Source organism: Geotrypetes seraphini, chromosome 1, assembly GCF_902459505.1.
Source record: "Geotrypetes seraphini chromosome 1, aGeoSer1.1, whole genome shotgun sequence".
Lineage (NCBI taxonomy): Eukaryota > Metazoa > Chordata > Amphibia > Gymnophiona > Dermophiidae > Geotrypetes > Geotrypetes seraphini.
Genome location: NC_047084.1, coordinates 169,060,642 through 170,214,074, shown reverse-complemented (window position 1 = coordinate 170,214,074; position 1,153,433 = coordinate 169,060,642). Strand labels below are relative to the sequence as shown.

Below are 1,153,433 nucleotides of genomic sequence, written 5' to 3'. Positions count from 1 at the left end.
GTCCATTATAGTCTATGGACGCATTGGCATGCGTTAGCATTTAGCATACGCTAATTTTTAGCGTGCGCTAAGACGCACTAGCGCGCCTTAGTAGAAGAACCCTAAGATGGGTCCTGGGGCAAATAGCCTGTATTAATCTTTAGTTAAAGACCCCCTTAAATTGTGAATCACTTTGTTCCTGTACTAGGTAAAGTGGTATATTATGGTTTATGGATTATCAAGCTTATTTTATTTTGATTTACCGCCTATTACAAAATCTATTGCCTTTTGGAAAGCTATCGCGGCAGTTTACAATAAAATCATTAAAAGTATTAGAAAAGAATTACAAAATCCGACAGGAAAGGGATCGCACAGAATGATGATAGAGAAATAATCAAAGCAAGGGGACATTAGATAGGAATGGTCAAGTAAGGTTAAAATTAAGGTTCGAATGCTGATAAAAATAGATGAGGTTTTAGATGAGTTTTGAATTTAGGAAAATATAACTCAAAACAAAGGTGCTTCGGGAGTGTATTCCAAAGTGATGGGGGCTAAATAAATGCATAAGTGCTTAAGGCCCGTGGAGGGGCATAATCAAAAGAAACATCTAAGTCCCCTTTTGGCCTAAGGCCTTAAACGTTGAAAGTAGAAGCAGGGAACGTCCAAAAGGAGGTTTTTTTTATATAATGGCCTGCCTCTACGTTCAGCTGTTTAAATGCCCAGACCACTACTATGTCTAAACTTATAGCATATAATCAACCTAAAAAAAGCCTAAGCCCCAAACGTCCAAAACAAGGCCTTTTAGGCGAAAGAGGAGCCAGTCCTTCGCCTAAAAACTGGATTCTGTAACCGGTGTCTGTCAAAAACAATTCCGGTTACAGAATCCACCCCAAACCCTCTTTCCCCGCTAGACGCAACCCTCCCCGACAACATCGGGGCAAGACGGAGCCCAAGCCCTCTTGCCCCGCCAGCCACGACCTTCCCTGACAACATCGGAGCAAGAGGGCTTCTCTCCTGCAGTGATAGGCAGGTTGCTGGTGCCGCTAAGCTGCAGCGATCAGCTCAGCAGATCCTTTTTCGGCACTTATACCTGTTTTGATTTGGTCTAAGTCAAAACATAGAAGTGCCGAGTAGGAAACCTGTCAAATGTTTTGGTTATATGTGTTGTATGCCTAGGTGTAAGTCGGCCCACCTCCCACCCACTGCCCGTCCTATCTCCTCCTCTAAAAACGCCTCTTTATGAGCCCCATATTCTATAAAGGGCATCTTAAGTTAGGAGCCTGTAGGCACCCTATCAACGCCTAACTTAAGTATCAAAATTAAAAATTAGTTTAAAAAAATAGTTTAAAAACAAAAATGTAGGAGCCTAGAGGTGCCTACAAAACCATTTACCGGGGTGCCTTAGAGCACCAAAGGTTGAAGCAGGCATGGCTAATGCTGGAAACGACCTTAGGCGTCCTTAGGAGCCTCCATAGATGTGATTCACATCATACATAGACTTTGGAAATGTAGGCCTCGAAAACCCTGGCCTACCTTTCCGCTGCCTATGTTTAAGGTAGCTGTGATTCTACACATAGCGTCAGTGCGTGATTGACACATGATCAGAGGCCATTTTTAGGTGGACACCGAATCTGGCCATAAATGCATAAAGGGAAGTAGAAGCTGTCCAAAACTTTTTAATTAAATTTTTAATAAATATAAGTGTTTAGGTCATTTTATGATTTGCATTTGCAAAAGATTTATATCCATGAGGAGCTTCTCTCATTTTGTACCACTGACAAAGAGAAATGCATAGCAAATGCAGCCATCTGGTTTGCATGCCAATATGTTCAGCCAAAATATTTTACGGGTTTGAGACCAATTGAAGAAGCATTTACAAATTGGTATTTTGCACTGACTACTGAATCCAACTTCATTACGTGCTGACTGTTATTACTTGGATGTGGAAGTTGAATAAATTCCTAATAAAAAGTAATTTTATGACATTCTATTGGGAACTATAGAGAATGCTGGGAATTATTCAATGAACAGCAATGAACACCTTGCCATAAAAAGATTAATGATAAGAAATAGCAGTCAATACTCCATTAGCAAATTCATTTTAACCTTGAAATAGGAACATGCTTTACCTAAGGGAGTTAACACAATTGCAAGTGAATTTTAACTACATCGGCTAATATATGGGTACTAAAACTAAATTAATCTCACCATCCAATTGTAAAATAAATTAGTAAATCATTATCAATCCTTCATACCTGTAGAATAGGACTGCACGTTGGAGAGATACAAAACAGGTAAAATTGAATTGATTCCACAGAGTGATTTTGGGAAAGAATTAATAGTTGAAGATTTCCCAGATCATAAATAACAATGGATTATTTAATGACTTAAAATATTATAGAATCAATTGTACAAAACTGTCAGAAATCTCTTTAGTTTAGTTTCTTACCAAAAATGGCTGTATGAGTATAACATTTAACTTTTTGATACATTAAGGGGCCTTTTCACTGAATCACATCAAGCCTTTACAGGGGAATTCTGAATAGGGTCACCCAAAGTTAGGGGTGAATTACAGATCTGCATGTAAACTAATTGGTTAATTAGGTGATAACAATCAATCATTAGGTTAACAAGCTAGTGGATCTGCCTTATACCCTTAGAGCGGGGGTGTCAAAGTCCCTCCTCGAGGGCCGAAATCCAGTCAGGTTTTCAGGATTTCCCCAAATGAATATGCATGAGATCTATTAGCATACATTGAAAGCAGTGCATGCAAATAGATCTCATGTATATTCATTGGGCAAATCCTGAAAACCAGACTGGATTGCGGCCCTCGAGGAGGGACTTTGACACCCCTGCCTTAAAGGTTGATTCTATAAATGGCGCCTAAATCATCCGGCGCCTAGAAAAATGGTACTTGCCGAATGTCAATCACACTTAGGCACCATTTCCAGAATCGTGGCTCACAGCGCCTATGTAAAAACTTAAGCGCTTGAAATGTAGGCCAGGGTTTTAAAGGCCTATATTTCAGATGCCTACGTTTTTGGAAAATTGTGCTTAGCAGCACTTAACCCCCTGTTTTACTAAGGTGCACTAACTGATTAGCGCATGCTAAACACTAATGCACGCGTTAGCGTTTAGCATTCACTAAATTGATTAGCGCACACTAATCGGTTAGCGCACCTTAGTAAAACAGGGCCTAAGTCTCTAATCTAATCTAGTCTTCAGTTTATATACCGGGTCATCTCTCGTCAGAGCTCGACTCAGTTTACAAGAAGTCAAGAGACTAGAATATACATAAAATAAGGAGAAATAAAAGATAATAAAAATTAGTTTAGTCTATCATAGAAGGAAATCTTGCAATGTTAACAATTAGTAGGTTCTGCAGGTAAGAATAGCAGGGTTTTTAAGGTTTTCTGAAATAATTGTAATTGGTATGTCATTCTAATAACACCAGGGAGTCCATTCCAAATCTCTACCAACTTGAAAACATAGGACTGACAAAGTTTCCCAGCTGATTTAATTCCTTTGAAAGTGGGAAATTATAATTTGTACTTCTGTTCCTAAGTCATACTCTGCCCACAGAAATGCCCACTTAGGCATCAGGCACAGGGGAGAGTGTGGTGCAGTGGTTAAAGCTACCCTGAGGTTGTGGATTCAAACTCACGCTGCTCCTTGTGACCCTGGGCAAGTCACTTATTCCCCTCATTGCCCCAGGTACATTAGATAGATTGTGAGCCCATTGGACAGAAAGGGAAAAATGCTTGAGTACCAGAATAAATTCATGTAAACCATTCTGAGCTCCCATGGGAGAACAATATAGAGAATTGAATGAATGAATAAATAAATAGGCATCTATCTTTTATAATATTGGATAGGCACTTATGACCAAATTATTTTATTTTTATTTTTTTACCATTTATTGAGACTACTGCTACACAAGAGTTTAGAAAGTGAATACATTACATATGATTGCTTGAAAAACCTAGGAGAGTGATCTTCATTGCAAGATCCATGAGCCAAGGACCTCCACAGATCCTTTGCAGAATATCATCCTCCCCTCCACAATCAGGATCCAGCACTTTATAACTTATTGTTTTCAACGCTGCACTCTTTGAGCCACAGGCAGCGTGAGTGAAGTAAAAATGCTGGCTTCCGTCAGCCTCAGAAGCTTTCCCATTGCTGCAGCTCCCTGTCCCCTCGGTAGAAACCTGTAGCAAAGGGAAATCTTCTAGGACCACCAAAGGTAATATGTTTACTTCACTCACACTACCCTTGGCAGTGCTGGAAACAAAAAGGAGAAAACGTGGGTAAAAAGGAGAAAAAAAAAACCCAGATTCTGCTGAGGGAAAGGAAAGGGTTGTACAGAAATGTTGGACTGTACAGATGGGGAGGAAATGGTAAGAAGATGCCAGAACTTCATGGAAAGAAAGAAGGGAAGAGAAAGGGAAGTGGAGGACAGTGATGCCAGATCACAGGAGGGAGAAGGGAGGGGAAGAAGAGAGAGATGCAGGGAAGGCAGTGGCGTACCAAGGGGGGGGCATGGGGGGCGGTGCGCCCCAGGTGCCAGCCCTAAGGGGGTGCTCCCGGCCTTGCCGTTCAGTCCCCCCCACCCCCGAAGGACCGCTCGCCCCACTGACCTTCCTGCACCACCTGTGAAGCAGCCCGCAGCAGGATCGCGAAGTCAGCGTCAGCGATCCCTGCGCTGCTTAGGCGCTGCTTCCTGCGCCGCAATCCCGCCCCTCCTCTGACATCAGAGGAGGGGCGGGACCGTGGCGCAGGAAGCAGCGCAGGGATCGCTGACGCTGACTTCGCGATCCTGCTGCGGTTGCTTCATAGGTGGTGCGGGGAGGCCAGGGAGGCGAGCGGTCCTTCGGGGTGGGGCGGGGCATCAGGCCTTCAGGGTGGGGCGGGCGGGCAGGCAGGCAGGCTTTCAAGGGGGAGGGGGTGACAGGCAGGCAGGCAGGCCTTCAAGGGGGGACAGGCCTTCGGGGGGGGTGCAGACCTTCGAGGGGGCAGGCCTTCAAGGGGGGCAGGCAGGCCTTCAGGGGGGGTGCAGGCCTTCGGGGGGGGTGTAGGCCTTTGGGGGGGTGCAGACCTTCAAGGGGGTGCACGCCTTCAAGGGGGTGCACGCCTTCAAGGGGGGTAAGGCAGGCAGGCCTTTAAGGGGGGGACAGGCCTACAAGGGGGGGACAGGCCTACAAGGGGGTGGGACAGGCCTTCAAGGGGTGGACAGGCCTTCGGGGGGGTGCAGACCTTCAAGGGAGTGCAGGCCTTCAAAGGGGGGTGCAGGCCTTCAAGGGGTAGACAGGCCTTCAAGGGGGAGAAAGGCAGGCAGGCAGGCCTTCAAGGGGGGACAGGCCTACAAGGGGGGGACAGGCCTTCAAGGGGGGGAGGCCTTCGGTGGGGTGCAGACCTTCAAGGGAGTGCAGGCCTTCGGGGGGGTGCAGGCCTTCAAGGGGGTGCAGGCCTTCAAAGGGGGACAGGCCTTCAAAGGGGGAAAGGCAGGCAGGCAGGTCTTCAAGGGGGGACAGGCCTACAAGGGGGGGAGAAGCTACAAGGGGGTGGGACAGGCCTTCAAGTGGGGGACAGGCCTTCGGGGGGGTGCAGGCCTTTGGGGGGTGCAGACCTTCAAGGGGGGACAGGCAGGCAGGCCTTCAAGGGAGGGACAGGCCTACAAAGGGATGGGACAGGCCTTCAAGGGGGGTGCAGGCCTTCAAGGGGGGACAGGCAGACCTTTAAGGGGGGACCATGATTTAGAAGTACACGGAGGGAAGGGGGTGTTCAAAGAGACGTGCATATGCCAAACTTTGGGGGGGGAAGAAATAATGGGTCTGAAAATAGAGGAGAAGGAGGGAGATGATGGACCATGGGATTTAGGGAGGGAAGGAACAGAAAGGGAGAGAAATTGGACACAAGGGATGGTGTGGAGGAGGGATAGAGATACTGGATAGGAGGGTAATTAGGAAAAGAAAGGGAGAGATGGTGGACTCTGGGGTGGTGGGGAAGGAGGGGGAGATGCCGGATGAAAGGGTATTTAAGAAAAGGTGGATCTGTGGAGGGAGATGAAAAAAAGGAAAGATACCAGACTTCCTGGGAAGGGAAGGGAAATGGAAAGGGAGGACAGAGTTGGCAGATGGATGGTTAGCATGCAGAAAGAAGGAGACCCTGGCAAGCAAGTTATCAGAAGAAAACAAGAGCCTTGGACCAACAAGATTTGAAATATAACCAGACAACAAAAAGTAGAAAAATTAATTTTATTTTCTGTTTTGTGATTATAATATGTCAGATTTGAAATGTGTATCCTGCCAGAGCTGGTGTTGGACTGCAAACGTGAGCTAGGATTTAACAGAGAGAGGAAAAGTCCTTTTTGTTTCTTTATTTTATTTACACCACAGCGCCAGTGTTGTTAGGAGAAGCCAAAGGGGGTGAAAAAGCTATAAAACCCACCAGGAGTTTTGAAAAAAATCACCCAACTGGGCAGGAAAATCGAATTGAAAAACCAATTCAATAGGGCTGAATCGAATCAAAAATTTTTTTCCTGTATCTGGCAGCATTAGTTTGCGCTACTGTCTTAGACTTTAGGACCTGGGATTGGGGAGAGATGGCATCCTCAATACTTTATAATGCAAGTGAAACGAGGATTTGGTCAGACTTTTGAAGGGTCTGCAGAAAAAAATATTGTATAGGCCGGGGACATGAGACAGCAGGAAATGGGAACTTTTCTTCCTTCTATTTTTGTGAATGGAAAGGCTGAGGATGTCAGAGAGTTCAGTTAAAATATGTGCTTTATAAGAAAATATAATAATGTGTTTTATAAAGTTTATAGCATAGCTGGCCTACCCAGTGAGGTGTTCCTAGTGGTGATGGTGGCAGCGTGTCAATGTGTTGAGAGGAAGAGGTGGTCTGGGAAATTCTGCTGAGCAAACTCCGGGCCCATTTCCACCCCCCAGTTAGTCCAATCCACTCAACTGGTTCACACATTGAGTGGGTCTTTGGGTGTTGTTTTGGGATCTCTTCCAGTGGTTTATCTCCTTCTGGTCCAAGGAAGGAAACTTTGTTATCCTTAGCATTGACCTACAGAATATGTTTGTAACAGCGCTGCTTGTGTGGCATTAGGCTATGTAGTGATCAAAAGAAAAAAACAGACCTTTGCACATTTTTGCACTATATGGTGGGTGTATGAGGAGATTCACATTTCCTGCACAGCTAAGTCCATGTGAAGTTACCTTGTGCTGTATTTGACATCTAGCAAGGTCTCTGTTTGAAAGGAAAGATCTAAACTTAAAAATGAAGTGGCCAGAAGTTATGGTAAAAGCAGATAGTGTAGCTGGTTTTAAGAAAGATTTGGACAAATTCCTGGAGGAAAAGTCCATAATCTGTTATTAAGACATGGGGGAAGTGTCTGCTTGCCCTGGATCGGTAGCATGGAATGTTGCTACTCTTTGGGTTTTGACCAGGTATTAGTGTCCTGGATTGGCTACCATGAGAATGGGCTACTGGGCATGATGGACCATTGGTCTGACCCAGTTAGGCTATTCTTATGTTATGTTCTCATCTGTAGGGGCCTTTGTTTTCACTTCTTATTTTAATGTATTTTTTTTCTGGGAACTTATCAGTGTTTTTTATAATGGGAACAAAAATGGAAGAGAATTAATGTGTGTGGGATGAGGGGGTAACTAATTTCTTCAGCTAAATAATTCAATCCACTTCAAACAGACATAGGAGAACTCACGCACCATTCACACACCCTCCAACCAAAAATGTCAAAAGAAAAAAACTGTTCGACAACCTCCTAGCCATTCGAGCTGCAACACTCGACCCCCAACTCTACAACCAATTGACATCGACCACAGACTGCAAAACCTTCAAAAAGAAATAAAAACCCTTCTATTCAAAAAACACATAAAACCGAACTAACACAATCAGAACTGTCCCAAGCATCACCTGCAACTACTCCATATGTACTTCTGATGTCATGACAATTCAGACATAATTTATGTTATGTTTGGAATATAAGAAAATTTTCACTGCCTGTTTCTATTCTGACCATTTATTCTGTTTCATGGTCATTACAAAAAATATTTTTTTACATAGGGGGGGTGTAAAAAAATGATGGGCCCCGGGTGCCACATACCCTTGTTACGCCACTGAGGGAAGGGAAGATATGCTAGATTGCCAGGAAAGGAGAGAGAAAGTAGACCATGGGAAGGGGTGAAGGGAAAGAGGGAGATGGGGAGAAGGAGAGGGAAGGAAGGAGCAAGAGAGATGGCAGGGACAGGATGAAGACAGAGTAAAAGACAAATAGATGGAAGAAAGCATGCTACAGAAGGGTAGTGTGCAATCAGACACTATAAGTGCAGGGAGACTGATACAAACAACTGAGTCGTTGCTAGCAGGAAATATTCTCAGAAGTTCTGAATTTCTATCATAATTTTTCAGCTCATCAGACCTGGTGTTCCAAAAGATGGTTTCCCTGGTACCAGGGGAGCATGGGACAATTGGTACCTGGAGAACTGGAAGAAACATGCTTATCAAGTACATCTGGAGGGTGGCGCTCTAGACAGATATCTGGTCAATCAGGAGTGGGGTAAGGAAGTCAGCAAGGCAATGAGTGAAAAGCAGTGTGAGAGAAGTAGGATTAGTGTTGGGCTATAGAGCAGGTTGAATGACAAGAGGCAGAGCGGGGTAGGGAAAATGACAGAGAAAGGAAAATATAGCTTTTATTTTAGAAGCTCCCTTTGTGTTTTAGATATCAAACCAGCATTTAGAAATCCATATGGCATGGACATCCAAATCCTCATTCTACATCCATATAGCAAGGAAGTGGGGTTTGTGGGTAAAGATTAGGCATGGGCAGAACTAAGTGCCATATTTTATAAATGATACCTTAAGTTAGGTTCTGGTAGGTGTCCTACTGGTGCCTAACTTAATTGGTAAAGCCATTTAAAAACATTTTAAAAATCATTTTTTTTTAATGTAGGCACCTAGAAGAATGGCACCTTCATCGCGTCTACAAAGGCACCTTAGAATGCCTAAGGTCAAAGTAGGCGTGGTCAACACCGAAAATAACTTTAGGCATTCAAAAGCGCCTCTGTAGACATGATTCTTTTTTTTTCTTTGTTCAATTTATAAATATACAATTACAGTATATATATAAAAGGAAAAAAGAGAGATTACATACAATTAAGCAAAAAACGTGATTCTGTAAACAGTGCCGAAGTGTATTTGACACGTGTTCAGTGGCCATTTTTTAGGCAGCTGCCAATAACAGTGCCATTTGCAGAATCTGGCCGTAATTGATTAGCGCAGCTATATCACCATGCGCTAACAAATTAGCGCATAGCGCAGGAGTGCTTGCTCTCTAGAAAATAGGTGTCAGTAAGGGTTCCTATGTTAATTGCCACATCTTAATTGGGAATTTAGCAAGTGACCATTAATTGTGGAAATATAAAATGTGTTCATTTTATAGCTACACTAAACATGGCCTCAGTGTACAGTAAACTCATGCACTAGTCATAGCGCAGGCCCTTTAATTTTTCTGCCCTTACTTCAACTCCATAGCTGACTAATTTATAGACCCCTAAACGTATATTGCCAGTTGGGACTAAATTTAGGTGCTCAACCTGACAGTACAGTATTCAAAGGAGCCAATTTAAGTACCTAAACCAAGATGGGCATAGAAACTCTTTAAAATGGCATTCTTCTTTAAGGCCCTCTTTTAGGAAGCTGCGTTAGGCTTTTTTATTGTCGGCTGTGGCGTTATTAACTCTGACACTCAGGAAGTTAATGAGTGCCGGAGCTTTTATTGTCATGGCCAGCGATAAAAAAAGACTAATGTGGCTTCATAAAAGGGGGGTAGTTTAGGTATTAAAATCCCTGCCTGAGCTGTTTGACCTATAAAAAAATGTTTTTCTTGTACCTGAGAGGAAATAAAAAGAGGATTAAAATTTTGTATTTGTTCTGGCAGGTTTTTTTCATTTATAAAAATTACATTTAAAGCTAGGTCTGTTTAAAATCCAATGGCTTAATAATATAAGATAATCTGATTGCTAGTCAGAATACCAGGTGTTCAACATAGAAACAGAGAAAAATGAAAGCTGGTAAAAACAAATGGCCTATCTCTTCCTCTCCCTCAGAAATCTAATGTACTTGTCCACAGTGGCTGAGAAGTCCCAGGTCACAGTATCAATTCCAATTTTTCTCCATTTCTGTTTGATTTCCTGTGTGTAAATAGTTCTAGAGACTTCTCTAACACCATTGGCACTGCAGCTGTTTCCCCATGACTGGAAGCAGAGATCCATTCTCCATAGTTGCAACAGCTTCCTCAGGACAAGTGTGAAGACTTCATTCCTTGAGGTTAAGAGAAGCATCCTTCACCTCTGTGGCTTTGGCAGCACCACCATGCAAGGTTGTATTCACACATGGAAGAAATCCATTGATCATGAGAATCATTTATTGAGCATCAGACTTCCAAGAATCTATAAAAATAACAAGATTCTTCATTCTACTTGGAAGACTTTAAGATGTTCTATTGCCAACTCCTATTAAGAAAACAAAATGTCAATCCTTATGGCTGAATTCTAAAATTATGGTGGGTAAATCAAAAATTTTATGGAAAGAGTGGTTACAGGCTAGAATTAGAACTCTAGAAGATGTATGTTTTCAAGATAAACTGGCATCTTTTCTCCAGCTACAGCAATCATTTGCATTATCAAGTACACATTGCTTCAAATGGTTGCAATTAAAACAAGCTATCCAAAAAGGAATTTCTGATTGACGTTCTCTATTAGGTCAAGTCTGCCATTCTTATGTTTTCAAGTGGACATCTGAGGTCAACAAGCCTCTATATGATACAAATTAATATGTGAATATTTATCTAAAAATTCCAAAATGGGCCTACGTGATATTTGGAGTTCAGAGATACAATACAATATCTCTGCAACTCAATGGGGCCGACTTTGGAATCGTAGAGTGCGATGTACAGCTTCAGCCTACATGAAACAAACTTTATTTTTTTTTACTATACAGAATATTCTGGACAAAGATTGGATAGTGCACGTTCTAATAAATGCTGGCATTGCCAAATGGAAGTGGGAACATTAGACCATCTCTGTTTTACTCCCCTTTAATATTAGCCTCCTGGAGATCTATATGGAGCAAAATAACTTTTATTCTTGAGGTTCCTATACCACTATCTTACGGAACAATTTTGTTTGGTACTTCACTTATGCCCAGAAGTCTACTTAAAGATCATAAGGATAGATTCCTTCTCATCATGACTGGAGTTACTCTGCAAATGATTACAAGGAATTGGAAGAAATGGGACTGTTTAAATCTTCCATTTTGGTGGGAAACTCTTTGTATGTACTATCAGTTTGAGAAAATGTTAGCAGAGCAATTGGGTGATTCCCGAAAGTTCAAAGAAATTTGGGGTCCATTAGACTCTTATGTCAAACACTTTTGAAATTTACTTATATGTTTTATGAGACCTACCGGATTTCAGATATTTTAATTACTTTTCATACACATCCAGGATAAGGGGGGAGGGAGGGATGGGTTGAAAGGGAGGGTTTTTTCATGTCTCACGCATAGTATGTAGGTTCTTGTCAATTGTATTAATGTTTATGTACATTGTTGCACTTTGTATAAGTTGTTTTTACAAAATCAATAAACAGTTATAAAAATGAAAAAAAGAGAAGTATTTATTTATGTTTCTATACCATTCTCCCAGGGGAGCTCAGAATGGTTTACATGAATTTATTCTGGTACTCAGGCATTGTCCCCTATCTGTCCCCAATGGCTCACAATCTATTTAATGTACCTGGGACAATGAGGGGATTAAGTGACTTGCCCAGGGTCTCAAGGATCAGCATAGGTTTGAACCCACAACCTCAGGGTGCTAAGGCTTTAGCTTTAACCACTGAGCAACACTCTCCCCTCAGCCTATGGGACTGAAATGCATGCCAGAGGAATGATACATATCTTCTCATTTTTCTTCACCATAACATAAGTTGGCAAAATATCATGTGGTGAGGAAAAGTAACCCAGATTGGAGCTCACACAGTGTGCTACCAGAGGCCATCAGCTCTCCTTGATTCCCAGCATCATTCCATTTCCATTATATTTTTTTTATTAAACTGTCAAGCAGTGAAAATCAATACCCTTAAAAGGGAGAAAAATACCTCAGAAGAGTAAGATTGCAGCTCTAATAATCAAATAATCAGAGATTTAGCAGTTAATTTTCAATCATAAATCTCAAAAAGTTCCAAAACTTGTTGAGTGATATTTTGGAGGCTTTTATGACCTACGGTTAAAAATTGATTGCTAAGCCTTTGATTATTGGGCTGCAATTTTATTTTTCAGAGGACTTTTACGCCTTTTTCTATGGATATTGTTTTTCATAGTGACAGTATAATAAAAGATATAATGGAAAAGTATATTCAGATGGTTGTTTTGGGGATTGTTGTTGGGTAGTAGTTTTTACTTGCCTCAGTTTAGTGCAATCCTAATATATAGCATATCACAACTCAGAGATTCTAATTTTCTCTAAGATGGATAGGACTACTACAACTATGGATGGATCATGCCACTAAGTTGGCCACATACACAGTGAAGTTTTCCAGCAGGGTATAGGAGTGGTTTGTCATTGCCTTCTCCTGTATAGTGTATGGCTTCACTATGTTGCTGCTACCCAACATAGGGCCCCTCAGCCTACAGCACCTGCTATTCCCAAGTGGTCTCTCATCCAAGTACTTGCGAGGCCTGACCCTGCTTGGCTTCCAATGGTAAGAGTGGGACTACTCAAGGAAGCCAGGCTGTAGGCTACTAAAGCTATACTCTCCAATTAAACACTAATTTCTAATGAGGAGATAATGGTTACTGCAGATGGGCAGACTGGATGAGCCTTTTGGCCTTTATCTGCCATCTTGTTTCTATATTTCTATGTATTCCCATTTAGGTCTGTTGAAAGCAACTGGTAGCAACCTATTCTATAACAGAGTCTAGATATTGTCATCAGCACTCACTGGGCAAAAGGTCCAGGACTACTGAGACAAGATTTGTAAACTTGCGAGCCGCAGGAGGCTGCACAAGCAGAAGGAAGCACTGATTTAGAAAGAGGATTTTGCCATAAGTTAGGTAAGTTTTATAGAAAATCCGGACTGGATTTTATTGGTTGCATGGAATTAAACACAAAAACAAAAATAACCTTCTTGTCAGGATACCAATTTCAAATGCAATCTTCAAATCAAACTTAGTTTCAGTAACATATACTTTAAAGTCCAAAAGTCTCTCAGAAAAATAAAGGAGGGCTCTGTAATGCTGAGCCACAGTAATAAGTTCCTTTCAGGAGAAATGCAAACAAGCAGACAAACAGTGTCTTTTCCTCCTTATAGGAGTCTATCCCAAGAGTCAATAACACTACGCTGTTCTTCTTCAGCAGGATGAAAAACTGCTGACCAGGTGGTGTGCTCCACGTGCTGACATTTGCTACACAATGAGCCCACAATCCCACCTCAAAAAAACGTGGGGCTAAATCCCCCACCACTCTGGCAAAAGAAAAAAAAAACAAAACAGTTCAGTGTTCCCAAAGACAAAACAAATTGAAGTACCTTTTCCTTAGGCAGCCTTGGTCTTTGCCTGGGAGACACATACCTCCATCGGTTGAACTTCAGAGCCAGGTTCACTTTCATATTCCATGGCTTGTGGAATTTCAATCATTGCAGGAGATAAACCTGAATCAGCTTCCTCAATTTCCATTCCTTCAGGGCTTGGAAGTTCCTGCAGAGCTCCTAGTCCTGAGCTAGACTGCAAGAGCTGTTCAGATGTCCGGTCTCCTGCTCTCCAGTTTTCCCTCTGACTCCCCAACTGATCAGTCCTACAGTTTAAGAGCTTCCAGCCCCGCCCAACCTTCCCAGGTGTAGAACATTTCAGAAGACCAGCCTTGGGAAGGTGTGGGTGAGGGGAACCCTGTAACTCTGCTCCTAAGCTCCCTCTGCTGGATTTAGAAGGAAAGTCGAGTAAGCAGGGAAAATGTTCTTTACATTGAACAGAATGAGAGTTACTTGCTCTAGGCATGGGCATAGTAGTAGGGCCAAACCTAGCAGGCTTCTCTCGCATACCACAATATGTAAGTTCCAGTATATGAAAATATCAGCATAACCCAGTATCATCTCTCTTAGGACCAGATTCTATAAATGGTGCCATAATTGGGGCTGCCTAGCAATGCCTAACTAAAATCCCCGCCTAGCCTAAATTACTTCAATCAGCTAAAATGGCATGGTAATTGCAAAGGTTTTGCAGGTGCTTATGAATTCTGTAGCTAGGGTGATTAGTGGGGTAACGAGGGCAGCACCTATAACCCCCACATTGAAAAGCTTGCATTGGGTGCCGATTCAGCAAAGAATTCAGTTTAAAATGCTATCCCTGTTACGTCAAATACTATATCAAACCGTGCCACTTTGGTTTCAATCTTTATGGGAGATTTATAAACCTCCAAGGGCACTACGATCTGAGGGGAAAATGAAATTGGTAGCTGATAATGAGATATGTGGTACTCAACTCCAAATGTTTTCCATTGCCGGAATATCATATTGGAACAGTCTTACTGGGCAATTAAGATTATGCGCAGATCGTTAAAGCTTTAAGAAGATATTGAAAACCAAACTGTTTGTAGACGCATATTTCTGATCTGTCTTTCCTACAGTGTTGGCCATTTCATGTATTCTTTTAATATGTTGTTGAAGGATTTGCAAATTTGATTTTTATACATATTGATGATGTTTTCAAGAATGTTTTTGTACTGTTTTGTTTTTATTGCTTTGTGTATGTTTAATTTGAAACCGCTGTGACTCCAGGCGGTATATTAAGGCCTTTTACTAAGGTGCATTAACCAATTTAGTGCACGCTAAATGCTAATGTGTACACATTAGTCTATGGACATGCTAGCATTTAGCGCACGCTAAATCGATTAGCGGGCACTAATTGGTTAGCGCACCTTAGTAAATGAGGGGGTAAGTTATTAAATAAATAAATAATTGACTGAACCTTTGAAAATGATTAAATAATTCATTAAAAAAAATAAAATTAAAAAGTTAGGCGTGGAATTCCACTTGGCGCCTAGCATAACACCTTCCAATACATAACAATGCATACCTGAAGAATAGGTGCGGTTAGGGGAACAGAATAGGCGTGTTTGACTTAGGGCTCCTTTTACTAAGGTGCGCTAGCGGTTATAGCGCACGCACAAAATTACCGCGCGCTATAGCGTGTGCTAGCAAAATTATTACTGCCTGCTTAAAAGGAGGCGGTAGCGGCTAGTGCACGTGGCAATTTAGCGCGTGCTATTCTGCGCGTTAAGGCCCTAGCACACCTTTGTAAAAGGAGCCCTTAGGCATCACTAGGCATCCAAGTTGGATGCCGGTAAATTAGGCCTGGTCAAACCTGGCCTAAAATACCTGAGCCTATCTCCAGGGCACCAATCAACATCTGAGCACACCTAGGCACTGCTGCGCCTAGCGGTTGATTGACAACCATGCCGAGTAGTACCTACAATGTAGGCACCATTTATAAAATCCGGCCCTTAATATTTAGGTGCCTACAGTTACACTAGTCATAGAGCTGGTGCGAGTACAGCTACTTAACCCCTTCTTTTACAAAGCCCAATATGGAATATTGCTACTCCTTGGGCTTTGGCCATGTACTAATGACCTGGATTGGCCACCGTGAGAACAGGCTATTGGGCTTGATGATGGACCATTGGTCTGACCTAGTAAGGCTATTCTTATGTTCTTATGTTCAATAGCACAGTCCACTGCATTAACTGCCTCAAAGCCCATATCGATTTAAAGGGCTTCAGGGCTTTTACCATGAAGCAGCCACTAGTGCAGCTTTGTAAAAGGGGGAGGATGGTAAATGAGGAAGGGATACATATAACTCACAGTATTCTAATGGATTTAGTGTGTGGTAATGATTAGCGAATGCTAAATTCTGAGAAGCCAATAGGAATAATATGGCTTCTTCAAATTCATTAGCTCACCTTAGTAAAAGGAACACTAAGTTACCTGCAGAAATGGGAGTCTGCTCTTCTTCCACTCATGTTCTTCCCCTGTCTATGCCCTCCTTGCAAATGTACGCTATATAAATTAAGCAAAATCATCAAATCATTCACAAATGTGTTGCAAAGATCCTTTCCAACAATTTCTCTAGTGGTGCATCCTGAGCCGTCAGAAGCGGTACCCCAAATACATCAAGTATTGGTTCAAGGGGCTAGTTTGCCGCTAGTACTTCCTCATAGGCTCATGTACCACTATAATACATTTTATAATTTTATGATTTTTATAACCTGTAGTTTATCTATTCATAAAAGTGGTCACAGGGATGAAGCAGGAAACTATAGGCCGGTGAGCCTCACTTCAGTTGTTGGAAAAATAATGTAAGTGTTGCTGAAAGAAAGGATAGTGTACTTCCTTGAATCTAATGGGTTACAGGATCCGAGGCAACATGGCTTTACAAAAGGTAAATCGTGCCAAACGAACCTGATTGAATTTTTTGATTGGGTGACCAGAGAGCTGGATCGAGGACATATGCTAGATGTAATTTACTTGGATTTCAGCAAAGCCTTTGATACAGTTCCTCATAGGAGGCTGTTGAACAAACTTGAAGTGCTGAAGTTAGGACCCAAATTGGTGAACTGGGTCAGAAACTGGCTGTCGGACAGACGCCAGAGGGTGGTGGTTAATGGAAGTCGCTCGAAGGAAGGAAAGATGAGTAGTGGAGTCCCTCAGGCCAATCCTGTTCAATATGTTTGTGAGTGACATTGCTGAAGGGTTAGAAGGAAAAGTGTGCCTTTTTGCAGATGATACCAAGATTTGTAACAGAGTAGACACCGAAGAGGGAGTGGAAAATATGAAAAAGGATCTGCAAAAGTTAGAGGAATGGTCTAATGCCTGGCAACTAAAATTCAATGCAAAGAAATGCAGAGTAATGCATTTGGGGATTAATAATAGGAAGGAACCTTATATGCTGGGAGGAGAGAAGCTGATATGCACGGACGGGGAGAAGGACCTTGGGGTTATAGTGTCCGAAGATCTAAAGGCGAAAAATCAGTGTGACAAGGCAGTGGCTGCTGCCAGAAGGATGCTGGGCTGTATAAAGAGAGGTGTAGTCAGTAGAAGGAAGAAGGTGTTGATGCCCCTGTACAGGTCATTGGTGAGGCCCCACTTGGAGTATTGTGTTCAGTTTTGGAGACCGTATCTGGCGAAAGACGTAAGAAGATTTGAGGCGGTCCAGAGGAGGGCGACGAAAATGATAGGAGGCTTGCACCAGAAGACGTATGAAGAGAAACTGGAAGCCCTGAATATGTATACCCTAGAGCAGGGGTGTCAAAGTCCCTCCTCGAGGGCCGTAATCCAGTCGGGTTTTCAGGATTTCCCCAATGAATATGCATTGAAAGCAGTGCATGCACATAGATCTCATGCATATTCATTGGGGAAATCCTGAAAACCCGACTGGATTCCGGCCCTCGAGGACCGACTTTGACACCTGTGCCCTAGAGGAAAGGAGAGACAGGGGAGATATGATTCAGACGTTCAAATACTTGAAGGGTATTAACGTAGAACAAAATCTTTTCCAGAAAAAGGAAAATGGTAAAATCAGAGGACATAATTTGAGGTTGAGGGGTGGTAGATTCAGGGGCAATGTTAGAAAATTCTACTTTACGGAGAGGGTAATGTATGCCTGGAATGCACTCCCGAGAGAGGTGGTGGAGAGTAAAACTGTGACTGAGTTCAAAGAAGCATGGGATGAACACAGAAGATTTAGAATCAGAAAATAATATTAAATATTGAACTAGGCCAGTTACTGGGCAGACTTGCACGGTCTGTGTCTGTGTATGGCCGTTTGGTGGAGGATGGGCAGGGGAGGGCTTCAATGACTGGGAGGGTGTAGATGGGCTGGAGTAAGTCTTAACAGAGATTTCGGCAGTTGGAACCCAAGCACAGCACCGGGTAAAGCTTTGGATTCTTGCCCAGAAATAGCTAAGAAGAAAAAATAAAAAAATTTAAATTGAATCAGGTTGGGCAGACTGGATGGACCATTCGGGTCTTTATCTGCCGTCATCTACTATGTTACTATGTTATCTCTATACTTAACTCATCATTAGCACTTTATTAAATACTTGAAAATTGGATTGAACTTATCTTATTTACAGTCCTGGTTCAAGAAAAGATAACACCAGGGGTAACAAGCTGCCAAATTAAGCAGGCATTTCCAGAATTCATTTATTTTAGCAATTTATATTCTTTCTAAAATCTAAATACCGGTAGATTACAATAAAACATGCATAAATACACATCACAACATAAAACCACACATCATAAACCATATACATCTAATCATGGAAGCAGTTAGGTGACCTGATAGCACTCACGTGGATATGCACAGCTGTACTCAGTTAAGTGCTATGTAGGAAATATTTACATGCTTGATAGACTCACCTTTTAAACATTACTTGATACAGAATTATGTGTACTGTTGTAAAATACTGAAAATGATCTTTAAAATGTTTAAATTAAGGCCACACCTCAATATTGGCCATTTTTACAGATATCTAATTTTGACTGTCTATCTCTTGCTAGACTCATTCAAACTGAAATTATGTTTACACATTTAGGGACACTTTCACAAAACCATGCTAAAATGTGGCTTGTGTTATGATTAGTATGTGGGTTTTCTGCGTGTTGAGGACACTTTTAGCGTAGCTGCATTAACCAACTAGCGCTGAGTATGCCTACTCTCTGCCCTTACACATGCCCCAGCACTTATAAAAAAATATATATATATATATATCTAATATAATAAAAGACTAAGCTGCGCATGCGCACTCCCATCGCGTGTTCTGTTTTCCGTGTGCTGTAGGGCACCTCAGATAGGAGTGCGCATGCACGCGAAACACTCTCTCTCCTCCCCAGAGGCGGATATTGGACGCGGCGACTGTCGGCCGTGCTGTTCTTCGGTCTGCCCTGCTTCTGCGAAGAGCCGCCGCCGCCGCGTCTTTCAACTTAAAAATATACTAAGGTAAGGATCAGGGCAGACCGATCCAGGGGAGCTTTTAAAATCTTCAGGCGCGAGCAGCGGCTTGCCGCACGCGCCCCAATGCCAAGCGCCTTTTTAAAATCTTCAGACGCGAGCGGCGGCTTGCCGCACGCACCCTGACCTCCAAACCCCCCTGCCACCATCTATTTTTCCCCCTCCTCCCTCTCGCCTACTCACAGCGTTTAACTGAAAAGCGCTGCGCTGTGCTGCCACTGGCCTCACTATCTTCTCTCCACTGTGGCCCGGCCTCTCACAACTTCCTGTTTCCGCTAGGGTTGGCTGCAGTGTAGAGAAGACACCGAGGCCAGCAACAGCGCGGTGCAGCGCTTTTCATTGAGGCAAGTAGAGCGTATGTACAGGGGGAGCAGGAAATGAATGCTGATGGACGGGGGAAGGGAACAGGGGGAGCAGGCAAGGGATGGGTGCACAGGGAAGGGGGGAATGCTGCTGCTACACAGGGAAAGGGGGGAATGTTGCTGCTCAGGGAAGGAGAGAATGCTGCTTCTGTACAGGGAAGTGTGGGGGAATGCTGCTGTACGGGGAAGGGGGAATCTGCTGCACAGGGAAGAGGGGGAATGCTGTTGCTGCTACACAGAGAAGGAGGGGAATGCTGCTGTTGCTGCACAGGGAAGTGGGGGAGGGGGGAAGGGAAAGGGGGCCAGGGAGCAATCTTGGTTTGCTTTGGGGGGGGGGGAGACAAAAGAGGACCAAGCAGGCAGCGCACGAGAATGAAAGACAGCAGGCAGGGAGAGAGACAGAAAGAAATAAACACAGACAGACAAAGGGGGCCAGAGAGAGAGACAGAAAGAAAGAAAGACAGACAGACAGTGGGAGGGAGAGAGACAAAGAAAGGAAGAAAGAGACAGGGGCAGAGAGAGACATAGAAAGAAAGAAAGACAGATAGACATATTCTAGCACCCGTTAATGTAACGGGCTTAATAACTAGTATATATATATATATATTAGTGCATGGGAGGCATGCACAGAGAGATGGCAATACTACCGTGGGACACTTGAGTGGGCCCCACAGTAGTGGAGTTTAACCTGAAGTAAGCATGCATTAGTGCTTATTGCAGCTTAGTAAAAGGACCCCTTAATCTGTTTCTTTTGCCATTCTCCTAATGTAGATGTCTGTCACCCAGACCTCTGTAAAATTACAGCTATTTGTTAGTATTTACTCATATAATACGTCAATAAGCATCTCAGAAAATTATTTTGTTAATTAAAGCATCAGAGACTCAAATGGTTTATCACAGAAGCCACTAATTAGAAAGAGAAGCAAATGATGCCATTAAATAGATAAGAAATTGCACATTTCTAGCAAAAGGATTACTTGAAACTGAACTAGGATAGATGTTGGAATCACTGTATTAATACTGCTGAAGTTAAAGCTCAGTGCACAATTGTTTCATAGCACTTACACTTTCTCATTAAGAAAGGAAATGAACCAAAATATTTCAAAACTATCTTAGTTAAATTATTCATTCCTTCTATGGTGCTGAAAAATAAAATTGTTCATATGTGATATGAAAATAAACCAAGTGGTTGGATGCAGTTCAAAGATTTTTGTAAAATGTTTCTTTTGATTAATTCAAAGAATATGTAATGCGATGAAAAACAGAGAAGATGAGTAGAACTGTTAGATTATTGGTTTCACCAATGGTTGGTGAAAATGAGACTATAATATCATAGAAGTTCTACTGACAGACCCCCCCCTCCCTTTTACAAAACTGCATGGCCCTTTAAATCCCTTTGGGCTTCGGGATAGTTACCGCAGCAGCTCGCGTTAAATGGCTTCATAAAAGAGGCACAGTTTGATTTGATTGTACATAAAAGAAACATCATATTGTTACTCAGCAGTTTCAAACTCTGGAACTTGTGATGAAATATGTCAGTGTGTATGTCTTGGGATGCACTGGGAGGAGCCTAATGCCCTGATTGACTTATGGCTTTAAGCCCCTCCCAGAGCCTTAGGCTCCTCCCAGTGCATCCCAGGTCCTTAGGCCCATTCCAAGATGAACTGGGAGGGGAAAGGGCCGCCATCTTGAAAATGTAGCCTTAATGGGAATCTCTCCTGTCAATTGTTCATCCAGAGGTACAGGGGGGAGGGGGGATGTTAGGAGTGTATGAAGGGGTGTCGGGCTCGGTGGGAGGGGGCTCTTTTGGAGGGGCTGGAGGGTCAGTGGGTAGGAGAGAGGAATTGGGGATCTCTCTGCTGGTTCAGGTGATGACGGTAGGAGAATCCCCAATCAGCTGAGCCCACAGGACTCCCCAAAACCATGGCTTCAGGGAGTCCTGAGGGCACAGCTGATCAGAGATTCCCCTACCATTATCAGATGATGGCAAGGCATGGACTATTTAGATTTTTAATTTTAACATTTCTGACAAGGTAGGACAATTGCTAGATGTAGGACAATTGGGTACGACAATTGATAGGATGATAATTGGTAGGAAGATCCTACCAATTATTGCCCTATCAATTGTCATTCTACAAACTGTCATAACTCCTTTGCTGGAGGCAAGATTCTCTAACCAGCACTGTCGCGTGATTAAGTTGGCTACCGACATCAGCGTCAGTTAGAGAATCCGGGTCAATATATCTCAGTTAAAAGGACTTACAGTATATTACTTCATTCTCTATATTTATAAGGTTGAGTTGGATATTGAGTGTGTCTTAGCTCCACATTTTTGAATTTTTAGAATCATGCACTAATGTTGCCATTAGTGCATGACCATATTTTAAAATAACCACTTGAGCTCTTGCCGCCATTTATTTTGTAGGTGGGAAGGGCTCCAACGGTATCCATGCGCTATCAATATCGGGTTAATACAGGAATGCCCACTCTCTGCCTCTAAAAATGTTAGAAACATTATTTAGCACATGGTTAGCATGAGCAGATTTCAAAGTTAACACAGCATTCCTGAGCATGTCCCATCAGACAAGCATTAGCATCTTAAACAGTTTAGTAAAAAGAAAAACTATGATATTAGAGTGTGTCAGGATTTTAAAACTTCCATTGAGATTCCAGTAAAAGTGAATCAGTAGAGGTAATTTGTGAAAATGGGTTCTAGCAAAATCCTGTTCCAAAAGGTACAGAGACTGAAATAAATCATTTTTAAAATAATTAATCTATAAGAAAAGCAAACACATTGAAACCCTATGAATTCAATCACAAATTTCCTTTAGGATAGAGTAGACAGAGCACACTGAAGCAAAATTGCTTTTGTATTTCTGAAGGAACTCCAGCTATGAGACAGGCATTCATTGGGTGTATGAAATAGGTCATGCAGTGGTTCAGTAGAGACTTCATTTTCCTGGAGCAGAAGGGCATCTGACCATTCCGAGCTCCCCCCTTGCTGACTAGTTGCCACACCCCACTAAATAAGTTTTTACTCAACTTGCATGAAGATTAAAAATGTTAAGCATAATTAATCATGGGGTCCTTGTATTATGTGTGCTAATCGATTTAGTGCGCGTTTATTTCAAAATATTGTAAGTTCTGTTCAATAACTTAGGGGTCCCTTTACTAAGGCGCGCTAACCAATTTAGCGCGCGCTAACTGATTTAGTGTGCGTTAATCGATTTAGCGCATGCTAACGATTAGCATGCACTAAATGCTAACATGTCCATAGAATATAATGGGCACATTAGCATTTAGCGCACGCTAAACATTAGTGCGCGCTAAAATTGATTAGCGCATGCTAAATTGGCTAGCATGCCTTAGTAAAAGAGGGGGTTAGCCCTAATTACCAGCCATTAGTCAAATATAGCTTCCTCATTTGTGCATCTCCTGCATTGTTGCCTACTTATACTGAGAGGCTAGGTGTTTCCTCCCTTCTTCCTCAACCACTGCATTAAAGCATACCTTTGCTAGCGGGTGTGGTAGACCCTATCAGCCAAAGAGGTCTCCTGCACAAATCTCAGCCCCATTCCCTTATACAGCCAGACCAGCTGCTAATGCTGGCATTCCCACACATGCTCAGTTCAGTTGCTGAACTCAGTGCATGCAAGAATGCTGGCTTCAGCGGCTGAATTAAGTACTGCACAGTCAGCACAGGTAGGACTCCGGCAGGAGATCTCTTTGACTAGCAGGACTTAGCATCCCTGCCAGTCATTAAAGCAGAGGGCGCCCGCCGTTCCCCGTGGCTATACAGGAGAAGAAGTGCCCAGTGCAGGAGCAGGGGACCAGATAATCACAATTCAAACTTTTGGTGCAAATTAAAATTTCATTGCATTAATATCACTAATATCACAATAAATCTGCAGCCCTACTTTTTATAAATTGACATTTTATTCTTAGTGAGATCAAAGATTGATTTTCATGCATATTAAAGACTGTTCTTTAACGGAGGAAGAACTATATTTGTAATTCAATAACCAAGAAATCAACACAGCAGCATGCAGTGCGGTGTACAAAGCATGACAATTTATTAAAAATGTCTTGGTCATCCACAGCAAATGATGAAGCTTCAATCCTTAATGATTCTTTGAGCCACTGGAATCAGACTTCTGTGATTGAGAGGGTTATGATGCTCCTGGCTTTATCAGCGAAAAAATTTCCTACATGGGATTCATGTGTATTCTATTCTCATCTAGGGCCTGACTATAACTTGTGACACACCCAGGAAGGCTTTACAAAGTTTGCACAAATTGCGTTAGTCAAGAAGTTTTATACAAATCTTGAATACACTGTATTTTTGGGCAGGGCCGGATTAATGCAAAATGATGCCCTAAGCACAGCTCAGCAATGGTGTCCCTCGCCTCTTCCATTGCTTAACTGACAAGACATTAAGACTCATCAAGTGCTGGGAAATATCATTACTGTATGATCATATACAGTACTGTATATTTAGAATAATTAGAAAAACACTGATATTCTTACTGGATAATGGGTATGGCAGATGGCAATAAAAGAGTTAAGGGCATGATAGCTGAGGGGGGGGGAACTCTGTACTGCCCCCTTCCCTTGGTGCCCTAAGCATGTTCTTATTTTTCTTAAAGGCTAATACACAGCTGTTTTGGATATACCACTGACAAACTTGGAAAGTACATTCTTAAAATACTATAAATTAAGATGGAACAGATATCAATGTGGGCTACTGTTAAGAACTGTGTTAAAACAGCATGCATTATATAAGAACTTAAGAGCATAAGAATAGCCACTGGGTCAGACTTATGGTCCATCAAGCCCAGTAGCCCATTCTCATGGTGGCCAATCCAGGTCATTAGTACTTGGCCAAAACCCAAGGTGTAGCAATATTCCATGCTACCGATCCAGGTCAAGTAGTAGCTTCCCCCATGTCTTGCTCAATAACAGACTATGGACTTTTCCTCCAGGAACTTCTCCAAACCTTTCTTAAAACCTGCTACACTATCCGCTCTTACCACATCATCTGGCAACGCATTCCAGAGCTTAACTATTCTCTGAGTGAAAAAAAAATTTCCTTCTAGTGATAGAAATAACTAGTCTCAATGGTAGCACGCCTCGATAACTTCCCCCATAAATGTCAGTTGGTTGGAACTGGGGGAAGGGAGGAATTGGTTTTTATATATACTGCTTCAATAGTTTAGTAGTTAGTTTGATTTGAGGCAGTTGGTAGGAATTGAGGGGAGTTGATTTTTATGTGCACCACATAGACAGTATTAACTAGTTACTGGTATACCTAAATATTTTTTGAACACTTTACAAGTAATCTACAGTGGTTACTTATCTGACGCATTCAAAATTTTGAACAGAGTGAAGCAATCATAATGTTACTTTTGTTCTTTGCCTTTTCCCCCTAAATATACTGCAAAGGATTTGGATCAGTGGATAAATGTCTTCAGTTTCCACCAACAATCCAGCTGCTAGAGAGATTTATTGCTGCAGTGCTACAACACACCTTGTTAATGATTGTATGTTGATTGCACGTAGACAGAATTAATATTTGTCATCACTGACAGATCTTTCAAAGTATCACGGGTCTTTGGTCTTGCTATAGCAGAGGTCTTATTTAACCGGTACTTCATTTCAGTTGACCAGTGGCACCTATTTGCATCAAAAGCACTGAATAGAAAAGAAAGGTTTGGACAAGTTCCTGGAGAAAAAGTTCATAGTCTGTTATTGAGAAAGACACGGGGAAAGCCACTGCTTGCCCTGGATCGGTAGAATGGAATGTTGCTACTATTTGGGTTTTGGCCAGGTACTAGTGACCTGGATTGGCCACCGTGAGAACGGGATACTGGGCTTGATGGACCATTGGTCTGATCCAGTAAGGCTATTCTTATGTAGAAAATGGGATTTAATTCAAGTATCCAGGTAGCATTAGCTCCAGTGATCGTTCTTTTAGGCCCTTTTTAACTAAGCTGCTGTAGAGGTTTCTACCACAGCCCAGAGTGCTAAATGCTCCAGCACTGCTCCGATGCTCATAGGAACTAGAATTTAGCACTCCGGGCCACGGTAGAAATCTCTACCTCGGCTTAGTAAAAGGGGGGGGGGAGGAGGGGTTTAATAAGGAAACTACCTTTAGAATCAATAAAGCTGGTTAGATTTGACCAACTCCATAAAAATATCTTCAACCTAAGCAATACACAGTTTTCTATTAAAAAGAAAACTAATACTACTGTGGTTATACAATCTCTCCTTTATGCTTCTGAGATTTGAATTCTTTATTCATTACACATCAAACAGCCTGAATATTTCCATACATACTTTCTGTGCTCATTGATTGCATTTACTGTTGAAATAAAGTAAACAATAATTAAGTCTTTGAGAGATTGAACAGAACTGGCAGTCAGGAAATGCTTTTTAGAGCACCATTCAGGCAAAGAAGATGTTCCATTCAAATTATGTTAAAGGCAGACATTAGTCCTATTCATCTAGAGCAGAAAAAGGCCCTACTGTGTGTCTTTGACAAGATCATCTCCCAACTACCTCAAGTAAGACTAACACAGTCTTCAAGCTATGAAACCAAATGCCACAGAGTTGGATCAGTAAACATCAGGTGGGATCTCTTAGAGATAGAGGAGGATGTGGATGAGCAGAATGGACAGGTCATATGGCCTTTTATTATGCTTATAGATTGCCTTTGCCCATCATAATCATAGATCGCCAGTTGACCTTGGATGATCATACGGACCTAATGACCAATAAATGTTTCTCAATTCTTTAGATCTTTACATCCTTTAATTTATTAGTACAATCTTCCATCCTGTCTGTTCTTGACTATAACAATATATTTGGGATCTCATAAAAAGCTCCTTAAAAGATTAAAAATCATTCAAAACACGGCGGTTCATTTGATTTTTGGTGTGAAAAAATACGACCATGTTAGTCCATTTTATCAACAGTTACACTGGTTGCCATTTGAGGCAAGAATATTATTTAAGTTTGGTTGTATTTGTTTCAAAGCTTTATTTGATCTGGCTCCAACTTACCTGTCCTCACATTTTGAACGATATAAACCGAACAAAATCATTCAAAGAAATCATCTGTTTGCTTATCCAACTATAAAATCTTGTCGGTATAAGAGATTTCTTGATAAATTATTTGCTTTTCAGGCAGGCAACATGAATTCCTGGTTGTATAAAATTAATTTTCAGGCTTATTCTTATTCGTCTTTTAGGAAGTTGTTGAAAACTTATTTATTTGGTAAATTTGTAAATTGGTATTTTACCTTAATGTATGTCACAATTTTTACTTTTACTGAATGTACTTTCATGTTAATTGTATTTTTTCACTGATTATACAGTCCTCTTTGATGAACCATCTAGAACTATGTAGTAGGGCGGTATATAAAAATAAAGTTATTATTATTAATTGTTTAGGTACTTATTTTAGAAATATTCACATGCCCAAATGGCAGTATTTAAGTATCTGGAAAGGGCCAGATGTTCCAATGCCATTTCAAAACAAGGCTCATTCAGATGAATGGAAACTCATCTACATCCAAATGGCAAGAGAGGGTAGGGAAAACAGGGAGAGGGAATGTTTGAGGCGGGCAATACAGACACATCTGAAGTAGGAAACAGATATCAGAAATTAGTCCCTGGGCACAACTAATAGGGTTGCCACATTTGTGAAGGCAAAATAGAGGGCATATGACCCTGCCCCTGGCCCTACCCATGCACCATCCATACCCTACCCCTGACCTGACTCAAGACCAATGTCCCTGTAGAGCAGAGGGGCAGCCTGATGGTCAGGGCAGTGGACAGTAAAAACAGGACCAAGGTAGAAAATCCCATCTTAAGTCCTCCAGTAACAAAAACCTACTTACCTAAAGTTACATCACTATATTAGTCATCATGCTTACAGGTGTCTTCTAAATTCAGGTACAGTAGGTATTTATGTGTTCTAGATTGGTTTATGTTTGTTCAGAAATAAGAGTTAAAGTGGAAGTTACATCTGGGTCCTGTTGTTGAATGTGAACTGTACTGACCACTAGGCTACCCCTTGCACTTGCTTGTTGCTCTTTTCGAAATGGCCGTAATACCTGATGTTGTCAAAGAGCCTGGTATTAGAGAATGACACAGTGGAGGTTACTCGCGGCTAGCTACGAGTAGCCGCAGGTAACCTGCCAAAATGGTGGAGAGGGGAAAGGTGCTCATTGCAGGTGCGGGGCCAAGGCCATCCACTGCCCCCCATGGATCAGTGAATGACCTTGTCCCCGCAGTTAAGGGAGGGAACATGTGCGGCCCCCTCCCTCCTTCCTACCTACCCAAATCTATCTATCTCTCTCCCTCTCCCATACCTTCGCGGCGTGTTTTAAGGTTTCAGACTTGTTGAAAGCTGCCGGAGCGTACGTGCGTCAGAGGAGAAGCTTACGCCCACACACACACGCGACAGCACAAACACTCTGGCAACTTTTAACAAGTCTGAAACCTTAAAACACGCCAAGAAGGTAAGGGGGAGGGCGGGAGATGCACGGACTGCGCGAGGGGTGCCGAAGGGCAGTAAGGGGGTGAGAGAGAAGGGTGGATGCTGCAGGGACGGTGAAGGGGATGGCGGGGATGGGGACGGGGCGGTGAAGGGGAAAGTTGGGATGGGGCGGTGAAGGGGACGGTGCAGTGAAGGGGAGGGTGGTCCAGTAACGAGGCAGTGACGGGGACAGATTTTTTTCCCCGTGTCATTCTCTACCTGGAATCTGCTCTCACTTTTACTTCTTAGGGGGTATGAAGCAATGCTCCTTCTAAGAATTGGCCGGGTGCGTGCACATTTTTTTCTTAAGTGAGCGGCACGTTCCAAAAAAAATATTTTTCATATGAGCAGCAAGTTCTAAAACCCACTAATTTTCCAGATTTGCAAGTATTTTTGTGAGCGCCCATGAAAAATCTGTGAGTGGCACTACTAGAATTAAGAGTGATTGTTCACGTGCTCAGCTTAAAAGGAACATAGGTGGGAGGGTATCAGTAACCATTGGGAGATTAAGAGGAATCATGCCCTATCCCTTCCATCAGCTGCTCAATCAGGGCACCTTTTTGCACCCTGGACGTGATTGAACCAAATCTAAATAAATGTATTCTTCCTTTTTTTTTTTGTTTCTCTCTTGGATGCTTCTTCCTGTTCCATTATTGCTGAAAGACATCCTAATTGTGGATCTGCCCTAGTCCCGCTCAAAACATGGCTCCAAAATGCCTCCTTGCTTTTTGGATGAACTGAACTGTAAAATGTCCAAATTCTGCCTTTCATTAATTACCAGTTGGATATTTTCAACAGATGGATGTTTTTTTTAAGAGGGGGTGGGGGAGACAATTTTGAGATATCCATCTGCTTCATAAATGACCCCATAGGTATATTTTGAAAATCCAATATATACAAATCTGTCTTGTGCACATTCATAGTGGCAGTCCTGAGAACCCAACTGGAGAGGAATATAGCTCTAGGAGAAGATTGGGAAGCACTATAACAAAGTATTTGTGTAGATCTCCAATTCATGCGCATTTATCATATGCATGTTTAGTTTGGATATCCTGAAAAATCCATCTTTCTATGGGGTCTCCGAGACAGATTTGGAGCAGGGGAATAGCTAGCCCTCAGATTTGGGGGGCCCAGAAATAAACCGGGGGGGGGGGGCTACTCATTCCCCTCTTACCTTAACCCCATCCTGGTATGCCAAAAATAATACCTTTCCTGAGGGGAATGCAGAAGACTCACCAGCCAAACCTTGTTCTTGCACTGCTGCAGCAGTGCAAGAACAAGGACACATCAACGGCACATCAACGGCATGCCTCCAGTTGATGACACTGGGACTCCATAAACTGAGCATGAGCAAAGATTTCTGGCATTGGTGGCTAGAGGCACGCTGCCGACTTCTGTAATGCAGCAGCACGAGGAGGAGGGGAGCAGTTCGGCAGTAAATATTTTTGGCTGGCAGGGCTTCCGTATCCCTGCCAGCTATTTAACAGGAGCTGCACGCTTGGAGGGGACCTGAGCCCAAAGTGGGGGACACAGGTCCCCAAGGCCCCTCCCCCTTGACTGTGTCACTGTGCTACATATTGCAGAAAACATTAAAGGTCCCTCTTGATTTGATCCTAGAGACAATATAAATGCAGGGGCAGAAAAAAAAATCTGGTGATTTTGCAAATTATTGATGTAAAAAACTCTGAATCTCTAATTACCTGGGATTCAACCTCCATAACCAATCTGATACTTTCCTGTCCATGCAGTGCAGATCTAATGAAATTTCATCATCTGAAATTATGAAATTACTAAACACTTGGCATTAAACCTTTCGAGATAATAAAATAATCAATGTGAGAATATGGCTGGTATGGTATGGGTCTAACACCAGACTGTGCTAGACCCATGTCACACGAGCCATAGGACTCCTTTTACAAAGGTAAAGTAGCGTTTTTAGCGCACACACCGGATTAGCGCACGCTATAGCGCATGCTACCGAAAAACTATCGTCTGCTCAAGAGGAGGCGGTAGCGGCTATTCAGCGTGTTAAGGCCCTAACGGACCTTTGTAAAAGGAGCCCATAGTCTCACATTGATTATTTTATTATCTCAAAAGGCCTGCATCTTTTCTCTCTCTCTCTCTCTCTCCTTCCCTCTCTCTCTCTCTCTCTTTCTCTCTCTCTCTCCTTCCCTCTCTCTCACAGCGGTTCACTGGTGCTCCTAACCTACCTCAATTACTGCCGGCAGAGACACCGTAGCAATTGAAAGGAGCTGCCCCGGGACCTCAATCTTCCCCGTGATCAATGTTGCCAGATACTTTTTTATAATCCTGTCCAATTACCTTGAAAAAGCAACCCAAAAACAGCCCATAAGCAAGTTTTTGCAGTATTTTTCATGAAATCAAACATTTACAGGAAATATTATTTCAAAAATATCCATTCCTTCCACACACAAACTCCAGATCAGACCTAGAAACTCACTCAGCAGCCTTACCAATTCTTAGTACTGCCTTAATCTCTCTGCTCTCCTATAGCTCACAATAATGGTTCTAGGATTCTTAATGATAGAGTTGCTATCATGTGCAAAACTTCCTGCTGCAGACTTTCTGTTACTCATCTCTACGTACAATCTCTCTGCAGATCTCAGGCTCTGTACATAGCATCATTTCCCAAGCAGCCCTCAGCACTTCCACACAAGTTTCTCCACTTTAAATTTATTATTTTCTTCTTCCTGTTACACCTCCAAAACTACTCCATGTAAACTTCTTCTATCTCCAAAACTACCCCTACAACTGTCTTTCAACCACAACCTAACCCATAACCAAAACTATCTGTATAACTGCCCCACTCTCAGTACAGTGCCTCCATGCCTATTCCTCAAAACTATCCCCTGAAGCTGCCCCATTGCTTTGCTTGCAACTGACCATACTCCAAAAACACTACCTCTTGCAACTGTCACACAACCTGCTAAATAGTCCCACTCCAAAAACACCCCCTGGAAAATGCACCGCCACCACCCTGCAAATTGCTCTTCGTCTTCAACTTTCTTCCCAGAATCTTCCTCAATACCCTCAACTATCCTCACAGACACAACATGTGCAGGACACATGCAGAGCACTCAACAGAAATACATACACGTGTTTGGAAAAAATTTCATGAGCCATGATCAGCATGCTTTTCCCACTGGATAAAACTCTGCAGTACTGCATGGGTCCTAGCTTTAAGGTCTCTGTTCTATGTTGATATTAACTTCTCACTGTCAGTTCATTATTCAAAAAGTGGATCTATACATTGCATTGTTGAAATGATTTGATGCATAGCTAAAGCTTAATCCAATATTTTGTGGCCAACAAGTATTAATTTCCCATTCCTCATTGTCATTTTCACACAAATTATTTTAGGATCTGGATTCATCAATTTGTTTTGTGCTGTTTCCTACCTTTTTATATCTACCTCCCCCCTCCTCCCCCCCTCCCCCCGGTCAAATAAAGCATGTGGAGAATAAGAGAATGCATTTCAATACGTTACCAGATTATGAAAATCTCCTGTAACCATAGGAACTTCTAAACTTCACAAGTGTACTTACCTACTCCAACTAATAATTCAAGGCTCTGCAAACCCAGGGGAACTCATTATTCTTGACTGAAAAGGTTTTGTTTAATTTATACATGTAATGAACTTTTAGCAGTGGTGTTATTTCTCTCAGGTTTCTCAATTGTGCTAATTCAGTCATCTCTTTGTAAGTTACCATGTGTTCAGTATATGCCATGTAGTTTTCTATATAAAAGGTTTCCTGAAAATATATAATTTTTACACCCACTTTTACACTTATCTCAAAACTGTTTCTGCAAATATTATTTTGGAAGCAATACCTAAAGAAATAAAAGTTGCTATTTATATAGAAACCACTATGGCGGTGAATAGCTATGGCAGGAAAATGTTCCAGGCTAACTGGAGTTATTTTTCTTTTTTTTGATTGAAAGATCAAAGAAACCAAAGAATTGTTCTCTATAATGAATTGGTTCTTCAGGAAGAATAATTGTTAGGATGAGGGTGATCTGCCTACAAGAGGAAGAGATGTTGAATTTCTTTGTGGATCATTTATGGGGTTAGGCAGGAATGTTTAGAAATGGGTGGGGAGGAGAAAAGGGATGTGTTGAGGGTGTGAGAAGAGAGAAGGTATGGATTTTTAGCTCCTCAATTGGCAACATTAAGGGACTTAAACCTGCTTTCTGTCAACTTGACCACTGTTATGCAGGATTATTAAAAGTTTTAACAGAGGAGATGCTTTAGCCAATTGTGAAAATGGTGGTCAGATCTGTAAAGGAGATGCCAAAAAAGCATGCCAGTCTATCAAGTCATCCCTTTTCAGGAAACCAGGGCTAGATCCCCAAGACTGTAGACGTTAATACCTGTAATGAATTTTCCACTTTCAACTAAGGTTTCAGATGTCCTAAGCTGTTGTCCTATGCTTTGATTGAATTTATGGAGGAGAGAGGTGGTTAAGCAGAAATAAAGATGAATTTTGCTATGGTCGTAGCATAGAGACTGTGCCACTAGTTGTGCAGGTAAAGTGTTACATCATAACAATGAGATCAAGTGTTTTTAATTCGGTAAGATCTGGCATCTGCATTAGATTTGGTAAAGAATAAGTTGCTCTGAGAGAATGCAAAGAGTGGAGACAGCTCTGGGTTGGATCGAATATTTTATCCAAGAGCAGACTGCTTAGCTGGCAACGACCAATCAATTTTATGCTCCTATTAGGTTTTCTAGTGGTGTACCACAATGTCATATTTGTCACACTTGCTGTTTTGATTTTTTTTTTTTTTTTTTCTACCTTTAGGAGAATTGATAGAGAAGTTAGGCTGTAAGGGATTTCTGTATGTGAATGATGTTCAGTTGCGTCCTCCACTGGGGAATGACCAGGTCCATACATTAGCCAGCAAGAATGAAAAAGTGGCATCTATTGCAGACTGGCTCCTAGTGGACAAGTTGGTTTGAAATGTTACAAAAAACTGAAACGCTGTTTGAGGGAGGTGGAGGGAGTCCCACTGTATTTGGTTATGACTCAATTAGCCTACAGTAGGGGACATTTTTTTGGGGGGGGAGGAATAGGAGATGAAAAGGAGTAGGGCAGGAGGCACATGCTGTGAAATCAGTTTATGAAGTTGAAGCCGTGTCCTTTGTTGGAACAGGAAATGCCCCGTTTAATAGATCAAATTTCAGTGCTTTTAGTATTAGATTATTGTATCTACAGTAGATGTAATATATGAAGGTTAACTGGGGCACTTGCTCTGCATTGTGCAGCACATACAGTCAGACCTAAAATAGGCAATACTATATAAGCAATATAGCATCTTAATAAAATAATATTAAACAATAGTAATTATATTCAACTATAAAGAATAAGTACTCACAAAAATCCTTTCCATAAAGCCTATATTATGTCAGCCAGGATAGATCTCGGTATCCTGTTTGTTAAGAGAGCTACACTAGCTGCCAATAGAAGCTATGATTCTTTGTACAAGAGGCAGCTTAAAAGGTCTCGGCCCAACCAAGAAGAGAATGATACAGAGCCATGAAACTTACAAGTTATTCCACACTTTTCTAGACACTGCATTTTATATTAGAAGAATGAAGTTGGGAAAAGAATCAGTTGGGCCGCTAGATGACTAAGGGATAAAAGGGGCACTCAGGGAAGAAAGGTCATAGTGGAGAGGTTATATTAATTTTTTGCTTCAATATTCACCAAGGAAGAAGTAGGGGCGATTTCAGTGCCAGAATAGTATTCAAAGCTGGAAAATATAATGGGGCAATTTGACAAATTTAAGAGTAGCAAATTGCCTGGACCAGATGGTATATATCCCAGAGTACTTATAGAATTGAATAATGAACTTTCAGAGCTATTGTTCGTAATTTTAAATTTATCTTTAAATCCAGTATGGTACTAGAAGGCTGGAGAGTGACCAACATGATGCCAATTTTTAAAAAGTTTCCACAGTTGATTTGAGAAATTATAAACCATAGAGTCTGACATTGGTGCCATGCAAAATGGCAGAAACTATTATAAAGATCAAAGTTACAGAGCATATACATAAGCATGAATTAATGAGACAGGGATTTAGTTAAGGGAAATCTTGTCTCACCAATCTACTACATTTCTTTAAAGGAGTGAATAAGTATTTGAATAAAGGTGAGCTGGTCAATATTGTGTATCTGAATTTTTCTTAAGGCATTTGACAAAATACCTCATGAAAGACTTCTGAGGAAATTAGGAAGTCATGGTATGGATTAAAAACTAATTAAAAGACAGAAAACAGAGAGTATTATTAAATGGTCAGTATTCTTGATGGAGAAGGATAAATAGGGGTCTGTGCTGGGACCACTGCTTTTAACCATATTTATCAATGATCTAGAGATGCGAATAACTAATGAGTTAATTAAATTTAGTGATGACACAAAGTTGTTCAAAGTTGTTAAATCACAAGATGATTGCTAAAAATGGTGAGATTGGGCTCAGAACGGGGGTGGCATGGGGGCCATATCCTGGTATTACTACATTACCGAAGGCCTCTTCCATGGTACTACCACAGGAATGGGAACTGGTACTGTGGTGATACCGCAGTAATGGGCCCTCCCAGACCTACCTTAAAGCTCCTATAGTCTAGTGGCCTCCTCGTGGGCAGGAAAGATCCCCAGTCTTTCCTGTTTGCTGCTGCTGCTAGATTCACTGATAATACAGTAGCTGTGATGGGGTGGGAAAATTTTGTTGTTGAAGTAATGTATTAACCTCATTGTTATATAGTGTGTTGTCAAAAAAAAACTGCGGCTATTGTCCTGCCAATAATCTGAAGTTAGTAGTTTATTTAAGAAAAGTGCTGCTTAATGTTGTGAAGTGGTTGTGGAGTTGACTGATATTAATTTACAGTTATGTGTGTTACTGTATTTAGTTGTAATTTTGTTACCATGGTGCTTTTATAATCCTGCTAGGGGGTGTGGACAGGAGAGGGGCATAGGCAGGATGGAGCACCTAACCCGAACACCTAGTGATGCCTAAGTCAACCACAACTATACTCCACCCCTAACCATGCCTACTTTTCAGGTAGACATATTTAATCATCAGAAGGCGCATCGACTTAAAAGCATTGCTAGGCTTTTAAGTCGCACACAACCTATATTGCTCATTAAATTAATGTTGTTGGGTGTTTGAAAAATCTTTTTTTTTAATAGCATAGTCAATTACCATGCCATGTAGACCAACTAAAAACAATTAAGTTGCTTGTGGAACTAAGTTAGGCATTCCTAGGCACCATTTATAGAATCAGCCTGATACAGCCTAACGCTATAAAAAGTGGCTAAAAATTGCACGCTTAAAAGTGGGCTTGTGCCCAATTTGCACGTGCAATTTAATAAGCAAATGAGCCATGGGATCTTAAGCACGACCATGGGAGAGTCATGGGTGGTCGGGGTATATGCATCCACCCGCATATCTCCTTCCCCATTAATCCATGTACAGACGTCTTCCAAACCCATCTGCTAGCAGCTTTCAATGTCAGCCCCCTTTTGCCATCCTCAGCCTTGTATCACTCCCCACTCCCTAGCCCACCCCAATTCCCTTAGCCTTTGGTCCTTCTCCCACTCAGCCTCTTTGTTTTTGGTCATTAAGATTACAGAATGGCAAGGGGGACACATTTTCCCTGTCCCCAAGAGTTCTTTCCCTGTCCCTGCCCTCACCTGCAAGCTCCGCCCTCACCTGCACAAGCCTCAAACACTTTAAAATCATAAGCGTTCGAGGCTTGTGCGGTTAAGGTAGAGCTTACAGGAATGGGGCAGGAACAGTGACCAAACTCACAGGGAAGAGGAAATTGAGCTCCTGCGAGGACGGAGACAAGTTTGTCCCTGTGTCATTCTCTAGTTAGGGTCCTATCCAGGTCCGATCCTACTTAGCTTTTGATATCTAATAGGTTCAGATTCTCCCAGGTCAGTGTTCCTAGTCTAGCTAGATAGCACGCCTATGTTGGAATACAATATGATAGTTTATCATCAATGTTTAGCAACTATCGTACTTACCTATTACCAATAAATCTACCTCTTTCATTAAACAGAGGGGCATCACTGAATAAATTACTCAAACATAAATCTGTAGATAAAAGAGGCCAATGGTTAGCCTCAGTTTAATGTGTCTAGGAAAAGCACTGTGCTTGCCTCCACATTAGATACTTGTTTCAGCTGACTTAATGTATTTGTTTGTAATAAATCCTCTTTTGATTTTAACTTAGCACTGTGTAGCTGGTTATTGAACAATTCAGGTTCATGTCCTCTCTGCAGAAATCTGTTATACATTCTGACATTTACTCTTGGCACTTCCATTTATCACTAACTGTCCTTCTCCCCCCTTGAAGATTGTGAGTAAAGCAGTCCAATCGTTAAGTCTAAAGCATGATGACTTTTGAAATGCAGCAACCTCTTTCCCATCTTGTAAATAGTGTCATAGTCAGCGTACCTTTCTGATTAAAAATAATCATATCTAAAAAAAAAAGTATATATATATTTTTTTAATAATCCTTTGGGTTTTTGTGTATTTGGTGGGCTTTTGGTGGGGACTTTTCTATCTGGTATATGGCATTCTTTTCCAAAATCTGATTTTATTTAAAATTGTAAACCGCTTGGATTGCATTATAAATTTGCAGTATATCACATTGAATAAATCTGTAATCTGTAACTACATTCAAAAAGGGCAGTTTTCAAAGCCATTTTTTTTAAAAAAATAAATAATACTACATTAACTATTGAAATGGATTTTTATGAAACGGTCCATCCAACATGTGAGTAAAAGCATGCACAAATATGGATGTGAAAAGGGGGGGGAAATGTGGCATATTTTCAGAAAATTAGCCTCCCCCCACCTTTTTACTACGCCAAAGCGCTAAATGTTCTGACATGATTCCAATGCTCATAGAATTCCTATGAGCATCGGAGCATTTAACACTCCAGGCTGTGGTCGAAACCTCTACCGTGGTTTTTTAAAAGGAAGGGAGGGGAAGCCTTTTCCTCCTCAATTTTTAATGATGCTTTTGATTTGTTTCAAGCAGCAAACACAAGCGAAAAATCCAACAGAACTGCAGTGACATATCGAGTCGAGAAACAAAAAAAACCTGGTGTACAAGACAAGATGCCAAGCCTTTAATGAACAAACATAGATATAATCATAAACGTAATCATAAAACAGTTTGTATCCATAAAGGTTGGTGAACCAGGACCTAACACTGTCCGTGTTTTGAAGAAACACTCCTTCCTCAGGGGTCCGGGAGTGTATCATATACAGGGAAACCTTATGGATAACAACTGGAAATAACGATATGGGTGAACAGGTTGGCAAACTGTGTGAGCTCCTATGGGGTACAGGAAACTCATTCATGTTAAAAAAAATACATTGCAATCCTTGTTAGAATTTTTTAATATGCATAATCGACTGTATGCACAATGGTTGCACATGATAATCTGCAATAAATCAATTTTGCATAAAATGATGCTTTAAGTCATCTTAATGGACTGAATATGCACTAATGAACACACATTCAAAACATGTAAAGGGCAATTCTGTAAAGTTTTAATAGTTACACACAATAGTTATGTCTGATATTGTCCCATAAAACATTAGAACTCTGCCATTTGAGAACAGAACCCTTGTATATTAGATTTAGAAGATTACTGAAGTCCCATTTGTTTAGGATATACTTTATGAGCTCAAAATGCGTAGGATGCATTTGACTAAAGCAGTGGTTCCCAAACCTGTCCTGGGGGACCCCCAGCCAGTCAGGTTTTCAAGATATCCCTAATGAATATGCATGAGAGAGATTTGCATATAATGGAAGTGGCAGGTATGCAAATCTCTCTCATGCATATTCATTAGGGATATCTTGAAAACCTGACTGGCTGGGGGTCCCCCAGAACAGGGTTGAGAACCACTGGACTAAAGCATAATAGGCTAATCCTTTTTCTGTAATTTGGCATAATCTCTACTAAGCTTAAATTGTAATCAGAAATGATGTTTTCCTTTTCCTATTTTTGGAATCCACACTAAGCCCATTGGGCAATGTGGCAAAATAGAAGTCCCCATATTGTATTGTTCTATCATGAACATGTGGGCACATATAAGCACACATCAGACACAGACCTACCTACTGTTCTCAGTAAATGGAACCCAGAATCAGGTGCAGGAATGATTTGCACTAAACTTGTATTCTGTAAAGAGCGCTCTATGTGGAGCATCTTTTAAAGAATACTAGCTTAGTTTGCATTTGGTACATACGGTAACTTTGGGTGCAAGCGTATCCACCTGTCAAAGACTGGTATAAATGCTGGTGCACAACTGATGGCAGTTAAGCATGCAAATGCAGGTATTCTATAACATTACACCTAGTTTCTGTGAATGCTCCAATCCATCTATGCCCCTAACGTCTCTATAAACTATGCACTAATTTTGGCTGTGCAGTTACACACTATGGGACGATTCTGTATAGGATATCTGCATTGGGTGCTGCTAGGCGCCCTAATCAAGGACACCTAGCAATGCTTAACTTTGGAATCCAAGCTCAACTTTTTTAAAATTGGCTTAATTGGCATGATAATTGACCATATAACACCAAATGAGTGTACAAGCCTACAGAACTGGGACTAAATATTAAACACATTTATCATACATTTAAAATTATAAAACACATATACAAATGTTTTAATACATGTTTTATAATTTAAAATGTATGTTAAATTGTGATTTACAATTTTAAAAGTATGGGTTCATACAATGTTCTTAATAAAAAAAATTTCAAACTACATTTTTCAATTTTTTTTTCAGTTTATACAAGTTTTAAATTTATATTTATTTGAGTATTACTGTAGACCCCTGATGCAGGCCTTTGGTCGAAACACTGGCAGTGTTAGGTCTCACAAATAAAGAATATTTAGTCCCAGTTCTGTAGGCTTGTACACTCATTTGGTGTTATTTGCTTACGTTTGTGTATCTGTTGATCCCTTTCTCTGTGTTGTCAATGATAATTGACCACGCTAGTTTTCAGCCAATCAAAAAAAATAAAATAAAATTACCAATTAAGAATTCTGCACTGAACTCTTACGATGCATAGTGACGCCTAAGTCGAGGCATCCTCTGATGCCTAATGATGCCTACATGAAAAGTAGGCCTGGTTAAAAGCAGAGAATAGGCATGGTTGACTTAGGCGTTGCTAGGCATCCGAGTTAGATGTCAGTAAATAAGGCCAAGTAAACCGTTCTGAGCTCCCCTTGGAGAATGGTATAAAAAATTGAATAAATAAATAAAGCCTGGCCTAATGTACCAACACCTACCTTTAGGACCCCTAAAGCACACCTAAGCGATGTAGGTATGATTCTATAAAGGATGTCTAGCAGTTGATTGACAGCTGTGTGGAGTGATGCCTATATGTGCCTATATGTTTTTAATAAAATGAGGAGAGGTTCTCAGTTTAATTAGATAGTTTTGCACTCACTGGAGCATTAGCTAATCAGTGATTGCCAGGTCACAACGGTCTAACTCACTTGCTCAGGCTCCTAACTGCCATTTAATTTATATCCTCAAACTTCTCCTGGTAATATTAGATATCATGTGAAACCTGCACTTGACAAGAGCAATGTGCTGTTTGGTGATCTGGTAGACAACTAAACAAACTTAATTATAGTCCCATATAAGCATAACATGGTGAGACTTAACTTTGTGACCAGCCTTCACTGCAGGTCTGACATATAAGATGTTTGAGAGCCCCCTACCATGGCCACACCTCCTATGGATTTATATGCTATCCCACAATATTCAAAGCTATTTAATCATTCAGAAACAGCCACTGAGCAGTTAAATGGTGTTTAACCGGCTAATTTTTAGTGTGAGATAACCGGTTATTCTCCCCTGAATGTTTGCAGTTAGTGGTCAAATGTTAACTGGCTATATCACATAACCAGTAATATTCACTACTGACCAGCTAAGCTTAGTGAAACATAGGAACATGAAGGCAGCTAAAGATTAAATGACCCATCCAGTCTGCCCATCCACAGCATCCACTATCTCCTCCTTGTCCTCAGAGATCCAACGTGTCTGTCCCATGCTTTCTTAAACTCAGACACAGTCTTTGGGGCAAATTCTATAAACAGCATCCAATTGTAGGCAGCAGTAGGCGTCCTACTGCTGTCTAACCAGCCAATCGAGATGTATGTTTTCTTAAAAAAAAAAACTTGAAGCAGGCCACCTACACTGTCTGTTGCGGGTGGAGGGAGGTGCCTAGGGACCCCTTAAGCTTGCCCAAGGCTGGGTGTGGGTGTGGTTTCGCCCGTATGTAGCCTTAGATGAGCTTAAACGGCCCTAGGCATCTCTCTAAGGCTGTGATTGGCACCTGAAATGTAGGCCAGAAAAATGCTGTCTAGCAGGGAAAGGTCAGACTACGGTCTACAGTCACATAGTAGAAGCTGCAAAAAGTGTCCTCTCCTGATGAAGCGTGTAGTAGGCAAAACTGAAGTCAGGGGGTCATCTTGATATGAGCAGCTTCAGGCGTTACTTTCACAACAATATTCACAAGGGTTTGCCAATGATGTAGTATCACTACTATGGATATTGAGATAAGTTCGACTTTTCAGTAACGTTATTTTTCAGTAACGTGCAATAGTCATCAGCTGGCAGTTGGGACGGTGAATGCCGTGATGGTCCTATCAGCAATCTTTGCTTTGTTCACTAAACACCACGCACACAGGTTGTGGGTCTGAGCACTTCACATCATGATTTTAAGATTTAATAGGTGTTTGTTATGATCTGTGATTAAATTATGAAGGCATATGAATCACAGACTTTATTGATTTAACTCCCAGTTAATTGAAAGTTTCCCACTAGAATTTAGGCACAAATGTTATAGAATAGGGTATATGGGTGTAACACCTAATTACTGCCAATTAAGTGCTTAATTCTAATAATTGATTACTAGTGCCTAATTAGTTTATGCATGAATCTGGAATCCATACCCAAATTTCTGTGCTTAAATCTGGACGACCTATATAGAATATGGGGATAAATAACTTACAGTATATCTGTCATCACATGTATTTTACAGGTGGGCATGCATATGGGTGGATTCTGGCCAGACTATTGGCAGGGCACACATTTACCTCCATACCCCAAGATTTTATATATGGCACCCAGATTTGTGGAGTCCAAGATATATACACAAATTAATTGAGTAAAGAGCCTTTAAATATCAATAACTGGGATAACCAACAATTGAAGTTATTTGGCACACATTAAAATCATGTAGCGTGGCCGTCCCTTAGGGCACGGCAGGGAATTGGCACACGACCACAATATAGCCCCGGCGTGCTTCCCCAATAGGGAGGAAGTCCCTGTTGTGGAGAGCTCACTCCGTGTGTATGTGTCAGGTTAATACAACACAGGTAAGTATTCAAAAGAATGAAATCAAATTTATTTATCATTCAGCCTTGGTACAGAATGCAAAGGAAAAAAGAGTCCAAAAGTATCAGCAACAATTGTAACAAAAAACAAACAAACAATGCTGCACTCACCAGCCTGGTCTGGTCAACTCCCATGTATCTGGTTCATGTCCCAGGTATGTCCTGTTACTTTGTCAATGGCAACAATAGTATACAACACAAGATCAGTACTATTCAGTCCTTGTAGCACAACAAAACAAAAATATATCATCACTACTGAGGATCTTCACTCCTTCTCATGTGCTAAGGAGCACCAGGTTGGTGGATTCACCAAAGCAGCACCTTACCAATGCAAAAGTACAAAAGTAACCCACAAAACCCTACACAAAAATGACGGGCAAATCCTGCCCCCAACCTTCAGGTCTTTAAGCTCCAGAAAAGGACAAAACCAACTGTTCAGTTAATCACCAGCTCAGCTCTGCTCATCTGCAGCCAAGCCTCTGTTTGCAGTGGCAGCCATCTTGGAACAAAAAAAACTTCCCCCCCAACCCTCCCCCTCAATTAACTAGCAGTTTTTCTTTCCAGCAACCACCTCAATACACCACCTAGAAAGTGGCACTTTCAGCCCAAAACATTTCTAGAGGCAAGTAGTTCACCCAGCAGTAAGGCAGCAAAACAAATCAGAAAAAAAAAACTTTTGCAAAGCAAGCACACAGCCACCTCAGCTTACTTCCATTGCCTCTTGTGTCCCATCGGACGCTAGGTCTGCCGAGGTCCCGGTGAGAGCAGGAAAGAAGGGGGGTAGAAAGCCCAGGGGAGGTACACCCAAAGCCCGTCCTGGACACTATATTGATTCCCCGGAACCTACTAGTCCTCCAGAATTAGAGACTGTGAAGTCCTGCTATCCACTAGGGGGATCCGGTAGGCCCAAGAACTTGCCAGGTGGCAGATATTCAGGTCACCACCGGGGGAGCCCAAGAGCTGTGAAAGCACCTGCTGACTCAGCTAGATCAGGGCGGGGCCCTGCTCTAGAAAAGGCAGCAGTTTGGGAGAAGCAGTTAGGCAGGCTAGGGAGAAGGATAAGGTTCCTCTCCCAAGATGATCCCCCTGGTCCAGCCAGAGGTGAGAGCTGTGCACCCATGGAGGTTACTGAGGCTGGTGAAGCACTGAATCTGCAACTACTGGACGAAGAAACTCCGATGGAATTGCAAGGGAGTTTGTCTGAAGAATTTGCTGAATATCCTGAACCGATGGAGGTTGGTTTAACTACCAGGTGCCAAGAATGACCTGCTTCACTGTGAGTTTTTGTTTGGGACTCTTTTTGGAACTCTGCATTTTTGATTATGAATATTTGAAGCTGTGAGTGTGTCTCTTGGGTGAGGTTTGCTAACACCCAGGGAGGGAATTGTGATAGCTGTGTGAAAAGCTGTTTTATAAGGCAAACCTAAGACACTCTTAATTTCCCAGCAGTGCTTCAAAAGGCTGCTGGAGGCTTCCGTTTGGGAACTGTGTACATTAAACATACCAGAGCAGAGAACTCTATTGTTTGTATTGTCACCTGCTGAGGAGCAGGCTGAGAACTACCTGAGAAAATAAGCTCTGTTGAAAGCAGGATCTCATGAGGATTTGGATCCATTGTTTCAAGGAAAGAAACCTGAACTGTTTTGACTTATGTTGCTTTTTGTGTTTTGTTTTACTTTAGGATTCTTTTGCAAGAAGCCCTATTCATTTTGCTGATGCCATTCTGACCTTTATTTTGGACAGTAAATTTATGTTTGATGTGTGGGGGTATTTTTGCTGAGTTCCTCTTATCAGTCCGATTCTGCAGGGTGACTCCAGGCTGGGTAACACGTCAGTGTACTTTTCATGTTTAGCCATTAGTAGTGCTATTGAATCCCGATCTCGGGCAGCAGAGTGGTTACACTCTGGAAGAGCAAGTTCAGGAAGAGCATTCCAGTCCATGACCTCTGGTTCCTTGTTCCTCTGGGACTCCTCCTCTGCCTCTGGGCTTTGCAATTCCATGTCCTCTGGTGCTTGGGATGGTGGAGGTTCCTTCAACATGGGAGCTTCCCTGGGCTGCCTCCTCCTCTGTGACAACCAACTCTCTAAATGCTGGAGAGCTGTGCCACGCCCAATCCTGCATGCGGGAAGGGCTTTGGTCAGCTCGGTTGCCTTTCAGCCTGTTTAGTCAGCAATTTCAACCTGGGAGTTCTTAAAGGGGCCAAACCTGGTTTTCCTAGGCTATGACTAGAGTTCTGTTGGGGCTCAGCCTGATCTTCATATTCCTGGTCCTGGCCTGCAGGGACATACTGATCAGCCCTAACCAGCTACACCGGGTGGTTTCTGTGGTTCTTAACTGGCACAAGGCTGATACGGGAGTCGGGCTCGTGACAATCTGTATGCGCATCTGACTCAACACTATTCCACATTGCATGATGTCTATAAACTAGCATACAGCTCAAAAGAGGGCATGACCAGGGGCATATCGGGGGCATTTCAAAAAGTTGTTCAGACAGTTATAGAATACAACTTTGGTGCACCTAACTTTGGTACCAGCATTTACGAGTGGTTTCAGCAAATATAAGTCTGGCGCCTAAAGTTAGTTGAGGGAATCAACACTATGTTTAGTGCTGAAGTTCATGATATGATTTTAAATTTAAAAGTGTTCAAAGAAAACATTCTAAACATAAGAACATAAGCATTGCCTCTGCCGGGTCAGACCAGGGGTCCATCGTGCCCAGCAGTCAGTTCCCGCGGCGGCCCTCCAGGTCCATGACCTGAAAGTGTTCCCTACCTAACCTAAAATGTCCATACCCTATTCGTTCAATGTCCTGTAAAGTAATCCTCTATCTGTACCCTGTTATCCCCTTTGCTTCCAGGAAGTCATCCAGTCCCTTTTTGAACCCCAGAATTGTACTCTGTCTTATCACCTCTCCGGGAAGCGCGTTCCAGGTGTCTACCACCCGCTGAGTGAAGAAGAACTTCCTTGCATTCGTTATGAATCTGTCTCCTCTCAGTTTTTCTGAATGACCTCTTGTTTTAGTTGTCCCTGTTAATATTGACACCATTACAAAAAAAGTCCAACTTGTATCTGACTTACAGACAGTTTTGATCAAGAAAAGCATAAATCTACAAAGGAAAGTTGAGGACCTGGAAAATATATCTAGGCGTTCTAATTTGACTATTATTAATTTTTCCTACGTCTTCTGCTATATCATCTTGAGAAATGTTCAGGAAATACATAATGAAAATTATTAAAATACAGTAGCTTCAATTCCTCCTATTGTTTATCTGGCTACAAGGAGGAGGAGAGTGTGGCATAGTGCTTAGAACTACAGCCTAAACATCCCACGATTGTGGGTTCAAACCCTGTGCTGCTCCTTGTGACCCTGGGAAGTCACTTAAGGGCAAATTCTATAAGAAGCGCCCAAAAGTTAGGCACCTAATTAGGCACTGTTCAGCGCGATTCAAGTAAAATTGGGTGCTGTTTAATGAATCATGCTGAGTGGAACCTATTTTGGAGGTGCCCAAGAAATAGGCCAGCTCTAGGCACAACTAGGCGCCTAGCTGAGCGCATAAGCACGCTTAAGAGCAATGATTCTGCAACAAGACGCCTAACATGTAGCCACGCCATGCCTAACATGCAAAGCGCCTATATTTTTGAAGGCCGCCTAAATTTTTAGAGGCGCCTTGTTACAGAATCACGCTTTCTTGATAGGCGCCTATGTTTCAATCAGTGCTGATTAAAAAGCTTAATTGAGCTTGTTCTTCAATTTAGATAAGCGCCTATCTAGTTGGGCGCCTCCGAAATAGGTGTCTAACTTTAGGCGCTGGTTACAGAATTTGGGCCTTAATCTTCCACTGCTCCAGGTACATTGGACAGATTGTGTGGTTTCAAAACTACAAAAAGGCAGTATACAAGTCCCAATCCCTTTATTTATTAGGATTTGTGTTCAACCATTTTAAAGAAATTTGCCTAAACAGCAAGTATAATCTGGTGATAGGGAATACAGTACTGCAATAAAAATATTCAAATAACAGTATATATTGCTGGCAATTCTTAAATGTTTGGCACCATTCACACATTCAATATCAATTGAAGGCCATTCAAAAGCCAGGAGCATGCTCAGAAGTGTTCTGTAATGACAAAAGTGGCATACTCATATGTAGCATGTAATACCCTGAAAGGGAAACACAAGCAAAGAATCAAACAGAACTTCAGTGGTATATCGAATCGAAGACCAAAAGAAAAAACTGCAGGAATGGTGTACAAGACGTCAAGTCTTTAATAAATGAACATAAATATAAGCATTAAACAGTTTGTATCCAAAAGGGTTGCTGAACCCGGACCCGACACGGTCCATGTTTCAAAGAAACACTCCTTGCTCAGGGGTCCAAAAATGTATCAATTACTAGGGAACCTTGTGGATAACAACTGAAGATTAGCGCGCGCCAACCCTGTGCTAAACGCAAGCTCTATGAAGGCATTAGCGTCTAGCGCGTGCTAAAACCGCTTGTGCACCTTAGTAAAAAGAGCTCTTAGTTTCGGGGTCAAGGGTCCAAACTGAGCAAAACACCTGACAAATTATTTATTTATTTATTTAAAAATTTTTTATACCACATACAACTATGCGGTTTCCATATCACATGCATAAAATCTTGTTTCCCTACGATTATCACATATAACATAGACATGTCTAAACAACATCATTAATCGTCCCTGTTGTAAACAGGGATAGAGCGCAAATTCAATCAATTCAGAAATACAAGCAACCTTTAAATCATACATTGCTGTCAAAAAAATTCTAAAAGGCAATTATCAACTGAAATATACCTTTGCATAAGAAGGCATTGACAAATAATTGAGTTTTCAGCATTTTCTTAAAATTCATCCTCCCCATACAATACCGCAGGATACCAGGCAAGACATTCCATAGTTCATACTTTTATGGTACCATTATAATCTTCAACCTATGTATAACTACTGTATATATTATTTGTGCATCAAAAACAGAAAAACCTGATATACCTGTACAGCACAGGCATTCAATAAAAGGTCATAATAATGTTAAGCAATACTTTAGCAATATCTTAATCTCTTATATCAATTCAAACTTTATCCATCTAAGTAGTGCACAATTAATTCACACTGTATATTCTTATACTATCAGATCACTGTAGGCTCGAGTTCCAAGCCCTATAATTAATTTCCCTGAGTCCCTCCTCTTGGCCACAGCTAGAAAAGCTTGATAGCCATCCAGGGTACTTAGAATCAATCATATGTTGGTAACCTTTAAATTTAGGCCACATCTGATAGAAAGTGCAAAAGTATTGCAAGAGACAGTAAGAAAGGAAGATAAACAGCATCATTCCAATAAAGGGGAAAAGAATAAGGTGTGCAGCCAAGAAAGGTCAGAGAAAATCTAGTAAGCTGAGAAAGCCAAGAATCCCCACAAGACTGATGTAAGAAGACAAGGCTCGGAAATCAGCAAGATGCTATTCAATTGAAGAGCTCTGCTCACTCTTGTTATCCAATTCAGCTGCATGAGCCAATGGTACTCATTTTCAAAGCAGATGGATGCCTCAAATGCCTAAATTAATGTCCAGATCCCAATTTTAGAAAGGCAGAATTTGGACATTTTGCATTGCAGCTCGTCCAAATTGCAAGAAGGTATGCTGTGGGCAGGTTTGGGTGGGACTAGGGAGGACCCAAAAGTAGGACTTGCAATAGTGATTTTTGAACAGGAATAAATATATGCGTCTAAAAAAAGAAGAATGTTTTTATCTAAACCTCTGTCAGTCACATCCAAGATATAAAACGTTGCTCTAATTGGAGAGTGTGGCATAGTGGTTAGAGCAACAGCCTCAGCACTCTGAGGCTGTAGGTTCAAATCCTTGTGACACTGGGCAAGACACTTAGGACTCCTTTTATTAAGCTGCGTTAGCGTTTTTAGCTTGCGCTGCAGATTAGCGCGTGCTAACCCCTGTGTTACGCATAAAAACTAATGCCAGCTCAATGGAGGTGTTAGTATCTAGCGTGCGCTAAGCGTGCACTAAAACCGCTAGCGCAGCTTAGTAAAAGGAGCCCTTAATCCTCCACTGGGACAAATAGGGAAATGCTTGAAGTACCTCTATGTAAACTGCTTTGAATGTGGTTGTAAAACTAGAAAAAGGCAGTATACTGAATCAGTGGCGTACCTAGGGTATGTGGCACCCGGGGCCCATCATTTTTTGACCCCCCCCCCCCATGTAAAATTTTTTTTTTTTTTTTTGCAATAACCATGAAATGGAATAAATGGTCAGAATAGAAACAGGCAGTGAAAATTTTCTTTTATTGAACCTCATATATGTATGGAGCGCTGGTCTAGGACATGGCAACTCAACTTCAATGCCAAAAAATGCAAAATTATGCACCTGGGCAGCCAAAATCCATGCAAGTCTTATACCCTTAATGGCGAGATCCTAGCAAAAACGGTAGCAGAACGAGACTTGGGGGTAATCGTCAGTGAGGACATGAAGTCTGCCAATCAAGTGGAGCAGGCTTCATCCAAGGCAAGACAAATAATGGGTTGCATACGAAGGGGTTTCGTCAGCCGTAAGGAGGAAGTCATTATGCCATTGTATAGATCCATGGTGAGGCCCCACCTGGAATACTGTGTGCAATTTTGGAGGCCACATTATCGCAAGGATGTGCTGAGACTGGAGTCGGTGCAGAGAATGGCCACCCGGATGGTCTCGGGACTCAAGGATCTTCCATATGAAGAACGGCTTGACAAATTACAGCTATACTCGCTCGAGGAGCGCAGAGAGAGGGGAGACATGATCGAGACGTTCAAGTATCTTACGGGCCGCATCAAGGCGGAGGAAGATATCTTCTTTTTCAAGGGTCCCACGACAACAAGAGGGCATCCGTGGAAAATCAGGGGCGGGAAACTGCGAGGTGACACCAGGAAATTCTTTTTCACTGAAAGAGTGGTTGATCGCTGGAATAGTCTTCCACTACAGGTGATTGAGGCCAGCAGTGTGCCTGATTTTAAGGCCAAATGGGATAGACACGTGGGATCTATTCACAGAGAAAGGTAGGGGAGGGTCATTAGGGTGGGCAGACTAGATGGGCCGTGGCCCTTATCTGCCGTCTATTTCTATGTTTCTAACTATTATTCCAAACATAACATAACATAAATTATGTCTGAATTGTCATGACATCAGAAGTACATATGGAGTAGTTGCAGGTGATGCTTGGGACAGTTCTGATTATGTTAGTTCGGTTTTATGTGTTTTTTGAATAGAAGGGTTTTTATTTCTTTTTTGAAGGTTTTGTAGTTTGTGGTCGAGGTCAATAGGTTGTAGAGTTGGGGGTCAAGTGTTGCAGCTCGAATGGCTAGGAGGTTGTCAAACAGTTTTTTTCTTTTGACGTTTTTGGTTGGAGGGTGTGTGAATGGTGCATGAGTTCTCCTATGTCTGTTTGAAGTGGATTGAATTATTTAGCTGAAGAAATTAGTTACCCCCCCATTCCACACACAATAATTCTCTTCCATTTTTGTTCCCATTATAAAAAAACACTGATAAGTTCCCAGGGAAAAAATACATTAAAATAAGAAGTGAAAATAAAGGCCCCTACAGATGAGAACATAACATAAGAATAGCCTAACTGGGTCACACCAATGGTCCATCATGCCCAGTAGCCCATTCTCATGGTAGCCAATAGTGCTGCCCGATTCAGAGAAAAATATTTCATTCGATTCGATTCACCCTGTTGAATCGATTTTTCGATTCGATTCACTGTTAATGACACAGCTTTTTAAGTTTAAACAAAGTACAACAATAAATTTCACAACAACAATAAATTTCACAAAGTACTTAAAAAAAAAAATCACATTTTTCCTCTAAAGCAGTTCTGGAGACATTTGCTTGAACAGTCTTTTTTCTCAGTCCATAAGCAAGCAATATGAAAAAGATTTCCTTAATTATCTACTCAAACATTTTTGCTATTTACTTTCATTGTACCTAGACTATTATTCAGTAGAAAAAATTTAGTTTGTTCAATCAAGCAGAACATTCACTCATAGAAGTCCAATGTCCACACAGGATTTGATTGAACAAACCAAATTTTTCTACTGAATAATAGTTTAGGTATACTGAATAGCAAAAATGTTAAAGCAGTAAAAGCAGAAAAGCAGTAAAAGTCAATAGGTTCTCCAAGTGGGAACAACCTGATGTCTCAACATTTGAGGAAAAGACCACGTAATAATGTTTATAAGATAAATCATATAAATGATTATACTGAAGCAGGGTGTCCTCAGCGTGAGAGGTAAGCGAGAGGAGAGAATTCTCCAGCGCTTTACACAATAAGGCACAGGTTAATCACCCTCTGCCTGCAGTGCACACCATCATAGGACACCTCAGGTATGCTCAAATTAATCAATGTGATAAATTAAACAGTGATAAACAATTGGTCAATCACAAGAGTGCAAGATCAAACAGGTTGTTCCCACTCAGAGAACCTATTGACTTTACTGCTTTTCTGTGTGAGTAGATAATTAAGCAAATTTCTGATAGCCTACAGAACTGATTCTCACCTTCCATCCCCAGCCCCCAAGACTTACCAGACCCCCCCTGCCGATGTATTTACTTACTGCCTGAACTGGATATTAAATCGTGGGGAAGAGAGGAGAAATGCGGGGAAAGAGCCAGCCAAAACTAGTATTTGTTGCTGCTGAGTGCACCAATCCAGGGCAAGCAGACGCTTCCCCCATGTCTTAATAACAGACAATGGACTTTTCCTCCAGGAATTTGTCCAAACCTTTCTTAAAACCAGCTACGCTATCTACTTTTAACATAACTTCTGGCCACTTCATTTTTAAGCTTAGATCTTTCCTTCCAAACAGAGACCTTGCTAGATGTCAAATACAGCACAAGGTAACTTCACATGGACTTAACTGTGCAGGAAATGAATCTCCTCATACACCCACCATATAGTGCAAAAATGTGCAAAGGTCTGTTTTTTTCTTTCGATCACTACATAGCCTAATGCCACACAAGCAGCGCTGTTACAAACATATTCTGAAGGTCAATGCTAAGGTTGACAAAGTTTCCTTCCTTGGACTAGAAGGAGATACTGACAAACCACTGGAAGAGATTCTAAAACAACTACCCAGAAATAACACCCAAAGACCCACTCAGTGTGTGAACCAGTTGAGTGGAGTGGACTAACTGGGGGTGGAAATGGGCCCAGAGTTTGCTCAGCAGAATTTCCCAGACTACCTCTTCCTCTCAACACACTGACATGCTACCACCACCACCAACACTAGGAACACCTCACCGAGTATGCCAGCAATGCTTATAAACTTTATAAAACACATTATTATATTTTCTTATAAAGCATATATTTTAACTGAACTCAGCCTTGCCATTCACAAAAATAGAAAAGTTCCCATTTCAAGCTGTCTCATGTACACTTTTCAAATCTAACATATTGTAATCACAAAACAGAAAATAAAATTATTTTTTCTACCTTTTGTTCTCTGGTTAATATTCAAATCTTGTTGGTCCCAGGCTCTTGTCTTTCTTGCCAGGGTCTCCTTTCTCCGTGCTAACCATCCGTCTGCCATCTCTGTCCTCCCCTTCCGTTTCCCTTCCCTCTCCCGGAGATCTGGCATCTTTCCTTTTTTTTGTCTCCATCCACAGATTCACCTTTTCTCAACTCCCCACCACCCCAGGATCCACCATCTCTCCCTTTCTGTTCCCAACTATCCTTCTATCCAGTATCTCTATCCCCCCTCCACACCATCCCCTGTTTCCAAGTTCTCTCCCTTTCTGTTCTTTCCCTCCCTAAATCCCATTATGCACCATCTCTCTCCCACTCCTCTGTTTTTAGACCCATTATTTCTAACCCCCAAAGTCTGGCATATGCACGTATCTTTGAACCCCCTCTTCCCTCTCTCCCTCTGTGTACTTTTACACCAGGACCCCCCTCCCCCGAAGGTCTGTCCCCCCTCCGAAGGGCTACACCCCACCCCTGAAGGCCTGCACCCCCCCGAAGGACTTTACCTCCCACCCGAAGGTCTGTCACCCTCTGAAGGCCTAAACCCCACCCCTAAAGGCCTGCACCCTCCCCGAAGGATTGTACCCCCCACCCGAAGGTCTGTCCCCCCCTGAAGGCCTGCACCCATCCCGAAGGCCTGCACCCACCACGAATGCCTGCACCCCCCTGAAGGCCTGCACCCCCCCTGAAGGCCTGCACCCCCCTGAAGGCCTGCACCCCCCTGAAGGCCTGCACCCCCCCGAAGGTCTGTACCTCCTGAAGGCCTGTACCTCCTGAAGGCCTGCACCCCCCTGAAGGCCTGCACCCCCCCGAAGGTCTGTACCTCCTGAAGGCCTGTACCTCCTGAAGGCCTGCACCCCCCCTGAAGGCCTGCACCCCCCCTGAAGGCCTGCACCCCCCTGAAGGCCTGCACCCCCCCTGAAGGCCTGCACCCCCCTGAAGGCCTGTTCCCCCCCTTGAAGGCCTGCACCCCCTTGAAGGTCTGCACCCCCCCAAAGGCCTACACCCCCCCCGAAGGCCTGCACCCCCCTGAAGGCCTGCCTGCCCCCCTTGAAGGCCTGCACCCCTTGAAGGTCTGCACCCCCCCGAAGGCCTGTCCCCCCTTGAAGGCCTGCCTGCCTGCCTGTCACCCCCCTCCCCCTTGAAAGCCTGCTTGCCTGCCCGCCCGCCCCACCCTGAAGGCCTGATGCCCCGACCCACCCCGAAGGACCGCTCGCCCCCCTGGCCTCCCCGCACCACCTATGAAGCAGCCGCAGCAGGATCGCGAAGTCAGCGTCAGCGATCCCTGCGCTGCTTCCTGCGCCACGGTCCCGCCCCTCCTCTGACATCAGAGGAGGGGCGGGATCGCGGCGCAGGAAGCAGCGCAGGGATGCTGATGCTGACTTCGCGATCCTGCTGCGGGCTGCTTCACAGGTGGTGCAGGAAGGTCAGTGGGGCGAGCGGTCCTTCGGGGGTGGCGGGGGACTGAACGGCAAGGCCGGGAACACCCCCTTAGGGCTGGCACCCGGGGCGGCCCGCCCTCCCCCGCCCCCCCCTAGGTACGCCACTGTACTGAATACAGTAAGTTCCTTTCCCTAATTGAGCAGCTGGAAGGATTAAGGCATGACTTCCTCCTTAATACCCCAGTGATTGCTGTCTCCTTCCCTCTCCCCTGCAAAGGACAAATCAGGCAGTATGTCAGCTGCAGGTAAGATGGGGTTTTTTTTGTTTTTTTTAAATCTTTATTAATTTTTCAAACCTAATACTAAGTGCCAGGAATTATACATATATGATGGGCATTCTAAAAAAAAGCAGTAAGGGAGTGAGAGGACTTCGGAACTTGAGCTCTCTCCAAGTTTTCCGCAAACATCTGAAAACCTGGCTTTTCTCAAAAAATATGTCTCCCTCCAACTTAGGAATCAAGGAAACTCTTATATCTTGGCATCCCAAGTCCTCTAAATTTTCTTCACACTTCTACCTCTAACCCTCTGTTGTAGTTCCTTCCTATTTCTCCTACTGTAAACCGCGTCGAGCTCTACAAACATGGAGATGATGCGGTATACAAACCTAAGGATTAGATTAGATTAGGAGTATCCTGGATATTAGTGAAGTGACTAGTATACAAAATGACAGCAGTTCAAATCCCACTGTGAGTATAACTTTTTTTCCTGGGGCTCCCTCTGGACACAGAAAAATGTTTACTGTACCTAAAGATATAAGATACCTGAGAGCCTGAAGGTTATTGATGTGGTGTACATTCAGGTACAATAGGCATTCTTCAATTCCTGGAGTGATCACATTTGTAAAAAAAAAAAAAAAAAGAAAGAAAAATGACTGTAGGATTTGAACCCATTGCTCTTGGTTTACAGTTCACTGCACTAACCAGTAAAGAGGCCTGTGCAATCATTTTCACAAGAATGCTGCCTTGGAGCCATCCTTGTGTTTTGTTTTGTCCCCATTTATAATTCTACATTTGTAAAATGGTTGTCCAGGATGGACATCTCAGGTATTTTCAAAAAGGAAATATGGATGTCTTTCCTCTTTGAAAATTGCAGTGAGGTGGACTTTTTTTTTTAGGGGGGGATGTTATGAGTAGGACATCCCAATTCTGACATTTCTTTTGAAAATGTCCCTCCGCAGATTTAGAAAAAAAATGGCATCAGACATAACTCAGTGGCCTACTTCAATGAAATTCTTATCTTTGTTCAAGTCTTTTTTTGAATTTCAGTCCCATTTTTGGCCTTGCTGTTTCCACCAGATTTGTCCATGCACCTGTCTTTTCTGTGACAAAATGCTAATCCTGGATTATTCCCTCTTTTGTATTATATCACACCCCCTTGTCCGAGAATGTCTTTTCTATTGAAAATCTTGTATATGCCTTGTGCTTATCTCAACAAGATTAGATGAAAGCAGCCCAAAGATTTTAAACTCTTCTCTGGTGCTGATTCAATTCACCTTTTTTAATAGTCATTTAAAGGGACCTAGGGCGAAATTGTTATCCTAGATTCCAAGGTAAACTATCTGAAACGTAATCGCAGTGTAAGTGACCGATAATGCTCAGGTTTCTGTCTGTTAACCACTATTCAAAGGCAACAAAACCTGTTCACTAGATCCAACAGAGGCACTCCAGATGGTTTTCTGGTTACAATTCTAATGTTTAGGTTAATGAATTGCCAACAAAAAGACAACTATTCATTCATTTTCATGGGCACATGCTAAAGACTATGAATTAGACAATGGCATACAATTTGTAGACAGAATGCACCGTGTGCCGTACCTTTTAAATCTTAAGGTTCCAGTTAAGTGGAGTATTAAAGGAAGAAGCTAATTGCCAATGAAAGACTTGCTGTTGTGACTGATATGCTGCTATTAGTCAGAAGTAGCATGATTTAAAATAGAGTTGAAGATTTGCATGTTAGAATAATTCTCTTGTCAGGATTTAGAAGTGGTAGGGTGTTTATTGTAATTACCCTGTTATCCACATAGTTTCTCATTTATGGAAAAACCCTGATACATTTATCTTCTCAAATTAGTTGGGGTGGGGGGAATCTATACCAGAGAGGACTTGTGAAAAGAAAATCTAAAAATCATGAGAATAATATTCTGCAGTGCCTGGAATGTTGCTTGAGGTTCCACAGCCCCATCTAGTGGCTGGTCTGCGCTTAAAAAGTATATATATGTGCAGACCAGCATTATCTCAATAGATGTGGAGATTTCTTACCAAATGTACCTAGAAAAGCTGGTATATTATGGTGTCCAGCACTACCTTTTCACTCAGCGCCAGATAAAACTAGGTTAAGCATACATTTGAGTAGTGTAAGCTAAGATACAGGCACCTGCTATGCTTACTTTTACAGTTTTGAATTTTGTGCATGGAGATTCATAGCTTACTGACACAAAACTCATTTGCGAAAGACATTATTGATTTTATTTTGCAGCTGACTTTGCCTCAGAAGAATAATTTGTAGAAGTGAATGTTACCTCATAATAGTATTTTATAACATGTTCAGTAATAGTGGTATCATAAACAATGTTTCTATGGCTATAAGTGTTAATAATGTTAACTTTCCTAAAGCATTAAAATCAAAAAAGCATTTTCCTGATCTAAAGATGCTACTTTCACTCTAGTCAATATTAATTGTAGTTTTAAGGCAAGACACTGTGGCCTTTTTTAAGGTTTCCTTCTCCTATTATTAACTTGATCTACAAATGCTACATGTTGCCTTGAGGAAGTATTTCATACATTTAGGAGTTATTTGCCCATGTTTTTCTCAGATTAATTTCATTGAATTTGATTGGGCACACTATTTTCAACATAATTATAAAAAAAGTGAGTAATGATTATGCTACAGGAGTTTATGAACTTTTTAAACATATACCGTGTTTCTCCAAAAATAAGACAGTGTCATATTAATTTTGGGTCCAAAAAACACACTAGGGCTTATTTTCGGAGATGTCTTTTTGTGTGTGTGTGTGTACAATGATCAACTCTCCTTGTGCAGCATCTTTCTATTCTTCCTTTCCATCCACCCGTGCAGCAAAACCCCGAAAGCAATTTCATTGTGTTGCGTTAGATTTAATCTATGCATTGTTCTTGTAAGTCGCATCTTCCCTATATAATAGAGCTTTAAATGGTTAACAAATAAACAAATCCTTAAACAAACTGAATTTCAGATGTCATAACATTTTTGAAATATAAAGTCTTGAATCTTTGTGGAACAGGTAATATGAAGTCATTCCCCCCCCCCCCCTCCATGCAGCAGAACCCCGACGACCCCACCAACCCATCCCCCTGCGCAGCATCTTTCCATCTTTCCCTCCCATCCCCCTGTGCAGCAGAACCCCAACGACCCTCCCACTGCGAGGCCGACATACCTCCGTTCCAAACAGCAGTGGTGGTGGCACTGAACAGGCTGCTTTGTGGTCTTCCCCGCCTAGGCTTTCCTTGTGCTGCATCATTGTCTGCTGTGTTTTGGAGTAGCTGCAAGTCGTTGAGTTCCCTCTCTGCAACGCTGTAGTTCAGGAAGTTGTAATAGCTCAGTCTATCCTACTACCATATCTAGACTAATAGTCTAAAGCTATCCTGGGTCAGAGTTCATCTGATTACAAGTTGAAGAAATATTTTCTGTGGTTTGTTTTAAATCTACTACTTAGTAGCTTTATTGCATAGCCCCCTATTTCTAGTATTTTTGGAAAAAATAAACAAGCAATTCACATCTACCCAATCCATTCCACTCAGTATTTTACAGATCTCTATCATATCTCCCCTGATCCATCTCTACTCCAGGCTGAAGAGCCCTAGCCACTTTAGCCTTTCCTCATAGGGAAATCGTCCCATCCCTTTTATCATTTTTGTCATCCTTCTCTGTACTTTTTCTCATTCCGCTATATTTTTTTACAGGTGCAGTAACTAGAATTGCACACAGTATTTGAGGTATGGCCATACCATGGAGCTACCGTGTTTCCCTGAAAATAAGCCCTAATGTGTTTTTTTGAGCAAAAATTAATATAAGACCCAGTCTTATTTTCCTGGGATGTCTTTTTTTTTTTTTGTACAACAATCATCTCTCCCTTCCTGTCCTCTACCCCAATTCTTCATCTTTCCTTTCTTACCTCCCCCCTCCCCCATGTACAGCAACTTTTCTCCCCTCTCACTCATCCCCTTGTGTGACATCTTTCTATCCCTCCCACCCATCCCCCTGTGCAGCAGAACCCCACCCACCCTCCCACCATGAGACTGATATACTGAACCTCTGATGCCTCCAAAAACAGCAATGGCGGCAAAGTTCCGAACAGACTGTTTCATGGCCTTCCCCGCCGGGGCCTTCTCTCTGCTGCATCACTGATGATGTCATCAGTGATGCGGCAGAGAAAAGGCCTAGGCGGGAAAGGCCGCAAAGCAGCCTGTTCAGAACGCTACTGCTGCTTTAGGAAGCTTCAGAGCGGAGGTATGTCATGTCTCACAGGGGTGGGGGTTGCTGAATTGACGAGTCAGATTTTTGGGGGGTGAATCGGTAGCACTAGTATCAGGGATGGAGTGTCAGGGACATGGGGGGGAGGCTTTGGGGTTGATTTTAACTAGGGCTTATTTCTGGAGTGGGGCTTATATTAAGAGCATCTTTAAATATCATGCTAGGGCTTATTTTCAGAATAGGTCTTATTTTTGGGGAAACACGGTATATAAGGGCATTATATCAGGGCATTATATCATTCTCATCTTTGTTTCCCTTTCGTTTCTTGATAGTTCCTAACATTCTATTTGCTTTCTTACCCACTGCACACTGAGTGAGGGTTTCTATGTATCCTCAACGGTGACACCTAGATCCTTTCCTGGGCAAACTTCATTGTATATTTAATTGACTGACTAAAGCTATATATTTGAACTGTTCTGTGAGAAACAAAGGATGATTAAAAGCTTCAAAATGAAGCTTAAAGTTATATAGAGCTAATCTATTAGTAGAAAGTGACTGTGCTATTATCCAATTTTGAACATCTTTACTTCCTCACCCTGATTATCAAAGTACGGGGAAAATAAATACCATTGAAGGTGAATATATCCCTGTGGATTTCTCTGGTTTACCAGAGAGTGAAATCCTTTTCTGGCTGCTGGTCACACCTCATCTGTTACAATATATACAAGTGAGCAATCATTTGTAAAATATATAAACCAGTACTACCTGGCTATTGATTCTCTCATTTTTATTTTTTTTTTCAGAGATCAAAACACAGGCCTGAGACTGAACTAAACACATTTATTAATGTTTGCTGAATAGCTTATACTCAAAGTAGATGGTGTTGGTTTTCTTAGTCAGCCTTTCTGTGGATGAACTTTTGGCCTCTGACTGCTTGGAAACCAGGTGAAAAAAAAAGTTACAATTATTTTTCGTTTCTCAAAATATTTTATTGAAATTTTAAAGAAAAAATGCATATATTTAAAAATATTTGGAAACCTCTCATAAAATATATGCATTTTTTAAAATTAATTAAACAATCCCATACTTTTCTAAAACTTTTTCATACTACTACACTTTATTGCATACATTTTTTCCTACTTACTATGCAAGCATAACATGTTCCACCACATATTATATTCCAATTTAGAAAAATCTTTCCAATTAGATAAAATTGTTTTTAATATGTTCATAGGAAGGAGGGGGAGGGGGGATGGATGAGTCTGTGGGGTAATATGTTATGTGTTGTTTTCTTCATTTGTGCAGTATGAATAGTCCTAACCCATGTGGGGTGTTTGTGATGGGCTTTGTATAGTGGATTGGACCTTGTAGTTTGTTTTTTGTATGATGGTCCTGTATATACTGCTTTGTTGTTGGTTTTTATTTCAATAAAAATTTATTGATACCAAAAAAAAATTGTTTTTAATGTTATCATTAATAAGTTCTTTACTAATTGTGATTTATAAGAATTTAATGTAGATTTTAATCATAAATCCACTATTATAATTATGTGGTAAGTTAATGGTTCTGATATAGAAAGCAATGTTCAAATTGGTGGCCAAACTTTACTCCAATAAGAAGCTACCTAAGAAAGTTCAAAAAGCATATGTTTCATTGTACCAATTGCAACCTTACAAGACCAACAGAATTTTCCCTTAGAGATATCTATTTTTCATAACTTAATCGGGGTCCATAGTGCCTTATGCATTAAGAAGAATGAAGATTGTGTTAAACCTGCTGAGTGCAATGAAGTGCTAACTGATTTCCATATTAAGTTCTATTGAGACTCATCCAGTTGTTTATTTAAATCAGAGGGTTGTGTTACTGAGGAGGTAGCTAAATTAAAGGTAGGCAAAGCGATGGGGCCAGATGGTGTACATCCGAGAGTCCTGAAGGAACTTAGTAAAGTTCTGGTGGCTTCATTGACTGATATTTTCAATGCTTCTCTAGAGGACTTGAGAAAGGCAGATGTGGTCCGTCTACACAAAAGTGGAAATAAGGAAGAAGTAGGAAATTATAGGTCTGAAAGTCTGACTTCTGTGGTAAGCAAATTAATGGAAACGCTTTTAAAACAGAGAATGGTCAAGTTTATAGAATCTGGTGGATTACAGGACCAAAGGCAACATGGATTCACTAGAGGTAGGTCTTATCAAACAAATCTGATCAATTTCTTTGACTGGGTGACCAGAGAATTGGATAGAAAGAGTGCACTAGATGTGGTATGTTTAGATTTTAGCAAAGACATTGACAGCGTTCCACACAGATGTCTAATAAATAAACTGAGTGCCCTTGGTATGGGCCCCAAAGTGACGGGCTGGGTCAGAAACTGGTTGAGTGGAAGGTTACAGAGGGTAGTGGTCAATGGAGATCACTCTGAGGAAAGGGATGTTACCAGTGGTGTGCCTCAAAGTTCTGTTCTTGTGCCTGTTCTTTTTAACATTTTTATAAGTGATATTGCTGAAGGCCTGATTGATAAGATTTGCCTCTCTGCGGATGATACCAAAAGCTGCAATAGAGTAGACATCCTGGATGGTGTGAATGACATGAATGAAAGACCTGATAAAGCTTGAAGAATGGTCTAAAATTTGGCAGCTAAAATTTAATGCTAAGAAATGCAAGGTCCTAAATTTGGGCTGCAAAAAACTGAGGAAACAGTACCGTTTAGGGGGTGAAGAACTTTTTGTGCATGAAAGAGGAGCGGGACTTTGGTGTGATTATATGTGATGATCTTAAGGTGGCCAAATAGGTTGAAAAGATGACAGCAAAAGCTAGAAGGATGCTAGGGTGTACAGGAAGAAATATGGCCAATAGGAAAAAGGAATTATTGTCGCCCCTGTATAAGACTCTGGTGAGACCTCATTTAGGACATTGTGTACAATTCTGGAGACCACACCTTCAAAAAGATATAAAAAGGATAGAGTCTGTCCAGAGGAAGACTACTAAAATGGTGCATGGTCTTCATCATAATGCATATGGGGACAGACTTAAAGATTTCAATATGTATACTTTGGAGGAAAGGTGGGAAAGGGGAGATATGATAGTGACATTTAAATACCTATGTGATGTAAATGTGCACGAGTTGAGTCATTCATTTGAAAGAAGCTCTGAAATGAGAGGGTATAGGATGAAGTTAAGAGGAGTAATCTAAGGAAATACTTTTCTACAGAAAGGGTGGTAGATGCTTGGAACAGTCTCCCATGGGATCTGTTAGAGAGAGGAAGAGATAATGGTTACTGTGGATGAGCAGACTGGATGGGTCATTTGGCTTTTATATGCCATCATGTTTCTATTCTCTTATTTTGAACCTTATCCATTTCAAATATTAGTGCAATTTCTTTTATTAAGTATTCTAGATTATTGCAATAAAATATACTTAGAGGGTTCCTATAAAAATTTCCAAAAATTACAAATTATTCAAAATTCCGCAGTTTATCTGATATTTAATCTGAAGATATTTGGTAATTTTCTGTTTTTTTACCAGAAACTACATTGGCTCCCAATATAGGCCAGGGTATGATTCAGATAGGGATGTGTTTGTTATAAGATCATGTTTGGTTTAGTTCCTTCTTACTTATATGCTCATCTTTCATTTTCTTTACCAAAACAATCTCTGCAAAATATTACTTATTTCATTTTTCTGTCAGTAAAGAAATGCAAGTATAAAAGATATGTAACCAATCCTTATCAAGTGGCCAAATGGAAGTCTATAATTCAACCGTTAATTTCACTGTCATTCTCTTACATGCATTTTAGAAGATTAATGCATTTGTTTAGTAAATTCAGAAAATGATTACTGCATGATTTTAATTGATTGTAAATTCATTAGTTAGGCCCCCTTTTATCTAGCCGCGTTAGGAGATTTTTTTTTATCACCGGCCAATGTGGTAAAGCTCCAACATTCATAGAACGGCAATAAAAAAAACCCTAATGCAGCTTGATAAAAGAGGGACCTTAATGTGCTGATTTTATCCTTTGTAAATTGCATAGGACTACAGACATCTTTTCGGTTACTTCCCCTTCCCCCCCAGTATGGACTCATTTACCAGCCCATTTCAGAGAAGAAAAAACATTAGAAAGATTAAAGGCTCTCTGAAGAGTTTTCTTTTCAGAGATGCGTTAGAGAACTGATATCTTTAGATACGACTCCCAATCTTCATGCCACACAAATCACAATATTGCAACTCATAACTCAGACTTCAATCTGGCAGCTTTTAACCCCATGCCCTATTGTTTTAACCCTTCTTGTTCCTCTTTCCTATAATATGTAGTTCTACCCCTCCTTCCCTGAACCTCAAGTAAGTAAAAGTCGATGTCTGTTTTTATATGTTCTTTTCTCCCCCATTTTTTATTATGGAAATTGCTTAGAAATGTTATGTGTTGTATCAAATTTTTAATAAAACTTGAAACTTGATTCATAAATAAAATTTTATGTTATGTAATATTACACAAGCAGAACTTGAATCATTAAAAGAAACAAATAAATCTTGTTCAGGACTATTATGATATGTAGCTCAAAGATGTTAAAGTCATCAGTCAGGACAGCCTGATCTGTAAATTTTAGGGTTTATATTCAGTATGGGGTAAATATTCAGCTGGCATGGATCCAAGATGGTGTTTACCTGTGTGGACATGTTCAGCTGAGCTCTGGATTCCTCTGAGCAGATTTTTTCCTCTGTCTTTTTACCTTTTGTTCTTTCAATTTGATATGCCTCTGATGAGGAAAGGCAAGGTACAGAGCTTTCCCTCTGAGCCTCCATCCAAGACTGAATTGAAGTAGAAGCTGATATCGGCTTTCACATTGAACTCACCAGTTTCAGAGCTAGCAGTGACTTCTGGGCTGCTGCAGGAGGATTTGGCCCAACAACTGGTTTTAAAAGTATTTCCCTGTAACTTCATCGACTGACCCCCTAGTCTTTGTAATTTTTGATGGAGTGAAAAATTGATCCACTTGTACCCATTCTATTCCACTCAGGATTTTGTAGACTTCAATCATATCTCCCCTCAGCTGTCTTTTTTCCAAGCTGAAGAGTCTTTCCTCATATGAGAGGAGTTCCATCCCTTTTACCATCTTGGTCACTCTTCTTTGAACCTTTTCTAGCGCCACTATATTTTTCTTGAGATAAGGAGACCAGAATTGAACGCAATACTCCAGATGAGGTTGCACCATGGAGCGATATAGGGGCATTATAACATTCTTAGTCTTGTTAACCATCCCTTTTTTAATAATTCCTAGCATCCTATTTGCTTTTTGGGCTGCCACCACACATTGGGCAGAAGATTTCAGCATATTGTCTACGATGACACCCAGATCCTTTTCTTGGACGTTGACCCCCATGATGGACCCTAGCATCCAGTAACTATGATTCAGGTTATTCTTCCCAATGTGCATCACTTTGCATTTGTCCACATTAAATTTCATCTGCCATTTGGACACCCAGTCTTCCAATTTCCTAAGATCCGCCTGCAATTTTTTACAATCCACATGCGTTTTAACAACTTTGAACAGTTTAGTGTCGTCTGCAAATTTAATCACCTCACTCATCGTTCCAATTTCCAGATCATTTATAAATAAGTTAAATAGCACTGGTCCCAGTAAAGACCCCTGCGGCACTCCACTGTTTACTCTCCTCCATTGAGAAAAATTACCATTTAACCCTACCCTCTGTTTTCTATCAGATTTAAATGTTTCTCAGCAGGAAGAACAGCGTGTAGAACAACAGGTCAATTTGGCAACTTCTGTGGTTCAAGATCAGCTGATGTCTCATCGGAGAATAGAAACTATTGAAAATAGGATCAGGATTTTGAACTTAATATTTGTGAATTTTCCTAGGATGCCTTATGAAAATTCTAGAGATATTTTAAAGAAATATTTTACAAGTATTTTGAAGATCTCTTTAGAAGCATTACCACCTAAACGAAATTAAATAAAGTTTGAATTTATAGACCGTGTCATCTTTATAAGAATAATGCTCGACTTGGTTTACAGTATGACATGTTAGGGAAGAGACAGTAAAAAGGAAAAACTTACAGTTTGGTGAATAACCAAGTTTTTAAATGTTTACGGAAGATTTGAAGAGAGCCTAATTCTCTGAGATACAAAGGGATATTATTCCATAGTTGAGTTAGTTTAAAGAAAAGAGACTTCCCCAATTTACCAGTAGAAACTATCCCCCTCTTCTACAAAGCCGTTCTAGTGGCTGCCGCGTGGTAACGGTCCCAAAGTCCATAGAGATATAAAGGGCTTCGGGGTTGTTGCAATGTGGCAGCCGCTTGCGCGGCTTTGTAGAAGAGGGGTATTGCCTTTCAGATATGGAAAAGATAATTTAAATTTTTGCATTGTTCTAACCAGTCCATATTTTGGGGAGCTCCAAGACAGAGGAATTAATAGAGGACAGATGCCGAATAAGATTTTAAAGGTGAGACAAGCACATTTAAAATATATTCTGGGGAGTATTGGAAGCCAGTGTAGTTTAGCGAGGAGAGGCGACACATGCTCAAATTTACCTTTGCTAAAAATCAGCATAGCTGCAGTATTTTGGATCAGTTGAAGTCTATGCAAACTGTTCTTGGTTAGGCTAAGGTAGATAGAATTACAGTAGTCTAGACGAGAGAGAATAATCGATTGAACGAGGACAGAAAAATGCTGCTGTTGAAAGCAGGACCTGACTTTTCTAAGCATGTGGAGGCTAAAAAAGCACTTTTAGTTTTTTTTAACTAGGGAATTAATATGCTCTCTAAATGAGAGTGATGAGTCAATAATAACCCCTAAGATTCTAGAGGAGAATTCAATTTGTAAGGATGTTCCTGATAGCAGAGAAACAAAAGAAGGAAGATGATTTAGCTTAGGCCCTATAACTAAATGTTATTATTTGATGGGGGAGGCACAGCAAGGAACAGAAGATCAATTGGTAGAAACCCTGGAAGTCTGGGTTGGACGTCACTACTATTTTAGAGATATCAATTGAGGAAGTAACTGATAGAGCTACCCTGCTAGTTTCATTTGTGTTTGAACAGGATAAAGACAGAATTCTTAAATTGTTTTTCAGAAGTCATATGACTTTATATTGGGGGACAGAAAATATGAATTTTTCTTGATTTATGTAAATCTACTCAAGATAGCTTTTGGGAAAGTGCAAGAAACTTTTTCCTTCTAAATCCCTCAGTATGCAAGTTATGATTATATTTCCTTGTAAATGTGAGGTAATTTATCAATCCCCAAAATATGTCTTTTTTGAACCACTGACATATAAAACCATGGAAATTCAATTTAAAAAGTGCAATGATAAAAAATACTGTGATAAAAATCCAACCGGACCCTACACGGTCCGTGTTTCGGTGGACACGCCTTCCTCAGGGGGTCCAATGGTTTGCAACCTCACATATAAAGAATTGGACTGAAAACAGTCTATTGTCTTTAAACATGTGAGCAAAGAACACCACAGACAAGCTGAAGTAGCAAAAAAATTGATTTTTATCACAGTATTTTTTATCATTGTACTTTTTTAATTGAATTTTCATGGTTTTTATATGTCAGTGTTTAATAAATTATCTCCAGAACATCTGTATCCACATTTTTTGTTTTCATTGGTGGATTGTTTTCACTGTGGATCATTGGTTCTTCCCATTTTTCTATTTTGAACCATTACAATTTTCTAGGGGGATCCTTTAATTAAGGTGTGCTAACCAATTTAGCACATGCTAAATATTAGCTAGGGCATTCATTACATCCTATGAGCATCTTAGCATTTAGCTTGCGCTAATCTTTAGCGCACACTAAATCGGTTAGCGCTCCTTAATAAATGGACCCCTAGATTTCTTCAAATTAAAAAGTCATCCCAATGCATTGGAGAATCTCAGGATTTATCTTTGAATCCAACTGAACCATATGAAAATGTTTAATAGAATTTGAAGTTATGACAGTTATAATGGAAAGTGTTGAATTTAGAAGGGGGAAATTCAGGTATAATTTCCTATATAGTTTTTTTTTTTCTCTTTCCTTATTATTATCCTCCATTTTTCTCCTTTTATTGTTTAGTTCTATTAGGATTATATTGATATTGATTTGGATTTTTTTCCCTTTATAGGGTAGTAAATTTTTTTCAATTGGATTATAATGTTTCCTGAATATAATCCTGTTGCTATTCAAATGTTTATTTGATGTAATATGAAATAACAATAAAAAATAAATGGAAAAAAAAATCAGCTGGCAGCAGTGAACATTTTGCTGATCGCTGCTGCTGATGTTATTCCCAGATATCAGTGATGGGTATGCCTGGGCTTCAGCACTGAATATCCCGTTTAAGTGGCACTGGCTGGCACATAACCAGTTAACTGGATGTTCAGAACTAAACTGGCTGTGAGTTGATGCATAAAAATAGGATTGTGTTTTATGTAATTCCATTTATGTAGTTACCCTAGTCCAGGGGTGGGGAACTCCGGTCCTCGAGAGCCGTATTCCAGTTGGGTTTTCAGGATTTCCCCAATGAATATGCATTGAAAGCAGTGCATGCAAATAGATCTCATGCATATTCATTGGGGAAATCCTGAAAACTCGACTGGAATATGGCTCTCGAGGACCGGAGTTCCCTATCCCTGCCCTAGTCAGTCAAGTGCTAAGTACCCTCACTTAGGACTAGATTCACTAAGGGCATAGATCGGATCCAATCCGTGAGGGATCCAATCCGATCCGTGTTCACGGGGCTGATTCACGAATCACCCTCAAACAAATGAGGGCAACCTGAATCACGCCCCCAATCGAGCGCCCGGATCACTCTGTAGCGATCCCGACACATGTGCAATCCGTAGATGGTCTGTGCATGCACTGAAGAGCAGCAACCTTTTTTTAAACTTATGTCCAGCGAGCCCATGGTTTTAACCCGCTTTAAACCCGCGGGTTAAAATCACAGGCTTGCACTGCAGGGGAAGGCCAGTGCAGCACTTGGGACAGAGGGCAGGAGAGTCGGAGGCAGAGAGCTGGAAAGTCAGGGTAGACAGCAGGCAGAGAGCAGGAGATAGCAGTCGGAAAGTAATGAACGACTGGTCCCCAGCAGTCGCTTTTTTGTGATCGGCCAGCCCAGTCGGTGTTGCAGGTTTTTTGTTAGTGAATCGCTGCCTGCCTACATTTCAACACCGTTCCCCTGCATTTGCATGCATGGATCAGAGGATGATCAGGACAGAGGTTAGTGAATCGAGTCGGAGGGAAATGGGGTCACAAAGGGGTCGCAAACCAATCGGTACATGATCAGTTTGCTTAGTGAATCTAGTCCTTAGTAACTGACCAAGTACTGACTCTACCCTGGAATGCCCCTAAAATAGCCAGCTTTCAGTTAGGTGATAACCACAAATTTTCAGCAGTGCTAACTAGTTAACGACTGCTGATAATTGGTAGATACTGCAGTTGAGAACCACTGCTGTAGAGACAGGAAGGGTATCAGAGACTCACCTGTCCTGATGTTTGAAATTAGAGGGGGGGTAAAAAAAAATAGAGAGAACATATTGATGGTGGGGACCTTTAAATCTGTGGATGCTTTCATAAGAACATATAATAGTTGTCTAGATTTTACACTATCATATCAAAGGCTAACTATTCAATGTCTCATTTATTTTCTACTTTATCATCATTATTAATTACTTTTGTCCTTTGCAAATGATTTTTGTATGGACCTTCAGGCAGCAATCAGGCAAACAAAGCCAGTTGCTTAAACTCTGCATCAGTCCAATCTTTATTAATGTTTTATTTTTATGTATAACTTATTTTTCTTTTTAATGTAAAATAAAAGGAACTTCACTTAACTTATAGTAAATTGATCCTGTACTCTCCTCTCCCTAACATGCATGTTTCAGAATGAAACCTTTCTTCAGGATTGAGGGATATGTATGCGGGGCTGAAGGTCCATACAAAAATCATTTGCAAAGAACAAAAGGAATTAATAATGAAGATAAAGTAGAAAATAAATGAGACATTGAATAGTTAGCCTTTGGTTTGATAGTGTAAAATCTAGACAACTATTATATGATTTAATTGCTAATATAACAGCAGTGACATTTTTTTGGCAATTTGTGTTCATAAGAACATAAGCAGTGCCTCTGTTGGGTCAGACCAGAGGTCCATCGCACCCAGCAGTCCACTCACGCGGTGGCCCAAGAGATCCAAGACCTGTGCAGTAATCCTCTATCTATACCCCTCTATCCCTTTTTCCAACAGAAAATTGTCCAATCCCTTCTTGAACCCCAATACTGTACTCTGTCCTATCACGCCCTCTGGAAGCGCATTCCAGGTGGCCACCACACGTTGGGTGAAGAAAAACTTCCTAGCATTTGTTTTGAAGCTGTCCCCTTTCAACTTTTCTGAATGCCCTCTCGTCCTTCAGTTTTTCAAAAGTTTGAAGAATCTGTCCCTCTCCACTTTCTCTATGCCCTTCATGATCTTGTAGATCTCTATCATATCCCCTCTAAGTCTCTTCTTTTCCAGGGAAAAGAGCCCGAGATCCTCTAATCTCTCAGCGTATGAAAGATTTTTCATATCTTTTATCAGACGTGTCGCTCTCCTTTGCACCCTCTCGAGTATCGCCATATCCTTCTTAATATTGTACGCAGTACTCCAGATGTGGACGCACCATCTCCTGATACAACAGCAGTATAACTTCTTTCGTTCTGGTTGTAATACCCTTCTTGATTATATCTAGCATTCTATTTGCTTTCTTAGCGGCCGCTGCGCACTGTGCCACAGGCTTCATTGACCTGTCCACCATTACCCCCATGTCCCTTTCTTGGGTACTCTCATTCAATAACATCCCTCCCATCCTATAGCTGTACCTTGGGTTTCTGCTTCCTACATGTAATACTTTACATTTCTCCACGTTGAACTTCATCTGCCATCTCATTGCCCGTTCCTCTAGTTTGTTCAAGTCCCTTTGCAATTCTTCACAGTCCTCTTTAGTTCGAGCACCACTAAATAGTTTGGTGTCGTCTGCGAATTTTATTATTTCGCACTTCGTCCCTGTTTCTAGGTCATTTATAAATATATTAAATAGCAGCGGTCCAAGCACTGACCCCTGCGGAACACCACTCGAGACCTTCCTCCAGTCCGAGTAGTGGCCCTTCACAACTACCCTCTGTTTCACATAAATATGAAAAACTATATGAAAAAGACACAGATGTCCGACCTAGACTGAATACTTTAATGCTACAATTTTTTGGAATGAATGCTTTGATTGTCCTTTGTGTCTATTTCAAAATCAAGAGAATATCTAAAAGTAAAGCATCATTAGAGAGAAAAGACAATTTTATTGGCCAGTAAAGAAAACTCATCCTGTTCATTTAGCACAGCAGACCCTCAAGATGATGCTGTAAAAAGAACATTTTAGAAAGTTTTATTCATAGGCTGAGAAACAAAAAGCACAAACACTGAGGGGGTCCTTTTATCAAGGCGCAGAATATCGCGCGTTAAACTGCCTGCCGCGCTAGTCGCTAATGCCTACGTTGACCAGGCGTTAGTTTTTTTGCTTGCCGCGGGGGTTAGCGCATGATGAAATGTCCGACGCGCTAACCCCACTAGCACGTCTTGATAAAAGGACCCCTGAGTTGATCTTAGAAATATTACATTTGGGGCTCCTTTTACTAAGCTGCAGTAGCGTTTTTAGTGCGCGCTGCAGATTAGCACGTGCTAATCCCCACGCTATGCGGATAAACTAACACCAGCTCAATGGAGGCATTAGCGTCTAGAGCGCATGCTAAAACCCCTAGCACAGCTTAGTAAAAGGAGCCCTTTAAGATATGCAACCCAAATGACATTTCAGTAGCACTTTTGCTTTGTGACGTTTTCAGTCGTTCATTTTCAGTGCCTTTCTTGTGACCAAAAATGATAAGGTCTGGTTTACTATTGCCATATCAGCAAACAAAGACTATGGGCTCCTTTTACAAAGGTACGTTAAGGCCTTAACGTGCGGAATAGCGCACGCTAAAATGCCGCGTGCACTAGCCGCTACTCATCTCCTCTCGAGCAGGTAGTTTTTCGGCTAGCGCACACTAATCCGGTGCGTGCACTAAAAACGCTAGCGCACCTTTGTAAAAGGAGCCTATTGAACTCCACTAATTTCAATCAAGGTTTTTCATGCCCTGATCCAGGGATAGGCAATTCCGGTCCTCAAGAGCCAGAGCCAGGCCAGGTTTTCAGGATATTCATAATGAATATGTATGAGATGGATTCTTTGCATACACTGTCTCCTTGAGATGCAAATCTATCTCATGCATATTTATTGTGGATATCCTGAAAACCTGACCTCCGGCTCTCGAGGACTGGAATTACCTACCCCTGCCCTGATCAAATGTTTCTGTAATGCAATCAGCTTTAGAACAGGGTGACATTTTCAGCACTATGGCACTCATGAACCATGGAATTAGTGCATGAACATGTTCCATTTGGTAAATGATAACTGTTGGTACATTTACTCAATTGCTGGGGAAGGGATTCCAATTATAGAACTTTAGTATTGAATGACTGACTTCTCTTAAACAAACATTTGTCTCTCTCTCTCTCGGCAAGCATTGATCTTGAACTCCAGATCAGCAGACTGCTGCAGTTTATGTACTCTCTACTTTAGATGTCTTCAACCACATAAGACATTCTTGTAATTGCAATCCTAATAAATATACCTTCAATAAGTCAACACAAATATTAAAACCTTCGTTTTATTTTAAGTTCATTAAAAAAATTTTCCAAAATTGCATTTGCATTTAGGCCTGGATTCTGTAAAAGGTGCCATTGTCGGTCGACCGTGTGCCAATCATGTGATGGCGCTGTTTAGAGAATCGCGCCTTTGGGAAAGGTAAGTGCTGGAAATGTAGGCCAGAGTTTTCAAATCCTACATTTTTGGTGCCTACCTTTGACTTGAATCGTCACAACCTCGGGGTGCTGAGGCAGCAGTTCTAATCACAAAATTTATTGTGTGGCGGTCGCAGCTTTGGGCAGGGTGGAAAATGGGGTATTGGCCCAGCTCGAGCTGGGCCACCAGCAGTTAATAAATAAATAAATGTAACACTCATAGGTGACACTGCTGCGAGAGGAAGCATGGCCTGTCGTTACCGTGGGTCATGTTTTGGGGGATGTTATAGAGAGTTTAAAGACTTAACAGGAGCTAATTTCAACACCGAATAGCTCCCCGGGGGGGGGGGGGGGTGAATTATGTATTGGGGGTTTGTGGTTTTGGACAAAGATTGGATTGTAACTGGAGATAATGGTGTTTGATAGATAATAAAGCTGCTGCCAAATAATTATTCCAATAAAATTGAGTTGTGTGATTATTAATAAATGCTATGAAGCTCTTTCAGTTGCAGGTGACAGAGTGGGAATGCTAATGTTAAGGTTTCTACAATGGCCCGGAGCACTAAGGGCTCCTTTTACAAAGGTGCATTAGGGCCTTAACGCGTGGAATAGCGCGCACTAAATTGTCACGCGCATTAGACCTTAACGCCAGCATTGAGTTGGCGTTATTCTAGAAGTGTACCGCGTGGTTTAGCGCACGGTAATTTTGTGCGTGCGCTAAAAATGCTAGTGCACCTTAGTAAAAGGAGCCCCAAATGCTCCAACGCTCATAGAATTCCTATGAGCGTCCGAGCAGTGTGGGAGCATTTAGCACTCCAGGCCGCGGTAGAAACCTCTACTGTGGCTTAGTAAAAGAAGGCCAAAATTATTTATTGATTCAATTGCTCATGATTATAACTATGACTGTCTATTTAATTAAATTAATTAATTTATTAGGTTTTTTTATATCCCGTCCTCCCTAACGAGCTCAGAACGGGTTACAGATTGACATACATAATGCTTAGACATACAGGTTATAATTTTATATGTGTACAGTAAAGTTAGATCATCTTAGGTTGGTATTATCGAGAGTCAGGTATAGCTTACAATCAGATCATCTAGAGTTTACAACCGGATTACAATTTAAGTTAATATACATGGAGGGACATCATCAAAATATATGTCTAAGTCCGATTGGAAGTATGGCGCTATACACCCAAAGTTGGCAGTAGGAAAATACCCATTTTTGAAAAATATGTCTAAAATATATTTTTTCAAAAATATTGTTTATTTGGACGTCCAGGCCATTGGGTCGCCCAGACTACAGGACGTCTATCTTTATGACACATTTTCAACCACAATTTCATCCAAGTCCCAAATAACCAAAACAAGACCATTTGGATGTGGGAGGGGCCAATATTGTAATGGACTGGCCACCCAGACATGGCAACAGAGCAGTGGGGCACCTTACAGGGCACTGCTGTGAACCTCACATAAAGGGTGACACATAAACATCTCACCAGAACTCCCTTATAGGTTATGGTGAGCCCCCCCAAAAAAAAAAAAACCCACTGTACTCATCTTTCTACAACCCCAATAGCCCTTATGCCTACTTGTGGCACCTATTTGGCAGTAGAGTAGGGTTTTTTCCTTGGGGGGGTAGGTGGGCTCATATTTTCCACCATAAATGTAGTGGTTAGAGTGGCTTATGGGACTTGCTACCCCTCTCTATGATTTACTAGCCCACCCACCAGGCTATTTAAGACACCTGTGTGCAGCTCTACTAGGCTTTCCTATACTAGGTGCTGTTGTTCTAGAGACAGGTATGTACTTTTTTATTCTGATCTTTGTGGTGTGTGAGGGGGGTCAGTGAACACTGGGGGAGTGTGTGGGAGGGTCTTTACTTTGTCTCTGCAGTGGTTATCTGGTCACTTTGGATACCTTTTTGGCACATATACCTGTTTTCACATTGTCTGAATTATAGCATCTAAGTTTTGTCCTGGATGTCTAGTAAAACATTTGGTTATCACTGCATGACGTTTAAGTCAGCTCACATCCCACCCAAATACTGCCCTGACCACTCCTCCAGATTCACCCCTTTTGGCTCTGGGTATACAATGGCATTTAGAGGCAAAAGTCATCTCACTACATGTTCAGAAAGTCAGTTTGATTATCGGCACTTGGGTGTCCTGTCTATTAGGACGTCAACGTGCTGATGTAGGATGCTTTTTAGACATTTTAAAGTTTTGATTATGAGCCCCATAGAGTTTGCATACATAGATTGGATCTGTTGGTTCATCACAATAGCTAAAGGGTGGGGTAAGGAATAATACTGGGGATGAACTGGTGGGATTTATGGAAGAGGTAAGTCTTTATTGCTCTTCTGAAGCTTAGAAGTCCATCAAGGGATCTGATGTGAGGAAGTAGTTGGTTCCAGTAGCAGGCAGGTAATGGGAGTAGGAATGACGCCTGGCACTCTGGTATTGGAGGGAATGGCCAGGGGATATTTGAAGACGTGTCTCTTCCTGAGAGCAGAGTGGCCTGTTTGGGCGCTATGTTGTGTAAGGATTTGTATGCTATTACCAGGTCCTTAAAGATGCAACGCTTGGCAATGGGTAGCCGGTGAGCTAATGATAGTGCTTGAGAGACAGGGTCATGAGCGTGGAGGTATTTTAGTATGTTTACCTGTATGATTTTTTTTAAATGTTATTGCCATTAGCCCTGATGCAGCCCGTTGGCGAAACATGGCCACATCGGATCATTGATACCAATAAATCAGAATTCTTGATATTTGGACTGATCAACTTCTTTTATTCAGACTGATCTGCTTGTTGGTTTTGGATTTGATTTGTGGCAGATCCTTGCCTCTTATTTGTATCGCTGCCTTCTTGGTATGCAATTCTGTCTCATGCATATTTATTGTGGGTGTCCTGAAAACCTGTCTGGGTGTCTCCTGAGGACTGGGTTGAGAAACACTCTGTCCTTTTATTAAGGTTTTACAACTAACTTCTAGATTCAAGTGCAGAATAGACTTTGAGGAAATTGCCTTTCTCACTGTTTATTTCTGTTTGTATTGTCTTTTAAGCAATGTTAGGAAATTCTTCTTCACGGAGAGGGTGGTGGAGAGGAAAATGGTGATGGAATTCAAAAAAGCGTGGAATAAAAATAGAGGATCTCTAATTTGAAAATGAAGGATGTAAAGTAAAGAACTGAGGCCGATATTGGACAGACCTGCCTGGTCTGTGTTCCATATATGGTGATTCGGTATAGGATGGGCTGGGATGGACATCAATATGAACTCCACTAATATGGAACAGAAGGATGTTACTGGCTAAACTTTACGGTAGATGTCCTGCAAACAACGAGATGGTTGGATAGGCTGGAGTGAGCTTGGACGGCAACTTCAGCATTTGGAACCTAAGTCAATACAAGACTTTACAGTCTATGGCCCAGAAACATCAAAGAGACAAGTTTATCTAATCATGTATTTTTTTAATGAGTATAACTTATGGGCAGACTGGATGGACCGTTCTGGTCTTTATCTGCCATCATTTACTATGTTACTAAGTAGTTACTAATGTACATTTCCATGCTACTGTACTAAGGTCCTCTTTTATGAAAATGTGCAAGCAGTGGCTTAGGAAGGGGAGGCAAGGGGGCAGACCACCCATGCGCCATCTTAGTGGGGGACACCGGGACCTCTCCATCCCCTAAGCTATGCTCGTGCCTTCCGTGCCCCGCCTCCCCTGTACATCTTTAAAATTTTCACCAGCATGAGCAACTACTCTAGCCTGCTGCTCGCACCGACTTGGCTCCCTCTGAAATCACTTTTGGGGCGTGGGGCCAGGAAGTGACATCAGAGGGAAAACCAGCACGAGCAGCAGGTTGGAGAAGCTGCTCGTGCTGGCAAAAATTTAAAGAGATACTGGAGGGTGCGAGTATGGCATGGGGCATGGAAGGAGGGGTGTTGGCGCAGAAGGAGCGGGGCAGAGAGGGAGGGTGCGGGGAGGCACCACTGTCCCAGGCACCTCCTACTCTCACTACGCAACTGTGTACTAGTGAGTGCCACACAACGAATGCACCAAAGCTCTTTAAATCTCTATGGGCTTCAGTAGATTTACCGTGCCAGCCCATGCTATGGGGTTTGATAAAAGAGACCCTAATGTTGTTAACGCACATTATTAGTAAATGGCTCCCATTGGATAAAATGGAGCCTGCTGCACATTAATGGTTCTGGGACACAGTAACACAGTAGCACGTATTAACTGCAGCTAAAAGTGTTTTATTTCACCTCTCTCTTTCTCCAGCTTTAGAACATCTCTTCAGAGGCCTCAGAGTGCATTCATCAGGATCAGCAAAGTGTTTTTCCATCAGATAACTAGAATAAAACTATTTAAGAAAGAACTATATACTCTTTTCTAAAAGTTTTCTTTTCTATTTGTGTTTCTTTTTTCAGTTTCTCTTCCCCCCCCCCCCCACACACACAAAATAGTTCTTTAACCCCAAGTGAACAAGAAGAAATGAATCAGGGAAAGGGATTTGTCTACCGCCTCAACCACACTCAAAGCAGTTTACATATAGGTACTTCAAGCATTTTCCCCATCTGTCCCAGTGGGCTCACAATCAATTTAATGTACCTGGGGCAGTGATGGTTCACCAAGTGTATAATCCTTACATTGATTTTTTTTGTAATGCAAATGTTCTATGTGAGCTGAACATCGAAAGGATAACTTTATGAAGCATTTTCCACATGTAAAGTATGGTTTACACACAAAGAAGGTCGCTTATAACATTTCTTAAAAACACACATGTAAAAAAAAAAAAAAAATAGGCACACAAAAAGATCAGCAACTTTTACATGATGGCATTTAGGTATTCCTGAAGGCATTGGTATCAGAATTATTATTATTAGGATTTTATATACCGCCTATCAAGGTTATCTAAGCGGTTTTACAATCAGGTACTCAAGCATTTTCCCTATCTGTCCCGGTGGACTCACAATCTATCTAACGTACCTGGGGCTGTGGAGGATCAAGTGACTTGCCCAGGGTCACAAGGAGCAGCGCGGGGTTTGAACCCACAACCCCAGGATACTGAGGCTGTAGCTTCAACCACCGTGCCACCCCCATATCTCTTCGTTCCCTTCCAAAATAGCTAATTCTGCCACAACACAGCTCTCTGGCAGCCTGAATCACACAGGAGCCTATGCATCTTTATGTTACCCTAACAATGTCCATCTTGTGAGATGAGTGCAGCGAATATAGATCATATGTCTACTCTGCTCTCATGAGATTGAGACTGCAAGGCCAGAGCACTCAGCCTAACTACAGTACCTGGGGGTAACAGAGGACTAATAAGTGACTTGTCCAGGGTCACAAGGAGCAGCATAGGGCTCAAGCCCGCAACCTCAGGGTGCTGAGGCAGCAGTTCTAACCACTAAACCAAACGGGGGTTTTGCCATATCCATAGCACAGAGACCACTATAACAGCTTTGAAAAGTGAACTGCATGCTTCATTAGATGTTGAAAATGACATTCTTTTGGTCTCCGTAGACCTTTCGGCGGCTTTTGATTTGGTTGACCATGAACTTCTTATCAAACAAGTTCAATCATCGGAATAACAGGTTTGGTATTAAAATGGTTAGACTCATTTTTGGAAGATAGGTTTTTTACTTCATCTACAACTGCAACTTCATTTACTTCATCTACAATTACAGTAGGTTTTTACTTCATCTACAACTTCAATCAATCAGAAAAACAGGTTTGGTATTAAAATAGTTTGACTCATTTTTGGAAGATAGGTTTTTACTTCATCTACAACTTCATCTACAACTACAACTTCATTTACTTCATCTACAATTACAGTAGGTTTTTACTTCATCTACAACTTCAATCAATCAGAAAAACAGGTTTGGTATTAAAATAGTTTGACTCATTTTTGGAAGATAGGTTTTTACTTCATCTACAACTTCATCTACAACTACAACTTCATTTACTTCATCTACAATTACAGTAGGTTTTTACTTCATCTACAACTTCAATCAATCAGAAAAACAGGTTTGGTATTAAAATAGTTTGACTCATTTTTGGAAGATAGGTTTTTACTTCATCTACGTCTATTTCATTACCATTTAAGTTGACCTGTGGAGTTCCTCAAGGCTCTGCTTTGCCTCCATTATTATTTTATATCTTTTAAAGTCCACTACTGACTGTAATCCAAGAAAAGAATATTAAGGCATTTGTATATGCAGATGACATCCTATTGATCTTTCTGGTTGCCCCGCATAATATAGATTAAGTTATAAAATTTGCGGATGACACTAAACTCTGTAGAAGGGTTAGAACTACGGAAGAGTGTGAGGACCTACAAAGGGACCTAAACAAACTGGAGGAGTGGGCGAATAAATGGCAGATGAACTTCAATGTAGGGAAATGCAAGGTCATGCATATAGGGAGAAAGAACCCGATGTTCAGCTACCAAATGGGGGGATTAGTATTAGAGGGAAGTAACCTTGAAAGGGATTTGGGTGTACTGGTGGATACAACAATGAAGTCAACGGCACAATGTGCAGCAGCCGCGAAGAAGGCAAACAGAATGTTGGGTATTATTAAGAAGGGTATTACGACCAGAACAAAAGAAGTCATACTGCCGTTGTATCGGGCAATGGTGCGCCCGCACCTGGAGTACTGTGTTCAGTATTGGTCACCGTACCTTAAGAAGGATATGGCAATACTTGAGAGGGTCCAGAGGAGAGCGACACGAATGATTAAGGGCATGGAAAACCTTTCATACACTGAAAGATTGGAGAGGCTGGGGCTCTTCTCCCTGGAAAAGAGGAGATTCAGAGGAGACATGATAGAGACCTACAAGATCATGAAGGGCATAGAGAAAGTAGAGAGGGATAGATTCTTCAAACTTTCTAAACATAGAAGAACAAGAGGGCATTTGGAAAAATTGGAAGGGGATAGATTCAAAACAAATGCTAGGAAGTTTTTCTTTACCCAGTGTGTGGTGGACACCTGGAATGCACTTCCAGAGGATGTAATAGGACAGAGTACGGTACTGGAGTTCAAGAAAGGATTGGACAATTTCCTGCTGTAGAAAGGGATAGAGGGGTATAGATAGGGGGCTACTGCGCAGGTCCTGGACCTGTTGGGCCGCCGCGTGAGCGGACTGCTGGGCACGATGGACCTCGGGTCTGACCCAGTGGAGGCATTGCTTATGTTCTTATGTTGTGTGTCTATTATTGCAGATTAATAACTAGACCATGAGATGACAACCAATCTGAACCCCACCCCCACTACTTGTTAGATTAGTAGAATGCTTTCTACACTGACAACCTATTAAATTATTAGATGTTGATTTGATTCCAATAAAGACATTTTATTATTTAGCAATCCTTTTTGATAGTAATCTTTCCTTCGAACAGCAGGTTGGCCAGGCATTAAAAAAAAATGGTTATTACTGGCTTAGACATTCATTCAGTCAGTACGACCTTACACTTTGACTCTATTCACACATTAATTCATGGCTTTGTAATATCAAGGCTAGATTATTGTAATTCAATATATTGTGGAATCAATGCAGCATTTTTAAGTAGGTTACAGACATTACAAAATTCAGCTTCTAGGCTTTTATTCAAGGCTAAAGAATATGATCATATCACTCCTCTGTTGATAAGTTTACATCACAGATCTAAATTTAAAATTCTTTGTCTGACTTTTAAAGCTTTACTTTATTCAGTTTCACTATACTTGGTTCCTGTAACCATTCCATATGCTCCAGCACATACTTTATGATTGGTTGACTCTCAGAGAATGCTACCGAATTTTCACGTAGATAATGCGCACCTGTGTAAAACGCGCATACGGGTATAGCACGCGGGAAACCGAAATATATGTTTAAAAAATTTTGTATACCGCGTACACCCGTATACCGCGCATGCTGCCCCGACTCTCCCGTCACCGCCCGACTCTCCTTTCGCCCGCCCCGACTCTCCTCTGGCCACCCCCACTCTCCTTTCGCCCGCCCTGACTCTCCTCTCCCCCTTGAAGTCCTGTCCCCACCCTGAAAGCCTGATGCCCCCCCGACGTCCGATTCACCCCCCCGCAGGACCGCTCGCACCCCCACCCCGAAGGACCGCTCGCATGCACCCGCACCCCCACCCCGAAGGACCGCTCGCACACACCCGCACCCCCACCCCGAAGGACCGCTCGCACGCACTCCCACCCGCACCCGCACCCCCACCCTGAAGGACCACTCGCACCCCGACAGCCTCCCGATCCTCCCCCCATCATGTAGACGCTCCTACCGGTGTCCTGCTGCTTCCTTTTGGCGGTCCCGGCCCTTCTGTGAGCCCTGCGCCTGCGCTGCTTCCTCTTCCGGCGGTCCCGCCCTTTCAGAAAGGTCCTTCGGGGTGGGGGTGCGAGCGGTCCTGCGGGGGGGGGGGGTGAATCGGACGTTGGGGGGGGGAACTATGTAAAAAAAAAAAATTTGTGCAACGCGCTCACGCGTATAACGCGCAAGGTTATGCACGGTTTGTAAAATCGTGTATAACGCGCGCATTATATGCATGAAAATACGGTACTTCCTTCACTGAAAATGGCTCATTATGAATCAACTCGCAATTCTGCTTTATTCTTTTTATCTCCATCTCTATGGAATGACCTCCCACAAGTTATTTGAAATGAACTTTCATATCCAAAATGTACGTCTATGTTGAAAACCTTTCTTTTTTTTTTTAATTTGGCATTTAATTTAATGCAATTTTTAAATTGTTAGTGGGCACGGGAAGACTGCATTCAGGAAACCACATCAAAAGAGGTATATTTTCCTTCTTATTTTAATATTTAGTTTAGTTCTTGCCTATTGATAATGGCATTCTTTTCTTGTTTTAATTGATTTTATTCTGTTTTGTAAGTCGCATTTTTCTTTTATAATTTATATTCCGCATATCCTACAATTCTATGCGGAATACAAATTATTCAGATACTCAAGTATTTTTCCCTAATTGTCCCGGCAGGCTCTCACTCTAACTAAATTGCATTGATCTGTTGTAAATTGTGGGATATAAAATTTTAATAAACATAAACTTTAGATGCTAGCACAAGGAAATGTCAGCCTGATCACATCATCCCAACACAAAATGTCCAACACAAGACATTTTGCTACTGGATATCACTTTCTCACTGCCCACAGGAAACTATGGAGCTCATTTTCAAAAAAGATAAACATCCAAAAAGTGGCATAAAGGCACCAAACTCTTCCAATTTGTTATTATCATAACCTATTTTTCTAGAAGGAGTTCTATGCCGTTCATCTGCAGTTTGTCTAAATCCCAAGGGGACAGTTAGAGATAAGTTGTGGGTGGAATAGGGCGAGCCACGTACGTGGACATTTTTCTGCCATAATCAAACATTTAAGAATGCATCCAATTTGGACATCTGGAGCTTGACCTGTTTTAACAATGAATGTGTAAAAAAGATGCCCAAACTAACCAGATAATCACTGGAGGGACTTAAGCGTGACCCCCCATACATACTCCCCCTCCCAACCCCTAAAGATGTGAATGAAGCAGCTTCAGATGTTATGGCCAGTCCTAGTAGAGCAGCAAGCAGGTTCCTGGAGTAGCCTGGTGGGTGGTGTAGTGAACCATAGGGATGGGGACTCAGGCCCATACTGTACTCTAACCACAAACACCTATGGTGGAATTTGTGAGCCTTCCAAACCCCATCCTAATCCTACCTATAGGTGTCACCTGCAGGCATAAGGCCTATTGGTGTGTTCTACAATTGGGTCTAGAAGGTTTGGGATGAATTTTGGAGGGCTCCCAATACAGGTCAGAATGCTGCTTGAAAATTATCCCAGGTAGGGTAGGAGTGAATAACAGGACTTGCTATTATATGTGCAGCCGGTGTCACTCCCTGTGTGTGTGCGACTAGTAAGTTACTTCCCCTTTTACAAAACTAAGCTAGTGGCTGCTGCACAGCAAAACCCCGAAGCCCTTTAAATCCCTATGGGCTTCGGGGCAGTTACTACAGTGGCCCGCTCTACAGGGTTTTGTAAAAGAGGGGGTTAGTTACTTCTTCCATTAAAGGCCTGGTTGAAGAGCCAAGCCATGTTGAACCTAAAGTTAAATGCCAATAATGCACACAGATATATAGAGAATAGCAGCACTTAGGAAGATATTGTATATATGACGCCGAATCTTCTCTACACACACCCCCCCTCGACGTAACTTCCGGTTTTGGAGGGAAGCTGGGTTCGAGTCGCTTGCTGGGGGGGTTTTTTGTTTAAAGTCCGGCGGGTTTTTCGGCGGCTCTTCAGGCTGTGTATTAAGCAGTGGCGGCAGCAGGATTCGGCAGATGACAGCCGGGCGAGCATCTAAATTTGCTGGGCGTTGCGCCCGGCTGAAAAACGCTGGGGAGAATACTGGGGAGCCCGGGCCCCATGTCAGCTCCGGGTCCCTGAATGCAGGACTGGTAGTACTGCCCTGATGGCGGCCCTACCCTCAGGGATCAGTGCTGGGGCCAATCCTGTTCAATATGTTTGTGAGTGACATTGCTGAAGATTTAGAAGGAAAAGTGTGCCTTTTTGCAGATGATACCAAGATTTGTAACAGAGTAGACACCGAAGAGGGAGTGGAAAATATGAAAAAGGATCTGCAAAAGTTAGAGGAATGGTCTAATGCCTGGCAACTAAAATTCAATGCAAAGAAATGCAGAATAATGCATTTGGGGATTAATAATAGGAATGAACCGTATATGCTGGGAGGAGAGAAGCTGATATGCACGGACAGGGAGAGGGACCTTGGGGTGATAGTGTCCGAAGATCTAAAGGTGAAAAAACAGTGTGACAAGGCAGTGGCTGCTGCCAGAAGGATGCTGGGCTGTATAAAGAGAGGCGTAGTCAGTAGAAGGAAGAAGGTGTTGATGCCCCTGTATAGGTCATTGGTAAGGCCCCACTTGGAGTATTGTGTTCAATTTTGGAGACCGTATCTGGCGAAGGACGTAAGAAGACTTGAGGCGGTCCAGAGGAGGGCGACGAAAATGATAGGAGGCTTGCGCCAGAAGACGTATGAGGAGAGACTGGAAGCCCTGAATATGTATACCCTAGAGCAGGGGTGTCCAATGTCGGTCCTCGAGGGCCGCAATCCAGTCGGGTTTTCAGGATTTCCCCAATGAATATGCATGAGATCTATTTGCATGCACTGCTTTCATTGTATGCTAATAGATCTCATACATATTCATTGGGAAAATCCTGAAAACCCGACTGGATTGCGGCCCTCGAGGACCGACATTGGACACCCCTGCCCTAGAGGAAGGGAGAGACAGGGGAGATATGATTCAGACGTTCAAATACTTAAGAACATAAGAACATAAGCATTGCCCCTGCCGGGTTAGACCAGAGGTCTATTGTGCCCGGAAGTCCGCTCCCACGGCGGCCCTCCAGGTCCATGGCCTGTAAGTGCTCCTTACCTAAAACGTTCATACCCTATTCGTTTAATATCCTTTAAAGTAACCCTCTATCTGTACCCTGCAATCCCCTTCTCTTCCAGGAAGTCATCCAGTCCCTTTTTGAACCCCAGTATTGTACTCTGTCCTATCACCTCTCTTGGAAGCGCGTTCCAGGTGTCCAACATCCTCTGAGTGAAGAAGAATTTCCTTGCATTCGTTTTGAATCTGTCTCCTCTCAGTTTTTCTGAATGGCCTCTTGTTTTTGTTGTCCCTGCTAGACTGAAGAATCTGTCCCTCTCCACCTTCTCTATGCCTTTCATGATTTTATAAGTCTCTATCATGTCCCCTCTAAGTCTCTGCTTTTCCAGGATGAAGAGCCCCAGCTTGTCCAACCTTTCAGCATATGAAAGGTTCTCCATGCCCTTTATCATCCTTGTTGCTCTCCTCTGGACCCTCTCGAGTATCACCGTATCCTTCTTAAGGTACAGCGACCAGTATTGGACGCAGTATTCCAGATATGGGTGCACCATTGTTCGATACAGTGGCACGATAACTTCCTTCGTTCTGGTAGTGATACCTTTTTTGATAATGCCCAACATTCTGTTTGCTTTCTTTGAAGCCGCTGCACATTGTGCCACCAGCTTCGTTGTTTTATCCACCAATACCCCCAGGTCTTTTCCTAGGTTGCCTTCCCCCAGTACCCTCCCTCCCATCGTATAGCTGTACATGGGGTTCCCTTTCCCTATGTGCAAGACCTTACATTTCTCCACATTGAAGGGTATTAACGTAGAACAAAATATTTTCCAGAGAAAGAAAAATGGTAAAACCAGAGGACATAATTTGAGGTTGAGGGGTGGTAGATTCAAAGGTAATGTTAGGAAATTCTACTTTACGGAAAGGGTGGTGGATGTCTGGAATGCGCTCCCGAGAGAGGTGGTGGAGAGTAAAACTGTGACTGAGTTCAAAGAAGCGTGGGATGAACACAGAGGATCTAGAATCAGAAAATAATATTAAAAATTGAACTACGGTCTGTGTCTGTATATGGCTGTTTGGTGGAGGATGGGCTGGGGAGGGCTTCAATGGCTGGGAGAGTGTAGATGGGCTGGAGTAGGTTTCAATGGACATTTCGGCAGTTGGAACCCAAGCACAGTACTGGGTAGAGCTTTGGATTCTTACTTAGAAATAGCTAAGAAGAAAAAAAAATTAAATTGAATCAGGTTGGGTAGACTGGATGGACCATTCGGGTCTTTATCTGCCGTCATCTACTATGTGAAGGCATGCTCTGATAAGGCTGAATTTTTACCATAGTTTAATGGACCACCCAAATACATTCTTTGCATGCAAACATTTACACCTCTCCCAAGCATAAACCGATGTCCTTAGCTTATACTAAGCACATGCTCTGCTGCTTTGCCTCTATTATTTTCTACACATATAGTCATCAATGTGTCTTTATAACATAGGCTTGAAATGAGTGTCTAGGCATTCACATGTAGGCAATCTGTTATAGTATTACCTCTATATGTGTAAATAGTACCTAAGGTTTCGAAAATTTACTCTACAATGAGGTATGTATTACTAAGAATAAGAATTATGAGAGGGAGCTAATTAGAAGATAGTAAGGGTGTAGAGACGACAAGAAGAGATAGGGGTTGTTTTAGGTATACAGTATTCTACTGATATAATAAATGCAGTTCAATATTTTTGCATAGTGGAGAATTTTAGTTCTGCATTTTAATTTCTGGTTATTCTACCTTAGCCTTAACATCTGCAGTAAATAAAGAATAATTTTACCTACCTAGCCGATAACCTACATGGTTAACGTAATCATGATCTGCCTATTGTATGTTTCTCACTCTCAATTTAGTGCTGTAACAATTAATTGAATTATGTCTAGTGTTGAAGTGTTTAACCAAATGCAATTAATTTGTTAATGCGTGAACAAACCAAGGACAAGATTTAATTAGATTTGCAGAAACAATGGGATGAATCAAGCAAAGGCTGTTTTTTTTTGGGGGGGGTTAGCAAGTGCGTATTAGGCATGGTTCAAAAATTTGTTAAAGGCAAAAGCATCCTGTGGTGTGCTGAGCCCTTTCTGCCATATTAGTCCTGCAGAAAAATAAGATTAGGTGGTAAAGAGAAGACTCATGTTCAACCTTATGGGCTAATTATTATTAAACTGATTCATTCCTGAGTTTAGGTCTCCCCTAGGCAAATTATGCATAAGGATAAGTTTGTTTTATTTTTTTAATAAATATCTGCTATTAAAAAGGGGGAATATTCTGCCATTATCCCACATATTACGCATAGGTCTCCCATATTTGGACATGGCTCACAGATCCATGAATAAAGTGATTAGTTAAGTGCTAAAAATGATTGACATTAACAAGTATTTCATTGGCAGTAATTAGGAGTTATGTACAGATCTGTCCTATGCCCTATCCTATAATATGGACACTTACATTTCATAGCGTGGAAATCAAAATTGGCCATGACCATGGGAGGAGCATGGGTGAGTCATAAGAATTCCAAGAAATTAGAAACATAAAAACATGATGGCAGATAAAGGCCAAATGGCTCATCTAGCCTGCCCATCTGCAGAAACCATTTTCTCTCTCTCCAAGAGATCCCACATGGATCAAAGGCTGAGAACAGTCCTGCTCGAGAGCTCTGCGCATTAGAGTGCATTACTCAATCGCGCAGAGTCTCGAGCAGGAGTGTTCTCAGCCTTTGATCCACGCTCTTTGACTTAGGACTCTTAGGAACCCCTGAAGAAGACAGGGTCGTCGAAACACGGACTGTTTTGGGTCCACAGTTCCCATCTTATGGGTCCTAGACATTTTATTATGTGGATTTTATGACTGTATCTTTAAAAAAGCCTGCATCTTGGACATCTTCTCCACAGTGTTTTTGGTTTTGGTTGCTCTTTGATTCTGTGGAATACCAGGGTCAATTTCTGTTTGGTTGTAAAATCTAAATACACCACATCTAGCGCACATCCTCTATCCAATTCTCTGGTCACCCAGTCAAAGAAATTGATCAGATTAGTCTGACAAGACCTACCTCTAGTGAATTCATGTTGCTTCCAGTCCTGTAATCCACAGGATTCCAGAAACTTGACTATTCTCTGTTTTAAAAGTGTTTCCATTAATTTGCTTACCACAGAAGTCAGAATTGTGAACTGAAAAAAATAATTTATCCTAGCACTGTAAAAGCAGACAGGTAGTTCCACATATTCACAGGAAGCTAATTTTAAACATTTGAATAGAGGGCATTAATTGTTTATGACCAGGACAACTTTTTAACAAAACACAGTGACAGGAGATATGGTTAGAAACATAGAAATATGATGGCAGATAAAGGCCAAATGGCCAAATCTAGAAAACCATTAAGCACAACCAGAAGCAAAATATAGTAGGAAACACCAGTCAAATAATTATGGGATATAACTTTAACAGCTCTTTATTATAGAGATAAGTATGTGCATACAGTATATACACAGAGATATATTTCTTAAACTACAGAAGTCCATCCATGGTAGCTGCAAACTCTCCATGGTAATTGTTGGGGGAGAGAGAATTCTCATGAATTTCGAGAAGGCTGCTGAGCTTATAACTCAGGGCAGGTGTCACTACTATGTATTAATAGCGTTGCTGTTAACACAGAATGCAGATAATTAACCTCTAGAGGTATAGTTAACCATTCTATATTATCTGTTATGTTAGCAGTTGACACATGATAATGACATCCATTTTAAATGCAAGGTATACCATTTCTCAACCCGTCTTGTATTCTCTAATGTGAAATTTTCCATTTGGTCAATTTATATGTTGTTAATGTAATGTGTTAATGCATCCAGACCAAACACCTAAATTGATGTGAATAAGACAACAGCATATCTGAGGGCAATTACATAACAAGGCGTTTGGTAAAAGTCTACTCTAAACTGGAATCTAGGTGCCTTCATAGAATATAGCCTAACCAGGTAAAAGCACAGGTAACATTTAGGCAAGAGTATTATACCAGTCATAGAGCTGGTATAAGTGGTCAGACCTAAATGCTAGAGGTACACACGTAAATTATAGTATTCTAAAAAATTAATCATGTTTAAGTGTAAAGCCTCATCCATGCTTCACCTAAGAACATAAGAATAGCCTTATTGGATCAGCATCCGTCTTCACGGTTGCCAATCCAGGTCATATGTGTCTGGCAAAAACCCAAATAGTAGCAATATTCCATGCTACCGATCCAGGGCACGCAGTGGCTTCCCCCATGTCTGTTTTAATAGCAGACTATGGACTTTTCCTCCAGGAACTTGTCCAAACATTTTTTTTTTAACAGCAATGTTAACAGCTCTTACCACAACCTCTGGCAATGCGTTCCAGAGCATAACTATTCTCCGAGTGAAAAAATATTTCCTCCTATTGGTTTTCAAAGTATCTCCGTATAATTTCATTGAGTGTCCCCCTAGTCTTTGTAATTTTTGACGGAGTAAAAAAAAAACCCAAAATGATCCATTTGTACCCTTTCTACACCACTCAGGATTATGTAGACTTTAATCATATCTCTCCTCAGCCACCTCTTTTCCAATTTTACAAATATGTGCTATGCAAGTGGATATTTGAAGAATAGCATGTTAAGTATGTATGTATAAGCACATATGTGCGTACATGACCTCATTCTGAAGACTACAAAAGGTGTTGATCTGCAAGCATGCACAAGCAGCAAAATATGAAGCAGACCAAACATGGAAAAATGCAGTTTATTAAATCCGAGCACCCGACATAGCCATGTTCCGCCCCAGGGGTCAAGGCTAAAAGATGACTCCAACAATCTTTCTCCTACAAGTGGATTTCTCAGACAGACATTTTCACAGCAATTCCACAGAGAGGCAGCATTTCCTCTCAACATTCATGTTTGTGTGTGTCAGTAACTTAGCCAGGCAGCTGATTTAGGATGGGCCCAAGAGCAAAGTGGATAGGCTAAAAACTTAATCTCCACCCCCCAACTAAAGAAGCTCAAATTTAATTTTTATCCCATGCCCCACCCAAGGGTAAGTAGCATACCCAGTTTCCCCGAAAATAAGACTTATCCTGAAAATAAGCCCTAGCATGATTTTAAAAGATGCTCCTAATATAAGTCCTACCCTAAAAATAAGCCCTAGTTAGCGTTGAAGTCCCTTAGAGTTGGATCCGCTCCAGGTGGGGATGGTTTCACTGTAGAGTTTTATAAATCATTCCAAATTACCCTATTACCTCATTTATTAAATTTATATCAGGCTCAACTAACTAAAGGTTGTATTGCTGGTACTATGGCAGAATCTTTAACAATTGTTTTGCCAAAGCCAAATAAAGATCCTACATTGGTTTCAAATTACAGGCCTATTTCTTTGATTAATGTAGATGGAGAACTTCTGGCTAAGTTATTGGCTCTATGCTTGGCCAAGGCTCTCCCTTATATTATTGGTATGCACCAAACGGGGTTCGTTGTTCATACACATTCTTCAAACACCAGACTGGCTTTCCACATGTTAAATTTAACAAAAGCCATGGAAGATCCAGCCTTCTCTGTATCCTTGGATGCAGAGAAAGCCTTTAATCGTGTAGAGTGGACCTTCATGTATCAAGCAATGGATTGGTTTGATTTTGGTTCTGGATTCATACAAATGATTCAAACCTTGTACAGTTCCCCTTCTGCCAGATTAAGCATGTTCGAACGTTTCTGTCTGGAGAGGGGAGTTAGACAAGGGTGTCTGTTATCTCCATTGTTTTTTGACATTGTATTGGAACCCTTGTTATTGGCTATTCAACAAGCAGAGGAGATACAGGGTATTCCTTATGCAGGTCGGGAATATAAGGTCTCTGTGTATGCAGATGATATTTTGCTTCATTTGAGGAATCCTGAATTTACCATTCCACATTTACTAGATTTGATTGAAAGATTTGGAAAATTTTCAGGGTATAAAATAAATTGGAGTAAATCAGAAGTTCTTCCTCTAAATGTACATTGTCCAAAAGGATTGTTTGATTCATTCCCTTTTCTTTGGAAGGAAGAGGGTATAAAATATTTAGGTATTTGGATACAAAAACATTGGAAGAGACGATGAAAGTAAATGAAAAATCCTTATTGCTAAAGGTCTCAGAAATGTGTGAGCAATGGAACCCCTTACCTCTGTCTTGGTGGGGGAGAGTTCAAACAATTAAGATGATGATATTGCCTGTGGTTTGTTACCAAATGGGTATATTGCCAGTGTTTATTCAGGGGTCCTTTTACAAAAAAAATAAATAATATATTTACCAAATGTATTTGGCTGGGTAAAGCAGCTCGAATTGCTTTAGTATTTTTACAAAAACCAATTATGGAGGGAGGGATAAATTTTCCCAATTTTTATAGGTATCATCAGGCCTATATACTCCCTGAGCTTATGGAAAATCTTCTGGATTGGCTGTATATGGAGTGACAAATTAGGTCCCCATTACGATTGTTTCATGTGTTGAGTATCAAGTTACCTAGATATGTTAAGGACAATAATATTTTATCTGATACTTGGAAAACTTTGAAATTTATTAATAAATTAACAGATATTCCAATAGAGAAATCTACTTATCAATCCCTATGACTAAACTGCAAGATTCAAATAGGTGGGTCTGGAATCTTCTGGAGGCATTGGATGCAGGCAGGCATTTTACATTAGCTGTTGTTATATCTAATGAGAAACTGCTTGATTTTTTTATGACTGCAACATATATTCGGTATTTCAAATTGTCAAAATTATAGGTGGTTGAGAAATACCTACACTGAACTTGTAGTATGCTTTTTTGCTTTATTATAAACTCAATAAAACGTTTGAACTGAAAAAATTATAGGTGGTAGCAGTTGAAGCTACCACCATTCAGAGTGGGTTCCCTGATTGGCAGAATCTCAAAAATCATTATAGCTTGCAGGTCCCATGCTTCCAGACAGATTTGCTGGAGCATCAGGCCCAGTGGTATAAATTAATTTCTGAATTCTTGAATAAGAAACTAAAAAATTATCTTAGAGACATTTGGAGTATTGAGATAAAGCAGAATATTTCTGCATCTCGATGGCCACGAATTTGGACTTGGAGGATGAAATGTACAGCGTCAGCATCTATGAGACAAACATGTTGGTTTTTTTCTGTTACATAGATCTTTTTGGACCCCTGTTTGGTTACACAAGTTAGACAGTTCTAAATCTATTAGATGCTGGCACTGTCATTTAGATATTGGGACACTGGATCATCTGTTGCTCTATTGTCCTTTGATACTCAACTTCTGGAAGTCAATATGGGGGACAGATTAACCTCTTACTGTAATCAACCATCCCTTTGACGTATGAGGCAATTATATATGTGGAACATTGCTGCATATCAAGCCTCCCATGGATCGCTACAAATGCAAGCTTTTTGCAGTTATGACAGGGATAGCTATGCAAATGATAATGAGCAATTGGAAAAATTGTGATCGCCTCAACTTTCCTTTTTGGTGGGCCAGTTTATGTTTAGGTTATAAATATGAAAAGATGAATGCTGATATAGCATAGCAATTTTTTAAATTTGGTTTGGGACCCGTTACTTCAACATAGTTGTCTTTTATTTTGTTTATTTCTCTACATATCCAGGATGGGGCGGGTGGGGTGGGGGGAATCTATTTAGTTTATTTCTTGATTAAATTGTTGGATGGGAGGGGAGGGATATTTTCTTCTGCATTATTATTGATGGAATTTAAGTGCTTATGTTGATTATTAATTATTATTAAGTGCTTATGTTGATTATTAATGTCTTTATAATTCCTGGCACTTTGTATTAGTTTTGAAAATTAATAAAGATTTAAAAAAATAAAAATAAGCCCTAGTTAAGATCAACCCCTAAAGCGACACCCCCCCCCCCCCCCCCCGAATGTCACCAATACTCCATCCCTGACACTAGTACTGCACGATTCGCTGAAAAAAAATCAGACTTGTTAATTCAGCAATCCCCACCCCGGTGAGACCTGACATACCTCCACTCAGTCCTCCAAAAATAGCTGCCGTCACTGCTGTTTTTGGAGGCCTTGGAGTGGAAGTATGTCAGTCTCATGGTGGGAAGGTCAGTGGAGTTTTGCTGCACAAAGGGATGGGAGGGATAGAAAGATGCTGCACAAGGGGATGGGTGACTGGGGAGGAAAGATGATGCACATGGGGGGGGGAGAAAGGAAAGAGGAAGAATTGAGGTGGAGGAAAGGAAGGGAGAGATGATTGTTGTACATGGAAAAAAAAAGACATCCCCCCAAAATAAGCCCTAATGCATTTTTGGGACCCAAAATTAATATAAGACACTGTCTTATTTTTGGGGAAACACGGTATTTGTGCTGGCTGTGTTTCCTGAACCCCATCAGCCAAAGACCTCCTCCTTGCCAAAGAGTTTGCATGTTGGATGGCTGACAGCACTGCCCTAGAGCTCATACCACCAGTCACTAGCCTCCTTGCAAATATTTATGCTAATTTTCATGCAAGCATGAAAACAACATGTACGAGAGAGGGAGCGGGCTGCAGCTAGGATCAGTTGCAGCTCCAGGACAGTATCAATAGCCGCCCAACATGTAAATTTTTTCAGCAGGAAGGAGGTCTTCAGCTGGCACGGATCAGGAGTCCCCCACCAGCCACATTATAGGAGATGAAACTTTGGCCAGGCCTGAGCACAAACTGAGTGGGCCCCACGGCTACACCACAGATGCATGTTGAGAGGAAATGCAGCCGTGGTCACATAGGATGCTTGATTTAATAAACTGAATTTTTCCATGTCATTTGGTCTGCTTCATGTTATAATAATCGTTCTTTAAAAAAAAAACCACTTTAAGTTAAGATAAAGATCTACACGTTTAGCATTCGCATAAATATTAGCACCTGTGTTATAGAATTTCCCTCATTATGCTTTGTGCCTTACAAAACTGCTAATGGGAATATTTGTTTTTATTACGTGTTTGAAATTTAGGGGTCCTTTTATCAAGCCGCGCTAGTGGGGTTAGCGCGTCGGACATTTCATCACGCACTAACCCCCGCGGCTGGCTAAAAAACTAATGCCTGCTCAATGCAGGCGCTAGCGGCTAGTGCAGCAGGCGGCTTAACGTGCTGTATTACTCGCGTTAAACCCCTACCGCAGCTTGATAAAAGGACCCCTTAGTATTTGTTTCCAACTGAATCCTAAGGGACTGGGATGAATAAATGTATCTAAAGATAAATTAGGCAGTATCAGCGCTGAGATGTGAACAGATGCTTTTGACTTCTTACTCTTGGTTTATGTTTGACGTACCAGCCTTTCCATGCTCTCTGTGGTTTTCCTACCACTTTGTATAGGAGACCTTTGTCGTCAAAGCAACTTTTATTCCCTGATAAGGAACAATTAGACTCATATACTAGAAGATGCGGCAGCTAATGCATTCCATGACTCATAGCCGTGGCAAGCAAAAATGTTTCATTATGCACTCATCACCCTATTTACTACAGTTTAACCTCTTGCACAGTTTTTGCTCCAGGTTTGAAGTGGAATTATTCGTGGGGTGTTTTTTAAACCAGTTTTCCTAAATAATCATTTGCCAAGACCCCTCTTTCTGGTCCAAAATTGGATAAAACTAAGTCCTAAGTTTGTTTAAAAAAAAAAAAATTGTCACAGCTTGCAAATATAATAATTGCTAAAAGATTTATACTCCATCTCAAAGAAATGTTCAGCTCTGTAATAACTTAATTTTACATATGCAATAGCCTTATGATCACTGAAGTCCCAAGCATTGTGAATTATTGTATTATCTCAAATATAATAAACACTCATGTATAATCTGCACCCAGAGTTTTGCATTTTAATGCAAAATCAAATTGTTGTTGTTAGGTGCCATTGACTTGTGTTCAAGTCCTAGCGACAGAGTACAGAAGTAGATTGCCAGGCCTTTCTTCTGCGTAGTATGAATTTGATGTTGTTGCCATTGTCAGATCAAAGGTTCCAACACTGCCCGTATGCTGCCACCCAGAGGGGTGGTATATCGTTAGTCTGACATCTCCACAGAAACCTCTCTGCCTTCAGAGGCCATGCTAGTAGTGAAACTACTGACGGCATAGCTTTCAGCTTCACAGATGCACCCAAGCCCCAGTAGCACGATAAGCCCATGTACTATGTCTGGATTACCTATTTATAATACACAGGTGCAATTCAGGATGTCCATGAAATGCAAGTATGAGGTCGGAAGCACTAAGGCCCTGATTCTCTATATTGTGATCAAAGTTGTGCACATCTCTGCACATTGCTGATTTGCACATGCAACTTAATTTTTTAGCAAGCTACTCAGTGCCGATAATTGGCAATTAACAAGTAATAATTGGCTCTAATTAGAATTTGTGTGCAAAACTTTCTAAGCCTATTGTATAAAGTGGTGCATGCAAATTCAAGGCGTAAATCTCAAAAGGGGGCATGGCCAGGATAAGAGCATGGGCGAGTAATGAGCATTCCTAAAAGTTAGTCACACTGTTACAGACTACGACCAAACCACGCACAACTTAGGTGCTGGTATTTAGGCCTTGTTTTCATTGACCTAAATGGGTCTGCCTAAATGTTAATCATGAGTACAAGTGCTAAGCATTATTCTATAAACTGTGCATAATTTCAGAAGTATTTTATAGAATTGCGCTAAGCACCATCCCCCAATCAAAGGCATACAATGTAAGAAAATGTATGACGGCCCGTTAGCCACCCAAGCAGCATAACTAGACCACCACATCTCCAATCTGCTGATCACAACGTCCAAGTATAAAACCTTCAGGAGAGAATTAAAAACCAAGTTATTCAGGAAATTTGTCAAGTCTAACTAACCTTCTCAATATATCCCCGGACCCTAATGCTTCTTCTAATTATCTATCTTGTAATCTCACTGAGTATGCCCAGACCAATTCTTTTGTAATCCACCTAGAACTGAAAGGTATTTGCAGAATAGAAGACACCAATATAATGTAATATAGAATACGACCCTAAGGCCTAGATTCTCAAAAAAAGGCATTAAAAAATGATGGGCTGCTATCGATTTTTAAAAAGCGAGTCATTCTCCAAAAAACGCTCATGCAAATGAGGTTGGCGGAGAGTAGTGAAGACTCACCAAATTTACATGTGCCCATCACTGATGATAGCAATGGGCACATGCGCAGAATAAATGCAAAAATTAAAAAACAAAACCAAAAACATAACAGCAGGAGAGATGTCCACTCTCTTCCGCTGCCAACTAACACCCCGCCCCCCTAGCAGCCCTAGCAGCGGGAGAGATGCCCACTCTCCCACTGCCAAGCGACTTCCCATCAGCAGTGGAAGAGATGCCCATTCTTCCCACTCCCCCATGACTCCATTGACCAGCACCTTCTCCCCCCCTTACCTTGATTTAGATGACTGACCAGAGAGATGCCTATTCCCTCCAGCCAGCTGGCCCGCCTCTTCAAAATGGGCCTTCAACTCCCTGGTGTATCCTGGGATGCACTGGGGAGAAGCCTGATGCTCTGATTGGTCCAGGTTGTATAAGGCCCCTCCTATGGGTGGGGCCTTAGGCATCTGGGCCAATCAGAGCTGTAGGTCCCTCCTGCGATGCATCGGCAAGGAGCCTAAGGATATGATTGGCCCAGACACATAAGACCCCTCCCATAGGAGGGGCCTTAAACAACCTGGGCCAATCAGAGCCTTAGGCCCCTTCCTGGTGCATCTGGAAAAGGGCTTGAGGCTCTGATTGGCCCAGGTTATATAAGACCCCCGTCCCATAGGAGAGGGTCTTAAACAGCCTGGGCCAATCAGAGCCTCAGGCCTCTTCCTGGTGCATACCAGGATGCACCTGGGAGGGGAAGGCCCATTTTGAAGAAGAGGTATGCTAGCTGACCGGAGGTAGTAGATATCACTCTGGTCAGCCATCTAAATCAAGTTAAGAGGGAGAGAGTGCTGGTCATTGGAGGCACAAGGACTGTTGTATGGGAGCAAGAGAATGGGCATCTCTCCTGCTGCTGGGGGGCAGGTGTCGCTTGGCGGTAGGAGAGAGTGGGTATTTCTCCCACTGCAGGGGGTTGTTGTTTGCAGTGGGAGAGAATGGGCATCTTTTCCACTGCTGGGGGGGGCACTTGGTAGCGAGAGATCTTGGGCATCTCTCCCACTGCCGGGGGGGAGGGGTGTTTGTGGCAGGAGAGAATGGTCCTTTCTCCAGCTGCAGGGGTGGGGGTGGGGGGGGATTGTTTGTGGCGGGAGAAAATGGACATCTCTCCCGCTGCCAGGGTTTTAAACAGTGCTGTCACTGTAACAGCACTTCTGGACCAGTCACTGAATTTTGTCACCAAAAGCTGACGCCGCTCTTGGAGAATGGCTCGGCAATTTTTAAAAATCCACCGGAGTGCTCATTTCAATACTGAAAAGCCCATTTGCATGGCAGTATCAGAAACTGCTAGAAAGCTTGCTAAATTCCAAGATAAGCCATTTTGATAATCCGCCACTAAAATGCATTCAGGCTAAACAGTTGGAAACCAGTTTAGTGGCCACATTAAACTTTTGAAAATCTGGCCCATGCTTTTCTCGAAGTGATGCCAGAGAAAAAGCACCCAATGCACACAGGCTTTGATCTGCAGGGTCAAAGAGTAGGCATGACAATAAGAATCAGCACAGCCACTTTACTGCATACTAACTCATCAGCGTAGGATTAGCGTGTGAGGCCTTACTGCCTGAAAAATAGATGTGATAAGGACTCACTTGGTAATGGTCACACTCTGATGGCAACATTAGGACATGGAAGTCCCAAAATAGGCATCACCTCTTCCTTGCCACATGTGGAACACAGACTATGCAAGTCTTTTTGGCATCGGGCTTTGCTTCCCCATGCTGGATTTGGTCACTCTTCTTTGTCTCTCACCCCATGTGGAACGCAGACCGTACAAGTCTTTCCAACAATTGGCCTCTGTTCCCCAATGCTGTAGTTGGCCACTCTTCTTTGTCTCTCACCCCATGTGGGACACAGACCTTACAAGTCTTTCGAAAAATTGGCCTCCATTCCCCCATACTGGATTTGGCCACTCTTCTTTATTTCTCACTATGGGGGTCTTTTACTAAGGCGCGCTAAACATGACCAGAAGATGTAATCTTGGGATTACAAACTTTCAAAAATTACCACTTACTCCAGCGTAAGATATGTTTAAGAAATATTTGAATGAAGTCTTGAAAGTTCCCGAAACCTCTTATCCACCTCTCACTAAAATATACTATTTACCAACTAGACCACCTGCTCAGAAATCAAACCAGCAGAACCTTTCTGATGATAGTTTGGATTTGACAAATTTCCTTGAGAGGTCCGATAATGAGATACCGGCAACTGCTATGCTGCTTGTACAATTTGCTATTGACTCTGACAGAGAATGGATGCTTAAGTTGTTCTTTAAGTTTAAGGATATACCATTAATGACTAAACTAGTGAGAATATATCCTGATGTGTCACAAATAACCCAAAAGAGAAGAAAACAATTTCTTATTTTGAGACCAAGGGTCTTGCAGTTAGGTGCGACATTTGTACTCAGATACCCCTGTAAATGTGTGATGATCTATAAAGGTTTTTTTAACCTCAGCAGCTGAAAAAGTTTATTTCTGCTAAAGAGCAAACTTAGTATTCTTGAGAGAATTTCTGTTCCAAGTTAGCTCAGTTTAGTAAGATTCTTGTTCCCACTCAGCTACCATCTTTTATTTTCCTAGTACTGTTTGATTAGAAAATTCAGCGAATCCATAGCTTTCTTCCCTCTTAATTGAGGTTGAGGTCTAATTTTACAATCCAGTATATATATACTTGAGTTTCATTTTCATCTTTATGATGAGATAAAGAAGTTTGTTCTGTTTCTTCTTATATAAATTTTTTATTATAGACTATTGTATTATTTCAATGTTGGAACTGGTATTGTATAATTTCTGTGATTTGACCAATAATTATATCAAAAGTATAAAATGAAAATAAAGATTAAAAAAAATACAAAATACAGCAGCTAAACTTATTTTCGGGAAAAAAGTATGATCATGTTTCTCCTCCATTGAGAAAGCTTTACTGGCTCCCAGTCCGCTTTAGGATCCAATTTAAGTGTGCATGCATAATCTTCAAGCTTCTCTATGGAATATTTGACCCTTTAGTCCTCTTATATTGGAATACCTTTACATATTGTCATTCGAGGAATATACAGAGGATATAAGCTATCTTTCCCCTCCTTTAAGGGAATTAAATCTGCTGGGAAGCTTAGTCAAGCTCTTGTCTTCAAACTGGAAGAGATTTGGAATGGACGTTGGATATGATTTATTTTCAGATTGACAAACTAAAAAGTGACAAATCCCCTGGACCGGATGGAATTCACCCAAGAGTATTAAAGGAACTTAAGGAGGAAATTGGCGAACTACTACAAACCGTAGCTAACATGTCAATTAAAACTGGGCAAATACCAGAAGACTGGAGGATAGCAAATGTCATCCCAATTTTCAAAAAAGGATCAAGAGGGGAGCCAGGAAACTACTGACCTGTGAGCCTCACATCGGTTCCAGGGAAGATAATTGAAACACTAATTAAGGAGAACATTGTACAACACTTGGAGGACCACAATCTAATAAGGGCTAGTCAGCACGGCTTCAGGAAAGGGAAATCATGTCTGACAAATTTACTACAATTCTTTGAGATAGTGAACAAAAAAATGGATAGTGGAGAACATGTGGATATAATTTACTTGGACTTTCAGAAAGCGTTTGACAAAGTCCCTCATGCAAGGCTTATGAAGAAACTACTAAGCCATGGAATAGGAGGAAAAGTACACAGATGGATCGGCAAATGGTTTGAAAACAGAAGGCAAAGGGTTAGCATAAATGGGAAATTCTCGGACTGGGAGAAAGTGACCAGCGGTGTGCCCCAGGGCTCGGTTCTTGGGCCTATCTTGTTCAATATTTTTATTAACGACCTGGAAGAGGAAACGACATGCAATATAATAAAGTTTGCTGATGATACAAAACTATGTCGGGCGGTTGGCTCTCAAAGGGACTGCGAGGACCTCCAGAAAGATCTGAACCAGCTAGAAACGTGGGCGATAAAGTGGCAGATGAACTTTAACATAAACAAATGCAAGGTGATGCATCTAGGAAAGAAAAACAAGGAACATGAGTATAAGATGTTGGGGGTCAAGTTAGCAAAATGCGAACAGGAAAGGGATTTGGGGGTACTGATTGACAGTACCCTAAAGCCATCGGCACAGTGTGTGGCGGCGGCGAAGAAAGCAAATAGGATGTTGGGCATAATTAAGAAGGGGATTACGAGTAGATCGGAAGATGTTATAATGCCACTTTATAGATCAATGGTCAGACCGCACTTAGAATACTGTGTCCAACACTGGTCTCCATACCTTAAAAAGGATATAACTCTGCTGGAGAAAGTGCAGAGGCGAGCCACGAAACTTATTAAAGGAATGGAACATATGAGCTACAAAGATCGACTCAGGAAACTGGGACTGTTTACCCTTGAGAAGAGAAGACTGAGAGGGGATTTGATTGAGACTTTCAAAATATTAAAATGATTTGATAAAATAGACCAAGAAGCAGCATTACTGACATTTTCACATTGACACGGACAAGAGGTCATAGCCTGAAACTGAGTGGCAGCAGGTTCAGGACAAATGTCAGGAAGTTTTCTTTTACACAGCGCGTGGTGGATGCTTGGAATGCACTCCCGGAGGAGGTTGTGGAGGAGACTACTGTACTGGAATTCAAGCGCAAGTTGGATGCATACCTTCTTGCATATCATATTGAGGGATACGGTAAATCTGGGCCTCCATAAAGGAGTACCTAAATGGGCCACCATGTGTGCGGATTGCCAGACTAGATGGACCTCGGTGTGATCCGGTGAAGGCGTTTCTTATGTTCTTATGTTCTTATGACTTCCTAACTCTATTAGACTGATAGGCCAGCTACAACAATTTCGTAAAGCTCTGAAACTCTGCTGTTCACACAATATTTAAATGGCTTAACTATAGCATCAACAAAATGATAATAATACAGCTCTTACTTCTCTCATGCTCTTCTTTTCATGTACTCTAGTCTTAATTACATGTGAACCGAGTCAAGATCCACTGGGAGATGACCCGGTATATAAATCGAAGACTAGATTAGAATAGAAATGATAAGCTTTTTTTCACAATTATATATGTCAAATGACTGCTCCTGACGTGTATACCAGGAAATATACAAGCATCCCTCTACATCCTTATAAGTATTTCGATAGGCAGCAAAGGTGAAAATGAGCATGTGCTAAACTGAAATTCAAGTTTTAACATTTTATGGAGAATGCTGGATAGCACATGGCAATGTCCTTTAAATAAAGTAATCGTGTTTTCAGACATTCTTCAGGAAGGACAAGGTTAATACAGCTTTCTATAGTTGTTTGCCCTTGCTTTGTTATCAACACAGACCTCGGAAGACAAAAGGTGCAGCTCTGATCAATACCTGAGTGAAACATCTGTACTGCATGCTAAAAACTGGTAAACTCGATTATGTACAAAACCTAAAGCTTATTTTAATGACCCTGCCAAATCTCTTAAAATAATGCACAGTGCAGTGCCAGTTTCAGATTACTACTTGCAAAAGCCCAGCAAGCCCTCGGCAGTAGACAGCACAATTTTAATGGCTCAAGGTGTTATTTTTCAAGGAGATGAAAGAACTCTCCTATCTGGTCTTCATGGTATGATTGGCTCTCTATCCAGCTGCAGAATGCGGGTGGCAGGTTAATCCTGGAGTCCTACGCAAAATTCAATAGAGATGATATATTCTCCTCTAACACCCCATCAGAATTCAAAAGCAATACAAGAAATATACTGATCCTACATTTTAACCTCAAAGCCTTTACAAAAATCAAACAAATGTTAAGTGCAAGCCATATCCTAGGGTTCTTGTTTTCTTTAAACCTTTGCTGATGAAGGAATGAAAATTAAGGGATCTGGAATAAAACATCAGGTACCTCTATATAGCTTGCATATCCACAATTCTTTATTCAGTAAGAATGCTACTACTATTAATATGAATTATTTCTATAGCACTGTACACAGGGACGGTTTTAGACATTCTGGGACCCAGGGCAGAAATTAAGGAGGGGGCCCCTGATCCCCTCTCCTCTTGGCACCCCCCCCCCCCCAACATCCCTACCTCTCATTACTACCACACATAAAATAACTTTAAATGACTAACAGCGGAAGCTGGAAAGGCCCGCTTTCTTGTTAACATCATTCTACCCATCAAACCCTTAAACACATCCCCAAAGAAGACACGTAAACTTGCGTGGAGAAAACCTGGCCGCAGCCCTGTTTATTGTAAATTAACATATTTAAATAACATTTAAATATAAATAACATTACAAAACAACTTTAAATAACCATTTTTTATTAACCTTCACAATGGTATCACCATTGCGACCCAGATCCCGAGCTACTGCACAGATGTAAATGGCCCCCGACCCTGCCATCTAAGCAAGGGTCCGAGGGGTGGCATGTCCCCACATGCCCCATTGTCCAAGATCATCAGACCAACCAGGCACGGCTCCCAACCGGCCCACCGCTCATCTCCATGATGAGACCAGCCGCCAGTAGCTCGGGATACCGCTAACCAAAGTAAACTCCCACCCCAGAAACTAACGGGCGGGAGGGCGGGAAAGTTGTCTCGGAGGACCGGAAACCGTTAAGGTCCTCCGAGACCCTCTTAAACAACCCTCCACCCCCCGCCCCCACCGACGGCCGCGACAACAACCAATCCCAATTTCCCCCGTCGGGACAGCCTCTACCCATACCCTTCTTCTTTACCTAACCCCCCCCCCCTTTTTCCTAAAGCCTGCCCGACGGACGGCCCCGCGGGCCTTCCAGCTCCGCGTTAGAGCCGTCCATCGAGACAGGCTCTCGGACTTTTTATAACAGCGGAAGCTGGAAAGGCCCGCTTTCTTGTTAACATCATTCTACCCATCAAACCCTTAAACACATCCCCAAAGAAGACACGTAAACTTGCGTGGAGAAAACCTGGCCGCAGCCCTGTTTATTGTAAATTAACATATTTAAATAACATTTAAATATAAATAACATTACAAAACAACTTTAAATAACCATTTTTTATTAACCTTCACAATGGTATCACCATTGCGACCCAGATCCCGAGCTACTGCACAGATGTAAATGGCCCCCGACCCTGCCATCTAAGCAAGGGTCCGAGGGGTGGCATGTCCCCACATGCCCCATTGTCCAAGATCATCAGACCAACCAGGCACGGCTCCCAACCGGCCCACCGCTCATCTCCATGATGAGACCAGCCGCCAGTAGCTCGGGATACCGCCACAAGCCTGTAACCCGTTACAGGCTCCCCCAATAAACAGAGCTGCAATCAAGAGTCCAACACACGCTCACAGCAGGTAGCAAAGTCATCGAGTAAGAGGTCCCACCCAATATCCGAAAGATGTACCTGATCCCGGAAGAACAAACCTGAACAACTAACATCCACCCAGGAGTGTCTAATCTGAACCCCGCCCCGAGCTTCCACCCAACGACCAATTTGCCTGTTCACTTTAGTAAGTCCCCGAGTCCACCGTCTAGACACCAACCGCTTCGGCCGCGGAATAATGTCTGACCAGACAAGCCGTGCACTCGGGAACCAACCCTGAACCACCCCCAGATCACCTATTACCATATCTATCAAATGCTTCCCACTAAGCGCGTCCACATCGTTGCCTCCGAGATGGAAAAGCAACAGATCGGGACACCGAGCACGATGCCGCAGATCCTCCAGTAGGGGGAGCAGCTGGTGCCAACGCATCCCGCGCTGACCCCACCAGGAGACGTAGACTCCACGATGATGGAGCCCCAGGTGCTGCCCGCCGGGCCGAATCACGGTGCGCTCCCCGGCCCAATAGACAAAGGAGTGCCCAACGATCCACACCGATAGGACACGTCGCGCCGCACCTGAAAAGCAAAACTCAACAGTCAAGTCCACGTCCTAAGACTTAAAAGGTCAGTAACAAGAAGTCAAGCAGAGCACCCGCCCACACATCACGAAGCAAACATCTATACCTAGAACTCTATCCCCCGCCCAAGAACTAAACCCCCTGCCAACCAACCAAGCCCAGGAGAGCCCGTTAACCTGAACTATCGGACTGAACATTCACTTGCGGGGCAGCAATCGGGCGGATGTATCCACGATAAGCCCCTGAAGCCCATCTGCCCAATCGTTGAATGGCCCCATCGGGAACACCTGCCTCAAAAGCACTAGTGGCAGCTCCGATTCGAAAAGAGTGGGTGCCGAAGCGCGCCGGTTCAACACCACACCGTCCCAGTACCCGACGCAAAACCGTCAGAAACTGGTATCGAGTGAGACGGGCACCGTCCGCGTGCAGTAACAAAGCCAAGTTGGAGCTAGGTCGAATCGCCATGTAGGCTTCTAGCGACTGGACCGGGCATGAAGCACAGCCCACCACTCGGCGCAGGACCAGAGTGCGCCCCCTGCCCAGCTGATCCGACTTAGACCGGGCAATAAACAAACTCACTGCATCTCCAGACAAGCGAACCTGACTAAACAAGAGACCTCGCAATCCAAGGACGTCCGCCGGGTGTACCAGCAACTCGCCCACCCGCAGCGCCCCAAAGAAAGCCAAGGAGAAGGCCACCCGAAACAGACAAGCCTCAAAACTAGAACTTGCTACCACCGGCAATACTGCTATGATACGGGACAATAAGGCGTGTGTGATGGGTAGCCGGGTATCCGGCATCCGCGGAGCCACGCGATCCCAGGCCGCCAACATCCTACGGGGCAAAAACCCGGCAGATGGGCAGGACCACCCAAAGGCCCTGCAAAAGTATGCAAAGCCCGCCAGGTGACCCGCTGCCGCACTCCGGGAGCAACCTTCCCGTTGAGATCCCGCTAAGAAGTCCACTAGCAGGACCTCCGAAACAGGACCAGGGACCCAACCCCGCGTACGTAGAAATCGACAAACAGTCACAAAACCCCGGTTGTATCGAATCCAAGTGGCTGGCGCTACCGATCGCTGCAACAAGCTCCAGATCCGTTCACCAACAAGCCCCATAAATGCTCCGGCATCGGCGACCCCTCCTCCTTCGCTGAAGGCGCCAACTGGCGAAACTGCAAAAATTGAAAGCGAGAAAGTGTATCAGCAAGTCTGTTCTGAACCCCGGGCACATGGCGAGCCCGGACAAATAGATTAAGGCGCAAACAACGCAAGACCAGCTCCCGCATTACTCTATTCACCTGTAAGCATTTTGCAGCCTGCCTATTCACTACTTCGACCACCCCCATGTTGTCACACCAGAACACCACTCTCCGATTCCGCAACTTCTCCGGCCACAACTCACAGGCGACTAACAAGGGGAACAGCTCTAACAGGGTCACATTACGAGTTAAACCAGCCTTCCGCCAACTATCAGGCCAAGCAGCCGCGCACCAGTCCCCCTGACAGTAGAGTCCGAAGCCTACACCCCCCGCCGCATCCGACTGCAGCTCCAGATCCACGCTGGAGATATCCGGGAACTGAATGGGAAGCGATCCATTAAAACGAGCCAAGAAGAGAGACCACATATGCAGATCCGCCCGAATCCCCGCTGAAATCCTAACAAAGTGTCTACGATCCCGAACACCTGACGTCGCCGCCGCTAAACGACGGGAAAAAGCCCTACCCATAGGCAGTACCCGACAGGCAAAGTTAAGGGACCCCAACAAAGACTGCACGACTCGCAGAGTAGATTTTTGGGTACCCCGCACCAAAGAAATCAAGGTTAACAACTGTTGCACCTTACCGTGGGGCAGCCTAGTCACCATTGCAACCGTATCAATCTCGATCCCCAAGAAGGTAAGGCAAGTAGTGGGCCCTTCCGACTTTTCGGCAGACAACGGCACTCCGAATTCGGCGGCCATCGACTCGAAGGTTAATTTCAAAAGACCGCAATCACCTGAGCTCGCTTCCCCAACGAACAGAAAATCATCTAGATAATGAACCACCGAGTCTCTCCCCGCGCGTCGAACTGTAACCCAGTGTAGAAAGGAGCTGAACAACTCAAAAAACGCGCAGGAGATGGAACAACCCATCGGCAGGCAGCGGTCAAAATAAAAGGCACCCTCAAACCTAAAGCCCAGCAACGGATAGGAGGATGGATGAACCGGCAATAACCGAAAGGCCGACTCAATGTCCACCTTCGCCAGCAAAGCTCCGCTGCCCGCGATGCTCACCAAACGCAAAGCACTGTCGAAGGATGCGTAGCGAACCGAACAGCGATCACGAGGAATACCGTCATTCACCGAACGGCCCACGGGCCTGGACAAGTTGTGTATCAGGCGAAATTTCCCAGGTTCTTTCTTAGGAATAATTGCCAAAGGGGACAACACCATCACAGGGAATGGACGGACCTGAAAGGGACCCGCAACCCGCGCAAGAGCAAGTTCCTCACACAACTTACGCTGAACCTCCCCCCGCAACATAGAAATCGACGAAGCATTGGAAGCCTGCACGTTAGACAAGGGAAGAGAACAGGGAATAACGAAACCGTCGCTAAATCCCCCCGCCAACACCTCAGCCGCCTGTTTATCCCCGTAAAGGTCCAACCAAGGTCTCATGGCTCCCACCCGGACCGGAGTGGGCAGCCCCTGCACCCTGACCTCACTTGGGTGGAGCAAGGGGGGGCCCAGCTCCTTTTTTGGGGCACTTAAGAGCCGAGTGTCCCTGGCCACATACGGAGCAGGCATGCCGGAAGCGACAGTCTGTAAAGGAACAGGAGGATTTGTTGAACTGCCAGCAGAGACCCGGACCCCCCCCGGCCCCCGGGCCTCCCGTGGGACGAAAGGAACGACCACCCCCAGCTACCGGAAACCCCGCCTTGCCCGCGGCACTCAAGCCAGGCCCACCAGGTTTAGCCATATGGGTGAGCCAAAGATTAATGTCCTGAGTACCCCAGGACATGTGTTTGTTTTCTTCCATCTTGTCGCGGAATGCTTCATCATAATTTAGCCAGGCCCAACCCCCGAACCTCTGATAACCATCAAGAATGGAATCCGCGTAAGCTAACAACAGGCCGTAGTCCTGAGGACGCTCGCGGCCCCAAACGCTGGCTAACCGAAGAAACGCGCGCGACCAATTCACAATATTACGGGACACAACACTCCCTTTAGGCTTCCCCCCCTCCTTCTTACTCTTTTTCTTCCGACCTCGTACCCGGCCTTCCAAAAGCCGGAAAACGTCCACACACGAACGCTTCTTAATCTTGCGGCGAAGAGACCGCGGAACCTTCTCCCACAGCTCCGACAACGCCACAAGGGCCGGGGCCCCCCGATCAGCACCCTCCCGTACTGAGCTCGCACCCGTCCCCCTCCGAGGTGAATCAGACGAGGAAGAGGACGTCGAAGAAGAAGAGGATGATACAGTAGACGAAGATGAAGAAGAAGAATCCTTACCCTTACGACCTTTCCTACCCTTGCCCTTGCCCTTCTTTCGCCTACCCTTACCAAGAACCCCAGCCGCTAAGGCCATGTTACCCGTGTTCTGTTCTCCAGCCGGTCTTCCTTCACCACCTGCCGCTCCAGGAGTGGCGCCCTCCGCAGCTACCACCATAGCAGGACTCCGACGTGTCGCCCGATCTGGCTCCACGATACCAGGTCGTCGTGCAGCATCCGATTCTTCGGCAGGCACTCCTGACGCAGAAGTCCCAGCGACGCACTCCCGATCAGCAGCAGAAGCCTGGGGGAAAAAATCAAGACAGGGGCCAGCAACCTGCACAGCAGAAGAAGAAGTTAGCCCAGAGGGCCAGACCCCCACCCGCTGATCCCTCAACCCGTCACCCCCGGGAGGGGTACTCCCAGCGGGAAGACCCAAGCTCCAAGGAGGAGGCGGGACAGCCCCGTGGTAAGGAGGAGGAACCATGGCCCAGGGATTAGGACCCCAGGGAGACCCCCAAGGACCAGGTGGCCACGACGACCACCAGCTCGCCGTGCTTCCCGGCATCCCGTGACCCAATCCCGACGTAGGGGGCAAGGCACCGGCCCCCGATGGACCGCCCTCTAGGACTCCACCCCCTTCCAAGGCAGGAGCCACGTTGTCCCGGCTACCACACCCCGACCCCTCACCCACATTCGCCACCCCCGCCTGAGGCAAACCAACTAAAAGGCCCCCCGCTGCCGACTCCCTCACTGTCCTAGCAGCAGCACCAGAGAAGAGCCCAGACAGCCCATCAGCAGCCTGCAGAGCACTGCGGCTCCTCCCCCTTCCTCCCTGCAGCCTCCCACGGCCCCTGCGGGCCGACCCCGCGCCACCTCGCCTAATCAATGTCTCTCCTCTGACCTCCAGCGCTATCGCAGTTCGGGCAGCCGAACGCGAGCGTCTGGGAGGCAAGGATCGACACTCCCCTGCAGAGGCACTCACCGGGTCCCGCTCATCCTCATCAAATGAGTCGCCGGCGACCAGGGACAACTCAGCCGGATCCGCCGCAACTGAGGTGGGCACACGCGCCATCGGAAGTTCGTTTAATATTTTTTTTTTTTTTTTTTGATGTATTAGAGGTGTAGCTACCCCCGCCACGCGCCGCCGATCCGAAACCACGACCGCGTACCCCGAGGGACCGACACGAACCGCCGCCACGTGGCAGCCCGAGAAGCCGCGATGCACCGTGCAAAAGTTGTCTCGGAGGACCGGAAACCGTTAAGGTCCTCCGAGACCCTCTTAAACAACCCTCCACCCCCCGCCCCCACCGACGGCCGCGACAACAACCAATCCCAATTTCCCCCGTCGGGACAGCCTCTACCCATACCCTTCTTCTTTACCTAACCCCCCCCCCCCTTTTTCCTAAAGCCTGCCCGACGGACGGCCCCGCGGGCCTTCCAGCTCCGCGTTAGAGCCGTCCATCGAGACAGGCTCTCGGACTTTTTATTCTTCACACACAAAACACAGAACAATCACAAATAGAAATTGAACTGGGAACCCCAAGAAATTAAACTCAGCAAGTATTGCAACACTGGAGAAATAAAACCAGATATGCACTTCTTTTTGTATTAAAAAGAATCCCAGGGATTCCAGGTCTAGGTCCACCCCAAATTAGCCGCCTCCCTTGCTATGGGAGGTGGATAAGTTTTGGTAGACCTGGACCTGGGATGGTGGAAATCCCCAAACCCTGCTCGTTGAAAACCACCTCCTCTGGTCTGGCAGCCAGAAATCTCCAAGCTCTGCAGCTAGCAACAGTGTCTCTGAAAGTTAGTCAAAAATGCATTAAAATTAGTTCAATAAAAAGATCACCTTCTTTCCATTTTCTGTTTACAAACGTTTATCAGAAAACAAGGAAATAAACCCTATGAAAGACAATAGCAAGACTTGTACGTTTTGCTATAAACGTTTATCAACACAGCTACAATAGTACTTTATCCTAAAGCACTATCCACTGGCCTCTCCTGCCCAGTTAGACCCTTTTGAATATCAAGCCCATAGTGCATTAAAACCTTATCTACTTTGTATAAAAATGCCATAACCAATTGACTACTACTGCTTAACCACTGAAAATATTCCCAGAAGCCTAGGAAGCAGGATGCTGTTCTTCAGGCAGTTCCTGGAGCTATTTTAGTGTTTGTTTGTTTTTGGGGTTTTTTGGAGGGAGGGGTGTTGTCTTTCAATCTTCTCAGTTGAATGTCTTTCATTTTTATAGAACTGGCCAGGTAAACAATTCACTCCTTCTGAGGCACTCATTTAAAATGAAATTATCAAGAGCAAATCATTTTCCCAACTCCCTTCATATCGCTGCAAAGTAAAGGTAGGTCAATAGCAGATATTTTAACTGACCATAAGTTGGATTTTTTTTTTAATGTCTCAGAGATGGCTCTTAAAGGTTGAGCTTGCTTGCTTGATGTACTGTTGTCTGTTGGGCTTTGATCCAATCTCATGATCTCAGCAGAACAAGAATCTAATCTAATCTTCTATTTGTGCGTTGCTCGTACCTATACAGGCTCATGGCGACTGTAAAGAGAGGTAAGAAGGGAGAGAAAGAGGAGGGAGAGAGAGGAGGTGGATAGGTAAGAGGGAGAGGAAGGGGAGAGTAAAAGAGGCGAGAGAGGAGGAAGGGAAAGGGAGAGAAGAGAGGGTAAAGGAGATTAATGGGTCCTTTTACAAAGGCGCGGTAGCGGTTTAACGTGCGGAATACCGCGCGTTAAACCACCTGCCGTGCTAGTACCCAACGCCTCCATTGACGAGGTGTTAGGAATTTAGGCTGCCGCGGGGGTTAGCGCGTGATGAAATGTCCGACGCGCTAACCCCCTTAGCGCGCCTTGATAAAAGGAGCCCTAAGTATCAAACAAGAAGGGAGGATGGTGACCATTCTTCATTTCTGATGATTTATTGCTAGGGAACTTTTGCCCACAAATACACCTCTCTTCTTTCATTTTGATACTAACAGATTTCTACCTGTTGGTAGTTTATCGAAAAGCATACTGCCTTTTTGTAGTTTTACAACCACACTCACACGCAAAGTGCTTTACGTACAGGTACTTCAAGCATCTTCCCTATCTGATGGGACCCCCCCCCCCCCCCGTCCCTGTGCATGTTTCACTTTGAATGATTGAACTCGGCTTATCTTTTATTACTTTTTTATGATGTGTAGCATCTTAGATTTCTACATCACACCTATATGAATTAGGGTTTTCTTCACTAACATTTAAATGCAAAAAAAAAGAGAAAGACTTCAACACATCGAAGATGAAATGAGGGTATGTTTGTCTCATATAAGGCCCGCCATTGAAAAAGTTGCCAAAAAGCCATCAATCTCATGTTTCCCACAACCACGCGTAATTTATTAAAACACGGTTATTAATAACTTTCTGAAGTTTGATATTTTTATTCATGTTAATATTTTTTTAATTTTGTGCTGGAAAGTTTTTCACATGTTTTACAGCGTGCAGCAAACCCCCCAAAAAGTATGAGAACCACTGATCTACACTGAATTCACCTAGGGCTCCTTTTACGAATGTGCGCTAGCGTTTTTAACATGCGCTACAATTCCCCACGCGCTAGATGCTAACACCTCCATAGAGCTGGCGTTAGTATTTTTCTGCGTAGCGTGGGACATTAGCACGCGTGGCAGTGTAGCGCGGGGTTAGCACGCACGGCAGTGTAGCGCAAGCTAAAAATGGTAGCGCACCTTCATAAAAGGAGCCCCTAGTCTCTCTCATTCTATACTCCCCTTTACCACACCGTGCAAGAGGTTTTTAGCGCTGGCTGGTGCTCTGAATGCTCTGCGCTGCTCCGACGCTCATAGAACTCTATGCCTGTTGAAGCACTGCAGAGCATTCAGTGCGCTGACCAGCGCTAAAAAAAAAACCTCTTGTGCGGTTCTGTATTTAATTAACCAAAATAAAATTTTTAAGTGATTTGATTTGATTTATTGACTTACTATACCACTTAGCAGAGCCAAAGTTTTTAAAGTATACAATAAAATAAGCAAAACAATACAAATGATAATTCAAAACAATACAAGGGGCCGCTGAAAAGTTCTCAGCTCAACCAACAAAGTTGGTTGATTTTCCACTTTTTTCATTCTGTCTGAAAATATGGAATGAAAAAAGTAGAAAAATCGCTGGACTAAATATAGCCTTCTAAGGAGACTGCCCCAACTTTTCAGCGGCCCCTCATAATTGAAGCTATAACATTGACATAAAAATAGTGGAATCACTATGGGCTCATTTTACTAAGGGCTCCTTTTATCAAGGCGCGCTACGGGGGTTAGCACGTTGAACATTTCATCATGCGCTAACCCCCGCAGCAAGCCAGAAAACTAATGCCTCATCAATGGAGGCATTAGCGACTAGCACGGCAGGTGGTTTAACGTGTGGTATTCCACGCGTTAAACCCCTACCGTGCCTTGATAAAAGGACCCCTAAGGTGCGCTAGCGGGATTATCGCGCACAAACCATGCGCTAAATCAAAAATACTAATGCAAGCTCTATGGAGGCGTTAATGTTTAGTGCGTGCACTTCTTAATAAAAGGAGCCCTATGCTAATATTTCCTTTGCATTTTCTCTCCTATTCATGCATTCACTCTTCATGTAACTAAGTCAAATCTTACAAAAATTGGCCTCTAGGGCCACGCTTTGGCATAAATACTTTCAGAATGCTGATAATCAGTTTTGATACTTCTCTTGCTTACTCTTGGAATGCTTGTCTAGGAGGGGGGTCACTGAAAAGTTCTCAGCCCATTCAGGAAGAGAATGATGCGGAGCCATGAAACTTGCAAGTTATTCCACATTTCTCTTAACACTTTTCATTTCAATGAAGCAAATGCAACTACATCAAAACATCGAAAAGAAATCAAAACATTCCTATTCAAAAAACACATCCTTACTTACTAATCTCTCCCCAATCACACATGATCTCCCCCCCATGAATAACTCTTTAATCAACTCCTCGAACCACACCTACCAAAATGATTCAGATCCCTACATAAACATCTACCACTTGTATCCAATACCTCTACTCCTTCAATGTTAGATAACTTTCCTTTTTTACCCAAATATACTGTTATTCCCCTCTGTATCCTGTAACTACCTTCAATGTTAGGTAACTCTCTTCGGTTACCCGAATATATTATTTCCCACTGTATCCTGTAATTACCTGAATCTTGCTATGTAATTCTATCGGATAAATTTCTGATATCTTTAAATTTGTAACATTCTACTATAACATGTAACTTACTTGAATCATTGTTTATGTAATTCTCTCGGTAATGTCCAGATCTCTTCTAATTGTAATCCGCTTAGAACCGCAAGGCACAAGCGGAATAGAAATCACTAATGTAATGTAATGTAACTAGTAAATGGGCACAAGTATAGGGAAACCAAACCACTGTGACATCACCAATGAGGTTGGCTCTTAGGCATTGGTGGAATGAGGCATTATGACATCACAATACAAAGGCTCGCTGAAAAGTTCTCAGCCCATCCAAGAAGAGAATGATGCGGAGCCATGAAACTTGCAAGTTATTCCACACTTTTCTTGACACTTTTCGTTTCATTTCATATCATTGAAATGAAAAGTGACAAGAAAAGTGTGGAATAACTTGCAAGTTTCATGGCTCCACATCATTCTCTTCTTGGCTGAGCCGAGAACCCCTCGTCTAAATGTTCTTTCCATCTGTAGAAGGGCTTTGATGTCCATGAGGATAATCTGCTTCCTCCTTTGTTCTTATGTATTTGAATGTACATTCATTTTCCTATGACAAATTCTTCTGTGACTAGGCTATCAGGCAATTGTTGAGCATTATCTCTTGGCATATCCCCTGCTAGTCATTTACCGTACTGCTTCTGTCAGGTAGTGGCTTTGAATCTTCATAAAAGTTATATTCCATTTGTTGTCATGTTTTTGAACTGAAAGACATTATTAGTGGATTCTTAGCAGGGTGCTTGTATTATATATGTAATCAATTGTCTTTTTGCTAAGAGTGTTTATTCTCAATGGCTGTGATGCTTCCATTATTCCTACTAAAATTATGTTACATCGACTGCCTGCAGAGTTTAGTTGAAGAGTACTACACAATTGTGGCATGACATGAGCCAACTATAAGAATTCCAAAGATAAGAGGCGAATGTAATGTAATTGTTATTTCTCACAAAGCAAGAGCAAGCAATAGACAGGTAGGCAGTACAAAAGCTACCTCAGATCACATATAGTCTGGGATATACAGTAGTTGCATCTTAAAATCAGGAATCAATCAGGAGCTGCGTGTCAAAGCAGCTCCTGATTGGATAAGGCCCGACTTAGTGCAGGAAGAGGCGGTCGGAGCGTGCCGCAAGTGATTTCCTGCATTTGCGACGCTCCGGCTGCTCTCTCCTGCCTCTCCCGCTGCCCTCTCCTTGTCGGCGGTTCGCAGTCGGAAAATACCGAAAATGACTGGGACCGCAAACCACCGACCGCGAACGACCTTAGTAAAAGGACTCCTTAATTTGGAACAGCGAGGTTTAGAAAGCCAAACCGCCGAAGAAAGCAACAAAGCTAAGTAGAGAATAACAGCTTGAGACAGAAGTTACAATGTTATAAATGTTACAAGGTGTTTAAGAGACTCGTGAAAAATTAAAGTATCATTGTTACGAAGGTGGTTACGGGCACTGTGAAAGTGCAGTGATGATCCCAATGACAACCTAGGCTTGCTTTTATAAGTTTTGAACACAGTAGTTGGTGGTCTCAGCACTTTTTAATAATACACATATTTTGTTTGATTAATGGCTAGGAAGCTTTGCAAAAGTAATAAGAACTTAATTTGGAGGCCATGAATTTCCCCTTACTGCACACTCTTTCATAAGAACAGCCTTACTGGGTCAGACCAATAGTCCATCAAGCCCAGTAGCCCGTTATCACGATGGCCAATCCAGGTCACTAGTGCCTGGCCAAAACCCAAGGAGTAGCAATATTCCATGCCACCGATCCAAGTTAAGCAGTGGCTTGCCCCATGTCTTTCTCAGAAGAGCATACACTCAACAACTTTGCTCCCATGATGAAAAAGGCCAAATGAAAGCAAATTGAAAGAAGATTCCTGAAAGCAACATGGGAAATGACACAAAGCAAAACTTTTCTAGCTCCCCGTCTAGTAAATTAGAGAGCTGAGCAGACTGGATGAATCAATTGGTCTTTATCTGTATCATCTACTATTTCACAGTGCCTGAAAGTATCTTTTAAAAACCTTGTTCTGTATGCAGAACGCTTCTCTCTCTGGCAGTGCATTTTCTAGATGACATATCCAATGAAGTCCTCTGGGAAATATTATCATATTAATGTACATTCTATTTCATTCAACATTTATAGTCCACTCTAATCTCCAATCAGATTCTAGGCGGATAACAATATGTACATAAGATATATCTAGGCAGATAGCAATATTTAAAAATAAACATCAAAGTTCCCAGCAAATTTAAAATAAATCAATTAAAATAATGAGCTTTTAAAAATTTTTGAAAGATATAATATGAAGAAACGTTCCTTAATTCAGTAGAAAGTTCATTCCAAAGTTTGGTGCCTACATATTCAAAAGATTTACTCAAAGACTTCAAACAAATATATTTACTTTTTGAATAACTGAGCTTCAAAGAATGCTAGGAATGAGAAGCAATCCTACTTACTGGAAAGGATAAATATCTTACCCCCTCCTTTACAAGGCCACACTAGCATTTTTAGAACCGGCTGCAGTGGTAAGAACTCCGACACTCATAGAATTCCTATTAACATTGTCGTCTTTACCACAGTGACCGGTGCTAAAAACGCTAGTGTGGCTTTGTAAAGTAGTGGGGTAATAAACTTTCAGGTCCCTTACCATATAACATTTTGGGGTTCTTTTATTAAGGTGCGTGCTAACTGATTTAGTGTACGCTAAAAATTAGTGCACACTAAATGCAAAGGCATCCATTATATTCCTGTGGGTATCTTAGCATTTAGCGTGAGCTAATCTCTAGCACACACAAAAATAAGTTAGCACGCACCTTAATAAAAGGGCACCTTTATATATCAATGTGACTTCTTTAAAATGTATTCTTTTCTCAACCGTCAACCAATGCAATTGATTTAAAAATGGAGTCACCCTATCATATTTCTTAGCTTTGAATATCAGACGTGCCCCTGTGTTCTGAAGCATATTTTAACTTCGGTGTAATATCACAGTACAATGAATTACAATGATCTAATAGGTAAAATAATTGCCCTAACTATTGTTTGAAAATATAGAACGTATTACACGTAATTGAAGTAATAAATAAAAACCCTCTTAATTAATAAACTTGGTTCTCAAAAATCAAACCACAATCCAGTATAATACCACAAACCCTAGATTTCTTCTCAACTAGCATCTTGCCAGTGGACAATGCTATTGTTTTTACCCATAAACCTTCTGGATTGCCAAAACAAACCAACTTGGTCTTCTGTTTATTCAATCTTAAAAATTTTAATAGATATCCAATTATCCACTAATGTTATTGTATTGTGAATAAATCTAAAAGCCTCCTCAGAGTTTTCTAAAATTGGACTCAAAATAAAAAGCTGGTGTTGCTTAAATATGAAAGACAAGGAATTGAATTTCTATTTGTGATGAAGGCTCTGAAAATTGTTAATTATGGTCCCTAGATTAGAAAAATCTTTGACATATGATCAATGCATTAAGGATATATGCCTGTTTTATAGACTGTAGGCTTCGGTAACCCATAATATACCCATAATCCTCAGAACATATATTAAGATACATATACACAATGTACTAGTATGACAGATTATTTCTTTTTCTTGTATTTTCTCAATTGTTTGTCAGAGGCATTCCTAGTTGACTACTTGTTTTGTTGCAAAATTTTAATTGCACTTATACTTTAAACAGAAAGCTTGCTTTTTATGGAGGAGAAAGGAACTGACCCATCAGTTTCTTCTTGCTTCCTGCTTTGGGCTTTCAACTTAATTGCAATAGTAAGCATTCATCTGCAACTACCTAGGGATGCTTCACTGATTTTATTTCCCTCCTGACTCGCTTAGCATTAATTATTGCAATAACACTCCTTGGGGGGAAGCTGGACATGCACTTTGTAGAGCCCTGAAATTGTGAATCAAAAGTCTGGGATGTGATATGCAATGGCTGGGACTCCATCCCCCACAGGAACTGATGACATGGCTTCAGCAGGACTGGAAGACCAAGAAACATGACCTTGTAACAAAATCCAGGTTTTCTAGATAGCAGTGCATAATGTTACCACTGAGTCACCAAGCAGGACTCAAAGGGGCTGATTCTATAAATGGGTTTCCCGATTGTAGGCAGTGGTAGGCTTCCTACCGCTGCCCAGCAGCCAATTGGGATGCACATTTTTAAAAAGAAACATCCCCGAGGCAGGCCATCTACACTGGAGGCATTTGTAGTGGTCATGTGAAACCTGTCGGGACACTTAAGCTCACCCAAGCTGGGCGTGGGCATGGCTTTTCCCAGAAGTGGCCTTGAGTGAGCTTAAGAAGCCCTAGGCATTGCCCTGGGGCCGCAACAGATGTCTGAAATGTAGGTCAGCAAATTTGGCCTACATTTCGAAAACTAAAACTAGACGTGGCCAGCTGAACTGATCGGGGCAAGGGAATCCCCAATCAGATGAGCCGGCAGAGTCCTGCTGGCTCAGCAGATCGGGGGTGGGGGGGAGGGAATACCCCTGCCATGCCATGATCAGCTGTGGCAGAGTACATCCCAACATCAGCAGAAGGGATATCCACTCCCTCCTGCTGGAACCTCTGAAACCTCCCGTGAAGTCCCTCAGCATGAGGGACACCCATTCTCTCCTGCCAGAACCCACAACCCCCCCCCTCCAGTAAATCCCCCAACAGGGGGATGCCCACTCCCACCTGCTAGAATCCCCTGATACTTCCCCCAAGACTCTAGACTCCTAAGACCACACCCCAAAGCCCCACCTTAATACCCCCCACATCTTTCTAGGTGAAAGTCCGGCCAGAGTGATGCTTACTCCCTCTCGTCAACAGAAACGCTTCTTCAAAATGGCGGGCCTTTCCCTTCCCGGTGCATCCTAGGAAGCAATGGGTATGACCTAAGACTCAGATTGGCTCATAGGAGGGGCCTTAGGCATCTGGGCCAATCAGGGCCCTAGGCCTCCTTCCTGATGCATCCTGGAATGCAATGGGTATGACTTTAGATTTCGATTGGGAGGGAAATGCTGCTGCTGCACAGGGAAGTATGGGGGAGGGAAATGCTGCTGCTGCACAGGGAAAGGTGGGAGGGAAATTTTGCTGCTGCATAGGGAAGTGGGGGGGAGAGAGGGAAAGGAGGCCAGGGAGCAAACTTGCTTTGCTTTGAAGGGAGGGGGTGTGCAGGGGGGCAAGGAGCAATCTTGGTTTACTTTGTGGGGGCAAGACAGAAGGGGGCCACAAAGAGAGACAGAAAGAAAGGCAGGCAGGCAGAGGGCCACGGAGAGAGACAAAGACAGGCAGGCAGAGCACGAGAACAAAAGACAGAAAGCCAGACAGCCAGCCAGACAAAGGGGGCCAGAGAGAGAGACAAAGGGGGCCAGGGAGAGAGACAGAGGGAGGAGGAGAGACAGAAAGAAAGGAAGAAAGAGACAGGGGCAGGGAGAGAGAAAGAAAGAAAGATAGACTGACATATATTCTAGCACCTGTTAATGTAACGGGCTTAAACGGGCTTGGAATAATAGGATGTAACGGGCTTAAACGAGCTTAAACGGGCTTGGAATAATAGGATGTAGCCCTCTGGAATCCCTACATTTGTCACACATGTATAAACTTACACACACACAAAATATATCTAATATAATAAAACGCTAGGCCGCACATGCGCACTCCCATCACGTGCATCCGTTTTCTGTGAGATGTACAGCATCTCAGATAGGAGTGCGCATGCGCCCGAAACACTCTCTCTCCTCCCCCGAGACGGATGTCGGACATGGTGGCTGTCGGCCCGTGCTGTTTTTTGATCTGCCCTGCTCCTTGTCTGAAGTCCTCTCTCCTCCCCCGAGGCGGATGTCTGACGTGGCGGCTGTCAGCCGTGCTGTTCTTCGCTCTGCCCTGCTCCTTGCCTTACTATATTTTTAAGTTGAAAGACGAGGCAGCAGCTCCTCTCAGGATCCCCACCTGTGTCGGAAGTCCAATGCAGTTGGGGATCTTGAGAGGAGCCGCCACCACCGTGTTTTTCAACTTAAAAATATACTAAGGCAAGGAGCAGGGCAGAACGATCTTCAAAATGGCGGCAACTCGATCTCCGTTCCTCCGGGGGGGGGGGGGGTCTGGGAGGAGAGGGATCGCGGCCACTCAGCGCCCCCACCGAGGAGCCCAGCAACTTTCCGCTGCCCAGGACCCGAGTCATTTGCAGCCCCCCCTCTTTCCTTACCGCGGGCCCAACTGGCGATTTAAGCAGCGTGTGCAGCACTCTTCACACGCTGCTTCGGGCCCTTCTACTGCCCTGATTTGCTCCAGACGTGCCAGAGTAAATCAGGGCAGTAGAAGGACCCGAAGCAGCATGTGAAGACTGCTGCACACGCTGCTTGAATCGCCATGTGTAGTCGGGCCCGCGGGAAGGGAAGGGGGGGGCAGCAAAGGACTTGGGCCCGCGGTTGTAGTCGCGACTGTGGGAAGGGAAAGGGGGTAGAGGAAACGCTAATGCTGCTGCACAGGGAACTGGTGTGGGGGGAGGGAAATGGAAGGGGGAGCGAATGCTGTTTTGCACAGACAGACAGAGGGAGGAAGGGAGACAGAAAGACAAGAAGAAAGACACAGGGACAGGTGCACAGGGAACTGGTGTGGGGGAGGGAAATGGAGGGGGAGGGAATGCTGCTTTGGACAGACAGACAGAGGGAGGAAGGGAGACAGAAAGACAAGAAGAAAGACACAGGGGCAGGTGCACAGAGAACTGGTGTAGGGGGAGAGAAATGGAGGGGGAGGGAATGCTGCTTCGGACAGACAGAGGGAGGAAGGGAGACAGAAAGAAAAGAATAAAGACACAGGGGCAGGGAGATATACAGAAAGACAAACAGACAAAGGGGGCCAGGGACAGAGACAGACAGAAAGAAAGACAGCGGGAGTCGCGTCAGGAGGGATGCGGGATGCCGCAGAGGGAACTTTTCCAATGGGTGCAACTGGGCGGCTGTCGGGAGCCTCTGATCAGGGGCAGAGCAAGGTAAGTGTATCATAGGGATAAGAAGGAGGAGGGGGGGAGAAAAAGGAAGGGACGCCTACTGCTGGACAGGGGGAGAAGGAAATAGGTGCTGATGGACAGGGGGGGTGAAGAAAAAGGAACGGAGGCCTAATGTTGGACAGAGGGAGAAGGAAGGTGCTGCTGGACAGGGGGAGGTAAAACAAAGGGAGAAGGGCTGCTGCTGCATAAGGAGACCTGTGAAGGGGTGGTGGTGGACACAGGGGAGGTAAAAGGAAGGGAGAATGGACAGGGGGAGCAGGCAAGGGGTAGTGATGGACAGCCAAGGAAAAAGAAAGAAAGCGGCTAAGGAGAGAGAGAGAGAGAGAAAGAAATAAAGAGAGACACACACACATATATTCTAGCACCCGTTAATGTAACAGGCTATAAGACTAGTATATACATATACACACACACACACACACACACACACACAGTTGTACTGCTAAATAATAAAATTGCTCCATCAGTTCTGTTTTTTTTTTATTATATACTCCTGTCAGTAAAGGAACTGCCAAAGGACACTTGCTGTGCACATCTAATACCAAGAAAATCATCATTTCAGCAGTAGCCCATGCAATTACTATAATTATCAGTAGTGGATAAAGAAATGACTGACTGTGTGGGATGAATAGGGATTTATTTGTAATGAATTTAGAGCTTGATCCCACTGGTATCTATATGCAGAGGTCAAAAAAATAGAGAAAATGGACTATTAGGTTACCAGGGACACAAATTACTATATTAATCTTGCTGATAATTTTAGCACATACAAAGCAATTGTGTATTCGTTATTGGCATATTACAGTATTACAGAACTTCAGATTGGATCTGCTAGGTGGAAATAGATGCTCCTAGGTTTCAAAATTACTGTGGAATCACTGTGACTAACGTAGTCCTGTGAATACTTGTTTCCATAACCAAGATGACACAATAGATGGAAGAATTTTTTAAAAAATTCTCTCTTTACAGGGAGAAAGTTGTCTCAGTGTGATTACAAAGTGGAAATACTGAAGTTATTGGTATATCCTTATGGAAATACCGGTAGTTCCAAGTTCCAAGCTAACAGACAACAATCCTGGCTGGGAAACTGCATAAATAAAACCAGACAGACCTACAACGCATTCCGAAAATCTATCAAAACCACTCTGTTTGACAAATACATCACCTAAACAGACCTATGCTTTGTCCCCCTACAACCCAAAGCAATCTTCAGGCAATTCCTACCCCTCTCACTTTCCCTCAGACTTTCTACCCCTCTCACTTTTCCCTCCACTACCCCCCACCCACCCCACCCCTTCTTCTGTAACTTTCCCCTCATGCATCTATAATTCGCTGAATGTCCAGCCTCCTTTCGATGTTGAACAGCCTAGAAGTCGTCTGACTATGGCGGTATAGAAAAATAAAGTTATTATTATTATTAACTCTACTTGCAGTATTGGTGGATTAAATAATACAATCAGTACAAACACGTTCTCCCAAATGGCAGAGATCTTAAATATTTCAAAAACATTAAAAAAAAAAAGTGGACCTCTGAACTTACATAACCAAAATTGATATCTAGAAAATCTCAAATCAATAAATAATGCAAGGTTAAGTTAAATGCAATAACAAGTCTTCCCCAAAAAGCATTGTATATTTACTAGAGCAGTTAATGAAATACAGTTAGTAAAATGTAATAATTACTAAGCTGCTAATGCTATTAATAGTCCAGTCCAATGAACATACTGATCTTTACTTTTGACAAGTATTCCACAAAATAGTTATCTTACAAAGAGTCTGAAGACACAGTCCCAACGAAAGCCCTTGTTTCATACTGGCTGCTTCACGAGATTTGCATTTACACACGGCTGCACCGTTGCTTCAGAAACTGGGTGCATACCATAAATTATATTATGGCCTAGAATTGCAGCTGCTGAGTCAGACCAGTGCCCAGCAGTCTGCTCATGCAGTGGCCCTTAGGTCAAAGACTAGTACCCTGAGACTAGCCTTACCTGCGTACGTTCTGGTTCAGCAGGAACTTGTCTAACTTTGTCTTGAATCCCTGGAGGATGTTTTCCGCTATTACAGCCTACGGAAGAGCGTTCCAGTTTTCTACCACTTTCTGGGTGAAGAAGAACTTCCTTACGTTTTTACGGAATCTATCCACTTTTAACTTTAGAGAGTGCCCTCTCGTTCTCTCTACCTTGGAGAGGGTGAACAACCTGTCTTTATCTACTAAGTCTATTCCCTTCATTATCTTCAATGTTTCGATCATGTCCCCTCTCAGTCTCCTCTTTTCAAGGGAGAAGAGGCCCAGTTTCTCTAATCTCTCACTGTATGGCAACTCCTCCAGCTCCTTAACCATTTTAGTCGCTCTTCTCTGGACCCTTTCGAGTAGTACTGTGTCCTTCTTCACGTATGGCGACTAGTGCTGGACGCAGTATTCCAGGTGAGGGCATACCATGGCCCAGTACAGAGGCATGATAATCTTCTCCGATCTGTTTGTGATCCCCTTCTTAATCATTCCTAGCATTCTGTTCACCCTTTTCACCACAGACGGCTTCATTGACTTGTCGACCAGTACGCCCAAGTCTCTTTCCTGGGGGAGTCTCTCCAAGTACTTCACTGAACATCCTGTATTCGTGTATAAGATTTTTGTTACCGACATGCATCACCTTACACTTATCCATGTTAAACCTCATTTGCCATTTGTGGCCCATTTGTCGAGCGTGTTTATGTCACGTTGCAAGTCTTCGCAATCTTCCTGCATCTTCATTATGAATAACTTCGTATCATCTGCAAATTTAATCACCTCACTCGTCGTACTAATTTACAGGTTGTTTATAAATATATTGAAGAGCACGGGTCCAAGTACCGAACCCTGCGGCACTCCACTCAAGACACTTTTCCAGTCCGAGTATTGTCAGTGTACCCCCACTCTCTGTTTCCTATCCGCCGACCAGTTTTTAATCTACGTGAGTATTTCACCCTCGACTCCATGGCTCACAATTTTTTGAAGTAGTCGTTCATGTGGAACCTTGTTGAATGCCTTCTGAAAATCTAGATATACCAGTCACCCTTGTCTATCTGCCTGTTTACTCCCTCGAAGAAGTGCAGCAGTTCATCAAGCAAGATCTTCCTTTGCTGAAGCCATGTTGGCTGGTCCTCATCAGATTGTGTCCATCAAGGTGATCAATAATGTGGTCCTTTATCAGCACCTCTACCATCTTTCCCGGTACTGAGGTCAGATTCACTGGTCTGTAGTTTCCCGGATCTCCCCTTGAACCTTTCTTGAAGATTGGCGTAACATTCACCACTTTCCAATCTTCTGGAATCCTTCCTGATTTGATCAACAGATTGGCTATTAGTTGAAGCAGTTCAGCTACAGCCCCTTTCAGTTCCTTGATTACCCTCGGATGGATGCCATCCAGTCCCAGGGATTTATTGTTTTAAGCCTATCAATCTGCCTGCATACCTCTTCTAGACTGACCGTCAACCCTGTCAGTTTCCCGTCTGTTTCCTGCGTATAGCCTGTCGGCTTCCGGTATGTTGTGGATATCCTCTTCTGTATATATAGACGCAGAAAAATGTGTTCAGTTAGTCGGCAATGGCTTTGTCCTCCTTTAGCACTCCCTTTAATCCATGGTCATCCCACGGCCCCACCACTTCCTTCGCGGGTCATTTCCCTTTAATATATCGAAAGAATGGCTTGAAGTTTTTTGCCTCCTTGGCTATTTTTTCCTCATAGTCTCTTTTGGCCCCACTTACCGCCTTATGGCACCTGCTTTGATGTTGTTTGTGTTTTTTCCAGTTTTTGTCTATTTTTGACCTTTTCCATTCCTTAAACGAAGTCTTCTTGTCTCTTATCACTTCCTTCACGGCTACAATGAGCCATGCTGGTTCCTTGTTCTTTTTCCTCTTGGATCCCTTGTTGATATGCAGTATATATAGATTTTGCACCTCGGTGACTGTATCTTTAAAAAGGGACCATGCTTGCTCTAGCGTTTTTAAAGTGCTTATCCTCTTCTTAATCTTCTTCCCCACCATGATTCTCATTCCTTCGTTATTCCCTTTTCGGAAGTTCAATGCCATGGCAGTCGTTCTGGATCAATGTTTTGCCCCTGTGTCCAGGTTGAAGCGGAACATATTGTGATCACTGCTTCCCAGCATCCCTTCTACTTCTGCACCTTGCTCCGGTCCTCGTAGTCCATTTAGAATTAAGTCCAGAATTGCATTTCCTCTCGTATTTTCCTTGACAAGTTGTTCCAGGAAGCAATCACCTACAACATCCAGAAACTTGGTCTTTCTACTGCAGCCGGAGGTGCCTAGGTTCCAGTCTATAATTGAAGTCACCCATGATAACTGTGTTGCCTCCCTTTACTACCCAGGAGCATTGAATGGCCAAACCACAGTCTGATGCTCCCAGCCATGACCTCCAGAGTCCTCCCTCCAAAAAAGTATAGCCACTGTGAGATACAGCCCTCTCCAGAGCAGAGGCCCCTTTGAAGTAGACTTCACTGTTCAAGAACCTCCCAAATGAACTCCACCCTTATGGCAGTACCTTAATTCACTGGTAGTCTAAGGAGTCCTCAGGCAGGCACTATCCTTAGTTGCTTCTGCCTTTTCAGCAACATCCATCAAAATGGCACCAGTAAACATAGTCTTTCATGATTACTGCTAGTGGTCATCTTTTCTTATACAGAAATATGACCCCTAGTGATAGTTGCACAATTTTGATGGATGGCATTAGGACAGGAACAACTGGGGACAATCCAGCCTGGGGACTCCCCTAGACCACAAGGGAATTAAAGTATGAATATGGGGGTAGGGGTTTGATTGGGAGATCAATTTCAAAGGGGCCTTTACTTGTTGGAGCCATTTTTTTTTTTGGGGGGGGGTAGATTAGAGTTATTCGACTTTGGGGGTGGATCCTGGATGTCTTGCAAGCAGCATTATTTGACACAGTAGTCAGCAACCTTCAGAATTGTTATTCTGCAGGTTGATGACTTCCTTGGTAAATCAAAGTACAGTAAAAGCTTGCTTTTTAATATACCTTGATGGCTTCCTCCTTAATAAACACAACCCGTCTAAAGGGAGGGTTTGCTCATAAATTGGGGCGATAGAAGATATTTTGTCACAGTGAGTTTTAAAAGCAGATTTTCTCTGATTGCGCTGAGAATGAGAGAGGTTTCTGTCATTTTGGCTGAGCAGTATTCCCTGCAGTAGACATGTAGCAATTTCATAAATGTTATTTGGATGATCTAAGCAGAGAGGGAGGTGGGCAGTACCTTATGTTAATTATTCACTGTTTTGCCTAGCTGTACCTTCCACAACAGACTAGCACAAAAATAGTCTGACTCACTGATTTATATTGTTAAACAGGATCACACATACATTAGCTTCTTTTAAGAATGAGTATACTATTTATTTACAAAGAAAATAAATAGTACTTCACCATGGGTAACTGCTGCATCCTTATGACTCTCCCAAACCGGTAAGTCCTCAACAGTCAGGCAAGGAGCTATTCCATGGCAGGGGATCTCTAGGCAACATGTCTGCCCCACAGATGAGCTTCAAGAACAACATGGGGGCTTCCTTTATAAAATTTGCTTGCAATGTTTATCTTCTAAACACACTCAGGATGGTAGTTTGTAGTTATAGAAGCAAGTTTTCACAGGACTGTTAGTCACAGTGATTCCACAGTAATTTTGAAACCTAGGAGCTTCTATTTCCACCTAGCAGATCTGATTTGTAATACTGTAATATGCCAATAACAAATACATGTTCCCAAAATATGAGGTTACATCTAGGTTATATAGAATGAATAAAAACAAGATATTTATATGTGAAAGTTCAAATTTCAGTCAGTCCCAGTCATTCAGACCAAATGTTCTGTCTGAATAACTAGCTTTGAGAGCTTCACTGATAAGAAACTCAGCTTCTAACAGGTGCTAACTATTCCCAGCAGGCAATAATCGAGTCTTGACAAAACCATAGCCTGAACTACAGTACGGAAATCATATGGCGCTAACATTGGTTTTAATCGGTGTAACAGATGCATTTGTGCAAAACATACTTGTACGGTCTTGGTTACTTGCAACTTCATTGTTAGGCAAGAATCAAGCCTTACACCTAAGATGGTCATAGACTCATGTACCGAAAGAACATCATCAATAACTTTCACTTCTGTAGACCACTGATGATCTGGCTTTCCTACCATTATTTCAGTTTTATCTACATTTAATTTCAAACTTTGTTCTCTCATCCACTCCTCAATTTTACACATAATCTACTCAATGATTTTTCAAAATTCTTATCCCATCCACCTACTGGGAAGAAAAAAATAATATAGTCTGCATATATTCGATATTCAACTCTTAAAGCAGAAAAATGGAAGAAAATTGAAAGTTAATGCCAAAGATGGATGTAGATAATAAATGAGAAACTGACTATAGTAATAAATACCAGTGGTAAGAGAGCAAATGCCGTCTGAAAAATGCTCAGAAAAAGTGAAACTCTGAAGGGGGGTGAATACCTCCCCTTAGTAAAAGAGTTTACCATCCAATCATTGCATTTACTTTATGAAACATCACTCTCTAACCGTTGGTAAAAACTTCAATTGTTTGAAAAAATTGGCAACATTTGACATTTTGGAAACGTTATATAGATGATATTTTTGGCATATGGACAGGCACAGCAGAAGAATTGGATCAATTTTTAGGATGGTTGAATAGCTGTGACGTTAATCTGCAGTTCACCTTACATAAAGATTGTCATCAAGTACCTTTTTTGGACATTAACATTCAGTTGAGTAACGGGAGTTTTCAAACAAGTACTTACCGAAAACCTACCGACCGTAACAATCTTCTTCAATATGATAGTTTCCATCCGAAACATTTAAGGGACAATATCCCAGCGGGTCAATTCTTGAGGCTCCGAAGACTGTGTACCTCTACACAGGATTACATTGTTAAGGCAGAAGCTATGAAAGCCAGGTTTGAAGAAAAGGGTTACCCCGTCTCTGTTATCAAGAAAGCATATAAGAGGGGTTTGTATGCCAACCGCCCTTTATTATTAGAAACACAATCCAAAAGTGATGATCAATCTCTAGTATGTGTTTTACCTTATTCGCAACTGGCATTTCATATTAAACGTACCATTAAACAGCATTGGTACGTTATGCAATACCATCCAGAGTTTCAGGAACCCCCCCGATTTGCATTCTCCAGAAATCAAAATTTAAAGCAAAAGCTGGTTCATTCCCAGTTTAAACACCCTCTTCAGGACATTTCCATTGACATGAGTGGGCATCATCCATGTGGGCACTGCAGAATGTGCCAGTACAGTGTTCCCTTACAGCACATGAATTTGATTACCAAAAGAAAATTTAGCCACACAGCCTCAGATTGTAACACAAAACAAGTCGTGTATATAATACAATGTCCCTGTGGATTAAGATATGTGGGCTGTACAGTACGCAGTGTTAAGACCAGGATAGGTGAGCACATTAGCAGGATAAACTCTGGCATACAAGAAGCTCCCCTTGTACAACATTGGATGCAACAGCGACATGATATTTCCAGTTTGAGATTCTCAGTACTTGATACAGTTATTACTACCAGAGGGGGTGATATACCCAAACTTCTCTGGCGTAAGGAACAGAAGTGGATCTTCGAGCTAAATACGCTCCACCCCAGTGGATTAAATAATGAGATTGAGTGGGTGGCGTTCCTGTGAATTGGAGTGTTTTTTTCCTTTGTTTCGTTTTTTCAACAGCTCTTTATTTATAATGACAGTGTTCCATTTCAGACATTAACCTTTTGACGTCATCATTTTTCTGACGTCATCACGTTCCGTCGGAGGTCACCCCTCCTCCTCACTGTAGTATAAAATTGGTGAGGAGGTGAGCGGTCTCCGTCGTTTGAAATCTTCAAGTTTTGACAAACGGTACGTGAGTTTTTTCAGTGCTTCTTCCTTGCTCCTAGACTGCCAAGAAGTAGTATAGATTGTTCTCAGCGCATCATATAAAAGTGTTTTGCGCTGTGTTTGATATAATATTTGTTGTTATTTCCAGATCATCTCTTGGGAAGATACATTTATACCAGTGTGCAGTATTGTATTGGGTCTCCTGAAGCAGTTTACCGAAACGGGGCCACGTTGAGACCCCAGAGCCCTTACATCTACAGTCTTTAAAGTCTGCACAGATAAGTGCATGGTTCTCTGTTATTGAGCAAGAGATTTTCTAGCAAGAGATTTTCTTATGTATGACAACTTTGAACATTTTTTGTCGACTAAGCAATTTTTTCAAACAATTGAAGTTTTTACCAACGGTTAGAGAGTGATGTTTCATAAAGTAAATGCAATGATTGGATGGTAAACTCTTTTACCAAGGGGAGGTATTCACCCCCCTTCAGAGTTTCACTTTTTCTGAGCATTTTTCAGACGGCATTTGCTCTCTTACCACTGGTATTTATTACTATAGTCAGTTTCTCATTTATTATCATAGTTACTTCACTGACTAGTGTATATATATGTCCCTGTAAGCCTTTTTTGACAAAGATGGATGTAGGGCAGAAAGTGAAGAAGGAGAGAAAAACAGCACATGAATAAGACCTACTGATAAGAGCTTCTCTTTTCTCTGTTTGCAAGTCTGCTAACACAATGGTCAACAATGACTACTTATGAAAACTAGGCCTAGAGCCACACATTTGAAAACTATGCAATGCTAATACTGCTAGAACAAGGCCTAGGCTGTTAGGTGAGGTTCTACACTGATATGAGCTTTATTACACATTTTGAGGGAATTAATTCAAGGAAGGGAATAAATGTTGTGCATACACTAAATGGAGAGAGCTGGATCAGAATAAGAGAATTAGAAAATGTTCCATCATGAGTTTAGAGGAAAGGTAGTTGGGTAGGTTTCCCAAAGAACAGGCTTTTAATTCTAAGTTTGCTATGGGTGAACAATATGCTTCTTATTCAGCCAATATTGTTGATTCTGGCAGAAATGGGAAATAGCCCTCTACTGGGGAAACCCTGTTAATGGTGGCTGCAGAGCTCTCCTGAAGATAAGAGGAATAGTAGCCCTTGGAAACATTGCTCAAGGCACAAAGATCATTAGGAGTGGCCCAGGGCTGAACAAATTGCCCTATGGGGGGGCACTGTTGGTGCCTAGGCCTGAGAAAAGCAAAGGTAGCCCTCTAGTAAAGAACCCTGTCACTGGAGGTTTCAGAGCACTTTTAGGACTGGTAATCCTGAACACCAGTAGGAAAATACCTAAGAGGCTCCTCTTGAAGATCCTGTGAGGGAGAAGGTCTCCAGGGTGTGATTAGTACTAATGGCCCCACAAGGAAGAAGGCCTCTAGGGTGCTATTAGTATTAGTGTTCCAACAAGAGAGAAGATCCCCTTAGTCTGACAAATGGAGGATACTTCTTGGGAGGACAGTAGTATTCTGTTCTCATATGAACAAGTAGTCATCAGAGCCTAGAGAAGGGGTGTCAAAGTCCCTCCTCGAGGGCCGCAATCCAGTCAGGTTTTCAGGATTTTCCCAATGAATATGCATTGGAAGCAGTGCATGCAAATTAGATCTCGTGTATATTAATTGGGGAAATCTTGAAAACCCGACTGGATTGCGGCCCTCGAGGAGGGACTTTGATACCCCTGGCCTAGGGAGAACTTCCAAGTAACTGTAGCAGGTATCAATCTAGCCATTCTAGAAGTCCAGCAACCACCTGTCCAAGAGAATTCCAGTGAAGAGGTAAGATCTGGGGACTGAGTGAGGAACAGCATGGAGAAGGAACAGCAAAGAACAGGAGATCCTAGCAGTAGCATACCAAGGGTGGGGGGGGCGGTCCGCCCCGGGTGCAAGCTCTGAGGGGATGTTCCCAGTCCGGATCCCCCCCCGCGCCGGGTGTCGAGTCTGGAAACAGCCTGCAGCAAGATCGCGATGCCAGCGATCTTTGCCTGCTTCGGCTGTTTCCTCCGCCGCAGTCCCGCCCCTCCTTTGATGTCAGAGGAGGGGCGGGACCGCGGCAGAGGAAACAGCCGAAGCAGGCAAAGATCGCTGGCATCGCGATCTTGCTGCAGGCTGTTTCCCCAGGAAAATGGTGCGGGGAGGCCTGGGGGATGAGCAGTGCTTTGTGGTGGTGGTGGGGGGGGGCGAGCGGACCTTCGAGGTAGTGGGGGGGCATCAGGCCTTCAGGGTGGGGCGGGCAGACAGGCCTTGTGGAGGGGGGAGACAGGCCTTCAAGGGGAACAGGCAGGCAAGCCTTCAAGGGGGGGGACAAGCCTTGGGGGGGGGTGCAGGCCTTTGGGGGGACAGGCCTTCAAGGGGGACAGGCAGGCAGACCTTCAAGGGGGGGACAGGCCTTCAAGGGGGACAAGCCTGCAGGCCTTCAAGGGGGGGGCACAGGCCTTCAAGGGGAACAGGCAGGCAGGACTTCGGGGGGTGCAGGCCTTCGGGGGGTGCAGGCCTTTAAGGGAGGGACAGGTCTTCAGGGGTGGGATGCAGACATTTAAGGGGGGACAGGCCTTCAGGGGAGGGGGGCCTTGGTGTAGAAGTACACGGGGGGAAGGGGGAGGGGTTCAAAGAGATGTGCATATGCCGGACTTTGGGTGGGAAGAAATAATGGGTCTGAAAATAGAGGAGAGAGAGAGAGAGATGATGGACCATGGGTTTTAGGGAGGGAAGGAACAGAAAGGAAGAGAAGTTGGACACAAGGGATGATGTGGAGGGGGGGATAGAGATACTGGTTAGGAGGGTAGTTGGGAAAAGAAAAGGAGAGATGGGGTGGTGGGGAAGGAGGGAGAGCTGCTGGATGAAAGGGTAGTTAAGAAAAGGTGGATCTGTGGAGGGAGACGAAAAAAAGGAAAGATGCCAGACATCCAGGGGAGGGAAGGGGAGGACAGAGATGGCAGATGGATGGTTAGCACGGAGAAAGAAGAAAGAAGGAGACCCTGGCAAGCAAGTTATCAGAAGACAACCAGAGCCTTGGACCAACAAGATTTGAAAAATAACCAGACAACAAAAGGTAGAAAAACTAATTTTATTTTCTGTTTTGTGATTACAATATGTCAGATTTGAAATGTGTATCCTGCCAGAGTTGGTGTTAGACCGCAAACGTGAGCTAGGATTTAACAGAGAGAGGAAAAGTCCTTTTTGTTTCTTTATTTTATTTACACCACAGCACCAGTGTGGTTAGGAGAAGCCAAAGGGGGGGTGAAAGAGCTATAAAATAAACCCACTAGGATGTTTGAAAAAAACACCCAATTGGGCAGGAAAATCGAATCGATAAACCAATTCAATAGGCTGAATCGAATCAAAATTTTTTTTCCTGAATCTGGCAGCACTAGTTTGCGCTACTGTCTTAGACTTTAGGACCTGGGATTGGGGAGAGATGGCATCCTCAGTACTTTATAATGCAAGTGAAACGAGGATTTGGTCAGACTTTTGAAGGGTCTGCAGAAGAAAAATATTGTATAGGCCAGGGACATGAGACAGCAGGAAATGGGAACTTTTCTTCCTTTTATTTTTGTGAATGGAAAGGCTGAGGATGTCAGAGAGTTCAGTTAAAATATGTGCTTTATAAGAAAATATAATAATGTGTTTTATAAAGTTTATAAGCATTGCTGGCCTACCCGGTGAGGTGTTCCTAGTGGTGGTGGTGGCAGCGTGTCAATGTGTTGAGAGGAAGAGGTGGTCTGGCAAATTCTGCTGAGCAAGCTCCGGGCCCATTTCCACCCCCCCCTCCCCCCCAGTTAGTCCACTCCACTCAACTGGTTCACACACTGAGTGGGTCTTTGGGTGTTGTTCCTGGGTAGTTGTTTTGGGATCTCTTCCAGTGGTTTGTCAGTATCTCCTTCTGGTCCAAGGAAGGAAACTTTGTTAACCTTAGCACTGACCTACAGAATATGTTTGTAACAGCGCTACTTGTGTGGCATTAGGCTATGTAGTGATCGAAAGAAAAAACCAGACCTTTGCACATTTTTGCACTATATGGTGGGTGTATGAGGAGATTCACATTTCCTGCACAGCTAAGTCCGTGTGAAGTTACCTTGTGCAGTATTTGACATCAAGGAAGGTCTCTGTTTGGAAGGAAAGATCTAAACTTTAAAATTAAGTGGCCAGAAGTTATGGTAAAAGCAGATAGTGTAGCTGGTTTTAAGAAAGATTTGGACAAATTCCTGGAGGAAAAGTCCATAGTCTTATTAAGACATGGGGCTGCTCTGTACTTATGATATGTATAATTTTTCTTATGTTAAAATCAGCTATCCCTGATTATTGTTTGTTTCTCTCTCCCATAGTAGTGGACTGTTAACATGGTAATATATATGTATACTTAATATTTTATTTCCAATTGGGAATTATTATGTTTCTTTATCAAAGAATTTCTTTTGATATAAAATAAAGCTGAATAAAAAAAAAAAAAAAAAAAAAAAAAAAGACATGGGGGATGTGTCTGTTTGCCCTGGATCGGTAGCATGGAATGTTGCTACTCTTTGGGTTTTGACCAGGTATTAGAGACCTGGATTGGCTACCATGAGAAAGGGCTACTGGGCATGATGGACCATTGGTCTGACCCAGTTAGGCTATTCTTATGTTATGTTCTCATCTGTAGGGGCCTTTGTTTTCACTTCTTATTTTAATGTATTTTTTTTCTGGGAACTTATCAGTGTTTTTTTATAATGGGAACAAAAATGGAAGAAAATTAATGTGTGTGGAATGGGGGGGTGGTAACTAATTTCTTCAGCTAAATAATTCAATCCACCTCACCAGACATAGGAGAACTCACGCACCATTCACACACCCTCCAACCAAAAACGTCAAAAGAAAAAAACTGTTCGACAACCTCCTAGCCATTCAAGCTGCAACACTCGACCCCCAACTCTACAACCTATTGACCTCGACCACAGACTACAAAACCTTCAAAAAAGAAATAAAAACCCTTCTATTCAAAAAACACATAAAACCGAACTAACACAATCAGAACTGTCCCAAGCATCACCTGCAACTACTCCATACGTATTTCTGATGTCATGACAATTCAGACATAATTTATGTTATGTTATGTTTGGAATAATGGTTACATATATGAGGTTCAATAAAAGAAAATTTTCACTGCCTGTTTCTATTCTGACTATTTATTCCATTTCATGGTCATTACAAAAAATATTTTTTTACATGGGGGGGTGTCAAAAAATGATGGGCCCCAGATGCCACATACCCTAGGTACGCCACTGGATCCTAGGCATATAGCCATACCTACAAACTGACTTAGCTATGAAGCTGGGAGAAACTTATTACTACTGCCTTAGAAATCAGAACTGAAATAGCTTGAGAAGTGTAAAATCTAGATTACAAATTGATATTACGTACACAGTGTTTGGTTAAAGAGGTTAAGTACAAATACTGCTGGAAATTGTTTATGGAAACCGAGTTAATGTGACAAGAGGTTCTAAATCTTTAGGTATATGAAAAAGTCTATGTACATAGTTCAATAAAGCCTGTTTAATTTATTAGCCTGTCTTGTTCAGAGCAGTCTTTAATGGATATTTCCGGGGGGGGGGGGGGTCCATCCTACCCGTTAACACCTCTTTTCTCAAGCAGACATTCTGATTGCCAAACGAGTAAGGGACCAATAACGACTACATTCAGGGGACTCCAGCCAAGTTTGGTTCCAGACCTGGAAGAGATACAAGAGGTGCTATATAAGTTTAAATTGAAAATAAATATATAAATAAGATCCCCTGAGTAATTAAATGTTTTGCCTAGTTTATGCCACTTTACACATGTGAAGGGCAATTCTATAATGAGGTGCCAGATTTATGCACCATTTCAGTACATTTTTGTGAGTAAATGTACACTTAGATATGTAAGTGGCAGCAAAATACTTAAGTGCTATTTTTAAAAGTGCACATTTTATTAAGATTTATTTACTGCCTTTTTTGAAGGAATTCAACCAAGGCAGTATACAGCAAGAATAAGTCAAACAAAAGCAATAGACTATTACAGCAGTAATAATATTCAAATTATTGTACAATACAAAGTACAATAGAAAGTATGGCATAGTATGCTATGTTGCAAGAAACAACAATGAAGGTGACCAATTGATGCTCCATCTTTTTTATTTTGCAATAGACTCAACATGGGCCCAAATGGGCTTCCTCAGGAGTCTTGTTATCTAATAATGATTGATATGATGTGCAGATTCACATACCCATGTTTCTCACTGAATTGACATTAAAACGTGAAATACATTGTCTAAAAAAGCTTAGAGCAAAATCAAGTTGAAGTACAACAGTTCATAGACGGCAAAATTTTGCTTAAGTCCAATGCTCAAGATTACAGTGAGTGCTGCTAACCGCACTTTCACTTTATTGCGGCAGCAGCACACACTGTTATCTTGAATGTTAGGCTTCACCGAAATTCTGCCATTTATGAACTGTTTTACTTCAACTTGATTTCACTCTAAGACTATGTTTTTCACGTTTTAATATCAATTCAGTGAGAAACATGGGTATGTGAATCTGCACATCATATCTATCATTATTAGATAACAAGATTCCTGAGGCAGGCTCATTTGGGCCGAAACACGATCGTGTCGATTCTATTGCAAAATAATATAATAATAATAATAATAATAACTTTATTCTTATATACCGCCATAATCTTGCGACTTCTAGGCGGTTCACAATGAAGAAAAGCTGTACAGACAGCGAATTACAGAGTATAGCATTGAACAAGGAGAGTTACAGGGTCAGTGAATTACACGGTTTCACAATGAGTAGCATTATAAAATCGGCGGAAATTGAGAGCATAAGTCAGAAAAGAAAAAGGAGATTGCGTGGTCCATGAGTTACAAGGTGCAAGACTGAATAGATGATAAAGATAACATAAGAGTGTTGATGAGAAATAAATTGTTATCTTGGTACATTAACGAAGGACGGGCACCAGTGGGAAAACTGGTAACAATTAAAAGTAGAATTTTGGCAGCTGAGGATGGACGGGATCCTTTGGATGGGAGGAGGCTCTGATTTTAGGGGGAAGTCTGGTTAGGTTATGAATTTCTTGAACAAGGTGGTTTTTAGTTCTTTCCTAAAGACACTATATGATACTATATGATTCTTTGGCGGCATCGGTGAAGTAGCCTAGCCAAGTGTGCAGTCTACCTGCTTGGAATTTGAATGTTCTGTCAAAGAAGGTACGATATCTACAGCCTGTGATATTTGGGTAGGTAAAGAGGTTACGGTTTCTGGTAGGCCTGGTAGAGGAGTGGAATTCAAAGTGAGGTAGTAGGTAACTGGGGGCCAATCCCCAGATTAGTTTGTAGTAGAGGCAGGAGAATTTGAATAGGATTCGTGCTTCAATTGGTAACCAATGGAGTTTGTAGAATGGACTAACATGATCGCTTTTTTTAGTCCGAATATTAAACGGATGGCCATATTTTGGACTATTCTCAGTTTTCTCACATTGCGCACCAATTGGTCACCTTTGTTGTTGATTCTTGCTTCTCACTTTTGTGAAGGCAGGTTCTCCTGTTTGTTCTCATAGTATGCTACATTACAATGTCAACACAATATTCAATAAACATTGTAATAGACAGCCCAGGGTGTAAGCAAAGATTGAATATATAGATAAAATAGAGTAACAGAAGATAAAAAAATATGGGGAATAATTTGATAAAAGTTGCACATGAAGTCAGAATGGTGCTTGAAATTCTCTCATTGGAGGCTACTCCAGAGAAGGCTCACTGGTGGATATCGTATTGTGTGATGTCCTTCAGAGAGGGTATGATTAGGGATTATCAGAGCCTCTGTTTGATCTTCTACTAAAGCATATCTTTGAAGTTTAAACCTGTGGTTGTACTAAGACTGAGTTCTATTAATGAGATTCCAAATCCTTATTCCAAAATTCATGTAATAATTGATAACAAATTAAATACAGTAATCGATTAAATCACTGGATCATGATTCTGTCCATTCAGAATGAGTCTGCTTGAGTAATTTAATTTTCTCCCAGAGAGAGTTGTCAATGGCTTCTAAAGCTGTACTCACACACCAGTTCCAAAGACAGAAGTTAAATCAGTGGGCATAATAGATCTTAAAGTTCAATTATTAGTCTCCAACACACTCAGGTAAAAACACTATAGCTTTCTATGTTTAACAGGGAAATAAAGCTGCCTCAATGTGGAGTGATTATTTTTGGCACTCAGACACATTGAAAGCTAATGGTCAGCACTGTCAGTTGTTATATCTTTCTTTTTTTTTCCTCAGAGCAGGCAGAGGAAGGAGGGGGGAATTCTACTCCTCCCAGCATACCTAAAGGTAGGCATCACAGCAAGCCTCAGGCACTGAAACAGCACAGATGCCTATACAGGCTGATCACTGAAGAGCACAGAAATATATGATCTCAGCTCATTCAAATATCCAAACATTAAACATATATGCAACAAACACTGTCCCCATGTAGTGGGGCCAGTACAGGGATACTCCTTAAGAGGATCTTAGTGACCTTGAAGGTGTGTAGAGGAAGATCCTTTTCTTCAAGTACTTTGGACTATCTCCTTTGAGTGCCTTGAAGATCAGACATAGTTTTAAATTTAGCCCTGTATTGTACTGGTAGCCAGTGAAGGTTTTATTTCCAACACTTACTTAGATTTCAGGAGACATTTGAAAACATATCTGTTCACCAAGTGTAAAACGCATAGATCTTCATGGTCCTGCGGTACATAAGTGGAATGCTATGTTATGTTATGTTACTTCACTTACAACCTTCGATTGGTCTTAAAAACATAATAATATAAGAATATCCTTCCTGGGTCAGACCAATGGTCCATCAAGCCCAATAACCCTTTCTCATGGTGGCCAATCCAGGTCACTAGTTCCTGGCCAAAACCCAAAGAGTAGCAACATTCCAGCATCTGAAAGAATAGCAAATTTCCGGAACCCCAATGAGAGCAACATTCCAGAGCTGAGATTGTGATGTCATAATGCCTCAGAGCCAATCTCATCAGTGATGTTATAATGGCTTAATTGTCCTATACTTGGGTCAGACCAATGGTCCATCAAGCCCAGTAGCCAGTCCTCATTGTGGCCAATCCAGGTCCCTAGTACCTGGCCAAAACCCAAAGAGCAGCAACATTCCATGCTACTGATTCAGGGCAAGCAGTGGCTTCACCCATATTTCTCTCAACAGCAGACTATGGACTTTTCATCCAGAAAATTGTCCAAACCTTTCTTAAAACCAGCTACACTATCTGCTCTTACTACAACCTTTGGCAACGCGTTCCAGAGCTTAACTATTCTCTGAGTGAAAACATATTTCTTCCTATTGGTTTTAAAAGTATTTCCCTGTAACTTCATCGAGTGTCCCCTAGTCTTTGTTAATTTTGACGGAGTGAAAAATTAATCCACTTGTACCCATTCTACTCCACTCAGCATTTTGTAGACTTCAATCATATCTCCCCTCAGCCTTCTCTTTTCCAAGCTGAAGAGCCCTAACCTTTTTAGTCTTTCTACATATGAGAGAAGTTCCATCCCCTTTATCATCTTGGGTCACTCTTCTTTGAAACTTTTCTAGTGCCACTATATCTTTCTTGAGATATAGCGACATTCTGAATAAACTGGAGCTAGTGCAGACCCTTTGTAGTCAGATCTAGTCTTGATGTTAGCATGACCTGCATTCACAGTGGTCTAGTGAGTAAATGCAAGTGGGATATTCACATGAGCATAGCATGGGAGAGTCATGGATGGGACTTCCACTTACATTGTACTGTAAGTTAAAAGCTCCCTTGACACGTTCATGTGCCCACAGTTACATAAGGTCCTTGAATGGTATAACTGTGAATATCTAAATGTAAGGCCCAGATGATGTTATAGGATAGGCTGGTACTCTGCAGCATCAGGGCACCTAAATGGGAGTGTCCAGTTACACAACTGCCTCCTAAATCTGGGTCATTACTTTTCTTTGAAAGAAGAATACAGAGAAATGCAATTTGCAAACTTCTTTTCTATTTATTCTGTTGAGGACATTGTGATAGTCTACAAGGTGAAAAATACAATGCACATTGTAAAAAATTGAGTAGCAAATTTGTGAACCAGCCACAAACTACAGGCATGAATACACTAGGATGCCTTTAATCCACCATGTCTATTCATTCTGACATTCTTTGACAAACCATCTGCACCAAGTAATTCAAATAGCTTGTGGAATTGGACAAGAGGTAATTAATTGCTTTGCCTACGGGCACTGAGGAAATGAGATGCTTCAGTCTCGCAGCAATAGAAGATAATTTTAATTTTCAGCAACCAGGCTTGAGCCAGGGGTAAACGAAACCAGGGCTTTCCTTTCTGTCTTTCACTTTATTTGCATTCTGTAACTCTCACCTGTAAGATACCATCCACCATATTTGCATTCTGTAATACCCACTTGTTGGCCACCATTGCATCTGAAATATTTCAGTAAAGGTTTTGAACAGAGTACAATAGTGTGTTGGGGCCGTGATCATGCAAGCATTATGAGTGCCATCAAGATGCTGGACACGGTCACTGGGCTCACCAGTCAGACTGTAATGCTAGTTAAATGTACTGTCTGCTATGGTGCTGCACACAGAGTAATGACAGCACATGGATCATCTTCAGAAAATTAACTGCACCAAAAAAAAAAGTCTAGGCAAAGATTTTGTCACTGTGCATTTCTGCCTGCTATCACAGCAAAAGTTTAATTTGCTGTAAGATAGTTTTTAGATTTTTAGTTTAGTTAGGTGCCATCGACTCATGTTCGAGTCCTAGCGACTTGATTAATTACAGATCTAAAAAAGAAATCTGTTTTGTCCTAGACCGGTAAGGCCCTCCAGTGTCATCCCCATGGTTGTTTTCAATATGTCCAGCCATCTGATTGCAGGTTGTCCTCTTCGCTTGGTTCCTTCAATCTTCCCAAACAATGTCCTTCTCCAATGACCTTTATTTTCTGGCAGTGTTACCACAGTCATAACTTCATCATTTGTGCTGTAAGATAACCGTTGCTAAATAGGGAAAGTTCTTATTTTATGACATGTTTGAATGTTACATTAAACTTTAATATGGTGAAGTGGGTAATTATATAATTCAAATTCAAAAAAGCACCACTTTTGAAGGGCTGTCACTGGCTGATGAAAGACAAAGCCTTAGGTCTCTTGGTTGAACTGCTTACACTCTATTACCTCTGCCCACATCATCAGAAAAAATACTTTAGGCGGTAGTGACTTAATGTCACATTGGTTATGTTATTGGGACTTTAGATTCTTAGCAACTTTAACTGAGACTGTGTTAATATGGGTCCTTGATTTTGATCCCTCCTGCCGATGAAGAGTGCTTCAGGGGAGGTGTCCGGTAGGAGGGACTGGGCATCACTGCTGGTGAAGAGTGCTTCAGTGGGGAGGGACTGGGTTTCCCTCCTGCCGGTAAAGAGCATATTGGATTGGGGGTTTTGGCATGAGAGATTGGGCATCTCTCCTGCCACAATGTGTCGGGGAGGGTCACAGCAGGTGAAGGGGCAGAAGCACTGGTGGTGCCTCCCAGCGATTGGTGCCCACGGTTCCTACTGTTGAGGACATTTTCAGACACCTGCAAATGGAGCAAACTTCATCGGGGAATCGCCCGTTGAGAGCGCTGGCAGAGAGGAGTGCTTCGGCAGAAACCCATGGGCTAGATGTCACTCTGAGCCCCGACGTCAGGACGCCTCCCCTCCATCACTGCCGCTGGGAGCCAGCTCACCGCGAGAGGAGAGTGCGTCTGAAGAGGCAGTATTCTCCCCTCAAGAGGCCAGTGAAGCGGAGGGCTTGCTGCAGGAAACAGCTCAAAAGGACTTGCTTCTTTTGGAGAAACCAACGACCTGATCACCTTTAGCCCACCTTTAGCCATGGAGGAACAAGGCACTGGGGAGGTAAACCAACCATCTGAGCTTGCTTATTCTACACCAATAGTTCCTTTTGCTCCAGTTAAATCCCCAGAAGTTACACTAGATTCGCTTTGGGAATTAGTTTTGGCATTGGGGAACTCCCTGAATCCTCAAATTAAAAATTTAGATAAAGAATTGAAAGACCAGAAAAAAGGAAGAGGAAATTTCATTATTGAAATCAGATATGCAAGAAGAAAAGAAGGGCATAAAAATGATTGGAAGCCATCATGATTTACTTGTAAAAGATAATTTGATTATAAGGAGAAAATTGGAAGTACTTGAAAACAATAGTCGTATTAATAACTTATGCTTAATTAACTTTCCAAGGGTTCCGTCAATTTCCCCAAGAGAAATGATAAAGCGTTACTTTCTGGAAGTACTTAAAATTCCTGAGAACTCTTTACCACCTTTGTCAAGAGTGTATTATTTACCTACAAAGACTCAGGATTCTCAGAAGAAAGAAGGTTTTGGAAAACCTCAGGAAAGTTCTCTGGACATTTCCACTTTACTGGAACAATCAGATAGAGAAATGGCTATCTCAGCCACTCTCTTATTGTCTGTGGCTTTGGCTCCAGACAAAGATTGGATCCTTAAACTTTTCTTTAAAAATAGATCTAGAGACTTCCTGGGTTTCCATATTCAAATTTTTCCTGATGTCTCTAGGGAGACTCAAAAGAGAAGAAGGGAATTTCTAATATTGAAACCAGGTGTGACTCGAATCGGGGGTTTATTTTTCCTTAGATACCCTTGCAAATGTGTAGTGAGGTATCGTACTTTAAAATATGTGTTCTTTGAACCGGCTCATTTGACGACTTTCCTCTCCACAAAGCGCCTTGAAATGGAATAATATCTATGTCTAAGTAATAATTTAGCTCTATTCAGCATCAGATAATGTGTTTTCTTGTTCATTATTATATAGTTCATTTACTCCTATTTTTTAATCATGGATCCTAATTTTGAGGACTAGTGTGTGATTAAGTAGATAAATAATTTCCTATTATAATTTGATTTATTTTTTGGATGGAAAGTAATTTTAATATTATGTTATCTTAATTTACACTTTCTGTACAAGATGATATGCTTGTTAAATAATGTGAAAATTTATAAATAAATAAAAAAGATCGTGGGCAGATCATTTTCTAATATACATAATTTTCTATGAAGAACAACTTGACTGCTGAGGAGTTCCAGGAGGCCTTACCCTATCCCTATGTGGATAAAAATATAACTACAGTGTTCAAAAACAGATTGTTCCAAGAAAGCTTGGGACCACTGTATAGGATCTCTCAGAGAAAAGAAAAGATAGTAGATGGCATGGATGGGCAGACTAGATAAGCCATATGGTCTTTATTTGCCTCCATTTTTTAATGGACATGTAGAATGCACACTTTGTGATGGCCTTAGAATAAAAAGTCCCATAAAAGGTCCAAGTTTAATTAAAATTTTATATATCACCCTCAAGGTAATTTATAACAGACATTAAAAATTAGTTAAATAGTCAAAAGGAAGAAAAAAGGAAATTCATTTCTAGATAGGTCAGGGGCAGAGGCAAAAATTAGATGCCATAAAGCAGGCCTATTTTCTGTACACAAATTCTCCCCCTGGTTCTCCCCAGAACTATGAGTCCTTAAGTCCTTAAGTCTCAAGCATAGAAACCTAAGACATAACTTTAAGAAACACATGGCAATAAACCACCAGGCAGGGGCATAGTTACAACTGGAAAAAAAAAAACCACAGCAAAATGCCTGGGATTGCCCACTATTAGGGACACCTAACCTAAGGCCTACTAAGTCATTAATCTCCTCCTCCCTTGTGGGCTGACATCTTTCTCTCCACTCCACTCCCCCTTTGTATGCTAACTAGTATTTCTCCTTCTCTTTCATATACCTCTCCCCTACCAACATGCACCTTTAAATTTGCCTGCTAAAGGTCACCAGTAGTGGCAGAGCTTCACGTCCACTTTCTGCAGTCTACCCTAGATTCCTCCTTCTGATGCAATTTCCTGTTTCCACGTGGGTAGGTCACATCAGATGGAAGACTACAGGGTAGGCTGCAGGTAGTGGGTGTAAAGCCCTACTACTGCCAGCAACCTGTAGCAGACAAATTTGGAGGTAGATGCAGGTAAGGGGGGTGAGAGAAAAAGAGAGATGATGGCTAGCAGGCAGATGGAAAGGAGTGGAGAGAATGGTGCTGCATGGGCATGAGGAAGGGAAGAAGAAATTCCAAACCTTGGGAGGAAGGGGAGAGAGGGAGGGAAAATGCTGGACCAGAGGAATAAATAGAGAGGAGACAATGGGGATAGGGGGCTATGCAAGAGGAAAGAGAGAGGAAGAGATGCAGGATCACTGAGAGGGAGGGAGAAATAGGGGTGAGGGAGAGGGAAGTTGCAAAATTGTTACCCTCTATTTCAGAGGTCTCCAAACCATTGTTCTAGAGCTGATGTTAGAACTTGGGGCTGACATGGGGGCTGGGTATGAGAGAAGGGAGAGGGGATTGACATGAGGTTGGGGATGGATGGTAGAAGGGGAAATCTATCTTTTCAAGCTGGTAAGTGGAGCAAAACGCTATTGGTTTGATTGTGGCTTCTAACTTCTATCAAATTTTTAGGAAAAATATTAAAACTTATTTATGATAAATTTGTTTCATGTTTTTATGAATTTTAATGCTACTGCTTTATTAGCACTGATTTTGTTCATCTTGTCATTATTGTTAACCGTATAGAACTGTTGACATTGCTTTGTCTTTTCATTTTGTGTTTTTGAAAAATTTTCAATAAGTTTTCATGGAAAAAAAAAGAACTGAGAGGTACTGTGGTATACAAATAAAATGTATTATTTATTATGCTGAGGTGGTAGAAAGGATGATGTTGGCAGATGGTGGGGTGGTAGAATGAGAATCATACTAGAACTAGGAAAAAAGGACTGATGTTAGAGCTCGGAGAAGGGAGCTTGGAGTTAACAGAGGTCGGTGATGGAAGAACAAGCAAATATTAAGTAAGGTTCTAGTATTGGGTATGGGAGAAGAGGACTGACACAGGTTGGGGCTCACAGAGAGGCAGGTGAGAGAAGGGGTTGAGGGTTAGATATGAGTCTGATACTGGGGCTGTGAAGAGAAGTCTAGAGTCTGATGCAGAGACTGGGAATATGCAATGGAAAAAGGCAGATGAGAAGGGGTTCAGAGTGCAGGCAGGGAGGGAAAAGACAGAGAGTGGAGTAGACCAGAAAGAAGAGATTACAATGGAATACAAGAATAGAAGGAAGTAGTAATAACAAAAAAAAAAAAGGATCAGAAGAGGAAGTGGGGTAAGAAGGAAAGTATGAAGGGAGGTAGGTGAGAAGACTAAAGAGAGGAAGAGGGTAAGAATGGGGAAAGCATAAACGAGCTGAAGAAAGTAGAAAAGAGTTGGGAGTCACTGCAATGGAACAGAATGAAAGGGACAGATCTGAGAAGGGAATGAGGAAATTGGATATCAGGTAAGAGAAAGAAGATGGCAGGTAATTGCAACCAGACCCTTGCTGGAAGAGGTACCTACTGAGTCTTATTAATTGTAGTTGGGTAACCAAGTTCTTCTCAATGGGAACCTTTCCAGAAAAGGATCTGGCACACATAAAAATTAGTTTCACCCATACAATTAAGGGGACTGATGAAATAGAGCTAGCTTTAAGTTAAAATATTCAGATACAGACTGGGTGTAAAGGCCTGGAATGACCTACCAGTCCTAATCAGAAAACAAACCAACCACATGTCATTACTTATTTATTTATTCAATTTTCTATGCTATTCTCCCAGGGGAGCTCAGAACGGTTCACATGAATTTATTCAGATAATTGAGCATTTTTCCCTGTCTGTCCTGTTGAAGATTCCTTCCCCCCCACCCCCCTCACAGAACCAGAGTACACTTCTCGCTCCGTATTCACTGTGATAGGGGATTAACAGACCCCTGAATACAGAAAAACCATGAATAACTTTTTCATATGTTATTCACGTTTTTCTATTAAAAACCATCGTGAATATGGTAAAACCGCAAATAACAAAAGAGACCACATTCACGATTTTAGTTGAAAACATTTACAGTATTTATTGCAGTTTTTGAATAACAGTGTTGTAAATTAAACATGGGTGATACAGTATAGAGTACAGTACTTATCTCTTACTCAGTTGGTGAGTCAGTCGGTGTCTTCCTCCTCATCGTCCAGTACATGTACTGCATGTATTGCAGGAGGAGAAAAAGAGGATAAGTGAGCACCAGGTGCCTCCTCAGGCAGTGGAAGTGGATCTTCAGTATGTAGTACAGGTGTAGGAGGGAGATGAAGGGGATGATTCCTCATGGGTCGAAGAGATGGATGGAGAGGCAGTGACTCTAGGTATCTTTTGGAAATACATTGTGATTTCCATCTGGCTCTTTTGCTTCTTCATTTCTCTATATATATTTGTGTATGTAAAAATTACTGCTTCTGCTAACTCCTTCACCTTTAACGCACATACCATGGATGGGTCGATGTCATAGAAAAAGTTCATCACACAATTGAACCTGCGTATGCCTTCTGCAATATTATCCATTGTAAACTTGTCTTCTAGCACTTCTTCTTCTACTCCTTCCTCCATCTGGTATTGCCTTTCTTAAAGGAGCAGTCAGGTCAATTAGGTTATCTTCCGTTAGTTCTTGTGCTCTGGTGTCTATTAAGTCTTGAATATCCTCCATATCCATATCTTCAAAGCCTTCCCCACCCACCTGCTTTGCTGCTTTCCTTTTACTCTCACATTACGTAGGCCTGTGATGGAATTTATCAAACCACCCTTTACTGGCCAGAAAGTCAATGGATTGCGACATTCATCTTCCCTGCTCTTCAAGTTATCATACAAAGACTTTGCCTTTCCTCATATTATCACAGAGTATAAAGGAAATCTCTTCTTGTAGCAATCCTGCACCCACAGAAATGTTGAAGCTTACATACGAGAGAGATTGGCATCTCGCACAACATGTAATGTCTTCATATCTGTAGGAGAAGCTGCTGCAACAGCTTCACGGATTGCTTTTTCATTCTTCTTTATGTACCTAACGGTAGACTCATTAATGCCATAATGCCAAGCAACAGCATAAGATGACTTTAATCTCTGAAGCATATCCAATAATTCAACCTTTTCTTGTAAGGTTTTCACTTTTTTTCCCCTCTTGGGAGCACTTCCGGTAGCACTTGAAGTCTTGCGCTTTATAGCCATGGTGGGAGAGCTGGCCTGTTCCTGAAGCTGTGCAAGCTGGGAATCAGCAATAGAGAATGACACGGGGAAAAAATCTGTCCCCGTCACTGCACCGTCCCCGGCCCACCATCACCGCCGTTCCCTTCACCGCCCCGTCACCGTCACCGCCATCCCTTTCACCGCCCCATCACCGCCACTGCCATCCCATTCACCGCCCCGTCACCGTCCCCGCAGCATCCATATAAGCCTTAGTACTGCAATATTTAGCTTATTCCTTTCTTATAAATCAAAGTTCTGGCTGCTGAACTAGAGAAAGAGATGTTCATCTGGCAAGGCTTTGTTTATAAATTTTTATCAACACAACTAATATACTACTTTATCCTAAAGCAAAAAATAAATAAATAAATAGAATTTTTTTTTCTACCTTTGTTGTCTGGTTTCTGCTTTCCACATCTTCTCATTCAATTCCTTCCATCCACTGTGTGTCTTCTCTCTGCGTCTTCCATTTGCTGTTACTGTGCCTCTCCCTTCACCCCCTCCCACAATTGGTCTAGCACCCATCTTCTTTCCTCCGCTCCCCCATAGTCTGGCATCTGTCTTCTTCCCTTCCGGCGTCTTCTCCCCACTCTGCCTTCCACATTTCCCTTCAGGGTCTGTTCCTCTCTACCCTCTTTCAATGTCTGTTCTATTCCTTTCCACCACCACCCTTCCCTCCCTCCTTTACCATCTGTTCCTTTCTACCACCCTTCTTTCATATCTTTTATCAGTCCCCCCACCATCACTAGCAATCTCTCTTCTCCCTTACCATGAGCAAATAGAACTTCTGAAAATTGTATTGCTGAGGCATTATTTCTAATGCCTCAGCATTAGACATCAATTTTATAATTCTTATTGTCTGCTCTGATTTCATTCACAATTTGGTTTGTGTTGTGACTGAGGATTCCATGAGGCATTTAACCTTTTCCTGTCTCTTGAACTGTGATTTCAAGTTGATTCCTTCAATAATGGAGTCTCACGGCAGTAGCAGTTTTTTCTTTTGGGCTCTTTTGACATTGTTTAAGGGATTTCTTGTACATTTGGTGCTGGTCTTCTTTGATGAGGTCACTTCAGAATCTATTTCCAAGGAAGAGAAACTTTTTCCCTTTCACTCCCTCCTTCCTTGTGTGAGCCGGGAACACGCGGTCCTCGCAGCCCCCACCCGCACGCCGGCTCAATAGTTTAACCAGCTTCCTCTCTCCACCTCACCTTAGTTTGCCGGCTTTCTTTTTCGGCGACCGGCACGCTTTCAAAGAGCCGCACAGGCGCGGCTGCTCAAAGTTCAATCTTCTGCTCTGCTGCAACTTCCTGTTTCCGGTTGGGTTAGAGCAGAAGATTGAATACTCAGCAGCCGCGCATGCGCAGCTCTTTGAAAGCGTGCCGGCCGCCGAAAAAGAAAGCTGGCAAACTAAGGTGAGGTGGAGAGAGGAAGCTGGTTAAACGATCGAGCCGGCGTGCGGGTGGGGGCTGCGGGGACCGCGCGATCCTTGATGCCTCACTGCGGTGACAAGACCATTCACCGCTCCATGGGGCGGTGAATGGCCTTGTCCCCGTCCCCGCAGAGGCTGCTATTTTTCATTCCCCGTTTTGGTGGGTTACCCGCGGCTAAATGGGGTAGCCGCGGGTAAACCGCCACCGTGTCATTCTCTAATCAGCAATTTTCTCTGTTCAGTACTGTTACCCTGGGAATCAGCGATTTCTCACACTGTGCAAGCTGGGAATCAGCGATTTTCTCTGTGCACATTGGGAATCAGTACTTGGAAAAACACGCCAAAATTTTTTCTGCACTCGTGGATAATGTAATTTGGGGGAGGAGCCAGAAAGCCAAAAACCATGAATAATCGAAATTGCGAGTGCAGAAACCGCGAATACGGAGGGAGAATTGTATCAACCTTTCATATAACACTTCATCTATCAGATAAGTAAGCTTTCTTTCAATAATCCTAACACAATATAAACCAGAAAATTATATAAGGATTTTATTCTTTCTGCAATACTTTTGTCTTACAGGTGTTCTTTAGAAGGATCCAGGACTACACTTTAGCCAGTAAGTATGTAGCATTCTTCTTTCTTTGTCTTTCTTGGGTTGGGTACCTGCGTATTTGTTTGTAGCTCTCAGGAACTGACACCTACTAGCCTATCTTAAACCCAACTCAATATTATGGCATTTATGACAATTATAAAGTGTGTGACGTTTATAACAATTATGAAATTTAATTTGTTTTAATTTCACAGTAGCAAAATTTGTATTGAACAATGGTGACTAGCGACCCAACAAAAAAAAAAAAAAGATAGTTCAGGGAACCCTAAGCTAATTCCCATAAAATCCCCACAACATAGACACCCCTAGATCCAAACATACGTTTCCTAAACTAAAATTAAACCAACCAATAATATTTAGGTTAACTTTTTAAAACTAGCACACCAAGTCTCCAATAGCCTCTCCAAACCATAAAATTGTAATATTACAGAACATAAGAACATAAGGATTGCCACTGTTGGGTCAGACCAGTGGTACATCGTGCCCAGCAGTCTGCTCACGTGGCGGTCCTTAGGTCAAAGACCAGTGCCCTATCCAGCCTTACCTGTGTATGTTCTGGTCCAGCAGGAACTTATCTAACCTTTTCTTGAATCCCTGAATGGTGCTTTCCCTTATAACAGCCTCTGGAAGAGCGTTCCAGATATCTACCACTCTGGGTGAAGAACTTCCTTACGTTTTGATCATATCCCCTCTCAGACTTCTCTTTTCAAAGGAAGAAGAGGCCGAGTCTCTAGCCTATCATTGTAAGGCAACTCCTCCAGTCCCTTAACCATTTTTGTCGCTCTACTCTGCACCCTTTCTAGTAGTACTATGTCCTTTTTCATGTATGGCAACCAGTGTTGGACGCAGTATTCCAGGTAGGGGCGTACCATGGCCTGGTACAGCGGCATGATAACCTTCTCAGATCAGTTTGTGATAACCTTCTCAATCATTCGTAGCATTCTGTTTGTTCTTTTCGCCGCCACGCATTGACTTGTATTTCCAAGTCTCTTTCGTACGGGTTCTCTCCGAGTATAGCACCGGACATCCTGTATTCCTGCATATGATTTTTATTACTGACATCCATCACCTTGCACTTATCCACGTTGAACCTCATTTGCCATTTTGCGGCCCATTCCTTGAGTGTGTTTATGTCTTGTTGTGTGTTTATGTCCTTCCGTGTCCTCACTAATCTGAATAACTTTGTATTGTCCGTAAATTTAATCACCTCACTTGTTGTGCCAATTTCTAGGTTGTTTATAAATATGTTGAAGAACACAGGCCCAAGAACTGAACCCTGCCACACTCCACTTGTGACGCTTTTCCAGTCCGAGTATTGTCCATTTACCCCCACTCTGTTTCCTATCCATCAACCAGTTTTTAATACACGTGAGTATATTTCCCTCGATTCCGTGGCTTGCAATTTTTCAAAGTAGACGTTCATGCGGTACCTTGAAAGCCTTCTAAAAATCTACACATACAATGTCGACTGGGTCACCCTTGTCTGCTTATTTACTCCCTTGAAGAAGCGCAATAAGTTTGTCAAGCAAGATCTTCCTTTGCTGAAGCCATGCTGGCTGATCCTAATCAATTTGTGTCCATCAAGGTGATCGATGATGCGGTCCTTTATCAGCGCCTCTACCATCTTTCCTGGTACCGAAATCAGATTCACTGGTCTATAGTTTCCCAGATCTCCCCTCGAACCTTTCTTGAAGATCGGTGTAACACTTACCACTTTCCAGTCTTTCAGAATCTTTCCTGATTTGATCGACAGATTGGCTACTAGTTGAAGCAGTTCAGCTATAATCCCTTTCAGTTCCTTGATTACCCTCGGGTGGATGCTGTCCGGTCCCAGGGATTTATCATTTTTAAGCCTTTCAATCTATCTGCATACCTCTTCTAGACTGATTGTCGACCCTGTCAGTTTCCCGTATTGATTTCCTGTGTATAGTCTGTTGGCTTCTGGTATTTTGGATATATCTTCTTCAGTAAATACAGACGCAAAAATGTGTTCAGTTTGTCGGTGATGGCTATGTCCTCCTTTAGTACTCCCTTTATTCCATGGTCATCTAATGGCCCCACTGCTTCGCAGGTCGTTTCCCCTTAATATATTGAAAGAACGGCTTAAAATTTTTTTTCCTCCTTGGCTATTTTTTTCTCGTAGTCTTTTTGCCCCTCTTACCGCATTATGGCACCTGCTTTGATGTTGTTTGTGCTTTTTCCAGTTTTCGTCCGTTTTTGTCCTTTTCCATTCCTTAAACGGTCTTCTTGTCTCTGATCGCTTCCTTCACTGTTAGTGAGCTACGCCAGTTCCTTGTTCTTTTTCCTCTTGGAACCCTTGTTGATACACGGTATATATAGATTTTGTGCCTCAGTGACTGTCCTTAAAAAGGGACCATGCTTGCTCTAGCATATTTACACTGCTAATCCTTTTCCTAATTTTCTTCCTCACCATGACTTTCATCCCTTTGTAGTTCCCTTTTCGGAAATTAAGTGCCGTGGCAGTCGTTCTGGATCGATATTTTGTTCCTGTGTCTAGGTTGAAGTGGATCACACTAGAAAATCACACCGATCTCACTGTCAAGAAAAGTCTCTCGGTGCTATGGAAACTTCGCACCATAAAAAAATACTTTGATGACACCGCTTTCCGCCTACTAGTACAATCCTCTATTCTTAGCATTCTGGATTATTGCAATATCATTTACCTGAGCGCCACAAAGAAAACCACCAGAAGACTAAAATTGATTCAAAACACAGCCGTCCGTTTTATTTTCGGCCTGAACAAATGGGAACACATCACCCCTTTCTACCACCAATTACATTGGCTACCGTTTGAATCCAGAGTCCTTTTCAAGTTCGCCTGCTTCTGTTACAAAACAGTATTTGGATTATCACCAAAATACCTCTCTCCCCACTTAGCTATGATTTGCACCAATAAGAAATCCCGCAGAATTCAGCTGTTCGCCTTCCCCTCCATAAAACTATGTCAGCTCAAAAGATTCCTCGACAAAACCTTCGCCTTCCAGGCTGCTAAGCTGAACCCTTGGTTAGCCCAATTGATTCTCGAGGCCTCGACCTACCTCGACTTTAGAAAACTCCTCAAAACATATCTTTTCCGCGAACAGGACCCTTAACCCTCACTCCCCTGCAATAAGCCAACTCCCGCCCTCCCCCCCCCCACTCTCCTCCCCCCCTGTGCTTCTCTCTCCCTCCCTCTTCCCGGCCAATCCAACCTGTCGCTGCCTGTAACTCGGATAAATTTCTGCTAAAATGTACCAACATTTCCTTCCTCGTTGCTTGTAACTCCGACAAAATGTTGTAAATCCGTGTGCAGATCAGATCCTAAATAATTGATGTGAACCGCCTAGAACTCACTGGGTATGGCGGTATACAAGAACATAATAATAATAATAATAATAATGTTGTGATCACTGTTTCCCAGAGTCCCTTCTATTTCTATACATTGTGCTGGTCCTCGTAGTCCATTTAGAATTAAGTCCAGAACTGCATTTCCTCTTGTATTTTGCTTGACAAGTTGTTCCAGGAAGCAATCGCCTACAGCATCTAGGAACTTGGTCTCCCTACTGCAGCTGGAGTTGCCTAGGTTCTAATCTATCCCCAGTTGCTACTCTACAGATTTCATTGGAGTAGCCAGCCCAAGACTCCTTCCAGGAAGCAGCAACACTTCTAATCAAATGTGCTGTAGTAGAGAGATGGCAGTTTTCCGCAGTGGTCTGATAACTATTTCCATTCTCTCCAGAAAGCTGACGCGAGGTGTGGCAATCGACCTGGTATCATTGTTGCTTTTTGGTGGTTGAGGCACCGCACAACCCAGAGGGCTGTTGGCATCTGTAGTTGTCAAATCTGTTTGGATCCTTGAAAAAGTCTCAGATGAGGAACCATAGAAGAACTGGCAGGATCTTCAAGAGGAATGAAACTTGCTTCTGCCTCCTCCGGTGGAATGCCAAATCCTGCTGCCTGGTAGAGATTTGGGATTTTGCCAAAAATCACCAGTTCCTTAAAGGGCAATCTGCTTAGAGTAGACTTGGGGGCTGAATCACCCACCCACTGCCTAATCCAGAGCACCCAGTGGGCAGAAACAGCACAAGCTGACACCCAGCTCATGATTCTGGGTGTCAGCTTGTACAGGCTTGTAAAGTACAGTAGTACAGTAGTGACATAACTCTCCCCCCCCCCCCCTTTTACTAAACCACAATAGCGGTTATTAGCGCAGGGAGCCATGCTGAATGCTCCTTGCTGCTCCCAACACTTATAGAGTTCCTATGAGTGATGGGAGCAGCACGGAGCATTCAGCACGGCTCCCTGTGCTAATAACCACTATTGCGGTTTAGTAAAAAGGGGGGTTTGTCAGCTATACACCATCAATGAAAACATACAATTCAACAACTGCAGTTGAGCAGAGTTAAGAATATTTGCCAAATGCTCTAACAGACAGAACCTTAATTTAAAAAAATCAAGAGTAATACCAGATAAATGGTTTTAGAATTTCCCTTAGGGGTTTTCAAAATAGCACCTAGCACGCTTCACTCAGAATAAATTGAGTTTACTTTAACGTAAATCACAATAAGGTTTAACATTTCCCATCTTTAATAAGGAAATGTATACTAGAGAATGACACGGTGACGGTTTACCCGCGGCCACCGCATTTAAGCCGCGGGTCACCGCCGAAAACGGGGAAGAAAACTAGCAGTCGCTGCGGTGACGGGGACAAGGCCATTCACCGACCGCGGAAACGGTGAACAGGTTTGTCCCCGCGGGCCAATGTACCCCCTTCTAGGAACCGCTATTTACCTGTGTTTCACCGCTCCTCGCTCGTCTGGCCAGCAGGCCTGCCTCCGTCCAAATGAGGCGGGCCCACCCCTACCCTCCCCTGCCTAACCCACAGGATCCTAGGGCCTGATTGGCCCAAGCACCTAAGGCCCCTCCTATAGCGGGAGTGGCTTTAGGTGCCTAGACCAATCAGGCCCTAGGATCCTGTGTGTTGGGCAGGGTAGGGGCGGGCCCGCCTCATTTGGACGGAGGCAAGCCTGCTGGCCATACGTGTGAGGAGCCGTCCGGTCCAACTTGGAAAGTAAGACTAAGGGGGTTCCGGGGTGGGAGGGTTCGTTGGGGGGGGGGGTCCAGCAGGAGGGGTTGGGTACCCTCCTGCCGGCGATCTTAGGGGAGGCCATTGGGAGGACCGGCAGGAGGGGTTGGGTACCCTTCTGCTGCGATTGTCGGGAGGGCCGTTGGGGGGGTCTACAGGAGGGGTTGGGTGCCCTCCTGCCGTGATCGCTGGGGGGAGGGGAGACTTGCAGCCGTAGCCGCGGTCACTATGCTAATCACGGCAGCATTTAAAGTACATGTCGTGTTTGTTTTTGCATTGCTAGCCCCAGGGGTGGTGGAAGATTAGTGATTGAAAAACTGTATGAAAAATAACTATTTTAAATTTAGTGATCAAAATGTGTCAGTTTTGAGAATTTATATTAATTAATTTTTTCTCTGCGTGTTTTGTTTTTGTATAGTTATTAACTAATATTTAACTAAGTTTTAAAGTTTTAAAGTTTTAAAGAATGTTTCCTTTATACGTAAATAAAGAAAAGTGAATGGGATTGCAGTGGCGGTGACGGGGCGGTGAATGGGGTGGCAGTGGCGGTGACGGGGCGGTGAAGAGGATGGTGAGACGGGGACGGGGCGGTGACGGGGATGGTGAGACGGGGACGGGGCGGTGACGGGGATGGTGAGACGGGGACGGGGCGGTGACGGGGACCAATTTTTTCACCGTGTCATTCTCTAATGTATACCAACACTCCTGAGAGCCAATATTTGATAGTTAACCTTGGCTCAAAATACTATGTAAAATCAAATAAATTTCATCTCTGCCAAAGGTGAATACTGTTCCACAAGGTGTTGTTTAAACACCTTCTGCCCAACACTGCACCACATTATACATTCACTAAGGGCCAGTAAAAACTGCAGACCCTCTATATTAACTAAACCACTCTCTACCACAGAATTACCTTTTCTACAGTTTAAATACAGAAAGCTACTAAGCTGTCCTGTTCCAACATTTCCTCCCAACTGACTCAAAAGGCAGTTTTGGAATGTTAGAAGCAATTGCTGAGCTCTGCCCCGAGGCTTCACATGACCAGGACAGAAAACAACAAGTTTCCAATACCCCAAAGACATGCACACACTCATGCACAAGTCCCCATCTAATATAAATTGCAAATTCATCTTTTTCCTGCCTTTGGAGCTCCTTTCATTATGAATTTTCCAGTTTTTCTTGTTTGTCCTCATGGCAACGGACCCTCCACATGTCCGCTGCACAGCTCTGGTATTGTGGCAATTCTGATGCCATCAGCATGCAACCTCATCCTTTCACTGTGCATGACCCAATCAAAAATGATCCCCGATGAGGCCCAACATCTTCAGGGAACTTTCCGGAGCTCCCTACAACAAGCCCATATTCTTCACGGCTTTTTGTTGCTTCCTAGTGTCAACAATAGACTTTGATTTGGGCCCAAGAAGGTCCCATTGGCAACTGGCAGGTCCACGTATGCGAGGTTTTATGACATCATCGCACATGTGCGGGCTGATGATATCACCATGCATACATAATGATGCCATCACACATGTACAGACACCGACACCCTTCCCCGATGCCTTTGTAGCTCACAGCTATCCATAGCTCCCCGCCTCCTGGCCCTCTACAACCCGGACCAGCACACCAGGTCTGCCCAACCCCTCCTTTGCAGCCTCATACACAATGAAATGGTCTCCCTCTTGGTGGCAGCATACAATTTGTTTCTTCTTGTGATATTTTCATGTTGGAGGTGATTATTCCACATTCTAAACATGAAGGAATAGTTCGAGCTGACCCCCCCTGCAGCTCGAATGTCTACTCCTTTACAACGCTCTATGCTGGAGTTCAGAGTTGGTTCCCCTACCATCGGAGGAGTGTCTGGGGGTTCCCCGGCTGGAAGAGAGGCTGGATCTTTGTACTAGGAGGTTTCACTCTCCCCCCTGATGTCAGTTCCACCACCGCACCCGGTGCCCACTGCGGCTGAGCTGGAGGAGTCTTGCGTTATGTTATCCTCAAGGGAGACCCTCGCTGCAGGGGCTTTAGCCACGAGAGTACAACCGGAGGCAGGAGAAATCATGGAGACTTCTCATTTAGAAAAATCGGCAGCAGTGTCCTTAGAGAGCATATGGGAAGCTCTCATGAAGGTCAACACTAGTTTCCAACTCTTCAAAAGAAATTGTGACGCTTGTAAGTACCTTGGGTGAAATACCTAGGGTGAAATACTCCAAGGTACTACAGAACATTTCAATATGGAACTTAATCAGGTGAAGACTTAATGTGGTGGATTTACAAACTCTATCTTCAGAGCTGGTTAAAGATAAAGTTAACCTAAATAGAAAAATAGTGCAATTGGAAAACTGCAACAGAAGATTAAATGTGTGTATTCTCAATTTTCCAAAATCAAGCGGAATGCCACTTATAGAAATGCTAAAAAAAATACCTTATTGAAATTTTGAAATATTCTCCCGATTTAATTCCTCCATTTAATCGAATATATTATATACCTTCAAAAAAGGAGATTGGTGTCATTCCTGATGAAGCAGCATGAGTTGTGGATCCATTAAATCTTACAAAAATACTTGAATCTTCCGTCATAGATACCACAGAGCAAACTACTTTACTAATTTCCTTTGTATTTGAGCAGGACGCTAATGCACTTTTGAGATTATATTTTCGAAATTCCCAATTGCCATTTCTGGGGAAATAAGTTTGGATTTACCCAGATGTTGCAAGGCAGACAGACGGAAGAGCGGCAGAAACTTTTTTGGGCAATGAGAACCAAGACAGTGACACTGGGTGCAACCTTTTTACTAGCCTATCCCTGTAAATGTTTAGTAAAATACTTTAGTGTTAAATATATTTTTTGTACCTGAACACTTGCGAGCATTTCTTGATATGAAGAAGTTGTCTACTCTTATGCCCTCTTTTACAAAGGCATGCTAAGCGTTTTAGCGCACGCTAACCGCTAACGCATCCATAGGATAACATGCACGTGTTAGCGTTTAGCGCATGTTTAGTGTGCGCTCAAAAGCTTAGCGCACCTTTGCAAAAGAGGGGGGGTTAGTGTTTAAGAACATTTGTTTGTTAGCGGGAACTTTCTGCTACGCCTATTCCTCTTCACCATAATTGTTATTATTGTTTCTCTTCACAATTTTCAGGATCTTTCCAAAGATTAGATGGTGGCCTAAGAAAGTTTAAAAGTTTACCTTTGAGATTTGAATTATTGCTGTTATTTTTTCCTCTTTTTTCCTTAATAATTCTTTGATTTTCCAAACTTCAATAGTGCAATACACAAAAATATCACATATAATAAGTCAATAAAGCACATTCAACTTATAAATATACATAACCAACCATTTCCTTCCACCCACCCAATGATTATTCAATAAAACACAGAAGCATAAGTTTTCCCAATAGCCATACCATATTTGAATTAGTAATATCCTCCCACCCGCCCCACCCCAAATGTAAATATTCAAAGGACAAATTAGAAAAGAAATAGCCCCCCCCCTTTCCTGGATGAATACAAAAATAAACAAAAACTGACTCACAATCAAAGACCTACTATAGTGAAGTAATATAAGATGTCAACGGGCCCCAAACCAATTTAAATAAATTACTGTGCTTCAAACTATCGGCATTCATTTTTTTCACATCTATAGCTGGAACACAGATTTGCCCACCAGAAAGGGAAATTTAGATGATCAGAATTCTTCCAGAGCCTATGAGAGCCAAAAAAAACATCCTTTAAAGAATGGAAAAAAGATCCGAATGAAGAAAATAAGAAGAAGCACAGACACTGGCAAGTTAGATGCAAAGCATTGATAAAGACAACCAAGAAAGAATATGAAGAGAAACTTTCAAAAGAGGCAAAAACTCATAGCAATTTTTTTAGGTACATCAGAAGCAGAAAACCTCTGAGGTAATCTGTGGGACCATTGGATGATCAAGGAGCGAAAGGGGCGCTCAGAGAGGATAAGGCCATAGCGGAAAGACTGAATTAATTCTTTGCTTTGGTCTTTATGGAAGAAGATGTAAGAGATCTTGAAATAGTTTAAGGGTGATGATGCAGAGGAATTGAAAGAAATCTCAGTGAATCTGGAAGATGTACTAAGCCAAATCGACAAGTTAAAAAGTGATAAATCAGAGGGAGGGACACCAACGGCGCACCGCCAGAGAGCAGAGGAGAGAGCCCGATCCTGCGGGAGAGCATGAGCCAGTCCGCCCCTCCCCCGTAACCATGACAGATGCCTGAAATGTAGGTCAGAAAAATGCTGGTCTACTTTTCAAAAGCTTAAACTAGACGCAGCCTACTGAACTTATCACAGCAAGGGAATCCCTGCTCAGTCCTGCTGGCTCAATTGATTGGGAAAAGTATCCCTGCCGCAATCAGCTGAGCAGCTTTGTGGACCCCCCCCCCCTCCCCACAAAGTCCCCCCTGCAAAGTCCCCTAACATACTAACATAGTAAATGACAGCAGATAAAGACCTGAATGGTCCATTCAGTTTGCACATTAGTGATACTCATTTTAAAAATACATGATTTGATTAACTTGTCTCTTCTTTGATACTTCTTGGCCTTAGACTGTAAAGTCTGGTATTGTCCAAATGTTGAAGTTGCCGTCCAAGCTCACATCAGCCTATCCAACCATCCCGTTGTTTGCAGGATATCTACTGTAAAGTCTGGCCAGCAACATCCTCATGTTCCATATTAGTGGAATTCACATTGATGTCCACCCCAACCCACCTCAGCCCATCCTACATTGAATCACCATATATGGGACACAGACCATACAGGTCTGTCCAATACCAGCCTTAGCTCTTTAATTTACATCATTCATTTTCTAATTAGAGATCCTCTATTTTTATCCCACGCATTTTTGAATTCCATCACCGTTTTCCTCTCTACCACTTCCCTCCCGAGAGCATTCCAGGCATCTACCACCCTATCCGTGAAGAAGAATTTCCTAACATTGCTCCTAAGTCTTCCTTCCCATAACCTCAAATTATGCTCTCTAGTTTTACCTTTTTTTTTTCCTCTGGAAAAGATTTAGTTCTATATTAATACCTTTCAAGCATTTGAACGTCTATATCATATCTTCCCTGTCCCTCCTCTCCTCTTCCATTCTCTTCTCATACTTCTTTTGGCTCAAACCTCTTATCATTTTCATTGCCTTGCTCTGGACCACTTCAAGCCTTTTTATATCCTTTGCTAGATATGGCCTCCAAAACTGAACACAATACTCCAAGTGCAGCCTCACCAATGACCTATACAGGGGCATCAACACCTCCTTTCTTCTGCTGGTTACTCCTCTGTCTATACAGCCTAGCAACAGCCATCGCCTTATCACACTGTTTAAATGCCTTTAGATCCTCAGACACAATCACCCCAAGGTCCTTCTCTCCATCTGTCCTTATCAGCCTCTCACCTCCCAGCACATACGGTTCCTTTGGATTTCTACCCCCCTACCCCCATACCCCCCACACACACATTCTAAACTTCTTCACATTGAATTTTAGTTGTCAGGCGCTAAACCATGCTTCTTACCTTTGCAGATCCTTTGTCATGTTTTCCACTCCCTCCGGGGTGTCTACTCTGTTACAAATCTTGGTATCATCCACAAAAGGCTAACCTTTCCTGCTAACCTTTCAGCAATGTCGCTCACAAAAATATTGAACAGAATCGATCCCAGCACCAATCTTTGAGGCACTCCAGTACTCACCTGACCCTCCTATGAGCGAATTCCATTTACCACTACCCTCTGGTGTCTGTCCGTCAACCAGTTTCTAATCCAGTTCACCACTTTGGGTCCAAACATCAGCCCACGGAGTTTGTTTAAGAGCCACCTATGAGGAACCGTGTCAAAGGCTTTGCTTAAATCTAAGTAAATTACATCTGTCACACGTCTTTGATCCAATTCTCTGGTCACCCAGTGAAAGAATTCAATCAGATTTGTTTGGCACGATTTGCCTTTAGTAAACCCATGTTGCCTCGGATCTTGCAATCCATTAGATTCCAAGAATTTCATTATCCTTTCTTTCAGCAACTTTTCCATTATTTTTCCAATAACTGAAGTGAGGCTTACCGGCCTGTAGTTTCCCGCTTCATCTCTGCAACCACTTTTGTGAAGAGGGACCACATCCACTCTTCTCCAGTCCCGTGGAACCTCTCCTGTCTCTCAAAATTTATTGAACAAATCTTTAAAAGGACCCACCAGAACCTCTTGCAGCTCCCTCAATATACTGGAATAGATCTGGTCCTGTCCCATAGCTTTGTCCACCTTCAATTTTTCAAGTTGTTCATAAACACTTTCTTCCATGAATGGTGCAGTGTGCATTCTATTCTCAGGTGTATCTTTGCTGACCTATTGCGGTCCTTCTCCCTAGCAGAAGGAAAGCCCAATCCCTCCTGCTGGACCCCTTCAACCAGTGACACCCTCTCCAGACCACCACCCCCAACACTCTCCTGAAGCCTCTAGACCCCTCCTGAAGCCCAAAGCTCCTTCAATATTCCTCCACCCCGTACCTTTTTGGTTAAATTTTGCGTAGGAATCTGTACAATTCATGGCAAGCCAAAAAGGGATCATATTTCACAGTAGGGACAAATCTTAATCCTAATTCCAATATAGCCTCTTGATCAGTAGTTAAGATGGTATTCGATATATTAATTACCTAAGAGGCATTTATTGTTGGTATTGTGATCTGGTGTTGGGGCATGTTGTTTCCTGAGGTTGTCCTTGAAACCCTACGCGGTTCATTCCTCTCTGTTTGTACCTTCCTCTTGATCGTTGACTTAAAAAAATAGCTGGAGATCTATTTCTGCCTCACATTCCACCATCACTTCCTGAATCAGTAGTAGATGTATCATCTTGGAATGGCTTCTTCTTCTGACCAAGATCTGGGTCAGCCCTTTTAAATTTCCAAGTATAGATTTTGTTTTGGCTTTAATCTTGCTCATTCGGATTTTACAATAGCAAAATCTGGTAAGCCTAGCAAAGAGCCCATGAGGCATGGTAAGCATCTGTTCAATTTGGTAATTGCAAGACAGATGCTGACATACCCACCCACCCCTTCCTTATTTTATGTAATGGCTCTGACATAGGAATTCTATGAGTGTCAGAGCATGAAGCATTCTGGCCACAGTAGAAACCTCTACTGCAGCTCAGTAAAAGGGGGGTATTATGTTTTGTGTTTAATGTGCTGTAACTGCAAAACCTGCCACAGTTTAATAGGGCATCTAAATGATTTTCACAAGCTCAAAATCATCATTTTGCAGGAAGAGGTTCCCTTCCAGGTCATTCTGGGCATGTTTGTGAGTGGGTGAAATAAATGCCTATAAAACATACTTACCATTAAACGATAAACATTATTACTTTACATTACATTAGTGATTTCTATTCCGCCATTACCTTGTGGTTCACAGCGGATTGCATATGAGTTGTCAGGACATTTAGGAGTACATTAGGAGTTGTCTGAGCATTTTCGTAGGTGCTAAAGGGTGAAGTGGATTGCAAATGGGGCTTGACATGGATCTTGCTGTGTTAGTTTGTCTTTATGGAGTTTTTGAATAGCAGAGTTTTTATTTCTTTTCTAAAGGTTTTGTAGTCTGTGGTCAAGATCAGTAAGTTGGAGAGTTGGTGGTCTAGTTTTGCTGCTTGGGTAGCTAGGAGGGCATCATACATTATTTTTTGTTTGACGTTTTTGATTGGAGGGTGCGTGAATGGTGCGTGGGTTCTCGTATGTCTGGTTGTGGTGGTTTGAATTAGTCAGTTGTTCCAGTAGGCTGGGCTGTCTCCGTTTATGGCTTTGAATAGTAGGCAGTAGAATTTGAAATGTATTCTTGCTTGGATTGGGAGCCAGTGTGAGTCAAGGTATGCCGCTGTGATGTGGTCGTTTTTCCTCAGTGAGTAGATGGTGTAGAAAATATGAACTTCGCTTTGTCACTAGAAAACTAAGGTCATTGAAGCTTCAATCCACTGGGCAACAAATTACACAGAATTATTATTTCACATACCTGCACAAGGACTTCAGAACAAAGCTCTAGTACTGACAGATCAATAAAGAATATGTCCATTTAAACCTTTGCTCTCGTAACATCATTCAGTTTTGGTACAGTTTAGCAAAAAGTGAATATTACAGTAAGCTGGTTCTTATTGCTTTCGATTATAAATTTAGAATCTACCAGGCAATATAGCACTTTTGCCGTACAGCCAATGATACAAGGGGGCGGTGCAGTCAGAAAAATATAGAATGAAAAAAGTGGAAAATCGCCGGACTAAGTGTATAATAATAATAATAATAATAACTTTATTCTTATATACCGCCATACCCTTTGAGTTCTAGGCGGTTCACAACAATTACATTAGGATCCGCATTGACATGCCGATTTACAACAATTTATTAGATTATCAACACATTTAGCCAAACTTGGCTGATGCAGAAGGGAGAGGGTAGAAGAGAGGGAAGAAAGCGTTTAGGAAGGGGGGAGAGGGCCGCACGTGGTGCCCGGTAATGCCGGAAGGGGGGCGGTTACGGGTCTTGTTTGTTGAATAGGTAAGTTTTGAGTGTTTATCTGAAGCTGAGGTAAGTGGGGGCCTTGACTATCATTTGGGCGAGCCATGGGTTCATCTTGGCTGCTAGGAAGGCAAAGGTTTTGTCTAGGAATCTTTTGAGATGACAAAGCTTTAGCGAGGGGTAGGCGAACAGTTGAATTCTGCGGGATTTTTTGTTGGTGCAGTAAAGGTTAAAGAGGGGGTTGATGTATCTTGGGGAGAAGCCATTTACCGATTTGTAGCAGAAGCATGCGAATTTGAAAAGTACTCTGGATTTGAAAGGCAGCCAGTGAAGTTGGTGATAGAAAGGGGATATATGTTCCCATTTCTTTAGGCCATAAATGAGACGAACGGCGGTGTTTTGGATCAGTTTTAGTCTCCTAGTAGTTTTCTTTGTGGAGTTCAGGTAGATAATATTACAGTAGTCTAGAATGCTGAGAATGGCAGATTGCACTAGTAGGCTGAAAGCGGTGTTGTTGAAGTATTTTTTTATGGTGCGTAGTTTCCAGAGTACCGAGAAACATTTCCTGACGATGAGGTCGGTATGAGTTTCTAAGGATACATTTTTATCCAGCCCTTGATGGGGACTGCCCCCAACTTTGTTGGTTGGGTTGAGAACTTTTCAGCGGCCCCTCGTACTGAAGTTCACAAAATGGCATAGCCAATGACAGCTACTGAATAAAAATATTACGCTATCCTGTCTACTGCTTTGAAAATAAAAAAGCATATTTTATTTTCTAACAGTTACAGTTCCCTTGCAAGCTGACTCTTTCATCAGACTAGTGCTTTAACACTGTTAAAATCCCTTGACTTCAGATCAGGAAGAAGCCATTTTCAAACCAGGTAGTTATCCAGCCATAGATGACTTCAGCAGAAATAGAACGTTGCATTTAAACTCTGTTAACTCCCTTCAGGCACTTGTTGAAGGAAATAAGGGGGCAGTGCTGTCTGGGGAAACCTCGCTGTTGGTAATAGCTGTTATGCACTATCAATTACTAATAATTGGTAGACAGTCGTGAGAATGGCCATCAATCATCACGAACAAAAGGGCTGCCTGCTGTTTATCCCTGGGCAGACCTCACATTCCACGCAAGCTTTCAAAAGTCAGCGCTGCAATTTTCAGGCACAAAAGAAGCTGCAGCCATAGATTTACTGTTTCTATAAAAGCAATTAAGAATTCGGTCTAGCATTATACAGTAAATAAAAGGCCAGAAGAAGAAAAAAACACAACACGGAGGAGGAGGCATAAGTAAAAAGGAAGTGGAAATGAAAGAGAAGGAAGGGGAAAAGGAATTGATTTGAGAAACTAGTGTATGATTTTTCATCATTGAGGCCTGAATCTTACTTTTTGGGTTACTTTACTATGTAAGCTGTATTAATGTGGTACAATGTGCTTTAAATTCTTTTGAATTTATTTATTTATTTACACAGCAGAATGTAAAAAAAAAAACAACAACAAACCAGGGGTGTTAAGACTTTTGCAAGACCTTGTCTTTGGTTTTAATCTGCTTTTGTATAAAATATGCCCTCTGCTTGGATTAGACTTTAACATAATTTAAATTTCTTTCAGATCTCCCTGAAACAGATGTAATACTCACCAAGAACACCCTGTATATGTGGGGCCCAATATTCAAAAAGATTTAACCCAGGAATCTCAAAGTCCCTCCTTGAGGGCCGCAATCCAGTCGGGTTTTCAGGATTTCCCCAGTGAATATGCATTGACAGCAATGCATGCACAGAGATCTCATGCATATTCATTGGGGAAATCCTGAAAACCCATATGGATTGCAGCCCTCAAGGAGGGACTTTGAGACCCCTGATTTAACCAATTTAATCTGCCCTGACTCACACTGATTAGCTCAGTCACTAATAATCAGTGGCACTTACCTGGATAATGCTGCTGAATATTAGTAATGACTCCCACAGCACTGTTTTGTTAATGATGAGGCAGCCTGGAGACAAAGTTGGGACAGGCCTGGAAGTTATCTAAGTGCCACAGATATTCAGTGAGTGGATAGCAAACTAGGCATGTTACAAAGGGCCGCTGAAAAGTTCTCAGCTCAACCAAGAAGAGAATGATGTGGAGCCATGAAACTTACAAATTATTCCATACTTTACTTGACACTTTTCGTTTCAGTGCAAGTTTCATGGTTCCAAATCAGTCTCTTCTTGGTTAGGCCGAAAACTTTTCAGCAGCCCCTCGTAATTAAGCCCAGTTAGCTTTCTGGGCAAGCACTGAATGTCAACCATGCCCAGTTAAATTCCATGCATAACCAAAACCTGGGTATTATTATCAATACCTGGTTAGGTGCTGGTACTGAATATATGGGCCTAATTCTGCTTATGGAAGTCAGCACTGTCAAAAACACTAACCAATGTGGGCTGAATCAGGGTCGGATTAATGGATAGGCCCAGGAGGCATGTGCCTTGGGCCCGAAATTGTGAGGGGGGCCCACTTATCGTCACCTTTCCAATTTTTTTTTTAATGGCCATAACATGACAGCAAGATCGGCCCCTCTCTGATGACAGCAAGATCAGGCCTCCCCCCCTGATGACAGCAAGATCGGGCCTCCCCCTCCGATGACAGCAAGATCGGGCCCCCCCTCCCCCATGACAGCAATATCGGGCCTCCCCCCCCCATGACAGAAAAATTGAGCCCCCCACCCCCACCCTGATGACAGCAAGATTAGGCCCTACCACGGCATCAACGGCAAGATCAGCCACAGCACCTGCAAGCGGTGCTCAGCCCAAAGCTTCCCCTCTAACGCAGCTTCCTGTTTCCACATGGGCAGTTCACGTCAGAGGGAAGCTTTGGGCTGAGCACCGCTTGCAGGTGCTGTGGCTGATCTTGCTACCCACTGGCTGTACGAGCTTTCTTCACCGCGTCTATGGGATGGAAGTGGGTACCTCCGCAGCAGGTGAGCGCCGTGGGATGGGCGTCTCCGGGATGCGTGAAGAGGGAGTTCTGGGGGGGGAGGTGTTTGCTGTAGGTGTTGGGCGCAGTGGGGAAGGAGGCAGAGTAGTAGCTAGGGGCGCGAAGGATGCCACAAACTGCAGCCCCTCCGATAAGTCCGTAGAGGGGGTGCAGGGCCTGGATGCAGTAGGGAAGAAGGAGCTGGAGAGGAGTGTGGGCTGTAAGCATCCCGAGGAGCTGAGATGGAGAAGTGGAGGAGCAGAGGTCGGAAACCCTCGGAGGAACAGGAAAAGATGGTGGTGGAGAGGGTTACAGGCTGCAAACCTTCTAAAGAATAATGAATAATGTAAGTGGTGACACGCACGAAGGTGAGGGGAAGGGAGGGAGATGGGCCTTGTGTGGAGGCTCGGAGTGGGAGAGAAAGAGAGAGAGAAAGGGGCAATTGGGCAGATGATGGAAGTAGGGAGAAGGAAGAGAGAGAAGAGGGCAGACAGATGTCAGTTGAGAGGGGAGAGCAGATGCTGAATGGAAGTGGAGAAAGAGAACACATACTGGATGGAAGGAAGGGAGAAAGAAAAAGGCATATGCTGAATGGGGGGGAAGAAGAGAGTTAGTGAGATAGTGGAGGGGTGAAGGAAAGGGGTGGCAATCTGTGGGTAGGCACAGTGAAAAGAGGGAAACTGAGGACTGAATAGTAAGAGAGAATTCAATTTTAGACAGAAGAAAAAAATCAAGAAGAGAAAGATGCCAGAGCATGGGGGGAAAGAGGGAAAGAAATAGAAATATCAGATCTGAGTGGAGGAAATGAGAAGAGAGAGGGAAATAGAAGGAGAGAGATGCAGACCATGAGGGGAACAGAGGGAAGAAGATGGATGCCAGATCAATGGGGCAGGGGGAGAAATGGAAAGATGGAAGGGGTTGGCAGACAGTTTCTGGAAGGGGCAGACAGTGGATGGAAGGAAGAAAATGACAAGATAAGGAAAGCAGAAATTGGGAGACAAAGGTTGTTAGGTGCCATCAACTCATGTTCGAGTCCTAGTCCAATGTTAGATGAATATTGGAGAAGAGCAAAGAACACCAAAACCCTCTATACCTTTGCTCCATCAACTACAGCAAAGGTATTGACTGTGTGGATTACAATAAACTATGGAGAACCCTAGTGCAAATGGGAATACCCAAACACATAATTCAGCTGATAGAGTGCCTATATAAAAATCAAGACGACAAAGGTTGAAAAAAATTATATTTTTTTTATTTTTTTGTTATAGGATAAAGTAGTATTGTAGCTGTGTTGATAAATATTTATAAATAGAAAATGGAAATATGATGATCGTTTTATTGGACTAATTTTAATACATTTTTGACTAACTTTTAGAGGCCAAATTCTCCTTCCTCAGGTCAGGATAGGATATTGTAACAGCAGTATACTTTGCTGACCTATGGAAAGAGGGTTTGACCTCTGAAACCTAATTTTAAGATGTATTAGTCCAATAAAATGATATCTTATTTGTAAAGTGATTTGAATCTCCTTATTATCTGCTGATCTTCTTTTGTTCCACGTTGGATTCTTTGGTGGACCGCTTGCCTTGTTGTTTTGTTACAAATTAGCATACATGGAATGGAATGTACCAGATAAGTTACAGATTTGGTTGTTTATACATATGGATTAAAGTTGGATGACAGAGTGAGGCAGTTGAGACAAGTTGCAAACTTGGTTATTAATATAGACATGTTTTGGATAGCATTACTGCTTTACAATGCATTTGAACACTTTTATATACGTATGGAAGGGTTCAGAGTTAAAATCCTGGGCAAGTTGGTGGGAAGGGAAAGAAGGGGGAATTTGTTCAGAGATGTTTGGGGCTTGCATAGAAAGTGTAGTTACTTACCTGTAACGTAGGTTCTCCGTGGACAGCAGGATAGTCAGACACATATGGGTGTTGTCCCAACAGCTCCCAATTTGCGGATAAGCTCTCCAATAGCTCGCTGCTGCATTCCGATGAGGATGGCTGCTGGAGGAAGATTCTTGGGCCTCACTTCTCTTCATGAAGTCTCTCAGTGCCCTCTTCCTTAGCTTGCGTGCACGTGGTGACATGTGCGCACAATGCAAGCAACACGGAAACCTCGAGCGCCGGACCCAATCAGTGGGCACACAATTCATGAGGATCCAGTGTGTTCATCCTTCTCCTGCATCCCAGTCGTTTCTTTAGATGATTCAGGCATCTTCAAGGTGATGAGTAGAAAAGTTGTAATGGAGAGCTGTAGAAAATCCGACCGATGGGAACGGGCGAAAACAAAAGACTGGGGATTAGGGGGAAGCAGGGGGAAATGGGTAGGGCTCGGGCATGCCCAGTGGGGCCCGGGCACTGCACGTGCTCAGAGAGAGAAAAAAAAAATCTCTCTGAGCTATTGGAGAGCTTATCCGCAAATTGGGAGCTGTTGGGACAACACCCATATGTGGCTGACTCATCCTGCTTGTCCTAGGAGAACTAAAATTGTACACTGGCACTGGTATGGTAATCTTTGTTGTTTGTTTTGAATTTTATAAAAATTTTAGAAAAACTCCGATCCCCTCTATCCCCCATACTCTTCAACTTCTACACTGCCTCCCTCGGTGCCCACCTGGACAAACTAAACCTAACTTCCTACAGCTATGCAGAAGACATTACCATTCTCATATCTTTTGATCAACCAAAGCCCTCTATGACAGACACTACACCGAACACTAGAAACAGCAGTGACTTGGATGAAAGATCACATACTGAAACTTAACCCAGACAAAACAAAATTCATACTCCTCGAAAACAAGAAATACCCAAACATAACCAATTTAGAAATTAACGCAATTAATTACCCCATACAACCCACCCTAAAACTCCTAGGAGTAACAATAGACAGATGCTGCACCATACAACCGCAAATCAATAAAATAATACAGAAATCATTTGCAGCCATGAGAAACTTAAGACAAGTTCGAAAATTCTTTGAGAAAACACAATTCCAGCTCATAGTACAATCCCTAATACTAGGTCTACTAGACTATTGCAACATCCCTTGCCCTGCAACAATAACAAAACAATTACAAACAATTCAGAACACAGCACAGACTCATCTACTCATTGAGGAAACACGACCTTATTACAGAGGTATACATCAACTCGCACTGGCTTCCAATTCCAGCAAGAATACTATTCAGATTCTACTGTTTACTATTTAAATCGATAAACGGAAACAGCCCAGCCTACCTGAACAATCGCCTCATCCAAACCACCTCAACCAGGCATAGGAAAACTCATACTCCATTCACACTCCCCCCAATCAAAGCAGTTAAACGGAAAAAAGTATATGATGGCCTCCTAGCCACTCAAGCAGCAAAACTAGACAACCAAATCTCCAATCTGCTGATAACAACCCCAGACTACAAAACATTCAGAAAAGAAATAAAAACTATACTTTTCAAGAAATCCCTGAAAAAGTCTTAACACCACAAGTCTCCCTCTGTCCTCCCACAATCATCTTGACCCCCCCCCCTGAAACAGCTTGCTTTACTCTTATCTTCTCTGGAAATGACCAGATACCTTTCCTATCTCCCCTGAAAATTGAACAAATATCCTTTGGGAATTTCCCTTTCTATTTTTCATTAACGCATTTGTAATCCACCTTGATCCAGATATCGTTTTGTAATCCAACTTGTATAACTCTTTTGTAATCTGCCTTGAACCGCAAGGTAATGGCGGAATAGAAATCCCTAATGTAATATAATGTAATGTAATAATAAAAGAAAAAAAATAAATACAAGTGAAAATAAAGAAGTAAATAATAAAACAGGTAAATAAATGTAGGCGGGATGTGGGCAGGGCAGGAGGTGGGGTGTAGGCAGGGTAGAGCTAGGGGGCCCAGTGTACTTGTGTGCCTAGGGGCCCTCAAAGAATTAATCCTGCCCTGGGCTGAATATCAGCCAGGTTATCCCTACTTACAGTTACAGTGTATATAGCGGCACTAGAAAAGGTTCAAAGAAGAGCGACTGAGATGATAAAGGGGATGGAACTCCTCTCGTATGAAAAAAGACAAAAAATGTTAGGGCTCTTCTGCTTGGAAAAGACACCGCTGAGGGGAGATATGATTGAAGTCTACAAAATCCTGAGTGGAGTAGAACGGGTACAAGTGGATTGATTTTTCACGCCATAAAAAATTACAAAGACTAGGGGACACTCGATGAAACTGCAGGGAAATACTTGTAAAACCAATAGGAGGAAATATTTTTTTCACTCAGAGAATAGTTAAGATCTGGAACGCTTTGCCAGAGGTTGTGGTAAAAGCAGATAGCGTAGCTGGTTTTAAGAAAGTTTTGGACAAATTCCTGGAGGAAAAGTCCATAGTCTGTTATTTAGACATGGGGGAAGCCTCTGCTTGTCCTGGATATGTACCATGGAATATTGCTACTCCTTGGGTTTTTGGCCAGGTACTAGTGACCTGGATTGGCCACCGTGAGAACGGGCTACTGGGCTTGATGGACCATTGGTCTGACCCAGTAAGGCTATTCTTATAGTCTTATGTTCTTTATTTGATATACCACAATTATTAACAAGATTGTTAAACTAAAGCGTTTTACAATGAAAAGGGTTAAAAATTATAAAATCAATAAGAACAGACAGGGTAAATCAACCTTGACAAAACAAACACAACCTGGCTACAAAAGGAAGGAAAGATTTACAATATATTATAGGGAAGAAGAAAAAGGAAGACAACAAAAGGAAAAGGGAAATAGCAAGAAAGAAAATTCTAAAAGAGTAGTGTCAAATGCCATTTTAAAGTAACGAGCCTTTAATTGAGACTTAAAATTTTTCAAAGATAGTGGAAGGGAATTCCACAGAATAGGAGCCGTTACTGAAAAGCTGTAAATATCCCAAAACATCTTCCTGAAAGATGGCACAGTCAGCAAGTGTTGATGAAAGGAACAAAGGCTCATTTGAGGTGAGTAGGGGATCCAATGGCTAGCCAGGAATAAGGGAAAACCTGAAGACTGAATCTGGAAACTTGAAAGGAATTCTATAAGCAATTGGAAGCATATGTTCTGCTTTGAGCAAAGGGGTAATATGTTTTAAAGAACATTGTAAAACAGCATCCAGTTGATTTGCTTAAATACTTTTTTTCCGTTAATTTAGCTGAAGTTTCAGTTATGAGTTTCACATTTTACTTATTCTACTTTTATGTTGAATTAATTACTTGTGTTTTTCCGAGGGTTCTTCAAAAAGTTTCCGTGGGAAATAGTTGGGGCGGGAAAAATGGCAACAGGACATGTTATTAGGATGCTGGGGGGAAAATGTATTGCAAAACAAGGTGATTTTTGTGGAAAAGTGATGTAATTTGCTTTTGAGATATTTAATAAACAGTGTTTATAAAAATTAATGTGCAGAAACATTTTGAAGATCCCGCGTATGTTACATTTTGCAAGTCTCCTGGGGAATTAATGTTTACATCAAGTGACACAAAAGTGTGAATTAATGAAGGAAGGTATATAAAGAAAAATATTAAAGCAGAGGGAAGATGGGAAGAATATGAACGAGACATTTTAAAAGTATTAATGCAAATAAGTAAACTTTTTGTGATGGAAGGTCACGGAACTACCGTAGATGTCTAAGCACTTTACTGGACAGGCTTGATGGGGTCATTTTTGTCTTTATCTGTCATCATCCACAGTACTTTATTATTCATAAATAGCTTCAGGAAAACATTTTTCAGAAAAAAGGCTGACGGGTGCCTGGAATGCCCATCTGGGAGAGGGTAGAGAAAACAGATAGCAGTGTTTTAAAAAAAGGATAGGTTAAACATAGAGAATGCATAATAGCAAGAGGATAGAAATAAAGCACATTGGAGAAACCTGCACTAAGCAACATTTATAACACTAAACTGCATATTGCATCAGGGCTCCCAGAAGCATAGAGGTGACTAAATGCAGTTTTCCTGGTCTTTCGTATATTTGTCTTGATTAGACTGTAAGCCATGCAGAGAAGGTACTGTTTCTTCTGGTGGCTCTATAGAGTGCTTTAGAAATGATAAATAATAAGGTGAGAGCAGGAGAGAAGAGAAGGATACCGAATGAAACTTCACTGTACTGACCTGTAATACAAGAGCAGCAGGAACAGACACACCTGAGCACCAATGGCATAGAGCCGAAGATACATTTGCAGACATTCAAACCCAATCAATAAATGAATATCCCAATTTTAGAATGCACTATAGGCAATTACAACATCCCTTTTGCAAATAATGTACCTAGAGATCCCTGGCTGAAAAGCAGCTCATGAGAACTTAGTTTTATGCTCTTTCTTTATGAATAATTCCAAACAACATCTGCTTTTTTGGCTACTCCATACACCGAGTTGAGGATTTTAACATATTGTCAACAATAATTCCAGAGCCCTTTTACCAAATATTCAGAACACAAAAGCCCTACAAATTGGATGAAGGGTAATGAAGGATTTCTATATAGAAACAGGATATGTCAGTAATGAAGAAAAACGATGAATGAGAAATTAAAATGCAATAGAGCATGTAGCCATAGCTCCTTCTACTGGCAGTTTTATATACGTTTTTGAGATATTTCCATAAGAGGAAGCGTACTTTGCTTGGCCCCAGGAGAAAGTCCTTGATAAGCATGAAATAACTAAGGCACGATCTGTAAGTGTCAAAAAAAAAAAACCCAGTCATGCTACTGTGTAGAGGGAGATCTTAAAAGGGCAAGGAAAGTTTTTTAATATTTATGTTGAAGGTAAATGCTTGGAATTGTCTCAGAATCCCTGAGTCCTCCTGAAAAATTAATAAACAACAGAAAGTAGGGGTGTGCAGCCAGAAATTTTTGTTTCTGGGAATAAACATTTTCTTAGTTGTTGGTTGTTTGTTTGTTTGTTTTTTCTTTCCTCCTATGTTGTCCACAGAAATAGTGTTGTTAATAGTACATGCTCTTTTGAAAGAATATGCAGTCCACTCCTTCCGTGCCCCCACACCACACTGACACCCTCCCTTCCCATCACATACCTCTTTAAATCTTTGCCAGCACAAGCAGCTTCTCTGGCCTCCTGCTCGTGCCAGTGTTGGTTTTCCGTCTGACATCACTTCCTGGCCACGTGACCTGGAAGTTATTTCAGAGGGAGCCAGGCCGGCACGAGCAGCAAGCCAGATTAGTTGCGCCCGCTGGTGAAGATTTAAAGAGGTATGAGGGACGGAGAAGGGAGGGTGGAGAGGTGCCAGCGTCCCACCAAGATGGCTCCTGGGATGGTCTGCCTCCGCCCCCCCCCTTACTATGTCACTGTATATACACTTTCAAAAGAATACACATTGTCTCTGGATTCTATGGGAAGCAATTGTAAAACAAAAAAATACCATCCAAAAAGAGCATAAAGGGGCAGATGGACATTTTTCTCACCAAACCCTTCCAATTTGCTATTTTCAAAACCTATTTTCTAGATAGATATCTAGGCTGTTCATCTGCAGTTTGTCTAAAAGTCAAGAGGGATGTTAGAGGTGTGATGTGGGCACAATTTGGATGTCCGGGGCAAGACCGGTTTTAACAACAAATAAGTAAAGTGCCAAAAAGTTGCCCAAACTGACCAGGTGACCACTGGAAGGCTCCCTCCTGCCCAATCTTGTAGGGGGTGGGGTCACGTGGCCAGGAGGGCTTGTGCTCCCTCCTGGCCCGATCGAGTCGGGGGTGCCGCCAGGGCAAGAGGGCTCGGGCTCCCTCTTGCCCCGATCAAGTCGAGGGTGCCGCCGGGGCAAGAGGGCTTGGGCTCCCTCTTGCCCCGATCATTGTCGGCGGGGCCAGGAGGGCTTGGGCATGAAGAAGGACACGGTACTACTCGAAAGGGTCCAGAGAAGAGCAACTAAGAGGGTTAAGGGGCTGGAGGAGCTGGCGTACAGCAAAAGATTAGAGAAACTAGGCCTCTTCTCCCTCGAACAGAGGAGATTGAGAGGGGACATGATCGAAACATTCAAAGTACTGAAGGGGATAGACTTAGTAGATAAGGACAGGTTGTTCACCCTCTCCAAGGTAGGGAGAACGAGAGTGCACTCTCTAAAGTTGAAAGGGGATAGATTCCGTACAAACATAAGGAAGTTCTTCTTCACCCAGAGAGTGGTAGAAAGCTGGAACGCTCTTCCAGAGGCTGTTATAAGGGAAAACACCCTGCAAGGATTCAAGACAAAGTTAGACAAGTTCCTGTTGAACAAGAACGTGTGCTGGTAGCGCTAGTCTCAGTTAGGGTGCTGGTCTTTGACCAGAGGGCCGCCGCGTGAGCTGACTGCTGGGCATGATGGACCACTGGTCTGACCCAGCAGTGGCAATTCTTATGTTCTTATGTTCCTGGCCCGATCTTTGGGGGGGGTGGATTCTGTAACCGGTGTTGTTTTTTACAGACACCAGTTACAGAATCCAGCTTTTAAGCGAAGGACTGGCTCCTCCTTCGGCTAAAAGCCCTTGTTTTGGGCATTTGGGACTTAGGCTTTTTGGGGGTTGATTATATGGTGTAAGTTTAGATATAGTGGTGGTCTGGGCGTTTAAACAGCTGAGCGTAGAAGCAGATCATTATTTTAAAAAACCTCCTTTTGGACGTTTTTTTCATAATGGACATTTTCGCTGCTTCTACTTTCAACGTTTAAGGCCTTAGGCCAAAAGGGGACAGACGTTTTTTTTTATTATGCCCCTCTATGCTTATGCTGGAATTTGTAGCCTTCCAAACCCCATCCTAATCCCACTGTACCCACAAATAGGTGTCATCTGCATACATAAGAACATAAGAATAGCCTTACTGGGTCAGACCAATGGTTCATCAAGCCCAGTAGCCTGTTCTCATGGTGGCCAATCCAGGTCATCAGTACCTGGCAAAAAAGAATAGCAACATTCCAGGACAAGCAGTGGCTTCCCCCATGTCTGTCTCAATAACAGACTATGGATTTTTCCTCCAGGAAATTGTCCAAACCTTTCTTAAAACCAGCTACGCTATCCACTCTTACCACAACCTCTGGCTATGCATTCCAGAGCTTAACTATTCTCTAAGTTAAAAAAATATTTCCTCCTATCGGTTTTAAAAATATTTCCCTGTAACTTCATTGCTCAAGCCGCACCTCCACCTCTGCACTCCTCTCAGACCCTGCGGGACTCTTCAGCATCCGTCGGCGGGGGAACACCTTCCACTGCCGCCCATGCACTCGTGGCAGAAATGCTATGGAAAAAAAAAAATCCTGCTTTGCTTAGGTAGTGCTGGTAAATGTGAGGTCAGTGCTTAATGGGGCAGCTCGTTAAGTTTCTCCGTACTAGCGTGGAGTCCAGGTCAGCTCTCACACTAGTCAGCCATCTTGAGAATCTACCTCAGTTTAGTCTCAGAGACCCTCTGAAAAATCCAGTCTCTGTCTTTGTGGCAGAGGCATTTTTCAGGCCTGGGGGAAGGGGGTGTTGCACTAATATGTAAGCACTTTGATTGTAGCCACCGAAAGGCAGTATATCAAGTCTCATTCTCCTCATCCTGTACAGTTATCATCAACAAATGTTCTGCTTTTTCTTCATTTTTGCAAAGGAATAAACTCTGTTTGGACTTGTTTTCTTTTTAATCATTCTTTTATGTGAGGTCAAGCTTGGTGCATAACCACAGTGTAGCTTGCAGGGGGGACATTAATACAGTGTTCTGACGTGTTGGGGGTTTTTTCTCTCAGTTTCTTTCTTTACTTCTTTCTTCATTTATATTGAAAGACCAAAGTAACCACATTTATTATTATTTTTTTATATACAGTGGAACCTTGGTTTACGAGCATAATTTGTTCCAGAAGAATGCTTGTAAACCAATTTACTCATATATCAAAACGAGTTTCCCCATAGAAAGTAAGGGAAACTCACTTGATTTGTTCCACCTCTCATCCCATCCCCCGACCACCGGCACTGCTCCACCCATCCACACCCCATCCCACTGGTGCGCTTCTACATCTACCCCCCCACTCGAACCGGCATCGCCCACCCTCGCAAACGCCCCCCCTCCCTGTGAACTGGCATACCCCGCCCGCCCAAACTGCAAGCTTACCCCCCAATGTGGCACCAGCACGCAGGACCAAGCCACAGGAGGTGCCAGTGCCCGAAGATCGTGCCTCTCCTCCGACTGGGCCTTGAGCATCTGCACATGCTCAAGGCCTTCTGGCTCCCTCTCTGAGATTCTCGGAGAGAACGAGAGCCAGAAGGCCTTGAGCATGCACAGATGCTCAAGGCCCAGTCAGAGGAGAGGCACGATCTTCAGGCACTGGCACCACAGCTGAGTACAGGAGTGGTTTGCCATTGCCTTTCCTGTGTAGTGTATGGCTCCTCCACTATGTGGCGGCTGGTATTACCAGGTGGTCTCCCATCCAGGAACTAACCAGACCTAATCTTGCTTAGCAGGCCTAATCAGGACAGCCAGGCGATAGATAGATAAATAGATCTAAAATAAAACAACAAAATCAATATACTTTGCATGCCCACTTCTAGTAACTTAGTACAGTAATTTGCCTGAGAAAAACTATCTGAGACACTTTAAGCATCTTCAATAGTAAAGAAAATCAAAGTGAATGCCGCCCATACAGTAAATCACTAGCTTAGAAAAATCTGTCTAGTACAGTTACACTGGCTCATATTCTCCCTAGTGAGAATGGGGCTATTAATTTTCAGGTCTCTTAGACTTAGAGCAACAGTGGACAATTGAGGTCACAAGCACCTGACAGGATCCCTTAGAGCAGATAGCTTCCATGCTTCTTAAGCTCAGGGATGCGCAGTGACTGCCCGGTTAACAGTTTTTTTTAATTTTTTTTTGTCCAGGAACTTCCCCAAATCTTTTTTTTTTTTTTAATGCAGAAACACTAATTGATTTTACCACATCTTCTGGTAAAAAAATGTAACTGTTACTGAGTAAAAAACTATTTTCTCTCATTTATTTTGTCTAACACTTAAGGGGAATTCAATAAAGCTTTAGTGCACTAGCCCCCCCCCCCCCCACCTTTAACAAAACTGGAGCATGGATTATAGTGCTGGCCAAGGCAGTAACAGCTCCGACATTCATAGAATCCCTATCAGCATCAGAGCTGTTACCATTACAAGCAGCGCTAAAAACCGTGTTACAGTTTTGTAAAAGGGGGGGGGGGGGAGATAAATGTTAAGATACCCATCTTCAACTAGCTGTCCAAAACGGAAATTATAACAAATTTCAAGACGTGTGGAGGCCATTAATAGAATATTGTAAAGATTAAAAATATTCTTCCCTGTATAAAAATTTTAAGATATTAAGGGGGGAGAGGGTGGGGATTTTTGATTATAATTGAAACAAATCATTTTCATAAATAATTAAGGGAGGGGGTAATATTTTATATTATGATGATCAATTATAGGATTTCAAGTATATTTGAAAGCTCAATTGATAAATGTCAATATTGTACTTGATTTAAGATTTGAAATGAATAAAGATTAAAAAAAAAAAAAGATACCCATCATCTATGGGTTTCTTAACATTTAGCATGAGATAAAACTTTGATGACTTCCCCCTTAGCACCTTCATGGAGTATTCCTTAGTCTGCATTTTTTCAGAGTAAAGAGCCCATTCCACTCCACTCATATTTTTAAAGACCTCTATCATACCAACCCCATTTCTTCTGCAAGCTGAAGAGTCCCAGACTTTTTAATTTTCCTCACAGGGGAGAGGAAAAGGGGACTGGGACTTGTATACCACCTTTTTATAATTTTACAACCACATTCCTCAAGTTTCAAGTTTAATAAGATTTTGATTAAAACGCATTATCATATATTCAGTGCGAGGTACAAAATATAAAATAGGGTATGACAAACATAGTATTTGGGGAAAAATACTAAAATGTAGACTAGTACAATAACAGAGACAAAAGGAAGGAGGGTGGAAATACAATTCTTGAGGAAAAGAAAACTTATAGGGGAAATAACACTAGGTGAGAGCACTTATAACTTCTTGACCTTGTAGCTTAACTGTTCTAATGCATCTTTAAAAAGCGTACCCACTTCTATTATTCCAATAAATGGAGAAAAAAAGACCTCAGTACTCCCAGAGATATAGAATTTACTAATATCTTTAAGGCACTCCTACTTCAGCCACAAAGCCGACATCCTTGGTCATAAAAACTCCATTATCAAAATATTCTATGCTCTCTCCCCACCCCTCCCCACTCCTTTCCTTCCATCTCTTCCTTCCCCTCCCTCTCCATGCTCTAACCTCTGGCATTTCTCCCCTCTCCTTTCCTTCCCTCCCTCTCTCCCCTTTCCCCATGGCCTGGTATCTCTTTCTTTTCCCTTCCCTTTTGTCTGACCCCAGCCCCTGATTTGGAAGCTTTCTATATTACCCCTCCCTCCCCCAATTGGGTGCAGCATTTCTTTCTTCCTCCCACCCATGAGTACCTCTCTCTTTTAGCATGTTGCAGATAAAAAGCTCTGGCTTGACTCCCACAATCCTGCATCTCTCTTCAAACTGAATGGATCCTCACTAACAGCAGCAATTCCTACATGCTGCCTGCTACTGACCTGGAAACTTTCCATTCTGCCAGAAAAAAGGAAGTTCACAGCAGAGAGGAAGCTTCCAGGTTAGCAGCAGTCAGGGTGTGGGAATCTCTGCTACCACTGGGGACGCATTCATCTTGAAGAGAGATGTAGAACCACGGGGTTGGAGCTGGTAGGCATGGGGACTCAGAGAGGGCTTCCTGATTACCGCAGGAATGTCACGATAATGGTTTCCATTCCCACAGCACCGATTCACCGTTACCATGGTATTCCATGGGGATTTTTCAAAATGTTATCCATTATTGTAGCAATTACCACGGTAACAATGGTATTACCATGATAACCATTCCTGTGTCACTCTTTAGTCAGTGGTTCATAGAATCTCTTAAAAAGAATATACAACCCAATGTAAAGAAATTCAAATCAGTGCTACTGCTGTGTATTATATTACTAGTGTTTAAGCCCATTACATTAATGGGTGCTAGAGTAGATGTCTGTCTGTCTCGGGGTTTTTTCTTTGTCTCTCTCTCCTTGGATGCTGTCTGTCTATCATTCTTTCTGTCTGTGTCTCTCCTTGGCCCCCTGTCTGTTTGTCTTTCTTTCTGTCTGTCATTCTTTCTTTCTCTCTCTCTCTCCTTGGCCACTGTTCGTCTGTTTTTGTTTTCTTTCTATCTCTCTCCTTGGATGCTGGCTGTCTATCTGTCTGTCTGGCTGTCTCTCTGGCCCCCTGTTTTTCTGTCATTCTTTTCTCTCTCTCTCTCTCTCTCCTTGGCTACTGTCTGTCTTTAGGTATTTCTTTCTGTCTGTCTGTCTGTCATTCTTTCTTTCTCTTTCCTTGGCCGCTGTCTGTCTGGGTTTTTTTTTTCTTTTTCTCTCTCTCCTTGAACGCTGGCTGTCTGTATGTTTGTTTGTTTTTTTGCCTCTCTCTTCCTTGGCTGCTGTCTGTCTGTCTTTCTTTCTGTCTGTCTGTCTCTCTCCCTGGCTCCCTGTCTTTTTTTCTGTGTGTCTCTGTCTCTCTCTCTCTCTTTCTGGCCCCCCGCCTGCCTATATTTTTCAGTTGTGCCATCCCTGACTGTCTCTCTGTGGCCCCCTTCTGTCTTCCTCCCCCCCCCAGAGCAAAGCTGTCTGCCCCCAGCACACACCCCCAAAGCAGCCCCCTTTCACTCTCCCTGACTGTCTCTTCATGGCCCCCTTCTGTCTCCCCCCTCCAGAGCAAAGTTGACTGCCCCCAGAACACCTTTCCCCCCCCCAAAGCAGCCCCCTTTCCCTCTCCCTGACTGTCTCTCTGTGGCCTCCTTCTGTCTTTCCCCCCAGAGCAAAGCTGTCTGCCTCCCCAGCACACCCCTCCCCCCTAAGCAGCCCCCTTTCCCTCTCCCTTACTGTATCTCTGTGGCCCCTTCTGTCTTTCTCCCCCCCCCCACCACAGCAAAGCTGTCTGCCTCCCAGCACACCCCTCCCCCAAAGCAGGCCCCTTTCACCTGCAGTACCGACGCGACACCCTCCAGCCGTTCAAATTCCTCCAGTGCCAAAAGCCGTCCAAGCCAGCACACGCTGCCACCTAGTAAGCCGCCCCGCGCGCCTCATCAAGCCACCCCGTGCACCTCATCAAGCTGCCTAATACGGCCATGGAAGGACACAGCACAAATCAGGTAGCACAGCCTCCTAAGTGCGCCTGCGTGCTTAGAGGATTATTATAGAGGATATACAGGGTAGGAAAAAGCCTCAGAAATGGGGGTCTTAAAACTTCTTCAGACTCTCCCATTTTCAGTCATTAGCTTAAAATATCTCCCTTAGTCCATTTATATTCTTTTTTTCTTTTACTTCTTTTACCCTTCATTCATACACTACAACAAACAAAATGCTGTTTTTAATAGCTGCAAAATATGTTAGTTTGAAAAAAAAAAAAAAAAAATCACTTATCTTTAGGATCCATATAATAGCACACAGGTGTAAGGCCTTAATAACAATCCTCTACATTCCAGATGATTTTTCTGGTACCAAAAAGCAGCACAAACAATCCGGCGTTGCCAGTGTTTCGCAGTATCACAGCCACTATGTCAGGTCAGTTTCATATTCAGCTGCTTTAACACAGCGCAACATTCTTCTTACTGTGGGTGTACATACTTTTAAGATGAAAAAATATCCAATGAACCTAAAAACAATGTGATAACTATCAGCTTATCTGAAACAAGCAACCAATGTCAAAATAATCTGAGCAAATGACTCCCCATTCAGGTATGTGTCCTGATTGGATCCACTTTTTCTTCCACTCTGGCAGTGTTCAAGGCCCAGTTAAAAGCTCACCTCTTCAAGAGTGCTTTCAACTCCTAACTCCTCTCACCTTGGGTTCTGCATCCCCAAACCTATGGGCTCCTTTTACTAAGATGCGCTACGCTAAGGCTTTAACGCGCGGAATGGCGCACGCTACATTGCCGCACGTGCTAGACCTTAACGCCAGCACTGAGCTGGTGTTAGTTCTAGAAGCGTAGCGCATGGTGTAGTGCGCGGTAATTTCTTGCGTGCGCTAAAAACACTAGTGCACCTTAGTAAAAGGAGCCATATATGTCATGTCTGTCTGTCCAAGTTAGACTGTAAGCTCTTCAGAGCAGGGACCGTCTATAAATGTCAGCCCACCTTTTTGTTTTTGTTTTTTTAATTCTTTATTTATAAGTTTCAATATTTGACAACCTTTACAAGTCAAAAAACAAAAAAATACAATGTAAAATGAAAATGAAACTCCAAATTATTTAAAAGGTATTGGGGACATAGCTGAAGATAAACTGAATTTAGACACAGGAAATATATCAAGAACTAAAGAGGGGGCCTGACTGCCCATGAACATTTCTTGTCTGAGCTCTCTTGAAAACAGCAAGACTCATATAGGAGGTACTGATTGCTCTCCAGCTGAAATAAACTTTAGACAACTGCTGCGGTTCAAAGAAAACATATCTATTATCTCTATATGTCAAAACGTACTTGCAGGGATATCTTAGAACAAAAATTGCCCCTAACTGAACTGCCTGGGGTCTCAAAATGAGAAATTATTTTCTTCTCTTCTGGATGGAACAAGAGACATCTGGATACATTCTTATAATATTATTCAAAAAGTGAACATCCTTATATTTGAAAAAAAACATCTTAAGCATCCATTCCCTATCAGAATCAATAGCAAACTGTACAATTAATGTAGCTGAAACTCAAACCTCAGTATCCCACCTCTCCAAGAATTTAGTCAAATCCAAACTATCCGCAGAAACATTCTGCTGATTGGGATTTTGAGATTTAACTCTCGTTGGAAGGTAATATATTTTTGAGAGAGGTGGGATTCTGGGACTTTCAAAATTTCACTCAAATACCTTTTAAACATTGCCAAGGCAGTTATAGGATGAACTTTCAGAAAATTAATAATCCGAAGGTTGCATCTCCTTATAGAGTTTTCCATCATTTGTTGTTTAAAATGCAAACTAGCACTGTCCTTGGCCCAAGTAAGAGCTTGTGCTTCCAAAGTTTTTATCTTAGTCTCAAAGTCACTCAATTTATACTCCAAACTCGTTACCTTGGTTTTAAGTTCCAAATTCTCTGAAAGCACAGTAGTACACTGGGTAGAAAGTTGCTGAATTTGATATAGCATCTCATATCGATTCCATTGAGAAGACCTTGGGCCTCTATAAGGGGACAATCGCTGTTCCAGAGCTCCCTGCAGCACCCAGTGTGCCTGAACCCGCTTCAGTTGTAAAGGAATCTTTATGAGCTTGCTGTAATCTCGCCGTCAACTGCACAGATGTTAATGGCTACTCCGGCCCTCTTCTAGAGTCAGTCTTCCCACTCTGTAAGGCCAGCAAGAGGGTTCCCTGGGCTGGCACATCCAAAAACGACTCCTCCGTTGCACCAGAACAGCTGAGCAGACTTCACTCTTCGGAGGACAGAGTGACACCCTTGAAGGAGAGATCACGCGCCTCAATTGCATTCTTGAGCTGCGGTCTACAAAGGCGTGCATCGAGCCAGTTTGCAAAGCAGATTCATCCAGGAAACCCCGAACTTTTGACTTTCATTATACCATCCGGTAAACAGGAAAAAAAAATCTCATCAAAGGCACGGCGGCGTCTCCGCGGGAGCATCAGGCTGCCATTTTGGGTAAGCTCCACCCCCCTAGTCCCCAGCCCACCTTTTTGAGAGTGCTTTCGACTCCTAACTGCTCTCACCTTGGATTCTGCATCCCCAACCCTATGGGTCATGTCTGTCTGTCCAAGTTAGATTGTAAGCTCTTCCGAACAGGGACTCTCAATAAATGTAAAAATGTACAGCACTGTGTACACCTTTCAGCGCTATATAAGTGATAAGTAGTAGTAGTAGCAGTAACACTCTACACCTGGCTGTTTATTATCTTATGAATCTTTTTGAATACTGATGTCTGTCTAATATATTTCACATTACAGTGTTGTTCTCACTTTTTAAAACAGCTCTGATTACACTTGAACACATGATGTCATCATGTGCTCAAACTGTTGCTTCATCCTATCATGTTATAGTATCACTATTCCACTATACAGTTTCTAGAATGTACCATATGTTTGGTTGTTTATTGCATGCTGTATAATCACAGTCTGTTTTATTTGTTTGCAATCATATTTTATATTGCTTCAATTATTTTATTTTGCATGTATAATTATTTATTGTTATGATTTTAATTATTATATATGTTTGGTTTAACAGCCTTTACCCCTAACACAGCTTTTTTAGGTGAAACGTGGCCAGGTTGGGTCATTGTTATAATAAATTCTGTGCTTTTATATCTACTGGCCTGCTCTGTGTTGCTTGCTGATGTTATCCCTATTCCTGAGATTTCATTAACCTTTCTTTTTCACTTAAAACATCATGAAATGATTTATTTCCTCATAGAAAGAAATGGCCACAAAATTCCAGTGTCCAACACACAGCATCATGTGTCATGTAATAACTAATGTGTTTTTTGTTTTATTATGGTGCTAGAAACTTAAAATCTATCTGGAGGGCAAGGGAATAAAATCGCTTGATCTGCCATTCAATCTCTGCTGTACTAATGGCAAACTAAGGTAACGAAAAGTTATCCAACAGCAAACATTAATCTTTTGGTTGAACTGAGTAACATTTCAAGACCTGGCAATGTGTTTGTGTGCTGCACAGAGTTACGTTAAATTCCTAGGGGCAATCTAGTTAACATTTTAGAGCAGATGTGAAATGCTGAAACAGTGCCAAGGAGAGAAAGAGAGTGAGAGGAAAAAAAAACAAACCCAGAAAGGTATTAAGAAAATATTGATCAAAATGCTACCTAGCCTGGAAGCTTCTTTTTAACATCACCCAGCATCCTGGTAGAAGCTGATCTGAGAATGAAATAAGAGAGGACACTTGGAATCATTAGTCTGCAGCCCTGCAGGAAGGCATAACTAGAAGAAAGAGAACCAATGTAGACTTTTAAAATAATCATTACTAAGACCTTTATGTAAGGAAATGCAGGACCAGGCACTGAGGTTCACCTGTTATAGCTATAAGCTACATGATACATTCTCATTATTTACGTTTCATTCAGCTGTATCTATTACCAGGGATTCATCTGTCAAGAGGTTGTTATCTTTTTAAGAGAAATACAATTTAATTAAAGCAAAGTTTTTGGTTTTTTTTTTTTTAAAGGTTAGTTAGAGATGGACTACCTTTTTGTACATGTCTGGATTGATGACAGCATGACTGCACCTGTTGCAGACATCTCTACTGGAGATCAAAGAAGATTCTGAGTATTATATCAAACAAAAGCAATTTTGTACAGCATGACATGAGTTGTATCTGAATTGCTTCATTCAATGTCCAGAAGCAGCTCAATGATAAAGACAAATATGAGAGTTGCTAATGTTATAAATACACACTGTGAAACCAATGTTTATGACAGATAGTTCCATATGTGCTAAGAAAAAAAAATCAACAATTTCACATCAGCACAAGGTATCATACTGATTAAACTAAGAAGAAAGTAAAAGACCTCAGATTAAGAACATAAGAACCTAAGAGTTGCCATAATAGGTCAGACCGGAGGTCCATCAAGCCCAGTATCCTGTTTCCAACAGTAGCCAATCCAGGTAGGGTTACCAGAGGTCTGGATTTTCCCGGATAGGTCCTCCTTAGACCTTCCAGCACCCCCTCCCTTGCCCTTGTTTGATCCTGGGCCCGCTCCCTCTCCCATGGTCTGTCCTTGCCTCTCCAGAGGCAGAGCAGGAGTCCCCTCCCCTGATCCTAGGGTCCTCCATACCAAACTGGGGAGGGGAGGGCTACTGTCACCCAGCTGACACAGCTTCTTCTTACAGGCCTGCCTGTGCTCTGGCTCCTAACTACTGAGTGGAATCTTGCCACAACTAGGCACTCCTGATGTCCTGTGCCTAACAGGCCACTGAGGTAGGCCAGTACATATCTGAAATTCGACCACGTGACACCCTACTATCGGCAGCTGCACTGGCTACCAACGGAAGCCCGAGTAAGGTTTAAATTTGCCTGCCTCTGCTTCAAAGTACTATACGGCCTGACCCCCAAGTACATAACGGACCTTTTCGCATTTTCTAATAACAAACTCAAGAGAAACACACACCCAAAACTCATTTCCCCTCCAGTTAGAGGCTGCAAAATGAAAAAACACAACAAATACCTTCTCTCTCACCAAGCAGTCCTATGGGGCAAAGACCTAGACCAACTGCTTTCGTCCACTACATATGGGGAATTCAGGAAACGCCTAAAAACATACCTGTTCCAGAAATACCTAAACAATTGACCCGCTCTCCCTCTCCTTCCCCCCTCCCTATTCCATCTGAACTTACAGCACTGTTATAAATATAATCTGTTATCTTCATCTTATCGTAACTTTACGTTGATATTTATCCCCAACAGGTCCTGTCGGACATTACCTACTAAAATGTACATATTACATTTTCGCTCAGCAAATTGTATTTCTATACTATTGCCTCCTGAGGTCTCTGATCTCTGTATTTCCTCTGAATATCTACTTATTGTATTTCGCTGGATGTCCAGCACTCTTGATTGTAAACCGCCTAGAAGTCGCAAGATTGTGGCGGTATAGAAGAATAAAGTTATTATTATTAATAATATCTATAGTTTTCCCTGCCCTCTCTTGTTTCTCTAGGCTATTTGTCTCCACCCCCCCCCTCCCACTCCATTTCCCCCTTCAGCTGCACATTTGTCACTATTCAGAGATCTATCGTTGCATACCCTATTACCCTTGAGCTTAAATTGCATTGCTTAAGTAAAAGCAGTATCTGTTCGCATTATCTTTAAAATGTGATGTGATTTCACAGTAGTCACAGCTGTCTGTATTCTTGGAAACAGTTGTATATCTCCTGACAATTGTCATCTTGATGTGACATATGTACCATCTCGCTTCTTTTGACAACTTGTTTTTCACAACAAGACCTTGTCATGCTTGGATTAATAAAAATTCTTAGGGTTGCCTGATATACGGATTTTCCCAGACATGTCCTCCTTTTTGAGGACTTGTCCGGGGGTCTGGAAGGCTTTTCAAAGCCTAGCACGTTATCTGGGTTTTGAAAAGCTTCCTGTAAAAAGCAGGTCAGTAGAGGCTTTTTTTTTGTTGTGGTTGGGGTCTGAACAGGAGGTAGATCTATTTTTTGAGTGGCTAAATGACAGGCACCCCACCATATATTTTAGCATGGAGAAAAACACCACCACACTGGCCTTTCTGGACTTAGAGATCACCAAAACTGAGACATCTTTTGAAACCGTGGTACATCACAAATCAACTGATCGGAACACATTATTGTTTTACACCAGCTGCCACCCCAAATTCCTGAAAGACAGTCTCCCTGTTTCACAGTTCGTATGCTATAGAAGGAACTGTTCTACGATATTAAAATATAAACAACAAGCTAAACAGAAGCTGTTAAACAGGGGTTATCCAGCAGGTATCATCCATGCAGCCTATAAACGAGCTAGATACGTTAATCGAGACCTACTTTTTGAGCAAAGACCCAAGGAATCTGATGAACTGAACCTCACTTGTGTGCTCACTTTTGGTGGAGGTTTAGGCGTGGTAGCGGGGATTTTATGTAAACATTGGTCCATTATACAATTGCACCACACATTCACAAATAAGACCTTAAGGATTGCCTACAGCCGTCAACAAAATTTAAATGAGATCCTATGTCCCTCAGATACCACCAGGAGGATAGTAAATTTGAGGGCTGGGGGGAGTCATGTCAAATGTGGGAAGTGCAAGACTTGTGAGATCATTCTGGAGCTGCGTGGTAATTTTCAACATCCGCAAACTCAAATACTATACTGGCTTCGTCACCAAATGTCCTGTGACACTGCTTTTGTCATTTACGGAATCATATGTCCCTGTCCAAAATTGTACATTGGACAAACATCGAGATCTTTTAGACTAAGGATGAGTGAACATTGCAGCAATCTATCATGTCAGAGGACTGAGGAACCGTGAGTTGAACATTTTGACGCGGCAGACCACAGCTCCAGAGAATTTAAATGCTTTATCCTGGACCATGTGCCACCGATACCGAGAGGAGGAGACAGGAGATTGCTATTACTGAAGAAAGAACAAGAATGGATTTTCCATCTTCGTTTGGAAGAACTGGAAGGATTAAACCAGAAGATCGAGTGACACTTGTTTTTTAAACTATCATGGGAAACTGGAACATATAGAACCTTTACTTGGGATTTTGTTTTTGACATTGTTTTGAGATGTTCACTTCACTTGTCCAGGTTTGGGAGCATTTCATGATGACAGATTCAAATTTGGCACCCAATATCAGATCGAGGCTCTTGACTCGTCAATTCGCTGGAAACGTGCTGAACGTAAGTGATGTCAGAAATCACTTAAGCGGGAGCTGTTTCACTTAAGAACATAAGAACATAAGAAATGCCTCCGCTGGGTCAGACCTGAGGTCCATCGCGCCCAGCAGTCCGCTCACGCGGCAGCCCAACAGGTCCAGGACCTGTGCAGTAAATTTTTATCTATATCCCTCTATCCCCTTTTCCAGCAGGAATTTGTCCAATCCTTTCTTAAACCCCAGTACAATACTCTGCCCTATAACGTCCTCTGGAATTGCATTCCAGGTGTCCACCACACGCTGTGTAAAGAAGAACTTCCTAGCATTTGTTTTGAATTTGTCCCCTTTCAACTTTTCCGAATGCCCTCTTGTATTTTTATTTTCTGAAACTTTGAAGAATCTGTCCCTCTCTACTCTCTCTATGCCCTTCATGATCTTGTAAGTCTCTATCATATCCCCTCTTAATCTTCTCTTTTCCAGGGAAAAGAGTCCAAGTTTTTCCAATCTCTCAGCGTATGAAAGGCTTTCCATCCCCTTAACCAGTCGTGTCGCTCTCCTCTGAACTCTCTCGAGTAACGCCATATCCTTCTTAAGGTACGGTGACCAATACTGGACGCAGTACTCAAGATGTGGATGCACCATTGCCCGATACAGAGGCAGGATAACTTCTTTCGTTCTGGTTGTAATACCCTTCTTGATTATACCTAGCATTCTATTCGCTCTCTTAGCGGCAGCTGCGCACTGTGCCGTCGGCTTCATTGTCATGTCCACCATCACCCCCAAGTCCCTTTCTTGGGTACTCTCAGTCAATAACATCCCTCCCATCGTATAATTATACCTCGGGTTTTTGCTTCCCACATGCAATACTTTACACTTATCAACATTGAATTTCATCTGCCATCTCTCTGCCCATTCCCCTAGTTTGTCCAGGTCTCTTTGCAATTCTTCGCAGTCCTCCTTTGTCTGAGCTCCACTAAATAGTTTGGTGTCGTCTGCAAATTTTATTATCTCACACTTCGTCCCTGTTTCTAGATCATTTATGAATATGTTAAAGAGCAGTGGCCCGAGCACCGAGCCCTGCGGAACACCACTCGTGACCTTTCTCCAGTCAGAGTAGTGGCCCTTCACCCCTACCCTCTGTTTCCTATCTTCTAACCAGTTTCTGATCCATCTATGCACGTCTCCGTCCACCCCATGGTTCCTCAGTTTCCGGAGTAGACGTTCATGAGGCACCTTGTCAAAGGCTATCTGGAAATCTAGTTATATGATGTCTATGGGGTCTCCTCTGTCCATCTGTTTGTTAATTCCTTCGAAGAAGTGCAATAAGTTAGTCAGGCACGATCTCCCCCTGCAGAAACCATGTTGGCTGTCTCTGCCATAGTGAGCAAGTAAAATAGTAAGCCGCAGTAAGTTACAGGATTATTGGAATGTCTTTCTGCCTAAAGTTATATTCCCTGTCATTTTTCTATTTTTATTTTTTACAGATATTGGTCCAGAGCCCTGACGCAGCTTGAGGGTGAAACAGCAGCTAGCTGGATGTTGGTGAGGACTGGTGGGGAAGCAGTGACATTCTTGAATCATTAATGAACCCTGCCCTGCAGCTAAGTAGCTTGATTTTCAGTAATGTTTTGAAATTATTAAGTTCCCAAAATTTTTTTGAAGATGGATGGTGAGCACAGAGAAGAAGAAATGTCAAATGAGCAGGAGACCCTGGCAAGTAAGTTAAGAGATAATAGAAGGAAACAGAAACCAGAGCCTGGGACCAACATTGTTTGTAAAATAAAATGACCAAACAACAAAAGATAGAAAAATAATTTTATTTTCTATTTTGTGATTAGAATATATGAGAACTAAAATGTTTATCCTGATGGGGTCTTTGAAAATGTTTGCAGCTCTAGCACTGACTTCCAAAAAAATGGCATCGGTCAGTGCTAGAGCTGCAAACATTTTCTAAGACCCCCGAGGAAACCATTATTCTTTGGCAAAACGGGACCCATCAGGCTAAACTATATTGCACATGGCACGATTGCACTTTACAATGAAATTTTAAGATAAGTGCTTTTTCATATTTATTATTAATGTTATTTAAAATGAAAATTTAACAAAAAAAGATTTATAAGCCAGAGAGAGGTTTTATGATCGATGTGTGAAAGAAAACCTGACCTGCACTAGCTATTCATATGATCATTCATTGAAAACGCAGGAGTTCTGAGACCTTTTCCTCTCATTATTTACATTTATGAAAACCCTTGAGTTGTGTTATAGGAACCTGTTTTTCAACTGTGTGTTCACTTCAAGAGGCTTAGACAAATAGCAACAGGCTGCTTGCAGGGAGAGTTGGGGAAGGTGCTTGTTGGGGCTGGCATTATTAGAGCCCCTCATATTATGAAGCTATAGGTGTTATGTGGGCCCCCTGACAGCTCTTGAGGCCCTATTAGTTGCACAAGTATGTAGTTCCTTTCTTAGGACAGGAGCAGTTAGATTTGTAGAGTCCAGGCTGCTTAGATAGTGGAGGTTGCTTCTAATGCTCCCTAGGAGACTGAGGCTCTCAGGAAGAATAGTTAGGTTCTCGCCTTTCGGCCATTCTCCAAATACCCTCTCTTATTCTCTTTCTCTCTCACACACTCTGTCTCTCTCTCTCACACACATACACTCTCTCTCTGTCTCTCTCACACACTCTGTCTGACTTTCTCTCTCTCTCTAGCTCTCACTCTCACTTTCACACACTCTGTCTCTCACTCACTCTCTCACACACACACACTCTCTGTCTCTCTCACACACTGTCTGTCTTTCTCTCTCTCTCTAGCTCTCACTCTTACTTTCACACACTCTGTCTTTCACTCTCTCTCTAGCTCTGTCACATTCTAGCACTCTCTCTCTTGCTCTCACTTTCACACTAGCTATCTCTCTCATTCTCTCACTCTCTCTAGCTCTTTCTCTCTCTCGTTCTCTCTATCTATCTCTTTTTTGCTTTTTCACTATAACCATTTCTCTCTCTCTCTCTCTCTCCAACTCCAAACTCCTCACTACCCACAAAGAGATGTTGCATATGCAGGGCTACGTATAGATGTGCAGCACGTTGGGAACATCCTGCTACTACCATGGTGTTTTGATATCATTAAGGATGTTTTCTGGGACAACTAGTGAGGAAGTCTACTCTAGACGTTTTGTGGACCATATAATCAAAATACTTGGACGTCTACTAGGACCGGCCTTAGATGGACATTTTTCAGATGCTTAGCTATTTGATTTTGAAAATGTCTTCTTCTTGGATGTCTTTTTGATTATTGTAACTCATTTTTGGATGTCCATCTCTGGACGTCTGAGGTCGGACTTAGACATCCTATCAAAAAGGTCCCTTCATGCATTTAAAATGGCTTCAACGCTGCCACATTAATAATGGCCTTAGCCCCATGGGAAAGTCCCATGTTAGCATGCACTAATCTTAGATTTTTTTTTTTGCAGCTTAGTAAAAGAGCCTTTAATTGTTTTAAAATACTTCTTGATTAACATATTATAAAGCACAGCAGTGAAAAATAGCATGTATTTCAAGTGGGAGCATCCTAACATTCTCATTTCTCCATTTTGTCTATTATTTTTTAATATTTAGAATTTTGCAAGCCATGTAGAAGTCTGAATGGTGCTTATTTCCCAGTTAATGTACTTAATCTAGCAAAAACACAGATGTAAATTTTAATAAGATATGGTATGCAAGTTATGAATGAATTACAATTTATAAACAGGCATCTTTGGAAAAAGTAATGAGTCAAACAAAAGCAGCTTATCAGCTAAGTACTGAAGACTAATGTATGCCAGTCTTAAATCTTACCATTTACATCTAAAACAGAAAATAACAGCCAGGCTAGGCATTCAGATTTCCAATGAATAAGTGTTTCATATCACGTACAGCCTGCAATTTACAGTAGATGAAGATGACAAGAGTGGTAAATAGGGTCAACGGTAAACCAGTCTTTGCTCATCTGCTATTATGTGAAGCAATTATGCTATTCTTATCTTACCATGCAAAGGAAAATAATTGCACTGCCTATAATACTGTAGAAAGGAAAAGCTTGAGTTCTTAGGAAATATGTCTTCTGTAACCCATTTTTCCTAGTGATGCTGCCAACTCAAAATACTTAGAGGTCCTTTTACTAAGCTGCTCTAAATATGGGTTTATTGTGCCCTTACGCCACTCTTTTCCACATGCTAAACTCATTTCTTTTTTTTTTTTTTGGGGGGGGGGGTGCTATGCACTAGTGTTAGTATTGGCTTATGGTCATTAAAAAATAAATTAACCTTAGAGCCCTATCATCCCTTGTTCAATAGTGCATCTATCCCCTCTCTGCCCCTGACACACGTTCTCTTCCCCCCCCCCCCCCAATAATAAATACTGTGCAGTTCGGTGCACCTGGTCGATCTAGGCACCTAACTTATGCTGGCTTTTACAAAGCTGTGGTAGAGGTTTCTACTGCAGGCCAGCAAGGTAAATGCTCCAAAACTCATAGAATTCCTCTACCGTAGCTCAGCTGAACTTGAATCCTTTGTATCTCCGCTGTACTTCCTGGTCATTCCTACAACCTGTGCCTTGATGGGTCTGCAAAGGTATGACCTCTCTCTGCTACCTGTTGCCTAGCTCTGTCTCTATTGGTCTCTATTCCCTTCACCCTCACCCCAACCCCTACCCCCCCCCACCACCACAACCTTATGGGTGTTCCCTATGGATTATTGTTTCTGGGTCAGTCACACCTTACTTTCCATCTCAAACACATGTGGCTGTATTCCCTAAAGACCAGCCTTTTTTCCATGAAGCTATCCGACCACATGCATGAATAATTCAGCATATAACCTCTGGAACTTGGAATATTTTACTGTCTATTTTCTCACCTTTGTCACAAAGCTTCTGTTCATCAAGCCTTCAGCTTCAGCTTCAGCTTCAGCTGCAATATTCAGCTGACTGTGAGTACATCTATTATATTTACTCAATAAATACTGCAGGGTACTAGACAAGGATGCCCTCTCTCTCTCCTCTTTTATTTTTCATTACTTTGGAACCTTTACTTTGTACTCTGTGCTTGTTTGATGAGGTGAATGGTTTATGTGTGGGAGCCCTGGCTGTTAAAACATTGGCCTTTGCTCATGACTTGTTTTTAATTCTCACCCGGCCTGAGACTTCTTATTTTGGAATATGTTTTCTACTCTGGTCTTTCTCATAATTTTGACAAGTCGGTGGCGATGCCTTCACTTCCGACGGTTCGTACCAGCTGAAATGTGCATTTTCCTTTACAGTGGACTGATGTCTCCTTAAAATACTTGGGTGTTTTTATTCCTAGTGATTTAACTAGACTCTACGCACTCAATATAGAGCCTTTATTTCAGACCACGACTAATCGGCTGCGTCTCTAGCAGGGCCTCCCTCTTTCTCACATGGGAAGGGTTAGTTGTATAACATGCTTATTATATCCTGCTGGTTATATATCTTTCAAGTACTTCCTCTTTACCTGACTCGAAAAGATGAAAACAATCTTATCTGTCTTGTTCAATGATTTCTTTGGGCGGGTAAATGAGCTAGACTTCCTTATCATATTGTGGTTACTCCATGGTATAAAGCGGGCTTAGGCTTGTTGAATATTAGACATTTGACTGTTGGTAATGGAATGCAACATATTAATGACCTCTTTCGGGGAACTTCTACTTTTGCTAATACCTCCTTGGAACTCACTTGTTTTCGTTCTGTCCACTTTAGTGCCTATCTCCATTCTGTTCCTTCTCTTCACTTTGAACTTTTGCCTACTAAGGTTTTATATTGCCTGCTACGACGGGCTTGGCAGTGGGTCTATAAATTTCATGGTATAGCTGCAAGGGAATTACCTTTTTTGCCCATACGTTTCAATAGTAATTTCCCTCCTGTGGTGGATAGCTTAGTATTTGTCCGCTGGGAAGCAAAGGGGATTCACTACCTGTTCAATTTGGTTTCTGCGGATGGGAGGGTTAACACTTTTTCCCAGCTTCAACAGGATTATGGTATCCCTCCCTCAGATGGCTTTGCATATATGCAGATTAGCCATTATCTTAATTCTGTAGAGTCACTTAACCTAGATGCCAATCACCTGGAATTACTATCTACTTCTTTCACAATAGGCTCTCAGTTAGATGTTTCTCTTAAATTTCACCATTGTCACCTGAAATATGAGTCCCCTTTGCTTGACCATTCTAGATTGCGAGAGGCTTGGGAGCGTGACTTACAGATGGCCTTACTGGATGACGTGGTGTTGCAAGTTGTAAAGAAGTTACCCACATTCCGAAAGTACATCTGTTATTGGGAATAACATTATAAACTGGTTTTGAGACTGTATATTTCTCCAAAGAAAGCATATCTCTCCCAATTTCAGGAGACGGCAGAGGTCCTAAATGTAGCTTAAGTCCTAAATGTAGAGACCAGTTTGGACCACATGTTGTGATCCTGCCCACGTATTCAGTTTTTTGGGGACACTACTTTCACTTTTGTGGAGTGCATCTGGACAATTACAATTCACCTTTGCTCTTGTTTGGGGTTCTCCATCCTCGCAAATGTGGAACGAACACTTTCCTTAAATGGACTATGGTCATAGCATTGAAGTGTATTTTTGTCAAGTGCCTGGAGGAGGATGCGCCTGACCTTTCCCTTTGGAGGACTCGCTTGATCACACTGCTGATGTGTGAATGCCGAGACATTGAGGACTTTGCGTCGATTCATGGGCAGTTCTTTCAACTAGTGTGGGAGCCTTTTTGGCTCACCATGACTCCTTTAGCTCAGAGTCATCTCTTAAATTGTTAGCCTCAATTGTTTGTACTTATTTCATTGTCTTGATTTGGACTCTGTGTTATCATTTTTTGCTGCTGGAGTGAGGACTGGGTGAGAAGGAGGGAAGGGAGGCTGGATGGTGGGTTAGGGAGGTGCTCTGTTCGGGAGGGATATGTGGGTGTTTTTGAAAAATTGAGCTTCATTTATCGCTGTGTATGCTTCTGTATCTTCGCTGTGTTAAGCTCAATAAAAATTATTTGATCATATTTACTCAAAGTATATTTCAGAAAATTATAAGGACTTCCTGTGTGTGCATTGGTGTGCTAAGGTTTAACTCTTTGGAAACTATAGCCTGTGTCAGCTTAGAGAGTCCAGGACAAGGACAGCACAATATATGAGTCCAGAATAACCATGCTGGTAATTCAAATGTTGACCAATAATATTTGTTAACAGAAAGAAAGAACAGCTGGTAGGACTAATTCATTAAGCTGTGCAAAGTCCTAAATCAACTTATTTTCTTTTTAACAGAGGCAAACCTCAATATTGTTATGACAGGTAAGTAATTCAATGATATCTATGAAAAAGAACCCGTTGTTCAACTACAAATTGGGGGGGGTATTGTTGGGAGACAGCAGACTTGAGAGAGACTTGGGTGTGCTGGTGGATGCATCACTGAAGCCATCTGCACAGTGCGCAGCAGCCTCGAAAAAAGCCAACAGGATGCTTGGCATCATAAAGAAGGGCATAACAACCAGAACACGGGAAGTCATCATGCCATTGTATCGAGCGATGGTGCGTCCACATCTGGAATACTGCGTTCAGTATTGGTCGCCGCACCTCAAGAAGGACATGGCGGTACTTGAGAGAGTCCAAAGGAGAGCAACGAAAATGGTAAAAGGGCTGGAACACTGCCCATACGCCGAGAGGTTGGATAGGCTGGGGCTCTTCTCTCTGGAAAAGAGGAGGCTCAGGGGAGATATGATAGAAACCTTCAAGATCATGAGGGGCATAGAGAGGGTGGATAGGGACAGATTCTTCAGACTGAAGGGGACAACAGGTACGAGGGGGCATTCGGAGAAACTGAAGGGAGATAGGTTCAAAACAAACGCAAGGAAGTTTTTTTTTCACCCAAAGGGTCGTGGACACTTGGAATGCGCTACCGGAGGAAGTGATCAGGCAGAGTACGGTACAGGGATTCAAACAGGGATTGGACGGATTCCTGAAGGATAAAGGGATCATGGGATACTGAGGGAGGAGCTGGGATGTAACACAAGTATAGAAAGCTAATCAGGTAATGAGTATAGAAACCAAACCAGGTCGTGCATGTGCAAGACCGGAGGGTTAGGACTTCGATAGGAAAACAGGACTTAAATGAGAAACCAAGGTGGCAAGGGAGCCCCTTCTGGTGATACAGACAGGTCATGACCTGTTTGGGCCACCGCGGGAGCGGACTGCTGGGCAGGATGGACCTGTGGTCTGACCCGGCAGAGGCACTGCTTATGTTCTTATGTTCTTAATAAGATACAGCATTACAAGATTATAATCTGTTTGTGAAGATTAGAAATGGTAGAAAAGAGAGTGAAGCCACTCTCTCTATAAAAAAAATAATACCAAGGAAATTTCGATGCAAGAACAGTTTATGTGTTTATTGTTTATGTTTATTTCATATTTACTACAGCTGTACCAAATAGCATATTTTACAAATAATGAAAAATATTATTCAGCCAAATATGAATACTGAATACAAATAATGGACTTTGCTTCTTTTATTATTTATTATGTTAAAGCTCAAAGTGAAATCAGAGATCAGGTGTTTATTTCAGTAGGATTAGCACAGTAGAACCACAGATCATTCACATTCATTTTTATAAATTTATTTAAAAACTTGTACCCCACTTAAACCTATGGAGTTCACATAATACTTACATAAACAAATGACAATACAGCAATAAATAACTTACATTCATCTAAAAACTCTTCAAGATCAAAATCATAAACCCCACCCAAAAAAAAAAAATTCAAGAAAAGCCTTTATAAATAAAGTTGTCTTTAAAACATTCTTAAATTTCTGAATGTCAGAAAGCAATCTAAGTGGTCCAGTCAAATTATTCCATAAAAGCACTCCTGCCACTGAAATAATTGAGCTTCTCATTTTTTCATAGCAAACATTAACCAGCCCTTCACTAACCAACCTGAACGTCCCCTCCAACCTTAAGGGTCTACATGGTTGATACACTCAACAACTGAGTCAGATACCAAGGTATCTCATAAAGTAGTACTTTAAAAATCAACACAAGTACTTTGTACACAATCTGATATTTAAATCACTATTAATCTTTATGTTTATTAATATTTATAGACTGCACTTTGCTATAACATCAATGAGGTTTACAAAAATATATATAAAAAGGAAAGAATGCCATTCTAAAAAGTAAAAGTTAATAGTTAAAAGTAAAACAATAAAATCAGTAAGATGGTCAAATACTGTATTTTTTTGCACTATTAGATGCACCTGACCATAAGACACACCTAGGTTTAGAGGAGGAAAACAAGAAAGAAAACATTCTGAACCAAATTGTGTACTAATATATTTAATAAAATATACCAAGCTCTGCACCCAACCCCCCTTACTCCCTGCCAGGCTCTACACTCAACCCCACACTCCTTGCCAGGGTCTGCACCTTATCCCACCTCCCTCCCTCCCAGGCTCTGCACCTAGCCCCCTTGCCTCCTTGCCCTACCAGGCTCTGCACTAGAGAGTTGCGCGGGGACAGAAATCCCACCCGTCCCCACCCGTCCCCGCCAAAATCCCACCCATCCCCACCCGTCCCCGTGAGGAATCCCTCCGTCCCCACCCGTCCCCGTGAGGAATCCCTCCGTCCCCACCCGTCCCCGCGAGGAATCCCCTCCGTCCCCACCCGTCCCCGCGAGGAATCCCCTCCGTCCCCACCCGTCCCCGCGAGGAATCCCCTCCGTCACCATCCTTCCCTATAAACTTCAGAAATAGTTATTTTATTTAATTATGCTACTGAATTAAAGGCTCTGGTAGAGACCCATTTACAAATAAGCAAAGAGACTATTAATTTGGAAATATTAATTGGGAAGAATACATACTTTGTAAATGGGTTTCTACCAGAACCTCTAATGTAAATATAAAATATAAATACTCAGCTGATGAGAACCCACAAACTGTCAGCTGAGGACTTCCTTTGCAGTTGGCCTGGGGTCCCTTTTGCCAAGCTTGGCAGGCAGCAGTAGCGTCCCTGAGTCACAGATGCTGGCACCTCAGTGGCTCATGGATGCTGCCAGCGACTGCTGCGCTTGGTGGAGGGGAGTTCTGACCATCTCTAGAGGAGGTCCTCTGCTGGCGGTGCTTGGGGATCCCCACCAGTCACAGCAAGGGCCAACAAGTACTTCAACACTGTAGAAATAAAACCAGAAATGCATTTCCTTTTCTTTTGAACACAAAACAAAGATATCTGCCATATACATTTCCCAAGGCAGATGACTCTATGCAATGTCACCTCGGTAACAAAATACAAAAATAGACAAATACACCCCCTCCCTTTTTACTAAACCACAATAGTAGGTTTTAGCACAGGGAGTTACGCTGAATGCCTCGCGCTGCTCTCAATGCTCATAGGCTCCCTGCGCTAAAAAACAATATTGCGGTTTAGTAAAAGGGAGCCATAGTGCAAAATATAGACAGCAGATATAAATTCTCAAAACAGACACATTTTGATCACTAAATTGAAAATAAAATCATTTTTCCTATCTTTGCTGTTTGGTGATTTCATGAGTCTCTGGTTGCACTTTCTTCTTCTGACTGTGCATCCAATCTTTCTTCCTTTCTTTCAGCCTCCTGTATGTTTCCTCTCCTCCAGACCTCATTCTCTCCCCCAACTTTTTCTTTCTGTCTCCCTGTTCCCCCTTCTTTCTGTCTCTCTGTCTGCCCCCTTTCTTTCTTTCTCCGTGCCCTCCCCCAAGCCACTCGGTTTGCTGCCACCGCCATCGGGGAATAGTCCCCAAGCCACCGCTGTCCCAAGCTTTCCCTGCAGAAGCGTCGCGCTGACCAGCATTCCGCTCCCTGACGTCAATTCTGACGTAGGAGAGGAAGTTCCGGGCCAACAAGGCATTTCTCCTCATTCCATCCAGCCTGAGCCCCATCTCTCCTTGATCCAGCATTTCCCTTCTGTGTCTGTCAGAATTACCATTCCACCTATTTTCCAGCATCACCCTTCTTTGTGTCCATCTCACCTATATCCCTATCTCACCACTTTTTCAGAATCTTCATTTGTCTCTGTCCTTGTCTTTACCCCATGTTCACCATTTGCCCTTTCAATGTCTTTATCTCCCCCCCACACACTTTTTCAGCATTACTTATATGTCTCTATTTCACCTCCTCTTCATGTCCCCTCTGTATCTCTATCCTTATTCAGTAGGTCCTGCTTACTTTCTCTTCTTTGTGTCACTATCTTCATTTTCAGCTTTCCCCCCTTTTCCTTTGTTACTGCACCCGGTAGCCAGAATCTTTCCACCTTCCCTCCACTCCGGCCCAGCCCAGTATGAAATATTTCCTTTTGTTTCCCTCCCCTCTCTCTTTCTCTCTCTCTTCTCCTCCCTCACCCACGAGTCCTGCATCTGGCCCTCTCCCTTCTACCTGCACCTGGCAACACCCCCCTGCTCCGCGGCTCTCTTAAGCAACTCGTCAGCAGCGGTGATCAAGACAAGCTGCCGACATCGAGGCCTTCCCTCTACGAGTCCCGCCTTTGTGGAAAAAGGAAGTTGAAACAAGCGGGACTCGCAGAGGGTAGGCCCCGACGCCAGAAGCTTGTGTCGATCACTGCTGCTGAGATGCCGAAGAGAGCCGCAGGTAGAAGGGAGAGGGAGATAGGAAGGCTGTAGAAGCTCCGGAGCATGACACCGAACCCGGCCAGGATGATTTCTTTTTCAGGCTGCTGCTGCCGCTGCCATCCCCCACCCGAAATGACAAAAAACAGCCTAATGCCCGCGTCGGGAAATAGCCATGTTGAGCAGTGAGCTCAGCACGTACACAGATGAAAGCCTTGCTTGCTGATTGGTCCGGCGGCACGGTGGGGCGGGGCCGCCGGACCAATCAGCAAGCAAGGCTTTCATCTGTGTACGTGCTGAGCTCACTGCTCAACATGGCTATTTCCCGACGCGACGCCAGACTTGCATCGCCAGAATTTAGGTAGGTTGTTTTCATCCCCGTGGGAGTCCCGTGGGCAAGGGGGCGTCCCCGTGGGAGTCCCGTGGGTCAGGGGGGCATCCCCGTGGGAGTCCCGTGGGCCAGGGGGCGTCCCCGTGGGAGTCCCGTGGGCCAGGGGGGGAACCCGCGGGATCCCCGCGGGACCCGCGGGATCCCCGCGATCCCCGTTCCCGTGCAGACCTCTACTCTGCACCAAGCCCTACCAGGCTATGCAGCCATCTCCTCTCCATCCAGGCTCTACACCCAACACCACACTCTTTGCCAGGCTCTGCACCATGTCCCCCGCTCCCTGCCAAGCTCTGCAGGCTGCCTGAACCCAGTCCCCTTCTCTACCAGGCTCTGCAGCCAGCCCCCTTCTCTGCTAGGCTCTGCACCCAGTCCTATAAGGTGAAAACTGATGGCAGGCATTCAGGGAGCAGCACAGGGCCAGGCTGGAGCGCGAAAATCACGCTCCTGCCTTGTGCGCCACTAGCCGCAAGATATGAAGAGGCAGTTGTTCAGCGAGGGAGGGGCAGGAGTTTGGAAAGCTCGCTCCTGCCGATACACTGCTGGACCACCAGAATTTAAAGGTACCGGGGAGGGGAATGTAAAAAAATTGTTATATTCACTCCATAAGACGTACAAACATTTCCACCCACTTTTCGGGGGAGGGGGAAAGTGCATCTTATGGAGCAGACTCCCCCATAAACTAGGTAATCAATGGAAAAGCTAAACCACAAAGATAGGTCTTCAAAACAGACCTAAAGTTTGGATAAGTAAGTTCACAACATATCTCATTTGGAAGAGAATTTGAGAGAATAGGAACAGAAATAAAGAAAGCAGACCTGTGAATTCATGATAGCCTGACTAACCCCCTCCTTTATAAAATCGTGCTAGGGTTTTTAGTGCCGGCCAGGGTGATAATAGCACTGATGCTCATAGAATTCATATGAGCATTGGAGCCGCAACTAGCCCTAAAATCACTAGCGCTTTGGTAAAGGAGGGGGGTAAATGAACCAATGGTAAAGAAAATTGATGAGTAAATACAGAACGCATATTATGTGTTGGCTTATATGGAACTAATAATTTCACCAAATAATCTGGATGACACTTTTCATTTCATTTCATATCATTCCTTTGAAATGAAAAGTGGTCATGAAAAGTGTGGAATAACTTGTAAGTTTCATGGCTCCACATCATTCTCTCCTTGGTCAGGCTGAGAACTTTTCAACGGCCCTTCATATGGCAAATATAGTGATGCGTTCCAATGGGACCATTTAGGGGCCCTTTTTCCAAGCTGCAGTAAGCACTGTTTGTTTACTGCAGCTTAAACAGCTTAAAATGGTATACTGCAGGGCGCAGCGAAGTATTCTGTGGTAACATGCAGCGCTACATTTTTTTTTTTTTTTTAATTAGAGGGTTTTTTTTCGGATACTAATGTTCTGCAACTAGTTACCTTGTTAGTCAACTTGAAAATGTAAAAATGAGTGTCAACATAAATTGGAAATTATACTTTTTTATTAGACTAATACAACAGTGACTAACTTTTATGCTTCCTTCCTCAGGTTGGTCACGGATATGTTAAGTTAGTCTTTGTTTTGTTTACAAGACCCATCCTTGTTCAGAATAAATTGTACATTAAATATTGATCCTTGGACTGAATCTATACAGCGACAGAGAGAATCACGTCTGGCTTTGTACTTTCAGCCTACTATGCTGAGTTGAAGGACATCAGATACTGCCTCGGTCTCATTCTTGTCATCTTTTTCTATGCTCAAGTGACTGACCTTTCTGCTGAAGGCTCAATATGCCATAAACAATTGAGAAGCTGACTGGAACTTGCACTCAAGACTATTTTGCAGCAAGGAAACACCTAACCTGAGAAGGACCCTGCATTTCTAAACAGAGCTGCAAGAAAGACAGAGAAAATTCACAGGCAGGAACCCTCTCTCTGAAACAGACACACAGGCAGCTCACACTTCCACCTCCTAGGGAAAGGATCCCAGGAGCCCTGCAAACTAAGCCATAAACCACAGCAGGCTGTAAATAATCCTTCCTCAGCAGAACAGAGACAGGCTCTTTCTCCCCAACTGGAGCATATAATTATCACAGTAAATTGCAAAACCCCACAGGGTCCCACTTCAGACAACATAAACTTCATCTTCTTGAAATAGTTTCTTTGCATAACAAACACTCCAGCTTGGTCTCTGCTTCTTTGCTCTCTGAGATGAGCATTAGAATCCGCCAATCAGGACACGTACGCATTCTGTGGGCAAGTTGCCTGCAAATGGCTAGTGTTTTCAACCTGTATTGTAGGAAAGATTTACACTAGCAGATTCCCTCCATATCATACTTTGGTTGGAAAAAAAAAACCTTTCAGTATTGCAACTCCTGAAATCTGGTCCTAGGGCCAGATTCACTAAACACACCGATCGTATCCCAACCAGTTTGCTATCGTTCCCCGACCCGATTCACTAACCTTGTGGCCGATCAATCTCCCACCCGATCCGATCCTCCCATGCAAATGAGGGAAAATTGCATGCATAAGTAGGAAGGCAGTGATTCACTAAATGGAAGAAGGAACACCGATTGGGCTTCCGATCCAAAATTAAGCAACTGCTGAGGACCAGTCACAACTGTCCTTGCCAACTCTCCTGCTTTCTGCCGCCCTGAAATCCTGCTCTCTGCTGCCAAATTACTCCCCATATTTCTGCAAAAAGCGCAGTGCAGTGCAAGCCCGTGGTTTTAACCCGTGGGTTAAAAGCGTGTTCTGTTCCATAAATAATCAGGCTGCACAAGGTGTGTTCTGTCTGAAGAACTGGGGAATATTTCTAAAATATGTACATCTTGATTCCTTTGGGACAGCGAGTACTGTAACCACCCCTCCCCCTTTGTTTTGACCTAGGATGGTCTGCGCATGCATTGCGATCGCTCAAAAGCGATCCATGGAGCGTACATCCGATCAGATAATTTTCATGAGGACTCAGTAATGAATCAGTCGCCCGGCAAGACTCGGCCACGGATCACCCACGGATCGCCCAGATCAGTGAGTTTAGTGAATCTAGGCCCTAGTCTCTGTTTTCCATATACCCTGAAGTCCTCTTTAAAAAAATAAATTCTGGCATTCTGGATTGCTGGGGCAGTTGCTATTTTTGGTTGTGGGTCAGTTTGTGAAGTGATAGGGCAGTGTGGAATGCTTTGAGGGTAGTGAGACCTTGCAGGAATATATTTTGGGGGGAAGGGTAGAGAATTAGAAAGGGGTTGATAATGTAGATGGGTAGGGAACTAAGGCACAGATTCACTAAAGATAGCGACTCAATCACTGTTGGCCAATTACTGGCCGATTTTAAAACAGTGATTGATTCACTATCTTTTTTGCACGCTCAAGTAGCTTAGATAAGAAGGGGAAAAGGGAGACAGGGCCAGGTAAGATAGGGTTAGAGGAGCAGGTAAGGTTCCGTGGGGGTTGTTTTTTTTTTTAGGAGAGGTATAACTATGGGAATGGTACAATTTAAGGGGCGATGGGACAGTTGCAAGGGAGCATTTTTTTGGATATAGGGCAGTTTGTGGGGAGTTGAGACAGGTGTGAGGAGCATCTTTGAGTGTGCAGTAGTTGGGCTGAGTGGATTTGATGGATGGGGACATTTGTAGGGTGATTCAACATTAGAAGGGGTAGTTTGAGGGGATTGGCAGTTTATGAGAAAGCAATAAAATTTCATGGAGTAGTGCATGGGTTTTGGGCAGGTTTCAGGAATGGTTTTAAGGGTGAAGCGGGGTGTGAGGTGGAAGTAGTTTTGCAGGGGTGGTTTTGGAAGTGGGGCAGCTTACAGGATTGTGAAGTAATTGTGATGATATTTTGGGGGGGTATAGCATCAGTTTTTCAGGTGGTGGAATAGTTGTGTCTTCATCATAAGGCATATGGGGACAGACTTAAAGATCTCAATCTGTATACTTTGGAGGAAAGGCTCCGGAGTAATCTAAAGACCGCTGCTGTTCAATGTATTTATTAATGACCTAGAAACAGGGACGAAGTGTGAAGTTATAAAATTTGCGGATGACACTAAACTCTGTAGCAGGGTTAGAATTGCGGAGGAATGTGAAGACCTACAAAGGGACCTGAATAAACTGGAGGAGAGGGCAAATAAATGGCAGATGAACTTCAATGTAGAGAAATGCAAGGTCATGCATATAGGGAAAAAGAACCCGATGTTTAGCTACAAAATGGGGGGATTAGTACTAGGGAAAGTAACCTTGAAAAAGACTTGGGTGTGCTGCTGGATACAACAATGAAGTCAACGGCACTATGCGCAGCAGCCTCAAAGAAAGCAAACAGAATGTTGGGTATTATTAAGAAGGGTATTACAACCAGAACAAAGGAAGTCATCATGCCGCTTATCGTGCGATGGTGCGCCCGCATCTGGAGAACTGTGTCCAATATTACCAGTCACCGTACCTTAAGAAGGACATGGCAATACTTGAGAGGGTTCAGAGAAGAGCGACAAAAATGATAAAAGGTATGGAAAACCTTTCATACGCAGACAGGTTAGAAAGGCTGGGGCTCTTCTCTCTGGAGAAGCAAAGACTCAGAGGAGATATGATAGAGACTTACAAGATCATGAAGGGCGTAGAGAAGTTGGAGAGGGACCGATTCTTCAGCCTATTGGAAACCATAAGAACAAGGGGGCACTTGGAGAAATTGAAAGGGTTTAGAACCAATGCTAGGAAATTCTTTTTCACTCAGAGGATGGTGGGCACCTGGAATGCACTTCCAGAGGTTGTGATAGGACAGAGTACATTACGGGGTTTCAAAGGATTAGATAAATTCCTGAAGGATACGGGGATTGAGGGATACAGATAGAGGTAGAGATAGGATTATGAAAGGGTATAGATAGAAGGATAAAGGGGATTGAAGGGTTTTAGACAAAGGATCACCTTTCAGGTCATGGACCTGATGGGCTGCCGCGGGAGCGGACTGCTGGGCGCGATGGACCTCTGGTCTGACCCAGCAGAGGCAACTTCTTATGTTCGTACTTTTTTACAGAAAAGGTGGTAGACGCATGGAACAGTCTCCCAGAAGAGGTGGTGGAGACAGAGACTGTGTCTGAATTCAAAAGGGCCTGGGATAGGCATGTGGAATCTCTCAGAGAGAGAAAGAGATTATGGTTACTGCAAACTAGATGGGCCATTTGGCCTTTATCTGCCATCATGTTTCTATGTATTCATTTTGAGGGTGATGCAGTTTGTGATGTAGCAGGACAGTTATGGAGAATAGTTTTAGGGGGTAGGATAGTTTGTGCGGGGGGGTATTTTTTGTGGTGGGGACAGTTTGAGAGATTGGGAGAGCAAAAAATGTGGAGAGGCAGTTTAAAAGGAGGAATTCCCTTACTGCTATGTATTTTGCTACAGAAGATAGAACTTCTTTTTCCATACAAATGCATTGGACAACTTGGGGGTGGGAGGCAGCTTATTTCACTGGAATCCTCAGTCCTGTTTGGCCCATTTTCAAACCTGATGTGTCTTTTTACCAGTTTGGTTTGGACAATTTCCTAGAAGAAAAGTCCATAGTCTGTTATTGAGAAAGACATGGAGGAAGCCACTGCTTGCCATGGATCGATAGCATGGAATGTTGCTACTCTTTTTGGGATTCCAGAATCTTGCTTCTCTTTGACATTCTGCATGGAATCTTGATACTCCATAGGGTTCCGAAATGTTGCTACTCCTTGGGTTTTTGCCAGGTACTAGGGACCTGGATTGGCTACTGGGCCTGATGGTCTGACCCAGTAGGGCTATTCTTATGTTCTTATGTTCTCACACAAGTTTCATCCCATTCTGTTAAAATTTCAGAAATATTTTGCCCCAGACCTTTGCTGCTACTACTACTACTTATCATTTCTATAATGTTACTAGACATTCTCCCATAGAAATGCAATATCTGGAATCCTTGGTCCAAATGTATCCATTTTTGAACCTCATGTGTTTTTACTGGTTTTTCTGATGTGCAATCTTTCATTGCATATCCTGCTATTGGAGTATTACAGTGGTTCATCGTTATACTTTTTGTCTTCATCCATATGTGGTTGTTCATTAACGACACATTTTAAGATGCTCGATCCCTATGCGGGCATTTTTTTTTTTTTTTTTTTTGCTGAAACATGGCTGTATCGGGATCCAGTGGCATAGTAAGAGGGGTGCAGGGGAGTGGGCCGCCCCAGGCACAGTCTTCCTAAGAGCATGGCACCCCTCCCCCTCTCCAACCCCTACCCCCCATGCCTCTCCTTGCCATGCACGCACCCCTTGCCTTCCCCGTACCTTTTTTACTTCCCCAGCATATCTCTGATATCACTTCTGGGACCCGCACCTAGGAAGTGACGTCAAAGGGTGAGCCAGCACTGTCGTGGGCATGCTGTTCACGCCGGAGAAATAAAAAAGGTACGGGAAAAGGGAAGGGGGCGCGTGGCAGGGGAGGAAGAGGGCGGGGAGGTGTGCCACCGCTCCGGGTGCTGATCATCCTTACTACGCCACTGTAGGGAACTTATACTTTGGTCCACCAGACACTGGGTATAATAAACTGATTTTTAGTTCTATAATTGTCAAGTCCATTGCCTTGCTTTATTTCTGATGCAATCTTTCATCCCATCCCATAAACCAACAAGAGGGGGAGCTATTTTAGATTTGGTCCTTAATGGAATGCAGGACATAGTACAGGAGGTAACTGTGTTGGGTCCGCTGGGAAACTGATCATAACATAATCAAATTTGAGCTGATAACTGGAGTGCCATCACTAAAGAAATCTGATAAAAGGGATGGAAAACCTTTCATACGCTGAGAGATTGGAGAAACTGGGTGTCTTTTCCCTGGAGAAGAGGAGACTTAGAGGGGATATGATAGAGACTTACAAGATCATGAAGGGCATAGAGAGAGTGGAGAGGGACAGATTCTTCAAACTTTCAAAAAAATAAAAGAACAAGAGGGCATTTGGAAAAGTTGAAAGGGGACAGATTCCAAACAAATGCTAGGAAGTTCTTCTTTACCCAACATGTGGTGGACACCTAGAATGCGCTTCCAGAGAGCGTAATAGGGCAGAGTACGGTACTGGGGTTTAAGAAAGGATTGGACAATTTCCTGCTGGAACAGGGGATAGAAGGGTATAGATAGAGGATTACTGCACAGGTCCTGGACCTGTTGGGCCACCGCGTGAGCAGACTGCTGGGCACGATGGACCTCAGGTCTGACCCAGGGGAGGCATTACTTATGTTCTTATGTTCTTATACTGGGCAACTAAGATAAAATGAGGAAAATGTTTACAAAGAAACTAAAAGGGTCTGTGGCAAAGGTCAGAAGTGTAATCCAGGTGTGGATGGTGTTTAAAAATATCATCGTGGAAGTCCAGACCAGATGTATTCCACGTATTAAAAAAGAAAAAACGAGAGCCAGCGTGATTAAAAGGTGAAGTAAAAGAGGCTATTACAGCCAAGAAAACATCCTTTAAAGAATGGAAAAAGGATCCCAATGAAGAAAATAAGAAGAGACATAAGCACTGGCATGTTAGAAAGAAAGCTAAACAAGAATATGAAGAACAACTTGCCAAAGAGGCAAAAAACTCATAGTAATAATTTTTATAGGTACATGAGAACTAGAAAACTTATGAGGGAATCTATTAAATCATCAAGGAGTAAAAGGTGCACTCTAGAAAATATTTTGTTCTATGTTAATACCTTTCAAGTATTTGAACATCTGAATCATATCTCTCCTGTCCTTCTTTTCCTCTAGGGTATACATATTCAGGGCTTCCAGTCTCTCCTCATACTTCTTGGTAAACTCATTTTTGTATAATCTAATCTAATCTAATCCTTAGGTTTGTATACCGCATCATCTCCACATTCGTAGAGCTCGGCGCGGTTTACAGTAGAAGAAAAAGGAAGGAACTACAACAAAGGGTTAGAGATAGAAGTGTGAAGAAAATTTAGAGGACTTGGGATGCCAAGATATAAGAGTTTCTTGATTCCTAAGTTGGAGGGATACTTACAATTTTGAGAAAAGCCAGGTTTTCAGATGTTTGCGGAAAACTTGGAGAGTTTTTTGTTTAGTTTTACTTCTTGTTGCATGGATCGATTTTTTTACTGCATCATGATTTACAAAGACTAGGGACCACTTGATGAAGTTAAGAACATAACATAAGAACATAAGAATTGCCGCTGCTGGGTCAGACCAGTGGTCCATCATGCCCAGCAGTCCGCTCACGCGGCGGCCCCCAGGTCAAAGACCAGTGCTCTAAATGAGTCCAGCCTCACCTGCGTACATTCCAGTTTAGCAGGAACTTGTCCAACTTTGTCTTAAATCCCTGGAGGGTGTTTTTCCCTATAACAGACTCCGGAAGAGCGTTCCTGTTTTCTACCACTCTCTGGGTAAAGAAGAACTTCCTTACGTTTGTACGGAATCTATCCCATTTCAACTTTAGAGGGTGCCCTCTCATTCTCCCTACCTTGGAGAGGGTGAACAATCTGTCTTTATCTACTAAGTCTATTCCCTTCAGTATTTTGAATGTTTCGATCATGTCCCCTCTCAGTCTCCTCTTTTCAAGGGAGAAGAGGCCCAGTTTCTCCAATCTCTCACTGTACGGCAACTCCTCCAGCCTCTTAACCATTTTAGTCGCTCTTCTCTGGACCCTTTCAAGTAGTCTCATGTCCTTCTTTATGTATGGCGACCAGTGCTGGACACAATATTCCAGGTGAGGGCGTACCATGGCCCGGTACCCGGTACAGCGGAATGATGACCCTCTCCGATCTGTTCGTGATCCCCTTCTTAGTCATTCCTAGCATTCTGTTTTCCCTTTTCGCCGACGCCACCACAGCACATTGCGCAGATGGCTTCATCGACTTGTCAATCAGAGTAATACTTTTAAAACCAATAGGAGGAAATATTTTTTCACTCAGAGAATAGTTAAGCTCTGGAACGCATTGTCAGAGGATGTAGTAAGAGTGGTTAATGTAACTAGTTTTAAAAAAGGTTTGAACAAATTCCTCGAGAGAAAGTCCATAGACTGCTATTGAGATAGACATGGGAGAAGTCACTGTTTGCCCTTGATCAGTAGCATGGAAGCTGCTACTATTTGGGGAGTTTTCAGGTACTAGTGACCTGGATTGGCCTCTGTGAAGATGGGATACCAGGCTAGATGAACCACTGGTCTGACCCAGTTGCTTTTAACTCATAACCCCCTTGTCCTAAAGCATACACTATGTCCTCCTTGTGATCCTGGGCAGGTGTCTTGGCTCTCCATTGCCCCAGGTACAAAATTTAGATTGTGAGCTCACTAGGGAAAGAGATAGAACTGGCATACAATGTGTACAGCTCTTCATACGCCTAGTAGCGCTATAGAAATGGTCAATAGTAGTAGTAAAAGAGGAGACCATGAAGGGTTGTTAAGCAAGAGGGAGTTTGAATACACTCTGCTTTTGTTTCAGCAGATCTGGTTCCTGCAGAGAAATCACCATACGTCCACAAAGTCACTGTTCCCAGAGTACAGCACCATGTGGTGGCTGCTCCTAGACTTTGGAGGATTTTTAGGGTGCCTGTTATGTTACACCTTGGAAGGGGTGATGCCAGACAAGAAGGAGCTCTAGCCAGATTTGAACTGGAGTCAGGCAGGGAACATGAGCCATGCAGTAGCACTACTATTAGGAACCCAGAAAGAACATTTCTGCAGCCTCAAGCAGTTCCACCTCATGGGATTGGGGTTGGGGGTTTAGAAGGGATCGCTGAGCTGTGTGAGTCCAGAACAAAATCTGAATGTTTACATCTATGAATTTGTGGAAGAGGGAAACCTGAGCTATTTGTTGCTACCTTCAGCAAATATATTGAACTATTTACACTGCTCTCTGGAATAAAATCTCTGAGTTACTCTGAGCTGCAGCATGACTTATATTTGTTAGAGATCATCAGCCTGCACTTTTCGTAGAAAGAACATTTATCTAGGCTCTGAGTTTCCTTTAAACAGTAAATGCTTTTACCACACAGTTAACATACATTAGAACATAATGACATAAGAATTAGTAATAAGCCAAATCTGCTTGCATTTACCATTCTGGTGCTCCATCTGCTTTCTGAGTACTTACAATAATAGTTCAATCAAGAAATCACACCATATCAGTATCACACATTTAATGTGTGATTTGTATGAACCATTTTACTGAAGATTCTAGGAAGATGGAAAATGAGGGGAAATAATGAATACCATTATCTTGCTATTTCTAACATGCAACTGCTACCCCCTAATGCCTCCAAAGTCTGCTAGGTTCAAAATTGAAAGTCAGGGACGAACGGAGAGGTCTTTACCTTCTGATTGGGGCAGTAAAGTCAATAAGTTAATCACAGATAATGTGATAAGGAAGCAATAGTTATGAATTTGTCTGTAACACTATCTGCTTGGCTTCATCCCTACCGAAATGTTCTCATCAAGTGTTTGCAAGTTTTGTTCACAATTACCCAAACCGTGTCCTTTGTTGCCTGAAGGAACAAAGATGTTAGTTTAACTGATCTAATCAACATTCTGCTGCAAAGACTGTACCACCAATTCCTGCTGCTAAATGGTACATTTAGTTTTCTGCTTGCTCGTAAATTTCTTGTTTGTTGAGATACTGTCAGACATTTTGTATGTATGGCGCCTGGAGTCATCAATCTTGAGCTAGTTGTGAAAGGAAATTTGGAAACAGCCATTTTCGTGTCACTTAAAAACACCTCCATTCATTCCTGCTTGTTATGGTGTGCTTCTTCTCCTGGCGGTATTAAGAAGAGTGAAAAGGGCAAGGTTGGTGGCTCAATTTGGACTGATGGTCATATAGAAACCTAGCAGGCAAGATCTAACTGAAAACCCACTGAGAAATGATATTCCCTGAATATGTGGGATATTAAAGAGCTCATGATGAAAAATTTAAAAATATCCCAAAAACGGTACAAGTGGCAGATGGATGTGTTTCTTACATGAAAACATCCAAATTTTCTGTGTCTCATTGGCCACGAATTTGGAATTGGAGAATAAGATGTACAGTGTCAGCATCTATGAGACAAACATGGTTATTTTTGTTACATAGAATTTTCTGGACCCCAGTTAGATTACATAAAATAGATAGTTCTAAGTCTAATAGATGCTGGCATTGTCATATTGACATAGGGACTCTGGATCATCTGTTGTATTTTTGTCCATTTATATTAATATTTTGGAAATCCATATGGGGACAAATTAATCTAGTTTTAGATTCAAATATTCCATTAACATATGAGGCTATAATTTGTGGAACAATTTTACATGTTAAACCCACTTTAGATAAGTATAAAAGTCGTCTATTTTTAATTCTTACAGGTATAGCCATTCAATTGATTACAAGTAATTGGAAGAATCATGATAGAATAAATTATACTTTCTGGTGGGCGAATGTGTGTACTATATACAAATATGAACAAATTAATGCAGAGTGTAGGGGTCTTAGTGGAATATTCAACAAAATTTGGTGCCCATTGACTACATTTGTACAAATATAATACTGTATTTTGTCTTATTTTTATTGGTTTATTTATCTTTACACATCCAGGGAGGGTGGGGGGTTGGGAGGAAATATTGATAATGATATTTTAGGTAACTTGGTTTCATTTTATATTATTTACTTGGTTCTTATGTTATTACTATATGCAAAATAATGTAATTATTGAATGATAGTTCTGTTATCTATATAGATATTAGTGTTATGACTGAATGCAATAATATACTGTTCTTTTATTTATATAACACTGTTCTTGTTTAAAAATCAATAAAGAATTAATTAAAAAATTAAAAAAAAAAACCATCCAAATCATATAATCAAACATACCAAGGAAAAATGTTTGTCCGATATGCGCTGGAAAAGCACATTTTTAGAAAGGGCGTGTTTAGGCATGAGATGGGCGGCATTATGTGATGGACTTTATTTGCGATAACAGATAGCACAGCGACTTCCTGAAGCCAAAAAGAAAACAAACCTGATTTAAACCTGCTTTCAAAGTGACTAGATCAAGAGCAAACCTGCCTTTGGACACATTTGTGAATTTGCTGAGTTGGAGAGAGGAGAGAGGTGGAATTGGTCACCTGTACAAGAGTCGAGAGTTTCCCTATCCATTTCCGCATACAGTTCAAACTCCTCTTATTGACATACAAGTATATTCACTCTGCAGCTCCTCAGTATCTCTCTTTTCTTACCCCTCCCTACACTCCTCCATGTGAACTTCATTCATCAGGCAAGCCCCTCTTATCTATACCTTTCTCCTTTACTACCAACTCCAGGCTACGTTCTTTCTCCCTTGCTGCACTACACGCCTGGAACAAACTGCCCAAGTCATTACAGCAAGTTCTGTTCCTGGCAGTATTCAAATCCAGGCTAAAAGCCACATTTTTGAGGTTGCTTTTATCTTCTGACCCCACTCGCTGTAAAGCACACATGCCTACCTGAGAACTCCCTAACCCCCTACTTGTCCTGTTTGTCTGTTGATTAGATTGTAAGCTCTACTGAGCAGGGACTGTTTTTTGCATGTTTTATGTCTAGCAGTGCTATAGAAGTGATAAACAGTAGAGTAATTTGTTACCTTTGTTTGTTTGTCCCAGTCTGAACCTTTTGACACTCACATTTCTTGACTTGCCTCCTCTGTCTCACCTCCTCAAGTCCTTGCCCACACCTGCTAGTCCCCATTCATTGCTTCAAGTTTCAAGTTTAATCTTTGATATACCGTTTATCAAAAACATTCCTAAACACAATTATCAGAATATTGTTAAAATAAAATAAAAATTTTAAAGTAAAAAAAAGTGGGGGTACGACAAAACAAATAGACTTACTGGAATAAAAATAAAATGTTAAAAGGGAGGGAAGAAATGGGAGGGCATTAGCACACTAGGCTAGGAGTCGCTTCGACAGAAGCGTTTGAATTCAGTACTGCCGATTACAAGGATGTTGTTAGGGCTCGGGGGAGAATAGAGTCAAACTGAAAAGGAATATTTTTAAATTACATTTGAATTTTTCAAGAGATGTTTCTTATTTGAGATCTGACAGAAGGTTGTTCCATAACGTGGGAGCAATGACTGAGAAAATGGTCTTGCGGGTAGAATCAAGAAATAGTTCACGAATAGGAGGAACAGAGAATAGATTTGAGTAGTAGAACGCAGATTCCGGGAAAGGGTATACGGAATAAGTAGTTTATCGATGAATGCTGGTAAATTGGACTGCTTGGTTTTAAATGTTAACAGAAGTATTTTATAAATGATGTGGTGATGAATGGGTAACCCTTCCATTCTACTTCCCTACCTGCTCGTATTCTATCTCTCATTAGTGGATTAGATGTATGCAGTCTGCCAAATGAGTGTGGGCCTGCAGGGTGAAAAGGGTATATGGGGATGGCCTCCTGCTGCAAGCTGTTAGGCATTGGCAGGAATATGCTTAGAATAGGCCCAAAGTAGTATACATCAGTAGCTGCTGCCCTCTTCCTGAGGGCAACAGTTCAAATGTCTACCTAGCGTCTTTGTCAAGGGACAGCTGTAATAGGTACTTGGCTCCAGGCTCTATCATGGAGCTGGACAAAGGGATACAACATGCTAGTTTTCCATCAATACTTTGTGTCATGTACCATCCTCATTAACCCTAACTGTCCTATAGATCAGATATCTGCAGGCAACAGTATAGGACATGCCCAGATTGTGACCGCCAGGGGACAGATAGCTACAGAGTGCAATAGTGATATAGGAAGCGAATCGGCCCTATACTGTGATCCATGATGCTATTTATCTGCTCATATCCTGGTAACTGTAGCTACATATGGGGATATTGCCATTGGTCATTACAGCTGGCCACCCTCTCTCAAATCCCCAGAGGGATACTGGCTGTGCTCTTACTGTAGGGCATCTATCAGTGGGGCAAATGGCTGCACATCTCTCTGATTTCTGGTACATCTCCTTTCCACCTGAATGGCTGGTGCCTTCAGGACCTGGTGGGGGAATATCTGACCTCAGTGGTATACCTAGCAAATGTAAAGCAACACTTTCAATTGGTGACTACTATGATTGTAGGACAATGTAGTAATAAAGTTTTGCAGAAAACTATGTGAGACATGGTGTGCCGATCAGTTGAAGATAAGTGGTTTTTCCTCTATCTACAAATTTGTATATGTGAAGCACAAGTTTTTCTGCTCAAACACTCATTTTAACGAAGGTTTTGCCTGTGAGGTTACCGTCTAACCACCTTGATATCCACCTTTATGGCGGTGGGAGGGCCTTTTTCTGAGGCTTTTTCCTTCTTTTTGAGTAAATTTAGAGTTGATACTTGTCTCACATAGTTTTCTGCAAAACTTTATTACTACATTGTCCTACAATCATAGTAGTCACCAATTGAAAGTGTTGCTTTACATACATTGGTTTTCAATACATCTGTGTTTCTATACCTAGCAAATGTGACACCCGGGGCCCATCATATTTTGACTCCCCTCCCCCCCCATCTATATGAAAAATATGATTTTTAGTAACAATCCACATATCACACAACAAGAGTGTACCTAGGAAAAGGCAGCATCTTAAACACTGCAGTGAGCACTAGAACACCAACACATACATTGTAAAACTAAACAAGCCAGATTCCGCTTAGACACTAGGTACTGTTTTGAAAGATTACCTTTAATTGTTTAACTTAAAGAAGATTTCCAATCGCCACCCTATAGTGAGTGAAATGAATTGCTTCTGTCAAGGAAAGGTTGATATTTACTTAGATGGTTAAGACGTAATATTAGCCAGTCTTTCAACAAAATGAACTGTAGCTTTTTACTGTCTTACCAAGAAGTAAGTTGTCAGCATTCATATATTTTCTAATTTGGACTGTTTGCAAAGGTAAATGCTTGCATTTATGCTACAGAACTGAAAATATTGATTTCCCTCATTTTTTTCTCTATGATTATCAATATATGATATTGAAGTCAATTTTCATAACCAGTTGTGCATTTGGCAGTAGGTGCCGACCACATAAAGGCCCCCTTTTACAAAGCCCGACAGCAAGGGCTGGCGCAGTAAATGCTCCAACATCCATAGCAATTGAACGGGCATCGGAGCATTTGTCGCACAGCACTCGTGCATCTTTGGAAAAAAGGACCAAATTCTATAATCTTGGTGTCCTCATTTATGTATGTATAAATGTGTAGAATCCTAGCACTTACACATGCGCACGTGGAGGGGCTTAATAGAAAGGAACGTCTAAGTCCTTTTTCATCTAAGTCGCAAGTCGTCCAAAGTAAAAAACAGCTTAGGACACATTTTCGAAAAATACGTCCAAATTTTTTTCCATTTTGAAAATCGTCTAAGTATACGTCCTGCTAATCTGATCATCCAAGCCGCTAAATCGTCCATCTTTATACCACATTTTCATCCAACTTTTCGTCCAAGTCAAAAATACCTAGAACAAGCCCTATTGGACGTGGGAGGGGTCTGCAAAGTGATGGACTGAACACCCAAACATGGCACCTAAATAGTGGGGTACCTTACAGGGCACTGCTGTGAACTTCACAAAAAGGGTGCCATGTCATCATCTCACTACAGCTCCCTTATAGGTCATGGTGAGCCTCCCATACCACCTCCAGAATCCCCTAGACCAGGGATAGGCAATTCCAGTCTTCGAGAGCCAGAGCCAGGTCAGGTTTTCAGGATATCCACAATGAATATGCATGAGATAGATTTGCATCTCAAGGAGGCAGTGCATGCAAATCCATCTCATACATATTCATTGTGGATATCCTGAAAACCTGACCTGGCTCTGGCTCTCAAGGACCAGAATTGCCTACCCCTGCCCTAGACCCACTTATCTACCACCCCAATAGCCCTTATGGCTGCAGGAGCCACTTATATGCCAGTACAAAAGGGTTTTGGGGGTGTACAGGGGAGTGCACATGTTTCAATATCAATGCAATGATTACAGGGGCTTATGGGCATGGGTCCTCCTCTCCCTGGGTCCCTAACTCACCCCCAAAACGGCTTAAGACGCTTCTGTGTAGCACGACTAGGCTTTCCTATGCCAGGCTGCCAGGTGATGATGTTCTGGAGGCACAATTTTCAAGTTGTGATTAATATTTTTATGGGGGCAAGGGGGGTCAGTGATCATTGGGGTAGTGTGTGGGGGTCTGTATTATGTTTTTGCAGTGCTTATCTGGTTACTTTAGGTGGGTTTTTATGATTTAGACCATGTTTTAAATGGTCTAAGTCATAACATCCAAGTTCCGTCGATCCTGTGCTGTACAACTTTCGATTATATATGCAGTACGACTAAGTCTAAGCCGGCTCACGTCCCGCCCAACTCCCGCCCTCGACACTCCTCCTGACACGCCCCGTTTAGCTCTGGTCATTCAGCAGCACTATGAAGGCATAGGGCGTTTATAAATACGTCCAAAACCCGTTTTTATTATCGGCACTTGGACGTATTTTGACAATGTTCGTCCAAGTGCCGACTTAGGCCGGATTTTGGACGTTTTTCTCTTTTGATTATGAGCCCCATAGCCTTCACAAATGCTAGTAGGGCACCTAAGCGGTATTCAGCAAATTCTTACTTAATTTACACAGCACATATTTCAAGGGAGCATGGGTGGAATATAGTGTCTTAAGTGCAACCCTGTCATACTTACAGATCCACTGTATAACTGGCAGAACTGCAAAGGCTTTTGCAAAAATGTGAAGGAATAGAAAGGCTGTGCCGAGTCTCGCATCCCACTGAGAAGCCTTGAGAGTTCCAAAAAGAGCCAGAGACCCAGAAAAAGTTATGGAAGCAATCACAAAGGGGAGAGAGTGAAATTGCCTGATGGTGACAGAGCTCTGTAGGAATGAAGACCCAGGAGTGGTTTGTGAGAAGTGTTGTGGACTGCAGTTACCATGGAAACCAGAGCAGAAGGATGCAGCCTGAGAGTCCATTTCAGACAGCAGCAGAAAGATGTATACATGAGTGAATCTAGGAAACAGTAGCATCAGCTGATCCAGAGAGAGAGAAAGGGAGCCTTTAAGCTGGCAAAAGAAGCCACATCTGAGAGACTTTGACAAAGCCACCATAAGCTGTAGTAAGCTGTAGAGTGAACAAGGGAATCCCTGACATCAAGAAAAACATGCCGAAGAAACTACAAATCTTCTGTCTACAAAGATTTAAGTAAAACAGAGTGTCAGAAGCCTTTTATTTCAAGTTTCAAGTTTTGTGAAACAGTACAGTGAAGTGCCTAAAATATACTATGGGGTCAATATTCAAAACTATTTAATTGGCCAGAAATGGCTCCTAGCTGGTTAAATTGCTTGTGCAGGTCTATCTGCTGATATTCAGTGATCTTTAACCAGTTGTTTTGTTAAGTGCCATCGACTCAGATTTGAGTCCTAGCAACTCGATGAGTTAAAGTTCCAAAAAGAAGTCGGTCAAGTGCTAGTCTGACGAGATCCTCCAGCTTTATCTGGGTGTCATCGTAGACAATACGATGAAATCTTCCGTCCAATGTGCGGCAGCGGCCAAAAAAGCAAATAGGATGCTAGGAATTATTTAAAAAAAGGGATGGTTAACAAGACTAAGAATGTTATAATGCCTCTGTATCTCTCCATAGTGCGACCTCATCTGGAGTATTGCATTCAATTCTGGTCTCCTTATTTCAAGAAAGATATAGTGCCACTAGAAAAGGTTCATAGAAGAGCAACTAAGATGGTAAAGATGATGGAACTCCTCTCGTATGAGGAAAGACTAAAATGGTTAGGACTCTTCAGCTTGGAAAAGAGACGGCTAAGGGGAGATATGATTGAAGTCTACAAAATCCCGAGTGGAGTAGAACGGGTACAGGTGGATCGATTTTTCACTCCGTCAAAAATTACAAAGACTAGGGGACACTTGATGAAGTTACAGGGAAATACTTTTAAAACCAATAGGAGGAATTTTTTTTTTCACTCAGAGAATAGTTAAGCTCTGGAATGCGTTGCCAGAGGATGTGGTAAGAGCGGATAGCATAGCTGGTTTTAAGAAAGGTTTGGGCAATTTTCTGGAGGAAAAGTCCATAGTCTGTTATTGAGAATGACACGGAGGAAGCCACTACTTGCCCTGTATCGGTAGCACAGAATAATGCTACACCTTGGGTTTTGGCCAGGTACTAGTGACCTGTATTGGCCACCGTGAGAATGGGCTACTGGGCTTGGGCTTGATGGATCATTGGTCTGACCCAGTGAGGCTATTCTTATGTTCTTATCCTCGCAGTAGTTATCAGTGTGTCCAGCCACCTAGTTGCAGGTCGCCCTCATCACCTAGTTCCTTTGATCTTCCCAAATATGATGTCCTTCTCCAGTGATCTTTCTCTTCTAACAGTGTTACCAAATTAAGATAGTCATAACTTCATCATGTGAGCTTTGAGGAACATATTCAGTCTGATCTCTTCCATAATTGATTTATTAGTTCTCCAGGCAGTCCATGGTACACACAGAATCCTTCTTCAGCACCAGAGTTCAAATGAGTCAATCCTCCTTCTGTCTTGCTTCCGTAGTGTTCAGCTTTCGCATCCGTAATTGACCACTGAGAAAATGAGTGCATGAACCAGTCTGATCTTTGTTTTAAATGTTATTTCCCTGCCTTTAAATACCTTATCAAGACCTTTCTGCTATTCTGCTATTGCTATTCCACAGAGTATTTCTTCACTGTTAGTTGCTTCTTTGTTTACCAAAGAGCCCAAAAGATTAAAAACCCTTTACATCTATTCTATCGTCTTCAAGCTCAAAATCTTCATCGTTTTCCATATTCATAATCTTTGTTCTGTTTATATTCAGTTCTAATCCCATATTATGACTTTCGGCTTTATCTTTTCTCAGCAGAAACATGTCTTCTTTACTACTGGCAGTGAGCATTGTGCCATCTGCACAATGCAGGTTGTTTATATTTTGATCACCTACTTTAAAACCAATGCACTCTTCTTTCAAATTTGCTTTTCTCAGAATAGCTTCACTGTAAAGATTAAGCAAATAGGATGATAAGATGAATCCACGCCTTATGCCACATTTTATTGGAAACTAATAAATGTTGCCATATTCAGTTCTCACTGCAGCTTCTTGATTTTCACAGGGGCTCTTTATCAACGGAATTATATGTTTTGGTATTCCCATTTGCACTAGAGTTCTCCATGGTTTATTATGATCCACATGGTCCAAATCTTTGCTATAATCAATGAAACAAAAGTATAGGGGCTTTTGATATTCTTTACTCTTCTCCAAAATCCATCTAACATTGACAATAATGTCTGTTTCCTCAACCTTTTCTGAAAGCAGCCTGAACTTCAGGCAGTTCTTGTTAAACATACGATTATAACCTTCATTGTATTATTTTCAACAATATTTTGCTAGTATGTGAGTGAATTTGAAAGGGTAGATGTGAATCGCTTGTTTACTCTTAGGACTAGGGGACATGTGATGAAGCTACTAAGTATTAGATTTAATCTAAATCAGAGAAAACATTTCTTCACTCAATGTGTAATTAAACTCTGGAATTTATTGCCAGAGAATGTGGTGAAATCAGTTAGCTTAGTGTGGTTTTAAAAAGGCTTGGATAATTTCCTAAAGGAGAAGTCCATAGGCCATTATTGAGATGGCTTGGGGAAATCCACTGCTTATTCCTAGGTTAAGCAGCATAAAATCTGTTTTACTACTTGGGAACCAACTAGGTACTTGGGACCTGGGTTGGCCACTGTTGGAAACAGGATACTGGGCTTGATGGACCTTCTGTCTGTCCCAGAATGGCAATTCAAAGAAAACAAGCTGATATGTTGGGGCATAGCAAATTATTTAATATGGTTTGGGGCCCGTTGACATAACTTTGTTAATTCAACATAGTTGTCTTGGTTTAAATTTTTTGTTTATTTTAATACATATCTAGGGTGGGAGGGGGGATATCTTTTTGGATTATTTCATGATTAAATTGATGGAGGGGAGGGATATTTATCTTCTGCATTGTTATTAGTGGAATTTAAGTGCTTATTTTGTTATTCATGTCTATATAATTTATGGCACTGTGTATTAGCTTTGAAAATCAATAAAGATTAAAAAAAAAAAAAAGAAAATAAGCTGTGGAAAAACACAATGTTCTTGACTTTCCTTTATTTTTTCAAGAATTAGTTGTGGTTCCCAATATGGCAATTCTTATGTTCTTGTGGAAGGGGAAGGAGACATCCATGCTGGATGGAAAGAGAGGGGGACAGACACACTAAAAGAGGAAAACATGTACACTGGATAGAAGGGGAGGGAAACAAACACACTGGATGAGGGAGTTGGGGACAGACACACAACATGGAAGGGGAGGGGATCAGATATGCTGGATGAGGGAGGTGGGGGGTTCATTTTCATATTTTTCTACATATTTATATTTTTAATATGTGATTAGTTACTTTATACTTTGTGAGGGTATATCTGTGTTTTACATTCATTTATTTATTTTAAAAATTTATATACCGTTTAAAACTAAACAGCTTACAAAATTTGCATACACAGTATTTAAAATGAACACATAATAAAAACAAATACATAGTTGAATAAACGTATCCTATATAATAAAACTCTAAGCGTGCATGCGCACTTAGAGTTTTGCGATTCCTGGCTCCGTGAGGTGTGCCTCCGTGCCGAATTCGATTTTCGAACATGGAGGCTGGCCAGAACACAGAGCAACTCCCCCCTCGCCGTCACTCACCGCCAGAGTGCCGCCTCACTGCTGCCGCTGATTCAGAGGGGGGGCACAGGCACACCTGCCAGCATCTTCTTCTCACCCTCCTACCTCTTGCCTGCTCACCCGCCCGCAAAGCACTATGCAGTGCTGCCGCTGGCCTCGCCGTCTTCTCTCCACTGAGGCCCGCCTTCCTCCAAAGGACTTTTCTCGACCTTTGTAAGCGGTACCGCTCCCCCGATTCCTCTTATCTCGGCGGCAGCAGCAGCAATGGTGGCCCCAGTGGTTTTCGCAGCCTTCCATCATCAAAATGGCCCTACCGGCCGAAGTTTACTTTTAAGTTAAAAGCCGCTGCTGCGGCTCCTCTCATGAGCCGCAACTGCGTCGGAGAATAATAATAATAACAACAGTTTATATACCGCAATACCGTGAAGTTCTATGCGGTTTACAAAAGATTAGAGAAGGTACAGAACAATTGGACTTGAGAGCGGAAAGAGTGAGTGAGTAAGGGGGAGAACAGGTCAGTTGTCTAGGTATTTCAGGAATAGGTATGTTTTTAGACGCTTCCTAAATTCTTCGTAAGTAGTGGGCGAGAGCAATTGCTCTAGGTCTTTACTCCATAGGGCCGCCCAGTGTGAGAGAAGGTGTTCGTGGTGTTTTTTCAGTTTGCAACCTCTAACTGGTGGGGAAATGAAGTTTGAATGTGTGCTTCTCTTGCATTTGTTGGTACAGAAGCAGAAAAGGTCCGATATGTATTTGGGGGCTAGTCCATATAATACTTTGAAACAGAGGCAGGTGAATTTAAACTTTACGTGTGCTTCCATCGGCAGCCAGTGCAACTTCCGGTAGTAGGGTGTTACATGATCGAATTTCTTTAGCCCGAAGATAAGTCTGACCGCTGCATGTTGCATTATTTGAAGACGTTGCATGTTCTTTTGGAAGATTGCTAAGTAGGCGATGTTGCAGTAGTCAAACTGACTTAGTACGAGGGATTGCACTAGGATTCTGAATGCTGACGTATCGAAATATGATTTGATGGATTTAAGTTTCCAGAGAGTGAAGAAACCCTTTCTGATTAAGGAGTCTACCTGGTCTTTCATGGACAGGCATCGATCTTGAGTTACATCCAATATCTTCATGGTGGACTGAATAGGGTAACTAAGTTCATTGATGCATAGTGGGGTTTTGGTGTCAGGCGGGTGAGGAGAGGCAACGAAGAATTTTGTTTTTTCTGGGTTGAGTTTGAGCTTGAAATCTGTCATCCATTGTTCCATCACATTTATGGCTTCCGACGCAGGCGGCGATCGTGAGAGGGGCCGCCATGGCACATTTAAACTTAAAAATAAACTTTGGCCGTTAGGGCCATTTTTCCAACGATCGAGGTGGAGAGCAGGGAGGCCAGAGACTAAAACTAATCCTGCATGCTATATAGCGACAAGGGAAGGGGGTGCGGCAGGGAGCTGGCCAGACCGCGGGAAGGGAAAGGGGGGGTAGGGGGAAATGATGCTCTGCTGCACAGGGATATGGAGGGAAAGCAAAATACCACTGCTGTTGCGCCACAGGAAAGTTGTGGGGGGGGGGGAGGGAAATGCTGCTGCACAGGGAAGTGGGATAGGGGCAGGGAGAGAGACAGATAGACAAAGGACAGAAAGAAAGACAGGGGCAGGTAGAAAGACAGAAAGAAAGACAGACAGACATATATTCTAGTACCCGTTAATGTAAACGGGCTTAAAGACTAGTAATAAAATAAACATAAAAACAATCTTCAAGGAAATACCATAATGTGGATAAAAGAGATCATGGATCTTTACTGAATACAGATCGCGCCGGCGTTGTGGGGTGTTTGGGGGGTTGTAAACACCCCCCCCCCCCCATTATACTGAAAACTTCACTTTTTCCCTAAAAAATAGGGAAAAAGTTAAGTTTCCAATATAATGAGGGGGGTTAAAACCCCCCAAACCCACCACAATGCTGGCGCAATCTGTATTCAGTAAAGTGGGGGGGTTCCCCACCAACACCCCCCATCGGAGCCCCTTAAAACACTGTTTTTCTTCGGTGCGGGTTGTTTATCAAATAAGTAAGTTTTTAATCATTTCCTAAATGTAAAGTAAGAGTTGGCTTGAGCAGTTAATGGGCCCATCCAGGAGTTCATCTTCCCTGCCTGATACTCCAATGTCCTGTCCAAAAATGTCTTGTAACAACAGGCCCTTGGGGTAGGGAAGATAAACATACTTGAATTTCTGGTACATTTATTACTATTATGATATAGTAGAATTGCTCTTTAGGTCCTGGGTGACATTTGTAGTATTCACAGTATGCTTGTTACTGGATTGTGGATTGAGATCCCAGCTTTCTCAGTAATGGTTTAAGGCAAGTTTCATTCAGGTACAGTAGGTATTTTCATCTCCTGGAGAGCTTACAATTAAGTTTTGTACCTGATTCAATGGGTGGTTGAATGAGTTGTCCAAGATTTCAAGGAGCAGCAAAGATTCAGAAAGAATAGAAACTGAGAAAAAGAGAGTCAGGCTTAGACTGAAAGAAAGTGAAAGAGCATATTTTTAGGATATTTGAAAAGAAAACTAGAGATAGATAAAAAGGGTGGGAACCTGGACTTGACCGGAGCTGTAACAGGAACAAAAGTTTCTAGTCTGCAAAAACAGATGGGAAGGCCCATTTTACAGAGAACATTGAGATGATAATAATGATGTCCAAGTTGAAACATTCACAGTTACCCAGGTATTTTACAAAAGACCACGCCAATAAAGACCCTTTTGTAAAATGTTATAGGGACATGCAAGATTGTGCATGTATCTGCAGGCACATCTGTCGGAAGCAGTCATTTTACAAAACTGCACATAAAGAAAAAGTATCCTGCTCGGCACAAGTTTCCACATCTGCAGCTTCTTAAAATTGTTTCTCCCTATAGCATCAGTCCACTCCTTATTCACATATTCTCTTGACAAATTTACAGCCTCCTGACTCTCTCAATAATATGCAGAGCCATCTATAAATTCCTACACAACCCCATCCCTGACAACAGCATCCCTTCAAACAGGGGTAGGCAATTTCGGTCCTCGAGAGCTGGAGCCAGGTCAGGTTTTCAGGATATCCACAATGAATATGTATGAGATGGATTTGCATGCACTGCCTCCTTGAGATGCAAATCTATCTCATGCATATTTATTGTGGATATCCTGAAAACCTGACCTGGCTCCGGCTCTCAAGGACCGGAATTGCCTACCCCTGCCCTACAACAAAGATTCCCACCCCTAAACCTTCAGGTCTTTCTGAGGGTCTTCCTGGTGTCTAGCTGGGGACAGAAGTGATCCCCAGTTACTCCTGCCCCTCTATGGTATTGAGGGAGCTGGGTGAGGGTTTTGATCAGTCAATACATCTGCCCCTTCAAACTGTCAAATATTCCACTCCATGTATAGGATTTCCTCCTAAACATTGTAAGAATACATACAAACAGTAATCAAAATTATCATATCTTAATAAATAAGTTATTTCATGAGTTGGAACCTCTACCCACAATAGATCTTTCACTAGTAGTTGTTAGAAGGGATGGTCAAGCAAATTTCCTGAGATGAATTACGGGATTTACTTGAAGAACATAAGAACATAAGAAACGCCTTCACTGGATCAGACCGAGGTCCATCTAGTCCGGCGATCCGCACACGCGGCGGCCCATTTAGGTACTCCTTTATGGAGACCCGGATTTACCGTATCCCTCGATATGATATGCAAGAAGGTATGCATCCAACTTGCGCTTGAATCCCAGTACAGTAGTCTCCTCCACAACCTCCTCCGGGAGTGCATTCCAAGCATCCAGAAAAATTGATGAACATGGATATTCAAGTGCTAAGTCATGTAAAATTTTGTAAACAAATGATAACAGTTTGAACATGATACTTACCTCTATAGGCAACCAGTGCAGCTTGATAAGGAATGGGGGTAACATGATCTATGGATTTGGCACCAAAATTCAGTTTAACCACAGCATTCTGCACAATCTAGAGTCTATGTAGAATGATGGTCTGAAGTACTAATTGGAGTTGAGTTGATTCCAGAAATGATTTTATTCTTCTCAGTAGTTTGATTGGCAAATGTCTTCTTAATGATTCCATGTATATTTAAATTAGATTCTATATTTAGATTAGAATCTAATATCACTCCAGGAATTTTTATATCTAGACAAAGAGGGATGGTCACATTAACTAGACTTAATTTCTCTTTTGGTGTATCTCCTTCTCTTCCTCTCACCTATAATATATTGGTTTCATCCAGGTTTATTTTTAGATCATTAACCGCCATTCATCAGTGAACTGATCCAAATACTGACTTCATTAGATCAAATGTCTCTGCCAATGTGTTTTCAATTGGAAACAAGATTGAAATATCATTCACATATGAGTAATAAGAAATATTAAAAGGTTTTAGAACTTTTCCTAATCCATGCAAGTAACCATTGAATAAGATAGGTGAAAGAGAGAAACCCTATAGGACCCTCCAAGCATATTCCAATAGCTTGAAAAATTCTTTTACCAAAATGATTTTATTCTTCACATTTGAATGAATAGTATGAATAGTTCTGCTTTTCAAAAAAATCTGAAAACCAGCTAAACATTTCAACTGTAATACTGATTTCATTTAGGGCAGGGGTGCACAACTCCGGTCCTCGAGGGCCGAATCCAGTCGGGTTTTCAGGATTTCCCCAGTGAATTTGCATGAGATCTATTTGCCTGCACTGCTTCCATTGTATGCATACTGATCTCATGCATATTCATTGGGGAAAGCCTGAAAACCTGGCCTGGCGAGGGCTGAAGTTGTACACCCTTGATTTAGGGGCTGACTCTATAAATGGCACCTAAATCAGCCAGCACCTAGAAAAATGGCACCAGCCACATTTCAATCACGCTTAGGCACCATTTACATAATCGTAGCTAGCAGCGCCTGTGTAAAAACAGGTACCTGAAATGTAGGCCATGGTTTTAAAGGCCTACATTTCAGGTGCCTAAGTTTTTGGAGAATCACACTTAGTGGTGCCTACTGTAAGTCATGCTCCCCCCATAGAAACATCCACTTAGGTGTTAGGTGTCTATTGCATGGTGCTTAGTGCCACCTTTCTCCCAATTACATTTTTTTCAAAATATTGAGGCTATTTTGCCAATTAAGTTAGGCACCCTTTATAGAATCAGCCCCTTAATGTGTACAGAAGAACATCATGCTTTACCATGTTAATCACAGTCAAGAGATCTAGCTTCCTGACTAAAGACTGGCTACCCATATCCAAGTTATTTCTTACAATGCCACAAGTTTGCAATAAGACTCATCATCCTCCTTGGTTGATGCCGGTATGCATTAGGAGGGTGTCTGCTTTTTGTCTCCTAGATAGGAAGAATATGTGATCTGATTGGATCAATACAATCACCTGAGGACAGTGGTGTGATGTCTGATTTAAATTAAATTAGGTTTTGGCATTTGGAGAGAGTGACACAGATCTGAGAGCTCTGAAAAGACACTGCCTCTCCATGTCACCTAAGTACTGAAGGTACCTTCCGGAGAGGAGTCGGCTTCACTATCAACAAGTTGTAAGAAGCATGGAGACAGTAGAAGATGGCTTTTTTCCCCTGAAGTAGCCCTTGCCGGGCGAAACAGAAAGTCTTTTCTGTCGGGATTATGAGTTGGAAGCCTTTGGTGAAAATCTCCTTTTTCCAGATGAGTGTATTTTTTCCGTATCCAAGAGCTCTTACACTAATTTAATTAAGCTGTAGCCCTTGCTAACTAATTGAGTTAAGTTTGGGATTCTGGCCTGTATTGCTATATACTGATGCTTATACATAAAAAAGACTTTGAAAAAAAGTGACCTAAATATGATTTTGTATGTATGAAAACGAGTGAAGCAGTGACTCATATATATGTTTGCGGAGTTTTTTTATAAACCCGTGATGATGTGTGGAGGGCTGGGTACTTGTGTAGTCCCAACCTCCCTCAATTGAGGTTTATTTTTTCTCCGTTTCAATTTTTGGTTTATGTGTTGTCAGCTTTGTTTTTGGTATACATGGCCTGGATGTTTCCCTGCTAATAACTGGATTTTACAAACACGTATTTTTCATATATTTATTAAGTAGTATAAAGCTGCCAGAGGCTTTATTTATTTTATTTTGCAAGCACTGTGAATTGCTGAAATCAGGGCACTGAACTGAATGTTGGCAAATTGAACAAGCTGTTTGGGAGCAGGCTTGTGTTGGCTCTGAGGAGAGCTGAAAACTCAGCTGCTATTTTGGACTTTGTTTTACTTTCTTGCCTTTTGCATTTTGCTTTGCTGGTGTTTTGCCTACTAATATTTGATGAACCGCTTACCTTTATGTTTGGAGCAGTAAAGCTGAACTATGTTTCCATACACCTTGTTTGTGTGCCTTTAATTTTTGAATTCCTGATTGAGTCCAGTCCAGTCCTGCAGGGTGACTCCATCCCAGGTCACACGCTGGTGTAATTTGTCCCGGTAACCTCTTGGAGCGCTGTGGAGTCCCGCTCGGTCCACAGTGTGGGTTACAATATTCATATACCCAGTTTGACCCTTCCATGCCCTGCACATTGTCTGCCCACATATATACCCTCTTTATAGTTACACACTAAAGAGCTTAGGCGCTAACTTATAGAATAGCCCCTAAGTGCAGTTAGAGCATACCTGTCATTTATCTCCCCTATAGGTGCCTAAGTTCTATATGAGTACCTCGTTAGGTGTGTAATTGTGCTTAATTATATAGAATGAGCGAATATATGTATTATTAGTTCAATAAAGAACTATTACATTATAATGTTTTAACCTTTTCCTAATCACTACCTGGAAACTGCCAAGGGAATAATGTTATCTTGGATTAATCATCTCAGATAGCCTGACAGTTGACATAAAAAGTATAGGAAGTGTACAAAAAGCTAACTACAGTATATTTAGGTATATAAGGAATATATTTAGGTATATAAGGAAAAAAAAACAGTGCTGTAGTGCAGTGCTTTGTTCTGGAGGAAGTGATCAAGTTGCAGGATAAAGTAGGGAATGGTAACATGGCTAAGGGAAGGGATGAAGACAACAAGGAGGTAGAGAAAGATCAAAGAAAAATGATAGAAGATTGACTGCAGTAACAAAAAGAAAGCAAAATCCCTAAAGGCTCCATCTAAAGATCCAAAAGAATAAAGACAGCACAACAACCTACAAAGGGTAGAAAAAGTCAAAAGGCAGAGTTTTCTGTTAGAAAAAAAATAACAACGAAGAAAAGACTTAGCAGGAAATGGTGGGAAAAATCAAAGACAGCAAAAACTAAAAAAAAGGACCAAGGAGAAAAATCTGTGCAGCAGAAATCAGCTGAGCTGAGATTCAGAGACCTCCTGAAGCTTCATAGGCCACTTCCAAATTATGCTGATTAACCCGGAGCTGATTAGCCTGAGATGAGAGGGTGTACAGAACATACTAACATTGTAAATGATAGCAGATAAAGACCTGCACAGTTCATCCAGTCTGCCAGGGCCACACCCACCACTCCTTGCAAATTGCAATCTTTCTTGATTAAACACTTACATCACAACCAGAGCAATCGGCGAATCACCGCCATGGCAAGCACACATGGGCAATACCAATGCAGCATGCCAATAGTCTGAAGAGTAATTTTATTATTACGGCGGCGGCATTCTCACATCCATTATCAACACATGATTAAAGCAACAGTCTGGCAATATTAAACTAACAACATTATGGGCTCCTTTTATCAAGCCGCGCTAGCGGGGTTAGTGCGTCAGACATGTCATCACGCGCTAACCCCCACGGCCGGCTAAAAAACTAACCCCTGCTCAAGCCTAAGGTTTCAGCAGGAGAAGGCACTTTTTCCTTAAAATTCCCATGTAAATATCTGGTTACATGGGGAACTGATTCTTATGTATTTTTGGATCTGATTCATTTAGAAACTTTTATTCTAAACAAGACCGAAAATGTTGTGAAATAAATTAGGCCCCCTTTTATCAAAAAAACAGAGAAAAATAATACAATTTCCTATAAGCCCACATCATGAAGAATAAAGGAGGATACTAAAGGAAAAAATATATATACATTACAGCAGGCAAAAATATATTATACCCAGTAAACCTGTAAAAGGAAAATAAGGCCCCCTTTTTATATCGCCAGTTTCTGCGGTAAAAGCTCCGAAGCTCATTTTTAGCTGTAAGTGTTGATATAAGAGTGCAGCCGTATTCCTCTGACTTCTGAATTGTGCTGTATTTGCCTCAAGTTTTAAACAAAGCTTCAATTAGGACCCACAATTAACATATAAATTTGAGTTCTCCCACTAATTCTACGTATAGCACTCAAAATTGCCATGCACAAATTCGGGTACACACCCATATTGTGCATGCAATTTGATTGCTTAATTAGCCAATTAGCACTGATAACTGGGTGCCAGCAATCAATCACCAGCAATCATAGGCAATAATTAGAATTTACACGTGCATCTTTATGGTCACCATTCTATAAAGATGCATGTGTAAATTTTTCCGTGTAGATTGGAAAAGGGTGGGACATGGGTGGGTCGGGTGGGGGGGTTTCTAGGATTTTAACACAGTGTTTGAGAATTCAGATCTGTAACCCCCTCCACCACCACCGACCCAGTGCATCAGACATCAAGTAAAATCTCAGACTTTCTTGTCCAATAAATACAATTTGTTCTAAGTTTCTAAGTTTTCCAGGTTTTATTTAAAATTTGATTAAATGCTTTTATAATAAAATTCAAAGTGATGTACATAAATAAAATATACAACTAGAGACATACAATAGACAAATATTAGACATACAATAGACATACATTAGACATCACATACTACAGGGTGGAACTACAATTTCGTAAGCAATAATCTTTTGTTTTTCAATACAGTATGCCCTATGTCACGAGGCTTTAAAATCAGATTAAGATATAAGACTAATGCCAAGATACGCACAGTTTCCTAACTGACTCAAATTAAGCAATCCCTGTAAGCAGACTTAGCAGGATATTATAAACAGTTATAGGACTCCCTAATGAGCAGGGTTACTGATTCTGGAAATGCCAGGTCCCTCTAGAATTGTCTGATACATTGAACGCCAAGAATTTTGCATTCTGAAGACCAAAGTCAAAAGAAGGAAGATACTTTCTTATTTGCACTTGGCACACACTGAGAAGTTATCTGTGTTCCATGATGTCCCCCGGGAATGGTGTTAAATCGCTCGGTAGATGATGTTAAGCTACATTGCTTGCAATTTATTAGGCAATAAAATGATACAGTAGGTGGCTTAGGATGTAGGCATGAGCATCTTTTTGATTAGAGGTTTTGCACCTCTGCTGAAACTATCTTAAAATGTCATTACCAGCCGCTTTGAGACAAAGGATAAGGCTTAAAGGCATGGCTAAGGGAGAACATTCAAACAAGGGAACATGGATAGCATTTTTCTTGTTCCTTTTTTCAATAATTTTGAAACAGATTTCATACAAAAATGAAATATTAGTCTACTACTATTTAGTGGACTGATTTTATACAATTGTCATATACTGCAACACCATTTACTGCCCTCTGAAATAACCTGAACTCTGTCTCCCCCTCCTGGGAACATAAGATCGTACTGGTTAGACCAAAGGTCCATATAGCCAGCACCCTGTTTCTAACAATGGCCAATCCAGGTCACAGATACCTGATTTGGTTCCTCTAAAAGCGCAAACGGGCTCTGGGCACAGCTAGAAACGACAACCAATAATACAGAAAAGCTCTTTATTGATTCAAAACAAAACTATCTAAGCCTGTTACCTCACAGGGTAGGGTATATAGGAAACAGTCTATTGGTTTGATAAACAAAAAGTCCTGAGATGGGCCCGGAGCTAGTACTTCCACGCGCCAAACATAGACTGCAAAAGTCTTCTTAAACCAGATCACAAGATCTGGTCTTAGCCAGAGCTCGGAACAGGAATCAGGTCAGTAGTGTAGTGAGGATAGGAGGTGCCTGGGGTGGTGGGGCTCCTTTCCCACCAATTGCCGTGTTTTTACCTTCCCTTCCCCCGCGTACCTCTTTAACTCTTCACCGCACCGACGAAGAGTTAAAGAGGTATGAGGGTGTGGAGAAGAGGATAGGTGACAGTACCCCCACCAAGATAGTATCTTGCATGGCCCACCTCCCGTCCCTCTTACTACGCCACTGGCTCAGATGTAATAAGCTTCACAATAGAGAGTGGAATTTGATAAAAAGTTAACATCAAAAGTGCTGATAGGTCTATAGAAAGGAGGCAGGACCTCAGACAATATTGCTGTATCTCATATCAGCCAAAAGCCGTTTGACCAAATGCAAATTGTGGTTTTTAATCATTGGACCGCCTCCATCCCTTCCAATATATGTATAACATTTAATAATAAAAAGATTTTTGTGCAAAAAACAGCAGATTTTGTAATGTGCAAAAAGCAGCAAATTTTAAGTTGATAAATTCATAAATTAGTACATATATTTAGAAAACCACTTATCTTAGTGGTCGTGAAAAAACTGATGGATCCATTTCGTTGGAACTTCTTCAGAGAATCAGTGTAATGCAGAGTAAACTTTAATGCTGCATCTTAGAGAGCAAAATCTGTCTGTGCGAGCGCTTGAATAATGGTTAGAGAAGCTGAATATCCCTCTTACTAGCACTTGCCTGGTTAGCAGTACCTGCTAACTGCATAACCCACCACCACCCCTTTTACAAAGCCACGTTAGGCTTTTTTTTATCGCCGGCCGCAGAGCTATTGGCTCCGACACTCATAGAATTCCTATGAGCGGCAGAGCTAATACTGCTGCTGTTGGCGATATAAAAGCCTAAAGTGGCTTTGTAAAAAGGGGGGAGTAGATGCCTTTAAATATGAACCCCAATAAAGTACAGAACTTCATAAAATGCAGCAATGATGGATAAGATATTCAAATTTAAATGTTTAGGTCTTATAAGAAAATTGCAACATTTGACATCAGATATCTAGCAGTGATCAATGGCTTCAGGAATAGATCCTATTAAATCAATCTCAAATTTTCAAATATTTCAAATAAATCCATAGAACTAAGCAACAGTATACTTGGATTTTGGTTTTTTATATTGTACTTTATACAGCACTATTTCCTTCCCCTCATAAGCCTAGGGAGTGAGAAAGCATTTATTTGAAGTCACTTCTGTGAAGATTAGAACTTCACCTTTATGAAGGGCACTGAATGCTCTGCCTACAAATCCACTTTGGTATCTACAGTATACTAAAATATGTTTGGGCATGAACTGCCAGTGGATTCTTAAGAACAAAGACTGCTTAAAATGCAATCTAAAATCTCTTAACAGAGAAGGTCGTATTTAATCAGGTTTTAGAATTCATAGAAAAAACAAATATCCTACAGCCAAACCAGACAGGCTTTAGGCAATACCACTCCACAGAACACTCTCTAATAGGTATGTCAAATGTTATTCATTACCATGTAGACCACCATAAATCCGTAATTCTATTCTCACTCAATCTCTCTTCTGCCTTTGTTACTGTGGACCACGATCTTCTGCATCACCGACTTGAAGCAATCGCTATCACTGACCAGGTTCTGGCATGGTTTCGCTCTTATTTCACCAACCGTTCTGCTATAGTCTTTTTCAACAACACCACCTCAGGAAAAATCACTGTAAACTATGGAATCCCCCAAGGGTCTGTCCTTTCACCACTCCTTTTCAACATTTTTCTTACACAGTTGATGACACACTGCCAATCCATTGGATTTAATGTGTTTGCCTATGCGGACGACATTCAGCTCTTACATCAGGTAGACTCCGAGAATCCTTCGGAATTCTTACTATCACCAAGAAACTAGAACAGATCCATCAACGGCTCGATACCAATAGGTTAGCTCTCAATATCACCAAGTCAAAAGTAATGATGTTTCCATGGAAAGAGGGACTTAAATACGACCCCATCATCTCTCTCAAAGGCATTACTCTTCAAGCAGTCACCACTATCAAAATTCTGGGGGGTTGTATTCGACCTTAAATTGTCATATCATGAACATATCGGCAGTGTAGTAAAATCAACATTCTTCAGATTATGGCAAATTTGTGTAATTTCTAAATGATTAGAACCAAAAACACTTAACTTACTGATCCATTCATTGGTTATATCCAAAATCGATTATTGTAATGCTCTATTTCAGGGTATTGCTCAAAAGGAAATTAGATGCCTTTTACTAATACAGAATGCCTCTATAAAAATTATTATGAAAACAAAGAAATTTGATCACGTAACATACATAGTAGATGACGGCAGATAAAGACCCGAATGGTCCATCCAGTCTGCCCAACCTGATTCAATTTAAATTTTTTTTTTTTTTTTTTTTTTTTTCTTCTTAGCTATTTCTGGACGAGAATCCAAAGCTTTACCCGGTACTGTGCTTGGGTTCCAACTGCTGAAATCTCTGTTAAGACTTACTCCAGCCCATCTACACCCTCCCAGCCATTGAAGCCCTCCCCTGCCCATCCTCCTCCAAACGGCCATACATAGACGCAGACCATACAAGTCTGCCCAGTAACTGGCCTAGTTCAATCTTTAATATTATTTTCTGATTCTAAATCTTCTGTGTTCATCCCACGATTCTTTGAACTCAGTCACAGTTTTACTCTCCACCACCTCTCTCGGGAGCGCATTCCAGGCATCCACCACCCTCTCCGTAAAGTAGAATTTCCTAACATTGCCCCTGAATCTACCACCCCTCAACCTCAAATTATGTCCTCTGGTTTTACCATTTTCCTTTCTCTGGAAAAGATTTTGTTCTACGTTAATACCCTTTAAGTATTTGAATGTCTGAATCATATCTCCCCTGTCTCTCCTTTCCTCTAGTGTATACATATTCAGGGCTTCCAGTCTCTCCTCATACGTCTTCTGGCGCAAGCCTCCTATCATTTTCGTCGCCCTCCTCTGGACCGCCTCAAGTCTTCTTATGTCTTTCGCCAGATACGGTCTCCAAAACTGAACACCTCTTCTTAAAGAATCTCACTGGCTTCCGGTGTCATACCAAATAAATTATAAAATATGCTTGCTAACTGTTAAAGCGCTGGTGTATAAAACACCAGCCTTTATCGAAATGGGTGTTGATCCCGTATTTTCCAACCAGAACACTTCAATCCAGTGATCAACACCTATTGACTGTTCTTCACTAAAATCCATTAATATTCGCAGATAGTACATTTTTTCAGTTACAGCTCTGCAATTGTGGAATTTATTACCTATTTATATAAAGGAAGAAAGACATAGATAGATTCAAGGGCAAGTTAAAATGCTTTCTTTTTAAAGATGCTTTTGATTGTTAGTTTCCTTAGTCAAGATTGCAAACCTTTAGTCAAGATCGCTAACCGTTTTAACCATTTTAAATTTTGGATTTTTTCAAAAACCCACCTTGAGTTGCTTCCCTTTATTGTCTTATTTACTATCAATTCATGTATTTCTATCCCTGCCTCCCTAGTGGTTCAGTCAGTCTTGTAAGTCATGTCTGTACTCTGTCCCCCTTACATGTTGTAACATATTTTAGTATTGTACATTGTCGTGAATATATGATTAGGCGCTTAATCAAATTTTTAAACAAACTTGAACTTGACTTTAGGAAATACGAGGGGCCTCTACTACTACTACTATTTATCATTTATATAGCACTAAAAAGCATAAGCAGCGCTGTACATTTTGACATTTAATAGACAGTCCCTTCTCGGAGGAGATTGCAATCTAACTTGGACCGACAGACAAGATGAGAGGAATTAGGAGTTGAAAGAACTCTCAAAGAGGTGGGTTTTAAATGAAAGGTTCTCAGCTCAACCAAGAAAAGAATAATGTGGAGCCATGAAATCTACAAGTTATTCAACACTTTTCTTGACACTTTTCACTTCATTGTCAATGTGAAATTCATACGAGGATTTCTCATCCCAGTAGTGTTGACTTTGAGATTGTTTATCCATGATATGTTTTTCTTTGAAAGACCCATACCTGGCTCATGTATGCATATGGGGCTTCTTCTACAAGTAGGGGAGCTGTTTGGGGATTGAGTACAGCGAAGAAGGGCCCATGTAGTGGAATCTTTATCACAAGGGGATTTCTTAGATGTTGCTGTGCTGTTCTGGGATGGGATGGAGTTTGCTCAGGGAGGCTGTGTCAAAGGAGAGAGTTCCTTGGGGGGCTTCTAAGGAAGGTGGGCAGGCATAAGGATTGGAGCCACCTATTGGGAGGGGGTGAGGCTGATATCAGGGTCCTTTTGAGAAGGAACAGATTTTGGAAAGCTGCTCCAATATCTAATGTGGGATGTACAGTATACATTGGATTTCCCCATGTCCAGCTTTCTTACTGCTCTCTGTACAAGGAAGGACTTGTACTTATTTTATAAGGTTCTACATTTCTCTCAACATTCTTTTTTAAAAATTTTTTATCTATGTGAATTTTGAAATGCAATCCAAATATATAATCACTTGTACATAAATCTACAAGCAATGAAATACAAAATGGAAAAGAGTCATTAAACCCATAAGGAAAGAAAAGGTCAAAGCATAAAGTCCATGATATGAGAGTAGTGTAACAAGAGGAAAATTCAATAAGAAACAAGGAAAAATTTTCCTAGTATGCAAATGAGAAAAGGCATGTAATAGCAATAATCATGGAATAAAACAGGGAAAACAAAACCACAAACTCATATACACAGAGTAAAATGCGGAATTGTCCTTTTAAGACTGGTGAACACAAGCTATTGCAAAAATGTCCTTTTATTCATCCAATAACTCAATCTCTCGACATGTGCCGAACAGGCCTGCTTCAGGAGTCTTGAGAATCTTCTCGGTTATACCAAATGATGTTTTGAGTGAGATCTAAATCCGTTCCAGAATACCCAGGATTAATTGGCTTCAAGCACTGTGATAAAATACATTTTTTCAATAGCTTGTGTTTACCAGTAGAGAATGACACAGTGACAAAATTCATCACCGTTCCCGTGGATAACCGCAGTAAACCATCTTCATGTCATTCTTTAAAGAGAGAGGGAAGAATCAGAGTATGAATGGCCACAACCACTGACCCACAAGCTTTGCTTTGAAGAATGCTGGTGCAGAAGGACTGAGGCTGAAATAGACACTAGAAAATGACATGGGATTATTTCCCGCGGTTATCCGCGGGGACGGGAACGGTGATGAATTTTGTCACCGTGTCATTCTCTATTCACCAGTCTTATTAGGACAATTCCACTCTTTACTTTGTGTATAACAATAATCATTCCAGATTAATATTAAACATTTTCTTGGTCAAGTTTCTGCCCAGAGAACTAAAGATTACGCTCTCACTGCTAATGAGAGAGGAAAGCTGTAGCTGTTCAAAAAATATATACTTAACACTGACAGACTTTAGCTTAACCACAAGGATATTTAAGGAAAAAGAGTGCCCCTAACTGAAGCACTCCTGGTTTAAGTAGCAAAAAGCTCTTTCTTCCTTTCTGAGTCTTCTTTGTTAAATCTATAAAAATCTTTGAATTAGGACGGGGCACTAGACAGGGCTGTGCCCTGTCACCCCTTCTTTTCGCCTTGGCAATGGAGCCTTTCGCCAACCATATTCGTCTCCGTCAGGACATCTGGGGTTTTACTCATGGTGAGGTCTCTACTAAGCTGCTGCTTTTTGCAGATGATGTTATGCTTACTGTTACACGCCCAGTGAGCTCTATCCCGGGGATAGTGGCGGAACTTGAATGCTTTGGCCGGGTATCTGGTTTTAAGACAAATATGGATAAGTCCGAGATTCTTAATTTTACGGTGATTCCAGGTGATAGGGTTCGGTTGAAACGCCGGTTCCCTTTTAAATGGGCGGCTAAAAGTATCAAATATCTTGGGATTAATATTCCTTCTAATCTTCAGTCACTCTATGATTTGAATTTCCCTCCTTTGCTTAAATCTCTGTGGGCGGATCTTGATAAATGGGAGGCCTCTTCTCTTTCTTGGTTTGGACGCATTCAGAGTGTGAAGATGATGGTGTTACCGAAACTTTTATATTTTTTTCAAGCCTTGCCGATTCCACTCTCGGATGTCTTTTTCCACAGGGTCTCTAGGAAATTGTTTCAGTATATCTGGAAAAGTAAGCCTCCGCGGGATCAAAGGAGTGTGTTGTATCAATTCCGGGACCATGGTGGGATGGGTGTCCCTTGTTGAAGTGCTATTATGTAGCAGCCCAATTGAAGGCATTTCTGACTTGATGTAAAGCCTGCTCTAAAAGTTGGGTCAAGATCGAACACCCGCATATTGATGATGCCCTTTGTGTTGGGCTTCATTAGCTGTCTCTGCCAGAGGCCCGGGCTTTGCTAAGAGGCTCTAACCCTTTTCTTGCTCTTACCTTACCTCTTACCTACTCAGGCTCGTTTGCTCCCTGGTAGGTGTTATTTTTTTATCTACACCACTTTGGGTAGCAGAGGAGTTTATGCCCGGTCGACTCGATCCGTGATTTAAAACTTGGGCCCTCCAGGGACTTGTGGATCTGGGGGATTTTTTTGAGGAGGGTCAGATTGTTTCCTACTCGGATTTACGGGAGGCCTATGATTTGGGGGATTTGGATTTCTTTCGATATCACCAGGTCTGCGTTTTTCTTTGGCGTAAGGCCCTGGGCGAGTTGTTGATCCCGGAAACTTTGTTGGAATGGGCCATGGGTGGAATTGTGGTCGGGGATGTGTTACTCGCTTATAAAAGGCACTTACTTCCCAAAATGCCCCCCCCCCCCAATCAAATATATTCAGGTATGGGAAACTTTGTTGGGGCGAACTTTTGCTCCTCGATGGTGGGCCAATCTTTTCAAATACTTGCTGTGCCCCTCAATTGCTAGCTCTTTAGTGGAAAATGGATATAAGAAGCTCTACCAGTGGTACCTTACACCAGTTCGCTTACACCGTATTTACTCGCACACCTCTGACTTGTGTTGGAGGGAGTGAGGGCAAAGAGGTACGTTTTTGCACATTTGGTGGGATTGCTCTAAAGTGGCCCTTTATTGGACTATGGTGTTCGAAATTCTCACGGAAATTTTTCATAGACCTGTTCGTAAATCTATGGGCAGTGCTTTATTGCATATGCCGCATGGGGCGTTGCCGCGCTCCTGTCAGACCTTGGCTTTTCATGTGTTTACAGCTAGTAGACTGTTGTTGGCTGCACAGTGGAAGCAGGTTCATCCACCAACTAGGCAGCATTTATTGGGGAAATTAGCATTTATTTTTCGTATGTCTAAATTGACAGCTCTCATGCATAATCGCCTCTCTCAGTTTTTGAAGGTTTGGGATCCTTACATCAAGTGGTCATCGGCCTCCAAGTGGTCTCACCCAACTAATTTGGTGGTTTCTAGTTGGTTTTCTGCACACAATTGGGATGGGGGTTGGGGTGGGAGGGGTGGTAGGAGGGGTCATGGGGGAGTCATGTTATGCTTTGGACTGTTTTGTTTCGTACTGAAGAACCCCAGTATGACTTTTGGTGGGGTGGGGGGATGCGATTGTCTGGGTTGTTGGTTGCCTTGTTCATGGTTCTGTATCTTTTTGCATTTTCTCAATAAACTTTTGAGAAAAAAAATCTATAAAAATCCTAATCTCATGAAAGGAGTAATGCGTTTCTTGAAAAAAAAGATGCAGAACCCAATCTCTATCCAAAAGAAAAGCAAATCTTGCCACCAAAGTCTGACCAATGGAGGAGATGTTGCCACGTAAACAAGCAACTGATAAGGCAGCTCCCAATGAAGCTTTGGTGAAACAGGCAAGCACCATTGATCACGTAGTAGCCAATTCAGTTAACTGTTCAATGTAAAAAAAAGATGGGTGGGTGGGAGGAAGGGGGAGTATTATATTTTCTTGTATTCATTGACCAAATGAAATGCTTTTTATGATTTTTATTGTATGTATCCACTTTGTTTTTGTTCTTGAATTAGCGTGGGGGGGGAAATGTTTTGTAGTATTTCTTTGATCGATTGTAAGTGCTGTCTTGAAGTCAATTGTATGTATATTTTAATGCACTGTTTTTTAATGGAAAATTAATAAAGAGTTAAAAAAAAAAGATTGAATAAGAACTTATTTATTGATTTGGATTTATTAACTGCCTTTATGAAGAGATTCACCTAAGGCAGTTTTCATTGAATAGTAGTCCAAGCATTTTTGGTGGACTCACAATACAACTATGGTATCTGGGGCAAAGGAAGGTTAAGTGACTTGCCCAGGGTCACAAGGAACATTTCTGGAATTGAATGCACAGCCACAGGATGTTGAGGCAGCTCTAACCACTAGACCACTTATCCACTCCATTACGACCATATTGCAATGTTTGTTCAATATAAAATCAAGCCACTTAAATGAATCATGTAGATTTAAGGGTCAGTAGAATGGACTATAAAAAGTAGAAAACAAAAGAAAGAAAATAGGACATTTTTGTGACATGCTAGTTTTGGGGTCTTTTTAACTTTATTTAGTTTTTAATGCCAACAAAAAGTGCAATACAATTTATATACAAATAATAAGAACATAAGAACTTAAGCATTGCCTCCGCTGGGTCAGACCCGAGGTCCATCGCGCCCAGCAGTCCGCTCACGCGGCGGCCCAACAGTATCTATGCAAAAGATAAAAATTCCCTCCCCCATCCATCATTACCATCAGGAATAATGCCAAAACAAAAGATATACCCCCCCCCCTCCTGCTCCCACCCCTCTGGATGATAGTTTATTCTTAAAGTAGACAGCCTATGGTTGTCTATACAGCCCTTGAAATCTTTTCCTCCTCAATGATGATTTTGATTAGAGAATGGCACAGGGACAAATTTTTTCCCTGTCCCCACGGAAACTCATTTTCCTGTCCCATCCCGGCAAGTTCTTTTCCTGTCCCTGCCTCATTCCTGCAAGCTCTGTCCTCATCTGCGCAAGCCTCAAACACTTTGAAATCATCTTTGTTTGAGGCTTGTGTGGTTAAGGCAGCGCTTACAGGAACGGGGCAGTGACAGGGACAGTGACAGCGATAAAACTCGCAGGGAGAGGACAGGAAAATTGAGTTCCTGTGGGGACGGGGAAAAATTTGTCCCCGTATCATTTTCTAATTTTGATCAAACAAGAATACTGCAGGAAGTCTTCTGTATCAAGACTGGTTATTTATTTTGTGGTACATGCTAATTAATACTTAGCATGTTTTCTAATAAATTAAGAAAGCAATTGTTCCAAACTTTTCCAGGAATAATCCATGCTAATCACAGAAATGCTTAAGCAGATGGAAAAAGTGATTTACACCAGGTTTAAGTGCACTGCCTTACTTCTCCAGCATTTTTTATGCCTTGACATTTCAAAAATAATAAATGAAGACGCCAAGGCTGTAGGGTGAATGTACATGCATATAACAGTAAAAAAGAAAAAAAAATTATATGTGTGAGAAAAAGTTTGCTACATATGCCATTTATGGAACAGAAAAATGTTAATGCTGCTAATGGAAGGGAAAATAAGCTTTTTAAAGAGGTCCTTTTACAATGCTAAGCTGCCAAGCAGCACACGCTAAATGCCGAGCTGCCCGTTCTATTCTTGCACCTTAAAGACAATGCTTTTTTGGTTTGGTTTTGTTTTTTAATTTAATTTTTATTAATTTATAATATTTCGCAAGTGATACACTTGTTTCTGAAATACAGAACATAAAATATAAAGAAAAAGAAAATAATATCATTAGTGGTATACAAATTATTGTCTTTCTTAGACCACAAATTACCAGGGAGATCCATTAAATTTCCTGGAGAAAATTAAAAGAAAACTAATAACGGAAAGCTGACTATGCTTAACAACCCCATATTTCTTAAATCCAGCTGATCACAACTAATCTCCAGAGATCTTTTTAAGGTCCAAAAGGGCTCTCAATTGTGATGGTAAAAAGAAAGTATACTTAGTCCCAAGGTAAAAACAATGTTTACCAATCAACAGCAAAAGATGCAAGAGCAACAGCTCCCATGACAGGTTCGAGTCCCATTCTGCAGTTCTGATCCCAGGATGAGGCACTTAACTCCCACTGAAGAACTAATAATTAGGAAACAAAATCAGAATTAATAGAAGCGGTTCAAATGATCACAAAAAAATGGAAAAGCCATGACAGATTAAATTATACATTTTGGTGGACAAATGTATGTAATACATATAGATATGAGAGAGTGAACGCAGAATGTTTAGGGTTTAGTGTTTTATTTAACAAAATATGGAGTCCATTGGCTTTATATGCTGCTTCACATTAAAAGATAATGTATTACCTTCTGAGTTTTTTCACTACACATCTGGGATGGGATGGGGGGTAAGGTAGGGAAAGGTACTGGAAAAATGGATATTAAATCTTCATATTAAAGTAATAAAGATGTTTAGTATTATTAATATTAATAATTGATGGAAGGGGTTGGGTATAGTTATGATTCTATATATTATTTGTTTGAAATAGTGTATTCTCTGTAATATTTTGCTGTTTTCAATTAAATGTAGTACACTATTATAATTTAATAAAATAATAAAAATGTTTTTTAAAAAAAAAAGAATTAATAGAAGTCTTTTTGTATGACCAAGCATCCATGTAGTACACAATAGATCTCGTATACTTCTTTAATTTAAAAATATAATATGGAATTAACCATAGTTTATAAAGTCTGAGCTTTCTACAGAAATCTATGGATTTCATCCGAACATCTCTTTTTTAAAAAATATTATTCATTTTTTATTTGATGTTCATTAAATATACCAAGAAAAAAAGAAAACCACATCAAGTTCACCAGGAAATAATTTTAGTTATAGACCACATCATGAGACTAACCTCTCTCCATTATAGACCTAAAAATAGATATGTCTTCTCAGATTCTACTCATTTGGTATAAATGGCCAGTAGGAAAAAGGAGGTATTGATGCCCTGGTATAAGATTCTGTTGAGACTTCATTTAGAATATTGTATACAATTCTGGTGATCACACCTTCAAAAAGATATAAAAAGATGGAGTCAGTCCAGAGGAAGACTACTAAAATGGTGTGTGGTCGGTCTTCATAAGGCGTAAGGCAGGGGTGGCCACACTTTTTGGGCTTGCGAGCAACTTTTAAAATGACCAAGTCAAAATGATCTACCAACAATAAAAATTTTTTTAAAAACCCACAAAGCACACTGAAAGGCAGAGAAATGTTAATTATCATTCATATTCCGGGTTTTTTTCAAAGAGGTCAAGGCAGATGACTCTATGCAATGTCATCTCAATAACAACCATACAAAAATAGACAAATATAGCCCCTCCCTTTTTACTAAACCACATAGCAGTTTTTAGCTCAGGGAGTTGCGCTGAATGCCCCACGCTGCTCTCGACGCTCATAGGCTCCCTGCGCTAAAAACCGCTATTGTGGTTTAGTAAAAGGGAGCCATAGTGCAAAATATAGACAGCAGATATAAATTCTCAAAACAGACACATTTTGATAACTAAATTGAAAATAAAATCATTTTTCCTACTTTTGTTTGGTGATTTCATGAGTCTCTGGTTGCACTTTCTTCTTCTGACTTCTTCTTACTTCACTCTGGCTGCACTTCTTCTGACATCTTCTGATTTCAGCCCACTCCTTCTTTCAGCCTCCTATATGCTTTCTCTCTTCCATACCTCATTCTCTCCCCCAACTTTTTCTTTCTTTCTCCCTGCCTCCTGTTCTTTCTTTCTCTCTCTCTCCATGCCCACTTTCTTTCTGACTCCCTGTTCCCTTTTTCTTTCTGTCTCCCTGCCTGCCCCCTTTGTTTCTTTCTCCCTGCCCCCTCCCTGCCCTCCCTGCCCTCCCCGGGGAACAGGCCTCCAAGCCACTGCCCCCTAAGCTCTGCTTGCAGAAGCCTTGCACTGACCAGCATTCTGCTCCCCTTCAATGTCGGAGAGGAAGTTCCGGGCCAGCCTGGCAGCGATTGGCTGGCCCAGAAATTCCTCTCCGATATAAGAATTGATGTCGGGGAGAGGAATGCTGGTCAGCGTGAGGCTTCTGCAGGCCCAAATCTCTGGATCCCCAGGGCCGAGGAAAAGAAAAAAAGCCAGTCTTCCATGAGAGCCGTTCCAGTCTCTTTTTAGCAAGACACTCAACTTCCCATTTTTAGGCTCAAGACGTCAGAGCAGTAGCAGCAGCTCCAGCATTTTTGGGCAGAGCACCTCCTGCTCCCGACCGCCTTTCTCCAGTCTGGCTTGTCAATTCCGCCAGGGGCAGCCGGCGCTCAGCTCTCAAGGGTCGTGACTTCCCTAGACCTCCCTCCTGCCTTCTCTCGAAGGAAGTGACATCATCCCCCAGTCGGAAGACGGGTTCTGGCAGTTGGGCAGCAAGGGCGCAGCAAGAATGAGTGTGCGTGGGGAATCTTGGGGAGGTTCCGGTGGGGAACCTTGGGGAGAGGAAGGCTGATTGGAACGGCAACACGAGTCTATCACGGAACCCGGGATGGGCTCTGCGATCGATTGGCGTTGCCTTCCCGATCGACCGGTCGATCGCGATCGACGTATTGGGCACCCCTGGCATAAGGGGATAGACTTAAAGATCTTAATACGTATACTATGGAGGAAAGGCGGGAAAGGAGAGATATGATAGACGTTTAAGTTCTTACATGGCGTAAATGCACATGAGTCGAGTCTCTTTCATTTGAAAGGAAGCTCTGAAATGAGAGGTCATAGGATGAAGTTAAGAGGTGATAGGCTCAGGAGTAATCTAAGGAAATACTTTTTTACGGAAAGGGTGATAGATATACGGAACAGTCTCCCAGAAGAGGTGGTGGAAACAGAGACTATGTCTGAATTCAAGAAAGCCTGGGATAGGCACGTGGGATCCCTTAGAGAGAGGAAGAGACAATGGTTACTGTGGATGGGCAGACTGGATGGGCTATTTGGTCTTTATCTGCCATCATGTTTCTATGTTAGTTGTACCTGAGGAAATGGAGGATGAAGTATACTGCCCAAAGTCATAAAGAGTGTCAGTGGGAAAAGCAAGATTTGAACTCTGGCTTCCTTAGTTTGCAACCCTCTTTTCTAATCACTGCCTCTCCTATTCAAGAAATCATCTCTCTCCCTCCCCCACCTTTTCCTTCCCTAACCCCTGCACTGTCTCTTTCTCTCTCCTTCCCCTGCTTCTGTGGTTCATCTGCTATCTTGTGGCATCACAGCTCTTTCATTTCCATGGTACAGTTGCTCCACAGTGCTTCTGGCCCCTACGGCTCTGCAGCAGCAGCAACTCCAGCAGCTAAATTTGAGCAGAGGGGTGGCCTCGTGGTTAGAGCTGCTGCCTCAGCACACCAAGGTTGTGAGTTCAATTCTAGCCTGCTCTTTGTGACTCTGGACAAGTCACCAAACACTCCATTGCCCCAGATACCACATTTACACTAGGTTTTACTAAACCACAGAAGAGCTTTTTACCGCAGGCCGACTAGGTAAATGCTCCGACAATCACTGGAATTGAATGAGCATCAGAGTATTTACCTCGCCAGCCCACAGTAAGAAGCTCTTCTGCGGTTTAGTGAAAGGAGCCGTTAGATTGTGAGCCTGACAGGTGAATCTCTTCATGAAAAAGGCAGTTAGTAAATCTAAATAAAATAAATAACTCATAGAAACATAGAAACATAGAAATAGACGGCAGATAAGGGCCCACGGCCCATCTAGTCTGCCCACCTTAATGTCCCTCCCCTACCTTTGCCCTGTGAAGAGATCCCATGTGCCGATCCCATTTGGCCTTAAAATCAGGCACGCTGCTGGCCTCAATCACCTGTAATGGAAGACTATTCCAGCGATCAACCACTCTTTCAGTGAAAAAGAATTTCCTGGTGTCACCTCGTAGTTTCCCGCCCCTGATTTTCAACGGATGCCCTCTTGTTGTCGTGGGACCCTTGAACATAAGAACATAAGAACATAAGCAATGCCTCTGCTGGGTCAGACCTGAGGTCCATCATGCCCAGCAGTCCGCTCACGCGGCGGCCCAACAGGTCCAGGACCTGTGCAGTAATCCTCTATTTATACCCCTCTATCCCCTTTTCCAGCAGGAAATTGTCCAATCCTTTCTTAAACCCCTGTACTGTACTCTGCCCTATTACTCCCTCTGGAAGCGCATTCCAGGTGTCCACCACTCGTTGGGTAAAGAAGAACTTCCTAGCATTCGTTTTAAATCTGTCCCCTTTCAACTTTTCCAAGTGTCCTCTTGTTCTTTTATTTTTCGAAAGTTTGAAGAATCTGTCCTTCTCTACTCTCTCTATGCCCTTCATGATTTTATAAGTCTCTATCATATCCCCTCTAAGTCTCCTCTTCTCCAGGGAAAAGAGACCCAGTTTCTCCAATCTCTCAGCGTATGAGAGGTTTTCCATCCCTTTTATCAAGCGTGTCGCTCTCCTCTGAACCCTCTCGAGTAACGCCATATCCTTCCTAAGGTACGGAGACCAATATTGGACGCAGTATTCCAGATGCGGGCGCACCATCGCCCGATACAATGGCAGGATAACTTCTTTTGTCCTTGTTGTAATACCCTTCTTGATTATGCCTAGCATTCTATTTGCTTTCTTAGCGGCTGTTGCGCACTGTGCCGTCGGCTTCATTGTCATGTCCACCATTACCCCCAAGTCCCTTTCTTGGTTGCTCTCATTCAATAATATCCCTCCCATCGTATAGTTGTACCTCGGGTTTCTGTTTCCAACATGCAATACTTTACATTTCTCAACGTTGAACTTCATCTGCCATCTCGCCGCCCATTCCCCCAATTTGTTCAAGTCCCTTTGCAATTCTTCGCATTCCTCTTTAGTCCCAGCTCCACTAAATAGTTTTGTATCGTCCGCAAATTTTATTATCTCACACTTCGTGCCTGTTTCTAGATCATTTATGAATATATTAAATAGAAGAAATATATGAAATATATGAAATATATGAAAAAGAAGATATCTTCCTCCGCCTCGATGCGGCCCGTAAGATACTTGAACGTCTCGATCATGTCCCCCCTCTCTCTGCGCTCCTCGAGCGAGTATAGCTGTAATTTGTCAAGCCGTTTTTCGTATGGTAGATCCTTGAGTCCCGATACCATCCGGGTGGCCATTCTTTGCACCGACTCCAGTCTCAGCACATCCTTGCGATAATGCGGCCTCCAGAATTGCACACAGTATTCCAGGTGGGGCCTCACCATGGATCTATACAATGGCATAATGACTTCCGCCTTACGACTGACGAAACCCCTTCGTATGCAGCCCATGGTTTGTCTTGCCTTGGACGAAGCCTGCTCCACTTGATTGGCAGAATTCATGTCCTCACTGACGATTACCCCCAAGTCTCGTTCTGCTACCATTTTTGCTAGGATCTCACCATTAAGGGTATAAGACTTGCATGGATTCTGGCTGCCCAGGTGCATAACTTTGCATTTTTTGGCATTGAAGTTGAGTTGCCATGTCCTAGACCATCGCTCCAGTAGGAGTAGGTCGTGCATCATGTTGTCGGGCACTGAATCTTCGTCTGTTGTGCATTTGCCCACTACATTACTCAGTTTGGCGTCATCGGCGAATAATGTTATTTTACCTCGAAGCCCTTCTGCCAAGTCTCTTATAAAGATGTTGAATAGGATTGGGCCCAAGACTGAGCCCTGTGGTACTCCACTAATCACCGCCATCATTATGGAGGGGGTGCCGTTCACCACCACCCTTTGGAGCCTACCTCCAAGCCAGCTCCCAACCCATTTCGTCAATGTGTTACCTAATCCTATAGAACTCATCTTGCTCAGTAACCTGCGGTGTGGTACGCTATCGAATGCTTTGCTAAAGTCCAGGTACACGATGTCCAGGGACTCCCCAATATCCAGCTTCCCTGTCACCCAGTCAAAGAAGCTGATCAGGTTGGATTGGCAGGATCTCCCCTTAGTAAATCCATGTTGTCGGGGATCCCGTAGATTCTCTTCATCCAGGATCTTATCTAATTCTTATCTAATAAACTCGGGCATTGTTCTGTGCTAGCAAGATGAATGGGAAAATAAAATAGATGGCATTTACTTATCATGCAAGATCTCCACTGGATCATTCTCCAGTGATTCACCCCGATGTGAGCCACATTTTTGCATGAAAAATACTGTATCAAAGGTAATTACATCACTTAGGGCTCCTTTTACTAAGCCGCGTTTGGGCTTTAACGCACGGAATATCACGCGCTAAATTGCCACGCATGCTAGCGCAGCGCAGATTTAGCGTGTGCTAAAATGCTGCGTGCGCTAAAAACGCTAATGCAGCTTAGTAAAAGGAGCCCTTAGATCAGGGGTGTCCAACCTGCGGCCCCGTGAAGTATTTTGTGTGGCCCCGATTGAGGGCGATGCAGGGTTTTCCTCCTCCTCGTCTTGCCAGCTCCCTCCTCTGTCTTGCTGCAGTGTTTGCGCATTTGTGTGGCCCCAGAAACATTTTTTTTCGGCCAATGCGGCCCAGGGAAGCCAAAAGGTTGAACACCCCTGCCATAGATGATAAATGTGCATTTCTCCTGAGATGCAGCAGTGCCCTAAATTTTAAACCTAACATTATCTTTGGCCCTCTGGGTGTCTCTGGACTGCCTGAAGAATAGAGAAGGATAAGAGTATGGAGGCCCCACAATGCTTATTTTTTTTTTTTTTTATTTAGCTCACATATTTTCAGTAGTTGCATTCAGGTGCAATCCTTGGAGAGCTTACAGTCAAAGTTTATTATCATAAATGTTAAGCAAGTATGACATTAAATGATTTTTTTGTTCAGAATTATGTTTTTTGCCTTCAATGAAAGCACATATGGGGGTCACAAACATTACATACCAAGTGTCTGGTTGTACCATTTCTGCTCTGAAGGTAAAAATGTTTGAACATTCATGAAGATAAGTGTTTTAATATACATAGCACAGTACTGAATTATTAACTCCAGATGCTGAATTGCATAGGTATACTCGCATGATTCTAAATCCATCATGCTAACTAGCCAAGGAAGCTTGAATACCCATTGATCCAAAAATGGCAGATCATGGTGCAAAAGCTAGAGTGATATAACATGTCTCTCACAAATATATTGAATAACATCTCCTTTGATTGGCAGATATTATGTTTTGACTTTTATTACCTATTGGTAATGCAACAACAGTACCATTTAGAAATGTAGCACATCCAAACTAACAAATGAGGTAGATTCTTGCAAAAAAAAGCACAATTTATCCTTTAGGGAGCATGCTTTGTTATATAAACAAGCAGAGAATCGAGCAGCTGTTCCAAAACTCAGTCTCGGTGCAGAAAGGTAGCTGTTAAAATATTCATATGAGACTCTGTTTACCAGTATTTCCTGTGTGCGCTGTATGGTCCCTACTGAAAATGGTAGGAAAATATCAGTAATGTAAATTTGCAAAAGTTGATGAATAAGCAATTGGCAATCAGCTTGTTCTAAAGACGTTTGTCACCTAGGAAGTCAAATTTTCTAGACCAACAGAACAATTCAGTTATTTAAAAAAAAAAAAAAAAAAAATGATTTTCTTCCGCTTTACATAAAAAAGTATTATGAGGATATGGTGGCATAAACCTTGCTCTGATATTTCATGAGAAATTTCCCATAATGAAGGTGAAACGCGCGCTCTAGGAAATGAGGGATATGAACCTAAGCCATCTGTCAGACAGCTATTTTCTCAGACTTCAGTGGAAGATTGTGAAATCGTACGAGACTAAAAAAAGCCGCTGCACAGCCAGAACTAATTTGTGCAGACAGTTCTAGCCTGCCAACGCTGAACTTACTGTGTTTAGGATAAATATCATGCTCCTATCAGAAGCAGACAGAAAATGTCACTGATCGCACTGTAAATTCCAGCAAATGAACTGTCCAGTCAATCTACAGCGAATTTGACACTAATCCACTGTCTTGGTCAACCATGTGAATATCAGTACAGGGCATGTTCACCCACGCGAGTGCATGTTCTATTGAAATCATTTTTTCTGTTGTGTGTTGCTTTTATTCCAATCCTTATTTTTAATATTATTATTTGTCTGTAGTAGAAACAATGACAACAAGAAGAATCAGAATGCAGGATACCCACCTAGGATACCAGACTGCAGCTGTAGGCCTCCAGTGTCATGACAGGTTAAGAGATCATGGCACTGGGGCTTGCTTTATTAGAGGCAGAAAAACAAGTAGGAGAGGCCGCTGAAAAGTTCTCAGCCCAACCAAGAAGAGAATGGTGTGGAGCCATGAAACTTACAAGTTATTCCACACTTTTCTTTTCAAGTGAGGGAAATGCAACTAGTAAATGGGCACAAGTATAGGGAAACCAAGCCACTGTGACATCACAGGTGGAATGAGGCATTATGACATCACAATACAAAGGGTCGATGAAAAGTTCTCAGCCCAACCAAGAAGAGAATGATCTGGAGCCATGAAACTTACAAGTAATTCCACCCTTTTCTTGCCACTTTTCGTTTCAATGATATGATGTGAAATGGAAAAAAAGGTGTCAAGAAAGGGTAGAATTACTTGTAAGTTTCATGGCTCACATCATTCTCCAGAGTCAGGAGTGGTACTGGAGGACTGGCGAAGGGTGGATATGGTCCCTCTCCACAAAAGTGGAAGTAAGGAAAAAGTAGGGAATTATAGGCCGGTAAGTCTGACTTCTGTGGTAAGCAAATTAATGGAAACACTTTTAAACAGAGAATGGTCAAGTTTCTGGAATCCTGTCAATTACAAGACCGGCGGCAACATGGATTCACTAGAGGTAAGTCTGATCAATTGGATAGAATTGGATAGAGGATGTGCGCTAGATATGGTGTATTTAGATTTTAGCAAAGCCTTTGACAGTGTTCCATATAGACGTCTAATAAATAAACTCGAGTGCCCTCGAGATGGGTCCCAAAGTGACGGGCTGGGTCAAGAACTGGTTGTGGAAGGTGGCAGAGGGTAGTGATCAATGGAGATCGCTCTGAGGAAAGGGGTGTTACTAGTGGTGTGCCTCAAGGTTCTGTTCTTGGGCCTGTTCTTTTTAACATTTTTATAAACTATATTGCTGAAGGGTTGTCGGGTAAGATTTGCCTCTTTGCGGATGATACGAAAATCTGCAATAGAGTAGACACGCCGGATGGTGTGAATAACATGAAGCTTGAAGAATGGTCTGAAGCTTGAAGAATGGTCTGAAATTTGGCAGCTAAAATTTAATGCTAAGAAATGCAAGGTCATGTTTTTGGGCTGAAAAACCTGAGGGAACGTACAGATTAGGGAGTGAAGAGCATATGTGCACGACAGAAGAGCGGGACTTGGGTGTGATTGTATGTGATGATCTTAAGGTGGCCAAACAGGTTGAAAAGTTGACAGTGAAAGCTAGAAGGTTGCTAGGCTGCAAAGGGAGAGGCCCCTGTATAAGACTTTGGTGAGACCTCATTTAGAATATTGTGTACAATTCTGGAGGCCGCACCTTCAAAAAGGACAGAGTCGATCCAAAGGAAGTCTACTAAGGGGGAGAGTGTGGTGCAGTGGTTAAAGCTACAGCCTCAGCACCCTGAGGTTGTGGGTTCAAACCCACGCTGCTCCTTGTGATCCTGGGAAAGTCACTTAATCCCCCCACTGCCCCAGGTACGTTAGACAGATTGTGAGCCCACCAGGACAGAGAGGGAAAATTGCTTGAGTACCTGAATAAATGCATGTAAACCGTTCTGAGCTCCCCTGGGAGAACGGTATAGAAAATAAAATACTAAAATGGTATGTGGTCTTCATCATAAGGCGTATGGGGACAGACTTAAAGATCTCAATCTGTATACTTTGGGAGAGGGGAGATATGATAGAGATGTTTAAATACCTACATAATGTAAATGCGCATGAGTCAAGTCTCTTTAATTTGAAAGGAAACTCTGCAATGAGAGGGAATAGAATGAAGTTAAGAGGTGATAGGCTCCGGAATAATCTAAGGAAATACTTTTTTACAGACCAAGTAGTAGATGCATAGAACAGTCTCCCGGAAGAGGTGGTAGAGAAAGAGACTGCGTCTGAATTCAAAAGCGTCTGGGATAGGCATGTGGGATCTCTCGGAGAGAGAAAGAGATAATGGTTACTGCGGATGGGCCATTTGGCCTTTATCTGCCATCATGTTTCTATGTTTCTTGGTTGGGCTGAGAACTTTTCAGTGGCCCCTTGTAATACGTACCAAAGAGGGTTGCACCAATGGCAGCAGTATCAGTTCTGCAAAGACAAGGATTCAATTCTATAAACAGTGCCAAAAAAAAATCAGTGCTGACTAAACATTATGCTATGCCATTTTATAAACAGTGCTCAAAGTTAGGATCTGTGCCTAACTTTAGGTATGAGGATTTAGTCCGACTAAACCCTTGTGTAAATCCTCATGCCTAAATTAGGCACAGATCCCCCTTATTTTCTGCAAACATGCATAAATTGCAGGAATGTCCCCAATTCACCCATGACCTTCCTATGGCCATGCCCCCTTTTAGAACTGTCACTAAGGTAAAACCCAAATAGAAAGAATGGCAACAACTGTATATAAAAAAATATTTCCTATATAACCCAAGGGAAGAATAGCCCACACTCACTTGTGTAACTTTCTCTACATATATTAAAAGAAAATTATAAAGTGTAATATGAAACAGGTCCTCAGTATTCACAACTCAATTGATTTCTTTGTCGAGTTGAAAGCTTATGAAAACCCAGTAGGGTATTTAAGCGTGATACATCCCTGGACCTTGTTTTCAATAACGTATATGCAAAAATCAATAATGTGTAAAGACTCAAAAATAGAGAAAAAGGGGAGCGGGGCTATAGGCATAACCCTGTATTAAAATGCAAAATTAGAGTAGTGAAGGAATTTTTCTTTTTGCTTTTCAAAGTAAGCACCCAATCAAATGGGATAAGTAATTAACAGTATATAGGAGAAGGAGCGGTACTTATCTCCATTGGCGTGATGTCCATAGTAGAAAAATCATTGCATCCATGCTGGATGTTATGCTAAGAGTACATAGAGACAGTCACGTATCTTTTTAAACATTCTGTCCATCGGCCAGGAGGAATAAATCTGACATGTTTCGCCAAACAATAAGCGGCTTTTTCAAGGATTTCCCCTGTGAAAGTGATAAAATTTAGTAACTAGAAAACATGTTAAATTTACTTTTAAACTATTCACTCTCAAAAAATAGCTCTCACCTCTCAATGCCGAGTATACTGAATGCCCTCACAGTTACGGACATGCAGCAACTGTTAAATATGCTGTTTGGGGGGTTGTGTCCGGCAGGAGAAATTGGGAACCCTCCTGCCGGTGATCGTGCGGGTGTTCGGGGAGGTTGTGCCAGCAGGAGGGATTGGTCACCATCCTGCCAGGGAAGATTCAGGGGGTGTGGGGGATCACAGCAGGAGAGATTGGGCATCTCTTCTGCTGCGATTGTTACCGGTATGGGTGGATGGGTTGCCTGGGTCGCTGATCTGATCACAACAGCTGCGGTCAGCTCTGCAGCCCAATTCAGAACTTATACCTGTTTTGACTTGGTCTAAAACAAAATGTATAAGTTCCGTCTGGCAACCTGTCAAACTTTTTGATTATGGCTGCCAGACGACTAAGTCTATGTCGGCCCACCAACCACCCACCTCCCGCCCTATCCACTCCTCCATAAACGCCCCTTTTCACTCTGGGCATAAAGATACAGTGAAAAGGCCTAAGCTGGTTTTAGATACGTCTAAAACCAGTTTTGATTATCGTTACTTGATTATCGTTTTGATGCACTGAGAGTGGCCTAAGACTCTGATTGGCCAGATATCTAAAACTCCTCCCAAACCGCCAATAATGATTCAGATAGCCACTCAAGGAGGGCCATACATTAGGGAGATTAGGTCTGAGAGAGGGAACCTAGCACCAAAGGGCTGGAGCAATGGGCCATGGTATTGTGAGGCCCAATTCTCCCAGATGGTTAAATAATCCCAGCAAAAAGCTCAGGTTATTTTACTGTGTTTGGGCCTTTATGTGATTCACGGTGTGTCACCGCAAGTCACATTAAGACATTTGCATAGTAATGAGATACAAAACATGCATTTGCACCTCATGTTTTATTAATGCTAGGTGACTGAAATATCACCATGCTGTGTTAGGAAAAGCAACATTAGCCTGTTTAAGTCGCGGTAAGGGTTAATTACCATGACATAAAGCCCTAACACTGCATAATAAATTCCTCCCACAGAGGCATATAAGCAGGAATATAATATAATGAATCTAGGCTGACAAAAGCTTGTACCTAACCACATACACACGTTGATACCTGGTTATAACATTCTTTGACACAGGATTCAAATAATTTCCATATATAAATATATCTTCTTATAAATACAAAATTATAAGTGAAATGTAATGGATGAATTCAAGCTCCATTGATAACCCACTGACGAGAAAGGATGCTTAAAATACAAGTCTGAATGGCTCGGATACCAGCGGAAGAAAGCTCTTCCAGAGATGCAAAACGATGTCCATGCATAGGTTGTTTCAACTTTGGAAAAACGTTCAAGTCTGGTGGACTCATGTCTGGACTGTAGGGAGCATGAGGTAACACCTCCCAGCCGTATTCACGTAGTTTTTCAATGATAACATTCCCTATGTGCGGGTGAGCGTTGTCGTGAAGAATGAGTGGCACAGCCAAGAGCAACTGAGGTCAGGTTTTGTGTAATTTTCTGCGCATTTTTTGCAAAAAAAAAAAAATCACGATAATACACTGCTGTGACACTTCTTCCACATGGAACTTTGTCTGTGATGATGATGCCTTCGTGGGAAGATGGAGCTCTCCACTCATCATTGAAAAACTACACGAATACGGCTGGGAGGTGTTACCTCATGCTCCCTACAGTCTAGACATGAGACCACCAAACTTCGACCTTTTTCCAAAGTTGAAACAACCTATGCGTGGACATCATTTTGCATCTCTGGAAGAGCTTTCTTCCACCAGTACCCAAGCCATTCGGCAACTGAACAAAAACGGTGTTTTGGATGGAATAATGAAGCTTCCCAGACATTGGGATTCGGTCATTGCAAAGCAGATAGACTATATTGAAGGATTGTTAAGAAATACTTGAAGAAAAAAAAAATAGTGTGCATTATTTATGAAATGATCCTCGTATACTATTTAAGCTCAAGTACACTTACCATTTGGAGGTGATATATCCCAGATTTTGTTGGTTAAAGAGCAAAGGTTCATTTATTTGTGGCAAACCCTCAGGCCCAGAGGATTGAATGCTGACAGAGTGGTTTCAAGTGTGACAGGAGGTCTCATTTGATTGGTGGAATGGGTTAGTAGGAGTTGTTGAGCCACTGGCGTGTCTCGCTGTCAGAATGAGGCTAGCGATAAGAGTGGTTTAAAAGCATGCAGGTAGCCTTGATCATTTTTTAGACACAATGAGTGAATACAGGCAGTTCAGAACAGCAATCCCACCATAGGTGAGGCCAGGGGAAAAAAAATTTTAAAGGTTGTAAAGTTTGAATTAACTTTGAAATGTCACAGTACTAATAAAAGAAAATAGTAATAAATTGTAGTGGATGAAAGGTGTATGTTTCAGGCTAAATGAGACAGTTGGATTTATGTTGTTAGCTTGCTTGTTTTATGTTGTAGTGATATCCCTCCTGATGAAGTGTTACTCAAGCGAAACTCGAGTCGAGGGGTTGCTGGTTGTGATTTTGTATCACAAATGAGCAGAGGGATGCAGGAGATCGAATAACCGCTCAACACATGATTCACATTGTTATTGTTACCTATAAGGTGCAACCCTAATTTTGAGCTGGGACGGATCTTTCTAGTGTTACAACACTGTTATCTTTTCATGTACTTGCAGAGAATGGGATCCTCAAATCTTTTTTGGATTTACAAACTGAGTATCTTTTACCAACAGAAGACCTTTATGCTTATTGGCAATTTTGCCACTATATACATTCCCTACCTTCTTCTGCGCTGAATTCTGATTCGCTGGAGCAATTGAAAGAAGCTCTTTGTTTAGCTACCCAATCTGATATTCCTTTGCGCTTCCACCACAAATACTTACAGGAAATACAACCAGATTATGATTATTCACGTCTTAGGAATCAGTGGACCAATGATTTGGATATAGTCCTTCCTTCTAAAAAGTTCAAGCACTAGATCCACATGTCTCACTTACATTTATCAGCTCCTCTTTGCCTAGTCGACTCCAACAAATGGCCCTCCGTCTAGATTCTAAGGGCTCCTTTTACAAAGCCACGCTAGCGGTTTTAGCATGCACTATATTGCAGCGCGCGCTAGACTCTAACGCCAGCATTGAGCTGACGTTAGTTCTAGCCATGTAGCGCTGGTTTAGCACGCGCTAAAATTCTGTGTGTGCTATAAAAGCTATCGCAGCTTAGTAAAAGGAGCCTTAATTGTCCAAAATGTGGTAATCAGACTGCTACTCTTGGTCATATGTTTTATTCTTGCACAGCTATGCAGCAGTTCAGAAGAGGATTTTACAGCATATCTCTGTGTTATGGCAGGCACGTTGCACATTGATGCCCATGTTAATTTTTTTTCTCAATACATAATAGCTGCTCCTGTTCCTAAGGGCATGCAAGGCTTTCTAAAGATAACTCTTCTCAAGGGCGTCAAGGCTATTTTGTTGCATTGGCTGACTGCAGAGCCTCCCTCTTTGGCTCAATGGAGGGCACTCCTCATACAACATTTGCAGATGGAAAGACAGAGGATTCACAATTTGGACTCTCCAGGAGGGAGAAAAGTGCAATCTATATGGGAACCGTTTTGGAACTCATTAACACCAACTGTGATTAGCCTGTTCAGTTCTGTCATTCATTTTTCCATAATGGAGGCATGGGATATGCTCAGCTTCTAGGGGGTGGGGGAGGGAGGGGGGAGAGGAAACAAAAATGATTGTCATTCTCTGTTCACTGCAGTTTTGTTGTACTGACTCTGCTGTTTTCTTATGGACTTCTGCAATTTTCTCTTAATAAAATATATTTCAACAAAAAGAAAGTGGAGAGTTTTATATTCTATTCAGGAAAGTAGGCAATTCTGTAACCAGCGCCTAATGTTAGGCACCTATATCGGAGGGTGTCAGGTCAAAAGCGCGCCGGGACAAAGGCGCGCCCAGACAATTGAGCACAGCGCACGCTGCCGCGCCGCTCTAAATTACTGTTTTTAGTGCTCCGACGGGGGGGCGTGGGGGGGAACCCCCCCCAGTTTACTTAATAGACATTGCGCCGCATTGTGGGGGCATTGTGGGGGGTTGTAACCCCCCACATTTTACTGAAAACTTCACTTTTTCCCTGTTTTTAGGGAAAAAGTTCAGTTTACAGTAAAATGTGGAGGGTTACAACCCCCCAAACCCCCCATAACGCCAGCGCGATGTCTATTAAGTAAACTGGGGGGGTTCCCCAACAAAACCCCCCATCGGAGCCCCTAAAAACTGTAATTTAGAGCAGCGCGGCGGCGCGCACTGCGCTCAATTGTCGGCGCACGCTTTTGTCTTTCGCGCCGTTGTCTATGAACCATATCGGAGGCGCCCAACTAGGTAGGCGCCTATCTAAATTGATGAACAAAGCTCAATTAAGCTTTTTAATCAGCAATAATTGAAACTTAGGCGCCTATCAAGAAAGAGCGATTCTGCAATAACGCGCCTCTAAAAATTTAGGCAGGCTTCAAAAAATAGGCACTATGCACGTTAGGAGTGGGCGTGGCTACGTGTTAGGCGCCTTATTGCAGAATCGCTGTGCCTAGAGCTGGCCTATTTATTGGACGCCTCCATAATAAGTGGCACTCAGCATGATTCATGAAAAAGCACCCAATTTTACTTGAATCGCGCTGGACAGTGCCTAATTCAGCACCTAAGTTTTGGGCGCTTCTTATAGAATTTGCCTTCTAATTTCTTTTATGGAAAAGGCTCCACAATGGTGCCCCTTTATAGAATTGTGCCGACTATAGCTTTACTGGACAGTTTACAGCTTCCCCGAACAGTCTTTGTAGATTTCCTCACTGAAATCTCCTCAGGCTTTGTACTGAAAACAGGATTCCTCTGAATGGCCAAACACTATTAAACTCTCTCTGAGTTATATTGCAATTGTATGAAACTTCTATTCAGTTAACCCTTACTTCTGTAATCGTAGTGTTATCAGCCGGACTCTGTAGTTCTTGAACAACTTTCTTTAATAACATGAATTAAAGAATGAGCACAATTGATAAGGCAGTTCAACTTTGTCACGGAATCTTCTTACTCTACCAGCCCCTCCTATTCAAAAAGGAGCTAGGAGTGTAATAACATTGTTCTCCAGACTTAGATATTGCAACCTAAGCTGTATTAAATTGTTAGAAATAAAGAGTGAAAACCTGGTGGGAGAATAATGCTAGACTCAGGTTCTCATATAGCCATATGGCAACTGTTCTTTCTCAAACTGAAGAAGAAGAAATGTGAGCTTAAGCTCTGTAGTTCCAGCCTAGCTCTCTGGGAGGAGCAAAGCCCTCTGGGTATTTAAGTCTACAGAGCACACTTTACTTATACTTCTTAGCATAAACACTTAAAGTTATTCTCATAGAAGAAACTGAGTAAATGCCCACATAAAGTGGGGGCAGAACAAGAATTGTCCTGCACATCTACAAATCACTTATTAAATGGTGAGGGATGATTACAACTTTCCTGCTATTTTGCAGCATTCATCATTTTCCTTTCTGCTGAAGCTTTCTTAAGCAAATCTTTTGCGCCGCTCCCCGATTGGCTGCAGTCAGTTCTCGTGAGTCGCAAGAATTGACTGCAGCCAATCGGCCGGCACCGGACCAGGCAGGAACACGGACAGCACGCGCCTGCCTTCTGCGCTGCTCTGCCCGAACTGAAGAATAGCCGTCCGGTGAGGGAGACTGGCAGGAGCGCGGAAAGGGGACTTTTAAAAAAGGTATCGGGGGAGATGGGGGGCTTCCTACGGGAGGGTTGTTCACTCCATAAGACACACCTTTATTTCCACTCCCTTTTGGGGGGTGGAAAAAGTGCATCTTATTGAGTGAAAAATACGGCATCTTTCTTTATGAATGCTGTAATTTGAACTTTTGTTTTTCCACACAGGGACAGAACACAGAGGTTTGTGCTAGAAGACAAGCTCCAGGCTGAATTAGAGCTGACTGCCATTCTGACATACAAGGATCTTACTTTGTTTTGGGAAAGAAACCCTATGCTTATGAATTTTGCCTTTGTGAATTGTCTGTTTTCTTTGCTATTCTTTCGCATTGTTTGAGGGCTATTGGAAAACCCCCATATTTTTCTGGAATTTATTTGCCACACAATAAACTTGATTTTTGGTTTCACTTGATGAACTCTTGTCACGCTGGTGTTTTTGCCTCTGCGAATCTGAGAACTGATATCCAGTGCACACCTAGCGGTCATTGGGAAAACTGCCACTTGCACCCTCACGGCAGCCTTCGCCTTGGGGTGCCTGTGACAGTTTTCAATTTGTGAAATAACAAGGGACCAATGAGCTGGTATAATTTCTAAGACATTTAACTCTCTGCATAGGCTGTGTGTTACAGAATTTAACACATATTTTATCAAATATAGTACAACCAGTTTGTCAAAGCTTTTAATCTTTCAAGAGGGTCAATCATAGTCTTCCAGCATACTTCAGTGTCAAAATGTATATGTTACAGCATCAAAAACCAGAAACAGATGCAAAACTCAATACACGACTCAATAGTACAGAATCAGACAAGCATCCCCAACCCCTCTCAAGTTCGTAGGGTAGAAGAAGAACTCCCGAAGCCCCCTCCATTCCAGTATCGAAAGTGATGCAACTGAGCCCTGGCGGAGCCTCAGGGAGTCCCCAGCCGCTATCGTACCCCGAAAAGGGCAGAACAGGAAGGCTGGACATAAAATCCCCCACTCCCCAATGAAGTAGTCGAAAAGCTGCATTACCATTTTAGAATTTTTCTCCCCCATGCAGACAACCTCCTGTTTATCTGTTATTGGTTTTTTGGTCGCAATGGCTGCATTTCTCTTAATAAAAATGATTTACAAAAAAAATATATATATATATATATACTGTATGTTACATATATGATGCACTTGCCATCTCAGCAAATAACAGCATGTTCCTCTTTCTTTGTGACAGTAATGCAGTGCGCTATGGCCCAAAGATGAAATTAAGCAGTCAGATCCCAGCTGTCAATTTCCAAGCTTGCACTGAGAATTCACTGCCATTCCCATCTGCCTTCTAAAATATATGAAGTGCCTCCTTTCAGATTTGTCTGGATTTTCCACTTGAGCCTTGAACAGATTCCTGATAAATTCCCCAGCTCTCCCCTGTAAGCTGCCGGTTTGTTTCTCAGTACAGCTGGAATACTTCCAACATGTCAACTACCTGGATGGAAACAGAAAAATAGCACTTGGGCATCCAACAGCAGACTCTGGATTCTTAGTATTTCATTTGCCAAAAAGCATTAGCCGCTGTTGAAACTTTTGACAGAAGTACTTTATCAAAAAGCAAATCCTTGCTGAAAAAAAATATACTCTTTAAACCTGGGGCTAAGTGGACCTGGACATTTGTTTCTCAAACCTCCACTGCTTCAACAATTATGTATGATAATGTTAAGGAGGGCTGACAGATAGTCTAACTTGGCATCTTCTCTGAAAATTACATTTGGAAGAAGAGTAGAAGACAGGGTTGACAAGGACATAGGAAGCCTGAAAGTGGCAGAAACAAATTGGAAAAACAGAAGGTACAAAGAACTACAATAGAGGTTCTTGACTCAGGCATCAAGACTCAAGAAGTCAGATTTTCAAGATATCCATGTCAAATTTGCATGAGATAGAAACATAGAAACATGATGTCAGATAAAGCCCATATGGCCCATCCTGTATGCCCATCCGCAGTAACCATTATCTCTTTCTCTCTCTAAGACAGGGGTGTCAGACTCAAATACACAGTGGGCCAAAATTAAAAACTTGGACAAAGTCATGGGCCAACCTTGATATTTATTGAAAAAATGTATACAACTCCAAAAGGAAACTGTAGACAAAGTTTTTAAAAATGATATGTTTAAAAAACAATGATGCAAGGTACAACTAGCCCATGATTGATGTAAAATAGCTGAGCCAAACTTAAAACGGAAAAACTACAAAGGGATTAAAACCAAAAAGGGACGAAATAAAATACCACGTGAATTAGCAACATATGTTTGAAAAAGCATAAAAATATACTCATAATAAAAACCATTATGTGAAGCAGAGAAAACGAATAGGAATATGGAAAAAACACTAGCACCAGAAAAGAATGAGTACCAGAAAACAAAACGCCAAAATTAGAACGTGATATACAGCAAGGGATTAAAAAGAAGAAAAAATGATGAAAAAATCAATACTTACCAAAAAAAAAAGCAATTGCAGAAGAGTCCAGTGCTACTGAGACACAGTGTGAGACTGTGAACACCGTGGGAACATGTAAAAATGTCAAACGGGATGATGTGCCTAATGGGGACGTGAGCTGATTAGGTCAAAAAACTGTCTACCGGCAGTCCAGCTCTAGTACACATTTGGTATTTTCTCGCTGGCCAAATATAATTACACTGCGGGCCAGATTTGGTCCAAGGGCCTGAGTTTAACACCTCTACTCTAAGAGATCCCAAGTGCCTATCCCAGGCTTTCTCGAATTCAGACACAGTCTCTGTCTCCACCACCTCTACCAGGGAAACTGTTCCATGCATCTACCACCCTTTCTGTAAAAAAGTATTTCTTTAGATCACTCTGGAGCCTATCACCTCTTAATTTCATCCTATGCCCTCTCATTCCACAGCTTCCATTCAAATTAAAGAGACTCGACTCATGCGCATTTACTTCACGTAGGTATTTAAACGTGTGTATCATACCTCCCTTCTCCCGCCTTTCCTCCAAAGTATACAGATTGAGATCTTTAAGTTTGCCCCCATACTCCTCATAATGAAGACCACACACCATTTTAGTAGCCTTCCTCGGGACCGACTCCATCCTTTTTATATCTGTGTTGAAGGCTCGGTCTACATACAGTACCTTGAAGCAGTACTTGCAAATCTGTTTCATGTATGTTCAGCATGGAAATCCTGGAAAGCTGATTGGCTGGTGTGTCCCAGTGACTGAGCTGAGAACTATTCATAAATATATAGGTTGAATATGTATACTTTAGAAGAAAGGCAGAAGAAGGGAGATACCAAATGGTATTCATGGTAGTAGATTTACAACCCCCAAAAAATGTGAGTTTCTTAGTAGCTCAAATCTTGATAGCATGAAATTGGGATGGCCATATTCCACCCTCCCCCTACATGTGCATCAGTTTATTCTGTGATTCTTTTCTCCCTCTCCTCCCCTTTAGCAATTGTTTAATAGATTTTATTTTAATTTATGTTTGTAACATTGGCATTCTCAATTTCATTCACCTATTACTTACGTCAATCACACCCCAAAATTACCTCAAAGCCCCATAATAATGACAAAAACATTGGCCGCAGCTTTAATACAATAAACAATATTCCTGAGCAATAATATTAACATAACACTATTAGAAATATAACATCTTCCCCCCAACAGCTAGGCGGTACCACATTAGCTGTCTTCTTCACTCTCAGTCTTTGCCTCTTTCCATCCCAAAGTACATGACCTGCAGTACTGCAAGGTCATGTTTTGTCTCATGGCAGCACCACACATGAGCTTCAACTTGCAAATCCATGAACTCTGTATCTTACTCAATAAATCAAAGAACCCTCTTACTCTCCTAAAACTTTTTTCTCCACCCATTGCGACTGGACAGAACCCAACCAGCCCCCCACCACCCCCACCCCACACACACACCTTCTGTATATAAAGGGCGGGCTTGGTGGGACAACTTTCATCCCCCATAGCCTCTTGCCGCCCTCTTCTCCCACCAAGAATTCCTTCCCACCTAAATTCCCTTTGCCTTCTATCCTGTAACTCTGCCCCCTTACCCCGGATCTCCCATTCATTTCACTCCCTTACATTCTCCTCACCAAACATCCAATCCCATCTCCTCTTATCCTTTACTACTTAAAACTGCATCTTTCAACCCTTTCCTTTAACTCCTTAACTCACCTATCAGTTTTCCTATATATCTCCCTACTTCTTGAACTCAGTCACCCAATTTCCACCCATCACCTATCCCCATCCTGAACTGCACCTTCTCCTGGGTTCATGGAATGTTCCCCAATGTGATCATCCCTCTGTCCAAAACAGAGTTCTTCCTAATAACCCATAGATTGTAACCTAGGTTTCTTTCTTATCTCTTCTTTCCTACTACTGGCCCCCTTGATATTATCTATTATACACAACTTAGATATGATTTTATGATTATTGTTGCAGTACTGTATATCAAATTAAAGTGAAATGTTAAAAAATGTGATGAGTATTAAAAGTAGTAAAAAAAACCTGCTAGGTTTCATTTGGTACATAAGGGGGATCCCACTTTATTTCCAGTGGTAGCTGGGCAAGTATACCCCTGGCCCCTCTATATATTTATTTATTCAGTTTTCTATTCTGTTCTCCCAGGGGAGCTCAGAACAGTTTACCTAATCTATCTAATGTACCTGGGGCAATGGGAGATTATGTGACTTGCCCAGGGTCACAAGGAACAGTGTTGGTTTGAACCCAGAACCTCAGAGTGCTGAGGCTATAGCTTTAATCACTGTGCCACTCTAGAAATCAAAATGTAGTAGAAGTGAGCCAAGTATAGGACAATGAAGCCATTGTGATATCACTGATGAGGTTGGCTCTTAGGCATTGGAGGAATGAGGCATTATGATGTCACAATACCAGCTCTGATTATACTGGCTATACTGTTCTCTCAGGAGAGCTCAGAACAGTTTACATGAATTTATTCAGGTACTCAAGCATTTTTCCCTGTCTATCCCAGTGGGCTCATAAACTATCTAAGGTACCTGGGGCAATGGGGGGATTAAGTGACTTGGCCAGGGTCACAAGGAGCAGTGTGGGTTTGAACCCACAACCTCAGGGTGCTATGGCTGTAGCTTTAACCACTGTACCACACTATTTGTCCTGAGAATGCTGTATTTATGTTGGTTTCCTCTATTATGAGGCAGTTGGTATACTATGTGACTTCTACTGCTCTGGATTTAACTAATTTGAATGTTGTTAATATCTCATATTGATTGGTCAACTATAGATTGAAAAAGAAACGCAATGTGGGTGAAACATAATTATCCTCCTCCTTCATTGGCCCCAATGATACAGATTTTTCCTTTTGGCCCCATATTCCATCACTTACTAAGTCTGCTTTCTTCTGCCTAAGTTTGATCAGGTCTTTCCTTTCATACATGGAAAAAAATGATCTTATTTCTCTACTTTATGAGCTGGCCATCTCATGTTTAGATTATGGCAATGCACTCCTGTCAGCTGGCCTATTCACTTAGAAGGTTATAATTGGTCCAGAGTACAGCAATAGATTTTCCACCAAATTCTGTATATGGCACCTTAAATAAATAAGTTGTGTGTGCAAATCAGTGCACACAGCTGATTTGCATGCACAACTAAATTGGCCTAGTTGGTGCCAGTAATTGGCAATTAACACTAAGGGGTGCTTTTATCAAGGCGCGGTAGGGGTTTAATGCGCGGAATACTGTGCGTTAAACCGCCTGCTATACTAGTTGCTCCATTGACCAGGCGTTAGTTTTTTTGCTTGCCGTGGGGGTTAGCGCGTGATGAAATGTCCAACGCGCTAACCCCGCTAGCACGGCTTGATAAAAGGAGCCCTAATTGGCACTAATTAAAAATTACACCCACAACTTGGCAGCGCAATTCTAGAAAAAAAAATATGCACCAGTTCTAGGGCACAAACATGTGAAAAGTGGGCACAGGGAAGGGGCATGTTATAGAATACCCCCAATCCATATACAACTTCAGTGCAGGCATTTAGGCCAGGTTTTTGCTGGGTGTGCCTAAAAGTTATGCAATGCAAAGGAGCTTAGTGCAATTCTATAAAAGGTACGCACGCCTTGTAGAATTGCGCTATATATAGGGCTCCTTTTACGAAGCCGCGTTAGCGGTTTAACGCGCGTAATAGCGCGCACTAATTTTCCAGCCGCGCTAGCCGCTGCCAACATCCTCTTGAGCAGGTGGTAGTTTTTCAGCTAGCACACTCTAAAAATGCGCACTCTAAAAATGTGCTTGCGATAAAGCAACACACAAAAAAATTGCATTTAGTTTTCAGGGTTAAGTGTAGGTTTAACAAACTGCATTTTTACGGCTCTGGTTAAGACCTGGCTATTCATACAAACTATTGAATAGCTCATTCATTAATTTTGAGTTTATGAAGACTCTGATAAATATATGCTTTCATGTCAACTAATTAATAATTTTGGAAAATACATATTTATAAATAATTGGTGCTTATGAATATTCTGGTGTTAACTTATTATTTTATGATTTTGTATGATGGTAGATTGATGTTGAATATTATTCTATCTTATTTTATGTATTTGTTTACATTGTAAACCATTTTAATACTTTGGTGCTAAGTGATATACAAAAATATTCAATTCAAATCAAATATGGTTGTTTGTTATATCTGTATAACCATACACTGGCTCTTCTCTACTTGTTTTGATGGAGTGTCATGAATTGTTTAACTTTTTACTGTCACCCACCTTGACATTTAATCAAAAGGTGATATTTCAAGTGAATAAACCATAGAATATCATCCGTAGGAGGGCCAGTTGCGTAGAATAAGTTGCCTCTAGAGTTACGTATATAAGGAGATAAATGTGGAAGCTTTTCAGACAAAGCTTAATGCTTTCATGAGGAGTGGTTTTGTGCTTATTTTTATCACAGGTTTTACACAATGCAAAGCCTATTGATGTAGTGGTGACTTCAGAGTCCTAAAAAGGAGCTTTATGTAATTGAAAATAGCTCCAATTCTTTGTTATGTCCCAGATAACTGAGGGCTTTGACACACATTTATGCATTATATATACAGAAAAACCTTGGTTTGCAAGCATAATTCGTTCCGAAAACATGCTTATAATCCAAAACACTCATATATCAAAGCGAATTTCCCTATAAGAAATAACAGAAACTTCACAACCCAAAAACTTTAACACAAAATACTATATGTACTCATATTGCAAGACTGTGCTCATTTAGAACAGTCACTGCACTCTTGCTGCGTCAAAGAGAGAAGAACCATTGGCTCAGTTGTGATGTGTGTATACCGTATGTACTTGTATTGCAAGACCTTACTTGTATATCAAGCTAAAATGTAATAAAATGTTTTGCTTGTCTTACAAAATACTTACATACCAAGTTACTTGCAATCCAAGGTTTTACTATTATTTTTCAGTAATTCAGAAGTTATACAGTTGAGTAGTAGAATCATTGGATAGTGGATCTTCTATGGGGGTTGCTGAAAAGAAGCAGATGATGTGAATATGGTTCAATCAATGATCAGAAACAATGTCAAAACATAGAATTTCATTTCTGCAAATTGTCACTTAAAATAAGGGAGCACTCTTTTCAGCTACAGTGGCAAAATAACGCTAAGAATTTAAGAAGCTGGTTGGTTGGGCTGAGAACTTTTCAGCACCCCCAGGTATGTTACATACACTGCATTTGTGATATAGAGAATTTTTCATTAGTTCTTGTTTATTGAGGCATTTGGTGCTAATTCTGGGATGGATTTAGATCATTTTTTTGTTATTTTAATTTTGTCTATGTATGGGTATTGTATGTTTTTATATTACTCTCCATCTTTTATAATTGTGTACGGTATCCTATCTGGAATTCACTAAGAAAAAAATGGGGAGTTGGATCAGCATATAAGAAATATTTTTAAATAAACTATTGAAGGATAGGAGATACATGAAAAACATAGAACAAGCACTGGGGATCTCTGAGGGTAAGGAAAGGAATGTAGAGCTATCATTTCCTACGGACCTGATATTCAGTAAGACATATCCAAGTAGGAGCTGCTCCTAGCTCGTTAAGTCCTCCTCAAGGGGACAATACCCAGATTTTCAGGAGGTATTTTCTGAATAATGCCAATGAAAATCCAGACTGCCTCCACGTTATCCAAGTAGCGCTATGGTAGACCAGGGGCAGTTCTGCGAAGCAGCCAGATTTTATCATTGATTTTCAGCACCAGGACTTAGATAATTGCTTAGGACAGCACCTCTACACACCTTTGAGGCCTCTAGGTAAAAGAAATCCCACAATGTGATACCCATCTGCAAGGTTACTCAAGAATAGCCCTCACATTCTGGAACTTAGAGGGGTTGGGCTGAACTCAAGACGACCTCTAATTCAGAAGTTTCAAGTTTATTAGAAATGTGTTATCCCGCCTTTTCAAAATTACAAAGCGGCTTTACAATAAAAAGTAAAAACAAGATAATACCTATTTAATGGGGAAAAATGATATTCATTCATTACAATATTTTGTTAATGGTTCCCAAATATCCTGAAATTTCCTAAAATTCCCCTGCTGCATGGCAATTACTCTTTCCATTTTAAATAGGTGGGGGAGAAGGGTGGGGGGTATTTTGGTTTTCTTATAAGTGCAAATAATGTGGAGAGGGGAGGGTTATTATATGTCTTCTTATGTTTGATGAAAGTCATTGTATATGGGGGAGGGAGGGTTATGGGATCTGAATTAAATTTTAATAGGATATTAAGTGATATATTTATATGCTGTTACACTTATTGTAAGTTTTAAAAAATGAATAAAGAATATTTTTTTTTAAACCCAAAACAAAGTAATACTGACAAGTTAAAATTAAAGGCTAATCAATATCCCATAAAGACGAGTAGAAAAACACTCAAACCAACTGACACGAAAGGGAAAAGGGTAGAACTACAATAAGTTGAAAGAAAAGGGCATTTAAGGAAAAAAAAACAAGAGGTAAGGATTACTACAGATTTTCCCTTTTTCTACACTGCTGTAATTGCCACAGAGACTGCGCTAATGATCATATAAATTGTCCTTAAAAGGTCAATCATACAATAAAGGCATCTTTAAAAAGCATTGTTTTTAAGCCCGTCTCTTTTCTCATTCCTTTTAAAACATGTGGTAAACTATCAACTCACTCTGCATCTGCACTATCTTGCTGCAAATCCTGTAATTTAGACCAGTTCCTCATATTCTCTTCCACTGCATATATAATCTGCCGTCTATATGTCTTTGTACTATTCAACTGCTCGTGCCCTCTTGGCTACCCTGTTTCATTATATTGCATTGTTCTTGCAACATTCGATATTGAATTGTTGTATACCAATATACCACGGGATGAAACTATTAAGATGACACGAGATGCATTGAATTCATTGTAGAATTGGCATCAATAGCCTTGAAAAGGAACTACTTCTGTTTTGAAGACATTTTTGTACCACCAAATTAAGGAAACTGCTATGAATGCCACCACGGCACCCTCAGCTGCAAATTCATACGTAGCAGACATTGAAAGAAGATTTTTTGATGGATCTCTTTGGAACCAGAATGTTATCCTATGGAGATGATATAATTATGATGTTTTTCTCATTTGGAAAGGAATACAAGTGGCACTTGAGGAGTTTTTTGAGAGTCTTAATGGGTGCCCTCCTAAGCCGCCTAACCACCACTCTAATTGCCGCCTATGTTACAGGCGCCAATTAGAGAATCGCATTGCTACTGAACTGATGATGGCAAGGGATCTCCCTGCTGCGATCCGTTTAGCAGCTGCATCCACGGCAGGGTCCCATTCCCCCCTTTGGGAAGAATACCAGCAGGAAGGATGCCCAGACCTGCATGCCGAGACCCCCGAAGCCGCCCCACAACCACCACCCGAATGTCTGTGGCAGGAGGAGTGCCCAATTCCTCCTGCTGCCACCCCACTGACACATCCCCCAGCAGGAGGGATGCCCAGTCCCTCCTGCCAGACAGCCCCCATCCATCCTGCTGCAGTCCTTATGGGAGGGGAGTCCGTCAGGAAGGACTGGGCATCCCTCCTGCCACAGTCACTATGGGGGGTGGGGGGTGTCCAGCAGGAGGGACTGGGCATTCCTCCTGCCACGCTCATTACAGGAGGGTGGGGGTGTCTGACAGGAGGAATTGGGTACTTCTTCTACCACAGACATTTGGGGGTGGGGGGCAGCTATGAGGGTCCCTGCAGGAGTGACTGGGCATCCCTCCTGCTGGGGGATATGTCAGCAGGGTGGCAATAAGAAGAATTGGGCACTCCTACTGCTGCAGACATTCGGGGGGGGGGGGGGTATCGCAGCTTCAGGGATCCTGGCAGGAGGGACTGGGCATTCCTCTTGCCGGTAGTCTTTGCCTGGGGGGGGGGACAGGTTTCTGCCACAGCCGCTAAACTGATCACGGCAGGGAGGTTCCCTTGCCGATCAGTTCAGCAGCCACATGTACTTGAAGGCTGGCCTACATTTCAGGTGCCTCCCATGGGCCTAGAGAGGCACCAAGGGTCGCCTAGGGCCAACTAAGCTCCCCTAAGGCCACTTCTGGGCAAAACCACTTCTACGCCTAGCTTTACACACCTCACTAGGTTCACAGATGGCCTACTGCTGTCTAAAAGCCAATTGGGATGCCGTTTATAGAATTTTCTCTGATGTTACTGGACTCCATGCATGAAATCGTTAGTAGCATGAGTGCATGAATTACGGTGAGCGCATGAACCCTAGTGCTGCATGAACTTTAATACTACATGATAGGACTAAAACAGTTTTCTCAAAATATTTAATAAGAAGATAAACAGAAGATTTTTTAAAACTGTTGCAGTTTATGAATTTGTTTGCAATTTCATGAAACTAAAAGCTGGGGTTATTTTACCAATGATCTGATTGGGAGCACCATGATGTATCACACTCTGACACCAGATGGTGCTAAGCTCCACTTATGAGGCATTTTCCACCTTTACAAAATAAAATTAAAGATTAACAACTGAAATATTAATGTTATTGACTAATCGATGGGTGGGTGGGATGAAATGGTTGATTTTGAATATCTGTAAGTTTAATGTGCTTTCCTTGACTTGTTATACGTTCTTATACCTGTGTGTGTTGCACTGTTAATATTAGAAAATTAATAAAGATTTAAAAAAACAAAACTGAAATATTAAAGATAGAAATATCAAAAATAATAAATTGGAAAATAATAGTCTAATACCAGTGGATTTAGTTTAAATACTGAATACTTTGCATATTGGACCACCTGGATGAAATATAGATAGTTTTGTCTGTTCCAATGTGTGCCTATCATATCTATGTAATATGAATGTTCTTGCATGCTTCCTATTATGGTATCATTCGTTTGTGCTGGCATTTATCATATTTATGCTAAATGATTGTTTGACAGTGCTCTTAAATGTTTCTATTTCTGATACTATGGGGCTCATTTTCAAAAAAAGAAAAACATCCCAAAAATTGGCATCTCCAAGTTTACCTTATTGATTGTATTTATGCTTAAGATCTGGTCATTTTATTATTCTTACATTGTTAACAAAATTGCAAGTTTTATGTCAAGTTATATCTGCTGTACACTGCCTTGACAATAAATCCCAATAAATAAATATATAAACAAGTTTCCAAGTTTATTAAAAATTTGATATCCCACCTTTTCAAAATTCAAAGCGGCTTTACATAAGAATTAAACAAAAACAGGTCAACAGAAAAAGCAATAAAACAAAGCATCAAAGCAACAGGAACTGACACGCCAGACTTACTAGAAACTGACCATAACAGACTGATACATGAGGAATGGGGAAGAACCACAATTGATTGGATAGGAAAGAACAATTAAAGGGAACTGGGCTGGACTAACCGACTGGGTGATCCGAAAGGGTTAAATTAAAACATCCTTAGAAGGACGATCATACAACGAAGGCATCTTTAAAAAGAAATGTTTTAAGGCTAGATTTAAAATTATCAAAATACTGCAGTTAAAATTATTCATAATGGAAAAAAATTAGATCATGTAACTCCCTTTTTGATTGACTCACATTGGCTTCCCATTAATCAAAGCATAACCTATAAAATTTTGCTTTTAGTATTTAAAACACTATCTACCAATGAACCTCAATTTATAGATCGGTTGTTAATCCCATACAATACGACACGCTCTCTCCGATCCACAACCCAGGGGTTGCTTATGGTTCCTTCTTTGAAAATTATTGGAACCAGACGTCACGATATATATTCAGTAATGGCCCCTCTAACCTGGAACGCCCTGCCTTTGTATATTAGAGAAGTTAAAGATCTCAGCAGATTCAAAAATAATTTAAAAACCTTTCTCTTTAGAGATGCATTTAATTTTTTTTAAAAATCAATTTTTAATCATCTTAATCCCATTCCTCATGTTCTTTCCTTATTTGCCTTTTTCCTTTCTTTTTAATTATGAAAAATATTAATTTTGTAACTGTCTCCCTTCCTTTTTTCCTTTCCCCTATGTATCTGAGTTTGTCTGTTTTGTCAGTCTGTTTTTAACCCCTTTTAAAGCTGTATAATGAACTCTAGACCTATTTTATACTTTATTGTTACTCGCTTAGTATGTAATAAGCGACTCATCAAATTTAAATAAACTTGAAACTTGAAGTGATCTCTCTTAAATAATTTGGAGCAGAGTTCCAGAGCGAGGGGGCTGTAACTAAAAAGATGCTATTTCTCATGGTGTTAATATATCTTAAGGAAGGGATTGCTAGCAGATTTTGATTAGATGATCGAAAAGAACGCTAAGATGAATGAGGAATCAAAAGTGTATTAATAAATTCAGGCTGTCCTGCTTTTCTGGTTTTGAATGTCAATAGTATGATTTTGTAAGTGATGTGGTGTTCGATAGGAAGCCAGTGTGCTTTGGTTAGAAGAGGAATGACGTGATCAAATTTCTTTACGTTGAAAATAATTTTTACGGCGGTATTTTGGACTATTTGAAGGCGCCTGGCTTCTTTCTTTGTAATTCCTTTATATAGGGCATTACCATAGTCCAGGAAAGAGATAACTAGAGAATGTATGAGGGTATTGAGGGAAGAGTGGTCTAGTAGTTTAGCAAGAGAGCGAATCATCCGGAGACGGTAGAAACATTTCCGTACGACACAGCTGATGTTATCCAGGTAGCAGCACTGAATTTCACCGAAACCCAGAAAATAAGGCCGGGTATTTCTATACTCAGATTTCCAGTGCCAATATCTAGATAGCGGTTGGCATTGAAAATCCAGATATATTTTAACTGCTATGGCTGATGTTTTAAAAAACTGCTGACCACAGAGTTAAATGCTGAGGTGTATGTTTCTATAAAGATGAAATTGCCTGACAGAAATAAACAATATGAACACTCTAAGTCACTTTTTGACCTCCAAACCTAGGTGACCTTTTAAAAAATTACCCTCTGATAAGCTTAAAAAGTTGAATTTTTAAAGTCACTCAGAAAAAAATCTGGCAGACTGGTGTTTTTACTCTGTTTATATAATTGAATTTCTCTGTGATTTTATTTCTCAAAACCCAAGGTGACTTGCAATTTAAAAGCAACAACAATAAAACAATAGTAATCCCCATATGACAAGCCATAAAGATTTCTTCATAGACATTGGTGACAATATGAGTAATAAATATATTTCTATGATCGCAAAACGAAAAGAATGCCTTATAAGTACCACTACTGTTGGACCCAGGTACAAAATTCACATTAAAAATGTACTTTATCTGCCAGATCTGAAGGGAAGTCTATTATCCATGAAATGCCTGACAAGCAAAGGTTTCATTGTGCACTTCCACAAGAATGTATGAATGATGAAGAAGAGGCCTGAGAGATTGCAAATGACAGCTTAACCAGAATCATCTGCACAGATGGGTATGCTAAAGTGGCCACCCAGTCCCCGCAGCAGAACTGCATGCATATATAACAGAGGCATCTAGGGCACACATGCCAAGATGAGACAGGAAACTCGTTAAACAAAGAGATGAGAAATTGGCAAGCATGTGGTGCATTAAAGGCAAAGCAACAGCAGAACCAGTCAGTGACTGGAGCAAATACGTAGTGATCCATATAGACCAGCGGTCTCCAACTCAAACCCTTTGCAGGGCCACATTTTGGATTTGTAGGTACTTGGAGGGCTGCAGAAAAAAATACTTAATGACTTATTAAAGAAAAGACAACTTTGCATGAGGTAAAACTCGTTTTAGTTTATAAATCTTTCCTTAATTGCTTCTGATCATTTCAGCTATACACGGCTGAAAGCATCGCAACATGCAGAAAGTGAAGTTTAGATAGTTTTTCACTTTCTGCATGTTCTGGAATGTTGCCCACCTCACTGCTGTAACCACGCAAGCGCTTTCCTATGTCTAAGTGATTGTCCTCTCCACTCCACCTCACAATCACGTACCGATGCAGGAAAGTGCTTGCATGAGGTTACAGCAGTGAGGCGGGCAATGTTCCAGAACAGTGGTAAGATACCGTGGGCCTCAAAATAGTACCGGGCGGGCCGCATGTGGCCCCCGGGCCGCAAGTTTGAGACCACTGATATAGACCAATGAAGACAATGGACTTTTTGAAACTGTTTCTTCCTGCTTTTAAGAACATACGAATTGCTATATTGGGACAGACCAAAGGTCCATCCTGCTCAGTATCCTGTTTCCAAGCGTGTCCAACCCAGGTCCCAAGTACCTAGCAGAAGCCCAGAGCGCAGCAACATTCCAGAGCTGAGATTGTGATGTCATAATGCCTCTTTCCACCAATGCCTGAGAACCAGCCTCATCAGTGATGTCACAATACTTTGATTATCCTATACTTGGCTCACATAAAAACATAAGAATTGCCACACTGGGACAGACCAAAGGTCCATCAAGCCCAGTATCCTGTTTCCAACAGTGTCCAACCCAGGTCCCAAGTACCTAGCTAGATCTGAAGTAGTAAAACATGTTTTATGCTGCTTATCCTAGGAATAAGCAGTGGATTTCTCCAAGCCATCTCTTTTAGGAAATTGTCCAAACCTTTTTTAAACCCCGTTAAGTTAACTGATTTTACCACATTCTCCGGTGATTACTTCAAATACAAAAATACTTTCCTGTATTGGAGAACTCAAGGAGTACATGGCTGTGACAAGCAACAAGTATCTTTGTGCAGACTATGAACTGTTTCCTGGATATTTGTTTTTATTGATTTTTTTTTTTGTTCTATATAGTTGCTTTTTGTTATTTGTTTAGTACTTAATTCATCATTTACATTTCAACTCATTTAGAAGTTGTTGTTTTTTTTCTTTAATCACATTTATTAACTAATCTGAAACATACACAGAAAAAATTGTGTAATATCACATCTGTGTGCAGTTGTGTTTCTATGAAATCCCCTATTCCTGTTGTGACTAGAAGGGATTGTTATAGCCCCCTCTCATACTAATCTGTTAGGTCCTTTTACTAAGCTGTGGTAAAAAGTGGCCTTAGCACAATAGCGCATTCTTACATGGGTTGTCCCGTGTGCTAAGAATATTTCTAACTCCTTCAAAAAATCTTGTGCAACGCACTCTTACCACCAAAATATATAGGCTACTGCCAGAGCCACAGATCCATATAACATTCATTAAATTGAATTAAAACCTTTCTTGCTGGGGGGTTTTTGGATATGGATTGGGTCTCATGGTGTGGGTTTGGGATGGGGTGGGGGTTTGGGCTTTGGAGGGGGTGGGGATTGGGGGGATTCTTTGGTTGGGGTGAAAATGTGTTTGATGGTACGTTTGGTGTTCGCGACCTTGTTGTATTGTCGTGCTGTATTGTGTATTTACTGCTGATGTGCCAATAAAACATGATTTATACTAAATTGAATTAAAAGGTTTTCTGTGGATCTCAAGTGCTCGCAGTTATACTGCCAATTGGACAAGTCACGGCGTATAACTATCTTGCGAGCTATCATCGGTCCTTTAAACTCTTTATTGTAATATTCAATTTAATGTATATGGAAATTTTTCTTTTTATACCATTCACTATAGTTATTCTGCTTTGATTATCTCCTTATGTCATTATCGTAATAGTACTTAGCTCAGGAGTAGATTTGCTGCCCGGCCATCTGTGGCTCTGGCAGTAGCCTATATATTTTGGTGCTAAGAATATTTCTACCACATCTGAAAAATGACTGATTTCCATTTTCCAAATTAATGGTAATGCATGCACATAACTATTACCAAAAATTAGTATGTAAGCCCTTACCATCACCTATTTTATAGGCCGTAAGGAGCTGATTCTATAAACGACACCTAAATAGACCTAAATCGGCCTAGAAAAATAGCGCCAGCCAAGACAGACTTGTAGCTAATGATGACTATGTAAAAACGTAGGTACCTGACATGCTGGTGAAGGTTTTAAAGGCCTACATGTCAGGCACCTAAGCTTTTAAAGAATCACTTAGCAGTGCCTAAGTCACGTTCCACCCATAGATGCACCCAATTATTGAGGCTATTAAGGGTATTTTGCCAATTAAGTTAGGTGCCCTTTGTAGAATCAGTCCCTAGTGGCCAGCCTAGGTTAGGCCCCTAATAGTGCCTAGCTTAGGCAAGGCTAGGTGCCCTGATTGGGGATGCCTAGCTAAGTTCCATGTAGAACTCAAAACTGAATTATGAGCTTAATTGGGATAGTAATTGACCATTCCATAAGCCGAGGCACCTGCTGTTGCCTAATGACGCCAACCCACAAAGTAGACATGGTTAGGGGCAGAGGATAGACATGGTATGACTTAGACGTCGCCAGGCATTTGTATTAGGCACTGGTACAATATATCGGTTTCTAACGTTAGGTTACCTGGCAACACCTAAGTCAAGTTAAGTGCCGCTAGGTGTGATTCTGGAAGCAGCTTCTAAAGGTTGATTGACAACCATGTCAAGCGGTGCCTAGGAGATAAGTGCCACTAGGTGCTGTTAATAGAATCAGGCCCTTAGAGCTCACGTGCTAACCCTGCGCTAATCCATTAGCAAGCAAACCAATTTGTGCTATCATACCCAGTCTTGACCCCCCAGACACTCCCCCTCAGAGAAAAATGAAGCATTTTTTAGCACGTGATTTGCATGTACATATTGTTTTTTTACCACAAGACACCTCAGTAAACCTTTCTAAGCTGTGGTAAGCATGGTAGTGAAAAGAGCCCTATGTCTTTTAGGCTGGTCTCCTCCTTGTGTTTCGTTCCCACAGCTTTTACAATGCATGCGTTATCTCAGGGTTATTGACCACAATGTTAATTAATGCTCAATATGTCAAAAACAAACTTAACGCTCTTTATGACCTTGTAATGGACAAGTGCCCAGATTGATGTTGTGTTGCAGAATCCTGGCTTGAAACATCAGATAATGTTTTGCTCCAGCAGTAATATCTTCCTTCCTATATTCATAAGAACATTAGAACTGCCATCTCCGGATCAGACCTTCGGTCCATCGAGTCAGGTGATCCGCACACGCGGAGGCCCAGTCAGGTGCACACCTGGCGTAATTTTAGTCACCCATATCCCTCTATGCCTCTCGTAAGGAGATGTGAATCTACTTTGCTTTTAAATCCTAGAACGGTGGATTCCGCAATAACCTCCTCTGGGAGAGCATTCCAGGTGTCCACCACTTGTTGCGTGAAGCAGAACTTCCTAGTATTTGTCCTGGACTTGTCCCCACCTTAAAGATAGACAGGCAAAGCGTAGTTTATTGATATTTCATTTTTAAAAAGACATCCTTTTAAGATTAATTGATGATCTTGTACATGAAATTTGTTTGGTTACTACTTCTGTTTGGAGTCTTTGCTTTACTTACTGTTCTCCCACTGTTCTGCATCTTGATTTTTCTTCTTTGGCCGAGGCTCTTCTTGATCAGGTCACTGATTACACAGGCCAACGAAAAAAAAAAATTTTCTTTGTGACTTGGGTTTTTTGGTCTGTTCCTGAGTTTATTTGGGGTGCTGATTCAGAAAATTGCATTAGATAGACCGCATCAACTCTAGTTTCTTAGATATGATTGAACTGATTCATTTTTTTACCGCTACTTAAAAGATCTCTTCTGCAGAATCGGGATGTCATAAGATTGGCCTCCAAGGGTTTGTTGGAGGTTGGAGGACAAAACGTAATCAGTGAACCTTTGGTAGCACGAGATAGAATCATACTGTCACCACTATACATATGGCCTGATGAAACAATTTGTAAAGGCTTTGAATAGAGATGGTTCGTGCACTGAATACATAGCGCATATGTTGCCTGCATTTACCATGGAAAAACTGAAGGCAGACAACTTATAAATGACCCACATTTCATAGCATCAAAGAATGAGATTGAATCATGTGCCTGGTCTTCATTTGTTCTTGTGAAAACTTTCTTGGCAACAAGAAGGCAGACAACTACTCACAATTAGTAGAAGACATGTTCTTTCATTTCAACAGGCGTGGCTATAACATGAGTGATAAAATCCATTATCTGTACCAGTGGCATAGTGAGGGTGAGAGGCGCCGGGGGCAGTGGCACCCCTCCCCCACCCTCATCTCTGCACCCCGTTCTTTCCACGATCCCCTCTGCCGTGCACACCCCCCTTTCCCTTTCCCCGTACTTCTAGTTGTTTTCAAAATCTCTGACATCCATATTCATTGTGGATATCCTGAAAACCCGACTGGCCAGGTTGTCCCCGAGGACTGGGTTGAATACCACTGGTCTATCCACTGAAACACCAACTCTGTCAAAATAGCCATCATTTTTCCAGCCTTGTGTTAAGATGCATTGCCTTGCAAAAATAAAACTCCTTTCCACGGCTTTCCTCTCCTTTTTCTTTCAATGCCTTCTTTAATCAGTCCAGCAAGTTACAGTAGCATTCTGCATTAACTGTTTGGCCTTTTGGAAGATAGTCAGTCATTACAACACCTTCCTGATCCCAAAAAAACTGTGGCCATGACTTTTCCTGCTGACTTTTGGGTTTTGGATTTCTTTGGCCTTAGAGAACCTGAGTGCTGCCATTGCATGGACTGTTGTCTCAGGAGCATAGTGGTGTGACCATGTTTCAACAGTAACTAGTTGTTCCCAAAAGTTGGCACCAGCTCACTGAAAATGCAGCAAAATCAACTTGGAACAGTCCACTCGACATCATTTCTCATCAGCATTCGAACATTTGGGCACCCTCTTGGCTGACAGCTTCTGCATACCCAGCTGCTCATGGATTATACATAGTGTGACCATATGACTCCAGAAAAAAAGGGGACGGATTGAAACATCCGGGTTTTACTTCCATTGAAAGCAACCAAGATGTCTCAATCTGTTCTCCTTACTTCCATTGCTTTCAATGGAAGTAAAACCCGGATGTCTCAATCCGCCCCCTTTTTTCTGGAGCCATATGGTCACACTAATTATACACCCAACACATTCCCTGGATATCTGTAGTGCCTCAGCAATTGTTTTAGTCAATATTCATCAATCTGCCAAAAATCAGGTCATAGACACGGCCAACAATTTCAAAAGTTGAAACCATTCGAGGCCTCCCAGACCTTGCTGCATTTTTGGTCTCAAAATATCCATGCTGAAAGTTTGCCCACCACTGATTCACTGTAGAATATGATGGGCATTTGTCATTCAATGTTTGCTTCGTACATTCATAGATTTCCTTTGGAGTTTTCTTCTGCAGGAATAGGAACTTCATGAAAGCTTGGAGTTCTACTACCCTTTAAAATTCCATACTTTTCATTGACATGGGTCAATCAATGATCTGAAACAATGTCAAAGCCTAGCATTTCAATTCTGCAAATTGGCACTTCTTTTAAAACTGGCACTCTTTTCAGCTGCAGTGCCAAAATAATGCTCGGAATTTAGGAAGCTGGTTGTACTGAGAACTTTTCAGCAACCCCTCGTATGTTCCCATATTTCTGCTGTCTCACTTCATCTTTCTCATCATTCCTCCCTTCCTGATATTAAATAGGAAGTTTTCTACAGTGACCTCAGCTTACATTGAGGAGATTATTTCTGTTTAAATTACTGCACATCTCTGTTAAAAAATCTGAGCTAGCTGAATCTATTGCTAATTTTGTGAATAAATCTCTTGGTGCTTGATGAATGCCTAACCTGTTAAAAGAGCTAATATTTGTCCTACTTTAAAGAAATCTGACATGGTATCCACTGACCTTAACTGTTTCTTATGATAATGTAGTAATGCATTAGCTACGAGATTCTGTGAATTGCCAGGATGTCCTTGATATACATCAGTTTGGCTATCAGGAAAAACATGACATTGTGAAAATCTCTTATTTTTTTAAGTTTTGATACAATCCACCGTGGTTTTGAATTTGGTACATCGTTCGTACTGATAATTTTGGATATCACCATGGCATTTGATGCAGTTAATCATCTTCCACTGAAATTGGGGTATAGTTTGTGATGTAGTTTAATTCCTACCTATCTGGTCATTTGCAGCAAGTTAGATAATACAATGAAACATTATTTGTTATATTTTAATTTATTTTAGTATGTATATACTTATATAACCTAAGTGGTTTATATTCAGGTGCTCAAGCATTTTTCCCTATCTCTCCCAGGGGACTCACACTATATCTAATGTACCCGGGGCAATGGGGGATTAAGTGACTTGCCCAGGGTCACAAGGAGCAGCACGGGTTTCAACCCACAGGGTGCTGAAGCTGCAGATTTAACCACTGCGCCACCCTACAAATTAAAATGTAGAAGTGAGCCAAATATAGGACAATTAAGCCATTGTGACATCACTGATGAGGTTGGCTCTTAGGCATTGGTAGAATGAGGCATTATAATGTCACAATATCAGCGCTAGTTTTCAGAGGGTGAAACTTTCCACCCTATTTATTCAATTTTCTATACCATTCCAGGGGAGCTCAGAACAGTTTGCATGAATTTATTCAGGTACTCAAGCATTTTTCCCTTTGTATCCTGGTGGGCTCACAGTCTATCCAATGTACCTGGGGCAATGGGGGGATTAAGTGACTTGTCCAGGGTCACAAGGAGCAGCATGGGATTTGAACCCACAACCTCAGGGTGCTGAGGCTGTAAGTCTAACCACTGCACTATTTACTCCCCACTACTCATTATCTTGGATTGCTTACCCTCGGGGGGGGGGAGTGGAGGAATCACCCAAGGATATTCTCCATCCATTCTCATATTTAACATCTATATTCAATCAATATACCAGCTGTTTGCTTTTTTGGACATTTATTATGAGATAAACTCTGATGGTCTGAATAATGCTATGATAATATGCAATTTGCCCCGATACTATAAATGGTGCCTAAAAGATAGGCTCCAAAGACACAATGCATAGCGCTCGTCAAGCTTCGCTTAGACACCGTTTTTAGAACTGCACCTACAGTAACGGTACTTAGGTGCCTTCTATTTAAGCTAGGGGTTTCTTAGTCTAAATACTGGCACCTATGTGGGGTGTTCAATAATTTATCTACCTCAGTAGGAAATAAAAGAATTTTCAAAAGATGTTTGTTTTATTTTTCAGTATAGTCCCCTGATAGCTCCATACACTTCATCTACTTTTTCTGCAATGACTTTAACCCCCTTGAAAAAAAATTCTTCTTTTTGGCCTTCAAACCAGGATGTCACAACTTCCTTGACGTCTTCATCACTTCAAAACTGCTGTCCATGGAGAGATTTCTTCAAAACTCGGAACAGGAAATAATCTGAGGGAGCCAGGTCAAGAATGTAGGGTGAATGGTTCAGCTGCTGAAATGCACATTCTCGGATGGCAGCCTGTGATTGCTGTGACATGTGCATCAGGGCATTCTCGCACATAAGCAGCATGCCTAATGTGAGTTTTCCTTGCCTTTTCTCCTTGATTGACTCCCATAAAGTGATCATTGTGTTGGCGTAACTCTCCCTGGTTATGGTTGTTTTGTGTGGCATGAACTCCAGAAGCAAAAGTCCTTCATCATCCCAGAAGACAGTTGCCATGAGTTTGCCTGCAGATTTTTCTGTCTTTGGAACATTTTTGAGGTGGAAGATGACTTGTGCTTCCACTGCTTTGACTCCATTTTGGACTCAGGATCTTTGTGATAGACCCAAGTCTCATCTCCAGTCACCAAACAATGAAAACAATTCACTTGGTCTTTCTGGAGCATCTCAAAGTTGTCCTGACTGCAGTGGAGCCTCGTGGCCTTTGTACTTGGCGTCAACATTCTTGGAAGCCATCTTGCACTAACCTTGGACATGCCCAACTTTTCATGAATTATTTTCCAAACTTTACCTGCCAAGATACCCATTTCTTTAGCTATTCGGGAAACCTTAATTCATCTGTCTGACAAATTTCAATCCTCAATTTTCTTGCACATTTCTGTGGAAGTTGCTTCCATAGGCCAGTGTGAGGGTCATCTTCAATGAATTCTCTACCCCATTTAAATTGCTTGCTCCAAAATTTTACTTTATAGGATGAAGGGGCAGACTCACCATAAACTGCAGTCATCCATTCATGGATCTCCTTTGGCCTTTTCCCTTCTTTTGTGAGAAATTTTATCACTGAACTGTGCTTCAAATCTAGCAGTTTCTTACTTGATTCACACGAGAACTCTCCTAACATCCTGGAATGTTAAACTTGCACTGAACCACAACCGTGCATGAGAAACCTTGAGACATGTCACAATATGCACATACTTGTTTCAACACACTTGCTACTTTTGTTCATATTCAGGTAGATAAATTATTGAACACCTCTCATACAAACTGTTTTTAAAAGCATTTGTATAAAAATAATTTTATTTGAGAAATATTTTTTGCATTTTGTCTTTCTTATATCTTATCTGAATTGATTGTTTTGTTTTGTGTTAATGAAATAATTTATTATGGGTTCTTTTTACAAAGCTGTGGTAGAAAGTGGCCTTAGCGTGTCCTTACACATGGTTTTCCTATGTACTAAAGTCATTTTTACTATTGCTGGAAAATTGTGGGTCTGAGGAACAGTGAACACACTGTCCAGATGCTACTCACTGCTTTCCTCAGGGGGAGCAGTGTTTTACAAGCTTTGCCACCATCTCCATGCACTAATTTGCTATGCAGTCTGCTGTCTGCACTGCCTGTATTCTTTGAGATTGTTTGAGCCCCCCTTTTTTTAAACTACTGCTCTACTGCTGGGTTTATGAAGAGGGAACAAAGAAAGAAGGGAGCCAACAGCAGGATAAGGCTTCAGGAGACAGGTAGGAAACTGGCACTACCAGTTGCACCCTTAAAATAAGCACCCAGCAAGCCTAATTCCCACACTCAACTGAATTAGCAGAACTAAAACAGAAGCTGTGTCAAGCCTAGCCAGGTATAGTCATCCCCTCACCTGCTGGAGATAGAGAATATTATACCACCAAGAAGTATGCCACCTTATATATATCAAAGGAAAGGAAATGGGAACATATATACAGTGGTACCTCGGTTTATGAGTGCACCGGTTTGCGAGTGTTTTGCAAGCCAAGCAAAATATTCGCTAAATCGGTGCCTCGGAAACTGAGCGTGCCTCGATTTATGAGTGCCCCCCCCCCTGCAATCCGGCACCCTCCCCCCTGCAATCTGGCACCCCATCCCCCCGCCATGACCTGAAGTCCCCCAGACACACCCGAACCCGCTTCTTACTTTCATCTGGCCTTGGCATTGGCACCGGCATGTCCTGTGCGTTGGTGCCAGTGCCCGAAGATCGGCCTCCTCTTTTGTGCTTGGCCTTGACCATCTGCACATGCTCAAGGCCTGCGAGTTCACGTTTTCTCCGACATTCTCGGAGATCTCGGAGAGAACATGAACTCGCAGGCCTTGAGCATGCGCAGATGCTCAAGGCCCAGCACAGAAGAGGAGGCCGATCTTCGGGCACCAGCACCAACGCACAGGACATGTCAGTGCTGGTGCCGAGGCCAGATGAAAGTAAGAAGCGGGTTCGGGTGTGTCTGGGGGACTTCAGGTCATGGCGGGGGGATGGGGTGCCAGATTGCAGGGGGGAGGGTGGCATCACCTGCTCCAACAAAAACAAGAGGGACTCAGTGACACCAAAATAACAGCTAGAAACTAGACTCTTGCATACAGTACGTCACCAGAAAAATTAAAATATTTGCTCCTGTTGTGCTAAAATATAAAGATGGTATACTGTATAAATTGAAGATTAGATTATATTAAATTTAGAGCAGCTGCCTTTGTTTGTGACCTGCACTTAACCGCCGAGACTACTTAAATAAGTTCTTTATACTATCATTTGATATACAGTGTTGCCCCGCAAATTTGCAGTTCGCAAATTGCAGACTCACTCATTTGCGGTCTGCTCCAACCGCCTCTTCCTGTACACCAATCAGGAGCTGCATATCAAAGCAGCTCCTGATTGGTAGCCCGACTTTACTGCAGGAAGAGGCGGTCGTAGCAGACCGCGAGTGATTTTCTTCACCCGCCAGCACTCCAGCTGACCTTTCCTGCTTCTCCAGCTGCTCTCTCCTGCCTCCCCTGCCTTTTGGCAGGCAAAAATACACATTTGCAGTTTTTCAAAATTCGCAGAGGTTCCTGGAACGGAACCCCCATGAATTTTGGGGGAGTACTATATTTTGAAGTTTGACAGTATATGCAGGCGGTTAGACTAGCAGGTGCTATAATGGTCCTACTGGGCAGCCACTTATGTTCACATTTTGTTGGGCACTCTAGTTGATTATTCTAAATTATTTTTTTTTTTTTTTTAATTCTTTATTTCTATATTCAACAAAACTTACAAGAATACATCTTGCTACAATAAAACACAGGGAGGCAAACTACACAGAAGTATTATAAACTCATACATATGAAAATAAAAAGTATTTCTTAATCCCCTTCTTAGACCTCAATTTTTTGGGGGATGATCATTCAAGAAAATATATGAGAGAAAAATTAAAGAAGAATTTGATTAACAAATAGGCTTAATGTATCTAAGCACCAGCTATTAAAGTTCGTATTCCCTCAGTCCTTAATGATCTTCTTCACATCTAGGAATTCCTTCAGATGGTTTGGAGAAAAAAAAGTGTATTTGACTCCCAAATACTTAACCAAGCATTTGCAGGGGTATGCTAGAAGAAATGTTGCTCCCAAATTAATAGTATCTTGACGCATAGAAAGAAATTATTTCCTCCGTTCTTGCGTAGTCTTTGCGACGTCAGGGTATATCCATATTTTCTGTTCCCCAAATAACTTTTGTGAATTTTTAAAGAACAATTTCATAATCATGTTCACATCTTGTTCAAAAACAAATGATACTAAGAGCGTAGCTCTATCAGTGTCAACAGTTATTGTTTGTTCAAGAAGAGCAGTCACGTCAGCAAATTCTATTTCTTTATCTTTTATTCTTCTATCTTTCTCAATCTCATTCTCTCCTCCTTCTCTTCCAGGTATCTTCTTATTTGGTAAATAGTAAATTTTGTTTATTGGAGGAATACAATTTAAGGAAATCTTTAAATTTTCAATCAAATATCTTTTCAATAAGTCAAAAGGCAATATACCCGGAATTTGGGGAAAATTTAAAATACGGAGGTTCAAGCGTCTATTAAAATTTTCAAATTGCTCTAATTTTTTATGAATAGAAGTACTATCTTTAATAGAAGCCACCTTAAACTGTTGTAGATGCAGTATCTCCTCCTGCATCTGCTTAGTTTGAGCAACAGAGTTCAATTTCATTGTTTCCACAGTTTTAGTCAATGAGTCTAAGTTCTCAACTATTTTAGTTACCTCCTCCGAAGATTTTTCCATTTTTGTCTCCATCCGCTGAAGCAAAGACCAGATGTTGTGTAAGGAAACCTCCGTCGGTGAAGACAAATTCTCCCCACTCTTGCTTGCTTCCATCAGCTGACCAAACTCGGATGCCGTACCCCCACCAGGAGACCCCGCGCCTCCACTTCCGGGATCGCGTGCCTCCCGCCCCAGCGCCTCGGCGGTCGCTGGATACGGAGGTGTGAGGGCAACTGGAGGAAACAAGGATGTTTCAATGCCCGAAAGGGCAAGCGACTCCCTCAACTCGCCGCCCAAAGCCAGGCTCTCCACTCCGGAAAATGCTGATGCCGGAAGAGCAGAAAAGAAGCGGTCCATGGTTTGCTGGAGCGGGGTGGATGCCAGGGCCGGCGAGGAAGGACCCCTAACCACCCCTTTCCTCTTCGTATGGGGCATCAAGGTATAATTATTTATTAAAGAAATGCAAACTCGAAGAGATCTCGACTCGTCTCTCACTGCTCCTCACATCGCCGCCATCTTGACACGCCCCCCAAGTCTCTCTATTCTAAATTATTAAACCCATGACATATATACATTGTGTAACAGATTTTATGTCACATATAAACACCATCAACTAGGAAGCTTAGAAAGACAGAGTTGCAGTTTGGTTTGCTTGATCTCCTCAACCAAAAGGTGTTCCACTGCCTCTAATCATATAGAATCATCCTATACATCTGTGAGTCATTTCAATATGTGCAGAATATAGTGGACCCCTTCAAACCTAGAAACCCATATGTACATTTTCAGGAAGCATATGGGAACTAAAATGGAGATAAACTATAAATGTAATTAAAGTCAGGTTTCAAGAACTGCATATTTGCCTTTTCTAGATCCAAGGCACATACATAATCAGTCATTTTGAAATGCAAGTGGTTTTCTATTAAAATTATATATTACCAGGAACATGTTTTTCCGCTTTTAAAACTTCAGCAAAATTATACATCTAGGGTTTGTCTGTCAGTGGCTGATTGACAGTGGAAAGAAAAGTTAATCTCTGATTTACAAATACAAAATTTTAGAGCATCGAGATGAAATAGGAAAGTACTATTGAATTCTGAATTGCCATTGAAACCTAAATGCCATGACTGGAATATTGAAAATATGCAAATTCTTAGCAGCATTTCTGAAGTGCAGTTATTTAAAAAGTTATGTAAACTGCTGTTTCCGTGATTTTCAGCATATGAAATAAACAAATATGACAAAAGAAAAATTTTTTAAAAAAAGAATAAAGATAAAGGTTGGGTAACAGTTGACTAAGCGGCTCTTTTATTAAAGCTTAGTGTGCGCTAATAGACATTAACATGTCACATATAAACACCATCAACTAGGAAGCTCCTCAACCAAAAGGTGTTCCACTGCCTCTGATCATATAGAATCATCCAGTGCCATATGGTCCATAGGTATTAAATAAGATACACAGCATTTAGCATGCAGTAATTTCCAATAACATACACTAGGGGCTCCTTTTACTAAGGTGCGCTAGCGTTTTTAGCGCACGCAGGAAATTACGCGCGCTACGCTTCTAGAACTAATGCCAGCTCAATGCTGGCGTTAAGGTCTAGCGTGCGCGGCAATGTAGCGCGCTCTATTCCGCGCGTTAAAGCCCTAGCGCACCTTAGTAAAAGGAGCCCTAAGCTTTAGTAAGAGGTCCTCTAAATCTTTAATACAAGGGGGTGCTGAAAAGTTCTCAGTCCAACCAAGAAGAGAATGACGTGGATATGGTTCAGTCAAGCATCTGAAATAATGTCAAAATATAGAATTTTGTTTCTGCAAATTGGCACTTAATGAAATAAGATAACATCAGCTACAGTGGCAAAATAACACTCAGAATTTAGGAAGTTGGTTGAGCTGAAAACTTTTCAACACCCCCTCGTAAAATTAAAGTAATTACATGGGTAAATATTCAGCCCCTGGCAGCCAAGGAATTTATTTACCACTGCTGGCTATACCTGGCTATTCAATACTGAGCCAGCCAAGATGATTCATAATAACCTAAGAACAGATAAACAGCCATATTGGAGCCTCGTACTTAACCAAGTCAGCTTTGCAACTGGCAGATGAACAAAAGTTAAAGCTTCAAGTTTATCAAGTTTATTTAAGATATTTGATATAATCGCAATATCCAAATCCAATGCGATTTACAAAGATTAAAAATAGGAAAAATAAAAAATCCAACAAACAGGACATTAAAAACAATTATGACATAAAAATGCAATTGAGAAGGAGGGGGTTAAAGAAAATAGGATTAAATACAGTTCCAAAATAAATGAAAAAGGATGGATAAGGAGACAAAAGGTTAGGAAACGTTACCCACTTAATTTCTGCTTAACAGTGTTCCTTGTCCAGATAAATTCCAGAATGAGGTCATATGATTTTAAATGGGTCAGTTAAAGGCGTCATTAAACAGCCAACTTTTTAGTAGGCCTTTGAACTTATTAAGTAATTTTTCTTCTCTTATGTTGAAAGGAAGCAAGTTCCAAATTTAAGGAGCTGTAACAGAAAAGATCATATCCCTCCTTGAATAAATAATTTTTAATGAGAGAATTACTAACAGAGATTTTTCTTCTGATCTTAGAGATTTTATAGGTGACCTCAGTGGCGTACCAAGGGGGGGGGCGGGGGGGACGGTCCACCCCGGGTACCAAGCCCTGAGGGGGTGCTCCCGGTCCGGTCCAGTTACCCCCCCCTGCGCCGGGTGTCGCGTCTGGAAACAGCCTGCAGCAAGATCGCGATGCCAGAGATCTTTGCCTGCTTCGACTGTTTCCTCCGCCACGGTCCTGCCCCTCCTCTGATGTCAGAGGAGGGGCGGGACCGCGGCGGAGGAAACAGCCGAAGCAGGCAAAGATCTCTGGCATCGCGCGATCTTGTTGCAGGCTGTTTCCCCAGGGCAGTAGCGTACCAAGGGGGGCGAGGGGGAGGTCCATCCCGGGTGCCGCCTTAGGGGGGGGTGCACAGCTGGCCCGGTCCCTATCGCGCTCCTACCCTCCCAGCGAAAGCAGCATCGGCGCCATTATCGAAAAAGGTAATGGCGCCAGGCCTTGGAGCACCAAGGCAGACCGCTTCTCCCCTCTCCCAGCCGAAACTCCGCTGACCATCCTATCTCTCTCCCCCCCCAAGTGAACCTTTCTGACCCTCCCAGCGAAAGCAGCAAACCTCCCTCCAGTAGCGTCGGCTTTATCCTCCCTCTGCCGCATCACTGATGACGTCATCAGTAACGCGGCAGAGGGAGGAGAAAGCCGCGAAGGAGGTTTGCTGCTCTCGCTGGGAAGGTCGGAAAGGTTCACGGGGGGGGGGAGATAGGAGGGTCAGCGGGGGTTCGGCTGGGAGGGGGGAGAAGCGGACTGCCTCGGTGCTCCATTACCTTCTTCGGGCAGCAGCAGCGTTTACAATTCGCTGCTGTTGCCGGCTTCAGGCCTTGTTCTCTGCCGGGTCCTGCCTACTTCCAGTTTTCATGAAGACAGGACCCGACAGAGAGGAAGGCCTGAAGCGGGCAACATCAGTGAATTGTGAATGCTGCTGCTGCCCGATGAAGTTCAGGACATCGGGGAAGGAGCAGGGAGAAATCGGCTGCTGGCTTGGGGGTGAGGGTAGGGAAAGAATCGTGGAAGTGGAGAAATCGGCACGATGGCTTTGTGCAGGCTAGGGGGAGAGAGAAAGAAAGGAAAAAATAAAGAGGGGGGGCCAGGGGGAGAGAGAAAGAAAGGCAGAAAGAAAGAGGGGGACCAAGGGGAGAGAAAGAAAGGCAGAAATAAAGAGGGGGACCAAGGGGAGAGAAAGAAAGGCAGAAATAAAGAGGGGGTCAAGGGGGAGAGAAAGAAAGGCAGAAAGAAAGAGGAGGGCCAGGGGGAGAGAGAAAGAAAGGCAGAAAGAAAGAGGGGGACCAAGGGGAGAGAAAGAAAGGCAGAAATAAAGAGGGGGGTCAAGGGGGAGAGAAAGAAAGGCAGAAAGAAAGAGGGGGGCCAGGAGGAGAGAGAAAGAAAGGCAGAAATAAAGAGGGGAGCCAGGGGGAGAGAGAAAGAAGAAGGATCAGAAGAAGGACCAGAGACTCATGAAATCACCAGACAAAAAAGTAGGAAAAATGATTTTATTTTCAACTTAGTGATCAAAATGTGTCCGTTTTGAAAATTTATATCTGCTGTCTATATTTTGCACTATGGCCCCCTTTTACTAAACCGCAATAGAGTTTTTTAGCGCAGGGAGCCTATGAGCATCGAGAGCAGCGTGGGGCATTCAGCGCAGCTCCCTACGCTAAAAACCGCTATCGCAGTTTAGTAAAAAGGGAGGGGGAATATTTGTCTATTTTTGTATAGTTGTTACTGAGGTGACATTGCATAAAGTCATCTGCCTTGACCTCTTTGAAAACCCGCAGAATATAAATGATAATTAACATTTTCTCTGCGTACAGCGTGCTTTGTGTTTTTAAAATTTTATTGTTGGTAGATCATTTTGACTTGGCCACAAAGGTAAGGGGGAGGGAGGGAGGGGAACTGCTGAAAGACATCTAATAATCCTTGCAGGCTTGACTGCAGGGAATTATTTTTGTAAAATCATGTTTTGTTATGTGACTGGCATTATCTAGACTTTAATTTCTATGAATGAATAGAATGAAAATGATATAAAATTACTTGCTTGTTTTTATGTGCGTGCGCTGAAGGAAAGTGGAGAGAGAGTGGGCTGAGGATGCTGAAGGGAAATGGGGAAGAGAGTGGGGAGAAGACGCTGATTTATAAATTGACAATTGTACAGAATATTGTTTCTTTTTATACTTTAATATAAACAATTCAAGGCTTGTGTGGATGGAATCAGGTGGTTTGCGGGGATGGGGACCGAGCTTACGGGGATTAGTCCAATAAAATTGTATTTTTTTATATCTCATTATTTGTTTTATTTTTATTTGTTAATTTATAAAGTGGTGATTGTTATGTATCAGTTTTTTCAAATTTACATCTACTGTCTTTATATTTTGCACTGTATTAGAGGACATGTGTTACTGTTTTTTGTGGTGTTGCATTGTATCCAGGGTCTGGTTTCTTGGCGGATCAGTTTAACTTTTGTCTACATATTTCTATTTTTAGTTTGTGATTATTCCATTTTGGGCGAGGGTGTATCTCTGTTCTGTGTGTATGAAAAAGACATAGTTTTCAGTTGGCATTGACTACAGGACCAATTGACTGTGCGGGATCTGGCTTGTTTAGTTTTACAATGTATGTGTTGGTGTTCTAGTGCTCACTGCAGTGTTTAAGATGCAGCCTTTTCCTAGGTACACTCTTGTGGTGCGATATGTAGATTGGTACTAAAAATCATATTTTTCATATAGATGGGGGGGGTGTCAAAAAATGATGGGCCCTGGGTGCCACATACCCTAAGTACGCCACTGCCTGCAACTACTCCATATGTACTTCTAATGTCATGACAATTTAGACATAATTTATGTTTTGTTATGTTTGGAATAATGGTTACATATATGAGGTTCAATAAAAGAAAATTTTCACTGCCTGTTTCTATTCTGACCATTTATTCCATTTCATGGTTATTGCAAAAAAAAAAAAAAAAAATTTTTTTACATGGGGGGGGGGGGGGGTGTCAAAAAATGATGGGCCCCGGGTGCCACATACCCTAGGTACGCCACTGTATAGGTGTGTATGGTATTAGAAATCTTTCTAAAAATGCTGGGGCTTTATTTACTAATATTTTATGTATGAGTAAAGCTATTTTGTAAGTAATTCAATGGTTTACAGGTAACCAGTGATTTTCCTTTAACAGTGGAGTTACATGATCGAATTTTTTTCTTTTCATGATAATTTTTATTGCGGTGTTTTGAAGAATTTGTAGTCTACGTATTTCTTTTAAGGTAGTCCCTTTGTATAGGGCATTGCAATAGTCAATTTTAGAAATGACTAGGGAATCTATTAAGATGTTTAGTGATGATTTATCGAGAAATGCGGATCTAATTAATCTTAACCTGTAGAAACAAGTTCTTACCAGAGAACTAATTTGGTCATGGTAATTGAGCTTTTGGTCTAATATGACCCTGAGAATCTTTACCTTAGTTAGTTGTGTTTAGGGTTATATTGGCTTCTAGTTTCTGACCCTCCCTACACAGAAAGAGCATAGTCTCCGTTTTGGATGTGTTGAGGGCCAATTTATTGTCATGCAACCATTTTGATATTTTTGAAAGTTTCTCATTGATTGCTGTAATTTCTCCATCTGCACTAGTGTCTATGGGGTCTAACAGTTGTACGTCATCTGCATATGCAAATGGGATAAACCCAATTGACTGACTGAGTGTTAACAATGGTGCCAGGAATATGTTGAATAATAGTGGAGATAGCGGGATCCCGAAGTTTGTCGAGGTTATCCTTGCCGAAGAGTTGTTAAATATAACCTTAGATGAACATTCGTGAAAATATGATTGAAACCACTGAAGAACAACTTCTGAGATTCCCATAGATCTTAGTCTGCGTAAAAGGAGGTAGTGATCAATGGTGTCGAATGCTGATAAGTCTAAGGATATAAGGAGAACTGATTGATGCTGATCCCAAAAATATAGTACAGAGTTATGTCAGGCTGATTAAAGAGTACTCGGTTGAATAATATTGTCGAAATCCTGTTTGGTGAGGGTGTAATGCTCTGGTTTTCTCTATGAATTCTTAAACTTGATTAAAAACTATTTTTTACGTCATTTTTGCTAAAAATGAAATGTTTGCTATTGGCCTGAAATTTCTGGAATCATTCAGATTCCCTTTAACATCTTTGGGTATTGGGTGAATGAGTTTTTCCAGTTTTGGGGTATAGTCCCTTTTTCTAGTGAGGAAGAGATTAGTTGGTGAATGTATTTGCCGAAAATGTTATAATACGTGGGGGGAATGAGTCTTCTTTGTTCCCCTTTTTATTCAGTGAGGTAAACAGGCTTCTCAGATCTGATAATGAGGGTAATGTAAAGTGGGAGCACTTTGATGTTGGAATACAGGAATCTGGAACTGAGTAGTCCATTTCTGGATCTGAGTTGTTACCGAATGTTTTCCTTATCCCTTGAATCTTATCTACAAAATAATTAGCCAACTCTTGAGCAGTCAGGGTGCTAATTGAACCCTGCGCTGAACGTGATTTGAATGTTGTTAAGGATTTTAAAATAGAGAATAATGTTGCAGAATTGTTTGCTATTCTAATGCGGGAGCCATAATATCTTTTTTTTGTCTCATTGATTTTGTTTTTATAATATTGTGCTTGACTTAAATATCTAGCTTGATTGGAAGATGTTTTTTCCCTACGCCATTTTTTTTCTAAAGAACGCAGTTGTTTTTTGATAAATGATAATTCAGGCGTATACCAAGGGTTTTTTTGTTTTTTAACTGAAATTGTTTTTGTTACTAATGGAGCAAGTTTGTTACGTAGTGTCTCGCAAAGATTCTCCCACTGACTGATTTGCTAATCACTTGATAGTTTGGATTCGTCTAGCTTGCTGTAATCATGATAGCTATAGGTTTTTTTCTCTCCCTGATGGCCATTAGCAGGGCATTTATGTATATAATTGAGTGTGATTAAACTATGATCTGACCATGGGACAGGCTCGATTATTGGAGAAGAAAGGTCTGGACTAAGATGGTTAGCGAATCAATAGTGTGTCCTGCAATATGTGTTGGTTGGGAAACTTTTGAGATTAGGTCAATGTTAGATACAAGGGTAATTAGATCTGATGTAAAGGGATTTTCCGGGTTATCGAAGTGAATGTTGAAGTCTCCGAGTATTACTATATTTTGTGATATTGTACTGAAATCCATAAGTAGGGACTGTAGGTGTATAACCAAATTTCTGGTAACAGGTGGTGGCATGTATAAAAGAAGTATATCAAGCTGTAGATTAGCTTTAATTTTAAATTGTTAATATTCTATTGGGGCCCTAGGTGGTGATTTTTCAAAATCTTTGGCCATTTGCTGCTTATAAATAACTGCAATGCCTCCTCCCTTTTTCCTGAACGGTGGTTAAACTGATAAGTGAAATTAGGTGGACAAGCATAGTTAAGATAAGCTTCATTGCCGTCTAACAGCCAGGTTTCTGTGATACACAATATGTCGATCGATTTTTGAATAATTAAGTCTTTAATAATATAGCTCTTGCTTTTTAAAGATCTTGCATTTATGAGACTTATTTTAAAATGTTTGAGTATATGATGGTTAATTAGAGACGAGGAAGAAGTTTGAATACCATGTTGATTTCTAGAATTATCTAAAACATACCTGAGCGAATTGGCTGGTCGATGACCCCAGTGAACGAGAATGTTTTCCCCTGTAACCTGTCTTTCCATCTCCATTTCCCTCTCTGTCTCCAATGTTGTTCAAAGTATTAGATCAAAATATTTAAGTAAAAGTAAAAATAAATGCAAGTTTAGTGAAGAAGATAAAATTTTGGAATCATGGGCCCTGATTGGCTCAAAATCACCATTTTGAGCCAATCAGGGAATTTGGCCCCTCTCACTGCCTCCCAAGATGCATTGGGAGAGGGAAGCCCCATCATTTACAGCACGCATCCCTGTAGGTAGGAGAGAGTGGGCTTCCCTCCTACTATTTTCTCCTCTGAAGATATGGGGGGGGTCCGGAGATGTGGGAGGGGGGCCCAGGAATGTTAGGGGGATGTGGGGAGGCAGAGATGTCAGGGGAGGTCCAGGATGTCAGCGGGATATCAGGGATGTGGGGGATGTCAGCGGTATATTGGGGATGTCAGAGGAGGTCCGGAATGTCAGGGGATGTCAGGGAGAGAGGTGTAGGGCTCCACGGATCAGCTGATCCTAGCAGAGGGAATCCCCATCAGCTGAGCCACTAGGAATCCCTGAAACTGGCCTTTATCTGCCATCATGCTGCTATGTTTCTATAATGTTAGGCGCCAGTATATTGGGCCAGGGTTTTCCTGGCCTAATTTAGCAGCACCTAATTCAGATGCCTACCGACACCTAAGTCATACCATGCCTATTCTCTGCCCTTAACCATGCCTACTTTTCAGGTAGGCACAGGTAGGTGCCTCAGTTTAGGTGTTGGTAGGTGCCATGCCAAGTTCCATGCAGAACTCATAATTAATTGGGGGAGGGCTTAAATTTTAAATTAGCTTTTAATTGAGTAGTCATTTACCATGCCAATTAAACAATTTTGAGTTCTGTATGGCACTCAGCTTTGCACTGTGTAGTGATCTGGACTCTGATCACTTCTGGTCATCACTGGCCACTCTGGGTCACTTTCCAGTCACATGGTCACTCAGCCATTGTGGTCATACAAGGTAATCTGGTCCTTGACCACAATTTGGCCACAAAAGGTAAGGCTTACCAGGGGTTTGTCAATTGCGAGCCAGACCACTCTCTTCACTTTCCAATACAAGTTGCCTTGAGGGTTACCTTTTTGTCATCAGAGTGAGACTGCAACATCTTTTAATAAGAGTTTGGAAGACCTTGGTTTTTCTTCCTTTAGATCAAACTTAGGCTTATTCCACAGGTGAGGGGGTACTTTCCCCCTCCCTTTCCTGGGGTCCTGATTGTCCCTTCAAAGATGTATCTTCTCAATATGCAAATTCATATTTAAATAAGCTTCTTCAATGGTATCTGTTCCCGAGGCTAAACCCATGCTGTCTTTTGATAGTAGTTTCCCTTCTTCAGGTCTGAGGATTCTGGTGACCAAAGGTATATCACAAAGAAACAGGAGATACTACCTTCCCAAGGTAGAAACGCAAATAAACAGTAAAGGTGACCTTAGATCCTCAGTTTCTTTACTTTATTTATTGATACTCAACACGACTGTGCTTCGGCCAAAAAGGCCTATTTCAGGAGTCTGGCAATGTATAAAGAAATATCGAAGGATATAACCTTAATTAATAAGATTCTTGATAATAAAAATGCATTCACACCCTTCCAAAATGAGTGTGTCAACTAATGTTTGTACAAACATTAGTTGACACACTCATTTTGGAAGGGTACATATGCATATTTATTATCAAGAATCTTGTTGATTAAGGTTATATCTGATAGTTCTTTATACATTGCTAGATTCCTGAAACAGGCCTTTTTGGCCGACACATGGTCGTGTTGAGTGTCAATAAATAAAATTAATTGAGCACCTAAGGTCACCTTCGCTGTTTTGTTGACGGAAGGTATATCCCATCACATACTGTCAATCTAGCTGCTGTTAGCAGTGCCTAGCCTAGGCACCATATACTGCATAGGATCACATCTAAATTGTCCTAAGTCTGCCTTGAGAATGTTCTCTAAATTTCTGAGGAAAGCATACACGCTGTAGAGCTATGTGCATGTTTCCACCTAATTATAGGATAGGCAATTTTCAAAAGTTCTTTAACCCAGGTACAAGCCCTCTTCAAATCTTTACACGAAGGGCAATGCATTGACTTCTTCACAGCAAAATGAAAGAAGCTGGACATATAGAGATGTGATCTGAGGATGTGAAGAGGGCCAAGTTCCACATGGAGACAAGGTAGTGCAGTGAGTTTACACCAGTCTCTAAGTTGTCATGAACCCATTGACTGTTTAATCTATTAAGTTTTTACACTTAGCAGGCCTTTGTGCAGTAGGTTACATCTGATCTGTGCATTCATTTGAAACAATTAATTATTTCTGAGCTGGAATCCAAACAATAATTTAATTTCTTGTGCTCTTGAAATCAAAGTTGAGAATCTTATTTCATAAATTAGGCCTAATCTACAGTTTAATTTTTTATAGTTTAATAAACTGGAGTGCTCTTAAGAAATCATAAATCCTATTAGATTTTTACTCATACTGCATGTATTGTTAGTAATGGAGCAGTTAATTAAAATTGCTGAATTCATACATTATTTAACAGCTATTCCACCACACTGTAGCAATTTAGAGGGACAAAAAAATTTCCATCATTGTTCATAGATCCTTGTATTCTCAGTCACTGTAACTCTTAAACTTTTCCTTTCAAGGCCTCATGCCAGGTTGCAGCAAAATCACACAGCTCACTACAAATTAAATTAGCCTCAAAAACCTTACCCGAAATCTGGTATTTTTTTATACTATTAAATATTTTAAAGACAAAATTGCAAGTTTAAAAGTACTGGCAAACTGATGTCTTGTTGTCTTGCTTAGTATTTTTTTGTTTAAGAGCAATTTGAGTAGAAAAGTGGAATTTTAACAAACTGATACTTTTTAAAGAGACAGCAACATAGTTTTATAATAACAGAGCTTGTCAAACCACACAAGTTCCTAAGTGATGCGAGAGCAGAGATATAATAGCCCTTTAGCTTATGAGTCACTGATATGAGTCACAGAAAGGCTAAAGTGGCTAGGGCTCTTCAGCTTGGAGACGACTCAGAGGTGATATGAGTGGAGTGGAAGAGTAGATGTGAATCGCTTGTTCTCTCTTTCCAAAAATACTAGGACTAGGGGACATGTGATAAAGCTACTAAATAGTAAATTTAAAACAAACCGGAGAAAATATTTCTTCACACAATGTGTAATTAAACTCTACAATTTATTGCAAGATAATGTGGTGAAATCAGTTAGCTTAGTGGGGTTTAAAAAAGGCTTGGATAATTTCCTAAAACAAAAGTCCATAGGCTATTATTGAGATGGCAAGGGGAAATCCACTGCTTATTCCTAGCATAAAATCTGTTTTACTCCTTGGGATCTGGTTATATACTTGGGACCTGGGTTTGCCACTGTTGGAAACAGGATACTGGGCTTGATGGACATAAGGACATAAGCAGTGCCTCTGCTGGGTCAGACCAGAGGCCATCAGGTTCAGGACCTGTATGTTAATCCTCTAGATATACCCTTCTATTCCCTTTTCCTACAGGAAATCATCTAATCCCTTCTTGAAACCCAATAGCGTACTCTGTCCTATCACATCCTCTGGAAGCGCATTCCAGGTGTCCACCACCCTTTGGGTGAAGAAGAACTTCCTAGCATTGGTTCTGAATCTGTCCCCTCTCAATTTTTCCGAATGCCCTCTCGTTCTTTTTAGTTTTTGAAAGTTTGAAGAATCTGTCCCTCTCTACCCTCTCCTTGCCCCTCATGATCTTGTAAGTCTCTATCATATCCCCTCTAAGTCTCCATTTTTCTAGGGAAAAGAGCCCTAGCTTCTCCAATCTTTCAGTGTATGAAAGGTTTTCCATACCTTTTATCAAGTGCGTTGCTCTTTTCTGAACCCTCTCGAGCATCGCCATATCTTTCTTAAGGTACAGCGACCAATATTGGACGCAGTACTCCAGATGCGAGTGCACCATCGCCCGATACAACGGCAGGATAACATCCTTCGTTCTGGTTGTAATACCTTTCTTGATAATACCTAGCATTCTGTTCGCCTTCTTCGCCGATGGCTTCATTGTTTTGTCCACCAGTACCCCTAAGTCCTTCTCTTGGCTACTTTCACCCATTACCAGCTCTCCCATCGTATAGCTGTACATCGGGTTTCTGTTTCCTACATGTAAGACTTTACATTTCTCTACATTAAACTTCATCTGCCATTTATTTACCCACTCTCTCAGTTTGTTTAGGTCCCTTTGTAAATCTTCACAATCCTCCTTAGTCTTAACCCCACTAAAAAGTTTTGTGTCATCTGCAAATTTTATAACTTCGCACTTCGTCCCTGTGTCTAGGTCATTAATAAATATATTGAATAGCAGCGGTCCGAGTACCAACCCCTGTGGAACACCACTCATGACCCTTCTCCAGTCCGAGTACTGGCCCTTCACTCCTACCCTTTGCTTCCTGCCCGACAGCCAATTTTTGATCTATCTATGTACGTCACCTTCCACCCCATGGTTCTTCAGTTTCCGTAGTAGACGCTCATGGGGTACCTTGTCGAAGGCTTTTTGAAAATCCAAGTATACGATGTCTATGGGGGCCCCTTCATCCATTTGTTTGTTAATTCCTTCGAAGAAGTGCAGTAAGTTTGTTAGGCACGATCTTCCCTTGCAGAAGCCATGTTGGCTTGTTTTCATCAGTTTGTTCCTTTCTAGATGCTCAATGATGCTGTCTTTTATCAGCGCTTCCGCCATCTTCCCCAGGACTGAAGTCAGACTTACTGGTCTGTAGTTCCCTGGGTCACCTCTCGATCCTTTTTTAAAGATGGGTGTAACATTTGCTATCTTCCAATCCTCCGGGATCACCCCTGTTTTTAGGGATAGATTACAAGCCTGCTGTAGTAATTCCGCTACTTCTTCCTTTAGTTCTTTCAGTACCCTAGGGTGGATTCTGTCCGGGCCTGGAGATTTGTCAGTTTTTAATCTATCTATCTACTTGAGTATGTCTTCGAGGCTTACCTCCAAGGATGTTAATTTTTCTGCTTGATCTCCTTTGAAGATTTTTTCAGGTTCCGGCACATTGGATTTGTCCTCTCTTGTAAATACAGATGAAAGAACCTGTTTAGTCTATCCGCCACTTCTTTTTCCTCCTTCACCACTCCCTTCCTATCTCCTTCATCCAGCAGTCCCACCTCCTCCCTTGCCGGCTGCTTCCCTTTATCATATCTGATGAACGGTTTGAAATTTCGTGCTTCCCTGGCTAGCCTCTCTTCGTATTCTCATTTTGCTCTTCTAACCACTCGGTGACATTCTTTTTGATGCTTCCTGTGCTCTTTCCAGTTTTCCCCAGTTTTGTCCTTTTTCCACATCCGGAATGATTTTTTCTTGTCTCCTATCGCTTTCTTCACTTCTTTAGTTATCCAAGCCGGGTCTTTTGTTCGGTTCTTCTTGCATCCTTTTCTAAATCTGGGGATATACAGATTTTGCGCTTCGCTCACCAAGTCCTTAAATAAAGACCAGGCTTGCTCCACCGTCTGCGATTTCTTTGAGCTGTTTCTAAGTTTCTTTCTTACCATTACTCTCATTGCTTCGTAGTTCCCTTTCTTGGAGTTTAAAGTCATCGCTGTGGTTCGCTTCCCCTTTGATGTTCCTACTTTGACTTTGAACTGGATCATATTGTGATCGCTGTTTTCTAACGGTCCCACTACTTCCACTTCCTTTGCAGGTCCTCTTAACCCGTTGAGGATTAGGTCCAGAGTGGCATTCCCCCTCGTTGGCTCTCTGACAAGCTGCTCCATGAAGCAGTCTTGTATAGCCTCCAGGAATCTGGTTTCCCTACCGCATTTTGAGAATCCAAGACTCCAGTCTATCCTGGGGTAGTTGAAGTCTCCCAAAACAATGGTGTTACCATTTTTGCATTCTCGCCTCATCTTGGCTACCATTTCTTCATCGTTTACTTCGATTTGCCTAGGTGGACGATAGTACAGGCCCATCTTTATCTCGGGCCCATTCCCTCCTGGTATTTTAACCCATAGTGATTCCAATTTGTCAGTCGTCGCCGCTGTGTCCACTCCTTTATGTATAGGGCTATTCCTCCTCCTTTCTGATCTGGCCTGTCTTTGTGATAGAGTTTATACCCCGGCAGTACTATGTCCCATATGTTTTCTTCATTCCACCATGTTTCAGAGACCCCAATGATGTCTAGGTTCTCTTTTGTGGCCATGACTTCTAGTTCTTTTTTTTTTATATAATCATTTTTATTAGAAAGGGTTCAACAGGGTAACAGGAACAACACTGATTCGAAAAATCTTGCGCTTATCTATTTGACCTTTTTGACTGTCAAAAGAACTTATGTTCTTATGCATTGCTATATTTCTGGGCCCAGTGCCAGTCTTAAGTAGGTGTGACCACACCTGCACTTCCAGGATCGTGTTGAAGATGTTTTAGATATGTTTGTTTACTTATTTGTATGTTGGTTATTTATTTATTTTATTTACTTTTAAAATTTCTATACCGTTTTATTCCAAAACGGTTTACAAATAGTTACAGATATAAAATCTTTTTTTTTTTTAATCTTTATTCATTTTAAAGCTAAAAATAAGTGAAACATATTATACAGACATTTTACACTTTAACAACACTTAAATTCTATCAACTTATATATCATGTCAAATACATATATCATCCCCCCACCCCTTCTACATATCCAACAATTTCACTCAAATTAAAAGTATTTCCCCACCCTGGACGTGTATGTTCAAAGGGCAAAATCAACAATCACTCCTTACAGAATCTTGTCATTGGCTCCCAAACCTCCTTAAATTTCCTATAATGTCCCTGCTGGATGGCAATCATACGTTATAAAATTCAGAACACGGTAAGAATAAAACAAACAGATTCAATCCTTACATAAAATCAATTTCTCAAAGAAATGCATCTACAAATAGTTGTGTTTTTCAGCATTTTCCTAAATGAGCTCTTATCTCTACATTTTCTAATTTGACCAACCAGGCTATTCCACAACTTAACCCCTGCACATGTAAAAATCATGGCATCCATTTCCACATAATTAGGGTTAGCCTTCGTTTTCAGCAATGCTGAACTTTCAGAGCGCAATGATCTTAATGGTTGATACTCAGACATCAGACCCTTACAAAATTCAGGGATCGTACCATATAAAAATTGGTGACATATTATAATTGCTTTGTATTGGATTCTGAATGCAACTGGCAGCCAATGCAATTGTCAGAGATATGGAGTAATATGCTCATATCTTGATGTTCCAGTTATCAATCTAGTCGTGGCATTCTGTACCACCTGCAAAGCCCTGCACCTGGTCTTAGTTATTCTCAGGTACAGGTATTTTTGTAAACCGCTTAGGTCTAGGCAGGTTAGATATTTTTTAAATAAATAAATAAATAACCTAGACAGCTTACAATAAAAACATCCAAAATCATTAAACAAACTTTTACAACAGTACAATAGACAGTGTGTTGTGATTCAGGCATCTGTCTGATCCCCAAGATGTGCAACTAGCTACAGCTTCATCTCCACTTCAAAGTGACCCAACTCATCACTGTTCTGTTGAACTGGAGACCAATAACTAGTTCTTCAAACACAGGCAGTGTTGTAGTAAGGGGGACAGGAGGGTGGACGGCGCTGGGCATCATCTCGGTGGGGGCGTTGACAACCTCTCTGTCTCCCCACGCCACACAAGTGTGTTCCCTTCCCCCCACCCCATACCTTTTTTAATATTTACCAGTGTGAGCAACTTCTCAGGCTTGCTCCTCTTGCCGGCCTGACTCCCCTCTTCACTCGTGGATCATAGGGGCCAAGGAATGACATCAGATGGCAAGCCAATGCTGGTGTAAGCAGCAGGCCAAAGAAGCTGCTCACACGGGTGAATATTTAACAAGGTAGGGGGAAGGGAGGGCGTGAGTGTGACGTGGGGGTGGGGTGGCACAGAAGGAGCAGGGCCAGAGAGGAGGGTGGGGGAGGGTGGAGAGGAGGGCTGGGGTAGGGAGGCCAAAAAATGACATCAGATGGCAAGCCAACGCTGGAGCAAGCAGCAGGCCAAAGAAGCTGCTCATACGGGGGAAGGGAGGGCATGACTGTGATGTGGGGGGTGGCACAGAAGGAGCAGGGGCAGAGAGGAAGGTGGGGGGAGGGTGGAGAGGAGGGCTAGGGTGGGGGGACAAGGAAGAAGCGCGGCTACCACCCCGGGTGCCTCCTACCCTTGCTACACCACAAAACACAGGCAACTCTGCTATTGAGAAGATCTACTGTTGTTGCCGTGATGAGGTTTGTATGAGCAAAACCCTGTTTCAGTCTCTACTGCTTCATTTGGTTTACCAAGGAATCTTCATTTATTTTTGCTTCTGCTTTTACTTTTTACTTTTAACTGCAAGCATCAGATGTAACTAGGTAAAAATAGCAAATGTTAGTAAAATTACTTTTGGCAAAAGTAGACATAACAACTGTGACACAATGCATACTTAAGTAGATAGTAAGTAGATATTTTTACTTAGTTACTATCCAGCATTGTCCATCTCCTGTCTCCCTCTCCCTTCCCCCTCCCCTTTGTAACTGTGCAACTCAACACTGATGCTCTATATGCCTCCCACCACATCATCAGCCAGCCCTTACACCTGTTCTCTTACCGTAGGCTTCCGCGGTTGGCGTCATGATTGTAGCAGGTTTCCAGGTCTTGCCGCGTCTGTGCAGAAAAATCCAACGTTTCAGCCTGTCAGTTCTTTCTACACAGACACTGCAAGACCCGGAAACCTGCTATAATCAGCCCTTACATCTCCTCCCTCTCACTCCCCTCAACCTTTGGGTTTGGGTTTCTCGGATGGTTAACATCATTTTATTGTCTTTTTGGGCTCACCTCCCTGACACCACATTTGAAATCTGCAGTGCACAGAGTCCCACAGTTGCTAAGGCTAGCTAACAGTTTAAGTACAACTCAAAATTATGTTTCTATATATTAAATCAGTTGCATAAAGAAAGCACTGTGTTATTTAGGGATTTCTCCTACGAAGTGCTTGAAAATTAAGACAGCTATTTCACAATCAATAGGGCTTAAATATTAAAGAGAGCATGGCTACAAACATATTGTGCCTAATGCACCAATTTTTCAAAGCCTAAGACACTTGTACTTCCTTTCCTGCAGGTACACTTTACTTTTGAGAATCCCCCCCAAAATGCACACACTGTTGCAATTTCTACCTTAACTGTGCCCCTAGGACTACTCCTCTAAGTGAGGCTAAAAGAGCTAGACAGTTTTCAAATAGTCAATTTCCACAGGCAAAACAGTGTTTCACCCATGGGAACGGCTTTGAAAGTTGTCCTACTTGTACTACAGTAATGGCATTGCAGAAAAAAAAGAGATGGCAGCATATAATTACTAAGGCCCAATTTTACTAAGCTATGATAGAGGCTTCTACCATGGCTCTGAGCGCTAAATGCTTCGATGCTGCTCCAAGGCTCATAGGAATTCAGGGCATTTAGCGCTCTGGGCCATGGTAGAAGCCTCTACCACAGCTTAATAAAAGGGGGTGGGGGTAAGCTAATTATCTTAGAATGACTATATTTTAAAAATTAATGGACCTATATTTTCATTATAAAAATGAGCTTTTTATTCTTTCCAACCAGTCAGAAAGAAATTATACATAACATAAGAGCTTGAGAATTCTCTCTGGGAGCAAAAATGACTCTGGCAGTTTGACAGAATGGGATCAAAGTTGGCACAGGAGGAAAAAAAAACCAATAGTGAAAAGACATACAAAGATCAAAAATGAGCCAAATTAGACTGGGAGCTTCAGAGAAATAAAGTCCCCTAACATAGGGCCCTTTGCTTTTTTTTTTTTTTTTTTCCACTAGAAGAGATTCTCAGAGAGGGCAGGAGCCAGGTCTTGAGCATGTGCAGATGATCAAGGCCCCACAGTGGCCCAGCTTTGAACATCGGTGGCAGGCTCTTTCAGCACCAACACATGTATGGTTAGCTAACTGAAATCTTTTGTTATAATTTGCATAGTAAAGTACTTCTATTCAGTATGCGAATGTATTCTTAGACTTACTTTTCTTCTCTTTTCTGTTTTTTTAATGGAGTTCTTATCATTGAACTCTACATGTATTCCTCTATTCTCTCTTCTTGCCTGAGTGTCTCTCCCCTTGCTCCTCCTTCCTATCTTCCCTGCCTCTCTCTTTTTCCACTTACTTCTCTCTGTAAGTCGCCTTGAGCCTGCATAGGCATGCGCGACGATCAAATAGAAGATTAGATTATACTGTAAATTGCTTTGATCTCATTTGTAGCCTAAGCGGTATATTAAGAGTTTTAATAAACATAAACATATTTACTATACAGTCAAACCTCAGTTTGCGAGTAACGCGGTTTGCGAGTGTTCTGCAAGACGAGCAAAACATTCTCACAAATCGTGACTCGCAAATCGTGACTCGATTTGTGAGCATCGCTACACCCCCCACCCAACCACCCATGAAAGCCCACCCACAAGAACTGGCATCGCTCCCCCCGCTTGTGAACGACACTGTCCCCCACCCCCGTGCAAACCGGCACGCAGCCCACAGGACGTGTCGGTGAACGAAGATCCTTCCTGTTGCCTGGGCCTTGAGCATCTACACATGCTCAAGGCCTTCTGGTTCTCGCTCTCTCAGAGATTCTCGGAGATCTCCAAGAATCTCTGAGAGAGCGAGAGCCAGAAGGCCTTGAGCATGCACAGATGCTCAAGGCCCAGGAAACAGGAAGGATCTTCGTTCATCGGCACCGGCAGATGGGGTAAGGCTTCTGTTTGGGCTGGCGAGGGATACCGTTTCACGCGGGGGGGGGGGCGTTTGCGATTGGGGGGGAGCGATGCCGGTTCTCGAGGAGGATGGAGTAGCGCTGGTGGCCTCGGGAGGGGAGAATGAATCAAGCGAGTTTCCCTTACTTCCTATGGAGAAACTCGCTTTGTTTTAATGAGCAATTTGGTTTACAAGCATGCTTCTGGAACAAATTATGCTCGTAAACAAGGTTCCACTGTACTTAGTAACATATTAAATGACGGCAGATAATGACCTGAACGTCCCACCCAGTTTGCCCATTACTTCCTTAATTGCCCTATCCATACAATGCCAAACATGTCTATCTAATTCAGTTCAGCTACTTACCCCCTTCTTTACTAATGCGTAGCGCAGGCAGCGGCGGTAACTGCTCCAACGCGTCGAAGCAGTTACCACCACTGCCAGTGCTAAAATCCGCGCTACATGTTAGTAAAGGAGGAGGTTAGTGAGAGGGTCTTTATAGCACTATTTGGAGGATAGGATGGGGAACTGGGGTGGGTAAAAGGGAGAATTAACATCTCTGAAGTGATGTGATTCCAAACAGCATAAGTATGAGTCTTGCCTTTCCCTTTCAACTAGAAATAATAAAAGTTAAAAAAATAAGCCCTAAAGCAAATAAATGTTTCTTTTTTTAAAAGTCCCCCTTCTATTAAAATAATGAAAAATAAACCAAATACTATCCCAAAAATATCAGATTAAAAGCTTTAATAAATTCCTTTTTGAAAGAAATCAGGCACTGCACTTGACGGAAAAAAAAATTTCGGAAAACTCACCTCGGTTTTCAGTGTTCCTTTTAGAATGTTTTGGAATAAGTGTGTCATGATTAGCACAGTTTCAAAGAAAAGCCCAAATGTTTGCTCCATCCTGATTTGAAAAGACCATCTAAATCTGCTCTAGCTTTTGAAATCTCAGGATAGTCTTCCCAAAATACTTTCGATCCCTTTTTTCCTTGCGTTCTGATGAGTTATGATCATAGAATTTCCTGCGGGTTTTAAGGTGACAGTCATGAAAGCAAATAGCCAATCGTTCTTTCAAGCCAGAACCTTCGGAAGCTCGGTACTTTATAACTTTATCTTTCTTTCCCAGAAAGTATAATCACTTCTAACCACATAAGATTTGGAATGAACCTAATGTGATGCTGGAATAGAATCATTGTGTTTAAAATGTCCCTGTGCTATCATTTTATCTACCTCCCAAGTCATTTAAAAACATTACCTTGTTACCGTCAATAAGCTCTTTTTCCATTAAAGCTGAGGAAATGCAATTCCCATTGATGCATTGTAGCACTTGAAATCCCCACAGGACAACTCTACCTGTCAGTAACACTCTAAACTTTGTGCTGCACTAACTTCATTTCTATATTCCAAGAAGAAAGAGGCCAAAATATGAATGAGCTGAATCAAATAGGTGGAGAGATACAGACGCAAAGAAGGTCTATAGGTCACTAATTTAGTTTCCCATTGAAACTTCTGAGTAAGGCAGACAATATGTGAATGATTTTTAATACAGCTCACCCATCTATTGTTCCCTTATGTTCTTACTCTTAGGTATCCTTTCTTCCTCTTCTACATTTTTTTTTCAGATATTTTAATGAAAGGTATGCGTTCTCTGTCTTTTTCTTGAAAATTTTCTTATGAGTTCTTTTTTCAATGCTTCACACTCTACGAGGGACCGCTGAAAAGTTCTCAGCCCAACCCACAAAGTTGGGGCGGTCTTCGTCGAGGGCTATACACCCAGGAGCTGATTCTGTATAGGACGCCGGTCTCGGCGGTCGCCTAAGAAGCAGCTGAGAATTGTACACCGGCATCCTATACAGAATCACGATCTGTCTTAAGAAAAACACACCTTACCCCCCCCCCCCCCCCCGATTCTCTAACCAGCGCCCATGTCACCGGCGGCAGTTACAGAATCGCGCCTGCCTCACTGAGGGATCCCTTTTCATCAGCTGATCATAAGAACATAAGAATAGCCTTACTGGGTCAGCCCAATGGTCCATCTAGCCCGGTATCCCATCTTCACAGAGGCTAATCCAAATCACAAATACCTGGCAAAAATCCAAATAGTAGCAGCATTTCATGATACTGACCCATGTCTGTCTCAACAGCAGACTATGGACTTTTCCTTCAGGAACTTGTACAAATCGTTTTTTTAAACCAGCTACATTAACTGCTCTAAACTAAACTTAAACCTTAGGTTTGTATACCGCACCATCTCCATAGTCGTAGAGCTCGGCACGGTTTACAGCAGTGGTCTCAAACTTGCGGCCCGGGGGCCACATGCGGCCCGCCAGGTACTATTTTGAGGCCCTCGGTATGTTTATCATAATCACAAAAGTAAAATAAAAGTTTTTTGATCATATGTCTCTTTAGCTATAAATTACAATATTATTATTAAGACTTAGCCAAAAGGAAAGATTTATAAACTATAAAGAGTTTTACCTCTTGCAAAATTGTCATTTCTTTAATAAGACATTAACTATTTTTTCTGAGGCCCTCCAAGTACAAACAAATCCAAAATGGGGCCCTGCAAAGGGTTTGAGTTTGAGACCACTGGTTTACAGGAATTGGGATGAGAAAGGAACTCCAAGGAAAGGATGAAGATCATAGGAAAGAAGAATGCTTAGAGGACTAGGATATCAAAGGAGGAGGGAGTGTTACATTTTTGAGAAAAGCCAGGTTTTCAGATGTTTACGGAAAAGTTGGAGAGAACTCAGGCTCCGAAGAGGGGAACACATTCCAGAGCTTAACTATTCTCCACGTAAAAAAATATTTCCTCCTATTGGTTTTAAAAGTATTACTCTTTAACTTCATCGAGTGTCCCCCTAGTCTTTATAAATCTTGATGCAGTAAAAAAAATCGATCCACTTGTGCCCATTTTACACCACTCAGGATTTTGTAGACGTCAATCATATCTCCCGTCAGCTCTCTTTTCCAAGCTGAAGAGCCCTAACCTCTCTAGTGTTTCCTCATATGAGAGGAGTTCCATCTCTTTTATCATCTTGGTCGCTCTTCTTTGAACTTTTTTCTAGTGCTGCTATATCTTTTTTGAGATAGGGAGACCAGAACCGAACGCATTACTCAAGGTGAGGTCGCACCATTGAGCGATACAGAGGCATTATAACATACTTAGGGCTCCTTTTACTAAGGTGTGCTAGTGGTTTTAGCATGCGCTTAGCGCACGCTACAATACCGCACGCGCTAAACGCTAATACCTCCATAGAGCTTTCATTAGTATTTTTCATTTAACGCACGCTAAAAAACGCTAGTGCACCTTAGTAAAAGCAGCCCTTAGTCTTGTTAACAGTAGGTTTGAGTTAGCTGGCTGGGTTTCAGCCCAGCCTAAGCCCTCTTCTCAAACCCCCAAATTCTATAAAGTCCGCCTAAAGTTAGGTGCCTAACTTAATTGATTAATAAGCTTAATCAGCACTGATAATGGGCACTTAACACCTCATAGCTGCCATTAATTGGACTTAATTGAAGTTAGGTGCCTAACTCAAAAAACATGATTCTATTCAAAGAAGGCGTCTAGTCCAAAGCATGTAGTTAAAAGTGGGTGTGGTTAAGGAGCAGAACATGAGCATGTTTTTGAGCTAGGCACCTGTTTTTTGAGCTAGGCACCTACCTTTAGGCGAAGAAACCCCTGGCATAAATATGGTGTGTCTAAAAGTTAGGATGTCTAGCCACACCTAAGGCCACTTAAGTGGTGCTAAGCCCAATTCTATACAGTGTTCTTAACTAGTATAGAATTGAACTTAGTGCTGCACTAATCAGCACTGATATTTTAGATCAGTGTTTTTCAACCTTTTTACACCCATGGACCAGCAGAAATAAAAGAATTATTTTGTGGACCAGCATCAATCCGCAGACCAGCGACTGAAAAACACTGGGCTAAGTCATGGGTCAGACCCTGCCCATCTCTACCCAATCTCCACCCCAGAACTTGCCCCCATAGTCCTAATTGTAACATTATTTTTTCCATTCATATATATACACACAATATAATCTTATTAACAACGCATCGATCGCACCGCGGACCGGCAGTAAAGAACACAGTTTTGGGCCTGATACACATGCCGGCCCTGTGGACCGGCAGGAAATTTCTGTGGACCGGCACCGGTCCATGGACCGGTGGTTGAAGAACACTGTTTTAGATGACACAGACAGAAGTGAACAAATGTATACTACCTAGAAACTATCATTCAACTGCTTCACGGAGGCGAAAAATTCAGCCAGTCACGTCTTGTTGCTTCTTCTTGTCATGAGACAGCTAGATCCTTTTAGAAATCAGTCCCTAACTATACAGTACACTAAGTAGGGCTGAATGTTATATTACTATGGAGGTACTTTGTCAATGTGTATTTATGCATGTAATCTAAAGGCGATGGCTGTAGTCCGAAGGATACTAGGTTATATAGAGAGAGGCATAACCTTCAGAAAAAAGGAGGTGTTGATGCCCCTGTACAGGTCGTTGGTGAGGCCTTACCTAGAGTACTGTGTTCACTTTTGGAGGCCATATCTGGCCAAGGATCTAAGAAGACTTGAAATGGTCCAGAGGAAAGCAACAAAAATGATAGGGAGTTTGTGTCAAAAGAAGTACCCCAACATGTATACTCCAGAAGAGAGGAGGGACAGGGGTGATATGATACATTCAAATATATGAAAGGTATTAATATAGAACCATAGAATATAGAATCTTTCTCAGAGAAGGGAAATTGGTAAAACTAGAGGATATAGATTGAGGGGTAGTAGACTTAAGAGTAATGTTAGGAAATTATTTTTCATGAAGAGGGTGGTTGATGCCTGGAATGCCTTCTCAAGGGAGGTGGTGGAGAGGAAAACGGTGACGGGATTCAAAAAAGCTTGGGATGAACACAGAGGATCTCTAATTAGAAGATGAATGGGCAGACTTTCATGGTCTGAATCCCACCAATGCAATGGTTTCGATAGGCTGAAGTGAGCTTCAATGGTAACTCCAGTAGTTGGAACCCAAGGACAGTACCGGGCGAACTTCTAAGGTCTAGGGCCCAGAAATAACAAAGGCCCCATTTTATCAAGCCGTGTTAGGGTTTGTTTGTTTTTTATTGCCAGCTGCTATGGTAAAAGCTTCAATGCTCCTAGATTTCCTATGAGCATCGGAGCTTTTAACGCAACAGCCAATGAAATAAAGCGGCTAATGCGGCTTGCAAGAAGGGAGCCAAAGAAAAAAGACATTTTAATTTTATCATGAAATTCTAATGCTTGCTATTACAGGGCAGACTGGATGGACCGTTCAGGCCTTTTTATCCGCCAGCATTTAATAATAGTAATAATAACTATATTTTTATAGACCGCCATACCACAAACAGTTCTAAGCAGTTTACAAGGGAAGAGACTGTATAAAGACAGCGACATTACAGAGAACTTTCGAAATTACATTGGCATGCTAAGTTTAGTCAGGTTTATCTGGAAGTGTTTTGGAAGTACATCAGGTTGAGGTATATCAGGTTGAAGTGGGGTCAGAAAAATTTGGCAAAGAGATAAGTTTTTATTGGCTTCCCAAACGAAAGTGCATTTGAGATGAAGTTGGTTAAACATTTGTTCCATTTGCCCGTGTTCTATCGAGGTATCTCTTGTAGGTGCAGCCCTTTAGGGATGGAAAAGCGAACAAGTAGGTACTGCGTGTATTAGTTGTGCCTGGGAGTTCAAATTGGTGAGACAGGTAGGTTGGGGATGAACTTGTCATGGTTTTGAAGCAAAGGCAAGCAAACTTAAAAATGACCCTTGCTTCCATAAGCAGCCAGTGTAGTTTTATGTAATATGGGCTTACATGGTCTGGTTTCTTGAGGCCATAAATTTATATTTACTATGTTATTGCTATGATTGACCTAATGGTGTGTAGCTGATTTTAAAATTATATGATTTTCAATACTTTCAAATTTAAACCAAGAAACAGTTGTTCTCTCTCCCTCTCTTTTCCATTTGTTCTTGGTTCTGGATGGCATACTGACTTTAAACCTAAAAGAATTCACCTCCACATTTTACAGCAAACGAATGCCAACTGAGCACAGTATGTATCACTTTGTGGCTCTCTCTGTAACTTGAGGACTCTAAATTTCACCATATAACATCTATATTTTGTTCTGTCTGTCACGGAACATCTGTGGGGATCCCTAAAATCAGTTTTCATCATTTTTATGCATTTATTTATTGCTCAACAAGAAAAGTGATCTGAGAGTCTTGATCTGTTCCTAGATATATCTCAAAGCATAACATAAAATGTACAGTAATATAAAAAAAAAAAATTATCCTGGTTACTGCAATGGATCATAAAAAATATATTAACAATATTTTTATAGACAATGTCGGGATTTTTTATGATCCTATAATCTTGTAGCCACTGATACTGATGATTTTATATTAAATACAGAGAGGAACTGATGCAAATCATGCTGTTCCCTAAACATCTGTGCAAGGTTACCTATTATGATACATGAATGCAAGTGTGGCCATACATAGAAAGAAAGAGGATAACATAAAATAGCATTACAGTCAAACCTCAGCTTGCGAGTAACGTTGTTTGCGAGTGTTTTGCAAGATGAACAAAACACTCGAGCAAACTTTAACTCGCAAACCGAGCGTTGACTCGATATGCGAGCCCCCACCCTGGGAACCGGCTTTGCTTCTCCCCAGAGGCCACCAGCGCTGCTCCCTCTGCGACTGAGATCGCCTCCCTCCTCCCCCCACTGGCCGGCCATGTGCTTATCTTACCATCCGTGCGCCAGTGCTGAAAGTGCCTGCCGCTGGTTCTCTGCTGGGCTGCTACAGGGCCTTAAGCATCTGCGCATGCTCAAGGCCTTCTGGCTCTCACCCTCTCTGAGGCGATCTCGGTCGTGAAGGGAGGGAGCAGCGTGGGTGGCCTCGGGGGAGAAGCAAAGCCGGTTCCTGGGGTGGGGTGGGGTAGCAAAGTGGTGGACAGCAGTGGGAGAAACAGAAGAAGGGATATGTGTCGGGTCGGGTGTCGGATCGGGTGTCGGATCGGGGGACGGGGGGGGAGAGATGTACCTATTAAGTCAGTGGAATGAATCAACCGAGTTCTATGGGGAACTTTGCTTTGAGGAATGAATCATCTGAGTTGCCATTATGGCCTATGGGGAACTTTGCTTTGATATACGAGCACTTTGGATTACGAGCATGCTTCTGGAACGAATTATGCTCGCAAACCAAGGTACCACTGTATTCAGTTTTACACTAGGCCTAGAATAGGGATCAATAATAATAAAAATACAAAAAATATAAGATTATAACATTTTTATTGGTCTAACAGTGCATTTCTTGACAAGCAATATCAACTAAAAGCCTCTTTCTCGGGTGAAGGCATAAATAAACAAACATAAGTACTTCCGTATTAGGTCAGATGGAAGGTCCTCCAAGCACAGTTTATGGGCCCTAGAAAGGGGTGAAACCATGCTGAGGACCTAAGGTAGAATTCTGCACTGATCTCCAGCCTAACTTAGGTGCCTTAACTTAAGGGATCCCAGACAGGTCTAACTTTAGATGCTTCTGCATAGGGTAGCAGAAGTTAAGTCCTGCGGTCGACACGGAGCCTGGGTGTTCAATGCCAGGTCATTTCCAGTGACCAGCATTGAATATACGGTTTCAATCGTGGCTGCGGTAATTTACCCCTCTTTTATCAATCGGCACTGCCAAGCAGTGTGAGCTAAATTGTGGGTTGCCAATGGAATTAGAATGGGTGGCTCAGTATTTAGCTCATGCTGTTTGGCAGCACAGCTTGACAAAGGGGGGGGGATAGCTGGTTTAGCCAATATTCAGTGCTAAGTAGCTAAATGCTGGGGGCTAGATGCACTAAAGTCTCCGATTGTCTCTAAACTACTTTGACTGGTAAAGCCAATCGTGTGCACAAAATAGCTCACCGTACATTCTCTGATACTGAGATGCAAATGAGGTCATTATTATTAAAACCAGATATCCGATCGATGCCCTAACCTTGCATGCCAGAATCGGGCTGGTATCACCGCCCCCAAACATCTGACAGGACAGGTCTGCCCATTAAAAAAAAATGTTGTGCCATGCCGACGACAACCCTCCCCCCCCCAACAAATGACCCCAATTTCAAAAAATCAGCAGGAGGGATGTCCACTTTCTCCTGCTGCCTCAACCCCCTACTCCTGCAAGGACCCCCAAACTGACCCGCCCCTCCCCTCCTCGTACCCAAGAAATGGCAGGAGGGATGCCCACTCCCTCCTGCCACTGTGAAACAAATCTCCCACACTGACTTCCCTGCCATGCCCCGCAACCAAACCCTCCTCTCTCCTCCCCTTTCTAGCTCTCCTTAAAAAAAATAAAAAATAAAAATCTTCAGGAAGGATGCCTACTCCCTCCTGCCACCAGATGCCCCCCCAGCCCCCCAAACCACATCCATACCCACCAAACCTCCCCCTTACCTCAGTAATAGATGACAGCAGGAAGTATACTCGGACCCTCCTGCTTGCAAGCCTTCCAGTCCAAAATGGTAGGCCTTCCCTTTCCCGGTGCATCCTGGGAGGGAGGGGCCAAAGGCCCTGATTGGCTCAAATGCCTAAGATTCCAGGGGCCTTAGGTGTCTGAGTCAATCAGGACCTTAGGCTCCTCCCTCTGTATCCCAGGTGGGCGGGACTTTATTCTTTTTTTTTTAAAGGGGCAAATATTGTGCATGTATAACACACATACATCTGTGCCATTAAAAAAATCCCTAATAGCTAAGTGGCAAGAGGCTGCTTTGGGGCTTCTTCTGCCACTCAGCTGTTCAGGCTTTCCCAAACTGGCTCTGTACATGTATCAAAGTCGCTCTCACAGCGATTGATCAGACAGGATTACCGCAAATCTCCGTGCAAATCATTTGCATGCAAACTTGTTGGAACATCAATTGCTGTTCCAGAGTTAGTCCAAAAAAATCAGCCAACAGCAACTCACACGGTTGTAACAACTGTGTTTTGTGCATCTAGCCCTTAGTGGTCAAAGTAGGCCTGCTATTTAGGTGGCCTATTTTGACCATTAAACTTAGCTGATTAGCACGGAATATTCTTGCTTAACTGGCTAGCTGCTAAATGCTAATACTATTCAGCAGAGATAATTGGCTGAATATTAGCAGTTAGCTAGCTAAGCACTATTTAACTATCCAGGGGCCATTCCTGAATGGTTAAATAGCAGTGAACACTGAGGAGAAGATGCCTTATTCAGTAAGTTCCAAATAAGAAGAAATCTATTCCTTGTTATAATGGCTTTCCCATGTCTACTTAGCTAATCATTTTTTGGTGTCTTCCAGGACCCTGTCTAAATCTTTTAAACCCAACTCTGTTCAGTATTTTCTCCACATAGCTTAATTGTGTGCAAATAGATGCAGCCACTGAGCTGTTCACAGCAAGGAAACCTCCCTGCCGTAATCAGCTGAGCAGCTGTGACAGGGAACACAACACCCCTCTCCCCACGAAGTCACCTGGCAGGAGAGATGCCCACTCCCTCCTGCTGGAACTGCTGACCTCCCCCCCCCCCAAGAAATCCCCCAGCAGGAGGGATACCCACTCCTTCCTTCCGTCACCCCTCCGGAAGTTCCCAACCCTCCAAACCAGTGACACCCCCCCCCCTCAGATCCCCCAGCCCCCCCCCCCCCAATACTTCCCCACTCTCACCTGGGAGAGGCCTTATGCACCTGGACCAATCAGAATCTGGAAAAGCTTTGATTATTCCCTCAGGACGTCCAATGTAAGCCCGCCTGATTCCCATCCATAACACACCTCCCAACACATCTCTTTGGGTTCTGGACATTCAGAGGCTTGGAAGTCCTTGTGGATGTCCAGAATGTTGGTTTTGATTATCGGCACTTGCTATTAGGACATTCAAGTGCCCATTTGGGCTGGTTTTTGGACATTTCAGAGTTTTGATAATGAGCCTCCAAGTATCTTAACATCTATTTTCAATATAAGGACCATCAGACGAAGATAAACAAGTTGCACACACAACTTTGGTCGCATTATATAGAATCTGGCCCAGTTCTATGGCTGGTGTAATTGTGGAGGCCTAGCTGTAAGGTACACTGATACTGGCTTATGATAGTATTCTATAATGAAATTTGGGCATCCACATGCCATTGAAGAATATCTTGTCACCGCTTGGCATCAGGGTATTTACAAGGAGGTGCCCATTTATAGAATTGCCACTTTAAGACTTCAGATTTCTAAAATTTAAGTTATTTTCTGTGAAGAAATAAGCCCTGCATATGAGAGCAGTTGGAATAGTTGGGTAAAATTCCATGAGATGGCACCATAGTCCATTAAGTCATCGATGCCGTCAATGGATATTTTGCAGAGTTTGACAACGCCTATTTTTCCTATGATATGAAAAAACTGGAAACTCGCTGGACAAAGGGCTCCTTTTACGAAGCCGCGTTAGCGGTTTAATGCGCGTAATATCGTGCGCTAAACCACCAGCCGTGCTAGCCGCTACCGCCTCTTCTTGAGCAGGCGGTAGTTTTTCGGCCAGCGCGGGAGTTAGCGCGTGCTGAAAATTCACTTGCGCTGAAGCCGCTAATGCGGCTTCATAAAAGGAGCCCTAAGTGTATAGCCCTTGATGGAGACTATATTGTCTAACATGCTTTTTACCAAATTTTTCAAACCAACCTTTTACAAAATGCTAATTGATTGATTACTGCCCTAACTATATGAAATAACAAGCATGCCACACTAGTCATTCCAGGCTGTGTATGAGAATTTTTCTTTATTTCCTATATGAGTAGTACAACAAAATGTGCATAAACAGCTCTTTCCTTGTGTGCCTTATTCTGTATTCAAGTAGGTTTTAAGGCCTTTAATCACATTCCGCTCTTCAAACACATTGACTGAGGTGTTGAAACTTGAATTCATCACTTGCAGAAAACCACAGGAGCCAGATTCTGACAGTGATGGCTGTCTAAATCTTTTAAGCGCTCAAATTTAAACTTCCAAATTTAGAAATGTATATAAAAGCATGAAAAGAGAACTCTCCAAGAAATAATAGGCCTAACTGTAGCTTTCAACCTGATGGCCTTCCAATTACACAGAAAACATACAGTGGACCAAGAATATATTGCACACTGTGACTTCAGCAGAACAGCCAGGTAAACATCATGACTGGCAAGTTAACAAAAGAGACATTAATAAACTTCCCTCCAAATAGTGCCCATGAATTAATTTCTTACCAGCAAGTTTCTTGGAATGGCTAATGTCACTCTGTATAACATAAGGACTGGATATGATTCTAAAGAGCTAAGACAACCTAAGCTGTCAAGTTACTGAAAGTATACAATTTCTACTTTCCTTAGGTTTTGATGTCACAGTGGCAGCTTAGCATGGATCTCTAATTAGAAAACGAAGAATGTAAATTAAAGAGCTAAGGTCGGTACTGGACAGACTTGCACGGTCTGTGACCCATATGTGATGATTTGGTGTAGGATTGGGCTGGGGAGGACATCAATGAGAACTCCACTAACTTGGAGCATGAGGATGTTACTGGCCAGATTTTATGGTAGATATCCTGAAAACAGGATGGTTGGATAGGCTGGAGTAAGCTTGGAAGGTGACTTCAGCATTTGGAACCTAGTACAATACCAGGTGGACTTTACAGTCTATGACCCAGAAATATCAAAGAAGAGACAAGTTAATATAATTATGTATTTGTAATGGGTTTAACTAATGGGCAGACTGGATGGACCGTTCAGGTCTTTATCTGTCGTCATTTACTATGTCACTATGTTACTATTTATCAAATTTGAATCCCGCTCTATCCAGAGTTCTGGGTGGGTTGCACAAAACATATGCAATAATTAAACAATACAACATAATTAAAATTATATCCCTTCCTAATAAAAATTAATGTATACTGATTAAAATAAACAAAACTATTTCAGTTTCATTCAGAAGCTACAAATAAAAACTAAAGAAGGGGGCTAGCCTCAGAATGAAACAGAAGAGGCAAGAGAGATGTCTATACCAACTACCAGTTACATTTGTTTGAAAGAACAATAATTGTCCAACAAAAGATCATGCAAGGTCCCAAATTTGAAATCCCAGGAAAGTCCCAACTACGATCCAAGTTTCGGCAACTTTAATGTCGCCTTCTTCAGGGAACAACAAGTAAACTTTGTATGTTAAACAATTTGCATATACTGTAAACAAACACGTTGGCGTCTCTGTGGTTAATGAAGCATTTAAAAAACCTCATATGCAAATTAAATTGGTGCTCTCTGCAATGCAATAAACCCACTGAAATTCCAAAGATTAACAAATAAAAGGCATATCTGCCTTAGGAAAGGTCTGTCATACCATTGATGGCCAGTGTTTCACATTCATGGCTGCTTCAGGATGTGAATACACTGCACAGACCTGTATTGTCAGAAATCACCTCAGTGATGTCCATTAGAGAATGACATGGGCACCGTTTGCCGCGGTAAACCGTGGTCACCGCAGTAAATCCGCAGGAATGGAGACATTTGCAACTGGTTTACCGCAGGAAAGGGGACAAGACCTTTTACCGCCCCGTGGAAATGGGGACAATGGGGAAGTAAACCCTGATGTCTCAATCTGTCCCTCTTTTTCTGGAGTCATATGGTAGCCCTAATCATACCTCAAATAGTTTGTCTCAAGTTTGATATTGGCAGAGTATTCCAAATTAAAGCTGCTTGGTAAGAAAATAGATTATAAAATCACTTATATTACGATTGTGCTAGTGTGGGGAAAGAAGTTTAAAAGGCCTTTAGAATGTAATTCTTTGGTCATCTGCATTTGAGCCATCTTTCAATATTTATCTATATATATAAAATCGGAGGTATGTATGTGTGTGTGTGTGTGTATGTGCCGCGATCACGCAAAAACGGCTTGACCGATTTGAACGAAACTTGGTATGCAGATCCCTCACTACCTGGGGTGATATGTTCTGGGGGTCTCGCAGCCCACCTGCACACGTGGGCGGAGCTACAAACAGAACATCAGATTTCACCCATTCATGTCAATGGAAAAAATGTAAAAAGCTGCCATTCTCACAGTAATGCAAAAACGGCTTAACCGATTTGAACGAACCTTGGTATGCAGATCCCTCACTACCTGGGGTGATATGTTCTGGGGGTCTCGCGGCCCACCTGCACACGTGGGCGGAGCTACAAACAGAAAATCAGATTTTACCCATTCATGTCAATGGAAAAAATGTAAAAAGCTGCCATTCTCACAGTAATTCCAACTACCTGGAGTGATATGTTCTGGGGGTCTCGCGGCCCACCTGCACACGTGGGCGAAGCTACAAACAGAACATCAGATTTCACCCATTCATGTCAATGGAAAAAAAGTAAAAAGCTGCCATTCTCACAGTAATTCAAAAACGGCTTGACTGATTTGAACGAAACTTGGTATGCAGATCCCTCACTACCTGGGGTGATATGTTCTGGGGGTCTCGCGGCTCACCTGCACACGTGGGCGGAGCTACAAACAGAAAATCAGATTTCACCCATTCATGTCAATGGAAAAAATGTAAACAGCTGCCATTCTCACAGTAAATCAAAAACGGCTTGACCGATTTGAACGAAACTTGGTATGCAGATCCCTCACTACCTGGGGTGATATGTTCTGGGGGTCTGTTCACCCAAGAATTTATATGTTCTTGCTCCTGGAGGTGAAACTAAAAATGTTGTTTATAATCAAGTTTTGTGTTAGTTGTATTGTATTCGTTTTGTCAAATATTTCACATTATAATTTGAATATTGTACTTTTTATAAAGCTGTAAAAAAATAATTTCATTCACCACTATAAAGTATCTTTATTTGAATCCATTTACAGTGTTATTGCTATAATTAAATACCCGTTCAACGCCGGGGCATCAGCTAGTAGTATATATAAAGAGAATCTCACTCTTTACACCAAAACAGTTCACTCCAACTTAGATAGTACAGTAGCGCTAGATAATATGTCAATGTTTTATAAATACTTTCTTAGTCCAGTTTCTGTACAGCAGTATATCTTAGGAATTCAGATATCCATCCTTATCGATAGATACAGGTGGTGGGATTCTTCATGATTCCAAGTACTATTTCCCAACTATTTACTTATTTCAATTATTTTATATAAATATAATAAATAATAGACTTAGCTTATTCAAGGTCCATTCCCCTTCCTGACGCGTTTCGCCGAACTTTCTCAAGGTCGGGGGAGCTGCACATTACAGCATAGCTTCTCCTAGTATAACCAGCCATTTAGAATGTAAGGAACTTCACTACACAGCATGGCTGATATAAAAGCAAAGGTGAAATCTAGACATACCAAACTCAAAGCACTGGATTTCAAACATATTGACGTCAGTAAAATGGAGAAATACTTGAAGGAGTAGCTGGCAGGGTGAGAAGAAACAAAGGAACTGGAAACACTACAGCTAAAACTGAAAAAAGCTATCTTTATGTAAGGAAAAAAGCAAAAGCAATTGGAAATGAAAACTGATAAGGCTCTCCAAAGATGAATGAGTCAAAGAAAGAAATCAAGGTGGAAAGGCACAGACAAATGTAAAAAATGGCCAGAGAGGTGGCAAGTGAACAACAAAAAAAGAAAGCACCGACTGGGATCCAAGATGGCCGACGGTCCCGGACGCTGAGTAGCACGCCGGAGAAGACTGCTTGGAAAACTTCGTTTGGAGTAATTTACTTACTTGTGATGCCGAAGAGGAGAGGCCGCAGCGCCACTGGAGCCTCGCGGCATTCAGCGGTCCCCTCGTTCGGCAATATTGAAGATCTCCTGCGTCGGATGCAGGATATCCCGGCAACGTCGGCACCCCCCCTTCCCCCCCCCCCCCCGCTGGAGACGCCTCAGAGGGGCGGAAATGAGGTGATCTCCTTGGGGCTAGAAACTACGCTGAGCCCCGACGCTAGGGCACCTCCCCCACCTCCTCAGGTTACCAGCTCCCCACGAGTGGAGGAGCTGCTGGAAGAAGGCAAGCACCTATCCTCGGAGGCTAGGAAGAACAGAGAGGGGAGCGTGGAGATGGACTCCCTGAGTTTTCAGGTGAGTCCAAGAAGCACCGAGGACTTGGAAACATCAGGGATTATTTCAGCCCAGCAGAAGGATTGCCAGAAACAGCTGATAACCGGTGAGACTATTCAAACTTTTAATCTCTCATATGTTATTGAAAAACCCAGAGAAGTAACACTGGACTCAATCTGGGATTTAGTTGCTGACCTAGCCAAGTATGTTAAGCCCCAGCTTTTGCAGCTGGAAAATAAAATCACTCTTCAAGAAACTGAGATAAAAAATATAAAAGTTGAAATTGATGAATCCAAGAATTCTATTGTGAATATACAACAGGAGTTAAAAGCATCAAAACAGCTTAGTGAAGCAATAGTAAAAGATAACACAAATTTGCGTAGAAAATTGGAAACTTTGGAGAACTTTTCTCGTAATAATAATCTCCGACTGATTAATTTTCCTAGGATAGCCTCGGTGACACCTAGGGATATGTTGAAACGTTATATGTTGGAGATTTTGGGTATTCCAGAGGATACATTACCACCATTTACTCAAGTATATTACCTACCAATGAAAGCTATTAAATCACCATCTAAACAACAGGAGGATAATCAACCACTTAATGTTTCAGCAATCTTGGAACTTTCGGATAGAGAGCTTGCATCTCCGGCAACATTGCTTCTTACTGTGGCTCTTGCACCAGATAAAAACTGGTTGCTTAGATTATTCTTTAGAAATAAAATGAAAGAATTTCTTGGACATAAAATATTAATGTTTCCAGATTTGGCACGGGAAACCCAGAGAAGAAGGCGAGAGTTACTTTTGATGAAGCCAGGTGTTACATCTCTTAGAGGGACTTTTTTTCTATGACATCCTTGTAAATGTGTAATACAATACCATATGAAGAAATATGTATTCTTTGAGCCATTCCAGTTGACAGCCTTTCTGGCAGGAACTCGACTGGATGAAGAGAAATCAAAGTGAAGTGCAATTGAATAAATGATATCCTTCCTCAGCCAAGGGATCTTGTTTTCCTAATATTTGAATTGATATTTGTTAGCATTTGTTAATATATCCGCCTCATCCTTCTTGGATCTAATTTAGAGGACTTGAGCTGAATTTAAGCTAAACATTTATTTTATTTGATTTGATTACTATGTATTTTATCTTTGAGTATTATTTTCCTGCTTTTCTTCAACTTTCTGTACAAGTGGATACTTGATTTATAAAATGTAAAATTTGATAAATAAATAAAAAAAAAAAAGAAAGCACCAAGAGCTTCATAGACACCACCCCCCCTCTTTTACGAAGGCATAGTGCGGATTTTGGCAGCGGCGGTAACTGCTCCGATGCTCCTAGAAATCCTAATAGCTTCGGAGCAGTTACCAGCGCTATAAACCTGCACTATGCATTTGTAAAAGAGGGGGAGAATGGAACACAAACCCTCTCTTTTACAAAGGTGCGCTATGCTTTTTAGCGCACGGCAAATATCATTGCGCACAAAACACACACTAAACACCAATGCATGCATGTTAGCCTATGGACACATTAGCGGTTAGTGCACACGTTGATTCAACGTACGCCATATCCATGCTAAAATGCTTAGCACGCCCATGTAAAAGAGGCCCAAAATGTATTGTTGAATAATAGACATGATACATGCTGTGTTTCAGTACAATTGCTTGTGACAGGGGTATAAAAAGACAATATTTAAATCACAAAAATAAACTTAAGCATATCAACAAAGCCTGAAGTCATAATACCGTTGTACAGGGCCATAGTGAGACCTCATATGGAGTACTGTGTGCAATTCTGGAGGCTACATTACAGTAAAGATGTACGCATAATTGAATCAGTTCAGCGGACGTCCACCAGGATGATCTCGGGGCTCAAGGGTCTCTCATACGAAGAGAGACTGAACAAATTGTAGCTCTACACTCTCGAGGAACGTAGGGAGAGGGGAGACATGATCGAAACATTTAAGTACCTCACGGGACGTGTCAAAGTGGAAGATGATATTTTCTTTCTCAAGGGACCCTCGGCCACAAGAGGGCACCCGCTCAAACTCAGGGGCGGAAAATTTCATGGTGACACCAGAAAGTATTTCTTCACAGAGAGAGTGGTTGATCATTGGAACAAGCTTCCAGTGCAGGTGATCGAGGCAGACAGCGTGCCAGACTTTAAGAATAAATGGGATACCCATGTGGGATCCCTACGAGGGTCAAGATAAGGAAATTGGGTCATTAGGGCATAGACAGGGGGTGGGTAAGCAGAGTGGGCAGACTTGATGGGCTGTAGCCCTTTTCTGCCATCATCTTCTATGTTTCTATGTTTATCAAAAGTGAAAAAATGACAAAATAAACATAAATAAAAATATGTGATATTAAAAATTTGTCACAATGTTAGACATTAAAACAGAGGGCCCCTTTATCAAGCTGCACTAGAGGTTTTTAGCGAGAGCCAGTGTGATAAATAGTATTCCTAATAATGGGGTCCCTTTATTAAGGCATTAAAGATTAGCGCGCATTTAGGGTGCACTAATCTTTAGGGCGCTAAATTGGTTAGCGTGCCTTAATAAAAGGACCCCAATGAAAACAGCTGGAAAAGGTATGTACATGACTGCACAACATCAACCCCCCTCTTTTACGAAACTGCGATAGCAGTTTCTAGCGCAGGGAGCCGCGCTACTCCCGACACTCATTGAGTTCCTATGAGCGTCGGGAGCAGAATGGCTCCCCGCGCTAGAAACTGCTATTGCAGTTTCGTAAAAGGAGGCCCAAGTGTGCTTTTAAAAGAATAACATTGTGTGGATAGGCACAATGGCGCAAAAAAAACTTATGCAAACTTACCAGTACAAAAAAGGGACTTGAATATAAAAGTAAGCCAACAGCAAAGAACACCGGAAGAGGACCTTGCCAGAAATTAAAAAGGAATCCCATTTCAATGGAAAAACTCAAACATATATAGCAAACTGTAATAAGTATCTATCTAATCCAGTCTTCGATTTATATACTGGGTCATCTCCCAACGGAGTTCAAGACCAGAGAAATAAGAACAAAGGGCATAAGAGGAAATACGATAAGTATTGCAGAGCTATCAGTTCGTTAAATCTTTAGGTATACTGTGTATTGTGTAAAAATAAAGTTTTTAGGACTTTACAAAATTGTTGTAACTGACCAATCAATCTGACAGAGTCAGGAAGTCCGTTCCAAGTTTCTACCAGTTTGTAAGCGAAAGATTGACTAAGTTTCCCGGCCGATTTAATTCCTTTAAAGGAAGGGAACAGTAGTTTATATCTTTGTGTATTCCTCGACTAGCAAGATCTAAGGGTATTCCAATATAAAAGGACCAGAGGGCTGAATGTTCAGTAAAGAAGCTTAAAAATGACACATGCACATTTAAGTATCTGTGAAAAAACTATAAAGAACATCTTACCTGGACTTCAGAAAAAAAAAAAACAACTCAAAACTCACTTATTCCACGGACAGAATCTCTAACACTCCCACTCGCTTCTTCTACTCCCTTCAATACACATGAACCTCCACCTTCCCCTCCTAATGTACCCTCCAAACCAATTAACTTCAATGACCGGTATTTTTCCCTGTAAAAAAAACAACAAAAAACTACCCTCCTATTGTACACTCTTGTATATTCCTATTGTACTCCATTTTATATTCTGTCAACTTCATTGACCTGTACACTCCAAAAATTGTTAATTCCAATGTTATCTTCGTTTGTAATCTTATTAATTGTTGTGAACCGCCTAGAATTCTCTGGGTATGGGGGTATACAAAATAAAGTTATTATTATTATTATTATTATTAAATCTAAATGAACAGAGATAATGTCTAAACCAGTAATAACGGAGTGTTAAAAGTAAAGCGAGAAGTAAAAAAAAAAGGTGTCAGATGCTCCACAGTCAATGCAGCAATTAAAAAGTGAAGCAAATACAGGTATGAGAAGAAATACTGTGTTTGCTTCACTTTTTAACTGCTGCGTTGATTGTTGAGCATCTGATACTTTTTTTACTTCTCACTTTATATGTAGCATGCCATTATTACTAGTTTAGTCATCATCGCTATTCATTTAGATTTAGAGGATCTAAAATTTCTTCCCAAAGGCTTGGTTTCTTTTTCAGTCACTAGCCCCCCCCCTCTTTTACAAAGGTGTGTTAAGCTTTTTTAACGCGCGCTAAACACTAACACGTGCATGTTATCTTATGGATGCATTGGTGGTTAGTGCAAGCGTTGTTTTAGCGTGCGCTAAATCCATGCTACAACGCTTAGCGCGCCATTGTAAAAGAAGGCCTTGATATGTTTTCTTTGAGCCAGATCGGCTAAAAAGACTGATATTAGATAGGGAAGTCAAATAGTATAATCAAGCGAAGATTATATTGTTAAGATTGCCTTAAAATCGGATTAGGTCAAGTTAAATCAGGTTTGATTATCTTTGGATGTTGTTGGAAATTTAATTCTTTGCTTCTCTTCTCCTCTTATGATGTGGACTAAAATACAGAAACATAGAAACATGAGGCAAATAAAGGCCACCCAGTCTGCCCATCCACAGCATCCACTATCTTCTCCTCTCCCTAAGAGATCTACATGTCTGTTCCATGCTCTCTTGAATTCAGACAAACTTTGTCTCTACTTCCTGGGAGATAATCCCATGTCATTTTTTTAGTGTCTATATCAACCGCGGGAAACCATCTCTATGTCATTCTTTAAGGAGAGAAGGAAGAACCAGAGTATGAATGGGCACGGCCACTGACCCTCAAGCCTTGCATTGAAGAATGCTGGTGTAGAAGGACTGCAGTTGATATAGACACTAAAAAAATGACATGGGATTGTTTCCCGCGGTTATCAGCGGGGACCGGAACGGTGATGAATTTTATCACCGTCTCATTCTCTATTCCATGCATCTACCACCCTTTCTGTAAAATAGTGTTTCCTTAGATTACTCCTGTGCCTATCACTCTTAACCTCATTCTATGCCCTCTCACTCTGGAGTCTCCTTTCAATTGAAAGAGACTCGCCTCATGCGTATTTACGCCACATAGGTATTTAAACTTCTCTAGGATATCTCCCTTCTCCCACCTTTCCTCCAAAGTATACAGTACATATTGAGATCTGTCCTCATACACCTAATGATGTAGACCACTGACCATTTTAGTTGCCTTCCTCTGGACCGATTCCATCTTGTTTACATCTTTTTGAAAATGCGGTCTCCAGAATTGTACACAAAATTCTAAATGAGGTCTCACCAAAGTTCTTATATAGGACATCAGTAACTCCTTTTTCCAACTGGCCATTTATCTCCCTATGCCCTTAAGCATCCTTCTAACTTTTGTTGCTGCCTTTTCAATTATCTGATGGTTTTATTGGGCACATAACTGGACTTTTTATAAACAGGGTTCTAATACCTGCCTTGATGTAAAGAACTTGAGCCTACAGTGATTTAATAATATGAATATATATATATATTAATTGTGCAGTACTTACATAAATAAAGTACAAATTGATAAAAGAGATTAAAATATTGGTTCAGTATTACTTAACTCTATTATGACCTTTTACTAAAGGCCTACACTGTGCATATAAATCCTGTTTTTCTGTTTTTGATGCAAAGTCAGTAACTATGTGATATGATCTAATAAATTGATTTTGGTCTCAGAGTTACAGTGGTACAATTAATATATAGTTATACTTAAATGGAACTATAGGAGTATTTGTGATCATTACTAATTGTCAGGTGTTGTTTTGCTTATTTTGCCCCCTTCACCCTGAACTGCTTACCATATATAAAGGAACAGTGCTGATGTTGCATGTTTTTGAGTCATGTAATGATTATGAGGAAAGGCAGGAGAGGGGTAAATGTTCTTGAGTCGAGTCTCTTTCATTTGAAAGGAAGCTCTGGAATGAGAGGGCATAGGATGAAGTTAAGAGGTGATAGGCTCAGGAGTAATCGAAGGAAATGCATTTTTACAGAAAGGGTGGTAGATGAATAGAACAGTCTCCCGGAAGAGGTGGTGGAGACAGAGACTGTCTGAATTCAGGAAAGCCTGGGATAGGCACATGGGATCTCTTAGAGAGGGGAAGAGATAATGGTTACTGTGGATGGGCAGACTGGATGGGCCATTTGGTCTTTATCTGCCATCATGTTTCTATGTGTTTTGCAATAGTTCCCCTTTTTGGGGTATATCAAGAAGGTCCCAATCTAGGTCTGTCTGCTTTTGACTACTAGGAAGGCAGACAGACTTTGGCCATAATTGGATAAATAAATAATTAAAATATATAAATGTTTTAAACGCTTACACTCTTGCTTGATTTCTGAGTTTGTCACAGTTGAGGAATGTCCCTGCTCTAGTATACTTTATATCAGGGGTGCCCACACTTTTTTAAATGCGAGCTACTTTTAAAATGACCAAGTCAAAATGATCTACCAACAATAAAATTTGTAGAAAACACAAAGCACACTGTACGCAGAGAAAATGTTAATTATCATTTATTTTCCGGGGGGTTTTCAAAGAGGTCAAGGCAGATGACTCTACGCAATGTCACCTCAGTAACAACCATACAAAAATAGACAAATATACCCCCTCCCTTTTTACTAAACCGCAATAGCAGTTTTTAACGCAGGGAGCTGCACTGAATGCCCCGCGCTGCTCTCGACGCTCATAGGCTCCCTGCGCTACAAAACGCTATTGTGGTTTAGTAGAAGGGGGCCATAGTGCAAAATATAGACAGCAGATATAAATTCTCAAAACAGACACATTTTGATCACTAAATTGAAAATAAAATAATTTTTCCTACCTTTGTTGTCTGGTGATTTCATGAGTCTCTGGTTGCACTTTCTTCTTCTGACTGTGCATCCAATATTTCTTCCCTTCTTTCAGCCTACTGTATGCTTCCTCTCTTTCAGACCTCATTCCCTCCCCCAACCTTTTCTACCTCTCTTCCTGCCCCTTCTTTCTTTCTGTCTGTCTTTCTGTCTCCCTTCCCCCCTTTCTTTCTTTCTGTTTCCCTTCTTTCTTTCTGTCTCCATGCCTGCCCCTTTCTTTCTTTCTTTCTTTCTTTCTTTCTTTCTGTCTCCCTGTCCCCCCTTTCTTTCTTTTTTTTATATCATATTTATTAAAGAGTCAACAAGAGAAACAGCCATGATGCAATATACAAGCAGGCACATAATGGTAGTCAAAGGAAGAGTATATCAACCAACACTAAGAAACAGGAAACAGTAACAAACTACAGGACCATCCATGAGCAAGGACAGCCTGTCACCACTGTCGGCTCCAAAATATTTTTTGTTATGCGGAAGAGTCGCTCTTCCCCCTTTCTTTCTTTATTTCTGTTTCCCTTCTTTCTCTCTGTCTTCCTGCCTGCCCCTTTCTTTTTCTCTCCCTGCCCTCCCCAAGCCACTGCCGCAGCCTTCGGGGAACAGGCCCCCATGCCACCGCCACCCCAAGCTCTTCCTGCTTCCCCACACAGAAGCATCAGGCCGACCAGCATTCCTCTCCCTGACGTCAATTCTGACGTTGGAGAGGAAGTTCCGGGCCAGCCAGGCAGCGATTGGCTGGCCCGGAACTTCCTTTCAGACATCAGAATTGACGTTGGGGAGAGGAAGTCTGATCGGCCCGGAGCTTCTGCAGAGAGAACATGAAAGCAATGCGAGTAAATCACGCGATCAATTCGCATTGCATTCGCGATTGACCTTTTGGATACCCCTGGTTTATATAGTGAATAATATCTCTCTTTCCTGTTTGAGAGATCACTTTCCCAGTAATTGTCACTTCACTACTATGCTAGAATTCACTTTCCCACTGAAGACTGCAGTCTTTTCCTAGGTTCAGAATCCAGTACAGGTTCTGCAAAAAAAAAAAATCCCATGTTTCTATACGTCATTTAGAATATTGTGCACAATTCTGGAGGCTGCACCTTCAAAAAGATATAAAAAGGATGGAGTCGGTCCAGAGGAAGGATACTAAAACAGTATGTGGTCTTCATTATAAGGTGTATGAGGACAGACTTAAAGATCTCAATCTGTATACTTTGGAGGAAAGGCGGGAGAGGGGAGATATGATAGAGTTGTTTAAATACCTATATAATATAAATGTGCATGAGTCGAGTCTCTTTCATTTGAAAGGAAAAATTGCAATGAGAGGGCATAGGATGAAGTTAAGAGGTGATAGGCTCCAGAGTAATCTAAGGAAATACTTTTTTACAGAAAGGGTGGTAGATGCATGGAACAGTCTCCCGGAAGAGGTGGTAGAGACAGAGATTGTGTCTGAATTCAAGAAAGCGTGGGATAGGTACATGGGATCTTAGAGAGAGGAAGAGATAATGGTTACTGCGGATGGGCAGATTTGATGGGCCATTTGGCCTTTATCTGCCATCGTGTTTCTATGTTTCTATCTCCAGGGTTCCTATGCAGTTAATATAAATGTGTATATGCCTGAACCTTTTAGTTTAGAAAATAATGAAAATCAGAACAATGCCAGTCTCTGAATATGTGAATCAGACTGAAAACTAAGGGCTCCTTTTACTAAGATGTGCTAAGCATTTTAGCGAGCGCTAATCACGCGCTAAACGCTAACATGTGTATGTTAGTCTATGGACGCGTTAGCGTTTAGCACGTGCGTAGATTTAGCATGCGCTAAAACACTTAGATCACCTTAGTAAAACAGGGAATAAGTCATAGATACCTCTTCACATAATTGGACTGGTGAACCACACTGCAAGCCAGAGTTTATAGAGCTTTTCAGCTCTTCTCCTTGATCCAGGTACCAAATGCTGTGAAAATTTAGCATCTGAAAAAAAAAAAATAATAATAATCACTGGCATTTTCTCTCACAGCTACACTCATTAATCGGCATCTCATGCTGCAGACAGAGTGACACTTGTTCCAAACTGTGACTAAATCACAGCCAGAAAAGTCTTTGCTCAACAGGAAATATTTTTTTATTAGCTCATTTACAAATCTGGATTCATGTTGAACTTGGTAGGGTAATGGTGCACGTACCCTGTGAAATGTTCTCTGTGTTAACACTATAGCAGTTAGGTTTTATGCGGGGGTGGGGACTTAGGTCTGGCTTCCCAGCCTAGCGATATAACGTTTTATTTAGCAGCTTCTGAACTTCCAACATTTTTAACAAGCACTCCGTGCAAATAGCACCACCTGTTTTGATGGCAGTGAGCATGGCCTGATATCATTTCATCTTCCTCCCTCATGTTAACAAATAAAGCAGTAGAGAAGGATCCAGCTCTCCCCACAGCCTTTTTCGCCTCTGGCCACGTTTAGAGCTTGCTGTCTATACAACATATTTGGCAAATTGGGATCATCTGGCATCCGGTACAAACTGTTCTCTTTTTGTTATTGCTGGGTCAAACCAAGACAGATAAGACATTGCTAATAGGAGAGTTCAAAGGAAGCAGTAGTTAAAGAATTTTGAATTGATCACAGTTTTCGAGGATATATAGGAGCACAAAATATTTAAAAAAAAAAACTATTCAAAGCTAAGACCATCCCTGTGCTTCAATTTCATATGTATTTATTGAAAAAAATTAATATATATAAACAAAAGGAACCAAACGTAAGTACTCAGAGCCCGAAAGGATGGAGTCGGTCCAGAGGAAAGTTATTAAAATGGTTGGTGATCTTCAACATGAAAAGAAGACCAGGAGAAAAACTCCACAATCCAAATCATACAAACCAACACAGTGGAGAAGATGTAGGCCCCTGAGGCAGGCCATAGGCTGAAACAGGTGCATGTCGAGCCATCGCACATGATTTTATGATTTGTTGAATAAAATTGCACACCAACATCTTCTCCACTGTTTAGTTTGTTTGATCTTCAACATAAAACATATGAAGAAAACTTAGAGATCTCAATATGTATACAGTACTCCCCCGAAATTCACAGGGGTTCCATTCCAGGAACCCCCGCAAATTTTGAAAATCCGCAAATGCGTTTTTTTTTTTTGCCTGTCAAAAGGCAGGGGAGGCAGGAGAAGGCAGCTGGAGCGCCAGCGGGTGAAGAAAATCACTCGCGGTCTGCTCCGACCGCCTCTTCCTGTAGTAAAGTCGGGCTACATCAATCAGGAGCTGCTTTGACATGCAGCTCCTGATTGGTGTAGACCGACTTTTCTACAGGAAGAGGCGGTCGGAGCAGACCGCGAATGAGCGAGTCCGCGATTCGCGAACTGCGAATTCACTTTGGAGGAAAGGCAAGATAGGAGCAATATGGCAGAGATGTTTAAATTTCTGCCTCCACACCCAAGGTTCATTCTCTCTTTCCAGCCCGCCCTGTCCTTTCCGCTACAATAGGTCCATTATCTATCTATCTATCTCCATTACATATGTATAACATTCTGTATAGCATGAAAGATATCTCCTATGACACCGATTTGAGGCTGATATCTATGGGCCCCTTTTATCAGGGTTTTTTTTTATCACTGGCCACTGCAGGAAAAGCTCCAACACTCATAGGAATTCTATGAGTGTCGGAGTTTTTACCGCAGCGGCCAGTGATAAAAAAACAGAATACCCTAATGTGGCTTGATAAAAGGGGGCCTAAATTTTCCAGATCTTCTCTTTGCGTCAGATGTATGATGTGCATTAAATCAGGCATTTGTAAGATCAAGAAGCGCACTAATGCATTTTAGTAGGCAGAACCATCAGGCTATCACCTCTCTTAAGGTTAAACAGCAGTGCACTTTGTCATTTTACGCGTTACCCCCTGGCTCTCTGTGGCTCTGAATTTCTGAAAAGAGAAGAACACTCACATAACATATTAATGCATTGTTTTTCCACCTTTCAAATGTGGTAATGAGAAGCTTGCACGTGGCAAGCTGCATAATTTAATTACTTTGTTTGATTTGATGAGTTCCAAAAGAACGAAAGCATCGCACTTTTGTGGAGGTGGAAAAGAGTGAATGACAAGTCAAGGCAGAGTGCGCTTGAAGAAGGAAGCAGTGTAGGGTGTCTGAATTCAAAATCTGGGAGGGGGACTTTGAGAGCAAGTTAGAACAGAGATTTTCAGCTCCAAGGGCTATTCTACAAATGAAACAATAAGTTCCGAGACACGTTTTAATATTATTGTCTCTCAGCAATCAATATGTACTTTCTTGATTTCATTCCTGGAGAATACAATAACTTCCTGCTGCTGAAAGGAGTGCCCTTGTATCAGGCCAGAAAGAAAATTAAGCCATAATTCTCTCTCTTTTTAGTTTAATCACAGGCAGCGGAATGAGTCAAATGGTTCTGCCTACTAAAATGCATTAGTGCGCTTCTTGATCTGCACTTTTCAAGGGAGCTGGTCTATTTATGTCTGCTTTCATCTTTTAGATAATTACATTTTTGACCCTTATGTCATAGTATTTTATTCACCGCCAGTCAAAATCTGCCACTCCTGTATATTTAATTTCATACTTTGAGTCCTCTATCATCACGTGTTAAAAAAAAATTTTTTTTTAAGTAAAAGCAATTCTTTTTTTTTTTTTATTATTTTCAGTTTCATTTCTCATATTGTATATATTCTCTCTCACTGTACTCCCCACCCTCTCCACTACTCCAGGTCCAAAATGTAACGCCAATAATCAAAAAACACCTGAAATGTCTTGTGTGTTTCAAAAAATTGGCAAGATAAATGGTTGCAAAATCGGCATCGAGAGACGATATCACTGTTCGCTGGTAAACATCGCCATGCATCGAAAATGCGCCATAAAACAATGTCTGCAGTGCAAAGAGAATGTCAGCTATGATGTCAACGTGTTACTGCGGTAGCAAAACAATGTTCCAATGATGTGCTGAATGTGTATCTAATATAATAAAGAGCTAGCCGCACATGCGCACTCCTATTTGCATGTTCCATGCATGTAGGTCTGTGGCCGAAGGAGTGCGCATGCACGCTAATACTTCACCAGACGATCGCCTCCACAAGCCGGACCGCAGCCAGACGACGATCTCCGTTCCTCCTTTGCCGCCCACCCCCTTCTCTTCCCGCGGACCCGAATGGCAGCGTGTGCATCAGTCTCCACACGCTGCTTCGGGCCCTTCTACTGCCCTGATTTGCTCTGCCGCGTCTCTGATGATGTCATCAGGGACGTGCAAGAGTAAATCAAGGCAGTAGAAGGACCCGAAGCAGCGTGTGGAGACTGATGCAAGCGCTGCTGGAATCACCACCTTTGTAGTCCGGACCACGGGAAGGGAAAGGGGGGGGGGTAGAGGAAACGCTAATGCTGCTGCACAGGGAACTGGTGGGGGGAGGGAAATGGAGGGGGAGGGAATGCTGCTTTGCACAGACAGACAGAGAGAGGAAGAGAAACACAAAGAAAATAAGAAAGACACAGGGGCAGGTGCACAGGGAACTGGTGTGGGGGGAGGGAAATGGAGGAGAATGGAATGCTGCTTTGGACTGACAGACAGAGGGAGGAAGGGAGACAGAAAGAAAAGAAGAAAGACACAGGGGCAGGGAGATACACAGAAAGACAGACAGGCAAAGGGAGCCAGGGACAGAGACAGACAGAAAGGACAGCGGGAGCCGCGTCAGGAGGGGTGCGGGATCCGGCAGTGGGAACTTTTCCAATGGGTGCAACTGGGCGGCTGTCGGGAACCTCTGATCAGGGGCAGAGCAAGGTAAGAGTATCATAGGGATAAGAAGGAGGAGGGGGATAAAAAAGGAAGGAATGCCTACTGCTGGACAGGGGGAGAAGGAAAGAGATGCTGATGGACAGGGGAGGTGAAGAAAAAGGAACGGAGGACTAATGTTGGACGGGGGAGAAAGAAAGAGGTGCTGCTGGACAGGGGGGAGGTAAAACAAAGGGAGAAGGGCTGCTGCTGCATAAGGAGAGCAGTGAAGGGGTAGTGGTGGACACAGTGGAGGGAAAAGGAAGGGAAAATGGACAGGGGGAGCAGGCAAGGGGTGGTGATGGACAGCCAAGGAAAAAGAAAGGCAGAAAGAAAGAAAGCGGCTAAGGAGAGAGAGAGAAAGAAAGACAGACACACACACATATGTTCTAGCACCCGTTAATGTAACGGGCTTAAAGACTAGTACAGTATAAAGCTCATGAAATCATGATAGGTTTGTAAGTTTAGCCATATTAATGTACAAAATAACTAGAAAACATATAAGCATATATAGCTGACCAGATATCTTCAGGTTTCAGGTAAAAACAAATGCATAATTGTGTCTGAAATACAGTATGTTTTAAGATATATGAAGAAAAAATGGTAAAATTAGAGGGCATAATTTGAGGTTACAGGGAGGAAGACTTAGGAGCAATGTTAGGAAATTCTTCTTCACGGATAGGGTGGTAGATGCTTGGAATGCCCTCCCGAGGGAAGTGGTGGAGAGCAAAATGGTGATGGAATTCCAAAAAGCGTGGGATAAAAATAGAGGATCTCTAATTAGAAAATGAAGGCTGTAAATTAAAGAACTAAGGCCGGTATTGGACAGACCTGCACGGTCTGTGTCCCATATATGGTGATTCGGTGTAGGATGGGCTGGGCATCAATGGGAACTCCACTAACTTGGAACATGAGGATGTTACTGGCCAGACTTTACGGTAGATATCCTGCAAACAATGGGATGGTTGGATAGGCTGGAGTGAGCTTGGACGGCAACTTCAGCATTTGGAACCTGGGACAATACCAGACTTTACGGTCTACGGCCCAGAAATATCAAAGAAGAGACAAGTTAGCTACATCATCCCTCACTTCGCCCTGAATCACAGCATCAAGGACTCCCGCAGAATCCAACTCTTCGCCTACCCTTCCCTTAAACTTTGCCACTCTAAAAAATTCCTCGACAAAATCCTCGCCTTCCAAGCCACTAAGCTAAACCCATGGTTATCCCAAATGGCCCTCAAGGCCCCCAACTACCTCGGCTTTAGAAAACTACTCAAAACCCGCCTCTTCCAAAACCAGGATCCTAACGCCCCTTCTATCTAAACGACCCCTCTCCCCTCTACATCCTTCCCTCACCCCCCCTGGCAACTTTGATCAATTTGATATTGAACCACTTGTAACCCCGCTCAATTGATGTAAACCACTTGTAACCTTGTTTAATTGATGTGAACCGCCTAGAACTCTTCCGGTATGGCGGTATACAAAAATTAAGTTATTATTATTATTATGATCATGTATTTTTTAATGGGCATAACTTATGGGCAGACTGGATGGACTGTTAAGGTCTTTATCAGCAGTCATTTACTATGTTATTATAATTCATGCAATGGTGGCAAAGACTGAATGGATCAGTTTGACCAATTTTGCATTTTTACGTGTATATGAGCTTCCCAGATGGCACAAGTGCGTGTGTGGTGTGTGTTTGTGTGTATTTAGCACCATTACCCTCCTTTTCCTAATCCTTCTGAAGGAAATAAAAAAATATATGGCTGTTCTGATTAATTTTTCATGTGAAAACATATTGATGAATTTAGCTTTGTGAAAGGTTAGAGCTGAAATGAGGTGTGATTGGAAGGGAAAGGCAAGCACCCCACTGAGTAGCAGATTGACTCTGATCTTTCACAATCCGCGTGAGACTTTCTCTCTTCTTCTATGGATGAAAGAGCTCATTATCTCAAAGATAATTACCCAGATGCCACACCAGTGAGGTCACACTGAACAGGGCTGCAGTTTCCCAGCTGACACTACCATTAATTAGCGGTTAAAGCTTCAAGGAAACGGCCCTAAACAGAGCCACATGAAGACGAATGCCTTTTCTCTGTCAATCAAAGGCTCTAACCCTCTTGCTAACCTTGACTTGCTTGGTTACTATGAGGACTGGCATCCTTTGTCGAGAAGTACCATTCAGCATTCCTTTGCATGTGATTTGCAATCAGCCAAGCAACTCAGGACTCTGCCTGAGTGCTTTAGAGCTGTTTTCAAGAACTAGAGGACTAAGTTACAAGCGACTTCTGCAGTTTCAAACATTTCTAAATCACATGCGGCATATCTTAAAATTAACTCACCGTAATATCCCACAACAGTTGGACCACCATTAGCTGTTCGGGTAGGGAGAGAGTACTTAAGGGAAGTGGAACAAGGCCACGGCCATTTTGAATTAAATTCAGTGGTTGGTTACAGCGGTGGTGAGCTTAGCAAATGTATGTTGAAGAGGATAGTTGGCATTCTTATGATATAGTCACCTTTGAGAATGTGTCCTCTCACTATTGGATATTATGGTGAGTTAATTTTAAGATATTACTACAATTATGTCACATGTGATTTAGAAATGTTTTTTATTAGGGATATGAGCCTTGAAAAAAAACCCTTAGGGTGAAACATGTTGGCGGTAAAATCCCTGAAAGCAGGACCACAATTTTAAGCTAAGTATTTTAACCATATATACAAAAAAGGTGGTAAAAATTAAAAAAATTATACTTATAAGCTTTAAGATCCAGTGAGGAAGTAGTACATAAAGCCTGGTACAATGAATATACTTGAGTCCTAGGTGGTATTTCTGAGGATCTATAAATAAATAAAATTCGATGTGAAAAGTGATTGGAGGTGTTCTAAAAATTTTACACGTTTCGTTTTATAACTCTGTATCAAATACTCTCACAGAAGACCTTCATTATAATCATAGTGCTGTTTGGAGAATTTATTGTGTATACAAACTTTTAACCCATTCTGAACTCTTCGGCAGAGGACGGGATATAAATCAAATAAATAAATAAAATGACACTGTGGGAAAATACAAGTGCAAAAAAAAATCCCTCCACTTGTAGGGCTGAGTCCCACTCCAACGGAAGAAAAGCCTCAGGTCTTATTGGTGGAGCCCAATGCTCAAACCACCTCCGCCCACATCATCGGCAAAACACTTCCGCTGGAAGTGACTATTGGCCCGATTCACTAACCTGCCCGATCGTGACCGGATCAGGATCGGATCGGAGGATGATCAGCCACCAGGTAGTGAATCGGATCAGGGGGAAATCGGGTCGCAAACACGATCGGTTTGCTTAGTGGATCTAGTCCTAAGTGCCACCGCAGTTATCTTTTAGGGACTAAGATTCTAAACAACAAAAACACTGTGTTAAAGGAGTCCTGTGATTAGCCAACGTTTTGCGGAGTCACGCCGTTTCTTCAGGGCTTATGGACTTCCAATCTCTTCACACAGTTTGTGCTTTTGTTCTCACAAACTCATCGGTGTCCTTGGACGTGACCTTGGACTATAAGTCACTTCAAGCAAATCTGGGGCCTAGCACCTTCCTACCTGCAAACACACTTTACTCTACACAACCCCACACGAACAGCCAGAAACAAAAATATCTTCGCCCGTCCTAAAATTACTGGTTGCAAATACAAATCCTACCTTGACAGAACCTTCATGTTCCAAGCTAACAGACAACAATCCTGGTTGGGAAACTACATAAATAAAACCAGACAGACCTACAACGCATTCAGAAAATCTATCAAAACCACTCTGTTTGACAAATTCATCACCTAAACAGACCAATCCACACTCTCTACGCTTTTTCCCCCTTCAAACCCTAAGCAATCTTCAGGCAATTCCTACCCCTCTCACTTTCCCCCCACCCCCTTTCACCCCCTCTTACTTTCCCTCCCCTACAACCCTTTTCTTTTGTAACATTCCCCTCATGCATTTGTAATTCGCTGAATGTCCAGCCTTCTTTCAATGTGAACCGCCTAGAAGTCGACTGACTATGGCGGTATAGAAAAATAAAGTTATTATTATTCCTCCTTCTACCTTGCAACACCATTCCTTCACCAATACCAGTTTCTCTCTTCTTGTTTTGTACCATCTCTCAATCTTCTGTAGCATCCTTGTCCTGTACTAAATTGTCTCTCCTTAAACTGAACTGTAAGTTGGCTTGAACCTATTTAGGCATAGTGTGACTCATACATCCCAGATTGGATTCGATTTTGCTGCTCCCTTGGTTATGCCAAACTGCCTCCTCCCCCCCAAATACTGACTCCACCCATGTTCTTCCTATCTGTGGTCCCAGAGGTGATGTCAGAAGCTGTACAACTGAAATTCAAACTTTTGCATGGCACCACCATTGCACTGCACACAAACTGCTGTTTCTTCTTATTTGTGCTCCCATCTTGCTCCTTTGGGTTTTTTAAGTGGCCCAACTGCTGCTCTGTCTTAGGTGCATTCTTAAAGGAACAAAAAACATGACATTTTTTCAGTGGTGGCCCCACAACTTTGGAATATCCTCCTAGCTCCCGTAAGGGAGGAGAACAACCTTGACCGTTTCAAGGGCCTACTTAAGAGCCATCTACTCAAAGAAGCTTTCAATATTTGATTTTTCATTCTTATCATTCTTCATATTCCTCGTTCCCTTTCCTCTTGTTTGTTCCATATTTGGCTTTCTTTTCTATATAACTTGTTGTTCCAACCCAGCTTCCTTGTCGTTCCATGTTTGTCTGTCATAGTTGTCAACTGTTAGTACGCCATTTATTTCAGGTTGTTTCTTTTAATTCTTTTAATTGTCTTGTTATTGGTGTTGCTTTTATTTTGTCATGTTTTTGTTTCCTCTATTATATTTTAATTTGTATCTCACTTAGAAATTGGATAAGCGACTGAATCAGATTTTAATAAAAACTTGAAACTTCTTTCATAACTTTCCTCTTTTTGGATATAAGAACATAAGAATTGCCGCTGCTGGATCAGACCAGTGGTCCATCATGCCCAGCAGTCCGCTCATGCGGCGGCCCTCTGGTCTAAGACCAGCGCCATAGCCGAGACTAGCCCTATCAGCATGTGTCCTTGTTCAGCAGGAACTTGTCTAACTTTGTCTTGAATCCCTGGAGGGTGTTTTCCTATTATGCACTTGTTCTTGTGCAGAAATAAAACAAACAAAATTCACAAACTCTATCTCACTTCAGGACCTGTTTCAATCCCTAGCCCAAGGAACAATAGTGCAGCACAAGTTAGACTAGTGCAGTGAAGGTTCTATGGCAGCCTTAAATTCCTGCTGCTCACCTTTAATTTATTAGTGGTTTTAAACACTAACTCCCATAAATTTAGGCTTTCTAAATATATTTTTCTCTTTACTTCTTCCTTCCCTCCGTTTAATAATAGGAGCTATCAGGGCTCCTTCTACTAAGCCGCGTTAGGGCTTTAACGCATGGCATAGCGCTCGCTACATTGCGGTGCGCGCTAGACCTTAACGCCAGCATTGAGCTGGCGTTAGTTCTAGAAGCGTAGCGCGCGGTAATTTCCTGCGTGCGCTTAAAACGCTAGTGCACCCTAGTAAGAGGAGCTCTTACTTTATCTCTGATGCTCCAATTTCTTTGGTTAACAGAAATTAATTTAAAAAAAAAAAAAAATACTTTACCCTTGCTCAAGCCTTCACTGAAATGTACTCAGCAAAGCTTTCCCAAACTAATTCAGCTCTTTTACCCTTCTTCATGCTCTTACAACAAATAACATTGAATTGGAAAAATTGTTCTAGACTAAATTACAGCTTCTGGTGGAACTCAGTGTGTCATCTGTACAAAATGGAACGTTTACTTGCAATACAAAATGCTCATTTTAACAGATTTAAAGATGTGTGGAGGCCAATAATAAATTATCATAATGATTAATGTTATTTTATTATTCTTTTTCCTTATATGATAATTGAAAGAATGGGGGGATGGGGGGATGGGGGATGGGTGGGTTATGATAATTCAATATATATGTGCATAATTTAACTGATTAATATACATAGGAATTATATTATTCATGTATAGATATGAGATGGGGGTGGGATATAAATATTTTAGTTATATATTGTTATGGAATTATCAAGTGATAATGTAATATGTTGTGTTCATATTTTAATGTACACTTGGGCCCTGATTCTCAAAAAGTGCGTCCCGATTTTAGGCAGCTGTAGGCGTCTTACAGCTGTCTAATCAGCCAATCGGGATGCACGTTTAAAAAAAAAAAATGCTCCCCAGGCAGGCCTGAAGGCACCTCCGGGAGCCTAGGGAGACCCGCAAGACGCCTAAGCTCGCCTAAGGGCCTTAGGCGAACCTAGGTGGCCCTACGCGTCTCCCTAGTAGAGGAAGAAACCTTAAAAATGTAGGCCAGCAAAATGCTGGTCTACATTGTAAGTAGACGCAGCTGCTATACTTATCGCGGCAAGGGATCTCTCTGCCGCTATAAGTATAGCGGGCCGCGGCCTGTCCGATCGGATGCCCCCCCCCCGACAATACCGACCGCCTCCCCCCCCCCGACATTACCGATCTCCCTCCCACCCCGACACTACCGATGCTGGCAGGAGAGTGCCCAATCCCTCCTGCCCGAAGACAGCGCACCCCCCTCCTGCCCGAAGACGGCGCACCCCTCCTGCCCGAAGACTGCACACCACCCCCCCGGCGCTAACAACCCCCAAAGTAACCTGTTCTTCGGGCCAGACGGTTCTTTCCCGTCTAGCCGGTAAGCCCGCCTCGTCGAAATGAGGCGGGCTCGCCCCTTCCCGGCCCATCCCACCGAAGCCTAAGGCCTGATTGGCCCAGGCTCTAGAAGCCTGGACCAATCAGGCCTTAGGCATAGCGGGTCCGCCCATCCCCACTTGGCCAATCAGACCTTAGACTTAGTGGGGATGGGCGGACCCGCTATGCCTAAGGCCTGATTGGTCCAGGCTTCTAGAGCCTGGGCCAATCAGGCCTTAGGCTTCGGTGGGATGGGCCGGGAAGGGGCGAGCCCGCCTCATTTCGACGAGGCGGGCTTACCGGCTAGACGGGAAAGAACCGTCTGGCCCGAAGAACAGGTTACTTTGGGGGTTGTTAGCGCCGGGGGGGGTGGTGTGCAGTCTTCGGGCAGGAGGGGTGCGCCGTCTTCGGGCAGGAGGGGTGCGCCGTCTTCGGGCAGGAGGGGGGTGCGCTGTCTTCGGGCAGGAGGGATTGGGCACTCTCCTGCCAGCATCGGTAGTGTCGGGGTGGGAGGGAGATCGGTAATGTCGGGGGGGGGGGGGCATCCGATCGGACAGGCCGCGGCCCGCTATACTTATAGCGGCAGAGAGATCCCTTGCCGCGATAAGTGTAGCGGGCCGTGTCTAATCTAACCCGATTCTCTAACCCGCGTCTGTAACATGGACGCCGGTTACAGAATCGGGGTTTAGTTTAGGCCGATTCTGAATAGGACGCCTCTCCCGGGCGTCCTATACAGAATCAGGGCCTATCGCCTTCAATATAGGCGGCCTGCCTGGGGAGCATTTTTTTTTTAAAAAAACGTGCATCCCGATTGGCTGATTAGACAGCTGTAGGACGCCTACAGCTGCCTAAAATCGGGACGCACTTTTAGAGAATCTGGGCCTTGATGTATATGTTACAATGAATAAAGATTTTGAAAAAAAAAAAAAACTTTCTTTTTCACAAAACGTTTCTTTTAATATTAGAGTAATTGCTTTACAGTTCCTCAAAATACTCCATTTAAGTAGTGTCAGCAAATTTTAACACATTTTTCCAACAAAAGAATTCCCCCTTGTGCTTCACACAAGTAATACAGGTTCTGTTACTCTCTAGTCCTGTCTCTAACTGACTCTGGAAACCGTCTGGAATTTTAACATGCACTCCCTTACACGCAAACAAACATTCTTACTTCATTTATACACCTTTCAAACATCAAACTGCTTTTACAAATAACCCTGTATTAAAACTAAAAGTCGCCTTAATATTAAAAATTTACATTTTATCTGCAATACTTTAAAATCAATTGGGCAGTCATGCTGTTTTTCTTCTCTCCCTTCTCGTGCTAACTTCAAAAACAGCTGTTTCTCTCTCTCTTCTATCCCCCACCTTTGGAAAGATAAGCCTCCAATCAGAGGCCATGAAATTCGCACCTCTGCACATGCACGTGTATGCTAGCCGTGCACAACACTCTGCACCCTCTGCACTCTCCAGGCTCCGCGGCCTGCAAAAATCACCCTGGCTCCCCACTGCCAGGTCCCTATCACTCCCTGCCGCCACCGCAGTCCTAAAATTAATAGCTTCGCCAATTGGGGATCACCCGAGCTCTCCACGCCTCTCTGGCGTGCTCTTGCACTCATTTGTAGACTCCTTGGGCCTACCTTATATCTTCAGGACCTGGCTGCTACCGGACCAAGTCCCCGCCATCCCTCCAGTGCTAATCCTAGGCCCAATGGCCTTTACACAGGCTCGCAGCCTAATTCTCAGTGCCCCATTACTGGCACACGTTATCGGCATGCCATCCACTACTGCGCATGGGGTGAAGGGAAAGGAAAGAAGAGCCAATGGGGCGAGGGGGGGCTATTCCCTCCCCTCTGTTTCAAACCTCACAGCTTCAGCAAGGTAAGCGCTCGCCATTACAATGGCTGTGATGAAACAGCTACGGTTAAATGGCCATGCTGCGTCGGGCTGGCTGAAACAGCCATGCTGAACTGGCCATAGGGAATTGGCTGTGCTGAATCATCCTTCTGTGCTCCTCCACATGTTTAATTTTAGGTACCCGCTTATCGAATTGTCCCCTTGGTGCTTCTTTATAAATATTCAGCCTTAGAGTTTTACTAAAATTTACACATGGGTCCTGGTATACACATTGAGATCTTTAAGTCTGTCTCCATACGTCTTTATGATAAAGACCACCAACCATTTTAGTAGCCTTCTTCTGGACCTACTCCATCTTATTTTATATCTTTTACAAAGGGACCTGAACAAACTAGAAGAGTGGGCGACAAGATGGCAGATGAAGTTTAATGTAGAGAAATGTAAAGTCTTGCATGTAGGGAAAAGAAACCCGAAGTACAGCTATACGATGGGAGGGCTGGCAATGGGTGAAAGTACTCAAGAAAAGGACTTGGGGGTAATAATGGACAAGACAATGAAGCCGTCGGCACAGTGCGCAGCAGCCTCTAAGAAGGTGAACAGAATGCTAGGTATTATTAAGAAAGGTGTTACAACCAGAACGAAAGAGGTCATCCTGCTGTTGTATCGAATGATGGTGCGCCCGCATCTGGAGTACTGCGTCCAATATATGTCGCCGTACCTTAAGAAGGATATGGCGATACTCGAGAGGGTTCAGAAAAGAGCAACGCGATTGATAAGAGGTATGGAAAACCTTTCATATGCTAAAAGATTAGAGAAACTGGGGCTCTTTTCCCTGGAAAAGCGGAGACTCAGAGGGGACATGATAGAGACTTACAAGATCATGAAGGACATAGAGAAAGTGGAGAGGGACAGATTCTTCAAACTTTCAGAAACTACAAAAACGAGAGGGCATGTTGAAAAATTAAGAGGAGACAGATTCAGAACCAATGCTAGGAAGTTCTTCTTCACTCAAAGGGTGGTGGATGCCTGGAATGCACTTCCAGAGGGTGTAATAGGACAGGGTATGGTATCAGGGTTCAAGAAGGGATTGGATGAATTCCTGAAGAAAAAAGGGTTAGAAGGGTATAGATAGATAGAAGAAAAAAGGGATAGAAGGGTATAGATAGAGATCGTTATACAGGTCCTGGACCTGATGGGCCGCCGCGTGAGCGGACTGCTGGGCAGGATGGACCCCCTGGTCTGACCCAGCAAAGGCACTGCTTATGTTCTTATGTGCAGTCTCTGGAATTGTACACAATATTCTAACTGAGGGCTCACCAAAGTCTTATACAGCAGCATCAATACCTCCTTTCTCTTACTGGCCATATCTCTCCCTATGCACCCTAGCATCCTTCTAACTTTCTCCATCGCCTTTTCAACCTTAGGATCATCACATACTATCACACCCAAGTCCCACTCCTCTTTCGTGTGCAAATGTTTTTCACCTGCTAAACTGTACTATGATATTTCCGATTTAATTGGCAGATAGTCACTAAAAGAGCATTCCCACAGAAAGTTGAATTTTCCTGCTCTTAGTAGCAATTTACCCTATCTCATGGAATGGATAATGCATTTTCTCTCTGTAAACTTGTTAATCCTCCTCACAGATAAAGCTAAAATCTGCTGGCAGTTTAAAGATGCAGTGGAAGGCAGTACTTGTCCGCTTTTGACTAGATCCTTCAGCGTCTGCCACTGACACCAGAAAATAAATGGCTTTTACTTAAAACCTGTGCCTCACCAGAACACATGACACTTAAGAAGTTAATAACAGAATATAAAACTGATAAGCAACCTATAAAGTTGTCAGAATTTGAATTAGATTTGAAAGGTTCTGAAGATATGAAAACTTTCTTCTGGCACAGAGTATCATACACCTATCATAATACAGTATACAACTTCATAGATTAACAGATTAATGCACTTTAGTAAAAAAAAACTCCTTAGAGCAGGAGTCAGAAAATTGCAGCTCGCAAGCCACATGCAGATCTTCTCCCATGGCCCATCGGACCTATAAAAGTACCTGGAGGTCCAGCAGGGGTCTTCGTGGCAGGAGGCAGCCCTCTCGCAGCTCCATTCTAAAATGGCTGCTGCAGCCTCTTGTGGCAGCTTGTGGTACTACAGGAAATGCATGAGTAGCCATGAAAGGTCATGCATTGAAGAGGCAGGAGCGAAAAGATCATGCTCCTACCACGAAGGCCCTCGCTGGTACATAGCGGAGAGTGGGGTTGAGGGCCATGCTCCTGCCCTGAAGACCCCCCCCTTCTGCTGAACCCAAGGGGGAATTGTGAAGTTGGCAGGGAAATCAAAGGGTCGGGACCTGGAGAGGGGAGAGATCCTTAGCTATGAGTTGGGAAGGAGGGAGAGAGGGATGAGAGGTGCAGAGACATATGAGGGGTTGGAGGGGAGAAAGAGGGGAGAGAAGCTAGACCTTGGGGAGGGAAGAGAGTGAGAGACCTGGAATATCACAAACCCCTTTCTCTACCGATTACAGCTCTTTGTAAATCTTGGGTCCAACATTTAGGATAAAATGGCTCTTTACTTTAAAATGGTTGCAGTCCCCTGCCTTAGAGTCTACAACATATCTTTGCCAAGACTTTATACTTCTGGACCAAGTCCACCAAAGTTTTCACATCAGACATATTTCAAAATAGAAATTTTGAGCTAAACCATCTTAACCCATATCAACAGGAAAGAAATTTCAGGAGGTCAACAAAGTTCAGTCTAAGTCCTCACCCCCAGTGGCTCCCAAGCTGTAATTGGTCCCCACAGTCAAAGACAGTACTGAGTTGTTACTTAACATGTCTGCATTGTCCTCTACAACCATAGGGGTCAGACACTTCTGCATTGGCCATAATGTCGTCTCGATGACTCTCCACATCGGCAACCACTGTGCCTTTGATTTTCCCTTCCCCATCCAAGGTATCAAGGCTGGCTTATCCACTGGACCAGGAGCAGCACCGACCTCAGGAAGTCACCCATAAAGGGCACCAAAATCACCAGCCATTGATGTCACCGCCAGTGTCTCACCTGGTGCAATGGTTAAGCGTTTCTGCCTCTCCCCTCCCAGCGAATTTGGCATCTCCAATTTCTCTTTTTTCCTACCCCCCCCCCCCTCCCTCCATCACTCTCTTCATCTCCACATGAACAGGGGGACTCAGGCCAACTTCATGGGGTCTCTGAACATAATCTTGCTGCAATCCAGAAGATTTAGACATACTACCTCTGACTCTACCTTTCCTCTTTAGAGCCATAAACAAACACAGGAAAAGAAAACAACGGATATTAGCAGCAACTCAGAATACTGTCACAAGAGCTTTTTTTTTTGAAGGGGTACTGAGAATCGACACCTTTTCCATTGCTTGTCCCCCAAATACTGGTGTCAGGTCAAAAGTGCGCCGGGACAAAGGTGCGCCCAGACAATTGGGCGTAGCACGCGCCGCCGCGCCGCTCTAAATTACTGTTTTTAGTGCTCCGACGGTGGGGCGTGGGGGGAACCCCCCCCCCACTTTACTTAATAGACATCGCGCGTTGGGGGGGTGTGGGGGGTTATAACCCTCCACATTTTACTGAAAACTTCACTTTTTCCCTGTTTTTAGGGAAAAAGTTCAGTTTACAGTAAAATGTGGAGGGTTACAACCCCCCAAACCCCCCATAATGCCGGCGCAATGTCTATTAAGTAAACTGGGGGGGTTCCCCAACAAAACCTCCCATCGGAGCCCCTAAAAACTGTAATTTAGAGCGGCGCACGTGGCGCTCAATTGTCGGCGCGCGCTTTTGTCTTTCGCGCCATTGTCTATGAACTCAAATACTAATTTAAAAAGTTCAGGTTGTGCACACTCAGTGCTGCCTTTTCATGGATTCTTTTGCTGATTGCAGGAGGCTGGGCTAGTGTGGAGTGGGTCTCTCAGTGATCAACCCACTCCTGAAAAATGGCCTGGTATTTGAGTATCGGCACCTTATTTTGCTACAAAAGGTGCACTGCCTGAAGCCATCTTGGCTCCCTCTCCCCTGCCCTTATTGTATGCATAATTTACATGCTAACATTTATATCTGTTCCCAAACAGACATAAATGTCCACCTTAAATGTGATATCTACAGGATCTGTACTAGTAATGTGCGGCGGCAGCAAAAAGGGCAAACAGAATGCTAGGAATGATAAAGAAGGGGATCACGAACAGATCGGAGAAGGTTATCATGCCGCTGTACCGGGCCATGGTACGCCCTCACCTGGAGTACTGCGTCCAGCACTGGTCGCCGTACCTGAAGAAGGACACGGTACTACTCGAAAGGGTCCAGAGAAGAGCGACTAAGATGGTTAAGGGGCTGGAGAAGCTGCCGTACAGCGAAAGATTAGAGAAACTGGGCCTCTTCTCCCTCGAACAGAGGAGATTGAGAGGGGACATGATTGAAACATTCAAGGTACTGAAGGGGATAGACTTAGTAGATAAGGACGGGTTGTTCACCCTCTCCAACGTAGGGAGAACAAGAGGGCACTCTCTAAAGTTGAAAGGGGATAGATTCCGTACAAACGTAAGGAAGTTCTTCTTCACCCAGAGAGTGGTAGAGAGCTGGAACGCCCTTCCAGAGGCTGTTATAGGGGAAAATACTCTCCAGGGATTCAAGACAAAGTTAGACAAGTTTCTGTTGAGCAAGAACGTGCGCTGGTAGGGCTTGTCTCAGTTAGGGTGCTGTCTTAGACCAGAGGGCCGCCGCGTGAGCGGACTGCTGGGCATGATGGACCACTGGTCTGACCCAGCAGTGGGAATTCTTATGTTCTAATTAAAACATTCCAAAATGAATCACTATAAAACATACAACTGGATGTAAAATACAATTACTTCTATCTCTTTTCACTGTTGCAATTCATTATTGTATTTTGTTCTCTGAGTGAAGGAGAATTCCCCTGGCACTGCTTTTGGTGGATTCTAGTTAGCAGGTAGCCTGATCAGAAACTTCTGTGGCACACACCCAGGTTCTGCTGGACTTTCGCCTTTGAGCACAGGTTTACCAGCTGCTAGCAGCAGGAGAAAAACAACCCTCAAATCATCTCCTAAGTAATTTTGTTCCCAGAAAAAGTTAACTCACTCAAATCTCAGCTAACTTACTGGAATGAGCTCTAACAGTACCGTTAATATGATGCCAGCTCTTGGGGCCAGAAAGAGTTAACAGCTGAATACAATGGGCGCCAATGTTCTGTCTAATCCAGTAACAGGCACCTTTCCATGTATCCCTGAGACTAATTGGTACGGAAATTATTTCAATTCACACTAATGTAGCACTTTTGTGATCTATTTATAGCCATTTGTTTACAGGAAAATTTATGTTCGTGGCATCAACAGACGCCTGACAAGCAGAACTCTTTTGATATGACTGAGCACACTCTAGTGGCCAATAGCAGTATTTCAGGCTGTTCAGTTTTTGGCAAGTGAGAGCAGCGGGTTTGTAGCTTTTATACTAATTAGCATTAAACATGCACCTTTCTTTTCATCTGATAATATCACCATTAACGAGTTTTACAAATCTGCTAAGTTCCAACACGTTGCCTATTTCGTGAAAATCACTTCTAAGTTCAGCCAGCACTCATTTAAAAAAAAAAAATCGCATCCCAGTTCCCCTATCATTCAAATACATTTACACATGAATCTTAAAAGCTCTTCTCGATGTGACCCAGAATCATTAAATTGAAATACTTTCTTTCTTTTTTTTTTTAAAGAAATAGATGTCTGGTTTTCTGCTTTGGCATATATTCAGAGGCAGGGCTTTGCAAACCTATTCCAGTGACTCCACAACCAGCCAGATTTTCAGGATATACGTGGAGGGACATAATAATAATTTTTTAAAAATTCTAAGTCCCCTTTTAGCCTAACTCAGTAGACGCTGAAGTTGGCATCTAGGAATGAATAGGTTGAGATAAATATGCATTCCCTGGGTCTCCAGTGTCTGCAGATTTCTAACTTTATATATCCAGAAAATCCAGATGGCTATGGGATCACTGAGGCATATCTGAGCAGCCCTGTTCTAAGGGATCCATTTGAGTGTTCCTATTTGCACAGCTTATGGTTTTGAGAAATATTATAATTTTTATAGCTTTTCCTTTTTTGTAGATTTATACTTATTCAAGTTTAAATTATAAATTCTAAGAAACAAACTTGTGCAGAAAATAGCACATGTATTTTCAAAGCACATCATCCTACATCCCCAGGAGAAAAAAAAATCTACATGATATAAGTGCCATTAGCTATGAAAGCATAAAATCTGCCTTTATATTTACAGAAATCACAGCTTGATATAACTAATGAATGAGCTCTCTTTAGAATTATATTTTTCTTAATAACAGGACCAAGTAATATACACATATAAACATATACAATTATCCTAGGGACATTAGACAATAATGAAACATCCACAAAAAGATAATTATTAGATTGCAATAAAATTGCATTTTATGCAGAAAAGTTTACTGCTAATGTACCGCAAGCTGGTAACTTTTGTGGTAAGTTTCTTTTTCTGTTGATATATGTTCCTGGCTACAGTAATGCAAAAATAGCCCTAAGTTTAGTTGATAGAACCAAAATCTAAACAAAAGTAAAATCTTTACGATTCTCTAACCGGCGTCTGTCACAAACAATGCCAGTTAGAGAATCCTGGAACCGTCCTGTTCCCTGCAACGATCGCAGCAAGAGAGATGCCCATTATCTACTGCCATGACCTTCCCTGACACATTGCGGTGGGAGAGATGCCCAATCTCTCCTGCTGGAACCCTACCGAACCGCCACGCTCTTTACCGGCAGTAGGGATCCGCGATCGTTACGGGTGGAGGGGGACAGGTTGCCTGGGCCACTGAGCTGATCGTAGCTCAGTAGCTCGATCTGGAACTTCTGCCTGTTTTGACTGCCTTCAGACAATGCTTTGCCATATTTTGTCATCCTGCCACCTTTCTCTCTCACTCTATTATACTATACATTGTATCTGTCATACTATAATTGCCACACACTGTCTACTGTGCTACATTTTCATACTATGCCCACTACACAATATTTGCCATCTCATGTCTACTGTGCTAGGGTCTACCTTGTTACATATCATACTATCATGTCATACTAAGTTAGTCACACATATATACTATATCTCCCATGCTATATTTGCCGTGCCATGTTTTTCTCGTATAATACTAGGATTGCCATGTTACACATGCTTGTATATACAATGCTAAGTTTGCCATGCTACATATGCCATGCTATGCTTGTTTATATAATACTAGGTTTGCCATGCTATGTTACTCATGTTTGTTATACAATGTTTGTCATAGTATGTTTGCCTTACCATGTTTTGTCATACAATACTCATCATGCTATGTCTCACCATAGCATGTTATGTTATGTTTTACCATGCTTTGTTAACTGTTTTTGCCATCTCTATCGGACAATGTCCTGCCATACCATGTTTGCCAACACCCTGTAAAAAAGATATAAATATGTAGGTAAACTTGTAGCCCGTTCTGAGCTCTCCTGGGAGGATGAGATATAAAACCAAATAAAGAAAGAAAGTTGCTGTACAGGGGTATAGGAGGGATGAAAAGCTGCTGCATATGGGGGAAGAGAGGAGAAAGCACAAATTGTTGGACATGGGGTGGAGGCGATGAAGGGAGAGATGCAACAAAGTGGTGAGAGGGAGAAATTTTACATAAGGTGGAGGGGAGGGAGACATGCATAGAGAAGAGAGAGATAAACGTTGGACATAGGGTGGAGGGCAGGGAGAGATGGTGCTGCATGGAGAGAGAGAAAGAAATTTTGCAAATGATAAAGGAGGGGAGGTAGGGAGAGATGCTGCATGGAGGAGAATAGAGATGTATGAGCCAGAGGTTTGACCCAGGGCACAAGGCAGAGAGAGAGAGGGTAGACAGTGGGAAAGAATCAGAAATGTTGGATATGGCAGTAGAAGGAAAGGTACAGAGATGAAAGATGAATGGTGAGTACGGAGAAAGAAGAAAACGTCAAATGGGCAGGAGACCCTGGTGAGCAAATTAACAGAAGACAAACAGAAACCAGAGCTTGGGACCAACATGATTTGAATAGTAAAATGACCAGACAACAAAAGGTAGAAAAAATAATTTTATTTTCCTTTCTGTTTTGTGATTACAATATGTCAGATTTGAAATATGGATCCTGCCAGAGCTGGTTTTAGACAGCGAGCATGAGCCAGGACCTAACAGAGAGAGGAAAAAAAATTTTTTGTTTTGTATGCTGTACACTTCAGCACCGGCGTGGGATTGGAGAGGGCAAAGGGGGGCAGGATGGGTGAAGAGGCTACATAAATAAGCCCGCCAGGCCATTTTTTTAAAAACACCCGATTGGACAGGAAAAGTGAATCAAATCAAAAAATCAATTCAGTAGGCCAAATTGAATTGAATTGAAAATTTTTTCCCCGAATCAGGCAGCACTAGTGGGTACATTCAGGGGAGGGCTCATATTAAGCTGTGTCTATTTTTCTTTAAGCTGGTGATCACCTGATTTTCTCTAGGCTCTTTCTAGTTTTCAGCATTTTTTTTTTTTTTTTCATTTTGTTCAGTTCTGATGTGAACCATGGGATTTTTTTTTTTTCTTTCCCTAAATTTTCTTTTCTGTTAGTGGGGCTATGGAGTTTAATGTTTGTTCAATGGATTTCAGCCACTCTGTGCAGTTTTGGTCAGGGTTCTGACTTGGTGACTGCAGTGTTGTGATTGTTCTTTCCCAGAATGTCTGGGTGTCTATTTTTCCTCGAGTTGTAATTGTTGTTCCATTTGGTCTAGGACAGGGGTAGGCAATTCCGGTCCTCGAGAGCCGGAGCCAGGTCAGGTTTTCAGGATATCCACAATAAATATGCATGAGATAGATTTGCATCTCAAGGAGGCAGTGCATGCAGATCCATCTCATACATATTCATGGTGGAGATCCTGAAAACCTGACCTGGCTCCGGCTCTCTAGGACCGGAATTGCCTAACCCTGGTCTAGGGTTTGCAGTTGAGGGTGAAATTGCATATGTAGTGATCTGTCCAGCTTGAGGGTGCTTTTGCCTCCCAATGAGAATAATACCAGCGTCTAAAATACTATAGAAAAATACTAATAATAATAATGATGGGATTTCAGGACGGGCTCAATCCACCCTTCGATTCGTCCCGGACGCCATTGTTCTTCACTGCCTTCAGTTCCAGCGTGATTGTATGAAGCTGTCGCTTGCAGGACCTATTGCTTCCTGTCTTGGTTGAGCAGACTAGTTGCTTTTTTGTCTCGCCAGTATTTTCTACTCCTGATGAAGATTCCAAAACGGGGCTCTGTCGACTGGACATAGAGTGGCGACATGAACTCAAGGAGATCCAGCTAAGTTGAACTGCCCTTTAGTTGCTTGATTTCAAACTATGACTTTTGTATTTCTCATTATTATTATTTTTTGTTAGATTTATGCTTGCATTTTGGGGGTTTTAAAGCAATTTTTCAGCTCTTTCCTCCCGCTTTGAATTTACACTCAGCGTTATATATTTATTTGTATCATATTTCCTTGAAATGTAGGGATGTTATGATGTACGGGGCAGTGTTCATTTAGACGTTACCAGTCTAGTGCTAGACATCAATAAACACTTGCCTGGGGCTAAATGCGATTGAGCCCGTTCTGAAATTATTAGTATTTTTCTATAGCATTTTAGACGATAGTGTTATTCTCATCGGGAGGCAAAAGCTCCTATCAATTGTTTTGGATTAGTTCTCTATTATATTGGTGGTCATTTTGAGGGTTTTGAAGCCAGCTTGAGGGTGACCATTCAATCGGCAATAGTAAGTTTGGTTCATTTGCTGTAACCATATCTAGGGCTCCTTTTACTAAGGTGCACTAGCGTTTTTAGCGCACGCAGGAAATTACCATGTTCTATACTGCGTGCTACGCTTCTAGAACTAATGCCAGCTCAATGCTGGTATTAAGGTCTAGCGTGCACGGCAATGTAGCGCGCGCTATTCCCCGTGTTAAAGCCCTAGCGCATCTTAGTAAAAGAAGCCCCTAGTGTGGGGCCCTTTTCGTGAGTTGGGCCTGTTCTGTGTAGAAAGGAAAAATTGTAAATGAATTGTCTGAGGTCTTCTGTGCATTCTTTTGAATTGTTTTCCAGTATTAGCAGGGAGACAGGTAGATTTTAAACCATTACTATAGTATTCTCAGGTAAATGATTATAAACATGAATATCTCCTCACAGACAAAAAAAAATAAAAAATCTGAAGACTATGGGAATTCTTTTTTTTTATAAATCTTTATTGATTTTCAAAACTTAGACAATGCAATACAATTATCTGAACATAAATATTTCATAAAACACATTATTAAACATACAATTTATACTTATAACAATCATTTTCTCCCACCTCTTCCCAGATTTAATACAAGAAGTCAAATTATGTAATTATAATATTACTAGTCTTTAAGCCCGTTACATTAACGGGTGCTAGAATATATGTCTGTCTGTCTTTCTTTCTTTCTGTCTCTCTCTCTCTCCCGCTGTCTCTCTCCTTGGCTCCCTTTTTCTGTCTGTCCCTCTCCCTGCCCCTGTGTCTTTCTTCCTTTCTGTCTGTCTCCCTCCCTCCTGCTGTCTGTCTGTCATTCTTTCCCTCCATTTCCCTGTGCAGTAGTATTTCCACCCCACTTCCCTGCAACAACATTTCCCTCCCCCCCCCCCCCCCCCCGACTTCCCTGTGCAGCAGCAGCAGTATTTGTCTTCCCCTCCAGGTCCCTGTGCAGCAGTTGCAGCATTTCCTCCACCCCTTCCCTTCTCTTACTGCGATCTTGTCTGCTCCGTTCGGTCCCTCCCCTGCGTTCTGGCCTGCTGCGATCTGGCTGCTCCGTTCGGCTCCTCGCGGCTGGAGTCCTCTTCTTTGTCAGCCTCCCCTTCCCTTCCCTTCCCGCGGTCTTGAGCTTCGGTCTGGTCTGGCCTGCTTGCCTTGCCATATTATTTTTTTTAGTTGAAAGACGCGGCGGTGGCTCCTCTCATGATCCCCACCTGCGTCGGAAGTCCGACGCAGGCGGGGATCGTGAGAGGAGCCACCGCCGCGTCTTTCAACTAAAAAATGCAATACGGCAGGGAGCAGGCCAGACCGAAAAACAGAACCGTAAGCCGCGCATGCGCACTTCCTATGGGTCGCTACAGCTCACGGAAAACCGGCGCACGCATAGGAAGTGCGCATGCGCGGCATACCATTTTATTATTTTAGATAATCAAGTCATTTTAATAATCAAAATACCTTTCCCACCCCCACCCTCCCCTGGATGTGTAAGGAAGTCCACCAACCACAAAAAAAATAAATAGATAAATACATTACAATTATTATGATGTTACAAATATAGTCAATGGGCTCCACACTTTATTAAATGTACTGCTAAACCCCAAACACTCTGCATTCATTTTCTCATATTTATACATGGTACAAACATGGGAATTCTTAATGATATTTATTTTATGAATTAAATAAATTGCCTTGAAAATGCTAGCACCACTGCTTAAACAGAAGAGATGAGAGCGCAGCTGGAAATGCTACAGCATTTCCATGCCTGACACAAACAATTACACCCACAGTGTGCTGCCCTCTTCTTTGGCAGTTGAGGGTTTTTTTTTGTGTCGCAGTGTATAATCATCATTCTCCCTCCTCTCGTCTCCTAAAACAGTTACATCAGCTGCGCTCCCTGTGAACCTGAAAAGTCCTTAGGAGGTATCTGCTGGAGAGAGAGACCGCCGAAGAGTGGGAGGACTGTGGCATCTTCCAAAGGCTGAGAATAACACCTCCACGGGAGGAAAAGAAAAAAAAAAGTTATTTCCAATGGTTCCTATCTAGATAACACAATTAAAAAAAAAAAAAGGTCACAGTAGAAAGCGAGACCCAAAGGTTTCCCACACTCACAAATATCCAAGCAGTTCCAACAGATTAGATGTTAATAAAATCAGGACGGCTAATGCTTTTCCAAAGGTGTCTGTGTAGGGCATGTAAAAAGTACAGCATGAATTCATTATATAGTAGAGAATGACGCAGGGCCTGCAGGAGCTCAATTTCTCAATCCCGTCCCCGTGAGTTGTGTCGCTGTCCCTGTTCTTTTCCTATAAGCTCTGTCTTAACCGCACAAGCTTCGAACACTTATGATTTTAAAGTGTTTGAGGCTTGTGCAGATGAGGACAGAACTTAGGCATTGGTGGAATGAGGCATTATGACATCACAATCTGAGCTCTAGAATGTTGCTACTTATGATTTTAAAAGTGTTTGAGGCTTGTGCAGATGTGGACGGAGCTTAGGCATTGGTGGAATGAGGCATTATGACATCACAATCTGAGCTCTAGAATGTTGCTACCTTTGATTTTAAAGTGTTTGAGGCCTGTGCAGATGAGATTGTAGGAATGGGGCAGGGACAGGAAAAGAACTCGCCAGGACAGGAAAATGAGTTCCCGTGGGAACAGGAAAAAATTTGTCCCCGTTTCATTCTCTATTATGCAGGATGTCTGCTTCTCAGCAAGCAAAAAGATAACTCATTTTTGGATGTGATGAGTTGAATTAAACAAATCTTAGCAAAGTGCAACAATTGGCAAGAGCCCCCTTGATATAATTATGGCCATCTGCTTAGATCACTATCTTCCTAATGTCCTCCCCTGGTGCTTTCAGATTCTCCCCAGCACACCATTAGCTTAATGAAATAAAAGTCAACTACCGAGCGAGGACCACAGATGACAGAGAGTACAGACATGCTCCCTGTGTTTCACCTTAACCTTGTAAAGTAGCATAGAATCAAACAGCGCAACCAAACCCATTTGCAGTAATATAAGCAAGTGGTGTTTGCCATCTTTCAAATGACTCTAAAATGGGCCGATTATTGCAAAACCTGTGAGAAAATCATTTATGATCCCTTCTTGAATGGGTCCAACTAAATGCAGCTGTGCAGTCTTTACACAATATCATTCACTTTTGTTTGCTTCTCCTTCCTCAGCGGCCATAAATAGTATAGGACTGCAGCAATGACTCAGTTCTGGGTTTTCTCCTTCTAGCGTCAGACATGATTAATGACAAAGCTTCAATAAATCATAACAACTTTAATAACTCGAAGGTCCATACAAAATAATGTGTGCATTCTACAAACCCAAATGCAAAGGGTAAATCAAAAAGTAGAGGCAAAATACATTTAACGGCTTTAATAGAAGTAACTGTGAACAATTGAACGTATCACTTTTCCACATGGTCCCCATGCAAGACGACGCATTTGTTGTATCATTCAACTGCTTTCTGCATTCCTGCAGAGAAGAGATTTTTCGGCTCCCAAAGCCAGTTGAGCACCGCTTCCTTTACTTCATCACGCTTAGTCTTTTGCTCTCCGGGTCGCAGTGATGCACCCATGTCTCGTCACCGGTGACAATTCTCTCCAGAATACTCGGATCTTCTTCATACCGTCTCAAGAACTGGGTCGCAACCTCCACATGCTGTTGCTTGTGCAGACTAGTAAGCTGTTTGGGAACCCATCGTGCGCAGACTTTCCTGTATCGACCTAAGTCATCGTACATTATGGCAAACGCAGATGCATAGCTGATATCCAAATCTGCAGCCGATTGAGACACCATTATCTGTCGGTCTTCTCTAATCAAGGCATCCGCCCTGTCAATGTGCTCTTGTGTGTGTGATGTTGATGGATAGCCAGAAAAACCTTCAATGGTTACCCCTGTTCTTCCCACTTTAAATCCTTCTACCCACTCATAAACCTTTCATTGATTCATGGTGCTATGGCCATACTGAGTCAACATCCGATGGTGAATTTCCACAGGTTTCACTCCCTCTGCCCAAAGAAAGCGAACTACTGCACGTTGTTCTTCGAAAGTGCATTCTTGCAATGGAACGTCCATGATTCTGACCTCGTGGCTGCCACATGACTAAAGGCCGAGCTATCCAACAAGCAATGAACAAGTACATATGTTGCATTTCGCTAGCTCTGTTCCAGTTATCACATAATTTAACAATTCTCTTTAATTTTTTTATTCACCCTCATGCATTAATAAATAGAAATGGTTATATACTGGACTTTTTTCCTAGCAAAAGAGAAGTAGAGTCATCCCCCCCTCAAAAAAAAAAAAAAATAGCCACTTTCCCTGTAAGATGGCACAGAGTCATAGAAACATGATGGCAAATAAAGGCCAAATGACCCATCCAGTCTGCCCATCTGCAGTACCATTATCCCTTTCTCTCTCTCTGAGAGATCCCACGTGCCTATCCCCAGGCCTTCTTGAATTCAGACACACTCTCTGTCTCCACCACCTCTTCCAGGAGACTGTTCCATGCATCTACCACCCTTTCTGTAAAAAAGTATTTCCTTAGATTACTGTCACCCATCCTATGCCCTCTTATTGCAGAATTTCTTTTCAAATGAAAGAGACTTGACTCATGTGCATTTACATCACGTAGGTATTTAAATGTCTCTATCATATCTCCCCTCTCCCGCATTTCCTCCAAAGTATACAGATTAAGATCTTTAAGTCTGTCCCTATACACTTTATCACGAAGACCACACACCATTTTAGTAGCCTTCCTCTGGATCGTCTCCATCCTTTTTATATCTTTTTGAAGGTGTGGCCTCCAGAACTGTACACAATATTCTAAATGAGGTCTCACCAAAGCCTTATACTGGCCATACCTCTCCCTATGCACCCTAGCATCCTTCTACCTTTCACAGTCACCTTTTCAACCTGTTTGGCCACATACAATCACACCCAAGTCCCGCTCTTCCGTCGTGCACATAAGTTATTCACCCTCTAAACCAGTGGTCTCAAACTCAAAGCCATTGCAGGGCCACATTTTGGATTTGTAGGTACTTGGAGGGCCTCAGAAAAAATAGTTAATGTCTTATTAAAGAAATGACAATTTTGCATGAGGTAAAACTCTTTATAGTTTATAAATCTTTCCTTTTGGCTAAATCTTAATAATAATATTGTCATTTATAGCTAAAGAGACATATGATCAAGAAACTGTTTTATTTTACTTTTGTGATTATGATAGACATACTGAGGGTCTCAAAATAGTACCTGGCGGGCCGCATGTGGCCCCCGGGCCGCATGTTTGATACCACTGCCCTAAACTGTACCATTCCCTCGGGTTTTTGCAGCCCAAATGCATGACCTTGCATTTCTTAGCATTAAATTTTAGCGGCCAAATTTCAGATCATTCTTCAAGCTTCGCCAGGTCTTTCTTCATGAAAAGGCAGCTTTGCAAACGTTACATCTTTATTTAGAACACTCCACTTGCTGTAAAAAGAGAACAAGCTAGACTCTGAAAGTAACCCCTTAAGAGATTTTTTTTCCATTTTACATACATATTTGGTCAGCTATTAAACAACACTTTACTAACACATAGTATGAGTTTTAGCGCCTGCAGCGGTGGTAACTATCCTGATGCTCATAGAGTTCCTACGAGTGTCGGAGCAGTTACCACCGCTGCCAGTGCTAAAACCCGTGCTGCGCGTTAGTATAGGAGGGGGTTAATTTTCTTAAGCTATGCAATGTTACTGATGTACGCGCGTCAAAATTCTGCCCATAATGTGCCTCTGAGCAACCTTCCACCATGGTACCAGTCTCTGAATTCTCAGCTTTCAATCTACCATCTGAATTCTTACTAAAGAAGAGGACATCATCATCTCACTCTACTACATGACTCTTTCCTACCTTTTCTTTGTTAAGAAATTCTTGGATTGTCTCCTGTCCCCTCTTCTGGCAATAATATCTATGAGCCTCGATTCAGGTACATTTCCATTATCTTGGAAACACGCCATCGTTACCCTTGTTCTTAAATTGATGAAATCTGGCCCATCTCTAAACTATCCTTTCTGTCTAAAATTTTAGAGAAAATAGTTGCTGCGCAGCTCTCTGACTACCTTGATCAAACCAATGCTCTTCACTCACGCCAAACTATTTTTTGTCGACATAATTCTACTGAGCACTCTCTTTTAGGCCTAACTACGTGCAAACAATTCTAGATAGAAACCATGATGTAGTCCTTTTTTCTTTAAATATGTCAGCAGCATTTGACTTGGTAGACCACGCTATGGGCTTCTTTTATCAAACCGCACTAGCGGGGTTAACGCGCGTGACTTTTCATTATGCGCTAACCCCCATGCTGGCCTAAAAACTGCTACCTGCTCAAGAGGAGGCAGTAGCAGCTAGCACGGCCGGCGGTTTAACGCGCCCTATTACGCACGGTTTGATAAAAGGAGCCCTATATTACTGGATCAGTTGAAGGACCTGCACATTACAGGTAAGGTGGTTTCTTGTGGTTTCGTTCTTACTTAACAGATCAAACTTATTCGGTCTCTTACGCCGGTTCCTATTCTAGTTCTCGTCAACTCCTATCTGGTGTCCAAAGGGTTCCGTCCTTGGGCCTATCCTTTTTAACATTTTTCTTGCTCCATTAACTTTACTTTTACAGGTTCTGGGATTCACTTTCTTCATTACCCGCATACTACATTACCTGCATACTCAGTTCAGGGAAACATGCTCTAGTTCTCCAATTTGACTTGAGCAGTGCATTCGACCTGGTAGACCACGACATACTACTAAGCTGTTTAGATGCCACAGGCATCTCTGGTCACATGTTAAACTGGTTCAAAGGCTTCCTGAAAAACCGATCCTACCAGGTCATCAGTGAACAAGTTTACTCCCAATCATGGACCAACTCCTATGGTGTCCCCGCAAGGCTCCCCACTATCACCTACCCTGTTCAATCTATATATGTCTATACTAGACCAAGAACTATCCAAACGCACATATATGCTGATGACATTACAATCATCCCCTTCTCTACACTATCGACCGAAATCAGACACTTCATTTCATCTGTCATTCATCATGTAGAACAATGCACAAAAAACTTCAAACTAAAACTAAACCCTAAAAAACTAAAATATTCATGGCCATCCCAACGAACAAATTCAAAGAACCATCAATCAGCTTACAAGGGAGAAACTTTCCTATCAACCGCACTATAAAAATCCTAAGAGTGACCTTAGATCAGCAACTGACATTTGAGGCCCACACCGACATCTTAGTAAAAAAAAAAATGCTTCTGCCTACTATGGAAACTATGTACAATAAAACCATACTTTGACTTCATATGATTTAGACTGTTAGTACAATCACTAATCCTAAACTCGCTGGACTACTGCAACATCATTTACCTATGATCCTACAAAAAAAACTACCAAAAGATTGAAAACAATCCAAAACACAGCCATACGACTGATTTTGTGACCTGAAAAAATCCGACCACATCACTCCATATTTCAAAAAACTCCACTGGCTACCAGTCGAGGCCAGAATAATTTTCAAATTCGGTTGCCTATGCTTCAAAACACTATTCGGCACTGCACCCACCTATTGAAGTGCTTTGTTCTCCAAGACAAACTCCGCTTCTCAAAAGATTCCTCGACAAGACACTTTCCTTCCAAGCAGGAATTTGGAACTATACTCTAACGGCCCCTTTTATAAAGCCATGCTAGCGGCTGCCACACGGCAACAGCCCCGAAGCTCTTTAAATCTCTATAGACTTCAGGACCGTTAGCGCAGCGCAGATGCTAGCGTGGCTTTGTAAAAGAGGCCGTAAGTGACTTACTCCTTAACTCATCGTCATACCAATCATACAGAAGATCACTGAAAACCCATTTATTTGACAAATTTGTTTAAACTTCCTCAAACGATTTCCTCTACGTGTACTTGCATGCTTCTACCTCCTGTTATATATAATTACATTATACACCTGTTTATTTATTCCTACTGCATTCATGCAGCCTCTCTTGTAAACCGTCTTGAACTGAAAGGTATGACAGAATATTAATAAAGCTATTATTATTATTATTATTTACGCTGATGATATTCAGCTACTGCATCCTTTTAACTTTAATAATTCCAATGATGGTTCCTCAATTTCTCAAAAACTGGATAAGGTATTCGAATGGTTGACCATTAACAGACTCAAAATTAATTCCCAGAAAACCTCAACTAAGGTATTTTCCCCACTTAAACGCACACAAACTGTTTCATGTCCTAGTTTCTGTCAGTTTAAAAGGACGTCTTTTTTCTCAATGGAGTGGAGCAATAAGATTATGGGCTCTGCTTGTTATGTTGGAATTTATTAATTATATTCTTATTCTTTTATCATTTTCTATCAAATTTGTATATGGTCCTTCAATAAAAAGGGAATTACGAAGGGATGAGACTCATGGTGGGGGAGAAGATTAAGAAAAGGATAAGCACTGTAAAGACGCTAGAACAAGCATGGTCCCTTTTTAAAGACACAGTCACTGAGACACAAAATCTATATATACCACGTATCAACAAGGGATCCAAGAGGAAAAAGAACAAGGAACCAGCATGGCTCACTGTAGCGGTGAAGGAAGCAATGAGAGACAAGAAGACATCATTTAAGGAATGGAAAAGGTTGAAAGCGGTCGAAAACTGGAAAAAGCACAAACAGCATCAAAGCAGGTGCCATAAGGCGGTAAGAGGGGCCAAAAGAGACTACGAAGAAAAAATAGCCAAGGAGGCAAAAAACTTCAAGCCGTTCTTTCGATATATTAAGGGGAAATGACCCGCGAAGGAAGCAGTGGGTCCGTTGGATGACCATGGAATTAAGGGAGTGCTAAAGGAGGACAAAGCCATCGCCGACAAACTGAACACATTTTTTGCATCTGTGTATACCGAAGAGGATCTACACAACATACCGGAAGCTGACAGGCCATACGTGGGAAACGAAGACGGGAAACTGACAGGGTTGACGGTCAGTCTAGAAGAGGTATGCAGGCAGATTGATAGGCCTAAAAATGATAAATCTCCAGGACCGGATGGCATCCATCTGAGGGTAATCAAGGAACTGAAAGGGGCTACGGCTGAACTGCTTCAACTAATAGCCAATCTGTCGATCAAATCGGGAAGGATTCCAGAAGACTGGAAGGTGGTGAATGTTACGCTGATCTTCAAGAAAGGTAAGAGGGGTGATCCAGGAAACTACAGACCGGTGAGTTAGTACTGGGAAAGATGGTAGAGGCGCTGATAAAGGGCCGCATCATTGAGCACCTTGACGAACACAATCTGATGAGGACCAGCCAGCACAGCTTCAGCAGAGGAAGATCTTGCTTGACGACTTGCTGCACTTCTTCGAGGGAGTAAACAGGCAAATAGACAAATGTGACCCAGTCGACATTTTATATCTGGATTTTCAGAAAACGTTTGACAAGGTTCCTCATTAACGACTACTTCGAAAAATTGCAAGCTATGGAATCGAGGATAAAATACATGGATTAAAAACTGGCTGGCGGATAGGAAACAGAGAGTGGGAGTAAATGGACAATACTCAAACTGGAAAAGCATCACCAGTGGAGTGCCCCAGGGTTTGGTGCTTGGGTCCATACTCTTCAATATATTTATAAACGATCTGGAAATTGGCACGGCGAGTGAGGTGATTAAATATGCAGATGATACAAAGTTATTCAGAGTAGTTAAGACACAGGAGGATTGCGAGAAATGGGCTGCAACATGGCAAATGAGGTTCAATGTGGATAAGTGTAAGGTAATGCATGTCTGTAACAAAAATCTTATACAGGATGTCCAGAGCGGTACTTGGGAGAGACCTCCCAGGAAAGAGACTTGGGAGTGCTGGTCGACAAATCAATGAAGCCATCTGCGCAATGCGCGGCAGCAGGAAAAAGGGCAAACAGAATGCTAGGAATGATTAAGAAAGGGATCACAAACAGATCGGAGAAAGTTATCATGCCACTGTACTGGGCCATGGTACGGGTATAAATAGAGGTTTACTGCACAGGTCCTGGACCTGTTGGGCCGCCGCGTGAATGGACTGCTGGGCGCGATGGACCTCAGCGGAGGCATTGCTTATGTTCTTATGTTCTCACCTGGAATTCTGCGTCCAGCACTGGTCACTGTACATGAAGAAGGACACGGTACTACTCGAAAGGGTCCAGAGAAGAGTGATTAAAATGGTTAATGGGCGGGAGGAGTTGTCATACAGCGAGAGATTAGAGAAACTGGGCCTCTTCTCCCTTGAAAAGAGGAGACTGAGGGGACATGATCGAAACAATCAAGATACTGAAGGGAATAGACTTAGTAGATAAAGACAGGTTGTTCACCCTCTCCAAGGTAGAGAGAACGAGAGGGCACTCTCTAAAGTTAAAAGGGGATAGATTCCGTACAAACCCAGAGAGTGGTGGAAAACTGGAACGCTCTTCCAGAGGCTGTTATAGGGGAAAACACCCTCCAGGGATTCAAGACAAAGTTATACAAGTTCCTGCTGAACCGGAACGTACGCAGGTAGGGCTGGTCTCAGTTAGGGCACTGTCTTTGACCTGAGGGCCACCGCAGGTACGGACTGCTGGGCACGATGGACCACCGGTCTGACCCAGTAGTGGCAATTCTTATGTTGCTTTGGTATATTCATCATCTATTAAAATTCTTAGTGTTACCCTCGATACTTCATTATCATTTCACTCACATATCTTTTCATCTCTTCTACATCTTCGTCAACTCCGCTAAGTTATGTCTCTCCTAAACCAAAACTCTTTACAAATTCTCTAACACTCACTTATCATTTCTAGATTGGACTACTGTAATGCATTACTAATAGGACTTCCACAATACCAGTTGCGCTGACTCCAGCTTGTACAAAACACCGCACTCAGGCTTCTTTACCGTCGCTCAAAATTCGACCATATAACTCCTCTTCTCAAATCTGAACATATGCTCCCAATCTCATTTAAGATTCCTTTTAAATTTAATACTCCCAATTACGGGATGCAAGTGGGTGGGGGGAGGGTCATTCTGCCTGTATTGTTCTTTTAGGGATTTGATTGTTGTATTAGTTCAGTGTCCCGCAAACTTTCTCAAGCTGCGGCACTATAAAGCTAGTGGAAGTGCGCAGATGTCGCTGTGATGACATCACATGCATGAGCGACCTCATCATTTCGATGGCCACACATGCGCAAAGGCTCTACAGAAGGGCCCTGAGACGCCAATGGGGGGTGCTAGCAGAGAAGAGGTCTGGAGAGGTACATCCTGTAGGCAGTCAGCTGGTGCCAGCACCTCTCCTCCTCCCCAGTGTGCCACAGCACACCTGAAATGTCAGGAGGCAAACTAGTGGGCCGCAGCACACAATTTGAGATACACTGTATTAGTTGGTGTGGTGTTTGCTGTTTTTCCCTGGTTTGTATAATTTCATAATAAAAAATTGTTTCAACTTAAATCTAATACTCTCACTTTCCAGATTCTGATCTTTGGTCTTCCCTTATTTCTGTCATTTGACTCGTTATTCTCCTTAGTGGCATCTGTGTTCCTCTAACCAGCATTTATTGTCTTGTCCATCCTTCCAACAGATGTTTCTGGACATAAATAGAGATTCTAGTTTTCCTGTGATGGCACCTACACTCTGGAACTTTCTTCTGCTTTATCTGCGTTCTGAAAAATCCTTTCAGGCATTTAAGTCTCAAATGAAAGCTTACTACTTCAACATGGCATTTGACCCCGATTCCTGATAATCTTTTTTTTTTTTTTTAATTTATTCAACTGACTTGGCTCTTGATATCCAATCTTAATTTACTTCCCTTTTTGTTCCATTCCTACTTGTTTTTATCTTAAGACTTTGTTAACTTTCCTGCCCCCTTGTTGCCTATTTCTATCAAGTCTTTGTTAACCTGTCTCTATTTATTCCCTGTTTGTTTTGATTTTTAATTATTCCCCGTTGTTTTTATATTATGCAAACCGCTTTGATTTGACTTTTTTTTGTCAGTAAAGTGCAGTATATCAAATAAAATAACTATAACTGAATGGGTAAGTGAAGTGACCACCAGAGGTGCAGAGCTAAGGAGTGCCGTGCTGCCCTTTTGTCTCAAGGAAGGGCTTTCGCTGGTTGAGCTGCTGCCTCTGCACCCAAAGCTTTTGAGATCAAATCTTGGTGCTGCTCCTTGTGACCCTGAGCAAGTCATCTAATCCTCCAGTGCCCACCACTTTGAATGTAAGCTTTGACATGCCAAAGCAGATGGTATACAAGTCCCCTTTCCCATTGATAGTCTTTTGATACCTTATGCTCCGTCCCACTAGAACATTCAGATCTAATGAGAAAGAGATAATGGTTACTGTGGATGGGCAGACTAGATGGGCCATTTGGCCTTTATCTGCCATCATGTTTCTATGTTACTGACTGTCCCCTCTCTTAAATTCATTAACACACGTCGACAATTCATTTTCTCTGTCACACCACCTCAAACGTGGAATTCCCTCCCCATTTACTTAAGGGAAGAGCGTCTTTTAGACAGATCTAAGAGCAAGTTAAAATGCTTTCTTTTTAAAGATGCTTTTGACTGTTAGCTCTCTAGATTAGGATCTAAGTCTAATAAATGTTGGCACTGTCATCTTGAAGCAGGGACTTTAGATCATTTATTATTTTATTGTCCATTTGTTATGACTTTTGGGATTATCTAATAAACAATTATTAATTGTTTATTAGATAATCCAGTGACATTATCATATGATACTGTGCTGTTTGGTATGGCAATGAGAGCAAAAAGTTAGATTTCTTCAAATAATAACAAATTATTACTTATAATGACTGGGGTTGCCATTCAACAAATCACGTACAATTGGAAAAACTGGAGTAGATTAAATTATAATTTCTGGTGGAATTCCTTATGTCATGTTTATAAAATGGAGAGATTTATTGCAATACAGTGAGGATGTTTTAGGAAATATTGTACTGATTAGATGACATTTTTTTCCCTTAAATTTTATAAGTTCAAATATGAGGGGGGAGGGGGGTAATTTTATTAGTACATATTGTACAAGGTATTTGAATATATAATAGGAAGGGTGGGAGTTAAGAGAATATCATTTGTACCATTGATGATTATTAAGTGATATACTTATTGTTAATCTGTTTTAACATATTGACACACTTATTGTAAGTTTGAAAATGAATAAAGATTAAAAAAAAAGATCATTCCTTTAAACTCTGGCCTATGATCTCTCCTAACTCTTCTACTTAACCGCCCCCTCCCCCTATTGTTTTATCGCTTATCTGTCTCATTTGCTAGCAATAATTGTAGCTCTCCCCTTTTTTTTTTTCCGTTTGCTGCGTTTGTCCTGTTTGTTGAGTCCTCGTTTCATGTTTCATGTTGCCCCGAAAGTTCTAAGGTTTTTAGCTATGTGCATTGCTTAGAATTATAATGAATTTAATCAAATTTTAAATAAAACTTGAAACTAAATGGAAGCTTTGAAATGCCAAAGCCAGTAAAAAGGCAGCACCGGTATACAAGTTCCCTTTCTTTTACTTGACAAGCATGCAAGTCCAAAAGAAGCGGGGAATGCATAAAGCAGCCATTGCCCTGGGTGCTATTTTGTCAAGCAGCCGTCCTTCTGAGAGTCTTATACAGAGCATGTGAAATAGAGTTTTCCTGGAGCAAGTCATTACCAACATCTGCATTCTTAACTCAGACAAATGGATGGTAACTTTATAATGCTGCCAATAATTCAGAAAAATGAGAAAAACATGACTAATTTATGCTTATTTTATAAAGAATGTTTTCTGTGTGACTGAGAAATTACTCCACTCACTAAGATAAGCTTTTGGAAATTGAACGTTTTGTAGACATAATAATTCCCTTAGCGCGCATGCGCACTTTAAACCTGGTGGCTCCGTGCGTCCATAGCCAGCAGAGAAATTGTATTGTAACATAGAAACATAGAAATAGACGGCAGATAAGGGCCACGGCCCATCCAGTCTGCCCACCCTAATGACCCTCCCCTACCTTTGCCCTGTGAATAGATCCCATGTGTCGATCCCATTTGGCCTTAAAATCAGGCACGCTGCTGGCCTCAATCACCTGCAATGGAAGACTATTCCAGCGATCAACCACCCTTTCAGTGAAAAAGAATTTCCTGGTGTCACCTCATAGTTTCCCGCCCCTGATTTTCCACGGATGCCCTCTTGTTGCCGTGGGACCCTTGAAAAAGAAGATATCTTCCTCCGCCTCGATGCGGCCTGTGAGATACTTGAACGTCTCGATCATGTCCCCCCTCTCTCTGCGCTCCTCGAGCGAGTATAGCTGTAATTTGTCTAGCCGTTTTTCGTACGGGAGATCCTTGAGTCCCGAGACCATCCGGGTGGCCATTCTCTGAACCGACTCCAGTCTCAGCACATCCTTGCGATAATGCGGCCTCCAAAATTGCACACAGTATTCCAGATGGGGCCTTACCATGGATCTATACAATGGCATAATGACTTCCGGCTTACGGCTGACGAAACCCCTGCGTATGCAGCCCATGATTTGTCTTGCCTTGGATGAAGCTTGCTCCACTTGATTGGCAGCCTTCATGTCCTCACTGACGATCACCCCTAAGTCTCATTCTGCTACTGTTCTTGTTAGGATCTCGCCATTAAGGGTATAAGTCTTGCATGCATTATGGCTGCCCAGGTGCATAACTTTGCATTTTTTGGCACTGAAGCTGAGTTGCCAGTTCCTAGACCAGCGCTCCTGTAGGAGCAGGTCGTGCATCATGTTGTCGAGCAAAGAAGTTGGCAAAGCGTGTGGTGCGTGTTCGGCGCATGTGCGCATGTTCAATTTGCTGCAAGTGGCGGTTTACTTTACCCAGCAGCGGTTATTCTGTGCCAGTTGCCATTTCCAACACAACACGTGATAAATAAAAAAGGTAGGTGGGAGAAGGGGCACGATAATTGACATCCCCAATGTTCCCCCAACATCCCGGACCTCCCCCGACATCCCCCTGACATCTCCACACACACACACATACAGAAGGAAAGGGAGCCAAACAGACGGGACATTGACAGACTGACAGAAAAGGTGGCAGTGAAAGACACACACAGGACAGAGGTCCAGGGAGAGAGATTGAAAGGAGAGAAAAAAAAAAAAAACCAGACAGTGGACAAGGAGAGAGAGACAAAGAGAAAAAAAGGCAGACAGACAGGCAGTGGACAAGAAGACAGACAGGCATACAGCAGCCAAGGAGATAGACAGCAAAAAAAGACAAACTGCGGCCAATGAGAGAGAGAGACAGAAAGACAGACAGCAGCCAACGAGAAAGAGAGACAGAGACAGAAAGATACACAGACAGCGGCCAAGGAGAGAGAGAGAAACAGAAAAACAGACAGACAGTGGCCAACGAGAGAAAGAGAAAGAGACAGAAAGACATACAGACACAGAGACAGTGGTCAAGGAGAGACACAGAAAGAAAGAAAGACAGACAGCGGCCAAAGAGAGAGAGATAGACAGGCAGACAGCGGCCAAGGAGAGAGAGAGAAACAGAAAGAAAGATAGACAGACACATCTATTCTAGCACCCGTTAATGTAACGGACTTAAAGACTAGTCAGATATATTTGGCCACTGTGAAGGAGGAGAGTGTAGTGCGGTGATTAAAGCTATAGCCTCAACACCCTGAAGTTGTGGGTTCAAACCCACACTGCTGGCAAGTCACTTAATCCCCCCTTTATTCTAGGTACATTCGATGGATTGTGAGCCTGTCAGGACAGACAGGGAAAAATGCTCAAGTACCTGAATAAATTCATGAAAACCATTCTGAGCGCCCCTGAGAAAACAATATAGAAAAATGAATAAATAAATTTAAAAAGAATGCTAAAAATGGATCCAGAAAGAATTATAGTGTTGGTTTGGATATTATTTTTTTTTCCTTAAGTACCCACCAATCAGTCCACAAAAAAAGTTCTAATCAAGTGAGTGTGTAAGGGTGTTGGTGTGTGAATTCTGTAATTCCCCATGAGAGTCTTGAATTATTCTGCATTAGGATTGCAATATTTAATAAAGGCTACACATGGTTTTCTCATTTTTTATAGGTAGTTTTTCATGAATTAGGGCTTGATATTCAAAGGCACTTACCTGGATAACACAGTAACTGATATCTGGATAACCAGGTCTAGCTGTGGATATTTGGAAACGCAATACAAATACTGCCACGAGTGTTTAACTTATCCCATAGACCAGGGGTAGGGAACTCTGGTCCTCGAGAGCCGAATTCCAGTCGGGTTTTCAGGATTTCCCCAATGAATATGCATGAGATCTATGTGCATGCACTGCTTTCAATGCATATTCATTGGGGGAATCCTGAAAACCCGACTGGAATACGGCTCTCGAGGACCGGAGTTCCCTACCCCTGCCATAGAGCATGCCAGCTGAAAATGCAATCTAGAGATGAAATACTACATGCCTCTCAGACCCTGTTCCCACCCTCTACTTGACCCCATCTCCCATACTGTTATCCCTTCTATCTACACACTAACCAAAATCCAGTGAGGTGGATTCTATTGACTGCGGGGTGTCAGATTGACCATATCAGCAGGTCTGTCAATTCCTCATTCATCCCCTACAGACAGTATTTTTTATATCTTTTTTTATATGCTTTTTATATATATATATATTTGTGAACTTTCATTTTTGACGTTTTTCATAATAAATTAGTAATAAGAACAATATTAAAGGTGACTTAGCTTATTTCTGTGAGTATATAAGTCATACTGGTTTGAAGTATTTTCTCCGATGTTATACATAGAACACTCCCCTCTGCCAACGCGTTTCGCCAGTCTTTCTCAAGGCATGGGGTTCTGAGGAGAAATTACAGGATATATTTTGAAAACCTATCATTTAAATAAAACATAAAGCTAAGATTAAAAAGGAAACTACGGCACATACCTGATGCATAAAATGTACCTAGATTGCGTATCAGCGGCATCAAAAAGATGGCCGTGGCATTATTTTCTCACTGAAATAGAGGTTATTTCTGACGTCAAGCATGACGTTAGTAATTGAGGTCAACTTGAGCAAGCCAGTCAGCTGTTTCATTTAACCCTATTGGAGCCATGGAGTTTAGCATAAACATCCATCTAAGTTCTTTTAAGTTAAGATTCTTTTCTATATTGCCTCCCTCCCACCCTGCTATAATACAATCCAACACTCGCCACTTGAGATCTTTTAAAGTGTGATTGCACAGTTTCTAATGATGAACTAGAGGAGATGTCTCATTTCGAGTATGAACCCTGGACTTATGTTCAGTCAACCTTACTTTTATGGGCCTTAAAGTCCGACCAACATAAAGTTTTGGGCACGGGCACTGAATACAGTAAATAACCTGACTGGAATTACAGTTAGTTGAAAACCTAGAGTGATACATAACCCCTGTAATGGGATGGACCCACGATTCTCCAGAGATCGTGAACGGGCACCATTGGCACCGACCACATGGGAGATGACAGCCCTCAATCCTAGGTGTCGGGTTTCTAATGATGCTGTGATTCACATATTCTCCTATGTTTTTTTGTCTCTTGTAAGAACAAATCGGATGATTTTTCAACAGAGGATTAGCTAATCTAGCAACGTGCCAGTGTTTTTTAATAATTTGAGAAATTTTGGAAGCCAAAGTAGAATATTGTTGGATGAAAGCAATATTCTCATCAGGGCTAGAAAATCCATTCGTCATATCAGAAATGGGCAAATCACTCTTCTCTTGTAGCAGCCATTCACGATGGGCATACTTTGCCCGAATGTAGGCTCTTTTGACCACATCATGAGGATAGCCACGTTGATGAAAACGTTTCTTCATAATTTTGGCTTGCATACGGAATTCTTCTGTGCAACTAGTCAGGGAACCGACGCGAGGGAGTGCTACTCTTGACCTCATCCTAAACGGATTAGGGGGGCCTGCAAGAGGGGTAGAAGTGGGAGGACCACTAGGCAACAGTGACCACAACGCGATCAGATTCACATTAGAAAGGGGGACACCCACAGGAAGGAGGACCGCAACGACTGCGCTCAATTTCAGGAAAGGGAACTATGTTGCTATGAGGGAAATGGTGGGGAGGAAGCTCAGAAACATCCTTAGGATGGAGACTGTAGGAAGCGCCTGGACCCTATTCAGGGACACCCTGCAGGAAGCACAAAGAAAGTACGTCCCCAGTTTCAGAAAAGGCGGCAAGAACAAGCGGTCAAAGGACCCGGTTTGGATCTCAACAGAAGTAAAGAGGGCAATAAATGACAAAAAAGTATCCTTCCGGCGATGGAAAAAGGACCCAACGGAGGAAAATCACCAGGCGCACAGGAAATGCCAAAAGGAATGCCACCGAGAGGTTAGAAAAGCAAAAGGGAAATATGAAGAGGGGCTGGCCATGGAGGCGAAAAACTTCAAGGCATTCTTCAGTTACGTAAAGGGGAAGCGACCAGCGAGAGAGGAGGTGGGGCCGTTGGACGATGGGGATAGAAAGGGAGTGATTAAGGAGGATAAACAGGTAGCTGAGAGGTTGAACACGTTCTTCTCGTCGGTTTTCACGAGAGAAGACACATCTAATATACCGGACTCAGAAGAACTCATGAGCGGGGAACAGGCTGAAAAATTGGAACACATAGAGGTAAGTAAGGAGGATGTCCTCAAACAGATAGACAGGTTAAAATGCGGCAAATCGCCGGGCCCGGACGGGATCCACCCAAGGGTTCTGAAGGAACTAAGACAAGAAATAGCGGGCACAATCCAGCATGTTTGCAACCTATCCTTGAAAACTGGAGAGGTACCAGAGGACTGGAAATTGGCGAATGTCACACCTATCTTCAAGAAGGGATCGAGGGGTGACCCCGGGAACTACAGGCCGGTGAGCCTGACTTCAATTACAGGGAAGATGGTGGAAGCTATGATCAAGGACAGTATTTGCGAGCACATCGAGAGAAATGGCCTACTGAGAACAAGCCAGCATGGATTCTGTAAGGGAAGGTCATGCTTAACGAACCTTCTGTACTTCTTCGAGGGAATAAGCAGTCGGGTGGACAATGGGGAACCTATAGACATCATTTACCTCGATTTTCAAAAGGCTTTCGACAAGGTGCCACACGAAAGGCTGCTTAGGAAGCTGTGGAACCACGGGGTTGGAGGGGATGTGCACAGATGGATCAAGCACTGGTTGTCGGGTAGACTGCAAAGGGTCGGAGTGAAGGGCCAATATTCTGAATGGCAGGGAGTCACGAGCGGTGTGCCACAGGGATCGGTGCTGGGGCCGTTACTCTTCAACATATTTATCAATGACCTGGAAAAGGAGGCAAAGTGCGAGGTTATAAAATTTGCAGACGATACCAAATTGTGCGGTAGAGTTAGGTCCAGGGAGGAGTGTGAGGACCTGCAAAGGGACCTGGACAAGCTGGAAGACTGGGCAAACAAATGGCAAATGCGCTTTAACGTGGAAAAATGCAAGGTCATGCATATAGGGAAAAAGAACCCGTTCTTCAACTACAAATTGGGGGGGGCATTGTTGGGAGACAGCAGACTTGAGAGAGACTTGGGTGTACTGGTGGATGCATCACTGAAGCCATCTGCACAGTGCGCAGCAGCCTCGAAAAAAGCCAACAGGATGCTGGGCATCATAAAGAGGGGCATAACAACCAGGACGCGGGAAGTCATCATGCCATTGTATCGAGCGATGGTGCGTCCACATCTGGAATACTGCGTTCAGTACTGGTCGCCGCACCTCAAGAAGGACATGGCGGTACTTGAGAGAGTCCAAAGGAGAGCAACGAAACTGGTAAAGGGGCTGGAACACTGCCCATACGCCGAGAGATTAGATAGGCTGGGGCTCTTCTCTCTGGAAAAAAGGAGGCTCAGGGGAGATATGATAGAGACCTTCAAGATCATGAGGGGCATAGAGAGGGTGGATAGGGACAGATTCTTCAGACTGAAGGGGATAACAAGTACGAGGGGGCATTCGGAGAAACTGAAGGGAGATAGGTTCAAAACAAATGCAAGGAAGTTTTTTTTTCACCCAAAGGGTCGTGGACACATGGAATGCGCTACCGGAGGAAGTGATCAGGCAGAGTACGGTACAGGGATTCAAACAGGGATTGGACGGATTCCTGAGGGATAAAGGGATCGTGGGATACTGAGAGAGAGATGCTGGGATGTAACACAGGTATAGAAAGCTAACCAGGTAATAAGTATAGAAACCCAACAGGTCGTACATGTGCAAGACCGGAGGGTTAGGACTACGATGGGAAGATAGGACTTAAATGAGAAACCAAGGTGGCAAGGGAGCCCCTTCTGGTGATGCAGACAGGTCGTGACCTGTTTGGGCCGCCGCGGGAGCGGACTGCCGGGCAGGATGGACCTATGGTCTGACCCGGCGGAGGCACTGCTTATGTTCTTATGTTCTTATGGAATGGCAAATCCTACGTAACCGTAAAAATTGGCTAATAGGCAAGCTTCGCCGCAGACCAATGGGATGGAAGCTATGAAAACGAAGCAAGCTATTACGGTCAGTATTTTTTCGATGGAGGGTAGTGATTAATTTCCCTTGATCTTTGATGATTCGAAGATCTATAAAAGCAAGCTCATGGAGGTCCTGGGTAACTGTAAATTGAATGTTGACATCTAATACATTGAGATCCTCCACGAACTTATGAAAGTTAGCTACAGACGATGACCAGATGCAAAAAATATCATCCAGATATCGTTTCCAAACCACCACATATTTGAACAGTGGCATGCAATAGATTTTCTCTTCCTCCATACGAGCCATGAAGAGGGTAGCTAAAGATGGAGCCAAAGAAGCCCCCATGGCAATGCCGTGTCGTTGTAGATAGAACTCCTCATGGAACCAAAAGTAGCTCCTAGTCAAAACTAAGGTTGCCATTTCCATTAAAATATCAGTGGATAGGTGCGGACGTATAGTCTGACGGTTGAATATTTCATTAAGCAGCGTGAGAGCTTGGTCAGTCGAGATCATCGTATATAAGGCCGTGACATCAAACGAAGCCAACAGCCATTGATCTTGTACATCTTGGATTTCTGTAAGTATTCTCAACATGTGAGTAGTGTCTTTAATATACGATTTAACTTTCTGTACTTCTGGTTGAAGAAAAATATCTAAAAATTTTGACAAATTTCTCAAATTATTAAAAAACACTGGCACGTTGCTAGATTAGCTAATCCTCTGTTGAAAAATCATCCGATTTTGTTCTTACAGAGACAAAAAAACATAGGAGAATATGTGAATCACAGCATCATTAGAAACCCGACACCTAGGATTGAGGGCTGTCATCTCCCATGTGGTCGGTGCCAATGGTGCCCGTTCACGATCCCTGGAGAATCGTGGGTCCATCCCATTACAGGGGTTATGTATCACTCTAGGTTTTCAACTAACTGTAATTCCAGTCAGGTTATTTACTGTATTCAGTGCCCGTGCCCAAAACTTTATGTTGGTCGGACTTTAAGGCCCATAAAAGTAAGGTTGACTGAACATAAGTCCAGGGTTCATACTCGAAATGAGACATCTCCTCTAGTTCATCATTGGAAACTGTGCAATCACACTTTAAAAGATCTCAAGTGGCGAGTGTTGGATTGTATTATAGCAGGGTGGGAGGGAGGCAATATAGAAAAGAATCTTAACTTAAAAGAACTTAGATGGATGTTTATGCTAAACTCCATGGCTCCAATAGGGTTAAATGAAACAGCTGACTGGCTTGCTCAAGTTGACCTCAATTACTAACGTCATGCTTGACGTCAGAAATAACCTCTATTTCAGTGAGAAAATAATGCCGCGGCCATCTTTTTGATGCCGCTGATACGCAATCTAGGTACATTTTATGCATCAGGTATGTGCCGTAGTTTCCTTTTTAATCTTAGCTTTATGTTTTATTTAAATGATAGGTTTTCAAAATATATCCTGTAATTTCTCCTCAGAACCCCATGCCTTGAGAAAGACTGGCGAAACGCGTTGGCAGAGGGGAGTGTTCTATGTATAACATCGGAGAAAATACTTCAAACCAGTATGACTTATATACTCACAGAAATAAGCTAAGTCACCTTTAATATTGTTCTTATTACTAATTTATTATGAAAAACGTCAAAAATGAAAGTTCACAAATATATATATATATAAAAAGCATATAAAAAAAGATATAAAAAATACTGTCTGTAGGGGATGAATGAGGAATTGACAGACCTGCTGATATGGTCAATCTGACACCCCGCAGTCAATAGAATCCACCTCACTGGATTTTGGTTAGTGTGTATTTTGAATTAGTCTTTGTCTACTTTACAATTTTGAAGAATCCCTTCTATCTGCCATATGCTCAACCTATGAAGCAAAAAAAACAATACACCAGCGTACATATCTCTCAAAATTCAATAAAGCGAGAATAATAAAGTAGTAATGCTCAGAGAAGATTCAAATCGTCTCTGAGCACAGTTCTACAACTTTATTATTCTTGCTATATTGAGTTTTGAAAGATTTGTACGCTGGTGTAGTGTGTTTTGTTTTGTTTTTTTGCTTCATGAGTGAAGATTTCCACACTAGTAGTGTCAATAGGTTTCCCCTTCTGTTTGAATATCCTCAACCTATCCATTTCCACTGCAACTGTGGAAATGGATGCCTTCAATTATGCAGTGGTTAAGCTGCTTCTCAAAAACCCCTCAAAAACCACTGGACCTCACCTGCCTGTCTAACTGTCACTGTCTCCCTTCTCCTGTTTCTATCCAAGCTACTTGAGTGTGCTCGCCTCCGTCTCTATCTCAACTACCTTTCATCTTGACAGATTCTTGATCCTCTACAATCAGGCTTTTGTCCCCCTACACTCCACAGAGACTGCCCTCCCCAAAGTCTGCAGTGACCTGTTCCTGGCCAGTTCTAAGGTCCTATACTCGATCCTCATCCTTCTTGACCTATCTTCTGCCTTTGATGCTGTCAATGACTGCTTACTCCTCGATACTGTTGACCCCTTGTCGGTGGAGTGGTATAACTACCTCTAGATATAAGTTGGTGTCACTGTACCTAGCAGGGCTCCCAAATAATTCCGCACAACCAAGGAATTGAACAAGAAAATAAGTATAAAGTTTATTGAGGAAAATTTTGTGAAGAGCACTCGGTAAGCTCTTCAGGGTAGGTACCAATTTGTAAGGCTGGATGGCATTCAGCAGTTGGTAAGCTTACAAAGGTAAACAGGATATTATATTTACCACTTAAAGTTCATAGAAACTTAGGTTAGATATTACACGACACAAACTATATCACACATCTACCTCTTAACCCGTATGACTACTACAACACGCAAGCATGGACTGAAATAAACACAGCGTGTTTTGAAAGCTATTAGAAGGCTGATCCAGAACGGGACTCATTCAGAGAAGCACTTTTCTAGTTTGATAATAGCCAGTGCAATTGCAATATATATTTGAAACTTGTAAGGAGGTTTTTCCTTGGCCAATGAGAGACGTGTGCAGGGGAGTTCCTACTTTTGACAGCTGTCTCCTTCACAGCTCAGGGACAGCGTTGCATCCTGTGGCTTTTCCTCCTCAAAGGAAGCTTTAAGGCATTATACTCAGTTTTCACTGGAGTTTGTATTCTCCAGGTCCTCCTAATAATCTGCTTCCCTTGTTTCTTTGAGAAATGAATGAGATGTTCTTATTTTCTTTCGTGCATTTGTGGTCTACTCATTCAGCAGGAGTTAAAGTCCATCCTACTGTACATAGAAAATAGCAGACATACCTTTGATTCACTTCCACATTTTAAAAACATGTTAAATGCAAACATTTAGGCATCGTGTGACTTAACTTGGTGTATTGCAGCTAATATCCAGCAGATGGAGCTCCAAGAAGCTCAGTTTGGCTCCTGCATTCTGTAGAGATGAAAGATCAGTCTGAGGGAATTTTATTTTTAGTCACAACATGGAAAGATACCTGTGCTTTACAGTATATTTTTATTTTTAACTTTCTGTTGTTTTCAAGTATTCATTTATTGTCAACATCATAATCTGACAAGTAAATCAGAGCTTTTCTATAACAAAAGAATAAAGGAATTAAAGATCACAGAGGTAATCAATTAACTTAAGTCCACAATGCTTAAAAGATGTAAAGATAAATACAGTAATACAAAAGCAATTTGTCGGCATCACCAAATTCAACTACAGTATATATCTACACCAAGGGGGGGGGGGGGAGATAGAAACCAAGTAAATCTCCGATGTGTAAACTTCTGCAAAGGTATTAGAAGCCTTGAGGGGGTGGGGAGAGTTATCATTGTAGGTAAAAGGAGAGCATTAGACCAGTTGTTGAGGTTGCTTTGAAGTATGGAATCCATATTCATTCATTTGCAGATGATAATCAGCTGTATGTCCCATTAGGTTTAGATCGAGACATACAATTTAAAATTTTTTTATTTTTTTTTTTAGTACAAAACCAAACAATTGTGTTGGGCATCCAGCCATTCAGTTCCTGTTTTGTGACTCATTTGCTGTCATGGGTTTCTAGTGTTGTTTTCTATGCCAGCTCTGTTTGTTCTGCTTGTTCTGATCCTGGTTGTATGTTCCCTTTGCAATTGCTAATAAAGACAATTTTAAAAAAAACAAAACAAACAATTGAAAAAATTGAGGATGTGATCAACAGAGATTAAAGATTGGATGACGTTCAATAAATTGCAGTTATATTCTTCTAAAACAGAATTATTATGGGTAAAGAGACACGTGTCAATATATTTGGCCATCCCTCCTCCCCCCCCCCCCCCCTTCTGATCTACTCCCCTCCCCCGTTCTCCCTCCTCTTCCCTCTACTTCTCTCCTTGCTGTTCGCAACTCTATGATCTATTTGATATGTAATCACTTGTAATCTCTGTTTAACTAATGTGAACCGCCTAGAACTCTTCGGGGTATGGCGGTATACAAAAATAAAGTTATTATTATTATTATTATTATAACTCTGATACCCAAAGACCAAAGGCGCCTTTTAATAAGGTGTGCTAAAACCACTAGCGCACCTTAGTAAAAGGAGCCCCAAGTTCATAGTTTGGGTATTGTATTAGATGTTGGTCTTACTTAAAGTAATCACATATTGCAGTTGGGTTACCAGATAAAGATTTGTATCGTTTGCAGAGGGTGCAAAATGCTGTGGTGAGACTCTTGAAAAATCTAGGGCCTTTTGACTATATTTCTTCTGCTTTGTTTGATGCTCATTGGCTATTGGTTGAAAAAAGATGTATTTTTAAGGTTGTGGTGTTAACCCTACATATCATAAAAGAGTTTGAAAGCTATCATATGACTCTAGAAAAAGGAGGACGGATTGAGACATTGCTTTCAATGGAAGTAAAACCCGGATGTCTCAAACTGTCTTCCTTTTTCTGGAGTCATTTGGTAACCCTAATGATACGGTTCCAAATTATACCCACCCCTCCCCTTTTACAAAGCCGCGTTAGGCTTTTTTTTTTTATCACTGACCGCTTTAGTATTACCGTATTTTCACGCATATAACACGCGCGTTATACACGATTTTACAAACCGTGCATAACCGTGCGCGTTATACGTGTGAGCGCGTTTTACAACTTTTTTTTTTTCAATCCGATCCGGCATCCCCCCTGCGAACCGGCATCCTCCCCCCCCGCTCGCGTCACCCCCCCTCCCCCGCGATCCTACATCCCCCCCCAGCACTGCAAAACATCTCTTACCCGATTGGGCACCGGCACCAGCACCAGCATCAATGCACAGGATGTGCCAGTGCCAGCGCCAGAAGATCCTCCCTCGTTGGTTTGGGCTGGGCGGTGCAGTGCGAGAGAGATCCTACTTCTTCCTGCGCCGGGCTGGACTAGGCTTTGAGCATTTGCACATGCTCAAAGCCTTCTGCTCTCGCTCTCTCCGATCGCGGGGGAGGGGAGGTGACGCGAGCGGGGGGGGGAGGATGCCGGTTCGCAGGGGGGATGCCGGATTCGAATGAAAAAAAAAATGCTCTCTCGGGTAAGCGAGCGGGAGGGAAGATGCCCATTTGGAGTAGGCGGGAGGAGGTTTTAGCATGCGCGGCATACCCGTGTGCGCATTTTACACGGGTGCGTGGTATATGGGTGAAAATACGGTAGCTCTGACACTCGGTAATTCTATGAGCGTCAGAGCTAATACCGCCGTGTCTGGCAATAAAAAAGCCTAACGCGGCTTTATAAAAGGGGAGGGGGTTTTTTGCTGGAGAAGTTACCTATCGTCCAAAGCGGTCCTTGCGTTCACAAGAAGGGAAACAGTTCTGTATCCCCTCTGTGAAAATACTTCATCAAGAGTGTGCTCGAAAACAAGCCTACTCCCAGTCTGTGGCACCAACTCTCTTCTTGCATCAGATCGCTAGACAATTTGATGGTTTTTCCACAAGCTGTTAAAACACATTTGTTTGGTTTCTAGATAAGTGGCTGAATTCATTGTTTAGAAGTATGGCAAATATGATTTAACTAGAAATAGTACATTGGATTTTAAGGTTGTGGGTTCAAATCCCACGCTACTCCTTGTGACCCTGGGCAAGTTACTTAATCCCCCTTTGCCCCAGGTACATTAGCAGAGCATGAGATAGGGAAAATGCTTGAGTACCTGAATGTAAGCCACTTAAGCTTGCCTGCCTGGAATCACTCTGACCTACAGTCGTGTTGGCCTGTTCGGTTCCTGAGGAAGGGGCTATTGCCCTGAAACCCCCACTGGGTCGAGCCATGTTGAAAGAGGAACTTCTGTTGACTTAACAGTTTCATTAGAAGATGTTTTACATTTCTCACTTCTCTTTACTATTATTCCTTAGCCTGCAAAATGTAACAAAGGTAATAGAGAGAGAAATTCAGTACGCTAGTTGATGGGAATCATCTTCATTCCCATAAGTTTAGGAAAATTTTGGTGTCTGTCCAGGTTTATAAGAATATAAGTATAGCCTTCCAGGGTCAGACCAATGGTCCATCAAGCCCAGCAATCCAGGTCGCTAGTACCTGACCAAAACCCAAAGAGTAGCAACATTGCGGAACCCTAAGGAGTATCAAGATTCCATGCAGAATCTCAAAGAGTTGCAACATTCAATGCTACCAATCTAGGGCAAGCAGTGGTTCCCCCATATCTTTCTCAATAACAGACTATGGAATTTTCCTCCAGGAAATTGTCCAAACCCTTCTTAAAACCAGCTACGCTACCATAACCTCTGGTATAATTGTGTATGGCTCATTTTTTTTCTTGAGTCATTGGGGGTTAGGATTCCGGAGGTACAATCCCCCTATGCACACACCCCACTTCACCCCCCCACACACATCTAGACTCTTAAGACAGATACAAATAGACACACAGCACCACTCATAGATGCAAACCCAGCTATCTAATAGGCCGTCACCATAATATGAACTTTACCGTGTCTCTTTTCACTGAGGTCCCCACATATATTTGAATGAGTTTGCAAATGGAGAAAGGGGAAAGATCATTTTGGCATACTATGGGGTAATTCTATAACTGGGTGCCTCCATTTAGATGCCCCAGAGATGCTAACAGCACCTAAGGACCCAAGTTACATTATAGATTGTGAGCGTAACCCAGTATTGGCATACTTAACATTTATGCACCTGCAGTTAAACCAGCCATAGATGAATGGATGGATCATGCCACTGGGTTGGCCACCGACTCATGACGACACACACAGTGAGGAATCCACGCTGTGATGTTTCATGGCAGAGAAAAGGAGTGGTATGCCATTGCCTTCTCCCACGCAGTGTGCAGCTCCCACTATGTCACTGCTGCCCAACATAGGGCCATTCGACCTACAGCACCTGGTATCCCCAGGATGTCTCCCATCCAGCTGCTAGCCAGGCCCAAACCTGCTTAGCTTCCAATAGTTTGAGCATAGGTTGGCCAGGCCATAGGCATTAAACCAGCCATAGAGCTGGCAAAAGTGCAGGTATTTAACGTGTTAGGGAGTGATATAACTGGAGCCCCACCCATGACCCATCCATGCTTTGTCCTGTGTGTGACCCCCTTGCATTTACACGCTATGTAAGTCATGCAGTCACATCCTGCTGACACTTTCAGATAGACATCTACATACGTGTGTTAGTCACTGGATGTATTCGGTTCTTTTTCTTTTGTGAACCACACTGAAACAAAAGTGCTGTGTTTTTATGTTTATACATGCAAATGCCTAGATTATAGAATTGCTCTTTGTAAGTTGGCACATTTAAGCAGGACTTTTAATCCTTCTGCTCTGGCAAGGACCATAATGTTCTGATATTGGACGGGCAGTGGTATAGTGAGGAGGTGGGGGTGGACTGCCCTGGGTGCCATCTTGGTGGGGGCACCGACACCTCTTCTCTTGTCCAACCACTCAACTCTTCAAATCTTTGCCGGCAGCAAGCAGCATCTCCTTCCTGCTGCTTGCACCGGCACTTCCTGGTCGCACAGCTGGCACAGTATGCACAGCAGGCATGGTGGGGAAGAGTTAAGGGGGTACCGGCATAGCGACGGCAGACACCACCACCCCGGGTGCCTCCTTCTCTTGCTACGCCACTGTATACAGGTTCTCAATTTCAACCAAAAGCCATGAAGGAACTATTAGACATAAGAACATAAGAATAGCCTTACTGGGTCAGACCAGTGGTCCATCAAGCCCAGTAGCCCGTTCTCACGGTGGCCAATCCAGGTCACCAGTACCTAGCCAAAACCCAAAGAGTAATAATATTCTATGCTACCGATCCAGGGCAAGCAGTGGCTTCCCCATGTCTTTCTCAATAATAGACTATGGACTTTTCCTCCAGGATCTTGTTCAAACCTTTCTTAAAACCAGCTACGCTATCCGCTCTTACCACAACTTCTGGCAATGCAATTATATAATAACATAGTAAATGACAGAAGATAAAGACCTGAAAGGTGCATCCAGTCTGCCCATAAGTTTACCCATTAAAAAATACATGATTAAATTAACTTGTCTCTTCCCTGATATTTCTGGGCCATAGACTGTAAAGTCTGGTATGTTTATCTGTCTATTAATTGGTGTGTAAATTATACCATAGATGTGGATTTGATTTGATACAATAACTTTATATATTGTTTAATACGATAAAGTTTCAAACAGTTCACAAAAATATCAAACTAGGGACTGACATGGGGATAAATTTTTCCCGTCCCCGCGGGAATTCATTTTCCTGTCCCATACCCGCAAGTTCTTTTCCTGTCCCTGCCCCATTCCTGCAAACTCTGTTCTCATCTGCACAAGCCTCAAACACTTTAAAATCATAAGTAGCAACATTCTAGAGCCCAGATTATGATGTCATAATGCCTCATTCCACCAATGCCTAAGCTCTGTCCTCATCTGCACAAGACTCAAACACTTTAGAATCATAAGTAGCAACATTCTAGAGCCCAGATTATGATGTCATAATGCCTCATTCCACCAATGCCTAAGCTCTGTCCTCATCTGCACAAGCCTCAAACACTTTAAAATCATAAGTAGCAACATTCTAGAGCCCAGATTATGATGTCATAATGCCTCATTCCACCAATGCCTAAGCTCTGTCCTCATCTGCACAAGACTCAAACACTTTAGAATCATAAGTGTTTGAGGCTTGTGCAGTTAAGGCAGAGCATACAGGAATGGGGTAGGGGCAGGGACAGCAAAAAAAACTCAGGGGGACGGGACGGGGAAAAGGAGTTCCTGCGGGGATGGGGGACAAATTTGTCCCCATGTCATTCTCTATATCAAACAACAAACAGAATCTAACTCCCCTTCTAGGTTTGTTAACATTGAAATATAATGTGGCAAGATTTTAACAGCTCTTAGCAAAATTACCTGATTTCACTAATAGTGGTAGAAATATCTAAGGTTATTAGACAGACTCTTTCGATCCACTATTTTCTAAGTGACGTCAAAATCAGCAAATTTGATAATTGCTATTAGGGGTTCTATTTAATAGGTGGAAAAAAAGCAGGAGATGTTAAAAGTTTGAAAATTTACCCGGAAAGTTTGGATAAAAGTTGTTCTATTGAGAATACACCCTGAGGCAGCGATTATATAACAAACACCGCGAAACGCTGGCCACATGGGTGGAGAAAAAGAAGCGGCTTATGACATTTAGGGCTTCTTTTACAAAGGCGTGCTAGTGTTTTTTAGCGCATGCACTGGATTAGCGCGCACTATCCAAATAACTACCGCCTGCTCAAGAGGAGGTGGTAGCGGCTAGCGTGCGCTAAAACCACTAGCGCGCCTTTGTAAAAGGAGCCCTTAATGAGGAAAAAGAAGAAACTTTGAAAATACCGATTATACAGCGAAAGAAACGGACAGTGTTTAAGATAAGTAAAATACCTCCCGTTTCATCATTATTGTACAATGTTTCTCGTATGAAAGTGCCGTCTCATCTAGTGTAATTGAACATCAAAGACAATGAATTTTGATATGTGAGGACGATTGAGATTTGATATACAACCTCCCTGAAAAAAAAGTGATATATAAAATAAAGAAAAGTAAAGAAAAATCAATTAAATGAAAGGAAAATCTGAGTTAAATATGGCTATTTTAAACAAGAAGGTGTTTTTTGCCAATAATTAAATCAGGAGTATTGTGAATGATCATATACAGACGCCAGCTGGTGTGTTTTTGCTCTAGATGTGAGGCTTTTTTTCCACCTATTAAATAGAACCCCTAATAGCAATTATCAAATTTGCTGATTTGATGTCACTTAAAAAATGGTGGATAGAAAGAGTGTGTCTAGCAGCCTGGTCAGTGGGCTAACTTAATAATCAATAGTGCATGTTCTGCTAGATTACAGCAAGAGGGCTTTCAAGGTCAGTCCTTAATGCCAGAAGCAGTAAAAGCAGTAACTTCACTGTGGTCTCATGAGACAATGAGACTCTGGGACAGAAACACATGAGCTCACTAATGTCACTTCCCGTAATCTGGTAGGAAAGGAGCATGACCTGTAAGGGCTCTATATTAATTTGCCCTTTTCAATAAGTATTTGCATAATCGTGTTTCCCTTTACTGAACATTCAGGAATATCTTTGTTTCACTTACTCTAATGAAAACGAAATGTAATGAAATTCAGCGATGCGCTCACCGGGACCCTCACTTTCCTGTGCGATCCAGCCAGGGTTTTTTCTTGGCAATGTCCATCCCACATTGTGTTTTCTTGCCATCTTTACATAGAGAAGGTGGACAGGGACAGATTCTTCAGACTGTGGGGAACCACAAGTACAAGGGGTCACTCGGAGAAATTGAGAGGGGACAGATTTAGAACAAATACGAGGAAGTTCTTTTTTACCCAGAGGGTGGTGGACACATGGAACGCGCTTCCGGAGGTTCTGATAGGCCAGAGCACACTACAGGGTTTCAAGGAAGGTTTAGATAGGTTCCTAAAGGATGAGGGGATTGAGGGTTACAGATAGATGTAGAGGTAGGTTACAGAAATGGTCAGGAACCACTTCACAGGTCACACACCTGATGGGCCGCCACAGGAGCGGACCGCTGGGTGCGATGGACCTCTGGTCTGATCCAGTGGTAGCAACTTCTTATGTTCTTATGTTAACACATTGACACAGATTTTGTTTCTAAATGCTGAACACCTCACATTATTTCATTATCTCAGCTATTCAGTATTATTGATAAGCAATAAAATATACAGTACAAATCTCTCTGTGTACTCACCACTTACCAGCAATAAAGAACATTTTGCTAGAAAATCAACAGAATTTTCTCTATTACTGGGGCCATGAAAACAGGATTTTTTAAACTTTATTTTTTCTCACTCTTTTAGGGGGGTCTTTTACAAAATCATGTTAAGAATGCTGCCGTGGTAAATTTACCAAAACCCATTCGATTCCTAAGAGCTTCTGTGCATTTACTGTGGCAGAATTGCAACCACAGCTTTGGAAAGGGGGCCCTTAACTAAGACAAACGCTCTTGAGTCACTAAAGACAATACATGGGCAATTTTCAAACTCTGCACTGGAACGTAGACCAAGGGCTCCTTTTACAAAGCTGCGATAGCGGAAATTGCCGCACACGCTAGATGCTAATGCCAGCATTGAGCTGGCGTTACTTCTAGCCATTTAGCGTGGGTTTAGCGCATACAGCAATTCTGTGTGCGCTAAAAACGCTATCGCAGCTTAGTAAAAGGAGCCCCAAGTTTCCAAATTTCCAAGTTTATTTGTTACTTATATACCATCTATTTATTTATAATTTAAAGAACTTATTATCTGCTTATCGATAATAATAAAACCCTTAGCTTGCCTCCGTATCTCCGCATGCGCAGTGGGCAGGAGTGAGGAGGCTGCAGAGTCAGAAAGAGGCTGTTTCCCAAGAGTAGAGAATAACAAGGGCAGGTCTGAAACGCTAAGACCGGACTGAGAAAGTGAGAGCGAGGGAATACAGGAGAGGGGGGCCGGGAAAAGGCAGCAAGTTAGGTACTGGAAGAGAAAGGGAAAGCGAGGCATAAAATGGGTGAGAACATGAGAGCAAACCAGTGAGAGGGGGCAAAAGGGGAAGGGGAGGAAGGGTGGGAGAAACCCCGTCCGAAACCAAAAATAAAATCAACCGCTGATGCAGAGGGGGAAAAGGATACTTCCGTTTGCGGCAGGGAAGGGTGGGGGCTTCTCGGTGATGGATAGACACCAGGGACATGTGAGAAAAAGGGGCTGGGGCTGGAAGCTGAAAGGGAAAAGATGGGAGAAGGGGGCTGGGGGGGCTAAAAAGGGGTTTGGAGCGGAGGATAAAAAGAGGGGATATGTGAGGGAAGGAGGCTTTAAAGGGGGGTTCTTGGGAACGGACCAGGGTCCAAGCCACACTACAGAGGCAAAAGGGGTCAAATAGGAGAAGGGACTTAGGGGCTGAAAAAAAGGAGTAGGTGGGAGAAGGGGGCTGGAGCTGGGGGTCGATATTGTAAAAAGGGAACATGTTAGAGAAAGGAGCTTGGAGCTCACAATGGAGATGTATAAGAGAAGGCGGCTGGGGGCAGAAAAGGGGATGTGTGTGAGAAGGAGGCTGCAAAAGGGACATGTGAGAAAAGGGGGCTGGAAGCTTAAAGGGAAAAGATGGGAGAAGGGGGCTGGGGGGGACTAAAAAAGGGGTTTGGAGCTGGGGCTGAAAATAAGGGACATGTGAGGGAAGGAGGCTTTACTACCACCCGTTAATGTAACGGGCTTAAACACTAGTAATAATAGCTTTATTTATATCCCACCATACCTTTCAGTTCAAGACAGTTACAACAAGAGAGGCTGCATGAATGCAGCAAAGTTACATCATGAGCATGAAGTAGGAGGAAACAAACAGGCGTGTAACGTAGTTATATATAACAGGAGGTAGAAGTACGCCGGAAGACGTAGAGGAAATCGTTTATGGAAGTTAAAACAAATTTGTCAAATAAATGGGTTTTCAGTGATCTTCTGTATGATTGGTATGACAGTGAGTAACTTAGAGCATTGTTCCAGATTCCTGCTTGGAAGCAAAGTGTCTTGTCGAGGAATCTTTTGAATTGGCATCCTTTGGGAGTCGGAAAGGCGAATAGTAATGTTCTGCATGAGAAGCGGAGTTTGACTTATCTCCTGAAAAAATACGACTCAGTCTCCACCTACCTTAAGCAGCTTAATTGGCTACCCATATCATCCCAAATAAAATTCAAAACATGCTGTATTATACATCACATACTCTACGGTAACTCAGCCGCTCCCCTTATCAAACTCTTCTTGGATGCATGGTCCACCTCTCACAGAATTCTTATCAGGATTCAACTGAACCCTCGCTCAACAAAGAATCTCAGGTACAGATGAATATTCCACTCCATGCTCACCTTCCTGGGAGTCAAGATTTGGAATGACCTCGTAGAATAGAACCCAACCAAGCCCTATTCCGGAAGAAACTGAAAACTCTTCTCTTTGACAACTAATCTCACATGAACATTCCTAAGTGGCTTACAAGTAAACATACACAGTAGAGGTCAAATTTGACCATACATTATCCAATACATTACAAACATCAATCAGCTTTCTTAACATTGTTCAACAAAAAATTATCGTCATTCTCAAACATTTTATTGGATGCCAGAGGGACAGCTAAACGCTAAGCTGAAAAAAATGAGTCTTAAGTAATTATCGAAATAGCAGGACATTGTTACAAAAATGTGTTGCTCTGTACAGACCATTCCAAAGCACCGGACCCGAAATTGAAAATCAAGACATTCTAGTGGAGGCATACTTAATTTCATCTTATTCTTGCACCTATCGATGGAGATTTTCTATCTGTCCCAGCGGGCTCACAATCTACCTAATCTACCTGGGACAATGGAAGGTTAAGTGATTTGTCCAGGGCCACAAGAAGCAGCGCTGGGCTCGAACCCACAACCTCGGGGTGCTGAGGCTGCAGGTTTTAAGCAGATATATTTTTCACATATATGCTTGTCCCCCCCCCCCCCCAAGTTTTCAAAACAAAGAAATGCATGTACTGTTGCTTTGACAACAGCCATGAGTAAAGAAACATGCATGGTCAAATTGCACCTGTATTTTGTGCAGGTAGAATTTTGGAATCCTTTTACAAAGCTGCAGTATTACATTACATTACATTACATTAGGGATTTCTATTCCGCCTGTGCCTTGCGGTTCTAGGCGGATTACATTATAGAAGATATCTGGGCAGTTCCAGTAGAATTACATTTCAGGATAGGAGTATATTACAGTAACAGTAAAGAGTTATGATACTTCAATTTCACAGAAGATAATACTTATCTCAGAAGTTATTACATATAACAGAAGATAATGCATTTTGCAGAGGTAATACATGTCAACTCGATCGTTTAAATCGGGTGTAATGTAGAAGAGTTACAATACATTCTAGGTCACAGACAAAGAGATAGTATAGATGGGTGTTTCCGAAGTCGTTGGTTGGGAACTCATTGGGTGGTGGTTAGAGTGATGGGAGATATTTTTTGAACAGTAGTGTTTTTATTTCTTTGCGGAACTCTTTTATGTCTGTTGTTTTGGTCAGTAATTTTGAGATGTCAGAGTCTATTTTAGCTGCCTGTGTCCCCAGGAGGTTGTCGTAGAGTTTCTTACGACAAGTACCGTTGAGTGGTGGATAGGTGAAAAGGTTCTGTGTTCTCCTTCTTCTTAGTGGGTGGTAGTGATGAAAACGGTTATTTAGGTAACTGGGTGCCGTGCCATGGGTTACTTTGAAAATGAGACAGTAGAGTTTGAATTGTGTTCTTGCTTTTATTGGTAGCCAGTGAGATTCTAGATATGCATTGGTAATGTGGTCGTATTTGCTGAGTGAGTATATGAGTCTGAGGGCTGTGTTCTGGATGGTCTGTAGTTTTTTTATTGTGTTGGTCGGGCAATGTAAGTAGAGGCTGTTGCAATAGTCGACAATACTTAGCACAAGGGATTGGACAATGATCCTGAATTGGTCTTTGTTAAAGAATTTTCTGATTTTTCTTAAATTTCGCATTGTGAAGAATGCTTTTTGGGTGATTTTTTGGATTTGTGTTTGCATTGTGCAGCATCTATCTAAATGTAAAGCATGCTTCTTGCAGGTTTGAAAGCACCACCGCAGAGAAGGGTGTCTGGGGCAGAAAGTAGGTGTGTTCTGTGCTAATCAGCACAGCCAAAAGCAAAAGTAGCCAATGGAGTGGTCGAGAAACTGCCCAATCCTCCAAAGGAATGTACCATGGTTCCACAATCAAAAGAGGAAAGTTCAAATGCAGATAGTGTGGAACACATTCCTGAATCACCTAGGAGAAAGTGTCTGACAGTTTATTGCACAACTTCCAAGCAATATAACAATATAATTTATAATATAGATAACCAATGTGAAGAGGGCACTCCTAAAGTTAGAAGAAAAAAAATTCCGTACAAACGTAAGGAAGTTCTTCTTCACCCAGAGAGTGGTAGAAATCTGGAACGCTCTTCCGGAGGCTGTTATAGGGGAAAACACCCTCCGGGGATTCAAGACAAAGTTGGATAAGTTCCTACTGGAACAGAACATACGCAAGTAAGGCTTGACTCAAATAGGGCACTGGTCTTTGACCTAAAGGCCGCCTTGTGAGCGGACTGCTGGGCATGATGGACCACTGGTCTGACCCAGCAGCGGCAAATCTTATGTTCTTAACCAAATACAAATGATAAAATGAGCAGATATGTATCATGTGATGATGTGTTTGAAGGTCTGACCCTACATGGGCCCTGTTTTGGCAATATCTTGCCTTCCTCAGGGGTCATTTAAAAAAATCAAAATAAAACAACTGTTTCAATGCCCGGCGGTATGATGTATGGAGCATCAAAAACAATGTACCTAAAACACGTCATTGTTTTTCCTTTTTTTCATTTTCACTGTGGTGTCACTGTGATTCTTTGAAGCATCGTGCTCTTATATGCTTTAGGTATATTGTTCCTTAGCACAGCTTAATAAAAGGGTCCCTTAGCTTGAAAAGTCTAAATCACATTTTTGACTGAGTTTCAAGGCGTCTACTGGCACCTAAAATATCCGTGTCAGAATCACTTTATTCCGCCTTATGCCACTGTGGATGTGACCAATGCCGGAAGTAGCGTTAGGTGGCCTAAAGCACCTAAGTAGTTACGATTCACGACAAAGACAGGCGCCGGAAATGGAGGCCTGGAAAACCCTGGCCTCCTTTCTGGCACCTATCTTTCCCAGAGGTGCAATTCTCAATGTGGTGCTATCATATGATTGACACGCGATCGGCAGCCACTGTTTAGGCGGCCACCATTATTGGCGCCATTTAGAGAATCTGGGTCCGAGTGCCGGTGCTTTTTATTCACAGAAATAGCTTTATAATTGCACAACCTTGGTAAGAGGGCCATGACCCCCAAATTCTATAAAGCGCGCCTACATTCTATAAAAGCCTCTACATCTGCACGCCTAGCCAATGTAGGCGCCTAACTTGAGTAATAGGCTAAATCAGTGCCAATAATTGACACTCAACATCTCTTAATTGGCACTAAGTGGAGGCAGTGGTGTAAGAGGGTGAGAGGCACCTGGAGTGGTGGCACCCCTCCCCCACCTCCACCTCCATCCGCCCCTTCCCTTCTTCCATACCTCTTTAATGTTCCTGGCACAAGCAGAAACCCTAACCTGCTGCTCGCGACATGGGTCCAGGAAGTGACATCAGAGAAAGAGCCAATGCTGGCACAAGCAGCAGGTTGGGGTTGCTTCTCACACCGTGAATATTAAAGAAGTACATGAATAGGGAAGGGGTGTGCGGTAGTGGTGGGGCGGGGAAGGAGCAGAGGGGTGGAGAGAAAGACGGGTGCCGGTACCCCTAACAAGATGGCACCCAGGGCAGAAACTCCACCCCCCCTTACTATGCCACTGAGTGGAGTTAATCGAAAGTTAGACACCTAACTTGGTAGGCATGATTCCACGACAGTTAGGCGCCTAATACAAAGTGCATTTTTAAAAGTGGGCTTGGTTAGGTGTGGATTGTGGTTGCATTTTACGGTTAGCTTAGGTGCATGAGTTTAGGCCAAGAAAACTTTGACATAAGTAGTGTACGTCTATAAACAAATGCTTAGGGAGGATGAATTGTAAGAAAATGTTGAAAACTCAATTATTTGCCAAGGGATATTTTAGTTGATAATCGCCTTATAGAATTTTTTTTTGACAATAATGTATGATTTAAAGCTTGCTTGTATTTTTGAATTGATTGAATTTGCGTTCTATCCCTTTTCGTAACAGGGACGATTATGATGTTGTTTAGACATGTCTATCTTATATGTGGTAATCGCAGGGGAATAAGATTTTATGTATGTGATATGGAAACCGCATAGTTCTGTGTGATATACAATTTATTTTATTTTTTTAAATATCTTTATTCATTTTAAAGCCAAAAATAATTGCAACATATTTTATAGACATTTTACACTTTAACAACGCTTAACTTCTATCAAATTATATTTATGACAAATACATATATCATCCCCCCCTTTATACATATCCAACAATTGCACTCTAATTAAAAGTATCTCCCCACCCACTCACCCTGGACGTGTATGATCAAAGGACAAAATCAACAATCACTCCATACAGAATTCTGTCAATGGCTCTGACAGAAAGAACGTGCCGCTGAGGACGACAGGCAGCTGCAGGGATCGCTATAGCACCAGCGATCCTGCAGGTGGCTGTATTAGCTGCTTAAAGTAAGAGCGGGGAAGCTGGAGAAACATGCAGGCTTGCGGGGATAGCAGGTCTTCACGGTGGGAGGCAGCCCTGTGCAGAGGGAGGAGGAGGAAGAATGCCTTTGCGGCGGAGAGGCAGGCCTGTGCAGAGGGAGGAGGAGGAAGGAGGAAGAGAGGGGAAGGGAAATGCCAGACCTGGGATGAAGTGAAAGGAAGAGAGAGACCAAACCAAAAAGAGGGGGAGGAAAGCAGAGGAGAGATGTTGGACTAATGGAGAGAGGGAGAGAGAAATGCAAGACCACAAGGGGAATGGTACAAGATGGACAGATACTGCTCCAAAGTAGGTGGGCAGGGTGCAGGATGGCAGGAGAGATAGTAGGAGAAAGCCTGTACCTGGGGAAGGGGATACAGGAGGTAAGGAAGAGAGAACGAAGAAGCTGGATATGGGGAGAGATAAGATGTTGGGCATGGAGGGAGCAAAGGAACAAGGACACAAGGGGGACAGTACTGGAGAAGAGAATAGGGACAGGGACACAGATGAGAGATGCTGGATGATAGAGTAGTTGAGAAAAGGAGAGATGGTGGATCTGTGGATAGTGGGGGTCCATTGCTGCAGCTGCGGGCAGATGGAGATGAACAAAAGGAAAGATGCCAGACCTCCGGGGGAGGAAAGGGAAACAGAAGGGGAGGACATAGATGGAAGATGGATGGTTAGCACAGAGAAAGAAAGAAAGAGAGCCTGATCAGAAGACAACCAGACCAACATGGGACCAACATGATTTGAAAAATGACCAGACAACAAAAGGTAGGAAAAATAATTTTATTTATTGTTTTGTGATTACAATATGTCAGATATGAAATGTGTATCCTTCCAGAGCTGGTGTTAGACCGCAAACTTGAGCTAGGATTTAACAGAGAAAGGAAAAGTATTTTTTGTTTGTTTATTTTGTTTACACCACATGACCAGTGTCAGTGGAAGAGGGCAAAGGGGGTGAAGAGGCTATAAAATAAACCCACCAGGATGTTTGGAAAAAAACACCCAATTGGGAGGAAAATCGAATCAAAAAATTGATTCAATAGGCTGAATCGAATCAAATCAAATAAAATTTTCCTGAATTGGTTAGCACTAGTGCCCTGTGCTAAACACTTACATCACCACATGCTAACTGATTAGCATGTAGTTAGCGCAAAGCCCTTACTGCCATGAAAATAGGTGGTGGTAAGGTTTCACGTGCTAATGGCTACATGCTAATTTGGAAATTAGCACATGGAATTCATTGCCGGAGAATGTAGTGAAAGCAGTTAGCTTTGCAGGGTTTTAAAAAGGTTTGGATAATTTCCTAAAAGTCCATAAGTCATTATTGAGGTGGCTTAGGGAAATCCACTGCTTATTCCTAGGATACACAGCATAAAATCTGTTTTACTCCATGATCATTCAACATTTTAAATACTTTTATAAAATTTGAGCCATTGTTTGTAAATTGTCATGAGCATAGGACCGATAGCGGGGACCGTCAGATACGACAAACCTCTTAACCTTGTAACTAAACCAATAGAAATAAGATCCACAAATATATCAGAGGTCAACACACCACATAAATAATAGAAGGTGATAGCTATTAATTAAATTAAACACATTTCTTAACAGAAAAGAAATAAAACTGTGGAGTTAAAACAAGATTATTTAATTTTTTTTTAGTGACATATCCTTGTAAATGATTATTTTGTAAGATCATTTATTTGGGCCTTCTTATATAATCACAGGTTACACAAGAATACTCAACATGACACACAAAGTAGAATTAATGATTGCTAGCATACTTATTTAGGAACCTAATCAGATTTCTCTACTCTTACAAGGTAAGAGTACCTAGATAAGAGTACCATTGGAAGGGTGTCTTACGATTCCTAAAAGTAATGATTCATGTTTCTGCAGGATCAGTCTCTGAGCCCAGTTCTATCTGATTCTAAGGCAAAGCTAACAAAGAGCCCTTGGTTTTTTTCACCCTTTTCAAGTTTCAAGTTTTATTTAAAATTCGATGTACACGCATTGTCTTAATTCAAAGCGTATTACAAATCTAAAATCAAAAGAGCATTACTGTACACAGACAAAATTTAGACAAACATATAAATAACAGGACTGGTACAAAAGGATGAGGGGAGGAACTACAAATATTATAGGAAAGAAAGAACAAATAAGGATAAACACATTGGGGCAAGTTTGAGAGCCTCTGAAAAGGGGCTTGATCATTGAAGGTAGAAATGATATGAGGGAAACAATGCTCATATTCAATGAAGTTAAGTCTCAAAGGCATTCCTATATATAAAAAACTTTTTAGGGAGCCTTTGAATCTATCCAATGCTGTTTCATTACGTAGATAACCTGGTAGGGCGTTCCAAAGATGGGGACCTGTCACAGAAAAAATTGTTGACCGCCTTGTGCCAAGAATTTTCAGAGAAGGGACGGTGAGCAGATGATGTTCTGTCGATCTTAGGGCTCCTTTTACTAAGGTGCGCTAGCGTTTTTAGCGCACGCAGGATATTATTGCGCGCTACACCGCTAGAACTAACGCCAGCTCAATGCTGGCATTAGCGTCTAGCGCGCGCAGTGATGTAGCATTGCACTATTCCGTGCGTTAATGCCCTAACGCAGCTTCGTAAAAGGAGCCCTTAGTGTTCTCGATGAAGTGTAAGGTATGAGAAGGCAGCTGATCAGACGGATGTCGGCAGACGAGACCCAGGATCCACAAGGCGACTCCGGGGAAGGACCTAGCGGAGGAACCATGCAAGAGGAGGAGACCGTGACTCACCGAGACCCCGAGGGAGAGACACCGCACTACACCGAGGACACGGACCTGAGACAGAGGAGGTTGCTGAGGAAAGGGAAGTCTGCTATTGTGGTGGGAGACTCGATCTTGAGAGAGGTAGATAGTCACGTAGCTGGAGGAAGGGAGGACCGGCTAGTGACTTGTCTCCCAGGGGCCAAGACACGAGACATCACTGATAGGATCGAGAGGATCCTGGACGGAACAGAGACAGAGGAGACTGCGGTGATAATCCACATCGGAACGAATGATGTGAGCCGGAAGAACTTCAGCATGGCCACACTGACTGACCAGTTCAGGGTCCTGGGACGAAAGCTGAAGCGGAGTACCCGGAGGATAGCATTCTCAGAGATCCTGCCTGTACCGAGAGCAGATGCAAAGAGGCAGGCAGACCTCCAGGCTGTGAATGCATGGTTGAGGAGATGGTGTCAGGAGGAGGACTTCCACTTTGTGAGGAACTGGACGTCCTTCTGGGGAAAGAGCAAGCTCTACCGGCGGGACGGCCTGCACCTGAGCACAGCGGGAACTAGACTACTGGCAGCCAATGTGAAGAAGGAGATCGAGAGGGCTTTAAACTGAGGAGAGGGGGAAAGCCGACAGCTGATCTGATGTTGACGCTTCGGACAACAGTATCCAGAACAGATGCTGAATGGGCTGACTGCAAGGAGGAAGTAGAGGGACCGGTGGATCTTATGATCAGACAGCGAGGGAAACATCAGGTAAAGGGAGCTTGCTGGGAGGAGACTAAGGGGCATGGAGACACAGGGGGACTGGGTGGCACGAGGGAAAAAGCTGAGGGCAACATAGGGGTGCCACAAGGCGAGGGAGATCAAACAGAGGTTCAGGGGATGATAGCCCAGGAGGGGGCCGGTAGGGCTAGAAAACCTAGAGGAAAAGCGGGGAAGTGGGGTGGCGGGAATGTGGGGAAGCCGAAAGCTACGAGTGTAAAGGCTGAGGGCAAAGCAGAAGCACAGGGAACAGGAGAACTGCCCAAAATTCAAGGGGAGGCGGCCCAGGTAAATGCGGAGGTGGAGGAAAAACGACGGGACCTGCGGTGCTTATACGCAAATGCAAGAAGCCTCATGGCCAAGATGGGTGAGCTAGAAGTCGTGGCCAAGGGGGAGGACCTGGATGTAATTGGAATTACAGAAACCTGGTGGACAGAGGAAAATCAATGGGATGTGACACTGCCGGGGTACAAGCTCTACAGGAGGGACAGGACCCACAAGAAGGGGGGAGGCATAGCACTATATATAAAGGACTCTATCTACTCGGTCAGGATGGATATGGCAACGAAGGCAGAGGGGCTGGAATCGCTATGGGTCAAATTGCCGAGAAACAAGGGTGCAAGCATAAAACTGGGGCTGTACTATCGCCCACCTGGTACGCCAGAAGGAGTCGGAGACGACTTGGAAGCTGAACTGAGACAGGAATGCAGGACTGGAGGTGTAACAGTGATGGGGGACTTCAACTACCCGGGGATAGACTGGAGTACGGGTCACTCCAACTGCACTAGGGAAACAGGATTTGTAGAAGCTGTGAGGGACTGCTTCATGGAGCAACTGGTTACGGAACCAACACGAGGGGGTGCTACTCTTGACCTCATCCTAAATGGATTGGGGGGGCCTGCAAGAGGGGTAGAAGTGGGAGGACCACTAGGAAATAGTGATCACAGCGCGATCAGATTCACATTAGAAAGGGAGACACCCATAGTAAGGAGGACCGCTACAACCGCACTCAACTTCAGGAAAGGGAACTATGTTGCTATGAGGGAAATGGTAGGGAGGAAGCTCAGAAACATCTTTAGGATGGAGACTGTAGGAAGCGCCTGGACCCTATTCAGGGACACCCTGCAGGAAGCACAAAGAATGCACGTCCCCAGTTTCAGGAAAGGCTGCAAGAACAAGCGGTCAAAGGACCCGGTTTGGATGTCAGCTGAAGTAAAGAGGGCAATAAACGACAAAAAAGTATCCTTCCGGAGATGGAAAAAGGACCCAACGGAGGAAAATCACCAGGCGCACAGGAAATGCCAAAAGGAATGCCACCGGGAGGTTAGAAAAGCAAAGGGGAAATACGAAGAGGGGCTGGCCAGGGAGGCGAAAAACTTCAAGGCATTCTTCAGTTACGTTAAGGGGAAGCGACCAGCGAGAGAGGAGGTGGGGCCGTTGGACGATGGGGATAGGAAGGGAGTGATTAAGGAGGATAAAGAGGTAGCTGAGAGGTTGAACACGTTCTTCTCGTCGGTTTTCACGAGCGAAGACACATCTAATATACCGGACTCAGAGGAGCTCATAAATGGGGAACAGGCTGAAAAATTGGAACACATAGAGGTAAGTAAGGAGGATGTCCTCAAACAGATAGACAGGCTGAAATGCGGCAAATCACCGGGCCCGGACGGGATCCACCCAAGGGTTCTGAAGGAACTAAGACAAGAAATAGCGGGCACAATCCAGCATGTTTGCAACCTATCCTTGAAAACTGGTGAGGTACCAGAGGACTGGAAATTGGCGAATGTCACACCTATCTTCAAGAAGGGATCGAGGGGTGACCCCGGGAACTACAGGCCGGTGAGCCTGACTTCAATTATAGGGAAGATGGTGGAAGCTATGATAAAGGACGGCATTTGCGAGCACATCGAGAGGAATGGCCTACTGAGAACAAGCCAACACGGATTCTGTAAGGGAAGGTCGTGCCTAACGAACCTTCTGTACTTCTTTGAGGGAATAAGCAGTCGGGTGGACAATGGGGAACCCATAGACATCATTTACCTCGATTTTCAAAAGGCTTTCGACAAGGTGCCACATGAAAGGCTGCTTAAGAAGCTGTGGAACCACGGGGTGGGAGGGGATGTGCACAGATGGATCAAGCACTGGTTGTCGGGTAGACTGCAGAGGGTCGGAGTAAAGGGTCAATATTCTGAATGGAGGGGAGTCACAAGTGGTGTGCCACAGGGGTCGGTGCTGGGGTCGTTACTCTTTAACATATTTATCAATGACCTGGAAAAGGAGGCAAAATGCGAGGTTATAAAATTTGCAGACGATGCCAAACTGTGCGGCAGAGTTAAGACCAGGGAGGAGTGTGAGGACCTACAAAGGGACCTGGACAAGCTGGAAGACTGGGCAAACAAATGGCAAATGCGCTTTAACGTGGACAAATGCAAGGTCATGCATATAGGGAAAAAGAACCCGTTGTTCAACTACAAATTGGGAGACAGCAGACTTGAGAGAGACTTGGGTGTGCTGGTGGATGCATCGATGAAGCCATCTGCACAGTGTGCAGCAGCCTCGAAAAAAGCCAACAGGATGCTGGGCATCATAAAGAAGGGCATAACAACCAGAACACGGGAAGTCATCATGCCATTGTATCGAGCGATGGTGCGTCCACATCTGGAATACTGCGTTCAATATTGGTCGCCGCACCTCAAGAAGGACATGGCGGTACTTGAGAGAGTCCAAAGGAGAGCAACGAAAATGGTAAAAGGGCTGGAACACTGCCCATACGCCGAGAGGTTGGATAGGCTGGGGCTTTTCTCTCTGGAGAAGAGGAGGCTCAGGGGAGATATGATAGAGACCTTCAAGATCATGAGGGGCATAGAAAGGGTGGATAGGGACAGATTCTTCAGACTGAAAGGGACAGCAAATACGAGGGGGCATTCGGAGAAACTGAAGGGAGATAGGTTCAAAACAAATGCAAGGAAGTTTTTTTTCACCCAAAGGGTCGTGGACACTTGGAATGCGCTACCGGAGGAAGTGATCAGGCAGAGTACGGTACAGGGATTCAAACAGGGATTGGACGGATTCCTGAAGGATAAAGGGATCGTGGGATACTGAGGGAGGAGCTGGGATGTAACACAAGTATAGAAAGCTAATCAAGTAATGAGTATAGAAACCAAACCAGGTCGTGCATGTGCAAGACTGGAAGGTTAGGACTTCGATAGGAGGACAGGATTTAAATGAGAAACCAAGGTGGCAAGGGAGCCTCTTCTGGTGATACAGACAGGTCGTGACCAGTCTGGGCCGCCGCGGGAGCGGACTGCCGGGCAGGATGGACCTATGGTCTGACCCGGCGGAGGCACTGCTTATGTTCTTATGTTCTTATGTTCTTAAGGCGATCAAGAAATATCGGAGAATTTGTAAGTCGAATTTTGAAAATCAGTAGTGCTATTTTATAGGTAATTCTGTACGATATTGGAAGCCAATGAGCATTTTTCAGAAAGGGGGGGGGGGTCCCTTGGTCAAATTTGTTTGGAGTTTGTGATGAACTTTATAGCTGTATTTTGAATTATTTGTAGCCTTTTAAGTTATTTCTGGGAAATGCCTTTATACAACGAGTTACAATAGTCCAGCCCTGATATTTTAAGGGAGTGAATCAGAGTGTTCAAAGCTGCAGGATCTAATATTTTTGATAATGATCTGATTAAGCACAGTTTGTAAAAACAGTATTTCACTACAGAGCTAATTTGATCGTGATAAGAAAGCTTGTGGTCCTGGGTTACTCCTAAGATCTTAACAGTCTGTAGTGGGATTTTATCTAAGGTAATTTGAAATGGCAGTGTGAGATCAGCTTTATTAAATCTTTATAAGTTGCACATTAGTCCAGTTTAATGGCACAAGTTTTCATTCTGGCTTTAGTTTGATCGGATTCGTTACACCCTGACTCGTGAAACGCTGGCCACCGTCGGTGTACCGATCAACAGAAGATAAGTTGAAAGTCTTTTCTTCTATCACCAAGTGCAGACAGCCCTGCTTAAGGTTTTTACATTTTGGGAGTGCAATGGAGGTTTTTTGCCAGTGAGGTTACCACCCAACCACCATTGTGGAGGTGGGAGGGCTTAAGTCTGAGGCTTTTTCCTCCATTTTTTATGACACAACCTATTTGAACCGAAGCAGCTCTGTCCATGTTTTAAGATGACACCTTCTGGACTTTTCTTGTGAAAGTGTATTTTGAACAACAAGTGTGAGATCATCTTTCCATGGGAAAAACATTGATGTTGATTTTGATATGTTTAATGACAGCATGTTGGCTCTGAGCCATTGACTAATTTTTAAAAATACTCTGTGTTCTCCTGTGTTTATATAAGAACATAAGAACATAAGCAATGCCTCTGCTGGGTCAGACCTGAGGTCCATCATGCCCAGCAGTCCGCTCACGCGGCGGCCCAACAGGTCCAGGACCTGTGCAGTAATCCTCTATTTATACCCCTCTATCCACTTTTCCAGCAGGAAATTGTCCAATCCTTTCTTAAACCTCACTAATGGGAGGGGATTATCAAGAAGTGTTAGGGCACTGACTTGCCCTTAATATGACGTAAAGGGCAATAACACTGAGTGTAGTACTCTAATGCGACAATAACTAAGGGCTTCTTTTACTAAGGTGCGCTCGCGGTTTTAGCTCACGCACAAAATTACTGTGTCATTACAGTGGGCAGACTTGATGGGCCATGGCCCTTTTCTGCCGTCATTTTCTATGTTTCTATGCTATAGCACACGCTAGCAAAATTATTACCGCCTGCTTAAAAGGAGGTGGTAGCGGCTAGCGCAAGCAGCAATTTAGCGTGCACTATTCCGTGCATTAAGGCCCTAGCGCACCTTTGTAAAAGGAGCCCTAAGTCACTGCAGGCTGTTATTATTATTTTTTATTCATTTTGCAACTGGGGATTACTTCTGCCCATCCCTTAGACCCAGGAATTTTTAGAGTACTGCTGGAAGCGCATTTGGAGGTAGGGGGCATAATTGGACCTGCTATCTCCTTGAAGCGATGGCCCTGAAGCTTAGGGCTGTGACTTGATGGCCTGGTGCTCTCAGGCTGATGGACTAACACTGCTTGCAAGTAGCAACCTGTGGTACTGAGATACCACAGCAGTAACTCGCAAAACTTTCCTGCCAGCGGCACACTGAATCCAGTGCCCCGGCCGGAAGGCACCTGGAAGTGCAACCTCATCTGGAGTATTGCATTAAATTCTGGTCTCCTTATCTCAAGAAAGATATAGCGGCGCTAGAAAAGGTTCAAAGAAGAGCGACCAAGATCATAAAAGGGATGGAACTCCTCTCATATGAGGAAAGACTAAAACGGTTAGGGCTCTTCAGCTTGGAAAAGAGACGGCTGAGGGGAGATATGATTGAAGTCTACAAAATCCTGAGTGGAATAGAACGGGTACAAGTGGATCGATTTTTCACTCCGTCAAAAATTACAAAGACTAGGGGACACTCAATGAAGTTATAGGGAAATAGTTTTAAAACCAATAGGAGGAAATTTTTTTTCACCCAGAGAATAGTTAAGCTCTGGAACGCATTGCCAGAAGTTGTGGTAAGAGCGGATAGCGTAGCTGGTTTTAAGAAAGGTTTGGACAAGTTCCTGGAGGAACAGTCCATAGGCTGTTATTGAGAAAGACATGGGGGAAGCCTCTGCTTGCCCTGGATCGATAGCATGGACTATTGCTACACCTTGAGTTTTGGCCAGGTACTAGTGACCTGGATTGGCCACCGTGAGAAAGGGCTACTGGGCTTGATGAACCATTGGTCTGACCCAGTAAGGCTATTCTTATGTTCTTAAGTGCACGTGATGTCATTGCACAGAGGCCCATCTGGCTGTGACTAGCTTCAGTGGAGGGATCCGGGCGGTGCGGGGAGAGGAGGAGAGACGCCAGCCAGGAGGATAGTCATCTGCACCGGCTGACTCACTGCGAGAGGCACGTCCTGTAAGCAGTCAGCCAGCGTGGACAACTCCCCTCGCCAGTGTGTCGTGGCACACCGGAAATCTCAGGAGGCACACAGCTTGTACCTTTTATGGTAAATCAAGGTGTGGCAAAAGCCTGCCTTTTACTGGATCTTGATAATTTCCCTCAAAGTGGCATAAAATATCATGCAATATGCTATGAGCTAACTCATTTCATTGCTAGCTATTGGCATGTCTTTTTAGAAATAAGAGGGTGATTTTTATAATTCCGGTAAGCACCCACAGCTTAGTGTTCTCTGGGACAGAATACTGGGATAAATGGGCTTTTTGTTTGGACTGAGTTTGGCATTCCTTGTACCTTTCATCTTTCATCTTCATTCTTTCTTGGGGGGTCAGGTGGCTTCAGGCTTTTATATGAATACATCTCGCATATTCCATAAGGAACGTATTAAACAGGTTAGGGAAGTAAATTTACATTAATCCCTGCACTATCCACTTTTATTCATTCACAAGTGCCATCAATTTCCATCTCGTCTAAACTAGGACATGGTCCCTTGGTAGAGGAAACCATTTTGTTCATAAGTAACACTCGTGCTTCCACAGCTAATTCTGATAGCGTAGCTCTCGTGATGAATGGAGTCCTTTCTGACTTCAAACTCACTGTTTGTTTCAGAATCGTCTCATCCCTTTATTCTCTCAAATAACAATTAGCATTAATGTTTCTTTGGCTGTAGCTTTGTAATTGATTTCAAAGAAGTAAGGCTTGAAGCTATTGGTTTCCTGGAAACTCCCCTTGAATTTAAAAATTCCTCTCCGATATAGAACCCCTTTAAAAAAGCTGCAGTAGTTGAGTCCTGTAGGTAGATTTATGGGTATAACAGTTACATGCATATCTCGTTGCTAGGATACACCATAAACACCTTTCCAGATTCAGCAAGCTTTGCCTACTTATATGAAACAGAGACCAAGGCTAAATGAAATATTTTATTATAGAAATAGAAAAATATAATTCATAAGCCAACAGCAAATAATAACTAATTATTGTTCACAAAATATCCAAATACATAAATGAAACTCAGTACATAATTATCACACAACACTTGCTAGATAAATGAGTAACTAGCTCTTATACACTAGATAATTCCTTATAATAATAATTCCTGATTAGCAGCAATCTAAAAATAGCTTATCACCCCAGGAACTTCACTTTCCTTGTCCCAAAGACAATAGAATTCTATCTAATCCCAGCTGAGATTATAGATAATTTCCTTATTCTTACCATCAGTTTAGGCCTTGGCACAGAATCAGGGAGAAGGAAGTCATCTTCTACTCAGGGCGGAAGATATGAATTCTCTTGATTAGGAACAAAAGTTCATCGGTCACTGAAACAGCTGTAAATTAGATTGTCCAGTTTCCTTTATGTGATGGAATCCAGATCTGTATAAAAGTCAGATTTCTCTCTCTCAGGCAGAGAGTCACAAGAGGTAACTTATCAGTTCTTATCAGAAGGTAGGTGTGTAGAGAACAACTATGTTAAGATGCAAGCTCACTCACACCTTAGCATAGACTAATAATTAGTTAGGCACCTTCTTTTAGGGTTATCGTCAGATTGACCTCTCAGGACCAATCCAGAAACAGAACTTGGATGAATAGTCCTTTCTGTGTAGAGTCTCGCACAGGCTGGGCAACAGAGGCGCCTTCCTTAGATAAGAACAGCACAGGAGCAAATGCCTCCCTCAAGATTCACACAGGCTGAGCATATATGGCATAGTCGGATGTCCTTGACTAAAATACAGTTCTGGTACATACCCAGAATGCATCAGGCAGGCATAAACAGCAAAGATGATTTTCTTCTTTTTCTTCTTGCAGACAATGGTTCATGCTGGAAATATAGTTCAGGCTTAATGATGTCATAGAGACCTAACCTTCAGGTGTAAAGAAGGAAACACCCCTACAGTCCCCATGTGGCAAATGCGACAGGAATTCAATGGTTGTGTTGCAATGCTGCACGGGACTGGTTACTGAGGTTTTATAAAAGGGGCCATAGTGTTTTATGATTGAATATATGTTTTATGATCTAAAGTTTATTTTATATTTTACCTTGTAATGCAATATGCTTAGAAGAGTCTGACAAAGCATGCAATTGAGTTTAATAAATAAAAGAAGTCAGCTTGATAATCCTGTAGTTAGTTTTGTAAAAACATTTTAGTAGGTTTGAATCAGGTTCTTGCTTCTTTAGGTTTTCAGGATATCCACAATGAATATGTATGAGATGGATTTGCATGCACTGCCTCCTTGAGATGCAAATCTATCTCATGCATATTTATTGTGGATATCCTGAAAACCTGACCTGGCTCCGGCTATTGAGGACCAGAATTGCCTACTCCTGGTCTAGCCAAAAACATCCTATTTTTTGCCCTGGATGTTTTTACAATGTTCCCATATCACAGAAAAACAGCCAAATTTTAAGCCTGCCCTAGTCCCACCCAAAACACACCTTTAACATGCCCCCTTTGAGATTTAGACAAATTGTATAGAAAAATGTCTTTTAAAAAAAGTTTCAAAAATAGCGATGTGAAGGTTTTTGAAAAATAAAAAGTCCTATCTGCCGATTTGAGTCCCCATTGAATTTCAATTTTATAGTCAGGGAAATTTTTGTTCACTCCAATTCCATTCCCCCCCCCTCTAATTAGCTACTACCCCTCTTTACAGAAAAGGCTAGAAAGAATGTCCATGATGGTCAAGTGTGCTCTGCCTGGCTGCTAAGCATAAGTATTTTGTCATTGGTTTGTAGGTGGCACTGTGAATCCAAACAGGCAGAAGGCTGAGGGGAGATATGATTGAAGTCTACAAAGATCCTGAGTGGAGTAGAACAGGTACAAGTGGATCAGATTTTCACTACTCCGTCAAAAATTACAAAGACTAGGAACACTCATGAAGTTACAGAGAAATACTTTTAAAAACCACATAGGAGGAAATATTTTTTCACTCAGAGAATAGTTAAGCTCTAGAATGTGTTGCCAGAGGATGTGGTAAAAGTAGATAGTGTATCTGTAGCTAGTTTTTAAGAAAGGTTTGGACAAATTTGTGGAGGAAAAATCCATAGTATGTTATTAAGACATGGGAAGCATCTGTTTGCCATGGATTGGTAGCATGGAATGTTGCTACTCTTTGGGTTTTGGCCAGGTTACTAGTGACCTGGATTAGGTCGCCTTGAGGACGGTTCTACTGGGCTTGATGGCCATTGGTCTGACCTCAGTAAGGCTATTCTTATGTTATGTAGGTATTTTCTCACAGCTGGATTAACAGTAGCTGTTGCATTATATGGAAAAAAAATCCAATTCACATTAAAGTCTTTCTAATCTGACTCTTTATTTAGATGATTGAGCATCCTATATAATAAAACCCTAGAGCGCGCTATGCGCTCCTTGAAACTTCATGATCCCTGCCGCTGTGATTTCTGATCCGTGGCCGCGTTCCATTTTAGAACGCGGAGGCAGGGATCACTCTAGCCACTCTCCTCCTCCCACCCTCACTCACCAACCGCTGGAGGAAGCGCAGGCAAGCTCTCTCCCTGCCCGCGTCCTCGCCGCCCCGATTGGTGCTGGCAGCGGCTGCCGGGATGAGGGCTTCGTGGAGCGCCACCACACGCCAACACCTTCACAGTCTCCTGTCCTCGCCACCCCGATTGCCGCTTCCGCAACGCAGGCGGGGATAGGAAAGGGTAAGGGAGCCGAGTCAGCGGGGGTTGGGCTGGGAGGGAAGAGAAGCGGTCTGCCTCAGGTTTTTCAAAGCCTGGCTTCTTTGGGCAACAGCAGCGTTTACAATTCGCTGCTGTTGCCGGCTTCAGGTCTTCCTCTCTGGTGGGTCCTGCCTACTTTCTGTTTCAGGAAGATAACCCGACAGAGAGGAAGACCTGAAGCCGGCAACAGCAATGAATTGTGAATGCTGCTGCTGCTGCCCGATGAAGTTCAAGGAGGAAAGGGAGCAGAGGGGGAGAGAATGGCTTGGAGGAGAAAAGAGATGGCAGGGCATGGAGGGAAGGAGGAAATGTATGCCAGACCAAAGGAAAAGGAAAGGGGAAAGGAAGGAGGAGATGCCATATGGAACAGAGAGAGAGAGGGCGGACACTGGATGGAAAGAGAAGAGAGGGCAGTGAATGGAAGGGGCAAGACAGAGGGTGAACAGTAGATAGAAGGGGTAGAGAGAGGAGACAGACACTGATGGGAAGTGTGGAGGAAAGGAGGGACAGCCACTGAATGGAAGTCTGAGGGACAGGGGGAGCAGACGGAAGGAAGTGGGGAAGGAGAAAGATAAAACAGGGCACATGCAGGATTGAGGGAAGAGGATAAAAGTTAGAAACAAGATAGACAGACAGGGGGCCCAGGGAGAAGACAGACAGAAAGAATGACAGACAGACAGCATCCAAGGAGAGAGAGGAACAAATAAAAAAACCAGACATGTACTCTAGCAACCCGTTAATATTAACGGGCTTAAACACTAGTGATTAAATATGCTATTTAGAAACATAGAATCATGATGGCAGATAAAGGGCCAAATGGCCCATGTAGTCTGCTATCCATAGAGATCCCATGTGCCCCAGGCCCTTTTAAATTCAGACATAGTCTCTGTCTCTACCACCTCTTCTGGGAGACTGTTCCATGCATCTACCACCCTTTCCTTAAAAAAGTATTTCCATAGATTAGAGCCTATCACCTCTTAACTTCATCCTATGCCCTCTCATTCCAGAGCTTCCTTTCAAATAAAAGAGACTCAACCCATGCACATGTACATCACGTAGATATTTAAACGTCTCTATCATATCTCCCCTCTCCTGCCGTTCCTCCAAAGTATACAGATTGAGATCTTTAATTCTGTTCCCATATGCCTTATCACAAAGACCACACACCATTATAGGAGCCTTACTTTGGACCAACTCCATCTTGATTCTACAAATGGTGCCAAATTCCTAGGCACCATTGAGCGCAATTGCCAATCATCAACTAGCTCCATTGATAGAATCATGCCTTAGGCACTAGGAGACATTGAAACCTTAAAGAGGAAATTCTATAATCACCGCCTAAATTTAGGTTTTGATAAGCACCCTGCCGATGCCTAAGTAATTGAAAAATGCAGTCAGAAATGACAGTGTTGAAGCGCCTAACGACACCTAAATAAAAGACGGCTTTAAGCTGCGGAAAGCCAAAGTAGGCTTGTCCAATACCGGAAGTGGCATTAGGCAGGCTATAGTGATTATCCAGCCGCAATTCACTCCAAGATAGACGGCTGAAAAGTAGGCCAGGAAAACCCTGGCCTATATTTCAGGCGCTTGTCTTTGCTGTTAGACCACAGCAGCCGATCGCGGCAGAGGAATTCCCCCCTCCCCATCAGCTATGCAGAAAGGACTCCCCAAAGCCATAATTCTGTAACCGATGCCCAAGTCGGATTGTTTGTCAATCATTCAAGGGGGTCACTTACAGAATTGCAGCTTTGTGGAGTTCCTGCCGCTCAGATGATGGGGGAGATTCCCCTGCTGCAATCAGCTGAGCAGACGCAACAGGGAGCCCCACCGCAAGTCGGCCAGCAGGAGGGATGCCCACTCCATCCTGCCACCACCCCCAAACCCCCAACACTGTCTGCAGCAGGAGGGATGCCCACTCCATCCTACCAGAACCCACAAAATGATCTTCGGCAGGAGAGATGCCCAATCCCTCCTGCCAGCACCCTCCACATCCATGGCAGTCCAACATCCCCGGCAGGAGGTATGCTCACTCCCTCCTGCTGGCACCCCCCTAACATCATGGGCAGGATGGATGCTCACTCCCTTCTGCTGGCACCCCCTCAAACACATGACCCCCTGAAACACCCCCCACCCCGAACATTCCCATATGCCTTCCCCTTCCCGGTGCAACTTGGGATGCACCGGAGAGGGGCCTATGAGTCTGATTGGCCCAGGCACCTAAGGCCCCTCCCATAGGAGTTTTAAGCCTCCCAGGCATTCTGCGATTGCCACTGGGGAGTGGCCAGATTCATAGGGCAACTACCCATGGGAAATTAAGTGAATTAAAATTACAAAGTACAGTTCTGAAAGACCTATCTAAAAATTGGCATCTTGGAAGATTTTGATCTTTTGACGTCTCTCCAAATGACCAGATAAGTGACACTTAAGGAATTAATTGGTTTCAACAATGTGCATGGGAAGTTTTTGAAGGGGTTTGCGTGTGGGTCCACATGGTTCATTTTTCTGGATGAGTGATTAAAATTTTTGATGAGCCATTTCACACAGTATACCGTATTTTCACCCATATACCGCGCACCCGGGTATAGGCGCGCGGGGAAACACAAATTATATGTTTAAAAAATTTAATATAACACACACACACGTATACCGCGAATGCTAAAACCTCCTCCCGCCTACTCCGAACTGGCATCCTCCCCCCCCCCCGCTCGCTTACCCGAGAGTGCATTTTTTTTTCATTCGAATCCGGCATTCCTCCTGCGAACCGGCAACCACTCCCCCCGCTCGCGTCCCCCCCCCCTCCCCCGCGATCCTACATCCCCCCCCAGCACCGCAAAGACAACTCTTACCCGATTGGGCATCGGCACCGGCACCGGCACCAATGCACAGGATGTGCCAGTGCCCGAAGATCCTCCCTCATTGGGTTGGGCTGGGCTGGGATGGGCGGTGCGAGAGAGATCCTCCTTCTTCCTGTGCCGGGCTGGACTAGGCTTTGAGCATTTGCGCATGCTCAAAGCCTTCTGGTCTCGCTCTCTCCGATCGGAAGGGCTGAAGTTAGAACCCAAAGTGGTGAACTGGGTTATAAACTGGCTGTCGGACAGACGCCAGAAGGTGGTGGTTAATGGAAGTCACTCGGAGGAAGGAAAGGTGAGTAGTGGAGTCCTTCAGAGTTCGGTGCTGGGGCCGTACTCCTGTTCAATAGTTTGTGAGTGACATTGCTGAAGGGTTAGAAGGAAAGTGTGCCTTTTTGCAGATGATACCAAGATTTGTAACAGAGTAGACACAGAAGAGGGAGTGGAAAATATGAAAAAGGATCTGCATAAGTTAGAGGAATGGTCTAATGGCTGGCAACTACAATTCAATACAAAGAATTATAGAGTAATGTATTTGGGGATTAATAATCGGAAGGAACTGTATATGCTGGGAAGTGAGAAGCTGATATGCACGGATTGTTGGTTATGGGAATAAGGAGAAAGATGTCATCTGCGTAGGACAATATGCTTTTGTCTTCAAGTTTGATGTTACCAAGAGAGCTCATGTAGAGGTTCAATAGGATGGGGGAGAGTGGGGAGCACTATGGCACGCCACAGAAGGTCCTCCAGGGGTTAGAGATCTCTCCATTCATTTTGACGATGTATTCCCTGTTTTGTAGGAAATCTGAGAACCATCTTAGCACTGTGCCTGCTATGCCAATTTCTGACAGTTTTGTGAGTAGTAGGTATAGATGGTGGTCTACTGAATCAAAGGCTGCTGAAATGTCAAATTGTAGGAGTATTGCGTGACATCCTGTACTGAGCAGTTATTTGGTGTTTATGATCAAAGTGAGGAGGCAAAGTTCTGTGCTGTGTTGTTGACGGAATCTGAATTGGGATGGGTGGAGATGAGTGTTGCTCAATGTAGATTGTGAGCTGTTTGCACACGTGAGTCTCGATGATTTTTGTCTGCGATGGGTCTATAGTTTGAGGCTGAAGAGAGATCTGCCTTTTGTGATTTTGGTATAGGGGTGAGTGCTATTTTATCCATTTTTTCTGGCAAGTGGCCTTGGTTTAGGGAGTTATTTAGGAGGTTGGTAATCTAGATGGTGATCTGTTCAGGAACAGCAGTGAGGAGATAAGAGGGGCAGTTGTCTAGGGGGCTGCAGCACGCAGACAATTTGGATAGTAGTTTTTTTATGTCAGGGATGGACAGGTTAGAGAATGAAGCCCAGATTTGATCTGCTTTGGTGGGTTATGTGAGGAGTTGCGACGTGTCAAGAGTGTGCATCTCGGTGGTGAGAGCTTTGGATACCTCAGATTGAACATTTTTTATTTTTTTGAGAAAGAATTCTGCTAGTTCTTGAGCTGTGATTTTGTTGAGGAGTCTAGTGGATTCTTGTTTCGGTGGGGTTGTGAGTTGGTGCACCAGGTGAAATAGCTTTTTATTGTCCGTTTTGGTACCTAATTTGCTGGTGTAGTAGTTTTTCTTGGTCTCAGCTATGTTGGATTTGTATTTGTTTATTGCCATCCGCCATTGTGTTCTGAGTTCTTGTGTTCCCATTTTCTGCCATTTTCTTATCAGTCGCCTGCATAGTTGTTTGTCAGATTTCAATGATTCGGTGAACCAGGGGGAATTATGGTTTGTTTTGTTTTGTTTTGTGGGGATGGAAGGGGGGTGAGAGTATTCAAAGTGTTGGTGATGGATTGGTTCCAGCTTGTTAGCATAGTCATAGTGTAGTCTGAAGCTTAAGGTATTCTCAACTAAGTTCCAGAAGAGGTCTGGCCTTGTCTTTCCTCTAACTAGTTTTACTTCCTTGGTGACTTTGTTGTTCAGGTTTGCTGTTGTGAAGTTTAGGCAGAAGTTTAGTAGGTAATGGTCTGCCCATGGCACCGGAGTCCATTTGACATTGGTGGTAAGATTGGAGGGGGCAGATGCAAATATGTCAAGGGTGTGTCCTTTCTCATGTGTGGGGCCCGAAGTTATGATAGTGATTTTGCAATCTTCAAGCAGTGTTTTGAGTTTGGAGATATCTTTGTTCTTGGATTCGAGAGGGAGGTTGATATCTCCGATGATGAGCAGGTTGGTGTAATGGCATGCCAGGTTCCGTAATTATTTCAATTATTTTGGGGACAGAACTTGATTGAGAGTTGGGAGATCTGTATATTAGTAGGATTACAATATTGTTTAGTGTGGAGTTGGGCAAATCTTCGAGTTTGCAAATGAGGTATTGTAGATCTGGGTAGGTTGTTGAGTCTAATTCCCTCCCCTACAACCCTTTTCTTATGTAACATTCCCCTCATGCATTTGTAATTCACTGAATGTCCAGCCTTCTTTCGACGTGAACCACCTAGAAGTCGTCTGACTATGGCGGTATAGAAAAATAAAGTTATTATTATTATAAGAGCTTTAGTATATTATTGCTAGGCCACCTCCTCTCTTGTGCTTCCTTGGGGATTGAAATATGTTGTATCCTTGATGGCAGAGGTGGGGGATTTCTGGGCTATCTAGGTCTTTTAGCCATGTTTCCACTTTGAATGAGAGGTCTAGGTTGTTGATTGTGATTAGGTCATTTAGGAGGAATAATTTGTTTACTACTGATCTAGCGTTGATATACATGCAGTGGATGGGGGAGGGTTTTTTTTAATTATTTGATGCTGTTGTTGCAATTGCAAATTGCGATTTTGTGTATGGTTTGATGAGGGGTTGTTTTCTCTGTCTTTTGTTGTTTTTGTTCCAGAGTATAGGGATGGCGTTTCGGTGGGTTTCAACTTTCTTCGAAGTGGCATTGTGGGGGTCTAGGGGTTTTGAACTTTGTTGTTTAGGGTGCCAAAAGGGGTGGAGGTTGTTGTTGGAGGGTGTGTAGTGTACTATCATTAGGCTGGAGAGACAGAGTATAGGGAGGAATTGGGTGAGTGTAAGTTTCATTTTGAGGATTTGCAGATCTTAGGTGGGGCCTGGAAGAGATGGAGAGTCTTTTTTTTTTTTTGAGGGGGTGTAGATGCATCAAGGTTGGAAAGGGAGATAGGTGGAGCAGCTCCCGTTGGTAGTGGAGCTGTGCTGAAGAGGAGATTTTTTTAAAGTTTAGTGCTGCTAGGGATGTCGGGAGGCGGAGCTCGTCTCCCACACCAGCCAGACCAAAATCCCTGCGGCAGAAAGGTTGCTGAAGCACTGGGGCAGCTCCCGTTGGTGGTGGAGCTGTCCTGAAGAGGAGATTTTTTTTAAAGTTTAGTGCTGCTAGGGACGTCCGGAGGCGGAGCTCGTCTCCCACACCAGCCTGACCAAAATCCCTGCTGCAGAAAGGTTGCGAAGGCACTGGGGCAGCTCCCATTGGTGGTGGAGCTGCCCTGAAGAGGAGATTTTTTAAAGTTTAGTGCTGCTAGGGACATCGGGAGGCGGAGCTTAACTCTCACACCAACCCGACCAAAATCACTGCGGTAGAAAGGTATGGCAATTCTTATGTTCTTAAAAATAGCAATTCAATCCTTAGACCACATTAAAGAGAAAATTGAATCCAAGATAGAAAGGAAATAAAATTATACCACAATTCCAATCCTTTGAAAACATTCTTCCACACTTAAGCAGTCAAGCTGAACCAGTGGGTTGTGCATTTCTCAATTCTTCTTTAGCTGCAATAAATAGCAAGAGTTGACTTGGATCAAAGAAGGAATAATCCATAGTCTGCTACTGAGAGAGATAGGGGGAAGTCACTGCTTGCCCTGGGATTGGTAGAATGGAATGTTGCTACTATCTGGAATTCTATCAGATACTTGTGACCTGGTTTGGCTACTGCTGGAAGCTGGACCCAGGTCTAGATGGACCATCAGTCTGACCCAGTATGTATATTCTTAAGATCTTATATTAAGACTGGATAGTGTTACTGTAAACCCAGAGTATTAGTAACTAGGTCTCATTGCATAAAATGGGGTAAAATAGCCCATCTTAATGGAGTCCAAATTGATTACTTCCCTCCTTATACTCTTATATCCCAAAGTTAAGCATATAGATCCTTTGAAAATAAGTTCATGTAATAACTTCACAGACTGTCTACAATTACTGATGCTGGTTTCCTTTAGAGTATGTTCCACTCTCTTCTATGTCAGATGCTATTCAGATCTAGTGATCTTCCTTGTAAGTTTTTATTTCAAGCAGGTTTTAAGATGTGCCTATAATCACGGCTTTGTCTAGCAATTTTATTAATAGCTCCATTCCCATCCTGCTGCCAATCCACTGTAGCTATCATTAGTAGAAGTTGTAATTAATTCAAGCAGCTGGAATGCATAATATGCCATTCTCCTGAATTTCATATTGTTTCTGGCTACACCAGCAAACTTGTAATCATACAGCAGAAGGAAAGACAGCATGCATCAGTGGTCAGATTTATTTCCCAAATAACACTTTGGGGAAAATAAATTTCCCAGTGTGGTAACTAAACAAAGCACTGTACTGAAAGCAAGACTACCCTGAAAGCAAGACTTAAGTTACAGGGTGTCCAAACTTTCTATTATACACACAAAGGGCATGAATTAGCCCAAGTTTGAACCCTACGGGCAGTATCACCAATGGTTACAGCTTCAGGCCTACCTAATGTACTTTCACTTATCTTTTGTAAGAATTTGTCAATTTTCAACTGCTGTGGTTGTAGCAAGATATGATTAATTTTTCTGGATCTAACAATTATAAAAATATGGCCTGAAATAACATGTATTTATTGGACTGACTTCTGAAAAACTCTAGCCATCTGTCTTCAGAATACTGAAAGCCTAAAACAAAAGGTGTTAAGTACTCATTCAGTAGATTACAAAATGATGGCAGGGTGGTGTACTAGTGTCAAACAGAATTCTACTCTACAAGATATACACAACAATATAAAAGCTAAAATGAGACAAGAGACAACAGAGGTGTTAATGACTTTTATTCTCCAGAAACCATACCTATGCAGTCAGAGGTTGGAATGAGATAAAACAAACTGAAACTCTCAATGACTCTCTTTAATCCCATCAAGACTCCGCCCAGCTAGGGAGCATGTGATCAGCTAAACCAGATTACATCACCAGACCTTACCAAAACCAATTTTGAACTGTTCCTGAAATCCTGATTGGTCTACTACATATCATCTGACTTCCAGCTCCTATAGTCTATAAAAGGGCTGAGGATTTACCTTAACTCCTCCTCTTGGGATCACCACTGGACTTGCAATACGCCTTGCTGACATCTCCTCTGCATCTAAGTCTCCATGTTCCACTCCCATCCATTTTGCAACGGAAAAACTTTTCTTCTAGCAAGGGACCATCATCTCCTCAAGCTATCCTCTGCAGACACAAGACCTCCATTACCAGAGTGAGATACTTTCTTCCAGTATAGTCAGTCAGTCTCTCTATCAATATTTTAACTTGTGGTACATTCTCCTTTTTTAAAGATCCCTAAATTGTAACTAAAATTATTGCATTGCCTACATAATATTGTAATTAAGCCCCTCCCCTTTTATCAAACTCTGATAGTTGTAGAATTCCTATGCAAAGAAGTGCAAAGTGATGAATTTGGGGAGTAAAAATTCGAGGGAGTTGCATGTGCTGGGAGATGAGATACTGATATGCACAGATGAGGAGAGGGACCTTGGGGTGATAATGTCTGAGGATCTGAAGTAGACAAAGCAGTGTGACAAGGCGGTAGTTGTAGCCAGGAGGATGCTAGGCTGTACAGAGAGAGGCATAACCAACAGAAGAAAGAAGGTGTTGATGCTTTTGTACAAGTCGTTTGTGAGATCCCACTTGGAGTATTGTGTTCAGTTTGAGGCCATATCTGATTAAGGATATAAAGAGACTTGAAGAAGTCCAGAGGAAAGTGACAAAAATGGTAGAGGGCTTGTGCCAAAAGAAGTATAGTTTGGAGGAGAGGAGAGACAGGGGTGATATGGTACAGACATTTAACTATTTGAATGGCATTAATATAGTACCATATCTTTTCTAGAGAAGGAAAATTGGTAAAACTAGAGGACATAAATTGAGGTTGAGGGGTTGTAGACTTAAGAGTAATGCTAGGAAATTCTTTTTCACAGAGAGGGTGGTATGCCATCCTGGGTGGCATGCCATCCTGAGGGAGGTGGTGGAGAGGAAAACTGTGATGGAATTCAAAAAAGCATGGGATGAAAACAGGATTGCCAAGGAGATGGTTTGGATAGGCTGGAGTGAGCTTCAACGGCGATTCCATTAGTTGGAAACTAAGATCAGTTCCAGATAGACTTCTAATGTCTAAGGCCCACAAATAAAGAAAAAAAGACATTTTAATTTAATCATGAAATTGTGATTACAGGGCAGACTGGATAGACCATTCAGGTCTTTATCTGCCGTCATTTACTATGTTACTATATTTATTTTCTTGTTATTTTTTTTTTATTATTATTACTCTCCACCAAATAAATAGGTCATCCTACATAGAATTCCCATGCCTTCATGTGTAGGCCTGGCCAACCTATAGGCTACTGATTTCCTAGACCAGTGTTTCTCAACTTCTTCAATCCAAGTACACTTTACGTCTAACAAATATCAACTGAGTACCCCTGGCCAAGCTCTGCCCATGACCCTACCCCATAACAATAGTACTAATTGTAATGAAATTTCTTCCTTTCATTTTTCATATACACACAATATAATCTTATGAACAATACATTATGGTAACTACAAAATTAAAAAAACACAAAGCACATTGTATGACCTATAAGGGAGTTGTGGTGAGATGTTCATGTGGCACCCTTTTTGTGAAATTCACAGCAGTGCCCTGTAAACCACCCCATTACTCTGTTACTATGTCTGGGTGGCCCCTCCCATGTCCAAAAGATCTTGTTCTAAGCGTTTGTGACTTGGACAATTTTTGGGACGAGAATACGGTATAAAGATAGATGACTTGGCAGTCTGGTGATCAAACAGCTGGACGCAGAAGTAGACATAAGAACATAAGCAATGCCTCCGCTGGGTCAGACCTGAGGTCCATCATGCCCAGCAGTCTGCTCACACGGCAGCCCAACAGGTCCAGGACCTGTGCAGTAATCCTCTTTCTATACCCCTCTATCCCTTTTTCCAGCAGGAAATTGTCCAATCCTTTCTTAAACCCCAGTACCGTTCGCTGCTCTATAACATCCTCTGGAAGTGCATTCCAGGTGTCCACCATGCGTTGGGTAAAGAAGAACTTCCTGGCATTTGTTTTGAATCTGTCCCCTTTCAACTTTTCCGAGTGCCCTCTTGTTCTTTTATTTTTTGAAAGTTTGAAGAATCTGTCCCTCTCTACTCTCTCTATGCCCTTCATGATCTTGTATGTCTCTATCATATCCCCTCTAAGTCTCCTCTTCTCCAGGGAAAAGAGACCCAGTTTCTCCAATCTCTCAGCGCATGAGAGGTTTTTCATCCCTTTTATCAGACGTGTCGCTCTCCTCTGAACCCTCTCGAGTAACACCATATTTTTTGAGAATGGACTTTAGACGTTGCTGACTTGGGCGACTAGTGCTCTAGGCCTAAAACAGACAAACATATTTTTTATTTATGCTGCTCCACACCTCTAAACTGGAAGTCAAAAAAGCAGGAGAAAAGTGTGGGTTCAAAAATACATTCTATAGCTAGACATTAAAGCTAGAAATAAAGCAAAAAATGGTTCTCAAATTAGAAAGTACGAGCAGTTGGCAAAAAATAATGTGGTTTGTCACTTACTCTTAATATGAGAGCGAATAAAAAATTAAAAGCAATTTTTACATTACACTATAACCAGAATAGAGCTAGCGAAATGTAACATACGTTCTCATATATTGCCTGTTGAATAGTTTGTCCACACACAGTGCAGCACTTGATCTTTAGTCGTATGGCAGCCATGAGGTCAGAAACATGGACGCTCCATTGCAAGATTGTGCCATCAAAGAACAACGATGCTGATTTTCTAGATTTTTTGTTAAGTGTTTTGAAGTTTATTAAGTAATTGCTGTTTTAATGCATTTTTTTATTTATAAATCTTTATTAATTTTCAATTCGAGAACAGTGCATTAAATATATATATATAAAATCGGATGTATGTATGTATGTGCCGCGATCACGCAAAAACGGCTTGACCGATTTGAATGAAACTTGGTATGCAGATCCCTCACTACCCGGGATGATATGTTCTGGGGGTCTCGCGGCCCACCTGCACACGTGGGCGGAGCTACAAACAGATAATCGGATTTCACCCATTCATATCAATGGAAAAAATGTAAAACAGCTGCCAACGCAAAAACGGCTTGCCCGATTTGAACGAAACTTGGTATGCAGATCCCTCACTACCTGGGGTGATATGTTCTCGGGGTATCGCGGCCAACCTGCACACCTGGGCGGAGCTACAAACAGAAAATCAGATTTCACCCATTCATGTGAATGGAAAAAATGTAAAAACTGCCTCCGCAAAACCGGCTTGCCCAATTTGAACGAAACTTGGTATGCGGATCCCTCACTACCCGGAATGATATGTTCTGGGGGTCTCGCGGCCCACCTGCACACGTGGGCGGAGCTACAAACAGAACTTCAGATTTCACCCATTCAAGTCAATGGGAAAAATGTAAAAAGCTGTGGGACCGATTTGAACTAAACTTGGTATGCTGATCCCTCACTACCTAGGGTGATATGTTCTGGGGGTCTCGCGGCCCACCTGCACACATGGGCGGAGCTACAAACAGAAAATCAGATTTCACCCATTCATGTCAATGGAAAAAACTGCCATTCTCACAGTAATTCCAACTACCTGGGGTGATATGTTCTGGGGGTCTCGCGGCCCACCTGCACACATGGGCAGAGCTACAAACAGAACATCAGATTTCACCCATTCATGTCAATGGAAAAAATGTAAAAAGCTGCCATTCTCACTGTGACCAATTTGGACAAAACTTGGTATGCAGATCCCTCACTACCTGGGGTGATATGTTCTGGGGGTCTCGCGGCCCACCTGCACACGTGGGCGGAGCTACAAACAGAACATCAGATTTCACCCATTCATGTCAATGGAAAAAATGTAAACAGCTGCCATTCTCACAGTAAATCTAAAACAGCTTGACCGATTTGAACGAAACTTGGTATGCAGATCCCTCACTAACTGGGGTAATATATTCTGGGGGTCTCTTCACCCAAGAATTTATATGTTCTTGCTCCTGGAGGTGAAACTAAAAATGTTGTTTATAATAAAGTTTTGTGTTAGTTGTATTGTATTCATTTTGTCAAATATTTCACATTATAATTTGAATATTGTACTTTTTATAAAGCTGTAAAAAAATAATTTCATTCACCATTATAAAGTATCTTTATTTGAATCCATTTACAGTGTTATTGCTATAATTAAATACCCGTGCAACGCCGGGTCATCAGCTAGTATATACATACAATTAACGTCATAGAAAGCACTTACAATCGATCAATGAATACAACAAAATATATTACCCCTCCTCCCTCCCTGGATGTTCAAATCAAATAGGAAATAAAGGCATAATCCAACTAATCAGAATTAGCAAAATTCGTCAATGGACCCCATGTTAATTTAAATAGTTTATTATGACACGATATTTCTGAATTCATTATTTCATATCTATAACATAAACATAAAGTTTCCCACCGAAAGGAAAAATTAAGTCTGTCCCAATTTTTCCAGTTCTTGGTAATCATTTGTATGGCTTTCCCAGTCATAATGATAAAGAGTCTGCTTTTATACCTTTCTAATGGAGGTTTAGTTGACAACAATGTCCCACAGATTATCACCTCATAGGACAACGGAATCAAAGATTCCAGTATCAAATTAATTTGTCCCTATATTGATTTCCAAAAATTGAGTATCAAGGGACAATAGAACAACAGATGGTCCAATGTCCCTATTTCAAGATGATAGTGCCAGCATCTATTAGACTTTGAACTGTCCAACTTTTGTAAACAAACTGGGATCCAAAAAATTATATGTAACAAAAAGAACCAGGTTTGTCTCATAGATGCTGATGCTCATCCTCCAAGTCCAAATCCGTGGCCATTGACTAGCAGAAATCTGCTGTTTTATCTCAATGCTCCAAATGTCTTTTAAGCTTGTTTTTTGTTTAAATATTCAGATATTTATTTGTACCACTTGGCAGCCTGATGCCCTTGGAAATCTGTCTGGAAACATAGGCCTGGCAAACTATACAGATTTTTTAAATTTTGCCAATTTTGCCAATCAGGGAACCCTTTCTGAATGGCCTGTTTCAACTGCATCACCCTAACCAATAGTCCACTTAATCAGAAAAATGCATATCTTGTTCTAATATTACTATATAGTCTCCTCTTAGTTCAGGAGAAAGCCTCAGAAAAGGAGCCTAGGCACAGTCTTATCATAGACTACAATAGTCCGCGTAGTTTACACTGCTCCATGCTCCAGTCATCGGCCAAAAAACCTGAATTCTTTATTAAATCTTTTCTTTCATTTTTTTATATCATTTTCTTAAGACATTTTTCAAATTTTTCTTAAATAATTTATTCAATTCTTTCATTGATTTTTATATACTCTTTTGAGTGGACTATTGGTTAGGGTGATATAGTAAATATTTTGGCCACTCGGATTGATAAAATCTCAAGCTGTTTCAACTGCAACCATTTAAAACTTTGAGATGCCAAATGATTGTTGCAGTTGTAATAAATTTAGCATTTTCCCATTTGAGATCACATCATCTAAAGTATGTATACCTGCCTGCAGCCAATGTTTCCAGAGGATCTTAGGCTCGCCAATATGAATCTTGAAGTTCAACCATAAGGAATGGCACGTGGATTGTTGTATTGGAATAGATGTTAATTTATTAATGAATTTTATTGTGTTCCAGGTGGAAAAAAGAATACTATTGTCCTTACATGTTCTGCGCAGCTTGATACTCAAAATGTGGCACAAATGTAATGGGGACCTACAGTGGCATACCTAGCATATGTGACACCTGGGGCCCATCATATTTTGCCACCGCCCCCCCCCCCCATCTGGTTTGTCGGACCGGGCCTGTTGTTGGTCGGTCGGTCAGTCAGGTGGACGGGCGGGGGGAGGAGAAGCGCCACAAAGATAAAGGGACCTGGCCGGCTGTGCACCCCCCCTAAGGCTACACCCGGGGCGGACCTCCCCCCCTCCTCCTTGGTATGCCACTGCGGACATAAGATGACTCGCTAAGATCAGCCAATCCAGCAGATTCTCCATGAGTTCAGGAAGGATCCAATACATACCCTGATGCAAAATGAAGGCTTGATGATATCTATAAAAATTTGTTTTAATGTATTTCTTTGTTATAAATTCTGTATGTTTGTTGGAATCTACCTAGAAATGTTAATAGAGCAGAATATAAATGTTTAAAATAAGTAGTGTGTTTTCTTTGAGCAGAAGGAGTAAAACCTGTGGAAATTCACCATCGGCTATTGACTCAGTATGGACATAGTATCATGAATCAACGAAAGGTTTTTGAGTGAGTAAAAAGGTTAAAGTGGGAAGAATGAGTGTAACCGATGAAGGTTGTTCAGGTCACCTATTAACATTGGGCACACATGAGCACATTGAAAGGGTGGATGCCTTGATTAGAGAAGACTGACAGATAAGTGTTTCAATTGGCTGCAAATATGGATATCAGTTATGGATCTGCATTTGCCATAATGCATGATGACTTAGGATACATGAAAATGTGCACGATGGGTTCCCCACCAGCTTACTGATTTGCACAAGCAACAGCATATGAAGGTTGCAACTCAATTCTTGAGACGGCATGAAGAAGATCCGAGTATTTTAGAGAAAATTGTCACTGGTGACGAGACATGGGTGTATCACTGTGACCTAGAGAGCAAAAGACAAAGCATGATGAAGTAAAGGAAGAGGTGCTCAACTGGCTTCGGGAGCAGCCAAAAAACTTCTTCTCTGCAGGAATGCAGAAGCTAGTTGAACAATACAACAAATGTGTCATCTTGCATGAGGACTATGTGGAAAAGTGACACATTCAATTGCTCACAATTACTTCTATTAAAGCCGTTAGATATTTTACCTTTTTTTAAAAAAATTTATTCTCGTATATTCAAGGGCCACACACAGGAGAGTGTGGCATAGTGGTTAGAGCTACAGTCTCAGCACCATGAGTTTGTGGGTTCAAACCCTGTACTGCTCCTTGTGACCCTGGGCAGGTCACTTAATCCTCCACTGCCCCAAGTATATTAGATAGATTGTGAGCCCACCGGGACAGATAGGGAAAATGCTTGAAGTACCTGTAAGTAAACTGCTTTGAGTGTGGTTGTATAAATACATAAAAGTGGTATACAAGCCACAATCCCTTTCCCCTTTCCTTTACTTCAGATAATAACACAGAAGGTCTGAGTATAAGCCATAGAGCCTATGGTCTTTTCTTTGAATAGTATCATGAAGACCACAAGATGGCACTGTTTTCCAATAATACTAGACAGTTACTTTCTAATTTGTTAATTCAGTTGAATATAAGCTAATTCTCCTTCTAGCCTTCTAAAGGAAATATTTACCCCAGTTTCAAGTCATAGTTAGGTCCTCTGTCAGTATTTACATATCTAGCTGTGTAGCATGTGAACTTTTATGGGAGTCTCATACAGCTTTCTATTCATTTTTCCTGCCTCAGAGGAAAATTTGAGATGTTTAAATTAGATTGTGAGGCTGCAATTTCATTCAGAATACTGGGACATCAGCTCACTAATTTTTTCTGATATATTATAACCTTCCGATGTCAATCGTTATTATTACTGCAAGAATATGACAACATTCAAGTTCCATTTACTTCTGGAAAACAGGTCCAAGCCATCGAACACATTTAAAATAAAATTTGAAAAAAAGAGCTGACCAGGTACAGCTTTTTTAAGTAGCTCTGTATTTTGATGGCCTTTTGATTCATTGTGTTAGCATCATATTAATATTTTGTTACTTAAAGTGTATTATATGGAGCTGTGAGACTGACAGATAATTACACTAATTGAGTTTTGATTGGGGGGGTTCCTGATTGGCCTGTGGTATGGGCATAAGGCACTGAGATCTTTAAGATCCCACCCCCTCCACCCCCATCTGAAGCCTTGTTAGTGTTTTTTATCCTCTTATGGGCGGGGCCTTAGGCACCTTGGCCAAACTAAGATTCCAGTTAGCCCAGGTACCAAAGGCCACTCCTATGGGCGGGGCCTTAGGCGCCTAGGCCAATCAGGCCCTAGGCCCCCTCCTCAGTGCATCTCACAATGCACCGGGAAGGAGCAGACCCACAATTCTGAGGAAGGCGGGCCTGCCGTAAGGATGGAGGGAGGGAGGACCCGTCTGGCCATCTGCTAAGGTTAGAGGGAGGTCCAGAAGGGGTGTTGGAGGAGTCCAGGTGGGAGTGGAGGGGATGTGCAGTCTGTTAGGGGTTTTGGGTGAGGTAGTTGACTGGCAGAAGGGATTGGGCACCCTCCTGTCAGTGATCGCGGAGTGAGGGGGGGTGTTGTGTCCAGCAGGAGGGATTGGTCACCCTCTTCTGGGAAACATTCAGGGAAGGTTTGGGGGATCACGGCAGGAGATAGGCATCTCTCCTGCCGGGAGACATTCAGGGAAGGTATGGAGGATCGCAGCAGGAGAGATTAGGCATCTCTCCTGCTGCAATCATTGCTGGGTGGGGGGGGGACGGTTCCAGGATTCTGTAACCAGCGTTGTTTGACAGACACCAGTTAGAGAATCCTGCTTTTAGATGAAGGACTGGTCCTTCACCTAAAAGGTCTTGTTTTGGGTGTTTGGGACTTGGGCGATTTTTGGGTCAGGAATGTATTGGTGGTCTGGGCGATTAAACTGCTGAACGTAGAGGTAGGCCATTCTTTTTTTTTAAAAAAACAAACCTCATTTGGGACTTTTGTTTGAGAATGGACATTTCCCTGCTGCCTACTTTCTGCGCCTAGGGACTTAGACGTTTCCATTGATTATGCCCCTCCACATGTACTATCCAAACTGAGCTTGAGCTCTCATTATTTTATATTTTCTCTCCGTTTCATTTTTTGTTAGATCGCATCTCTAATTTTCTATACATTTGATTCTATTATGTTTTCTTTCTATTTTTTTTTTTTCTAGTACATGTTCATATTGCTGCAAGATACATGTAAGGTTTTAGTTTACTTGACTCGTGGTTTTTTCCCTTTTCCCTTATAGTTCCCCCACTCTGCTCTTTAACTCAAAAAGCTGCCTCATTGTCGCTTTGCTTCAGGAAGAACTAATAGCAACTTCTCGCCAAAACAGGCTGGGCTTCTACCAATTGGCTGAATATATATTGACCAGAAACCATGTGAACTTTCATATACACCTTTTATGATTTTATCATTTATTAAACAGTCTAATCTAATCTGTATGTCACCTGGAAATTTGTCACCTGTTTCATTTTTGTTTTTTGATGGATAAGTACATAAGAATTGCGACTGCTGGGTCAGACCAGTGGTCCATCGTGCCCAGCAGTCTGCTCACGTGGCGGCCCTTAGGTCAAAGACCAGTGCCCTAACTGAGACTAGCCTTACCTGCGTACGTTCTGTATTCATCAAGCAAAAGAAATCCAATTGATTCACCATCATATTCTCTAATACCTTTGCTACAAAAGGAATATTCAAAATTAGTCTACTAGAACCTGACATAGCACCAGTTACAATACTTTTTTCATAAAGCATGGACCTTAACTGAAAAAGTAGCCTCCATTCCGCTGCTAAAGTGTTTCCTCTTGTAATTCTCCAGAAAAATGCTTTTCAGTGAGACTACTTTCCTATTTTGTCAGTTTATATTAAAGAAACCCCAATTCCAGACTTCATTCCTTTCATCTAGCTGCCCCCTATGCCTGGAATAAATTACCAGAGTTTTTCCATCAAGCCTCTTCCCTTGTTTAAAAGCAGACTGAAAATCCACCTTCTTGATATAACCTTCAATCCATAACCCTACTCCCCACTGCCCTCCAACCCAGCCAGTAGCTTAACTGGAACGCTCTTCTGGAGGCTATTATAGGGGAAAACACCTTCCAGGGATTTAAGACAAAGTTAGACAACTTCCTGCTGAACCAGAACGTAAGGCTAGACTCAGGGCACTGGTCTTTGATCAGAGGGCCGCCGCGTGAGCGGATTGCTGGGCTTGATGGACCACTGGTCTGACCCAGCAGCAGCAATTCTTATGTTCTTATTCCCCTTAACTGAATCCATGACACCCTATTTGTCTGTTTAGATTGTAACCTCTTTCAAGCAGGGACTGTTTTCTTCTTCTTTGTGACTCTGTGCAGTGCTGCGTGCATCTGGTAGCGCTACAGAAATCATTAATAGTAGTAGTGTGAAGAGTTTCAGTCTTTGGGAAGCAGAGCTGAGATTGTGATGTCATAATGCCTCATTCCACCAATAAAAGCCAACCTCATCAGTGATGTCACAATGGCTTGATTGTCCTGTACGCTCCTCTGCCCACTAATCCAGCCAGCAGATTAACCGTTCCCCTTAATTGTATCCTGTTTGTCTGTCTTGGCTGTTTAGATTGTAAGCTCTTTACAGCAGGGACTGTTTTCTTCTTCTTTGTGACTCTGTGCAGCGCTGCATGTGTTTGGTAGCGCTATAGAAATAATTAATTGTAGTATTAGATTGGGGGGGATAAATAAAATAGAAGAACTCTGAGCCAATGATGTCAGATATTCTATGGATAGTCTAAGCCTAGTATCAGCTTGTTTGGATTGTGTTTATAACTGGTCTCCCCTAAAGTAGGCTTCTACTAAACCTACAAAACAAGAAAGAAAAACAACAACAAAACCTGCGCTTTTTGGATGAGGCAAAATCCAGCCATTTGTGATCTAGCCCATATTTCTGTGTCTTCTAATGATGTTAATCTGCCAATTTCCTTCACAGCCAAGCCAAGGTTGATTCACAATTCCCAGATTTTAATTAGGCGTGGGTGATGGTTTCAGCTGCCTTTGCCTAAAAATACGGCTATTATGTAAACTACATCATTTGTTACTTCTGAGCCAGATTCAGTCTTTTTTATTCCAGTACTAAATTATTGCAATTCATTGTATGCAGGGATTCCTAATTTTATATTAAGATCTTTACAGAGTTTACTGGCTGCTCACAGGATGTCCAGTAAGATCCCACATCACTCCTCAATCAATGATCATGCTCTGACTTCCTGTGAAACAGTAGATTTGGGAAGTTATAGACGGAATCGGACATTGGTGCCAGGCATAATGATAAGACTATTATAAAAAATAAAATTACTGAACATACAGTATATATATAAGCATGGATCAATGAGACAATGCCAACATGGATCTAGCCAAGGAAAGTTTTAGCCCCAATCTGCTACATTTTTTGAAGGGGTGAATAAACAAATGTAGATTTTCAGAAAGCACTTGACAAAGTACTTCCTGAATGACTCTTGTGAAAATTAAAAAGTCATGAGATAGGAGGCAGTGTCCTACTATGGACTAATAACTGGTTAAAAGACAGAGAACAGAGAATAGAGTAAAATGGCCAGTATTCACAGTGGAAAAGAGTAAATTGTTGGGTACGCCAGGGATCTGTTCTATAAACACTTCTTTTTGACATATTTATAAATGAGATGGAAATAGAAATAGTGAGATGATCAGATTTGCTGATGGCACAAAGTTGTTAAATCATAAGAAGATTCTGAGAAATTACAAGAGAACTTACAGGAGTAGAAGACGGAGCATCCAAATGGCAAATGAAATTTAATGTGAGAAAGTCCAACCCAACTATAGCTGCTTAACGCAAGGTTCTGTATTAGAAGTCATCACCCATAAGAACATAAGAATTGCCGCTGCTGGGTCAGACCAGTGGTCCATCATGCCCAGCAGTCCGCTCACACGGTGGCCCTCTGATCAAAGACTAGCACCCTAACTGAGACTAGCCCTATCAGCGTACATCCTTGTTCAGCAGGAACTTGTCTAATTTTGTCTTGAATCCCTGGAGGGTATTTTTCCCTATGACAGACCCCAGAAGAGCGTTCCAGTTTTCTACCTCTCTCTGGGTGAAGAAGAACTTCCTTACGTTTGTACAGAAACTATCCCCTTTCAACTTTAGAGAGTGCCCTCTCATTCTCCCTACCGAAGTCTATTCTAAGTCTATTCCCTTCAGTACCTTGAATGTTTTGATCATGTCCCCTCTCAATCTCCTCTGTTGGAGGAAGAAGAGACCCAGTTTCTCTAATCTTTCACTTGTAGGCAACTCCTCCAGCCCCTTAACCATCGTAGTCGCCTTTTGAGTATCATCTCTCCCTTCCTCTCCTTCAACCCAATTCTTCCTCTTTCCCCCACACATGCAGCATCTTTCTTCCCCTCTCACCCATCCCCTTGTACCTTCCTCTCTGCAGCATCTTTCTATCCCTCTCTCCCATCCCCCTGTGCAGCAGAACCCTTGCACTGTGCACAGCATCTTTCTATCCCTCCCTCCCATTCCTTGTGCAGCAGAACCCTTGCACAGCTTCTATCCCTCCCTTCCTTGCAGCAGAACCCTTGAGCAGTCTGCCCCACCCCACTGCGCAGCCAAACCCCCGCCAACCCTCCCATCCCCCCTTCCCATCCGAACCTCATCGACCACGAGACCTACATACCTCCCTCCAAAGAGCAGCGTCAGCAGCACTCCAAACAGGCTGACTCGCGGCCCTCTACCACCGAGGCCCTCTGTGCGCCGCGTCACTGATTACATCTAGGTATAATCATTAATGATCTGTATCGCTCCGTGGTGCAACCTCACCTTGAGTATTGCATTCAATTCTGGTTGCCTTATCTCAAAAAAGATAACAAGTTTATTCAAAATTTGATATACCGCTCATCAAATGTCTGAGCAGTTTATATTAAAATTAAGTAAATAGATGAAAAAATTCAAATACAAGGATTTCCAAATAGACAATTAACAAAATACATAAGGAATATGGATAAGAAATACAATATATTAATAGTAAAAAATACAAAGGTAAAATGCAAACGGAAAAAGGAAGAAAAATCTAAAAATATTTTTTAAAATTATCCAATCTTTGTCAATTTTCAGTTAAAATAGTACTGTTCTTATTTTGGTAGAAAGATAAATGATTATTGGCAAAGGAAGCCTCTTATTCTTATCCTATATAATAAAACCATAAGTGCACATGCGCACTTAGGGTTTCGTGTTCCCTGCCGCCATGGTGTGTGATCCGTGGCCGTGTTCTATTTTAGAACCTGGTGGCAGGGAACATTCTGACCACTCCCCTCCTCCCGCCCTCACTCACCATTTGGCCAGGCAAGCTCTGTCCCTGCAGGGAACACACCTCCTGCCCTCACTCGCCGCTGCCGCAGATCCTCCTCTTCAGAGCAGCCTGTCCTGCCCTCACTCGCCGCCACCGCTGCTGCTCTTCTAAAGAGCAGCCTGCGATGGTGGCCAGCTTTAGCGAACCTCGCAGGCCGCTCTCCAACCTCGGTAGCACGTTCCCTCTGACGTACGGGATCGCATCAGAGGGAACGTGCTACCGAGTTGGAGAGTGGCCTGCGAGGTTCGCTAAAGCCGGCCACCACGATCACAGGCTGCTTTGAAGAGGAGCAGGCCAGAAGACGCCGGAATGGAGGGAAGGTAAGAAGCGGATCAATACCGGGGGCCAGGGGGAGAGGGAAAGGGAAAGGGGGCTGCTTTGGGGTGAGGGGTGTGCTGGGGGGAGACAGAAGGGGCCATAGAGAGATAGGGAGAGGGAAGGGGCTGCTTTGGGGGAGAGGTGTGCTGGGGACAGATAGTTTTGCTCAGGGGGGGAAGACAGAAGGGGCCATGGAGAGACAAGGAGAGGGAAAGGGTGCTGCTTTGGGGGTAGGTGTGCTTGGGGCAAACAGCTTTGCTCTGGGGGGAAGACAGAAGGGGCCATGGAGAGATAGGGAGAGGGAAAGGGGGCTGCTTTGGGGGGAGGTGTGTGCTGGGGGAGATAGAAGGGGCCATGGAGAGAGAGGGAGAGGGAAAGGGGGCTGCTTTGGGGGGGAGGTGTGCTGGGGACAGACAGCTTTGCTCTGGGGGGGAAGACAGAAGAGGGCCATGGAGAGACAGTTAGGGAAAGGGAAAGGGGGCTGCTTTGGGGGGGAGGTGTGCTGGGGACAGACAGCTTTGCTCTGGGGGGGGAAGACAGAAGAGGGCCATGGAGAGACAGTTAGGGAGAGGGAAAGAGGGCTGCTTTGGGGGGAGGGGTGTGCTTGGAGCAAACAGCTTTGCTCTGGGGGGGAAGACAGAAGAGGGCCAAGGAGATATAGGGAGAGGGAAAGGGGGCTGCTTTGGGGGGAGGTGTGTGCTGGGGCAGACAGCTTTGCTCGGGGGGGGGGGGGGAAGACAGAAGGACACAGACAGCGGCCAAGGAGAGAGAGATAAAGAAACACAGACAGACACATCTATTCTAGCACCCGTTAATGTAACGGGCTTAAAGAATAGTATATTATATACATCTTTGAACAAAAAGGTTAATGTTATACATTTCCCAAAAAGATTCATGACAAAGATGAAAGGAACAGTAAGAAGGTTTTGAGACTCATCCCTCTCACATGCCCAAGACCCCAACTTGTAGAACCCTTTCCAAACTTCACCCAGTCACACATGCTGAGCTCTTAGAAATGCTACAAGAGCTCCAACCTTCCAATTCCATCCTTGAACCCATGTTCATCCAACCTCCTTTTGTCCTCCAAAGATGTCTTTGCAGAATCAATCCTCCCCATCATCAATGCCTCACTGTCAACTGGGAAAGAACATAAGAATTGCCACTGCTGAGTCAGACCAGTGGTCCATCGCGCCCAGCGGTCCGCTCACGTGGCGGCCCCCAGGTCAAAGACCTGTGCCCTAACCAAGACCAGCCCTACCTGCGTTTGTTCCGGTTCAGCAGGAACTTGTCCAATCTTGTCTTGAATCCCTGGAGGGTGTTTTCCCTTATAATAGACTCCAGAAGAGCATTCCAGTTCTCTACCACTCTCTGAAAAATTCCCCTCAACTGGAAATCGGCCATTATCAAACCCATCCTCAAGAAACCCTCCATCAACCCAAATGATCCAAGCAATTACCGCCCCATTTCCAACCTCCCCTTCATCTCCAAGCTACTGAAGAAGATAGTGCTCCACCAACTGCAACCTTTCATTGATCAACAAGAAGTTCTATCTCCACGCCAGTCAGGTTTCTGACCAGGCCATAATACATAATCTGTCCTCCTTGACATCATTGACAACAGCTGGTCAATGCTGGATAAAGGAAATGATGCCTTACTGGTCCTGCTTGATCTTAGTGCTGCCTTCGACACTATAGATCATCAACTTCTACTAGACCGACTCGCTGACATAGGAATCAAGAACTCAGCACTGCAATGCTTCACCTCCTTCCTGGATCAAAGACAACAATCTGTGCTACTAAGACAGCTAAATCAAACCCCAAATCAATTAAATACGGAGTTCCCCAAGGTGCCTTGCTATCCCCTCTCCTCTTCAATCTGTATATCAAGCCAGTCATCGACACTGCACACAAATACAACATTAAGATTCACTCCTATGCTGATGACCTTCAACTATTGCTCCCCCTAGGTGACAATCAGCTAACCCAACTCACTAACCTCTTACACTGCCTTTCTGATATGAAAATCTGGATGACAGCTAATAAACTCCAGCTGAATGCCTCAAAGACTGAACTACTCTGGATCAGGAAAAAGAACACTACTTTCACCCATCCGACAATATCCTGGGAATACACCCCCTTAACAGCAAAAGACCAGGTACGAAGTCTTGGAATTATACTGGAAGGTTACCTGTCCCTCTCCGCCCATGTCTCGCAGCTAGTTTCCACATCTTTTTACTACCTACGCCAACTGCGAAGGATCAAACCCTACCTCCCAGAAACAGACTTAGCCCAACTTCTATATGCCTATGTACTCTCTAGACTAGACCACTGCAACTCCCTATTCAATGGCATCGCTGCAAGGTATCTAAAACACCTCCAAAAAGTCCAGAACTCAGCAATTCAACTCCTATACAACCTCAGCTACCATGACCCCATTACTCCAGCGCTCTATGCAGCTCACTGGTTACCAGTCAAAAAGCGATGCATCTTCAAAGCCCTGGTCATGACACACAAGAGATTCTACCAAAAAAATCCAGCCTACATAGCATCCAAGCTACACCTATACACCCCTAACTGCCCCCTCTTCTCCAAAGCAGAACAAAGACAGCATTCCCGCAGGGATATCCCTCTGAATGAGTAAGGCATACAAACGATCCTACAGCCATTTCCTACCTCAGCTATGGAACCGACTACCCATACAGATCAGGTTGCTAGACTCACTAATGACCTTCCGCAGAGCAGTAAAGACCTTCCTCTTCCACCAATCGGGCCATTAAAAACTGCCTCCTCAATATACTTCTCCTAGTACTCTTCGCTATGGTCTCTAGAATAAGCTCTGTTATTGTCTATTGTAACCTATTTATTGTCATGACTAGTCTGTTTTCAAACGATTGTGAATGTCTACTTGCATCCTGTTTTGAGCTTCTGGGAGAATGGGATAGAAATCGAAATAAATAGAGCGCAATGTTCTTGAGAGATTATATGGAAGTAGTAGTCTATGAATGCTGGAGAATGTTCTTGTCTAGTTTTAAAAGTATGAAGTAAAATTTTATGTGTCAGTCGATGGGTGATATAACAGAAATAGAAAAGGTTCAAAGATTAAAGAGGTTAGGGGTCTTCAGCTTGAAAAAGAGATGGCTGAGGGGAGATATGATAGAAGAATGAGATTGTAGAATGGGGTACAAGTGGATTGAATTTTTACTCTCTCAAAAATTACGACTGGGAGACAGTTGAAGTTACAGGGAGATTTTTTTTTTTTTAAACAATAGGAGGAAATATTTTTTCACTCAGAAAATAGTTAAGCTCTGGGACACATTGCCAGAGAACATGCTCAACATAGCTAGTTTTAAAAAAAGGTTTGGACAAGTTCCTAGAGGAAAGTCTATAGTCTGCTATTGAAACAGACATGGGGAAAGCCACTGCTTGCCCTGGATTGGTAGCATGGAATGCTGCTAGTATTTGGGTTTATGTCGGGTACTTGTGATCTGGATTGGCCACCGTAAAGACGGGATACTGGGTTAGATGGACCATTGGTCTGACCCAGTAAGGCTGTTCATATTTTCTTATTGAAATCCTCTGCTCAGTGTATAGGGGTGGCCAAGAAAACAATGGAATGTTAGAAATTAAGGAGAATAAAAGAGAAATTATAATGTTTTCTTATCACTCCATGCACCTGAAATATTGTGCACAACTCTGGTCACTGCATCTCAAGAAAGATATAGCTGAATTAGAAAAGGTACAGAGAAGGGTAACAACAATGAAGATGGGACAATTTCTTTAGGAGGAAAGGCTAAAAAAGGCCAGGGTTCTGCAGCTTGGAGAAGAGATGGCTGAGGGATGATATGATGGAGTGAAATGGGTAGAGATGAATTGCTCCTTTATTCTTTCCCAAAATCGCAAGGACTAGGGAGTGAAGTTAAGTAGCACATTTTTAACAAATTGGAGAAAATATTTTTTCACTGAACAGGTAATTAAGCTCTGGAATTCACTTCCAGAGAATGTAGTAAAAGCAGTTAATGTATCAGAGATTTAAAAATGTTTGGACAAGTTCCTAAAAGTCCATAAACCATAATTAAGGTGATCTTGAGGAAAATCAGCATCTTATTCCTGGGATAAGCAGAATGAAATGTCCTTTACTGTTTTGGAATCACAAGATACTTGTGACCTTGATTAGTCATGTTGGGTTATCCCAATACAGCCATACTTATGTGATTATGCACTGAGATTAGTAAGTTAATAATTCCCCAGTTAGACATGCTAGATTGCACAAAACTTCTACTTTCTCTGAAGCTGTCTCTCTATTCTGTCTGGATTGACTTTTTATAGGGTAGAGATCTGTATAACTTTCAAACATTTGAAAGCCTTTTGGTCCAGACTAATTTATTTGCAATGTTATGCCTATGTATTCTGCTCAGTTCTTTTTGTCAGTTCTGTGAATTATTTGCCTTATTTTTATTATGAATGTATTGTTGGACCCATGTAGGACATTTGGGGCTAAATTCTGTAAAGCGCATCTAAAGTTAGGCATCATTTAGGTGTCCAGCTAAATGCAATTCTACAAAAGTTAGACGTCCTTTACAGAATATACCCCCTGATCTACAGTGCAGAATAAAAATACAATGAATGAAATTAAATATTTGCCAAGGAGTTGAAAGGAAAACTTAGCCTCTTTATGGCCTAGAGAAAGATCTGCAAGCAGAGCAGAGGTAAATTATCAGCAACCCAAAGAAAGGCAACCGGTGTGGTGTGGGATCTGCATCAGAAGTCATATGATCTAAAGATTTAAACTATAGAAAAGAGCAGGAGATGAGGGCAAATGACCCAACAGGAGAACACATAGGGGAGAAAAAGCTGTAATACTAAAGGTCATAATATGAAGAAAGGGGAGAAAGTCGTCTGTGGAAAGCCTAGATCACTCGTTGACAAAATGGTGTGGGGAGGCAGCCATTTTGACCAGGACTGTTGTTACCACCACCATTTCTAATGTCAAGCAAAGGGCTGGTGCTTTAGTATTTAATCAATTCTCTCCCTTCCATTGGATGGAGAAAGCCATCTGTCTAAAGAGTGTATTTGTCGGTACCTGTGGGGAACCTAGCTTGGATGCTTCTGAGCTGACAGGAGTGTGCACAGAAGAGAACAGGTCGACTAGGAATTTTGTTACCATCCCTACTAATGATGTCACTCAAAAGTTCAGTGCTCGAACACTCAAAAGTTCAGTGCTCGAATACATAATCCAGTCTCACTACTACAATGGAGAGAGGAAACCAACTGTCTGAAAAGTGTCTTTGTCAGTGCTTTGAGGAGCTTAGTCTAGATTAGTGGATCCAACTCAAACCCTTTGCAGGGCCACATTTTGGATTTGTAGGTACTTGGAGGGCCGCAGAAAAAAATATTTAATGTCTTATTAAAGAAATGACAGTTTTGCATAAGGTAAAACTCTTTATAGTATATAAATCTTACCCCACTCCCTGAAGGCCTGCATGTTCCCCCCTTCTTTGCAGCGTCCTCCAGCTTACCCCCACAGCCTCCTTGTCTTAGTTTCAGCTAATTACCACAGCCTGCAGAGAGGATCACCGGTATTGTAGCGTTCCTTGTAGGTTGTCATCGGCCTTCACAGCACGTTCCCTCTGCCGCTGTCCCACCTCTCCTCTGACATCAGGGGCAGGATCGCGGAAGAGGGAACATGATGCTGAGGATGACAAGCAGCCTGCAAGGATCGCTACTGTACCGGCAATCCTCTCTGCAGGCTGTAGTAATTATCTGAAGGTAAGAGCGGGAGGCCAGGGGGGAAGCCGGAGTATGCTGAAAAGAGCAGGCAGCACTAGTACAGACCGTGGGCCGCACGTGGCCCCCGGGCTGTGAGTTTGAGACCACTGGTCTAGATGTACTAAGGTTGACTGAACCGTGAGGAGTGGAAGCCAGTCTAACTGGGTGTGTGTTGTTACTGGCTCCATTAACGACATCAGCAGAGGGCTGGGGCTTGAGTACCTAATTTAGTCTTCCTGTAGCACACACATGACCAAAGAGGAGCAGGGTCTTGTGGTGCTGCTTCAGTGCCAATTCATTGCAATTTGGTGTTGCTTCCAGACCTATGGTTAAGCTTTTTTTTTTTTTTTTTTTAAATTCCTACACAGTTTCTATGATTTCATAGAAGAGCAGTAAGACTAGAGTCTCAACCAATGCTTCCTCAAAGGATTGGCCAGATAGATGTGTGCCAATTTTTTTCTCATGTGAGAATTACATTACATTTCTAGACCGCAATACCTTCGTGGATCGATGCGGTTCACAAAAATAGAAAACTGGACATTCCCAGTGAACTACAAAGTAGACATCAATCAATTCAATTCTCTAAAAATTTTACAAACAAGACTGATTTCAGTAACTTTCTGTAATGTATTTAAGAACAGGACCTGCCACATAAAAAACGTAACTCCCTATCCCAGCTGGCTGCCTGAGAAGCAATTAGACGTTGCTGGAACTTCTTGTACACACAACCTTGAACCAGGGGGAAAACAAATAAAGCAGTATTACGCAGAGGACGGTTTGTTGTAAATAATTCTAACAGGTACTCAAGGTGCTTGACCATATAAGGTTTTATAACAGAGTATTCCCAGTTTGAACTTCACACGGGCCTCAAATGAGAGCCAATGAAGCTTCCTGTAATAAAACGTGATATGATCTGCCTTTTTCAGGTCAAAAATCAAATGCACTACAGTATTCTGAATTCTCTAATAAAAATTATTTTCTGTGAACAACAAGCTAAGAAGAAAATTATTATTTTTTTAAATATATTGAATCAGGTTGGGCAGACTGGATGGACCATTCGAGTCTTTATCTGGTGTCACCTACTATGTTTTTCTATAAACCAATAATTTTCCAGATTTGCAAGTATTTTTGTGAACGACCATGTGTGAGTGACTCTCCTAGAATGTATGATTTGGAATTGAAAGATAAGGCATGAAAGTCCAGTGGGAAGAAAAGGATTGGCTCTTACATGTTTAATGAACAGTGCTACGTACATCTAGCAGTGCTATAGAAATAAGGAATAACAGAGACTTTTTTTTTTTTAGGAGGAACACACATGAGATTCCTGCTGCTGTGAAGAATCTTGAATGATGAAAGAATGTGAGAAAAATGTGATAAAGAAAATGTTATCAGTAAGGTCTTAGCAGAACAAATAAGGTCTGGAGAGTGATCTACTGAGTGAGTTGGAAAGAGACCAATTGGGCAAGTCTAAACATATCTAAAGGAATTCGTTATCTGGAAATAATGCAGATCATAGGTTGAATTATCACAGAAGCAAGATACTATTGTGGTGAGAATTCAGTGTTCAAAAGCAGGTGCTTCCAAGTTGGACAAAGTTCTGAATTTCTAGTAGAAATTAGAATTACAGTGTTCCCTCACGAATTCGCAGTTAACGGACTCACTCATTAACGGACTCACTCATTCGCGGTCTGCTCCGACTGCCTCTTCCTGTAGTAAAGTCGGGCTACACCAATCAGGATCTGCGTGTCAAAGCAGTTCCTGATTGGTGTAGCCCAGGGGTGTCAAAGTCCTTCCTGGAGGGCCGCAATCCAGTCGGGTTTTCAGGATTTCCCCAATGAATATGCATTGAAAGCAGTGCATGCAAATAGATCTCATGCATATTCATTGGGGAAATCCTGAAAACCTGACTGGATTGCAGCCCTCCAGGAGGGCTTTGGCACGCAGATCCTGATTGGTGTAGCCCGACTTTATTACAGGAAGAGGCGGTCGGAGCAGACCGCAAGTGATTTTCTTCACCCGCCAGCACTCCAGCTGCCCTCCTGCCTCTCCAGCAGCCTTATCCTGCCCTGCCTTTTGACAGGCGAAAAAATGTATGCGCAGTTTTTCAAAATTTGTGGGGATTCCTGGAACGGAACCCCCATGAATTTCAGGGGAGTACTGTACTACTTATTTCTATAGTACTATTAAATGTATATAGTGTGGTACATAAAATGGAAGAGAAAACCCCTTTCCACAGAGTGTGGTCTTCACTCATTTTTAAGTCAGAGACATTTTGGATCTGAATGAGCTGAAGAAGAGCCTCAACACTGCTGATCAGTGCGCATCAATGATGTCCACCAGTGTGCCTGCAAACGTTTTGTGTGTATTGCCAAGGAGGTGGGCATTTTCAAATACATTCAGGCAAAGAGTAGCAGAAAAACAAAAGCCAGAGTGATGAGGGCTGCCCCCAAGGTCTCCAGCAGCTACCATTGGCCCCCGGGCCTTGCACTGGAGAACAATGGCATAAAGTATAAGATTGATTGCTCCCTCTTCATTCCTACCCCATTATTCTATGAGGTACTTTTACCAAATGATTCTTCTCACCTTACATGCCTAGATCAATATTCCTAAGCCCTCAAAGGCATCTCTTCCCTCCTAATTCACTGATGTCAGGGAATCCTACATCGTTCTTGTCCACATTTCAACTTGTTTCCTTATGTGATCTGACAAACTCTTACCTCTGTGAATTTAACAACTAGTTCTCTGGATCCAATTCCATCCCCTTGGTTCAAGTTACATAAGCAAGGCTTTCTTTCATTGGCAATTGTAAATATTAACCCCAGTCTATGTCCTGGCATCACTCCACTCTCATGGAAGGAGGCTATTATCCATTCTGTTCTTTAAAAAGCCTAATTAGGACCCAATTATACCTCTAAACTATCAGACTATGCGACTCATTTTAAATTTTCAAAAATGGCATAAAGTGGATTTGGCCTTTTTGTTTGCTAAAATGTCCAAATTGCTATTTTCAAAATACTTTTTTAGACTGTTTTCTATTCTGCTTGTCTACAATGTGTCTAAATCTCAAGGGGGTATATTTTCAGCAGAATTAGGGCAGACTTATGATTTGGACGTTTTTCCACAATAATGGAACATTGCAAAAAATGTCCAAGGCAAAACTTGTATGTTTGAGGCTAGACTTGTTTCAATAATGAATAAATACCAGATAGCCAAACTGACCAGATAACTACTGAAATCATAAAGGAATGGCAACCCCTTACTCCCAGAATGGTTACTGACCCCCTCTCACCCCCAAAGATGTGAATGAAACAGTACATATATCAGACATGAAGGCAGATAAAGGCCAAATGGCCCATCCACATCATCCACTATCTCCTCCTTTCCCTAAGAGAGTCCACATGCCTGTCCCATGCTTTCTTGAATTCAGACAGTCTTTAAGTCAACCACCTATACTGGGACAATATTCCATGCCTTTCTGTAAAAACATACATTTTCTTAGATTACTCCTGAGCCCATCACTTCTTAACTTCATCCTATGCCCTCTCAATCCAGAGCTTCCTTTCAAATCAGAGACTTGCCGTGCTTTTATGTCATGTAGATATTTAAATATTTCTATCTCCCCTTGCCTACCTTTCCTCCAAAGTATACATATTGAGATATTTAATTCTCTCTCATATGTCTTATGTAGCCTTCCTCTGGACCATAAGAACATAAGAAGCGCCATCTCCGGATCAGACCTTCGGTCCATCAAGTCCAGTGATCCGCACACGCAGAGGCCCTGCCAAGTGTACACCTGGTGTAATTTTTAGTCACCCATATCCTTCCATGCCTCTCATAAGGAGATGTGCATCTAGTATGCTTTTGAATCCTAGGACGGTCGATTCCGCAATAACCTCCTCTGGGAGAGCATTCCAGGTGTCAACCACTCTCTGCGTGAAGCAGAACTTCCTGATATTTGTCCTGAACTTGTCTCCCCTTAGCTTCATTCCGTGTCCTCTTGTCAAATTGGACAATGTAAATAGTTTTCTCTGCTTTATTTTGTCAATTCCTTTCAGTATTTTGAAGGTCTTGATCATATCCCCTCACAGTCTCCTTTTCTCAATCCTGTTTATATCTTTTTGAAGGTGCGGCCTCCAGCAGTGGTGTAATAAGGGGGGGGGCAATGGGGCAGTCCACCCCAGGTGCAATATTGGTGGGGGGCACCAGCACCCTTCCTTCTCGCTGCCTCTTCCCTCCTCCATGAGCAACTTCACTCCTCCCCTCTCCATGAGCAACAACTTCAACATGTGCCTCATGACCATGTTAGCTCTCCTGCTGACATCACTTCTGGGAGCCATGTATAGGAAGTATGACATCAGAGGGCGAGCTGCTGGGGTTGTGAGGAGCACGAAGTTGTTACTCGAGGTGGTGAACAACTAGAGGTACGGTGGAAGGGAAGGGGATGCGTGCACAGCAGGGGGGAATTGGGGAAGGAATAGGGGGGGCAGAGATGAGGGCAGGAGAGGGGTACCTTCGCTCTGGATGCCTCTTACCCTTGGTATACCACTGGTCTCCAGAATTGTACATAATATTCTAAATGAGGTCTCACCAGAGTTTTATACAGGTGCATCAATACCTCCTTTTTTCTACTGGCCATACCTCTTCCTATGCATCCTTGTATCCCTCTAGCTTTCACTGTTGCCTTTTCAACCTGTTTGGCCACCTTTAGATCATCACATACTATCACACCCAAGTCCCAGTCCTCTTTCATAAACAAAATTTTTTCACCCCCTAAACTGCACTGTTCCCTAGGGTTTTTGTAGCCCAAAAGCATGACTTTGCATGTCTAAGCATTAAATCCTAGCTACCAAATTTCAGACCATTCTTCAAGCTTCACCAAGCTGTTCTATTGCAGATTTTGGTATCTTCCGCAAAGGGGTAAATCTTATCTGAAAGCCCTTCAGCAATATTGCTTACAAAATGTTATAAATAACAGGCCCAAGAACCAAACCTTGAAGTACACCACAGGTGACATCCATTTCCTCAGAGATATCTCCATTGATCACTACCCTCTGTTACCTTCCACACAATCAATTCCTGACCCAGTCCATCACTTTGGGGCTTATCCTGAGGGCACTCAAGTTTGACATCTGTGTGGAACATTGTAAAAGGCTTCGCTAAAATCTACAGGTACTACATCTTGCACATTCCCTCTATCCAATTCTCTGGTCACCCAGTCAAAGAAATCGATTTGTCTGATAAGACCTGCCTCTAGTGAATCCATGTTCCTCCGGCCCTGTAATCCACAAGATTCTAGAAATGTCACTATTTTGGTTTAAAAGCATTTCCATTAATTTACAGAAGTCAGACTTACTGGCCTGTAATTCCCTACTTCTTCCACTTTTGAGGAGAGGGACCACATCCACCCTTCTCTAGTCCTCCAGTACCACTCCTGATTCTAGAGAAGGTCTATCAGTGGAGCCACCAGAACTTCCCTAAGTTCTATCCTTCAGTACCCTCGGATGTACACCGTCTGGCCCAATCCCTTGCCCATCCTTTAGTTTAGCTAGCTTCTCACAAACATAATCCTTTGAAAATGGATCAGGGTCTACTACACCTCTATTCCTACTTTCATTTGTTTCTGTAGTCTTTCTCTCAGTTTCAACTGTGAATACAGAACAGAACATATTTGTTATGCATAAGCAATTCAGCCTTATCTTTATCAGCTTCTACATATTTCTCCCCTTCACCCATGAGTCTCACAATGTAACTTTTGCACTTCTTCCTACCACTTCTTCCTACCACTAACATACCTAAAAAATGTTTTGTCCCTGCATTTTACAGTGTCAGCTATTTTTTCTTCCATTTGCATCATTGCTTTCCCGAGTTGACCAGCCTGTCATAATTTTTCCAGCTATTTTAGCCTGTCTTACTCTTTCTGCAAGCTTTTGTAGTTTATGAAAGTTAACCTCTTTTTCTTTACTTTTTCATGGCCTTCTTTTCCTCTTACTTTTTACATACTTTCCTTACATAATGGTTTGTTGCCCTTATAATAGACTCGCAAACCGGGTTACTCGCAAAAGTTACATTGTGAGACTCATGGGTGAAGGGGAGAAATATGTAGAAGCTGATAAAGATAAGGCTGAATTGCTTATGCATAACAAATATGTTCTGTTCTGTATTCACAGTTGAAACTGAGAGAAAGAGTGTTATACGAGCACAGAAACTATTAGAGTTATGTGTTTACAACCTTCTGTCTAATATACCACTATTGATCTTCAAAGAGTAATGGCAGAGGTCATGGTTAGAAGCAGGAAGGGGTGACTATTCCCACCCCCCTTTCCAACCTGTAGTGTAGGCTCCACAAGGGCATTGTCACACAGTCAGCTAACTACTGCATGCAGACATGAAATCTTCACTGAAAGTAAAAGTGCTGGTCAGCTGGAAAAAAAAGTTTTCCCGGTTCACTCTGCTCTTCAGGCCTAAAATGTTCTCTGGTTTCACTAACAATGTGGATAACAGCAAATACCTTTATCCTTTGGCAACCTCATTTTCCTTAAGACAGATTTAATTTTTTTTTTAAGTGCTCAAACGCGTCTCCTTTTGTCACCTCCTCCTCTCGCATGCTTTTACTCTCCTGGTCTCCCTTAGTACGTTGTTTTCCTATAGAAACTCTTTTACATCAAAACCAATATCAATATGTGATCTGGATTATGACTTTGCTTTGTTACATTGGTAGAAATGCTATCTATAGCATTGCTGGTTTTTTTCACTTTTGACTTTGCTACAGGGATTTCATCCTGTGACTGCTTGAAACAGGAAGCAGAAAATTTGTAGGTCAAATATTCAAAGCTAGTTATCTAGGCAGCAACGCCTGCTATTTGGATAACTAGTGCTCTCCAGGCCCAGTCAGTAATATTCTGAGGTATTATCTAGATTATAATATAATGCCACTGGATATCACATCTGACTACCTCAGCACTACCAGGGTAATGCTGGGGCAATTCTGGTGGTAGAGTCAGAAGTTAGAAACAGAGGAAAATGAAGGCAGATAAAGACCAAATGGAGAATAGAAAATTATGTGATCCAAAATGGCCACTACCTGATCGGGTTGTGAAGCACGACTGGGAGCTCTCTGCACAATTTTGCCAGCAGCTAATTTACCTGTGTCTCCTGCGATGCTGAAATGGAGGGGGAAGAGTTCTGATGGGGCCTCGCAGAGCTCTCCTACGGCTGGCTTTGGCAATATAGAGGATCTCTTACGTCGGATGCAAGCCGCCTCACTGCCACCATCGGAGGTGATCCTGCTGGAGACGCCGCGAGCGAGCAGATTGGCGGCAATCTCCTTGGGAGCCCTCGGAGCACCAGCTTGCCGAGGACGGAGCAGCCTGAAGGGATTCAGCAACTGCAGCAAGTCCAGGAGGCCGGAGAGACCGAGGAAGGTTGAGCTGAGTTGGACACTCTGTCATCTGAGGGTGGTCCAGAATTGGTCTCCGAAGTTGGGAACTTGCATGGAGGCGAGAAGACCCAAGGAAATGACGGAGGGAAAGCCCGAAACTGGAGGAGTTTTTCAGCCTACAATTTGCCTGCCGCCAGTACAGAAACCTCAGGAGGTAACTTTAGACTCAATTTGGGACCTGGTGGCTACTCTATCTACATTAATTAATCCACAGTTTCAGCATTTGGAAGGAAAAATTAAAGTTCAAGAGACAGATATTAAGGTCTTACAAATGGAAATGTTAGACTCTAAAACTTCTTTGTTTAATATGAATCAAGAAATGCAATCCTCTAAAAGTATTCAAGAAACATTGATAAAGGATAATATTAACTTGCGAAAAAAATTATAGAGTCTTTAGAAAATTCAGCCTGCTCTAATAATATTAGATTGATTAATTTCCCTAGGAGTGCATTATACATTCCAAGGGAATTATTGAAGAGATATTTCCTGGAAGTTTTGGAAATTTCTGAGGAGTTATTACCTCCTTTATCTCAAGTATACTATTTTCCGGGAAAATTACAGACCCAACGACAGCAACCTACAGTTCCTGATATGAATGTAACAGCGTTACTTGAACTTTCCGATATGGAACTGATTACACCTGCTACATTATTATTGACGGTGGCTATGACCCCTGATAAAAATTGGCTTATGAAAAATTTCTTTAAACATATGCAGAAAGAATTTATGGGTTTAAAAGTACAAATGTATCCAGATTTAGCTAGATATACCCAAAGACAATGGAAGGAATTTCTTTTACTTAAGCCTGGAGTTCTGGCACTAGGGGCATCCTTTTTCTTACGTTATCCATGTAAATGTGTGTTCATTATTCCTCACAAAAGTATGTCTTCTTTGAACCTTTCCAATTGACTGCTTTCCTTTCAACGTCGCGATTGGAGAAAGATAAAGTCATAATTTAATGCCCTAATTAAGTTATTGAGATGCATATGCCAACTGGATATCAACCCGATTAGTTTTTTAATCTTCAGTTATTGTATTTTCTTTTTATTATTCCGCTATTCACCTTTTGGATCTTATTTATTGAGGACTAGAGAAATAAGGGGATGTTTTTTCTTTTCATTTTATTTGATGTTAATGTATCATTCTGTACCTATATTGCTATCTGTACAAGTTTATACTTAAATTGTAAATATGAAAATTATAAATATATATATAAAAAAAAGACCAAATGGCTGTTCCGTGCCATCAATACACTTCCCCATCTGTATTCCATATCTACGGTTTCGATTATTCACGATTTTCTGCCAAAAAAAATCACTTTCATTTTTCGGACTATTTTAAGCCTTGTGAGTCCCCCCTTAAGCCTTACTTGGTAATCTAGCGGGTTTTCGGGCAGGAGCGATCTTCCCACGCTCCTGCCCCATGCAGATCACTCACAGAAAATGGCTGCCTTGAGCTCCCGTCGTAGGCTCGAGAGACGACGGGAGCTCAAGGCAGCCATTTCCTGTGAGTGATCTGCACGGGGCAGGAGCGTGGGAAGATCGTTCCTGCCCAAAAACCCACTAGACCACCAGGGTAAGACTTAACCTTTTCCTATCGTAATACATTTTATGTTACGCTGGTTCCAATCGTAATTATTTTAGCAAAGGTTTGTATTATTCACCATTATCATTTACGGCTATTGTAAACATAATGTAAATAAGTCATAAGTCTGTAAATACAAATATTTTGTGTTTCTGGCTCTTTATTAGTATGGGACATACGATGGCAATGACAATTTTGGAATGTCCTGTCATCCGGGACACACGATAGGAAAAGGTTAAGGGGGAGGTCTCACAGGGCTTAAAATAGCCAGGGGGGAAGTGGGGGGTAGGGGCAGAACCGGCCCGAATATTATTTGCGTTTTTTTAATATTTGCAGGACAGCTCTGCCCCTAACCACTGTGGATACGGAGGGAGAAGTGTAATCCCTTTCTCTCCTTTAGAAATCCTATATACTTGTCCCATACAATCTTCATCTCCACCAGGAGGTCATTCCATGAATTCACCACCCTTTCTGTGAAGAAGCATTTCCTCTGGTTACTCCCAAGGGTCTCTAAGGAAATACTTCTTCATGGAAAAGATGGTGAATGTTAGAATGGCCTCCTGGATATTTAGGTACTACTGATATTCAGTGCTAACTCTCTGGGCAACTTAGGACAATGAAATACCCATCCTAACTGGCCTTGAATATTGGCAGTAACCGGAAAACTTGCAGTAGTGGCCAAATACTTGGATATTCGGCGAAAACATTAGCTATCTACTGCAGGTATATTATACCCGCTGCCCTGGATTTGGCCTAAAGCAGCCGTTCTCAAACCTGCCATGGGAGACCTCCAACCGGTTGGGAATGTAGAACATCTATAAGGAATGTGTGTGAAATAGATCTGCATACTTATGCAACACATATCTATCTATATACACATATACATCTAGCTCCATCGATCTCTCATGTATTCATTTGGGATATTCCAAAGCATAATTAGTTGTTGGTTCCCTAGGACAGGTTTGATAATCACTGGTTTATATGGAAAAGCTAAGAATCAACAATTGAACAACTATGTTTTTCTATTATATTTATTTTTCCAGCTTTGTACAAACTGGATGTAGAAGCATAAACATAGTACAATTCTACCATTTTCAACAAAAATATAACCAATATGTACAATTATTGTATTAAAAATACAAAAGGGATACAGACTCCACCAATGTCTTTCTAAAAGACATACAGGTACAAGTAGTATCAAAAGTATGAGGAAATCACCAGTTAATTGTACATTCTGCACTTGACATCACTGAGAATAGCAGTCCTATCTTCTACAATTATTTAATGCTTAGATAACATTTGTGCAAGTTGTGATAGAGCCAAGTTTCTGCCTTTTCTATATGCACATGAGGTTCATAGCCTGTATAATAAAGCTGGCAAATAATGCATATTACAAGTGAAATTACAAATGTGTAACTGACATATGTGTATATAAGCCAGGTAGACAGAAGCCATGACTACAGGATAGAGAGAATAATTAAATAAAGCACTGACATTGTTCGATACAGTGAAAAAAACACTGCGATTTCTTAAATGTTGTTTTATTTTTTGTAAAGTTGAAACTATATATATATGTTTATCTACTGATCAATATGATCAGCTGAGTTCAATGGAGAAATAAAAGCCAAGACCAGCGTTCCTCACATTTGAGTACTACTTGGATTGGCAGCCTTCACTTTTCCTGGAGTCTGTGCAAAAGACAACATAAAAGTAGAGAGGCAAGAAAAGGGGACTGTTCACTCGTTACTGGGTTCATAGCAGCTGTGAGCAAGCGATTGCTACTCGGTGGCCTTCGGTACACAAGCACGTTCCAAACAGCAACAAACAGTTTCATCCCTGCGCGTGAGTGCCAATATTCTTCGCTGTGGAGGCTGACATATCTAATTATGTGATTTGTCTGTTTACTCCTTAATGCCAGCTCAGTATAAAAAGACGGAGCACTCTAGGCCAGTTTTAAGAGTGAGCCGTTAGTTTTAAGAATTCCAAGCTGCCTTCACTGTGGTGCTATCCAGTTAATTCTTAAAATAAATTCCTAAGTGTAAAATAATAATAATAGCTTAACTTAAATGTGTGAAATAATACTGCAGCTGTCCAGATGTAGCACATTTATTCTCTGAACACAACAAAAGTAGAATGCAATAAAATTAGCACGTGTAAACAAACCAACTAACAAGCACTGGGTTCTCAAATGATTTCAATGCATTCTTCAAAGTCTGAAAGGCCTAAAAGATAGTTTTTCATAACTAGCTTATCTCATTACTCCAATGAAATAAAGTGCTAGGTTTGTGATAAAAATCAGAAATGATATTAAAAAAAAAAATCTTTCCAGGCATTCTGAAGCGCAGCTGGTGTTACTCGCCTTGATGTCATAATCTTGGAACTGGAATGATACTGTATGATGTGGCAAAGAGCGACAATGGCAGCTCGGAGACCACTACACTGAGCATTTCAAGCAACACAGTTTGAAAAGTGCCAGGGCGATTTCTTCACAGTATTTCACATGTAGGGAAGGGGAGAGGAAGAAGAAGCCCCATACTGCTTTAAGGCAGGGAGGAAGGCAAACAGGTCCACCATCCTTTAAATCAGAGTCCAAAGGCTCCTGCAGGGACATCTTCGTGCACTCTCCTTTTAAGGTGGCTCAATTAGGATCCAGAAAAGTCAGGGTCCCTTAAACGGCAGAGACTTGTTCATCTTCAGCTAAAGATAATGTAATAGTAAAAAGCAAAGGAAAGCAAATCAAGTAAATTGTCTAAACAGTTATGTACAACATTTTAAGAAACAAAATAAAAATGTAGGACCCAATATTCAAAGGATTCATGCTTTTAAGCTGGCCTGTTTGAAAATTAATTAAGGCTGAGTGCCTGTATTTATGCTCAAAATAGGAGCCTAAAAATTGGGTGGCAACAGAGGAAGATTTAGGATTGGGGGGAAAATGTTTGGAAGCTTAGTACTGATTTTCAGCATTAGGCCACTCTAGATAAATAAATAGCAGGCCCAAATTTGTAAGCATAACTTTTAAGCTCTTAAGATGAATTTTCAGCCAAAAATTTAGCCTGATGGTCAAAAGGATTTATGCTCTTAACTTTGAAAGTTATGCTCATAAACTAACCTCTTTGAAAATTTGCTAGGGTTGAGTGTAAATATTCTTACTCAAAACTTCACTGAACTCTTAATTTAGGAGACTAGAAAGTGGGGTGTAACAAAGGTGGTCAAGGAGAAGAAGTTAGATCAGCACCAATTTTCAGCACTAGGCTCATGAATCTAGGCAAATGAATGGCAGGCTTAAATTTATGAGCATAACGTTTAAGTTCCTAAACTTAGAGAAATTTTCAGCTGAAAATAGGACACACATTTAGCAACTCAGCATATTATGAACATTGGGCCCTTAAGCTCCTAAGTTTGGTTGAAAATATGAACACAAATTTAGAAACTCAGTTTTCTTTCTCTTTTATTCTATTTGATGTCTGAATATTGCACCCATAAAATTTTAATCCCCCCCCAAATTTCAAACTAGAAAGCTAAGAGGGAAATTCTGGTGCATAAGTTAAATAACAAACACCGTTTAAAACAGCAAAAAAAAAAAAAAGGAACTGTTAAAGTGCCTACCAGCGCCTAAATAATACACACCGGAACTGCGCCTACTTAGGCACGTTAGGCTGCCCAACACCACAATGGGCATGGTTAACACCGGAAGTGGCATTAGGCAGCCTAAATCATCTATGTAGACATGATTCATGGCATAGATAGGTATTTGAAATGTAGGCTCGGAAAACCCTGGCCTACATTTCTGGCGCCCATCCTTTGCAGAGCTGTGATTCTCTATAGGGTGCTGTCGCGTGACTGACACATGATTGGCAGTTGCTTTTTAGGCATCCACCGATATTGGCGCCCTATAGAGAATCCGGGATTAAATTCATAATTCTAAAATATTTTACAGTTTATTTTGGTATTTATAATATATTGATCCTCAGTAATCTAACAAGATTTAAGAGGCCTTTTAGATTAAATGCTACACGTCCTATTTTATACCTATAGTCCACATGGCACTTACGGCACACTAATGTCTAGTACATGCTAAACTTTAGTAAAAGGGTCCTTTAAAGCGCTAAAAAAAGCCACAGCATACAGTTGTCTGGATAATAGTGTAATGGAAAAGACAATAGAGGATATGCAGTTTATTTGAAAACACAATTCTCAGCTGAAACTAGCTGTCTAAAGTGGTATATAATATCAAAATATTACCAGCACCACAAAAAAAACTGCTGTAGTCTAGTACTGGCTGTCTGCTGGCAACATTTTCCAAGATGGTATTAGCGAACAGCCGGGTGTGGGGATCACGTCTGCTCTCTACTAACATCTGAAACTTTGGAGTTAAGCTATTTTAACCTATTTGGGGGTGGGATGGGGGGGGGGGCGGAGTTACGATTACCAGATTATACATATGTAAAATACGGACCCATAGCCCTGCCCAGTTCCACCCATCCCCACACCACACCCCACCCCAGTCTCGCCCCTAGCCTCGCTCCTCTCAGCCTGCTCGATGGGAGGGAGGGCATCCATGCATACGCAGATGCCCTTCCCAACACGATCTGCTTTTCAAAACCTGAACAAAGTGCCAGGTTTTGAAAAGCCGCCCGGACATGCCCTCTAAAGAGAGGACATGTCCAGATAAATCCACATGTCTGGTAACCTTAGGGGGAGGGAATCATACAAGAACACTGACTGGATTCTTTTTTGACAGAGGTGACGATTCAGAGGTGGCAGTGTTTGGTACTGAGGAAGACAAACAAAATCGCAGACAGACTAAATTCCTTCTTTGCCTCTGTCTTTACAAAGGAAGACATTGCAACAATTCCAGAAGCAGAAAAAGTGTTCAAAGGAGTAACAGAGGACAGTCTTACCACAGTAGAAGTGGACTTGGGCCAGATCGACAAACTCAAAAGTGACAATTCTCCTGGACTGGATGGAATTCATCTGAGAGTCTTGAAAGAGCTAAAAGTGGAAATCGGAGAACTATTGCAAAAACTTGCCAACCTGTCAATCAAAACAGGACAGATACTGGACGACTGGAAAATAGCGAATGTCACGTCGATATTTAAAAAAGGATCAAGAGGAGTACCGGACAACTATAGACCTGTGAGTCTCACGTTGGTCCCTGGGAAGATGGTGGAGGCGCTGATCAAGGATAGCATAACCCGGCACTTAGACATACATGACCTGATGATCTAGAAATAGGGACGAAGTGTGAGATAATAAAATACGCAAACGACACCATACTATTTAGTGGAGCTCGGACTAAGGAGGACTGCGAAGAATTGCAGAGGAACTTGAACAAACTAGGGGAATGGGCGACAAGATGGCAGATGAAGTTCAACGTTGTAAAATGTAAAGTATTACATGTGGGAAGCAGAAACCCGAGATACAACTATACGATGGGAGGGATGTTATTGAATGAGAGTACCCAAGAAAGGGACTTGGGGTAATGGTGGACATGACAATGAAGCCGACGGCACAGTGCGCAGCGGCCGCTAAGAAGGCAAATAGAATGCTAGGCATAATCAAGAAGGGTATTACAACCAGAATGAAAGAAGTTATCCTGTCGTTGTATCGTGCGATGGTGCGTCCGCATCTGGAGTACTGCGTCCAATATTGGTCGACGTACCTTAAGAAGGATATGGCGTTTCTCGAAAGGGTTCAGAGGAGAGCGACGCGTCTGATAAAAGGGATGGAAAACCTTTCATACACTGAGAGATTGGAGAATCTGGGTCTCTTTTCCCTGGAGAAGAGGAGACTTAGAGGTGATATGATAGAAACTTACAAGATCATGAAGGGTATAGAGAGAGTAGAGAAGGACCAATTCTTCAAACTTTCAAAGAATAAAACAACAAGAGGGCATTGTGAAAAGTTGAAAGTGGACAGATTCAAAACAAATGCCAGGAAGTTCTTCTTTACCCAACATGTGGTGGACACCTGGAATGCGCTTCCAGAGGACGTAATAGGGCAAAGCACGGTACTGGGGTTTAAGAAAGGATTGGACAACTTCCTGCTGGAAAAGGGAATAGAGGGGTATAGATAGAGGATTACTGCACAGGTCCAGGACCTGTTGGGCCGCCGCGTGCGCGGACTGCTGGGCACGATGGACTTCGGATCTGACCCAGCGGAGGCATTACTTATGTTCTTATGAGAGCCAGCCAACATGGATTCAGGAAAGGGAAATCATGTTTGACGAACCTATTTCAATTTTCAGAAAATGTTCGACAAGGTTCCACATGTAAGACTCCTCAGGAAACTGCAAGGCCATGGAATAGAAGGAGATATACTAAGATGGATAGGCAATTGGCTGGAGAACAGAAGGCAGAGAGTGGGCATAAATGGGAAGTTCTCAGACTGGGAGAATGTGCCCCAGGGCTCGGTACTTGGGCCCATCTTATTTAATATTTTCATCAACGACCTAGAGGATGAAACATCCAGTGAGATCATCAAGTTTACAGATGCCACAAAGCTATGCCGGGCAATCAACTCGCAGAAGGACAGTGAGGAACTCCAGAGCGATTTGAGCCGATTGGAGAAATGGTCAGATGAAGTTTAATGTGGAAAAATGCAAAGTGATGCACTTAGGCAGAAAAAATAAAGAACACAAGTATAGTATGTCAGGTGCAACTCTGGGAAGAACCGAACAGGAAAAGGACCTAGGCATATTAATCGATAGGACCCTGAAGTGGCGGCAGCGAAGAACGCAAACAGAATGCTAGGCATGATAAAGAAGGGAATCACGAGTAGATCGGAGAAAGTAATAATGCCGCTTTATAGAGCGATGGTCAGACCACACTTGGAATACTGCGTCCAACATGGTCTCCATACCTAAAGGAGGATATAAAAATGCTCGAGAGGGTGCAGAGAAGAGCAACAAAGCTAATAAAGGGCATGGAGAACTTGAAATACGAGGAACGATTTAAGAGACTGGGATTGTTCTCCCTTGAGAAGAGGAGACTGTGAGAGGATATGATCAAAACTTTCAAAATACTGAAAGAAATTGACAAAATAGAGCAAGAAAAAAAAATTATTTACAATGTCCAATGTGACACGGACAAGAGGACATGGACTGAAGCTAAGGGGGGACAAGTTCAGGACAAATATCAGGAAGTTCTGCTTCACACAACGAGTGGTGGACACCTGGAATGCTCTCCCAGAAGAAGTAATTGCGGAATCCACCGTTCTAGGATTTAAGGGTAAGTTAGATGTGCATCTCCTTATGAGTGGAATAAAGTGGCATGGGTAAGGGTAAGCTAGATACACATCTCCTTATGAGAAGCTTAGAGTGATATGGGAACTAAAACTATGCCAGGGTGCGTGTGCGGATCACCAAACTTGATGGACCTGTTCTGGAGATGGCACTTCTTATGTTCTTATGGGCCACTGCAGAAGAGGGGCCACTGCAGAAGAGGGGCTCCAAAAAAAACATAAGAAATGCCGCTGCTGGGTCAGACCAGTGGTCCATCCTGCCCAGCAGTCCACTCACGCGGCGGCTCTCAGGTCAAAGACAAGTGCTCTAAATGAGTCCAGCCTCACCTGTGTACATTTCAGTTTAGCAGGAATTTGTCCAACTTTGTCTTGAATCCCTGGAGGGTGTTTTCCCCTATAACAGATTCCAGAAGAGTGTTCCAACTTTTCACCACTCTCTGGGTGAAGAAGAACTGCCTTACGTTCGTATGGAATCTATCCCCTTTCAACTTTAGAGAGTGCCCTCTCGTTCTCCCTACCTTGGAGAGGGTGAACAGTCTGTCTTTCTCTACTAAGTCTATTCCCTTCAGTATTTTGAACGTTTCGATCGAGTCCCCTCTCAGTCTCCTCTTTTCAAGGGAGAAGAGTCCCATTTTCTCCAATCTCTCACTGTACGGCAACTCCTCCAGCCCCTTAACCATTTTAGTCACTCTTCTCTGGACACTTTTGAGTAGTACCTTGTCCTTCTTCTTCTGGTGTACGGCGACCAATGCTTGACACAGTATTCCTAAATTTTGTGCCTAAAGAGATGTCGCAGCAGCACCTTTAAAAACCAACTAATCTTTTATCTAAAGGAAAAGATGAGTAAATTGCACAGAATTTCAGATCCTGGTCTAAAATACTATCAAATTGGTACACATCTTGATCTGGCCATATCAATTCTAATTTCTACATCCTATCTACAATGGGACAGGAAATGTCAGATAAGCTCATAGTCTCTACAATACAAATTCCATTAATTCCCTGAATACTTTGGCAAAATCAGTCCTCATCAGCTTTAAATCTAGTGTGCCACCTAATAAAAAGGGAAAAACCCCAGAGACCATGAAACTACTTATTGGATCAACATATGTCCTGTCAACAAATGAGGCAAATAGTCTTTCAAAAGTGTGGACTGGAAAACAAACAAAGACATCTCATTCCACTTTAATTTAGAAATAAAAGGGTAACTGAAATGTACACCCATGATGTGTGTCAGCTCCCACATAATTACCATCAGGACTGAAATTCGGGACTCTGCATGTCCCAAAAACCAACAGTTTGTTTTATTTTTGGGTTCTTTTCCACCCATGGTAGTATTGAATGACACACTAGTTTAAAGATGTGGACATTACCATCACATATGACTGAAAAAGGTAACAGTGCACTGAAGAGCATTCCCTAAGTGTCTCTGCTATGCTTGCATCTGGTGGTGGGCTGATATAGTGAACTCAAATGAGGATTGGTGGCAGCTCCATTTAGGAGGAACCTTACCTATAACATGTTAAACACTGCACTGAGTACACTAAAATACAAGGACAAAGAAAGGAACTGCAGACAAATGTACAAGATACTGGCAAATTTTATTTTTAACAAACAAAAAGATTGTTGCGTACAAATAGACCACTTTTTACAAAATATGGGACCCAGCATGGTCCTGTGTTTAGATCAAGAAAAATACAAAAAATGTCATATACAGCATAAACAGTGCTGCTTTGGTTTAAATAGGATGTGTTTCAAAAAATGGAGGAAAAAGCCTCAGACTGAAGCCCTCCCACCACCACAATGGTGGTCTAAGGTGGTTGGGTGATAACCTCACTGGCAAAAAACCTCCATTAGACTCTCAAAGTATAAAAACCTTAAGAAGGGCTGTCTGTGCAAGGTGATAGAGGAAAGAAACTTTCAACTTATCTTCTGTTGATCGGCGTTTCGGCGTCCCGTTAAAAGTTTGATCAGATTGTTTTACACCCTGAGGCAGCAGACTCGTGAAACGCTGGCCACCGTTGGTATATCGATCAACAGAAGATAAGTTGAAAGTTTCTTTCTCTATCACCTTGCACAGAAAGCCCTGCTTCAGGTTTTTATACTTTGGGAGTCTAATGGAGGTTTTTTTGCCAATGAGGTTATCACCCAACCACCTTGGACCACCATTGTGGTGGTGGGAGGGCTTCAGTCTGAGGCTTTTTCCTCCATTTTTTGAAACACAACCTATTTAAACCAAAGCAGCACTGTTTATGTTGTATATGACATTTTTTGTATTTTTCTTGTGAAAGTGTGTTTTGGAACATTATTGAGTTTTCACATATCTGAGTTTATCTTGCTGTGTTTAGATCAACCCATCTTATTCAGGGGTCCCATGAAATTGTGGTATCAAAGGACGCACAACAACTATGCCTGATCTGTATACTTTTTTTTTTTTAACTTCTTTATTCATTTTTAACACAAAAAATGAAATAATATATAACATCAATTTGTTCATAAATACATCACTTAATATTCTATAAAACTCAATTTCAAATCCCATATCCCCCCTCCCTATTCAATAACATTCATCAAACCCAAGAAAACATATAATAACCTCCCCCCTCCCCATATTGTTTATGCTCAAAAAGAAACCAAGAAACCCCCCCCCCCACCCTGGATGTGCATATTTAAGGAGAAAAAATGATATTCATTCATTACAGTATTTTGTTAATGGCTTCCAAATATCCTGAAGCTTTTTAATGCTCCCCCGTTGTATGGCAATTACCCTTTCCATTTTAAATATGTGACAGAGAGTTCCACCAAAAATTATAACTCAAACGATCCCAATTTTTCATTATATGCTATGTACTTTAATGATCAAAATATGCTTCTGGAGAAACTACAGCTCTACTGCTTTAGTTTTTTCAGCAGCATATTTTGATTGCTAAAGGTATCAAAGGATACCACCATTTTATGGGACCCCTGAAGAAGATGTGTTGATCGAAACATGGACCGTGTTGTGTCCCATAGTTTGTAAAAAATGGTCTATTTGTACGCAACAATCTGTTTGTTAAAAATAAACTTTGCCTTATCTTGTACATCTGTCTGCAGTTCCTTTCCTTGCATTTTCACTGCAGATTTGTTGGATATTTTTGTCTTCATTTTACACTAAAATACAGTAATAATCTACATTAGCTAACACAAAATATCATGGGGTAGTCTAATGTAATGGCCATTGCTGATATGCAGAAACCTATCATCAAACTGTGCTTTCATTACTATTAATTTCATACAACTTTATGGTGGCTAAAATATTTTGAAAAACTGTGCTATTTACATTAGACAGGTTATTGCCCCTCTCATCATCCATCATGATTGCTGACAAAGCACAGATTTTTATACAACTTTCCTGCAGCATTTCTGTTTTGAATACAACTAACTTAAAACAGAACACTTTAAAGATATAATTGGATATTTACCCTCATCCTCTGTGGAAAATCCTTGTGACTGATAGTGAGTAAAACGTGAGTCGGATTCATTTGGTTTATGCCACTGAGGTTTGCTTGTTGGCCTGTTAGCTGGATGCGATGGTGGTGTCGAACTTCCTTGTGTCTCGCACTTCCCTGCCATCATTCGCGACCGTTTTAATGCTATGTTGTAATCTGGAGGTTTCCGGATCGGATGGGAATGGCCTTCTGTGAAGTCAGCAATGGGGATCCCTACATAACCTGGGGGTGTTGGAGGGGGCTCTCGATATCTCCCCTCCTTCCGTGCTGCAGTAACATATGTCCATAAGAGTTGATTATATCAATGAGGGGGTTGGGGAGGGGAAGAGATGAAAGGAAAATGTTAATGGTGATAGAATCAGAAAACAATGGAGGTAATCAGTAAATGACATAAACCAAGATAACTCTCCAAATTTTCTTTCAAAAATGCATAACCTTTGGGACAGTTAGCAAGTTTCTATTTTAACTACAACATGATTATATGCTGTCCCTCTCCCCTGAAAATGAAACCAAAAGGGGATACCAGGCTCTATAACATCTTCAGGTATTATGGGCATAATTAGTAGAAAATGACACGGGGACAAATTTTTCCCCGTCACAGCGGAACTCATTTTCTCCATCCCGTTGAGTTCTTTTCCTGTCCCTGCCCCATTTCTGCAAGTTCTGTCCTCATTTGCACAAGATTCAAACACTTTAAAATCATAAGTGCTCGAGGCTTGTGCAGTTAAGGCAGAGCTGACAGGAATGGAGCAGGGAAACGGACAGCAACAAAACTCACGGGGATGGGATGGGGAAATTTGAGTTCCTGCAGGGACGGGGACAAATTTGTCCCCGTGTCATTCTCTAATTCTTAACAAAGCAGGAAGCAGGTCTAAGGAGAAGCCTGGTAGATAATGCAGTGAGCTGTAAGCAGAGACATGGGTTCAAATCCCACTTGAACTCATTTTGTTTTGGGCGTTAACGAGGGATTCAAACCTATGTCCCTTGGTTCACAATCCACCACACTAACCACTTGGCTGCCCTTCTACGCTGCATGGATGTCTTGAGTGATCATTTTCAAAGAATGCTGCCATGCAGACGTCCTTGTCTTTTTCTCCCCTGTTCATAATTTGGACATTCCAGTTTGTAAATGGATGTTCATGCTGGGCATTTCCATTTCTATGGACATCCATCTCATGTATTTTCAAACAGAAAATCTTGAGCCATTTCCTGTGTGAAATGGACTTCCATTTGGGATGTTCTGACTTGAACATTCTTTCGAAAAACTACAAATCAAAAATTTACAAAGATTTGAAAAAGAGGTGATACTAATGAAGTCTACACTCAAGTTTCTAACTAAGGAAATTAAGGCTATATTCAATAGACTGGAAAACAGCTTTCGTACATAAAACCCATAAAGTGTAAGAGCTAAGGAAGGTAATCACAGATAGAATCAGGAAGGGGATTAATTTAGACTGATACTGAGGTATAAATACATTTAGAGAGGAGGGTGCAGAACAAAGAGTTCTGAAAATAACAGATGCATATACTCCACTCAGAGTTCAATAAAATAAGCATAAAATTAACTTGGCCTTGATATAAATTATTTCCTTCCTTCTCCTCTTAGTGGATTGTATCTTTCTTGAGCCTTCCCTGATTGTGATTATCAAGAAGCTGCTGTTTGTATTCTGAGCACTAGGGAACAGCCTTGCACTTACCATGCCACTCAGTTCAACAATATTTCTATTCAGTCAATCTATAAAATAAACACAGACTGAAAATATGGATTCTCAATGTCTACACTGCCATTTTCTAGGGGTGTGCATTTGTATGCATGCAACTGATTGTCACCCTTAAAACTTTCTAGTACACTGTCTCCAAGTTTTCTGCAAACATCTGAAAACCTGGCTTTTCTCAAAAAATGTAAGTCTCCCTCCAACTTATGAATCAAGGAAACTCTTATATCTTGGCATCCCAAGTCCTCTAAATTTTCTTCACACTTCTACCTCTAACCCTCTGTTGTAGTTCCTTCCTATTTCTCCTACTGTAAACCGCGTCGAGCTCTACGAACGTGGAGATGATGCGGTATACAAACCTAAGGATTAGATTAGATTAGTAGGTTAAAGTTATCAGATTTTCGGCATGTAAAATGCGTCACCTGGGTGCCCTAATAGGGGATGCCTAGCCAAGTTCTGTGTGGAACTAAAAATTGAATAAGCTTAATTGGCAGGGTACATAAGAATAGAAGATGACACGGTGACTGTTTCCTGCAGCTGGGTACGGGGACAAGGCCATTCACTGCCCTGTAGAGAAATGAATGGCCTTGAACCCGCAGTAAAGGATCTGCCGTGAGTTGCCTCCCTTCTCACCCCTCCCAGTCAGAAGCCCCCACTTGTGATAGGAGCAGCAGACCCCCTCGTGAGTCCAGCAGTCCACCTCCCTCTCGCAGATCCAACAGCCCTTGCACCCTCCCTCCCTGAACGTCGGCCAAACACAACAAACCCGTGACTCTCCTGCGTTGGCCCCTTCAACCTCCTGGGGCGGCCTACCAGCCAGTTGGAAGCTTCTTGCACAAGCAGTGCTGCTCCGGGAACCTTCTTGCCACCGAGTCCCTCCTTCTGATGTAACTTTTGGCAAAACCGGAAATTACATCGGAAGGAGGAACCTTTGGATTTGGCCTGGAGTAGGTCATTGGAGACTTTCGTAAGGGCAGTTTTTGTAGAATGAAGAGGGTGGAAGCCTGAAGAGGGTCAAAGATAGCTCGACATGAAAGAAAGTAAAGACAATGGTGGTGAACAGCATGTTCAAGAAGTTTGGATAAGAAAGAAAGGAGACAGGACGATAGTTGGAAGGGCAGGTGGTGGGGAGAGGGTCTAACAAGGGTGTTTTGAGGAGTGATGTAATAGCGGCATATTTGAAGGCGTCAGGCATGGTCACTTGATGCAGCCTGCCTAGACAACCCACACTGCTAAAATCAGCATATTTACCTGCTATTTTTGCATCCTCTGGAGACTTTTCCTGCTAACCTGCTGGGGACGAACCTTTGCTTCAGTCGGGTGCCTTTGGAATTGGGCATAAGTACTAGACATGCCTATAAAATTGGTGCAAGGCTCCAAGGAAAAGCACCATACTATCCCCTCTAAGATGGAGGCAGACCAAGACACTTTCACGATCCCGGCTGAAGACTGGATCACCGACATTACTAAGTTCGTGTCAGCAGCACTGGCAGGCAGGCTCAACAAAATACAGTCTGCGATTGATGAGATGCATGAGAAATTTGATTCTCACCACAGGTGCCTGACGGAGGTCGTGCAGCGAGTGCCCGATCAGGAGGACTCGTGCACGGGCCTCGTAGCGCAGGTGGAGGATCTGCGGAAACAATCCTCCAAGCTAGCTGACAAGTTAGAGGAACATGAAAACCGCAGTCGGCACAACAATCTTCAGCTTGTCGGGTTCCCGGAGGTGGTTACCGAGCCGGAATTGTATACTATCTTCAGCAAATGGCTGCCAGAAAAATGGACCTGGAAGATGGGGCCATTGCCCGCTATGCCAACTGGCGTGAAAAAGAGCTACTACTTCAGGCTTTTCGGAAGGCGGGGACCCTGGAATATGACAGATCCAAGGTGCTGGTGTTCAATGACTACTCGGTGCGGGTAGCAGCATAATGAAAACTTAATTCTCCGTTCTGTATGGATCTGCACAACAAAGGAATCAAGTTCGCTCTGGTGTTCCCGGCCAAGCTGAGAGTCTGGCACGACGGTAAGACTGTCAACCTGGCCATGGCAGAGGAAGCCCAGGCTTTCCTGTTGAAGCTTCATGCCTGATCCAGTTTGCCTGGCCTTGTGGAGCTCTTTTTCTTGCCTGATCCGATTGTCTGCAGGGACAGGGGGACCGTTTTTTAATCTGGGGCCTTCGTGGGATTTCCTTGCTTGCTTTTGCCTGCGGGGATGTACCCGGGAGTACAACCTTTCTCAGTGGACTGACGCTGCAATCAGCCGGGAGTCTATGTGAGTTCCCTTGTATAGGGGTTCTTTGGAGAAAGCCCTGTGGGCTTTTTGATAGTGCCCAGGAGTTAAACTACCTGCTAGGGCCCCTGGCTTCTGGACTATGACTGGCCCCTTCCTACGGGTGGACTGGACATGCTGATATGCTTTGCTTTCATGGTTCTGTTATTATGGGGATGTAGATTTGGGGTTTATTGGGGAGAGGGTTCCAGGTAGGCTGGGGGATTGACTATGGGATTGTATGCTAGTGGAGTAAGCATGCTCTGGGGGGATAGGGGCGTGAATGGTGGTATGTGTATGTCTGGGTGGTGTTTGAAGGGGCGGGATGGAGGCAGGTGGCGGTACCATTGGGACACTGGGAGGGCATCCATACATTGGTAGCAGCAGAGCTTAGCTGGGAGGCTTCGCTTGCACTGCATAGACATATTATTGCTTGTTTTGAGATTTGGATGCTTGATGACCATGGTTGAATCACTAATGAACAAGATGTTGGGGGTCGCCAGTGCCACCAGCAGCACTTCTTAACAGCCTGGCAGGCAGCTCACACAACCACCCAGCAACCAGCGCTGTTGGAGTGGTCCTTCCAGGCCCCGATAAAGACTCGAGGCAGCCGCGATGAGGAGTCACCAGTGCCGCCATCAGTACTTCTTAACAGCCCAGCAGGCAGCTCCCGCAGCCACCCAGCGACCAGCAACTTTGGAGGGGTCCTTCGAAGCCCCGATAAAGACCTGAGGCAGCCGCGGTACATGGCCCGTGGTTGCATGTCCTAAGGGGCATGGCCAAAGGGGCAGGACACACCCCTTTTGAGCCCCTTTGGAGCCTAACAGGATTTGGAAGATGATTGAGGCTTTATCCTTCTACCATGGGCAAGAGGAAAGCTAAACTTAATTTTCTTACTCCAACCTCAGGACCAATGGATCGTTTCCTATCAGCTTCGTCTTCACCAAGGATAGAAAAGTAGGTAACTTTAAGCATGCAGTCAGCTTCTCTTTCCTCAGAGGCCCTTCACCACCTCCCCAACCATTAAATTCTGTTAGAAGAGTAGAGACACCCTCCAATGTTGAGGAGGTAGCCTCTTCCTTACTAATTTCCGATATAACTGGACTTAATATGGTGGAGCAAATAAATGACGGGAAGACTAAAGGATTGACTCCTCTCCAGATGGTTATGGAGCCAACCCTTGATGTTCTACCTAAAGACAAATCTATCACCTTAAATGATATTTGGTTAACTGTTAACAGAACTGAGTCTTCTTTGCAAAATACCGTTTTGAAATTGTGCCATTTCTCTACAGAAGTAACAGTTAAAATGAATGAACAAGACAATCAAATAAAAGAGCAAGGAAATAAATTAGACAAATTGGATAAATCTGTGGTTAACCTACAAAGTACGGCTCTATCTAACATTAAAGAGAGTGTCTTGTTTCATGCTAAATTAGAAAAAATGGAGAACCATATGAGAGTTAGGAATCTTCGTTTTTTAAATTTCCCGATAACACATTTCCTTACTCCTTTGGAGCTAGTAAGAATGTATATGAGGGAAATCTTGCAATATTCTGATGTGGATATGTTCCAAGGGCTTCTAGAGAGGAGAGCGCGGAAGTGGAAATTGATAAGTTAGTTTCTCCAGATAGCTTTCTCAGTTTCTTGAATCATCTAAAGATACAATCACAAAACGTGCTACACTTTTGGTAATCTTTAAAACAGAGTTAGGAAAACAAACTATTTTGAAATTATATTTTATCAAGAAACAGGCTCTGTTTTGTGGTCAACGAATCCTAATATTTCCAAATGTTTCTAAACAGACACAAATGAAGAGGAAGCAGTTCCTGGCTCTTAGGCCTAATGCCTTAGCAGCGGGAGCAACCTTCTTCTTAAAGTTTCCATGTAAATACCTTATCTCATATTTAAGTGATAAATATGTCTTTTTAGATTCAGTCCAGTTAGAAGGTTTCATAAGGATAAACCGCTTCAAAAAGTATCTTAGAATTAATTTCTGCCTTGTTTAATTTCCAATTAGGGAGGATAAATGAAGAAATATATAGATATACAGCCACATTCTGCCTATTTAGCTGTTTTCATTATATTAAATTTATGTTGCTAAAAGGATTGCACTATCAGCCAGATAATGTGAACTAGATCATTTAATGATGCTAATTTCTTTTAAGAGTTTATAGTTTATAACTGGATATTCCTGAATTTGTTATATAATTGTAACAAATGAATAATAAAAAAAGATGGTGGGGTGGGTTACCTGGTCTCTGTCTTCCTTTCTACTATTGGTTACTTTTAATGTGGATGGCATTAAGTCCCCTATTAAGAGAGCTCAGATACTGACCAGTTTGTGGAAACTGGAAATGGATGTGGTATATTTGCAGAGATCCATCTCACTCAGATTGAATATGCTAAGCTGAAGAGGAATTGGGTCGGGGAAGTCTACTCTTCCACATTCAATGGGAGGCAGCGGGGTGTGGCAATTTTGCTGCACAAGCGATTGCCCTTCACATTGCACAAACAAATTTCGGACAGGGAGGGGCAGTATATTATAGTCTTAGGGGAAGTTTGGGGATTGAAACTACTCCTCTGTAATTTATATGCTCCAAATGTCTATTGCTGGGACTTGTAGTTTCAGTGGTACCTTGGGGGTGGGGGGCTGGGGGAATTTGGGGTGTTTGTTGGTGTGTGAGTTGTGATGTTTGGAATGTTTGAGACTGTGCGTCTGGTGATGAGTGAGGTGATTGGTTGTCTTAGGGCAGTGGTCGGCAAACTGCGGCTCGCGAGCCACATGCGGTTCTTTAGCCACTTGAGTGCGGCTCGCCTAGATTAGGGGTGCCCAACCTGCTTCCCCTCCCTTTCTTTCTCACTGCCCTCCCGCAAGCCACCGCTTTTGGAGAACAGGCCACCACCGCTGCAGGGGAATAGGCTGCTACCGCTGCCACCATCGGGAAACAGGCCAACATCGAGTTCTGAGCTCTCCCTGCTTCCCTTCTCTTTTTTTTTTCAAAATATATTTTATTGCTTTTTCAAAATAGAAATACAAACAAACAGAAATGTAAAGGTGTACAACAGTACAGAATGAATTCCAATTTCCATCACAAATTCACCATAGACCAGATCTGTCCCCTTCCCCCCATCCCGGCCTCCCTTCCCCAATCCCAAATCCCTGCTGAAACAAAACACACATTCAATCCGGTGCAATTCCTACAAGTAAATTCAAACATTCAGTATGTGACTTCGAGCTCTAGGCGTTAAAGTGTCCCAGAAAGGTTCTTCCCTTCTCTTTAAAGAGGACGCTGAAGTGCAGGGCCGACCAACTCTCACCACCCGACGTCAATTCTGACGTCGGAGAGGAAGTTCTGGGCCAGCCAATCGCTGGCTGGCCCAGGACTTCCTGTCAAACGTTAGACTTGACGTCGGGTGGCGAAAGTTGGTGAGCCCTGCACTTCAGCATCCTCTTTATAGGGAAGGGAAGCAGGGAGAACTCAGAACTCAGCGGCGACCTGTTTCCCGATGGCAGCGGTGGCAGCCTATTCCCCTGCGGCGATGGCGGCAGGGCAGGGAGAAAGAAAGAAATAAGGGGCGGGGACAGGGAGACGGAAGGCAGGCAGACAGAAAGGAAGGGAGACGGGAGGCAGACAGAAAGGGGGCATGAAGAGAGAAAGACAGAAAGAAATGGGGCACGGAGAGAGAGAGAGAAAGACAGACGTACAGAAAGAACGGGGCACGGAGAGAGAGAGAGAAAGACAGACGTACAGAAAGAACGGGGCATGGAGAGAGAAAGAAAAAAGGGGGCAGGGTGAAAGAAAGAAAAAGTTGGGGGAGGGAATGAGGTCTGGAGGAGAGAAGCATATAGGAGGCTGAAAGAAGGGAAGAAATATTGGATGCACAGTCAGAAGAATAAAGTGCAACCAGAGACTGATGAAATTACCAGACAATAAAGGTAGGAAAAATGATTTTATTTTCAATTTAGTGATCAAAATGTGTCTGTTTTGCAAATTTATATCTGCTGTCTATATTTTGCACTATGGCCCCCTTTTACTAAACTGCAATAGCGGTTTTTAGCGCAGGGAGCCAATAAGCATCGAGAGCAGCACAGGGCATTCAGTGCAGCTCCCTGCACTAAAAAACGTTATTGCAGTTTAGTAAAAAGGGAGGGGGGTATATTTGTCTATTTTTGTATAGTTGTTACTGAGGTGACATTGCATAAAGTCATCTGCCTTGAACTCTTTGAAAACCCGCGGAATATAAATGATAATTAACATTTTCTCTGCGTACAGTGTGCTTCGTGTTTTTTTAAATTTTTTTGTTGGTAGATCATTTTGACTTGGCCACGAAGGTAAGGGGGGGGGAGGGAAGGAGGGGAGCTGCTGAAAGACATCTCGTAATCCTTGCAGGCTTGACTGTGCAGAGAATTATTTTTGTAAAATCATGTTTTGTTATGTGACTGGCATTTTTAGACTTTAATTTCTATGAATGATATAAAATTGCTTGCTTGTTGAAGGGTAAGTGGAGAGAGAGTGGGCTGAGGACGCTGAAGGGAAATGGGGAAGAGAGAGTGGGGAGAAGACGCTGATTTATAAATTGACAATTGTACAGAATATTGTTTCTTTTTATAGTTTAATATAATAAGTTCAGTATAAAACTATTCGAGGCTTGTGTGGATGGGATCAGATGGTTTGCGGGGACAGGGATCGAGCTCACAGGGACGGGGCGGGGATGGAGACAAAATTTTTCCCCATGTCAATCTCTAGGCTCTGCCATGAATCGATTTTGACTATGTGCGGGTGAGCGGGGTGTCAGTCGGGTTGACATAGCCGTTGTAGCGCAAGCGGGCATGGAGTATGGCTCTCAAAAAAAATCTTAATCATTGTACTGCTGATTTTGGCTCTTTTGACTAATGAGTTTGCCTACCACTGTCTTAGGGGATACTTACTTATAAAAGGCGGAAGGATACTGTACTTGTTGCCCTGCTACTTGCAACTTCTCGTCCTTTATCGTTTCCCTAGCCAACCAGAGATTTGCTTGTTTTCGTTCTATTGTACTTCTGGGTCCCAGGACCGGTGGGGGTTCGGCTGGTGGGATTTACTGTTCTTGTTGTTTATTTCTTGTATTTGGATGTTTTTGTCTTCTTGTTGCTGAATTTGTATTTTGTCTGGTTGTGACCTTTTTCACTTTCAATAAAAATATATTTAAAAAAAGAAGGCGTCAGGCACAGTTGCGGTGGAGAGTGATGTTGACGAGAGGCGATGACACTATGAAAGACAGTGGTAAGTAGATGGGTGGGGATGGGATCAGAGGAACAGGTAGCGAGTTTGGAGGAGGAAAGAAAATGTGAAGTTTCATCCTCAGTAATTTCAGGACAGGAAGATAAGGTGGCAATGGATGAGAGGAATTGGTACAGTGGGCAGGGGGAGGTGGCTCACTTGAGAACTCAAGGTTAATTTTGTGAACCTTGTCGTAGAAGTACTCGGCCATAGTCTGGGGAAAGAATGACAAGAGATTGGATGTGGAAGGACCTTGAGTAAGGTGTGCAGTGTGGCAAAGAGGCAGAAAGGGTTGGAGAAGAGTCAGTCAGTCAGGTGGGTCTAGTAGTCTTGTTTGGCCAGGGGAGGGGGGAGGGTGATGAAATGTGAAAGTTATTAGATGATGGCCAGAAAAGGGAAGGACTGCCATGGAGAAATTTGTGATAGAGCAGTTGGAGAAGACAAGATCAAGGCAGTGGTCCATTCTGGTGGGTAAGAGTAGTGGACCACAGCTGAAGATCAAATGAGGATGTTAGGACTAGAAGCCTAAAAGCATAAGAGTCAGAAGGGGTTGTTCGCATGAATGTTGGAGGGAAATGAATGTTCAAGAAAGAAGGAAAGCCAGGAGTCAAAGTCAGTGAGGAATAAGGAGAGGGACTTATTAGGGGGGTCAGTAAATGACAGCTACATGGAGGGGCAGAGTTGCAAAAAGACAGATAAAGTGAACTTCAAAGGAAGCGAAGCAGTGAGACTGAAGTAGAAGAAGGGGTTGAATTCTGCAAGAGATTGAGAGCAGTAGCCCAATGCCATTTCCACGACCAATTGGGTGAGGCATATGGGAGAATGTATAGCCTTCATGAAAGGGCGGCAGCCAAAGTAGAATCGGCCGGGCAGATCCAGGTCTCAGTCAGTGTGAGCAGATGGAAAGATGAAGACGTCATGCACATAGGCAAGCTTATTAGAGACAGAACAGGCATTCCCCAGGGCACATAAGAAGGGGAAGGAATGGGAAGAGGGAGGGGGACAGAAATAAGATTGATGACACTGCAGTGTGATCCACATGAATAGGGTGAGAGTTGGTTGGGAAACCAGAATTGGGGTTGATATCGCCAGCAGAGAACAAATGAAGGAGCAAGAAGATACTGGTGAGAGAGAGGGAAGGGGGGGGGGTCTGCTGCATCACAGGTGAAATGTTTGCAGGGAGAATGGGGATGGCTGACAAAGAGAGAAACTGTTGAAGTTTTAGGGCTGAGAAGGTGGTGGACAAAAGGGAAGGCAATGTAATGGGTTTAAGTGAGTGGCATAGTGTTTCATTGGTTCGGGGTGAAAGGAGAAGTTGGGGGAAAGTCAGTATCAGAAGGAGGAAGAGCAAAGAAGCCATTGTGGTGGAAGGGGAAAGAGGAACAATGCGAAGAAACAGGCTATGAGCTAGTCTCAGACCATGAAGGTGAGAAGATGCATAGGGAAGTATCTTACCAGGAGGGTTCATGCCCGAAAGGCATAGTTTTGTCAGTGTCATAAGAAAGCTGCAGGGTTTAGATATGGGTAAAAACAAATTTGTGCGTGTGCCTGTCCCCGCTACCAGGAAGAGAATGATTTAGTGCAGTGATGTGTTTCTTTTTAAATCACCCTTGTCATGTGATCATTTAAGAACAATGCCCAGGAAAGGAGGAGGGAGAATTAAGCAATTCAGTTCAGTTGGCTGCTTAGGAGAGTGGAATAAATCCATCAAATCACATAGCTAATACAGTAGAGAACACAGAGTTCTCGCTATTGGGAAGTGAATGATTTAGGGCACTGATGTGTTTCATTTGAATGGAATTTCACCTAAAAAGTTTCTAAATAATTTTTGCACTGCAAATACACTGATAAAACTCCTATTTTCCAACCTTGGGAAAGCATTAATTGCCAAAAAGCCCACCCCAAAACATCTGAAATTCCAAACTATAAACACAGAATCAGAAGCTCTAGGTATAAATAAGGCCAAGAGGTCCAATGGTTATTGGTGGATTCCTGGAATGTTTACAGAAGTGGTGGTGAAAGCTAAAATAGTGTCAGACTTCAAACTCTTATGGATAAACAGAGGATTTTCAGTTGCAAATAGTAATAGAATACTGGAAGAATGACCTCGTGGCAGTACAGGTCCTGGATATAGCCAAGAAGTAACATATATGAAATGGCAATTATAACCTGAAAACAATGGCATGGCTTATCAGGTTTCAAAGAAGGCCTACAGGTAACCTGCATGTAGGGACTATGGTTGAACTTCAATGAGTAGACAGGTAGGTATAAGATATTTCATACAATACTGCTAACTCTGGATTAATTAGAAAACTTGGTAACAATATATCAAGAGAGGAAGCAGGATTTGTAAGAATGATACATGAAAATGACAAGAAATGAAATGGTCTACTAACTGGACAGAATTATATGATCTGTGTCCCAGATAAAACAAAATCCAAATAGCACCAAAAGGTTCCCTCACTGCCCCAGGTACATTAGCTAGAGTGTGAGCCTGCCAGGACAGATAGGGAAAAATGCTTGAGTACCTGAATGTACACAACTTAGGTTATAAGTGGTATATAAATACTATAAAAAATAAAATGAAGCAACAAAACAGCAAAAAGATCGTGGAACAAAAGACTAGATGTACCAGTTTGTAGTCTTGTAAGCTGTGCTGCTTGTTTGTAGCCTCTTAACTACTTGGATTTTTTTTGCAACTTTTATGCTTTTATATTTAAGACAGTCAAAGGACCCTATAAGACCCCCCCCAAGAAAGGCATTTTCATTTTGCTGAAACACAGGTGAAGGTTCGACAACTCCAGTATGTTGATCATTTTACTGTCACATATTGCGAGAGGGGGAACTGTGCAGCTTTGGAGGGAGAGTAAAGCATTTTGACTGGTAAGTTGCTGCAATACACTACATTATCATCCCCATCATGTTTGGCATGGTGGTAACTTCATAACCGAGCCTACATAGAGTGGTGGGCAGGGCTCTGGTCGCCTTGTAAGACAGACTGGATGGACCATGAGGGTCCTTTTTTGCCATTATTTACTGTGTTACCTTGGGCAGGATTAGTGGCCAAATCTAGCATGGAGGAATGGAGGCTAACGCCCAACAGACTTGTATGGTCTAGACAGGTAAGGTTCGACAGCTCAAAGTTTGACAGCTCCAGTGTGTTAATCATTTTATGTCGCATACTGCGAGTTGGGGGACTACACAGCCTAGGAGTGAGGGGGAAGGCATCTTCACTGATACATGGTGTACTGCCAACAGTATTCAACTTATAATCCCCATCATGTTTAGCTGCTTTTATGGTTGACATGGTGGTGTCTTCACAACCAGCATTTAAACAGGGGTGATCTAGGCCTACATGGAGTGGTGGGCAGGGCTTTGGTCGCCTTGTTGAGCAGACAAGATGGACCATGAGGGTCCTTTTCTGCCATCACTTAATGTTTTGGGGTTGTTGATTTTTTTTTTTTAAACTGTGACATGGAAGAAGCCAGTTCTTTAACAGTTGTTCTGAACCCAGCCAGTCTGGTTTTCATGATATCCATAATGAACATGCAAGAGAGATTTGCATATATTGAAAACAGGGCATTTAAATCTCTCTCATACATGGTTATTACTGACAGCCTAAACAAAAAAAAAGACAGACAAAATAGGTGTTTCCAGAGGACTGAGTTGAAAAGCAGTGTGTTAAAAGACATTTTGTGGGCATGTATGGGACCCTGGCTTCCTTCCTTTATAACTTAGTTTTCTAACCACTAAACAAATCTATTATGCGTCTTTATGATTATTGTCCACTAAGTAGTGGTCATAGTACTATGACCATTACAAATCAGTGATGACTCTCTTGACTTCATCTTACTGAAGATGCTAACAGACAGCCAAGGGTCCTATAAGACCCCTAAGGAAGGCCTTTTGCTGACACACGGCCCATGTTGGGTCATTTTTAACAGAAAATGTGACCCAATAGAGTACATTACATGTTTAAAATCAAAGCTATAATTTTTATTCACTGTTCCTCATCCACTTTCATGCAAAGAATAAAATCTAAAATTTTCTGTGACTTGTTAGTAGTCACTCAAAAATACGTAGCCATCTTAAGTTACTAGACTGGATGTATATTGCTTAGCTGACACAAGATCTCCTAATCCTACCTCTAAGAAGCATGGCAAACATCCGTTAACAAACACAAATTTACAAAATGAAGAACCTAGAAGTAAACTCACCAATAAGACCCTTTGCATTGCTCGATGATACAACTATGTGAGCAGCTATAGGAAGTGGCTTGGATTCTTCTGAAGTCACAGATGTTATGCTACTGGTTTCAGCTTCTGCAGTAACATCCTTCCCACCTCTTCGCTTTATGGTACCTGTATCCCCTTCTGAGTCCTCTCCCCAGTAGCCTGTTGATGATGCCCAACTTGCTCTGGATTGTGCTTGATCAAAGCCTTCCCTACCATGACTTTGCCTGCTATATTTTGTGCTATAATCAGGAAACATAGTCTGGTCCATGTGGCTGCCAGAAACCCAAAGAGATGAATTGTCCCCTGACCCGTCAAAAGGAATGTGACCAAATGGTAGAGTTTCCCAGCTCCTCTGGTGCTGTATTGTCTGTATGTTATCATGAGAACCACTTGAGCAAGAAGTCCAACTTCCACGGCCACTGTCTGCTGCATCCAGTGATGCCCGATCTCCTTGATCCTGAGACAGCTCTTCTGTGCTAGGAGAAGACAGCACTGTTGTCCCTGCATACAAACCCCTGTTCTCCAACATTGGTGTAAAGGAACTAGAATATAAGAATTGTAAAAAAAGGAGAAAAACTAAATCATGAACTATAATCATCAGTTATATTTATAAATATGTATGTTCATACAAAAGAAAATGTCTCCACAATTATCCTAAACAACCGAGATGTCTTTATTCAAAAACAATGAATCCCAACAAGTATTCTAGTTTCGGCGTTTGGAAGACGCCTTCTTCGGGGGACACTATTGGGGAATAGTAACATATAAAAACATATTAAAGCTTACATAAAAAACAGATTTATTTGCAATCTGGTTTTATGTAAGCTTTAATATGTTTTTATATGTTACTATTCCCCAATAGTGTCCCCTGAAGAAGGCGTCTTCCAAATGCCGAAACTAGGATCCTTGTTGGGACTTATTGTTTTTGAATAAAGACTTATCTCAGTTATTTAAGACACCCCCCTTGTCTTTCCTTGTAGTTTTTTGCCAATATACCAAGACGAGGAGCAATTCTGTTTGGCTTGCTTCCACAATTATCCTGAAATAACACTTAATTCAGATGCTTGCTTATCACTTTCCTGGTCACACATCACAGTGTGCAAACCAGACACAGATGAACAAATTGGTATATCACCACTTGGTATGCACTCAGTCAAAATCTTACTTATCACCTGCAAATTATTCAGCTGCCAAAATCAATTTCCAGATTTGTTTTCTGTTCACAGTAGAAATCTATGGCTCAGAAACGTAAAATAAATCATTTTAAAATAGAAAATGCATGCAAACTTCTAATAAACTTTCTGATGTATATGTAGTTTTAGAAAGTGTCTAAAGAATGTACAACACCAGAGAGATTACACCACCATAACTCCAAACTTCAAATCACAAACAGATATTTCTGGGCCTAGAAGCTTTCGCCTGTTCACTGGGCTTCCAGATGAATTAGGACTGGCTTCTATTCAGCTACAGTGCCACAAACTTTCATTCACAACTACCTGCTGGGCTCTTTTTGTTGGTAGTAGTATTAACCTTCCTGCTCCATCTAAGCCCAGTGATGATCATGGTTGGCCAGAGGCCAATAAATTACAGCTGCCTGACAATTTAGAAATGCAGACACAGAGTTTCGCCACTGGACTTGGAAAAATCTACTTCTTATTCCTAAGATAAGCAGCATAAAATGTTTTACTCTTTCAGATCGTGCCATATATTTGTGACCTGGGTTGGCCACTGGATACTAGGCTTGATGGACCTCCGGTCTGTCCCAGTATGGCAACCCTTATGTTCTTAAGTAAAGACTAGGCCAAAGATCCCTTCTCCTTGGCTCCTATATCCACCCCCCAGGACTGTGCATGCTGCTTGAGGAATAGAGGTCTGAGCCAGGAATCAAACCTATTTCTTCCATATGGCAGTGTGAAGCACTGGGACGGCCTCAGATATGAATGGACTGAAACAATCTGGCAACTAATTGTTATGTTGGTATATTCATTAAAATTAAATGCAAATATGTAGGAGAAAACACCGCAAAATTCCACTGCTGAAGAACACTGAAATATTTTCAGAATAATGAATGTCAACACCTACCCTAAACTACACTGATCCGGTTCCATTGTGGCTCTTCTATCAATCCTTCCCATGCCAAGGCTTGTCTCCACAATGCTCACAGAATGCCTCTGTCGCCTCTCATCATGCAGCGACATTGGCATGGAGTCAAAGGAGGAATTGCTGACAATACTAGAACGTGAAGAAATCTCGCTGTGACCGGAATCTGAAAAATTGTCCACCGTGCCACTAGGAGCCAGAGTATAACCTGCAACACAACAGATTTTGGATAAGCACACTAATCAGTATAACTGCATAGACATTTCAGTATTGCATTTATTTCCAATCTCAGTTCTGGAGGACAAGCATTTGAAAAAAATTCAGATTTTGCTGCAAAGCAAGTGATATAAATTTATGTACCGTATTTTCACGTAGATAACGCGCACCCGTGTAAAACGTGCACACGGGTATAGCGCGCGGGGAACACAAATTTATGTAATAAAATGTTAATATAGTGCGCACACGCGTATACCACGCATGCTAAAACCTCCTCCCGCCTACTCCGAACTGGCATCCTCCCCCTGCTCACGTCATCCCCCCTCCCCCGCGATCCTATATTCCCCCAGCACCGCAAATACAACTCTTACCCGATTGGGCACCGGCACCAGCACCAATGCACAGCTCAAAGCCTAGTCCAGCCCGGCAGAGGAAGAAGGAGGATCTCTCTCGCACCGCCCGGCCCAGCCCAGCCCAGCTCAGCCCAAGCCAACGAGGGAGGATCTTCGGGCACTGGCACATGCTGTGCATTGGTGCTGGTGCCGGTGCCCAATCGGGTAAGAGTTGTATTTGCGGTGCTGGGGGGGATGTAGGATCGAGGGGGGGTGACGCGAGTGGGAGGGGGGAGGATGCCGGTTCGCAGGGGGAATGCCAGATCAGAATGTTAAAAAAAGAATTGTAAAACGCGCTTACACGTATAACGCGCATGGTTATGCACGGTTTGTAAAACTGCGTATAACGCGCGCGTTATATGCGTGAAAATACAGTAAATCAGAACATATACAGAGTGGCATGACTAAATGTATTGTGCTTACATGTGCAAGAAGGAACCATTGACAAACGCATCAACAGCCTTCAGTCTGCCTGAAGACCAGCCCTCACCTACCACTTCTCACTCTTTATAAGCATCATCCTGAATGCTATATGCATTCCAAGGTAGGATTATTTCTACAAGTCCTTCTGCAGCAGCTGCCCATCTCCCATTCTAGTATATTGTAGTAATCTTGTCTCTTTTCTTTTCCCATTCATGGCGAGAGGGGTAAAAACAGCTCAACAAGTCCATTTTGCTAAATTGCATGTTATGAGAGTGAACATGACTAATTTGATACCAAAGAAAACCCTTTGAAAAACTGGGAAATTATAAATAAACTACACATACAAAAAAACCTTCCCAACGAATCTTTTTATCTAAGCTTTAATATGTTTTTATATGTTACTATTCCCCAAATCACCCTGTAAAAACCCATTAATTCAGAGAAGTGAATTTGAAAATTATGTGAAAATAAGGAGTGAATTCAGTACAGGGGATCTAACAGAAAATATCTGGTGTGTTGGGTTGGGCTGGTTATGTGAGGACTGAGGCCACCCTGAGAGAGGTTCAGTCACGGCTGAGATAAAAATTTGAAATATTTGATGAAAACAGTAAAACTGAGTGGAGGAGTGTTAGTATTCTGTCTTTTTGAGACAAAAAAAATCTGATAAATAGAAAATTGAGAAAGAACAGTGTGTGTGAACAGAGGGGGAAAAGGAATTTGTTCCATGCAAAACGTTTTCAGGGAAAAAGTTTAGCAAGAGAAGTTGAATTCTTGACAGTTTATATCTTTTTACCGTAAAAGCATTTTTAATGACCAAGGGTCCCTTTTACTAAGCTGCGGTAAAAAGTGGCCTCAGCATGCCCTTGCATGGGTTTCTCCCACATGTTAAGACTGTTTTTTGGGTTTGTTTGTTTTTTAATTTCAGCTATCACCATTAGTGTGTGGTCATTAAAATAAATTAATGCCTGTGCACTTACCACTACCCATTTTGTAAAAAGTAAGGTCTTGCATACTATTTCTGAGGTAATCAGTTAGCATATGGTCATGATTTTTGTGCTGGTTACCACAGAAATGCTCACTCTCCACCTCCAGACCTGGCTCCTCATATTCCAGGAGACCTGCTATACTCATGTTACTCCTCTCCTAAAGTCACTTCATTGGCTTCCCATCCGTTTCCAAATACAATTCAAACTCCTCTTACTGACCTACAAATGCACTCACTCAGCTTCCCTTCACTATTTCTCTTCACTTATCTCCCCTTATGTTCAACCTCTGCCCCCTCCCCCCAAGCTCTGCTCAGTTGGTAAGTCCCTTCTATCTGTGCCTTTCTTCCACCGCCTACTCCGGACTCCATTCCTTCTACCTTGCTGCACCATAACCCTCCATCACTTCAGGGACAGACTTGCACTTCTCCCTCCGTATTTGCGGTTTCTGTATCTGCAGATTCGCTTATTCGCAATTTTTCAGCCGCTGACTCTGCCCCCCAAAATTATGTCATCATTAAAGTACTTTTTCCTTTTACTGTACCGTTCTGAACCGATTAAAAAGTTTATTGCTTACCATTAACTCTGAAAATCGCTGCTTATAAACTTTCTCCAACAAAATTCGCTGCTTCCATGCTTCCCAGTGTGCACTGAGAAAAACGCTTCTTCCCAGCATCCATAGAAAGAACAGCTTCTTCCCAGCATACATGGAGAAAATCCCTTGGAATCGCTGCTTTTCTGCATGCCTGCCCAAGCCCTCTATTCTTTGTGAATCGATGGGAATTGCTGCTTGCCTGCTCCTAGCCCAGAAAATCACTGCTTGCCTGCTCCTAGCCCAGAAAATCACTGCTTGCCTGCTCCTAGCCCAGAAAATCGCTGCTTGTTTGCTCCTTTAGGAACAGATCAGGTCTCCCACCATGTCTACAAAGCGCAAGAGTTCAAGTGGAACTGATAGTACTCCCAAAAAGGGAAAAAAGTGAAAACCTTACAAGAAAAAGAAAAAATTACTGGATATGCTTCAGAGACTAAAGTCATCCGCTGCTGTTGCTCGACATTATGGCATAAATGAGTCAACCGTTAGGTACATAAAAAAGAATGACAAAACAAATCTGTGAAACTGTTGCGACAGCTACACCAGCAGCTGCGAAGACATTACATGTTGTGCGAGATGCCAATCTCTCTCGTACGGAAGCTGCAACATTTCTGTGGGTGCAGGACTGCTACAAAAAGAGAATCCCGCTAGACTCTGTGATGATAAGAGGAAAGGCTAAGTCTTTATATGAATACTTGAAGAACAGAGAAGGTGAAATGTCGCAATCTACCGACTTTCTGGCCAGTAAAGAGTGGTTTGATAAATTCCATCACAGGTATGGCCTGAGAAATGTGAGAGTGACAGGAGAAGCAGCATCTGACATCCAAGAGGCAGCTAGAGAGTTCCCTTCTACCTTTAAGGCAATTATCGAAGAGAAGGGATATGAACCTGAGCAGGCATTCAATGCCGATAAAACTGCTCTCTTTTGGAAGAAAATGCCACAGAGGACTTTCATTAGCAAAGAGGATAAATGAGCACCAGGTTTCAAGGCTGCAAGGGATAGATTAACCATGCTCCTTTGTGCAAATGCAGTAGGCCATAAGATAAAGCCAACCCTGATTTATAAAGCCGCAAACCCCCGAGCCTTGAAGGGAAAAAATAAGTTCCAGCTGCCTGTTTACTGGATGAGCAACAAGAAGGCTTGGACAACCAGAGCTCTGTTCCTAGAATGGTTTCATCATTGTTTTGTGCCTGAAGTAAGAAAGTACCTGGCCAATAAAGGAATTTAATTTAAGGTTCTGTTGGTATTGGCAATGCCCCTGGCCACCCAGACACACATGAGTTCCACATTGAGGGTATTGAGATCGTCTACTTGCCCCTCAACACAACATCTATCATCCAGCCTCTCGACCACACGGTATTCATTAGAGAGGATTGTCCACGCTATGGATGAAGGCCTCAACGTTGAGAACATCATGAAAAATTGAAAGGAATTCACTATTGCAGATGCCATCAATATTATTGAAAGAGCAGTAAAAGCTGTCAAGCCAGAGACAGTGAACTTGTGCTGGAAGAATCTTTGGCATGAATGTGTAAAAAGGGATAACACTATCAATATCACACAGCAAAGCCAAGAAATTATGGAAAACATCATTGACTTGGCAAAGCAGGTGGGTGGGGAAGGCTTTGAAGATATGGATATGGAGGATAGTCAAGACTTAATGACACCACAGCAAATGAACTAACGGAAGATGATCTCATTGACCTGACTGCTCCTGAAGGAGAGGCAATAGCAGATGATGAGGAGGAAGGAAGATTAGAAGAAGAAGTGATAAAAGACAAATTTAGACTGGATAATATCGCAGAGGGCATACGCAGGTTTAACAGTGCGAATGACTTTTTCTATGACATCAACCCATCCATGGTACATGCATTAAAGATGAGGGAGTTAGCAGAAGCAGCGATTTCTACATACAAAAATATATACAAAGAGATGAAGCAGAAGACCCAGACAGAAATCACAATGTATTTCCCAAGGACACCTAGAGTCAGTGCCTCACAATCCACCTGTTCCACCCATGAGGAGGCATTCCCTTTGTCTCTCCGTGTTCCTCCTACTGAAGACCCATTTCCAATGCATGAGAAGGCCCCTGGTGCTCACTTATCCTCTTCGTCTCCTCCTCTGCAATACTTGTACAGGACGATGAGGATGAAGACACTGCCTGAGTATTGTTTAGTACTGTACTGTATTCCAGTATTGACCTCTCAGTACTGTATTGAACTGTTAGTTTGCCCTGAAAATATGACTTATAGTACAGGTATTGTTGGGTTTTTTTTTGTTTTTTTTAATTATTTATTTATAAATTTCAAATTTACAATTCAAGATAAATCTTGTACAGAAAGTGATTACATCAAATGAACAAAGAAATAGACCTCATAAATTTACATAGAAAAAAAATTTTTTTTTGTATAATCTCTCAAGTCCACAATTATGATCCATAATGTATATTAAACAGAACTAAAAGAAACCTATTCATTAGAGATAAGCTGTACATGGTATACTGATATTCAGGCATCTAATTTATTGAAGCCCTCAATCTTACCCCTTCTCCAGGCGGGACAAGGAGAGGAAGGCCGTTAGCTGGTTTGGCTCAAAGAAAACATATTTCTGAGAATTGTAATGATGCAGGGATGACGAAGATAAAAAGTTCCCCCTAGAGCCAAAACACCAGGTTTTAATAATAGAAACTCCTTTCTACGTCTTTGTGTATCTCTTGCCAAGTCTGGGAACATCTGTATTTTTAAATCAAGAAACTTTTTCTCTTTATTTTTAAAGAATAGTCTCAGAAGCCAATTCTTATCCATCATAATAGCCAAGGTCACAATCAATGTAGCAGGTGTTGCAACTTCTTTATCAGATAATTCAAGCAAAGCTGATACATCAATTGGTCCCTTCATTTTTTCTTCTTGAAGATCTTGAGTTTTATTAGGTAGATAATAGACCTGGGTGAAAGGAGGCAATAAATCTTCCGATACTTCCAATATCTCCAACATATACCTTTTTAACATTTCTCTTGGAGTCACTGTCGAGATCCGTGGAAAGTTAATCAGTCTTAAATTATTATTCCTAGAGAAATTTTCAAATGTCTCTATCTTTCTTCTTAAATTTATATTATCCTTAATTAAAGTGTCCTGAAGCAATTTGGAAGATTTAAGTTGATCTTTAATACTTTGAATATCTAATTTGGATTCTCCCAAGTCTTGTTTTATCTGAAAAACTTCTTTCTCTTGAATTTTTATTTTTCCCTCTATTTGAAGATGATTAGTATTTACTGTCTTAGTTAAATTAGCAATCAGATCCCACAAAGCCTCCAATGTAACTTCTTGGGGTTTCACTATATTGAATGTCTGCAAGTTTAATAGTGATAAGTTAGGCTCACCAGCTGAGGGACCTTCTCCTCTCCGTATCTCCTGTGTCGGGGTTGATTCTGAGATGGAAATCTCCTCGTGTACACTCAGGCTCAACTGCGATCCCTGTGAGCCTGAGTCGATGTTCTTCTCGCTGTTCCCCACAGCCTCTGGGAGGGGGCCCAAGCCGACTTCCGGCTGCCTCCCCACTCCCGGGGAGCTAGCGGCTCGAGGGTTAGGAGGAGGGATTCGTGCGTCGGGGCTCAATGTGATCTCGTGAGCCCGAGGAGACACCTCCAGTCTGTCATCAGGAAGCGTCTCAGCCGGGGGCGATACCGACGCTCCGATGACGCCCTGCATCCGCCGCAGCAACTCCTCAATATTACCGGAGGAGGCTATTCCGGGACGCCGTGAGGCCGAAGAAGCTCCCTTTCCCCTTCTCTTCGGCATGACAAAAAATCTCTGCAGCACCAACGCCGTAGAAGTAAGTTTTTAAGAAGTAGGGTTTGCCGACGGCGTTCAGCAGACCACGACCGTGGCCATCTTGGATCGGAGACCTCTCCAACCCCGGTATTGTTGTTTAATAAAATTTTGAGAATTTCAATACTGTAGTAGTAATAGTGGCTTGTTTCCAAAAACCACGAATAACATTAGAAAAGTTATTTGCGGTTTCAATACAAAAAATGACAGATTTTCTAAAAACCACAAATAACGTTTAAAAAGTTATTCACGGTTATTCCATATTTGTGCCTAGGTTCTGCCCGCATCACCCGAGAATACGGAGGGAGAAGTGTAGATTGGAAACCCTCTCGTTCAGATGTTGGTGTTACCTCAGCCTGATTACTGTAATTCTTTATATCTGAACTTTTCAAAACTGATCAAAAAATTGCAGTGGCTCCAAAATACTGCAGTTAGATTAATTTTTGGTCTAAAAAGATATGAAAGTGTTGCATTAGCATATAAAAATCTTCATTGGTTATCAGTTGAGAGGCAAATTAAGTTTAAATCAGCTTGCATAGTTCATCATATATTACAGACTAACTCTTTAGATACTCTGATTTTGCTTTTTTTCATTTGCATTATTCTTCCACCAGATTATTACTACACTTTCTACAGCTTAGAGAAGTATGGTATAAATGACAGTCCAACTCCTCTTTTGCTTACCCTGCCATTATAATTTGGAATAGTCTACCTGTTTACATTATGACTGATATCAGTTACTTAAGGTTTCATAAAATTTGAAAACTTTTTTTATATGACTTGTAAAATTCACGTTATGATGATATTTTAATTATTGATTGTTTTTATATTTTCCCGTAGATTTTATGGCCTGTTTTAATGTAAATTATGCAATAACACAATCTATGTACTCCACAAGGGTCCTCAATCAATACTATAACTCAAATGGCAGCACAACTTCACCACCATTAGCATACCCTTATGCCTTCAAGACTTTTAGTCAAGTTTCAAGGATCCTCAGCGGCACCACTTGGAGCTCAATAACATTTCATTGCTCCAAGCTTTATGTGTCTACTCGTCATCGGGTCCTGTTGTTATATAAATTATCACGTTCTATTATTATTAAGCAAGAGTAAATAATAGAACGTGATAATTAATATAACAACAGGACCCGATGACGAGTAGACACATAAAGCTTGGAGCAATGAAATGTTATTGAGCTCCAAGTGGTGCCGCTGAGGATCCTTGAAACTTGACTAAAAGTCTTGAAGGCATAAGGGTATGCTAATGGTGGTGAAGTTGTGCTGCCATTTGAGTTATAGTACTGTTTTAATGTAAATCATCTTGAAGCTTTTTTGTATAGTACAATTAGTAAGTTGTGTATTAGATTCAATATGGAAATATCTGTTGTATCTGAATGTAACTCATCTTGAGCTACTGCTGAAATAGGTGTGAATTAAATCCAAAGAAACTAATATACAAATGAAGGCCTCTCACAGCTATGCATTATAGTGGTTGGTTTTGCCACTATTGAGGGGAGGAAACCTGTCAAATCTGTGTCTCTCTGCATTTAAGCCCTTAGGTGGAGCTCCTGCACAAAGATTTCTACCTTTTATGCTATTTTTACCTTTCTCTCCTAAATACTAATCACCACTTCTGTTGTAATCTACTATTTCTGTCTTTTGTAATCTACTATTTCTGTCTTTTGTTTCTACAAACCTCACCTATCCCACAGGGCCACTGTGCATTGTTATTCTTGTTACTGTTCTTACTTCCAAGAGGAAGAACTGGTTAGCATCAGACTGTCTGGAGCCATAAGATTTCAGATGATTGCAATTGCAACATAACAGGATGAGAAATGGGGTTAAGAAATCTATTTAATGAAGACAGCAAAGAGTGACATATCAATACTGACCCTGCACTAAAACAGCCTGCAAAGTAAGACCTGAATATTATTTCTGAAATCGTTCACGTTCCAAAGCCTGGGCCCTCAAAAAATGTTGCTTCCATGATCACAATTTTTTTCTTATTCTACAAAAATAATTACTAGGAATGAACTGTCGATTTTAACAGACTTCTAACTGCATACAGAAATCTGCCAAAATTCTGCCTAAGCATTATTTTGTATGTACACACATATCTTACACAATCTGTAATTTACAAGTAGGGATACATCTATATGGAGACTGAGCAGAGCGTGGACAGGGCACCACATTACATGCTATCTCAAGCATGACTAGACTAAGGCCCTGACTCTATAAAAGGCACCTAACTTATTTATTTATTTAATAAGCTTAATTGGCACTGATAATGAGCAATTAGCAGCTCATAATTGGCAAAAATGTTAAAAAATTGAATGGTAGGTGCCAAGGCACCTACCAGAAAGTGGGTATGATTAGGGGAAGATCTTGGATGGATCTTGAGCATGTTTTGCAAATAGGCACCTAACTTAGGTGCAGGAATTTAGGTCAAGAAAACCTGTTAAAAATAGGGGTGACTGAGGTTCAGGCGCTGCTAGGCATGATTCTATAAATGGCGTCTAACTGAAGATTGACAGCTGCTATGTGCCATGTTCCTTGGTTCCATTTATAGAATCAGGGCCTAAATTATAGGTGGGTATTTTTGCAGTTACATTATTATTCTATAACGAAATGTAGGTGCCTACTTGTTTTACAGCTCATTCCAGGTGCTCAGTTATAGAGCTGCCTGCTAAATGTTCTTTTTCTCTTTTCTTCAGATTTTAGAACCCAAGTTAGGATAAGAAAAATGCATATCAAGTTGTAAGCTACATGTCTGATATGTTCAAGTAACAATCTTATATAGTGCTTTTTCATGTATTTATATATATTTTTTTTTTAACAACTAAGGCTTGCCAAAGCCAAAGTCCTAAAGAGACAAAAAAGGAAAATTGGATTACATTTTAAGTAGGTCTAAACCATTAATCAGTTACACCAATTCTTTAGGACAACCTGAGTTTGATAATTAGCTTTGAGTTGTGTTCTGAAAAAAAGAATAAAAACAAGAACCCACAAATCACAGGCAACAAAACTCTCACCATCTCTCTTGTCAAGGGTTGTGAAAAAATAAAAGAAAGAGAAAGCGGCAATGAAAAGCCCCAGCTTTCAGATCTACCTTTCCTTGGAGAGCTCTGCGGGGAAGTGGGAGGAGAAGAAAGCTGGGATGATGCATTAGATTGTGCGTCTTCTGCCTGTTTTTTATGCCGCTCCAAACTTCCTTCTTCAGACAATGATAGGATTTTCTTTAAAGCTTGGGGAGAGTTGATACCTACAGGTTAAAAAAAGGATAAAAGCCTGGTTGAAAATATTGATTTGTTGGCACTATTAAAAGTAAAGGAATTTTATTTCACAGAAATTTGAGTATATTTGTTTATCAAATGATATAATTTTGTTACCTGCAAATAGGTCAACTGAGAACAACATGAAAGGAAACTTCCACTTTTACTTTCCATTTAAAATCCAATGTTAAGTACTATAAGATATTACAGTATATGTTAATTTTCTTAAATCTCATTTCATGGGGCTTAAGGCTATTTGCTCTGAATCCGTTCTTGAGCTGCTTCTACTCTGCTTAAAGATATATCCTTCCAAATGGGACACAATCTTTCAGAGGATATTTTCATCAATGGCTCGTATTACCTCTCTTCCCTACATTCAGTACATTCGTATTCTCTTGGTTCCTGCCCCTACCTAGCTACACTCTATGGCAACCTGTGATTGTATGTGATGTTGAAAAGGTGATGCAAGTTGAAAAGGTGACGGTGAAAGCTAGAAGGATGCTAGGTTGCATAGGAAGAGGTATTGTCAGTATGGTCAGTGGGAAAAAGAAGGTATTGATGCCTCTGTATAAGACTCTGGTGAGACTTCATTTAGAATATTGTGTACAATTCTGGAGACCACACCTTCAAAAAACTATAAAAAGGATGCAGTTGGGTCAGAGGAAGGCTACTAAAATGGTGTGTGGTCTTCATCATAAAGCGTATGGGGACAGAGTTAAAGACCTCAATATGTATACTTTGGAGGAAAGACGGAAGAGGGGAGAAATGATAGAGATATTTAAATACCTATGTGGCGTAAATGCACGAGTCGAGTCTCTTTCATTTGAAAGGAAGAGGTGATAGACTCAGGAATAATTTACGAAAATTTTTTTTTACAGAAAGTGTGGTAGATGTATGGAATAGTCTCCCGGAAGAGGTGATGGAAACAGAGACTGTGTCTGAATTCAAGAAAGCATAGGACACTTGAGATCTCTGAGAGAGGAAGAGATAATTGTTAATGCAGATGGTCAGATTGGCCTTTATTTGCCATCATGCTTTTATGCAAATCTTTCTTGGAGGCAATGTCTCCAAACTGGTTAGTTTTGCACATACAGAGACTATAATGAATCTCAATCCTAAATCAAACTACATGGAGTATAATCTCAGTCTCTCAAAACTAATGCCAATGCTTGCCAAAGTACTTGTGTTATGCCAAGGAGAGCTTCCTTCTCGAATTCATGACATAACGGGGCAAATTCTATAAACGACATCCCAATTGTAGGCAGCAGTAGGCATCCTACCACTGTCTAACCAGTCAATCTTGATGCACATTTTCTAAAAAAATAAAACAACAAAACCCCATGAGGCAGCTCACTTACACTATAGGCAGGGAGACATGTTTGGACACTTAAGCTCGCCCAAGGCTGAGCGTGATTTCGCCCCTAAAGTGGTCTTGGACAAGCTTAAGCGGCCCTAGGCATTTCCCTAGAGCCACAGATAGATGCCTGAAATGTAGGCCAGTAAAACGCTGGTCTACATTTCAAATAGAAGTGGCTGCTGAACTGATCGTGGCAAGGAAATCTCCCTGCCTCGATCAGTTCAGCAGCTGCGGCAAGGAACCACCCTGCCTTGAAGTTGGCCAACAGGAGGGATGCCCACTCCCTCCTGCCGCCACCCCCGAACCCCTGCAAATGTCTGTGGCAGGAGGGAAGCCCACACCATTCCACCGCCACCCCCAAAGCCCCCCTCATGAATGTTTGCGGCAGGAGGGATGTCTACTCCCTCCTGCTGCCACCCCCAAAGCTTCCCCCCACCCAGTGACACCCCCTCCAGACCCCCCCGGCACATCCCTAACTCATAGACACCTCCTCCGGCACCCCTAAGCCCCCCACACACCCTGTACCTTTTAAGATAAAAGTCTGGATGCATACACCCTCCATCTGGTAGGCCCAGCACTCCAAAATGGAGTTCCTTCCCCTTCCTGATGCATTCTGGGATGCACTGGGGAGGGGCCTAAGGCTCTGATTGGCCCAGATGCGTAAGGCCTCTCCCCGGTGCAGAGATATCCAATACCAAACCAAAACATTTACCTTGATCCACCCCTACTTAAGAGAGTGTATTCACCGTAGATGTTAGGAGTTCCACACTATGAGCCTCCCTGAATCCAAATTGATTATTATCCAAACAATCATTTGAATCAATAAACTCAATTAAGGTAATACTGCCTTTTCAATTATCCTTGCTAAAAAAGGTAGTATAGAAATTGGCCTAAAATTACACAACTTCATGTCTTCCAAGTCTTCTTTTTCAACACAGGCCTAATCTTTACAATTTTACACTTATCCGGTAAAACTCCAGTTTGTAAAGACTTTTTCACTATCATAGTTAAACATGAAACTATTTTGTCTGCTAGCTGACCTAAAACTTCAGAGGAACATGGATCAGTGTTTCACTGTGTAACTGTCAGATTTTATAATGTTCAGCACCTCTTTCTCTAATACAGCTTTGAAATCAATCCAAATCTCCTCACTGTTATCTCCATCCTTCTCATCCACCGTCTACTCTGGGCTAGATGCACAAAACACAGTCGATAAGACCGTGTGAATTGCTGTGGTTGATTTTTTTGGCCAACTCTGGAACAGCGATAGATGGACAGAGCCCAAGTCACACTTTTATGAAAGCTGGAATTAAACTACCAAGTAAATTTAATTCTGTGGTTTGAATGGTAATTCATTGCTTAGGTAAGGCAATTTTGAAAGCTATTTCAGTGGGTAAATAGCAGCTTACCTGTGGTAAAAAGAAACACTAAAATTTACTCTCAATACAGCTAAAAGTTGAGGGTTTATGGGACTGTATGGGCAGTTGATCACATTTGGAGATTTCATTTGCAAATCAACTTGGGTAATTACATCCACAGGCTTTGTCCCTGTTAAACAACAGGTGTCAAGTTTGCAGCCACTATTGTAACTATGGCAAAGATAGCCCTTGCAGGGAATTGCCCTTTGAAACAGATTGCAGTTCCACAGAATATCAAAGCTGCCCCAAAAGAGAACAAAAAAAAATCATTTGTTGACTTACCAAAAGGGGGAAGATCCTTGACTGGTACTTTTTTCCGAGATGGATAGAGGGAAACAGCAGGGACTTGCAGTGCTTGGTTGACTTTTGGTTGCTGCTGCTGGGTTTTCTGTTGGGTTCCTGCTCTTGGAGTCCCTGGAGAGGTCTCTGATTTCCCACACTTTTTGTCTCCTGGATTTTTAGGAACTGTGTAACATGAAGAAGAAATTAAGAGATCAAGGACCTTGTCAAAATGAATCCAAATATTGCATAAACTCTATTAGGCTATGTTCCCTTTCAGCTGTCCTGTCTTTCCACTACTGTAGACCCTGAGATAACTTGGTACATGACATACCCATATGACAATAGCATTACAAATAGCCTTATTGGATCAAACCAATGGTCCATCAGGCCAATGTCTTCACGGAGGCCAATCCAAGTCACAAGTACCTGGCAAAAACCCAAATAGTAGCAGCATTCCATGCTATCGATCCAGGGTAAGCAGTGGCTTCTTCCATGTCTGTCTCAACAGCAGACTATAGACTTTTCCTCCAGGAACTTGTCCAAAACTTTTTTTTAAACCAGCTACATTAATTACTCTTACCACATCCTCTGGCAATTCTGCATTCCAGAGCATAAGAACAGCCTTATAGGATCAGACTATTATCCCATATGGAAGTTGCATGTCAATAAATGGATAAGGGATATGATTAATCACTCAGAAATTCAGAGACAATGGGTTATACTTCAAACCCTGTCTCTGTCAATGCTGTGCTACCCATTTCTCAATTCATTTTCTGTGGATACTACCTGCCAAGTACGTTGACAGTCATTTTCAGCAGCAGCTAGCTGAAATTAACTGTGCCTGTGTATAACGTTCTGGTCACTGATGCAGGATACCTCTTCATACTCTCAAAGAAAACCCTCCAAAAAATTGCCAGGCTCTCATATTTCTGATCTAAACAGATCTTTGAGAAGTGACTGTTCATAACTGTGCCACTCTGTGTGCTTCTCTTCACGGCATTGTGAACCAAATAAGTTAAGCATATATCTCAACAAGATAGAGAAAAATTGTAGAACACTAAACACTCCTAGAGTAATTTCATAAGCATATACCTAGTTTAAGAGTGCAGTTATCTACTTAGAAGTTATTTTATAAAGTCAAATAGGCATGAACATAGGTACCCATGTGCCGTCATAAAATGCTAGAGCAAGCAACAGAAATTGTGCCTAGACAGCAGATGGAAATATCTGTGCCTAGATTATTGAAGTATGTTTATAAATTAGCATATTCTATATCTTCTATACTCATGAACTCTGCCCAAACTCCGCCACTGTAATGTCATTGTGTTGATGCGAGTACTTTCACACTGGTTGGAACTCAATAACAAGCCACATATGTGAGAGTCTCTGGGAAAAGGAGGCTAAAATGGCAGATCCAAAATATTGAGACTAGATGATTTTCCAGGTTATGGGTCCATAAGCAGCCTGAAAGTGTTTGAACTTTAACTTTTTCTTTTTTAACATAAAAGGATGGGCTTTGGACCACTGTATTACAAATTATTTGCTCTAATAGAACTCATTATCTTTTGTTTCAGGCGACTTTAGTCATCTTTTCACACCACATATGCAACCGTGACTATGTGGGGAATGGGGTGAAAAGCAAGAAAACAGCAAAGCATGTCAATCTTATTTTTTGAGATGGGGGGGGGGAAGGAATGCAACAGTTTTTTCCTATTTAGATCTAGCAACTTCTTTCTGCTCCTTTTTTAAGATTCCAGCAAAGCCAGGGCTGTTTGCTTGGGGATTTCTCCTCCCATCTTCTTTACACCACTTCCTAAATTAATTTAGTCCAGTCGTTGCATAACAGTCCTAGGCTTGGCCCAAGCACCAGTCATGGACTCTAAAAATCCTGAAGAAGGTGCTCCACTGCATGACTGTTGCTCCGTTCAAGCCTCCTTTTTCAACTCTGGGGGCTGCCTCCAAAATATCTCCAGCCTCAGCAGGCCTGAGCAGTGGAATACCTGAACTAATAGAAATCGTTTCTATGGCACTTGCCAAGGAATTACCAAACAGACCTTACAACTGGTTTTTTGTTTTTTTTTACAACATTGTTTATCCACTTCATTTGTCAATAGTAACATAAAGCTCAAACACGTTTTATGTTGATCTTTTGTTTTAAGTGAAAAATAGGTCTGTTAAGTTGCCCGATTTGTGCACAGTTCAGCTTTTGACTATGCTAGATTGCCAAAGGAGGAGGATAAAAACAAATACTATTTTTAACATTAGCTCCAAGGTAAATTTTAAGACAGTACAATAAAAATATATTAAGTCTGACTCGGTAATATTAAAATTACTCATTTCTTAAAAGAACCTTAATGGAATGCATCTCGAAAGCCTTGTGCATAGCTGACTATATCCCTGTCAACTTTTCAAATACATCTTTTTCATCTCTCTCTACTTTTGCACTGCCCCTGGCTGAAAAACAACTAATGTTCATTAAGGAGGACATTGCATTATAGATTAAGAGGCAAACTAACAATCTTATTTACTGTGTCTTTCAAAATATTTTTCACTAACCTAATATATTTAAGTGAAAGATTTTGGGACAACATATTTTCCCCTAAAATACTCCTTTTCAAATTTGTGGCCTCTTGCAAAGCAGAATCTATGAAGGGTGTTGCATGAAGGATTCTCATCAGGGAATAATTATTATTAACAGCATAGCCTCCCCCCCACACACACACACTTTGGCTAGGCACACAAAGTTGTGTGCTTCAGGTCCTAATACTTTTCAATTTCACTAAAAAAAGGAACATGAGGCTCACAATCCTTCTCAAACTCTTATGAAAAAGTACTGCTGTCATATTTTCATATAAAATATGCCATCTCACACAGAGCTAACTTAAAAACTGGCAGCTTACGTGTATTGGTTGCAGGTTCACACTGTAGTGAAAGAGTTTGCAGGTTCTCTTCATCCATTTCTAGATCCAAATTTGACAAGTACTGCTTTACTTTCCGTGCCATCTGGGCATCTTCGTACAATTTCTTGGCATTGAGGAAGGAGCTGCGACGCACCCGCTTTTTGTGACCCCCTGTCTGTGCCACATCCAGCACTGCTGCATTTGTATTTCCCTGGCTGAGAGACCTGGACACAGGATGAGATAAAGCAGCAAGAAAAGTGGTTCATATCACCAAGGAATCTGGATAACATACTTCCAACATGCAAGGGGACAAGATGGACATCAAACTGTTTTCAAAAGCTCATCATGCCTCATTCCGGTAAGTTAAACAGCTATAACAGATACAGGGATGATGATCAAAGGAACATTTCCTACATGGTTAAGGGGGGAGCCTATGAAACAAATACACAATTTTCTGTGACCTCTATCAGGTAAACCCCCATGTCACATACAAGGGGGTGCTGAAAAGTTCTCAGCCCAACCAGCTTACTAAATTCTGAACATTATTTTGCCATTGTAGCTGAAAAGAGTGTTATTTTATTTTGCAAAGTGCCAATTTACAGAATCAGAATGCTATGTTCTGACATTGTTTCAGGTCATTGATTGAACCATGTCAATGAAAAGTGTGGAATTTTTGAAGTGTGGAACTCCAAGCCGTCACGAAGTTCCTATTTTTGCAGAAGAAAACTCCAAAGGAAATCCATGAATGTATGATGCAAACATTGAGTGATAAATGCCCATCATACTCTCCATAGTGAAAAAGTGGTGTGCAAACTTTCAGCATGGATATTTCAAGACCAACAAGGCAGCAAAGTCTGGGAGACTTCAAACGGTGTCAACTCCTGAAATTTTTGACCATGTCCTGGTTTTGTCAGATCAGTGAATAGTGCCTATAACAACTGTTGAGACACTATAGATTTCCAGGGAATGTGTTGGATGTATAATCCATGAGCAGTTGGGTATGCAGAAGCTGTCAGCCAAGTGGATGCCTAAATGTTTGAATGCTGACGAGAAACGTCATCGAGTGGACACTTCCAAGTTGATTTTGCAGCATTTTCAGCGAACTAGGGGGTCAACTTTTCGGAACAGCTAGTTACTGTTGATGAAACATGGTTACACTACTATGATCCTGAGACAAAACAACAGTCTATGCTATGGCAGCACTCGGGTTCTTCAAGGCCAAGGAAATTGAAGACCCAAGAGTCAGCAGGAAAGGTCATGGCCACAGTGTTTGGGGATCAGGAAGGTGTTGTAATAACTCTTCTCCAAGGGGTCAAACAGTTAATGCAGAATACTGTAACTTGCTGTGCCAATTAAAGGAGGCAATGAAAGAAAAAAGGAGAGTGAAGTTGCAGAAAGGAGTTCTCTTTTTGCAAGACAATGCTCCTGCGCACAAGTCTGGCAAAACGATGGAAATTTTGACGCAGTTAGGGTTTCAGTACATAGACAATCCACCCTACTCACCAGCTCTTGCTCCATATGACTATTTTTTTGTTTCCAAACCTTAAAAAAGTTCTAACGGGTGACAAATTACAAGTGATTCAGAGTAGAGAGTTGCGCGGGGACAGAAATCCCACCCGTCCCCGCCAAAGTCCCACCCGTCCCCACCCGTCCCCGTGAGGACTCCCACCCGTCCCCACCCGTCCCCGCGAGGAATCCCTCCATCCCCACCCGTCCCCGCGAGGAATCCCCTCCGTCCCCACCCGTCCCCGCGAGGAATCCCCTACGTCCCCGCCTGTCCCTATAAACTACAGAAATAGTTATTTCATTTAATTATGCTACTGAATTAAAGGCTCTGGTAGAAACCCATTTAAAAATAAGCAAAAAGACTTTATTAATTTGGAAATATTAATTGGGAAGAATACATACTTTGTAAACGGGTTTCTACCAGAGCCTCTAATGTTTATAAATTTTTATCAACACAACTAATATACTACTTTATCCTTAAGCAAAAAAAATAATAATAATAATTTCCTACCTTTATTGCCTGGTTTCTGCTTTCTTCATGTTCTCATTCAATTCCTTCCATCCACTGCCTCTCTTCTCTCTGTGTCTTCCATTTGCTCTGTTACTGTGCCTCTCCCTTTCTCCCCCCTCCCAAATTGGTCTGGCACCCATCTTTTTCCCTCCGCTCCCCCCATAGTCTGGCACCTCTGTCTTCTTCCCTGCCAGCGTCTTCTTCCCCTTCCCTCTTCCCCATTTCCTTTCAGTGTCCTTCTCCCCCACCATCTTTCCCATGTCCTGTCAGGCAGCATCCTTCTCCCCTCTCTGCCTTCCCCATGTCCTTTCAGTGGCATTCTCCACCCCTTTGTCTTCCCCAGTGCTTTCAGGGTCCTTCCCCCCCTTTCTCCCGTTTACCCCATGTCCTTTCAGCGTTCTTTTCCACCCCTTTGTCTTCCCCAGTACTTTCAGCGGCCTTCTCCCCCCTTAAGCGTCTTTTCTTCTCCACTCCACCTTTCCTCCCTCCCTGCCTCCACCTTTGTGGCGCTTTTGCACCCGACCGACAACAGAACAGGCCCGGTCGGACAAATCTCCCTGTCCTGTAGCCGCGAATCTAAATTACCTTCTTACAGCAGCTGGAGTAGTGAAGCTGCTGTAAGAGGTAATTTAGATTCGCGGCTACAGGGCAGGGAGATTTGTCGGCCGGGCCTGTTGTCGGTCGATCTGACCGGCTGTGCACATTCTCCGGGGCGGTCCGCCCTCTCCCCCCTCTTTCGTATGCCATTGCCTTCTTCCTACCTGCCCTGCCGCACACAGCCGACCTGAAGTCTTCCTGATGTCAGCGCTGACGTCGGAAGAAGGGAGGGCTTTGCTTAAGCCCCCAATCAGCGCTCGCGGGGCGGGCCGTTTTCGTAGTCTTCCCGCCCTGTAGCGCGTTGTGACCAATCGGCAGTGAAGAGCGCTTCCACCTCCCCTTTGTGGTGTCGTCTGTCTGTTTCCTATTGGTTGGCGGATCAACCGGAAGTCTCTTCACTCCCCCAGCCAGAGAAAAGGCCCTTAAAAGCAGAGGAAAATGCCTGAAGGAGCTTCTGCCCGGGTAAGAGGTTCTCCCCCTCCCCCACCTCCCTCTGGTCTTCTGACTCAGCGGCCAATCGGTTTCCACTTCCTGTTCTGGAGACTCCAATAGAAGGTTGAAAAAGAAAGGGCTTTGCTTAAGCCCTCCCTCCGACGTCAGCGCTGACATCGGGAAGATTTCCGTTCGGATGTGTGCTGCGACAGGGCAGGTAAGGAGAAGGAGACTACCCTCGCGGCTCGACCAACCCCGCTGCGATCCAACCCCGCAGGAACCCCGCGACCCTCGGAGGCGTCCCCACGGGATCCCCGCGACCCTAGGGGGCGTCCCCACGGGATCCCCGTGACCCAAAGGGGGAACCCGCGGGATCCCCGCGGGTCCCGCGGGATTCCCGTCATCCCCGTTCCCGTGCAGCTCTCTAATTCAGAGGTGATTGCAGCAGCAGAGCAATATTTCAGTGACCAGACATCAGAGTATTTTTTGGGAGGGTTACAGAAACTTCAGAGACAATGTGCCAAGTGTGTTGAAGTTAGAGGTGAATATGTGGAATAACTTGTAAGTTTCATGACTCCATGTCATTCCCTTCTTGGTTGGGCTGAGAACTTTTCAGCACTCCTCGTATCTAGGTAAACATTTGAGTCAGATCTTGCTAGTTGGCTAATGAGTTTGGAATAATAAGGAAATCATGCAGCAAAGAGATGTTCCAACACTTTAACAGTCACTTTGCTCCACATATGCACTTCTCAGGCAAGATCTTGCTTGTTTACATTTTGTTACCTGAGAAAACTGAAAAGCTCAGTTGGCGCTATGATTGGTTATTTTCCGCAGAAGCAATGCTCCTGGTTGAATAACCCTTCCCTCATTCCCCAATGATGAACAAGTTATTATATCCAAAAATGAAGATAATGTTGTTTGTTATGATGGTCAATTAGTTAATAAGGAAATTAACTGTCATGCAAACTTAAAAAAAAAATGCATGTCTATGGAAACACTTGGCGAATGGTATGTTATGAATAAGGACGCACATGGTTCTGTCAGGTATCACTAGTAAGTTAGCTTGAACTGAAAAAAAATTGTATCTATATTAGTTTCAGAAATCTATCCATTGTTTTTGCTGTAGCCAAGATTTTCTTGTTTCGTATTTTAAATCTCTTTTTTTCCCATATTTAAATCTTCTAATACAGGCAACAATGCTGCTTGTATCGTGTCCTACTTTCTTGCCCACTAAGTAGCTCTTTGCCCCATCAAGTCTGCCAGGACCAGGGGAAACCAGTTTCCTGGCTCCCTTGATGACCTTAGTACATCAGCTATCAACTTCGGCACAGCAAGAGGGTTATGAAAGAAGGTAAGTCAAAAGCAGCAGACAATTAAGGCAGCAGATAGGGAAAACAATGCAAATGGGCAGAATGATATGTTCATGGGTGCGACGTCATCGGCCACTTACCCCAAACTCCTCCACTTCTTCTTCCTGTAAGTGAGAGCCGTGAAGAGTGAAGCATGGGTACAGAAAGACAGAGAAAGATCACAAGCTCAGAAAGAAAGGACCAGGACCTTAGAACAAGCAGTATTGGAAGCTCACAGACATTTTAAACCAGCTGAAGTACATATTCTACACCGGTAAGCAATTACGGAAACCACTGCTAATCACAACACTCATGCATTGTTTTTCCAAAGCACATGCTTGAAGCTCAAGTACTTCCAAACACAATATGAAGATGTTATTCATGTTTGACAATATATCTATCTATTGAGGGGAACATTTTGTTAGAAACATAGACTATCACTGTTGGCAGGAGTGCGAGATGGGAATAATAGAAAGTACATTCATTTAAACAGCATTCAAACGTTAAGGATTGTCATAGCACTACAGATTTCATATTTTAAGTACACGGTTAAAAATCTTACTGTCATTTCTTTAAACAGGAAAACTCAGTATGACTAGCAAGGGTAGCAGATCATGTCTATGATAGTATGGCACATTAATTAAATGTATTCCTAATAGTACTTCAGCCAAATGCAGAATACTCCAAGCATGTTTTAGAACATTTCAATGCACATTAGTTTAGCTATGTCCATGATTGACAAAGAAAGAATCTGAATACTGTTTTACAAGTTTATGGATTTTCCCCAGAAACACAGACACTAGGGGGCAATTCTGTAAGAGGGTACCCCTCACCCCTTGAAGTCATTCATGATGCCATATAGTTAGACCCTATTTTATAATGGCAGTTGGGCACCCAAATTCCATTACAAAATACAGGGTGCCCACATAAACACTCCTTGATTTTAAATGGTTACATAGTAACATAGCAAATGACAGCAGATAAAAGATCCGAATGGTCCATCCAGTCTGCCAACCATACATGCTCCATAAATTAATTATTTAGTTTAAATGGTCCCTTTTCTTAGATATTTCTGGGCCAGAAACCCAGCACTGTGCTTAGGTTCCACCTACTGGAGTCTCCGTCAAAGCTCACTGCAGCCCATATTAACCATCCCAGTCATCGAAGCCCTCCCCAGCCTGTCCTCAACTGAATGTCCTTATACGGGACACAGGCTGTGCAAGCTTGCTTAGTACTGGCCTTAGTTCCTTCCATGTATACCCATTATTTTCTGATTAAAGATCCTCTGTGTTCGTCCCACATTTGTTTGAACTTTGTCAGTTTTCTTCTCCACCACCTCCCTCGGGAGCGCCTTCCACCCATCAACCACTCTCTCCGTAAAGAAGAATTTCATAACATTACTCTTGAATCTACAACCCTTCAACCTCAAATTATGCCCTCTGGTTTTACCATTTTCCTTTCTCTGGAAGATTTTGTTCTACGTTAATACCTTTCAAGTATTTGAATGTCTGAATCATATCTCCCCTGTCCCTCCTTTCCTCTAGGATATACATATTCAGGGCTTCCAGTCTCTCCTCATACGTCTTCTGGCGCAAACCTCCTACCATTTTCGTCGACTTCCTCTGGACTGCTTCAAATCTTTTTATGTCCTTCACCAGATACGGTCTCCAAAATTGAACACAATACTCCAAGTGGGGCCTCACCATCGACCTGTACAAGGCATCACCTTCTTTCTTCTACTGGCCACGCCTCTCTCTATATAGCCTATCCTTGTCACACTGTTTTCTTTGCCTTTAGATCTTCAGACACTATCACCCCAAGGTCCTTCTTCCCATCCATGCATATCAGCCTCTCACCTACCAGCACATACGGCTCATTCCGATTTCTAATCCCCAAATGCATTACTCTGCACTTCTTTGAACTGAATTTTAGTTGCCAGATATTAGACCATTCCTCTAACTTTTGCAGATCTTTTCATGTTTTTCACTCCCTCCTCACTGTCTACTCTGTTACAAATCTTGGTACCATCCGCAAAAAGGCACACTTTTCCTTCTAACCTTCCGGCAATGTCGCTTACAAACATATTGAACAGGATCTGCCCCAGCACCAATCCCTGAGGGACTCCACCACTCACCTTTCCCTCCTCCGAGTGAATTCCATTAACCACCACCTTCTGGTGTCTGGCAACCAGTTTCTAATCCAGTTCACCACTTTGGGTCCTAACGTCAGTCCATAAACTTTATTCAAGAGCCTTCTATCAGGAACCGTCTTAAAGGCTTTGCTGAAATCTAAGTAAATAACATCTAACATATGCCCTTGATCCAATTCTCTGGTTACCCAATCAAAAAATTCAATCAGATTTGTTTGGCACGATTTACCTTTAGTAAAAACATATTGCCTCAGATCAAGTAACCCATTTGAATCTAGGAATTTCACTATCCATTCTTTCAGCAATGCTTCCATTACTTTCCCAATAACTGAAGTGAGGCTTACTGGCCTGTAGTTTCTCGCTTCATCTATGCAACCATTTTTCTGAATAGGGACCACATCCGCTCTTCTCCAATCCCCAGGAACCACTCCTGTCTCTAAAGATTTGTTAAACAAATCTTTAATAGGACGCGCCAGAACCTCTATGAGCTCCCTCAATATCTTGGGATGGATCCCGTGTGGTCCCATCGCTCTGTCCACCTTCAATTTTTCAAGTTGTTCATAAACACTTTCTTCTGTGAACGGCACAGTATCTACTCCATTCTCGTGTAACTTTGCCAATCTCGGTGCTTTTCCAGGATCTTCTTCCTTGAACACAGAACAGAAGTTTTTGTTTAACATGTTTGCTTTTTCCTCATCACTCTCCACATATCGATACATATCATCTTTCAGTCTCCCAATTCCACTTTTTATCTTTTTCCTTTCACTAATATATCTGAAAAAATTTTTGTCTCCCTTTTTTACATTCCTAGCCATTTGTGCTTTCGCCAGACGTATCTCTCTCTTGGCTTCTTTCAGTTTCACCCGGTAGTCCTTTCTGTACTCCTCTTCTTGGGTATTTTTATATTTCACGAATGCCAGCTCTTTTGCCTTTATTTTCTCTGCAACAAGTTTAGAGAACCATTTTGGTTTCCGTTTTCTCTTGGTTTTATTTATTTTCCTCACATAAAAGTCAGTAGCCATTTTTATTGCTCCTTTCAGCTTAGACCACTGTTTTTCCACTTTTCTTATGTTGTCCCACCCTAACAATTCTTTCTTCAGGTGCGCTTCCATTTTCCTAAAGTCCATATGTTTGAAGTCTAGGAATATAAGAATCGCCGCTGCTGGGTCAGACCAGTGGTCCATCGTGCCCAGCAGTCCGCTCTCGTGGTGGCCCCTAGGTCAAAGACCAGTGCCCTGAGACCAGCCCTACCTGCGTACATTCCAGTTCAGCAGGAACTTGTCTAACTTTGTCTTGAATCCCTGGAGGGTGTTTTCCCCTATAACAGCCTCCGGAAGAGCATTCCAGTTTTCCACCACTCTCTGGGTGAAGAAGAACTTCCTTACGTTTGTACAAAATCTATCCTCTTAACTTTAGAGAGTGCTCTCTCATTCTCTCTACCTTGGACTTTGAGTTTTGTGTGGCCGCCCTCCACTTTAGCTGTTATATCAAACCAAACCGTTTGATGATTGCTATTTCCCAGGTGGGCACCCACTCAAACATTAGAGATCCTCTCCCCATTTGTGAGGACCAGATCTAGTAATGTTTTTGCCGACGTGGGTTCCTGTTGAAAGGCATCCACAATCTCCCTCTTCGTTCTGATTTCACAGAACATTCCAGTCCTCATCCAGCAGATTGAAGTCACCCAACAGCAGCACTTCCTTTTTCTTTCCAAACTTTTGGATATCTGCAATTAGATCTTTATCAATTTGATGCAATTGAGTTGGAGGTCTGTAGACTACATCCACGTAGATAGAAGTTTCATCTTCTCTTTTCAAAGCGATCCATATCGCTTCATCCTCTGCCCAGGAACCTGCAGGTCAGTCACTTGGATATCGGTCTTTACATAGAGAACTACTCCTCCACCTCTTTGACCATCTCTGTCCTTCCTAAAAAGATTATATCCTGGTATGTTTGCATCCCATCCATGGGAGTCACTGAACCATGTCTCTGTGATAGCAACAATATCCATGTCTGATTCTAATATCAGGGCTTGCAGCTCATGAACTTTGTTGCTTAGATTGAGAGCATTTGTGGTCATCGCTTTCCAGCTATCCTTTAGTGGTAAACTTGTTTTTCGTATAGGTTTATGTTTAGTTACACTTTCTGTTACGTTGCTAAGAAGTGAATTGCTAATATTGTTTATGTTGCTATCCGTACAAAATCAAAACTTATTGGAATATGTTTATAAATAAGATGACAGCAAATACAAGTCCCAAAAAGCACGGTTAGCAAGATCTTACACAATCGCTTGCACTTTCACCCTTATAAGCTGCAATTGGTGCAGAAGTTACAACCTTCAGACAATGCAATGCAACAATATGATCAGGTGTTCCTCAAGTGGCCCCCGAGATCACCAGACATTACTGTTTGTGACTTTTTCCTTTGGGGGTATGTACCTCCACTACCCGCAATTATGGATGATCTGCAGGAACGCATCACTGAAGATAGAAACACGATCACGCCGAATATGCTTTTTTTTTGTAATTTGAATTTTTATTAGTTTTAACATTTGACAATTTTATAATTTCAAATGAAAGAAAAATACAATGTAATCACCATCAGCCATAGGATCAAAATATAGGAATTTAAACATGATATTACAAAGTATAGTTAGTTCACAATTTAAATAGAGGCGGAGCTGGTGATAAGCTGAAATTTTAAATAAATAGGCAAATGGTAAAAAGGAAAATAAGAATGGAGTCCGATTGCTCTTAAACTATTCTTTCTTTCTGAGCTATCTAAGAGCCTGCCTTACTCATGGTTAATCAAAAATTGCTCTTAGAAGATATAAATTTAGATAACTGCTGTGGATCATAAAACATACCTGTCCTCCTTATAAACCAATACACATTTACAGGGGAATCGTAGAACAAAAGTTGCCCCCACCTAAGTGACCTGTGGTCTAAAAATAACAAATTGTTTTCATCTTTTCTGGGTATAACGAGATACATCTGGAAACATTCTGATAGTGTTAGTCAAAAATGGAACATCTTTATATTTAAAAAACAACTTTAACATCCATTCTCTATCAGAATCAATGGCAAACTGTACCAACAGTGTTGCAGAAGCCTGAAGTCGTTCTCAAGGAAATTAGTTAAGTCTAGACTATCAGCAGATAAATTCTGCTGGTTTGGACTTTGAGACTTAACTCTCTTTGGAAGGTAATATATTTTAGAGAGAAGTGGATAAGAGGTTTCTGGCACCTTCAAAATCTCATTCATGTATCTTTTAAACATAACTAAAGCAGTTATTGGATAAACTTTGGGAAAATTAATGATCCGTGGATTACATCTCCTGATGGAATTTTCCAACATTTCTTGTTTGAAATGTAGACTCACACTGTCTTTAACCCAAGTTGAAGCTTGCGCTTCCTAAAATTTCATCTGGACTTCCAAGTCATCAGTCTTATTTTCCAAAGTAGTCACTTTATTTTTAAGTTCTAAATTCTCTGATATTACTTTAGCACACTGTATAGAAAGTTGCTGTATTTGGTTCCCCAGTGAGACTTGCAAATTAGTAATAGCATTCCAAATTGATTACCTCAGGTCTCTGTAGGGGCAAAAACTCAGTTCCAGAAACCCCTGTTGCCGAAGTACCTGAATCCAGAGTTACTACATTAGGAACTTCATGAGCTGGCTGTGCTCTCCCCATCCAGCGCTGTAATGACAAACCAGATAGCTTCTCCTGCCTCAAACCAGAGCCGGTACCTCTGCTCTGCAAGCCAGAAGGAAAATGTCCCAGGACGATGCCTTTTCCGCTGCCTTGGGGCGGGGCGGTGGAGTGCGCTCATCCAGGGACAGAGTAGCACCCTCAAAGGAGAACTCCTGCACTTCAACCTGCGCTCGTTCACCAGCCGAGGAAGTCCCTGGCTGTGGTATTCACGAACCTCGCTCAACGAAGACGTCCATGGGGCCGGTCTGTACTGAAGATTCATCCGGGAACACCTGGAGCTTCAATTTTCTTTTAACCATCAAGCAGGCAATAAAAAACTGTTAGATCCTCCACGAAGGCATCTCCCCGAACACCTCAAACCGCCATCTTGGTCAAGCTCCGCCTCCTACGCCGGATATGCTTTGGAGAGTCTGGTCTGAGCGCGATTATCGCATCGATGTTTGCCGAGTAACAGGTGGGGTGCACATTGAGTGTATGTAATACCATGTGAAACTTTATGAGTTGATGAAACTGTAGCCTCAAAGGTGAAAGAATATTCCAATAAATTTTGGTTTTGTAACCATTTAAAATCAAGGAGTGTTTTTGTGGACATCCTGTACTAGTGCAACCCAGTACTGGCACGGCTTACATTTACATGCCCAAAGTGAGCATGAAAATGTGGCAGGGATGTGCATAATTGACGCTATTAGCTTTATTGTCTTTTGAGCCCCCTTGCTATGCTTATCCAGGATCAGGGAGTTAACACATTTTATTATGAGAATGATATCATCCTATTTCTTTATGCTGATCCTTAAATAACCTCACCTAACTATATAACCCCCCTTTGACATGCTTATTTAGATTCAACTAGTCAGCACACATTCTTTTGTGCTACATTTTGCTGTGAATTTTATGCCCTTAGACTAACATACAGAATCTATTTTCCCCCCATATTCAAAGCAGTTTTCAAAGCCTCTCTGTTTCAACAGGTGTACATGAGAACAGTAAATGTGCAAGTGGGTGGGCTAGGCGTGGATGACACTGCCTACCCTCCAGGTCTATGTTTTCCCTCTTCTCTTTAACTGAAATTGCATTTCTTTTTCTCTCTGTCATTTTAATTTGCAAAACAAGAAAACACTGTAGACAAGCGTACAATGATGCAGACAAAGTTTATTATAAAAATAGGTAAAACGCGGTTAAAAACATTACATAAAAACAAACAAATGGACCCGACACGCAAGACACACACAGACTTTCTTTCGGAGTTTCTTCTATACAGGCAAAGGCTTGCTTGCGGTTCCAACTGACTCTTTTTCCATGTCAGATCCATTTGTTTGTTTTTATGTGATGTTTTTAACCGCGTTTTACCTATTGTTATAATAAACTTTGCCTGCATCATTGTACGCTCATCTGCAGTTTTTTCTTGTTTTGGTTCGTCTTCGTTTTCCTGACTGCAGGCCTTGTTGGTTTTTCCTTTTTGTTTTCAATTTTAATTTGCAAATCATTCTGCCTGTTCTCTGGAAGAGAAGTATATTAAGTCAAATAAACCACAAACATAAGTTACTTGTATAAGTGGAAGACTTGCACATGCTCCAACAATGAACACACCACCTTTGCATTTAAATAGTATTCCTCATATGCAATGTTACAGAATAGGGCTTAAGCTGACACTACATATAGGTGCTACCGTGTTTCCCCGAAAATAAGACAGTGTCATATTAATTTTGGGCCCAAAAAAATGCATTAGATCTTATTTTTTTCATGTACAATGATCATCTCTCCATTCCTCTCCTCCACCCCAATTCTTCCTCTTTCCTTTCTCTCCCCCACAGCTGGCAACTCTAGGGACTAGGGCTTATTTTCGGGGTAGGTCTTATTTTCGGGGAAACATGGTAGTATTTTATATATTTATGCATGCAAGGGGTGTGAAAATATGGACACCTATTTATAAAATTGCCCTCTATATTTCAGTAATCTTTCATCCTCTTCAAATGGAGCAGCATAAGAAATATGAGGCCTACCTTGTCCTGAACATTAATGCGGGATCCATATTAACAGAAGCCATTCGACCAACATGGCGAATTTCTTTTGCAATCATCCTCAACTTCTCAAAATTTACTAATCCCTCCACCTTTGAGTCATTACCTAAAGGGGTATGAAGAAGAAAGAGAATATATAAAAAGAACAAATCACTTTTTTGGGTCAGCTAGAATACAAAAATGGACAAACGTTGTGGACTCCGCCCCCTAGTAACCCCGTCTTTTTTAATATTTTTAACAATTTGTACATCGCCTAGAATGTTGAATAGGCGATTAATCAAACTATATAATAAACTTGGAAACTTGTGTAGCAATATTTCTTACCTTCATGGAGAAAGGTAAGATCCTTCTTAATGACAGGGAACAGAGGAATTATAGGAGGCTGAAGATTTTGACTATTCAGGACATTACGATATTTTGCCATGTTCCTAGATGGATCAAACAGGTCTTGCAGATCTTGAAACAGCTTTTCATATTTGTTGGGAAGTTTTTCCCAAGTAGAACGAAGCCTTGCCACTGGAGCCAAGTTCAGACCACTGAAAAGCAGTTTAAAAGAGTACTATTTTAAACAGTGATACTATAGTACATTGTTAAAGATTCTATTTCATGCACTGCTCCCATACTAGCTAGAATAGAGAAGATAGGTATTACCTAACTACTTACAAAGTTTTAAGAGATCCTGAAGGTCTTAGTGCTCTCTTTTGCACCATCTTTCTTATAATACAGGAGAAAAATACATCCAGCCTTTTCCTCAAGAAATGTATCACGTGAGATATCAACAAAAGAAGAAAACCCAACAATTACACAGTAAATGGGAAGACCAAAACCAAAATAAACTGTGGAGAAGATGTTCTTCATGCAGGCTTTTTTATTCAGTCAGTTTGAAAAATGCAGACAAAATCCACATACACATAAGATGGAGAGGACCCAACATGGTCCGTGTTTCAATGAATATGCCTTCCTCAGGCTATAAGGTCAGAGAAAGCAAATGTAGATGCAGAGAAAATCAACATAAAACCAAATCCTAAGACTATGCTGCAAAAACTGAATTCTGACCATGTTGGGTCCTCTCCATCTTATGCATATGTGGATTTTGTCTGCATTTTTCAAACTGACTGAATAAAAAAGCTTGCATCAAGAACATCTTCTCCACAGTTTCATGTGAGATAGCAACCACTGGCTCTCCATTGAACTCTGTGGATGGATGCTAGCCTGTTCAGAATTCATATCTAACACCATAGATGGAACAGCTCACTTTGGAATAGGAAAGCAAGCAGGCCATGCAAAGTTCAGCCTAGAATCTTTCCTACAAGATGACAACGAGCAAGTCTTGCAGCCTTAAATGTACATGTTGCAGCCCAATTATGGAAAGTAAAGGCATAAAACTTCATTACTCTTTGTAAGGAATATTTTATGTCTGAATAAGGAGCAGAAATAGCTACTTCTGCTGCCATTTCCTCTGCAACATTTACAAATGAACAAAATAAATGTTAAGAACAGAAAAGAAACCAGGAAAAACAAATGCAGATAAGCATAATGAACACCTGCAAAGCAATCAACGTAAATCATCTTTATCAAATAGAAAATAAGCTTTATATAACAAAAGAAAGAAAATTAAGAAAATCTAGAAAGAAAGAAAAATTCTATTAGTGTATATGGATGACTTCTTGGTCAAGAAGCACAGCAAACAGATGCTCTCAAACATTCTTATCCCACCTAGAAGTGCAAGAATTTTGGGAACATTCTAAAGTTTGATAAAGCAAACCATATGAACTACTGGTATAATACTATTGGGCATTTTCAGCATCGCATAATTTTCTAGTTTCTATTTGTCCTTGACAGCCTCTCTTTAAATGATGGTTTTTGTATTGGAATTTTTCTCTTTCATTTCTACCTGATAATTGCAAACATGGAGTTGAAATTCTTGCATTCTCTACAGTGCAGTGCTATCTTGATGAAATGTTTGATAATTTTCATCCTCTTTAGTTGGTTGGTCTCTCTTAGAATCTCTGATGCCACCCAAAAGGTCTCCTGGTTAATAGCATCTTCAAACTTTTTTAGGTTTACACAGCTGGTCTGTGATTTCAGTTTGAACAGGTCATCAATGTATTCTGTAGGCTCAATGTTGCGAAACAGCTCAAAGTTCCTCATGGAGAGCTGTGTTGCCACCTCAATAGTGCTGAGCTGCAGCAGAGTAAGCTGGCTTTCTCTCAGAAGCTCCTGAGCATCTTCATCAGAACACAACGTTTCTGTCTCCATATTATTTTTCAGATAATACCTGAAAAATCAAATGTCCACATAACATATATAAGCCAGTTGCAGTATTATGAAAACATTTTTATACAATATCCTTTAAACACAATTAGTGACTTAGGGATCATTTTACTAAACTGTGGCAAAAACTGGCTTTAGTGTGGAACTCCAAGCAGTCATGAAGTTCCTATTTTTGCAGAAGAAAACTCCAAGGAAATCCATGAATGTATGATGCACACATTTGAGTGACAAATGCCCATCATACTCCACAGTGAAGAAGTAAAGGTCATGCAGTATTGCCTTTGGATTGTGGTCATTAAAAATAATTACTGCATGAATACTTACCGATAGCTATTTTGCAGGAAGTAAAGTTGACACTTCCTGCAATATTGCATGCTAACCAGTTAGCATGCAATATTGTAGATGCACTGATTAGTGCAGGAATGCCCATTCTCTGCCCCTGACATGCCCCCTCCATAAATAAATGACAAAAAATTATTAGCACCTGGATTAGCTTGCTAATTTGGTAGTTAACACAGGATGCCATTTTAAATTGGATTAACACTAGTGCAGCTTAGTACAAGGGCTTGTATCCTCAAATATAAACAAAGATTTTTGGGCCAATGGGGGGTCTCAGTTTATATTTGGGTCAGCACTGACCTAACCCCTGACGAGCCTGCCGTGAGACAGGAGGGATCGCTTCCTTCTCATGTCTTGGCTGACTCTACTAACTTTTACCTCCCTCCACCTCCCCAGTATACCTTTTAAATCCCTGGTGGTCCAGCGGTGGGCTTCTTCCCCTGTCCCAGCTGATTCTAAGAAATTTAACCTCCCTCCCACTTACCCTGCGTACCTTTAGAATCCCTGGTGGTCCAGCGGTGAACTACGGCAGAAGCGACCTTCCTTCGCTCCTGCCCGTGCAAAGCTGCTAGCTGATTGGCTGCCGTGAGATCTTGTGGGACCACAAGTTCTCGTAGGAGCCAATCAGCTAGCGGCTCTGCACGAGCAGGATCGAAAGAAGGTTGCTCCTGCCGAGGTTCACCACTGGACCACCAGGGATTCTAAAGGTACGCGGGGAGGCAGGAGGGAGGTAAAAAATCTTAGAACTGGCTGGGACAGGAAGCAGGAGGGATCCCTGCTGTCCCTGCCCACCGCTGGACTACCAGGACTTACGGCAGGCCTGGTGGAGGCCTGCAAGGCATTGGGAGGGAGAGGGGACAGAGTACAGAACCAGGCTAGGCAGGGAGGGAGGAGGGCTGAGTGCAGAGACTGGCAGAGCAGGAAGGGAGGGGGAATAGTATGCAGAGTCTGGCAGGACAGGGCAAGACAGGACAAGGCACTTGAATATTAACCCAACCCCCTCCCTATCCCCCCCCAGTTTATATTCAAGTCAACCTTTTTTGGAGGAAAAAAGGTTACCTCGGTTTATATTCAGGTCGGTTTATATTCAGGTTTATACGATTGATTCTAGCTAGTTTTACTGTTTGGTTTTGTATTCCCTATTTTTGGACCTTGTGTCCTTGTACTGTTGGATTTCTGTATAATCTGTGTTGCATTTGCTAATAAAAATTATTTACAAAAAAAACATTAACTTTGCCACTGAAAAGAAAATGATAGCAGGCTGAATACTGCATCACCATTTATCAAAATACTTTTTATGTAACCTCCTCCAGCATTCTTACCTGCCACTGAGTTGAATTCTATCTGCCAGCTTGGACAGCTGATCTGGAAGCCTTCTTTGTTTGATGACTCCTTCTGGGGTGACAGACACTTCACATAAGGAGTATGCCTCAGGTGTGGCAGTCAAAGCAAATTCCCTGATTGCCTGAATGACTACTTCCTTGGCCGTTGTGTCCTTGCTGATCATGATGTAACGGCTTTGCTGGTCTGCCTTGAAAACTCGCAGAACTTGGTCAGGTAAGTCTACAAAAGGGGAAAAGAAAGAAACCGTATGTTATGAGATGATGTATATGGCAAAAAGTGAGTAGTTGACAAACAGAAAATAGAGGGATGTTAAATTACGTTTGTGAAATACTAACAGAAACAAGGCAGCAGTCAATTTTTATCTTTTTTGTTGTTGTTGCTGGACTTTAAATATATTTATTACCATTATTATGGCACTATTTAGATACTGGACATATAAAATGGGATTCAACTTGATTTGGGGGGGGGGGGAGTGGATTCTAGATTAGATTCTTCCTGGAGACTAACATGCATCAGCAAGACTGATAACAGGCGTATCTAAATACGATCACATCTCGCCCTATCTCCAACAATTGCACTGGTTTCCTGTTGTTTTTAGATCTCAATATAAAGCAATAATGATTTGCCATCAATTCTTGTATAGAACCATACCTGAATTATTTAAAAGTAAGATGTCAAACTATTTACTATCAAGGTCTCTGCGTTCTGAGATTTTAGCGTTATTAAAAACAGATGCTAATCCAAAATATGCTGAGACCAGTAAAATGGCCTTTTGCTGTGCGGGGGTCAAATTGTGGAACTCACTTGTCGGTCAATTACAAAAATGTTATGACAAGGGTAATTTCAGAAAACTATTAAAAACGCAATTATTTGTTAATGCATTTTTCTAGGAACTGATCTTTGCGACTGTTCTTTTGATGGGCACTTTATGTGATTTTTTTTTTTTTTAGTTCAAAACTTTTTATTAGGTTTCAAAATTATGATTATATGTTAATGTTTGCTTGATTTTATCTGTCTTACTGAATTATGTAAGTACGATATGTAAACTGTTTAGGTTTAAACGGTATATAAATTTTTTTAATAAATAGTAAAATGAGAGCAGATAAAGGCCTGAATGGTCCATCCAACATGCCCATTAGTTACATGCATTATAAATTCATGATTATCTTTTTTCTTTGATATTTCTAGGCCATAGATCATAAGTCCACCCCAGTGGCATACCTAGCATAAGTGACACCTGGGGCCCATCATTTTCTCACCCCCCCATCTATATGAAAAATATGATGTTTAGTAACAATCCACATATCGCACAACAAGTTTACCTAGGAAAAGGCAGCATCTTAAACACTGCAGTGAGCACTAGAATATCAACACACACATTGCAAAACTAAACAAGCCAGATCCCGCACAGTCAATTGATCCTGCAGTCAATGCCAACTGAAAACTATGTTCTTTTCATACACACAGAACAGAGATACACTCTCACCCAATATGGAATAATCACAAACTAAAAATAGAAATATGTAGACAAAAGTTAAACTGAACCGCCAAGAAATCAGACTGCATACATGCAACACCACAGAAACAGTGACATGTCCCCTAATACTGTGCAAAATATAAAGCCAGTAGATGTAATTTGAAAAAAACTGATGCATAACAATCACCACATTACAAATTAACAATAGAAATAAAACAAATGAGAAATAAGAAAATACCATTTTATTGGACTAATCCCCATAAGCTCGATCGCTATCCCTGCAAACCACCTGATTCCATCCACACAAGCCTTTAATTGTTTTATATTGAACTTATATTAAAGTATAAAAAGAAACAATATTCTGTACAATTGACAATTTATAAATCAGTGTCTTCTCCCCACTCTCTCTTCCCCATTTCCCTTCAGCGTCCTCAGCCCACTCTCTCTCCACTTTCCTTCAGCACACGCACATAAAAACAAGCAAGTAATTTTATATAATTTTCATTCTATTCATTCATAGAAAGTAAAGTCTAAATAATGCCAGTCACATAACAAAACATGATTTTACAAAAATAATTCCCTGCACAGTCAAGCCTGCAAGGATTACTAGATGTCTTTCAGCAGCTCCTCTCCCTCCCCCTTACCTTCGTGGCCAAGTCAAAATGATCTACCAACAATAAAATTTTAAAAGCACACTGTAAAGAGAAAATGTTAATTATTTTTATTCCGCGGGTTTTCAAAGAGGTCAAGGCAGATGACTTTATGCAATGTTACCTCAGTAACAACTATACAAAAATAGACAAATATACCCCCTCCCTTTTTACTAAACCGCGATAGCGGTTTTTAGCGCAGGGAGCTACGCTGAATTCCCCACGCTGCTCTTGTCCTTTTGATCACTCTCTCCTCAACAATGAATTTCCTGTCCTATTATTTTTCTTTCTTTCTCCCCTCTTAAAGTCAATTCAATTTGTTACCTTTGCTTAATCTTCTGTAAACCGCAATGAACTTAACGGTATTGCGGTATATAAGCTGTTATTATTATTATTGACGCTCATAGGCTCCCTGCGCTAAAAACCGCTTTTGCCATTGTGCAAAATATAGACAGCATATATAAATTCTCAAAACGGGCACATTTTGATCACTAAATTGAAAATAAAATCATTTTTCCTACCTTTGTTTGGTAATTTCATCAGTCTCTGGTTGCACTTTATTCTTCTGACTGTGCATCCCTTCTTTCAGCCTCCTGTATGCTTCCTCTCCTCCAGACCTCATTCCCTCCTCCAACTTTTTCTTTGTTTCATCTTGCCCCCTTCTTTCTTTCTCTCTCTCTCCATGCCTCCTTTCTTTCTGTATGTCTGTGTTTCTCTCTCTCTGTGCACTATTTCTTTCTTTCACCCTGCCCCCTTCTTTCTTTCTCTCTCTCTCTCCATGCCCCCTTTTTTTCTGTATGTCTGTCTCTCTCTCTCTCTCCCCATGCCCCATTTCTTTCTTTCACCCTGCCCCCTTCTTTCTTTCTCTCTCCATATCCTTTTCTTTCTCTGTCTGACTTTCTTTCTCTCTGTACCCCATTTTTTTTCTTTCTTTCTTTGTTTCACCCTGCCCCCTTTCTTTCTGGCTCCCTGTCCCTCCTCCTTTCTTTCTTCCTGCCCTCCCCCATGCCACCGTCATTGGGAAACATGGGCATAAAAAGTATATGCCTACAAAGTGTGTGTGTAAGTGTTCCGCGAAGCATAGTTTGGTCACAGTGGAAGTGAATGTCGCAATGGTGATTGTATTTTATAAAAATATGTGGGTACATTCACTTACTTACACTTTTGGGAATTGACATTTGCACAGTATTAGGATGGGTGCAGGAAACATATTTTATAAATGCACATAGGCACCTATGTTACTTTTATAAACATATTTCAATAGGTGCCTTTTTGACTTTTCACATTGGCATCCTGATATAAAATCAAGACTAGAAAGACTAACAAAAAAGACTTTGTGCTTCATGAAATTTGGGGGCCATGAGGTCCTGTTTTCAGATAGCACTTTTTGATTTCTTTAACATTTTTTGATTGCTTTCACAACTACATTTTTCTCCAAGAATGACATGGCCAATAAAATTCTACACTCCATCTATTTCTCGACAGCTCAATTTACCAAATGGTATAAGTTGATCATTTCTCAGCCTTTTGGGGCATATAAAGTGAAGTATAATGACCCTTTCATGGTTGGCTGGCTGCGATTGAGAACAGGTTTTATGTTATGTTAATCAGGTTTTCTATTCTGCCTTTACCTATTCAATTCAAGGTTGGATTACATTAGAAGAGGTTGAGTCAGTTACCCAGGAAGTTACAATGCACAGTTTGACATGGACATTCAATAGAGTTGCTAGTACAGGTAAATCAGTACAGTTATTAATACAGTTAAGGTATAGTTATAAATACATAGTTACAAGTTCAAGAAGGTCATCGTTGGCTTATCGTTATGTCCCAGGAGTTGCATTACACAGTTTAGAAATGGGCTTTTACAATTACCATTTCAGTAACTTCAGCAATCACCTACACTGAACGGTATACAGCCTAGAATACTGATAGACCTAAAAAATAAACCTGCAGAACCATTATCCTAGTGAGGTGTTGGAATCTCCATCATTGGAAGCTTTAAAAGATTAGATAAACATGTGCATGATATAGTTTGACAGAGTGAATCCTGCTTACAGGCTTGGGTTGGACTTTATGACTTTCAGAGGTCCTTTTTAATTCTATGTTTTTATAATACATATACGTTATGACCTTATTTTAGAAGGAACCTCAAGGAGATTATCAGGCACATGCAAAGGGAAATAGGGGCAGGGGTTGACCTGAGATAACGGATCAAAGAAACGCTTGCACATGGAACTATGCTTTGTTTCTGCTGTGGGATCATGCAGAATTAGCTGTGGTCAAATGCAAGGGAAATGTGGCACCTACCTACCTAAAGCTGCATCTTTCCTGGTCCTTATGCAGAAGACCTTGGTTGGCTGCTGTTGTTGACTCTGGCATGTTTGATACTTTGCTGATCTCCTGAAGTGAGATTTCCCCCAGACGCAACATTCAGACCATTTGGAAATATATTTATTTATTCATTCAATTTTCTATACCGTTCTCCCAAGGGAGCTCAGAACGTTTACATGAATTTATTTGGGTACTCAAGCATTTTTCCCTGTCTGTCCCGGTGGGCTCACAATCTATCTAATGTACCTGAGGTGATCTGGGGAGGGGGGGGGGATTAAGTGACTTGCCCAGGGTCACAAGAAGCAAAATGGGTTTGAACCCACAACTCCAGGGTGCTGAGGCTGTAGCATTAACCACTGTGACACACACTTCCCACAATGTCTTATATACCACAATTCTCTGCAAGGAATCTGCAGTTTACAATAAGAGTTAGATCAAGTTCTTGAAGTTACATGGTTAGAAGAAACACAGAAATATGACGGCAGATAAAGGCCAAATGGCCCATCTACTCTGCCCATTTGCAGTAACCATTATCTCTTTTTCTCTCCGAAGAGATCCCACGTGCCTATCCCAGGCCCTCTTGAATTCAGACACAATCTCTGTTTCCACCACCTCTTCCGGGAGACTGTTCCACACATCTACCACCCTTTCTGTAAAAAAAGTATTTCCTCAGATTCCTCAGAACCTATCACCTCTTAACTTCATCCTATGCCCTCACACTGCAGAGTTTCCTTTCAAATGAAAGAGACTCGACATTTATATTACGTATGTATTTAAACATTTCTATCATATCTCCCCTCTCTCGCCTTTCCTCCAAAGTATACAGATTAATATCTTTAAGTCTGTCCCCATATGCCTTACCACAAAGACCACACACCATTTTAGTAGCCTTCCTCTGGACCGACTCCATCCTTATTATATTTTTGAAGATGCGGCCTCCTGAATTGTACAAAATATTCTAAATGAGGTTTCACCAGAGTCTTATACAGAGGTATCAACACCTCCTTTTTCCTACTGGCCATACCTCTCCCTATGCAACCTAGCATCCTTCTAGCTTTCTCCATCACCTTTTCAACCTGTTTGGCCACCTTAAGATCATCACATACAATCACACCCAAGTCCCGCTCTTCCGTCGTGCACATAGGTTCTTCACCCCCTAAACTGTACCGTTCCCTCGGGTTTTTGCAGCCGAAATGCATGACCATTAAATTTTAGCTGCCGAATTTCAGACCATTCTGCAAGCTTCACCAGGTCTTTCTTCATGTTAATCACACCATCTGTCATGTCTACTCTATTACAAACTTTGGTATCATCCGCAAAGAGGCAAATCTTACCCGACAACCCTTCAGCAATATCATTTATAAAAATGTTAAAAAGAACAGGCTCAAGAATAGAACCTTGAGGCACACCATTGGTAACATCTCTTTCCTCAGAGTGATCTCCATTGATCTGTCGACTTCCACTCAATCAGTTCCTGACCCAGCCTGCCACTTTGGGACCTATCCCAAGGCACTCAGTTTATTTATTAGACATCTGTGTGGAACACTGTCAAAGGCTTTGCTAAAATCTAAATACACCCCATCTAGCGCACATCCTCTATCCAATTCTCTGGTCACCCAGTCAAAGAAATTGATCAGATTTGTCTGACAAGACCTACCTTTAGTGCAGTGGTCTCAAACTCAAACCCTTTGCGGGGCCACATTTTGGATTTGTAGATACTTGGAGGGCCGCAGAAAAAAATAGTTAATGTCTTATTAAAGAAATGACAATTTAGCATGAGGTTAAACTCTTTATAGTTTATAAAACTTTCCTTTAACAGTTTTACCTTATGCAAAATTGTCATTTCTTTAATAAGACATTAACTATTTTTTTTGCGGCCTTCCAAGTACTCTATTTTTTCTGCAGCACTCACATTTAAAGTTTAATATCTTTTCTTTCTCAAAACTGGCACATTTCTATTACTAAATTGAAAATAAAATAATTTTCCTACCTTTGTTTGGTAATTTCATCAGTCTCTGGTTGCACTTTATTCTTCTGACTGTGCATCCAATGTTTCTTCTCTTCTTTCAGCCTCCTGTATGCTTCCTCTCCTCCAGACCTCATTCCCTCCCCCAACTTTTTCTTTCTTTTTCTATGTCTGTCTTTCTCTGATTCCTTGTCCCATTTTTTGCTTTGTTTCTGGCTCCTTGTCCCCCCCCCCCTTCTTTCTTTTTTTCCTTCTGGCTCCCTGTCCCCCCCACCTTCTTTCTTTTTTCCTTCTGGCTCCCTGCCCCCCCCTTCTTTCTATCTTCCTTCCTGCCCTCCCCCATGCCACCACTGCCGCCGGGGAATAGGCTGCTGCTGCTGCTGCCATTGGGAACAGGCCGAGATCTCCACGGGGCCGACCAACTCTCGCCGCCCGACTACAATTCTAACGTCGGAAAGGACATTCCGGGCAGCCAGGCAGCGATTGGCTAGCCAGAACGTCCTCTCGATGTCAGAATTGAGGTCGGGCGGCGAGAGAAGCAGGGAGCTTAAAGAGCATGGTGCCGGCGGTGAGAAGGGAAGGGAAGGGAAGCAGTTGGGCACCCCTGCTCTAGAGGAGCCGCGAGCCGCACTAGGAAGAACAGTGGAGGGTGACCAGCTGTGCGGACCGCCCCCCCCCCCCCTTGGTACGCCACTGGAGCAGCAGCGTGTCTGGCCGGCTCATTCCATTCAAAGCCGCGGGTGGCGGCTCCTTGCGAGATCTGCGCCTGCGTCTGAAGCCTCTCTGATGTTGTGATGTCAGAAAGGCTTCCGATGCAGGAGCGAATAGTGCAAGGAGCCGCCAACCTGCGGCTTTGAACGGAACGAACCGTCCAGACCCGCTGCTGCTCCAAAAGGAAGGGAATGATCCAGTCCAGACCGCGGGCCGCAAAAAAAACTTGGAGAGCCACATTTGGCCCGCGGGCCGCGTGTTTGAGACCGCTGCTCTAGTGCAGGGGTGCCCAATACGTCGATCGGGAAGGCAACGCGAGTCGATCACAGAGCCCATCCCGGGTTCCATGATAGACTCGTGTTGCCATCCCAATCGACCGGCCGATCAGCCTTCCTCTCCCCAAGGTTCCCCACCGGTCATCACTTCAAGCACATTCATTCTCGCTGCACCTTTCCTTGCCCAACTGCCAGAACCCGTCTTCCCTCGCTCGCTTTCTCCCGTAGACACTCTTTGATAGACTGGGGGATGATGTCACTTCCTTCGGGAGAAGGCGGGAGGGAGGTCTAGGGAAGTCACGACCCTGGAGAGTTGAGCGCAGACTGCCCCTGGCGGAATTGACAAGCCAGACTGGAGAAAGGCGGTTGGGAGCAGGAGGTGCTCTGCCCAAAAATGCCGGAGCTGCTGCTGCTGCTCTGACATCTTGAGCCTGAAAATGGGAAGCTGAGGTGGTCCCTGGGGGGGGGGAGGGGCTATGCATTCTTCTAAGTATCGTGCTAAAAGGAGACTGGAACGGCTCTCATGGAAGACTGGCTTTTTTTCTTTTCCTCGGCCCTGGGCGTCCGGAGATTTGGGCCTGCAGAAGCCTCACGCTGACCAGCATTCCTCTCCCCGACGTCAATTCTGACATCGGAGAGGAATTTCTGGGCCAGCCAATCGCTGCCTGGCTGGCCCGGAACTTCCTCTCCGACATCAGAATTGAAGGGGAGCAGAATGCTGGTCAGTGCAAGGCTTCTGCATGGAGAGCTTGGGGGGCGGTGGCTTGGAGGCCTGTTCCCCAGTGGCGACGGCAAACCTAGTGGCTTGGGGGAGGGCAGGGAGAAAGAAACAAAGGGGGCAGGCAGGGAGACAGAAAGAAAAAGGGAACAGGGAGACAGAAAGAAAGAACAGGAGGCAGGGAGAAAGAAAGAAAAAGTTGGGGGAGAGAATGAGGTCTGGAAGAGAGAAAGCATATAGGAGGCTGAAAGAAGGGAAGAAATATTGGATGCAGGAGTGGGCTGAAGTCAGAAGATGTCAGAAGAAGTGCAGCCAGAGTGAAGTGAGAAGAAGTCAGAAGAAGAAAGTGCAACCAGAGACTCATGAAATCACCAAACAAAAGTAGGAAAAATGATTTTATTTTCAATTTAGTGATCAAAATGTGTCTGTTTTGCAAATTTATATCTGCTGTCTATATTTTGCACTATGGCTCCCTTTTACTAAACCGCAATAGCGGTTTTTAGCACAGGGAGCCTATGAGCGTCGAGAGCAGCGTGGGGCATTCAGCGCAACTCCCTCCACTAAAAACTGCTATGTGGTTTAGTAAAAAGGGAGGGGCTATATTTGTCTATTTTTGTATGGTTGTTATTGAGGTGACATTGCATAGAGTCATCTGCCTTGACCTCTTTGAAAAAAACCCGTAATATTAATGATAATTAACATTTTCTCTGCCTTTCAGTGTGCTTTGTGCGTTTTAAAAAAAAATTTATTGTTTGTAGATCATTTTGACTTGGTCATTTTTAAAGAAGCTCGCAAGCCCAAAAAGTGTGGGCACCCCTGCTCTAGTGAATCCATGTTGCCTCCGGTCCTATAATCCACAGGATTCCAGAAACTTCACCATTCTCTGTTTTAAAAGCGTTTCCATTAATTTGCTTACCACAGAAGTCAGACTTACCGGCCTTTAATTCCCTACTTCTTCCTTACTTCCACTTTTGTGGAGAGGGACCATATCCGCCCTTCTCCAGTCCTCCGGTACCACTCCCAACTCTAGAGACTCATTATAAAGGTCAGTCAGTGAAGCTGCCAGAACATCCCTAAGTTCCTTCAGCACCCTTGGATGTACACCATCCGGCCCCATCACTTTGTCTACCTTTATTTTAGCTAGCGCCTCACGAACCCAACCCTCTGAAAATCGATCAGGGTCTATTACTCCTCCATCCCTATTCACATTTGTCTTCTGTGGTCCTGTCTCAGTGCTTCAGCTGTGAGCACAGAACAGAAATATTTGTTGCAATTCAACCTTTTCTTTATCAGCTTCTACATATTCCTCCTCTTCACCTTTGGGTCTCACAATGCCACTTTTGCACTTCTTCCTATCACTAATATATCTAAAAAATGGTTTGTCTCCCGTTTTACCGTAGCTATTAGAAAGAAGAGGTGAAGGATAACAGAATGGCTATAGAGAGGAGAGATATGTCTTAAGTTTCTTCCAGAAGTCAAGGTAAGTGGTGGGTTGTCTTAGGTATGTTGACAGTTTGTTCTAGATGAAAGGTCCTTGGTATTTAAAGGGAGCCTCAATCATCATCTTCTGCCGAATTTGTTGAGGTGATGGGAAGAATAGTTTGAAATGTTGCGATACTTGTGAACTGAAAAAGGGAGTGTGGGATTTCAATATCAGAAGTTAGTCCATCTGAGATTTCTCCACAGATCGCTTTGTGAACCATGCAGGCTATCTTGAACGGGATTTGCTTTTTCTTTGACAGTTAGTGCAGTTGATCTAATAGCAGACTTGCCCTCTCATTCTGAAAATTAGTCTGGCAGCTGTGTTTTGTGGTAGTTGCAATCTCTTGTGTTCTTTTTCTGTGATGCCACAATATAGTGAGTTGCAGTAGTCCAGTATGCTATTAAGACAGATTGCGCTACTGTCCTGAAACTGGTCTGGGGCAGGACTGGTGTAATTGTAACATAGTAAATGGTGGCAGATAAAGACCTGAACAGTCCATCCACTGTGCCCATAAGTTATACTCATTAAAAACATACATGATTAAGTTAACTTGTGTCTTCTTTGATATTTCTGGGCCATAGAATGTAAAGTCTGGTATTGTCCTAAGTCCCAAATGCTGAAGTTCCTGTCTAAGCTCACTACAGCCCATCCAACCATCCCGTTGTTTGCATGATATCTACCATAAAGTCTGGCTAGTAACATCCTCATGTTCCAAGTTAGTGGAGTTCCCACTGATGCCCATCTCAGCCCATCCTACACCGAATCACCATAAATGGGGCACAGACCGTGCAAATCTGTCCAATACCGGCCTTAGTTCTTTAATTTACATCCTTAGTTTTCTAATTAGAGATCCTCTATTTATTATTGTCCTGAGTTCTCTCATCTTAAATAAGAATTTTTTCACTAGAGAGGTGATGTGTGTTGAAGGTTAAGTTCAAGTCTAGTGTAACTCCGAGTACTTTGGAGGAATTTTCTATCTTTAGTCGCTCGCCTGTGGACAGTTCTAGTTCTTTGCTAGGTAGAGAGTTATAGTCTCCGAACCATAATATTCTTGTTTTTCGATTTTGTTTAGTTTGAGGAAGATTCTAATCGTCCATGCAACATAGGTCACTCGATAGTATTTTTCAAGTAGTTTAGAGTGTTATTGAAGGATTCTTTGGCTATACAGAGAATAAAGATATCATCCTGTGTAGGAGAGGATATGATCCTGGGCGTGAGGGTAGATTATTTCCCAGAGATCTCAAATAGATGTTAAACAGCACAGGTGATGTGTAGGTGAGCCTTGTGGAACACCGCAGTTTGCCTTCCATTGCTGGGATCTCTCGTCATTCTTTCCAAACTTCATATACTCTCTTTTTTAAGAATTTGTGGAAAAACATTGTAGTACCATATCCTGTGCTCCAAGTTCATTTAATTTGAGACGTAACAGTGAGCGGTCTTCTTCATCAAATGCTGCAGAGATGTCAAATTGTAGCAGTTTAAGATTGTCTGCCTTTGCTGAGCTGATATCTTATTTTAGATGTTAATTTGAGTAATAGGGATTCAGTGCTGTATTTTGGCCTGAAGCCATGTTGTGATTTCTGGAATCCATTTGTTTGGTCTAAGAATTTAACTAGATGCATACTTATACAGAATTCTAGTAGTCTGGCAGGCCATGGAATCCCTGCTACCAGCCTAAAATTTTCTACTTTACTCAGGTGAGATTTGTGGCTTTAGGTATGGGTGTCAACGATATAGCTGATATAGGTTTTGGACAGAGTCCATTTTCTAAGCATCTGTTTACTAGGTTTGCCAACCATAGCAGAGAGCTTTTTGGTACTGGGTTTTTTTTGTTAGTTTTTTGGTTTTTTTTGGGAGGGGATGAGTTAGCAGGCTAGCTAGACATAAATCTAAGTAACCATGCTTTTTGGATATTCTCTTCAGCCAACTTGAGATCTCTTGTGTGTTGACTGAGGTGAATTTTGACCAGCATCTGTCAGCTGGGATCCCTTCATTTTCATTGTATTTGGTTAAGTATAGATCTATGTTATTTTCTGGGTCATATGTGAATGATGTCCTCACGGTATTGATTTGATTTTTTTTCTTGAAAGTAATGTACTAGGTTGTCTGCATCTGGTTGTTGTGATGCTAGACTTTGTTATATTTTTTGTGGAGATCAGTGAGTTGTAGATATTAAAGAGACATTTTGGAGGATATGAATGCAAGTGAGGCTGCTTCCACAGAACCCATTGTTGGGACATTTTTAGTGGTGCTGGTGGTCCCCTCCCTCCTCCAGGATTCATCAGGGGTCAATGAAATGGTGGCAGGACAGAACAATGCAGCAACATCCTCACAGAGAAGTCTACTCTAAGATCCAGCATTGGAGGAAAGATTAAACTGAAACAAGTTCTTTTGAAGGAGGTACAGATGGCTATAGTACCGTATTTTCACGCATATAACGCGCGCGTTATACATGTTTTTACAAACCGTGCATAACCTTGTGCGGTATACGCGTGAGCGCGTTGTACAAAATTTTTTTTACATAGTTCCCCCCCCCCCCCGACTTCCGATTCACCCTCCCCGCAGGACTGCTCGCACCCCCACCCCGAAGGACCGTTCGCAAGCACTCCCACCCGCACCCCCACTCTGAAGGACCGCTCGCACCCCCCATCATGTAAAGCTCCTACCGGTGTCCTGCTGCTTCCTCTTGGCGGTCCCCGACACCCGACAACGATCGGGGCAAGAGGGAGCTCAAGCCCTCTTGCCCCAGCCAACCGCGGCACCCCCGACACGATCGGGGCAAAGAGGGAGCTCAAAGCCCTCTGCCCCCCCCGACTCCCGACACGATCGGGGCAAAAGGGAGCCCAAGCCCTCTGCCCCGCCGAACTCCCCGACCAATATCGGGCCAGGAGGGAGCCCAAGTCCTCCTGGCCCTGGGCAACCCTCCCCATTAGTTGTTCGGGCCAGGAGGGAGCCCAAACCCTCCTGGCCACGGTGACCCCTACCCCCACCCCGCACTACATTACGGGCAGGAGGGATTCCAGGCACTCCTGCCCTCGACGCAAACCCCCCTCCCCCAACGGACCACCTCCCCCCCCAAGAACCTCCGACCGCCCCCCAGCCGACCCGCGACCCCCCCTGACACCCTCACCCCCCTTCCCATACCTTTGTGTAGTTGGCGGACAGATGGGAGTCAAACTCGCCTGTCCGGCAGGCACCAACACGGAATGAGGCCGGATTGGCCCATCCGTCCCAATGCTTCAGCCCTACTGGTGGAGCCTAAGGCGCTTGGGCCTATCAGAATAGGCTGGGAGCCTTAAGTCCCACCTGGGGGCGGGGCCTGAGGCACATGGCCCAACCTGACCATGTGCCCAAGGCCCCGCCCCCAGGAGGACCCTAAGGCTCCGGGCCTATTCTGATTGGCACTAGGCGCCTTAGGCCCCACCAGTAGGCGGAGCTTTGGGACGGATGGGCCAATCCGGCCTCATTCCCGTCGTTGGCTGCCTGCCGGACAGGTGGGTTTGGCTCCGTCTGTCTGGCCAACTACACAAAGGTACGGGGAAAGGGGGTGGGGGTGTCGTGTGGGGTCAGCCAGGGGGGTTGCCGGGTCGGTTGGGGGGAGGTGGTCGGAGGTTCTTGGGGGGGCGGTCATTGGGGGGAGGGGGGTTTGCGTCGAGGGCAGGAGGGCCTGGGGATCCCTCCTGCCCGTAATGTAGTGTCGGGGTGGAGGGGTAGGGGGTCGCTGTGGCCAGGAGGGTTTGGGCTCCCTCCTGGCCCGAACAACTAGCGGGGGGGGGGGGGGGGGTCGCCAGGGCCAAGGAGGACTTGGCCTCCCTCCTGCCCAATATTGTCGGGGAGTTGGGGAGTCGGCGGGGCAAGAGGGCTCTGGGCTCCCTTTTGCCCGATACGTGTCGGAGAGTCGGGGGGGCAAGAGGGCTTGAGCTCCCTCTTGCACCGATCGTGTCGGGGGTGCCGTGGTTGGCTGGGGCAAGAGGGCTTGAGCTCCCTCTTGCACCGATCGTGTCGGGGAGTCGGGACCGCCAAGAGGAAGCAGCAGGACACCGGTAGGAGCTTCTACATGATGAGGGGGGTCGGGAGGCTGTGGGGGTGCGAGCGATCCTTCAGGGTGGGGGTGCGGGGTGGGAGTACGTGCCGAGCGGTCCTTCGGGGTGGGGTGCGATCGGTCCTGCGGGGGTGGGGGGGTGAATCGGACGTCGGGGGAGGCCATCAGGCTTTCCAGGGTGGGGACAGGACTTCAAGGAGGAATAGGAGAGTCGGGGTGGCCAGAGGAGAGTCGGGCGTGGGCGAAAGGAGTCGGGCCGGCGACAGGAGAGTTGGGGCAGCATGCGCAGTATATGGGTGTGCGCGGTATATAAAAATTTCTGTACATAAATTTGTGTTTTTCGCGTGCCTATACCCGTGTGCGCGTTTTACACGGGTGCGCGTTATCTACGTGAAAATACGGTAATACTGAGGTAGTCTGTTTACTTATATTGATGCTAGTGGAAGGCACGACTCTCTTCAGATACAGATAAAGCTCAGGATGAGACAAGAAAGGAAACAAGGAGTTGGAGCAAAAGAGCAAAGGATTTACATACTTAAAAAATATTTTGTTAAATGTTTCATAAATACCACTGCTTTACTAGAGTCTATTATATAGCTTTTGCCCCCTACACTCCACAGAGACTTCCTTTACCAAAGTCTGCAGTGACCTGTTTCCTGGCTAGATCCAAGGGCCTTTAGTCAAACCTCAACTTTCTTGACCTGTCTGCTTGTTTTTTTTTTAACTTGAAAATTTTATTATTAATGATTAACAAAGCAAACAAGTCAAAATAGAAAGATATCCTAATAAATCGGTACACAGAACAATCAACTATAGAGGCTGCATACCACCACACATAGGTATATTACAGTAGACATTACCCATCACAATTCCCCGCCAAAAAAAGGAACAGTAAGCTGCAATACCTTCCCCAAGACAGTTCAATACATCAATGGCAGATATGACATCTCCTAAAACAATAAGCAATATCACAAATCAGCAATCAGAAAAAAATAAATAAATAAAATCACAGGATATAAATAAACCACCCCCATATTAGGTCAAACTTATGAAAAGTGCCATATTTAAGTCTATACATGGTACACCAATGACACAATATATCAATTACCAAACGCCAGTCTGGCTGCTCATGCTTCTTCCAACTGGCAGCCAGAACCAGCCAAACCGCCTTAATACACAATTTGATAAAGCTCAATTCTCTAGGTTCTAAGCTAGGGTCATACTGACAAAGAAATGCTACCTCCCATGAAGCATTGATCCTCGTCCCCATAACTTTAGAAAGTTACCCAAGACAGAAACCCAGAACCCTTGGACCTGGGGGGCAATACCACCACAACCCTACCAACAAAGCCCCTCACCTCCCTGTGGGCCACCAGCAGATAAGTACTTTATAACCATTCTCTATCAAGGGGGCTGCCAATCCACAGAAGCCACCTGGGACCATCCATTCAGAAGCAGTGAGTCCTCTTCCCAGATCTCGCTCCCAGGCTTACATATAGGGTAACTGAGTTCCCAGTTGAGCATTAAGACACTTATAAATAGCAGAGGGAGAGATGGGGAGAAGATGGATGAGAGAGATGATGTGTTGATCATTTTATGTCACATACTGTGAGTGGGAGGATTGTTCTGCCTAGGAGGGAGGAAGGGGAAGGCATATTGACTGATATGTGGTGTACTGCTGACAGTATTCAATATATTTCCATCATGTTTGGCTGCCTATTTGGTTGACATGATGGTGACTTCCCAACCAGCATTTAAACATGGGTGACTGGGGCCTACATGGAGTTGTGATCAGGACTGTGGTTGCCTTGTTGGGCAGACTGAATGGAACGAGGTGTTTTTTTCTGCCGCCATTTACTGTGTTATATACAATCCCATAGTGAATATTGCATAAATTCATCTTTCATGCTTATTTCACAAAGTTTGACCAACTCATGCCAATCACATCCTCTGACATCTTAGTCCATATTGTGCTAGTTACTGTTCAAATGTAATCAATTATAGTTACTGGGATAAAACACATTTACTTACTATAACAGGTGTTATCCAGGAACAGCAGGCAGATATTCTCAAGTATGGGTGACGTCACCGACGGAGCCCTGGTAAGGACCACTTTAAAAGTGCATCGCCACTTAAGACTCTAGAAAGTTCACGATAACCTGAACCGCTCATGCACGAGTACCTTCCCACCCAACGTAGGCGTGTGGTCCCTCATTTAAGATAAGCCAGCTAAGAAGCCAACCCGGGGAGTTGGGTGGGTTGTGAGAATATCTGCCTGCTGCCCCTGGATAACACCTGTTACGGTAAGTAACTGTGCTTTATCCCAGGACAAGCAAGCAGCATATTCTCACGTATGGGTGACCTTCAAGCTAACAGAAATGGGATGGTGGGAGAGTTGGTCGTTAAAAAAATAAATTTTGTAGGGGAGTGGCAAGATGGCGGCGGTGTGAGGAGCCGAGTGAGATGCAGTAAAGATCTAACTGCCTCTGCTTTCCTCATTACGCATTTTGTACCTTGTTTTCCTCCATGCCTCATATGAAGAGGAAGGGGGTGATTAGGACCATTTCCTCGCTGGCCCTAGCGTCCACCTCGGTTCAGCAGACAATGAATCGCTTCTTCTAAGCTCTCCCAGAAACTGTGCAGTCCGGAGTAGAGAGCCCGGCGCTGGGCAGAGATGAGAGGGAGTCTTTCGCCCTTTTGGGCATGGAAACATCTCTTTCTCCTCCAGGTTCCCTGAATCTTCCGTGTCCAGCGACTGCCGGGGCGCTGAGGCAGAAGACATGCGATCCCGGAAGTGGAGATACCGGGTCTTCCAGCGAGGGCACGACGTCCACGGCAGAACAGCTGATGGCTGCAAGCAAGAAAGAGGAATTTTCATCCTCTCCCACAGAGGCATCCTTGAATAACATCTGGCTTCTCCTTCAGCATATAGAGAATAAAATGATTAAATCTACGGAAGAGGTAATCAAGATAACAGATAAACTTGACTCCCTAACTAAAACTGTTGAATTAATGAAAATGGATTTTTCAGACCGAGCCTAGCAAATGTAGGATGAAATACACCATTTGCAGCAGTTTACGATAGCATCAATTAAGGATAATACTTCAATACATAGGAAACTGGAACAATTTGAGAATTTTAATAGACGACTGAATCTTTGTTTCCTAAATTTTCCACTAATTCCAGGTGTGTTACCCCTTGATCTACTAAAAAGGTATTTGATTGGAAATATAAGAATTTCCTCAAATTGTATTCCTCCAATAAATAAGACCTATTATTTGCCTAATAAAAAAAATTCCCAGAAGAGAAGAAGAAAAAGGAAAAGAACATGGGAAAAAGAACAATGAGATAGATTTTGGTAATGTGACTGCTCTTCTTGAACAAACAATAACAGCTGACACTGATAGAGCTATGCTCTTGGTGTCATTCGTATTTGAGCAGGATGTCAATATGATTTTGAAATTATACTTTAAAAATTCTCAAAAATTATTTGGGGAACAGAAAATATGGATATACCCTGATGTTGCTAAGACTACTCAAGAACGGAGGAAAGAATTTCTTTCTTTGCGTCAAGAAACAACTACGTTCCTTTTGGCATACCCCTGCAAGTGCTTGGTTAGGTACTTAGGAGTCAAGTATACCTTCTTTTCTCCAGACCACCTGAAGGATTTTATAGATGCTGATAAGATCGTCAAGGAATGACTTTAGAGGGGTTTTGGAAAGTAAAGCAGCTGTTTAGATACATTAAGCCTTTTTAATTTTAACTAATTTCCTTTTTTCATCTCTCGTATAATTTGACCACTCACCCCAAATTGTGGTCTAAGAAGGGGATTATAATGATTGATAATGTAAGTTTGATTTTCAATGTCTTGATTTGATTTTCCTCCCTGTGTTTAATGGTGCAAGGTTTACTCTTGTGAAGTTTAATGTAAAATTAGAAATAAATAAATAAATAAGAAAATAAATTTTGTAATACAGATTGGCCAAAGTGCCCATCTCGTCTGGAGAATGACTCCAGACAGTAGTAAGAAGTGAAGGTATGAACTGAGGACCAGGTGGCAGCTTTACAGATTTCCTCAATGGGAATAGATCTAAGGAAAGCCACAGAAGCTGCCACAGCTCTAATTTTATGGGCTGTGACACGACTCTCCAGTGCCAGTCCAGTCTGAGCATAGCAGAACGAGATGCAGGCAGCCAGCCAGTTGGAAATCGTTCTCTTAGAAACAGGATGCTCCAACTTATTTGGGTCAAAAGAGATGAACAGTTGGGGAGATTGTTGAGGAATTTCTGAAACTTACAGGTGCGATGGATAAGGTGTCACAGGATTAAGATGTTCGATGAGGTTTTGTCCAGTCAATGTAATAGGCCAAAGCCCGTTTACAGCATGAGAATGAGGCTTAGGGAAAAATCACTGGTAGAATAATCGATTGATTGAGATGAAATTCAGTAACAACTTTTGAAAGAAACTTTGGATGTGTACGAAGAACCACCTTGTCATGATGAAAAACTGTGAAAGGCGGATCTGCTACTAATGCTTGTAACTCACTGACCCTCCTGGCAGAGGTGAGAGCAATAAGGAAGACCACTTTCCAGGTAAGAAACTCAAGATGAACTGTGGCCATTTTTCACATGGAGGCTTCATCAAACTGGAAAGAACTACATTAAGGTCCCAGATGACAGGTGGAGGCTTGAGAGGTGGTTTCACATTGAAAAGCCCCTTCATCTCAATCAATCGATTGTTCTACCAGTGATTTTTCCCTAAGCCTCATTCTCATGCTGCCAAGGAAGTTGGGTCTTGATAATGAAGAAGACATCAGGAAAAAAACCAAGTCCACTTTTTTTGATAACATTGCTGAGTGGCAGGTTTCCTGGATGTATCAAGAATTTGACGAACAGGCTGAGAAAGATGTAATAGTAACATAGTAACATAGTAGATGACGGCAGATAAAGACCCGAATGGTCCAACCAGTCTGCCCAACCTGATTCAATTTAAATTTTTTAATTTTTTCTTCTTAGCTATTTCTGGGCATGAATCCAAAGCTTTACCCGGTACTGTGCTTGGGTTCCAACTGCCGAAATCTCTGTTAAAACCTACTCCAAAAGCCCATCTACACCCTCCCAGCCATTGAAGCTCTCCCCAGCCCATCCTCCACCAAACGGCCATATACCAAACGGTATATATACCAAACGGTAATAGAGATGAATTCAGCCCGAGGGAAACCAAGCTGTCAGGTGTAGTGATTGCAGGTTGGCATGAAGCAATGATTCCTGATTCTGGGTGAACAGAGTAGGAAATACTGGAAGAGATATGGGCTCTCTGGAGCTGAGTTGAAGTAGAAGGGAGAACCAATGTTGCCTGGGCCACCTTGGAGCAATGAGAATCATGGTGGCTGCTTCTCTCTTGAGCTTAAAAAGAGTTCACAACATAAGAGGAAGTGGAGGAAATGCATATAGAAACAGGCCCATCCAATCCAGGAGAAAGGCATCTGCTGCCAGACGGAGAGGAAAGTCTGGAGCAAAACTGGGGCAACTGGTGATTGTGAGGAGCTGCAAACAAGTCCACTTGAGACGTGCCCCATTGAGCAAAAATGTACTGGAGAGTTAAGGGTCCATTCGTGAGGCTGAAGAATTCTGCAGAGGTTGTCTGCTAGGGAATTCTTCGCACCTTGAATGTAGACAGCCTTCAAGAATAGATTGCAAGCTGTCGCTTAAATCCAGATTTTTTTGGGCCTCCTGATACAACAGGAGAGAGCCCATGCCTCCTTGCTTGTTTATGTGGTACATTGCTACTTGATTGTCCGTGTAAAGGAGGAGGACTTGGAGGCAGAGAAGATGATGAAAAGCCTTGAGGGCATAAAACATGGCTCTGAGTTCCAGGAAATTGATGTGAAATTTTCGCTCCCTGGCAGACCAAAGACCCTGATGACCTTGTGATGACGGGGCAAGTGAAAAAGAAGACCTCTGGAGAGATTTGAAGAGGTCATCCACCATTGAAGCGACTGCAGAAGAGATGAGGTCACAGATATGCTTGAGACCATTGGGAAGCAAGGGTCCACTGAGGAGTGCGAAGATGGAGTCTTGCCAGAGGTGTGACATGGACAGTGGAAGCCATGTGGCCAAGAAGAACAATCATGCACCTGGCAGAGATGGATTGAAGAGGAAGCAGTTGCTGACAGAGACGGATGAGAGCTTGAAGGTGGTCTGGAGGAAGAAATGCTCTCATGAGAGTGGTATCTAGAATTGCCCCAATGAACTGTAGACGTTGAGTCGGAATGAGATGTGATTTGGGGCCTGAAGAAAAGAATTGGTCTGAGATGTTGTTTGGACCACTTCCTGAGAGGATACAGCCTTGATCAACCAGTCGTCCAGGTAAGGAAAGACTTGAAGGCCGTGTGAATGGAGAGATGCAGCCACTACAATTAGGCACTTCATGAATTCTCTGGGAGAAGATGCCAGGCCGAAGGGAAGTACCTTGTATTGGTAATGACAGTGATTGATCTGGAAATGACGATACTTTCTGGAAGCCAGATGAATTGGGTAAGTGTGTAGGCTTCCTTGAGATTCCTTGAGAGGATAAAGCAGGGTGAGGGATAGCATCTTGAATTTCTCCTTGAGTAGAAATTTGTTGAGAGCTCTAAGATCCAGAATGGGTCTCAGACCTCCAGTCTTCTTTGGTACTAAGAAGTTACGGGAGTAGAATCCCCAAGTCTGCTGATTGAGAGGAACTTCCTCAATGGCATTTAGCAGGAGAAGGGATTGAACCTCCTGAGAAGAAGGGAGGACTGTGCAGAGTCCAAAGGAGACTCTCCTGGAAGGTTGTCTGGTGGAAGAGTCTGAAAATTGAGAGATTAACCCTGATGGATGATGTTGAGGACCCAGAGGTCTGATGTTATGAGCTCCCAACGACTGATGAAAAACTGAAGGCAGCCTCCGATGGGCTGAGGCAAAGTCTGTGAAATGGGAATATTGACTATGCTCCTGAGAAACACATCAAAAAGGCTTTGTAGACTTTGGAGGTGCAGCCTGCTGTTTTTGCTGTTGTTGACGTGGTTGTTGCTGTTGTTGTCTCTGCCTCCTAGGTTGAGACTGAGGTGGAGGCATAGGTTTTGTAGCATAGCAACGTTGGTAGGGTGGTTGCTGCCTGAAAGGATGAGAGGGAGGAGGTTTCTTTTTGGTCTTCATCAAAGTATCCCACCTGGTCTCATGGGCTGACAACTTTTGAGTAGTCGTATCTAAAGATGGCCCAAAAAGTTCATCCCTAAACAAGGAGCATTAGCAGTCTATCCTGATGGTTAACATCAAACTCCAACACCCTAAGCCAGGCAAGGCACCGCATAGCTACAGACATAGCTGCAGCAAGTCAAAGATGTAATGCTGAAAAGCAGGCAAGTCACGGTCAGGCAAGCATGTGTGAAATGTGGCCACTTGGTTGACCAAATGCTTTAAATAAAAATAAAAATGGAAAGCATAGTTGCTGGACTGGTTGGCGAGCAAGGAATTCTGGAAAAGTCACTTGCCAAAGCACTCCATGGCCTTACCCTCTCTGCCAGGAGGTACAGAGGCATACACACTAGCTCCTGCAGACTTCTTTAGGGATTCATGTGGAAGCTGAGATTTGTCAAACCCTGGTATGGAAACCACCCTATACAGAGAATCGAGTTTGCGAGGAGCCACAGAGACGGTTAAAGGAGTTTCTAAATTTTTGTAAAAGGTCTCCCTTAAGATGTCATGAAGAGGTAGCTTCAGAAACTCCTTAGGTGGCTGGTCATAATCTAATGCATCCAAGAACTGCTTAGATTTCTTAAGAATCCACTTCCAGGGAAATAGAAAGAGTCTCAAGACATTTTCCGCAAAAATTTGGAAAAAGAGGAGTTGTCAGATTTTTGAGGAGGTTCTTGAGCAGATGGTAACTGAGAATCCTCATCTGAAGAAACCTCATCTTCAGAATCACCCCACAGGTCTGCATCTTGTGTTGGTTGAAGCTGGTGTCGAGCACTTGGTGTCAAAAGCTGAAGGTGCTTTACTTTCCCAGAAGCCTTGCCTGATTTGACTGACAGCGTGTCGGGAGATGTCTGAGAGGAAGAGTGATGTCGAACTGTCCCTGATACCAGTTGTTTAACTAAGTGAGGTGGTACCGATGGGGATTCTTCAGAAGGTGGTGCCGGTGTCGCCATAACGGGGAGTAAAAATTGCAACTGCTTCCGTAATTCCTCATGTAGCAATTCTTTAATTTGCTGTTTGAGGGAGTGCACCGGTACCACTGGCTTTTTTGCTGGTACCTTTGGTGCCGCTCTACGCTCCAGCGATGAGGAGGCCAATGTCGAGGCACTCACCGAAATGGGAGCCGAGCACTTTTTGGGTCTCCTCGAGGTCAGCAGGAGTTGGCTCACTGCTGAAGTGACCTGAGGACCTGAAGGAATGGGGGGAAGGCTTTTTAGCCAGCTTACCCACTATATGCGAAACCAAAGATAGATCTGTTGACGTCGAGAGCTGCGGTGCCGATTTAGATGGTGCCGACGTGGAGATCGATGTCTAATCTCCCTCCATGCCGAAGAGCAGTTTTTGCTAGATGAGGCGGTTCTTAAGTGTTCTTTTTTGTAGAGACGAACAACGGGAGCAAGACTCTGGATAGTGCTCAGGCCCCAAACACTGGAGGCACCAACGATGTGAGTCAGTGAGAGAAAGGGGCTGAGCACAACATCCACACTTTTAAACCCCGTCTGAGGCTGGGACATTGATGGGAACAGGGCCTCAGCTAAATCAAACCCGGAGGTTAAGGTGGATGAACAGGCCCCGTAGGGTCGAACCCATGAAACGGACAAAAATGAATATATATATATATATTTTTTTTTTTTTTTAAAGAGAAAAGAAAAACCTGTCTAAAAAGTCAGAAAACCGCGAGAGCGGGAAGGCAGCGTATAAGAAGAAATTCAACAGCCGTTGAAACGTGACTTCTTAGCTCTATGGAAACTAAGAAACTGAGGGATCACGTGCCCTACATTGGGCGGGAAGGCACTCGCGCATGCGCAGTTCGGGCTATCGCAAATTTTCTAGAATCTTAAAGTGGTGATGCACTTTTAAAGTGGTCCGTACCGGGACTCCATCAGTGACGTCACCCATATGTGAGAATATGTTGCCTGCTTGTCCTGGGATAATGAAAAAGTAGTTAACTATTTTATTGATTACTCTAGGAAAGTAATTTACACTAACTAATTATTAGTAACTAGATATCGCATAATATTGCTTAAATTATATTCAGCTTGCTTTAAAGGGCAATAGACAAAGCAGTGTGTATAATAAGAAAGTAAATATAGATCGTTCTGAATTGCGAATTGCTTTTAAGTGTTAAAGAGAGGGAGACACTGAAGCTTACCTGGAGTGGTACTGAAGTCCAAGATGCGGTGATGAGACTGCAATAAATCGGGATTACTAGATGATAGAGTCCCACTTACAGGTAGAGCTGCAGGTATGTGCTTTGTCTGCCTCAGACCTACGATGCTATCATCCTGAGACTGACCAATTCCAATGTCACTGTACAGGAGAACATTAACACAAGGAAATGTTTACAGAAATTAATTGCTGAAAACTCAATGTCAGAAGCATCCAGGCAATTACCTGCCCAATATTAACAAGTTAAAAAGTGCATACTTAGTATAACACAACAATGAGTTTCTTGCTCCTTCTTCCAGCAGCCACAGTAGCTTTCCTTTAAAGGCCAACAAGCTGAAAATAGCACCTCCTACCCCACTCCCTCACAGAGACAGGTCCTGCTGGGCTACCGCCTACCCCACTATCCCCGCACTGCTCCCTCCTCAGAGATAAGGTTCTGACAGGCTAGGCTGGTCATCATTCCCACCGGAAGAAAGTGGGATTTCTTAGCATCCATTTTTAATAATAATAATAACTTTATTCTTCTATACCGCCATAGTCAGATGACTTCTAGGCGGTTTATATCAAAGAGGGCTGGAAAATCAGCGAATTTACAGAATGCATGAAGGAAACAGTGGGAGCAGGCGTGACTGGGATAGCTCCTGCCCCAAAGAAGCTACTAGACTGCCAGGGCAGGCCTGGGGAGTGCATTTGGGTAGTCAGAGGTGCTAGTTTGGTGGCATCTGTCCTCTTCCAGGAGGGGGTAGAAGGGGGTTATTGCCGATGGTGACTCAGCAAGACCCACTCTCTTCAGGGAGATGGGGGTGGGGGAAGATTTGCTCTGACTATGGGGGGGAAAAGAGTTTTGTTTTCAGCCAAAAATGTATTTGCATTTTCAGCTGAAACATGAAAGATTCAGGGACAGTAGCATACCCGGCTTGCTGGCTACCCGGAGCAAAGAACCCTTTCTTCTGATCAAAGCACCCCCTCCTTTAGGCAGTAGGGGGTGGGTGGAGCTGTCATAGGGCCACAATCCATACGAGTGTAACTGTTAGCTCTGTCAGTCCCCCGCCCCAAAACAGGAAGGTGACGCAAGAGGTGTGGGTGGCTGGCGGAGACGATGGCTACGAGCATGTGGACTACAGTCTTTTGACACCTCCAGCACCCCTCAACTCCCTGCCCCCGGGAAGACTGCCACCATTCTGCCCTTGGTATGCTAAAGAGCAAGGCATCAGACCATGTCACTCTCCTAGGCCCTATCTCTTATACACAAGACAGAAGAGGTAGGACCTGTTTGAGAAACATGTTCAAATACCTTTTCTGCTGCCAATACTACCACCTTTGAGTACTGAAGTGGCTCAACTTTAGTAAGTTTTTTTGTCCAGAAGGAAATGGACAATGAGAGAAGGGGTATGTTTCCAAAATTCATCATCAGTCTTCATCAGGTCGAGAGGATCCAAGCTCCTAGCTGATGTTTGCCCTGTTATTTGCCTGACAGTGGATGCTTGAACACATGTGCATAAGAATGGACATATTCACTATCAGACACACTTGACTTCTAACAAATATGCTTTAAACATTGGTTGCTTTGAGCCAGATTGAATGTTGAAACATGTTTAGATATGCATTAAGTTGCTTGGTATGGTCCTTTCCTAGCAAAGACTTTTGTACCTTGTTCAGATGAACATAAATTGTCTGCCTGCTTAGTGTGTTTATATATGTAAAGTTGCTTGAGGCTCTCTCTCAGAATGAACTAGCTTCCAGAGAAGAAATATTTTGATTCTGAACATTTTTCAGCTATTTGTCTCTTTTTCACTTAATTTTTTTTTTTAAGTTCAATATGTTTATTGTCATTTTATAAAATGCATAAACAAAAAACATAAAAAAAGTACATGTCCAAGTCATAAATCGAGTAATAAGTCAGTACAGAGTAAAACCAGGGAACAATGGTGATTAAACATATGACAGTCAATGATCAGGTATAAAAGGATATTCACATCAGTGATATATAAAAGGGATAGAAAAGAATAATCAGCAATGCTACTTTAATCATTAACAGACAATGCCCCACAATATAACGTTAAAGGAAGCCAAATTTTTTCATGAGATACAATAGAGGCGTGTTTTTCAGCAAAAAATCTTTCGTACCTCATTGTTAAACAAACTGTATTCCACCACAGAGCATAAGATAGAGTATCCGCATTTTTCCAATTGGAAACTATAAGTTTAAGTGCTATCATGACTAAACATCTAAACAACTTGGCCAAAGAATCATCCAGTGAATTTTTCAAGCCATGTTTGCCGTAAATCAAAATAGCCAAGGAAATGGGTTCGTTGATGCCCACCACCTTAGATATTGTTGGCCAAATCTGAGACCAGTATGTTCTAATTGGTGGGCAAGAAAAAATCATGTGATCAAGAGTTCCCACATTCGCTTTACATGACCAACAGCTCATAGTTTCAGAGTTAGATAATTTTGAAAGTTTATAAGGAGTCCAGAATGCCCTGTGCATTAAGAAATACATAGATTGATTAATGGCTGAAGAATGTAAACTTGTATTAATAGCCTTCCATACTAAGGGTCTACAAGATTGTGGCAACGTGACTCCTGTATCAATCGCCCATACATCCCATAAACCCAGAGACAAATCATATTTAAAAGTGACAATCAAAGAATACCAGGCAGCAATTTGTCCTTTAGTTTTAATAGCCATTAAGTCATATAATTTTAAAATAGAAGGCTTAGAAGGTAAGATACCGCCCAAGTCATAACCAGCCTTAACGGCATGACATAGCTGCAACCATCTATAATAGTGAGAGGCAGGTAAGTTGTAAACTTTACATAAAGTTTCAAAAGGAACCCAAGATGTGTCAGAGTATAAATGTGCAAGAAAGGCAATGCCCGCTCTCTTCCATGAGGACCAGTTGACCGTCTTCTCTTGTATCTTGATTTTAGGGTTGTTCCAAATGTAAACATATGATGTATTTATCCACCTGACTTTCAGAAGTTTGTCGAAGTTTTTTAATGCTAGTTTAGTTGAACGAGCAGGCTCCTTAAAAACTTCACAGGAAGGTTCTGTGAAAGTAGAATAAAAGGAATCCGGAAGACCATTAGGTGATGTTTCTACTTGCACCCACGGAGGGACAGCTGAAGCACAGTCGTCCATGAGCCAATAGGATCCCTGTCGCAGTATCATGGCAGTGTGATAATCGTAAAAACTAGGGAATTTGACGCCCCCCTCAGATTTGTCTTTTTTGAGTTTCTGGAGACTGATTCTAGGATTAGAGTTAATCCACAAGAATTTGGTTAGCAAGGATTCAATGCGTTTATACAATGAATTAGGAAAATAAACTGGAATCATACTGAGTGTGTAGTTCACCACTGGAGTGATCATCATTTTTATAGTCTCAAGTCGTCCCCACCAGGATAAACGCAGAGGGGACCAACGGGCGGTGAGGTTCATTACCATGGCAAGCAGCTGTTCCGAGTTTAATGATATTGTCTCCTCTATAGTCGGTGCGTAGAAAACCCCGAGATATTTAAGTTTCCTCCCCGACCATTGCAGACCAAGTCGTTGTACCACCTCGCAGGATTCCGGAGAATTGAGAGGCATAACCTCTGTTTTAGATACGTTGAGCTTATATCCTGAGATGGAGGAATAAGATTCAATAGTTTTGAGTACATTGAGTAATGAGTTGGTGGACACATATAGTAGTACATCATCGGCATATGCCGATAGTTTAATTTCTTGTTCTTCACAGCGAAAGCCCTTGATATCAGGATGAGAGCGGAATGCAATAAGTAGTGGTTCGAGCGCCAGATTGAACAAAAGTGGTGACAATGGACAACCTTGACGGGTCCCTCTTGATGGAGAGAAAGATGTTGAGAAAAAACCGTTGATGTAAATCCTAGTTGTAGGTGAGGAGTATAACACTTTGAGAATAGTCAAAAAATCATCATGAAAACCAAACCATTGTAACACCTGAAAAAGATATGACCATTCAATCCTATCAAAGGCTTTTTCCGCATCTAAACTCATGGCCACTAGTGGTTCCGATATGCTTTCAGCGTGAGCAATCACGTTGAGGAAGGTGCGGGCATTGGTAGTAGACAATCGGTTGGCGATGAAACCATTTTGATCCATGGATATAAGTTTGTTCAATACAGGTTGAAGTCTGATGGCTATCAATTTGGCGAACACCTTAGCATCAGTGTTTATCATTGAAAGAGGCCTGTAGTTTGAAACCTGCATAGGATCTTTATTGGGTTTAGGCAATACTATTATTGTAGCTTCAGTGAATGATCCAAACACTTCACCTGTTTCGATGTAATAGTGAAAGAGGCTAAGCATGTGAGGTAAAAGGATATCATGAAAAGCTAAGTAAAATTCTGTGGTAAGGCCATCAGGTCCAGGAGTTTTAGCTTTAGCCATAGATGAAATTGTCTTCAGTAATTCTGGTGTGGTGAATGGTTGACATAAAGACTCATTGTCAGAGTCATCTACAGTGGTGTGAGGTAAAGAGGATAGGAAAAATGAGACATCCTTACTTGGATCCACTTCAGATGCATATAGAAGCTCATAAAAGTAGTGGAATGCAGAGAGTATATCCTTCGGATCCTTAAGTATGGTACCATCAGGAGCTTGTATAGCTGTGATATTAGTCTTGTCCATTCTACCTTTAAGGAAGTTGGCCAAGCTGCGACCACACTTGTTCGATTCCGTATAATAGGTAGCAAATTGTGAAAAGACTTGTTTAGCCGCAGTTTTGCTCAAGGCCACATTGTATGTATATCGAAGAGCTTGTAGTTGACCAAGTATCTGCATATCGGTAGGCATGCGACTGTGATTCTTCTCTAGTTCCTTGATCTCTGTCTCTAAGTTACGTGTCTCAGACAAGAGAACCTTATTCTTCGAAGCAGAGTATGAGATTATGAGCCCCCTCACAAAAGCCTTAAAGGCATCCCATACAAAAGGCCATTTAGAGACTGATGGAGAATTAATTTCAAAATATTCAGAAATAGCAGTCGATAAGTATTTACGAAAATCATCATCCTGCAAGAGAGAGTTGTTGAATCTCCATTGGGCATTAGGCGAAGTATAACCAAAATCAGTGAGGTGTAGCTGTACCAGGGCGTGATCAGATACACTAATTTCTCTAATAATAGTAGATTGTGCAAATCGCACCACAGATGGACTCAACAAAAAATAATCCAGTCTCGAGTATGAATTGTGAGGTGAGGAGTAGAAAGTAAAATCTGAGTCGTCAATGTGAGTGATTCTCCATGAGTCAACCAGTTTAAATTGAGTTATGAGATCTTGAAGAGAGTGCCAATTTTTAGATTTCTTGTAAGGTAGAGCAGATTTTCTATCTTTAATCGGATCTTGGATAACATTAAAGTCTCCACACACTATGCAGTGACGGTCTCTGGACATGTTAAGTTGATCAGCTATCTCAGTATAAAACTCCTCTTCATCCATATTAGGACCATATAAGTTCAACATTGTGAGCTTAACATTAGCAATATCAAGATTTGCCATTATCCATCTGCCTTTAGAATCAGTGGAATGTGAAATGAGGGAAATATCTGATCGCTTCCTAACAATCATCATTACTCCATTCTTTTTCCCCAACGCAGGGGAGAAGAGGACTGGATAAGCCCACGGAAAAGACCATTTTTTAGCTTCCAGTTCAGTGAGGTGGGTCTCTTGTAAACATACAACATCAGCTTTAAAGGAAGAGATGCAATTGGCAATTTTTTTCTTTTTGATTGGGTTATTGAGCCCTTTCACGTTAAGTGTTATACATTGTAAAGGCATAATTATTTAAACCAAGATTCGTCATTAAGATAACCTGATGTGAGTGGCATATAGAATATCCTGAAAAGAAAACATTAGCATTATAGACCATCATTGAGTAATCACAAACAGTGAAAATAAGAAAGAACAGCTTATTAAACTGGTAGTGAGTTAACCACGGGATGGAGAGCACATGGAGTGTGCCACAGCGCATCCCCCCACACGGGAAAATGCTAGAACAGAAGAAAGAATAATACATTAGTTATCAGCTTAAACCACAACAACCATCAATGCAATTTTCAGAGACATGCAAACAAATAAAGGCATTAGTGTTGCAAGAGCATGTTAAAGTAGACATCTGAGCCCAGGGGAGCTGAGTTAAGTATTGTCAATACTGCTAGGAGCCAGTTTTTCCAGGTATTCAGCGAGGTCGTCAGGTTTTGTAAAATCCTTTGTGCAGTTGTTATAAGTCACTCTAAGCTTGGCTGGATATAGCATTCCAAACTTTGCACCCATTTGTTTCAAGCGAGGCCTGTATTCCAATAGCTGTTTTCGAGCCTTGGCAGTCTGTTTACATAAATCTGGAACAAACAGGAGAGAGTGGCTTTCATATTTGACAGGCGCCTGTGTTTTAGCCTGCTGCATGATTTCCAGCACCTGGTTATATCTTAGTAAACGGATAATGACAGGTCTTGGGTACTTGCCAGGCACTTTTGGTTGCTGCGTAGGCACCCGGTGTGCCCTTTCAATCTCAAAGGGCTGCTGGAAATTCAGAGATAGGATTTTTGGTAAATTATCTTCCAGAAATTTTATCAAATTACGCCCTTCTCGTGCTTCAGGAAGACCAAGAATACGAAAATTAGATCTCCTAGACCTATTCCCCTGGTCTTCCAGCTCATTTTCTAGCAGGGCTATGCGTTTGACCTGTCTCTGTAGCAGTTTGATATTTTCAGCATGAAGCACAGTTGTAGCCTCAACAGCAGACATCCGACCGTTTAAATCATTAAGCTCCGCTTTGAATGTAGACAGCTCCGACAGAATCTCATCAGTAACAGTTTTATTTTCTGCCATGAGGGAGCGGAGGGAGCGGAGTTCGTCGAGGAGCGAGGCCGCGGTGACGTCATCGATTTTTAGCGGCGGCTTAGACGGCGATACAGGCTCCAAACTTCGGCGCTTACCAGTTTTCCCGGTCGCCATGGTGTTCCCCCGCTAAAATAATTCAATGTGCTCTGCAAATTGAGGTGATTAAACGCTGATTTCGATGCTTTCACGATTTCCCGCGCGGGAGCAACGCGCTCAGGCAGCCATCTCCGATGACGCTCACCAGCGCCCCCCTTTTTCACTTAATTTTTAATGCAAAACATTAAAAAAGTTAGAAAGAAAAAATTCTGCTGCTCACATCAAGTTCCAGTGCAGTACAAATTTCCATAGCAAAGTTCTTAAGACCAAACTTAAAAAAAAAGCTGGATACATACAATTATATTATAAGGGACAAAAAAGTGTCATTAGATATGAGGGTCAATTGAAGTTTCCGGCCTGACCAAGCAAGAGTAAAATTAGCATCTCAGTTCTATAGCTGTCCAGCAGATGGCGTTGATAAACATCTACTGCTAGATTTTCAAGTCACTCTGATGTCTAATTTTATCTTATCAGCCTTTTGAAGTGAACTGCTCCACTTTATTAAAAAATGGACAAAATTTAATATTGTGCCATGATAAAATTCCTTCATTTGAAGGGAAAATCTGCTACCAAAATTAAATCTGAGTTAGACGCAGTGTATGGTGATGTGTCTCCATTTTCCACAGTGAAAAGTGTGGGCTGCTGAATTTAAACATAACTAGACAAGCATGGTTGAAGAAGAACGCTCCAGACATCCGAAAACAGCAACAATTGACAAAATGGTTTATGGTTTTTATTTATATCCTGCTTTGTACAAAGTGGGTTCCAAAAACACATACATAATAAAATACACAACTATACACAATAAAAATAAAAATACAATCTCATCTAAATCACACAGACACACACAAAATACACATAAAAAAATAGATCATCTCATCCTCTTACAGAGTACTAACTTCATGCCACTATAACCCATCACAATCTCATTATATCAATTGTACACTCAAGTTCAAAAAATACAGTTTTATTTCTCTCAGCACCCATATTTCATAGGGCAAAATAGATGGTGTTTTAACAAACGTTTGAACACGCTCAAACTCCCTTGTTGCTGAATGTAACCGTATGTAACCCAGAAGTTTTTTTCCATTCTGCTGGTTTGCATCCTCAACTCCTTTCTAGATAGTATAACTAAATCTCCGTTACCAGCAGAACATAACTTTGGGAGTGAAGCCCGATATGAAATAGCCTCTGACATGTATCGTGGTGACAATTTATGTATTGATAAATAAGTTAACAGTAACAATTTATACCTCACTCTAAGCTCCACTTTGAGTCAGTACAACCTGATGTAAAATTTTGAGGGAGGGAGGAAGGGAATTGATGTTGAGGAAGTAGTTGATGAAGTTCATTGAACTGAGATGGAAGATCACCGATTGACACTAAATGGGATAGCAGAGGCTGCTGGCATTTCATCAGAAAGCGTATACACCATCTTACATGAATACCATATATGCCTGAATATAAGTTGATCCAAATATAAGCTGAGACCCCCATTTTTCCTTCCCCCAAAAAATGAAAAATGGTTGACTCGAATATAAGATGGGGGAGCTTAATATTCAAGTGCCCTGCCAGGATCTGCATGCAGCCCCCTTCCCTCCCTGCCAGACTCTGCACCCCTCCTCCCCTTACAATCTTCCTCCCTCCCGATGCCTTGCAGGCCTCCACATATCCTGCAACAAGACCTGGTGGTCCAGCGGTGGGATGGTACATGAGGGATTCCCTTATCTCCCATCCTGGCTGAATCCAAAACTCCTACCTCCCCTATGGTGGATGGGACAGGAGGAATACCTTCTCCCTTCTGAAATTGACAACCACACCTATCCTCCCATCCCCATCCCCAAGTAACTTTCGGGTCCCTGGTAGCCAGTCGGTGCATGGAGCAGACTTCCTGCCCTCCTGCTTCATTTGAGCCTGGTGGCTGAATTGGCTGCTATGAGTTCTCATGAGTTGAGGGATGATCTGCTCTGCTAAGGAGAAGAAACATCCATTGGAATATCTTTGCCTGATGGCATTCAAACTTGGTAAAGGTAAAATTGGGTTTCAGTAGGTTATTTCATTGTAGTTCTCTTTTTTAGCTCAGCAAAATCAGTTAGATAATAGTGTAGCCTTTAGAGATTTTGTTAGGGTTTCATACAAAAAAATGTTTTAATCTAGATCAGTATTTTAGGTTGCATTTCAGAGAATAAGATCAGACTAGAGCACAAATAGCTGTTGAGGAAAATATGTGTTTGGTGTTAACTTCCTCTTGCCAACCCCAAGGTGAAGCTTTTTGATTTATAGGCTCTTCAGCCAACCAGGACCAAGGTTTTTCTGCTCTTTTTTCTTCCAGTGGAAGTACTTCTGCAACCACAGTATGGATGGGAAACATCATGTCACCAAAGCTTCTGTCTCTGTGCAGACAGAAAATGTTACCTAAGCAGAGGGAGTGGTTCCATGTGCAAGCTGTCTTCAGCTTCAATCCCTCATCAAGGAAGTAAAGGAACTAAGAGAGGAGGTGGCAAGACTGAGAGGCATCAGTGAGAATGAGAGGTACATCAATGAAATGGTTCATGAGGTGTCAAAGATTTCCAACAGTGGGGAAGAAGAGGCTGTGCTGAGGGAAGACAGCTGGATTGAGATTACGGAACCCTGCCTCCAACCACTCTTGAACTGAAGAACCAGAATACAGCCCTGGAAGTGGAGGAGATGAGAGCATCCCAGGGAGAGGAAGGACCAAAGCTTGAAATCCCCAAAATTACTGGATCCATGACCATTAGGAGGCATAAAGTAGTGGTGGTTGGCGATTCCCTTCTGGGAGTATAATATCTCAGGTAAGTAAATCACTAAATACAGTGGAATCTTAGTTTACGAGCATAATTCATTCCAGAAGCATGCTCGTAAACCAAATTGCTCGTATATTAAAGCGAGTTTCCCCATAGGAAGTAAGAGAAAGTCACTTTGATTTGTTCCACCTACTCCCCCCCTCCCCACTGAGGCTACCGGCGCTGCTCCATCACCCTCCGAGATCTCGGAGATTACGAGAGCCAGAAGACCTTGAGCATGCACAGATGCTCAAGGCCCAGCCCAGGCAAGAGGCGGTATCTTTCCTTAAATGGCACCGGCGGGTGGGCGGGCGGATGCCGCTTCCAGCACGGGGGTGCGATGCCGGTTTGAGCGGTGGGGGGGGTGGAGTGCTCATTTAGCGGGACAGTACTCCCGCTGGCTATAGTGGCGATCAAGGAGATGTGGTTTACAGAGATTCATGACTGGGATGTAGTTACACTGGACTATAATCAGTTCAGGCTGGTCGAGCAGTCAGGAAAGCAAAGATGCAAATGGAAAAAAAAAATAGCTGACATGGTAAAGACATTTTTTAGATATATCAGTGATAGGAAGAAGTGCAAAAGTGGCATTATGAGACTCAAAGATGAAGGAGAGAAATATGTAGAAGCTGATAAAGAAAAGGCTGAATTGCTTAAAATATCTGTTCTGTATTCACAGCTGAACTGTCGGGATCAGGACTGCAGAAAAGAGAAACAAATAAGGATTGAGGAGTAGTAGACACTGATCAATTTTCAGAGGGTTGTATTCATGAGGAGCTAGCTAAATTAAAGGTAGGCAAAGCGATGAGGCCGGATGGTGTACATCCAAGGGTGAGGAAGGAACTTAGGGAAGTTCTAGTTGGTCTACTGACTGACCTTTTAATGCTTCTCTGGAGTCAGGAGTGGTACCGGAGGAATGGAGAAAGGCGGATGTGGTCCCTCTCCATAAAAGTGGAAGAAAGGAAGAAGTAGGGAATTACAGGCCGGTAAGTCCGACATCTATGTAAGCAAATTAATGGAAATGCTTTTAAAACAGAGAATGGTGAAGTTTCTGAGATCCGGTGGATTACAGGACCGGAGGCAACATGGATTCACTAGTGGTAGGTCTTGTCAGATAAATCTGATCAATTTCTCTTACTGGATGACCAGAGAATTGGATAGAGAGAGTGTGTTAGATGTGGTGTATTTATGTTTTAGCAAAACCTTTGACAGTGTTCCACACAGAGGTCTAATAAATAAACTAGAGTACCCTTGAAACAGTGACAGGCTGGGTCAGAAGCTGGTTGAGTGGAATACGACAGAGGGTAGTGGTCAATGGAGATTGCTCTGAAGAAAGGGATGCCTCAAGGTTCTATTCTTGGGCTTATTTTTAACATTTTAATGTGATATTGCTGAAGGGCGGCTGAGTAAGATTTGCCTCTTTGCAGATGATACCAAAATCTGCAATAGAATAGACAACCCAGATGGTGTGAACAATATGAAGAAAGACCTAGTGAAGCTTGAAGAATGGTCTTAAATTTGGCAGCTAAAATATAATGCTAAGAAATGGAACAGTTTAGGGGATGAAGAACCTATGTGCACAACAGAAGAGCTGGATTTGGGTGTGATCGGTTGAAAAGGTGACAGCGAAAGCTAGAAGGATGCTAGGGTGCATAGTGAGAGTAGGAAAAAGGAAGTATTGTGTTCAATTCTGGAGATTGCACTTTCAAAAAGATATAAAAAGGATGGAGTCGGTCCAGAGGAAAGCTACTAAAATGTTGTGTGGTTTTTGTCATAAGGCATATGGGGACAGACTTAAAGATCTCAATATGTATACTTTGGAGTAAAAAGGGAGAAGGGAGATATGATAGAGACATTTAAATACCTATGTGTCATAAATACACATGAGTCGAGTCTCTTTCATTTCAAAGGAAGCTCTGGAATGAGAGGGCATAGGATGAAGTTAAGAGGTGATAGGCTCAGGAGTAATCTAAGGAAATTCTTTTTTACAGAGAGGGTGGTAGATGTATGGAACAGTCTCCCCAAATTGGTGGTGGAGACAAAGACTGTGTCTGAATTAAAAAAAAAGTGTGGGATAGGCATGTAGGATTTCTTAGAGAAAGAAATAATGGTTACTGCGCATGGGCAGACTGGATGGGCCATTTAGCCTTTATCTGCTATCGAGTTTCTATGTTTCTAAAACAACAATCCAAACAATGGACTATAAGAGGTGAACCAAGTCTGAAGAAAGCGAAAATGGCCGTGTCAACTGGGGAGGTGATGATGACTGTCTTTTGGGATTTCCATGGGATAGTTTTTATTGACTATCTGGAAAAGGGGAAAACCGTTAATGGCAAATACAGTGGAACCTTGGTTTACGAGCATAATTCATTCCAAAAACATGCTCATAAACCAAATTACTCGTATATCAAAGCGAAGTAAAGGAAACTCGCTTGATTCATTCTCCCCCCCCCCAAAGGCCAGCGGTGCTGCTCCACTCCCCCTAGAGAACCAGAATTGCTCCTCCCCCTGCTCGCAAATGCCCCCCCCCCCAACGCACGAACCGGCATCCCCCGCCAGCTCAAACAGAAGCCTTACCCTATCTGGCACCGGCACGCAGCCCACAGGACGTGCCGGTGAACGAAGATCCTTCCTGTTGCCTGGGCCTTGAGCATCTGCACATGCTCAAGGCCTTCTGGCTCTTGCTCTCTCCGAGATTCTCAGAGACTCTGCATCAGGAGTTACAGAGCCTGCATATTTGGCCATCTGTTGAGTGAATTCTTGTGAGGACTCCTAATGCAGGCTCTGTAGTCGAAACAAGGTCCATGTTGGTTCCGGTTTCACATTCCACTTTACGTGGTTGTCATTAAAGTATATCTTTCGGCTTGAAGGTCTGGTATTCTCTGCTCCTTTTTAGGATTAAATTAAATCCCCTTGCATTGTACTCTCTGGATTTGGCCCTGTGCAACTTCTTTCGGTTTCCAAACCTGAAAAAATGGCTGACTGGGAAGAAACTTTCTTCAGATTCTGTGGTCATAATTGATATACCGTATTTTCACGCAGATAACGCGCACCCGTGTAAAACGCGCACATGGGTATAGCGCGCAGAAACCACGATTTTATGTACAAAAACTTTTGTATACCGCGCTCACGGGTATACCGTGCATGCTGCCCGACTGTCCTTTCGCCCGCCCCGACTCTCCTCTGGCCACCCCGACTCTCCTTTCGCCCTCCCCGACTCTCCGTGCGCTGTCCCGACTCTCCGTTCACCCTCCCTGACTTTCCGTGCACTGCCCCGACTCTCCGTGCGCTGTCCCGACTCTCCGTTCACCCTCCCTGACTTTCCGTGCACTGCCCCGCCTCTCCGTGCGCTGTCCCGACTCTCCGTTCACCTGCCCTGACTTTCCGTGCACTGCCCCGACTCTCCGTGCGCTGTCCCGACTCTCCGTTCACCCGCCCTGACTTTCCGTGCACTGCCCCGCCTCTCCGTGCGCTGTCCCGACTCTCCGTTCACCTGCCCTGACTTTCCGTGCACTGCCCCGACTCTCCGTGCGCTGTCCCGACTCTCCGTTCACCCGCCCTGACTTTCCGTGCACTGCCCCGCCTCTCCGTGCGCTGTCCCGACTCTCCTTTCGCCCGCCCTGCCCTGCTCCCAGCTCTGTAAGCATGCGCAATGGTCTGAGCATGCTTGCCGCTTAGTTTTCACCAAGGCTGTATTTTCTGGTGGTGTGCTTTTCACCACGTGGCTGTCCGGCCAACTACCAAAGGTACGGGGAAGGGGGGTGGGGGTGTCGTGGGGGTCGGCCAGGGGGGTCACGGGTCGGCTGGGGGGGCGGTCGGAGGTTCTTGGGGGGGGGCGGTCGTTGGAGGGAGGGGGGTTTGCGTCGAGGGCAGGAGGGCCTGGGATCCCTCCTGCTCGTAATGTAGTGCGGGGTGGGGGTAGGGGGTCGCCGTGGCCAGGAGGGTTTGGGCTCCCTCCTGGCCCGATATTGTCGGGGAGTTGGGGAGTCGGCCGGGCAAGAGGGCTTGGGCTCCCTCTTGCTCCGATCGTGGATGCGGGTGCGGGTGGGAGCGCGTGCGAGCGGTCGTTCGGGGTGGGGGTGCGAGCGGTCCTGCTGGGGGGGGTGAATCGGGTGTCGGGCGGGGTGGAAACTATGTAAAAAAATTTTGTATAACGCGCGAGGGGTATGCACGGTAGGTAAAAACGCGTATAACGCGCGCGTTATATGCGTGAAAATACGGTAAATAGTTATTTTTCCAGTTATTGAGGCCAGCAGTGTGCCAGATTTTAAGGCCAGGTGGGATAGACATGTGGGATCTAACCGCAAAGATAGATAGGGAGGGTCACTGGAGTGGACAGACTTGATGGGCCGTGGCCCTTATCTGCCGTCTATTTCTATGTTTCTATGTTATTTCGTATTTTACTGAAGGCATGAAAGCTCTGGAAAAATGTTGGAGCAAATGTATTGAGTTAAAAGGAGACTGTTGAAAAATAAATTTCATTTTCCCTAAAAAGTGTTGTTTTCTTGATTAGGCCAGAAACTTTTCAATTGACCCTTGAATTTCTCTTTCATTTGAAAGGAAACTCTGCAATGAGAGGGCATAGGATGAAGTTAAGAGGTGATAAGCTCAGGAGTAATCTAAGGAAATACTTTTTTACAGAAGGGGTGGTAGATGCATGGAACAGTCTCCTAGAAGAGGTGGTGGAGACAGAGACTGTGTCTGAATTCAAAAGGGCCTGGGATAGGGATATGGATCTCTCGGAGAGAGAAAGAGATTATGGTTACTGCAGATGGGAAGACTAGTTGGGCCATTTGGCCTTTATCTGCCATCATGGTTCTATGTTTTACATTCTGACCTGTTTTAAAATATTCAAATAAATAAAGCTATTGATGGCATTTGTTTTTCTGTTATTCAACTGTTCTCTACTCTTAAGATGAAACAAAAAAGGCACAAGTTTAGAGGGACAAATGATAAAGAAATGCCAGCACTTGTTAGAATAGAAGTCATTTGTATTTTTAGACACTGATGTGCATCCATTTCAGCAATTCTATATCTTAGAGATGTGCATTTACTGTACATTCAATTTGTCATGTCCATACCTAACCAATTCTGCCATCTGGCAAATGTTATTTTCATCATAGTTTTGGAATAAGTATCGGCCATATCCAGGATGGATAAAAATTAATGATTTTTTTAATAAAATTTAAAAAAAACCAGACTTTAAAAAATTTACATCTGATTTTATTTAAATTAAATTTTTTTTTAAATAAAATGCTTTTTTGATGAAAAATCTATCTAAAAACAGTTTTCTATTTAAGATAAATTATAGTCCAAAAGATACCAATCATGAAATAAGGATTAGATTTTAATTGTGTAGCATAAGGCTGTATATTCATGCAATGTTTAAATTTTTTGGGTAAATTAATTCCACTAATCCATTCATAATGTCATGGGCAATATTTCTATCACAGATGCTTGGTTCTGCATTTCTCAAAACTGTGAACTTGTATCTGCAGAGATAACATGCTTCTTTGCAGCAAAAATGTTATAAATATATAGGAGTTAAGAAAAATATCTTAGCCCCATTGTTCCTTTGCAAATCAATGCACACAGAATCAACCCCTTACCTCTTAAGTGCCAAGTTTATATATCTGCACAAGGAACTAACGGCCTCTTTTACAAAGCCGCGCTAGCGGCTGCTCTGCACTAATGGCCCCGAAGCCCATAGGGATTTAAAGGGATTGGGGGCCGTTGCTGTGCGGCTTTGTAAAAGAGGCAGTAAGTGTGAGGAAGGAGAGGCAAGCAGTAAAAATGAAAGTGAAACTTTTTGAGCAGAATATTCCATAAGTCTTGGGATCTTTGTGTGTAAAGCCTGAGGCTTATCATGTTATTCTCTCCTTGGAGGAGAAAACCTATAATGGCAGCAGGCCATAAGAGAGACCCAGTTTAGGAATATTTTAATAAAGTTCTCTACCTATGGGGTAAGGCAGGCATGCATGCAAAATGCAAACACTGCAACAAAAAAGCAAGGCCTGATGGCCCGAATGAAACAATATTGAGAAGTGCTTTGATGAAGATGACAAAAGGAACATGTTTGAACAGGCAGGATCCTCAGGTTGGTACATGTTCTTTTATCATATTTCTTAAGGTCTGTCTTATATTTGTTATTACTATTGCATGTTACCATCATTTTGATACAGCTGTTATGAAGAAAAAGAGTTGAAACAAGTAAATATTCCATTTTGGGACAGTACTGAGTGGCAGTGAGTACAATGAGAAAACCATGATTTAAATCAAGTCTTTCTGACTAGTGATTTAAATCGATTTGATTTAAATCAAATCCACCCTGGCCATGTCTATTTGTAAGTCTTGTGGAGTAACAAAATGAATTTGACCTGCTTTTGTTCTCAGGGGCTCAAATAAAACAAACCCGTGAAATAATTTTTTCATCTGCATTTACCTATTCCATCATATACAGACATGCACAATCATGCAACAGCTCATAGTGAAGAAACATCTGTTTATCAGTACTTACTTGTATGGTTTCTGCGGTAGAATACTGATTCGAGTTTTGTCAAGTATCTTCTTGAGCTTGTTTCTCCCTCCGACAGTGTTAGCTTTGCTTTTCTTGTTCACTTTTTCAAGCCCTATCACTTGTTCCACATCCACAGCCAGATCGGGTATAGAATAACGACTAGCTTTCTTTATATCACCAATTTTGGGCAAATGGGGAGCACCATTCCTTTTATCCTCTGATAATCGGGTCAGAAGTTCTTTAAACACTGGCCAGGGTAAGAAAATTACTCAATTATAATTATTTTCCAAAAGGCCCAATAAGCACAAAAAATTTGTCAGAGCCAAGAAAAGAAATTCATATAAAAAGGTTGGCAAAGCTTATTGTATTTTTACTTACCAACACTAAAACAGAATTACTTATAAGGAGAAGTCAACTGCAGTTTACCTATCTTCAAGTGAAAACGACTAACCCTGACCAGTTTGAGGTCCTCAAGTAAACATAGCACTATAATGTCTATGATAATGGTGCTGTAATCAACAAAGGGCCTCATAACTTGCTTATCTGGATATTTTCATTCCTTGTCTGGATAAAACTGTGCAACTTAACTTGAAGAATAGCCAGATTTTAACTTAAAAAATGGAAGATCAGGTTTGGGTGGGGGAGGGAAGAAGCAGAGCCTAATTTTAAATGATGGTATCCAGCTTAAAATAAAGCTCTAAATTTTTTAAATAAGAGAAGAGGGTTGGATATTCAAAAAGACATTAAGAAACCTCTACTTAATGTGTAAACCCCTTATCTATGAATTTCCAGCTGCACGATACAGATAATACTATTGAAAATACCATGTGACCACCCCAGATAGCAGCGATATTCAGCACTATCTATCTACATTCTGTAGCAAAGCGGTTTAAACTAGGACCGAAAAAAAGCTACCCTAATAAGTTAGACCCTAGAAGTCACTCTGATAACTATCCATTGAATTTTGTCCTGTATTTTGATAGGCCTAAACTAAACTGTCTCAGCTATATGGAAAGTGGTCAGTCAAAATAGAACCACCATATGCTTAGAAGTGATGAACAACATTATCTACAGTGCTGAATATATGTGGACCTATGTTAAACACTGCAGCTGGCATTTTAAACAGACTAGATAAGGACTTCAAATATTGACTCAAAGTTTTCAGACCTTAATTTATCACCTTCATGCATCTTGTCATTATATTGTTCATTATCTTCTTTAGTTTTTTCTTACATAGCCTTCTTCACACAGAATAAGCACATCCCTCACACAAAAAATGCCTAGCCCCATCTCGAAGCCACAAAAACAGGCCTAACATTCCTCATGCAAACTGAAGCACTAGCCCCACCCTCCCTCCTTCTCACATTAAGCACACCCTTCACTCAAAAACCACCAGAAGTTACAAATACATAGCCTTAAAACAAGATTGCAGAAAGAAAAAATAATCCTTTCAACTTACCAAATAAATTGGTTTTCACAGTGATGGATAAGTGAGTGTTGTTTCTCAGGATTTCCATGGCTTTTGACAGCTGAATGTTTTCAAAGTTCTGACCATTGACTTCTAATATCTAAGGGAAGAGATAAAAATTTATTTTTTATACACCTCCTACAAACCTGAAAGCTACTGAAATAGTGTACATTCAGGTACAGTAGTTAATTCTCTGTCTCTGGAGGGCTTAAAAATCTAAAGGATCCAACTACTAAGCTGAGGTAGAAAGAGGCTGTAGTGCACTTTACATGGGTTATTCGTGCACACTAAGGCCATTTTACCGCAGATGTACCGCACTTAGCATCACCCATTTTGTAGGTGGTAAGGGATCAACAAGCTATCCATGGGCTAATTAGTGTGTGGTAATGTAGATGCACTGATTAGTGCAGGAACACTACTTTTTACCATTAATAAGCCCTTCAAAAAAGTTAAAAAAAATTTTATAACTCAGTGCTTGTAGATTTCAAGATTATCGCAGGACACCAGAACAAGTCCCACAGTGCACGTTAGAGCCTAACACAATATAGTGAAAGGACGCCATTGTTTGACAACCTGGTTCAAATCCTGTTGTTTCTTCCTTTGTTCTTGGGCAACTCACTTTCAATCCTTGATTACCTCAGGTACAAGTTTAGATTGCAAGCCATCTGAGTCATAGAAATACCTACTGTACCTTACCTTGAGCTACTAGAGAAAAGGTATGTGCTAAGACCAAAATAAATTTGTACCTGAGGCAATGGAAAGTTAACTGACTTGCTCAAAATCACAAGGAGCCACAGTGGGATTTGAGCCAGGCTTCCCTGTTCTTCAGTCCACTGCTCGAACTAGAGGTCTGCACGGGAACGGGGATCGCAGGAATCCCGCGGGAGTCCCGCAGGAATCCCCCCAACCCACGGGACTCCCATGGGGACTCCCCTCTGGCCCACGGGACTCCCAAAGGGACCCCCCTCTAGCCAACGGGACTCCCACGGGGATGGAAGGCTTCGGAAGCAGGGTTCATCCATATAATATAATGGATACGTCAGCCTTAGTAAAAGAGGGGGTTTATAAGTTAATTACCTGAACAGAAAACAAAAAAAGGGTTCCACCAAAGAGATTCCACAAGGAAAACAGCAGCGCAAACACAAAAGAGACTGGAATTGATGATTCTGTCAGAAGTAATTGCTGCTTTTTATGGGGACGGGCGGGGATGGAGGTAATTCCTTGCAGTGATGGGTGGGGACAGAGAGGATCCTGACGGGGACGGGTGGGGACAGAGAGGATCCTGACGGGGACGGGTGGGGATGGAGACGATCCTGACGGGGACGGGTGGGGACGGAGAGGATCCTAGCGGAGACTGAGAGGATCCTGGTGGAGACGGGTGGGGACGGAGAGGATCCTGGCGGGGATGGGTGGGATTTCTGTCCCCGCGCATCTCCCTAGTTGGAACCACTAGCTTACTCCTTCACTCTAAAGAAATAGTCATTTGCTTGTACTACCTTTTGGAGGCAGTCACAAGTCACTAGGGTTACCAGATTTTCTGTCTGGAAAATCCAGACCCCTAGACTCGCCCCCCCCCCCAGGCCCACCCACCCCGTCCCATCACATCTGTTCAGCACAATCATGCCTCCTGATCTCACCTCAGCCCCGCCTCCAATCCCACCCCAGCCCTGCCCCAGCTGCCTGTTCTTGTCAGGTAGCACATCGGCGCATGCGCAGGGATGAGATGCAATGATGTCATGTGCATGCACGTGTGATGTCATCATGTCATATCTGCACATGCACGGATGCCCTCCTGCATGAAGGAAAGCTTTTCAAATCCCGGAAAAAATGCTGAGTTTTGAAAAGCTGTCTGGACCCACGGACATGTCCTCAAAAGGAGGACGTCTGGGGAAATCCAGACGTCTAGTAACCCTACCAGTCACAAATGAGCCAACTGATTCTGTTTGATAATGAGTGGACTAAAATTTCAAAAATTTTCTATAACAATTATAAGTATTTTACTACAGATAAGCAGGATGTGCTACGCAGCAGTAGTTCTGCAACTGTGCTTAAACTTACAAAAAAAGACAGAACTCCTTCCAAAGGGAGGGAGGTGGATGAGTGAGACTAGCGAACTTCTCTACCCTAAGGGAACATTTGTTACAATGAAGCAGAAACAAAAAAACAAAAAAAATAGAGCAACAGCCCGTGTGTGAGTATTTAGGTGTTTGGATGTCTGGAGGTCTGATTGTGGAGTGTTTGCTGTCTGATTGTTGTGGTCTGAGGCCGAGTGTTTGGGGTTTGTGTGTGTTGAGTGGGCGCTATACACCTCGGTAGCACGTTCCCTCTGACGCGATCTGGTGCATCAGAGGGAACATGCTACTGAGGTGCAGAGCGGCCAGCGAGGTTTGCTACAGCTGGCCGCGATCCTCAGTAGGCTTTTGCAGACAGAAGAGCCCTTCGGTGGACTGGATGGAGGACTGCCGCTCGATGCCTGGAGGAACTGGAGAGCAGGGAGGTCCGTACTAGCTGCCAGTAGCACGCATGCGCACTCCTGCGGCCACAGACTTACAGATCATGGAAGCACGCAGTTCAGAGTGTGCATGCGTGGCTAGGGTTTTATTATATAGGATAAAAGCAAGTATACAAAAATCATAACTGTTTGAGGCTTTTATGGATGATGCTGGGGATATAGCTCACGGAGACATAGTAAGTGACAGCAGATATAGACCTGAATGGTCCAACCAGTCTGCCTTATAATTACATACATTACAATTTTATGATTAAAGTGTCTTTTTTCTTTGTTATTCCTGGGCCATAGACCTTAGAAGTCCACACACTATTGTCCTTAGATTCTAACTACTGGAGCTGGTGTCGAAGCTTGTTCCAGCCTAACCAAGCCATCTCATCTCCCATTGAAGCCCTCCCAAGCCCATCCTACACTGAATTGCCATATATGGGACACACCAGATATTACTTTGTAACACAGGCAACCAAACTAGAACTGCACTCTAGCTTTCATGGGGAGCCAATGCAGCTCCCTGTAATTTGGAAAAACTGAAAGGGGACAGATTCAAAACAAATGCTAGGAAGTTCTTCTTTACCAACGTGTGGTGGACACCTGGAATGCGCTTCCAGAGGACGTAATAGGGCAGAGTACGGTATTGGGGTTTAAGAAAGGATTGGACAATTTCCTGCTGGAAAGGGAGAAAGAAGGGTATAAATAGAGGATCACTGCACAGGTCCTGGACTTGTTGGGCCGCCGCGTCAGCGGGCTGCTGGGCATGATGGACCTCAGGTCTGACCCAGCAGAGGCATTGCTTATGTTCTTATATGGTCCAATTTTTTAAATTTAAAAATCAGACAAATTGCTATATTCTGCATTAATCAAACTCAAGCAGGGTTTTTTGGTTGACTGCCAGATACATAATATTGCAATAGTTCAGAGTACTCAGGACAAAAGACTGAACCAATAGGTAAACAATTTGTCATCAAAATATGATCTAATCAATCTAAGTTTCCAAAACATATAGAAGCATTATTTTTACCAATGAATCAACTTGAGTAATCAAAGATAAATTTCTGTCCAAATAGACACCTAATATTTTGATGGTGGATAGAATAGCATAAATGATCCCATTTAAGATCACAATTATGTGGAGAGGCCAGGAAAAGTTAGGTCTTATCTGGATTAAACTTCAATTTGAAATAACTCATCCAGTTATCAACTATTAGAATTACAAAACATATAAACTGAGTAACTACTGATAATTGTGAGGTTAAATGAATGATGATTGATGATTATATCATCAGGATTAACTAAATCACAGCATGCCAAATCTGGCCCCTAAGTAGAGGATACTACTAGGTTCTAGCCACCCCTTCCCTCTCTCCTCTATGTCAGAGAGAGAAACACAGGCAACACACAAACACAGAGGCAAAGGAGATAGAAAAGTAAGAGTGTGTGTGTGTTGAACAGGTTTAAGGAGGAAAAGAGGTGGGACATAAGGATAGCCACAGCAGGTCTATTGCCAACATAATATACTGTATTTTTCGCTGCATAAGACGCACCTGACCATAAGACGCACCCCAGATTTAGAGGAGGAAAACAAGAAAAAAACCCATTCTGAACCAAATTCTCCCTGCCAGGTTCTGCACCCTGTCTCCCCCTCTGGTGGTCTAATGGTAGGCCGGGACAGGGGACAGGGCAGGCAGGCCTAGTGGCTGGCAGGCAGGTAGGGATAGGGCAGGAAGGCCTAGTGGAAAGCAGATAAGGACAGGGCAGTCAGGCCTCCCCCTTCCCAGGCAACCCCCACGGCAGGCAGGAGCACTTCCCCTATTAGGCCTACCCCCCAGGCAGGCAGGCAGTCAGGCCTACCCCCATTCCAGGTATCCCCCCCAGGCAGGTAGGCCTATGCCCATCCCAGATAGCCCCCAGGCGGCAGGAGCCCTCCCCTCTCCCATGCCTACCCTACAGGCAGGCAGGCCTACCCCCTCCCAGGTAGCCCCCTGAGGCAGGCAGGCCTACCCCCCTCCCAGGTAGCCCCCCAGGCAGGCAGGCAGGTTCCCTTCTCCCAGGCCTACCCCCCAGGCAGCATGCAGGCACGACCTCGCCCTCCTTATTTTTAATTAGACAGGGCAGCTCCCAGCCTCCCTCCCCCCACCATTACCTTTTTTAAATTCTGAGGACCTTCCTCGCTGGAAACGGCTACCTGGAGCACTGACAGCTGACGCAGCTTCCTCAGAGTCCTCTTCCCTTGCGGCAGAGCGGCACACAAGGCTGCCAGTCTGGTCCCGCGCCAACTCTACTATTAAGAACTCTTGTGGGACCAGGCCGGCAGCCTTGTGCACCGCTCTGCCGCAAGGGAAGAGGACTAGGAGCAGTGCTCCAGGCAGCTGCGTAAAGCAAGGGAGGGCCTCAGAATTTTCAAAAAGGTAACGGGAGGGGTTTGGGTATTCGCTCCATAAGATGCACCCTTATTTCCACCCTTTATTGGGATCACATGGACTTCAACATTTTCTCAAGTTGGATTTGGACTGTTTCAACAGGCTGTGATTTACTCTGCTTCAGTCTGGACTGCTGTTGAACATCTTAAACATTGGGATTCCAGCTGACCTTTTGATCAGCAAAAGATAAGTTATTTTCTATATAGTTTATCTGTCGGTATCAGATCACTGAAGACAGATTTGTTGACTATTTTTATGTCTTTAGTTCTTTCCACTGATGTTTTGATAATTTCACTGTATTTATTATTGGATTCTCTTTATGAATTCATATAGTTGTTTTAGAATCCTTGTTTTGAGTTTTTATCTCTCTAGTTATTGTTTGATATATACATGAAGGCCCATATTCTCAAAACTGCGATGAAAATTAGGCGGCAGTAGGCAGTAGCACCCTACCACTGCCTAATTGGTGATAAACAGTGTGGTAATTGACGATGTCGTTAAAAAGCAATAAAAAAAATGTAGGCATCTGCAGATGCCTACTAAATGCACCACTGAACCATGTCCATAGGGGCGGCTAAGGATGCCTAGTCTAAAGTAGGCACGGTTTATGCCAGAAGTTGACGTAGGCATCCTTTGGCACCTTTATGGATACGATTCTTGTGTAAAGTAGGTGCCGGAAATATTGGCCTGTAAAACCCTGGTCTATATTTCTAGACATAGCCACAATTCTGAAAATGGAGCCACTGCGTGATGGACACATGAATGGCACCGCTTTTGCAAGCGGCCGCTACTAAGAGCGCCATTTACAGGATCTGGGCCAAAGTGGATGGTACCTTCCAGAATCGGGAAGGAGATCAGAGAGAAGACAAATTTTACTGCTGAGAATTTCCTAGAGGCCTCAGACTAGCCCCAATCTGGACAAAAACACTTAGCTAAGGGCCTTGAGAAAACTATACTACTAAAAAAAAGTCTTATCTCAATTCACAAATGCTCACCGTGGTGCTCTCCAGAACTTTAGGGCCTTAGGCATAAAGGGCAAAAACTGGAGATGATGTAAATCTTATCTGGATGAGAACAGACTAAGCAGTAGGAAGCACATGAGAAAACACCAAACCTTAACAGCAACCAAAAAAACAATATTTCTCTCAATGCATTGAACAGACTGCCAAGTTCAACCAAGCACTTCTTCAGCATAGTAAAGAGCCTACTGCAACCCCCACAACAGAACCACCCGATCGAGTCACTATTACACTGTAATATTTTTGCTACATACTTTGCCAACAAAATTAAGTCTCTGCCAGGATCTACAGACAGTCTTATCCAGTTTCCTGTTGGTTAACTAGGAGACCACAAATTTGCCCTCTCAATAGACAAACATATGGGATTCTTAACCTGATAACAGAGGAGGATCTTGAAAAAATCCTGAGAAGCCTCTGACTGATCACTTGCTCCTTTGATACCTGTCCATCAGAGACAGAGTAGCTGACAATCAGGGGCTTCATGAAAGTGGCCAAATATAACGCCTTTCTTTCTAATGAGCAGGGTAATGGTGTGATTGATCTCTGCTAAAAAAAAAAAAAAAAAAAAAAAAATACAAAAATAAAATCCTACAGCCTTGACTAGGAGAAGCTGAAAAGTTAACAGCCAGTATCTATCATCCCATTTCTAGGAAAATTGACAGAACAATTTGATTTAACTCAATGACTGGCTGTAATAGAGAAACTGACAGGATCTGCGTCAGTCTAGATTCAGACCTGGTTATGGAATGGAGCTGGTCCTTGGATCCCTGCTATACAACCTACACAGAAACTGTGACAAGAGTTCTGCCTTGGTGTTAGTACTCTTGGATTTCTCAGCAGCTTTTGACCACAATATCATATTAGCAGAAACACATATCAGTGGCACAGTATTAGCCTAGTTCAGATCCTATCTATCACATAGGTAAAAGTCCATACCATTCAGCAGCACTTCATCACCATCTTGTACACTGACCTTTAGGGGGTTCCACAAGGGTTGATACTGTCATAGTAACTTAGTAGATGATGGCAGATAAAGACTTGCATGGTCATTCCAGTCTATCCAATAAAATAAACTCTCAGCATATGATGAAATATAACATATACTGTATATACTCAAATATAAACTGGGATTTTTGGGCCATAAAAGTTTGGGTCCCGGTTTATATGTGGGCCAGCGCCCCCTCCCAGACCTATTGCAGGCCACCGCCAGGCTCTGCACCCTGCCCCCTTCCCTGCTCTGTCTGTCGTACCTGCTCTGCCGATCCCTGGTGATTAAGTGGTGCAGTGGGCAGGATTGAGCTTTCCGCGCCCCTGCCCCACTAACCCGGTCGGTCGGTGGCTGCCACAAGTTGCAGCTTCTTCAGCCACTGAGCGGAACCAAGTAGGAGCGTGCTTTGGCGCTGCTGCCCAGCACTGAGCAGCTTCCTGACTGGTTTCTGTGAATTCTCGCGACAATTTTCAGGAGCCAGTCAGGAAGCCACTCAGCACTGAGCAGCAGCACCAAAGCACGCACCTGCTTGGTGCCACTCAGTGGCTGAAGACACCAGAACTCAAGGTGGCCATAGCAGCAACCAACCAACCGGTTTAGCAGCGGGGCAGGAGTGAGGAAAGCTTGCTCCTGCCCACTGCACCTCTGGACCACCAGGGATTGGCAGAGGAGATACGACGGACAGGGCAGGGAAGGGGGGCAGGGTGCAGAGCCTGAAAGGGGAGGGAAGGGATCTGGGTGAGAAGCCTGAAAGGGGAAGGAAGGAAGGAAGGGGGCTGGGTGCAGAGCCTGATAGGGGATGGAGGGAAGGGAGCTGGGCGCAGAGCCTGACAGAAGAGGCAGGGGGTACTGGGTGCAGAGCCTGGCAGGGCACTTGAATATTAAGCTGCCCAACTTATATTTGACTATGAAAGGACAGACTGACTCTGTAAATTAGCACAACCCAGGAGGAGGACCCGCTGTACAAAAATTTAGCTCAGAGAAATAAAACTCTGAAGAGGGAGAGGTAACCCCCTCTTAGTTTATCTTCCAATCATTGCTTCATAAATGTTAAAATGTTAAATGTTAAAAGCGAGTCCAACTCAAAGGTATAAATTGTTGTAACTGTATATGTCTCTTAATGAGCTACTGTATACGTTCAAAACAATAAACTTTTTGCATTCAGGTTAGCACTGGAAACTCTACATACACTTGGTTGGTTATCAAAAAATACTTATCAGGGTCCCGACGCGGCCCCGTTTCGGTAAGATCCAAACAACCTCGGACACAACCCTAACATCTAATATTTTCAATCTCTCCCACCGTGCCTTATCTCCTATAGAAATGTCAGTTCTTAATAAAGGTCTATCTTTTGTCCCTACCAGTCGTTATGCGGCTTTTGACACCAGAGTTGCTATGTTCAAATTCATAAGATCTTGTAAACTCAAAAAATTCTTTTTTACAGAAGACATTTCCACTGATCTATCTCAAGATAACTGTCCAGTTTTTCATGTTAAATCCTCTTGGTGCCCTCCGGGTGTTGTTGATCCACACATCCAGACCTTTGAAGATTTAATATTAAGAGACATTGGTAATCTGGAAAAAGACCCTCCTCGTATCCGTTTTAACTTATCTAGACAACAACAAGGTGCAGTATCATCTTTAGCATCTGATACTAATATTGTCATCCATCCAGCAGACAAGGGTGGAGGAATAGTCATTCAAGATACAAGTGCATACGTTAGAGAGGCACAACGACAACTAGGTGACCCCACATATTACACATTGTTACAAAATGATCCTACACAATCTATTCAAGATGTCATCTCTCATGTATTGTTGCAGGCTCTAGAAACCAGGGTCATCACTGACAAGGAGTTTAGGTATTTGAATTGTAAACATCCTCGCACACCTGTCATTTATTTTGTCCCAAAGATTCACAAATCTTTGTCCAGCCCTCCAGGCAGACCAATAGTCTCTGGAATAGGATCTCTTTTAGAACCTTTATCTGCTTTTTTAGACCTATATCTTAAAGATAGGGTTCCGCTAGCCCCCTCGTACGTCCTAGATTCCACCAGTATGATTCAGTTTTTGGCCTCTCTTCAGAATATACCAACACATGCCATATTACTGACCTTTGATATCTCAGCTTTATATACTAACATCCCTCAAAAAGAAGCTATTGAGGTTATTAAAGTTGAATTACAAGCTCAGGAGTTGTCAGATACTAGGGTACAGTTTTTGCTTGATTTGGCTCAGATAGCTCTTAGCATGAATTACTTTCAGTTTGACCTGGATTTTTACAAACAAATCAAAGGCACAGCCATGGGGTCTAAAATGGCCCCTTTTATAGCCTGCCTTTATGTATCTCAGTTTGAAAGTAAGTTCCTGTACCCTTCTGAGTTTTGGCAATTTTTTCTATTTTGGAAGAGATACATTGACGATGTGCTGGCAGTTTGGATCGGCACTTCTGAAGACTTGGCACGCTTTTTTGATTGGCTCAATAGCTGTGACTCCAACCTACAGTTCACGATGACCATGGACCATTATCAGGTCGCTTTTTTGGACATTCACATCACATTGACAAATGGGCAGTTTAATACATCAATTTTCCGCAAGCCTACAGACAGAAACAATTTGTTACAATATGACAGTTTCCACCCGAAACATCTAAGAAACAATATACCCACCGGACAGTTTTTACGTCTTAGAAGACTTTGCTCTTCGGTGGAGGAATATGTACATAGAGCGGATGAAGTAAAACACAGATTTCTAGTGAAGGGTTATCCCCCTTCTGTGCTCAAGAAAGCCTACAAACATGGGTTATATGCTAATAGGTCTCTGTTGTTGCAATCGCATCAAAAATCTGATGCCAGTTCGTTGGTTTGTGTGTTACCTTATTCCATCCATGCCTTTCAAATAAAGAAAATCATTAAACGTCATTGGCCCATTTTACAGTACCATGAGGCCTTTCAAGAAGTCCCCAGATTTGCCTTTTCCAAATCTCTCAACTTGAAACAACAACTCACACATTCACAGTTTTCAAGTCTAGTGGCTTCCAACTCTACCAGGGGTCAGCATTCCCCATGCGGACATTGCAAAGTTTGCCAATTTAGTGTCACCATTCAACAAATGCCATTACCTCTTCGATGCAAGTATACTCAGCATGCGACTAACTGCAATTCACATCATGTTATCTATGCCATATCTTGTCCATGCCAGCTTGTGTATGTGGGGAACACTACCCGAAGTTTGAAGTATCGCATTGGAGAACACATGAGCCGCATACGCACTGCAGTGCAGGAGGCCCCCCTTGTGCAACATTGGCAGAAGAAGAATCATGCCATAACAGACCTAAGATTTACAGTATTGGATCGCTACTGTAATACCAGGGGAGGTGATATAGCTCGTATGCTGTGGAGAAAAGAACAAAAATGGATCTACGATCTTAACACTCTTCACCCACATGGCCTCAACAATGAGATCGAGTGGGTAAGAACATAAGAACATAAGCAGTGCCTCCGCCGGGTCAGACCATAGGTCCATCCTGCCCAGCAGTCCGTTCCCGCGGCGGCCCAAACAGGTCACGACCTGTCTGAATCACCAGAAGGGGCTCCCTTGCCACCTTGGTTTCTCATTGAAGTCCTATCTTCCCATCGAAGTCCTAACTCTCCGGTCTTGCACATGCACGACCTGATTGGGTTTCTATACTTATTACCTGATTAGCTTTCTATACTTGTGTTACATCCCAGCACCTCTCTCAGTATCCCACGATCCCTTTATCCCTCAGAAATCCGTCCAATCCCTGTTTGAATCCCTGTACCGTACTCTGCCTGATCACTTCCTCCTCTGATCATGTCTGGCACCCGTAGTGTACTTTTGAAGTTTTTTGCTTTTGTCAGCGCTCCAATGATGTCATCACGTTCGCTACGTCCGGTTTCCCGCCTTTCTCCGGTTTAAAAACCGAAGCGGGTGCCGGCGTTCCATTGTTGCACGGAAATCTTTCACCCTTTTGAACGGTATGTACATCATTGCGCTCCTGTCTATTATGCCAGCTGTAAGCTTTATTACATTCTGCATAGGTTTGTGGCTTTTTGAGTGTCTCAGCCCATATCTATTGCAATTTCTGACATTTTGTTTTTGCATTTCAGATCCTTTTTTGAATCTCTTACGGTTGTTACTCCTTAGCAGAAGTAAATCAGTTAGACGGGGTCTCCTGAAGTAGACACCGAAACGGGGCCGCGTCGGGACCCTGATAAGTATTTTTTGATAACCAACCAAGTGTATGTAGAGTTTCCAGTGCTAACCTGAATGCAAAAAGTTTATTGTTTTGAACGTATACAGTAGCTCATTAAGATACATATACAGTTACAACAATTTATACCTTTGAGTTGGACTCGCTTTAACATTTATGAAGCAATGATTGGAAGATAAACTCTTTCCCTAAGAGGGGGTTACCTCTCCCTCTTCAGAGTTTTATTTCTCTGAGCTAAATTTTTGTACAGCGGGTCCTCCTCCTGGGTTGTGCCAATTTACAGAGTCAGTCTGTCCTTTCACAGTCTAGTGCTTTTTCTGACTCCCAGTTTATTTTGTCCCTGCTGAAGTGGAAACAACTTATATTTGAGTCAACTATTTTTCCTCCTTTTGGGGGGGAAAATGGGGGTCTCAACTTGTATTCGGATTGACTTGTATTTGAGTATATACAGTATAGTCTTGATCTTTTCAGGGCACAGATCATAGAACTCTGCCCAGCACTGGCTCAAATTTTCAACTACTGGAGATATACTTAAAGTCCGCTCTATCCTTGGAATGGGTTTAAGAAACTGGGGATCAGTTTGGCAAGAGACATTTGGAAAAACACATCTGGATGAATCCTAAGACTTTTGGAATAATGTTCTATGAACACATGAGCTCAACTGTAGGCAGCTATGGGTCAGATTCAAAGTCATCAGCATCGTTGTCCTTCTCAAGGCAGATGTAGCAGATTTTGTGATGATCAGTGGTAATGAATTTTTGTGCTCTCTTTACAGAAAATTTGAATATACTGTGCATCTCTGATGCAGAACACGAAGCTCAAAACAATTCTTTCCTCAGAGAAAAAAATAGGAGTTTTCCCACTGCCCTGCTTCGTGTTAATAGAATTACTTCTAAAATGTTTTAACTATACACCTATATGCAGAGGGAGCTTGATTGATGCATGTTTGTTATTAGGTACTTTCAATACTGCCTTTTGTGGAACATAAAAAGCAGTTTATAATTATTATAATTACACTCTGAGAAAGAAAAGAATGCTGCCGCTCAATAGAATAGGAACACTACAAAAAGTACAGCTTGGTTTAGAAGTGAAAAGAACATGTTCTACCAAAGACCACGTATGCCAGTCAAAGATATGTTCCAAAGATATGTACAGCACTTTGTGCCTTGCCTATGTGCTCTGTCCAGACTTTCACCATGTATACAGCAGCATTTTCCTGCCCATCTGCAAACAGCATGGTATCAAAGACATGAATGTAGTTATACACTGATGTGAAAATTTTTCCCCCTCCTGATTTCCCTTATTATTGCATATATGTCACAATGAATGATTTCTGATCTTTGAGTAAAAAGTTATATTGGACAAAGGGAACCTGAGTAAACATACAACACAAATTTAAAATTATTACTACATTTATTTAAGGAACAAAGTTATGCAACGTCCGTATCACCCATGTTAAAAAGTAACTGCCCCCTAACTCATCCAACCAATTGACCAAATTCAACTGATAATTAGATTCAGCTGATTGAACAAAGCCAGACTTGATTGCAGCCAACTCTGTTGAATGTAAACCTCACTATACTGAGCCTTACCATGAGAATGAAGCAGTCACCACCAAATTTCTACAAGAAAGCTATGCCACAATCAAAGGAAAGTCCAGAAAAGACAAAAAATAGAGCTGATAAAAAGTATCGGTCTGGAAAAGATTACAAAGTCATCTCTACAGCTCTGGGACTCCACTGAACCATAGTGAATGCCATGATCTTCAAACAGAGAAGACTTGGAACATTAGTGAATCTTTCTATGAGAGGCTGGCCTGCCAAAATTACTGCATGGGCATAATGACAATTTGATCCAGGAAGTCACAAAACATCCCAGATCATCATCCAAAGAACTGCAGGCCTCTCTAGCTTCAGCTAAGGTCAGTGTTCATCACTCTATAATAAGAAAGCGACTGGGCAAAATTCATGGGAGAGTAACAAGGTGGAAACTGTTGCTTTCCAAGAGACATTTGGAAAAACACATCTGGATGAATCCTAAGACTTTTGGAATAATGTTCTATAAACACATGAGCCAAAAGAGGAACTCTTTGAACAAGACAGGTCCTATTATGTCTGGGGCAGAGCAAATACAGCATTCCACAGTAAAATCTTATTGGATGACTAAAATTACGGATCACCGGACTTGATGGACCAAAGGTCTGATCCGGAGATGGCGCTTCTTATGTTCTTATATACAGTACAGTTAAACACGGTGGTAATAATGTGATGATGTTGGGATGCTTTGCTGCATTGGGGCCTGGAAAACTTTCCATTATTGAAGGAATCATGAAAGTCCAGTCATCTGTCTGTGAGCTAAATCTGAAGTGTAACTGGGCTATGTAGTAAGACAATGATTCAAAAAATCCACAAGTCTATATGTAAACCCCATAGAGATGCTGTGGCAGGACCTGAAATGACAGATTAGGTTCTTACCTTGGTAATCTGGGTTCTCTAAGGATACAATCATACATCAGTTATTCCCATATTTTCCTCGTGTTTGCAGAGTATCAAAAGTCCACATTCCAATGTCTTCGGGCCAGTCCAGCGTAACCAAGATCACCAGACCTCATTGGGTGGTGGTTATCCTGCGGATGATCCGACCCCACCATGGCCCACGCTGGAAACACACAGAGAAGCAGATCTGTGGGCCAAGGCTGGACCAGGATGTCTAGCCCCATGCTTCCCTGCTCAACTCTGTGACTGTAGAAGCAGGCTGCTTTTGCTGTGGCCATGAGATTCATGCCCCATTTGCCTCAAGTCTGAACTATAAGGAAAACACCCTTTGAGACAGAGACCACTCTCTGCCACGTGAGCTGCTAAGAGAGCCTGCAAGTGAAGTTCTGCCCACTGAAACAACATCCAAGTCTCCGAGGGCAGCACTTCTGGTGCCCCCCGTCTGCTTTCGTAAGACACTGCTGTGGCATTGTCTGAAAACACCCTGTCAGTAAAGACTGCAACTGTAGCAAGGCCAACCGAACGACTCTCAGTTCCAAACAACTGGAGAGGGTGATCGCAGCAGAGGGCCGACCCCCCCCCCCCCCAGCTGCTGAAGCTGCTGATGGTCATGTGGGTCACCCATGCATTAATTCAGAGCGGCATGCCCCTAATCAAGTTATCCTCTTGAAACCACTAATGCAGGCTGCGCTTCGCTTCCGCCATTCAGGAGAACCACATCTAAAGGGAGTGATGTTGTAGAGACTATCTGGACAAGAGGACACATATGAGCTCTCACTCAGGGCACCACGTCCAAGGAGGCCGCCATCGAGCCCAGCACATGTAGATACTGCCAGGCCATGAAACTCAGAAGAACCAAGATCATGAGGATCTGCATCCTGAGCTTCTGTTTGCGTGGCTTGGGAAGAAAAACACAGCTCTATACTTTGTTGAAGTAGACTCTCAGATACTCCAAACACTGGGTCAGCTGAAGATGACTTTTCCGAAAATTGACTACTCAGTCCAGGTTCTGTAAGAGGCTGATTACTTGCTGGACCATGTACTCACATTCCGCCAGCTAATTCTCCAGCTATGGATATACCTGGATCCCCAGCCGGCAAATGTGGGCCGCTACAATCAAAATCACCTTGGTAAAGGTGTGGGGAGCAGTAGCCAAATCAAAGGGGAGTACCACAAACTGAAAGTGGGGCTGAAGTATGTGAAATCTCAGATATCTTCTGAGAGCTGGAAAGATGGGGATGTGAAGATATGACTCCATCAAATCCAGAGAGGCAAGGAATTCTCCCAGAGCCACCGCCATGATGTAGCGGACCATTTCCATGCTAAAGTGGGGGACTTTTAGGGTTTTAATTACAGTCTTCAAATCCAGAATGGGCCTCCAATCTTCTGTGCCTTTCTTGGGCACTATGACGTATAAAGAGTATCTGCACAAGCCCGATTCTTTTTTTGGGAACTGATTCTATGGCCCAAATGTCTAAGAGCCATTGCACTGTTGCTCAGACTCTGGCTGGGGAGTCAAGGAAAAGATCTGGAGGAGGCCAATAAAATTTGATTCTGTGCCCCTCTGATAATGTCCAGAACCAGTTAGATGAGATCTATTCTAATTTGTCCCTGAATGCCGACACCTGCCCTTTGATATGAGGAGGATAAGCCATCTTCCAGGCGTTATTGAGGCTTCTTGGGAGGCCGTGCCACCACGGGAATCTGCGGATTGCTGGCACCTATAACCGCCAAATCTCTGTCTGGACCCTGGAGAGGGCCTCTAAAAGAAGTAGCCAACGGTAAATTGGCGAGCTCTCCTCGAGGCATGAAAATTGCTTCTATTGCCTCCGGCAGGTCAATGGCTTCTATTATCAGGGAGGGATTTGGGGCAGCAATCTGTCACACTGGCCATGAAGTAGTCTAGCTTTTTACCGAACAACATCTGCCCCTTGAAGGGTAATCTGCTGAGAGTGGCCTAACAGGCTGGATCACCCGCTCACTGTCTTATTCGAACATCTGGAAGGCCAAAATGGTGTAAGCTGAAACCTTCGCACTACCCACAGGCGCTGATCTGCACCTTCAGTTCTCAAGCAAGCTCCTTGGCATCACTATTGATTCTTCTATCTCCCTCAACGACCACCTCAACTCCTTGGCAAAATCATGCTTTTTCAGCCTCCACATGCTGAGGAAAGTAAGATCCTACTTTCGCCAAAAACATTTCGCCGTCCTCGTCCAATCCATCATCCTCTCCAAACTTGACTACTGCAATGCCATTTACTTATGCCTAACAAAAAAAAAGTCTTCAAAGACTCCAGCTTATCCAGAATACTGCAACCAAGTTGATCTTTGCAAAATGCAAATCTGACCATGTCTCCCCACTCCTGTCCAATCTTCACTGGCTCCCAGTGATTTCCAGAATCCATTTCAAATGCTCCTGCCTGGCTTTTAAGATCATTCACGGCATCCTTCCCCCCCTAATCCCACTATCCTTTAACTCCTCGAATCCTGACTCCACCAGACCCACCCAAAGATATAAACTATCCTTCCCCTCTCTATGCAGTATTCTCTATGCAGGTAAACTGGGAAAATCTCTTCTCTTCAAAATCACAGGTCTCTGGAACGACCTTACTATCCCGTTGCGGAACCTGGGCTCTGTCCAACTATTCCGCAAGCAACTGAAAACTTGGCTCTTCTCTAACATGTAATTCTATTTTCCCCCTTACTCTTCCATTCTATATATAAGCTCATGTAAACCTTTTTCTTTCTCCTCTTATATTCCGTGGAGAGGATACGGTATATAAACTTAAGGTTTAGTTTAGTTTACCCAGGACTCTAATGATATCATAAAGAGCATTGGCCACATAATCCATGCCCTCCTTAAAAACATGGGGACAGAAGTCCCCAAGCTCTGAAGGACTAGTTAGCAGCCTGGCATGGCAGGTGCATACCACAAAAGAGGCAGCTGCTGCAGTTTTGATACCCGAAGTCAGCGTTTCAAATTGTCTTTTCAGGACCGCATCCACTCTATGATCCTATGGTCCTATGTATCCTTCAGCATCACTCCATCTTCACTAGGAAGGCAGGTGTGCTTGGACACTTGCACCACTGCAGAATACACCTTTAGTTGGACAAACAACTGCTGAAAATCCAGAGCCATAGGACACAGCCAATAGCTTTGGCCACCTTAAGTGAGCCTTCATGGTTCTCCCACTGATCAGTGACCAAAAAAGGTAAGATCTGGGTGAGCAGAAAAAGTTAGTCTGTGCATTAATGCCCAAGTGATGGAGTACTGCGAGGTGGAAGGTTGCTCGATCTTCCACTACCATGCGCTTGTGTTTCACCCCATCACTGCTCAGTTCCTCTGAGAAGGATCTCTTCCCCTTTGACCAGTTCTTCCAGGATTTCTTAGGTCTTCCTCCCATGTCCTGTGGCATGTGGAATACAGCCGCTCCTCAACCGACACCTCTGTGCAACCGATGTAGGATACAGAACTAAAAAGGCCTAGGGCATCCATCAGAAACAGTCACTTGGCAAAAAGAGCAGTTTTGAAGTATTAAAAAAAAAGTTTCAAATCAGATTGCTAAAAATCCCAAATGGCCACTGTCAAAAAATTTGCACCAAAAACAGGGCACTGGAGTTAAACACAAAAATAAAAAATTGCAATTTTAGGGTTTTAGAGGAGGGGGACCAGAATAGTAACTTCTGAAACCACTAAAACTCCAAATTTCAGACCCTGCAATGTTCCCCATAGGGAATAATTGGAGTAATCAGCTTGGCTGCAGGGAAAGATTTCTGCCTTAGAAATTACTCAGATCTCAACCATCAAAGCAAATCTTCTGGCTGCTGGGCCACCCCCAGGATTCCTCATGCAGCAATGGGGGGAAGAAATTACGAAGTCAGCTCCCTTATACCCCTAGGGTTCTTACTCAGGGGCCACACAGCCTTTGCTCAAGCCTCTGACCAAATCAGCAGGCAAGCTGCTCCCAGGGAGACAGACCCCAGACTCCTGAAGGGACCCAAAGCAAGCTGGCTCCGCAGGTACTCTGTGACATTGGCCTGGGAGCAGCAGTCCTCCCACGCAAGACTGCATCCTTTTCCTGTCAGAGTATGCTCAAACAGGAGACCTCTAAGCACCGAAGCCATGAAGAACTGCAAAAATCCAGTGGAAAACACCCTAAAAACAATAAAGTAAAAACAGGGCAGAGCAAAACACATCTTCTGAGTTTGCTTGCAGAAGGAATAAATGAGGAGGATGTTGTGCTCCATTGCAGAAGGGGAGGAATTTTCAAGTTCTTAAAGGTATATCCTTCTGCAGTTCACAGGAAATGGGAATCAACAACTCATGTATGGACTCCTGTGTATCTGGCAACAGAACTGGCAGTTCATATATGAAAATCTATTAATGTGTCACTGAATCAGTGAGTCCGTTTTTTTTTGGAAAATGAATCAATTCACTGAAGTGAATCGATTAATTAATTTGAATTGGGCAGCACAAGTGTTTACTCAGGTTCCCTTTATCTAATACTATATTTTGTTTAAAGATCATGAACTATTCAATGTGACACAAATGCAATGGGAGAAATCAGGAGGTGGGCAAATATTTTTTCACCACTGCAGAATGACTTAGGTGCATATCCTGTTATATATATATGTATTTATTTATTTAATTCATTTTCTATCCCATTCTCCCTAAAGAACTTGGAACAGGTTACAGGTTAACTAACATACATAATATACAGTAGAGAATGACAAGGGGAAAAATTTGTCCCTGTGAGCTTGGTCCCCGTCCCCATCCCGTCTCCGTGAGCTCGGTCCCTGTCCACACAAACCATCTGATCTCATCTGCATAAGCCTCAAATAGTTTTAACCTGAATTTATTTTATTAAAGTATAAAAAGAAAGAATATTATATTTATGTTTTATTAAGACTTGTTATACCGCTCTAGCATATCACAGACCTAAGCGGTTTACAATGCAAATAATTTATGAAAGGAACTCCATTGAAGATAGAGATAAAGATACGTATATCATAAGTATTCAGTGAGGATGAAAATAAAGACTACATTTAAAAAAAAAATAGAAATAAAAATAAAGTAGTAGGTAACAAAAAGAATACTGTATATAATTACAATCGAGCTAAAATAGAAAAAATGAACATGATATAAAAAACAAAAAAAAACTAATAGAAAACAGTCCTGAAGAAAATTAAGCTGGTCTCTGAAGAAGCCTGATATTAAACCGATTCAAAACCTCCAGAGGAAAAAAAAAAAAAAAGGAGTTGGTGGCTGTGAGTTGAGGCAGCTCAAAGCAGAACCCACCCCAATGGGCCAGAGCAGGAGGAAGCAGACCAGCTAAGTGGACAATGAGGCAAGCAGGCCCTGGCAGAAGAGGAAGTCCAGGAAAGCCTCCCGACACCAGCACCACTTGGTCGCCCAACACCCAGGCAGGTTCCAACAAACGAACCACGCCACTGGTGAACTGGAGGAGGCGACGAAGGATGCATCCAGACAACAGCACTACAAGTTCCACCTGCAGAGGAGCAGCACAGCATCGACCCAGCAACAAGACCAGGTTCCGGAGGGAGGAAGAATCCAGCAGTATGGCCATCGGACATGGTGTAGTCCCTTCACGCGATCTAGCAGCCCACTCCCCATTGCCGCGGTCTGGGCATCTCCCTCTCTCCTTTCTCCTCACCTTCGCTGTCGATTCTCTGAGCTGCCAGAGCCTTTCATCAAGTTGCATGCGGCTACCCAAAACTTCTCCTATGACACAACTTCTTGCTTCCGGTTGTGTCAGAGGAGAAGTTTTAAGCATCCACCGCGCAACTTGTTTAAAGGCTCGACCGTGCCGCTCAGAGAATTGTCAGCGAAGGTGAGGGGAAGGGAGGGAGATGCCTGGACAGCGGCGATTGGGAAGAAGCTGCTGGATTGTATGATCTGTGACTGTGCACGTTCCCTCATTTAACTGCGGAGACAAGGTCATTCACCGTGGCGACCTGTTTTTTTTTCTCTCCATTTCGACAAAGAAAGAAGTAAGTATGAGATTAAGGCAGGAAGAAAGGAGGCTAAGAAAGAGGCAAGTTACTATTTGGAAGAGGTAAATATTGAGTACTCTATTTAAATACCAAGCTTGTTACCAAGTGTGTGGCACTGTACCTGATCACCACGCTTCAAGCCTGCTTCGGTTGCTTTGCTGGCGAGATCCACACTATCCACAAAGATACCAAAGCTCTTCTCTGATCCTCCCAGCAAGGTGAAAGGCAGAGGGGCTTCTCGCGACGGCTTTGTTAGTGTTATCAAGCGGCGCTTAGCTTTAGCAGCACAGGCAATATTCAACAACCTCAGATGCCCACCCATTTTCTGAGAGAGAGAGAAAAAAGAAAGAAAACAATGAATGATTTTGTTTGAAGTAATAATAATTTCTAATGAATTCTACACATTGGCTGCTTCTCTCACCAAAAAGAATAAAGCACTACCTCTCTTTCCAAATTGTTTTCAAACTCTTCTAGAAAGCGAGTCATAGCAGGATCACCTTCAAAGTCATTGAAGTGATTGTTCACCCACAAAAGAACTACCCGTGTAACCTGGAAAAAAGGATAAAAATCAGAAAGTTTTTCTCTGGTCAACACTGCTGCAGCTCATCCCTAAAGTTAGTTGCTTCCTAAAAACCTAGCCTCACTTAGAGATACCAAGCTGCCAGATAGAATAGACATCTTTTCTCCTAAACCAGGGGTAGGCAATTCCGGTCCTCGAGGGCCGGAGCCAGGTCAGGTTTTCAGGATATCCACAATGAATATGTATGAGATGAATTTGCATGCACTGTCTCCTTGAGATGCAAATCTATCTCATGCATATTTATTGTGGATATCCTGAAAACCTGATCTGGCTCTGGCTCTGGCTCTCGAGGACCGGAATTTCCTACCCCTGTCCTAAACTATCCCAAAGGATGGAGACCAAAAGCCACATATGGTTTTGTTCTCTGTAGCCACCAGCTGGCTCACACTTCTTCACAAGTGTAAGGACTGCCTGATGCTGCTTTCAAGAGTGTGGGTTTTGGGATAGTTTATTTTATGGAGCAGGCACAGAAAAAGAGGACAAAAGAACAAAAGTATTAAAAATATATAACAGGGTGCACAAAGAATGAAGGCTTGAGGGGTTAAGGAGCTAAACGATAAGAACAAGTGCACAGGAGAGACCAGGAAGGGAAAAGGAACAGAAGTGAGGATTAATAAGGCTGGGAGAAGGAACAGGAAGCAATATAGTGAGCAGGGCAAAGTCTGAATGGGCACCAACAGACTTGAAAATCTGACTTGGGATTTTCTTCAGGGATTACAGATTAAAATTAAAATTCCTGTCAATTCTCAGTTTTGTTTAAAATTTTGGTGGGTGGGAGTGGGGCTGGCATCTAAGACTTCAGCACAGAATCATAGTACTTCAGTTTGAAACCATTCTGTTTTCAGTGGAAATTACAATGATTGTTTAACATGCACAGGTGGAATTACAAACCTTGTCCCTGAGGCTAGGGTCATTAAACCACTCCAGCAACTTCTTGCCCACTGCCATTGGGCTTGACAGAAAAGTCCTGTATGTCAACAGGAAATCCTCTATGAATGTTGGATCTACTACTGAGTGTTCTTCCACCAAATGCATCGTTAATCTTTCAGAAGTTCCCTATAACAAACAAAACTCTGATCATTAATGAAACACTAGTAGTTATTTTTCTGTGTTTGATCTTATGGCACAAGATAAGACACTGCACGCATTCCACTAAGCTAGCAGCTTTATTTTATAGTTAGTATAAAATTATGTTTACCACTCATTGCTGATAGCAAATTATTTTGCTCTGTTTTCTCACATAAGGAACTATTCTAGTTTTCTGCTAAATAATACTCCACAGAATGCACCTTAAGAGCACAAAATATAATTTATGCAAATACTGTCATTCTATATTTTGCAGTTACCAGGGGTAGATTGTGACTTAAAACTGGCTCAGGCTTGAGGATCCTATTTTCCCCTCACCTTTCCCACTTATACTTGATGCATTCATTACTTCAGGCTCTGGGTGTTATTGCTTCATGAACCATGCTTGCAACTGTTGTAAACAAACTGCAACATCACTGCATTGTCTTTGAATCTGTCTTCTTAATAGCATAGGGGCTCACAGGCTTGCAGCTGTTTCCATACTACTGGTTTGCAAACCTCTGAATCTTGTTGCAATTTGTATATCCAGCAGCAAAGGGGGGGGGGAGGCAATAGGGTAATCCACCATGGCAATTACTACCTACACACTGGACTCAAATCATATGTTTAAAAGGTGATCCTTGGAAAGAGTTGATTTATTAAGCTAAGACTGTTTATTATGATTTTTTTGATGTTCTTATGTTTTAAAGTTTAATAATGGAATTGATCTCTAAGCACCACTAAGTTTGTTCCCATTCTTTCTTTCCATGACATCTATTTAGGGCTTCTTTTTCCAGGTTGACAACTAGCCATAGCTACAAGGCATCACTGCTCAATTCATTACCTTGATGACAATGTGACCTTTTCTTGTTCCAGTGCGATCAAGCTCTCTATGTTCTTTTACCATCACTATCTCTCCCTCCTCCTCCACCTTCTGCATGTTCTTCTCCACTTGGTTGAGGATGCGGCAGTAATCTTGCTGGGCAATACATACAAACTGGAACAAAATCATAGAGCAATTATCTTAAAAATAAACAAACTGCAGCAGGCCCATACAATTTACTACAAATACATCAGATGGGACCCTGTGATAATTCTTTCTGTTTTAGTGCATATCCATGAGAGTGAGCTACATGAGGGGGGGGGGGGGTAAAGTCTCCAGCATATGACAGGTATTCAAACCCTTATATCATGTTAAGTTCTTTAACAATTAAACAGCCAGAGAGAAGATGCTCACTTTAGGAGCATTTCCATTTTTTCCTCTTTGTCTAGTCAAATGGAGAGAGAATATGAAAATGGAAATGAATCACTAGCTTTTGTGTTTGGGTCACAAGATAAAATTTTTGTTTTTCAGTTTTCACTTTAAAGTCTACCACTAAATGTATGAAAGTGGTTCTCTGATGAATTCATTTGGTAAATATGAAGCTTGCTGCAAGTCATATTTCCTCAGTTTAATGAATAAGATCCAGGGACTCTATTCAGAAAAAAAATATCTAGCTGGTTAAGTAGCCAGAGAGATACTTAAGGGCTGATTCCTGGCTGCTGTTAATGCACATGAAAAAACAGCTTATGAAACAGGAGTTGAGGGGTTTGTTTCTACAAGTTCATCTAACAGTTCTCAATATGTTATTTGACTGGCAGTAAATTGAACCAATATCTCTTTCCCTAGAACAATTTTATAGCATTTAAAAAAGTTAATTCAAGACAAACTAATTTTAAAAGAAAAAAAATGTCAGTGCTTTACGTATTTAGTTCCATCTTCTTGCATGGAGTTTTTGTTTTTTAACACAATTTCTGGAAGTTAAAAAACCTTCTACATTCTGATTAACTGGTGTTATCATTATTCCTTTCATAAGTATATTCGTAAAGAAATTAATTCTGAATTTTAATCATATGTAGAACTTTTTCCTCAAATGTATTGTATGCAGAGAGCCCTCTATGTTGTCAACTTTGGAATTAGCTGTACTATATAAATCTTTTTTATTTTATGTTCTGGGGTGGACAAAAAATAGCTTTTAACCAGACGGCAGGTCAGGAGGAGTTTTAGCGGATGAAGCTCATAATTACAAAGACTGAGCTGAGATAACTATCAGTTATGTAAGGCCATTCCTCTAATTTTAGTGGATAAGTTATTCATTCACCTTTAGGAGCAGAAAATCAGTTATCTTACTTACATACCTAGAGTTGCTGAATATTCGGCATAAAGGTAAGCCATCTGCTTATCTTTTAGCAACAGCTGGGTGGCTCTATACTTTTAAATTCTCGTGTCTTTGATGTTTCACTGAGTTTGTGAACAGTTCTGTAAAAACCCTGTGACAAATGCCAACATTTATTCTTATATAATAATACCTGGCAATCATCCACTTTGGTCCTCATCACACCTTTCATGAATTCCTTCTCCATGGTAGGAGAGACACCAAAGCTATTTCCCATACATAGGATTTCTGTTCTCCCATCAGAATAGGTCACTTCCACTGAGCCATTCAAAATCACAGACCAGGAATCCAGCTACAAGAGAAACACATGAGTCAACTTGCTTACTCCTTTATATACAATCACTTTCTCTTAAGTCTCGTCTTTCTTTTTTTTTTCCTTTCCAAAGATTTGGAGGGCATGCAGGAATTTTGGTACCTACATTCTGTTATAGAATCCTAGTGTAACCAAATATCAACTTGCCTAACATTTAGATAGATGCCTACACTTGTGCCATAAAGCTGCAGTAAGTGTGAGCATCAGAGTGTAGCAGGAACACACTCAAGTTACAGCATTCTGCAAATTATTCACCCGCCCTGCCCATTGTTCACATGAACTATGGAAGTTAAATGGGCACTCACAGAATAGTGTTAGGCAGCTTTATACGCACATACTGTATATGCTAATATTCTAACAGGTGTAATGCACAAGTGTTAGCATCAGTTTGCCCCCTTATTGACTTCTTTTATGTATGTGCATGGGGCTGTTTGATAACAGTGATCATAAAAAGATCAGATTTGATATACCGTAATTCCCCTTATATAGGCCGCAGCCTAAACATGGGTTTTACAAACCCGTGTATGGGGTGTGACCTAGTTATATGGGGTGGCCTATATAAAACTTTTAAATCATGCCCCCCTCCCGGTACCTTTTTAGGAAGCCCCCTCACTAGCATGCGGCTCGGGTCTCCAGTGGTATAGGGCAGCCGCGATCTCTTCAGTATGTGGCCTGCCCCCGCGTCATTTGCTGAGTGGCTGAGGTCAGCCATTCAGCGGGAGGTGCAGGGACAGGCCGGATGCCAAACAGATCACGGCTGCCCTGTACCGCTGGAGACTCAAGCTGCGCACCAGCAAGGGGGCTTCCTAAAAAGGTACTGGGGGGGGAGGGAGGATGAATGTAAAAGGCAGGGGAGGTACTGGAAGATAAGCCGCGGCTAATACCATGGGGTGGTTTATCTTTTGGTTTTTAAACATAGGCCGCCCTTTTCTGTGGCCTATACATGGGTGCGGCCTATATGCGGGGAAATATGGTAATCCCTGGAATATGTTCACACAGGAAATCCAATACAATAGCATTTAACTTTAATAAAAGGAGACTATGATAACATGTTGAGAATGGTAAAACTTAGAGAAGCAGCTGCAAAGGTCAAAAATTTACATCAGGCGTGTTATTCATAAATACCATCCTGGAAGGCCAGACTAGATATATTCCATATATTAAAAAAGGAGGAAGGAAGACCAAACAGCAGCCAACATGGTTAATGAGTGAGGTGAAGGAAGCTATTAGAGCTAAAAGAGAATCCTTCAGAAAGTGGAAGAAGGATCAGACTGAAAATAATTGTAAACAAAACAAGAACGGCATATCAAATGCAAGGCGCTAATAAGGAAGGCAAAGAGAGACCTTGAAAGGAAGATTGCACTGGAAGCAAAAACACACAGAAAAAACTTTTTTTAGGTATATTAAAAGCAAGAAACCAGGAAGAGGACTGCTAGATGACCAAGAGATAAAAGGGGCTTCTCAGGGAAGACAAGGAGATTAAATGAGTTCTTTGCTTCGGTCCTCACCAAGGAAGATGTGGGAGAAATGGTATTTAATTCTGATGAATCAGAGAAACTCAAACAAATCTCTGCAACACTGGAAGATGTAATGGGTCAATTTGACTAAGTGAACAGCAGCAAATCACCTGGACCGGATGGAATACATCCCAGAGTGCTGATAAGAATTGAAAAATGAACTTGCAGAGCTATTGTTAATAATTTTTCTTTAAATCCAGCATAGTACCAGAAGACTATGCCAATGAGGCACTGGTTTTTTAAAAAGGGTTCCAGAGGTTATCTGGGACATTATAGACTAGTAAGTCTGATGCCTGTGCCAGGCAAAATGGTAGAGACTATTATAAAGAACAAAATGACAGAACATATACATTTTTTCAAACTTGCTTGTTACTTCACAGATTGCTGGAATAATAGAAGAAACCAGAGTGAAACAGTTCCTGAGTTCCTGAGGAAGACAGCTTTAACAATCGAAACAGAGCCCCGTTGGACTTGAAATAGCATGTGGAGCTGTTTGAAAAACTTTGATCTCTAACATTACAGAGATAAGTACTGTGTTTATCTTTTGACTTTCCCAGCATTTCTGTGATTCTGATTACACTGTTACTTGCAACAATAAAGAGTGTGGACGCTGGAGTACTTTATCTGATGAACAGCAGCGGTTTAAATGTTATCTTGAATTTTGAAGTTTTGCTTTCATACATATATCTTCACTTTTATTCACTTGCAACACAGGAGGGGGCCTGGGATGTTGCACAGGTAATTACCCTTGTGGGTTTATTGAAGTGGCAACTTGATTGGAGGGGTTGTATGGTTTTTCCCTCCCATTTATGAGTTCTGTAGATGAAGGACACCCCCCTTCACCATTAATAACTTTTTAGTGTTACTATATTTGGGGTTGTACATTTTTTTGCTGCTGTTTCCTACTGGTTTTTTGTTTATTGATAAGAACATATACACAAGCATGAATTAATGAAAGAAAGCCAACACAAATTTAGATAAGGGAAATCGTCCTCACCAATCCACTGCATTTCTTTGAAGGGGTGAATAGGGGTGAATGAACATGAATCAATTGATATTGTGTATTTGGATTTTCAAATGGCATTTGACAAAGTACTTCATGAAAAACTTGAGGAAATAAGAAATTCATGGGATAGGAGGTAATATCCTTTAATGGATTATGAACTGGTTGAAAGACAGAAAACAGAGAGTAGGTTTAGATGTTCAATATTCTCAAAGAAGGATAAATAGTGGGGTTTCCTAGGGTTCTGTCCTAGGACCATTGCTTTTTAACATTTATCAATGATCTAGAGATGGGAATAGCAAACTTGAGATAATTAAACTTGCTGATGACACAAAGTTGTTAAATCACAACAGGATTGTGAAAAATTGTAAGAGGACCTTGTACAACTGGGCATCAAAATGGCAGATGACATTTAATGTGAGCAACACCAAAGTAGGAAAGAGGAGCCTGAACTACACTTCTCCCTTGGTATTCATGGGGGTTAGGAGCAGAGTCGGACTGCAAAGTGAGAAAAATCACAAATAACTTTGTGCCGGCTCTGACCCACCCTGGACCTTACTTGCTGGTCTCCGCCTCTGATCGCCTCCTTCCGTGTGTGTTGCGTATTTGCAAGGGCCAGTGTGGGTGCTTTGGTCTCCTCTTTCCCCGCTTCGGTGTCAGGCCGGGAGAGCAAAGATCGTTCCTCTCTGGGCTGGGCAGCCTGTGCCGGCATTACCTGGTGGTCTAGCGGGCTTTCAGGGCAGGAGCAATCTTCCTACACTCCTGCCCCGTGCAGATCGACAATAGGAAATGGCTTCCATGAGCTCCCGTACTCGATATATTAAGGGGAAACGACCCACGAAGGAAGCGGTGGGGCCGTTGGATGACCATGAAATAAAGGGAGTGCTAAAGGAGGACAAAGCCATCGCCGACAAACTGAACACATTTTTTGCTTCTGTGTTTACAAAAGAGGATATACACAACATACCAGAAGCCGACAGGCTATACGCGGGAAACGAAGACGGGAAACTGACGGTCAGTCTAGAAGAGGTATGCAGGCAGATTGATAGGCTTAAAAATGATAAATCCCAGGGACCGAATGGCATCCATCCGAGGGTAATGAAGGAATTGAAAGGGGCTATAGCTGAACTGCTTCAATTAATAGCCAATCTGTCAATCAAATCGGGAAGGATTCTGGAAGACTTGAAGGTGGCGAATGTTACGCCAATCATCAAGAAAGGGTCGAGGGGTGATCCGGGAAACTATAGACCGATGAGTCTGACCTCGGTACCGGGAAAGACGGAAGAGGCGCTGATAAAGGACTGCATCATTGAGTACCTTGATGGACGATCTGATGAGGACCAGCCAGCATGGCTTCAGCAAAGGAAGATCTTGTTTGACGAACTTGCTGCACTTCTTCAAGGGAGTAAACAGGCGGATAGATAGTATATCTGGATTGTCAGTAGGCGTTCCAACAAGGTTCCGCATGAATGACTACTTTGAAAAATTGCGAGCCATGGAATCGAGGGTGAAGAACTCGCGTGGATTTAAAACTGCCTGACGTATAGAAACAGAGAGTGGGGATAAATGGACAATACTTGGACTGGAAAAGAGTCACCAGTGGAGTGCTGCAGGGTTCAGTGCTTGGACCTGTGCTCTTCAACATATTTATAAATTATCTGGAAATTGGTAAGATGAGTGAGGTGATTAAATTTGCCGGCGATACGAAGTTATTCAGAGTACTGAAGACACGAGTAGTGAAGGATTGCGAAGATCTGCAACGTGACAAACACGCTCGAGAAATGGGCCGCGACATGGTAAATGAAGTTTAACGTGGATAAGTGTAAGGTGATGCATGTCAGTAAGAAAAATCTTATACACGAATACAGGATGTCCGGTGCAGTACTTGGAGAGACCCCCCAGGAAAGTACTGGTCGACAAGTCGATGAAGCCATCCATGCAATGCATAGTGGCGGTAAAAAGGGCGAACAGAATGCTGGGAATGATTAAGAAGGGGATCACGAACAGATCGGAGAAGGTTATCATGCCACTGTACCGGGCCATGGTACGCCCTCACCTGGAATACGAGGTCCAGCACTGGTCGCCATACATGAAGAAGGACACGGTACTACTTGAAAGGGTCATGAGAAGAGTAACTAAAATGGTTAAGGGGCTGGAGGAGTTGCTGTACAGTGAGAGATTAGAGAAACTGGGCCTCTTTTCCCTTGAAAAGAGGAGACTGAGAGGGGACATGATAGAAACATTCAAGATAATGAAGAGAATAGACTCAGTAGATAAAGACAGGCTGCTCAACCTCTCCGAGGTAGAAGGAACGAGAGGGCACTCTCTAAAGTTAAAAGGGGATCGATTCCGTACAAACGTAAGGAAGTTCTTCACCAGAAGAGTGGTGGAAAACTGGAACACTTTTCTGGAGGCTGTTATAGGGGAAAACACCCTCCAGGGATTCAAGATAAAGTTAGACAAGTTCCTGATGAACCAGAACGTATGCAGGTAAAGCTAGTCTCAGTTAGGACACTGGTCTTTGACCAAAGGGCCACCGCATGAGTGGACTGCTGGGCACGATGGACCACCGGTCTGACCCAGCAGTGGCAATTATGTTCTTACAAAATACTGAGTGGAATGGAAAGGATAGATGTGACTCACTTGTTTACTCGTTCCAAAAAGACTAGGACTAGGGGGGATGTGATGAAGGTACTATGTAATAGATTTAAAACAAACAATATTTCTTCATTCAACATGTAAGTAAACTCTGGAATTCATTGTGAGAGAATATGGTAAAAATAGTTAGCTTAGCAGGGTTTAAAAAAAAAAAAAAGGTCTGATTTCCTAAAAGAGAAGTCCATAGGCCATTATTGAAATGGCTTGGAGAAATCCACTGCTTATTCCTAGGATAAGCAGCATAAAATTTGTTTTACCACTTGGGATTTAACTAGGTACATGGAACCTGTTGCCTACTGTTGGAACCAGGATTCTAGGCTTGATGGACCTTCAATCTGTCCCAGTATGGCAATTCTTATATTCTTAATATGAAAGTTCTTCAAAACATTTCTGCATTTTCATATTTTCGAGGGAAATGTTTGGGGCAGGAGAAGTGGTAAGAGAGCATGTCATAGAATGTTATGTGACTAGTCAGGCAAAACAGGGCGATTATGTGAAAAAGTGATATAATTTGCTTTTGAGATATTTAATAAATAGTGTTTAAAAAAACAAAAGGGCAGAAACTTTTTGAAGATCCCTCGTAAATTTGTGCGCTTATATACAACTATTTACTAACTTGTGGTAAGATTTTGTAATTCCTTGCAGCAATTGTCAAAATTTATGTGTGGTAACTTTAAAACCTGTACATTAACAACTGGGGTATTCTCAACACTCTCCCATTCAGTTAATGCAGAGATTTTTTTAATGCATGCTAACTGCATTGCAAATAACATAATTAGTTACTATTGAGGTGGCATTAATTGCGCCACATTATCTCCTACATTAAATGTTAATTACAGTATTAGGTAGGTAAATAGAAACCTATGAAGGCATTTTTATAAAGTAATTTTTGACATTATGATATTCCATACTAGCATACATGTATATACTATATGATGGTCCTGACTTTTCAGGTCTGGTGTAAATGTTCATTCCTGCAATTTCTGCCCTTAGCCTAGTATTTTATAAAGAAAAATAGGTGGCTGCTTGTCTTTATACAGCAGGTGGCTGAAAATGGCTTACAGCAGACACTCCCATTATAAATTTACCCTTACGGGGTAATTCTATAAGAAGCTATTTACCTTTTAGGCATAAGGTAAAAACATATTTGTTTAAAAATGGTTTGTATAATTAGTGTTTGTGAAACATTTTTTTAACGTTATTTAAGAATGTATATTCCCAATGTTATATGGGTCTGCTCTTATTGTAAACTGCTCTGTACTTACCGGTTGTTGTGGTATATAAATAAATTATTACTTACTTCAGGCAGCAGAAATATATGTAAATTATAGCATTCTAGTCATTAATACACTTAAGTGATAACTTGAATGACCTCTATGGAATACCAACAAGCAGAAAAGCATGCATCATATATTGATGGCTTTTTTTACTAGTGGATCTTTTGGCAGAACCTGGCAAAATACAAGCTTAAATGTTAAGAATACTATAATACGCTCTGGCTAACATCTAGGCAAGATAATTCATACCAGTTATAGGGCTGGTATAAGCAATTGTGCCTTAAATGTAAGCACATTTCCTGCCGTTTATGCTACTATTCTGTAAAGAATGATATGCACCTACTTTTCTTAAGTATAGGTTTGAGCTAGGCATCTGCTTCCTCTCTTATTCTAAGCACCCTGTAACAGAATTATCTGCGTCTACAAGCCAAGAACTCAAGAGAGTAAAAGAAGCTCAAATTACCAAGATCTATAACATAGCAAGAGAAACTACTACTGTAGTTACAGAATATGCACTCCAAAGCTTCTGATTATGCTTACCGATAAGACATTTGCTAGAATGGGAGAAAGCAACAGAACCACTTGCAGACTCGCTTGGACAGTGAAACTGGATATGTGAAATCATACCATGTGAAAAACTGGAATAATCTAATCTAAACCTTAAGTTTATATACCGCATCATCTCCATGAGAATGGAGCTCGACACGGTTTACAAGAACTTAAAATAGTACACATCATATTTCAGAGATTAAAAACAAAAAACCAACAGTGCAGAATTTATTGTACCTTTCAGTCTCTGAAGAATGCTGTTTATTCCTTAATGCATGGATGTCCATTGAAATATTCCCCTGCTAAGATCTGGCTTAGCTCCAAGTCAGAGCTTAACAAATTCCAGGGCCAGGGCACCATGGTCCCTACAAATTTTTCCTTGGACCCTGGGATTTCTGTGCCCTGCTTTTTTTCTGTTATTACAACTGGTTGAGTATCTTCTCTTTCTGCACCTTGCAGAGCCATGGGGTACATGAAGTCCTGCACTGATCTTGTGAGATCAGTGCAATAGTTCATGCAACACAAGCCTCAAATTTGCAGAAAGCAGTGTGCTTTAGAAAGAAACTCCTGTACAGATAGTGATGGTAGCATGTCAAGATGAGGATCAAGGCAAGGAGTTGGGTTAATGGAAAGTCTGGGAGGGGTGACTGGCTCGCTAGTTGGGAGGTGGAATGTAGCTGGCTACTTAGGGGTGAAGGGCTAGCTGGGGGGGGGGGGATGTGTGTCCCAACCCCTTTCTTCCCTGCTAGGGAATGACACAGGAACAAATGTTTTTCCCGTCCTGGCAAGTTCTTTTCCTGTCCCATTCCTGCAAGCTCTGTCCTCATCTGCAGAAGCCTCAAACACTTTAAATTCATAAGTGATTGAGGCTTGTGCAGTTAAGACAGAGCTTACAGGAACGGGTCAGCAACAAAACTCACGGGGACGGGACAGGGAAATTGAGATCCTGCAGGGACAGGGAAAAATTTGTCCCCATGCCATTCTCTGTCCCTTGCTCTTCAGTTTTGAAGGAGACAATGCTGGAGTGGGGGGATGGGAAAGTGAAATGTCTCAGCTACAGACCCTAAGTCCAAAGAAAAATTTTCAAGGTTTGCTTTCAGTTTCCTATCAATATGGTGGCAACATATGCATTCTTGCTGAAAAAGATCCTTATTACAAAATAAAATCTTAATTTATGAGCAACTGATGTGTTATACACATATCCAAGTTTCAAAGTTTATTTAAAATTTGATAAAATCACTTTTTCAAAATTTCAAAGTGATGTCAGAATAACTAATTAAATGCATAACATTATGTACTTTTTATGATAGTGCTGGTTTATACAACTCTAACGTCTCTCAGGTCATTTGTGTTTGTTCTTTTGATGACTCGGCATGTCGTCAGCACAATGAGGGCTGACAATGAACACAATCAACCTCAGATCTAGAGTGGAAAAATACTAAAACAGATATATCACGCTTTCAGATATATCATGTTTATGACTCCTCAAGAATGAACACTAAAATAATGATGTTTTTCTAATTACTGTAATTGTTATTAAATATGTTTGGATTATAGTAATGATAGTAATTTGTTTTTATGCAGTGGGGTTTTTTCCCCCCATCTAAACAGGATATTAACATGCTTAAAATATATATTCCAGAAATACACAGTCATCTCAGGAGTAGACTGCATGGTGGCACACTGCTGACACTTGGATTGCATGCAAGCTTCAAATGGGCTATTGCTAGGGTGGATGGGGAGACAGGAACAATAGTATAATTACTATTCCCAATTGCAGCTGTATAAATTGAAAAACTGTGAAAGAAATTGACTTTGCCTGAGTCATACATGGTGTTCTTGTTGGCCCTAAAACAAAATGTATTTCCCAGATCCCTCCTAATCTGGATTTCAATGTTTCAACTTGATTTTACAAACATCAACTTGAAGGGTTTATTACTTAGTAACATAGTAAAAGATAGTAGATATGACAAGATGGCCAGAGATGTACCTGACACTCTGTACAAGCTACACCCTGCTGTGGTGTTTCAAGTGTGAAATTTATTGAAGTGTTTCCTTGATTCCATCCTAAAAACATAGAAACATGATGGCAGATAAAAGGCCAAATGGCCCATAAAGCCTGACAGACACCACACTTGTGATTTCTTCAGCACCACATATATCAACTCTCTTCAATGAAAACATTGCTCATGGTTGAAATGTGATACAAGCCAACACAGAGGTACAGTAGACATGGCTGCCAACCTATACATACTTTTATTTAACATTTACTAACCTCTTCTCCGTCATTCAGCACAATGGTTCCTGCTCTCTCCACAACTGCAAATACCATCACTGCACAGAGTTCTCTCCTTACAGACATTGTCATGTTGGCAAAAGCTGGCAACTGATGCATAAATTCCAGCAGTTGTTCTGCAGAAAAAAAAAGATCAAGTCACATATTAAAACAAAAAGGCTGTAGATTAAGACATTATTTTCTTTGTGGGATATTTTAATAATCATAATTAATGTCCCACTGACTTTCCTCTTTAGATCAGTGAGGAAACTTGAGACTTTTAAAGAGACCCTGGAAAACCTATTGTTTCAACAATCAGGAAGTAGATTAGGCTTGTTATTTGATATTTTATTATGTTTGTTTTTATATTTTTTAATTCTTTTTATGCATGTTTATTTGTACCCTGCCAAGAATAGTACATTAAATGGGCTATAAATATTTTGAATGAATAAATAAATATGCATCTTGGCTACTGCAATATAACCACATCATTATCAGTACTCCCATAAAATTCCTTCTGTTTCCCAAAAGGTTACAATTCCTACTCACAGAAGAAAGTATCAGCTTCCCTTCCACAGATGTGTTTGTAATGCACTCCAAGCTCTTTCTAACATTTGGCAACAGATTTTTATACAAAGAAAGAAAGCAAAAACAAGAAAAATAGAAAGCCTATATGGTTCTCCAAACAAGTAGTCAAAAAACATAAGGGCAAAAGAGGCTGCGTTTAAGAAATACAGAAAAATGCAACAAGAGGATTATAGAAAAGATTACAAAATTAAACTCAAAGAAGTAAAGAGGGAAATAAGACTAAAGAAAAAGCAGAACTAAAGATGTAAAAAGAAGTGATAAGGTCTTTTTCAGATATATTTTGGAAAGGAGAAAAGCTAGGAATGAAATTGTAAGACTGAAAGATGTTGAAAACACTTATGAGGAGAGTGATAAGGAAAAAGCAAATGTATTAAACAAATACTCCAATGTTCATAGAAGAAAATCCTGCAGAAGGACCACAGTTGGCTGCTGATCATATATGAGAATGGAGTGGATACTACACTGTTCACAGAAGAAAGCATTTATAAACAACTAGAAAATCTGAAAGTGGACAAAGCTATGGGACAGAATGATAGGTCAGAGAAATCCCGGCAGCATTGGAGATGAGCGGATGTGGGAAGAAACAGGAAACTACAGGCTAGGAAGCCTCACATCAGTGGTAGGAAAAATGATGTAGCTGCTGCTGAAGGAAAAGATAGTTAACCTTCTAGAATCTGAAGAATTTCAGGATCAGAGGCAACATATCTAGAGAGTTGCGCGGGGACAGAAATCCCACCCGTCCCCGCCAAAGTCCCACCCGTCCCCACCCGTCCCCGTGAGGACTCCCACCCGTCCCCACCCGTCCCCGCGAGGAATCCCTCCGTCCCCACCCGTCCCCGCGAGGAATCCCCTCCGTCCCCACCCGTCCCCGGGAGGAATCCCCTACGTCCCCATAAACTACAGAAATAGTTATTTCATTTAATTATGCTACTGAATTAAAGGCTCTGGTAGAAACCCATTTAAAAATAAGCAAAAAGACTTTATTAATTTGGAAATATTAATTGGGAAGAATACATACTTTGTAAACGGGTTTCTACCAGAGCCTCTAATGTTTATAAATTTTTATCAACACAACTAATAAACTACTTTATCCTTAAGCAAAAAAAAAAAAAATAATAATAATTTTTTTCCTACCTTTATTGCCTGGTTTCTGCTTTCTTCATGTTCTCATTCAATTCCTTCCATCCACTGCCTCTCTTCTCTCTGTGTCTTCCATTTGCTCTGTTACTGTGCCTCTCCCTTTCTCCCCCCTCCCAAATTGGTCTGGCACCCATCTTTTTCCCTCCGCTCCCCCCATAGTCTGGCACCTCTGTCTTCTTCCCTGCCAGCGTCTTCTTCCCATTCCCTCTTCCCCATTTCCTTTCAGTGTCCTTCTCCCCCACCATCTTTCCCATGTCCTGTCAGGCAGCATCCTTCTCCCCTCTCTGCCTTCCCCATGTCCTTTCAGCGGCCTTCTCCCCCCTCTGTCTTCCCCATGTCCTTTCAATGGCATTCTCCACCCCTTTGTCTTCCCCAGTGCTTTCAGGGTCCTTCCCCCCCCTTCCTCCCGTTTACCCCATGTCCTTTCAGCGTTCTTTTCCACCCCTTTGTCTTCCCCAGTACTTTCAGCGGCCTTCTCCCCCCTTAAGCGTCTTTTCTTCTCCACTCCACCTTTCCTCCCTCCCTGCCTCCACCTTTGTGGCGCTTTTGCACCCGACCGACAACAGAACAGGCCCGGTCGGACAAATCTCCCTGTCCTGTAGCCGCGAATCTAAATTACCTTCTTACAGCAGCTGGAGTAGTGAAGCTGTTGTAAGAGGTAATTTAGATTCGCGGCTACAGGGCAGGGAGATTTGTCGGCCGGGCCTGTTGTCGGTCGATCGGGGGATCTGACCGGCTGTGCACATTCTCCGGGGCGGTCCGCCCCCTCCCCCCTCTTTCGTACGCCATTGCCTTCTTCCTACCTGCCCTGCCGCACACAGCCGACCGGAAGTCTTCCTGATGTCAGCGCTGACGTCGGAGGAAGGGAGGGCTTTGCTTAAGCCCTCCCTCCGACGTCAGCGCTGACATCGGGAAGATTTCCGTTCGGATGTGTGCTGCGACAGGGCAGGTAAGGAGAAGGAGACTACCCTCGCGGCTCGACCAACCCCGCTGCGATCCAACCCCGCAGGAACCCCGCGACCCTCGGAGGGGTCCCCACGGGATCCCCGCGACCCTAGGGGGCGTCCCCACGGGATCCCCGTGACCCAAAGGGGGAACCCGCGGGATCCCCGCGGGTCCCGCGGGATTCCCGTCATCCCCGTTCCCGTGCAGCTCTCTAAACATGTCTTCACCAAAGGAGAAACCATGTGAAGAGATCTCTGAAGATCAGAAGAATGGTCAAAGGTCTGGCAGTTAAACTTTAATGCAAAGAAGGGCCGCGTGATACACTTGAGGTGCAGAAATGTAGGGAAATTGATAAGCACAGTTCAGGACAAGGAACTTCGGGTGGTGGTATCTGAGGATCTCAAGATGATAAAATATGTGACAAGGCAGTGGTCGCAGCCAGGAGAGAGGGAGAGGGAGAGAGAATCAGCAGAAGAGAGGAGGTGTTGATACCCCTGTACAAGTCATTAGTAACATCTCAATTAGGAGTATTGTGTTCAGTTTTGTAGGCTGTATCTTGCTAAGGACATAAAAAGACTTGAAATAGTTCAGAGCAGCAACAGTGACTTCTTACTTTCGTGCAGGCCTGCAAGCATTCACGGATCAGTGGGAGAGTGTTTTGCCTGTGCAAACAATTCAATGGCCTGGTGGTGCCGTCCCTTTTGAAATTTTATCAGGCGGCCCAGCTTCGAGTGCTTGTGGAATGGCAGATAAAGAACAGGGTGGAGATGACTTGGAAATATACGGGGGATCTGGAAGCTGTGGAGACTGCCCTGCGGGTCTGGTGCTCAGTGGAGCATCTGGCCCTGCGGGGAAGGCAACACTCTTGGTATATCCCACTCCGGTTTAACTCTGAATTTGCCCCTGGGGATAAGGTGGGGTCTTTCAATGGTGGGAACTTTGGGGGTTTGTATGGGTGGGGCAATTTATAGATATAGAGGAGTAGATGGTGCGATCTTTTGGAGCCCTCCAGGAGAGATATGGTTCGGAATCTAGAGATTTGTTCCCATATCTCCAAGCAAAGAACTATATTCAGCGGGCTGGGATTCTGAGAGAGCTCCTTGGAAGGGGGGGGGAACTGAATTTGAAAAGCCGTTCAGCCTGGAGATAAAAAAGGGCATGATTTCCATTATATATGCCTGCCTTAACAGTAGATCCGATGTCACCCTAAAATACATGTTAGTGTGGGAAGCAGATTTGGGCTAGAATATAACCCGAGAGGAATGGGACATGACTTGCGATGGTGGAAAATGGGTACAAAGCATTGTTGTGCTGATATTACACCTCTATTCTCCTAGCAAAACTCTCTGGAGGGGGGATGGGCAGTGTTAGTGGGACTGCAGGCTCCTGGGTACTTATTTGCACCTGTAGTGGGATTGCGGCATGGTTTGGGAGTTCTAGATTTCAGTATTCTGAGCCTTGTCATCTATTCTGCATAGGGCTTTTGAGACCACCATTGGATTAGTATTTCTGCATCGTTATGATAACTGTTTAGGAGGAGGGGGAACTCTACTTCACTGTACTGTTCCTAAAGGCGTACCACCTGGTGCTTGTGGCCAGTTGGAAATAGTCTGCTGCTCCAGATATGCAAATAGTGCTGGTACAGCCTGACAGACACTGGACAATTGGTATTCTTTATATAGGCTGATGGCCTTGAAATATCACAGGATGGCAAGCTTTATTAAGAAATGGCAATACTATGAAGAGTGGAAAAAACTGCACAGTGAAGGTGATGTTTGTTGTCTGTGTGTGTGTGTGTGTGGGGGGGGGATGGAATTTAATGTTGCTGGTTGTTTTATGTACCATAATGGTCAATTTTGTGTATGATTCCTTTCAGTTCTATTGTTTGTCTGTTTTTTGAGCTCCTGGATACTTTGTTCTGTATAATGTGCCTTGGCGAAAAATAAAAGCTATAAGTTAAAAAAAAGTAATAGTTCAGAACAAAGTGACAAAAATGGTATAGGGTCTGTGCCACAAGAAATGAGGAGATGTTTCACCATCTGAACATATACACACCTTTTTTTAATATACAAACTTTTTCCAGATGAGGGAAGGTGGTAGAACTAGAGGACATGAATTTAGATTGCACAGGGTGCAACTCAAGAATCACGTCAGGAAGTACTTTTTCACAGAGAGGGTGGTGGATGCCAGGAATGTCCTCCCATTGGAATTTGCTAGCCCCAATTTGTTTTGTGTGTGTGTTTTGATTAGATTATAAGCTCTGTTGAGAAGGGATTATCTCTTAAGTGTTTAAAGTACAGTGCTACCTATTTCTAGTAGCACAACAGAAAGGATTAGTAGTAGGTGGTGGAGACAAAAAACACAGAAACTTAGAAACATGATGGCAGATAAAGGCCAAATGGCCCATCCAGTATGCCCATCTGAAGTATCCATTATCTTCTCCTCTTTCTAAGAGATCACACGTGCCTGTTCCACGCTTTCTTAAATTCAGACACAGTCTTTGTTTCCACCACCTCTACCAGGAGACTATTACACACATCTACCATCCTTTCTGTAAAAAAATATTTCCTTAGATTGCTCCTGAGCCTATCACCTCTTAACTTCATCCCATGCCCTCTTACTCTGGAGCTTCCTTTCAACTGAGACTGGCCTCATGCCTCTTTATGCCACACATATTAGGTATTTAAACGTCTCTATCATATCTCCCATCTTTCTTCCAAAATATACATATTGAGATCTTTAAGTCTCTCCATACGCCTTATGATGAAATCCATCGACCATTTTAGTAGCCTTCCTCTGGACCAACTCCATCCTGTTTATATCTTTTTGAAGGTACAGTCTCCAGAATTGTACACAATATTCTAAATGAGGTCTCACCAGAGTCTTATACAGGGGCATCAATAGCTCCTTTTTCCTACTGGCTATACCTCTTCCTATACACCTAGCATCCATTTAGCTTTCACTGGCCACCTTAAGATCATCACATACTATCACACCCAAGTCGTGCTCCTCTTTCATGCACAAAAGTTCTTCACGTCCTAAACTGTACCGTTCCTTCGAGTTTTTGCAGAACAAATGCATGACCTCTTTTTTTAGCATTAAATCTTAGCTAGCAAATTTCAGACCATTTTTCAAGCTGGCTAGCTCCTTCCTCATGTTATTGACATCATCAGAGGTGTCTGCTCTATTGCAGATTTTGTTATCATCCGCAAAGAGGCAATCTTACCCGAAAGTCCTTCAGCAATATTGCATATAAAAATGTTAAAAAGAACAGGCCCAAGAACCGAACTGAACCTTGAGGCATATCACTGATAACATCCCTTTCCTCAGATTGACCTCCACTCTCTGTTACCTTCCACTCAACCAGTTCCTGACCCAATTCGTCATTTTGGAACCCAACTTGAGGGCACTCTGTTTATTTATAAGACGCCTGTGTGGAACACTGTCGAATGCTTTGCTAAAATCTAAATATACCACATCTAGCACATTCTCTCCATCCAATTCTCTGGTTATCCAGTCAAAGAAATTGATCAGATTTATCTAACAAAACCTGCCTCATGTTGCCTCGGGTACTGTAAATCCAGTGGATTTCAGGAACAATACTATTCTGTTTTAAAAGTGTTTCCATTCATTTACTTACCATAGAAGTCAGACTTATGAGCCTTTAGTTCCCTATTTCTTCCTTACTTCCACTTTTGTGGAGAGAGACCACATCTATCCTTCTGCAGTCCTCTGGTACCACTCTTGATGGAGTTTAAAAAATGAGTGGAACAAACACAAAGGATCCCTAAATTGACAAATCAAGAGCTATAACATGTTTATGATATGCAGAAGTGGTGTTTAAATGGCAGTTCCAGCAGTGAAAAGTAAAGCCAATAAGAACATAAGAAATGCCTTCACCAGATCAGACCTTGGGTCCATCTAGTCCAGCGACCCGTACATGCGGCGGCTAAGCTAGGTGTTGCCTGTTGAAGACCCATATCCCGCAATGTGATTTGCAAGAAGGTGTGCATCCAACTTGCCCTTGAATCCCAGAATGTCACAACCTCCTCCGGGAGAGCATTCCAAGTGTTCACCACTCGCTTTGTGAAAAAGAACTTCCTGATATTTGTCCTGGACCTGTTGCCCCTCAGTTTCAGTCCATGACCTCGTGTCCGAGTCACATTTGACAATGTGAATACTGATGTATCTTGCTCAATTTTGTTGAAACCTTTCAGTATTTTAAAAGTCTCTATCATATCCCCTCGCAGTCTTCTTTTCTCAAGGGTGAACAATCCCAGTTTTCCGAGGCGTTCTTTGTAGCTCAGATTCTCCATACCCTTTACTAGCTTCATGGCTCGCTTCTGCACCCTCTCCAGCAGGGTTATATCCTTCCTTAGGTAGGGAGACCAGTGTTGGATACAGTATTCCAAGTGTGGTCTGACCATTGCTCTGTAAAGTGGCATTATGATGTCCGCCGATCTACTCGTGATTCCCTTCTTTATCATGCCCAACATCCTGTTCGCTTTTTTTGCCGCCGCTGCGCATTGAGCCGACGGCTTCAGGGTCCTGTCTATCAGTACCCCAAGGTCCCTCTCTTGTTCGCTCTTGCCCAATGTTACACCTAACATTTTATATGCATATTCTTTGTTTTTCCTGCCCAGGTGCATCACTTTGCATTTATCTATATTAAAGTTCATCTGCCACTTTTCCGCCCATTTCTCTAGCAGCTTCAATTCTCTCTGGAGTTCCTCACTGTCTTTTTGAGACCCAACTGCCCAGCATAGTTTTGTATCATCCGCAAACTTGATTATATTACTTGTAGTTTCCTCTTCCAGGTCATTTATGAAGATATTGAATAAGATGGGACCAAGAACTGAGCCCTGGGGAACACCGCTTGTCACTTTCTCCCAGTCTGAGAACTTTCCATTTATGCTTACCCTCTGCTGTCTGTTTTCCAGCTATTTGCCTATCCATCTTAGCGTATCCCCTTTTATTCCATGGCTTTGTAGTTTCCTCAGAAGTCTTGCTTGTTGGACGCTTTCTGGAAGTCCAAGTATAATATATCCACCGGTTCTCCTCTATTAATCTCTTTGCTCACCTTCTCAAAAAATTGAAGTAAATTTGTCAAACATGACTTCCCCTTTCTGAAGCCATGTTGACTAGCTCTCATCAGGTCATAGTTTTCCAGGTGTTGCTCTATGCCAGCTGGATTTCTACAGTCTTTCCCCCATGTATGGCAAGACAGATCAGGATGGGCTAGAGTTAGCTTTGACAGCAGCTCTAGCCATGGGGAAGTGAAGCCAATGCTGGATGGATGTCTATAGTCTATGTCCTGTATGTGGCATATCAGGAGGGGCTAGAGTAGCTTTTGACAGCATCTCTGTACAGGGCAGATTTTCTTTCTTTCTTTCTTTCTTTTTTTTACAGTCTGAGCCCTGAAAATGGCAAGGATAGTCAAGAGCACATACAGTATGTGTATTTTATACCACATTTATATCATCTGAATATAGTTCTTGCATATCTCATGAGGGGGGGGGGGAGCCATTTTATAGTATTAATGTAATAATATATTGGTTTGTTGGTTCACCATTGCCTTGATAATAAATGTGACACTGGGCAGACTGGATGGACCATGGAGGTGGAAAGAGAAGGAATTGAAGAGCTAGCGTGCTTAAAAGGTGAAATGAAAGAGGCTATTAGAGCCAAAAAAAATCCTTTGGAAAAAGGATCCAAATAAAGAAAATATTCTTATGTTAAGCTTTGGCAAGTTATATGCAAATCATTGATAAAGAAAGCTAAGAAAGAATAAGACGAGAAACTTGCAAAAGAGGCAAAATTTATAGTAACAATTTTTTTAGGTACATCAGAAGCAGAAAACCTGTAAGGAAATCCGTAGGACCGTTGGATGATCAAGGAGCAAAAGGAGTGCTCAGGGAGGATAAGGCCATAGCGGAGAGACTGAATGAATTCTCTGCTGCGGTCTTTATGGAAGATGATGTAAGAGATCTACCTGAACTGGAAATGGTTTTCAAGGGTAATGAATGGTTTACATCAGGGGGTCTCAAAGTCCCTCCTTGAGCGCCGCAATCCAGTCGGGCTTTCAGGATTTCCCCAATGAATATGCATGAGCTCTATGTGCATGCACTGCTTTCAATGCATATATAATGCAATAATGCAATAAATCCTGAAAACCCGACTGGATTGCGGCCTTCAAGGAGGGACTTTGAGATCCCTGGTTTACATGAATTTATTTAAGTACTCAAGCATTTTTCCCTGTCTGCCCCAGTGGGCTCTCAATCTGTCTAATGTACCTGGGGCAATGGGGGAATTACGTGACTTGCCCTGGATCACAAGGAGCAGTGTGAGTTTGAACCTACAACCTAAATTATAGAATACCTACAGTTATGCACATAACTTAATTGACAAATTAACTGTTAACTAGCACTAAAAACCAGTTATTGGGGATAGCTGACACTAATTTGCATTTATGTGAATAACTGCACTTAGTCAGTATTCCATGGGCTAGCTTCACTAAGCTCATCAATCGTGTCCTGACCAGTTTGCGACCCTGACCCGATTCACAATCTTCTGCCCGATCCGATCATGCAAATGAGAGGAAATGGCATGCATTAAGTAGGAAGGCAGCGATTCACTAAACAAGGAACACCGATTGGGTTGGCCAATCCAAAAAGAAGTGACTGCTGAAGACCAGTCGCTCATGTCCTTGCTGACTGTCCTGCTCTCTGCCGCCCTGAAATCCCAGCATCAAAACAAAAATAAAACATTTTAAACACATCTCCCTTGTGCAAAAAGCACAAGAAGGCACGCTCTACCGACTCTCCTACTCTCTGCCGCCCTGTCCCTGCTGACTCTCTTGCTCTCTGCCGCCCTGTCGACTCTCCTGCTCTCTGCTGCCCTTCCCTGAAGGGAGCCCATGGTTAAAAGTGTGTTCTGTTCCATATAGCTCTGACTAAAGTGTGTTCTGTTCCATTAAAGCCCCTTGTTTTGACCTCACTTGCGCAGAGAGCAAGCGCATGCGCGGACCACATCTACAGGCAAAGAAGATGGTCTGCGCATGTATCTGGATTGCTCTGCAGCGATCCATGGGGTTGCTGTGGGGCGTGCCTCTGATCACATTAATTTGCATAAGGACTTGTAGTGAACCAGTCGCCTGGGAAGACTTGGCCATGGATCGGATTGGATAGGTGAGTTTAGCGAATCTAGGCCTAGAACTGTAAACTTCCAAATTCTATAATGCATAACTGCAAAGGTGGGGGTAGGTGTGGATGTGGGAACGGCAAGGCAGAACTGGGGACCAAAATTTATGTGCTAAGTTTGCAGAATATCTACAGTTAAGCATGCAACTGAACATATAGTTGGACATTTACACTAGCCATTGAGATCATGCAAGCAGCTGTGCCTACATACCAAACTATGTACCGTATTTTTCGCTCCATAAGACGCATCTGACCATAAGATGTACCCTAGATTTAGAGGAGGAAAACAAGAAAAAAACCATTCTGCATCCTGTCCCTCCTCCCTGCCAGGCTCTGTATCGTGTCCTCCTTCTGGTGGTCTAATGGTAGGCAGAGACAGGGCAGGCAGGCCTAGTGGCCTGGTGACAGGAAGGGCCCCCTGCCCCGAGGCAAGCAGGCAGGCAGGGCCCCCCAACGTGCACAATCTTTCTTCTCTTCTTCACTATCCATGTGTACCATTTCCTCCCCTTCCATTAAGTATCACATCTCTGTATCTTTATTCCTCCCCTTTCCAGCATTATTCTATGTCCCTGTCCCTATGCTCCCTCCTCCTTCAGCATTTCTTTGCTCTGTCTCTTTCTCGACCCATGTCAAGCTTCATTGCCTTCCTCCTGTACTCCTCATCCCCACTCCGAGGCAGGCAGGCAGGCAAGCAGGCAGGCAGGCAGGCAGGCAGGGCACCCTCCCCCCTCACCCACCCCCCGCAAGCAGGCAGGCAGGGCCTCCCCGTACCTTATTTTCCTCCTGGAGCCTTGGTTAGACATGTCCTGCCTGAGGTGAACGCGAAGGGAGTCAGAGGAACGGCGGTGGAGGCGGATGAGGCCAGGATATGCTGCCCAGCGCTGCCATGGGGGAAGGGAGGGAGGAGAGCTGGAGGCCAGAACCCACCGCCACCGCCACTAGCTCTCTTGTCAGGACTGCGTCACCATGCTGCGACTCTCAGCGGCTTCCGGTTCCGATAGCTGCTGCTCACGCCTGGCTAGCGGGGAAGCTGCTGTTCATGTAGAGATGCAGCTGCCTCTCTAGAGGCATCCCGCGAGAATGGAAGCGGCGCAGGACCAGACAGGCAGCCTTATGCACCACTCTGCCACTAGAGAAGAGAAGAAGAGGCAGCTGCGTCAGCCGACCAGGCAGGCAGCCTTGTGCACCTCTCTGCCGCTAGAGATGCATCCGTGTCCAGCGAGGGAGGGCACCAGAATTAAAATAAGGTAACTGGGGGGTGGGGGTGGTGGTTTGGGTATTTAGTCCATAAGACACACCCTTATTTCTACCAATTTGGGGGGGGGAGTATGTCTTATGGAGCAAAAAATACAGTAATTATACATGTAATTGACGGTGTTTATTTTTAAAATTTATACGTTGCCTAATATCTTGGTGGTGTCCAAAAGAATATACATAAGATAAGAAAAAAGCCCCAATACATAATACATATATTAACAGCTGCCTTAAATCCTGTACTTCTGTTCAAACTAATTACATTCATGTGAATTCACTAACAATAACTGTGTTTTTAATAAATTTTTTTAAACTGGCTTATTCTGCAATTAAAACGTTCCAAAGCCTAAGCCCTGCTATTGAAAACATAGAGGCTTTGGAGTCTGTATAATATATTTCCATCTCTCTACAAACTGACAATAGCATATCATATTCTGACCTTAATCTTTTTCTATCGTATGTCCCGGATGACAGGACATTCCAAAAATGTTGTTGCCATCATATGTCCCATACTAATAAAGAGCCAGGAACACAAAATATTTGAATTTACAGACTTTTGACTTATTTACATTATGTTTACAATAGCCGTAAATGATAACGGTGAATAATACAATAATAATAATAATAATAATACAAAACTTTGCTAAAATAATTACGATTGGAACCACCGTAACATAAAATGTATTACGATAGGAAAAGGTTAATGATTTCCCTGATCAACCTATCTCTAATTGTCAGAAACATGCAAGGGCTGAATGATACAAAACTTCATGAACTATCAATAACCCTTATCCTGTATTCTTTGTTTTATGAGAAGCCAGTGTTACCTGTACTGAACATGAAACACCAGTAATCAACCTAGCTGCAGAACTCATTAACCACCACGTTTACTATGCAGTATCCCAGTATCTAACTTTTGGCAACCTGTAGATTTACCTCCTTTAAGTTTTTATATCATCTTACCTATGTCATCATCTGTTCTGTCTATAGGGTCCTTCTCCAAGCAGTCTCTGACAATATCCCTGCTCATCAATGGATCAGATGCTCTCTCAATATCCTCTTCATCATCATCATCCTCTGAATCCACTGCAGTCTCTGGCAACCCACTCAGGTCCATATCACCAGCCTCGCTTTCTGTGGCCTACAAAGAGGTACACAAATTAACCAGTTTACTATGCAAGTGTGCATTAAATTCAAATCATTAGTACCTCAAAAATCATTCTCTAGACTTGATTATAACCATGTACTGTCATACCAATACCATCTCCATCTCCATCATGTTCAGACCTTGATTATAACCATGTATCATCCCCATCATGTTTTGCTGCCTATATGGTTGGCATGATGATGATTTCACAATCAGCATTTAAACATTACTGGGTCCTGCATAGAGTGGAGGGTGTGGCTCTGGCCACCTTCTTGGGTAGACTGCATGGAGAGTTTTTTTTCTATCAGTTACTGCGTTAGACTTCAGTAAAGTTAGAATATGTATACTATATATAATATTTATTGCCCAAAGCTTTCTTATTACAGCAGACATAGAAATGACCACTGTCCTCAACACCATAATAATGTACTGTATTTGTTTCATAATTTTATATTGGCAACTTTGTGCTAAAGGAACCTCTGTAGGCAGTATATGAACTTCACCCTTTAAGAAGAGTAGCAGTAGTTTCTGAGATAGCTCAGTAGAAATGCAGAGCAATTATATTTAGAAGGCTTGGGTTTAGGGCAAGGTTTCTGTTCCCTGATCAACTTAGGATGGAAATACTGCAGAAGCAAATTCATAGCTTCTGGGAGGAAGTGAATCCAAGTCATTGCACAGTAGTGACACCTAGTGGCTGGATCTAAGGCCTATGTTTGCAAAGAGCCTTGCTGCATGACAACCATCTGAATATTACTGCTGTAATAATTAGGCTAAGAGAGTTGAATGCATTTTACAAGTATTAGAAAAAAAACACTGGATAGTTGCAAATGAAGCCTTATGATACCATAGCCCAGGGGTGTCAAAGTCCCTCCTCAAGGGCCGCAATCCAGTTGGATTTTCATGATTTCCTCAATGAATATGTATGAGATCTTTTAGCCAACAATGAAAGCAGTGCATGCAAATAGATCTCATGTATATTCATTGGGGAAATCCTGAAAACCCGACTGGATTGCAGCCCTCGAGGAGGGACTTTGACACCTGTGCCATAGCCTAACAAAATCCTTCAAATTAAGATGGATGCCTAAAGAAGCAGGGAGAAACTATTAAGCTCAAAAAATTTAAAACCAAAACCAGCCAAACCTCCCAAATTTTCAAAAATATTACTTTGGAAAAGCTAATCCTGCTCATATTTTTTTGTATGAATCTATATTTTGGATTTGCTCACTTTTCCCAAACCCAAGCTTAAGTTACATTCAAGTACAGTATGTATTTCCTTTCCCTGGAGAACTTAAAATCTAAAGGGACTGTTAGTATAATGGGGGCTTACCAGTGGTTTCAGCAAAGGCAGATCTTGTTTGACGAACTTGCTGCACTTTTTCGAGGGAGTAAACGGGCAGATAGACAAGGGCGACCTGGTCGACATTGTATATCTGGATTTTCAGAAGGCGTTCGACAAGGTTCTGCATGAACGACTACTTCGGAAAATTGCAAGCCATGGAATAAAGGGTGAATTACTCACATGGATTAAAAACTGGCTGACGGGTAAGAAACAGAGTGGGGAGTAAATGGACAATACTCGGATTGGAAGAACATCACCAGTGGGGTGCTGCAGGGCTCGGTGCTTGGACCCGTGCTCTTCAACATATGTATTCATAAACGATCTGAAAATTGGTACAACGAGTGAGGTGATTAAATTTGCAGATGATACAAAGTTATTCAGAGTAGAGAAGATGCAGGGGGATTGTGAAGATCTGCAATGCGACATAACCACGCTCGAGAAATGGGCAGCGACATGGCAAATGAGGTTCAACATGGATAAGTGTAAAGTGATGCATGTCGGTAACAAAAATCTCACACACAAATACAAGATGTACGGGGCGGTACTTGGAGAGACCCCCCAAGAAAGAGACTTGGGAGAACTAGTCAACAAGTCGATGATGTAGATTGGAACACACTCTCCGCGACTACGGGTAGCAGCAAAAGAATATTAAACTCCTTAAAGGGGGCACGTCTCAAGCAAATGGTGTTGGAGCCCACCAGGGATCAGGCAATACTAGACCTGGTCCTCACCAACGGAGATAGCGTCACGGAAGTCTCAGTAGGAGACACACTGGCCTCCAGCGACCATAATATGGTATGGCTCAACCTTAAGAAAGGTTTCCCTAAGACAAACACAGCAACAAGGGTTCTCAACTTTAGAGGTACAGACTTCAGCAGCATGGGAGATTTTGTCCATCAGGAGCTATATAAACAAGCAAAATCTGACAATGTGGAGGGTATGTGGTCGTCTCTGAAATCCATACTACACGAAGCAACAGACCGATACATAAAGACAGTAAGTAAACGCAGGAGAAACAAAAAACCCCAATGGTTCAGTAAAGAAATTTCAGACCTAGTTAAACAGAAAAAAGACGCATTTATCACCTACAAACATCTAGGCAGAGAGGGGGCAAAAGAGTACTATCTAGACAGATCTAAAGCTGTCAAAACGGCAGTCAGAGAGTCCAAACTCCAAATGGAGGAAGAGTTAGCACGGAAAATTAAGAAAGGGGATAAATCTTTCTTCAGCTATATTAGTGACAGGAAAAGAAACAAAGATGGGATAGTACGCCTGAAGCAATCGGACGGTAACTTTGCGGAATCAGATTCTGAGAAGGCAGAACTACTAAACCAATACTTCTGTTCAGTATTCACCCGAGAAGCGCCGGGAGTTGGTCCACAGCTGCAGACGGGAGATAACCAGAAAGATCCGTTTCAAGATTTTGAATTTACGCCCAGTAGCGTCTACGACGAACTATCAAGACTCAAAGTAAAAAAAGCCATGGGACCAGATAACCTACATCCCAGAATGCTAAGGGAGTTAAGGGAAGTCCTGGCAGAACCATTATCTGTTCTTTTCAATCTTTCCCTAAGCACAGGAAGGGTCCCCTTGGACTGGAAAACCGCCAACGTAATCCCACTCCACAAAAAGGGCTGCAGGACAGAGACAGCAAACTACAGACCAGTGAGTCTCACGTCTATAGTGTGTAAACTCATGGAAACACTGATCAAGCAGAATATTGACACAATCCTAGACGAAGAAAAACTACGTGATCCACACCAACAAGGGTTCACCCGGGGTAGATCCTGCCAATCTAATCTGATTAGCTTTTTTGACTGGGTTACTAGACAACTGGATGCTGGAGAGTCACTGGACGTAGTGTATTTGGACTTCAGTAAAGCATTTGATAGCGTCCCTCATCGAAGATTACTGAACAAGCTAAAATCGATAGGATTAGGAGACACTCTAACTACATGGGTTGGGGATTGGCTGAGCGGCAGACATCAAAGGGTAGTGGTGAACGGTACCCCATCTGAAGCATCTGATGTGATAAGTGGAGTGCCGCAGGGCTCGGTCCTGGGTCCAATTCTATTCAACTTATTCATAAGAGATATGACGCAAGGACTGAGGGGAAAAGTTTCGCTGTTCGCAGACGACGCCAAACTTTGCAACATAGTAGGCAGAAGCTTATTACCTGATAATATGACACACGATCTACTGCTGCTGGAACAATGGTCAACTACTTGGCAGCTTGGCTTCAATGCTAAAAAATGCAAGGTAATGCACCTGGGAAAGAGAAACCCGCGTAGAACTTATGTACTAAATGGTGAAACCTTGGTTAGGACCACAGCGGAACGCGATCTAGGAGTGATCATTAGCGAGGACATGAAGGTTGCCAATCAAGTGGAGAAGGCTTCCTCCAGAGCAAGACAAATGATGGGGTGTATCCGCAGAGGTTTCGTCAGCAGGAGACCTGAAGTTATGATGCCGTTGTACAGAGCCATGGTGAGGCCTCACTTGGAGTACTGCGTTCAGTTTTGGAGACCTCACTACCGAAAGGACGTGCTGAGAGTCGAGTCGGTGCAGCGAACAGCCACCAGGATGGTCTTGGGGCTCAAGGATCTCACGTATGAAGAAAGACTAGAGAAATTGCGGATGTACTCACTTGAGGAAAGAAGGGAACGAGGAGATATGATTGAAACGTATAAATATATCACGGGGCATATCGAGTCAGAAGATGATATCTTCCGGCTCATGGGACCCTCGACCACCAGAGGGCATCCGCTAAAAATCAAGGGAGGGAAGTTTCATGGCGACTTCAGGAAGTATTTCTTCACCGAGAGAGTTGTGGATCATTGGAACAGACTCCCACTCCAGGTGATAAAAGCCAGCAGCGTGACGGATTTTAAGAGAAAATGGGATACTCACGTGGGATCTTTAAGGGAGTAAACTCAGGGGGGGAGGATACTTGGAATGGGCAGACTTGGTGGGCTATAGCCCTTTTCTGCCGCTTTTTCTATGTTTCTATGTTTCTAAGGCATCTGCACAATATGCGGCAGCAGTGAAAAAGGCAAGCAGAATGCTAGGAATGATTAAGAAGGGGATCACGAACAGATCAGAGAAGGTTATCATGCCGCTGTACCTAGCCATGGTGCGCCCTCACCTGGAGTACTGCATTCAGCACTGGTTGTCGTACATGAAGAAGGACACGGTACTACTCGAAAGGGTCCAGAGAAGAGCGACTAAGATGGTTAAGGGGTTGGAGGAGTTACCGTACAGCGAAAGATTAGAGAAACTCTGCCTCTTCTCCCTCGAACAGAGGAGATTGAGAGGGGACATGATTGAAACATTCAAGGTACTGAAGGGAATAGACTTAGTGGATAAGGACAGGTTGATCACCCTCTCCAAAGTAGGGAGAACAAGAGGGCACTCTCTAAAATTGAAAGGGGATAGATTCTATACGAACATAACCCAGAGAGTAGTAGAAAACTGGAACGCTCTTCCGGAGTCTGTCATAGAAGAAAACGCCCTCCAGGGATTCAAGACAAAGTTAGACAAGTTCCTGCTGAACTAGCAGGTAGGGCTAGTCTCAGGGCGCTGGTCTTTGACCAGAGGGCCACTGCGTGAGCGGACTGCTGGGCATGATGGACCACTGGTCTGACCCAGCAGCAGCAATTCTTATGTTCTTAAGGTAGAAGGAAAAATACACACTATCAAAACACAAAGCACAATCTTGTACTTTTGTCACATAGGTTGGAAAAAGGATGTTCAAGTTGAAATGTTCACAATTTGCAGTGTATTTTACAAAAGGCACACTGAACGCAGAGATGTAGGAAAAATATATATACTTTGTGGCTGCGAGAAAAACATTTGTTTAAAAAAAGCAGCAATATTGGGGCTTCAAAAAAGATAATTGTGTTAGTCTGGCAGTAAAAGGGGCCAAAAGAGACTACAAGGAAAAAATAGCCAAGGAGGCGAAAAACTTCAAGCCGTTCTTTCGATATATCAAGGGGAAACGACGCATAAAGAAAAGGTGGGACCATTGGATGATAATGGAATAAAGGGAGTGCTAAAGGAGGACAAAGCCATCGCTGATAAGCTGAACACATTTTTTGCGTCTGTATTTATCGAAGGGATATACACAACATGCTGGAAGTGAAGGCAGGAAACTGACAGGGTTGACGGTCAGTCTAGAAGAAGTATGCAGGCAGATTGATAGGCTTAAGAGCGACAAATCCCCGGGACCGGATGGCATTCATCCGAGGGTCATTAAGAAACTGAAAGGGACTATAGCTGAATTACTTCAACTAATAGCAAATCTGTCGATCAAATCGGGAAAGATTCCGGAAGACCAGAAGGTGCAAATATTATGCAGAGCTTCAAAAAAGGTTTGAGGGGAGATCCGGAAAACTACAGACCGGTGACTCTGACCTCGGTATCAGGAAAGATGACAGAGGTGCTGATAAAGGACTGCATCATTGATCACCTTGAGGAACACAATCTGATGAGGACCAGCCAGCACGGCTTCAGCAAAGGACGATCTTGCTTGACGAACTTGCTGCACTTCTTCGAGGGAGTAAACAGGCAGATAGACAAGGGTGACCCAGTCGACATTGTATATCTGGATTTTCAGAAGGCGTTCAACAAGGTCCCGCATGAATGACTACTTCGGAAAATTGCGAGCCATGGAATAGAGGGTGAAATACGTGGTTTAAAAACTGGCAGATAGGAAACAGAGAGTGGAAGTTAAATGGACAATACTCGGACTGGAAGAACATCACCATTGGGGTGCCGCAGGGCTCGGTGCTTGGACCCGTGCTCTTCCACATATGTATTCATAAACGATCTGGAAATTGGTACGAGTGAGGTGATTAAATTTGCAGACGATACAAAGTTATTCAGAGTAATGAAGACGCAGGGGGGATTGTAAAGATCTGCAATGCAACATAACCACGCTCGAGAAATGGGCAGCGACATGGCAAATGAGGTTCAATGTGGATAAGTGTAAGGTGATGCATGTTGGTAAGAAAAATCTCACAAATACAAAATGTACGGGGCGGTACTTAGAGAGACCCCCCAGGAAAGAGACTTGGGAGTACTAGTCGACAAGTCGATGAAGGCATCTGCGCAATGTGCGCAAAAAAGGGCGAACAGAATGCTAGGCATGATTAAGAAGGGGATCACGAACAGATTGGAGAAGGTTATCATGCCGCTGTACCGGGCCATGGTACACCCTCACCTGGAATACTGCGTCCATACATGAAGAAAGACAGTACTACTCGAAAGGGTCTAGAGAAGAGCGACTAAAATGGTTAAGGGGCTGGAGGAGTTGTCATACAGCGAGAGATTAGAGAAACTGGGCCTCTTCTCCTTTGAAAAGAGGAAACTGAGAGGGGACATGATTGAGACATTCAAGATAATATAGGGAATAGACTTAGTAGATAAGAACAGGTTGTTCACTCTCTCCAAGATGGGGAGATCGAGAGGGCACAATCTAAAGTTAAAAGGGGATACATTCTGTACAAACGTAAGGAAGTTCTTCTTCACCCAGAGAGTGGTGGAGAACTGGAATGCTCTTCCGGAGTCTGTTACAGGGGAAAACGCCCTCCAGGGATTCAAGACAAGGCTAGACAAGTTTCTGCTGAACCTGAATGTACGCAGGTGAGGCTGTCTCGGTTAGGGCACTGATCTTTGACCTGGGGGCTGCCGCGTGAGCGAAATGTTGGGCGCGATGGACCATTGGTCTGACCCAGCAGTGGCAATTCTTATGTTCTTATGAAAGGGGCAGGTAGCAACTTATAGACCACACCAATGTATTGAGGCATGAGCTTTCAAAGACCATATAAAGGGTAAAGGATCAGATCCATCTGGGGCTTTGTCCATGCATAATCCAGAATTTTGCAAAATAGCATGTCCACATGACACCAATTAAAGATTGCTGTTTGAAGTGGTTTTTAACACCAGAGCGGTGAGCACAACTACCGTGATCAGTTCCATTTGAGTAGTTAGCTGACAGAACATTATGTATGCCTTGAAGCAAGTAAAAATGCTAATGGGATAATTTTTTCAAATATACGTGTCTTGCCTTTACAAAATAGGGAACACATGTATCTTAGAAAAAGTCCACCCAAACCACAACCCCTTCAAACTTGTGCATGGAGAGGATGCATTAAGTGGAATAAGCAGCTTTTCTAAAACTGCTAGAAATACAGGTAGATCAGCTTTTTTAAAAAAATTCAAATTTCAACTACATTTTCAAGTATTAACCTTGTACAGAAAAGATGGTATAGTCAGAAACACTACAGAAAAGAACCACAGAATACTACTAAGAAAACTATATAGACTAATCCTTCTGTTAGCTACTAAACTGCTAGTAATCTGCTGTTATACAGAATGGACCAACTTGGTAAAGGAGAACACAGACCCCAGTTATAAAGCACATTGTTGAAATCTGTGTTTAAAGGAAGACCACTCTCAGGGACTGGACCATGAGTGGAAGACTCTGAATCTAGATTTGTTTTCACATGTATTAATTTTCATTGCAAAATTTGGGTAGTGTGATAGATCCATGATTACATAAGCAGAAAAAATACTACTTGATTACCTAGAAAAACAAATTTTGAGGAATTAAGTTCCAATACCTAGTTCCAGAAATTATTAATCTTTAAGAGTTCAAACTTTATACTCCCTCAAGGCGCTTTAGGGACAGAAAGGCAGTTAGGTGCGAAGGTTCAAAGAAAACATATTTCAAGGATTTATATTTCACTGTACATTTGAATGAATATCTCAAATAGAAACTCCCTCCTATAAGTAAAACTCCTAGTTTCAAAAGCAAAAACTGATGTCTTTGCTTTTGAGTATCTTGTAAGACATCTGGAAAAATCTGGATCTTAAACCCCAAGAACTCCTTATATCTATTTTGGAAGAATATTTCATAATCCACATTTTATCTGGCAAAAATGCCACAGAAACCATAAACGTAGAGGGTTTAGCAGCCTCTTTATCAGAGGTCTCCAAAATAGTTGAAACGTCTGTTCTCCACCCTTATTTTGATCAGGAGTTGGCTGGTCTGTGGGCTTTTTATTGGTAACTAATAAACCTGAGAGAAAGGAGGAATTGATACTTCTGGAATCAAAAATATTTCTAAGAAATATCTTCTCAACATTTCCCTTAGTGCTACTGTAAACACCTGGGAAAAGTTTAGAAAACGTAAATTATTATTTTGTACATTATTCTCTAATACCTCAACCTTCCTCCTCAAGTTCACATTATCTTTAATTATATAATCTCCTGACTGATGCATTTCACCTGAGTCTTTATCTAATTTATCCAGTCGAGGAATTAAACTCTTAATTCTTTCACTTCATCCTCTTGTTTTTTAATTCTTCCTTCGAGGACACAAAGATTTACCCAAATTTACCACTAAATCCCATAAAGCATCAAGAGTAACTTTAGGGGGTTTGTTCAAAGGAAAATTTTGCATTTGCACAGTTATTTGTTGCTCACCACACTGTCCTTCCCGAATATCACCGTTGGGACTTTGCTCCAATTCAGTAGTTGGTAAATTTGCAGATTCTTTAGATGGAAGTTCCTCACCTCAGGGGTAATCCAAGTCCACAATTGTTACCATAGGAGCCTCCAAGACGGAGTATCTTACAACCAGTTCAAGGAGCTAGTAATCTGCAGCTGTTAAGGAGGAACTCCGGTGTCAGGACTTAAGTTGGTTTCAAGCAATACCTCCGCTCATGGCTGGCGTCTCCAGAGGGCCCCTCTCAGATGTCATAGCTTTCTGAAGTCTGGTCAAAAAATTAAACAACAAACCCGAAACGGAGGGTACAGGGCACTGCAAGGCTCCAGTGGCACTTCTGCCCCACTGGTTCGGCATTATAAATTGTCTCTTAATATTAACAAATCAAAACTCATGATTTTCCCTTTTAAAGAAGGAACACTACAAACTCCTTTGAAGCTTGAATCACTTCCCATTAAAATAGCTCCAACCTTAAAACTATTAGGAGTTACTTTTGATAATAAGTTTTCTTATCATTCTCACATTAGCTCAGTTGTTCAGAAATGTTTCTATCGATTAAAAATGATTCGTTCTCTCGCTAAGTTACTTGAACCGGCTTCCCTTAACACACTAATTCACACTTTGGTAATTTCCTGTATAGATACTGCAACGCCCTTTACAAGGGCATCACAAAAAAAGAAATTAGACGGCTTCAAATCGTGGAAAATACGGCTATCAAGATCATCTGCGGCGCAAAAAAATACGATCACGTCTCTCCCCTTCTGTTCAATGCTCACTGGTTACCAGTGGAACACAGAATTAGCTATAAAATTTTACTTTTAACATTTACACCAAAAATAAATAATTAACCGGATTTTATTAACAGACTTCTAATTCCGCATAATACATCACGATCTCTCCGCTCAACTTCTCAGAATCTTTTAGTTATACCCTCTTTAAAATTGATAAATACACTGCGTTCCAATAACTTTGCGGTCACTGCTTCCACTCTATGGAATTCGTTGCCTAACCACCTGCGCTATGAATCTGATATAAAACAATTTAAATCAAAACTAAAGACATTTGTGTTCCAAGACGCCTTTGGTTAATAACTGTCCTTTTAAGGGCAAAGTAAAAAAAAATTGTGTTTTTTTTATTTTTTTTTTATTTGAATCAATTGTCATTTCTATCCTAACCTATTGTTTTATCCTTTAATGTTTCTCCTTTCCTATATCAATTGTAGTTCTCTCCCACTATCCTATTATTTCATTTCATATGTTTTTGATCAAAGCGGTGTGTATGTTAGGACGTTAGTCTGTATCCCACATTTCGTGTTTTATTGTTATTTTATAACTCGTTTTATGTAATTTTACACAGTCAACCGCTTAGAAACTCGAATAAGCAGTCTAAAATTTTTTAAAATAAACTTGAAACTTGATTACAGAAGGAAAAAAACCCTAAAAGAAAAATATTTAAACGAGAATTCCCAGGCATCAGATACTTATAGCCATCATGGATCCCGGAGAACTTGGTCACTTCACTATTTCAAAAAATAAAAAGAAAAAAAAAAAAATAGAAACTACAGTCTAAAATCTCCTAAAGGAGCACCTTAAGGAGCTCCTTTTCATCGCTCTTTCATTGGTGCGACAAGGAGGCACTAATTGCTTCCGTGCTTACTCAGCCTTTTTCTCCTCACAGTTCCGAGTGAGGTCACCTGGGGGTGGGGCCGAAGATCATCTGGGCTGAGTTAAGACAGCAACAGCAACAGTTGTCCCTCCTAAACTTAGTGGAAACATTTTATCTCAAGAGGGCTATAAAAAGTGGACATTTAGTTTTCTTCACTCTCCAAGAATATTTAGAGCAGATACTGAATACAAAGTGAGCTGGCATGAAATTGTGCAAATTGTTTGTATGATTAAAGTAAAGGACGATATAAGAGGAGTTTAGAATACAAAAACACAACCAAACAAAAGTAACAGAGTACAGTATTCCCCTGCGAATTCGCAGTTCACGGACTCACTAATTTGCAGTATTCTCCGACCGCTTCTTCCTATACTAAAGTCGGGCTACACCAATCAGGAGTTGTGTGTCAAAGCATCTCCTGATTGGCGTAGCCTTACTGTAATAACAGGAAGAGGCGGTTGGAGCATACCATGACTGATTTTCTTCACTCGCCGGCACTCCAGCTGCCCTCTCCTGCTTTTTGACAGGCAAACAACCGTATTCACGGCTTTTTTAAATTCACGGGTGTTCCTGGAACAGAACCCCCACGAATATCGGAGGAGTACTGTATTTTCATTATTTCCTAAACTTGCAGTGAGGTGTTCAGAAGTGAGGTGAACAAAAACCTCTTGCATATCTGTAGAAACAATAAAACAGAGGAAATTCAGATTGCATAACAGTCCAGCTTAATGAAGTCACCCTCCCCTCTAAATAAAAAATAGGAACAGTATAGGCTATATATGCAAATCAGCACAAATATTCAAATTCTAACATCTCAGATTTTAAAATATTATTGTTCCTCAAATTTAGCTATAGTCCTTGCTCTAAATATGATTTTTCTGTGTAGCATCTGACATACAAATTTAGATCCCTGATAAATTATTTAAAGAGGCCTATTTTCAGATCAATGCTGAAAGCAATCTGAAGATTCAGTTTCATGATTTATTCAAATTGAAAAAGGACCTTGAATCTATTCTCATTACAAAGAGCTGCTCTTTAGGTTCACCATTTAATTTTGCTGTACTATAAATGGCTACAGTCTAAGGAAATATATACCGAAATAAATGAATATATATGTAGAGAAGCATTAGTTAAATTTAACATATGCAGTAAGTAAATTAGAGAAAATCAGCTTTTATTGATTTATAGTAATGCATAATATAATTCCTCTAGGCTAACAAATCTAATTGGTCCTTTCAAACATTATTCAAGTACAATTTATAGATGTACAAATTATTTAAAGGAAAATACAATATGCATGAGTATATTAAGGCAAAAGAGTTTAATTAAACCATCTCTATTGTATACCATATATCTTATCTCTGCAAGTCAATATTAAGTGGGGGTTAATATAAAATTCTTAGCTTTACGATGAATTAGCCTTACTAATTTCTTAGTGCTCAATAACATCCAGGGATGACGGCTCTGGCTACAAGCAGCCATAAAGTGAGTAAATGTTAAACAAGTTTTACCACTGTACTCTATCAGTGTACCTGTAGCACCATACCTAATGATCCAAGGGGCTAGGGCCTTTCTTCAGCAGATACTGCTGACAAGATGAGAACAGAAATGTATGGAATATCCATTATGCACCAGATGAATGTATTTTTTTTTCTCATATCCTCCTCAATAATTTTATAAAATACATTTTAAAATATGAAAAAAACCCTCATTTTGATGTGGACATCTTGCCTTCTGTTGTCACTGGAGCTGTTCAGGCCTTAGTGCTGAATAAAAGTGAAGGGTGTTTTAGGAAACTGGGAGGTTTATTGTTTATTGCCAGAGATTGATATTCAAAAGAATCTATGCAGCTAACTTCAGCTTTAACCAAATAAATTGTTGTTGTTGCTATTGTTTGATGATGGTGAGTAGGGGCCAAAAATTATCTGCATGAAAAAAAGAAGCAAGAGGGGTTCCCTGATTATCTGCATAAAGAGAGGTAGTAAAAGTAGTCCCATGTTTATTGTTATGCACAGACTATCCTGCAGAATATCAATCTTATTACGAGATTCTCAACACCACTCCTTTCTGTTTCCCTTAATGGCTGCTTCAAGAGACAAAGGCCCCAATTCAGTAAAGTCAGCGATTGTTGCTAAACCTCCCTTGATCGCCCATTTTCTGATCCAGCCAAGCAAATTTGTAAAACTCCATGCAAAATAGCCAAGTGATTGATTCACTAACATTTGCTTGTCTGTTTGCATCGGGTTTTACAATCCTAAAACCTGACTGCTGTAGACCTATTACTACTGTCAGGGATCTGCCCTCACTAAATCGCTCATTGAACGATTGAGTCTGTAAGTTTGCGTGCAAATCATTTGCATGCAACAGTGAATCAATTGCTATTTGAAAATTGGCCAGTGAATTGGCCAACAGTGATTGAGTCACTATCTTTAGTGAATCTGGGCCAAAGACAATATATATATATACAATCTAAAAATCACTGAACATGGTAGTAGTGTGAACCAAATCTGTTATGTTATATTGTTACTTATATTTTCTACAATACTAGTAGATTTATGCAGCACTGTACAAAATATACATAATAGAAGGTCCTTTCTGTGGAAGTTCCAATCTTATGAAGACCTAACGATGACAAATAATAAGCTTTAGGATACATTTAATTAAAAAGAAAACATTAAAATTAATTTACTACACATTCGTTCTTTTTAAGCAAAGTAGGCATCCTTTTTTGGCTCTGAAATATGAAATCACTCCATTAAGTTACATAGCGGAACATTTAAAACAAATAGAAAATATTTTCTTGCTCAATGTATAGCTAAGCTCTGCAATTCTTTGCTGGGGCAATTGGTAAAAGCTGCTAATGTAGCTAGACTTATAAAATGATTGGATAAATCCATTGAGGTAAACTTGTAAAAGCCACAAATTATCCCTGGGTCAATCAGCATGGAATCTTGCTTTCTGGGATTTTGCCAGGAACATGTGACCTGGACTGGCCACTGTTGAAAATATACTAGGCTAGATGGACCCTTGGTTTGATCTACTATGGCAACTCTTATGTTCTCAGGCACATAAATCATATGTAACCCAAACTCTGCCCCCTGAGCATGCTGGCTTTCACCATACATTCTTTTAGGTATGACTTAATGGTGGTGTTCTACACGGATCCCCCTCTTTCGCCACTGTTGTTCAATATATATCTAGCATCTTTGGGGACAAGATTGGCAAATCTAGGAAATCAACTATATAGTTATCTGTAGTCACTCAGTTCATATCTTCAGTGATTCTAATAGTTGATAACCGGATGAGTGATTTCAAACTGAAGTTAAATCCAGATAAGATTAAACTTTTCCTGACCTCTCCACATAACTGTGAAGAAAATAGTGTGATCTTAAATGGGATCATTTATCCCATACTATCCACCAACAAAATATTAGGTATCTATTTGGACAGGAATTTATCTAGGATTACTCAAGTTGCTTCTTTATGATTTGGAAACTTAGACTGATTAGATCATATTTTGATGACAAATCGTTTAGACTATTGGTTCAGTCTTTTGTCCTGAGTATTCTGGAATATTGTGTATCTGGCAGTAAACAAATAAAAACCTGTCTCAACTTCAATACAGATTACAGCAATTCGTCTGATTTTTAAATTAAAAAAAAAAATAAAAATAAAAATAAGACCACACGATGTCCTGCGTGCTTGTACGTGATGAGCGTGTTGTTGGGGCAGCGGCCGGCTTAACTGGGGAGTTGAGAGGTCCTGCGCATGCTTCTGCAGAATGGCGGCCGGCTTGAATTGGAAGCCGGGAGGCGCTGGTGGATGGCAGAGGCATCGGCCGAAGTGGGAGGGCAGCCGCATGGGGACCCTGAGGGAAGGAAGCCACCAAGCTGAAAGTGCTGCAGCACCCTCAGGCAGGTACCCACCCTGGGCCACCAAAGCTGAGAGCTCATTTATCGGGGCGGTGCTCAGTTTGCGATCCAAAAGTTTGCTGAGTGTTTTGCTCGTCTTGCAAAACACTCGCAAACCACGTTACTTGCAAACTGAGGTTCCACTGTATTTTATTTTTGTTAAACTGCATAGATCTAAAGGGAAATATGGTATACAAATGTTATGTTATGAGCCCGTTTATGTATCTAAGTCAATGTTTTATATACCAAATGTTTGGTACCCTGTCACTTTTTCTATTACTTATTTCCTTTTTATGTATAGATTTTTTTACAAGTATAGATTTTTTTATGTGAAACTGTATGCCTTGATAGATAACTGAATTGCCTAGTTTATTCTTTTTGTATTGAAATTAAAACATGCCTATTGTTCTTTTTATTTTGTTGAATTAGCATGACTTATTGCTGCAGTCATAACAAGAGGAAAAGAAAGGAAAATGGCAGCAAATGTGATGAATATTCATACAGTTTTGATTTAAATAAAAAGCGTCCGATATTCAGCTAATGGCGATTAGAATTTTGCTGACTGCCACCAGCACTAAATCTTGAAATATAATGCTGGGCCACGTCCAAGCATAAGCACTGAAATTCCAGGTTTGTGGAGCCAGATAAGACATAGCCAGTTAAGTGCAATATTCAGCACTTAATCGACTATATGTCACTCCATAAAAGTAGGACTGACTTATGAGGTCCAATTTATGTGGTTAATCTGGTCAGTTAATTTATGTGGTTAACTTGGTCAGTTAAGTTCTGAATATCAGCACTTAACTGGCTAAGTGCTGGCTCTGTCCCCAGAATAGCTGGGTTTCAGTTCGGCACTAACCAAATTATTTTCAGCAGTGCTAACCAGTTAAGAGCCACTGAAAATGACTGGTTAGTCCCAAAGAAGAGATTTAACTGACTAGGAGCTATTTCTGGCTGGTTAAATCATGTTGAATATTGACCCCCAAGTGAATAATACACTATGAGGGTAATTTGTTAAATGAGAAGGAAAATGCATATTTTAGCACAAATCAAGCAGTGACAGTGCCTAGATTAAAGGCATGAACTTTATACTTGCTCTTGATTAGGTGTAAATGTCAAGTCGTACTTATGTGCATATTTTATAAAATATATGTACAAATCTGGACTCCACCCACACTCTGTCCCCAACTTCTCCTATGAGCACACCTACTGTAGCACTACTACCCAGCTTGCATTGTGCATACTTTTACTACTACTATTTATTATTTCTAAAGCGCTGAAAGGCGTATGCAGCGCTATTTATTTTAATATAGATAGGACGGTCCCTGCTCAGAAGAGCTTACAATCTAATTTAGACAGGACATTTCAGGGTTGTGGAGATTATGGTAGAGGAAATGATACAGTGGGTATAGGTATCAGGCATGACCTAATTTTGTAAATAGTCCATTTATATACCTTAAACAGTATTTTATGTGTGAAAATAGTTTATAAAATTTACTTTCCATGGCCTAGCTGTATGGCCAAGAAGGGCATACTGCTACTATTATTTCTATAGCACTACCAGACATACGCAGCATTGCACAGTCACACAAAGAAGACAGTCTCTGCTTGAAAGAGCTTACAATCTAAACAGACAAGACAGACAAACATGATGTCATGGATACAGTTAAGAGGAACAGTTAATCTGCTGGCTAGGTTGGTGGACAGAGGGGAGTACAGGACAATCAAGCCATTGTGGCATCACTGATAAGGTTGGCTCTTATTGGTGGAATGATGCATTATGACATCACAATCTCTACTCTGCTTCCCAAAGACAAACTCTTCACAGTACTACTACTATGAATTATTTCTATAATGCTACCAGACACATGCAGCTCTATACAGTCACAAAGAAGACAGTTTCTGCTCGTAAGAGCTTACAATCTAAACAGACAAGACATACAAACAGGATGTCATGGATAGAGTTAAGGGGAACAGTTAATCTGCTGGCTGGGTTGGTGGGCAGTGGGGAGTAGGGTTATGGATTGAAGGCTAAATCAAAAAGGTGGGTTTTCAGTCTGCTTTTAAACAAGGTAAGGAAAGGGACTTGGCGGACAACTTGGGTAATTTATTCCAGGCATAGGGGGCAGCTAGATGAAAGGAACAAAATCTGGAATTGGCAATGGAGAAGGGTACAGCTATGAGCAGGGCATAGCCTAGACCACCATTTTATGTGCATTACAGAACCAAACTAACATGGATGATTTGCCTGTACAGCATTATGGACTTAATAGAGCAGCTTTCCATTCGGCTGTTTGTATTTATTCTTCTCCTGTGTACTGATTCAAAAACAGCCTGAGGATTTTCTCCTGAAGCTAGCTATTATCTTTGGAAAACTGGATTCCTACCGTATTGTGCCCAGATGCTACATGATAGTCGGTGCTTGATTGGTCCTGTTTCCATCCTCTGAATAAATAACACTAGTACTTAAACTTATTAATTGCTTTGCAGAGACAAAGATTGGATGATTCTGCCAAACTAAGTATTCTGTGTTGCTTGATATTTGCAATTGCTTGGCATCCTGCCACTGCTTTTCCTACTAGCATTTACCCAGGACATTAAAGGACATTAATTTGGAGCTGCCAATCTTGGTAGAAAGCCTGTTACGCAAAGACTTTACTAGACATTGTATTTTCTGTTTATTTATACCTCTGACTAATACCAATCACCTGGAGCTGGTGCAAGATGATGCATTCCAACCACCAGAAATGTTCCTGGATTCAGAGCTGTGATTAAAAGGTTGCATGGCTTTATTTGTATATACTCCCAGAGAACAAGGGTTAAATAGATAAATATATTTGTTCTGTGAAGTTGGTCCTCTGATTATATTTGAAGAGAATATTTAATAATTTGGTTTTGCTTATTTAGGATATAACTAACAGTAATATGATTTGTAGTGGAATTATTTCTAAGAATTTGTTTCATGCTTTATTATTTATGTTGCTCTTCTAAATAATCTACTATCTTTAAAGAAACTATTGCGGGTTGTCCTTATTGTTAACATACCGTATACAGTAGAGAGGAAAATGAACAGGGATAGGTAAGTAGTTGCTCCACAGCTTAGTAACATGGGTCAATAATTTTACTACAAAGCTCTTAATCAGTAGAAAATGCTCTAAAAATACTGTTTCATGTTGTAGTTTAAATCTGACTACTGTTACTGTCCATAGCTGGGCTTCTCTTACTGTGAAATGAGAGGCGTAGAGACACTATGGATTCTTTGAGCAGAAACAGCATAAGATACATTTGATCATATTTTTGACTAGAACCTCCAGTTATCTTAATATTAAAAATTAAAGAAAATAAATCCCCCAATTTTTTTTAAGTGACAAGAGACCTACATTTTAGCTATCATATTTGATGCAGTCTTGGAGATTGAGTTGCTAAACTCCTGAAGTCATAAGCAATTGGACTGGGAATACTGTGAGCAGTTCTGGTTGCCGTATCTCAAAAAAAAAGGCATAGCAGAATTAGAAAAGAAATGGAGAATAATGACCAAAATGATTATAGTGATGGAATGATTCTCAGAAGTTTCTTAAGTTTGGAGAAGAGATAGCTGAGGGATATAACATAAACATAGTAGATGACGGCAGATAAAGACCCGAATGGTCCATCCAGTCTGCCCAACCTGATTCAATTTAAATTTTATTATTATTTTTTTTTCTTCTTAGCTATTTCTGGGCGAGAATCCAAAGCTTTACCCGGTACTGTGCTTGGGTTCCAACTGCCGAAATCTCTGTTAAGACTTACTCCAGCCCATCTACACCCTCCCAGCCATTGAAGCCCTCCCCTGCCCATCCTCCTTCAAACGGCCATACACAGACACAGACCGTACAAGTCTGCCCAGTAACTGGCCTAGTTCAAACTTTAATATTATTTTCTGATTCTAAATCTTCTGTGTTCATCCCACGCTTCTTTGAACTCAGTCACAGTTTTACTTTCCACCACCTCTCTCGGGAGCGCATTCCAGGCATCCACCACCCTCTCCGTAAAGTAGAATTTCCTAACATTGCCCCTGAATCTACCACCCCTCAACCTCAATTTATGTCCTCTGGTTTTACCATTTTCCTTTCTCTGGAAAAGATTTTGTTCTACGTTAATACCCTTCAAGTATTTGAACGTCTGAATCATATCTCCCCTGTCTCTCCTTTCCTCTAGGGTATACATATTCAGGGCTTCCAGTCTCTCCTCATATGTCTTCTGGTACAAGCCTCCTATCATTTTCGTCGCCCTCCTCTGGACCGCCTCAAGTCTTCTTACGTCTTTCGCCAGATACGGTCTCCAAAACTGAACACAATACTCCAAGTGGGGCCTCACCAATGACCTGTACAGGGGCATCAACACCTTCTTTCTTCTACTGACTACGCCTCTCTTTATACAGCCCAGAATCCTTCTGGCAGCAGCCACTGCCTTGTCACACTGTTTTTTCGCCTTTAGATCTTCGGACACTATCACCCCAAGGTCCCTCTCCCCGTCCGTGCATATCAGCTTCTCTCCTCCCAGCATATACGGTTCCTTCCTATTATTAATCCCCAAATGCATTACTCTGCATTTCTTTGCATTGAATTTTAGTTGCCAGGCATTTGACCATTCCTCTAACTTTTGCAGATCCTTTTTCATATTTTCCACTCCCTCTTCGGTGTCTACTCTGTTACAAATCTTGGTATCATCTGCAAAAAGGCACACTTTTCCTTCTAACCCTTCAGCAATGTCACTTACATACATATTGAACAGGATTGGCCCCAGCACCGAACCCTGAGGGACTCCACTAGTCACCTTTCCTTCCTTCGAGCGACTTCCATTAACCACCACCCTCTGGCGTCTGTCCGACAGCCAGTTTCTGACCCAGTTCACCACTTTGGGTCCTAACTTCAGCCCTTCAAGTTTGTTCAACAGCCTCCTATGAGGAACTGTATCAAAGGCTTTGCTGAAATCCAAATAAATTACATCTAGCATATGTCCTCGATCCAGCTCTCTGGTCACCCAATCAAAAAATTCAATCAGGTTCGTTTGGCACGATTTACCTTTTGTAAAGCCATGTTGCCTCGGATCCTGTAACCCATTAGATTCAAGGAAATACACTATCCTTTCTTTCAGCAACACTTCCATTATTTTTCCAACAACTGAAGTGAGGCTCACCGGCCTGTAGTTTCCTGCTTCATCTCTGTGACCACTTTTATGAATAGGGACCACATCCGCTCTCCTCCAATCCCCAGGAATCACTCCCGTCTCCAGAGATTTGTTGAACAAGTCTTTAATAGGACTCGCCAGAACCTCTCTGAGTTCCCTTAGTATCCTGGGATGGATCCGTCTGGTCCCATCGCTTTGTCCACCTTCAGTTTTTCAAGTTGCTCATAAACACCCTCCTCCGTGAACGGCGCAGAATCTACTCCATTTTCTCGTGTAACTTTGCCGGACAATCTCGGTCCTTCTCCAGGATTTTCTTCTGTGAACACAGAACAGAAGTATTTGTTTAGCACATTTGCTTTCTCCTCATCACTCTCCACATATTTGTTCCCAGCATCTTTTAGCCTAGCAATTCCATTTTTTATCTTCCTCCTTTCACTAATATATCTGAAAAAATTTTTATCTCCCTTTTTTACATTTTTAGCCATTTGTTCTTCCGCCTGTGCCTTCGCCAAACGTATCTCTCTCTTGGCTTCTTTCAGTTTCACCCTGTAGTCCTTTCTGCTCTCCTCTTCTTGGGTTTTTTTATATTTCATGAACGCCAACTCTTTCGCCTTTATTTTCTCAGCCACTAGGTTGGAGAACCATATCGGCTTCCTTTTTCTTTTGTTTTTATTGATTTTCTTCACATAAAGGTCCGTAGCCATTTTTATCACTCCTTTCAGCTTAGACCACTGTCTTTCCACTTCTCTTATGTCCTCCCATCCTAACAGCTCTTTCTTCAGGTACTTTCCCATTGCATTAAAGTCCGTACGTTTGAAATCTAGGACTTTAAGTATCGTGCGGCCGCTCTCCACTTTAGCCGTTATATCAAACCAAACCGTTTGATGATCGCTACTACCCAGGTGAGCACCCACTCGAACATTAGAGATACTCTCTCCATTTGTGAGGACCAGATCCAATATCGCTTTTTCCCTTGTGGGTTCCGTCACCATTTGTCTGAGCAGAGCCTCTTGAAAGGCATCCACAATCTCCCTACTTCTTTCCGATTCCGCAGACGGAACATTCCAGTCCGCATCCGGCAGGTTGAAATCTCCCAACAGCAGAACCTCCTCTTTCCTTCCAATCTTTTGGATATCCACAATCAGATCCTTATCAATTTTCTGCGATTGAGTCGGAGGTCTGTAGACTACACCCACGTAGATAGAAGTTCCATCTTCTCTTTTCAGAGCAATCCATATCGCTTCTTCCTCTCCCCAGGTCCCTTGCATATGATAGAGGTCTTACTTCCCAACCTCTGAAGTTACCATCAAAGCTCATTCCACTTATAAAGTCATTTAAGTTTGGCTTAAAATCAAATTTCAACCTTCTTCTGTGCTTATCCCACACATTTTTGAATTACATCACCAGTGGTGATGTCACAACCTCCCAAGGGACAACATTCTAGGCATCTACCACCTTTTCTGTGAAAAACTATTTCCAGATATTGCTCCTATACCTCCCAACCTGCATCCTCAACTCATGACCTCTAGTTCTTCCACTTTCCCATCTTTGAAAAAGATTTGTTTGCATATTAATCACTTTTTAAGTATTTAAATTTCTGAATTACATTCCTCCATCCCTCCTTTCCTCTAGAGTGTACATATTGAAGTCTTCACATCTCTTCATTTTGTGGCACAAGCCCCATATCATTTTTATTGCCTTCCCTTGAAATGTCCTTGGTGAGATATGGCCTCCAGAATTGAACACAATGCTCCAATGGGACTTCACTAATGATTTGTAGCAAAGAAGAGTGTTTTATACCATTTCAATTCAATAATGGTGTTGATCAGTACAGGACTACTGTTTAAGTAGCATTCCTTTAGTTCTCTATTTTGACACAAGCATTTTTTTCATGATGGTGTCCTTTTCTTGGTAGTGTCTTTTTCATTTTAATTGTTTTGTATTCATTCATTATTCACGTTGGTTTTTTTCGGGGTTTTTTTGGGGGGGGATGACTATGTATTTTTATTGTTTTTAGATTCCTGAGGAAAGCACCTTTTGTGTGCTGAAACGAATATACTGTTGAGCGATTTTGATTGAGTGAATTTTAATAAAGGTCCCTTGCTAGAAGACATCTTGCCTGCTCCCACTTTTGGTGTGTGTGTTTTGATTTTGTGGGATTCCTGTATTGCTTATCTGTGTAGTTTTTGCCGACCCCCCTACTCTCTCAAACTGCACTCTTTGGTTTGTTTGTTTTGTCTGCAAAAGTTTTATTCCCTGCAACCATGAATAAACCAATTAGGATTTTTTTCTTAAATGACCAGTACTGGCAGGGGAGCCTGTGGTTGGGATATCCAAAGAGGCTAAGTGGACAAAGAGGGATGGGTGATGGAGACTTGCACCCTTTGAACAGGGTCCTGAGGGACCTAGTCACAAGCCTCTCCCAGTAGATTCTAACAAGTGAGACTGGTGTCAGCGAAGCCAAGCTCCACACTCATCCAGGTCTGGTTTGGAGACTGGATAACCTTGGAGTGGCTCTTAGGCTACCAACCTGTGCAGTAGTGCTGCCCGAGTCATGATTCGAATCGATTCAATTAAAAAAAAAAATGGCCTCCCGATTCAATGGCTGACCCTTCCCCCCATGCCTTCCTAAAGCAGGAGCTGCAGCGCTGCCTCTTGCTGGCCATCCGCTGCTGCTCCTGCTTGAGGGGGGATGGTCAGTCAGAAAGGCCTCCCCCAGCTTACCCGCTCTTACCTCCTTTAGGCTAATAGGGCAGCCTGCAGACTCGCTGGTGTTATAGCGATCCCTGCAGCTTCCCATGGTCCTCAGCGGCACATTCTCTCTGCCGCGATCCTGCTCCTGCTCTGACATCAGGGGCAGGATCGCGGCAGAGAGAACATGCTGCTGAGGACCATGGGCAGCTGCAGGGATCGCTATAACACCAGCGAGTCTGTAGGCTGCCCTATTAGCGTTAAGGAGGTAAGCGTGGGGAAGGTGCAGGCTGCGGGGGGAGCAGGCGTTTGTTCGCGGCAGAAAAGAGTGCTTTCGCGGTGGGTGGGAGCTGGCATTCGCGGCAGAGAGGAGTAAAAGAGTGCCTTCGCGGCGGGGGGGGGAGCAGGCCTTCATGGGGGGAGCTGGGATTCGTGGAGGGGAAAGGAGCAGGCCTTCCTGGGGGGAAGCTGGCATTCGCAGCAGAAAGAGGAAAAGAGTGCCTTCGCGGCGGGGGGAGCAGGCATTCGTGGAGGGAGCAGGCCTTTGCGGTGGGGAGGACGAGAGAAGTGTCTTCGTGGGGGAACAGGTCTTCGCGGTGGGGAGCAGGCCTTCAGGGCAGAAAGGCAGACCTATGCAGAGGGAGGAGGAGGAAGGAAGATGCCAGAAATGGGGTGAAGTGAAGGGAAGAGAGAGATCAAACCAAAAAGAGGGGAAGGAAAGCAGAGGAGAAGTGCTGGACTAATGGAGAGAGGGAGAGAGAAATGCAAGACCACAAGGGGAAGGGTACAAGAGGGACAGATACTGCTCCAAAGTAGGTGGGCAGGTGCAGGATGGCAGGAGAGATAGTAGGAGAAAGCCTGTACCTGGGGAAGGGGATACAGGAGGTAAGGAAGAGAGAAAGAAGAAGCTGGATATGGGGAGAGATAAGATGCTGGGCATGGAGGGAGCATAGGAACAGGGACACAAGGGGTACAGTACTGGAGAGAAGAATAGGGACAGGGACACAGAAGAGAGATGCTGGATGAAAGGGAAGATGAGAAAAGGAGAGATGGTGGATCTGTGGATGGTGGGGTTCATCACTTCAGCTGCGGGGGGATAGAAATGAAAAAAAAAAGGAAAGATGCCAGACCTCCGGGGAAGGAAAGGGAAACAGAAGGGGAAGACAGAGATGGAAGATGGATGGTTAGCACGGAGCAAGAAGGAGAGCCCGATCAGAAGACAACCAGACTAACATGGGACCAACAAGATTTGAAAAATGACCAGATAACAAAAGGTAGGAAAAATAATTTTATTTTCTGTTTTGTGATTACAATATGTCAGATTTGAAATGTGTATCCTTCCAGAACTGGTGTTGGACAGCAAATGTGAGTTAGGATTTAATAGAGAGAGGAAAAGTATTTTTTGTTTATACCACAGGACCAGTGTGGGTAGGAGAGGGCAAAGGTGGTGAAGAGGCTATAAAATAAACCCACCAGGATATTTGGAAAAAAACACCCAATTGGGCAGGAAAATCAAATCGAATCGAAAAATTGATTCAATAGGCTGAATCTAATCAAAATTTTTTTTCCTGAATCGGGCAGCACTACTGTGCAGCGATCACCAGCAGAGCAGGGAGCCAGACCAGGGACAGGAGCACCAGACAACACACCTTAGCATCTGCTAAGCTAGAAAAAATATACTGGATCCTATCAGGGAACACCACCAGCTAATATGAGAGAGGTCACTGGTAATTCAGGGGTTTTTTTTCTGTACCTCCATCTGCTGCTAGGAGATGATGACACCCAATTGTGTAGAAAAGTGGAGGTGATGCTAGGAAAAGTAATTTAAGTCAGTCTCAATGTTTAAAACCCCAATCATTTCAATAAGATGGATGGAATGAAACATATTTGTAGTACTTGTCTAGAATCGATAAAAGAAACACCTGACCCTAAGAGAAATAACAGACCTTGATTTATCCTTGACAAAAAACAACAGACTTTTCTGGTCCCAAATAAAAACACGGTATAGGAAATATATTTCATATAGACATGGTAGACCAGAAATTGCCACTCTTCTTTTCACTATTAAATTAGTAAATAGACAATACAAAATAAACCTTTTATGACAGTCTTGGAGATATATATTGAAGTACTCTATAACTCCAAGTACTATTGCATCATATTTCATCATGGCAGAAAGCAATTAATCATTTTTCGCATCATAGCCATGAGAATAACCAAAAATGTGTGAGATGCTTGAGTTTTTACTTATCACACTTTTATCCCTAATTATCTCTATAATCTATGCAGGTTACAAAAAAGTAGAAACAAAATTTGAAGAGCTTCTAGTAAGGAATTATGACTAGAAATAAGGGAAATAAATGAAAATAGGTAAATCCTCTTACCTGGTAGATATCAGAAAGACTACTGCTTCCAGAATCGCTGGTGATACTACATCCCGAATGACTGGATGAAACATGGGTCACCTGTGGATGGAGACTATCTGTAAGGTGCAATTTTGTAAAATCTGCAGGAAGCTACAGGGAGAAAAGAATTCAAAAGAACACAAAAAATATATTAGAGCTAGAATCATGGTTTGATTACCTATAAATAAAATCTAATGTTCCTCTATACCAGTGGTCTCAAACTCAAACCCTTTGCAGGGCTACATTTTGGATTTGTAGGTACTTGGAGGGCCTCAGAAAAAATAGTTAATGTCTTATTAAAAAATGACAATTTTGCATGAGGAAAAACTCTTTATACTTTATAAATCTTTCCTTTTAGCTAAGTCTTAATAATAATATTGTAATTTATAGCTAAAGAGACATATGACCAAGAAACTGTTTTATTTTACTTTTGGAAGGAACCGTATATGCTGGGAGGAGAGAAGCTGATATGCACGGACGGGGAGAGGGACCTTGGGGTTATAGTGTCCGAAGATCTAAAGGCGAAAAAACAGTGTGACAAGGCAGTGGCTGCTGCCAGAAGGATGCTGGGCTGTATAAAGAGAGGCGTAGTCAGTAGAAGGAAGAAGGTGTTGATGCCCCTGTAGAGGTCATTGGTGAGGCCCCACTTGGAGTATTGTGTTCAGTTTTGGAGACCGTATCTGGCAAAGGACGTAAGACTTGAGGCGGTCCAGAGGAGGGCGACGAAAATGATAGGAGGCTTGCGCCAGAAGATGTATGAGGAGAGACTGGAAGCCCTGAATATGTATACCCTAGAGGAAAGGAGAGACAGGGGAGATATGATTCAGACGTTCAAATACTTGAAGAGTATTAACGTAGAACAAAATCTTTTCCAGAGAAAGGAAAATGGTAAAACCAGAGGACATAATTTGAGGTTGAGGGGTGGTAGATTCAGGGGCAATGTTAGGAAATTCTACTTTACGGAGAGGGTAGTGGATGCCTGGAATGCGCTCCCGAGAGAGGTGGTGGAGAGTAAAACTGTGACTGAGTTCAAAGAAGCGTGGGATGAACACGGAAGATTTAGAATCAGAAAATAATATTAAATATTGAACTAGGCCAGTACTGGGCAAACTTGCACGGTCTGTGTCTGTGTATGGCCGTTTGGTGGAGGATGGGCTGGGGAGGGCTTCAATGGCTGGGAGGGTGTAGATGGGCTGGAGTAAGTCTTAACAGAGATTTCGGCAGTTGGAACCCAAGCACAGTACCGGGTAAAGCTTTGGATTCTTGCCCAGAAATAGCTAAGAAGAAAAAAAATTAAAATTGAATCAGGTTGGGCAGACTGGATGGACCATTCGGGTCTTTATCTGCCATCATCTACTATGTTACTATGTTTGTGACTATGATAAACATACTGAGGGCCTCAAAATAATACCTGGCAGGCTGCATGTGGCCCCCAGGCCGCGAGTTTGAAACCACTGCTCTATACCAATCTAAACTCTTCAGGGCAAATTACAAAACACGCATCACTTAACACATGAAGGTTCAGTTCAAGTATTTTTATCACATGGTCATAATTGTCACAGGCACTAAACACAAATTATGCATTGATAAATTTAATTTAATCAGCCTCAGAGCACAATTGTGCAGACTTTACAGTCTATGTCCCGCAAATAACAAGATGATTTGGATAGGCTGGAGTGACTGACGACAGTAGTTGTAACCTGAGGCCAGTGTCGGTCAGACTTCTATGGTCTATGACAATGTCATAGAAAGCCAATTTGATCATGAATTAATAATATGCGTAACTGTTGAGCACACAGGATGCTTATCTGCCATCATTTACAATGTTCTAAACCAGGGGTGTCCAACCTTTTGGCTTCCCTGGGACGCATTGGCCTAAAAAATTGTTTCTGGGGCTGTACAAACACTGCAGCAAGACAGAGGAGGAAGCCGGCAAGACGGTAAACACCCAGGGGCAGCAGAGTAAAACACTGCATCGCCCTCGACCAGGGCCGCACAAAATACTTCACTGGGCCGCAGGTTGGACACCCCTGTTCTAAACAATAACAGGCCTTATTTTCACAAATTATTACTTGTAAAATTATTCAGCATGCAAATTTCAAGGCCTTTCATTATATATAAGGAAAGCAAAGTGATAGCAGTTAGATGCAGCATTTTCTGACAAAAAGACCAATACTGCAGCTATTGTTATGTTGATAGTCTAACTCTAACCCTGACATTTTCCAGCAGACCAATGTTTTGTGATCTATCTAATCACTGCTAGAGAAACTATGAAAGGCATTCAACTTAGGTACTAAAGCATTGTGGTATGACTGTCAATTCCCAATAAACAAATTATGTGCATGAGTCTCTACATCCCTGAGTTTATGAGGATAAATGTACTGGTTTAAGATTTGTGGCCAAATGCAATCTACAAAATCACATGCTCTCTGTTATGTTAAATTTAACAGCACTTAACAAGTGTCATTTAGCAGTCAGAAGTATGAGTTTGTGCCTTTCTACCCTGGGGTTGTGGGTTCAAATACCGTACTGTTTCTTGAGACCCTGGACAAGTTACTTAATCCCCCAGTGCCCCAGGAACATTAGATAGAGTGTGAGCCCGCTGGGACAGATAGGGAAAAATGTTTGAGTACCTGAATAATTTGTAATCCACATAGAATTGTATGACATGCAGAATATAAATAATTAAATTTAAAAAAAAATAAAAAACCTCCCACTTGAGAGACTGATTCACAGGGCCTCCAGTCTTATATCTGGCAATGTCCATAAAACTGCAGTAAAACAGAAGCACTAAGGGCTTTCAAGTTCTGAGTTATTCTACTTTAATGATGGACCCGACATGGGCCATGTTTCAGCATCTCTGCCTACTTCAGGGGTTATAAAGACTTGTTGTTCATGTTTTAAATTGCCTTGATTATTGCTGTATTAGATTTTTCTAAGTAAGGAACTTTTTCATTACCAAGAATTGACTTGAAAATATTTGCAGAATTCTATAAATAAAATATTTATAAAAAGACTTGCTGTTCGGTATAAATATTAAAGTATTTTATTTATTTATTTATCTAATCTATACCGTTCTCCCAAGGGAACTCATTACAGTTTATATGAATTTATTCAAGTAGTCAAGCATTTTTCGCTGTCTGTCCCAGTGGGCTCACCAATGATCTAATGTACCTGGGACAATGAGGGTTTAAGTGACTTGCCCAGGGTCACAAGGAGCAGCCTGGGTTTGAACCCACAACCTCAGGGTGCAAGGCTGTAGCTTTAACCACTGTGCCACACTCTCCTCAAAGTACTTAAGTTACATAAAAAACATTGCCCAAGCTGATGAGAAAGGAACACCCTCGGTCTAATAGTTGACCTGGCATGACAAAAGTGAAAATATACGCATCTGTTACATAGTAAATGACAGTCGATAAAGAACTGAATGGTCCATCCAGTCTGCCCATTAGCTGATGAGGATTAACCCCGTAAAGCTTGCTGCAAGGAAAGTTTATTGAGCGGTGGAGTGGGGGTGCTGAGGCTCTGAAGAAGGTTGTTTAAAAATTGATCTTGAAGGACATTATATGCTGATAATTATGTGAAAGTTTTTGAGAACCTTTGGATTTCAATGATTAATATTTTCTCTTAAACACAAATCTTTATTAAAATTAAGCCTGTGTAGACCTAAACCTGGACATGACAATACACATCCAACACATCGTGAAAAACGCTTATAGCAAACTCTACTGGGTCAGAGGACTAAAACCCTAACTAACCCATCAAGCAATGTCCAATGCAGTGATATCCCTGATAATCTCAATTTTTGACTACTGCAATGCAATCCTGCTGGGTTTTCCAAAGTACATGATCAGACAGATCCAAATAGTACAAAACGCAGAAGCTAGATTTCTGATGGGAAAACCAAAGTAGACAAGTGCTACCCCATTAATGAAAGAGTTACACTGGCTCCTGATTGAAAGCAGGGTGAAATTCAAGATCATGGTTAAGTGCTGAATATCAGTACTTAACCAGCCAAGTGCTGACACCACCCCTGGAACACCCCCAAAATAGCCAGCTTCATGTTAGGAGATACCTGGACCTTTTCAGCAGCACTAACTGGTTAAGTATCATTGAATAAGACCAATTAGCTCCAAACAAGCAATTTAACCAGTCAGAAGCTGTTTCTGGCTGGTTAAATTGCTATTTTCCTATGAGTTAGTTCATTTAATTGGAGAGGGGGAGGAATATTGATGGGCGATTATGAAATTTTATGTATTTTTTATATTTATTGTAGCTCGTTCTATATGGGTGTGTTTTTTTTTTTTTAAACCAAAAGTATAACCATTGTAAAAATTTTAATCGTGCTATTCTACCCAGGAGCATCAAAGGCAGATCTCTCCAGCTATCCAGCTGGACCTTTGTATGTTGCATTAACTGGGTGACATTAGTGAAATAAAGCATGAACCCTGAGGCTGTGAGCTGTATACCTAGATATAAAAAAGAATCAGTCGCCCAGCGCAGCGGAAAAGAAGAACCCCACAATTGCCTCAAAGATGCTGATTACAGTAAAGCCTCCAATTTGCTGAGATTCAACAGGAAACCTGCAAAATAATTATACTTTGCAATATTCTCTAGTAGAGCCCCCAGTGACTGTTGGGGAGCTGCGATATGAACCAATATGTCATCTGCAAAAATGGCCAATTTAAAGCAATGGTTTCCTATCTGCACTCCTTGAATGTGTGGATCCTGTCCATCTCGGGGGGGGGGGGGGGGGGGAGGGGGTGATCTTCTGTCTGCCGCATCCGGCTGAACTGATCGCAGCAGGGGAATATTCCACGATCAGCTGAGCTGGCAAGACTCCTCAAAGCCACGGTTTCGGGGATTCCCATGCTTCAATCAGCTGATGGCAAGCGGTGTCTAACTTTCAACACTAGAAAATGAAGGCCAGCATTTTGCAGGCCTACATTTCAGGTATCTGCCTCCCGTCTACAGAGATACATACCGCTGCTTAAGCCTGCCCAAGGTCGCTTCCGGGCAAAACCACACCCAGGCCCTACCTTGGACATGCTTAAGTATCCCTACGCGTCTTCGTAGAAGCACTACACACACCTTAAATGTAGGCGTCCATCCTCGCACATTTTTTTTTTTTTTAAAGGTGGTCCCGTTTGTCTTGGCTGGTAGGATGTCTACTGCTGTCTACAAATGAGACGCCGTTTGGAGAATCAGCCCCAAAATATTTTCTTGAGGGTTTGGCACTTACTTATTTTTTTGATTGCATCAGGAGCACTTCCACTATTTTGATTTTTTTTATTATATAAAAGGGAACATGGGCATCTATGCACCTTCATAAAACAGGCTCTAAGCTCCAGCTCCAATACTATACAAATATTGATACACAAATTTACATCTGTACATTCCAACTCCATTTTTGTTCCAACCATTCTAAGCCTCAGAAATACTTACACCTGCCTATGTAGTCAAACAATTCTATAAAAGCCCATTGCAGAATGTAAAATGGCTTTATGTGCAGGAAGAGCCATATGGAAAATACCCCCTCAGTGGGTGCAATGGATGGCATGCCCTTCTTTTGGACAAACTGAATGATTCACAACATTCCAAGTCCCTGTTAGTTCAAATAGCAAAAGCCATGTATTAACACTGAACCTGAGTTTCTTGCACTGCTTCTGACAATCACGCCAACTCATTGGATTATCTTTTGTTCTGATAAGGGACAATATAAAATCAGTTCATTAAATTTTAGCTATATATAATCTTACTTAAAACATCAAATAAGAAATGTATTATCCAAATGTGTTCTGTATTTAAAATGCTTTAACATACGAAAGCTATAACATACCCATTCATATTAGAAGTAAAATAAAAATAAATTAACTAGAAATCAATAACATAGAAGAAAATGTAATGAAGCACATTTAAGTGGCAATCTGATGCTGAAAAAGAAATATAGGTATGATGAAACTTCATTATACTAGCCCTAGCCTCTTAATTCATTTACTAACCAAGGGAGGCATTGCTTCTATGGTTCAGTGATTTAAAAGCAGAAGTCAATACATGTAATTACAGATTAAAAAACTAATTTCTATTGATTTTGTGTATAGGCAAGATGTAGAGTGACTACTCAACTGCAATGTGAAACAGATGTTAACTCAAAGTGACATGAGTGATGATGGAACTCTCAAAATGCACCACTAACTAGAATGTAACCCCATAGGTCTAACTATCTTATTTTACTTCACTACAGTTTATGAAAAGAGCTTAAAGAGGTGCTTTAAGCCGATATGCCACTACATTCAAACAAACTAAATTCAGAAAAAACTAATGTTTTCCTGGCAAGTCCATCCAATAAAATGGAGACTTCTCCAACGCTGAATGGAAGAAATTAAACTATTAACCCTACGATAAAAATCGTAGGTATTACTTTAGATCGATCTTTAACTTTCAAAGCTCATACTGACATTTTAGTTAAAAAAACGTTATTACACTCTCTGACATCATATTTTGATTTCTCATCTTTTAGATTATTGGTTCAATCTTTCATACTGAGCATATTAGATTACTGTAATATCATTTATTTAGGATCTTATAAAAAGACCTTAAGGAGGTTACGGATTATTCAAAACACAGCTGTTCATTTGATATTTGATTTGAAAAAGTCCGATCGTATTACTCCATATTATAGGAAATTACATTGGTTATCAGTCGAGGCCATGGTTATATTTAAATGTGTATGTTTTATGCTACAAGATATTGATAGGTCTTGAACCCACTTATTTTCCCAGTCATTTTGTTTTTTCAATAAATTCTTGACTGTTACAGAGAAATTCTCCGTTTTCATTCCCAACGTTAAAAGGATGTATATCTAAAAGATTCTTAGGTAAAACTTTATCTTATCAGGCTGGTATTGGAGCAAAATCATAAGTGATATGCTCCTGAATTCAATGTCTTATCAAACATTTACCCCCTCTTCTACTAAACTGCGCTAGAAGTTTTAGCGTGGGAAGCCGCGCTGAATGGCCCGCGCTGCTCCCGACGCTCATTGAGTTCCCATGAGCATCGGGAGCAGCGCGGGCCATTCAGCATGGCTCTCTGCATGCCGTTTAATAGAAGAGGGGGTTAGAAAATCTCTGAAGATTTACTTATTTGACAAATTTGTTTAAGAATTATCAGTAATGTATGGAACATGTTTTGTATGATTTTTCTCTGCGTTTGGCAGACTCTCTTAATGTAAACCGCTCTAAACTGTTAAGGTATTGCAGCTTATAAATACATTTTTTTATCATTATTACTAACAAAGTCAGACCTCTGCAGCCTCTAGAAGTCATTACTAAATAGCCACAATTCCAAATGATGACAAAACTGGAATCTTTGTAGGATGCAATACTATTATTTGGACCAACAATATAAGGTCATCCAAGGGTCTACCTTATAGGCAGTACTATTCAATGTTTATCTATGTCCTTTAGATCAGTGGTCCCCAACCCTGTCCTGGAGGACCACCCGGCCAATCGAGTTTTCAGGCTAGCCCTAATGAATATGCATGAGAGATTTGCATATAATAGAAGTGACAGGTATGCAAATCTGCTCCATGCATAATCATTAGGGCTATCCAGAAAACCTGATTGGCCTGGTGGTCCTCCAGGACAGGGTTAGGGACCAATGCTTTAGATCAGTGATTCCCAACCCTGTCCTGGAGGAACACCAGGCCAATTGGGTTTTCAGGCTAGCCCTAATGAATATGCATGAAGCAAATTTGCATGCCTATCACTTCCATCATATGCAAATCTCTCTCATGCATATTCATTAGGGCTAGCCTGAAAACCCGATTGGCCTGGTGTTCCTCCAGGACAGGGTTGGGAATCACTGCTTTAGATAACTGACAAAGCACATTAGACAAATGAGGGTAAATAAAAAAGTAAATGCAAAATATATTTAACAGCTTTAATAGAAGTAGCTGTGAGCAATTCAACATATCACTTTTCCACATAGTCCCCATGCAAGACGACACATTTGTTGTATTGTTCAACTAGCTTCTACATTCCTATAGAGAAGTTTTTTGGCTTCTTCCAAAGCCAAGTAAGCACCGCTTCCTTTACTTCATCATGCTTTGTGTTTTGCTCGCCAGGTCACAGTGATGCACCCATGTCTCATTGCTGGTAACAATTCTCTCCAAAGTATTTGGATCTTCTTCATACCGTCTCAGTAATTAGGTTGCAACCTCCACATGCTATTGCTTGTGTACATCAGTAAGCTGTTTGGAAACCCATCGTGCACAGATTTTCCTGTATCTCAAGTCATCATGCTTTATGAAAAATGCAGATCATAACCGCTATCCAAATTTGCAACTAATTGAGAAACTGCTAGTCTTCTCTAATCAAGGCATCCATCCTGTCAATGTGATCTTGTGTGCGTGATGTTGACCTTCGTTGGTTATATATGTTCTTCTTACTTTAAACCTTTTTACCCACTCTTAAATCTTTCATTGATTCATGATACTATGTCCATACTGTATCCGATGGTAAATTTCCACAGGTTTCACTCCCTCTGCTCAAAGAAAGCGCAGTACTACACATTGTTCTTCGATGGTGCAATAATGAAGCACCCATGTTTCTTACCTCGTGGCTGCCACACAACTAAAGGCCAAGCGCTGCACTGTGCATGGACAAACTATCTACAGGCAATGAATGAGTAGATATGTTGCATTTCGCTAGATCTGTTCCTGTTATTGTGTAATTTAACAATTGCCTTTAATTTTTGATTCACCCTCATACATTATTGCTTTTATGCTGATGATGTCTTCCTTTTACTAACAGCTAAAGATTTAAAGGTAACACTGAAACAAATGTAGGGTTAGTCAGCATGGGTTCAGCCAAGAAAAGTCTTGCATTATCAACTTGCTTCATTTCTTCAAAGGTGTGAATATACATGTAGATAAAGGTAAGCCAGTTGACATAGTATATCTAGATTTTCAGAAAGCCTTAGCCAAAGTTCCTCATGAGAGACTCTTGAGAAAATTAAAGAGTCATGGGATAGCAGGCAATGTTCTATGATGGGTTAATTGGTGGTTGGACAGACAACAGAGAGCGAGTTAAATGAGGTTATATAGTGGAGTGCCTCAGGGATCTGTACTGGGACAGGTATTATTTAACATAAAAATTATAAATTATCTGGAAATTGGAATGATAAGTGAGGTGATTAAACTAGCAGATGACATTAAACTATTCAAAGTTGTTAATGCACATGTGGACTGTGAATAATCAGAGGAAGACCTTGGGAAATTGGAAGACTGGACATTCAAATGGCAGATGAAATTTAATGTGGACAAATGCAAAGTGATGCACATTGGAAAGAATAATCCAAATCATATTTACCAGATACTAGGGTCCTCCTTAGGAATCAGCAACCAAGAAAAAGATCTAGATGTCATAATAGACAATAAGCTGAAACCTTCCACTCAATGTGTGGCGACAGCCAAAAAAGCAAACAAGATGCTAGAAATTATTAGAAAAGGGATGGCAAATAAGACCATTATTATTAAAAGGCCTCTGTATTGCTCCATGGTAAAACCTCATCTTAAGTATTGTGTTAAATTCTGCTATATCTCTAAAAATATATAACAGAATTAGAAAAAGTTCAAAGACCTACCAAAATGATGGGATAGAACTCCTCTCATACGAGGAAAGGCTAAAAAGGTTAGGGCTCTTCAGTGTGGAACAGAGACTGCTAAGGGGAGATATAATTGAGGACTACAAAATCTTGTGTGGTGTAGAACAGGTAAAAGTGAATCAATTTTTTACTCTCTCAAAAATTACAAAGACTAGGGGGGTTACATGGAAATACCTTTAAAACAGATAGGAGGAAATATTTTTTCACTCAAAGAATAGTTAAGCTCTGGAACTCATTGCCGACGGATGTGCTAACAGCAATTAGCGTACGTAAGTTTACAATACAATAAATCAATTTCTAGACCGCATAACCAAATAGTTCTATGTGGTTCACAAAAGAGTAGTAAGGATAAAGAAATAATCCGAATGAAGAGATCTAATTGCCTATGAATTTGTTAAAGAGATGGGGTCTTCAATTTACTAACCTTCTAAACTGAAGGTAAGAGTGAAATAAGGAGCACAAATGCCTGAAATCACTATCGTGCATAGCAGATTGAAAAACTTACCCTGGGATAGATAGCATGGAATATTGCTGCTATTTGGGTTTCTACTGTTTATGCTGGCATGGGGGGGGGGGGGCCTGGTTCGTGAGGAGAGCCATCATCGGCAGGGGGACTAGGGGGACTTTTTTCCTTTTAATGGGACAGATATTATGCATGTGTAATATGCACAGCATGTGTGCCCATTGTTAGACAGGCAAGCAATTGGTCTTGGCAAGTCGCTTTTTTTTTAGATCTCTAAAAGTGATCACTTTTTTAGTGCATCAGGAAGCCATGTTAGAGCATCAATCGTTCTACTAGTTTACATGGCATTTTAATATTAATCAGCTTATTTGCATGGTTGTATCAGGGAATGAACGATCATGGATAAAACCAGGTGGTGAGCCATTTTCTGCTTCGGGTCGCAAATACGATTGTCACTAAAGCTGTTAAAACAGGTTTAGCAACGATTGCTGGCTTTAGTGCATCTGAGCCTCAGTTCTAATGCAGTCATATAGATTTCTCTCGCAACGACTCAAAACACACTTGTACACATAGATCTCAATTTCAGTATATACTTACAGAAACCTACACTATCTTTCAAAGAGCACAGAAAGTCACATGGAGGTAACTGGACATGTGAATGTGCTTAGGAATTAAGACATTAACCTTCAATCTCTGATCTCAGCAGTTTTTAAAAATTTTGTTTATATGTCAGATTTTTTTTAACTTGTGCTGTTTTGGCTAATAATCTTCTTTCATTTCCTCTCATGTGATGCTTTTGATCGTCCAGCTGTGTGTGCTCTTTACATTTTTAACTTCTTTCACAAGTGTTAATTTGCATATTTCTTTTGCTTGCTCATTTAAATCGCCCACTCTTTTTTGCATCCAAGATGCAATGTGATCAGCCTTAAGTCTTTCATTTCTGCCACATTGACATTTTTGTTTCATTGAACACATTAAGAGAACCCCACTGGTACTGGTCTCCAAATGCGGAAACCAGATATAGAAAAGCTTTTAGAACTGAAAATCCTTAAACACACTGATTTTTGCATTCAATATATATACATGAAAGTATCTCTCTTGCCAAAGACACTTGTCCACCATACGCACTTGCATACACATGCTGAGATGAAGCCCCGAGGCTATGATTATCCTCAACAAATTGGTTTTGCTAAAATCTAATTAAGGGTAGCAAGCAAAGATTCTGGAAAGTTACAATGTAATTAGGAGCAAAATAAAGGCCTGTAAGCAAAATAAGGACAAATACAATATCTGCCTTTCTCTATCAGCTCCCAAGTTCTAACTTCTTGTTCCTAAATCTATGTATGAATTCAAAGAGTCAATATGGCATATTCTACATGGGAAATACCTTCCTTGTTGCTGGTTCTGAAGGCAGAGAATATTGCCTGGACAAAATAACTATATTGAACCTTACAGATCAAAATACAGAGGAATGGTTATTAGATTCTGTAAAACAATTCTGCTACCGCGCTTGAAATTTGATTCTCAGGCCAGGTTGGATTTTTTTTTTCCATTATAGTGTGCCTTGCAGGATTAGCACAGGTTACTGCTTTGAAATATTATCCAGTGACTTTTGATCTCAAGAAGATCATGCAGCTGCTCCCACTGTAAAAAAAATGATTGATATGCATAGCTTTACACGTGCCAAACAACCGTCTGCCTTCTTACATTGGTTATTCAAATAAAAGTAGCCAATATTCAAAGGACTGAAAAGTAACCACAACATAACAAGAACCTTAAGTGCCTCTTTTATTATCTTAAGTACATAAATCATACCATATTGGGAGAGTCAAAAGGTCCATTGGGGCCAGTATCCAATTTTCAACAGAACCCACCTAGGTCAAAGTACCCGACAGGATCTCAAAAGAGTAATTCATTACATACAGGTTTATCCCAGGAATAAGCAGGGGATATTCCCTAGGTCCACCTTAAAAACAGTTATGATCTTTTCATCTAGAACTTGACCACACCCTTTTAAAACCTTGCCACACTAACTTAATAAATGCCCCTATATAAGATACTGATTAGACCTCATTTAGAATTAATATATACAATTCTGGAAACCGCACCTTCAAAAAGATATACAACAGGATGGAGTCAGTCCAGAGGCTGACTACTAAAAATGGCAGTAGTCTTCGTCAAAGAGTACGGAGACAGACTTAAAGATCTCAATATGTATACTTTGGAAGAAACTACTGTATCTAAGGAAAAACAGTTTTCCAAAGAATTCCCACTAGTAAGTAGAAACAAAGAAACAGTAATATAAACAATACGAGGGATGTGCTGAAAAGTTGAGGATGTGTCTGCCAAAAATAATAATAATTTTTCAGCAACAAGCATTATCTTCTCATGAGCCAGAAGGATGTCAGCTGGTGGAACATCTCAATTAAGGTAAATGAAATTTGAGTAATTCATCAATGTGAAGGATTTTTTTATTTTTTTTAAAGAACACATTGCTTAGGTAGGGCTCCTTTAATCCAGCAATGATAGAGGCTTTCATGGTGGGCCAGCAAGGTAAATGCTCCAACACTCATAGGAATTGAACAAACATACAACAGTACTTTGGAACAGGCTTCAAGCTGTTGGCACAGATGAATGTCCACAAGAACAAAGGAGATCTCAGAGGTGAGGCAGTAAGATTATACCAAGGGGCCCTTTTACGGAGCAGCTCTAAAAAGTAGACTTAGCATACCCTTACGTAGGTCTTAACTATGTACTAAGGTTATTTTTATCTCAGCAGTAAAATGGCTTATTTTTGTATTAATGGCAACATACTAATGCCATTTAAAAAGTGGCCATTAAAAAAGATTAGTGTGTGAGTCCTTACTGCCATCTATTTTGTAGATGGTAACAGCTCACTTGCAATCAGTTAGCATGTGGCAGTGTAGCTGTGCTGACTGTGGACATGCCCACTCAGTCTGCATTAGAAATATAGTACCGTATTTTCACTCATATACCATGCACCCGTGTATAGCGCGCGGGAAACTGTAATTTATGTAAATAAATTTTTATATACCGCGCACACCCGTATACCGCACATGCCGCCCCGACTCTCCTCTCGCCCGCCCCGACTCTCCTCTCCCCCTTGAAGTCCTGTCCCCACCCTGAAAGCCTGATGCCCCCCCTGACATCCGATTCACCCCCCCGCAGGACCGCTCGCACCCCCACCCCGAAGGACCGCTCGCATGCACTCGCACCCGACTCCAAAAGTTTAATAAGCAAAAGTTTAATGATCTTTTGCTCATTAAACTTTTGGAGTCGGATGACGGCGGCGACCTCGGGAGACCCTTGAGAAAGCACGATTTATGTGCGAAACATGTCGGGTCTGGCTCCCCAGGTTTGGCTGAGATAAGTATCACTTAAAATCTGGTATTATTAACAAATGCAACAGAATAATGAAACACTTGTAGAAAATTGAAAAAAATATAAAAACAAAGCAATAACATTAAAATCGGAAAAGACAGCCAATGATGAAGCACCACACTATGCTTCCCGCGATTTAAGTTTCTTTTTGCGGTGGAGTGGTGGGGCTGAGGCATCCTTTCTAATATCATATACGGTTGAACTAACAGCACAATATCCAGACCATTTAAATACTTGTGGTTTCACTGAATAGACAGAGGACATATACTGCAGCAACAACAAATTCCACTGAAAGAGAAAACTTTGAACCAGGATAATTTCTAAGTTACAATCAAAACCAGTTAAAATGACAAATCGGAAACTCACTGAAGCTATGCATATTTTTCATGAGCTTGTAAGTTAGAAAAAAAGGTAAAAGCCATAATTCATTAACCCAGCTTGAAAACACTGTATAAATAAAGCCCACATGTAGACAGAAACTGCAGGGTATAAACACAATTAAAGAAGCAGTACACGTTTCCTTAATGCCTGCCGATTTACACCTATCTCAGAGATGGTCTCACAAAAGCTCAAATGTGTCCAGATGGACTCAAATGTCTTAGAAAAATACCAAGGGAAATTATTTTAAACTCAGCCATAGTAAAGCAAAATGGGAACATATGGCTGTGCTAAAATTTAGGATCTCTTTAGTAGGTGGCCTATAAAATCCATCATTTTCCAGTGTTTTGGACAGTACAGGTCCAACATTCAAGGAATTTATGCTCCTGACTATAATGCTAATAGATTGTCCCTTTGAAAATTTTTTTACTATGGCTGAGTGAATTAATTTTTACTCAAAATGTCACTAAACTTTTATATTTAGGAGAATTGGGAGGCAAGAGGGGTGGAATTAGGCGGGGAAAAGAAGTTAGGAGCATAGCATGGATTTTTCAGCACTAAGCTCATAAATCTAGACAATCAAATGGCAGGTCTAATTTTATGAACATAACTTTTATGCTCATAAATTAAGATGAATTTTCAGTTGAGACATTATGCTCCCATGTTTGACTAAAATAGGACACAAATTTAGAAGCTCAGCATTTTCTGAATACTGGGCATGGCATATTTTAGAATTTCATTTTCCTTATTGTGACTATATAAAAATACTACTCTTTAAGCCCGTTACATTAACGGGTGCTAGAATAGATGTGTGTGTCTGTCTGTCTATGTTTCTTTATCTCTCTCTCCTTGGCCGCTGTCTATATCCTTCTGTCTCCCCCCCCCAAGCAAAGCTGTCTTCCCCCAGCACACCTCCCCCCAAAGCAGCCCCTTTCCGTCTCCCTATCTCTCCATGGCCCCTTCTATCTCCCCCCAGCACACCCCTCCCCCCAAAGCAGCCCCTTTCCCTCTCCCTATCTCTCCATGGCCCCTTCTATCTCCCCCCAGCACACCCCTCCCCCCAAAGCAGCCCCCTTTCCCTCTCCCTGTCTCTCCAGGGCCCCTTCTGTCTTCCCCCCAGAGCAAAGCTGTTTGCCCCAAGCACACCCCTCCCCCCAAAGCAGCCCCCTTTCCCTCTCCCTGTCTCTCCAGAGCCCCTTCTGTCTTCCCCCCAGAGCAAAGCTGTCTGTCCCCAGCACACCTCCCCCCCAAAGCAGCCCCCTTTCCTTCTCCCTATCCATGGCCCCTTCTATCTCCTCCCAGAGTAAAGCTGTCTGTTCCCAGCACACCTCCCCCCCAAAGCAGCCCCCTTTCCTTCTCCCTATCCATGGCCCCTTCTGTCTCCCCCCAGCACCCCCCTCCCCCCAAAGCAGCCCCCTTTCCCTTTCCCTCTCCCCCTGGCTCCCGGTATTGATCCCCTTCTTAACCTCCCTCCATCCCAGCGTCTTCTGGCCTGCGATCATGGTGGCCAGCTTTAGCTAACCTAGCAGGCCGCTCTCCAACTCGGTAGCACGTTCCCTCTGACGCGATCCCGTGCGTCAGAGGGAGCGTGCTACTGAGGTTGGAGAGCGGCCTGCAAGGTTCTTTAAAGCCAGACATGATCGCAGGCTGCTCTGAAGAGGAGGATCAGCGGCGAGTGAGGGCGGGAGGTGTGTTCCCTGCCGAGGACGCAGGCAGGGAGAGAGCACAGTCGTGCGCCTTCAGCCACCACACGTGCCTCCAGCCCCTGCAAGCGCCGTGAGGTGTCAAACAGAATACTGCCACAGAAGCACACCTCACGGCGCCAGGAATCACGAATTTTCAAGAGCGCATGCACGCTATAGGGTTTTATTATTATAGATTCTACTGATACTCAGGAGACTTACAAAACAGCACCCTCCCCCATCCCTCTTGGGCATCCATATTCACAGATTGAGAAAAGCACTTATGAAAGTTCCCTTCTTGTTCTCCTCAAGTCATGACCCTGCTGACACTGTTTTCACACACCCCTCTAATCCAGCAGTACAGAACTCCTCATCTTTTATTATTTAGTGGCTCACATACAAGTTTCAATAATTCTCAGATGTTCCCCATTCCTCCCACCCCCCACCAGCTGAGAGGTTGTTTTCATTGTTGTGCCTGATTCTGCTAGTTTCAGTCTGGAGCCTGAACCTGTGGAGTGAGCAGATTCAGTTCAGACATTAGAATTAAGTGGTAGAGGCGGCACACATAGGTAAAAAACCATTATTTTCTCCCTGCCATTAGGAAAGAGGTACACAGTATAACATTACCAAGCTTCTAGTAGGCAAGACTTAGCTTTACAGGGGACAAGAATCCAACAGTACTCCTGGAGGAATTCTACACAACTATATAATGCAGGATTTGTTGCTATTCTGACCTGCAGTTTCATACTAGTTATCACATGGTTCTAAGATGTGTTTAATGTTATTCTCACCTCAAAGAACTTTTATGCTACAGTTATTTCCTGCTACGATAAGTGAACAAGGCATTGTGTGTGATATAGTCTTGTACATTCTACAGCCACTCTTGTTTACCTGTATAAGCTTTACTGCCAGTGCTCCTAGGAGCACTGGCAGTGGAGCTCTTAGGAGCACTGGAAGTGGAGCTCCCATCTAAGCTTGAGTCCTTTGTCTCACTGTTGTATTTCCTGGTCACCTCTACAACTTTGCTCTGATGGGTCTGAATGGTAAGACCTCTCTGCCAAGCTCTGTCCCTATTGGTCTCTTCTCTTCCCTAGCCTTATGGGTATTCACTGAGGACCCTTTGTCTCATAGGTCAGTCTGCTCTCTTCTGAAAAACATGTGACTTCACAAACGAAGGACCAATCTTTTTACCTGAAGCTATCCCACCACATGCATGAATAATTCAGCATTTCATCTCTGGAACTTGGAATATCTTACTGTCTATTCTCTCACCTTTGCCACAAAACTTCTGTTCTTTAAACTTCATCTCCAGCTGCAATATTCAATAATCTACCAACTGTGAGTACATCTCCTTTATCTACTCTTAAGTATATTTCAGAAAATTGTAAGGACTTCCCATGTGTGCACTGGTGTGCTAAAGTTTAGCTGTCTGGAAAGTACTACTACTACTATTTATTATTTCTAAAGCGCTGAAAGGCATACACAGCGCTATACATTTTAACATACAATAGAAAGTCCCTGCTCAGAAGAGCTTACAATCTAATTTAGTATAGCCCAGTGTCTCTCAAACTGTGTGCCATGGAACAGTGATGAGTCACGAGAGATTCCAGAATTTTACTTTATTTTTTAAAAATTCACTAGAATAGATGATATAAGTCTGTCAATGTTATGAGTGTCTGTGTGTGTAAGAATACAACCACCCAGACAAGTATCATTCTTTGACATGATTGGTCCTTGACAACTAATGGCAAGTAATTTTAGTTTTATATTTTATGCAACAGTTAACATAGATACATGATGGCAGATAAAGAAGGCCAAATGGCCCATCTAGTCTGCCTATTCATAGTAACCATTATCTCTTTCCTGTGCAAAGTGATGGGATGATATTCCATGTTGAAAATTGCATTTTGATAATTTGGGGAGTTTTTTTGAACATCTGTAAACCCAGTGGGTTGCCATCTAAAATATTAAACGAGGTTGAGGCTTTTTCTCCACTTTAAGTAAATGTTTTTTCAGTGGGTTTCTCCATCACTTGGCTAATAACATTTTTCATATTTTGTATTTAAACGGATATCATATCTCCCCTCTCCCGCTTTTCCTCCGAAGTATACAGACTGAGATCTTTAAGTCTGTCCCCATATGCCGAAGACCACACACCATTTTAGTAGCCTTCCTCTGGACAGACTCCATTCTTTTTATATCTTTTTGAAGGTGCGGCCTCCAGAATTGTACACAATATTCTAAATGAGGTCTCACCAGAGTCTTATACAGAGGCATCCATACCTCTTTTTCCTACTGGCTATACCTCTCCCTATGCAACCTAGCATCCTTCTAGCTTTCGTCGTCAACCTGTTTGGCCACCCAAGTGCACATAAGTTCTTCACCCCCTAAAACTGTACTGTTCCCTCAGGTTTTTGCAGCCCAAATGCATGACCTAGCATTAAATTTTAGCTGCCAATTTCAGACCATTCTTCAAGCTTTGTCAGGTCTTTCTTCATGTTATTCACACCATCTGGCATGTCTACTCTATCCTACTTATCTTTGTGAATTTGAATTTTCTGCTCTGACAGAAATTAAGTAAAAAAAAAAAAGAACTGCAGATGGTGGATGATGAAATGCATGCTTGCTTGTTAACTATTGAGTTGCATTTTGAGTTAATTTGCACCCAACAACAAACACATCCATTGCACTGATTAGCAATTCTATCTAGTTTAGTTTCACTGTGGTTACAATTATCCATACATAGCTTAAGGAACTTTAAATAAATAAGTATCAAATTTAATTTTTTGTTGGTTTTGCAATTTTATACTTTCAACTAGTCTTTAAGCCCGTTACATTAACGGGTGCTAGAATAGATGTGTGTGTCTGTCTGTCTTTCTTTCTTTCTTTCTCTCTCTCCCCTTGGCCGCTGTCTGTCTGTCTATGTTTATTTGTTTTTCTCTCCTTGGACACTGGCTGTCTCTCCTGAATGTCTTCCTTTCTGTCTATCTCACTGGCCCCCTGTGTGTCATTCTTTGTTTCTGTGTCCTTGTGTCATTCCCCCAGCCCCCCCAGAGCAAAGCTGTCTACCCCCAGCATACCCCTTTCCCTCTCCCTGACCCCCTTGTGTCTTCCCCCTCCCCCCCGAGCAAAGCTGTCTACCCCCCAGCACACCTCTGCAACAAAAGCATCCCCCTGAATCTGCAGCACTGGCATGACACCCTTCAGCCAATCGTGAGTGCTCAGAGCGCGACAGGGAGCGGGGCCTGCAGCCTCTTCAGCGTCGGTGAGGAAGGAGAGGTTGGCCCAACTCTCTGCAGGAGCTTTGGGGACAGTCTTGTGCGGCTCAAAGCCCTCCTCCCAGCAGCACTCCATACTGCCTTCCTCCTGGGGTTTTTTTATTTGTCTCTCTCTCCTTGGACGCTGTCTGTCTGTCATTCTTTGTGTCTGTGTCTCTCCCTGGTCCCCTGTCTGTCTGTCTTTCTTTCTGTCTGTCTCCCTGGCCCCCCTGCTTGCCAAAGCAGCCCCCCTTTCCCTCTCCCCCTGTTCTGCAATGCCTACCTGCTCCGTGGCCCCCTTCTGTTCCTCCCCCACCTGATTGCTGTCTGCTCCAGCATACCCCTCCCCCCAAAGCAGCCTACTTTCCCTCTCCCCCTGTTCTGCAATGCCTACCTACTCCATGGCCCATTGCAATGCCTACCTGCCCATGGCTGTTCACCTCAGTAGCATGTTCCCTCTGACGCGATCGCGTCAGAGGGAACGTGCTACCATGTGGAGAGCGGCCTACGAGGTTCGCTACAGCCGGCCGCGAACCTCAGCAGGCCGTTTTAAATAGGAATGGCAGCGGTGACTGGAGGGAGGGGAAGAACAGGAGCGGTAGCGGTTGTTGCGGGTGGGGGGGAGTCGGCGACGTGCAGGCCACTGTAAACAGGAGCGGCAGCGGCGGCAGGACCATGAGCCCTCCTCCTGCCATCCGCTGCCAGAGCCGCTCCTGTCACCCGATGCAGCTAACTGGCGCATACGCCTCAAGCCGCGGTCAAGGTTGGGGACTCGCGCATGCACACTCCTTCGGCCACAGACCTTACACGCACGGAACATGCAAATAGGAGTGCACATGCGCGGCTAGCTCTTTATTATATTAGATTATAATGTTCTGCAAAAAACATTTGCTCTGTTTAGTATGCCACAAAAACTTTTTGCTCCATTTAGTATGCCAGAGCTAAAAAAGTTTGAGACACTGGTACAGCCTATGTCTGGTTAGTGAGTCTTGGACTGGGACAACATGCTGAGTCCAGAATGTTGTGTCCTCCTTTGCCTTGCCTGCTTCAACTGCTGAATTCAAACCACAGAGCTCTATTATGTCTGTGCATTTCAAATTCAGCAGCAACAGAGAAGGAGGAAACATGGCCTGACATGGTGTAGCTCTTCAATATTAGTGAATGAGGGGAAGGAGTGAGATGAATTCAACAGGACAAGCTGTGGGTTGCTGTGGGAGGGGGTGTGCACCAGAAATAGGGAGAAAGCTCTGAGTGTGAGCAGTGAGAGGAGATGAAAAGGGGAAACATGGGTAGGAGAGAAGGTAAGCTTAGGGTCCCATGGGTGAAGTGCTTGAGCGCTTTACTAGGGATACCACAGTGGGGTGGCGAAAAAAGGTGGATGTACTTTGGTGAAGGGGCAGGAGAGAGAATGCTGGGGAGGTGTTTTGGAGAGCTGTGAGATCATGAGTGGGATTAAGTTTAAAACAGGTAAGATTGACAGAAAACTCTATTGGATGAGTGTTGGGGAGAGTTTGTGAGATTGATCTATGGGTGTGCTGTGGGGTGGGTGTTCTGAGGAAAAACCACTTTTTTAAATCCAATACAAAAGCTTTAGGATTGGTGGGTATTTCCTGCATACAAGAGAATTAATTATCCACAAGAAAGTCAAATTCTATGCAGGAAACACATCCAGGTCCAGGAACTTTTACACTGAGTTACTAATATTCTCAATCAGGCAATAAATGTTTTCAGCCTTTGTTATTTCTGGCTTACTTCTCTGGCTCATCATTCTCTGGTTTTCCCTCTCTTCCTTTTTATTTATTTTCTCTCCTCCACCTCCATCCGGTAATCTCTGTCCCTTCCTCTCAGTCCTCAATATTGTAATTAATCCTAGAGCAACTAATCACAGCCAAGAGGGTAGCTTCACTTTTAGTTTACTTACTCCAGGCATAACTAATGCTGAATTAAATGAATGTGAATCAAACTTTAGAGCAAATGCCAGGATTAAGTCTGAAGTCAAAGTATTCCAAACTGAATCCTAATCAATAAGAAATAAAAGAAAAGAAAAAAGGCAAATATGATACCCTTTTTCATGGGCTAAGTGTCCTGACTTGAGAAAGGTGTTCCTGACCTATGAAAACTAGTAAAACAAATGTACTAAATCAACCTAATAGAAAAGGTGCCATCTTATTTTCCTTTTTTGATTTTCTATTTATTACCTATAAGGTAGGCTAACACAGCAACCACACTACTTTATTACATTACATTAGTTATTTCTATTCCGCCATTACCTTGCGGTTCAAGGCGGATTACATAAGGAGTTATTTGGACAATTAGGAATACATAAGGAGTTATCTGGACATTTCTCGTGGAGTGGAGCGATTTGCTATTGGTGATTGAGATGATTCTTGCTGGGTTAGTTTGTCTTTAAGAATTTCTTGAATAGCAGGGTTTTTATTTCTTTTCTGAAGGTTTTGTAGTCTGGGGTCATGATCAGTAAATTGGAGAACTGGTAGTCTAGTTTTGCTGCTTGAGTGGCCAGGAGGCCATCGTACATTTTTTTTTCGTTTGACGTTTCTGATTGGAGGGTGTGTGAATGGAGTGTGGGTTCTCCTATGTCTGGTTGTGGTTGTTTGGATTAGTCGGTTGTTCAAGTAGGCTGGGCAGTCTCCATTTATGATCTTAAATAGTAGACAGTAGAATTTGAATAGTATTCTTGCTTGTATTGGGAGCCAGTGTGAATCGAGGTAAGCCGCTGTGATGTGGTCATGTTTCCTCAGTGAGTAGATAAGTCTCAGAGCTGTGATTAGTACTGTTTATAGTTGTTTCATCATGGTTGCGGGGCAGGGGAGATAGAGGATGTTGCAGTAGTCTAGAACAGTGGTTCCCAACCCTGTCCTGGAGGACAACCAAGCCAATCGGGTTTTCAAGCTAGCCCTAATAAATATGCATGAGAGAGATTGGCATATAATGGAAGAGACAGGAATGCATGTTGGTCGGCTGGACGGGTCTTGCTGCCGTCCAGCTGACAGGCCCGCCCCTTCACCGCTAAATCTAAGGGCTGATTGACCCAGGCTCTAGGCACCTGGGCCAATCAGGCCTTAGGATTAGTGGGGATGGGCGGACCCGCTATGCCTAAGGCCCGATTGGTCCAGGCTTCTAGAGCCTGGGTCAATCAGGCCTTAGATTTAGCGGGGATGGGCCGGGAAGGGGCGGGCCCGTCTCATTTCCACAAGGCGGGCCCGTCGGCTGGACGGCAGCAAGACCCGTCCAGCCGACCAACATGTAGTTGGGGGAGGGAGGGGTCATTGGGCTTTCTGGCAGGAGGATTGGGCATCCTCCTGTCGGCGATTACCAGTTTGGGGGGGATGGGGGTTCCAGGGGGGTTCCGGCAGGAGGATTGGGCATCCTCCTGTCGGCGATTACCAGTTTTGGGGGGAGGGGGGTTCCAGGGGGGTTCCGGCAGGAGGATTGGGCATCCTCCTGTTGGCGATGGGACAGGCGGCCGCGACCGCAGCCGCTATACATATTGCAGCAGGGAGATCCCTTGCTGCCATAAGTATAGCGGCCACGTCTAATTTAACCCGATTCTCTAACCGGCGTCTGTACCATGGACGCCAGTTACAGAATCGGGGTTTAGTGTAGGACCGATTCTGTATAGGACACCTCTCCTGGGCGTCCTATACAGAATCAGGGCCATTGTGTCTGAAGTTTCTGTAACCCTTCCAAAAAGTATTCTGATGTCTGGTCATTGAAATACTGCTCTGCTGCTATAATAACCTCTGAATTACTCAAAAAGTGTCACTCTTTCAATCTTTTAAGGTTTGAAAATAGAAAATAATCAGATGGAGCAAGATCTGGTGAGTAGGGTAGAAGGTCTATGCACAGAAACCCCCAACTGTGTCAAAACATCCATCATTTTGCCAGCCTTGTGAGCAGGTGAACTGTTTTGCAAAAAGAGAACTCCTTTCCAGAGCTTCCCTCTCCTTTTTTTCTTTCAACGCCTACATTCACTGGCACAGCATGTTACAGTAGTATTCTGAATTAACAGTTTGGCCACTTGGAAGATAGTCATTGCAACACCTTCATGATCCCAAAACACTGTGGCCATGACCTTTCCTGCTGACTTTTAGGTCTTGAATTTTCTTGGCCTTAGAGAACATGAGTACTGCCATTGCACAGACTGTTGCTTTGTCTAAGAATCATAGTATGGTGTAAACATGTTTCATCAACAGTAACTAATGCAAACAGAGCTAGTTGCATTGGTACCAGCTGGCTCCAACTAATGCAAACACAACCAATGCAAACAGAGCTGGTACCAATGTTCCAAAACATTGGTACCAGCTCACCAAAAATGCTGCAAAATCAATTTAGCAGTGTCTACTCAACGTCATTTCTCATCAGCATTCAAACATTCAGGCATACACTAGGCTGACAACTTCTGCATACCCAGCTGCTCGTGGATTATACACCCAATAAGATCCCTGGATATCTATAGTGTCTCAGCAATTGTTTTAGCAGATATTTAACGATCTGTCAAAATCAGGTCATGGACATGGTCAACTGCAACAATTTCAGGAGTTGGTATCTTTTTGAGGCCTCCCAGATGTTGCTGCACCTTCAGTCTCAAAATCTCCATGCTGAAAGTCTGCACACATCTTCACTGTGGAGTATGATGGGCATTTGTCACTCAAAGTTTGCATGATACAGTCATGGATTTCCTTTTGAGGTTTCTTCTGTAGGAATAACTTCATGACGGCTCAAAGTTCCACACTTGAAAATTCTACACTTTTTGTTAACTTGGTTCAATCAATGATCTGAAACAATGTCAAAATGCAGCATTATGATTGTGCAAATTGGCACTTTGCAAAACAAACCACTCTTTTCTGCTACGGTGGCAAAATAAGGCTCAAAATTTAGGAAGTTGGTTGGGCTGAGAACTTTTCAGCTCCCCCTTGTAATCTAGAGTTCAATGGTAGAACAATTCACACATAGAAGTTAATGTCTATGACACTGGTCTTGGCTAAATTTTAAGTGAGGGTCATTTTGGGTCCAACTGACGGAGAGCTGACAAATGTCTTCCTACTTGGGGCCATGATACCAATAACATTTTACAACATTCATTCCTATCACAACACCTGGTCTTGGTCACACGTGCAGAACACAGATAAACCAAATGCAAATACAAGATCACAAACTAAGGGCTCCTTTTACGAAGGCGGGTTAGGGCCTTAACGCGTGGAATAGCACGCGTTAAAATACCATGCGCGCTAGCCGCTACCACCTCCTCTTGAGCAGGCGGTAGTTTTTCAGCTAGAACACGCTAATTCGGTGCACGCACTAAAAACGCTAGCGCACCTTTGTAAAAGGAGCCCTAAAAGTCCTATTATACACAAATTAAACCCTAGGATGCCAGAATCTGCATTGCAGTACAATACCAGAGAAATAGAAAGAAATGCATTTCTTCCTGAACAGTGCAAAATATGGACAGCAGATGTAAGTTCTGAAAACAAACACTTCAATCACAAAATTGAAAATAAAATCACTTTTTCTATCTTTGTTGTCTGGTGATTTTATTTTCTAAACAAGCAAGCGGAGAAAACCTTGATTACTTTTGGAACAGAACAAAACAAAAAGGCAAGAGAGACATCTTTCCAACCAACACTATCTTTTGATATTTTGGCCCAATGAGGATCCAAGTTTCGGCATATCAATATGCCTTCATCAGGGGATAATGAATTCTACTGTTGGCTGCTTAAAATAAAAATGACAAGTCGCTGCAGGGATAATGCTGGAGTAGTCTTCTAACCCTAATTCCACTAGATCCTCCCAAAAACTGAAACTATCATTCCCCTCTGCAAAAGGTATATCCCGCATAGAAAAACTAGGAACATCCCTCTCCTTTAGAACCACAGAACTCTGAACAACCTCACATCCCCGCTCAGAATTTCAAGCTCCTTCCGCAAACACCTGAAAACTTGGCTCTTTTCAAAAATCTAACACCTCCCGCTCTTTGGTACCCTGTCCCTCTTTATCTTCCTAGCTCCTTTACTATAACCCTTCATTGTAGCTCCTTTTCAACCTAACCCTGTAAACCGTGCCGAGCTCTGCGCTTGTGGAGATGATGCGGTATACAAACCTAAGGTTTAGTTTTAGTTTTAGTCTTTGTTTAAAAAATAGCAGGGACTTCATTGTGCAAAGGGACAGGTGTAATCACAGACTTTTCTCCCCACACAGATGCAGATTCCCTTTATGAAACAGGGAATGCAAGTCTGTCCTCTAGGCTAGTCAAGCCACTCCCTTTTCCCCTTCCTTCCCACACCTCCTTGCCATTCAGCCTCCTTGATATTCAGCGCACAGGAGTCAGATGTGCTGCCTCGCGTGAGCTACAGCGATCCTGGAAATCCAATACCAAGACCGTATCCAGCCACCAGCATTCCATTTCCATTTTACAGTTCACCACTGCAGACAGAGCCGCTCATCAACTGGCCAGATCAGATATGCTACCTGGCTGGCCAGGAGTTGTTATTGGCCATCCAAATAGTGCTGAATGTTGGCCAGAGTGAGTTTCCACATCTGAATGGCCCAAATGAAATGGCATTTAAATATCTGGGCCCCTCCAGTTACTTAAAGGCTGCCATGTATATACGTGTATGCTTTTAAAATAACCAACATACTGATTTGTGTTTCTTTTTATTCTGGTCTATTGACATAAGTTTGCAATGTTAGAAGACACTATGCAATGTTTCATTCTTTTCTTTTTTTATTGTTTCCACTTATCAAGGAAGAGTAACAAACATCAATAACATGCAATGTGTCAAGCAAAAGGCTTAGCTGGCTGTAACTAAGTCTTGATGGATTCCCCATTTTTCAACATTTGCTTTGCTGGAGTCCTTGGTGTCAACTGCGTTCCTCTCAGAATAGCTTATCAATCACTTAGTGCTATCATGAGCTCCTTGCTGGTACAGAATTCTTGGCAGGATTTTTCATTTTAGAAAGCTTTGGACAGCACTATAAACTTTTCCACTTCACAGGTCTCTGAAAAGTCACAATTAGTGCTACTACCACTCAAGTATAATTCCATCTGGAGGAATTTAATGGTATCATGACAGAACCACCATATAAGCAGTTTGAATGTTGACAATTTTCCTGGTTAACTGCTATTTTCACCAAACTATATACAGATCCATTTGTAGATTAAAACTTACTCGGCTGCCTTGATTTCTTGAAAACCTGACAGTTAACAATATTAATGAGAAGCTCAAACTAGACTGCTATTAAAGCTTTGCGGATGACGACAACCAAGAAAAATATGTAGATTACCTAATAGGAGGATAAAGGCGCTTTTCTATGAAGAAAATTAGAAGTATTTTAAGGATGCTACCAAACTATTAATCTAGAGACAAGTCAAACAGAAGCAAGACCTGGCTTCCATGCCAATTATATGAACAGCAAAATTACAGCCATAACAGCAGCAAAACTGAGAACTATTTACTGTCTATAAAACATTTTCACGTTCTGTCAGTCCAATAAATTGCTAAACAGTAAGACTGTCATACAATTTTGAGCTCCATATATTTCTTTATGCAGAATTTCCTCAGGGGTAATAGATAAACATAATAAAACATTTTTAAAATTTTCTGAATTGTATATTTGCAGTGCTTTGTGCAGAATTACCACTTTATGAAGCCTGAAATCCTTTCCTGCCTTCTCTTGTCTCAGGCTCCAGCCTTCCCAATTCCTTTTCTCAGCAAGACCTGTAATTCTGTCTGCTCCCAAAATCTTCTCCTGGATCAGCTATCATTGTAACTCTCATGAAGGGATAATTCTGCACAAAGCACTACAAATATACAATGCATTCTGAGGGGATGAGGAACTCTGCATAAATTCTGTGCTGTGCAGTTATGCAAAATTCCCCCAGGAGTAATACATCAAACAGATAGACAAACTTACCCTCTCTTCTACAAAGCCGCGCTAACGGCTGCCGCACATTAACGGCCCCGAAGCCCTTAGAGATTTAAAGGGCTTCGGGGCTATTGCCACACGGCAGCCGCTAGCATGGCATTGTAGAAGAGAGGGTTAGTTTTTGTGTCTTGCAGATACAAAGTCTTGCACTAAGCAGATACCAACAACAAAGTTAAAATGTTATTGTATTGTATTTCCTATGTGTACTTACCCCAGATGTTATATCAAATCTGATCATGTTATGATCACAGATATCAAGTGGCCCCAGCACCATTACTTCCTACACTAAATCATGCCTTCCACTAATGACTAGGTCTAGAATTGCTTTGCCTCTTGTCGGTTCCTGAATCAGCTACAAAATAAAGCAGTCCTTGATTTTATTAAGGAATTTAACCTCTCTAGCATGGCCTGATGTTCCATTTACTCAATCAATATTTGGGTAATTAAAATCAAGAAACAACAATGAAGGTGACCAACTCTTATTTCGCATTAGACTCGACACAATCGTGTTTCGACCCAAATGGGTCTGCCTCAGGAGTCTTGTTAAATCGTGACAGATAAGATGTGCATATTCACATACTCATATTATTCATTGAGTTGACATTGAACAATGAGAAACATCACCGCTTAAGATGACAGCATATGCTGCTAACTGCACCAAAGTGTTGTTTCTTGCTTTTCACTGGTATGAAGGCAGTTTCTCCTGTTTGTTTTCCAGGTAATTGAAATCATCCATATTATTGTGCTACCTTGTTTGCTAGACTCCCTAATTTCTGATAATATTTCAGCATCTGTCTATTCATCCTGGCCAAATGGACAGTAATACACTCTTATCCCTATACTTTTCCACTTTACACATGGAATTTATACCCATAGGGATTCAAAAAAGTGTGCTTTGTTTCCACTAGGATTTTTAGTCTACAGTATTCCCCCCAAATTTGCGGGGATTCCGATCCAGGAACACCCGCAAATTTTTTTTTAAAAACCCGCAAATGCGGTTTAGGAGTGGATCGGATGAAGGAGATGGCTGCAGTGGTGGTGGCAGGTGGTTTGGTTGTGCAGAAGGATGATGGGGGGGAAGGAGGAGGAATTGGATATGCAGAAGGCTGACTGGATGACAGGGGGGGAGAGGATGAGGAATCAGCTGTGCAGAACGCTGATTCATGAACTCAGTCATTCCCTGTATTTTCTGACCGGAAGAGGCAGTCAGAAAATACCACGAATAACTGAGTTCACGATTTGCGAACCGCAAATTTGCAGGAATCTACTGTATTTGATTCTAGGCCCTCCTTAACATATAAAACAAATTCAATCCACCCTATCACTGCAATATAATTTGTACCCTGATATCACAGCGTCCTACTGGTTATCTTCCTTCCACCAGATCTCAGAGATGCCTATTACTATATTTTTCGTGCCATAAGATGCACCTGACCTTAAGACGCACCCTAGATTTAGAGGAGGAAAACAAGAAAAAACACATTTGGAACTAAATTCTCCCCTGCCAGGCTCAGTACCCTGTCCCCCCTCTGGTGGTCTAGTGGTAGCCCGGGACACGGCACAGGGTAGGCAGGGACAGAGCACAGGGCAGGCAGGCCTAGTGGCTAGAAGCAGGTAGGGACAGGGCACAGGGCAGGCAGGCCTAGTGGCTGGCAAGCAGGCAGGGACAGGGCAAGCAGGCCTAGTGGCTGGCAGGCAGGCAGGCTTAGTGGCAGGCAGGCAAGGAAGGGACAGGGTAGGCAGGCAGAGAACAGGCAGGCCCCCCGGTACCTTTTTTACTTTTTTTAGTCCTGGCAGGGATTTATTGTTGACTCTTACTTTAAATGCACTGACATAGTTAAAGGCAATGCTGACTCTAATGAAGCCAAGTTATCCAGTTCCAGACTGGATACTGCAGGCTACTCCTGGATTTCTCCAGGTCTCCTGGGTGTATTATGGGATTGCAGCACTTTTGGCTTTTAGCATCCAAGTTGAACGGAGTAACGTGCCCTCTGAGTAAGCAGCGCGAGGAAGCCACGCACATCCCAGTTCCCTCTTCTAGAGCTTAGCGACCTAACAGCCACATGTGCCTAGCAGCACTCAAGTGGACGCTGGAAAGCTATGATGTGAGCTAGCGTGGCGACGTGGGTGCTTTTCCAATCAGGCTGTGTCTTGGAAGTAGGGGTTGGCAGAGAGCAGAGCGGGCGGAACGTGTGTGTGTGAGAGGAGGAGGAGGGGGGGGCACCGGGGTCCGGGCGGGAGCCATGACATACAAGCTGCTGGCCAGCTCGCTGCTCACCCTGCTGCTGCAGCGCCTGCTCCTGTACCTGCCAGTATCACCCTGAAGCGCGCCGGCTGGCCACCCCTCCCCCTGCCTAGTTCGCCACTCTGCTGTCCAGTGGAGGAAGTGCCAGGAGTACAAAAAGGTCGCTGTCACAGCTGTCCAGCGAGGGAAGTGCCAGGAGTACAAAAAGGTACTGGGGGGAAGGGGGTTGTGGTATTCACTCCATAAGATACACCCTTATTTCCACCCACTTTTTTAGGGGGGAAAAAAGTGTGTCTTATGTAGCGAAAAATATGGTATATCTTATCTTTTCATTTAGTGCAATACTCTCTAACTCTCCCATCTTGTTTCTTAGACTTCTGGTATTTGCATACAGACATGTCAAACAATGTTTGTCATTCCTATTTACAACTTGCTCAGCAGTTGACATGGATAATTTGAAATCTTTAAAATCTGTATGCTTTGTATTTAAGGACACCTCGTCTACTATGGTCTCTATTGCAACCTCACTTCCAGGATGCTCTGCCTTTCTTGTTTTGGTTATATCTTTTCAGTGCCACACACAGGAGCAGAAACAATGTATAACAGTTTATATACTTAGCAAAGGAAATGAACTTAAATGAACTATACAGTAGTGTTCTCCCTAGAGCCTTTTAGCCGGGTGCTCTGCCCGGCTAATTTAGATGACCGCCGGCTGTCATCTCAGTCGTGAATCCTGCTGCTGCCTCCGCTGCTCAAACATTTTTTAAAAACCCTCTGACCAGCTTGGGAATTCCCCAGTCTGAGTTGACACAGCCTGAAGAGCCGCCAAAGTTCAATGTTCAACTCCCGCCTCAGCCTGACTTTTTTTTTTAAGCGCCAGCAAGCGACTTGAACCCATGCTCCAGGGTTCTAATGGTAGCATTGTGCATGCCAGCTTCCCTTATTCCCCTCCGAAATTGGAAGTTACATCCCGAGGCGGGAGGGAAGAGAAGGGAAGCCGGTAGGCACAGTGTTACTGTTAGAGCCCTGGAACATGGGTTTAATTCGCTACAGGCTAAGGTGGGAGATAGGGAAGTGACGAGGGAAGCTTACAACTTGCTGATCTTGCTTGCTTCAGGCCTTCCTCGCTGCCAGGTCCAGCCTATTTTCTGTTTCCGCAAAGACAGGACCCAGCAGCAAGGAAGGCCCAAAGCAAGCAAGAGCAGCAAGTTGTAAGCTTCCCTCGTCGCTTCTCTATCTCCCGCCTTAGACTGTAGCAAATTGTGAATGCTGCACTGCAGGGGGAGAGAAATGCTACTGCTGCACTACGGGGGGAAGAAATGCTGCTGCTGCACTACAGGGGGGGAGGGAAGGAAGATAAATGCTGCTGCTGCTCTACCGGGGGGGGGGGAGAGAAATGCTGATGTACCCAACTGGGGTGAGAGAGGGAAGGAGGGAGAAGGAAGACCAGGGCAGGGAGAGGAGAGAAAAGAGAGATGCCAAGATCATGGGAGGGAGAGAAAGGAAAGGAGAAACCAGACCATGGATGGGGAGGGAGAGATGTCAGAGCATTGGGGGAGGGGAGGGATATGCCAGACTAGGGGGAAGGAAGGAGGGAGGGAGAGAAAGGAAGGAGAAGAGATGCCAGATAATGGAAAGGGTGGGAGAGATGGAAGGAGAGGAGAGAGATGCCAGGGCATGGGGGGGAGGGGAGGGAAGGGAAACTAAGGAGACAAATGCCAGACCAGAGGGAAAGGAAGGAGCGGAGGTGCCAGAGAAAGGAGGGAAAGGGAGAAATAGGAGAGGAGAGAGATGCCAGGGCATGGGGAAGGAAGGGAAGGAGATAGAGATGCCAGACCGTGGGAGGGAAGGAAGGAAGGAAAGGAGAAGAGAGATGCCAGAGCATAGGGGAGGGGGTGGAGACAGAAAAAAGGAGAGGGGGTGAAGCTGAGATGAATCATGTACAAAGGAGATAAAGGGCATAGGATATACAGTTTATTGAAGGGAAATAAAAAGAGGTTAGATGCTGTATGGAAGAGAGGGTGGACAGTGGATGGAAGGGGCAGAGAGAGGGTGGACAGTAGATGGAAGGGGTGGGTGGGTAGAGAGAGAGAGAGGACTGGGTGGAAGGGGCAAAGAGAGAGGGCAGATGTTGCATGGAAGGGAGAGAGGACAAACGCTATATAGAAAGAAGAGAGCAAAGAGAAGATGATTGAAGCAGAAACGACAAAAGGTAGAAAGAAAATTTTTTTGTTGCTTTAAGTAGAATCAAGTAGCACTGTAAATGTATTGATAAAAGTTTATAAATAGGAAATGGAAATAAGGCAATTTTTTGCACTAAACCCCTTTCCTCAGGTCAGGACAGGATACCATAACAGCAGTATACTGTACTGTCTTGAAGAAAGATTTGGCCTCTGAAAGCTAATTGAAAAATGGATTAGTCCAATAAAATGGTATTTTCTTATTTCTCGTTATTTGTTTTATTTCTATTTGTTAATTTGTAAAGTGGTGATTATTATGTATTAGTTTTTTCAAATTTACATCTACTGTCTTTATATTTTGAATAGTATTAGGGGGCATGTGTCACTGTTTCTGTGGTGTTTCACTGTATGCAGAGTGGTTTCTTCGTGTTTCAGTTTAACTTTTGTCTACATATTTCGATTTTTAGTTTGTGATTATTCCATATTGGGTGAGGGTGTTTGTCTTCTTTGTGTATGAAAAGGAAATGGTTTTGTGTTAGCATTGATTGTACAAGATCAATTGACTGTGCAGGATCTGGCTTGCTTAGTTTTACAATGCATGTGTTGGTGTTCTAGTACTCACTGCAGTGTTTAAGATGCTGCCTTTTCCTAGGTGCACCCTTGTTGTGTGAATCATGGATTATTACTAAAAATAACTTTTTTATATAGAGGAGGGGGTTGTTAAATGATCAGCACTGGCTGTCATATATACTAGGTACGGCCACTGGATTTAATGACCCTATTCTAATCACCAAATTTTCCCATCCCACCCCACCCGGCTGGAAAAAATTTCTGGAGAGAACACTGATACAGTGTATCTTTTTATTGGCTATTGTGTTACAGAACAATTGCATTAATTCCACATGCCAGCAAAATATGGCAGAAAAATAATATAATGAAGGCTCCAATCATACATTGAGCAAGAACTACCCGAAGTTCAGGCTGGTTTCAGAAAAGATCAAGGAAGAAGAGACATTATTGTCAATGTTAGATGGATATTGAAGAAGAGCAAAGAATACCAAAACCCCTATACCTTTGCTTCATCGACTACAGCAAAGCTTTTGACTGTGTGGATCACAATAAACTATGGAGAACTCTAGTGCAAATAGGCATACCCAAACACATAACTCAGCTGATGTGAAAAATTAATACGGCAACACTGATTGGTTTCCAATAAAACATGGTGTCAGGCAAGGATGCATATTGTCACCTTAACCTGTTCAACCAGTGCGGTGAAACCATCTTCAGAAAAGCAAATTTGGAAGAAGAAAGTGTTGATTTCAAAGTTGGTGGCCGAAATAAATAATCTGTGCTATGCAGATGATACAATGCTCATCACCAGCAGCAAAGAAGAAATGCTGTTATCTACTGAGAAAAGTCAAAGCCGAAAGTCATAACATGGGATTAGAACATAAACAAGACAAAGATCATTAACACAGAAAATGATGAAGATTTTGAGCTTGAAGGCAATAGAATAGAAGTTGTAAAGAATTTCAATCTCCTGGGCTCTTTTGTAAACAAAGAAGCAACTAGCAGGGAGGAAATACTCCGCAGAATAGCACTTGGTTGCTCTTCAATGAAGGATCTCGACAAAGTATTCAAAGATAAGGAGGTAACACTCCAAATGAAGATTAGACTTGTCTATGGACTCATTTTCTCAGTGGTCAGTTACAGAGGCAAAAACTGGACACTCCGGAAACAAGACAGAAAGAAGACTGACTCATTTGAGCTTTGGTGCTGGAGAAAGATTTTAGGTGTGCCGTGGACTGCCAGAAGAACTAACAAATCGTTTCTGGAAGAGATCAAACTGGCTATGTCACTTGAAGCCCAAATGATGATGTTATGACTGTCTTATTTTGGTCACACTATCAGAAGAGAGAGACCACTGGAGAAGGGCATCATATTAGGGAAGACTGAAGGAACTAGGCAAAGAGGGAGACCTGCAATTAGATGGCTGGACACGTTGAAAACAACCATAGGGATGATGCTGGAGGACCTTTCCAGATTAGCACAAAAACAATTTCTTTTTAGATCTGCAATTCATCAAGTTACTAGGACTCTGACACAAGTCAATGGCACCTAAAAAAATTGTGCTATTTCTTGGGGAATCAGCAGGAATAGTGTTATTGTACTGGTAAGGAACGTTATGGAAGGATTGGTAATATTTTGGAATACAACATGTTACAGCGAGATGGGGTTGCTATACTGCACAGTAGCCTGTTGGGAGGTAAGCTGGTTGGGTTGCCTATAAGCCTTGCAGTTTTGGGGCAGCTGGCATCACCATGTTCGCAAGGTAGTTCCTTTTTTTTTTAGTTCAAAAGTTTTTATTAATTTTTGCAACATATAAAGTTATACTGACCAATCTCAATAGAGATTATACAATGCTTTGTAGTTTTCATTTTAAAGTACTGTGTTTGTCAAAAACATGCATTTTCCTTGTGCTACTGCTCTTGCACCCTGCAAACATGCTTTATGAACTACTTTGGACATGCGAGATCATTATATATGTATCAATACTTTATATCACTATATCTTTATCAATGAACAAACATGCTCTCAAATTCATATGGCTTTGTTCTTCTTTAACATACATTCTAGATTCTATGGTTATAAAAACTGTTCAAACTCCATAAGCAGTGCATTCCCGAGACACTTCTTTCCAGGACCTGAAGGGGAAGATATATTGAAGGACTGGCAGTGAATAATGAGGGCAAGAAAGACTGTTCACCAGGAATACATTATTGATAGATCACATGCACCAGCCTGAAGACAAAGAAAATAAAATATAAATATAATACATACACTGCTCTTATATTTGCCAGTATAAATAAAGCCATAATTCATGGCCGGTCTGTCATTGATTGGTCATAAATCACAGGCTTGGCATCAAACTTGTAAATATGTCTTTCAGTGCTCTGAAGCTGGCCTCAGTGTGAGCAGCAAAGTAATACAGAACAAGTATAGAAGGAAGAAAACAGGTAACAGTGAGGACAGTGGCTGGAGCCAGGAGAAAAAAAAGCACACAAGCAGGTGACAAAAGCAGAAGTAAGATAACTTGAAAATAACAGAATAAATAAGGATGCACTTCTTTATGGAAAGGGCAGTAGATGCATGGAACAAAATCCCGGTAGAGGTGGCAGAGATGAGGATTGTATCTGAATTCAAGACACTACAGGCCAGGCATGTGGGATCTCTTAGGGAGAGGATGAGATAGCAGTTGATATGGATGGGCAGACTGGATGGTCTTTATCTGCTGTCACTTTCTATGTTTCTAGCATCACAACTGGTCCGATTACCGGCAATTTCACTGTAAAGCCAAAGATGAATTCAACTCTCACCTCTTGAGGCAGTCTTTTTTAGCACAGGGTCTCAAACTAGGATACCAGCAATGAATATGCCAGAGATAGACTTGCTTATAATGGAAGTAGTGCTTGCAGATTTATCTGATGTGCACCGATTGTGGGTATCCTGAAAACCTGACTGAGTGTGTCCTGAGGACTGGGTTGAGAACCCCTGCTTTAAGAGTGCGATGAGGAAGTTGCATGTGATCTCATATTCAGCTTCCAAAGCTGTCAGCCAAGCACATTTCACAAGTATAAACTGCAACATTTTCATTTTTATTACCATTTATTTTATTCCAGTATTTGCTATCTTGCCTTACAGAGCAATAATATCAAGAGTTTCAACAGAACTCAAGACTAAATCATACAATTCTATAAGCTCAGGATATCTAGCTAATATATTTATCGGTATTTATGTTGTCATTTGAACAGATATGCTCTATTAAAGAGCTACTTATATTACGAGAGGCATTCAATAATTTATCTAATTGAGTATGAAAGAAAGTAGCATATTGAAACAAGTCTGCACATGTTGTGGCATTTCTCAAGGTTACACTTACACAGTTGCGGCTCAGTTTGAGTCTAACATACTAAGAGATAGAATGTCAAGAGAGTCCTCGTGCGAACCCAGTAAGAAACTGCTAGATTTGGAGCACAGTTCAGTGATAACATTTCTCACAAAAGAATGGAAAAAAGCCAAAGATCATCCATGAATGCACGACTACAGTCTATGGTGAGTCTGCCCCATCATCCTACAAAGTAAAATTTTGGAGAAAGCAGTTTAAGTGGGGTAGAGAGTCCATTGAAGATGACCCTCACACTGGATGACCTGTGGAAGCAACTTCCACAGAAATGTGCAAGAAAGTCAAGGATTTAATTGTGTCAGACAGATGAATTCAAATATGCAGAATAGCTGAAGAAATGGGCATCTTGGCAGGTACAGTTTGGAAAATAATTCATGAAAAGTTGGGCATGTCCAAGGTTAGTGCAAGATGGGTTCTAAGAATGCTGACACCATGTCAGAAGCTCATGAGGCTCCAGTGCTTTCAGGAGAACTTGGAGATGCTCCGTAGAGACCAAGTCAATTTTTTCCATCACTTGGTGACTGGAGATGAGATTTGGGTCTATCACAGCGATCCTGAGTCCAAAATGGAGTCAATACAGTGGAAGCACAAGTCAAGTCAAACCCCCCCCCCAATTTCAAGACAGAAAAATCTGCAGGCAAAGTCATGGGCAACTGTCTTCTGTGATGATGAAGGACTTTTGCTTCTGGAGTTCATGCCATACAAGACAGCCATAACCAGGGAGAGTTATGCCGACACAACGATTGCTTTGCAAGAGTCAATCAAGGAGAAGAGAGGAGGAAAACTCAAAGAAGGTGTGCTGCTTCTTCACGACAATGTACCAGTGCACATGACATGACAATCACAGGCTGACATCCAAGTATGTGGGTTTCAGCAGTTGAACCATCCGCCCCTACAGTTCTGACCTGGCTCTCTATTTCCTGTTCCGAGTTTGAAGAAATTTATCCATGAACAGTGATTTTCAAGTGATGAAGACATCAAGGAAACTGTGATGTCCTGATTTAAAGGTCAAAACAGAAGAATTCTTTTCAAAGGGGTTAAAGTCACTGCAGGAAAAGTGGATGAAGTGCATAGAGCTATCAGGGGACTATATTAAAAAATAAAACAAAATTTTTTTGAAAACTCTTTTCTTTCCTATTGAGGTAGATAAATTATTGAACACCCCTTGTACTTGTTAAGCAATTCAGCCTTCTTATCATCAAGAATTTGCTATAAGATACTTTTCATAATACAGAAATCTCTATTCACAGGCACCCCAGCTTCTCTGGTTGATCTTTTTATTTCTTATCATTCCAGCTTCCCCAACCACTGCTTTGATATGATAAAACATTCTGCCATTGCTCTGGCTCCATGGAAACAAAAGGGATCACTCCTGTCCCGGCCCACCGCTGGACAACCAGGTCTCACGACAGGCTTAGCAGAGGCCTGCAACAGGTTTGGGAGTGGGGGGCAGGTCAGCGCTCACCTAAATATACACCGAGACCCCCATTTTTGGGCCCAAATATCCCAGTTTATATTCAAGTATATACGGTAATACTCAAATACTAATAACTAATGAAAACCACAGAGAAGTAAGAATGAGCTCCAGAAATGCTTCTAGATGGATACCGTACAAGTCAGACACCACCTTATGCTATAATATCTAATACTCCTCTCAGTTTTCAGGCACATGATTGGTCACAGCAGGAGCTAGTTCGTGAGAAAGGTACGTATCACTATCAGAATGGTGTATTTGCTGATAAGTCACATAACAAAATTTTAGAAAGCTGACAAATTTTTTAAAATTAGTCCATATTAAATACATCATTTAAAGAAGATATGATTAAAGTTTCTACCTTTGTATATCAGATCCTTAAATGTATGCTCTTTATATCTGTTATAAACATTCATTCAAATGCAAAGAGTCTGCTAAGCCAAATAATTTTTTGTAGTAAAAAAATATGTATGTTCCTATAGTCCGGTTTATTGTAAATAACTAGACCAATACAAATCCCATTTATTGGCCATATCACATCTATGGGTAAAGAAGACGACCGAGCTAGAACTAGGGTCTTCAGTTAGGTAGGTCTGTTTAATATTAAACAGCAATGTTTCTATGCTCTGGGATTCAGTGTGTGAACAATTTCACACCAAAACTGCCCTTCAGCATCCAATCTCTCAAATATTTCAAAGTCACACTTTTCTACTGGGAAGAGGAGAAATTTAACAGAGGAAGATATTGAACAGTAGTTCTCTGCCAAATGAGAGACACAAATAATGCCAGAAGAGGCTACCAGACCAACAATAATAATAATAAACTGAAGAGATGTCCCTGAGATGACAATCTAACACTGTGGTCAAATTTTGACAGCCACCTTTAAAACAAAATCCATGGGACAACAATTTTGTGTTTGCTTCTTAATAAGCCAGCTCTAACGTAGAATAAATACAAATTATATGTGCAGGGGTGGATAAATCTTGAGTATGAGGACACCTATAATTTGGTTCCTGCCACTGTGGGCAGCCCACCTGCCCATCAGGCCACAAGGAGTGTATTTCTCTGCTGTACAGAAAATCCACAGCAGCTAGAGTAACTGTGACTTGGAGTTAGTTCCCTACCATAGAAAAGAGGAAAGGCAGGTAGACCTTCATTAGAAAGAGAGAGAAGATGATGGCAGGAGGAATGCTGGCTGGCTGGGAGAAAGACTTTTTTAAGGCACTGGGAGATAATGATGGAGGGATAGAGGGATGAAAGCAGCTGAAGGGAGGCAGAAGCAAAGAAAAGCAAAAAAGAATAAAACAAGTTAAAAAAAGCAAAATAAGTGAAAAGTAACACCAAAGAAACAGACTAAGTTATTAAAAAAAAAAAAAAAAAAATCAAAGATTAAGAAGGGAATCATTTTCCTGGCTCTTAACAAGATTTTGGCTGTCACCCAAGTCTTCTAAAGATCTTCCGTGCCTAGCTGTAAGAATATAGCACCCCATGCTTATTTATCTGTCATGCCTAAATTTTCCAGTTTTAGTAGTCACAGACTGATAGTGGTGAGCAAACTAAAAACTAAAACTGTTCTGTGGTTCACAAATATCCATAACAGAAATTTATAAGCCATTAGCAATCAGCTTTAAAAGCAGGCTCATGGGATTTGAAGCAATTGCTCCAATGGGCACATGTGTTATATAAATGCATAAACAAACCAGTATTGATGGTTGCATCATATAAAGGTCTGTATTTCATCAGGGACTCTGTAGAGCAAGACTGGAAAAATGACATGCATCAGTGCAAAAGCCTCCTTTTCACATCTCAGCTGCACTCATAAAACTACCAGAGCAAGTAGACTCTCTTCTACATTGAAACTCACTGTCTCTTTGTAGCCACAAAATTTAACCTGTGCTGTATAATGAGTCTTACAGATTAATGAAATATTCTTGATGTTATACCATTACTTCATTAACGACTTGGTCACTTCTAAGGACACACCCACCCTACCTATGCAGAACTTCAAGGAGAGGTTCAAGGAGATATTTCTAGGCTGACATACAAAACAATGACATATACCTAAAAAAATTTAAAATAAAATAAAAATCACAATTTGAAACAATAAACACGCTAAACCTCCCCTCCCCCATAATAACTTAAGATTTATCTACTACAAACCTTACAACTGTTAAGCAACACCACAAATCAAAATGTTTTTAAAAATATCCTGGTTCAGTCTACAAATTCTAGCAGATATGTTTTGAGATATATATATATATATATATATATATATATATATATTAGATAATTATTAAGCATGAGGCCCAGGCTCATTAGACTACTGTTTTACTTCTGTTCACCTTTCTCACAAATAAACCCTGCTTTGCCTGTGGGATTAGTGTGTGACAAAAGTGTAGCTGACTCATAGGATCAATTATAAAGCAGTAGCACTTAAGGCTTTTGTTCCCTGTAAATTATTCTCTATTCTTTTTCAACCATGATTGCATTTTGAGCAGCTCAGTGGGATGTGCATGAATATTACCAATCTAGAAAGCTTTCTTTCAAATCTGCCAAAAACAGGAGTTCTCTCTGCTCCATCTATGTCACCTGTGCTCTGTAAAGGGCCGATTCTTTGAACACAAATATCTCTAGGCTGGAGCTTACAGATTATGTGTTACATTGACATACAAAAGCCATTTTTATATTTACACTATTTACAGTAGTAGGGGTTTTTTTTTCCTCCATATAGCTACCCTTACCATGCATGCTTCAACCTCGGGAAAATACAAACTGCTCTCTTACGAATGTAAATAAGCAAGAAAAAAAAAAAAGGCTCAGTAATTTAAAAAGACTTTCCACATACATCTGAGCAGCAAGACCCCAGCAACCCCACTACTGAAAGAAGCAGATGATTCTAGTTCTGCTATGGCTGTGGAACAAGCAACATTTGTAATACTCACTAGCTGTTTCTCCTGCTGGCCCATAACTCCATGATTAGCTGGGAAGGCAAGTGGTTTCATAATGAAGAAACGCAGAGAAAAATGAGCCTAAACATTATGCACCGATGCACCAGGAATAGCACGTTTGGTCCACAGTACTGCTTTAGAAATAAGAGAACTGTACAAACGAGGGGGGAGAAAGCAAGCTGGAGCCTAAAGTCTTGCTGCTCATAAGCTTCGGAAAGCCCTCAGTCTTAGCGAACAGAAAACCAATCCAAAGTACAGCGTTGGTCTCCATTTTTACAGCACTGAAAATCTAAGCATCTCAGAATGGAAGGAGACTGAGGAACTATTATACATCCTGCATTCTTCCAAAAGGAAAAAACCATTGCTGAGCCCGAAGAATAGGAGGAAAAGGAAAGCAGGGTCAGGGGTGGGAGTATGTTGTAAAGGGGGAAGCTAAAATGGCTGCCTGCACAGCCTCCCTCCCTAAAAGCTTAATACAGTGCTAAATTAGTCAGGGTATAGGAAGTAGCTATCAGCATTCAGGCAAGCTTTGTTAATATTCCCGTTTCATTTGCAATCACACAATCTCGCTCTCCCACGCACACAATACAGGAGAAAAAAAAAAAAGTCAGGCAGAGCATGTGAATAAGGACCTCCTCCCTGGCTGTTAATGATGCTGACAGAGCAGTGACCAGTGATCGGTTCCACTCAACTAACCAAGTTTGTGCAATTAATCCTAGCACAATGGCATTGATGGACATTTAATTTAATGCTGTCTGTCCCCTACACTCAAGATAAGAATGTCTGCCATCAAGAAAACCATAACATTACAACACATTGCGAGAACACATATACATACACACATTCAACCCCCAACCTTAATATCATGAAAGTCGGAATATATATGTCTATATAAAATGACATTAGCGTGCTTACTTTGGAGGACCAGGGCTGCAGGCAGTTGGCATAGCAACGCACAAGGAAAGCCATTTCCTGGGTAGCAAGAAAGCTTCCTTGTCTAAATATATAAAAATTCCTGTTAGGAAGCAAACGGCATCACTGTTTCCTGCAGAAAGCAAGGCACTGAAGTCGCTCTCCACCTGCACAAGCACTCTGTGCACAGCCCTGCTGATGTAACCAAGTACATTTCTCCCACACACTGCTCAGTGAAATATTCAACTAAAACCGAAGATACTTTTCCTTGAGGCTCGCCCCCTCTTCTGCTTGTTAAGGTAGAAATGGACAATTCAGATAAAGTAACAAGCTCTTGCCTGTATTATGTCAGCTTCTGGAGGTCCCAGAGGGAGGGAATCCATTGATTGCTGGCTCCATGTAGTTTTACTTTAAACAGGGATGGGAATAAGAAGTAAAGCTTACCACTCACATCTAAACATATTGCATCCAGGTGAAAGGAAAAGGAATGGGTCCAAGAATCATGACCTCCTCCACTTGTTCCCACTGCAAAGCTGCAAATCTCTAGCAATTATCCATAAGCAGCTCACTTGACAAGCTGCATGGATTCCGAACCAAGCTGCAGCAGTACCCAAACTGCAAATAGCTGGGGACTCTTCAAGAACAGCATGGAATTCTTACCACAAGCAATTAAAATTTCAGCGCAAATGACAGCTATGCCTGAAATCAGAAGGAAACTAAACTTCACACATCCTACAGAGTAAGAAGCAAGGAGCAAAATCCATGCAATTTCTTCTCTTTGTTTCTTAAATTAATATGGCATTTTTTTTTTGCAGTCAACTCCTCACAGCACAATTGATTTAAATAGTAGCATATTGGATAACAAAAAAGACCAACCTACCCATTTATTCCAGTCCATGTTAAAGAGCCATCCCAGCTGCCAGACAGCATGACAGTTTGCAAGATCTTTCCTCATTCAGGGAAGATTTTCTCGTCTCTCACCTAGGTACCATACCATCTTGAGCAGATGAGCATAAAAGTTTATATCTAGTACCCCACCTTTCTCACGTCTACCCACATATTTCATAATACCTAAAATAGATGCAATAGTAGTAGTGGGAATTTTATTAAAAATAATAAGATGATACTAGGTAAGAACCAACAGAGGCCTCCAGGTTCCAATGTAGTCAGTATCCGCCCAACCACTAGGCAAAGCTACACAGTCATCTAGGATGTCAAAATTTGGAGAAAAGCAAAGCCAGTAGAGCAGGCCGAGTAGAATATCATGACTGATGGGGATCCCCACATCTCACCAGCCAAACAGCCTGCCAAAGAAAACCAAATGACTATTTAATTCTATCACCATACTCTAATCTAAATGAATGCCTATACTAGTGTAGCTTCTGCCTCAATGGTTAGCCTCCAAGTTCCCCTGTATAACTCCATCTGATAGAACCAGCTAAATGATGTCTACATTTCCACTAGGACTTCTAGCTACTATTGTTCTTGCAGTCTGCCAGACAGTTAAAAATTGAAGGAGATCTGGATTATTGCCAATAAGTTTGATTGCAGAACGGATTTCAGACTCATTTGGAAATGGCCGAGAATCAAGACTGTTAAACCTGCCAGCTGCTAGTAAAGTCTGTGACTGTATCACAGCCTGCCAGATTGCTGCTTAGTTACCAGCATTTATTTCCATTAGGGCTTTTAACATTTCATATTAACCACTTTGCCATCCATTCTAATAGTCCCAACACACATAAGAGTGCAGGAATAATCTAGTAGTCATTACACTCTCCATAAGCTCAATTTAAAAATGAGACTATAAGCCCTCTGGGAACATAAAATACCACTGTACATAAAATGCAATTCATCATGATATATCAATAAAAAGGTGTGAATTAAATTTAAACAAATACATGCCATTAGGTTGTGTTTGCAGTCATTTTAGTCACATCACATATTCCAGGAGGCCATCTCATATATCCACCAACTTTTCAAACAAAATCCATTTTCTTGACCTAAACCGGGGGTCGGCAACCCGCGGCTCCAGAGCAGCATGCGGCTCTTTTTCACCTTTGCCGCAGCTCCGGTAGTGTGGCCCAAGGGACTCCCATGGGGATGAAAACAGCCTACCTAAATTCTGGCGATGCAGGCATGCAGCTTACAAGTCCGGCGTCGCGGCAGGAAATAGCCATGCTGAGCAGTGAGCTCAGCACGTACACAGATGAAAGCCTTGCTTGCTGATTGATCCGGCGGCCCCGCCCCGCCGTGCCGCCGGACCAATCAGCAAGCAAGGCTTTCATCTGTGTACGTGCTGAGCTCACTGCTCAGCATGGCTATTTCCCGCCGCGATGCCGGACTTGTAAGCTGCATGCCTGCATCGCCAGAATTTTGGTAGGCTCTTTTCATCCCCGTGGGAGTCTCTCTCGTGCGCTATGGCTCTAAGTCAGTCCCGCTTGTTTCAACTTCTTTTTCCACAAAGGCGAGACTCGTAGAGGGAAGGCCTCGATGTCGGCAGCTTGTCTTGATCACCGCTGCTGACGAGTTGCTGAAGAGAGCCGCGGAGCAGGGGGGTGTTGCCAGATGCAGGTAGAAGGGAGAGGGCCAGATGCAGGACTCGTGGGTGAGGGAGGAGAAGAGAGAGAGAAAGAGAGAGGGGAGGGAAACAAAAGGAAATATTTCATACTGGGCTGGGCCGGAGTGGAGGGAGGGTGGAAAGATTCTAGCTACAGGGTGCAGTAACAAAGGAAAAGGGGGGGAAAGCTGAAAATGGAGATAGTGACACAAAGAAGAGAAAGGGTAAGCAGGACCTACTGAATAAGGATAGAGATACAGAGGGGACATGAAGAGGAGGTGCTTATTGGCCCAGTAATGGTGATCTGTGATTTTTAGCAGTACAATGGTATTGCGGCAGAAACGCCAAACAATTTTCACAAAGGTTGCAGGTAAAGGAAGGGGAAGAGGTTCAGGAGCAAAAATCCCATTAACCAGCTAAATTAAATATTTTAATTAGCTATTAATGTGCAAAAATATATTTTACATTATTAAGTGAAAAAGTCCTTTTTTTCTTCAGATTGACAGCTAACTGCATGATCCTGTATATAGCATTAAGATAAGAAACAATATATGCAGTGTTAGATTTGTTTTATAATGGTTTTGCGGCTCCAAGTTTTTTTTTCTTTTCGAAAACGGGTCCAAATGGCTCTTTATGTCTTAAAGGTTGCAGACCCCTGACCTAAACCATTCAGAACTTCATATCAGGAATACTTAAGCAATCATTTTCTTGTCAGTGAAACATGTTTACCGTATTTTCACACATATAACGCGCACGTTATGCATGATTTTACAAACCGTGCATAACCATGCGCGTTATATGTGTGAGCGCGTTTTACAATTTTTTTTTTTAACATTCTGATCCGGCATTCCCCCTGCAAACTGGCATCCTCCCCCCCCCCCCCCGCGATCCTACATCCCCCCAGCACTGCAAATACAACTCTTATCCGATTGGGCACCGGCATCAATGCACAGCATGTGCCAGTGCCAGTGCCCGAAGATCCTCCCTCTTTGGTTTGGGCTGGGCTGTGCTGGGCGGTGTGAGAGAGATCCTCCTTCTTCCTCTGCCGGGCTGGACTAGGCTTTGAGCATTTGCGCTTGCTCAAAGCCTTCTGGTCTCGCTCTCTCCGAGATGATCTCGGAGAGAGCGAGTCCAGAAGGCTTTGAGCATGTGCAAATGCTCAAAGCCTAGTCCAGCCCGGCAGAGGAAGAAGGAGGATCTCTCTCGCACCGCCCGGCCCGGCCCAGCCCAGCCCAAACCAACGAGGGAGGATCTTCGGGCACTGGCACTGGCACATGCTGTGCATTGGTGCTGGTGCCCAATCGGGTAAGAGTTGTATTTGCGGTGCTGGGGGGGGGATGTAGGATTGCGGGGGGGGGGGGAGGGGAGGTGATGCGAGCGGGGGGGGGGAGGATGCCGGTTCGCAGGGGGAATGCCGGATCAGATTATCTCGGATCAGAGGGGGAGGGGGGGTGACGCGAGCGGGGGGGGAGGATGCCGGTTCGGAGTAGGCGGGAGGAGGTTTTAGCATGCGCGGTATAAACGTGTGCATGCTATATTAACATTTTATTACATAAATTTGTGTTCCCCGCGCGGTATACCCGTGTGCGCGTTTTACACGGGTGCGCGGTATATGAGTGAAAATATGGTACTTCTTGTGCATTGCTAACATCTTTCAGGTATTTTAATGCTTCTATCGTATATCCCTGGTCTTCCTTTTGTAGGGCAGTGCTTAAACATTTTATTCTCTGCTACATTCTGGTATTTGTTCAGTCCTAGTGGCATAATAAACAAAATTTTGCACTGGTCTTTCCCACCAACAGAGGAACCGCATATTTTGCCTGTATGTACAGCCAAACACAGGGGTGGTAAATTAGGCAAGATTACAGTGCGCCTAGTGTTGAATTGTCCAACTGAATTTAGCAAAGGAGGCTCACACAGGTAAGAAGCAAGTTTCAAGTTTTCATTAAAATTTGATAATATTGCTTATCCAATTTCTAAGCGAGGTAAAATAAAAATAAAATACGCCAAAACAATAATTTAAAAAGAGAAAAACAATGAAATTCAAATGGTGTAACTAATCAAAGACAACTGGGACAAAAAGGGAAGAGGGGGAAGAAATACATTTGAAAAAGGATAGGAAACATGTAAAGAGAAAACGACAGGAGGGGAGGACACTGAAACCTGCTTCTGGGAAACAGAGTATGGTTACCAGTGGGAGTGTGTGGGACACTTGTACTGTATACAGATAGGATGAGTAAGCAATTCACTTTGGTGGGAAAGCTCAAGTCCAGTGGACTGTCTCCATGAACAATTTATAAGAATCTACCCAAACTGTACCTAAAAGTACTTTCTTTAAGTTTTGTTACCACAAAATATTCTTGTTTATGTTTATTGAAGACTTCCTACACTGAATTGACATGGGGGAAGCCACTGCTTGCCCTGGATCAGTGGCATGGAATGCTGCTACTATTTGATCTTTTTGCCAGGTATTTGTTACTTGAATTGGCCTCGATGAAGATGGGATACTGGGCTACATGGACCATTGGCTTGACCCAGTAAGGCTATTCTTATGTTCCTATGTAGCCCTGGAAGTGGACGAGATAAAAGCATGCCAGGGAGAGGAAGGACCAAAGCTCAAAATCCTCAAAGTTGCTAGATCCATGAGCACTAGGAGGCATAATAATAACTTTATTTTTATATACCACAAACAGTTCAGAGTGGATTACAGAGGAAGAGACTGTATACAGACAGCGATATTACAAAAAAAAAAAAGTCAAAATTACATTAACATGGTAAGATTAATCAAATTTTTCCTGGCAGTGTTTCAGAAGTACATCATGGTAGAAATGGAGTCAGAGAAATTTGTCAGAGAGAAGTTTTGATTAACTTCCTAAACGTTTGGTAAAAAAGAGCCTTTGAGATAAAGTTGGTTAAACATTTATTCCATTTGCCTGCTTGGAATGATAATGTTCTATCAAGGAATCTCTTGTAGATACAGCCCTTCAAGGATGGGAAAGCGAACAAGTATGCACTACGTGTTCAAGTTGTGTCTGGAAATCGAAATGATGAGATAGACAGATTGGGGATGAACCTGTTATGGTTTTGAAGCAAAGGCAAGCAAACTTAAAAATAACCCTTGCTTCCATGGGCAACCAGTGTAGTTTTTTGTAATATGGGCTTATGTGATCCAATAAGGTAGTGGTGGTTGGCGATTGCCTTATGAAGGGTACAGAAGCCTCCATTGGCAGATCAGACATGATATCATGTCATGCTATCTGCCGAGACTCATCAAGCCTAATGACTACCGTATTATCCAATGCTGTTCATCCACGTTGGCATAAAGATACTCCTAGGTACCCCTCCAAACATATCACAAGTGACTTAAGTTACCTGTTTGGTATTTCTATTCTTTCCCTCATCATCCTTCATATACTTCAACCTTTTGTCTATCAGTCTTACGGTCCCACCTTTGTGCTTTCACCAACATACTACAAAAATCTCAATCCTGTCTTATATTTTGGCTCTTTTATTCCACTTGCTCCTCTTCTATTCTTTACTCACCTCTGTTACCTTCATCTCTCTATCGAAGCATCCATTACATTTATAGTTGCCCACTGAATGATAAAATAATGCAACTATATCTTGTGTGCATTTTTGGTCATCTACACGGGGGATAGAACAGTTCAAATCTAAATTGGTTTTGGGACATAGAACACACCTTTTTAGTCGTAGCTCAAGATAAGTTAATCCAGGGACAGTATGTATTTTCTTGTTCTTTACATTGGACAAGAAACTGATGAAAGGAAATATGATAGAAGTTTATTAAACTATGTGTGGTGGTCATTTACACTATGAACAATACTAGGACTGGGTAGGGCTTAACTTTTGCATAATAGTAAAGAATTCAGTTCTGCCACTTTTCAGGCTCCAGAGCTACAGCAACAGGAATGTTCTGTTCAAGCCCTTTCCTTCTAGGCAGCCTGTGTGGAGCACAGAAGAAAATAGCCACTCTGCTTCCTAATCCAGCCTCTCTGCTTCTGTTCCTATCCTCTCCTGCTCCAGATGGGGAGAGGCAGAGAATGAAGCAGACAATGCATAGCACAGATAAGAAAAGAGGGTGTATTAATATGTTTGAACTTGTGAGCAGCAACTGCCAAAAAAGCAAACAGGATGCTAGCAAGTATTAGGAAAGGGATGGAAAATAAGATGAAGAATATTATAATGCCGGAGGGGAGGAGACAAGATGATGACACCGAGTGCTCTCTCTCCTGCCGTTACTATTTTCGTGCCTGATTCTGTGCTTAACTGAATTGCAATATGCCATAAAGAGGAGGACGAGTGGCTGTCTCAGCCCAACAGCCAGAACTTACCTCACTGAGGCCCCACCTGGAATACTATGTGCAATTCTGGAGGCCGCATTACCGCAAGGATGTGCTGAGACTGGAGTCGGTCAAGAAAAAGGCCACCCGGATGGTCTCGGGACTCAAGGATCTCCCGTACGAGGAACGGCTAGATAAATTGCAGCTCGAGGAACACAGAGAGAGGGAAGACATGATTGAGACATTCAAGTATCTCACGGGCCGCATCGAGACATTAGAAGATATCTTCTTTTTCAAGGGTCCCACGGCAACAAGAGAGCATCCGTGGAAAATCAGGGGTGGGAAACTGCACGGTGACACCAGGAAATTCTTTTTCACTGAAAGGATGGTTGATCGATGGAATAGTCTTCCACTTCAGGTGATTGAGGCCAGCAGCGTGCCTGATTTTAAGGCCAAATGGGACCGACACGTGGGATCTATTCACAGAGTAAAGGGAGGGAAGGGTCATTAGGGTGGGCAGACTAGATGGGCCATGGCCCTTATCTGCCGTCTATTTTTATGTTTCTATGTTTCTATGAGGCAGGAGGTGATCACAGGCTTCTTTGCATCCTCACCTTGGGCAAGCCAGCTTCGCTGAATCTGAGGGAGATTTCAGCATTCGGGAGCAATGCTTCGCTTAGTCCTGTGGGACCAGCACCTCCTCTACAGCCGCGAGATTGGGGAGCAGCGGCAGCTGAGCAGAGACAGGAAGGAATGCCGTCTGCTCAGCTGATGGGTTTACTGGCTCCACACACTAACGCAGCGGGGTCAACAACTTAGAGAAGACTGCAGAAGATACAGCAGACTCCATCAGTCCTTCCATTGGTAAGACCTGCTGAATTCACACTTGAAAGCTTTTGAACAGCTTTAGACTCTTTGCATAAATTATGTGCAGGAACTCTTCCCATGGTGAATATGCAGGTACAGAGATTGGACAAATTTCAAGAGGAAATAAAGGTCCATGGAGAAAAAGTTAATAACTTAGACCAGCGTGTTCAAGGCTTACAATGCTCTCAAACTATTTTGCTGCAGGATAAGACTATTGCTGGCCAGAAAAGTTGAAAACTTTGAAAATTATACTAAAATGTTGAATTTAAGGATCCTCAATTTTTCCAAAGTGCTAACAATTTCTCCTAAAGATTTATTTTATACATTTTTGAAAGAAAAATTAAGTATCCAGAGATTTCCTCTTCTTCATAGAATATACTTTTTGCCAATACCTAAGCAGAAGGCTTCTGCGCCAAAGGTTCCTGCTAAATTACCAAGCCCTTTAAATTTGACAGAAATTCTAGAAACCTCAGAGGGCGAAGTCATCTGTTGTTCGACAGTTTTGGTAAAGTTTGTCTTTCAGCAAGACAAAGAGACACTTCTAAGGTGTTTGTTTTTTTTAGGCTCAAGGTGACCTTTCTGGATAGTAAGATATATTTCCAGATGTCTCAAAATCAACGCAGGCCAGGAGGAAATGATTTCTAGAATTGATACAGTTTGTACTTTCTTTGGGGGCCAAATTCCAATTAATATAGCCATGTAAATGTATGATCCAACTGGATCAAAATTCCTATATTTTTTTTTGAGCCCTCTTAGTTACAATTTTTTCTTGAAGCAAAGGGAGTAGTAACACTGTCTAGTGCCTCTAGTGAGAAGTAACTGGTCCCTGTAAGTTGGAAGATGTAACACTACAAATTAATTAATATTGTTATTTTTTCCTTTAGTTATCATTCTCTCTGATAATGTAAATTGTATCCCCTCTGAAATGTGGGCTATCTAGAGCCAGAGCAATTTAATTTTCTTATTGGACTAGGTGTCCTAGTTATATTGTTTCTTATTTGTAAAATGTGGCAGTCTCTTTTTCTTGTATATATGAAACTTTGTTATATATACAGTCAAACCTCGGTTTGCGAGTAATGCGGTTTGCGAATGTTTTGCAAGATGAGCAAAACATTTTCGTAAATCGTGACTCGCAAATCGAGCGTTGATTCGATTTGTTTTTGACTTCTTGTTCTATTTTCTTCTCATAGTCCTTTTTGGCATCGCTCATCTCCTTGTGACATTTCTTCTGATCATCTTTATGTTTGTTCCAAGCTTTGGTTGTTTTCGTGCGTTTCCATTTTTTTGAAAGAGTCCTTTTCTTTTATGGCTTCCTTCACCTGTCTGGTAAGCCATGCCAGTTCTCCTTTGCCTTTAGTTCTCCTTTCTTTCGAAATCCGCGGAATGTAGAGATTTTTTGCTTCCGTGATAGTATTTTTCAGTAGGGACCATGCCTGACCTACAGTTTTAATTTTGTCCATCTTTTTCTTGAGCCGTTGATCTACCATGGCTCTCATGCGATCGTATTTACCCCTTTTAAAGTTTAAGGTCGTGGTTTTGGTACGTTTCCCTTTCCCGATGTCAAATTTAAAGTTGATCATGTTGTGATCACTCGTCCCCAGCGGGACCGTGATTTCTACTTCTTTTGTCGGTCCCGTGAGGCCATTTAGGACCAAGTCCAAGGTGGCGTTGCCTCTTGTCGGCTCTCTTACCATTTGTTCCAGGAAGCAATCCTCTAGCGCCTCCAGGAACTTGGCCTCCTTGCCGCAGTCTATCCCCGGAAAATTGAAGTTGCCCAAGATTATTACATTGCCTGTCTTGCATTCTTGTTTGATTTCTTCTATCATTTCTGAGTCAGTTTCCTCTGTCTGTCCTGGGGGTCGATAGTAAAGGCCAATTTTTGTGTCTGCACCATTATGACTAGGAATCTTGATCCAGAGGGACTCCAGCTTCTCTTTCCTTTCCCTCGTAGCCATTCCAACAGATTCTACTCCTTCCTGAACATATAGGGCAATACCTCCACCATTCTGCCCTACTCGATCTCTTCTGTATAGTTTGTATCCCTGTAGTACTGTGTCCCATTCCACCATGTTTCTGTTATGCCAGTGATTTCCAGTTCATCGTGTCTTGCTATTGTCTCTAATTCCCCCATTTTGTTTCCCAGACTTCTAGCATTTGTATACATACATTTGAGTTCTCTTTGTGCTACCTTCTTGGTCTTTCTACGCTTGGCTGTCTCTACTTTTTCTTTCACGGTATCCTTTTCTACTCCTGCGTTGTCTCCCTTGTTTGCTGTGTGGTCATCCCCTCCTGTATCTGAGTCGTCCCTTCCTGCCTCGTCTCCCTTATTGGCTGTGAGGTCATCCCCTCCTGTGTATGAGTAGTTGCCCGTGGTTCCTTTGTCGGGGCATCCTGTCACCCGGGACATCGACTGGTGGTCGGTTGTCGGCTTTCCCCTTGTCTTTTAGTTTAAAGCCTTCTCGATGGCCTTCTTCATGTTGCCTGCCAATACTCTTGCTCCTTCCTTGTTGAGATGTAGTCCATCCTTTCTGTAGTACTTGCTTTTTCCCCAGAACGCCGTCCAGTTGCACATGAAATCAAAGCCTTCCTCTTCGCACTAGTGCAGCTGCTTTTTGTGTGGCTGGTGTTAAAATGTATAACGCATTGATGGGGCCATTACGCTTATGTGCCGACAGATTGAAATTAAAAAAAAAAAAACTATTGAAAACACAGCTATTTGTATCTACTTTCATGTAAGGAAAGATTTCTATTTGTACAGGCAGTATATGGAAGTGGACAAGAAATGTTATGAAGACTTAGCTTTTTTGTAATGTTAATTTTATGCTATATATGCACTTTAGTTGATGTTTCAAGTAACGTGAAATTTTCTGAATGCATTACTTTACCGGGACAGTATAACATCAGCAATTGCTTAAAATATAAAGGTATTGGATAGTAAGGCATTTGATGAAGTGATATTACTTTATATTGGACTCTCTGTGCTACTGGTCACTGCTCTTTCTTTTAGTTATTCCAAGTTACAGTCCAAGTCTGTTTAGTCCAAGTTACAGTCCAAGTCTGTTTACAGTCCAAGTCCAAGTTTAGTTATTCCAAGTTACAGTCCAAGTCTGGAGATACATATTCTCTGAACTACAGTTCTAAAATCAAAAGGTGTCAGCATTGGCTTTACACAATATACCGTATTTTCACGCATATAACGCGCGCGTTATACACGATTTTACAAACCGTGCATAACCTTGTGCGTTGTACAAATTTTTTTTACATAGTCCCCCCCCCCCGACGTCCGATTCACCCCTCCCGCAGGATCGCTCACACGCACCCGCACCCCCACCCCGAAGGACCACTTGCACGCACTCCCACCCGCACCCGCCATTGCCTTCTCCCTGAAGGACCGCTCGCACCCCGACAGCCCCCCCCCATCATGTAGACGCTCCTACCGGTGTCCTGCTGCTTCCTCTTGGCGGTCCCGGCCCTTCTGTGAGCCCTGTGCCTGCGCTGCTTCCTCTTCCGGCGGTCCCGCCCTTTCTCTGACGTCAGAGAAAGGGCGGGACCGCCAGAAGAGGAAGCAGCGCAGGCACAGGGCTCACAGAAGGGCCGGGACACCAAGAGGAAGCAGCAGGACACCGGTAGGAGCGTCTACATGATGGGGGGGGGCGGGAGGCTGTCGGGGTGCGAGCGGTCCTTCAGGGAGAAGGCAATGGTGGGTGCGGGTGGGAGTGCGTGCAAGTGGTCCTTCAGGGTGGGGGTGCATGTGAGCAGTCCTTCGGGGTGGGGGTGCGAGCGGTCCTGCGGGGGGGTGAATCGGACGTCGGGGGGGGGGGCATCAGGCTTTCAGGGTGGGGACAGGACTTCAAGGGGGAGAGGAGAGTCGGGGCGGGCGAAAGGAGAGTTGGGGTGGCCAGAGGAGAGTCGGGGCGGGTGAAAGGAGAGTCGGGCGGCGACAGGAGAGTCGGGGCAGCATGCGTGGTATACGGGTGTGCGGGGTATACAAAATTTTTTTAACATATATTTCGGTTTCCCGCGCGCTATACCCGTGTGCGTGTTTTACACGGGTGCGCGTTATCTACGTGAAAATACGGTAGTATGTGTAAGTAGCCAAACAGGCCTGAATAGTTTTATCAATTTGACACTTCATCGTTAGACCAGAATCCAGTTTTGCCCCTAATACTGTCATTTTCTTTTTGACTAATAAGTCTACACCCAATACATCCATAATGCCTAGTCTCATCTCTTCACCACCCTGTCCCAAAAGCATTACTTCAGTCTTTCCCATGTTCAAACTCAAATCATGGGATTAATCCAATCCATAACTTTAAACATGCAGGATTCTAATTTCTTTTTCATATTTTTTCCTGATCTATCAATTTGAAAAAATATGTCAGTATACTGTCTATAATGGACTTTCAATGACTCAAAAATCTTTCCCAATGATATCATATATAAACATTGAATAATGCTGACCTTTAAGGAACTCCTCTTTCTAAAGAGGCTTCTGTGGACATGTTCCATGTTTCACTGTTTATGCTACAGAATACTGGGAGGTAGACATTTGGGCCAGTGTAATAAGACTTGATAAAAGATAAAATAATTTTACTTTGTGGTTTCATAGAACATTTAGATGTATATTACAATGGGATTTAAAATGCTAAGTAAAAATGTTAACAGGATAATAGTGACTTCTCTTCCTAGTGCCCTGGCCATGGTACTGATGTTCAGAATAAATAGAGGTAAGGAGCCTCAAATAGAAGGAAGTCAAAGATGCAAATGAAGCAAATCCTGGAAATGCCACAGCAAATAATTAAAAAGATTTATAAATAGATGGACTGCTGATAAGTGCAGCATAGAAGTAGCTCCTGCCTAGATAAGTGTCACTCCCCAGGGCCAGTCTCTGATTTTCATCCACACTATCTAGATCAGGGGTGCCCACACTTTTTTGGCTTGCGAGCTACTTTTAAAAAGACCAAGTCAAAATGATCTACCAACAATAAAATTTTAAAAAACACAAAGCACACTGTACGCAGAGAAAATGTTAATTATAATTTATATTCGGGTTTCTTTTCAAAGAGGTCAAGGCAGATGACTTTAAAATATGCAATGTCACCTCAGTAACAACTATACAAAAATAGACAAATATACCCCCCTCCCCTTTTACTAAAACGCGATAGCGGTTTTTAGCGCAGGGAGCTGCGCTGAATGCCCTGTGCTGCTCCTGACGCTCATAGGCTCCCTGCGCTAAAAACCACTATTGCGATTTAGAAAAAGGGGGCCATTGTGCAAAATATTGACAACAGTTATAAATTCTCAAAACGGACACATTGATCACTAAATTGAAAATAAAATCATTTTTCCTACCTTTGTTGTCTGGTGATTTCATGATTCTCTGGTTGCACTTCCTTCTCACTGTGCATCCAATATTTCTTCCCTTCTTTCTGCCTCTTGCATGCTTCCTCTCTCCCTGCCCCCCTTTTTCTTTCTTTCACTCTTTGTCTTTCTCTCTCCCTGCCCCCCTTTTCTTTCTTTCTCTCTGCCCCCTTTTTCTTTTTCTCTCTCCCTGACTCCTTTTTCTTTCTTTCTCTCCCTGCCCTTTTTCTTTCTTTCTCTCCCTGCCTCCCTTTTTCTCTGTCTTTCTTTCTCTCCCTGCCCTTTTTCTTTCTTTCTGTCTTTCTTTCTCTCTCCCTGCCTCCCCTTTCTTTCCGTCTCTCTCCCTGTCTCCCTTTCTTTGTCTCTCTTTCTCTCTCCCTGCCCCCCCAAGCCACCTCCACCATTGCCATGTGCCCCCAAATACCTCCCGTTTGCTCTTATGTATTTTTCTCCAAGTTCCCTTCCCCCATTACAGCTCATGCTCCCTCTCTGAGTTCCTGTCACCCTCACAGCCTATTTCTTCTTCACTTCCACAGCTCCTCTCCAAGTTTCTGTCTTTATCAGTCTGTCACTCTGCCCTTTAGAACTTTCAGATACTTCTCGATCTTCATAGCAACATTCTTTGCCCCAGCTATTAATCCCTTCAAAGTCCCCACTCTATTCCTTCCCATGACTTCACTCCCAAGCTGCGTGTCACTCCCAATCGTGCGCTGGGCCCACAAGCCTTCCCCCTCCCCCTGCCGTCAATTCTGATGTTGGAGAGGAAGTTCCGGGCATTGGCTGGCCCAGAACTTCCTCTCCGAATTCAGAATTGATGTCAGGGATGTGTGTGGGGGGGGGAGGCTTGTGGGCCCGGCGCTTGTGCAGTGGTTACACTCGCCTGGTTTTTGTGGCGTCGGGGAAGCAGGGAGAATGCAAAGGCAACGTGAGTATCGCAGAGCAAAGCAGAGCCCGGGATCGACCTTTTGGGCACCCCTGATCTAGATAGTGCTGGGGAAAAGCCATGGTTGAATCAGAAGTCATCCAGATATTGTTGCTCAGCATTAATACACACTTTTATCCAAGTGCTAACATATGAGCAGTTCACGTTGAACTACATTCAGATAAGAGTGCTGTCTGTGCCTTTAAAACTACCTCCCCAAAAGCTCCTACAGAAAGTTACACCTGTTCCAAGGCAGGACCAACTTTTTTTGCCTTCGTTTTAGAGACATTTTGCAACTCCACCAACCTCTACCTCTATGCAATTTTGTAAGCACTATATCTTTGTGTAAAATGCTGTTTTGCTTTACAAAAAATGGTTCCAACAATGTCTATACAATAGTCCCCATACTGAATATATTTGTTTCATTTTAGTGGACCTTTCTATCCTGCATTTTGCTCATAGTCCTTGTGGTTTTGCTGTCCATTTGAAAGAGCACCCTAATTTAATTTTTATTACTTTCCCTGGTTTGCAGGCATCTTTGTATAGTCTTGCTTTCCAGTTTATAGTTACTGTGCTATTCAATCATTACAGTGTCCCCTCTGAGACACAGCTCTACTCAGCGGCAAAAAAAAATGCCCATCCCCCCAAATCCAAACACATTAGGTCTGGGAGAGAGCTGGACACTGCCAGTTACAACGAACAAAAGACCCAAACCTGACTGCTTCATAGTTCACAACCTTACCGCCAAGCCACTTATCATAATTTATACCCCAGATTACTGACACTTAGAAAAACTGTTGAGTGAAGCAACACTTAACTGCATTGCTTTCTATTAATAGCTCAATGTCAAATTGCTCTGTTCTCTGTCACTTCATGTGGCACTGGACAAAAGACAGAGGTACAGTCTGAAGGGTAATATTAGTTCAAAGCCCCATTTCTTTGTTGTCAGCCAAAGCTATCCTAAGTAAGATAACTTGCAGTTGTAGTCCTTGGCCATTGGGCACAGGACACAACCTCTGTTGGAACATGGCTTCCTTCTTTGGGAAAGGGCGTAGCAACCTTACCTATGCTTATACAAAGCTGTGCATGTGAACCAGGGTTCAAATCCTACTGATGCTCCTTATGACCTCAAGTTAGTCACTTGCCTCTCTGTTTCCTCAAGTACGTAAAAAAAGACAGTACCTACAACACTTGAATATAACGAAAGATTAGGGTCTTACCTTTGCAAATCTTCTCTCTTATAAATCTTCACTTTATTCCAGGACCAGTGGGTTATTTCCCTCCTCCCACCAGGGATCTGTAGGAATACTCAAAACCTTTGAAGCTTTTACCCCCTCTCCCTCACACCTTAACACTGAGCATATTTCTGTGTACTCCAGTCAGTCTTAAAGCAGCCATGAACATCTGTAGAGGATAAGAACAAGAGAGAGAAAGGAACGGGGAACTCCTCAACATGCAAATCAATTCTGCTCACATAAACAAATGCAACAATAATGCAAACGAATGACAGGTTCTGAAACACTGAAAACCTGAATGACAAAACAGTGCAAAAGGGAGACACACCCTGCACTGACAAGAGGGGGGCACTTGAACTAGGAACACCTCAACCATCACCAGATGATAGTGTAAAGATGGCCAAATAAGTAGAAAAGACATCAGCAAAAGCCAGAAGAATGCTTAGGTGCATAGAGCAAGAAATGGTCAGCAGATAAAAAGGTGGTGTGCCATTGTACAAGTATATGATCAGACCTAATTTAAAATAGTGTTCATAATAGTAGAGTGGAGACCACAATTTTAAAAAAGATAAATAGGATGGTGATGATGCTGAGGATAGCTATTAAAAAAAAGTCTGTGGTCTTTGCCTTAATTAACGGAAGGAGAGGAAAATGACTAAAGAAAGATCTCTTTATGGAAAGAGTGGCAAATGAGGGAAATGGTCTCTCAGTAGAGATGGTGGAAACTATAGCTATATCTGAATTCAAGAAAGCATAAGACAGGCAAAGAACATCTCTAAAGAAGAGAAGGTAAAATTATGGCCTTACCTGATAATTTTCTTTCCTTTAGTCACAGCAGATGAATCCAGAGACTAATGGGATTACGTCCATCAACCAGTAGGGGGAGATAGAGAGCAATGAACTGACCTCGGGTATATCTTGGATGCACATCCTCCTGGCCAATCAGTATAGGTCTTCTCAAAGCAGTTGAAATAAATCAGTAAATCACATAAACCACCTCAACCGCATTAAACATGAGAGACATAGGACACCTATGGAACTTCTTCTGTCGCATGCGCTACCCAAATCATCGATACATCAAAATCGAGACAAAAAACTTCAGTCTAAAGTAGAGAGTTGCACGGGAACGGGGACAACGGGAATTCCATGGGGATCCCGCAGGTTCCCCCTTTGGGTCACGGGGATCCCGTGGGGACGCCCCCTTGGGTCGTGGGGATCCCGTGGGGATGCCCCCTGGGGTCACGGGGATCCTGCGGGATTGGATCGCACTCGAGCCGCGAGGCTAGTCTCCTTCTCCTTACATAGTAACATAGTAGATGACGGCAGATAAAGACCCAAATGGTCCATCCAGTCAGCCCAACCTGATTCAATTTAAATTTTTAATTTTTTCTTCTTAGCTATTTCTGGGCAAGAATCCAAAGCTTTACCCTGTACTGTGCTTGGGTTCCAACTACTGAAATCTCTGTTAAGACTTACTCCAGCACATCTACACCCTCCCAGCCATTGAAGCCCTCCCAAGCCCATCCTCCACCAAATGGCACCTCCCCACCAAATGGCAGCACACAGCCCAACGGAAGTCATTCCGATGTCAGCGCTGACGTCGGAGGGAGGGCTTAAGCAAAGCCCTCCCTTCCTCCGACGTCAGCACTGACATCGGGAAGACTTCCGGTCTGCTGTGTGTGGCAGAGCAGGTAGGGAGAAGGCAATGGCTACCAAAAGGGGGGGGGGGCGGTCCGCCCCGGGTGCAGCCATGGGGGGGAGTGTTCACAGCCGATCAGGTCCCCTTACCCTTTTGGCGCTTCCCCCGACCGACCGACTGACAACAAGCCCGGCCGACAAACCTCCCTGCCCTGTAGCCGCGAATCTAAATTACCTTCTTACAGCAGCTTCAATACTCCAGCTGCTGTAAGAAGGTAACTTAGATTCGCGGCTACAGGACAGGGAGGTTTGTCCGACTGGGTCTGTTCTGTTGTCGGTCGGGTAGGGAAGCGCCACAAAGGTAAGGGGCAGGGAGTAAGAAAGGGAGGAAAGGTGGAGTGGAGAAGAATAGATGCTTAAGGGAAATGGGTAAAACTGAGGGGGGAGAAGGCCGCTGAAAGCACTGGGGAAGACAAAGGGAGAAGGATGCTGAAAGGACATGGGGAAGACAGAGGGGGGAGAAGGACGCTGAAAGGACACGGGGAAGACAAAGGGCGGAGAAGGACGCTGAAAGGACATGGGGAAGACAAAGGGCGGAGAAGGACGTTGAAAGGACATGGGGAAGACAGGGGGGAGAAGGACACTGAAAGCACATGTGGAAGGCAGAGGGGGGAGAAGGATGCTGCCTGACAGAACATGGGGAAGACGGGGAGGAGAAGGACTCTGAAAGGAAATGGGGAAGAGAGAGTGGGGAGAAGACGCTGGCAGGGAAGAAGACAGAAATGCCAGACTATGTGGGGAGCGGAGGGAAGAAGATGGGTGCCAGACCAATTTGGGAGGAGGGAGAAAGGGAGAGGCACAGTAACAGAGCAAATGGAAGACGCAGAGAGAAGAGAGACAGTGGATGGAAGGAATTGAATGAGAACATGAGGAAAGCAGAAACCAGGCAACAAAGGTAGGAAAAAATATTCTTTTTTTTTTTTTTTTGCTTCAGGATAAAGTAGTATATTAGTTGTGTTGATAAAAATCTATAAACAATAGAGGCTCTGGTAGAAACCCGTTTACAAAGTATGTATTCTTCCAAATTAATATTTCCAAATTAATAAAGTCTTTTTGCTTATTTTTAAATGGGTTTCTACCAGAGCCTTTAATTCAGTAGCATAATTAAATAAAATAACTATTTCTGTAGTTTATAGGGACGGGCGGGGACGGAGGGGATTCTTTGCGGGGATGGAGGAGATTCCTCGCGGGGACGGGTGGGGATGGATGGATTCCTCGCGGGGATGGGTGGGGACGGGTGGGAGTCCTCACGGGGACGGGTGGGACTTTGGCGGGATTTCTGTCCCCGCACAACTCTCTAGTCTAAAGGTAAGCCCAAACCACTCCCAAGAGTGACAAACCCCGTACCACGATGGGGCTCTGGATTCATCTGCTGAAAATTATCAGGTAAGGACATAATTTTACCTTCCTTGTCATCAATAGCAGATGAATCCAGAAACTAGTGGGATGTACAAAAGCAGTCCAAACGTAGGGAGGGAAAAAAATAAGTTAACTAAAAGCATGCCCTGCAGCACATGTCTAAGGAGATACGACACCCAGAGAGTACGTATACTATGAACATACAGAGGGAAATCCCTCTAGCCCATGTGAGCAGGAGCAATCCTTGCCTAAGAGCACCATTCTGTGGAAACCCCCAGCTACAATGTCCCTCCCCGAATAGTATGAGTGCAAAGCAGCCTGCTAATGCAATCACCAGGCTTCAAATAACCTCCTGTGGAATGCAACTAACATGTCTGGCAACGATCCTTGGCTGATGGCAAACCCCATGAGCCTCGTTGTAAACCAGACCTACTTCCCTCAGAAGGTTCTAGGGCAGCCAACCTGGACTCGTGACAAAGGAAGATTCCTCATCTGACTGAAGCCCTCTCAAGTAACAAGTCCCTAGGACACAGGAGGCCACACTGTTTACCCCAGTCAAGAATAATGCCAGAGGCGAGGCAAGGCATCTCCTTGTAACTCGACACTATTCTGTACCCGAGCCACTAAGGAGAAACAGTAACAGCCTCAGACACTGAGGTAGCTTATTCATTCCTCCACCTGAGGTAGCTTATCCATTCCTCCACCTGAATGAACCCAGGAGTGGAAAGAATAACTAAGAGCAATAGCGAGAGCTATCAACTATCCCGCAATCAGCCTAGCCATAGCTTAACTGCCATCTGGCTGGAACCAAACAAAGTACACCAGGCCTAAGTGAAATGGCTCGCCAGCCAAGGCCAACCCACCACCGATGTGGCAGCAACTAGGGTCGGCTGGTTAGTGGTGGCAAAGGCAGTACTGCCGAAAGTGGCATCCCTCCTCCAAGAGTAGAAATACTGACAGCGGCGGTGACGTCAGCTGCAACTGCAGTGACCCCCGATTCACAGCAGGAGGGAAGGGCCTCGAGCGACCGCCCTTAAGGCCTCCTACCACCCGCTGCTGCCAGACCTGGCTGCAAATCCATGGGTGTCTGCTACTACAGCTGAAGCTGCTTCCGCTTCCCTAAGCGGGAAAGGAGTAAAAATACTCCCCATACCGGTGCTTCCCTGAAGAGAACAGCGACCACACTCATAGCCCAAGTGAGCTTATGGAACAGAAATATCCAAGGTCTTCAGGGGGAGAAGGGAAAGGAACCTGGGAGTCCAGGTGATGCCCCCCCCAAGGTAGGCACCGTACAGCTCATATCCCGCAGCTCAATCAAGGCCTACTCCTCAGGAATCTTTCTCCACCGAGGCCGGAGCCCCAGGAATCTGCCTTCCACTGCGGCTCAAGCCACAGGAATCTGCCTTCTACCGCGACCTGAGCCACTGGAATATTCCTCAACTGAAGCTTGAGCCACAGGAGAATTTCTCAACTGAGGTCCATGTCACCAAAGCCTCTTTCATCTGAGGCCTGTGCCCCAGGAATATGTCTTCCCCTGTGGCCTGAGCCCCAGGAATATGTCTTCCCCTGTGGCCTAAACCCCAGGAATCTTCCTTCCACTGAGACCTGAGCCCTCAGGAATCCTCTTGCCACTGAGGCCTGAGCCCCCAGGAATCCTCCTGCCACTGAGGCCTAAGCCCCCACAAATCCTCCTGCCACTGAGGCCTGAGCCACTGGACTATCACTCAACTGAGGCCTAAGCCACAGAAAATTGCTGAACTGAGTACCAAGTCACAGAAGCATTTCCCATCTGAGGCCTAAACCACAGAAAATTGCTGAACTGAGGAGCAAGTCACAGAAGCATTTCCCATCTGAGGCCTAAACCACAGGAAATTTTCTTCACTGAGGCCTGAGCCATATGAAACAGACTCATCTGCGGTCTAAGCCACAGGAAGATCTCACCTCTGAGGTCCAAGCCACTGGAAGAACTCACCTCTGAGGTCTAAGGCACAGGAATATTACCTATCAGTGGCCTCAGCCACAGGCAGACATCACCTAAGCCACAGCAATAATTCTCAACTGAGGTCTCAACTGAGCCACAGGAATCTTGCTCTTCTGAGGCCGTAAACTGCAGAAATATTATGCTGAGGCCTCAGCCGCAGGAATATTTTTCTTGCTGAGGCCTAAGTCACAGGAATATCTTACCACTGTAACAGGAATATCTTACCACTGAGGCCAAAACCATAGGAATATCATACATCAGAGGCCTAAGCCACAGGAATATCCTACCACTGAGGCCCCAAGCCACCAGATCTCACCACTGAGGCCTAAAGCAACAGGAAGATCTTAACCTCTGAGGCCACAGGAAGGGCTCTCAACTGAGGCCAGCTCCAGAAATCGACCTCCACTGAGGCCTGCGCCATAAGGCCATGTTCCATCCTAGGCTTAAGCCACCAGAATCTTTTTTTTTTTTAAACCGAGGCCTGATCCACCAAAATTTCCACATCTGAGGCCACAGGAAGATTTCACATCTGAGTCTGAAGCCCCAGGACTAAAACTCAACTGAGGCCTAAAGCCCCAGGAACATATAGAAACATAGAAAGATGACGGCAGAAAAGGGCTATAGCCCATCAAGTCTGCCCACTCTACTGACCCACCCCATTAAGTCTGAGTACTAATGACCTAGTTCCTTAACTCGACCTTCGTAAGGATCCTACTAGGGCATCCCATTTATTCTTAAAGTCAATAACGCTGGTGACCTTGATCACCTGCTCTGGAAGCTTGTTCCAGTGATCTACAACCCTTTCTGTGAAGAAATACTTCCTTATGTCACTATCGAATTTCCCTCCTCTGAGTTTGAATGGATGCCCCCTTGTGACCGAGGGTCCCCTGAGAAAGAAGATATCTTCCTCCACCTCGACACGTCCCGTAATGTATTTAAATGTCTCAATCATGTCCCCCCTCTCCCTGCGCTCCTCTAGAGTGTAGAGCTGCAATTTGTTTAGTCTTTCTTCATACGAGAGACCCTTGAGCCCCGAGATCATCCTAGTGGCCATCCGCTGAACCGACTCAACTCTAAGCACGTCTTTACGGTAATGTGGCCTCCAGAATTGCACACAGTACTCCAGATGAGGTCTCACCATGGTTCTGTACAGTGGCATTATGACTTCAGATTTGCGGCTAACGAAGCTTCTATTGATACATCCCATAAGTTGCCTTGCTTTGGATGAGGCCTTCTCTACTTGTTTGGCGGCCTTCATGTCTGCACTGATGATTATTCCCAAGTCTCTTTCTTCTGAAGTCCTAGCTAGGAGCATTTCTCCACTGAGGCCTAAAGCCTCTGAAGAATGGTTTGAAGCAAGAAATTTCAAACCATTCTTCAACTATGTTAAAGGGAAGCAGCCGGCTAGAGAGGAAGTGGGACCGCTGGATGACGGAGACAGGAAGGGAGTGGTGATGGAGGAGAAGGTAGTGGCAGAAAGGCTTAACATGTTCTTCTCGTCTGTATTTACTAAGGAAAACACGTCCAACATACCGGAACCTGAGCAATTCTTCAACGGAAGTCAGGCAGAAAAATTAGCATCCATAGAAGTGAGCCTTGAGGACGTTCGCAGGCAGATAGAAAAACTAAAAACTGACAAATCCCCGGGTCCGGATGGCATACATCCAAGGGTTCTGAAGGAATTAAAGGAGGAGATAGCGGAACTACTGCAGCAAATTTGCAACTTATCCCTGAAAACAGGCGAGATCCCGGAAGATTGGAAGATAGCCAACGTTACGCCCATCTTTAAAAAGGGATCAAGAGGTGACCCGGGAAACTACAGGCCGGTGAGCCTGACTTCGGTTCCAGGGAAAATGGCAGAAGCACTGATAAAAGAAAACATCGATCAATATTTTGAAAAACACTAACTTCAAATAACCAGCCAGCATGGTTTCTGCAAGAGAAGATCGTGCCTAACGAACTTATTGCACTTCTTCGAAGGGATCAACAAACGGATAGACAAAGGAGACCCCACAGACATCATATATCTAGATTTCCAAAAAGCCTTTGACAAGGTGCCCCATGAACGTCTACTCCGGAAACTGAAGAACCATGGGGTGGAAGGAGACGTACATAGATGGATCAGAAACTGGTTGGAGGGTAGAAAACAAAGGGTAGGAGTGAAGAGTCACTACTCCGACTGGAGGAGGGTCACGAGTGGTGTCCCGCAGGGCTCGATGCTCGGGCCGCTGCTATTTAATATCTTCATAAATGATCTAGAAACAGGGACAAAGTGCAAGATAATAAAATTTGCGGACAACAACAAACTATTTAATGGAGCTCGGACTACAGAGGACTGCGAAGAATTGCAAACTAAGACTTGAACAAACTAGAAGAATGGGCGGCGAGATGGCAGATGAAGTTCAACATTGAGAAATGTAAAGTATTACATGTGGGGAGCTGAAACTCGAGGTACAACTATACAATGGGAGGGATGTTATTGAATAAGAGTACCCAGGAAAGGGACTTGGGGATAATGGTGGACATGACAATGAAGCCGTCGGCACAGTGTGCAGCAGCCGCTAAGAGAGCGAATAGAATGCTTGGTATAATCAAAAAGGGTATTACAGCCAGAACGAAAGAAGTTATCCTGCCGTTGTATCGGGCGATGATGCGCCCGCATTTGGAGTTCTGCGTCCAATATTGGTCACCGTACCTTAAGAAGGATATGGCGTTAGTTGAGAGGGTTCAGAGGAGAGCGACACGTCTGATAAAAGGTATGGAAAACCTGTCATATTCTGAGAGATTGGAGAAGCTGGGTCTCTTTTCCCTGGAGAAGAGGAGACTTAGAGGAGATATGATAGAGACTTATAGGATCATGAAGGGCATAGAGAGAGTAAAGAGGGACAGATTCTTCAAACTTTCTAATAATAAAAGAACAAGAGGGCACTCGGAAAAGTTGATAGGAGACAGATTCAAAACGAATACTAGGAAGTTCTTTTTTACCCAACGTGTGGTGGACACCTGGAATGCACTTCCAGAGGACGTAATAGAGCAGAGTACGGTACTGGGGTTCAAGAAAGGATTGGACAAATTCCTACTGGAAAAGGGGATAGAGGGGTATAGATAGAAGATTACTGCACAGGTCCTGGACCTGTTGGGCCACCGCATGAGCGGACTGCTGGGCACGATGGACCTCGGGTCTGACCCAGCAGAGGCATTTCTTATGTTCTTATGCCCCAGAAACATGCGCAGGAACATTTCTCCACTGAGGCCTAAAGCCCCAGGCACATGCCCAGCAACATTTCTCAACTGAGGCCTAAAGCTCTAAGCACATGTACAGGAACATTTCTCTCTACTAAGGCCTAAGCCACAGGAACATGTCTCTTTACTGAGGCCTAAGACAAGCACTCAAGTGCTCCTGCACTACCGGAAGACAAAGGGAGAAGTGTTAGTGCTGCAGCGCACAGGGAACTGTGCCGGCACCCGTGGTCGGGCTTTTCTTCTTATGGGAAAGGACCCTCTGACCACATCATTTTCTTCTCTTCACCGGCTGTGAAGAGTGGGGAAGGGACCTGGGTGGGCCTAGGTGTTGCCCCTAAAGTTGGCTCACTATGGCCAACACCCCTAGGCCCCACTGAAGCCACAGCAACAGGAGCAAATACCCTTCCATCCTAAGGAGCCGAAACTAGGAACCAGAACGATAGCAGCCATTTTTTCGGATGTAGGAAACCAGTGCTGGTAGCTGCATCCAAGCCTGGCTGAAATCCACTGCAGAATCCAGGAGCTGTTAGAAACCCATCCTCAACCTACTGGAGATAGAGTATTCTGATTGGCAGGAGGATGTGCATCCAAGATATACCCGAGGTCAATTCAGTGCTATCTCCCCTTACTGGTTGATGGACGTAATCCCACTAGTCTCTGGATTCATTTGCTGTTGATGACAAGGAAAGGGATTGTAGGCCTTAGTAGCTGGTGATCTTTATCTGCTATTTTCTATAGTTTCTTCATGAGCTTATGCGAGTTATCCTACAGATCCTGTATATTAACTGATGTATTGTTAGCAAAGTTTTATTGGTTTGTTCAGTACAATGTCTGATCAAATTGTTATTTTTCTTCTCTTTTAGCTTTGCATGCTTCTGACGTAGCCTCAGGACCAAACATGGCCATGTTAGTTGTAGGGCTTTGTTTCTTAGCCTGAACACCTAATTAAAATAAATAAAAATGAATATTTTTTTATTAATTTATTGCATCTATTATAAGAAAATCTAATAATGTTAAAAGCCTATCAAGTTTATCAAGTTTTATTATAAAAATTTGATACAACACTTATAAAATTTCTAAGTGATTTCCATAATAAAAAATGAGGTAAAAGAACATATAGCGACTGACATCAGCATTACTTGCTTGAAGCTCAGGGAAGGAGAGGTAGAACTACAATTTATTATAGAAAAGAGGAACAAAAAAGGGCTAAAACAATAGGGCATAGGGTTAAAAAACAATCAAACAAAAAACTGCTAATTAGAGCCCAAGATACAAGTTTCAATATTGTGACTTGTGTGGCATAACGATTAGGAAACAAGTGGGTCAGTTCTCAAGGAACTTAAGAACAGGTATGGCCAGTAGGATAAAGGAGGTATTGATGCCCCTGTAAGAGACTCTGGTGAGACTGTGGCATAAAGATTAGGAGACAAGTGGGTCAGTTCTCAAGGATCAGGTATGGCCAGTAGGATAAAGGAGGTATTGATGCCCCTGTAAGAGACTCTGGTGAGACCTCATTTAGAATATTCTGTACAATTCTGGTGACTGTGTCTTCAAAAACATATAAACAAGATGGAGTTGGTCCAGAGGAAAGCTACTAAAATAGTCAGTGGTCTATGTCGTAAGGGTGCATGGGAATCTCACAAATAATGGGCAATAATAAATATTCAATAAATAGTCACTTATGAGTGAAGCTGTTTAGTCAAGCAATCCAAAAAGCACAGTTACTTACCGTAACAGGTGTTATCCAGGGACAGCAGGCAGATATTCTTAACGTATGGGTGACGTCACCGACGGAGCCCCGGTACGGACCTTTTTAACTAGAAAGTTCTAGTTGGCCGCACCGCGCATGCGCGAGTGCCTTCCCGCCCGACGGAGGAGTGCGTGGTCTCCAGTTAGGATAAGCCAGCTAAGAAGCCAACCCGGGGAGGTGGGTGGGTCGTAAGAATATCTGCCTGCTGTCCCTGGATAACACCTGTTACGGTAAGTAACTGTGCTTTATCCCAGGACAAGCAGGCAGCATATTCTTAACGTATGGGTGACCTCTAAGCTAACAGAGAGGGAGGAGGGATGGTTGGCCATTAGGAAAATAAATTTTGTAACACAGATTGACCAAAGTGTCCATCCCGTCTGGAGAAGGCATCCAGACAGTAGTGAGTAGTGAATGTGTGAACTGAAGACCAAGTGGCCGCCTTGCAGATTTCCTCAATAGGAGTGGAACGGAGGAAAGCCACAGAAGCAGCCATAGCTCTGACCCTGTGGGCCGTGACAGGTCCTTCCAGTGACAGGCCGGCCCGAGCATAACAGAACGTAATACAGGCAGCAAGCCAATTGGACAGCGTTCGTTTAGATACAGGGTGACCCAGACGATTAGGATCGAAGGTCAGAAAAAGTTGAGGAGAGGAGCGGTGAGCCCTGGTACGGTCAAGGTAGTACGCCAGGGCACGCTTACAATCCAGCGTGTGAAGAGCCTGTTCCCCAGGATGAGAATGGGGTTTAGGGAAGAAAACAGGCAGCACGATGGACTGGTTGAGGTGAAAGGCTGAAACCACCTTAGGAAGGAATTTAGGATGGGTACGCAGAACCACCTTGTCATGGTGAAAAACAGTGAACGGTGGATCGGCGACCAGTGCATGTAGCTCACTAACCCTCCTGGCAGAGGTGATGGCAATGAGGAAAAGCACCTTCCATGTGAGAAGTTTGAGCGAGGTAGTAGCCAGAGGCTCAAAAGGAGGTTTCATGAGGGCTGACAAAACCACATTGAGGTCCCAGACGACTGGGGGAGGCTGAAGAGGTGGTTTGATATTGAAGAGGCCTCTCATGAACCGGGAAACCAGAGGATGAGCCGTGAGGGGTTTTCCAAGGATAGGCTCATGAAACGCAGTGATGGCACTGAGGTGGACTCTGATTGAGGTCGACTTGAGGCCAGCGTCGGAGAGAGAGAGCAAATAGTCCAGTACAGTTTCCACCGCCAGAGAGGTGGGATTGTGATGATGAAGAAGACACCAAGCGGAGAACCGGGTCCACTTCTGATGGTAACATTGGAGTGTGGAGGGTTTCCTGGAGGCATCCAAAATGCGACGGACTGGCTGAGACAGGTTTTCTGGAGAGGTCAGCCCGAGAGAAACCAAGCTGTCAGGTGGAGCGAAGACAGATTGGGATGCAGTAGAGACTGATGTTGCTGTGTAAGAAGAGTAGGAAACACAGGTAGAGGAATGGGATCCCTGGAACTGAGCTGAAGCAGGAGGGAGAACCAATGTTGTCTGGGCCACCGAGGGGCGATGAGAATCATGGTGGCCCTGTCCTTGCGGAGCTTGAACAGGGTCCGCAACATCAGAGGAAGTGGAGGGAAGGCATAGAGGAACCGATCCGTCCAGTCGAGTAGGAATGCATCCGGTGCCAGACGATGAGGAGAGTAGAGTCTGGAGCAGAACTGGGGCAGCTGATGGTTGTGAGGAGCTGCAAAGAGGTCCACCTGTGGAGTGCCCCATCGAGCAAAGATGGAGTGGAGAGTGGGAGGATCCAGGGTCCACTCGTGAGGTTGAAGGATGCGGCTGAGCTGGTCGGCCAGGGAGTTCTGTTCGCCCTGGATATAGACTGCTTTGAGAAAAAGATTGTGGGCTGTGGCCCAGGTCCAAATTCGGAGGGCCTCCTGACAAAGGAGACGAGATCCGGTGCCGCCTTGCTTGTTGATGTAGTACATGGCGACTTGGTTGTCCGTGCACAGGAGAAGAACCTGAGGATAGAGAAGGTGCTGGAAGGCCTTGAGAGCATAGAACATGGCTCTGAGCTCCAGGAAATTGATGTGATGTTGACGCTCCTGAGGGGTCCAAAGTCCCTGGGTGCGCAGATCCCCAATGTGAGCCCCCCATGCATAGGGGGAGGCGTCCGTGGTGATGATCATGGAATGAGGAGGTGGATGCAAAAGGAGGCCCCTGGAAAGATTTGCAGAGTTCAACCACCATTGAAGAGATTGCTGAAGAGATGATGTCACAGAGATGGGATGAGAAAGAGGGTCCCTGGTCTGTGACCATTGGTTGGCGAGGGTCCATTGCGGTATCCTGAGGTGGAGTCGCGCCAGAGGAACCACATGGACTGTGGAGGCCATGTGACCCAGAAGAATCATCATCTGGCGAGCTGGGATGGATGGTCGCAGGAGCACCTGCCGACAAAGGTGAAGCAGTGTCTTGTGCCGATCGGCTGGAAGGAACGCTCTCATGGAGTTGGTATCGAGAAATGCCCCGATGAACTGAAGGCGTTGTGTGGGAAGCAGATGCGACTTGGGATAATTGATCTCGAACCCCAAGAGATGGAGGAGAGAGATGGTGTGGTGAGTTGAATGTAGCACAAGAGGAGATGTTGCTGCTGTCACCAACCAGTCGTCTAAGTAGGGGAACACTTGTAGGTTGTGGGACCTGAGACAGGCCGCTACCACAATCAGGCACTTGGTGAACACCCTGGGTGATGATGCGAGACCAAAGGGTAGCACTTTGTACTGATAGTGGAGATTCAGTATCTGGAATCGGAGGTAGCGACGTGAAGCCTGATGTATTGGAATGTGAGTGTAGGCCTCCTTGAGGTCCAGGGAACATAGCCAGTCGTGTTGAGACAGAAGAGGATAAAGCGTGGCAAGGGAGAGCATCCTGAACTTTTCCTTGACCAAACACTTGTTGAGGTTCCTGAGGTCGAGGATAGGGCGAAGATCCCCCGTTTTCTTGGGTACCAGGAAGTAGCGGGAGTAAAATCCCTGACCTCTTTGGTCTGGTGGAACTTCTTCGATGGCATTGAGAAGGAGGAGGGATTGGACCTCCCTGAGGAGGAGTGGAGTTTGGGAGGAGTGAGAAGCAGACTCTACGGGAGGATGATCTGCAGGAAGAGTCTGGAACCTTAGTGAGTATCCGTGACGGATGATGTTTAGAACCCACAGGTCTGAAGTGATGGCCTCCCAGCGTGGTAGGAAGATGGTGAGGCGGCCTCCTATAGGTTGAGGGAGAGGCAGCGAGGGTTGGAGACTGGCTATGCCCTGGAGAAAGGAGTCAAAAGGGCTGGGGAGGCTTGGTTTGAGGGAGAGGCTTAGCTGTCTGATGAGATTGTGAGCGAGCCTGGGAGTGTTGTTGTTGCTGTTGGCGAGGCCGACGAGATTGCTGTTGAGGCGGGTTAAGTGGCCTAGCAGAGAAACGACGCTGATAAGAAGACTGGGGTCTGTATGGGCGGGACGGCGGAGTCTTCTTTTTAGGCTTAATGAGGGTGTCCCATCTTGTCTCATGAGCCGAAAGTTTTTGGGTGGTGGTATCTAGAGACTCCCCAAAAAGTTCATCACCAAGACAGGGTGCGTTGGCAAGGCGGTCTTGGTGGTTCACATCCAGATCAGATACCCTCAGCCAGGCCAGGCGTCGCATGGCAATTGCCAGAGCAGAGGCTCGAGAAGAGAGCTCGAAGGAGTCATAGATAGAGCGCACCATGAACTTCCTAAGCTGAAGGAGAGTGGAAATTTGTTGCTGAAACAACGGAACCTTGCGTTCAGGAATGTACTTCTGCAGAGCTGAGAGTTGTTGTACCAGATGTTTCATGTAAAAGGAGAAATGAAAAGAGTAGTTGTTGGCTCTGCTAGCCAGCATGGCATTCTGGTACAGGCGTTTTCCAAATTTATCCATTGTCTTACCTTCTCTGCCAGGAGGGGTGGAGGCATAGACACTGGAACCATGAGATTTTTTGAGAGTGGACTCTACCAGTAGGCTCTCATGTGGCAACTGGGGTTTATCGAATCCCGGGATAGGGATAACCCGGTATAAACTGTCCAGTTTCTTAGGGGCACCTGGCACAGTAAGGGGGTTCTCTAAGTTCTTATAAAATGTCTCCCGTAGAATATCATGAACGGGGAGTTTGAGAAATTCCTTGGGAGGTTGATCGAAGTCCAAGGCTTCTAAAAAGGCCTGGGACTTCTTGGAGTCGGACTCAAGTGGGATGGAAAGAGCCCCAGACATCTCCCTAAGGAATTTTGTAAATGAGGACTGCTCTGGTTTGGCGGTGGATTCAGCCATAGAGGGTTCCTCATCAGTGGAAGAGGCATCCTCCTCGGTACCGAGAGGGGATTGCTCCCATAGGTCAGGGTCTCTGACAGCCGGTTCCGCATGACGGGTCTTAGACAGGGATTTACCAGATCTCATGGATACGGTGCCGGGGGATGAAGACCGGTGCCGATCTCCATCCCTGGAGGAGTGGTGCCGATCCCGGTCCCGAGACGATCGGTGTCGATCCTGGGGTCGGGATGGGTCCTCAGCCGCGCAGGTTTGGAGCGTAGGCTGTGCCGATAAGACCGGCATCGAAGTATTCATCGGTACCGAGGGGGTGGCCACTGGCGTAGTGGTGCGGGGCTCGGGCCGGACCGGTACCGGAAGGAGCGGTGCCAGCAGGGTTGGAAGCAGTTCCTTAAGTTGGTGCTGGAGCTGTTCGTGTAATTTAGTTTGGAGGATGGCCGAGATACGGTCCTCCAATGGGGGCACCGGTACCGTTTTACTTTTCTTCGGTACCATCGGTGCTGCTCTACGCTCCGGTGATGAGGAGGCCGATGAAGAGGCACTCACCGATATCGGAGCGGAGCGCTTTCGGGACTTGCGGGACACCGGAAGGACTGGTGTCACTGCTGTAGCTGGAGGGCGCTCGAGGGAAGTGGGAGGCTTCTTAGCCGGCTTACCTGGCGCCATCGACCCCGTAGAAAGGTCAGGAGGTGTTGATGTTGACGGTGCCGATTTCGGCGGTGCCGTTGACGCCGGGGTCGGGTCCATAGCGGAAGCGGTGCCGAAGAGGAGATTCTGCTGTATTTGTCTGTTTTTAAGGGTGCGTTTTTTAAGAGTCGCGCAGCGGGTGCAGGTGTCAGCCCGATGTTCCGGACCCAAGCACTGTAGGCACCAATTGTGCGGGTCCGAAAGGGAAATCGGGCGTGCACACCGCTGGCACTTCTTAAAACCCGGCTGAGGGGGCATGAAGGGAAATACGGCCTCAGCGAAATCAAAGCCGGAGGCTTGTATGATGGCAACAGGCCCCGCCGGGGCCTGCTGAAAAATAAAGGAAAAAAGAAAGTTTTTTTTTTTTTTTTTTTTTTGGATTAGAAAGAAAACAACAAACCCGAAGGAAAAAAAGAGATATAATTAGAAATAACGCGAGCGGGAAGGCAAAAAAAAGGAGTTTTCAACAGCCGTTGAAACCACATGCGTCTTCTTCGCTCCGCGGAAACGAAAAAGCTGGAGACCACGCACTCCTCCGTCGGGCGGGAAGGCACTCGCGCATGCGCGGTGCGGCCAACTAGAACTTTCTAGTTAAAAAGGTCCGTACCGGGGCTCCGTCGGTGACGTCACCCATACGTTAAGAATATGCTGCCTGCTTGTCCTGGGATAATCAGAAGCTACATTCTTATATTCATCTTACATAAAAAGTGAGAATAAATCAATAAATATTCAATCTTGTAATAGCATTCCAATGCAACTTCATTCAACTTCAGACTATGAAAATATCTAAAGTAGTTTTCCATATTTCATATAATGACCTTAGTGGCTACACTGAACCCGTCTCTTTCATGTAAGGCTTGAGTATATGCAGCCAGTCTCCTCATTGGTCATATTTATTTCATTATTATAGATAACTCAGTAATATTTTAGTAATGCCCAAAATGAACTTATCTTACAGTTTTCATTGTTGCTGTTTTGCATATGTTACTATGAGCAGAATTAATTATTTGACGGGGAGTTTCCCATTTCCCTCTCTCTCTATTATTTCTGTAGATGTTCTTGGCTGCTTGAAGACTGACTGGATTCTACTGGGCATGCTCCAGGATATGCTGACAGAGGAGAGGGGTTATGGCTTCAATTATCTGAAGCTTTCTACAGTGCCTGGTGGTCAGAGATGCATAACACCCACTGGTCCGGAATAACGTGGGATTGTACAACAACTACCTTCTATGTTTGCCCCACCCCAATTTAGACTCTCTTACTAGAGAATGACACGGGGACAAATTTTTCCCCACCCAATGGGAACTCATTTTCCCCCACCCAGTGGGAACTCATTTTCCCATCCCTGCAAGTTCTTTTCCTATCCCTGCCCCATTCCTGCAAGCTCTGCCCTCATCTACACAAGCCTCAGACACTTTAAAATCATAAACATAAGAACATAAGAACATAAGAAGCGCCATCTCCAGATCAGACCTTCGGTCCATCAAGTCCGGCGATCCGCACACGCGGAGGCCCTGCTAGGTATACACCTGGCTTATTTTATAGCCAACCATATCTTTATATGCCTCTCTCAAGGAGATATGCATCTAGTTTGCTTTTGAAGCCTAGGACTGTCGATTCCGCAATAATCTCCCCTGGGAGAGTATTCCAGATGTCAACCACTCTCTGTGTGAAGCAGAACTTCCTGATATTAGTCCTGAACTTGCCCCCCCTTAGCTTCATTTCATGTCCTCTTGTCCGTGTCAAATTGGACAATGTAAATAGTTTTTTCTGCTCTATTTTGTCGATTCCTTTCAGTATTTTGAAGGTTTCGATCATATCCCCACGCAGTCTCCTTTTCTCAAGGGAGAACAATCCCAGTGTTTTAAGTCGATCCTCATATTCCAGTTTCTCCATACCCTTCACTAGTTTAGTTGCTCGTCTCTGCACCCTCTCTTTAAGTAGGGAGACCAATGTTGGACGCAGTATTCCAAGTGGGGTCTGACCATTGCCCTATAAAGCGGCATTATAACTTTCTCCGATCTACTCGAGATTCCTTTCTTTATCATGCCCAACATTCTATTTGCCTTATTTGCCGCTGCCGCGCATTGTGCCGACGGCTTCAGGGTCCTATCTATCAGTACACCCAGATCCCTTTCTTGTTCACTTTTTCCCAGAGTTGCACCTGACATTCTGTACTCGTATTCCTTATTTTTACTGCCTAAATGCATTACCTTGCATTTCTCCACGTTGAACTTCATCTGCCATTTCTCCGCCCATTTTTCTAACCGACACAAATCGCTCTGGAGTTCCTCACTGTCCTCCTGCGATCTGATTGCCCGGCAGAGTTTTGTGTCGTCTGCAAACTTGATGATCTCACTGGATGTTCCGTTTTCCAGGTCATTGATATAAATATTAAAAAGGATCGGCCCAAGTACCGAGCCCTGGGGTACACCACTAGTCACTTTCTCCCAGTTGGAGAACTTCCCATTTATGCCCACTCTCTGCTTCCTATTTTCCAGCCATTTGCCTATCCATCTTTGTATATCTCCCTCTATGCCATGGCTTTGTAGTTTCCTGAGAAGTCTTTCATGTGGAACTTTGTCAAATGCTTTCTGGAAGTCCAAGTATATTATGTCCACCGGCTTTCCACTATCAATTTGCTTGTTCACGGTCTCAAAGAATTGGAGTAAATTCGTCAAACACGATTTCCCTTTCCTGAATCCATGTTGACTGGGTTTCATCAAGTCGTGTGTGTCCAAGTGCTGAACTATGCTATCCTTGATCAGTGATTCAATCATCTTGCCGGGGACAGATGTAAGACTCACAGGTCTATAGTTGCCCGGTTCTCCTCTCGATCCTTTTTTGAAAATTGGCGTGACGTTCGCTTTCCTCCAGTCGTCTGGTATCTGACCAGTTCTGATTGACAGGTTTGCAAGTTTTTGCAGTAACTCTCCGATTTCGACCTTCAATTCCTTCAAGACTCTCGGGTGAATTTCATCCGGTCCAGGGGATTTGTCACTTTTAAGTTTGTCGATCTGGTAGTATATCTGATCTAAGTTCACTTCAACTGTGGTGAGGCTGTCCTTTATTTCTCCTGTAAACAGTTTCTCCACTTCAGGTATTGTTGAGGTGTCCTCCTTCGTAAAGACAGACGCAAAGAAGGAATTTAGTTTGTCTGCGATTTGTTTATCTTCCTTGATGTACCCTTTTCTTCCCATGTCGTCCAGGGGTCCCACTGCCTCTTTTGCAGGTTTTTTCCCTTTCACGTATCTAAAGAAGGGCTTGAAGTTTTTGGCCTCCCGGGCTATTTTTTCCTCATAGTCCTGTTTTGCATCCCTCACCGCCTTGTGACATTTCTTCTGTTCATCTTTATGTTTGTTCCAGGCTTCGGTTGTCTTCGTGCATTTCCATTTTTTGAAAGAGTCCTTCTTTTCTTTTATGGCTTCCTTCACCTGTATGGTAAGCCATGCTGGTTCTCCTTTGCCTTTAGTTCTCCGATCTTTGGAAATCCTCGGAATGTAGAGATCTTGTGCTTCTGCAATAGTATTTTTCAATAGGCACCATGCCTGGTCTACTGTTTCAAGTTTGTCCACCATCTTCTCGAGTCGTTTTGTTACCATGGCTCTCATGCAATCGTATTTACCCTTTTTAAAGTTTAAGGTGGTGGTTAAGGTTTTGGCATGTTTCCCTTTCCCGATGTCAAGTTTAAAGTTGATTACATTGTGATCACTCGTTCCCAGTGGAACCATGACTTCTACTTCTGTTATCGGTCCGGTGAGACCATTTAGGACCAAGTCCAAGGTGGCGTCGCCTCTTGTTGGCTCTTTTACCATTTGCTCCAGGAAGCAATCCCCTAGCACCTCCAGGAACATGGCCTCCTTGCCGCAGTTGGAGGCTCCTAGTTTCCAGTCTATTCCTGGGAAATTGAAGTCTCCCAATATAACTACATTGCCTGTCTTGCATACTTGTTTGATTTCCTCCATCATTTCTGAGTCAGTGACCTCCGCCTGTCCTGGGGGACGATAGTAAAGGCCAATTTTTGTATCTGCGCCATTGTGACCAGGAATTTTGATCCAGAGGGACTCCAGCTTCTCTTTCCTGTCTGTTGTAATCATTCCAACAGAATCTATTCTTTCCTTAACATATAGGGCAATACCTCCACCTTTCTGCCCTTCTCGATCCCTTCTATATAGTTTGTATCCCTGTAGTACTGTGTCCCATTTGTTTTCTTCATTCCACCATGTTTCTGTTATGCCAATGATATCCATGTTCTCATGTCTTGCTATCGTCTCTAGTTCTCCCATTTTGTTTCCTAGACTTCTAGCATTTGTATACATACATCTAAGTTCCCTTCGTGTTACCTTTTTGGACCTTCTACTCTTGGCTGTCCTTACAGTTTCATTTACGGTATCCTTTACTGCTCCTGTGTTATCTCCCATGTTTGCTGTGTGGTCATCCCCTCCTGTGTCTGAGTTGTCCCTTCCTGCTTGTTCTCCTTTGTTGGCTGTGAGGTCGACCTCTCTTGTGTATGAGTAGTAGTCCTTTGTTCCTACGTCGGGGCATCCTGTTGTCCGTGCCATCGACCGGTGGTCGACTGTCGGCTTTCCCCTGTCCTTCAGTTTAAAGCCTTCTCTATTGCTTTCTTCATGTTGCCTGCCAAAACTCTTGCTCCTTCCTTGTTGAGGTGTAGTCCATCCCTTCTGTAGTATTTACTTTTTCCCCAGAACGCCGTCCAGTTGCGCACGAAGTCGAAGCCTTCGTCTTCGCACCATCGTCTCATCCAGGCGTTGATCACTTGCAATTCCCCTTGTCTCTTTCCATCTGCTCTTGGTACAGGGAGGATTTCAGAGAAGGCCACCTTCACCTCCCTGATCTTCAGTTGTCTTCCGAGTGAGCGGAGCTGGCCCTTCAGCTCTTCCCTGTCATACTTCCGCCCGCTCACATCATTTGTTCCTACGTGGATAAGCACAGCGGTGTCCACTCCCCGTGCGCCATCTATGATCCTGGAGATCCTGTTGGTCACATCCTTTACTCTTGCTCCAGGCAGACAGGTGACTACTCTGTCCTCTCTTCCTCCTGCGGTGTGGCTGTCCACGTGTCGTATAATGGAGTCGCCTACGATGATCCCCATCTTCTTTATTCGGGAGTTCCTTGGGGGGCGTAGGTCCACGTCCTTGGAGTAGGGCCTGTCTTCTTCCTCCAATGATACTCTTGAAATTGTTTCCTGTTCTTTGGGTGGGGGGACATCTTCCTGTGCTCTCACTATTCCTCCTGGTGTGCGGTTGTCTCCTACCTCGTCTTCATTTTCTTCTGTGTTTGCATGGGTGTCTTCTCTTCTCACTTGGGTTTCCTGAGTACAGTTTTCCAGCCCTGGGATCTCTACGTGATGCTGATGGGCTTCCTCTATGAACATTTCTAGATCCTTGACCTCGTCGTTTGGGCTGTGCTCCACTAGAATCTTCTCCTGTGCTCGGATTCTGTCTTCAAGTTCCATCACTGTTCCCTCCAATAGTCTTACCTGACATTTCAAGCTATCCATCTCCATGCATCGATCGCAAATGTATGCCTGGATCCCCGAAGGGAGGTAGTCATACATATTGCAGTCGATACAGAAGACAGGAAAGCTCATCTTCTGACTTCCTTGGGCTTCCATTTCGTGCTTCACTCGTGGGTTATCTGAGTGATTTGTTGTGACCTACTGCTGCTCTTTTTCCTACTGATCCTACCTCCCCCTTACCTTCTGACTTCCTGACTGCAGTCTTCCTATTTGAGTGAGTCTGTTTGTGTTACAGTGCCTGTGCCTTTGTGTGCTTGTGTCCCTTACCTGCTGCTTCCTTGTGTTTCTTGCCTTGTTGTCTCTCTCGTGTGTGCTGTCTCTGCTCTACCTCACCTTGATTGTATGTGCAGGTTGGTTTCTTTTGTGTCTGTCTCTTCCTTATCTTCTGTGCTTGTCGGTTCCTTACCGGTCTGTTCTCCTCTGGTGTTCTTGAGAGTAGCGCTCGTCCCTTGCAAGGCCCTTCGCAAAGGCGCTCTCGCTAAGGCGAGCGCCTTTACCGCACGCCGAACGGCTGGGCGCCGTTGGCTCCTCCCCTTTTCAAGGGGGAGTCCGGCGCTGCCTGTGACGCGTGGGGGGGGGGCGGAGCGAACTCTCGCCGCTACCCCGAGCCTACTGTCCTCCTACTTCCTTCTGCTTTCTTCGGTGCTCGGCACCAACGCTGCCTGCCTCCTCTGCTTCCTGCTCCCCTTCTCTCCTCTCTCTCTTCGGCATTCAAGGTCTGTGTGGTTAAGGCAGAGCTTACAGGAATGGGGCAGGGACAGTGACAAAACTCACAGGAATGGGACGGGGAAATTGAGTTCCTGCAGATATGGGGAAAAATTTGTCCCCGTGTCATTCTCTATCTTTTACCAATTGAATCACTAGCCTGCTATGGTCATGACGAAGATTTTACCACTTGAGTCACTGGCCTCCTATGGTCATGATGAAGATTTGTTTGTGCTGCTATTTTGCTTGGTTTCAGTGCATGCTAAATTCCACTAACATGCACTAAAACTGAACATTACCCATGAGCATCCGCCGCCCACCAAGAGCAGTGCGGCCCGGCACTGGATTGTTCTATCTCTGTGCATCAGACCATACAAAACACCGCCCTCAGATTGATCTACTCACTCAAAAAATATGATCACATAACAACTGCCTTCTTAGACTCTCACTGGCTACCCATACAAGCACGAATCCAATTCAAATTCTACTGCCTGATATTCAAAGCATTACACGGCTCTTCCCCCTCCTATCTAAACAACCGCTTAAACCAAATCTCCACCTCAAGACACAGAAGAACCTCGAACCCTTTCGCCTTCCCCCCACTCAAAGGCACACATCGCAAGAAAATGTTTGACAACCTTCTGGCAACACAAGCAGCAAAAATCAACCATTCCATCTCCAATCTTATGACAATATCAGACAACCTCAAAACATTCAGAAAAGAAATCAAAACCCTGCTTTTCAAAAAATTCATCCAAATATCTTAACCCCTCCTCTTTTACCTCCAGAAGATTCACCTACCTTCAGATAACCTTCCCCCAAATTACCCACCTTAACACCTTCCAATTAAACAAATACCATCAATAGATTGTAACCTACCCTCTCTAACTGCATTCCATATGTATTTTTCATACAGTTCTTCACTGTCAGTTTAATTTCCATCCTATAAGTTCACATAGAATTTTTCTTTTTTCAACCATCTTTATTTTCTCTTCTTTATTAATTTCCAGGTACTTTAGTTAGATTGTGAGCCTTCGGGACAGTAAGGGAATTTTTAAGTACCTTCTTACTTCTCATTTATAATCTTAATGTATATTTTCTTCAAACCGCTTAGAACCTAACGGATGTAGCGGTATATAAGAAATAAATTACATTACATTACATCTTCTGCCTGGAAGCGATGAGTCAGGGCTGCAGCAGCTGGAAAGCCCGAGCTGATATCTGTCCCGTCTGGACCTTTGCCGTTGAGATTATTTAAAATATGCTGAGGCAACAAAGCTGCTTCAAGAAATTGGACTTATGCCAGACTTATTTGATTTTGTTTTTTAATTTTTTTCTTCCAGTTTATGAATTATATTACATTTTATTCCATTGTTTTTACCCCTATTCTTTTTATTTTATTAACCAAATTCTATAGTTTAACGGTTCCTCCCTTCTATTCCTTTTTACATATTACTTTAAATCATTTACATAGATGGTGCTCCTATCTGTAAAGTTAGGAATTTCTATGAAATATTCTACATGCTTTTCTCCTCTCTACTCCTTCCTGCCCTCCAGTCCTCCCTACCCTATTCTAACCCCTTCCCTCTGTAATGTCGCCTAGAGCTTGTATTGATATATGCGACGCACAATTGGAAGAAATAAAATAAAATAAATCTAGATCCCATCTTGCCTTACTTTACTCTATCTTGATTGTAAAAAAAAGAAGAGACATCCTGTTAATTCTGCCCCGTCATGCCATAATCCAAAAAGTTTCCAGGTGATCCATGGATAGAATCATTTTGGATAAACATCAAAGGAGACTTCTTTTTCTCCCTTGCATTACATAAAAAGGTACTCGGAGGTTGGGGGTTAGAGGTAGCTTTAGCAATAATCGCTTTTACCAACCCGATGCACAAAACGTCCCACCTTGTGTTTTTCCCCCTCGATCGCCCATTTTCTTATCTGGCCATGCAAATTAGCTAAAATCCCATGCAAAGTAGCCAAGCAATTGATGCACTAACATTGCTTGGCTACTTCACAAAAGAAAAAAATGGAGTTTTAGCGATCGGAGAAACCTGCCTGTATTTTTTTTTTCCTTCAATGGCACTGATATTTTGCTTGTGTTAACTCACACAAAATATCTGCCCCATAAACAAAAAAAGAAAAAAAAAGTCCCCCACCACCAATGAAGGCCCTCCTCAACGAACGCGGCATCAGAAAATCCCCCCTCCCAAGAAAGAAAATTGGCAGGAGAGATGCCCACTCCCTCCTGCCAACGGAGGCCTCCCCATGACCTAACCCCTTATCCTCCCCCTTTTCCTCCCGAAAAAAAAAAAGGCAGGAGGAATGCCCACTCCTTTCTGCCACCAGATGCTCCTATGTCCCCCCCACCCCATCCCCTACCTTTGTTAAACATTGGGAACTGGAGGGAAGCACGGTCCCTTCAGTTCCTAGTCCCGCATGTCGAAAATGATGGCCTTCCCCGCTCCGGTGCACTTTGTAATGCATGGGGAAGAGCCTAAGGCCCCTACCCTCTCCATCTGAGCCAAACAGGACCATAGGCTTCTCCCTCTGTATCCCATGTGATGCACAGGGTGGGGCCTAATGTCTGACATCTGATTTGCTCAGACGTCAGACCTTAGGCTCCTCCCCATGCATCACATAGTGCACTGGAGAGGGGACGGCCCATCATTTTCAATGGGCGAGACTCGGCGCTGAAGGGACTATGCTTACCTCCAGCTCCCAACATTTAATAAAGGTACCGGGGGGGAAGGGGGGCATTTCGTGTGGGCATCCCTCCTGCCTTTTTTTTCCAGAGGAAGGGGGGAGGTGAGGGATGGTTGTTGAGGGGGGGTCCAGGACCAGGTGGGCATGGTGCGAGGTATTCGGCCAGGCAGGAGGCCATTTTTGCTGCCCGGGGGGGGGGGTGGTGTCCGCGGTGTCGATTTGCAGGGGGTCATGGGGAGAGCCATCAGTGTGGAGTGCTTTTTTCCTTTTTAATGGGGCAAGCATTAATATTATCCATTCTTGACTACTGCAATATAATCTATCTGTTATAGGAAGAGTGTGTGGCGCAGTGGTTAAAGCTACAGCCTCAGCACTCTGGGGTTGTGGGTTCAAACCCACGCTGCTCCTTGTGACCCTGGGCAAGTCACTTTATCCCCCCATTGCCCCAGGTACATTAGGTAGATTGTGAGCCTGCTGGGACAGACAGGGAACAATGCTTGAGTACCTGAATAAATTAATGTAAACCATTCTGAGCTGCCTTGGGAGAACTGTATAGAAAATTGAATAAATAAATTAATAAATAAAGTTTAATCCAAAATACAGCGGTCTGCTTAATTTTTGGATTAAAAAACACAGGAACATGTCACCCCTTACTACCGTCAGCTGCACTGGTTGCCAATGGAAGCAAGAGTACTTTTTAAATTTGCTTGTCTTTGCTATAAGATGTTATTTGGATTAGCTCCATTATATATCTTCTCTCATTTCAAACTGTACTGTTCAACTAGACCTTCTCGACTTTCTGGTCTATTCACTTTTCCTAATCCTAAAAATTGCAGTTACAAAAAGTATTTTGATCGATCTTTGGCTTATCAAGCAGGTAAAATTCAACTATGGCTAGATGATCTGATTCAACAATCTGCATCTTATTGCACTTTTAGAAAATTGGTTAAGACTTATTTGTTCAAAAATTTTGTTCTTGATTGATGACTATGTTATATAGTTCCATACTGTATTTTTTCATCATTGAAATATTGTATTGCCTTTCTGATTGCTTTGTATTATCACTGGAATGTCCAGTCCTTCTTACTCTGTGAACCGCCTAGAATTTTTTGGGTGTTGGCGGTATAGAAAAATAAAGCTATTATTATTTATTATTATTATTTATGCTATTAAAAAAAGAAGCCCTAACAGCAGTGATAGGAGGCTGCTTCCCCTGTCACTGATGTTAAGGCTCTGCACACATGTTTATTATTATTATGTTTTTATATACCGCCTATCTAACGAACCTTTGTCAATCGCTCACTGAGTGATTAATCTGTCAGGTTTGCATGCAAAAGATTTGCACGCAACCTTCGTAGTGCATCAATCGCTCATCCAGAATCAGCCAGAGAATAAGCCAACACCGATCCAGTTGGTATCTTTAGTGTATCCAGGCCTTAAAGTTAATAAAAGGAAATTTTCACTGTTGATTCCCATTTCATTTCCAAAGAAAGCACATCCTTAACTATACATTATGCAACAGTTCAATGCCATCACTTTCACTGTTCAAAGTATTCCTTTCAACAAAATCTAAAAACAAAAGAAAAAATTTATTTCAAAATATACTGGATTTGAACTAGGATCTCAACTTCTACATAGTCTGTTTAAATACAAATTTTGATTTCCACAAGAGAAAGCCATAAATGAAAATTTTTAAAAAACCTCAGTACTTTAAGAAGGAGCAGCATAGGGTTAAAATCTTAACTAATAATATTTTGTTCTACTTTTACAGAGGATCCAGTGGTGTTTCAGTCTAACATGTTTCAAAAATGAAGGAGTCCAGTAGCACTCTTTAAGCTCCATGCAGTGCTCAAGTCAACATAATATGCAAAAGTGGCTATAAAGAAAACTCCAGCCTGTTCTAAAGTCAACTGGTACTAGCAGCAGTATTTAAGCAAATATATGGGAGGAATGTAGAAGAAATTGTGAAATTAACAGGCCCCTGCTTTACTTCATTCTTTTTAGTTTTCATCAAAAGCCATCAACTAAAGGTTTACCCTTCCTACTAAGGCTTCATTGTCTTCAGGGCAAGCACAGCTAGGAAACCTACACATGGAAGTAAAGCAAATAAGTTTTCTAGCCTTTAGTTAGGGACCTCAAAATAAATAAGTTCACGTGCCTTTGGCTTCCTTTCTCTGTTAAATAAGCTACTGTTAAAAAAATATATAAATGAAAACAGTAAAGGATTCAGTTATTCTTTTCCTCCCCCTAAGCCTGGGAGATTTTATGTTCTTGGCATCATGAGACCCATCACCATTATAAAAAGACTTCATGATAAAACAAATGTTTCATCTATTTTTAGGTAGTGACATTAGGCTCAAGCAGCTTTTGTTTACAAGGATTGTATTTCATTTCCTAGAATTTGCCTTGAGTAGTGATTTGACGTCACCCTCATCAAAAGCTTGAAGCAAAAGGACATGCTTAGAACAGTCTTTGCAGCACCTGAGACAAATGGAGCAACAAATGATTTCTTCACTTTTCATACTGAGCAACCTTCTTCACCTTTTACTCCAGAGCAACCATCTCCAGATTATCATCCAAAATTAACCTACAATCAATGGCAGATTGATAGTGATCTGGGTCCCTGGATAATAAGGATAATGGGACCATCCCCCTGCCCCACCCCCATTTGTCAGAGATTGTTGGTTCTGCATCTGTATATTTCTAATGCTCACTTTAATAAAGTTTGAGTTTTGTCCTATGCTTTTATGAATGATTGTATATGTTTTTATTGTAATTACATAGGTTTAGTCAGCTTAGAAATGAATTAACAAAACCTAATGTAGAAATGTGCAAAGTAATTAAATCATGCTAGCAATGCAACAAGGGTATAAATTTGGACTACATGTTGTTTTGCTTTCTAAATGCTGCTGAAATTATAGGGCAGTGGGAAACAGAAGGTAGGCTCTGGAGCTGACCAGAGGCAAAGGCTCTTCCCTCTGCTTCTAAGACAAAACTGATTTCTACCTCAGCCTTTGTCTTGGAACATATACTTCTGAAAAGCTACAAGTCCTATCTCCTGTCATATGAAACACACTGATAAAGCTTTTAATACATATATTCTACTTGATAATCTGCATTCATTAAAACCAATCTGTCCCCATCTGAAACTCAAACTCCTTCACCAGAAAAGCTGCTCAGCACTGCCTGCTCTCCTGATTCTAAAACAAAACTGTTTTCTATCTTAGCCTATGTCTTGGGACATATACTTCTGAAAAATATATATCGACTTCTTGGAAACCTTCAAGAATACATTGTGCTCACAGACCTGAACCTTGAAGTACAGTCAGAAGTCAAAAGCTACCGTCGCTGCCTTTATATCTCTCCAACCAAAATCATATACCTCCAGAATTGGACCCAGCAAACCAAATCTGGAGCACCGTCCTACCTTTATCCCAAACGACTACTACTCTCCTGAAAAAACTGTCCACTTGCAGCAGTATGCTTGACCAATGCCCCAATCGTCTTCTTGCAGAAGCCCTTGACCACATCATAGAATGGCTAACAAAACTTTTAAACAAACTTCTTCATCACAGCCAACTATCATCCCAAATGGAACAAACTGCCCTCACGTTGATCTCCAAAGCCCAGAACGTAGACCTCTCAAGTCTCTCAAATTGCAAACCCATAGCTAGAATCCCAATACTAACCAAACTTCTTGAAAAGCAGGTCTGCAAACAACTCTCCCACCTACATTGAACACTCCTGCCTCCATCCCACTCAATCTGGATTCCACTCAAATCATAGCAGAGATCCACCAAAATCAAGCAATACTTGAACGTTGGTCACCAGGCAATTCTTCAATTTGACATATCCACCACTTTTGACTAGTCAAAACTCAATGAAATAAGCATTATAAGAACTGTCCTGAACTGGTTCAAAGACTTCCTACAAAACTGACAATATCTTGTCTACAAAGATGAAGTGTTTTAAAAAACAAACAAACTGTCAAGCATTCTGTGGTGTACCGCAAGGATTACCATTATCCCTGATCCTCTATAACCTTTTCATGAGCTCACTAGGCCATATTAAATTCAACAACAATGAATGCATATTCTCATACGCAGATGACATCCTTCTACTCATCCCAATTAAACGTGACTCTAATGATACAATGCTGACAGTATCAAATGGAATAGACAAAATACAGACCTGGGAGGCATCCAACAAACTCAAATTAAATGCAGACAAAACCAACGTTCTATGATTTCATAACACTACTTTATACATACGACTAACTCTAACCTCAGGATCCACCCTGGATATCAACAAAACATCCAAGGTACTTGGAGTCATACTCAACTCCATCCTATTGTATGAATCTCAAGTATCCAACTTAAGGAAGACTAAGACTTATCAGACCCTTTTTCCAAATGCGCCGCTTTGCAATACTAATGCAAATGTGTCTACTGTCCCAGCTGGATTACTGTAACTCCCTCTATGCGAGTCTTCAAAACAAACTACAGATGATATAAAACTCGGCAATCAGACTAATATTCAAACTAAAAAAATTTGACTCTGTCTCACCTTACTATAAGAACTTACACAAAATTTGTAGCACCTTCAAACTATCATGTTTAATGTTCCAAATCCTATATGGAAAAACTGCAAAGCTGCTCAAACTCATTCATCAATTCCTGGTCAACATCAACTAGAAAACTGGAATTGCTTCAACTACTCCCTTCCATCTCCCAAAGGGGTTAAATACAAACACATATTCGACTCACTCTTCACTTATCTTGGCACCACAACCTGGAACAACCTCCCAACTGATATCAGAATGGAAACATTCTACAACAGATTCAGAAATTTTTTTTTTTTTAACTCTCTTTTTGAAAGCATACACACTATAAACAACTATCTTGAAATATCTAGTGTCACCAAATCCCATACAAAACTATACCTATAAAAGTCACTGAACATCAATCCTCCCATCCCCATTACTCTGTTCTCCTCGAACTGTTTTAATGTAGCATATACATTCTGTAATTCCTTAAATATAACTTTGAATCTATTTAGACATAGTGCAATTCAGAAATACTGGATTACATTAGAATATGTGAATCGCTGCCATTGTCAGCAACCTCTACAGGGAAAAACACATTTTAAGGTTCACCAGGGGTCGGGATGCTGGACTTGTGAGAAGAAGTACTGGATCCCCTACTGCTCAGGGCTCTTCAACAAAGCACAGTTGCCCACATAGTCAGTCAGTCCTACCTACTTACAATTCTGACAATCTATGTAGCTCAACTTCACTTCAGAATTTAAACTTCATTCCTGATGCATTTATTTTTTTCCTTTTATCTTAATATAGTAGTGCAACAGACCGTGTTGCATAATCAGAAGAGTAATCCAAAGTTAACAGAAGACATAGCAATTTATTTCCCTGCTTTTTCTTGAAAGATAGTACGAAATCTGGAGACTAAAAGTGCATTCCATTCCAGTAATATAAACTGATCATCAGTGTCAACATTAACAAAATCTCTTACAACCAATTTGAAGGCGATCTAAAAAGCCTTCTGATAATTTAAAACCAGTTTAAGTAGTAGTAAATAAGAACTTTAAAAAAAACCTTAATTTCATTGTTCCACAAATAAATTAACATTCTGGTGAACTAAGTACAGTTCTCTTATAATAGTCTATGACTATAATTGAAAACAAGGATTAAGTCATATAAAAGTTGCACTGGTAGTGCATCTAGTTAATACAAGGACTTTGGCAAGAGCAGTGTTAACAAAAACAAAAACACAGAAACAGGACGGCAGATAAGGCCAAATGGCCTATCCAGTCTGCACATCTGTGGCATCCACCATCTCATCCTTCTCTAAGAGATCCCATCTGCCTGTTCTATGCTTTCTTAAATTCAGTCACAGTCTGTCTCCACCACCTCTGCTGGGAGACTATTCCACGCGTCTACTACCCTTCCTTAGATTACTCCTGAGCTTATCATCTTACATTCATTCTAAGCCCTCTCACTCTAGAGCAGGGCTGCCCAAGTCCGGTCCTCAAGATCTACTGGCAAGCCAGGTTTTCAGGATATCCACAATGAATATGCATGAGAGATTTGCATACCAAGAAGGCAGTGCAGGCAAATCTCTCTCATGCATATTCATTGTGGATATCCTGAAAACATGGCCTACCAGTAGATCTCGAGGACCGGACTTGGGCAGCCCTGCTCTAGAGTCTCCTTTCAATTGAAAAAGACTCACCACATGCATATTTATGCCTTGCCTCTATCATATCTCCCTTCTCCCACATTTCCTCCAAAGTATACATATTGAGATCTTTAAGTCTGTCCCCATATGCCTTAAGGCATAGACAAACCATTTTAATTGCCTTCCTCTGGACCAACTCAATCCTATTTATATCTTTTTGAAAGTGTGGTCTCCAGAATTGTACATAATATTCTAAATGAAGTCTCACCAAAGTCTTATACAGGGGCATCAAATATCTCCTTTTTCCTACTAGTCATTCCTCTCCCTATGTACCCAAGCATCCTTCTAGCTTTTACCATCGACTTTTCAACCTGTTTGGCCACCTTAAGATCATCATATCCTATCACACCCAAGTCTTGCCCCTCTTTCGTAAACAAAAGATCTTCACCCCCTAAACTGTACCTTTCCCTCAGATTTTTATAGCCCAAATGCAAGACCATGCATTTCTTAGAAATTAAATCTTAGTTGCCAAATTTCAAACCATTCCTCAAGTTTCATTTGGTCCTTCCTCATGTTATCCATATCGTCAGGGTTGTCTACTCTATTGCAGATTTTAGTATCATCTGCAGAGATACACAAATCTTACCAGTCAACACTTCAGTAATACCACTTACAAAAATGCAAAAAAGAACAGGCCCAAGAACCAAACCTTGAGGCACACCACTGGTAACATCCTTTTTCTCAGAGTGATCTCCATTGACTAATACCCTCTATCACCTTCCACTCAACCAGTTCCTGACCCAGTATGCCACTTTGGGGCCCATACTGAGTATACTCAGTTTATTTATAAGCCACATATGTGGAACACTGTCAAAAGGCTTTGCCAATTCTCTGGCCACCTAGTCAAAGAAATCAATCAAATTTATCTGAAAAGACCTGCCTCTAGTGAATACATGTTGCCTCAGGTCCTATAATCCAATGGATTCCAGAAACATCAATATTCTCTGTTTTAAAAGCATTTCCATTAATTTACTTACCACAGAAGTCAAATTTACCAGCCTGTAGTTCCCTACTTCTTCCTTACTTCTACATTTGTGGAGAGGGATCACATCTGCCCTTCTCCAATCCTCCGGTACCACTCCCGACTCTAGAGAAGCACTGAAAAAGGTCAGCCAACGAAGCCACCAGAACTTCCCTAAGATCCCTCAATATGTACCTTATCTGGCCCTATCACTTTATCTACCTTTAGTTTAGTGAGCTCCTCATGAACACAATCCTCTGAAAATTGATCAGGATCTACCACACCTCCAGTCCTATTTGTTTTTGTTTTCTGCGGTCCCGCTCCATGTGCTCAGCTGCGAACACAACAGAAATATTTGTTAAGCAATTCAGCTGTATCTTTATCAACTTCTACATATTCTTCCCCTTTCACTTTTGAGTCTCACAATGCCACTTTCGCACTTCCTCCTGTCACTAATATATCTAAAAAAGTCTTGTCTCCGTTTTACCATGTCTGCCATTTTTATTTCCATTTGCATCTTTGCTTTGACGATTACTCAACTAGCCTCTCTTATCTTTTCTAGATATTTTTGCCTGTCTTCTTCTTTCTGCGATCTTTTGTAGTTTATGAAAGCTACCCTTTTTTTACCTTACCTTCTCAGCTACTACTTTTGAGAACCAAAGAGGCCTTCTTATCCTCTTACTTTTACTAACTTTTCTTACTAAATGATTTGTTGCCCTTACAATATCCCCTTTCAGTTTTTCCCTCAGCTTTCATTCTTCTCCCTGATGGTCCCATCCAGACAATTCCTCGACATAATCCCCCATCTGAACAAAGTTACCGTATTTTTCACTCACTTAGACGCACTTTTCCCCCTCAAAAGTGGGTGGAAATAAGGGTGCGTCTAATGGAGAAAATATCCAAAGTGCCCCTCCCCCCCGGTTAACTTATTTTAATGCTGCCACCCTCCCTTTCTTGCTAGCCCTCTTCCTCCTCCTCCCCCCCCCCCACATACCTTTTTTTTTTTTTAAACTTCTAGCGCCTCACTCGCTGAGAGCGGCGCACAAGGGTTGCTGGCTGCCTGGTCCCTGACACTTCCTCCGAGAACGGCAGATGCAGCTGCCTCCTCTTTTGCTCTCTCACGGCATAGCGATGCACCAAGCTGTCTGCCTAGTCCTGCGCCGCTTCCTGCAAGAACTGAAGCAGCACGGGACCAGGCAGGCAACCTGGTGCGCTGCTATGCCACGAGAGAGAAGAGGAGGCAGCTGTATCTGCCGTTCTTTGCAGAAGCGGTGGGGACCAGGCAGACAGCAACCCTTGTGTGCTGCTGCTCTCAGTGAGTGAGGCGCCAGAAGTTAAAAAAAAAAAAAAACCACAGGGGGGGGGGGGGAGGAGGAGGACCGGGACCTGCCTGCTGCTTGCCGCCTGCCTGGGGAGTGAAGAGGGAAAGGCCAGGGCCTGCCTGCTGCCTGCCTGGGAGGAAGAGGGCAGGGCCTGCCTGGAGGGAAAGGCTTTCCTGCTGCCTGCCTGGGGAAGGGGGGGGAGAGACCTGCCTCCCTACCTACCTATCCTGTCCCTACCTGCCTGCCAGCCACTAGGCCTGCCTGCCCTGTCCCGGCCTACCACTAGACCACCAGAGGGGCGTCAGAGTACAGAGCCTGTAAGGGAGGGGAGGGCAGGGTGCAGAGCTTGGCAAGGAGTGTGGGGTTGGGTGCAGAGCCTGGCAGGGAGAATTTGGTTCAGAATAGGTTTTTTTCTTGTTTTCCTCCTCTAAATTTAGGGTGCGTCTTATGGTCAGGTGCGTCTAATTGAGCAAAAAAATATGGTAGTTTTTTTTAAGGTTTAGAACCTTCACTTCTGAATGAGCCCTCTCCATACCTGTCTTAATATTAAACAACACCATGTGGTGATCAATGGATGCCAAATTATGCCAAATGATCACCCACAATAACATCAGAAACACTTTCCCTGTTTGGAGGCACCAAGACCAGTATGATCTAATCCTGCGTGGATTCTATTACCAATTGCTGAAACATTTCTTGTAGAGAATCCGGGATCTCCCTATTTCTAGGGATACTCCAATCAACATCTGGCATATTAAAATCTCCGAGTAGTAGTACTTTGCCTTTTACAGTTATATTTTGAATGTCTTCTATTACATCTCTATCCACTTCTTCCATCTGTGAAGGAGGCCTGTATATCACACCAATGTAAATATATTTTCCATTCCCTCTTTCCAGTTTGAACCACAGTGCTTCTTCCTTACCTCCTGTGGTTCCTGCAGTTGTGTGGCTTTAATATGATCTTTAACATATAATGCCACTGCTCCTCCTTTTCTTCTGACGCTGTCCTTCCTGAACAGATTATAGCCCAGTATAACTATATAAGTGCAAGCAATTAATAGCTGGACAACAGTGTGTTTACAGTTATTTCAATGTAATGTATCTAGTTTCTATAGCCCATTTACTTATGTGACAGATCATTTGAACAAATGTCTGTCTGTCAAAATGTAACTGCAGATGAAACTGTAATCAGGCCTTTGCAGGACAAAACGGAAGCAGTTAGCCCAGCCATTCAGCTGACCTCAAGACTCTTGCTCTCTTTTTCCTGACTGCATTATAAACTGCTGCTTATAAATTCCAGCATAGTGCTTGCCATATAATTTAGTCCCGTCAAGAAAATCAAGATGCTACACTGTATAGCAGAGAAAAACATTCTAAAACTATTTACCAATGACATAGGACATTATAATGCTCATTTTCAAACATACTAAGGTCCTTTTTAAAAGGAACATGGATATTTCCAAATGATCTAAATGTACTAAATAAAAGTATACTATAGTGGCCAGATTGTAGCATGACTATGAATATAAGACAGTGTATATCAAGTACTGTATATTAATATGGCATTAACTCTTTGATTGCATCAATAATCAACAGTGTATATCAAATATATATGCAATCTTCTCTTATCTTCATACAGTTTTTTCTACTAGACACCACTACAGAATTTGTATTCAGAATCCTTTTGTACCAGGGAGGGGAAGGCCCGCCATTTTGAAGAGGCGAGCCAGCTGGCCAGAGGGAGTAGGCAACCCTCCGGCCAGCATATGAAAATAAGGTAAGGGAGAGAGGGTGGGGGTTGTCGGAGGCATGGGGGGGAGAGGTTGTGTGGAGGCGGGAGAGCATGGGCAACTCTCCCACTGACAAAGGGAGTTGGGGTGTGTTGGTTGGCAGCGGACGCTGCCCAGGGGGTGCTGAAAATGTGTTTCTTGGCAGTGGGAGAGATTGGGCATCTTTCTTACTGCTGAGGAAGTGTGTCGATTGGCGGCGAGAGAGATTAGGCATCTCTCCCACTGCTGGGGGGGGGGTGTTGGTTGGCAACGGGAGAGGTTGGGCATCTTTTCCACGGTTGTGCTTTTTTTAGGGGGGGTCATCTATTCTGTGCATGTGCCCTTCACTATAACCAGTGAGGGGCACATGTAAATTTTGTGAGTCTTCACTACTCTCCACCAACCTCATTTTTGTGAGCGTTTTTTGGAGAATGACTCGCTTTTTTTAAAATCGCTACTATAACGGCTGCAATAGCAGCCCTTCATTTTTTTACGTGTTTTTTGAGAATCTAGCCCCGAGTTTAAAAGGTTAAAAGAAAGTATATTTAATAGAGCAACTTGACAATGCACTTGCACAGAAATTTTTTTAAAAAGGGCAGTGGGACACCTAAATGAAGAACCCCAGGTTACACAATTAGAAACAGAGTCAGAAGAAACATTCAAAATCTATTGCATATTTTTTAAACATATATCTTGCTGGGTGACTACAGGAAACTTTCTAAAATTAGCCAAATGTAAGTTACAATACAGAAATATATTTGAAAATCCACCTTCAACTGGATTTTATAGCCTTTTGGTCTTAAAATTATGCTTTGAAAATGAACCAGATTTTCACCCAGTTTTGTCAACTTAGAAGACATGAGCCTGAGTTTAAACATTGTATCCCAGATAGATAAAGGCAAAATTTTTAGGACGCACAAGAGAAAAAGACAGCACAAAGTCTACAGGAAAACTTCACGGGCTTGCACTACTTCACACATCCTTCTATGAACATGCTGTAAAGCTATAACTTCACCTGCTTGCCTGCCTTGCATGCCCAGCATTCTCTGAGATTCCTAATCTTATGAGGGGTGGAAACAACTCCTAGTCCAGACCCCCCCCCCCTTCCCCTGAATCCTCAGGCAATACTCGCACTGCGGAGTGCGGACAGAACTTCCAGACTGCATGCAGCATCTAGCTGGGGCAGAAGTAAAGTCTCGGCTACCTTGTTTCAAACTTGACAATGCCAGCAATGCACCCAAGATAATTTGGTAATTCTGCCACTATAGGAAGGAATCCACAGGACCCAGAGTTAAGGTAGAACAAGTTCCAGAGAAGAGGATCTTCTACATAGCCCTGAATTTTCCCATTAAACATAAATTAACTCAGCATGCAGAAAACAGTTTCAGTTCAGTGACATCTTGGACCTTTTCTTTGTTTTTCTCCATTCTATTTGGATTCTGAATACTGATGTAATAAAATGAAAGTGCACTAGGGCACATTTCCCTGTATTAATGACTATAGATGATTAGTGAAAATCAGAAAATTAATTATGTTGAACACCCTTATAATTCTGTAATTTGTAGCTTCTTTTGAAACAGACATTGCCTGATGCTGATCACAAATTTTCATATAAAGTTAAACGTATATGTGTGCGCTGTTCATTAAATAAATGTTTAACCCCGAATGTGAGTGAGGGGAAGTGTTTGCGTCCCAGGAGTGATGAAGTCAAATTAGCTTATAGAAATTTCCCCCACAAGTAAACAATAGGGTGAAAGAGATTTTAATAAGCAATTAGTATGTGTACTGTGTATGCAAATGACATTTTATTAAAAGACATGAAATTCCTAATACTTTTCTTTTAGAGCACATTATTTCCTTTCTGATGTAACTGTTCACTGTGGAAGCAGGTAATTCCGTGAAACCTGTCGGATCTGATTTCCCAGAAATCCGATTGCTGAATTTGAATTCCAGTTCCAACCTTTAAATTCCACAAGATCCACAAAAAAAAGATATTTGGACAGTGATTTTAACAAATCAAGTATTTTATATGATGACGAAAACATAGTGGATGAATTAGTGAGTCTCCCCAGTTCTCTCATCCACACTGCAATCAAGCTGCACTCTGTAGAAGCTTCATTGTTCATAGCAGAGAATAACTCAGGGAAAAAAATCTGTCCCCTTCACCGCCCTGTCCCCACTCAAGCATGGGACCTCCAAGTACTGAACTTCCAGCAAAAAAACCCCACCGAAAACAATAAAGAAAAAACAGAGCAGAGCAAAACACATCTTCCGAGTTCACTTGCAGAAGGAATAACTGAGGAGGGTGTTATGCTCCATTGCAGAAGGGGAGGAATTTTCAAGTTATTAAAAGGGATATCCTTCTGCAGTTTGTGGAAAATGGGAATCAACAGCTCAAGTATGGATACCTGTGTATGCGCAACGGAACCAAGCTTTATTCTATTACTGCACTGCAAAATTAACACTGAAATATTTCAATTACTCTTGGAGGCAACAGATTATACTTTTAGTACATTCTTAATATGTAAGGCTGTACATAAATCCTAACAAATAATAAAATGTCCTTTGGGATTTTTTAAGTAAAAAAGTGACATCAATGATTCTTTCCTTCTGCATTAAAATGCTTCTATACCTTAGCCCAGACTAAGATTTATGAATTATTATTCTTTGTTTGATTAAACCTTTGACATTTTCCACTCATTTCTATCCCCCTTTGTAGTGTCTCCAACATACAGTTACATATCTAATTAGTTTCTTGTAGTGCGACAACTAGCCTTGCATTGATGAATTTCACTTGGGGGTCATATATTGAGTCACACTGGAATACAGCAGACAAATCAAGTGGAAATTGTTACATGAAACAATCCATGCACAGATACCTTCATCTTTATTAGGTTGCTAAATCACTTTTCTGATGAGGGATGTCACCTTCCCAATACCACACAGAGAGATAAACATCACAGAACATTTGTTCATTGAACACAGAATGCTATATATGAAGACTGAAAGGGTGCACCAAGCACAGTACACCTCTGATGCCCAAAGAAAATGTTTCTTACACAAAATTCTGAGAAAGAGAATTACATTCAATTCCAAAGGTTCATTTTTCTATAAAGTGAAATATCACATACATCATTTTTCTATTTGTACAATTTGATGAAAAGGTAGTAACAAAACTCCAGTAATAAAAATCAAGCTTTATAAAAGAGACTCCATTCCGTGTGAACACTCAGTTTCAGCATTAGCTGAACTGCTACAGTATTTCATGGCAAAAACTGAACACACCACTATTGCCTGAGCTTTTTGATATTAAGATTTTCAGTGTTTACAGCCATGGAAAACTGGCAAAGTTTACAAATTAGTAGAGACCCCAACCTGGCAGTGGTATTTCTGACACCTAAATTGCTTTAAATGCCGCATGACGTGTGACATAACACCCCTATTACTTTCAATTTCCAATTTCCAACCAGAAGATAAGCCCAATTATGACATCAATATCAGCTCCTTTTCCAAGCAGGCTGAAAGAATAGTGAATCCCAGCAGGCTCTAGTGTTCTGCAGCAGAGATGATGTAATGCGTAAAAATAGGCATTCACTGACAAAAGCTGAAACTTGGGCAAATTGTGCTCTGAATACCATTCTCAGCTGCTTTGCATGAATTTGTAACTGCACACTGCTAATGGGAGGAAAAGGAGAAAATCTGCAATGCTGTTTATGCTTCACTTGAAGAACAATTCCGAGAACAGTTTTCTTGGAACAGGGTAAAAGCATATTCGCAAAATGTACAGTGGAATTGTGATTTCTTCCGTTAAATGGTCATTTAGGTGAAGCTCACCAAGTCAGAAATCCTGGAACTGTGTGTCTAAAGCCTTGGTCTTCACTCTCCATCTTGAGAGGGCCACCGACAAGTCAGGTTCTCTAGATATCCCCTAATGAATATGTATGAGAGGGATTTGAATGTCTACTACCTCCACTGCATGCAAATCTCTCTCATGCATATTCATTAGGAGTATCCAGAAAAACAGACATGTTGGAGACCTTCAAGGACTGACAGTGAAGACCAAAGGTTCAAAGCAGGCTTGTCCAAGTTCAGTCCTCAAGGGCCACAAACAAGCCAGGTTTTCAGGATATCCCTACTGAATACGCATGAAGGAGATTTGTATAAATGGAGGTAATGGATTTGCAAGTCTCTCTAATGCATGTTTATTAAGGATATCCTGAAAATCTGGTTTGCTTTGGGTCGCCGAAAACTTAATTTGGACAAGCCTAGTCTACAGAAAGCAAATCTAACCATCAGAAAAAAGAAAATCTCCTAAGCTGATCCATCAGACAGTGAATCCGTAAAAATTATGAATCCTCTGAGTGGAAGGAAATTACACCAACATCTTCTGACTGGCATGAAACAAGTTATACGGCAAATCAAATATTAGGAAGGAGGATGAGACCCAACCACACCTAGAAAAGCAGTTAGTCTTCTTCTGTCTACTGATTTATATCTCAGACAAGATGTGGACTTTAAGAGGCGATGTGTTAGCCAATTCTGTGCATCTACTGCCCAAGCCTCAGTAAAAAGTGGCATAGCAGCAAGGGCACTTGTGTCAGATGGAGCTACAAAAGGGCTAATTTCTAGCTGGTGACTACTAATAGCTTTTAAATTGACAGTGAATGCAATACTGTGCATTAACCTAATGTTTTATCTACTCACTTAATAGTGGTACCAACTCAAAGTTAACAGTATAACATGAGACAAGGCTGATTTTCTCTATTTGCTCCTGATCATTCAGATCAGGGCTCCACATATATTGAGGGATCTGGTTACCAAACTTTATCAGGTAGAAAGGCAACTTTTTTTTTTTTAAATAAATACAGTAGATCATCTAACGTGTCAATACACACGTTATACCATTTTCAAAGAAGCAAGCCAGCTATGGGTGGGCCTGGGTAGACACAGGCCAACACAGCCCCCCCCCCTTCTTTCTCTCTTTCCAATGCAAGCAGCCTGGCATCTGCTCCTGTTGCCCCAGTTTGCCTGAAGAGGTGGATGAAGTCATTCATTTTTGCTGACCGTGCTGACCCAGCAGGCTTTCTTCTACCACATTTCACCCTTGCCAATATCACTTCCTGTCTTCTTTCTAACAGAATTCTGCAGAGGGAAGGATGCTAGGCTGGTGCAGGCAGCAAAACTGAATCTCTACGGCTGCCTCAGAGATATATTAAGGAGGAGGTTCAAAGACAAGGGGAATTGAGGAAAGATGCTGGATGCAGGGGGGAGGGGGACATCCAAGCAAACTCTGGGCCCACACAAAATACTAGGTCTAGCTATGCCACTATTTCAAAGGGAAAGTATGCAAATAGTTTCCCACTGAAATATATCTCATGGAGAAAACTAACACCCTCTGCCTGCTATTTAGGAAGGCCAAATTTTCTGGTTTACATTAGACAAGCATTTTAATAAGTAAGCTTATTAAGCACTAACCATTTCCTAACCCTGTCTCTAGGAAGATCTGCACTCTGTTTGAAGAAAGTTGTGTGCACATAGGTTGTCTGCACATAAGCTCACATTCATACTGGGAGGACAATCTTACCAAAAACTCAGTTTTACCCATGGAAATGCCTTTTTAAATTATCACCTATACTCTACTACACTGTGCCATTTCAGAGCCCCACGGGATCCAGTGGTGCCGAGATCGCTGGATATTTCTGAAATCAGGCAAGGGTGGAGGGAGGTTACAAATATTGTTTAAAAGGTTGGTAAAACAATGTTGTTAATTTGTATTTTACTGTAAACTGTTCGGGAGAGAAACTGAAATCAGAAAACCAAATCTAAATACATGCATTAAACTGCTAGAGAAAATCTTCCTGGGGTTACTTTACATGAGCCTGAAGACAGGGTTTAAGCTTCACAGCACAGTTAGCATAAAGCAGCTGCACTAGTATATGTGAGAACTGTGCATGTGGAAGGGGGGAGGATTAGGGGACTTGAGATGGTGAAGGCTGAGCTCTGATGGCTTTTGAGTGAACACAACTGGACTGAATTATGCCATATATCAATGTCTACTGGAGCTTAATAGGAATACTGCTACCAGTACTACTGTAATACACAGAGGCACTTGAGAAATGAAATACAAACAGATGGCATTAGAATGTAATGGAAAAGGAATATCATTAGCAAGACATTACATGACTATAAAGACTTATTTTGAGAAAGCAACTAATTATTAAACTTTTTTTCTTTTCAGCACAATTTGATAGTTTATTTGCCGTTTTTTTCTTTCCAGAGTTCTCCTTAAACTCAAGTAAGAGAAGTGTGCGTTTGTCTCATTATTCCTATGGTACATGTGAAGTTGAAAAACTGTGCAAACTAAAATCTGGTAGAATAAATAATTGGCTTTTTTTTTTTTTTTTTTTTTTTAGCAGAGCTTGCTAGATTGTTCAAAATAGCTTTTTTTTTTGTCATATTGGTTTGTATTTTGAGTCCAAGTTCTCAATTCATCTGGTCAAAAATAAATTTTCTTTAATATAAGGACATAACAATAGCCATACTAGTAGAGAATGACACGGGGAACGATCCCCGCAGGGAACCGCGGCGTGGCTGCGGGCTATGGAGACTCCATAGCCAAATCACTGCAGACACGGGGAAAAAAGTTTTCACCGCCTGCAAAAACGGTGAAAAGATTTGTCCCCGCAGGCAAATGTATCCCCTTCTACATACCGCGATTTACCAGGTCTTCACCGTGTGTTCGGTTCACTTCGGGACGGGTGTATGATTTTTTTCCGGCGGCCATGCTTGTCGGCCATGTGGTCTCCTCCAACTCGTCTCTCTCCACCTGACTTGCACGTTGCCTGACTCCGCCCCCTTCAATATTCTGGCTCCTCATTAGTCAGTTCTTTCCTGCTCAAGAAGGGGACCAATCGCAACTGCCACACATGATATTTAATGGGTTGCAGTAGCGATTGGAAATCGGGGGATTTCGGAGCTGAGAGGCAAGCCCAGGATTTTTTTTGGAGTCGCTGCCTGGATTGGAGAGGAGTCACTGCTGCAAACTTGGAGGAGCTGAAATTTCATTGAAAACTTCGGCACTACAAGTGCAGAGGATGGTGGGACGGGGACGGGGTGGTGACGGGGACAGATTTTTTCCCCGTGGCATTCTCTACATACTAGTTCAGACCAATGGTACATCTAGCCCAGTATCCTGTCCCAAAATTGTACGATACTTCAGCACCTGATTTTTAGATTTTAAGCCGCTAAAAAGAATAATAAGAAATAAATAAACTTGAAACTTGAAAGAGAGGCTAGGTATTCTACTAGCACTGGTACAGATTCAGCATACTTAGTTTTCCCATGTATCTACTGATGCTCTAAATACCCACTACAATACTGTCTTTTCTTAGGTAGGCCCTTGTTCTGTGACTTCTGGAATATAGTGCTATTATATGGTAGGGTTGTTCTTAGGTCTTAACTGACTTTGGTAGGGTTTAGTATTATTCACAATATATCTGGTAATGGATCTGATCCGATCCGATCCGATCCGATCCAATCCATGTCCGAGGGGCTGATTCACGAATTACCCTCATGCAAATGAGGGCGATCGGAATCACACTCCCAATCAAGCGCCCGGATCGCTCTACAGCAGCGGTCTCAAACACGCGGCCCGTGTGGCTCTCCAAGTTTTATTTGCGGCCCGCAGTCTGAACTGGATCATTCTCTTCCTTTTGGAGCAGCAGTGTGTCTGGCCGGTTCGTTCCGTTCAAAGCCGCGGGTGGCGGCTCCTTGCGCTCTCCACTCCTGCATCGGAAGCCTCTCTGACATCACAACATCAGAGAGGCTTCAGACGCAGGAGTGGATCTCGCAAGGAGCCGCCACCCGCGGCTTTGAACGGAACGAGCCGGCCAGACACGCTGCTGCTCCAGTGGCGTACCAAGGGGGGGAGGGGCGGTCCGCACAGCTGGCCACCCTCCACTCTTCTCCCTAGAGTGCGGCTTGTCTAGAGCAGTGGTGCCCAACCTGCTTCCCTTCCCTTCTCACCACTGTCATCAGGGAACAGGCCGGCACCGTGTTCTTTGATCTCCCTGCTTCTCTCGCCGCCCAACGTCAATTCTGACATCGAGAGGACGTTCTGGCTAGCCAATCACTGCCTGGCTGCCCGGAACGTCCTTTCCAACGTTAGAATTGACGTCGGGCAGCGAGAGTTGGTCGTCCCCATGGAGAAGAGAAGCATGGAGATCTTGGCCTGTTCCCGATGGCGGCAGCAGCAGCAGCCTATTCCCCTGCAGCAGTGGCATGGAGGAGGGCAGGAAGGAAGAAAGAAAGAAGGGGGGGGGGACAGGGAGCCACAAACAAAGCAAAAAATGGGACACGGAATCAGAGAAAGACAGACATAGAGAAAGAAAGAAAAAGTTGGGGGAGGGAATGAGGTCTGGAGGAGAGGAAGCATACAAGAGGCTGAAAGAAGGGAAGAAATATTGGATGCACAGTCAGAAGAATAAAGTGCAACCAGAGACTGATGAAATTACCAAACAAAGGTAGGAAAATGATTTTATTTTCAATTTAGTAATTGAAATGTGCCAGTTTTGAGAAAGAAAAGATATTAAACTTTAAATGTGAGTGCTGCAGAAAAAAATAGAGTACTTGGAGGGCCACAGAAAAAATAGTTAATGTCTTATTAAAGAAATGACAATTTTGCATAAGGTAAAACTCTTTATAATTTATATATCTTTCCTTTTAACTGTTAAAGGAAAGTTTTATAAACTATAAAGAGTTTAACCTCTGTAGATGATCTGCACAAGCGTTGAAGAGCAGTGACTTTTTTAAAACTTTAGTCCAGCAAACCCATGGTTTTAACCTGCTTTAAACCCGCAGGTCAAAACAACGGATTCGCACTGTGGGGAAAGGCCAGGGCAGCACTTGGGGCAGAGAGCAGGAGAGTTGGGGGCAGAGCAGGCCGGCAGGAGCAAATTGGCAGAGGGGAGCAGGAGAGGAGATTTGAGGAAGAGCAGGCTGACAGGAGAAAATTGGCAGTTGGGCTGGGAGCAGGAAAGGAGATTTGGGGCAGAGAAGGACAGCAGGAGAAAATCGCAGCAGAGAGCAGGAGAGTCGGGGGCTGAGAGCTGGAAAGTCAGGGTAGACAGCAGGCAGAGAGCAGGAGATGGCAGATGTAAAGCAGTGAATGACTGGTCCCCAGCAGTCACTTGTTTGTGATCGGCCAGCCCAGTCGGTGTTGCAGGGTTTTTGTTAGTGAATCACTGCCTGCCTACATTTCAATGCCGTTCCCCCTCATTTGCATGCGAAGATTAAATGATGATCGGAACAGAGGTTAGTGAATCGGGTTGGAGGGCAATCAGGTCGCAAAGGGGTCACAAACCGATCGGTTTGCTTAGTGAATCTAGCCCATAGATTTGAGTACAGCAGGTATTGTTCCTGTCCCGGTACAGCTCAAGAGTGCTTACAATCCAAGATTTCCAAGGAGCACGAGTGGGATTTGAGTAGAGCTTCCCTGGTTCTCAGTCTGCTACTCTAAAGTACAGCCAATAAAGATAACATGCATTTCAAATATGTTTGATAACTCAACAGCAAATGAAAGGCCAGCAGATCTATGGCTACTTGGCAACCTACCAAAAATGACAAATCATTTTATTAGTAACTACAGGATTTGTACTACAGTGCAAGATGTTGGGCCTTCACCCCGAATTTAAATTACCTCATGTTTATTTATTTAAAATTTTTTAGTCCGCATATCCAACAATTCTATGCGGATTACAGTCGAACATACATTTTAAAAACAAGACCACATATACAGACTAATCACAAAATACAAAACAACAAACCTATTACAGATTAAAAACTAAAACTCATTAAAACGAAGCATGCACTTAGTAAACGTGAAAAAATACAGTTTTGAATCCCTTTCTGAACTGTAATACAGTAGGAGCTTGCCTTAGGCCCAGGGGTAGCTCATTCCAACAGATAGGGCCCTGAACTGACAACATCGTACAATAGCTGGAACATAAGAAATGCCGCTGCTGGGTCAGACCAGTGGTCCATCCTGCCCAGCAGTCCGCTCACGCAACAGCCCTCAGGTTAAAGACCAGTGCTTTAAATTAGTCCAGACTCACCTGTGTACGTTCCAGTTTAGTAGGAACTTGTCCAACTTTGTCTTGAATCCCTGGAGGGTGTTTTTCCCTATAATAGACTCCGGAAGAGCGTTCCAGTTTTCCACCACTCTCTGGGTGAAGAAGAATTTCCTTACGTTTGTACGGAATCTATCCCCTTTCAACTTTAGAGAGTGCCCTCTTGTTCTCCCCTACCTTGGAGAGGGTGAACAGTCTTTCTTTCTCTACTAAATCGATTCCCTTCAGTATTTTGAACGTTTCGATCAAGTCCCCTCTCAGTCTCCTCTTTTCAAGAGAGAAGAGGCCCAGTTTCTCCAATTTCTCATTGTACAGCAACTCCTCCAGCCCCTTAACCATTTTAGTAACTCTTCTCTGGACCCTTTCGAGTAGTACCTTGTCCTTCTTCATGTACGGCGACCAGTGCTGGTCACAATATTCCAGGTGAGGGCGTACCATGGCCCAGTACAGCGGAATGATGACCCTCTCCGATCTGTTCGTGATCCCCTTCTTAATTATTCCTAGCATTCTGTTCGCCCTTTTTGCTGCCACCGCGCATTGTGCAGATAGCTTCATTGACTTGTCGATCAGAACTCCCAAGTCTCTTTCTTGGGAGGTCTCCCCAAGTACTGCCCCGGACATCCTGTATTCGTGTATGAGGTTTTTGTTCCCGACATGCATCACTTTACACTTATCCACGTTGAACCTCATTTGACATGTCGATGCCCATTTCTCAAGCTTGATTATGTCACGTTGCAGATGTTCACAATCCCCCTGTGTCTTCACTACTCTGGATAACTTCGTATCATCTGCAAATTTAAATCACCTCACTCGTCATACCAATGTCCAGGTCATTTATAAAGATGTTGAAGAGCACGGGTCCAAGCACCGAGCCCTGCGGCACGCCACTGGCGATGCTCTTCTAGTCTGAGTATTGTCCATATACCGACACTCTCTGTTTCCTATGCTCCAGCCAGTTTTTGATCCATGTGAGTATTTCACCCTCGATTCCATGACTCACAATTTTACGAAGTAGTCGTTCATGCGGAACCTTGTCGAACGCCTTCTGAAAATCCAGATATACAATGTCGACCAGGTAGCCCTTGTCTATCTGCCCGTTTACTCCCTCGAGAAAGTGCAGCAAGTTCATCAGACAAGATCTGCCTTTGCTGAAACCGTGCTGGCTGGTCCTCAGACCGTGTCTGTCAAGATGATCAATGATGCAGTCCTTTATCAGCGCTTCTACCATCTTTCCCGGTACCGAGGTTAGACTCACAGGTCTATAGTTTCCCGGATCTTCCCTAGAAAATCGGCATAATATTCGCCACCTTCCAGTCTTCCGCAATCTTTCCCGATTTGATCAACAGGTTGGCTACTAGTTGAAGCAGTTCAGCTATAGTATCTTTCAGTTCCTTGATGACCCTCGGATGGATGCCATCTGGTCCCGGGGATTTATCGCTCTTTAGCCTATCAATCTGCCTGTATACTTCTTCTAGACTGACCGTCAGCCTGTGAGTTTCCCGTCTTCATTTCCAGCATAGAGCCTGGTGGATTCCAGTATGTTGCGTATATCCTCTTCGGTAAATACAGACGCAAAAAATGTGTTCAGTTTGTCAGCGATTTCTTTATCTTCCTTTAGAACTCCCTTTATTCCACGGTCATCCAACAGACCCACCGCTTCCTTCACGGGTCGTTTCCCCTTAATGTATCAAAAGAATGGCTTGAAGTTTTTCGCCTCCTTGGCTATTTTTTCCTCGTAGTCTCTTTTGGCCCCTTTTACTGTCTTATGGCACCTATGTTGATGTTGTTTGTGCTTATTCCAATTTTCATCCGTTTTTGACCTTTTCCATTCCTTAAATGAAGTTTTCTTGTCTCTGATCGCTTCCTTCACCTCTACAGTGAGCCACGCTGGTTCTTTGTTCTTTTACGTCTTGGATCCTTTGTTTCACATTTCATATTGAGGGCACATCCAAACAGAACCTGTCCAACAATCATAAATTCTGTGTTGGCCAATAAAAATGCAACAAAGAAGGCACTACAACAGGACCAACACCACATTTCTAGCAGAGTCTTCACAAACAGTGCCTCAAACAGGATGTACAAAATTGTGCCTGCAAGTGATGTAGTATATTTTCAACACAAATAGTACTACTGTTACCAAACTCCTTAGATACTCTGCTTAGTTACTTAGGAATGGATTATGAAAAATATCTGGGAAAGATGTCTACCTCATCTGAAGAGACATAAAGCTACCAAAGTGAACCAAGCATATCTAGTAAGCATATCTAGTAATAACAAACTCCAAAGTGCTACTGCCCTCAGGAATCAAAACCATGCTTGCAAACAAGGAGACTGTTTCTATAGTACAAGCACCACTGAAGACCTGCTGAGCTTCATGCACGTTTTGTCACATGATGGATGTTTTACAGTGGTCGGTCATCCACAGAATGATGGTACAAAGCATATATTCAACCTGATAAAATGCAAATGGCACAAAGAATTTTAGAGGAGCACGCATGTTTATTCATTTTAAATGCAAATTGCAAATGCAAGCAGTGTCTCACTTCCAGTTAACCACACAATTGTTTCCCACGTACACACCTTTATAGGACCCCCAGGGACCCCTGAAGAAGACTTTTTGTCGAAATGCGGACCGTGTTGGGTCCTGTATCCCTAGCGGACTAGGTCCTTTAAGGCTCTTATGTGGATGATTTACTTTTATGTGGATGGAATTATTTTATGTGGATGATTTTAGTGTACCTTTGGAACTTTGATGCTTTCAAATAAAGTCCATTTAGGAACATCGTCACTCCACAGAGTTTTTTTGGTTTTCTCTGGATTTTCTTCTTTGTGGATATTTTGGGGTCAATTCCTTTTGTTTTTTGCTTGTTGCTATTCATTTTAAAGCCATCCTCCACCCAAAAAATCTCACTTTAATGACTTGGCTACTTGAAAAAGATTTTGTGCTGGCTCCTAAATCCAAAGAAAATCCATTATGACCTGTAATTATTATTTGTCTAGAACAGTGATTTTCAACTAGTATGTCCCTAAGAGGTATAAGATATGTCACAAAATATTTGGACTAGACAGGACAACAATCTGTATCTTCAAGCTGGGGAGATCAGAAATCCTACCATTCAGGTTTCTTATACTCCCCATAATTGGTCCCTATGTCTGCCTCCCAACTGAAAATGTTGCAAGTTTGATGTCTTTGCTACATAGTTTCTGAGTAGAATATTTGCTTCACATTATCTTGCAATGGAGGTATTTTGTGTTGCTGTAACTGATGTCCCAAAAAACAAAACAAAAACAAAAAGGCAAATCCGATGTCCAATCAACCAAACATCAACTTTATTGTATGAGATTCTATCCCAAGGATCCTAGTTCTAGCATATATGCCTTCTTCAGGGACAGTGTGGCACAGTAGTTAAAGCTAGAGCCTCAGCACCCTGAGGTTGTGGGTTCAAATCCATGCTGCTCCTTATGACCCTAGGCAAGTCACTTAATCCCCCCCCCATTGCCCTAGGTACATTAGATAGATTGTGAACCCACCGGGCCAGACAGGGAAAATGCTTGAGTACCTGAATAAATTCATGTAAACCGTTTTGAGCTCCCCTGGGAGAACAGTATAGAAAATTGAATAAATAAATTAATTAATTAAAAGAATGGAAGTGTAACTGAATCAGACTAAAAACATATATAACATCAGTAAATTCAAAACTAAAATATGTACATATAAAATATATACATAGACTACCATTTGCCTTTATTTGTTTTTTGGTACTCCATAGTAAGGCAATCACGTCTCTTTTTTTTTTGTTGTTGTAACCGATGTTTTACCTACAGTATTTTTGATACTGGACTGAATTCATGCTAAACTTACTGTCAACAATTAAATACAGTGGTGCCTCACACAACGAACTTAATTCGTTCCAGGAGCAAGTTTGTTATGCGAAAAGTTCGTTATGTGAAACGCGTTTTCCCATAACAATACATGTTAAAAAAAATAATTCGTTCTGTAGCATAAAATATGCTAAGATGACATAAAAAAAGATAAATTTTTGGTTATTATTTTTATTTAGATACATCTAAAAACATAATTGTTTTTTAAAACAACACACATTTTTTAAATTTAAAGACAGACTAAGTAGAGTCTAATTTTACAGTGAGAGAGGGCAGAGTCTCAGCGGCAAAAACTGGGACTTAACTGTTCAGTTTTTGTTTTTTTTCTTCCGTGTTTCCCCGATGATAAGGCAGGGCCATCAAATAAGACAGCCCCCCCTTTTTAGAAAAAAATGTAAAATAAGGTACCCCCCCGCAAATAAGCCACCCACCGATACCTGCGCTTACCCGAATCGGGTGGTACGGTGGGTGACTCCGTGTGGTCCCTGGCACCCCCGACACGATCGGGGCAAGAGGGAGCTCAAGCCCTCTTGCCCCCCCGACTCCCCGACACGATCGGGGCAAGAGGGAGCTCAAGCCCTCTTGCCCCCCTGACTCCCCGACACGATCGGGGCAAAAGGGAGCTCAAGCCCTCTTGCCCCCCCGACTCCCCGACACGATCGGGGCAAAAGGGAGCCCAAGCCCTCTTGCCCCGCCGATTCCCCAACTCCCCGACAATATCGGGCCAGGAGGGAGCCCAAGTCCTCCTGGCCACGGCGACCCCCTAACCCCACCCTGCACTACATTACGGGCAGGAGGGATCCCAGGCCCTCCTGCCCTCGACGCAAACCCCCCCTCCCCCCAACGACCGCCCCCCCCAAGAACCTCCGACCGCCCCCCCAGCCGACCCGCGACCCCCCTGGCCGACCCCCACGACACCCCCAACCCCCTCCCCCGTACCTTTCTGTAGTTGGCCGGACAGACGGGAGCCAAACCCGCCTGTCCGGCAGGCAGCCATCGACGGAATGAGGCCGGATTGGCCCATCCGTCCCAAAGCTCCGCCTAGTGGTGGGGCCTAAGGCGCCTGGGCCAATCAGAATAGGCCCGGGAGCCTTAGGTCCCTCCTGGGGGCAGGGCCTGAGGCACATGGTCGGGTTGGGCCCATGTGCCTCAGGCCCCGCCCCCAGGAGGGACCTAAGGCTCCCGGGCCTATTCTGATTGGCCCAGGCGCCTTAGGCCCCACCAGTAGGCGGAGCTTTGGGACGGATGGGCCAATCCGGCCTCATTCCGTCGTTGGCTGCCTGCCGGACAGGCGGGTTTGGCTCCCGTCTGTCCGGCCAACTACAGAAAGGTACGGGGAAGGGGGTTGGGGGTGTCGTGGGGGTCGGCCAGGGGGGTCGCGGGTCGGCTGGGGGGGCGGTCGGAGGTTCTTGGGGGGAGGGGGGGTTTGCGTCGAGGGCAGGAGGGCCTGGGATCCCTCCTGCCCGTAATGTAGTGCAGGGTGGGGTTAGGGGGTCGCCGTGGCCAGGAGGACTTGGGCTCCCTCCTGGCCCGATATTGTCGGGGAGTTGGGGAATCGGCGGGGCAAGAGGGCTTGGGCTCCTTTTTGCCCCGATCGTGTCGGGGAGTCGGGGGGGCAAGAGGGAGCCAGGCGGAGAGAGGACAGTTAAGCGCAGTGCCTGCGCGGAAGGATGCAGCTCGGGCGACTTCGTTGTGTGAAACGAAGTTCGTTGTACGAATCAAGACAAAGTTCGTTGTGCGCAGCGTGCGCTGTGCGAGGCGTCCGTTGTGTGAGGCACCACTGTATTTAGAAACATTTTGTTGTTCAGCTGTGAATTTTAGGTCTCCTTTTATAAAGGTGCGCTAGCGTTTTTAGTGCACGCACCGGATTAGCTACCCGAAAAACTACCGCCTGCTCAAGAGGAGGCAGTAGCGGCTAGCACGCTCAAACCACTAGCGTGCCTTTGTAAAAGGAGCCCTTAGTGTTCATTGTGTCATATGCATAAATATTGTCTTGTCAGATGTCACAACAGAAAAAAAGGTTGAAACACTGATCTAGAAGATCTACTTACTAGAATGGCACTGCAGACTCCAAGCTGCCCGCATAACCACTGTGTTTCTCCTAACCATTGCAACACCAACACCCTGGCAAGCAACTCTCCAGTGTCCAAGAATAATTAATGGCCTGATTTTCTCCCTGAATAGCTACAATGTGCTCCCATCTAATGTCACAAGCACAGAGATCGATACCCACAAGCAAGAGTGATATTTCTTCTGTGGAAAACTAAATAATTGGAGAGTATTTTTATTCTGTATATATCCTCAGGAGCCACAAAGCAAAAAGAATTATAAAGCAACTGGGTTAAATGTGAACTCTGTACAGTAGTAACTGTAGAAAATTTCAGATACTTTCAGTGCATAATATTACACACACACACAAAATAAATTAAGGCACATCAGTCTGATGACAAAGCACAGTTACTTACCGTAACAGGTGTTATCCAGGGACAGCAGGCAGATATTCTTAACGTATGGGTGACGTCACCGACGGAGCCCCGGTACGGACCTTTTTAACTAGAAAGTTCCTAGTTGGCCGCACCGCGCATGCGCGAGTGCCTTCCCGCCCGACGGAGGAGTGCGTGGTCTCCAGTTAGGATAAGCCAGCTAAGAAGCCAACCCGGGGAGGTGGGTGGGTCGTAAGAATATCTGCCTGCTGTCCCTGGATAACACCTGTTACGGTAAGTAACTGTGCTTTATCCCAGGACAAGCAGGCAGCATATTCTTAACGTATGGGTGACCTCTAAGCTAACAGAGAGGGAGGAGGGATGGTTGGCCATTAGGAAAATAAATTTTGTAACACAGATTGACCAAAGTGCCCATCCCGTCTGGAGAAGGCATCCAGACAGTAGTGAGTAGTGAACGTGTGAACTGAAGACCAAGTGGCCGCCTTGCAGATTTCCTCAATAGGCGTGGAACGGAGGAAAGCCACAGAAGCAGCCATAGCCCTGACTTTATGGGCCGTGACAGCACCTTCCAGCGACAGGCCGGCCCGAGCATAACAGAACGCAATACAGGCAGCAAGCCAATTGGACAGCGTTCGTTTAGATACAGGGTGACCCAGACGGTTAGGATCGAAGGTCAGAAAAAGTTGAGGAGAGGAGCGGTGAGCCCTGGTACGGTCAAGGTAGTACGCCAGGGCACGCTTACAATCCAGCGTGTGAAGAGCCTGTTCCCCAGGATGAGAATGGGGTTTTGGGAAGAAGACAGGTAGCACGATGGACTGGTTGAGGTGAAAGGCTGAAACCACCTTAGGAAGGAATTTAGGATGGGTACGCAGAACCACCTTGTCATGGTGAAAAACAGTGAACGGTGGATCGGCGACCAGTGCATGTAGCTCACTAACCCTCCTGGCAGAGGTGATGGCAATGAGGAAAAGCACCTTCCATGTGAGAAGTTTGAGCGAGGTAGTAGCAAGAGGCTCAAAGGGGGGTTTCATGAGGGCTGACAAAACCACATTGAGGTCCCAGACGACCGGGGGAGGCTGAAGAGGTGGTTTGATATTGAAGAGGCCTCTCATGAACCGGGAAACCAGAGGATGAGCCGTGAGGGGTTTTCCAAGGATAGGCTCGTGAAAAGCAGTGATGGCACTGAGGTGGACTCTGATCGAGGTAGACTTGAGGCCAGCGTTAGACAGAGAGAGCAAATAGTCCAGTACAGTTTCCACCGCCAATGAGGTGGGATTGTGATGATGCAGGAGGCACCAAGAGGAGAACCGGGTCCATTTCTGATGGTAACATTGGAGTGTGGAGGGTTTCCTGGAGGCATCCAAAATGCGACGGACAGGCTGAGACAGGTTTTCTGGAGAGGTCAGCCCGAGAGAAACCAAGCTGTCAGGTGGAGGGAAGACAGATTGGGATGTAGCAGAGACTGATGCTGCTGCGTAAGCAGAGAAGGAAATACAGGAAGAGGAATGGGCTCCCTGGAGCTGAGTTGAAGTAGGAGGGAGAACCAGTGTTGCCTGGGCCACCGAGGGGCGATGAGAATCATGGTGGCTCTGTCCTTGCGGAGTTTGAACAGGGTCCGCAACATCAGAGGAAGTGGAGGGAAGGCATAGAGGAACCGATCCGTCCAGTCGAGAAGGAATGCATCCGGGGCCAGACGATGTGGAGAGAAGAGTCTGGAGCAGAACTGGGGCAGCTGATGGTTGTGAGGAGCTGCAAAGAGGTCCACCTGCGGAGTGCCCCAACGAGCAAAGATGGAGTGGAGAGTGGGAGGATCCAGGGTCCACTCGTGAGGTTGAAGGATGCGGCTGAGCTGGTCGGCCAGGGAGTTCTGTTCGCCCTGGATATAGACCGCTTTGAGATAAAGGTTGTGGGCTGTGGCCCAGGTCCAAATTCGGAGGGCCTCCTGACAAAGGAGACGAGATCCCGTGCCGCCTTGCTTGTTGATGTAGTACATGGCGACCTGATTGTCCGTGCACAGGAGAAGAACCTGAGGATAGAGAAGGTGCTGGAAGGCCTTAAGAGCATAAAACATGGCTCTGAGTTCCAGGAAATTGATGTGATGTTGACGCTCCTGAGGGGTCCAGAGTCCCTGGGTGCGTAAATCCCCTATGTGAGCTCCCCATGCATAGGGGGAGGCATCTGTGGTGATGATCATGGAATGAGGGGGCGGATGAAAAAGGAGGCCCCTGGAAAGATTTGAGGAGTTCAACCACCATTGAAGAGATCGCTGAAGAGACGATGTCACAGAGATGGGATGAGAAAGAGGATCCCTGGTCTGTGACCATTGGTTGGCGAGGGTCCATTGTGGTATCCTCAGATGGAATCGCGCCAGAGGAACTACATGGACTGTCGAGGCCATGTGACCCAGAAGAATCATCATCTGGCGAGCAGGGATGGATGGTTGGAGGAGCACCAGTCGACAGAGGTGAAGCAGTGTCCGGTGCCGGTCGGCCGGAAGGAACGCTCTCATGAGGTTGGTATCGAGGAGTGCTCCGATGAACTGAAGGCGCTGCGTGGGAAGCAGATGCGACTTGGGATAATTGATCTCGAACCCCAAGAGATGGAGGAAAGAGATGGTGTGGTGCGTTGATTGCAGCACAAGTGGAGAGGTTGTTGCTTTCACCAACCAATCGTCCAAGTAGGGGAACACTTGTAGGTTGTGGGACCTGAGACAGGCCGCTACCACAATCAGGCACTTGGTGAACACCCTGGGTGATGATGCGAGACCAAAGGGTAGCACTTTGTACTGATAGTGGTGATTCAGTATCTGGAATCGGAGGTAGCGACGTGAAGCCTGATGGATTGGGATGTGAGTGTAGGCCTCCTTGAGGTCCAGGGAACATAGCCAGTCGTGTTGAGACAGAAGAGGATAAAGTGTGGCAAGGGAGAGCATCCTGAACTTTTCCTTGACCAAACACTTGTTGAGGTTCCTGAGGTCGAGGATAGGACGAAGATCCCCTGTTTTCTTGGGTACCAAGAAGTAGCGGGAGTAAAAACCCTGACCTCTTTGGTCTGGTGGAACTTCTTCGATGGCATTGAGAAGGAGGAGGGATTGGACCTCCCTGAGGAGGAGTGGAGTTTGGGAGGAGTGAGAAGCAGACTCTACGGGAGGATGGTCTGCAGGAAGAGTCTGGAACCTTAGTGAGTATCCGTGACGGATGATGTTTAGAACCCACAGGTCTGATGTGATGGCCTCCCAGCGTCGTAGAAAGATGGTGAGGCGGCCCCCGATAGGTTGAGGCAGAGGCAGCGAGGGTTGGAGACTGGCTATGCCCTGGAGAAAGGAGTCAAAAGGGCTGAGGAGGCTTAGTTTGAGGGAGAGGCTTGGCTGTCTGGTGAGATTGCGAGCGAGCCTGAGTGTGTTGTTGTTGTTGTTGGCGAGGCCGACGAGACTGCTGTTGAGGAGGATTAAGTGGCCTAGCAGAAAAACGACGTTGGTAAGAGGACTGAGGTCTGTATGGTCGTGTTGGCGGAGTCTTCTTTTTAGGCTTAATGAGGGTGTCCCATCTCGTCTCATGAGCCGAAAGTTTTTGTGTCGTGGTATCCAGAGACTCCCCAAAAAGTTCATCACCAAGACAGGGCGCGTTGGCAAGGCGGTCCTGGTGGTTCACATCAAGGTCAGATACCCTCAGCCAGGCAAGGCGTCGCATGGCCACTGCCAGAGCAGAGGCTCGGGAGGAGAGCTCGAAGGAGTCATAGATCGATCGTACCATGAATTTCCTAAGCTGAAGAAGGGTGGAAATTTGTTGCTGAAATAATGGAACCTTGCGTTCAGGGATATACTTTTGCAGAGCAGAAAGTTGTTGTACCAGATATTTCATGTAAAAAGAAAAATGAAATGAGTAATTGTTGGCTCTGCTAGCCAGCATGGCATTCTGGTACAGGCGCTTTCCAAATTTGTCCATTGTTTTACCCTCTCTGCCAGGAGGGGTGGAGGCATAGACACTGGAACCATGAGATTTTTTGAGAGTGGATTCTACCAGGAGGCTCTCATGTGGCAACTGGGGTTTATCAAATCCAGGGATAGGGATGACCCGGTATAAACTGTCCAGTTTCTTAGGGGCACCTGGAACAGTAAGGGGATTCTCCAAATTTTTATAAAACGTCTCCCGTAGAATATCATGGACGGGGAGTTTGAGAAATTCCTTGGGGGGTTGATCGAAGTCCAAGGCTTCTAGAAAGGCCTGGGACTTCTTGGAGTCGGACTCAAGTGGGATGGAGAGAGCCCCAGACATCTCCCGAAGGAATTTCGTAAATGAGGACTGCTCAGGTTTGGAGGTGGATTCAGCCATGGAGGGTTCCTCATCAGTGGAAGAGGCATCCTCCTCGGTACCGAGTGGGGATTGCTCCCATAAGTCAGGGTCCCTGATGGCCGGCTCAGCATGGCGGGTTTTAGAAAGGGACTTGCCAGATCTCATGGATACGGTGCCGGGAGATGAAGACCGGTGCCGATCTCTGTCCCGGGAGGAGTGGTGCCGATCCCGGTCCCGAGACGATTGATGTCGATCCGGGGGCCGGGAGGGGTCCTCCGCCGCGCAGGTCTGGAGTGTAGGCTGTGCCGATAAGACCGGCATCGAAGTGTTCATCGGTACCGAGGGGGTGGCCACTGGCGTAGTGGTGCGATGCTCGGGCCGGACCGGTACCGGAAGGAGTGGTGCCAGCAGGGTTGGAAGCAATTCCTGAAGCTGGTGCTGTAGGTGTTCCTGCAGTTTGGTCTGGAGGATGGCCGAGATACGGTCCTCCAATGGGGGCACCGGTACCGTTTTACTTTTCTTCGGTACCATAGGTGCCGCTCTACGCTCCGGTGATGAGGAGGCCGATGAAGAGGCACTCACCGTTATCGGAGCGGAGCGCTTACGGGACTTGCGGGACGTCGGAAGGACCGGTGTCACCGCCGTGGCAGGAGGGCGCTCGAGGGAAGTGGAAGGCTTCTTAGCCGGCTTACCTGGCGCTATCGACCCCGCAGAAGGATCAGGTGGTGTCGATGTTGACGGTGCCGATTTCGGCGGTGCCGTCGACGTCGGGGTCGGATCCATAGCAGAACCGGTGCCGAAGAGGAGATTCTGCTGGATTTGTCTGTTTTTAAGTGTGCGTTTTTGGAGAGTCGCGCAACGGGTGCAGGTGTCAGCCCGATGTTCCGGACCCAAGCACTGTAGGCACCAGTTGTGTGGGTCCGAAAGGGAAATCGGGCGTGCACACCGCTGGCACTTCTTAAAACCCGGCTGGGGGGGCATGAAGGGGAATACGGCCTCCGCGAAATCAAAGCCGGAGGCTTGTATGATGGCAACAGGCCCCGCCGGGGCCGGTTGAAAAATAAAGGAAAAAAGAAAGTTTTTTTTTTTTTTTTTTACCAATTGGAAAGAAAAGAGAAAACCCGAAGGAAAAAAGTAGAAAAAATCAGAAATAACGCGAGCGGGAAGGCAAAAAAGGAGTGTTCAACAGCCGTTGAAACCACATGCGTCTTCTTCGCTCCGCGGAAACGAAGAAACTGGAGACCACGCACTCCTCCGTCGGGCGGGAAGGCACTCGCGCATGCGCGGTGCGGCCAACTAGAACTTTCTAGTTAAAAAGGTCCGTACTGGGGCTCCGTCGGTGACGTCACCCATACGTTAAGAATATGCTGCCTGCTTGTCCTGGGATAAGATTAGTTACAGTGCAAGTGTACAAGTACTCTATTAGTCCTAGGAGGCTGTACATGTAAGAGTTACAATACCTGAGGTTTAGTGAACTCCTGTGAGCCAAAATGAAATGAATGCCATAGAAAGGAAAGGAAAAGATGAATGTTATCACACATGCTATAGAATATTCCACCAATATGAAGATAATGTTAAATAATATGCTGAGGAGGAGCTCGGCTCTAGTGCAAACTTGCTTTATAAAAATCTTTGCCAAGGCATGCTGCAGATCTTCAAATACCCTTTTCCTATTTCCATATCTCTTTATGGAAGGCATGAGTGCTGGCTAGATGATTTGGTAGTCCATATTCAAAAAAACCATTTCAGCAAACATTAGAGAACTTTAACAGATGTCTCTGTTAACCCTAACAGGGAATAGGGTGGGATGAGGATAGGAATTAAGCTTTACTTCATTTAAACATACATAGGAAGGGAAAGATAAAACACAAAGGTAATCAGAAAAATTCCCAATACCTAAACAGACACAAACATTGGTCTTGGGAACTGTATCTATTATTATCAGTAGATGAATTAATTTAGTGAGTCTAGCTTTTCTAATTACAAATGATCCTATATGTTATGCATTTAAAATATCAAAAGGCATTACAATGAACAAGAAATGGAAGATTTTGCTGGTCCTCTCCATTTAAAATGGACTTATTCTAACTCATAAATTCCTTTTCTGTTAGTCATCTGTTGAATGTAAGAAAAGCCAAGACGACTAAGACCAAGGTTCATCAAGCCCAGCATCCTGTCTCCAACTATGGCCAGCAGATAAGAACATAAAAATAGCCATAATGGGGCAGACCAATAGTCCATCTAGCCCGGTATCCCGTCTTCCTGAAGGCCAATCCAAATCATAAGTACCTGGCAAAACCCCAAACAGCAGCAGCATTCCATCTAGTCCAGTCGGTATCCTCTTCCAACAGTGGTCAACCCAGGTCACAAGTACCTGACAGAAACTCAAATGGTAACAAGATTCCACCATACTAATCCCAAGGACAGCAGTGATTTTCCCCATTTCTCTCCTAATAGCAGACTATGGACTTTTCCTCTAGGAACTTGGCCATCACTTTTTAAAACCTAGATATGCTAACCGCTGTTACCAAATCCTCTGGTAAAGAGTTCTAGAGCTTAGCTATTTGTTGAGTGGAAAAATATTTCACTCTACTCTGGTACTCAAGCAACCGGCAATTTCACTCAACCAGCAAAATAAAATAAAAAATTTGACAACGTGGCAGAGGAAAGGCCCTGCTCCTGGCCACGAGCAGTCTGCTTACAGTGCGCTTTCTCTGATGACCAGCTGCCACTGCTACTTCGAATTAAAGTGTATATCAAGAGTATAGCTGTGGCCTATAAAGATCATTACGATTTCCTGTGCTTTAAGTTTTGCAGAAACCTTTTTAGGGGGAGGGTCCAGCAGGGTGAAGGGCAGGGGAGAGAAGATGGTTGGATGCTGGACCATAAGTTGGGAGAGAATGACCCAGATCAGAAAGGAGGATGGGAAGAGAGGAACAGAAGCTGGACCTATGAGCGGGGGTCGGGGGATGAGAGAGAGAGAAAGAGTAAGATAGGAAGGGAGCCAAACTAATTTTAGAGTAACTCTCAAGCAACCAGAAACTACAGTTATCTGGCATCTACCAATCCCTCATGGGTGCCGGATTACTTATCTTTACTAACTGCAGTTAAATCTACTACTACTACTACTACTACTAGTCATTTCTATAGTGCTACTAGACATACGTAGCGCTGTACATCAAAGCAGAGAAGAGACAGTCCCTGCTCAAAAGAGCTTACAATCTAGTCAAGACAGACAAACTGGACAAGAAGGTGAATCAATATACTGTGCTCAGGTGGGGGAATTACAGAGGGAATGATAAGACAGATAAGTCGTACAAAAAACCAAAATACTCGGTGTAATTTTGGACCATAAACTCTCCTTTCATGATCACATTAGCAGTGTTATTAAGTCTTCTTTTTTTAGACTGAGACAGATACGTTCTATTTCTCAGCTATTTAGTAATGACTCATTGAAAATTCTCATCCATTCTCTTGTTATTTCAAAATTAGATTATTGCAATGCTTTGTTTAATGGTATAGCACAAAAAGAAATCAAACGCCTTCAGATTATTCAGAATACAGCTATCAGACTTATTTCAAAAGCTAAAAAATTTGACCATATAACTCCTCTTCTTAAGGAAGCCCATTGGCTTCCAGTAGCCCACAGAATAACGTACAAACTTTGTTTGCTCACATTTAAATCTCTTCTGTTTAAAACTCCGGCCTTTATTCATAAATTATTAATCCCTTATTCCTCCAATAGAACCCTAAGATCAGACCAACAGCACTTACTAATGATTCCCTCGTTAAAAATAATAAATACGCGCCGTCAGTATATCTTCTCAGTCACAGCTCCCCAAACTTGGAATTCTCTCCCCATCTATTTACGTGAAGAAATCAATCTAGACAAATTTAAAAAATAAACTGAAAACTTTCTTATTTAACGATGCTTTTGTAATCTAATACCATTGGTTTCTTTTAATTAATATTCAACAAATTTTTGGACCTAACTGTCTTTTCTCTTCACATAATACATTCAACTATTTTTCATCCCATCCTTTTGTGTTCTCCATTTTTGGCTTCCCACTCTGCTCAATTACATTGTAACTTCTTCCCCTACCTTCCTTTCGTTTCCAGTTTGTCTAGTTATCGTCTGTGTCTGGTCAGTTTTTAATTATTTTAAAATTTCTTTTATTCTGTAACTTTTATCCATGTGTAAATCACCTTGAATATAGACAAGGCGATTAATCAAATAAATATTAAACTTGAAACTTGAAACTTGAATTACTACTACAACTATTAATTATTTCTATAGTGCTACCAGACGTACGCAGTGCTGTGTGCTGTACAGAGTCACAAAAGAAGAAAACAGTCCCTGCTCAAAGAGCTTACAATCAAAACAGATAAGACAGACTAACAGTATGTCATGGATACAGTTAAGGGGAACGGTTAATCAGCTGGCTGGTTTGGTGGACAGAGGAGTAGGATTAAGGATTGAAAGCTATATCAAAAAGGTGGGTTTTTAGTCTGCTTTTAAACAAGGGAAGGGGCTTGGTGGACAAACTGAGGTAATTTATTCCAGGCATAGGGGCAGCTAAATGAAAGGAATGAAGTCTGAAATTGACAATGGAGGAGAAGGGTACAACTAAGAGTGGCTTATCTGAGGAACAGATACCAGGCATAAGGTGCAGTAACATAGAAGGGATGGAGTCTAGAGGTGGCTGCAGAAGAGAAGGGTAAAGATAAGAGAGGCATATTTGATGAGCAGAGTGCCTGGGGAGGGGGAGGGGGGGAGAGTGCAGAGAGATATGAGAGGAGAGATACTGAGGAGTCGAAAAGCGAATACATCTAGAGAGTTACCTCAAGAAGAAGAAGAAAAAAAGGGTTCAACTGGACCTCTTAAGTCCTTCTCACCAACTGTAAATTATCCTTTAATTGAGGGAATTATTTTTTTTTTTTAGTTAAGAGTGAATAACTTTTGCTTTTAACCTATTATGAAGTGTCAGAAGGTTAAATGCCATAGATCCAAGCAATGCACAGAAGAAAAAAGAAGCAATGGGTTGATAAAGCAGAAGATATTCCAAAGAAAAGGAGCAGCCAGTGGCTTCAGATGAAAGTGGCTTTTATTTGTATTTATTTATTTATTCAATTTTCTATACCGTTCTCCCAAGGAAGCTCAGAACAGTTTACATGCATTTATTCAGGTACTCAAGCATTTTTCCTTCTCTGTCCCGGTGGGCTCACAATCTATCTAATGTGCCTGGGGCAATGGGGGGATTAAGTGACTTACCCATTGTCACAAGGAGCAGCTTGGGTTTGAACCCACAACCTCAGGATGCTGAGGCTGTAGCTTTAACCACTGCGCCATACTCTCCTCCAACCTTTTTATAGCGATGTAGATCAAAACGCCCACTCATTTAGGTATTAGACTACACACCCGATTGTGTTTCAGGATATATAATGCTTTCCTCAGGGAAAATATAGCTATTATTCCTATAACACAGATCTCACCCATAGAAACACAGGAAAGGCATTTTAAGATGGCTTAAAATAACAGTCATGTTGTAGGCCTGAATGACTATAGAATCTTTGCAACCATGAATTTGGTTGATAAAGGAAAGGCTGAAAAAGAACGTGCAAGAATTTCTGATCCAAATATACTTCCGAATCTGGTGAATGGTCTTATCTTGCTTGGCTCTGGGGATCCAACTGTATGGGTAAAGGCTAGTGAGACTTATAAGAAATACAATGCTAAGTCCTTATCATTAATTTTCATAGGGTTTAAATTCAATAATGAAGGATCTGAGCATCTTTATCATCACACTTTGATTGAAGAATGCCCTCATTCTACTAATTTTGAATAGCAGCTTTTCTTAACTCATGTAACTGTTTCTTTGTATACTCAAGCTAGTTCCTTGTAAGCAGAAAGCAATTCTGATGTTTAAAATTTTCTCCATGTTCTCTCAAAATTACTTAGGTTGTGCTTTGAATAGTACCACTTCAGTGCAAATGAGGTCATATGTTATAGGAAAGGTAGAGGGATATATCAGTAAATATATGTACTCTGAAAAATATTTGAACACGTCTCTTGCATGTTGAACACGTCTCTTGCATGTTGAACACGTGTCTTGCATTTGAACACGTCTTGCACTTGAACACGTGTCTTGCACTTGAACACGTGTCTTGCACGTCTCTTGCATGTATAAATATAGTTCTGAGTCTAGGGAGAATACAAAATATGAGCATAATGATAATAGTGTCCAAGTAGCTCAAGCGAGAAGTAACAAAAATACATGGAGGGCTATGTACGTTAATGCACACAGTTTGGGTAACAAGATCCTGGAACTGGAAACAGAAATAAGGAATGCCGACCTGGATGTGGTGGCAATATCTGAGACCTGGTTCACGGACACCCATGGGTGGGACATGGTCATACCGGGTTAGAACTTGCTTCGCCGGGACAGGGAGGGCAGAATGGGAGGAGGTGTAGCATTATATACAAAAGATGACATTAAGGTCACAAGAATCGCAGACGTCCAGTACACTGGGGAATCTCTTTGGGTCAATTTGGCCAGAGGAAAGGACAAATGCCTGTATCTTGGTGTAATTTACAGACAGAAGATCGACTGTCGGATCCGGGCGGCTTTCCCGCAGAGGAGAGAATCCTGCATTCACCGTGGGCCTCATCTGGGGCAGCCTCCTTGGAGCGGCTGGGGCACGGGCAGTGTGTCTGGAAGGGAATGCATGGATGGGAGAACATCGCAGGGGAGGAGACATAGGCATCCTGGGACTGTCTGCCAAGTCTCTTCCCTGAAGAAGCCCTTTCTGGAAACGTCAATCGCTCCTCCTAAACTTACTTGTTCCACTTCATCACTGACGCTGAAACCGTGGATTGAAGACAAAGTTTTATTTTATTTTATTTTTCTTTCCAGCTTATGATTTATCTTTAATCTTATCTATTGTTCTGCCTTTTGTCTTTGTTTTGTTCTATTTCTATCATTTAAATTTCTCCAGAATTCTACTGTTCAACGGCTCCCCCTTCTGCTTCTATTCCTTTCTCTCCTCTCTTCTACCTTCCAAAGTATTTAGATCAATGCTGTCTTGTTAAAATGTTTATTTTATTTTTCCTCTAACTCTACTTTTCACTTCTCTATTACCCTCCAGGTACTTTAGTTAGATTGTGAGCCTTCGGGACAGTAAGGGAATTTTTCAAGTACCTTTCTTATTTCTAATCTTAATGTATATTTTCTGTAAACCGCTTAGAACCTAACGGATGTAGCGGTATATAAGAAATAAATTACATTACATTACATTACATTACCCCCAAGACAACAGGATGACCTAGATATGGAGTTAATAGGAGATATAGAGAATATCACCTTGCGTGGGGACACAGTACTGTTAGGCGACTTCAACATGCCTGATGTGGATTGGGACACACTTACCTCTGCTTCTGGCAGCAGTAGGAGGCTATTGAACTCTTTGAGGGGAGCACGTCTCAGGCAACTGGTGTTGGACCCAACAAGGGATCAGGCAATACTGGACCTGATACTTACCAATGGGGAAAGTGTCACAGAAGTCTCGGTGGGAGAAACACTGGCCTCCAGCGACCACAACATGATATGGTTCAATCTTAGGAAAGGCTTCACTAAACCTACCACACTGACCAAGGTCCTCAAATTCAAGGACACAAACTTCAAGAACATGAGAGAATTTGTTCACCAGGTGCTACAAAGCCAAGCAGAAACCAATAGCGTAGAAGAAATGTGGTCGACTCTGAAAGCCACCATACAGGAAGCGACAAACCGTTATGTTAAATTAGTAAGTAAACGGCGTATGAACAATAAGCCGCAGTGGTTCACTGCGGAGATCTCAGACCTCATCAAGAAGAAGAAAAAAGCATTCATCTCTTACAAACAATCAGGGAAACAAGACTCTAGAGCAGAATACCTGACCAAGTCTAAAGCCGTCAAAACTGCAGTCAGGGAGGCTAAATTCCACATGGAAGAGTCTCTAGCAAAGAACATCCAGAAGGGAGATAAATCATTCTTCAGGTACATCAGTGACAGAAGAAAAAACTCGGGAGGGATAGTACGTCTTAGGAAACCAGACGGAGAATATGTGGAAAAAGACTCGGAAAAGGCACAACTATTAAATGAATATTTCTGCTCAGTCTTCACCCGAGAAGCGCCGGGGCAAGGCCCTCAGCTACAGACAAGGGTTAGCTCGGCTGACCCATTTAGTAATTTCAAGTTTACACCCAGCAGTGTCTACGATGAACTGTCAAGGCTCAAGGTTAACAAGGCTATGGGGCCTGACAACCTACACCCCAGGGTGCTCAGGGAGTTGAGTGATGTCTTGGCGGAACCGCTGTCCGTGCTCTTCAACCTCTCCCTTAGTACAAGCAGCGTCCCATTGGACTGGAGGACGGCTAACGTCATGCCACTTCACAAGAAAGGCTCAAAAATTGAGGCAGCAAACTATAGACCGGTGAGTCTCACATCAGTATTGAACAAACTAATGGAAACCTTAATCAAACACCAATTAGACACAATCCTTGATGAGGAGAACCTGCGGGATCCCCGTCAACATGGATTTACTAAGGGGAGATCCTGTCAATCCAATCTGATCAGCTTCTTTGACTGGGTGACGAGGAAGCTAGATGTTGGGGAGTCCCTGGACATCGTGTACCTGGACTTTAGCAAAGCATTCGATAGTGTACCACACCGCAGGTTGCTAAGTAAAATGAGTTCTATAGGATTGGGCGAGACATTGACAAAATGGGTTGGGAACTGGCTTGGAGGTAGGCTTCAAAGGGTAATGGTACACGACACCCCCTCTGAAATGACGGAGGTGATCAGTGGAGTGCCCCAAGGCTCGGTCTTGGGCCCGATCCTGTTCAATATCTTCATAAGTGACTTGACAGAAGGGCTCCGAGGTAAAATAACATTATTCGCCGATGACGCCAAGCTAAGCAATGTAGTGGGCAAAAGCACAACGGACAAAAACTCAATGCCCGACAACATGATGCACGATCTACTCCTACTGGAGCGCTGGTCTAGGACCTGGCAACTCAGTTTCAATGCCAAAAAATGCAAAGTTATGCACTTGGGTAGCCAAAATCCATGCAGGACTTATACCCTTAATGGTGAGATCCTAACAAGAACGGTAGCAGAGCGAGACTTAGGGGTGATCGTCAGTGAGGACATAAAGGCTGCCAATCAAATGGAGAAAGCTTCATCTAAGGCAAGACAAATCATGGGTTGCATATGCAGGGGTTTCGTCAGCCGTAAGCCGGAGGTCATTATGCCATTGTATAGATCCATGGTGAGGCCCCACCTGGAGTACTGTGTGCAATTTTGGAGGCCGCATTATCGCAAGGACGTGCTGAGGATGGAGTCGGTCCAGAGAATGGCCACTCGGATGGTCTCGGGACTCAAGGATCTCCCGTACGAGGAACGGCTAGAAAAATTACAGCTATACTCACTCGAGGAGCGCAGAGAGAGGGGAGACATGATCGAGACGTTCAAATATCTCACGGGCCGCGTCAAGACAGAGGAAGATATCTTCTTTTTCAAGGGTCCCACGGCAACAAGAGGTCATCCGTGGAAAATCAGAAGCGGGAAACTGCGAGGTGACACCAGGAAGTTCTTTTTTACTGAAAGGGTAGTTCATCGCTGGAATAGTCTTCCACTTCAGGTGATTGAGGCCAGCTGTGTGCCTGATTTTAAGGCCAAATAGGATCGACACGTGGGATCTATTCACAAGGTAAAGATAGGGGAGGGTCATTAGGGTGGGCAGACTGGATGGGCCGTGGCCCTTATCTGCCGTCTATTTCTATGTTTCTATGTTTAATGTACAGCGTTGCATGTGTCTGGTAGCGCTACAGGAATAATAAATAATAATAGTAGTAACTTAAGCATCATTTGGGCCATCCAGATGATTGCATCATTTGGTTAAATATCGCTTAAGCTAGCAGCACTTGAGAAAAATATAAATTTGGATCAGATAGCAATAAAAAGTATTCAGATGGCCTTTTCTTTTTCTTTTTATTTTAAAGGTGATCTCTGTTAAATCAGTCAGACAATTTGACATTAACATGGACAAAGCAAGAGAAACTCCTGTACTTTTAAAGAAACTTTTTAAGACAAAAGATCAAAATTCCCCCACTCATCTCCTCCCCACCCCCATTTCTATGCAGGGGTGCTCATTTGAATCCCCAATTACCGTATATCAGAAATTTCAGTGCCTAAGTCTAATCTAAATTATTCTCTTGAAAAGCCACCCAGACTCTTTCCCACTTCACCATGGCTTTCCTTCTGATGGCAGTGAGTTTCTCCACCCTATAAATATATCTCAATTTAATCCACCATTTTTGGAATAAGAAGGTCCTTTCTTCATTTTCTTTTATATTTAGCTTCAAGTTTAAGGGTATTAAACTTCTGACAATTCTCATCTAGGTAGCTATTCCACTGAAATCCATACATAAACTATAGTCGATTAAAAATGCAGTGGTCCAAGTGATCGCTGGTAGTATATAAAGTGAGAGGGTTATAGCCCCACCTTAAAACGGTTTCATTAGCATGTGCAATTTCAATTTTTTTTTCTTTTTGCAAACTTTAAATTATAATCAAGCAAAAACAAACCTGTACAGAAAAGTCATGCATGATGATAATAATTAATAACCAACTAGAAATGTCACAAAGGAAAACAGAAATACCAATTCATAATTTGCTGAAGTCCACAATTTTAGGATCCAAAATGAAGATAACAGATAAAGAAGAAATTAACCAGTAGTCTCTTTCAAACAGTCCATCTTCATCAAATGAAAGCTATATTTTGGGAGTGGGATGGATTTATTGCTGGATCAGATCATTCAATCCTCTTTGTTACCATAAACCATAAAGTGAATTGTTCAAAGAAAGCATATTTCATAGGGTGAAGCTTAATAATACATTTACAAGGAAGTTTGAGAAAAAACACTTCCCCTTTCTGTAGTACACCTGTTTGGAGTAACAGGAATTGCTTCCATCTCTTCTGAGTCTTCCAATAGAGAATGACATTGTATATCTGGATTTTCAAAAGGCATTTGACAAGGTCCCGCATGAACAACTGCTTCAAAAAATTGCAAGCCATGGAATCGAGGGTGAAATACTCATGTAGTTTAAAAACTGGTTAGCGGGGCGGAGATCAAGATGGTGGCGAGAATGGACGCCCGAACGAGCGGCGCTGCTTACCTCGCCTGAACGGCATTCACATTGACTCTTCCCCCATTTCATCATGGGGAAGAGGAAGGGAGCTTCTCGCCCTAACCCTCCGGCGACTGGAGCCTTTCAGTGGATGGTCCAGACGTCGATTCAAAGCGCATTGACCCATTTGGGTGAAGAAACCCATTCCACTTTGGGGGAGAACCCGGGATTTTCGGGCACTCTCGGCGCAGGAAGCCGGGCGTCATTGAGCCCGGAGCAAAGGCTAACCCCTCCCCAACCCAGAAGTGAAAGGATGCAGGAGTCAGAGGGAGTCCTGCTTCCGAGAAATGGAAGTTTGGACACCTCTGTGAGAGGGGCACCTGTACGGGACTCTTTGGAGGAAAGAACAGGTGAACAGGGTCATCCAAGTCCCTGCATCAGAGGAGAAGAAGAGGTGAGAGACGCTTCGGGAGGGAGAACTGTAATTTTTGGGGAGTTGAGGAAGCCTGAGAAAATTGATATGGAAGCGCTCTGGTAGGCCATATCAATCATGGATTCCAACCTGAAACTATCTTTGTCTGTTTTGAAAGTGGATTATGGCACCATCCTTTCTAAGGTTGAGCAACAAGGGATTATAGTAACTCATTTAAAAGAAAAATTGGAGAAGCATGAAGAGGATTTGGGACAAATGAAAAGAGCGGAATTGGAAAGGATTAAAGAGAGTTCCTATAATTCACGTAAAATGGAGAATTTTGAGAACTAACTACGGAAAAATAACTTAAGAAGGTTGAATTTTCCAAAATGGTAAGGAAATATTTTCAGGAGACCTTGGCATTCCAACGGAGAATTTACCTCCAATAGTGAGAGCTTATTACCTGAATACTAAACGATCACAAGAGGAGTCTACTTCTATTGGAAAGCAACTGGCTCAAAATGTGGACATGGACTTAACAACTTATTTAGAAAACTCCCTTGAGGTTGTGACTGATAGAACTACCTTGATGCTTACAGTAGCCTTGGAAAGTGACAGGGAATTTATTTTGCGTTTGTATTTCCGTCATATTAATGACAAGTTTTTGGGCTCTAATGTACGGATTTTTCTTGATTTAGCTAAAAAAAAACCAGAGACGTAGAAAAGAATTATTGGACCTAAAACCAAGAGTTCTTGCTCTAGGGGCTACATTTCTTGATAAATTTCCTTCAAAATGTTATGTGCTATTTCAAAATAAGAATTTTCTATTTTTTGAACCCAAACAGTATTGGAATTTATTACTTCTAAAGAAGGTGTGGATACCATGATTAATTAGATATGACCTTCCATCTGATAGTGAAATGGATTATCTTATGTCGTTACTCTAATAATTTAATAGTTGATATGAAATTTATTTCCTTTCTTGATCTCCAATATTGTGGGCTAAATAAGAGTTAATATTACTTGTTTATATTTTATTTTGTTAATTTTAATTTCTTCATCTCTGATCTGTATCAAGTCATCATTGTTTACTTGTATTATTATAAAAATTCAATAAATAAAATTAAATATAAAAACTGGTTAGCGGATAGGAAACAGAGAGTGGGGATAAATGGACAATACTCAGACTGGAAAAGCGTCACGAATGGAGTGCCGCAGGGTTTGGTGCTTGGGCCCGTGCTCTTCAACATATTTATAAACAACCTGGAAATCGGTACGATGAGCGAGGTGATTAAATTTGTGGACGATACAAAGTTATTCAGAGTAGTGAAGACACAGAAGGATTGCAAAGACTTGCAACATGACAAACACGATCGAGGAATGGGCCGCAACATGGCAAATGAGGTTTAACGTGGATAAGTGCAAGGTGATGCACGTCGGTAACAAAAATCTTATACAGGAATACAGGATGTCCGGTGCAGTACTCAGAAAAGAGACTTGGGAGTACTGGTAGACTAATCAATGAAGCCGTCCGCGCAATGCACAGCGGCGGCAAAAAGGGCGAACAGAATGCTAGATATGATTAAGAAGGGGATCACAAACAGATCAGAGAAGGTTATCATGCCGCTGTACTGGGCCATGGTACGCCCCCACCTGGAATACTGTGTCCAGCACTGGTCGCCGAACATGAAGAAGGACATTGTACTACTCGAAAGGGTCCAGAGAAGAGCGACTAAAACGGTTAAGGGGCTGGAGGAGTTGCTGTACAGTGAGAGATTAGAGAAACTGGGCCTCTTCTCCCTTGAAAAGAGGAGACAGAGGGGACATGATTGAAACATTCAAGATAATGAAGGGAATAGACTTAGTAGATAAAGACAGGTTGTTCACCCTCTCCAAGGTAGGGAGAACGACAGGGCACTCTCTAAAGTTAAAAGGGGAAAGATTCTTTACAAATGTAAGGAAGTTCTTCACCCAGAGAGTGGTGGAAAACTGGAACGTTCTTCCAGAGGCTGTTATAGGGGAAAGCACCCTCCAGGGATTCAAGACAAAGTTAGACAAGTTCCTGCTGATCCGGAATGTAGGCAGGTAAGGCTAGACTCAATCAGGGCTCTGGTCTTTGGCCTAAGGGCCGTCGCGTGAGCAGACTGCTGGGCACGATTGACCACTGGTCTGACCCAGATGCGGCAATTCTTATGTACTTATGACAAAATTCATCATTATTCCCTTCCTAACTGTATCAGGAAGCTTCTTAATCTTAAGACTGAAACGACTTATCTCTCTATGTCTTCAGAACAACTTGAGAAGCCATTCCATATCAAAAAATAGTGCTAGTATCACCATTAATGTAACAGAAGAGCACTCTTCAGAATCTGAAGTTTCAAGTTAATTTGTAATATCAAATCTATCAACTTCCAACTCAGCATGTCTAAATCTTGTTGCAAAACTCTTCTCTATATAAACAAATACATTGGTGCAATTGGAGGCAGATTGTATTCCAAGACATTCAAAATGTCCCTTAAAATCCCTTAAACATCTCCTTTGCTGTTAAATTTTCTTAGGATGCTAATGATTTCAATCACAGATTATAACTATGATTAGACATTATCCAAGTATTCATTTTAAGTCTAATAGCTGAAAGATCTTTAACCAGAACAGCTAACAAATTCTTGAGAAATAACACAGATGCATGGAATAGTCTCCCAGTAGAGGTAGTGGAGACAAAGACTGTGTCAGAATACAAGAAAGAGTGGGACAGGCATGTGAGATCTTAGGGAGAGGAGGAGATAGTGGATGCCGAGGATGGGCATACTTATTTTTTATTTTAGTATTCACTTATAGCCTAAGCCATGGGTGCCCAAAAGGTAGATCACAAAGGCAACGTGAGTCAATCGCTGACTCGCGTTGCCTTTGCATTCTCCCTGCTTTCCCAATGCACCAGCAGGCCAGGCGCATGCAGTGACTGCACAAGCGCTGAGCCCACAAGCCTTTCTCCCCTCGCCCCCGTCAATTCGGAGAGGAAGTTCTGAGCCAGCCAATTGCTGCCTGCCTGGCCCAGAACTTCCTCTCTGATGTCAAAATTGATGTGGGGGGTGGGGAGAAGAAGCTTGTGGGCCCAGGGCTTGTGCAGTTGCTGCACACACCTGGCCTGTTGCGGCGTCGGGGAAGCAGGGTATGCAACATCAGCTAAATCGGCGGCTTGGGGGAGGACAGGGAGACAGAAAGAAAGAAAGAAAGAAAGAAAGAAAGAAAGGAGAGTGGGCAGGGAGAGAGGAAGAAAAAGTTGGACTCATGGAGGGACAGAGAGAGATGTTGGTTGGGGAATGGAATGAGGTCTGGAGGAGAGGAAGCATGTAGGAGGCAGAAAGAAGGGAAGATATGTTAGATGCACAGTCAAAAAGACGTGCAACCAAAGACTCATGAAATCACCAAACAACAAAGGTATGAAAAATGATTTTATTTTCAATTTATTGATCAAAATGTGTCCATTTTGAGAATTTATATCTGCTGTCTACATTTTGCACTATTGCCCCCTTTTACTAAACCGCGATAGCAGTTTTTAGCACAGGGAGCCTATGAGCATCGGGAGCAGCATGGTGCATTTAGCGCAGCTCTCTGCGCTAAAAAACGCATTCACGGTTTAGTAAAAGGGGAGGGGGTATATTTGTCTATTTTTGTATAGTTGTTACTGAGGTGACATTGCATATTTTAAAGTCATCTGCCTTGACCTCTGAAAAAAAAAAAACCAAATATAAATGATAATTAACATTTTCTCTACGTACAGTATGCTTTGTGTTTTTTAAAATGTTATTGTTGGTAGATCATTTTAACTTGGTCATTTTAAAAGTAGCTCACGTGCCAAAAAAGTGTGGGCATAAGCAGTTTATATTCAGGTACTCTAGCATCTTCCCTATCTGTCCAGCAGGCTTACAGTCTATCTAATGTACCTGGGACAGTGGAGGATTAAGTGACTTGCCCAGGGTCACAAGGAGCAGCGCAGGGTTTAAACCCACAACCTTAGGGTGCTGATGCTGTAGCTCTAACCACTATGCTACACTCTTCATCATTAATTTAGAATACATCCAAGTCAGTTCTAAATTGTATTGAGACATCTGGTTTTCCAGTGTTTTTTGAATCTTCTGAGCTAGCTCATTTATATGAGAAAACAAACATTTAGTTAGTTCAAAGACAGCGTCTCAAATTGTCTCCAGATATAACAGTAGGGCAAGTCAGAAGTATAAAGGGACCAAGTAAACCTGAAACCCCTTCATGACTCTGAACTGGAAACATGCTGTTGATTATCCCTAGCAGTAGCTTCATCAGGCAAAACAGCTCCTCGGGGCTGCCTCTCCCCTTCCTGGTAGACCAGCACAGAGACCTGAGCTTCCTCAAGGTGACAGTATTTTCTTGAATTAATGCCACTACTGCTGACATAGGGAAGCTCTGTGTCTGGATCTGCAAGAGGAATCACTCTCCAGCCTAAAGTGATCGTGATCCCCGTCAAGGATGCATCATTCACTCTCTCTGGGGACTGCATCATAACCAGGGACTGCTCAGACCATTTCTCTAGAACTGAATGCCACAATAAATATCTGTCCTTGGGTACAGAATGAAGGGGTGTGGCTGGTCAATTGGACTAATTGTTTCCTTTCCTTTTACCCACTCAGGCTCAAACCGTAATCCTGAAAGCCTAGCTAGTTGCTGCCATCTGGTTTCTTGCAATTTCAAATATTAATGATAACCTTGAGAATTTTAAACAATGAGGGTCCACCTTACTTAAAGCACAAACAAAAGCAAGAAGTCACCATGCTCATCATTCCCCTACTTGTTCTATGATATCAATCCAAAAACTTAACTGCATTCTGCCACTGGCTGCAATGAAACTGGAATTTTCATGTGGCATTTCTTTCTTATGCACCCTTCTTCTCTCAAATGTTCACATATGTACCTAATATATATTTACTGTGGATATTCTGTAAGCCAGACTAGCCAGGTAAGCCTCAAAGACAGAATTGAGAACCACTGGTTTTAGCACAATGATTCTTCATTTATAAGTACCTAATAATTTTCTCCTATATTTATTATTTTTTCCAGTTCAGCATGGCCATAACAGTACTTGCCCCAAAGGCTACATATCATGGTTTACACTGGAACACACCTAGATCTGGTGACTACGTATAAAGTAAAGAAGTGGTTCTTGAACCTGTCCTGGGGAACCCTCCAGTCAGTCGAGTTTTCAAGATATCCCCTAATGCATATGCATAAGGCAGATTTGCATGCCTGTCACCTCTATTATATACAAATCTGCCTCATGCATATGCATTAGGGATATCTTGAAAACCTAACTGGCCGGGGGTCTCCCATGACAGGTTTAAGAACCACAGAAGTAGAGAATGACGGCTGATTTTCTGTCCACCCAAGGAGTTATACATATAAGCTCCAACCAGCACTGAATTAGGAGCCTGGCCCCTTGAACTTGAATCCAGATCTTTCACATGGCAGTGTATACCACTTACCACCACCAATTCTCAGGGCTGGCCCACGCTGTTCCTGAGGACTACAATTAATACTTTAAACTAACATTCTCTAAATGCTGTAACACACACATTCCCTTCTGTCTCCTGCAGAACTTTCCCATGCCCTTTTCCTGTTCTCTAGGGAACATATACAACTGAAAATCAGTACAGGAAAAAAGTTAGAGAGAAAAATATACATATTGTATTCCACTGCATTAGTATATACTACATGCAGATGTATACTAGTGGCATGAACAGCTGTCTCCAAGTTTGGCTTACTCAGAGTAATAAATTAGGATTTCTGATTTTAGGTTTTAACTCACAAATACTAACAAAAAAACAGCAAATGGGAAACAATTAAAATAGGTGGTTATTGAATGAACATACCACACACAAAAAAACAAACAGCACTTTCCCCTACTACTCTCTCATCATTCCACTGGCCTGTCCAGTATCCTCCTTTCAGTTTGCTGCATTGTCTCCTCCTAAATGCTAAATATTTTTAATAAATATATTGAAACTTGCAAATCTAAAAATCTATGTAGTTAAACATTCATATTTGATTCCATAAATAAAGTACATAGTAAAAGTACCTGTGGCATGAGGAAACTTTTCACAGAACTCCTAACTAGCTTCAAAATAAACAGCTAAACGTACAATTTATAAAACCCTATGAAAATAAACTCTACATCAGGGGTGCCCAACGCGTCGATCGCGATCGACCAGTAGCTCAGGAAGGCAACTCGAGTCGATCGCACTCGTGTTGCCGTCCTGATCTACGGGCCGATCAGCCTTCAGTGTTCTCCCTAGGGCCTTTTAGCTGGGCGGTCCGCCCAGCTGTCATCTGCCGCTGCTGAACATTAAAAAAAAAACCAAAAAAAACCGGCTTGGAGATTTCAGCCCCTAGCGAACTTATGCTCCGGGCTCTAACGTGTGCGTGCAGGCTTCTCTTCTCTTCCCTCCGAAACCGGAAGTTATGCCCGGGGAGGGGGGGAGAAGGGAAGCCTGCACGCACATGTTGAGAGCCCTGAAGCAAGCGTTCGCTACGGGCTAAGGCGGGAGACAGGTCAGTGAAGCATTTCCTCTTCTTGCTGCCGGGTCCTGCCTACTTTCTGTTTCCGCGAAGGCAGGACCCGGCAGCATTTCCCCCAACAGTTCCTCGCGATGCTGGTCGGCCGAAGCAGGGAGAGGTTGGGGCGGCGTCGGCTTTTGGGCCTGTTATTGGCGTCGGCTTTCAGGCCTGTTATTGGTGGCGGTTTGGGTCCTGGTCCCAGATGGCAGTTTGGGTCCCCGATGGCAGTGGCAGTGTCTTGGGGGAGGGCAGGGAGAAAGAAAGAAAGAAAAAGGGCAGGCAGGGAGACAGAAGGAAAGAAGAGAAACAGAAAAAAAGGAAAGGGAGGCAGAGAGAAAGAAAGGGCAGGGAGAGAGGAAGGAAAAGTTGGGGGAGGGATTGAGGTGTGGAGGAGAGGAAGCATACAGGCTGAAAGAAGGGAAGAAAGACTGGATGCACAGTCAGAAGAAGAAAGTGCAACCAAAGACTCATGAAATCACCAGACAAGGTAGGAAAAATGATTTGATTTTAAATTTAGTGATCAAAATGTGTCTGAATTTATATCTGCTGTCTATATTTTACACTAAGGTCCCCTTTTACTAAACCGCAATAGAGTTTTTTAGCGCAGGGAGCCTATGAGCGTCGAGAGCAGCGCTGGGCATTCAGCGCAGCTCCCTGCGCTCTAAAAACTGCTATCGTGGTTTAGTAAAAAGGGAGGGGGGTATATTTGTCTATTTTTGTATGGTTGTTACTGAGGTGATAGTGCATAGAGTCATCTGCTTTGACCTCTTTGAAAAACCCTGGAATAGGAATGATAATTAACATTTTCTATGCGTACAGTGTGCGTTGTGTTTTTTTTAAATTTTATTGTTGGTAGATCATTTTGACTTGGTCATTTTAAAAGTAGCTCGCAAGCCCAAAAAGTGTGGGCACCCCTGCTCTACATCATAAAGCGAGCCACCTTTGCCTCTGCTGGAAAGGTAGGCAACAATGGTCCTGGAGAGCTACAACTCAATTGGGTTTTAAATTGTTCATAATGAATATGCATGAGATTGATTTGCATGCAATGCTTCTACTACATGCAAATAAATCTCATACATATTCATTGTAGACATCTTGAAAACCTGACTGGGTTGCAAGCCCTCAAAGACTGTAGTTCCTCACCCCCTGCTCTAATGCATACTAGAAAGTTTCACAGCAATTCTTTGAAATCAAACGCTTGTAAAATAGACTATCAAGCTGTTACCATAAATGGACTCTTCTTCAGCTGCTAGTGGAATGTGTGAATAAACTTGTTCATGAGAATGAAAGTAACAAAAGCATAAATTAAGAACTTTTTTCCTTTATTTTATTAGGAAATAAGAGACAGCACAAAGTGGAGATGGCAAAAAATAGGTTTGACCACAGGTCCAAAATGGTAAGATTTAGCACAATGCCTGTTGTCATGGGTCCTATAAAATGATAAACATGAACTATAATCAACTGCAACATAAATAAATATGCAGCTATGAGACAAATTGTATAAATTTAAAACACTTTATAAAAATTACATGAATTGAAAAAAAAATTTGCTAACATTGATTGTATGCAAAAGAAAAATATTTTCTTAAGCTGTGATGCGCCTCCTTTTAAACTGGTACTCTTTATAGTCTGGTCCATTATGAGACCTTACCGCAATCTTTTTTCTAGTAGAAATGCATAGGAGACTTGAACCAGTGGGTTATTCACCTCTACTTGCTCCTCAGCTCATACCAAAGCAGTTGACAACCACTACAACGGGAGGAAAAAAGAGGAAGGCATGGGGAACTCCCCGACAAAACCAAATCTGCTCTGCTCTTAATCAACTACAGTTAAAGAAAACCAACGGCAATAGAAACATTTAAAAAAACAAGGTGAAACTCAACCAGCCACCTACCTGAGTGCAACCGGCACTAACATTTATGTAGTTCCTGCAGTCTCCCATTTGCCACAACATTCACTTGTTCACCTTCCCCTCTCTAAAATCATGTCACTTCAAAAGGTTCCTTGACAAAACTTTCTCCTTCCAGGCAGCCAAACTTAACCCTTAGCTAGCTCAAATTATACTCGAGGCTCCCATCTACCTCGCCTTCAGAAAACAACTCAAAACACACCTATTCCATGAACAGAACCCTTAACACCTTCCGCCACCTCCCTCCCCCCCCCCACCTTGTACTGGAATCCCTACCTACTCCTTCTTACTGTACTCTCCGAACTCCAATGACTTCATTGTTTGTAACTTCTGTTTAACTGACTTCCGGTCAGCTAACTCTGTTTAACTGACTTCCTAACTTCCACGACTTCTTCATTTGTAACTTTGTTTAATTGATGTGAACCATCTAGAACTCTCTGGGTATGGCGGTATACAAAATAAAAGTTGTTATTATTATTATTATACATAATATAGAACCATCTAAAAAACCTCTCAAGGAGGATATCTATGGACATTATGGAGATCTTCTGTGTATTCATCACTCTTCAGACCTGACAGGAAAAGGTCAAGCATCTAGAAAATATATACATGTCTGAGACAGTAAGCAGGCTTTACCGAAATCTGACAGGCAGGCCTTCAAGACTTATATGCCTTTCTACTACAAAGAAGATTATTGAGATAAGAACCTAATCTTCTCTTCTAGTGCAAAAGACAAAAGTCTTGAACCAGTGGGACATACCAAAGCAGTCCCCTGAATCTAGGGTGGGGTAGATGAGCCAGTCTAGGGTGGGGTAGATGAGCCTGCTGCTAGCACCAAGGACCCAAAAACGGCGTCACCCACTCTGTAAAATTTTGTGAAAGTATGGAGGGTGGACCATGAAGCCACCCTACAAATCTTGGGCGAAACTGCCTTGGACTCTACCCATGAAGACACACTCCTCAAAAGACTGCACTTTCAAGGAAATCGGTGGTTGCTTACCACATCCAATATACGCTGAAGAAATAGCCATATGAATCCATATGCCTTTTGCACTAGAAACACTGTTACCATATGCTTTATCATTTTATTGATATTATCAGCTTGTCAATCTACTCATAAGATTTTTTTTTTTTAACATTTATGTCTTATAGTTCCATATACTGCATATTTAAGTTACATTTCATTATAGTTCATGTTTATTATTTTATAGGGCCCCTGATGTGGGCACTGTGCCGAAACATAACCATCTCAGTTCAATTAATAAATATTCTGTCATTTGAATCTGTGGTCAAGCCTGTTTTTTTGCCTCATCATGGGATCAAAAAAACAAAGGTGGCAAGCAAGATGTTCAAGTTCAATTAACAGAACTATTTATTAATAAAAGTCTCAAAGTAAAAGCCACAAACTGAAGACTAAAGGACCTTAGTCTTCAGTTTGTGACTTTTACTTTGAGACTTTTATTAATAAATAGTTCCGTTGGTTGAACTTTGACATCTTGCTTGCCTTTTTTTGTTTGTCAAGCCCGTTTTTTTGCCATCTCTGTTTTCTGCTGTACTTTCTTTCCAAACACAAAGAAAAAAGTTCTTAATTTTTGCTTAATTTGTGTCTCATCAACAGGTTTATTCACACATTCACTTACACCTGAAGTAGCTACCTTTTCTGTGTTATAAATTCAAAGTCCACTGATGCTGATAGAAGTCATAAGACTAATGATGCTCTACTTTTACCAGTATGGGAGCTTGTTAACATTTTATTCTTTTTTGGTGCTTGTCAAAAGGTGATGTACTTGTGATCCTGGAAACTAAGGGGCTGAGTCTGAAAGTGGCGCTTATCGTGGCAGGCGCCTATAAAACGGGTACCTGTTGCAGGTTAATCACTGACAGATGCTGCTTCCAGAATTATGGTTGATGGGATTCTAGGCACCAGAAATGTAGGCCAGGGTTACACAGGCCTACATTTCCGGAACTTAAAGTCCCATTAGAATTGCGACCAGTGATGCTGAACTCCGGCACCATCCCCTAACCACATCCACTTCCAAGCTTCAGCATCACTCTGCACCGCTAGCTACCAGGGGGGCTTAGGTGCCAGTCCTGGAAGCTTTTTTCCTTGTATTTTCTTTTTAATTAGTTTTAAATATTTAGTCAATTACCGCCTCATTTAGCACCAATTAAAACAATTAAGTTACGTGGCAGTAGGATGCCTATCGCTGCCTAACTTTCAGTGTCCCAGTGAGAATCCAGGCCTAAGTTTATCCATTAATCTGTACAAGCACTGATCATAAAAATATCAGTGGTCTTCAATGCAAGACTCACGGGACAATGGCAGTCTGTAGGGACCTCTTTGGGAGCTCCTTCCATTTTTGGCTTTGTATCTCTGCTCCCTGTGGGTCTGGGGATTTCTTCCACCTCCCCCCCCCATCCCTGCCAGGTCCTGTAAATTTTGACTCTTCATTAAAGATTTAGGCAGGCTGACATTAGACAACCCGGAGGGCCTACTCTCACCACATCCAACAGCATCATCCTGTTGCCACGTAGGCAGGACTGGTGAAATAAAGGCTTCAGGACTGCCTGCTGTTGGCCTGAATTAATCACTGAGGAAGACTGCGTGTTTACTGCATTCAGGGAGAGGTAGAAGAAACTGCCAGATCTGTGGGAGGAGAAGGGGGAAAGAGGAAGAGGAACAAGAGTGAAATGCTAGCTTGGGGGAGGGGAGAGAGTGGAAAGCAATACTTGCTCTGGAAAGGGGGAGATGGGGAGAGAGATGCTTGCTCTGGGAAGGGGGGATAGGGGAGAGAGAGAAGGAGAGAGATGCTTGCTCTGGGAAGGGGGGATGGGGAGAGAGAGGGAGAGAGATGCTTTCTCTGGGAAAGGGAGATAGGGGAGAGATGCTTGCTCTGGGAAAGGGGGAGGGGGAATAGGGGAGAGAGATGCTTGCTCTGGGAAAGAGGGATAGGAGGGAGAGAGTGGATAGAGAGAGGGAGAGAGATGCTTGCTCTGGGAAGAGGGGAGACAGGGGGAGAGATACTTGCTCTGGGAAGGGGTGATAGGGGAGAGAGATGCTTACTCTGGGAAAGGGGGATGGGGAGAGAGGGAGATGCTTGCTCTGGGGAGGGAGAATAGGGAAGAGAGAAATGCTTGCTCTGGGGAGGGGGGAATAGGGGAGAAAGAATTGCTCTGGGGGTATAGAGGAGGGAGAGATGTAAAATTATGAGCAGACCTATAAAAGACAAAAAGCTTTTGGCATTTTGATTGTTGATGATGTGCTTTGCAGTTCATTAATTAGAGCTGAAATGTTTGCAAGTATTGATTATTTTGTAGTTCTTCTTTGTCAGCTGCATTGCAGGTAGATTTTTATTCTGGTACTGTATTAAGTACTTTTTTCTTCTAATAAAGATGTATTAAATACTTTTTGTTTTATTACAAGTTGGGGATCGAGAGTGAGTGAATCAGACAAGGAATTTGAGGTAGAGAGACTGGTGGTACACAAGTACAGGGTGGGAAAGGTTTGGTAGAAAGTAGTGGTATAAGGCTTGGTACAGATATGCTTTTGAGAGAGATGTAGGCTAGCGAGGATGGATGTCACTGACACACGCTGGTCAGCAGTGTTGCAATCCCATGTGGGAACATACTTGGCAGTTCTCCTACAGTTTATTTAGATCCAAAGTGGCCCCCGCTCAAAAATTAGTGAAGACTGTCCTATATGGTCCTGCTCATATAGCTTTAGAGCAGCAAACTATAAAAATTAAAGGGCAAACTCTATAAGAAGTGCCCAAAAGTTAGGCGTCTACTTAGGCACTGTTTAGCGTGATTCAAGTAAAATTGGGTGCTGTTTAGTGAATCGCGCTGAGCAGCACCTATTTGGGCTCCTATTTTGGAGGCGCCCAATAAATAGGCCAGCTCTAGGTACAACTAAAAGTTGGGCGCCCATGCGAGCACTTAAGCACGCTTAAGAGCAGGGATTCTGTAAGAAGGCGCCTAACACATAGCCGCGCCTAACATGCATACCGCCTATTTTTTCAAAGGCCGCCTAAATTTTTAGAGGCACCTTGTTACAGAATCGCGCTTTCTTGATAGGCGCCTACGTTTCAATCAGTGTTGATTAAAAAGCCTAATTGAGCTTGTTATTCAATTTAGAGAGGCGCCTAACTAGGTGGGCGCCTCTGAAATAGGTACCTAACTTTAGGCGCTGATTACAGAATTTGAGACTAAGTGTAGTAATCTTGGCCCTTTTTATTCCAGCAGTAGTGTTGTTTATGGTAGTGAGTACAGACATCTACTGGAAACCGATTTGAAACTATCTAAATCATGTCACATAGGTAAGCAAATGGCTTTCAGTTACAGACTGAACTTGGATTCTGAGATAGGGAAAAGTATTCCTAGACTCTGTTTTTCACAGACGATCTGTTCTGCTCAGAGTACACTGGTCTTCCACCACATTTGTAGGGTTATAAGTGAGAGTGTACCACCCCAACTTTCTCAAAAGTAGCTCACTTGCCAATCAAATTTCCAGAACAGAGTCCATAAAGCAAAAATATGTAGCAAATAGCAGAACTGAATGTAAAGTAAAACTGTAGAAAACATACTTTTCCAGCAGCACAAGGCACAGTCCAGTATTTTCACTGCAACCAGAATACCACCACTACTACCCTGTTTCAAAACAGGATGGAAAAGTAAACTATATCTGAAATTTACAGTAAGGATTCTCCTGTATAAAAGTCTAAAAATGTTGGGGTATAAATGTGATTTACATTCTAGTCATTTCTAGTCATATGGAAAAATCTCTAATGACAAGATGATATGGAAGAACAGATATACACAAACACATAGGGAGAGGAGAAAAATAAAACAATTTTATAAGGGATGACAAGCAGTATCTAGGTCAACAGAGACAGAGGATCTTTTAAACCATGTTTGCTGAATTTGGGAGCCAGAGGCTGTTAGGTTTGAGGACTATTTTTGCAAAGTTTAATTTATGCAAACCTGCTGACAAATCTAATTAAAGAGCTCAAGCAGCCAAAATGGCAACCATTTTTTTTAGCTCTAAAGCTAAAACAGAATTCCACTGACTGCTTGACAATAGAAGCTCCTTTTACTAAAGGATCTGTCCTTTTACATTTTAAATTATACTCGTTAACAAAACTGTCTAATAACCACCCCCTCAAAAAAAACAACCTGCCATCACTAAAAAAAATATAGCTTCTAAAAAATTGATTCTGGAATTGCTAATCTCACAGTCATATTCAGAGGCTACAACAGCCACTGGATACAAAACTGGAGGACTATTTTATGACTTGAAATCATGTATTTTATATACTAATTACTTGTTTTATGTCTGTGATGGCATGAGCAAGTCAGGGCTATACAGCACTAAGCATACGAGTAATTACGTTTCATTTGAAAAAACAACATTGGCACACTGCAACGTGAAAAAGTCAATGTTCAATTAACCCCTCCTCAAACAGTACAAATCAGATTTATTCAGGTTACTTACGGTATGATAACCTCTTGGTAGAGGTGGCTTGCCCACAGGATAAGGATCCACAGTATCAATAATCGTTTGTCGTTCTCCTTTCTGGTTAATTTTCCTAAATCTCCTTCGAGACTGTCTGTGAGATGCTTGGCGTTGAAAATATTCTTCATTTTCATCCATATAGTCCACCTGTAAAAACACACACGATAAGGGTCCATTATCACTCCTAAATACATTTCAGACTCCATATACTGTAATATGGCTCAATATAACACAGGACTGCTTCTAGTGCAGCCAAGGGTTGGACCCCCTTTTTATTATTATATATTTTCACTGTAAATCCCATATAATGTGAATTCCCCTATAATGCAACCAAATACCTTGGACCCAACATCTACTGTAGATATTCTTACATGTGGATGATGGCATCCATGGAACCCGGCATGGACCAACTAAGTGATCTGTCACTTTAAGAGATTAAAAGACTACCTGTACCATGAATGTGCGAGTGCCTTCCCACCCGCTGCCAGCTCACAGGACCATTAATTCAATAGCAAAGCTTAGAAACCATGAAGGGGAGGTGAGTGGGTTATGATAAAATCTGCCTGCTGTCCCTAGATAAACACCTGTTACAGGTAAGTAACTGTGTTTTATCCCAGGACAAGCAGGCAGCATATTCTCACCAATGATCATGGAAGCACACAAATAGGAGTGCGCATGCGCGAGTTAGCCTTTTATCATATAGGATAGTTCCATTGGTTGAACTTTGACATCTTGCTTGCCTTTTTTTGTTTGTCAAGCCCGGTTTTTTTTGCCATCTCTGTTTTCTGCTGTACCTTCTTTCCAGCCCAGGTAAGGATCCATGGGGTCATGTACTTCTAAAGAGCAAAATGATACGGGAAATCCGGGTCTCCTAAAAGGTGTACATAAATGGGCCACCGCGTGCGCGGATGGCCGGACAAGATGGACCTCGGTCTGATCCGGTGATGGCATTTCTTATGTTCTTATGAATTGTTACGTGATATTTTCTGACAAGAAAGAGGGACCTAATGGTATTGTGCTTAAGAATCGTGGCAAGGGAGCTTTAGTCTCTATCCCTCGATGGCGTCAAATTACTGCAGCAAACCAGAGATTACAGTTCCTGATTAATGGGACTTTTTTCTATAGAGAAGTTAAGAACTTAAGAATAGTTTTACTGGATCAGAACAATGGTCCATCTATCCCAGTATCCAGTTTTCATCACACTGTTAATATCTTTCATTATCAGGTCAAATATGTGGCCCACACTTTCAATCTTTCCTCCTGTGCAGTCTGCTTACAACTGTGACTGCAACTCACCAAGGGTTTCTTTTAACCCCTATCCCTCTTACTGCTCAGGAATTAAGCATATGTGGTTCACAATTTTTCTGATGTTTGGAATCTTACATACATTGAGATCCATGCCATCAATCCTTCCCCTCTTTTTAAACCTCCTTTTTGTTTCCACAGAAGTGGAACCCATTCTACACCTGTCATATTGTGTTCTTTTCTAATTCTATTATCCAGGGGTACATGGGTGCTTTGTTATAAAGGATGTCTGTGAGGGGACATGATAGAAACCTTCAAAATCTTAAAGGGCATAGAGAAAGTGAATAAGGACAGATTCTTCAAACTGTGGGGAGCCACAAGCACTAGGGGTCACTCGGAGAAATTGAAAGGGGACAGGTTTAGAACAAATGCTAGGAAGTTCTTTTTTACCCAGAGGGTGGTGGACACATGGAACACGCTTCCGGAGATGTGATAGGCCAGACCTCGGTACAGAGGTTCAAGGAAGGTTTGGATAGGTTCCTGGAGGATAAGGGGATAGAGGGGTACAGATAGAACTTAAGGTAGGTTATAGAAGTGGTCAGAAACCACTTCACAGGTCGCGGACCTGATGGGCCACCGCGGGAGCGGACCACTGGGCGAGATGGACCTCCAGTGGAGGCAACTTCTTATGTTCTTAAGTTTCCCAGGGGAAATCAATCTGATTTGTATCAGTTTCAGTCTTTTTATTCTAATGGTTCAGCTATGGGTGTTCCTTTGGATATCTGGCCTAATAATACTTTTGTATGTCCTATCTTGGGTTACTATAATCCTGCAGCCATTAGTTTTCCTTCTGCCCACAGGAAGCTCTATCATTCCTATTTACTCAAATGCTCCACTCCACACCACAACTGTTTTAATTTCACCAGTCTATAGGATCTAGAATCACTGCTTTGGGCGGCCATTATTTTGTCTGTGGGAACCGTGCTTATCACAGCTTGTCTTTTGATTGGGATGGAGTTTGCTATCTGGCTACCCTACAATTGCCCTGGACCTTTGTACCATATTCTAACCTGTCCCATCTATCTACAGTCACTTGTTCTAAACAAGGAAAAATCTATATTTTACATTAACAAAGAAAATTAACTGTTACATATAATATCAGAAGGAAATTATGCTTATATACAAAATATTGAGTCCCCACAACTGAAAAAGATCAATCTTGATTTGCAATCCCTTTTGAAATTACCTTGTCATGTGATTCAATAAAGTGGAGGAGGAGAAACCATTCAGTGCAGATAGGTAAAACAAGAGATTACTCAATTTAAACCAGCAGGGGTGCCTTCCAGGAGAGAATACTTTTAAAACATACAAGATAGGAGGCTGATTCCTGGTGAAGCTTGAACAGTGTTGCTTAATTAAAGAGATTGGAGGTAATGCATAGAGGAACTTGCCTCATCAGTTGAGCAGAAAGGCATCCATTACCAGGTGATTAGGAGTGTGGAGCCTGGGGCAGAAAAGAGGGAGCTTGTAATTGTAGGGGGAAGCAAATAGGTTCACTTGTACAGTTGCAGAATTCTGCTCAATTTGTCAGCCAATACGTTCTGTTTTCCTGCTAGGGAGACTGCTTTTAGGAAAATGTTGCGAGCAATGGTCTAGGACCAAATTTGGATAGCCTCTTGGCAGAGACAGCAAGATCCTGTTCAACCCTGTATATTCACGCTGTACGTGGCTACTTGGTTGTCTGTTTGAACCAGTACTACTTGGTTGAGGAGACGATCCTGGAACGTGAAAAGGACATTGTGAATTGCTCCTAGTTCCAGAAGGTTGATGTGAAGAAGTGTCTCTGTAGAACTCCAAGATCCCTGGTTGTGGAGACAGTCTAAGCGAGCTCCCTATCCTAACATGGAAGCATTTGTCATCAAAATCTTTTAATGAGGCGGTACTTGAAATAGAAGTCCTCTGGAGAAATTGGCTGGTGTCACTTACAAGTGCTGGGACAGAAAACCAACTGCATGAGATCACTGAAAAGATAATGCCCACTAAGGATGTCTGAGGTGAAGTTGGGCAAATGGAACCTCACATACTGTGGAGGCCATGTGACCTAGAAGTTGTAACATGTGACATGCTGTCAGGCAGCGATGAGAAAAGACTTCCTGGCAGAGTTAAAGGAGTGTGGTGAGTCTCTGCTGAAGGAGGAAGGTACATGTCTGGTTTGTGTCCAGATGAGTCCCAACAAACTCTGAAGGCTCCACGGAGCCTACAGTGAAACCGCCCCCTCTAACCCGGGCGTGAGAGCCAGCTCCACCCCCCCTCGGTGATACCATATCTCGCCTGAGAGAACGGTGCGCAGCCGTTCGGCGCGCCGGCTAAGCAACTGAGCGAAAAGCCCAAATCCAGAACAAACGATAAGTACCCCTTACAGTTAGAATCTGCATGTTTAGTCTATATATACAACCATATATTGCCGATTCAGTACGTATTGCCAGCATGTACAGCCGGATAACGCATGTTCATTAGGTATAATATGTAACCGCATGTTGTAACCGACTATTGCATGTACAGCCGGATAACGCATGTTCATTAGGTATAATATGTAACCGCATGTTGTAACCGACTATTGCATGTACAGCCGGATAACGCATGTTCATTAGGTATAATATGTAACTGCATGTTGTAACCAACTATTGCATGAATAGCCTGCAGTTAATGCATGACCAATTATTGCATGACCAATCACTGTCTATTTTACTGCACAACCAATTACTGTCTGTTACTGTATGACCGGGTACTACTTGTACACTCAGCCACAGCTGTCTTACCCCCTATACTTAACCTGTTTCCACTATATACCGTATGATTACCCTCCTACCCCAGATATAAGCTTTAACCATTTACACACCGCAAGCTATCCTCATACCTAACCTGCTCCCCCATTTCAACTCAGTTCCTCACACTAATACATTACATTACATTACATTAGGGATTTCTATTCCGCCATTACCTTGCGGTTCAAGGCGGATTACAAAAGGTTAGTTTAACAAAAAAACAGAGTTACAATGATTTGCTAGAGAGGTAAGTTGTAGATCTTATAAACATTTAGCAGGTTGTTGAGGGTGAGGTGGTTTGTAAAAGAGTTAATAGGTGGTCATATGCACACCTACCCTATCTCCTGGCTCAGATCAGTCGAACTAACTAAGCCCTCCAACCCTCTCCAACTCCTACACAACCAGCCAAAACAAGACCTTCATCAAATCACAGTTCTAAACACCACCCGCAAACACCGCAAACCTCACAGGAACAAGATCTGCAACAGAAACACAAAAAAACTAACATATTCTGAAATCCCTACAGCAAACAGTCACGAAAACATTAAGGGATACTACCTAAATACCCGTTCCGTGAGAAACAAAGCCCACATAATATATGATTGGATACTACAAACAAAACCGGACCTCCTGTTTCTGACAGAAACATGGATGAACTCCGACACTGACACTATCATGAAAGAAATCCTACCTCAGGGATACAAAATCATCCCACTATCAAGAAACTGGAAAAAAGGAGGAGGACTAGCGATCATCCTAAAAGAACACTTCAACTACATCAAGACAGACTCCAAATCGTCAGAAAACCTTGAAATACTAACTTGCAAAATCACTAACGCACAGTTAGAAGAATCATTAATTACAACTTTGTTCTATATCCCACCCAAAAAATGGTCAAACGCTAAAGAGGAATTCACCAAATTCCTTACCTTATCCACCCTAAAAGGATCATATAACCTGCTTCTGGGAGACATCAATACTCACCTAGAGCAAAAGACTAAACCAGAAATAACTGAAATCACCAACTTCCTAATGTCACTGGACTTTCCAAACCCAGACGCAGAAATAACCCATGAAAAAGGACACAAACTAGACTTAATCACCTTCTCCCACAAAGAAACAATAGATCCCAAAATACAATATTACCCAGGACCCTGGGAAAAATGCATCTGGTCAGACCACTACATTGGCAAATTCAATCTACACTGGCTAAAACAGAATACACAGCAAAAACACAAAAACGTCAACATGAACACAATAACCAGCCGGGGCATTATTAACCCAATCGAATTTTGGACCCACTACGAGTTACATCCCACAACCAAAGAAATTCAGAATTTCCCTACAAGATGGGAAACTTACAGCAAAGAACTCCTAGACCAAATAGCACCATATAAAACATACAAAAAGAGAAATAGACCGCCAAATGAATGGTTTGACAGTGAACTACTAACCACCAAACAGGAACTAAGAAAATTGGAGAGAATCTGGCTAAAAACAAACAAAGAATCAGACAAGACAAACTGGAAACAAAAAATGAAAATATACAAAAATCTGATCAAAGAAAAACGCACTAAGCATTATGCGAAAAAAATTGGTACCTCAAAAATAAACAGCAAAGAATTGTTCAAACTAGTAAAAACAATAACCGATACAACACAAATACTGAAAAAGGACAATGAGCCCATTCCATCGGCACAAACCCTAGCCAACTACTTTCAAAATAAAATCACGGAGTTAAGAGCAACTCTACCCACAACCACAACAAATGCTCTTCAATACCTCAAACCCCATGACCAAGACACCAGAGTAGACATGATATGCGACCACCTCGATTACCCTGACTGGCATCAGTTCCTAAACTTATTCAACAAATACACCAAATCTAACTGCCTACTTGACGCATGTCCCCCCAAAATCATGACAGTTGCCCCTCCAGAATTTAAAAAGGAACTATTCGCATGGCTAACAGCCGCCCTTACAAGCGGAACATTAAACAAAAAAATGGGTCACATACTAATCACTCCAATCCCCAAAGATCGGAAAACCTCTTCAGCTCTGACATCCAATTTCAGACCCATAGCAAGCATTCCCCTCTTCACAAAGATACAGGAAGGAATGGTCAACCTTCAACTAGTAAACTACCTGGACAAATTTAACCTCCTTAGTGAACACCAATCAGGATTCAGGAAAGGATACAACACAGAAACTGTCTTAGCCTCCTTACTGAATCACCTTTATGATCTCTTTAGCAAGGGCAAAAGCGCACTGATCCTACAATTAGACCTCAGCAGCGCGTTCGACTTGGTAGACCATGAAATCATGCTGCTGTGCCTTGAAGTAATAGGAATCTCTGGAAAGGCAAAGAAATGGTTCCAAGAATTCCTAACAAACAGATCCTACCAAGTAATCAGCAACGAAAACTACTCCAAACCATGGAAAAATCCTTCAGGCATACCTCAAGGTTCCCCCCTATCGCCCACCCTTTTCAATATCTACATTGCCTCCTTAGGTCTCCTCCTACAAAAACTCAACTTAATACAGTACATTTACGCAGACGACATATCCATTCTAATCCCCATAAATGACATCACAAAAGAAATTGTAGACAACCTCTCAAACATAATGACCGAAATTGACAAATGGACCACTAATTTCAAACTAAAACTAAACGCAGAGAATACAAAAGTCTTTCTGGCTAGTCCTAATGACAAAATCACGAGAACATCGATAAAAATAAACAATCACGAATACCCAATTTCCAAAAACATAAAAATACTCGGTATCATCCTAGACACTCATCTAACTATGACTGACCACACAAACTCACTAGTGAAAAAATGTTTTTACACGCTATGGAAACTAAGGACCATAAAAAAATACTTTGACCCAACGTCATTCAGGTTGCTGGTACAGGCACTGATCCTATCCATTCTTGACTATTGCAACATCATCTACCTGGGCATCCCACAAAAAACAATAAAAAAACTGAGATTAATACAAAACACCGCCGTTCGCCTAATTTTCGGACTAAGAAAAAACGATCACATCAGCCCCTACTATAAAAAACTGCATTGGCTTCCAATAGAAGCGCGAATACTATTCAAATTTGCTTGCACCTGTTTCAGGCAAGCCTGGGGACTAGCACCTTCATACCTGCAAACTCACTTCATCCTGCACAACCCCACACGAGCAACCAGAAACAATAACTTCTTTGCATACCCAAAGATTACAGGCTGCAGATACAAATCATTCCTGGACAGAACCTTTAAGTTCCAAGCAAGCAGACAGCAAGTTTGGCTGAAAAACTACATAAACGAACCCAATCTGTCTTACAGTGCCTTCCGTAAATCGATCAAAACCGCCCTTTTCGCTAAATTCGTTGACTAAAACTGTCCCCTTCCTCAACTGTCCCCTTCCTCACTAGGACCCTCCCTCACTAGGACTCCCCTCCCCGTAAACGCCTTTTTCTTCCTCTCAAGAATAATAATAATAATAACTTTATTTTTGTATACCGCCATACCCAGGGAGTTCTAGGCGGTTCACATCAATTAAACAAAACTTAAACAATAAACTATCTTTACAAGTAAAGAAGGTATTGGAACAAAATTAACAAGAAATTACAATTGATCATGGTTACAGTTGATCATAATTACAGGCAATGAGGTGATAAAGATGGGCATGCGAGGGGGGGGAATGAGTAGGTCATTGGAGTTAGTGAGATGGGGGAGGTCAAAAGAGGGGGGAGGGGACCGGGAGAGTTGAGTCGTTTGAAGGAGGGGAGAGAGAAATGGAAGAGATGGGATTAGGGATATTGAGCGTGGAATAAATGCGTTTTGAGTGTTTTTCGGAAATCAAGGTAGGAGTGGGCCTTGAGCAGAATTTGGGCTAGCCAAGTGTTCTGTTTGGCTGCCTGGAAGGCGAAGGTTTTTGTCGAAGAACCTTTTGAGGTGACAAAGTTTTAGGGAGGGGAAGGCGAAAAGATTGATTCTGCGGGAGTTCTTTTTGTTGCAGTTCAGGATGAAATGAGGGGTGAGGTAGCTCGGAGATAGCCCAAAGACAGTTTTGTAACAGAAGCACGCGAACTTGAATAGGATTCTAGATTCAAGGGGTAGCCAATGTAGTTTGTGGTAAAAAGGGGTGATGTGGTCCCATTTGTTTAAGCCAAATATAAGGCGAACGGCGGTGTTCTGGATAAGTTTCAGTCTCCTGATGGTTTTCTTCGTGGTGGCCAGATAAATGATGTTGCAGTAGTCTAGGATGCTGAGAATGGAAGATTGAGTCAACAGGCGGAATGAGGTGTCGTCGAAGTATTTTTTTATGGTGCGTAGTTTCCAAAGAACTGAAATGCATTTCTTGACCGTGATATCAGTATGTTTTTCCAGGGATAGAAGCTCCTCATCTATTCAGATATCCTCTACTCATAGAACTCCTACTCATATGTAAGCTCTAAAGTATTCATGTATTCATTACCCATAGAACTCCAATTAGCACGTTAGTTTCCCATTAGACTACTATATTGTATTAGACACATTGCATGGTATTGTATCTAGTCTTATTGTATTGTATTGTATTTAGACTCATTGTATTGTACTGTACTGTATTGTATTGTATTGTATGTAAACTTATTGTTTTGTATTAAGACCTTTTGTTATTCGCTGAATGTCCAGCCCTCTTACAATGTAAACCGCCTAGAAGTCGCCTGACTATGGCGGTATAGAAAAATAAAGTTATTATTATTATTATTATGAAGTCTGAGTGGGCACTAGGTGGGATTTGGGATAATTGACTGCAAATCTCAGTTCGAGGAGTTGAATTATTGTATTAAAAGCCTTCTGAGTCTTTTGGGGTGAGGAGGCTTTCATCAATCATAAGAATATAAGTAGTGCCTCTGCTGGGTCAAACCAGGGGTCCATCGCGCCCAGCAGTCCGCTCACGTGGTGGCCCATCAGGCTATCTGGCTACCCTACAATTGCACTGGATCTTTGTACCATATTCTAACCTGTCCCATCTATCTACAGTTCAGGACCTGTATATTAGTCCTCTATCTATACCCTTCGATCCCCTTTTCCTTCAGGAAGCATTCAATCCCTTCTTGAAACACAATAGCATACTCTGTCCTATCACCCCTTCTGGAAGCGCATTCCAGGTGTCCATCACCCTTTGGGTGAAGAAGAACTTCCTAGCATTGGTTCTGAATCTGTCCCCTCTTAGTTTTTCCGAAAGCCCTCTCGTTCTTGTAGCTTTCGAAAGTTCGAAGAATCTGTCCCTCTCCACTTTCTCTATGCCCTTCATGATCCTGTAAGTCTCTATCATGTCCCCTCTAAGCCTCCGCTTCTCCAGGGAAAAGAGCCCCAGTTTCTCTAATCTTTCAGCATATGAAAGGTTTTCCATACCTTTTATCAGTCGCGTCGCTCTCCTCTGAACCCTTTCAAGCATCGCCATATCCTTCTTAAGGTACGGCGACCAATACTGGATGCAGTACTCCAGATGTGGGCGCACCATCGCCTGATGCAACAGCAGGATAACGTCTTTCGTTCTGGTTGTGATACCCTTCTTGATAATACCTAGCATTCTATTCGCTTTCTTAGAGGTCGCTGCGCACTGTGCTGACGGCTTCATTGCTTTGTCCACCAGTACCCCCAAGTCCTTTTCTAGGCTACTTTCACCCATTGCCAGCCCTCTCATCGTATAGCTATACATCAGGTTTCTGTTTCCTACATGCAAGACCTTACATTTTTCTACATTAAAGTTCATCTGCTATTTATTCACTCACACTCCCAGTTTGTTCAGGTCCCTTTATAAATCTTCACAGTCCTCCTTAGTCCCAACTCCACTAAAAAGTTTTGTCTCATCTGCGAATTTTATAATTTCTGCTTGATCTCCTGTGAAGATTTTTTCAGGTTCAATCATCCAAGTAAGGAAAACATGGAAATTATGAGCCAAGTATCGCTGACACCACCACCAAACACTTTGTTAACACTCTGGGTGCTGATGCCAGTCCAAATGGAAGCACTTTGTACTTGAAATGGTGTGTTCCCAGATGAAAGCAAAGATATTTTCTGTGAGCAGGGAGAATAGAAACACGAGTGTGTGTATGCTTCTTTGAGATATAGAGAGCACAGTCAGTCATTCTTTTCTAAAAGAGGTAATAGGGTACCCAGAGAGAACATCCCAAACTTCTCCTTCACCAGGTACTTGTTTAGTGCTCCAAGGTCTAGGATCAGACAAATCTTTTCTAACTTCTTTGGGATAAGGAAGCACCTTGAATAGTTTACCCCTTGCCCTTCTCCTGCAGTGGAACATGAGTTGGAGAGTTCTTAGTGAAGGAGGGCTCTCTTGGAGAGTCTCTTCTGTAGATGAAGGGCATATCCTTGGCTCACCACTTGGAGGACCCATTGATTTGATGTTATGAGGGTCCAGGCTGTTGATAATGGATGAGTGCCTCCTATTGGGAAAGCCTGAGGCATGTGCTGAGAAACGCTATCTAAGCTCCCTAGGAGGGAGTCAAGAGGACTGCTGCTGTTTAGGTTGAGTAGGCGCAGAAGTTTTCTGTTGCCTGTATTGCCTCGGGCGTCTTTGAGTAGATGTTCATGTAGACGCAGGAAGCTGACGGTATGTACTTCTGGAATAATATGAAGAACACCTGTAGGAGCTTAAAAAGCGCTTAAGTTGCCGAGACTGTTACTCTTTCGAGGGGGAAATACTTTTAAAATACTTTTAAAACCAATAGGAGGAATTTGTTTTTCACTCAGAGAATAGTTAAGCTCTGGAACACGTTGCCAGAGGATGTGGTAAGAGCGGATAGCGTAGCTGGTTTTAAGAAAGGTTTGGACAAGTTCCTGGAGGAAAAGTCCATAGTCTGTTATTAAGAAAGACACAGGGGAAGCCACTGCTTGCCCTGTATTGGTAGCATGGAATATTGCTACTACTTGGGTTTTGGCCAGGTACTAGTGACCTGGATTGGCCACCATGAGAACAGGCTTGATGGGCCATTGGTCTGACCCAGTAAGGCTATTTTTATGTTCTTACTAAGGCTATATGGATGAAGGTAAACTGTACACTATAAATGATCCTTTGTAGTAAAAAAAAAAAAAATAAAGTAATTTTTGTGGTATGGGGAAGGAGGGATCAGTCTGGCATTAAGTCAATTCTAGTCTCCTAGATGCATTGGTAGGAAAATAATTATAAGTCTACTTTGTAAAAATATTAGTTGTCTATGTCACTATGCTCACATGGAAAAGTAATCTACAACAGAAAGACAACTATGATTTGAAATAATTTGACAGAAATAAAGTAGGTACTTACCACAATCATTTCCGAAGGCTCCAAAACAATGCATTCACAACCACGCCTGAAGCTTCCTGCAGAACGCTTGCCAAAACTACAAGGAAAATAAACATATACAAATCTCTCAACCTAAGTAAAATACCAGTGATCCCAAATTACTCCTCAAAACATCCTAAGGCAATTAAAAGCATATGAAAAAGAAATTCAGAATCCCTCAGGAATTTCCTTCCATGAGAATTTTTTTTCTGATGACCAACAGATAACCATAATATATGATCAGCACGGGAAATGTGTTTCCAATTCACAAATTCTGCAGAAGTCAAAGCCCTACAATTATATTGATATGCAAGCAAAGGGAATTATTTATAAGGAAGTTATCCAAGGCATTGTGTGAGAAAAACACCACCACTCTACAGCTGAACCTCATGCCACATTCATACAATGTTATGTGTCTCATCAGAAATTAAGTCTTTGTGCTTTTCTTTGCTTAAGTCCTAATACGCAAAGGTCTGCACCATTTTGAACAGCAAGAGATCCAAGATGATGAGGTCTTTTAACTGATATTAAAAGCTTTGGCTCAGAGTGCTATTAAAGCTTACAAAGAAATAGACTGATGCTAAATAAGAACTATAAAGCCCATCGAGGCTGCCCTATTTACTTCCTGTTGAAAATACCATAGACTCTAGTAAACCTCTGACTTTCCTTTCAATGTCTTACCATGAAAGATCCTCTATACTTATCTCCAGTCTCTGTTCAATTCTGTTATTATTTTTGTTTCCACCATTTATACTAGAAGACAGTGCTATGCATCAACCATGCTTCCTGTCAAGAAACATATTTTAACATTTCCTGAGTATAATTCATCTGAATCCTGTATCACAACCTCAAGTTTTAGAATTTCCCTTTCACTGAAAATGGTTTGCTTCTGGTGCATGCTATATTTTTCTCTCCATAAGACGCACCTTTTCCCCAAAAAAGTGGTTGGAAATGTGGGTGCATCTTATGGAGAAAATCCCCCCCCAGGTACATTTTTTAAAATTCTGGTCCAGCGCTGTATTGGCAGGAGCTTTCCACGCTCCTGCCCTTCCTTTGCTGGATAGCTGCCTCTTCATCTCTTGTGCAGAGCGGCGCACAAGACAGGCGGCACAAGCTTTTCGCGCTCCTGCCTGATCCTGCGCCGCTCCCTGAATGGCTGCTGTCAGTTCTTGCAGGACTTGCGAGAACTGATGGCAGCCATTCAGGGAGCAGCGTGGAACCAGGCAGGAGTGCAAAAAGCTTGCGTCTTATCTTGTGTGCCGCTCTACTGCCACAAACCGAAGATTGTTTGGTATGAAAAAAGAGGAGAACATTATTTTGACTACAAGAAAAACAAAACCTGAAAGCATGCAGTTTTCTATCCATCCTTAAAGATATATTGAGATAGTAAAGACCCACAAACCGAAGATTGTTTGGGATGAAGAGGAGAACATTATTTTGAGTGCAAGAGATGAAGAAGCAGCCGTCCAGCGAGGGAGTGGCATGAGCGCAGAAAGCTCCTGCCGATACAGCTCTGGACCAGAATTTTAAAAAGTTACCGGTGGGGGGCTGCCTGCCTCCTGCCTACCACTAGATCTGCCCACTACTAAACCTGCTCTGTACCCTGTCCCGGCCTACCACTAGACCACCAGAGGGGGCACAGTGTACAGGGTGGTGGAACAGGGTACACCATTTGGTTCAGAATTTTTTTCTTGGTTTTTCCTCCTCTACAGGTAGGTGCGTCTTATGGTCAGGTGCGTCTTATAGGGCGAAAAATACGGTATTTATGCTTTTGGGGTATGTGAATGTCTCTTTATTATATCCCTACTCCTCTTCTCTTGAATATTCCATGATCGTGGATAATAAATCATTTTGAAAGGTACACAATAGATTTAAATTAAATTAAGTGCATCTGCAATCAGATGGCTAGACTCATTGAAAAAAACCCATGGGAATGGTGCTGGAGGACCTTACCAGACTAGCACAAAACCAATTTCATTTTAGATCTGTAACTCATCAAGTCACTAGGGCTCTAACATGAGTTGATGGCACCTAACATCATAATTAGTTTCATCATGAAACTGTGGCAAAACCATACTCCATTTATAGTTTGAAAATGGACAGTATGTTGTTCCAAATATTTGAATTCAGCAAGGAATATTCCAGGGATACTCCTTGTCATTACTCTTATTTTGCATAACACTTAAACCTTTTGGTATACTTCTTTACTCTTCGAGCTACTGATGTACCCTTAATCCTTGAACTGGCAAAGCCCCAGAGGTCAGAAAAATGAGGACAGTGGTCAAAACCCACATTTCAGACTAACAAAGAATGTGTGTCCTGAAGAATTTCTTATGTTCCTGAATATAAGAAGTTGGGAGAGAACGGACATGCCTGTATTCACCCATACTGCCTAGAATGACACAAAGTATTCTTTTAACCATAGTTTATAACATCTCCACATATGCTTTAACAAAGTTTAGACTTCTGTAAACTTGCTGCATCTAGTGCTCTAGGCCTAGAAGGTTGTTATGCCTGTAAAGCACTGAGCATGACACACGAATGTGTCTAAAGAGTTAGGAGGTGTGCACCAAAAATTGATAGTAAAGCAGCTCATTCTTTTCTTAAAAACCATGTGTGCCTGCATGCTAGGGAGTGTGAAAAGCAGGGGTTGAGTATTTGAAATCTCCATAACTATTCCCTAATTCTTTTTCTTCCACATTCCTTAAGATTACTGTTGATTCAGCACAAGCTGAAAATATTCCCCTTTCCTCAATACATAAGAACATAAGCAATGCCTCCACTGAGTCAGACCTGAGGTCCATTGCGCCCAGCAGTCCGTTCACGCAGCAGCCCAACAGGTCCAGGACCTGTGCAGTAATCCTCTATCTATACCCCTCTATCCCTGAGGAGCAAATGCAATACAGACAAGTAAGGGGAACATAATGTTTTGGGATTGTTTGAGGTTCGATAATAATTGACTTAGTACTACTAGAAACAGAGCTTTGTGTTGCATTGTAGCTGAAGTGGTTTTCATATTTATATTACATACAGGTACTTCCTCTGTCGTTAGTGGACTTTCAATCCAAGTTTTATATCTGGGGCAATGGAGGGTTGTGGCTTGCCCACAGTCACAAGGAGCCATAGTGGAAATCAAACCTGGTTCTGCTGTGGTTTAAGTGCCTTTTGTGTTAGGGGCATGGCATGGATGGATAATTTGACAAGAAATTCCACAGATTAATTGTTTATCGAGTTGGATATGGTGATGGAGAGGGAACAGAGGGATAGACTGAAGGGGATGCAAGGTGGGGGAATATTGAACATAGTGATGGAGGGAGAGATGTGAAATGATGCTGGAGAGGGGTGATAGGAATGGATATGGGGCTGGTGGGCAGTGGTGAAAATGCTGCACATAATCCGGGTGATATGAGAGGAAGAAATATTGGACTGGAAGGGTATAAAAAGTTTAATTAGCACCCCCCCTCTTTTTAATATGGAGTTTCAATGTTTGTATATTAAAAATAAATGGAAGAAGTTTATAAGAAACCAAGACCTTGACTGAGATTGGTTGTTTATAAAAATAAATAGAAGAAATGGCATTACAATTAATACTATTATTATGGGGGTGGAGTCAGGGGCAGTGTTTGGGCAGGTTTGGGGTGGAGCTTGCGTGGGGGTACTCAGTTGGTATTTGTTAGGCTCAGGGGGATTGCAAATCATACCTAACATATGAAAAGGTTGAGAAATACTGCTCTATGGTTACCGACAGGTCTGCCTGTGGGGTGGGGTTTTTTTTTTCTTTTTTTTCAATGGCACAGATATTTTGCGTGTATTACACAAGCAAAATATCTGCCCCATTAAAAAAAAAAAAAAAGAAGAGTCCCCCCACCGATGCCCTCTCCTCCAAAACCCAACCCAAAACAAATGGCAGGAAGGATGCCCATTCCCTTTTGTCATGAAGGACTGAACCAGACTACCCCCATCTCCTGAAAAAGAGGCAGAAAGGATGCCCACTCCCTCCTGCCACCAGAGGCTCCCCTCGCCCCCCCATGTCCCCCTGCCCCATACCTTAAGTTGGGAGCAAGAGGTACTCAACACACCTTCGGCTCCTCCTCCCTTAATGACGACACTGGGTCTTAGGCCCCCTCCCTGGTGCATCATGTGATGCACAGGGAGGGACCTAAAGCCCTGATTAGCTCAGATGCCTTATGCCCCTCCACTGGGAGGGTCCTGAGGCATCTGAGCCAATCAGGACCTTAGGCCCCTCCCCATGAATCACAACGTGCACCGGGGAGAGGCCTAAGGCCCAGTGCCATCGTTGAGGAAGGAGGAGCAGGTGGTGTTTTCAGTTACCACCTGCTCCCAACTTTTAAGATATGGGGCAGGGGGGCCTGGATGGGGAGGAAGGCCTCCGGTGGCAGGAAGGAATGGGCATCCCTCCTGCCTTTTTTCCGGGCTGGGGGGGAAGGTGTGTGAAGGAGTTCCTTCAATGGCAGGAGGGAGTGTGCATCCCTCCTGCCATTTTACCATGGGTCGGGAGGGATGATGGCTCGGGGTTCTGCCGCAGGGTGGGAAAGCATGGCGTGGAGAAGCTTTTTTTTTTTTTTAATGGGACAGGTTGTGCACGTTTAACTTGCACACATGTTCCATTAAAAAAAAACAAAAAAAAACAGAAGAGCCCTAACAGCAATGACAGGAGGCTGCTTCTCCTATCACTACTGTTAGGGCTCTGCGCATGTGTCAATCGCTCACTGAGCGATCAAATCGGTGAATTTGCATGCAAACTTGATAGTGCATCAATTGCTGTTGGAGAATCAGCCAGAGAATCGGCCAACAGCAATCGAGTCTCTATCTTTAGTGCATCTAGTCCTCAGTCTCTTTTGTTTAGCTGCAGATTGTATTATTCAGTGTGTCACACACACACTGTTAGGTGTGAACAACAGAAGAAAGGTTGAGAATCACTGCTATAAAGGGTTCAATAGAAAATAAAAATGTTACAGCAGAGAGATCTACTGTACACTTACTAGCACATGTGCAATTCACCTTGAATTACTTAGAAAGATGAACTAAAATCCAAATCCCTTTACCCCTGGAACACTGTTCCTCCCACGTACACAATGAAAGCACCACAAGCAAGCATTTTTCAATCTTTATAACTAGCTGTGCTGATCTCACGATGTACTACATCAAAACACCAGGCTACACCATTTTAAAACATTTGATGCAGAGGGTGGTTGAAATAGCATGTGCACAAGGTCTAAAAGCAGTACGATTTTGTCGGGTCATTCCCAAGCCAAAGGTTTGCACAGCAAATGGTCATTGCCAAAACCCAATGGTTTAAGCAGAAAAATGGTCTTGACTTCTTCATGATGTGCAAATAGGATAGAGAAATTATATATATGTGGAAATTACACAAGTTAGATTAACAAATTTAAGACACTACTGAACAAGCAAATTGAGCAGGACTAATTAACTGAAGGACTTATCTCACCCTACACTTGGCCTACCTAACTACCGTATTTTTCGGTCCATAAGACACACCTGACCACCAGACGTACCTACGTATAGAGGAGGAAAAAAATCAAGAAAAAAAAATTTGGTTCAGAATTTTTTTTTTTCTTGGTTTTTCCTCCTCTACACGTAGGTGCATCTGGTGGTTTGGTGCTGGGAAGGAAGCCCAAAGACTGAAACAGCCTGTAGCCCAAAGAAGCAGCCTGCAGCCCAAAGAAGCAGCCCGCAGCCCAAAGAAGCAGCCTGCAGCCCAAAGAAGCAGCCCGCAGCAACCCCCTCAGTACCTTTTTTAAGTGGCGGTGATCCAGCACGATCTCCTGCTGGACGGCTGCCTTTCTCCTTGCAGAGCGACGCACAACGCAGGAGCACAACCTTTGCGCTTCCTGCCTGGTCCTGCGCTGCTGTGATTGGCTGCAGTCAGTTCTCACGATGCGATGCGAGAACTGACTGCAGCCAATCACAGAATGGCACAGGACCAAGCAAGAAGCGCAAAGGTCGCGTTCCTGCGTTGTCCGCCACTCTGCAAGGAGAAAGGCAGCCATCCAGCAGGAGACTGCGCTGCACCACCACCATCATTTAAAAAAAGGTGGGGGGGAGGGGGGGCGGAAGTGTATTCGAGGGTGGAAAAAGTGCATCTTATGGACCAAAAAATATGGTAGTTACAATGAGTATTTTAAAAACATGGGATTATATCTCTGTTACTACCCTAATCAGTAAAATAAACACACATGGCAGATCGCTGCTAAAATGACATTCTTGATGTCAGTCCAACTAGGAAAGAGTGCCCAACTAGGAAAGATGGCCACCCCAGGAAGATGCAGCAGCAAAGTCTGTCTCACTGCCTCTGGTTTCTGGAATTTGAGAAAAATAAACTAAGCCTAGTAAAAGATTCAAATGAAATGTCTCTTTGTATGAAACTGCTGTAGAATAGTGTTTCAACATGTGCTAGGTAGTTGAACCCTGATGAAAGAAATGAAGTTCAGTCAGAATTAAGGCAACAGAAGTGTTGAGTAAAGCCGTTCATGTTTAGTGGACCATTATATAAAATGATTGGTCTCAATTAATTGCTCTTTCCAGACACAGGGAGGATTTCCCATGAATGTAGAATAAGGCCATTTCCTTTCCATCACTGGGTTTTGTTTTCCCCAGAGTAACTTTCTCCCTCACAAATAAGGGAAATATAAACTTCTGAATTAATGTTCTCTCCCCTCCCTCCCTCCCAAAAATGCATTCTATAGCTCTACCCTCTATGCACAGGATCCATCTCTGTGATTGCCAAGGGTACTGAACATCCCCCAATACTCAGCATTTTGTCCAGGAAAGGATATCATATATATTTGAATATAAACTGAGATTTTTGGGCCAAAAATGTAGTCTCTGATTATATTTGAATCTCACCCAGCCCGTATCAACCACAGGCCTCTCCCTGGCTTACTTTATAGCCCTGGTGGTCCAGTGGCAAGCGAGCTCTCCCTTACCCCAAGGTGAAGTGTTGTGTCCTGACCCAACTGGTTCTACACATCTCCCTTCCCAGCACTCTTCCCTGGGCCTACCTTACAACCTTGGTAGTCCAGCAGTCAGCCAGGGCAGAAGCGATATTCCTACACTCCAGCCTGTGTACGCTCTCTATTAAAATGGCTACCACAAGATTCTGTGGCAATCTCACAGGAGCCAATTTTAGTAGAAAGATTGCGCAGGCAGGAATGTAGAAAGATCACTGCTGCCCCAGCTCACCACTGGACCACCAGGGTTGTAAGGTAAGCCCAGGGAAAGCTTGTGGTGGGTCCAGGAGGGGGATGCAGAGCCCACCGGGAAAGGATACAACATCTCACTTCAGGGAAAGGAGGGATTGCTCCTGCCATTGCTCACCATTGTAAGGTAGGCCGTGGGAAAGACCTACTGTGGGTCCCGGGGGGAGAATAGGGTGAAGAGCTGGCTGGGAGGAGACAGGATGTAACACCTAGGGAAAGGGAAGAAAGGCAGGAATGCAGATTGCATGGGGAAGGGAGGGAAGATATGATCGAAGTCAACAAAATCCTGAGTGGTGTAGAACGGGTACAGATCCATTTTTTACTCCATCAAAAATTACAAAGACTAGTGAACACTCACAAGTTACAAGAAAATACTTTTAAAACCAACAGGAGGAAATATTTTTTCAGTCAAAGAATAGTTAAGCTCTGGAATGCATTGCCAGAGGATGTGGTTAGAGCGGTTAACGTAGCTAGTTTTAAAAAAAAGGTTTGGACAAACTCCTGGAGGAAGAGTACATAGTCTGCTATTGAGACAAACACTGGAGAAGCCACTGCTTGCCCAGGATTGATAGCTTGGAATGCTACTATTTGGGTTTTGGCCACCGTGAAGATAGGACACTGGGCTAGATGGACAATTGGTCTGACCCAGTAAGGCTATTCTTATGTTCTTAAGTAAAGAGAGCGAGGATTACCTGTACTTGAATATAAACCATCAGTTTACATTAACATTTTTCACTTAATAAAGTGTTTTCTTTTTATTATTGAACTTGTATGTACTGTCCAATATTTATGAATGCTGTTATGTAAACCGTATAGGATTTAAGGATATATAGACCATATAGGATGTGTAAACCATATAGGATTTAAGGGTATATAAATTTTAAAATAAATAAATATTCTGACGGGTTTATATATGAGTATATATGGCAATTTATGTTTGGCACCCCTACACGTTTTGAAATGCTGGTGCCTATGCCTTTGCTTCAATTTTCTGAAAAGTTACATTGTATAGGAGTTCACATCAAAGTAATACAGGCCACTTTTCTACAAAATCTGAATGAAAGATCAAGATATTTTTTAAAAACAACAAGGAGGATCAAAATAATATATGTTAATTTGACCTAAGTAGCCTAAACCTCCTTGGGAAAATTATTTAAGAGACCAAACAGAATTAAACTAATACTTACCATTTTTCACCTCTTTATAAAATGAATATTTATTTTGAATATCATTTATTGCCACCGCTTTGGGTAGAAAGAAGATTGATATTGGGATATTTGGATTTATGGAATTATACTGTTTGGTATTTCAATTATGAATAAAAGCCCAGTAAGTAGTTCCAAATATAAACTTCTTCTCATTATGACAGGTGTGGCTTTGCAAATGATCAAAAGAAATTGGAAACAATGGGATAGGTTAAATATGCCATTTTGATGGGAGACTCTACTATGTATTACAGATATGAGAAAATGCTAGCAGAGAAAATAAATGAATTGCAAAAATTCTTAGAATTCTGGGGTCCATTAGATTTTTTTGTAAAACAGCTTTATGCTATGAACCTGCCATATTAAAGATTTCATATTCTATACACAAATCCAGAGAGGGGGGTGAGGGAAGAGGAATGTTTATTTTTTATTTCATGTATAGTACATAAGTGTTTTTTTTAAGAATGTTATTGATGGATAATTTGTTACACTTTCTGTAAGATGTTTTTATAAAATCAATAAACAATTTAAAAATGAAATAGATTTTGGCCAATAGCTAATTTTTGTTAAAATGGATATTTAGAAATAGTTGGAGTGGCAAAAATCCTGTTCAGCAAAGGAGCAAAAATGATATTTAGCGCTTGCAGGAGGTTCTGGTACTAAAAATATTTTATTAATAACTTCCACTCTACACATGAGCTAACCTTACGAATAGTTTTTATTCATCACCCTTCGCCTACAAATTCACATTTGTTCATCACTGTTTTGCAGTGGAATCTCTCTGAAAATTTCTTAGTTGCAGCCTCACATCTCCAACCCATATTTATGGAAACCATTTTGTCACTTATTTTGCTTCTTCTCATGGTATATATAAAGTGAAACAGTTTTGAGCATTCAGGTGACTTTCATTTCCAGATGAAAGATGTGATAGCCCCATTTTTAGGTTCCTGCTGCATGGGTTAGGATCCACATTATAGACCTCTATTGAGTAAATTAGCTAGGTGCAACAAATAAAGGTAAAACAAATTGTCTCTTGTTAGGGCACTGGATGACATACAAATTACAATCTAATACTATAAATATATCAATGTTACTAGCCAGTGGCGGGATTTCCCTATGGAGAGTGCATTTATCTCTCCGTAGGGAAATCCCACCGTTGGCTAGTAACATTGATATATTTATAGTATTAGATTGAATTTGTTACTAAAAAATTAGCTCGTGATACAAATTATATACCACCAATACCTTACAGCAGTTTACATAAGATAAAAAAAACCTAATAGTACATTAGATCACTATATTAATCAAAATTAAGACTTGTTAGGAACATATTCCTGAAACAGGTAAGTCTTTAAGACCTTTTTTAAAATTTTATAACTGTAATTCTGGCTAACCTGATCTGGTACGGCTGCTGCTCGATATGCCCATGTAGAATTAAACATTCTAGTATATTTTATACCCTTAATTTCAGGAAATCAAAAGGGCGATTCTTGTCTCAAATTTAAAAATCCTTTTTTTTTTTTTTTTGGGAGGCAATGTGTTAAGGCTAGGAGATATTAGTTTTAAAATTGTCCAGAAATTTTGGTAGTTTGACTCCTGAATTACAAATATGTGCCTAAATTAAATCATTGGGTTGGTTTTTGTTGTTGTTAAAACAACTTTGCAGAATTAATGCATACCTAGAACCATCAGCATTTCAAATAGTAGCAAAAAGCCTCCTTTTGTCAAAACTTAATTATTTTTGAAGGTTGCCAGAAACATCCTATTAGAAAGTTGCAGATAATTCAAAATGCAGCTGTACATTTGATTTTTTTTTCTGCCAGAACAAGTGGCAGAAATACAGATGTTAAAATCCATTCATTGGCTTCCAAATTAATTTGATGTATTTTAAAGTTTGTATAATAGTTTATAATATTATATTGGGAGAGGCTCCTTTATACTGTTTGTTAGGTATAATTTGCATTCCTTCGATGATTAAATTTAGAATACTTCCTGGCATTATGTACCTCCATTATACATAGCCCAGGCAGTACCTCTCTTAACAAAGGTTATTTATTTATTTATTTATGTAGCCCGTCCTCCCCAAGCAGCCCAGAACAGGTTACAAAAGTATATTCACGGTATAGACAGGACAGACATAAAAGTACATAATTGGAAGATATTGCATAATTAGTAGATATTGCAATATTCGCAGAACATATCTGTTCTGCGAATATTGCAATATCTACTAATTATGCAATAATTAGCGTAGCGTAGATTGATGTTGCATAGCGTAGATTGATGTTGCAGAATTCATGGTACTGACGTAACATAGCATAAAGATAATACAGCTTTTACAGTACATTGCAGGAGAGTACATGATTGATGGTCAGCAGTTGGGTTCTAGTGGGTAGCAGAGATAGGTTTTACTGGGAATGATATTTAATTTTAGTATGTGGCACATTTTGGTTATGCTTGGAGTGTTTAGTAAGATTGGTAGCTGTAAGTTATATTTTGGTGGCATTTAAATTACAGTGGGGGTCCATTTGTTGTACCAGGAGATACCTTTGAGTTCCACTTAACCAGGACTGGATCCTTTGGTCATTAAGGAGCCGGATTTTTTAAATCGGGCAGCCTCTCAGGAATGCTGATCCTCTTAATGTCAGAAAGATTAGCAATTACAAGCATATTAAATGTGTTTAAGAAAACATCTGAAGTCTTTTTTTATTCCAGAAATATCTGGAGTTAAAACAATGACTAGTTAAGGAGCTTTATTTAGTTGATTTATTCATATTTTTCTGTTATTCTGTTATTGACTTTATTAATTCCCAATGATAAATCAGTCTCTTTTTATTTTGTAATCTGCTTAGAACCATTTATGATGTTAGTGATATATAAAGCTATGAGGGGCATTTTCAAAAAAACATTCAAGTCCCAAAAAAATGAGTCCTGCTCAAAATATTGAGAATGTGAGACGTATGTTTTTTCCACTGAAAATGTCTAAAATAAATAGCCATTTTCCAAAGAGACATGCCCAACTTGTGAATGCGAAAAAAACAAACCAAGCACATGAACGCCCATCTTGCATCATTTTCATAAATATGGTCATGCAGATGTTTCTGCAGAACAGAGGAGTAGCCTAATGGTTAGCGCAATGGACAGTAAACCAAGGAACACAGGTTCAAACCCCACTAACTTTTTTTGTAAATGTGATCGCTCCAGAACCTGAAAAATACCTATTCTACCTGAATGAACACCACTTCAATAGCCTTCAGGCTTACAGGTGTCATATATTTAGGTACAGTAGGTATTTTTCTGTTTCTAATCACTAGGCTACCCCTCTGATCTCCTTATTGCTTTGTTCAAAATGGCCATGCCATAATACCCGCAACTGGCAAAAGCTTGGCTTTCCTTTACAGTTCACTTTCAGGGAAGAGGGAAAGGGACAGCAACAGCAACCACTGGGGAATTAAGAAGGGGTCATGCCTCAATCTCTCCAATGGTCAGCTGCTAATTAGAGCAACATTTTTTGAACCTAGGCATGACTGAAGCAGGTCTAGATAAAAGGCAATTTTTTTTTTTCAGACAGACATTTCTTCCCATTCAAAAATCCCTGTTGGATGTCCTACTTTTGGGTTCTCCCTTGTCCCACCTCAAAACATGCCCATAACACACACCCCTGTTATTTGGATGAACTGCAATGTGAAACATCCACATTCTGGACTTCCAAAATCAGGTTTTAAATCTTTTTAGCAGAAGAATTTTTAAGGCATTTTAAGACACCCATCTGCTTTGAAAATGGGCACCTATTTGTATTTATAGGAAAAAGATGGATTGAGATTTAAGAAACATGTGAAAACATCAATATTTGGGATGGCTTAGGAAACAGGAGTTGAAGCATGTATGCTTTTCATTAAAAGGTAATTTTGTTACAGGAGTAAAATGTCTGGGGGTGCTTGAAAGTTTGACGGAATTTAGGAATAGGAGATATGGAAAGTCTGGAAATATAGGGTAGGTTGGGGGCATTGAAAATTGTTTTTATAAAAAGTATGAATTTAGGTATAAATCTGTACACCTTTGCAAGCAAAAGTAGGAATGATTAAATTATAAATAAATACCACTTTAGTAATGTTAGCAATAACGCCACATCATCTAACATTTCACAGTGTGCCACTTCAACTTTCTGTTTACAGATTGTAATAGCTCTATACTATCTTGTTGCTAATTTCTTCTCTCCATCACTCATCTGATCCAAAAGAACATAAGCCATACACATTACTTGATACAGGTCATTATAAGAGGAACTTTGATCTACTGAAAGCCTATTTTTACGCTTTAGGCCACACTGAAAGCTTCCTTTTCCACAGTTCCTGCCAAAGTCAGTGAGTCTTTTGTAGACTGCACTATATTAGTGTCCATAGGAAGGAGCTGATGAGGAAGAAGAGGAGGGGGATGAAGAGGAAGATGATGATAAAAAAGGGGTCTGACCAAGTCTAACATCCTGGAAAGCTTTAAAAAAAAGAAAATAAGAGATGCAAACTAGAATATGCTTTCTGTTTGGTTGTTTAAAAAGAAAGCTAAGTTTAGGTTTGGACAGCCACAGCTTAATGGGCATGGGTCAACACAGACAGGTGTTTATTGAAGACGTAAACAACTGAATAATAATGAGCAGGTTAATCTAGCATATTTAGATTTTCAGAAGGCATTTGACAAAATCCTCATGAGAGGCTACGGGGCTCATAAAAAAAAAAAAAAAAAGTCTAGTGGCCTAAATGGGTACTTGGACAATCAAAAAGCCTGATTGTCCAAGTACCCATAATTAACGCTGGTTTAAACCAGCTTAGGCCTTTCCCCTTCCTCTAAATGCATAGAGTGAAAAGAGGCGTTTTTAGAGGAGGAGAAAGGGCGGGAGGTGGGCCAACCTAGACATAGGCGTCCAGCAGGTATAACCAAAACTTTAAGCAGGTTGCCTAGTTGGCACTTATAAGTTTTGACTTAGACCAAGTAAAAATGGGTATAAGTCCCGAAAAAGGACCCGCTGAGCTGATGACGGCTGCCGCGATCAGCTCAGCAGCCTGGAAACCTACTAACTCCCCACCGCAACCATTGCGGTAGGAGAGATGGCTCATCTCCCCTGCCGCGATGGCGATCACCCGAACTGCTGTGACCCGCAGCAGGAGATGCACCCAATCTCTCCTGCCGCGATAAAGATCCCGAAGTGCCGTCAACCGTGGCACTTCGGATTGCTATCGCGGCAGGAGAGATAGCCAATCGGGCAGGAGGGAGCTCAACCCCTCCCTTGCGACAAGATCCAGGTAGGAGAGCGCCCAATCCTTCCTGCCCAGCAAACCTCCCCCCCCCAACAATATCCAGTCAGGAAGGAGCCCAACCCCTCCTGCCCGGCAACCCCCCCTCGACAAGATCTGGGCAGGAGTGAGCCCAACCCCTCCTGCCCCAACGACCTCACTAACCCCACCCCCACTAAGATATGGACAGGAGGGATCCCAGGCCATCCTGCCCTGATGCAGCCCCTCCCACGACCGCCCCCTAAGCCCCGATTGGCCCTCCGAACACCCATCCGCCGACCCACGAAACCCCACCGCGACACCACCCCCCACTCCCCCTTAAAAAAAAGTTGGACGGTCGGGTCCCAAACCCGTCTGTCCAGCAGGCCAACCATCCTCAGAATTGCAGGCCTTAGGGCCTGATTGGCCCAGGCGCCTCAAGGTCCACCCACAGGAGGGGCCTTAGGTGCCTGAGCCAACCGGAATTGGCCCAGTTGCCTTAGGCCCCTCTTGTGGGCAGGGCCTTAGGCACATGGGCTGTGTTGGTTGGTGGGTGTGGGTGTTCGGCAGGCCGATTGGGCGTTGGGGGGCAGTCGTGGGGGAGGCTGCGTCAGGGCAGGAGGGCCTGAGATCCCTCCTGCCAGTATCTTAGTAGTGGTGGGGGTAGGGGGGTCATCGGGGCAGGAGGGGTTGGATTACTCCGGAGCCTATCACCTCTTAACTTCATCCTATGCCCTCTCATTGCAGAGTTTCCATTCAAATGAAAGAGACTTGACTGATGCGCATCTACATTACATAGGTATTTAAACATCTCTATCCTATCTCCCCTCTCCTCCAAAGTATACAGATTTAAGTCTGTCCCCATATGCCTTATGATGAAGACCACATACCATTTTAGTAGCCTTCCTCTAGACAGACTCCATCCTTTTTATATCTTTTTGAAGGTGGTGCCTCCAGAATTATACACAATATTCTAAATGAGGTCTCACCAAAATCTTATACAGGGGCATCAATGCCTCCTTTTTCCTAGTGGCACCCTAGCATCCTTCTAACTTTCACCATCACTTTTTCAACCAATTTGGCCACCTTAAGATCATCACATACATTCATACTTAAGTCCCGCTCTTCTGTCATGCACACAAGTTCTAAACTGAACCATTCCCTCAGGTTTTTGCAGCCCAAATGCATGACCTTGCAGTTCTTAGCATTACATTTTAGCTGCCAAATTTTAGACCATTCTTCAAGCTTCGCCAGGTCTTTCTTCGTGTTATTCACACCATCCTGGGTGTCTACTCTACTGCAGATTTTGGTATCATCCACAAAGAGGCAAATCTTACTTGACAGCTTTTCAACTAAAAAGAACATGCCAAAGAACAGAACCTTAAGGCACACCACTGGTAACATCCTTTTCCTCAGAGCGATCGTAATTGATCACTACCCTCTATCGCCTTCCACTCAATCAGTTCTTCACCCAGCCTGTCACTCTGGGACCCATTCCCAAGGGCACTCAGTTTATTTATTAGACGTCTGTTATTTATTAGACTGTCAAAGGCTTTGCTAAAATCTAAATACACCCCATCTAGCAAACTCCTTCTATCCAATTCTCTGATCACCCAGTCAAAGAAATTAATCAGATTTGTCTAACAAGACCTACCTCTAGTGAATCCATGTTGCCTCCAGTCCTGTAATCCACAGGATTCCAGAAACTTCACCATTTTCTGTTTTAAAAGCGTTGCTTACCGTAGAAGTCAGACTTACTGGCCTGTAATTTCCTACTTCTTCCTTATTTCCACTTTTGTGGAGAGGGACTACATCTACCCTTCTCCAGGCCTCCGGTACCACTACCAACTTCAGAGACTCGTTGAAAAGGTCAGTCAGTGGAGCCACCAGAATGTCTCTAAGTTCCATCAGCACCCTTGGATGTACATCATCCATCGCTCTGTCTACTTTTATTTTAGCTAGTTCCTCAAACACAACCCTTTGAAAATCGATCAGGATCTACCACTCCTCCATCCCTATTCATGTTTGATTTCTCTGGTCCTGCTCCCAGTGGTTCAACTGTGAACACAGAACAAAAGTATTTGTTAAGAAATTCAGCCTTTTCTTTATCAGCTTCTATATATTTCTCTTCTTCACCTTTGAGTCTCGCAATGCCACTTTTGCACTTCTTCCTATCACTAATACACAACGTGTGGTGGACACCTGGAATACAATTCCAGAGGAAGTTATAGGGCAGAGTACAGTACTGGGGTTTAAGAAAGGTTTGGACAAATTCCTGCTGGAAAAGGGGATAGAGGGGTATAGATAGAAATTTACTGCACAGGTCCTGGACCTGTTGGGCCGCCGCGTGAGCGGACTGCTGGGCGCGATGGACCTCGGGTCTGACCCAGCGGAGGCATTTCTTATGTTCTTAATATATCTAAAAAATGTCTCACTCACTCAAGCAGGAACTGTTTCTTTTGTGATCCTATACAGCACTGGGTATGTCATGTAGCAATCTAGAAATAAGTAATAATAGCAGTAGTAATAGTTAGTGATACATCAATGCCCGGCTCATACATGGTACAGGTCTTAGTGCCGAGTTCTTGGCCCAGAAAACTAACCCAGAAGTGACCCTTTTATCTCAGAATGTATAAAAGGATCATAGAGGTGGGTATTTGTTTGACTGGGTGAGTTGGTGGGGTTCTGAACTTGCTTGACTGCAGTAGGGGTCTTCATTGTCTGGCACAGCAGAGTTCCAAGGCAGGGTGTTCCAGCCTTGGGTTTTCTGGGATATGGGAGCTTTGGATCAGAAGTTTTTAGGCCTATTAGTCCACATATTGAGAATCCCATCTCCAGGGGAAGGACTTTTTTTGACCGACAGACAGGTACACACATACAAAACAGACACAGAAAGGAGGTAGAAATTTCATGGCGCATGCTTTGAATATAAGAATAGCAATACCGAGTCAGACCAATGATCCGTCTAATCCAGTATCTTGCTTCCAACAGTGGCCAATCAAGGTTATGAGTACCTGGCAGAATCCCAAAGAGCAGCTTTTCTAACAAACCTTTTGCAGTTCAGAAGTGTATTTTATTTTCTCTGCTGTGCATTCTACTGTGAAAACTAATGTCTCAACTATGTGGCTTTCTTAATGGTTTTTAGGTGAGGTGAAATCTAGTAACTCTACTGGGGTAGTTTGATACTGGTTGCTATGTGTACTGCCAACTAGTAATACATGACAGTACCTATTGCAATGGGATAGTGGCACCTGTGGTTAAACTGAAAATTCATTTTTTGAATTTACTTATTTAGCCTCTCCTCTATCATTCAGTTCATACGATTTACATTTTTAGGCATACTATTTTATTAGATATTCTTCTTATAAATGGTTTTAAAACTTAGTTGTAAGTTATAAAGTTAATAAATCAAATTAAATAAGTGGTAAAAAATAAAATAAAATATGCATCCAATAGTTTGATACATACTGCAATTGTATATTCTCATTTTGTTCTTCCCAAACAGAATATTTGCATACAACTCTATGCAAACCATCCCAGTCTTTCTCATTCGAGTAAAACAGACACATCCACAGGGAAGAATTCTATAAACCACAATCTGTACATTTTTCCCATTTGTTTTCTATCTACAAACACATTCATCCTTCTAAATTATAACAAAAACCTTTCTAAACCAGGGCTTTAATACTCAAAGATCATTAAGAATATAGTGCTCTCCCGCGAATTCACGGTCCGCGGTCCCAGCCATTCACAGTATTTTCCGACCTCGAAAGGGAGGCAGGAGAGAGCAGCCAGCAAGTGAAGAAAATCATTCGCGGTATGCTCTGACCGCCTCTTCCTGTACTAAAGTCGGGCCTCACCAATCAGGAGCTGCGTGTAAAAGCAGCTCCTGATTGGTGAGACCTGACTTTAGTACAGGAAGAGGCGGTCAGAGCATAAAGCGAGTGATTTCCTTCGCTTGTCGGTGCTCCAGATGCCCTCTCCTGCCTCCCCTGCCTAAAAACCGTAATCGCAGTTTTTCAACATTTGCAGGGGGGTTCCTGGAACAGAACCCACATGAATATCAGGAGAGTACTGTATACATAAAAAAAGAATTTTAAACCCTGTTCTAAGTAAGATTGGGGAAAAAGAAAAAATATATATACATAGGGACTGGCATATATATATAGATATACTGGCAGTCCCCGGTTTAAGAACGAGTTATGTTTTTAAAACTGTTCTTAAGTTGGATTTGTATATATATTAGTCTTTAAGCCCGTTATATTAACGGGTGCTAGAATAGGGGTGTGTGTCTGTCTGTCTTTCTTTCTCTCTCTTTCCACGGCTGTCCACCACCACCCCTTGCCTGCTCCCCCTGTCCAGCAGTAGCACTTCTCCCTTCTTTTACCTCCCCTATGTCCAGCAGCATCCGTTGCCTACTCCCCCTATCCAGCAGCTACCCTTCTCCCTTTGTTTTACCTTCCCCCTGTCCAGCAGTACCTTTTCCCTGCTCCCCCTGTCCAGCAGTAGGCCTTCTCCCTTCCTTTTTCATCCCCCCATGTCCAGCAGCACCCCTTCCCTGCTCCCCCTATCCAGCAGCAGCCCTTCCCCCTTTGTTTTATCTCCCCCGGAACTTCCTTTCTGACGTCAGAATTGATATTGGGGAAAAGGCTGCTGGCCTCTTGCGGCATCTGGAAACAGGGAGAACTCAGCGGCAATGGCGGTGGTGGTTTGGGGGCCTGTTTCCAGACGACAGCCCCAGTGGTGGCTTGGGGAGAAAAAAAAGGAGAGGCAGAACAGGGAAGATAGACAGGGAGGCAGAACAGAAAGACAAAAAGAAAGAAAGGGGTGGGGGCAGAGGGAGAGAGGAAGGAAAATGGGGAGGGAATGGAGTGTGTCGGGTGGCAGGGTGCAGGCAGGTAGAGAGGAAGAAAATGTTGGACTCATGGAAGGACAGAGATGGTTGGGGAATGGAATGAGGTCCGGAGGAGATGAAGCATGCAGGAGGCAGAAAGGAGAAAAGAAATATTGCATGCCCAGTCAGAAGAAGAAAGTGCAACCAGAGACTCATGAAATCACCAGACAACAAAGGTAGGAGAAATGATTTTATTTTAAATTTAGTGATCAAATGTGTCCATTTTGAGAATTTATATCTGCTGTCTATATTTTGCACTATGACCCCCTTTTACTAAACCGCAGTAGCAGATTTTAGTACAGGGAGCCTATAAGCGTCGAGAGCAGCACAGGGTATTCAGCGCAGCTCCCTGTGCTAAAAACTGCTATCACGGTTGAGTAAAAAGGGAGGGGGTATATTTGTCTATTTTTGTATAGTTGTTACTGAGGTGACATTGCATAATTTAATGTCATCTGCCTTGAACTCTTTGAAAACAAAAAACAAAAAAAACACCTCCTCCCCCCCCCCCCCAAATATAAATGATAATTAACATTTTCTCTGCGTACAGTGTGCTTTGTGTTTTTTAAAATTTTATTGTTGGTAGATCATTTTGACTTGGTCATTTTAAAAGCTCACAAGCCAAACAATTGTGGGCACCCCTGCTTTACAAGGAACCGTACAGTAATGAGATTTCATTTTAGAAGGGTAGCCGGGAATGAATAAGGACTCTCAAGATTCCTGAGAAAAGTTTGTTTCAAAACAGGATTCATAGTTAGTCTCATGGTGTCCTTTGGCAGATGTGGCAATTCCATTTCAGCCAAATACTCAGGCGTATATTTAGACTCAGATTGAAGATCAATCTGAAGAGCCTTACTCATGTCAAAAATGAATCTTGAAAAAGATGTGGAATTTGAAGTCGAAGATTCCTCAGGAGGAGAAGTGGAGCGAAACCTAGGCTCGCTGAATAAGAAGGAGAAGCCTCCCTGGAGTATTGAGAAGAAAGGTGTGTATCCAATGTAAGAAGAAACTCCGCTGTGTGATTAGGCAGAGTCAAAGAATGCTTAAGTTTGAGAAGCCTCGATGGAGAAGTCCCAGGAGTATGAGGAATTGACAGCCTCAACTTGTGTCTCATAGAGATAGGCAAAGGAGGATCCCTTGTAGATGGTCTTGAGAGAGGAGTCCTGGACCTGGATGGGTCTCGAGACAGAGAAATATAAGGCGTTGAAAGCTTCGGAGTTCAAGACCTATGCCTGGGCTTGAAAGGGGTCTCGATGGGCATAGGAGACTCTGTACTCCTGCGAGGAGACTCTTTACTCTTTACTGCCTGAAGACAAGACCTTTAGAGGCACAGCAGACGAGGGCGACTTGCTCGAGGTTGAGGACTTGGACGACAAGGCCGCTACTGGGGTCCAGACCGAGGCCTTTTCTGCAAACAGTTCCATAGGACCAAAGAGTTCCAGGATCTTGGTACGACGCCTCCGGAGAGCTCATTTTTGAAGGGTAGCACAGCGTGGGCAGGCCCCAGGACAATGTTCAGGCCCCAAGCACTTGATACACAAATGATGGGGGTCGATGAGAGAAATCGCCTGATTACACTAGCTACACTTCTTAAACCTAGTAAGAGGCCGGGACATAGAAAAAAAAACAGCCGGAACCAAACGAGGACCGGCAGCAGGGCCTAAGCCCAAGCCCTGCCAGACAAGAACCGACGGAAGAAAAAAATAAGTTTTTTTTAAAAAAAGAGACAAAGAAAGAAACAAATAAGGAAAAAAGAAAGAAAGCAAGAAAGCAACTCAAAAAAAGCAGCAGAGCTGAGAAACAGGTGCTTCTGGCTCCGCGGAAAACTGAGAACTGAGGTACCTCACATGAGATGCACAACCTAGTTTGGCGGGAAGGCACTTGTGTATGCGCTGTGCAGCACTCGTGAACTTTTTGAAAGTTCTACAAGCAAGTCTGCTTGCGAGGCTGTCTGCTACGGGGCTCCGTAGATGACGACACCCACATGTTGAGAATATGCTGCCTGCTTGTCCTGGGATAAATGTAGTTTCTGGCTGCTTGAAAGTTACTATTAAAAATAGGCCTAACTAATACTATACCCCATACTATGCCAATACCATAAACTGTTCCAGACAAACTACCGAACATGTGTTAGGCAAAGCATGGGCGAAACTCAGTTGTGGCGTGCCATGTTGACACTTAAATTTCTGCCAGAAATTGATTTTATTTTCATTTTTATTTAAAGTATTTCTTTGATTTATTTTTGCTGGTTGCTTGAGTTCTAGTTAACAGTCTACTGTATATATACACACACAATAACGGTTTCACTTAAAAATAAAAACAGTAAAGTATCCCACAGAGCAACCTGCAGAAACTAATCCAAACAACCAATGTGCCCTGTGGAGAAACAGAAAACTAAAAGGGAAGTAGGGACTATGAAGTGCTTCAGGGTGTACCTTCCTATAAGAGAAAGGCACCCTTAAGGGCTATAGAGATTTTAAAGATGATTCAATTAAATTACAAGGGGTACTTAAAACTAATTCTTACTGTGCTTGCAAGCTGTTTTGAGCTGTAAGTCAGCTGAATCCATGAAAAGGACCTCTTGTCTCTCCTACTGCTCCACTTACCCAGGAACATCAGCAGAAACAAAATGTTTCCTTTGTTTTCCCAAAAGACAGTAGCACAAAGAACAACATTCAATAGCCTATAAAAGACATATTTAAAGAAATAATCACTCAGTATTCTTTCAGAATCATCCACTCACATAAAAGACAAAATAGGCTAAAAATCCTCCAATGGAAATACTGAACAATCCTGAAAAGAAAATGAAAGCTAAATCAGTCAACACTGTATAATGTATTATTTTCTCAGCCTGTCCAACCACCCCCCCATACTAATTTTTATGGCCTGATGCATGTGCTGCTGTACCACAATAAAATTTTAAATTACCGGATTTTAAGTTACCGGATGCTAGGGTTCATCTTGGGGGTTAGCGCCCAAGAAAAGGATCTGGGTATCATTCATAGACAAAATGATGAAACCTTCCGCCCAATGTGCGGCGGCGGCCAAAAAAGCAAACAGGATGCTGGGAATTATTAAAAAAGGGATGGTTAACAAGACTAAGAATGTCATAATGCCCCTGTATCGCTCCATGGTGCGACCTCAACTGGAGTATTGTGTTCAATTCTGGTATCCTTATCTCAAGAAAGATATAGTGGCGCTAGAAAAGGTTCAAAGAATAGCGACCAAGATGATAAAGGGGATGGAACTCCTCTTGTATGAGGAAAGACTAAAAAAGTTAGGGCTCTTCAGATTGGAAAAGAGATGGCTGGGGGGAGATATGATTGAAGTCTACAAAATCCTGAGCGGTACAAGTGGATTGATTTTTCACTCCATCAAAATTTATAAAGACTAGGGGAAACTCGATGAAGTTACAGGGAAATATTTTTAAAACCAATAGGAGGAAATATTTTTTCACTCAGAGAATAGTTAGGCTCTGGAACGCGTTGCCAGAGGATGTGGTAAGAATGGATAGCATAGCTGGTTTTAAGAAAGGTTTGGACAAGTTCCTGGAGGAAAAGTTCATAGTATGTTATTGAGAAAGATACGGGGGAAGCCACTGCTTTCCCTGTATTGGTAGCATGGAATGTTGCTACTCCTTGGGTTTTAGCCAGGTATTAGGGACCTGGATTGGCCACCATGAGAACAGGCTACTGTGCTTGATGGACCATTGATCTGACCCAATCATGCTATTCTTATGTCCTTATGTAAATTAGAAGAATTTTATCATTCAGCTAGATGTAAAATGAAATAATTAAAAGGGGTTTAACACATCCTAAAGACATAAATGGGGGAGTGTGTGGTGCAGTGGTTAGAGCTACAACCTCAGCTCCCTGCGGTTGTGGATTCATATTCAATGCTGCTCCTTGTGACATTGGCAAGTCACTTAGGGCTAAATGTACTAACGTCAGCTTTAGTGGTGATCGGTTTTATCGACCCGATGCAGAAAACAGCCCCACCATGTATTTTTCCCCCTCAATCACCCATTTTCTGATCTAGCCATGCAAATTAACTAAAACCCCATTCAAAGTAGCCAAGCGATTGATGTACTAACATCGCTTAGCTATTCAAAAAAAAAAAAAAAAAAGAAAAGAAAAGAAATGGGGGGGGGAGAATTTAGCGATTGGAAAAACCAACAGACCTGTCAGTAACAGTGTTACCGACAGGTCTGCCTGTTTTGGTTTTTCTTCTTAATTTTTTTTCAATGGCACAGATATTTTGCGTCCCCACCACCAATGACGGCCCTCCCCAACGAACAAGGCACCAGGAATCCCCCCCCCCGTGAGAAAATTGACAGGAGGGATGTCCACTCCTTCCTGCCAACAGAGGCTCCCCCCAAACTATCCCCTACCCTACCCCCTTCTTCCCACTCAAAAAAGGGCAGGAGGGATGCCCACTCCTTCCTGCCAACGGATGCTCCCCCGAACCCCCTCCTCCCTGTACCTGTTAAACATTGGGAGCTGGAGGGAAGCAAGGTCCCTTCAGCTCCTAGTCCCATCTGTCGAAAATGACAGACCTTCCCCTCTCTGATGCACCATGTGATCCACAGAATGAACCTAAGGCCCTGATTGTCTCAGATGCCTAAGGACCCTCCCTGAGCATCACATGTACATTAATATAGCTGGTTTTAAAAAAGGTTTGGACAAGTCCCTAGAGGAAAAGTCCATAGTCTACTGTTGAGACAGACATGGAATGGTAGAATGGAATGCTGCTACTATTTGTGACTTGGATTGGCCTCTGCGAAGATAGGGTACTGGGCTAGATGGACCACTGGTCTGACCCAGTAAGGCTATTCTTATGTTCTTATTTACAAAGACAAACCGCAGCACTTACAGCACACCCTGAAGAAAGCCACCATACAATTTGACGTTCACTGCATTACCCCCTAGAGTGCCCCCCTCTGTTCTGCTCAGCTGACTGTATGGCCAGTTTGATAAGAATAATGGCTGCTTGGACATCCCAATGGCTTGCTTTTGTGTGTTTTTCATTTGGACTTTTTCATATTCAAAAATGGCCAAAAAAAGATAAGACGCGCTAAGGGCCAAAATGTCTAGAAAGGTCATTAAAAAAAAAAAAAATGAACATCCTGCGGTTTTGAAAATGGACATTTTCTATACTGGATTTCTGGACATCATTCCCAAAACATCCAAACTCAGACTTAAGACGTCCTGTCAAAAATACCCCTCCGTATGTTGTAAGAGAAGAGAGTTTGTGTGGATTTCTATATGCATCTCTTTGTGTTGAAGGGAATGGCTCTCACATACTATATATATTATATTATGATGCTACGCGTATACATTAGACTAAAGGCTAATTTACATCAGTAGGAAGTAACCACAGATCCATTTCAAGGATAAGCAGTAACCTTTCAAAGTCTACTTAGCTAGTACTTGTTTATAAACTCTTCTAGAAATCTCTCCAATCCTCTTTAAGCCCATCCATGCTAGATGCCTTGACCACATTTTTTTACAACAAACTACAGCTTGATTGTTGCTCGAGTGAAAAATGTGTTCCCGTTACAAGTTTCAAGACCACATCAATGAGGCTCACAATGTTCACAATATTTTCTCCAATTTGTTTCAACCTGCTAGCTGTTAGTTCCATGAAGTATCTATCCCCCTAGTCCTAGTACAATCTGATGGCACACGGGTGCCGAATAGGTCGATCGCGATCGACCGGTAGCTCGCCAAAGCAAAGTGAATCGATCACCCAGGACTCACTTTACCTTGGCGATCTATCGGGCCGATCAGTCTTCCTCTCCCCGACGTCAATTCTGCCGTCGGAGAGGAAGTTCGGGCCAGCCAATCGCTGCCTGGCTGGGCGGAACTTCCTCTCCGACAGCAGAATTGACGTCGGGGAGAGGAATGCTGGTCGGCCTGAAGGAGGAAGAGCAAGGGGCGGCGGCGGCGGCTTTGAAGCCTGTTATCCATTGGTGGCATTTTGGCTCCTGTTCCCCGATGGCAGCAGCGGTGGCTTGGGGAAAGGCAGGGAGAAAGAAAGAAAGAAAGGGGGCAGGCAGGGAGACAGAAGGAAAGAAGAGAAACAGAAAAAAGAAAGGAGGCATGAAGAGAGAAAGAAAGGTCAGGGAAAGAGGAAGAAAAAGTTGGGGGAGGGAATGAGGTGTGGAGGAGAGGAAGCAGAAAGGCTGAAAGAAAGATTGGATGCACAGTCAGAAGAAGAAAGTGCAACCAGAGACTCATGAAATCACCAGACAAGGTAGGAAAAATGATTTTATTTTAAATTTAGTGATCAAAATGTGTCTGAATTTATATCTGCTGTCTATATTTTACAATATGGTCCCCTTTTACTAAACCGCAATAGTGGTTTTTAGCGCAGGGAGCCTATGAGCGTCGAAAGCAGCACTGGGCATTCAGCGGAGCTCCCTGCGCTAAAAACTGCTATTGTGGTTTAGTAAAAAGGGAGGGGGTGGGTATTTGTCTATTTTTCTATGGTTGTTACTGAGGTGACAGTGCATAGAGTCATCTGCTTTGACCTCTTTGAAAAAACCTTGGAATAGGAATGATAATTAACAATTCTATGCGTACAGTGTGCATTGTGTTTTTTTTAATTTAATTTTATTGTTGGTAGATCATTTTGACTTGGTCATTTTAAAAGTAGCTCGCGAGTCAAAAAAGTGTGGGCACCCCTGTATTAGCATTTCTTATGTGAAAGAGCTGCAACTTGTGCTGAATTCTGTGTGCAAAGCAGAATCCGAGATTTTTTTTCATTAACACCTAACGTCATACTAACTCCCTCATTATTTCTTCCCTAATTCTGGAACACATCTAGCTTTACTGTCCATATGAGAAAATTAGTCAGTCACTTAACAGCCCTTCCTTCTTCTAGAAAATCTTTTCTTTAGCCAAACTGTTGTGACTTGAGAACTGGAAGACTCCCCTCCTCATTCGGGGTGAGTGAGTGGGACAAAATTTGGCTGTGGGCAGACTCTTTCTCAACTACTGTGGGACACGCCCTTCCCAGCTATCAGTTTATTGTACTTTTCTAGTTTTCCCAACAGTATATTCATTGCATGTTACGTTTATACATAGAAGTTAAAAAATAAACGGTAAGCACTCCAAATTAAACTATGCCTGATATATATATATATATATATATATATATATATATATATATATATATACAGTATATATATATATATATATATATACAGTATATATATATATATATATACACACACACACACACTTTTTTTTTTTTTTTTTAGTTCCTTGGAAGAAGGACCCTGTTTCTAATCCAAAATATTTATTTATATGTATAATAATTCGGGGATAGTTTGTTACTTATTTCAGCTATGTAAATACATGTACTGTTGCCTTAAAACACACTGAACAGTCAAACCTTTAAAAAAAAAATCCGTAAATAGGCAAATAAGTTGAAAATGTAAAAGCATGTTTTGAATTCTCTGCATGTCGACACATGCATTTTTTTTAAGAGTTCAAAACTTATGGTACCACCTTCTCTGAAGGACACCTTTCCCTTTTAAGGGAAAATACACGTTTTTAAAATCTCTCATTCATTCAGTGAGATTATCGATAAACTTCTCGGATCCCCCGCCTCCCGACATTTCCTCCAACCCTTTGTACTTACTAGCGGCCAGATCAGTGAAACGCTGGAGCCCCTTCCAGGAACACCTGCGCAGCAGAAGCCGGGTTGGCGCTGCGATCGGCGGCGGCCGCGCGCTGAAGCGGAGACATCGTGGGCAGCAGCGGCAGGCGCGGGTCTCTCTCTCTCTCTCTCCCTCGCTCTGGCCTCCGCACTCGCATTCCAGCTCGGCACGTCGGGCTCGCTCCCCACTGGAATGCGAGGTCTCGCGGAGGAAGGAATGTAAATGCGTTCATCAGCCAGCCGCGTGCAGCCTGCCTCGAGACACAGCTGCTATTATCAGAACGAGGCAGCCCTAACGACCCCCCACTCCTAGCTCTGCTGCTTTCGGAATGAATGGGCCGCCCGGCCCCTCAGCCTTGTGCATTTCACCAGACGTATCGGCGACATTAACACGGTTTTTTAAGGTAAAACGGACCATTTACACGGCCAGCTCCTTCCACAGTAGCAAGTCGAGGGGAAGCGCCCTCCCCCACTGGTCTACACTTTAGGTGTTTGCAAAACACCAAACTCGAAGCAGCAGAAGCTCTTGAGAAGAAGAGGTAGCCGTAAAGATCGGGGGGGGGGGGGAGGGAGGGGAACCAAAACATGCAGTGCTTATGCCTCCTCCTTTAATTATTCTCAGAGAGGAGCCACATGTAGGAGTTCTGCCCCTCTAAGCAGTCCATTAAATCCCACCCTGGGAGAAATGTGTTTTGTTTATTTTTGTTTCCTCTTCTTTTCCTCACACCTCAATTCCGGTCTTCGAGTGCCACAGACAGGTCAGGTTTCCAGGATATCCACAATAAATATGCATTAGATAAATTTGCATCTCAAGGAGGCAGTGCATGGAAATCCATCTCATCCATAGTCACTGTGGATGTCCTGAAAACCTGACCTGCCTGTGGCTGTCGAGGACTGGAATTGCCTATCCCTGGGCTAGATTCACTAAGGCCATGGATCTGATCCGTGGCCGGGGGGCTGAAGCGCCCTCATGCAAATGAGGGCAATCAGAATCAAGCCCCCAACCGACTGCATGGATCGCTCTCCAGTGATCCCGACGCATGCGCAGACCATCTTCTTCACCTGTAGATGGTCTGTGCATGCACTTGCCCTCTAAAGAACAAATGCCTTGCAGATGTTCAAGCAGAAGAGAAAATGTGGCTATTTTACTTTTGGACTCCATGTTAAATTTATTAGACACCATGGACTAGGTTCACTAAGCAAGACAATCATGTACCGACCAGTTTGCGACCCCTTTTTCCTCTGACCAAATTCACTAACCTCTCCTCCGATCCGTGCATGCAAATTAGGGGAAATGGTATGCAAAATAGGAAGGATGCGATTCACTAAACATTTTTCAGGCACATGGACTGGCTGGCCGATCCAAAAACAAGCGATAGGTTAGGACCAGTCACTTGTACAAAAACCCTGTTCAGACCGCCCTGCTCTCTGCCCCAACTCTCCTGCTCCTAAATTTCAGAAGCCAAGCGGGCAGACAAAAATTTAGAAGCCACCAAGCTTAAATATTGGGAGTAACTCTGGACAAACATCTTACACTGGAAAAACATTCCGATTTAGTATTTAAGAAAAGTATCTCGGTGCTTTGGAAACTCCGCACTATTAAGAAGTATTTCGACGAAGCCTCTTTTCATCTGTTAGTTCAATCTTCCATCTGAGTATTCTTGAATATTCTAACATATATTTGGGCGCTTTCAAAAAAAATTATCAGGAAATTGAGGGTAGTTCAGAATACGGCTGTCCGCCTTATTTTCGGCTTAAAGAAATGGGAACATGTTACCCCCCTTTTATCAAAAACTCCATTGGTTGCTACTGGAATCCAGAGTTTTGTTTAAGTTTTCATGCATTTGCTACAAAACAGTATTTGGCATGTTTATCTTACTCCTCATTTTACTTTGAGTTATACTAACTAACAAGAGTTCCCGAAAAATTCACTTGTTTCCCTCAATAAAATTATGTCATTATAAAAGGTTCCTTGAAAGAACCTTTTCTTTTCAGGCGGCCAAACTGAATTTATGGCTGGCCAAAACTGTTTTAGAAGCTTCTTCTTATCTCGATTTCAGAAAACAGATAAAAACTCAATTATTTAACAGGCTGGGTTTTAATGTAATACTAGATCAAACAAGGAGCTAAAATGTAAATTGCTTGTGTTAAACAGCGATTCTTGCAAACTATACCTCCACAAGACTCATTATTCAAAATATGTATAAATGTATTTAAAAAACACTAAAAAAAACAAGTGTATTATAAATATAAGTGCTCAGTCACCAACCATACAGTGTCATACAAAATGCCAGCTATGGTTGAATAGAGGGACCATCATTGCACTCTGAGAGTCCCTCAGCCCGCCCTCACTACAATGCTTGTTTGATGATGCTTATATATTGATGATTTATTATAATTTATTTATCTAGTTTTTGTTAAACAGTAACTTATCTGTCAATGAAGTAAATGCATAAGAGGGCAGGAGCTTGGCAGTAGAATAACTTAGTAATCAATTAATCCATTTCAAGTGCTGTGAAGACTGTGAAAACTCTGTCCAAAAATCTAAAGGCCTCCCTTCGACTCGAGTTTCACTGGAAGCGTCGTCAGGAAGGGGGCAGCGGCCAGTGGAATCTTTGCAACTCAGAGGGAAACAGCGTTTTAATGTATCTTATTCTTTTAACTTTTTACTTTATTTTAACATTGTATCCTTCCTATATTGTCTGTATTTATTTTTATATTGTATGCACTTAATCTGTCGAATCTCAAACAATTTGCATTGTTTGTACAATGCTTATCTGTTGTGAACCGCCTAGAACTCACGGTAAATTATTATTTTTATTAAATTCTCTGGGTGTTTTTATTTTCCAAATTCCAACTCATTTACAGCTGAAATCCCAGCCAACTTCCACCAGCCCTGCTCTCTGCCCCGAGTAAAACATCTCTTGCTCTGCCGACATTAAAAAAAAAGATCTCTACCGTGAGTAACATGGAGAATCCAAATCAAACAATATAACATCAAACTAAAGGAAAAAAGGAAAGCATACTATTCCAAACTAATAGGCACTGAAAACCCAGACTCAAAAATACTCTTCAATATTGTAAGAAAACTCACAGACACCAAACCTTTCCTAGCTACTCAAGGAAACCAATCTCCTTCAGCTCACCAATTAGCAGACTACTTCAAGCACAAAATCACCAATATCAGATCCACATTCAACAATTCATTAACCCTCCTCGATGAGATTATAACAACACCAACAATAGATGAAGCCTTAGTAGCCGACAGAACGTGGACTAACTTCCCCAAAATACAATGGAACGACATGACTCGACTATACAACAAATATAGTAAAACTTCTTGTGACCTAAACAGCTGCCCATCGTACCTGCTAACAACCGCATCCATCAAGTTCAAAGCTAACCTCATGAACTGGCTACAATCCACGCTCACAGATGGTCACTTCCCACCAGAACTAGGCGAGATTATTATCACCCCCATACCGAAAGATCCCAAAGCTCCAAACAATAATCCAGCCAACCACAGACCCATCGCTTCAATCCCATTATATATCAAACTACAAGAAGGTCTTGTGGCACAATACCTCACCAACTACTTAGAAGACCACAACATACTACACCCATCACAATCAGGTTTCAGAAAAAACCACAGCACAGAGACACTACTTGTATCTCTAATGGATATAGCCCACCAACACCTCAGCAAAGGGAACAGGATACTACTTATCCAACTAGATCTTTCAGCAGCTTTCGACCTAGTGGATCACAACATACTACTCCAGATACTAGACGCCATAGGGATCACAGGTTTGGTACTCAACTGGTTCCAAGGCTTTCTAAAAACTAGAACTTATAAAGTAAAGACAAAAGACCACATATCTGACCCTTGGTCAAACCCCTGTGGAGTACCACAAGGATCTCCATTATCACCCATACTTTTCAACCTCTACGTATCCTCACTGGGCACCACTCTAGACTCCCTAAATATAGTCTCATTCAGCTACGCAGACGACATAACAATCCTTCTCCCCTTCAATACCCAAGACCCCAACTCATCAGGACGACTGAAAATAACTCTGGAAACGGTAGAAACATGGATGACCAACCACAAACTGAAACTGAACACGGATAAAACCAAATTCCTGCTGCTAGAAAAAGACAAAGAACCTACCTTAACTGATCTGACGACAAATGCAATCACATACCCAATACAGCCAGCACTCAAAATCCTGGGAGTAACAATAGACAGGAGATGCACAATGCAGACTCATACTAACAAAACCATCCAAAAAGCCTTCTACACCATGCGCAACCTGCGAAAAATAAGAAAATTCTTTGACAAAATTCAATACAGGATCTTAGTCCAATCACTTGTACTAGGACTTGTAGACTACTGCAACAGCCTTTATCTACCCTGCCCCGCTTACATGACCAAACAATTACAGACAGTACAGAACACAGCACTCAGACTTATCTACTCGCTAGGAAAATACGATCACATCACTAATGCCTATCTCGACTCACACTGGCTACCGATACAAGCAAGAACTCAATTCAAACTATACTGTTTATTATTCAAAGCACTAAACGGAACAGCACCTCTCTACCTAAACAGCCGCCTAACCCGAAACCTCTCAACTAGAGTAAGGAGAACCCAGACTCCATTCACCTACCCCTCACTCAAAGGCACAAAACGCAAAAAGCTATATGACAACCTACTTGCTACACAGGCCACGAAAACTGACCCCACCATATCCAAGCTGCTGACCACAACAACGGACTACAAAGCGTTTCGAAAAGATATAAAAACCATACTATTCAAAAAACACATCCCAATATTATAATCTACCATCATCTTCTCTCCCTTCATAACCTACTGCAACTCACAACCAACTGCAACTTCGTCCCCATAGGCAACATCTAATCTAGCTGCATCGGGCGTAAAGCCAATTCATATCTAGAAACACAGTCTCCCCAAATACCGAAAAAATCAGATATAGCAACCTAGGAACAGACGATTTTTTGGTAACATAAGAATATGCGTTGTAATATTATGTAAAGTAACATAAGGTTATGCGTTGTAATATAACATAAGGTTATGCTTTGTAATATCATGTAATGTAAGTTATGCAATGTACTGGAATAATAAGGTAAAATAACATAAAATAACTCTACGTAAAGTCTTGTAAAGTTATGTAAGATAAATTATGTAAGATAAATTATGTAAACTTAATGCAAGTTATGCAAGCACGGTAAGGATAATGTAAAGTAACACAAAGTAACTCCACGTAAAGTTATGTAAAGTTATGTACGTAAAGTTATGTAAAGTTATGTACGAAAAGTTAAGTAAAGTTAGGTTTGCAAAGTTTGTAAAGTTATACAAATAATTGTATTGTCATCGCCTGGAAATGTCCAGCCATCTTCTAATGTAATCCGCTTAGAACCGCAAGGCACAAGCGGAATAGAAATCACTAATGTAATGTAATGTAATGTAATTCTCCTGCTTGCCGCCCTGTGCTCTCTGCCCCGACTCTTGCTGGCCACCCCAAATCTCTCTTTCCTGCCCCGACTCTCTGCAGCGCGAGCCCGTGGTTTTAACCACAGGCTAGCGAAAAGTAAACTCACAGCCCTATCCACCTCCTGCTTGTTCTTATGCCTTTTCTCCCCCCCCCCCACCCCCATCTGACATTTTGCAGTCAGTTTCCAATGCGGAGAGCATGCGCAGACCATCTAAGCATTAAAAGCAGATGGTCTGCGCATGCTGGCCCTTCGTGAATTCGTGGGCCGGCCACGGATCGTGGCATGATTGGGCAGGTTAGTGAATCTAGCCCCATGGATTTCTATGTGAAGGGGAAATGATAATCTTCTACTATAATAAAATGTTAAGCGCGCATGCGCACTCCTGCCTGCGTGTTCCGTATGTCCGTGGCAGGCATGAGTGCGCATGTGCGCATAAAACGGTCCCTGCAGTCTTGCTGGCTCCCCCCTCACTCATAGTAAGTAATTTCTTTGTCGGCACCCCCCCCTCCCATCGTGGTCTGACCCTCCCATCCCTTCCCGCCGTCTGACCGGCTCACTTAGTCCCTTGCTGCCCCCCTTCCCTTCCCACAGTCCCGACAAACCTGCCGACTCAAGCAGCGTCCGCAGCACTCTACACACGCTGCTTTGCTCTGCTGCATCTCTGATGACATCATCAGAGACGCAGCAGAGCAAATCAGGGCAGTAGAAGGCCCCGAAGCAGCGTGTGTAGAGTGCTGCGGACGCTGCTTGAGTCGGCAGGTTTGTCGGGACTGTGGGAAGGGAAGGGGGGCAGCAAGGGACTAAGTGAGCTGGTCAGACGGCGGGAAGGGAAAGGGGGTGTAGGGGAAAATGCTGCTACAGCACAGGGAAGTGGTGTGGGGGAAGGGAAATGGAGGGGGGGAATGCTGCTGCGGCTGCACAGGGAAGTGGGGTGGGGTGGGGGGAGGGAATTACTGCTGCTGCACAGAAAAATGGAGGGAGGTGGAGGGATAGAAGGAAAGACAGACAGTGGGAGGGAGGGAGTCAGAAAGAAAAGAAGAAAGACACAGGGGCAGGGAGAGACACAGAAAGACAGACAGAAAGAAAGACAGTGGGAGGGAGAGAGACAGAAATAAAGAAAGACAGACATATATTAGCACCCGTTAATATAACGATAAACCCCTAGCTAGTTGCAAAAGACCTCTGGTTCCAATTGAACTGGAAGACCAGAAAAAGCAGGAAGAAACTAATGTTTAACTTTGCAAGAACGTGGTTTTAACCCACTTTAAACCTGTGGGTTAAAACCATGGGCTTGAACTGCAGGGGAAAGGCAGGCGAGTCGGGCAGAGAGCAAGGCGGCAAGAGCGGAGAATCAGGGCAGAGAGCAGGGTAGTCGGAAAGGACCTGAGCAACTGGTCCTCAGCAGTCGCTTATTTTTGGATCAGCCAGCCCAGTCGGTGTCCCTCAGTTGTTTTTTTTTAGTGAATCACGTTCTTCCTACTTTGCATGCCGTTTCTCCTCGGAGAAAGATTGGCCAGGAAGTTAGTGAATCTGGTCGGGGAACGATCGCAAAACCAGTTGTCGGGACCCAATTGGAAGGGTTAGTGAATCTAGCCTCTTATTTCCACCAAAATTCAATTAAGCTGCAAGCACGAGACACTACTGACAAAAAATAGAGAAAATATTAAATAAATACGTATCGCTTTATTGCTATGCTGCCAGATGCAATCCTGCAATTCCTTCTTCAGCTTTTTATTGTTTGGACAATCTATTTATTGTGCTGCTGATACTTTCCTCAGGTTTAAACAGAGAGAGAGAGAAGGGGCATCAATAAATCGTACAGTACCACAGCAAGAAAAATGTTATTATTTATCAATTTCTTTTGAAATCTAAGTGCACATATACACATAAATAAAGTGCATCAGAAACTAATAAATTTGAATGCACTATATTAAGGTGTGAGCACAATGAAAAATGGGTCAATAAAACAATCAAAAGAAATCCAATAGTTTGCAGTATCAACACATGGAACTGGAGAATTACACTAATCATGATAACTACAGAAAAATAAGAGAATGTTAATTGTTCTGATGGCTAGTTAATAGGTTAAATTAGGTGTAAAATTGCACCCTATTTCAGAGACAAACTCCTTTTATTTCAAATAGATGGAATCAAAAATGGCCACCAGAATCTGCTGTCATTTACATGAGTAAAAATGTGAACTCTTCAGTGAACACACATTTCCTTCTATAAACTGATTTTGAAATACTCAAAATGATCAGCGTGCTCCCCCAATTCTCAGTCTGCTGCTCTGCAAGGAAAAAAGCTGAGATTGATACAGCGCCCTGTATAGTAAAGTCTGGGCTTCTCCAGGATCACAGGCTTATTTTACTGTAATAAATTACCTGAAGACTCTTATTTATCGTGCTTACATGTCTTCACTGAATTTTAAGTTCCATGGAGCAGCGACTGTCCCTTATGTGCATGTGTTTAGTACTCCTGGTGGAATTATGCACAAAAAAAATTCAAAATTCTGTGCAAAAAAAATCTAAATTCTGCAAATGCTACAAGTTTATTTCATCTAAGATATTTGGGTCCCGAATTCAAAGTCCAATATTCAACTTATCTTTAGGTTTGTACGAAAGCCTCAGCTCCACCGCTGTAATGAGTTTTGACAGCAGGAAGACTTACATGGCTCTCATCACCGGCTTTCACACCTGTAGTTCTAATTTTCAATTGTTTCACAACAGAATGTCCAAAATCAAGAAGACACTGACCAGGAAGAGGAAGATGTAATCCAATCTGTGGAAATTTGTAAGGAATTGGTGTCTAAGGACTTGTGGCGAGTGCAGCACCAATGGGTGAATGGAGGCCCTTATAATATTACAAAACAGGAACACCAAGGGTTGCAAAAGCTACTTGCGGAAGATAGTATAATTATACTTAAGGTAGATAAGGGAGAGGCAACAGTTCTGATAGATAGAAGAGATTCCGAAAACGAAGTCCTACGACAATTAAGTGACCTTCGGCATATAAGAAATTAGATCAGGATCCTACTGGGGATTTGGCAGGGGATATATTGGACTGGCTCACCGTACACTACAAAAGGGGAGTTCTTATCAAAAAGGAGTATGTTTTTCTTTTTGAGAAATGTCCAAGGACTTCGAGGATTTCATTTGTGCCAAAAAAACATAAAACTCTGGACAAACCCGGCAGTCAATATTAGAACCTCTTTCAAAATTTATAGATCATTTCTTAAGGGGTTAAGTCCCAAAAATTACATCATTTATTAAGGACTCATTTCATTTCTTGAGAAAATTGTTACAACTTAAAATTGACATGCACGACATATGGATGGTTACACTAGATGTGATGTCCCTGTACACCCAGATTCCACAGGTCCAAGCTTTGGAGGTCATTGAGGAAGTGTTACAGCGTAGGGTTCCTCCCCAGCGGATTCCCACAGCATTTATGATGAGGTTGGCACAATGGGTCATCCAATCTAACTATTTTCAATAGAAAAAGGATTTTTTTCAACAAGTGCATGGGGTGGCCATGGGGGCTACCCTGGCTCCTTCGGTAGCCGCCCTGTATATGGCCAGATTTGTGGACCATTTTGTCTATGGAACTACTCATTATCTCAGGACAAGCAGGCAGCATATTCCCACACATGGGTGACGTCACCGACGGAGCCCCGCAGCGGACAGCCTCAAAAGCAAACTTGCTTGAAGATCTCGATCTTTCGAGGACTGCACCGCGCATGCGCCTTCCCGCCCGAACTAGGGGGCGCATCTCCTAAGAGGATCCTCAGTTCGTTTAATTCCGCGGAGACAAGAAGACACGTTTTTCTACATCTCTGCAGCAATTTAGCCTTCTCTTCACCGCGGCTGTTTCTTTTTTTCAGTAAAGTTCAGTCGCTGTGCTCTCCTATTTTCTTTCTCGTTTTCTTTTTTCTTCAAAAATAAAAAAAAAAATTTCATTTGTTTCTTTTATTTCTTGTCCGGCCGGTGAGCCTTGGGCCTAGGCCCAATTGCTCCTTCCGTTCGACACGGACTTTATTTTTTCTATGTCCCGGCCTCTCACCGGGTTTAAACGTTGTCATCAGTGCAATCGTGTGATTTCGGTCACCGATCCCCAATGCCGCTGTCTACAGTGCCTGGGTCCAACCCATTCCCCAGAAGATTGTCATCGTTGTTTCACTCTCACTCCACGGGCTTTTCGACGCAGGTGCGCCCAATTTTTTCAACTTTTCGGAGACATGGAGCAACCTTCGGATTCAACTTCGACCTCGGCGGCTGCCCCGGTCTCGAAGGCTTCAACTCCGACAACATCGACGACCACGGTCTCAAAGGCTTCGACCCCAGTTCCGGCTGGAGCTTCGGTCTCGAAGGCCTCGACCTTGCCTGCTTAGGTTCCCTCGAAGACGGTGCCATCGGTGAAGTCTTCCATGGGGAGTAAGTCTCCGGGTTCTCTTTCAGGTACCGTACCCAAGAAACCACCAGAGTCCTCTGCACGTCCATCTTCCAAGCGTACCTCCAAGATAAGGGAATACTCACCTTCGAGGTCGCCCTCTTCGGAGCGTACTGCTGCACCTACGAGATCAGAACCTTCTGTCTCGGTGCCGATGCTGGAGGACATGCTGAAATCTATACTGACCACTCAGATTTCCTCCTTAGTGGCTCAATTGGTCCCATCCTCGACCTTGCCTCAGACGGATCAGCCTGTCACCCAACCGGAGCTTCCAGTATCTCGAGGCCGATCCCGGACACCGAAGAGAATTCCTTCATCTGATTCTTCTCCGGAATCACCTCCTCCGAAGCACCGATCGAAGCATTCGAGACATATTGCTTCCAAGCTTCAGAGGGAGTCTTCGGCTTTGGATACCGAGACTTCTCTGCCTCATTCTTCGAAGTCGAAGCACGGATCCCGACACCATCGCGCATCGACTCGAAGTCCTTCTCGACCGAAGTCTCCACCGTCGAAGCCAGCTCGTCGAGACACTCCACCTCAGACCTCGACTCATTCGGTACCACGTACACCTGGTACTTCTCCATCCAGGAGCCTTAAGAGAAAACATTCTCTTACTCCACCTCACAGTGCAGCTTCTTCTGTGACTCTACGTCTAGACTCAGAACCACTGTCACCATATTCCAGAGAGGCTTCCCTTCATACTCAGCACTTCCTAAATCTCACAGTGTGTCTCCTGAGGAAGCGTCTGATTCCAAATCCATTTCATTTGCCAAATTTATCTTTGATATGGGACAAGCTCTCAAACTCGATCTTCATTCTGATTCTAAATATACTCCTGAATATTTAGCAGATATGGAGCTTCCTCATCCACCTAAAGAGTCACTACGTTTACCAATGACTCCTGTTCTTAAACAAACCTTTGTTCGTAACATGGAGACTCCTTATTCCATCACTGCCATTCCATCTAAATTGGAATCCCGTTATCGAACAGTTCCATGTAAAGGTTATGAAAAGTCTCAACTATCTCATCAATCCCTGGTAGTGGAATCCTCTTTGAAGAAAGCACATCCTTCTAAAATCTACGCTTCAGTTCCTCCAGGCAGAGAAGGTCGTACCATGGATAAGTTTGGTCGCCGTTTATACCAGAACTCTATGATGGCAAATAAAGTTCTTAATTATAGCTACATTTTTACATCCTACTTCAACCATTTCCTGAAGATTTTACCATCTTTTTACCCGGATAACTCCACTCGTCTTTCAGAATTCAAACTCATCCTCAAGACTCTTTCTCAATTACGACTCTTCATGTTACAAGCCTCATATGACGCATTTGAACTCTCATCTCAAGTATCTGCCTTTGCTGTAGCCATGCGTCGTTTAGCATGGTTACGTATTGTTGACATGGATCCCAATCTTCAAGATCGATTGGCAAATCTACCTTGTCAGGGAAACGAATTGTTCGATGACTCTATTGAAGCAGCTACCAAGCGTCTCTCAGAACATGAACGCTCTTTTGCTTCCCTCATTCGACCAAAACCTAAACCTACACCAACTAGAGGTTTCAAACAAACTCCACGTCGTTATCCTCAGAAAACGACTCCTGCTTTTTCCAGGCCTCCTCCTCGTCGTCCTCCTCAACAACAGCGCCAGCAAAAGTCTCAGACTCCTGCTGCCACCAAACCTGCTCAGTCTTTTTGACAATCTTAGCCTGAGCATTCCAATTTCTCTGTTTCCAAATTCTCCCCTCCCCATAGGGGGTCGTCTTTCCACATTTAATCATTACATCAGATCTCTGGGTACTTACCATCCTACGAGAAGGATACTCTCTTCGGTTACTTCAGGTGCCTCCAGATCGCCATCCAAGAGAGTGTCCTTCCAATCAGTCGCACCTTCCCCTTCTTCTTCAAGAAGCTCGGGCTCTGCTTCGCCTGCGAGCTGTGGAGGAAGTTCCTCTTCCCCAAAGGAACTTGGGATTCTACTCCCGTTATTTTCTAGTTCCCAAAAAGACGGGGGATTTGCGACCGATCCTGGATCTCAGAGCTCTCAACAAATTTCTAGTCAAAGAGAAATTTCGAATGCTCACTCTGCCGACTTTATATTCCTTAATGGATCACGGGGATTGGATGTGTTCCCTCGATCTCAAAGAGGCGTATACTCATATCCCTATTCATCCAGCATTTCGCAAGTACCTTCGATTTCAAGTAGGAAGCCTTCATCTGCAGTACCGAGTTCTTCCCTTCGGGTTGGCTTCCTCTCCCAGAATTTTCACAAAATGTCTGGTGGTGGTGGCTGCAGCTCTTCACAACCAGGGTTTCCAAGTATTTCCATACCTCGACGACTGGCTCATCAAAGCTCCCTCTTTTTCAGGGGTTATTGCAGCGACCCAACAGACTATTCTTTTTCTACAAAGTTTGGGATTTCACATAAACTTTCCCAAATCTCAGTTGACTCCCTCTCAGTCTCTCCAGTTCATAGGAGCAACTCTGGACACTATCAATCTGAGAGCCTACCTTCCACAACCACGTCAGGACGCACTTCTTCAGATTTCTCAACAAGTCTTCCACCTTCCATCTGTTCCAGCACGCAAGATGATGGTTCTGCTCGGTCACATGGCTTCTACAGTTCATGTGATTCCTTTTGCCAGACTTCACCTTCTTATTCCTCAATGGACACTGGCATCCCAATGGCAGCAAACCATGGAACCACCTTCTCGACTGATTTCCATAACTCCTTCATTGCGGAAGTCTCTCCGTTGGTGGATGCTCTCTTTGAATCTTTCAAGAGGCTTGCTGTTCCACCCTCTTCCTCATCAGAAAGTCCTCACAACCGACTCGTCAACGTACGCATGGGAAGCTCATGTGGACGGTCTCCGCACTCAGGGTCTATGGACTCGGGCAGACCGTCGGTGTCATATCAATCTGTTGGAACTCAGAGCGATATTCTATGCTCTCAAAACTTTTCAACATCTTCTTCACGACATGGTAATTCTTGTACGTACAGACAACCAGGTAGCCATGTACTATGTCAACAAACAAGGAGGGACGGGATCTCATTCCCTATGTCAAGAAGCTCTGAAATTGTGGCATTGGGCAATTCTTCACAACCTCTACCTCAGAGCTGTTTATATTCAGGGTCAACACAATTATTTGGCGGACAAATTGAGTCGTCTTCTACAACCTCACAAATGGACGCTCAATTCTCCTACTCTTCACCAAATCTTTGCTCGTTGGGGAACTCCGCAGATAGATCTGTTTGCATCGCCTCTCAACTTCAAGCTGCCTCAATTTTGCTCCCGCATTTACGCTCCTCAACGTCTTGAAGCTGATGCGTTTCTACTGGATTGGAGGAATCAGTTCCTTTATGCCTTTCCTCCGTTTCCTCTGATTCTCAGGACTCTTGTCAAACTGAAGTCAGAACATGCCACCATGATTCTGATAGCTCCTCGGTGGCCCAGACAACCTTGGTTCTCCCTTCTACTTCAACTCAGCACCAGGGAGCCTCTCCTTCTGCCAATATTTCCTTCTCTACTCACGCAGAGTCAAGGATCCTTGCTTCATCCCAATCTGCAGTCTCTACACTTAAAGGCTTGGCACCTTTCTGCATAACAGACTTTCCTCAATTTTCTCAGTCTGTTCAAGATATATTACTTGCTTCCAGAAAGCCATCGACTAGACAATGTTATGGCCAGAAGTGGACTAGATTTTCTACTTGGTGTTCTACGCGTCACTTGCAACCTATATCGTCCTCTTTAGCATCAGTTTTGGACTACTTGCTTCATTTGTCCCAATCTGGACTTCAAACTACATCTATTCGAGTCCATCTTAGTGCTATAGCTGCTTTTCATCAGCCTCTGGATGGAAAACCTCTTTCTGCACATCCTATGGTTTCTCGCTTTATGAAAGGACTTCTAAATCTTCATCCACCGCTTAAACCACCTCCAGTGGTTTGGGATCTCAATGTTGTTTTAGCTCAACTTATGAAACCTCCTTTTGAACTGCTTGGCAAAGCTCATCTCAAGTATCTCACTTGGAAAGCTGTGTTCCTGATCGCCCTCACATCTGCTCGACGAGTCAGTGAGTTACAAGCTTTGGTTGCAGATCCACCCTTCACAGTTTTTCACCATGACAAGGTGGTCCTACGTACTCATCTTAAATTCTTACCTAAAGTTGTTTCAGAATTTCACATCAATCAGTCTATTGTTCTACCTGTGTTTTTTCCAAAGCCTCATTCTCATCTGGGAGAGGCGGCTCTTCATACCTTGGACTGTAAACGTGCTTTGGCTTTCTACCTCCAACGCACTCAACTTCACAGAACATCTCCTCAACTTTTCATCTCATTTGATCCGAACAGGTTGGGACGTCCTATATCAAAACGCACAATCTCCAACTGGATGGCTGCTTGCATTTCTTTCTGCTAAGCTCAGGCTGGTCTTCCTCTGCAAGGTTGAGTGACGGGCCACAAAGTTAGAGCTATGGCGGCATCTGTAGCTTTCCTCCGATCAACTCCTATTGAGGAAATCTGCAAGGCTGCCACTTGGTCCTCGGTTCATACATTCACCTCTCATTATTGTCTGGATACCTTATCCAAGAGGGATGGCCATTTTGGCCAATCTGTTTTGCAAAATCTTTTTTCGTAAATTGCCAACTTCCCTCCATCCCTTTTTACTTAGCTTAGAGGTCACCCATGTGTGGGAATATGCTGCCTGCTTGTCCTGGGATAAAGCACAGTTGCTTACTGTAACAGTTGTTATCCAGGGACAGCAGGCAGATATTCCCACAACCCTCCCACCTCCCCTGGTTGGCTTCTTGGCTAGGTATCTGAACTGAGGATCCTCTCAGGAAATGTGCCCCCTAGTTCGGGCGGAAGGCACGTGCGCATGCGCGGTGCAGTCCTCGAAAGATCGAGATCTTCAAGCAAGTTTGCTTTCGAGGCTGTCCGCTACGGGGCTCCATCGGTGACGTCACCCATGTGTGAGAATATCTGCCTGCTGTCCCTGGATAACAACTGTTACGGTAAGTAACTGTGCTTTATTCTTATATACCCTTTTGGGTCCGGTTTTTGGATGACGTGTTTCTGTTATGGCAAGGGACACGGGAGCAACTAGACCATTTTTTTACCATACCTTAATACTGTGGATGAGCACATAAAATTCACTATGACATGCCACCAGACTCACATAGAATTTCTCGACATCACCAGTTCGGTGGTGGAGGGTGAGATGTTTACTACTTTTTTTAGAAAACCAGTGGCGCGAAATACGCTACTCCACTTCGATAGCTTTCACCCATTTAAATTACGGTTTAACTTACCTATCGGCCAATTCTTGAGAGTTCTCCGAGCATGCTCATTCCTTGAGGAATTTAAAAGCCAGGCTAAACTGCTCACCAAGAGATTTCTAGAGAGGGGTTACCCAGGTAGAGCCATTATACAAGAATATATATACGAGCTAAATATGCCCAGAGGGAACTCCTTCTAGAAGAGCCAGGTCATGTAGAAGAGAAGGAAGATGAAGTTTTGACATGTGTTCTCCCCTTCTTCCGAGCAGTTAATTTTTTGGTTATAATTTTTTAATTTTTTGATTAGAATTATGAAACATTGGCATGTGGTACAAATACATCAGGCTCTTTATGAATTTTCTAGGATAGCATACTCCAGTAGGATAACGATAGGACAACGGTTTAACTTCCAAAAATATGGGGTGAGAGAGAGGGGTAGGGGGGCCAACACAGAAAGTGCGGCAAATGCCAATGGTGTGCCACTACTATAGGAGTGGCTAGCTGAAGGTCCCGGGAAGGGAGGTCATTTTGAAGTCCATAATGAACACAGACTGTAACTCGATGGATGTGGTATATACTATAGTATGCTCGTGCGAATTAATATAGGGCGAACTAGTAGACTGGTAAAAATACGGTTAAACTAAACTAAACTTTGGGTTTATATACCGCACCATCTCCACGAATGCGGAGCTCGGCACGGTTTACAGGAAGAAAGATGAGAGAGGAACTACAGTGGAGAGATTAAAGAGTTAGGTGTAAAGGGGGAAGGTGAGAGGCCTAAGAGGGGGGAAGTGTTACAGTTTTGAGAATAGCCAGGTTTTTAGGTGTTTGCGGAAGAGTTGGAGGGAGCTTGAGGTTCGGAGAGGGGAGGTGAGGTTATTCCAGATCTCAGTGATTCTAAAGGGGAGGGATGACCCAAGTTTGCCTACATGGGAAATACCTTTTATGGAAGGGAAGGATAGTTTAAAAATTTGGGAGGATCTGGAGGAAGTAGGGGTTGGGGAGTTCCAGGATAGAGGGATAACAGCAGGAAGGATGCCATGTAGGATCTTGTAGGCCAGACACACACATCTGAAGTGGATCCTGGGGATTACTGGGAGCCAATGGAGCTTAGACAGGAGTGGTGAGACGTGATCAAATTTGCTTTTCGCGAAAACAAGCTTAGCTGCGGCTTTCTGAATCCGCTGAAGTCTGTGGAGGCTTTTCTTGGTTAGACTGAGGTAGATAGAATTGCAATAATCCAATCTGGAGAGGATGATGGATTGTACTAGGACTGCGAAGTGTTTTTGGTGAAAATAGGGTCTGACTTTCCTTAGCATGTGAAGGCTGAAGAAGCATTTCTTCACCAGGGATTGGAGATGTTCGTTGAAGGATAGAGAAGAGTCTAAGTGACACCCAGAACTTTGCTTGAGAACTCGAGCTGTAATGGGGGGCCGGTGGACAATGGGATGGAGGAAGGTAGATGGTCTAATTTTTGGCCGAGCCAAAGAAGTTTTGTTTTGGACTCATTTAGTTTCATATGCATTGTGAATGCCCAGGATTGGAGGTTCTTTATGCATGAGGATATGTTCGTGGAGAGGTTAGTGAGGTTCGAGTCGGTCTCAAGGAGAACGAGGATGTCATCAGCGTAAGTGTAAAGAGTTTCAAGGGGGGATAGTTGGAGTAGTTTCAGGGAGGACATGTAAATGTTAAAGAGGATTGGGGAGAGGGGTGAGCCTTGTGGGACACCACAAGTCGGAGTCCAGGGGGAGGATGAGGTGCCGCTCATGTTAACCATGTAAGAACGGGAGCGCAAGAATTTGGAGAACCAATCAAGAACTATGGAGCTAATGCCTATCTCGGAGAGTTGGAAAATTAGAATGTCGTGGTGGACAACGTCAAAAGCTGCGGAGAGGTCGAATTGTAGAAGGACAGCAAACTTGTTACGAGAATGCAGTTGCTGAACCTTAGAGATTAGAGAGGCCAATAGGGATTCAGTGCAGAAGTTGGGTCTGAAGCCATATTGGTAAGGTAAGAGGATGGAGAATCTTTCTAAGTAGGAAGAGAGCTGGGTAGATATGATAGACTCGAGCAGTTTGGTGAGGAGAGGGATATTTGCTATTGGATGGTAGTTGGATGGTATGGAGGGGTCTAGGTCAGCTTTTTTCAGTAAAGGGGTCAATGCGATGTGTCCCATTTCAGTGGAGAATAGGCCTGATAATAGGGCAGAATTTATGAGTTTGGTAAGAGATGTGATGGCCTGTGCAGGGATTTTCTCAAATAGGTAGGAGGGAAATGGGTCCAGGATGCAGTTGCATGATTTTAACTTGAGGCAGAGTTTAAGGGTCTGAGAATCAGATATGAGCTCGAAGACAGTCCAGGATCTGTCGGCAGGGATGGGGTTGAGAGCAGCTAGGGTGGGGTTGGGTTCGGGGGGCACCAGAGAATTGTAGGAGATTGCGGGCGGGAAGGAGCGCCTTAAGGTAGAGATCTTATCATTGAAGAATTTTGCTAGGACCTCGGCTGAAGGAGATGAGGGAAGAAGGGTGGAGTCATTTTTAGTGGTTAGGGAGCGCCAAATGTTGAACAATGTGCCATTCTGGTTTTTGGATTTGGAGATCTTGTCTCCACAGAACATAAATCTCGCATTACTAACAAACATCTTCAGGCCCCCATGGTAAGCCACTGGATAACTAAAGCTCACAAGGTGGAGGAAATTAAGTGGCAGGTCATTGACAAGATTAAAGGGAGGGATGGTGAGAATACTGAAAGGGAAATGAATGAAAAAGAACAGAGATATATTTTCCAGATTGACACTGTGGAACCAAAAAGGATGAATGGGGAGCTGGAATGGGCTGAAGAATGATCCAGTAGGCAAACAGGGGGTGGCAACTTTTAAAATGCACTAGTATTTAAACCCCGGGGTGAGACGCGCTGCCATCTTTCTCTCCTAAGCAGCACAGAGAGTCGGATGACAGTGACACCCTCGGTAAGGATTTATTTAAAAGATTAGAGGGTTAAGGAATTGTGGATTTATAGAATAAGGAAGGTTAATGTTTTACAAGATAGTTGAAATGTTTTTCCTTCTGTTTTCAGGGAGACCCTTGATAAAGCACAGGCGTGCGAAACATAAACTAAACAATTGAAAATTAGAATTACGGGTGTGAAAGCCGGTGATGAGAGCCATGTAAGTCTTCCTGCTTTCAGAACTCATTACAGCGGTGGAGCTGGGGCTTTCGTACAAACCTAAAGACAAGTTGAATATTGGACTTTGAATTTGGGACCCAAATACCTTAGTTGATTCTTAATAGTTCTGAATTAATAGTGAAATTCTGAAAGTTTACCATATATAAGTTGGCTACAAGTTTATTTCATAGCATTAAAACACTATTTTTGCTAATTATTACCCAGAATTTCAGTACAATTCAGTATTTTCATTAAATTAGAGAAAACAAAGAGCCTTCAAGTTTTTCTTGCTTAGTGACTTTCTTCTAGCAGCACACCTTTGTAAAAAGCCCACCTTAGTAAAGTTTGGTTGCTTGATTTTCATAGTACTTCACTTTGCCTTTATGTTGTCGAAAAACATTTCTGAAAGCTGACATATTTCAATAACTTCAGAATTTAAAAAAAAGAACACTTTTTTTCTATCTTTTGTTGTCTCTGAGCAGTTTATTTTTCCATACACTTAGGTCCCAGAGTCCCTTTTCTGCTTTTCTTTATTTTTTTGTAACTGTCTTCCCAGGATCACCTTGTTCATTTTTATTCCTAACTGTCCTTTCCATCATCTGTCTCCCCTGTTTCTATCTGAAGCATCTCCCCTATTTGTCCTTATCCATTCCTCTGCATTCACCATCTCTCTGTCAGAATCATCCCTTTGCAAGTAATATCCCTGTATCTAGCAGTCTTAACCCTTTCAGGACCATAAGGATCGTAGGCCAATTTTTGTGGTTTTGACGACATTTTTATGGTAAAAAGGGCTTGCAGATGCCAAAAAATTGATTTTTTTTGTGAAATATTTTTTTTTTTTTTTAAATCAAACTTCTGGCTTATGGACAGTGTGGCAAGTGAATCTTCTCGTCAATCTGGCAACGACGCTAATGAATGAATGTCGGAACCAGTTTGTTTACATAAAGGCAGTATCATATGGAATCCGTACATATCAAATTTAGAACTGTAGACTATCCCAATCAAAATTTATAGGATTTTAAAGTTATGGGACAAATATGTCCCTTGGTCCTGAAAGGGTTAAGCCCGTTTCAATGCTCTCTCTCCTCAAGCATTCTTCTCCATGTTTATCCCTCTCTGTACCCAGAATTGCTTCAGTATCCCTGTCTCTAGGCTCAGTCCCCATCTAAGCTCTCTTCTCTCTCTGTTTCTGTGCCTTTCGGTGCACAGGATCTCCTATCCCTGAGCCAACCTCTCTCCCTTACCCTCTCAAGTCTGCATCTGCAACCAGAGGATAGTCACCTAGAGCAGTGATTCCCAACCCTGTCCTGGAGGACCACCAGCCAGTCAGTATGGAGCAGATTTGCATGCCTGTCACCTCCATTATATGCAAATCTCTCTCATGCATATTCATTAAGGTTATCCCAAAAACCTGACTGGCTGGTGATCCTCCAGGACAGGGTTGGGAACCACTGACCTAGAGTACAGACTCCTATGTTTATGTAACAAAAATTACTATTCTCCTCCTAAATCAAGGGGCTATAAGTGAGGGGATCCAATGGAAGAAGAGCAAAGGTAGTGCAGAAGGAGAAAGGGTAAAAAGAGTCATTGAGATGTGGGAACTACACTGAGTATAGGAACTTGATGGCAGAGAAATGGTCAAAAGTGTGATAGGATATGGCAGCAAAATTGTGACTGATAGATGTGTGGGATAGGGTAAAGGGATCAGAGGGCTGTAAATTGTGTAAGGGAGAGGAGGAAGAGAAAGGGTGATCAAAAGAATCAGAGGTGCTGCAGGGTGTAAACAAGGTGCTTGTGAGAGAGAAAAGGGGGATTGGAGATAGTTAAGTGATCTCAGATTGTCCCTCTTTCTCCTCCCCCCAAATTCCCCTCCTTCTCTGCTCCTTGGTTTCTTAATCTAATCTAATCCTTAGGTTTGTATACCGCATCATCTCCACATTCGTAGAGCTCGGTGCGGTTTACAGTAGATGGAATAGGAAAGAACTACAACAGAGGGTTAGAGGTAGAAGTGTGAAGAATATAGAGGACTTGGGATGCCAGATATGAGTTTTCTTGATTCCTAAATTGGAGAGAGGCTTACATTTTTTGAGAAAAAACAGGTTTTCAGATGTTTCTTCTATTCTCCTCTTCCTCTGCACCTCAATCCCCTAATCCTTTAATCTGCCTGAGATCCCTTCTTAATCAGATCCTTTCCCCTTCCCCTCTACTTCAATAATGTAGACCCTCCTCCCTTCCCAGTAATAGGGCTAGATTCACAAAGCAAACCGATCGTGTACCGATCGGTTTGTGACCCCTTTGCAACCAGATTTCCCTCGGACCCCATTCACTAACCTCTCCTGCGATCCACTTCGAATCCGTGCATGCAAATGAGGTGAAACGCATGCAAAGTAGGCAGCGACGCGATTCACAACACAAAATTTCACATCCAACTGGGCTGGCCGATCAACTGAAGAAGCGACTGCTGGGGACCAGTCGAAAATGTCTTTCTGACTCTGGAAGCCCTGCTCTCTGCCCTGCTCGCCACCCTCTCCTACCTGCTCGCCCTGAATCCCCACATCGCCGCCCCGGTTTTCTCCTGCCCTGACTTCCCCAAATCTCTCCTGCCTGCTGCATCATTGCCCCAGTTTTCTCCTGCCCTGACTGCCCTGAATCTCTCCTGCCCTTCCCCACCCTGCTAGCCCATGGTTTTAACCCGTGGGTTTAAAGCAGATTAAAACCACAGGCTCGCAGGGCCATAAACTAATAAAAAAGTTAAAGTTTAAAAAAAAAAGATCGCAGCTCTGACGGGCATGCGCAGGCCATCTACAGATGGTCTGCACATGCATGGGGATCACAGAAAGCGATCTGTGCAGGACGCCCCCATCTGCATATTTTATTTTGCAGAATTCGTTGGATCGGGCCTAAATTGGGCAGGTTGGTGAATCTGGCCCACAGTCACCTGTATTCCTTTATCCCCAAAAGGATCAATTAAGTTAACTGAATACACACCTGTCTCATACATTAGAAAATGAAAAACAATACAATTTAGGCATAAGTGTCCCTTTCTCTGCTCTCCCTGCCCCGCCCCTAATTAGCACACTTAATGAATGCTTTTCCCCACAATATGACCCAACGTGTAAAATTAATTTAACACCTCTGCCCTAAAGGATTAGCAGAACAGCTTAAACTGGACTTCTCTTCTATCCCCAACCAGCTCTTCCACTTTGCTGGAATAATCTGGGGGAGGGGGGAAGAGAGAGAGAAGATGAAGATCTCAGCCACTGCATCCTACATTTTTTGGCTGGCTCCTAAATTCTGAGAAAATATGAGCTATTAAGAGCAAAAAGCAGGCCATGCCCACTTTATGAATTGTTTCAACTATGCACTGATTCATAGCCACTATGGTCTAAAGACTTAAAATTGGACCATGTCCACACCCACATACATAACAATTTAATCTGATTCAGATATTACTTATTCTTTTTACCAAAATGCTAAGAAATGCAAGGTCATGCATTTAGTCTGCAAAACCTGAGGGAATGGTACAGTTTAGGGGGTGAAGAACTTTTGAGCACAAAAGAGGAAAAGGATTTGGGGTATGCTAGTATAATACATGATGATCTTAATATGGTCAAACAGGTTGAAAAGGTGAAGGTGAAAGCTAGAAGGATGCTTAGGTGCAAAGGGAGAGGAATGGTCAGCAGGAAAAAAGAGGTATTGGTGCCCCTGTAAAAGGCTCTGGTGAGACCTCATTTAGAATATTGTGTACAATTCTGGAGACTGCACCTTCAAAAAGAAATGTGTCTGAATTCAAGATGGCCTGGGATAGGCACATGGGATCTCTCAGAGAGAGAAAGAGATAATGGTTAGTGTGGATGGGCACACTAGGGCCATTTATCTGCCATCACATTTCTATGTTTTTATGTCTATATAAGCAGGATGGAGTCAGTCTAGAGCAGGGGTAGGCAATTCCGGTCCTCGAGAGCCAGAGCCAGGTCAGGTTTTCAGGATATCCACAATGAATATGTATGAGATGGATTTGCATGCACTGCCTCCTTGAGATGCAAATCCATCTCATTCATATTTATTGTGGATATCCTGAAAACCTGATCTGGCTCTGGCTCTCGAGGACCAGAATTAGCTACCCCTGGTCTAGAGGAAAGCAACTAAAATGGTTGGTGGTCTATATCATAAGGTGAATGGGGACAGACAAAGATCTCAATATGTAGGTATACTTTGGAGGAAAGGTGGGAGAGGGGCGATATAGATACATTTAAATACCTACGTGACAAATATACATGAGGCAAGTCTTTTTCTTTTTTTAATGTATAATCTTTATTTAGCCATTCAAAACAGTACAATTATTGAATTAAAAGGAAATTCCAGAGTGAGATGGCATGGGATGAAATTAAGAGTTGATAGGCTCAGGAGTAACCTAAGCATTTCTAAGGAAATATGTTTTTTCACAGAAAGGATGGTAGATGCATGGAATAGTTCCCGGTAGAAGTGGTGGAGACAAAAACTGTGTCCAATTCAAGAAAGTGAGGGGCAGGCACACTGGGTTTCTTAAGGAGAGGAGAGGCCATTTGGCCTTTAGCTGCCATCACATTTCTATGTTTCTAATATATTTGTCAGTTGGCTGGAACAAAATAGCAACTTTACAACACAGAGAATGCAGACATCCATGTTGACTAAAGTTTTATAATACAAATTTACCCCCAAACCCACATTCCCAGAGAAGGCATGACGACTAGGCTTTTAAAATTCCACTTTCACAACAGGCGTTAAAGAATGGCTCCCAAGTAATGCACAACTTCCACCCCTGTGCAGAATCAAACTTGTTTAGCACCTATTTCTCTATTTTGTAGCAACAACAACAAAAAAATCATATAAGAATGAAAATGCAGCAGTGAAGGTGCTTCAGATGACAGCCAATGAGCCAGAATAGTCCCTTTTGCCCAAACATACTCTCTGTAAAAACCCCATAAGACTTTTTGGAGTAGGATGTACCAATTGAAAAATGTTAAGAGCTTTGGAGTTGCCATGCAATGAACTTTCCAGAAGCTGGAAATATGGAAAAAAAAGTTATAGCCAAAAACTGTGAAGCTTAGTACAATGTCAAACATATGACTCAGAGATGCCTCAGTTGGATGGCATTGTGGCAGGACGAGTTGGGTCATAACTGTGCCTTGCATACCCTAATAGTGAAATATAAGAACATAAGAATAGCCTTACTGGGTCAGACCAATGTCCATCAAGCCCAGTAGCCCGTTCTCACGGTGGCCAATCCAGATCACTAGTACCTGGCTAAAACTCAAGAAGTAGTAATATTCCATGCTACCAATACAGGTCAAGCAGTGGCTTCCCCCATGTCTTTGTCAATAACAGACTATAGACTTTTCCTCCAGGAACTTGTCCAAACCTTTCTCAAAACCAGCTATGCTATCCGCTCTTACCACATTCCAGAGCTTAACTATTCTCTGAGTGGGAAAAAATTTCCTCCTATTGGTTTTAAAAGTATTTCCCTGTAACTTCATTGAGTGTCCCCTAGCCTTTGTAATTTTTGACGGAGTGAAAAAATCAATCCACTTGTACCCGTTCTACTCCACTCAAGATTTTGTAGACTTCAATCATATCTCCCCTCAGCCGTCTCTTTTCCAAGCTGAAGAACCCTAACTGTTTTAGTCTTTCCTCATACAAGAAGAGTTCCATCCCCTTTACCATCTTGGTCGCTCTTTTTTGAACCTTTTCTAGTGCCACTATATCTTTCTTGAGATACAGAGATCAGAATTGAACACAATACTCCAGATGAGGTCGCACCATGGAGCGATACAGGGACATGACGACATTCTTAGTCTTGTTAACCATCACTTTTTTAATAATTCCCAGCATCCTATTTGCTCTTTTGGCCACTGGGCGGAAGGTTTCATCATATTGTCTACAATGATACCCAGATCCTTTTCCTGGGCGCTAACCTCCAAGGTGGACTCTAGCATCCGGTAACTGTGATTCAGGTTATTCTTCCCGAAGTGCATCACTTTGCATTTGTCCACATTAAATTTCAACTGCCATTTGTAACATAGTAACATAGTAGATGACGGCAGATAAAGACCCGAATGGTCCATCCAGTCTGCCCAACCTGATTCAATTTAAATTCTTTTTTAAAAAAATTTTTTTTTTTCTTAGCTATTTCTGGGAAAGAATACAAAGCTTTACCCGGTGCTGTGCTTGGGTTTCAACTACCGAAATCTCTGTTAAGACTTACTCCAGCCCATCTACACCCTCCCAGCCATTGAAGCCCTCCCCGGCCCATCCTCCACCAAATGGCCATACACAGACAGAGCCTAAAGGTCATTTTAAATGTGGGAACTGTACTGTGTGTATGCATGCGTTGGAAACCACTTGTATGCAGCATCCCACGTTACCCAAGAAACATGTTCTCCAACATTTCTCAGATTGTGACACCCAGGGAGTCGTTTACCTTATTTTTTGTCCATGTAACCTGTTATATATCGGACATACCACCAGATGCATTAAGACCCGCATAATAGAACATCTGAGTAAAATTAGAAGGGGTGACTGTAATGCCCCCTTGGTTCAACATTGGCAGGCTATCCCGCATCAGCTACAGGATTTAAAATTCGTGGTGTTAGAGGTGGCCCGTAATATCAGAGGTGGTAACTCTCAAGCATGGCTTTGGAAACACGAGCAAAGTTGGATTTACTATTGGCAGACAGTAGCTCCCTCCGGTTTGAATAAAGAAGTCGAGTGGTGGGCGTTTCTCCACTGAATGATTGACATCTTCTTCAATGCATAAAAAGCTGGGTGCTCAGCTGAGCACTCACGTCATAGGACATTAAAAGATTACAAAAGCAACAGCAGGTATTCTGCCGACAGCGTCGAGAGTTTGGTAATGTTTTCGGTATAGTTAAAAGTACAGCCTCTGAACATTTATAACCTTTCTGCACCTTGTTTTCTTGATGTTGCAGGATTTATATTGAAAATTTGAAAACACAACTATAGTTTGAATATAAGGGATTGCAAGCGGGTTCTCTGAGGAAGCCAGCGAGGCGAAACGTGTCAGGACCCAGCCACATCTCTGCATTCTTTATATTTCAGCTAAGTGGTTTATTTTGGAAGTTCTTAATACATACAGTGAAAAATTTGGATTATCAGTGTTTCCACTTTATGGACTTTCAAACATTACAAAGTACAACCTATTAAGGACTTTGAAACATCTTTTACAACTCGGTGCAATGATTGATACCATATAAAGTTTCTCACGGGCTGAATGCCCCTATTGAGTACTTTAAACCTCCATCTTGGAATCTGAGCACCATTGAATGTTAAAAGACGTGTGAAGTTTGAAGACGTTTGAAGTAGTTTTTGTTCCTTTATGTGTTAATAGTTATAGCCCTTCAGGAACATTTGTTTGAATCATACCCAGTTGTTTACATTGGCATACACAGACACAGACAGTGCAAGTCTGCCCAGTAACTGGCCTAGTTCAATATTTAATATTATTTTCTGATTCTAAATCTTCTGTGTTCATCCCACGCTTCTTTGAACTCAGTCACAGTTTTACTCTCCACCACCTCTCTCGGGAGCGCATTCCAGGCATCCACTACCCTCTCTGTAAAGTAGAATTTCCTAACATTGCCCCTGAATCTACCACCCCTCAACCTCAATTATGTCCTCTAGTTTTACCATTTTCCTTTCTCTGGAAAAGATTTTGTTCTACGTTAATACCCTTCAAGTATTTGAACGTCTGAATCATATCTCCCCTGTCAATCCTTTCCTCTAGGGTATACATATTCAGGGCTTCCAGTCTCTCCTCAGACATCTTCTGGCGCAAGCCTCCTATCATTTTCATCGCCCTCCTCTGGACCGCCTCAAGTCTTCTTACGTCTTTCGCCAGATACGGTCTCCAAAACTGAACACAATACTCCAAGTGGGGCCTCACCAATGACTTGTACAGGGGCATCAACACCTTCTTCCTTCTACTGACTACGCCTCTCTTTATTCAGCCCAGCATCCTTCTGGCAGCAGCCACTGCCTTGTCACACTGTTTTTTCGCCTTTAGATCTTCGGACACTATCACCCCAAGGTCCCTCTCCCCGTCCGTGCATATCAGCTTCTCTCCTCCCAGCATATACGGTTCATTCCTATTATTAATCCCCAAATGCATTACTCTGCATTTCTTTGCATTGAATTTTAGTTGCCAGGCATTAGACCATTCCTCTAACTTTTGCAGATCCTTTTTCATATTTTCCACTCCCTCTTCGGTGTCTACTCTGTTACAAATCTTGGTATCATCTGCAAAAAGGCACACTTTTCCTTCTAACCCTTCAGCAATGTCACTCACAAACATATTGAACAGGATTGGCCCCAGCACCGAACCCTGCGGGACTCCACTAGTCACCTTTCCTTCCTTCGAGCGACTTCCATTAACCACCACCCTCTGGCGTCTGTCCGACAGCCAGTTTCTGACCCAGTTCACCACTTTGGGTCCTAGCTTCAGCCCTTCAAGTTTGTTCAACAGCCTCCTATGAGGAACTGTATCAAAAGCTTTGCTGAAATCCAAGTAAATTACATCTAGCATATGTCCTCGATCCAGCTCTCTGGTCACCCAATCAAAAAATTCAATCAGGTTCGTTTGGCACGATTTACCTTTTGTAAAGCCATGTTGCCTCAGATCCTGTAACCCATTAGATTCAAGGAAGTACACTATCCTTTCTTTCAGCAACACTTCCATTATTTTTCCAACAACTGAAGTGATGCTCACCGGCCTGTAGTTTCCTGCTTCTTCCCTGTGACCACTTTTATGAATAGGGACCACATCCGCTCTCCTCCAATCCCCAGGAATCACTCCCGTCTCCAGAGATTTGTTGAACAAGTCTTTAATAGGACTCGCCAGAACCTCTCTGAGCTCCCTTAGTATCCTGGGATGGATCCCGTCTGGTCCCATCGCTTTGTCCACCTTCAGTTTTTCAAGTTGCTCATAAACACCCTCCTCCGTGAACAGCGCAGAATCTACTCCATTTTCTCGTGTAACTTTGCCAGACAATCTCGGTCCTTCTCTAGGATTTTCTTCTGTGAACACAGAACAGAAGTATTTGTTTAGCACATTTGCTTTCTCCTCATCACTCTCCACATATTTGTTCCCAGCATCTTTTAGCCTAGCAATTCCATTTTTTATCTTCCTCCTTTCACTAATATATCTGAAAAATTTTTTATCTCCCTTTTTTACATTTTTAGCCATTTGTTCTTCCGCCTGTGCCTTCACCAAACGTATCTCTCTCTTGGCTTCTTTCAGTTTCACCTTGTAGTCCTTTCTGCTCTCCTCTTCTTAGGTTTTTTTATATTTCATGAACGCCAACTCTTTCGCCTTTATTTTCTCAGCCACTAGGTTGGAGAACCATATCAGCTTCCTTTTTCTCTTGTTTTTATTGATTTTCTTCACATAAAGGTCCGTAGCCATTTTTATCGCTCCTTTCAGCTTAGACCACTGTCTTTCCACTTCTCTTATGTCCTCCCATCCTAACAGCTCTTTCTTCAGGTACTTTCCCATTGCATTAAAGTCCGTACGTTTGAAATCTAGGACTTTAAGTATCGTGCGGCCGCTCTCCACTGTAGCCATTATATCAAACCAAACCGTTTGATGATCGCTACTTCCCAGGTGAGCACCCACTCACATTAGAGATACTCTCTCCATTTGTGAGGACCAGATCCAATATCGCTTTTTCCCTTGTGGGTTCCGTCACCATTTGTTTGAGCAGAGCCTCTTAAAAGGCATCCACAATCTCCCTACTTCTTTCCGATTCCACAGACGGAACATTCCAGTCCGCATCCGGCAGTTTGAAATCTCCCAACAGCAGAACCTCCTCTTTCCTTCCAAACTTTTGGATATCCACATCAGATCCTTATCAATTTGCTGCGATTGATGCCCAATCTTCCAATTTCCTAAGGTCCGCCTGCAATTTTTCACAATCCGCATGCATTTCAACAACTTTGAACAGTTTAGTTTCATCTGCAAATTTTATCATCTCACTCGTCGTTCCAATTTCTACATCATTTATAAATAAGTTAGATAGCACCGGTCCCAGTATAGACCCCTGCAGCACGCCACTGTTTACTCTCCTCCTTTGAGAAAAATTACCATTGAATCCTATCCGATAACTAATTCCTAACCCACAACTGAACTTTGCTACCTATCCCATGAAGGCACCTATCATTTTAAATTGGGCTTCTCATAAACTAACATTACTTTTCCAGCGACGGGTAGTTGTTAAAAAAATTTTTTTGTGTGTAATCTCTTAAAAGTTCAATACCCAAATCAGTCGATAATTTACAAGCCAATGTCGCATAGTCAAACTCTGGAATCAGCTCCTGAAGATATTTATGGTGATACCATAGTGGCTCAGACAATTGCGCCTCCAAGCTTAATGCCATAAATAAGATTTCTTGAGCACCCTCATTTAAAGCTAAAGCAGGTAATAAGCCAACATAGCGGTGAAGTTGTAAATATGTGAAAAAGTCTCTAGACGTTAAGTCCATAGTCTTAATAAAGACACAAAATAGTCTTTTAATAAAGACACAAAAAATCTCAAAACATGATTAAAGTAGAGAAGTCCTTGCATTGCCCAACACTGAAAAGCAACATTGGATGTTCCAAGTGTGAAAGAACCATTACCCTGGATACTTACTGAAATGTATGCCTCACAACTTAGGCTAACAAAGTGGACTTGGCCTGCTTTTGTCCTCAGGGACTCAGTAGTCAAGGCCTGGCCAGCTCCAAGAAGCTAACACTGTTTCTGTTCTAAATTCAGCACATAGTAGTGATGTAATGGTTAGAACTACAGCCTCAGCACCCTGAGTTTGTGGGTTCAAACCCCATGCTGCTCCTTGTGACCCTGGGCAAGTCACTTAGTAACATAGAAACATAGAAATAGACGGCAGATAAGGGCCAAGGCCCATCTAGTCTGCCCACCCTAATGTCCCTCCCCTACCTTCGCCCTGTGAATAGATCCCTCCCCTACCTTCGCCCTGTGAATAGATCCCATGTGACGATCCCATTTGGCCTTAAAATCAGGCACGCTGCTGGCCTCGATCACATGCAGTGGAAGACTATTCCAGCGATCAACCACCCTTTCTGTGAAAAAGAATTTCTTGGTGTCAGCTCGTAGTTTCCCTCCCCTAATTTTCCACGGATGCCCTCTTGTTATCATGGGACCCTTGAAAAGGAAGATATCTTCCTCCGTCTCTATGCGGCCCGAGAGATACTTGAACGTCTCGATCATGTCCCCCCTCTCTCTGCGCTCCTCGAGTGAGTATAGCTGCAATTTGTTTAGCCGTTCCTCGTATGGGAGATCCTTGGAAGGGCTAAACAAATCCTCCACTTAATCCTCCATTGTCCCAGGTACATTAGCCAGATTGTGAACCCACTGGGACAGACAGGGAAAATGCTTGAAGTACCTGTATGCTTTGAGTGTGGTTGTATAACTACAAAAAGGCAGTATATAAGTCCCAATCCTCACATTGCACTCAATGGAGTACTGACATGGAGTCTACATTCTAACTTAAGATCCATTCATTCAGTACTGTCCTTTAGCCCTCATCAATCCTAAGTTTAAATACATTATTTTCAACATCATCTTTCTTGTAGCTCTCAAAAATAATAAATGCAGATGCATATCAGAAGCATCTCTGATTGTGCATCCATTGGAAAATTCCTTAGCAAACGACCAAAAATGCATTTAGGAATTATGTAAAGCATGGAGTCCACAGGTACACAAGTTAACAAGATCTGTCAGTTAAATTTCATGTTTTCACTGCCTTGAAAGAAGACGACCCTGCTAGAAATCCAGGGTGCAGCTTGAAATCTGTCTGCCAGGCATAAGAGCCCCCACTGTTTACTCCACTTCAGGCAGAGAACCTGCTTGCTTTAATGTATAAAAGAAATGGAAGTTTACATATCTGTATTAGAATGTTTTCCAGTTTCCAAAAGCTGCTCCATCTTCACTGCTGTGCAAAGGCCAGCAGAGATGCTACTGAGGAATTTATTTTCTCTGCTATACACTGGTGTGTGCTTCATTTGCAAACCCCAAATCACATTCCTATAGACCACAGTATAAGGAGAACTAGGGCCAGTATTCCTTAAGACATTCACTTCCTGCTGGAGACACCAAAATGCCTCTGGCAAGCTTTGAGCTGCACATGTCATTTGGGCATTGCTTCCGCATACCAGGTTCCTGACCTCAGCAACAGCTGCTCTTTATCAACTTCCATTCATTTAGTGACCATTCTCTCACAATACAGAGGCAAATTAGGAAGTTTGCAATTTCTGAATCTTATGCACGTCCCAAGGTCAAACTCAATGACCTGCCTGACTTGAGATACTATTTTTGGTTTAGTAAAACTATACAAGCAGCAGTAAGTACATTTTAAAAATGAAATGCAAAATCTGTCATCGAAATGACTGTAAAGAATCCTTTTGAACACAGCCTCATTTTAAAATCTATTGAAGAGCCAAGCTACCAGTAAAGCATGAACAGCACAAGAAAAGTGGCAATTTCATGTCATACTGCTACAAAAGAAAACTGTTCATTTCTTTTCACAACTACAGGAGGTTGCATGTGAAGGCTGGGAACTGTGAGAAGGAAACTGGGAATCCAATGCAGGCTAGAAGAGAAAGCATCAGAAAAGTGGCTTGTAAGAGGAGAAGACTAATAGAGCCTGAGCTCCTTATAACTCTGTTGCCCAGGGTACAATAACAAGACTGTGTGTCCACTAGGGATAGAGAAAGTACCTGCATATAATAAATGTAAACTGCTTTGGTTGTGTCATAGAAAGGTGGTATATCAAATCCATGATCCTTTACCTCTTTACAATAAAATGTCTCCTCAATTCATTTCCAACTCTAGCTCCTGTTTCTCAGGTTCACAATGGCTAAAAATGTGGAGAACATATAAAAACAGCCCTTAAGACGGAATCCAAGGCATTTTGCTACATCAGATGGCCAGTTCAGTGTAGACATACTAAAAGAAGATACAGTCTATAACAGTGGTCTCAAACTCAAACCCTTTGCAGGGCCACATTTTGGATTTGTAGGTACTTGGAGGGCCGCAGAAAAAAAATAGATAATGCCATATTAAAGAAATGACAATTTTGCATGAGGTAAAACTGTATAGTTTAAAAATCTCCCCCCCCCCCTTCTTTGCAGCATCCTTCAGCTTCCCCTCTGGCCTCCCGGTCTTAGTTTCAGCTAATTACTGCAGCCTACAGAGAGGATCACTGGTGCTGTGGCGTTCCTTGCAGGCTGCCATCGGCTTCCGCAGCACGTTCCCTCTGCCACGGTCCAACCCCTCCTCTGACTTCAGGGGCAGGATCGTGGCAGAGGGAACGACAGCAGCCTGCAAGGATCGCTACAGCACAAGCAATCCTCTCTGCAGGATGTGGTAATTATCTGAAGGTAAGAGCGGGAGGCCAGAAGGGAAGCCGGAGGATGCTGCAAAGAGCGGGCAGTGCTAGTATAGGCCGCGGGTCGCAAAACAGTACCTGATGGGCCGCATGTGGCCCCCGGGCCGCGAGTGTGAGACCACTGGTCTATAACCTCAGTTGAGGATTGTCACTGTAATGACTTTTCTAGACAGGAGAGGGTTAAAAATGGATGAAACGTCAGTTAGCAGGAGAAAGGTGCTCACAGGGCAGGTTCCAATTTAGCTGGAAGTCCAATGGAGCCAGGGGAAGCTGCCTGACATAGAAACACAAATAAATAACTCTCAGCAGATAGAACAGTTAATGCTTAGGAACAACATGGACTAACGTAGTAATCCCTGTCTGGTCAAATGACAATCAGCTGTCACAATTCAGTAACTAAAAAGCTGCAGGTGCTTCACATCATATTAGTTCCTTCTACTAACTGATAAAAAATTAACTCTGAAATTGTTTTCATTTTATTCTACCCTGAACCCTGGTGCTCACACGATGGGCTTAATTTACTAAGGATTCTTCCATTCTGGGGGAGTGGGGGAAGCAGTTATAAAGATGAAAAGTCATCTTGCAAGGATGTCAGAACATGTTCCAGGAGATGCTTCAAAAGCAAGAAGTACTAGCTTAAATTAATTTGGGACAGAGGAAAACTGTTCTGCTAGCATCATCCTTCTCTTGTCCAAAACCGTAAAAACAAATGTGCACCTAGGGAGTGATTACCAGCCTTCAGGCTGGGACTCAAGTGTGGTAGCAAGATTTTGAGCTTTAGTCCCAAAACAATACTCCCCAAAATTAAAAGTAAACAGGACAATTAAGTTAAAAAGCAAACTGTCAGCTCCAGCTGGGGTATCATCTGAAAATCATCAGAAGTTTACATTTTACAGTATGTTTAAAGCTGGAGGCAAAACGGCTGAAAAATTAAAGATTCTATTATAACTTACAAAGTAAGTCCTTAGACAAGAGCTTCTTAATAAGAATAGAGGGAGGCAACATGGTCTTCTGCAGAAATAAATTTATACTTTACCTTGAAATGCCAATTTGAGCTACTGTTCACAGGAGAATGTAATCTTGCAGGAGAAGTTATAATAATTATTCTTTGCATAGTGTTACAATTTATATACCTCACAAATTCCATTTCTGCTGTGGAAGCCGAATTAGGTCACCATTTGCAATTAGTCCCTCCACAGAATTTTAAATTACCACCAAAAGACAGAGCCAACATTATTATTTTTCTTTGAAAACATTAAATACCTAAAAGTAGGGAGGAGGAAATTACTACCTTTAATTACGGGCGCTGAATGCAATTATGAAGTCTGCTCACAACACTATGTAAATCTTTAACTTTAAATCTTAAATCCTAGGTAATTGTAATTGACAGCATATAAATCAAAGCAACTTCAACAAAACTCTTTAAAGCTGAATCATATTTCTGTACAAGTTTTGCTATTTTTCTTATTTCAATAATAATTTAAAAAATACGTAGACAGATACTCTTAATGGGACAGATTCAAGGGAAATTTGTCTTACAAATCTGCTACATACTTTAGAAGTCAGGAATAAACATGCAGCTAATGGGGAGCCAACTGATTCAGTGTTTCAAGATTTTCAAAAAATGTTTAACGAAGTCCCTCATTAGAGGCTCCTGAGAAAATTTAAAAGTCATAGAACACGGAACAATATCCTTTTGTGGATTTTGACCAAATAAAAATATAGGATGCACTGAGCAGTACTGATGAATGGTAAAGAGTGAATGATGTGGTCCCTATTCATAAAAGTGGTCACAGGGATGAAGCAGGAAACTACAGGCCGGTGAGCCTCACTTCAGTTGTTGGAAAAATGATGGAAGTTTTGCTGAAAGAAAGGATAGTGTACTTCCTTGAATCTAATGGGTTACAGGATCCGAGGCAACATGGCTTTACAAAAGGTAAATCGTGCCAAACGAACCTGATTGAATTTTTTGATTGGGTGACCAGAGAGCTGGATTGAGGACATATGCTAGATGTAATTTACTTGGATTTCAGCAAAGCCTTTGATAAAGTTCCTCATAGGAGGCTGTTGAACAAACTTGAAGGGCTGAAGTTAGGACCCAAAGTGGTGAACTGGGTCAGAAACTGGCTGTCGGACAGACGCCAGAGGGTGGTGGTTAATGGAAGTCGCTCGAAGGAAGGAAAGATGAGTAGTGGAGTCCCTCAGGCCAATCCTGTTCAATATGTTTGTGAGTGACATTGCTGAAGGGTTAGAAGGAAAAGTGTGCCTTTTTGCAGATGATACCAAGATTTGTAACAGAGTAGACACCGAAGAGGGAGTGGAAAATATGAAAAAGGATCTGCAAAAGTTAGAGGAATGGTCTAATGCCTGGCAACTAAAATTCAATGCAAAGAAATGCAGAGTAATGCATTTGGGGATTAATAATAGGAAGGAACTGTATATGCTGGGAGGAGAGAAGCTGATATGCACAGACGGGGAGAGGGACCTTGGGGTGATAGTGTCCGAAGATCTAAAGGTGAAAAAAACAATGTGACAAGGCAGTGGCTGCTGCCAGAAGGATGCTGGGCTGTATAAAGAGAGGCGTAGTCAGTAGAAGGAAGAAAGTGTTGATGCCCCTGTACAGGTCATTGGTAAGGCCCCACTTGAAGTATTGTGTTCAATTTTGGAGACCGTATCTGGTGAAGGACGCAAGAAGACTTGAGGCGGTTCAGAGGAGGGCGACGAAAATGATAGGAGGCTTGCACCAGAAGACTTATGAGGAGAGACTGGAATCCCTGAATATGTATACCTTAGGGGAAAGGAGAGACAGGGGAGATATGATTCAGACATTCAAATACTTGAAGGGTATTAACGTAGAACAAAATCTTTTTCAGAGAAAGGAAAATGGTAAAACCAGAGGACATAATTTGAGGTTGAGGGGTGGTTGATTCAAAGGCAATGTTAGGAAATTCTACTTTATGGAGAGGGTGGTGGATGCCTGGAATGCGCTCCCGAGAGAGGTGGTGGAGAGTAAAACTATGATTGAGTTCAAAGAAGCGTGGGATGAACACAAAGGATCTAGAATCAGAAAATAAGATTAAATATTGAACTAAGGTCAGTACTGGGCAGACTTGCACGGTCTGTGTCTATATATGGCCGTTTGGTGGAGGATGGGCTGGGGAGGGCTTCAATGGCTGGGAGGGTGTAGATGGGCTGGAGTAAGTCTTAACAGAGATTTCAGCAGTTGGAACCCAAGCACAGTACAGGGTAAAGCTTTGGATTCTTGCCCAGAAATAGCTAAGAAGAAAAAATAAAAAAATTTAAATTGAATCAGGTTGGGCAGTCTGGATGGACCATTCGGGTCTTTATCTGCCGTCATCTACTATGTTACTATGTTACCAAAGGGTCTGTAACTGGATCCAGTGTTTAACACATTTTTAACTGACCTAGAAATAGGGAAGTGACTGAATAATTTTGTGTCCAATAGAAATTTACCCCCTCTTTTACTAAACCGCGCTAGCGGTTTTAGCGCAGGGAGCCGCGCTGAATGGCCCGCACTGCTCCCGACACTTACAGGAACTCAATGAGCATAGGGAGCAGCACAGGCCATTCAGCGCGGCTCCCCACGCTAAACCGCTAGTGCGGTTTAGTACAAAAGGCTCTTAAAGTTATCCAATTGTATGCAGTTCTAGGCATAGGGTACAATAAACAGTTCTAGGCAGGGTACAATAAGCATACATAAAACAATAAAAACAATGAAATGTCTTGGTCGTGATTCTATTAAAAAACATTTCAATCTCCAGACCATTACTGTACAATTATCAATCATCTAAACAAATATAGAGTACTGTATCATTATTTGTACTTCACTAGTAATCAATTACTAAATAAATGCCTGATAAAATACATACTTTACCTGCTTCCTAAAGGTAAGAACAGATAGGATGAAGGGTGCAAAAGAAGAAAGTCAAAAGAAATAAAGGGTGTGTCTACAATAATTCCTTACTCTGCAATAAATGGCAAATGTATTTACAGAAAGTTAGATGAAAGGGGACTGTCTAAACAGTCTCTCTGATCACATGTCCACCAGTCACGTAGATATCTAAATTTTCTACAAATGAGCAGCCTTAGAGTACGTGGAGCTCTTCAGGCCACAGGAGAGTATTTATATTTAGGCTTCAGCACCTTAGCATCAGATAACAAATTAAGGTCCACTTTATAGAGATAAGGTCTGAGCCTTTATAGCAGAATTATAAGGAAGAGTCAAGAGGAAATTAAGGCAGAAGAAACTGATATGATATGATATAGACACCTTTGCAAAATCTGTAACCAAAACTGCATTCCTGTTTACATCTGGACCATACCTGAACATTTCTTTGGTCACTAGAGGAATTTAAATTAGTGGTAAGGGTGAAGCAAAGGCATCCCAGCTACACATGCCCTCAAAACTGCTAGTCTTCCACCAAACATAATTATAGAAAACCAAGTAGACTGATAAGAAATGATACATTTACTGCATAAGGCTAATATGTACTTAGATATGCAAGCTCTCAGACATGCAGCCTTACCTTTCATCAGCAAAAAGATTAGCCTATTGTAATGATACTAGTTATTGAGGATTTCTTACCTAGGGCTATAAAAGTTCCCTACCATTGCAATGGTTACACTTTCAAACAGTAGATTCAATTAAATTATACAAAAATTAAGACAAATATTAGTATCTTTTTAACAACAAAGCACACAAAGGTTTTAATAGTTTTTCTTTCAGGGACCAGAAATGTAAATTGTTTTCTGTTGTGCATGTTTATGGGAAAGAAGGTTACAAAAAAAATACAAAGCTATTTTTCTGCTTCAGTATGAAAAAAAAACCCTAAATAAGTAGAGATTAGGGAGCTGGACAGGAATTGGGACTGTGAGAATCTCACAGATATGGAAGAAGTTGCCACAGGATTCCCATGGGGATGGAATAAATTGCCATAGGATTCCCTCGGGGGCAGCTCGAACTCAAGACTGAGGTTTGGAATACTCATTAGTTGAACAATGAATACCATCCAAAAAACACAGGAGACTGTTGGGATTGGGAGGAAACAGAGGGGTGGGCAAGTAAATACTGTATATATTTATTTATTTATTATTTTAGTATTTATAATCTAAGTGGTGTACATTCAGGTACTCAAGCATTTTCCCTATCTGTCCTGGCAACGGGCGATTAAGTGACTTGCCCAACGTCACAAGGAGCAGTGTGGGATTTAAACCCACAACCTCAGGGTGCTGAGGCTGTGACTCTAATCACTGCACCACACACTCAAATATAAACCAATCCGAATATAAACTGAGGTGATCTTCCTTCCCTCCCCTGAAAAAAGGCCGACTGGTGAGAAAGTCTACAAAGACTAGACATCCTTGCCGTAAGCTTTAACACAATTGTTTTAAACTTTAAATATTTTTATTAACGTAAAAATTCAATTTATTCAAGTCTATTCTTCAGGTAAGGCCCAAAGCACAAAATCGTCCAGCAAAACACTGTAGGCTAGTCTGAATAATCTTCTTTACTTTCCATGACTGAGTACTAGCTAGTTTCTCAATCCCTCTCTCAGTTTTCTTTTCTTTTTTTTCCAATTTAAATAGAGATTTAAATCATAAATCAAGAACAGACAGTACAATACAGCAATAGTTCTCTCTTTTTTGTCTCAGTGACTTTTAAACACAATAAAATGTTTCCATTAAAAGAATGGGTCAAACCTTTCGTACATCACAGACCTGTTGACTCATAGTTAAAGAAACTTATGAGAAAAGTCAGATTCTTTAAAAGAAGCAAACCTTTTCTAGTGCTCACACAGCCCCAATTTATAAGATCACTGGAAAAGAGCACTTATCAGTTGGTAATGGCCCCTCCCCGATGAAAACCAGCACTGGTATCCTGCATATCCACCCCCTCTCCAGCTGGCAGCTTACCGGTTGGTGCAGAAGAAAGTTGCTGCTGCGACGCTGAAGAAAGCCACAACCACCATCTGCACATGCTCAAGGCCTACCTGCTTCCACATTCTCTGAGATTCTCAGAGGGGGAGCAGGAGTAGGCAGGCCTTGTGCAAGGCCCCGCACTGAATCTGCATACAGCGTTGGCGGTTGCGGCTTTCATCAACATCACAGCAGTAGTTTTCTTCTGCACTAACTGGGGTGTCAGGTCAAAAGCGCGCCAGGACAAAGGCGCGCCCAGACAATTGAGCGCAGCGCGGAGGGGCACGCCGCTCAAAATTACTGTTTTTAGGGCTCCGACGGGGGGGCGTGGGGGGGAACCCCCCCACTTTACTTAATAGACATCGCGCCGCGTTGTGGGGGCATTGTGGGGGGCTGTAACCCCCCACATTTTACTGAAAACTTCACTTTTTCCCTGTTTTTAGGGAAAAAGTTAAGTTTACAGTAAAATGTGGAGGGTTACAACCCCCCAAACCCCCCATAACGCCGGCGCAATGTCTATTAAGTAAAGTGGGGGGGGTTCCCCAACAAAACCCCCCGTCGGAGCCCCTAAAAACAGTAATTTTGAGCGGCGCGCGCCTCCGCGCTGCGCTCAATTGTCCAGGCGCGCCATTGTCTATGAACCCTAACTGGTAAGCTGCTGGCTGGAGGGGGTGGATATGCAGTATAGTGCCAGTATTCTTCGGGAAGGGGCCTATATACTAGATAGCAGTGCTGGTTTTCATTGGGGGTGGAGCGGGGGTAGTGTATGGCAGCGCACAGCCCTGGTGGTCATCTGGGGTTGAGAGGAGGAGGAAGAAAGAGGATAAACATCTCGGTTTATATTCGAATAGGTGGGGATGGAAGAGATCTTAGCAGGCAAGGGTTAGATTCCATTGGGGCTGGATAACATTTTTGTCCCCATACAACTCTCTAATAGGTATCACTATTCAGTTGAGGAGGCTGCTGTATAAAGTAAGCTCCGGCGCTTAATTTTGTACATACTGTATATTCAGCAGTACTAGCCACTAAACTAATGTTGCTGAATATATATCTAACTGGTGAAGCCACTGGAGGAAGGCCTAAATTAAACAGATAATGCATTGAATTGCCAGTTGCATTTCATTCCTAAAGGGATAGGTTTGTTTGTTTTCTGGGGGGGGGGGGAGTTGTTTGTTTTGCACTTCCTCTTCCCCAAAATGATTCCTTTGTATATAAATATCTAGGGCTAGATTCTCAAAGCTTTAACGCCATCGTTAAACTGTTTTCTAGCAGTTTAGCGATGGATTATCAAAAGGGATTATCTCCCTCTGGATTCTAGCAAATGGGTTCTTCAACATTGAAATGAGCCCTCAGGTGGATTTTTAAAAATTGCTGAGCCATTTTCTAAAAGCGACATCGGCTTTTACCTACAAAAAAAAGCGAGTGGCCAGGGGTGCCGGTCAGTGTCAGAGACTACTAGAAAGCCCCTGTGTTGTGATGCAGCGGAGAGATCTCCTTGCCTAAAATCCCGGCTGCGACCCCCCCCCCTCGACCCGGCCGTGACCCCACTGCAGCAGGAGAGATGCCCACTCTCTCCTGCCTGCAGACTAAAGTTTAAAAAAATCCGGCCATGAGCGCAACACCCCCCTCCCCCCCCCTCCCCCCCCCTCCCGGTAGCAGGAGAGATGTCTCTCCTACTGCAGTAAACTACTTGCCGTGACTGGATCCTGGACCCCCCCTCCCCCTTACCTTAAGAGCTGAACCGGAGGGATGTGGACCTCATCTTCCCAGCAGCTACTGCTGCTCCATCATCTAAAATGGTAATTTCCCTCCCCGGTGCATCATGGGGAGGGGCTTGAGACACTGATTGGCTCAGAGTGTTTAAGGCCCCACCTATGGCCCTCCTATGGGAGGGGCTTTAAATACCCTGGGTCAATCAGAAGGGTCCTAAGGCTCTGATTGGCCTGGATGCCTAAGGCCCTGCCTATGGGGTGTCCAGGCCAATCAGAGACTTACGACCCTTTCCGATGCATCCGGGGAGGGGCCTGAGGCTCTGATTGGCCCAGAGTGTTTAAGGTCCCGCCTATGGCCCTCCTATGGGAGGGGCTTTAAACACCCTGGGCCAATCAGACTATTGCTTTTTAACTCAGGTTTTTGAGAATCATCTTCCTGGTCATTTAAGTAACTAAATAACCAAATACTATTCTTTATTCGTGTATTTATTTGATTTTTCTATTCCGTGCTCCCAAGGAAGCTCAGAACAGTTTACATTAATTTATTCAGGTACTCAAGCATTTTCCCCTAAATTTAGGTGGACATTTGCACATTTTATAGATACTTCCATTTCACTCATGCAATTGAGCACTGATAAAATCAGTGAACACATATAACACACACAACATAAATCCAATAATAATAATAACAATAATACTACAATAAAATACAGCATGAAAGTAAGATTTATATAAAAATAAAGCAGAAATCATTATAATTGTTGCCTATCTGCTGATTTAATTGCCAAAACTACCTAGATAGGAAGTATCCTTCTTTACTCACTATAAACTTTAAAACTACACATTCACTATCTGCTAGTAAATGCATAACCTGCTTTAAAAATCAAGACCCACAAAGCTTTTTTAATAGTCTACCCTGTATTTAGTAATAGATAAAAACAAGTCTTTAGCATTTATTCCAAACATTAGCAAACCTCCACTAATATAAAAACAACTTCCCATTAATTAGTATTGTCTCCAAATGTTGAGATCTCAAATTGTCTCTTTAAAATGTGTCACCTTTTTTTTGTGGAGGGGGGAGGAGCCTTTTATAGCATTGATATCATTGCATTTAGAAAACAAAACCAGTGTTTATTAACTCTGATTTTTTAAAACTTAAAGAACCTTCCAGATCATCCTATCATCATCTTGCTTCCTCTTAAAATTTCACTGTGCTTTTCAGTGGCTGACTGGAAAAAGGGGATTAAACAGTCCATGTGACAGAAGGCTATTAAAGTTATCTACTGGAACCACAAAAGGCTTGATTCTAGAAGATGGCTTTCACTGGCAATCTAGCCTGCTACACTCTGAAATTACATTATTGGAACAGTTGCGATAATATATATATTATTATTAATACCTTCTATATAGATTCATCAGTATGCCGTGTGCCATAGGAGAAATTTACATTGTTATTACTTCCCTGACCCCTCAAATTTACAATTTCATTATGAAAATAGTGTGTTAAATGACTTGCTCGAGGGTATGAAGTTAGCCATGGGGACACAAATAAATGTGGCATCAGAGTGACAGTTCTCTGCTACAAAGAAACTACAGTAATGAAAACGTTGGAAGATATTAACTTATTCCAGTAATGGTAGCAAAAAAAAAAAATGCAACTTTAAACGTTATTAAAAACCCTTACCATGTAGGTACAATAATAGGAAACATACCTGCTCCTCGGTAGAAACATGGACTCCTTGATGAATACTGAACCAGACAGAAGGATATACCAGCATGTGCCAATATCATCAGGGCTTTAAAGGAAGAAAAGAAAAAACTGGTAAGAAATGAGGACTAACTGGCAGCATGGAAAAGTCAGGCAACGGTAAATAAAAACAGAGGGCTAAAATATGAATAGAAAACACCATGCAAATTCATTTACTTAAAGCCAATGCAACACAGGCAGAAAATTTATCGGCACATTTGCATGATACAGTGCTTTCCCGTATTAACTATATTCACATTTCTGTGATCATTGGTTCAGTGCTTTGTCACCTGCACTGTCTGCTCCTGACTTGGATTGGGGGCATAGCTGAAGTAGCGTAATTGCCTTTTAGCTGGAGCAAAAACCAACTGAAATGTCCATTTTGATGGACCATTTACAAGAGTATGTGAAAGCAGCGGATGTCATAACTTGAGTTAGCATGGCAAGTCCAACAAACTTAGCTGCATCATGCAATCTCGCACCCCTAACTCATTTGCATATTACACAATAGGATGTCAAAGATGCTCTTTTTATACCACTACTTGTATGTGCATGTGACTAATACAGGCGTTTGAGACCTAACTTCTGGCCAGGTCAAATATGAAACAGAATGGCTTTTGTAGCAAAAAAAGACACTCTTTCGAGTGATATAAAAAATTAGATGAAGTACAGTTGAGATATTTGCACCCACAAAATGGCCAAAATTTGTATAAAGCACTAATCATTTCTTTGTATAATTATAGCTTTGCTTCCAACTGGCTGCAAATCCTCTGTGCATGTTATGTGCCATGACTTCTGGTACAGTTATGACTTGAATCAAAATACAGGTCAGGAGCAATGAGGAGTCAAAGTAGGCATTAAATTTCTTTTATAACATTTGTTTGCCTACTTTGCTGGCGCATAAAAGGGGATATAAACTAAATGTTACATTCCAAACTTTGCACATGAAGTTAGTGCCAGGGGTTGCATTAATCCACAAATTTTCAATTATCTTGGAGGCTTTGTTTGGCTGTAGTGGCTGGACAAGGATCACATTTTGTGTTACACAGAGCACAGTACTCTGAGAATGACCTACATTTGACAGTCTCTAGGTCTCAAACCAATAGAAATTCAGCTGAAAATTTTTTCATGGTTGACGGGGCTACTGGGCTAGATTGACCATTGGTCTGATCCAGTAAGGCTATTCTTAACGTTATAATAATAATAATAATAACAGTTTATATACCGCAGGACCGTGAAATTCTATGCGGTTTACAATGATTAGAAATGTTACAGATTGAGTGAATAAACAAAGTTACAGATTGAATGAACAAACAAAGTACAGATTTAGCGACAGGTGGTTCTTGCGCTTGGTTGTTAAGGACTAAGATTGAATAGGTTGGTTTCCTAAGTATTTCAGGAATAGATGTGTTTTCAGGCATTTCCTGAATTCTCCATAGGTAGTAGGCACAAGCAATTGTTCAAGGTCTTTACCCCATAATGCTGCTTGATGTGCGAGAAGATGTTGATGATGACTTTTAAATTTACAACTTCTAACCGGTGGAGAAACGAAGTTCAGGAACAGCCACACAATTTTTTTTTTTTCAATTTGGAGGAGGTTGAGTGGGGATGATTTTCAATATTAAACCATTTGACATGGAATGACCCAAAAGTAACTTCATGGCTCTCTGACAGAAGGTGAAGCACACAGGTGTGCAGTTGGTATTCTTATCAATCCTGCCTCTCAAGCATAAAGGTAAAGGAAGAGAAGCTTGCATCTTGGAGATGAATGCATGGCTGCATGGAAGGTGTTGTTGAGAGCATTTTGGCTTTCTGGACTAGGTGATGATCTTCCAAAGACTGCTGAGCAGGTATGTATCTATCAAAGAATGGATGACGTGTCTCAGCAGCAAACTGGCTAACTTAATGAAGAGGGCTTTAAACTGGAGTCATTGGGGTTCGGTGATCAAAGCCCCCAGGTAAATATAGGCCCTCAGAGGTTAAGTGAATCATTAAATCTACACAAATAGAAAAAGGAAAGCCGTATGGGAAATAAGATTCTGGATCTAGAGGCTGTGATGGAAAAGGCTGATTTTGATTTAGTAGCAATCACAGAGACATGGTTTACAGAGAACCATGACTGGGATATAGTTATACAGGGTTATAATCTGTCCATGAAAGACAGGGTAGGAAGAAAAGGAGGGTGAATAATAGTATATGTTAAAGATCATATTAAAGACACAAAATTGCAGGGCCTACAGGATAAGGAAGAGGCAGTGTGGGTCAATTTGGAAAAAGGGAATAGAACATATATTTATATTGGTATGATATACAGGGCTCCTTCACAGACAGAAGAACTGAACAGAGATTTAATTGAAGACATTGAAAATATAGCTGTAAAAGGAGAAGTTTTATTTATTTATTTTATTTCTTCTATTTGTGCGTCGCACATACCTATACAAGCTCTAGGCGACAATTGGTAACTGAACCAACGTGGAATAGGGCCTTAGTGCTTTCGAATGGGGAGAGTATTTCTGATCTTATCGTGGGTGATTATCTGGCATCCAGTTATCACTAGATAACTAGATGCCGACGACGCCAAATTATGCAACATAGTAGGCAAAAGCAGTGGGCCTGACTTTATGACGCAGGACCTACGGCAGTTGGAACAGTGGTCATCAACTTGGCAGCTAAGCTTCAATGCTAAAAAATGTAAGGTAATGCACCTAGGCAAAAAAAAATCCACACAGAACTTACACACTAAATGGTGAAACCTTGTCCAGGACCACAATAGAACGGGATTTAGGAGTGATCATTAGCGATGATATGAAGGCTGCCAATCAGGTGGAGAAGGCTTCGTCCAGGGCAAGACAAATGATGGGCTGCATCCGTAGGGGTTTTGTCAGCAGAAAACCTGAAGTCATAATGCCACTGTACAGATCCATGGTGAGACCTCATCTCGAGTATTGTGTTCAATTCTGGAGACCACACTACCGGAAAGATGTGTTGAGAATTGAATCGGTTCAGCGAATGGCTACCAAGATGGTCTTGGGGCTCAGGGATCTCACGTATGAAGAAAGACTAAAAAAACTGCGGATGTACTCACTGGAGGAGCGAAGAGAGAGGGGGGACATGATTGAGACCTTTAAGTATATCACGGGGCGTATAGAGATGAAAGATGATATCTTTAGTCTTACAGGGCCCTCGATTACCAGAGGACACTCGCTGAAAATCAGGGGAGGGAAATTTCAAGGTGATGCTAGAAAGTACTTCTTCACCGAGAGGGTGGTCGATCATTGGAACGAGCTGCCTCAGCAGGTGATTGAGGCCAACAGCGTGTCAGATTTTAAGAGAAAATGGGATATTCACATGGGATCAATAGGGGAGTAAAAGTCAGGGTCATTGGCATGGGCAGACTCGATGGGCTATAGCCCTTTTCTGCCATCAATTTCTATGTTTCTATGTCAATTTCAATTTCTAGATAATGATGTTTAATATTAAGACAGGTGTGGAAGTGGATCATTCAAAGGTGACTTTAAAAAAAACAAACTAAATAACTTTGTTCAGATGGGGTATTATGTCAAGGATTTGTTGTTTAGCTGGGAACATCTGGAAGAAGTAGTAAAGCATTGGGCAAAACTGAAAGAAGCTACTGTAGGGGCAACAAACCATTTTGTAAGGAAAGTAAGTACAAGTAAGAGGAAAAGAAGAGCCCTTTGGTTCTCAAAAGTAGTAGCTGAAAAGGTAAGGAAAAATAGAGGTCAGCCTTCATAAGCTACAGAAGATCATAGAAAGAGTTGCCATTCTGGGACAGACTGAAGGTCCATCAAGCCCACTATCCTGTTTCTAACAGTGGTCAACCCAGATCACAAGTACCTGGCACGATCCCAAAAAGAGTAAAACAGATGTTATGCTGCTTCTCCCAAGAATAAGCAGTGGATTTCCCCAAGTCCATCTTAATAATGGCTTATAGACTTTTCTTTTGGGATGTTAAAATAAAGAGGGACAGGAAGATGCAATCAAACAGCAGCTTTATTCATAGAGGAACAAATCAATCCACAGACCTGGAGTTTACATGTGCTAAAGAGGAATTAAGAGTTAAAGTTTAATCCTTCAATGTATGGATTGGCATGTTAGGCTGAAGTAGAACTTGTGATACTAATTTGGGAGTTTTTTTTTATCTTTCCTAATTGTCCTTGTTCTCAGCTCCTGATTTGCCTGATATTGTAGATGTACCGTATTTTCACGCATATAACACGCGCGTTATACAAGATTTTACAAACCGCGCAATAGCCATGTGCGTAATATCCGTGAGCGCGTTATACAATTGTTTTCTGTCTTGTTGGCGCCCTCCTCCATCTTCCTGCAGTGTTCGCTGAAAACCGCAGCAGCGGCTTCCATGCGCCTTCTGCGGCTGGGAAGCGTTCCCTTTGACGTCATGACGTCAGAGGAACACTTCTGGGTCAGCCGCAAGAGGCACATAGGATCCGCTGCCCACAGCTTTCAGCGAACAATGAAGGAAGATGGAGGAGGGCGCCAGCAAGATAGAAAACACCGCATCACAATAGAATAGGCATTACAATAGAAAACCTGGGAAACAAAATTACTTCATTGGTAATTTCCCTGCTGGTGGCATTTGCTGATAGTTAAAATAGCTCAGCTAATATTTCTTGTGAAGTAATTTTGCATACGAAGCAACAGTTAGATAAATAGGATTTAAACGCTGGCATGGATTATGAAAGTTCAATGAGGAGCATGCGCAGTATACGCGTGGGCGCGCTATACCAAAATTTTCTTACATAAATTCCTTGTTCCCGCGCGCTATACCTGTGTGCGTGTTGTATGCGTGAAAATACGGTAATAATTTAACATTTGTATTTCCTGATGTTCTTATTTCTTTAATTTTTTCTGTGGATGTCACAGTAATACTGCTTTCTATGATGTCAATAATAAAATTTAATATAAAGTTTAAAAAAACCAAACAGAACAATGCAAAAGTAAATACAATACTTATGGATTGCATTAATACTTCATTTATATTGTAAACTAGTCGGTTGTCATTTGATAGGTGGTATATCAAATACAATTGAAATTAGATACCTTGGGGTCTTCAGAAATGATGACCCAACAGATCCCTTTCCTGTTTGGTGACTGCTAATTTCACACCCAATATCCAATGTCTACTTTGACAAGGAAATATCTTGTACAACTGTTTGTGACTCGGCTTGAGCTCAGATTTGGAAAAGAAAATACATTTCAAATCCAAATCTTTGCATTTCTGCACGCAGAGGAATGGATCGGTCAAGGATATGCTCCTTGATTAGGTAGTCCAACAAATAAAGTTAGGAGAATTTTAAGCCTTATTCATGAACCAATGCCCAGAATCTAAAGATAGCGCTACAATCGATTAATGCTGGACTAGCACCAGTGTTAATCTGCACAAAATGTTCAGAGGAATCTAACACACCAAAGATTAGTGCAAATAGCAGTTTAATGTAGTCAAATGGATGTTAACGAGGTCATTTTCTAGTCCCTCTCTATTACTCAGAGAACACTGCGCAAAACAGAGCCAACCTAATGCCAGCTGGGAATTGGCGTTGGCGTGTTTGCCTCCTTAAAATCTGCTGGTTTTGATTGAATTTAAAAACGGAAGGAAGCCCATACAAGTCTCTCACCATTTGGAAAGTCAAAAATGAAAGTCCACACTTGCGCCTGTTTTCTGTGCTTAAATATAAGTCTTCCAGTGAAAATAATTTCAAGGGATTATATAGAAAAGGTACAGAGGAAGGTGCCAATGTATGCTTCACTGCCAGGTTTCCTGGGCATGCACACAAAAGTAATATTTACTGCAAAACTCTTGTGTGTATGCATCAGGTACCTACTGATCTTACTTTCAGTCTTACAGCATGCATATTATTTGTTGAGCAATGGGAAGTTATTTTTTTGTGAGGTTCCTGCACTGTTCGTATAGCGCCGTAGTTCTGAGCACCAGTCTGTAGGTGCCTTAGTTTTATGCTCAGTGCTGATCATCAGAACCTAACTTCTTTTTCCCACCCTTGCTCTGCTTCTGGACTAGCCTCTTTCATACACACCTAAAAAGTTAAATGTCTCTCAAAATCAAGTCCCTAATTTTAAGCTATTTGGCTGGGCACATAAATCTTTTGAACGTTGGACCTCTATTTTCTGGCAGAATAAAAGTCATAAAACATTTAGTCATTCTTTCAATTTGTTAATATTTCATTTTATAACATAACATAAACCATTATTTATATACCGCAAAATTTTTTCAGTTCGAGGCGGTTTACAGGAAAAATGGCTGAGAAGAATCAGTGAGCTAAAGCAATGGAAAGAGGACTGAAAATTGTAGATTGCATAAAGGGAGGTTAAGCAGGGTTTTATAAGGAGGGAAATAAATATATAGGAATGTTCATAGTCGTAGAGTGTCAGTGGGGCAGGAGTCTTTTCATGGAAAATTTAAAGATGGGTCATCCTATTTGGGGAAGAGGAGCATTTTTAGGAGTTTTCTGAAGTGCATGTAAGAGGTTGATGTTCTGGTCAGTTGCCTCCATTCGGGATCTTTGGAGGCTGCTTGGTAGGGTAGGAGTCTGTTTATGAATTTCTTAAGGATGCATCCTTTAATTGAGGGGAAGGAAAAGAATGATTAAGGTCGAGTAGATCGTCTGGGTCTGGTGAATGTGGACCGATTGGTGAGGTAGTTGGGCAGTTGACCATACAGAGCTTTGAAGAAGAGACATCTGAATTTGAAAAGTACTCGGCTCTCAATTTCCAGCCAATGAAGTTTTTGGTAGAAAAGTGTGATGTGATTGAATTTTTTCAGGCTGAATATGAGCCTCACTGTGGTGTTTTGGATGATGCTTAGTTTCCAGAAGTGTTTGCGTAGTCCTGCTAGGTAGATGATGTTGCAGTAATCTAGGATGCTTGGACTAGGAGTTTGGACTAGAAGTTTGAAAGGCGCCTGGTCAAAGTATTTTCTGATGGATCTGAGTTTCCAGAATATGTTGAATCCTTTGCTTGTGACATGGTTGACTTGGGCAGACATGGGCAGTTGTCTGTCTAGATGCATGCCCAGGATTCTGATTGGGGAAGAGATGGGGAAGTTGCTTCCCCTTAGGGTTATGGAGTTTATTGAAGAATTGGTGGCTGTGGCTAAGAAGAATTTTGTTTTCTCAGTGTTCATTTAAAGTGGGACATCCAATTTTCTATTGTAGACGGGATGGTGTCTATTCTATGCATTTCTGTGGGCGTCAGACATGTGAAAGGGAGGACAATTGTAATGTTGTCAGCATAGCTGTAATGGGAGACGTTTAGACTATTGAGTTGTTCTCCTAGGGAACCAAGGTAGACGTTGAAGAGTAAGGGCGACTATGGGGAATCTTCTGGAATGCCACAATCGCTGGTCCATGACATAGATGGTGTGTCCCCAATCTTGACTTGGTAGCTGTGAGATTTCAGGAAGCCCTTGAACCAGTTTAGTACATTTCCTGATAGTCTGTAGGCTTCTAGGCTGCCACCAGTTCTCACAAGTCCCATGAGAACTTGTGGCAGTTATTCAGGAAGCGGCTCAGAGCAAGGCAGAAGTGCAAAAAGCTCGCTCATGCAAAGTACACTGCTGAGCCACACAGCCATTCAGAGAGGGGCTCAGCGTGGGGCAGGAGCGCAGAAAGCTCACTCCTGCCTGGTACACCGCTGGACCACCAGGGATTCAAAAAGGTACACAGGGCGAGGCAGAAGGGAAGTAAAAAAATTGTCAGAATCAGCCAGGACTGGATACTGGAGGTATCCCTCCTGTCCCAGTCTACCACTGGACCATCAGGTCATATGGCAGGCTCAGTGGAGGCCTGCAAGACATCGGGAAAGAGGGGGAACAGGATACAGGGCAGGGAGATGGGACAGGGTGCAGAGCCTGGCAGGGAGAGAGGGGGGTTGGATGCGGATCCTGATCCTGGCAGGCTACATGAATATTAAACATCCCCCCCCAGCTTATATTCGAATTAACCTTTTTTTTCTTCTTTTTTTTTTGGGGGGGGGGAAGGGTACCTGGACTTATATTCGGATCGTCTTATATTCGAGTATATATGATAACTCCTCCCTAAGGAAGTCCCCCATCATGACAAAGTTAGTTTTTTTAACTCTAGGACCCTGAATAAGTGTTCTCCTCCTGCTTCTTAATATTGAACTAGAGAATGACAAGGGGAAAAAATTTGTCCCAGTCACCAAGACCACCGTCCCTGTCACCGCCCCATCCCCGTGATCACTGCCTCCGCTCCATCCCCGCGACTACTATCCCCGTAGCATTCATACAAGTCTCAGTACTGCAATACTTAGCTTATTTCTTCCTTATAAATCAAAGTTCTGGCTGCTGAACTAGAGAAAAAGATGTTCAGCTGGCAGGGCTTTGTTTATAAATTTTTATCAACACAACGAATATACTACTTTATCCTAAAGCAAAAAAAAAAATAGGAACTAAATAAATAGAAATTTTTTTCAACCTTTTTTGTCTGGTTTCTGCTTTCCTCATCTTCTCAATCGATTCCTTCCATCCACTGTATGTCTTCTATCAGCATCTTCCATTTGCTCTATTATTGTGCCTCTCCCTTCAACCCCCCCCCCCATTGGTCTGGCACCCATCTTCTTCCCTCCGCTCCCCCCATAATCTGGCATCTCTGTCTTCTTCCCTTCCAGCGTCTTCTCCCCACTCTCTGTTCCCCATTTCCCTTCAGCGTCTTCTCCCCACTCTCTGTTCCCCATTTCCCTTCAGCATCTTCTCCCCACTCTGTCTTCCCCATTTCCCTTCAGCGTCTTCTCCCCACTTTCCTTTAGCAACTTCTCCCCACTCTGTCTTCCCCAATCCCCATTTCCCTTCAGCGTCTTCTCCCCATCACTACCCTTCCCTCTCACCACCTCACCGCCCTTCAGCACCCCTTGTGCAGCCTAACAATCTCCCTCCCTCCCCCTTACTTTCGCGGTGCGTTAGTAATTTAACTTGCTCAAGCTGATCGAGCTTGCCTGCAGTCGTGTGTGTGTGAGCGGAAGCTTCTCCGAGAAACTTCCGCTCACACACACGTGACTGCAAGCAGGCTCAGCCGGCTTGAGCAAGTTATTTTACTAACACGCTGCGAAGGTAAGGGAGGGGGATTCGGCCAGTAGGTATTAAGGAGGGAGGGGGCCATGCATGATCGGAGACCATGCGCGTTCCCTCCCTTAACTGCGGGGACAAGACCATTCACTGCTCCACGGTGCGGTGGATGGCCTTGTCCCCGTGCCTGCAGTGAGCACTTCCCCCCCCCCATTTCAGCAGGTTACCCATTGTTATCCGCGGCTAGTCGCGGGTAACAACCACCATGTTATTCTCTATATTGAACCACACCATTCGTTGATCACTAGATGCCAAATGATCGCTCACTGTAACATCAGAAACACTCCCTGTTTCTAAGCAGCAGGATGGCTACCAAATTCTGTGGTTTAATCAACTTCTTACCCACTTTGTTTGCACTTACTGCCACCCTAGCTAGTTTGCTCATCAGTCAAACAGTATCACGTTAAATTCATGAGACTCCATTTGTGAAAGCATGTTGCCTAAGACCCTCTAACACATTGGTTTCAAGGTTTTGCAGGTATTCTTTCCTTAAGTAACATTTCTCTTTGCCCACTATTGATAAAGATATGCTTTTCTGCTTCCTCAGTATTCTTTATATTGGAAAACAGATTTTGCTTCCATCCTATTAGATTCTCCTGATGCTTCCTTCGGTGCCTTAGGATGTACCCCTTAAGACCATAACTATTTTTAGTCTGAATACACAGAAAAATATATATTCCAGCTATCCATGCTCTTCTGATCTTCTTGGCCTTAGACCCCTCCCCCATTTTCTTCCTTTGATTCTATTCCCCTTTTTGCCACGGTTTCATTTACCTGTCTACAGAAAATTTTACCTACTACCTCTCCTGACTTCACAACATATTCCTTCCTTTGAATTTCTGCCAGTCTAAATGCCCTTCCTGCTTTCCTCTATTATTTCTGCTAACACTGCCTGGCTTCCTCTTCCAGCATTTCTTCATCTCCTGAATGCTCTCTCTTATTTTTTTGAACCGCTATGATCTGTATATTCTTTTCTCCGACACAAAGATTTGTTGCTGTACAATGCTGGTTTTCAAGATGTTTTAATGTGTATTGTGTTGACACTGTAAATAACAAATTATGCCATAATGTCTACCATTATTTGAATATATATTCTGCTGAAATTATGCCTATATCTGGCTTATTCTTACCTTGGGTGAAATTTCTTTTTAAAAAAGGCAGTAAACAAACCAATAAATAGTTCCTCTGTGCCTCTAAACACCCTACGCCTAACATGGCTTTAACATAATCATTCATCTTCTTAAAGTCAGTCTTTCTGGCATCTGATTCCTGTTAAAAGTACATAAGAACATAAGCATTGCCATACAGGGACAGACCAAAAAGTCCATCAAACCCAGTACTGTATCCTATTTCTAACAGTGGTCAATCCAGGTCACAAATACCTGGCAAGATCCCCAAAACATAAAAAAAGATTTTATGCTGCTTATCGTAGGAATAAGCAGTGGGTTTTCCCAAATATGCCTTAATAATGGTTTATAGATTTTTCTTTTAGGAACTTCTCAAAACTTTTTTTAAACCTTGCTAAGCCAACTACTTTTATCTCATTCACCAATAATTCCAGGGTTTAATTTGAGTGAACAAATATTTTCTCTAATTTGTTTAAATGTATTTCTTGAAAGAATAAACAAGTGATTTACATCTACCCATTTCACTCAATATTTTATAGACCTCTATCATATCTCCCCGAGCCCTAGCCTATTATGCTATTCTTCATAAGGAAAGCATTCCAACCCTTTTATTATTTTCATCTTCCTTCTCTGTACCTTTTCTAATTCTGCTATATGTTTTTTGAGATGTGGTGACCAGAATTGCACACAATTTTCCAGGTGCAGTTTTACCATAGAGTAATACAAAGACATCATAATATTCTAGATTTGTCCTGCATTTCTTTCTTAATAATTCCTAACCTTCTATCTACTTTCTTAGCCGCTACACACTGAACATTATCACTGAAAATATCATTGACAAGAACATCTAATGTGGAATTTTACAAAATGTAGCTATAAGTTTGAGCTCCTCTTCCCTACATGCATCTCATTGCACTTCCATTTGGGTGTTCCATTGAGAATATTGACCATTTAACTCTATTTTTGTTTTCTATCCTTTAACCAGTTCTAAATCCATAAAAGAATAAACATAGAAACATAGAAACATAGAAATTGACGGCAGAAAAGGGCCACAGCCCATCGAGTCTGCCCACACCAGTGACCCACCCCCTGATTCTTACTCTCCTAGAGATCCCACATGAATATCCCATTTCCTCTTGAAATCTAACACGCTGCTGGCCTCAATCACCCGCTGAGGCAGCTCGTTCCAATGATCGACCACCCTTTCGGTGAAGAAGTACTTCCTAGCATCACCCTGAAATTTCCCTCCCCTGATTTTCAGCGAGTGTCCTCTGGTTACCGAGGGCCCCGTAAGACTGAAGATATCATCTTTCACCACTATACGCCCAGTAATATACTTAAAGGTTTCAATCATGTCTCCTCTCTGTCTTCGCTCCTCCAATGAGTACATCCGCAGTTTTTTTAACCTTTCTTCATACGTGAGATCCCCGAGCCCCAAAACCATCCTAGTAGCCATTCGCTGAACCGACTCAATTCTCAACACATCTTTTCGGTAGTGTGGTCTCCAGAATTGAACACAATACTCGAGATGAGGTCTCACCATGGATCTGTACAGTGGCATTATTACTTCAGGTTTTCTGCTGACAAAACCCCTACGGATACAGCCCATCATTTGTCTTGCCTTGGATGAAGCCTTCTCTACTTGATTGGCAGCCTTCATATCGTCACTAATGATCACTCCTAAATCACGTTCCATCGTGGTCCTGGACAAGGTTTCACCATTTAGTGTGTAAGTTCTGTGTGGATTTTTTTTGCCTAGATGCATTATTTTACATTTTTTAGCATTGAAGCCTAGCTGCCAAGTTGATGACCACTGCTCGAGCTTTCTTAGGTCCTGCGTCATAAAGTCAGGCACACTGCTGTTGCCAACTATGTTGCATAGTTTAGCATCGTCGGCAAACAGTGATACTTTTCCTCTAAGTCCTTGGGTCAAATCTCCTATGAATAAATTGAATAGAATCGGCCCTAAGACGGAGCCCTGAGGTACTCCACTCATCACTGCTGACTTTTTGGAGGGGGTACCGTTTACCATCACCCTTTGAAGCCTACCATCTAGCCAATCCTTTATCCATGTAGTGAATGTATCCCCTAATCCCATCGATTTTAGTTTGTTCAACAGCCTTCGGTGTGGGACGCTATCAAAAGCTTTGCTGAAGTCCAAATATATCACGTCAAGGGACTCACCGGCATCCAGATGACTGGTCACCCAGTCAAAGAAGTCAATTAGATTAGATTGGCAGGACCTTCCCCTGGTAAATCCATGTTGATGTGGATCACGTAAACTTTCTTCGTCTAGAATTTTGTCAAGTTCTTGTTTGATCAGTGTTTCCATGAGTTTACACACTATGGATGTAAGACTCACCGGTCTGTAATTTCCTGTCTCTGTTCTGCATCCCTTTTTGTGGAGTGGAATTACGTTAGCCGTTTTCCAGTCTAGGGGTACTTTTCCCGTGCGCATGGAAAGATTGAAGAGTACGGATAGTGGTTCAGCCAGAACTTCACTCAGCTCTCTGAGTACCCTGGGGTGTAGATTATCTGGCCCCATGGCTTTGTCCACTTTGAGTCTTGAAAGTTCGTGGTAGACGCTACTAGGTGTAAACTCGTAATCGCGAAACAGGTCATTTTGGCTGTCTCTTATTTGTAGTTGTGGACCATCTCCCGGTGCTTCACAGGTGAATACTGAGCAGAAGTATTCGTTTAGCAGTTCTGCCTTGGTAGTATCAGATTCTGCGTAGTTTCCATCTGATTTCCTAAGGCGTTCTATTCCATTTTTGTTTCTCTTCCTGTCGCTAATGTACCTAAAGAAGGATTTGTCCCCTTTTTTAATGTTCCGTGCTAGATCTTCCTCTGTTTGAAGTTTGGCTTCCCTGACTGCCTTTTTGACAGCCTTAGATCTGGCCAGATAGTCTTCTTTTGCCTCCCTTTTCCCAAGATGTTTGTAGTTGATAAATGTTTCTTTTTTCATTTTAATGAGGTCCGAAATTTCCTTGTTGAACCATTGTGGTTTTTTGTTTTTCCGGCGTTTGCTTACTGTTTTTACGTAGCGGCCAGTTGCTTCATTCAGGATGGATTTTAGATTTGACCACCTTCTTTCCCATGACTTTTTTTATCATTATTCATAACTTTATAAATTTTACATACCATCAAAAAAATGATAACAAGAAATAGGAAAAAGTAATGAAGTCAGAAATAAGTCTATACAATATAATCAAACAACAAAATTCATCAAAAATTAATAGGAAATTAAGGATCCAAGAAAAGGAAATTATACCAAGGAAAATTTTAGCAGAGAGCAAGTCATCCAGACACATTTTATGCAGCCAGATTACTATAGCATTTGGGTCTATATTCAAATATTAACATCCTCTTTTGCCACTATCAAATCATTTTGGGTCAAAAATTGATATATTTTACCTTTGAAGGAAATTAAACAAAGGCCTGAACTACACACGTTGTGTCAGCAGACAGCATTCGTTTTCTTCGTGGCATTACACTCCTCTGTGATTGATTTGTGGTTAAATTCATTTGAGTGTTAGCACACCTCGTGTATCTTCATTAGTGACTTTCAAGACTCCTGAGGCAGGCCTGATGGCTGAAACATGCGCATGTCAAGTCAATTTGATGTTTGAACAATAAAGATCATCATTTCACCAGATGAATTGAAGGACATTTCTTTAGTGCACATCATTCATTTTTGGACAATTCCACTTTGGTTGTTGCATATTTGTGGTTGTGGTGTTGTTTTTTCCCCTGTTTCTTTCTTTAGAAAAAGTTGAGCAACACTACTGCATTAAATTTTGTGTAAAGCTTGGCGATTCCCAAGTGGAAACGATCTGCAAGATTCAACAGGCCTTCGGGGATGAAGCAATGGCCACCACATAGATAAAGAAGTGGTCAGACGAGACAAGATGGCGACGAGAGCGGACGCCTGAGTAGGAGGTTCCCTCTCTGCAGTCGGCAGGCGTTTTGCTGAAGTGACCTAGCAACCCTCTTACCTCGATATGGGGAAGAGGAAAGGAGCCCTTTGCAGCAATCCTCCGGCTGCGATAGCGGCACCGCATCTGGTGCAAACTACAATCGAGGGAGCGTTAGCCCGCTCGAGTGAATCTTCGGGGGCTACTTCAGGGGTAAGCCCGAATACATCGGGCGAACTCAGCCAGCACATTCGGGCGTTGTTGAGCCCGGAGCAGAGGCAGCCACCACCACAACCCGGAAGTAGTGCAGAGTCGGGAGTTCCTGAGGAAATCATGACCCCGGAAGGTACATCGATCCCCAGAGAAGGAGGACAGCCAGCTCCAATTCTATCGGGAGCTGAAGAAGATAGAGAACAGCAGCAGTTTTCCCACTCTGCAGAGGAGTTGAGAGGAGCTTCGGGAGGAAGTAACATCAACTTTGGGGTGTTGGAGAAGCCTAAGGTAATAAATATGGAGGCTTTATGGCAGGCCATATCAGTTATGGACGCTAACCTCAAACTATCTTTTTCCACTTTAAAAATTGATTATGGGACCATTCACTCTAAAGTGGAGCAACAGGGCTTGGTCCTTAAAGATTTAAGTGAGAAATTAGAAAAACAGGAGTCAAGAATATCCGAAATGAAAACTTTGGATTTGGAATTGGTAAAAGAAAGATCATTTACTGCCAGGAAAATTGAAAGTTTTGAGAACCAACTAAGGAAAAATAATCTGAGACTCCTAAATTTTCCTAAATGTCCCTTAATTTCACCAATGGAGATGGCAAGAAAATACTTTAAGGAAATTTTGCTAATTCCCACAGAAAGTTTGCCACCAATTGTTAGAGCCAATTATCTGCAATTAAAGAAACCTGTAGAAGTTTCCACTCCTAATGAGATTCAAGGGACAGATAATGACAACATGAATTTAACGACGTTTCTGGAGAACTCTTTAGAGGTTATAACCGAAAGGAAAACCCTGTTAATAACTCTTGCTTTAGAAAGTGATAGAGAATATATACTACGCTTGTTCTTTCGTCATATTAATGATCAATTTTTAGGCTCTAATGTTCGAATATTTCCTGACATGTCATTGAGATCTCAGAGGCGTAGGAAGGAATTCTTGGCATTACGGCCAAGAGTCCTAGCCTTGGGAGCAAACTTTATGTTGAAATTTCCTGTAAAATGTTTTGTTTCATATCAGAATAAGAATTACTTATTTTTTGAGCCTAAACAATTGATAGGATTTATAGAATCTAAAGAGCATGTAGGGCCTGTAACTGAAAATGAGTAACCTGCTATGAATGGCTGTAGCACCGCAGAAAAATGCCGCTTTCTATGTTGGATAAGATTCGTCTTATTTCTTATTTTTATTTTTTCTTAAGTCTCTCTCCAAAAGTTGTGGACTAAATAATTTGAACTATTATTGAGTAACCAAAACACTGTGTTAAGTGGATTTGGGGTTATAGTTTTGGTTTTGTTTTTTTTTTCTCTTATAATAATTTGTGTAATCTGTGTACAAGTATGTTTATTGCTTGTTTGTATTAATCAAATTGAATAAATAAATAATAAAAAAAAGAAGTGGTACAACCACTTCAGAGATGGCTGCACATCAGTGGAGAGTGAAGCACATTAATGAGATTGTCATTAACCAAGTGAGGACCCTGGTGATGCAGGATTGTCGAATCACAATCAGAGAATTTGCAGACAAGGTGAGCATTAGTGTTGGATCCGTTCATTCCATTTTGACCGAGGATTTGGACTTCAGGAAAATTTCAGCGAAGTTCGTGTCAAAGCTGCTAATGATCAAGCAGAAGCAACTCCGTTTGGAGATCGCACAGGACATGCTGGAGATTGTGAACAGTGATCCCAACTTCCTCAGCACACAACATGGCTCCATGTGACTTCTGGCTTTTCCCCAAGCTGAAAATGCCCCTGAAAGGGACCAGATTTCAGTCAAGAGAAGACATCATGTAGAATGCGATGGACCAGTTGCAAGCAATCTCAAAAGAGTCATTGCAGTGCTGCTTCCGACAGTGGCAGAACTGTTGGAAAAAGTATGTGGCAGCCCAAGAGAACTACTTTGAAGGAGATTAGTATAAGATTGTCGTGTCTGAATAGGAGTATTTTTTATGAATAAAGGTCTGATACTTTTTGAACAGCCCTCGTATATCCATTGTCTTTCACCAAGATAGACCAAGATTTTGAATCTCCTGAACATTAACACCAAGAGTTACAAACATCAGCTTGCTGACTCGATGGCCAGGCCTGAGTGATCACTACTTGAGACACTACTGTTAAATCCACTGAGAAACTAGTCAAAAATTATTTAAAAGAAGAGTTAATGCCTTGAATGGCATCCCATGATTCCATAGTCATAATGGCAGGTTTCTCCTCAACTTACCCCCTCTTCTATGAAACTGCGCTAGCAGTTTCTAGAATGGAGAGCCATGCTGAATGGCCTGCGCTGCTCCCAACGCTCATAGGAACTCAATGAGCATCAGGAGCAGCGCAGGCCATTCATCGCGGCTCCCTGTGCTACAAACTGCTTAGCATAGTTTCGTAGAAGAGGGGGTTAGTGTACCATCACAGAAGTCATTATCTGAGCCTGCTTAGTTATTACATCACTCATTGCTTTAAGTGTAGGAGGAATTGGGACAAAAACTCCCATTGAAGACTCACAAGGAGTTCCCTCCAGCGCTAACACTTCAGCCAATTCTGGGCTCTGTGAATGCCAACTCTCTACATCAAACACGCTTCTGTATTAAGGTAGTGCCATCCTTACGACAGGGCTGAGAGAGGCTCCATCTATGCTGCTTCCTGCCGAAAACTCCACAGGAGGGGCCAAAGCACAAGCTGCTTCTGGAATTGGCTTAGTCCGGAATTGATCAAGGGTTGTTTGACTCAATAAGGTTATTCCGAGGGCTGAGGGTTTTCCTTGGACCTTTCCTCTCCTTTTATCCATATTGACCTGGACAATTGCTTGTCAACAGCACAAAAACACCACAACTTTACTGGAGTTCTTTCAAGTACGTGCTAACAGTATCGGCATCTTGGATCTTTTCCGTGACTTTTTAATTTCCTCTGGTGTTATTCATGAGCTACTTTGTCAAATACCTTATGTCAGTATAAATTCAGTATAATTTAACAAAAAAAAAAATGAGTCACAGAAATCTTTAGAAAAGATAGTCTTCAAAATTCAGCTCACAACTTGTCATTACTAGCTCAAAGATAGTTACATTCAGGGACTGCAGTTATTTCCCAGTTCCTACAGAGCTCATAGTCTGCCAAGTAATCGCATTACTTATTGGAAAGTAAAAGTTATATACAGCAGTTACCATCCTCACCTTTCCTGCAGTTTTTAATGTAGAAACGTATCATCCATTTCATTATCCAGTCTACACAACTCAAAAGATATACAACTATTAAAAGCACTTGGCCAAACTATTTCCCACTTCTCCAAACTTTCAGTCTAGGAACCTAGAAGATGTAACTAGTTTTGGTGTAAAGTGACCAGTAATAGATTCTATTTGTCATAGAAAGTAAATATGTTAACTAATTACTTCTTATTAGAGCTGCATTTTAAATCACCGTTCTATAATTAATGCATTAATCACATAAAAAAATAATCATACTGCAGCATCTCCTGTCTCCTCCAAACATCTCTTCTGCTCTCTTCTACTCCCAACCCCTGTCCGTGGAGCAATTCATCATTGCCTGCCCACCCACCCCAGTTTACCATTCACGGATCCTTGCCAGCAGCAACATTGCAAGTATGATGCTTGCAGCCTGGTCTGAAGCTTTATCTCTGACCCATCCCGTCATGCCGTCATGCAGAAAGAAGAAGTAATGTCAGTGGCAGCAGGACAGTCCGGAAGGATAGCTTCAGAGTAGGCCACAGGCAGCATATGTGCAATGCTGCCACTTCCGGGGACAAACAGAAGACCACTTTTAAGGTATATCAGTGGGAGGGAGGGGGGGTTTAAGATGGAGGGCAGATGCTGAATTCTGAGTGGAAGGAGAAGAGTGAATTGCTGACCCACAAGCAGAACTGGAGGGGCCACTGATGGAAGCTATAGTGCTCCAGCAGCCACAAGAAAAGCTTGCTGCTGTTCACCACCAAATTTGTGTCAATGCTCATGGGGATGGAAGGGACAAATAGAGAGAGAAAAGAGATCACGAATCCCAGGGAAGAGGAAGAAAAGAGACCTGGAGGAAGAGAAAGGGAGAGATGTTGAAATCTATGGGTGGGAGGGAGGGAGGAAGATTAGTCCTTTAGGAAAGGGAAGGGAGATTTGATTTGATATACTGTATTGCCATTCTGTGGTTACAATCAAAGTGATTTATAGACTATATACAGGTACTTATTTTGTACCAGGGGAAATAGAGGGTTAAGTGGCTTGCTCAGAGTCCCAAGAAGCTACAATGGAAAATAAATAAATAAATAACTTACCTTAATAAAAATTTTATTAAAATGCAGCCCCTACTTCTTATAAATGATATTCACAACTTTTCATAAATATATACCCCACATAAAATGAGAAAGAGTTTTATTCTTATATTGCAGAGGATCTGAATATAAGAAGAAAAAGAGTCTTAAATTGTTTTCATTACACATTAGACAATTAATTCTGGACATCTATGAAAAAAATTAAAAACCTAACCTGAGAATAGTCATTGTATTAAGCGTTGTTGAACTTGTAATATGCCCCTTGATAAACTATGCATTAACTGTCTACAAGAACATATATTCTTTATCTTCCAGAAATAAGGCGTGGAAAGTGTTATGGTCCCCATTTGTGACTGAAAGCAGGGAGAAGAGTCTGTAATGCACAAAAGCCTTCTGTTGTTATTGAGGCTAGTAAAACAAAGGCTCCTTTCACAGAAAGAGGGGATCTTCTTTATTGCAAGGACATTTGTTAGGACATGTCTCCACTCCTACTGCAATCTAATTTTCATCTCTTATTTATTGTTCTCAACAAAGGGAGAATAGAGCTTTCTGAGGAGGAAGATGGTTTTCTTGTTTATATCTTGCCATTATATTTATATCATAACATGCAATATAATAATACATGTATATTGCAAGCACTATGCAGGATAAATATGCATACTTCTTTTAACATTATCATGGAAAGAACTTAGGGTTGAAATTTAGAACCAACCATGTCTGATACTTAGGTACCTTGTCACAAGAATGACCAAAATGTACTCTAATGCCTGTATTATAGGGTAACTTGAACTTGATTATTTTCTCCTAAGAAACCATTCTAGGAATCTACTGAAATGTAAATTTTAAATTGGATCAGCACAGATTCATGGTACTTCATAACTCTTTCACTTTGCATTTTTCTAGGAACATGAGTTACCTTTTCAGATAGGCAGGGGTTCTCATTAAAAACAATTCAATTACTATTTGAGATATTTTGATTCACATTTCATCAGTTTTATTTCTGTGATAAAGTTACTAAGTATGTTCATTAAATTCACCAATGCACATGGAAATAATTTAATAATGGCATGCACTTTTAATTAGTATCCTACTGCTGCTGCATTGAAATCACTACTGCTATTTCTATCTTCATTGTTTATTTGCTTGTCTTATGCATTTATGAATGTCTCTCCTGTGTAAACTGCCTCGATTGTTTTGTAAATTGAATGGAAGGCAAGTAGGCTTTTAATCAACATACAAGGACAGACAGACATGCACTGCCTCAACTGCAAACAGGATTGGATTGGATTGGGAATGGCTACTCTAGATCAGTGTTTCTCAACCTTTTCAAGCCAAATATACCTTCAGCCTAACAAATACCAACTGAGTATCCCTGCCCAAGCTCCGCTCCAGACCCGCCCCTTACCCCCACCTCCATAATAATAGTATTAATTGTAATATAATTTTGTCTATCCATTTTTCATATACACACAATATAATCTTATTAATACATAATGGTAACCACAAAATTATAAAACCACAAAGTACACTGTATGCAGAGAAAATGTTAATTATCATTTATATTTGGGGGGTTTTCAAAGAGGTCAAGGCAGATGACTTTAAAATATGCAATGTCACCTCAGTAACAAGTATAGAAAAATAGACAAATATAGTGCAAAATATAGACAGCAGATATAAATTTTCAAAACTGACACATTTTGATCACTAAATTGAAAATAAAATCATTTTTCCTACCTTAGTTGTCTGGTGATTTCATGAGTCTCTGGTTGCACTTCCTTCTGACTGTGCATCCAATATTTCTTCCCTTCTTTCTGCCTCCTGCATGCTTCCTCTCCTCCAGACCTCATTCCATTCCCCAACCAACATCTCTCTCTGTCCCTCCATGAATCCAACTTTACCTTCCTCTCTCCCTGCCCCCTCCACTGAAGCCACCGCCACCGATTTCTTCCTGCCTCCCCATCCCAGCCCCAAAGCTGACCCTGTCACCCAACACACTCCATCCCCCTCAAAAAAATTTTCTTCCTCTCTCTGTCTGTCCCCCTGCCGCCACTTCCTCCCTGCCCCACCGCCACGCCGACCCTGCCACGCTCCATTCCCACCCCCGCCACAACAGCCACCCCCACCCCTCCATTCCAATCCCCCCTGCCACCGCCACCACAGGAACGAGCCAGGCACATGCAGTGACTGCACATGGCCAGCTCACAAGCCTCCCCCCACCCCGACGTCAAATCTGATATTGGTGAGAAGGTTCCGGCCCAGGATTGACTGGGCCGGAACCGTCTCTCTGACGTCATAATTGACGTTGGGGAAAGGCTTGTGGGCTGGCCGCATGCAGGCCCATTCCTATTGCAGTAGCAGCGGGGGGGGGGGAATGGATCAGCGGGGGGTGGGGGCTGTTGCAGCGGCAGCAGGGGGTGGGAATGGAGCATGTCAGAGTCGGCTTGGAGGTGGGGCAGGGAGGAAGCAGTAGCGCCGGAGGCTTCAGCGGGGAGAGGACAGGCAGGGAGAGATCCCAGGCGGCCAGTCCACTTTCCCCCAACAGGCGGCTCGCATACCGCAGGTTGAAAAACACTGCTCTAGATGGTTTACAATTACAAATGGCATTATAGCCTACTTAACATAAAAGAATATAAAAATATCAACTATGCATACATACAGCTGCTAAAACCACCACAAATAGCAGAACAGTTGCAGGGTACCCAGATGTTTTTGAAATAACCATATTCTCAGATGTTTAGGAAAATTCAGACAGTTTGGTTCCAGTCTTAATTCAACTGGAAGAGAATTTCCAAAATTAGAAGCAGCAACTGAAAATGATTTCCTATAAGATGAAAATAATTACGTTTTACTGGTTACTGATAAATCTCAGTGCTGAGCCGATGGATCCAACGCTGTTCTTTATTTAAAACTTTTTCTAAGTTACCTCCCACCCTCCCTTCTTGTATATTATCTATAACCCTCCATTTCAATTCTGTGCCAGTATAGTTAAGTAGCACCATATGCTGTACCATCAGGGCTTGCAGATTCTCATTAATAATACGGGATTTGTGTTCGTTCAATCGAGTTTTTATCGGTCAGGTAGTCCTACCAATATAAATCAAATCACAGGGATATATTATTGAATAGATCACCCCTCTACTATTGCAGTTGGTGTTGCTTCTTGATGAAATCAAAATGGGATCAAAATGGGATCGTCACGTGGGATCTCTTCACAGAGAAAGTTAGGGGAGGGTTATTAGGGTGGGCAGACTAGATGGGCCGTGGCCCTTATCTGCTGTCTGTTTCTATGTTTCTAAATGACCATGTTTTTCCCCGGTACGTCCCATATAGCTCCCTCTATTGTTTTGTCGCACCATTGACATACCCCACATTTCAGATGTCGCCCTTGTGTTATCTCACCTGTATGTTGGAACTTTTTAAAATTCAATTTCTGTCCAATCGTCACACCTTTATTAAAAGCTATCATGGGAATTGTTGGAATCCAGTGTGTAATTCTAATATATGCCAATAACTCCTCATAAGCTGTACCAACTTATTAGTTGCCCCTGAGAACGGAAGTACACATATTAATCTATCATCTCCCTCTGTTTTTTTCTTTTTCTCATTCTCAAAACACTGGTCAGTCTCAAGCAAGAATCAGCTACTATGATCCTCATCACCCTGACAACCGTGGTTCTCCTTTCTACTTCAACTCAAGGTCAAAGATCCAATAACTCTACATATCTTTCCATCCCTTCTAACTCAGAGTCAAGGATCTCTTTTACATCCCAATCTGTAGTCATTGCAGTTGACAGCTTGGTACCTCTCAGCCTGATTTCTCTCTGATTCAGTCAGGCTCATTTTAAAAACATCCAGAAAACCTTCTATACAGCAATGCTACCAACAGAAGCAGACATGGTTTTCAGCGTAGTGTGATCTTCATCATCAAGATGCTTCATCCTCCTCCATACCTTCAGTATTGGAATACCTTCTGTACTTATCCAACTCAGATCTTAAAACCACTTCAGTCAGAGTTCACCTTAGTGCTATCAGTACTTTTCATGTTCAGGTCAACAATAAACCACTTGCAGTTCATCCTCTTGTTTCCAGATTTATGAAAGGTCTTTTTAACATCAACCCTCCTCTTAAACCGCCTCCAGTGGTTTGGGATCTTAATGTGGTCCTATCCAGATTAATTAAACCTCCATTTGAACCACTGCCTTCGGCTCATCTTAAATACCTCACTTGGAAAGTGGTATTTTTAATCTCTATCACCTCTGCACGTCGAGCAAGGGAGCTTCAAGCGTTGGTAGCAGACCTGCCTTTTACAGTGTTTCACCATGATAAAGTTGTTCTCCGCATCCATCTGAAATTCTTGCCAAAAGAGCTTACGGAATTTCATTTGAATCAATCGATTGTGCTTCCAGTTTTCTTTCCAAAGCCTCATACTCATCCTGGAGAAGCAGCTCTTCATACCTTGGACTGCAAATGAGTTTTAGCTTATTATTAACAAAGGACTTGGTCTCGCAGGACATCTCCTCAATTGTTAATCTCCTCAACTGTTAATCTCCTTTGATCTCAACAGATTGGGCCGCCCAGTAACCAAGAGAACTATTTCCACATGGCTTGTGGCTTGAATTTCCTTCTGCTATGCTCAGGCTTGGCTACAGCTCAGGGGGCATATAACAGCATATAAAGTTTGAGCTGTGGCAGCTTCAGTTGCATGTTTGCATTCTGTTCCCATTGATAAAATCTGCCAAAGCAGCTACTTAGTCCTCAGTTCACACATTCACATCTCACTACTGTCTGGAATCATATTCCAGATGAAATGGTTGCTTCGGCCAAGCAGTTTTTCAAAATTTATTTTCTTTAAAGGCCAACTCTCCCTCCATGCCTCTGTAGTAAGCTAGGGAGTCCCATATGTGAGAATATGCTGCCTGCTTTGCCTAGGATAAATCACAGTTACTTACCGTAACAGATGTTAACTGGAGACAGCAGGCAGCTATTCTCACAACCCTCCCACCTCCCCTGGTTGGCTTCTTAGCTTGCTAACGGAACTGAGGTGCCATGAGTTTCAACGGGTGGGAAGACAGTCATGCATGCATGGTGTGGGCAGTCACAAAGTTTCTTAAAACTTAAAGTGACAGTTCACTTTTATATTGTCCGTACCAGGCTCCATGGATGAAGTCACCCTTATGTAAGAATATCTGCCTGCTGTCTCTGGATAACACCTGCTATGGTAAGTAACTGTGCTTTCTGGGCAGAAGGGAGAAACCAGCCTATGCCACCTATTCAAACTAGATGAAACTTGTATACCATTGCAATCTACTGTGAATCACAGATTTGTCATGTTATTTCTGGGTCTTTTGCTGAACTGTGCTTCATTTTTCAGGTTCATCCTTAATATTTGGAAACTAGTCTTATAGCCCGTTACATTAACGGGTGCTAGAATATATGTGTGTGTGTCTCTTTTTATTTCTTTCTCTCTCCTTAGCCGCTTTCTTTCTTTCTGTCTTTCTTTTTCCTTGGCTGTCCATCACCACCCCTTGCCTGCTCCCCCTGTCCATTCTCCCTTCCTTTTACCTCCCCTGTGTCCACCACCACCCCTTCACAGGTCTCCTTATGCAGCAGCAGCCCTTCTCCCTTTGTTTTACCTCCCCCCTGACCAGCAGCACCTTCCTTCTCCCCCTGTCCAACATTAGGCCTCTGTTCCTTTTTCTTCACCCCCCCTGTCCATCAGCACCTCTTTCCTTCTCCCCCTGTCCAGCAGTAGGTGTCCCTTCCTTTTTCTCCCCCCCTCCTCCTTTTTATCCCTATGATACACTTACCTTGCTCTGCCCGTGATCAGAGGCTCCCGACAGCCGCCCAGTTGCACCCATTGGAAAAGTTCCCTCTGCGGCATCCCGCACCCCTCCTGATGCGACTCCCGCTGTCCCGCATCTGCCCCTGTGTCTTTCTTCTTGTCTTTCTGTGTCCCTTCCTCCGTCTGTATGTCCAAAGCAGCATTTCCTCCCCCCACACCAGTTCCCTGTGCACCTGCCCCTGTGTCTTTCTTCTTGTCTTTCTGTGTCCCTTCCTCCCTCTGTCTGTCTGTCCAAAGCAGCATTCCCTCCCCCCACACCAGTTCCCTGTGCACCTGCCCCTGTGTCTTTCTTCTTGTCTTTCTGTCTTCCTTCCTCCCTCTGTCTGTCTGTCCAAAGTAGCATTCCCTCCCCCTTCCATTTCCCTCCCACCACACCAGTTCCCTGTGCCTGCATTAGCGTTTCCTCTACCCTCTTTCCCTTCCCACAGTCGCGACTACAAATGCGGGCCCGAGTCCTTTGCCCCTTCCCTTCCCGCGGGCCCGACTACACATGGCGATTCAAGCAGCATGTCAGCACTCTTCACACGCTGCTTCGGGCCCTTCTACTGCCCTGATTTGCTCCGGACGTGCCAGAGTAAATCAGTGCAGTAGAAGGGCCCGAAGCAGCGTGTGAAGAGTGCTGACACGCTGCTTAAATCGCCAGTCGGGCCCGCAGTAAGGGAAGAGGGGGCGGCAAATGAGTCGAGTCCCGGACAGCGGAAAATTGCTGGGCTCCTCGGTGTGGCCGTGATCCCTCTCCTCCCAGACCCCCCGGAGGAACGGAGATCGATTTGCCGCCATTTTGAAGATTGTTCTGCCCTGCTCCTTGCCTTAGTATATTTTTAAGTTGAAAGACACGGCGGCGGCGGCGGCTCCTCTCAAGATCCCTGACTGCATTGGACTTCCGACGCAGGTGAGGATCCTGAGAGGAGCCGCTGCCTGGTCTTTCAACTTAAAAATATAGTAAGGCAAGGAGCAGGGCAGAGCGAAGAACATTGATTCCCATAAGATCATCCGCCTCGGGGGAGACAACCGCGCGTCCGACATCAGCCTCGGGGGAGGAGAGAGGACTTCAGGCAAGGAGCAGGGCAGATCAAAAAACAGCACGGGCCGACAGCTGCCGTGTCCGATATCCGTCTCTGGGGAGGAGAGAGAGAGTGTTTCCGGCGCACTCCTATCTGAGATGCTGTACATCTCACGGAAAACGGACCCACCCGATGGAACTGCGCATGCGCGGCCTAGCGTTTTATTTTATTTATATATTTATATATATATATATATAATGAGCCCTGAGAATGCCGCTGCCATCTTACAACAAGTAAATGAATGAATAAGCGAGTCAGATGACAGCGGTAATGCTAGGTGGAAGTTAATAGTGATAGATTGTGTTCTCAATAGTTATGGTGATAATAGAAGGTGGATAAAGAGATTTTAATGTATTTAATATTATTTATTATAGAGTGGATCCCTGACAAAGCTAAGGTGAAACATGTCGGGTCCAACCACTAAAATCACCAAATTGTGAAGAAGGGTGACTATCATCAAGATAAGTGAAAAAATTTTTAAAAACTTAAAGATTAAAGAAGTTTATGAAGTTAAACATTGAGGACTTATATATAAAATATAAAATTAAATTAAATTAAAATTTGATAAAGCTGTGAAGCCTTGACCAGTGAGGATTTACACAGCATGCTCCCCAGAAAACAGTACCTTTAAGGACAGAGGAGTGGTGGTGGATCTGAGGTCTTTGGCAAGACAGCTGATATGAATGTGGTATATGAGAGATGAAAAAGGTGGGATGAGAAGGTGATATCTTGGGAGTATTATTTGAAAAGACTTTGAAGTGGAGCATCTACTCGTGCAGTTGAAGATATCTGCTGAGTTTGTCGGCAAGTGTATTTTGTGCTCCTTGAACATAGACAGATTTGAGATGTTTTGAGCAATTGCCCAGGTACAAATCTTCTTTGCTTCCTGGCAAAGTGTCCGAGAACCCATCCCTCCTTGCTTGTTTATATATAAATACATTGTGGCTTGATTGTCCAAACGGACCAGGAGGACTTGATTGGATATATTGTGTTGAAAAGGCTTCAGAGCATTGCGAATCACTCTGAATTCCAAGACGTTTATGTGAAGCTTCTGTTCTTGCACAGACCAGTGACCCTGGAGACCGTCCAGGTGAACTCCCCAAGCAAACATGGACGAGTCTGTAGTCAGTACCTTCTGATATGGAGGTGTTTGAAACAGCAGCCCTCTAGAAATATTTGAGGAATTCATCCACCACTATAGAGATTGACGAAGAGATGATGTGATTGTAATGCTCTGAGAGAAAGGATCCAGAGCTTGAGACCATTGAGACAGCAGGAACCACCGAGCTGTTCTGAAATGAAATCTTACAAAAGGAGTAACATAGACTGTAGATGCCATGTGACCTAATAGTCTCATCATTTGTCTGGCTGAGACTGACAGAAGATGATATACTTGAGTGCAAAGTTGGATCAGATTGTTCTGTCTTTGTTGAGGTAGAAACGCCTTGAGTTGAATGGTATCGAGCAGAGCTCCGATGAACTGTAGTTTGAGATTTTGGAAAGCTGACCTCAAGCCCTAACTGTTGAAGAAACAGGTTTGTTGACTGTGTTGCTGAGAGCACCCCCTAAGAAGAGGTTTCTTTTTTAAGCCAGTCATCGAGATAGGGAAAAACTTGAAACCTTTGATCTCTTAAAGCTGCTGCCACTACTACTACAAGTCATTTGGTGAATACTCTTGGAGAGGATGCCAAGCCGAAGGGCAGAACTTTATATTGAAAATGTTGATGGGCAATTCAAAATCTCAAAAACTTTCTGTGAGCAGGATGAATTGGCACATGGATATAAGCTTCTTTTAGATCTAGTGGGGAGTGTGTGGTGCAGTGGTTAGAGTCACAGCTTCTGCACCCTGAGGTTGTGGGTTCAAATCTCACACTGGGCAAGTCACTTAATCCCCCATTGCCCCAAGTACATTAGACAGAGTGTGAGCCTGCCAGGACAGATAGGGAAAAATGCTTGATTACCTGAATATAAACCACTTAGACTATAAATGATATATAAATGCTTAAATAAATAAATCTAGAGAGCATAGCCAACAATGGATATATAGAGTTCCCAGGGATAACATTCAAAACTTTTCTCTGACTAGAAATTTGTTTAGGTTTCGGAGGTCAAGAATTGGACATAGACCTCCTGTCTTCTTTAGGACGAGAAAATACCTGGAGTAGAAACTCTGATTTGTCTGAGAGAGGGGCACTACCTCTATGGTATTTAGTTGAAGTAGAGCCTCTACTTTCTGAAGAAGGAACATTTGTTACAGGCTGAAAGAGGATTCTCTTGGAGGATGATTTGGTGTCATGGAAAGAAAATGGAAAGAGTAACCCTCCTTGATGACTTTAAGAACCCACAGATCGGTTGTTATAAGAGTTCAACGTTGATGGTAGATTTGTAGACAACCTCTGATTGGAAGGAAAAGAGGTTGAGATAAAGGGACAGCTATACTCTCGAGAAGCGCATCAAAAAAACTGAGTAGGCTTTTGAGGAGCTATCATCTGAGCTTTCTGAGACCACTGTTGCTTCTGCTTCCTTTGTGGTGGTGGTCTAGAAACAGAAGGCTTAGTAGTAGAACGCCTTTGATAGGAATAAGAAGGCTCGACTGACTGTCTTGAAATCAAAGGCTTAGCCTTTGTGTTGACTAATGAATTCCACTTAGTTTCATGCAGAGTTAATTTTTATGTGGCTGCCTTGATTGAATCACCAAAAAGCTCATCCTCCAAACATGGAATATTGGCTAATCTGTCCTGGAGATTAATGTCCATATCAGAAATTCTTAGCCAAGCTAGATGCCTCATAGCCACTGACATAGCTGATGCTCTAGATGACATCTCAAAAGCATCATAGGCTGAGCACGCAATATATCTGTGAAGGAATATACTGGTCAAAGTTAGGCAATTGTATTACCAGTTGTTTTAAACCAGAAATGTAGACATTGTAATTTAGAATCCTGTTCGCCAACATGGAATTCTGATAAAGGCGACATCCAAATTTGTCCACAGTATGTCGCTCACGCCCTGGGGATATTGAGCCATAAACTTTTGCATTGGAAGATTTTTTAAGGGTTGATTCCACCACTAATGATTGATGATATAGCTGTGGCTTATCAAACCCTGGACAAGAAATTATCCTGTAAAAGAAATCAAGTTTTCTCAGAGCTACCGTAATTCTTAAAGGCGTTTCTCAATTTTTGAGAAGTGTCTCTTTAAGAATGCCATGTAACTTGAGGAGTTCTTTGGGAGATTCATCATAGACCAGGTACTCCGCACTGTGGCCACTGTCAGTTTCCAGTTTGACAGGTAGGCTTTGCCTAGCTGCCTAATTTATCTGGTAAAAGAAAGTTTCTCAAAAGGAGATTTTCCCCTAGGAGGTGTTTTTTGTGGTGACTGTTCCGAAGGAAGACTCAGGTGCAGATAAAGTAGGTGAACAGTCTGAGTCAGAACGTAAATCCGAATCATATAAAAGGCTTGGAGACACTGTGAGTATCCAAAGGAAAGGTCATATATTCCCCACTGCAATCCCTGATGAAATCCCTCAGGTAACTCCAACCTCTCATATATTCCTTCCCCATGTAACTCCATTCTCTTATGTAACATTTCTCTTCATGCAGTCTGTAATTCTGCAATTCCAATCTCTTATGTAATATTTCCTCTTTGTGCATTCTGTAATTTGCTGATTGTCCAGCCTTCTTTCAATGTGAACCGCCTATGGCGGTTGATTATGGCGGTATAGAAAAATAAAGTTATTATTATTATGTATTGAAGAGAACGATGTCTACAAGAAGATTTCCGGATGAAGACGACCGATAAGTGTCACTCTTACGCTTCAAACCATGTGAATACATTGCCCCTTCTATATGACATCTCTCATAAACTGACCTTGTGGCAATCTCTTCCAATTTTGCTTTTAGGCCGAGTTAATTTGTATAAAGTGATAATGGCCCCGGGGTGGTTATATAAACTCCAAATGTTGCCTGTGACCCTACGCCGCAAGAATGAGGTCTGTTTGTATAGTATCATTCAGAAATTCCTGTGGCGAGGTAAAAAAAACCCAGACTTAATTGTAAATAACAGTAATAGTAAAAAACAGACTTAAAGTGATGTTGCTGAGGAACAAAGGGGGGCTTGATGTTACCTAGCCATATGAGACATCAATGATTGGTATAACTCATCTATATTCTCTCTCACTGAGGTGGAGACACAGCTTTAATCCTCATTGCATTTTAGTGTAATATTCCATGCACCCCCAGCTTAACTACCGTTTCAAAGACTGTATCTTGATGTGTCCCCTACACATGGCAGTAGACTTCCCACTATCTGAAATTGTCCACGAATATAACCCCACTCCTTCCAATAAGGGACAACCCAGATTTTTTTGCCACGTATGGACAATAAAAGCTTCTTGGACTGAGAGAACAGGGGTATTCGTTATCTCTGCTATGCTTTGACATTAGAGAGGACTCTTAAATCCTTCCTGGATCTGCAACAGGAATTTTGCCTCGGCAACAAGGACATCTTTGTTTACCATCAACTGCATCACAATCTGAGCGCATTGTCGTCAGCACATTTGACTGAGAAGCAAGAGAGTTTATGATCCTTTTACTCCCTTGGCCCCTTTGGCAAGGTGCCTTTTCAATGCCATCATGCAGCCATTCGGCAGGCAGCATCCCCGATTTCTTATCAGCTGCTGACGGAAACTTGGTCAGAGGATCTTCAATAACTCCTGGAGCCTCTCCATCGATCTTATGCTACCTATTCCTGTGGAATCCCAGATGGCTCCCTTCTGTGGGAAATACAATACAAATTTCTATTGTGCCTGAACATTTGCCTCATCAAGCCTATATGGTCTACAGACCTAATGACTCTTATCCCAATATCATAAGGCTTGGGCGACCCTGGTACACATGTTTTGGCACTGCCCAGTGGTTCAGACATTTTGGTCAGCTATAATGGCTTTTATTCATCAACATTGGGAATGTGGTCTGGTGGAGTCCCCGGCTTTCTTGTTTGGCTCTTCTGGTGGGACACGACCAGTTTGTAAAGGATTCCAAAGATTCTTTCACAAAGTGGTAACTGTGAGGAAAAGAACAATTTTGCTTGCATGGCTGGCACCAGATGCACCTTTATGGAACGTATGGCACATCCATATGATCGTCCTACTGATCCTAGAGAGGCAGGAGATTCACTCTCTGACTATCTAAAGGGCAAATGTTTCAGCAGACTTGGGAGCCCTTTTGGAATACTATGCCACTTGTTGCTAGAAGCAGGGTGTTGAATTTTCATTAATGTTGGTCTGTGGACTTTTAATTGTACTTGTTGGGAGTGTGCAGAGGGAGGATTGGAGGGGATTTTTTGGGAGGTTGGGGGTGGAATTGGGAGATAATGAAAAATCTGGAAATGCTGCATTTGGTATTCCAGATGGGGTTTCAGATCCATGGTGAGACCCCATCTGGAATAGTGTGTACAATTCTGGAGGCCGCATTATCAAAAAGATGTGCGGAGAGTTGAGTCGGTTCAGCGAATGGCCACCAGGATGGTCTCAGGACTCAAGGATCTCCCGTATGAGGAACGACTGGGTAAGTTGCAGCTGTACTCACTCGAGGAACACAGAGAGAGGGGAAGACATGATCGAGACGTTCAAATATGTCACACGCCATATCAAGGTGGAAGAGGATCTCTTTTTCCTTAAAGGACCCATGGCAACAAGAGGGCATCCGATGAAAATCAGGGGTGGGAAATTTCATAGCGACACCAGAAAATATTTCTTCACCGAAAGGGTGGTTGATCGCTGGAATAATCTTCCACAACAGGTAATTGAGGTAAGCAGCGTGCCAGATTTTAAGAAAAGATGGGATTGGCATGTAGGATCTCTTCATGGAGGTAGTTAGGGGGTGGGCCATTAGTGTGGGCAGACTAGATGGGCTGTTGCCCTTTTCTACCGTCATGTTCTACGTTTCTATGTTTCTATTTGTGTTGCCTGGATTTGCACTTTGATGTAGTCAGCCATACTGAATTTCTTACAATTGTTGTGCTGTTGGATTTTTTTTTTTGTTCATCATTTCCAATAAACATCATATTAAACAGATAAAGTTGGTAGGCATTCGTCATGCTTTATTAAGTGTGTACAGTGTAATACTGTGGAATGCATTACCATTGGATATAAAGAAAGCTACCAGTTTACTTCAGTTCAGGAAATTGGTTAAAATTTTGTCTTTTCAGAAATGCTTTTTATAAAGCATAAGAACATAAGAATTGCCGCTGCTGGGTCAGACCAGTGGTCCATCGTGCTCAGCAGTCCGCTCACGCGACGGCCCTTGGTTTAAAGGTCAGTGCACTAACAGAGCCTAGTTTTACCTGCATACTTTCTGGTTCAGCAGGAACTTGTCTAACTTTATCTTGAATCCCTGGAGGGTGTTTTCTCCTATAACAACCTCCGGAAGAGCATTTCAGTTTTCCACCACTCTCTGGGTGAAGAAGAACTTCCTTATGTTTGTACGGAATCTATCCCCTTTTAATTTTAGAGAGTGCCCTCTCGTTCTCTCTACCTTGGAGAGGGTGAACAATCTGTCTTTATCTACTAAATCTATTCCCTTCATTATCTTGAATGTTTCTATCATGTCCCTTCTGTCTCCTCTTTTCGAGAGAGAAGAGGCCCAGTTTCTCTAATCTCTTGCTGTACGGCAGCTCCTCCTGCCCCTTAACCATTTTAGTTGCTCTTCTCTAGCCCCTTTCGAGTAGTACCGTGTCCTTCTTCATTTACAGCGACCAGAGCTGGGATGCAGTATTCCAGGTGGGGGTGTACCATGGCCCGGTACAGCGGCATGATAACCTTCTCCAATCTGTTTGTGATCCCCTTCTTAATCATTCCTAGCATTCTGTTGCCCTTTTCGCCGCCGCTGCCACACATTGCGCTGACGGCTTCATCGACTTGTTGACCAGTATTCCCAATTGAGTTAGGAATTATTTTGGTAAATCCTTTCTATTGTGCTGTTTATGTTTTTTGGCAAATGAATGAGTTAGGAAGAATTTTATTAATTTTGATATAGTTTATGAAATGACTTGATTTTATGTCTTTTTGTTGTTTGTGATATTGTTTTAATTATGTATATTTGATTGCAACTCACTCAGAATTATTGGATGGTTGCAAGTAATACATTTTTAAGAAGTACTGAAAAAAAATCTCACTTTTATGAGGTTACACTCACAAAAAAGTTTGACAAAAAGGTTTTAACAACGGAACGACGATGGGATTTTATGTTAAACTTTTTTTGTGTTCATACGTGTTGTGGAAGGTATTTGTCTATACAATCTTGTTCTATATAAGCAGTGGCATCCTCTATGTCTGTCTCAATAGCAGACTATGGACATTTTCTCCAGGAACTTGTCCAAATCTTTTTAAACCCAGCTATTTTAACAACTGTTACCACATCCTCTGGCAACAAATTCCAGAGCTTAACTATTCTTTGAGAGAAAAAAAGATTTCCTCCTATTGGTTTTAAAAGTATTTCTATGTAACTCATCAAGTATCCCCTAGTCTTTATAATTTCTGATAGAATAAAATATTGATTCACTTGTACCCGTTCTATAGCGCTCGGGATTTTGTAGACCTCAATCATATCTCCCCCTCAACTGTTTTACTAAGCAGACTAATTTTATCAGGTCATCTGCAATCATATACTACATTACATAGGGATGGATGGGCTTCAGTTTTTTCTACAAGCGGCATATGGATTAGACTCATGGGAGTTTTATGCCTATTTGCATCTTTGCTATCAAGAATCTCTTTCTAAGCAGTTTTCAGTTGAGTTGCAGGTATCAGCATCTACTTGTAGCCTATGAGTATCTAGTGATGAAACAATAACATGAAGAGATTACAGGAAATTGGAATGAAAGGTTTATTTATTTATTATTTCTAAAATTTCTAGACCGCCTATACCTAAGCGGTTAACAAGTAAAACAGTCACAATAGTTCAAGGACTGTACAATTACAAAATGCATTCCCTTAAATCACAATCACATAATAATTTAGTCTACTTAAGTTACATCAAAAACTCAAGGAATCCGTCTCCACTTAATAAAGTGCAGCAAGTGCAATTCAAAGTTAGGTTTGAGAGAGAAAGGAGTGTCTAGAACAGGGATGGGCATGCTCATGAGAATCTCAGAGAGGGTGAGAGCCAGAAGGCCTTGAGCACATGCAGAAGCTCACGGCCACGCAGCAGCCCAGCAAAGAACCAGCGACAGGCACTTTCAGCACCGGCGCACGGGTAAGCACTGGACCGGTCAGTGGGGGGAGAAGGAGGCGATCTCGGTCACGAAGGGAGGGAACAGTGCCGATGGCCTCAGGGGAGCAGCCAAGCCGGTTCCGGGGTGGGGGGGGCTCGCAAATCGAGTCAACACTCTGTTTGCGAATTAGAGTTTGCTCAAGTGTTTTCCTCATCTTGCAAAACACTCTCAAACCACGTTACTCGCAAACCAAGGTTTGACTGTATTTTATTTTATTTAATAACATAGTAAATGATGGCAAATAAAGACCTGAACGGTCCATCCAGTCTGCCCATAAGTTATATCCATTAAAAATAACTGATTAGATTAACTTGTCTCTTCTTTGATATTTCTGGGCCGTAGACTGTAAAGTCTGGTATTGTCCTAAGTTCCAAATGCTGAAGTTACCATCCAAGTTCACTCCAGCCTATCCAACTATCCCATTGTTTGCAGGATGTCTACCGTAAAGTCTGGCCAGTAACATCCTCATGTTCTATATTAGTGGAGTTCCTATTGATGCCCACCCCAGCCCATCCTACACCGAATCACCATATATGGGACACAAGACCGTCCAATTTATTGTTTGTTAGGAATGGGAGGGAACAGGTTGGAAATGGGGAGTTAGGTGGAGTAAAGGGAAAGAGGGCAGGGTGAGTGCAGACAGGGGTGTTTAGAAGCTTGGGTTATAAGATGGTTGATATGGTACTATAATACATGATTGGATATGTACACAATTTTATAAGTCTCCTGAAAGAACAGTGTCACTATGCACTCAATGAATTTGATACATTTCCACCATATCTGAAATGACATCAGCTGCATTAGTTTTACTGATCTGGCAGCTATAGCAGGAAAGACTGACCATTTACTGGGAAATCAAATCAAATGACAGCTTAATCTGTGGAAGAGGACACAGCACACCCGCTACTACACAATCCTTTTCACTGTTACAAATTTAATATAGTAAATAGTAATAAAGATTGTCACTTTCGGCTCAGTCACTCAAATGTGATATGATCTACATATTTCCATGCTACAAATTGGAGATCTTGCATCACTCTTCAACTCTATCCTTTTGTAATTATAGGGCATACAAATGAAAAGCTATCAGCATTCAGCAAGCAGCTAGAAAGTGGAAACACTAAATCTGATCTCTGAAAGAAAATGGCCGATTCACTGCATTGCACAAGAGAGAGAACATACTTACTAATACAAAACTTCATTTGCTTCATGTCTTTCATATCGAACGGTTTCACACATCAATCTGTAACACAAGAATAGAAAAGACAAATATGACACAGGCCTAGCCAAAGCTTAAAAGTTGTCACGTTTTCTCCTGGAGAAGAGGCCTCTGCAACTTAAAAATGAAAGCTACCCAGATTGTCATTGGCTAGCCCATCCTGTGTTGATTGTATTCTTAAATTCTTCTGGTTCTCTTTATACCATAGTATATCAACATCAGTTTAAATCAAGGAACAAGACTCTCAACCTCTGATCCCTGAAGTATGCAAATCATTCAGATTTTCAGAATATCCCCTAATAGATATGCATGAGAAAGATCTGTATGCATGCTGCCTCCACTGTATATAAATTTATCTCTAATATTCATTAATAATAGCCCAAAAACCCAGTTGATAAAAAAAATGGAGTTTGAGATTCCTGGAACAGAAACAAGCTAGGTAGGAATGTTCTCAAATATTTTGTTATCTACGTCCCTCCACCCCTTCACACTTCAGTGCTGTAAAAATTCCTTGGGCTCCAGATAGCACACCTGATATATGTGTATATGTCAAAAATAAACTAACTAAAGACTTTTTTTTTTGTTTTATTTTCCATTAGTTTTGTTACATTTCACAGACTACCTGAAAACCTCTTGTGAATTCCCTGGTTGAGAATCCCTGCCCTAGAGAATGTCATATGATATAAATGTGATTGTAATAAGAATTTCAACGAGGAGAGATTGGATTCTAAACAAATGTTGAGCAGGTTTGTTTCATACAAGGGATAATGAGCAGCATCTATAAAGAAAAATTATAGATTGTGTGAAAGGGAAAGAAACTCAGAAATAAGACAGAGGAAATACATAAGTAATGAACAGAATTTGAAGAATTCGTAAGACTATGCACTGCAAAATGAAAAACAAATTTTAAAATAGGGGGGGGGGGGGGGATTCAAGACGGCATTTTAGTCAGATACATGCTGAAACGGGCTCCAAAGTCAAATTTTTTCCTGTTTAAAAATTTGCACCAAAATTCTTTTCTAAGGATGGGGAAGAGAAAGGGAACAATTAGGACTTACCTTCTGAGTCCTAACCTCTTCCCCTCTCTTCCATCGAGAGATTCGTCATCCGTCCAGCACGACCCTCCGAAGAGGGTGCTGACGAAGAGGTAGCCTTACCTGAGCTGAATGCAACACTAAGCCTGGAAGAAAGACTTCCATCCTCCAACCCAGGCCTCCTCTCTCTCGTTCAGTACATATTTTTTTGCCAGGGAAAAAACGGCAGTCTTTTGGACATGAAGAACTGTCCATGGATAGTTTGAATGTCACACAACTTTTAGAAACATCTTTAGAAGAAGAGTATGTAAGAATTAAAGAAGGAGATAGCGGAACTACTGCAGCAAATTTGCAATTTATCCCTGAAAACAGGCATGTTCCCGGAGGACTGGAAGATAGCCAACATTACGCCCATCTTTAAAAAGGGATCAAGAGGTGACCAGGGAAACTACAGACCGGTGAGTCTGACCTCGGTTCTGGGGAAAATGGCGGAAGCACTGATAAAAGAAAACATTGATGAACATTTTGAAAGTAACGAACTTCTGATAACCAGTCAACATGGTTTCTGCAAGGGGAGATCATGCCTAATTAACTTATTGCACTTCTTCGAAGGAATTAACAAACGGATGGACAAAGGAGACCCGATAGACATCATATATCTAGATTTCCAAAAAGCCTTTGACAAGGTGCCCCATGAACGCCTACTCCGGAAACTGAAGAACCATGGGGTGGAAGGAGACATACATAGATGGATCAGAAACTGGTTGGCGGGTAGGAAACAGAGGGTAGGTGTGAAAGGCCACTACTCGGACTGGAGGAGGGTCACGAGTGGGGTCCCGCAGGGCTCAGTGCTCGGGCCGCTGCTATTTAATATATTCATAAATGATCTAGAAACAGGGACGAAGTGCGAAATAATAAAATTTGCAGACGACACCAAACTATTTAGTGGAGCTCGGACTAAAGAGGACTGCGAAGAATTGCAAAGGGACTTGAACAAACTAGGGGAATGGGCGACGAGATGGCAGATGAAGTTCAACGTTGAGAAATGTAAAGTATTACATGTGGGAGAAACCCGAGGTACAACTATACGATGGGAGGGATGTTATTAAATGAGAGTACCCAAGAAAGGGACTTGGGGGTAATGATGGACATGACAATGAAGCTGCTAAGAAGACAAACAGAATGCTAGGCATAATCAAGAAGGGTATTACAACCAGAACGAAAGAAGTTATCCTGCTATTGTATCGGGCGATGATGAGTCCGCATCTGGAGTACTGCGTCCAATATCGGTCGCCATACCTTAAGAAGGACATGGCGTTACTCGAGAGGGTTCAGAGGAGAGCGACGCGTCTGATAAAGGGGATGGAAAACCTTTCATAAGCTGAGAGAAACTGGGTCTCTTTTCCCTGGAGAAAAGGAGACTTAGAGGGGATATGATAGAGACTTATAAGATCATGAAGGGCATAGAAAGAGTAGAGAGGGACAGATTCTTCAAACTTTCGAATAATAAAAGAACAAGAGGGCATACGGAAAAGTTGAAAGGGAACAGATTCAAAACGAATGCTAGGAAGTTCTTCTTTACCCAACGTGTGGTGGACACCGGGAATGCGCTTCCAGAGAGCGTAATAGGGCAGAGTATGGTACAGGGGTTCAAGAAAGGATTGGACAATTTTCTGCTGGAAAAGGGGATAGAGGGGCATAGATAGAGGATTACTGCATAGGTCCTGGACAAATACAGGTGCTGATTGTGGATACAAGGGAAGTAAATGGAAATTAGTTTTTCCCAATTAAAAGAAAGATGATAACTCTACAATATAAAAGGCATCAACTCAGGTTGTTTCCTTTATAAGAGCCTCTTTTCCTAATGTATCTCCTCCTCTAAATTGTGCTTATAGGGAATTCATTGCTTAAACATAATTCATTTTACTTAAATAGAATTTATCTGTAAATATTTTTTCTTTTCTGAAATTTTGATACTGCTATATGATTTCCGTTTCCTAATGCATGGTATGTACTATATGTTAATTAAAATTTAATAAATAATTTTTTTTTTAAACCCAAACAAAAACAGGAGTTTACATTATTGCACAGAGGCTAATGGAAAGATTTAAGAGGTGTCCAAAAATGTTTCAACAAATACATAAATATAAACTAAAACTAAACTAAAGCTTCACTGAAGGAAGAAGTGACATCATAGACATGTCCGGTTGCTTCTGAATAAAGCTCCGGCGAAGCTGCTTAAAAATTTGCAAGAATCGCACCAATAGCGACCCCTGTGGCCCCCGAAATAGCGCAGCTGGTTGTCGGACCGGCATGATGTTCACACGGAGGAAGCTGGACAGCTACGGTTTCATGGGGAAGAAGCAGGGAATGCCGAAAGCAGCGGGGGCAAGCCCAACGCAGGCAACCAAGATGGCGGATTTGGAGGACGTCCTGGGAGGTGGTGCGGAGCAGCGAGAACGGCTTAGGAGCGTTCTGCAGGGGGTATCTCAAGAGGCGCCGGACTCTCTTAGAGACCTGCTGCTGGACATCCGCACAAAAATGCAGTCCCTGCGCCACAATGTTACCAAAGTAGTCACAGACATGAAACAGGATCTGGTTGAGATTGTTAAATGCCAGGATGAGGTGGAGGCACATGTTAACACCATGACGGAGGATAAGCAGGCTGTGGTGGGAGTGTGAGCAGAGAAACTGGCATTGTGGAATAATCTGGAAGATCTGTAAAACCGGTCCAGGTGGTGTAATCTCAGGATCCGGGGGGTGCCTGAGGAAAGTGTTTATCAGGACGCCCAACAGACGGTCCTGGACATCTGCACTGATATCCTCACCAGTGATTTGGCTGTTGAGGGGCGGGTGCCAGAAATTGATATTGAATGAGTGCATCGGGCCCTGGGGCGCCCCAAATCCAACTTGCCCCAGGATATTTTTTTGTGTCTAGGCAGCTTCTGGGTGAAAGAGGAGATTTTTCATGCAGCGGGAAAGCTGAGGGATTACAAATGGAATGCACAGAAGGTGGACATATATCAGGATGTGGCGGCTACCACATTGCAAAAGCGGAAGGATATGCAATCAGTAGCCACCTATCTTAGTAGGGAGGGCCTCCGCTACAGGTGACTTTATCCCTTTGCCTTGGCCCTGACGGTGGGGAGTGCAATGAGACGGGTCCGTACAGTGGCAGAGGCCTGGTTGGTGCTGAAAGAACTGGGTGCTCCTAATCTGCCAGAGAGGGGACCCATTGGAGTAAGAGTGGAGGAGATCGCTGGACCTTCCGGTTGGCGGTGGCAGATCAGAGGAGCAATGGTGCGGAATGCAGTGAGCCTACAGGACAGCCCATGTGAGAGGGATGCTGCCAGCATTGGGACTTCATTGAAGGCCTAGGCAGTCTAACTGCAGAATGGTCGAGGGGACTTTAATGGGGAGCCATGCAGTGGTTGTGTGCTGGATGAGTGTTTGAGGGAGGGATGGAGGTTCTGTTTGGGGAGTCTTGACTGTGGTGGGGATTTGATCGGAGTGCCTTGCGTATACTTTGTGTAGATATATGGGGTGATTGGTGTATGGGTCGGCTGGGGTGGCGGTGTTACTCGACTTGGTTTACAACAATTAAATAAGAACTGAAAAAAGAAAGAACAGAGGATTCAAAAGAGATTAATTTTCAAAATGTTTAGCAAATAAAAAAGTTTTTAGAAATTTACAAAAAGATTGGAAATAATCACTTGTAAACCTAATGCAAATTTAATGACCTCGCATTTTGTTCCCGCCTCCAGGTCATTTATAAATATATTGAAAAGGTGTCGGCGTTGGGACCGCTCCTTTTCAATATATTTATAAATTACCTGGAGGCGGGAACAAAATGCGAGGTCATTAAATTTGCAGACGACACCAAACTATACAGCAGGGTTGAAACAATGGAAGACTGCGAAAATCTCCAAAAGGATCTTACGACACTGGATGAGTGGGCCAAAAAGTGGCAAATGAGCTTTAACATAGGGAAGTGTAAGGTCATGCATGTAGGAAAAAAGAACCCGATGTTCAGCTACAAAATGGGGGGATCACTGCTGGGGGTAAGTAACCTTGAAAGAGACCTGGGAGTAATGGTGGACACAACACTGAAGGCATCGGCACAATGCGCCACAGCCTCAAGGAAAGCAAACAAAATGCTTGGAATCATTAAGAAGGGCATCACGGCCAGGACGAAGGAAGTCATCCTGCCACTTTATCGCGCAATGGTGTGCCCACATCTGGAGTATTGTGTCCAGTATTGGTCACCGCACCTCAAGAAAGACATGGCAGTACTCGAGGGAGTCCAGAGAAGAGCAACTAAACTGATAAAGGGTATGGAAAACCTCTCATATACTGACAGGCTAAAAAAGCTGGGGCTATTCTCCCTTGAGAAGCGGAGACTTAGAGGAGACATGATAGAAACCTTCAAGATCCTGAAGGGCATAGAAAAAGTGGACAGGGACAGATTTTTCAGATTATGGGGAAGCACAAGTACAAGGGGGCACTCGGAGAAATTGAAAGGGGACAGGTTTAGAATAAACGCTAGGAAGTACTTTTTCACCCAGAGGGTGGTGGATATGTGGAACGCACTTCCAGAAGCTGTGATAGGCCAGAACAAGTTACATGGCTTCAAAGAAGGTTTGGATAGGTTCCTAGAGAACAAGGGAATTGAGGGGTTCAGATAAGGATTAAGGATAGGGATAGGAGTAGAGATAGGTTATAAAAATAGTCAAGGACCACTGCTCAGGCAATGGGCCTGATGGGCCGCCGCGGGAGTGGGCCGCTGGGCGCGATGGACCTCTGGTCTGACTCAGCGGAGGCAGCTTCTTATGTTCTTATGTTCTTAAGAGAATCAGAGATCAGCTATATATGCTAAAAATATTTAATTTTTAATTCACTAATGTATTCACATGGAGCTATAAAGACATGATGGACACGTTTAATGTTTTCAACTCAACTTTTCCTTCTTTTTTTTTTTCATTTATTTCAATTTCTATTCTGCTTTTATCCAAAGCAGAATACAAAATTACCTACATAATAAAAACAATAAAAAAGAAAGACCACCAAGTCAAAAACTGAACAAAATCTGATAATGAATGTATTTTGTGGTATGTTCTTCCATTTGATGGGATACATGGATGAGCAAGTATGATTATTTTGAGTTCAATAAAGAATTGTGTTCCCTAAATTATTAAAATAAATTAAGACATTAAAAAGAGACAGAATAAAACATATTACATTTATGTATGACTAGATTAAAAATTAAGATTTAAGAGATACCATCACAAAATCAAAAGTACTATTCCTGATAAATTAGTAGATCTGAGTAATTGTTCCAGGAGAGAGGGATGTCTCTAAACAAACCTAGCAGCAGGGAAGCCAATTGGCTGAACTACACTTTATTCGAATTAGGTATTAAAAAAAGGTGGCTTACAGGGATGTGTATATCCAGATTTCTTTCAACAATTTTTCATTCAGCTAGACATGTGCACTCAGTCGTGGAGTTAAAGTTGAAAGCAATTTGAGCAAATATATTGACTCCAGCTTCAAAATACATCTTCTTAATACATCTTAGGTAACTTTAGTTTCTCCTTTTCCTCCCAAGCCAATGGATAAATTTTACCCATAACTCTCCCCACTGCAAGCTCAACTTCTGAAAGCTTCCCACTTCACCAAAATAATAGCCTGGTATTTAGGGAAAGTTTTAGTTATATTGTACTTAAGTTTTATTTAATGAATTAATTCTACTTGGGATAGATGTGAAAATATTGGCTGACGTTTTGGTTATGAGAGTGTACTGTATTCCTCCTGACTTAGCAGAGTCAGAACTTACGAACATAAGAGTTGCTCTACTGGGACAAACCAATGGTCCATCAAGCCCAGTATCCTGTTTTCCAACAGTGGCAGATCCAGGTCAGAAGTACCTAGCAAGATCATAAAAGTCATAAAAACATAAGAATCACCGCTGCTGGGTGAGACTAGTGGTCCATTGTGCCCAGCAGTCCAAACACACGGCGGCCCTTGATTTAATGACCAGTGCCCTAACCGAGCCTAGCTTTACCTGTGTACTTTCTGATTCAGCAGGAACTTGTCCAACTTTATCTTGAATCCCTGGAGGGTGTTTTCTCCTATAACAGCCTCCGGAAGAGCATTCCAGTTTTCTACCACTCTCTGGGTGAAGAAGAACTTCCTTATGTTTGTACGAAATCTATCCCCTTTTAACTTTAGAGAGTGCCCTCTTGTTCTCTCTACCTTGGAGAGGGTGAACAACCTGTCTTTATCTACTAAGTCTATTCCCTTCAGTACCTTGAATGTTTCGATCATGTCCCCTCTCAATCTCCTCTGTTCGAGGGAGAAGAAGCCCAGTTTGTCTAATCTTTCAATGTACGGCAGCTCCTCCAACCCCTTAATCATCTTAGTCGCTCTTCTCTGGACCCTTTCGAGTAGTACCATGTCCTTCTTCATGTACGGCAACCAGTGCTGGACGCAGTAACTTTTTCCAATCTGCTCGTGATCCCCTTCTTAATCATTCCTAGCATTCTGTTCACCCTTTTTGCCGCCGCCACACATTGCGCTGACGGCTTTATTGACTTGTCGACCAGTACTCCCAGGTCTCTTTCCTGGGGAGTCTCTCCGAGTACCACACCAGACATCCTGTATTCGTAAATAAGATTTTTGTTACCGACATGCATCACCTTACACTTATCTACGTTAAACCTCATTTGCCATGTGGTGGCCCATTTCTCGAGCATGTTTATGTCACGTTGCAGGTCTTCGCAATCCTTCTGCGTCTTCACCACTCTGAATAACTTCGTATCATCCACAAATTTAATCACTTCACTCGACTTACCAGTTTCCACGTTGTTTATAAATAGGTTAAAGAGCAAGGGCCCAAGCACCGTACCCTGCAGCACTCCACTCGTGATGCTTTTCCAGTACAAGTATTGTCCATTTACCCCCACTCTCTGTTTCCTATCCACCTCAGGAAATTGCTGATGGTGGGAGAGTCCCAGTCACTGCATATTGATGACATTTCGCAAACGCAGGGCCTATTATTGCAGGGTTCTTAAAATAGGTTTGGTGCATGCTACCTGAATAAACCTCCCCCCCCCCCTCTTTTACAAAGCAGCGCTAGCGGCTGCTGTGTGATAACGGCCCAAAAGCCCCTAGAGATTTCAAGGGCTTCGGGGCTGTTGCCACGTGGCAGCTGCTAGCACGGCTTTGTAGAAGAGGGGGTAAGTGAACTGGGAGGGGATTTAAAACAGAAGAAAATCTCTGTGTAAATTGTGAATGAAGAAACATGGTGCATCACATGCCTGCTCACACTGAACTGAAGGTAGGAAAAAAAAACTGTCAAGAGCATGAGTAAAATAAAAGGAGGATTTTCATAAATTAAATCAACAAATTCTATTTTTAAGCTTACCTTTAGGGAATTTGTTTTTGGGTCAAAGTACTATGATTGGATTTCAGCTTTTTATATAAAGACTGTAGCCAGGGTCAGAACACAAAGGTTATGTTGCCTGCTTTCCCCCCAATGTTTGTATGTCATGAAAACCTTAGCCCAAAAGTACAGAAATATAAATGTAGCTGATGTGTGGGAAGAATAAACTTGTGCTTTTGACAGATGTTGTTCTATAAATAATCTCAAATGCATTATTTTCTTTATCCAATGTTCAGAGAGTTTGAGGTATTTGAAAAGCTTTCTGTATTTAAGAACAATTGTACCAAAACACAAGCTCATTAATTTATCAAAGAATTTAATAAATAGGTTACAGGAGCATTTTCCACTTAAATGTGCAGTTGATTAATAGCGAATTTCCCAGGTTGGTCCTTCTAAACTAATTCTCCAAAAACTCAGCACTAATTTCCTTTTTCATAGATGAGGCAGGATCGTGGTGCAATACTTACACTTTATTTTCATTAGGTTACTTCAGTGGGTTTGGGGGTTTTGTTTTTTTAATCACCTTGCGTATCTAATATACAGCCCTCTTGCATAACTCCAAAACATACTCCAAACAGGCAATCAGGCAATAACATTTCCATTATTTAAGTTTGTCTGACATTCTCTTCTACAAACTACAGCCTGGGGCTTTAAACAGCATATTTGCTATAAAATTCCACAATACATTCATTGCTGATTGCATAATTTAACAACTATGACTATTGCTTCCCTAATCACAGCTTCCCATTTGTTTTAACAGGTTTGTCTCTCACAGACCTTAGTCTTTAACTTTAATCTTATTTTTATCCAGGATTCCTGGTCACTACTATCATCAGTCCACATACAATCCTCTCACAAAACCTTATACTGGGATATATTTCTAGTGTCACTGTCGTTTACTTTCCTAGTCAATCTGCCTGTTCCTTCAGCACAGACTACCTGCCCAGATATTACAAACTACTGGGTGAATGCCAAACTATGCCTTCTGCTCAGGCACTTACAGAGTAAATACAATGCCCTCTTATTAGCTTCTCAAAACCTATAATTCCTTAATAACAAAACAGCACTCTTCACAGATTAAACGCAACTGCAAGGGAGGCAACGCAGTTATCATGGGTGACTTCAATTATCCAGGGACAGACTGGAACCTAGACACCTCTGGCTGCTGTAGAGAGACCAAGTTCCTGGATGCTGTAGGCGATTGCTTCCTGGAACAACTTGTCAAGGAAAATATGTGAGGAAATGCAAGGTGTAAAAGTAGAAGGGACACTGGAATGCAGTGATCACAATATGATCCACTTCAACCTGGACAGAGGGGAAAAAACATCAATCCAGAACGACAGCCACGGCATTGAACTTCCGAAAAGGGAATTACGAAGGGATGAGGCTCATGGTGGGGAAGAATATTAAGAAGAGGATAAGCACGGTAAAAACGCTAGAGCAAGATGGTCCCTTTTTAAGGACACAGTCACCAAGGCACAAAATCTATATATACCACGTATCAACAAGGGATCCAAAGAACAAGGAACTGGCGTGGCTCACTGTAGCGGTGAAGGAAGCGATCAGAGACAAGAAGACTTCGTTTAAGGAATAGAAAAGTTCAAAAACGGACAAAAACTGGAAAAAGCACAAACAACATCAAAGCGGGTGCCATAAGGCAATAAGAGGGGCCAAAACAGACTATGATGAAAAAATAGCCAAGGAGGCAAAAAACTTCAAGCCGTTCTTTTGATATATTAAGGGGAAACGACCCGCGAAGGAAGCAGTGGGGCTGCTGGATGACCATGGAACAAAGGGAGTGCTAAAGGAAGACAAAGCTATCGTCGACAAACTGAGCACATTTTTTGCATCTGTATTTACTAAATAGGATATACACAACATACCGGAAGCAGACAGGCTATACGCAGGAAATCAAGACGGGAAACTGACAGGGTTGACGATTAGTCTAGAAGAAGTATGCAAGCAGATTGATAGGCTTAAAAATGATAAATCCCCAGGACCAGATGGCATCCATCCGAGGGTAATCAAGGTACTGAAAGGGGCTGTAGCTGAACTGCTCCGATTAATAGCCAATCTGTCGATCAAATCAGGAAGGATTCCAGAAGACTGGAAAGTGGCAAATGTTACGCTGATCTTCAAGAAATGTTTGAAGGGAAATCCGGGAAACTACGGACCGATAAGTCTGACCTCAGTACCGGGAAAGATGGTAGAGGCGCTGATAAAGGACTGCATCATTGATCACCTATATGGACACAATCTGATGAAGACCAGTCAGCACAGCTTTAGCAAAGGAAGATCTTGCTTGACGAACTTGCTGTACTTCTTCGAGGGTGTAAACAGGCAGATAGACAAGGGTGACCCGGTCGACACTGTATATCTGGATTTTCAGGAGGTGTTTGACAAGGTCCCGCATGAACGACTACTTCGGAAAAATTGTGAGCCATGGAATCAAGGGTGAAATACTCACGTGGATTCTGTACAAACGTAAGGAAGTTCTTCTTCACCCAGAGGAGTGGTAAAAAAAACTGAAACACTCTTCCAGAGGCTGTTATAGGGGAAAACACCCTCCAGGGATTCAAGTTAAAGTTGGACAAGTTCTTGCTGAACCAGAACGTACGCAGGTGAGCTGGACTCATTTAGAGAACTGGTCTTTGACCTAAGGACCGTAGAGTGAGCGGACTGCTGGGCACGATGGACAACTGGTTTGACCCAGCAGTGGCAATTCTTATGTTCTATCTCCATTCAGACATCTAAAAACTATGGGACAGATTCTCAAATCAAAATCTGCCTTTAACATACTCGCTAAATAGGTTCCAGCTGATTTAGGGGGCATGTATTTTAGCAGTGGGTTATCAAAACTGCTTACCGAGGTCTTTTGCGAGCTTCCTAGCAGTCTCTGACATTGCTATGCAAATGAGCTCTTCAATATTTAAATGAGCACTCCTGTGGATTCCTAAAAATCGCTGAGCCATTCTCCAAGAGTGACATCGGCTTTTGGCAACAAAAATCGGTGACTGGTCTGGGGGTTGAAAAACACATCTCTGGTGTGTGGTGTGTGTTTTGACATTAAATTAAATTAAAAAAAAAAATCCCAAAGTGAAATTCTGTAGGAGAGATGCCCTCTCTCTCCTACCACATTGCCAACAATCAACATCCCCCTAAACTCCCTCGGCAGCGGGAGAGATGCCCAAATGGCTAAAGAGACTTTCAGTGACAGTCTAGCAAGGAGCCTTGTGAGAGTGCAAGTTTGTGTCGCTACTTATGGGGATGGAGAGGAGGGAAGGAAACAAGATGGATGGACCGACAGATAGGAGGACATGCTAGACAATGGGAAAGTAAGAGATAGAGAGAATGGGCCCAGGAAAGAAAGAAATAATGAACCCGAGAGAAGAGTTGAGAGGGGAGGAAGAGAAGATGAGAAAGGGAGAAATGCTGGATCTGGGGGTGGGAGGGAGGGAGATTATCAGTCCTTTAGGGAAGAGAGGAGAGATAGGCGTTGATATACCACCTTTTTATGGTTACTTTCAAAGCAGTTTACATATTATATACAGGTACTTATTTTGTAACCTAGGCAATGGAGAGTTAAATGACTTGCCCAGAGTCCCAGGGATCTGCAATGGGAAGTAAATGCATGAAATACAGTTTGGACAAGTTTCTGGAGGAAAAGTCCATATATCCATTATTAACCAAATAGACTTGGGAAGGTCACTGTTTATCCTGGGCTTGAAAAAACTGTGGTCTGACCCAGCACAGCATTTCTTATTACCTTATGCCATGCTCTTATATTATTATGAGCAATGTTTCATATTTTAAATTAAGTTGCTGCTTTAACATTTTAAATGCATCTTTTTATTTGTAATCTTTGATGAACGTTGTGTAAATTGGAAGAAGAAGAAAATCAAAACCAATACCAATTATGGTAGTGTTGTTTTTCTCGGGAGCTCAAAGCCAACTCTTAAAAGAAGCTGCAGCTGTTCCTGTCTTTCCTTGCTCAAAATCTGCAGAAATCTGGACGAGCAAGGCTACCGCAGGAAGCAAAGGAAGAAATGGGATAGAAGTGATATGATGTATCTTCCAGTTTGAAACTGCCAGATTCAATTACACCCTTGGAGCACTAATGTCTGCAGGTCAAATGGTAGCCACAGAGTGCAAAAGAATGGAAGGTTTAACCAGTAATGCAATTCTTCAAGAGCCACATGTTTATGTTCTCTTGGCTATGAAATATATTTATTAGCTCTGCTTGATCCTGGAAGGCAAACAGTGCTCTGCAACTTTCTAGAGTAGATAGATTTTGCCCATATGTGGTGCACTGCATAAAGAGGCTCTTGTAAACCACGTAGGTATGCTAGGGGGTAGGTTGATGTGATAAGTTCCAAAGATTCTGAAACAAAAATCCTCAAAGCACATTTCCCATTAAAACAAAAACCGTAAGTGAACTGCTTGCACAATTAGATTTTTATGCATACTAAGAGTAAACCTGCTGCTAATTGGTCCTGATGTTTCTTTTTATAAACCCCCTTAAATTATTTTACGACACGTGATCACATTTGTACAATACGAACACAAATATAGCTTCAAACTTTTAATTCTATACCATTAATTTTACTACTTTGGAATTTTTTTGTCAATTCCAGAAATCCTCTATGTTTCTTAATAAAATACTGTAGTCAATTTACACTCATTCATCTCAGAAATTACTGATGCAATGAAGACAAGTTACACTGTAGCAAGTTAAGGTACAAGTAATAAATTGGGAGAGTATTTAACAGAAATAAGGATCAATACACACATTGTCATCATTTTATTAGACTGACTCATCATATATATGTCTAGCTCTCAAGGGCTGCTACAGCATATTCAGACAACCTAAGGCATTGTTGACCTTCTACTACTGAAACTCAGCCTGTGTGGATTCCTCCCAGACTGGACAAAGGAAGCATAACTCTCAAAAGCTAGATTACAAATTGATTTGAGATGATCCAATAAGAAGATATCACATACAAATCTTTGGATGATATTAAAATTCAGCCGGCACAGCTCAGCATTTTACTGACTGCCACCAGCATTATGCCCAGAAATTCAATGCCTGGCCATGTCCAAGCTTCAGCACTGAATTTCCGGGTGTCTGGAAGCAGCTATATCTTTTAGCACTTAACCAGTTATGGGGCACTGCATAAAAATCAGAATGACTTTTATGGGTTCACAGTCATAAGCGCGCGAGACAAACGCGCGCTGACATTTGAGAGCGGACAATTGAGCGCAAGACTTCAGCGCGCCACTCTAAAAGTTTATTTTAAAGGGCTCCGACCGGGGGGAGTTATTAATAGTGTTGGTGCTGCCGTTGGGGTGGTTTGGGGGGGGGTTATAACTCCCATTATACAGAAAACTTAACTTTCCCCAAAAAAAATTGGTAAAAAGTTAAGTTTTCTGTATAATGGGGGGTTACACCCCCACACACCCCCAACACGGCAGCGCCAACAGTATTAAGTAAAGTGGGGAGGTTCCCCCCACGCCCCCCATCGGAGCCCTTTAAAATAAGCTTTTAGAGTGGCGTGCTGAAGTCTTGCGCTCAATTGTCCACTCTCAAATATCAGCGTGCGTTTGTCTCGCGCGCTTTTGTCCCGTCACCCTTTTATGCAGTCTACTGTACTTATGTGGTTACCTTGGTCAGTTAAGTGCTGAATATCGGCACTTATGTACCAGGCAAGTGCTGACTCCACCCTTGGAATATCCCTAAAATTACTGGTTTTGCTTTAAACGCTAACCAGTCATTTTCAGCGGCACTAACTGTTAAGTGCCACTAAAAACAATTAGCCTCAAACAGGCAATTTAACTGACCAGGACCCATTTATGGGCAGTTAAAACGCTTTGAGGACCGTTTTTGAAAAGGACGTCTAAATCCAACATGGACATTTCCCCGCTAAATGTCCAAATTCGGAAGTGGCATTTTCGAATAGGACATCCAAATAATTTTTTTCCCCAAATCATCTATTTGGGCATCTTGGCTGCTAAAACATCTAGACTGCCAGGACATCTAATCTAATCTTCAATTTATATACTGGATCATTTCCCTAAGGAGCTCGATTCGGTTTACAATTCATTAAAAAAGAGAACAACATACTAATAGGATACTATTAGTTAAGATTAGATAGATGTTAAAGGTTAAAAATAAAATATACTTAATTACTATTCATCAGCTAATAATCTTGGATAATTATTGTGTGAACAACCAAGTTTTAAATTTTTTTTAAAATTGATGTAATTGACCTAACAGTCTTAAGGAATCTGGAAGTCTATTCCAAATTTCTACCAATTTAGATGCTATAGATTTACTGAGCTTCCCAGTACATTTAAGTCTTTTTGAACATGGAAATAATTTATAGATTGTTATAATCCTTGAATGGCAAGATCTAATAACATTCCAACAAAGAGGGATTGAAGGATCAAATATTCCATAAAGGAATTTAAAAACAACATATACACCGTATCCTGTGACGAACCGGAAGCCAATTAAGTTTTCTCAACAATGGTGATACGTGATCATACTTTCTCTTTCCAAAAATAAATTTAACCGCTGTATTCTGTATCAACTGGAGTCGATCTAACTACCCTGTTTAATACCCAAATAAACAGTTACAATAGTCCAACTGAGCAAACACAGTGGACTATTCCAATACTGAGTAATGTTCCTGATAGAATAGTGAATTTTCCCCCCCTTATTTTCACTTCTTTACTTCCTTATCTTAATTTCCCCTCCCCCTCCACCCCCCCCACCCCGATGTGTTACCCATAAATGTTTCTCCATTTTCTTTAGTGATTGTAGTTCATCCCCCTCTCCTGTATCGGTACTAAATTGGTACGCATATATTTTATTTTGTAACAAACTGTCATATGGTCTGTCCCCTATTTTTAACTTGTAATACTCTTTGAAATATTTGACATTGCATGCATAACAAATTTTAATAAAACTTTAAACTTCTCAGCATACGCAGACTGAAAAAACATTTCTTTGCCAAATAATTTATCTAGACATCTAACTTTATTCGCCATTTTTAACCATTAAAATGTCCCAAGTTTGCAATGTCCAAACCAGCATGTAGGAGGGGGCCACCATTCTAATGGACTGGCCACATAGACATGCCAACAGAGCAGTGGGACACCTTAGAGGGCACTGCTGTGAACTTCACATAATGGGTGCCAGAAGTACATCTTACCATAACTCTCCCCAAACCTACTATACCCACCTGTCCACCACCCCTATAGCCCTTAAGGCTGTAGTTGGCATCTATATGGCAGTATAGTGGGGTTTTGGTGGATTTTGATTGGCTCATACTTAACACTATAGATGATGTGGGTGCAGTGGTGGGGGATTTTCTTCTTTTTTTTTTTTTTTTTTTTTAAATGGGGCAGATATTTTGCAAGTGTAATATCTGCCCCCCCCCCAGGCAGACCCTTCGGTAACACATTTACCAACAAGTCTACAGCAGTTGAGATTTTAGGATCGTAAAACCCGATGGAAAATAGCCAAGCAATGTAAGTGAATCAATCACTTGGCTATTTTGAATGGGGTTTTACTAATTTGTATGGCCAGATCGGAAAATGGGCAATTGAGGGGAAAAACACGCAATGGGCCATTTTGTGAATTGGGTCGGTTAGCAGCGATCGCTGTTAAACCTGTGAAAGCAGGTTTAGTGACAATGGATGACTTTAGTGAATCTGGACCTTATGGGTCTGGGTCTTCCTCTCTATGGTTCACTAGCCCACCCAACTAGCTACTTAAGACACCAGTCTGATGCTGTACTAGGATTTCCCGTACCAGATGCTGCTGTTCCAGAGACAAGTATGTACTGCTTCATTCTGTTTTGGGGGGTGGGAGGGGGTTATTGAACACTGGGGGGGATCATTACTTAATATCCACAGTGGCAAAACACCCCACTTCTCAGGGTTCAGTGCAAAGAGGAGGGCTAAAGGGTCTTCAAACCCACTTAATTCAACACTAATTGTGTATTTCCATAGTATACTGGGTGATAATATCCAACTTTGGCCCTTATGGTCACCTCCTCATTATAATGTAGCTTACCGCTTACTGTTTTCCAATTTTATAAATCCTTTGAAATGAAACCAAAACAACAGAAAGTGTTTTCACTTATCTTTTAATATGCAAAATCTCTAGCCTTTTGGCGACTAAAAAAATGACTGGTCCAGGGGTGCCGGTCAGTGTCAGAGACTGCTAGAAAACCCATCCAATAAAAACAAAATCCTACCTAACCTGAATGTGTCCCCCCTCCCCCAGCTGCAGGAGAGATGCCCACTCTCTCCTGCTGCAAATAAAAAAAATAATTAAAAAAAAATCCTGCCCAACCTGACCCAAACAGCCCCCCCCCAGCAGGAGAGATGCCCACTCTCTCCTGCTAGTAGTGACCCCCCCCCCTCCCCGTCTCCGCTGCACCCTTCCCCCTTACCTACACAGATGAGCCAGCAGGACATCCTTATTGCAGCTGCTGCTGTGTTGTCTAACTGGGTATTCCCCACACCCGGTGCATCTTGGGATGCACCGGGGAGGGGCCTGAGGCTCTGATTGGCACAGGAAGGTTCCTAGGGCTCTGACTGGTCCGGACACCCCATAGGTGGGGCCTTAAGCATCTGGGTCAATCAGAGCCTTAGGACCCTTCCTGAAGCATCCAGGGAGGGGCCTGAGGCTCTGACTGGCCCGAGGTGTCCAGACCAGTCAGAGCCTTAAACATCTTGGGACAAACAGAGCCTCAGACCCCTCCTCAGTGCATCCCAAGATACACCGGATGTGGGGAATACCCAGTTAGATGACGCAGCAGCAAGGAGGATGTACTGCCGGCTCATCTGTTTAGGTAAGGGGGAGAGGTGTCACTACTAGCAGGAGAGAGTGGGCATCACTTCTGGGCAGGGGGGACTGTTCCGGTCAGAAATTATTTTTTTGCCTTATTTTTTTATTTGCAGCAGGAGAGAGTGGGCATCTCTCCTGCTGCTGGGGGGGGGGGGCACGGCCAGGATGTTAGGAGGGTGTTGTGATGCAGCAGAGAGAATGGGCATCTCTCCTGCATCATCACAACACAGGGGCAGTGGGAGAGTATATTTTGTTATTACGGGTATTTTCTGCACATATGCTCATCAGCGTTGGGCACATGCAAATGTAGGAAACCTTCGCTGTTGTCCGGCTATCTTATTTGCATGCACCTGTGGAAACTGGAAAAAGAGGATCTACAGAATCATGTATACTTTTGAGGAAAGGTGGGAGAGAGGTGATATGATAGAGACGTTTAAATACCTACGTGACGTAAATGTGCATGAGTTGAGCCTCTTTCATTTGAAAGGAAGCTCTGGAATGAGGGCATAGGATGAAGTTGGGAGGTGATAGGCTCAGGAGTAATCTAAGGAAATACTTTTTACACAAAGGGTGGTAGATGCGTTCAACAGTCTCCCGGAAGAAGTGGTGGAGACAAGAGACTGTGTCTTAATTCAAGAAAGTGTAGGATAGGCATGTGGGATCTCTTAGACTAGAGAGGAAGAGATAGTGGTTATTGCGGATGGGCAGACTGGATGGGCCATTTGACTTTTATCTGCCATCATGTTTCAATGTTTCTGTGTGTAGAATCAGCTCACTGTGGTACTAAGAACACCAGGATGTGGGATCTTCTTTCAGCTTAGAGCATCATCATTCTTAATTTGCCAATGATCATGCTATGTTAGCAGATGAGTGAATAAAGTGCAGAAGTGGTCAGGTAATGACTCGCTATTTGATCTGACAAACTGAACTGGAAATAAATGAGCACTGAGTTCTGCAGGCAAGAGGCTTTTCTCTATTTGTCTTAAATCCCAGTTATCACAAGAGATTGATCTTACAAATACTACTTTCCCTGCTAGCATGAAGGATTTTACTGCACTGACAAATACCAAACTCTATTCTACTGAATTCAATTGTAAATAGGCTTTACTTCTGTTGTAAATATTTGCCAGTCATCTAACTTTTAAGCAAATGTGTGTGAAAGGAAAAAGGGCTAGATTCACTACTAAAGACAGCAACTCAATCGCTGTTGGCCGATTCTCTGGCTGATTTTCAAAAAGTGCTTGATTCACTAACAAGTTTCTATGCAAATGATTTGCACGGAGCAGGCCAGGCAGAGCAAGAGCAGTTTGAAGTACCTCCTGCTCCCAACAGAAGGTAAAGATACCGGAGTGGGGAGGAGGCACTGCAGGAGGGAGTGGTTTTTTTCAGAGGAGCAGCGGGTGGGAGCTAAAGTGGCAGGAGGGAAAGGGCTTCCCTCCAGCCATATTTTTGGGGTTTGGGGATCTGATTGTGGATATCCAAAAGTTTAGAAGGAAAGCAGAGATGCTGCTGTTGGGAAATTTCAACCTGCTGGATGCAAACTGGAATGTTCCGTCTGCGGAATCAGAAAGAAGTAGGGAGATTGTAGATGCCTTTCAAGAGGCTCTGCTCAGACAAATGGTGATGGAACCCAAGAGGGAAAAAGTGATATTGGATCTGGTCCTCACAAATGGAGAGAGTATCTCTAATGTTTGAGTGGGTGCTCACCTGGGAAGTAGTGATCAAACGGTTTGGTTTGATATAACGGCTAAAGTGGACAGCGGCCGCACGATACTTAAAGTCCTAGATTTCAAATGTACGGACTTTAATGCAATGAGAGAGTACCTGAAGAAAGAGCTGTTAGGATGGGAGGACATAAGAGAAGTGGAAAGACAGTGGTATAAGCTGAAAGGAGCGATAAAAATGGCTACGGACCTTATGTGAAGAAAATAAATAAAAACAAGAGAAAAAGGAAGCCGATATGGTTCTCCAAACTAGTGGCGGAGAAAATAAAGGCAAAAGAGTTGGCGTTCATGAAATATAAATAAAACCCAAGAAGAGGAGTGCAGAAAGGTCTACAGGGTGAAACTGAAAGAAGCCAAGAGAGAGCTACGTCTGGCGAAAGCACAGGCGGAAGAACAAATGGCTAAAAATGTAAAAAAGGGAGACAAAAATTTTTTCAGATATATTAGTAAAAGAAGGAAGATGAAAAATGGAATTGCTAAACGAAAAGATGCTGGGAACTGATATGTGGAGAGTGATGAGGAAAAAGCAAATGTGCTAAGCAAATACTTCTGTCCTGTGTTCACAAAAGAAAATCCTGGAGAAGGGCCGAGATTGTCTGGCAAAGTTACACGAGAAAATGGAGTACATAAGAACATAAGAAATGCCTTCACCGGATCAGACCTTAGGTCCATCTAGACCGGCGACCCGCACACGCGGAGGCTAAGCTAGGTGTTCCCTGATGAAGACCTTGTTAACCCGTATCCCTCAATGTGATTTGCAAGAAGGTGTGCATCCAATTTACCTTTGAATCCCAGAATGGTGGTCTCCGTCACAACCTCCTCCGGGAGAGCAATCCAAGCATCCACCACTCGCTGTGTGAAACAGAACTTCCTGACATTTGTCCTGGGCCTGATGCCCCTCAGTTTCAGTCCATGACCTCTTGTCCGTGTCACATTTGACAATGTGAATAACGATGTTTCTTGCTCTATTTCGTCGAATCCTTTTAGTATTTTAAAAGTCTCTATCATATCCCCTCGCAGTCTTCTCTTTTCGAGGGTGAACAAACCCAGTTTTCTGAGTCGTTCCTTGTAGCTCAGATTCTCCATACCTTTTACTAGTTTTGTAGCCCTCCTCTGTAGATTCTGCACTGTTCACGGAGGAGAGTGTTTATGAGCAACTTGAAAAACTGAAGGTGGACAAAGCAATGGGACCAGAAGGCATCCATCCCAGGATACCAAGGGAGCTCAGAGAGGTTCTGGCGAGTCCTATTAAAGACTTATTCAACAAATCTCTGGAGACGGGAGTGGTTCCTGGGGATTGGAGGAGAGCGGATATGGTCCCTATTCACAAAAGTGGTCACAGGGATGAAGCAGGAAACTATAGGCCGGTGAGCCTTACTTCGGTTGTTGGAAAAATAATGGAAGTGTTGCTGAAAGAAAGGATAGTGTACTTCCTTGAATCTAATGGGTTACAGGATCCGAGGCAACATGGCTTTACAAAAGGTAAATTGTGCCAAACAAACCTGATTGAATTTTTTGATTGGGTGACCAGAGAGCTGATTGAGGACATATGCTAGATGTAATTTACTTAGATTTCAGCAAAGCCTTTGATACGGTTCCTCATAGGAGGCTGTTGAACAAACTTGAAAGGCTGAAGTTAGGACCCAAAGTAGTGAACTGGGTTAGAAACTGGCTGTCGGACAGACGCCAGAGGGTGGTGGTTAATGGAAGTAGCTCGGAGGAAGGAAAGGTGAGTAGTGGAGTCCCTCAGGGTTCGGTGCTGGGGCCGATCCTGTTCAATATGTTTGTGAGTGACATTGCTGAAGGGTTAGAAGGAAAAGTATGCCTTTTTGCAGATGATACCAAGATTTGTAACAGAGTAGACACCGAAGAGGGAGTGGAAAATATGAAAAAGGTTCTGCAAAAGTTAGAGGAATAGTCTAATGCCTGGCAACTAAAATTCAATGCAAAGAAATGCAGAGTAATGCATTTGGGGATTAATAATCAGAAGGAACAGTATATGCTGGGAGGTGAGAAGCTGATATGCACAGACAGGGAGAGGGACCTTGGGGTGATAGTGTCCGAAGATCTAAAGGCAAAAAAACAGTGTGACAAGGTAGTGGCTGCTGCCAGAAGGATGCTGGGCTGTATAAAGAGAGGCGTAGCCAGTAGAAGGAAGAAGGTGTTGATGCCCCTGTACAGGTCATTGGTAAGGCCCCACTTGGAGTATTGTGTTCAGTTTTGGAGATCGTATCTGGCGAAGGACGTAAGAAGACTTGAAGCGGTCCAAAGGAGGGCGACAAAAATGATAGGAGGCTTGTGTCAGAAGATGTATGAGGAAAGACTGGAAGTCCTGAATATGTATACCCTAGAGCAGGGGTAGGAAACGCCGGTCCTCAAGAGCCGTATTCCAGTTGGGTTTTCAGGATTTTCCCAATGAATATGCATTGAAAGCAGTGCATGCAAATAGATCTCATGCATATTCATTGGGGAAATCCTGAAAACCCTACTGGAATACGGCTCTCGAGGTCTGGAGTTCCCTACCCCTGCCCTAGAGGAAAGGAGGGACAGGGGAGATGTGATTCAGACATTCAAATACTTGAAGGGTATTAACGTAGAACAAAATCTTTTCCAGAGAAAGGAAAATGATAAAACCAGAGGACATAATTTGAGGTTGAGGGGTGATAGATTCAAGAGCAATGTTAGGAAATTCTACTTTACAGAGAATGCGCTTCAGACAAAGGTAGTGGAGAGGAAAACGGTGACTGAGTTCAAAGAAGCATGGGATAAACACAGAGGATCTAGAATCAGAAAATAATATTAAATATTGAACTAAGGCCAGTACTGGGCAGACTTGCATGGTCTGTGTCTGTATATGGCCGTTTGGGGGAGGATGGGCTGAAGAGGGCTTCAATGGCTGGGAGGGTTTAGATGGGATGGAGTAGGTTATAACGGAGATTTCGGCTTGGAACCCAAGCACAGTATTGGGTAGAGCTTTGGATTCTTGCCCAGAAATAGCTAAGAAGAAAAAATTTTAAAAAAAATTTAAATTGAATCAAGTTGGGCAGACTGGTTGGACCATTTGGGTCTTTATCTGCCGTCATCTACTATGTTACTATGGGGGAAAATGGTGGATCGGTGGGCGCGTGATTGTCAGGGGTCATTGAGGGAGGGCCATTTCAATCGGTGGGGGATTTTTTTTTCTTTAAATGGGGCAGATATTTTGCATGTGTAATATACACAAAATATCTGTGCCATGGAAAAAAAAAAAGAAAAAAAAAACAACCCCCAGGCAGACCCGTCAGTAACACCTTTACCAACAGGTCTACAGCAGTTGGGATTTTAGGATCGTAAAACCCGATGGAAAATAGCCAAGTAATTTAAGTGAATCAATCACTTGGCTATTTTTGCATGGGGTTTTACTAATTTGCATGGCCAGATCAGAAAATGGGCAATCGAGGGGAAAAACATGGAATGGGCCATTTTGTGAATTGGGTTGGTTAGCAGCGATCATTGTTAAACCTGTGAAAACAGGTTTAGTGACAACGGCTGACTTTAGTGAATCTGGACCAAAGTCTTGGGAATACCTAGCATCTATGGGTATTTTATTGATAAGAACCAGACTTTGACCTACACTTTTTTTTACAACCAGAGGACTTTGAAGTTAGCCTTCCCACTATGGATGAGACCCCCGGTGATCATTCCATGTTCCATGTTTCCTATTCAAGGATGCCTTCACTTTATGATATGTCTTTAATAGAAGATTCATCCCTATTACTCTTCAGTTCTATCACCTAAACCTTCCCGAATTTTTACCTTGCATGTGTTCTTTCCTTTTAAGAATGTACTTCTCTCTCTCTCTCTCTTTCCTTCTGTTCCAGTTTGTCTATTTATTGACGTATTTAATAACCATGTTTGTGTTCTTATAATCCCCTATTTTATTTTCCTGTACCTCGCTTCGAAATTGTTATAAGCGATTGAATCAGATTTTAATAAACTTGAAACTTGAACCTTGTTCAGAGTGTGTGGTGCAGTGGATAGAGCTACAGCCTCAGCAACCTGAGTTTGTGAGTGCAAATCCATGTTGCTCTTCGTGATCCTGGGCAAGTCACTTAATCCCCCATTGCCCCAGGTACATTAGACAGATTGAGAGCCCACTGGGACAGGGGAAAATACTTAAGTATCTGAATGTAAACCACTTAGGCTATAGGTGGCATTTTTAATTAATAAAAATAAATTACTTGCAAATGTGTCAATCTTTAATTCTTTGTATTTGAAGATGTCAGCTATGAAAATGGATGCTGTTTTTGTCTTAAGAATAAAAAGTGGTGCCTAAATGTAAGTGTAATAACAGGGTGCTGAGCATCAGTTCTACAACTGTGTTATGGCATGTCCAACCCATTATCGAATAGTAGCACAAAGCTACTTTAACATGCCAAAACTTAGGTGAGGCGGTTACCCCAGGTTAATGGCAGGCGTAAACTGCAATGTGCACATCTGATCCTATTCTATAAGGCACATGTGTCAAACACAAGGCCTGCGGGCTGAACCTGGCCCGCCTGGCCTTTTTATGTGGCCCGCAGCAACGTTCCTGATCTTCCCCTTCTGAGCCCAGCGTGTCCTCCCCTCCGCACTGGTCCGACACCACTGACGTCACGCCGTAAAGTCCGCCGGCCTCGGCAGCAACACGGAAGTGCTGTTCGTGGCTCCCTCTCCTGCCCTCCGTCCGCCGCGGTCCACCTGGGTGGAAACAGGAAGTTGCAAGTCACTGGAAACAGACCGCGGCAGGCAAAAAGCAGGAGGAGGAGCCACGCACAGCACTCCTGAATCGCCGAGGCCGGCAGATTCCCCGGACCGGCAGCAACATCGGACCGGCACCGGAGGGAAAGGCACGAAGGGCTGTGAAGAGAACGAGATGAAGGGAGAGAGGTTGGACCTGGAGTAGTGTGGAGAAAAAGGGAAAAAGATACTTGAAGGGAGAACTGTTGGGAAGAGAAAGGGAGAAATGGTGGACCTGAGTGAAGGGAGGCAGGCAGAATGGGTATAAGTGGATTGATTTTTCACTCCGTCAAAAGTTACAAAGACTAGGGGACACTCTATGAAGTTACAGAGAAATACTGTTAAAACTAATAGGAGGAAATTATTTCTCACTAAGAGAATAGTTAAGCTCTGGAACACATTGCTAGAGATTGTGGTAAGAGCGGATAGCAGAGCTGGTTTTAAGAAAGGTTTGGACAATCTCCTGAAGGAAAAGTCCATAATTTGTTATTGAGAAAGACATGGGGGAAGCCACTGCTTGCCCTGGATCAGTAGCATGGTTTAGGCCAGGTACTAGTGACCTGAATTGGCAACTGTGACAACGGGCTACTGGATTTGATGGACCATTGGTCTGACCCAGTAAGGTTATCCCAGTTATATTATTTCTCCCTACCACCCATCCCCCTCTCCCCATGAAAATGAAACCTCTCCCTCCCAGACCCACGGTAGCCCCCCACCCCCACCCCCCCAGGCCTAAATTACAGTCCTGCTAGTCCAGTAGCAAGCAAAGGCAAAAGTGATCCCCACACATTGGTATGAGATCTCCACAGCAAAAACTTTTTGCCATGAGTTTCAGCAGCAAGTCTCACAAGGTTGCCCCTGGAGGTCACAGCAGCCATTTTGGAATTGGAGCCAGCACGGGCAAGGAGGAAGCTGGAGGAATGCTGGATGTTGGGAGGGGGAAGGAAAGGAAAGAAGGGTGGGAGGAATAATGGAATATAGAACCTCAGTTTATATTTGAGTTACCATTTTCCCCTAAAAATGGGGAGAAAATGTTAACTTGGTTTATATCCAGGTGGGTTTATATCTGAATATATACAGTACCTTTCCAAACACATGCAATGTGAATTCAGTATCAGCAGACTTATTCCACCGGAGCTACATTAGGAAAACAATGTGTCTCTCTAATGCCAATCTTTCTCATCATTTTATTTTTATACAAACAATTTTCCACTACCTCAACACAGCTGAGAATAATAAAAGGTCTTCAGATGTCTCAGCATCTGAATGCTACAAAAATATTGTCCTAGCTTATGTACTGCTATTGCAGAATAATGCATTTGGAATAAAAATAATGTTTTAAAGAGCTAACTTAAAATCACCAGCATTCTGATGTGTCCTTTTCTACTTAATTGCCTTATCTCTAACAAATGGCTGGGTTAATTTACTAGAAAACATTTTATACCAACATTATTGCAGGACAGTGAATCCAGATTATAACAAATTAAAATGGAGAATGATTAAACAAGATTAGACACTTTTTTTTTTGAATAGGACTTTTTTCAACTCGTCTTTGTTTACCTGTGTTTTACCACTTCTGTGGTCTCGTTTGAAGTCTCAACATTCACATATTTATTATCTTGCAATATTTACCTGTCTTCTTCCCTTGCATTATGATCTACCTTCTATTACATAAGAACATAAGAATTGCCACTGCTGAGTAAGACCAGTGGTTTATTATTATTATTAATTATTATTAAGTTTACCAAGTTTATTAATTAGCTTGATTTATCGCCTATTCAAAATTCTAGGCGATGTACAAATTGTTCACAAATATAGGTAACATATCATTCGGACATACAATAATTTGGGTAAAAAAAGTAAACATTACCTATACAGATATCAATACATTTAAGTTGAAAATTTCTACGTATAATAGTAAAACAAGTTATTTAATGGTTACATTAATTGTTAAATTCAATAATTCGAGGGAAGTACATTAGGAGGGGAGACAATAACGATTAACGAAGGAAATTAGATTGGCAGTGAAGAAGAATTTTAATCGCTAAAAGCATCTGTAAATAAAAAACTTTTAAGTTTGATCTTAAATTTGTCCAAGTTTTTTTCTTGTCTTAAATAGAGTGGGAGATCATTCCAGGACTGAGGAGCTGTTATTAAAAAGATTGTATTGCGCCTTGTGTTAATAACTTTTAACGAGGGGATAGCTAATAAATGTTGATCTTGTGATCTAAGAGATCTAGAAGTAGTATAAGGTATTAAGAGTCTAAAAATAAAGGCAGGAGTTTTGAATTCTAAAGCTTTAAAGGTAAGCAAGCATTGTTTATATATAATGCGATGTGCTACTGGGAGCCAGTGTGCCTCCTTGAGTAGTGGTGAAACATGATCAAATTTTTTGGCTTTATAAATGATTTTAATGGAGGCGTTCTGAATTATTTGTAAACGCCTGAGCTCTTTTTGTGGCAAACCTATAAATAAGGCATTACAGTAATCAATTTTAGAGATTACAAGGGAATGAAGTAAGATGTTCAAGAATTGTGCGCATAAAAATTTTGACACAGATCGAATTTGGCGGAGTTTGTAAAAAGTAGATTTAACCACTTCGCTTATATGGTAGTGGAATGATAGTTTATTATCAAATATTACTCCTAGAATCCGGATATTTTTGGTCATCTGCAGATAAATGCCTTTAATAGAAATAGGAAAGAGAAGTGTTTCACAATCTTTCCATGGGAAGAGCATAACATTAGTTTTCTGAATATTTAAAGCTAGTTTATTAGTTTCTAGCCAATAATGAATTTGATCCAGTTTATCGTTTATTATTGCTATTTCTTGAGGATTTTTGGTATTGATTGGATGTAATAGTTGTATATTGTCTGCGTAGGCAAATACTGTAAATCCAATAGATTGACACAATGTCATTAGAGGAGCAAGGAAAATATTAAATAAAATAGGAGAAAGTATTGATCCTTGGGGGATTCCATAAGGCAGTGAATAACTGTTTGAGATGGCATCATTAAAAGAGACATTCGATGAACGGTTATCGAAGTAAGACTGGAACCAGAGCAGAACTTGATCAGTTAAGCCAATTGATTGAAGCTTATTTATTAAGAGCCTATGATCAATAGTGTCAAAGGCAGACGATAGATCAAGAGATATAAAATTACGGATGTATGGTGATCTAAATGATATAATATAGATGTTGTCATACCAATTAAAGAATGTTCTGTAGAATGATTTTGTCTAAATCCGGTTTGATTTGGATGTAGTACATTGGTTTTTTCAATGTATTCAGATATTTGGTTAAAAACGATTTTTTCAGTTATTTTAGCTAAGTACGGAATATTAGCAATTGGCCTGTAATTAGTTTTTATATCGGAACCAATTTTTTGATCTTTAAGAACTGGGCGTATAGTGGATTTTTTCCAAGCTAGTGGTACTTTACTTTGTTGTAAACTAATATTGATTAGAATATGTATGTAGGGACCAAATATTGAAAAGTATTTCTTGAGGATAGTAGGGGGAATTGATTCAGTGAATGTTCCTTTATGATTGATGGTTTTAATAATCATTTCTAAGTCTTTAAGACTGGGAATGTTAAAGTGAGAACATTTTGAGGTAAGTGATGAATTAAATTCTTGATCTGATGTAGTTATAGATTGTTGTTTTAATGTGAAGTTATTTCTGATTTGTTTAATTTTATCAACGAAACAGTCTGCTAACTCTTGTGCAGTCGGAAGAGGTTTAGTGTCTGCTTATGCAGCGGCCCTCTGGTCTAAGACCAGCACCCTAACTGAGACTAGCCCTACCAGCGCACGTTCTTGTTCAGCAGAAACTTGTCTAACTGTCTTGAATCCTTGGAGGGTGTTTTCCCCTATAACAGCCTCTGGGTGAAGAAGAACTTCCTTACGTTTGTACGGAATCTATCCCCTTTCAACTTTAGAGAGTGCCCTCTTGTTCTGCCTACCTTGGAGAGGGTGAACAACCTGTCCTTATCTACTAAGTCTATCCCCTTCAGTACCTTGAATGTTTCGATCATGTTCCCTCTCAATCTCCTCTGTTCGAGAGAGAAGAGGCCCAGTTTCTCTAATCTTTCACTGTACGGCAGCTCCTCCAGCCCCTTAACCATCTTAGTCATTCTTCTCTGGACCCTTTCGAGTAGTACCGTGTCCTTTTTCATGTACGGCAACCAGTGCTGGACGCAGTATTCCAGGTGAGGGCATACCATGGCCCGGTACAGCAGCATGATAACCTTCTCTGATCTGTTCGTGATCCCCTTCTTTATCATTCCTAGCATTCTGTTTGCCCTTTTTGCTGCTGCCGCACATTGTGTAGACAGCTTCATTGACTTGTCGATCAGAACTCCCAAGTCCCTTTCCTGGGAGGTCTCTCCAAGTACCGCCCCGGACATCCTGTATTCATGCATGAGATTTTTGTTACCGACATGCATCACTTTACACTTATCCACGTTGAACCTCATCTGCTATGTCGATGCCCATTCCTCGAGCTTGATTATGTCATATTGCAGATCTTCGTAATCCCCCTGCGTCTTTACTACTCTGAATAACTTTGTATCATCCACAAATTTTATCACCTCGCTCGTCGTACCTATGTCCAGATCATTTATAAAGATGTTAAAGAGCACGGGTCCAAGCACCGAGCCCTGCGGCACTCCACTGGTGATGCTCTTCCAGTCCGAGTATTGTCCATTTACCCCCACTCTCTGTTTCCTATGCTCCAGCCAGTTTTTAATCCACGTGAGTATTTCACCCTCAATTCCATGGCTTGCAATTTTCCAAAGTAGTCGTTCATGCGGAACCTTGTCAAACGCCTTCCGAAAATCCAGATATACAATGTTGACCGGATCGCCCTTGTCTATCTGTCTGTTTACTCCCTCAAAGAAGTGCAGCAAGTTTGTCAAACACGATCTGCCTTTGCTAAAACCGTGCTGACTGGTCCTCATCAGCCCGTGTCCGTCAAGGTGATCAATGATGCTGTTCTTTATCAGTGACTCTACCATCTTTCCCGGTACCGAGGTCAGACTCACCGGTCTGAAGTTCCCCAGATCTCCCCTCAAACCTTTCTTGAAGATCGGTGTAACATTCGCCACCTTCCAGTCTTCCGGAATCTTTCCCGATTTGATCGACAGATTGGCTATTAGTTGAAGCAGTTCAGCTATGGTCCCTTTCAGTTCCTTAATGACCCTCGGATGGATGCCATCCAGTCCCAGAGATTTATCGCTCTTAAGCCTATCAATCTGCCTACATACCTCCTCTAGACTGACCGTCAATCCTGTCAGCTTTCCGTCTTCGTTTCCAGGATATAGCCTGATGGGTTCCGGTATGCTGTGTACATCTTCTTCGGTAAATACAGATGCAAAAAATGTGTTCAGTTTGTCAGCGATTGCTTTGTCCTCCTTTAGCGCTCCCTTTATTCCATGGTCATCCAACGGTCCCACCACTTCCTTTGTGGGTCGTTTCCCCTTAATATATCTTAAGAACGGCTTGAAGTTCTTCGCCTCCTTGGCTATTTTTTCCTCGTAGTCTCTTTTTGCCCCTTTTACCGCCTTATGGCATCTGCGTTGATGTTGTTTGTGCTTGTTCCAGTTTTCATCCATTTTTGACCTTTTCCATTCCTTATATGAAGTTTTCTCGTCTCTGATCACTTCCTTTACCTCTACAGTGAGCCACGTCGGTTCTTTGTTCTTTCTCCTCTTGGATCCCTTGTTGATACGCGGTATATATAGATTTTGCGCCTCGGTGACTGTGTCCTTAAAAAGGGACCAAGCTTGCTCTAGCGTTTTTACAGTGTTATTACATTTCTCTTTCTGCCCAACACCACACTTCTGTCCCTTTGCTAACTGATTTGGGGCTAGATTATCAAAACTTACCGTGCCCTTAATAATGGTCGTTAAACCGGTTCCAGCCAGTTTAGCATGCCAGTATTTTGTCAGTCGATGAGAACAGCTTCCTAGTGGTCTCTGACTCTACCATGCAAATGTAGTACAATGAGATAATTAATATTAAAATGGTAGTAAAATGTGCTCATCAATATTTAAAGGAGCACGCTGAGCGATTCTCTATCATCACCGGGTGGATTCCCTAACCTCGTGTCACATTTGAGGGCAAACATTTCTGTCAGGGTCTGAGCTGTCATCTCCCTACTTTCAAGTCAGTGCCTAAGCACTGATTGGCTCAGGCCTTGACAGGAAAGTAAGGCTTGACAACTCAGAAAAAAATCCTACCACCACCAAATAAAAAAATAAAAAACAAAGACCCCCGAATTGAAGGATGGCAGGAGGGATGCCCACTCTCTCCTGCCACCAGGGTTCTCATCCCCCTAACAACCCGACACCCCTGGCAGGAGGAATGCCTACTCCCTCCTGCCACCGGTGATCTCAGACACTCCCGGCAGGAGGGATGCCACTCTCTCCCGTCACTGGGGTCCCCCGCCCCCTGACACTCCCCAACACCCCCGTACCTTTCCGACGAAAGCCAAGCAAAAGGATGCCTACTTCCTCTGGCTGGCAGGCCTGCCTCTTCAAAATGGGAGGCCTTCCCCTTCCCAGTGCATCCTCAGGAGGGAGTAACAACCCAACACTACCTCTGCAACCAAATGGGTGAGGTTTATGTGAGAAAAAGGTAGCATTCATGACACAGGGCAGCAGCTGAAGCAGAGACTTCAGGGCAGATCCAGGTCTCAGTCCAGCTGATGAAGAGTTTGAGAGATAGAGAGGCCATGGATGTAGGTGAGCTTTTTAGAGACGGGCGGGCATTCCACAGGGCGCAAGAGAAAGGCAGTGGGGGGAAGGAGAGGAACAGAAATAAGATTGGTGTCATTGTGATCTGCGTAAGTAGGATGAGAGTTGATTGGGAGGACCAGGTTTGGAATGGATGATCCCAGCAGACAGCAAAAGGAGCAAGAGAATATGAAAGAGGGTGGGAGCTGCTCCTGGATTCCTTTTCTAGTAAAATCAACTCCATATATTTGTGTAGTTAAGGAGTTGGATGAAAGAGTATGATCTTTCCAGTCTATCCAATAACGATCTATTTTAGTGTCTATGCACTGAGGGTGTTTTATTAGCGTTTTATTGGTTAAAACCTAAAACCTAAGCTTCAGTCATAATTTATGGTCTTCCCCCATCACCACCACCACCACAGGTCATGCAGGGCCTTAAGCCTCACTTTGCATGAACCATAATCCAATGATAACTGAGGGACAAAGGAAATCATCAAAACAGAATATATAAATTAGGGAAGCACATTTAACACTTTATTAACACAATTAAGGTGTTAAATCTTTTTTCATACAAGTTTAATTGTTAACACAATTAACTGCTCTCACCCACCCTCATAGTCCTCATCTCTTTCTCTCTCCTGGCACCTCTTCTTACTTCTCCCTGCCCTCCGGCAGCCCGCTCTCCTCTGTGAGCTCCTTTTCCCTGCCCCTCGCAGCCCTGGGAACTTGCTTTGACTGTTGCAGTGATAGCAGGCTGCTTCACACATAACTCGAAACCTCTCTTTGTAGCATCAGAAACAGGAGGTTTTCCATTTGATAGAACTGGTCGTCAAAGTTTACCTACCAATCCACATAATGGTTCACCGGGGTTTTTACTGTGCTTTTTAGCAGCCTCTGACTCTACTATGCAAATGTAGAAGAACAAGGTCATTAATATTAAAACGAGCACTCAGGCGATGCTCTGATATTGCCTGATGATCACAGACTGAAGCACCAACTTTTAATGTCCAAAATTATCCAGGGGTGCCAATACTGTTAAAAGTGCGTCTTGGGCACCTGTGTTTGGGGCTGGGGCCAACAATTGCATGACGTGGAAATTAAAAAAAAAAAAAGAACACACTCCCAAAATTGGCAGATGTCATGTCATATTTCTCAGTAAATTTATCCTATATTCACCAATGGAAAAAAAAAAAAATCTCACAATAGCAAATGAAAAAGCACGTGCAAACGTAAGACTCTTCTATGCATTTACAAGAGAAGTGCACAAAATTATATAGTTCCCTCTAGTAAAAAAAATACAGGCTAAAAGGAAGTAATAAGGTATATTGTGTTTTCAGCCTACTATCTAATCTCAGGATCAAGCAGACCATAAGAACATATGAATAGCCTTACTGGGTCAGCCCAATGGGCCATCAAGCCCAGTAGCCAGTTATCTCGGTGGCCAAACCAGCTCCCTAGTACTTGGCCAAAACCCAAAGAGTAGCAACATTACATGCTACTGATACAGGACAAGCAGTGGTTTCCCCCATTCCTTTCTCAATAACAGACTATGGACTTTTCCTCCAGGAGATTGTCCAAACCTTTCTTAAAACCAGTTACGTTCTACGCTCTTACCACAACCTCTGGCAATGTGTTCCAGAGCTTAACTATTCTCCGAGTAAAAAAATATTTCCTCCTATTGGTTTTAAAAGTATTTCCCTGTAACTTCATTGAGTGTCCCCTAGTCTTTATAATGTTTGGCGGAGTGAAAAATCGATCCACTTGTACCCGTTCTACTCCACTCATGATTTTGAAGACTTAAATCATATCTCCCCTAAGCCATCTCTTTTCCAAGCTGAAGAGCCCTAACCTTTTTAGTCTTTCCTCATTCGAGAGGAGTTCCATCTCCTTTATCATCTTGGTCGCCCTTCTTTGAAGCTTTCTAGTGTCACTATATCTTTCTAGAGATAAGGAGACCAGAATTTAACACAATTCTCCAGATGAGGTCGTACCACAGAGAGATACAGGGGCATTATAACATCCTTAGTCTTGTTAACTATCCCTTCTTTAAAAATGCCTACCATCCTGTTTGCTTTTTTGGCCTCCGCCGCACATTGGGCGGAAGGTTTCATCATATTGTCTACAATGACACCCAGATACTTTTCTTGGGCGCTAACCCCCAAGGTAGACCCTAGCATGTTATTTCCCTTCCCCCATCCCATGTCTCATCCTTGATGCCTAGAAAATAAAATTGTAGGTGATTAAGGGAAAACTGAAGGGGCATAGCTTAATAAACCTTATGCAATATACAGGTCCAAGAAACTTGCCACCCTACACTTCAGTTCCAGCTGTTCTTTGGACAGACCTCAAAGTGTTCCTCTAGAGTTCTGCTTGTTAGACCTTATAGATGGGCATATTGCTCTCTGATTTTTGCAGTTTTACGGGTCTCGCCACATCTGGGTAGGTAGAACCAACGTTTCAGCCATCAAGTATTGGTTTTCTTTACGGTGTGCTGTGAGGTGGGTGCTCAAACCTGATTGGTGACCAATGGACTTTCCTGCTCTAGTCAATCTAAATTTTGGTGGGAAAGTCCTTAGGTCACAACTTTAAATTCTGGCAGGAAGGAGGCTGGAAATTAATTGGCACCATTATGACTGGGGGGGGGGGGGGGTAATATATTGCTCCCTCTATTACTTTTGCACAGCCCATAGTTTTGGCCATCACCCAATCCAATCTGGGTTTCTCAAGAGAGCTGCTTCTCTCCCATAACCTCTGCCCAGCATCAGCCACTTTGGAACAATTCAGTTTGTTTTTTTGCTGTAGCCCTTCCCCTCCACACACACAAAGAACTGGCTCAAGAACCCTTCCCTCTCCAGCTTCAACATACATATGCACATAGCGAGTCCCTCATACGTGGCCCACCAATACCCAACAGTATGTATTATCTTTTTCCATCCTAAATCCATAACATACCACATATATAAAGAAAGGTAGATAGGTACTTGAAAAAGACAATCTATCTGGCCCGCTCCCCTTTAAATCCCCCAAGTGCCATAGCTCCAGCCCTTCTGCCTGTCCTGCCTTTCCCCCCACTAGTAACTAGCACTTTATAAATAATAAATAGTACCAGTAGTAGTAATAAAAGAGGAAGAGGATGCCACAGGATACGGAAGGGTGTTAGCAATAGGATCTTTTCTCCTTTAAAAGCTTACATTTGGAGTCGGATAACAGCAGCCACCTCGGGAGACCCTTGATAAAGCACAACGGCACGAAACATGTCGGGTCAGGCTCCCAGATGTTGGCCGATGCAGAGATAAGTGCATAGTATATACAACAAGATAATTGAAGTAAAATAGAAAACGCTAATTTAAATGTATAAAATCTAGTCACTAATAGTGGAGTACTGGTTAATGAACATGAGCCAATGATGAAAGTCAACATGTAATTTCTTCCCGCGGTTTTAAATTATAACAGCGGTGGAGTGGTGGGACTGAGGCTTTTGTATTCAACCAACTACTACTTTTTGAGAGGATTTGTTATCTAGTCCTATTTCTTACTAGCAAAGGTTAATGGCATCATTCTATGAACTTTTCCTTTGATATAGTAATACTGGGAAATTCCTTTCCAGTCTATCCCAGAGTTGATTCTTAAATGAAATCAGCAAAGCTCAGACTGCTACTGTTTTGATCCAACCAAGTTGAAAAAATAATAGTAATTTTTTTAACACATTCCTTAAATGTTTCCCTCTGCTTCCTACTTCTCAAGGTCTCCTAAAGAGAGTAATCACACCTTGTAATATGCAACATTATAAAGGTTACAGAGATTTGCATAATATTTTGGACTGAGTAAATTTCTTCCATACAGATGTTCAAACTACTTCATGTGTCATTGTTATTTAAATACTCTCCAAAAAAACTGTGCCCTAAATGTAAACAAATAGGGCTCCTTTTACTAAGCTGCAATAGCGGTTTTAGAGCACGCAGAATTGCAGCACGCGCTAGACGCTAACGCCAGCATTGAGCTGGCGTTAGTTCTAGCCGTGTAGCGCAGGTTTAGCATGTGCGGCAATTCTACGTGCGCTAAAAAACGCTATTGCAGCTTAGTAAAAGGAGTCCATAGTGTCTTTGCAAGGCATGATGGTGTAACAATCACCAGCCTGAGCCTGGGGAAGGTGATTTGCTTTCCAAACTCTGCAAAGGAAGAAAAAAAAATAGCTGACACGGTAAAACGGAGGAACAAGACTTTTTTTTTTTTTTTTAGATATATTAGTGATTGGAAGATATGCAAAAGTGGCATTGTGAGATTCAAAAATGAAGGGGAAAAATACGTAGAAGCTGATAAATGATATTTCTGTTCTGTGTTCACAGCTCAGGATCAGGACCTTTAGCACACTCAATGGTTATGTAATGTATAATATGCAATTTTTGTAAAATGTTATGCAGCACTATTTTTAAAAACCGCCAAAAAGAACATCAAAATGGCAGAGCAAAATGCCAAACACTATCCCCCTATCCACGCTAGCAGTTTTTAACACAGAGAGCCGTGCTGCTCCCGACGGTCATTGAGTTCCTATGAGCATCGGGAGCAGCACAGGCCAGTCAGTGCAGCTCCCCGCGCTAGAAACTGTTAGCACAGTTTCGTAGAAGAGGGGGTATGTATAACATTTTACAAAAATTGAATATTATACAATACATAACCATCAAACCATCGAGTGTGCTAAAGACAAGTGGTTGACTCTTGAAAAAGGCATTTAGGTGCCGAAACATTGGCCGTGTTGAGTCTAGACCCAATAAAGCTTCTTTTAGATGACATATTCCTGGTTGGTGGCTTCTCTTCATCATAACTTTTGTGCTTGGATTTTCATTTATTTATTTATTTAAAAGATTTCTTAACCGCCTATAACTAGGCGATTTTACAAAAAATAATCATATAAAATAAGAAACATACAGCACATATTATACAAATAACAACAGGTCCTTCATATCGGCCATATTTTACAGTGAGTCAATACAGAAACATTCATAATCCAGGAAAGAAAAAAACATTTATTGAAATGCTTCTACAAATGTAATTTTCAGAAGTTTCTTAAACTTCTGCAAATCTACAAGTGATCCAGTCAACTTGTTCCATAGTGTTACCCCTATGAAAGAGATAGCGGGAGGACCTAGTACTTTCATAGTGCACTGATGAGAAACCTGTCAACGACAATTGTACAGCCCCTTCAGATTGCAATGCTCTGAGTGGCTTATAAGGTGCCATAGCTTGTGACAAATAACATGGGATGAATGACCTAGAACACCAACACTACTGCCTTAAAAATAATACGTGATCGTACAGGCAGCCAATGAAGTTTTTTTAAACCACGGGATTATATGGTCGATCTTTCTCAGACCACAAACCACCCATGCAGCAGCATTTTGAATCATCTGCAGAGCTTTGCTTTGTAAGGTTGCAATCCCCCCATTTGTCTGGACCTAGTCTGGTGATTCTAGGGAGAGGAATGGCCAGTATGAAAGAGAAGGTATTGATGCCTCTGAATAGGACTCTGGTGAGACCTCATTTAGAACATTGTGTACAATTCTGGAGACTGAACTTTCAAAAAGATATAAAACAGGATGGAGAAGGCTACTAAAATGGTTGGTGGTCTATGTCATAAGGCGTACGGGGATAGACTTAAAGATCTCAATATGTATACTGTGGAGGAAAAGCAGGAGAGGTGAGATATCAAAGAGACATTTAAATAATACCTATTCAGCTTGCACAGCTTGCTCAGCATACTCTTTTCTTGCTGGGGGGGGGTTTGGATATGGATTGGGTCTCATGGTGTGGGTTTGGGATGGGGTGGGGGTTTGGGCTTTGGAGGGGGTGGGGATTGGGGGGATTCTTTGGTTGGGGTGAAAATGTGTTTGATGGTACGTTTGGTGTTCGCGACCTTGTTGTATTGTCGTGCTGTATTGTGTATTTACTGCTGATGTGCCAATAAAACATGATTTATACTAAATAATACCTATTAGGCATAAATAGGCACGTGGTCAGTGTCTTTTAGTTGAAAGGAAATTTCACAGTGAGAGGGCATAGGATGATGTTAAGATGTGATGGCTCAGGTGCTATCTAAGAAAATACTTTTTTTTTTTTTTTTTACAGAAAGGGTGTTAGATGCATGGAATAATCTTCCGATAGAGGTGGTGGAGACAAAGACTGTGCCTGAATTTAAGAAAGCGTGGGACAGGTATGTGGGAACTCTTATGGAGAGGAGGAGTAGTGGATGCTGCAGAAGGGCCATTTAGCCTTTATCTGTCATCATGTTTCTAGGTTTCTATATTGTGATTAACACAGTAAGTCATGTATACCATCCACTCTAACAGCACAGGAGCACAAAGCCTTATGGTCCTCAGGTGCAAAATAAAACATATTAGAAAGCTAGAAAACTCAAGAAATAAAAATAAATGAAAGCTATGATGTGAACAATAGCAGAGAATATTAGGTAAGGCAGGCAATCCTGCTAAATCCAGCCCACACATCATTTTTAATTGTATTCACTGATTATATATAATTTTGTGTCCTAGCAAACCTAATTCTTTTCTGTTTTTATTTCCTGTTTTAATACCACAAAAACCTGCTAGCTATAGAGATCAGGTTGCCGTGTGCAAGCAACTAGTTCAAAAAATGTATAAATAGATAGAGAGGGAGAGAGAGAGATGCAAACATAGAGTCCAGTGCTATAAACAGACGCTAATTTAATATTTAGCTGCAGGGCTTAATTTGTGCTGTTTTTACTTCCTGCTTTAATACCACAAAAATCAGTTAGCTATAGAGATAAGGTTGCTGTGTACAAGTGCCTATTTCCAAAAATTTATATACTTATGTATATGTATGTGTATATGTAAATATATATAGAGAGATGCAAACACACAGGGCTTGATTCTGCAACAAGCGCCTGCACAACTGGCACCGGTCAATCAAGTACCGGCATCGGTTACAGAATCGCAGCCACGTATAAAGATGACGCTGGAAATGTAGGCCAGGGTTTTACTGGCCTACATTTCTGGCGCCTACTTTACATAAGAATCACGTCCACAGGGACTCCTATCAGCACCTATGGTCACTTCCGGCGCAAGCCTCGCCCACTTTGATCGTAGGCGCTGGAAGGCGCCGCTAGGGACAGGACATTGGTGGTCTGTTCTGTGGGCACCTACATTTTTTTTAAATTAGTTTTTATCGTATATCCTCGAATATAAACCAATCCAGATATAAATCGAGGTAACCTTTTCCACCACCCCATCCCACCCCTGAAAAGAAGGAAAATGGTTGCCTCGAATATAAACCGAGATTAGAAATCCGGGTGATCCTGGTAAGAAAGTCTACAAAGACTAGACATCCATGCCATAAGTTTTAACACAATTTTTTTTTTACTTTAAATATTTTTATTAGCGCAAATCCACAAAACATTTACAGCAGCAGCAGATATTGTTTAAACTTGTATTACTGTAAATGGTTTTGTGGCTAAACAGCTTTTATAAGAACTATTTATGTATGTTGGATTCAAACCCTAGTCATTCTAGTTCAATCTGTTGCCCTAAACACTAGGGGGCTCATAATTTAAAAAAAAAAAAAAAAAATGGCCTAAATCGTTACTTGGACGATCAAAAAGACAGAACGTCCAAGTACCGATAATCAGTCCAAGTACCAATAATCAAAGTTGGTTTTAGATGTATCTAAAACCTGCAGGAGGGAGCTCAAGCCCTCCTGCCGGAAGGCGACCCCCCCACCCCACCCCTCAAATACGAGTAGGAGGGATCCCCCAGCCCCCCCCAAACGGCCCTCCCTAAGCCTGCGCCCCCCCCCCCCCCGACACACAAACCCCAGCCCCCAACACCCCAACTCAACTTACGTTAAGTTGGCCGGCTGGACAGTTCCCAAGCCCATCCGAATGGCAGGCCTAGGGCCCAATTGGGCCAGGTGCCTGAGGCCCTGTCCATAAGAGGGTCCTTAGGCGCCTGGACTAATCGGAATTGGGACCAATCCCTCCTGCCGGTATTTTCGGGAAGGGGGGATCATGAGGGACTTGCACTTTGGCAGGAGGGGTTAGACTCCCTCCTACCGGTATTTTCAGGATTCGGGGGGGGGGGGGGGTCGGGGGCTCGTGCCTTGGCAGGAAGAGTTGGGCTCCCTCCTGCCGGTATTGTTGGGGTTTGGAGGAGGATGGATTTGGCATCTCTCCTGCCATGATCGTTGCAGTGGGGGGGGGATTCTGTAACCGGTGTTGTTTTTGACAGACACCAGTTACAGAATCCAGCTTTTAAGCGAAGGACTGGCCCCTCCTTCGCCTAAAAGGTCTTATTTTGGGCGTTTGGGACTTGGGCAATTTTTTGGTTGATAATGTGTTCTAAGGTTAGACGTAGTGGTGGTCTGGGCGATTAAATTGCTGAACGTAGAGGTAGGTCATTCTCAAAAAAAACCGAAAACCTCATTTTGGATGTTTTCTTTTTGAGAATGGACATTTTCTCTGCTGCTACTTTCAGCGTTTAGGGCCTTAGGCCAAAAGGGGATTTAGACGTCTTGTTATTATTATGCCCCTCCATGCTACTCAAGTTTAGTGCTTCTCTCTAAACAGTTTTAATATCAATAAAGATACTTAGACCAAAAAAAGCTATTTTTTCAGGATAAACAAAGCAAATAATTAACATGTTTAACCAAAAACAGAGTATGTCCAGGTCAAGCTCATTCTCGGTGCTGGTTTGTGTTTGCTTTTCTTCTGCCACAGCCCATTATATATTAACAAAGCTTTGTATGATATACATTCAGGTCCTTTACCGACACACCACAAACATCCATATCTAACACTAGGGATCACTATAATAAATGTCCTGACAAGACGCTGCTTTCTTGCACAAGTGACAGAGGATGGAAGCACTCAATACTTGTACGAAAGGCTCCTCTAACCAATAAAAGAAAAGCAAATTTTAAAGAAATAATTCAAGATTTTTTCTGGAGTGGAAGTAATTTGTTAATGGATTTCTGTCTTGCGTTCGATGTTTTAAGTACATCAGGAAAATGCTGACACTTCCTCTTTAAGTTAAAGAAACTTAATCACTGATCTAAAAAAACAAAGGAGGTGGGAGGAAGGGATGGGAAGGATGTTGCTATCTACAGTCAACATGTGTTTAGCCCTTACAAGGGCAACTAGGTATCGAATGCATCTTGAAACAGAAATGTTTTTAGCTTTGTTTTAAAATGAAGTAGACGTACTCCATATAATCAATACTGAATACTGACCTATTGTATTACTCCCAGCTTTCTATGAAAAAATGAGCCAGATAATTAGGTAACCTCTCAGCTACCGACAGTTCCGAGCTCACTGTCTTTTGACAACCTGGTGTTGTATCATACTAATAAGGTACCGAGACAGCGGCATACCTCAGCTGATGCTCTCGCAGATTGGACAATGCTTCCATTCCATGCAGGTATGAATACACTATCTCCAGGTCCTGAAAACAGATGGAGAGGGAATTGTTAGCATTCTCAGATCAATATACACTAAATTATTGTGCTTTTATCAAATAACAGTAAAAGATACTGTACAGTTTCTCTGATCTATAACCCCTCACAGTACGTTTCCCCAACTTGTTTTCAAATTCCATTAAGTACAGTAAGACAGGGAAGTATAAAAGAATAAAGCACAACCAAAAAGGACTCAGATATTATGAAAAGTCAATGATAATATGAAAACACTTTCACTATGACAAATGCACAATGTCAGGTGGTGCAATAACAGCACAGTTCGGGCTTAATGACAATTTATCAACGGAGGAAAAAGCCTCAGACAAGGGCCCTCCCACCAGTGTTCCCTCTAAGCGGGCGGGTGTTGTGAGCAAACTTTTTTCACCGTGAGCCAAAAATATCGGGCGCCAGCAAGTTATGAGCCAACTCGCCCGATTCTCCTCTCGCCGCCCTGCCATCTGCCGTACGCCTCTTCCGATTGTGCGCTGTGACGAGAAACGTGTGCGCTGCGATGTAATATTTTGTGCGCCAGCGCAGCTTAGCGGGAACACTGGTTCAAATGGTTTTATTTATTTCCCCAAATTTATTTTTGTTATACGCATTGAAAATATTTGATATTGCGTTTAAATCAAAATCTCAATAAACTTGAAACGAGTGCCCGTGAGATTGTGGGAGGGTTAAATACTCAAAACTTAGAAGTTTTTGCTACGCCAGCTTTCTGGTATCTTTACATACAGTGGCGTACCTAGCATATGTAACATCCGGGGCCCATCATTTTTTGGCACCCCCCCCCATCTGTAAGAAAAACATGATTTTTAGTAACAAACCACACGTCACACATGAGTACCTAGGAAAAGGCAGCATCTTACATATTGCAGTGAGCAGTACATCAATACACCCATTGTAAAACTAAACAAGCCAGACCAGCACAGATCAATCCTACACCGTCAATCCTAACAGAAAACACACAGAACACAGAAAACACCTTCGCCTAGTAAGGAATATGTAATCACAAACTAACCCCTCCCTCTTTTACAAAACTGTAGTGTGGATTTTAGCTACGGAGGTAACAGCTCTGATGCTCATAAAATTCTGAGCATCAGAGCTGCTACCACCAAGGCTGGTGCTAAAAACGCTTCACAGTTTTGTAAAAGGGGGGATAAAATAAAAATACATAGACAAAGGTTAAATTGAACCAGCAAGAAGCTGGACTCTGCATACAATGCTTCACAGAAACAGTGACACATGTCTCCTAAAGCAATAAATAAATAGAAATTTTTTTCTACCTTTGTCTTCTGTGGTTTCTCCTTTCCTCATCTTCTTGTAACTCTCTTCCTTCCATCCACTGTCTGCCGTCTCTCTTCCCCTATATGGCATCTTCTCTCCTTCTATGCCCCTTCCAGAAACTGTATGCCTCCCCCTTCCATCTCTCCTTTCACCCCATTGGTCTGGCATCTCTCTCCTCGCCTTCCCTCTCCCACACCTCTCCTCATAGTCTGGTATCTCCCCTTCCCTGATTCTCTGGCATCTCTCTCCTTTCCTTTTCTTCCATCTTTCGTTCCCCCTCCATGCTCTCACATCTCCCCCTTCCTTTTCCCTTAGACTGGCATACCTTCCTCCTATGCTCCAAGCCCTGGCATCTCCTTTAATTCCCTCCCTCATCTTCCTTCTCCCTCCAGCTGGGTACCGCAACACTCTTCCCTGCAGCTCTGCACTTCCCCACAATTGCCATGCTTCGGTTCCTCTTCTTCCTTCCTTCCTCCTCCCCCCCCCCCCCGCGGGACCCTGCGGCACCATCAACTCTTACTCCCTCTAATGTCGGCCCTGCAGCTCCAGACTTCCTCGCACCTTCTCCCCTCCCCCTTTGGATCGCTATTATTTTAAATGTTATAGCCGCAGAGCTGTATCCATCAGTGGAGATGTCTAACCTCGGCCTGCCCCGGAACTCTTACTGCAGCAGCCGCCCGTCTAGGCAGGAACAGGAAGTCACTGTTGCAGTAAGAGTTCCGGGGCAGGCCGAGGTTAGACATCTCCACTGATGGATACAGCTCTGCGGCTATAACATTTAAAATAATAGCGATCCAAAGGGGGAGGGGAGAAGGTGCGAGGAAGTCTGGAGCTGCAGGGCCGACATTAGAGGGAGTAAGAGTTGATGGTGCCGCAGGGTCCCGCGGGGGGGGGGGGGGGGGGGAAGGAAGGAAGAAGAGGAACCGAAGCATGGCAATTGTGGGGAAGTGCAGAGCTGCAGGAGCTGTTATAGCCTCCCCTTACCTTTGCGACGCGTGTGTGCGCTGTGAAGAGAAACTTGTGCGCTGCGATATAATATTTTGTGCGTGAGCGCAGGCCAACGCAGCTTAGCGGGAACACTGCCTCCCACCTCCACAAAAGTGAGGCAGCAGATTTGTGAAACGCTGGCCACCGTTGGTGTTACCGATCAACAGAAGATAAGTTGAAAAGCATTTTCTTCTATCTTCTTTAAGCACAGCACAGAGCTTTTTTTCATTTAAAGAAGGTTTTTTTTGCCAATGAGGTGATCGCTTAACCACCTTGAAACCACTTTTGTGGAGGTGGGAGGACCCTTGTCTGAGGCTTTTTCCTCCGTTGATAAATCGTCATTAAGCCCGAACTGTGCTGTTATTGCACCACCTGACATTGTGCATTTGTCATAGTGAAAGTGTTTTCATATTATAAAGAATAATGCACCAACATAATCACATGCGATATAAAGGCTGAACACAGCAGGAGCAGGAATGAAACCAAGATTGTTCGCAGGAATGAAACCAAGATTGTTCGTTCTTGCTAAGAAGTTGGCAAGTTTGCCAAGCAGCAGCAAACACACAAACTTCTGCTGCTAATAGACTGTGGCAGCAGCTCCACAGGGAAGCAAGTGATCTACACAAACAAGTTGAGAAATGGCAGAGCGCCCTGTTCTCAAAAATGTATCGGCGTACCATTTCAAGCCCTTGCAGTGCACTCCCTCATAATGCACTGGATTTTAAGATGTACACTCTATACCAGTGTTCTTCAACCACCGATCCATGGACCAGTGCCGGTCCACAGGGCCAGCATGTGCATCAGGCCCAAAATAGTGTTCTTCAACCGCCGGTCCACGGTGCAATCAATGCGGTGTTATCTTCGAGCCAGCTCCCTCTTCCTAACTGATTCAGTGCACAAAGCCACCACAGGCAGTGGCTCCTACGGGCATCCTGCGCCTGAACCGGAAGCCTTCTCTATGATGTTGCAACGTCAGAGGGAAGGCTTCCAGATGAGGCACGGGACGTGCAAAGTGCAATTAGTACTGTTATGGGGGCGGGGTCTGGGGTGGAGATTGGGTAGAGATGGGCGGGATCTGGCCTACGACTTAGCCCAGTGACAGAATAATTATTTTATTTCTGCCGGTCCATAGGTGTAAAAAGGTTAAAAAACACTGCTCTAAACGGCAGACATCTCGGGCAGCTGTACTTCTAAAGCAGTGTATCGCAAACTGTGTGCCGTGGCACCCTAGTGTGCTTCCAAGAGATTTCAGGTGTGCCACAGCACACTGGGGAGGAGGAGAGGTGCCGGCTGACCGCCTACAGGACATATCTCTTGCGGCAATCAGCCGATGCCTCTCCTCTCTGGCCCTCTTCCCTGCTAGCACCCGCGGGGCCCGTCTGGAGGGCCTTCACGCATGCACAGACGTTGACATGCATGTGACATTATCATAGTGACATCCGCACACTTTAGGATGCCTCGTGCCGCAGCCACTATGTTTAGTGCATTGCGGCTTGAGACAGTTTGCCGGGCACTGATCTAAAGGAACACAGAACTTCCACAGCTTTGCTAGAAATTCAGGAGAAAATGGACATTATTCTAGAGGCTTCCCATCAAACTCCACTGCAGGCTGCAACCGACACAGTTTGGGCTGATGGAAGGGGAATGGAACATGGAAGCCCTCCAAGAACAGTGGATGATAATTTGGATCTTTTGTCTCATTACACTCCATCTGACATGTCGTCATGTTGCGCTTCTCACATTTGGTCTCATAAATGGAGACATTCTGAATTTCCCTTACGAGAGAAAAATGGAACATATGATAGTAAAAGCCTTTAACAGACCCATGAAGGGAACACAAAGCTAAAGTCATTGACAAGTTTTTAAAAATGTTGTTAACAAGCTGCAGATTCCTCCAGAAGCACTAAAAGGTAGCAATCAAACACTGACCTTCAGTAAGTTTGCCATAACCGGTGCAATCCTCTGCCCTTCAAACATTTTTCAGTACATACAAATGGCTTCAATAATCTTGACTTGAGTTTCCTTTGTGGATTTATTGGCTCCTGTTCTACCCTGCATTTATGTATGGGTGACGTTTTATAACCTTTTTCATAGATGCTTTATAAACTTTTACAGCAGACAAGAGAGCTGCTCGGTGTGAAACTACGATTTGAAGATAGGTGAGCTGAGTGGAGGAGGGGGATAAGGAAGCAGCAGAAGCTCCAAACAACGGAGTGAAAAGGGCCCTGGGGTTCGGAGGAGCAGGGGGTTCAAGATCTGAATCTGCCACTTTGTCCCAGTAAGAAGGGAAGAGCGAGCAGATGCCAGGAAAGATTGGATTGACTTGGATTTATTAATTTGATATACCGTACATTAGTGTCAAGGTGGTTTACAAAGCAGATACGAGAGGAGTGGCTCCTTCAACACTCCAAGTCACAGATAGCGGCTGGGAAAGAGGAGACCGGGGAAGAAAAATGGCAGCTCTGGGCAGAATACACTAAGGGCCTCTTCTATTAAACCGCGCTAGCAGTTTCTAGTGCGGGGAGCCGCGCTGAATGACCCGCGCTGCTCCCGACGCTCATACAGTGCTTCATCTTTTTGTGGCTGTGACCTCATGATTGTGGCCAAACAAAACTGTGTGACACCCCCTTCCCCCCATAGGGGCAGAATAAAAATGCAACTATGGTGAGGTTACCCAGGTAAGTCACCTCCAAAAGCAGGTTTTGTTACCCCCATTTGGGGTGCAGCCCACAGTTTGGGAAGCTCTGCTCTAAGAAAATTTATCGTCACCATTTTTTTTAACCCTGGGTTGAGCCACTCCATCTGCTTCCTATCCTTAGCACTTATCTTTCAAAAGTAGCATAAGCTTTTCCTAGCATACGCTCCAGTCAAACTTTCCACTGAAGCAGAAAACCACCATGAGTTATCCTATATCATTAGGGTATGGTCTACAATGCCAGGAATCATAGGAAATGTACTTCAAAATGCCACTCAAGGTCTCTGACGGAGTACTCATTACATTAGCTTAGAACAGGGATTTTTTTTTGGGGGGGAGAGGGATCATGTGATGCAAGGCATCTAAAAGGCAGCAGCAGAAATAAGTTCCATGAAGGGCTTATAAAAATAATCTACTAAAAATTGGTCTTCTAGGGTAAATATTCTTTGTATTGAAGGAGACAGTGCCTCTGGAGAATACGGGAACAGGAAAATTTGAACTTCAGTGCGGCAGAGACAAGGCATGCTCGCAAAGACCCCTTTCTGTAAAAAACTATTCCCTAAGATTACTCCAGAGCCTATCGCCTCTTAACTTCATCCTATGCCCTCTCATTTCAGAGCTTCCTTTCAAATGAAAAGAGATATGCCTAACACGCATTTATGCCATGTAGGTATTTAAATATCTCTAACGGGCTGCCTTCTCTCGCCACTACTTTTTCTACTTTCTACAAAATCTCTGGTACTTAAAATTAGCCAAAGTAATCTCCAACCCCTCCCACTGGTGCTTCTTTCTCTTGTCTTCTTGTTCTCTCTCTCCCTCCCATCAACTTCCCTCCTGCAGGGGCTTCTCGTTCTCTCTTCCTTCCTCCAACCCTCCTCCCTTGGGTGCTTCTCTATCTCCCCCTCCCCCACAGGTACTACAGTCCAACCCCCCTCCCCCAGCATGATCCTGTAGCATGGGCTCTCTCCAGCCCCGGTCCACCCCACAATTCAGCAGTAGATCAGGTGACTGGCATAACCTGAGCTGACCTGGCACCTAGTGTGTCTTTGCGTTTGAGTCTTCTCTGCCACAACATCAGGATCTGGTGGCTTGGAAAGTAAAAGTCATCTTTTTGTAAATGATATACTACTTGACTTGGACCAAGCACCCAAACATTTGGGCATTGCTCTTCAAATAGTACAGAAATTTGGAAACTTTTTGGAACTCAGTCAACTGTTACAAATCAGAACTGCCGTCCCTTTTGGAGAGTAGAGGGGGGGAACCATGGCATCACTCCCTAATGATCTCACTGATGCACAAGCCTAAGAGATATCTGGGGATTTACTTAAGTACCTACCATTATCAGGGAAGAAATGCCCTGATTAGGATGATTCTACTGCCTAAATTATATTCTTTGCAGATGGTGCTAATATGGATGGCACGCAAAGAGGAATGTCTTTTTCACAGTAACATAATAAATGACAGCTGCATGATGGGACGTTGGGCGCTTCTCTGCCTTATTATTGTGACTGTTTTGTTGTATTTGTATTGCTATTTATAACTGTGTATGTATTTGTTGTGACCTGCTTTGATGTAAAGCAGGATACAAATAACTAAACTATACCCTAAAAACATAGCAGTTGATAAGTCATTGATGCCCTCTCCAGCCCATCTGTGACATAGAGCATAAAAGTCTGGCCAGCACTGGCCTTACTTCCCAACTACTGGATTTGCTGTTGTAAGCACCAATCCGACCCGTCATAACACATCAACAGCCATTTTAAGTTTTGTTGTAATTCCATCCTTTCTAGGATCCTCTATATTCATCCTACACATTTTTTAATTCAGTCACCTCTTTTGTCCCCATCTCTACCAAGAAAGTATTCCAGACATCCATCACCCACTCTTGTCGGAAAGCATAACCTTATGTTACTCCTAAGTTTGACACTCTGCAACTTCAATTCATTTCCTCTAGTTCCACCCTCTCTCATCTCTCAAAAATAATTTGTTTCTGTATTAATAGTTTTCACTTATTTAAATGTCTGTACATATCTTCCCAATTCCTCCTTTCCTCTAGAGTCTACATATTCAGGACAATCTCCTCTCATACAGCTTTTGGCACAAATCCTATACTATTGTTGTTGCCATTCTCAGAACCGTTTCAAGTCTTTATGTCCTTACTAATATTTGCTTCCACAACTGAACAGAGTGCTACAAGTAAGCCCTCACTAATGGCTTGTAACAGGGGGCATTAATACCTCCTCCCTTCTGATGGTCATACTTCTCTCTGAGTAGCCAAGCGTCATTCTGCCTTTGGCCTCCGCCTTGTCACACTGCTTTGCCACCTCGAGATCCTCAGACACTATTACACCAATTTTCCTCTCCTGTTCCATGCTCATCAGCCTTTCGCCCTTTATCATACACACATCTCCTTTGGATTTCTACACATCACTCTGAACTCCTCTACATTAAATTATAACTGCCTGTCATTTCACATAGGTCAGAATTGGAGCAGGATTTGGACCCATACATAAATCTTTTGAATTTTCAGCCTATATATATATCAGACAACAGTTATAGAAATTAGTAGGTATAAATATGTACAGGTACTTTTCCTGGAATAATTTTCTAATGATTTAAATGTTGTACTAAAACATTTAAATCACAGAGCCATATAGGCACACCTTTTTTTCTCTCCCTTTATCTTTTTCCTTTTTTGAATAATTGAATAGGTCTTTCTGTATGTTATGGAGATCTTTTCCTTTTTATGTATTTGTTTTGTTAGCCGCTGAGAACTGTTGTAAGCTTCGGTGGGACATCAAATTTTAATAAAGAAACACAAATTTAAAAAATGTGATCATCAAGCTCCCAAGGTATTAAATAAGCATCCATTCATAGGTACTAATAAAATGTATTAAAGAATTAATTTTTGGAAATGCAAATTTCTTACAGAAAAATAAGCATTATGATGACACCTAGTGGTCACTCCCAGGGTGCATGCATATCATGTTTCAGAAAGAACTACGTTTGAGTCCATTGACCAAGAACAGTTGCTGTAATAGCTTAGGATTCAGAAAATTAGAAAACCACCTAGAGGCTCATAGCACCATAGGGTGCGCCAGGCTGAATTTTGTTTTATACCAAAAAGCCCACAAAAGTAGAAGGAAACAGCTGAGGATAGAATAAAATACAATAAATTACTACTAGTACTACAATTCATTTTACAGTATTATTAGATGGCCAAATTTGTGTCCTTGTTCAACAAAAGCTTTTCATACTCAATCAGCTATGCTAAAACATGCCCTGAAAAAAAAGAGAGTTAAATACCACAACTTTTTCTCCAAGGGTGTATAAAGCTATTTTGACTTCTCTACAATACAGCACCCTGACTAACTGACCAATTAAACCAAGCTTTATAACCTGCAAAAACTCTTAATAGGATGATTGAGTGCATAGGGAAAGGAATGGCCAGTAGTAAAAAGGAGGTATTGATGCCCTTGTATAAGACACTCAGATCCTTTTCTTGGGCACTAACCCCAAAGATGATCTGGTAATTGTAATTTGGGTTATTCTTCCCAATGTGCATCACTTTGCATTTTTGCACATTAAAATTCATCTGCCACTTGGATGCCCAGTCTTCCAATTTTTCACAATCTGCATGTGTTTTAACAACTTTGAACAGTTTAGTGCAAATTTAATCACCTCACTTGTTCCAATTTCCAGATCATTTATAAATAAATTAGGTAGCACCGGTCCCAGTACAGATCCCTGCGGCACTCCACTGTTTACTCTGCTTCACTGACTTAGGTCATAACAAATTTATAAACTTGCCAGGTATTCAATATGCACCTTTTCAATACCAGCATCAAAATTTTAACTCTCACCTAATATTCCAAAGACAGCCAATGAATACCATACAATTTAAATATCAATGAGTCATACTTTTGTGCCCTCTCAATTTTGCTACTTTATTTTATAGTATCTGCAACCTCTTTAGGAATCACACAGCCTAACCTAAATACACTACATTGCAATACAACCACTGGTACAGTAATAATTCATTTATGATATAAAAGTAGAGAGACCTACACACAAATAAGTATGAGTTCTAAAAAAACTGCCAAATTGATTACAACTCTGTTTTCCTCAACATTAACAGGTAAACAACCACATTACCATTCATTTTAATGCAGTGTGCAGTCACATTTACTGTGCAACACCTGCATTCAAACACTTTTCTGCATTTCATAGTTTATGTTTATTAAAATTTGATATTCTACTCAACCAGTGTTTGGCAAAGCTGCATCAGGGCAGACTTAGAAACATAGGGCTCCTTTTATCAAGGTGTGGTAGGTGGTTAACGCACGGAATACCGCGCGTTCAACCGCCTGCCGCGCTAGTCGCTTACGCCTCCATTGACTAGGCATTAGTTTTTTGGCTTGCCGCGGGGGTTAGCGCGTGATGAAATGTCCGATGCACTAACCCCCGTAGTGCACCTTGATAAAAGGAGCCCATAATCTTTGGCACTTCACTCACTGGTGAGCACGGAGGAGAAGTGCTGAAGATTATGTTTGTAAGTCTGCCCTGACACAGCTTTGGCCACCATCAACTGTTCACATGAAGTTAACTATGTTTTTGCAGTGACCAGCTAGCTGGCTGAAGACATGGGATATGCTGGCCAAGATAAATGTTAGAATTTTGCAAGAACAATACGAACGTTGATTTTGATGTTTTGAATGGCACTAGAGTTCAACAGTATTTTTTTGAGCTCATAACTTTGTGAAAAAAAAAAAACTGAATAAAAATCAGTGTTAAACAAGGCAAACTTTATATCAAATTTGATGAACACATAAAATAATTTTGATTGGAGGTGAGGAGGTTTTTATGCTGATGAGGTTGCTCCTTAGATTTAATGGATCTGCTTGCAAAAAAAAAAGGTAAGCTACAGCAGAAAGGAGTCTGAGGCTTTTCCTCCTCTTCCTAGAATCAATCATTGGAAGTAATCCTCAAAACTGATCATCTTTTTCTATCACAGATATCATTGATATCACATTTTTGATATTACAAGGGGTTGTTGAGGTTGGTGATTTATTCTTTACCCTTGGCTTGTTATTTTTTTGGTTCACTAAATAGTGGGGTTCCCCAGGGTTCTGTACTGGGACTGCTGCTTTTTAACATTTATCAGTGATCTAGAGATGAGAATACCTAGCGGGATCATGAAATTTGCTGATGACACAAAGTTCAAAGTTACTAAATAGCAACAGGATTGTGAAAAGATTGCAAGAGGATCTTGTGAGACTGGGCGTCAAAATAGCAGATGACATTTTATGTGAGTGAGTTGAAAGCGATGCATGTGGGAAAGAGGAACCCAAACTATAGATACCGTATTTTTCACTCCGACGCACTTTTTCTATCCCCAAAAAGGGGTTGGAAATAAGGGTGCGTCTTATGGAGCGAATACCCAACTTCCTCCCTCCCCTCCCCCCAGTTACCTTTTTATTCATTTCATCACCTTCTCTCGCTAGATACGGTGGCTGCCTGCCAGGAGAGACTGCCTGGGAGTTTGGAGGCCTGCCTGCTTGAGGGGGTTGCCTGGGGGGCTGCCTGGGAGGGGGGAGGCCTGTTTCCTTGCTTACCTGGGGGGAGCTGCCTGGGAGGGGAAGGCCTGCCTGCCCACCTAGGGGCTGCCGGGAGGGGGATGCCTGGGAGGGGAGAGGCCTGTTTGCTTTCTTGCTGGGGGGGGCTGCCTGGGAGGGGGGAGGCATGCCTGCCTGGAGGGGCTGCAAGGGAGGGGGAAGGTCTGCCTGCATGCCTGGGGGGGAGGCCTGGGACGGGGAGGCCTGCCTGCGTGCCCTGTCCCTACCTGCCTGCCAGCCACTAGGCCTGTCTGCCATGTCCCTGTCCCGACCTACCACTAGACCACCAGAAGGGGAACAGGGTACAGAGCCTGGCAGGGAGGGGGAACAGGGTGCAGAGCATGGCAAGGAGTGTGGGGTTGGGTGCAGAGCCTAGCAGGGAGAATTTGGTTCAGAATGGTTTTTTTCTTATTTTCTTCCTCTAAATCTAGGATGCGTCTTATGGTCAGGTCCATCTTATGAAGCAAAAAAAAATATGGTGAGTTATGACACCTTACCAGGAAATGAAGGTAAAGGGGGGAAAAAAAGATTCCATTGACATCAACAGTATAACACGTGATACAACCAGGACCTTTAAAATACCTTTTCAGTACACTTGTGTAGAATGTGAGACTATCTGTAAACTAGTGATTGATAAAGAACTCAAAGATACTCCAAAACCCTGAACTTGTCTAGCAGAAACCAAGGAAAGGAAATTATAAAGAAAGAATACATTTTACCTCCTTTATAATATTTATTTAAAATTGCTAAGTCATTTTATCTAACAAAATAGGTCTAGGTGGCATTTAATCTAAGAAATTAAAAGAAAAGAATATTATATCAATAGGAAAATTAATACAAGCATAAAGACAAAACATTCAAAAAGAATTAAATGACATCCCACAACAGATGAAAATGCTGGGTGATCTGATATCAGAGGGACATTCCCTAGTTATCAAACTGTGCCAGCTCAGAGAAAGTAAAATAAATGGATCTTCTAGAGCAGTGTTTCTCAACTCGGTCCTGGAGGTTTTCAGGATATCCACAATGAATATGCATGAAAGAAATTTGCATACAAAGGAGGCAATGCATGCAAATCAAGTTTATGCAAATTCATAATAGATATCCTGGAACCATGAATGGCAAGGGGGTACTCCAGGACCAAGTTGAGAAACACTGCTCTAGAGCAACCTGAATTTCTTATAAGCCAGCGCAGGACGTGAAAAAGGAAGGCTATGCAATAATGCTGGGGCTGAAAAAATAGAAGACCCTAGTGAGATGTACCATGGCTTATCCTTTAGGGTAGAAGACAAAACTTCCTCCAAAATGGCCCTGACAAATTACTATCCCTTCTGGCCCAGATATTGAATATTATAATGCCCGACACCAGGGAATGATGCAGAAAGAGCCTGCTTAAGGCACTACAAGAGTGCCTGACAAAATTGTGGCTCTAGAACAATTGTGGTACCCATACCATGGAATCAACTTCCTCAGGTATGCAATGGGGGAGGAACAGATCCTATTCCCAAAAAGAGCATTACATGTATGATCCTCTCCTACCCAATCAAAGAATCACATTCCCCAGAAAATGGATACCATGACAGAAATGGAAACCTCTACTGAACGTTGCAACTCAGAAGAGGATGAGATTTGGGGGATTACGTGGGTCACCCAACATAGAGAATGACACGGGGACAAAGTTGTCCCCATCCATGAAGGACAGTGTACAGCAGTAGTTAAAGCTACAGCCTCAGCACCCTGAAGTTGTGGGTTCAAACCCATGCTGCTCCTTGTGACCCTGAACAAGTCACTTAATCCCCCCATTGCCCCAGGTACGTTAGATAGATTGTGAGCCCACTGGGACAGACAGACAGAGAAAAATGCTTAAGTACCTGAATAAATTCATGTAAACTGTTCTGAGTTCCCTTGGGAGAACAGTATAAAAAAATTGAATAAATAAATAAATAAACTCAATTTCCCCGTCCCTATGAGTTTTGTTACTATCACTGTCCCTGCCCCATTCCTGTAAGCTCTGTTTTAACCACACAAACCTCTAACACATATGATTTCAAAGTGTTTGAGGCTTGTGTAGATGGGGATGGAGCTTGCAGGAATGGGGCAGGGAAAGGAAAAGAACTCGCAGGAAAATGAGTTCCTGCAGGGACGGGGAAAAATTTGTCCCCATGTCATTCTCTACCCAAAAGCTCCCCTGAAGCTCCTGCATTGTGAGGGGGGCAGTAGGATCTGGTGGTACTACTTAACCCCGTTTCCACAAACCTCACGTTGTCTGCTTACTATCAGCTGCCATAACCAGGCACAGTAAAAAGATGCCTCTAAAAATAGCCACAACTTTCAGTGGCTCTCTCTTGAAACTGCAAAAAAGTTGAAGAATCTTCTGGTTCTTGTTTATGCAGAAAGGGCTGCTGCTGTAATTTATTCCCTCTGTCTGACTACCTGAATTTATTTTTTTTTTAATTCTACAGAAGGCTAGAGGAGGGAGATATGCTCTCCAACAAGGCCCTAAAGGAACCTCTGCCAAACAGAATCACTAACTGAAGGTCTGTGACTATAGAGGGGCAGTGAACCCCTCCAGGCTCAACTAGAAGAAGGATCATAATCAGATTCTTGAAGCCTACACTGATAAGTCTCAAACACCTGACACCACAAAAACACCTGCTGCTGCGATCAGATCTGTGCCATCTGCTGGAGGCAGAGAAATACTGACAAGATCCTGGCTGTACCAACTGTTATACTGAGAACATAAACATTTTTTTCTCTGCCTTCACCTGCTGGTAAGGGGTTATTAACCTACTAGTCTGAGCTGTTCTAGCAAGATAAGGAAACAAAAAAATTAAATTTTTGTTTAATTGATTAAAGGGATCTTGGCATACATAATACTACCATGTTTCCCCGAAAATAAGACAGTGTCATATTAATTTTGGATCCAAAAAATGCATTAGGGCTTATTTTGGGGGGATGTCTTATTTTTTTCATGTACAACAATCATCTCTCCCTTCCTTCTCCTCCACCCCAATTCTTCCTCTTTCCGTTCTCCTCACCCCCATGTGCAGCGTCTTTCCTCCCCTGTCAACTCATCCCCTTGTGCAGCAGAACCCCACTGACCCTCCCACTGTGAGACTGATATACCTCTGCTCCGAGGCCTCCAAAAACAGCAGCAACGGCAGCTGTTTTTGGAGGACTCAGAGCAGAGGTATGTCAGGTCTCACCGGGATGGGGATCGATGAATTGATGAGTCTAATGTTTTCAGCGAATCGAGTAGTACTAGTGGCAGGGATGGATTCTGGGAGTGACGCGGACATCTGGGACGGGGGGAGTCGATCTTAACTAGGGCTTACTTTTGGGGTATGGCTTATATTAGGAGCATCTTTAAAAATCATGCTAGGGCTTATTTTCAAGGAAACACGGTACTAGGTACAACAATGCCTATTAATAATAATAATAATAATAATAACAACTTTATTTTTGTATACCGCCATACCCAGGGAGTTCTAGGTGGTTCACATCAATTAAACAGATTTACAAGCAACCAAGTCGTTGAGGTAAGCATGAAGGGGTTGTACAAGTCATTGGAGTTTGGTTGGGAGAGAATAATAAGAAGGAGTAAAGGGAGAGTTCAGATCGTTGGTGGGAGGGGTGAGAGAAGTGGAAGAAGGGGGGATTAGGGATTCTGTCTGTGGAATAAATGAGTTTTGTGAAGTTTTCTGAAATCGAGGTAGGTGGGGGCCTCTCCCTGTCAACCCTGAGGAGCTATGGAAATTTACTTCAGCTACCAGAAGCTGGCCTCTGCTTGGCCATTGCAAAGTATGTGTCTGTAATGTTCAGAAGGTATTCTGTCAATGCACTTTTGCATCGTGATTTGGAAAGAATTTCAAAGACAGCAGAATCTATTTTGCCCTGCCACTCTATCTCAGGAGGGAACTATTTGAAGAATAGTTGCAACAAGCTCTTCTTCTTCTAATCTTCTTCCAAAAAGCTCACTGTAATGCAAAAGTGCATTCATAGAATTTCATGCAGGCCAGTGCACCAAGAACAAAGCCAACCACAGATTTACAATATCCCCCCTCTCCCAATCAAAACAAGAATCTGGTATAAAATAATTTGTGAACCTTGTGTTAAACAATAGAAGACCAAAAAAACTGGAGGCGATACCAGGGCAGGATTAATTTGTCAAGGGTCCCTAGGCAAAAAAGTCCACTGGGCTCCCCTGCCCCACCCCCATTTATTTACCCATTTTCTTTCTTCTTCTTTTTTTAACATCTTATTTATTTCTGCAGCTGAGTTTACAGAGGTTTCAAACAATTTGAAATGTTTTATTCCCTTCATTTTGCTCTTTTGTTTCACTCAATGTAAAAATATTTATTCATCAGATAAAAAAAAATTCACTGGTTTGTTGAAATGGTGCAAGTTTTCCATACCACTGCCTTGAAAATAAATATTTTTTTTCTTAGTCTTTTGATTGCATTACTTCTGGAGAATAGACTGGTCAATAAATTCATTTTGCTCCACTTCCACTTTAGATAGGGCTTCGTAATCAATTCGATACCTTTCCGGTTGCATCTTTTTCTCTGCTATTAATGCATGCAGCTATTGCTGTTGTGCTTCTCTTTGCTATTGATTTGAGCAAATTTCTGGCACCAATCGCCTTCATTTTCAGCTCGTTTTGCTAGTTAATCAACAAATTCAATTAAGCCCCCAACTATATACATTTTTTAACTGCCCTATTTTGTCTTCGAACTCCCTGCATTCTTCTTTGAGTTCTGTTGTTTGCTGTGCAACATCTGGATCCAAAATCTACAATTTGTTCAACTCATCGAAGTACAGACCCACATCTCCCAGAATGTCTTTGGCCATAGTTATCGTAAAATCCACTTCTCCTTTAGATGCAGCCGGCTGCCATCCACGGGGTCCAGAGCTTTCCTCCCCCCGTGACGCCTTAACACCCCCCCCCCCCCCCACCAGTCATGATGTAATGAGAAGGGAAGCCGGCGTGCACAGTGTTAGAGTGAGCTGAACCCAGGCAGGGGGGCTCTAACACTGCACGCACCGGCTTCCCTTCTCCTATGAGACAGGAATGACGTAGCTTCCTGTTCAGAGGAGAAGGGAAGACGCCGCACACAGTGTTAGAGCCCCGCAGCCTGGGTTCAGTCTGCTTGCGGGTGGTGGGCAAGAGGGAAGCGAGGACGTGGAAGCGAGGGAAGCTGACCTCACCAGGCAGTTGGAGGCCCCCTGCCCTGTTTGCTCCCCCCTAACGCTGGCCCTGAGGCCCCCCTAATATTTTCGGGCCCGAGGCACATGCCTACTGGGCCTACCCTTTAATCCGGCCCTGGGTGATATGAGAAACAGAAGGTAATCCCAGCAAATGTGCCACAAGAGCCCTGAGGGATATCCTCTAATGCAGTGGTTCCCAACCCTGTCCTGGAGGACCACCAGGCCAGTCGGGTTTTCAGGATAGCCCTAATGAATATGGATGAGTGAGATCTGCATATAATGCAGGTGCCAGGCATGCAAATCTGCTCCTTGCATATTCATTAGGGCTATCCTGAAAACCCGACTGGCCTGGTGGTCCTCCAGGACAGGGTTGGGAACCACTGCTCTATTGGATAACAAATGAACAACCTACAGAAGAAGAAAACAAGGACGATGTATGATTTTAAAGATATTATACAAGAGAATTCTATGGCTGTAAAGGCTTTGTTAAAAATGTTTTCTGTGTATCAAAACTCACATATTTCATCTTTGGTATAAATCCCTCAAAAGTGTCTTACTGTATCTCAAAATGCTTCAATCAGACATAGAAAGATAGTTCTAGAACAGAAGAGGCAAAGGCAAGATACAAGGGTTGATTCATACTGTAAGTCATAGAAACATAGAAAGATGACAGCAGATAAGGGCTACAGCCCATCAAGTCTGCCCATACCATTGACCCACCCTTTTAAGTCTACTGGCCCCTAAACTTTACTGACCTGCTCTATTAAGTCTATATCCTAGCAACCCTATTCATTGGTATGACCCTCGCAGTGATCCCACATAGGTATCCCATTTATTCTTGAACTCTGGGACACTGCGGGCCTCGATCACCTGTACTGGAAGCTTGTTCCAATGCTCTATCACTCGTTCCGTGAAGAAGTACTGCCTGACGTCTCCACGAAACTTCCCTCCCCTGAGTTTGAGCGGATGTCCTCTTGTGTTTGAGGGTCCTTTGAGAAGAAAGATATCATCTTCCACCTCGACTCGTCCCGTGATGTACTTAAATTTCTCAATCATGTCTCCCCTCTCCCTACGCTCCTCAAGAGTATAGAGCTGCAATTTGTTCAGTCTTTCTTCGTACGAGAGACCCTTTAGCCCCGAGACCATCCTGGTGGCCATCCGCTGAACCGACTCAATTCTGAGCACATCTTTACGGTAATGTGGCTTCCAGAATTGCACACAGTATTCCAGATGAGGTCTCACCATGGCTCTGTATAATGGCATCATGACCTCAGGCTTCCTGTTGATGAAACTTCTCTTGATACAACCCATCATCTGCCGTGCCTTAGATGAAGCCTTCTCCACTTGAGTGGCAGTCTTCATGTCTGCACTGATGATCACTCCCAAGTCTCGTTCTGCTGCAGTCTTGGTCAGAGTTTCTCCATTCAAGGTGTAAGTTCTGCATGGATTTCCATTTCCGAGATGCATGACCTTACATTTCTTGGTGTTGAAGCCCAGCTGCCAGATAGAGGACCAACTTTCTAAAGTACGGAGGTCCTGTTCCATAGTATCCTGTAGATTGTAGCCGTTTACAATATTGCATAGTTTGGCGTCATCAGCGAATAAGGTTACCTTGCCTTGAAGCCCTTGAGTCAAATTCATAATGAATATGTTGAAGAGGAGTGGACCCAGGACTGAGCCCTGTGGCACTCCGCTGGTCACTTCCGACGTTTTAGAGAGGGTACCGTTAACCATCACCCTCTGAAGTCTGCCACTTAGCCAATCTTTAACCCATGCAGTTAGCGTTACTCCTAACCACATTGATTCCATCTTGTTCAGCAGTCTGCGATGTGGGACGCTGTCAAAAGCCTTGCTGAAATCAAGGTATACGACGTCTAAGGACTCTCCCGAGTCCAGCCTTCTTGTTACCCAGTCAAAGAAGCTGATAAGATTGGACTGGCAGGACCTACCCTTGGTGAATCCATGTTGACTGGGGTCCCGGAGATTCCCCTCATTCAAGACCGTATCTAATTTATGCTTCATTAGTGATTCCATGAGTTTACACACTATTGAAGTGAGACTCACCGGTCTATAGTTCGCAGCCTCAGCCTTGCAACCCTTTTTATGCAGAGGAACGACGTTGGCTGTTTTCCAGTCCAACGGAACTTTCCCCGTGCTTAGTGAGAGATTGAAGAGCACGGCCAATGGTTCCGCCAGAACATCTCTTAATTCTCTAAGCACTCTTGGGTGTAAATTGTCCGGTCCCATGGCCTTGTTCTCCTTGAGCCTTGTTAGTTTGCTGTAGACATCTTCAGGTGTGAACTCAAAATTCTGAAAAGGGTCTTCCACAATTTGTTTTGTCTTCAACTGTGGTCCATGTCCTGGTGCCTCACAGGTGAAGACCGAGCAGAAATATTCATTTAGTATTTCGGCTTTTTCAGAATCCGCCACCGCGTAGTTTCCGTCCGGTCTTCTAAGGCGTACTATGCCATCTGTGTTCCTTTTCCTATCACTAATATACCTGAAGAAAGATTTGTCCCCTTTTTTAATGTTTTTTGCCAAAGTTTCTTCCACTCGAAGTTTGGCCTCCCTAACCGCTGTTTTGACCACTGCAGACCTGGTCTTATATTCTATTTTAGTTTCCCTTTGCTGCGTACGTTTGTAGGAAAGAAATGCTGTTTTCTTCTCCTTAATGAGGTGCGAGATCTCCTCAGTGAACCATTGGGGTTTATTGTTTCTTTGCCGTTTGTCTATCGATTTTATGTAGCGATTAGTAGCTTCGTGTATGGATGATTTCAGGTACAACCACATAGCATCTACACTACCGGTCTCTGCTTGGTCCTGCAGCGTCTGATGGACGAAATCTCCCATGCGTGTGAAGTCGGTGCCCCAGAAATTAAGTACCTTTGTTTTTGTGATTGATTTAGGGAATCCTTTCCTAAGGTTGAACCATACCATGTTATGGTCGCTGGAGGCTAGCGTATCTCCTACCAAGACCTCTGAGTCATGGTGACTATTTTTTTTTCTCTCAAAAATGTGCCATCACTGGAAATCTAATATACATGTTTGAAAGTGTGTGACATGTACTTCTTAATGTTGCCACTTGATGAGAGATGAGTGCAGCTGTCTCTGTTAGGAGAGAAGCAAAAAACATGACATTTGAAATCATTGTTTTATTGTGGCATACAGCGTACAACATGAACAACAAAGTACAAACTGTTAACATCCTTCAAAGTAGTCTCCCAGGTTGCCTTGTGTGTCATCTAGTTTGCGAAGGACACGCTGCTCGGTTTAGTAAAACAGCTAAAATTTATTACTTGTTTGTTAATAAAACAATGATTTCAAATGCCGTGTTTTTGCTTCTCTCCTACCAGAGACCGCAGCACTCATCTCTCATCTGGTGGCAACTTTAAGAAGTACCGTATTTTCGCGGATATAACGCACACCCGTGTAAAACGCGCACACGGGTATAGCGCGCAGAAATCACGATGACATGTACAAAAACTTTTGTATACCGCGCTCACGGGTATACCGCGCATGATGCCCGCCGCTCCTTTCGCCCGCCCTGACTTTCCGTGCGCTGTCCCGACTCTCCGTTCACCCCCCCTGACTTCCGTGCACTGCCCTGACTTTCCGTGCGCTGTCCCGACTCTCAGTTCACCCCCCCTGACTTCCGTGCACTGCCCTGACTTTCCGTGCGCTGTCCCGACTCTCCGTTCACCCCCCCTGACTTTCCGTGCACTGTCCTCCCTTGAAGTCCTGTCCCCCCTTGAAGGTCTGTCCCCATCCTGAAAGCCTGATGCCCCCCCCGACGTCCGATACATCCCCCCCCCGGCAGGACCACTCGCACCCTCACCCCGAAGGACCGCCGACTCCCCAACAATATCGGGCCAGGAGGGAGCCCAAACCCTCCTGGCCACGGCGACCCCCTAACCCCACCCCGCACTACATTACGGGCAGGAGGGATCCCAGGCCCTCCTGCCCTCGACGCAAACCCCCCTCCCCCCCAACGACCGCCCCCCCAAGAACCTCCGACCGCCCCCCCAGCCGACCCGCGACCCCCCTGGCCGACCCCCACGACCCCCCCACCCCCCCTTCCCCGTACCTTTGGTAGTTGGCCGGACAGACGGGAGCCAAACCCGCCTGTCCGGCAGGCAGCCAACGAAGGAATGAGGCCGGATTGGCCCATCCGTCCTAAAGCTCCGCCTACTGGTGGGGCCTAAGGCGCGTGGGCCAATCAGAATAGGCCCTGGAGCCTTAGGTCCCACCTGGGGGCGCGGCCTGAGACACATGGTCGGGTTGGGCCCATGTGCCTCAGGCCGCGCCCCCAGGTGGGACCTAAGGCTCCAGGGCCTATTCTGATTGGCCCACGCGCCTTAGGCCCCACCAGTAGGCGGAGCTTTAGGACGGATGGGCCAATCCGGCCTCATTCCTTCGTTGGCTGCCTGCCGGACAGGCGGGTTTGGCTCTCGTCTGTCCGGCCAACTACCAAAGGTACGGGGAAGGGGGGTGGGGGGGTCGTGGGGGTCGGCCAGGGGGGTCGCGGGTCGGCTGGGGGGGCGGTCGGAGGTTCTTGGGGGGGGCGGTCGTTGGGGGGGGAGGGGGGTTTGCGTCGAGGGCAGGAGGGCCTGGGATCCCTCCTGCCCGTAATGTAGTGCGGGGTGGGGTTAGGGGGTCGCCGTGGCCAGGAGGGTTTGGGCTCCCTTCTTGCCCGATATTGTCGGGAAGTCGGCGGTCCTTCGGGGTGGGGGTGCGAGTGGTCCTGCCGGGGGGGGATGTATCGGACGTCGGGGAGTCGGCCGGGCAAGAGGGCTTGGGCTCCCTCTTGCTCCGATCGTGGATGCGGGTGCGGGTGGGAGCGCGTGCGAGCGGTCGTTCGGGGTGGGGGTGCGAGCGGTCCTGCTGGGGGGGTGAATCGGGCGTCGGGCGGGGTGGGAACTATGTTTAAAAACTTTTGTATACCGCGCTCAGGCATATAACGCGCGAGGGGTATGCGCGGTAGGTAAAAACGCGTATAACGCGCGCGTTATATCCGCGAAAATACGGTACTTGTCACACACTTTCAAATGCCAGTGTTTGTGCATTTTTGAGAGAGAAAAAAATAGTTGCCATGACTTATGAATCAACCCTCATATGTTTCCCATGAAAATGAGGATATGAAGCTGAACTGGGAGAGATTTTAAACGTAAGGAAGTACTTCTTTACAGAAAGGGTTATGGATCTATGGGACAACTTCCCAACAGGTGCAAAAGCAGTTTAATTTAGGGCTAGCTTAACCATTAAACTAGGCAGTTGCCTAGATCAGTAACTTCTTAGAGATGGAGTCAAAGCAAAACAATACATCCTGACAGCCATACAAATGTAAAGAACCATCAAGGCACACTTTGGCCCACAGGGAAGGTAAATAATTTTCAAGGGATGGTGTGCATCTATCAAAGAAGGGAAGACATGTCTTTGGCAGCAGGCTGGCTAATCTACTGAAAAGGACTTTACACTCCAAGTGATGGGGCAGGGTGAGTATTAGCCCTCAGGTAAGTAAATCACTGAATACCTTTACACGGATGGGAAAAGGGGCCAATGTGTGGAAAGCAGTATATACTAATGCTTGAAGTATGGGAAACAAGATTCTGGATCTAGAAGATGAGTTGGATATAGTGGTGATTACAGAGATGTGGTTCACGGAGAACCATGACCAGGATGTAGTTATACCAGGCTAAAACCTGTTCAGGAAAGACAGGGTAGGAAGAAAAGGAGGGGGAGTAGCATTATACGATAAAGATCATATTAAAACCACACAATTGCAGGATTTGCAGGGCAAGAAAGAGGCATCTGTTCAAGAATTAGGCACGATATTATAGAATGTTATAATTTGTGTGTTCAGCTCCTGAAAATTGGGTGCCAGCATTTACATCTCTAGCAACAAACACATCCCAATTTGAATAATGCTCTGGCCTGTATTGGGAGCCAATGTACTGTATTTTTCGCTCCATAAGGCGCACTTTTTTTGGGTGGAAATAAGGGTGCATCTTATGGAGCGAATACCCTAAACCCAGTACCTTTTTTTAAATTCTGGTGCCCTCCAAGCTCTCTTATCTTGTGACAGAGTGGTGCACAGGGCTGCCTGCCTGGTCCTGCGCTGCTTCCTATGAGAACTGATGGCAGCCATTAGTTCTCGCAGGAAGTGGTGCAGGACCAGGCAGGCAACCTTGTGCGCCACTCTGCCACAAGAGAAGAGGACTTGGAGGCAGCTATGTCCAGCAAGGGAGGGCATCAAAATTAAATGTCTAGGTGTGGGGAGAGACCGGGGCCTGCCTGCCCTGCCAAATTAAAAAAGGTACTGGGAAGGGAGGCCTGCCTGCATGCCACTAGACCTGCCCTGTACCCTGTCCTGGCCTACCACTAGACCACCAGAGGGGGGAGACGGGGGACAGGGCATAGGGCAGTTTCTAGTGGCAGGGTACACCATTTGGTTCAGATTTTTTTTTTCTTGGATTTTCCTCCTCTACATGTAGGTGCATCTTATGGTCAGGTGCGTCTTATAGAGCGAAAAATACGGTAATTTCTGGTTAAAAAAAATGGAAAGATGATCAAATTTCTTTAGATTACATATCAGATGCACTGTGGAATTTGGGATCATTTGTAACTTTTTGAAATTTTAATAGAAACAAAAGTTATAAATTATCCATTTTTAGTGAAGTAAATATGAAGCCTTTTTCTTAATATAAAATAGTGTTTTAAGGTGGGAAGATCTCTCCTTATTGAATATGACCATTGGTTTTTTTTATTCTCAAAATCTAAAAAAGATTTAAAAAATGCCAAAGCCCTGTGGAATAACAATGATCAACATTTTGGATTATAAAGTTTTCTATTTCCCTTATTGAATGTCTTTTGATAGGTTTAATAAGATTTGGGACATTCAAAGTTATTTTTTAGCTTTCATTCAATATTTGACCTTTCATTTCAGCCATAAGACTATAAATGAAGCCACAAGGAAGAGTTAGGCAGATTCATTATTTCTGTCTGCTGAGACCAAATGCTGCCACTGAGTACAACCCTTTTAATACAGTTCAGCTGTTCAAAGAAGGAAGTCTATTTCTCTGTCCAAATAGTTTTTGTTTAATGCTGTTTTGAAATTTTTAGGGAATTTAGGTGTTTATTTGGAAGAAATTTGCTTTAAGACGAAAGCATTGCCCTTTTAGGTATGTGATCCTTGCTGCTCTTTTTATAATTTAAAACACTTGGGGCTCCTTTTACAAAGGTGCGCTAGTGGTTTTAGCACGCGCTAGCCGCTACTGCCTCCTTTTAAGCAGGTGGTAATTTTTCGGCTAGTGCGCGCTAAAAACGCTAGCGCACCTTTGTAAAAGGAGCCCTTGGTTTAAAATTTCAACACTTGTTGTGTCAGCAGTTTTCTCATCCATATGCACGTCTGTTTTGCAATTGCGTTTAAATTGCTGTAACCATTTGCCTGAACACACCTATATAAATCTACAGTTTGACACCTCTTATATGTAATTTTTATCATATTCTGCACTATTTACACATTTTTTACATGTACGTTTTAGCAAGCATCTTATGCATATCATTTAGAATATCATTTATTACATAAATGTGATTGTTTTATGATTTTAGTCAATCTTAATTATTTTTTATTATTAACTGTATATTATGTAATTGGTATTAGACCCCTTGTATGTATCAAGTTAGGATAATAACTGGTATCAAACTGTACTTTAGTTATAGCAGATCATAACCTGGTAACTGTTTATTATGTATGTTTCACCTGTAACCCGTCTAAGCTCTTTGGAGACAACGGGATAGAAAACTAAATAAATCTATCTAATTGGTATTGATTGTGCATGTTTATAATTTGCAAAGTTGTTTTAGGATTTATACAATTTCAATGTTAGTACTGTAAACCAAGCATGGATGTTATTTAAAAATTTCATTGTGGAAGTCCAGCCCCAGAACTGATGTTTTCCAAGTATTAGCAAAGGTAGAAAGAAGAGGAAATGAGAGCTGGCATGGTTAAAAAACGACGTGAAAGAGGCTATTAGAGCCAAAAAAACATCCTTTAAAGCAGTGTTCTTCAACCACCGGTCCACGGACCGGTGCCGGTCCACAGAAATTTCCTGTCGGTCCACAGGGCCAGTATGTGTATCAGGTCCAAAACTGTGTTCTTTAACTGCCGGTCCGCAGTGCGATCGATGCATTGTTAATAAGATTATATTGTGTGTATATATGAATGGAAAAAATGTGGTGTATATGAATGGAAAAAATAGTGTTACAATTAGGACTATGGGGGCAGGGGCTGGCCCACAACTTAGCCCAGTGTTCTTCAACCGCTGGTCTGTGGACCGATGCAGGTCCACAAAATAATTCTTTTATTTCTGCCGGTCCATAGGTGTAAAAAGGTTGAAGAACACTGCTTTAAAAAGAATGGAAATGGGATCCATATGAAGAAAATAAGAAGAGACACAAGCACTGGCAAGTTAGATGCAAAGCACTGATAAAGAAAGCTAAGAAAGTATATGAAGAGAAACTTGCCAAAGAGGCAAAAACTCATAACAATTTTTTTAGGTATATCAGAAGCAGAAAATCTGTGAGGGAATCTGTGGGACCCTTGGATAATCAAGGAGCAAAAGGAGTGCACAGGGAGGTTAAGGCCATAGTGGAGAGACTGAATGAATTCTTTGCTTTGGTCTTTACAGAAGAAGATAAAGAGATCTACCTGAACTGAAAATGGTTTCCAAGGGTGATGATGCAGCGGAACTGAAAGAAATCTCAGTGAATCTGGAAGATGTACTAAGCCAAATCGACAAATTAAAAAGTGATAAATCACCTGGACCGGATGGTATACATCACAGGGTAATAAAAGATGTCAAACATGAAATTGCTGACCTGCTGTTAGTGATCTGTAACTTGATGCTAAAATTGTCTTTAGTACCTGAAGATTGGAGGGTGGCCAATGTTACGCCAATTTTTTAAAAGGGCTCCAGGGGATATCTGGGAAATTACAGATTGGTAAGCCTGACTTCATTGCTGGGCAAAATGGTGGAAACAATTATAAAAAAACAAAATTGTAGAACAAATATGATTTAATTGTAGACAGAGTCAGAATGGGTTCAGCTGAGGGAGATCTTGCCTCACTAATTTTTTTTACTTCTTTGAAAGTATGAATAAACAAACATATGGATAAAGGTGAGCCAGTTGATGTAGTGTATCTACATCCGGGCTTTTAGTTCCTCATGAGAGGCTCCTGAGAAAATTAAAGTCATAGGATAGATGGCAAAGTTCAGTTGTGGATTAGGAATTGGTTATCAGATAAAAAATAAGAGGGTAGGGTTAAATGGTCATTTTTCTCAATGGAGGAGAGTAAATAGTGGAGTGTCACAGGGATCTGTACTGGACTGATGCTATTTAACTTATTTATAAATTATATGGAAATTGGAACGATGAGTGAGGTGATTAAATTTGCAGATGGCACTAAAACTGTTCAAAGTTGTCAAAACGCATGCGGATTGTGAAAGACTGGGCATCCCAAGGGCAGATGAAATTTAATGTGGAGAAATGTAAAGTGATGTACATTGGGAAGAATAACCCAAATCACAGTTACTGGATGCTAGGGTCCACCTTGGGGGTAAGGGCCCAAGAAAAGGATCTGGGGGTCATTGTAGATAATACAATAAAACCTTCTGCCCAATGTGCGGCAGCAGCCAAAAAAAGCAAACAGGATGCTAGGAATTATTAAAAAAGGGATGGTTAACAAGACTAAGAATGTTATAATGCCCCTGTATCGCTCCAAGGTGCGACCTCACCTGGAGTACAACATTCAAATTCAGGTCTCCTTATGTCAAGAAAGATATAGTGGCACTAGAAAAGGTTCAAAGAAGAGCCACCAAGATGGTAAAGGGGATGGAATGCCTCTCGAATGAGGAAAGACTAAAACGGTTAGGGTTCTTCAGCTTGGAAAAGAGATGACTGAGGGGAGATATGATTGAAGTCTACAAAATCCTGAGTGGAGTAGAATGGGTTCAAGTGGATTGATTTTTCACTCTGTCAAAAATTACAAAGACTCGATGAAGTTACAGGGAAATACTTTTTTTTTAAACCAATAGGAGGAAATTTTTTTTTACTCAGAATAGTTAAGCTCTGGAACGCATTGCCAATTGTTTAATCTAACAAAATTCCTTAAAACCTCATTTTTTGTTTCTGCTGGCTTTAGTCACCTTTTCCCAGAGATTTTCAACATATGCTAGAAAGGGATGTGCAAGGAAAAGTAAAAGCAGCACACAAGTGACCAAAATAACTCAGAAAATGTAAAAACGTTTTGTATAAAATCAGTAAAAAACTTGAACTTAAAAAAAAAAAAAAAGTAAAAATAAACTTTAAACAATGTGTCCCAATTGGGGAGGGGATTAAATGCCAGGGAAAACAGAGGAGGCGTGACCTAGTGTTTAGAGCCACAGTCTCAGCACCCTGATGTTGTGGGTTCAAGCCCTATGCTGCTCCTTGTGACCCCGGGCAAGTCACTTAATTCTCCATTACCCCAGATACGCTAGATAGATTGTAAGCCTGCCAGGACAGAGAGGGGAAAATGCTTGAATACCTACCTGAATGTAAACTGCTTAGACAACCTCCATTGATAGGTGGAATATAACTAAATAATAAATAAGTCTCACTTGTTCCTCAAAGGAGAATTAGTTGATTAGGCCTATTATTACCAGCCCTCCCCCATCCTTACTAACCTTGCCAGTGAAAGTTAATAGCACCATCATCTTCTAGTCTTTCCTAATGCCTTTTTGCTGAGAAACCCCCCCCCCCCCAAATAGAATGATTTTATTGTTATTAAAGAGGAAACTAACTTGATATGCTGTAATACAAATATTCTGGGTTTAGAAGTGATGAAAGAGTTCATACTACGAGTCCTAAAGAATAAGCGGCTAGGAGCTCTGGCAATGAAGTGCCATGCAAGACATAGCAGCACATGGAATATATTACCATATGAAGCCACCAAGGCCCAATCCTTCTGGAGTAAAGGGCAGACAGGAAAAGGAGAGCCCTGAGCAGAAACAGGGAGCAAGTTACTTGAATTTGGTGACCTTTATTCCTGTTCCAGGATGCCTTCCAATTCTATAGCCTTGACATTAAATACACCAATCTTCCACAAGATGGCAGCATGAGCTTGGCCTTGTTAAACATGGTTCAGCAGCACTAACCATCAGATTTCACCTCTCTCAGTAGCAGGTTAAAGGGACTTGCTAGCATTCAAACATCAGAAAAAGAAAAGCAGAAATGCCTAAATAAATCATGTGGCTATATGTACCATAACTATTACCACTACTATTTATCATTTAGACTTCTCCCTCCGTATTCACGGGGAATACGTGCGGACCATAGGCGCAAATATGAAAAAAAACGCGAATAACATTTTATATGTTATTCGCGGTTTTTAGAAAACACCGTCATTTTTATTATTGAAACTGCGAATAACAGCGATGTCAGGGCTTGGAGCAGGCAAGCAGCGATTTCCAACGATTTCCAGCGATTTCCAGCGATTCACAAATGGACTGATCAGTGGGAATATTTTTAAATTTTAGTTTGTTATTGTTGGAATTAGAAAAGGTAGATAGAAGAGTGATGAAAATGATAAAAGGAACTGGACAACTTCCCTATGAGGAAAGAATACAGCGGCTAGGGAAGGCCTGCTGGCTCAACTGACAGGGGGATGGGTAATACACCTGCCGTGATCAGATACACATATGGTGAAATTGGCAGGATGGGTGCCCACTTCTTCCTGCTGCTGACACCTCTCCCCCCCCCCCCGGAAGCAGCTCAGCATGATGGATGCCCATCCTCTTGCCACCACCCCACACTGAACACCCACCAACCTCCCTCCCCCCCAAAGCAGCCTGGCAGGAGGGATGCCTACTCTCTCCTGCCGCCAGCCTCTGAACAACACCCCTCACCCCCCGAAGCCTTAAGTATCTGGCAAATCGGAGTCTTAGTCCATTCCCAAAGGCCTAAGACTCCAATTGGGCCAGGTGCCTAAGGCCCCTCCTATGGGAGGTGTCTTAGGCATCTGAGCTAATTAGGGCCTTAGGCCTCTCCTCGGTGCATCCCAGATTGCACCAGGAAGGACTATCATTTTGGAGTGGTGGGCCTTCCAGCTGGAATTTCTTCTAACAGGTACAGGGGTGTGAGGCATGGAGGGGTGGGAAGGTTAAGGTTTGCGGGTGGCAGGGGTTCCGGGGTGGGGTCAGGTGGGTGGCAGGAGGGAGTGGGCATCCCTCTTGCCAATTTCACTGTGTCAGGGGGTCCCCTGCTGCAGCCTCTCAGATGATCATGACAGGGGTATTTTCCCCTCCCCAATCAGCTGAGTTGACAGGCCTCACTGAAGCTGCGGCTTCAGGGAGCCCTGCCAGCTCAGCTGACTGGGGAGTCCCTTGCCGTGATCAGCTGATGGCAAGGGACCCCTCAATCAGGCACCAGTTAGAGAATAGGGGGGGTAAGCAGGGTTAGGCATCTGTCCATTAAGGCAGATGCAATTTTGTATATGACGCCAGTGTGTGATTCTCAGCCGCTTCTTAAGCGGCTGCCGAGACCGGTGTCCTATACAGAATCTGTCCCTTAATGTCTACCTTACGATGTTGAAGAGCAATTGAAAATGTTACTCCTAATAATTTGCTCTCAGTGTAGACACTTCATTTACCCAATCATTCCAGATGCATCTACTTACTTCTTCAGCCACTTTTTGACCCAGTCCCCCTTAAGGCCAATTCTATTGGCATCCCACGTGCCCTCTCAAACAATGCAACTATTCCAGCAACTACCAGACGTGTTTGGCATGTAGGCACCTGTTTTGGACTTAAGACACTGATATTTAGGCCAAGAAAGCCCTGGCTTAAATATAATGTGCCTAAGGTTAGGGATTCTACCAGCACCTAAGTCCACTTTAGGCACCACTAGGCGTGATTCTATAAACGGCGCCTAACTTAAGATTGACACGCGCTAAGTGCTACATTCCTCAGCACCTATGGTTTAGGTGCCTTTTATAGAATATTACCTTATATTAGAGATTCTCAATCCAGTCCTTGGGACAAACCACACCAGTCTTGTCAGGGTATCCACAGTGATATGCATGAGATAAAGGTGCATACAGTGGAAGCTGTGCATGCAAGTTTCTCTCACGCATATTCATTAGGGTATCCTGAAACCCTCACTGACTTGGTGTGTCCCCAGGACTGGACTGAGAACCCCCTGCTTTACGCTGATGGCAGGCAAGAGACAGGGTGGAAATCTAAATAGAGGCACAAAGCTCATACATAAATCATGAGAAGAGCGAGAACTACTATAAGACTTCCAGCACTAAAAACAGAAACACTTCAATATTTTATAATATGAATCTATTTGCTGAAATAAGGCCATGTTCGGTCATTAATAATGCTGCATTTTTAACTTTTTGTACTGTATGTGTTCCCATTGTGAAATAATGCTTTTCCATTTTTAGTGCTGCAAATCATAATATTATTTTCAGTTTATTCCTTTCTCAGGAGAGTGGCAAGGGGCAAGGGATTTTCTTGTCTGCAATTGTTCATCCCCCCATTTCATTTCCCAGGACAAGGGGCTCCAAGCAGTATTCCTTGTCACAGTACCACAAGGGAATGCCCTGCTTGCCCCACCCTGAATCCAGCCCTGATATGTTTAGTATGTTCCTTCCTCTAATACTATGGGCTAGATTCACTAAAGGCACGGATTGGATCTGTGTCCGGGGGGCTGATTCACAAATCGCCCTCATGCTGACTGCAATCCCGACGCATGCGCAGACCATCCATGCCCAGCAGAGCAGGAAACGTACTTTTTTTTTTCTCTTTGCAAGCCCATGGTTTTAACCCACTTTAAATCCGCTGGTTAAAACTACGGACTTGCACTGCGAGGAAGGGCAGGAGAGTCGGGGCAGCAGGAGAGATTCGGGGCAAGAGCAGGAGATCGGGGTGAGCAGATCGGGGCAGAGAAGCAGGGCAGCAGAAGGCAGGGCAGTCGAAAGGACCTGAGCAACTGGTCCTCAGCAGTCGTTTATTTTTAATCGGTCAACCCAGTCGGTGTTCCTCAATTTTATTTTTTTTTTTAAGTGAATCGCTGCATGCTTGCATTTGAATGCCATTCCCCCTCATTTGCATGCGCAGATCGGAGGATGATTGGGACAGAGATATTGGGTGGCTAAAGAAACCGGACGGTAGCTATAAAGACTCAGACGCAGACAAAGCAGAATTACTCAATAATTACTTCTGCTCAGTCTTCACCTGCGAAGCGCCAGGATCTGGTCCTCAGCTACAGGCAAAGGGAAGTTCGAAGGACCCATTCCGGAACATGGAATTTACTGCGAGCGAAGTCTACCAGGAGCTATCGATACTAAAGTAAACAAAGCTATGGGCCCGGACAATCTACACCCTAGAGCAGTGTTCTTCAACCTTTTTACACCCGTGGACCGGCAGAAATAAAAGAATTATTTTGTGGACCGGCAAACTACTAGGACTAAAATTTTAAAACCCCGTTTACGCCCCATCTCCGCGAGCTCGGTCCCCGCAAACCATCTGATCCCATCTGCACAAGCCACAATTATGATTTTATATTGAACGTATTTTATTAAAGTATAAAAAGAAACAATATTCTGAACAATTGTGATTTTATAAATACAAATATACAAAGCACGGACCAACAAAACCCGTCTCCCCTCCCCTTCACATATATCCCCTCTACTATCAAGAAAACTGAACAAGCCAAGTTATTATAGAATGCTACATAGAAATATCATGCTAACAGAATACTGCAGTCCCCAGTTATGTCTCTAGCAGGATATATAATTCAAATCTGATATATTCTAATGACAAAATAGAAATAAAATTATTTTTTTCTACCTTTTGTTGTCTCTGGTTTCTGCTTTCATCTTCTTTTCACTCTTTTCCTTCCAGCATCTGCCCGTTCCATCCAATGTCTGCCCTCTCCCCCTTCTATATGTATCTGACTTCTTTCTATGCCCCTCTTCCTTGTCCATCCTCCTCTCTCCTTTTTACATCATTCATTCCAGCTTCACTGCCTTCTTCATTTTTATCTCTCCTACACCAGATCTAGCATCTTTATCCCTCTCTCATTTCTCTGCTGACCCCCTTTCCAGCATCAATGTCTCTCTACTTTCTCATTCCTCTCTCTCCCCTTTCTCTCATCTGATCTCTCCATTCCACCCTGACCCCCTTCCCCTCCTGTAATCTCCCTGCCAGCTGTTTCATTCCTTTTTTCTTTCTCCCTACCCTCCTTCCTTTTTTTCCTTCTCCCTTCCCTCCTCCCTCTATCCAACATTAACTGTCTTCCCATCCCTTTCCCTCCTCCCCTCCCAGCAGCATCTCTCCTTCTTCTCCCTTCCCTCCTCCCTCTATCCAACAGTAACTCTCTTCCCATCCCTTTCCCTCCTCCCCTCCCAGCAGCATCTCTCCTTCTTCTCCCTTCCCTCCTCCCTCTATCCAACAGTAACTCTCTTCCCATTCCTTTCCCTCCTCCCCTCCCAGCAGCACCTCTCCTTCTAACTCCCTTCAAGTCCAGTAACAGCTCTCCTTTTTCCAGACCTTCCCAGCCTCCTACAGTGGCTTCCTCCCCTTCCAGCAGCTCTCGGTACTTGCCTGCAGGAAGTTGCCGGTAAATCACTGCCCTGGCAAATTGGAGAGCTGGTGGGAGGGGAGACAGCCACTGTGAAGGCTCCCCAGGATTTTGTTTGCACACGCTAACCATCTCCCTCCACCTGCACCTGAATCTGCAGCTCTCTCCGGTCTAATCGCAACTTCCCCGCGGCCCTCTTCAGCAACTCTGCAGAGGCGGCGATCAAGACACGCTGCCGACGTCGGGACCTTCACTCTCTGAGTCCCGCCTATTTTGTTTACGAACAGGCGAGACTCACAGAGGGAAGGCCCCGACGTTGGCAGCCTATCTTGATCGCCTGAGGCTGGGAGGAACATTAATCAGCAGGAACCGCAGTCGGCAGGAAATTTAACTGGCGACTTGATCTCGCCGGCCCTGCGCAGACCGGCAGAAATTTTCTGCGGACCGACACCGGTCCGCAGACCGGCAGTTGAAGAACTGTGCCCTAGAGTGCTTCGAGAATTGAGTGATGTCCTGGCAGAGCCGTTGGCCGGATTCTTCAATCTTTCCCTAAGCAAGGGAAAAGTTCCACTGGACTGGAAAACTGCCAATGTTATCCCACTCCACAAAAAGGGATGCAGGACAGAGGCTGAAAATTATAGACTGGTGAGTCTCACGTCAATAGTGAGTAAACTCATGGAAAAACTGATTAAAAACAGATTGGACACGTTTCTAGATAATGAGAAATTGAGAGATCCCCACCAACATGGTTTTACAAAGGGAAGGTCTTGTCAATCCAATCTGATAAGCTTTTTTGACAGGATAACGAAAAAACTAGATGGGGGTGAGTCCCTGGACATCGTATATTTAGAGTTTAGTAAGGCTTTTGATAGTATTCCGCACCGTAGGTTATTGAGCAAGATGAACTCGTTGGGACTAGGAGAAACACTGATAGCATGGGTGCAAGACTGGCTAAGCGGCAGACTTCAGAGGGTGATGGTAAACGGTATTTCCTCAAAATCGTCAAGAGTGACCAGTGGAGTACCGCAGGGCTCGGTCTTGAGCCCTATGCTATTCAATATCTTTGCAAAGGATCTGACTCAGGGACTTCGAGGCAAAATTACATTATTAGCCGATGATGCTAAACTATGCAACACGGTGGACAGCGCAACCAGGCCGAGCACCATGGAACAGGACCTGTTGTTATTGGAACAATGGTCCAGTCCTTGGCAACTAAACTTTAATGCCAAAAAATGTAAAGTAATGCACCTTGGGAGCGGAAATCCATGCAGAACTCACACCTTGAACGGGGAAAACTTAACAAGAACTACTGCACAAAGGGACCTGAGAGTCCTCATTAGGGAAGATATGAAGGCTACCAATCAGGTGGAGAAAGCTTCAGCAAAGGCCAGACAAATGCTGGGGTGCATCAGAAGGAGCTTTATCAGCCGAAAGCCTGAAGTCATACAGGGCCATGGTAAGACCCCATCTGGAGTACTGTGTCCGGTTTTGGAGGCCGCATTATCGGAAGGATGTGAAGAGGATGGAGTCGATCCAGAGAATGGCCACTAGGATGGTATCAGGACTTAAAGACATCCCATATGAAGAACGTCTGTCCAGGCTGTGCTTATATTCTCTCGAGAAGCGCAGCGAAAGGGGGAACATGATAGAAACATTCAAATATGTCACAGGACGAATTGAAGTGAAGGAAGAAATCTTTTTTCTAAAGGGTCCCCACAGCGACAAGAGGGCATCCGCTGAAACTCATGAGGGGAAGATTTCATGGAGACACCAGGAAATACTTCTTCACCGAGCGGGTGATTGATCTATGGAATGGTCTTCCACGCCAGGTGATTGAGGCCAGTAGCGTGATCAACTTCAAGAATCGATGGGACAAACAGGTAGGGGTACCACAGAGTTATGCTTAAAAAAAAAAAATGGATACCCCCAGGGAGGGAGGGCTAGTCTTGAGTGGGCAGACTTGTTGGGCCGCCGGCCCTAATCTGCCGTCATACTCTATGTTTCTATGAGGTTAATCAGGTCGGAGGAAAATCGGGTCACAAAGGGGTCACTAAGTGGTTGGAAGTTAATCGGTGGGCTTAGTGAATCTAGCCCTATGTTCTTTGACCTTTTGAATTGGTCACGAACAGAACGGAGAATGTTATCATGCCATTGTACCGGGCCATGGTGCGCCCTCACTTGGAGTACTGCGTCCAGTACTGGTCGCCATACATGAAGAAGGACAAGGTACTACTCGAAAGGGTCCATAGAAGAGCAACTAAAATGATTAAGGGGCTGGAGGAGTTGCTGTTCAGTGAGAGATTGGAGAAACTGAGCCTATTCTCCCTTGAAAAGAGGAGACTGAGAGGGGACATGATCGAAACATTCAAAATACTGAAGGGAATAGACTTAGCAGATAAAGACAGATTGTTCACCCTCTCCAAGGTAGGGAGAACGAGAGGGTACTCTCTAAAGTTAAAAGGGGATAGATTCCGTACAAACATAAGGAAGTTCTTCTTCACCCGGAGAGTGGTAGAAATCTGGAACGCTCTTCCGGAGTCTGTCATAGGGGGAAACACCCTCCAGGGATTCAAGACAAAGTTGGACAAGTTCCTGCTAAACTGGAACGTATGCAGGTGAGACTGGACTCATTTAGAGCACTGGTCTTTGACCTGGGGGCCGCTGCGTGAGCGGACTGCTGGACACGATGGACCACTGATTTGACCCAGCAGTGGCAATTCTTATGTTCTTATGTTCTAACCTGACTTTGGAGACAGCAACTATGCACTCCACAGCACCCAGTTCTGGACAGCCTTCATAGCAAGGAGCCTAAATTTAGGAAACCAGCTTTGTTTTTTTAATGAATTTCAGGTTCTTTCTTCTTGCTTTTTTATTTTTATATGTTATTTTTCTTTATACTATCTTCCCTCCTTACCTTCTTTTCAAACACTCTACTTCTCCTAACTCCTTCCAAGTGCTCTACCTTCCCCTATCTCCAGCACTTTCTCACCCCCGAGCTTAGGGTTTGGCAGCAGCTCTGGGCCATAGAATTTCAGCCAAGAGCTCACCGATTTTGTAGCATGTTTTGTTCACAAACCTTGCCGGATTAACCATTTTGCCAAACCAATAGTAATCACCTTTATAACCCACTAATTATACACTTCCTATTTGTCTCTGACACTTGCTTCTCTCTTAAAAGCCATAGCTAGGGTTACACTTAAGAAAACTATGCTAAGAATCTCACAAAATCAAGTGCACTGTAAACAATCCACACGAGCGTAGCTACACTCAATGCTGGCTGTGGGCCGTCCAGTAAACTGGTCTGGTGGGCACAGGAATTCAAGTTCTCGCTCATAATTTTGTCCAGGTTAAAGGTGCTGGACCATCTGGTGCTGGAAAATCTGTGGTGTACCTGTATAACAGTGGTTTCAAACTCAAATCCTTTGCAAGGCCACATTTTGGATTTGTAGGTACTTGGAGGGCCTCAGAAAAAATAGTTTATGTCTTATTAAAGAAATGACAATTTTGCATGAGGTAAAACTCTTTATAGTTTATAAATCTTTCCTTTTGGCTAAGTCTTAATAATAATATTGTCATTTATAACTAAAGAGACATATGATCAAGAAACTGTTTTATTTTACTTTTGTGATTATGATAAACATACCGAGGGCCTCAAAATAGTACCTGGTGGACTGCGTGTGGCCCCCGGGCCGTAGGTTTGAGACCACTGCTATATAACTAAAGTAGTTTGTATATTATACACAGGTACTTTCTTTGTACACAATGTAAGATTTTTGTACCCAGGGCAATACAGAGTTAAGTGACACGCCCAGAGTCACAAGGAGCTGCAGTGGGAATTGAACACCGTTTCCTAATTTCTCAGCCCACTGCACTCCACACCTCTGCTCCCATTATAAAATCCAGGGAAAGAAAGACACCATAAGCACCTTGCTTACTGGCACGAAACTAGCAACACAAGATATCTAGCCAGCGCCTGCGATACACACAGCAGAAACACCTGGTGAAAACACTAACCATTGAACTCTTTTTCTCATGGATTAATCTGCTGCAAAGATGTCCTGCCCCGTCTCTCAAACTCTCCTTCAGCCTTAAGCCAACTGAAAATGTGCAGAATATAAATAACTTTTATTGCTTAACTTTTCTTCCATTACTTCCAAAAAAAGAAAAAAAAAACCCTACAACAATAAAAAGGTGAGGAGGACTAGAACACTGTCAGGAAAGAGAAAAATTTATGTCAAATTAATGCAACCATAAATTTCATCCCCTAGAAAAAATGATTTCATCATTCTGGCTAGACTAGACTGAGAGTGGAGACAGATGATACTAGTCTAGCAAAAGAATTACTGCAGTCTGCAATATATTATAATAAATGTTACAGTCACTGGCCTGATGATGAGTTAAAAGGTTTTGCTCTCTCTAATGTTAAATTTTATTATACAAAAGCCAGCCTAATAGCTCAACAGGGACCACGCAGGATAACTAGGTTCAATCTCCAGAGTAAGGGGGAAGCCTAGAATACCAGTGCTGTGCTCACATAACCAAGTGGCCTCTGGTAGCATACATATTTTGTGTTCCAATGGGAGCAATCAACTATGACTTCTGAAAGGAAGAGCCACTGTAATAGTGGGACTGCATTTCAATTAAAAATTTTAAATACAATTAATCGCACAATTAAAGGCATTTTAGTGATTCCTTTTTTTAATTTATTTCCTATATTGCAACTCTGGACAAGTCACTTAACCCAGTACTTATGTTTATAATGGATTGTAACTGCAGAAAGGCAGTATATTAAATCCCATCCCTCTTTTTACCCTAAAGGAGTGAATCTCCCCCAGATCCAATAACTCTCCCTTTTTCTTCCTTCCCTCCTTTCCTCTTTCTCCAAGTCCCTGGGATCCATCATTTCTCCCTCTCCTTCTCTTCCCTTCCTCCCCCCACCCCAAGTCTTCCTTAAAGGTGGTCTTCTGTTGGTCCCCAGCAGTGGTAGTGTTGCATCAGGTTGCTTTTAACTCCTAACCCCCACTCACTTATAAAGCACCCATGCCTGAGAAACTCCCTGAACCCCTACTTGTCCTGTTTGTCTCTTTGATTAGATTGTAAGCTCTACTGAGCAGGGACTGTCTGTGAAATGTTTTACTGTACACCATTGTGCATATCTCGCAGCACTATAGAAATGATAAGTAGCAGAAGTAGTAGTAGTAGTACATTTGCTGCCTGTGGCCTGCTGCTGGCCCTTCCCACTTCATTTGACATCACTTCCTGTTTCTGCATCAGCAGCAAGGGTCAGGGAAAGCTTTGGACCAGGCCACAGTCTACAAGTAGTATTTTGTGCAACGCTGTCACTGCCAGAGACCAACAGAAGACCACCTTTAAGGTACACTGGTGCAGGAAGAAGGGGGGGGGGTGATATTGTTGATGAGGGAAAAGATGCTAAACTCAACGACAGAGGTTGAGAGTGGAATAGAAGAGATGCTTGGAGGAGATACGAAATGCTGCAACATGATTAATCACGATTGATAATTAATGTATTAATTACAGAGTTAACTGCAATTAACTTGCAGCTCTACTTTATAGAGGAAAAGACAACAAACAATGCAGAGAAACCTGGAATAATTATTTAAAAGACACAGGCCCTTATTTACTAACATGCTTTAATATAAATAATGGGAACAATTTACTAACGATGCGCTTAACTCAAATTAACATGCATTAAAATTTTAACCTTAGTTACAGTAGTCAGAGCCTTACTGCACATTGTGTACAGGAATGTAAATCAACTCCAGGCATGTTTTTAGTTAATAAACAGTGTTAAATATAAAACCTTACAATCAAAGGCTAAGTGGTCTAGAGTGAACATGACTTTAGGATCTCAAGTTGGCAGAAATGAGAACTGCTTATGTAAAGTGAACTAGGTGATGGGGATGATTACCACCTTTGCACCCTTGACTGTCATACAACTTGAAATACTTTATTCACAGCAATCCAAACTCAATAGAGTGGGATTTAGAGCTAGGAATGAACACAGATTTGCCACGGAAACCTGTAATTTGGGTTAAGTCACAAACATTCTGCTAAATAACAGGTTTTCTTTGTGAGCAACAAACAACTTGGTAGATAATTAAAACCTTTTAATTATCAAGAGACTGTCACATTTCTTTCAATATTTTCTTTTTTTATAAATATAATTTAGTTTATAAAGAAACTTGCTATACTGCCTAGTGCCTACTCCAAAAAAGTAACAAAGAACTATACACTCTAAAATTAAAAAAACAAAACAAAGGTAACGAAAAAATTCACCACCACCACCACTCAGAGGCTGATGTAGAAAGCTGGGCTACTTCAATTTCCTGCACTAAGCTTACTCCCAATGCAGGAAGATTTGTACATTAGATTTTTGCATGCTTAAAGTAGTACAGAAGATATATGAAATGAATACTCGTAAATCTCTGCATCAAAACATAAAAATAAATAAAAATCTGCATTAAATTCTAGCATAGTTTTTTTTAAACTCCTTTTCTAGTGCTGAATCTTTATACAAGCTCAGACTGACATTAAGATACAGCACAGGAACAGAGGGCGATCCGAAATGAAATGCAGAACTTCCATCATAAAATGCCACCAGATATCCCATCCGTCCAACCTCCCCCTCCCCACCACTGTCCCACAAAAAGACTTTTTATGGGGCTGGGGGCTGGAAATCTGAGGGGGCCCAAATGGACCATCAAATTCTTGGTGGCCCAAGTGGGCCCCCCCAACCTAAAAACACTATGGTCCAAGGGCTACTGACGATCTTACCCCTCCAGAGCTCTTAAGTTGTGAGACTGGAGGGTTGCCCCCCCCCCCTTGTTCCTGCCTCCAAACCACCATCTTGAAAAAAATGGTGGCGCCTGATCCCACGCAATGCACCGACATACTTCATGCCAGGGTCAGTCAGTCTCCCAAATAAGACAGTTAGGGGCCCTTTTACTAAAGCCATGGCAAAAGCAGCCTTCGTGCACCCCTTCCCGATTTCTAAATTAATGACCATTTGCTAACTTTGCCATTAAAGCGCAACCATTTTTTTTTTTTCTTTTTAACTTACTGCATTAGCCCCTACCACCATTTATTTTGTAGACGTTAAGGCTCTAATACTATAAAAGACATCTATAGTTAGGCATCCGGAATTGTGTGCCTAGCTATCTAGACGCCTAACATTTTTTTAAAAAAAAAATTTGGCTTAATTGGAATAATAACTTGAGACTTATTAATTTTCCTAGATTAACTACGGTTACTCCTAGGGAAATGCTTAGGAGATACCTGACTGAAATATTGCAAGTTTCTAAGGAAACCTTACCACCATTTACTCAAGACCAAGACCTTAGCACAAAGACTGTTACTATTTTCTTTTACGGAGCACTGCATATTATTGTCAGATTACCAACCAGGATTTTGGAGAGCAGTGCAAGGACAATAGCTCACCATTGTCACACCAAGATGAAAACTGCTAGCCCCGTTTAGTAAAAAGGCAAATAATTTGCTTCTTCTTCTGCACTAAATACAGGAGCAAGTCAAAACCCTCAGCAAATGAACAAGAGAGACCCGCAGAGGTATTCTGGGAAGACCTAATAAGTGCCATGAAAATTCCAGATTCTCAGCACATTAATCTTGATGACTATTATATTTTTGTGGACACATGGAAGCAAGAATGGGAGAAGGATGTTCAAGTCCCAGCCAGCCCAGATATAATTCTGCAACCTTCTCTTCGGGTCATTGCTGAAAAAGTTAAGGAAGTTTTGTATTCTTGACCCAGAAAGTACATTCATTGCTCCAATCCAGAGCCTGCAGAATATGGCTACATCAACCTTTTTGAAATGGCAGAGAACACATGTCAGGATGACTTAGATGATATGGATATGTTTGGGTTACAAGAACTCAATGATGAGCTTGAAGAAATGTGATGTGGGGCAGTGGGTGAAAATATGATGGAGAAGACCACTGAGGTGTTGGAGCGGCAGTGCTATGAGAATATGAACCATGCTATAGAGATCATGAAGGGCATAGAGAAAGTGGAGAGGGACAGATTCTTCAAACTTTCAAAAACTTCAAGAACGAGAGGACATTCAGAAAAATTGAGAGGGACAGATTCAGAACCAACGCTAGGAAGTTCTTCTTCACCCAAAGAGTGGTGGATACCTGGAATGCGCTTCCAGAGGGAGTGATAGAACAGAGTACGCTATTGGGTTTCAAGAAGGGATTAGATGATTTTCTGAAGGAAAAGGGGATTGAAGGGTATAGATAGAGAATTACTATACAGGTCCTGGACCTGATGGGCCGCTGCGTGAGCAGACTGCTGGGCACGATGGACCTCTGGTCTGACCCAGCATTGCTTATGTTCTTATGACTGAGGAAGGGCTAGATATAGAGTATGATGAAGATGTGATCTGTGATGTATGTTGTTCACCTGACAGTGAGGAAGTTCAAATGACATGGTTCAAATAATGACCAAACAACAAAAGGTAGAAAAAATAATTTTATTTTCTGTTTTGTAATTACAATGTCAGATTTGAAATGTGTGTCCTGCCAGAGCTGGTGTTAGACCGCGAACGTGAGCTAGGATTTAACAGAAAGAGGAAAAGTCTTTTTTGCTTGTTTATTTAGTTTACACCACAGCGCCAATGTGGTTAGGAGAAGGCAAAGGGGGTGAAGAGGCTATAAAATAAACTCACCAGGATGTTTGGAAAAAAACACCTAATTGTGAAGGAAAATCGAACCTCGAAAAATCGATTCAATAAGCTGAATCGAATCAAAATTTTTTTTCCTGAATCGGGCAGCACTACTCTGCACAGACAGGAGCGAAGGAAGGTCACTCCTGCCGCGATTCACCACTGGACCACCAGGGATACTAAAGGTATACGGGCAGGCAGGAGGGAGGTAAAAATTCTTAAAATTGGCTGGGACAGGAGGCGGGAGGGATCCCTCCTGTCTCGGCCACCACTGGACTACCAGGTCTCACGACAGGCCCGGCAGAGGCCTGCAACAGGTTAGGAGGAGAGCGGGTCAGCGCTGACCCGAATATAAACCAAGACCCCCATTTTTGGACCATTTCTTTGGCCCCAAAATCTGTTTATATTTGAGTATATACGGTATTTCTAGTACATTTATTGCTCCCGTGTATCTCTATCTGTCTTATGTATATATTTTATTTTGTTTAATGTCTGGAATGTTTGCAAAGTACAAATGGATTGCAGATTGAATAGACTCTATACTCAGACAGCTGAACAATACACCTTTTATCTTTTAACCCTTATCAGAAAATGGTTAAATGGTTTTTGACAATATGAAAGGAATAAAAACTGGAATACATTTTGCCCTCTGTTAAAAGCTCTGAGTCACTCTAAAAATATTTAGGCAATTATCAGGGAAGTTCTAGAATTCTTTCTTGAAGTATATATTTGTGCAATTTTTTGTCAAACTCTTAACCTCAGACTTTTAGGATACAATGTCTTTAAAAGTACAAGAGCCAGAAAGTATTTTGCCAGAAGGAGTGCAATTCTCTCAAGCCTGGCTCTGGGATCAGGGCTCCTAAATATAGAGATGGCATTCTTTTTTTCATTACTCTCATCAGGCTGAAGGATAGGGAAAGAGGCCTAGTGGGTACAGCAATAGGCAGAGATCCAGGAAAGCTAGGATTCAGATCCTGCTTCTGTTACTGACGCTTTTTCTACCACCTCAGACAAGTTGCTTTATCTCCCATTACCTTAGGTTCCCAATTAGGTTGTAAGCTATTTGAGGTAAGGACATAATGTTCATAAATATTTACTACTGTGCAGCACTGCTTTATGTTCAGTAACACTATAAAAATAATCACGATTGGTTTGACTAGCTTAATGATATCACACTGCTGCCAATTAAGCCCTGCTCCTTGATCATATCAAGCATGCTGTAAAAACAGGCCTGTCCTCTGCTCCTGATTCTAATCTGTCCCCGTCACTTTTTCTGAACACTCACTGCTGCTGCCCCAAGTTGGATTTTTCCCCTGGGAGTTAATGTGCACCTATTTTAAAAAGATTGCACTGGTTGCCGATTCAAAGTTTTGAAACTTGTCCAACAAGGTACTTATGACATCCTGCCGAATTATTTGGCAAAATGCGTAACGACTGGGGTCCAAAAAACTCTATGCAACAAAAAAAAAACCATGTTTGTCTCATAGATGCAGACATCGTACATCTCATTCTCCAAGACCAAATTCGTGGCCATTGAGACACAGTAATTTTATACTTGATCCAATGCTCCAAATGTCTCAGTAGTTTAAAGCATGTAAGAATGTCAAATACCAGGATCCCATTTAAAAAAAAATTCAAACCTCCCTTTCCAGAAAGTTAAAACCACATGGGCCATTTAGGATCAGACCTGTCCATAACTATGGGCTCCTTTTACAAAGCCGCACTAGGGCCTTAACGCACGGAATAGCGCACGCTAAATTGCCGTGTGTGCTAGCCACTCCCGCCTCCTTCTGAGCAGGCGGTAGATTTTTGGCTAGTGCGCACTGTAGCGCACGCTAAGCCGGTGCGTGCGCTAAAATGCTTAGCGCACCTTCATAAAATGAGCTCTATATACAGTACTCCGTCAAGGACGCTGAGGTCACAGAATTGTTGAATGTTAAGACACATCAAAGGAGAATATTTTATGATATGTATGGACCAAAAATTCATGTTTCTTTGTAGCTGGACCATTTATGTGGAATGCTTTGTCTAGTACCTTATGGTTTTGTAGATATCTATTGCATGGAATATTGCTACACCTTGGGTTTTGGCCAGGTACTAGTGACCTGGATTGGCTACCGTGAGAACGGGCTACTGGGTTGATGGACCATTGGTCTGACCCAGTCAGGCTACTCTTATGTCCTTATGCTTAAGACCCTCTGTTTGTTCAAGCTTTTTTAAGCTAATATTCTGCTTCTTGAGTTAATATTTTACTTTCTGAATATCATCTTTTTTGTAGGTTATTAGATTTATGCATCTTGATTAAAGTAATGTGGTAAATGAGCGGCTGAGATGTAACTTATAGGTTGAGATGGTATAATCTTATGATTTTTGCTGATGTTTGGGATCTTTATGTTGTGCAAATCCTGAAATATGTATGTAATACTGTGAGCCGCCTTGGATAAAGGCAGATTAAAAATGTTTTAAATAATAAATAAATCCCAGAGAAAACTGTGAATTAATGCAATGCTGATAAATGAACTGTATGGAAGTAAGAAATTCTCTAACAATACAGTACTATTAAAGTTCAGTGCATCTACAAATGAGAAATAAAGCTGTGATGTGTTACTCAGTTTCTGTGGATGTTTCTTGTCCCCATGGGCTTTTTTCAGTCCTGTAAAAAACTGCAAACAATAGGGAATTTGATCCTGGCATGCTTTTTCTCCACTCCTGTTCCACTGTGCCTGTTCCTGCATCTCATCTTTGTGAAGCAGCCCAGTCTCTGCAGGTGGTGGATTTGTCTTTTTGAATTAGCTATAGAGGCTTATAAACTTAATCACAATGTTGTGAAAGTAAACAGAACGTTTTTGGAAGATTAAACTGCACTTCTTCCCTTGAACCAAATGAAGTCTCAGTCTTTCTGTGCAGATTTTGGACTGGAGAATCAAGTCTCTTAATGCAGTGATTCCCAACCCTGTCCTGGAGGAACACCAGGTCAATCGGGTTTTCAGGCTAGCCCTAATGAATATGCATGAGAGAGATTTGCATATGATGGAAGTGATAGGCATGCAAATTTGCTTCATGCATATTCATTAGGGCTAGCCTGAAAACCCAATTGGCCTGGTGTTCCTCCAGGACAGGGTTGGGAACCACTGTCTTAATGTACTGCTTGTTGTTACAAAGTTTTCCAGCTTAATGGGTAAAAGGGGAGCCACTGTGCAACCAGTTATGAACTCTGGATCTATGGCTCATAGGCTGCCCTGCAAACTTATAAGAATCTAAAATTAGGCCACTTTATTGAGCACTTAACCCAAATCATAAGAATGGGATGTGCTAATTTATTAACTGATTTAGCTCACATTCTTTTAAAATAAAGCTTGGCATTGTACTGATGTTTTTAATTTCACTCTGCAGCATCTTCAAATCTCTACTCATTCCCACCAGATACTCATTACCCTTACCTCAGATTTTTGAAAGACAAAAAGATACAGCTTTTTCACTTTGTCCTTCTGCCAAGGCTCTTTCCTTACTCTCCCCATCTGATCCACTAGAGCAGTGGTTCCCAACCCTCTCCTGGGGGACCACCAGGCCAATCGGGTTTTCATGATAGCCCTAATGAATATGCATGAGAGAGATCTGCATATAATGGAGGTGCTAGGCATGCAAATCAGCTCCATACATATTCATTAGGGTTATCCTGAAAACCCGGCTGGCCTGGTGGTCCTCCAGGACAGGGTTGGGAACCCCTGCACTAGAGCAGGGGTAGGCAATTCCAGTCCTCGAGAGCCAGAGCCAGGTCAGGTTTTCAGGATATCCACAATAAATTTGCATGAGATAGATTTGCATCTCAAGGAGGCAGTGCATGCAAATCCATCTCATACATATTCATTGTGGATATCCTGAAAACCTGGCCTGGCTCCGGCTCTCGAGGACCGGAATTACCTACCCCAGCATGTGCACTCTCCGCTAATTCTCCCACACCTGTTATCTTAGACACTATTTGTACTAGTATACATACATAGATGGACATAGACACATAAGGATAAGGGTCCACTCAGCTTGTCAATATGTACTGCCCCAGATCTTGAGGCAATGTGATCTTGAGGCTCCTTTGTCCTCTTCCATTTCTAGAATAAATACAAATATGCTGTAAATTTGATGTGTGTCTGTGATTGTCCTAATCTCCCTTTGTATTTCCTTCAATAATGATTGTACTCTATCGCATCCCCACCACATGTGCAAGTAAAGGATCATGGACTTGATTTACCAACTTTCTGTGGGTACAACCAAACCAATTAATATATACGATATGCTAGTGCTGCCCGATTCGCCAATTCAAATTGATTCACTTCGGTGAATCGATTCGTTGAGCAAGAAAATCAGGCTCACCAATTCAACGACCAATACACCCCACACACACAAATCCCAGCGAGACCTGATAATACTTCTGAGGCCTCCTAAACTAAGCATAGAGAGGAGGACCCAGGCCCATAAGCCACTCTAACCAATACATTCATGGTGGAAAATGTGAGCCCACCAAAACCCCACTCTACTACTGCCATGTAGGTGGCACCTGCAGCCATAAGGGCTATTGGGGTTGTAGACAGGTGGGTATTAGTGGGTTTGGGGGCTATTTTGGGGGGCTCATCATAACCTATAAAGGAGTTCAAGTGAGATGTTTATCTGGCACCCTTTTTATGAAGTTCACAGCAGTGCCCTGTAAGGTGCCCCACTGCTCTGTTGTCATGTCTGGGTGGCTAGTCCATCACAGTCCTGGCCCTTCCCACATCCAAATGGTCTTGTTCAGGGCACTTGGGACTCGGACAAAATTTTGGTCGAGAATGTGGTATAAAGATAGACGTAGTGTCGGTCTGGACGATCAAACACCTGAATGTACAGATAGATGATTTTTTTTTTTTAAACCATATTTTAGACGCACTTTTCGAGAACAGACATTTTGTCGCTGCCGACTTTGGGTGACTAGCGCCCTACGTCCAAATCAGACTTAGACATAATTTTTTATTATGGCCCTCCAAAGTACCTGCTCAAGCTCCAGATCTCAAATCCTAAACCAGAAGTTTAAAAAAAGGTGTTCAGAACTCCTGCTCAATGCCCATCTGATTCTATGAAAGCTCGGAGTCAGCAGTTACAAAGTGCAGCCCTCCATTTTTAACTACCTATACATTCTGGAAATGTAATCCTAGCAAAAACTGTAATCAACTATATTCAAAAGCAACTACAAATTAGCAATCTATTTTATGTGGCAATTGGTTCAGTATACACCCATTAAATCTTTTCAGTTACACATTTGACAACAAAACTGTTGAGTACAAAAATATATTTAAAAGAAACAGCTCTGCAGAGAAGAAAAAAAAAAAAAAAAAAGAGAGACAAAGAATCACATGCACAGAGCACTTGTCAAGGCAACATAATGACTTCAAACAGCCATGCAGATTTCCAATCAACAAGAACCAGCAAGAATCAGTTTATTCTCCATGGGACCTAGCTTTTACTAACTACATTGTATGTGGAAATGAGAAAAGCATGCCAACTAATGTTTTCATACCAATTTGTACATTTGGACTACAAATCAATTAAGTGAACAACCTTTTAAAATCTGATATTTGATTTTTTTTTTTTTTTAATAAATGCTATAACCTTGACTTAGATATGCTAGGTCTACATCAAATTTATCCTTATAGTTCTTTCAGCAAAGGAAGTCCAACATCTAAGAACCGACAGACAATAACAAAGTTCAATGGGGAGAGTGAAGGACAAACTATATATTCCTTCCAAACACTCTAAACCAGTGTATCGCAAACTGTGTGCCTCCTAAAATTTCAGGTGTGCTGCAAGACGCTGGGGAGAAGCCAGTGCCAGCTGACTGCCTACAAGATGTGCTTTTTGCGGCAAGAGGCACATCCTGTAGACCAGGGGTGCCCAAAAGTTTGATCGCAATCGACCTGTAGATCGCAAAGGCAGCGTGAGTCGATTGCAGAGCCCATCCCGAACTCCGTGATAGACTTGCGTTGCCTTCGCAATCTACCGGGCCGATCAGCCTTCCTCTCCCCAACATCAATTCTAACATCAGAGAGGAAGTTCCGGGCCAGCCAATCGCTGCCTGGCTGGACCAGAACTTCCTTTCCGACGTCAGAATTGACGTCGGGGAGAGGAATGCTGGTCAGCCCGATGCTTCTGAGTCGGGAAGCAGGGAGAGCTTGGGGCGGCAGTGGCTTGGGAGCCTGCTCCCAGATAGCGGCGGCAGTGGCTTGGGGGAAAGCAGGGAGAAAGAAAGAAAGGGGGCAGGCAGGGAGACAGAAAGAGAAAAGGGAAACAGAAAGAAAGAAAGAAAGATAGAAAGGGGGGACAGGGAGACAGAAAGAAAGAAAAGGGGGCATGGAGAGAGAACGAAAGAAAGAAGGGGGCAGGGAGAAAGAAAGAAAGGGGAGGGGGCAGGGAGAGAGGAAGTAAAAGTTGGGGGAAGGAATGAGGTCTGGAGGAGAGGAAGCATACAGTAGGCTGAAAGAAGGGAAGAAATATTGGATGCACAGTCAGAAGAAAGTGCAACCAGAGACTCATGAAAACACCAGACAACAAAGGTAGGAAAAATGATTTTATTTTCAATGTAGTGATCAAAAAGGTGTCCAGTTTGAGAATTTGTATCTGCTGTCTATATTTTGCACTATGGCCCCCTTTTACTAAACTGCAATAGTGGTTTTTAGCACTGGAAACCTATGAGCATCAAGAGCAGCGTGGTGCATTCAACGCAGCTCCCTGCGCTAAAAACTGCTATCACGGTTTAGTAAAAAGGGAGGGGGTATATTTGTCTATTTTTGTATAGTTGTTACTGAAGTGACATTGCATAGAGTCATCTGCCTTGACCTCTTTGAAAAAAACCCAGAATATGAATGATAATTAACATTTTTACAGTGTGCTTTGTATTTTTATTTTATTGTTGGTAGATCATTTTGACTTGGTCATTTTAAAAGTAGCTCGCAAGCCCGAAAAGTGTGGGCACCCCTGCTGTAGACAATCAGCCAGCACCAGTGCCTCTCCTTTACTTTACACATTTTCCCTATCGGCAACTCCACTAGCGGCTCAGGGCTAGTCTGAAGGGTCTTCACGCATGCGCAGATGTCGACATGATGACATCATCGCATCAAAGTCATGCACTTCTGGGATGCCTCAAGCAGCAGATCAACAAAGTTTGCAGGACACTACTCTAAACATATCAATTGGTGATATAGCAAATGAAAAAATACTTTTCCATGCCCATTACTTTCTGCTCAATGAAAAGAAAAGAAGGGGGGAGGCTTAAACTTGGATAATAATCAAAGCTTCGCAGAATATCCTAGATGGAACTTAGACGCTTCTAAAACAGGTCTAGGTCTAGGTGAAAATGTCTATGTGCCACAAAGGTCCTCAAACTGACTAGTTGACCACTGGAGGTAAATATGACCCCCACCAACTAGAGAATGGCATGGGGACAAATTTGTCCCCTTCCCCACAGAAGTTCATTTTCCCCATCCCTGTCCCATTCCCGTAAGCTCTGCTTTAACCGCACAAGCATCTAACATTTACGATTTTAAAGTGTTTAAGGCGTGTGCAGATGAGGACAGAGCTTGCAGGAATGGGGCAGGGACAGGCAAAGAACTCGTCAGGACAGGATGGTAGAAGGTGGTATGGCAATTTCATTCACTCATTCCTTATCAGGCACCACTCTAAGTGAGCAAGCGAGGTCATTTGACAAGATTCAGAAAAGCAGCTGCTTTCGAGGGTTCAGAGGAATTGGTTACCTTATGCCAAACTTATGACCAAAGCCAATGATTTAAGTTGAGGCTTGTTTGGGGTTGTTGTGTTTTGCCTGTTTGGTAGTTTTGTTGGGAGGGGGGTTCGTTCCTTACATACAAGAAAAACTAGCTTCTTTGGTTCTGAGGCCCCAAAACCAAGCATAATCCTTGACAAAGTCCTTTTTTCTTAGGGTAAAACATGGCAACATTGGATGCAACCCTACTGGATCTTACTGGCTTGTTGAAAAAGTGGAAGACATCAAATATACAAGTAGAATTACATAACTTAAGAGTTGCCATACCGGGACTTCTCAAAAAACTTCCGATTCCTCATATATATGTATGCAGGATTCAAGACGTCTTCAGGTTCTGCCTCCACAATTACAGCTGGAGCTGTAGTCTGAGAAGCACCCATCCAAGAGTGATATACCTAATACCTTTTCTTGATATCCCTTAGGATCAAGAGATCCTGGACAACTATAATAATAATAATAACAGTTTATATATCTCAGGACCGAGAAGTTCTATGCGGTTCATAATGATTAACAGATGCTACAGATTGAGTAGAATTAACAAAGTTAAGGGTTAGTGATTAACTGCTCTAGAGATCAGTTGTTGTGGACTAAGATTGTATAGATCAGTTACCTAAATACTTCAGGAACAGATATGTTTTTAGGTGTTTCCTAAATTCCCCTTAAGTAGTATGCATAAGCAGTTGTTCCAGATAGAAACATAGAAACATAGAAGATGACGGCAGAAAAGGGCTACAGCCCATCAAGTCTGCCCACTCTGCTTACCCACCCCCTGTCTATGCCCTAATGACCCAATTTCCTTATCTTGACCCTCGTAGGGATCCCACATGGGTATCCCATTTATTCTTAAAGTCTGGCACGCTGTCTGCCTCGATCACCTGCACTGGAAGCTTGTTCCAATGATCAACCACTCTCTCTGTGAAGAAATACTTTCTGGTGTCGCCATGAAATTTTCCGCCCCTGAGTTTGAGCGGGTGCCCTCTTGTGGTCGAGGGTCCCTTGAGAAAGAAAATATCATCTTCCTACCCCCATAATGCTGCTTGATGTGAGAAAAGATGTTGATGATGTCTTTTAAATTTACATCCTCTAACCAGTGGAGAAACAAAATTCAGATGTGAGCTTCTCTTATGTCTGCTGGTTGTGAAAGAGAAAAGGTCAGTTATATATTTAGGGGCTAAACCGAATAGTACATTAAAGCAAAAACATCCAAACTTGAACTTCACACGCACCTCCAACGGCAGCCAGTGTAGAAGTCAGTAGGAAGGTGTTACATGATCGAACTTCTTCAACCCACAAAGTAGCCTGACCGCTGCATTTTGTACCAGTTGCAATCGCATCATATTCTTCTGTGAAATTGCCAAATAGGCGATGTTACAGTAATCAAGTTGACTCAGTATAAGGGATTGTACCAGAATTCTAAATGATGAAACATCAAAATATGCTCTAATGAACCGAAGCTTCCAGAGGGATCCCCTTTTGAAACTGTTCAGCTTCAGTATTTATTGAGGACTTCAATGCTGGATCTATTTTGCAGCACCAGTCTTGGTGTCTTCCCAAATAGATATGAAGGCGTAAGTCTCAAGGACCAATTCAGCTAGCACTAGAGATAGTGCTGAGATGCTCAGAGCTGACATTTATATCTGCTTTTGGTGCCAAGTTAGTACCTAAAGGATCAAAAGGCTGCTGCAGAAAATAGTGGATAAGGTTTTATAGGAGAGGACATGTCAGCCTAGGTATCCAAAGGGCATGTACTGATGGATACTAAGGCAGCTGAATATCTGTACAAAAAAGTCCTGTACCAGTAGAGAATGATGCCAATGTTGATGCCTCTGCTTGATATCTTCTACAAGTCTCCAAGGATTGGAAAGGCAGGGCAGGATTAACCAATAGGTCAAGTAGGCACGTGCCTAGGGCCCAAAATGGTCAGGGGAGCCCGATGAAGGAAGGCATCAACATTGTTTTTTCCAACGGCGATGGGCCCCTCTAGCATCGATCGGCAACACAGGCCCACCCCCATCGACGGAAAGTAAGACAAGCAAGCAACGCAGGTAAGAAAGGCAACGGGAACTGTAATTGTGCAAGCGGTGCTGCTTGCCCAAAGCTTCCCTCTAACGCAGCTTCCTATTTCTGCAATGGCGCATGGGGCGGGACAGGGGGCCCAGTGTACTTGTGTGCCTAGGGGCCCTAGACGAATTAATCCTGCCCTGTGAAAAGGGACATCTAGGAACTGCTTTACAAACAATAATCTCCACCTGGATGTGTATCCCTATTTCAGCAATGAGGACATGAAGACTTTATAGAGGTTGGTACAGTTCCCAGCCATCCATAATTAGATGCATTTGAACCTCAGAGGAGACGTATTACTGCTCATGTATATTTACAACATCTCTGTCTCTTTAAGCAGAATCGTGATTATTCCCTGGAGTCCATAGAACTGCCCACAGTATAAGAGCTAAATGTATAGGTACTGCACACTTGTCAAGTAGTAATGAGGATCTATGCATCTGAAATGTATGAGAACTGTGCAGCTTTAATTAACGTTTCATCACCAATTACACTTAACAAACCTTTTGAGTAGCATGAAAGATATGATCTGATCTGGTTCTGCTCTGTTAAAGCAATTACAGAGTAAGTAATTAAATTCAGGTTGGGTATCTGTGCTTCTTCAGATATATAAAGTGTTGGCAGTTGTTGCAACCAGTCTACCCAAGGCTTTACCATCAGAAGTCAAAACTAGTTTCTATTTCCATTTACTTAAAGAAACCACCTGCATTCTTTTTTTTTTTTTATAATCTCACTATAGGAGGCTGTATTTAGGAAACATCTTAAATAAAAAAAAATATAACCCTTCTTTTGTTTACAGTTTTAATCAAAAGGTGGGATCTTATCTTTAAAAGTCATTGAAAGAGCTGTGCACAGTGCCATCAGAAATTCCAACTAAGGTAGTATAGTAACACATTAAAATACATTTTACAAAAAAAACTTACATAGTTTTCAAGTCAGGGCACCGGTTTTATGGAATCTGTTGCCAGCTGAGATTTGACAAAGTCTAATTATCAGTGCTTTAAGAATTGAGTAATGTTTATGCCCACTACCCCTTGGCTCCTGGCCTTCAAATGCAGATACTCAGTGAATTGCCATCCAGAATCTCTGAGACCTCCGACAGGCATATTGACAAAAGATGGCCTTGTCGGATAGCCAAATATCAAAGTAACATCGGAAATGATGGCAGATTTAGCTCTTATGGCCAGTTCAAGTCTGTTTATTAAGCCTTGGTTTATTAATTTATTTTTTGTTCCATTGTAGCTATCCCATTGGGCAGTATATTGCTTTTACATTATATTTGCTAAGTGTAACATAAAATAAACACATCACATCTAAGGCTGTGCAACCAAAACATATGCATGTCATTCTTTCATTTCGGACTGAATGTTGTCAACCATGTACACTATATGTAAAGAGGGTTTTCTTCTCTATAAGAGTGCACGCTCCTTCCTGATTAGTGCACACATGCATGCACGATTGGGAAAGAGTCTACATTGTAAGAAAAGATCCAAGAAAATAAGTATGCAGGCTGTTATAGGGGAAAGCACCCTTCAGAGATTCAAGAAAAGGTTAGATAAGTTTCTGCTGGACCAGAACATATGCAAGTAAGGCTAGACTCAAATAGGGCACTGGTCATTGACCTAAGAGCCGCCGCGTGAGCGAACTGCTGGGCACGATGGACCACTGGTCTGACCCAGCAGCGGCAAATCTTATGTTCTTAGTCGTTTGAGGTAGTTAGACATTGAGTCATATTTTTTTCAGTATGAATTTGAGTCTTACTGCCGTGTTTTGTATGAGCTGCACAGTGGCGTACCTAGCATATGTGACACCCGGGGCCCATCATTTTTTGGCACCCCCCCCCCCCACTCACACACACACATCTGTACTAAAAACATGATTTTTAGTAACAAGCCACACGTCACACATGAGTACCTAGGAAAAGGCAGCATCTTACATATTGCAGTGAGCAGTACATCAATACATCCATTGTAAAACTAAACAAGCCAGACCAGTACAGATCAATCCTACAACGTCAATCCTAACAGAAAACCATGTCTTTCAAACACAGAAAACACCTTCGCCTAGTATGGAATATATCATCACAAACTAACCCCTCCCCCTTTTACAAAACTGTAGTGTGGATTTTAGCCACGGTAGAATTCTGAGCATCAGAGCTGCTACCACCACGGCTGGCGCTAAAAAACGCTCCACAGTTTTGTAAAAGGGGGGATAAAATAGAAATACATAGACAAAGGTTAAATTGAACCAGAAAAAAGCTGGACTCTGCATAAAATGCAACACCACAAAAACAGTGACATGTCTCCTAAAGAAATAAATAAATAGAAAAATTTTGTTCTACCTTTGTCTTCTCTGGTTTCTGCTTTCTTCATCTTCTTGTTACTGTCTTCCTTCCATCCACTGTCTGCCATCTCTCTGCCCCTCCCTATATGGCATCTTCTCTCCTTCTATGCCCCTTCCAGAAACAGTATGCCTCCCCCTTTCCATCTCTCCTCTAGACCCCCCCACACACCTGTGTCTGGCATCCATCATCTTCCCTCTATTCCCTCATGGTTTGGCATATTTCTCCTTTCATCTCTCTTTCCCTCAGCCCCGTTTGGTTTTTAGCATCTCTCTCTTCTCATTTACTCCGCTCAGATCTGATATCTCTGTCTCCTTCCCCGTTCTCTGGCATCTCTCTCTCCTCTCTCTCTTCCCTTTCCTTCTCTTGTCTTCCTTCTTTATTTTCTGCCTCCGTCTATGCAGTCCTCAGTTTCCCTCTTTTCACTATGTCTACCCACAGCATGCCACCCCTTTCCTTCACCCCTCCACTATCTCACTAACTATCTTCTTCCCCCATCCAGCATATGTCCTTTTTCTTTATCCCTCCATCCAAACAGTATGTGTTCTTTTTCTCCACTTCCATTCAGCATTTGCTCTCCCTTTTCCCCACTTCCATCATCTGACCTCTTCTCTCTCCCCTTTCTACCCACTTCCATCATCAGCCCCCTTCTCTCAATCTCTCCATCCACCACAGACCCATCTTTCTCCCTTCCTCACCTTTCCGATTTTGGCAACAAGATCTGCAACGCCTCCCCTCCCCTCCCCCCAGACAACAGGCCCGGTCCGACAAACCTCCCTGCCCTGTGGCCGGCGATGTCTAAACTGCCTTCTTACAGCAGCCGGAGCGTTGTAGTTGCATATGGCTGCCGTAAAGGTCGTCTCTGATGCAACTTCCGGTTGTGTCAGAGATGACCTTTACGGCAGCCACACGCAGCTTCAACGCTCTAGCTCAGGGGTGCTCACACTTTTTGGGCTTGCAAGCTACTTTTAAAATGACCAAGTCAAAATGATCTACTAACAATAAAATTTAAAAAAAACACAGAGCACACTGTACGCTGAGAAAATGTTAATTATCATTCCTATTCTGGGGTTTTTTCAAAGAGGTCAAGGCAGATGACTCTATGCACTGTCACCTCAGTAACAACCATACAAAATTAGACAAATATACCCCCTCCCTTTTTACTAAACCACAATAGCAGTTTTTAGCGCAGGGAGTTGCGCTAAATGCCCAGGGCTGCTCTTGACGCTCATAGGCTCCCTGCGCTAAAAAACGCTATTGCGGTTTAGTAAAAGGGGGCCATAGTGCAAAATATAGACAGCAGATATAAATTCAGACACATTTTGATCACTAAATAGAAAATAAAATAATTTTTCCTACCATGTCTGGTGATTTCATGAGTTTCTGGTTGCACTTTCTTCTTCTGACTGTGCATCCAATCTTTCTTCCCTTCTTTCAGCCTGTATGCTTCCTCTCCTCCAGACCTCATTCCCTCCCCCAACTTTTTCTTCCTCTCTCCCTGTCCTTTCTTTCTCCCTGCCTCCCTTTCTTTTTTCTCTCTTCTTGCCCCCTTTCTTTTTTTTCGTTTCCCTTCTGTCTCCCTGCCTGCCCTCCACCAAGCCACTGCTGCAACCATCGGGGAATAGGCCCCAAAGCCGCCGCCACGGCCGCCCCAAGCTCTCTCAGCTTCCCTGCTGTCAGGCCGACCAGCATTCCTCTCCCCGATGTCAATTCTGCCGTCGGAGAGGAAGTTCCACCCAGCCAGGCAGCGATTGGCTGGCCCGAACTTCCTTTCCGATGGCAGAATTGACGTCGGAGAAAGGAAGGCTGATTGGCCCAGTAGATCGCCAAGGCAAAGTGAGTCTATCACGGAGCCCGGGATGGGCTCCGCGATCGACTCACTTTGCCTTGGCGATCGACCATTTTCCGGACCTGGCCGGCTGTGCACCCCCCCTAAGGCTGCACTCGGAGCGGACCGTTCCCCCCCCACCCCCCTCCACCTTGGTACGCCACTGGAGCTGCAGTTTGTGGATATGTGTGATATTGATACCCGCAAAGATGGATCAAGTGCCAGGCACAGTTCCTCATCCTTGTGCCAGGACTGCTCTCTCTGCATGAAGAGCATGCATAGAATTTGCATGCTGAGCATTTTTTACCATGGTGTCATAGCTGTGCATCAGGACCTCAGACTAAATTCCAAAGATGATCCCCAGTCAATTTGAAAAGAATGAGCTTTGGACATTAAAAAAAAAAAACAAACCCACTTGCCATCCTACTCTGTGAAGCTGAAACAGACAAATCCTAATAACTCAAAGCAAACAGGGCTTCCACCAAATTATAGTTATCAAGAGGTGTGAAGACATACTAACAAGACTTTGGTATCTTTTTCTTAACTACCTTTTGAGTATTTCTACAATTATGCTTTCAGTTTGAAAATGTAGAACATGCCGTGTAGATCGCTGGAACAAACTCTAATGCATTCTGAATTGTAGTTTTTGAGACAGAAGAATGTGAAAAATGTAAAAGAATATGAATACTTATCTATAGTGCTCTATATAGAGCTCTAAATGACACAAAATCAAACAAATGAGTCTTATGATTTCAATGACCATGTAAAACATACTATCAGTAATGCTCATAATCAAAGAAGATCTAGTTTACTGGCTGGGATCCCATCTGGGATAATTTTTTTGTCTAACTTATTCACAAAGCAAAGTAAGAAGAAGAAAAACAGACCAGACAGACAAACGGGATGCAAGAGCCAGCAGCAGGCTCTCAGGAGAGTTTTTGGCACTGATGATCTTCCCGGGGTGCAGTGCCCACAATGAGCTCTGAAGTAGCGAGAAAGCATAAATACAGAAAGACAATGCGAGTCCATCCAGCAGAACAGCAAGAGCATGCCACAATAAACGGGCTATTCCAGTGCCTGAGCAGGCTGACAATATCACCCATAGCCTACAATGGCCCAGCTAATGGGTTCACTGATTTATGCCAACAGTAGCAGCCACCTGAACCAATCCCTGACAAAATTTAAAAATCAACAAACATCACTGCCAGCGGTTAAGCTTGGTCCGGCTTGCAGACTAGAGGAATACAATAAATGCTAAATAAGCAGGAAACCTGACCCTTTATGTATAAATCCTTCTGGGCTGGAAATAAATAGATTAAAAAAAAAACAATTAGGGGGGGAGTGAACAAGCAGTTTAAAAAGCAAATGTGTGTTTACCCATGACATGGTGGAACAAATTTCTCAGAAATGCCTTGCCATCAAAAATGCAAGGGACCTGGGGAGAGGAAGAAGCGATATGGATTGCTCTGAAAAGAGAAGATGGAACTTCTATCTACGTGGGTGTAGTCTACAGACCTCCGACTCAATCGCAGCAAATTGATAAGGATCTGATTGTGGATATCCAAAAGTTTGGAAGGAAAGAGGAGGTTCTGCTGTTGGGAGATTTCAACCTGCCGGATGCGGACTGGAATGTTCCGTCTGCGGAATCGGAAAGAAGTAGGGAGATTGCGGATGCCTTTCAAGAGGCTCTGCTCAGACGAATGGTGACGGAACCCACAAGGGAAAAAGCGATATTGGATCTGGTCCTCACAAATGGAGAGAATATCTCTAATGTTCGAGTGGGTGCTCACCTGGGTAGTAGCGATCATCAAACGGTTTGGTTTGATATAACGGCTAAAGTGGAGAGCAGCCGCACGATACTTAAAGTCCTAGATTTCAAACGTACGGACTTTAATGCAATGGGAAAGTACCTGAAGAAAGAGCTGTTAGAATGGGAGGACATAAGAGAAGTGGAAAGACAGTGGTCTAAGCTGAAAGGAGCGATAAAAATGGCTACAAACCTTTATGTGAAGAAAATCAATAAAAACAAGAGAAAAAGGAAGCCGATATGGTTCTCCAACCTAGTGGCTGAGAAAATAAAGGCGAAAGAGTTGGCGTTCATGAAATATAAAAAAAACCCAAGAAGAGAAGAGCAGAAAGGACTACAGGGTGAAACTGAAAGAAGCCAAGAGAGAGATACGTTTGGCGAAGGCACAGGCGGAAGAACAAATGGCTAAAAATGTAAAAAAGGGAGGCAAAAATTTTTTCAGATATATTAGTGAAAGGAGGAAGATAAAAAATGGAATTGCTAGGCTAAAAGATGCTGGGAACAAATATGTGGAGAGTGATGAGGAGAAAGCAAATGTGCTAAACAAATACTTCTGTTCTGTGTTCACAGAAGAAAATCCTGGAGAAGGACCGAGATTGTCTGGCAAAGTTACACGAGAAAATGGAGTGGATTCTGCGTCGTTCACGGAGGAGGGTGTTTATGAGCAACTTGAAAAACTGAAGGTGGACAAAGCGATGGGACCAGACGGGATCCATCCCAGGATACTAAGGGAGCTCAGAGAGGTTCTGGCGAGTCCTATTAAAGATTTGTTCAACAAATCTCTGGAGACAGGAGTGATTCCTGGGGATTGGAGGAGAGCGGATGTGGTCCCTATTCATAAAAGTGGTCACAGGGATGAAGCAGGAAACTACAGGCCGGTGAGCCTCACTTCAGTTGTTGGAAAAATAATGGAAGTGTTGCTGAAAGAAAGGATAGTGTATTTCCTTGAATCTAATGGGTTACAGGATCCGAGGCAACATGGCTTTACAAAAGGTAAATCGTGCCAAACGAACCTGATTGAATTTTTTGATTGGGTGACCAGAGAGCTGGATCGAGGACATATGCTAGATGTAATTTACTTGGATTTCAGCAAAGCCTTTGATACAGTTCCTCATAGGAGGCTGTTGAACAAACTTGAAGGGTTGAAGTTAGGACCCAAAGTGGTGAACTGGGTCAGAAACTGGCTGTCGGACAGACGCCAGAGGGTGGTGGTTAATGGAAGTTGCTCGAAGGAAGGAAAGGTGACTAGTGGAGTCCCTCAGGGTCCGGTGCTGGGGCCAATCCTGTTCAATATGTATGTAAGTGACATTGCTGAAGGGTTAGAAGGAAAAGTGTGCCTTTTTGCAGATGATACCAAGATTTGTAACAGAGTAGACACCGAAGAGGGAGTGGAAAATATGAAAAAGGATCTGCAAAAGTTAGAGGAATGGTCTAATGCCTGGCAACTAAAATTCAATGGAAAGAAATGCAGAGTAATGCATTTGGGGATTAATAATAGGAAGGAACCGTATATGCTGGGAGGAGAGAAGCTGATATGCACGGACGGGGAGAGGGACCTTGGGGTGATAGTGTCCGAAGATCTAAAGGCGAAAAAACAGTGTGACAAGGCAGTGGCTGCTGCCAGAAGGATTCTGGGCTGTATAAAGAGAGGCGTAGTCAGTAGAAGGAAGAAGGTGTTGATGCCCCTGTACAGGTCATTGGTGAGACCCCACTTGGAGGATTGTGTTCAGTTTTGGAGACCGTATCTGGCGAAAGACGTAAGAAGACTTGAGGCGGTCCAGAGGAGGGCGACGAAAATGATAGGAGGCTTGCGCCAGAAGACGTATGAGGAGAGACTGGAAGCCCTGAATATGTATACCCTAGAGGAAAGGAGAGACAGGGGAGATATGATTCAGACGTTCAAATACTTAAAGGGTATTAACGTAAAACAAAATCTTTTCCAGAGAAAGGAAAATGGTAAAACCAGAGGACATAATTTGAGGTTGAGGGGTGGTAGATTCAGGGGCAATGTTAGGAAATTCTACTTTACGGAGAGGATGGTGGATGCCTGGAATGCGCTCCCGAGAGAGGTGGTGGAGAGTAAAACTATGACTGAGTTCAAAGAAGCGTGGGATGAACACAGAAGATTTAGAATCAGAAAATAATATTAAAGATTGAACTAGGCCAGTTACTGGGCAGACTTGTACGGTCTGTGTCTGTGCATGGCCATTTGGAGGAGGATGGGCAGGGGAGGGCTTCAATGGCTGGGAGGGTGTAGATGGGCTGGAGTAAGTCTTAACAGAGATTTCGGCAGTTGGAACCCAAGCACAGTACCGGGTAAAGCTTTGGATTCTCGCCCAGAAATAGCTAAGAAGAAAAAAAAAAAAAATTTAAATTGAATCAGGTTGGGCAGACTGGATGGACCATTTGGGTCTTTATCTGCCGTCATCTACTATGTTACTATGTTATTATGTTAAGTGACTAGCGACAAAAGTGAGCCACAAGTTCTCCACTCAGAGACTCATCTACCAAGTACAAGTGGTGTAGTGGTTAGAGCTATAGCCTCAGCACCCTGAGGTTGTGGGATCAAACCCCACGCTGCTCCTTCTGACCCTTGGCAAGTCATTTAATTCTCTACTGCTCCAGGTACATTAGATAGACTGTGAGCCCCTCCGGACTATGACAATTCGCTTCATGCTTGTAATTTGAGGAGGCTACAACTTATCCAGAATACGGCAGCTAAACTGATATACGGTAAACATAAATATGATCATAGAAACATAGAAAAAAGCAGCAGAAAAGGGCTATAGCCCACCAAGTCTGCCCATTCCAAGTTTCCCCTCCCCTGAATTTACTCCCTTAAAGATCCCACGTGAGTATCCCATTTTCTCTTAAAATCCGTCACGCTGCTGGCCTTTATCACCTGGAGTGGGAGTCTGTTCCAATGATCCACTACTCTTTCGGTGAAAAAGTACTTCCTGGAGTTGCCATGTCACACCTTTATTGAGATCACTGGCTTCCTGTTTACTGGAGGATCCAATATAAATATGCAATTGTAATTTTCAAAATCCTGTATAGTAGTTTTTTCTCCTTTGGTTCCCATCTCATTTAATTCACAAGAAATCTCTAATTCTAGGAGCTCTCAAATATAAACTTGGCTTTCCCACTGTTAAAGGAATTAAAACTATGGCCAATTTTTGTTGATCATTTTCTTTAACAAAAAAACCCTACATTTCCTGCCCTGAGCAGTCAGGAAGAGAAAAACTAATCATTTTCTGTGGAGACATTAGCAGTAATTCTGAGAGACTGAGACCATACTGCACATACTCTGGCTTAAAAATGAGGTTCATTTTTTCTGTGGTATGCTCAAAACTAACCCATTTGGAGGAACTGCCCCAGAGATGGGGAGGAACATTCAGCATAAAATGCAATAAAGACGACAGATTAGCAGCATCATTTTCTACCTAACAACCAACGGCCAAATGCAAAATAAAGTTCTGAGACATCAGTCCTCAGTGGAAGAAAGTTCCACAGATGAGAAGTCGGTCATAAAAAAAAAAAGTTCTCTGTGTTATTTAAAGAAAGGTGCAGGGAGTGAAGTAACACAATGTGTTAGAAGCAAATGTTTGGAGTTTATTCTCTATAGTATTAGTATACAATGATGAAAGTCTAATAACCAAGAAGTACAGTCATAACAATGTGCACAAGCTTTCTGATCCACTGATGTAGCTCGCCGACTCTCTTCAGCCATTTTTCCTGTAAACCGCCTCGAACCGAAAGGCTTTTGTGGTATAGACTGTATATACTCGAATATAAACCGGGATTTTGGGGCCAAAAAATTGGCCCATAAATGGGGGGACCTGGTTTATATTCGGGCCAGCACTCAGCACCTACCCAATCCCCTCCCAAACTTATTGCGGGCCTCCGCTGGGCCGCCAGGCTCTGCACCCTGTTCCCCCTCCCTGCCCTGTCCATAATACCTCTGCCACTGGAATCCCTGGTGGTCCAGAGGTGTAGCGGGCAGGAGCGAGCTTTCCGCGATCCTGCCCCGCTGCTAACCCGAATGCTCGCTCACTGCCAGGAGTTCCTGCTTCAGCTGCTGAGCGGTACTGAGCAGGAGCGCACGTTGGCTGGGGGCTAGGTGCAGAGCCTGACAGAGGAGAGAGGGAAGGGGGCTGGGTGAAGTGCCTGGCAGGGAGGGGGCTGTGTGCAGAGTCTGACAGGGGAGGGAGGGGGCGCTGGGTGCAGATCTTGGTAAGAAAGGGCACTTGAATATTAAGCCATTAAGTATTATTCATAGCTACAGACCCTAAGAATATATAAACAGTTTTTAAACAAATAAAAATTATCCTTCTTGATTTTGGTATACCAAATTGTTTATTCCTTCATGATTTTATGTTATGTTTTGTAATTCACTTTGGACTTGCTAAAGCAAAATAAAAATATTTAAATTAAATTGGAAGACTTTCCCTACCACAAATTGCTTCCTGTTCGAACTACACAATAGTTTTAACACCACTGTAAAGTATAGGAGTATCCCAAAAGCAAGACAAACGGCCTCTTTTGCAAAGCTGCACGGCAACAGCCCCGAAGCCCTTTAAATCGCTATGGGCTTCGGGGCCATTAGCGCAGTGCAGCCACTAGCGCGGCTTTGCTTTGTAAAAGAGGTCGAGACTGTTTCTACAAAGTAGTGCATTAGAGAGTCAAAAGACATCAACCAAAATGTAGAAGAAAAAAAAAAAGCACCATGGGCTGAGGTGTAGTGGTTAGAGCTACAGCCTCAGCACCCTGAGTTGTAGGTTCAAACCCCATGCTGCTCCCTGTGACACTGGACAAGTCACTTAATCCTCCACTGATCTAGGTACATTACATAGATTGAGCGCCCACCAGGACAGATAGGAAAGATGCTTGAAGTACCGTATTTGCCGGCGTATAAGACGACTTTTTAGTACCTTAAAATCCTCCCCAAAGTCGGGGGTCGTCTTATACGCCGGGTACAGTTTACATGCCCTTACTTGCGGGGCTGGATGTACTCAGTCGCGCGGCTCTTCTTCTCCCTACCTTCTCTGCTTGCAGCACAGAGCCGAACGGAAGTCTTCCCGACGTCAGCGCTGACGTCGGAGGGGAGGGAGGGCTTAAACAAAGCCCTCCCTCCATCCGACGTCAGCGCTGACGTCGGGAAGACTTCCGTTCGGCTCTGTGCTGCAGGCATGGCAGGTAAGGAGAAGGAGAGTAGCCTCGCGGTACCAAGAGAGAGGGGCGGCCGCCCCGCCCCGGTTGCAGCACAGCCGGCCAGGTCCCCTTACTTTTGTGGCACTTCCCCGACCGACCGATAACAGCCCGGGTCCGACAATCCTCCCTGCCCTGTAGCCGCGAATCTAAATTACCTTCTTACAGCAGCTGTAAGAAGGTAATTTAGATTCGCGGTTAAGGGCAGGGAAGTTTGTTGGACCCGGGCTGTTGTCGGTCGGTAGGGGAAGTGCCACAAAAGTAAGGGGACCTGGCTGGCTGTGCTGCACCCGGGGCGGTAGAGAAGGAGGGGGGGGGAGAAGGACGCTGAAATGCCATGGTGAAGACAGGAGGGGGGGGAAGGACTCTGAAAGCACTTGAAGACAGAGGAGGGAGAAGAACGCTGAAAACACATGGGGGAATACAAAGGGGTGGAGAAGGAAGAAGGGGTCGTCTTATACGGCGAGTATAACACAAAACTCTATTTTTTAACTAAAAGTTGGGGGGTCGTCTTATACGCCCAGTCGTCCTATACGCCGGCAAATACGGTACCTGTATGTAAACTGCTTTGAGTGTGGTTGTACAGCTATAAAAAGGCAGTATACAAGTCCCAATCCCTTTCCCCGTTCAGATATGGGGAAATCAAGTTTATTGATGAAGGGCCTACATCAATAAACTCCTAATTTCCCATACCTGGACAGCCCATGATGCCTTCCTTCTTCTTCTACATACTTGTTAGTTAGTTAGTCCGTCCTCCCGAGGAGCCCAGAAAGGGTCACAATGATACATACACAGCAGTCATAAGTTACAGAGAATTTAAGACTGGTATCAACACCACACATGCTAGGAGAAACTAGGAACACATATGCCAGGGGTGCCCAAATGGTTGATCGTGATCAACCAGTAGATCGCAAAGGCAACGCGAGTTGATCGCGTTGCCTTTGCGATCTTTTTCTCCTTGCTGCTTCCCCAAGCCAGGCCTGGTGCATACAAGTGCCGGACTTACAAAACTTCACCTCTGACGTCAATTCTGACGTCGAAGAGGAAGTTCTGGGCCAGCCAATCGCTGCCTGGCTGGCCTGGAACTTCATCCTCGACGTTAGAATTGACGTCAGAAGTGAAGTCTTATGAGCCTGGCACTTGTACGTGCCATGCCTGGCTCGGGTAAGCAGCAGGGAGAAATCGTGTTGGTGGCTTAGGGGTGGGGGTAGGGAAAGAATCGGAGAAGTGGAGAAATCGGCATGATGGCGGGGGGGCAGGGAAGAGAGAAAGAAAGGCATAAATAAAGAGGGGAGGCTAGGGGGAGAGAGAAAGAAAGGCAGAAAGAAAGAGGGGGGCAAGGGGAGAAAGAAAGAAAGGCAGAAAGAAAGAAATATTGGCTTTACAGAAGAAGGAAGTGCAACCTAGGGACTCATGAAATCACCAGACAAAAAGGTAGGAAAAATATTTTTTTTTCAATTTAGTGATCAAAATGTGTCAGTTTTGATATTTTATATATTCTGTCTATATTTTGCACTATGCCCCCCCCCCCTATTACTAAACCGCAATAGCGGGTTTTAGTGCAGGGAGCCTATGAGCATCGAGAGCAGCGCAGGGCATTCAGCGCAGCTTCCTGCGCTAAAAACCGCTATTGCGATTTAGTAAAAGGGGAGGTGGTATATTTGTCTATTTCTGTATAATTGTTACGGAGGTGACATTGCATATTTTAAAGTCATCTGCCTTGACCTCTGATAAAAACCCCGAATACAAATGATAATTAACATTTTCTCTGCATATAGTGTGCTTTGTGTTTTTTAAAATTTTGGTCATTTTTAAAGTAGCTCGCAAGCCAAAAATGTGTGGGCACCCCTGACATATGCTATAGTGAATCTAAGAATGGTTTCAGCATGGCTATGGTAGATAGAACAAGTAGTGGTTGATAGACAGTCTCAGGTGCCCTGTGTTACAGGTGCGCCGTGTCTTGTTCGGTTATACTTTGAGACCAGGAGCATGCTAGTTCATGAATAGTAGAACTGTTTCCACGACCCTCACCAGAGTTGGAATAATATGAGCACACTGCATCAAAGATATAAGAGGTAGAGGGCCACAGACAAGGCTGACTTCATTGGGAAGTCAGCAATGAAACATTTTCGTGCAGGTTACTATATGCTATTTTGGCTACTATAACAACAACCGTGAAGATCTTAAGTTGAGAACGCCTGTACCAGAGTGCCAAGACAACTAGAAAATTGCTTCTCGGGAAAATAGAAAAAGGCAATAATCTTTAATGATGGCAAGGTGGTCTACAGAGTCAGAAAGCTGGAGAAGTAGACCTCCTGCTGAAAATCATTTAACCTGTTCTTATTTCCAACAGAGGGAAAATACCATCTCAAACCATCCTTGTTTAATCATCTTGTCACAAAGAAAAACACACAGGCAGATGGTTCATTTTAAGTTTCTTGGCTGTGGGAGTTTGTTAATATTGGGAAGCCAGCTGATCCAGTACTAAAATTTGGAGACAAGGGTGTACTGTTTATTCTATATGACCAGCAACCTTGCAAGTGGAGGATGAGCTAGTGCATAGAGATCAGCATCACTGGCAAAGGAGTGGGACTCAGGACATATCTCGTCTCTTCAACAAATATTCCAAGATCTTTTTCCATTTTACTTATAAGCAGAAAGTGCTTCACTAAGGATTTTTTTTTTTCTAAAATTACACAGTCGACCTTAAGAAGCAGATGATTAACTTCTGGCAGCCTAAATGCAGAATCACTGTATAAACCATTACAGCTGTTAACAAAAAAGGCCAGTGCAAAGTTGAGTATGCAGACTTTCCATCAGCAGCACTTTTATTCCTTAACTAGGCTAAGAAAAAATTTGTAGAACCCTAAGGATGATCTGTATTTTAGGATAAGAATGTTCTCAGTGATGGTTCCAAGGTGGTGAAACTCCCTTCCGAAGGAATTAAAACTAGAAAAGGACACCGGAAAGTTCAAGAAAGGGATAAAGACCATCCTCTTCACAGACGACTTTAACTAATAAAGCAACATAGAGGATATACACCATACCTGGCATGTGTGATCTTTATATTTTGCACATTATAGGAGGAAATGAATCTTTTTATTTCTTTGGTGTTGTACTATATGGAAGGTGTGGCTTCTTGGGATTTTGGTTTATGTTTATCATTTTTGGTCAGTTATTATTTATGTACTTGGTATTTGTGTTCTCTGTGTGACCAAGGTATCCCATTAGGATGAATTTTCTATGTAGCATTCAGTTTTCCTGATAGTGGAGGGGAGATTGCGAGGGGAGATGAGTTTTGATGATCCTTTTTCTGTATTTGTGATTTATAAAATGACAGTTGTACAGCATATTGTTCCTTTTTATACTTTAATACTTTTGCGGATAGGATCAGACAGAGTCCGCAGGAAGGGGGGGGGGGTGAGAGTCTGCAGGGATGGGGAGGAGACAGGAACAGAGTCCATGGGGACGAGGAGGGAAAGGGGACAAATTTTTTCCCTGCATCATTCTCTAATTTAGCACAAGGACTTTGGATTTGGCCAATCCCAAACATGCCGCCCCCCTCTTCCCTTCCTGCGGTCCTGACAAACCTCCTGACTCCAGCAGCGGCTGCAGCACTCTAAACACGCTGCTTCGTGGCCTTCTATTGCCCTGATTTGCTCTGCCTATCTCTGATGATGTCATCAGGGACACGGCAGAGCAAATCAGGGCAGTAGAAGGCCATGAAGCAGCGTGTTTAGAGTGCTGCAGCCGCTGCTGGAGTCAGGAGGTTTGTCGGGACCGCAGGAAGGGAAGGGGGGGGCGGCAAGGGACTAAGGAAGCCAGCCAGACCGTGGGGACGGTGCGCGGCAGCTTCAACAGCGTATAGGCGAGCGGAGCGTGAAGGAGTTTGAACAGGTGGTGACAGTTTTGCTCAGAGGAACGGCTGGAGGGTATCGTGCCGGTGCTGCAGGTGTCCCATGCAGGTAAAAATTCTCAAAGGAGGGGGAGAGGGAAAGGGGACTGCTTTGGGGGAGAGGTGTGCTGGGAGGCAGACAGCTTTGCTTGGGGGGGAAGACAGAAGGGGGGCCACAGTCAGGGAGGAACTGGAGGGGGAGAGGAAAAGGGGGCTGCTTTGGGGGAGAGGTGTGCTGGGAGGCAGACAGCTTTGCTTGGGGGGGAAGACAGAAGGGGGGCCACAGTCAGGGAGGAGCTGGAGGGGGAGAGGGAAAGGGGGCTGCTTTGGGGGAGGGGTGTGTTGGGAGGCAGACAGCTTTGCTTGGGGGAGGGGAGACAGAAGGGGGTCACGGAGAGACAGTCAGGGAAGAATTGGAGGGGGAGAGGGAAAGGGGGCTGCTTTCTAGCACCCGTTAATGTAACAGGCTTAAACACTAGTAATAATAATAATAATAATTTTATTTTTTATATACCGCCTAACCAAAAATGGTTCTAGGCAGTTTACAACAAATAATAACTAGTCATACAGTCTAAGCGATGTACAATAAATAGTATTGAGTCAGCAAAGAAATTATTTTATTTAATTTATCAAGGTTATGCCATCAAGTAATATTATAAAATTGCAAATAACTATTACAGTATAGGAGCTTTTGATAGGTACCAATTATGTGAATACAGAGTTAGAGAATGACATCTTTGTAAAATTTCACTAATCAAAGCCGACAAGATTTGAAAAGCTTATAAAGAAGCGACAGATCAATCAGTGCTTAAGGAACTTGCCTGATACATGATATGCCATAGCACGGAATAATTTTCAATTAATGGAGAGGGAGAAGACAGCCCACATTCTTGTAGAAATTAAATCTACCACCTGTCTGGCAGACTCATGTCCTTTCTGCCTCATTAAGGCAGCAAGCAATATATTACTTGATTGGACTGTAAACAATTAATGCCTAGTTAAAGGAAGGCATCATACCTGCCTTATGAAACAATGTTACCGCTTGGATCTTTTTCGAAAAAGCTGACACAACATTAGCCAATCTGAAAGTTTTAGGCTTGCATCAAAACTTATACATTATACACATATACACAAAAAATAGTTCTTTCTTTAATCTCAGGCAGAGCATTATTATTGTAAGAATAGCCTTACTGGGTCAGACCAATGGTCCATCATGCCCAGTAGCCCGTTCTCACAGTGGCTAATCCAGGTCACTAGTACCTGACCAAAACCAAAGGAGTAACAACATTTCATGCTACCAATCCAGGGCAAGCAGTGGCTTCCCCCATGTCTTTCTCAATAACAGACTATATGGATTTTTCCTCCAGGAAATTGTCCAAACCTTTCTTAAAACCAGCTACACCAGGGGTAGGGAACTCCGGTCCTCGAGAGCCGTATTCCAGTCGGGTTTTCAGGATTTCCCCAATGACTATGCACTGAAAGCAGTGCATGCAAATAGATCTCCTGCATATTCATTGGGGAAATCCTGAAAACCCGACTGGAATATGGCCCTACCCCTGAGCTACACTATCCACTCTTACTATAATCTCTGTCAATGCATTCCAGGGCTTAACTATTCTCCGAGTAGAAAAAAATTTCCTCCTATTGGTTTTAAAAGTATTTCCCTGTAACTTCATCGATTGTCCCCTAGTCTGCGTAATTTTTGAAGGTGTGAAAAATCAATCCACTTGAACCCGTTCTACTCCACTCAGGATTTTGTAGACTTCAATCATATCTCCCCTCAGCTGTCTCTTTTACAAGCTGAAGAGCCCTAACCGTTTTAGTCTTTCCTCATACGAGAGGAGTTCCATCCCCTTTATCATCTTGGTCGCTCTTCTTTGAACCTTTTCTAGTGCTAAAATCCAAGATGGCTGCCATCAAAAAATTCACACCAAAATCGCAATATTTTTCACAATTCCCAAACTTTAAAAATGGCGATTATATGATTTTTCAGAAGGGGGAACATCCAGAAATCCTCAAAACCCCACTTTTCAAACCTCCCCCATTGTCTCTCAAAAGCTGTCAGCCTGTGCACTCACTGTAACCTGACAAAAGCTATGCTGCAACCTGCTCTCTTACAGTAGCTGGATGAGAAATTTCACTGCCACAATGCTGGGAATGGTTCTGGAAAGCTGATCTTCAGACTGATAGTCAGACTCCTATGTCTGACTACATCTCCAACCTTGCGGACTACTGGATATGCACCATGACAGGTAGAGGGGTGATGATGTTGCCAGCACCTTGTGAGAACCCGCCGAGCCTCCTAAGGTCACCTAACAGCCTGTGCTCGACCCCTGGTTAACAGGAAGTGAGATCACCTCACGGATAGCCCTGAGCTCCAGAGAAACTATGCAGGAAGTCTAATAGGTACCCAATAGGATCGGCCTATCAGCTACAGACCAAAGTCTGTGAATTCTCAAGCAGGCAGAGCTTCAAATTCACTCCAAACACTAAATTGCCTGAAAAGGGGTTGCAGTTACATCAAATTAAAATAGTAAAATGAAGAGAGCAGAACAAATACTCCTGCAGACACGCATGCAGAAGGAAAGAACAGAAAGTGGAGCTAAAGAGCCCAATAAAGTACAACAGAGGTAGAGTGAAAAATCTGGAGTGGATTCCTTCAGCAGCAGCATGCAGCTAGAGGGAAATAACCTACTGTCTAGAATGTCTCACCTATTGCACTGGAAAATATTTTTTTTAAACCCCAAAAAATTACAACTCATAAATCATAATATACATATTCCACTTTAATGGGCCAATGGCAGAAAAAGCAGCCTTCCAAGCCTCAGTGTAATGTTTTGAATTTTTCTTTTTAACATCAACATCTGACTTCAAAGGATGAACCAGTCAATGCAACGCCGGGGCATCAGCTAGTATTTGATAAAATATTGCTTTTATTTATCTATTTTAATTGTCCCTTACAATCTTTTTATATTGTACACCGTTTAGACACTTGTTTTGATAGACGGTATATCAAAAACAAAGAAACTTGATGTACCAAATACTGTAGCATATTTTATTATTCAGTCAAATACAAATAATGAGCATTTATTCCCTCCCCCCACCGTGAACTCCATTCATTGTACCCTTCTCCTCTACTGCCAACTCCATACTCCATTCCTTCTTTGTTGCTGCACCCTATGCATGGAAAAGACTGCCTGAGTCATTATGTCAGGCTCTGTCACTTGCAGTATTCAAATCCAAGCTAAAAGCCCATTTTTTCGAGGCCGCTTTCAGCTCCTAACTCCCACTCACTGTAAAATTACTTATGTCCTTCTTACATTACATTACATTACATTAGTGATTTCTATTCCGCCATTACCTTGCGGTTCATGGCGGATTACATTCCAACTAAAAAACAGGAATTACATACAAATTAAAGGAGTAGAATAAGCGATGACATAGAATTTTTTAAGGTAATAAACATTGGATAAAGAGTTACCAAAGGGAAGTGGAGGTCTTTAGGAGGTAAGAATGTGGTGAAATTATGGGTATTAGATAGCATTTGATATGTAAAGCATTTGATAGGTAAAAGTGTTGTTAAGAGTAAGAGGTTTTAAGGGTGGGTGTGGTTAGGACTGTTTCAGGGCTTTCTTGAAGAGTATAGTTTTTATTTGTTTTCTGAAAATCTTGTAGTCTGGGGTGGTTAACAGTAGGTTGGAGATTTGGTTATCCATTCTTGCAGCTTGAGTGGCTAGGAGGCCGTCGTATTGTTTTGACCGTTTTACTTCCTTGATCGGGGGAGGTGTGAAAGGGGAGTGCGTTTTTCTATGTCTGGTTGAGGTTGCTTGGATGAGGCGATTGTTTAGGTAGGCTGGGCTGTTTCCATTTAGGGTTTTGAATATCATGCAGTAGAATTTAAATAATATTCTTTCTTGGATTGGTAGCCAGTGTGAGTTGATGTAGGCTTCTGTGATATGATCATGTTTCCTCAGTGAGTAGATGAGTCTCAGAGCAGTGTTTTGGATTGTTTGTAGTTGCTTGGTCATCGTGGCAGGGCAGGGGAGGTAGAGGATGTTGCAGTAGTCTAGCAATCCTAGGATTAGGGATTGCACTATGAGCTGGAATTGTGATCTTTCAAAGAATTTCCGGACTTGTCTCAGGTTTCTCATTATTGCAAAGGATTTCTGTATGGTTTTATTTATTTGCAGTTGCATAGTGCAGCATCTGTCTATTGTCACTCCTAGTAGTTTTATGGTGGTTTGGATTGGATAGTTGATTGAGTTAAGTTTTAAATTGGTTATAGTTGGGACTTTGTCATTTTCGAGGAGGATGAATTTAGTTTTATCTGGGTTGAGTTTTAGTTTGTGTTCTTTCATCCAGGTTGTAACTGTTTCTATTGTTTGGTGTATTATGTTTGTCATGGTGGTCTTTGGCTGATCATATGGTATGAGGATGGTGATGTCATCCGCATAACTATAGGTGGTAATGCCTAGGTTATCCAGGTATGCCCCGAGAGAGGCAGTGTATAGGTTGAAGAGGGTAGGGGATAGTGGGGATCCCTGTGGTACGCCGCAAGGGTTTGACCAAGGATCTGATTTTTCTTTGTTTGATTTTACTCTGTAGGTTCTGGATTTTAGGAAGCCTTCAAACCAAGAATATACTGTATCTGAGATACCTATTGCATCCAAGATTTGGAGAAGGATGTTATGATCAACTAGGTCGAATGCTGCAGTTAGGTCCAGTTGTATGAGAAGCATTTTTTTTCCTGTGCTGAGGTGTTGTCTGGCTGTGTCCATAAGGGAGCCCAGGAGTGTCTCTGTGCTGAAGTTAGTTCTGAATCCTGATTGCATGGGGTGGAGTAGGTTATGGTCATCTAGATAGTTTGTGAGGAGTTTGGCTACTAGGCCTTCTGTAATTTTGACATATAGCGGTATAGAGGCAATGGGTCTGAAGTTGGATGGTTGGTCTGTTGGTCCTTTTGGGTCTTTTTGAATTGGGGTGATGATAATTTCGCTGAAGTCAGTAGGGAAAAAGCCATCTGTGAGTGTTGTTTGTATCCATTGCAGAAGTAGAGTACGGAATTTTATACTGGAGGTGGTAAGGAGATATGCTGGGCAGTGGTTGAGGTCACAGGAGGCGTGGCTGTATTTTTTGTAGAGTTTATTGAATTCGGACCATTGTATGTTGGGGAATTGAGACCATGTTCTGTCCGCTGTAGTAGATTCTTTATCCGTGGGTTGGGTTGTGATTTCGTTTAGGTGGGATGGGGTAAAGTTGAGGGTGGCTCTGGCGTTAGTGATTTTGTTCTTGAAATAGTTTGCTAGAAGGGTGGCTGAGGGGGTTGGGTTGTTGTTAGTGGTCGTGTAGGGTTTGGTGTCCGTTAGGTCTTTTAATATTTTGAATAGTTTTTTGGTATCTTGGGTTTCTGTGCCTATTAGGTTTGTGTAGTGAGTTTTTCTCTTGTCTTTTAGTAGGATTTTATATTGTTTGTTAGTTTTTTTCCAGGCGGTTTTCGTTTGATCTAGGTTTGTTTTTCTCCATTTTCTTTCTAATCTTCTGCATTGTCTTTTAAGTTGGAGCAGATCATTGTCAAACTATTGGTCTGATCTTCTACTGGTTCTAGTTTTGGTTTGTAGAGGGGCTAGTTCGTCCTGGGTGTTGGTGGCTAGAGAATTCCAGTGAGAGATGAAGTCTTTTGGGTCGCAGTCCTGGAGTGTTTCATCTATTTTTTTCCAGAATACAGTTGGCTCGATATGTTTGCGTGAGGTGTATGTTGTTTTTTGGGATTTAGGTGTGGTTTTGTTCTTGGTCCAGTTAATGCTGAAATTGTAAGTGTAGTGGTCTGACCAGAGGGATGGGGACCAGGTTCCATTGGGTGTTTGAATTACTGGGGTGGTTGATTGGTGGGTCATGAAGGCTGCAATGTCTAGTTGATGTCCTTTTTCATGAGTGGTTTGTGGGTCTAGGATTTGGAAGGATAAGGCATTGAGAAATGCTAGACAGTTTTTTGCTGGTGTGGATTTTGGGTCTTCTAGGTGGAGGTTTAGGTCTCCTAGGATGAGGTTATATTCTGCTGTTAAGGAGTTTTGGTAGATGAAGTTTTCAAATTCAGGTCTCGTTGTGGTCCAATTTCCCGGGGTTATGTAACAGAGCATGCATGCTAGTGAGTTTTTTAGTGTGGGGCTTGTGAGATGACAGGCAAGGAAGTCCATTTGTGTGGTGGATGTTTTTTCTTGTATATTTAGGGTTAGGGAGTCTTTGAATATTATTGCTAGTCCTCCTCCTCTTTTTTTCTCTCTGCAGGTCACTGTTATTTTGTACCCCTGCGGGCATACCTCTGTTATTCTGGGGTCTGTGTCTGAGGTTAACCAGGTTTCTGTGAGGAAGAGACAGTCTAGGTTTTCGGTTTTTAACCAATTTTTTATATGTTCTGTTTTGGATCCTAAGGCTCTGATGTTTAGGTAGGCACACGTTAGAGTAGTGGTTTCTGTTTGATTCTTATCATTCTCTGCAAGGAACTCCCCTACCCCTATATGTCCTCGCTGTCTGTCCAAATTCGATTGCAAGCTCTTCATAGCAGGGACCATCTATTAAATGTCAAGTGTACAGCACTGCATATGCCTTCCAGCGCTACAGAAATATTAAATAATAGTAGTAGTAAGAAGCAACAGGAAATCAGAGATGAAGTGTTTAGTTCAGTAGGATTTAGTACAGCAGAGCCCCGGTTTGCATAATTTCCTAAACAAAGGTCCATAAGCCATTATTATGATGAACTTGGGGAAATCCACTGCTTATTCCTAGGATAAGCAGCATAAAATCTGTTTTACTCATTGTGATCTTGCCAGGTACCTGTGACCTGGGTTGGCCATTGTTGGAAACAGGGTACTGGGTTTGATGGACCTTCGGTCTGTTCCAGTATGGCAACTTTTAAATTCTTATGGATTATTCATATTTGAATTGAAACACTATTCGGCCAAGTACAATTAATGTATTCGGGGGTACTATTTGGAGTTGAATCGAATCAAATATGAATACAGTGGAACCTCGGTTTGCGAGTAACCTGGTTTGCAAGTGTTTTGCAAGACGAGCAAAACACTCAGCAAAATTTTGCCTCGCAAACCGAGCATGTTCTGGTGTACGAGCACCTCCCCCCCCCCCCCCCGCTCTAACCGGCATCGCACCCCCCCGAACCGGCATCGCAACCACAACCCCCCCCCCCCCCCACAAACAGCCCCCCCCCCCGCGAGAACCGCAAAGCACCCCCATGCTGAAAGCGGCATCCGCCCGCCCTTCCTCCCAAGCACGGTCCTTACCGCTTCTGCTCATTGTAAGAGTGAATGCGAACTCCCGCCTCTTGCCTGGGCTGGGCCTTGAGCATCTGGCTCTCGTTCTCTCGGATTGCTACGGAGGGATCGCTATCCCGAGGCATGTGCAAACCATCTTTTTGCCTGTCGATGGTCTGCGCATGCACTCTCTATGCAAGGAAGACACATTTGCAGGCAGGGAGGCAGGCGGGAGAGGAGGGAAACCAGCCAGAACATGTGAATCCTACTAGGCCTTAACCCGCCCTGACTCTCCTGTTCTCTGCCACCTTTCCCTGCAGTGCAAGCCTGCGGGTTTTAAACCCGTGGGTTCGCACTGCAGGGAAGGCGGCAGAGATCCAGAGTCGGGACAGCAGACATCAGTCTGGGCGGCAGAGAGCAGGGGGAAATGGAGATTCATCGATTCAGATCCTAACTTGATTGAATAGCACAACTTAATGAAGTATGTTTATTTAATTAAAATTATTTCATATGATTGGCAACATTTGTCTTTGATGTCAGCAACAGAGAGAGTGCGACTGTGTGGTTGGTAACAGGAATCAGCGTCTTACAGAAACACGGCACCATTTTGAGTGTTCAGTGCTTTTTTTTTTTATGTTCAAATGTTTTTTATTGTTTCAACAATAAACACTCAACACAATCAGTAGTATAGTTCAGTAAACAATGATGCAACTATCCCCCCCCCTCCCATCCCTCCCCATCCCCGGAGTCCAGTGCCGGATCAAAAACCTGAGAGTCCAAGTCCGACTTAAATATTCAAAAGTCTACTACGTGCATGTGGGGTGAGATCCTGCCAGAAACATTCCCAGGTCTGACGAAATTTACGACCCGGACCACGATCCAAGTCTCCTACTAGTCTCCGCTCTAGCGTTGCGTGGATTATCATCAAGGATCTCCATTGGGCATAAGTCGGAGGATTGCTAGACAGCCAGTTGGTGAGAATGGCTTTCTTCCCCATCAAGAGTGCTCTGGTAATGAAAGCCGTCATACCCTTGGGTTTAGGTGTGGTTATATTGTAATACCCAAATAATGCTCTCGGTTGCGGTAGCCAACGCCTCCCCCAAAGCAGCGTTATATATTGTCCCAGGTGCCTCCAAAACTGTAAAATTTTAGGACAGGCCCAAAGCATATGACCCAAAGAGGCATGAGCATGGTCACATTTCGGGCATGAGTGTGACGGTGTGATCCCCATCCGGGCTGCACGTTCCGGCGGAATATAGAGTCTCAAAACAATTTTCAGTTGCAGTTCCCAGTGGGTGATATTAGGAGATACCTTTTGAATATGTTTCAAGACCTGTTGTAACTGGTGGGCTGTGAGTGTACATTGCAAGTCCTCTGCCCATGTTGTCGCTAAAATATCCAAGTTAGGGCCAGGTTGGCAATCCCGTACCCCCACAACGTGAAAACGAAGAGGAATCCTTTGTTGCACCGAAAGGCTGTAGAGTTCCGAAAGGGCCTCTCTATTATCCTCAGTAAGGTGGGCCTCCGGTAGAGACTGTACATAATGCCGGATCTGGTAATAAGCAAACAAATCAGTGGGCTGTAAAGCAAAAGTCCGACGTAATTCCGCAAAAGGTGCCATTCTCCCCTCCTCCCCAAACAGGTGGAAAAGATATTGAAGTCCCTGCATACTCCACCTCTGAAAGGAGGTATTTTGTAATCCAGGCTGAAAGGCTCCATTGCCCTGAATGGGTAAGTACAAGGAGACCCCAGAAGACAACTTAGCAGTTTTACACACCCATTTCCATGTTCGCCGTGCCGGCGTAAATATCGGATAGTATGACACCAAAGGACGTATCCTCGGGTCCGCCACATGCAAAAAGTAACTTACATGGTACGGAGCCAACAAAGACAACTCCAGTGGTGTGGCAGAAAAATCAGATGTCCCCCTAAACCAGTCATTAATGTGTCTCATCTGACATGCCATAGCATACCATCGTACATTTAACAATCCATATCCCCCCCTGTCCCTGGGCAAACACATCCTAAGAAATTGCATGCGGGGTCGTTTGCCCCCCCATAGAAATCTTTGGAGACCCTTGATGAGACGTGCATTGTGAGTGTATGATAAAAGCAGTGGTAGGACCTGAAAACGATACAGCCATCTGGGAAAGAGCACCATATTAAAGAGGGCCACCCGGCCTGCTACGGAAAGGGGGAAGGTGGACCAGTTTTGTAAGTGTTGCAGAGTGTCATGTAGCAGCGGGGAGATATTACTATCATAAAGAGTCTTAAGGTCTCGCGGAATCCAAACCCCCAGGTAACGAATCGAGGTTGCCGCCCAGGTAAAAGGAAAGTGATCACTCCACGTCTGTTGTAGTGTCACCGGGCTAGCTAAAGCAACAGATTTCTGGTAGTACAAAGTAAAGCCTGAATAAAATCTAAATTCATTTAGCGCCTGCAGTAGATGTTCAATAGAGTGAACAGGATTGGTGAGCATAAATAATAAATCATCTGCAAAAGCTAACACCTTCAGCGAATGAGCTCCAAAATCCACTCCCACAATATCAGGGTCTAAGGACACTGTACGCAGAAAGGGTTCCAAGTATAACAAAAATAAGAGAGGGGATAAGGGACATCCCTGTCGGGTACCACGTTCAATGAAAATTGGATCCGTGATAATGTCATTAACCAGGAGTCTCGCCTGTGGTGCTGAATATAACGTGCGCAACGCTGTGGCGAACCAACCCGATATTCCCATGAAGCTCAGCACCTCAAAGAGATATGTCCAATTAACTTGGTCAAAAGCCTGCGCCGCGTCCAAACTTAGGAGTAGCATCGGGGTATGATGATGTTGAGTGTACGCTAAGGATAATAGTGCCTTGCGAACATTATGCACCGCCTGTCTTCCCTTTACAAATCCCACCTGTGTCGGGGCAATGATATTCGGGAGTAGAGTTGCCAATCTATCAGCCAATATTTTAGAAAGAATTTTAATATCCACATTTAAAAGAGAGATTGGACGATAGGACTCGGGAGCAGTGCTTTCTTTTCCAGGTTTCAATATCAAAGTGATTAGAGCCTCGTTCGCTTCTATGGGAAAGTGTTCATCTTGTATTGCTTGAGCGTAATAGTCCCGTAGGACGGGGCCCAGCTGTACCGCTAAAAGCTTATAAAACTCAACCGTAAAGCCGTCCGGCCCTGGGGCAGAGAAATTTCTTTGTTGCTGGATTGCTTTTTGTAATTCCTTTGGGGTAATGGCTGCATTAAGGAACTCTACATCTGATTCAGAGAGCGACAATAGACCAGAATCTGTTAGGTAGTCCCTAATAAGGGGTTCATCTCCCGAGTCCTGGCGACCATAAATCTTCTGAAAGTGAGATTGAAAAATCTGTGCTATTTGTGCAGAAGAATGCTGCTGATGTCCCAAATCATCCCTCAAACCCATGACATAACGAGGACCCCTAGCCTGTGTTGTCAACCGTGCTAATAACTTCCCCGCGCGGTTGCCATAGCGATGATAGCGGTATTTTTGATACAACAGCATTTTGACCGTGCGCTCGTGTATATATGAATTAAGGGTCGTCTCCACTGATATCAAGTGTTCCCTGGAAGTTCGGGTCGGGTGTTGTGTATAGTGACGTTTGGCAGTTGCTAATTCCTTTTCCAGCCGAAGAATGCCCCGTGACAGACGGCGATTGCGCGCTATAACATATGCTATACAATCTCCTCTGAGTACCACCTTAGCTGTGCTCCAAAACAACGTCGGGTTCGTACAATGCTGACCATTAAAGTCCAGAAAATCTTCCCACTTAGATGTTAAATAAGTTCTGAAATGGTCATCAGAGAATAGGTAACTAGGAAAGCGCCAGCGTACAGGGCCCCGCATGCCAAATCCTACATTCACATCAATCCAAATCATCGCATGGTCCGAAATTACCGCCGGCCCTATGACTGCTGCATCTACATTCAAGAACGCCCTACTCGTGGTAAGAATGTAATCGATTCTAGATTGTGTGTTGTGGGCTCTGGAGCGATGTGTATAATCTCGTTCTGTGGTATGTAATAATCTCCAGGGATCGACTAAATCTAGAGTCGCACAAAGATAGGGTAGGCCTCTTCTTTGGGACTGACTGGAATTGCTTCCTGGCAGAGAGCGATCACAACTCGGGTCCATGACTTGATTAAAATCTCCCGCCACGAAGACTGGATCTGTGACTCGCTCCAGAAGCAATTCTGTAATGCCCTCAAAGAAAGAATGATCATAAATATTAGGTGCATAGACATTCATAAGGTAAAAGGAATATGTTCCTATTGTCACCTGTATCAGAATATATCTGCCCTGAGGGTCAATGTCAACCACTTGTACTGTGTGTGGTAGTGTCTTACGGATTAAGATTGCTACCCCCGCTCGCTTTTGTGTGGAGGAGGCTGCATAAACTGCAGCTATCCAGGACCTCCTCAATTTCTGATGTTCTGTAACCGTCAGGCGGGTTTCCTGCAGGCAGGCTATATCAACATTTTGACGTTTCAGCTGTGTTAAAATTTTCGTTTTCTTAATGGGGGAAGTGATGCCAGATACGTTCCATGATACTATCTTCAGATTATTAGCTATAGTTTATGAGAGGAGAAAATAAATGCAGAAAATGTATCATGTCTATCAAGAAACTGCCCCAGGTGCCCAGCCCCACCCAGGGTAGACATGTGGCACTCAGGACCTGTCCGAGTGCCCGCCATGCAATGAACAGAAAGGCTGGCAGGACTCTCCTCGCAACAGCCAGACCCGCTCTCTCTAACATTCGAAACATACTCACATACATCCACAATAGCATAGGACTCCATCCCCTCCAACCCCAGCCCTCCCCACCCTCCCATCCCTTCCCTTCCCCCTGTCGCATGGTGTGTGGTCACAACTAAAGGTCCGCCCCGAAGCGGTCCCAAAGGTGTGAAGGATCACAAATTAATGCCACTCCAGGCCCCGAGCCCCCCAAAAGGAATATTATCTTATACCATAGAATATACTGAAAACAACCAGAACAAATAGGATATAGCCCCTCCACAGTTTACTATCCCATAAACAGTAAAACTGAACAGGTAAGTTTATATCAATGCAAACCATAGACCCAAATATGAAGTATGCTGGTGAAAGTGTCATTTCCCCCCACTCGGGGGGCCAAAGAGGTGCCAGTACTTCAGATTCACAAGTCCACAATCAGAAGGAGGCATGTGCATTCCTGAACCCCTCTCTCAGTCAGGTAAGGTCCGATTGGGGGAGCACCTGGGTGTTCACATAGAGGGCTGCCTCCGCTGCTACATCAAAAACATGCCACTGCCCCTGATGTTGTATTCGCAAAATGGCTGGATATAGAAAAAGGAAGCGTATTTTCTTTTCTGCCAGTGAAGAACAAATCGGGTAAAATTGCTTCCTGCGTTCGGTCAGGGCTGCGAAATAATCCTGAAAGATGCGGACCTCCGAATCTTCAAATTTTAAGGTCTCCCGGAGTTGTTTATATTTACGCAGAATTTCCGCTTTATGATTATAATTTAAGAGCTTGGCTATGACCATTCTAGGTCTCGCCTCCCGGGCCTGTTCCCTGCCCATGCGGTGTGCCCGTTCTAGGCGGATAGGTCCCAAGCTCTCTGGCAAGGAAAAGGTATTTGTCAGCCATACTTCTAGGGTTTGTAGCAGCTTCGGACCCGCAACTGTTTCTGGAAAACCCAAAAAGCGTAAGTTGGACCTACGTGATCTATTTTCCAGGTCCTCCAGTCTCTCCGCCTGCTTTTGGGTCAGGGTCTGTAGGTCCTGTATTGCAGTGTCCTGGGATCTCTGTATATCATCAATTCCTGAAACTCTGGTCTCCAAAGCAGTTGTTCTGCTAGTTGTCTCTGTGAGCAGGTTTTCCAATTTTAAAAGTTGTGCAGATAATTTGTCAACGCTAGGTTGCATAGCCGTGGTTACCGCCTGGGTGAGTGCAGTTAGCGCCTCCGGCGCTATTTGTTGTATTGCCGGGGTGAGAGTGCTCGGCGCCATTTTGTCTCCGCCGTTCTGTGCTCGATCCCGGTCCTTTTTTTGCAGGCGGGTAGACATCTGCGGCGCGGGCGAGGACAGAAATCTGTCCATACAGCGGGTGCACTGTGCGCTTCAAAGCGCTGACCTCCGGCGTTCCTTTAGCGGCTGGCAACCGCGCAATTCGGGACTCGGGACCCGGGAGCCCAGGCAGCGCGTGTCTGCCTCCGCTCAGTGCATCACGTGACCTGTCAGTGCTTTTTATTCAAAGATTGTGAGCTGAATTTAGCAACGGCATTTTGGAACCGAGCCGGGCTGGATGATGGGGGCAGAGAGCAGGGCGGCAATGGAATAGGAGAGTCGGCAGGGACTCGTCCCCAGCAGGCGCTTCTTCTGTTGATTGGCAAGCCCAGTCGGTGTCCCAGATTTGTTTAGTGAATCGCGTACCTGCCCTACTTTGCATGCCGTTTCCCCTCATTTGCATGCACGGATCGGAATCGGATCGGCACAGAGGTTAATGAATCGGGTCGGAGGAAAATCGGGACGCAAAGGGGTCACAAACCGATTGGTACACGATCGGTTTGCTTAGTGAATCTAGCCCTAAGTCTGAGATCAGGCTTTGGTGACCAGCTGGCAGCCAGCAAGCTAGCTTCACAGATAAGGAAACAAGCAAACAAGCAATTTAAGGCACTCCTGTACCTATATATGCATCTTCTCCCAACACCAAATAAAAATTTCCACTATTTTTACATTTGGCCCTAGCTAATGTAAGGCATCCTTGGCTCTTCTGCCTCTAAGAGAAACAGCAGAAGGAGCAGAAAACTGGGATTTACATGCCAGGTTTCTAAAGGCTAAAAAAAAAAATAATAATAATCCTTTAATTAATTAAAACGCCATTCTGCGTTTCTTGGACCCCCATTGACTTTTCTTTCAGAAGCAGGGGAGAGAGAATTTACAGCACGAGAGATGTTTTCTAGTGTGGTGCTAGCATTTATGTTAGATGATCCGTTAGCATCTGAAACAAAATCATTAAAATGTCTCTTTTTCACAGATTAACATCTATATCATGAAAGGATTAGATGAAAAAATTGTTTAAAGCTCCTACCACCTTTGTCACACACCCCCATGCAGGTACCGGATTGACACAAATCCAACCCCCCCCCAAAAAAAAACCAAAAAAAAAAAAACCCCAGCATCAAACAGCTGAACAATGAGTCCAGGAGCAGGGTTTTGTTTTTTCTTTTTAGAATACATACTTCTGCAAAGAAAAAAAAAAATATCAGAAACTCAAAAGCCAATGCAGAAAGCTACTGCAGGTTGAATATGGGTTGTACGCACCAAGCACTGCAGAGAGAAATTGAGTGTGGTTTAGCGTGCATTTTAGCTGTGGAATATTAAAACAGCTTACTCTGGTCTTTCGTGCAAATGTAGTACAACGAGGTCATTAATATTACAATGATCACTCTGAGCAATTCTCTATAGTCACCAAGTGATTCTCTAACTTTATTGTGCCACATTTGTGGCCAAGATTTGCCAACAGGTCTGAGCTGTTGTTGCCTTAATTTCTGATTAGTGCCTAACCACTGATTGGCTCAGGCACTGACAGGAAAATAAAGCTTCACAGCTCAGACCTGTCAGAAAATTTTGCCGCCATCAAGCAACCCCCAGACACCACAACCCCCTCCCCCCCCCCGGCAGTGGGAGAAATGTCCATGCCCTCCCATTGCCAAACAATGCCCTCCCCCGACACCTCCAAGCAATGGGAAAGATGTCCACGCCCTCCCACCGCAAAGCAGCGCCCTCTGATACCCCCCAGCAGCAAGAGAGATGCCCACTCCCTCCTGCTGCCAAGCAACTCCCCCCCCCCCGAAACTCCCCCTGGCAGTGGGAGATGCCCACTCCCTCCCAAAGCCACGCAACCCCCCCCCCCCAACACCCCACCTGTGCCTCCAATGACCCTCCCCCCTCCTCTTTACCTTCTTTTACAGTGGCTGACTGTAAGGATGCCTACTCCCTCTGGCCAGCAGATCCGCTTCTTCAAAATGGTGGGCCTTCCCCTCCTCACTGAATCCTTTGGATGCGCCAGAGAGGGGCCTAAAGCTCCGATTGGCCCAGGTTAAGGCCCCTCCCACTGCCGGGGAGTTGCTTGGCAGTGGGAATAGGCATGTCTCCTGCTACTCTCCACCAACCTCATTAGGATGCATGTTTTTTTGAGAATGACTTGCCTTTTTGAAATTGCTACAATAATGGTTGCAACAGTGGCCCATTGGTTTTTAACGTGAAGTTTTGAGAATCTAGCCCTTAGTGAGGCAAAGAATACTGATAGAGTGGTAGATGCATGAAACAGTCTCCCAGTAGAGGTGGTGAGGACATACTGGCCCTGATTCTGTATAGGACGCCCGGGAGAGGTGTCCTATACAGAATCGGGCTTACACTAAACCCCGATTCTGTAACCAGCATCCATGTTACAGACGCCGGTTAGAGAATCGGGTTAGATTAGACACGGCCGCTACACTTATCGCGGCAAGGGATATGTATAGCGGCCACCTGTCCGATCGCCGGCAGGAGGGTGCCCAAATCCTCCTGCTGGAACCCCAGACCCTCCCCCCAAACTCATAATCGCCGGCAGGAGGATGCCCAACTCCTCCTGCTGGAACCCCGGAACCCTCCAAACTCGTAATCGCGGTCAGGAGGATGCCCAACTCCTCCTGCCGGAACCCCGGAATCCCCCCCCCAAACTCGTAATCGCCGGCAGGAGGATGCCCAACTCCTCCTGCCGGAAAGCCGGACCCCCCCATGCTAACGACCTCCCCTCCCAACTAACCTCCCTCCCCCAACTAACCTTTAAATGTTGGTCGGTTGGACGGGTCTTGCTGCCGTCCAGCCGACAGGCCCGCCTCGTGGAAATGAGATGGGCCCGCCCCTTCCCGGCCCATCCCCGCCATGTCTAAGGCCTGATTGGCCCAGGCTCTAGAAGCCTGGACCAATCAGGCCTTAGGTATAGCGGGTCCGCCCTTCCCCACTAATCCTGAGGCCTGATTGGCCCAGGTGCCTATCCTGTGATGGGACAGGCGGCCGCTATATTTATTGCAGCAGGGAGATCTCTTGCCGCGATAAGTATAGCGGCCGCGTCTACTTACAATGTAGACCAGCATTTTGCTGGCCTACATTTTAAGCATCTCTTCCTCTACTAGGGAGATGCGTAGGGCCGCCTAGGTTTGCTTAAGGCCCTTAGGCGAGCTTAGGCATCTTGCAGGCCTCCCTAGGCTCCCGGAGGCGCCTTCAATATAGGCGGCCTGCCTGGGAAGCATTTTTTTAAAAACATGCATCCCGATTGGTTGATTAGACAGCTGTAGGACGCCTACAGCTGCCTAAAATCGGGACGGCACTTTTCAGAATCAGGGCCACTGTGTCTGAATTTAAGAAAGCATGAGACAGGCATGTGGGATCTCTTAGGGAAAGAAGATAGTAGATGGGCAGACTGGATGGGCCATTTGGCCTTTATCTGCCGTCATGTTTCTATATTTCTATAGGCTCTGCCCATTTTTTAATGTAGTGGCAAAAGGAGGGACGATACCATCATTAATGTTGTGACCATGAATTCTCCAATTTAGTTACATCATGCAAGTGTGAGGACCACAGCCCATTTAAACAACTCCGTTTAAACACAATCACTTCCTAAAAGGAATCCTACGATTTCCACATTAGGACAAAGAGCTACAATGAACCCCTTCACATGCCCTCCTCTCCTAATTAGTGAAATGTCCCTGCTGATTTGAAGTCCTGAGAAACTGTTTGCACGGTCCAATTAGATCCTACAAAAATGGAAATCAGCCAGCAGAAGATTAGTCATAGTGAATTCTTTTCATATGAAAGTTTTAAGAAAAAGCTTTGGAAAGATTTTTAAAAAGTCAAAGGTCAAAGTGATGCAGAAAAGCATAAAAGTGCCTTAATAGCAGTTGCTCAGAGCCCCCTTCAAGAATGGTTAGTTTGATTTCTTGCCATCCCAAAAAGAATCAGACCGCAGCTCGTTAATATCAAAGGTTAAAGGTGCCTAAATTTACCAGATTTAACATTTCCTTCTAGCCCACAGGCGGACATGGCACCAGAGCTTTTTTTCCAGGTATACTAGATTTATTCAAATAGAAATGAGAAGTCAAAGGGAAAAGGGGGTTCCTCACAATCATGCAAAAGGAGCACCACCACATAATGAAATTTTGGGATTGGGTACAACAAAATAAACACAAGCAAGCTGAAAGGATGTACCTTCCTGGATGTACATGTGGGAATGGCATTAAAGAGTGCAGCCCCCTGATGCAGGAAAATGCTGAAACATGGCCATACTGAATACTAGGAATGATTAAGAAGGGGATCACAAACCGATCAGAGAAGGTTATCATGCCGCTGTACCGGGCCATGGTACACCCTCACCTGGAATACTGCAACCAGCACTGGTCGCTGTACACGAAGAACAACACAGTACTACTCGAAAGGGTTCAGAGAAGAGCAACTAAAATGGTTAAGGGATTGGAAGAGTTGCCATACAGTGAGAGGTTAGAGAATCTGGGCCTATTATTCTCCCTTGAAAAGAGGAGACTGAGAGGGGATATGATCAAAACATTCAAGATAATGAAGGGAATAGACTTAGTAGATAAAGACAGTTGTTCACACTCTCCAAGGTAGAGAGAACGAGAGGGTACTCTCTAAAGTTAAAAGGGGATAGATTCCGTACAAACATAAGGAAGTTCTTCTTCACCTAGAGAGTGGTAGAAAACTGGAATGCTCTTCTGGAATCTGTTATAGGGGAAAACACCCTCCAGGGATTCAAGACAATGTTGGACATGTTCCTGCTGAACCAAAACAAATGCAGGTAGACCTGGTCTCGGTTAGGGCACTGGTCTTTGACCTGGGGGCCGCAGCATGAGCAGACTGCTGGGTGCAATGGACCACTGATCTGACCCAGCAGCGGCAATTCTTATGTTCTTAAAGCATTATATATACCATATGGCTCCTGGAGAAATCTCTCACACCCTTTTATTTTTTTGAGGGGGGGGGTTGTCGCCACTCTTCTTTTCCCCTTGGTGTTCTGTACAGTGCATTTCTTCTTATGTACATGGCTCATCCCACTCACTCGCATACTATGGAGCTCTCTCATACCTCCTTCAAGCAGCAAGAGTCTCTGCTCCTGTGGTCCAGCATCCATCTCTCTCCTGTTGTGTCTGCTTCCTCATTCAGCTACCACCTGCTCTAACAACTGGCTCCTATGTTCTGTCACAGGCCAACGGGACTACAGCCAAACCTCCAAACCAGGAAAAGAGTCAAGCTCACCAAGCCCAAAAGGATGACACAATACCATTATGTACCTCCTATGTATTAAGTTAAACAGTGTCATAGCCAAATAACTGGACATGGCCTATCCCTAAGCCTATTTTTTTTAATAGGCTAAGTTTATATTAGGCCTCATGGTGTTAAACTTAAGCTAAAGCCTGGAAATTTAAGTACATTTTACGCTTCAGTAGTTAGCAAAATACAAGTCTATTTTGTTATCTTCCTTTCTTACAAGGAACCCATTCTTCAGCTATCTGTTAAGTACAGACTACAAGTCCTTCTTCCCCCTGAAAGCATCTCTCCTGCTAGCATTACCTCCTATTTACAGAAATTCTTGCTTCCATCTCCGATGCCAGAGAACACAAAAAAGTGAAATTTATTTTTAGACTGGAGGGGGAGAGCAAAGAGTGAAAAACACAGAGGACTTTAATAGATGGCTCAAAGCCTGGTGTCATCAAGAAGGCTTCAGGTACATAGGAGGATGGGGAAATACATGGAAGGACAAGAAGCTATATTGCACTGATGGGCTACATATTACTACAGCAGGAAAAAGAAACCTTGCAGAGAAATTTAGACAATATTTTTCTAGGCATTTAAACTAGAAGGTGGGGGTGGTGTATGTACGAAGGTCAATTATAGAGACCACCCCCGGCAAAAGAAAAGATGTGATAGTAGTAAAGGCTGCAACATAAGCAATATCAGCAACTCATTTCTTAGTATTGCAACGGAAAGTGAAACGACACAAAAATCCATACGAAAAAGGAGATTATCGCTGAAAAATAGCTGGAAAGCGATGACCACAAATGCTCGCAGTCTAAGCAACAAAGTTCATGACCTGCAAGCCCTGATATTAGAGGCAGATCTAGATATTGTTGCTATCACAGAGACATGGTTCAGTGAATCACATGGATGGGATGCAAACATACCGGGATATAATCTTTTTAGGAAGGACAGAGATGGTCATAAAGGTGGAGGAGTAGCTCTCTATGTAAAGATCAATATCCAAGCAACCGAAATGCAAGGGACCTGGGGAGAGGAAGAAGCAATATGGATTGCTCTGAAAAGAGAAGATGGAACTTCTATCTACGTGGGTGTAGTCTACAGACCTCCAACTCAATCGCAGCAAATTGATAAGGATCTGATTGTGGATATCCAAAAGTTTGGAAGGAAAGAGGGGGTTCTGCTATTGGGAGATTTCAACCTGCCGGATGCGGACTGGAATGTTCCGTCTGCGGAATCGGAAAGAAGTAGGGAGATTGTGGATGCCTTTCAAGAGGCTCTGCTCAGACAAATGGTGACGGAACCCACAAGGGAAAAAGCGATATTGGATCTGGTCCTCACAAATGGAGAGAGTATCTCTAATGTTCGAGTGGGTGCTCACCTGGGAAGTAGCGATCATCAAACGGTTTGGTTTGATATAACGGCTAAAGTGGAGAGCGGTCGCACGTTACTTAAAGTCCTAGATTTCAAACGTAAGGACTTTAATGCAATGGGAGAGTACCTGAAGAAAGAGCTCTTAGGATGGGAGGACATTAGAGAAGTGAAAAGACAGTGGTCTAAACTGAAAGGAGCGATAAAAATGGTTACAAACCTTTATGTGAAGAAAATCAATAAAAACAAGAGAAAAAGGAAGTTGATATGGTTCTCCAAACTAGTGGCGGAGAAAATAAAGGCGAAAGTGTTGGCGTTCGTGAAATATAAAAAAAACCAAGAAGAGGAGTGCAGAAAGGACTACAGGGTGAAACTGAAAGAAGCCAAGAAAGAGATACGTCTGGCGAAAGCACAGGCGGAAGAACAAATGGCTAAAAATGTAAAAAAGGGAGGCAAAAATTTTTTCAAATATATTAGTGAAAGGAGGAAGATGAAAAATGGAATTGCTAAACTAAAAGATGCTGGGAACCGATATGTGGAGAGTGATGAGGAAAAAGCAAATGTGCTAAGCAAATACTTCTGTCCTGTGTTCACAAAAGAAAATCCTGGAGAAGGACCGAGATTGTCTGGCAAAGTTACACGAGAAAATGGAGTAGATTCTGCACCGTTCACGGAGAAGAGTGTTTATGAGCAACTTGAAAAACTGAAGGTGGACAAAGCGATGGGACCAGACGGGATCCATCCCAGGATACTAAGGGAGCTCACAGAGGTTCTGACAAGTCCTATTAAAGACTTGTTCAACAAATCTCTGGAGATGGGAGTGATTCCTGGGGATTGGAGGAGAGCGGATGTGGTCCCTATTCATAAAAGTGGTCACAGGGATGAAGCAGGAAACTACAGGCCGGTGAGCCTCACTTCAGTTGTTGGAAAAATAACAGAAGTGTTGCTGAAAGAAAGGATAGTGTACTTCCTTGAATCTAATGGGTTACAGGATCCGAGGCAACATGGCTTTACAAAAGGTAAATCGTGCCAAACGAACCTGATTGAATTTTTTGATTGGGTGACCAGAGAGCTGGATCGAGGACATATGCTAGATGTAATTTACTTAGATTTCAGCAAAGCCTTTGATACAGTTCCTCATAGGAGGCTGTTGAACAAACTTGAAGGGCTGAAGTTAGGACCCAAAGTGGTGAACTGGGTTAGAAACTGGCTTTCGGACAGACGCCAGAGGGTGGTAGTTAATGGAAGTCGCTCGGAGGAAGGAAAGGTGAGTAGTAGAGTCCCTCAGGGTTCGGTGCTGGGGCCAATCCTGTTCAATATGTTTGTGAGTGACATTGCTGAAGGGTTAGAAGGAAAAGTGTGCCTATTTGCAGATGATACCAAGATTTATAACAGAGTAGACACCGAAGAGGGAGTGGAAAATATGAAAAGGATCTGCAAAAGTTAGAGGAATGGTCTAATGCCTGGCAACTAAAATTCAATGGAAAGAAATGCAGAGTAATGCATTTGGGGATTAATAATCGGAAGGAACCGTATATGCTAGGAGGAGAGAAGCTGATATGCACGGACGGGGAGAGGGACCTTGGGGTGATAGTGTCCGAAGATCTAAAGGCGAAAAAAAAGTGTGACAAGGCAGTGGCTGCTGCCAGAAGGATGCTGGACTGTATAAAGAGAGGCGTAGCCAGTAGAAGGAAGAAGATGTTGATGCCCCTGTATAGGTCATGGTAAGGCCCCACTTGGAGTATTGTGTTCAGTTTTGGAGATCGTATCTGGCGAAGGACATAAGAAGACTTGAAGCGGTCCATAGGAGGGCGACGAAAATGATAGGAGGCTTGCGCCAGAAGACGTATGAGGAGAGACTGGAAGCCATGAATATGTATACCCTAGAGGAAAGGAGAGACAGGGGAGATATAATTCAGACGTTCAAATACTTGAAAGGTGTTAACGTAGAACATAATCTTTTCCAGAGAAAGGAAAATGGTAAAACCAGAGGACATAATTGGAGGTTGGGAGGTAGTAGATTCAAAGGCAATGTTAGGAAATTCTACTTTACGGAGAGGGTGGTGGATGCCTGGAATGCGCTCCCGAGAGAGGTGGTGGAGAGGAAAACTGTGACTGAGTTCAAAGAAGCATGGGATGAACACAGAAGATCTAGAATCAGAAAATAATATTAAAAATTGAACTAAGGCCAGTACTGGGCAGACTTGCACGGTTTGTGTCTGTATATGGCCATTTGGTGGAGGATGGTCTGGGGAGGGCTTCAATGGCTGGGAGGGTGTAGGTGGGCTGGAGTACGTTTTAACGGAGATTTCGGCAGTAGGAATCCATGCACAGTATCGGGTAGAGCTTTAGATTCTTGCCCAAAAATAGCTAAGAAGAAAAAATTTAAAAAATTTAAATTGAATCAGGTTGGGAAGACTGGATGGACCATTCAGGTCTTTATCTGCCGTCATCTACTATGTTACTAACTGCTCAGGCTTTCACCATCACAAATTTTTTTACTCAGCAGCCAGTATTTTTTAACAGAAAATTGTATATTCATAAGGTGCACCATAAAGGAGTACAGAATTTTTTGGTTTGTTTAGATGGCCTTGTTTTCCAAAAGTCAATCTCAACGCAACACAATATTTGTGAAACATATATCTTCCTTGTTGATTCAAGTGCTCTGAGCCCGCTCAACTGTCATAACCTGTTCCTGTCATTAGGTAAATAGGAGCATGGCTAACCGCATGTTTTGGGAATCAAGGCAGCACCAGCAGTACCGCACTTCTCTTCTCTATTCTGACTTGATGGCACAAGTACCAACTGAAATCCCACAGCGACCCTAGAAAAGACGGGCCTATCCAGAGAATAGATTCTGAGAGATGAATTTCCCAAGCAAATTTTTTTTTTTTTTTTTTTTTTTAAGGGGCCAGTAATGCTTGTTTTGTTTTGAAACTGAACAGAAGACATTTCTCATAACTGAATTAACACAATTTTAAAAGCTCTAAGCTTCATCACCGCCAGAGTTTCTTCACAGCGTGTCCCCCTGATCATTTACACAGATGGAAATAGTAAGTCCTTAAAAGTAAATCACTTACAAAACAACATATGCAGTTACTCACATCTCATATACCCCCTATTAAAACAGATTATCTAGTCAAGTGCCTAGGAGTTTATCATCCACATGTGCCATAGCAAATGCACAATAACACTTGGCACTTAACTAGGTCAGTCTCCATTAAAAAAAGCATTATACCATTTCTGCTTATTAAAAAGGAAGACATTGTCACAGCTAAGTAGATATGAGCGTCTGTCACCTACTGTCTACCAATTTATTTTATAGTCGCCCCCCATGATTGCCTGCTGCCGTAGGATATAATTAGTCCTGTGATTACTGCAGCACCTGTTTACTGTCTCTAAATGTGATATACCAAAAGCTCACTTAAAACTGGCACAATGTCAGAATTTCTGGCATCCAACTTCTAGGTTCCACTATTCAGTCCAGCAGCATGTGGAAGCCACAGTGAAGTTTGTCATGTAAATAAACCTGTCACAGAAATATCTCGACCAGGCCATCAGCTCATGTTGCACAACCTAGAAAACTTCCTGCTGTGAGCACAGAGACACATCAAAATAGAATAAGCCAAGAGCATTTTAAGTATGCTATCATTTGACGGTTTTAGGGCTCCTTTTACGAAGGTGAGTTAAATGTTTTAGTGCAAGCACCGGATTAGCGCGCGCTAGCCGAAAATCTACCGCCTGCTCAAAAGGAGGTGGTAGCGGCTAGCGTGCGTGGCAATTTAGCGCGCTATTCCATGCGTCAAGGCCCAAGCACGGCTTTGTAAAAGGAGCCCATAGTTATGGACAGGTCTGATCCTAAATGGATCAAAATAGTATAAGGCAAGAGAACAGATTAACCGCTATTAACAAGATCCACAAAAGGTTAATCTACCGAAAACTACAGACCATTTAATATAATGGTAGTTTTACAAATGAAGGAAAGATCTCAGAGTTGCCACTCCCAGGATAATGTTGTTATTGTCCAGAAGGGAATTGTGGCATGTGGTATCTTTCATTGATCAACCTTCATTATTAATTTGTAGTAATGTAATTATTCTTTAAATTTACTTTAAAAATTATTAAATACTACCACTCTAAACTAGTTTCTCATTTTCTTTAGGGAGTATTTAACCTATGAATTTTTATTAGTTTTTTCTTATTTTTTGTGCAAAAATGCTTAAAGTGCAAATATTTCCTAAAGTGGCTAGTGCAAAATCTAGCTTATTTATCTGAATACGCTGTGCAAAATAGCAAACTAGCAAAGATAACAAAAATAGAACATCATGAAAAAGGCCTAAAACTGGCACTTGAACATGATGTATCAGAGAAACGGCACATTCATCTAGCTGTAAGAGACCCGTATATCCCAACCAACGGGAACCCGTTTCGCCGCACTCGAGCGGCTTCCTCAGGGTAATGTAAGGCAAACGGGCTGAAAACAGAGATATCAATGCAAAATAATTGATTTAAAAAAGTCCAAAATAAGTAAATATTGAATCAACAGCTTAAAACACAGCTTACTTACTTGTATCACATAGCAATCCGGGTTGTTGTTACACACACCCGCTTTCAAAAATGGCGCTTTTAAGCATGGAACACCAGCACATGCGCCGTGCAACTACCAATCGGATATTTTTTTAATTAAGGAAACATTGGACAGTATTGTTAAAATGATGTTAAAATGATTGAGCAACTAAATCAAATGAATACAGACCAGTCTATTGTTGTGTTTAAACCATGAGGATGCATACTATTAAGGGCATAGATCCACCTTACTTCTCTTCTTTGTAGTCTTAGCAATTGATCATGAACCAAAAACTCAGCGAGGGGGAGACAGAGTGAAAAGACTACAAAGAAGAGAAGTAAGGTGGATCTATGCCCTTAATAGTTTTAAACCATCCTCATGGTTTAAACACAACAATAGACTGGTCTGTATTCATTTGATTTAGTTGCTCAATCATTTTAACATCATTTTAACAATACTGTCCAATGTTTTCTTAATTAAAAAAATATCCGATTGGTAGTTGCATGGCGCATGTGCTGGTGTTCCATGCTTAAAAGCGCCATTTTTGAAAGCGGGTGTGTGTAACAACAGCCCGGATTGCTATGTGATACAAGGAAGTAAGCTGTGTTTTAAGCTGTTGATTCAATATTTACTTATTTTGGACTTTTTTTAATCAATTATTTTGCATTGATATCTCTGTTTTCAGCCCGTTTGCCTTACATTACCCTGAGGAAGCCGCTCGAGTGCGGCGAAACGGGTTCCCGTTGGTTGGGATATACGGGTCTCTTACGGCTAGATGAATGTGCCGTTTCTCTGATACATCATGTTCAACAGATAAGTGCCAGTTTTAGGCCTTTTTCATGATGTTCTATTTTTGTTATCTTTGCTAGTTTGCTATTTTGCACAGCGTATTCAGATAAATAAGCTAGATTTGCACTAGCCACTTTAGGAAATATTTGCACTTTAAGCATTTTTGCACAAAAAATAAGAAAAAACTAATAAAAATTCATAGGTTAAATACTCCCTAAAGAAAATGAGAAACTAGTTTAGAGTGGTAGTATTTAATAATTTTTAAAGTAAATTTAAAGAATAATTACATTACTACAAATTAATAATGAAGGTTGATCAATGAAAGATACCACATGCCACAATTCCCTTCTGATCCTAAATGGCCCATGTGGTTTTAGCTTTCTGGAAAGGGAGGTTTGAATTTTTTTTAAAATGGGATCCTGGTATTTGACATTCTTACATGCTTTTTTTTAAAAAAAATTTATCAATTTTCAAATAAACAATCAAGTATACACTTGTACAGAAAGGAGAGGCATTAAAGAACACATTCCAAGCAAATCAATAATTATAATCATAGCAAAAATAATCTTAATCTCCTCCTCAAGTCCTCATATTAATGGATCCAAGATGTAAAACAGTGAGCCTTACAAAAATCTTAGTAATATATCAATAAGAAGGAAAACAGGAACACAGTTAGCTGAAGGAAGTGACCTAATCAAACAATGAACACTCATGTTGTATTAATCCCAGCTTTTAGGTGTGCAGCTGACAGAAAGGTTGTCAGTTGTATAGGCTCAAAGAAAACATATTTTTGCTTTTGATATAATATCACACATTTACATGGGTGTCTTAAGAAGAAAGAGGCTCCAAGAGCGATAACTCCCGGCTTCAAAATCAGAAATTCACGACGACGCCTTTGGGTATCTCGAGCCAGATCCGGAAATATTTGTATTTTAAATCCCAAAAATTCTTTTGACTTATTTTTGAAGTAAAGTCTCAGCAACCAGTTTTTATCCGGTGCTAAGGCAACATTGAGAAGTAAAGTTGCAGGTGTCGCAATTTCCTTGTCCGACTGTTCTAATATCAGTGAAACATTTAAATTCTGTTGGACCTCTGTAGGTAGTTGTGGTTCTTGATGTTGTTGATGTTGTCCTTCAATTTTCTGAATAGGCAGATAATAAGCCTGAGTTAAAGGTGGAAGCAGTTCTTCTGATATATCCAAGATTTCTATCATATATCTTTTTATCATCTCTCGGAGATATTGTTGCCACTTTGGGAAAATTAATCAGCCTGAGATTGTTATTACGAGAAAGATTATCTAAAGCTTCCAATTTTCTTCTCATATTTATATTGTCTTTCATTAACGTTTCATTAAGTTGTTTGGTGGCAACATTTGAATCTTTAAGTCCTGAATATCTGTTTGTAAACCTTTAATATTTGTTTCATGGATATTTAACTTTAATTCAATTTGGGAAATTTGGGGTTTTATAGTTTTTGCCAACTCTGCCACCAGATCCCATATCGCCTCAAGAGTTATTTCTCTAGGTTTCTCTATTTCAACAAATTGTTCTTTTTGAATAGGAAAATTAACTATAGCTGACCTTTCTTCCTGCATGCTGATCTCCTGGAAGCTGCATTCCCTCTTGTTGCTCTGAGCCTCAGCCCTTACCAGACTCATTCTTACATGCTTTAAACTACCGAGACATTTGGAGCATTGAGATCAAGTATAAAATTACTGCGTCTCAATGGCCACGAATTTGGTCTTGGAGAATGAGATGTACGATGTATTAATCTATGAGACAAATATGGTTTGTTTTTGTTGCATAGAGTGTTTTGGACCCCAGTTCGTTTACATAGAGTAGATAGCTCCAAGTCTAATAGATGCTGGCACTGTCATCTTGAAGCTGGGACGTTGGATCATTTACTTGATACTGAAATTCTGGAGATCTATTTGGGATCAAGTTAATATTTTATTTGGAACATCTATGAGGGCAAAAAGTCAAATTTCGGTAAAAAAAAATAACAAATGATGGGGGTTGCCATGCAGCTTATCTTAAAGAATTGGAAAAATTAGGATAGATTAAATTATTCATTCTGGTGGGAATCCTTATGATATGTCTTTAAAATGGAAAGGTTCATGGCCATTCAGAAGGGATATTATTTAAAATGTATGGAAGTTTGGGAACCATTAACTAAATATTGTAAGGATTGATTGATTTATATAAATGAGGAAAACATACACATCCGGGGAGGGGGGAAGGGGGGAATGTTTTGGCATTGGTTAGGAGGTATGGATAGGTTATTTACAGATATTTTTATGATTTGTTGTTCGTTCAGATAAATGGAAGGGGGAAAATAATTCTTGTCATTATTTCTAATAAGTTTATTGTGCTATATTGTTAATATTTTATGTAAATGCATCCTCTATTGTGCACAATTGTAGTTTTAAAAATGAATAAAGAAGTAAAAAAAAAAAACAAATTACTGAGATATGGTAGGATCAAACTACAAACTACTGAGATAAGGTAGGATTATAAAGATCAAAGTTGAAGTTGAAAATAAATGAGAAAATGACAGCAAAATGCTGAGAAATCAAAGAAGAATTACAGCATGACAACTAAAACTAAGGACACTCGGACCAGCTTCCATATTCATTGGCAAGAGAAAAGTTCATGGCCTGGCAAACCCCAGGGAGGAACAGATACCAAGGAGGTTTAATTAGCAGGAAAGACTGGAGCGGGCTTGGCCAATTACCTGACATGAAGCCAGTTCATGAAGCTTGTCACCCAAAACAACCTACTAGAAACCAGAAATAGGGACACTGGGAATCATCTGTTGTTCTATTGTCTTTTGATACTCAACTTTTGGAAATCAATATGGGGGCAAATTCATTTGATTCTGGAAACATCGATTCCATTGTCCTACGATGTGGTAATCTGTGGGACATTGTTGAAAACTTTGGGTTCCTTTTACTAAGCTGCATTAGGGCCTTAACGTGTAGAATAGTGCTCGCTAGACCTTAACGCCAGATTTGAGCTGGCGTTATTCTAGAAGCGTACCGCGTGGTAATTTCGTGCGTGCGCTAAAAACTCTAGCGCACCTTAGTAAAAGGAGCCCTAAACCTCAATTAGACAAGTATAAAAACAGGCTTTTAATTATTATGATAGGGATTGCCATGCAAATGATTATCAAGAATAGGAAAAATTGGGGACAGGCTTAATTTTTCCTTTTGGTGGGAAACTTTATGTTTATGTTATAGATATGAAAAAATGAATTCAGATATATTAACACAGAAACATAGAAACAGACGGCAGATAAGGACCACGGCCCATCCAGTCTGCCCACCCTAATGACCCTCCCCTGCCTTTACCCTGTGAATAGATCCCACGTGTCGATCCCATTTGGCCTTAAAATCAGGCATGCTGCTGGCCTCAATCAACCTGAAGTGGAAGACCATTCCAGCGATCAACCACCCTTTCGGTGAAAAAGAATTTCCTGGTGTCACCGCGCAGTTTCCCACCTCCAATTTTCCACGGATGTCCTCTTGTTGCCGTGGGACCCTTGAAAAAGAAGATATCCTCTTCTGCATCGATGCGGCCCATGAGATAATTGAACGTCTCGATCATGTCTCCCCTCTTTCTGCGCTCCTCGAGCGAGTATAGCTGTAATTTATCTAACCTTTCTTCGTACGGGAGATCCTTCAGTCCCGAGACCATCCGGGTGGCCATTCTCTGGACCGATTCCAGCCTCAGCACATCCTTACGGTAATGCGGCCTCCAGAATTGCACACAGTATTCCAGGTGGGGTCTCACCATGGATCTATACAAAGGCATAATGACCTCAGGCTTACGGCTGACGAAACCCCTGCATATGCAACCTATGATTTGTCTTGCCTTGGATGAAGCTTGCTCCACTTGATTGGCAGCCTTCATGTCCTCACTGACGATCACCCCTAAGTCTCGTTCTGCTACCGTTCTTTTTAGGATCTCGCCATTAAGGGTATAAGTCCTGCATGGATTTTGGGTACCCAGGTGCATAACTTTGCATTTTTTGGCATTGAAGCTGAGCTGCCAACATGGGGTCCATTAACGAATTTTATTAATTCTCATTAGTTGTATAGTGCCTTTATTTTCTATTTGATTTGCACACACATCCAGGGAGGGGGGAAATATATTTTGTATTCTATCTTGATTGGATATAGTGGAAGGGGGGGAAATATATTTTGCATTGTTATTGATTGAATGTAAGTGCTGTTTATGATAATACTTGTATGTAAATTCTAATGCATTTTTGAACTTGACTTGAAAATTAATAAAGATTAAAAAAAAAAGAAACCAAGGAGGTTTAATGGACAGGAGACAGCACTAATCAGAGACTGTGTTTTGAGTGTATCAAGGTGGAGGCAGCATGAGGAGATGGCTTCAGTGTTGTCGCGTGACTCCCATCTCTTATTAATTAAAACTCCTTGGCAGATACTGTGCTACTGGCAGGAGGAAAGGTGACAGGGGAGCAAAGAACCATCACTGGGTGGATCTTATCCAAGAATGGATGGTCCTGTGCTATGCCACTTCTTGATAATATAATACATTTTAGCAGAAGAGAACGAAATTGGTCTTATCCAGTCTGCACCCACTCTAGCTAGAAGGCTGGGCCAGTACCAGAGTAGGTGCAGATGTTGGCCTCAATTGGCCTCAAAGCATCGCTGCTAGCTCATAGAAACATAGAAGATGACGGCAGAAAAGGGCTACAGCCCATCAAGTCTGCCCACTCTGCTTACCCACCCCCTGGCTATGCCCTAATGACCCAATTTCCTTATCTTGACCCTCGTAGGGATCCCACATGGGTATCCCATTTATTCTTAAAATCTGGCACGCTGTCTGCCTCGATCACCTGCACTGGAAGCTTGTTCCAATGATCAACCACTCTCTCTGTGAAGAAATACTTTCTGGTGTCACCATGAAATTTTCCGCCCCTGAGTTTGAGCAGGTGCCCTCTTGTGGTCGAGGGTCCCTTGAGAAAGAAAATATCAACTTCCACTTCGACAAGTCCCGTGAGGTACTTAAATGTTTCGATCATGTCTCCCCTCTCCCTACGTTCCTCGAGAGTGTAGAGCTGCAATTTGTTCAGTCTCTCTTCGTACGAGAGACCTTTGAGCCCCGAGATCATCCTGGTGGCCGTCCGCTGAACCGATTCAATTCTGCGCACATCTTTACTGTAATGTGGCCTCCAGAATTGCACACAGTACTCCTGTTGAAGCAGCTCTTAAAGTTGATCTTGATTGGTGAGATGTGGTACCAAAGGCGTGGATGGTACTGATGGTACAGGGTGTTGAGGCACTGGTGATCTGGATATAGAGGCACGGCTCAGAGGTGATACTTCCTATAACGATGGAAAGCAAGATTGCTGTCGATGCTGTTTGGCATGCATTGATTTACTCAATGCTAGAGATACTGGCATCATTTGGTGAGGTGAGGAATGGGAATCCTTCTTAGCTTGTTTACTGGATGGTGTCAGCATCGGTGCCAAGGAAGTTATAGTAACTTAGTCCTTAGGAGCACAAACTGAGTGCCGATAGTTCCTCAGCTGGGAAGTGAAAGTAACTTATCCTGTCTTCACTATCATCTCTCCTGCTGCTCCTTGGTTCCTCTCCATCCTTCAGGGGGATTCATGCTGAGGTCAACCCTCTTGAAGCCCAGGGTCCTTGTCTTAGTGTTGTTTGGTTCAGGACATATTCTTCTAGGACTCCACTAGGCCCTCACTAGAAAGTTCCACCAAACTTTGGCCTTATACTTATCATATATAACAGGGGTGTCAAAGTCCCTCCTCGAGGGCCGCAATCCAGTTGGGTTTTCAGGATTTCCCCAATTAATATGCATGAGATCTATTAGCAAACAATGAAAGTAGTGCAAGCAAATAGATCTCATGCATATTCATTGGAGAAATCCTGAAAACCCAACTGGATTGCAGCCCTTGAGGAGGGACTTTGACACCCCTGTCTATAACCTGAATTTTCATCTTCAGCAGTCAGTTCAATTGCATGCTGAATTTAATTCCTAACAAGCAATAAGAGACACCAAGTAACCACTGGGATGATGGATTTCTTCCTAGTGTAATCTCTCCAGAGGAGAGTGTGGCATAGTGGTTAGAGCTACAGCCTCAGCACCCTGAGGCTGTGGGTTCAAACCCAAGCTGCTCCTTGTGACCCTGGGCAAGTCACTTAATCCTCTACTGCCCCAGATACATTAGATAAATTGTAACTGTGAGCCCACTGGGACAAACAGGGAAAATGCTTGAAATACCTGTATGTAAACCGATTTGAGTGTGTTTGTAAAACTACAAAAAGGCGGTATACAAGTTCCAATCCCTTTCCCTTTTCTCAAGAAGACATGTCGTGGTAAATAGTAGCCTCACTAGCATACTTTAAAAGTCTATTCTCTGCTATAAAAAAAAGAGGTTAGGCAGGCAATAGAAAACACAATTACTTAGCTGTAGCATGTATTCTCTGAGGACAGCAGCATACAAATCTTCATAAATGGACAGAGCCCTATGTGAAATCTTTGTTGAGCAATGATCTGCACACATTTTGAGGTCATCTCCCACCTGCCACTGTCAAACAGGACCATACTAATACATGATAGGCCTGTGTAGAATACAACTGCTCAGAGAACAGCAGGATACAAATCCTCACACATCACCAAGAATACCTGCCACAGGTAACTGGTTTCTCCAAGGATAAGCAGGTATTCTCCAAGGATAAGCAGATATTCAAGCAAATACTGCCTTAAATACCTTTCAAAAAATGGGGATATAAAACAATATGCGGTGCTGCAAGAGACAGACACCCAATCTGTTCTTGCTGTGAACAAGCATTATATTATCTAATCTAATCTAATCTAAACCTTAAGATTATATACCACATCATCTCCATGAGAATGGAGCTCGACACAGTTTACAAGAATTTAAAATAGTGGGTAGAGAAGAAGAAAAAGGATTACATGAACTTATGTGTAGAAGGGGGGAGAGAAAGGGGGGAAGGATAGAGCTACAATTTGCTGAAAAGCCAGGTTTTCAGTTTTTTGCGGAATAACTGAAGGGAGCTCAGGTTCCGCAGCGGGGTGGTGAGGTCGTTCCAAAGACCTGTGATTTTGAAGAGAAGGGATTTTCCTAGTTTGCCTGAATAGTGGATGCCGCGTGGAGAGGGGAAGGCTAGTTTAAGCCTTTGGGCAGTTCTGGAGGAGTCGGGACTGGAGGAGTTGAAAGACAGTGGGATAAGAGGAGGCAGGATTCCGTGAATGATCTTGAAAGCCAGGCAGGAACATTTGAAATGGATTCTGGAGATTATTGGGAGCCAATGAAGTTTGGCAAGGAGTGGGGAGGCATGGTCAAACTTGCGTTTTGAGAAGATCAGTTTGGCTGCAGTATTCTGGATTAGCTGGAGTCTTAGAATACTTTTTTTTGATAGATTTAAGTAGATTGCGTTGCAGTAATCTAGTTTGGAGAGGATGATGGATTGGACAAGGATGGCAAAGTGTTGTTGGCTGAAGTAGGATCTAGCTTTCCTCAGCATGTGAAGGCTGAAAAAGCATGATTTTGCCAAGGAGTTGAGGTGGTCATTGAGGGAGAGAGAGGAATCGATAGTGATACCAAGGACCTTGCATGAGAACTCGAGCTATAGTGTATCGCCTGTGGGTAGTGTGAAAAGTATGGGCAGGTGTTCGAATTTTGGGCCGAGCCAGAGTAGTTTTGTTTTAGATTCGTTTAGTTTCATCTGTACCGAGAGGGACCAGGCACGGAGTCTCATTATGCAAGCTGTAATGTTTTCATGGAGGTTGGTGAGGTTCTGGTCAGTCTCAAAGAGGACAAGGATGTCATCTGCATAAGTGTAGATTGTTTCCAGGGGGGATAGTTGAAAGAGTTTCAGGGAGGACATGCAGATGTTAAAGAGAATAGGGGAAAGGGGTGATCCTTGAGGGACACCGCAAGATGGAGTCCAAGGAGTGGACATGGTGCCATTTGTGTTGACAGTGTAGGAACAGGAGCGTAAGAAGTTTGAGAACCACATTAGGACGGTGGAGTCGATTCCAATCTCGGAAAGTTGGTAAAGTAGTATGTCGTGATGGACGACATCAAAAGCAGCGGAAAGATCAAATTGAAGTAGGACAGCGAATTTGTTACGTGAGTGTAGTTGTTGTACCTTTGAAATTAGGGAAACTAGGAGGGATTCAGTGCTAAAGCAGGGTCTGAAGCCATGTTGGTAAGGGTGAAGAATGGGGAATCTCTCGAGATAGGAGGAGAGCTGGGTAGCAACTATGGTTTCTAGAAGTTTGGTAAGTAGAGGGATATTTGCTATGGGACGGTAGTTTGATGGTAGGGAAGGGTCGAGATCGGCTTTTTTCAGAATAGGTGACAAGGCAATGTGGCCCATTTTTGTGGAGAACAAGCCTGATAGTAGAGCAGAGTTAATGAGTCTCGTAAGGGAGGAGATGGCCTGTGCAGGAATGTTTTCATAAAGGTGGGATGGGAAAGGATCTAAGATGCATTTGCAGGATTTCAGTCTGAGGCAGAGTTTAGAGATCTGGGGTTCAGATATGGGTTCAAATGTCGTCCAGGATCTATCCGCTGGGATAGGGTTTGAGTCATTGGGAGGAAAAGAATTGTAAGAGACTGCTGAGGGGAAAGAGCTCCTTATGGTGGAAATCTTTTCATTGAAAAATTTGGCTAAGTCGTTTGCGGAAGGAGGGGAGAGGGGAGAGGTGGAGTCATTTTTTTAGGTTAAGTTTCACCAGATGTAGAACAGAGTACTATTTTGATTTTTTGATCTGGTGATTTTATCTCCATAGAAATTCTTTCTTGCTTTTTTTAGTATTGTGTTATAGCACTTGATGTTGTCTCGCCAGGATTGTTTGTTTCCTAACATCCCCCTCCCTTTTTCTTAAGGCCCGCCTTAAACTGAAAGAACTGGGCCTAGGAGGTATGAAGTTGGATTTTAATCCCCAAATAAATTCTGGAGGACTGTGGTCAAGCCTACTGTCAGATTTGGAATCTGTTATAAATAATAGTGTGAGGTGAATATCTGGCTGACCTCAGGTGGGCTGATGACCTCTGTTCCATCTAAGGACCGACTAGAAGTAAGAGGAGGGAAATTTAGTGGTGACGCCAGGAAGTACTTCTTCACGGAAAGGGTGGTGGATCATTGGAACAAACTTCCGAGGCAGGTGATCAAGGCCGCCAGCGTGCTCGACTTTAAGAATAGATGGGATATCCACGTGGGATCCCTACGAGGGTCGAGCTAAGGAACTAAGTCATCAGCACTCAGACTTAATGGGGTGGGTCAGTAGAGTGGGCAGACTTGATGGGCTGTGGCCCTTTTCTGCCGTCACCTTTCTATGTTTCTATGTTTCTAAGCAAATATTTTTCTGCATGAGCAAAGGACCTATTTGAAATAAATGACAAAATTTCCATTACACTGCCTTGGGATGATCATACATATGATTACCTACTATATATATTTAATAAGTATCCAAAAATTAACTCCCCAACCCCTACCTCCTCCAGATCCTCCCAAACTCTTAAACTATCCTTCCCTTCCACAAAAGGTATTTCTCATGCAGGCAAACTTGGGTCATCCCTCCCCTTTAGAATCACTGAGATCTGGAATAACCTTACCTCCCCACTCCGAACCTCAAGCTCCCTCCAACTTTTCCATAAACACCTAAAAACCTGGCTATTCTCAAAACTGTAACACTTCCCCCCTCTTAGGCCTCTCCCACCATCCTCACCCTTTTACACCTAATTCTTAAACCCTCCACTGGAGTTCCTCTCTCATCCTATTTCCTGTAAACCGTGCCAAGCTCTGCGTCTACGGAGATGGTGCGGTATATAAACCCAAGGTTTAGTTTAGTTTAGTTTATTGTATAGATATTGAATGGCTAAATATTACAAAGTAAATAATTGTAAAATAAACATTACATATGGTGAACCCATATACAAATGTAAAATGTGATAACAGTAAAACATGCCTATTCACATGTCCCCCCCACCTCCCTTTTCCATCCAGAGTATCCTTTCTCTCTCATCATCCTTTTTAGTTAGTTAGTCCGTCCTCCCCAGCAACCCAGAATGGGTTACAAGGATACGTACACAGTAGTTTTCGAGCTCAATAACTTACAAGCTACAGGATCTATAACGAGCTACAGAAAATTGAGATGTTTTTGATAACATACATACTATGGTGGAACTAAAAACACACTTGCTATAGTGAATCTACATGCTACCTGATTAATAACGAGCTACAGGAACAGTACACACACATGGTTGTTGTTTTTTATGACATACATGCTATGGGGAGGTTTGAGAACACCTATGCTTTAGTTAAACTAAGAGAATGCAAACCTGGAAAGACAGTTCTAAACTTATCTTTCCAATCTCTATTATGGTACCACTTTACAGTTGATAAGTAGCATCAAGGTTTTAGGGGTTATCTTTGATGACAAACCAACCTATCACAATCACATTAGCAATATTGTTAAATCCACCTTTTATAGACTTCGTCAAATCCGTTCAGTATCTAAATTTCTATGTCCAAATTCTCTTAACATTTTAATTCACTCCTTGGTTATTTCAAAAATCGATTATTGCAATGCTCTACTCAAGAGAATAGCCCAAAATGAAATCAGACGTTTACAGATTATTCAAAATGCTTCAATTAAACTTATAATGAAAGCTAAGAAATTTGATCACGCCACTCCCCTTCTTAAGAAAGCGCACTGGATCCCAGTCGTGCATCATATACAGTATAAATTAAGTCTGCTTACCTTCAAATCTCTATATTATATAAAAAACTCCGGCTTTAATTTACAAATCATTGATTCCCTATACCCCGACCAGATCACTGAGGTCTAATGATCAACATTTATTAGTTATTCCTTCACTTAAAATTATTAATACACGGTGGCATTTTATTTTTTTCTGTTACAGCTCCTCAAACATGGAACTCCCTCCCCATTTACTAAAGAGAAGAAAACAATTTAGATAAATTTAAGAGCAAACTAAAAAGCTTTCTTTTCAAAGATGCTTTTGATACTTAAAAAGCTTGACTAGGAGTTTCATTTCATTTCCTTAACCTCTTTATGGTTCATTGTTTATCTCCTCCCTTTTGTTTTTACCATAATTGTCTTCTTTTCTATCAGCAATTTGTATTTTGCTACCCATCCTTTCCTCTCATTCATGTTTGTAATGTTAGTCTTTAACATGTTACGTATGTTTAGTTTTTGCTGTTCTGTTGTTCTTTTAATTTTATGTAATTTTAATGATATGTTCATCGCTTAGAAATTTGAGTAAGCAATTAATCAAATATACAATAAACTTGAAATTTGACCATATAGAGTTTCATACTGGTATATGCATGGCTGTAGTAGATAAGAGCACAGTATTGGCCGACAGAATCAGGTGCCCCGAGGTACGGTGTACCAGTTCCCGGCCAGTTAAAATCCATTCAGAACAGTATCTTCGAAGGTATGGGGTGGGATGCCAGAGGTTCTGGGGGTACCACAGTTTAGTGCTAGGGGTTTGGGGGGTGCCATGGATTGGGGTGGGGTGTCGGGGTTTGATGGTGCATAGCAACAGGAAAGAGAAAGCATCCCTCTTACTGATTGTTCTGAGGAAAGGTACAGGCTGATGTTGTGGGGTTGGGTGACTGTGAGGGAGAGAGGGTGTGAGGGAGAAAGGAATTGGATCTCCCTGCCGATTCAGCTGATCCTGGCAGGGGAATCCCACATCAGCTGAGCTGGCAGAACTCCTCAAAACTAGCTCAGCTGGTCAGGATTCCCTAGTTAGGTATTCATTTAATCTAATCTAATCCTTAGGTTTGTATACCGCATCTTCTCCACGTTCGTGGAGCTCGGCACGATTTACAGGAGATGTAATAGGAAGGAACTACAATAAAGGGTTAGAGGCCGAAGTATGAAGAATATTTAGAGGACTAGGGATGCCGGATATGAAGAGATTTTGAGGACTTGGGATACCAAAGTTGGGGAGAGGCTTACATTTTTGAGAAAAGCCAGGTTTTCAGATGTTTGCGGAGCTTTAAAAAAAGGTATAGTCAAAGGTTTGGAAAGCAAGCATCACACATTTACTAGTCAGTCAAGGCAAATGATGTGGATACAGGGTTCACAACTCCTGGGACAGAAGGCGGTGTGTAGTCAATCACCTAATGACCGTATTTAGAACCCATGATAGCAGGATTACAGAAGGAGGCCTAGTGTATAGCCCTCAGTCCGGGATAGTCACTGTATAGCCAACTTATATACACTAAGGGGGGAGAGAGAGTTTCAAATCAAATAGAGAAAAAATTCCCAGTTGCAAATGAAGGCGGAAGTGATGCGTCGGAGGAAAAGCCCTGCCAGGGCTGGCCACAAGCAGCCTGTTTTCAGTGTTGCCTCTGCTGACCAGCTATCACTGCTGCTTTGGTAACTGAGGGAGGGACCTGGTGGGAGATCATGGCTCAGCACCGCTGCTGCTACTTCGGGGCTGGAGAAAGGGAGGAGGGGTGGTTTGCATCTCAGGACCGCTGTTGCTGCTACTTCGGGCCTGGAGGAGGGGGGGTTCATTGTTCAGGACTGCTGCTTCGGGTCGGGCAGGCGGGGTTTGCAGCACAAAACCGTTATTGCTGCTTGCTTTGGGGCTGGAGGGAGAGGAAGTTTGTGGTTCAGGACCGCTGCAGCAGTTTCAGGGTGGGAAGGAGGGAGGAAGGGGAGGGGTCACAGCTCAGGACTGCTGTCACTGCTTGCTTCAGGACTGGAAGGAGGGCTGGAGGGAGGGGAGTTCGTGGCTCAGGACCACTGCCGCTGCTGCTGCTGATTTGGGGATGAAAGGAGCAGGGTTTGTGGCTCAGGACCGCTGTTGCTGCTTCATGGCGGGAGGGGGTGGGGCTCACGGCCGTTGCTTTCTTCAGGGCTGGAGTGGGGGGGGTTGTGGCTTAGGACCACTTCCGCTGCTTCAGTGCTGGAGGGAGGGAAGAGGGGTTCACAGCTCAAGACAGCTGCCACTGCTTGCTTTGAGGCTGGAAGGAGGTGGGGTCTGCAGCTCAGGATCACTGCTTTGGGGCTGGAAGGGAGTTTCGTGGTTCAGGACTGCTGCCACTGATGCTTCAGAGATGTTTGGGGTTTTTTGCCGGTTGGACGAGAGTGCCAGTTGCTTGAATACTGGTTAATCAGGATTCTCCTTAATTTAGGCCCATATATGTGCGCTGCTGCCCATTTTCTATCTTCATGTTTACCCCCATCATTCCCCTATTACTAGACTATGGGCCATCCAGAAAAGGGTGAACTGGCACTCACCACAATCTTCAATCTGTAGCAGAAACTGTAACTATTGAATTCTCAGGCTAGTCTGAGGTTTCTATTTTTGTTTTCCTCAGACGCAGAAAAATACAGTTCAGAAAGTAGTTTTCATGGATTTAAGAATTCCTCTGTCCTCCAAGTCATACCTCCACTTCTTAAAATGACACTCTACACTCTCAGACAGGTGATATCAAATTTATGCTGCCACCTATACAATTTGAATAAATAAAAAGCCCGACACCAGACATTTTTTCTTTTGTGAAAATCCCACCTGTTATCTTCTCTTACTCATTCCATATTTAATTTTTCCATTACCAATGCTCAGTGAATTCTTGCAGGTGGAAAAGCAATTACTTGCTATCCAATCAACCTTGGAGCTGGCTCTAGATTGACAGAACAAGTCTTGTGTTTTTTAACACATTTTATTTACTATGTCACAGGAAACATGAAATATCACAAAGGGAATCAAATAAGACTTCTTATGATTTTGTGATATGAAACATTTGTAATAGTGTAGGCCAGGGGTCTCAAAGTCCCTCCTCGAGGGCCGCAATCCAGTCGGGTTTTCAGGATTTCCCCAATGAATATGCATGAGATCTATGTGCATGCACTGATTTCAATGCATATTCATTGGGAAAATCCTGAAAACCCGACTGGATTGCGGCCCTCAAGGAGGGACTTTGAGATCCCTGGTGTAGGCGTATCAAAGAAAAAATAAAGAAAGGAGGAGGGAGCTTTAAAAAAAGGTATAGTCAAAGGTTTGGAAAGCAAGCATCACACATTTTTCTGTTTTGGTTCAATCTATTATATTATCCCGGTTAGATTATTGTAACGCCATTTATGTTGGCGTCACTAAGAACTGCCTTCAAAGACTACAACTGATTCAGAATACCACCGCGAGGTTGATCTATGGAAAGAGCAAATTCGACCATGTGACTCCTTTGCTTTTCTCTCTCCATTGGCTCCCAGTTTATTTTAGAATTCAGTTTAAGTGTTTATGTATTGTTTTTAAGATTTTACATGGTATCTTTGCTCCTCTTGTTCCTCTGCTATGGAATGTTTATAGATTTTCATATGCAAGAGGCATTCATCGATTTGAACTTTCTCTTCCTTCTAGGAAAGGAAGTCAAGGAGTTAAGAATTTTAGCAGCTCTCTGGCTTTTAAATTTCCCCAACTATGGAATGAACTTCCCCTAATTTTGAGGTGTCCCAGTTCCTTCCAACTGTTCCGTAAACTTCTAAAAACTTTTTTTTATTCGATAAACATTTTGAAAACTAACTCTTCTATTTCAGTTTACTTTATTTTTTTTTAATTTATTGTTAACCGCATACAGCTTCCTTTGGTTGAAGACCCGGTATATAAGGTTAAGCTTTAGTTTAGTTTAGTTGCATATGGAACAGAGTAAAAAGAATTTGGGGGGGGCTTCCCATCATACCCCAAAACTAGGGGTAGGCAATTCCGGTCCTCGAGAGCCACAGGCAGGTCAGGTTTTCAGGATATCCACAATGAATATATATGAGATGGATTTGCATGCACTGCCTCCTTGACATGCAAATCTATCTCATGCATATTGATTGTGGATATCCTGAAAACATGACCTGCCTGAGGCTCTCAAGGACCGGAATTGCCTATCCCTGCCCTAAAACAACAAGCTCTTACAGAGCACATAGATACTCCTTTGAATGAACTTTTGGGGGAAGAACATTTACAAAACAGTCAGATGTCCTTTATTTTTCCTTCATAAAAACGTTACATCTTACTGCTCTCCCACAGGATGCTTAACAGTTATTGGGTCACTGGGAGATTGATTTGGGACTGGGAGGGAGCATGCTAAAAATATAAGGGCCTTGCTTAATCAAATTCCTAAGGCTGTTCATGGAGCAGATCTTCAGGGATGCCAATTCAGAATCATACAAAGAGCTTATTACTCTCAAACAAAGGCATTTAAGGAAGGGATTGTGAACTCTCTCTTATGCCATAAGTGCCAACAGACTGAAAATACTTTCTTCCACGCTTTATAGCTGTGTCTCGCAAACTTCTGAATGCCGTGGCACACTAAAAACCCTGTGCCACAGCTGGAGGACATCCAGAAATGTGCGGTCATCCAGATGGGGCCCTGAACCGCCAGTATGGGGGGGGGTGCTGCAACAGGAGAGGTGCGTAAAGGAGCAGAGGCATCAGCGAGAAGAGAGATGCCAACACCGGCTGTCTGAACGTGCCTCTTGTCCTGTAAGCAGTCAGCCGGCACTGGTGCCTCACCTCCTCGCCAGCGTCTCGCAGCACACCTGGAATCTCGCCGCAGCACAGTTTGTGATACACTGCTTTATGGGAATACTCTTCTATAAGTTTTTGGGGGGAGACCATTATTTACTTATTTGGGGTCCATGTTGGGACAGATAATTAAGCAGAACGAATGGGTACTTTGTTGGGAAAGATCAATCTCCTGAGGATAGTCCTCGACTATTTATTCATTCAATTTTCTATACTATTCTTCCAAGGAAGCTCAGAACAGTTTACATGGCTTAGAGGAGAAATGATTGAGACGTACAAGATCATGAAGGGCATAGAGAAAGTGGAGAGGGACAGATTCTTCAAACTTTCGAAAACTACAAGAACGAGAGGGCACTCGGAAAAATTAAAAGGGGACAGATTCAGAACAAATGCTAGGAAGTTCTTCACCCAAAGGGTGGTGGACACCTGGAATGAGCTTCCAGAGGGTGTGATACGACAGAGCATGATATCGGGGTTTAAGAAGGGATTAATTTCCTGAAGGTAAAAGGGATAGAAGAGTATAGATAGAAGAATACTATACAGGTCCTGGACTTGATAGGCTGCCGCATGAGCGAACTGCTGGCCATGATGGACCTCTGGTCTGACCCAGCAGAGGCAATGCTTATGTTCTTATGTTCTTAATTTATTCTGATACTCAAGCATTTTTCCCTGTCTGTCCTGTTTGGTTCACAATCTATCTAATGTACCTGGGGAAATGGGGGAATTGAGCGACTTGCCCAGGGTCACAAGAAGCAGCGCAGATTTGAACCCACAACCTCAGGGTGCTGAGGCTGTAGCTTTAACCACTGTGCCACACTCTCCCCTAACAAGGTAGTATTGGTAGGAGGGGGGGGAAGGTACAAATATATTATGTCACTGGATAAGAAAGGATCCTCCCTTTCCATTGATTTTGAAAAAATAAGCTTCATTCACTTATGATGTTAGAATTACATCAGGCTTTTTTAGCCACTGCCACACATTGGGTGGACGGTTTCATCGTATTGTCTACAATGGCACACAGATCTTTTACTTTGGGGGCACTAACCTCCAAAGTGGACCCTAGAATCCAGTAACTGTGATTTAGGTTATTCTTCCCAATGTGCCTCACTTTGCATTTGTCCACAGACAGACTTAATGCTCCTTTTATGAACAGGAGGGAGGGACAACATGCACAAATCATGCACTTTTCTGTGCAGCAGGGAGAGACACATACCTGTGTACTGAAATATGGGAAGGGGATAGAGCAGGTGGCCGACATCATATGTAAACATTGGATAAAAACACAACTGCATCCCCCATTTGAGGACAAGAACATAAGAGTACAGCAGGAATCAGAATTTGAAAGAATTTGAAAGAATTCCACTATGTCACACTACTGACAATGTAGGAAGTCATTCAAGATATGGCAAATGTAAGACTTGTGATTTCATTATTGAACTGACAGGTTTCTTTACTCATCCACAAACAGGGGGCAGGCATAAATTAAGGCACAAAACTATGTGAGATACCTTCTATGTAGTGTATGCAATTATTTGCCCATGTGATAGGGGATAGGCACGTGGGATCTCTTAGAGAGAGAAGAAGAGATAATGGTTACTGCAGATGGGCAGACTAGATGGGCCATTTTGACCTTTAACTGCCATCATGTTTCTATGTTTCTAAATTGTACATTGGACAAACCACAAGACCATTTAGGGTCAGATTTGGAGAGCATTGGAGTAACGATAGACAGATGCTGCACAATGCAGTCCCAAATCAATAAAACATCCCAGAAAGCTTTTTTAATTATGAGAAATCTACGTAAAATAAGAAAATTCTTCGACCCAGCACAATTCAGGCTAATTGTCCAATCCCTAGTCTTAGGTCTACTGGACTATTGCAATTCCCTCTATCTACCTTGTCCTGCCAACATGATAAAACAACTTCAGACTATACAAAACACTGCCCTCAGACTGATCTACTCTCTGAGAAAATATGATCATATTACAACTGCCTTCCTAGACTCTCACTGACTACCTATGCAAGCACGAATTCAATTCAAATTCTACTGTCTATTATTCAAAGCATTAAACGGCTCTGCCTCCCCTATCTAAACAACCGCCTAAACCAGATCCTCACCTCAAGACAAAGAAGAACTCCGAACCCTTTTGCCTTCCCTCCACTCAAGGGCACTCAGCGCAAAAAGATGTTTGATAACCTTCTGGCGACGCAAGCAGCAAAACTTAACCACTCCATCTCCAACCTGTTGACGGCAACAGGCGACTTCAAAACTTTTCGAAAAGAAATCAAAGCCCTACTTTTCAAAAAATTTATCCAGATACCTTAACCCAACCCTTCCCCCTCCTCCTAGATAAATTCTCCCCAAAACCTCCACTTAAATAATCTCTTCCTTCCCAAAACACCAACCAAATATTCAGATCCCTGAAATGTAACGTAATCTTATTTGTACTCTAACTGTAATCTATTTGTTATATCACACAGTAACGTACAGTCAATTTAATATCCAATTTGCAAGTTCTTCTGGAATTAATCCAGATACCTCTCCTCCCTTGCAACCAAAAAAAAAACAACCAATACTGTTGTAACTTCACTGGAAATGTCCGGTTAGCTCTTTTGTAATCTGCCTTGAACTGCAAGGCATAGGCGGAATAGAAGTCCCTAATGTAATGTAATGTAGTGTGTCCTGCAACAAAGTACATGAACCATATGTACAACAATGTATGTGACAAGAAAATCTTTTGCCAATGCTTAAATGTTGCATTTCAGACCATGTGCCACCGTTTAGAAGAGGAGGAGATAGAAGACTGGCCCTGTTACGTAGAGAACAAGAATGTATCCATCGTTTGAAATCTGAGGAACCTGGGGGTCTTAATCTGAAGATTGAGTGGCATTTTTTTTCTCTTTTTAAACATACTTGTGAAAGTGAATTTGTTTTTGAACATGTCAGTGAAAGTTTCTATACTAGTGATTTCTTTACTGATTTTTTTTCAACGTACCATTCAGTATGTGTGATATTATTGGAACATCTGATGAAGTACGAATTATAAGGGACTGTAACCAGTTCTGCTGGTGTTCTTTTCATCTAGAGTTTATAATCTCAATTGCCATCCAGCTAATTTAAAACAGAGTTGAATGAACAAAAAAATTTCTGATATTGCTAAAAAAAAAATTGGTATTGCTGTCATTTGCAGACATACCAGTTTGGACAAGTTTAAAATTATAGCTTTAAATCTTAGTTATATGTTTAGCAGCAGCATTTAGTCCAAAATGTATTGGGCATTTATGCTGAAATAGTTTTTATTAATTTTCCACTAAAGTGCAAGAAACATCACACAAATATACATAACCAAATTCTTTCATATGTGCACAAACTAATCCCCCCCCCCCACCCCCCACATGTCTGGGATTGAGAGCAACAACAGCACATGTGCCTGTGGGCACCTTCACAAGTTCAATATCTATTTCGAGCATGGGGAGTAAGGTCCATCCAGAAATGTTCCCAAGTCTGGCAAAAGCAACGGCCCAGGCCTAGGTCAAGATTCCCAACCAGGTCCCTCTCCAAAGAAGCATGGACAATCATCAAAGATCTCCATTGACTATAAGACGGCGTATCCTGGGACAGCCAGTTAGTCAATATAGCTTTCTTGCCCATTAGTAACCCTCTAGTCCCAAATGCTGTCATCCCCTTAGGTTTTGGCGTTGCGATAGTATAATACCCAAAGAGTGCTCTTGGCGTAGGAGTCCACCGCCTGCCCCAAAGAGATGTAGTATAATGTCTAAGTCCATGCCAAAACTGTAGAATGTGGGGACAAGTCCAAAGCATATGACCTAAAGATGCATGGGCCTGTGCACACTTCGGGCAATTATGAGTAGGAGTAATACCCATCCGATATGCTCTCTCAGGGGAGTCTCAGCACAATCTTAAGTTGTAATTTGTATTGGGCATTTAAACCCGGGGTGACGTCAGTAATGGCACCATCCACTGGTTCAAAATGAGGCCAGTCTGGCCCGCGGCCATGTTTGCTGCTATAGTGAGCACGGAGGAATGTGCCGAAAACAGTAAATGTGTCTGTACCTTACTTGGGAATGTTAGTGTAGTATTAAATTGTGTGTTCAGAATGCTCATGGGTTATGGACCGTGCAAAGTATAACAGGCAGTGGCAATTAATGGAAGAAAAGTGAAGCTGACAGCATGGAAGAACTTTTTATAAGTTTATAAGTACTTAACTAAACTAAACTAAACCTTGAATTTATAGACCGTGTCATCTTTATGAAGATAAAGCTTGACTCAGTTTACAGTAGGTAATAATATAGGGGGAAACAGTGGAGAAGGATCTAGTCAAGGATCTAGTCAAGGATCTAATGTTTTGATGATAAGTATGCATTGTAAACACAAGTAAACGTGAACAGAGTTTAAACTGATGAATTGCTGGATGGAAGGAGCTTTTCGTAGCCGATGAGGTTATTTCCCCTTTCAAGTCTGCATGCAAGATTTGTTCGGGCAGCAGACGGGGATCCGAGGCCTTTTCCTCCTTTTTGAATAATTTCCCCATGAGGATTTGGACTTTAAGGACTGAGGTTTATTTATGAGAGGTTGTACTGGTTTGTAGAGACAAGGGATACCCCTGGCAGGATTTTCTTGTTTTGTTTACAGAGGAAACCTGAAAAGGAGGAGGAGGAGGATGGCGGCCCCTGGGACTTTTCCTTCACATTCTTTACAGGCAGGGCGATCAGAAGGCAGAAAGACTAACTGTGGGGAGAATTGTTTAAAATATTTGTTGTTTAAATATTGCTGGAAGAAAAACCCACCAGTGAGATTGTGGTGGTGAGAAGGAGGGATGATTTATATACATTGCTCCCCCGCGAATTTACGGTCCGCGATTCGTGGTCCCGGTCATTTGCGGTATTTTCCGACTGCATCTTCCTGTACTAAAGTCAGGCTTTACCAATCAGGAGCTGCGTGTCAAAGCAACTCCTGATTGGTGAGGCCTGACTTTAGTACAGGAAGAGGTGGTCGGAGCATACCACGAGCGATTTCCTTCACTCACTGGCGCTCCGGCTGCCCTCTCCTGCCTCCCCTGCTATAAACTGTATTCACGGTTTTTCAACATTCGCAGGGGGTTCCTGGAACAGAACCCCTGCGAATATCGGGGAAGTATTGTAATTCCCTCAAGCTAGGCAGGGCAAGTGCCCCACTGTGCAGACACAGAACTGAGGGCAGGATGCACAAAGCTCTGACACCACAGTAGAAAATACCATGATTAGAGCGATTTTTCTTTTACTATTGATGCTCAGCACAATAAAATGCAAATTATATGCAAGCTATTCGTGCGGAGCATCACTGGTAAAAAGGGGGAGGAACTGTACCTGGTGCTCGCTCAGAAGAGCTATTGCTAGCACAGCTCCTCCTCCTGCCTGTGTGTCAAAAACAAAAAGCAGCCCCCTGCTCTTCCTGCCTGCTAGTTCAGCTGATCGGGGCAGGGGACTCCCCTATCAGCTGAACCAACAGGATATCACAAAGCTGCCAATTGGCAGCTTCGGGGAATCTTGCTGGCTCAGCTGATCGGGGATTCCCCTGTCATCAGCTAAGCCAGCAAAGAGAGCGGGGGCTGCCCGATTCCAACTCCCCCCCTCACTCAGCCGCCAAGCTCCCCCTTCCGCAAAAGCCTGGTGGTCTAAGTCCCCTCCCCCCAACCTGGCCATACAGCCAACTGTTCCCCTCCCCTATACTCCCCCTACCTTAAATAGAAGAAAAGGCAGGAGGGCCCTTCTACTTCAGGGCCCCTCCACCTGGCTGTATGGATAACACCCCCCCCCCCCAATACCTTTAACAGAAGAATGGTAGGAGAGATGTTATTTCTTCCTGCCGGCAGGCCTGCTTCTGCATAATGGCAGGCCTTCCCCTTCCATTTTAAAGAAGTGGGTCCAGGTAGGAGGGAGGGAGCATCCCTCCTAACAAATTTTTCAACAAAAAAGGTACCAGGAAGGGGGGAGTATTGGGGGGCTGGTTGACCAGGCATCAGCCTGAGGCAGAAGAAAGTGGGTATCCCTCCTACCATCTTCAAAGAAAATGGAGGGGTTGTCGGGAGATCAACAGGGGGGGGAGGTATCAGTCAGGTATCAGCCCAGCATTGGCCTGAGGCAGTTATCCCTCCTGTTGACTTCAATAGAAGGTACTGGGGGGGGGTCACTGGGAGGGGGGGTCATGGCATTAGGGAGGTCCCGGCCCTGCTTTAATCTGGTTCGGTTTAATTTTATGGAGCACAACACACGCATAGCATAAAATTTCAGACCCAATTCTTCATTAAAGGGGGGAGGGGCATTCCCTTTCGTGCATGATAAGGAGTGCTCATTTGAATACTAATGAGCTCCCTGTAATGCTTTAGCATAGGATTCTCAGTGGCTGCTAGGACAACTAGTAGCTGCCACGGGGAATCCTTTTGTGTATCAGGAGGACAGCTTTGTGTGCTAGTAAGAGTGCTTTAACAACTCTTACTGCCATGGAAAGCTTTAGAGCAGGGGTGTCCAACCTTTTGGCTTCCCTGGGCCGCACTGGCCGAAAAAAATGTTTCTCGGGCCGCACAAACGCAAGACAGAGGAGGGAGCCGGCAAGACGGTAAACATCAGGGGGCAGCAGAGGAAAACACTGCATCGCCCTCGACTGGGGCTGCACAAAATACTTCATGAGGCCACATGCGGGCCACAGGTTGGACACCCCTGCTTTAGGGTCCTGAGTGTGCTAGCAAGGACCCAACCTGCTTAAGTATGTGCACCAGTATAGGCAGAGCAAGTGACCCTCAGAAGTACAGTAGGAGGATAGAGAAGCAAAATAAAGAGAGGAAAAGCGAGGATAAGAAGAAACAAAGGAAATGTGAAGAATGAGAGAAGATAGATAAGGAGAAGATGTTCTTATAAGAAAGGGCAGGCAGGGTGAGGAGGAGAAGAACCGATTCACCTCCTCAAACAAACCTGGCTCATCGCTCAAATCCCACCTGCTCACACACATCCCATCCAGTTATTCATGACCTATGCGATCACACATCCTCTTGCTCATGCTTTGAGTAAAGCTTAGAACATGCATTCTCCAACTTATTTTACCCTTATTGTTGTTATGGATACCAAGTCCCCAAAAGTGAGGGAAAATAATCAGAAAGTGGAAGTAGTTATTAGACTGATGCTGTTGCATTATCTTTTCGCAAAATGTAAATGGTTTTCTCTCTATATGAAAGATCACTCTGATTTCACAAGTTGTATTGTCAGTTCATAAAGACAGATTTTAAAAAATAGATATTGTCAAGAACTGGCTTTTGCACTAAGCTCTGGGATACTTTACTGATCACTCTGCCTTCACCAGAGCAAACTCCATTTACTACCACTCTGTCCTACCTCTCAACCAACCTCCCTGGCCCAGTTTGAAACTTTCTAGCCTGTTCCCATACCCTCCAGCTTATTTATCACTCTTCTATGCTGAATAATATTGAAATCTTGTTGAAGTCCAGAGACATACATTCAGGTAAACCTCTGATTCACCATTTTAATAATCTCATTTATTTATTTAAAAATTTATATACCACTTTAAACCAAAGCAGTATACAATCGGCATACAAAATCTGTATAAAAAACATACATCATGCAAGCTGCTCTTCCAAAACCCCATACAGTACATTGAACTTCCCAGCTTCGCATAAAAGCCGACACATATAAATATGACTTCAAAATATTTTTTTAAAACCATCCCTGGGCTTACACAAATGCATTTGCCCACTCAAACCATTCCAAAGCTTGATACCTATGACGAAGAACATTGACAACCCTTTACGCACTTGTGATATAGTATTTACTCTGTCAGTGGTCAGTCTCATTGCATTTTCTGGTCGGATAGTACATTTTCAAAACCTTCTGACAGGTCTATCTTTTTGGAAACCGTGTTTTCCAAGTGTTCAGCTATATTTCAGTTTGATATTAGAATGATCACTCTGTTGATTTGTGCATACACAAATCAGCAATAATAAGAAACTCCGCTGTTAGAAAAGAAGAAAAACTCCCCCAGCAAAATATATTCCAGTTCAGATCAGTATTAGGACTGTCACAATTAGAACAATAGCACTTTGTTTACTCAAGAAGCCAGAACCCTGTTCTCCAATTGTATTCTAAATTAAATGAAATATATATATGTTTGGGGGGGGGTTACTTTTTTTTACAGAAAGGGTGGTAGATGCATGGAACAGTCTCTTGGAAGAAGTGGTGGACACACAGACTGTGTCTGAATTCAAGAAGGCTTGGGATAGGCACGTGGGATCTCTTAGAGAGGGGACGAGATAATGGTTACTGCAAATGGGCAGACTAGATGGGCCACTTGTCCTTTATCTGCCATCATGTTTCTCTGTTTCTAAGTTTCAAAGAAGCGTGGGATGAACACAGAGGATTTAGAATCAGAAAATAATATTAAATATTGAACTAGGCCAGTTACTGGGCAGACTTGCAGGTCTGTGTCTGTGTATGGCCGTTTGGTGGAGGATGGGCAGGGGAGGGCTTCAATGGCTGGGAGGGTGTAGATGGGCTGGAGTAAGTCTTAACAGAGATTTCGGCAGTTGGAACCCAAGCACAGTACCGGGTAAAGCTTTGGATTCTTGCCCAGAAATAGCTAAGAAGAAAAAAATTTAAAAAAAAAAAATTAAATTGAATCAGGTTGGGCAGACTGGATGGACCATTCGGGTCTTTATCTGCCGTCATCTACTATGTAAGTGTGAGGGGAAAAGGAACAAGAAAACCACAGTTTAGAAACTAAGCGTGGGACTTCTCCACTGAAGCATGTCTCCTGTGAACAAGCCCACTTTACAAAAATCTCAACAGGAGCTCCATCCAGCTCTGACAGCTTAATTTGAAGAAGAAAAAAAAATGCACGCACATTCGCTTGAAACTGGGTGAAATTAGACCAAAGTAGTTCCATATGGACCCCACTGAATTTAACACAAACACACCTTTATTGTTTGAAGTCCTTGTAGCTTTCCTGGCTGCCATTCATGCCTGAACAGAACACCATGAAAAACTGAAAACTAGATCTGCATCCTTAAAAGCACTGGAAAGGAAATAAAATACAGAAGTAACACCAAGTAACACTGACAAACCCATCTGCCAAAGCAAGAAACGACAAAATAAATGGCTTCAGTAAGAAAACCATCAGGGGTCTTTTTCTAGTTAATGAAAAGGTATCATTGTTTCTCTGGAGAACAAAGAAAAGGGCTGACCGGTTTGTGCACTCGTAGTTTCCAATTGCTATTTATTACTCAAGTTGTTCTGATTTAAGAGATGCTGAAAGGAATGACAGGAATGGAGCTAGAGGATTTCAAAAATGTCAAAGGCAGCCCGATTTTCTGGAATCACCACAGCAGCACATGTGATAGGCAGACATTCCATTCTTTGGCTCTCTTGTGCATGCAACACTATAAAGATGGTAAAGTCAAAGCACCTCCTCAGGCCTTCAACACAGGGACAAATTTTTCCCCCATCCCCGCGGGAACTCATTTTCCCATCCCGTAAGTTCTTTTCCTGTTCCATTCCTGCAAGCTCTGTTCGCATCTGCACAAGCCTCAAACACTTTAAGATCCTAAATGTTAGAGGTTTCTACAGTTAAGGCAGAGCTTACAGGAATGGGGAAGGGACAGCGACAGTGACAAAACTCACGGGGACAGGGAAATTGAGTTCCTGCGTGGACAGGGAAAAATTTGTCATTTTCTAATCACAGGCCTTTGTCCTGTATCTTTCTTCTGCCTCTTTCTCAGTGTAATATATTTTCAATTTGGGCACCTGTCCAGTTTGGGAGGCAGATATTTAAAAATTTTTAAATTAGCTCAATATGTTTTGAACTCTTACTAATTCAGCCTTTTATCAGCAGCTTTTCAAAGAAACCAACTACTAAAGTCTGGAGCGATTCAGATCAGTTCTGCCTCTTTTTCTGCCCTCCAGCGAAGCGATGAAATTCAGCCGAGAAAGAATAAATCTTTTGTCAAAGCAGTTTAGCTTTTGCTTTTTATATCCATAAGCAGCAGTAATTTTCTCAGACAACCTGATTTAACCCTATCATATGACAGAGCTCAGGCAAATATAAATAAATACAAATTTGCCCTAGAAAAAAAAAAAAACATCTGAAGAGGAGATGTGTGGTCTCAAAAGCTCAAGTTGTCTATTTGTTCGTGTTGGGTCAAATAAAAAAATAAATAAATAAACCCAAACAACCAACACACCCAAACATACACGAACACCCACACGTTGTTTGGGGGTATGCTTCTGGGATGTTTGTTGTATGATTGTTGCGGCTTGAGGCCGGGTGTTTGGGGTTCGTGTGTGTTTGCTTGGGAGGTTTTTTTGTACATTAAAAACAAAATGACAGTTGTGTTGGGCATCCAGACACAAGGTTTCTGTATTATGAACCATCTGCTGTTATAGTTTTCAATTGTTGTTTCTCTGCATGTTATGTTTTTCTATGCTCTCACCACTCCTGGTTGTATGTTCCCATGCAATTGCTAATAAAGAAATTAAAAAAAAAAAAAAAAGAAAGAAAAATCACAACCTACAAAGATTCCACTGAAAAGAACTTTAATAGAAATATATTTGTCTAAGAGCATGCAAATTAAATGAGCTGTTTCACCAAATATTTCTCATTAAAAAACTTACTGTGAATGCTTTGAACACCAGACCTGTTGTGGCATTTGAAGACTGGAACTACTGCTCCACAACAGTGTTACCAAACTTGCCATCAAGAGACAGAAAAGAGCTACCGGATCTTTCTCAAAACATCTGATCGAATGGATTCTTCAGAACAGAGAGAACTAGACCTTAATGGATGAGATCTGAGCTCGTTAACTGGTAGTAACTACAAGAGGTGGGATGGAATTTAGTTGGGCTGGGGTAGCAGGTGGGTTCAGTGCTTCCATTTTTAAATTTAATGTAAATTTTAGACTTATATTCCACATAATTCTCTGTTAAAAGGATGTGGGTGTCATTACAGCAATTAAAACCCAATAAAAACATGTTACCAAACATATAAATCATTGTACAATCTATACATTACATAATATCTCCAAGTCACTATTCCAACACAATCACAACATATCAATTAATATTCTAGCAGTGGTTCCCAACCCTGTCCTGGAGGACCACCAGCCAATCAGGTTTTCAGGATAGCCCTAATGAATATGCATGGAGCAGATTTGCATGCTTGTCACCTCCATTATATGCAACTAGTGTTTAAGCCCGTTACATTAACGGGTGCTAGAATATATGCCTTTCTGTCTTTCTTTATTTATATCTCTCTCCCTGCTCCTGTCTCTTTCTTCCTTTCTTTCTGTCTCTCTCCCTCCTGCTATTTTTCTCTCTCTCTCCCTGGCACCCTTTGTCTGTCTGTCTGTCTTTCTGGTCCCCTATCTGTCTTTATTTCTGTCTGTCTCTCTCCCTCCCCCCACACACACACTTTCCTTTGCAGAAGCAGCAGTGGTATTTCCCTTCCCCTCCAGGTCCCTATGAAGTAGTAGCAGCATTTCCCCCCCCCACACACACACTTTCCTTTGCAGAAGCAGCAGTGATATTTCCCTTCCCCTCCAGATCCTGTGAAGTAGTAGCAGCATATTCCCCTCCCATTCCCTTCTCTCCCCCCCACACTTTCCTTTGCAGAAGCAGCAGTGATATTTCCCTTCCCCTCCAGGTCCCTGTGAAGTAGTAGCAGCATTTCCCCCACCCCCATTCCCTTCTCTCCCCCCCCCACTTTCCTTTGCAGAAGCAGCAGCGATATTTCCCTTCTCCTCCAGGTCCCTGTGAAGTAGTAGCAGCAGCATTTCCCCCACCCCCATTCCCTTCTCTCCCCCCCACTTTCCTTTGCAGAAGCAGCAGTGATATTTCCCTTCCCCTCCAGATCCCTGTGAAGTAGTAGCAACATTTTCCCCCACCCCCCATTCCCTTCTCTCCCCCCCCCACACTTTCCTTTGCAGAAGCAGCAGCGGTATTTCTCTTCCCCTCCAGGTCCCTGTGAAGTAGTAGCAGCATTTTCCCCCACCCCCCATTCCCTTTTCTCCCCCCCCCACTTTCCTTTGCAGAAACAGCAGTGATATTTCCCTTTCCCTCCAGGTCCCTGTGAAGTAATAGCAGCATTTTCCCACACACCCCCATTCCCTTCCCCCCCACTTTCCTTTGCAGAAGCAGCAGTGATATTTTCCTTTCCCTCCAGGTCCCTGTGAAGTAGTAGCAGCATTTTCCCCCACCCCCCATTCCCTTCTCTCCCCCCCCCCCCACTTTCCTTTGCAGAAGCAGCAGTGATATTTCCCTTCCCTTCCAGGTCCCTGTGAAGTAATAGCAGCATTTTCCCCCACCCCCCATTCCCTTCTCTCCCCCCCCCCACTTTCCTTTGCAGAAGCAGCAGTGATATTTCCCTTCCCCTCCAGGTCCCTGTGAAGTAGTAGCAGCATTCCCCCCCCACACACACACTTTCCTTTGCAGAAGCAGCAGTGATATTTCCCTTCCCCTCCAGGTCCCTGCTGAAGCAATTCCCTTCTCTTACCTGAGCTATCCTGCTCCGTTCGGCCCCTCCCTGCGATCTGGCCTGCTCTGTTCAGCCCCTCCCCCTTCTCTTCCCGCGGGCTGGCCTGCTGTGGCCGAAGATTTTTTGTTTTAAGTTTTAAAAGTGCCGGCGGCGGCTCCTCTCAGCTGCTGATTCTCCTGTGAAGAGCAGCCTGCGATGGTGGCCGGCTTTAGCGAACCTCGCAGGCCGCTCTCCAGCCTTGGTAGCACGTTCCCTCTGACGCACGGGATCACGTCAGAGGGAACGTGCTACTGAGTTGGAGAGCGGCCTGCGAGGTTCGCTAAAGCCGGCCACCCATCGCAGGCTGCTCTTTACAGGAGGATCAGCGGCGAGTGAGGGCCGAGGTGTGTTCCCTGCCTAGGACGCGGGCAGGGAGAGAGCTTGCCTGGCTTCCAGGGTGAGTGAGGGCGGGAGGAGGGGAGTGACCAGAATGTTCCCTGCCGCTGGGTTGGCTGCCACGGAACACACACCACAGCGGCAGGCAACACGAAATCCTAAGTGCGCATGTGCGCTTAGTCTTTTATTATATAGGATTTACCCAAAGCAATGTACAGCAGGGACAGCTTGACATAAAACCTGCAATTTTATTACATTTGATATATCGCTAGTACGTGAATATTAAGCAGTTTACAATACCACTACAATAGAAGTGGAGGTTACCAAAAAAAAAACACAACCCCAAACATATTAGGGATAGGGGTTGCATGTTTACAAACCATGAGAGGGTAAAATTAGGGCGAAAGGGTCGATAGAGGCAAGAAAGCACAGGAGATGAGAAAGAAGGCGGGGGTAATGATTTGAGAATCAGAGACACAAAGATCAGTAAGAATTAAAGTCAATGTTGTAGATGCTAAATGCTCATACGAGCAATCGCATAGGGTTCCATACTGTTCATAGAACAGAGTTGATGTCAATTATTTCCAGAAGGAAAGGTAGGGGATTTCTTCAATGAAGTCCTTAAAATATAGAGTTCCATAGATCAAGACCCGCATATGAAAAGGCTCTCTTTCTAGTTTTATCTCTCTCAGGCTTGGGATTTCAAATCAGTCATGTTGAGATGGTCTTAGAGCTCTATTAGGTTGATATCTAGCCAGTTTCTTGTACAGATATTCTGGAAGATGAAGATGCCAGGCTTTGAAGACTAGACAAAGCAGCATAAATTCAATTTGTTTGGTTATTGGCAGCCAGTGTAATTTGAATAGTACTGGCGTAATGTGGTCAGTACTGCACGTGCCTGTTAGAAGCCTGGCCACAGTGTTTTGGATTAGCTGTAGGTGGGAGCGGTTGGCTATACTTGACCCTACAAATAATGTGTTATAGTAATCTTGCCAATTAGTAATAAAAGCATGACTTAATTTTGCTAGATTATAAGCAGTCAGCACAGGTTTCAATTATCACAGTAGTTTTAAGTGGTAGAAGCACATTTTCACTACGTGGCTTATTTGAGGTTTGAAGCTTAGCTCAGAGTTGCAGCATACTCCCAGTGTCAAAATTTCAGACTTAAGTTGGATGGGTTTGCCAGCAAGTTCTGGAAGTATATATAGGGCGGAATGGTTGTGTGATAGCCACATAGCTGTGGATTTGTCTGCGTTTGCAATTAGATCGTTGTCTGCTAGCCAGATGTTAAGATCCTTCAACTTTCTATTGAGGTCAGAAATTACTTCTTCTTGGTTGTTACCCACAAATATTAACAGCTGTATATCATCTGCAAAGACTTCCAGGACTCTAATAACTTCGTTAAAGGGACCAGATATAAATTGAAGAGAGTTGGTGATAAGAAAGGACCCCTGTGGAACTCAATTTGATGTGTCTGTTTTCTGACCTTTCATTGTTCCAGTGAACTGAACAGGAACGATTAGTGAACATAAGAACTTAAGACTAGCCTTGAGTCAGACCAATGGTCCATCAAGCCCAGTAGCCCGTCCTCATGGTGACCAATCCAGGACACAAAACCCAAAGAGTAGCAACATTCCATGCTACCGATCCAGGGCAAGCAATGGCTTCCCCCATGCCTTTTTCTCAATAACAGACTATGGACTTTTCCTCCAGGAAATTGTCCAAACCTTTCTAAAAACCAGCTATGCTATCCATTCTTACCACAACCTCTAGCAATGCATTCCAGAGCTTAACTATTCTCTGAGTGAAGTGAAATAAGAGGAAAACCACTGTAAGATGGTGGAAAACAAAATAAACTCCAAGTCTTTGTAGGAGTTATCCTTTTCTATTATCACTATGATTATCAAAAGTACAATCACTCAGGTAAACTTGGAAGTGGCACACCTTGCATTATGAATAACATGGTACACAGTATCTGAAATAAACACAGTAAAACAGCACAGAAAAACAATCATAATACAAATATGATAATTGTCAGCAGATTACAAAGATACATCATAACAGGCAGAATGGAAAAAACATCAGTACAAGAGATATAATAATAATAATAACTTTATTCTTCTATACTGCCATAATCAGACAACTTCTAGGCAGTTCATACCGAAGACAGCTGGACAATCAGCGAATTACAATATGCAGATTATTGAAAATACAACAGATTACATAAGAGAGGACGTGAAGGAAGTATTAGTTTTAGTGTAACTTCTGTTTAGGAGATAAATATGATCCTTATGATTTCAAGGAAATATAAAAACACCTCAATAGGCACACATTAAAACATTCTTCTGGCCACCATAAGCAATACCACAAATTACTTACGTTTTCACTAAGTCCAAACAAATTTCTTTAGAGCTCCAAGAAACTCAACTTTTACTTAACCCCAGCAAATCAAGTGTTTTTATTTTTCAGAGGTGAAAATACTGTTCTTAAAGACATACTCTTTTGAATACTCCTGTTCCACTAGTAAAACCACCAAAATCCTAGGAGTTATACTAGATAGTAATCTCAAATTCCAGCAACAAATTTCCTCAGTGGTCCAAAAGTGCTTCTAAAGGCTGTGTATGATATTAATTATTCTGCCCCACACACATGCTCTATAATGTAGACCAATACAATCTGGCTCTCACAGCAGCTACATGGAACTGAACATCAGAATTACAGTATCATTGTGAAAACATTTGCAACCGTCTTTGGTGAAAAAGTGGTTAAAATAGCAAATCCAAAATATTAAGAATTGCTGATTTTTTCATCTCATAGATCCATAAGCAGTTATATAACTTTTACAGTTTGAACATCTGTAACTTTTTTTTCACGTAAAAGGATGGGGTTTGAACTGTTGTACATAAGGACATAAGAGTTGCCATACTGGGGCAAACCAAAGGTCTGTCGAGCTCAGTACCAGCAAGTTTGTTTAAATTTCTTACCTCACCTATTGGGGGGAAACACCTTCCAGGTGGCTTACAATTTTGAATTATAGGGTGCTATAGAGAGGTCATAAGGTACAAAAGCGGACAACCCATGTCACAAGTATCTAGCAAGATCATATCGAGTGAAAGGGCAAGTGTGTGTGACGAACTTTGAGGAATTAGTTGTCAAAGAGAGAAGTTTTCAGTTTCTTCTGGAATAGGGCATGGTTGGCTTCAGTTCTTATAGTCTCTGTGAGATCATTTCAGATTTTGACTCCAAGGAAGGAAGATGAACATGGATTGGAAAATTCTTTTGTATTTGAGATTTTTAGAGCTCCAGCCTAACTTCAAACATGTTTGAGACAGCTATGGAAACCAGGGACAGAAACAGGGCGGGAGTTAGAACATAAGAATTGCCACTGCTGGGTCAGACCAGTGGTCCATCATGCCCAGCAGTCCACACGGCGACCCTCTGGTTAAAGACCAGCACCTTATCTGAGACTAGTCCTACCAGCGTACCGCCTTGTTCATTATGAACTTGTCTAACTTTGTCTTGAATCCCTGGAGGGTGTTTTCCCCTATGACAGACTCCGGAAGAGCGTTCCAGTTTTCTACCACTCTCTGGGTGAAGAAGAACTTCCTTACGCTCGTACGGAATCTATCCCCTTTCAATTTTAGAGAGTGCCCTCTTGTTCTCCCTACCTTGGAGAGGGTGAACCTGTCCTTATCTACTAATTCTATCCCCTTCAGAACCTTGAATGTTTCGATCATGTCCCCTCTCAATCTCCTCTGTTCGAGTTGGCAAAACTGTATACGATCCGCAAGTCACATCAAAAATAAAATTGCTCACCTTTAACATACTGTACAATCTCCTCACAAGTTTTCAGACGACAACAGCTACTTTTAGAAGCTGTTCAGATTCAAAGTAGAGAGCTGCACGGGAACGGGGACGACGGGAATCCCGCGGGACCCGCGGGCATCCCGCGGGTTCCCCCTTTGGGTCACGGGGATCCCGTGGGGACGCCCCTAGGGTCGCGGGGATCCCGTGGGGACGCCCCCTAGGGTCGCGGGGATCCCGTGGGGACGCCTCCGAGGGTCGCGGGGTTCCTGCGGGGCTGGATGTACTCAGTCGCGCGGCTCTTCTCCCTACCTTCTCTGCTTGCAGCACAGAGCCGAACGGAAGTCTTAAACAAAGCCCTCCCTCCCTCCGACGTCAGCGCTGACTTCGGGAAGACTTCCGTTTGGCTCTGTGCTGCAGGCAGTGCAGGTAAGGAGGAGAGTAGCCTCGCGGTTCGAGTGGCTACCAAGGGAGGGGGCGGTCCGCCCCGCCACACCCCGCCCCGGTTGCAGCACAGCCGGCCAGGTCCCCTTACTTTTGTGGCACTTCCCCGACCGACCGACCGACAACAGCCCCGGTCCGACAATCCTCCCTGCCCTGTAGCCGCGAATCTAAATTATCTTCTTACAGCAGCTGTAATAAGGTAATTTAGATTCGCAGTTAAGGGCAGGGAGGTTTGTCGGACCGGGGCTGTTGTCAGTCGGTCGGGGAAGTGCCACAAAAGTAAGGGGACCTGGCCGGCTGTACTGCACCCGGGGCGGTAGAGAAGGAGTGGGGAGAAGGACGCTGAAAGGCCATGGGGAAGACGGGAGGAGGGGGGGAAGGACTCTGAAAGCACTTGAAGACAGAGGAGGGAGAAGGACGCTGAAAGCACATGGGGAATACAAAGGGGTGGAGAAGGACGCTGAAAGGCCATGGGAAGGGCGGGGGGGGTGTGAAGGAATCTGAAAGCACTTGTGGAAGACAGAGGGGGGAGAAGGATGCTGAAAGCACATGGGGAAGACAAAGGGGTGGAGAAGGACGCTGAAAGGACATGGGGAAGACGGGGGGTGGGTGGAGAAGGACGCTGAAAGGCCATGGGGAAGACAGAGAGGGAGAAGGACGCTGAAAGGACATGGGGAAGCAGAGGGGGGAGAAGGACACTGAAAGCACATGTGGAAGACAGAGGGGGGAGAAGGACGCTGACAGGACATGGGGAAGATGGGGGGGAGAAGGACGCTGAAAGGAAATGGGGAAGAGAGAGTAGGGAGAAGACACTGGCAGGGAAGAAGACAGATGCCAGACTATGGGGGAGCGGAGAGAAGAAGATGGGTGCCAGACCAATTTGGAAGGGGGAAGAAAGGGAGAGGCACAGTAACAGAGCAAATGGAAGATGCAGAAGGAAGAGAGACAGTGGATGGAAGGAATTGAATGAGAACATGAGGAAAGCAGAAACCAGGCAACAAAGGTAGGAAAAGAATTATATTTCTTTTTTTTTATTTTGCTTCAGGATAAAGTAGTATATTAGTTGTGTTGATAAAAATTTATAAACATTAGAGGCTCTGGTAGAAACCCATTTGCAAAGTATGTATTCTTCCCAATTAATATTTTCAAATTAATAAAGTCTTTTTGCTTATTTGTAAATGGGTTTCTACCAGAGCCTTTAATTCAGTAGCATAATTAAATGAAATAACTATTTCTGAAGTTTATATGGACGGGCGGGGACGGAGGGGATTCCTCGCGGGGACGGGTGGGGACGGAGGGATTCCTCGCGGGGACGGGTGGGGACGGAGGGATTCCTCGCGGGGACGGGTGGGGACGGAGGGATTCCTCACGGGGACGGGTGGGGACGGGTGGGACTTTGGCGGGGACGGGTGGGATTTCTGTCCCCGCGCAACTCTCTAATTCAAAGGGCTAGATTCACTAAGCAAACCAATCATGTACTGATCGGTTTACAAGCCCTTTGCGACCCAATTTCTCCCCAACACGATTCACTAACCTGTGTAGCGACCCTCTTCCTATCCGCGCATGTAAATGAGGGGAACTGCATGCAAAATAGGCAGGGACGCGATTCACTAACCATTTTTTCAAATTCGACTGGGCTCGGAAAAAGCGACTGCTGGGGACCAGTCACAAACGTCTTTCCTACTCTCCTGCTCCATAGAAGCCCAGCTCACAGCCCTGCTCTCTGCTGTCCCAAATCTCTCCCGGTCGACCCCATTTGAAAATGACTGATTTGTGAATCAGTCGGACATGCCTGAATCGGAAACGGATTGTTCCGATTTGGGCAGGTTAGTGAATCTAGCCCAAAGCTTGGTGCTAATATACAGAGGTGGAAAAGTTAAGTACAGTATTAGATTACTAATCTAATTATGTACCAAGATTAGCAGAAAACCAATAAAGTTAAAAACAGAAACTGCCTTATAAAATAAGCAATATCCTACCTGAAGTTAGATTTTTATAGGTGTCCCCTTTAGAAGACACAATGCAGGACTGCAGAAAAAGCCCACTTCTTCCCAGTGTTCTAAGAGCAGCACATTATTTCTGATAAGCCACTGAATCTGGAACTTTCTAAGTAAGAAGGGTCAAGGCTGCTCATAAAATGCTTTTCATTCTTTAAAAAAAAATAAAAAATAATTCCAAGCCACGGAAATGGCAGTATGCCACAGCAGTAAAACGTCTGCTCATCCATTCAAATTCCTCATGGTTGACTATTTCTTAATAAGCCTGAGTTTCTGAAGTTATTTATAAAGCAGCTATATATATGTTCATCAGAATGAAACTATGTAATTCTCTTGCCAAAGTAAAGAGTCACTGGTTTGCTTTGGTATGCATATAACTTACCTAAAATGCATTTCACAAAAAAAGCATATACAGTAGCGCCAGTCTGACAAGCAGATTAATGGTGCAAACCTTATGAATAGTGAATGTAAACACAAATGCCTCTCCTGTAAGGTGTGAGAATAGTATACATCATAATAAAAGAACAAGAGGGCATTCGGAAAAGTTGAAAGGGGACAGATTCAAAACGAATGCTAGGAAGTTTTTCTTTACCCAACGTGTGGTGGACATCTGGAATGTGCTTCCAGAGGACGTAATAGGGCAGAGTACGGTACTGGGGTTTAAGAAAGGATTGGACAATTTTCTGCTGGAAAAGGGGATAGAGGATTACTGCACAGGTCCTGGACCTGTTGGGCCGCCGCATGAGCGGTCTGCTGGGCACGATGGACCTCAGGTCTGACCCAGCGGCGGCATTGCTTATGTTAAATGTTAACAGGTGTAAAGACAAGACTCCCTGAAATTCCCTGCATTGTCACATGACCTCTGAAACTAAAGCTGGGCAACATAATCCTACCAATGGCATGCAAGATAAGAGGTATTTCTTATAATGAGAAACATGCAGGCCAATGTTCAGAATCTAGTGAGAATGGCTAAGATGGCGGCACTGATCCGATGCTGAAGACTCTGTGTGTTTACTGCTTTTCAGATCTTTGTTTTTTGTACTAATATGCCACATAAACACCTTGATGCCTAAAGAATCCACTTCAAAAAGCTTCTTTAAAACCATGTCCATCCTGCGATCCATGAAGTTTGTAAGCAGCACTCCTCCTACACAAGGGAAGGCTGGGTGCTTGGTGACCTGAGCTACTGCTGAATCTGCTTTGGACTGCTCAAACAGCTGCTGAAATTCTGTGCATAGGATAAAGCTTAGATATAGCCCTCATCAGTCTGAAAGAACTCTCAGGACTATCCCACTGTTCCAAGACTAAGGCAGTGAGATCTGGATGCACAGGAATAAAATAGTAGGTGAACTCCAACTGAAAGAATCTGCGAATGGATAAGGGCTCCCCCAAGGTATTCTGCTAAACTGGTCCACAAAGGGTTATCAGTATCATCCAGGGTGGAAGCAGTGTCTGGTGACAAAGGAAGCAGAGAATAAATGTGCCAACTAAAGCAGTCTGAGTCCATAGGAGTCTAGGCAGAGGGGACCAATGTAGGGACCCTTGCCATAGAAGACACCAGCTTGGAAGCATGTGTTGTCACAACCACCCTTAGGCAAGGGCACAACTGGGTGGCACATGACAGATTTGCAATGCACCTCTAGGTGACGCACCAGATCTTAGGAGACTAGGAAGTTCAAAGTTTTAAAACACCCACACCACAATGTTCTGGAGCTTAACTAGGATCACACTTTTATTATGGCTTAGTTCCAAAAACAAAGATAAGCAACTTTCCAGGTAGCCAAAAGAGTACATCAGAAAAATAAAGTTCAATAATCAAAACACAATTCTTAATGTCAGAATGCCCATCACACTGGTTCTCAGTAATGGCCCTTTCACATAGCAAATAAAACAAAACGGTATCTGAGGGCTTCCCAAAGCCCCAAAGGATTGTTGCCGTGCTTTGTTCAGCTTTTGTGCACAGCAAATGCAAAGCAGAGAGAAAAAAAAAACCACCACAAAACAGATTAAGGTCCTTAATCAGAAGTCCTAGTTTCACCATATCTCTTGAACAGCACAAAACCAGTTCAATAACAGAAACAAAATCTTCATCAAACATGCTCAGGTTTGTGTGCTTGACCTGGTGGCTGGAGAGTCATACTTTGTGTGATGGAAATTTTCTTTACAGAAAAACCCACTTTCCCACCACAGAAGAAAACACAAAGCTCCCCCAACATTTCTCTCTCTCCATGGGGCTTTTGTCCACACTTCCCCCACATGCACAAGGGGGAAACCAAAAGTCAGAAAAAATAAAAAACACCTTCAATGGCTTCAAAATAAAACTGGCAGCAATTCAGTATTTTAAAGTACTATACGGACTAGCCCCTAAATACATAACTGACCTTTTCTCCTTCTCAGCCAACAGACACAAGAGAAGCTCACATTTGAACTTCGTGTTCCCCCAGTTAGAGGATGTAAACTGAAAAAACACCATGATCACCTTCTCTCACATCAGGCTGCATTATGGGGTAAAGATCTAGAACAATTGTTTTTGCTCACTACTTATGAGGAGTTCAGGAAGTGCCTAAAAACACATCTGTTCCTGAAGTGTCTAGACAGCTGACCCGTACATCTCCTTCTCCTCAATAACGGTTCTCTTGACCTATTAACTACTATCTTTCACCTTTTTTCAATCAATTTGTATCCTTCTTTGAATCTTTTGTAAACCACATAGAACTTCACGGTACTGCGGTATATAAACTGTTGTTGTTATTATTATTATTCAGTCTTTAGTGGCAAAACGGTTTCGGGTGACAAACAGTTTCATGCACGGGTTACCAGCAGCAAACAAAAAGGGAAAGTTTCTTCAACTCCAAACCAAAACTTTAACTGTGTTCTCACGTCACGTAGTAACTTCCACTTGCCTTAGTGTATTAGCAAATGTCCATTTCCTGCTGCTGCTGCTGCTCTAGCAGGTCTGAGGGAAGCTCAATCGCCATTGGTTGACTTGGCAGGCTCTCTGTGTCTGTAGCCTCGGGGCCAGCCTCCTCCAGCTCCATAGGAATAGGCTGCTCAGTGACAGCCTGACCTCCCAGCCCTGAGAGTTCCCTGTTCTGCTGTAACTCTTGTGCTTGTAGCTGCCCTCCTCTCTAACGCTTCAGCTTTAGCATTTAGGAGTCTGCAGCTATGCCCCTAACCTCCGGGTGTAGGAGCTTCTCCGAGTCTGCAGCTCCCTGCCTGGTTATTAAAGCTATAGTCCCTGGTGAAGCGCGTGTTGTGAGCTACAGGCAGACATGCATTGTGTTCCCTTTAGTGCCCGCAGTTCAGGGCCAGCATTACAGGGGAGTAAACAGGGCTTCACAATGTCGCCTTGCTTTCTATTTTGGGCCCTCAGCTGACGGCAACAATAGCACTCGTGGGCTGCGATGATCATCAGCTTGTGCGTGTTGGCAACACAACAAAAACTACCCCGGTGACGCACCCCATTGCCGGCCAGTAATTTACACCGTCGGTGTGATTGTCAACTTGCGCATGGCGGCAGCACAGCAGACATGAATTTAACTGTGCCGGCCCCAGCTGGGAAACATCGCTGGGGCTGGCATAGTTAAATAATTTCTGGTGCGCTACTGGCATGCGCAAGTTGATACACCAGCGGTGTAAATTACTGGCCGGCACTGTTAAATTACTGCTGAAGAGAGGAGGAAGCCAGACCATAAGAGAAAATTGAGGCAGCGAGGGGGGGGGAGGTTCTCACGGGAAGCGACTCGGGCAAGAAAATGGCAAATGAGTTTTAACATGGTCATGCATGTAGGGAAAAAGAACCCGATGTTCAGCTACAAAATGGGGGGATCATTGCTAGGGGTGAGCAACCTTGAAAGAGACCTGGGGGTGGCGGTGGACACAACATTGAAAGCATCAGCACAGTGTGCGACAGCCTCAAAGAAAGCGAACAGAATGTTGGGTATCATTAAAAAGGATATCACGACCAGGACGAAGGAAGTCATCTTGCCGCTGTATCAGGCAATGGTGCGCCCACATCTGGAGTACTGTGTCTAGTACTGCTCGCCGTACCTCAAAAAGGACATGGCAGTACTTGAGGGAGTCCAGAGAAGAGCGACAAAACTGATAAACGGTATGGAAAACTTCTCATACGCTGACAGGTTGGAAATGCTGGGGCTATTCTCCTTGGAAAAGCGGAGACATGATAGAAACCTTCAAAATCCAGAAGGGCATAGAGAAGGTAGACAGGGACAGATTCTTCAGACCGTGGGGAGCCACAAGTACAAGGGGGCACTCGGAGAAATTGAAAAAGGACAGGTTTAGAACAAATGCTAGGAAGTTTTTTTACTCAGAGGGTGGTGGACACATGGAACGCTCTCCCAGAGGTTGTGATAGGCCAGAGCACGCTACAGGGGTTCAATGAGGGTTTAGATAGGTTCCTAAAGGATAAGGAGATTGAGGGGTACAGATAGAAGTAGAGGTAGGTTATAGGAATAGTCAGAAACCACTTCACAGGTCATGGGCCTGATGGGCCGCCACGGGAGTGGACCTCTGGTCTGACCCAGTGGAGGCAACTTCTTATGTTCTTATGACCAGGCAGGCAACCTGGTGCGGAGCTATGCCGTGAGAAAACACAAAAGGAAGCAACCGCGTCTGCCATTCTTGGGGGAAGAGGCGGGAACCAGGCAGCCAGCCAGCCTTGTATGCCGCTCTCAGCGAGTGAAGGTACCAGAAGTTTTTTAAAAAAGGTACGCGTGGGGGGAGGCAGGGGGGAGGAGGAAGAGGGCCGGGGCCTGCCTGGCGGGTGAGGAAGAAGAGGCCGAGGCCTACCTGCAAAATTAAAAATAGGGATGGAGGAGGGAGAGGCCGTGGCTTGCCTGCTGCCTGCCTAGGAGGGAGAGGCCGGGGCCTGCCTGTCTGCCCTGCCAAATTAAAAATAAGGAGGGAGGCGGGAGAGGCCTGCCTGCCTATCTACCTACACAAAGCACTGTTCCTGCCTGCCCTGGCCTACCACAAGACCACCAGAGAGGGGACAGGGTACAGAGCTTGGCAAGGAGTGTGGGGTTGGCTGCAGAGCCTGGCATGGAGAATTTGGTTCAGAATGGGTTTTTTCTTGTTTTCCTCCTCTAAATCTAGGGTGCATCTTATGGTCAGGCGCGTCTAATGGAGCAAAAAATATGGTACTTAATTAAGGCTTACTAGGCCACAGAGAAAATGAACTGACTGAATTTGTACTATGCCACTACCAGAAGGTCCTGCTAGTCTAGGACCGTGAAATTAGTATGCATACAATCAAATGTCTCTCTGCAAGAGGTATTACATTGATCTTAACAATCTACCATATTTTAAATCTAAAAGTCAGCATGATTTTCAGAACACATCATCTGCTTCTACTATTTACTATAAAAAAACATTTCTCCCATTGAAGTATAGGTCCCTCATAAAATTACTGCATAAAACAACACCAGAAATAAACCTTTTTTTCCTGTTTTCTTCGTCTAGCTTGTCCTATGTTTTGCTGCTCTGTTTGAGGTAAAGCTCTTACTCTGCTCCAGGACATTAATGGTCATACGATGTATTTAATAATGCTACACTTATTTCATAGTATAAAGAGCTATTCATTGCTATCATATGGAAAAAGACTCTTCAGCCATTCAATTGCTTTCCCAGCAGGCTTCAAATATTCTCTATTTCCAAACTTTTGACCTATTTCACACTATTACACCAAAACTAAAGAGTTTGATTAATCAAGAATTTCCACCTATTTGCTGCCTAAAATTTAAAATAAAAACTCTTAATATAGCACTCTCCATATGTAACATTACAGGAAAGGCATCAAGAAAATCTGAAGAACTTGGACACAGGTGATCACATTTCTGTCTTCATTTAGTTATTTTCTAAAATTATAATTTTAGGAAACCAAATATCAGATTCCCCTCACTAAATCTGACCTTCACACCTTGTCCATAACACACGCACACAATTATATATATTTCTTTCTTTTTTTATGGAAGGATGCCGCTTCTACCACCAATACAGGTTTTGAACATCATTAGGGAATTTTGACAGAGTACTGGGCAGGAGCAGAGAAAGGCCACTTCTGCCCAGGCTCAGTGGAACTACCAGTGGCAATCTCCAAATAACATCACATCACATTTCCATAATTTCAAGTTTATTAAAATTTGAAATCCTGCTTATCAAATTTCTAAGCGGTGTACAAAGTTAAAAATAATTAAAATGTACGGGGAACACATACAAGTCTCATAAATAGACGTATATTGGAGGGGGACCAATGTTACGCCGATTTTTTAAAAAGGTTCCAGGAGAGATCTGGGAAATTACAGACCAGTAAGCCTGACTTCAGTGCCAAGCAAAATGATAAAAACAATTATAAAAAATAAAATTGTGGAACACGTAGACAAAAGAGACAGTCAGAATGGGTTCAGCCAAGGGAGATCTTGCCTCACCAATTTGCTTGACTTCTTTGAAGGTGTGAATAAACATGTGGCTAAAGGTGAGACGGCTGATGTAGTGTATCTAGATTTTCAGAAAGATTTTGATATAGTTCCTCATGAGAGGCTCCAGAGAAAATTTAAAGAGTCATGGGATAGGTAGCAAAGTTCAGTTGTGGATTAGGAAATGGTTATTGGATAGAAAACAAAGGGTAGGGTTAAATGGTCATTTTTCGCAATGGATGAGAGTAAACAGTGGAGTGCTGCAGGGATCGGTACTGGGACTGGTGCTATTTCATTTGGCGAGACAACATCAAGTGCTATAACACAATACTAAAAAAAGCAAGAAAGAATTTCTATGGAGATAAAATCACCAGATCAAAAAATCAAAATAGTACTCTGCTCTACATCTGGCGAAACTTAACCTCAAAAAATGACTCCACCTCTCCCCTCCTTCCGCAAACGACTTAGCCAAATTTTTCAATGAAAAGATTTCCACCATAAGGAGCTCTTTCCCCTCAGCAGTCTCTTACAATTCTCTTCCTCCCAATGACTCAAACCCTATCCCAGCGGATAGATCCTGGACGACATTTGAACCCATATCTGAACCCCAGATCTCTAAACTCTGCCTCAGACTGAAATCCTGCAAATGCATCTTAGATCCTTTCCCATCCCACCTTTATGAAAACATTCCTGCACAGGCCATCTCCTCCCTTACGAGACTCATTAACTCTGCTCTACTATCAGGCTTGTTCTCCACAAAAATGGGCCACATTGCCTTGTCACCTATTCTGAAAAAAGCCGATCTCGACCCCTCCCTACCATCAAACTACCGTCCCATAGCAAAAATCCCTCTACTTACCAAACTTCTAGAAACCATAGTTGCTACCCAGCTCTCCTCCTATCTTGAGAGATTCTCCATTCTTCACCCCTACCAACATGGCTTCAGACCCTGCTTTAGCACTGAATCCCTCCTAGTTTCCCTAATTTCAAAGGTACAACAACTACACTCACGTAACAAATTTGCTGTCCTACTACAATTTGATCTTTCCGCTGCTTTTGATGTCGTCCATCACGACATACTACTTTACCAACTTTCCGAGATTGGAATCGCTTCCACCGTCCTAATGTGGTTCTCAAACTTCTTACGCTCCCGTTCCTACACCGTCAACACAAATGGCACCATGTCCACTCCTTGGACTCCATCTTGCGGTGTCCCTCAAGGATCACCCCTTTCCCCTATTCTCTTTAACATCTACATGTCCTCCCTGAAACTCTTTCAACTATCCCCCCTGGAAACAATCTACACTTATGCAGATGACATCCTTGTCCTCCTTGAGACTGACCAGAACCTCACCAACCTCCACGAAAACATTACAGCTTGCATAATGAGACTCCGTGCCTGGTCCCTCTCGGTACAGATGAAACTAAACGAATCTAAAACAAAACTACTCTGGCTCGGCCCAAAATTCGAACACCTGCCCACACTTTTCACACTACCCACAGGCGATACACTACAGCTCGAGTTCTCATGCAAGGTCCTTGGTATCACTATCGATTCCTCTCTCTCCCTCAATGACCACCTCAACTCCTTGGCAAAATCATGCTTTTTCAGCCTTCACATGCTGAGGAAAGCTAGATCCTACTTCAGTCAAAAACACTTTGCCATCCTTGTCCAATCCATCATCCTCTCCAAACTAGATTACTGCAATGCCATCTACTTAAATCTATCAAAAAAAAGTATTCTAAGTCTCCAGCTAATCCAGAATACTGCAGCCAAACTGATCTTCTCAAAACGCAAGTCTGACCACTCCCCACTCCTTGCCAAACTTCATTGGCTCCCAATAATCTCCAGAATCCATTTCAAATGTTCCTGCCTGGCTTTCAAGATCATTCACGGAATCCTGCCTCCTCTTATCCCACTGTCTTTCAACTCCTCCAGTCCTGACTCCTCCAGAACTGCCCAAAGGCTTAAATTAGCCTTCCCCTCTCCACGCGGCATCCACTATTCAGGCAAACTGGGAAAATCCCTTCTCTTCAAAATCACAGGTCTTTGGAACGACCTCACCACCCCGCTGCAGAACCTGAGCTCCCTTCAGTTATTCCGCAAACAACTGAAAACCTGGCTTTTCAGCAAATTGTAGCTCTATCCTTCCCCCCTTTCACTTCCCCCTTCTACACATAAGTTCATGTAATCCTTTTTCTTCTTCTCTACCCACTATTTTAAGTTCTTGTAAACCGTGTCAAGCTCCATTCTCATGGAGATGATGCGGTATATAAACTTAAGGTTTAGATTAGATTAGATTATAGAAACTGGAACGACGAGCGAGGTGATTAAATTTGCAGATGACACTAAACTGTTCAAACTTGTCAAAACCCATGAGGATTGTGAAAAATTGCAGGCAGACTTTAGGAAATTGGAAGACTGGGCATCCAAGCAGCAGATGAAATTTAATGTGGATAAATGCAAAGTGATGCACATTGGGAAGAATAACCCGAATCACAGTTACCGGATGCAAGGGTCTGCCTTGGTGGTTAGCGCCCAAGAAAAGGATCTGGGTGTCATTGTAGACAATACGATGAAACCTTCTGCCCAATGTGTGGTGGCGGTCAAAAAGCAATTAGGTTGCTAGGAATAATTTTTTTAAAAGGGATGGTTATCAAAACTAAGAATGTTATAAGGCATCTGTATTGCTCCATGGTGCAACCTCACCTGGAGTACTGTGTTAAATTCTGATCTCCTTATCTCAAAAAAGATATAGCGGTACTAGAAAAGGTTCACAGAAGAGCAACCAAGATGATAGAGGATAGAACTCCCCTTGTATGAGAGAAAACTAAAAAGGTTAGGGTTCTTCAGCTTGGAAAAGAGACGGCTGAAGGGAGATATGATTGAAGTGTACAAAATCCTGAGTGGAGTAGAACGGGTACAAGTGGATCGATTTTTCACTCTGTCAAAAATTACAAAAACTAGGGGACACTCGAAGTTACAGGGACATACTTTTAAAACCAATAGGAGGAAATATTTTTTCACTCAGAGAATTGTTAAGTTCTGGAATGCATTGCCAAAGGTTGTGGTAAGAGGAATAGCATAGGGTTTTAAGAAAGGTTTGGAAAAGTCCTTAGTCTGTTATTGAGAAAGACACGGGGGATTGCCCTAGATTGGTAGCAAGGAATGTTACTCCTTTGGGTAACCTGGATTGGCTACCATGATAATGGGCTACTGGGCTTGATGGACCATTGGTCTGACCCAGTAAGGCTATTCTTATGTTCTTATACAATAGGTACAAAATTTTCAGTTCTAGGCGGTTTAACTAAAGAGACTGAACAGCATCAGTGATGTACAAAACTCCCAGAAAATTCATACAGGCAGCAAAACTAGACCACCAACTCTCCAATCAACTAATCTCAACCCCAGACTACAAAACTTTCAGAAAAGAAATAAAAACTCTGCTATTCAAGAAATCCAAGAAGACTAACTTAACACCGTATGAAACATTTCAATCCTCTGAAGCATCCCGCTCTACTCTGTAACACCTCTGGACATGTCCAGAAATCCTCTTCTGTAACCCGCCTTGAACCACAAGGTAATGGCGGAAAAAAAAATCACTATTGTAATAAATTAATTAAAGGGACTAGACGATCATAATAAAACAGATTAATTTCCCCAAAATTTGGCAAACAATGTTGATTTCAACAATTTTCTAAAATGCATATAGGATGTAGAAAAAGATGACTACCTATGAAGGTCAGCATCCCAGCTAGCAGCTTGTAGGTCAGTCGTCATTGTAAAAATCTTTTGTGTACACAGCTACGAACAGAGGGGAACACAAACAATGCTGTAGCTTGTAATGGGCAATCTGGATTAAATAATTAGATGCACAACCATGCAGAACCTTATAATAAATAATTCCAAAATTAAACACACTGGCCTTTACCGGGAGCGATTGAAGTTCTCTATAGTATGGTGTATGAGCTGATTGCTTTAAATTGAAAATCAAACAAACTGCAGTATTTTGTATCAAGCGTAATCTATGTAGATTTTTATGATGGCCTGCCAGATGAACTAATTGCAATAATTCAAATGTAAAAATGGGCATAACCTGTGGATTATATTTGACATTTGATTTATATAAATTATCCCCCTCTCTTACAAAGGTTCACTAAGCTTTTTAGTGTGCATTAAATATTAATGCGCGTTAAAACACGCGCTATCGCGTGCATGTTATCCTATGGATGTGTTAGCAGTTAGCACACACATTGATTCAGTGCACTAAATCCATGCTAAAACGCTTAGCGCGCCTTTGTTAAAGAGGGGGGTATAAATCGCGTTTTGTCAATTGCGCTTTTGCATTTCTAAAGTTTTGTTGTTGCTGTTATTGGTATTTTTAAAATATGGAAAATAATTCTTGGGGTTTGGCACAATAGAAAAGATCTCAGGATCTGGTGGGGGAGGGGGAGAAATATAGGATGAGTGGAGGAAGGGAAGAGATTAAAGGGAAGACTTCTCTAGGTCAAGTGCTGTTCCTATTCACATTCCTCTCCAGTCACCATCTTCTCACTTCTTACCTCATCCTTTGTCATCCCCAACCATCTGCCAGCTTTGTCTCAAAGTGACAGATATGGGGAGGGTATCTGCATGCATGCATGGCCAAACCATTCCTGACCCAGTCCCCTATAATCCCACAGGGACCAGCAAATTCCACTTGTAAGGTCAAATTTTGCAGTCCTTGCCAGCAGGCCCTGGTTAATGCTGGTGTAATCTTTTCTTTTATGCTATGCCTGCTGTTATTCAAAAAAGGTTAGAGGTAATTGCAATCTGTCTTTCTTCTGTAGAATATGTTTTTCATAATTTTCAAACCAAATCCTTCTTAAAAGATTCATTTTTATCTATCTGTGGGTAAAGTTTTAAAATTAAAAACAGAATTTTAAATCCATATTGAGCTACATAAGGAACAGCTCACGCTGTTCTCCTGAAAATCCCTAACTCAGAGTTCCAATGTCACCACTCACCGGAAAATGGGCTTCAAAAAACAAACTAGACATTATACAGCATTCCACAAAGGCCTCAAATTTCAAAACTGACTTGCAGTTTTGGACTACAGAAGAAATGCGGTTAGTACTTTAGTATATATTTCTCTAGATATGATTCAAACAAGCAGAAAGAATGCTTTTGTAACCAAGCTGAGCACTGGAAAGGGAAAAGTAACCTTAAAATCCAAGCAGAATAGAATTCCCCCCTCCCCGAGCTGCCACTCATCTTGAAATCCCTCCATCAACTTCAGCACGACAGAAAAACATTCCATTCTGAACCAGAGATTTATTTTAAAGCAAAATTCCGGATATAATACACTGCCTGGAAAAATGAAAAGGATGAACTCAGCCACCATTCCTCATTCTTTAATGAATGCCACACTGACATGTTTTGGCAACATACCGTGCATCAAACCAATGGCCAAGAAATATTTAAGCTGTGTTGGAAGGAACAGGAACGTGAAGGCTTGACTTTTTGTCTCATATTTTGTACAGCAGTGACAGGGGAAACTAAACCCACTGTCCTGACACTTTCATAGTCTGCAGCTGTGCACAGCCGTGCACACACAAACTCCAAAGGAGCTGCAGGTTAGGCAGTAAACCAACAAAAAGAAAAAATACAAGAGATATACCATAAGGCCATAAAATGACCCAGTTTTTCTGGTCACCTAAACTACGCCGCCCAAGCCAGAATATGTTAAGATGGCCACAAAACTACTTAGACATAGCCAGTGCCTTTCAGATCAAGTAGCCACCTTGAGAGAAGAGTTGCTCCCCAGCCCAGGCCACTCTCTGCAGTGGCTGCTCGCCTCACAAATAAATTTTTCTTCAAAAAGTAAAAAATAAAACAAAGAAACCAACCTTAATTTCTGATCAAGCCCCCTTTTCTACTTTTCCAAGGGTGCAAGCCCTCAATCCTTGGGTACAGATGCCCAGAAAAGGAAAGGGAGACAAAAATGAAAAACTGAAAGGGGACAAAGAGAGACTGGTGAGGGATCAAGCTCTGGGAATGTAGAAAGAAACAGGATGGTGATATAAAAGAGGTTAGCAGACATGCAAAATGGGGGGTAGCCGAGAAGAAAGTCATGTTCGGCCTACAGGATAAAAAGGAGAGAGGGCAAGGGGAGGAGAAGGAACAGGAGATTGGCCTTTTTTGGTCTAGTAGCTCCTTTCTCTTTTCTTCGGTGTCAGGTCAAAAGCGCACCGGAACAAAGGGGCGCGCAGACAATTGAGCGCAGTGCGGAGGTGCGCGCCGCACAAAATTACTGTTTTTATGGCTCCGACGGGGGGGGGGCATGGGGGGAACCCCCCCATTTTACTTAATAGAGATCGCGCCGCGTTGTGGGGGCGTTGTGGGGGGTGTGGGGGGTTGTAACCCCCCACGTTCTACTGAAAACTTCACTTTTTCCCTGTTTTTAGGGAAAAAGTGAAGTTTACAGTAAAATGTGGAGGGTTACAACCCCCCAAACCCCCCACAATGCCGGCACGATCTCTATTAAGTAAACTGGGGGGGCTCCCCAACAAAACCCCCCGTCGGAGCCCCTAAAAACTGTAATTTTCTTCGGCGCGCGCCTCCTTCTTGCGCTCAGTTGTCGGCGCGCGCCTTTGTCTTTCACCGAGTTGTCTATGAACCCTTTTCTTCTATCCCTACTGGAACTATGGCTGTGTTCTAGCATGATAAGCCTTCATTCACAACCAGATGGATAATTTCCACTATTAAAAATATAAGAATAGCCTTACTGGGTCAGACCAACAGTCCATCAAGCCCAGTAGCCCATCCTCACGGTGTCCAATCCAGGTTACCAGCACCTGGCAAAAACCCAGAGTAGCAACATTCCATGCTACCGATCCAGGGCAAGCAGTGGCTTCCACCATGTCTTTCCTACTGTTCCTAGTCTGTCATTATAGCAATCATCTTGAATCAAGTATCAGGGTTCCTTCTGCAACCCTATCATCATGGGTTTTAACTCAGCCATCAGCTGTTGCCCTCAATGATGACAACTCCCATCCTCTACTCCAAAAGCTGTCAATGCTACCTGCACAGCATCCCCAGATCCAGTCAACCTGAAAAGCAAATCCTACCCAAGGAAACAGACCAAGGCCCTTCCTCAAAACAGTATATTGTTGTTTATTGGTTTTTCTTCATATACCACCTAGTCCAACTCATAGAATACAAAGGAAAAAGTCAGCAACAACACAGAACACTTGCATGGTTCTCCTCCCCTCCCTCCAGAGCAGGGGTGTCAAACTCAATCACATAAGGGTCCGAAATCTAAAACACAGGCTAAGTCACAGGCCAAATTTTTTATTAAGATACTTAATAATAATAACAACTTTATTTTTGTATACCGCAATACCATAACAGTTTAGAGCGGTTAACAGAGTAAGAGACTGTACATATACAGTGATGTTACAAATAAGTCAGTCAGCATAGCTTAGCAAGTAGGGAATGGTTAGGGAATCCGGAGGTATATCAGAGATACAAGGCAGGGTTACAAGGCGGGGGGGGGGGGGGGGGGGAGAGAGGAATTTGTCAAAAAGATAGTAGAAGTATAGGGTTACAATCTCTCCAACCCCACGCCGGCTCTGTGGTGTAAACAAAATAAATTAAAAAAGACTTTTCCGCTCTTTTAGGTCCTAGTTCACACTTGCTATCTAACACCAGCTCTAACAGGGTACACATTTCAAATCTGACATATTGCAATCACAAAATATAAAATAAAATTATTTTTCCTACCTTTTGTTGTCTGGTCATTAATCAAATCATGTTGGTTCCAGGCTCTGGTTTCTCTTTGTCTTCTGATAACTCGCTTGCCAAGGTCTCCTGCCCATTTGTCATTTTCTTCTTTCTCGGTGCTAACCATCTATCTTCTATCTCTGTCCTTCCCTTCCATTTCTCTTCCCTCCCCCAGAAGTCTGGCATTGTTCCTTTTTTTTGTCTCCATCCCTGCAGCTGCAGCGATGGACCCCACCATCCCCAGATCCATCATCTCTACATTTCTCAACTACCCTTTCATCCAACATCTCTCCCTCCTTCCTCACCACCCCAGGGACCCTTTCTTTTCCCAACTACCCTCCTATCCAGTATCTCTATCCCCCCTCCACACCATCCCTTGTGTCCCTTCTCTCCCTTTCTGTTCCTTCCCTCCCTCCATCCATATTGTCCACCATCTCTCTTCCTCTCCTGTTTTTAGACCCATTATTTCATCCCCTCTACCCAAAGGCCTGCATGTTTTCCCCCTTCTTTCTAGCATCCTCCAGCTTCTCGGTCTCGCCTTCAAAGCAGCTACTCTTGTAACCCATTCTGGGCTCCTTTGGGAGGACGGGCTAAATAAATGAATAAATAAGCTTGCAGAGGATCACCAGCTGGCTGTAACGATCCTAGCAGACTACCGTCGGCCTCTATTGCACGCTTCCTCTGCCACGGTCCTGCCCCTCCTCTGATGTACGGAACCACGGCAGCAGGAATGTGCTTCAGAGGCTGACTGCAGTCTGCTATGATCGCTACAGCCGACCGGCGATCCTCTGCAGGCTGCTTTGAAGGTGAGACCGGGAAGCCAGGAGAGAGATGGTGGACAATGGGATGGAGAGAGGGAAGGAACAGAAGGGGTATTTTCTTATGGGCCAAATCTGATTACACTGTGGGCCAGATTTGGCCCGCGGGCCTGAGTTTGACATCCCTGCTCTAGCATGATAACAAGATTACTATCTATTGCCATACCATGTCCTCTTCCTCAAAAGGCATTTCTACATTACATACCCCTTCTCTTCTTAGAGATGTGTCCTTCATAGGCCCTTCCTTAGATCCCCTCTTAACCCCCTGACCTTTTTCTGGAAAGTTACACCTTAAGTGGGGATAACATTTCTCAGGGGTTAAGCAACTTTCAGAGTTACTTCTAGCCTACAGGGAACATCTGGGACAGATGCCCAGGGAATTGTGTGAACTTTGGGAAGTCTTAAAAGGAGGAATTAGATTAGACTGTCTTCTTCCCAACCGGGCTCCTTGCTCCCTTATGTTCCAAGATTTTAATTGTTTCCACTATTTTCCCTCGGACTGAAATCAGGCTCAATGGCCACTCTCCAATCTTTAGGTACTACAGATGATTTTAGCGAAAGGTTATAGATCACTAATGGCAGATTAGCAATTTCATGTTTGAGTACATTTCAATTGAGTACCAGTTATTCCTCCTTAGATGGAATTACAATAGACTAGTTTTGATATAATGAGAGCATGTATTAGGATATGAAATGAACTGAAGTCAACAAAAGAGCGAAGTGAACGTAATTGTCTGAAAGTGAAAAATCCAGATTTGATGACTAAAGAAATATGTTCAGCAAATGACAATTGAGAATCAATGTTAACTCCTAGGTAATGAAATGAGTAAACTGCTTTAATGGGCTGATCAAAGAAATTTAACAGTAAGGATGGAGGAAGGCGTGAGCCAGTTATCCAACAGGCAACTGTCTTCTCAAGGTTAAGAACAGATCTATGTAATGACAGCCAGGAAGCAAGAGTGGTAATGCAAGATTCCAAAGAAGCCAAATCAGGATAAAAAGAAGAGCAGAGAAAAACTAAAAGAATATAATCTGTACTCATATATGAAAAATTTTATATTAAAAGATTGAATGAGAATTGCTAGGGGACTAAGAAAAATATGTGGGAGAGAGGAACTCTGGGGAACACCACAGAGTTGTGTTTGGCTTTTTTGAAACCTTATCATGGAAGGAAACAGTAAATGAATGATCAGATAAACATCATGATATGAGTAAATGATGGTCAACAAGGTCAAAAGTAGACAATAGATCAAGAGACACTAACAAGGAAATTTTGTTATCAAGTGTAGCATGAAGGTCACTCAATGTGCTAATAATTGTACAAAACCCTTTTTTATTGGGGTGAAGAACAAGCAATTGCTCAGTAAGAGAAGTAAGCTGTTGTAGAACCAATTTTTCTAAGATTTTGGAAAGTTAAGATTCAAGATGGGGCAATAATTGTCAACTAAGGATGGGTCTAATGAAGATTTCTTGAGAAGAGGAGTTACAATTGGCTGTTTCCAGATTGAAGGGACTCAGCTGGAAGATAAACTGATTTGAATCATGGAAAGAATAAATGGAAGAAGCCCCCGAGATGAATATTTTAACCAAGAGACTGGTAGCATATCTAGGGTGCAAAATGTTGGTAGTATGACCTGGATATGGAAATAATCGAAGATATAGAAAATATCACCTTGCGTGGGGACACAGTATTGCTAGGTGACTTCAACATGCCTGATGTGGATTGGGTTACACTTACCTCTGCTTCCGGCAGCAGCAGGAGGCTATTAAACTCTATGAAAGGAGCAAGCCTCAGGCAACCGACAAGGGATCAGGCAATACTGGACCTGATACTTACCAATGGAGAAAGTGTCACAGAGGTCTCGGTGGGCGACACATTGGCCTCCAGTGACCACAACATGGTATGGTTCAATATCAGGAAAGGTTTCACTAAATCTACTACACTAACCAATGTCCTCAAATTCAAGGACACAAATTTCAAAGAAATGGGAGACTTCGTTCACCAGGCGCTACAAAGCCAAGAAGAAACCAATAACGTGGAAGACATGTGGTCGACTTTGAAAGCAACCATACAAGAAGCAACAAACCGCTATGTAAAATCAGTAAGTAAACGGCGAAGGAACAATAAGCCACAGTGGTTTACTGCGGAGATCTCAGACCTGATCAAGGAGAAGAAAAAAGCATTCATCTCTTACAAACAATCAGGGAAGCAGGACTCTAGAGCAGACTACCTGGCCAAATCAAAAGCCGTCAAAACAGCAGTCAGGGAGGCTAAATTCCTCATGGAGGAGTCTCTAGCAAAGAACATCCAGAAGGGAGATAAATCCTTCTTCAGGTATATCAGTGATAGAAGAAAAAACTCAGGCGGGATTGTACGTCTTAGGAAACCAGACGGAGACTATGTGGAAAAGGATTCGGAAAAAGCCCAACTATTAAATGAATACTTCTGCTCAGTCTTCACCCAAGAAGCGCCAGGGCTCGACCCTCAGCTACAGACAAGAGTTGGCTCAGTTGACCCGTTTAGTAACTTTGAGTTTACGCCCAGCAGTGTCTACGGTGAGCTGTCAAAGCTCAAGGTTAACAAAGCAATGGGGCCGGACAACCTGCACCCCAGGGTGCTTAGGGAGCTGAGTGATGTCTTGGCGGAGCCACTGTCCGCGCTCTTCAACCTCTCCCTTAGTACAGGCAGCGTCCCGCTGGACTGGAGGACGGCTAACGTCATTCCACTCCACAAGAAAGGCTCAAAGATGGAGACAGCAAACTACAGACCAGTGAGTCTAACATCGATAGTGAGCAAACTAATGGAAACTCTAATCAAACACCAATTAGATAAGATCCTGGATGAGGAGAATCTACGGGATCCCCGACAACATGGATTTACTAAGGGGAGATCCTGCCAATCCAACCTGATCAGCTTCTTTGACTGGGTAACGGGGAAGCTGGATATTGGGGAGTCCCTGGACATAGTGTACCTGGACTTTAGCAAAGCATTCGATAGCGTACCACACCGCAGGTTACTGAGCAAGATGAGTTCTATAGGATTAGGTAACACATTGACGAAATGGGTTGGGAGCTGGTTTGGAGGTAGGCTCCAAAGGGTAGTGGTGAACGGCACCCCCTCCGAAATGACGGAGGTGATTAGTGGAGTACCACAGGGCTCAGTCTTGGGCCCAATCCTATTCAACATCTTTATAAGAGACTTGGCAGAAGGGCTTCGAGGTAAAATAACATTATTCGCCGATGACGCCAAACTGAGTAATGTAGTGGGCAAATGCACAACAGACGAAGATTCAGTGCCCGACAACATGATGCACGACCTACTCCTACTGGAGCAATGGTCTAGGACATGGCAACTCAACTTCAATGCCAAAAAATGCAAAGTTATGCACCTGGGCAGCCAGAATCCATGCAAGTCTTATACCCTTAATGGCGAGATCCTAGCAAAAACGGTAGCAGAACGAGACTTGGGGGTAATCGTCAGTGAGGACATGAAGTCTGCCAATCAAGTGGAGCAGGCTTCGTCCAAGGCAAGACAAATCATGGGCTGCATACGAAGGGGTTGTTAAGTCGTAAGGCGGAAGTCATTATGCCATTGTATAGATCCATGGTGAGGCCCCACCTGGAATACTGTGTGCAATTCTGGAGGCCGCATTATCGCAAGGATGTGCTGAGACTGGAGTCGGTGCAAAGAATGGCCACCCAGATGGTCTCGGGACTCAAGGATCTACCATACGAAAAACGGCTTGACAAATTACAGCTATACTCGCTCGAGGAGCGCAGAGAGAGGGGCGACATGATCGAGACGTTCAAGTATCTTACGGGCCGCATCGAGGCGGAGGAAGATATCTTCTTTTTCAAGGGTCCCACGACAACAAGAGGGCATCCGTTGAAAATCAGGGGCGGGAAACTACGAGGTGACACCAGGAAATTCTTTTTCACTGAAAGAGTGGTTGATCGCTGGAATAGTCTTCACTACAGGTGATTGAGGCCAGCAGCGTGCCTGATTTTAAGGCCAAATGGGATCGGCACATGGGATCTATTCACAGGGCAAAGGTAGGGGAGGGACATTAAGGTGGGCAGACTAGATGGGCCGTGGGCCCTTATCTGCCGTCTATTTCTATGTTTCTATGTTATGTACTGAATTGTCAGCTGTAGAGAAGACAGAAATGGAAGACCAAATAGCAGCTCACACAGTGAAAGACACCACTTCTAGTGAGCTACCAGAGCAGTTCAGAAAAGTGACACTTTATAGACATCCTTCCAAGTTCAAGAAAAACTCAAAAAAACTGATTCTCAAAAGTGCAAACAAAAAGTCACATGCAAACAATCTGTAAGATTATGTGCAACAAACCAAGAAGAGACATGATGAAAAGTAAGTATAAGACAAAGACCATCTGACCTATGCCACTGCTGAGCCTGAAGTTGGTGTGAAGAGGAACAGTGGAACACCATGATCTCCAGGGCCTTAGACAGGGTGGGGATAGCTGCATGGTGTCATCTGAAGAACCCCTTTCTCTCTTTAAAATCCCAACATGCAAAGGTGCCTGAAAGAACATGCCCAAAGGGGCATACCTTGCCCCTATGGAGCCTCTTTGAAGCCCTAATGTACATGTGCTCAGGATATGACGGATTGTGGTAATAAGACTACTAACTTTGAATTTGGAGCTCTATATTATATGGCAGGAGTTCTCAGCTGGGCAGTCTAATCCACTCCCTGCTAGAAAGCACTTGCTTATCCATTGGGACATTTTTAACTTAGGAAGGAACTGTTTGTTTTAATCTTCCTTTTTCCTATAACGGGGTTCTCACCCTAGTCCTCGGGACACACCTAGCCAGTCAGATTTTCAGGATATCCGTAATGAATATGCATGAGAGAGATGTGTGGAATGAAGGCGGCACATGCAAATGAATCTCACGCATATTCATTATGCACATCCTGAAATCCTGACTGGCTAGGTGTGTCCCAAGGACTGGATTGAGAACCCCAGTTATAGGAAAAGAATGATTACCCTGATGGATAAGTATATGCACGTGCTTTCTAGCAGAGAGTGGATTAGACTCCCCAGTAACAGGCTGCCTGAAATGGGTGCTTGACAAAGTGACAATATCATGTGCAGTGTTTATGTCTGCCCCTGTTTCTGCCATTTGCTTGGGTAAAGGAGATAAGCAGGAAAATAAGGGAAAGCTATCTATGAGATAGTGTAGGAGATAGTGTCAAATGCTGAAGATATATGATAAAGGGGTCTGACTCTGTATCCCTATTATGTGGGGCTTTTTTTTTTCTCAACAAGCTGTGGACAAACGTGTAGACTTTAAAACTCGTATCACTCAGATTGTACTTCTAGAGACTTTACTCAAGAGACAAATCTACAAAACAGAGAAGCAAATGAAAGGTAAAAATTTATGTTTATTGAATTTTCCTGTGTATCATTTGTTATCACTAGAAGAATTCCTATGAGCCCTGATCAATTCTGGCAATCTATTATTCAATAGAGAGTATCTGTAGCTGTTGGCAAGTTAGCATGATAGGTTGAAAGTTTTACTTATGTATATGACTGCCCTATATCCTGATGGTGTTCTTTTTCTACATTTAATTTTTATTGTACATTATCTTGATTTGCTTGGCAAAAGTAGGCAATTTTATCAAATACTAATAAACCATAATATTTTAAAGATGTTTTGGTGTTGTCAAGTTGGTACTAATGGCCATATCTAAAAGTTATTACCTTTTTCAGAAGGTGAAGCATAACGGAACAGGGGAGGGTGTCTGAAAGTGGTGGCTTCACCTGTGTCATTTGAGTAAGATAATTTATCCCGAAAGGTTACTTTAAGAAAAAGTATTTCCTCTCTGTGGTCACAGGTTGCAAATCTTCCTAGATGTGGCCCACACTACCCAAATGTGCTATAAGGCCTTGTTAAAACTAAAGGCTAGGATACTGGCTATTGGAGCTTCTATTCCAAAATTCCTCTAAATCTTTGGTGGGCCACCTTGGAAATAAGAATGTATAGAATATATGCACCGCTTTTATGCAATCAGCATGTCAGCATTCTTAGGGGCTGAGTTTAACAGAGCAACAGTAGGGAAATGATACCCACTAGTTCTGGGAGTATGCAATCAAAAGACACTTGCTTTTTATAATATAGGCTGAAACTAAGTGATTTTTTTTTTGGACTTCTTTAACAAGTGTCCTGTTATAAAATCAGGTCCACAGAGACTTTGCTGGAAGGGGGAAGGGGGGGTCCCTTTCTCTTTTTAATTATTGATTGTACACCGCATAGTGGTGCAATTCGAAAGCGATCAAAGGTATATCAACTGACAACAAATAAGCTTGTTTTCTTTGATCCTGATCAACTGGAAAATTGATCGTTTTCTAAAGAGATACAATGAATACAATTGAGTGTTTACGCTTGACAATTTTGGGTAGCTCTTTATACCACAGATGTTTACTGCATTTCTAAGTCAGAATTATGAAGACTATTCTTCTGAATTGCTTAGTATTTATTATTTGAGGTATTACTCCTTGTTCTCATAATGTGAGCTGTTAGCAATTAATTATTATTAGCTATTAAATAAGTAAAATAACCTTTTCCATTATTTTGTTAGCATTTTCTTTACTATTTTGAAAAAAAATAGCACAGGTACAGAAAAAAAGAAATTAAAGATTCAAGCTATCTTCGACGGGTACAAAATGAGAAAAACTTGTACACCTAGCCTTACATGTTGCAAAACTTATTTTAATAGAAGAACATTCAAGAACTGAAGGATCTTGGTCAAAATGGACTACTGTATTTCACAAAACAAAAAGTAATTCTTTTAGAATTGCATCAAGGTCATTCCATATCAGATGGACCATGGGTCCAAACGGAACAAAATTTTATGTTGATGATGTTCCTTAGGGTCTCAAACAAAACCATGCAAATATTTGTGGCTGATTCTCTATTGGTTCAAGACTTAAAGGCAACTGAATGGAGGTCACCTTCAGAGTGAAATACTCTGCATAACACAGCTGATGACAAGGGATCCTTCAGGCGCAATTCTCTAACTGGTGCCTGTGACATGAGAACCAGTTAGAGAATCGAGTCACTTAGGCGGGGTTAGGCGTCTGTCCATTATGGCAGATGCGATTCTGCATAGGACGCTGGTGTGCGATTCCCAGCCGCTTCTTAGGCAGCTGCTGAGACTGGCGTCCTATACAGAATTTCCCCCTAAATTTCTTATTATAACATTTTTCACTTAGTTTGCTGGCCCATAAAATAGAGGCAAGCTCATGTTAGGTTTCAAACTTTGTACAGGAACTTAGTACCAGGGGTTTTACCAATCCCCAAAATGTCAGTCCTCTGGCAAAGTGGTTGTTTGTGTTACGCAGAGCGTGGCACTCTGAAGGCGACATCCATTCAGCTGCCTGTAAATCTCAAACTAATAGAGAGCCAGCTGAAAAATGTTGCATGATTTAGTTTGAGACCCTAGTAAATGTCCACACAAAATGTTATTCAATTTGGAGGTTGAACGTAGACAATTTTCAAAATTGGTCCACTTGTCATGAAATGACCCATCAGCCTCTTTAATACTGACCCAAAAAGTCTAACCTTCCATTTAAAGCAGAAAAATCAGAAGCCTGTAATTGGATAAGTGCTTGTTTTCACCAGTCAGCACCCTAAAAAAATATCTAATAGCATATCAGGAGAAAGGGGAGGAGGAAGGGAATATTTACCAACTCTAGTGTAACTCCACATTGAAGTAGAGGGGCTGCAACCAAGCCATAGAAATTCTGATAATCTGTATGTAATATGTATGTCAATACAATATCTAACATGAGCAAAACATTTACAAAAACCACTCATGGTATCCTGAAAAATGCATGTTTACTCCTCAGCAGGCATGTAAGATTAAGCCACTCCAGACCAGGCCAAGGTCTCCCCCAGCATTCTGTGTTCCCCCTGGGCCCAGGCTAGCAGCAGCAAGTCTTTTGCTCAACCTAGGTGTCAGCAGGTATCATGCCGCAAATTTTTATAACAATCTGAATACTGCAGTACAAATGATTCCCACCAGCAGCAGAACAGAAGTGAATGGAGTACATATATCAGATAAATGCCGATGCCGCACACACCCAATTCATGACTTTGGATCTTTTCTAAACACCTACAGCCTTCCTTGTCCTGGCATCACTAGAGCCTGCTTCATATTTCTCACCAGTACTGGGCCTACACTGGATCTAGCTTGTAAAGGAAGCCAGAACTAGTTTTACCTTTTGGAGTGAAAGCCAGCCCCAAGCAACTAATGCAAGTCCTGTAATATCCACTTTCACAAGCAGAGTTCAGCAAAAAAAAAAAAAAATACCAGCAGTCATTTTCATACATGTACAGCAATCTGCAGAGAATATATTATTTTACGTCAATGGTGGTTTTGTATTCACATGAGCTTGTTAGACCTGTTAAAACTTATCAGTGTATTAAAACTAACATAAGAATGTTCTAACATCAGCAAGAAACAAAGCACACATGCATGTTTACTGCTGAGAAACCCAAAACATACGGTATGTAAAACATTGCAACTGGGAAGAGATTTCAGAATCACTTTAATCCATAATATTATTTGATTTCTTATATACCGCTATACCGTGAGGTTCAAAGCGGTTTACAATGAAGATAGATTAAAGATACATTAAAATAAAATAAATAAAAATGGTACTTTGGATTTCCCTAGCTATCCCGAAGGCTCACAATCTAGCTAAAGTACCTGAGAAAACAATAAATAAAAATAAAATAAATGAAATAAAGTAAATTCCAGTCAGACAATAGGATCTGATGTTAGAAGTTCATTATATTATATTATATTTACTAGCTGATGCCCCGGCATTGCACGGGTATTTAATTATAGCAATAACACTGTAAATGGATTCAAATAAAGATACTTTATAGTGGTGAATGAAATTATTTTTTTACAGCTTAATAAAAAGTACAATATTCAAATTATAATGTGAAATATTTGACAAAATGAATACAATACAACTAACACAAAACGTGATTATAAACAACAATTTTAGTTTCACCTCCTGGAGCAAGAACATATAAATTCCTGGGTGAACCCACCCTTGAGCAAGCAACATAGAGTTGTGGGCCGCGAGACCCCCAGAACATATCATCCCAGGTAGTGAGGGATCTGCATACCAAGTTTCGTTCAAATCGGTCAAGCCGTTTTTGCGTGATCGCGGCACATACACACATACATACACACATACATACCTCCAATTTTATATATATATAGATTTCAGCTTGTAAAGGATATCAAAAAACAAGACACTGGCCAAAAATGACAATGATGGAAACATCGGAGCTTAGTATAATAATTATTATCTAGATTTTGCTCACACCTTTTGCAGTAGTAGATCAAGGTGAGTTGCATTCATTACATTACATTTCTAGACCACAAAACCTCGCAGATCGAGGCGGTTCACAAAAAGATATAAACTGGACCTTCACAGCGAACTACAGAAATTGTCATCATAATAATTCTCTAAAAATTTTGCAAATAACGTTGATTTTAGTAATTTTCTGAAATGTACGCAAGAATAAGACCTCTTAAATAGAGAGCGTTATTCCCTGTCGCAGCTTGCTGCCTGGAGAGTTTAAAATCTAATTTTGTTATCTGAGGCAATGGTGGGTTAAGTGACTTGCCCAAGATCACAACAGTGGAATTTGAACTGAACACCAGTGGTATAGTAAAAAGGGGGGGGGGGGGGGGCGGTCCACTCCAGGCGCCATCTTGGTGGGGGTGTCCTCCTCTCCATCCCCCCGCTGCACGCATGCGTTCTTTCCAGTCCTATGTACCTCTATAGCCTGCCTTTATATGGCATTATTTAAACAATGATACTTGTATAATACAGTTTATATGAAAACAATAACTATATGTAAACACTTTATTTACGATGTCTTCTTGGTGTGGTCAAGAACAATTTCAGCAATTTATAATATATATAAAATCAATGTGATGAAAACATTTCATTTGAATCGAGTGTATCTACAGAAGCAATTCATTTCTTAGACATTAATATATTGAAGAAAATAAATTAACATCCATTTATCGTAAAAAAAAAAAAAACAAAACCTGACCATAATGCGATATTACATTATAACAGCTACCACCCGAAAAGTCTTCGCGAAAGCATTCCAATTGGCCAGTTTTTAAGAGCAAAACAGCTTTGTGAATCCCAAAGTGTTTATAGATACCATTCTAATCAAATGGTCCAATGGTTCAAACAAAGGGGATATCCGAACAAAGTCATACAAAAAGCTTATAAAAGAGCAGCAAATGCCAATCCGGGAATGGTTACTCTATCATACAGTTAATAAAGTTGACACTAGAAATTTAACTTGCACGATGCCATATTCAAAACAGGCATTAGAAATTAGGAAAGCTATAAACAAAACATTGGAATATGAGATTAAGCTCCTCCCACGTCAGAGGGAAGGCTTCCGGCTCAGCCTTGGGATGCGCGTAGGAGCTACCGCCCACGGCTTTGTGCAGAGAAACGACTGCGGCAGGAAGGAAGAGGGAGCCAGTCAGAAGGTAAACACCTACTGGAGGAAGGCACGTATTTGAGACACAGAATGGAGGGAGGGAGGAAGAGAGAGGGGTGTGTTGAGACTCGGGAGGGAGAGGGGTGAATTGGGACACCGAAGGTAGAACAGGACCCCTGTTTGTAAGTTTGAGTCCGACATCGGATGTTTGTAAAACGGGGACTGCCTGTACTACATTAATTGTTCTGTAACATCTAATTAATGTTAAATGAAAAAAAGTAATATTGCTATCAATTCCCAGGTAAAGATGCAATTGCTGTGATTTCTTTATACAGGTCTCCCTTCATATTCACAGGGGTTAGGAGCATAGCTCCCTTGCGAATATTAAAAAATCATGAAAACTTTAGGGCCCCCACCCTGACTCCCTCTTGGATCCCTCCACAGCTTACCTTTCAAGCTCTGGTGGTCTAGCGGTGAAGCGGGGTAGGAGCTATCTTCCTACGCTCTTGCCTTGTGCAGATCCACTATAAAAAATGGCTGTTTCAAGTTCACGCGTTGATCTCGTGAGACCACGGGAACTTGAGGCAGGATACACTACTATTTCTCATGATGGCGATACCAGATGCAGGTTAATGGTGGATCCTGAAATGCAAGGGCAAGGTTAGCCTGCCCATATCCCGCCCTCTGCATCCCAGGATGCACTGCACAGAGTCGTGTGCTGCCAGTTTTCAAGATGGCAATGCTGGAGGCAGGAGTGAGTGGGCTTGCTCCTGCATCTCCTTAAGGTATGACTCAGTTGAGCTTGGTATGGCCTTGGAGAGGATTCAGGGGTGCCACTATATGCCAGGAAGTTTGTTTCTCTAGTTGTTGAGAAGGAGGGGAGCGACTAGAAGGGCATTTTAAGGTCAGAGAGGGAAGGGGCACCAGTGATGTCAGGGGTGGGGTGGATGCTACTAGACACCATGGAAAGCTTTTTTAAATATTGGGAGAGGTGTCATTGCCACCAAATACTTAATGGCTACATATGTATTCATTTTAATTCAACATGCAGCCAAGTATTCCATGTGAGTTGACAAACCGTGCTCAGTCCCTTCTCTGCAATGCTCTGTGCATATAACTGGTGCTAAGTGCATGGTTAAAATGGCAGTAGCTTTCTGCATCGGCTCCAAAGTGCAGTGGTAAATATCCAGGGATGGAGACAAAAGGGGAACCTCAGACATGTGCACTTGAAATGTAGCTTCCATTAGTTCTGCATGGAACTTGTTAAAATGTTTGGCTTGCCTGTATCTGTTCTTTCTTCTCTCATGCACTTTATTCTGCATTTTTGTGAACAGTCACGTTTTATGTTTTACAGATTCAGTGTTCTCTGGAAAGGGACCAAGCATTGTGACCAAAAAGATGCCATACAAAACACCTTTCCCACAAAACTAGGAGTACCAAATTAGAAGAAAGGTAATACTTATTCTTGCCTTATAATTTCCTTTCCTTGAACTCTGCCAGACCAGTGGGCTATTCTCCTCATCCAGCAGATAGAGGCAAAGGAGACTGACATTTCAATGATGTCATCACTGGTATATGGAGTAGTACAGCCCTGCAACTTGGCAGTATTTTCTATCTCCAGTAAATTTTGTATGGATGGACTGGTGCAACAGAATGATTTTTCTTTGCTAATAATATTTCCTCCTGTCCCCAGGACACTGGCTATGGCCTGTGGCCATGTGAAGTCCTTTTGGCTGATTATGCTCTCAGGGATAGGTCTACACACCTTTATCCTGATGGGACAGGAGAAGCTTTCCTCTGAAAGCCCCAAGCTTTGGTCTGAAGGCCTTGGCTTGGTGAAGGAAGCTCCATGGGGCAGCAGACAGTGGAAGTTCTGGGAGTCCTGAGTCTCGGCCTGAGGGCTTTGAGGAGTATACAGGAGATAGCTCCCACAGAGTCACTTTCAGCCAGTGTGATTACAGCTGCCACTCTCTTTCTTTTTCCCTGGTAGTATATATTTCCCTCATTGCCACCTGCCTTCTGTGCTGTGACCAGGACTCTGGTTAAGAACTTCAGCCCTGGGGGTGGGTGGTGTCAGAGTTGTCTAGGCCTACAACCCAAGGCTCTGTTGGAAAGTGATAGATCTCTGAAGGATTCACTCCACCTCCTCCAGCTGAAATCTCTGCTTCCTGTCTGTCTAAATTAGATTGTAAGCTCTTCAGAGCAGAGATCGTCTATTACATGTCAAATGTACAGCACTGTGTACGCCTCTCAGTGCTACAGAAATGATAAATAGTAGAAGTAGTAGTTCTTCTAAGTGCTCAGCCCGAGTCTAGGGCTGCTCCTTAAAAAACCATAAGCAAGGCATGGGAATGTGGCTTCAGTGAGCTCTCCTCTGTGTGGAGCCTCTTGGTGAATGATGAGAAGGGATAGGTTAGAAACATGATGGCAGATAAAGGCCAAATGGCCCATCTAGTCTGCCCATCCTCAGTAACCATTATCTCTTCCTCTCTCGAAGAGATTCCACGTGCCTATCCGCCTTCTTGAATTCAGACACAGTCTCCGTCTCCACCACTTCTTCCGGGAGACTGTTCCACACATTGTTGAGAAGGTAATGGAAAATCAGGAGGAAAAGGCCAGAACAAAACTCTCCAGGAAACCTGTCTACACACATACAATTTACAACAATGCACCTGAAAATCACTGTTTTGTAGAGAAGCCAATGTGCACCTCGTATCCTTCAGAAAGGATTTTTTTCTCCCACCTTGCCTCAAAATTTATACTTCTGTGGAGTCAAGACAAAAAAAAAAATAGGCTTTTTTGATGAAAATAGTGTATTTGGCATTTTAGCTAAAACAGCAGCCATAAACTAGCATAAACAGCTGTTAGCACAGCTGCATATCAGTATGTTATTGATGTCCAAACTCTGGGAGTTCATACAACTGAGTTGTAGCCCAGAGGGGAAGGGGGGTTCCAGCCCACACTAAGAGCAGGGGGGGATGTGGGGTAACTATGAATAAACTGAGATTATCTGCATTCTGCTATCCTTGACCTTGGTTCTTTACTAAACACCTAAAAACTTCCAAGATTACCACTAGTTAATGACTGTTGCAGACTATCTACCTCATGGCATCCTTCATCGAATCATATTAGCTCTCAAGCTGTATGTAATCCTCCCCTAAATGCTCATTTACTGTACTTTCCACAAATCCTCTTAAGCGGTACCAAATTACCTCTTTAAATGGACGGTACAACAATCTCTACCTCAAAAAATTCCAAAAATCTTGTGTCTCTATATCATCCTTATATGTTGCAACTGTATCTCTAAGCATCTTTGCTCTGTATTAATCTGTTCTCCATAAACTGTTCTGTAAGTCGCCTTGAACCTTGTAGGCATAGCGTGACTCATAAATCCCAGATTCCTTGTCCTGGCAACCTTAGAACCTGCTTCAAATCTCACATGGGATTTAAGTAAGCTACTTGCAAAAAAAACAAAAACAAACAACCCCAGAAACAAAACCAAGACAACACACTATAATGCTTCTAGCAACCATTCAGTCACTCCATCGAGGAACATCTGAGAGTTCAAATAGGAAGCTTTCATCACCTAATGAATGGAGAGTCCCGACAAGCCACCCCTGCTCAGAAGGAGGAACCTGAAAGCCACTCTGACAATAGTTGAAGGGTGGTATATCAAGTATGTTTAAACTATTAAATGTCCTCTGTAAATCAATTTTAAATGGCAGCTCCGCCCTGGAAAACTGTTCATCCTGCATACCACTCAGCTTCAGCATTATATCACAATGCTACCACGCCAACTGAATTCTGCACAGGTGACTAAATATTTCCATTTCACTTAAGATGCGGAACATCTTTCTGCTTTCAGAAACGGGAACATTCCTACACGTCAATGCCTCTGAAATGCCAGGAGAATAGGTTCTTTTGGCAAGGGCTGATCAGAACTGCACTGAAATGGCTCCACATTGTAGGAACATTTAAGCTGCCTACAATTTATTACTTCCCTCTGTCTCATTCCAAGGTTTAGAATGATTCTGATAGATTTTTAAAAATCCTTCAAAGATCGTAGCATCATCTGTTCTATCAGCAACAAACCTAGAAGCATCCACAAGTGAAGTGTGAAAGGCAATTTACAATTTTATAACATAATAAAATTTATTTCTATACCACAAATACCTTGTGGTTCTTTGCGGTGTACACAAAATAAAACTCAACATTATCACGAAATTACATTAAAACTCCCTTTACAATATCATTCAAAATACTACAAATATTTAGAAACCAAGTTTTTTTAAGTTTCCTAAAATGCATCTAAAGAATCTGCTCCCAAGTTTTGAAGAACATAAAAAACAGCATGCTTGGTTAATGAGCCTCCTTCAAGTGCAAACGTCGTAACTGTTAAGAAATCCCAAACTGGATGCTTGCTTACAGCACTGGATCAGCACCATGGCAGGTGACTATCTACAAGGCTTTTAAAAGGTGTATCCATTCCCTCTATGTGTTTCAGCTTTCTTCCTATTTAGTGCATGCTTAAATTTAATCAGTTTTCTCACTGGTCTTTTCCATCAAATCTTTTTGCTACCAGAATGTGCTTTTCACACTCTTCCACTAGGGCTATTTCGATCCAAAGCTGAGAAGTATGCGTGGGAGGCAAGCAAACAAAGAGAAATGAATTCTTTCCAGCAATTAATACCAAGCTAAATACTCACATTACCTCTGCCTTTGATTTCTACAAATCAAAGACTTCATCAACCTTCAAGAGGACTGAAAGCAAATCTGCCAGGGCAACCTCTAGCAAAAATGGCACCAAGAACAAGTGCTGAGCTCCTCCTTCCCTTTCAAGGTCCTCACAGTGCAAGAAGCCCCTCCAGCTTGGCACTCAGGGCAGCTGCCTTGCTTGCTCACCTCTTGCGACAGCCCTGTCCTGCCCTTTCCTGGGAAGACCTGAAGCTGACAGTGACAATACCCTGCCATTGCATAGTACAAAATAATGCTGTTCTGATTTCTACTGTATAAAACATATTTGTCTTATAATCTCTCTTCTGCAAGTAATTCCCAAGATTTCAGACACTGAGGACAGCTGCTGAAACTCTCATGGTTATCTTGGCATGCTGTCCCCTATACAGTGGTACCTTGGTTTGCGAGCATAATTCGTTCCAGAAGCATGCTCTTAATCCAAAGTGCTCGTATATCAAAGCAAGATTCGTTCCACATTGCAAAAACAGGCCTATGTCTTCTTATGGTCTAACACTTCTCCCTCTTTTCCCCTCCCCTCTCCAACCCAGCATATGTACTCCCCTCTCTTTCAATCCCCACAGACCATCTTTCCCTTTTCTTGCACTCCCGCTCTCACCTCAAGATCTGCTCCTCCGTAAAGGCACCCTCTCAGCCCCCAGTTGCTCCAAGAGTGTTAAAATTCCAGCATCAACTCACAGTGCCCGTTATTGCTCCAGGTTCCGGTCCCACTTCACTGGCCCATCTCATTCTGGTTTTCCGCTATCGCTCGTCTCTCACCTCAAGGCCATGTGTTCCAGTGCCGGAATGCAGCATTTCTTCAGTCAAGCTCCACCCCCTTTTGCTACCACTTCCTGCATAAGCTCCTTCCTGCCACTACAAAGTAGCAGAATGAACGGAGATGCCTTCTTTCCTGCCTACCCGCCACCAATCAGGGCTAGAGGGAGGACCTTTGCACAACTCTCCCCACCCAGGGACATCCAGGCAGCAATATCAGGAGCAGATTGCAAGGCGGTGGTGCCGGCGTGGGTTGGTGTGTGCTGTTTGCCGGCTGGAGGTAAGGGTTTGGGGGGTGGGTCACGCTCGTTGATCAAGTCAACACTCGTTTTGCGAGTTAAGTTTGCTCAAGTGTTTTGCTCGTCTTGCAAAACACTCGCAAACCGCGTTACTCGCAAACCGAGGTTTACTGTATTAGTAAAGGAACACCAAAGACCAGTGAAAGAAAAGGGAGATAAAAAAAAGTAGTGCAAACTTCTTTTCACTAGACTCTCCCTTCCTCATCCTCCATGGTCTCTAATATCCATCATGAGCACCAGCTCCAACAAATCTCATCCTGCTAATAAAATACTAATCAGCACACCCAAGTATCTTCAGAAAACTGAGCAATAAAAAAAATCACAGGAATGGAAAGAATTTTGGAAATAGTTCATGTTCACCGATAGTTCACCGATAGCTCAAGGCATATTAAAATGGAGACTATTAGCTATTCCACCTTGATGCAGAGAACTGCTGCAGAAGACTAAGGAAAACACAACACAGGAACCTGAACACCAGATCTAAGGAGGTGCAGGAGGGTTAGCTCACTTTTCTGCAACAATTATATCAGAATGGAATAGTTAATAGCCTCATCAGACGTCCAGACTGGTTCAGTGACTTCTGCTGTCACAGATGCACTTGGAGAGATCAAGTCCCCTTGTGCAGAAACTATTGCCCCCACAACCGAGGAAGGAGACCCAACGGTTTAAGTAGGCTTTCCACAGCAAGCGTACATAGTCCAGGCTGCCTGACTAGGGCCACCCCGAGGTGCCCGGCCGGGCCTCGCTGTCTTCTCCTGGACTCCACAGTGCCCATGCACCTGCGCTACATCCTCACTCCTTCCCCAGGCTCCAAAGGGCTTCTTTTTTCCCCCCAAACAAAAGGTCTTTTGTGATCCCCCATTCTTACTGCTGCCAGATGGGGATAACCCCAAAGCTCATGGCTACTGTTCAGTTGACCACCCCCACAAATCTGGCCTGAAATAGGGGTATCTCCACTAAGGGAGTCCACCCCTAGTGATTTCTACTCAAATCGGGGGAGGGGAAATTGAAGCAGATGGAGGGTTTTTGGTTTTTTTTAATCAAAATTGGGAAAATCCAAGATGGCCAGCAATAAAACATGGTAGCAGCAAAAACAGCATGGGGAACCCCACCAATGGTCAAAAAATTCTGGGACGGGGTTTTTGGAGGTAGGAGACCCGAAATACAGCCCCAGAAAACCTTAGAACCACCAAATTTAGACACACCCCCCCCATTTTCCCATAGACTTGTATAGGCAGTACTTACTGTCTGTGTATGTGCTAAGATAGCCTGATGCAGCTGGCATAGAAGCTGGGAATTGGAGAAGACACTGCCTCACTCAGCAATCCGGGTCCATAAGAACATAAGAATTGCCGATGCTGGGTCAGACCAGTGGTCCATCATGCCCAGCAGTCCGCTCACGCGGCAGCCCTCTGGTAAAGAGGACGCAGAAGCGCCGGGCTGACCAACCTTCCACACTCGACGTCAATTCTGACATCGGAAAGGAAGTTCCGGGCCAGCCAATCGCTGCCTGGCTGGCCCGGAGCTTCCTCTCCGACATTAGAATTGACTTTGGGTGGGGAAGGCTGGTCAGCCTGGTGCTTCTGCAACCTCTTTACAGAGTCGGGAAGCACAGAGAGCTCAGAATTCAGCGGCGGTGGCTTGGGGACCTGCTCCCCGAAGGCGGGGGTGGCTCAAGGGAGAGTAGGAAGAAAGACAGGCAGAGAAAGAAAGGGGGCAGGCAGGAAGACACAAAAAAGGAGGCAGGGAGACAGAAAGACAGACAGAAAGAAAGGGGGGCAGGGAGACAGAAAGACAGACAGGAAGAAAGAAAGGGGGCATGGAGACAGAAAGACAGACAGGAAGAAAAAAAGGGGGCATGGAGACAGAAAGACAGACAGGAAGAAAAAAAGGGGGCATGGCGACAGAAAGACAGACAGAAAGAAAGAAAAGGGAGGGGGCAGGGAGAGAGGAAGAAAAAGTTGGGGAAGGGAATGAGGTCTGGAAGAGAGGAAGCATACAGGAGGCTTAAAGAAGGGAAGAAATATTGGATGCACAGTCAGAAGAAGAAAGTGCAACCAGAAACTCATGAAATCACTAGAAAACAAGGTAGGAAAAATGATTTTATTTTCAATTTAGCGATCAAAATGTGTCCGTTTTGAGAATTTATATCTGCTGTCTATATTTTGCACTATGGCTCCCTTTTACTAAACCGCAATAGAAGTTTTTAGCACAGGGAGCCTTTGAGCATCGAGAGCAGCGCAGAACATTTAGCACAGCTCCCTGCGCTAAAAAACGCTATCGTGGTTTAGTAAAAAGGGAGGTGGTACATTTGTCTATTTTTGTATAGTTGTTACTGAGGTGACATTGCATAAAGTCATCTGCCTTGATCTCTTTGAAAAAAAACCCAGAATATAAATGATAATTAACATTTTCTCTACGTACAGTGCGCTTTGTGTTTTTTAAAATTTTATTATTGGTAGATCATTTTGTCGTGATCATTTTAAAAGTAGCTCGCAAGCCCAAAAAGTGTGGGCACCCCTGGTCTAAAGGGTCTTGGAAACTCAGGAGCCTGTGGGGTGTTTGGTGGCCCCTCAGATCCCAGCAATGCACCATGACTGAAGAGAGAAGAAAGAAACTGATCTTTAACCCCAAGTGAAAGATCTAGAAGAAATATCTTGGTGCAGCAACAATTCAGTGTTATTGACAGAGAGGGGGGAGAGAGAGATGCATCAAAACCCAGTGGTAAGTGGGAACTCGCTAGAGATACATTTACCATGAACTTCCACAACTTATAAGAGAGGCACGTGTCCTAGAGGAATTTTTTAATCACCGAAAACATTTGGTGCAAATAAAGTTTTCTAAAAATTTAATTGTTGCCAACAATGATATAAGGTAAACGCAGAGAAGGGTGAGCTGCAATATATGTGCAATGTATCATTTTTCTGAAATATTAAGAACATAAGAATTGCCTTACGGGGTCAGACCAATGGTCCATCAAGCCCAGTAGTCCGTTCTCATGGTGGCCAATCCAGGTCACTAGTACCTGGCCAAAACCCAAGGAGTAGCAATAGTTCATGCTACCGATACAGGGCAAGCAGTGCCTTCCCCCATGTCTTTCTCAATAACAGACTATAGACTTTTCCTCCAGGAAATTGCCAAACCTGTCTTAAAACCAGCTACGCTATCCGCTCTTACCACATCCTCTGGCAACGCGTTCCAGAGCTTAACTATTCCCAAGTGAAAAAAAATGTCTTCCTATTGGTTTTAAAAGTATTTCCCTGTAACTTCATCGAGTGACCCATACATAGTCTTTGTAATTTTTTGACGGAGTGAAAAATCGATCCACTTGTACCCGTTCTACTCCACTCAGGATTTTGTAGACTTCAATCATATCTCCCCTCAGCCGTCTCTTTTCCAAGCTGAAGAACCCTAACCGTTATAGTCTTGCCTCATACGAGAGGAGTTCCATCCCCTTTACCATCTTGCTCGCTCTTCTTTGAACCTTTTCTAGAGCAAGAGACCAGAATTGAACGCAATACTCCGGATAAGGTCGAACCATGGAGCAATGCAGGGGCATTATGACATTCTTAGTCTTGTTAACCATCCCTTTTTTAATAATTCCTAGTATCCTGTTTGTTTTTTGGCCACCACCACACATTGGGTGGAAGGTTTCAACGTATTGTCTACGATAATACCTAGATCCTTTTCTTGGGCACTAACCTCCAAGGTGGATCCTAGCATCCGGTAACTGTGACTCAGGTTATTCTTCCCAATGTGCATCACTTTGCATTTGTCCACATTAAATTTAATCTGCCATTTGGACACCCAGTCTTCCAATTTCCTAAGGACCGCCTGCAATTTTTCACAATCCGCATGCATTTTAACAACTTTGAACAGTTTAGTGTCATCTGTAAATTTAATCATCTCACTCATCGCTCCAATTTCCAGATCATTTATAAATAAATTAATTAGCACCTGTCCCAGTACAGACCCCTGCGGCACTCCACTGTTGACTCTCCTCCATTGAGAAAAATTACCATTTAATCCTCTGTTTTCTATCCGATAGCCAATTCCTAATCCACAACTGAACTTTGCCACCTATCCCATGACACTTTAATTTTCTCAGGAGCTCTGGGGAACTTTATCAAAAGCTTTCTGAAAACCTAGATACACTATATCAGGGGTGTCCAACCCGCAGCCCCGTGAAGTATTTGTGCGGCTCCGCTCGAGGGCGATGCGGTGTTTTCCTCTTCCGCCCCCGGATGTGTACTGTCTTGCTGCAACGTTTGTTCAAAGCAGAGGCAGAAAAGAAAAAGTTAAGAAAGCTAAAAGGGAAAAATCAATACATTGGAGAGAGGCATAAGAAGGAAATGGAACGAGAGAAGAGGATAAAAAATAGACAGCTGCAGAACTTGGGAAGTTGGAGGGGGAGGAGGTGGCTGTCAGTTGGTGAGGCTTGGGGATCCCTACTAGCTACAGCAGGGGAGATATTCATTTTGAGGGAGCCTAAGCTCAAAGTGGGAGGCCCAAAAAAGCAGTAATATTTACCCTGACTGAACGATCTTCCACGTGCGCTGCTGACAGCTGATTCAGCATCCCCGCTCTGAAGAGGCTCACCGTAGCTGCAATAGAAGTGAATGGGAGAACCAGTAGCACGCATTCCTGCTCATCAGAGTGGGGATGCGGAAGCCTGTGGCTGCTCCCACTGTCAGCGGTGCACGTGGAGGATCACTCAGTCAGGGTAAGTATTACTGCTTTTTTGGGTTCCTCTCCACAGTGTCCCTTTAATGAAGGTTTATTATTAGATACGTACATCTTCTACATTAGTGAGTGAAAATTTGGGACCTGCTCAACCTTTTTTTTTGCTCATCAGCTAGTGTTAGTGCAGCCCCAGAAAAAAATTTTTCAGCCAATGCGGCCCAGGGAAGCCAAAAGGTTGGACACCCCTGCACCTCCTCACCTTTATCCACACCTTCATTATGTAGGTTTTGTATGGAAACCGCTTAGGTTTAAGCATTCTAGAAATTTTATAAATAACTAAATAAAATATTTTCATCTGGTCCTAAAATGTCTCTTTTGTATATCTTTCTCATAGATTTAACTTTTCTCATAGTTGTGCTTGGCTTTTATTTCTCTTCTTTTTCATTATTTATACACTTCTCCCTCCGTATCCGCTCGCGATTTTTTGGACAGACCCCACCCCAAAAAATTACATCATTAAAGTTATTTTTCCTTTTATTGTACCAATAAAAAAAGTATATCGCTTACCATTCACTCTGAAATTCGCTGCCACCATGCTTTCTCCCACAAATTTGCTGCTTCCATGCTTCCCAGTGTGCACTGAGAAAAATGCTGCTTCCCAGCATCCATAGAGAGAAAAGCTTCTTCCCAGCATGCCTACCCAGAAATCGCTATAGAAAACTTATTTGCGGTTCCAATAATAAAAACCGCGAACAACATTTAAAATGTTATTCGCGGTTTTTCCGTATTCGTGCCTATGGTCCGCCCGCATCCCCCACGAGTACGGAGGGAAAAGTGTATTTCAGTACATGTGGTGGTCTAAGTATGCCTAATATTTTATAATTGTCTTTTTAACTGCTGCCTTATTTGTACTAACAAATTGCTTGTTTTATTTTATTACCTGTTGTTGTTATAGCCCCTGACACAGCCCTTGTATGGTTGAAACACGGCTAGTGTCAGGCTTGCCTTGTGCTCTGTTTGGTTGTAGTCAATTATACTCTGGCAAGAAATAGTGTGAAATGAGGACGGCCAATGATGAGGCACCACGTAATGCTTCCCGCGGTTGTGAGACTATACAGCGGAGGAGTGGTGGGGCTGAGGCTTCCTTGAGATACATAAAACATTATTTATCCAGAGCCTACTAGTTTGAATGCTGCTATTATTTCTGACATTTTCATCTGGGACTAGTGACAGAAGTAGCGACCAATTGTGGAGATTTCAGGTACCTGACTTCCTGGCTCTCAACTCTCCCCAACCTGCAGCACACATAGCTGTTAACAAAAGCAAGAGCATGAGCATGCTGGCTGTCTGTCTGGGAGGTCTGGTAACATCTCCCAGCTGCTGGTAAGAACTACTGGACTAAAGCCATGAAGGAGATGGGACTTTATATACTAAAGTGGTTTGCATATTAAATACATGTATTTATTTTGTACTTGCGGCAATAGAGGGTTAAGTGACTTGCCCAGAGTGAAAAGGAGCTGCAGAGGGAATAAATAACTTTCTCTGTGAAGTTCACCGCAAATCTCCATGAAAACCGCCTCTCTCTCTGGCGATTAGCACTAGGCCAGAATCAGCAGCCCCGGGCTATTAAAAAGAAAACACTGAGCCACTTCTTTGCTATAAAAGAGGCTGACTTTTATGCCTTCAAAGTCCATTCATGTTACCAAATGCTTGATCTGTAAAGAAAAAATATATATTTAACAAGTGAAAGACCTGCACAGCTATTTTGTTTTCTTCTTGTTCCTAAACTTTGACTAGAGTAGAATTTGGGGTGACACCATTTTATCAATCACACAAAAAAATTACTATAAAATAAACAAACAAAAAAAAACCTGCAAAGAGAAAGCACTTCCAAAATTTCTAAATTTTAAAACTAGTGGAGTGGGGAGTGTGTGGCGCAGTGGTTAGAGCTACAGCCTCAGCACCCTGAGGTTGTGGGTTCAAATCCCATGCTGCTCCTTGTGACCTTGGGCAGGTCACTTAATCCCCAATTGTCCCAGGTACATTAGATAAGAGTGTGAGCCCACCAGGGCAGAAAGGTAAAATGATTGAGTACCTGAATGTAAACCACTTAGGCTATAAGTAGTATAAAAATACTTAAGTAAAAAAAAGTATATTGGAAAAAAATGGTTTATTAAGCGCATTTTCCGGTGTGTGGGTCAACATGGTTAACAATAAAAACAAATTACATAAAAGAAAAGAACTCTAATAAAAAACAGGACAGAGATTTGACACTCATTCTAGACAGAAAATAAAACAATTCATTTGACTCCTGAAATCTAAGTGGTGCCGACATTCCCACCAACTCACTGAGGGATGTCTATGCCAAAAGTTTCATGGAAGAAGTGGGACTACAACAAGGTCTTAAATTTCGAGTATTGGTTCAGAATAAATATATATGGGACGGTCGTTCCATTATTTCGAAGCAATAAAATAGAAAGCTTAGGCAATATGGGCCAATATTGTACCTGAGAGACCAAGGCCCAATGCACTCATGAGGGATAAAATCTCCTCCTCTAAGGAGTTAAAACCAGCATACCGAATGTTGAAATCTCCTAAAATTACCACCTGACTAAATTTAACAATGTCCTCTTAAATCAACAATGAGGGTCTTATAAAACCACATTTCTGGTTCCTGTAAATTAAAACAAAACCCAAAGAGAGCTGAGGACTGACCAGATCGAAGGCAGCTAATAGGTCAAGCGATACCACTAAAGTGATGTTACCAGTATCAAGGGTTGCATGTAACTGTTATCATAATTTGTAAAGGCCAAAAGCCTGTAAGATAAACAGGTGCTCAATATGTGTAAAAAGTTGTTGAAAAACTATTTTCTGGAAAATGTTAGAAAAAAAAAAAATGAAGGCAGATAAAAACCATATGGCCTATCTAGTCTGTCTAACCATGCCTTCTACTATCCCCTCCTCTCCCTTAGAGATTCAGCGTACTTGTTCCATACTTTCTTGAATTCAGATACACTTTTTGTCTCCACTGGAATGCCATTCCAAACATTCACCACCTTTTCCATGAAAAAGTATTTTATGACGTTACTTCTTAATCTATCCCCCTTCATTCCAGAGTTTCCTATCAACTGAAAGAGACTTGCCTCATTTGCATTTATGCCACATTGGTATTACAATATCTCTATCTCCCCTGTCCTGCCTTTCCTCCAAAGTATACATATTGAGATCTTTGAGTCAGTCCCTGTACACCTTATGATACAGATCAAAGACCATTTCAGTTGCCTTCCTCTGGACTGATTCCATCCTGTTTATATCTTTTTGAAGGTGCAGTCTCCAGAATCGTACACCAGAGTCTTATACAAGGGCATCAATACCTCCTTTTTCCTACTGGCCATTTTGCCCCCTATGCACCCAAGCATCCTTTTAGCTTTTGCCGTTACTTTTTCAATCTTTGGCCATCTTGAAATCATCACATACTATCACACCCAAGTCCCGCTCCTCTTTTGTACACAAAGATTCTTCACCTTCTTAAACTGTACTATTCCATTGGGGTTTTGCAGCCCAAATGCATGACCTTGTATTTTTTAAACACTAAATCTTAGCTGCCAAATTTTGGAACATTCCTCAAGTTGCTAGGTCCTTCCTCATGTTATTCACACCATCAGGGGTGTCTACTCTATTGCAGATTTTGGTATCATCCACAAAGAGCCAAATCTTACCAAAAATCCTTTCAGGTCTATAGTTAGTTGGGAGAGTTGAGTTCTTTAATTGAGAATGACTCACAGTTGTTTTCTTCCATATGGATGGGACAGTCCTTAAGGATAGACTGCGAGAGAAAAATGATAAAGGGTAAAAGACTCTGGGAGGGCAACTTCGGCTGTGAGACCGGAACAGAATGAATCAAACAGAAGGTAGGTTTCATATGGGTACGGGAAAAGCCCAGAGTCCTCAGTGTAGGAATATTAAATGAGGACCAGACTGAAGTGCCCTGTGGCCAAGAGACGGGGTTTGGGACATCCATTTTCAGAGAAGAGGCTACTGGAGGACCTAAAGATTTTTGCAAGGTGACATTTTTTTATAAGTAAATGTCTCCACCAGAGAATTGGTCTTTGGTGACCCAATGGATTAGAGCAGGAACAGACTGCATCACGAAGTCCCTCTCAATATAATATAGAAACACTGGAAATCTGGAAAGGACTCTCTCGATGCCATTGTTTCCTTTGTTTTACAGTAGTTTGTGCAATTGGTAATTTTTTGACTGCTGGTTTCCTTCATATTATGGTCTTTTAAAATCATTTTATTTTTGTTTTTGCTAACAAGAAAAAAAAAATCACTTGTACGTTCGTTTTGTCCATTCAACCTAATTTTCAGGATAAACTTATCTGTATGAAAGACAGAAGATAACATAAGGTTCCCAACTTCGTGATAGTGATTATTCTGCTTGCTACAGAGTTTCAAGTAGCTAATACTGCTAACTTAAGATTACTCATTAATGTCGTTACATATGAAGCACCCTTTCAGGTCTAGGGTCTGTAGGTTGCACTACACAATACAGTAAAACCCTGGTTTGAGAGCATAATTCGTTCCAGAAGCATGCTTGTAATCCAAAGCACTCGTATATCTAAATGAATTTCCCCATAAGAAATAATGGAAACTCAAGACGGTTCGTTCCACAACCCAAAAACTTTAATACAAAATATTGCATGCTGTGAACGCTTGAACTGTGGGTAAATTGGACGCTTTTATTACGTACAGCCGCGCTCAGTGTAAGATGTGTGCGCTTCAACTGTGGGTTCTGATGGCGTGACACGCATATACATGCTCCTACTGCTAGTCAACACTCATTTATGGAGTTCAAATTTAATAAAATGTTTTGCTTGTCTTGCAAAACACTTGCAAACCACGTTATTTGCTATCCAAGGTTTGACTGTACAGAGTTACAGACTTGCTTCTGATCTCCCCATAGTCAGGGATGGCAAGTTAAGGAGCAGAAAGATACAGGAGATTTCCTTCTGATCCAGGCCAGCAAGTCTTGGGCTTCAAAAGCAAAACCATAAAGTTAAATCACAGACAGTAAATCATTGACAGTCCAGCAAGATACAAAATGAAGAGGGAAGGGAGAGGAAAACCATTTTCTTCTGCAGACAAGTCACTATGGTGATGGACAAAGGCTTTTTCATGGAAAGTACTGTACTTGAATCACTCAGACTTCAGTCTGCCTGCCCATTAAGGCTTCAATTCTAGGAAATGCAGGTAAAGGAAACAAGAATATCTCTCACAAGACAGTCAAAAATTCCCCTAAGTGAAGCCAAATCTCTTTTCTACAGCTCCATTGAAGCCTAAAGAATGAGACATTAGATCATTTCTGCAACTCAAGGATTCTGACAAAGACTTCAAGGCTTGTAATAGAAGTTAAAGGCTGTCTAAGAAGCTTAGAGAAAAGTACAATTTGCAGGTTTTAGGTTAAGCTACAGAAGACAATATGCCCTTAACAAATAGATGGTTTGAAACTCTCCAATACACTTAGCTGATGTGGGTGCTGGTAGGGGTGGGGGTGGGAGAACTAATTTTAAAAAATCATTTTCTAAACCAAAGCCTTTAGGCAAAAAAAGAACCCAAGCCTGCCTATGTCCCTATAACCACCAAGCACACCAAAGGCAGACAATAGATTTCTGAAGAGTGAAAATGCACACTTCCAAATGTTTATTTATGCCCTTCTGCAGTAACAAAGCTTTCCTGCTTAACTTGATCAAACAGAATAAACATTTTAACAGGACAAAATTACATTAAAAAAGGAGGAATGTCCTGATGACTCAAAGCACCACTAACTTGTTACTGTACAACCATGGTCCCTGTTAATCTTCCATCCACAGACCAGGCAATTTCGACAGACCCCAAGAGGCCGATGTGCTATAGTGCAAATTCTCCACACTATGCACAAAGGAGTTTAGCACACAAAGAAAATGTGCAAAGGACTGTGTAGACACTCAATTTAAATTCAATATTAATGAAGGGGTTAGCTATTAAATCCAGATTTTAAAGAAATGTACACACAGCCCAAAAGTTTTTTCATCACTTGGTGTTCTAATGCTAGGATTTTAGCACAGTCTGAGGTGGAGAAAAAGGCTAGTTCACCTTCCCAGAACTAGTGTAGAGGGTTTGTGGACAGCATGAACTATGCACAAAATATTGGGGGGGGGGGATGGGAGAGGATTCGTGTTTTATTGAAGGTGATAGGCAGGCAAATGAAAAAAAAAACAACATAGCATTGGGAGAAGCAGCTGAGGTGATCGCATCACCAAATGCAGGTTAAGGAGAGCTGCAAAATGATGGGAAATGAGCACAGCTACAGAAAATTCAGATGAGCCCATAACTAGGGCCAGTGCAAGGGCACTGGCTGTGCCTTCGGCCTTACCACCCCTGTGGGTGTTGGTGTGTGGCCCCACACTTTTAGAACTGAGGGGAGAGGGGGCCGATATCTCACATGCACATAGCAGCAATGCGGGTAATTTCCAACAGCTATTTACCTAAGTAATCCCCCCCTCCTTTTTTTTTTTTTTTTTTACTAAGTCATGGTAGAGATTTCAACCGTGTCCCGGACAGGGCTGTGGAGTCAGAGTCGGGAAGTCGGAGTCAGAAGTACAAAAAACTGAGGAGTCGGAACATTTATCTACCGACTCCATTTTTGTACTTGGCATACCAATCATGAGCGATTCTTTCAGCTATAGCACCCACTATATATGTAATGTAATGTAATTTATTTCTTGTATACCGCTACATCCGTTAGGTTCTAAGCGGTTTTAAGAAAATATACATTTAAAATTGAAGTAAGAAGTAAGAAAAGGTGCTTAATAAATTCCCTTACTGTCCCGAAGGCTCACAATCTAACTAAAGCACCTGAAAGTTGATAAAGAAGTGAAAAATAAAGAAGAAGATTAATGTTAAACATTTTAACTAGACAGCATTGATCTGAATAGTACTTTGGTAGTAGAAGAGAGGAGAAAAAAGGAATAGATGTAAAAGGGAGAACCGTTGGAAAATAGAATTTTGGAGAGAATTTAAATGAAGGAGATAAAACATAATAAAGGCAGAATTAAAAACAATAGATAAGGTTAAAGAAATTCATAATATGATAAGAAAAATAAAGTAAAAATGAAAATAGTGTCTTTAAACACGTTGTTGCTAGGGTAAATAGAGTACTCCTGTTGTGAGCAGCTTCTGTGGCCTTAGAACCTTGATTAAAAGCAAAAAGAAGGTGGTGTCGAAAATGCTCATTTCTCTCATCTTGACATTCCATTTTAACGATCTGAAAATTAACCAGTGCTGTGGAGTCGGAGTCGAGGAGTCGGAGGAAATTTAGGGTAGCTGGAGTCGGAGTCGGAAGTACAAAAAACTGAGGAGTCGGAGTTGGAGTCGGAACATTTATCTATCGACTCCACAGCCCTGGTCCCGGAGCACTAAATGCTCCAATGCTGCTCCGACACTCAGAATTCTTATGAGCAGCGGAGCATTTAACGCTCCGGGCCACGGTAAAAACCCCTACTGTGGCTTAGTAAAAGAGGGGCTAAATGAGCTATTTGAAAAATTATATAATATGTACAGCTCAAAGGAATATGTTTTCATATTCTCAAGAAACATAATGAGTAAATAAATTAGTTGCTTAAAAAAATATGTGGAGAGAAAAAAAAGCCTCGGTTTTCTATGATGTAGAAGGCTTGTTTTTGTCTGTTGAGGGCTCTTTAGCATGTTGGGCCGAGGTCTTTTTTTTTTTTTTTTTTTCATCTCCACATTTTCTCATGCCCATAATTTACTCACTCACTGTTTTTCTTGGCAACACAAAAACAAAATTCTTTTGAGCTGCACATATTGTATAGATTTTCAAATAGCTCATTTACTTCCCCCAAAAGTACAAACACATTCATTTGAGGTGTACATATTATACATTTTTTTTTTTGGTGAGGTCCAACTGAAAACTGGCCACCCTATCACATGAACACATGAAAGCATTTTGCGGTACCGTCCCCTTTTCTGTGCTGTAACGGCATGTTTTTGTTTTTTCTTTATATTATCTGGAGGGTCGTTTCATGGGCAGGGATTGGGAATTTTATCAAAGTTGCACATTCACATCAGTGTGCACTAACCCCAAATTCAGTATGTGGCACCTTAAGTTGGGAATGCAAATTGGTGCACAGCTGATTTGGGTGCACAACTTTATTGGCCTAATCAGTGCCAATAATTGGAAATTAACTCTTCACAATTAAAAACAGAGAAAAATGAAGGCAGATAAATAAAGACCATATGGTCTATCTAGTCTGCTTAACCATGAAATCTACTATCCCCTCCTCTCCCTTAGAGATCCAACGTACTTGTCCTAAGTTTTCTTTCATTCATATACACTTTTAGTTTCCACCACCTCCACAAGGAGGCCATTGCAAGCATTCACTACCCTTTTCATGAAGAAGTATTTTAAGAGGTTATTTCTAGAGAATGACACAGTGGCTGTCACCGTGAGTACGGGGACAAGACCATTCACCGCCCCGTGGAGCGGAGAATGGCCTCGTCTCCACAGTTATGAGCGTGCGGTCCGGCAGCCCCCTCTCTCCAGCCGTCCATCCAGACATCTCCCTCTCTTCCCTTTACCTTCCCTTTGTGGTGATTTCTACAAGGCTATGCATTCTATTGCAGCCGGAGCCTTGAAGTCGTGTCACGTATGGCTGCTGGAAAGGTCTCCTCTGACACAACTTCCAGTTTCCGGTTGCTTCAGAAGAGACCTTTCCAGCAGCCACATGCGACGTGACTTCAAGGCTCCAGCTGCAATAGAATGCATAGGCTTGTAGAAATCACCACAAAGGGAGGGGAAGGGAGGGAGATGCACGGACAGACAGTGGGAGGGAGCTATAGGACCATGCGAAGGGTGCTGGAGGGGGATGGAGAGGAGAAAATGCTGAAGCAGCCTGAAGGGAACTGGGGAAAAAAGAAAGGGGAGAAGATGCTGGGAAAAAGGCTAGATTAAAAATATTTGTCTCGCTATCACTAGGCATCATTCTCCCCTTTTGACTCTTCCCTATCAATCTCCCCTGCCTTTTCTCCCTACCTCCCCAGATCCCTTCACCAATCCCATCCTCTTTGGTTAACTCCTTCTACTTCAAGAACAATCTTCTCTCTAGGTTTGCGGGGACGGGGCAGTGATAGGGACCAAGCTCGTGGGGATGGGATGGGAACCAAGCCCACAGTGACAGGGGCGAGCTCGCAGAGACGGGGACAATATTTTCCCTGTGTCATTCTCTAGTTATTTCTAAATCTGTCCCTTTTCACCTGCTTCCAATGCTCCCCCCCCCCCCAATTCCAGAGTTTCCTTTCAACTGAAAGAATTGCCTTATGCGCATTTTAAACGTCTCTATCATAGCTCCCCTCTCCCCATACGCCTTATGACTTAAGCCACCAACCATTTAGTAGTCTTCCTCTGGACCAACTCCATCCTGTTTATATCTTATTCAAGGTGTGGCCTCCGGAATTGTATATAATATTCTAAATGAGTTCTCACCAGAGTCCTATATAAGGGCAACAATACCTCCTTTATCCTACTGGCACTAATTAAGAATTATATGCACAACTTGGAAAGTGTGATTCTATAAAAATTATGCACCAGTTATTTGAAAGAGGGGCGTGGCAAGGGCCAAATCATGAGCATTTCTAAAGTTATGCGCATTGTTATTGAATATGTCCAATACATGCACAACTTAGGTGCAGGTATATAAGCCAGGTTTTAGCTGTTCTAAATGGATGCCCCTAAAAGTCATGCAGCGCAAAGGCACTTAGCGCATTCTATAAAAGGTACCTTGTAGAATCAAGCTAAGCACCATTCTAGTTGGCACCGATTTTTTGGCACTATAGATTCAGGCCCTAACTAGAATATACATGATTTGCAAAAGAAAAATTCATATTTTACTGCTATGTTAAAAGGTGGCTTAGCGCATTTGAAAGACCTGCATTAAAACACACTAACATTCCAGATATGCACATGCAACACTCCCACCTTTGTCACTAAATATTGATTTTGCTGCCAATACATGCCAATCTGTGGGGACTGGCCTACTTGCTTGTATTTATGCACTTTTTTATTTAACTTTTTGCAGTGTATTAAAGTGCACACTAAGCTTGAGTGCAGGCTGTATGGGACAGCTTATTTATTACATGGCCCTCCTATTCTGGGATGCCAAAATACAGCAAGTCTGAGCTGAGCCCTATTCAGCCAAGTCACATGTTCAATGAACAGCCTCTGCTGGAAGGTTGCATGAGGAAAAGAAAGCCAGCAACTGACTGCCTTTCATTGCACAAAAAGTCCAATTTCAAATAACCTGGTTAGTACCAGGAAAAATATTAGAAAAATACAGACAATGTGAAGCTAGAACCAGTCACAAGTACATTCAGCAGAAAACTACTATAAGTATGCAAACAACAACAATAATAATTATATGGTTACGATTTATTTGGAACACATAAGTCTTAGACAAACTGAAGATTATTAATTCTCGTAGTACAAGAAACAGCATCTACTTTACAGGGCAGCAGAACAAAAACACTTTAGGGCTGATTTTTAAAATGTGGGCAGTTACCCCATCTGTGCACACACAGGAAAAGGCTGGAACCCCTCACGCCCCTCTCCCTGGGACAGCGCGGAAGCATCTGGATCATTGGTTACCTGCGGGCTGCGTTCTGCCGGCTTCTTCATCACCGCCTGCCGGAAGCTGTTATCCACGTACGATGCCATCCCGAGGATAGGCGAACGGCCGGGAGCCACAGAAACCCCGACTATATCCACCCTAAGGTCGGCGGCAGCTGCAGACCGCCGCCGCTCTCCATCCGGGGGGGGAGAAGGAGTGAAATCCGGACCGGGGAAGGGAGGGAGTCGATTTCTGCCGGCGTTCCTCAGGCTCTCTGTGGCCCGCGCCAGCCGCAACCATGGTGAGGAGGCGCTGACAGCAGCTGTAAGAGCCGGGGGCGGGGCCGAGAAACTACGAGGGGGGGGGGCGTGACGCTGATTGAGCGCCGAGGATTGGTTGGAGTGGATCACGAGGTAAGAGCGAGCGCGTTTCCTCACTAAAAGGAACCGGGATGATATCAAAACAATCACTCCCAGCAGCCTGAAGTTCTGAATGAAGGTCGGCCTCTAACGGAGAGCTCCTGATTGGTCAGTATAACTTGGAGCGCGAGAGGCCGACGGCTTCGCCCCTCCTAGAAAGAGGCGGGGCCTCTTTACCACAGCGTACTAGAAGCCCTCGAGGCACTCAATGGCAGACTAGATCGAGGAACGGCAGTATTATCGCATGAGTTAGTAGTTGAGCTGAAAATTAAAACAAGTCAGCAACGAATGTTAGCGTTTCCTTTAAGTTCACATATTTTTTTTACTGTGCTTCTTAATCCTGTTGGTAGCACACTTTGCCGACCAGAATTCCCATAATGAATATGCATGAAACTGATTTGCATACAATGGTCTCAGTCATGTATGTAAATCTCTCATGCACATCTCCTGTGCTAATACTGAAAAACCAACTAGATGCGCCTCCAGGCAAGGTGGAAGAAGCACTGTCCAACAAGATCAGTGTAGAAATTAGTCATGCACCCATGGCTAAACGTACATACTGTAGCTTCTACCACAAAATCAGCAACAAACTACGCAGTAATGGAAATTCAAAGTGGTCAGACTGCACACTAATCAGAACTCCCCCCCCCCCCCCCAGACATATGCACCAAGGTTCTAAGTAAGGGCAGGTTTATGCTGTGCACATGTCCAAAGAAAAGTGCCAGCACATTTGTGCATTAATACCAGCTTTACAAAAAAATGTCTTTGCACATAAAATTTGTATGAAGCTACAGTACATACTATATATGAGCAAATTCTAATGTAACAGGAATATTACTCTTGACCAGCTTGGGTATTGTAAAGTCTGTAAAAAGCCTAATTTAAATATTATTCTGCTCCTCCTCCTTTCACCATGGGTTGTGCTGGATTTCCTCAGTGTTACTCTCTACAGCAGGGTTGTCAAAGTCTCTCCTGGAGGGCCACAATCCAGTTAGGTTTTCAAGATTTCCCCTATGAATATGCATGAGATCTATTTGCATGCATTGCTTTAATTGTATGCTAATATATTTCATGCATATTCATTGGGGAAATCCTGAAAACCCAACTGGATTGCAGCCCTCCAGGAGGGACTTTTGACACGTAGGTCGGAGCTTTTCTGTTCTGCTTGTTTCATTTCTTTGTTTTTTTTGTGGGTTTTTTTTTCCTGTAACCAAATCTTTTGGTGCTGCAGAGGCTCTTGGTCCCCCGTCCCCCCCAACACACACACACAATCTGTGGCTATTAGAAGATACAAACACTCAGGGCAGAGGTCTGTAGCCTGCAGATACATGCTTTGCATGATTCCTGTGTGGTCAGCCTACATTAATAGTCCAGAGCAGGGCTGCCCAAGTCCAGTCCTCCAGATCTACTTGCAGGCCAAGTTTTCAGGATATCCACAATGAATTTGTATGAGAGAGATTTGCATACCAAGAAGGCAGTGCAGGCATATTCATTGTGGATATCATGAAAACCTTGCCTGCCAGTAGATCTTGAGGACCGGACTTGAGGACAGCCCTAGTCCAGAGGCTCTGGAACCATTCCCTTGGGAATAGGCTCACCCCAAGTTTCATCCGCAGTGGGCTTGAGCACAGGCTGTGCGGCTTCTGTGGTGGTTTTGTACCATGATCAGGGCTGACTGCATTTCTCTCCCTACTACTAATTACTTATGTAGCGCTGTACATTTTGACATTTATAGATGGTCCCTGCTTAGAAGAGCTTACAATCTAACATATGTGGGCTCTGGTAGAGGTCTGAGGGTCCAAATGCACAGGGAGACTGGTTGGCAATCCAAAGAAACAAGCTGGTTTCCCTTTATTGGGCTTGTCTAAGGCAGAACTCTTCTCATACCTCTGACTAGAGGTTTTCTGTGAACAGCTCACAGCATGGCTCAGTGAGTAAAGCTGTTAAAGCCTATGGGAAAATCAGTTGGGGGAGGTCCTTAAAAATTAATTTTAGAGGTTTCTGAGTCTAGGGACAGGGTCCCCCAACTCCAAAAACCCCTTTTTGTGTTTCCTTTTTTGCCTCCATGGGCCATTTTAGGTGCTAAAATCACTACCGTGATGGCCATCTTGGATTTCCCAATTTCATTTTAAAAGCCTCCATCTGCCTCAAAATCCCTCATTTTTTTAATTAAAAAGGGCACAGATGGACCCACAAGGGACAAGTAATTCTGGTTGCCCTGGACTGGCCAAGACAGCCATGGTACATAGACCTAGTGCATCTGCAGAGGGACAAGGGGCTCAGGCTTCCCTCTCATCTGGGACTCTTCTTGCAAGACCCCATTGCTCTGGAGCAGGGGTAGGGAACTCCGGTCATCGAGAGCCGTATTCCAGTTGGGTTTTCAGGATTTCCGCAATGAATATGCATTGAAGCAGTGCATGCAAATAGATCTCATGCATATTCATTGGAGAAATCCTGAAAACCCGACTGGAATACAGCTCTCGAGGACCGGAGTGCCCTACCCCTACTCTGGAGGATCCAGACTACGTTGGTCTTACAGCTTGGCTCTTGAGTGCAAAGCCTTAGAGCACAGAGGCTACTCGGACTTGGTGATAACCACCCTGTTGAGATCGAAGAAGTCCACTTTGACAGCCTATACAAAGACTTGGAAGTGTTTCCAGAACTGGTGCAGTCAGAGACACACAGATCCAGCCAAGGCCCCAATTGCCAGGGTCTTAGCCTTTTTTCTGGAAGGGCTTGATAAAGACCTTAAAGTGGATTCACTCATGGTACAGATAGCAGGTTTTGTTGCTTTAGAGTGCAAACCAAACAGCAAACCTTGTTTCTCATCCAGATGGGTCCATATTTTTAAAGGGAGCATTGCGTATTTGCCCTCCCGTGTGCCAGCCTTTTCCATCATGGAATCTTAATCTCGTCCTACGAGCACTGACTCAGGCTCCATATGAATCCTTGGAGGAGGCCTCACTCAATGACTTAACAGTCAAGACTGTGTTTTTAGTGACCATGTCTTCAGCCAGAAAGGTATCATATTTACAGGCTCTGTCCTAAAGGGAACCCTTCCTCAAGATTTCAGAGCTGGTTTCTCATTTTGAATGGTACCCTCCTTCTTACCAAAGGTAGTTTCTAGTTTTCACATAAACCAGGAAGTGCATCTCCCAACCTTTTTGCCCTCCAGAGCAAAGAAGGAAGACAAGATCCTGAAATACCTGGACGTCCAAAGTGTTTCACCTGAGAGCCAGGCAAGCAGCAGTAGCAGAAGAGTCGGAGGCAGGAGAAAGCGAAGGAGAAGGGGACAGAGGCGGAAAAGAATGAGGGGCAACGGTGAGAGATAGCTCCGTCCACCCTTCCGACATCATCCATCGAAGCTCCTCCTTAAAAAGGGAGGGGCCAATGGCGATCAGCCGTTCGGCGCACGAAGGCGAGCGTTAAAGGCGCTCGCCTTAGCGAGAGCACCTTTGCAAAGGGCCTTGAAAAGGGATGAGCTACTACTAAGGGAGAGCAGGAGAAGACCACAGCAGACACAGAGGACATTCAACCAGGCAGACAAAGCAGGTAAAGAGGACAAACAACCAGGCAGACACTGAGGACACAATAGGCACAGAGGACACCCACAGCAGGCACAGATGACATAACAGGCATAGAGGACACCCATAGTAGGCACAGAGGACGCAGCAGGCGCTGAGGACACACAACCAGGCAGACACAGAGGACACAACAGGTACAGAATACACACAACCAGGTGGACACAGAGGGCGCAGCAGGCACAGAGGACAGTCACAGCAGACACAGAAGATACCCACAGCAGATGACAAGCGGGCAGCAATGGAAGCAGCAGAAAGAAGCAGGATGTTGAGCTACCAGTTTTCTGCACCATCTGCCATATGTATGACTACCTCCCCTCTGAGAGGCGGTCCTACATATGCACTCGATGCGGAGAACTGGAAAGCCTGAACATGCAAGTCCGACTCCTGGAGGGCAGAATACTGGAACTGGAGGCACTTCAAGCAGTGGAGGAGGAAGACAGAGATGCAGAGAACATCAAGACGAAGGACACAATCGAAGAAGAAGTAGTCCAGGAGCTGGAGAATTTCATAGAAGAGGCATTCAGGGAGGCTGTGGAAAAACACCAGCAACAGCGGAACTGCTGGGATATACCTACAGAGAGTGTGGACCACCAGACAGACAGCCACCAGGAGGAAATGGGTGACACAGCAGAAAAATCTGGAAACAGCGGAGGGAACCCACAAGAAGACGAACGCCGGGATGAGAGGAGATGGATGGGAACGAAGGACACAGACCTACAGCTGTAGAGACGGACATACACCAGGAACACGGACCTGCGGCTGGAGAATCAGGAGAAGATAGAGAGAGCAGCAATCGTCGTGGGGAACTACATCATCAGGCAAGTCAACAGCCACATAGCAGGAGGAAGATTGGACTGGCTGGTGACCTGCCTACCGGAAGCCAAGGTAGAAGACATTGTGAGCCGTATCAGCAGGATCATTGGCAGTGTGGAAGAAGAAGATACAGCAGTGGGGACAAACAACGTGGGCAACAGAAACTACAACAGAAAAGTACTGAAGGACCAGTTCTGGATGCTAGGAAGGAAGTTGAAGACCAGAATGCAGAGGATAGCATTATCAGAGATCCTGCCGGTATCCAGGGCAGACGAGAAGAGACAGATGGAGCTGCAAGAAATCAACGCATGGATGTAGTGCTGGTGTGAGGAAGAAGGATTCCACTTTGTGCACAACTGGATGACTTTCTGGGGGAAGAGCAAGCTATTCATGAAGGACAGACTCCACCTCAGCAGAGACGGAACGAGGCTACTTGCAAGCAACATCAAGAGAGAAGTTGAGAAGCTTTTAAACTAGGAAGAAGGGAAAAGCCGACCGAGAGAGAGTCGATGGTTCGGGAACCGGTATACCCAGAGGATACCGTACAGGAAGATAGAGGGGAAGACTCACCGGATCACAAGCAAAATAGACCATAAGGGACACAAGAGGGAAGGATATGCAAGAAGGGAACAGACTGCATACTCAAGTGTATGTACACGAACGCAAGGAGCCTTAGAAATAAGATGGGTGAATTAGAAGCTGTAGCATAAAAGGATAACGTTGACTTCATTGACATCACAGAAACATGGTGGACTGAGGAAATGTATGGGACACGGTGCTACCGGGATATAAACTATACCGCAGGGAGAGTGACTTAAAAAGGAGGAGGCATTGCTATATATGTCAAAGAGGAAATTGAATCTACTGGAGAGAACATGCCACACCTGACAGATAAGTTAGAGTCTCTATGGGTCAAAATTCCAAGAACAAATGGATCGGAAACTAGGATCGGCATCTACTACCGACCCCCAGGGCAGTCCGAGGAAATTGATGGGGAAATGACGGATGAGATTAAACGTAACTGCAAGGGAAGCGACGTAGTTATCATGGGCGACTTCAACTATCCGGGGATAGACTGGAACCTAGGCACCTCAGGCTCCGCTAGAGAGACCAAGTTCCTGGATGCTGTAGGTGATTGCTTCCTGGAACAACTTGTCAAGGAAAATACAAGAGGAAACTCGATTCTGGACTTAATTCTAAATGTTCAGAGTAGTGAAGATGCAGGGGGATTGCGAAGATCTGCAACGACATAATCAGGCTCGAGGAATGGGCATCAACATGGCAGATGAGGTTCAACGTGGATAAGTGTAAAGTGATGCATGTTGGTAACAAAAATCTCATGTACGTATACAGGATGTCCAAGTCGGTACTTGGAGAGACATCCAAGGAAAGCGACTTGGGTGTTCTGATCGACAAGTCGATGAAGCCATCCGCGCAATGTGCGGTGGTGGCGAAAAGGGCGAACAGAATGCTAGGAATGATAAAGAAGGGGATCATGAACAGATTGGAGAAGGTTATCATGCCGCTGTACCGGGCTATGGTGCGCCCTCACCTGGAGTAATGCATCCAGCACTGGTCGCCATACATGAAGGAGGACACAGTACTACTCGAAAGGGTCCAGAAAAGAGCAACTAAGATGGTTACGGGGCTGGAGAAGTTGCCGTACAGCAAAAGATTAGAGAAACTCGGCCTCTTCTCCCTCGAACAGAGGAGCTTGAGAGGGGACATGATTGAAACATTCAAGGTATTGAAGGGAATAGACTTGGTGGAAAAGGACAGGTTGTTCACTCTCTCCAAGGTAGAGAGAACAAGAGGGCACTCTCTAAAATTGAAAGGGAATAGATTCCGTATGAACTTAAGGAAGTTTTTTTTCACCCAGAGAGTGGTAGAAAACTGGAACGCTCTTCCAGAGTCTGTCATAGGGGAAAACACCCTGCAGGGATTCAAGACCAAGTTCGACAAGTTCCTGCTGAACTGGAATGTACGCAGGTAGGGCTAGTCTCAGGGCACTGGTCTTTGACCAGAGGGCCACCGCGTGAACGGACCACTGGTCTGACCCAGCAGTGGCAATTCTTATGTTCTTATGTTTTGTGCTCCTGGGTGCAGCACGACGAGGACAGTCAGCATCAAATTTCAAAATGGATTCATCTGGCAATTTCTTCGGCCTTTATCGGGAGCAGAAAACAGTCTACCATGGGATTAAAGGCACATTCCACCAGAGGGGTAGCATCATCCTGGGCAGAGGCTAGAGCTATCTCACCTAAAATGTGTAAGGGCAGCCATGTGGTCTCACCTCCACACTTTTACAAAGTTTTACAGGGTGGATGTAGCAGCCAGAAGGGATGCAGAGTTTGGCTCTGCAGTGCTGGCAGCAGGCTCACTTGACCAGCAGAATGTACCAAAGAAGTCTCCAGTGCCTAGGAAGGGACAACAATGATTTTCCTGTTGCACTAGAATATAAGATTAGGTTCTTACCTTTGCTAATCTTTCTTGTAAACAGGATTATCAGTTCATTATCCTTCTTTCTGTCTCAGACATGTCTGAAGGATCAGACATCTTGATTACTTCCACTGTCCTTTACAGACAGGGAAGAAAATAAATATTACAGTAGTGTAAAAAAAAAAAACCTACAAATTGAGTATCTTTTGAATTGCTGATGCAGATTGCACACGTTTCATTTCACCTCGTTATGCGTTGCAAAATGTTTTCATTAATGCTGTTTTTGTTGAGCAGAATAGGCTTGTGCTATCTCAGGCAGAATTCCCGCATCCTCTCTCTTTCTTTACTCACTCTAGGGCTGACTAAATGATTTGATACAGACTGAGGAAATCTAGCACAGCCCAGACTGAGAGGAGGAGAAGCAGAATGAATATGTAAATTAGGCTCTCTACAGACTTAGCAGTAAAGAAGGGTAATGCACGCTGGTCAAGACTGATATTCCTGTTTATAAGAAGATTAGCAAAGGTAAGAACCTAATCTTCCAGTAACATGTATGAGCTGAATAAAGGTCAACTGAATTTTGGTTTCAAAACCAAAACCGGCTTGAAATCTGTGTTTGGGTTTTGGCATTTTCAAGTTAAAACAAAACTCTCCCCTCCACCCCTGTAATCACTCTCCACCACTCCTGAGCCACCCATAGGCCCTCCTGGGCTTAGCTTAAGAAATCCTGGTGATCTAGTAGCTTCTTTAGAGGCAAGAATGAAGCCCACTTGTGCATTCTCAGGGCCATTCCTCCTTCAAAATGGCTTCCTGGATTTCCATTGGCAATCACGCAAGATTGCTTAGGGTGGTTCCCATCTCAACATGGCTACCAGGACCTCCTGCAGTAGTCTCATGAGACATTTTGAAGGAGAAACCAGCTGTGCTCTGGATTGAGTGGTGATTGTTCCTGTGCCCATTACCCACCAAAAAGAGCAGGCCCAAGAAGGAGCTGCCACTGGGGTGCAGGAGGGGGCTACTGCTGGCAAGTGGGTCCAGGAGGGGGGCCACTTTAGCTTTTGTCTTCAGTTTCAGTCAAAACTAAGCTGCCAATTTCAGTCACAGATTTGGTTTCAGCAGAAACCGAAGATCTTTGTTTCAGTCAGGCTCTAGCATACATCTGAAATTCAGATCCAGGACATGGGTCTCAGCCTCAGCGAGGGAAATTGAAAGTGATGTGCCTTACCCAAGTTCACGAGGAGCATCAGTGGGAGAAGAGAAATGCATTTGAAGCAAATCCTCAAGGAACAGATATTACACAGCTAACAAAGTGGACTAACTCATTCCTAAATAAACTGATTAGTGTTTGTGGTGCCAGCAGCTTCTTTGTTATTTTTACAGATTACGCAGACTTAATGCAGGTGTTCTTTATCTTTGACCAATCTGCAAATCCTCCAGGACCCTGCTGGTGGATTCAGACTCAATATGAGAACTTCTACTGTAAAAACAAATTTGAGGAACTCTGCACTTGTATTATGAAACTGAATTATGAACACACACGCACACCACCCTATCCCAAGTGCCCTTCTCACATATACTCACAGAACCAGCAGATCCTCCCCTTACCACACTTCCCAGCCAATACCATCTCGTATTTCTCTCTTTCCCTACCCTCCACATTTCTCCTCCCTGTTCCCCTTTCCCCTAAGCCAGCCCAGCGGCTGTATTCTTCTCCTCTAGAGATGAGTCAAACTAGTAGTCTGAACCACAACAGAGATATCTGTGTTGCCCCGTGCAGGTCAAACAAAAAGCATGCACACAGCCTGAGGCATTGCCCACTCCCTTCTTCCTAGTGGCAAGCTTGGCAACTGCAAGGCCAAAGGAAAAGAAAAGAGAGAGAACTGTGCACACACTTCTCCAGCCACCCACTCCCAGCTCCTGGTTTCCCACAACTGCACCACAAAACATAAATATATCAGCCCAAGATAGCACAGTTTAAATAAAATGTCCTGGATGGGAAGATATCTCTCCTAAGCAGACATGTACTATTGCTAGCAATCAGGATGCTACTACTACTTGTTTATTCAGTTCTTCCAAGGGAGCTCAGAACAGTTTATATGACTTTATTCAGGTACTTAAGCATTTTTCCCTGTCTGTCCCAGTGGGCTCATAATCTGTCTATTGTACCCGGGACAATGGGGGGGATTAAGTGATTTGCCCAAGATTACAAGGAGCAGCGTGGGTTTGAACCCGCAACCTACTTATCATTTCTAAAGCATTGAAATGATAAAAGACACATGCCACGTGGACAGGAATTAAATGGGCAGACTGAAAGAGTCAGACGGTCTTTGACTACTTTACTGTTCAGATCATTAAATGACCCCTAACGACATGGGGGGCAGTGATGTACCAAGGTCAAGAAGTGGATGAACTGTGAAGTGGCTGACATGGATCCTCACGCCCTGCCAGCTGAAAATTCCTGGCATCTCTCCCTCCCCTTCTCCACGGGTATCTTTTAAACCAGTGGCATAGTAAAGGGGGGGCGAGGGGGTGCAGTCTGTTCCGGGCGCCATCTTCCTTGGGACACCGGCAACCCTCCTCCCCCCTTCCCATTCCTGCCCCTGCCTTGTGCCCCTTTCCCCGTACCATTTTAACTTCAGCACAAGCAGCCCCCAACTTACTGCCCGCATCAGCTTTGGCGCTCTGACATCACGCCTAGGACATCACGCTCTCCCTGACCTGCGCCTAGGAAGTGACATCACAGAGAGCGCCAAAACCGACGCAGGCAGTAAGTTGGGGGCTGCTGGCGTCAAAGTTAAAAAGGTACGGGAAAGGGGACTGCTCTGCAGGGGGAGCGGGGAAGAGAACGGGGAGGGGCATCACCACCCCGGGCGCTGCTCACCCTCACTACATCACTATTTTAAACACTTCAGTTCTTCACCAGCTTTAAACAATAACTCATATGCAGTGCTCACACTGGCCCCAGAACCTTTCCTCTAACACAGTGGTCTCAAACTCGCAGCCTGCCAGGTACTATTTTAAGGCCCTCGGTATGTTTATCATAATCACAAAAGTAAAATGAAACAGTTTCTTGATCATATGTCTCTTTAGCTATAAATTACAATATTATTATTAAAGACTTAGCCAAAAGGAAAGATTTATAAACTATAAAGAGTTTTACCTCATGCAAAATTGTAATTTCTTTAATAAGACATTAACTATTTTTCTGAGGCCCTCCAAGTACCTACAAATCCAAAATGTGGCCCTGCAAAGGGTTAGAGTTTGAGACCAGTGCTCTAACATGATCCTGCCTATGTGGAAACAGGAAGTAACATTACAAGCAGAACGAAAGAAGTTATGCTGCCGTTGTATCGGGCGATGGTGCGCCCGCATGTGGAGTACTGCGTCCAACACTGGTTGCCGTACCTAAAGAAGGATATGGCGATACTCGAGAGGGTTCAGAAGAGAGCGACGCGTTTGATAAAATGTATGGAAAACCTTTCATATGCTGAAAGATTAGAGAGACTGGGGCTTTTTTCGCTTGAGAAGCGGAGACTTAGAGGGGATATGATAGAGATTTACAAGATCACGAAGGGCATAGAGAAAGTGGAGAGGGACAGATTCTTCAAACTTTCGACAACTACAAGAACGAGAGGGCATTTGGAAAAATTAAAAGGGGACAGATTCAGAACCAATGCTAGGAAGTTCTTCTTCACCCAATGGGTGGTGGACACCTGGAACGTGCTTCCAGAGGGCGTGATAGGGTAGAGTATGGTATTGGAGTTCAAGAAGGAATTGGACAATTTTCTGAAGGAAAAGGGGATAGAAGGGTATAGATAGAGGGCTACTATACAGGTCCTGGACCTGATGGGCCGCCGCGTGAGTGAACTGCTGGGTATGATGGACCTCTGGTCTGACCCAGCAGAGGCACAGCTTATGCTCTTAGAGACAATGGGGTAGGTGAAAGTAGAGCATAATGAATCACTTATTCACTGGTGGCAAAGAAAAAGCTACACCATAGGCACACATCTCATAGGATATAGAAGACATGGGTGGATAGGAGGGGCGGAGAACTACTAGCAAATTACACATCTTGTGTCAATCATAGGCATGCCAGTGCTATTGGATGGAGGAGGGAAGGGGGTCAATCGTCAGCTGTCAACAAACGTGCCCATAAGATGTACCTTTAATACACACGCTCGAGACGCGCCTCTAATTCACATATTAGAGATGCGTGCTTTTGAAATTTTTTGCCATTATAATTTATGTTAATAGTGTGTTTTTCTTTTCATTTTTATCATGAGCTACCTGAGATGCCCTTTCCACAGTAACTGCCCCCCCCCCCCCCCAGATCAGTCAATGATTTTGGGTTGTTTAAAATCCGGCACTTCATTTAGAGAATCACCCAACGATGACAGAGTGCTTGTTTTAATATTAATGACCTCATTGTACTACATTTGCGTGGCAGAGTCAGAGGCTGCTAGGAAGCTCAGAAAAGACCACGGTAATCAGGCGGTAAAATACTGTCACACTAAACCAGCTGGAACCAGATTTAGAACTAGATTCACTAACCTGCCCGATCCATGGTCAGTCTGTGGCAAGCCGATGAATTCAGAGGGTCAGCCTGCTAATGGGAGCAATTGGAGGATCGCCCCTCACCGACCACATGGATCGATAGTGAGCAATCCTGAAGCATGCGCAGACCATCTTCTTTGTCTGTAGATGATCTGTGCATGCTTACAAAGCTGTGAGCTGCTTTTTTTTCTTACTTTTTTATATTTTGCGAGCCCGTGGGGGAAGGGCGGGAGAGTCGAGGAGGCAGAGAGCCCCAGTTCAGGGCGGCAGAGAGCAGGAGCGCCGGGGAGGCAGAGAGAGAGTCGGAGAGGCAGAGAGCAGGTTTATTTCAGGGCTGCAGGGCTGGCAGGATAGTCGGAAAGGACATGAGCGACTGGTCCCCAGCAGTCGCTTTTTCTGTTGATTGGCCAGCCCAGTCGGTGTCCCAGATTTGTTTAGTGAATTGCTGCCTGCCTACTTTGCATGCCATTTCCCCTCATTTGCATGCACGGATTGGAATTGGATCGGCATAGAGGTTAGTAAATCGGGTCAGAGGAAAATCGGGTCGCAAACCGATCAGTACACGATCGGTTTGCTTCATGAATCTAGCCCTTAGTATCTATCTCCAGCTCTAAGATTGTTACAAAGGGGATCACGAACAGATCGGAGAGGGTTATCATGCTGCTGTACCGGGCCATTGTGCGCCCTCACCTGGAATACTGCATCCAGTACTGGTCGCCGTACATGAAGAAGGACACGGTACTACTCAAAAGGGTCCAGAGAAGAGCGACTAAAATGGTTAAGTGGCTGGAGGAGTTGCTGTACAGTGAGAGACTGGGCCCCTTCTCCCTTGAAAAGAGGAGACTGAGAGGGGACTTGATCGAAACGTTCAGAATTCTGAAGGGAATAGACAGTAGATAAAGACAGACTGTTCACCCTTTCCAAGGTAGGGATAACGAGAGGGCACTCTCTAAAGTTGAAAGGGGATAGATTCCGTACAAACATAAGGAAATTCTTCTTCACCAAGAGAGTGGTGGAAAACTGGAACGCTCTTCCGGAATCTGTTGTAGGGGAAAACACCCTTCAGGGTTTCAAAACAAAGTTGGACAAGTTCCTGCTAAACTGGAATGTACGCAGGTGAGGCTGGACTCATTTAGAGCACTGGTCTTTGACCTAAGGGCCATCGCATGAGTGGACTACTGGGCAGGATGGACCACTGGTCTGACCCAGCAACGGCAATTCTTATGTTCTTATGTACAAAAGCCCTAAGATTTCCCACGCACTGGGGGTATATCTGTGGGGGGGTGGACTAGGTGTGTTCTGTGCTAATCAGTTCACATAGCTATAATGCTCTGCACTAACCAATTATAGCGTGGTCAACGCATGAGCCCTTACCTCCTAGAAAATAGGTGTCAATAAGCGCTAACACACTGTTAAGGTTAACTCTCCTTTCATCTGTTCTATTCTCTCTTTGAACTATGTTAAACCTCAGAGACCAGGCAGTCAACAGAATTTAGGTACAGGAGGTTAATGTATAACTGGATAATAAACAGCAATGTCTCTACATGAGCTTGATAGGTTTCTAGCCTCTGCATCCATAAGCTGCTCCCTATTTCAGTTCCTTAAGTTCTTGTATCTTGAGATTAATACAAGGTCCTCAGCCCTTGCTCTTAGCAACTGTGAGCTTACTGTTTTAACAGGAAAACATATTACCCAAGTGTCTCCGATCAGCTTGCAGCAGTCTGCTCCCCTTAGAGACAGGAAGAAGTTCCTCCTCCCCTCTCTGATTCAAAACCTTATATACCAAAACCACATAATGGATCTGAATGGAAAGTCCCCAGTTCCATGGTTACATGTCCCAGGGTAAAGCTGATGATGCATACTGACTGGAAGGGGAGGGGGGTGAAAGAAACCACACACACACACCAGGCCCTTTCTCTTTGGCCTGGGTTTGTTACCACCAAAGCCCACCTAATATTCAGGTACCCTATTGGTACAGCCCATACAAGCCACCATAGCTTCCCAGAACTCACCATCCCATTTGAGCCACCATGAGATGTACAACCCCAGGAACCTCTTCTCCTGGAGTGTCAATGTCATGGCTACCAGAGAAATGTCTTCCACATAGGCTTTTACCCCCAATTTCTCTTGAACATGCAAGCTATATTGGGCTCCAAATCCAAAGAAACAATGTGGCATAGAAAAATACTGAAATAACAGACAAAAGGTAAATCTGTTATTCAGAAAAATAGCAAGGCTTGCCATATAGGCCTGTCAGCCATCTTAGGGAGAGAAACGTTTCCCTTGTTCTCCATTCTATATGTATTAACATCTACCTTCCTGTTTCCCCTGTTATCCCAAAAATTCACATAAAAGATTTAGTCCTAACAATGCTAATGGAGAAATTATGAACAAACAAAACAAAACTGCAGACTGTGTACAAGATGCAGGCAAAATTTATTGTGACAAGAATAAAAATATATAAAACCCTTTTACCAATCAAGGGTCCCTTGATTGGTAAAAGGGTTTTATATATTTTTATTCTTGTCACAATAAATTTTGCCTGCATCTTGTACACAGTCTGCAGTTTTGTTTTTTTGTTCCTGGTTGATTTTTTTCTGCAGATTAGGTTGGACCCTTTTTTTGTTTTAATGGGGAAATTAGCACATGACCATTAATGGGAATAATGAAAAGGGGGTCATTTTACCACCACACTAAAAGTGGCCTCAATGTGTGGGAAACATCCACACTGGGGAAAGTGCTGGCCGCTTTCTTAGTAAGTGCCCCTTTATGAGATAAATGACTAGAATATGACCCTAACTGGATAATGTAGTTTTAACATGAGAGTACTTAGCACTTATCATAAAGAGAGGAATGGCCAGTAGGAAAAAGGAGGTATTGATGCCCCTGTATAAGACTCTAGTGAGACCTCATTTAGAATATTGTGTACAATTCTGGACATCGCAGTTTCAAAAAGATATAAACAGGAAGGAGTCGGTCCAGAGGAAGGCAACTAAAATAATTGATTGTCTATGTCAGTGGTTCCCAAACCTGTCCTGGGGACCCCCAGCCAGTCAGGTTTTCAAGATATCCCTAATGAATATGCATGAGAGAGATTTGCATATAATGGAAGTGACAGGTATGCAGATTTCTCTCATGCATATTCATTAGGGATATCCTGAAAACTTAACTGGCTGGAGGTCCCCCCAGGACAGGTTTGGGAACCACTGGTCTATGTCATAAGGCACACGGGGACAGACTTAAAGATCTCAATATGTATGCTTTGGAGGAAAGGCAGGAGATATGATAGAGACATTTAAATATCTATGTGGCATAAATTTGCATAAGGCAAGTCTCTTTCAGTTGAATGAGAGGGCAAAGAATGGAGTTAAGAGGTGATAGGCTCAGGAGTAATCTAAGAAAATACTTTTTTACAGAAAGAGTTGTAGATGTATAGAAGTCTCCCGGTAGAGGTGATGGAGACAAAGACTGTGTCTGAATTCAAGAAAGTGGGAGACAGGCATGTGGAAGGTCTTAGGGAGAGGAGGAGATCGTGGATACAGCCGACAGGCAGACTGGATGGGTAGGGTTACCAGATTTTCCATAACGAAAATCCGGACGTCTGGTAACCTATGGATGGGCCATTTAGCCTTTATCTGCCATCATGTTTCTATTTTTCTAAACAGCAGGCAGTAAATGCTCCTGCTTTAATTATCGCATTTGTCATGTGTTAATCACAACGTCAGCACACAATTTGCCCAAAACAAAGCCCTATTTTACTGCTATATTAAAATATATTAAGCTTATTTTTTAAATCACATTTTGTAAAATGGTCCCTTAATTAAATGTAATGGGGGGGGTATTTTCACTTTATGTTTAACTTTGTTAGGAGTGATATATGTAGGAAAGAGGAACCCAAACTATACTACGTGATGCAGAGTTCCACATTAGAAGTCACCAGTCAGGAAAAAGATCTAGGTGTTGCCGTTGATGATACGTTGACACCCTCAGCTCAATGTGCAGTGGTGGGGCTAAGAAAGCAAATACTGTAGAATGTTAGGAATTATTAGGAAAAGAATGAAAAACAAAGATGAGAATGTTATAAAGCCTTCGTATCACTTCAACATGCAACCACATCTCGAATACTGTGTGCAATTCTGGTCACCGCATCGCAAAAAGAATATAGTGGAATTAGAAAAGGTACAAAAAAGAGCAACAAAAATGATACATGGGATGGGAAGACTTCCCTACGAGGAAAGGCTAAAGTGGCTAGGGCTCTTCAGCTTGGACAAGAGACAGCTGATGGCATATATGATAGAGGCCTATAAAATACTGGAGTGGAGTGCGTAGATGTGAATCGTTTTGCTTACTCTTTTTTTTTTTTTTTTTTTTAATAAATCTTTATTGATTTTCAAGTAACAACAGTACAATACATATGAATCTGAACGTATAACAAATGAAGAAAAGCACTTTGAACCTACAAATATTCGGAAGTAATCTTATCCCCCCATCCCCTTTACTTAATCAATAATATAAATGCAATTATTCTTCCAATAACCCACTCTTATCTAAAGCAGTAATACATTCCCACCCCTCTCCCTCCCACCTTAGATGTGTAAGGAAATCAGACAGAAATTAAAGAGAAATGACAACTATATAGAAGCAATAAAAGATGCCAATGGTCCCACACTAAGTTAAATACATTACTATGCCCCAATATCTCAGCATTCATTTTTTCATATTTGTACACGTGGAGGGGCATAATCGAAAGGGACGTCTAAGTCCGTTTACGTCCATCTCGCAAGTCGTCCAAAGTTAAAAAGAACCTAAGACATATTTTCAAAAGATACGTCCAACTTTTTTTTACAAATCGTCTAATTATATATCCTGCCGATAGGATCGTCCATCTTAATACCACATTTCCGTCCAAGTCCAAAACGCCTAGAACAAGCCCTGTTGGACATGGGAGGAGTCTGCAAAGTGATGGACTGCACACCCAGACATGCCATCTAAACAATGGAGTACCTTACAGGGCACTGCTGTGAACTTCACAAAAAGGGTGCTATGGCTTCTCCTCACTACAGCTCCCTTATAGGTGACAGTGAGCCCCCCAAACCACCTCCAGAATCCCCTAGACCCACTTATCTACCACCCCAATAGCCCTTATGGCTGCAGGAGCCACTTATATGCCAGTAAGGGTTTGGGGGGTATATAGGGGAGTGCACATGCTTAAGTATCAATGCAGTGATTACAGGGGCTTATGGGCATGGGTCCTCCTCTCTATGGGTCCCTAACCCACCCCCAAGACGACTTAAGCTGCCTCTGGGCTGGATGACTAGGCTTTCCTATGCCAGGCTGCCAGGTGATGATGGTCTGGAGGCTGAAATTTAAAGTTGTGAATAAAATTTTTATGGGGGGGGGGGGTTGGTGATCACTGGGGTAGTGTGTGGGGGTCTGTGTTTGCAGTGCTTATCTGGTGAGTTTAGGTGGGTGTTTGTGACTTAGACCATGTTTTACATGGTCTAAGTCACAACATCCAAGTCCATCTAGGCTCTGTTGTTAAACTTTCGATTATACATGCTGTATGACTAAGTCTAAGCCAGCCCACGTCCCGTCCAACTCCCGCCTTCGACACACCTCCCGAAACACCCTGTTTAGCTTTGGACGTTAAGCGGCACTATGAAGGCCTAGGTCGTTTAGAAATACGTCCAAAACCCAGTTTTATTATCGGCGCTTGGACATTTTTTAAAAATGTTCGTCCAAGTGCCGACTTAGGCCGGTTTTTGGACATTTTTCTCTTTCGATTATGAGCCCCTTACTCTTTCCAAACATACAAGTACTAGGGGGCATGCAATGAAGCTTAGTTACAAAGTAGTAAATTTTAAACAAACAGGAGAAAATATTTCTTCACTCAACGTGTAACTAAACTCTAGAATTCATTGCCAAAGAATGTGGTAAAAGCAGTCAGCTTAGGATAAGCAGCATAAAATCTATTTTACTCTTTTGAGATCTTGCTAGGTACTTATGACCTGGATTGGCCACCATCAGAAACAGGATACTGGGCTTCATGGACCTTCAGCCTGCCCCGGTAGTATGGCAACACTTATGTTCTTTCGAGGCTGTTCATATGCACTTCCCTTTTCAGCTTAATAAAATGTACAATTCAGCTAGAGGTGGCTACATTTTTTTAATAGAAGATAAGAACATAAGAATAGCCTTACTGGGTCGGACCAATGGTCCATCAAGCCCAGTAGCCCGTTTTCACGGTGGCCAATCCAGGTCACTAGTACTTGGCCAAAACCCAAGGTGAAGCAATATTCCATGCTACCAATACAGAGCAAGCAGTGGCTTCCCCTTTGTCTTTCTCAATAACAGACTATGGACTTTTCCTCCAAGAACTTGTCCAAACCTTTCTTAAAATCAGCCATGTTATCCACTCTTACCGCATTTTCTGGCAACGCGTTCCAGAGCTTAACTGTAGGTGCAGTCTTTCACAGGTTATAAGAGAGGGTTTTAGACACACAGGCAAACCTCAACACATTCAGATATACCCGTAAATGATGTAATAACCTATCTTCTACAGAAGCAAGGCTTATCACGATGAGATATCTTGGCTTCAGAGCCTTTCCAAAGGACTCATGTGGTCCGTCACATTAATCCTGTCTTACAATGTCTTAATTATTCTTATAATGGTCCAATAAAATGATCGCAATTACAAAGCATGCTTATTTTCTCTAAGCCAAATATAGTCCATAAAAATTCTGCACGTCAACAAAGCCGTCTTTTGGATCCAAAGATGTGAGGACAGAGTTGTAATTCTACAGCTTTATTGCAAACTGCTCGTAAAGCTTATGGAAACCAGAAATAAATGGAAACAGAAAGTGCGAGGACATCACATATTAATTTACTTTGAGCACAGTTTATGACATAATCCTGCCTTTAAAGCGATCTGTTTGTTTGAAGATCACTGGGTGGATGTCTGGCTGAATATTTGTGGATGAACCATTGCAAGATTTGCTCTCACATTCAGTTAAATGGGTGAAGAGACAGAGCTACTTTTTTTCAGCTAGAAAATTAAATCATAAAACAGCCCTTCTACAAGTATGTTAGTTCTGCAAGGCGCTCCACGCTCAAAATGTTTTGAACAGCTTTAGCAGGGAGTATGAGAAATCAGCTCAGGGCTGAGAAAGCTATGATCTTTGTACTCCTCTAGGAGATCCCTGTCCTCTCCGTCTTCAGACTGTAGTTGCCTATTCATTGATCGATTGGGATTTATTAACCACTTTTATGATTAGAATTACCCAAGATTCACTGATGTCACCCGGCTTATGTCATCACGCTGAAAATTTATGAAATTGCTACAAGAACTGGAGGAGCTGGAATTAAATAGGCAAGGAAAACTAGAAAGCTAGGCGATTCAAAGTCCAGCCTTGAACTTTATGCACAACTAGAATTGTACATCCTTGTCTCTAAGAATCGGCTAATTTAAAACCCTGCATCTATAGCTCTAGTGCTCGTAGGAGAAGCAACAGGAAAATCAGAACTGTACATTCATGCACACAATGGGATTTAAAAAAAAAAAAAAAAAAAAAAGGACAAAATCCCATTCTATAGGATATGTAACCAGAACATAAGAATTGCCGCTGGTCCATCGTGCCCAGCAGTCTGCTCACACAGCGGCCCTTAGGTCAATGACCAGTGCCCTATTTGAGTCTAGCATTACCTGCGTATGTTCTGTTCCAACAGGAACTTATCCAACTTTTTCTTGAATCCCTGAAGGGTGTTTTCCCCTATAGCAGCCTCTGGAAGAGCGTTCCAGATTTTTACCACTCTCTGGGTGAAGAAGAACTTCCTTACATTTGTACGGAATCTATCCCCTTTTAACTTTAGCGAGTGCCCTCTCATTCTCTTCATCTTGGAGAGGGTGAATAATCTCTCTTTTTCTACTAAGTCAATTCCCTTCAATATCTTGAATGTTTTGATCATGTCCCCTCTCAGTCTCCTCTTTTCAAGGGAGAGGAGGCCCAGTTTCTCTAACCCGGGGGTGCCCAATACGTCGATCGTGATCGACCAGTAGATCGGGAAGGCAACGCGAGTCGATCGCAGAGCCTATCCCGGGCCCCGAGATAGACTCGTGTGGCCATCCGGGCCGATCAGCCTTCCTCTCCCCGACATCCCCCACCGCCGCCCCAAGCTCTCCCCGCAGAAGCGTTGGACCGACCAGCATTCCATTCCCCGACATCAATTCTGACATCGGAGAGGAAGTTCTGGGCCAGCCAATCGCTGCCTGGCTGGCCCGGAACTTCCTCTCCGACATCAGAATTGACATCAGGGAGCGGAATGCTGGTCAGCATGACACTTCTGCAGGGAGAGCTTGGGGCAGCGGTGGCTTGGGGGCCTATTCCCTGATGGCGGTGGCAAGCCTAGTGGCTTGGGGGAGGGCAGGGAGAAAGAAAGAAAGGGGGCAGGCAGGGAGACAGAAAGAATGGGGGGGCAGGGAGACAAAGAAAGAAGGGAAACAGAAAGAAAGGGGGAATGGAGAAAGAGAGAGAAAAAAAAAAGAAAGGGAGGCAGGGAGACAGAAAGAAAAAGTTGGGGGGAGAGAATGAGGTCTGGAGGAAAGGAAGCACACAGGAGGCTGAAAGAAGGCAAGAAATATTGGCTGCACAGTCAGAAGAATAAAATGCAACCAGAGACTGATGAAATCACCAGACAACAAAGGTAGGAAAAATAATTTTATTTTCAATTTAGTGATCAAAATGTGTCCATTTTGAGATTTATATCTGCTGTCTATATTTTGCACTATGGCTCCCTTTTACTAAACCGCAATAACGGTTTTTAGTGCAGGGTGCCTATGAGCGTCGAGAGCAGTGCGGGGCATTCAGCACAGCTCCCTGGGTTAAAAACTGCTATCACAGTTTAATAAAAAGGGAGAGGGTATATTTGTCTATTTTTGTATGGTTGTTACTGGGGTGACACTGCCTTGACCTCTGAAAAACCCCCAGAATATGAATGATAATTAACATTTTCTCTGCCTTTCAGTGTGCTTTGTGGTTTGTTTGTTTTTTAATTTTATTGTTGGTAGATCATTTTGACTTGGTCATTTTAAAAGTAGCTCACAAGCCCAAAAAGTGTGGGAACCCTTGCTCTAGCCTCTCATCGTACGGCAACTTCCCCCCACCCCCACAATAAGTTGGTCAACACTAACTCCTTTCTGTTCCTCGTGCAGCCTGGAATCCTTCAGAGATATTACCTACCCCCCTCTCCCCCCCCCCCCCCCACACACACACAGTGCTCAGTCCTTCAGCAAAATCGTTTAAAAAAGGGTTTTATAAGGTTAGCTACGTTTTAAAGGGAAAGGGGACAATTTTTGATATGCTGCCTTTCTGTGGTTACAATCAAAGCACTTTACATAAATGATATAAGGTATTTATTTCATATCTGGCGCAATGAGGAGTTAAGTGACTTACCTAGAGTCACAAGTAGCCTGCACTGGGAATCAAATCCAGGTTCTCAGGTCACTGCACTAAGGCTACTCCTCCATTCAATCTCAGCACTGATCTATCAGCACATTGTCTCCTAGTTCTCCCAATGGAAGGTAGGCATGAGCTGACCCAAATCTGGTGCCTCGTTTTAAGAAAATCACCACCAACTATACTCGGTCAACATTGCATCTGGCAAGACAACTGATCTAAGTAGAAATAAAAGGCACCAAAATGTAGGCGAAATCTTTTTTTGCTAGAATAGCTCAGTATATCCGTGGCTATTCTGGATTCCGTGTCCAAGTTCCCTCTCTCCTAGCTTCCCATACTAAAGTTTTGATTATTTTGGGTCGACCTTTATTCCTGTGTATTCCTGTGGACTAACATAGCAACCTCACTAAATCAAGTCAGTGCAGTAATAAATACCCTATTTAGTCCAACAACAAGGTATCACCTACAACTTGGCTGTAAATGGATTAAGATGACAACCCACACTACTTTATCAATACGCAGATCAGGAAAATTAAAGCCAAAACAAAGTTTGCTGTTGGACCTCGCGGTTTACCGTAGCAAACACATTCCCACCTCCGATTGATTCTGAGACCCGAGGTCTCCTCTGATCCCCAGAGTGGGCTTTATAGCGAGGTAGGAAAGAGGGGTTTTTTTGTTGTTGTTTTTTTTTACCTGCGGGCTGCGCTCCGTCGGATTCTTAATCACCGCCTGGCGGAAGCTGTTGTCCACATAGGATGCCATCCCGAAAGCAAAAACCCTTGGAAAAAAAAGTGCTCCAACGAGTCAGAAACCAAACCAAATCGAACGGAAAATATCGTGAGTAATCCCTAAATGCTCCTCTCGGGGCTGTCCAAGGTTCGAGTCCTCCTGCAGTCGGTGATTACCGGTCGCACACAGCGGGTAGAGGTCCGACTCCCCTCCAGATCCAGGGGATCTGAAGAAAAAAAAAAAACCAAACCCAAACAAAACCACCCCAATCCAAGGAGATCCAGCCAGGCGGAGAGAGAAGTTGGGATCGAAGTACCACCAAACTGAAAAGGGTTAGGCTGAGCCTAGAATCCGAGCCCGGGAGGGAGGGGGGGATTTTGCCCCCCCCCGGGTTCTAAGAACTCTGTCGCGGGCCTCTGCCCCGGAGTCAGAGCTGGATCTGTCGCCGATTCGCGGAAGGGAGCGCGCTCAGGTCCCGGCTACTCCAACGCCCTCTTTCGATCTGACCCCGGCTCTAGCCGCCCCTCCCTCCCACCGGCGGCGGCTGCTCCCGCAGGACCCGGCGGCCACCGCCGCTCTCCATCCGGAGGAAAGGAAATGCTGGACCGGATCGGCACCCCGCTACGCCCGACTCGGAGTGGGGGGGGGAGGGGACGGGACTAGGGAGCCGAAGCCCTGCTGGCGCTCGTCAGGAACCCCGCGGCCCGCGCTCGCCGCTTCTAGCCGCAACCATGGTGAGGAGGCGCTGACAGCAGAGGGGAGGAGGGAAGGTCCAGCCAAGGAAAGAGGACAAGAAAGAAAGAAAGAAAAAAGAAAAGAGGAGGAGCCTGGCGAGGAAACTCGGAGTCTGGAGGAGTCTCTCCGCCGGCTGATCTGCTCCTGTGCGCCCAGCGCCACCTAGCGTCCGTTCGTACACTCCCTTTCTTGTTCTCGCCCTTTAGCCGAGGTTCATTCCCATTCTCCAGATTCCTAGGGCTGCAAAGCAAGATGCAGTAACTTGATTATAGTATTTGTATATAGCGCTACTGTTGTAGACAGCGATTTATACCCCCCCTTAATAAGAAGTCCTTAGCCACAAGCAACAACTTTAGCTACATAACTATGAAACAGTAATCATTTTTTTAGGGGGGGGAGAAGACTCCTGAACCACGGTCTGCTGTATAAATAATTCATCTGATAAAGCTTTTCTTTTCCTATGAGTAAATCCGTGCAGAAAAAAGACTTTTATATAATTGTGCGATCACATAGAAAAGTAAAGGGTAAACAAATAGAAACAATACACCTACTTTTTACCGGATTGGCACACAGGCATTCCCAGAACCATAGTGGGTGGAATAGAGACAGAATCTTTAGTGCAAAGCAGATATCTTTCTGTGTGAGCATTCGTGCAGTACTGAGACTGGTTCTGGGATCTTTTGTTAAAGAAATGTAGAATAAAAGCGTCTACATTGCTTTTACACAAAAACAATTATGGCCATTGTAAGCATATGGCCCTGGGTTCAATACCCTCAGAGAGGTTCGGGAAGTGAAATTAATGACAAATGACAGCCAAGAGTGATTGCATAAAATATATTGTGTAGAAATAAGCGTAATATTACATAGATGCAATGCTTGGAAGAAAGATACATGAAACATATGCTTGGCACTAAGGTATAGAAAGATCTTTTGTAAGAGAGCTGTTTCTCTGTGTGTGGAGGAAAACATGGAGACTGAACTCAGAGGTCAGTGGTTCCCAACTATGTCCTGGAGGACCACTAGGCCAATCGGGTTTTCAGGCTAGCCCTAATGAATATACATGAAGCAGATTTGCATGCCTATCACTTCCATTATATGCAAATCTTTCTCATGCATATTCATTAGGGCTAGCCTGAAAACCCGATTGGCCTGGTGGTCTTCCAGGACAGGGTTGGGAACCACTGGTTCTAGATTCTTAAAAAAAAAAAACTGTGTTAAAAAAATGACGGGCTGTGAGCCGTTCTGGTAGCGAATTTAAAAAAGCAAGTCATTGTCCAAAATATGCTCATGTAAATGAGGTTGGCGGAGAATAGCGAAAACTCGCTAAATTTGCATGTGCCTATCGCTGGCGATAGCACATCCTCAGCAAGATGGCACCCGGGGCAGACCGCCGGCTCTTACTACACCACTGCTCAGCATTAAAGATAGTTTTCACAGTAACCTGAGAATTGCATATATAATTTGCTTGACATATATTTGTTGACTAAAAGGCTTCTTTGGATCTGTTTAGGACTTTTTTGAGACTTTCGGGAGTAGTAAGTGGGAGAGAGGCCTGAAAAACTTGTCAAGCCAAGTGCGCTATTCTTCATAGGGGTGTGAATCCTTTCACCTTAACTGAAAAGTGCTATTTGAGAAGAGACCTCTGGCTTGTTTGAGACTGAACTCAGCACTTTTTTTAGAGATCAGACTTTACAGGTGATTATTGAGGTTAATTCCCTCCAGCCCACCCCAAGAAGAAGCTTTTTTTGGCTCTTTAGCCAATCAGGAACAAGGCATTGCTTTGGTAAGATTTTTCTGCTCTTTCTTTTTTCTTCCAGGTGTAAGTACTTCTGCAACCACAGTATGGCTGGGAAACATTGTGTTACAAAAGCTGCTGCTCAGATTACAGCTTCTGTCTCTGTGCAGACAGAAAATGTTAGCCATGCAGAGGGAGTGGTTCCAAGTGCAAGCTATCTTTACATTACATTAGTGATTTTTATTCCGCCATTACCTTGCAGTTCAAGGTAGATTACAAAAGAGGATTTCTGGACATGTCCAGAGGTGTTACAGAGTAAAGCGGGTTACTTCAGAGGATTGAAATGTTTCATACAGTGTTAGTTAGTCTTCATGGATTTCTTGAATAGCAGGGTTTTTATTTCTTTTCTGAAAGTTTTGTAATCTGGGGTCGCAATTAGTATATTGGAGAGCTTGAATCCCTCATGAAGGAAGTAAAGGAACTGAGAGAGGAAGTGTCAAGACTGAAAAGCATCCATGAGAATGAGAGGTACATTGATGAAATGGTTCAGGAGGCATCAAATATTTCCAGAAGTGGAGAAAAAGAGGCTGTGCTGAGGGAAGATAGCTGGACTCAGATTACAGAATGCTGCAAGATTGGTACTGTGATCCCACCTGCCCATGAACTGAAGAACCGGTATGCTGCCCTGGAAGTGGAGGAGATGAGAGCATCCCAGGGAGAGGAAGGACCAAAGCTTGAAATTCCCCCAAATTGCTGAATCCATGACCACTAGGAGGCATAAGGTAGTGGTAGTTAGTGATTCCCTTCTGAGGGGTACAGAAGTGTCCATCTGCAGACCAGACTTGATGTCATAAGAACATAAGCCGTGCCTCTGCTGGGTCAGACCTGAGGTCCATCATGCATAGCAGTCCGCTCATACGGTGGCCCATCAGGTCCAGGACCTATATACTAGCCCTCTATCTATACCCTTCTATTCCCTTTTCCTTCAGAAAATTGTCCAATCCCTTCTTGAACTCCAATACCATTGTCTCACTCCCTCTGGAAGCGCGTTCCAGGTGTCCACCACACATTGGGTGAAGAAGAACTTCCTAGCATTGGTTCTGAATCTGTCCTCTTTTAATTTTTTGGAATGCCCTCTCATTCTTGTAGTTGTCGAAAGTTTGAAGAATCTGTCCCACTCCACTTTCTCTATGCCCTTCGTGATCTTATAAGTCTCTATCATATTCCCTCTAAGTCTCCGCTTCTCCAGCGAAAAAAGCTCCAGTCTCTCTAATCTTTCAGCGTATGAAAGGTTTTCCATACCTTTTATCAAATGTGTCGCTCTCTTCTGAACCCTCTCGAGTACGGCGACCAATATTGGATGCAGTACTCCAGATGCGGGCGCACCATCGCCTGATACAACGGCAGGATAACTTCTTTTGTTCTGCTTGTAATACCCTTCTTGATTATTCCTAGCATTCTATTTGCTTTCTTAGCAGCCACTGCACATTGTGCCGATGGCTTCATTGTCATGACCACTATTACCCCCAAGTTCCTTTCTTGGGAACTCTCACTCAATAATAGCCCTCCCATTGTGTAGCTGTACCTCGGGTTTCTTTTTCCTACATGTAAGACTTTGCATTTCTCTACATTAAACTTCATCTGCCATCTCATCGCCCACTCCTCTAGTTTGTTTAGGTCCCTTTGTAAATCTTCGCAGTCCTCTTTAGTCCTAGCCCCATTGAATAGCTTGGTGTCATCTGTGAATTTTATTACTTCGCTCTTTGTCCTCGTTTCTAGATCATTTATAAATACATTGAATAGCAGCGGTCCAAGCACCGACCCCTGTGGAACACCACTCGTGACCTTCCTCCAGTCCGAGTAGTGGCCCTTCACTCCTACCCTCTGCTTTCTGCCCGCCAATCAATTCCTGATCCATCTGTGTATGTCTCCTTCCACTCCATAGTTCTTTAGTTTCCGAAGTAGGCGTTCATGGGGTACCTTGTCAAAGGCTTTTTGGAAGTCTAAGTATACAATGTCTATGGGGTCCCCTTTGTCCATTTGTTTGTTAATTCCTTCAAAGAAGTGCAATAAGTTCGTCAGGCAAGATCTTCCCTTACAGAAGCCATGTTGGCTTGTTTTCATAAGTTTATGCCTCTCTAGATGCTCCTCGATGCTATCTTTTATCAGCGCTTCTGCCATTTTCCCCGGAACCGAGGTCAGACTTACCGGTCTGTAGTTCTCCGGGTCACCTCTCGATCCCTTTTTAAAGATGGGCGTAACATTGACTATCTTCCAATCCTCCGGAATCACACCTGTTTTCAGGGATAAATTATAAAACTGCTGTAGTAGTTCCGCTATTTTCTCCTTTAGTTCTTTCAATACTCTAGAGTGGATTCCGTCCGGGCCCGGCAATTTGTCAGATTTTAATTTTTCTGGGAGGTATGCTGTCTACCTGGTGCCAAAATCCAAGATGTTACGCATGGAGAGATTGCCACGACTTATCAAGCCTGATGGCTATTATCTGATGCTGCTCATCCACATTGGCACTAATGATACTGCCTGCGAACATATCAAAAGTGACTTCATGGCTCTGGGAGAGGTGAAGCAGTCAGGTGCGCAGGTAGTATTCTCGTCCATCCTCCCTGTTAAGGGTAAGGGTAAGGGCCAGGTCAAAGAAGCACGCATCGTGAAGATGGTGTCATCGAGAGTGTTTTGGCTTCCTGGACCATAGGATGATTTTCCAAGGGTTGCTGAGCAGGGATGGTATACATCTATCAAAAAAGGGAAGAAGTGTCTTCAGTGGTTAATTTACTGAAGAGAGCTTTAAACTAGAAGTAATGGGGCAGGGTGATCAAAGTCCCCGGGGGAGTATAAGCCCTCAGGTATGTAAATCACTGAATACCTCTACACAGATGGCAAAAGGGGGCAATGTCTGGAAAGCAGTATATACTAATGCTCAAAGTATGGGAAACAAGATTCTGGATCTAGAAGCTGTGATGGAAGAAGGTGAGTTGGATATAGTGGCAATCACGGAGACGTGGCTCACAGAGAACCATGACTGGGATGTAGTCATACCAGGCTATAATCTGTTCAGTAAAGACAGGGTAGGAAGAAGGGGAAGTAGAATTAAATAATAAAGATCATATTAAAACCACATAATTGCAGGATCTGCAGGGCAAGGAAGAGGTACTGTGGATCAATTTAGAAAAAGGGAATGGTAAATATATTTACATTGGTGTGATGTACAGGCCTCCTTCACAGATGGAAAAAGTGGACAGAGATTTAATAGTAGACATTCAGAATATTTCTAAAAAGGGAAGTTTTATTAATAAGACATTTTAACATGCCGGATGTTGATTGGAGTATCCCTTTTGTGGGGTCTTCTAGAAGTAGGGAGATCCTGGATTGTCTACATGGAGAACTGTTCCAGCAGTTGGTAATGGAACCCACATGGGATGGGGTCATACTGGACTTTCTAATCTAATTTTCTATTTGTGCGTCGCTCATACCTATATAGGCTCAAGGCGACTTTAAAGAGAGGGAAGAGGATGGCAAGGCAGGGGAGAAAAGGAGAGAGAGAGGGGATAAGGATAGGTAGGAGGGGAAGGGGAGGAGGAGAGGATGCAGGAGATTAAGTGTCGAACAGATGTGTTTTCAATTTTCTTCGGAAGATGATATGGCATGGTTCAGTTCTGGTCATTTGTGCTTACTAACAGGGAAAGTGTTTCTGATGTTACAGTGGGTGATCATCTGGCATCCAGTGATCACTGCTTGGTATGGTTTAATATTAAGACAGGTATAGAGAGGGCTCCTTCAAAAGTAAAGGATCTAAACTTTAAAAAAAAAACCCTAACTGTTTGGATGTGGGATTACGTCAAGGGATTGTCTGGATGGGAATGTCTGGAAGGAATAGCAATGTAATGGACAAAACTGAAAGGAGTTATTGTAAGAGCGACAAAACTTTTTGTGAGGCAAGTCAGTAAAAGTAAGAGAAAAAGAAGGCCACTTTGGTTCTCAAAAGTTGTAGCTGAGAAGATAATGAATAAGAGGTTAGCTTTCATAAACTACAAAAATTGCAGAAAGAGGAAGAAAGGTCAAAATATCTGGAAAAGTTAAGAGAGGCTGGTCGAGTAATCAGGACAGCAAAGATTCAATTGGAAGAAAAAATAGCTGACAAAGTAAAAGGGGGAGACAAGATATTATTTAGATATATCAGTGATAGGAATAAGTGCAAAAGTGGCATTATAAGACTCAAAAGTGAAGGGGAGGAATATATAGAATCTGATAAAGAAAAGGCTGAATTGTTTAACAGATATTTATGTTCTGTGTTCATGACTGAAGTGCTGGGAGCAGGACTGCAGAAGGCAAATGTGAATAGGGATAGAGGAATGGTAGACCCTGATCTATTTTCAGAAGGTTGTATTCATGAGGAGCTAGCTAAATAAAAGGTAGACAAAGCGATGGAGCCGGATGGTGTACACCTGAGGGTGCTGAATGAACTTAGAGAAGTTATGGTAGCTCCACTGACTGACCTTTTCAATGCTTCTCTAGAGTCGGGAGTGACTGGAGAAGGGCAGATATGGTCTCTACACAAAAATGGAAGTAAGGAAGAAATAGGGAATTACAGGCTAGTAAGTCTGACTTCTGTGGTAAGCAGATTAATGGAAATGCTTTTACACAAAGAATGGTGAAGTTCCTGAAATCTGATGGATTACAGAACCAGAGGCAACATGGATTCATTAGAAGTAGGTCTTGTCAGATAAATCTGATCAGTTTTTTGACTGGATGACCAAAGAATTGGGTAGAGGGAGTACGCTAGATGTGGTGTATTTAGATTTTAGCAATGCCTTTGACAGTGTACCACACAGACGACTAATAAATAAACTGAGTGCCCTCAGGATGGGTCCCAAAGTGATGTGCTGGGTTGAGTGGAAGATGACAGAGGGTAGTGGTCAATGGAGATTGCTTTGAGAAAAGGGATATTTCCAGTGGTGTGCCTCAAGGTTCTGTTCTTGGGCCTGTTCTTTTTAACATTTTTATAAGCAATATTGCTGAAGGGCTGTCAGCAAGACATTTGCCTCTTGGCGGATGATGCCAAAATCTGAAATAGAGTAAACACTCCAGATGGTGTGAATAACATGATGATAGACCTAGCGAAGCTTGAAGAAAGACATAAAATTGGGACTGTACTATCGTCCACCAGGACAACCGGAAGCAAACGACCAGGACCTGGAGGCTGAATTGAGGCAGGTATGCAAAAGCGGAAGTGTGGTGGTGATGGGGGATTTCAACTACCCTGGAATAGACTGGAGCATTGGACACTCAAATTGCACGAGAGAAACAAAATTCCTGGAGGCGGTGAGGGGCTGTTTCATGGAACAGCTGGTCACGGAACCAACACGAGTAGATGCCACTCTTGACCTAATCCTCAACGGGCTAGGGGGACCTGCAAAGGAGGTGGTAGTACTAGCGCCACTAGGAAACAGCGATCACAACATGATCCAGTGCAAGCTAGAAATAGGAACATCAAAGGTGAAAAAAACCACAACGACAGCACTCAATTTCAGAAAAGGGAATTACGAGGCCATGAGGAAAAAGGTGGGAAAAAAAGCTCAGCAACAGCTCAGGGAAGATGGAGACCGTTGAGGAGCCTGGGCCCTACTCAAGGGCACGGTGCACGAAGCACAAAACCTGTACGTCCCCAGGTTTAGGAAAGGGTGCAAAAAGAATCAAACCAAAAACCCGGTGTGGATAACAAATGCAGTGAAAAAGGCGATAAGTGACAAGAAAACATCATTCAGAAAATGGAAAAAGGACCAAACAAAGGACAATCAGAAGGAGCACAAAAGGCACCAAAAAGACTGTCACCGAGTGGTTAGGAAAGCAAAAAGAGAATATGAGGAGAGACTGGCGGGTGAAGCAAGAAACTTCAAACCATTCTTCAGGTATGTGAAGGGGAAACAACCAGCCAGGGAGCAAGTGGGACCATTAGACGATGGAGACAGGAAGGGAGTGATAAAGGAGGAAAAAGAGATAACTGACAGGTTAAACAAGTTCTTCTCATCAGTCTTCACGAGAGAGGACACATCCAATATCCCAGAACCCGAGGAGATCACAAACGAAGACCATGACGAAAAACTGGTCCAACTAGAGGTAAGCAAAGAGGATGTCCTCAGACAGATAGACAGACTGAAGAGCGACAAATCACCAGGCCTGGACGGCATCCACCCAAGGGTACTAAAAGAACTGAGAAACGAAATAGCAGAAACACTTTGCCAAATATGTAACCTATCCTTAAAAACTGGGGAGATCCCAGAGGACTGGAAAATAGCAAATGTCACGCCCATCTTTAAGAAGGGATCAAGGGGTGACCCGGGAAACTACAGGCCAGTGAGCTTGACCTCGGTTCCGGGAAAGATGATGGAAGCACTGGTTAAGGACACAATCTGCGAAACACATAGAAAACAATGGACAACTGAAGGCGAACCAGCACGGCTTCTGCAAAGGAAGGTCGTGCCTCACGAACTTGCTGTACTTCTTTGAGGGAATAAACAGCCAGATGGATAAAGGGGAATCCATAGACATCATTTACCTTGACTTCCAAAAAGCCTTCGACAAGATACCTCACGAACGACTGCTTAAGAAGCTGTGGTGCCACGGGGTGCAGGGGGATGTCCACCGATGGATCAAACACTGGCTGGCAGGCAGGAAACAGAGAGTTGGAGTAAAGGGCCATTACTCAGACTGGCAATGGGTCACGAGCGGAGTTCCACAGGGGTCGGTGCTGGGACCGCTCCTGTTCAATATATTTATTAACGACCTGGAGACGGGGACGAAATGTGAGATTATTAAATTTGCGGATGACACCAAACTCTGCAGCACAGTTTAGAACCACGGAAGACTGTGAAGACCTGCAAAGGGACCCTAACGAGACTGGAAGAGTGGGCAAAAAAGTGGCAAATGAGTTTTAACATAGAGAAAATGTAAGGTCATGCATGTAGGGAAAAAGAACCCGATGTTCAGATACAAAATGGGGGGATAATTGCTAGGGTGAGCAACCTTGAAAGAGATCTGGGGGTTGATGGTGGACTCAACATTGAAAGCATCGGCACAGTGTGCAACAGCCTCAAAGAAAGCAAACAGAATGCTGGGTATCATTAAAAAGGGTATCACAACCAGGACGAAGGAAGTCATCATTCCGCTGTATCATGCAATGGTGCGTCCACATCTGGAGTACTATGTCCAGTACTGGTCGCCGTACCTCATGAAGGACATGGCAGTACTTGAGGGGGTCCAGAGAAGAGAGACTAAACTGATAAAAGGTATGGAAAACTTTTCATACGCTGACGGGTTGAAAATGCTGGGGCTGTTCTCCCTGGAAAAGCGGAGACTTAGAGGAGACATGATAGAAACCTTCAAAATCCTGAGGGGCATAGAGAAGGTAGACAGGGACAGATTCTTCAGACTGTGGGGAACCACAAGTACAAGGGGTCACTCTGAGAAACTGAGAGGGGACAGGTTTAGAATAAATGCTAGGAAGTTCTTTTTTACCCAAAGGGTGGTTGACACATGGAACGCGCTTCCGGAGGTTGTGATAGGCCAGAGCACATTACAGGGGTTCAAGGAAGGTTTAGATAGGTTCCTAAAGGATAAGGGGATTGAGGGGTACAGATAGAAGTAGAGGTAGGTTAGAGAAATGGTCAGGAACCACTTCACAGGTCACAGACCTGATGAGCCGCCGCAGGAGCGGACCGCTGGGCGCGATGGACCTCTGGTCTGACCCAGTGGAGGCAACTTCTTATGTTCTTATGTTCTAATGGTCTGAAATGTGGCAGCTAAAATGTAATGCTAAGAAATGCAAGGTCATGCCTTTAGGCTTTAAAAACCCGAAGGAACGGTACAGTTTAGGGGGTGAAGAACTTATGTGCACGAGAGAAGAGTGGGACTTGGGTGTGATTGTATATAATGATCTTAAGGTGGCCAAACAGGTTGAAAAGATGATGACGAAAGCTAGAAGGATGCTAGGGTGCATAGGAAGAGGTTTATTGATGCCCCTATATAAGACTCTGGTAAGACCTCATTTAGAATATTGTGTACAATTCTGGAGCCTGCACCTTCAAAAAGATATAAAAAGGATGGACTTGGTCCAGAGAAAGGCTATTAAAATGGTGTGTTGTCTTCGTCATAAGGCGTATGGGGACAGAGATGTTTAAATACCTATGTGGCGTAAATGCGCATGAGTCGAGTCTCTTTCATTGAAAGGAAGCTCTGTAATAAGAGGGCATAGGATGAAGTTAAGAGGTGATAGGCTCAGGAGTAATCTAAGGAAATACTTTTTTACAGAAAGGGTGGTAGATGCATGGAACAGTCTCCCGGAAGAGTTGGTGGAGACAGACTATGTCTGAATTCAAGAAAGCTTGGGATAGGCACCTGGGATCCCTTAGAGAGAGAGGAAGAGATAATGGTTACTGCGGATGGGCAGACTAGATGGGCTATTTGGCCTTTATCTGCCATCGTGTTTCTATGTTTTTATATGGCTTTTCCACCAGATCAGAGAGAGACTGTGGTTTACCTGCATAAATGTGTGTGTCTTAGGCCTGGATAATGGGTGTACAGGTGTGAATAGGGAGAAAGAGGCAAAGAGAGAATTCAGCAAGAAAGGAGGAAGCCAGAGAGAGGGGGTAGTCAAGAGCGGAGGCTTTTATAGCTGGAATCTTGTTGAAAAATAGAATCTATTGTGGTTAAATACCCCTTTTTCAGTATCTTTCTGTTCATAATTTGGAAGCTCTTTGAAACAATGGTAAGGAAGGTGTGAAAGAGAGAGAAACAGGGGTTAAGCTTGCTCTCATAGGCCTGAGTTTCTGCTATTTCCCAGTATCTTTCTGTGACAATTATCTGTCTTAAAGAACATGCAGCTGGAGCTATTCTTTATCTTAAGCACCAGTCCTTAGAACATCTATTGACACTGTGGATCCTCCCAGCCTTCTGTCAGGGTTCTTTGTCAAACTTAAGTATTGGTAATTTATAGTTTATAGGTTTCTTTTATTTATAGTCCGCCTTTAACAAGGCGGATCACAAAACGACATTAAATTCATCATTTATATGAGCACAGAACAGATTCTCCTATCCTATTCCCTTAGCACTAAAGGCAAATCGCCCGATGCAACTGTTGGTTTAAATACATACAACAGTTTACTTACTTCCTCTTCTTCCACATTCTCAAAACAAATCCAGCATCCGGTCGCTCCTAGCTGAATACTCTTCACACACGCTGCTTTTGGAATAACTTTAATGATTACATCTACTTTTGATTCCAAATAAATATTGAATTCATCTGCAGAAAATGGCGTAGAATGTTGACTAATGTTTTCATCACTAGTTAGTTGTTTAACTACATTAAATAGCTCTCAGGGCTTATGTAATACTGCTTTTAATTTGTCCTGATAGTACTTATTACTCTCTGCATGCACCTTTAACCATTCTTTAAGCTTCACCATATATCATTCTTTCAATTCCCCTATCTTGCATTTACGCCCAGTCACGCTATTTTTTTCTCAGCTGTCTACGCATAACCATTAAATCATCCCTAAACCATTTAGCAATCCGCATCAACTTTAGGTCTTAATTTCCTTGTATATTTTCTACTTTGACCACCCTTAATATTCTTCTTCAGATTTATCTTTGCAACTATTACCGCATGATCAGTCCAAGGTATAAATGCAATATCCAATTTCACATCAAACAGATTTACAGCAGGTGTATCCCATTAAGGATAAGAGAATTAGGGGTCCTTTTATCAGGCTGCAGTAGGGGTTTAACGAGCGTAATACCGCGCGTTAAACCGCCTGCCGAGCTAGCTGCTAACGCCTGCATTGATCAGGCGTTAGTTTTTTAAGCCGGCCGCGGGGTTAGCGCGTGATGAAATGTCCGACGCGCTAACCCCGCTAGCGCGGCTTGATAAAAGGAGCCCGTAGACTCTTTTCAATCATTTCATAAAATTTTTTAAACGTTGCTGGTTTCTAAAACATGCTACAAAATAATTCCATTAAATAGCTTTGCATCTATATTAGTGGTCACTGATTTTCTTTTTGCCTTTTCCAGTTTTTGTTAACTGAGTCGAGCTCCATTTCATGGAGATGATCCGGTCTACAAACTTAGGGCTCCTTTCACTAAGCTGCGATAGCAGTTTTAGCGTGCGCTGAATTCCGCGTGCGCTAGACCTTAATGCCAGCATTGAGCTGGCATTAGTTCTAGCCGCGTAGCACGGGTTTAGCGTGCACTAAAATCCTGCGTGCGCTAAAAACGCTATCGCAGCTTAGTAAAAGGAGCCCTTAAGTTTTAGTTTAGTGTAAAAACCAAGTCCAGTGTGTTGCCTGCCTGGTGTGTCAGGCCCACCACCAATTGCCTAAAACCAATTGAATTGAGTGCTTCAAACAACAAATTTGTTGACTGACTGTGACTGCAAAGGCACATTAAAATCATCAATAATTATAGGTCTGGCCATATCTAGTTGCAGCGTAAAAAAAAAAACCCCAGAGCAGTCACACGCTAACACACCAGGGAGGCAATACACAAGACAAATCGTAAAATCTATATTATTCATTACTAATATATCAATAGTATCAACAGTCCCCTGAAACAGTACTTTAAAAGCCAACTTCCGCTTAGAAGTAATTTAGTGACATTCCTAGGTCTGTCAACACTGAATATAAGAACATAAGCATGCCTCTGCTGGTCAGACCTGAGGTCCATCATGCCCAGAAGTCCCGCTCACGCGGCGGCCCAACAGGTCCAGGACCTGTGCAGTAATCCTCTATCTATACCCCTCTATCCCCTTTTCCAGCAGGAAATTGTCCAATCCTTTCTTAAACCCCAGTACTGTACTCTGCCCTATTACGCCCTCTGGAAGCGCATTCCAGGTGTCCACCATACGTTGGGTAAAGAAGAACTTCCTAGCATTTGTTTTGAATCTGTCCCCTTTCAACTTTTCCGAGTGCCCTCTTGTTCTTTTATTTTTTGAAAGTTTGAAGAATCTGTCCCTCTCTACTCTCTCTATGCCCTTCATGATCTTGTAAGTCTCTATCATATCTGCTCTAAGTCTCCTCTTCTCCAGGGAAAAGAGACCCAGTTTCTCCAATCTCTCAGCATATGAGAGGTTTTCCATACCTTTTATCAGACATGTCGCTCTCCTCTGAACCCTCTCGAGTAACGCCATGTCCTTCTTAAGGTACGGTGACCAATATTGGACGCAGTACTCCAGATGCGGACGCACCATCGCCCAATACAACGGCAGGATAACTTCTTTCGTTCTGGTTGTAATACCCTTCTTGATTATACCTAGCATTCTATTTGCTTTCTTAGCGGCCGCTGCGCACTGTGCCGTCGGCTTCATTGTCATGTCCACCATTACCCCCAAGTACCTTTCTTGGGTACTCTCATTCAATAACATCCCTCCCATCGTACAGTTGTACCTCGGGTTTCTGCTTCCCACATGCAATACTTTACATTTCTCAACGTTGAACTTCATCTGCCATCTCACTGACATGCTCAGGATCAGATCTGTTTAATATAAATTCCCAAAGGCTTTTGCTGACATTGGTCAGGCCAACAGAAAATGCTGACAGCTTGCAATGTAAGATTGTCAGCCATCTTATAGTAGAATAAAGGTAAAAACTTCAAAAAAGCCTGCTATCAAACAACTAATTGTGCAGACCATCAGAAAAATTGGCCCTGAATGATATCAAGATCATTTATAAAGCACCATTACTTTTCCATAACAGTTGTTATCCGAGGTCTAGGGTTACCAGAAGTCTGGATTTCCCCGGACATGTCCAGGGGTCCGGTCAGCTTTTCAAAACCCAACATTTTGTATTGGTTTTGAAAATAAATTGCTTTAGGAGGGGGCATCCGCGCATTTGCGGATGCCTTTCTGCCCAATGAACAGGCAGTGGGAGGGCAGGGCTGGAGGTGGAGCTGGGGCATAATGGCGTGGGGATGGGTAGAACTGGGGGGGTGGTCTATAGGGATCCGGATTTTACTGATGTAAAATTTGGTAACCTTAGAGGACAGCAGGCAGTTATTCTCACATAAGGGTAACATCTCTGACAGAGCCCTGTTGCAAATGTTTGAAAAGTGTGATACAACTTTAAGAGCTTCATGTGTGCACACGAAGCCCCGTGCATCAGCTCCCCATATCTCCCCACAGCTTGAGAGATCCCCAGTTCAGTGACACGCTAAGGAGCCAATAAGGGGAGGCAGGAGGGTTGTGAGAATAACTGCCCGCTGTCCTCAGATAACATCTGGTACAAAAAAAGTGACTGTGCTTTATCCCAGGACAAGCTGGCAGGGTTATTCTCACATGTGGGACTCCCTGGCTGCCATGATCTTGTCTCTGAAAAGAGGGTAACATAGTAGATGACGGCAAATAAAGACCCGAATGGGCCATCCAGTCTGCCCAACCTGATTCAATTTAATTTTTTTTTTAATTTTTCTTCTTAGCTATTTCTGGGCAAGAATCCAGAGCTCTACCCGGTATTGTGCTTAGGTTCCAACTGCCGAAATCTCGGTCAAAACTCACTCCAGCCCATCTACACCTTTCCAGCCATTGAAGCCCTCCCCAGACCATCCTCCCCCAAACGGCCATATACAGACACAGACCATGCAAGTCTGCCCAGTACTGACCTTAGTTCTTCAATATTTACTATTATTTTCTGATTCTAGATTATGAGCCTGGTGAGACCAAGTGGGTTACAGGGATATTGACTTCTAGGAGGAAATTAAAAACAGCTTGGCCGAATTGGCTGCCTTGCCTGGAATGTGTCTCCAGGTAGTAGTGGGAGATGAAGGTGTGAACGGAGGACCAGGTAGCTGCTTTGCAGATGTTCTCGATGGGCATGGAGTGGAGATGAGCCACTGTAATTGCCATGACTCAAAATCCGTGCGCTGTGATTCAGTTTCCAAATGGCAGTCCAGCACCGGCATAGCACAAGGAGGTGCAAACAATCTGCGAGCCATGTAGAGATGGTCCTTTTGGTGACAGGAGCTTCTAATAGATAAAGTTATACCGAGGCCACTTTATAGAAACATAGAAACATGACGGCAGATAAAGGCCACATGGCCCATTTAGTCTGCCCATCCGCAGTAACCATTATCTCTTTCTGTCTCCGAGAGATCCCACGTTTCTATCCCAGGCCCTCTTGAATTCAGACACAGTCTCTGTTTCCACCACTTCTTCTGGGAGACCGTTCCACGCACCTACCACCCTTTTTGTAAAAAAGTGTTTCCTCAGATTACTCCGGAGCCTATCACCTCTTAGCTTCATCCTATGCCCTCTTCAAAGTCTGAACCTTTGCCTTACATAAATCTAACCCAGCAGAGTAATGGTCCATATTATGGGCCTGTGCCATGACTGCATCAGATGAAACATTAATATTTTGAGTATACTCATTAACAACTTTCTGCAGTGAAATGTTCATGCTCTGAACTGCATCCCATAGTGACTCCAATTTCACAATGGCAGGTTTCTCTGAAACAACCTCAGCAAGAAAAAAAATAAAAAGGGAAACAGGCCTTAACAAAAGCATTCACAGTTTCCTTAGAAAGGATCCTTGCTGCAGCCTGCCTTTTTCTTATTTTCTTCTGCACTCAGAATATCCCTAGGGGCAGGGAAACTCCTGGTTAGAATCGTAAACTGCTCCATCTCCCAGGCAGCTCTGGCTCCACTCTGCCCTTCTCCCACGCTGCTTCCTAGCTGAAGCACCCTGTCTACAATGCAACCAGACTCTTCCCCGGTATGCCAGGGCAAAGGAAAGGACTGGTCCGTCCTTGCAGGCGCCCAAACTCCCTGCCGTGTGGTTTGCTTCATCAAAAGCATCGAGGAGAGAGTTGGGGGGGGGGGGGAGGTGGAAGCTTTCTCACTTTCCCCTGACTCTCGCCCAACTTCAGCAGGCAAGGTTCCGATATACGAGAGCTCCACTCCTCCAAGAAAATAAGAGAGGCTGCCAACACGGCCTCTCACGAAGACACCATTTTGGATCCTCCCTTTGCAAATGTCTAAAGTTGAAAAAATAGTTAAGCTCTGGAATGCGTTGCCAGCTGTAAGCCCCAGGTTATTATGCTGTTGTACAGATACATGGTGAGACCCCATCTGGAATACTGTGTGCAATTCTGGAGGCCGCATTATCAAAAAGATGTGCGGAGAGTTGAGTCGGTTCAGCGAATGGCCACCAGGATGGTCTCAGGACTCAAGGATCTCCCGTATGAGGAACGGCTGGATAAGTTGCAGCTATACTCACTCGAAGAACGCAGAGAGAGGGGAGACATGATCGAGACGTTCTAATATGTCACGGGCCGTATCGAGGTGGAAGAAGATCTCTTTTTTCTTAAAGGACCCACGGTGACAAGAGGGCATCCGTGGAAAATCAGGGTTGGGAAATTTCATGGCGATACCAGAAAATATTTCTTCACCAAAAGGGTGGTTGAAAGCTGGAATAATCTTCCACAACAGGTAATTGAGGCCAGCAGCGTGCCAGATTTTAAGAAAAGATGGGATTGGCATGTCGGATCTCTTCATGGAGGTAGATAGGGGGTGGGTCTTTGGTGTGGGCAGACTCGACGGGCCGTGGCCCTTTTCTGCCGTCATTTTCTATGTTTTTCTATGTTTCTATGTTGTGGTAAGAGTGGATAGCGTAGCTGGTTTTAAGAAAGGTTTGGACAAGTTCCTGGAGGAAATGTCCATAGTCTGTTATCGAGAAACAACAACAAGCAAAGAATCCGACAGAACTGCAGTGAAATATCGAGTCAAAGAACAAAAACTGCAGTGATGGTGTACAGGACACCAAGTCTTTAATAAACAATCATAGAAATAAATATGGTCATAAAACAGTTTGTATCTAAAAGGGTTTGAAGAAACACTCTTTCCTCAGGGGTCCTAAAGTGTATCAATACAAAAAAACCTGATGGATAACAACTGGATAAAAACTGGAATCTGCAGTGAACAGCTGAGTAAACTGTGAAAGCTCCTACGTGGTGCAGGGCAAAAACGAAAGTAAAAGACATGAGGAGAAGCCACTGCTTGCCCTGGATCATTAGCATGGAATGTTGCTACTGTTTGGGGTTCCAGCGTCTTTTGTTACTCTTTGGGATTCCGGAATCTTGCTATTCTTTAGGATTCTTTAATGGAATGTTGCTTCTCCTTGGGTTTTGGCCACCTACTAGGGACCTGGATTGGCCACTGTGCGAACAGGCTACTGGGCTTGATGGACCATTGGTCTGACCCATTAAGGCTATTCTTATGTTCTTACTATAAAGAAGTTTTATTAAATAAGCACATTTTTATCTCAAATAGAGATTCTCTATAACATTACAAAATAGACACAAGATACACACTTATGCACTTTTACTGTCTAGAAACCTTGTTAGAGGGTAAAGGAAAATAAGAAACATAGAAACATAGAATATGACGGCAGAAAAGGGCCGTCGGCCCAACACGTCTGCCCACTCAAAAGAACCCTCCCCTTAAAAGAACACTCCCCTAAGCAATTTCCCGAAGTGAACCCATATGTTTATCCCATCGTTTCTTGAAGTCCTCTGGAAACTTCGCACTATTAAAAAATTATTTGATGAAAAGTCCTTGCGTTTACTAGTACAATCATCCATCTTAAGCACCCTAGATTACTGTAACATCATATACGTAGGAGCTTATAAAAAGAACCTCAACAAGCTGAGACTAATTCAGAACACTGCGATCCGACTAATCCACGGTTTAAAAAAATGGGAACACATTTCCCCTTATTATCAGAAACTCCACTGGTTACCCGCAGAATCCAGAGTCCTCTTCAAGTTTGCTTGTTTTTGCTACAAAGCTGTCTTTGGGATTCTTCCAGTTTACCTAATCTCCCAGTTCTCCCACAACGAGTCCAACAAGAGCACTCGCAGAACAAACCTATTTAATTACCCCTCCTTGAAATCTTACCAATACAAAAAGTTTCTAGATAGAATGCTATCATTCCAGGCAGCTAGGCTGAACACATGGCTTGGAAAGCCCATACTTGAGGCCACTACATACGCAGACTTTAGAAAATCCCTGAAAACTCGACTGTTTAACAAATTCTAAATTCCCATACCCAACTCTTCCTCGCCATGACCCTTCCACCTCGCCCCCTAATTCCAAGGCCCGAAACTAATTATACTTTCCACCTTGAATCTCAGGTACTGACATAATGTATCTTTATTGTAACCCATCTGCACCCCATGTACTGACAAAACATATCTTTATTGTAACCCATGTACTGACTAAATGTATCTTTATGGTAACCCACCTGTATTCTATATACACTGACAAAATGCACCTTGATAGTAAACCACTTGTATTGTAATCCACTTGCATCCAATGTACTGACAAAATATACATTTACTGTAACCCACTTGTATCCCATGTACTGACTAAACGTATCTTTATTGTAAACCGTTTCTATTCCATGTACTGTCAAATGTATCTTTATTGTAAACCGCTTCGAACTTCACGGTATAGCGGTATATAAGAAATAAATTATTATTATTACTAGCTGATGCCCCGGCATTGCACGGGTATTTAAATATAGCAATAACACTGTAAATGGATTCAAATAAAGATACTTTATAGTGGTGAATGAAATTATTGTTTTACAGCTTAATAAAAAGTACAATATTCAAATTATAATGTGAAATATTTGACAAAATGAATACAATACAACTAACACAAAACTTGATTATAAACAACATTTTTAGTTTCACCTCCAGGAGCAAGAACATATAAATTGTTGGTTGAACCCATCCTTGAGCAAGCAACATAGAGTTGTGGGCCGAGAGACCCCCAGAACATATCACCCCAGGTAGTGAGGGATCTGCATACCAAGTTTCGTTCAAATCGGTCAAGCCGTTTTTGATTTACTGTGAGAATGGCAGCTGTTTACATTTTTTCCATTGACATGAATGGGTGAAATCTGATTTTCTGTTTGTAGCTCCGCCCACATGTGCAGGAGGGCCGCGAGACCCCCAGAACATAACACCCCAGGTAGTTGGAATTACTGTGAGAATGGCAGCTTTTTAATTTTTTTCCATTGACATGAATGGGAAAAATCTGATGATCTGTTTGTAGCTCCGCCCACGTGTGCAGGAGGGCCACGAGACCCCCAGAACATATCACCCCAGGTAGTTGGAATTACTGTGAGAAAGGCAGCTTTTTACATTTTTTCCATTGACATGAATGGGTGAAATCTGATTTTCTGTTTGTAGCTCTGCCCACGTGTGCAGGTGGGCCGCGAAACCCCCAGAACATATCACCCCAGGTAGTGAGGGATCTGCATACCAAGGTTCGTTCAAATCGGTCAAGCCGTTTTTGAATTACTGTGAGAATGGCAGCTTTTTACATTTTTTCCATTGACATGAATGGGTGAAATCTGATTTTCTGTTTGTAGCTCCGCCCACGTGTGCAGGTGGGCCGCGAGACCCCCAGAACATATCATCCCAGGTAGTGAGGGATCTGCATACCAAGTTTGGTTAAAATCGGTCAAGCCGTTTTTGCGTGATCGCAGCACATACACACACACATACACACATACATACCTCCGATTTTATATATATAGATTACCTGACGTGGAAGGCCATTCCAACAATCAACCACCCTTTCGGTGAAGAAGTACTTCCTGATGTCACCATGAAATCTCCCACCCTTGAGTTTGAGCGGATACCCTCTTGTTGCCATGGGACCCGTAAGAAAAAGGATATCTTCCTCCACCTCGATATGGCCTGTAAGATATTTGAACGTCTCTATTATGTCTCCTCTCTCTCTGCGTTCTTCGAGAGAATATAGCTGCAGCCTGCTTAGACGCTCTTCATATGGGAGATCTTTGAGTCCTGAGACCATCTTTCTCAAGGGACCCTCGGCCACAAGAGGGCACCCGCTCAAACTCAGGGGCGGAAAATTTCATGGCGACACCAGAAAGTATTTCTTCACAGAGAGAGTGGTTGATCATTGGAACAAGCTTCCAGTGCAGGTGATCGAGGCAGACAGCGTGCCAGACTTTAAGAATAAATGGGATACCCATGTGGGATCCCTACAAGGGTCAAGATAAGGAAATTGGGTCATTAGGGCATAGACATGGGGTGGGTAAGCAGAGTGGGCAGACTTGATGGGCTGTAGCCCTTTTCTGCCGTCATCTTCTATGTTTCTATGTTTCTATCTTGGTGGCCATTCGCTGGACCGATTCAATTCTTTTCACATCTTTTTGATAATGTGGCTTCCAAAACTTAACACAGTACTCCAGATGAGATCTCACCATGGAACTGTACAACAGCATTATGACTTCATCAATGTGCTTTGATAAAATTAAACTATTAGAAACTAGGTGCATCCATTTAAACCGGCTCTAAGATAGGCACAAATGGTCGACCTAATTTTCTTTATAGCAGTCATGCATATCTTGCAACCATACCTCAACTCTACCCAACCTTTGTCTCCCAGAACACCTACACATACTGTACCATGTCAAATTACACCCTATCCATGGTAGCACATACTATATATTATGAATGTTATTCCCAAGCAATAGAACAATGGACTAATGGGCCACTATCCTGGGGGCCTGGGGAGGCAGGTTTGATTCCAGCTGTAGCTCTCTTGAGGTGGGGTTACCATCATACTCATTTGGGTGCTTTTGGGGCACTGGCAGGGACAGTTGTCTTTGTAAAACAGAGGGGTAGCCCACTGGTTAGTGCAGTGGACTACAAACCAAGGGACACAGGTTCAGAACCCACTGTAACTCTTTTTGGTTACAGCAGTTAGCATGTCTGGGTTTAAAAAAAGGTTTGGATAAGTTTTTGGAGGAAAACTCCATAGTCTGCTATTGAAATAGGAATGGGGAAAGCCACAGCCTACCCCAGGATCAGTAGAATGGAATCTTGCTTCTGTTTGGGATTCTGCCAGGCACTTGGGATTGGCAACTATTGGAAGCAGGATACTGGGCTAGATGGATCATTGGTCTGACCCAGTATGGCTATTTTTATATAACATTAAAGTTATAAAGAGGAACAAACTATATAATCTTACTAGCAAAGCCTAAAAATTATATAGAGTATAACCAGAAAACAGGCTAAGCACATTAGCAATTATATCCATGGAGGCTGCACAAGTTTTCAAATAGTGGAAGAAAAAGACCTCAGATATCTTGCTCCAACACGTTCCAACTTCATGAGACTGAATATATTTTATATATAGGAACTTCTCCAGTCATTGGTCAAAAAAACTCCACCTTTAAAAAAAAATGTGAAAAATGTATCTTTAAGCACAGTTTTCATAGACACAATCCCATTTGGCTGGCCCAAATGGTCCTCAAAGCCCACAACTACCTCGACTTCAGAAAAACACTTAAAACCCACCTATTCCAAGTCCAAGACCCTTAAAGACCCTTAATGCCCTTTCTTCAATCCTCTTTCTCCCTCCTACCGAAACTTCTCCCCCCCCCCGTCTCCCTCCTCTCCCCTTTCTTCCTCCTTGCTGTTCGCAAATCTATGATCAATTTGGAATGTAACCACTTGTAACTACTTTCTCCTTGCTATTCGCAACTCTATGATCAATTTTGGTATGTACCCACTCGTAACTTCTTTCTCCTTGCTGTTCACAACTCTATGATAAATTTGGCATGTAACCACTTGTAATTTGTTCTAACCAATGTGAACCGCCTAGAACTCTTCTGGGTATGGCGGTACACAAAAATAAAGTTATTATTATTATTCACAACTCACAACCATAGCAGTTGAAAAAAAAGCAGTCCAGCTGTATTCTTTATCTCGCATTCACATAATAGCCCAACAGCGACCCTGTTTCGCCTCCAGCTTTATCAAGGGCTGCAACAACAGTTCTCCATCAGCAGTCTTTGCCAAACACAAAATTCTTCACCTCATTATGGGAATGCACCAAACGGCTCAAAACACAGAAGAAGCCGCTATCTCTCTGTGTTAAGCAGTTTTACATACAAAAGTGGGGATTTGGATTTAGCTCATGTTTTTTCTGTAGGTACCGATAGTGGGTTTTTCTGTAGTGTAGCCCTTCAAGGCAAGTTATATTCAGACTTAACAAAATGATCCCCGAGCGATACCAAACTACTCCAGGTCAAAGTCTGTGTCTAAAAGGAGTGAATTTGCCTAAGGTGCCCAGATTTCTGGTAGATTAATCTATGATATTTATTTTATTTATTTATTTCTAAAATTTCTAAACCGCCTATAACTAAGCGGTTAACAATTAAAACATTCACAATAGTTCATGGACAGTACATTTCCAAAATGCATTCCAATTACATAGCGATTACATAGTAATTTAATCCTCTTAAAATAATGTCAAAAGCTCAATGAATTTACACGTTAACCATCCCCCCTACATAAAGTTCAACAATCACAGTTCAGGATTCTTATTAAATATGCCTACTAACATACGGCCTCTTTTACAAAGCTGCGCTAACGGCCCCGAAGCCCATAGAGATTTAAAGGGCTTCGGGGCTGTTGCTGCGCAGCTTTGTAAAAGAGGCCAATAGTTTCAGAGAAAATCCTCCACAAGCAGTTGTGTCTTCAACATCTTTCTAAACTGTAAACGGTCTGAACAGGTTCTCAGGATGCCACGGAGGGAGTTCCAAAATTTTACCCCCGCCACAGACAACATTGCCGCTCTAAATTTAGCATACCGGACAGTTTTTTCCATCGTGGAAGTTAATCTCATAGTACCCTTAGATTCCTCCTCAGCTGATACACCTCCCACAGCGATTGAAAATTCAAAGGAGAAGATCCATATAAGCTCTGATAATAATAATAATAATAAATTTATTTTTATATACCGCCATACCCGAGAGTTCTAAGAGGTTCACAACAATTGGATAAGATACAAACAGTACAAGTTATTTTAAAAGACAGCAATTGAAGGCATCTAGTGGAAGAAATACATAAAATATAACGTGCATGCAGTATATAATGCGGAGAATTTTACAAAGCAAGATAAAAATATAAAAAAGTATTAAGACCCTGGCCTATTGAATAATTGAGTTTTTATCTGTTTTCTAAAATCCAGGTAAGAAGAGGCTTCTAACACACACCGAGCAAGCTGATAACATTTTATAACAAACCCTTTGCGACACTGGGAGCCAGTGCAGCCAGTGTTTTAGCACAGGGGCAATATGTTCTGTGCGTGAGAGTCCCATAAGCAGCCTCGCAGTACAGTTCATCGATTGCTGCAATGCCGTGTATTTCATTACTTAGTCCCAAGTAAAGCATATTACAATAACCTAGGCGTGTCAAAATCAATGCCTGTGCCACCGAACGAAAGTCGCATGGCAGAAGCATTGGCTTCAGCCAATAAAGTGTCCGTAGCTGCGATAACCCTGAGGACCCATCTTCCCATTGAAAGAGTATAATCTACACAGACACCTAGGACCACTATCTCCCTTCTAACCTGCAAATTCGTTCCTTGAGCCTGGATTTCAGCGCCAGTAATGAGCAAGCGGCTCATTATGGAGTGGTGGAGAGAAAGCCAATAGACTGTTCCAATAAAAAAAACTCTCAAAATATACCTATAAACACATTCTTTAAGTTATATTGCCACACAATGTTTTGGATCCAATACCAAAGCCTCGGGGCTGACAGTTATATCCTTCAAGAATTAATGATGCTCCAGAAAGAATACAACTAGTCAATTAAATCCAGCTGTTCCCATCACTTAAATTATATGTGGGAGACAAATCCAGGTCCCAAGACTTTGAACTAGATCCCAGATTATTCTATAAGTATCCAGTGTAAAAATATTCTCCATCACACATAAAAGCATCCATCAAATGGTGTCTCTGGTTTCATTTTTTATTTTTGGCTTATCACTCTTTTGCTCATTCTCTGGTCTTGTCTCTATTTATTTTTTTTCTCTCTCTTTCTCTCTCTATTTCCTCCTTTTGTATTTCTCTTTTGGTGTTCTGTCAATGCATCTTTTTTCCCCTTCAAGATAAATACTGTCCTTATTTCCTTTTCCTGCTCGACTCCTTTTCTTTGTATTCTTCTTCATGCTGTCTTTTCCTTATCTCTCCTATTTTCCTATACTCTGTCCTCTTCTCCATTTTCTCCACCTTCCTCCCAGTAGCATAGTAAGGGGGAGCAGGGGAGGTGGACCCCCTGGGCGCCATCTTGGTATGGGGCACTGGCACCTCTCTGCCCCCTTCCTACGCCAAGCTTGTGCCCTCCTTGTACCTCTTTAAATCTTCACCAGTGCGAGCAACTTCTCTGGCCTGGCTCCCCTTTGAGATCACTTCCTGGTCACAGGGCCAGGCCGTGATTTCAGAGGGAAAGCCAACGCCAGCACGAGCAGCAGGCTGGAGAAACTGCTCATGCTGGCCAAGATGTAAAGAGGTACAAAGGGAAGGGAGGGCGCGATTTGCTGTCATTAAAATCATCTGTAGTACCTGACAATTAGAAGGTAGCCAACATAACAAAAGGTTTCAAAGTGATCTAGGAAATTACAGACCGTCAAGCTTGTTTTCCGTACTGGACAAAATAGTGGAAACTATTATAAAGAATAAAATTACTGAACACATAGACAAACACGATTTAAGTGAACGGAGTCAACATGGGCTCAGTCAAGAGAAGCATTGCCTCACCAATTCACTTACTTCCCCTCCCCCCTTTTACAAAGGTGCGCTAAGCTTTTTAGCGCATGCTAAACGCTAATGTGTGCGTGTTATCCTATGGATACATTAGCGTCGAGCGCACGCGTTGATTTAGCGCGCGCTGAACGCTTAGTGCGCCTTTGTAAAAAAGAGGGCCCTAATTTCTTTGAGGGCATGAATAAACATGTGAATAAAGATGAGCCAGGCGATGTGGTTAGATTTTCAGAAAGCTTTTGACAAAGTCCCTCATGAAAGACTCTTGAGAAAACTAAAACGTCACGGGATCGAAGGCAACGTTCTTTTGTGGATTAGGAACTGGTTTCTGGACAGAAAATGGAAGGTAGGGTTAAAAGCCACTTTTCTCAGTGGAGGAGGTTGAATAGTGGAGTGCCACAGGGATCTGTACTGGGACCCCTGCTATTTAATCTATAATAATAAAATGCTAGCCGTGCATGCGCACTCTCGCCGCGTGTTCCCTGAGATCTGATCTGTCGCGCTAGGCAAGAGTGCGCATGCGTGTTGTATGTCACCAGCCGACGATCGCCTCCACAAGCCGGGACTGGGGCACAAAGAGCGCCTCCTGCCCCCCCCCCTTTCCGGGACGAACTGAAAAACGGAGCCGAGAGGAGTCCAGCAACTTTCCAAACCGGCTCTTGCGATGACCCCGCCGCCCGGGATCCGAATCCTTTGCCGCCCCACCCTTCCCTTCCCGCAGACCCGACTACGAACCTGGCAATTCCAGCGTGTGCAGCAGTCTTCACACGCTGCTTAGGGCCCTTCTACTGCCCTGATTTGCTCTGCCGCGTCTCTGATGATGTCATCAGGGATGTGCCAGAGTAAATCAGGGCAGTAGAAGGACCCGAAGCAGCGTGTAAAACTGCTGCACATGCTGGAATCACCAGGTTCGTAGTCGGGACCACGGGAAGGGAAAGGGGGGTAGAGGAAAGGCTAATGCTGTTGCACAGGGAAGTGGTGTGGGGGGAGGGAAATGGAGGGGGAGGGAATGCTGCTTTGGACAGACAGACAGACAGAGGGAGGAAGGGAGACAGAAAGAAAAGAAGAAAGACACAGGGGCAGGGAGATACACAGAAAGACAGACAGACAAAGGGGGCCTGGGACAGAGACAGACAGAAAGAAAGACAGTGGGAGGAAGAGAGCGGCAGAAAGAAAGACAGACAGACAGACATATATTCTAGCACCCATTAATGTAACGGGCTAAAATGCTAGTATATTTATAAATGATCTGGAAATTGGAACGATGAGTGAGGCGATTACATTTGCAGATGACACAAAACTATTCAAAGTGGTTAAAGCCCATGCAGACTGTGAAAAAATAGCAAGAAGACCCCAGGAAATAGGAAAACTGGGCATCCAAAGAGCAGCTGAACTTTAATGTAGAGAAACAGAAAGTGATGCACATCAGGAAGAATAATCCAAATCATAGTTACCAGATGCTAGCATCTACCCTGGGATTTGGCACCCAAGAAAAAGATCTGGGGGCTTCTTTTACTAAGGTGTGCTACACCACACGCTATGCTTCTAGAACTAACACCAGCTCAGTGCTGGCGTTAAGGACTAGCGCACGGGGCAATGTAGCGCACGCCATTACGCATGTTAAAACCCTAACACGGCTTAGTAAAAGGAGCCCTAGGTGTCATTGTAGACAATAAGTTGACATTTTCTGCCCAGTATGCAGCAGTGGCCAATAAAAGAAATAAGGATACTAGGAATTATTAGGGAAGGGGTGGCATTAAATTCTGGTCGCCTTATCTCAAGAAAGATAAAGCGGAACTAGAAAAGGTACAAAGAAGAGTGACCAACATGACAAAGGGGATGGAACTCTTCTCATATGATGAAAGACTAAAAAGGTTAGGGCTCTTCAACTTGGAAAAGAGACGGCTGAGGGGAAATATGATTGAAGTCAACAAAATCCTGTGGGGATCCCCCCCCCCCCCCAGGCAAACAGGACTCTCGCGGGGACCCCCCCCCCAGGTTCACGGGACTCCTATGGGATGGAACTGGGGTTCTCGAGGCCTGGAAAGAGAATTAGTAGAAGATAGACAAAAACAGAAACCGGGACCAAGATGATGGAAAAACAAAATGTTCATTTTGAGGGAGGGGGACTATGCTCAAAGTGGGAGACCCAGCCCCCTCTCATTGTTATGCCACCAATTGTGTTTTAGTACAAAATGAAGTACTTGCTGAGTTTGTTTTGGGGTTTCCAATTCAGTGTGGGCATATTTTTCTTATGCAACCATTGTCCTGAAAAGTGCCTCTCTCAATTCTGCTTTAAATGATTTTGATGCTGTATTGTTTGATTCTTTACTCATTGCTGCCTGAAAAACCATTTGTGGATCTTGGAAGGACCTCTCACAAGTTACCTATGCCAGATGGTGGAACCAGATTTGTTTGCTCTACATATATGAGCTTTATATCGCAAAAAATCCAACACTTTCATTTCTTTTAACAAGAAATGGTCAACCCTACAGTCACAAGACCTAATGTCTATTCTAATTCCTTCCGGTGGTGTATGCATCTCTTATTTATGTTCACTGTTATTTGTTTTTTATTGTATTTTATTATTGGTTTAAATAAACTAACCCCCTCTTTTACGAAACTGCGACAGTTTCTAGAGCAGGGAGCCGCGCCGAATGTCCTTCGCTGCTCCTGGCATTCATAGGAACTCAGTGAGCATCGGGAGCAGTGCAGGCCATTCGGCGCGGCTCCCTGCGCTATAAACTGCTGTCGCAGTTTTGTTAAAGGAGGCCTAAGACTTTTTTAAAAATCAAAACTGTCAGAAATAATTGCTGCTTTCTATGGGGACAGGTAACTTTTATAGGGGGGACAGAGGAGATTTCTCGCGGAGTCGGGTGGGGACAGAGGGGAGTCCTCGTGGGGTCTGGCAGAGACAGAGGGAATTCCTCATGGGGACGGAGGTGGATTCTGGTGGGGACGGGCAGGAACAGATGGGATACTGGTGGGGACGGACGGGATTTCTGTCCCCGCGCAACTCTCTACTACAAACCTAACTTTTATAAATAAATAATATATGTTTACTGCCTATCTATGTACTTATTCTGCAACTCTTTATGCAAGTGAGTCTCATTCCTTTGAATGCCTGAAGTGAAAACCGTCTGTCTGTCTCTATAAAAATTTTAAAAAACGTATAATTTAATATGAGCATTTAAATTGCACTTTACAACAATGGTTCAAGGTGGATTGCAAGTGTTACACCAGATCATTCAGTAACTAAAATTCCCACCATTGTTGATTGAACAACTAATAATCCTTTAAATTTTTGTGAATTACACTAAACTTGCATAAACTTTTTGGCTAAAGCACAAGTAGTATATCCAAATGAATATAATAGAGAACTACGAACGATCTCAAGCACTCACAGCTAAAAGCCTGATGTGTGTTTCAAGCTAATAGCCACAGGGTGAGCTATCATTGATCTTATGTGTTCTCTTTTTCTCAACCTTTTGAGTATTTGTATATTTTTTTGAAATTTTTTCAAGTCTTATTTTAGCTTATATACTGGTCTTCATTAATTTATTTAACAATATTTTCCTTTTGAAAGTAGAATCTAAAAAGTACTTAGCTTCACAACTATGGAGTACTTAGCTTCACAACGACGGAAGATCTCCGTTTCACTCATACATTTAGAGGAGCTTCATCAGGAAACCGCCAGCAATCATACTCTTGACACTGACAGCATTGTATAGACAAAATTCTGAAGAACAGCCTGAAGGTTAATATGCTCCGATATCGTCTGCCTGTCTGTTTTATCGTCAGGCTTTTAGCTGTGAGCGCTTGAGATCGTTCGTAGTTCTCTATTATATTCATTTGGATATACTACTTGTGCTTTAGCCAAAAAGATTGAACAACTAAAATAACTCATTAAAATGACTAAAAAGATAACATACTTTTGAAATAGCAATGTTTTTTTTAAAGAGAGGGCCTGAAGTCCATGCAAAATAACAAGCCCCTCTAGTCAATAGGCATAGATTTTGTTGCTTCTGGTCCACTCCTGATATACTATAGTCCTGTGATGTAGCTCGTCTTTCAGCTGCTGAAAATGACCGCAGTCAGGGAACATACAATGTAACATAATGTATTCCTCTCTATCACTATTCACATTTCACACACTTCTCTTGTCCTGCATTCTATCCAAGAATTATATGAACAGCCTGGTTTTCAAGGTTTCTGCTTCAAAACAGAGTATTCCAGGCCAACTCTTCATTTTAACTGGTTTTGTTATAAGGTATCAAACAGGAAGACCATGAACTATATACCACTTCTCACAGTCTAAACAAGTTTTTCTTACATCAAATTATAATTTTTTGTTTTTTTCCCCCTTTTTATAAATGAGCAAATTTATTCAGCAGTTATTTTTCTTTTTTCCAGGACAAAAGTCACCAGAAACAAACAAAAAAAAATAAGTTTTAATGAATTCTGTTAGCGCAAACACCCCCCTCCCCTTTTACAAAAGCATTGAAGAGGTTTTTAGCGCCGGCCGGTGTGCGGAATGTTCTGCGCTGCTCCGACAGTCATAGAGTTCCTATGAGCATCTGAGCAGTACAGAGCATTCAGCATGTCAGCCGACGCTAAAAACCTCTTCCACGCTTTTTTAAAAGGAGGGGACAATTTGTAAAACAATCATCTAAACCCCCATCCTTTTATGTGAAAAGATTAAAATAAAAAGTTAACAGCAGTTCAAACTTTTTATGGACCCCTGACATTAAAACTTAGAACATAAGACTAGCCTTACTGGGTCAGACCAATGGTACATCAAGCCCAGTAGCCCAGTTCAGCGGATGGCCACCAGGATGGTCTTAGGGCTCGGGGGTTTCTCGTACGAAGAAAGACTGAACAGATTACGGTTCTACACTCTCGAAGAACGTAGGGAGAGGGGAGACACGATTGAGACATTTAAGTACATCACGGGACGCGTCGAGGTGGAAGATGACATCTTTCTTCTCAAAGGACCCTCGACTACAAGAGGGCATCCGCTCAAACTCAGGGGGGGGGGGAAGTTTCGTGGAGACACCAGGAAGTACTTCTTCACAGAAAGAGTGATTGAGCAGTGGAACAAGCTTCCAGTGCAGGTGATCAAGGCCAGCAGCATCCCGGACTTTAAGAATAAATGGGATACCTATGTGGGATCCCTAAGGGGGTCAAGTCCAGGAATAGGGTCACTAGGGTATAGACTTGAAGGAGCGGGTCAGTAAAGTGGCTGTATAATTAAAGGGGTCAGTTGACTCAAAGGGGTGGGTCAAGGGAGTGGGCAGACTTGATGGGCTATAGCCCTTATCTGCCGTCATCTTTCTATGTTTCTATTCTCACGGTGGCCAATCCAGGTCAAAACCCAAGGAGTAGCAACATTCCATGCTACCGATCCAGGGCAAGCAGTGGCTTCCCCCGTGTCTTTCCCAATAATAGACTATGGACTTTTCCTCCAGAAAATTGTCCAAACCTTTCTTAACTGGCCCTTCTTAACATTTTGGATCTCAGAGAAGGTTACAATTAATATCTAGAACTCATTCACACATCCATTTACTCTCTAAATTCCCTAATTTATCGGACTTTAAAATATTTTTCCACATATCAAATCTTAGACATATCTATCATATACATATATCAGTGGGATCTGGATAGGTCCGGCTGTCCGTCTGCCTACCCACACCCCCCTACCCTCATAACCTTCCCCCCACTTTTCATCACAAACACACTACAGCCTTTCTGATGGTAAAAATTAGCCGCAGCTCAGTTTATTAATCAACAACAGCTTTAATATATCATAACTTCAATTAACATCATAACCAAAGAGCTTCTCCCGAGCTACAAAATCATATTTCCAGTGCCCTCGACCCCGCCACCTCAGCAAGGGTCAGAGGGGTGGCATGTCCCACATGCCTCATTTATCTGGGTCACCTGACCTACCAGGCACAGCTCCCAGCCGGCTCACCGCTCATCGCCAGATGAGCCCATGACCCAGGACTGTAAACCTTACAGGCCCCCCTCAATAAACAGAGCTATGACTAACCCCCTAAGCCCAACAACTCTCTCACAGACCACAGCAAAATCATTCAAAAGAAGATCCAAACCCACCTCTGATAAATGGACTCGGTCCCTATGATAAAGACCTGCACAAGCCACATGTACCCAGTCATGCAAATTCTGCGTACCTCCTTGAGTCTCAACCCACTTCCCCACCTACCGGTAGAAGTTCACTAGCCCCCTGGTCCAACGGCGAGATGCCAGACATCGGGGGCATGGAATAACATCTGATCATACCAATTGAGTCCCTGGGAACCAAGCCAAGACCACCAGCAGGTCATCTTTAATCACATTGACTAGCTGCCTCCCCATCAAGGCATCCATGTTGTTACCCCCTAAATGGATCGATGACATCCAGGCACCGGGGACAGGACCACAAGTTTGCCAACAAAGGCAGAAGATGATGCCACCGCATGCTGCACTGACCCCACCAGGACACATGCCCAAGATGACGACCACCTAGCAGTCTCATTGCATTGCATTTTCATCTTCAAGATAATTTTGTAGGCTCACTTTTGGCAAATATGAGATCATCAAACTAAAAATTACATAATTTTTATTCAGATAGGCTGGTTTGTATTTTTAAACATTTTAATTGCTTTTCAGTCAGACGTGTGATTTCTCCGTTGCTATCCAAATAAAATTCTGTTTGTCAGTTGCTGTAGAGTGTTTTGCTGAAATTGGTAATTTGACAGAATCATCTGCAGTCTTTTCCAAGTTGACAACATGGTGATAGAAATCCTGTGTGTTGGCAGCACGACACGCAGGCCTTTCATCATTACCATCTGTTAGGTGTGCGGAACTGAGGACAGAGAAGGGGGAAAAATGCAAACATAGTAATTTTTCCTCTCGGTCAAATGTATTTTGAAGTTTTATGCTCTCTGTTTTTCTCAAGGCAGTTTAGCCCAAGCATATTTTCCGGTGGTTTGTTGGCTATTTTTGGTTTAATCCCAAAACCAAAATCTCCTAGCTATGGTGAATCTCTGCCTCTAAATTGTCCTAATGCTAAGCCAGAGCTTAGCGATTATCTTGAAAGAATTCTATTAGTAGTAGTATTTCAAGAATGCTACTAGAGAGCATGGCAGCCATTTTGATGCAGGAGTTGCAATGGGGAGAAGAAAGTGGGGCTTGCTCTTGCCTTTTTGTGCTCTAAACTACCAAATATTTTAAAGGTAGGCCTGAGTGTGAGTACAGGGGGTGAGAAGGATCCTTGTTGAAGGGGAACTATGCTGTTGAAGAGGAGGACAGCAGGATTGGGATCAGGAGGCCCAGTGCATTTTGCAGGGTTGGGGGGGGGATTGGCAATACTCTTTTGGGTGGGAGGAAAGACCACAGAACTAGATGTTGTCCAGGCACTAGCCGATATTCTGTGCCGATGACCAGATAGCTAACCAGGCAAAGATAGACTGGTTTTTATGCAGAACTAGATAATGCCAGGACATGGCTAACTAGGGTCCATACGTCCAGGAAAACCTGAACATGTCCTCTTTTTTTGGAGGACTGTCCGGGCGCCCGGAGGGATTTCCAAAACCCAGCAGTTTGTCTGGGTTTTGGAAATCTTGAACTCGGAGGCTGCGTTTGGAAGCCTCTGCGCATGCACCGGCTGTCACCATGATGACATCATACGTGAAAGCGTGCGATGTCAGTGCATCGACGTCCACCCATGCGCGAAGGCTTCCAAATGCGGCCTTCGAGCTCGTGGAGGTTCACATGGGGGTGGGGCTGGGGGGAACAATGGGGCAGAGCCAGAGGCAGAATGGGGCGGGGCCAGGCATCCCCCCTTTTTTTTTTAAAGAGGAAATCTGGCAACCCTATGGCTAACAGAGTAGCCCAACCCATCTAGTCTGCCCAACAAGACAAACTCATCATAAACAGCATGATGATATATAACATTTGATCTTAATCTGTTCTTGCCATTTTCAGGGCACAGACCGTAGAAGTCTTCCTAGCACTGACCTTGTTCTCCAACTACTGGAGCTGCTATTGAAACCCCACTCCAGCCCATCCATCTCTGTCTAGCCATAACTCTAGGCACAGACTGCAGAACTCATAGAAACATAGAAACATAGAAGATGACGGCAGAAAAGGGCCACAGCCCATCAAGTCTGCCCACTCCAACAACCCTACCCCCTTGAATTTACCCCCCTAGAGATCCCACATGTGTATCCCATTTCCTTTTAAAATCCTTCACGCTGCTGGCCTGAATCACCTGAGGTGGAAGTTCATTCCAATGATCGACCACCCTTTCGGTGAAGAAGAACTTCCTGGTGTCGCCATGAAATTTCCCACCCCTGATTTTCAGCAGATGGCCTCTTGTGGCAGAGGGGCCTTTAAAAAAGAAGATATCATCCTCCACCTCAATACGGCCGGTGATATATTTAAACGTCTCTATCATGTCTCCTCTCTCTCTACGTTCTTCAAGTGAATATAGCTGCAATTTATTCAGTCTTTCTTCATACGGGAGGTCTTTGAGTCCCGAGACCATTTTGGTGGCCATTCTTTGAACCGACTCAACTCTCAGCACATCCTTTTGGTAATGTGGCCTCCAGAATTGTACACAATACTCCAGATGAGGCCTCACCATGGATCTGTACAATGGCATTATAACTTCGGGCTTCCGGCTGATAAAACTTCTTCGGATGCAACCCATCATTTGTCTTGCCTTTGATGAAGCCTTCTCCACTTGATTGGCAGTCTTCATGTCTTCGCTAATGATCACCCCCAAATCACGTTCCGCCTTGGTCCTAACTAAGGTTTCACCATTTAGTGTGTAAGTTTTGCATGGATTCCTGCTGCCGAGGTGCATGACCTTACATTTTTTAGCATTGAAGTTTAGCTGCCAAGTCGAGGACCAATGTTCCAATAGAAGTAGGTCCTGCGTCATACTGTCTGGTAAAGTGTTCTCACTTACTATGTTGCATAGTTTGGCGTCATCAGCGAATAATGTGATTTTACCCTGAAGCCACTGAGTCAGATCTCCCACAAATATGTTAAGCACCACTAAGTACTGGCTCTGCCCATATTCTGCCCCCCTTCCCTCCCCCCCACCCCAGACAGCCTTGACTCTACCTGGATAGTGCAGGGGTGGTCAGTGTCTTTATTCAGTGGCCCTACCCAGTTATGTGTGGCTGAATATCAGTGGATAGTCAGGCACAGGAGATTTAACTGGGCAGGCGCCTCTCCTGCCTGGTTAAATCACTTTGAATATTGATTTCTAAAAAGCACAGCAGTCAACGTAGTCATCAACAATACAAGAGATGCCAAGTACAGCCAAAACATGGAGGCAGTGAGGACTGAAATTCTAGCGATTCTCATCCATTCTTCTGCTCAACTTATGTACTAATTTTCTACTGATTAAAGAGATACACACTTTAATTACCGCTCATGTGTAGCTAAAGAGAGTTACACATATGCATGTTTAGACGTGTGTAGGGTTTTTAGGAATTCATCAAGGCGTGCTAACCGATTAGCGCGCACTAAACTCTAAAACACCCATTATATTCTTATGGGTGTCTTAGCATTTAGCATGTGCTAATGCAGTTAGCCCACCTGGATGATTTCCCCTCTTATAAATATACCCTCCCCCCGCCTCCCTTTTACGATGCCACATTAGGCTTTTAAAAATCGCTGGCTACAGCGGTAAAAGCTCAGATGCTCAAAGACTTCCTATGAGTGTCGGAGCTAATACTACCGTGGCCGGCAATAAAAAAAAAAAAAGCCTAAAGCGACTTCACAAAGAGGGCCAGAATTATGAAGTGTATGCAGGGCCAGATTAACAGGTAGGCCCAGTAGGCACGTGCCTAGGGCCCAAAATTGTCAGGGGGGCCCGCTGAAGGAGGGCTAACAGATGACTTAGGTTTCCAATTTTTTTTTTTTTTTTTTTTTTGCAAATGGCAATGGAGATGCGGGCCCCCTCCCCCGGCATCGGGAGGGAGCTTGCTACCCAACCCCTTCTGCTGCAACTTCCTGTGCCATAGTGGGTGTGGGTGACTTCAAAGATAAAGTGGAGTGGAGGAGAAGGAAGTGGATTGAGTTTCGCAGGGGCCATGCCTGATGGCTGCCTCTCACCAAGGCTAGGAGGAAAGAGGAAAGTGAGCGGTGAGAGGAAGGCAAGGGTGGCCAAATATCAACAAACAGCTTGGAGCAGCGCCGAGGAAGCAGGGGAAGCCAGACGGGACCTGCGCCTCGGATTGTTGCCCTTGTTCAGTAAGAGGTTAACCTTGAAGGAGATGGGGGAAGAGGTTGTGTTCAGGCCGGGTTCCGGCCCTTCCCCCTTCTTTTGCTGGGCTCCCAGCTGTCTTTCAGTGACATGCCCCATTCTCCTACACCTTGCCGGGCTTGCTCCATGGAAGGTTAGGGGGAGGGACGCGGGGCTGAGATCAGCTTCATTCAGGAAGGCTATCTGGGAGAGTGACGAGGAAGAGGAGAGAGTGCAGAACGGGCAGGAGGGGGCAGGGACGGCAGTACCTTGAAGATCCCTTGGAGGAAAGAGTGCACGCCGCTGGATAGAGCCTATAGCTTTCATGTTGCCTAGTTATATAGGTGGGCTTTATGTGGCTTCTCATTTTGTTCCCTTTTGCAAATCTTTTATTCACTGGTGCTGGCTCTGTAGAGGCATAAGTGCCCCAGGGTTAATTAAGTAAACTTCTTCACCCTGTCTAGGGGTTGATTTTAGTACCTTAATCCTTTCTTTTTGTTTTTAACTGCTTCCTATGCTCTTATGGTATTGGGTTTCAAAAGTTATGTAAATTCCCCCTTCAATACTCTACCTCGAGGACTTTTACATTACATCACCACGTACTCGGGGTTCCACTGCCCTGTTTGCTGCCCCCTACCGCTGGCCCTGGAAAGGAAAAGGGAAGAAATGCCTGGACAGCCTGTTTGCCTTCCCCTAACACCAGTGATCCCCCCTGATGTTTTCGGGCAGGCAGTCGGTGGCCCAGGAGGAAGAAAAGAATTTGTGCACTGCCGACAGGTGTATGAGAAGGAGAGGGAAGGGGAGGAGGAAAGAAATGCTGCTGCACCCAATTGGTGAGAGAGGAAAGGAAGGAGAAGGAAGACCAGTTAAGGCAGGGGAGGAGAAGAGAGATGCCAGAGAAATGAAGGAAGGAAAGGAGATACCAGACCATGGAAGGGGAGGCAGAGATAGAAGGAGAGGAGAGAGATGCTAGGGCATGGGGGGAGGGAAGGAAAGGAGATAGAGATGCCAGACCAGAAAAATGGAGAAGGGAGTGAAGCTGAGATGAATCATATACAAAGGAGAGAAGGGGCACAGGATAGACAGTTTGTTGAAGGGAAATAGAAAGATGGAAGATGCCATATGGAAGAGAGAGAGGGCGAACACTGGATGGAGAGTAAGAGAATGATGAGAAGATGAAGAAAGCAGAAACCAGACAACAAAGGTAGAAAAAAATTTCTATTTGTTTTATTTATTTATTTTTGCTCTAGGATAAAGTATTATTGTAGCTGTGTTGATAATCATTTATTAATAGAAAATGGAAATAAGGTGATACTGATTATTGGACTAATTTTAATACATTTTTTTTACTAATTCAGAGACCGTAACTCCTTTCCTCAGGTCAGGACAGGGATACTGTAAAAGCAGTATAGTTTACTGACCTGAAGAAAGAGGTTTTAACTTCTGAAAGCTAATTGAGAAATGTATTAGTCCAATAAAATGGCAGGCACTAATTTTTCTTCCCGCCATGCCCCATGCCTCCTACCCAAATGCAAAATATAAATTGGTGGACTTCCCAAAGCCCTGCCAGCTGAAGATCTCTTCCTCTAGGAAGAAAGAGGAGATTTGGTCAGAGATGTTTGGAGGTTGCATGGAAGAAAAACTACACTGGCACTGGTATGGTAATCTTTGTTTGTTTTGAATTTTAAAATAAAGTGGAAATAAAGAAGTAAATAAAAAAGGTAAATAAATGGGGGTGGGGCAGGGGCAGGGCATTGTGGGTGGGGTGGGGCAGGGGCCCCAGTGGATTTGTGTGCCTAGGGGCCCTCAATTAATTAATCCTGCCCTGAGTGTATGAGGGGCCGTTGAAAAGTTCTCAGCCCAACCAACAAAGTCGGGGCAAGTCTCCATTGAGGGCTATACACGTAGTCCAGTGATCTTCTGATGGAACGAAAAAAAGTGGAAAATCGCTGGACTAAAGTGTATAGCCCTTCATGGAGACTGGCCCAACTTTGTTGGTTAGGCTGAGAACTTTTCTGCAGCCCCTCTTGTCTATAATTCTTCCATAACCCTAAACCTACTTGGGGTTTTTTGTTTATTTGTTTCTTGCCAGTGGCATTTCTTTTGTGTTATCTCTGTTTCCTTTTAGACATGATAAATTTAAAAGTAGCGTGAAGGCCTTTCTTTTTAAAGACGCATTTGGAGTATAATAGTCCTTTTAAGGACTGTAATGGAACTTCGCTCCTTGCTTTTCTTATTCATTTTAATCTTTTCTACAAAGTGCTAGATTATTTATTTTTTGTTCACTCCCTTTTGTTTTGATCCTTCTCCCTCTCTTTTTCATTACACAAATGTATTTCTACCCTTTTTCATTTTGTTTCGGTAAGTTAATGTTCGTCTATGTATTTGACTGTCTGTTTTAATAATTATAATTTGTTTTTAGTGTATGCCTTTCTACTCTTTGTTTTTATATATTATGTAAAACTGCTTTGAATTTTGATAAGGCGGTATATCAAATTTTTAAATAAACCTGAAACCTGATTATGGTATTTATTGATGCTGTATAGCCATAATCAATAAAATACCATAATCAATAAAGACTTGTCCTGCAGCTTGTTTGCACTGACCACCTCTTTCAGCCATAGGATGAATCAGATAGCTGCTACTTCATACTAAATCAGTGACCCGCACACTTTTTATTTTTTCTCCAGCACACTAAAGGAGCAAATGTTTTTCTGTAGCACACTCACAACCCTGCCCCCAGCCCCAGCCTACTCCACCGCTCAGCCCTGCCCCATGCAAACCTCATCTCGTTTTCCCTGAGCTCGAGGCTGTGTCTGGAGAGCCTCTGAGCTAGGGTGGCCAGATTTTCCAATCGGAAAATCCGGACCCCCTAGACCAGCCCCCAGGCTTGCCCGGTTCTGCCCATCCCCACCCTGTAACACCCTAGTCCCGCCCCCCAGTCCCACCCTAACAACACACACACCCCTGCTGCTTGTTCTTGTCGGGACTTCCTCCCTGCCCGACACGATTTGAGGAGGCTTTTCAAAACTCAGACAAAGTGCCGGGTTTTGAAAAGCCATCTGGATCCCCAGACATGTCTGTGGAAATCCGAACGTCTGGTAACCCTACTCTGAGCGTTCGCAGACATCAATGCAATGATGTCACACGCATGCGCCTGACGTCATCATGTTGACATCCGCACTTGCTCGGAGGCCCTCTAGACAAGGCCCTGAGCTCAGGAAAAACAAGGTGAGGTTTGAGGAGAGGAGGAGAGGTGCCGACGCCGGAAGTGACTCAATCCCCGACGGCACACCTGCAGTCTTGCGGACACAGTTTGCAACTCACTGTACTAAATGATCAGGAGCAGCTTCAGAGAATGCTGTTTGGTTTCTCTAGTTTATACATGTTCTGTTGCTTATACATCCTTTTTTTTCCAGGTTTAAATGCCAAGATATAAATCCCTGACTACTTAGAGCTGTGTAAGAGTTTAAACAACAGGACCAACTCATGCAGTCCCTGTTGGATAAGAGTTGGTTACCAGCTCCGTAACTACCCAAGAGATAATTCCTACACTGGAAAATAATGCTTACGAATAGCTATCAGTAGCTGTACTGATCCAGTGAAGACTGAAATGTTTGTTATTCTTTAATTTCAAATTTGATTAATCACCTAAGATGCCAATCTTCAGGCTGTGTGTTGGTTCTGTTACTTTACTGGGTCAACACAAGAGTTTGCTAGATATGTGCACTGAGGTTGACACTAGTGTATATTGTGACCCTGGGCAAGATCCTTAATCCCCTATTGCCCCAGGTACATTAGGTAGAGTGTGAGCCCACCAGGACAGATAGGGAAAAATGATTGAGTACCTGAATGTAAACTACTTAGGCTATAAGTGGTATATGCAGTAAATCCTAAACTAAATAAAGAAAAAATATATTTTTGTCTCAGGGCCAACTTAACCTGGGGTCAATGTAGAAAGGCATGAGGTAGAGCTATGCATGGATGACTGAGCACTCGGGTTCTACCACAGAATTAAAACTGAGTGATGCAGTAAGCTAATGAGATGTTAGTTCCAAGTGCACAGAATTTGTGTGCTAATCGAAGAAAGCCTATCAGACATATGAATAGCCAACAGGGACGATTTAAGAATTTTATGGATGTTTGGGAGCCATTGGCTAAATATTGTAAAGAGGAATCATTTTTCATTTTGTGGTCATGTAAACATACACATCCTGGGGGGGGGATGGGAATGGAAATGGTATTGATATAGGAATTTATGAATAGTTTCATGAAGATTTTAATATATTTGTATTGGGTGGGAGGGATGGGATAAAAATAATAGAGCATTAATGTAATACATTTGTTGTGCTTGGTTTGTAATACCCATATTTGTGATTCATGTGTTGCACAATTGTAGCTTGAAAAATCAATAAAGATTTATAAAACTAGTACCTGGCCAAAATCCAAGTGTAGCAATATTCCATGCTACCGATCCAGGGCAAGCAGTGGCTTCCCCCATGTCTTTCTCAATAACAGACTATGGACTTTTCCTCCTACCTGTTTAGCTCCCTGGCGTAAGCAGCATCTCTAACTTGCTGCCTGCACCAACATTGGCTCTCACTCTGACGCCACTTCTTCATCACGGGACACGGAAGTAACGTCAGAGGGGAGCGCCGAGGCTGGCACGAGCAGCAGGTTGGAACTGTTGCTCACACTGGTAAGAGCTAGAGGTACGATGGCTGGGAATTGAAGGTGCACAAGCGTTGGGGGAGGAGTGGGAAGGAGGGAGGGGCAGAGAGGAGGAGAGGCGCCAGCACCCTCACCAATATGATGCCCAGGGCGGTTCACCCCCCTGCCCCCCCTACTAGGCCACTGGCCTGTCCTAGATCATCATGCACTAGATTTCTACACCCCTCCCTCCCAGTAGGCAAACCAGGTGGACAACTAAGGTGGTAGCTTCTTGGGGGAGAGGGGTGGCAAACGTCAGCTCCAGTATAGACTGTGGTATGTAAACCATTGGAGCCATGGCCCTACCAATAATATGCCTCTCAAATCATCAGCAACATGAGAGCTTGGAGGACAGGCCACAGATTGGTTTGTTGGAACCCTACAATCAAACAAGTGTTCCCCTGCCCCTGGCTGTTGTCACAGCAAAACAATCAATCCTGAAAGTTGCACATAATTTGAAGAATCATTAGAAAGGGTCAAATAGACTGTTTACCCAGATAACTAGACATTTATCTGGGTAAATGTTTATGTGTGTAAGTGTGTGTGCAGTTAAGTCTATGCTAATAAAGTTGATTGTTGTTGAATACTGTTTGTTCTTTGGTGACATCTGGGGTGTAAAAGGAGCTACTGTCTCTTTTGATACAAGCCATTTATATTTTAGCTAGCACAAGTCCCCAAACCACAATTTCTCCTTTTTCTAGACTCAAGAAAAAATGCCTGACCAAGTCTGTCCAAATAATGTAGAATTATATAGCATAGTATAGTATAGTATAGAGTATAGTGTGTTCTGTAGAATTTGCTGTGTGTATGGCTCCAGTCTTTGAGGCTTCCCCCCCCCCCCCGGATATAAATATAAACACAAAGACATAGAGACTAACATAATGATATATTGTGTTTAGTACTACAAGTTAAGGGACCCCTCTACTTTAACAGTGGGATTTCATACTATATAATTCTCCTTTTTCTGGAGCCATATGGTAATCCTAGTTGGGCTCAACTCAAGAATAAACTCCTGAAGCCTGAAGGTTTATGAGGCCTGTCTCCTGCAGAATACAAGTAGATAAGGAAGGGCTTCGGGTTACACTCATCTACCCCAGGTGGAGGAATCTCATCTGGACAGATTAGATGGACCATTTTGATCTTTATTTGTCATCATTGCTGGAGTCAGCCTAATACAACCATAGTGCTGAGGCCGCTTGATAACAGCGATCATAACATGATCACATTTGATATACTCCCTGGAATAAGTTCTCACAGGAAATTGGCACTAAGGGCCTGATTCTAAAAATGGCATCCCGATTGTAGGCGGTGGTAGGCGTCCCACTGCCATCTAATGGACCAATTGGGATAAAGGATGCCTACAATCTAGGAATTGTTCACATGCATATGGAAATGTCTAGGTATGTCTATGGATGCCTAAGGTCAACGTAAGCATGGTTTATACCAGAAGTGGCCTTAGTTATCCATAGGCATGCTTAGGCGCTTCTCATAGGCATGAGTCAGACACCTTACATATAGGCCTGTAAAATGCTGGCCTACATTTAACTGAGCCATCTTCCCTTATACAATCTGTTTTAATTAATCCAACACAATACAATACAGGTTTTTCAGTGTCGTTGCAGACTCAACATGCTAATGCCTATGGGATATCAGACCACAAGTATAGTGACTCAATGGGGTTTCAATTCCTCATTCTTCCCAGTCTGGCAAAAGCTATATTTATATTTTATGTTTCATATTTTATATTTTGTATTCTCATTTTCTTGTTTCATTATTTAAATATTTTAAATAATTTATAAATAAATACTCTACAAATAACTTAATACAAATAACTAAGTTATTTTTAGAGTATTTATTTATAAATTATTTAAAATATTTAAATTATGAAACAAGAAAATGAGAATACAAAATATAAAATATGAAACATAAAATATAAAATATAAATATAGCTTTTGCCAGACTGGGAAGAATGAGGAATTGAAACCCCATTGAGTCACTATACTTGTGGTCTGATATCCCATAGGCATTAGCATGTTGAGTCTGCAACGACACTGAAAAACCTGTATTGTATTGTGTTGGCTTACATTTAAGGCATCTGTAAAGGAAAATAGAAGCGATTCTGGAAACGGCGCCTACTGGTGATTACCAGAATCAGGCCCTCAGTGCATGGCATCAGCATGCTTAAATGAAGGCGCCAAGATGTAGAATTGTCTTTTTACTCCTTTTTCAGCGCAGGTATAAATGTATGCACTAGTAAGGATACTTCTGAGATCCTATTTAATAAAGGCACAGAGATATCTGTTATCAGTATAAATCAATACATTATTTGAACATTTTGCACAAGTGTATTGTTATGACATTACCTCTTACATTAAAAGGAATGTAGGTTACATTTGTGAATATCTTTATAAAAAAAAATAATAATAATAATCACTGTATATACAGGGTGTCCAAAGTCTCTTTAGAATTTCAAAAAATTACTAAAAAGGTAATTGATGAGATATGTTGATCAAATTTGTCCTATATACTCAGTCGTTATCAAAGTCTGTAATCACATTGCATTTGGGTATTTCAGGTACCCTGTTGATGAAAGAGAGGCTGTTGGATAAACCCCTAAAAACATGGCTACTCCTCAAGAAAAGGAACACATGTGTATCGTGGTTTATTGAAACAAAATCAGATACACAGACTAAGCGAAACTACAGGACCATTGTCACGTCTGTCAATTCGTTGCACGGCACAAAAAATTTATGAAGACAGGGACAGTATTGGATAAAGAAAGGAGTGGACGACAAAGAATATCAGAGGAAAACATCGATCGTGTAAGACAATCCTTTGCTCGTTCTCCTTCAAAATCCATCCGTATAGAGGTGTATTAAATGAGGCAAAAAAGAACTTCAATGTCTACTCCTCATTTTGTAATAATTTCCACAGATTTGTCTATTCATTTGTTTTTCTAATAAAATCTTGGAATTGTAAGACTTTATGGACACCCTGTATTTAGGAAAGGGTATGGACTGTTTTAGTATCACTGTTTTAGTATCTTTTACCAGATATTTCTTTAAGTGATTTTGTTGTACCAACAAAGCATCGGTGCTGTGAAATTTAGACTTATATAAAAATATGCACTGGAATGAACTTCTGAGGGACAAAGCCAAACCTCCCCAAAGCTGAATCAACTGCCTGCTTTTGCAACTGAACTCTCAGACAACTCAGGAAGTTTGCAGAATCAAGGTCAAAGTCTATTCTAAGTAGCTTTCTAGAAGTCTATGCCAGAAAAGCATGTGATTTCCTGGTCTCCCTGAAATCAATGTAACATATTTCAGATCCATGCGTAAATACAAATGCAAGTGTTAGCAAGCTGTGAAAGTAAATTGCAGTTTTCTGCATTTTGAAAGGCAACAGCATTAATTAAAGTAACTGGCTATTCTTTGAGATTTTATGGAGCACCTTACAATCTATTTATCATTGAGAATGCTTTACAAATTACACTATTGTATTTATATATACGGTAACTCGGGGCTAGCCCAAGGATATATGATGTCCTAGGTGAACCTTTGCATAGTAACATAGTAAATGACAACAGAAAAAGATCCTCTCAGTTCATCCAGTCTGCCCTACAAGGTGACTTTGTGTAGGCCCAGGTCGCCCACATAGGCAGCCAAAATGAGGATGATACATGGTGTATTGCTGACAGTATTCAAGATATCTTCCTTTCCCTCCTAAGCTGCAAAGTTCCTCCACTTGCAGTATATGACAATAAAATGATCAACACATTGGAAAATGTTGAACCTTCACCTGCTTCTCATCTCGTGCGGGACACAGACCATACACGTCTGTCTGGCATTGGCCTCCAGACAGGGTGGACTGATGACTGAGGGAAGTGGGAGCCCCACAGGGGAGAACTCTGACACAGTTTGTGCTTTTGCAAGGCCTGAGCTATCACCAACAGTTAGAAGGCAGCATGGGGGAGGTGCTCCCCCCCCCCGCGAGGTGACAGGGGAGGGGGAGGATGAGGTAGAGCTGTGAGGCACCTAATTGCCAAGCTGTGGTCATATGTGCCAGAAGTGGGTGGGAGGTGGTGATATGTGCTGGGGATAGGGGATGGTGGGGGCACAAATTATTCTTGACTCAATCATATCACTCTCCAACATCTCACAAGTAGCCTCTTCATCCTTCTACTACCTCTGCCAGCTCTGAAAGATAATAAACTATTTCATGGAACAAGACTTTACCCAACTACCCTATGCTTTTGTCCTTACATGCCTAGATTACTGCAATTCTTTATTCAATGGTCTTATAGCAAAAAGACACCAAACGACTATAGCAAGTTCAAAATGCAGCAATAAGACTATTGAAAAACCTACAAGCCCATGACCCAGTCTCTCCAGCACTGATATTGGCCAACTGCCTATAACCAAATGCTGTATTTTCAAAGGCCTAGTGTTGGCATATAAATCCCTCTACATGATACCCAAATATTTCTCAGACAATCTTCCCCTTCCAAGATGAAATATGCCTACATACATCATCAGGACACTCCCTCCAACTCCAGGCTGCCTGGAAATGATCCTATTCCCATTTCTTACCAAACCTTTGCAACAGCCTACCTCTTTTTTTCAGAGCCCTTAAAGGACTTCTTAACTTTAGAAAAGCTATAAAAACCTACCTTTTTACCTAGTCACTCCCTCAACCCTTCGTCAGCATCAGTAAGAAATCCTATATAAAGTTATATTGCAACACACTGTATGTAAACCCTATATTGTAACACTGTGAATGTAAACTGTAACCCATTCTGAGCTCTTAGGGGAGGACGGGATATAAATCTAAATAAATAAATACTGCACTTACCTCGGATAAGGTATTACCTCAGCGTCCTGTGTTGGCTAGTCTACTCTTCTACTTTTGCCATCTTTGTAGTTGGGGCAGGTGATTCCATTGGAGTGTGTTGCTGAATTCCATAGGCGAGGAGGGGAATACCTCATTGATGTCATCAGGCACTTCGTTAGCTCCTTTAAGAGGCCTGCACCTTGTAGCACATGGCCGTAGGGCATGACAAAAGGGGTACGCCTTGCCCCTTGGAGCACCTAGGAGTGGCAGGGTGGTGAGAATTCTTGACTTTAAGCTATGCACAACTCCCTTTCCCTATCCCCCAGGTATCCTTTTCCTACCCTCTCATATTCAGCATCACCCTTTCCATTCCTTACCCTCCCTAGTGTCCAGCATCATCCTCTCCCTTCCCCTCACCAAGTGACTAACATTGTCTTCTCAGGTATCCAACATCTCCCCTCTTCTATTTTAACTTGTTGCTGGAGCTGATCTGAGCTGCACTGCCACTCTCACCAGGCATGCCCCTTATCCACTCATGCCCCTCCTATATCCACCCCCTCCCTTTTTGGATCCACGTGTAATGTCAATTAGCACCAATAATGGATAATTGTTACACTATTATTATTAAATTATTTTAAGGATTTTTGTTAAGGGAGCTGTCGGTAAATAACCCAATGGTAAGTTCAGTGGGTTATCGTAATGATCATGCCATACATTTGGCTAATCATGTATGCCTAATAGCACACCATCATCACGTGTTTGCTTGATCTACAGTGACACAGTGGGTCATCTTCTGGATTGTCCATCATCTTTGACACACTAACAGAATGCTAATGTGAGGATGCATAAGTTGTTGTTTTGGTTTTTTTTTCTGACAACCATTTGCTGGCAACTGTTCCTAAGGAATGAATTGTACTGCAGTAGTAGTAGAAATGGAGTTTTCTGTTGAACAGGATTGCCTTGTTTAAAGATGAGTCCATTGTTTCTTGCCTTTTATAGTCTTTGTTAATTCAGTTTGTGAAATTCTAGTATTTCTGAGCAGACTTCAAATGCAAGCACACATTATGCACAGTTGAATAGACTCGTTTTATTTGGTAATGCACGGTCACATTTGGGGGAGCTAATGATGATATGCTATTGGGTGTGAATAATTAGCCAAATGCATAACAATCCATTGAGCCTACCACTGGGTTATTTACTGACCACTTCCCTCACTTATTATATTATTTTTAGGGTTTTTTCGGTAAGATTTCAGGTTTATTCAAATTTGATATACTGCCCTAGATAAAATTTATTTCACAGCAGTTTAATCATTTTATGTTTTATGTATATGTACAAAGAGGACAGAGGACTGTCTTAACCATTGGACCAGGTGAGGCTCTGGCCTAGGGTTCTGGCGATTAAGGGTGCCAAAATATGTGGAAGACCATTTTCGATAGTGTATCTAAGTCTGACTTTGGACATTTCCTACAAGACATCCAAAGTTAGGGATGGAGAAATATCCATTTTCAAAACTGGTGGACATCCCCAAAATTTTTTGGGGGAAATTGCCTATTTGGATGTCTTGGCCACCAGGACGTCCAATCTTAGGACGCCTAATTTTGTTCACCATTTTCAACCCCAGAAACATCCAAGTTGAAAACATCTCAATCCAGACCATTTGGACATGGGAGGGGCTAGAATTGTAATGATCTGGCCACAGACATACCAATAGAGCAGTCGATCAGCAATCGTTTTTTTAGATTTTAAAATTAACCCTCAATTTTTCTTTTCCCTCCCCCCCCCCCGCCCTAATGTCATTCCCTTCCATGTCTTCTATCCTATTACGAATTGTAGTTCTCTCTCTCTTCTTTTATTTTTGGTTAGTTATTTTTGTTCTGTTTTGTACATGTGATTTTATTTATTCATGATATTGTATTCCCTACTTTACTTGTAAATCACTTAGAATTATTGATAAGCATTCAAATTTTAATAAAACTTGAAACTTGTCACATTAAAGAGCACCAGAAGTATATCTTAACATAACCCCCTTCTAATGTACTGTGAGCCCTTCAAAATGCTGTCTTTTGGACATCTGCATTTTTTGAAAATGAGCCCCGTGGCCTCTGATCTCACCTGGTCTAAAGGTTAAGGGGGTAATAATAAAAAAACCAAAATGTCTATAAAGTGTCCTAAATGGCTACTTGGATGATCAAAAAGCCTGATCGTCCAAGTACCCATAACCAAAGCTGGTTTTTAGATGTATCTAAAAACAGCTTAGGCCTTTCCCCTGCCTCTAAACGCACAGAGAGAAAAGAGGTGTGTTTAGAGGAGGGGAAAGGGCGGGCAGTGGGCGGGAGGTGGGCCGACCTACACCTAGGCGTACAACACCTATAACCAAAACAGTTTATTCGGCACTTAGACCTATTTGACTTAGACGAAAGAAAACCAGATCTAGTGCCGAAAAAGGGGCCGCTGAGCTGATGGCCGCTGGCGCCATCAGTTCAGCGGCCCGGCAACCTAACCATTGCGGCAGGAGAGATGCCTCATCTCCCCTACCGCGATGCTATCACTATTCTACCCGAACTGCCGCGACCCGCGGCAGTTCAGGTAGAGGAGTGATGGCATCGCGGTAGGGGAGATAAGGCATCTCTCCTGCTTTGATGCATCACTCCCCCCCAACACAACATCGGGGCAAGAGGGAGCCCAAGCCCTCTTGTCCCGGCTAACCGCGGCACTCCCGACTCGTTTGGGCCAGGAGGGAGCCCAAGCCCTACTGGCCCAGGCGACTCTCTACCCCCCCCCGACTCGATCAGGCCAGGAAGGAGCCCAAGCCCTCCTGGCCCAGGCGACTCTCTACCCCCACCCCCCACTAAATTACGGGCAGGAGGGATCCCAGGCCCTCCTGCCCTCGACGAACCCCCCTCCCCTCAACGTCCCCCCCCGAACCCCCGACCGCCCCCCCCAGCCGACCCGTGACCCCCCGGCCGACCCCCACCCCCCTTCCCCTTACCTTTTTTTCGTTGGCCGGACAGACGGGTGCCAAACCCGCCTGTCCGGCAGGCAGCCACCGGCAGAATGAGGCCGGATTGGCCCAGCCGTACCAAAGCCCCGCCTACTGGTGGGGCCTAAGGTGCCTGGGCTCCTCCTTCGCCTAAAAGCTCTTCTGTTGGACGTTTGGGGCTTAGGCGTTTTTTTGTTTCATTATGGCTAAAAAGTGTAGACGTGCTGTGGATGTACTTTTAGACGTAGTGGAGATTGGGCGTTTAGGCAGAGGAAGGCCATAATCAAAACATGGACGTTTGTTTTGGTTATGGACATTTTCCCTGCTTCTGGGTTGAACGTTTAGGGACTTAGGCCAAAAGGGGACTTAGACGCTTTTTTTGATTATGCCCCTCCACGCCTTTTCATTCCCCCCACCATTCCACCATAAGTCTGGCACTGCTTCCTCACTTCTCTCGCTTCCCCTCAGCCTTGTTTAGTTTATGTTGGTTGCTGTTTGCTGCTGCTGCTGCAGCATGCCAGGCTCCTCTGGCCAGCCCCCTCTGCCACATCCCACCCACAGGAAATTGCATCAGAGGAGGCAGGACACAGCAGAGGGAAGACCCAGGAGCTGGCTGAAGGCAACCTGTCATCATGGTGCTGTTGCTACTGCAAGTGACCAACATAAACTTTACAGGACTGTGGGGGAGTGAAAAAGGTGAAGGAGAAGTCCCTGGACAGAGGAGGGGGGAGAGACTGGACATAGGGGGAGGGGGAGATTATGAACCTGTGGGGGGGGGGAGGAGGTGCTGAAAGTGATTTCACAGGAGGCATGACCAATGCAAGTTGCCTCAGGATGTCACTATCACTAGCCCTGAGAGGAGAGAAGGAGCAAGGTGGAACTACATTTTCAGAGAATGCATCTAAGAGTCGAGCATTTGCATTTCCACTGCAGACAACTTATACACTTACAGATATGGTGTTTTGATTTTATTTAATTACTGTGTCTTTGGTTAAATCTTTGGTTTTAAGTCATTTGGACTACTGTAGTATTGTTTATCTCACCGGCAGAATGTGGGAGTGGGGAGTGTGTGGTGCAGTGGTTAAAGCTACAGCCTCAGCACCCTGAGGTTGTGGGTTCAAATCCCACACTGCTCCTTGTGACCCTGGGCAAGTCACTTAATCCCCCCCATTGCCCCAGGTAGATTAGATAGATTGTGAGCCCACTGGGACAGACAGGGAAAAATGCTTGAGTACCTGAATAAATTCATGCAAACCGTTCTGAGCTCTCCTGGGAGAACGGTATAGAAAATTGAATTAATTAATTAATTAAGAAAATCATCCTTAGAATGCAAATTATTCAGAATTCCACAGTCAAACATATATGGATTGAAGAAGTATGATCATGTCACCCCAATAGGCACATATTATTTTTAAGTTAGGTTGCATCTACTATAAAGTTGCTTTAGGTCAAGCTCCATCTTATTTATTAGATTCATTCTCTATTTCCACTCAAAGACACTCCAGAAGAACACACGCTCCTTTTGGTTTTCCATCAGTCAAAGGTTGTAAATTCAAAAAATATCATGAACGTTTACGTTCCTATCAGGCAGCTATCTACGATAGGGATTTTAGGAGTCTGTTATCAACTTCCTACTCTTAGCAACATTACAGAAGACAATTAAAGACTCATCTTTTCTTAAAGTTCTTAGGTAATTCAAATATTTATTGCTTTTCTGTTTCTGTTATGTTATTTGATTACTCTTTTGTGAACTGCCTAGAACTCTCCGGTTATACGGTCTATAAATCTATTTAGATTTATGTTTATGTCTTTGTGCCCATTATGTATATTTGGCGACCTCTTTTGTTTTCATCATTTTGCTGGTCACTCCCAAAGTAAAGTCAGTCTATACCATTGTTGTGACTGGCATCCGGAGAGCAGTGTGAGGGACAAGAATTGCAGTGGGAGCATTGGGTAAAGTCCTACTGCCGGAAAGAGGCACAAAGGGACTGCAGCAGAAGGCAGCGGAAACACTGGGGAAGTGACCCCTGCAGTAAAGATGGTGCTGTGGCACTCAGGAGTTAGAGGCAGCGCGTGAATCATTTGGACTACAGTTGGGGGAAGGTGTAGCTTTAAAATGGCATAGGGCACTGGTCTCAAACTCAAACCCTTTGCAGGGCCACATTTTGTATTTGTAGGTACTTGGAGGGCCTCAGAAAAAAATAATTAATGTCTTATTAAAGAAATGACAATTTTGTAATTTATAGCTAAAGACACAAGATATCAAGATATTGAAGGGAATTGACTTAGTAGAGACAGAGAGATTGTTCACCCTCTCCAAGGTGAAGAGTACGAGAGAGCATTCGCTAAAGTTAGAAGGGAAAAGATTCCGTATAAACGTAAGGAAGTTCTTCTTCGCCCAGAGAGCGGTGGAGGTCTGGAACGCTCTCCTGGAGGCTGTTATAGGGGAAAGCACCCTTCAGGGATTCAAGACAAGGTTGGATAAGTTATTTGCTAGACTCAAATAGGGCACTGGTCTTTGACCTAAGGGCCGCCGTATGAGTGGACTGCTGGGCACAATGGATCAGCAGTGGCAAATCTTATGATCAATAAACTTTTATTTTACTTTTGTGATTAAGATTAACATACTGAGGGCCTCAAAATAGTACCTGGCGGGCCGCATGTGGCCCCCGGGCTGCGAGTTTGAGACCACTGGTATAGGGGAAGCAGGATTCCTGATTCTGTGCTGAAATTACATCCTCTTCTCAGCATAATCTGGTAGCTTGTGGCAAGAGCAGGAAAGGGCCTGAGAAGCACTTCATTGCCAGAAGAAATTAGGCAGTTGAAGACCAAACGCTGTGGAGACAAGTAGCTATGAAGATCTGTTGTCTTGAAAGAGAAGATCTGTGAGGCTTGAAAGAGAAATGTATGGCCTGAGTAGCAGTGGGAAAACCCTGCAGTTCTGAGTTGTCCAGGGTGCTGAAATGAGGGAAACTAGATAGAGACAGTAAGCAACTAGGAAAAAAAACCCCTTTATTGAGTCACTCTTCAGCAAGGGTGGTCAGCATTGTTTGGAGTACATGATAAATTTTTTTCTTTTTTTAATCAATGTGAAGATATACCTATTTCTGTTTCTTTATTACATAAATTGTGGCGGGATACATATGGGAAAATTTTACAGAGTTGGGGTAAGGAATTGGGAAGTCAAATTTCACTTTTGGATTTTATACAAGCTATTAATAGAATTCTTAAAGTTATTACAGGTTCTGTTTGGAGGGAATGTTCATTTAGAGTTTTACATAGAGCTTATTTTTCACAAATTCAAGCTTTTCTTGTGGGTTTGATTAATACCCCAATTTGTATTAAGTGTAATAAAGATTCTGGTACTTTAACTCATGCTTTTTGGTCTTGCCCTTTAATTAGGTCATTCTGGTCTGCCATCTTGTTATTTTTGGGCTCGTTATGGGATAGTACTGTTGTAGATTCATCAAGGGGAATAATTTTTGGAAAAGCTGCAGCTTGTGGTATTTTTGGAAAATGAAAATGTCTCTTATTTCAAAAGATGATTGGACATAAATGTATAATGCAATTTTGGTTATCAAAAGAAGTGCCTAGTTTCTGGCATTTCATCATTTTTTTATTATTTGAGACTTGGAAAGTTAGGCGTTTGGCTAGGAAAATTCGTATGTTTATGGAAATTTGGAACCCGTATATTCAGAATCTTTCACCTAAGGCAAGAAGTTTAATTCTTAATGATTTACATTGAAACTATGATGATTTATTTAAATTTCCAGTTCATTATTTTATTATTCTTTATTTTTGTCAACTTCCATATGGGTCGGGGTTTTAGTTTTTGGATTTTTTTATTTCTTTGATAAAAGGTTTACACCTAATTAAGGGGGGTTGGGAAGGGAGGAGGAGGGAATTGAGAAATTATGTTTAAATGATTTTTATTATTGCAGCAGTAAGAAGCAAATGTAAACAGTAGTACCATTCAGGAAATAACATTTTCAACAATATAATCAGTTCCCCTCCCATCCCCCCCTCCCCTCCCCTCCCCAAGAATCCATGGCCAGTCCAACAGCTGAGAGTGGGAATAAAATCTTAAAGATTCAAAAGTCTACTGCGAGCACGCGGTGTGAGGTCCTGCCAGAAGTGCTCCCACACCTGACAAAATTTGCGACCCGGGCCAAGTCAAACCTCCCACCATGCGTCTCTCCAGTGTTGCGTGCACTATCATTAGGGATCTCCATTGTGCATATGGCGGGGGATCACGGGAGAGCCAGTTGGTGAGGATGGCTTTTTTTCCCATCAAAAGGGCTCTGGAGATAAATGCTGACATTCCCCTGGGTTTGGGCGAGGCTATATTATAAAATCCAAATAACGCCCTCGGTTGCGGAAGCCATCACCTTCCCCAAAGCGATGTGGTATATAGGCCAAGATGTCTCCAAAACTGTTGGATTGCGGGGCAGGCCCAAAACATGTAACTCAAAGATGTGTGAGCCTGATTGCATTTCGGGCAAGAATGCGACGCAGTAATCCCCATCTGGGCTGCACGTTCCAGTGGAATGTAAAGTCTAAGAACAATTTTCAATTGCATTTTCCAGTGAGTAATATTGGGTGACACCTTCTGAATGTTCTTCAGGACCCGTTGTAACTGTTGAGCAGTCAACTGGCAATGCAAGTCCTCAGCCCACGCTGTCGCTAATATATCCAAATTCGTACTTGGTTGGCAATCCCAGATCTCCACAATATGAAATCGTAGAGGAATCCTCTGTTGGGCTGAAAGGCTGAAGAGTTCCAAAAGCGCCTTCCTGCAGACTTCAGTAAGGGCAGCCACTGGGAGGGACTGAACATAGTGACGGATCTGGTAATAGGCGAAGAGATCATTAGCCTGTAGGTCAAAAGTTCGTTGCAGCTCGGCAAATGTGACCAGGCTCCCCTCCTCCGAAAACAGGTGAAAAAGATATTGTAGACCTTGTGCTTGCCACCTAATAAAGGTGGCATTTTGCATGCCCGGCTGGAAAGCTCCATTGCCCTGTATGGGCAAATATTGAGAAATTAAAAAGGGGTTTAAATTTGAGAATGCATTGAGGTTTATAGTAGAAAATATATTTTGGAGGAATAATAGAACAATGTTTGACAAATATTTTTATGAATTTAATTGTTATGAGTTAATATGTATCATATTTTTGTAAACTTGTATATTTGTATAATTCCTTTAATAAAATGTTATATATTGAAAAGGGGAGGAGAAAAGGGGGGAATGAGGGGAAGGGAGGTGAGAGGTAGTAAGGGGGTTGATTGGGATCATATGAAAATTTATTTTGAAGAAATGCTAGAAATATTTATGTAAATACTAGTCTTTAAGCCCGTTACATTAACGGGTGCTAGAATACTGTTCACCTTCTATGTTGCCCCTTCCATTCATTGCCCTCTCTTCTCTTTCTATCTCTCTCTTTCTCTCCCATATGGCCTCTCTCCATCTCCTCCTTCCTTTTGCTTTGGTCTGTCATACCTTCCTCCTTCCCTCCAAGCCATTCTCTCCCCCTCTGCTCCCTTTCCTCATTTAACTACTTCATTGGTCAGCAGCAGCATTCACAATTCATTGCTGTTGCTGGCTTCAGGTCTTTCTCTCTGGCCGGTCCTGTCTTCATGAAAACAGGAAGTAGGCAGGACCGGCCAGAGAGGAAGGCCTGAAGCCAGCAACAGCAGCGAATTGTAAACGCTGCTGCTGCCTGAAGCACCCGAGGCAGACGCTTCTCTCCCCTCCCAGCCCAACCCCCGCTGACTCTGCGACCCTCCCAGCAAGATGACTTTAATATCAAACCTCCCTCCAGCGTTGGCAGTCGCTGCACGTTAAACAGGCTGCTTCTGCTTTCTTCTGCCGTTGAGGCTCTCTGTTGCGTCATTGATGACGTAATCAGTGAAGCGGCAAAGGGACTCAACTGCAGGAGAAAGGCCGAAGCAGCCTGTTTAACGTGCAGCGAGTGCCAACGCTGGAGGGATGTTTGTACTGGTGCAGAAGCGATATGTCTCTCCCCCTCCAGTACCTGTGCAGCACTTTTCTGCGGCGCATCCTCCCATGGGGGGGGGGTTTGCACAGTGTGAGCGGGTGAGAGCGGCGATCTCCAGTTGGGGGAGAGGGGGTTGAGAGCGGCGATCTCCAGTTGGGGGGGGTTGCACAGTGGGAGCGGGTGTGAGCGGCAATCTCCAGTTGGGGGGAAGGGGGGGAGAGCGGCGATCTCCAGTTGGGGAGTTTGCACAGTGGGAGCGGGTGAGAGCGGCGATCTCCAGTTGGGGGGGGAGGGGGTTGAGAGCGGCGATCTCCAGTTGGGGGGGGGGGTTTGCACAGTGGGAGCTGGGTGAGAGCAGCGATCTCCAGTTGGGTTGTTTTTTTTTTTTTTGTTTTAAGTTGAAAGCCTGTGCTGCAGCTCCTCTCTCGATCCTGGTGCAGTTCGAGAGAGGAGCCGGTACCATTGACAGTGAGAGGCGGGGGTGAGGAAGGCCGCTGCAGCTGTGTAATTTTTTATTTTTATTTGAAAGCCGCCGCGAGCAAGTGGTGACGTAAAACCCGCGCATGCGCAATCGTGTTTTCACGACGGATCAGGGAACACGTTTTTTTTAGTGCGCATGCGCAGCCTACCATTTTATTATATTAGATGATATTTGTAATTCTAATTGAAATGAAATCTATTTGTATTATATTATTTCCTTCAATAAAATGTTATAAATTAAATGCCATTTTTTACTGAGCTTGGGTGCCTATAAATCGGCTCCATTTAGAGAATTTTTACCCCAAAATGTCATTGACATTTTTAATGCTTTTTAATGAATGCAGTACACACATACCCAGTACATACATGCACCTCTGAATCCCATTTATAGGTGTCAACTGTGCCCCCATCCCTGTGAGTTCAGTCCCCACCCTTTTAAGCTCAGTCCCTATTCCCATGAGGTTGATTCCCATCCCCTCCCCATCCCCACAAACTCTGTCTGATCCCATTCACACAAGCCTAGAAGAGTTATGATTTTGGGCTCCTTTTACTAAGGTGTGCTAACGTTTTTAGCGCATGCAGGAAATTACCATGTGCTACGCTTCTAGAACTAACGCCAGCTCAATGCTGGCGTTAAGGTTTAGCATGTATGGCAATATGGCGTGCGCTATTCTGTGTGTTAAAGCCCTAACGCAGCTTAGTAAAAGGAGCCCTTTATATTGAAATAATAATAACAATAGTTTATTTTTATATACCGCCAAACCATCAGTTCTTGGTGGTTTACACAATAGAAATTACAACAAATAATTAAAATATAGATCCAAATAACAGTGTCTTATAAAAGAAAATAACACAATGCAATAAAGATACTGACTAACAAAATGCAACCCTAACTTATTCAAAATAAAATATGCACAATACAAATTATTTATACTAAAATGAGTAAGAAACTGTAAACATTATTCCATAAAAATAATTTAAAAATCTGCTTATCATGATAATTTTGAAATCAATTAAATTTTGTATTGTTTAAATAGATAAGTTTTAAGATCTTTCTGAAATTGATAATAAGTAAGGGCTGGAGAAATAAGAGCATTCAAATATGAATTCATTACTCCTGCTTGAAATGCCAATTGTCATTTTATAAATCACACATAATATAGAACAAGGATCAACAAACCCCCTGTCTCCCTTCTCCTTCCCCTCACAAATATCCCATCCACTATCAAAACTGAACAAGCCAAATTACTACAGAATGCTACAAAGAAAAATCATGCTAACAGAATACCTCAGTCACACATGGCAGGGATAGTGTTAGAGGAGTACAACTAGAGCAACTGCCCCCTAGATACTGAGAGTCCTAAACCTGCTAGAAGCTAAAGTATGGACTGGTAGTGGGCTATGTCTAACACCAGTTCTGGCAGGATACATATTTCAAATTTATTTTTTCTACCTTTTATTGTCTGGTCATTTTATTCTTCAAATCACATTGGTCTCAGGCTTTCCTTCTGTCTTCTCATAACTCACTCACCAGGGTCTCCTGACCATTTGACATTTCTTCTTTCCCCAGAAAAAAAGAGGATGGATTGAGATATCTGGGTTATACTTCCATTCACAGCAATCCATGCTTCTTTTTCTGGAGCCATAGGGTAACCCTATCCATGCTCACCATCCATCTTCCATCTCTATGTATGTTTTTCCCCATGTTCAGCATCTCCCTTCTCCGACTGTATATTTCTCTTTCTAGTATTTCCTTCGTGCCCTTCTCCCTGCCTTCATTATCATCACCATTCTATGTTCTTATCCCCTTTTCCTTTGTCCAGTATCACTCCTCTGTGTCTTTATGTCCCCCTAAGTCCAACATCTTCCTTCTGCATTACTATTCTCCATGTCTAGCCATCTCTCCTCTGTGTCCATATATCCTCCCATGTTTGGCATTGCCCCATTGACTGTGTCCATATACCATCCCCATGCAGCATTCCCCTCTGTATCCCTGCCCTTATGCTCCCTTCCATGCCCACCATCTCCCCTCTTTTCATATATCTCCCTATGTCCAGCTTCTCCCCTCCCCCTTACACCGATGTGTCTTTCACCCTCTCTTTCCTTTCTCCCACTGCTGTATTCAATATTTCACTCCCTCATCCTTCAACCCCTTGGTTCATCATCTCTCTTTTCCTTCCCTTCTCTCTCCTCCTTCCTTCCCTCAGCACTACTCCCATGGATTGAACACCTCTCTCCCTTCCCTCAACACTCCCCAAGGATCCAGCACCTCTTTCCCATCCCTCCACCCCCGTCCAAAGGGTCCAACACCTCACTACCTTTCCTCTAGCCCCCTTCCCATGGATCCAGCAACTCTCTCTCTTCCCTCTAGTTCCAGTTCCGAGCTGCAGGACTAGTGCCTCTCCCTTCCCTTCAGCTCCAGTCCTTCCCCACATGGGTCCAGTAGCTCTCTCCCTTTCTACCAGCACCAGCACCAGCTCCAGCACCCACCCCTCATGGGTTCCAGCACCTCTCTCACTTCCCCCTAGCCCCCAGACCAGATCCAGCACCGCCCTTCTCTTCAGCTACAGCTCTGAAGCCAACCAGCCTGCACCCCCCTCCCCCCGATCATAGTGTAACCTGAGCCAGCTGACCACCCCAGGTGCTCCAGCATGCTTCTGAACCACACCCATCACACAGCTGGGATCCACTCACATTTCCACTACCATAGGTGGTGCTCAGGGAGCCCTCTCTGCTCTTCCTGGCCTCCCTTGTTTCTTCATTGCACTCCCATGCGCTCTTTGACCCTGCTGCCAGCCTGGATGCTCATTTGCACATGTGTGGAAGCTGTTCATGCACCACTGACTGCTCGCCTCTCTCCCTGGAGGCAGGCAATCAGCTGTTGTGCTGTGCCACAGAAGAACTAAAGTCGCCTACATCATTGGGCCCAAATTTTGCTCTGACACTGATTCCACTGGCCCAGCTTACTTCAGCTGCTCTTCCCAGCCCCAGAGACACAAGAATCAGAGGGCAAAAGCCCTTGCAGCTGCTCTCAGGTGCCTCCTGCACTGGAGCACCACACCCCAGCTCAGGCCCTGACCTAGCCAGACTCCAGCGCCAGGAACCCCCCCTCAAGGTGGGCAAAAACTCTTTTTTTTTAAACTGGTTACACATTACCAGCAGTGCCCAACCGCCTGTCACCATAAAAAATCTTCAGAGGCCTGCTCTGGGGGCCTTCCTTCTGCAGAGTCCCTCCGTGATATAATTTCCAGTTTTGTGAAACCGGAAGTTACATCGAGGAGGGACTCTGCAGAAGAAAGGCCTTGGTGTAGGCTTCTGAAGATTCTTCATCTTGGCATGGCTAGCTCCTGAAGATAAAATAGGTGTGAGGGGAGCTAGGGAGGAGATGTTGAGTTTGACCTGGGCATAATCTTTTTTTTTACCATAGGAGCAAGACTTTTCATCACTCCTGCTGGGCGGTATAAGGTCTTCTTCCCATTCCTGGTTGCAATTTTTCCCATTCCTGTGGTTTGCTGTGGCGGGAACCCATCCCCGTATCATTCTCTAGTCTATTTAACACCTCACCTCAGACTGTTGCAGGGCCAAAGTCTCATGGTATGAGACATTAGCACAATGGCAGCCGGAAGTAAGGTGCTTTAATACTTTACTTGCTGTTGGGTGGCATGAGGAAGCGTTTAAAGATTGATGAGGAGCTAGCATACAGTTACTATATGGCTCCAGAAAAAGGAGGATGGATTGCGACATCCGGGTTTTACTTCTATTGCTTTCAATGTAAGTAAAATTGGCAAAGCAGCACAGCTAGAGTAGGGTTACCAGACGTCCAGATTTACCCAGACATGTCCTCATTTTTGAGGACAAGTCTGGGGGTCCGGACAGCTTTTCAAAACACTTTGTCTGGGTTTGAAAAAGCTTCTTCAAAATCGTGTAGAGCATGCGTGGATGCCCTCCTGCCCGACGAGAGCAGGCAGCAGGTGGCGGGGGGGGGGGGAGGGGCTGGGTAGAGGGCTAGGGCAGAATTGGGGGTGGGGCTGGACGTAACAGGGCAGGGATGGGTGGAACTGGGTAGACCTGAGAACAGGTCTAGGGGGTCCAGATTTTACTAAGCTAGAGGTAAGTAATCCTACACTAGAGGTAAGTACAGATGTGCCATGCTCACCTCCTTTCAGCATTGTCACTGCTGCCTTTTAACTAATTAATTACACAGTAGGGCTGTTTGAGCAGCAGGCACATCCGACTGCCAGGCAGTGCTCTGCTCTTTGGGCAGGATTCACTAAAGTCCCGAAATCTATCCGATTCATGTCCTATCTGTTTCCGAGTCATTGTAGCCGATCAATTCAGTAAAGCTTGTCCATGCAAATGATCCAATCGTAAACACAGCGCTATTAGCGCTGAAACATCAACCAACGCGCGTGCGCACTGTATCTTTGTTGGTTTTGAAGCTCATAACACATGCGCTAGCTCTTTAGGACTTCACTGCGTAGAAATGGGGCGTGGTTTAATCGCGGACGTCATTAGCAGGGCTCCGAATGTGCCTACCGCAAAGCGCCGTCCATTTCTCTCTGGAAAAGTACTGTTAAGTTGCTAGAAGGCACAACAGTTAACAGTTGTTGAATGCGCTGGGATCATGCGCTGTTATATACAGTCTATGAATCCCAAGAGGTGTTGCGGCTCTATCTGCCTTGAAGTACGTAGCAACCACTGGAAGGAAGGGGGGAAGGATAGCTGGCCCATAAAAGTTTTATTTTATTTTCGATTTTTTTTTGTTATTTGGCATTGATATTTGAAATGTACAATGCGCAAGGAGAGCACGGGGTTAATCCGCAATTTTCTCGCAATGTGCATTACAAATCCAAGATTCACTCCCGTGCTCGTTATGCGCATTCCAAAAAAAGAAATCAAAATTATTTCTAACGCTTATGTACATGAAGGTTTACATATATTTAAAAGTTTTGATATATTTAGGATTTTTGGAGAGGTAGGTATATATTTTTGATGGAGTTCTTAACATGCACGCATCAGTTGCTAGGCAGAAATAGCCGGCGAGGATGTAAACGACTGGTCCTCAGCAGTCGTAACTTTTTGGAACAGAAAGGCCAGTCGGTTTGGACGAAATGGTTTCATGAATTGACGCGTTAAGAAATTTACATTACATTAGTGATTTCTATTCCGCCTGTGCCTTGCGGTTCTAAGCGGATTACAAATTAGAAGAGATCTGGACATTACCGAGAGAATTATGTAACAATGATTACCGAGAGAATTACATAACAGTGGTTCATGTACTTTACATGGTATGGTAGAGAATTACAAATTGTAAGATATCTGGATTTTTCCGAAAGAATTACATAGCAAAGAATCAAGAGATTACAGAATATCAGCATATACGGGTTAAAGAAGAAAGTTACCTAACAATGAAGGAAGAAGTTTGTTGGATACTGCAGGTAGATGCTTATTTAGGAATCAGAATATTTTTGGAAGGTATGGTTCTAGGAGTTGACTAATGTGTTATTCACGGGGGGGGGGGGAGCATGTGCGAAAGGGGAGGAGATTAGTAAGTAGGGACGTGTTTTTTGAATAGAAATGTTTTGATTTCTTTTCGAAACACTTTGATGTCTGTTGTTTTGATCATCAGTTTGGTGGTGGTGGGGTGATGGTGCTTTTTTACTCATTTGCATGCGCAGATCGGACAGGGTGCGGATGAGGTCTGGAAGAAGGTTAGTGAATCGAGCCGGAGTCGGAAAGTGAGCGCAAATCGAGCGGTACATGATCGATTTGCTTAGTGAATCTAGCCCTGAGTTGGGCTCACTCACTGCTAGTTGCAATCCTGATTGGGAGCTAAGTGGAGGGTGGAACCTGTTTGGAGCTGGAAAGAAAGGGAACCTTTAGTACCAAAGAAAAAGTTGCAAGAGAGAACGAATTGCAAGGAAATATTCCTAGGAGAAAGGAGGAATTTATCTGCTTAAAACATATCTTACTAATAGCAAAGATAACTTATCCTTACATAATCAAATGGAAAAGATGGAGAATTTGGCTAGAGCAAAAAAAATCATTTTCCCATATCATACTACTTGGCACCTTTGGAACTCCTGAAGATGTATATGAGGGATGTTTTACAATATAATCAGGTGGAATCATTTACTCTTGATAACTTATATTACATCCCCAGCAGTACTAAAGAAATTGGTGAAGAAGAAGAATTGGATAAGATTGTGTCTTCAGATCGTTTAAATATTTCCCAGTTTCTAGAATCTTCTAAGGATGTGATTACAAAACGAGCAACCTTGTTGGTAACATTTAAAACAGAAACTGAAAAACAACCGATACTTAAGTTCTATTTTGTGAATAAACAGGCCTTGTTTTGTGGACAACTAATGATTTTTCCTGATGTGTCCAGACAGACACCAACATAGGAGAAAATAGTTTCTACAGCTTAAACCTAAAGTTATAGCTGTGGGAGCTACTTTTTTCTTAAAATTCCGTTGCAAATGTGTTGTAAACTATAAAGCTGATAAATTTGTTTTTGTAGATCCGTCACAATTGGAAAATTTATTGATTGATAAGGTTTCACTGAAAGTTTCAGATACTAATGTAATTGTTGAAGAAGGTTAAGAACATAATGAATTTGGTCATTTTGCATGTTAAGGATGATTGTATATTGTTTCCTATATATTTTTTTTACTTTTTGTACTGAGTGGCCCTTGTTAATGTGGACTTGGCATAAGTCTTAATTTGAATGTAAAACAAAAAAAATGTTCACTACAAGGAATTTCATAACTCTAAAATTTCCAATCATATATTCTATCATTCCTCTCAAATCATTTTTTTTCATATGACCTACCCTATCCCATCCTTTCTCCCCCCCCTCTTTTAAAACATTCACTCACTTCCTTTTCACCTACCGCTTCCTACGTTGCTTCCCAGAAGTTGCCACCCTGTGCATGCATAGATGGATGGACAGAGAGATGGACAGCCCCTGTTTAAATATGTGCTGTTGCTTCAGCAAAATGGACCTAATAAAGGATTGACAAAAGACATTGTAAATCATTGAACTTAGCCAGATGTCAAATAAAGAGACCTAGAAAAAATGCAAGTGCTTGCTGCAAATAGTGTGGGGGGGAGGGGTCCACCCTGGGCGCGGGCTTGGTGAGGGCGCCAGCACCCGACCTCTGCTCCTTTATGACCTCCCCTGTGTGCCCCTTATCTTGTACCTTTTTAATTTTCCCTTCACGAGCAGCATTACAAACTTGCTGCCCGTGGTCAAAACTACTCAATAGCCATTACGATCAAAATTTTAGGCGTTTCGTTAGATCACTCATTATCTTATTAACAACTATACTAATCTACTGATCAAAAAATGCTTTTCAGTACTATGGAAACTTTGTACTATTAAAAAATATTTTGATTCAATGCCTTTTAGGTTACTGGTTCAGTCATCAATTTTGTCCGTATTGGACTACTGTAATATTGTTTATCAGGGATCTCATAAACAAATTCTTAATAGACTCAGAATAATACAGAATACAGCAGTTGATTTTTGATCTTAAAAAACATAATCATGTAAGCCCTTATTATTTAAAGCACCCTTGGTTGCCATTTGAGGCTAGAGTTTTGTTTAAATTTGGTTATATCTGTTATAAAGTGTTATTTGGATTGTCTCCAACCTACCTCTCTTCCCACTTTGAATTTTTTAATTCAATAAGAATACATGAAAAACTTACTGGTTTACGTTTCCATCAGTAAAAGCATGTCATTATAAGAGATTCATAGGAAAAACTTTTGCATTTCAGGCCAGTGCAATGAATTCATGTTGGAGTATGCTTATTCCCCAAGCTCAGTCTTATTTATTTAGAAAAATTCTTAAAACTTATCTGTTTGATAAATATGTGACTTAATTGTCATTTTGTATTTTTTGAGAAATTTTGATATGCTTATGTAAGTAAATCACTGTTTGTGCAGTTCCTTCTTGCTGTAAACCGCCTTGAACTAATGGTTTGGCGGTATAGAATAAATATTATTATTCTCTCTGACATTACTTCCAGGCCCTGCACCTAGAAAGTGACGTCAGAGGGACAGCCGACATGACGCGGACAGAAAATTTGATATGTTGCTCACACCTGGAAAATTAAAAAGGTATGTGAGTAGGGAAGGGGGGGTGTGGGGCAGGGGGGGGAGAAATGGAGAAGAAGACAGGGGAGGGAGCGTCACGCACCCTCGATAAGCCACTGGCTGCAATCTCTGGGTTAAAACAATGCAAATTTTGAAAGATTTCTTTCTGTTACTGTCCTGAAGCTGTCCTGAAGTGTAGCTGCTTCCTGTGACCCTGGATAGGGGATGCGGCTCCAGTTTCTTTTTGTTTTAAGGCTGCTAAAAATAAACCTCAATAGTTTACCTTGTCTCACACTGTATATTCTCTTTGGGCACACCCATGGGGCCCTGAGACAATAAGCAGCTACACAGTAGAAGGGCGGCCAAGTTCTGCTAGAGGTCGAGGGTGCTAAAATACTCTCTGCTCGCATCTTTAGTCTGCACAGGAAGGTACAGTCCAATGGGACGCAGTCTGCTAACATCTTAGGCCTCAAAGACTGCAGGCGAGCACAATGTAGTTCTCAGGCAGGCTTTGGAGGCACACCTAAGGGGCCCATGCAGAAAGCATTACTGCCATTTTGTCTTTTATTGCAGGTTTTACTAGCTGAATAATGTAGAAATGGTTTCAGCAAGGGTCTAGCGCAGAAACTATTACTGCACAGTCAGACCACATACAATACATGGCAATGCAGTTATGAACAATTCTGCGGTCATGCAGGGAAAATGACGTTTTTTGATGTGCATTTAGCTCAGGAAGCTTATCACCAGGTCCAGGGCAACACAGAAGTGTTGGTTGAGAGGAGAGAATGACATGGGGATGGTAATGGATGGTTACCATATGGCTCCAGAAAAAGGAGGACGGATTGAGACATCCGGGTTTTACTTCCATTGGTTTCAGCAGAAGTAAAACCTGGATGTCTCATTCCGCCCTCCTTTTTCTGGAGCCATATGGAAACTCTATGGTAAAAGAACAGGATATATTATTGCAGATGTGGGAACAAAACTTTATACTGCCCCGCAAGAGTGGTAAAAAGTTTTGTTCCTCTGGTAAAGAAAACGCCCTCTAGTTTACGAAACATGACAGCAGATAAAGGCCAAATGGCCCATCTAATCTGACCATCCACAGTAACCACGACTTTTGTGAGAAATTTTACCTCCTCTGTGCAACTTCTCAATCCCTGGGCCATGTGTCCTCCTCTTCTCTGCCACCATTCCACAGTGCAGTCGCATCAGTAGCTAATTGGTGCACTGCTCCCTTCTGTGCCTCCCCACCCCTCAACATCAAAGGCCCTGATTGGTTGCTGCAGTTGCTACAATGCCCACCACTTCTAGCAACAGTTAAATAGCCTGCTGCAGCCAGGGCCCATTTTGTGGGATTTAGTGTTGTTGGTGAGTGGGTAGCAGAAAGCAGAGTGGAGAGAGGTGAGCAAGACTCAGCAAAGCACAATTTGAAGATTGTGGATTTAATCCATCTCAAGTAAGGCTGAGTTTCCTTTCACCCACCTCTCTGATCCAGTATCTCTCCCTCTTTCCCATATCCAATGCAGCTACTCTTTCCTTCTCCCTCCCTCCCTGCAGACCAGATGCATTGTATTGCAGGTGATGTTCAGGGAAGGGGGGTGAAGACTTGAGCACCCACGGTTTAGTCTGGGGGAGGGGTGAAGACTCAATCACCTACAGTTGGGTCCAGTTGGGTGAAGACTCAAGCACCCGTGGTTGAGGGATGGGAAAGGGTCTGGCTCTAGGTAAAAGCTGGATCTAATACTCAGTCTAGATTGAGCACTGGACTAGATTGAGCATTGGATCCAGCTTTTACCCAGTCAGTCCCAGAACCAGCCTCACAGCTGCTCTTTTCTCTTCCACTTGCTCCCCCCCCCCTACAACACTCAATCACCAATGCTCATCTTCGGGCTCCTCCCATCTTCCGGACCTAACCGCCGCCAAGAAGAATGTTGCCATTTTAAATCATGCTACAGGGCCAGTGCAGTGCATCATGAGCGCCCAAAAGCTCATTTCTACCAAAAGTGGTGTAACTGTAAAACAAGTCTGGGACACTACAGAATCACTAAAGACTATACTTATTGACTTCTGTGGGGGATTATGATTTGGGAATCTCTCCAGTAACTGTACTTTGCACAACCTAAAGATGGGACACCTATAGATGGGATTCAGGGGTGCTTGTATGTACTGGGTATGTGTGTACTGCATTCATTAAAAAGCATGAAAAATGTCAATGACATTTTGACCTAAATTCTCTACATGGAGCCGGTTTTATAGACGCCCAAGCTCAGTAAAAAAAATGCCATTTAAATGACATTTTTAACTGAGTTTCAAAGTGCCTACCAGCGCCTAAAAAATCAGTGTCACATGAACATAAGAATAGCCTTACTGGATCAGACCAATGGTCCATCAAGCCCAGTAGCCCATTCTCATGGTGGCCAATCCCGGTCACTAGTACCTAGCCAATACACGCATTCGGAGACCAGTCTCTCCTCTTCCGCTTCTCCAACCCCCTCCCAGTCCAGCGCGTCTCTCCCCGTCTCCTCCCTGTGCGCGCACGCTCGCTCTCAGGCCTCCCCACCCCACCATCCTAACGTCAAACTCATACCTGAGGCCGCCCAGCACCACCACCACTTCCGCAGCTCGCTCGCGCTTCGATACCCCGTCCCCTCTGACGTGGCCCGCCTCGCCATAAACAGGAAGTGGTGGTGACGGGGCTGGGGGGGGGGGGAGGGCTGGATGCTGGATAATCGGGGGAAACAACGTTCAGAGGATGGAAGCTGCGGGGCCTGTCGCAGACGGTCTCAAAGGCAAATGGAGAGAGAAGTAGCACTCCCTCTCCCCTTTGCTGGAGTTGTATGAGCGGGTTGGGCGTGGCGGGGGAGGCCCTGACTGCCCCAGCTGAGTTGCCATGTGTGACGTAGGTAGTAAGCGCACATGCGCATTCTTCCCAGCACATCCCAACAGAAAAGGGATCAGGGAACACGCGGCGCGAGTGCGCATGCACGCTTAGCATTTTATTATTATAGATAACAAGATAACTATAAAATCATTTTCAACTTGACATCTTCTCTTCACGATCGCCTCACCCATCCCGAACAGTGTGATTGTTCCTGAAAAAAGAGGCTGTGTCCTCTGAAACAGAGCTCTGTAGAGCAGGGCGACTAGCTGGCTCATTGATGGACAGTGAACTACACTATTGTTAATGCCTTTAATATAAGTACATTTTTTCATTCACTGTGCGGACTAGCTTGATTAGATGGGGACGTCCTTAGGAGATTGGATTCTAATTTATGTATGATTATTGCAAGAAAGAGTGCACCTTGAGAGATTTTGCAAGTGTTGATTTTTTTCACGTTATTTTTGGTTTATGAAACACACATTAAAAGGTCCAAGGATGTTTCACGCTTAATTACCGTTTTGGATTTTATACAAAACTAACAACTCTTGGAGCAGGAAGTTCCTGCATATGAGTTGTGAATACTGAGGACCTTTATTTTCCACAATTTACTTTTGTCACAGAATTTAACAGGGTGGTTACCAATGAACAATATCCCGCAGGGAGCTCATTTTGAAAGAATAATTTTTTGTATACTATCTCAGACATTCTTTCTTTATTGGGTTCCTTTGTGTTTTAGCAGTGCACTAAAAGGCAACTCCGCCATCTCATCTAAGCGCTCTCCTTCACATGCTCTGCCTTCCCCACCCACCAGGAAAAGGTATGAGAAATGCATTCCAAGTGCAAGCAGAGGTGTGGTAGATGCATGGAAAAGTCTCACAGAAGAGGTGGAGGAGATAGCGACTGTGTCTGAAGTCATGAAAGCCTGGGATAGGCATGTGGGATCTTGTAGGGAGAGAGTTAGAGATAATGGATACTGCAGAGGGACAGACTGGATGGACCATTTGGCCTTTATCTGCCATTATGTTTCTAAACCCTCTGCCTCAAGGTGGGCAGGCTCTTCTGGTAATAATGCTTGGTTGTCCTGACATTCCCGCTCCAGCTGAACGAAGCGGTCAAAGTTTGATCTCTCTACTGCTTTCCAATAAGAAAAGCAAGAGAGAGGAAACACAAAGTGACAGCATTCCAGACCAGCAGCCAGTGCCACCTTAACACTACTCCTCATGTAAATGATTAAAGAATATGTGAGGTGGGGGAGAGACTGACAACTTCCATGCAAAGCGTTCACCGATCACAGGGCCTTCAGTGATTCTTTCTCCTCGCTCTTCATGAGCCCAAAAGGAGAGCATTTTCCTTTTCACCTGTAACAGTCCTGCCTATTGAACTCTGCGCTGCAAGTCCCATAATGCACCAGGACAGGGTAGTAAGAAATCCAGGACTATTCCAAAATCTCCAGTCTGGATCTAGGTAACCTAGCACCTCTGTGATGCCCCTTCTATAGAAGATCCCCACAAGTAGAATATACAGTATATGTTTTGATTCTACACAGTTATCAAGATTTATTTTGGAAAAGGAGGTGACAACTGCAAGTACCCCTATCAATAGCCAGGAATAATGCTCGTAGTTAATTACTTGGGTCCACTTCAGGTTTCCTAACTTTTTCCTTTTAAAAGGTGTTGGAATAAAATAATCTTTGATTTTAGTGATACTCCTCCCCAATGATGATTGTGGACTAATTAAATTAACAGTTGTATAATTTCCTTGTTATATTATTCCTTATATGTAATTGGATATATGTTGGGAACTGTTTAATTTCATTATGATTGTTATCATAAAAATTGAAATTCAATAAAGATTAAAATTACAAAAAAAAAAATAAAAATGAATCCTCATGAGCTTAATCCATGCTTCACCCCAGTAGATGTGATTTAACACCTTGACTTTGTTAGAATAGATACAGAACAGGCCAAGGCTCAAGTGCTGCAAATCTTCCCTTTCAGGGCTTTCATCTGTATCCACATAGCTGTGACAAAATTCAGACAATTGTCACGGGCTGTTCTCTTAACAAGTTTAGGGGTGGTCTACCAAAACTGAATTTAGCACGTGAGGAGGCTATTCACCTTCATCATTTTATTTTCACTGAATAAGCATATGCATTTAATCTGAAGTGTTATATCATTAAAAGCGGTAGTAATATTAGAAAAGATACAGCCAGAGGGTGTCTTTAGCCTTCTGTATTCTCGGATATTGTTGTTTTTCTCGACCCCTTTCTTCACAGCACACCACAATTTCACAGTAGTTATTGCCACTGATTTGTAGTTCCACCCTTCTTTTGCTCCCCAACCAACCCCAAAATAAATAACATAACATGAAAATATATTTCCATACTACAATACCATTAAGTTCTATGCGGTTTACAAAATAGAATTTAAAAAAAATGCACCTGTACTGTTGAATGTTATACATCAATTCCTAAAAATCCTGTAAACAAATACATTTTACATTACATTACATTAGGGACTTCTATTCCGCCTATGCCTTGCAGTTCAAGGCGGATTACAAAAGAGCTAACTGGACATTTCCAGTGAAGTTACAACAGTTTTGGGTTTGTTTGTTTTTTTGGTTACAAGGGAGGAGAGGTAGCTGGATTAATTCCGGAAGAACTTGCAAATTGGATATTAAATTGACTGTACGTTACTGTGTGATATAACAAATAGATTACAGTTAGAATACAAATAAGATTACGTTACATTTCAGGGATCTGAATATTTGATTGGTGTTTTGGGGAGGAAGAGATTTAAGTGGAGGTTTTGGGGGAAAATTTATCTAGGAGGAGGGGGAAGGGTTGGGTTAAGATATCTGGATAAATTTTTTGAAAAGTAGGGTTTTGATTTCTTTTCGAAAAGTTTTGAAGTCACCCGTTGCCGTCAACAGGTTGGAGATGGAGGTTGATATGAGCAAGAAGTCGCTATTAGAGAATTCAAATGTTTATCCCATATTGCAGCTTGAAACAACAGAAGACGATGATATTTTTTTTCTATTGACAACCTTTGACTGAAGGGAAGGTAAATACAGCATACTTGCGTGCGTCGAGAGTGCTTTGAATTAACAAATGTAAAAGAGTCCACAAGATAATTAGGTGCAAGGCTGAACATTACCTTATAACAACTGCAACCAAATTTAAATTTTGTCACTCAAAAAGTCCCCTTTCTAGAGATAACCCTGCTTGAGTTTGGCATGTTTTACAGAAGTACTTGTTTGACTGGAATCCCTGAAACTGCAGCTTTACAACAGGTAAGTATTTCTGATTCAAAGCACATTATTCAAGTATGAGACAGTCTAAAAAAAAAATCCAGGCCAGCTGAGGAAGTGAGAGAATTTTTGATATACCAGAGCACATCTGCACTTTCATTGCATCTGTTTGCCTTTTAATAGAATGTAAGTTCCACCCCATTCTTAGGTACTGCAATATGAAAACAGCTTATGATGTCTGAGATATATTATTTCCTCAGCTGACATAAGCAGAAGCTTGTTTTGTCCTAGTTACTCTACATTATTCAGGCTATAATAATTCAGGAGTATACCTTTTGACAAAGTGCCTCATGAGAGGCTCCTGAGAAATTAAAGAGTCATGGGATAGGAGGCAATGTTCAATTGTCGATTACGAACTGGTTATCGGACAGAGGGTAGGGTTAAATGGCCATTTTTTCTCAGTGGAGGAGGGTGAATAGTGGAGTAACACAGGAATCTTTACCGGGACCAGTGCTATTTAACTTAGTTATAAATGATCTGGAAATGGGAACTACAAGTAAGGTGATTAAATTTGCAAATGACACTAAACTGTTCAAAGTTGTCAAAATGCTTGCGGACTGTGAAAGACTGCAGGCAAATCTAATGATACCAAACCATATGCTTCATTCTGATCCATCCCATCCTTTATTAACGCCTCCATAATGGATGCCAACAATTCTACACTATGGGCTTGTCAAAACCCAAACTGAAATGGGTTCAAACAGCCCACGCGTTCTACAAACATCTCCAATTGGCTTAAAACCAGTTTCTCCAATACCTTTCCCGTGAATGGAATCGCAGATATAGGGCAATAATTACTCATTTGAATAGTATCCAAACCTCCTTTCTTCAAAATTGGTTTCACAATCAATTGTTTAAAATGATCAGGAAACACTCCCTCTTGTAAAAAATTTATTTACTATCCTTGTAACTGCATGCGCAATTTCAGAAGACAATTGTCTTAATATCCCAGATGATTATGAATCTCCTAATGTCCAAGTAGGTGTAATACCATGGAACACTGTTACCTCAGATTCAACTACCTCCTCAAATGAAGTCCAACAATCCAGATCTACAGCTCTGAGTTTTACTAGTTCCAGTTTGTCCTCATTCTGGAAGGGGTTCTCCTCTTCTGTTATCAGTTTTTCAGCTCAAGTGAGAGCAGAATTAGAGTATTCATTTTACTAACTTTGATATCTCATGTTTGACTCAATGAAGTTCTCATCGTCACAGATGCTTCTCTGTTCCCCACCTCCTCTCTAATATTCACCCGTTTCCTAAGGTAGTTGATGTGCAGACATTGCTCACACTGAGATTCCGAATACGTGTCTATACAGAAGCAGAGGTAGTAACGGTGGCGACAGCTCTGGTGGCTTAATTTTGGCTTAGTTTTGAAGTCGCCCGTTGCCGTCAACAGGTTGGAGATGGAGTTTGATATGAGCAAGAAGTCGCTATTAGAGAATTCAAATGCTTATCCCATATTGCAGCTTGAAACAACAGAAGACGATGATATTTTTTTTCTATTGACAACCTTTGACCGAAGGAAAGGTAAATACAGCATGCGTACATCGAGAGTGCGCAATAAAATTTAATTTTGCCAGCCATCTTTCTGTTGTTAGGAGATGGGAGTATGCGCCTCATTTGGTTCACCTTGACACACCCTTCACTTCTTCATTATATTTTCATCAAGTCATTCACGGTATCCTTCAAATCTGTCATATCACGTTAAGACACTTTAGTGCACATTTTATTATGCATTTGCACTATGACAGAATTCACTAGAAAGTAGATCCCCTTTCACTCAAATGTTGTGCTCACCATATTATGATACATAGAATAACATAGGCCCTCTTTTACAAAGGTGAGCTAAGCATTTTAACACGGATTTAACACACGCTAAATCAATGCATGCGCTAACCGCTAACACGTCCATAGGATAACATGCAAGCGTTAGCATTTAATATGTTTAGCACGTGCTAAAGAGCTTAGCGCACCTTTGTAAAGGAGGGGCTTAGTTTCATATTTGTATTAGGACCCCTGAGGAAGATTTGTCAATCGAAACATGGACCATGTTGGGTTCCTGTTCCACCATTACAAAGGTGTAACCACTTTATAATGACGTTGTGTTGGAAATAAAGATTTGGCATCATATATGTTGCTTCTGCAGTAATTCTCTTTGGTTCTTTGTTGCATTAAAAACACTTAACAATTTACAGCATGTCTGCGAAAGAAGACAATGGCAAACCACACCTGCATCATGCCCC

The 1,153,433-nt window shown here is 42.8% G+C and overlaps 1 protein-coding gene and 1 pseudogene across 5 annotated transcripts; both read right to left on the bottom strand.

The window, feature by feature from the left end:
- Window positions 1-431,264: 431,264 nt before the first annotated feature.
- Window positions 431,265-1,083,261, bottom strand: RAPGEF2 (Rap guanine nucleotide exchange factor 2). Of its 5 annotated transcripts, none has more exons than XM_033941490.1 (29): window positions 1,060,564-1,060,632; window positions 888,639-888,709; window positions 848,658-848,714; window positions 813,596-813,679; window positions 746,083-746,158; window positions 734,684-734,851; window positions 598,330-598,461; window positions 573,480-573,657; window positions 561,391-561,527; window positions 551,932-552,090; window positions 550,427-550,579; window positions 549,409-549,573; window positions 548,379-548,486; window positions 548,059-548,262; window positions 528,252-528,360; window positions 526,793-527,039; window positions 510,499-510,656; window positions 487,450-487,690; window positions 485,409-485,792; window positions 483,839-484,050; window positions 483,497-483,620; window positions 475,735-475,758; window positions 471,239-471,462; window positions 468,339-468,521; window positions 465,119-465,271; window positions 455,556-455,781; window positions 453,456-454,015; window positions 439,966-440,259; window positions 431,265-431,959 (listed from the first exon to the last, which is right to left on the bottom strand). In XM_033941490.1, the coding sequence occupies exons 1-29, from the start codon at window positions 1,060,630-1,060,632 to the stop codon at window positions 431,931-431,933; spliced, it is 4,929 nt and encodes a 1,642-aa protein (XP_033797381.1). In that variant the 3' UTR covers window positions 431,265-431,930. The 5 variants fall into 5 exon arrangements, with proteins under 5 accessions (XP_033797381.1, XP_033797400.1, XP_033797390.1 ...); XM_033941499.1 differs by lacking the exon at window positions 1,060,564-1,060,632 and adding an exon at window positions 1,082,480-1,083,261 and having other exon boundaries at window positions 431,931-431,959; XM_033941516.1 differs by lacking the exon at window positions 1,060,564-1,060,632 and adding an exon at window positions 1,060,478-1,060,495 and having other exon boundaries at window positions 431,931-431,959.
- Window positions 903,768-904,157, bottom strand: LOC117359199 (annotated as a pseudogene).
- Window positions 1,083,262-1,153,433: the final 70,172 nt, after the last annotated feature.

What these genes read in the sequence shown, in the direction of transcription:
- RAPGEF2 (XM_033941499.1), bottom strand. Translation starts at nt 1,082,548, where the DNA reads ATGGCATCCTATGTGGACAACAGCTTCCGCCAGGCGGTGATTAAGAAT. An exon ending in ATGTTTCTACCGAGGAGCAG is followed by an intron (nt 746,159 to 813,595) that starts GTATGTTTCCTA and finishes TTTTCCTTGTAG; the next exon opens with TTTTGGCAAGCGTTCTGCAG. An exon ending in CCAAAGTGGATGATTGCCAG is followed by an intron (nt 550,580 to 551,931) that starts GTATTATTATAT and finishes ATTTTGTTCCAG; the next exon opens with TTTGTATGTATTGCCCAGCA.